This window comes from Mesoplodon densirostris, chromosome 20 (genome assembly GCF_025265405.1).
Source record: "Mesoplodon densirostris isolate mMesDen1 chromosome 20, mMesDen1 primary haplotype, whole genome shotgun sequence".
In the NCBI taxonomy this organism is placed as follows: Eukaryota; Metazoa; Chordata; class Mammalia; order Artiodactyla; family Ziphiidae; genus Mesoplodon; species Mesoplodon densirostris.
The window spans coordinates 4,345,467-5,359,910 of record NC_082680.1 but is presented as its reverse complement, the minus strand read 5'-3'; the positions used below and the strand labels follow the sequence as shown (position 1 = coordinate 5,359,910).

Sequence of the window (1,014,444 nt, the reverse complement as noted above, 5' to 3'; positions counted from 1 at the left end):
CTGTGCCTGCCAAGGGCTTTCACTACCTCAAGCATCTTTGTCAGGGCCCTTCTAGACTTACCTCCGCCATCCAGAGAGAAACAGGCCATAATCTGCGTCCATAGATCCAGATTAAAATACCACATGCCCTAAGTCTTAAAGGTGCTGGTGCATGCCACAGCAGCTGAAACTTGGTCCAATATAAGTCGCTACAAACAAAGTATTTGCTGTAAAACTTATGGTGAAGGCTCCAAACCACATGTTTTAGTCCCAATTAAAAGTCTTTCTATGGGGACTTCCCTGGTGGCGCAGTGGTTGAGAGTCTGCCTGCCAGTGCAGGGGACACGGGTTCGTGGCCCGGTCTGGGAGGATCCCACATGCCGCAGAGCGGCTAGGCCCGTGAACCATGGCCGCTGAGCCTGCGCATCCGGAGCCTGTGCTCCACAGCGGGAGAGGCCACAACAGTGAGAGGCCCGTGTACCGCAAAAAAAAAAAAAAAAGTCTTTCTATGTATTTATTTTCTTTTTCTACTCAGCTTTGCGCTTTCACCTCATTTCACAATGTTTGCGGCCAATACACCAAATATTGGTGTCTTTCAGTCTATCCCTCAAAACTGCAGGCCCCCCAGAAAGATAGGAGACCTGCCTGGAAAAAAACCAGCTGTGATTGTGTTCTTTCTGCCCTGAGGCTGGTTCCCAAAGAGATAAATGGAAGAGAGCTGAGCATGTCCAGTTTACCTTCCCAAATTACCAACTGGGTAGGTACCTCACTGAGGTGGTCTGAGTTAGTAAATGGGCGGAAGCCAGCTAGGAGTAGGTTACGTTGATTGAGTTTCCTCCAGAGGCAGAAAATGTCAGGACTGAGGAGGAAGCTTTCTCTTGTAACAAAACGATTGAGGGTCTCTCTTAGGCTTAGAGCAGAGACTAAAGGAGAAAAAAGCCCACGTCTTACCCTTGGAACATGTTGAGTGTTCTTGTACAAGAGTAGCTGTTGCTCTGTGACGCTCTAATCCCTCCGCCATGAGGAAGAGGTGGCCTCATTCACCAGGAAAGAAGCCATTCTGCCAGAAGAGGCCCCCCTTTTCCTCACAGACACTTCACGCTGCGTGTCATAGTGACCTGGTGTCAGAGGCCTTTTCCCCCTGAACCATCCTTCTTCAGTGTCAACAGTGATCCCCCGAATGCTGGATCCAACAGACATTCCTCAGTTCTCTTGCAGCGTGATCTCTCTTTGGTAGTTGAGACTATGCTTTTGGAAATGGTGTGTTTTATTTTCCAGTATCTCTTGTTCAAAACCTTCTTCTGCCTTGGCTTTCTTAACCCTGAATTCTCCAGGGTCTTTGGCCACATCTTTGAAAGCTCCTTCCCTTCCTCCTTCTCAGAGTCCTCGTGCTTTGCGCCTTCCTTAAAGGAAGTAATGCCACAGACATCTGCCCCAAGCTCTGGTGTCTTCTAACGGTGTGCTCTGCCGTGGCAACACAGTCTTTGCCCTGGTTTCTCCAACAATCTCCATGAGAGTGACTCAGAGCACCTTAGCCTTAAGTTAAACTTCCATGTATTTTCCATATTCAAGGTAAATGTGTTCAACACTATATATGCGTGTGTGTGTATACATATATGTGTTTACTTATTTACATAATGTTTTTCCAGAAACCTGCTTTCCCTCATGTTCTTTACCCCAGTCAATGGAATTCACATTTTTCAAGTCACGTGGGCCATAAACAAACATGGTCATCTTTCATTTCCACGTTTTCCTCATTTCCCATGCTTACCTAGGCAGGTTGGAGGGTATTTTTCTTAGGGATTTGTCCTGCTCCAGAATCAGTTAGACGTGGGTTCAGTCCCACCTCTCCCGTTTCCTAGCTATGTGATCTTGAGCAAGCTACTTAACTTCTCTAATCTTCAGTTCCTGGACCTGTAAAACAGGCATAAGAAACAGAACGTGCCCCATGGGACTGTTAGGAAGATTTAATGAGACAGAAGTGTGTGGAACCCTTAATACAGTGATGGACACAGAGAAATCAGGCTGTATATATTTCACTACTCTTAATGTGTGGGTTCTAACTCTGGACTGTCTTTCGAGTGTGTGCCCTTTTTATATTTCCACTGCCACTGCCTTTGTTTATTTCCTTTTCTTTTCTCGTGTGGATTATTGCATCTGACTGGCCTCCTTGTTTATAGTTTTTCACCCTTTAAGTCCATCATTCATACTGTCACAAGCTTTCTTTTACTGAAGCCCAGACCTATTCATGCCACCCTCTGCTGCTTTAATGCTCCAGTGGCTCCCCGTGGTCTACAGGATAATGTCCAGTCCCTAGCACAGCATCCGGGCTCTCAATAATCTGCTTACAACTTACTTTCCTCAGCACACACTTTAGGCTGCAGTCACACTGAACTCCACTATTCCTGAGTGCACTTTCATAAGCCCATGACCTTTTTGCAAAAAGAAAAAAAAAAAAAAAAAAAGATCCTGCAGCCCTAGCCTGAAATTCTCTGTACTGTTCACCCTCCAGATTCGAGCTGACATTCCTTTCCTTTCTGCTCTATTAGCAGATTTCCCTCTTATGGTCCTCCCCATTTTTAACCTCATCACAGTGGCTTGTCTGTTCGTTTCTGCAAGAACATTGTAAGCTCCTCCAGAGCAGGGACCATATCCAGTTCTTTGGACAGAGCTGTACCAGCGAGCATGAACATGGAAGATGATTAGAAAACACTAATGTAAATGAGTTTGTAACTCTAATGAACATCCTAAGTTAGGAGTTTATCATTGTGAATTCTGCTCCTTCGCCAGGTTAGTTTGTTTATGTTTTGATCACTGTTTGCCTCTTTACTCCTTCCATGGTTCTGGGGCAGGACCCCCGTGGACCGTTACCGGCAGCATGCCGTGCTAGCTTGCCCGTGAAGAACAAAGGGAAAGTGGGAGGCAGTATGTTCACAGAAGCATAATAAAGGTGTTAAAAATTAAATCTGAGATATAATTGCTAGTTATGATAAGTAAATCAATAGAAGATTTTTAAATTAAAATAGCAAGAACAGTAGCAGCAAGATTTCCAGATGGAAGGTGTTTCATGGAATTACTGTCAGTCTCTCACGCCCTGAGAATCATCAGTTCTAACTTTGCTTAGAAACAGGTACAGTTAAAAGAAATGCTACTTTACTTAGTGCCACATAATCAACAGATACCTTTCCAGTGTTCATGCAGTTTTATTTCGCAGTCTCATTTATTTCTTGGTTTTATTGAAGTTCCAGGCCATATATGAGCCCTGTGGAGTGAATGAACAAAAGCATCCTCTTCTGCCTCTATTAAAACTTGACTATAGGCTGTTTCACAGTGAATACACCTCAGCTTCTTAAACGAGGTGCCAGTATGCCCTGCACCACTTATAGAGAAATTAAGAAAGGCACCTCAGTCATGTAGCAGAACCACTCCAAGTCCCCGAATGCCTGCTAATATGGTCTTTTTATTTTCAAAATAAATGAAAACTCCATTCACTAGGTTGAAGCACAATTTGTCTGTTTAAGCCTCTGCTTTTAAACATTTATTACACCCTATAATTCCTCCTGTGATTCCAGTGTCCTAATTGTAAGACCTACCTTCAAATATAAATGCTAGTAAACATAAGAAATTCTTTTTTGTCTCTCTTTTAAGTAAAATATTGATTATTTTCTAAATATAAAATCCATATTCATTATAGTAAAACAAGAAAATACAAAAAAAGAGAGAAAAAAATTTTTTTTACCATCCAGATATAGCTACTCTTTGTACTGTAACATTTTAGATGTCTTCCTATGTGTTTTACAATGTTTTGTATAGCTGTGATCTGCTAGGCAGAGTCTTGTAGAGTTACGTCCTTATTTTGTCATTTGACATTAAACACATTTCCCACATTAATAAAACTATTTGTATATAAAATTTAATGGTAATATGAATATATCATCATTTATTAACCATCATTTATTAAGGCTTTAGTTATTATAAATAACGATGCCCTAAACAGTTTTGTGTCATAAAATTTTTCTTCATGGTTAAGATAGACAGAAAATTGACTGTATTTTCAGCCTACAGGTCTTCCCATTACATGGTCTGGTGTTTCCAGCACCTCAACACATGGGCTCTGATCCACATTCTCCTTTAATCCAAGTTCTATTGGAAACTGGTTCAAAATTGTACCACATGGGATATGGATAAAAGTAAATCGCTGTCAGAGAGATATGGTAAACATAATGATTAATTTCTATGGAAGGTTACATTTTACCATGTGTGAATGTCTTTCCCCCCCTCAGCTTTAGTGAGAGATAATTGACGTATAATACTGTCTAAGTTTCAGGTGTACAATGTGGTGATTTGATACACTTATCTATTGCTGCATGGTTACTACAATAAGATTAGTTAAAACATCCATCAGCTCAGATAATTACAGTTTTTTTTTTTGTGGTAAGAACGTTTAAGATATACTCTCAGCAACTTTGAAGCATATAGTACAGTGAATGCCTTTTAAAAAGTGGATATAGGGGCTTCCCTAGTGGCGCAGTGGTTGAGAGTTCGCCTGCCGATGCAGGGGACACGTGTTCGTGCCCTGGTCCGGGAAGATCCCACATGCCGCAGAGCGGCTGGGCCCGTGAGCCATGGCCGCTGAGCCTGTGTGTCTGGAGCCTGTGCTCCGAACGGGAGAGGCCACAACAGTGAGAGGCCCGCATACCGCAAAAAAAAAAAAAAAAAAAAAAAAAAAAAGCGGATATATTAATTCCTGCTCAAAGACAATTGCTCTCTGAAAATGAGATCAGGATGAAGAGCAGAAATTTAAATTTACATGGGAAAATTTGCCCTGAATCAGGCTGAAAAGAACCATTATAATGCAGTGCACTTGGAAACTGTCATGTCGGCCTTTTGAGTTGTCAGACACTCCGTGGAATGAGGAGCTTCAGGCTGATTTTGAATCTGAGCCATTTGCTGTCAGATAAATAGGAAGGCCAGGTTCATTAAAAGATACACATTCTTTTCAACTCTGGATATCACAAGATCACTGATAATTTTGTGTTACCTTGTACTATATGTCTGTTTCAAAGTGTAGCTCTTCTGTCTTTTCTTAGGAATGCATTCTTGGAGCTCGTGTCCCTGCATATAATTGATCTGGGATAAAAAATGGGATCGCTTTCAGTTTTGATTGTAAAGTTCTTTGGGGCTGTTTTGCTTTAATCTAATTTGATTGATTTGCTGCTTTTCGTACTTGCTGACAGATACTTATATTTTTACTTTAAAAATAAAGGAATAATGGAACTAACCTGGGGAAGACATTTAGTGATGAGGGTATCTATTTCACAGTAAAGATTATTTAACAAGCTTGGAAAAAATACTTCTAAGTATTTTATTAATCATTGTAACATTATCCTAGGTAAATAATTCTCCATATAGGTCAAATTACTTACCAGGTAGTGAAACCTATACTATATTGCTAACTATATTGCTATATTGCTTTTCCATAAGATCTTAGCTACAGAATAAAATAACAGTAGTGAAGCAGTAAATCATGACCTGATTAAGGTCCTTCACTCATCAAATGAGAACTCGGAGCTCAGTAAGATAAATCGCTGATTTTTCCATCCTGAATTACTATCTCTCACTCTCCTCCCACTTTCCCTCCTCCTCCATATTTAAAATAAAACAAACCAAAAATAATAGCTTACAATAAACAGCTCTTACATTTTCTACTGATATGGTTCTTTGCAATGTAAAATTCTGCAGAATATTTTTCCTTTATACTAATCTATAACAAATACCGCTTCACTTTGTTACGTCTTGTAGGTTTATTTTGGCAAATATCTTGAGAATATATGATATAGAATGTGCTCTGCTGGACTGGTCACTTAGGGGTCTACACCTGCCCTGAGAGACCTCTCTTCTCATTTCTGACACATTTCTGGTTCTAAGAAACCCTGAAGAATTCTGGAGGCTCCTATAACTGACTGGGAAATGATGAATTTTATGTGACAGATTTTCTTATCCCCTAATAGCAACAGGTCCGTACAACGTTGTTATTTATACGTGAAAGAAAATGAAATAGAGCATCTCAAAGAATCTCAGATTAGTAAAATTAGGAAAGAGATTTATAGATGCTGCTTCTACACCTCTACCATTGCACACACATTTTTACTTCCCTCAAATACATAATCTTTTTGATGAGGAGTCGATGAGGAAACAAGGATCAGTTTACAAAAAAGATGTTGAGGCCAAAAGAGGACCTTGATGTTTTCACAACTGAAATACTTATTATTTTACCATAGCACTTCCAACTATTACCTTAAAACCACATTTACTTTGCTCCAGACTTCAAGATGACCAGGTGATCAGAATCACTTACAGGTTTAATCTAGAAACACTTTTTCACTCTCTACTCTGGGCTGGACATTGGACTATAAAATGAATAAGAAATCATCCTCTCTCAAAGGGCTTACTGCTTGGTTGGTAGAGGGAGACATGTAAGCAAATAGGTGCAGTTCTGTGATGTGTACAGAGCGCAGTGAGGGATGGGGTGAGAGCTCATTAAAGGATTCACAGGAGAGGTGTCATTTGATCTGTGTCTCAGAAGATGTGTTGACATTTGCTAGGCAGGTGGGTTTGAGGAGAAAAGAAACTTCTGTCAGAGTTAGAAACAGAAACAGAGATACAAAGGAAGAAAATAAGATGCTGAGAACAGGTGACTGCTTGTTGTTCTTGGTGACGGGAGGATAGCAAGGCTTCTAGTAAGGAGGAAAATGAAAGAGCATTGTCTTGGAGGAGTCCGTAGTGGACCCTGGATAAAATACTTTATATCTTTATTAAAATCTTAATTTCATTTTTAGTTAAAAGAATATACTTTTAGAGTTTTAAATGGAAGATTCCAGATCTTGAAACTTTGAACTCTTAGAGTAAATGTGTCAGAAACTATAAGAATCACAGTTGCTAAAAAATTATGCAATATTAATCTATCAGTATAAGTGGTCTTTTGTTCAAAGAGCAAACCACAGTGATTTTGTGAAGTAAAGAGAAAAATCTTCTACTGGTCAAGAAGAAAAGAAAGAACCCATGGGATTCACATTGCTTTCCTAAAAGCATACTTTCAATAGTCCGCCTCAAAATCACCGGCATACTTGCTGAAAATACCAAATCCCTGACTCTGCTGAGGAGATCCTGATTCGGTGGGTCTGAAGATGAGGCTCTGGACTCTGCACTTCTAATAAACTCCCCAGGTGATGGTGTGTCCACAGAAGGGTGATAGCTGGACTCCCATAGTGAAAATATGTTCAATACTAGTTTTGTGAACTTTGGGGCATATTTGCGTGCTTCAAATATATTTGATTGAGAAGGTGGGAATTTTCTCCCACTTAATTCAGCTGATAACAAGATATGGCCATGTGAGGCCATAACCAAGCCAAGCCATTGCCCACGTGGGTAGCGTCGTACTCTAGTTGAAGGCCAAGTTCCCATCCAAAGCAGTGGTCCTGAAAACATAGACCTAGAAAGCGATGGAGATGCAACCTCAACGTACTTGCTCTCTGTTGACATTCAATCTGCGTATTCTCCACGTGAAATATTCCATCAGGAAAGGCTGGCTTGGCCTTCATGTGAGCTTGTATCAGCTCTTTCCAGATGTATCCACAGACAAAAATTGAAATAGTTAGAGGAGTGACTTAATCGCTGTGGCACCAAAGAACAAGCTGCGTTCTCTCTTTCGATGTTCTGGGTACATTGTGGAGTACCTAGCTGGGGGTGGGCATTGTCTCTGCTGAATACTGTCTGCTTAGGCATATTCTTTTTGGTTATGTTGTTATATTTTTAATGTTGATTAATAATGAAGTTATTGGCTTAGTTAAAAAGCATTGAGGGATTGTAACTGATGTTGAAACTTAAAACTTCTGAAGGATGGGACATGGGGAGATAGAAGGTGTGACTTGCACTCCTGCCTCCCCAAATTCCTTCCATCTTTCTCTGCTTTCCCTTCTTTGCTTTCTCCGCTGTCTGTGGCTTGTTTACGCCTCTCCTCATTCTCCTGTCTTCTGTTAGTACAGGTGATAGCAGGGCAAACAGGATTGCGAGTCTCCTGAGTGTCAGCTTGCCTGTTTCATGATCTGATTATTTTTCAGAGTTAGTTTAAGATGTGTGGCTCAAAGTTTATCTTCATATTCAGTTGCTAAAATAGTCCTTATAGCTTTAATGTTGTTTTACATTATATAATTTAATTATATAATTAAATATAATTTAATGATGATCATTGGTTTAATGTGTAATGAGTTGTTTAATTTACATGTTAAGATTGTACTTAGAAAAAATTGGCCTTTGTTCTCCACTGAAAATGAGTTGACTTTGGTATTTATTTATTTATTTATTTTTCTATTTATTTATTTATTTATAGTTACCAAATTGGGCAAACTGGAAAATGATGAGAAATACTATTTAAACTTTTCTCATCTCAGTTACCAATGAGATAGGGCAATTTTCTTTCAGGGGGATTCTTTAGAAATGCTACAAATCCCAACAAATTTCCATCTACTAAATTGGAAGCTTTAAAGCCTCCCCAAAATGGGTGGGAGGTTTTATTTGTTTGCTTGTTTGTTTGTTTTGGTATCTTTGAGATTATTCGAATAACATTAGAAGCAGATAAGAAGTCCTGGACTTAACATAAGACCAGAACACACTAGATGGTGCTCTTATCCTAACAGCAGTCATACACAGGAAACAGTGCTAGTTAGAATAAAGCTAGAATAAAAGAAATAATGTCCAGGGTGCATATTGGATTTTTGCCTTCCACCAGAGGATACACTAATACCAGATTATATAATTCACTTTCACAGCATTTGTGTTTTACTCAGAAATGACTTGCTGAAGTTTTGCACTAGCACAGCCTTGTTTTAATAAACAGATGTGTGTGCATGTACGTGAACATACGTGTATGTTTGGATGGGGCAGCTGTACTGGTTTTATCAAACTTTATCTCTCACGTGTTAAAGGCACACAGTGTTCCAGTCAGATTTCCCTGGACATGGCTTACATCCTCCCAGCCCCTTGTCCCGCACATTGTTCCCTCCTTGTGGGATAGCTCCATCACCTGTTTCTGACAATGTCTTGCGTATTCTACAAGACCAAGTTCAAATGCAGTGCCTCCATGAAGCCATTCCTGATTGCTTCAATCACTCTTTCTTTACTTTGAATTTCCACGACCCCTCCTTGTACTTCTCTTATGCATATCATCCTCTGCCTTGTGTTATTTGTATACTTACTATACCCTGTAAACTCCTTGAGAAAATGGACAATTTTAATGCAGTTTTTCTCCTTCCTCTTCCTATATCAACCTTTACATGAAGTACTACATCTTGAATGTAACTGGTGCTCACAAATGTGCATGCAATGAAGGATTAAAAGAATGATGAATTTCTATGAGAAAAGCATTTGTTTTGGATACGTGTTTGCTTTCCACCCTTCACCATTCTGCTCTGGACCCATCGACCATTCTTTCCGTCTGTCTTCCAGTTGGCATGGCCAATGGAAGCGCAGCAAGAGATATGAAGATAAAAGAAAAGAAAAGAAGAGGCATTTATTCTCCCTCTGAGTCAAGCCATCGGTTGGCCAAGCTGCATGTCTTCCCTTAAAGCCACAGCCCTTGACAAGCATCTGTTGACAACTCCCTTCCTTTGCCCCTTCAAGCCCACGGGGTGAGAGCTTTGGATGCTTCCCTGTTTCTTTATTAAACTCTCTGCAGTCACCTGTTTTGAGTGTGCCACCCATGACCCATGTACAAACTATGACCCATAAAAGGCCCTTAGAAATGAGTTATCTCATCTAAGAAATTACTCTTTCTGAGTGACCAAGGCCTCATATCTTGAGGACAATTCAGATAACTGAGATTTGATTTTACCTTCACTCTCAGGTCAGAAGACAGCCTACTCTGACTTAACTCAAATGCTTACTCTCACTTGCAGAGGTGTCCAAAATACGCATCTTAACTATTTGAGAACGTTTACTAAATGCCTGGAAAAGAAATGATCTGCAATATTAATAACGGCTTTCCTTGTGTATAGCCTAAGTAATATTTATATATTTTCTCATTTTAAAACATTCTATCAGGTTTTTTCCTGCTGACACACAGAATCACTGATTCAAACAACCAGAACAGTGGATTTCAAACCACTCTCTGAGGGGCCTAGGATTCCCAACTTAAATTTTTGCTTCAACCTAAAGAACAAAATGCATTTGACTTTGAATCTTTTAGTGAATATCTGATCAAGATAGGAATCAAGTTATCAGAAATTATCTGAAAATGACAATACTGATCATGTCATGTAATAGGATCCAGATGAAGATCTTTTCTGCTCACCAAAAAAAAAAAAAAAAAAAAGACATACTCGTTGAGAAATCCCTACGTTGGATTCTCTTCCAACGTAGACAATAGTGTGTGAACTTTTTTCAGCTATAAAACAGCAGTCATTTAGGTCGCTCACAGAGGTTTTAAGATGATTAAGTGGCACAGCATATACACAGCAACATGCTCAGGGCTGGCAAAGTGTGGCATTTATACTAGTTTTCTTCTTTTCCTCAGAGTCAGACAGTCACTTTTTTTTTTTTTTTTTTGTGGTACGCAGGCCTCCCACTGTTGTGGCCTCTCCTGTTGCGGAGCACAGGCTCCGGATGCGCAGGCTCAGCAGCCATGGCTCACGGGCCTAGCCGCTCCGTGGAATGTGGGATCTTCCCAGACCGGGGCACAAACCCGTGTCCCCTGCATCGGCAGGCGGACTCTCAACCACTGCGCCACCAGGGAAGCCCCAGATAGTCACTTTTTAGATAATCACACCAAAGCCCAGGCCTCCTGACTTCAAGTTCAGGGCTAGTTCCACCTTACTGTCGCTGCCCTAATTTGCCTTTACATACATTAATTTCTTTTCAGCTATAATGTTCTTTTTGCAGATGTGAAGAATATAACATATCAGGAAAATATAGGCTACAACATGAATTCTACTCAATATTAGAATTTCTACAATTATTTTGTTATCTGTAAGCATATGCAGTCAGCCTTTTAGACATTTGTTCATTTTCTTTCCGATGTTTCTAAACTGTGAAATAAGAAAGCCAGAGCCTGTGTGATTAGAGTGTCTGATCTTTCACATAATTTGCTGTCTTTTTTGAGATTGTGAGTTAAATGACCCCTTTGACTGTATTTGTGTTTCTGGCCTAATCAGTAAGGACACTCAGATTCTCAGCTGTCAGTAAGCTGCCCCTTGACTTCCCTGATGTGTCTTCCAAGTACCAGAGCCGGAATTGCAGGCCCCCCTCCATCTTCATAGGCTTCATAGATTCACAAAGGTCTCGACTTCTGATTCAGTCCTACATCAGCCTGGTAAGACTTCGTGTCTTCATTTTAGTAACAGCAGTCTGTGTTCTCCCCAGGAGGAGTCTGAAGTCCAGTTTTTACCCTGTTTTCTGTAACCAGCTCATAGTTTCCTCTCTGTGAGAGCTCCTGTTCTGGTGATGAATTTTTATATTAATCTTTTTTTTTTTTTTTTTGAGGTACGCAGGCCTCTCACTGCTGTGGCCTCTCCCATTGCAGAGCACAGGCTCCGGACGCGCAGGCTCAGCGGCCATGGCTCACGGGCCCAGCCGCTCCGCAGCATGTGGGATCTTCCCGGACAGGGGCATGAACCCGTGTTCCCTGCATCGGCAGGCGGACTCTCAACCACTGCGCCACCAGGGAAGCCCTAGTCTTTTTTTTAATGTGAGGCTTCTGGGGATTAGGTTCCATCTGGGCAGGTATTTCTAGGTTTCCTGACACAAAGAACTGTAGAAAAATATTTTAAAGAGATTTATTGAGAGTGTCTCTGCACCCTAGAAAGAGAACCAAATGGCTACATTAAATATGTCTGATAGGAGATTCCATTTCCACTTCCTCTTCACGGGGAATCCTGCTAACACTTTGTCATTGTCACTGAGAGAATGACCCCTTCCAGGCCTGTTGCCGCTTCCATTCGGATTCTTGTCTGCTCCACAAGTGACGTAGCAAACTCCTAGCATCCAGCGCCCTTAAAACTACTTTCAGATTCTCCATCTTTGTTTTTTATTGGAGTATAATTGCTTTAAGATGTTTTGTCAGCTTCTGCTGTACAACCAAGTGAATCAGCTGTATGTATACATATATTCCCTCCCTCTTGGACCTCCCTCCCACCCCCTCCCATCACAGAGCTCTGAGCTGAGCTCCCTGCGCTCTACAGCAGGTTCCCACTAGCTGTCTATTTTACACATGGTGGTGTGTATATGTCAATCCCAATCTGCCAATTCATCCCACCCTCCCCTTCCCCCGCTCCGTCCACACATCCATTCTCTACGTCTGTGTCTCTATTCCTGCCCTGCAAATAGGTTCATCTGTACCATTTTTCTAGATTCCACATATATGCATTAATATACGATACTTGTTTTTCTCTTTCTGACTTACTTCACTCTGTATAATAGACTCTAGGTCCATCCACATCTCTGATGATGCAATTGCTCAAAGTTTGCCTCAAATATTAAACATTTATTACTCACTGTTTATCCACACTTAAAGTGCCCTGGAGAGTGCTGGTTGCCAAGTTGGGATGTTATCACGGGAATGGCCGGGTTCCAAGGTCTCTGCCTCTGTGAGTTTCGTTCTCAGCTCTCTCTGAACTGTGTGCTTCACTGCAGCAAAGAGGAAGGTTCTAGTCCACATTTTCTCATGAGAAGAGTCCCCTCTTGGCTTGAAGCGCAATTTGTAAATAATAAATCCAACCAGATTTAGCTGCTTTTCATTTTACACAGTTGAACATCCCTCGTGGTAGCAGTGGTTCAGGGAAATACCTGTTTGTACTTTTACACCTTTTTTTTCTGAAACTTTTGCTCATTACGGTGAGGGTTACCTTAATACCCTAAGCGAAACCTTGTTATCATATGAATAATGACAAGAACACTGTTTGCTTTGGGACCTGATTAGTTCAGCATACTCTGTTGATGCTTCCAAGCTTCAAATGTACAGGGTCTTTGTTGTTTTTTAGTTAGTTTTTTTTTTTTTCACGTTCACAAGTAACTTCCAACCTCTTATCTACAGGAGAACAGCTACAAGAAACAGCACTGTCTGTACTTCAGTCTATCCATAATTCAGTATACAGCATGTTTACCTTCTTCTGAAAAAAAATGCTTAAGATTCTATACACTATGACTTTCATCAAAATTCCTTGAGAGGTTTTCATAAACTCTTTTATATTCTATGTTCAAGAAGATGACAAAATTTTAAAAACTAACTTATTTGCTAGAGAAAGCAGTTACAAGACTGGTTTGTCACAAGAGAACCAGATCCAAATTCATCATCAAAGTCTGTTAAAATCTAGTTTTAATAAGTTAGGAAGTAGAAAGACACATCATGGATTTCAAATGCCTTACTGAGTGCTTGAGTTATTGGCAACAATTTACCAGACAACTGGAGGTCTATTAATGGTGAACATGTTTAAACTATTAAGTGGCTGCATAGTTTTTTTTTTTTTTTTTGCGGTACGCGGGCCTCTCACTGTTGTGGCCTCTCCCGTTGCGGAGCGCAGGCTCCAGATGCGCAGGCTCAGCGGCCATGGCTCACGGGCCCAGCCGCTCCGCGGCATGTGGGATCTTCCCAGACCGGGGCACGAACCCGTGTCCCCTGCATCGGCAGGCGGACTCTCAACCACTGCGCCACCAGGGAAGCCCTGGCTGCATAGTTTTGATTGACAAAAATCCTAATTAAAACATTTTTGGAGTGGTTTTATTTGGTTTGGCATAAATGAGTATCACCTAGTATTGCATTGCAAGACAGAGCAATACGAGCATCACTGAAGCCATCCTTGGTGGCAGGACACCTACAGAAGACGATGGACAGTAGGTTATTCTGAAACACTGCTGTGTGTTAAGAAATGGGATGATTGCAAGGAGGGTATGGAGAAGAAATGCCTTCAAGTTTCCCTAAAATACAACCTCAATAATATTGAACGGGGGTGAATTCCTAAGAAAGAACAGTAGTGTGTAACCATCAACCTGAATCTAAGATAATGATGCAAACAATGTTAGATAGTCGAAAAATATTCTGAGAGCAGTTTACAGCCCAAGGAATGTATTACTTTGTATATAATGGAAAACACTGTATCTTTTCTACTGCAACCATACACATATATAGTGACATAATTAAATAGGATTTGTTGCTATATATTAAGGATCTTAATTGTATTTGGCGAGTTTAAGGAAAGCATATTTTTATGAAACTGTTTATCAAATTTTTGAAGTAAATTTCATTTGCATCTGTTACTTTCGCTTACATCCTAGACTCTAAGCTCTTTTTTTTTTCGTGTGTAAGGCTTCCATTTCCTATGGGGATATTTAGCTGTAAACTCCTTCTTTAACCTTTCTCTAGAAAGCCTGTTAATTCTAAAACCTGTCCTCTTAATTCTAGTAGACTTACGTTCTGTACAATTCGATAATAATGAAAAAAAGCATGATAGTTAACACCAGGATAAAATTCGAAGTGATTCAAAGTCTTGTACATTGCGTGATTCTATGAATCTGCCAAGATGGAATGAAGGAAATACTACCTTTAATTTGCATAGAAAACATTTTGGTATGCACAAGAGATTTTGGAAAAATAGAGGTGCTTGCTGTTAAGATGTTGACAAATGAATATGCCAGAAATTGGCCTTTTCAAGCTGGCATATGTTAGCTTTCTGAGGGCTGTGTTGCCTTGATATATCCCAGAGTAAGTCAGTGTGGTAGGGTCGGATGTGGACTCAGACCAAACTGTATCTCACTCTCTTACTCAATTTGCTTTCTCTCTCCCTGTCGCCCTCCCCCACTCTCTCTTACTATCTTTAGCTTAAGTCTGAATCTTAGCATTATTGCAGTAATGTAGTTCGCTTGTACCAGTAACTTACTTGTCAGGAGACATCTGTTCTGTTATGAACAGTCTCTCCTAGTAATACACACACACACACACACACACATCTTCTTTACCCATTCATCCATTGATGGGCATTTAGTTTGCTTCCATATCTTGGCTTTTGTAACTAATGTTGCAGTGAACATAGGGGTGTATATATATTTTTGAATTAGTGTTTTTATTTTCTTCAGTAAATACCCAGAGTGAAATTGCTGGGTCTTATGATAGTTCTATTTTTAACCTTGTCAGGAACCTCTGTAGTGTTTTCCATAGTAGCTGCACCAATTTACATTCCCACCAACAGTTCGTGAGGACACCCTTTTCTCCACATCCTCACCAGCACTTGTTATTTGTTTTATTTTTGGTGATCGCTATTCTGGTAGGTGTGAGGTGATATCTCATCGTGGCTTCGATTTGCATTTCCCTGATGATAACGTTGAGCGTCTTTTCACGTGAAGACATTAACATTCAGGGGCTTTCCTGGTGGCACAGTGGTTGAGAGTCCACCTGCCAATGCAGGGGATACGGGTTCGTGCCCCGGTCCGGGAAGATCCCACATGCCGTGGAGCGGCTGGGCCCGTGAGCCATGGCTGCTGAGCCTGCGCGTCCGGAGCCTGTGCTCCGCAACGGGAGAGGCCACAAGAGTGAGAGGCCGGAATACCGCAAAAAAAAAAAAAAAAGACATTAACATTCATAGATGCAGGCTAATCCTCCTGTGATTACCAAGCCAATCCTAGTCCCTTTCCTGGTAATAACTGTCAGTTTGATGTGTATCTGAAGAGGCTGAAATATCCTTCAGCAGGAAAAATGACTAAGCAATATGTAGCATCATTACACTATGTAACATTTATGCTGCTTTTGAAGAGCACAGTAGATATGTAAAGTTTTCATGAATAGCAAGTGAAAAATTGAATTTGCAGGGTATACAGTATGTTCCATTTGTGAGTTTTCTAAAGACGCACAAAACGACGCTTTACTTAAGCTCTAGTGGTACCTCTAATATAGTCTCTGTCCCCACGGCTCCCAGTGTATGTCTGGATCGTCGCTCGAATGGACTCTGGGTCCAGACTCTTCCCTCTGTACCATCCCCGATTCTCTGCTGTATGTCCCACCACACAACTGACCAGAAAGAAGAGTTAGGGGCTTAAAAAAGAGAAAACAAAGAATAAATGAAAACAAAGCATAGAATTCTTCATTGTCATGAAAACTTAATCATAGGAAATGGTCTCTCAAAAATGCCATGGATTCTCAGATTCAGTCAAGGGGTTCACAAATATGTCTTGATTCCTCCCTCCCTCCCTCCCTCCCTCCCTTCCTGCCTTCCTTCCTTCTTAGATCTAGCTCCATGAAGGAGTCAAGTAAAGGAGAAACTTTTGTAAAAGACAGTGATTAATCTCTGGGTGAGATCTTTGCCAGATTCCTACAATTTTGTGTCTAAGGGAAGGACCAATGAGGAAAATGTAAAAACTTTCAGTTTTGCTGAACTTCAGTAAACAACTCAAGCAACAAGGGACCATTTGAATTGTTTTAACCTGGGTCTCCCCCAAAGCTGACCTGAGATAAAGTTTGCTGGCAGGGGTCTATGTGGAATTTGCTCCCAGGAAGCAGACGTGAGAGCCCGGTAGAGCACAACCAGGAAGGAGGGAATATTAATACAAGATGTGTTATCCAGTTGGTGATCACTGCATGTGACAGATGCGCGATTTCACCATGACGATCTGAGAACCTTTATGGAATGCATCTCAGAGCTGCCAATCTGATGGAGGAAAGAAAAAAAGGCACTTTTCTGTGAGTTTCTCTTCTCCGTTTTCAAGGATTGTCTCACAGGTTGTCAGTTCTTCTGCGTTTTGGCTTTTGAGCCAATAGTCTATGTAGGCTTCCCATGCCTCCTGGTAGGAGAAGATACTGGGAAGGAGGCTGGAGAGGAGGGGCCAGTGCCTGAGGTGAAGCATGTCCCGGCCACACCTGTGCAAAGATGACGGCGGCTCACATGCACCTCATCACCGCAGCTGTAGCGGAACGTGAGGCCAGAGCACTTGGAGGTATCAGATCCATGATTCTTGAAAACTGTCAAAATTGATCACTGGAGTCACATATTTGTGGGTGAAAGTGAGTGTTGTATTATATTTAATATATATGTGATCTGCCTTTCTTCTACCACCTGCCATTATAGGATGCAGCGATTCTAAATTGGCAGATATTTTAAAATATTACACAATTAAAAAATATATTTAAATATATAAAGTGCACTACTTGACAGCAAGAACCATATTTTCTCTATTTTACAATTCACATGCTTAGTAAAAGGACAGGCAATCAAAGGAACTCAGTAAAGACTGGGTGTCAATGAAAAGAGCTTCAAAGACACTTCAAAGTAAGGTGAATCCACTTCTATTTCATTATATTCACCAGTTTGTTGTATTTTTTAGATTCCACATATAAGTGATATCTATAAGTGTTTGTCTTTCTCTGTCTGACTTATTTTACTTAGCATAATGCCCTGCAAGCTCATCCATGTTTCTGCAAATGGCAAAATTTCATTCTTTTATGGCTGAGTACTATTCCATTGCACATATACACCACATCTTCTTTATCCACTCATCTGTTGATGGGCACTTAGGTTGCTTCCATATCTTAGCTATTGTAAATAATGCTTCTATGAACATTGGGGGTGCATGTATCTTTTTAAATTAGCGTAGAGAACAAACTAGTGGTTACCAGTTGGGAGAGGGAAGGGGGGAGGGGCAATAAAGGGGTAGGGGATTAAGAGGTACAAGCTATAACGTTTAAAATAAGCTATAGGGATATATTGTACAACATGGGGAGTATTGTAAATATTTTAAAATATTATAAATGGAGTATAACCTTTAAAAATGATGAATCACTATATTGCACACCTGTGATTTATATAATATTATACATCAACTCTACTTCAATTAAAAAATTAAGTCAGGGACTTCCCTGGTGGCGCAGTGGTTAAGAATCCGCCTGCCAATGCAGGGAACACGGGTTCAAACCCTGGTCTGGGAAGATCCCACATGCCGCAGAGCAACTAAGCCCGTGCGCCACAACTACTGAGCCTGTGCTCTAGAGCCCACGAGCCACAACTACTGAAGCCCACGCTCCTAGAGCCCGTGCTCTGCAACGAGAAGCCACCGTAATGAGAAGCCCGCACACCACAACTGAGAGTAGCCCCTGCTTGCCGCAACTAGAGAAAGCCCACGCGCGGCAACAAAGACCCAACACAGCCAAAAATAAATAAATAAATAAATAAATTACTTAATTAAAAAAATTAAGTCAAACAAACAAAAAAGTAAAGGGAGTCCAATCCAATTGTTCCTTGCAATACCATACAGGTTTGAGGGGGCGAACCCCTTCTCTGTTCATGATCTACTTCCCTTTTCCTTCTGATAAGTGTGCAGGCAGACAGGAGAGGTTGGCTGAGCAGGATATTGTGGTCGAGTGAGAGAGAATTAAATACTCTGCCGACTATGCCGGATACTTCATAAATCATGGGTGGTATGAACTCGTGCTCAGGCTTTGTCTTCACCCCAGATTTCCTGTCTCATGATCCCCACAGTCTGCCCAAGAGCTCTCAGCCACTTGTTATTTCACGTCCACCCTCTTCAGCTCCTATTTTAAATTATAGCCTGAAAATAGTTGTTTGTCTCAGAAGTAGTATGGGGCAGAGTCAGAAGTTACCAGGTCATATCTAGAACTTGCCATGCACCACCCTGAATTCCTTGTGATCCTGCCACTGGCTTCTCAACAAATGGCCTGATTTCAGAAGAGTAACCACTTAACTGAGAACAGTCAAATGCACTTCCAAATCAGCAAACGTTGAGTCTTTACTTGTCCACAGAGCCCCATCTGAGAAGGACGCTGGCTTCTCCTGCTGTTGATCTGTTTACACCGAACTGATTGGATATTTTTATCTGTTTACGAAGCGGTGCAAAGTGTTTACATAGCACTGACCTGTTTCTGTGGATCTGGGAGAGCTGTTGGCAATAGAATGTTTTCTAATCTTCCATGAAGCTCTAATCGTCTGCATTTAGTGAGGCCTCGGTTCCAGCGGATGGGAGCTGTTTGGAGAATGGCCCCACTTCAATACCAGTCTTATTTTCTTTTGTCTCCGAGAGAGTGGTTTTAGAAGAGCTCCTTATGTACCAGACTGCTTGTCTTCTCTGTTAGATTTGATTTAAATGAAACACTTTGGATTTCTGAAAATGTGTATTTTTAGCCATTAAGAGTTGGGCATTTTGCCTGCGCTGTGCAGCAGCAGAAAACAGCCTAATAGGACCTCTGGTTTTCCACGAATTTCTCAGAACCACAGTTTCCACTGAAGTGTATGCACCCCATGTTTGGTTTATATAAATGATTCCTGGATGCGTCCCTGGGAAGCACAACTAAGTTTCGGTACATTTTATTGAGGCCTCACCTCACAGGCTTGGGGAACTTTTCACTTAGGGCTAGGTTGTAAATCTTGGTAAGAAGGAAGCAAGGACAGCCTGACTCACCTTGCAGGGCAGATGGGAATAATGAATGATGCCCATGACAGCATTTTATAAGTGACAGGAAACTGAATATGTATCAGGTTAATATCAATGTATGTTTTATTTGATTCCAACCCTGAACTCTATTCCTTGACTTAACTTCATTAGCAGGAAGTGGAATGTAGGCAAAGCACTAAACTGAAAATCACAGGCTCTGTGTTGTCAGCTCCTCTACGTGTACGAATAGTATTTGTTAAGTCTCTTATCTTCTCTGGGCCTTAACTCCTCACTGGTAAATGAACGGGCCGAGTTAAGCGATCTCTAAATTCCTTTCAGCGCCATAATTCTTTGTAGCTACAGCACAGACTCCTGTTGAAATGGAAAAGCTTGATGTCGTGCTACCTATTTATGAAATAGGGTCCTTCAGCTTTTTATTCACTTTACTTGCAGATAATTGTCTTGATGGAAGACCTTTTAAAGTGACTTTAAGGCATGTCCCCTTGCCTGCTGATTCTTATAGCAAAATAATCATATCATATTGGTTCTATGATATACTATGAAAAATCAGATTTGTTTAAAGTACAAGATTGTTTCCACTTCCATTAAACAAATTTAAGCAGAAGGATTGTGGAATGAATATACATCCCTCCAGACGGTACTCCCAGCCCCGTGCCTCACTTGGGTCAGTGGAGCAGGACAGAATTGACGGCAGGAAGGAGGTGAAGTTGTGATGTTTTCAAACCAGCCTTCTGACCAGTGTTCCAAAGCTTGTTTCACAGAACACTAGTTTCATGAGATTTTACAGATAAAGCATGAAAGAAGTTCCATGATCAAATGAGTTCGTGGAAACATTACACCCAACAAGTGTAAACAAGATTTCCTTACTTTATAACTTGCTCAGAGCTTTTTAGATGCTAATGGACATTCTCCATCTCCAGAAGAGAGCTATGACATGTACGTTGCACAAACATGATTGAACAGGAGACCCTTTTATCTGAGGAAGTTTCACAGGACTAGGTCCCTCAGAACACACCTGAAGAAATGTGGCTCTTGTTTCTAAGGAACCAAAATTCACTGGGGCAAGTCAATATCCACTGAGATGCTAAAGAAAGGGATACTTTATGGCTATGGTAATTCACTAATGGGGCTACTGAGATGATAGGATTGCATCAAATTGAGTAATATTAAGGATTAGTTATTAGTTTTATATTTACCTAAAATGAAACTCACGAGTTAAACTAGTTTGCCTTGCACAGAGCTCAGTATACCACCAGGGTATGTAGACATTTCGTAAATGCTATGGATACTGAAGTTTAAAAATTGTTACACTGTGTTTCTTGGCTTATTAGTAAAAATTTTATGGTTGCCTTGTTCTCTACCTCTTTTCTTCCTTTAGCAAACATTCATTGAGCACCTCATGCTGAGGGTTTTTCCAGGCTCTAGTACTACATCATTGCCCCCACACCCACACCCAAGGCACAGACCCTTCCTCAACAGGCCATACTTTAGTAGGAAAAGCAAGAATGTATTTTTAAATTGGAATACAAGGTGACAGATGTAACATTTAAAGCAAGTCCAAAGCAGAAAGTCAGTGAGGAGGAGAGAGAGCAATTCTCAAAGAATGCAAAGCAATGTTTTCTAGAGAGATGCCTACCTAAGTCTTGAAAGCAGAATAGAAGTCTAGTACCAAGATAAAAAATGTCAAAGGTGGGCTTCCCTGGTGGCGCAGGGGTAAAGAATCTGCCTGCCAATTCAGGGGATACGGGTTCAAGCCCTGGCTCAGGAAGATCCCACATGCCACGGAGCAGCTAAGCCTGTGCGCCACAACTACTGAGCTTGCAATCTAGAGCCCACAAGCCACAACTACTGAGCCCACGGGCCACAACTACAGAAGCCCGCGCGACTAGAGCCCATGCTCCACAACAAGAGAAGCCACCACGATGAGAAGCCCACGCACCGCAACGAAGAGTAGCCCCCGCTCCCTGCAACTAGAGAAAGCCTGCCCGCAGCAACGAAGACCCAATGCAGCCAAAAATAAACAAACAAATAAATAAAATATTTTTTAAAAATCCAAAAAAAAAAATCAAAGGCAAAGAGATGGGAAACAATTTGATGAGATTGGGAAAGTATAAGGCAGTTGGTATGACTGCAACACAAAGGGGAAGGACCAAAGTAGAAGATATAAGGCTTAAGAACTTGGCAGAGGTCAGAGTACTAAAGCTTTCTGTGCTTGGTAAAACTTCTCGGAGTCTGATTCATGCGATGAAGAACTAAGAGAGGTTTTTAGGGAGGGGAGATCATGTTGGAGCAAAGCCTTAAAACCTGGCCTTTGAAGCAGTGTAAAGAGGCTAGAGGTGGGGAAATCAATTAGTAGGTATTACAGTTAACCCAATGAGGGGTGATGGGTACCTAAACCAAGGCACTAGCAGCAACACATTTGGATGGGACATATTTGAGGTCCTGATGATGTAGATTTCATAATACTTGTTAATGATTAGGTTGTATGGAATGATAGGGAATGGAAAGGCTTCCGGGTTCATGCATGGATTTTTGCTTGGGAGATTGGATAATGATGTGTGTAATGAGATAGAAAATACAGAAAAATGGACATTATTTTCAAGTGTAAAAATGTAAGTTCATTTTTCACATACAAAATTTGAAGTGCTTTGGAGACCCTCACAGATGGTTGGTTATATTTGCCTTGAGTTCCACAGAACTGTTTTGTTTACAATTATATATTTACATTCCATCAGCCTTTAGGTGGTAGATATAATAAGCTTGAAATTGAAAATATAGCCTTAGAAGACTAGAAGAGACGAAAGAATAAGGAATGTCATTGTGCCACAAACAAAGGTGTAGAATCATGGAAAGGAGAATGAGAAAGTTTTTATTCCAGGATGTAGGAATGTAAGGTGCAAAGACATAGAATAACAGAATTTTAAAGAGGGACTTGTCAAAAAAGAAAGGCAAAGACCAAATGCCTCAGAGCAGTTTTCTATGCTAAGACTGAGACATGTTTTAGGATTTGGCAACATCAAGTCATTAGTGAGCTTTGCTCGAATGATTTCAGTGAAGCCAGATTGCCTTAAGTGGTTAGATACAAGCAAGAACAATGGGTTTTAGTCCTTTTTTCCCCAAAAAAGTTTGGTTAAGAAAAAAGGAAGAGAAAGATAAGAATAGCTAGAGAGGGACGAAGGGTCTAGGAAAAAATGTGTTTAAAATGTAGTTGTGTGTGTGTGTGTGTGTGTGTGTCAGAGAAAGAGAAAGAGAAAAGAAGGAAGGAAGAGAGGGAGGGAGGGAAGGAGGAAGGAAGGAAGGAAGGAAGGACCAAACTTGGTTATAGGCTACAGGATCTGTAAGCCTTGGCACGTTTGGGGCCAGGTAATACACTCTGTATGGGCGTGTTGCCGGTGGTGGAGTGTCTTGTGCTTTGTAGGATGTTTAGCAGCATCCATGGGCCCTGTGTGCTGGATATCAGTAGCATCCCGACCGGATGCCAGTACAGTAGCACTCCCCTGTGACAATCAAAAATGTCCCCACGCATTGCCATATACCCTGGGGAGGGAGGCAAATTATTCCCGGATGAGAACCAATGGGCTAGAAGAGAAGGCAGTGGAAAAGGTTGCTCATGTAAGGGAGAGAAGAGAAAAAATAATGCAGAATGCACTGAGGTAGAGGGAGCCTCTGGGATTCAGAACTTAGATAAAGGTGCTTCCTTTGTACAGAAGAGACATGTCTTCCTCTGACACCAAAATGAGGAAGAAAAAAAGATAGGGATGCTAGGAAGTTTGCATTTGGGGATGGAATGGTGGGTGGTCAGGAAATCAAGGGGTGACTTCTGTTTCTTCTGTGAGTTAAGGAGATGAGGTCATCTGGTAAAAATGAACAAGCAGCAAGCTGAGTAGGAGGCGTGAGGAAGTGGGAATTACTCAGGATGATGAAGCTGAAGTGAATGTGACAATGAAATGCCCCAAATTTTAAAAGTATTGAGGACTTGTAATTGAGGCCTCAAGCATGAATTTGAACAAGTCCCAGTTTTAGTACGTGACTGATTTTCCCCTCAACACATGTAGCTCCTCCGTTAAAGAAATGAAGAGGGCTGCTTGTAGGATTGCTACGGTGTTGGATGTTTGTGGGTCAGGTTGGGAAGATGGCATAGTAAAGTAGGTTGGATCACAGACAGACAAAGACATAACTTCAGAGGTTAGTGGATCTTAGGCAATGTCTAGTTCAGTGGTTTCCACGCTAGAGTCAATCAATGACAAATTGTTAAAAAAAAAAATCAAATGACATTGCTTCAACTCTTTAACTCCAGAAGTGATATCTGAACATTTGCATGAGACTGTGTATAGTTCATATGTTAAAAGCCCTTTTAATAGTCCATTTTGTGTACTGCATTTTCATATTTAACTACTTAGTAATGATATGCTTACCTTTTACTTATTGATTTGTCAGATATCTTTACGTATTGAAGAAATCAACCCCATGTGATAAGTAGTATAAATATTTATCTCAGTTTTCTGTTTGTCTTCTGACTTTATCTTTGGTTTTATTCCAGAGTTTCTAAATTAGAATGTGTCAAATACATCAGTATGTCCTTCCACAGAAGTTTTGTGACATATTTAGAAAAGGTTTCCCCATACAGATATGATGAAACTATTCTCTATGTTTTCTTCTAAAATTTTATAGTTTTGTTTTTTTATATTTACATTTGTGGGCCACCCAGAAATTTATTTTAGCCTAATAAGTAAGCTAGGGATGCAATTGTTTTTAAGAGGGTATCAATCACCCAAACATAATTTATTAAATGCAACATTTTTAGCATTGTTATGTGATGCTACTTGTTCTATAAAAACAAATGCATGCAGTTATTTGGGTTTGTTCTTGTACTTCTATTTATTCCATTGATGTGTTTGTTTGTTTTTGGATATGGATATATTTAAGATGTCCACGAGTAATACATGTGATAATAGAGTTACTTATTAGGCTTAACTCCTCATTTTATGATGAGGCCCCGAGAATTTAAGTGGTTTATCAGTGGTCATCCAGGGGAGCCCACTGGAACCCCAGACTCTTGTTTCTCTGTTGAGTTTGGGTTACACTATTGCCCTTCTAGCTTCTTATGGACTAATTCTGTTATCAGCTGTTGACTAGGTCTGTTATGAGTCAGTCCTCTTGAGTGGTTAGTCATTGGTCACTCAGGTAGCCAGATGAGGGAGTTCAACAGATGACTGATGGGAAGAGAAAATGTTTGGAGAAAATGACTACTCATGAAAGTACCTTAGTCATGAAAGTGCCTTACTCTTCATATTATGTTACAACTGAAGGCAAAGGATTGTGAATCCTTTGGGTTATGGTAGAAATATTGGGCTGAGATTGTGTGGCCCTGGAATTGGAATTTGGAGATGTGCCCAAAGAAGGATAAATAGATACTTAACATTAACTATGAACCCATGAACCACTAATTTTTAATGGTTTGTGTAAAAGTGTTTCTCTACCAAAATTATGCATTGGTTTCAGTTCTTGAAAAACTTTTTCTTTTGTGCTAGTATAAAGAAAGAAAAAAGAATGTTCTGTTGATTTGTTGAGCTCTTGTAGTTCTTACTTCAAAGTTATAAGATCAATTTGAACTTCTCAATTTAGAATATGTTAATATTAAGTGGAAAGATATTGGACAATAGTTCTTTGGAATTATTTTTAAAGTTTAGGAAAATAAGTGAGCCACACAATTTTTAGAACCATCCCCAAAAGACAGAGCAGTTCCTTGATCATTTAAATGTTTGCTTTTGATTAACAAAGCACCATAGTGGTCCTTGAATATATGAAACTCCAGTTACAAGTCAGCTGTGTTGATAAATCAAAGAGAGAGATGAAGGAGTGGTTTAAACTCCATTAAACCCTAAACAAAGATGTTGTTTAGGGTTTCATTCCCAGCCAATGAATGTACAGATACATCTGGTAGTAGTAGAAAGATTACCTGCATAGACTTTACCCTTACAGGATAGGAATTCTTACTATTAATATTTAAATTAAGTGTGGTTTGATCATTCAGGGGACATTTTATTAAGTTCAGGCCTTCTTTGCTCTCCTTATTCAACATAAGGTAATGCAGGTAAATAACTACAATGCAGACACACACAAAAAAGATTTTTGAACATTGACTCCAACCACAGATGTATGGCAAACATTGGCTGGTTTGAAACTTTAGCCAACTTAATAATTTGATGCCCTCTGATTTGCAAATTGCCTTAGTGCTTCCAAAATAAGTGTTGATCAACTAACTGCAGGAGAGGAGTGACCCATATTCAACCATGAGACCCTTAATTTAACTCTCTGTAGGAGCCTTAGGGCTCAAATTAAATCCTAAAGCGATAGAAGTTAGAGTTTTCTAGTGGACTCTGAGTTATCATATACACACTACATTTTGATGTTAGATGCACCCTTTTTTGGGCAAAGAAGACACTTTGGGAAACCTACTGGTTAAGAGTTCCACAATTGGAACTTTGACAAACAATGTATTGCTTCAGCCGAGAGTAGCTGAGTCATTAAGTGAGTCAGGATGTAACTTAGGATGAAAGGTTGGATTCTTTTCCTTTCTTGGAGGACACTTGTTTAAATTAGCTCTTACCCACTTGGAATTCAGTTTAGTGATACTGGTGCTGTGTGGATGCTGCTAATTGCAGAGTTCCAGAGTGAAATTAGGCATATATGAAAAGTTGTGAACACAATCAGTCTCTGATAGAGGAAGGCAATACTTCTGACAAGGTCTCAGCTTATCATATAGTAGTGATGTGGCCAAAGTCTGGATGCACCAGAACCTTTTCTTTCATATCACCTAGAAGTTATGCCGCTGTGGATAAAACCACTGGCTAGGTCTACAGTAGATGTTCTTTGGGTGAAAGTATACTCTCCTAGTTTCCCTTCCATGTAATATTCTCTACCCATATCAAAGAGCCCAACCTCTTCCACCTCTGTCTTTCTGTATTAATACATGTCCTCTGGAAGAATCCAAGACCAGCCAAATATGTCAACATGAAGTTAATAAACTGTTGTGTCTGCGTTAGTCGCATTTAAATGTTTTTTGAAATTACAAATTGAAAGTATATGTTACTTCTCAAAAATCTTCAATACTCATATGACACATGTATCCTTATGGATTAATTTTAGGATCAATGATTGATTTTAGGATTATGATTGATTAGTGGAATTTTGAATAGTTTTTTGAAAACCTCATGAGTGTGTATCTGATTGTGGAGTATCAGATATATATACCAAAAATATATATATTAATTTCATATTAAATGTAATTAAACTTATATTTGAATTAATGCATTATAGTACCATACATACATTTAAAAAACATTTCATATATAAGCTAAATATTTCCTCAAAGCAATATTATGCAGAGGCAAGCAGGGAATATTATTAACACACTTTCTTCAGATGAAAACCTTGAATCCCACATCAAGACAAATCTAGGCCTAGATTCCAGTGTTCATAATGCAGTTTATTCCTCACTTTGCATAAGAGTTATTAAGCTAAAAATTCTAATGAAAGAACAGTGTGTGATCTCCATTAAAAAGGTTTTTCGATCCACCAGAGGGCAGACAGCAGAAGCAAGAAGAACTACAATCCTGAAACCTGTGGAACAAAAACCACATTCACAGAAAGATGGACAAGATGAAAACTCAGAGGGCTATGCACCAGATGAAGGAACAAGATAAAACCCCAGAAAAACAACTAAATGAAGTGGAGATAGGCAACCTTCCAGAAAAAGAATTCAGAATAATGATAGTGAAGGTGATCCAGGACCTTGGAAAAAGAATGGAAGCAAAGATCGAGAAGATGCAAGAAATGTTTAACAAAGACCTAGAAGAATTAAAGAACAAACACCTAGAAGAATTAACCTAGAAGAACAAACAAACAGAGATGAACAATACAATAACTGAAATGAAAAATACACTAGAAGGAATGAATAGCAGAATAACTGAGGCAGAAGAACGGATAAGTGACCTGGAAGACAGAATGGTGGAATTCACTGCCACGGAACAGAATAAAGAAAAAAGAATAAAAAGAAATGAAGACAGACTAAGAGACCTCTGGGACAACATTAAACGCAACAACATTCACATTATAGGGGTCCCAGAAGGAGACGAGAGAGAGAAAGGACCCAAGAAAATATTTGAAGAGATTATAGTCGAACACTTCCCTAATATGGGAAAGGAAATAGCCACCCAAGTCCAGGAAGTGCAGAGAGTCCCAGGCAGGATAAAACCAAGGAAAAACACGCTGAGACACATAGTAATCAAATTGACAAAAATTAAACACAAAGAAAAATTATTGAAAGCAACAAGGGAAAAATGACAAATAACATACAAGGGAACTCCCTCCCATAAGGTTAACAGCTGATTTCTCAGCAGAAACTCTGCAAGCCAGAAGGGAGTGGCACAATATATTTAAAGAGATGAAAAGGAAGAACCTACAACCAAGATTACTCTACCTGGCAAGGATCTCATTCAGATTCGATGGAGAAATCAAAAGCTTTACAGACAAGAAAAAGCTAAGAGAATTAAGCACCACCAAACCAGCTCTACAGTAAATGCTAAAGGAACTTCTCTAAGTGGGAAACACAAGAGAAGACAAGGACCTACAAAAGCAAACCCATAACAATTAAGAAAATGGTAATAGGAACATACATATCAATAATTACCTTAAATGTGAGATTAAATGCTCCAACCAAAAGACACAGGCTCACTGAATTGATACAAAAACAAGATCCATATATATGCCATCTACAAGAGACCCACTTCAGACCTAGGGACACATACAGACTGAAAGTGAGGGGATGGATAGAGATATTCCATGCAAATGGAAATCAAAACAAAGCTGGAGTAGCAATGCTCATATCAGATAAAATAGACTTTAAAATAAACAATTTTACAAGAGACAAGGAAGGACATGACATAATGATCAAAGGATCAATCCAAGAAGAAGATATAACAATTATAAATACATAAGCACCCAACATAGGAGCACCTCAATACGTAAGGCAACTGCTAACAGCTATAAAAGAGGAAATCAACAGTAACACAATAATAGTGGGGGACGTTAACACCTCACTTACACCAATGAACAGATCATCTACACGGAAAATTAATAAAGAAGCACAAGCTTTAAATGACACAATAGACCAGATAGATTTAAACGATATTTATAGGATATTCCATCCCCAAACAGCAGATTACACTTTCTTCTCTAGTGCACACGGAACATTCTCCAGGATAGATCACATCTTGGGTCACAAATCAAGCCTCAGTAAATTTAAGAAAATTGAAATCATATCAAGCATCTTTTCTGACCACAATGCTATGAGATTAGAAATCAATTACAGGGGAAAAAAATGTAAAAAACAAACACATGGAGGCTAAACAATACGGTACTAAATAACCAAGAGATCACTGAAGAAATCAAAGAGGAAATCAAAAAATACCTAGAGACAAATGACAATGAAAACACAATCCAAAACCTATGGGATGCATCAAAAGCAGTTCTAAGAGGGAAGTTTATAGTAATACAAGCCTACCTCAAGAAACAAGAAAAATCTCAAATAAAGAATCTAACCTTACACCTAAAGGAACTAGAGAAAGAAGAACAAACAAAACCCAAAGTTAGTAGAAGGAAAGAAATCATAAAGATCAGAGTAGAAATAAATGAAATAGAAACAAAGAAAACAATAGCAAAGATCAATAAAACTAAAAGCTGTTTTTTTTGAGAAGATAAACAAAATTGATAAACCATTAGCCAGGCTCATCAAAAAAAAGAGGGAGAGGACTCAAATCAATAAAATTAGAAATGAAAAAGGAGAAGTTACAACAGACACCGCAGAAATATAAAGCATCCTAAGAGACTACTACAAGCAACTCTATGCCAATAAAATGGACAACCTGGAAGAAATGGACAAATTCTTTGAAAGGTATAATCTTCCAAGACTGAACCAGGAAGAAATAGAAAATACGAACAGACCAATCACAAATAATGAAATTGAAACTGTGGTTAAAAATCTTCCAACAAACAGAAGTCCAGGACCAGATGGCTTCACAGGTGAATTCTATCAAACATTTAGAGAAGAGCTAACACCCATCCTTCTCAAACTCTTCCAAAAACTTGCAGAGAAAGAAACACTCCCAAACTCATTCTATGAGGCCACCATCACCCTGATACCAAAACCAGACAAAGATACTACAAAAAAAGAAAATTACACACCAATATCACTGATGAATATAGATGCAAAAATCCTCAATAAAATACTAGCAAACAGAATCCAACAGCACATTAAAAGGATCATACACCATGATCAAGTGGAGTTTATCCCAGGAATGCAGGGATTCTTCAATATACGCAAATCAATCAATGTGATACACCATATTAACAAATTGAAGGAGGAAAACCGTATGATCATCTCAATAGATACAGAAAAAGCTTTTGACAAAATTCAACCCCCATTTATGATAAAAACTCTGTAGAAAGTAGGCATACAGGGAACTTACCTCAACATAATAAAGGCCATATATGACAAACCCACAGCCAACATCATTCTCAATGGTGAAAAACTGAAACCATTTCCACTAAGATCAGGAACAAGAGAAGGATGTCCACTCTTGCCACTGTTATTCAACGTAGTTTTGGAAGTCCTAGCCACGGCAATCAGAGAAGAAAAATAAATAAAAGGAAAGAAATTGGAAAGATGAACCGGTTTGCAGGGCAGAAATAGAGACACAGATGTAGAGAACAAATGTATGGACACCAAGGGGGGAAAGCAGCGGGGGTGGTGGTGTGATGAATTGGGAGATTTGCTTTGACAGGTAGACACTGATATGTATAAAATGGATAACTAATAAGAACCTGCTGTATAAAAAAATAAAATAAAATTCAAAAAACCTCCAGAAAACAAACAACAAGATAACCGTTCACTGACACAAAAGGGATTATAGTTATTTACTGATTTTGGACTTGATTGATATCCTGTAGTTCCCTCACCCTGTGGCAGAATAATCTGTGCTCTTTAAAACAGACAAATACGTGACCTTGTTAAACTGCTGTGGATGCTGTGAAGTGGGAGAGGGGTCAGAAGAGAGTGAAGGAGAAGGTTTAGGATCTGGTAGGGGGTGCTTTACTCCAGGAACCCTCCCAGCACACTCCACCCACCGGGAAGAGAAGAAAGTTAAAAAAAAAAAAAAAAAAAAGGTTTTCTTCTCAGGGTGAGGCTTGGGCCAGGAAATGGTTTTATCCTTTGGATCTGTGGTTTGTGGCTTGTTCTGGACCAAAGATGTCTCTGACAACCTGTGAGGATGTAAAGCCCCTGCTAAGAAGATGCTTTTAAAAAAACAAAACAAAAAACTGTTTTCTTCTCTACCCATTTGTTGAAAGGGTGTCCAGCCAGCAAATTAAGGTGTAGAGAGCTATGGCAAATATTGTTCTAAAAATTCAACTGTGTTGAAATCTTGAGAATGTTTCCTTCACTTTCTCATGTACCCACAGAATTTCAGGGAGAGCCACAGGATGACACATGTTGCAATACAGTGCTGGAAATGCAGAGTCATGTTGAAATCTTAGTCAACAACTTTTGAAAAAAGATAGTGGGATGTGGTGAGTCATGAATTATGAGTATAGTCCAGGGCTGAGGTTATAGAATAATTTCAGATTGGGTATGCCAGTGGGTAGAGGGGAGAGAGGAGGAAGGACAAGGCATTTTAGGTGGAGAAAACAGGATTACCCAAGCCCCAGGGATGTGAAGACCACAGAATGATCAGAGAAGGGTGAGGCGGGAAACCAACAGGGTAGAAGGAGCCAGTTGGTTGGAAAGATACACTAGAAGGCATTATAAAGAGCTCTAGATCCATGCTAGAGGTTTGGGACTCTTTGCTGTAGGAGAACATACATTGTGATGAGAATGATGGTTTGGAAGGCATAGAAAGTGGATGTGATTGAGAGAGCGATGGATTATACAGAAATAGAAAAGATGTGCATTTGAATGCAAACAGCAGTAGTTGGGATGGAGAGCAGGGAGCACATCTGAGAAAATTTTGGTGTATTTGACCAGGTTCAGTAAGAAAGTGAATGTGGGAATGGGAGTAGAAGGGGAAAGAAGGACTAAGGATAATCTCAATTTTTAGTTCAGAAACCTACGGGGATTTAGAAATGCCATTAACTAACTGGTCATTAAACATCGAAGGAAAGGGAGCTCCGGAAAATTGAGGGGATGGCAGGAAGAGTTATACATTTTGTTTGGGACATATTGAGGGTGCAGTTCCAAAGAAGCATCCAGGGTTTAAAAAAAGTGGGAAATACAAGTCTGGGGTGAGGAACAGATGCAGAGCTCTCCATCAGGATTTGAAGGATCGTTAGGGTCCACTGGGATCCCTCTTAGAGAAGAGCTGATGTGATGAAAACACTTGGGGAAAGAGTATTGGACAGAAAGAAGGCAAGCAGAAGGATCAGAGGACTAAGCATGAAATCCTGAGAAACCCTAAGGTTAAGCGATTGAGCAGAGGGGATAGATAGCTTTGGGGGAAAAGGAGGAGGTAAAACGTCAACCAGGGGAAAGTGGTGTCGGAAACCAAAGGAAGGTCACTGGAAGGAGGAGAGAATGGTCATCAACTTCGGTCATCACAACAACCTCGTGTGTGTGAGGACTGAGAAGAGAGTCCTGGATCTGGCAATGAGGAAGGCATTTGGTGCCCTATCAGAGCTGTGCCCTTTGAGAGACGAGGACCAAAGTCAGGCAGCAGTGGGGCGAGTCACTGGGAAAGGAGGAAATGGAGAAGAAAAAGTCTGTTCAGATATTTTCTGGTGGATACTTCAGGCGTACACTAAAACATTTATCAGCCATGTTCTGTGTGCCATGTACTCTTACAGGTGCTAAACACGCAGGGGAAAATTGGACACGATCCCTGCCCTCCACAGGGGCATTTTCTCTTCTGGGGAAAGGGATGTGTCAATGAATCATCAAGGGGTCCATTTTAAAGCATGTCTGTCCCAGAGGGCCCACTGCTGTCTCTTGTAAAGACCCACTAAATTGCATATGATGACACAGAGAATTCAGAACATCAAAAATGAAGAGCCACAATCAAGCTATTGTTAGAATCGTGACCAGTTTTCAATTAACCATAAACTCACTAGAACTGGATGGATCAGTAAGATTGGAAGCCCACAGTGCTTTTCACTTGAAATACAGTGAACTCTCTGGACTGGGAAAAAAAAACGTAGAAAGACCGTTCACGGATCTACCACTGCCTGCACACTGAGGTCTATACCAACTAAAAAACGTCAAATACTTTCCATTATTCAGACGATACCTCTCCTGCCTCCATGCTTCCCTTCCCAGAAACATTTGGCAAAAACAGTGGTCAAAACACAGCGGAATAAAATAGTAATTGATTGTAGTTTACTGCATGCAAGGGCTATAGTCCATGTAAGGAACACTCTCTGGGTGGGGTTGGTGGAAACACTGCAGAGCAAGATTGTAATATTTCAAGACCTCTCATAGTTTATAATGTCATCAAATCAGACAGCAGTTGTCTTTGTCTAGAGTGTGGACAGACTTCTGTCCATTTGAGATTGAGCAAAGTGAAACAAAACAGCACGGCATTAAGAAGTATTATATTGCAATAGAAATTGAACAGTGCCCTGAAAGTCCAGAGTAATGGCAGCCCTCTGAAAAAGAGACATCCATGAGAAAAGTACACGGAGCTGTCAACTGACTACAAGAACACATGCCTTGGGCTTCCCTGGTGGCACAGTGGTTGGGAGTCCCCCTGCTGATGCAGGGGACACGGGTTCGTGCCCCGGTCTGGGAAGATCCCACATGCTGTGCAGCGGCTGGGCCCGTGAGCCATGGCCGCTAAGCCTGCGCGTCCGGCGCCTGTGCTCCGCAACGGGAGAGGCCACAACAGTGAGAGGCCCGCGTACCGCAAAAAAAAAAAAAAAAAAAAAAAAAAAAAGAGCACATGCCTTCTATAAAAAGAACCGAATTTCAGATCAAGTAGGAATCAGCTCAAAATGCATAAAATAGGACAAAGAGGATTATTTAAATATTTATCTTAATAAAACTGTGCCTATTGGTATCTCATCAAAAAGGTACATAGCTACAACTCTAAAAATAGAAAAACAGAAAACAGAAAAAATAACTTTGCCTTTACTCAGTCTATTGAACAGGAAGAATTACATCCTAAACAACCTAAGATTCCTTTCATCAAAAGTTTTCTTGTTATGGTAACTCTGTGTCCCTCTTTTTCTTTCCCACAATATCCAATATCCAATTATCCAAACTCTTTCTCTGTCTCTCTGTCTCTTTCCAAAGAAAACAATGTCAGCAGCCCGTTCTGACTCTCCTCGCTTCTTCCTCTCTCCCTGTCCCTTATCAGTTCTTTAAATCTTTAATAAACCAATTTACTCTCTTGGCTTCTTTCAATTCTCTGCTTCAGCTGTTAGCCAATCACAGCAAATCTCCAGGAAACTAGGAGGTAAAAGCAAGAATGTCTCAAAGGGGAGGTAGATAAACCGCGAGTACTTACCTGTGAATAAGTTTTATTCCAGAGACACATGGGCACAGTAAAGTACTGAATGACCACCTCATGGTGTCATAACTGGCATTCACTCCCCCAGTATGTATTTGGAGGATTGTATGAATCATGCTGGAAGCAGGGTCCATCAATACTCTTCAGAAACTGAGCAGAGAGAGCAACGTTTCCCTTCTTTATTGGTGACCAAAACAAGGGAACAATGACATTAAATGAACAATAAGAGCAAATCGAGAGATATTCCGTCTCGTGCCCAAGATTACCATTCTCACCAAACTGTTCATGTGGTGTGATCTTGGCTTTGAGTCCTTCCTTAGTTCATGTCAATTTTCTAAGGTTGATGTTTCAGTTTCCACAGGTATCTGATATGACACCAGTAATGAATACTTCACGTAAATGAGCCAGATTCATTTTCTCTTGCTGGTAACAAGAACTCTGCCTAATATATAAACTAGCACCAGAAGCGGGGCTAAAGACAACATCCCACAGAGGAAGAGTGGAGGAGGTGGGGGGATAAGGTGTTTTGGGGGAGATGGAGGAGCTCAGTTGAGGCTGAAGGACCACAAAAATCTTGTTGTTAGTCACGGAAGGGAATGTTGCAGCACATGGCATGCTGAGATAAAACCACCAATTACATTATCACCCGGAGTGAGGTGCTTGTTTCAAGTAAGTGTTCCAAGGAAGCTACTGGTACCATCATAGAAGAATATGAAAGGCATAAAGCATTTCAGCACTTGAGGTAGAGTAACTGCTTCCGATAGCACAGGCCAGATCAAAGAGCAAGAGTAGACAGCTCAAATCCCCAAATTCTCAACTCAAGAAGCAGATCAATCCCCAGGGAGTGTCTAAGACCAAGCTAATAAATTTCCTTACAAATGCTACTGAAAGGCTGATAAAATTCCAAATAACAATGCACATTTTGATCTTGCTGGTCATCAAATTACAGTGTCAGTTGGACTCACAGCCATGCCAGATCTCTTACAGTGAATGCCAGGGCATTTTGGGGGGAAACAGTAGGAACCTGTTTTGGGACTTAAGGTAAAATTTGGAGTAATCAGAGCATCCCAACCCCTCAATCCCACCTGAATTTCCATTGTCACCTGGAGGACCTCTTATTTCTCTTTTGATGAGTCTATTCCCTCCCTCTCCTGCAGACATCATACCCTTTTCAATTACCTTGTGATATCAAGCCAGTTCTCCTCATGTGCCCCACCTCTACAAGGCCTTCATTGTTTCCAGACTTACGACTGAAGCCAGATCTCAACACACCCTAGGAAGTTAAGCTGTACGAAAATAATAATTGCAGGACTTTGTTCATTTATATCAACAAAAATCTGGAGCCTTTATGTGGTTATGGATTCGTAGGATATTTATCCAAGGAAGGAGAATCAGGAAATTTATTAATATGGGTGAAGTCATTGGAGATTCTGGATTCTGTGTGCTGGGCAGCTGGATCTCTTTCCAATTGTTTACTCAGCTGGCTGATGGAAGTCTCAATTCAATGTCAGCCCACTATAAATAAAGTAGAGATACCGGAGTTACCTAGTCAGTGTAAGGAAAGAGTCCTAATATTTTGGGACTCTAAACAAATTTCTAAACGCTTTTCTAAACTTTGGGTTATATGAATGTTAAAGTGAGTTTATTATGTATGAACAACCTTGAAATGTGTTCTTGTGTGATGTGAATCTTGAAATGTGATCTTGAAATGTGTCCCTTTAAGAGGGCATGGATTTTCCCTTCATCAAGTCCTTGGGAACCATGCTGGTAAAGGGGGAGTTAGTTTGTAAGGATAAGTGATCACTGCTGCAAGGAGAAGAAGGCACTGTGAAGGGATAAAAGGAAAACCTGTTTGGAGGCTATGTCATTAATTCCAGGGACATGTGATGTTACCTGGGTCAGAGCCAGAGCAGTGGAGGTGGCTCAAAGTGATCAGATTCTGAATATATTTTAAAGAGACCTTGAAAGATGAGATAATAGGTTATATAGACGGATTGGATATGGAGTGTGAGAGGAAAAGGAGACAATGAGAGTTCCAAAGATTTTTACCTGAGCAACTTCGAAGACGCGATCACCGTTAACCAAGATGGGGAAAGTTGCTTGCACAGCAGGTTTAGGGCAGAAATCTCAGAGTTAAGTTTTGGACATCCTGAGTTTGGGATAACTCCCAAACATCAAGTGGAAATGTAGAGTTGGTAGTTAGAAATACAAATCTGCTCTTTGGGAGATAAGTATGGGGATGGAGATTCAATTTGGAAACCATCAACATAAAGATAGTATCTTGAACCAAGAGGCTATATGAGATTTCCAGAATGTTTAAAGAAGAAAGAAACAAGAACTAATTCTGGACACACTCCAACATTACCAAATCTGGGAGGAAAGGAGGAATAATCAAGAGACTCAGAAGGAGGGAATTCTATTTTGATCATGTGTTTTTCAAATTTCTAAACACTCATCAGTTCTATAGCTTCTCTGCTCATTCTCACAGAAAGATTACTTAACAGATAATGACTGTTATTTTCTTTTTGTTAATACACATGCTTCTTCTTTCTCTTGTCTTATTACATTAGCCAGAATTTCCAGTACTCTGCTCGTAATAGATTTGCTCCCTAGGCACATTTTATATTTTATATACTCGCTATTGGGCATGTTTCTCTTGAGAGGACAGTGGTGCAATGAATAATGCATCTGACTATGGATCAAAGCATTCTAGGCCAGTTACTCTGGCCCAGAACTAAAAAGGAATATATCTCATGTTTGTCACTGAGTATAATGGTGGTGAGTGTTTTATTACATAGTCTGTGTAAAGACATGCTTGTTTTTTCTAGCTTTACAAAAGATTTTACTTCAAAGGCATTTTCTGCATGTATTGAAATGATCAATGATTTTTCTTTAAGACCTATGATGATTTATTTTCTTATATTGAATCATTTTGTAACTCTAAAATAAATCCTACTTGATCATGATGGGTTATATTTCTAATACATAGTTGAATTAATTTAGTTTTTTAATTAAGAGATTCATATAATGTTAAATAATATATGACTTTTAATCATATAAAATAATAACATTTTAATTTGGAGGCATGTAATTTCTTATTTTGTACTAGTCTTACCAGGTATTGAATTAAAAGACAAATAAATAAGTACTTTACAGGTTTTCTAACTTTAATTTTTTTTTTTTTCTGGAGAAAAAAAAGTTGTTTAAAATAAGGAATGTTTGTTTCTTTGAAGTTTGTTAGAAGATATATTTTAAGTCATCTGCCTTTGTGACTGTTTTAAAGGAAGTATTAATTACCATTTTTGATTCTGTAAAAGTTATTGTCTACCAAAATTTTCTGTTTTTTTATTAGCTAGTTTTGCCAATTCATTTTGTCAACTGTACTAAAAATTTATCTTATATATTCTACTTATTGGAGTATAATTGTGCATAGTATTAGTTTAATAGTTGTTTTGTCTCTAGTTATATCCTTGTTTTTATTCTACATATTTTTAAAATTTTGCAGTTACTTCTTAATCTGTCTTATTTGGTTTTAGTCTATTTATGCTTTTTTCAGAAAACCAAGATTCAGTTTTATAATTTTTCTTATTTAATTTCATTGCTTTCTGTCTTTCTCTTTATTGTTTCCTTTTTTCTTTTTGTTTATTCTGTGCTTAGAGTCTTTTTGAGTTGAACCTTAGCTCATTTGTTTTCAATATATTTTTCTTTCTGATACATGAATACATACACAGATATACACACGTGTTTAAAGCTTTAAATTTCCCTTGTGTTTCTTTAGTTTTTTAAAATTAATTTAAATATGTGGTGGTGTCATTGTCATTCAAATTTGTGTTTCTTAAAATTTACATTGCAAGCACCTTTTTAATCAAGGGTAATTTACTAGTCTGCATTTTACTTGCAAACACATGGGACTATTCTAGCGATCCTTTTGTTATTGATTTCTAATTTTGTAGCATTGTGCTTAGCATCATAGGTTATACGATGTCGATCCTTTGGAATTTTTAGAGGCTTCCTTTGTGACCTAGCAAAAATTTGTTTTTTATACCTCCAAAGAATGTATATCGTACCCTTCTGAAATATAAAGCTGTGTATAGGAATATTAGCTTAAGCTTATTTATTGTGTTATTCAGATATTTCATAGCTTTGCCCATTTTAGTATTTTAATTTATAGGTTTTGCAAGAATATTTAAAAATCTCTGATTTCAATTTTCACTTACTCTTCTTGAAGTTTTGTCATTACTTCTTTACATAATTTGATTTAAAACTGACATATAGGGCTTCCCTGGTGGCGCAGTGGTTGGGAGTCCGCCTGCCGATGCAGGGGACGTGGGTTCGTGCCCCAGTCCGGGAGGATCCCGCGTGCCGCGGAGTGGCTGGGCCCGTGAGCCATGGCTGCTGGGCCTGCGCGTCCGGAGCCTGTGCTCCTCAACGGGAGAGGCCGCAGCAGTGAGAAGCCCGTGTAACGCAAAAAAAAAAAAAAAAAAAAAAAAAAACCAAAAAAACTGACATATATATATGTACTTATCTTAGCTGCATCTGCTTGGTGTATAGTTCTTTAGTTCTTTTTCACCAGCATTTAATTCTCCTCTTTAATTCTTTTCATATGTTTTAATTTGTCTGTATTTAGTATTAAAATTCCTATCTACCTTTTTTAAGTGGCATTGTTTGAATTCACCTGGCATATGTTTTTCACCCCTTTATTTTTTTACTTTATGTATACTTTCATTTTAAGTATGTCTTTTAAAAGCCACAGATGGCTCAAAAGTAGTTAAAAAAATTCAAGCTGAGAGTTTTGTCTTTTGATCAATAATTTTATACGTCTCTCACAACTATCATTTTATTCAGACTTTGTTTTGCCATTTTGTTTTTTGTGTTTTCTATTAATCATGATTTTCCCCCTCCTTCCCTACCTTCTCTTATCTAGATCAAATTTGTTCTTGTTGTTGTTGCTTTGAAAGTTATGATTTCTATCTTTATTCTTCCAGTGGTTACTCTTACAAAGATTTATCCTTGTATGTATTTTAGGGCTCGCGATACCTGTGTCTTCTCTCCACGCAAAGTGAGTAATTCAGTGTGCTTTCCTCTTAATCTGTTCTCTCCATCACCTTGTCCCATTTTAGTTCCAGCTTTTCATGGATTTGCTATGTAGATCAGGTTTTATTGTTACACAGAAGACAATACATTTTACTTCTTTACTCACCTACTTCTTTATACCTTGTTGCTCCTTTCCAGAAGCCTACCTCTCATTGTTGGTGTACTGTCATTGAAGTCTCATCTTAAAGTCAGTTTTTCTGAAATTTTGTAGTCATTCATGCCTGAAAATATTTTTGATCATCTTTACATTGAAATACCACTTTTTGCTGTATCTAAAATTCCATGTTCAAAATTATTATTTTTTCATCACTTTGAAAAGATTGCTTTATTGCCTCCTCTCGTGCAGCTGAGAAGACTGATGTCAAAGTTTGATCAAAACACAAAAACTTTCCAAAATGTCACCGGGTTTGCTCTTGTTTCAACGTTCAATGAGCCATTCCATTCTGAGGTCCTGCATCTTTTCTTTCATTGTGAGAAATGAGTGATCATGTCGTCTTCAAGTATTTTTTATTTCTATTTACGTTTTTGTCTATATTTCTTGGACTATTTGAGAAGTGTGCTAGAACTTGTACTTCTGTCTTTCATATCTCTTATCTTTTATTTCATCTTCTTCCATCTTTTATTCCTCCTTGTGCCTGTGGATCACGGGGGAAATTAAAAGGAAATTGACCAGGTTTGAAAGTCAGGCCACCCTAGGCTTCCATTTCCAGAATTGTTATGTTGAAAAAAAGATTACATTTCTTTTTGTCTTTTCAGAGACTAGAACTAGGAAGATAAGTAGAAGTTACAGGGAAGAAAATTGCAACTCATTATATGGACACTTTTTGAGTAATTAGCATAGCCTAGCCATGGTGTGGTCTCCCTCTCCTGTGAGGGTTCTCTTGCTTCCAGAGCCCTACAGCCACTGTCAGATGTTATAGGAAAGCTGTAATAAAGATTCCTATAGTGGAATGATGTTGGGCTGAATAATGTCTCAGTTCTTTTTGACTCATAGACTGTTTCAGTGCATTTCTGGCATTCGTTCCACACAGGAAGATGTGGCAGTGATGTGAGGAGGCTGGAGATCTAAGGAAATTCAAAAGACCCACTTCATTGGGTGGTTTCACAAGGTCCATTAATTATCCATCAGCAAGCCTGATGAACTAGTGAGATAGGAGTGTCTAATTTAGTATATAGACATAGTCTTAGCAAGGCATGAGCTGAGCAGTGACTCAGTGGAGTGGACCGCAGACTCTGGGACCAGGCCGACTGCGGTCAAGCTAGGCCCTGGCTTTGTCATATACTAACTGCGTGGCCTGGGGAAGATCACAGTTCTCTGTGCCTCCATTCCTGTATCTGTAAGATGAGAGTGATAATAGTACCTCATAGGGTTGCTGTGAAGATTGAGTCCCTCACATAAAGAACCCTCTGCTCTGTGCACATAATAAACATTATTATCCCAACATACACTGAATAAGAAAGCGAAGACATGTAGTTCCTTTCAGCTAGCATTTGGGCGAAAGACCTATTACATTCTGGGGATTGTTGTACATGCCACGAAAAGCAGATCTTGTACTTAGATGAACACGCCATGTTCCAGTGCATCTGTAAGGAGTTTTCAGGCCTTTCTTCAAACCAGGAAAGAAAGAAGAGAGCAGTGATTGATGTTTTCTCTTCTCTTGGATTTGAATGTAACTGGTAAACCCATTTAGAGATTCACTAATAAACTAGAGTGAAGGAAAAGACTGATCTGATACTGAGACTCTGAGATGAAAAGACAAAGGAGTTTGTGAAATAGAAGAATTTGCAGTCCAAAAATGCAGGGCTAAATTTCTGGTCTACTATCTGCCTATGGCCTTGGGCTGGTCACAGAGCCAGCTGGAAACTCAGGTGTCGCTTTTGTAATATAGGAATATTCACAGGGATGTAAGGCTCCAATGAGAGCTGGAACGTGACGGCCCTTTTAAACTGCAAAGCCCTACACCAGAATGTGGGGGTGTTCAGCTGTGTTTTGGGGGTAAATGAGTTAAGTTCACCCAACAAAATTAATCTTCTGGTTCTCTTCATAACAGCACATATGAATGTGGTTACCTTGATTAACATGAAGAGAGAGACAATCTATGGGGATTCAGGCAGCAGCCTCTGTTGTTACCAGGCACTGTCACCCCACTTTAAGCTGCTTTTGCCCAATTCAGAGTTTTCAGAAAGAGCAGAAGAGTTTGGGGCAGGAGGAGGAATGAAGAGACAGGAAAAAAGGGACATTGTTCTCCAACTGGTTCCCAACCCCGCACTGAGTCAGACTTGAACTGTATGTGTGTGTGTTGTCAGCAGGGGGACCTGGGGGGAGGAGGATGGGGGAGAGAGAAGTTTCTAGATTTGACACAAGACTGTGAGAAAATTTTAATACCTAAAAAGGAGGCTGTTCTTTACTATGTGAAAGGAAATCGCTAAGGCATCTCTTTCAGATCTTTTGTAGGGACAAGCACAGGAAAGCCTTCAGGCTGAATGGGAAAGGCAGACGGAAGGAAGAATGAACGTTTTGTCCCCTGCAGTCCCGAATGCAAAGCTTAATCATTGTTGGGTCGCTCTTTTAGTGAGGCACAGAATTCTCGGTTCCAGCTATTTTTCCTTCAGCATGTTGAAGCAGTTCTTCAATATCTTCAAGTACTCTGGGTTGTTGATAAGAGTTTGGAAGCCAGTGATAGTATTGCTCTTTTGTAAAAATTATTTCCTCTTTGGAATCTTCTGGGATCTTGGCTTTATCCTTGGCATGCTCATATTTCACAGAGAGACGCTAGGCTTTTTTTGCTCCCTAGAATGTAAGCCCCATAAAATCACTCTCTGTTCACTCCTGATTCTTGCTTCCTTGTATCACTATGCCTGACACATAATAGGAACTCAATACGTTTTTGGAACAAATTTATAGTGTGAGACACTTGGAAGACACATTTAATCTAACAAATTTGTCCTTTACTGAAAAAAATCTCAAAATTCACTTTCATAAACTGTCTAATTTCCATTCACCCTTCCTAGATGGCAATAATGAGGTAAATTCTCTCATTTTATTGTGATCCTATGGGTATCTCAACAATCCGGATAACCCCACCTCATTATTTTTGTCTTTTCCTTTCAGTCCACTGGTTTCATTTCATCAAGTAAGCACCTTTTTGAAATTATGCATTTTGAATAACTGAATGGGTCTTACTGTAACTACCAATTTGGTGGTCACCAATCTTTGTTATTAGCATGAAAGCTCCTGCTCAAGCATGAGTAAAATGTTAAAAAAATGTTTTTAAAATCAAAGTGGCTACTTGCAAGGATCCAGAGAAATCAACTCATGGGTGAGAGTCGTGTGATTTTCTAAATTTCATTTTGAGTTGATTCCTACTTTATCTGAAATTCGATCCTTTTCTAGCAAATGATATTGTACAATGCTACTACAATCCAATATTGCCATGAATTCATTTAAAATATTACATTTGAGCCCCTAAAATTTAGACATAATCTACAAAGAAGGGAAAAATTATAGCATTACAAACATTCTTGCTTTTTATATATTCTAATTTACTTATTCATTCATTGATTAATTGAGTCAACCCTTCATTCTTTCATTTCATTCCATGAAATCTCTTCTTGTGAGCCAGAAGAACTGGCCAGTGGGATCACTGGCATTAAAATATACAAACACAAATAAGCAAGACAAATTTCTCCCAGTGGATTCAGTGCAGAAATTTGTGGCTTGCTCTGTTCTCAATTTATGGTCTTTCGCTGTCATTCACTTCAAGAGAAGTAAAATCGGTACACAGTCTCAGAAGATTCTTTCCATGATGACTCTATTAAGTACCAACAGTAATCCAAGACGTGGAATTAGAGTTAGAGATGACATTTTTCCTACCTTTATTTTAAAAGACTCCCTATTTCTTGGCTGAGGAAGAGAAATAGGCAAAGAAACATGGATGGTGATGAAAGCAAAATGAGGCCACATCAGATTCCTCTGGGATGTTTTTCGAGAACATTTTTATCCTTTAAAAAATGTTGCTCTTGTTTCATTGCCAAGGTCAGGGAGAACTTGGATAATCCCCCAGGTATGAACTAACTGTTTAAATGTGACCTGGCAAATAACATATCCATTCCGTGCTCTTTAACTTAAAGGTATCTGCAACATTTCTCAGTCATGATAAGTTAAAATACACTGTACCACACTTGCTCATTTTTTCCTATGCTTTTTTGTTCTAGAAAAAGACAGTAGATACTTTCTCTTCAGACCTTGAATAGCACAAACGTACTTTGTACATGGCTCCAAGGAGGAAAATTCCACGTAAATTGTCCCAACCATAGATAGAGGAGAGGTGGATTTGAAATGATTCTCCAGTATAGAAAAAGCAATAACATTTTCAAAATAAAGAGAGAGAGACAGATATGCAAATGAAGTTTAAAAGAACTACAGAAGGAGCATTTGAAAAAAGAGCCATAAAAGGATGCAAATTACTGGTGTGGACACTAATAGAAAGCAGTCACACGTCTTGCATAGTGACTGGCCCAAGTAGTAAAGGATTTTTATATCAGCTTCGGGAAGTCTCTGAAACCAGTTTCCTTTGTCCTCTTTAATCAAGCGGATTTATTGAGTGCAGTATGCCTTCCATTCCACCCACCCTCCACTTTGCTTCTGTGGAGAAAGGGCTGACCACAAATAGCTGGGTAATAATTCTTGATGTTGCAATGTGTACCAAGGCCATTACATGACTCAAAACTGTATAACTCTAAAGCAAACATCCTTAATGTGAGGACTCAATGACGGAATGTCACCTATGCACTGAGCCTTGGTGAAAGCATTTGCCTTTTAACCTCTTTGCCAGTTGCTTGGCTTTGGAAGATTATCCCCACTACTTCCACCATCACCGCACCTCATCTCTCCCTCCTTGTTATGTGTAGGCAGCCCTATTACTGCTGAGCCTTTGGGCAGCTTCTAGTCGTGCAATCCCAGAAGAAACACTAGATGATGTAGAACTGTACAACGTGGGGCAACGTGAAGAGTACGGAGGTGTGACTTTGCACTTGGGAATGGCTGGGGCTTGGATGAAACTGGTTTTGCTTGCATGGTAGGGCTCCGTCTGTGTGTGATCTCTCAAAACTAGAGCCACCATCCTCTGTGGGGTTTCTCTCCTGTTTTTGTTTTGGGCAACTGTTATCTGCAGAAAAATTTCCTACTCAAGTTGAGAGACGACGTAAGTGCTCTCCTGTTTGCATCGGTGCCCCTGCTGAGCTGTACATCCTTCTCTGGTTGCAGCTGGGCATGAGCCGGTGCCATGAAGACACCCAAGAGAGACTCCTTGATGTTCAGCTAAGTCAAAGAACAAAAGCAAGAACCCAGGTGGTTCAGCCTGAGTCTGCCCTGTGACTAGCTGGGAGTTGTTAGGGTTACGTTGTGCCTCTTCAAAAGATATGCTGAAGTCCCAGCCCGTGAATTTATTTGAGAATGAGTCTTTGCAGATGTAATTAGTTCCGTTAGGTTGAGGATAGACTGGAGTCGTGTAGGTCCTTGATCCTATCTGATTGGTGATCTTATATGAAGAATGAAATTTGGACCAGGACAAAGAGAGAATTCCACATGAAGACAGGGTGCAGACTGGAATAATGCTGCCACAAACCCGGGAGCACCTGGGGCCACCATATGCTAGGAGGAGACAAAGGATGACCCTCCCCTGGAGGCATCCGAAAAAGTGTGGCTGGCACCTTGAGTTTGGGCTTTGAGTCTCCAGAACAGTGGGAAAATCATTTTGTATTGTTTTAAGCCATCCAGTTGGTGGTCCTATGTTACAGTGGTCAGAGGAAGTGAATACAAGGATGTTTTAGATGAATTCAAGTAAAAAGTAGACACTAATGACCTTTTCCGAACCTCCATTGTTCAAGGAACCTAGGAATCCAAGTGAGGCTTGGATTTTTACATTGTTTCAGATACATATTCCTTTTGGAAAAGAGGGAATAAGAGAGCAGGTAAAATGACCATATACCTCATTACCCTGCTGCTGCCTACATTGGCAGGCTTGGAAGCAGGTAGCCCTTGAGGCTGCTCCCAGCAGGGAGCTCTCCTTCCCTGAAGCTAGACGTGTATCCGCCCTCATTCCCACATATGCCCTGAAGGAGAGATCTCCTTCCTACAAACGGTGAGGCATTTTCCTGTCTGTTAAAGGAAAAAGGGAAGAAGGAAGAGATATGGGGATATATGTATACGTATAGCTGATTCACTTTGTTATAAAGCAGAAACAAACACACCATTGTAAAGCAATTATACTCCAATAAAAATAAAATAATTAAAAATAAACAAATTAAAAAACAGAGTAAAAATACCTGTGATCATCAAAAAAAAAAAAAAGAAATAAGGGGGTCAAACATTTTGTATACTTAGCAATATCTGTGTTTCTAGGCATTAATTATATACACTGCAAGGTAAATCTATAGTATTTGCTGTGAAACATTGATTACTCAAGCATGGTGGCCTTCTATGATTCAAGATGAATTAAACCTCATAAATTAATACATTTACTGCATTCAGTTGTGTAATAAATCACCATTAAATAGGAAAGAGGAAGTTCTCATTAAAGAGATCAGATGCACAAGTCTCTGAATAAATAATTTATATTCAGAAGGAAAGATTCACCAACAAGCTAACGTTTCTGACATGGACAATCACAAATACAAGATTTCCAGAGACAACATTTGTTGTCTCGCCCTAAATGGTGCTGTAGTTTCTTCCCACTACACAGAGCAACTGTGTCCCTGGACTAACCTGGTCACACAAAGCGGACACCGTTTGCAGCTCTGTTTTTGGAATTCTCTTTTCCATAGAGATCTAAGCCAGGCCTGGGTTAAAGCTACTTCTTAGAAAACGTTACCATTTAAATGATGTCCTTAGTGGCAAAGACCTTCTACTGAATAACAGAGGACCATAATTTCCTGAGGTTATGTAACAAGTATGCTTTCCTTAATCTCTGCAGATGTGCATATTTGAGGTCCTAAAATTGTATTTTTGTTTTCAGTTGTAAGGGAGCACCTTATAAATATCCAAAGGACAAATCACTATCGATATTGGGAACATAATGTGGCGACTTCTTTTGGAGTTTGTTCACTCATCCCCAGTCCCCACCCCTAATGTCTATCGCCTACTATGTGCTGTATGCCAGGCCAAGAATTATAAGGCAAATAGCCTGCACCAGCAGTACATTCCTCCATCATGGAGTTATAGGCTGTTCAGGAAGATAAAAAACAAACATAAATATCTAAGTGGCACATTTACTTGGTATCTGGACTCCACACTCACTGATGATTCAGACGCAGCAGGCTTGTTTGGAGAGCCAGTGAGGAAGACAATCTGCGTGCGTGAAGACAGACTTGTTTGAGGCTGAGAATGACTTCCGGGGATTAAACATCGTGGCAATTTGAGAATGAGAGTGTAGAATCACTCTGCCTTGTGACCTGGTGACCGTGTCTTGCACATTAGTGCAAAAGCGGAATTATTTCAGGCAGCCACAGTAGTCTTTGGAATGAAGTGGAATTAAGCCTGTAATTTTTGGATACAACAATTTGACAGAACGGTCGCGTGGCCATTCCTAATTTCCAAAGGTGAGGAAGTGTGAATCCTCTCATGGGCTGGAAGCAGGGCAGAGGCAGGTCCTGGTGCGCCTCTGGGCCCTCCCAGTCTGGTAGTAAATAAAAATTAAAGCCTAGGAAGATACAAATGTGAGCTGCAAGTCTGCACAGAGGCTGACTCATTTCTAGTTCAGAGCAACCCTGGGTGTGTATAACCCTTGGCTCCCAGATTCAACTGGAAGAAGATGCAAACTGATTCTCCCAGGGTGAGTGGCCCCTGGGATTTGCTCTCCTCTTCCTGAAAAGTCACCCAAACTGGAGCTTGGCTTGGTAACCATTTCTTCCAATGAGTGAATGCCCTCAGGGCAAAACCAGTTTTGTGCGCTAAGCTTACCTCTCTGGAATGTGGCGTTTGTTCAGATTTTGTTCCAATAATTATTCACTTTCTTTTCAGTGTTTTAAAAAATATTAACTTACACTTCATTGATTCGTTAAGTTTGTCCTTAGTTGGAAGGTGACTCTAACTGTTTCACTTGCTATGAAGCAAAAGCCCCAATCAAGGCTTTTCAATCTTAGCTCTACTGACATTATATGGTGGATGATTCTTTTCTGGAGGGCACTGTCCTGTGTTTTGTAAATTGCTTGGCAATGTCATTAATTTCTACCAACCAGATGCCAGTAGTGACGTCCCCACTCCCCTTAGTCATGACAAGTGAAGTGCCTCTAGAGATTGCCAAATAGCCCCTAGGGAGCAAAATGGTCTTTAGTTTGGAACCACTAGAGTATTGATATTATAAAATAAAGATTTCTGAAAATACTTTCAGTGTATTGGGAATTAAGAATAATTGTACTTTGTACATTGGCTTCAAATTTCAGTTCTGTGATGTTGAAGAAGAGGGCCTTGAAAATCTGATGGGGAAATTACTGAACAACGTGACATAGTAGAAAGAATATTAACTTACATACAGGCCAGACAGAATTGGATTCTAAATCTGCCTCAACTACTTGCTCTGAGAGACTGCTGATTTCATGGCCTCAGGCAAATCACTAACCCCTTCACCCTTACTTTCTGCTTCTGGAAATTATGATCCTCAAAGGGTTGTTTGCAAGTCATTTCCTTCTCATTGGGTTTGATTATGCAATCAGAGCATGTAATGTTAACTTCTGTTTTCTTTTTCAGATATTTTCTCAAATATAGACTCTTTGACCAAAGGCTTTGTTGTGATGTTGGGAAAAAAATCCCATTGAGTTAAATATGTTAATTCACAGAATATTTTATTTAACTTGGATTCTTAAGGAGTCTTCAAGGTAAGCCTCAATTTTAATCTTACTTTATGGGTTGGGGAAAAAAGGCAGAAACATTTTACACAAGGCTAAATATCATGTTCCAAAATGTGTACTTTTTCTTGAGGTGTATTTTTAGCATTATTGTATACAGGTGGGAGATAAGAACCATTTTGGTGTAAGGCAAGTAACAAACACAATTTGTATTCTTTTCCTTATCAACTCAAATCAAAGTCAACATCTCCTTGATGGTTATACAAAGAAAATGTACTGAGTGCCAGTTACTAGGCACCGTGGTAAGTGGGTTTTATGTGTTATCTCATTTGATTTTCACAAGGAACATCTGCGGAAAGTGCTGTTCCCATTTTACAGATTCAGGAATCTCGGGTATATTGAAGCAATAGATCCACATTCGTCCAACTAAGAGTAAATAATCCCAGCTCTGCTGTGTCAGACCCAGTGCTCTTACAAAAAACATCACGCTGCTTCTGATGACCAAATGGAAGAGGAGAAGTCAAGATGCATGGCCACCCCTGGGGGGAAATCAACTGCCTGGGGTTCCCCCTCATGCTCATGCCCCCAACTAAAAGCCAATTCAAGTGTCTTTTTCAGAATAAAAAAACAGAAAAGGATGCATGGACCCCAGAGGATAACGTCTTATTGGAGGAAGCATGAACTTTGTGAAATGTAATGGGAAGGGTTCTTGAGGAAAGACAGAGGTTCAGGATGTGAAAAATATAAGACAGAAATAAACAAGGGAAAAGGGATGGAGGGTGGGACCAGAGGTAGGGTTTATAGAAAACTCCTAACACTTATCAGATTAAAGGAAACATCTTTATTTTTAGTTAAACAGAAACTCCCATGGCATCTATTCAATTTTGTGTGTTTAAATATAGGATTATAAATGATACCCTGCTGCCCACCAAGAGTTTACTTATGGGAAATGAACCTTCCTTTGACACAGAGACAAGCTTCTTAATCATCAGATAACTCTAGCATTTGGACGTTTGGGGAACGAGGGAATTACGTTTCAAAGCTTCTGCCGAGTACAGGAGTGCTCAGTGGGGCATTTTGTCTCAGTAAGAAGCAGAGATCTGGGCTCATAGATCTTGGATAGAAAAGACCTTTGAGACTCAGGTGGATTTTCTTGCCAGGGCAGAAGAAGGAATGAAAGCTATTACACAGAGCCTCTAAAGAGCATCCGCTTAGCAGGACCTAACGCTTCAGCTTGTGTCTGTCAAGTGAAGATGAAGTAGATCCTAAGCCACTTGAGTTCGACTCACATTGAAGGAATGATCACATCTGCTCTCCCTCTGTTTATAGCGAACACTTTCTCCCAGGAATGGTGGTAAATGTGACACTGGGCAAGGCAAATTGTGAGCATCTGTTGAGTTAGCATAATTTCTCCTTCCGCGCAGCTACATGTTTCTAAATATTTTGATTCTATATTCACAACCTAGTATTAGATGGAGTTTATCCTCAGCTAAGTGGACTTCCACTGGGGGCTTAACTTACAGTCTGTGAGTGGGTATAGGAGTTTTTCAAGAGAAGCCAAAAATGGATATATTGATGTAGTATTTCCCAAGTTTTAGGTATTTGTAACTACTTCCCATATTTGGAGATACGACATAATATATACACAGTCATTCTGCGATCTCAGTTGATTCGAGGTCTGACTAGTTTGACACCACTATAGACAAAAAGAAATTCCTTCTTGAATGTTCCACAATGGAAAGAGGAGAAGAAAGAATGAGACTTGGAGCCACACTCTTTTGGGAATTAATGGTTGTGTGTCTTTGGGCCAGTTGCTTAATCTTTCTTATCCTTTATTTTGTTATTGTGAAAATAGGGTCATGGGACATGTCTCACTCAGTTGTAATGAGGACTGAGTAGCCACAGTATGTGGCTCATAATATGCTAAACAAGCATCAGCTCAATACACATTTCAATTATTCAGTAGGCTCCAGTGATGACCAGTTTATTCAGAGTGATCAGATCTCATTTTGGCAACTCAGGCAATTTGGTACCTACAGAAATTTCATGTGGAGAGGAAGAAAGGGATAGAAAGAAATATGATATGAGAATATGAAAAGATGGGGATGGTGCAGTACCGATTTATGAATTAAAAGTCAAATCTACCTAAATTCAAAGATGTTTTCCCATTCCCTGTTGGCCTCACTGATCCCAAATTCCTCAACTGTTGCCTTATTCCCTGTCATCTTTGTGAGGTTGGAGTTTGATGACTTGTCACATCCATTGTCCTCATGGCAGCCTCAAGCTCCTCCCCACCAGGGCAGCACCCAATCCTTTACCCTCTCCTGCAGCCTTTGTTTGTGAGGGTGCTCAGAATGAGGACTCAGAAAAAGCATCATCCAGACTCTGCTGAGCTCTGAGTGGCCATGAAGCTTGAGGAAGCCAGTGCCCATCAGCCAAGGGCTACCTTCGTCTGTCTGGCCACTGTGTGTGGCCATGGTGTGGCTGTTTTGAAGATGAGACTAGCAGCCCAGTGCCTTCCGCTGTTCTTAGTTTTCTGTGAGATGTGAAGGAACATGATGGAAAAGCTGCTTCTGAGCAACTCTTTATCCAAAACAGTGATGGCAGACTTTTTTCCAAGCTAAGGTCCAGGGCTAGAAACTTGGGAGCAAAAATGGTATAAAATGTGAGTGATGCTTTTTAAAGGAGCACAGTAGTTTCATGAGACCTCAATACTTTAAGATAACATAAAAGCTTGAATTTTTAAGTATCTATTTTAATAGAAAAATGTGTGTATACCTATACTCACCTACATATTTTATGGCCAAATTATAAAGTTCAGGCATGCTGTAGAATGTCCAGAAAGTCCATACATTACTTGACAAAAGAACAAACCTCAAATGTTAGTGCTGTGTGGAATCCAAAGCTATTTCAGGAAAAAGGAACAGATTGCGATTGAAAACCACCCAACTGTAGCTCTAATTAGTATCAAAGTTCAATTTGCTGCAAAGCATGCAGATAATTTATTTGCTCTCTGAAAAATCCAAGGGTTAAAATAAATTTGAATGTAAAGTGACACTTAGATTTGAAATATTTTTCATGGGGTTATCCTGATGTTCTAAACCTAGTCCTTGACGATACTCCTTGATTTTAATTCAGAGCTAAGCTTCTTCCAGAAATTCCCCAAACTATCTACTTTAATCCTACATTCTGACTGTTATATTATAATATTTTCTGACCTACCAAGTGTTAATAGAATTTCACTTTGCTGCTTTTCAGTTTGCTGTGTCTTAGCTCCGGAATGCTCTTAGCTGAGGTCCTGTCAGTTACAGCGTGTTGGCTCTTGGTATATACACAGCTCGGATTGCTGTTCACAATGAATAAACCCCTAAGTGGCTCTCCAAGGACAGGGAACTATCATGAACTCTTCCATGCAGTGGGAAGCACCTCTTTCATCAGTCATTTGAGATAAGCGTTTTCTTATAAATACAACTCCTGCCTACAGAATTAAATTGAGAAAATATTGAAAAGATGCCTTTATCATGTAATGAGGGAGTTGACTTTTATTTCTATAATATACTTCTTTTAATGACCTGGAGAAGGCTGTGGGCATAGTTTAATAACACACGTGATGGGGGAATTTGGAAACATGATATATCTAACTACAAGACCCAGGAGAGAGCCAAAAAAAAAAGCAATTTTATTTCTATAAGCTATCTGCATTTCCCATACCTCAGTAAGTCATACTTTTAAGAAGTAAAGTCTGGTGTGAACTTGAACTTGTACATTTAAGTTAAAAATCTTGGCCAATGATACCTTGCAGAAGATAAGATGCCGTTTCCGCTTCCAAAATATATATACGCTCCTCTCCCCACTCCGTTGGCTGGTTTGTCCCATTTCATGGTAGGGTTGAAATATTTCAAACTAAGATAACAAAGTCAAGTTCAAGGTCTTCCTAGCACAACTTGGGGAAATGCCAAGCCTAGCAGCATGTTGTTCTTGACAGGTACAACTCCATCAGTTTCTTAAGGGAGAGAGAGATTTGCAGAACATTCCACAGGGAAATGGAGTAAATGCCTTGTTGAGTTACAATCACTGAGCTATATTCCTTGGCACGCTGTGCTGTTATCTTTTTATAGAGCCTCTAAAAAAGTTGATGGGAACTGAAACTGAAAGCACATCTTAGTAGAATGGCTTCTATCTGGTCAGTCGGTACCATGAGAGATTGGAAGATTGCTGGGACTCATCCTAGAATGAATTATTTTCTTTGAGCTCATGTTAGCACCCCAAGTGAACACAACAGTCAACTGCGGAGTTGAATAATGCTGCTTGACCTTTCTTTGGGCCGCTAATGGACTGTGGACTGTGCCAGCAGTCAAGACCTGTCCCTCAAGGATATTTCCAGTGCACACCTTTATTATGTCAGTGTCAGACTCTATAGCTCATACTAGGATGTGGGCTAGTTATTTCTGAATTGGTTGTACAAGGTTTCAGTCTGTGTGTCATCGTCGGGTGGAGGATTGCAGCTTCTCCAGGGATGGAGCCTCAGACATCTGTCAACCAAACCTCAACTGGTCTGGGGTTTTCAAGTGAAAACTCGCCTTCAGAAAACCAGAATTGTTTCCCCTTATCATAGCTGCCTCAGGCTTTACTCTGCTCGCGACAGCAAAAGATTGGGGAAAACATCAGTTTGTCCTAGTACACTGTTGGTGTATATTTGAAACAGAGGAAATAGACTTAGGCAAAAAGGCTGTTTTTTCTCGTATTACATCTAGGCATCTGGGCAGCTTCTAGGCATCCATGCTGGGCAGATGGGAGTCTAGGCTATTAAGAAATATCTGCTGAGGAACACACTTCACAGCGGCTCATTTAGCTAATGTGGACTATTTGTAATGTTATTTTTAATGTATTGGATATTATTTGCACAGACAGCGTCTAAACAGATGCCCATCATCATCGTGATCTACAATTATCTGGAAGAAATATTTTTAAAGTAAACAATCGTTCTCAAGCAGCTATTTTAAAACAATGAAGTGAATGTATACCCATGAACATTTGAATAGTGGGTTGAGGTATTTAGAATTTATTATTAAAGCAACCTACAGAATATGAGTTAATTCTAGGAGGCACTGTACACAATGAAAATGGTGGGCAGGTGGGTAGGGACACTGTTTGTAAGTGTCCTGCTCAAAGCATGGGACCTGGCTGAAAGGAATACTGGCATTTGCTTCATTTTGCTATTCCAAGTGGATCCAGTCCACGATCTCATAGTACTTTAGGCAGCGTGCACCAGAGGGTATGTTATTGGTGTTCAAGTGCCCTTAAAGACATGCATGGGTGGACTCAGAATCCTTGACTGCTTATCCAGACTCATGAGGTTATTCCCCGTCCATTCACAAAAGTAAATTTTGGGAAGTACAGAGAACAGTGGAATGGATTTTACCTGATGACAAACCTTGTCAAGCTGCCTAGCGACTCCTCAGTCTTTACCTAGTTAAAGCTGGAATCTCAGCAATCTGTGGCCAGGTCCTTTTCTTTCACTGTTCAGTATCCTATATAATTGGGTTAGACGTATTTTATACTCACCGAATCACCATGTAAGTTTTCTGAACTATAAATAAGGGGCTGGCGTTACTCATTCCAACTGATGAATTTTTACCATCAAAAATAAAGCAGGGGGCTTCCCTGGTGGCGCAGTGGTTGAGAATCTGCCTGCCAATTCAGGGGACATGGGTTCAAGCCCTGGTCTGGGAGGATCCCACATGCCGCGGGGCGGCTGGCCCCGTGAGCCACAATTACTGAACCTGCGCGTCTGGAGCTTGTGCTCCACAAGAGAGGCCGCGATAGTGAGAGGCCCGCGCACCGCCATGAGGAGTGGCCCCCACTTGCCGCAACTAGAGAAAGCCCTCTCACAGAAACGAAGAGCCAACACAGCCATACATAAATAAATAAATCTTTAAAAATAACTAACTAACTAAATAAATAATCAAAGCAAAGGGAAGTCAGAAATATAAAATGATTTCTGCATAAAAGTGATACTGAACTCAGTTTCACTGCATATATACAATTTGCATAGAAAAACAATGTGACCTGACTAAAATTCCATGATCCTGATTCTGCTATAAATAGGAGATTATGTTTCATGTGTGATTGGAAACTTCGCTTTGGAGATGAATGAACCCACTTGGACTCAACCCACAGAGAGGAGGTGGCTGAGGCATGTTGGGAAGAGACTTGGTTTAGGGGTCGAACAGATACAGTTTGAAACATAGTTTCTTCCACTAACTTGTATTGCAGCCTCAGTTCCTTTACTGTGATTAGTGTTTGTTTTCTCAGTTTCCTCACGCAATAATTTTTTTTTTTTTTTTTGCGGTGCGCGGGCCTCTCGCTGCTGTGGCCTCTCCCGTCGCGGAGCACAGGCTCCAGACGCGCAGGCTCAGCGGCCGTGGCTCACGGGTCCAGCCGCTCCGCGGCATGTGGGATCCTCCCGGGCCAGGGCACGAACCCGCGTCCCCTGCATCAGCAGGTGGACTCCTAACCACTGCGCCACCAGGGAAGCCCTCATGCAATAAATTTAACCTGCAGAGTTGACTTAGGATTAAAGAGGTAACGCGTATAAACAGCTGGTGCACAATTAGGTCTCTTAGGGGCGGTCAGGTGCGCTTGCTAAGAGTGCAGATTCTAGAGGAGAAATGCCTGGGTGTAGACCCTTGATCTGCCTCATCATCTCTGTCCTTAGACGAGTTACTTAACCTCTCTGTGCTATGGTTTGCTCTCCTGTATAAGAGGCGTAATAGTAAGAACTAGGGTTGTTAGGATGATTAAATGAGTTATTGTATGTAAAGTGCTTAGGACAGTATTTGGCAAAAGCAGTAAGTAAATGACATGTAATCAATAATCATGACAAATATTTATTATTATAAATAAACATTATAAATTCCATTTCTCCTCTTCTGTCACTTGATGGTGACGATAACTTTGCAGTTCTGGGTTCTTGCTTTGACTCTAGTTACGTTCTCTTGCATTCACCTGTAGTGTAGAATCCCAGCTTGAGAAGGACAACTGGTCTAGCAGCAGACAGGAGTCACTAGGTCCTCTATCTTGGAATCACACCTAGTGTATTCTGGAGCCCCCCCTGCACCATGAACTTGAGCTCAACTGGATACCTTGAAGGTCAACAATATGCAGAGGAAACACAGTTGTGATGTTACGGGGAGATTGTGGTGGTTAATTTTATGCGTCAAGTTGAATGGGCCATGAGGTGCTCAGACGTTTGGTCAAACGTTATTCTGGGTGTGTCTGTGAGTGTTTCTGGGTGAGATCAGAATTTGATTCAGTAGACTGAGTAAAGCAGATTGCTCTCCCTAAGGTGGGTGGACCTCCTCAATCAGTTGGAGGCCTGAATAGAACAGAAAGGACTCTAAGAGGGAATTCCTCCTGCCTGACTGCTTTCAAACTGGGGCATTGGGTTTTTTCTTACCTTTGGGCTCAAACTGAAACATTGGCTTTTCCTGGGTCTTGAGGTCTTGAGACCATGGGCCTTCAGACTAGAACTATACCATTGGCTCTCCTGGGTCATGGCCTTTGGACTTGAACTAACCCATCAGTTCTCCTGGGTCCAGCTTGCTGACTCACCTTGAAGATCTTGGGACTTGTCAGCCTGCATAACTGCATGAGTCAGTTATGTATATATGTATATGTATATTTTATTTATGTACATGTATATTTTATTGAGTCTGTTTTTCTGGAGAACCCTGACTACCATAATACAGAATTGAACAGTTTCATTTAATATTTAAATTTTTTCCAATTAATTTTTGTTTCTTGCCTGTGGAATTAATCTTTCTAACAAAGATTTTATTTGACAAAAAAAATAGAAATGTGTATCTAACACCATCCATTCATTTGTTCAGCAAAATTGCCTTTAGGGTGTATTATGTACCAGGCCCTATGCTAGTCTCTGGTACCTAAGAGGGAAAATGGTTCTCACCCTTGAGGAGATGATAGACTGGTACTGGAGAGAAACGACATAGAAGTAACCAAACCAAATTTATGATTTTTACAGTTTCTGTTCTTCTGAGGAAGACACCTTCCGAGGAGATGTCAGCTAGGCTGAGATCTGAAAGATGAGAAAGTTTTAATCATATAAGCGACAAGAGGAGGGGAATTCCAGACAGAGAGCCTCCTGAAAACCCAGCGGGGGGATGGTGACCTTCTGAGGAAGTGGAAAGGCAGAGTGTCCTCGTGAGTCATTGTGGACCCGGTGGAAACGGCCGGAGGTGGAGTCAGAAAGCAGGTAGTGGGGAGGTTGGGAGGGGTGGGTGGGCAGGATGGTGGGAAGGTCGGAGTCCTCGCTGGGTGGCGTGGTGGTCGGCTGGGGCCTGCTGCCTCCTGGATGAGGGCGGAGGCCGGAGGGACAGGGAGAGAAGCAGCAGCAGATCCCGGCTCGTCCCCACCTTCACCCAGCTTCACTCCCTCAAGAACGCTTCTCCACTCAAGGGCTGCCAGCATAGATCAGGGACCGTCGCCGCCTCCGTGCTGTAATTTTCATGGTGGGTCGCAGTGTGATTCATTAAAATTCTTAAGGGGAATTTTTCTCTTTTTTTCAGCATTATATCCCTGGGCTCTAGCAGAGTATATGGCTCACAATTCTGACTCAACACATGTTTGTTGAATGAGCGAAGGAAATGAGCAAGTACTATATACTCTGCTAGGAAAGAGAAAAAAAGTCCCAATTTCCAGAGAAATTAGAGGAAATGAAAAAAAGTAGAGAGCAAGAAACTCTTTGAATATACGGTCCACACTTGGTTGAGACAGAAGTTCTAGAAATGTTAGGTGGGAAAGTCAGGCCAAAATATAAATGTCTTAATAGTGAAACAGCCTTTGATGCCGCACCAGAGGTGGGATGTCAGCCTAGAAGGCGGGGCCTTGTTGGAAGCACTGAAGTCCCCCTTTCCGTCCTGCGCAGTTACATCTACTCCCGACACGTCCAGGCCAGGTGAGCTATGGCGTGCAGGTGGGGTCCGCTGCTTAGGACCTGGGGAGGCACGAGGGAGAAGCGGCCCTGACAGCAAAGCAGCAATGCTGCTTCTCCTCGGAGCTTGAAACATTTCTCTCTGCCCCTTGGTGCATCTTCGATTCGGGCTCTGGCTGTGCCTATCAGCCTGGGCACCTGTCTCCGCTCCTATGAAGAGCAAGCGTCTTAAGGGTTAGGAGTACATTTCCCTCCAACTGTTTATCTGCCAGTTAGAGGGAACAAGCAAGCCTCCATTGCTGAGGATTTATGGGGCTTCTGTGTGCCCTGTTTGCACTCGGTGGGCTGGTTAGTTCAAATAACTTGTGTGACTGATTTATTTTCCACTGCATTAACCCATAGCCTAACTTCGGCCGCGGGGCTTGTCCTTTTGGTGTGACGTAAAAAGAGACCATTCGTGGATTCAGGATCAATAGTCACCCTGAAAAGACAGATCACTTAGGTTGAAATAAGTGTTTTTTAAGCCTGTGTGGGAAGAAAATGTGTAAAGAGAGTTCACGGCATCCTCCTCTTCTGAAAAACATGAGGAACCCCAACCTGTTAGCAGCGTCCTGTATGCTGGAAAACAAACATGTGCCAAAGTGTACAAAAGGCTCAAACCTGGAAACCACCCGATGTGCTTCCGCAGGAGAGTGGATAAATAAACGAGGGTAAGTTCACATAAAAGAGAATAATACAGCACAGACGGCCAGGCACTGAGCGGCGTGTAACACCAGTGGCAATATAATGTGAAAGTAAAAGGTTAAGAAGAGGCAAAATATTTCCATTTCCATTTGAGGGGTGTACAGACCATGAAGCCACAGCAAAACAGAAGTAAGGGGTTCCGGATGGTGTTTATGTTAGGCTGCCCGGGGGCAGTGATAGGATGGAGACGGAGGAACCGCAGTTTTGGATGCAGATGACTGGCCTCATTTGAGCTCCATTTGCACGGTAGGGATCTGCAGGTGCTGATTACATTATTAGGAAGAAGGGAAGAAGAAAAAAGAAGGAGAGAGGGAACAGGGGCCTTGCACACATCATATGATAAACCCGACTTAAGCCCTCAAGTAAAGAGACAGGGAGAGAACACACAACTGCTGATCAAAAAGCCTTTCCTTGCAACACTAGGCAAAGGTCTCTTTCTAAGTTTATCTGGTTATCTGGGATGTGTTGGGGACCAGAGCCAGAAAGGTAATGTGTTTTTCCTGACCCACTTGTCTGTATTTCTGTGCATCTGATTGGAGTTAAAGACATCCCTCTTGGGAAAGTCTTAACAAAACAAAACAAAACAACTTGACACTTCTCTGTCTCTCCATCTCCCTCTCCCTGCTGTCTGTCCTGTGTCCTCCGTGTCCTACCTTCTAGATGTCTGCCGAAGTCATTCATCTTCTCCCGCTTCTAGGTCAGGAGGCGACCTCTCTGCTGCTGCCCGTTCCTGATGCTAGGCTTGCATTCTAAAGAGCGGCTGTCATGTTCTCTCTAACGTGAAACTGCAGCACGCCCTGCTCAAACCCTTTCATCAAAGTGTAGGATGAAGCAAAGCGCCTTAGGATGGTAGGTAAGACCTTTTATAATCGGACCAGCGTCACGCCTGCTCCCCGCCCACACGGACGGTAAGTTGCTGTCTTACCCTGAGTGCCCTGCTTGCTCTTGTTCTGATGTTTGTTCTCCCTCTTTCCTCCAGTTAGCGTGCTCTTCCCTCTGTCTCCCTGACCCGTTTCTGCTCTCCCTCAGGCAGTGACTTCTCCGTTGTAGGAAGGGTTTGCCTCCTGACATTCCCCAGCACTGCCCCCTCGGCCTCTCTCTGCTCCCTGAACCCTCCAGAGCACGTGGGCTGAGGGCGGTGCTGCCGTGAGCCCAGCATCCCCAGCCGGGGGTCTGACAGCCGTAGGTTCTCAATCGGTTTGTGTGCAACAAGTGGACGGGTTAAAAACAATTACCACGTGCGTAACCTGCTTTGAGAATAAAAGTGGCCCTTGTCTTACTCCTTCTGCAGTTGAATATTTCTCTCAGTGGAGAAGAATTCTAGTAATACCTCTCCTTTTCTCAGAATAAAATTTAGTTAAGCGTTGCGACCAAAAGCTCAGAAGATTCAAATATTTTTGAAGGTAGAAGTAGACCAGATGGATTGAAACTTCAACCACATTTTGTGTAAAATGTAGACTATATGTTTTAGCCTACAGAAATGGTCTCTATTGTTTCAGACATCTCTATTCATATTAAGCTTCAAAGGTGGTTTAAGTAATGGTGGCCTTTTTTATATAAAATCAAAATACAATATGTCATACATATACAATCTAATTCTAGAGGGTCCAATGAAGTGGAAATATGTACTCATGAGAGGTACATTAAACAAATCCACATTTGAAAAATACTGTCCTAAAATTAAAATGCTATCAAACTACAGTAGGAAATATTGTAGCATCAATTAAATATCAGCAGTTAAACTAAAAAGAGCTCAATCAAAATTACTTTTAAAGAGAGAAAACACTGGCAATTGTTGCGCTGTAAATGTGGAAGTTCAGGGGTTTGCTGCTGTGAAAGCTGAATCAAGCCTGCACGTGACCCAGAATTTCTGAGCCCTCCCAGCCGAAACCTCCTCCTTCCTTGGGGATCTTATGATCCAGGGGGACCCCCTGATACTTGCAGGCCTTTGTGGCTGCAGGTGGAACAGCAGGAACCGAAGGGCTCCCACAGGGAGGCTGGAATTTGAACTGCATTTTAGCCACTATTTGTCTGTTGCGGTCATTTTCTTAGCTCGTTGGGCGTTCTCTAGGTTAGCAGGGCTGCCATTCAACTTTCATGAGCTCTTTTCCCACAGAGGAGAATCTGGTTTTGATAGAAGAAAGTGATTCTTTCCAATTCTTTGTCCACATCTTCATCCTTCCCTGGAGAGGCTGAGTTTTGATTTGTGTAGTTTATGTTTCCGTACACTTTGGGGAGCTTGGTCTCTATTTGTAAGCAGCACATTCCCTCTAGCAATGTTCCCTGAAGTTGCATTTATACGTTCTCGACATAATGTAGGCGGTATTTGAACTTTCGGCGGAAGTTTCTGAATCTCTTTCAAGCTCCGAATTTTCAATCTACAAAAATGTTCACTCAGTTTGAAGGTTTTTTTTTTTTTAACTTGTCCTGTAAATTCTTCATTCGAGTGTCTTGTCTTCAGATAATTTTTTGAATATTTCTTATTTTTCTCCTTCAAGTCTTTTAAAAGAAACATCTACATATAACAACATCCGTGAGTTTTTTCAGATCAGCTTCTGACTGATAGACCAGTAGATCTCCCTTTTCTAATGCACACTTTTTCTCAAATTCCAAGATGATGTCATCCTATAATCTTCTCTAAAGAGATCAGGCAAACTTACAACCTTCAGTGCAGTTTCAGGTGGAGATTTTAACTGGCTCTCTTTATCGTTCACAACCTGTTTCGTTTGTGTGTTTGAGTTTTCAAGCACGTTTTTCTGTTCCTTCGGCTTGCAGGTACTCTTTGCTTTCATGCTGCAGTTTCTTAGGCAAGCAGTTTTTAGACTTTCCTGAAGATATTTTCATTCAAACCATGCACTGTTTTCTCCTGAAGTCGTTCTGCGTTCTCCTGAGATGCTAAGCTGTTTTTTTTTTTTTTTGCGTTAGGGGATTAGAAGGACGCTGATGCCTCTTGGAGCGGCTGTGTCTGTTCCCGAAGGGGAATCATCATCACCAGCCAATGAATTATTTACTTTTTTGGCCAAGCAGAGTAGCTGCCTAATTTCTGACACAGGTGAATCCCAGGACAGTGGCAGACTCTGGGACAAGAGGGTGGGTGTAGGGGCCGGGGTGGAACCCACCCACCCGGATGGGCCTAGAGCGGCCCCTTGGGGAGCCAGGGACTTTCTGGACAAGGGGCACCGACCTCCCTTTTCACCGAGCTCACCTGGTGACCCCCAACAGCCCCTTGGCTTTGGGGATGGTGGGGCTGGAGTTGGGGTGCGCGGGGCCTCGGTCAGCCGGGACTGCTCGGGGCAGCGCTTGGGGTCCGAGCTTGAGGCCGGTGGGCCAGGGTGGCAGGCGGGGTGGACGTCGTCTCGTGCCTGTAGCTGCGGGGGACACGGGTGGCGGCAGTGGGGCGTCTTCGCGGTGCTCAGGCTCTCTGGGCGACGTGAGGCCCAGGTCGTGGTGGCCTGTAGAGGTGGTGACAGCGCCTGCTGGGGGGAGCTGGGGGCCCCCCTTTCTGTTCTGCCTTGAGAACGTGTACTGTGTCTTCAAATGAAGCCCTGTTCCATGTTTATTACACACTGCCAGTCGCTGGGGTTTGTCACCAGAGAGGACCGGCTTCCACCCCTGGAGACTTGAGGATTTCGTAGGCTTGTGCCGTGGGCTTTGGGACGGTCCTCAACTGCGGTAGACGATCCTCTGGCTGTGACTGTTTTTCTCTCCTGAAAGCGTGTGGGCTGTGCATTGTGGAAACGACCACGGGAGTGTGTGACCAGGATCGCCTGGGGACACCCAGGGAGACCCGGGCCTGGCCTCAAGCAATTGGATGGCGCGAGCAGAGACCCCATAGCTGCCCGGGGCCGGCAGGGCAGACATTCCTGCGAGGTCAGCAGGCCTTCCCTGGCTCCAGAGGGCACCGGGTTCTCCGCTGACGGCCGGGATCCCGTGGGCACAACTGACTGTGCAGAGCCCTGAGGACTGCTCTGTCCCTGGAGAAAACAAGTGCCTGGCCAGCAGGACGGAGCGTCGGTTGGGCTGGCGGAGGGGAGGGCGGCCACGTTCTGGAAAACAGTGACGTTCCCGCTCTGCTGCTGGCTGCACTCCCGGGAGCATGGCGTCGCTAGTCGGTGCGCTGAAGGCAGTGGAAAGAGCCGACTGCAGCCGGAGACCCGCCTGGAGCTCGGGCCTGACGGCAACCCGCAGGGTCAAAGTCCTGCCGCGCTGCCCGCTTCCCACCCTCCGGTGTGGGCGTCCCGTCACAGCGGAGGGGCTGCCCTGAGGGCTGCGGACATCACGTCCCTGGGTGAGGCTGGGTCCCTTGATTTAGAGTTTCCTTCTGCAGCAGGGAATGCTGCTTCTCCCTGCAAGGGTCACAGGGATCTCTGTCCCCTGCAGGCACCTGCTGTCCTTTGGGTTGGTCCCTTGGGCAGGCAGGGGCAGGGGACTCAAGGGTGTCATCAAAATGAGAGACTTCAATTGCACGTGCAAGAACTCAGGTGCAATCAGTTGAAGCTGGCAAGGTCCTGACATTTTACAGGTTTTCTGTGGAGCTAGTCTGTCCCCGTTCAATCCTAGTGTTCCTAGAAGGGGTGACGTTCCTCTGGGGCTCAGGCTGTGACTCAGTGACTCGGGCTCCCTCCTTCACGTGGCTCTGCCATCTTCAGCACGTGCCTCCCAAGGTGGCCCCGGGGATGGTCTCCAGTCCACCGAGTCATCTCAGAAGCGTGCCTCTGCAGGGAGAGTGAGTCCTCCTTTGGGCTAAATTTGCCAGCTTTCATGTCTTCAAATCTCACTCTCCAGATTCAGGCTCAGAGCCTCCGTGCCAGTCACCTGGGACTCTGCCACGAAAGGCTGGTCCCCAGGACTACTTCCAAGACTCTCTCTGTCTGTGTTCTCTGGGTCAGAAAACGGCTTCTGCGTCTCTGGGCAGGATTCACTCCCTGGTTTCTCCTCTGGAAGGAACATGCTTACTGGCATCTATAGTCGCAAACCTGCACTGGGGGTGTTTCCTGGTCGCACTGGCTCTTCCCACTGCTGCCAGGAAAGGAGGAAGTGGTCCGCCCAGCTGGAGAGGGGCTCGCACAGCAACGCAAGGATGCTCCCCTTCCAGGGCGTCCCAGCAGCCAGACCGCAGGGCGTCAGGTTCAGAGTCCGAGGGGTAAAGGCCCCTGGGCCAGCAGAGCTGCTGGGAGGGGCCTCCAGAACCTAAGGCCTGTGGCTCACATCCTCGTGGGGGACCGTCAGCCCATGGCTTGGAGATAATGATGATTATAGGGGCTGGCAAGTCCGAAATCCATAGGGCAGATGCACAGGCTGGAAATTTAGACGAGAGGTGATTTTACAATCTTGAGTCTGAAATCTGTAGGGCAGGCCAGGCAGGGTGGCAACTCAGGCCATATTTCTAGGTTACAGTCTTTGAGGTTGAATTCCTTCTTCCTATGTTTCCCTGTATAATTTTACTTCTATATACTGGAGAGAAGGCAGACTTTCAAAAGAGGACCAAGAATACACACCATCACAAGAGAGTATAGGCAGAGTAAATTGGGAGAAAAGAACCTCCTTTTCAGGCCTTGACAGAGGTTCACAAGGCAGAGAGATCACCTGCAGGGTAACCCAGAAAGATCAAAGGCAGAGACAAGTGCTCCCACCCGACCTAACTCTGAAAGCACAGTGTAGGTAAGGGCTGGCCTTCCTCAGCCCAGAGTCTCTAAGATGCAGAGCTCTGCCTGGGGAAGGGAAAGAAAATGATTCTGACTCTCAGTCCTGAGGGTTCCCGCAGGCTGGAGAAGGGTGATTTGGACGGTAGCTGCTCCCGAGGCAGGTCCGGTTTTAAGTCCTTGAACCTGAGTGTAGTGCGTTCCCAGCGCAGTGGAGGTGTGGCAGAGCGTCTGCTCTGACGCAGGAGCTGCTGACCTGGTTGGCCCCAAGGCTTGCTTTGAGCAGATTTCCTGCCATGAGTCGGGTCAAGGAAAGTTTTTCACTGATGCTTAATTTATTTTTAATTCACTTTATATGACCGCGTTGCCTTCTTCCTTCTTGGGGAGTGCCGATAACAAAATACTTCACTCACTTGCCTGAATGACGTTCACGGCCCCAACGTGAGAATATCCTCAGTTTCTTTGTGTAGCCCTGGTTGGTCTGTTAAGGATGTTTTGTTATTTCAGCAGCTTTCCAACAGGTAATAAATAAATTTCCACTGGGTTGGCACTTCCTTTCATTTCCTGAAGGAGGGGCTGATTGTTTCTAACAGCTCCCCAGGGATATTCCAGGCCTCTCAAAATGACTGAATGACCACTGTGTCATTCCCCTGTGGCACTGTCACATAGAAAACCCAGGGAAGGTCATTTAAAATACCAGCGTCAGGGCTGGGAGTGTCTGCATTGGAATTGTTCTGAAGCCGAAGAAACCACCAAATGGAGTTACTGCAGAAAATGAGATGCTCTTTTGGAAAACATGCCTTGCATGGTGTCACCTGCAGAAGAATAGCAAGGCCTGGTTCCCTCTGAAGAGCTTGAGGGGGATGTGATGTCCAACACAAAGCACGGAGAGTCCTGCCTGACACGGGGCAGGCAGCTAGTAATCAAATAAGTCTTGCCAAGATAATGGAGGTTTCTGAAAGATGACTGCTTGTCTTCAGTGATACGCATTACAGTTAGATTTGAGTGCATATGAAAAAGAAACAAGCAGAGATCTAAAAGCTGTACTGTTGCCCACTCAAAATGGTTAAGTGATTATGCAACAGAAGATTCCTCAGAAGCGGGGAATGTACGGGACTCAATTGCTTCCAGGCCTGGAAGAAGGACCTATAATGTAACAGTCACTTAAATTGATATTTCTTTCAATAACAATGCCCTGCTCATTTTGTTAATGAACTCCAAATCATCAGTCCTAGTAAGTCACTAAACTGTCCTAACACCCCCATTTCAGTGATTTAAACATATAATTAAGAAGTGATCAAGGTAGCACACAAAAACAATTAAGTCGAAATAATCTTGAGGATTCAGTGGGTCTATCTAAAATGGTAACATTATTGGAATTATTATTAAAACAAATTTGTGAAATACTTCTCTTCATAAGTGCTATAAATCATTGTGGTTTTTAAAGTTTTTTTTGTAAGGAGAGGAACAACAAAAGAAAAGGGCTAGAAAAAAACCTCTTCCTCTTCCTTTGCTTTTCAGAATTTGAGCTGATTTAAATGTTAAAGATTGGTCACTTGGTGGATGCTATACTTCCCCCCTTTATACTCCAAACCAAATGTTATTTTATTCCTTTTCCATTACTAAATCATTCTATAATGATTTGGTAATGGAAAAGGATATTCTAGAATTCCTAGAAAGTATAGATAAATTATAGTAGAAAAGTAAAATATCCTGAAATTCCAACCCAACACCAACACACTGTAATTTTATCATGAAAAATAAACCCTAGTCCACTTATATTAAATTCTACCGATATTCACTGCAATAAAGCAGTGGCATAACCTTAGCTCATTAACTGTATCTGATGTGAGATTATTAGGGATAATTTATATATATATATATATATATATATATATATATATATATATATATATATATATAAATTATTCTGGATGCAGGCTTTGGAGTTAGACTCCCTGGGTCAAACTATTGGTTTTGTCAGTCACAGCTGTGTGAGCTTTGGCAAATTACTTTTCCATTCTCCAGTTTCTTCATCTGACCAAATGTGAACAGTAGTACACATACTTCATAAGGTTATCATAAAGATTTGTGACTTAATAATTCAAAGCACTTAGAACAGTGCCCACCTTATAATAAGAATTTGATACATTTAGCCATATTGATAGTGATAAAAATAGTAATGTGCAAGAAAGTATATTGAAAGTTCTGATTATGCATGCAATAAAAACAACTTCCAATAGCAAAAAAAATTAATAAAGCCATTGGTGAAAATATTCTCAATGTGTAACACTGAAAAAGAGCTAGAATCCTAATAATATTTTTAAAAGCCCTTTCAAGTCAATAAGGAAAAATATTCAGAGTGGAAAAAGGGGGTAGAACATGAGAAGATAGTTTACAATTTTAGAAATACAATAGTCACTAAGTATATGAGATATGTTTAGTTTCATTAGCAATAAAAAAGTGCCAGTTTAACCAAAAATTAAATGCATTCTTTGGCTGTTATATTTGCAAATATTAATAATAACTACTGTTGGGGAAAGTACAAGGAAAGGGGACTCTTGGCTGATGGAACCATAAGTTAACACAACCCAGGTGAAAACCATATTTCTTAGGACTTTTCCATTAAAATAAATATCAATGTATACAAATATTTATCTACAAGCAAGTTCTGTAGAGAATCTTATAAGATTCTTAAGTAAATGATGTACTTAAGAAATAAAGTGAAATGAATATTTATTGGTACAGAAGGATGCACACAATTGTTCAACATCCCACTTTGAGGACCAAAACACTCACTGCCCCAGATGTTTCAGGAATGCTTTTTGGCCACTTATGGCTCACAGCTGTGACCCCCCCAGGAACTGTCCTCAGCTGAAGGGAACTGGCTCCCTAAGGTCACACACCCGGCTGGGGGCAGCCAGCATCCTCTGACTCATCAGTGCAGGCACATAAAGGTCCAGCTCCCTGTTTCAATTCTGAGCCACTCTGTTGGGGAATCCCACCTCGAGCTCCTGGGATTGTCTGAAACCTTTTACAAGACTGCATTATACTTTAACTTCTCCCTGTTGCCTGTGCTGGTTCCTTCACTTCCTTATAGGTACTGTTCTTAATAGCCCAATAAACTTCCTGCAGACAAATCTTCATCTCAAAATCTGTTTTCCAGGAAAACAACCTAAGACAGTAGGTGCCAGAGGGGACTGGAGAGGAAACCAGTGGTGTGCAGGTAAATGTTAAAGCACTGGCTCTCTGGGAAAAAATACGCCATGATTTGTGGTTCTCGCCAATTTCCCTGGTGCAAATACACCCACCTTGGAAGATCTGACTGAATGCAGAGTTGGGAAAAGATGTGTCCAATCGCTTCTTGTGCTGTGGTGTAGCTAGCTCCGCACTCTAGTAGAAGGAGCAGATTCTAACATGAGATTTGGTACTTGATTACTCACTACTAACTGGTTGTAGGCAATGAGTACTCCATCCAGTTAGTAGGTGGAGTGATAATTGCCTGTTGTAGCATTTCAGTTGTTAAGACTTTCATTCCTGGTGAACTGTGATGGGATGTGGGTGGAAAGGAATGCTCTGGGACACATAGCAATGCAATACCACAGGTGTTTGGAAGACTGGAAGGTGATATAAGAACAGTGGAATTGGATGGCTTCTCGTGAGTACCTTGGATGAACGAGAGAAAGGAAATAAAAGACTGAAGGGAATTAATCACCAATTGGAATGGAAGTGTGAAAGTCAGAGGGTCTCTTTGGCTGCAGATAGAGAGACCTTCACCTCCTGCATCCACAGAGCAGTGAAAAGCAGACAGTTACAAGCCCAAGGATTTAATTATGTTATGACTCTTTGTTGGTGACTTTTGAGTTTCTCATGCCAGAGGTGAGTGGGAAGAAGAGTCACCATCCCGGCTCCGGAGACAGACCCTGTCTATCAGGAGGAGTTAAGGCTGCTGTCATACCATGTGGGCAGAAAAGACTGTCTGTGACACCTGGGTCATCTGCTAGGGCATCTTTGACAGTCATTCCCTTGCTCACTCTTGTTTATAAATGGACACGTGCTGTAGCCACAACCTGAGAAAGGAACCCCACCCAAGACGTGAGTTAAGAAAACATGTTAAATTTTCTGGGATTGGAAGCAGAACCCCTGAGGTTCCTCTGGACTCAGCTGGCGTGGCAGGAGGCGAGCAGTGAAGTGGCTGTTGCAGCGTGGGGCAGACAGGGTGGAACTGGACACAAATTCCACGTCCTCGTTCCCTGAAAATCCAGGGTCAGGTGTGGCCATCAAGATGACTTAATCTAGATCATGGCTTCTCCATCTTGTCACGATTGGAACGTTTTGCTTCCGGGAGCACTCCCTCACTTGTGACAACTGATAATGTCTCCACACATTGTCAGGTGTTCCTTGGGGCACAAAATCACCTTCAGTTGAGAACCACTCATGTAAGTATGTGTAGGAAATCTTGAGAGCACAGAGGACAGATCAGTAAACTTTATTTGAATATATCAAGAAAGGCTTCAGACAGCAGGTAATGTTGATGCTATTAAGGGCTCTGTACACAATCAACACTTTGGGGGAAGAATCCACAGTGAGCCTTTATTAAAAGAAACTTGGAAATGCTGTTTATTAAGCAAATTAAGTCATTAGGGGGACAGTTTCTAAGTGAGTTACTATGTAAACTGAGGTAGATTTGTGGCATGTCAACATCACCAAAAAACCATCATTGCATCTCTTTGTATCTAGAATGAAAGAACCCTAAATCTTGATTAAATTACCCCTTTTAGTGACCCTGAAATGTCCAACTACTGCAAAAACGGGCATAAATCAATTAACACAAAGATGTCATAAGAGTAGAATTTTTCTCACAACTGGATTTATGACTGCAAACAGATGGTGAAAAAGCATGAGAATGACCCTGTTCATAGTTGAAACCATATAGTCCAAAGCATATACAATCTTCACCAAATGTTAGATTCTAAGTCATATTTTTAGAAAACATTTGAGCTATTTTAATATCATCCCTTCCCCTCACCCGTCCTTAGTTTCCTCTTTAGTATGCATGTTTATGCATGGTGTACTACATACCAAAATTGATGCTAAACTCAAGACCATGCTTATATAAAGTCAAAATCATGATAATTAGAAACACCTACCTGATTGATTGTATAGCTATTTTTCATTCAGAATCTTGGCCTCAAGTAATATTACAGAAAAAGTGACTTGTAGACAGATTACGCCGTTTCAGGCTTCTTATACTAAATACCAGAGCCTCTGCAATGAACTGCTCTTCTCACCATTCAGAGCATTTGTATTCTGTGGCCAATTCTCATTTCGTTTTTCACATCTATTGTTTTTATGGTGTGATAACCTCCTAAGTGAAAATAACATGGATGAAAATTATTTTCTCATCTGGGATGCAAGTTGTTCTTTATGGGCCTCAGTGGTCTGCTCAGCATCTTTATTCCCTGAAGGCAGTTTTCTGGATGATTTTCACCTTGATAACTGGGTTGATGAAGTCAGATGAAAATGATATTCACAAACTGAACAAACTGTGGGAAAAGTCATTCGGTTCAGGCTGATGATGCAAAGGCATTTCTCATGTTATATGGTTTCCTCTTTCCCATCAAAAATATGAGAGAGATTTATCATTTTGGAGTAGTCTGCCAACAATGTTCTGTTCTTCAAGTAAATTTTAGGTAATTGGAAATGCACTGACATATGGGATTACTACATATGTTAACATGCCTGTAATCACAAGAATACTCTTTAACAGTATTTTCTATGTGTAGGTTCCCTATAGTAGTTCCTCATGAAAGTTCTCCAGTGGTAGTTTCAACTTGGGGCTAATGGTGTTTTGTAAAATCACTGATAATGTGAATTTTTTCACTTATGCTTTTGAGATAGCACTGTTTAAAAATCGCACCAAAAGACTTTGCTTCTGGGAAGAAGGAGTAGATTCTAAGGACAACTAAAAACCACAACCGTTATATACATTAAAAGTGAAATAAAGTGTCCAGCAGATGGGATTAAGAGCAGAATAGAGAAGACAGAGGAAAAATCAGTGAACTGGAAAATAGAACAAGAGAAATTAGCCAATCTGAAAATCAGAGAGAAAATAGACTTGGAAAAAAATGAATGGCGCCTAAGGGATCCTTGAGAGTATAACAAAATATCTAATATTTGTGTCACAGAAGTCTTAGAAGGACAAGAGAAAGAGGATGGGGCTGAAAAGAACTTGAACAAATAATAGTTGAAAACATTTAATATATAGCAAAAGATACAAATTATAACTTGGATGAGATTACACTACCCAATTTCAAGATGCACTATATAGTTATAGTAATCAACACTGTGTTGAATTGGTGGAATTACAGATACAAAGATCAATGGAACAGAAGAGAGATCCCAGAAGTAGATCCAAACAAATAAGCCCGACTGACTTCTGACAAAGTTACAAAAGCAATTCAATAGAGGAAGGATAGACTTCTTGACAGATGGTGCTGGAGCAATAGGAAAAAAACGAACCTCTATCCAAACCTCATACTCCATACAAAATTGACTCAAAATGAAACAAGGATTTAATGTAAAACTATACAACTTTTAGAAAAAATGGAGAAAGCCTTTGGGAATCTAGCACTAAGCAAAGAATTCTTAGATTTGGTTCCCAAACACAGTTTCAATAGTCACACCGCATATACATATGCCTAAAATCACTATTACACATAAATGAAGTCCAAAAATATTTCTATTTTTTTCTCAAAGGAAAAAAAAAGGAAAAAAGCATATTAAGTAAAAGCCACACAAGATGAAACAGAACAAAATGGCTTAGATGAGAAATGCATTTCCTCCTGAATCAGCATGTTTCCAAAGTTTACGTGAAGGCTTTCCTTATAAGGTCACCATGTACAAAATTTTATGTTGTGGCTTCTCAAGCTGTTATGGAACATCTAACAGGTTATGATACATTATTTGCTCAGTATTCAATACAAGATTTTCTCATGGATGCTGACAAAGTAGCAATTTCAGAATGTCTTAGTATTCAGCAGTTTTAATGCAACCACAGAGAAAATGATTATCTTACACTTGTGTGTCTATGGAGATCTCTTATTAATCAGTAATGGTAGTTATATTAAATATATTATAGAAGAAAATATTTAATATTTATTTCCTTAAGTAAGTTCCCCCCTATCTCCTGCCTCTCTCTCTCTCTCTCTCTCTCTCTCACAAGATAAGAAGTCATTCCAGTAACTGAGATGGGATGGAGAGAAAAAGAGATGAGTTGGGTGGTACTTTTTTACACAAAAGTACCTCATTAATTTAATTCTCCATTTTTTTCACCACTGACATTTTTCAGCCCTCTTTATGAAAATGAATTGTAGAAGCGTATCATACATATTGACCAGGTTTCTGGGAAGTTGGGAACTTGAGATTTTTTCCCATCTACTTTGCCCCAGTTGAATCGAATATTCCTTTATGCTCTACAGAAATCAGTGTGAGTCTGAAATCTACTTATCATCCTCACTTATTATATTTTTTCTTGGCCTTTTATAAATAATATCAGGAAAGTCCACAGAGCTAACAAAATGTCTAAAATTTGGCCTCACAATTTTGCCTAGCAAAAATATTATCACACTGTTTCATTAATTACTTTATTTCTCATCCTGAAAGTTGATTTGGGGGTGAAGGCACACTCTTTCTTTTTCACATTGACACACTTACCAAACTTATACCCCTTTCAAGCCTTGTTTTCTTAGACATATGGAGTTATATAGAAACATATATGAAATATGTGCAAAAGATTCCCAAAGTGTTACTCTGGTGCAGCCTACTGAGACACTGACAGACTTCAAGCTCTTGTACCTTCTTGTACATGTTCTATTAGCAGAGAAATCCATTTTTAAAAGATTGACATAGTATTAGGGAAAGGCTTATAACTCGCAAAATATCTCAAAAGTGGTATTTTGGTCTTAGACCTGTTGAATTTTTATTTAAAAGAAGACAGATTTGTGAACTGCTGCCTTGGCACACATGAAGAACAAATTAATCTAGTATCTCTTATGTTTAACCAACTCTCTGAGGCCACACAGTATCCTGGAAGGAAAACAGAAAAGGATCAGGGAAGCTGTTTTAGCCTCTCCCACTTGCCTGAGACTGTTAGGCATTAAGTAAACCTTTGTGTTGCAATTTCCTTATCTTGTAAACTTGATAATATACGCTCTGCTAATGTCCTACGGATGTGAAATATATCAGTGCTTATATAGTTGACAGTGTTCTGAGTACTTTACATGGGTGGCAGAGTGAAATTTTAAAGACTTACTGTGTCTTTCAGTTCTAGCACACCCAGCTATCTCTGTCCTTCCCCACCTCCTTCTCCAATTCAGGGAGCAGTGGGGAAATGGTGATTTATATTACTGTCCTCAGGTAGAGATTCTTGCAGTAGTGATACAAGCAATCTGATGACCTTTTTTGGTTGTTGTTGTTGTTTTCTTTTTTTTAATAGACTTTGGAACCTCAGGCAGAGTACATGTCATTGAGAAAAGGCCTTTTTGGAGTTTTAATCTCTATCCATTGAATAGCAAGAGCCACGGTTTCCTATCTAAACAGTAAGCCAAGAATACACAGTAAGAGCTGGTTTTTCTCCCCTCAACCACCTAGATCATGTTTAAGATTCCATGGGCTGGAAAAGGAGGAAAAACTGGAGAGAGAAGAGGAACCCAGGGAGTGTATCTGTGTAGGGACCAGCTATTCCCCTACTCCATCTCCAGAGTAGCCTTTGGGGGTTTAGCCTCGAGTTGAGAAAATGTGGCACAGAGGCATGCTTTCAGCTTCCTTGAGAAAGTGAGCAAGCAGGGGATGGGGTTTTCCTGATGTGTGCCCACCTGTCACAGTAGCAGAAGTGTAGAAATGGCAGCAAGACTTCTTGAGACAGAAAAGGCTGGATAAGATTCATTTGCCTCTGGAGGTTTGAAAACCAAACCGTCTCTGTGTTTCTCGAAGTTCCCCAAAAGGCTAGGGGTGGTTGAAAATGAGGTCCCTCAGAGTCAAGTCAAGGACGATGTAGATCACACAGACCAACGGAGACTCCGGGAGGGCAGGCATCTCGGCATGTGCTGGTGTTCCTGGCCGACTACAGCAAGGGCTGTGAAGCACAGTAACCCACAGAGGGTTCCGAGTGAACAGACGTCAGTATCCAGCTCTAGGCACTCTTCTCCCCAAGCCAAGGTATGATGTCACAGCTAAGAGGCCATCTAGTTGAATGTACATCTGGGACGAGGGGTCTTCTGTAGTTGGCCAATGTTTATTTCTTTTTGTCATCAGACACATGTTGCCTCAAAAGAGATGAAATTATATTATAGAAAAATATTACATTTTTCGCATGACTGAATAAATGAAATGAAAGACATGGAGGAACCATGAATGCTTATTACTAAGTGAAGGAAGCCAATCTGGAAAGGCTACATACTGTAGGATTCCAACTCTATGACAATCTGGAAAAAGCAACACTATGGAGACAGAAAAAGATCAGTGGTTGCCAGGGGTTGGAAGGAAGTGGGGGGGGAAGATGGATGCCTGCAAAACACAGAGCATTTTTAGGGCAGTGAAAATACTCTGTATGATACTGTTATGATGATACATGTCATCTTACATATTTCCAAACGCAGAATGTATAACATCGAGAGCGGAGTCTACGATGAACTGTGGGCCCTGGGTGATGATGATATGTCAGTAGGTTTATCAGTTGTAACAAATGGACCATCTTGTGGGGAGACTGGGCATGTATGGGGCAGGGCGTTTGGGAAATCTCTGTACCTTCCTGTCCGCTTTGCTGTGATCCTAAAAACGCTCTAAAAATATGGTCTTAATGAAAAAAAGGTGACTTGTGTTATTTCTGGAATAGAGTCTTTCTTTACTATCTTCACAGGAGACTATTTCCTAGAAAATAAACGTAAAGCGTAATAATAAATAAAATAAATAAAATAAAGCGTAATACTAATTTAAGGGAAATATTAGCATGATTTTCTGGTGATGAAATATAAGGATATGCAGAGATTTCTGGAATACCTTAGATAGAAGAGCACAGTGCATTTTATATTCATTCTTCCTAAAAGCTAAGCTCTGAATAAAAATTTCAATTAAGAAAAATCTATGCAGAATTAAAGTGAAGAATTCTGAATAAAACTAAAGTGCATATGTCAATTTCTTAGCCTAATGTTAAAAAAAAACTGACTAAAATAGATTAAAGATAAGAATAGATTTTCCTGATCTGTTGAGAATCCATTTCATAACTTCCATAGTAACTGAGAAAACTATTAAAACATTTCACTCAGTCTCAGTATTTAAAATGTATTAATTACTGTATCATAACATTGGGAATAATTTCATTATTTTTGTTATATATGTGGCTATTTTTCTTAAATTATTAATATTTTCTATTATGTAGCAATGTGAATGTGGAAACCTAGACAAAGCAAAAAGTATGAATTAATACCTAGAGTCTTGTTATAATTGTTACGATTCCTTGAATGAATCTACATTTTTCGTCCCTTTCCTCCAGTACAATGGTTTCCATGAGATTGAAATAGAAGAGTGCCAGGAGCAGAGAATGAGGAAGGAATTTGGTCGAGGGAATTGGTAAATGAAAGCCGAAGAGTAAAAGAAAAAGGAAGATTTATGTTCTCTATTCAAGGTGAACATAACCGCTACCTGCATACAGTCATCTCCAGTTTGGTATATCCTGGGGCCATCCTTGCAAACACCACGTGGTTTGTCACATCTAGATCCCCTTGCAATGGAGAAGTTATTTTTATTCTCCAGCTGAGCTAGAAACCACGCAGTTCTAGCATGCAAAATGGTTTTTAAGTAATTTAATCATGTATGTGCATAATTGTTGCTGTCCAATAAGCTAGTGGCAAGAACACACCAGATGTTTCTAACTGGTTCCTGCTTTGTGAATGCACATTTAAAAATCAAAGCCAGTTACCTGAACTGTGGAGCAGAGACTATGAATCCCCAGATGCAGTTTCACGTCCAAAGGATTCCCACGTCCCTCTTTAACATGGATCCATCCACTGCTCAGGTTTGAAACACACTAGTCGGTGCCCATTCAGAGATTTTCTTCCATGCGGTCAAAATCCTGGCTTTGATGTGTTGCCCCCATTTTTTTGGTCATATGGATCATTTTAAAGATCTTATCAGAATTTGTTTTGTTTTAGAGAAGCTTCTCTCTCTTGAGCTATCTTCCTTTTTAGAGTCTTTTCTGATACAATTTAACAAATATTTGTATTATTTACATAATATAAGTATGCTATTATTTGCTAATTATTAATATTTATTCATTATAAATTAATTATGAATAGTACTGTGATTAAGAAAATAATTTATTAACTATTAAATACATTGTTTAGGTGACAAATTTTCTTATCTGTTTTTTGTATACAAAACAAAATGTTATATAAAATTTAATTAAGTCACTAAACATCTCTGAATTTATTTTTATTCCAATAGTTGTAAATAGACAAAAGTTGCAAAACTACAGTATATTACTGATTGTACATTGATCTCTGTGACTACATGTCACACTCTGTGTTGGATGCTGCAGGGAACACAGAGGTGAAGGATACACAGAGAAGTAGTCAAGGAATGAGGTGTGAAAAGATACATATTAGCATATCTATAGTGTGGTTGCTAGTGAAAATATAGCTTATGAGATATTATGTACAGTGTGATACTATTTTCAAAGTATACACTACAACAAAATTTAAAGTCTGTCAAGGATGTTGCATCAAAATATTAACTATCAGTATCCCTTGATGATAGAATTAGAGTGAATTTAATTTCTATGTTCATGTATTTTCCGAATGTTTTAGAATGGAGTTACATTCTTTTTATAATCTGGTTTGATTTGAAAATAGTTTGAAAATAGTTTTTGAGAAGTTGTGGCATTACTAGGAAAGATAAGGTATCAATCAAGTGAGCAGGAATGGGACGGCTCTCCCCAAACAGGAGAGTGTAGTGGTGGGAAAAGTGAAGGGTCCAGTCCAAAGTTATCAAAATCTGGATAGTAGTGGAAAAATCCTCTGGGGATTTTTGTGGCGCACTCTGAATGCTAAGGAAAGGATTCTGCTTCTGATCGGAAAGCAATATTGTAAATTCTTAGGCAGGTAATATATTCAGAGTAGTGTTTCAGGAATATTAGTGTATTTGTGGTGCTTAATTTGAAATACAGTGAAAAATGGGGGAGAGGAGACTGGATAAAATAATGCTAAGTTATTTGTCCTTTACTCATAAGGATAAAAGAAATATTTAATTATGTACACAAACTAATTTGAGAGTCAAACCAGCTTTACTGAGGGTAAGGAAGAAAAATAATACAATATGTAACATCTGATCATACTGTATTCTTCCTGAATTAAAAACCTACCTGTTTCTCTGTAGATCCTATGAAAACAGCCTTACTTACAAAAGAGTTTCTACGTTCTAGGTTTTCCTTACTAAAGTCTTTGTTACAATAGTCTTTGCTAGTTCATAAGAGCTAGTAAAACTTCCATCTTAACTTTTTAATTGACAAAGTATTTCTGTGACTGGTACTTTGGATTACTAGTGATTTGGCAATTGAAAGACAGCCCTCAGCCCAGCAGGAGTCTTATGTAGCTTGAGTTATTTTGTTGGAAATATACCGGCCAAACGGAAAGGAATGAGCAAAGAATCAAAGAGAATTTAGACAAATTATCCAAATAGGAAAACAATTTGCATTTACCTCTTGAAAGCTAATTTAAAATTTTATCTTAATATGTGTGACTCCTCAATCATTTATTTATTAATAATCATAATTCTAATTTTTGAATTCACCTACATTTCCAAAAGTTAGAAAATTTCCAAAAATTTAAAAAACTTTAATTGGGAAATAAAATTTTAGAGTTCTCCCCAGTAATCCATTTCCAAAATCCTTTTAGCTTTTTTTTTTTCCTTTTGCAACTCCAATGATAGAAACCAGCTCTGTGCTTCCAAATTTCTGGAATAGTTGCAGATGAGTCGCTATAAATGCCAGCCTTCTGGTCTGGTCTAGTATGATGATTTTGGTGGTAGTTTTTCATAGTTGGTGCTTTTGAATTCATTTACAGGAGAATTGCAGCTCTTTTCACTTTTGTCTTCTGGAGAAAATTACACTCAAGCAAGACATGTTTTTCTAAGCTTTTTTTTGTTTTTCAGTATTGGTGAAAAAAAACCAGCCAGAAACATCTGTTTTCCTTCACATCTCTGTGACTTTCCATGTCCATACCTCAGTTATTACCAACAACTGATTGTAAAGTGGATGATTTTTCTATAATGCTCTGTACAGTAAAATAGGAATAAATAAACGTAGGAAGGTAATACTTCTGAACCCGTAAGATATGCACTTTGGATTGGCAAGCAGTTCTCAGTTCTTAAACCAAACTGTGACCTGGGTTAACGTGATATTTGAATTTGGTTTGTTTTCATCTCATTTCAACAAGCTGCCTCCATGAAGTCGAGGGTAGGAACCTTTGGAAGGGGTGAGAATGACAGTGAAGGTAGGTAGCATCATGGCGCGTGGGTTTGTGTAAGACTTGGGGCTTGCTGTGCACTAAGCGATGGCTGTTCTGGAGTTTTCCAGATCCTGACATTGACTTATTTAATGATCCTGGAGGAGCGACTTAAATCACTCTCAATTTTCATCAGCAACATGGAAGTAAGTACACTTATCTACATCATTGGAATTTTCTGAACAATGACAAATATAGGTATTAGTAACTTACTTTATAAATTAATAGAGAAACATATGATTAATATAGGGTCTACTCTCAAAAAAATAAGCTTGTTCTAAAATTAATAGAACATTTCCAGGGCTTATTGGCATTACTCCTGAAGTCAAATTTACCAGATGTTTATTAGTTTTTTCTTTTACACTTGTCAAATCCTCCCACTAAATATACATTGAGGGCTTCCCTGGTGGCACAGTGGTTGAGAGTCCGCCTGCCAATGCAGGGGACATGGGTTCATGCCCCGGTCCGGGAAGATCCCACATGCCGCGGAGCGGCTGGGCCCGTGAGCCATGGCTACTGAGCCTGTGTGTCCGGAGCCTGTGCTCCACAACGGGAGAGGCCACAACAGTGAGAGGCCCGCGTACCGCAAAAAAAAAAAAAAAAAAAAAAAAAATATATATATATATATATACACATTGATATTAACTGGTGTAGCCCAACTCCATAAATACTGGAATTATATTTAAATTTACTTTAATATTTAAAATTCACTTTAAATATTCATTTGCCGGTGATTTACTGCTCTGCCTTCATTTGAGTATTACATGTGGCAAAAGATTGACACATAATGGGTGCTCATAAAAGAATACTGATAAAAGATGCTGAATGCCTGACGTGATGGGGGTGGACAGTATATTTATAGCTCACCTGTAATTTTATAGAAGGAGGGCAGACAGAGCCTGGGGATTTCTTCTGAGTGCTTACTAGGTATCAATAAACAGCACAGGACGAGATACATTTTACACTTATTAGCTCACTTAATTCTCACACGAACCCTGTGGAATGTGCAGTATTTCCTCCTTTTTTCCCCCAAATGCAGTGTGATAAAGGGATATGTCTGACGTGACAGAGTTGGTCAGAGGCAGAAGGGGAACTCAAAGTATGCTTTGTGATTCTGAAACTCAGAGCCCGTTGACAGGCCACAGTGCTGAAGAGTTGAAGTTGGCCATCTATACAGGGAGGGCTGAAAGGAAATTAGAGCATTTTTTTCCCCTCTTTTCAACAATGTGGTTCCACTGATGTTAGGATGACAAACCAGTTCACCTTAAAACAGGGAGGTGGTGAAGGTGGGCCTAATAGAGTCACACGAGCCTTTTGAAACCTTCTCCAGCTGGTTGCAGAAGACTAAGTCACAGCGAGTGTAAGCGTGAGAGGGTCCTACGTGAGGCAGGCAGCCCTTGGAGGTGCTGGCCTCTTCCAGCAGCGTGAATGGGCTTAGAAGCAGGTCCTTCGCCTGGCCCGCACGGGGGTCCAGCCCAGCCCAGCATCGGGCATCCAGCCTTGTGAGATTCGGAGCGGAGGGCTCAGCCCCTCTGGACTTCCGGTCTGTGGAGCGTAAGTTCGTAAACAGGGGTTGTTTGAAGCTGCTCAGGCTCTGGTCATTTGTCCTGCACAGACAGAGACCCACTGCACTGAGCGAACGGTCCAGTTCCCATTGTTTACACTTGGTGACACCTGCCCGTGTTCCTCTTGACACAGTTCTTAACCGTGAACCTGTTGCCTCCTTGGATAATTGCATCCATTTGTGATTGTTCTTTAGGGTAAGGAGACTTGCTCACCTGGAAGTCTTGTTCCCCCTTCTTTGAGCAGGTTGTCGTGTGCCAAATCAGAATAATACATTGATTCTGCCACCTTTTAAAATGTTGTTTATGGGCTTTCCTGGTGGCGCAGTGGTTAAGAATCCGCCTGCCAATGCAGGGTACATGGGTTCGAGCCCTGTTCCGGGAAGATCCTACATGCTGCAGAGCAACTAAGCCCGTGCGCCACAACTACTCAGACTGCGTCCTGCAACTACTGAAGCCCGCCTGCCTAGAGCCTGTGCTCCGCAACGAGAAGCCACCGCAATGAGAAGCCCGCGCACCACAACGAAGAGCAGCCTCCGCTCGCCGCAACTAGAGAAAGCCTGCGTGCAGCAACGAAGACCCAACGCAGCCAAATATAAATAAAAATAAAAGAAAAAACCACATTGTTTATAAAGAGGATATAATTTGATCTAAAACCGAGTATTTCTCATATGCACGAATACTGAGCCACGTTTTCAACAAAGGATGCAAAGACCTACCCGGTGGTAGCATGCTGCCTGCAAAAGGCATCCGTGTGTTTGTGAAGGAAGCAAGTTATCACAGAAAAAGCGTCTGTGTGCTGTTAAGAATTAAGAATGCTTTGAATCCACTGGAATATCTGGCAACTTCGCTATAAAGTCTTGTTTTCATTAAAATGGTTTGGGGCTGAAACTTTCTTTGATAATTTAAAATTCCTTTCCACTCTCCCTCCTCCCCACCTCCAACCCCCTTGCTTAAAACATCACTGGTATTTTGGCAAATCAGGCAGCTTGAAAACAAACGACTTAACGTTTTGTCAAGCATCTCTCTAATAATGACACAAAAACGTATTGGTGGGCATGCTTCCCCCGTGCTACTATTGTGCATGTATTTGATTTTCCCGTATTAATCATAAGCTGTGTATGGTGCATGGAGCACTAATGGCCTCATTATCCACATTTCCAGGACCTTTATATCCCATGAAAAGCCCAACTGCTGACACTGTTGAGGCATGTAAACAGGGTCAGTTGTAGTATTAATGTTTGTTTACCTCTCCAAAGTTTCCTTAGTGACTTCTTTTACTTTGGTACTCTTTGATCATCCTTGTTTTGGTTACTATGTAACGAACTATCCATATTAATTACTGTAAAACTGCATAATTGTATTACGTTCACTGATTCTACTGGTCAGGAATTCAGATAGGGCCCAGCAGGGATAACTTGGGACTGCCAGAGAACTTCTGGGGACTCTGCTGAGGGATTTTCAGATATCTGAGGGCTGGAGTCATCTGGAGAGTTCTTCACTCACATGTCTGGTATCTGGCCTGGGGTAACTCAAAGGCTGGACTCAGCTGGGACTATTGTCGGGGACTTCTAACCATGGCCCCTCTGTGTGGGTTAGGAGGCCCACATGAGGAGGAGCTCCTGTGGGAGGACCTCCCAGAGGCAATATCCAAAGAGTGAGAGTCTCAAATGACTGGGACCACAAAAGCAGCACGGGATTACTGACCCAGCCTAGAGGTCATGCACCAGCACCTGCACCGTACTCAACTGACTGAACCCACACAAGCTCACCCAGATCGAAGGGAAGAAGAATAGACTGCATTTCTTGATGGGAGAGTCGCAAAGCACGTTTCAGAAAAGTATTCTGTGTGGGATGCATTTGGTGGCCACCTTCAGGAAGTAGAGTATGCCAAATTCACCCTTGGGCCACAAGAGTTCAAATCTCACAGCCTGCAAAATACAGTCACTCACTTTTGAGACTCTAGAAGTCTCATTCTATTTTGGTTTCCAACTCAGGCTCAAGGTCCAGACTCTTGTCACCTAAATCAGGAGACGTAGATAAGACACCTTGGATGCAATTCCTCTCAATCTGATCTGAGAACAAAAGAGACAGTTTATCTGTCCTCAACATAGCAAATATGTGATGGTCAGATTTAGGATAACCAAAATAGACCCTCCTATTCAAAAACAGAATCACTGTTCCATAGAAGTTCTGAAATCCAGCAGGACCATGTTACCGGTTCCTTGATGAAGGCTTAGACCTACAACCTGAGAGATGCTCTCTGAGGCCTTTGGATCCATCCTGGGCTCTTCATTCCTCTCCCAAAGACATTCTTCTTTTTCGTAACCTGTAGCTCATGTTTACAGCTGAGCAGATTTTTGTTTGTTTCTTTATTTATTTTTGTTTTTATCCTGTATTTTGCCTATAGAAGTTCAGGGATTCTTCATTTTGTACTATCTCTGTTCCTTTTAGTTTCAGTGAATACACTTCTTTAAGACCTTGTGGGTTTGTTATATTTCAACTTATGAACCTAATCCTTTAGAGGAAATCCATACTCACAAATCTCTTAGCGATAAGCCCATTTCTACATTGGCCACTTGTGCGACTTCTTTGGAATAACATCATTAAGATTTTTAAAAATCCTAATTTTTTCCTTAACAGAGGTAGACCCTGAAGAGCCTTTGAAAGCTGTTTGTCCATCTGAATGTGTCTGCAGGTCATGAATGTAAATCTTTCTGAGGTCTTCACGGTCAGACGTAAGGTTTCATCTTTACTCTGTGACGATGTTTTCCTGCTAGCACTCTGGGTTCAATATTTGAACCAAAGATCCTTTCTTATTTAAGATTTTTCTGTCTTGAATTGCTTTCCTAAGCCCTCTGTAGTTGCTCTAGTTTGTTTTTCAGTTCATCTGTCTGCTCTAACCTTCTACCATAACCAGCTAGAGAAGCCACACGTACCCAGGTCCTCTCCTGAAACCCCCTTACCCAGCTCATTGAGTTCATTGGTGTTTTTCTGATTTTCCCCAGGACTGAGGGCTTCCTTTCCTCTACTTTCCAATAACCATCTCCTTAGTCTCTTTCAACCTTCATGGACTGTCTTTTTGTGGGCTACTGCTCTCCTATGACTGCTAACGAATTACCACAAGCTGAGTGGTTTAAAACAACAGAGATTCATCTCTCATGGTTCTGGAGAACCAGTCTAAAATTAGTTTTACTGGACAAAATCAAGGTGTCGGTAGGGCAGAGTTCCCTCTGAAAACTCCAGTGGAGAATCCATTCTTTGCCTCTTCTAGCTTCTGTGGCTTGTGGCTGCATCACTCCAATCTCTGCCTCTGTTTTCACATGACCTTCTTCTCTATCTGTGTGTCAAACCTCCCTCTGCCTCCCTCTAATAAGACACTGTGATGGCATTTAAGGCCCACCTGGATAAGTTATAATTGCCCCATCACAAGATCTTTAATTTAATCAAGTCTGCAAAGAACTTTAAATAAGGTTATATTCACAGGTTCCAGGGATGAGGATGTGGGTGTCTTTCAGTGGCAATATTTCACTTTACCACAGGCTTTTCAGACTTCTACATCACACATAGTCTAAAGACAAATTCTACCTGGTTTAGGGTTTGTTTTGGCAGTTCTTCATTTCATGGCACCCAGTTCTATTTAATTTACTATTATTGCCTAAACATAGCACCTGGGACTTTGCATAAAAGAAATCTCAGGGCTTCCCTGGTGGCACAGTGGTTGAGAGTCCGCCTGCCGATGTGGGGGACACAGGTTCGTGCCCCGGTCTGGGAAGATCCCACATGCCACGGAGCGGCTGGGCCCGTGAGCCATGGCCGCTGAGCCTGCGCGCCCGGAGCCTGTGCTCTGCAACGGGAGAGGCCACAGCAGTGAGAGGCCCGCGTACCGCAAAAAAAAAAAAAAAAAATTAAGAGAGACTATCTTACAGTGGGCCAACAGTCCAAAGCCTGGGATAGAAGCGGAGGAAGGTAGTGATGTTGGAAATGACCAGCCCAAGTCCTGTCTGATTCCTGCGTGCTGTCTCCTTCCTGTGATGCCATATCATTGAGCAACAATTGCCAAAAATATTGTGGAGCAGAAACAGCAGAGGATGGGAATGAGGAGAGAAATAATCGGGCTAAAACTCACTGTTTAAGCTGAGCAGGACATCGGGAGAACAAAGTAGTGCCTTGAAAAAAACTGTCATAGAAAGGAAATACGAAATATAAAGAATGGGGCGTGTTAGACCATACAGTTTTTTACACATTGGGAAGGGTGCTGTGAAATATTGATGGCAAGTGTCTCAAGATACGACTCTCGGGCCTCCCTGGTGGCGCAGTGGTTAAGAGTCCGCCTGCCGATGCAGGGGATACGGGTTCGTGCCCCGGTCTGGGAGGATCCCATATGCCGCGGAGCGGCTGGGCCCGTGAGCCATGGCCGCGGGGCCTGCGCATCCGGAGCCTGTGCTCCGCAACGGGAGAGGCCACAACAGTGAGAGGCCCGCATACCGCAAAAAGAAAAAAAAAAAAAAAAAGATACGACTCTCAAACTGCAGACAATTTGTATTTTTAAAAACGGAATGAACAAGTCAGCTACACAGTTCAGCTACATGGTGGAGGTGTAATTCTATTCTCAAAAACGAACTTCTGGGCTTCCCTGCTGGTGCAGTGGTTGAGAGTCTGCCTTCTAATAAAATGATGAAAAAAATTCCATGACATTAACAAAACACTACAAATATTGTTATGAAGTCATATAAGGCAGTGTGTGGTGAATATAAATAAGATTTTTTCTTCTTTTAAAACTATAAATTTTATTTGTAAAATTAATTATTTCTGATTGAGACAATTTCAAATTCTTTCTTATCCAGCTAGTCATTATTTGGTGGATTTTGGGGATTAACAGATACACACTACTATACGTAAAATAGATAACCAACAAGGGGCTACTGTATAGCTCAGGGAACTATCCTCAATATTTTGTAATAATCTATAAGGGAAAATAATCTGAAAAAAAATATGTATAACTGAATCACTTTGCTATACACCTGAAACTAACAAAACATGGTAAATCAACTATACTTCAACGAAGTTTTAAAAAAAAGAATTATAAATAAATAAATAAACAAACCCCTCAGCCTTCAGAGACTTAAAAAGAAGAAGTTGTCGATAGAGTCTCACAATCACTTCTATTAAAAGAGTTACGGTTGTCTCTGTTCAGTCCACAGGCAGCACTGAGTATTTTGACTGCTGTACTTACGAACATGTAGATGCCAGATCCTGACGGTACAGGCCCAGTTCCTAATCAAATCCCATCATCAGAATCCCAGGTGGAGACAGTATCAGAAGTCAATTTCTGCTTCAACAGCCTTGCCTGGATGAAATACAGTATATGTGCCTCTGACTGAGGTTTAGAAGCACTGCACAGGAAATCTCAATTTTTGCTTTCTTGTGAAAGTTGCTTGGTTTTGTTTTTTTTTTGAGATACTTACTTTTCCAACAGTTGAAAGAAAATTTCCAACGTTTGCATGTGTGACCACCTTTGGTATGAAGAAATCAAGAAAAATGTTGCTTTGAGTTATCTAAATTAGTTAGAATTTAAGAATTAGAATTACAGTATAAGGGAGACAGATTTTTCATTTACAACTTCTTATATGAAACTTTTTTTTTTTTTTTTTTTTTTTTTAGCAGTATGCAGGCCTCTCACTGTTGTGGCCTCTCCCGTTGCGGAGCACAGGCTCTGGACGCCCAGGCTCAGCGGCCGTGGCTCACGGGCCCAGCCGCTCCATGGCATGTGGGATCTTCCCGGACTGGGGCATGAACCCGTGTCCCCTGCATCGGCAGGTGGACTCTCAACCACTGCGCCACCAGGGAAGCCCTATGAAACATTTTTAAAAGATTAGTATTTCCTCTTAATGGGGTCACAAATCACAGGAATGGGGCTTCCCTGAAGTTCTTTAAAATGTTCCCCCCCCCCACTCTGTATGTAGTTTAGTACAAAGTTTGTAACTTCAGAGTTGGACATCCTGCACAATTTAATTCAACTCCTTCCTTTCACACATTAAGAAGTTGAGACTCAGAAGATTTTCGTGATTTGCTCAAGGACAAAGCAGAAAAGTCAGGATTAAAAACCTGGCTTTCAATTCCCAGTCCAGTGCTCCTTTTCTTACAGTATGCTTTTTTTTTTTTTTTAAAGCAATTAGTTGTTGGCTATGGAATGAAGATAAAAGAGCGTGTGAAACTTTGGTTTACATTTTTTTTTTCAAACCATCAAACCCCATTTACACTTCCACAAGTTAACAGATAGCTATTCTCCACTTAAAAAATAGCCAACATATTAAAAATTCAAACGCGAACATATAAACCAGTACTTACTTTATAATGTACGTGTCATGGACTTCCTTAGACAGTTCTCTGGGTGGACTCTATGCTGCTTTAGGATACAATCATTGGATTTATTCAGAACTTTCTACAGTTCCTCTAGATAAAAAATCAGACACGTCAACACATTCTCTTCTGCTGCAGTGGTGGGCAATACTGTTTTTTATGTTATTCTCATTTTCCGTTCAAAAGGTAAAGTCCCTAAAAAGCATCCTTCGAAAAATCTGCTAATGGGAGCTCATATCTTGGGAAACGGTGTAGAAATGTAGACAAAGTGGAGCCACAGGCCCTTGGTTCAGCTCTTTGCCACGGCACTTCCTGGGGAGGTTAATATAGAAACTTGACCACATAAGGAGTTGCATAAACTTTGGCAAGATGCCAAAACAAGTGCTGCAACGTGATCTCTCTCACCTGTTGGGTCTGTTTCTCTCTCACACTCATTGATTAAAATTCCTGCAGAGCAGGGTACCCCTGGAGGAAGCCTGGACTGTGTGGAGGTGAGTGAGTGACCCCTCCTCTTAAAGAAGTGTTCCCGGGGTGTACCACTGGTGGTCACCCCTCAGCCTTCTGCTTCGAGCAGTATGGGTACAGAGGACAAAGTTTATTTTTAGAAATCCTAATAATGGAGGCTGTTTCACTCAAGCAGTTAGCAAATGTCAAAACCCCCTTACAAAAAAGAAAGAAAAAAAGATATGGAAGCTAAATCTTATAACCACTTACCAAAATATTTTCTTCCGTTGAGTCTTTTAAACAGAGTATACAGTGTTAGGTTTCTAGACATAAAATTCTGTTTATAAACTTTCCAAGATTTGGATATAGTAACTGTTGCTGCAAGCTTCCAGTGTTTTCTCATCTTTGTCCTTGAGATTTGACCGATCGGTAGTTGGAGACTCTTGCAGAGCTTATGAAAATGCTCACTGTCTATTTTAGCTACTTGCTGAATCCTATTTGCTAATATTTTAAATCACTGTTTAGCTTGATCTCTAGTCCACTTTCTTAACCAGTACCGCAGAACCTCAATTATTATAATGTAGTGAAGTGAGATTTTTATGGTCCATATAAAATTGTTTGCAAGAATCTCTGACAAAGTATTGTCTTTGTTGATGTTACTTTCGCCTTTCATCAAAATTATTACATCTCCAGGGACAAGTTAAATGTTATTTTTTCTGGCATGCCTCACGCTTTATATTTTGGTCTAGTGATTTCTTTGGCTTACCCATATATTCTGAGAAGCCAATTGTCAACACATAGTTTAGATTTTTTTAAGCTGATAACTTGTAACGGTCATTATATCAGATCCTAATATTCTCTACATGGCCTCAGGGGGCTCACTGGAAACTTAGATTTTTTCTAAATTATCTTAAAAAATTAATGTATTTAAAATGTATCAAGCCTAAAAATAATTGATGCTAGATCAACATAACAGATTATATAATGTTTGTTTGCTTACATTCTTGGCTGAAATGTGGTGAAAAATTATTCAATTGGATCTCAGTTGAATTGTATAGCTGGTGACCAGATGGTCCATAAATGTATAATGAGAGAATTTCAGAAGACTACTTCTTTTTCCAGTATGTAAAAAAAATCTGACTTTATGAACGAGATGTTAAAGTTGTGCAGAGTACGTACCTGTAATTCAGTAAACCTTGCATGTAACATTGTTTTAAAAGTCAGTATTGAAAACAGTGTTTCAACATTTTTAGGGCATCGACCTTCTAATCAAATACTATAAAAAATAAATTATTTTGTAGCAAAACTTATAGATACTAATATTTTGTAATGTACTTAGTCACCTATACCATTTAAAATGTTTGTTATATTAAATTTGCAAGTTTTAAAAGCCATTTTTACATAACTTTATAGATTCTTTTTTTTTCTTTGAGGACTACTTATTTTCATGTATTTGCTAGTAGCTATGTATTTTTATTTGCTAGTAGCCATGTCCTATGAGCAAATAATCAATTCTCTGTCAACAAGCCAACCAGTTATGTGGTTGCATTTATGTAGGCAAAATATCTGTTCCCAGAAAAAGAAATTTTAGTGTGCTGCCTTTTTAAAATAACAAAAGAAGTGCTTTAATTGTGTGACTGAAAGTTTTCCTTTTTAGCACATATGGGCATTTAAATGTCATTTCCAATTTATTTTATATGTATTGGGTAGGAGCACTTCAGTTTATAAAAAGTATTTAGCTGGTCAGAAGAAATTAAATATATGGAAAGATTCTTTTTAAGAAAAATATTTTAAAACCATTTTAATATGTACCGAGAGCTATTATATCAGGTTAAGAGTCTGAATGCTTCAAGGGCACTGAATAACTTTCAAGTGCATAACCATGCTAAGCAGACTATCTTATAAGATTATATGTTTTCTATTGATTCATTTGGCTGTAAATTCAAAAGTGTCATGTGCTAAAACATTTCTATTCATTAAATATATTAAGAGATGAATTTAAATACAATTAATAGCAACCGCTGTCCCTCTGAAACTTTCTTTTACAGGATCATACAGCAATCAAAATCTGACATCCAATTAGAGAAAAAGGAAAAGGGCAGAGGGAGATGACAGTTTTCATAATACCAAGTTTTGCTGATAACGGAAGATGGTAATGGACTCAACTTACCAGCTTATAATACAATTTTCATTTTATTTTAAACATATTTTGCATGATATAAAAATATTGATCACAGCGAGCTTTACCAATTGTTATTGCTATAAAAATGGATGCAGAAACAATATTTTTTAGTGGAAATAAATTATATAGTCATTATTCTTTTTTAAAATCACAAGAGAAACACCTCAGCTGTTTGGTCATTGGCAGAAAACCAGTCTTTTAAAGAGGTCTTTTGCAGATGAGCTTCAGTCCATTTCTGTAACATTATCCACATGGTTCAGGAAACTGACTTTTGTCTTTGTTACAAAAGGTCCCACAAAGTCTCTGTGCTCATAGTTCTAACATGGCAACACCGTTTTCCCATGATAGAAAAATGACGAACTAGAAAAGATACAATCTTAGTTCATATGTGGTCTTTTCCAATATGAAGGGACACAGCGACATACTTCTTCACTAAACGAAAGTCCCTGCTCACAATGCTTCACTCGATTTGTACACGGTCGTCTGTAACAACTAGGGGAACAAAGAAGGACAGACGTTTGTTAAAGACCAAGGAGATAAACTTGTTATGCTGCAAATGCACTTCTGTGTTTTTCTAAGTTTCAAACTAGAACAGAGTTACTCATTTTATCATAAAATTGTTCTCCAGTTTATAAATTGCTAAAGTTTGTGCCTGGAATTACCACATTTAAGAGGAATGGAAAAACCTAAAAAAAAAGAAAGAAAGAGTCTTGCTTACAGAAATAACGAATGGAAGAATGAGGTGTTGTTAGCGTTAGTTCTTTTGAAGAGCTCTGTGCTTCGGAGATGAAAGTAACATAAAACAGAAATTTTGAAAGTGCATATTTAAGGTCTGCCAATTTAGCGTGATCACGTAAGCATGGCAGAATTCACAAGACTCTGGGACTCGTTTGGAACCCAGACTTTGGAGCGATTAAACCCAGCCATTCTGGCAGGACTGTGGTCCACAGTGAGGGCCCCATCTCACTCTCGACTTGACTAGACTGGCAGCTGGCTGGCTGCACGAGAGTGGCTCAGCCTCCCTCCTCCACCTGGGCTCCATGTGAAAACAGTGCGGTCTGGGGGAACGCACTGGGAGGGACAGTATTCACCGTGAGGGTCCATTTCCTCCTACCCTGGATGTCCAGTTTCTAGTAGTGGCAAAAGGACAAACGACCCAGCAGCCAATAACATCAGCAGCCCTGTTGCTCCAGTGAATGGGAGCCATCTTTGAAGGATTTTTCTGGAGGATGAGTATTCGTAACATGTGGCAGTGGGGATGGATATAATGCAAGAAAAATGCAAGGTGACCTGGAGATCAAACATGCACCACAGAAAAACTACAGATGTGATTTTGAAACAGCATTTCTTTTGCTCCAGAAAAGAAAGCATATCTAGTTACAATGTTATTTATTTATTTTCAGTTCTAAATACAATTACATTATTATAAGGCCACTGGTATTCCTTTAGTAAAGAGATGCAATTCTCAATGATCAATGTAAGTTGCTGATTAAGGCAGTGAACCACAGAATGTCTACTCTGCCTGCCACAATTTTGGAATAAATATGAAGAGAAAATGAGTATATATATTTTCAAAATATTATACTATCTTTTTTTTTTTGCTTCAGTGTATGCATAAAACCTGGAATTATACACTTAGAAAAATGAACATGGGGAGAGAGTTAGTAAATAGAAAGCCATTAAGAAACAATGTATGCGATGAGGAGAAATACAATGACAGAAATCTTTTCTACTAAGTTAATATAAGAATTCTGTAGAAAAATATGGCTGGTTAGTTTTATGTAAACAAAAATTTCAGGTTTTTCAATGTATACTGGGTTCACTCGGATTCAATATGAAAAAATGGTTTCATGATCTTTAATAGGATTTAGTATCTATATTCTGCATTTTTGAAATATCCTTTTGGTGATTAGAGTAGGATATGCAAGTAAAATTGGAATATCATTGCCCAGAATCTTCTAAAGAGGAAAAACAAGGATTCCTATCAGGTCTTCTGAAATGATAATGGAAGAAAAAAAAAGTCATTAATGAGATACCTAGGTTCATGGAAGTCTCCCCATGCAGTAGCTAACATGTTCGTGTGGACAAATCATCAGAAAGATAAACTGAAGTGGGAATACAAACTCTTGAGAATCAAAAAAAAGGACACTTTATTTACTGAAGATAAAGGTAATGATGAACATTCATACAGATACTAAATTGTAAATAAATGGAAGTATTCATGCAGATACTAAATTGTAAATAAATGTAAATAAATTGTAATTATTTACAATTATAAATAATTGTAAATAAATAAATGTAAATAAAGTTTTAAGTCGTGTGAATAATCATCTGTTGAATGGGTGTTATCACCATCTGTAGAGTGGGTGGAAAAAGAGAACCCAGTGAGAACTCCAGTGATGGACAGCAAGTGGTCAGAAAACCTAAAGGACAACCAGGAAAGCACAATGTTGTCTCACTCAAAACAGAGGAGAGCCTAAAGAGAAACTACGAAAAGGACAGGTTTACGGAAAGACCAAATTGTCCATTGGATTTGAAGATGAAGGGTCTACTGAACTTGATCGTGGAATATTAGGGCATAAACCAGGCTCCAGTTGGTTGAATAAATGAGAGATGAAAGAGGTGAACAGACAAATGCCAAATGCCTGGTCTTGGTGCAACTCAGAAGACAGGACAGAACTTGGTTGCTACAGAATGCTCAAAGTCACAGTGAGATGCCAATAAAATAGAAAAAATTGAGGGGGACGAACACTAGAGTTGAGGACATTGAAGGTACGGAAGGGAGAGGGCGTGACTGGTGGAGCGAGATGCTGAAGGACAGTGGGAGCAAATGGCAAAAGCACAGGTCTGGCTTATTCTCAGATCAAAGAGGAAGAGGTTCAGGGCTTAACGCTGAAAGTGTTTGAGTCCAAGAGACTCATTTGTTTCTGGTGAGGAAGGGAGCAGAATCAGGTTTAAGGACTGTCTTGAGGAACCTTGGACAACGTATTAATTTATTTCTCTGATTCCATTAAATACTATACTTAGCTTAACCATTTTCATTTCTAGATACAATTCCACACTAAACGGTATCATCCTGCCCTTTGTAAAGCTTGCACATTTTCTGCACTTAGAACAGCTGTACAAAATTACATCTGATGGCATCATCATTTTGTTGGGGGCAGGTGTGCACTACCTGGATATATTTTGAAAATGCTCCACAAGTGACTGTCCTATGCATCTGTTCTCTAACTCATGTGGAGAGCTACTACCTTAGTCTCTGGAACAAGGATTTAGTGCATTCTGAGCCTGGATCTGGTTTTGGTTCCCAGGACTCCCACCTTATTTTGGGGGGGGCAAAGTCTCACAAAAATTTAGCATTGGTAACAAAATATCAGAATTCATCTTCCAGAACTTAACTAGTTCCACTCTAACAAAGAACCAATATTTTGGTTGAGAAAACTGCTTTGCGTTGAGAAAACTATTTCCAGTAAGAGAAATGAATACTGTTTATGAAGATTTCTTACCTGCATGTTTGATGCTGAAACTTCTTTCCTTTCAAGAAGCATTTCTGTGGAGTTTCTGTACATTCACAGGCACATTTTCCAGGGTTTAGGGGTTGATTTCTTGGGCAGGTTCTTTTACATACACACTGGCATGTGTTTTCGTCAAATTCTCTGTTGGCCGCACACGAGTTGGGGAAGAGTTTGTTTTTACAGACACACTGGCATGAGTTTCTGTCCAGTTCCTTGTGGGGTCCACAGCTGGAAGGCCAAAGCCCCCCTTTGCAGATGCACTGACAGGTCTCTTCATCCAGCTCCTTGTTGGGCCCACAGATGTCATGGAATCCGTCTGCAGAGTCTAGACAAACACAGTCAGGACATCTTTACTATCCCTTACTTGGTTCTGGGTGTGGTGGGAAACAATAAAAAGCCTTTAAAAGTGTTTTCATTTCCATGTTGTTCATTAAAGGGTTGTGCACACACACAGGTAGGTTCTTTTACAAAGAAGTTCAAAATAATACCGATACGAGGCAGAAAGTGTCCTATTTTGTAGTGAGTGATTTCAAAGCATGAAAATGAATATTGTACATGCGATTTTAATATTACAATATTTGTTAATCAAAATAGAGACATTTAGTCTTTAATACAGCATTCGGCTTACCATCTCCAACATGAGAGGAAAAAATAAAATCTTGCTGAGCCAGGCATCTGCAGATGTGATTATTCCATATGTAATCTGTGGGGCAGGTCTTGTTTGCAGCCTGGCATCTGTGGGAGAGGTGGGTTAAGCAAGAGAATAACTGTTACATGGAAGGGATCATCTCTTTTCTTACCTATGTTACGAAATCAACAATGCTTGTAAAAAAGCACTAAGATGACGTAAGAATATATAAAATGAAATGCAAACATTCCCTCTCAAGCTGCTCCCACCCACAGGTGCTGTCGAATTCTAATCCCAGAGGTGACCACTGTTAGTGGAATGGTCTTATATCATCCATTCCAGATTTCTATCTTTTTAAGGCAAATACACTTATTTGTATAATCACATACTGTTTTACTTCGTGCAAAAATGGGATAAAGCCTTTTATACTATTCTGAAATTTCCTTTTTCCATTAAACAATATATCATGGACCTCTTTATATGTCACTTCATGAAGTTTGCTCCATTGTTTTTACTGGCTGCATAGTAGTCCATAAATGGATGTACTATTATATATTTTATTAATCTCCTATTGGTAGTCATTGGAGTTTCTTCCAATTTATGGCTTTTTCAAACAGTTCTACAGGAAACATCCGTATACATGCACCTTTACAGCCTTATTTCTGAAGCACAGATGCCCATAGCTGTAAAGCGTCCATTAATACAGATCTCCCACTCCTCGCTCCACAGAAAGGAATGAAAGACCATGTTCTTTGTTGTTATTCTAGTTTTTCCTTCCCTTCCTCCTTCCATCTTCCTTATTTATTTAACTAAAAATCTGAACATATGGGCTTCAAATGCTCCTTTGATGTGCCAGTTGTCTCACTGTTGCCTAACTGGGACCCCTTCGTGTTGGCACCTGTATGGCATGACCCCTTTATTTTTCCAGCTTCTCTGCTTTCTGGGATGAACAGATGCCATACACTCATGTTGCCTGTTTCCTCCCCCATGCCTGGATCAGCCATCCCTTCAGGGAGCCCTAATTCTCTTTTTTGGAGAATAGCATTATTATATTTGGGGGAATAGGTTATTGATCTTAACCAAGAAATACCTGTACATATTTTTAGGGAAAAAAGTTCATAGTGCTATTTCCAAATCCAGTTGAACATTACTGGGGTTTTAAATTTAGTCCTTTGACTTCAACTAATAACTTCCATTAAAATCTTGGTTTCTAACCATCTTTGCTTAAATATAAGTATATATTGAGATATTTGCTTTATCCTGCAAATACTACATGCTTTTTCTTTTCAATTCATTATTTTGAAAGTGGAAAACATTTATGTGATTATCAGAGTTAAAATTATGAGAAAGAGTATATTCAGAGAAGGTCTTTTGGATTCATATCTCCAGCATGCTGTTTTCGTAGCTTTTGGTTTATATCGTCAGTGTTTCTTTTTGCAAAGAAAAGATGTAAGTCTATATGTATGTATTTTTTTTCTTATTTTTTTACTCAGAAGATAGCATCCCTTATACACTGTTCCAGACCTTGCTTTTTCACTGAATAATATTTCCTGGAGAACATTATACTTTCCTAATAATTTGAGGCATCCCTGAGAGCAAATCTCTACTCATTACATATTTTTGTCATTATTTTCTTGGGAAGTCATGAACATGTTTCTGTTCCACATAAAATCTAGACAGTATTTATCAATTTGCCAAAATAGTATCATTGTGTTTTTAAATTTACATCCTACCCAAAACTTTAGCAGCCTTCCATCAAATAAGCAGTTATGTGTAAGTGTAAAACAGCAATGCAATTAATCCTGGCTCATGAAACTCAAGTCATTCTTCTGTCTATCAATGATGGTGAAACCATTCTGGCTACACTGTCCCAACACTGACCTATATATGGTTTAAGTAATACATTCCTGATACCATGTTGGTATCAGGTGGGTACAGTGCTGTTGTGGTTGCAGTAGAAAAGCATCTTTAATTTTGCCATATGTGATTTATCCTGCCGTTACTTAAGCCAGTGTTTTTCCAGCTGTTAGCAGCAACCCATTAGTGGATCTTGAGCTCAATTATATGGGCTGGGAAATGCATTTTTAAAATATAAAAGAATAGCATATAATAAAATATGAACTACTAGAGTACACGTGGTAAAGAATGTTTTCTGCAACTTTATTTCAATTATACATATATGCATATATTTTTGAAATGTATGTAATGTGCATGGACAGATACGTGTGTATAAATATGCATATACAACCCCACACACGCAGCCTCCCTGTCTCCCACATGTGTGGTGTATGTGTGTTTGTGTATAGATGGTTGCAATGCCAGATGTATTTGTTTTAGTTACAGTCATTAAAGTAGACAAAACACATCTAAGCTATTTAAATGGGAAGTGTCAAGAATAATCTCCATCACTAGCCTAAGTGAGGTTGGTGAAAGAGAAAATCTTCAACTGCAGGAATATGTGTTAATGTGTCTGTGCTTAAGTTTAAATATGTGTGCAAAATTGCTTATCCCAAACAGGTAGGAAGCAAAAACAATTTCCTCTCTCTTATGTAGTGAGCAAAAATATAGTTTTCTCTCTAATATTTCATATCTTCAGAAGTATGAATTCAAAGGTATGGACTGTGTGTAGAAATGAATGTAGGAAATGACATTTCTGGAGTGTCATAGAAAACAAGAAGGTGCCTTACCTAGTTTTATAGAATTAAATAATGATTTCATAGTTCTTTTGCTTTTGAATGTTCATGATAAAAATACAGCCTTCAGAATAACACTTTCAATTATGTTATACCTGAGATGTTTTGCCAACATAAACTTTATATTGCCAACTAATTATGGTTTGCTCAAAGTGAATTAAATATTTTAATTTCTAATATTCTTAAAACTTAAATTTCTAGAAAACTATAGCTTCAGAAGCTTTGCCAAAAATAAAAAAAACTTCTACTCATCAGTTCACAATTCAATGCTGAAATTTGGAATCCTGCTAAGATACGACTTAATTAAGTAAACATATATTTGACTATACTTCAATAAAAAAGCATATTTGGATAGAATATATTTGTATAATTACTTCAAGTTCCCTGCTCTAAAAGTGAATAGCATCTTCTAAATGTTTAAAGCTTCTCATGTGAAAAGATGGGAGACACAATTTCCAAAATATTGTTACATTAAAATGAAAGGAAATGTTTTCATGGTGGATAGAAGATTTAGCACAATTTACTTAGCTTCTACACATCTTAATTTCCAAAGCATTTTTATACTATTGAAATTTCTCTGAGTTCTGAATATTAACGTGTGTAAATATATTTAAAAATTTTATAAATTAGTTATCTTGTATACTGTATTTATAAAACCTATTGATTCAAAGGCACATTTTGTTTGCATAGAAAAGCAGAACATTGTGCGATTATTTGTGAAGTAGATTTACGTTGAGAATCATATGTAAATAGGTTAACTTGCCTACTTTTCCTTTCCCATCCCTACACACACTAACACATCCATTTGTATGGAGGATAAAGATGCTTTTCGAAGAATTATTTCATTAATTGTTTCAAAACTTCACTTGGCTGGTTCGGTAGCTATTGCTTTTTGCTAATTAAAACCGGGGAACAGGGCTTCCCTGGTGGTGCAGTGGTTGAGAATCTGCCTGCCAATGCAGGGGACACGGGTTCGAGCCCTGGTCTGGGAAGATCCCACATGCCGCGGAGCAACTAGGCCCGTGAGCCACAACTACTGAGCCTGTGCATCTGGAGCTTGTGCTCTGCAGCAAGAGAGGCCGCGACAGTGAGAGGCCCGCGCACCGCGATGAAGAGTGGCCCCCACTCGCCGCAACTAGAGAAAGCCCTCGCACAGAAACGAAGACCCAACATAGCCAATAAATAAATAAATAAATAAATAAATAAATAAATAAATAAATAAATAGCGTTTTTTAAAAAAAAAAAAACCGGGGAACAAAAATTTAACGGTTTGTGTGTTAGAGAACAACGAATTTAATGATTAGATCAATCTTATTTTGCCATTGATCTTCCTTTCGAAATGCTAAAAGATTAATCTGCTCCAAATAGGTGTTAGGTTAAATTCTACATATTGGGTAGTAATTACTAGCTCTTGTGCATTGAACATTGTAGTAGGCTATTTTGTGCATCCTATGTTTTGGACTCTCATCTCTACTTTTTGGCACTCGGGTTTTTATATACTTGAAATTCCCTGACTCTCCAAATCAATATTTAAGGAATGAAGACATACTACCACCTTCATTGGGCATTAGTTAGAGCTGAGCTGAGATGTTATTCTTTTTCAAATAACTATCATCTTGGTAATATATTTCTAAGTGGAAAAAATGAACTGCATCTTGATTTATATTAAAATGCTTATTGATCTAATTTACTAAGTATCTCTTTAAAAATATTTCATAGGTTGCTCAAAATGAATGCTGACGTTAATTGAATACTAATTCAACTTGTAGCACTCAATGACTTCTTTAAAAAGCAAATTCTTTCTATGAACTGTGCTGTTAATCAATTGATCTCATTGGAAGCTCTTTTAATAAGGTATCTTTACACCATCCCAGCAGATTAAAATTCTGATCATGTGGCATCTATAGTCCACAGGTGTGTTCTTCAAATAGCTGTCCTTTGCTGAGTCTTATTAAAAGTGGTGTGTGATCCAGTAATATTAGTTTGAAAGCATGTGCTACGAGCTCCAAGGAGCTTTACGCCATTCAGTTGGACATTCAATGAGATGTTCTTGTACCCCATTGTGAAAACCGTAAGGGGCACTCTGACTACATAATTAATTTTGAAAAAAAGCAAAATAGGGTTTTGATTTCCTAACGGCCAACTGCTAATGTCGTTTGAACTTCGCCCACTATGATCAACATCCCTCAAACCTGTAATACATTAGGGGTTAATATCAATCCCGACCCTTTTTGCTCAAGATTGCTCTCAGCCTAGGAGGTGGAGGGGCAAATATATTCTTTCATTATCAGAGCCACAGAGCCCTGGGTGAAACCAGCACCCTGTCTCAACAATTTTATTCCCAAAGTCTTTGAACTGTTGTGTTCATCTTGAGTTCATCATGCATGGCCCTTGAACACACTCAGCAATCTACACAGATGTTGATTTGCTTATATTTTTTGCAAGAGTGGTAAATATCAAATGAAAAGTGGTTAAGTAAAAATGGCCTTGATAGTGAATGTTATTAAGTAGCTTCTTCAGTACTATGGGTAGAAATCAGAATTATATTCATTTTAAAGGCTCTATATAAATTGTCTTAAAAAAGGAACATGCTTAACAAATATATCTAAATAAAATGCATATATTTATCATACCTGGTATTGACTTTTATTGATTTCATGCTAATTTGTGCTTACATCTGCTTACGTTACTTTTTTGCTTGTGACTGGAAGAACAGTGGATGGAGTTGGGTTTGTTAGGATATTAAAAAAAATAGTAATTATGTCTGATTAATGAAAATCCATAGTTTTAATAATTTTTCTAAACTTAACAAGTGAAAGGCTAATACAATAGTTGCATTAGTATAAAAAGTGGGCTTAGAAATCTAATCTTTCACTTTTTGTGTGAATATAAATGATTGTTTTAAAGCAGTAACCTGCTATATACGACAACTCAGCTACCATCTGAGACTGGGATACGAAGCATGAGTTATGCCATGTAGTCATTGCTTGGCTAGCTGCGTGCAGGAGTGCTTGTTTTTGAATTGGATGGTCACTAGAACTGGAGCACAGCAGCACAGGATGCTAGGATAAGTCTAGAAGCCTAGGTGGTTTCCTTTTTTAAATTTTTAAACTTTTTGGATTTGCTTGGATATACAAGGTTGAGAGAGGTATGGTAGGTTGAAACAATGGAAATCTAGCAGTTACTCTATTTGTCAGTTTGTCAGTTTTTATTGCTATATTTAACTCAAACTAACAGAATCAGAACAGAGAAATGATAAAATAGTAACCCAGAATTCAGTAAAAATATCCTTCAATAGCCACTGGTCTCATTATCACAGGCATATCTCAACAAAAAAGCAAAACCAAAACCAAAACAATGACAACATGTGTTGAGGGCATGAGAGTGTCGCTACGACATCAAAATGACTGGCTGAGGGCAGTGTTTCGGGGAAGGGAAGTAGGGCTGAACAGGGGTTATGAGGGCAGTGAAACATTCTGTAAGACAATATAATGGTGGATACCTGTCATTATGCATTTGTCAAAATCCATATAATGTGCAACAAGATACTAAACTATGGATTTTAGTTGATAATGTATCGATATTGGCTCATCAATGGTAACAGATGTACCACACTAATTATACTCCAATAAAGACCTATTTAAAAAAAAAGATGCTAATAATAGGGGGAACTAGTTGGGAGAGAGCGATGGGAACTCTCTGTGCTTCCTGCTCAGTTTTTCTGTAAACCTAAAATTTCTAAAAAAAGTCTATAAACTTTTTAGAAAATGATCGGTAGATGTGGTCTAATAATATGGACACTTATTAAAAATAATCATCAGTGTGATCTGGGTAAACTTGACATTAAACGTCACAAAATCTTTGATCTAATAGCCCCTACCTATGGGTAACATTACAGAAACAGCCTAGCGCAGAGGATGTACTGATGAAATCTTCTCTGTCATATACATTTTGCTGTCATTTCTACCAGTCAATCAGCAAAGCCATAGGAATGCTGTGCTCTCCATAAGTAACCAGACAGAAACCAGACAGCCCAAAGACAGGCACACTATACAGCACTGTTGGCTTCTTTTTGGAAAAAAATACGCTTCAGGGTCTGGAATCTCTTACCTGAGTTCATATCATAGGTGCTCATTTGAAGGTGTTTGACAATATTTAGATGATGAGCTTTGTAGGAAAGAGGATGAATAGACATACGAATTAAGATTTCAAAAATAATTGCATATGAACCTAGGGCTTGAACTGCAAAGAGGATATTTTCAGGGAAGAATAAAAATTCATGTTTTAAAATACTGATGAAAAGGGTAGTTTCTGATCAACTGGTGCTAGACTATGTCACAATTTAATTGGTAGGTAAATTATCTTCACATTTCTGCTCTGAAATAGTTTATTAAAATCAACATGCTATTCTGTTTATCTCTATTTTGTGTAAAGCAACAATGTACAATCTTGAAATTAAAAGGGAAATAATGAAAAATTAAAAGGGGAAAAAGAAAAACTCATGGATATTCAAGTTTCTAAGCATTAGGACTAAGGATCCATTGTAATAGATGAACAGTCCAAAGACACTCAGATTCTAAATCAAAGGTTTTTGTGGCTGTAAATCTACTCTGTTTGTTGAAGAGATGAACTGTCACAAGAATGAAGTTTCCCTAATAAACCTGAATAACTGTAACTTCTTAGAAGCAGGTATGCTTTATTGGGTATCTTAGTAAACATTGTTAACACTTTTGTAAAAGAAATAAAGGCAGTAAACAAACTCACAAATTAGCCTTCAGGCTAGATTTATCAATTTTTGCACCTTTCTTCACCCTTCCTTTTTGTCTTTCTCACCATAACATGACTCTCCCCCAAAGACTGATATAGCCTCTTTATCAGGCTGAAATAATACATATCCTCTATCTTTATTAACCATTAAAACAACTCAAGGTACCTTGGCCATGGTGAGCTATGTCTTGTCATTTCTCTACTCACAAAACTCCCTATGCTTCCCCAATACCTGTACAGAGGCAAAACACCGCAGGCTGGTGCTCAAAGCTTCAGAAGCATAGTCTCAGCATTGCCTTTGTAATTTATCTTCTACTGCTTTTACAGATTTAAATCCAGTTAAACTATTCAATTCTATTCATTGTCCCCAGAACATGTTATCTTCTTTAGGATAACTTTAGGAACATTGTTAATGATAACCAATTAACTAACCAATAAATTTACCAGTGGGTAAAATTAACTTCAAGGCACTTGTCTCTCAAATGTGACATCTCTCTCCTTTGATTTTATTCTTTTCCTAATGCTTGAATATTGCTTTCCCTATAGTATAATGTCATAGAATAATCATGAAAAAACTATCTATCTGTATCTATCTATCTATCTATCCATCCAATGGAATACTATGCAGCTGTTTAATGAACAAACCAGGCCTACAGAAATCAATATGATTACATCTATAAAACATACTGCTGAGACAAAAACTAATGGGCCATTTTAACACAAAAATTTAAACACACAAAGGTGTACCCTATAATCTCCTGTGGTATGTTAACACATCCACCTGCTATAAAAACAGCAAAGCACGAATGAGAATAGTACAATTTCTGCGTAGTGGTTACTTCTGGGAATCAAGGATGAAGAACGGTGATTGGGGCTTTGGGTTGTATCTCAAGTGAATATGACAACATGTTTGTTAAATTTTGAATTGGGGCAGAAAGATGTCATTTTTTGTCCTTTACTGTACGCTTGAAGTTATTGTTTTTAATTTGAAGAAGTTAAAAATGCAGTAATGACTGCACCCCCAAAGGGATGAATTGGCTCCTTATTTGTTTGAATGTCTGCTTTCCTACATTTTTAGTTGTGTGACATTGGGGAAAGTTACTTGACCCCTCTGATTCAGCGTCTCACGTGTAATTGAGACTTTCTCTCTCACTCTCCTGCTTACCCTCTTTCTTTCTCACCCTCTCTCTGCACCTAGCACATAGTAGGTCATTAATAAATGCGTATGTTATCTCTGTATCACATCCTTCAGGTCATGGAGTCAGTCCTAACCATTCTCAAGCTTTTTCTGATATTTGATCCTCTCACCACTGCTTTCCTTCAACTCTTGTTGGCTTTTGCAATACCTTTTGGATTTGGTAATATGTTTCTCTCCCAGTTTTTATGCCTGAATTTTCTGATTGGTCTCTCTCAGTCTCGTGCTAGTCTATGATTTCTCCGAGTTTCCGAAACGTTCATGTCCCCCATGGTGTCATCTGCTGCCCCTCTTCCCTGCTTATGTCCCACATTCTCCTCGGCTGGTTTAACTTCTTCCAATTGCTGTAAGTGCCAGTTACCTGCTGGCAGCGACCCAATGAGCATGCCCCCCACCCCAGTGTCTCCCCAGCCCCAGATCCACTGTCTGTTGAACGTTTCACTCTGATTTCTCAGAGATGCTGCAAAAACTCAAAGTACACATGTAAATACTAAATTCTCCTTTTCAAACCCGCTCTTCCTGTGAGCAGGTATTCCCCGGCTTTCTGAATATCATACATGCAGCTTCATCTTCCACTTCTCCCTCTCTGTCATCCCACACATGCAGCTGCCAAGTCATAAACTTTCTTATATTTCAAATGTCTCTCCATCCCCACTTCTGCTGCCTTGGTACCCACTCTTATTATTTCTCTCTTGGATTATTTCAGAAGTTTCCTCTCCACTTTTTCCAACTCCTGTTTTGCTTCTCTGATTCACGTACTACATTGCCACCAGGCTGTTCTTTCTATCATATAAAATGTAAATATCACATCCCTACATGTGTCTTTTAGTGGTTCCTGAGCGACTGGAAGGGAAAGAGAGAAGTCCATCCTTGGAATGGCGTTTGCACTTCTGCTGACCTCTCTGGACTTCTGTAGATCCTCTCCATCACACACTCTGCTGCAGTCATGCATCAACTGTGACCTCCTCTCCTACATCAATTCCAGTCCTAAGGTTACATGTCTGACTCACTTATGGGATTTCTTCTGGAATAGCAATCCTATCTATCTATCTCTATAGCCTAGCACAACAGTAGTACCTAGAGGGCACACAGTAACTGTTTGCTGAATGGCTGAATGAAGCAGAGTATAGTGTATTGTACACTTATTATATTAGATATATTTGTGTATATTTGTACTCTGGTACATAAGTTGCTTTAGTTAAGAAATTACATAATCCATTTATAAAAATCCTACGTTTCCTAGCACAGTGCTATGCACATAGAAGACTCAACATAAATACTCATGAATGAATAAACACCAAGTAGAAAAATCTTGGGCATCACTTCTTAATCATAAACGGCTCCCTCCATAAAAAGAGAGTCTCCATCATTAAGGGGGCCATAGAAATTCACGGAATTTAATCTGAAGGAAAATGTAAGAGGAAACAATTGGAAAAAAGAGAATAATCTATGAGAACATCAATATGAATATGATAACTAACCATTTCTGTTAGCGATACTCTCCTCTACCTCTGAATTTATGATATTTTTTGGTGCTGCTGCTATTGAGACTTGAATTTTGTTTTGAAAATACTAGAAATGCTATATGCTATTGGGGGAAAGCATAGGGTTAAGAAAAAGGAACACTGACTTTTTATCTCCTTCTGACACTTTTTTTTTTTTTTTAGTTTTTAGCTTTGTATATGCTCATTACATTTCTAAGGCTCAATTTTCTCATTTGTAAAATGTTAGTAAAAATAGCAGCCAATGTTTATTGAATGCTTACTGTGTGTCAGGCACTGGGCTAATAGTTAACATGAATACTGATAATAAACATCATTACACCCTTATGAGTTAGATGTTATCATCACCATCATCATCATTGTTATTCTATTATGGTATTATAATCTCAGATTAATATGTAATATAGTCTCACGTTATTGAATAGATTGTGGGGACTAGGTTATAAACCTCACACTGTATTATGTTATATGTAACATTTTATTTTTTTGTTTTAAAGATGAAAAAGTGTCACAAAAAGTTTATAGAACTTAGCAAAACTCCAAAGGGCTAGTGAGCAGAGGATGAATTTTCAAACCAAGAAGCCACCTACAGCGAGCACACTCTGTGCTCTGTGGCATCTGTCATGAAGGCCACCACCTGGCAGCACTAGTTATGAGCATGAGACCACGGGCGGCTTGGTGCACAGTCACAGTTAGGAAAATAAATAGTAACAAGAATAATATCAGCATAACACACGTTGTCCCTTGACTATGAATGCTCAGAGGTTAGGGGCAACCAAGCTCATCTTGGCCTCTCGCACAGTACCTAGAAACATTCTTTGTCCTTTTTAGAGACTCAAGAATGATTTTATGAATGACTCATTTTGTGAATGATTCTTTCAATCACTTAGTTATATCTGTTCTTAAATAACGTAAAACAAATGATATGCCACTTATTTAACCTCATAATAATGTAAACATAACACCAAGCATCTGGAAAAGACATGACTTGTCTTCCTCCTGGCAGCAGTGGTGGGTGAGAGCAGGGGTGGAGCAGAAATGGGGCATTGCTGCATCTGAGCGGGATTTCATCTCCATAGAAAGGAGTGCTGGGAAGCCCTCCCGCCTGAAGGAATCATTATAATTTTGACTTAAAGTGTCACCATAAAGATTTTAAGACATCTACCATTTTGAACCTCAACTAATTTCAAAATTATAGTTAATGAAAGGGGTCTTTTTCTCTTGGCATTTCAAAAATCAATTTTACTGAGGAGTAATTTGCGTATAAGAAAATGTTCCTATTTTTTTAAATTTGTTTTGTAAAAAGTATTTATTTATTTAGGCTGGTCTGGGTCTTAGTTGCGGCATGCAGATTTCTTAATTGCAGCATGCGGGACCTAGTTCCCTGACCAGGGATCGAACCCAGGACCCCTGCATTGGGACTGCAGAGTCTTACCCACTGGACTACCAGGGAAGTCCCAAAATGCTCCTATTTTAAATTCACTGCCTTTTTACAAATTTGTGCACCTGTGTAATGCTCACCACCATCAAAATACAGAACATTTCCATCAACCACAAAAAGTTCCCTTTGCTCAATCCCAGCCAATCCCACCCCTTGCATCTTTAGGCAACTATTGATTGCTTTCTCTGAGTCTAGATTATCTTTGTCTTTTCTAGGGTTTCATGTAAATTGAATCATACAGTATGCATTCTTTTTAGTCCAGCTTCTTTCACTCAGCTTAACATTTTTGAGATTCATGTTGTTGTGTGTATTAACAGTTCATTCTTTTTAGACTGCTCAGTAATATTCCACTATATGGATATACTGCAATTTTTTCATTCATCTTTGATGGATGTTGATTTGTTCCCAGTTACAGGCTAAAGAGCTTATATGAACGTTTGTCTTAGGGGGTGATAATGAAAAAAAAAAAGGTTGAATAGCACTACTCTAAAGGAAATATTTTAAAATAATACTTTGTTTTATTTTTATAGCTATATATGGGTATATAACTACATGTAAAGTTATATATAGTTATCTGCTTTAAAATTATATATATATTATAAATACCACACACATACATAGATGGATATTACATATACACAAAGTTATGTGCCCACTAGCTTGGAATATAAAATACATTTCTTATTGAACATAGTGAAACACACTGAAAAACACAAGAGACAAGGAAATGAATCCAACATGAATCTTAACGATAGTAATAAATCTGCCCTTTAATGACTATCTCTTAGATGCTGGACACTACAGTCAGCACTGCAGAAGCATTCAGTATTTCCTTCAATCCTCTTTACATCTTTACATCTTACAAATAGGCAAACTGAGGTTCAGAGACATGAAATACCCGATGTTAAAACGCTAATTAATGGCAGACCTAACTCAGCTCTGCTTACTGAGACCCAAGCTCTCTTTGCTCAAACATTTGTCTCTTCTTGACCTCCAAGAGCATATAGTATAGTAGTTAGAAGAATAAGTAATGATGAAAGTATGAGTAAAATACACAAATGCTATGAGATATATACAGATAAATAAGTTACTTTATTTAAGAAGCATTTGTTGATGAGTGTAGTATACTTGTTTAGCTCCCAAGTTTGGAGCGTGATTACCAGCTTCATCTGTAAAATAAGGCTAACTACCACCAACTTCACAGATGCTTTTGTCAGTGTTAAATGAGACAATGTGTGTTAGGGCCTGAAAGTAGTTAACAGCTCAATTATTTTTAAGTGTTATTAGCTGGACATTACAGAAGACATAAGCCTACCTGAAATACTCTCATGAGCTAGGTTCACATGCAAGAGTTACAGACCCCTAAAAAACCCATGCAAGGATGAAGTAAGTATAGTAATTGCTATGTGAATTCACGAAGCAAAGGTGACTGTGGTATTTGGACACGACAAAGCCAGCAGAAAGACCCTTACCTGAACTCTGAGAAATGGATAAGGCTTTGGAAAGGCAGAAAAGAAAGTAAATTTATTTTAAGCCAGGTCAGAATAGAAACAGTTACAGAGCAGGAAATAAGTGTGGTATTTAGGGGACAGACTTTGTGAAACACAGACTTGGTGAAGAATGAGAAGCAAAACAAGAAAGGAAGGCTGACACCAGAAGACAGAGGTGGAAAATCGGTGCCCAATTCTTTGAGAAGTTGAAAGTCACTGACAGTTTCTGGTCAGATGAATGAAACGATGCCTTTTAAAGCTTACTTGTGACATTATACAGGAGTTGGAGAGACATTTGACACAACAAAGCTAGTATTGAAACCACTGCATTAAATCAGAAATCCATGCAGAATGAAGTGGATCAGGGTGACAGTGATGGAAATGAAATAATAAGTTTACGTTGGAGCAGATATCTCCCCTCTCCCCCAAAATAATTAATAGCTTTTGGGTGTGATATAAGGGAAAGAAGGAATTAATGACAACTGCGTGATTTCAAGGCCTCAAAGAATATGAAAGGCCATTACTGTGAATAATGTAGAGGTAAATAAACGGACTTAATAAATCTTTGACTTTGTACCTATTACGTCTAATATAATAATAAACACAGCTATATAAAAGGGACTTAATAAAATAAGTCATCAATATGGTCAGATCTTGAGCTGTAATTCTGGAAACCATCAATACAGAGATAACAACTGAAATGCTTAGAATGGATGAGTTGCCAAGGGACACAGGTGACTAGAACTCCCAGGGCTGCGTAAATGAAATCGCACCTACTACTTCAGGGGGCCGTTGTCTCCACTTGCAACCGTATGAATTTATTCACAGATGCCTGCAAGATTTTTTCTTTCTGTCAGTCCAATTAGGCTATCCTTGAGTTTTTCCTACGGTGTCCCTGGAAAGGTAACGCCTCCTATCTGTCACACTAAGTATAGCAGCACAAAGAGATCCAACAGGGAAAACTGCTACTAGCCCATCACTTTTACTGTCAAGTCCACTAAAATGAAAGGTTTCTAAAAAGGTTTTTGGTAAATGTATATGTTTACCCATCAATTTATTTATACTTTTGTTACAAATCTTGGAATTATCTAGGGTTTATTTACACGCCCATTCCATATTCCCTGGCTATACTGAAGAACAAAGAGCTGCATCCTAATCTGGGGACAAAAAGTTCCTAGATCTCAGATGGCAGTGCATAATGATTCATTATAAACTGTTCATAGAGTCAGTACGTGAGGCTCTATCCAGGCCCTTTATAAGATCTAATGAATCATATGTTGCCATATACCGAACTAAAAAATAGGATGCGAAAAAAATTTGAGCAACAAATGTTACTTTGATTGTTAATTTGAAGTAATATTAAGAAAATTTATTTCAAGTATTAATCAAAATTTCAGTATTCAATCCTTGCTGAAAAAAAAAATATGAATCGATATATAGAGAAAAACTAATTGAGACTGAAGAGAGGCAACTGAATGCTAATAGATGGAAAATAATGTATTTATATTTACTTTTTGTTTGGGACCAAAGATCTTACGCTCAAATATTTTTAGTTTGAGCATCACCTATGAATTTGCACAGCTGACTTCATGAACGTTGAATGTTGGTGGCATGTGTGTCATTCCACAGAAGTACTTCTTTTATATTGTAAGCTATTTTGTCTATAACATGGGTTTTCTCGTCTCAGTTTAATTTTACGTTCACGGTGCACTTTTAAATTTGTCTTTTTATTTGATGCAGAAGTATATTATCGCAAATTTCACAAAAATTCTTTCAATCAACTGTGTTTACTTGGAAATGATTTTATATTAGTATAGGATGAAGAAAAAATAGATTTCATTCATACTCACTGTGGTAGTGTTGCTGGCAGGGAACGTCTAATAATTGAATGGACTTGTCTGTAAACATCCAGCTTAGACATGCATCGGCAGGAAGTGTGATTGGCAAAACTGATTGTTACTGGTTTGGGGCCTTGAGAGAGAGGCACTGTAATTTCAAACAACTACAAAGAAGGGACAAAAGAAGAAAAATTATATAGATGCTATAAAGCATTTTTATGGTACATGTTGGAGTCCAAAAAGAGTGAGATTAACTCTTCATGATTAGGTAGTGCTGCATAATGTATGCAGGATGCTAAAGTTTTTTATGATTACAATATAAAAACTGTTTTGTGTCTAATAAGTATCCTTTATCAGAATAGTAAACAGTCCATATGCTTAACTCATGTCACTATTATAAAGCATATTAGAATTTTGATAACCAACTAATGACTACAGAGCAGAGATGTGACAGACCAACATGTTCAAGGAAAAAAGGATTGTTTCAGAGTCCTAGATTATTCCAGGGGTTTAAAAAAATGGCACTGATATAAATATCTTTGTGATGTAAGAGCAAAGCTATTGGTCACACAACCTAGAAATGTTTGGTTAAGTCCTATTTTACGTAAATTGAATACACAGACATAAAATACATAGATGTAAAACTGACTTTCATTCCAAATTAAACTTCAGCCTCAAAGTAGTTTTACATTTATCTGAGATATCTTATGAATTTATTATGTTTAAAAGAAAAATAAATACATTTATTAGTAAAGGATCGTTTCTGCTATTTTGATGAAGGCATTATGAAAATACAAGTGTAAAATAGGGTAGGACATTATACATGATGGTGGATTAGAGTCTTAACATTTCGTTTAAAACCTCATTCTGAATGCCTTATTAGTGGAGAACTTCAGCTCTTCCTCTTCCTTCCACAAAAACAATGTTTTAAGTTGAATATACAAATAAATTAGTGATTAAGTAAAACTAAGAGGATTTAAATTCCAAAGATCCTTAAAATCTAACTTATGATCAGTAATAATGGTGAAAGTGAAATCCTGACCATTACTGCTTGATAAGATCAGCTCATAGTAATTAACTTGTAGTTAAACCATGTGTTGTCCGGTACCTTTACAGACATTTGTGTAGTGCTAAAAAAGATACCACACCCCGAGCCTTGCAATTCCACCCTTTGCTGTAATTTCATGCCAACAGTGGAAGATCATCGCAGGTACTTAGGGAACAGAATTAGTTGCCCTTTCTGTCCATGCCTAAGGGAGATTCATCGAAATGAATTTTGAAGAATGAAATATAGAAATATCTAAATTATAAATGCACATTTTCTTCACTTGAAATGTATTTCTTATATATTCACGTAAAACTGCAGCTACTTTCTTAGCATAAGTGCCTTAGGAGGAATGGGCACAAGACTCACATCCAGACAGGGCGCCTTTATTAGCAACCCCACTTATAAGTTATGTGAACTTGGAAAGGTCATTTAACTTCTCGAAGCTGTATATTTCTTTAACAACCAGTAAATTCAGGGTGACATTTGACCCATTAATTAATTCATGGCACTGTTTTAAAAATTATGTAAGCTAACGTATATGATTGTGATATGTATTTTGATTGCTGTGTAGATGTGAGTTATTAATATTTGCATATATTCTCAAGATTCTAGATGTTTTCCAGAATACTTTCTATTCTATGTTGATAATCTCAACATATGGCCTCAATGTATCCCAGTATTATTATTTTGACCCGTTTCTTCTCTAAAAAGACATTCGTTTATGCAGTTTGGATGAAAGCCTTTTATTAGGAAAAAATGTCACACTGGCAGAAATCTTTTGCACGATGTATAACTATTTTAAGAGAGAGAATTCTGTACTATCTATATACACTACAGTTTTTCTACTTCTTATGACATCTCTCGACCCTACATTAAGAACCAGCATTCTAGAAGAAATATAAAGTGGTTTAGAATTGCTTATTTAATTTTCATATTTATATATTTATAAATTACTTAATTAAACTCTGTCATAGTGGAAATGATAGAAAGATGTACAGGTCAGCTCAGAAAAACCTAAGAATTTATGTTTAACTGGCAATTAGACATATGTACTTAGAGCTTAGGAGAGCCCCTTAAAGGCCAGTGGTATTAAAGTTGGAACTAAATTCTTGGGCATTGATGAGAATACTTGGTGAGATCATTCTGAATGAAGACAGAACACACCTAATAATAGAAACCTGGGCAACAGGAACATATAAGGGGTGAAAAAAGGCACATGAACCAGTAAATATGTTTGGGAAGAAGTCTGATCCTACATGGAGAACCAGGAGGGGAACTGTTAAGCCAAGGGAAGCAAAAGAAAGAGGGGAGAGCTTTAAGAAGGTGGGTGTGGTCACAGGGTCAAAGGTCTTCAAGTGCGATAAGGACTGAGTGGCGATAACTGGGTACCAGAGCGCGTCTGAGGGCTGGAGCAGGTGGGAATGAAGAAACAAGAAGGGTGGCCTCATGTGATTGGAGAGAAAGGGATCAGATGGGTCAGGCCATGAGGGCATTTCTGCTTACAGAATGCGTGTAATAACCACTGCGAGATCTGGCATCGTCTCAAGTGACACAAGGCAGAACAGGGCCTGATAGCGAGGGATGAGGGACTATGAGATAACAGCTATTGTAGAAGAGTGAATGATGCTTCCCCACCCCCAGACCTCAGCCGCATCCTTCCTACTTTCAATGACTGCTGCCATTCCGGGTTCCACCCTGGCATGATTTCCAAAGGGGAAAGAGACCACAGTGAGTGTTACCAGTGATCGTGGACAGATCTCGGCCATTCCTGGGTGGACAATGTCCACAATCAGGACCTGCCCCAAAGCACCAGGTATGTATTCAGGAACTAGGGCTTTGAAGAATGTTCTAGTGAGACGGAGATCAGTAAAATGCACATTAAGAGGCATCTTCCTGGTAAAATAAGCCTGGTGCTATACTTCCAAAGGGTGGAAGGGATTTGTGTTGGTGAATACAGTGACTAAAAGGATAAAGGGACAGGTAAAGAGGCACTGGAAAAACAAATCACTGTTCAGAGAACTGTTTTTTTCCTGTAAGTTGAAGATTTTTCATAGGCATTAAAACTGTGGTGCAGTTTGAGAGAAAAATTATTTCCAATTAAGGAAAATAAATATTTAATTATTGATGTCATAGAAATGTCTCTTGTTTGAGTCCAAGTAGGCAATTGGCCAGCTCAATTCAGTTAATTTGCTCCAAAGGAAGAAACAGGCTGAAGATTAAAGTAAAAACCCTTTTCTTCTCTTTGAAACATACCTTCCACCTCCAAATTTTTTTTTTTTTTTTTTTTGCGGTACGCGGGCCTCTCACTGCTGTGGCCTCTCCCGCTGCAGAGCACAGGCTCCGGACACACAGGCCCAGCGGCCATGGCTCACGGGCCCAGCCGCTCCGCGGCACGCGGGCTCCGCCCAGACCGGGGCACGAACCCGCGTCCCCTGCATCGGCAGGCGGACTCCCAACCACCGCGCCACCAGGGAAGCCCCACCTCCAAATTTTGACTTGAGATTTTCAGGCAGTTTCCTTAACTTTCTAATTGACTGTGTCAGTGTGGAAAACATTTAAGGGTCCAGAGGAAGATGCTTTTGACCAATATTAAAGGGAAAAAAATTTTTGATAATTGAGTTTTATTCATCTGTTGACTTCAGAAGAATTAGAAACATCTACTGAGATGTGCTGTATGTGTGGACAGTAAGACGCAATTGGGCCAGTGCCAGCTGCTGTCACACATTAAAGGAGCTGCTCTCATTCCCCACCTCCTTTCTGCACTAGCTTTAAATGTGAGTATTGATTGACTGTTTTTTTCATTTAAAATGATTAAATACAGTTTCTACTCCTTTTCAATAAGTATAATAAATTCCATTTTCTTTTTTACAGACCAATTTGTGAATTTTATATTGCTATATTTAATCCCTATGTTACTAAGAATGTCCATAGCCCTTTTTCCTAATTAGATAGTATGTGCTCAGAAAATGTAAACTTTTTTTGAGCTGAAAAATATTAATAATTAGAATCACATTATAAACTCACGTTTCCCTAAATAAATAAACTTTTCAAATAACTGGCAACTTCCCTTTTCTACTAGAGATATAAGAATAACCAAGATCTTAGTCTTAAAAAGAGACAGACATTAATTAGAGTCCTGCATCTGTGCTAATTCTGTGATCTGGAAAAATTATCTAACTTCTCTTAGCCGCTGTTTCATGATTTATGAAATAGGGATAATAATGGTGGTGATTTCATGGCAGTGTTGTTGGGATGATTCTTTTTCCTCTTTAAAACTGAGTTGAGTCTTCATTAGAGGAATTACAATTTTTTAACTTACTTAAAATCTTTCTTTGTTCAGTTTTCAATAACTATTTATTGAGAACCTATAAGTCATCAGTCATCTCAAGCCAACAGTCATCTCAAGAAAACAGTCATCAATCAATGACTCTTGTCCCTAGTTTTAGTTAAGCAAAACTAACAATGAGAGCAAATTAGGAAAAAAAAAAATCTCTGTGTTTGTATGATGATACTAGGTTAGAATTTTAAACACAGCAAATAGTTTACCACAAATGCTGTTGGTAAGCAAGAACCTGCAGTTTAACCCCCTTATGAAATCTGTGCTTGTCATTTATATAAAGACCGAAACCAACACAGTGACTATAATTTTCTCTCAAAAGAGTTAAGGCCTATCCAAACACATCAGTCTTTGAAACAATAAATAGATTCTTTATATTTTAATGCAGTAAAAAATCCTTATACTCTTGTCAGATTGTTTTGTTCTTTAATGTGTGCACAATAGTACTTTCTATTTTAAATTTAAACTCATAGAGTGCAAAATTTATGTACTATGTTCAGCTTTAGCTAATAATTCTATGTATATACGAGCACCTAGTAAATACTAATGGATATATTTAGTATCATCATCCATCATTAATGGATGATGATAATTATAACTTGATATTTTGCACATGATGATTTTCCTAAAATAGTTTTATACCATAAAGTGAATTGTTCTTGAACAATAGATGGTATTAGCTTGTATATAATTAAGCATCTAAATAATAATAAAATTCACTATGGAGACTGATGCTATACTATCAGCATATGCCTATTAAAAGAGTTGCTGGTTTTGGAGAAGATCAAAAGAATTTACATAAAGATGGCATTTAAACAAAGATGGAAATTGAAAAAAAATTTTGATTGTGTATTCAGTAAAAACTGTGATAAACAAGAGGAAATGACAAACATTTCCAACAGACAGGTCCCCATTTGCTATCTACTGGAATTCTTTAATAAGAATATTTAACAGTCCATTCCCACCAACAAGAATGAACTTCAAATAAAGCCACATTTTGAAACAATAGGTTGTTTACACCAGCATAGCAACAGTTGTAAAGCAACAATTCCTATTTCTACTTCTCTTGCAGGCTATGCAAGAAAAAGGTGTAGAACTTCCTTTTTGAGAAGATCCTGGATTACAGTTTAGTACCAAATTCTAGAGAATGTTTGAGTGGATAAAAATATGACACAAAAAGTGCCTTCCTTTACAACATCTTTTTACCTCAAAATATGACCAGTTTCTCTCCAGAGAATAATATTTCACTACCATATGTAATTTAAATATTCCAACCCTGAGTCCATTCATTAAGTGTAGACACATCTGTAGCCCCTGGCGAGCATGGCTAATAACTGCAAAGTCAGACAGAAAAACTGCACAATATTTAAAGAAATAATCCCTAAACATGGGAAAAGATGAAAATTGAGGGTTTATTTTAACCTTTCAACTGAGTATATGAACCACATGGCCAGCTATCAAGGGTCTATGGAACTTAAATTGGGTCTGGGAAGACAGCAGGTCCTAACAGATTTACATCTGGTATTGAATTCATTTTACATGTTTTTATAAATAAGATGTACATACAGTGCTACAATTAAAATAAAAACCCCAATTCAGGAGTTTCAGAAAAATTGAATAAAACTTGTGGACAGGATCAGTACATTTAGTTGGAAAAAAATGGTATGTTTAACAGATACATTAACTTCTGATAACGGGTATTGGTATTGAGTTCTTTTCCCACATCTGGATAAAACCTGATTTCCAACAACCGTGCTTGCCAAATATTACTTAGCTAAAGATTCAGAACAAATCGCATTCCACTTGTTAAATACATATGAATGTAATAAAGTAATCCTTCAGACTGCTAGTGTTCTGTTTAATTAAGGGAAGAACTATCCCTGTCGGCAGTGCAAAATAATACTTCTGAGTTTCATCCCAGAGTTGCACATTTTACTTAGGTTTAAATGAATTTTGCAGTAAAAGACAATTTTAGGAAACACTTGAACTCCAATATAATCTGGCATGCTTTTGCTAGTCTATATGCTCATACTATTTCTTTATAAGATAACACAAACATAGAATGGCTATTTCTAAGACAGCAACACAGAATTTTAAATAATGTGGTTCATGTACATCAGAATGAGGAAAGGATGTTTAGGGCCCAGACTGAGCTGCTTCTTCAGCTGATACTAACGAACACACACAGTTTCTCCAGTTCTAACTCCAAGATGTCCAAGGAAAGCCCATAGATTTAGCAGTTATTTTTTCATTCCTATCTTCAGTGACACTATTCAACAAGAATACCAACATTTAGATAACTTTTTGTCCATATGTTTGGCTCAAAAGCAGATGACTTTCTTCTGCTCCTACTTTGGCCATCAAATAATTTATGTTCTGCAAAATCCACTTTCTACTTTTGGGTTATGTGTCTTAAACATACAATTTTTCATGAGAAAATACACTTAAAGCATATGTTTAGGAAAGAGGTCGAGAAGACATCCGATCAGTGTAACTTTTCAAAGTCACTTAGCTGTTAGTTGGGAAGGACTTCGGAGCAGTTGCTATGGATTAGCTCACTCTGGAATGCTCAGTGCATGTGGTTTTACTTTCCAACTCACGGCTGGCTTCCTCACACACGCTGATAACCTGTCCTTCATGGAACCCCATCAAATTTTTCTATGAAGTTTCTACTAAAAACTTGGGTTTTACATTACTTAAGGTACATTGTCCTTACAGTTTATGTGATTCTAACTGGTGACTTGTTGCCAAAAGATGTGTCTGGAATTCCTGTAACAAAACACTTTTTTTTTTCTCCTTCAGAAAGTATCGGTAAGAAACTTCCTTTTATGTTTGAAAGCAATCATCACATGCTCCCATTTATACTATATTGAAAATATAAAAAAACAGATAAACTCAGGAAAAGAGTGTTACCTGAGTGCAAGCTTCTACAAGCTGCAAAATTAGTAAAACGGTCAGAGACAAATGAAAACAGTGCCGCCAGGAGTTTCATGTCTTGTTCTCCTTGGTTTGTAAACCTCCTTGATAAACACTACTTAGTAGGTGCTTCACCACATTTGCTTAATTGAATTTAAATTCAAATTATCCCTTTTACCTTAAAAAATAAATCTGCATGGATTCTTTGGGTGGGAGAAGGGCATGATATTACAAAATCAAAGGGAGAAATGGGCGGGACATCAACGACTGAATATTGGCTTTCCCTGGGTATTAGCTTCCAATCTCTCTCCTGATACAAGAGTTCTCTCAGCAGTAACGACCACATAGAGGCTTCAAACCACATTCATCGATATGAGGCTTCCTCCCAAATCTACAGCTGAAGATCCAATCACTGCTGTAGAATTCTAGAATTCTATGCCCACTCTTCCTCTGGTATCTCCACCTAAATATCACTCAGATGCTTCAAAACCAGCCTATTCAGAACTCTGCCTTTGACTCCAAATCTGCTCCCTTTGATTTAAGTATTTATTTAGTGCCCAGTGTTCACTACGTGCCAGCTACCGCGCTATTAGGCCCCATGGTAATAACCAAACACAGCCTTTGCTTTCATGAGGTTTAGAGCCTGGGGAGTAAAATAATCTGACAGACAGATAAGGTAATGACGCTATATTGTACAGGTAATAAAGGGTGCTATCGGAGCACAGGACAGGATGCTGTGAAGGCGACATTTATGTCTAGGCCTAAGGATGTGTAGAAATCAGCTCGATAAGTGGGGACATGGTGGTGATGTGTAAGGAGGTTTCAAACCCAGGATGCAGTACCGGAATGACTTGGAGGTAAGAGATTTTGACATAATTTAAAGAGTAAAGGAATTTGGGTATTTGTGGAAAGCGGTTTTTACAGGAAAGAGCAGAGACAATTGAAGCTGAAGATTTAAGTAGCAGCCAGATCACGGAGGGCCCAGGAAACCATGTTAAAGGATTTAACCTAAAGAAGACCCTAACGAGGAGCGCCATTCAAAATATTTCACAACTTAGAAGGTTGCTATCAACCGACCGAAGAGATGCTGGCCTGAGCAACCCAATCAGAAAAGACCAGCTTATCGATACCCTTGCTGCATGCTGGCTCAGTCCCAATAGGCAGTGTTACAGGAGAGTTTTGAGCAGCATCTGATTTCTCATTTAGAAAAGAAAAAACTCACTGCTTATATATAATGTGGCAAAGGGATTGGAGGCAAGTAGGAAGGAGGTATGACATCAGTTAGTGGGCTGGTCCACGTGTCATGCCCCAGGTGGTTGACGGATGCAGCCCAGATCAGAGTGGAGTCAGCAGAACGAAGACACAGATGGGTTCTAGAGACGTTTGGAAGGTAGAGATAACAGGAATTATTGACTGGACTTCTGGTGAAAGCAAGAATAATCAGATTGACCAACTAAAAGAACGGCATCATTTACTAAGACAGAGAACGCTGGAGAAAGAAAAAGATTCATTGACTTTTTTGTTTATTTGTGAGGGTGGGTGGAGGTGGGAGACAGGCCGTAACTCCAGCGTGACACAGGCTGACTCTGACCTGTCTGGGGGAAGCCGAATCACGAGGCTGAGTTGGTTGTGCAGAAACCACGAGAGAGGTCTGAGCTGGAGATAAAGATTTGGGAGTAATCACAGGAAGGGCAGAAAGAGAAGGTGAGGAAAGAGGGTGTGTAGAGTCAGAGGAGGGTGTCCGGAGCGGAACTCGGAAGCCTAAGTACTTCCTTCCCAACTGACTTCAAACTTTTAACTCCCAAAATTCTGCACATCTTTAAAAACTTGAAATGCTAAAATGAAAGCTACTCCATTGTTATACATTTTAAAGCCACTGCTATGCAGATCAGAATTTATAAGAATTGTGATTATCGCAAGTATCAAGTCTATCGAAAAAATCCAAACAAAATGTGAAAACATAAACCAACAAGAAACCAGACAGACTTCAAAAATGGCATGGGCAAATCCCGATTTTTTTTTTCATATGAGCAGATAATTGGGAGGAAGCAGGTAAAATGAATCATAGCAACATCATAAATGTATTGTAAAAGTAATCCTAAATTCTATGAAGCTTGGAGGTAAAAGATTAAATACAGCCCAAGCACCATAATAATAAACAATATTGTCTAGGACACATGTCATACTGCTGAACTGAATTATTTTAAAATATACACAATTAAAGGTATTCAAAAAAATTTATTTTAATTCCAAAATCCCTCATGTTTATTTTCTCTAACTTTGAAAAAGATAGTGTTTTCTTTTCAAGAGACTCAGAAGGCTGCCATGCCTTTGATAGAGTTTGGCTTGAATATAAAAACAGCATCATTTTTTAAAATCTTAATATCTTTTAAAAATGAATATTACTTTCTGCAGAATACGCTACTAGCATAAGCATTTCTATTTGACCTTTAAAACGTGGCTTGGATGCCACTCTGTAAAGAGAGTTCACGAAGCATCCATTACTCTTTCGGTGATGGTCTACCATGGAAAGCACCAACTACTGGGACGTTAACTGTGTTCCCCAGAGACAAGACAAGCAAGTGTGAGCGGGACTAAGGCCCTCTGAAGGCCGCAGGGATGAAGGCGCCCGGGTGCAGGGCTCGCACAGAGCCCGGCCTACCGCCTTGCTGAGGTAGCTGGTGCTGGTGTTCGTGCACCGCTGGCCCTCGCTGTTGCAGCAGCCACCGCATCTGTAGACGGACACGCACGGAGGCTTGAAGAAGGTGTTTGTCGCTGCTCCAAACTCCTTCCCCACATCCACGCACACCTCCCGCGGCACGCACTGGGTCTTCCTCCACTCAGTGTCGATACCTGTCGGGTCACAGGGAAGGCCGTGAGTCGCACAGAAGCCACCAAGGCGGAGACACCCACAGCAGTTGGAAGCTACTCACATTTGATTTCAGAGTGAAGAGTTAAGTACAATGCATAACTTTAGAGGCATAACTTTAGAGGAATCGTTGATGGGATCCTACATCACCCCATGAATTGGAATAGAATATAATCTTTAACAGAGCAGCTAAAGGTATTCTCTAAAAGAAAAAACACCTAACATCTAGACGCTTTCTCAAAATGACAACAGAATATTGATTCTATGGCCCTTATGTTTGGTTTTCTTAAGAAAATGAACATTTAATATACAGATGTTTATAAAACCTGCAGAGAGACACTCGTGCTCATTTGCTATCATACGTAGCTTTTTTGACGTCTCAGAGCAAACATAAACGTGTTTGCTTTTTTAAACTGAGATGTAAATGAGATGGGGCTTTGGTTTTGGATTCAGTTCAAAACTCATTTTCAGGCAGGTCATCTGGCACCCTCAGTAGTGTCCTAGTGATAGGTACTTGAAGTGAGAGGGTATTTTCCAGCAACTGGGACGTGCATCCTGAACTTAAGCTTTTTCAGGAAAGTCAAAATCTCCTAGTCCTTTCATGCTCCCTCTTGGAATTCTGTTCCCAGTGAGTCAGTGCTTTACCTATAACACTGCTGATGCTTTAAAGACTGCATTAAAAATGACGTACTTCTTAAATGTTCTAGTTTATTTTCCCCCATTTCCCCTAACATAAAGTTTCTGGGAAAAAAAGATATAAACTACTGGTTATTAAACCATAAAATCATTTTGCTTGTTTGCTTTTGTTCTCAAAATAATTTGCAATCTCAAACCTTTACAGCAGTTAACATCCAACAACAGGAAGGAGTTAACGTTTTAAAAGTGTCTACCTATTTATGCTATGGCATTTTGTGCAACGTCATAATTTTTTGTGGCTGTAGCTTTACCAAAGTCCAGCTCTCAAGCAAGTTCCCTATGAAGCAACACAGAAACAAGTAGCAGTTGATAAGGTGATTTTGGATGATTTAGAAATTAAACGTTTCTATATCCAAAGCTAAATAAAATTTATGCGCAATTATTTTTATGATGCAGAATGTTTAAGTGATTAAACTGGTATAGTGTGTACAATTTATCTGTATGTTTTAAAATTTTTTCTGATGGGACATCACCTCAATTAAAAAAAAAATTACAGTGTGTTGATATGCACGCACCTCCCTGTCTTTATTTTTCAAGAAATCATCTTAACCACTCACAGTGAAATCATAAAATTCTGTAGTTTGAAAATAATTCTTTATTTTCTGTTGTTTTATTTACTTTCGGCCCTAAATTCAGTGGTATTACAAATGCTGAAATTAAAGGACCAGAGGGACAATTTTCACTGGGTTGATATGTGAAGCTTACTATATATTTTCTTTCCCATACTTACTTTTTAAGATGTCTGCATTGTAGTGTGCTGCGGCAAATTTTAGAGTCCCTTCTGTTCTCGTATTGGCGTTGGCCTGTTCTTTACTGTGTTGCCAGCCACCTTTCCTTAACTGACACTTGTACATTTTCCAGGATTCAGGGTAGAGCAGAGTCATGAGTTCGTCTACACTGGACACCGACCGCAGCTGCTCCTCCAGCTCTCTGCCTGCATAAGCCTGTCAAAGCAGCATGCAAGATCGGTTACTTGTCAGATTAAGAGATGTGGAAACAGATGCACTAGAAAACCTTTAGCCTTGCTTATATCTATCTATCTATCTACCTATACAAATAAATATATATATATACATATGTAATATATACATTAGAAAACCTTTAGGCTTGTTATCTATGTATAAATATATATGTATATATATTTATATATGTTATATATGCTAAATTTCTATTAAAATATTATTAATTTTCCCCAAATTAACTATTATTGGTAAAATTACATTCATCTTTAATTTGAATCAATACCACAATTAAAATGAAATTAAACACCACAATTGAATGTAAAATACATACTTAGTTTTTTTTTTTGTTTTTTTGTTTATTTTTTGCAGTATGCGGGCCTCTCACTGTTGTGGCCTCTCCCGCTGCGGAGCACAGGCTCCGGACGCGCAGGCGCAGCGGCCATGGCTCACGGGCCTAGCCGCTCTGCGGCATGTGGGATCTTCCCGGACCAGGGCACGAACCCACGTTCCCTGCATCAGCAGGCGGATTCCCAGCCACTGCGCCACCAGGGAAGCCCCATACTTTATTTATAAAATGATGATACAGATATGTAACTCAGACATAAAAAAAAGGTTCATAATATAATCTATGAAAAAGGAGAATATACAACTTATATACAGTATACCTATAACATAATGTTCATACATGCAGTACAATCTTTTCACAGAACAATATATCTGGACAGATTGCATACATGTGTGTATATATTCTCAAGAGTAAAAGCTATGCAGCAAAAAAATTATCTTCTCCAAATTGCAAGATTAAGGTAATTATTAAGTCTTTATATATTTCTATATTTTAAATAATGAACATACATAAAATTTTATTATCAAAATAAAAATTTAAAAGTAATCATCTCTAAGCATATGGAGAGGCTATAATATTAGCTCTCATTTCAGCCTTTCATTTAGTTTACTCTTCTTATATCTGCATAGAACATGCCTTTGATAAATCATTTGATGTAAAACAACCACTGGCAAAAGCAGAAGCTATCACAGACAAAATGGTATAAAAATAGCTTAACATTGTACAGTTGATTCACTTATTCCCATTAGACTTATCATATTTTTGTGGAAGAAAAACAAGCTGTAGTATCAGAAGATCCAGATATTCATCTTGGCTACAGACCTTATTTTAATTGAGTAACATTAAATTTCATTTCTCTGAACCTCATTTTACTCTGTAAATGGCAATAATGATATCTTCCTCATAGAGTGTTTGTGATGATTCAAACAGACATTTGATATGGAAGTATATTATACATGTTGTAGTCAGGGGTGGGATTACTTTTAACATCTTTGGGGAGCAAAAGCACAGTACAGAGACTGTTTTTTTAGATAAACTGAGTCTTGAACTGTAACTGTGAGTACTGTACCAGTTCTGGCTCAGAATTTATTTAGATCCGCCTTCTGCGTTTCTGTTTTAAATGAACAGCAACTTAAAAATTGAGCTTTGTCAGCACTATCATCCTGTTCTGTGAATCCAGGGAAGATCAAAATTTTGAGGATAGATACCATCAGCTAACCATGGCACATTCACATTTATAGCCTATTTTGAAGAAGCTGAAGAGGTCCCAGTAACCTAGAATGAGTTCTGAACCAGGAACACACCAAACTCCAGGAAAAAGTTCTACAAAGTCAGATTCTTTGTCAATACTTTCTTGGGTCTTTATGTTCACCAATGTTTTCCAGAATGTTGAGGTCATTTTCTTGAATATTAATATATTCCTTTTATTTTCCAAAGGGATTTGGTGTGTCTTAAAATAAAAAGTGTCTTATAATTGGATATTCAACTGTAATCAAAAGCCTAAAATAATCTAAGAATGAATCTAATTTTGCATTCTGTCTTGGAGTGATCAATTAGGAGGTTACAGTAACTACTCCTATGTAACTTCAGCAAGTATACATTTGCAAACAGTAACCTAAGTGTACATGCACTGGAAGATCTGGAGATGCTACAGAAGTCAAAGCTGAGAGTGCAACGTTGAAGGCAGGGAGCTATATACAACCAGGCATAAACCCCTTCCGTGGTGATTCACACACCTAAAACATTCCCTTCTTACTCTGCCAGGAGAAGGATGAAGTAAGATCTCTGATTCTAGAAGCTACATGATGAGAAAGAGCTTTGGGATTTCACCCACACTCTGCAATTCTCTCTGGTTATGAAGAATCGTAACATGAAGTGAACACTTGAGGTGACCTTGAAAGCAGCCTCTGATCACTATATTCTACGCACATGGCGTGTAAAAACTAGTTTTCCTCTTGCCGCTCTGTGTTGACTAGGGGTTGTTCAGGTGTAGGGAGAAAGCAAAAGTGCACGTAGGTTGCCCTTCCTCCAAGACCTGAGATAATGCAGAGAGTCAATGAGAGGTGGGAAACCATAGCATTCATCTAGCATTAATGTTAGCAATGGTCCTGGATTTGTCAATGAGTGGAAATTAGCTGTTAAAAAACCTACAAATCCAATGTCAACAGTCCCTTTGAACAACAATCTTAAGTTAATCGCTATGCTGTATATAAATCTGGCAGTCACTTAATAATTTTATGAAGTTGAAAATGGGAGAATGCACATTATTAAATTATGGAAAATTTCCTTTCACCTAAAAGCATATACTCATCAAATATTCATAATCAGAATTGAAAGAATGGGCAAGAGTCCATCAAAGAAAGGTTGGATCATACTACTATATTTTCAGGAAGTGACCGAAAGGGTCATAGGTAAATCTGGTTAGTTGTCTAATACATCTATATCGGTGGAAGAGGGAGAAAAATTACTTACTATTCAAACTGGAAAAGAAGGGATGTTTGTACTTATCTTAAACTGTCCATATGCCATTTAAAAAAGTCTGGCTCAAGTAATATTTTATATTTGAAGGAAATGTACATTTTCATGGACAGCTTCATAAGATAAGGCAAAGGGAAGATGACTTGATTAAATTACCAGTTTAATAAGATAAGAAATTTACTAAAAGCTTGAAAAGGAAATATTTGTCATATTAGTCATCACATACATCATCTCTTTGTCCTAAGAAAACAAAATATCAGTAGGGACCAAACTATTATAAGGCAGTTATCAAGACGAATAGCTTTACACTACCATTGGGTTTTCTTCCTTTCTTCTTTGAAAATAGGGTCTAATCCAATCATCAGAATAAGTGGTTACTGAAGTTATTTATTCTGCCCCTAAAATAGCAAAGGAAATTGCTTATTCACTCCTTATTTAAGAATGGCAGTTGTAAGACCGATGAACTTGTGGGTCATTCTGTTTCCTTCAGCTAACCAGCCATTCTGGGCAAATTTATAAATTGTAAATGTATGTTCTAATTATTTAAACCTTTTTAAAGCAAAATTTGGGCTAGGTGGCATAATGGAGAGGGGTTGGATTTGAGAAATCTTCCAATACATAGTTATAAAACTCACTTTTAAAATCATCCTTTGGTAGAAAATAACAAATAACTCTGGAAAATCAAATGGTATCCTTCAAAGGAACAGGAATCTGTAAATGTTTTACATAACCTTAGCATATCATTTTACCCAGGGTTTCAGTGAAGGTATCAGAAGGATTCTTTCACCCACAGGTCACCCATCATGCAGGTCTACACCAACCTGATGTGGCACAGATAGGTAACTCTGGAAGCAGGTATGTACATTTTAGTTTAATATTGGAAGTTTTTAATTGGAAGTTTTAAGTTTTAATTTAATTTTTGCCTAATCCTCTGACATTTTTATTGTAAGTATTGAAAATAATGCCATAATAAAGAATGGGCTCTTTAAAATCCATTATTGAGAGCATAAGTTATTTATTTAAAAAAAATAAAAGTTACTTTTTTGGTTTACCAAATACATGAATTAAATAAAAAGTCAAATTTTATTTCATCAAAATCTAAGTTAAATAGACTCCTAGAAAATATTTTAAATATTTGTTTTCGATTACGTTATTTTTGAGACAACTTTCTAATGTCAACATAGACAATCTGTCATGTCTGCATAATCAACACAATGGACAAGATATTCTATACACACTGATTCCTTGCACTGAACACTGAAAATCACTTGCTTGTGTCTTATTCTTGAATGGAATTGACTTTTTTTCCTTGTAGAATGGCAAAAGTCTCAAAAATATTAATTCCATCCTTTTTCCAGATATGATTACAAAAGTAGTACCAGGTAGGTGAAGCCATAAATAGTGAATGCATTTACTGACTACTAAAGAAATGCTAAAAAACTATAACTTATTATTCAAATATTCATATATACATACTGTAGAGCAGTAGCTCTCAACCAGGAATGATCTTCCCTCCCCCAGGGTCATTTGGCAAAGTCTGCAGATGTTTTTGGTTTCAGAGGTATGGTGGTGATGCTACTGGTATTAGCAAGTACAGGCCAAGAAGGCTGCTCAATGTTCTAGAATGGACAGGACAGTCTCCCCCCAAAAAAGAAATACTCAGGCAAATGTGTCAAGAGTGCTGCTGTCAGAAAGAGAAAGACAAATACCGTATGCTAACACATATATATGGAATTTAAGAAAAAAAAATGTCATGAAGAACCTAGGGGTAAAACAGGAATAAAGACACAGACCTACTTGAGAATGGACTTGAGGATATGGGGAGGGGGAAGGGTAAGCTGTGACAAAGTGAAAAAGAGGCATGGGCACATATACAGTACCAAACGTAAGGTAGATAGATAGTGGGAAGCAGCCGCATAGCACAGGGAGATCAGCTCGGTGCTTTGTGACCGCCTGGAGGGGTGGGATGGGGAGGGTGGGAGGGAGGGAGACACAGGAGGGAAGGGATGTGGGAACAGATGTATATGTATGACTGATTCGCTTTGTTATAAAGCAGAAACTAATAAAAAAATTTTTTTAAAAAAGAGTGCTGCTGTTGGGAAACCCTGCAGCCGAGTAAAAGTGGACTTTGTCATTTATTAGCCTCTTAGGAACACACCAGAAGGTTGGAAATTTGCATGAATTTCACCTTGTAAAATCCCTAGAGACATCAGAAGGAGTGAGTGAATGGGTCTAAAACACCACCAGCAGATAGACTTAATAAATGTAACATTCTTAGGGATGTTTACTTATTGGCCAGGATGCCAGTATTTTCCTTTTTACATAGACATTTCTTAACAGCTTTCCTTTGTTTTCCAACAAGAAGAGAATGCAGCAGTTTAGACACAGTCTTCCTAGGTACATAATAAATTCAAAATGTTTCATGATTGTTTTCCTTTGATTGCTTATATTTTTTTTCTGCTGAAGATTTAACTAATTTCAAAACAAGTTTTACATATTTTTTCAAAGATGCTTATTCAGAAAACTATTCTGAAATTTTAAAAATGTAATGGGTTATTATTTCTTTTTAGTAAAATTTCTTCTTTGGTATTTTAAGACTAATTTATGTTAATGCTATTTAATATGACTATGAAACTAATATTAACAATGCTTCTTTAAAAAAACCTTTAATTAATGAATCGCAAGGACATAGTTTGAGGGATTTTCACAAATTGAATGAACCCTTGTGACTGTACTCAGATCTACTTACAGAGCACTGACCACATTCTAGAAACGTTCTTTGTTCTTCTCAGTTACAACTTTCCACCAAGTGTTACCAGTTTGTTACATGTCTACCTTTCTGCTTTTTACCAACATAATTGGTGTTTAGTCTTTCACAAATTTTACATAAATGATATCCTACAGCATATAATATTTTGTGTTGGGTCCTTTTTCCCAGTCTCACGTTTGTGAATTCCTCCTTGTATAAAGCAGTTGATGTCACTGCCGTCTTGTTTTCCATTGTATGAACGTATGCGATTTATCTCTCGTCTATACCTACTTGTCTTTTGATGGACAAAGTATGCATTTTGGGGGCTTCATAACTAGAAACGGAATTGACAGTTCAGGAGGTATGCATTTATAAATATGGCCAAACCATTTTCGAAAGTGATTGCACCAACTGACAGTTTATACTTCTGAGGGCTGCTCCCTGGCTCCATGCCCTTGCCCACAACTAGCAGTTTTTAAACTTTAGTCACTCTCATATGTATGGGATACTAACTCATTGTGGTTTTAATGAGTAATGCCTGGAGGACTGATGACACTGACATCAAAATATCTACAAACAATAAATGCTGGAGAGGGTGTGGAGAAAAGGGAACACTCTTGCACTGCTGGTGGGAATGTGAATTGGTACAGCCACTATGAATTTCCTCTCCAAACGCATTTCCTCCCGGGTTTTTCCCAGTTCATTAAAACTTACTAACCTAAAAAAAAAAAAAAAAAAAAAAACTTTACTAACCTATTGCTCATTCAAGAGTCTGGGAATTAACACTTATTATCTCTTTCCCTTACTCCTAAATATAATGGATCAGCCAGTGCTAATAATCTTACCTCTAAAATAGAGCAATTTTTCTCCATGTCCTTTGCTGACCTCCTAGTTTACACCACCAATATCTCTCGCCTGATATTAATAATACCCCAAGCCTCTGGTTTTCCACTTATAAATGTAGATATTAAAATGTATCGTGCAAAGCTCCTGTGTATGTAAATAAGACAGTATTTGGAAAGGTAAAGCACATAGGAAGAAGGCTGGTACACTAAGAAGTCACTTGTCCCTAATAAGATGTTTAAAATAAATACCAAAGGGAAAATTTTATGATTTTACAACTTTTACTGAATGACTACTCTGTGCCAAAGACTCTTCTAGGCATGCTAGTTATAACCAAGATTTCTCCTTTCATTGAGTTTACCTGCTAGAAATGATATATAATTTTTTGAGGGCTGAGAATATTAATTATAAGATCCTCAAACTTGTTTTTTTCCAAAGAATTTGCTAATTTTAAGGCATACCTGTTTTGTATATTGCAATTAATTCCAGATTAAATTTTTTCTTCCTTATGTGCTTCTATGTCTAAAAGATTCCAGATTATTTACCAAAGTGTTGGTGGGGGGCAGAATTTGTTGCTATGAAACAATGTTGAGTAAAGCAAAGTTGACTTATTTAACCAGAAGTACTGTGTCTGAAAACACAAAAATTTCATTTTGCATTTTTACTAACCTTTGAGCTGTTAAATTTCTCTTTACAATTAAAACCCATTCAAGGATTTTTTTCAAAACAACAAAAGCATAAATTCTAAGCATGCTTTTATTTATAAATTCATTTACTCAACTACTTATTTTTCTTTGGTACTGATTTTGGACTACAGTTGCACTCTGGCTCTGGAAGGGGTGTGTGTGTGTGTGCGCGCGTGTGCATGTGTGTGTGTGAGTCTGTGTGACGGTGTGTGTGAGAGTGCATGTGTGTGTGTGTGCGCGTGCACATGTGTGTGTCTGTGTGACGGTGTGTGTGAGAGTGCATGTGTGTGTGCGTGGTGGGATATGCTGAGGATACACACTCAGTAGGTAACCGAGCTAGAAGAATGATGAGGGTCTGCTGCTACGTGGAATTCAGCGTTCCGGATCTGGAATGTTTTCTGGGGGCAATACCTCTCAGTTTTGGGGGAACAACAGCCATTCCCTTATCAAGCCAGGTACTCCTAGATCCCCAACTGCTTACTTCAGAAACAACTCCACTCAACCCTGATGAAGTTCCCAGTAGTCTTCCTTAGGGTGTTAGCCAGTGTCAGAATAAGTCTTCCTTTAACAGTGCTCACCACCAGTTCATTTATCCCATGCTGGTTTATTCCCATGCTAATTTCAAACCATCTCCACTTACTTCCATTCCCTCATTCTTGCAATCAGTGGACAAACCTACCTCACACTTCGTAAAGAGAACAGATGTTAAGAGAGCAACTCAGACACAATGAGCAAAACGCTTCTCCTCTTCCTCTCCGAAGCCAGCAACCCCACAGGTGCCTGGAACCACCCTGTTCTAGCAGCACTCCTCCTCTTGTTCAGCCTTGCTCTCTCTTTCTCTCTCTCTACTGTAGTGTTGCTATTAGCATAGGAAACTGCGGTTCTCCCAGATTAAAAAAAATAAATACAAACAGGGCTTCCCTGGCGGCGCAGTGGTTGGGAGTCCGCCTGCCGATGCAGGGGACACAGGTTCGTGCCCCGGTCCGGGAAGATCCCACATGCCGTGGAGCGGCTGGGCCCGTGAGCCATGGCCGCTGAGCCTGCGCATCCGGAGCCTGTGCTCCACAACGGGAGAGGCCACAGCAGTGAGAGGCCTGCGTACCGCAAAAAATAATAATAATAAAAAAATACATACATACATACATACATACCTACATACATACAAACAAAAGCATCAACAAGCAGAAGAAAACCCTGGGTAAGTCCACATCCCTACTGAGCTCTTGCCATTGTTCTGTTCTTCACAGCTTCCATTTTGGAACGTGCTGTCTGTATCTGTGCTATTCCTACCTCCTCATCACTTGTCAAGGCTCCCACAATTAACCCACTGGAACTGGCTTCCCACAGCTTCTGTGCGAACCCTCTGTACCCCACCGTACTTCACCTCCGTCCTGCGGATCACCTGCTCTTATTTCAAAACCATGAGTCCTTTTTCTCCCTGAGTCACACTTTTCTATTCCTTCTCCTGTAGTGGCTGTTGTTATCAGTAACCTTTGCTGACTTCTCTGATACACAATCCTGAATGTTTGCATTCTCAGGGCTCAGAAGGAGTTCCCGTACATCCTCCTTACACTTCTTCTGAGTATCCTCATCCATTCCCAGCCCTGAAAAAATGATTAGGTTTCTTAAGGTCTCATTCTTTTTTTTTTTTTTTTTTTTTTTTTTTGTGGTACGCGTGCCTCTCACTGTTGTGGCCTCTCCTGTTGCGGAGCACAGGCTCTGGATGCTCAGGCTCAGCGGCAATGGCTCACGGACCCAGCCGCTCCGTGGCATGTGGGATCTTCCCGGACTGGGGCATGAACCCGTGTCCCCTGCATCGACAGACGGACTATCAACCACTGCGCCACCAGGGAAGCCCAGGTCTCATTCTTAATATATCTAAAACGGAATTGATGAATTTCCTCTCCAAACGCATTTCCTCCCGGGTTTTTCCCAGTTCATTAAAACTTACTAACCTAAAAAAAAAAAACAAAAAACTTTACTAACCTATTGCTCATTCAAGAGTCTGGGAATTAACACTTATTATCTCTTTCCCTTACTCCTAAATATAATGGATCAGCCAGTGTTAATAATCTTACCTCTAAAATAGAGCAATTTTTCTCCATGTCCTTTGCTGACCTCCTAGTTTACACCACCAATATCTCTCGCCTGATTTACTGCATTACCTTCATAACTGATCTTCTCAGCTGCTCTGTTTACCCCTCCAATTGACTCTCCACCCACAAATCACAAGAATCCTTGAAAAATACTCATTGATGGAATGATCTCACTCGCCCAGGTTTCGGCGGCTTAGACATCAGATAAAATCCAATCTAAGGCCCTGTGCATCTGACTCCCATTGATGCTCCAATCTCATCTCATACCATTCCCGCCCTCAGTCATAGAACATAGGTATCTCCAAAATGCCAAGCTTTTTTCAAATTTAAAACCTCAGAAAAATCTGTTCCATTCCTAAAACTGTATGTCGAGGCACTATACACGGGTGGTGCTTTCTCTTCGTTAAGGCTTCAACTGTAAGGTCACATAATTACTGCAGCTTTCCATCCACTGTAACTAAATAACCTAATTGACAAACTATTTCAGCACCTTTTTGTTTCCTCCATATTATTTCAGACATTGCAAACACTGGCTTATTTACTCTTATTTACTCCCTTGCATGCCTGTCTTGTTGCCTACTGTCTACTACCTTTGTAGACTGGCATATGGAATTTAGTCAAAGAATAAATGAAAGAATGGGATAGGTTAAAATCAGTTTCCTGTCATTTTTCATGACATGGAAGAACTCTATAAATAATGCTTTCCTAAAACCAAAGAGAAACGTTAGAAAAATATTTAAATGTAATTTAACTCAAATCTTACTAAAATGGCCCCAAAGTCATTATTGATAATGATGTATTTTTTTTCTTAATATGACAAGGTATCATTTAGGAAATAGTTTCCTGTTTAGTCTGAATCAAGGAATAAGAAAATAAACACAATATTCTTTTTAAAAATAATATTGAAAAACAGTACAAGATTTTTATTTTAACTATTTCAACATTTAATATTTAAACTCTTTGACAAGGTTAAGTCAACAGTAGATAGTAAACAGAGGAAATCCACAACACTTTAATCTGAATATTTTTTCCTATCTTATTTTCACATTCAAAAATCAAATATGGATAGGAAAAAATTTTTAAATCCAGGAATACAAGAAAGACAGAAAGAAGGAAAAAAAGAAAGTCTGATCCACACAGACTTCATAAAAAGTAACAAGTGTTTATTCATGAAAAGATAAATAAATGAATATTGGATTAAGGAAGACCCTATTCATTTTATATTTTAAGTGGAAATTTTTTAAGCACTTAATTGCATTTTCCCCCTTGAGGTAATGCAAAGTGAATTAAAGCACATGGCCTCAGAAATACATTCTGAAGTCAGTAGTTTGGGGCATGACCAGGAAAGACAGAATTATGTTGTAACTGAAACATTACACTTCTAGCTCCTTTTTGCCCCACATCACAAAGGTTATCAAAAGCACTGCAGAGCTCTATAAGGCTGCCATTCATTTCATTCCTCAAACTCAGGGATCTAAATTCCAGGACCTTGGAGAATGATCTTTTCACCACCTCTGTATCTCTAGTACACAGAGCCTTACTGGACTGTCACGTACCTTGTCTGGCTCTCACCTCTTATTGGCTAGAAAAAGTAATAGAAGTTTACAACTATCCCCATTTCATCAGAATGGAAGTCCTGCCACCCACAAAACAAAGGTGAAAAGGACATAAGGACAGAGGTGCTTGCCGAAGACCCAAAGCAAAAGGGTACCAAACGAAAAAGAAAAATCAACCACCACAAAGTTCACAGAAAATTTAGGGGTAAGGGACACGAGTTCAGTATCAGTGAGAATTAAATGTTTAATTTATACAGCCTTCCCCTTGCGATGGTAAAATATCATTAGACATAACATTTCTAATGTGTCGATTCTTATATCAGTCAATGAGCAAAAGCAGTCATGGGTCATGACAAATGTAGGATGAAGTAATATAAACACCTGTCATCTAGTTGGTTTCAGTTTTTCCTATAGATCTGATGCTTCTACACACATTTTTTTTTTTTAGTTTACTAACGATATTTATTGGCATCAGAGCTAAAACCAAGTCGGTCATGAATGAAGAATTTATCTTTCAACTTCTAGTTAAATTTGGCAGATTCAAAGCAATTGTCCAGCTCTGCTTTCCTCCCCAGAGCTTCACCCTAAAGTAGGGGTCATGTGTTATGAGCACAGAGGTAAAAAGGACAGGATAGGAGAGCGTGGTAGATGAAAGCTACTGATGTTTTTTAAGATGAACACATAGAAGTGTTATCAGAGGAGACACAGCTGAAAACCGTGTGCCTAGAGCTGGGAAGAAGCAAGTCATTGTATGCCTCAGATCCACAAATACATTTACTCACAGGTACTTGGCTAAACGGAGGTGAAGAAACAGGTAAACATGGGGACACTGGTTGAAGTTAACGTAAAGACCAAATTTAGCCCTCAGATACTCCATTTATCCCCTCCATCCAGTCAAGCAAATAAATCTTTGAAATCCTAGCCTGATCCTAGAGGCTCATTCCAGGGAGAAACTGAAAGAGGGAGCTCCAAACCCAGGGTCACTAGGAGAGCAAAAAGCAGGACAAGACTTACTGAAAAGAAGAGAGGACGAAGGAAAGCCTACACAGAAAACAGTAAATTTTCAAGCTCCTTACTTTGCTTGGTTCCCATCCTGGCTGGCAGCCAGACTCACACACCCTCAATAGCCGTCCACCACCGTGCACACCTACGCCCCACCCACGGAAGTCATAGAATGTTTTTTCTCTGGAGAGTCTCTGTGGCCACAGGGAAAAGATATATAGTTGCTTACAGAGATGTTTCCCCCAGTGAGGAAAAAAACCCCAGATGTCTACCCACTCGCTCTATATTAAATCCTATCAGTTGACTAGCTCCACACCCAGAGGGAACTTCTACTGATTTTTTTCAGTGATTCAGCCTTAAATATAAACAGTAACAACAGCAAAGAATGGTAAGAAATCTGAAGGAAATCTCCAATGTAACAAAAAGAGAAATAAAACAAACAAATGGAATCTAACAAAAACAGAAAATACGGGAAGTAGAAGAACCCTTAAAGAAAAACCCTATATTTTCAGATATTATTAGAGAAGACATTATGAAACATCAACATCAGAAGAAATAATACCAAACTTACACAAACACTTTGAAAAAATACAGTAGGAAAAATACACGTACCATCTTATTCAATGAAGCCGTTATTACTGACACCAAAGTGAGATAAACACATACAGGCAAAACAATCTCTTAGAGGCGTGTTTTTTCTTCAGGCTTTTAAGCAATATTTTAAAATTCGTCTCTTGGCTCTTGATTATTCACTTTTTTAACATGTGGCAATTGTAGTCATCACTATTCAACAAGTACTTAAGTTCTTATGTATGCGAGACTATTCTCTTTGTGGACATGGAGTCTGGTAATTTGAGAGCTATTGGGCATTGAAACCTGGACTGCTTCGTTTATATTTGCACAGTGAGGGAGATGGGAAAATGTCCACGTGAAAACCCAGTTTCTAGCATGTGCGACAAAGGATGAAAAGAGAAGACTATGGGAGGACCCATTTTGAGGGCGAATACCGATTACACTCAGAATGGCCACCAACAATACAATACAATAAATGCTGGAGTGGGTGTGGAGAAAAGGGAACCCCTCTTGCACTGTTGCTGGGAATGTAAATTGGTGCAGCCACTATGGAGAACAGTATGGAGGTTCCTTAAAAAACTACAAATAGAACTACCATATGTCCCAGCAATCCTGCTACTGGGCATATACCCTGAGAAAACCATCATCCAAAAAGAGTCATGTACCACAATGTTCATTGCAGCTCTATTTACAATAGCCAGGACATGGAAGCAACCTAAGTGTCCATCGACAGATGAATGGATAAAGAAGATGTGGTACATATATACAATGGAATATTACTCAGCCATAAAAAGAAACAAAATTGTGCCATTTGCAGAGATGTGGATGGACCTAGAGACTGTCATACAGAGTGAAGTCAGAAAGAGAAAAACAAATCTCGTATAATATCGCTTATATGTGGAATCTAGAAAAATGGTACAGATGAACTTATTTGCAAATCAGAAATACAGACACAGATGTAGAGAAAAAAACGTATGGATACCAAGGTGGGGGCAGGTGAGATAAATTGGGAGAGCGGGATTGACATATATAAATTACTAGGCATAAAATAGGTAACTAATGACAACCTACTGTATAGCACAGGGAACTCTACTCAGTGATCTGTGGTAACCTAAATGGGAAGGAAATCTAGAAAAGAGGGGATATATGTATACATATAGCTGATTCACTTTGCTGTACAGCAGAAAGTAACATAACATTGTAAAGCGACTATACTCCAATACAAGTTGATAATAAAAACGAAACAAAAAAAAGATTCATTTTAGACATGCGAGTTGGGAAGCATTTAAGACATCCATGTGGAAATGAGGTGGCACTATGATATATGGTTCTACTGATCAGGAGAAGCCTATCCTGTAAATTTAAATATAACAGCTGTCTATGTGTCTGGTTGGAAAATGAAGCCAGGTGTGTGGTTAAGAAGGTACAGAGAGAGCAGAGAGCTGCACAGAACCTAGGTTGGGGAGCTACAACCTGACATTCAGAATTCAGAGGATGAACCAGTGAAATAGCCAAAGGAGACGCAGAAAGAGGTATGGTCATGGAATCGAAAGATAAGACAGTGTTTCTGGAGGGAGGGAAGAGTTTAAAATGGAAGTCTAGGGCTTCCCTGGTGGTGCAGTGGTTGAGAATCTGCCTGCCAATGCAGGGACACGGGTTCGGGCCCTGGTCTGGGAAGGTCCCACATGCCGCAGAGCAACTAAGCCCGTGCGCCACAACTACTGAGCCTACACGTCTGGAGCTTGTGCTCCGCAACAAGAGAGGCCGCGATAGTGAGAGGCCCGAGCCCACGATGAAGAGTGGCCCCCGCTCGCTGCAACTAGAGAAAGCCCTCGCACAGAAACGAAGACCCAACACAGCCAAAAATAAAATAAACAAAAATTTAAAAACCAACAAAACAAAACAAAACAAAACAAAACCTTTAAAAAAAATGGAAGTCTAATTCTTCTGCCCACTTTGTTAAGATGACAACCGGAAAGCTGCGTCACTGGGCGCTTGAGCGAGGGTGGTGACTGGTCTAGCAGCGTGCAGGGCAGAAAACAGGTAGATGAGACAGAGAGGTGGTGATTCATTGGTTGATGTCTAACCCAAGAGACTGAGAATTTTCCTAATCAGTTCTTTCTAATTTGTTAAAAGAATGAACTTGGGTTTGGGGGTCTCTAAGATATAGATTTGAGGAACCCCGACAAGAAAGAGACTACTAAAAACGCACCTGCAGGAGGTTTTCAAGGGAGCCAAATATTAATAACAATCACAAAATCCAAGATCCGAGATTCTCCTGTTTTTGAGAATAGACTTTGAAACCGCCTCACCTTCTAGTGGAATCCATGAAAGTGGCTGAAAAAGGCATGAATACATGACTTAAACATAACTGATAAAACTTATTCCAAAATATAAAAATTTCCATTCAAATTCAATGGTAAGAAAACAACAACAAAAATGGGCAAAAGATCTGATCAGACACCTAACCAAAGAAGATTACCAGATGGCAAATAATTGCATGAAAAAATGCTCAACATCATTGATTATCAGGGAAATGGTCCTTATAACCTTTCACAAGATGTCACTTCACATCCGTTAGAATGGATAAAATTTAAAAAAATACAATACTAAGTGCTAACAAGCATGTGGAGAGACTGGACTCTCATATCGCAGAAGGAAATGTAAAATTGTACAGCCACTTTGTAAAAACCGTTTGGTGGTTTCCTATAAAGTTAAACATATGCTTAGCAGCCATCCCACTTCCAGATACTTATTTAAGTGAGATGCAAATTTAAGTTCACATAAAAATTTGTACACATGTATTTATAGAGTTTATAATCATGAAAACTGAAAACAATGTAAATGTCCTTTAACAGAGTAGATGGATACAACTATGATACACCCACACAACGGAATATTATTTCAGCAATAAAAAGGAACTGCTGATATTTGCAACAATATAGAGAAATCTCAACTGAATTATAATGAGTAAAAGAAGCCAGACTCAAAAGGCTCCTTGCTGTATGATTCTCTTTATATAACACCCTGAAATAGGCAAACCTATAGGGAGCGGATCTGAGCAGTGGTTGCTAAAGGCTGGAGGTGGAGAAAAAGGTTGACTCCAAAGTGGTCCAAGGCAACAATTTTTGGAGAGGGCACTGACTGAACTACTCTACATCTTGACTGTGGCAATGGTTACTACATGTATATATGTCAAAACTCACTATAAAGGGTGAATTCCTCTATATGTAATTATATCTTAATTAAAAAGAATGGAACCTAAATCTAACTAAAATTTAAATATACGTAAACTGAAGGCTAAAGTAAAATTTTAAACATCATCAAAGTACTTACACCAATAGAAACTAACAGGTCAGTTTAAAGCGGAAACACAACCTTAACACTACTGATTTTTTTTCTTTAAAAAGTTAAATATATAATTTAGCTTTTTCCTAGGAAAAATTGTTTGGTACACACAGGACTTCATGAGATTCCTCTTCTTTTTTCATTTCAAAGAGTATGAGTTTACCTTCTGAGTTGAGAGCAATATTGTACTATCTTGCAGGACTTGAGGAAAGTGGTAATTTGCGGTCAAATTTGGGCTTTGTTTCTAGTTACTAGCTAAGCAACTTTGGAAGAGTTACTAAAATTCTCTGGGTTTGTTTTCCCATTAAAAAGATACTGATTTTAATACTTGTATACAAAGTTGTTCTATTGATTTGTTTTTTTAGACACATGCAAAGTACGATTAAGTAAAATACTGAATAAGAAAGTCAAGTCTACTTCAGGTTTAGGTGAAAAGTACATGGTGGTCTGCTACATTATCATCTGTAATTTTAGCAAATATTTTATAATGAAAAACATTTAACAGTTATTATAATAAATGAGTTATATTGTGTTCAATATAAGCGCTCAATAAATAGAAGGAACTATCACATTCTTATGTTAGAAAACCCATCTTTAGACTGGTAACAAAAAATGCACAACAATTTCTAAAACAAACGTGATGGTTATATTTTTAACTAAAAACAACTGCTTTTACAAAACCTAATTTGTAGTCAGCATTGACTAATTACTTTTAGGAAAAGTGAGTGAAAGGAATTTGTAGACTATAAGAAATGGGTAAAAATTGTAAAAGTAGGAGAAACCTAAAGGAGTATAAAATTATTTGAAAAGAAAATGTTTAAAATAAATATAATATGTTGTCTGTATGTATATGTATATAAACATATTCATTATAAATTATATACTCACATGCAAAGTTTAGGATGTCATTAATAAAAAGGTCGTGGAGAAATGTTTACCCAACTTCTAAGTATGTGGACTTATAATAATAATTTTAAGAAAATATTAAAGACAATGATCATTTTATGACTGTACAAAGGCAGAAATTTAATAAATATAATCTGAAAACATTGTCAGTTTCTTCCTTTTCCTTTAAACTATTGGCAAGGCAACTATTTCTGATTTTGCTAAAGATGTCAACCTATAGCTGTTGAAGGGGCCATTCCTTGCTTGGAAAGAGTTTCCAGTGGATTCCTCTGTAATGGAATTTTGCTGTTTATTTTTCAATCTATGGGGAATCTTTTTTTCTGGAAATATTCAGTTCTCTCTTCTCTTGGAGCTTCTTCCTACAACACATACTAACTCTAAATAGATTCAAATACACCTTTAAATTCCCCAACTTCTATTAACATTTCTCAAAACTAGTCTTTCAGGTACAATGAAAATGTCTTTCATTCTTTGTTTTTCTTCACATATTTTTCAAACATCATTCTCTCTTATCCAACACTTTTATCCATACTTTCAGGATAAAAAATAAGATTGCTTTGTAATCTTTCTACTTCACCTTGGTAAAATTGGTGACTGCATGTGTTTTTATTTTAACAATTTAAATTTCAACAGTATAAAATAACTTTCATTACTCAGAACAGTGAAAATCTTTTGCATGTAAAAAGATAGAATTCTGACTCATAGGTTTTTGACCCAGTTCTATTCTTTATATAAGACAGAAAAGAAAAAGAAACAAAATATTAATAGATACATACCACCACTACCTTTTCTTTTTCTTCAGCACTGGATGCTTTGGACAGAGGCTCTTAAAGGAAATCTTCCCAGAAACTAAATTCTTATCTTTGCCTATTTTGGTGCATAGGAATTCAGTGGAGCCAGAGATTGTGAAACATATAAGAGCTTGCAATTGCAGGCTTATGAATGCTGACACTTTGAATAGAATACCATGAGGTTTAATCTTGGGGGACCTAATACTGACCTACAAGTGTGAAGGGATATTGGGCCAAGTAGCATCACACCTACTGCTTCAGGAGGTGCTTGACATTTGGCTCTGTTCCAAAATTACTATTTGAAAAGACTACTAACTTGTTTCCATGAGGTATGTAAAATTCTTTCTCATAGTCTTTTGAAATCTATCTTATGTAAACTGGCACATTTAAATAGCTCTCTGTAATATGGAAAATAGCAAGCACTTTGGAAATTAATTGGTCTTAAGTGAAAAAGGAGTACCTGTTTATTCAAAAATGGATTTACTTCCATCCTTTCCTGCTAGAGCAAAGGCACCATCTCCCCCTTTGAGGATCATCTCTTCCAGGGAGATTTACGCCTTAATTTTTGTAAGCAGAGAATTCTGTAAGGGCTCCAGCTCTGAAAATTTTTTCTTGAATGAGAAGAAAAATATCGGAATAATTTGCACCTAAATCACTAATACAAAAATAAAAGACTGCACGCTTTTAGACAATAGATAGCTTTGAATTTCATTATTTGTTAAAGTTCACCCACATTTCAAGTACGGTTTTCATAATAAAGTGACCATATTTTGTTTAATTAGCCTACAGATAGATTTTGTGGTGTTTTCTCTAGAATTATAACTTTAAATAACTATTAGTCTGTCTATGCACTCAATATATAAGTTAAAAGTCTAGATTTTAGATCTAGCCTTAGAGGTAAAACTCAGCTGCATATACACTATTTAGTCTCTTTGTGCCTCAATTAATTCTACTGTAAAAAGGATATAATAAACGCAGCTGCCTCACGACTTGTGATGATTAAAAGAGATGATGTGCATTAGAATTCAGTGTAATTCTTGGTATACATAACAAACACTGTATAAGTATGAAACTATTTTCTCTGAGGCTGCGAGAGAAGTATGTATTTTAAAGTTAAACATACACGTATAAGGAATGAAAGATTATCTTGGATATAAAAATTCATTTCAATGAGAGTATCTTTTGTTGTGATTTTTAAAATGCTTCTTCTTTTACAAAATTGTTAAGTATTTTGTAATTGCTTCAACATGTTTCATATTCCTAAATGGGGTACTGTTAACCAAATTAAAAACAATTCTTAGCTAAACACACAGAGACAGAAGAAACACACAGAAGAAAACTACAGACTAAATATTTATTAGTAAGCTACACAGTGAATCATAACTCATTTTATTTTTAAGGATGCATTTAAAAATAATGATTCTTCTAGTTCAACAAATGATAATTGTTTTTTAAAAAAACTCTTCTTAAAGAAAAATATCTAATGTATCAGTGTACAAATTCTAAACGGTTATACAAAACATGTATTATTTACAAACCTGAGTGGTAGTATTAAGTAAAAGATGACACAGTTTGTTACATTAACTAATAAACACCCTAACATGTAAACCAACATTGAAAAAGAAATGTAGATGAACATAAAAATTTACTAAAGGGGAGGGAATTATTATAAAATAAGTTTGAAAGTATTCTATAATTGTTAATTTAACATAAAATGTTAAATTTGAGATTTTTTCAGATCAGTAAGATCTAGATTAATCCAAAATTTATTCAGTGTTTCTAAAAAAAGAATTCATCTTTTAGTATTCATGTAATACTCATAATTAAAAATTATTTGCAAAGGAGAAATACCTTCCTTCATCTGACAAAAAAAGGCCACAAATAACAATGTAAATTAGTGTTCTGAACAGAATAATCATAAAGATAGTCTAGTTATAAAACTTGTATATGATAGCTTTGCATTTTTCCCAAAAAAACACTCCCTGGGAAATCACATCAATTCCTTATAATTTACTTTTCACATTTTATTCCTTAGTGGCTATTTAAAAGTAATCCATGAGTTCCATTATATGTAATTACATTATATTACTAAATTTAGTTCAAAACATATTTCTATATCTTTATAACCTGCAGATGCGGAAAGCAGAAAATGAGCAGAATGTTTCGCAAACTTTGAGAGATATTGTTCCACAATCTGTAGCTGCTGAATAAGTTTATTGGTTTTGAGCATGATAAATTGAACAAAAGTCTCTCTAATGTCCACTTGACCGAGTAAGATGCACAACATAGGCAAAAGGTGGGAATACACCTCAGCTTGAGAAGAAGGTTTTATAATATTTTAAGAAAAGACCAATAAAACTAAAAGCTGGTTACGTGAGAAGATAAACAAAACTGATAAACCATTAGCCAGACTCATCAAGAAAAAAAGGGAAAAGACTCAAATCAATAGAATTAGAAATGAAAAGGAGAAGTAACAATTGACACTGCAGAAATACAAAGGATCATGAGAGATTACTACAAGCAACTATATGTCAATAAAATGGACAACCTGGAAGAAATGGACAAATTCTTAGAAAAGCACAACCTTCTGAGACTGAACCAGGAAGAAATAGAAAATATAAACAGACCAATCACAAGCACTGAAATTGAAACTGTGATTAAAAACCATCCAAAAAACAAAAGCCCAGGACCAGATGGCTTCACAGGCGAATTCTATCAAACATTTAGAGAAGAGCTAACACCTATCCTTCTCAAACTCTTCCAAAATACAGCAGAGGGAGGAACACTCCCAAACTCATTCTACAAGGCCATCACCACCCTGATACCAAAACCAGAAAAAGATGTCACAAAAAAAGAAAACTACAGGCCAGTATCACTGATGAGCACAGATGCAAAAATCCTCAAAAGAATACTAGCAAACAGAATTCAAAAGCACATTAAAAGGATCATACACCATGATCAAGTGGGGTTTATCCCAGGAATGCAAGGATTCTTCAATATATGCAAATCAATTAATGTGATAAACCATATTAACAAATTGAAGAATAAAAACCATATGATCGTCTCAATAGATGCAGAAAAAGCTTCTGACAAAATTCAACACCCATTTATGATAAAAACCCTCCAGAAAGTAGGCATAGAGGGAACTTACCTCAGCACAATAAAGGCCGTATATGACAAACCCACAGCCAACATCGTTCTCAATGGTGAAAAACTGAAACCATTTCCTCTAAGATCAGGAACAAGACAAGGTTGTCCACTCTCACCACTATTATTCAACATAGTTTTGGAAGTTTTAGCCACAGCAATCAGAGAAGAAAAAGAAATAAAAGGAATCCAAATTGGAAAAGAAGAAGTAAAGCTGTCACTGTTTGCAGATGACATGATACTATACATAGAGAATCCTAAAGATACTACCAGAAAACTACTAGAGCTAATCAATCAATCTGGTAAAGTAGCAGGATACAAAATTAATGCACAGAAATCTTTTGCATTCCTATACAGTAATGATGAAAAATCTGAAAGAGAAATTAAGGAAACACTCCCATTAACTATTGCAACAAAAAGAATAAAATACCTAGGAGACCAAAGACCTGTATGCAGAAAACTATAAGACACTGATGAAAAAAAAAAAGATGATACAAACAGATGGAGAGATATACCATGTTCTTGGATTGGAAGAATTAACATTGTGAAAATGACTATATTACCCAAAGCAATCTACAGATTCAATGCAATCCCTATCAAATTATGAATGACATTTTTCACAGAACTAGAACAAAAAATTTCACAATTTGTATGGAAACACAAAAGACCCCAAAGAGCAAAAGCAATCTTGAGAAAGAAAAACGGAGTTGGAGGAATCAGGCTCCCAGACTTCAGACAATACTACAAAGCTACAGTAATCAAGACAGTATGGTAGTGGCACAAAAACAGAAATATAGATCAATGGAACAGGATAGAAAGCCCAGAGATAAACCCATGCACATATGGTCACCTTATTTTGATAAAGGAGGCAAGAATATACAATGGAGAAAAGATAGCCTCTTCAATAAGTGGTGCTGGGAACACTGGACAGCTACATGTAAAAGAATGAAATTAGAACACTCCCTAACACCATAAACAAAAATAAACACAAAATGGATTAAAGACCTAAATGTAAGGCCAGACACTATCAAACTCTTAGAGGAAAACATAGGCAGAACACTCTTTGACATAAATCACAGCAAGATCCTTTTTGACCCACCTCCTAGAGAAATGGAAATAAAAACAAAAATAAACAAATGGGACCTAATGAAACTTAAAAGCTTTTGCACAGCAAAGGAAATCATAAGCAGGATGAAAAGACAACCCTCAGAATGGGGGAAACTATTTGCAAATGAAGCAACTGACAAAGGATTAATCTCAAAAATTTACAAGCAGCTCATGCAACTCAATATCAAAAAAACAAACAACCCAACACAAAAATGGGCAGAAGACCTAAACAGACATTTCTCCAAAAAAAGATATACAGATTGCCAACAAACACATGAAAGGATGCTCAACATCACTAATCATTAGAGAAACGCAAATCAAAAGTACAATGAGGTATCACCTCACACCAGTCAGAATGGCCATCATCAAAAAAATCTACAAACAATAAATGCTGGAGAGGGTGTGGAGAAAAGGGAACACTCTTGCACTGTTGGTGGGAATGTAAATTGATACAGCCACTATGGAGAACAGTATGGAGGTTCCTTAAAAAACTAAAAGTAGAACTACCATACGACCTGGCAATCCCACTAATGGGCATATACCCTGAGAAAACCATTATTCAAAACTAGTCATGTACCACAATGTTCACTGCAGCTCTATTTACAATAGCCAGGGCACGGAACCAACTTAAGTGTCCATCAACAGATGAATGGATAAAGAAGATGTGGTACATATATACAATGGAATATTACTCAGCCATAAAAAGAAATGAAATCTGAGTTATTTGTAGTGAGGTGGATGGACCTAGAGTCATACAGAGTGAAATAAGTCAGAAAGAGAAAAACAAATACCGTATGGTAACACATATATAAGGAAGTAAAAAAAAAAAGGTTCTGAAGAACCTAGGGGAAGGACAGGAATAAAGACACAGATGTAGAGAATGGACTTGAGGACACGGGGAGGGGGAAGGGTCAGTTGTGACAAAGTGAGAGTGAGGCATGGACATATATACACTACCAAATGCAAAACAGATAGCTAGTGGGAAGCAGCCGCATAGCACAGGGAGATCAGCTCGGTGCTTTGTGACCACCTACTGGGGTGGGATAGGGAGGGTGGGAGGGAGACGCAAGAGGGAGAAGATATGGGGATATATGTATATGTATAGCTGCTTCACTTTGTTATAAAGCAGAAACTGCAGAAACTAACACACCACTGTAAAGCAATTATACTCCAATAAAGATGTGAAAAAAATATTTTAAGAAATATAACAGAACAAGGTAAGTAATGGGTTGAAACTTCTCAATCTAGAAGGCAGGCTAATATGTGGTTACGCTTTGTAAGTTTAGTAACTTGTGATGGACAAGTGACCGAGAAGATATTTTGCACAAAGTTGGCTCTGGACAAAGTGCCGTAGCTGAAACCAGATTTTCAAGAATTTAAAGTCACTTTGTGGATCACCTTCTCAAAACAAATCAGAGGCAGGAGTTTTCATAAATGCCACATTTAAATGACATGGTGACTTGCTAGTTTCCACACTGATTTATGGCACCAACCATTTGTTTATAGCTTGACGATGGTTAGACTGGTCCTCAAAGAAATCAACCCCAAGATCCCTTAATCTTGTGCAAGAAAATGTAAGGAGCCCTAAGCTAGGATCAGTTTCCTCCTCTTATAAGTTGTCTGGAGGATTTGTCCTCAGAGGTTGTGAAAAGGGCTAGGAACAAGCCACAACCAATGGTTTGAAATGGTTTTCAGAATACAAAGGAAAAAATCATCTCATCATTTTATAGTTATAGGGACACTTTGATCAAAACCAGACTTCCAGAGTAATTGGAACGCTTACACTATTACCAGACTTGGCTCCAAATGATTTGGCTGTTATTATATTCGGCAACATTTAGATTATTCAAAAAAAAAAAAAAACAACTCTATAGCTCATGGAGACATTTTCCAAAGTAAATATTCCAAAAATGTCTTAAGCAAAAGAAAACTTCTCATTGGTCCCAACTGCAGGTAATTTTTTTCATTGCACCGTAACCAGTTCTTTATGTATAGTAGGACCTCAATTAATACTTATTGATTTAAATGAATAACTCAATGATCAAGGAATAAACAGCAAGTTCTCAACAAATGTTTGTTATATAGTTATTAATCCATTAATTAATGAGTTAATGAGAACTCCCTGAATTTGAGAGATAACCAAAAAATGAAAAAAGCCAATGAATATTTAGCTTTACATTCTTAGTTTATCAATGTCACTATCCAATATCTATTATAAGTTGGATCTTGTTTTTGCCACATAGAAAAGTCTAAGTACTCATTTTTAAACCCAAAGCTCCATTTGATGTCATGTCCGTATAAAATCATCCTCTTAGATTCCATATATATGTGTTAGCATACGGTATTTGTTTTTCTCTTTCTGACTTACTTCACTCTGTATGACAGTCTCTAGGTCCATCCACCTCACTACAAATAACTCAATTTCGTTTCTTTTTATGGTGAGTAATATTCCATTTTATATATGTGCCACATCTTCTTTATTCATTCATCTGTTGATGGACACTTAGAAAAATGGTCATGAAGAACCTAGGGGCAAGACGGGAATAAAGATGCAGACCTACTAGAGAATGGACTTGAGGATATGCGGAGGGGGAAGGGTAAGCTGGGACAAAGTGAGAGAGTGGCATGGACATATATACACTACCAAATGTAAAATAGACAGCTAGTGGGAAGCAGCCGTGTAGCACGGGGAGATCAGCTCAGTGCTTTGTGACCACCTAGAGGGGTGGGAGGGAGGGAGATGCAAGAGGGAAGACCTATGGGGACATATGTATATGTATAACTGATTCACTTTGTTATAAAGCAGAAACTAACACACTATTGTAAAGCAATTATACGCCAATAAAGATGTTAAAAAAATCCTCTTACAGTAAATTGGAAAGCTATAGAACACAGGGAAGGGTCTGTTCTTTTGACTTCAATCCTAACACTGTAGCATGAAAACATTCTTAATATAAGAAACAGAAAACAAAACAATTCTTATGCTAATTCCAGCTGATTTAATTGTTGGAATAATGACTTAGTCTTTGTAAATCTCCTTAGTGCCCAGGGCTGTACCAGCTGAACAATCAACACTGACGAAGACTGTACTGGCACACTCTGTATGCATATTAAAATGTGAGAAATCCAGGGCAGAGTCTACTTTGGGGCTTGATTTATCTGCCATGGTTATCCTTAGTATCACAGAAATTGGGCAACTGCCAAATTGCTACTGAATGCCTTAGACCGCTAGCTCCTAATTTTAAACTAATAAGAATGTGCAGTGTCCCATACATCCTAAAACACACCATGCTGTGAAGAATAAAAAAGATAAAGTGTAACCTTTACTTGAAAAGTCATTTAATGTGTATTTTAAATTGAAGCATTTGGTGCAACTGTTACTGATCATGCTGTTCATTAGGAGAAGAAAACCCTGGACTGTACCCAAGATCTACATAATGGAAAGTAAAGGTGAACCAGAGTGATCCTTATGCTTTTTCTTGGCATGAAACCACCTAATTTAGGAAGAAAAGCTATAAATGATGTAGTATTAATTAATTCTCTTACTTAGTTAAGTGTTCCTCCTGTTTTCTTCTTCCCTTTCTTCGTTATCTTTCAGTGCATGGTTTAAGGGAAGATCGTGAATTTGGGATCACATGTATCTCCAAATTGTTATTAATAATCATTCTGAGTTACAGTTTTATTATGTTTAAATGTTTCCTAATAACTATTGTCAGGGTTATTCTGAAGATTAAATGTTCAGTGTATTCCATAATTGCATATCATCCTCATGCCTTTTGTTGGCACTAATTATTAAGTTGTAAAATTCTAAAAACAGCTTTACTCTTAGTCAATTCTATTCAAATTTTCCCATGATTGGTGGTGTAAGTCTTTTTTATAATGATGTGAAGGGCCAAACATTAAATTTATTCCAAGAAATATTTATTTGGCAAGAACAGGGCCAGGTGCTAGAGATGGCAGGTGGACACTGTCTCCTAATCTGCGACAGCAGTGATGCTGACATCAAAGCGACCAGTGCTCCACCCGTAAGATCACCCTTCTGGGAATTCCAAACGTATAAAGAAAATGCAGAGGAGGACAGTCTTTGGAACTGAACAATCTGAACATCAATGTGTCAGATAAAGAGATGAAGTTCTACTGCTGAAAACCAGAAGTAGTCAGGAACCTTCCAGACTCTTGACCAGGCAGTTTTTACTTGGTTCTTTGCAGTTTACCAGTAACAGGTTTTTTAAGGGGAAAAAATCCCTTTTAACTAAGTTTAAGTTAGCAGTTAGTAAGATTCAGTTTGTGTTACTTGCTGAATAATGTACTTTTGAAAATCTCCCACTTCCCATAATCATTCTTATATTTTGACTTGTTTTCGTTCTTGGTGCTTATATTTTGGAAAGTTGCACAAGCTAGAGTATCTGTGTTAAAACAGAAGGTTACACAGACTTTGGTTGGAAGATGCTGTGATTTTCAGTGTGAGTAAAGCAACCAAGAGGATGTTGGTTACAATATCAAAATTGACAACAGCACACTAACACTATTAAACCACTACTGAAATTCCAAGCAACCCCCCAAATTATCAAAGGTCACCAGGCATCAGTTATTCACATAAAGCTAGTAAAGTAAGGCAGATGCCAGATGTTGATAAACTCCTGTTTGCTTAATTGATTAACCAGATGTAGACATTTACTTACTGCTTGAGCGTTTAGCTTCCAGGGAGACATGCACTTTAAGAATATGTAAATAGGGGGATACACAGCATCATTTCACTGCTGCATGGCACTGCACACTGAATAAGGCCTATGCTTCTGCTTCATGGTTCCCATTTCATAATTCAAAGCTTTGACATCATGAAAATGTATCATGGGATTGTATCCTGTGACATCATGTGTGAAATTTAACAGCATGGTTATATATGCTTTGAAAGTGGAAGCACAGGGAAATGAGATGCTTTTTTTAAAATTACTTTTTAAAAACTAATCAAGATGAATACAAATTGAAGTTATGAACTGAATATGATCTTCTTCACTAGGGCACTGCACTAAAATAGACTGATTTGAATGATCTACACAAGAATGGTGATGCCAATCTTATTTTGAGTAATTAGTAACAGTAAAAATAAAAGCAGAGATAAATTAGATAAAAACAAATCCACCATTTTTTAAAGAAATATTACAATCAGTCTTCATTCAAAAATTATAAAGAATGTGACTGCAAACTCTGGGTCAGAAGCAAAGATGGGACTTGTTAAGTACACCATGCAAATAACGATCAAGCTCTGTTCCATGAAGCAGCTTATAAGGAGAGCAGATGAAACGATGGTCAGGAGGGAGGGAGAAGCCAGCTTAGACCAAACAATATTTACTTTGCCTACATACACCTTGGGTTTAGCCTAATATTTCTCAAAATATTAAAACAATTCCTTTGGGGTTGGCAAAGGCTTTTTATGTATGTATCGAGACATTAAAATGTGAACAAAAAAATCCCGGAAACTTTAGACTATACTAACACTGCACTAGATTAGTTTTGTATAGACCCCAAATGGGTCACGTTATCATGTGATGACATATGTAAAATCTGTTGTAAAATAAGATTTTCTGTGTTTTAAAAACAGTTCTTAGGTAGCTGTTGAAGTAATGAATAATTACCTTGCTATAAAATAACAAAGCAAATCGACATCGTAGCATGGTTCTCCAAGAAACAAAGACCTAAATCCAAATTCGAGCTTTACAAGGTTATGCTACAAAATATTTGGGGCTGTTACCGAACTTCATTCTCAGTTTCTTTAACTATAGCTATAAACTGAGAACAATAATATCATATATTTAGGTGGTTTGTGAATTAAATACAGAAGAGCAATCAGTAAAGTGTCTGGATATTTAGGTACTAGATAAATAGCATTAGATCGAAAGCTATAAAGAAAGAATAAAGAGAAAGAGAGAGGAGGAAGAGAGGGGAGAGAAAGAGAGAGAATAATCAGATGAACTGATTTCACATTTCATGTTACATCTTTCTTCTTTGGTTTCCTCATCTGTAAAATCTGACTAACAAGAAAAGCCCAATTTAACTTGCACTCTGCAAAGTGTGATACAAAATTACTGCTAAATATAATAATTTTTCTTTAAATTTCTATTAAGTTGCATTAAAACTTTTGAAATGGATCTTTCCTGGGCTGGATACTTCAGTCTCCTCAATATTAAAGAGGAGACCTCCACACAATTAATCAAGAAGTTCTTAGAAATTTTAATGCACTAAACAAGCAGAAAACATGAGACAAACTGTCCAGGATCCTGTAAATGCCAGGAAAAAGCAGGACATAATTTATATGGAAAATAGAGGCTTGAAGAGTAAGTCCTCTCCTATTGGTGGTGTGGCTTAGACATAGCTCATACTGGCATTTGTAATGGTCTCCTGACTTTCCATAATCTGCATGTAATACAGACAAGATCTTCTAGCTCTAAAGATACAAATGGCATTGCCAACAAAAACTGTCTTCACTCTGATATCTTTTGACAGAGTAAAGTCACTTAGATAGAAAGGGATGAAAAATGCAAAGAGAATCATTCCTTCTACTCACTATTAAAATGGAGATTTCTTGAGTCTTTAGTTAGTTCAACAGTCTTGCAAAGATGAGGACATCCTCTAATAAAAGTTTTCCATGTAAGATATAAATGTGCACATTTTATATAACCAAAAAGGGTGTCCCTCACACATAAGTAAGAAACATGACTTTCTCACAGAAGAATCGAAACTTGGCTAATAAAGAGAGAGGTGGTATCCTGAAAGCGCTAAGATGTCCAAGTCCATCAGCTCTGCCACTTACGGGCTAGATTCGTGACTTAGAAGTCTCCGTTTCCTCATCTGTAAAACGAGAACAGTAATACCTATGGTCGGATGTTATGTTTAAGGACCAAAACTACAGTGCAAGGCATACAGCGTTCAATTAATGGGTTAGTTACAATTTATTGATGAAGGGCTGGAACTAAACACATGGAAACAGGTCCAAAACAGCTCACTGGTACTAACCGCAATGAACTCAAATCTATATGCAGGAAAAATTTTGACACACCCTGGCCTTCCCTGCCCCTTTCTTTTGCCTCCAGCCTGATCCTGCTGAAATACCAAGTGACAGGTTACAGCTATGGCATTCTTAAGGGCTGTTTGATGGTAGTTCTGTCTAAAAATCAAACAGCAAATTGTTTATTATTGTTTTGTTTGGGGCTTATTTTTGGTAGGGGTGGGAAATGGCAGGGGATGTCAAAGAATGATGCATGGCCTACAGGATAAAAAACCTGAGCACCAATGCTTTATGTCCAGGGCTTAAGAAGAGAGAAGCCAGCAATCACACCTTCTGGAATTCATTAGTGTGTGGATTCCTCACCCCTGAATCCTTGTCTGTCTGGAGTATTGCTACAAAGCTTCTCAGCAGGCACCTCTTTTGGTCACTGGCAGCCAGGATGACCCTTTCATCAAAGACGGTTTGTTCTTGCTGTGCCCCCAAAGAATCTTTGCTAAGATTAACACAGATGCAAAGGAAGACTCAGAATCCGATTTTGCCAAAGTTTTAGCAAACCTAGAATCAGAACACAGTCTTATAACCCTTCCAAAGTAGATGATGCAGAGTTCAATGTCTGATAGAGCACTGAAATGTTTTTTTTCCTACATAAATGAATTGGTTTAAAACACTTCTAATGAAGGGATAGAAAAAAATGCAATTTTAAAATGTATGATAGAAAAATAACAATGAGATTTTTCACTCTCAGTAAATAGTCAATCTTTTAACATAGAGTTATGGCTTGTTCAATATAAATATAACATATACTTGCCATATTTATTCAGAAACACTAAGAAATCTGTAAATTGACTAAAATTATGTGGCTTAACTTATATCTTTTGCATTTTTGATTTCTGAGATTAACTCTTTGGCACTACCATTTGCTAACAAAGCCAATTAAAACTGCCTGTACTGATAAACCCACGCACATACGGTTACCTTATTTTTGATAAAGGAGGCAAGAATATACAATAGAAAAAAGACAGCCTCTTCAATAAGTGGTGCTGGGAAAACTGGACAGCTACATGTAAAAGAAGGAAATTGGAACACTCCCTAACACCATACACAAAAATAAACTCAAAATGGATTAAAGACCTAAATGTAAGGCCAGTGACTATAAAACTCTTAGAGGAAAACATAGGCAGAACACTCTTTGACATAAATCACAGCAAGATCCTTTTTGACCCACCTCCTAGAGAAATGGAAATAAAAACAAAAATAAACAAATGGGACCTGATGAAACTTAAAAGCTTTTGCACAGCAAAGGAAACCATAAGCAAGACGAGAAGACAACCCTCAGAATAGGAGAAACTTTTTGCAAACGAAGCAACTGATAAAGGATTAATCTCAAAAATTTATAAGCAGCTCATGCAGCTCAATATCAAAAAACAAACAACCCAACAGAAAAATGGGCAAAAGACCTAAATAGACATTTCTCCAAAGAAGATAAACAGATTGCCAACAAACACATGAAAGGATGCTCAACATCACTAATCATTAGAGAAATGCAAATCAAAACTACAATGAGGTATCACCTCACACCAGTCAGAATGGCCATCATCAAAAAAATCTACAAACAATAAATGCTGGAGAGGGTGTGGAGAAAAGGGAACCCTCTTGCACTGCTGGTGGGAATGTGAATTGGTACAGCCACTATAGAGAACAGTATGGAGGTCCCTTAAAAAACTACAAATAGAACTACCATACAACCCAGCAATCCCACTACTAGGCATATACCCTGAGAAAACCACAATTCAAAAAGAGACATGTACCAAAATGTTCATTGCAGCTCTATTTATAATAGCCAGGACACGGAAGCAACCTAACTGTCCATCAACAGACGAATGGATAAAGAAGACGTGGCACATATATACAATGGAATATTACTCAGCCATAAAAAGAAACGAAATCTGAGTTCTTTGTAGTGAGACGTATGGACCTAGAGTCTGTCATACAGAGTGAAGTAAGTCAGAAAGAGAAAAACAAATACCGTATGCTAACACATATATATGGAATAAGAAAAAAAAAAGGTTCTGAAGAACCTAGGGGCAGGACAGGAATAAAGCCACAGACATAGAGAATGGACTTGAGGACACGGGGAGGGGGAAGGGTAAGCTGGGACAAAGTGAGAGAGTGGCATGGACATATATACACTACCAAACGTAAAATAGCTAGCTAGTGGGAAGTAGCTGCATAGCACAGGGAGATCAGCTCAGTGCTCTGTGACCACCTAGAGGGGTGGGATAGGGAGGGTGGAAGGGAAGGAGACGGAAGAGGGAGAAGATATGGGGATATATGTATACATATAGCTGATTCACTTTGTTTTAAAGCAGAAACTAACACACCATTGTAAAGCAATTATACTCCAATAAAGATGTTAAAAAAAAAAGACTGCATGTACTATTTTGTAGTCTAGAATGACTCTCATGTCAATTGCCTAAATTGATTCTTACAACGAACTCCTGAGAGAGGCAAGAATATTATTATTGTCACTAGTTTCCAGATGATGAACTTAAAGTGAAGAGAAATTAAACATTAACTGAGATCAAATAGAGAGTAATTAGGCAGAATTCCAAACCAGTTCTGTTTTCTCAAACTCCAAATTCTTTCCAATGTTCAAAACACAGCATTTATCACCACATATATATTTGGAAATCGATACGATTTTTAAAATGCTGGTCGAAGTGCTCTTTACTCGAAGTGACACAAGCAGCTCTGTGTTTGATTAGGCAGCCCAGGATTTTCCCACTGCTGCTCGAGTAGATCACCACACACTTCGGTGCAGGTTCTATGCTGATTCCCAGAGTTCCCAGTGGAATTCAACTCCAGATACAGTGGTAGCTTCCTCGATTATGGGCCATTTACTGGGTCCTCTCCTATCCCATCTTATCATTTCCTTATTAGTGTACCCTGGGATCATCTCCCAAATAAACCCCTTGCCTCAAATCCCCATCTTAAAGTCTATTTCTATGGAAGCCCAAATTAAGACACTCAGAAGTAACACAATGCCACTGATACACACAGATTCAGTCATATAAGAAAAATCCATACAAGTGAAAGCATAATTTCCCTGGACATTGTCTGTATTTCATAAATCTGCAATTATGTATTATATGCCTTGGCACTATCACATGGCCATCCCTAGAAGAGACCCTGGTTCTTCCATGTATTAGTCTTGACTGGCATTTTCTGAGTGCTATCCCAGCCTTTGTAAGCTCATCCCACTGTCATCCAAACCCAGGGATAGCAGAGCCAAGATAACTCATCTTCAAGTCCATTGTTACTGAATTGTATTTTAAATGCACTAGAAGAGTTTCCTGTTGATATGATTAGGAGACTTTCCAAAACACTAAGAAACTCCCACTGGAAGGACAATTTTCAATGTTATGAGAATTATCTACCTTCGTGAAAGAGAGAACCAGTAAAAAGTCACAACTGAATTACAAAAATTCATAAATACAGAAAAAACTAAAATAACATCTCATCAAAGTAAAAACTCAGTAACTATACTGTTTGTTGACATTTAGAATTGTCAGGATAAATATTCCTCAATTTATATTTAGAAATTAAATTTAATATGCCTCCCTTTGGAAAGACTTCTTACACCTGGTATTTGGGGGCTGAGCCAATTCATTTAAGAGAGCGGGGGAAATAAAAGATACTTGTGGAAAAAGCTAACCACTAGGATATTTTGAACATTATTTTAAAATGAGTGAAGCATATTGAAACAGTTCATACATGAAGATATCTGGGTTTGTTTGCTTTATTTTCACTTTACAATCTAAATGGTGACTTGAGTGCATATTTCTAACCCCTTTCCTCCAAGATTCTCATTGAATGTAAGTATAGAGAGAGGGAGTTTTAATTGCTTAAAAAAAAGGGACAGAAGCTGAAAGAATTCAAAACTCTTATAGCTATATTTTTGGACCTAAAATTTCTACTTAACAGGAACTCATATATCCTCTAACAAAACCCTCCTCAACTTCTACTATGGGGGAATTTTCATTCATTTATAAGGCCGGAGATCAGAGAAAAATGATCAGCTGTGAAAGTATAAAACAGCTCCAAAAAATTCACCTTAAAAATTAGAATGACTTTTTATAAAACTGTATAACATAGGAGATTATTTCAAAATATCACACTGTGTCCACAAAAAAGGGCCCCAAAAACCCCTTAAATGAGGAAGGCTGAAATTAAGATAAGCATCAAACTACTTAATTCAAAATTGCTAAAGAGGCACTCTGTGACAAAAAATAAGTGAATTAAAAGATAATCCTTGCAGATTCTTTCAGAATTCAGAGGAAAATGGTAAAATTATAAAAAAAAGAAAAATTATAAATTTTCAAAACAATTCCAGGAGAATCAATATATGAAATTGGAATTCCATAGAAAAGAAGAGAAGCTAGAGAAGAAGCATCATTTGAGGAACTAATATTAAAGAAAATAATGGTATCATTAACAATAGCTCCAAGTGCATGAAAGCTTTGTGGCAGAATGCTCACTTACTACCAGTCTGAGCACCAGTCACAATTGGTGAGAACCGAATAATATGTAGACACATCCCAATGAAATATTTAAACTCTAAGGATAAGAAAAGTTTTCTGTAATATGTAAACAAATAAAAATAAATAAAAAGACTCCCCCAAAACCTGGAAATAGAATAACTACACAGGTAAAATTCTATTGATATCTTTAGATTTCTCTTCCATAACATAAATGCCAAAGAGCAATTAAAGAACGTTTATAGAGTTTGTTGTTGTAGTTGGGGGTAGGGGGGTGGATGAAGTAGAGGGTACTGTGTGCTATGAATTCTACTGCCTAGTATTTTGCCATTAATGTGTGAATAAAGCAAAACGAAATGATATCCTCACATGTATAAGGAATACAATCCATAGACTCCCACACTTTTTCCTAACATTTGTTTAAAAGACATCATTCAGCTGACTCAAAACTAAATCAAAATAAAGAACTTACATTATAAAATAATTGATAGTGAGTTTGGAAATCATTTCACAGGGATCTGGGTTTACATACATCTCAAGGTAGTTGTAAATACATGTACAATATGGTTGTAAAAAGCACCAACATGTAAATTACATGTGAATGTAAATTATATGGGGTTACATGTCTGTAAATTACATGTGCATGAAATACATGTGCAATGTGGTTGTAAACCCTTATTCAATTTTTCATGAAGAGATAAATGTAAAATATAATAAGATCATTAAAATAATATGTCTAGGGGCTTCCCTGGTGGCACAGTGGTTGAGAGTCCACCTGCCGACGCAGGGGACACGGGTTTGTGCCCCGGTCTGGGAAGATCCCACATGCCGCGGAGCGGCTGGGCCCGTGAGCCATGGCTGCTGGGCCTGCGCGTCCGGAGCCTGTGCTCCGCAACGGGAGAGGCCACAGCAGTAACAGGCCCGCGTACCTCAAAAAAAAAAAAAAAAAAAAAAAAAGGCTCAATATTGCTAACATGCTAGTTTTCCCCAAATCAGTCTTTAGATTCATTGCAATAATGCCACCATATACTGTCAAGGCAATATTAAAGGACAAATCAGAAGTATCTGTGCCATGTATCAAGCTTTTCTATGAAACTACAGAATTTAGGACAGTGTGATACTGATGCAAGATAAGCAGAGTGAAATATAAAACAGGGAGTCCAGAAAAAAACTGTATACGTATAGAGAGATCACTGATGGCAAGAATAGCACTGCAGAGCAGTGGGAAAGGCACTGAGATACTCAGACATCTAAGTGAAAACAATTAATCCTGATGCATACTCTCCTCCCTATACAAATATCAATTCCAGGTTGATTATAAATCTAAACATGAAAGGTAAAGCAATAAAGCTTCTATAAGACTATCATCATGACACTGAATAGACAAAGATTTCTTAAACAAGATATGAAAAGCCATAAAGGAAAAAGAAGAAACACCACTCCACATTAAGGAAAAAGAAGGAACCACTTTAAGGAACCACTCACTCTACATTAAAATTTAAAAGCTCCAGTCATTAAAAAAAGAAAAAAACAAAATATAAAAACAAGGCCAGTAGGAGATGGAAGAAGATCTGTGTAATGTATGTGTCTTACAAAAATCTGGGGTCCAAATCATGTAAAGAAATTCTAAAAAATCAATTAAAAAAAGATATATAGCTAAAGAGAAAAATGAGCAAAGTACTTGAACAGGCATTTGAGAAAAGAGAATATCCAAATGGGCAAAAAACTTATAGGAACATCTCCAGCCTCATTAGTCACTCTGGAAAGGCAAAACAAAACCACAATGAAATATCATTATAGAACCACCAGAATCGCTAAAATGGAAAAGGCTAACAAAACCAAGCGTTTGACTAGGATGTGAACAAAAAATGGGTTGGGATATATATTCCCCTCACTTCCTCCCTGCCTCGCCGTAGACATGAAAGTGCGTGCATTCCACCGTTCCAGAGCCTGTTGGGCAGCCCCTCTGCCATGGTGCCCCGCAATTTCCAGGGTTGATAACACCATTCCCTTCCTCCTGGCCCTGCAAGAATAGCATGGTTAGGACTTCCTGCCGCTGCTGGTCTCTGGGTGCTTCATAAACACCTACAGTTCTATAAAACAGACTGCTCATTAAATCCTGTTCAACTAAAACATTTGCAGGACCCTGACTGCTATTCCTTTGCAGAGATTTTGGCTTTTAGTTTGTGTAAAATAGCGAGCTATCCTAAGGCTTTAAATAAGAGACGGATGTAATGCGACTTACAGTGTAAAAGGGTTAGTGTGTCTGCTCTGTTGAGAATACTCCACGAGGTGGTTGAGTGTAGACCCAGTGGGACTAGTGGGCAGACCATGCTGTGGTCCAGGTGAGAAACAGTGGTGGCTCAGGTAAGAGAAGTGGCAGGAGCCACGTGTAGAAGTGGTTAGATTCTGGATATTCTTTGAAGGCTTAGCCACCAGGACTGATTTCCTGACGAATTTGGATATGAGGTAGGAAAGAAGTAAGCCAAGGATGACTCCGTGGATTGTGACTTGACCAAATTAAGGAAATCTGTCACCTTGACTGAGTTAGGGCAGGCTGTGGAAACAGCAAATGTGACCAGGGGTGGAGGAGGTCGGGAGTGTGGAAATGCCAAACAGGAAGTGAACTGGAAAAGTGAACTGGTTATCTTCTAAACTTCAGAAGAGAGATCTGGACTAAAGACACAATCTGGGGGCTATTTACAACCATGGGACTGGGTTACACCACCAAGGGAGTGAGTGGTTATCAGTAAGAACAGAGGACATGGGGGGGAATCCCTGGGCACTTCAATATTAAAAATTCTGGAAGAAGAACAGCCAGCAGTGGAGGACAAGAAAGAGAACCACTGCGTCAAAGAAAACCAAGAGACACAGAGTATCAAGAAAAGGAAAGACCAACTATTGCAAACGTTGCCAAGTCAAGTAATAGGACACATTGTACACATTTAAAAATTTCTGCATATTCTCATGTTTTGACAACTGAAAATTTAAAAACCTTTCTGGTTGGGGAAAGACTGCCGCTCTGAGGCTGACCAGTTCTTAGAAGTGCTCAGCTGGGAGCATGCCTTTGATAGACAAACGAACCCATCCAGAGCCTGGCCTTCTCTTCTGGCCCAAACACTCCAGGAAGCAATGTTCCTCTGCCTTAACCATCCCAGGGCCAGGTACCAGGCAACTAGGGGCCACCCCTCTAGCTTAGTGCCACTGCAATCATTCAAACTCCCCAATTCCTAACTGTCCAAGCTGCCCTGCCTTGCCTTCCCCTGGGAAACCCCAAGGAAGGCTTTATGTAGCCTCAGCTTTCCCCCTCGCTCCTGCCTCCTGCCTCTTCACCAAAACCTCCCTTGGCCGGGCTTCCCTGGTGGCGCAGTGGTTGAGAGTCTGCCTGCCAATGCGGGGGACACGAGTTCGTGCCCCGGTCCGGGAAGATCCCACATGCCGTGGAGTGGCTGGGCCCGTGAGCCATGGCCGCTGAGCCTGCGCATCCGGAGCCTGTGCTCCGCAACGGAAGAGGCCACAACAGTGAGAGGCCCACGTACCGCAAAAAAAAAAACCCAAAACCTCCCTTGGTGACCTGCTCCTCCGGGTACAATAGACTTTGTTTTCTTGAGCCTCTCTTGTGGCCACACCTGACTGACCACTGCATAAAAGAGCACAGAACAAGGAGTTCTGACCGTCGTACATGGGCTTTGGCCATGGGGAGGTCACAGCTATGCTGAAAAGAGCAATGTGTTATCCATATGTTATGAAAATGTATTGAGCAGATATTACATTAATAAATGGATATTTAGATGAACTTTATTCCATCTGTGGACCTTGAATCACAAAACCTCAGTGAAGGACTCTGAAGGCAAGAGTGGGGATCACACTAATGCACTGAATGATTCTGACAGGCCCTCCACGGAGAACTCATGTTTTACCAGTAGCTAACGTGAGACAGTGTTTCACGTGAGTTTACGATGCTGTAAGGCACACACTCTTTCCCCCAGTTTATAGCTGAGAAACTGACTCAGAAGTGTTAGGATCATACACCTCCTAAGTGCAGTGCTAAAGTCAAATACAGTTCCCACCCCAAAGTCCATGCTGTTTCAACTACCCTATGTGCTCTAAAAATAAAATAAAATAGAACATTTAAAGAAGGCATGGTTGAATTATCTGGGAATCAAATCTGGGCCCCTGTGTTCCCTGAAAATACTATTTCCTGGTAACCCTAAATATTGAAACTTCCAATTGTAGATGGATCTTATTCCTTTTTTCCCATTAACCTGAAAATATTTAGAAATGTTAAACGAACAAAAACCAAGTTAACTTCTCTTCCCAGCTACCTAATGATTTCAATCAGTATTACTGCTTAAAATTAAGAGGCTATGTTAAAAAAAACCCTTTATATTAGTAAAAATCTTTCTAAACATACTTAGCAAGTATATTTGGCTGCTCATAAAGTCTCTTTGAAGATTTGACAAGTCATTTCCAACGCAAAAGGGAAAATCCTAACATGACCAACATTGTTATTGTGGAAACACTTTAAGGTATTAGTCAGTAGAATGATTTTCTAAATATATTTAGCAGGTTTATTTGGCTCCATATGAAGTCTCTTATCAAACCTGACATGTTATTTCCAGTGACCTGAATAGGCTATTTCCCTGAGGAAGCAGAGTGCAATAAATTCTCAATACAGACTTCCAAACAGAGAATAAAAATAGTATCTAACATATACTCAACTTTGAAATTATCTATTTCTATTATAGTGTCCTCTGGACCACTGCCCCTGAAAAATAACTGAGCTTCTATTTGAGCAACAAATGCTCTGCCAAGCTGGTTTAAAGTGATCAGGATAAAGAGTTCAATAAAAGTTATGAGAATTCCACGGCAGCTGTCACCCACAAAGGTCTGGCTTTTCTGCATGATGAGCACCTTCTCCTCTGCCTCTCCTCCACCCTCAGAGTAGCCGATTGGGGCGTGACCTCCAGGTACGTACCCATTCCTTCTCTCCCTCTGCCCTAACACACTCTTATCATTCATTCACATGAAAGTGCAAATCACCAATGAACGTGCAAAACTTAACTTTTCTCAAGAAAATGCACTTAAAAAAAAAAGAATCAGTGCTTGGCATCAAATAATTAAATTCTAATGCAGACTACTCTGAAACATCAGCACGTATGAAAATTGCCCCCAAGGCAGATTAGGAAGAATAATTCAAACCATTAAGGATAAATAATCCATTTGCAGGGGGAAAAGTTTAAGATAACATAAACTGGTCCAATCTTATTAGTGTATCAGATGATGATCTATGGAAATTAAACAAGGTAAATACTTGAACTTCAAACACTCTTATAATGGTCGTTTCCTTCTCTGTTCGAAATGTCTTTTCATGTCAAATTCCCATTACATTTGATACATGGTCTGCTTACTGGGAAAAAATGTGTTTAACACACAGGTTTACAAATTTGAATAGCAAAATCAATAGGGCAAAATATTAAAGGTAATGAAGAAATAACAGAGAACTGTGCCCAAGGGCTCCATGAGCATCAGACATGCACTGAATACATGCTTATGAGCTTCTGTTTCCCATTTTCCTTCTCAGTAAATGTATAAGACATGTGAAGAGGTGCAGGCAGAAACCACAGAACACACGTGAAGATTCTTGTATCTGGTAGTAAGACCGCGGACACTCCACCTGGGAGAAGTAACCCCTGCTTTTCCTTTGTGAGGACAACACAGCTGAATCTGTACCTGGTGTTTTATTGGTAGTGTGAAGAAATTTTAATCATCCATCTCCCTCTTTATGAGTACTTTTTTGCCATTCTCACAAGCGGGTGATCTGAAAATCAACACAGTAAGGTCAGGATGATCTGTTATCAGAGTAGCCTGTGATCTGACAATAGTTGTCCCTTACTTTCCACACAGACACTGGAAGTCTCCACAAACACCAAACTGGTCTCACAAAAGTTACAGCTCAGTGAGGGGAAAAAGTGAGCATGTTGGCTGAAGAAAGTCCTATTACAGTTAAGCATTAAGCAAGGGAGATGAATCCATTAGAAAGAAGTCAAGTAAAATTAGAAAATTTTCTCTTTCCAACCTCACAGAAAATACAGAGTAAAAGGAAAACCAACACCAATATTTAAAAAATTTAAATTAAAAATGTTATATTTGCTTGATTTGGTATTAATTTTTCTTACATAGAAATCTACATAACTTGAATATTTTTCAAGGGCACTAGCTTTCCCAAGTTTTCCCCTTCTGTTACTACACCTACTTTTGACACAACAAAATTAGTAAGTTTAAATTCTCACGTTCTACAAATGTTTCAGGTAAGAACTATCTCTCCAAACTAAACTTGAAATCTTTTGAACAGTCAAAAGGTCTTACGTAATAACATTCATATAACTTAAAATTTAATCCATCAATAACATTAATCTTTCACATGAGTATACAAGGAAGGCACCAAGTTTGCAAGCATGAGAAAAAAGTGAGAAATCTGTGGTAAAAAGAAAACAAAATTAGAAACCATATTGATACAGTGTTACAAACCAAACACAGGCTACTCAAAATCCATTCTCCTTTTCTTCCATATAAAGGGAGTTCCAATCTTGTTCGAAGTTGCCTGTGCTCTATTTCTCAGCTTCTCTTGCAGCTATGGATGGCCAAAAGACAGTTTTGTCCAATAAGAATAAGTGCAAATCTACTATAGATTTCAAGAAAGCATTTGCTTTCCTGTTAAGGCCCCAGATTCCTGTCTCCTAATTCCTCCTTCCTTGAAATCAGACATAATGCTGTAGAGGAATTAGTCTTGTTGCAACTTTGGGGGAGAATATGTGGGAGAGTCTGGGACATTGATAGCCAAATAGAGCTTCACATGGCACCAGCCCTTAACTCCACTGGCACGAAAAATAAACTCAAATTTGCTTAAGCCACTGCAGTTAGCTTCTTGTTACATACAACCAAATCCCATTTCAAATGCTATTCTTGAAGTAGTTGGTGAGATCACCAGAGGCTGAAATAAAATTCTTTAATGGTGGGGTCATAGCTATAAAAAACAAAAACACCTCCCAAGCATCAAAGAACAGAAGTATAGGAGAAGGCTTGGGGGAAAGGAGGCAAAAGAGAGAAGAAGAAACGCAAATTTTTAAAACGTGCAGAAGTGACTGCACATAGCAGAGGTGGTAAATAATGGTCGCAGGAAGGGCAATGGAGGAATGCAGTAATTCTTGTTTTCATTATAGCTGAGTCATTAAGATGAAGTTATGTATAGTATACTTTAATCAACGTAATAAATTTGAGTTTTTATACTTAAAACTGCTTACTTTTCGGGAGTCCAGAAAATTCACTTATGAAGATAACCTTATTTCTTTAGAACATTGAATAAATGGCAAGTGCCTTTAAAAATAAAATCGGTAATACATAATACAATATTCCCTTCTGTTTCCCTCGAAGCTCGGGGCTCTCCAGGCAAAGGGGTCTGCTCCCAGTCTCCCAAACACCCCCTGACCACAGTGGCATTACTCGCCTCTGTACTCTGCTCTCACACTTCAATATGTGAAATACCCCTCCCTCCCTCCCTTCCGTAACCAGCATCTACCCGTTTTTCACAGCTGACTCAACATCACCCCACCTTTCCCATGACTGCCCATGCATCCCCCAGAAGCCTAGTCAACGACTTCTGGTAAAGCAGGAGACTCTTACAAAATCTCTTATACTGTCTGCGTTTATAGTTTAACTCTTTTCTGGTATTTTTAATGAGTAAGCTTCTTGATTCCTGTTATAGACAGGAATCACTCACTTTACATTTTTTGTATCACTCACTGCACTGTAATTTCCTGCTCAGAACTGAAGCTGCCGTTAGTGAGAATTAATTAAAATGCCCCTGAATTGAAGTAGATTTAAATATGAAAATCTGGAGTGAAAAGTACATAAACCTTGTTCTAATGGGTAAAATGGAGGTAGGGGTGTCCACAGAGCCTCCTTCTTGAGTCCTTCAATTTCCCTTTCAGGCTGTCACTGAGGCAACAGGTGACTGAGGAAGGAAGCCCTTTGGAAAAGAACAGCTCCCCAGTCCAATCCCTTACCATAAGCCCTGGGGATTGCATGAACTTCAGATCCCAGAATTTTCAAGAAACCCAGTACATATACATTTTAATTCTCCAACCCCCAGCAAGGTCTATGGCAGCATCTCATAAATACATTACTATTTCTTCAATGAAGTTTAGATATATTCAAACTTAGAGGATAAATAAAGACTATAAATAGCTTTATGTCAGATCAGATCAAGGTTATAGCACCAAATAATTTATGAAAATGAGGTCTGGGGTTTCAGAATTGCAGAAAAGGAATCATCAGGAATCCCTTCTAACATCTGAAAGCTACTAGGGTGCTATCAGTACCAGGAAAGGGTAGGAATCTGCCGGCAAAAGGTATTTTAATTTAAGGTGCCTATCTGATTCTATGATGGATGCCCAATAAAGAGAATTAAATCAACACAACTTCTTCTCTCTCTGACAGTTAAACTAGGAACTCTGAAAACAAAGTAAATCAATTGAGGACCGGAAGCACCTGAATAATCTGCCTGAGTAAATTTCAGAAGAAACAATTACACGGACAAATCTAAAATATTCACAATAAATTTTAGCGTTACATTATAAATCAAATGAACTGTTACCTCTTATTGTTTAAAGTTCTCTGCTACACTAATATTTCTAATGTGAAAAATGAATGATACCTTAATTCACAACTTGTACAAATCTGAAGTGACAAATATGTGTTTTGCAACAAAAAGTAGGCCTGTGTAGTACTTAAAGAACGCTCTCATCCGCCAGGAATGATGTAACAGGTGAAAGGGGGAACAATGTAATGTTTAGAAGTTGGAGGAAGTATCACGCCTCTGCAACTAGAGTCTGTCCTTCCCAAATCCAATTAATCCTGAGAGGTCACTTGACATAGTAAGATCACAATGTTTAACTTCCACTTAGAAAAACTGTTCAATTATCATCAGGAGGCCTTGTTAGGCCTCTAGTTCTGCAGCCATTCTTACAACAGGACTATGGATTAGGCCAGTTATGATCCATCCTTAATCAGAGGGCACCATATGGTGAACCCTGGAAGAAAGTCCAGGTTTCTTTCGGATTGTTCCACTGTGGGGAATGTGTCCTAAATAAAAGTAATGAGGGGGCCCTCGCTGTACAGCAACACTTCTCTCTGCCCCCTTGCACACTGCTACAGCTTACAGGAGGAAGGGAGTATGGACAGTGGGTCTTTAGCAACGCCCAAAGGCTCAAACCCATTACCACGCTTTTCTAAAATACATGCTGCAAAAGTTTTTCAAAAAGAAAAAAGCCCTATTCTTGCTCCTGGTGGAGTCACTTGAGTCTTAGATTCGTCATCTTTAATAAAATATAATAACATCCGTCTCCGGGAGATGTAGTGAAAAACAAAATGAAATTAACTTACAGATATGCAGGACATTACAGTTATAACCTAATTATGTCAGACTCGGAGCCTCTAACGTGAATTGATGCAGAGTGAGGTAAAGAGAGGAAGAGGGTTCAAAGGTTTCCACTTTCACAAACATTTCACATGTCCCTGATACTGAACTTCCTTTCTAAAGACTGATGGTTGGTTACTGTGAAAAAGTGTGGGCATCTGAAGTACCTCAGAGAAATATCATGAAGCGACAAGAAGCACAGAGCAGGCTGCAAGGAAATGATTAAAAATTACAGCCACATTTATGGCCTATTTTACTTGAATAAAATGTACCTTCTCATTTCTAAGGCAGGGTAATAGGATATGCACACTGGTAATTGTCCCTTAGGGATTGTAATAATACTCGTCAAGAGCTCAAACAGTTCTTGAAAGTTTAAGTCCTATTGATGCTAGACACTTATTTTCCTTTTATGGGATGTAAATTTGTAAAGCTTATTTTACTTCTCCAAAGTCTAGTAAAGTCCTAAGTGACTTATGGAATCATGCCTTTAGCTTCCAGCATACATCCATGAAAACCAGTCTCTTCTCTTCTCTGAAGTGCTGTAGTCCTACAAGTAGGACCAACATTTTCCTATGGTTGAAATACTGATGCCAGGGTTAATTTCTCCCACTCCCTCACTTTTCGTATTCATCAGTCACCAGATCTATGGGCTCTTCCTCTGTGACATCTCCTTCTTCTGTCCCCACTGTCCCCACTCTGCTCTATTTGTCACTTCCCTTCTATACTATTACTGCTGCGTCTCAACTAGATCAGGCCCCTAGCAGAAGTCCTTCGGACCTCTAACCAATCCCATACATGATTTCCAATAGCCTTCTTACTACCTATGTCTTTCAGGTGCTTAAATCATGAATAACCCTCCACGACTCACAGCAAGGCTCACAGCACTCAAATTCCTTAAGCTGATTCAGGCCATGTACACTGTGACCTCCATCCACCTTGAAAGCTTATTCTCATTTAAGAGTCTTCACTGTTACTCTACATAACCCCTCGGCTGCCATCACACACTTCTACCTGCCCTCTCACCTTCTCACTCCATCCAAGACCTGAAAGGGATGTCTGACGTAGTCATCTGCTGGAAATTCCTATCCAAGTTACAGCTCAAGTTCTGCCCCAAGTCAAGGCACCCAGACCAACTAGGCCACATGGATGACTCTCTTGCCCAGACTTGAGGACACAGACAATGCTTTGGTACTCTCCCTCCAATAACTCACAGTCTTTTTGTGCTTCAGGCTTTATTTTTCCTACCTGAGTTGCAAGCTCCTTGAAGAGAGGAAAATGGCTTATGTCTTTTAAGGTGCCCCATCCCTAATAGATTACCCTGCAAACTCAAAAACTATGTAATGAATATGATAAAACCAATGAAATTAGTCATTGTTACACACCAGAGATACTGAGTGTAACACTGTCACTGTGCATGAGAATGACTTAGGATGCTAGTTAAAAATGTATGTTCCTAGACCCAAGTCCAGAGACTGGTTGTTCTCAGGTAAGGAGAAAAAAAAAAAAAAATTAAAGACCTGTAGGGAGTTCAGATGCAGTTAGCAGAAAGGTGGTATTTTGAGAAACACTGCCACTGATTAATTTGAAACAGTAAATAAAAAAATAAAACAAATACCAAAGTGTGCAGAATTATAAATGATGAGAAAGAAAATAAGGCATGTTACAAAATAGTTGCCATCATTAGGAAGATTTTTTTGTGATAGTCACCGTAAACCATATGCACTTTTACTATGTTAATTGAAAATAGCTATTCTCATTAAAGCAACTAGTGTTAATACTAAGCTAATCATTTTTTTGCATTTAAGCTATAAATGTAGGGATATTTAAAGTTATTTATGTAATACAGAAAATTAGATAAGTTACATTTGTCTATGTAATAATATTTGATCTTTTTTTTTTTTTTGCGGTACACGGGCCTCTCACTGCTGCAGGCTCTCCCGTTGCGGAGCACAGGCTCTGGATGCGCAGGCTCAGCGGCTCTAGCTCACGTGCCCAGCCGCTCCGCGGCATGTGGGATCTTCCCGGACCGGGGCACGAACCCGTGTCCCCTGCATCGGCAGGCGGACTCTCAACCACTGCGCCACCAGGGAAGCCCTGATCTTTTTGATCATTCACTTAATTGACACAAGATTGTAAATCTTTAAGCTTTCTTTTGTTGAGTTCAATCTTTATTAACAAAGGCATTTGCAATGTAAGATATACTCTCCTTGTATTTATTACTCTAACAACCTGTAAGGATCTAGGTATTTAAACTCCCAGTCCAACCCACCTTTTGGAATAAAAGCGTATTTCATGATATGAAGTAATGAAGTAATTCCTCCTTTTGTTAATCATAAACCAACCTTTCTCTTAAAACCACACTCAACTCCAACCAACCACAGTGAACTGGTTGTTCTCAGGTAAGGAAAAAAAAAACCAAAACTCTAATCTCATGCTGGCAAACGATGGTAGTTAGTAATCTAGTGTTTTTTCTAGGTTTTGCAGGTTTCTTTAGTTTGATGATAATTTTAAATAGTTCCTCTTTTATCCCCATCATGTGTAGTTAATTTTAATTATATAATTAGGCAATACTTCGCTTGCCTTACTTTTCTGATGTTGAGTTGCTTGCACTAACATCCTTGGGAAAAACACTTTAGAAGTTTTTAGTAAGTCTACAACCATGAGTAATTAGAAAGAGGAACCTAATAACAGTAAATATAGGTCTAGAAACAAGGAGATCTGGCTTCCATTTGTGATTTTACCTCCAATTTTCTGTATGGCTTTGGGGATGAGGTGAAGAAGGGTATGGCTAACCTTGGTTCACAGCCTGTGAGCTGTTTTCTATTTTATTTTAATATTGAAAAACACTTCTGAAGTGTAAATTACCAAAAATCTGCACTTACTGGGGATTATGTATATCTAGCGTCTTCCATTAACCTTCCTCTAATCTCTTCTTGGGGTTTATGTAAAGCACAGAAAATTAACAATCAGCTCCCGTCCAGGGCTTACGTCCAAATGAGGGACTAGTCTTGTCCACTAGGGAGAGACATGGAGTCTTTGGACCACGTGTCTTGGCATTCTCACGGCAAGGACACAGCAGTTCGCCGGAAGCATTAATGACACACGCCCTCTCAGGCTGCTACTCAACCACTGGGGAACACTTCGGTGCGGGAGTAACACTCTGCCTTGCGGTCTGTGGAACTCAGAGCCTTAAAACGAGGTGCCATCACGTGGAAAGGCGTCCATACCGCATACAGACTTATCAACCCATACTCACCATACAGAATACATAAGAGACGGTCAAATATGAAAAGCCAACAAGAATGCACAAAGATTCTCATGGCAAAGGGAAACTCTCATTACATCACCAATGAAGACAATTTTCGAAAGTAAAAACACATTAACTTTTATCCTCTAGCCACACACAGGCACACAAGGGCCCATCCATCCATTCAGGATCCACCCAGGAGGCAGCGACTCTCACACAGGACAGGCTGCTCATCTCACCTCCTATTTCACGCTTTCTTGCCATAAACCAAAGTGAGTTAACATAGGCCCTTCCTAAGTCATACTTTGAATAAATCGTTGGAGGAAACAGAAAATGAATCGATATCATGAAATCCAAGGCATTTAAATTACAGGAAGTGTCAGTGGGTCTAAGGTTACATTTTTGTGGCATTTGAGGATAGGAAGACTTTCTCAGGGCAGTATTACACCAATGTAAATATCTGCGTTGAAAATATTTCACAATGCACATAGAGCGCTCTTTTCTGAACTCTCATGTATATGTTTCTACTCCAGTGTTTTTTTTTTTCCCCTTGATCCCACAACTGAAATTCCAATATTTCAATTTTTTCCCAAAACTTAAACACAAAGGTATTTTGGTTTTTCAAAACTCAGTCTTCTCAATCTTACAGCGTATTTCAAAGTAAAACCGGGAAGGCAATTTAATTTGCACACATTCGATAGATGCTAATCAATAAAGTCAACTCAAGGATGGCAGCTGCACACCCCTGACCCTTCACCTGCCGCCACGTGAAATAAACTGCTGCAATCTAGTTCCAGCCAGGGGTCCTGCCAGTGTGTGAACCGAGACTTCCAGTCTTCTGTGGAATATTAAACTTCTTCAGGAATTTAAGAACTCTTCTAAGCATACTCTCCATCCTTAGGTCAGTTGTGAACTTTTAAGGTAAACAGATATTCTTTCAGGAGATCAAGGGAGAAGCGGGCACCAATACGATATGGCACTTGAAAATCCGAATGTCTCAACAGTCTCCTGGCAACATTTTTTTTAGGCAAAGAGTTAAACATCGCATTTATAAAGCCAAAAAGGAAATCCACCTTACTTTTCAGTACTTGACGACCAAATTTCAGAAACACAGCGTTTACTAAGTTGAAAAGCCATGCCTGATGGTGACCGGAGGTCCTGTTGCATCTCCAGCTCGACCACTGCTCCGAGTGAATCTGCAGTCTGAGGCCCTCAAGCCCGGTTACTAAATGCCGCATCGGAGGAATTCTGCAGGAAAGCAAGCCTCGGAGGGCTGCTCACCCAAGCCCGGGAGCCGCTGGAGTCCCGCTAACCTGCCAGGTTAGAGCAGAGCCCTCCCGACGGCTTGAACTCAGGCTCTCCCCGCGCCGGGTTCCAGGCGCGCTCGGCGCACCGGCGGGGGCCGCCCTCCGGCGGCTGCACGATCGCTGTCACCAGCCACCTTCCAGGCCCTTCGCTCGCCTAACTTGCTGTCCTCTATTTTCTATGAAAACCTTCCTCCCAGAAACCCTACCCTCAGCGCAGTAACTGTGGAGCCCAGGCACACAAGGTGAAACACGAACCCGCCCTCTGCGCACGTTCCGGGTCCTCAGCGACCCGAAGCCCCCGCAGCGCGACCCGAAGCCCCCGCGGCCCGACCCCGCAGCACGCGGACGCGAACCCACCTTGGCTTCGCCCGCGTCCGGCTCCGCGTCCGAGAAGCCGAGTCCCGACTCGAAGGCGGCGGCGGCGGCGGCTGCGGCGGCGGGCGGCCGGCGCGGACCCGGGAGCAGCGCGGCGGCGAACAGGGAACACGCCAGAGAGAAGAAGCCCAGCAAGTGCATGGTGGACGGGCCGCGAGCGCGCGGGGCCGGGCGCCCCGGCGAGGCTGCCTCGCGGCTCGGCTCTGTCCGCGAGGGCCGCCCGGGGACCCCGCGGAGCCGCGGCGGCGGGAGCGGGTCCGGGCTCGGCGCTCCCGACGCTGCGAGCCGCTCTCCCGGCCGGCGCCCGCGAGGCGACGGGGTCAGGGCAGAGCCTCACAGGAAACCGGACATCCGAGCGCCCGAGGCCGCGGCCCGCGAGGCGAGGCGAGGCGAGGGCGCGGGAGGACGGCGCCCCGCTCGGTGGCTCGGCGTGCGCCTCGGGGAGCGAGGGGGGCAGACCGAGACGCCCCGCGAGGCTCGGGCCCTGCGGCGCCCCCGGAGCCCGCGTGCCCCCGCCCTCCCCTTCCCCGCGGCGGGGCGAGCCGGGCGGCCGGGCGGCGGGAGCGGCGGCGAGGCCGGGGAGCGCGGGGCGCGGGGCTGCGCGGCGGCGGGCGCAGGGGCAGGGCATGGCTGACGCGCCCTCTGCCTGCGCTTATGTGAGAGAAAGCGGCCGAGGGAGGGAGCGTGCCGAGCCCGGCCGCCCTCCCCTCGCCCTTTCCTCGGAAGCGGCGCCCCGCGCTCTGGGCCGCGCCGCCCCCCGCCCCTCCCCCCACCCCTCCCCCGCCCGCTCGCGGAGCGCGGCCCGGGGCGCGGGCGGCGCGAGGGCTCGGGGGCGCTGGCCCGGCGCCGGGCACGGTGGGCGCGGGAGCCGGGAGGTGGCTCGGGAGGACCGAGCCCGCCCTTTGTCCTCGGCAGCCCGGGGCTCCGGTCCGTGTCCCGGCAGCCCGGCCCTGGGCGCCCCGCTCGAGGGGTGGAAGGAGCCCCGTATTCCAGAAGGGCTGAGAGAAAGTCAGCCCCCGCGGGGGAGACCCCGCCGGGGCCCGGGAACCCCCCGCCCACTGGGCCACGCGGGGGCCCGGGGCAGCCGAATGAGGGCAGGCCGTGGGGGGAAGGCCCAGGAGCGCAGACTCGGGGCGGATGCGGAAGGAGCAACTGGCGCCTCACCGAGAAGCTTCGGGGCGGCGTTGGCTTTCAGTGAGAAAGGGGGTGACGGAGAGACACGTGTTAAGCACGCTGTCGTCGGAAGCGACATCTGCCGAAGGCGACAGCATCTTCTGGTTGGCAAGGCACCCCGGGGCCGGTTGCCCGGGGTGGAGAGGAGACTTTCCCATCTGAGGTAACGCGCTGCAGGTTCTGACGGGAGCCCCCGCTCTGCGCGGCTGTCCATTGCCCGTCTGACGGTCAGCATCGCTGTGAGCGCTTCCTCCCATCTGTCCGTTGCTCTGACTTCTGGACTTTACACCGCAAAGCAACTCTAACTTCCTTATGTGAGTTCTTCACATACTTTGAAGGTATCTGTCGTGTTGTCCCTACGCTCTATTCCTCCCCCCGCCCCTTTTGAAAGACAGCTCCAGGTTCCCTCATCCACCATGATCTAGGTCTCCATGTTCTTCAGACAGTATCCACCCCAGAACGTGACTCAGTGCGGAAGGGGTTCCAGCAAGCCTGCAGAAGGGGTCTTCCTTGTCCAGACATCGTACATTTGCTGATGCCGCCTTGGATGGAGTTCATTTTCTGGCAGCCAAATCAGCGTTGATTCACACTACATTGAAAATCAGCTGAATTCCTCAAAAATGTTTCACGTGTACTACCGTTTAGCCACGCCCACGTTACCCTACATCTGTGAAGTTGGTTTACCGTGCCCAAGCTTTGAGCTTCGTTGTTTCTCCTGGTCAGGTGCTGTCGTCCTCAAAGCGAGCCCATCATCGTAGCTTGTTGAGGTGTTCGAGGATGCCGACGCTCTCAGGGTAGCGGTGCTCCCGCTGTCTTCCTGCTCTCTGCCTGTTTGATTAATTTGTCATATTTGTCTTCAGAGACCGATAAAGCCCTGGAAAGGGAAGAGCTAAGGACAGATCTGGGTGGGATTCAAGTAGACGCTGGAGCTTCCTTTTAACCATTCCCTGTTCCAGTGGTTCTCAGCTTTGGTTGTGCCTGGAATACCAAAAGGAGACTTCCCAAACACGCATGCCTGAGTGCACCGTAAGAGGTCCTGCTTGATTGGCCTGGGGTAAGATGTGAGCTTCAGGATCCTGATAGGCAACCAAGTTGAGAATCTCAGGTGTTTCCACCACTCCTGGAGCCTAGCCTAGGGTGAGGACTGTGAAATCAGCAGAATCAGAATGTGTCGTATTGAGTATATTATTTGTTTTCTTTGAAATACAGCAGTAAGCACATACAGACTTTATTTCTTTTTCCTCTCAAAAATGTTATCTTCCTACTACAGTTATTATTTTAAGTAAAGGAAATCCTGCAAAAAGTATACCTGAGTGGGGAAAAAGAAATAAAAAAATCCCAGAAAACAGTCCTGCGTTAGTTGTTTCAGGGCTTGTTTGTTTGTGTGTATGTTTTGGTGTTGCTTGCTTACCCCCTAGAAAATGTTTCCTACCACCAGCACACTCTGTTGCATAAGAAGGGCCTTTTTCCTGGTTTGTGAGTCCAGCACTAGCTTCATACAGGACCTATTTAATAACCGGGCTTCTAAAACGATGATTTTTCAAAGAGTGTTCCTCAGCGGAAGGAAATTGAGGAAGGGGACTTAGGGAGCGGGGCTCCTCTTGGCCTCTCCCCAGACCCCAGCCAGAGTGACACCTCTTGTCTGTCTTATGTATTGGGTTTCTGTTTTGTTTGAAGGCACATAATGATAATACTGTATTCGTTCTGTGTTCTCCAGTATCCATTCGGACCATCTTCTTTAGTTCATTTATTTCTGATTTCAGTTATTCTGCTCTCTTGCTTCTTTAATTTTACTTTGTTGCTGTATTTCAAACTTCTTTAATTGAATTCTTAGACTGGTTGTCTTTTGTCTTTCTATTTTCTGATGAACATACTTTAAACATATGTTTCCATCTAAATTCTGCTTTACCTGTATATTTGCCACTTCTGGCCTGTTGTGCTTTCTTTGCTGAACAGTTGTAAATTTATCTTAATTTCCTTATGATTTTTGTCTTTACCTGAAAAGTTATTTTCTTTTCTTTTTCTAGTTTACAGACTGATGGAATTTTTGTTATTAATTTTTAATTTTATTATATTTAGTTGTATTACAGATTATGTTGATTTTAGAAATGCATTGAGGCTTTCTTTGTGACTTTGTACATGGTCAGTTACTGGAACTCATTCTCTGTGTGCTCTCTTTTTGTTGAATATTAAGTTTGAGCTTATTAATTATAGTATTCAAATCTTGTTTGGAAGTGACTTGTTAAAATCTCCAGTTATAATTATTGACTTTATTTTCTGGTTCTAACTCTAATTCTTTCAGTTGTTTCTTTATATAATTTGATGCTATATTGCTAAGTCCAGGAGGTTCATGACGACTGTATCTTTTTGATATAATTTTCCTTTTACTAGTGTATAATGTCCATTTTTATAACTTCTGATGATCTTATTTGAAATTCTACTTTAATATTAAAATCTTAGTCTTTGAGAATTCAGACCATCTGTGATCATGACTTAGATAAAATGATGGAAACTTAAAGTCAATGTGATTTAATTGTTCCTTCTAGGAAGCTTTAGCCTGGGAAAGATAAGATTGTAAACTAATAATTAAGTCCACTGTTTGCTTCAGGAAATGCCCACAAATCTGTATATTGAAGATAGTAATCTCACTCTGACAAACAACCTGCTTGTCAATGACATTTTGTTTATCAAGACCGTCACTCCCCTGTGTCAGCCAGTCCTAAACTACTACATCATAAACTTTGCCCACTCCTACTCAGTTCTCCACTTTTGCAGACCCACTTTAACCTACTCAAGTCCAGACCCCAGAGTCCTACAATTATTCTACTTCTAACTTACCTCTCTTGAAGCACTGCTTAGACTCGGTCAAAACAGTATCCTCCCGTACCGCAGTAAGTTATACTAAATGAGACTTTTATTTGTTCAAAGGTTTGCTGGTGATATTTTGGGGAGTTCAACAACCTGGACGTCCTACCAAGATCCTATTGACACTTCCCTTGCTGCTGAAGCCTAAGACCTTCAATTCAGAAACAGGGGAAACCACTGAGGCCTACAGTGAGGGGGTAAGTCTCACAGTGGATCTCAGTTCCAATTTCTCTTCATCAGGCTACCAAATGCTAAGTGTATTGTGTCCCTTAAGAATCCCTTTCAGGAATGCTTTGATTCTTTGATCAGATTTGAAAACAGTGTATCCTTGGTTGAAAGCTGCCTCATTACTACAACATTGCTTTCTGTCACTACTCTTCATTATTTTCTGTTGGTAGTTGATAGCAGGAAGTTCATGTCCAAACCTTCCAAGAGCTTAAGATTTGTCAGGTTTGCCTTTGGAGATTGCCTAGCCACTAGGTTGGAGAGCCCAGGACATAAGGTGAACAAACCACTGATTGGACTGACTGTTGCCAGACTGTCATGGGTTTGTCTCAGACTAAACCCAAGTTCCTGTCTCCTACAGGCCAGGTTCCTGCCCCGTACATATAGGTACATTCTAATACATGTGAGCCTCTTTCTAAATGACATAATTTTCCCAACAATTATATAGCATTTCAGTGGCCATTTGGGGAATCTTTTCATGAGAACAGAATGGTTCCTTTGGGCAGTGCCTTAGAATGGACATGGAGTAGATCTCCAAACATTCAGGGACCTGTATTTTATTTTTTTAATTGTTTAAGGAAGCTTGCAAGAGAAATTCAGATTCCACAGTTGCCTCTCTAACTATTCTGTGGAAGAGACAAATGAAAAACGCAAAAGGCTCTCTCTCTTTTTGATCCACCTGAATCATAACTTGAATCTATCATAAAAACTTTCATTTTACTACCCCTCTCCTTCCATCCCGTGGCCCTCTCTTATCCCTTTGCCCCTACACGCTTTCCGACTAGCTTCCCTTCCCTTCTGGCCAGCCAGAAACTCTAAAAGCTGAATTGACTCTGAAAGTTAACCAGATCAGAACGAGCCCCTTATGGTGGAATTTAAGCTCTGGTCACAGTCTGACCTGAAAGTGGTTTTCAAAGACTTTCCAAAGCCTAGCCGGGTCGGCAGAAATTTAGAGAGCAATTTGCCATAGTTCTAGGAACATGTAATTCCAGGCTCCCAGATCTACATCAGTTCATTTATATGTTATTAGGAACCACATGTGCAATAAAACTGAATGGAAAAGGCACTGTGAATACCCTGAGTGTGACTTTAGAATCCTCAAATTCCATAATAAAACCAGAGGAATTTAGAAAACTATAAATTATTAGACAACATTTTTGGAGAACATGCTCCAAAACAAGCAAACAAAAAGATGAATACATTGGAGACTTTCAGGATAGGCTCTTTAACACATTTAGAAGACGTTCTGGTGTAGATCTTGGAGATGATGTGACCACAGCTCTTCCCCATTTTCTCTGAGTGGCCTTAAGTCAGAAATAGGGGATTTAATAGACAAGTGAAAGCTGGAATGGAAAATAGTCCTATTGCCAGACCTCCAAAACTTTGATGAGCAAAACAAAAGGGGAAAAAAAGGGAAATCAATGGAAGCTACTCCAGCATAGTACCAAGCACTCAAATTTCCCATTTACCCTTCAAATCCCGAAGACTAACTGAAGAGTGTTCTTTGCGACACAACCTGTTTTGGAGGATGAAAAGAGTTATTGAGAAACATCACATGAGGATAATCTCTGTCACCTTCAGAGTGACTGCTTGGTGTCACCAGAAGCCTTCAACTGGAATGTTGCAAGAGTTTTATGCCAAACCCCAAGGAGGACACATAGATCACTGTACTTTCTCAGTGTCCTTGAGAAAATTGCATTAAGGTTGCTGAAGCTGTCGCTGTTTGCATGTCTCACCTGCACCACATTAACCCCAGGAAAACTGTAAAGATGGGACATGGATGAGAACTCAAGTCTCAGGATACCTTTGAACACCTACAAATGGGTCTACAATTATACCTTGTTATGGAGTTTGAATGTCCTACTCAATATGTGCTAATTTTCAAGGTGGAACAAAACTTTTTTTTGCTGGAAAGGTATGGTTCGGACGGTAGCAAAAAAGTTAACTTGACTTTGTGTTTCCAAACTGGAGAATTCCAACCTATCTCTCCACCATTAGAGGCCCTCATTTTACTGGGATACTTACTGGAGAACTTTGCAAATCCTTGCTGTTTACCCAGAAATCGATTGTCCCTATCACTTCCAATCCTCATGAAAAGCAGAGAAAGTCAGTGGTATTTTTAAGCTCAAATGTGTACTCATTGACTCTCATCATAAAAACACATCACAGGTCTTCCTCTAAGGCTGTGAATTTCTCCCCCCAGTTTGGGGGTCTACCTTGCAGATGTGGCAAAACACTGTAAGGGATTCCTGCAAGCAATAAAACCACTCTTATCACCAAGAAGTATGAGTTGCATTTCCTTCACATTCTCCCAAGTGGCCTCTACATGCCCTACAAAGCAGAGACTTTGTCATCTGGAAAAGACACCATTAAAAAAAAAAAAAAAGGCCTAGGACCCACAATGGAAAGGAACTGTAGGGTAATTTTGACCACTAGAACGCAGTTAAACTCCAGAAAGTGAAAACCTATATTCAGGTGTCCTAGCTAAAAGAGACACAGGGTTTAACCCACTGACAACAGACTTGACATCCCCTTCGGACATTTAAAATTAGGGATTCTTCAGACTTGTTTCGAGGTAGATGGTCTTCAGATGGAAGGAGCTTGCACCACAGAGCTTTGTGTCGAGGTGGTGGTTGAAGGACACGACCGGCTTCCACTCCAGACCTGCAGAACTAGCTTTGGATGACTGTGGCTGGGCCGGCATCTGCATGCTTTTTTTTTTTTTTTTTTTTTAAGCTGTTTTTCCTTAGCTATTTTCTTACACGATTGTAGCCTTGAGGTTCTGGGTAGTTCACCAACCATTGTTATTTCTTAACCAGTGAAAAGTCAAGGTCTCTAATTTTAATATTATTTCCTCTCTCTGTAGTCATTTCTTGCTGTAACTCACAACTGGGAGAAATGTGTGCATGTTTTGTCCAAAACAAACAAACAAACAAACAAACAATAAAGTTCTCTGTTTTGCACACATTTCCCTGTGAGGGCCAACCAGCTAGTGGCAATCCTTTGTTAGGAAGTATTTGGTTTTATCCATAATTGGACTCAACCACAAATTGGCTCTTTTTGTAGAAGAGAACACAACAGGACAGGTAACCAAAATTAAAAACTCCTTAGAAACAGTTTCTGCCACCACTGAAACCATACTCAAGGACCATTTCTCAGAGATAACGTCTGTAAACAAACTTTCATGGAGGAAAGACTCAGAAAGGGAGCAAGGAACAGATGGTTTGTATTTAAGACCTGTCTCACATTTACGGATCTTACAAAGAAGGTTTACTATGGAGGTAACTTGATTGCCTATCAGATTTACCCCGAGTGACCCTTGGTGAACCTCTGTTCTCCACATGGGGCTTATGCGAATAGTATATTAGTTCACATATATAAACCATTTAAAATAATACTTGGCATTTAACAGTCCCTCAATAAACTTTGGATAGAGCATGAATAATAGCTACAAACTCATATATACTTGTAAGTTATTAATGTCATGTCTGATATGTTTATCTTGATTTCTTTCTTATTCTTTTTTTCACCCTTGTATTTAAATGATTATTCAAATAGATATAAAATTCTAACATGGTCTATCTTTTCTTAAGCACCTTGCAAATGCTATCCTGTGGTATTCCTCCATCAAATAATGCTACCAAGAAATCTGAGAAAAATAATCATTTATAGCTATATAGTGACTACTAATGTATTTTTATGGGTTTCACATATTCTAATGTATGTAGTACTTCCAACAATCTTATGACATAGAAATTATTATTATCTTTATTATATAAATGAGGAAATGGAGCTATGGAGAAGTAAGATACCTTGTTTAATTTTGGAGCTAGAGCTAGCGTTTGCCAGATTCAAAGTTCTCTGGATGCAGCATCTAGGAGATCAAGCACTGCCCTCTACTGACTCCTAAAGAATGTTGATATGATGCTTTTCCTGGTTTCATGATCTACCATTTCTTGTCGGGAACGTTTAGAATGCTTCCTTTGTCTTTGATGTTATTAAGTTTTACTGTGGTATGTCCAGAGTGATTTATTTATCACCTCTGGCACACTTCGGGATCTTTCAGTCTGAGTTTATGTTTGTTTATGGGTGTTTGTTGTGATATATCTGTGAAATTATGGATCACATGTCTTCAAATAACTTATGCAAACTGTTACATTTTCCCCTTATATTTTTCTAGGATTTATTGTATACAGATACTGACATTTAACCTTTATTTTCACGTGTGTTGGCTTTTCTTGTGTTTATTCCATCTATTCATCCTTTCCTCAGGCATTCTAGAATTTTTCATCTGATTTTGAACTTACCTTCCATGGTTTGTGTCAATGATTCTTCTCTTTCTATGTATATATACATATGTAACTTTCCTGCCATAATACACCTGTTTTATACATCACTTTTTTTGATACTTTCCTGTGATTATTAAAGGATTATTGAAATTCCACCACTCCCCAACTGTGATTGTACATCCTACCCTCACACTCAAGAAAGAATAGTGGAAAAACAGTTCATGAGTGTGATGTTATGAGAGTGAAAAATTTGAGTGACTTTTTAAAAGCATATAATTTACAAACATGAGTCGTATAATCATTATAATTAACAAACTACTTGTGGCCCATCTCATAACTGATTGGAACAATTGGTGGTCATGCTACTGTTTTTCAGTGTCCGTGTGCTTATAGAATTGGTTCCAAACTGCCTCCTATGGGATGCAGTGCCTGGACAATTATAAACATTTAGTAAAAGCTTGAACAGTGAGTGAGTCTCTTGTTTCTCTGATTGACCAAGGCACCATTGTTTCTTCTTTTTCGGCTCTTTCTCTTTCTTCTTTCCTTCTTCTCCTCCTTCCCATCCTCCCTCTCCACCCCTTTCTCTAAATCACAGTCTGATAAAATTATATTTGCCTCTGCCTTAGCCCTTGCATTTAACTGTAACCAGCTTGAATTTAGGGACTGGATCTCACTCATCATGGTCTTCCTTGTAACGTTAGCACAGTGGCTTGTTGAATGTAATTAAAAGTGAGCAAGGAATTTGAAACAAAAACTTATCCATCTATCCATTGATTGATTGATTGATTGATTGATTGATTGATTTTGCGGTACGCGGGCCTCTCACTGCTGTGGCCTCTCCCGTTGCGGAGCACGGGCTCCGGATGCGCAGGCTCAGCGGCCATGGCTCACGGGCCCAGCCGCTCCACGGCATGTGGGATCTTCCCGGACCGGGGCACGAACCTGTGTCCCCTGCATCGGCAGGCGGACTCTCAACCACTGCGCCACCAGGGAAGCCCCATTTATTATTTTAACAGCTTTTTTCTGAGATATAAGTGACATACCATAAACTGCACATATCTAAACTGTGGAATTTGATACATTTTGACATATGCACACACCCATGAAATAATCACCACGGTCAAGATTGTGGACCTATTCATCACCTTCAAAGGTTTCTGTGTGTCACTGCCTTCTGCTTTCTCATCTCCAGGCAACCATTGATCTGTTTTCTATCAGATAGATAAGTGTGCGTTTTCTAGAATTGCATGTAAATGAAACCATACAGTATGTACTCTTTTGGGTCTGACCTCTTCTTTTCAGCATGATTATTTTGAGATTCATCCATGTTGTTGAGGACATGTAAAGTTCATTCCTTTTATTGCTGATCAGTATTCCGTAGTATGGACAGAGATACCATATCGTGTTTATCCATTCACCTGTTGATACACATTTGCATTCCTGTTTTTGGCTATTACAAACAAAGTTTATATGAACATTCATATACAGATCTTTGTATGACAAAAAGACAAAAGCTTTCATGAGATGATCAGATGGTTTTTCTTTTTTAGTTGCTTAGTATGGTGAGTTACATTGATTGGTTTTTGAGTGTTAAACTAACCTTCTGTTGCTGGAATAACCCCCAGAGTTTATATAGAATTGGTATTCTTTCTTTCTTAAATGTTTGGTAGAATTCACAGTTGAAGCCATCTGGACCTCAAGTGTTCTTTGTAGTAAAATTTTTAACTGTAAATTCAGTTTCTTGAGTGGATGTAGGTCTCTTCAGATTAATGATTTCTTCTTGAATGAGGTTTGGTAGTTTTTACCTTTCAAGGATTTCTTTCATTTCATTTAAGTTGTCACACATTCATTGGCATAACAGTTTTCATATTACCTTCTTCCTTTTTAATAAATCTGTATGGTCCATCATGATGAGGCTCATTGCTGAGATATTAATAGCTTGCGCCTTCCCTCCCTCTTTCCTGATCAGTCTGGCTAGAGGCTAATCAGTTTCATTGATCATCTCAAAGAACCAACTTTATTTCATTGATTTCTCTCAATTTTTAAATTCTTTTCCATCGATACTACTCTTCATTATTTTCTTCTGTCTAGGTTGGGTTTAATGTATTTTTAAAAAATTTCCTAAAGTAAAAGATGTCACTGATTTGAGACTTTTTGTTTTTCATAATATAAAGTTTTAGTTCTATAAATTTCTCTCTGAGTACTACTTTAGCAGCTTACCACACATTTTGATATGTTGTGCTTTTATTTTCATGCAGTGAAAAGTACTTCTAATTTGCCTTTTGATTTCTTCTTTGACAAATAGGTTACTTATAATTGTGTTTTATAAGTTCCAAATATTTTCCGATGTTCTAGAGTTCTTTCCGTTACGTCTAATTTACATTGTGAACAGAAAATATGGTATTGCTTGAATCTTTTTAAATTTATTAAGCCTTATTTTCTGGCTCAGAATGCGATCAGCTTTGGTAAATGTTCAATATACACTTGAAAAGAATGCATATATATTTTTCCATGGTAGGGTGGAATTTTCTATAAATATCAATTCAGTCAAGTTGACTGATAGCGTTATTCAGTTCTTCTGAATCCCTTCTGATTTTTGGTCAACATGTTCTATCAGTTATTGAGAGAGGAACCTTGATACCTCCAGCTGGGTTTGTCCGTATCTCTTTTACAGTTGCATCAATTTTTGTTTCATGTATTTTTTTTTTTTTTTTGTGGTACACGGGCCTCTCACTGTTGTGGCCTCTCCCCGTTGCGGAGCACAGGCTCCAGACGCGCAGGCTCAGCGGCCATGGCTCACGGGCCCAGCCACTCTGCAGCAGGTGGGATCCTCCCGGACCGCGGCACGAACCCGTGTCCCCTGCATTGGCAGGCGGACTCTCAACCACTGTGCCACCAGGGAAGCCCCCTTGTTTCATGTATTTTTAATCTCTCTCGTGTGTGCTATATTTTATCCAAAAAATTTTTGAGGGTAAAAAGAGGCTCTGATAATAATTACACTGTAACAATAGACATAAACCTCAGTTGTCCTGGGAATACTGGTACATATATTCAATCTGCTTAAAAAGTGACAGAGATCTATTCTTTGATTATGTAATATGAGTCCATAGGTGGGAAGTACAGGGCTGATGTGTGGTGGCTGCACTTTCACCAAGGTCAGAGCCACTCTGTCTTTCTGCTTTTTGCTGCCTGTCTCAAGGCTTCTATCTCAAGGTTGTCCTATTGCTCACAAGATAGGAGCTAGAGCTTCAGGCTTCATGCCCTCAGCCCTTGATTTCTCATTCTCACTGGTCATTAGATTACAGAGTTCTGCATATTTTACTTGCTCAAACTGGTGCACTGAACAAGAAAGATTCACAGTGTATAATTAGAAATCCCTATTTTTTCCACTGGTACGTGCTTACACTTACTCCTGCCCGTTGCATGAAAATTAAGGTGGGCTCAAAGAGCTTTCAGCTCATTTTTAGATAATAAAAAGTCTTCCAGTTCCTTCTAGACATAGAAACAGTCTGAATTTTGTAGTTTATTGCTGTAATTCAGTTTCTTAATAATATCTATAAAAAGAGTTCCTATCTTTGTTAAACTTGCAGCCTTCCTCCACTACTGGTCCTGTTGCCGTCTCACTACCAACAGCAGGAAGTGGGTGGTTATAGTTGCTTTATGTTGCTGCTCCTCAGCCTCCTTGCTTAGCTGAAGGTTTTGATGCTTTGATGTCAAGGGAAGGGAAGGGAAGGCAAAAAAGGAGAGAGGTACGGGGATAGAAGGAGGAAAAGTATCTCCTGACTTTTACTTGCCTGATAGTCTACCTTCAGTATACTCTGGGCTTGGCATATGTTAAGAGCTAACTCTCTTTGTCTACTGCCGTTCTCTTGAAACCCCTTGTACCATTAGGAGTGTTACACCTGCAGTGTGCTTGAATTGCATGGATTCATGAACTTTCCAGCTGACAGCTTATGACTTAGTTCTCAGCCAGGTCCCATAATGCCCTGTAGGAATTCATGATGATGTAGTGATATCATTAGACTTCTACTGTAAAGTTAATACCCTTACTACAGTGCTGAAAATGGAATGGAAGAGTTTATGAGCAAATAAGAGTCAGGATACAATCATGAGAGTTCGGTCAAGAAAGGACATATGTCTAACTAGGATAGTGCATAGAAATGGAAATAGCTGGACTGATTCAAGAGAGGTAAAGCTTACAATACTTTGTGTTTTATTGGACATAAGAATGAGCAACAAGAAAGTTTTAGAGCTAAACCTCAGGTTCTGGCTTTTACCATTGGATTAATGATGATGCCATGCAGCGAGATATAAAAGCTGAAAAGGACCAGGTGTATGCAGGAAGATTGTAAGTTCCATGTTGGATATGTGCAGTTTCAGTCACCAGTGATTCATCCACGTGGAAATGTTGAATACTTAGCCAATATATAAGACTAGATCCCAGAAGAGGAGCCTGGGGCTCAAAATATACATTTTTGAGTAATCAGTGTTTGATAATTGGAGCTGTCAGAATGAAAAGTGATCACTTCTAGAGAAAGTATTAGGTGAGAATGGAAAACTCTGAGACCAAGCCTCGGTGGACACGATCATAAAAAGTCAAGAAGAAGAGACACCAGAAATACAGCTACACGTGGAACAGCTCCTACAGAACACCTACTGAACGCTGGCAGAAGACCCCAGACCTCCCAAAAGGCAAGAAACTCCCCACATACCTGGGTAGGGCAAAGCAGAGAGATTCCCGCACAGAGGAGCGGTGCCGAGCGGCACTCACCAGCCCGAGAGGATTGTCTGCTCCCCCGCCGGGGCGGGCGGCGCTGGAGCTGAGGCTTGGGCTTCGGTCAGAGCGCAGGGAGAGGACTGGGGCTGGCGGCGAGAACTCAGCCTGAAGGGGGCTAATGTGCCACAGCTAGCCGGGAGGGAGTCCGGGAAAACTCTGGAGCTGTCGAAGAGGCAGGAGACTTTTTCTTCCCTCTTGGTTTCCTGGTGCGCGAGGAGAGGGGATTAAGAGCGCCGCGTAAAGGAGCTCCAGAGACGGGCACGAGTCGCGGCTGAAAGCGCGGAGCCCAGAGACGGGCGTGGGACGCTGGGGCTGCTGCTGCCGCCGCCAAGAAGCCTGTGTGAGAGCGCAGGTCACTGTCCACACCGCCCTTCCGGGAGCCTGTGCAGCCTGCCACTGCCGGGGTCCCGGGATCCAGGGGTGGCTTCCCTGGGAGAACGCACGGCGCGCCTCGGGCTGGTGCAACGTCACGCCGACCTCTGCCGCTGCAGGCTCACCCCGCACTCCGTGCCCCTCCCTCCCGCCCGGCCTGAGTGAGCCAGAGTCCCCGAAGAGGCTGCTCCTTTAACCCTGTCCTGTCTGAGCGAAGAACAGACGCCCTCCGGCGACCTACACGCAGAGGCGGGGCCAAATCCAAAGCTGAGACCCAGGAGCTGTGAGAACAAAGAAGAGAAAGGGAAACCTCTCCCAGCAGCCTCAGAAGCAGCGGATTAAAGCTCCACAATCAACTTCATGTACCCTGCATCTGTGGAATACATGAATAGACAACAAATCATCCCAAATTGAGGAGCCAGGAGTCAGTGCTGTGCCTCTGAGGTGGGAGAGCGAACTTCAGGACACTGGTCCACAAGAGACCTCCCAGCTCCACATAATATCAAACGGCGAAAATCTTCCAGAGATCTCCATCTCAACACCAGCACCCAGCTTCACTCAACGACCAGCAAGCTACAGTGCTGGACACCCTATGCCAAACAACTAGCAAGACAGGAACACAACGCCACCCATTAGCAGAGAGGCTGCCTCAAATCATAAAAAGTCCGCAAACACCCCAAAACACACCACCAGACGTGGACCTGCCCACCAGAAAGACAAGATCCAGCCTCATCCACCAGAACACAGGCAGTAGTCCCCTCCACCAAGAAGCCTACACAACCCACTAAACCAACCTTAGCCACTGGGGACAGACACCAAAAACAACGGGAACTACGAACCTGCAGCCTGCAAAAAGGAGACCCCAAACACAGTAACATAAGCAAAATGAGAAGACAGAAAAACACACAGCAGGAGAAGGAGCAAGATAAAAACCCACCAGACCTAACAAATGAAGAGGTAATAGGCAGTCTATCTGAAAAAGAATTCAGAATAATGATGGTAAAGATGATCCAAAATCTTGGAAATAGAATAGACAAAATGCAAGAAACAGTTAACAAGGACCTAGAAGAACTAAAGACGAATCAGGCATCGATTAAAAACACAATAAATGAAATAAAAAATACTCTAGATGGGATCAATAGCAGAATAACTGAGGCAGAAGAACGGATAAGTGAGGTGGAAGATAAAATAGTGGAAATAACTGCTGCAGAGCAAAATAAAGAAAAAAGAATGAAAAGAACAGAGGACAGTCTCAGAGACCTCTGGGACAACATGAAACGCACCAACATTCGAATTATAGGGGTTCCAGAAGAAGAAGAGAAAAAGAAAGGGACTGAGAAAATATTTGAAGAGATTATAGTTGAAAACTTCCCTAATATGGGAAAGGAAATAGTTAATCAAGTCCAGGAGGCACAGAGAGTCCCATACAGAATAAATCCAAGGAGAAATACGCCAAGACACATATTAATCAAACTGTCAAAAATTAAACACAAAGAAATCATATTAAAAGCAGCAAGGCAAAAACAACAAATAACACACAAGGGAATCCCCATCAGGATAACAGCTGATCTCTCAGCAGAAACTCTACAAGCCAGAAGGGAGTGGCAGGACATACTTAAAGTGATGAAGGAGAAAAACCTGCAACCAAGATTACTCTACCCAGCAAGGATCTCATTCAGATTTGATGGAGAAATTAAAACGTTTACAGACAAGCAAAAGCTGAGAGAGTTCAGCACCACCAAACCAGCTTTACAACAAATGCTAAAGGAACTTCTCTAGGCAAGAAACACAACAGAAGGAAAAGAACTACAATAACGAACCCAAAACAATTAAGAAAATGGGAATAGGAACATACATATCAATAATTACCTTAAATGTAAATGGACTAAATGCTCCCACCAAAAGACACAGACTGGCTGAATGGATACAAAAACAAGACCCATATATATGCTGTCTACAAGAGACCCACTTCAGACCTAGAGACACATACAGACTGAAAGTAAGGGGATGGAAAAAGATATTCCATGCAAATGGAAATCAAAAGAAAGCTGGAGTAGCAATTCTCATATCAGACAAAATAGACTTTAAAATAAAGACTACTAGAAGAGACAAAGAAGGACACTACATAATGATCAAGGGATCAATCCAAGAAGAAGATATAACAATTGTAAATATTTATGCACCCAACATAGGAGCACCTCAATACATAAGGGAAATATTAACAGCCATAAAAGGAGAAATCGACAGTAACACACTCATAGTAGGGGACTTTAACACCCCACTTTCACCAATGGACAGGTCATCCAAAATGAAAATAAATACGGAAACACAAGCTTTAAATGATACATTAAACAAGATGGACTTAATTGATATTTATAGGACATTCCATCCAAAAACAACAGAATACACATTTTTCTCAAGTGCTCATGGAACATTCTCCAGGATAGATCATATCTTGGGTCACAAATCAAGCCTTGGTAAATTTAAGAAAATTGAAATTGTATCAAGTATCTTTTCCGACCACAATGCTATGAGACTAGATATCAATTACAGGAAAAGAGCTGTAAAACATACAAACACATGGAGGCTAAACAATACACTACTTAATAACGAAGTGATCACTGAAGAAATCAAAGAGGAAATTAAAAAATACCTAGAAACAAATGACAATGGAGACACGACGACCCAAAACCTATGGGATGCAGCAAAAGCAGTTCTAAGAGGGAAGTTTATGGCAATACAATCCCACCGTAAGAAACAGGAAATATCTCGAATAAACAACCTAACCTTGCACCTAAAGCAATTAGAGAAAGAAGAACAAAAACATCCCAAAGTTAGCAGAAGGAAAGAAATCATAAAAATCAGATCAGAAATAAATGAAAAAGAAATGAAGGAAACGATAGCAAAGATCAATAAAACTAAAAGCTGGTTCTTTGAGAAGATAAACAAAATTGATAAACCATTAGCCAGACTCATCAAGAAAAAAAGGGAGAAGACTCAAATCAATAGAATTAGAAATGAAAAAGGAGAAGTAACAACTGACACTGCAGAAATACAAAAGATCATGAGAGATTACTATAAGCAACTCTATGCCAATAAAATGGACAACCTGGAAGAAATGGACAAATTCTTAGAAATGCACAACCTGCCAAGACTGAATCAGGAAGAAATAGAAAATATGAACAGACCAATCACAAGCACTGAAATTGAAACTGTGATTAAAAATCTTCCAACAAGGGCCTCCCTGGTGGCGCAGTGGTTGAGAGTCCGCCTGCCGATGCAGGGGACACGGGTTCGTGCCCCGATCCCGGAGGATCCCACATGCCGCGGAGCGGCTGGGCCCGCGAGCCATGGCCGCGGGGCCTGTGTGTCCGGAGCCTGTGCTCCGCAACGGGAGAGGCCACAGCAGTGAGAGGCCCGCGTACAGCAAAAAAAAAAAAAAAAAAAAAAAAATCTTCCAACAAACAAAAGCCCAGGACCAGATGGCTTCACAGGCGAATTCTATCAAGCATTTAGAGAAGAGCTAACACCTATCCTTCTCAAACTCTTCCAAAATATAGCAGAGGGAGGAACACTCCCAAACTCATTCTACGAGGCCACCATCACCTTGATACCAAAACCAGACAAGGATGTCACAAAGAAAGAAAACTACAGGCCAATATCACTGATGAACATAGATGCAAAAATCCTCAACAAAATACTAGCAAACAGAATCCAACAGCACATTAAAAGGATCATACACCATGATCAAGTGGGGTTTATTCCAGGAATGCAAGGATTCTTCAATATACGCAAATCAATCAATGTGATACACCATATTAACAAACTGAAGGAGAAAAACCATATGATCATCTCAATAGATGCAGAGAAAGCTTTTGACAAAATTCAACACCCATTTATGATAAAAACCCTGCAGAAAGTAGGCATAGAGGGAACTTTCCTCAACATAATAAAGGCCATATATGACAAACCCACAGCCAGCATCGTCCTCAATGGTGAAAAACTGAAACCATTTCCACTAAGATCAGGAACAAGACAAGGTTGCCCACTCTCACCACTCTTATTCAACATAGTTTTAGCCACAGCAATCAGAGAAGAAAAGGAAATAAAAGGAATCCAAATGGGAAAAGAAGAAGTAAAGCTGTCACTGTTTGCAGATGACATGATACTATACATAGAGAATCCTAAAGATGCTACCAGAAAACTACTAGAGCTAATCAATGAATTTGGTAAAGTTGCAGGATACAAAATTAATGCACAGAAATCTCTGGCATTCCTATATACTAATGATGAAAAATCTGAAAGTGAAATCAAGGAAACACTCCCATTTACCATTGCAACAAAAAGAATAAAATATCTAGGAATAAACCTACCTAAGGAGACAAAAGACCTGTATGCAGAAAATTATAAGACACTGATGAAAGAAATTAAAGATGATACAAATAGATGGAGAGATGTACCATGTTCTTGGATTGGAAGAATCAACATTGTGAAAATGACTCTACTACCCAAAGCAATCTACAGATTCAATGCAATACCTATCAAACTACCAATGGCATTTTTCACAGAACTAGAACAAAAAATTTCACAATTTGTATGGAAACACAAAAGACCCCGAATAGCCAAAGCAATCTTGAGAACCAAAAACGGAGCTGGAGGAATCAGGCTCCCTGACTTCAGACTATACTACAAAGCTACAGTAATCAAGACAGTATGGTACTGGCACAAAAACAGAAAGATAGATCAATGGAACAGGATAGAAAGCCCAGAGATAAACCCACGGACATATGGTCACCTTATCTTTGATAAAGGAGGCAGGAATGTACAGTGGAGAAAGGACAGTCTCTTCAATAAGTGGTGCTGGGAAAACTGGACAGGGACATGTAAAAGTATGAGATTAGATCACTCCCTAACACCATACACAAAAATTAGCTCAAAATGGATTAAAGACCTAAATGTAAGGCCAGACACTATCAAACTCCTAGAGGAAAACATAGGCAGAACACTCTATGACATAAATCACAGCAAGATCCTTTTTGACCCACCTCCTAGAGAAATGGAAATAAAGACAAAAATAAACACATGGGACCTAATGAAACTTCAAAGCTTTTGCACAGCAAAGGAAACCATAAACAAGACCAAAAGACAACCCTCAGAATGGGAGAAAATATTTGCAAATGAAGCAACTGACAAAGGATTAATCTCCAAAATTTATAAGCAGCTCATGCAGCTCAATAGCAAAAGAACAAACAACCCAATACAAAAATGGGCAGAAGACCTAAATAGACATTTCTCCACAAAAGATATACAGACAGCCAACAAACACATGAAAGGATGCTCAACATCTTTACTCATTAGAGAAATGCAAATCAAAACTACAATGAGATATCATCTCACACCAGTCAGAATGGCCATCATCAAAATATCTAGAAACAATAAATGCTGGAAAGGGTGTGGAAAAAAGGGAACACTCTTGCACTGCTGGTGGGAATGTGAATTGGTACAGCCACTATGGAGAACGGTATGGAGGTTCCTTAAAAAACTACAAATAGAACTACCATATGACCCAGCAATCCCACTACTGGGCATATACCCTGAGAAATCCATAATTCAAAAAGAGACATGTACCAAAATGTTCATAGCAGCCCTATTTACAATAGCCCGGAGATGGAAACAACCTAAGTGTCCATCATCAGATGAATGGATAAAGAAGATGTGGCACATATATACAATGGAATATTACTCAGCCATAAAAAGAAATGAAATTGAGCTATTTGTAATGAGGTGGATGGACCTAGAGTCTGTCATACAGAGTGAAGTAAGTCAGAAAGAGAAAGACAAATACTGTATGCTGACACATATATATGGAATTTAAGAAAAAAAAATGTCATCAAGAACCTAGGGGTAAGACAGGAATAAAGACACAGACCTACTAGAGCATGGACTTGAGGATATGGGGAGGGGGAAGGGTAAGCTGGGACAAAGTGAAAGAGCGGCATGGACATATATACACTACCAAACGTAAGGTAGATAGCTAGTGGGAAGCAGCCGCACAGCACAGGGAGATCAGCTCGGTTCTTTGTGACCGCCTGGAGGGGTGGGATAGTGAGGGTGGGAGGGAGACGCAAAAGGGAGGGGATATGGGAACATATGTATATGTATAACTGATTAAATTTGTAAAAAAAAAAAAAAAAAAGTCAAGAAGAAGAGAATGAGCCTGCAAAAGAGCTCGAGGAGTGACCTGTGAATTAGAAGGAAAGCTAGGAGATGGGGTTGTCACAGAGGCCAAGAAGAGAGAGTGGATTAAAATAGAGGTATCCACCAGCAGTGTCAAATCCTGCCAAGAGAGTAAGTAAGATGGACTCTGAAGAGCACGCACTAGAACACTGCTGACCTGATGGACACATTTTGGTGTAATGTTGGAAGCATAAGGCTTATTTCAGTAGGTTGAAAAGACAAAGGGAAACAAGGAGATAGAGATAGTGAGTATAGAAAATGTTCTGGAAAACGTGTGGAGGAAAGAGGAGAGAGAGTTCAGGGGTAGCCAGAGGGGGAACTGAGGTCAAATTTTGCTACCTTCATCTCTAATTAAATATTATGTATGCATTAAAATTATGTTTTCAAGGAATATGGAATTTCATGGACAAACATTCAGGATAAAATAGAAGTACAGTAGGATCACTCTGTATACACTCATACACCACACGATCAGTGGCTTGTTGAATCTGAGAATGAGGAACCTCAGACAGGGAGAAACCTCAGATAGGGAGGGCTGACCGTAAAGTTATAGGGCTGCTCTGCGGGTCAGTGCCCCAACCTCTGCTGTTCAAGGGTCGACCGTATAAGCAATGTAGAGATACATTCAATGGAATATTACTGAGCCATAGAAAAAAACCAAAATAATGCCATTTGCGGCAACATGGATGGACCTAGAGATTCTCATACTGAATGAAGTCAGACAGAGAAAGTCAAATACCATATGATATTGCTTATATGTGGAATCTAAAAAAAGGCTACAAATGAACTTATCTGCAAAACCGAAATAGAGTTACAGATGTAGAAAATAAACTTACAGTTACCAGGGGTTAAGGGGAGGAGGGATAAATTGGGAGATTGGGATTGACACATACACACTACTATATATACAATAAATAACTAATAAGGACCTACTGTATAGCCCAGGGAACTCTACTCAATACTCTGTAATGGCCTATCGGGGAAAAGAATCTAAAAAAGAGTGGGTATACGTATTTGTATAACAGATTCACTTCTCTGTACACCTGAAACTAACACAACATTGTAAATCAATTATACCCCAATAAAAACTTTAAAAAAAAAAGCTAAGTTTAGGAAAAAAGATGATACGGGAATGCAAATGTCTAAAAGTGTTTGGAATTAAAATCTAACTTTACTAAAAAAATAAAGTATATGCGAAGGTGTACATAGGTTATGTGCAAATACTAAAGCTATTTTACATAAGGGACTTGAGCATCCATGGATCTTGCTATCCATGGGCGTCCTGGAATCAATCTCCCTTGGATACTGAGGGACAACTGTAATTTTTTAAATGGCATTTCTTGAATCCAATCCAAAGACTTTATTACCCAAAATTATTAATAGAAATCCCTTCTTTCCTTCCATCCTTCCTCTTTCCTCCCTCCCTCCTTCCTATCTTCCCTCTTTCCTTCTCTCTTCTATAACTCATCGTCTCTTATCTGTCTCTGTATGGCCATCCATCTGGATAGACGTCCATCTATCCATCTATTATCTATTTTTCTCACTTTTTTCCTGCAGAATTTATGTCAGTTTGTAATATTTAAACAGTATATAAATTTAAAACAACAGGATAATAAGCTTAGGAAAATATAATGAAGAAGGACTAAAGAGGAAATAAAAAGTATGTCAAATAAATGTCACATATAGCCGAGTGAATTACTTTATCAATGATCATTATTCATAGTCAGCCAAATGGCTATTTGTGTTTAAATACAACCTTAAGTTCATGACAGAAATATTTAACCATCCGTTTTTTCACAGGTTATTTTTGAGGTTTTAGTTATAAAGAAAATATTTATAGGCATTTCATTATAACAAAATGGCATGCACATAAATATATAGTTGTTTTAGAAGTGGAATGATTTCATCCATAGTTATTACATTTTAGGATACAGATAAGCTGCAAAAGAAATAACAGGAAATGCCTCTTTTCTGAAAGAACACTGTAAAGTACTATAGATAACATCACTTGCTATTTGCATTGAATAGGTGCTTTAGAGTTGACAGCATACATGAATAATTACAGTATACCTTATTTTTTCTACAGTAATCTGTTGTTTAGTAAAATAACATTTATTCTGAGAGAAATTCACCTAACGTTGTCATGTTTAAAAATGATGATCATATCTAAGAAGGAGTTAATAGTTCTGAATGTCTGTAAACTAGTTTAAGCAAAAGTCAAGGTGGCAAAAGAAAATTCCTTTAAAATTATTGATTGGCAGAAAAATACGGCATGAGTTTCATAAGTTTGAATTAATTTTTTTAGCTTGTACCTTCTCACTTCTTTTCTCTATATAATCTGAGCTCCTAAATTCATGTAGATAGAACGAAAGAACAAACAGTGGACAAAAGTACAGGTGGAAACTGCAGATGTCACATGAACGGATTCTGGGAAAATCTATATTCAAATCATTCTAGAATTGAGATACATAAATACCCTGCCTCAGAAGCAACTTTGGTAAGCTTTTTTTCATCACCACCCTTGGGAAGAATGATTTCTTACATTTGTCTAAATCATTCATCTGCATCTTAAAATAAATTTCACCTTGAATTGCCCTCGTAGAAGATAAGATCACCAAGTAACACTCTTTTTTGTTGTTGTTGTTGTTGTTGTTTTTATTTAATTTTTATTGGAGTATAGTTGCTTTCCAATGTTGTGTTAGTTTGTACTGTAGAGCAAAGCAAATCAGAAACAAATATCGTATATGGATGCATGTATGTGGAATCTAGAAAGATGTTAGGTATGGTCTCATTTCCAAGTAACACTCTTTTAAAGAAAGTTTACTCAACTCACTCTTAATCACCTGGATAGCTTACATTCAACTTCTTCTTAATTATGGTCTCTTGAATTTATTATTATTTAGCTGATCCTTCTGTATCTTTATTGGGCCTGTATTTTTTTTGTCCTTATGGCTTATATCACTTAAACTTTTACAAGTGAATTCAAAACTGGTCAGACTATTGTCTTATCAGCCAAAGCAATTTTTATTTCTAATAGTACAGCACCTATGTCATTATTTAATTTTAACTGTCTATTGGGACTTTTAAGTCTCTCTAGGACAGTGGATTTCAAAGTACAACCCCCAGACCAACAGTGACAGTGTCACCTGAAAACTTGTTAGAAGTGGAAACTCTCAGCCCTGTTCCAGAAGCCTGCTAAGTCAGAAACTCAGGGAGCAGTGCCTAGCAATCTTTAACAAGTCTTACAGGTGAATCTGATGTACAGCAAAGTTTGAGAATCACTAATTTTGAAATCCGAGTACCCATGCTGAACCCCAGACCAGTTCCATCAGAGTCTCTGGGGGTGGGGACTGAATATCAGGTTCTTTAAAATACTCCCTTGAGGGACTTCCCTGGCAGTTCAGTGGTTAAGACTCTGTGCTTCCACTGCAGGGGGGTGCAGGTTCGATCCTTGGTCAGGGAACTAAGATCCCGCATGCCTCATGGTGCGGTTAAAAAAATTAAATTTAATTTAAAAATTAAAAAAAATACTCCTTTGGCCTTTTGGTACAGCCTTGATTAAGAACCACTACTCTGGGAAATAATTCCTTAAGTCTGAGATACTGGGCTTCTGATCATATGGTGTATCTGTGTCCCTATTTGCTTAGTATCCTCTGCACCCAGCGGATGACAGGAGCTCTAGTTATAAATATCAGGGAACATGTACTACATGTTCAGACAGTTGTATCTGTAAAACTTAGAAAAACAAATACTCAGAACTTAATTTTAATGATCAGACTTGGGATCAGCACCTGTCATCAAATCACTTTTACTTACTCTCAATAACCAATGAGGTTCTACCTCCTGTCTCTCTGATTTTCCTCTTCTCCCACATGAATTCTCTTCCAGGTAGTCTTTTTACCCATAGGTTTTACTCTATAAATTTCTTCATCCATACTATTGGTCTTTCAAAACTTCATATCTGCTTATGTTTCTTTTTTGCTTAAATCCCGTCAACAGCTCCTTATCACCTACGAGCTAAAATGCATGCGTATTTGTGTAGCTATTTTTCCATAGACAGCTCTCCAACATGTCCTATCTTCTAAGATATTAAATCACTTGGAATTCCTTGAATAAGCTTTGCGTTTGTTAATGTATAGCACATTTTTAAGTTCTAATAAGTGTGTCTTTAATGAATGAACAGGACTACCATTTAGTGTGTTACAATATAAACAGTGAGGGGTTTTAGCTTCTGGTAACGGTGGACTAAGCCAGCTACAGACAACAATGATAAAATCTGTCTCATGCCCTTCCTCCCCCAAAACTTCCGACTATTTGAAGTCAGTGAGAAAGTTGCCAAAATCAGACAGAAACTGGAGGAGTATCTACTCTCCAAAGGCAAAATGAAACAAACCTACACTGTAAGAAATGCTAATGGAAGCTTGTTAGGCTAGAAGGAAATTACACAACAGGTAGAACTTGGCTCTGTAGGAAGGAATGAAAATCACCAAAACTCTACATATGTAGTTAAATATTTTTAAAAAATTAAAAATATGTAAATACACACCCATATTTTATTTTCTTAGACAAAGCAATAGCTGTAACATATTGAGGGATTTATAATGTGAATAAATCATAAAGGGAGATGGAAATGTTCTTTATCTTGATGGGTTTGGGTTGCATAGCTGTATCCATTTGTCAAAATTTTACTGCTGAGATTCCAAAGCCTTTTTGTATATCTTATACCCAAATTAGACCTATAATAATATATGAATAGTCCTTATTCATACCCATAAAATAATTGTCATTATCATTATTATTGTTAATGTTATTGAGTGAGAAGTAGGAAGTAGGAAGTCAATCAGGTATAGACGTAAGAAAGAACTTTTATAATTACTGAAGCTGAGTAATGGAAGGTGGCAGTTCATTATACTGTTCTCTTTGTATGTGTATGATATTTTCTGTAATTAAAAAGTAAGAGAAAATGTAAATAGTGACTATCTCAGACTTTTCTAACACCATTCAGTAATTAGATCATGAGAAAGGTATTTCTGAAAAGGTATACCTTTTGAGAAAGCTATTCTCAAAATCAACACAAGGGAACATTAATGGTCCTTTTCCCCTAAATTTCTTCTCCGGGTGTTCTCCTGTTGTGTTTCAGGAAGCTGTTTCGTTACTAGTGATTTGAAATAAAAATCTCAATAATAACAATAAAAAATAAAATTAATAATCTAAGGATTAACTGTTCACAATTATTATGTTGAGATAGTCCAGAAGAGACCACATATGTATTAAATACAAATCCATCTTTGCTTCACGCAATATTTCATAAAGCTAATCTGACCCTTGGGAAAGTTCTGGAGTAAACTTTTTATTATATATATTTTTCCATTTTATAGAGACTAGTATATGATACAGAAATACAACCATTGTGAATGGTTATGTCAAGATTTATTAAATTTATCACCATCACTCAAGCCCTCTGGGGGTTTCATTCTATTATAAAAGTGAATTAGATTACACTGACTTTCTTGTTCCTCACAGTTCATAATGATTGCTGCCCAGTGTCTAATTCTGTTAAAGGTCATGTCAAATTTAATCTATAATTCCAGTTTGCAAAATTCGAGAGTATGTTGTATGGTTTTGATTTCTAATGCTTCAGCCACAATCACTATTTGATACTTTAGAATTTATAGACTAAATTGTAAAGTTACCTGCCAATGACCCACCTTAGACACAAGATGGAATCAAAAATAAATTGGCATATAACAGTACCAGAAAAAATTAATGGGTCCTCATTTCTGTAGCACACTGTGAGTCGTGATCATTATTTGTCAATTCCTCCTTTTCTCTGCATTTTATATTTGTTTTGCCCTCAGGTAGCACCCCAGCTGGTCAGGATTTGTTACCAGAGGGTATGACCTAAACTTTCATTCCCGCAAATTCTGAGCCCTTTTTGGTTCTGCCTATGTGGGTTGCAGTAGTCTTTAATCAACTTTTTCTTTTTAAAAGATACTTTCTTTTTATAGCATTTTTAGGTACGTAATAAAATTGAGAGGAAGGTACAGAGATTCCCCGTATACATCCTGCCCCTACACATGCATAGTCTCCCCCATTAGTAACATCATTCATCAGAGTGGTGCATTTTTTACTAAAGGTGAACCCAACTGACACATCATAATTACCCAGAGTCCATAGTTTACATTAGGGTTCACTTTCAGTGTTGTACACTTTTTGGGTTTAGACGAATTTCTAATGGCGTATGTCCATCATTGTAATGCCATACAGAGTATTTTCACTGACTTAAAAGCCCTGTGTTCTCTGACTATTCATCCTTCTCCTCTCCCCGCTCCTGGTGACACTGAACTTTTTACTATCTTCATAGCTTTGCTTTTCCAGAATGTCATATAACTGGAAGCATACAACATGTAGCCTTTTCAGGCTGGCTTCTTTCTCTTAGTGGTACCTATTTAAGGTGCCTCCACATCTTCATGGCTTGATAGCTCACTTTTTTGGGGCACTGAATAATATTCCATTGTCTGGATGGACCGCAGTTTATGTATCCATTCACCTACTGAAGGACATCTTAGTTCCTTCCCAGTTTTGGCAATTATGAATAAAGCTGCTATGAAGATCCATGTGCAGATTTTGTGTGGACATGTTTTCAACTCCTTTGGGTAAATACCAGGAAGTATGATTGATGGATCGTATCATAAGAGTATGTTTCAATGAACTTCTTACCGCCAGGTAAGGTATTACCAGGAGGTTCCCTAGAGCCTTGCTAGTCAAAGGGTGGTCTTCCAACCAAGAGCCTGAGCATCACCAAGGACCTTGTTAGAAATTTGAGGTCCAGTGCCCCACCCCAGACCCACTCAGTCTAAATCTGTATTTTAACCAGATTCCTTGGGTGACTGATACCACGTTAACTGTTTCTTAAATACTGCCCCCCAAGAATCCTCTGAGTTCTTGACGTAGAGTTGCTTGGCTGTCCTGTACAGCACCAACCCTATTTCCTCTCTGTCATCCTATGTATCCTCACCAACATGGTACCTCCTGGTGGTCGTATTGACTTTATATTTCTGAGACACTTTTTGCAACATGGGAGTTAGGGGTGCTTCTAATCAGTGGCAGAGTAGCTGCTCTCTAGGTGGAGGGAATTGAGGGGTTAATAAGCCCCGAATGTCCCCACTACCGTTATAGGAATTTGGCATCCATTTTGTTGAAGGCAGTGGTGTTGAAACCCTGCCCTGTAGATGCTGACTTCCTACTGAGGATCCCCAGCAGCCACTGCTAAGGTCAAAGGCATAGCTGAGGCAGGTAGTTCCAAGCTTCACCCTGGGCAGCTCCTTCTGTGCCCCTCTGATATATTAGAGCTCCACTTACGCTTTCTTTGGGGGGAAAATACCATTTTCTGCTAAATAAAGGAAAGTTAAACATCTCTGGTGTGGCATATAACGAAAAGCCATTAAATTACATACAGTTCTCAGGAGAGGTAACCTATTATAACCTATTATCACTTATTGCTTCCAGGAAATATTCAGTTTTTCATATTTGTTACTTCGATCAGGGTGCTGAAAAATTAGCTTAGAGAGTTAATTTTTAATGGGAAAAGCCATGGTAATACTGGCCCGACTCTAGTACGTAATAGGGAAAACTGGACAATCAGAGAATTATCTGTGGAGCCAGGTAAGGGTAAGAAAAAGATTAAGGGGGACTCGTGTGTGTGTGTGTGTGTGTGTGTGTGTGTGCGCACGTGTGTGTGTGTGTGTGTGTACACAAAGACATAGAGATTCCATTACAGATTTTTTAAAAACTAAATTTCCTCTTGGACTCAATAAACCATATCACATAATATGTTCCTTTTAGAGAACCACAGCCGGAATTTTTCCTCAGGCTCACTCCTACAAAAAGACATAGCTTGCCAAAGTAACTGGTTTATTCTTTTGGTCACTCTGAATATTTCATCAGATTATCTTTCTCCCTTTTGTCTGTCTGCTATCAAACTCATTGACAAATATTTGGCCTACCTCCTGTAGCGATGAAGTAAATTAGGTAGTATTGGCCCAGCTTTTCCTTAGCTGCATGTTATGTCACTAGTACTGTTTTCTCTTTGGCCAGTGGTCCTCCTTGGCCTGCTCCCAAACTAATGCTATATGTCACTTTAGATTTTTACCATGTCTTACTTTATCAATATTTATCTCTAAAGAGTAATTCTGTCTAAAAGTAAAAAAAAAAAATAGTGCTGCTTCTAAGAAAATATTCTATGAAATTATTATCTTTAGAAACTGTATTTTTGTTTTTAATATGGAAAAGGGCAGGTAAAGAAAAAACAAGTTTGTGTGATTAAAAAGGGAACACTTTCTATAATAATTGTGGGAGTTGTTTTAAAACACTGGTTGTATTGGAGGTTGCAACTTACAAATCAGCTCACATCTCAAATCAGACACAGGAATTCTATTGCATCAGATTAACTGGGGGCTGTATACTTAGTAATATATAGTATTGAAAAATTTAGGTTTTTAAATTTAAATCTCAATATTAAAATTGTCTGTAACATGATGTATGACCTACATTGACGTCCTCTTCCTAGGTAAGGAAGAATCTAAGTAGGAACTTCTTTGGGGCTGTAGAAGCAGGAACAGAAATCAGTAGAATAATGTTAATTGTAGTTTCTCTATCTGATTTTATAATCCTACCCCAATCCAAACCCAGAATCTGGGAAGGAGTGGGCCTGAAATTTATCCCCAATATTCTGTTGTAGCCAGCCCTCATCTACTTTTAATAACTTTATATTTTCTTACTAAATCATAAGGCTACATATCAAAACTTTGTAAATAAACTAACCCTTGCTTTTTCATGTGTCAGCAGTCAGTAATAAGAAGGGATAGAATGATTACCTGAAACCATTTAAATTTCTAGGTCAACCCTTGTCCTTAGAAATATAATGTAAGCCACAAAGGTAATTTTAGATTTTCACATAGCCGTCTTATTAAAAAAGTAAAAGAAGTAGGTGAAATTAATTCTAAGAATATATTTTGACTCAACACATCCAAAATATTCTCATTTCAACCTGAAATCAATATAAAATTATTAAGCGGATGCTTATTTTACAGCCTTTTTATTATACTACGTCTTCAGCGTCTGGCGTGTAGTTTACAGTTACAGCACATCTCAACTAGGACTGGCTACATTTCAAGTATTCAGTAGCCGTGTGAAGCTGGTGGCTCCCAGAGCCCAATTCACATTTTCATCTCTCACTCTAACTCTGAAGTAGCTACAAGATTCCAATGTTTATGTGGATGAGCAACTCACATTCCAATTTCCAGTTCCTTGGTCTCTTCAAATCAAACTCAGTTCATCTCTCTTCCGCTTGCATCATTCTCCCTGAGGACCACATTTTGGACCCTACGTTCAGGGAACCTGTTACACCTCTGAAGTCGTACACTTTGATGACGCTTCTCTCAGACCACAGCCTCCTCCCATCTGGTCCAGTCGCTTGTCTTTGCTCTTTGGCCACGCTGAGAACACAGCCCCTCAAACCCTCCGTTTCCTCCCTTTAGTCCCTGTCTTCTGCCTCATTGCATGTATTTACCGAGCATGGGTGGTCCAGGTTCAAAGAGCCAGGTCTGAGGATGGTCGAGGAACAGATGTCTTGCCGGACTAAAAATTGCCTCTCATGATGCGGCATTCCCTCAGAATGGGTGCTTTGCCTGCGTTCTCGTGTTTCCTCCTTACTATCAGACACTTCATAGACCTGTCCGCACTGTTTTACTTCAAAGGTGCTCAGACGTCTCTACACGCCAGGATTAGCTCAGCTTCCTCTCAAGCTGCCACATGCCTCTGTACACCCGTCCAGGGTGATTTCATCTGCCCCCACGTTTTAAATATCACGTACCCTGCTAGCGCACGTGTCCACATTTCCAGTCCTGTCTTATCTCTTTAGCTCACATTGTTCCGTCTCCTCCTTGATTTCTCCAGTTGTTGTTGCCTCCTCGTCTTGCATTTTCTCCCTGGTTTAATGTCTTTCCTATCAGGCTCCCCAAATAGAAAATTGGGAGTTATCCTTTGAGAACTTTATCCCCTCACCCTGGTCTTGTACCTCATGGCTAGTTTCAACTCCCTGTTTTTCAGGCTGGGATCTCCCATGAGGAAATCTTAGTCATCTTTCCTGCCTAGTAATCTCTGTGGGGATTTCCTCTCAACGAAGAGGAAATAGGGTCTTTTTTTTTTCTATTTTTATTTTTCATTTTTATTTATTTATTTTGGATGACCACAACAAAAGCAACAATGACTGCAATTACCAAACATGAAACGCGCTCACACTGTGTCATAATATTGACATTCAGTCCAGGAATCCTCTACTGGAACAGCTCCTTTACTTTGCAGTGAAAATTGATTTGTATATTTTTTGCCTCTGAGTCCGTGTGGGATTTTTTTTTTTTATTATTCAAACAGAAAGTCACAAAACTTATAATCATCCTCATCAGTTCACTCAGTCCCATGTAATTAATTTTTTTATCTTGATCTTTTGTTAGCACTTTTATGAATTCATCAGTTTTCCATTAGAGTTCTGAAAATGCTTATTCATTCAATTCAGCAGTATAGTCAGTTACCAGAAATCTGTATTTGTCAGAGTCTTTTCCATGAATTCCTTGAAGATGAAACCCTTTTATAGGAACATTTTTGCAAAAGCATCAGAGTACACCCAGAACTGTTTCACTCTGGAAATAGGGTCTTGATTGCTTCTTTCACAGGCAGTTCCTTGCTCTTTTGTGGAGTTTCCCAGCTCTTTCCCAGCAAATCTCGAGTTGCTCTGGGTACCAAGGAGTAGGACAGCCAGGAACCTTTGTCAATACCAAAAGTTTGTTCCTTTGGGCTGATTAATTTCAGCTACAACGAAAACAATAAGATAACTTTTAAATAAAATGACCGAATCAGTCACCAAATTCTGGTACTTCTACTTAGAAATCTCTCTTGAATTTCTCCTGTGTTCTGCTCATTCGTAGTCAGTGTCTTGGTTCAGGTTCTGACCTGTAGACTATTACAAATAACATTGGTGCTGGCTGTGGTGGGTCCGGATGGCAAACCACTTTCCAGGCTGCCGTGAACACACTCTTTGTAAATTAGAAAGCTGATCCTGTTATCCTCATGCTGGAAACATTTTATTATCTCTCCAGTACCTGTATCAGGTTTTCACAGGCATTATTTTAAAGTAGAACAACTTTTAGAAACATTTTTTTAGAAATGAAATGAACAGTGATTCTCAATATACAGAGGAAAACAAATGTATCAGGGAGCCTCACAAGAGACTGAATTTGTGAGATTCTAGCCTTGCCCCATTTTTTCAGAAGGACCATGCCAGAAAATGTCTGTGATTCACTGAAAGCATCCCACTGATGCTTTAGAAAGAGGGAGAGATGGGGATTCTAGAAACAGTGAAGGAAGTTTCACTCAGAAAGATGAGTGCAGGGCGATTGGACCTATTATTCCTGGAAATAACATGTAATTTTAGGTCTTCTGTAATTTTTTGCTTTAAAAGGAAAATATGACTCCTAAATGGACTGCCAGAAGATAAGGGGGCTATGAATACTGGCCCTCTGAGAAGCAGATCCAGAAGCAATTCTGACCCCACCCTTAGGAGGCTACCCTGGTGTTCTAGGAAAGGGTAAATACTTTATCTGTAATGATAAACTTAAAAGTTTTTTTTTAACTTATTTTTAGTAAACATTGAAATTACTATATCTCCTCATAGTCCGAGTATTTCATGTTTGTTTATTCTTTGAAAACATTTTGAGAAACATCTAAACTTACATGGAAAAGAAAAGTCATAGATTCTTAAAAATTTAGTGTGATTATGTCTGTCAGCATCATCTTTCAAATTTTTTGCCTGAATGGTTTGATTTTGTTTTCATTGACTGAACTATCAAAATGGCCTCAGCAATTGTGAAAGTAGACAATATTAGAATTAGAAAGTTTTAAATTTGCAGAGTTATTTCCATTAAAAAGGAAATCTCCAAATAAGAAATCTTTTCTAATAAAAATTTAGATACCTAAATACATACCCTGAAATAGATAAAATTTAAAGAAACTGTTTTCTATATAAGATTACAAATGTTGAGCCAAAGTTATAGACATTTTTGGGGACTTCCCTGGTGGTGCAGTGGTTAAGAATCCACCTGTCAGTGCAGGGGACACAGGTTCGATCCCTGGTCCGGGAAGATCCCACATGCCGCGGAGCAACTAAGCCTGTGCACCTCAACTACTGAGCCTGCGCTCTAGAGCCCACGTGCCACAACTACTGAAGCCTGCGCGCCTAGAGCCAGTGCTCCACAACAAGAGAAGCCACTACAATGAGAAGCCCGCATGCCGCAACGAAGAGTAGCCCCCGCTCACCGCAACTAGAGAAAGCCCCCGCAGCAATGAAGACCCAACGCAGCCAAAAATAAATAAAAAACAAAAAAACGAAGTTACAGACATTTTCATATTTTAAAGGTTGACATTTATATTACAAATTCATGTTAATTGCTTCCCCCTGACAGTTTCCGTTATGGTTAATGTGCTTATTTAAGGAAAACCAAAGAGTATGAATGTAGAATTAGTTAGGGAAGAGTTTCTTCTGAAATGTTCTTGGCAAAACACAGATGATAAAAGAATAGGAGTAGATTTTCTGAAAGTCATATTTGGTTTTCAGCTGATATTTCATTGAAAAAATTTAATATACAGTCACTTTATTTAAAAGTTATTTTATTTTTGTTGTTATAGCTGTAATCAGTCAGTCCAAAGGAACAAACTTTGGGTGTTGACAGAGGTTGCTGGCTGTTCCACTCCTTGGATTACAGAGCAACTCAACATTTACTGGGAAAGAGCTGGGAAACTTTGCAAAAGAGCAAGGAACTGCCCATGGAAAAAAGCGATCAAGATCCTATTTCCTCTTTCTTTTGAGGAAATCCCCACAGAGATTAGTAGGCAGGAAAGAACGCTATGATTTTTCTCATGGGAGATTCTGGCCTGATAGAGAGGGGTTGAACTTGGCAAGTAGGCAAAAGGTCAAGACCTAGATTGTTGTAGGGAAGGACCAATTGTGTAATCAATATTCCTGAAGCCAGAAATCTCTCTGGGTCCAGTCTTAATCCACTTGCCTGACGTTAAGAACACACCTTGGTTTAACAGCCATGCACAAATGGTTTTCAAAAAATATAAAGGTAGGAGTCCAGATATCTAAAAGTATAGCGTGATCATAACTGGGTATAACTTTGGAAGGGGGCAGAGCAAGGAGATCTGCTTACCCCTCTCTTCTCCCAGGGTTACCTTCAAAAGGTCTTGCTAGATTAGCCGTGAGATGACCGTAATTGCACAGCACTGAGAGGGAGCCACATGCAATACTCGATACATGCAGTGGTGACTCTTCCTACAGATCTTTCTCCTGAGGAATGTGGAACTAGTACTTCCCTGCGCATCACGTTTCCATGGCAATGTCAGGATGGCTCTCTGAGGCTTCCCTGCTGTGAGCAGTAGTACCTAAAGCTGGACTTGGCTAATGATCATCTTTGGATCTTTAGCTTGGCAGTACCTGTTCCAAAGTAACCAACCAGTATCTGATGGCTCCATAATGTCCTTCAGCATCAAGGTGGTGTTCCTGAATTCTGATAACGCTTCTCATTCAGGAGCAAACAATGTCTGAATTATATGAGGAACACGCCCAAGTTACTGGGGTTATCTTAGAAAGTGCAATCACATTATTTTCGTTAGTGAAAGAAATGTGATTTTTTTGGTCTTCCATGTGATGAAGCAGGACATAAGTGTTGTGCACATGTTCTCATAAGATGGGTTTTACGCTTGTGTGGGACCATGATGTTTATTATGAATTTATGCAAGAAGAGCGAACATACTTGACCCAATTGGACATGCTAAAGAAAAAGACCAGATGTACTTTCTCACTTACATAGACAAATTGAATTCAAACTTGAGCTGACCAATGTAATTAATAATAAAGTCTATATCAGGTTTAAGGATAAATTTTATTAATGATTAGGGAATGATATAGAAAATTTAGAAAATTTATTTACCTACTAATGTTCTTTTACCTGCAATATATTAAAAAAATTTTGTTGACAGTCTGTGCTTGGAAACTATGCACAATATAGTATACACTTTATAGTCCATATGTGGGCATGACTTTTCTATTCAAAAAGATTGAGTATTAAGTTTGACATTTGGTTTTTCTTATTGATTTTAAATAAATATTCTAAAGTAAGAAATGGGATTTTACCTTAAAGAAAATGAATTTAAACAAAAGCATCTACTACACCTTGTCTTTAAAAGCAACCACTGGACTGCTAAAGCAGTAATAGTTTTAATGTTGGCCCTTAAATGTTGCCATAACTGTTTGGAAGCATTGTACCTGCCATCAGTACCCACGCCATGGGATAATTCCAACAGCAAAATATGTGAATGTGATGTGCCTGCCTTCTAACTGACTCTTGTATTTTACTTTTCACACTTACATACACTGAAGGAATGGATAAAATGTCACCTGAGGTTAATTGTAAGGGTGCATTTTATCTGATGGCTCCAGGATAGAATTTAGGACATTTCCCCCGAACCACGATCAAGGTTAGGGGTGCTGGATTTACCTGTTATATTCACATTAGGTCACTTCCCACATGAGTAGAAATACAGTGGAACAATAAGACAAAGAAAGAGTAGAAATCCCGGTGGTCTTTGCTCCTCGAGTTTGTAAAGGCAAAGAAAAAGTGGAATTCTCTAGAACTGTCAGCACTGAAACATCTCAGCTCAATTCTTTAACCAAAGATTAAATGAGGAAGGCTAGTCTTGTTTTCTAGACACTTAGCTCTCTTTTTCCTAAGCATCTTTACTTCCCATTTTGCCTGAGAGTCTCTTAAAAAGAAAATCATATATTTTTTAAATGAATATGTTGAAGTCCTAACTCTTAATTAATTAATTTATTTTTGCTGTGTTGCGTCTTCGTTGCTGCATGAGGGCTTTCTCTAGTTGTGGCAAGCAGGGGCCACTCTTCATCACGGTGCACGGGCCTCTCACTATCGCTGCCTCTCTTGTTGTGGAGCACAGGCTCCAGACGCGCAGGCTCAGTAGTTGTGGCCCACGGGTCTAGTTGCTCCGTGGCATGTGGGATCCTCCCAGACCAGGGCTCGAACCCGTGTCCCCTGCATTAGCAGGCAGATTCTCAACCACTGCGCCACCAGGGAAGCCCCAGAAAATCATATTTTAAAGTGACTCTTTAGTGATACAAATACAATAGTCCTGAATATATCGGTGTCACAGTATTTGTGTTCAGAAGTTAAGATAAGCTCAACACTACAAAGCATGCACCGAATGTCTTCCCCCCAGGTGGCAGAAGGCACACAATTTTAGTGACAAACTCACTGATATTTTATCTATAGGAACTATCACAAGACAGCCATGTTAAAAATGTCTTCCCCCCAGGTGGCAGAAGGCACACAATTTTAGTGACAAACTCACTGATATTTTATCTATAGGAACTATCACAAGACAGCCATGTTAAATGGGAATACGGAAAGATGTTCCAGAATAAAAATAGGAAATGCAGTCTCTTCTTAAACATTTAGGGGCATTAGAGATGTTCCAATGAAATTTAGGTTCGACTCACTTTTGCTTATAGTTAAATAGCCAATCAAGGGATAAGCAAGCATCTCATTACTGACTGGTGGCCATAGATTGGAGGCTCCTGGTTCCCCAGCTGCCGGGTACGTGCCAGGAGGCTTCTGAAAGAGTCAGCCAGCCAGTCTGGAACTCACACTTCATTGAGCTGCGTTTTTCCCTGATTCCTGTGTCTGTCTACACACTGTGGATAAAGAACATTTTCAATGTGACATCTTTCCCTTAAAGTTGAATGATAACACGGAGTAAGCAATCATTTAAGAGAATATTAAGACCTCTTTCATCAGTGATCAGACGCTTTGGATTAAACATCCCTGAACTTGAGTCAGAGCTCTGCCTGTCACTGGTGCTGTGAATTTAAGGATGTTATTTGTTTTCTCTCTTGAGAAAGTAGAGGGAAAACATTACCCTTTGAGGCCAGTTTAAATGACCACTGGTGTGGACTAAATGTGTGTATGCCCTCAAAAGACATATGTTGGGCTTCTATTCCCCAGGGTGATGGTATTGGGAGGTGGGGCATTTGGGAGGTGATTAGGTCATGAGGATGGAGCCCTCATGGACGGGGTGAGTGTTCTTATGAAAGAGACCCCACGTAGATCTCTGGCCTCTTCCTCCACGTGAGAACACAGAGAGGAGAAGCCAACTGTGAACCAGGAAGGGGTCCCTCACCAGACACTGTGTCTGCACCTTGATCTTGGACTTCCCAACCTACAGAACTTGTTTATAAGCCACTCACTCAGGCAGTGGCATTTTGTGATAGCAGCCCAAAAGGTCTAAGAGAACCACCTATAAAATTTCTTCACATTGTAGCCAAGGTGCTTTTAAAAAGGAAAATGAGATTGGTATTGGCTTGTTTAAAATACCCCATCACACTTAGAAAAAGTTTAACCCCTTCCCTGATCCCCAGAGCCCTCCAATCTGACCCAGTACCTTCCAGACTCCTTGCCCACCACTCTCCCTCCCAGTGACCAGGCCCCGGACTCCTGAACTCGTTCCGCCACTCATTAGCTGCACGAGGCCCACGGCTGCCTTGGCTGGTTGTGGAGCTCTCTTCGTAGGGTCCCTGCGTGTCTGGTGCCTTCTTCTGTTGTACTTCTCTAGTCCTCCTGGTGGCCTTCTAGGGCCATGTAGGCTAAACCAAACCTGGATCTCATGGTAACACCACCTGCACTGCCTAGCTGCAAATTCAGTTTCAATTATAGGATTAACACAAAGATCACTAACTGTCCCTCGCCACTAAAATGTAAGCTGCATGAGAGCAGGGAATTTTAAAATCAAATGGCATATACTTGGTGCCTGATGGTACCAGGTGCAAGGTTGGTCCTTGGTGAAGGTAGCTTCTTTCCTCTCACGTCATTGATTAAATATCTACTATGAACAAAATGCAGTGTTGGTTTGGGAAAAGGGAAGCTCTACAATAAAGTCTCTGACTTCAGAAATTTGCAATATGATGCAGAAGTCAACAACAATAGTGACAAAAATATAAAAATTTAAATGACAAATTAAATTTCAAAATAGAGTTTTGGTACCTCCCTTAAAATCAGAGTAAATGGACAGAACATAACATTATAGGAGGACATGCGCCGAAGGCTGAGGTGATCATAAAAAGTTTTAAGCCTCGGTATTGATATTATTCTTGCAGTGATGATAGAATGAGTGAGAAGTTTTAAGGGACCAAAACAGTAAGGTGAGCTTGAGAAACAGTGATACATTTATACATAGGTTATATTTCAGTATAGGAATATACATGTAATGTGAAAATAAGAAAAAAATATGGTTTTAAGAATTCACTTATAGTTCTATGATTTCTTACCAAATAAATCCCATAAGAAAAAAAATCTGCTTATTCCTTCAAAGATACAGACTCAGACACCAAACACTGTTGATCGGTGATCAGGTGGAATGCTAGTGTGCTGTTATAAATTTTCTCAGCGTGAAAATATTTAATAATGCTCTATCAAATAAAACATCGTTTTACTTGGCATAATAATGATATAGTTTATAAAACTGTAAAACTATTGTGTAAAAATATCTTGTATAAGTGTAAAGATTGTCAAAGGATATACAAAGTATGTTACTCTTACCAAAATAACTAATAGACTCCAATGCTTTGCCTTAAAAAATCCTATCTATTAAAGTCTAGGATAATTACACAGCAGAACAAAGTATTCGGAAATCTGGGGCTCGGGAGCTTGGGTTTGAATTCCTACGCTGCCATTTGCCGGCTGGGTCACATTCAACAAGTATTTAACCATTTTTATGCCCTGTTGTCTCATCTGTAAATTGGGAATGATTATTGTGAAACTAAATCTTATGCTGTTATTAATTAATTGTAAAGCACTTATTATAGTGCCTGGCACATAGTAGGAGCTTTATAAGTGTTAGGTAAAAACCAAATAAAAACATTCACCTTCAGGATGTCTAGAAGTCATCCAAGTGGTACACTTGAATCTTACTGATTCTGTTTTAGCCCTAACTCTGGCTGAGGTGATGTGATTGTGATCAGAACAGAGTTTAGAGTGGGTTAACCCAAAATTCTGCGTGTAGTATAGAGAGTGGTGGGGTCAATTTTGGGGACAGATGAACTGATGAGTGAGAAATTTAGGGTCAGGAAAGATGCGGAGTGGCACCATTTGAAACCGAGGAAGGGAAAGAGTGTATGAATTTCACCAGGTGGTTTTGAGGACTCTGGGTACCACTGACCATCCTCTGAGCCTGGGATAACGGAGCCGTTGGAAAACCCCATCATAGTTCTGGAGTTGCTGCCTTTGGTCTGACTTAGTCTGCAGCTCAGACCTCACACCCTGCTCCTCGCTCCCTAGATTGCCTGTTAGATTTAAAGGGCCCCTTGCCTACGAATCGGACACCACCCACACGATCAAGTTTCCTGGCGTGGATCCATGGTATGAGGTACAGTTTAAGAAGAATCCCCAGTTTCTTGGACTAGGGAGTTGGTACGTGCCTGTTCCTCATCACTGATGACACCTCAACTCTAGGGAGCTTGTCTATCTTACTTTTGCCAGAACTTTGTTGGAGCAATGAGTTTTTGTGTGAAGTATGTTTGAAAATACTTGGAAATAAAATAGGGGTGCTGATGAGCGAGCTATCTGGAGTGGAGTATATAAATGCTGACATGCCAGAAAACACATTGGTTAGTCATTTTTCGCTATTAGTTTAATAAATATTTGCTAAGTTCCTATATAAATTATTTTTTGAGAGTCACAGAAAGTTCTCATGGGGATGTACTGTCGGGGAAAAATGGATACATAAAAATGGAAAATATAATTAATTAAAATAATCATCCATGAGAATAACTTAGCTGACTTAGTAAGTCAGAACTAAAACCCGCCAACAAGTGCTTTAGTTCTTTATAAGGATTTCATTCTCCAGTAAAGTAGACCTAAAGCCCTACACCAAAATCTGGTTAAAAAGTAACACAGGTTATTTATTATTTATTTATTTATTTGGTTAAAAAAGTACTCTTAAATCGAATGTTTTGAGCTATATTGGGAAAATAACTGTTTTTAAAATTGGCACCATTTTTATTCTGATTAAGAATTTTCATCAGTAGTTCTCATTGCTGTTTTAGATGTTTGCTCTTTAAAATAAGGAGCTTGTTCTCTTTATCAGCTAAAAGTAATATAATCCCAAACTGAATTAAGTGCTGCTGTGTTTCCTCTTCAGTTTTAAATGTTAAGATCCTTGATATTTATTCCAATGGTCTTCTTTCGTATGACTCCGTAATACCCGATAGATGAAGACATGCACATGGTGCAGGGGCAGCTGGGCAGAGCGGGGCTGAGGACAGGAAAGGTTCAAGCCCAGAGCAAAACTCCTGCTTCCCAAAGGCTGACAGAGACAGTTCGGCTTCTGTCTTTGCAGTGACTTCTGGCACCAGCTACCTGGAGCTGAGCCGTACTTCACAGGTTAAGGACCCAGTCCTCTCTACAAACTGCTCTCACTTCAGACACCAGCAGCTACCAGGCCATCTTCACTTCTGACAAGATGGCAACCAATTTGGAGGTTTCCACTACCCTTGTACATTTGATGAGTCTCTAGAATGACTCACAGAACTTAGGGAAGTGCTGTACTTACCATTACAGTTTTATGAGAGCAAAAGGATACAAACCAGAACCAGCCAAAGGGAAAGAATCACAGGGTGAGATCTGGGGGCTGAGGAGTAGTCAGACATGAAGCCGCCTCATCGTCTCTCTGTGGAGCCCCGGGTGGCATTACCTCCTGTCAATTGGTGACAGTACTCGAGAGGATGCCAACCAGGGAAGCTCACCTAAGCTTAGTACCCACAGTTCTTACTGGGGCTTCATTACATAGGCATGAGTGATGGAATTGGCCAAATGAGAGTTTCCAGCCTTCCTCCCCTCCCCTATTAGGTTGATATCACAGCTGTGTGATGCCCCAACCTTCTAACCACAGGGTTGATCTTTTCTGGCTCTCCCTTCATGAGTCATCTCATTAGCATGAACTATCTAGGTGTCTGTCTTGAGTCATCTTGTTAGCATCAACTATCAAGTATGGCCTTAGGGTATGGGTTGAGAGACCCAGCATGAATAACAAAGACACTCCACTCACTTGGAAAATTCCAAGAGTTTAAGGCATCCTCCTAGGAATTGGGGACAAAGGTCCGTTAAATTCTTTATTATGGTACTATACAATTAAAAGTCTCTGAGTTTCTGAAGAAATGGGTTCGAAATTTTACTTGTCTTTTCTTATTTCTGTTAATAATCGCCTCTCTTTCCGACTTCTACTTTTTTTTCTAGGTTTCTTAGTAGTGAATTCTAACTTGTTTCCTAACTCCTGGATTCTGAAACTAAGGAGGGAACTAGGTAATACAATAGTATTACACTTATTGAAAAGTAGGTGCCATTCTAAGTGTTCCATATGTATCTATCTGTTAGTCATCACAACAGTCCTATGATAGAAGTATGTTACTACCCCATATCAGGATCATGTTTGAGGTATATATCGGAAAATTAAAACAAAACTAATAACAACAACAACTGCAAAAAGAATGGCCTAAACATGTAACAGTTTATTTTTTCATATAGAAAAAGTGCAGAGCTAGTGAAACAGGAGGGAAGGGGGCAGGGCACAACCTTTAAAAGAATGACATAGCCATAGGACATGACAAAAGACTCAGAACAAACTGGGTCCAAGATGGCAGAAGATCTGACTCCCAGTAGACCTTGAGCCTCATTACACACTCATTTTAATACATTAGCATGCTAAATGACACACCCACCAGCGCCATGACAGTTCTGAGGCTAACCCTAAAAGGCCAAAAAGTGGGCAATGGCCCAATTCCTGGAAATCTCCACCTCTTCCCCCAAATAATTGGAATAATCCTCCCACTCATTAGCATATGAAATTACCCAGGCCATAAAAACTAACCACGCCATGTTTCGGGGCTCTTTCCCCTTCTGAGATGGCCCACACTCTGTCTGTGGAGTGTGTTTCTCTCTAAATAAATCTACTTCTTACCTATCACTTTGTCTCTCACTGAATTCATTCTGCGATGAGACATCAAGAACCTCACGTTCACCGGGAACCGTAAGTGGTCCAGGACTGGGAGAGTGCGTAACTATAGTGTAGAGAACATGTCCTTTCCATTGTGCTTCACCATACAGACCAAGATGGCTGTTCCAGTTTCAGACATCACAGCTGCATTCTAGGCATCAGGTCAGAAGATGCAGTGACTTCTCCATTTAAAGACAATTCTCCAAAGGGCCATACAGCACTTATGAGTGCCTCTGATTTACAAACGAATATTTACAGTACCACAGCTGGTCACAAGGGAATGAGAATCAAATCTACTCACACACTCAGCTTGGACAATGGCAATGGAAATCACACTTTGCTGACTATGTTAATGTGATTTTCCTATTCCATTGTCTTCATTAGCTTTTTTTTGCTCTCTTAGAACTCCCTGAACAAATGATTTGATTGTTTCTATAGGAACTTTCCTAAAGACCCTTCAGTTCTTCAGTGCAAAGCATCAAGAGACAAATTGCCCCTTAAGATTCTTTGGATCCTTCTCCTTAAAAACCCTAGTCTTATTGTTTTCACCAATCCTGGACTGTTGTGCCTTGATTCGTACCCAATCCTAATCAAACCCCTGCTTTGAAAGATCTGCCTTAAATCAAACTTTGACTTCTCCCTGCCAAAGCTTACTGAGGTGGTATTCTCCCTTACCATGTAAGCAGTAGACTCAACACTGCTCTATCTATCTATCTTTGATTTTTGTGTTAGTGATGTTTGAGAAGCCAGTTGTTGCCAAGAGGCTTGGAACAGTGGTCTGTATTTGGGTGCATGACTAATCCAAATAAAACTTTTTCTGTTACTGAGGAGCAAGGGGTTACAAGTGCTGGGCTAGATAATGAACATTCACTGCCACCACACCACCCCATTTTGCAGATGATTAGCCTGAGACATAGAAAGCTAAGTAACTTATCTACAGCATTCCATGTAATAAGTAGAACACCTGTAGAATTTTTCTTTTTTTGCTAGGCATTAGATTTGTCAATGTTATCTATGGGTATCCTATGTACAATATCGTATGTTGATTCAGCTAAAGATAATTACTGTCATGTAAAGGCTAATACTACAGGGAAAGTCTATTGGAGAGTAACTGCCTTGAACTTTTAGGAACAACTTAATCTCAGAGAAATAATATCTTTCAGAATTAGGTGTACTTTGTTCAATATAAATTAACCAAAATAATAAAAAGTAAAATATACACTTATACAAAGGAGGAACCATAATCTAGGGGCTTAGATTTATGGCATATACATAGATTAGAGGTCTAGAGTGGGAATCACACATAGGGTTATCGCCTGAGTGAGAAAATGAACTTACAGGATTTTCTTCATTCTGTGATGCCACTGAAAGTTTACATCCTTCCTCTTTCTAAAGGATGTGTGGTGGGAGTGCCGTGGTGTGTGAGTGCTCCTTATGGAATGGGAATGTCTGTTGGGAGAGAGCAATAGTCCTGTTTCTTTCCCAGTAATAAAAAACAAAGTAGAGTTCAGAACGTTTAGAGAATATATTAAGTAAGTGCTTCCACTCCCAATTGCTTGTAGTATCTGTTAAGGCCCCAAGATGTTCTCTCCTTTTAGGGATAAGCAGATTACAAATTAAACTTACAGTCAAGAAGGTATTCCCAGATTAAGTGTGTGGAGCCCAAATTCTGGTAAAACTATGATATAGTAGCTTAGTCTGAAAAGAAACAAGAAGAGAAGAAGGCCAATTTCTGTGTAATTAAGGAATTTCCAGACTTGAAATAAGATGTCAAAGGTGCATGGGTATTTGTTAGAGCTCTAGAAAGCAGGCCCAGGACTTGGAGAAAATGCCAAATTCTGCCTGTTTTACAGGCACAAAATAAGCCAGGAGGATGATGCTTTTCAGGGATACCCTCTGCCAAAGGCAACAACACATGCGTCTTGATGCATATGATACATAGAATATGTTTTCTATTATAAAAATTATATATATACAAATTATATGTATATAATTGTAGTGTGATATTTAGCCAGGAGAATATCAAGAGAAAGTGAAATTTCAGGTCCTATAACAATCTCTAGACCAAGTCATATCTAGCTACGGGTATGAGACATAGTTAATTTAAGTTTACTGTTCCCCTTCAGGCTCCCAGAAAGAAAAGGTAATTCTTACTACAAAGTGTAAACATTTTCCTTCATGAGTATAGAAGATCATAGAAGATAATAGATCATTATTATTGGGTCAATAGACACTTCTACAAACTACAGTGCACCAAGTGCGTAGTGCAAACAATGAAATAGTTGTTTTAGCCATTAGGAAAGTCACTTATGTATGTTATTTTGATTTTAGTGTTTTTAATTTTGTCGGATTCTTTACCAAAATGTATGTAAACCTTTGCCAAAAATGCTTTTAATCAAAGATGTGAACCAAAAACACAAAGACAGAGAACCACTTATGGAAGTATCACAATGCACAATTTTTAAAAAAATGAAAAAAAAGAATACCTATAATACTGGGTCTGATCATAGTTTTAACTCCTTCATTATTAATAATTTTATAGCGTACTATATAGTGAGATAATGGAAAAACAGGAACTGAATTACTGGAATTCTAAAATTGGCTTGAAAATCACTTTTATATTTTCATACCAACATGTTACATTTATTTTCTATCCATAAAAGATTGTTCACAATGAACTACTATAGTCAGCAATCTGGTTGGGAATATAATTGGGCCAGTTATCTTTGGCATGTTTTTGAGACAAGAGTCTGTTGCATACCTTGCATTCATGCTAGAATTATTTACTTTGTTATATATTTTAAATAGTTTTCAGAATATGTCAGTGACTGATTTTAGAAAAAAGAGGTAAATTGCCCTACACATTGCTATTTTCTGTAAAGTGTTCTACAAAATTATTTCAACATCCTCTCTTGACTTAAAAAACAAGTAAACAAAATAATTTTATGTTATCCAAAAAAAAAAGAAAGAAGAATAAAAAAGAAAAGAACCTTAACTAGCTCACAGAAATCTTTAATTTGTTCAGAAACGTGTAGGGATTTTGCTTAGAGTATGTCAGAGAAAATAGTGCAGTAGGGAATTCAGAAGTCCATCCCTCCATAAAAGTAACAAAATCCTGGCAAAAACTGTCAGGATCAGCATTCTCAGAAATCTGGAATCTAACCAATAGCCTGCAGCAACCAGTGAAATGCTTAATAAAAAACAAACAAACAAACAAAAAACTGAATTTCAGTTAGAAAACAGAGTATTGTGTTGTTTTAATTCAGTCGGTCCCATTTCCTACTCACCACCTTGACAGTGGCCTTGAGGATAACAACCTATATTCCCTGTACAGATGCCAGTTCTGGAGGGAGGAGAATGAATCTCATTTGCAAAGGATTGTTTTTGTTTGTTTTGATTTGTATGGTGCCTAGCTAAAAGGGCAATGTTTGTCAAAATCATTTACAATCAAAGTATTAGTTGCTGCTGCCTGGGGCAGTGGATGAAAGTTGGGGCAAGAAATAGCTTAGGAGCAAAGTCTGGGGAATGAGATATTTGGGGGAATAAGAACTTTAAAAATCTTTGACATATTCCTGGGGATCTACAAGGTCATGTGTATGCCTAGGGCTGTGCACTTACTCAGGGAAGACTTGAGGAGGTCCTAAGCTCTCACCTCAGGCTGACCTTCAAGTTCTGCACAAGCAGGAAGTGAAGACTAAGGCAGAGTTCAGACTAGCTGAGCATTAAAGTCATGTCCCAAACACAGAGTGGGTCTACAAACACCATCCAATCACTGGCTGACACTAAGCTAACAGAAGAGAGACATCAGTGGCTAAATATGACAAAGAATACAGATTTTACAAAATAAGTTCAGAAAAATAACTGAACAAACAAACAAATACAGTAAGTAGTAGAAAACACCCTGGGAAAGGGAGAAAATAGATTTTCAGAGTTGTCATTTCATGATGTTTTAACTATCCAGTTTTCAAAAAAAATTACAAGGCATACAGAGAAACAAGAAAGTGTAGCCAATACACAGCAATTAATAGAAAATGTCTCTGTGGAAGCCCAAATGTTGAACTTAATACATAAAGACTTTAAATCACCTATTTTGAATTTGCTCATAGATAAAGGACACCATGGCCAAAGAACTAAAGAAGATAATGAGAATTAGGTTTCACCACATAGAGAATATCAATGAAGAGATAAAAATTTTTATAAAAAGGAACCAAACAGAAACTCTGGAGTTGAAAATACAACAATTGAAATGAAAAACTCACCAGAAGGGCTCAACAGCAGCACTGAGCATGCAGAGGAAAGAATCATTGAGCCTGACAATAGGTCAATTGAGATTGTCTAGTTTGAGTAACAGAAATATAAAAAGAATGAAGAAAAATTAATAGAGTCTAAGAAACTTGTGAGATACCATCAAGCCTATTGACATAGGTATAATGGGAGTCCCAGAAGAGGAGAGAAGGGGGGCGGAATGAATATTTCAAGAGATAATGATGAAAAACAAAGACACATCACACTCAAACTGTCAAAAACCAAAGACAGAATCCTGAAAACAGAAAAGAGAAGCAACCTATCCCATGAAGGGGAGGAATCCTCAATAGAGAATAACATCTGATGTTGCCTCAGAAACCATGAGGTCAGAAGGCAATGGAATGACATATTCAAAGTACTGAAAGAAAAAAACTGTCAACAAAGAATTCTATACCTGGTAAAATTATCCTTTTAAATTGAAGGAGAAGTTAAGACTTTTTCAGAAACATGAAACATCCAGAATGGGCAAATCCAGAGATAGGGAAGTCCAGAGACAAAAGTAGTTGCTCGGGGCCGGAGAGAAGAGGGAGTGGGGAATGGCAGCTTAATGGATATGGGGTTTCTTTTTCGGATGATGGAAGTTATCTGGAATTGGATAGTGGTGATGGCTGCACAATATTTTGAATATACTACAAGCTACTGAAATGGTACATGTTAAAATGGTGAATTTAAGTTATGTGAATTTTAACTCAAATTAAAAAAAAAAAAACCTACAGTATTCTGCTTGGAAGAAAGACCTTAGCTTCAGGCGTTCCGTCTTCTTTCTAGGTCCAAGTCGCCCCCAGCCTCCTCCTCAATATTTGACATTTTCCTACGAATAACTTTCGAAAAGCAAACTGCTTTTCCAAATATCATTCTGCTAAAATTCAAGGAAGTGAGAGTTTCCTGTTGTGCTTTGAATCAGTTTGAGGTATATTGTGAAAATGAAGTAGGTCTAAGTAATTCTGAATAAATTATTGTAAAATACTGACCTTATTGTTGGTTAAGTGCAGGGAAAATTGTGAATGACTGAAGTTGGGTCCATTTAATTTGCTCTTTGTGGTAGTTGCCAGAGTAGCCAGTTCTGTACCATAACTTCCTCAAAGTTTCTTTTAGCAAAAAATTTCTTTCCAACTTCTGAACAAAGGACTCCATTTGACAGACATTCACAAAATGAGTGTGTCTGTGCCTCCTCCAAAACACCTTCCTCTGCAGTGTTGATCGGACCTTGTCATCTTCTAGTGGCTCTGCTCAAAAGCTACATTCCAAATGGGTGGTCACTTGAGTTTTAGCCAGTAGACACTGTCCTGCGTCTCCACCACAGTACTCTGAGCAATTTATGCTGGGTGACTTCCAGATGATCATATCTCAAGTTCATTGAGCTGACTCTGTTTTAGCTCCATTGTAATGGAACAGATTACTCTGTTTATCTTTCTTTTCTCACTTGTATTTCTCTAGTCTCTTTACACCCTCTTGAGAATATGTCATAATATTTTGCAGAATTCTTTTTCTATCTTGAGACACAATTGCCACTGTTTGAAGTAAAAATTTATTAACAGTGTAGCTTCATAATATATTTTTCTCAATAGTTAGAAGAAGTAAGGATTATAATAATTAGTATAAAATATTTTAGTCACCAGATAGATAAGACTTTCTCTTTACACCAAACAGCCACAACAATTTTTTTTTTTTAACCACACATTCGATCCTCTCAAAAAGCATGTCTATTTTGTATCCTACAAAGAAATTTATTGACACATCAAGAAGCAGGTTATATAAGATTTTGGACTTGGACTTACTTTTTCTTACCAAGAAAAAAAATATAATTGTAAATTCCTTTTAAAAAATAATTTTATGAGACAAATAGCTGTTTGATTTGAAATTTAATTTATACTGTAGTAATGAGAATAACAAAGTTAAATGTCATATGAGTATCTAGGGATAGCCTGTAGTCTTAAGTAATTAACAAGCTGTTTTGGAGATAAATAATGTTCTTAAACTGAATATTCTCTTTTCGTACTAGTTCAATACCATCTTTTAGTAACTGAAGCAGAAGGGTCCCAGAATATTGATGAAAACATCTGGGGCTAGAGTTTTGCTTAATATTAAACACAGTCAATAATAAAGTGACATTTAAAAAAAAATCCCCTGTATATGTTTTTTATTTAAAGGAACTGCATTACATACTTATTTCTAATATTCTATACTTACTACTGCTGTTATAGGAGTATTACATTAAATAGTTACATGTAAACCCAGAGAGAGCAAAATCTATGTATGCAATTCTGAATAATATTCTACTGGCTCTTTATCAAATACAACATTCACAATTACTTATGTGTAAATTATCTATGTTGTCTTTTGTCTAAATGTCTCACTCTCACTGCACTGATGGGTCTTGGTAGAATGGGACCACCATGATAGTGAAACTACCTTCCAGATGGGAAGATAAGTCAGAAAATACAGTGGGATTGTGTAAGTGTGAGTGGGTTTGCTCTTGCTTTTGATTATGGATTTTGCTAGCCAAGACATTTGAGAAGTAGTTTACAATGGTAAAAATATGTGCAAATACTCTCTTTCATCAACGTATTTGCAAATATTTTCAATGACATCTTTTAATAATGTTATTGACTTCCATGGGAAAATCCCTATTATTTGTAATTGACGTAACTAACATTTTTTTCTAAGCAAGCCCATAGTATTAAAGAGTGAGTTCTAAGGGTTTTATTTATGCAGTTAAGTTAGATTAGTTACTAGACTGTAAACTATTTAAGAAGGTCTTACTCATCTTCCTATTCTCCCTGTTGCCCACAGTGGGCAGTCACTATTTGCTGAGCACAAGTGAAATATTTTATAATCACTACATACCATGTCTGTTTGGCATAAATACATTTTTATATGTTAGAACTGCCTAAAATTGTCTTCAAAACAGAACTCTATTTTTATGTCACAGAGCTACGCAATTTGCTTTCTAAAGACTATTTCAATGAACCAATATTCTATTTTACGTCACAGCTGAGCCCTGAAGTTCACTCCTTTAGGTGATAGCACTGCTAATTCCCTGACCAGCTTCCCCAGGAAAGGAGAATTCTTTTAAGTCTGGTGCTGTGCTGTAAACACACTCCTGTTTATTCCAGCTAATGAGAAACAGGCTGTCTGGAAATGTGTCTCTAAGGAAAATACTGAGCAAATCTTTAGGAAATGAAGCTCTCAAGATTGACTGAAAAGATAACATTTGACAACTGTTGTAAGCAAAACAAGCTGGAAAGTAGGCAAATCAGAGATGAAATTTACTTGGATATGTCATCTTGGGCTGTGGATGGAGCAGGTAAAGGTATTGAGAGAGATGTTTGCATATCCATATATCTTCTTCCCTTTCCTCTTCCCCTGCAGCCTTATCATTGCCTCCCCCTCTCCCCCCCAATTCTGCTGCCTTGCTGGGAATCCCTCCCTGGTCTTCTTATCTCTCCTTGGGATCAGTCAGGCTGCCTCTTCCTCTTGATCTTCTGTTATAAGGTGTCTAATAGTTTATAGCCTTTTTAATTTTCTGGTGCTTCCTGTAGACAGTTTCAGATAGCTTCTGTAGCTGCTTTAGATCCTTTAATTTGAAAAGCCACTAACTTTTGAATAATAGTCTTCATTATTGGAAAGTTTTACAAGGCTGTGCCTTACTGAGCATTGATTTTGTGCTTGGAGAATACTTTCATCCAAAATATAAATTATTTTGCTTAGGGTAAAATTTATAATAGAAAATAAGGCTTGTTTATTTTTCTGTGGCTTCTCATCCAACTTCAGATCTCCTGAATCTCTCTTCTCTATGTTCTTCAACTCCTTGAAAGTGCATGATCTACTTACGGGTCATTAACTTATGTGTAAATGCAAGTGGAACTCCCGTTTCAAATAGATTCACTCATTCATTCTAATCGGTCCTCTAAATTTATTTCTTGCATCTATTCCTTTCCATCCTTTGCCATCACCAAATGCTGGGTTGTTTTCCTGATGCTACCAAAAGGGCAGCATCAGCAGTGACTCCACATTGTCCTGTGATCTTCCTCTAGAAAACATTAATGGGTTTTATTTTTCTATAAGAAGGTGAGAAAGTCTATATCAAACTTCATTTAACCAATATTACTATGTGATTTCCCCTAGTAAAAAATATCATGTACTATGATAGAAATTTTTCACGAATTTAAGAATTTGTTTTCCATTTGATAGCTGAAGAACACATGAATTTTCGAGTGTTCACATATGCCATGCAGGGTGTAGGTCCTAAACAGAACTGGAGTGTAGAAAAATAACTTGGTCACCCCCCTGGAAGGTTGCTCCTACTACCACTACTACTAGTATAATTTCACATTTTCATGGCAGTTTCTCTTTCCATAGCTTCTATTGCTTCCATTGTGGTAATGAGAAAGAACCAGACTTTTCCTTGTGAACTTTTTAATGCTTGATCTCGTTTGTACTTCACAATTGCTTAATGATAGAGGTACGGCAGGTAATATCAGTGATATTTCAGTGGAGTCTCTAAGAGGTTAAATGAATTACCTGATCAAGTTTACTAGGTTAGTAGCAGACATCTGCTGATTTTGGAATTTGTGATCTACAAATGACTGGCAGATACAAATCTATGGGCCACGGACCTTTGGAGTTCTGTAGACTTATTTCAAAGAGGTTCATATCTGCACATACATATCTTTAAATTAAATACATATTATAATGATATCTTTATGAGTATTCTTCAATATGATAAATAAAATACAAATTTATTTTAGGTACTATTGGTCTTAGAATAAATTTACATTATTATGTATTTCTTAAGCAATAATTACTAAAGATAAAATCAGTGCCATAGTGTCTGGATCCTTTTTTGATGTTAAGAAGGAATCTTCATATGAAAAAAATGTTGGGAACCACTGCACTGAATCCTGGTTGGGGTCTCTGGGCTGCAGAGAAATCTGAGGAGAAGGAAAGGACCTATCGTAATCATAACTGAAGAAAGCAAAGCTTCTTTTGCTCCCATTCACCTTTCTTCTAGCTTCTGTTGTCATCTGTCACACCCCCGCTCCCTGTCTCTCTCTCTTCCTTCTCCCACCAGGAAAACAAACAAACTTTAGTTTTATTTTTTGACAGTTACCTAAATTTTCTACTAACAGTATTTACAGAATGTCTATTGCAGACCTGGCCATGGGCTATACACCTTCTATACATCATTTCATTTTATTCTTGTATCGGCCATGTAAGGTGGATATAATTATTCACATGTTGCACGTGAAGAAACTGGGGTTCAGATAGATTAACTGCCACAAGATTACAAAACTGGTGAATTATAAATTCATGATTTAAAATCAGATCTAACAAATCCCAATGCCTACATTCTCTCAAAGATAAATCTTTGAGTTTATATAGTTTGAAGCTTAAGTATGAAGCAAAGTAGCTAAGGTAGTACTAAGGTAGTACTAGAATATAGGATTTCATTTTGCTACTTCAAAATGAGCATCTGTTCTTTGAATTCAGGGATTGTGTCTTTTATGTTCATCCGTGTGTCTCCAGCCCAGTAGCAAAATGTCTGGCGTGGACCACATGCCCAGAGAAGCCTTTTTAACTTCTTTCTCCTTCTTCCCACTTCATACATTCAGTTGATCAAATGATGCTTTTGATTCTGTCTCAGAAATGTCTTTCAGATGTTATTTCCCTTTATTCCTATCGCCACTTTATTTGTATAAAGTCCTCGTTATGAACTGAATTTTGTCCCCACAAAATCCGTATGTTGAAGCTCTACTTCCCAGTGTGACTGCATTTAGAGGTAAGATCTTTAAAGAGGTAACTAAGCCTAAATGAGATCATAAAACCCTATGGGTCTAATCCAATACGATGGGTGTCCTTATAAAAAGAGAAAGAGACCCAGGGAAGCACATACACAAAGAAAAGGCGATGTCAGGGCACAGTGAGAAGATAGCCATCTGCAAGCCAGGGAGAGAGGCCTCAGGAGAAACTGAACTTGCTATCACCTTCATCTTGGACTTCCAACCTCCAGAACTATGAGAAAATACATTGCTGTTGTTTATGCCACCCAGTCTGTGGTATTTTGTTATGGCAGCCCTAGCAAACTAATACAGGGCTCATAATTTATCATCAAGGAAATTGGAATCGTTTTCTAATTGTTCCACTCCCCTATTTTATTATCAGGAGGGAGCCCTTAAGTCCCTGCTCTCAGGTTTTGATGACTTCCCACTGGGGAGCACAGCTGGCTGCATGGTGTGTGGTTAGCAGAGCTCCATCTCCTATGACCACTCCAAGGAGGGGCTCAGGGCATCAAGAAAAAGCTGACTCTGGGAGATGCCTGGAGTCCCTTAGATAGGTGTTCCGATCAAGCTCTGCCTGTGTTTTTTCTTACAGTATCTTTCATTGACACAGACATTATATATATATATATATTTTAACATCTTTATTGGAGTAGAATTGCTTTACAGTGGTGTGTTAGTTTCTGCTTTATAACAAAGTGAATCAGCTATACATATATCCCCATATCTCCTCCCTCTTGCATCTCCCTCCCACCCTCCCTATCCCACCCCTCTAGGTGGTCACAAAGCACCGAGCTAAGCTCCCTGTGCTATGCAGCTGCTTCCCACTAGCTATCTATTTTACATTTGGTAGTGTATATATGTCCATGCCACTCTCTCACTTCGTCCCAGCTTACCCTTCCCACTCCCCGTGTCCTCATGTCCATTCTCTACGTCTGCGTCTTTATTCCTGTACTGTGCCTACGTTCTCCAGAACCTTTTTTTTTTCTTAGATGCCATATATATGTGTTAGCATACAGTATTTGTTTTTCTCTTTCTGACTTACTTCACTCTGTATGACAGACTCTAAGTCCATCCACCTCACTACAAAGAACTCAGTTTCGTTTCTTTTCATAACTGAGTGGTATTGCATTGTGTATATGTGCCACATCTTCTTTATCCATTCATCTTTCGATGGACACTTAGGTTGCTTCCATGCCCTGGCTATTGTAAATAGAGCTGCAATGAACGTTGTGGTACATGACTCTTTTTGAATGATGGTTTTCTCAGGGTATATGCCCAGTAGTGGGATTGCTGGGTTGTATGGTAGTTCTATTTTTAGTTTTTTAAGGAACCTCCATACTGTTCTCCATAGTGGCTGTATCAATTTACATTCCCACCAACAGTGCAAGAGTGTTCCCTTTTCTCCACACCCTCTCCAGCATTTATTGTTTGTAGATATTTTGATGATGGCCATTCTGACTGGTGTGAGGTGATACCTCATTGCAGTATTGATTTGCATTTCTCTAATGATTAGTGATGTTGAGCATCCTTTCATGTGTTTGTTGGCAATCTGTATATCTTCTTTGGAGAAATGTCTATTTAGGTCTTCTGACCATTTTTGGGTTGGGTTGTTTTGTTTTTTTTTCTGATATTGAGCTGCATGAGTTGCTTGTAAAATTTGGAGATTAATCCTTTGTCAGTTGCTTCATTTGCAAATATTTTCTCCCATTCTGAGAGTTGTCTTTTTGTCTTGTTTATGGTTTCCTTTGCTGTGCAAAAGCTTTTAAGTTTCATTAGGTCCCATGTGTTTATGTTTGTTTTTATTTCCATTTCTCTAGGAGGTGGGTCAGAAAGGATCTTGCTGTGATTTACGTCACAGAGTGTTCTGCCTATGTTTTCCTCTAAGGGTTTTATAGTGTCTGGCCTTACATTTAGGTCATTAATCCATTTTGAGTTTATTTTTGTGTATGGTGTTAGGGAGTGTTCCAATTTCCTTCTTTTACATATAGCTGTCCAGTTTTCCCAGCACCACTTATTGAAGAGGCTGTCTTTTCTCCATTGTATATTCTTGCCTCCTTTATCAAAAAGAAGGTGACCATATGTGCGTGGGTTTATCTCTGGGCTTTCTATCCTGTTCCATTGATCTATATTTCTGTTTTTGTGCCAGTACCATACCATCTTGATTACTGTAGCTTTGTAGTATAGAACACAGACATTATATTTTAGAAAGCATTTGTATACAGTTGTCTCATGTGACTTGATTCTTAAATCTGTAACATGCATAATATATAACTATGCAGCACATAGCTGACAAAAGAGATGTAGAGGCCAGGTAAATTACTCAATGCCTGATGGGCACTGATGGGCAGAAACAGCCTAGAAAGGCTCTTTGTGAAGCTCACTGCTCTTTCCACTTGATCACATTTAAGAAACACACCAGATTATATTCATTTGCTGTGCACAGTGGAGTTGCAATAAACATATATTTAATTTATTTGAATTAAACTGCGGGAGAAGGCCCGAGGTAGAAATCATTTAAATTAAGCACAGACTATTGTGTCAGATATCTTACTCAAAAAGCAGATGCCCCAGCCAAGGGAGTCAGCCAGGTGGGAAAGAGTAATTTGGGTTTGGTGAATCCTTTGAACAAAGATGTTTGATTCCTTTCCAGGCGTTTCAGCCATTGATAAAAAGTAAAATGTGTTGTCCAACCTTAAGTAAGTTAGAGAAATTGAATACATTAATTTAGGGCTATAGGGTTATAGAGAAACATTGATTAAGGAAATGATATGCTGATGTATAATTAGTTAATTAGAGCTATTTTCTCTCTGTAAATTTCCCTTGGAAAATTAACAAATTGACCTTCTGGTCTCTATCTTCTCTTTCGAGTGAGATTGTTTGAATAGTATAAATAGGTTTTCCAGCACTGGGTCACCTCCTCCTATTGAACCAGAGTAACTTAAGTAATCAGGTTCTCATCCTGTGAAACCAAGGACTGGATACTGGCTCTGTGTTAACTTGCCAAGACGTAAATACCTGAATAATAGGAATTCCTCTTTCTTCTCTACAATAATCAAGTCTTCAAATAGAGAAGTTTCCAAACAATTTTTTTTTTCTTACAGCTGTGATGATTAATTTTGTGTGTCAACTTGACTGGGCTAAGGGGGGCCCATGCAGCTGGTAAAACATTATTTCAAGGTGTGTCTGTGAAGGTGTTTCCAGAAGATATTAGCATTTGAATCAGCAGAATGAGTAAGGAAGATCTGCCCTCACCAGTGTGGGTGGACATCATGCAACCAATTGAGGACCCCAGTAGAACAAACAGGTAGAGGAAGAGCAAATTCTCTCTCTGTCCTTGAGCTGGGAAGTCCATCGTCTACGGCCCTCAAACAAAGGGACTCCTGGTTCTCAGGCCTCGAGGCTCAGGCTGAATTACAGCCCTGGCTTCCTTGGGTCTTCAGCTGCAGCCAGCAGATCTTGGGATTTCTCAGCCTTCATAACATGTGAGCCAATTCCTATAATAAATCAATACGGGAATTTATCCTATTGGTTCTGTTTCTCTGGAGAACCTTGACTAATATACAACTATTCTGCTTGTTATTCCAAAACTATTGCTAATGCATAATGCTTATCTGCTCTACAACCTGACCCTTGGATCTTTGATATTGGAGGCTTTAAGATTACTGTTTCAATAAATAATGAGTCAGAACAAACACAGAGGGCAAAACCATTTTATGAATTTATACATACTTTGGAAGAGTATGTGTAAACATGTCACAAGCTCCTGGAATGGTATTAAAAAGGAGCTAACTCTTCCTCCTTTCTACACGTCCCATCTTATCTCTCTAATTTGTTCTTGTAATGAAGGATACGGTTATCTCAATCTGCTTTGAAAATATTTTACTGCATGCTGAGATTCTCCCTTTTCTGGGCTAGCCAGTTGTTGTGTATCATGATTAAATTGAAAGGAAATGAAATGCTAGTATAGTTAATCCGTTTTTATTTGATTCAGTTCTCTTTATTTTTATCTTTAGCCAGAAACAAACAAACAAACAAAAAGACAGTTGTGATTTTCCAATTTCTTTTTGTGTATTTTGATGTCTTTTCTGGATAGATTTCATTTCCTATGCCTGAGTAATTATCATAATGGACAGTATAATTATGTATTTTCTATCTCAGCTATACACGTGAGCAGTGTGAAGGGCATCCATATCTAAAGCCAGTGAAATAATTTCCCTGTGAATGCGAATTTTGTGATATCATAAATGGAATTATTATTACTTAGTGAGAAAGTGTTCTAAATAGACTACAGGTATTTATGTAAGTATCCATAAATGGCCATGAAAACATTATGTTAGATACTGAGCAACTTTGTGGAGAATATCAGGCATTGTTTAAAAACACTAGAAATATAAATTATCCGAGCTATTAGAAGAGGAGTCAAAGGAAAACTATGCTGAGTAGTATGGATACCATTACATTGTTCATGAGAGAATGCGTCCAGTGATTTGTGACTAAAGTAATTTTGCCAGCACATTAAAAAAAAATCCACTGAATCTCAAGAATGATATCATTTTAGAAGCTTGAATCACCAATATAAGGAGAGGATTGTTTATTTTCATTTCAATCCCATTGTGGAATTTTTCATGCTTAAATATACCAAAGTGTTACAATTTTAGTCCAGCATAAGGAGTATATCACAAATGGCTCAAAAAGGGATCAAAAGTAGAATCTAAATTATTGGCTGCTTTACATCTTTTTTTTCCTTTGTGGTACGTGGGCCTCTCACTGTTGTGGCCTCTCCCGCTGCAGAGCACAGGCTCCGGACGCGCAGGCTCAGCGGCCATGGCTCACGGGCCCAGCCGCTCAGCAGCATGTGGGATCTTCCCGGACCGGGACACGAACCCGTGTCCCCTGCATCGGCAGGCGGACTCCCAACCACTGCACCACCAGGGAAGCCCTTACATCTTTTTATTTAACAATTCTCTCACGTAGATAAATTCAGTTTTAGGTTACCTTTGTGTAGTTGCCAATTGCAACTTTCTATATTTAAAAAAACAGGAAATTAGGCATGAAATGCTTGACATCTTTTAAAGTGTGTAATGACTCTACCTTTCTGAATGTTGGTCACAATGTTACATTTCTAACTGCTTTATCTCTTGAGTTTCCAAAATTTGTTAGTGAAGATTTAGAAATAGTTGATTAAAACTTGCTCTTACAATTATTAGAATACTAACAGTTATATCAAATTTGTGGATGCGATAAAAATTTGCTTGCCAAGTTTTTAGTTAATCTGACCATAATGTAAAATTTTGTTTTGAAGGATTATCTTGTAATGTGGCTTCCCATAACTGAGAATGACAGTGATTAAGAACCCATTTCTTAGAACTTATGGCATGAATTGCGCCTAAGCTTTCACTGAATACAGTAATAATCATGTCGCTTATTTCCAGCTTAAAGCATTCCACTAGAATTACTCTGTTTCTTTGTTTGTGGCATAATCAGGGGAAGTTCACCTAAGGTAGAGTAGTGAGTGTAGAAAATTGTGGCTGATTGCAACACTTGGGGACAATATTTGGCCTTCCAATAAAGGATTACTTGGTCCAAAAGTTTTAGCCTGCAGCATCTGGTATTCAGGATAACATCATGTTTTTCTAAAAACCCTTGTCAAAGTTCTGGCTGAGTCGCATCCCAGAGTATTTGCAGTACTTCTGCCAGCTTTTCTTGCCCAGGCAAAGCTGCACTGTCATCACGCCAGTGTTATCCAGTTAATACCTGTTAATAGCCTACACACTCTTGTAGGCTTGACACAGTGAGACTTTTTTTGTAGCTTGGGGATGGATGTGAACATGAACTATAATTAATTAACCGCCCACATGGATTGGCATGAAAAATAATAGCTTCATGGGTCCTTCACATCGGATCTAGCTGCAAACTTTCGATGTCAGAGCAACCTGTTGAGAGCCACTTGAGTTAATTTGAAATTAGATGAGTTCAGGAGAGCACATAAGCTTGCCTTTTACTGAATATAAATCAACTTCGAAAGCTTGGAAAAATAACCTTCCCCATGGTGCTGTGATTGGTGATCCCAGTGGAAAACTTGTTACCATGTGTTTAAAATGCTGATTCCGTGATGGATAACCTTTGAAGGCTTTTATTTTTCGCGCCCCTTGGAGCATCTAATTGTGCAGTTATCCTTAGAGAGTATTTCTGCGTATTTTACCCCAGCTTAGGCTCAGCAGCAACACAGCAAAGGTCCTTGGGTCCAGACAGGCCTGTGTTTAGATTCTGTATCCCTGACCGGCGTCAACCACTCTAGATGCCAAGTTCCTCCTCCGAAAGTCGGGTTGATACAGGTGCACTATCTCTTATTCGCAATTCTGAAACCCAAACACCACTGAAATTTTTTTTTTTTTCTTATTTGGCAGCAGAAACCTGGCCTGACCTGAATCCGTTGTCAGCAAACCTGACCAGAACTGACATGAGGTTATTGATAGTTTTTCCTTATTTCGCTCTGTGTAGAAACTTATACATTTCACTGAGGTGGTATTAATATTGTGGTTTACTGGGAGATACCTCAGACCCTAGAACTTGAAGATTTCTGAATTCTGAGACATATGTAGCCTGAGGGACTTCACTCTAAGGGATTATGGACCTGTAATAACAACTGTGCGTGTTGATATGCAGAGTCAAAAAGCAATGAGTATTGACTAACAGTGCCCAGACAAAGTAGGGATGCTGCAGATACTTTTCCCCTGTTCCTTCCCAGAGAAATGTCCTCTGCGAAATTATATTCACAAGAGACAATTCATTTCCCTCCTTATCCCCCCAATAAAAATGTGATGACATCATTAAAAAAGGATAATTCCAGTTGAGATCTCTAAGATGTAACAGACAAACTGCAATCATTAATTCTGGAATGTTTCTGCCACAATATTATAATTTTAACAAATTTTATGCCAAGGACGATTTCTTATTGCCTGGCCTTACTGGATACTCAGAGGATATGCTGTCCATTGTGAGCAACATACATTGGAAGACCACAGGGACCCTGAAAAACTGGAAATAACTCCAGAAAAAACAGAAAAAAATGGAGGAAATTAATATTTAGAGAGAAAGCCTAAATATTTCAGCTGTCTGTTTGATTTTTTAAAAAAAGAATAAAGAGAATGGGCTAAATAACACCTATTTGGAAGACTTCTAAACCAAGATCCGTGAGAGAACTACTTAGTACTAGAGTGAATAGCCTTAAAGACATGTTATTCTCATCCATCAGTTCAAAGTGCTGATGGGACCATTTTTCATTCTGCTTTCAAGACTGACCATTTTCCAAGTGTATCTTGGCTATTGTCTTATTCATATGAGGCTCTAAATGCCGAAGTCAGAATCAGTTGTCTGAAGATACATGATGGGGCAGTAATAGCAGTGAGTGATGTTTGCTTCATCAATGGAGTTATTGCTCTTTCCATGAGTATGAATAATAGGTTAAAAATGTACAAAGAGGAACTTAGCAAGGAAATTATAAAGTATTTTCTGGAAGTCTGTATTTCCAGATACACTATGGCATAGTAACAATCATGTCAGTAGTATTAGTGTTGGGCCAATTAACACGTCAAGAAGAGGGCCAGAAAATCAATATAGAAAAATTCATACTGTCAAGAAATGGGACATGTAGGCTTGTTATCTCTCCCCAGAGAGGAGAAGAAATACTACATTTGATGCATGAGATTTTCATTGAAGATTATATTTCAGTGTTAAAGAGATCTCTCTCTCTCTCTCTTTTAACAACATAGACTTGAATAAACGATCCAACTATAATCAGAGGACAATTAACAAGTTCTAAAATGGTGAAAATTGGACAATGACATTTTATATCCTGGAGAAAGAACGTCATGACCTATTCTCTGAGTTTTCCTTTACAGAATGTCAGGACAGTCTTTCTGTATCGCTCTGGAGAGTAGAAAAGAGGAAGCTAGATGGCTGTTTATGAGGGTATTAGGCTGATATTAAAAGAGAATGGAAGTTACATGTTTGCGGGAGTAAAACAATGCAAGAGAGCAAAGTAGAGGATGTCAGTCTATCTGGAAAGAGATTTTACCAAGAAAAAGGTTGTAATTGCCCATCATTTCCTTAACTTGGTGACTAACACTTATATCCTCCTAGGAACATCTTAACATGTAGTTTGAGAAATAGTGTGCTGTATTAGTGTGATGGTTACTTTTATGTGTCAACTTGGCTAGACTATAGTGCTCAGTGATTTAATCAAACACTAATCTGGGTGTTGCTATGAAGGTATCTTGTCCATGTGGTTAACATCTGCAGTCAGGTGACTTTAGGTAAAGGAGATGACTAGGTAATTTGGGTGAGCCTCATTCAATCAGTTGAAAGCCTTAAGAGAAAAACTGAACTTTCTTTCAGGAAGAAGAAATTCTGCCTCAATCCTGCAGCAATAACTCTTGCCTGAGTTTCCAGCCTACTCTTTTGCCCTACAAATTTCGCTTTTGGAAGCCCTCATGATCCCATGAACCAGTTCTTTAATTCTGTTTGTCTGGAGACCCCAGACTCATATAACTTTCAGTCACTATATTATGTGCCCTATTTAGGAAATGTATAGACAGAAATCAGAAATTTTCAAATGCCTGTCAGTTGAACCATTCTCGGTCTTTGATAGTTGTAGATTAATACCGAAACTTTGTACTGAGAAGACAGGGACCTACATAAAAAGAATGTTGGTGTATTATTCCTTCTGACTGATGACTGAATAAGATTATTGAGGACTTGATTAATTAAAATTTATCTTCCAAATACAGAAAATTTCTTCAATCACGTTATCTTTTTAAAATGGTGACAAAACTTGGAAACTCAAGTCCCTGGCTATATGTATATAATGTCAAACATCTGCAAGAAAATGAAACAGTCAATGGAGATACATAGCATTGCATTGGTCCAGCATCCAAATAATGTAAACATTGCTATAATTAGTTCCAGGCAAATTAGACAGAAACATGTTTTTTAAAAGTAGCCTAGTTTCCAAAAGTCTTCTTATTTAGCTTCACTGTTCTTTAGAGTTCAACACAAATCATAAAACACCATCCATGCTGCCTTTCTTGGCATAGCTCTGCATATGAGCACGAGAGAAAGTTTTGAAATTGAACGAGCGTGGGGTTGAATTCCACATTGTTGCTTTCCATCTGGGGTAAGTTGAGACGATCAGTTGGTCACTTTGAGTCTCAGTTTCCTCATCTATAAAATGGGGCTAATGGCACCTACCTCAAGGTGCAGTTGTGAGGATTGATGAGCTAAGATATGTAATCAGTACTTAATAATGATAGCTTTTAATCTAGTTTCTTACTCTAATTATTATAATTTGCTAGTTTTGCATCTGTATTTAAGATCAGTGGATGCAAGGCCAATGAGTGCTGTGGGAGCATCTGTCACGGGAACAAGTCTATACCTTCTTGCAGACAAAATGCCTGTGCTTCTTGGTTCCCTCTTTCGCCTTCTGTCCACTATTCCTTGAACTTGGTTTCTTTGCACATAATTTTATTCTGGTACAGGTGTTATCTCCGTGTCTACTTTTTTTTTTTTAAGAATTAATTTTATTTATTTATTTATTTTTTGCTGCATTGGGTCTTCAGTGCTGTGCGCAGGCTTTCTCTAGTTGTAGCGAGTGGGGGGCTACTCTTCATTGTGGTGCACGGGCTTCTCATTGTGGAGCACAGGCTCTAGGTGCATGGTCTTCAGTAGTTGTGGCACGTGGGCTCAGTAGTTGTGGCTCATGGGCTCTAGAGCGTGGGCTCAGTAGTTGTGGTGCACGGGCTTAGTTGCTCCACAGCATGTGGGATCTTCCCGGACCAGGGCTAGAACCCGTGTCCCCTGCATTGGCAGGCGGATTCTTAACCGCTGTGCCACCAGGGAAATCCCTCCGCATCTACTTTTTTTTTTTTCGGTACGCAGGCCTCTCACTGTTGTGACCTCTCCCGTTGCGGAGCACAGGCTCCAGACGCACAGGCTCAGCGGCCATGGCTCACGGGCCTAGCCGCTCCACGGCATGTGGGATCTTCCCAGACCGGGGCACGAACCCGTGTCCCCTGCATCGGCAGGCGGATTCTCAACCACTGCGCCACCAGGGAAGCCCCCCTCCGCATCTACTTTTAATCCTCCTAAGAGACATTGACATCTGAGCTCAGTTCTACTGTGCTGGACTTTTTTGCTGCCTCTTGTTTTGTTTTTGTTTATTATTGATTATTATGTTTTGTTTATTATTGTTTTTCCTGATGCAATGCAGCTAAAATGTAGCTCAAGATGCAAGACATTTAAAAATAAATTTCTGTTCAAGATTATTAAATTAAAACTTAATCATCATAACACTCTTGCTTTGTATTTCATTACAAAAAAGCTCTAGATTTTTAATATTTGAAATAAGTGGGAAATGCAGGAGCTAAACAAAGGTCACATGTGTATACTAATGAGTAGAGTATGTTCTGTGTAATCTCTGCAGTGGTCACATACCATATATTCACATATGTCCTAATACATGATGTTTAAATTGTATGTGTGTGTGTGTGTATGTGTGTGTATATATATATACCAAAACCATTATTCTTATCAGAAGCTACAAAGCAACCTCGTTAATCATTTCAACAATGACAGTATTCCCTTTTGTCCTTAGAGGATGTGTACTTAATGGTGAGCATTTTACTTAGTATGGCTAAAATAATACTAATAAGCAATTTATTTAAGATAACGCAACAGCCAAGAACTTCATAAAATGGCGTCATCATTTCTTGCTCATTCTTTCTCCTTATGTATTCCTCCAGCATTAGTTGCCTTCAAATTCAGTCCTAATTTGATTAGAACTTTCTCAGTCACCTATTCCTCATATTCCTATGTATACTAGCCAAACTTAGATAGGAAGATTTTCTTTGAGTGAAGGGATTCCACATCTTAAACCAAAAATATTAAATTTACTGCTAAATCTCATGTGAGCAGTAAATCATCTGATGCTCATGTGATCATGTGAGCATTAGATTATTTCTTGGGGAAAACATTTCTTTTTTCTGGTTCAAGTGACATCAGGGCCTTTGCTCTCCAGGCAATAGGTAACTTCCTCCAGCAAATGACTTAACAGTGGAGACTCAGCCATAAACACCAGAAGCTTTAAAGGTCCCGCCAGGCCTTGCAAATAAGGTGGGGTGATGTTGTCCTGGCTTTGATTTAAATGGGAATGAGCTTCTCAGGGAAGCCTTATTTACCAGTTCAAATAATGCTTGAGAAGTCATCTTACATCCGATGTGCCAAAACTGTAGTACAAAAGAACACTGAACATATTTTAGTGAAACTCCTGTTTTAATGTTCCTTTCCTGACTGAAGAGCTATTTCATTAAAATGTAGTCACTTCACAATTCTCAGTGATAAAATCACCAGAACTATTATATCTAAAATTCAGTATCAATTTGCTATACATTTGTTTTAATTGAGTGGGAACTAGTAGTTTTCTTTCAACCTATAATGGCTGAATTGTTGATTCAAAAGAAAAAACTATTCGAAAAAGAAGTTTTTCCTTTATTGCTGTTTTTGGCGTCAGAAAAGAAGGGTTTATCTTAGAGAAAGATTGGATGAGTGGGCCGAGGAACAATCAGGAGGAAAGTACACGTTGCTTTAAGGTAGCATGTGGGGCGGGACAGGGACGGGAAGGAAGAAAAAGAAACAGCTATGTTCAACATCCTACACGCCTCCCTCAATTAACCTGTGACGGCGAAATATTTCGTAGGCTAGTATGGGAGGATAGCATCGCAATTGTATTGATGAGTCCATTGACACAGCTAGGTTTGTACTGGTTTACTAGAAGCTGCACAGTGAATCAATAGGAAAGATAAGGCTGGCTGCAAACAACCTCCCTGTCACATCGAGTCCCAGGATACCTGAAAGTGAAAGGACTAAGAGGATTTTGCTAAAAAGTCTGAGAAAACCACGTGAGAACTAGATTACTCGATTCAACCAAGAATCCCTACAAAGCTACTACAACTAACATGACAGAAGGAAAGAGGATGATTTAAATTAATTATTATTTTTAAAATGCAGGTGTTTTAAATAGCAAATAATTTATACAACTTGGTTCACTTGTAATGTACTGCAGATAACTACATTTCTTTCTCTAGAGTAGAAAAGAAAAGAATATTTTAAGTGGTGATAGGTCTTAAAGTCTTGGGAAGGAAGAAAACATGAAGGTTTATGTGTTCAGCCTTATGTTCAAAGGCATAGTTGAAAATTTCTAAATGAAAATTTAATTGACTATAATTTTCCACACTTAACAGCTCAAAATCCCACTTTAGTGATCTAATAAATTAAACAACTTTCTAAATAGATGTGTACAAGAATTTATTTTGTTTGCATCTTATTTAGGTAAAGGAAGTTCTTTTTTGCTAATGATAATCTTCTGGGGCAAGTAAAATGTATCAGGTTCTCTCTTCTCCCCCAAGATGCTACAAAAATATCACTAGTTCCTAAGGAATGAGAAATATTTGAAATCAGAGCTAGCATAAATTCTGCATACCTGTATTTTTGACAATATTGTTTAAATGCCATTTTGTGGCCTCCATCCTCTTATCCATTATATCAAACTGCTTGAGACTCTTTTTTTAATTTATTTATTTATTTATTTATTTATTTATTTATTTTTGCGGTATGCGGGCCTCTCACTGTTGTGGCCTCTCCCGTTGCGGAGCACAGGCTCCGGATGCGCAGGCCCCGCGGCCATGGCTCACGGGCCCAGCCGCTCCGCGGCATATGGGATCCTCCCAGATCGGGGCACGAACCCGTATCCCCTGCATCGGCAGGCGGACTCTTAACCACTGCGCCACCAGGGAGGCCCTTGAGACTCTTTTGATCAGGAACACATCATTTCCTTCTTTGAATAGAGAGGGGGTTTAAATGTTGACATCTCAAAGAAAAGTAACAAACAGTGGGTTAAATTTAAGATAAGGTATAATATCTGACATAAGAGTTTACTAATAACAAGTGTTTCCTAAGCTTATGGGATATTGTAAGACTCACCTCTCATCAGGGTTTAACTGTTAGGGTACACATTCATAGGAGTGACAGACATTTAGAACTAATAGAGAGCGACGGCTCACAGCATGAAACTGTCTCACAGTTCGGGGTTTGGGGCAAAATATGTTGGAGGCTATGATTTCAACCTGAAGTCTAACTGGGGATTTACTCCCTTCTCATTCTTTTTTTTTTTTTTTTTTTTTTGCGGTACGCGGGCCTCTCACTGCTGTGGCCTCTCCCGTTACGGAGCACAGGCTCTGGATGCGCAGGCTTAGCGGCCATGGCTCACGGGCTCAGCCGCTCCGCAGCATGTGGGATCTTCACGGACCGGGGCACGAACCCACGTCCCCTGCATCGGCAGGCAGACTCTCAACCACTGCGCCACCAGGGAAGCCCCCTTCTCATTCTTTAAGACGTGTGAGCCCACATGTGCAAGCTTGACTTGATTTACCTGTCATGGGCCCAATGAAGAAGCTGAGACAGAGAGGCGGAGGGAATCCGGTCTCCCTCTCCCAGAGCCAGCACTTTGGAAAATATGGCTCAGGTAGAGCTAACAGATGGAAACAGGAAGAAGAAAAGGATCCACTGTTTTTCTTACTGATTCATCAGTCAGGAAATTAAAAAAGAAGCCAGCCTGGAGCCTATTTCCTAATTTTCAGGTAAAATAACCATAGTACTAATACAAGTCAGATTTTGTGTATCTGAGGCTGTAACATCCAAGGAGAGGAGAAAATAAGGTGAAGAAATGCTTGTTAAATGTGTTCACTTCAGTGAACAGTGAAACTATGGTTGTTCTTAAAAGAACAGCTGAGGAGGGAGGTATAAACATTCCTCCTTACCTGATAAGATGAGGAAAAATGTTCTGTCATGAATCAGATTAGGAAAAGTTACTTAAATTTAAACGTGCTCCCTTCCTGCAAGCTTTTTCAAAGACTATAAAGGCTAAACTACTTTGTGAATCTTCCTGAGGGGGGATATACTTGGGGGTCATGTTCAAACTTATTTGGCCATGAAACCCTTCATTGAAGAGCATCTCTCAGGAGTAGTGAGTCAAGGGATGCAGTCTGGGAAACACATCACCAATGGAGAACTTACCGCAGTGATAGGATGAAGAATGTGTGAGTTACCAATCCTTCTTACTCTATGCTTTGCCTTCCTCAAGAAGCAAACACTGCAGGGAAGCTATTGTAATGTCAATGCAAGAGATGAGGGTGGCAGGAACTGTCAAGGCCATTACACTGGGCAAACTCTAGGGCAAAATTCTCATTGCATCCCAAGCGAATGGTGTCCTGGAAGTCGTGGAGCGTGGAGAATCTGAAGGCACTAGTAGTCGATATGGTGAGACATTGTTGGATTTAAGATATATTTTGAAGGCTAACCCAACAGAATTGGTTTTAACTTGGGTGTTGAATGTGAGACAAAGAGAGGAAGGAATAAAGGATGGCTCGAATGTTTGGCAGAAGCATCAGGGTGAATGGTGGTTCACATATTGAAGCGAGGAACACTGTGCGGGAAGCAAGTTTTGACAGGGATGGGAAACAGAATTCAATTTGGGGCTTTGTAAGTATTAGATTCACATCCGGGTAAACATGTCAGCTGTTCAGTTTGATGTAAGACTCTGATCTGAGGGCCTGTGGAAAGGTTGGAGATATATGTTATACTTGTGAATCATCAGATTACAGGTAGTATTTAAAACCACGGAAATAGATATCATTACCTGGGAGGCGGAGTATACAAATGAAGACGGAACCAAGGGCTGAGATGGGGGACTCCCAAACACTGAAACGTTAGGACTTGAGAAGAATTCAGAAACACAACGTGGTTGCAATGGACCAACGTAGTAGGAGATAAATGAAAAAGTATGGTATCCCAGAAACCAGGCGGAAAAGTGTTACAAGGATATATGGGGAATCCGGTATGTCAGATGATGCGGAGAGTTAAGTGGAAATTATCGACGACATTAACAGTCAGAGAAATGATACAAACAGGAAGCATAATATCAAGAGAATTGAGTGAAGGAACATAAAGAACAAGTAAGAAGAAATATTTTGAGAAGGTTGCCATGAAGGGGAACAGAGATCCAGGAAAGGGTAGAGAGCCTGTTACTAACCAGGGTTCTTGGCCTCCTTAATCAATAGAAATGGATAAGAGGCCAGACAAGAAATTCAGGCAAGGCTTTATTAGGGCCCCTGCTGCAGCAGGGGAGAAAGAGAACAAGGAGCAGGTTCCCTTGCTGGCTCAGCTCCCTGAGGGGTGTTGAGCTGCTGCCTTATATGGGGTGAGGGTAGGGGTGTGCTGGGGGGTTGGACTGGAGGGGTGGCTCAGGTGGTCTGCCCGCCCCTTAGGTGGTGGGGTGTGCAGGGGGCATGTGCAGTGCCCTGCTTTTGCTCCAGACCCCCTGTTTTTGCTCCCAGCTCTTCAGAAGTGGCATTTGGGTTTTTGGTCTTTTTGTCCATAATTTGCCCCAACTGCACGTGCACACAGTTATTTTTAGTCCCTTAGAGCTTGTATTTTGTATCTTTGTATTTCATTGCTTGAGGAGAGGTGTGTCCAGGTACAAGCACTATAGCAAAGGGTCCCAGGTCCCAGTCTGTCTGAAGCCTAAGGGTTTTCTTGTTAAGATAAAAGAGATTAAGGCATGTTTATATGCTGAAGGGAATGGTCCAGTAAAAAGGGAGAAAATGATGTTGCAGGATGGAGCATAGCCCTTGGTTTGATAGGAAGGCATGGGCTCTAGTCCACAAGTTAGGGATTTGGTGTTAGACAGGAACAGTAGAGTAGCTAAACACTACGGACTCTGGTGTCAGATGGGCTACTTTAAAATCCCAGTTTTTTTAAAACAACAGTGAGATGCCAGTGCACACCTATTAGAATGGCTAAAATGGCTAAAATGCAAATCACTGACAACACCAAATGCTGATGAGGATGTGGAACATCTCAGTCACTGCTGGTGGGAATGCAAAATGGTGCAGCCACTTTGGAAGACAGTCTGGCAGTTTCTTACAAAACTAAACATACTCTTGACATGCCATGCAGCAATCATACTCCTTGGTATTTACCCAAAGAAATTGAAATCTTATGTTCACATAAAAACCTGTACACAGATGTTTATGGCAGTTTTGTTCCTAACTGCCAAAATTTGGAAGCAACCAAGATACCTTTCAGTAGGTGAATGGGTAAATAAACTGTAGTATATTTATACAATGGAATATTGAATATTATTTGGCAAAGAATGTAATGAACTATCAAGCCATGAAAAAATATAGAGGAACCTAGAAAGCATACTTCTAAGTAAGAGAAGCCAGTTTGAAAGTCTATATCCTGTGTGATTCCAACTATATTACATCCTGGAGAAGACAAACCTCTAGGGATGATAGGAATTCGGGGCAGGGGGAGGGAGGGGTGAAGAGGTGGAGTACAGGGGATTTTTAGGGCAGTGAAACTATTCTGTAAGATACTGTGATAGTGAATACATGACTTTATTCATTTGTCCAAACCTGTAGAACTGTGTAACACAAACGGTGAACTCGAAACTATGGAGTTTATCAACTATACAGTTGATAATAATGTCTCAATATTGGTTCATCAATTTTAACAAACATACCACATGAATAAATGAAAGTTGTTAATAGGGGACACTGTGTGTGTGTGTGTGTGTGTGTGTGTGTCTGTGTTGGAGGGAAAGGCGGAATGTGGGTGATCTCTGTATCTTCTGCTTGATTGTCTATAAACCTAAAACTGCTCTAAAAATTGTCTATTAATGATTTCCAATTCCAGTTCCTTGGTTCACTAGCTGTGCAACCTTTTGGCAAATTACTTAATCCCTATGTTCCTCAGTTTCCTTATCTGTAAAATAGGGATAATTATAGCATTGAGCTTATAGTATTATTGCAGGCTTCAGTAAATTTATGTAGGTAAAATATGTGGATCGCTCTTAGTACACATTAAGTGCTAAATATGCGTTGGATGTTGCCAGGGGACAGGTAGAGTAACAGGAGAGAAGTTGGAGGCTGATTCCAGAAGGAGTTAGTGTGAAGCTGAAGCACTTAGTTTCTAAATAGTGCTGTTTGCTTAAAGATAAAGAACAGAAGCCATCAGTGTGAGGAGGGATGCTGATAGTTTGAGGGGAAAAAAGAGAAGGTACAATAGAGTCATCTCAGAGCGTGAAAGACTGAATCAATGAGGGAAAGTTCATTGTAGACCGCGCTGCGAGTCCGGTTAAATCTGTGATCATTAATTTAAAGTGGGTCAGTCAATACGTTTGGCTTTAGGTGTTTGGGTCTAGGCACAGAGCAAGTGGAGAAGTGGTTTGAATTTGTGCAAAGCAGTAATTTTCCAGGTGATGGTGACGGAGGGGTGATAAGGTAAATTTCAATGGTTACGCATATAAATACTTGTTATAGTGGCCTGTGAAATATAAACTGGGGAAATGCCCATCAAAACTGAGAAGGTCATGGGAGACAGAGGCCAGAGTTTGGGCTCAGTCATCTACATGTATTGAAGTACCCCAAACTGAAGTTATTGGGGAAACAGTAAAGCAGAGAAAGTGCCGAGCAACCTCTGTAGCTGGCCGTAAAAAGAACTGAGTGACATAGGCTGGCAGAATTGCTTCAAAACCATCGAGACTCTTAAAACAGGAAGGACACTAAATAGTCTGCAGGCAACAAGCAGCCAGGAGGCATCTTTCCCACTTTCAGATCCTATGGTATGTGGATATGAGAGAAGACTCCCCACTGTTGAGAGGATGAGAGGTAAACAGTGTTCTCGGGGTATAAGTTTTAATTCCCATTAGGATATTAATCAGATACTATGCCAGTGAATCAGATTTTAACCAGTCAAGACCTAAGTATCGTATGAAGGCTTTATCCCAGTTATGGTCTAGCATGTGAGGAAGGTAAGTATTAGGAAGCAGACACTTAGAAAGGTTGAAGTTGGGCCTCCCTGGTGGCGCAGTGGTTGAGAGTCCGCCTGCCGGTGCAGGGGATACGGGTTCGTGCCCCGGTCTGGGAGGATCCCATATGCCGCGGAGCGGTTGGGCCCGTGAGCCATGGCCGCTGGGCCTGCGCGTCCGGAGCCTGTGCTCCGCAACGGGAGAGGCCACAACAGTGAGAGGCCCACATAACACAAAAAGGAAAAAAAAAAAAAAAAAAAAAAAAAAGAAAGGTTGAAGTCAGCATAGAGCTACTTTGCCATATAGAATCTTCTCAGTAGTTTATTTGCAAAGTGAAATATGTATTTGTCAAAAGCACACCGTCAGAATCTTATGATCTAGCTGTTACTAGTGTGTCAAACATGGATTATTCTACCTTGTTATTTAGGATATAATTTATCTAAGATGCTATGCACACATAGTTTTATTTTATGTCTTTTCTAATTACCCTAAAAGGTAATTAAGCTGAGTCTTCATACAACATTGTTTGAGTTGCATGCAGCAAACTAGAAACCTTCACAGTTATATTGAAAACTGACAAAAGGAAGACTGTGAAACCTTTAGTAAAATTGAATCTCAAAGGCTTTCCTGGTATGAGGAACAAAAACAGGCATAAGTATTGTGACTTCTGCTAATATTAACAATTTGTTCTCAGGGTGAAGTACAATCGGGAAATAATAGTATTAAGTAGCTATCACATCAATTTCACATAATGTATGTGATGTTTTACATATATAATTGAATTCATAGCATGCTATATTGCTCTGTTTTTGCTATTTTTTTTTTTTGTTGTTGTTTCTTTTTGCTGTATGCGGGCCTCTCACTGTTGTGGCCTCTCCCGTTGCGGAGCACAGGCTCCGGATGCGCAGGCCCAGTGGCCATGGCTCACGGGCCCAGCCGCTCCGCGGCATATGGGATCCTCCCAGACCGGGGCACGAACCCGTATCCCCTGCATCGGCAGGCGGACTCTTAACCACTGCGCCACCAGGGAGGCCCTGTTTTTGCTATTTTTTATAAGTGATGAAGTGAGAATGAAAAAGATTAAGAAACATGACAAATATATACATAACTTTTGTAAAGATGGAATTCAACCTCTCAGAATAATTGGGAGGGGTAAAAAATGTATGTTATAATGTAAGGTTTGTGAGATGGGCTTTGAGGGTATTTAAACAGTGATGGCCAGGATTTAAGAATACTTGAATTGTATCCTGCCAGCTGTTCCCTTTCCCAGAGATTTTCCTGGGGAGTTAGAATATGCAGAACATATATGACACTGGGGATATAAGATTAATACATACATACATACGTACATACATACATACATACTTTACATTCCTTCCAGCTGCAGTCTGTAGAAATTAGAACTAAATTAGACATCATGTACTCCTTTTTCTATTTGAGGAAAATGGTTGATGATGGACCATTTTGATGGCTCTTACTTGGATACTCATGTCATTAAAAACAATAACACTAATAAAGCTCGTGATTGCCACTTCTTGTCAAGATGCAATAACAAGGACTGAATTTTCCCTCCTGCCTAAAACAACTATTAAATGGGAAAAATGTATGAAAAAATGCTTTGCAAGACACTGGACATCAGACAAGAGACAGTGATTTCTGAGAGACAGGAAACAAACGATTAACTCAGTGTATTGCTGTGATTGAGTTTCCATTTGCAGTGCAAGGAGGGGAAACCCAGGCAGAACCCTGTGGAGCCCCTGAGTTGAGGAGACCAAGTTACGAGACCATGGAAAGCAAGGTACCTAGAGTTTTGAAACAGAATATTTACCAGGGAGAACAGAACTGAGCAGATAAAGAACTCTGGAAACCTGGGTAGTTCTCCCTTGAGTATTCAACAGAATACTGATCAGAGTGTGCCTACATGTGAGCAGACTTTTGGGGTCTAGGGGAAGGGTCATGAAAAGAACTGAAGGGGCTGGAATAGTAACTGCTGCACCAAGCAAGCTGGAAACGTCAAGATTTATGGGGCATTGGGCAGAGTACACAAAAAAGCCTTGCCTCTGTAGCGTGAATAATTTAGTCCTGGACTAAGCACAGCTCTATTCCCCTGGAAAAAAAATCTTAAAAACAAAACCTGAAAGGATCAAACTGTTTCCAAGTAACTAACTGTGTTCCATAATAAAGCACATTTATAGGATTATAAAAATGTCTAGCTCTCAGTAAGATAAAATCACAATCTCTGGCCATAAAAAATTACCTGGCATGTTAAATGTTAAAAAGAAGAATCAGTTGATCAAAAGTGACTGGGAACTGACAGAGACATTATATAACTAGCAGGAGGATATTAAAGTTATTGTATTTATATTATATTTGTATAATATATTCATATATACTGTATTTGAAAGTTAAGTATAGAAATGGCAGTTATAAAAAAGTTATGATGACATAAACATTACCCTGCAGAGGATTAAGGGTAGACTAAGCTTTTCAGAATAAAAGATTAGTAAACTTGAAGACATAGCAATAGAATCTACTCAAAACAAATACATAGAGTGAAAAAAAATAAACACAGCATCAGTAAGCTGTAGGACAGTTTTAAGTACACATGGTTAGAGTTCCTGAAGAAGAGAAGGGTGTGGGGCAGAAAACTGTTCAAAGAATTAATGGTTGAAAAATTTCCAAATTTTATAAAACTGTAAACTCATATACCTAAGAATATGAATTAACCTCAAGTATGGAAGATAGTATGGAAATTCTTCATAAAATTAAAAATAGAGTTACCATATGGTCTGGCAGTCCCGCTCCTGGGTATATATCCAAAAGAAATGAAATCTATATCTCAAAGAAGTGTCTTCTTTTCCATGTTTGCGGCAGCATTATTCATAATAGCCAAGATATAGAAACAGCCTAAGTATCTGTCAACAAGTGAATGGATAAAAAATATTGATACACACACACAGGATTAAAACATATGCCAACAATAGCACAAAAGTTAAGAGAGAAAATACTAAGATTTTTAGGCTAAATGTAAAATGGTATAATATCTCATGAAGGTAGACTATAAGCTATAGATGTATACTATAAATCCTAAAACAACCCCTGAAATAACCAAACACAAGAGATAAAATGGTATCATAAAACATATTTAATTAATCTGAAAGGAGGCAGGAAAGATGGAAAGAAGGAATAAAAGACAGAAGAATAGAAAGCAAATAGCAAAGTGATAGATTTAAACTTAACCATATTAATAATCACACTAAATACAGTTGGTCTAAATACTAGAAATCAAAGTCAGAGTTTGTCAGGTTGGATGAAAAAGCTAGACCTATTATTCATAATATTTCCCTACCATTCTAATGCTATATTATAGGTAGGCTCTGCAATGATGTCATCTCTCTCATTCCTGATATTTGTAATTTTTTATTTTGCCTTTTTTTTTTACTGATCAATCTGATTAGAATTTTATCAATTTTATTTATCTTGTCAAAGGACTTTTAGTTCCAATGATTTTCTCTTTTCTGAGGGGACAGGGAAGAATGTGATTTATTTCCCTCCTATTATTAGTTTGCGTTATATGACATAGGTGAAGGGATTTTGCAGATGTGGTTCAGGTTTCAAGTCAGGTGACTTCGAAGTAATCATAAGGGAGATTACCCTGGGTAGGTCAGACCTAATCAGGTGAGACTCAAAAGAGGTAGTACCCAGCCTTAGTCAGGGATTCAAAGCCTGAGAAGGATTCGATTGCTGGCCTTGGGGAAGTGGGCTGACATGTGGTGAGAGGGTCGATGGAGGGGGCCTTGTGACAAAGACCTAGTGACATTCTCTGTGAGCTGAGAATTTTCTGGCTGAAAAATAGCTTATAGGACTGTCCCCAGTCCTACTGCTTCAAGAAATGATATTTTTCAAATAGTTGATACTCTTACATACTGCTGGTGGGAATGTGAAATGATATAACACATTTGTAAAACACTTGATGGTGATGCATACAGTTATCATATGATCCAACAATTCCATTCCTAAGTATTTCCTCAAGGGAAAGGAAGCATATGTTCCTACTAAGAGCTGCACATGAATGTTCATAGCAACTTCATTGTAATAACCAAAACCTGGATACAACCCAAATGTCCCTCAGTTATAACTGATTATAACTCCACACAACAGATTACTTCTTAGCAATAAAAAAGAATGAACTGCTGATATACACTCTAACAAGTTAATCTCAAAATAATCATCCTGAGTGAAAGAACCTAGGTCACAAAAAGTACACATTTTATAATTCAATTAATATAAAATCCTAGGAAATGCAAGGTAAAGTTTAGTGACAAACAGCAGATTAGAGGTTGTCCGGGGACCAGGGAGGGGTGGTGGTGGAGTGGAGAGGGGCAGGAGGTAACAATTCATCAGAAGCACAGGAAGATTTGGGGAGTGAAAGATATATTTATTTTCTTGATTTTGGTGATGGTTTCATGGGCATATACTTATACTAAAATGTGTCATATTGTACACCTAAACAGGTACCATTTATTGCATTTCAATTTTAACTTTAAAAAGCTGTTTATAAAAATAATGCTTTTTTGTTTCAATCCTTGAATTTGCTATTTTTCTGTCTCCTGAACAGATTCTTGGACTCTTCAAAGTAAAAACAGAATATAAGTACAATAACTTGATCTATACCAAAGTGTGGCTTAGTCTAGTTAAGTGGTGAAAACCTACTATTTGCCTTTGACTTCAGCTTGACATTTGGAACTAATAAGCCGAATGCCTATTTAAATGCTTTTTAAATTTAACTTAGCTGAGCTTACTCTGCGTGATCAATGATTGTGAGATATTATAGGTGCCATCAAATTAAATCTCAGGAGCAAGAACAAGGCATGTCATGCAGATTTATCATTAGTATCTGGCTACACACTTTCACATTTAGGTACTCATTCTAAATGTGGCTTGGGATCTGCTTCATATATTGGAATTTTATCAGTCAAATGAGGTATAATAAATGTTATTGTAGAGGTAAAGTCCATAATAAGTAATGATGATTATGAAAGCTATTAATTTTTATACAAATTAATTATTGAGAACTTTCAAGTAGTCAAGTAAATAGCAAAATACACTGGCAGTTAACTTGTATATAATGAAGGGAAATATAGATAGAAATTCAATTTTTGTTACCATGAAATCCAATTTAATTACTCCTTTGCTACATTGCTATATCCAAGATTTACTGGTTATCTTTTTCCCAATAATTGGGTGAAATAGGAAATTTAAGAAGAAAGTAAGATAAAACAGAACGATCTAAGTGAAGGCAATAATCTTAAATTTGCTGCTGAAATACTTAAAAAGACTTTTCTTCAAACAGGACAGAAAGCTTCAGTGTGTGGTATTGCTACAGAGAAATTTTGGTCACTATTCTTGCAGAGAGAAAGGGAAATATAACATCTCAGTGAGAATATTACCAAGAACTCTGCTCTGTTCTTGAGGATGACTGGCCCTTGTAAAGCTCCTTATCCCTGCTTTTCATTTGCTGTTTTTTCTCTGCAGAATCTCAGTCCCTTTGCCAAACAAAGAACCCTTCTTAATTATTGTTTAGTAGAGCAACCAAATCCCTTGACTCTCTTGCTAAATCTCTTATCCCCTTCTTTCTCAGTGAGTAGTAGCTGTATACAGTGATTGCCTACGTGGGCGCAAGTGACAGACTTCCCAGCATTGTTATGATGGTTAATTAACTGAATAAATATACGCAAAGCAACTAGAAGATGGGCGATAAAAAAAAAGTATTTGCTATTACAATTATGCATAGGTACTTAATATGTTTTAGATCTATCTGATTTGCATATTTCTACCCAAAAGTCAGCACAGAAGGGAGCCAGGGGAGGTTTTATATTATATTATTGGCAGGTATTATTTTATTTTAAAATTAAGATAAAATATATGAATGTACCTTGCACATAATATGTGCCTTAACCTTTTTTCATGCTGTAGAAAACAGGATTTAGAATTAGGGAATCCGAATGTGAATTCTTGAATTTTGAGAACATATACACAAAAAATTCATCTCTCAACCTCATAGACTTCCTATGAAAATGGGTATAGTAGTACCAAATTTGTAGACTTGGTGCCAGGATTAAGTGAAATAACATGTACAAAGAATATGTAATACTTTTTGTAAAAAAGCTATTTCCTTTCTTATCTCCTCTTTCTTTTACCTTTGTTAGGCCTCATCTTATTTATCTGTAAAATCAGGAAGTCAGATTAGATTTTCTCTAAGTCCTAAAGTTTATTTCTTTTTTTTCCTTAACATCCTTATTGGAGTATAATTGCTTTACAATGTTGTGTTAATTGCCGTTGTATAACAAAGTGAATCAGCTATACGTATACATATATCCCCATATCCCTTCCCTCTTGTGTCTCCCTCCCACCCTCCCTATCCACCCCTTTAGGTGGTCACAAAGCACCAAGCTGAGCTCCCTGTGCCATGGGGCTGCTTTCCACTAGCTATCTGTTCTACATTTGGTAGTGTATATATGTCCATGTCACTCTCTCACTTCGTCCCAGCTTACCCTTCCCCCTCTCCATGTCCTCAAGTCCATTCTCTAGGTCTGCGTCTTTATTCCTTCCCTGCCCCTAGGTTCTTCAGAACAATTTTATTTTTTTTTAGATTCCATATATATGTGTTAGCATATGGTGTTTTTTGTTCTCTTTCTGACTTACTTCACTGTGTATGACAGTCTCTAGGTCCATCCACCTCACTACAAGGAATTCAGTTTCGTTTCTTTTTTATGACTGAGTAGTATTCCATTGTATATATGTGCCACATCTTCTTTATCCATTCATCTTTCGATGGACGCTTAGGTTGCTTCCATGTCCTGGCTATTGTAGATAGAACTGCAGTGAACATTGTGGTACATGACTCTTTTTAAATGATGGTTTTCTCAGGGTATATGCCCAGTAGTGGGATTGCTGGGTCATATGGTAGTTCTATTTTTAGTTTTTTAAGGAACCTCAATACTATTCTCCATAGTGGCTGTATCAATTTACATTTCCACCAACAGTGCAAGAGTGTTCCCTTTTCTCCACACCCTCTCCAGCATTTATTGTTTGTAGATTTTTTGATGATGGCCATTCTGACTGGTGTGAGGTGATACCTCATTGTAATTTTGATTTGCATTTCTCTAATGATTAGTGATGTTGAGCATCCTTTCATGTGTTTGTTGGCAATCTGTATATCTTCTTTGGAGAAATGTCTATTTAGGTCTTCTGCCCATTTTTGGATTGGGTTGTTTGTTTTTTGATATTGAGCTGCATGAATTGCTTGTATATTTTGGAGATTAATCCTTTGTCTGCTGCTTCGTTTGCACATGTTTTCTCCCATTCTGAGGGTTGTCTTTTTGTCTTGTTTATGGTTTCCTTTGCTGTGCAAAAGCTTTGAGGTTTCATTAGGTCCCATTTGTTTATTTTTCTTTTTATTTCCACTTCTGTAGCAGGTGGGTCAAAAAGGATCTTGCTGTGATTTATGTCATAGAGTGTTCTGCCTATGTTTTCCTCTAAGAGTTTTATAGTGTCTGACCTTACCATTTAGGTCTTTAATCCATTTTGAGTTTATTTTGGTGTATGGAGTTAGGGAGTGTTCTAATTTCATTCTTTCACATGTAGGTGTCCAGTTTTCCCAGCACCACTTATTGAAGAGGCTATCTTTTCTCCACTGTATATTCTTGCCTCCTTTACCAAAGATAAGGTGACCATATGTGCGTGGGTTTATCTCTGGGCTTTCTATCCTGTTCTATTGATCTATATTTCTGTTTTTGTGCCAGTACCATACTGTCTTGGTTACTGTAGCCTTGTAGTATAGTCTGAAGTCAGGGAGCCTGATTCCTCCAGCTCCATTTTTCTTTCTCAAGATTGCTTTGGCTATTTGGGGTCTTTTTGCGTTTCCATACAAATTGTGAAACTTTTTGTTCTAGTTCTGTGAAAAATGCCACTGGTAGCTTGATAGGGATTGCACTGAATCTGTACATTGCTTTGGATAGTATAGTCATTTTCACAGTGTTGATTCTTCCAATCCAAGAACATGGTATATCTCTCCATCTGTTTGTATCATCTTTAATTTCTTTCATCAGTGTCTTATGGTTTTCTGCATACAGGTCTTTTGTCTCCTTCAGTAGGTTTATTCCTAGATACTTTATTCTTTTTGTTGCAGTAGTAAATGGGAGTGTTTCCTTGATTTCTCTTTCAGATTTTTCATCATTAGTGTATAGGAATGCAAGAGATTTCTGTGCATTAATTTTGTATCCTGCTACTTTACCAAATTGATTGATTAGCTCTAGTAGTTTTCTGGTAGCATCTTTAGGATTCTCTATGTATAGCATCATGTCATGTGCAAACGGTGACAATTTTACTTCTTTTCCGATTTGGATTCCCTTTCTTTTTCTTCTCTGATTGCTGTGGCTAAAACTTCCAAAACTATGTTGAATAATAGTGGTGAGAGTGGGCAACCTTGTCTTGTTCCTGATTAGTGGAAATGGTTTCAATTTTTCACCATTGAGAACGATGTTGGCTGTGGGTTTGTCATATATGGCCTTTATTATGTTGAGGTAAGTTCCCTCTATGCCTAGTTTCTGTAGGGCTTTTATCATAAATGGGTGTTGAATTTTGTCAAAAGCCTTTCTGCACCTATTGAAATGATCTTATGTTTTTTCTCCTTCAATTTGTTAATATGGTTTATCACATTGATTGATTTTCATATATTGAAGAATCCTTGCACTCCTGTGATAAACCCACTTGATCATGGTGTATGATCCTTTTAATGTGCTGTTGGATTCTGTTTGCTAGTATTTTGTTGAGGATTTTTGCATCTATGTTCATCACTGATATTGGCCTGTAGTTTTCATTTTTTTGCGACATCTTTTCCTGGGTTTGGTATCAGGGTGGTGATGGCCTCGTAGAATGAGTTTGGGAGTGTTCCTCCCTCTGCTGTATTTTGGAAGAGTTTGAGAAGGATAGGTGTTAGCTCTTCTCTAAATGTTTGATAGAATTCACCTGTGAAGCCATCTGGTCCTGGGCTTTTGTTTGTTGGAAGATTTTTTAATCACAGTTTCAATTTCCGTGCTTGGGATTGGTCTGTTTTTGTTTTCTATTTCTTCCTTGTTCAGTCTCGGAAGGTTGTGCTTTTCTAAGAATTTTTCCATTTCTTCCAGGTTGTCCATTTTATTGGCATATAGTTGCTTGTACTAATCTCTCATGATCCTTTGTATTTCTGCAGTGTCAGTTGTTACTTCTGCTTTTTCATTTCTAGTTCAGTTGATTTGAGTCTTCTCCCTTTTTTTCTTGATGAGTCTGGCTAATGGTGAATCAATTTTGCTTATCTTTTCAAAGAACCAGCTTTTAGTTTTATTGATCTTTGCTATCGTTTCCTTCATTTCTTTTTCATTTATTTGTGTTCCAATCTTTATGATTTCTTCCTTCTGATAACTTCGGAGGTTTTTTTTGTTCTTTTTTCTCTAATTGCTTTAGGTGTAAGGTTAGTTTGTTTATTTGAGATGTTTCTTGTTTCTTGAGGTAGGATTGTATTGCTGTAAACTTCCTTCTTAGAACTGCTTTTGCTGCAACCCATAGGTTTTGGGTCATCATGTTTTCATTGCCATTTGTTTCTAGGTATTTTTTGATTTCCTCTTTGACGTCTTCAGTGATCTCTTAGTTATTTAGTAGTGTATTGTTTAGCCTCCATGTGTTTGTATTTGTTACAGATTTTTTCCTGTAATTGACATCTAGTCTCATAGCATTGTGGTTGGAAAAGATACTTGATACGATTTCAATTTTCTTAAATTTACCAAGACTTGATTTGTGCCCCAAGATATGATTTATCCTGGAGAATGTTCCATGAGCACTTTAGAAGAAAGTCTATTTTGTTGTTTTTGGTTGGCATGTTCTATAAATATCAATTAAGTCTGTCTTATTTAATGTATCATTTAAAGCTTGTGTTTCCTTATTTATGTTCATTTTGGATGATCTGTCCATTGGTGAAAGTGGGGTGTTAAAGCCCCCTACTATTATCGTGTAACTGTCAATTTCCGCTTTTATGGCTGTTAGCATTTGCCTTATGTATTAAGGTGCTCCTATGTTGGGTGCATAACTATTTACAATTATTATATCTTCTTCTTGGATTGACCATTTAATTATTATGTAGTGTCTGTCTTTGTCTCTTGTAATAGTCTTTATTTTAAAGTCTGTTTTGTCTGATATGAGAATCGCTACTCCAGCTTCCTTTTGATTTCCATTTGCATGGAATATCTTTTTCCGTCCCCTCACTTTTAGTCTGTATGTGTCTCTAGGTCTGAAGTGGGTCTCTTGTAGACAGCATCTATATGGGTCTTGCTTTTTGTATCCATTCAGCCAGTCTATTTCTTTTGGTTGGAGCATGTAATCCATTTACATTTAAGGTAGTTATTCATCTGTACGTTCTATTACCATTTCCTTAATTGTTGTGGGTTTGTTATTGTATGTTTTTTCCTTCTCTTGTGTTTCCTGCCTAGAGAAATTCCTTTAGCATTTATTGTGAAGCTGGTTTGGTGGTGCTGGATTCTCTTAGCTTTTGCTTGTCTGTAAAAGTTTTAATTCCTCCGTTGAATCTGAATGAGATCCTTGCTGGTTGGAGTAATCTTGGTTGTAGGTTTTTCCCTTTCATCACTTTAAATACGTCCTGCCACTCCCTTCTGGCTTGCAGATTTTCTGCTGAAAGATCAGCTGTTAAGCTTAATGGGATTCCCTTGTATGTTATTTGTTGCTTTTCCCTTGCTGCTTTTAATATTTTTTCTTTGTATTTAACTTTTGATAGTTTGATTAATATTTGTCTTGGCATGTTTCTCCTTGGATTTATCTTGTATCAGACTCTCTCTGCTTCCTTGACTTGATTGACTATTTCCTTTCCCATATCAGGGAAGTTTTCAACTATAATCTCTTCAAATATTTTCTCAGTCCCTTTCTTTTTCTCTTCTTCTTCTGGGACCCCTATAATTAGAATATTGGTATGTTTAATGTTGTCCCAGAGGTCTCTGAGACTGTCCTCAATTCTTTTCATTCTTTTTTCTTTATGCTGCTCTGTGGTAGTTATTTCCACTATTTTATCTTCCAGGTCACTTATCCGTTCTTCTGCCTCAGTTATTCTGCTATTGATTCCTTCTAGAGAAATTTTAATTTCATTTATTGTGTTGTTCATCATTGTTTTTTTTACCCTTTTGTTCTTCTAGGTCCTTGTTAAACGTTTCTGAACCAACCCAACCCACTCGGAGCAGACAGCAAAAACAACGGGAACTGTGAACCTGCAGGCTGCAAAAAGGAGACCCCAAACACAGTAAGTTAAGCAAAATGAGAAGACAGAGAAATACACAGCAGATGAAGGAGCAAGGTAAAAACCCACCAGACCAAACTAGTGAAGGGGAAATAGCCAGTCTACCTGAAAAAGAATTCAGAGTAATGATAGTAAAGATGATCCAAAATCTTGGAAATAGAATGGAGAAAATACAAGTCCTAAAGTTTTGTGATTCTGTACGAACACTCAGAATGACCTCTCCGTTCTCTGAACTTTCAGAGAAGCACTTTAAATATACATAACCTTGTATCATTTTGCACTTAAATATATGTGGCCTGGGGTCATTCTCTAGTAGTGTCATGTGAGTCTCTCATATGTGTCTCCAAAAACAGGCACTATATTGATTATTTCTCTTGTATAGTTTGCCGTGCCAAACAGTGCTGAGCATACACTGGTGAAGACCTACTTATTGGCTTATTTCGTATATAAACCTATAACCAATGAATCAACATGTACTGAAAGGTACAAATACTTTGAAGAGTTGCTAGTGCTATGTAAGTGAAAGATTAATTCCACTCTATTCCAGGCATTCCGGAATACTTTTCTTGGGTCATGGAACATAGTTAATGTATTCATTTAAAAGCATAGCAAGGGTGCCTCTTTCCAAGGTCTTAGTGATGGATGTAATGAAGAGTATATCAGAGGAGTCTACAGGGCTGACTCTCAAGCAGGAGATAATAGAATGCAGCTGAATGCATTAAATCTTCCAAGACTTCAAATTTTCTGCCTTAAATGACATTATGTCATTTTAGTCCAGCTCACTTAGAAATTTCTCATTCTGAAAGTGACTGAGGTTGGTATTTTTGAGAAATTGTTTGTTATCTCTTGTTTCCTAACCTCCGTTCTTCCTAAGCTCAAAATATGAAACTATAAGACATAAAGGATCAATCTTTCTGATGCGTAGATATAGATATGTGGAATCTCTTTCAGTGATTGACACCTGTGGCTTAGGTGGGGCAGGAGACTCCAGATTTATTACCTTTAAGTTTGCTCAGATGCTTCCCTCTCTCTCACACTCTTTCAGTGCTTCAATCCCAATGTTGGATCTCTAACCTCATGCATGATATGTAAATGGGGTAATAAATCTTACTGTAGAGCAACTAAAAATTGTCAAAATTTGAGACAATATGGATGGACTTAGAGGGTATTATGCTAAGTGAAATCAGTCAGACAGGGAAAAACAAATGCTCTATGATCTCACATATATGTGGAATATAAAAAAACAAAGCAGCGAGCAAACAAAACAAAATGAAAACAGGCTCATAGACACAGAGAACAGATTGCTGGTTGCCAGAGGGGAGGGGATGGTAGGAAAGGGGGTGCAGGAGAGCAGAGTAGGGCACAATGCCCAGTTAAGAGACTGTGGTAATATTCTAGGAGAGAGATGAGGGTCTGTTGGAGAAAAGTGTCAAAGAGTTCAGAGAAAATTGTCTAGAATCCTGAGATATTTGGGTGGTAGAACAGACAAGACTAGATGATGGAGTCCAGGTGAAGTTTGAGGGATATAAAGGGATAGGAAAATGGTGCCACATCTCTAGCCTGAGTCACTGAATACAGGATGATGTCTTTCCCTGAGACAGTAAACACAGTAGGAGGTTTGGAGGCAAGAAGGTAGGATTTCAAGTTTGGACATGATATCTTTGAGGCCTCAAAATGGGATTTTCTAGTAAGTGGTCAGATATAGATGCAAAGAAAAATCTGGGTGGAAGAGAGAGTAAATAGAGGGCACATGATAGAATCCTGGAAAATACCACCATTAACAGGGATAAACACAGGATGAGGAGACTTTGAGGAGCATTCTGGAAAAGGACTCTGAGATTAAAGGGAGAAGAGGCTGAAGAGCACGTTGGAAAGGAGAGCTTTAGGAACGTTATGGACTTCTCTTGCTGGATCAAACAAGACGTGTCCAGAAACATGGTTGGTGAGGCTGGGAGGGCCAGAGCAGGAGGGACAGAGGTTGGACCGTGGGGGCCAAGAAAAGACTGGCAGCTTCTGTTTTCTCTGTACCTTAGGAAGGGAAATTATTAACTGGCAGGGTTAAAATAGCCTTCTGGAGACCTGAAAATACGCTGAGAAGAGAAAGGGAGGTGCTGGGCAGAACCGAACACCCATGTGACCTTAGCGTCCATGTTTTTATTGTGACAACAGTCTGAGCAGGTGGCTTATTTTTATTTATTTGGTTTTTTTGTTTGTTTATATAATATAGTTCATTCGCCAGACCAGAACTATCAGTTAGATACTTTCTTCTTCAGGTAACAAAAAGCTAAATTACTGTGGCTTAAAGAAATAGTCGTTTATTTTCCCTCATATACTAGGAATTCTGTCTGTGGTGGCTGCAGGAGTAGATTCAGCATCCCCCTGGGGTCAGGAATGGTGTCTTGGTGATTTCCTTGGCCTTTGGCTCAGGGTTAAAAGATGGCTGCTGCAACTCCAGGCATCACATTCACATTTATAGGAGGAAGAAGGAAGGGAAGTATAGGCAATTTTTTTTTAATCAAAAAAGCCAAAGCTGGGCTTCCCTAGTGGTGCAGTGGTTGAGGGTCCGCCTGCCGATGCAGGGGACATGGGTTCGTGCCCCGGTCCAGGAAGATCCCACATGCCGCGGAGCGGCTGGGCCCATGAGCCATGGACGCTGAGCCTGCGCGTCTGGAGCCTGTGCTCCGCAACGGGATAGGCCACAACAGTGAGAGGACCGCGAACCGCAAAAAAAAAAAAAAAAAAAAAAGTAAAAGCTTTAGCAGAAACTACATGTTATGTCTAACTGGCCAGAGTTATGCCATATGACACTTATAGATTCAAGAGGAGCCAGGAAAGTGAGTATCTAACTTTTCTATAACAAAAACAGAAAAGGGAAATGAGAATCGTGAATGGGTGTTGAATGAGCCCAACCCAAAGTGACATCCACACCAGGTGTCAGTGTGGGGAAGGTGGAGAAGTGGATAGATTCAGGTTTGGGTTTTTCACATAGACCCCCATGAAAGACAAATAGAGTAAGAATATAAAGGAAGCAGTCAAGAGAGTGTTTGAAATTATAATTTATGGAACTTAAAAGACTAGAAGAGGATTTGTCCATAGGTAAACAGTAAAGAAACTAGATGTTTTCAAAAAGCCAAGAACAGCAGTAGTGAGATCAACTAAGTGAGAGAGTTGGATGGGATAGAAGTGTGGTCTGTAAAAGTAGTTTGAATTCATGATCTCAAATGCTGGAGCTGGATTATCAAGGTCAGTGATAAAGCAGTAGAATTTCATCTTCATGTATAAAGCAAGTAGAAGCCATTGTAAGTTTTCAAATGGATGAATAGGGAGAGAAGAAAATAATGTGAAACGTCTTCTGTGGGCAGACTATTCTGATAGCTCGTGGCGAAGTATTTTGGAAGCAACAAAGAATAGAATCAACTATGGAAACGTAAGTTATAGCGTTTGGCCATAGACTTTCATCGAAGGCCATCCAAGTATTATTATATATTGAACTAGTGCTCAATAAGAATAATTTCTGCTTTAAAATGTATATGCTTTTTTCGTATCGTGAAGTCAACCTTTAAGCCAGGTCATTAAATGCCAGTCACATTGATCCCAGATGGAAACGACGGTTGATCCATTCCATGGGCACCTAGTCTTCAAGCCACATCATCCATGAGCTTGGCACTCAATAACTGAGCTCGAAGGCTTATGTCAGTGAATTAGACTAAGCAGATGTGGAAGACCAGTGTTTTAGTTTGTCTTAAATTAAGCGGACCTCCTGATTAAGAATCACAACTTGTTTCCACAAGTGTAGTTTTGAAAGGGAGTTCTGTATAATGATGCCAGATCACTTTTCATAAATCTTCAAACATTGTCAACAACATTGAAGTCAACTTACATGAAGTCAACAGTGCTTGTAATCATAGAAGAAGTAGCAGAGACCTGCCCGAGGCAAAAAGTAAACTGAAATTGACTAGGAACTGCAATCCGCCTGGGTAGATTCATTCAGTACATTAGAGAAAGATCCTAATTCCTTGAGATTTTGAAATCACTCTTTACTGTTAGTTTTAACAGGGAAACAAATTCAATGCCCTTAATGAACAAGCCAAGTCTGTAGATTTAAGATAAATATCAAATTCCCACTTTTTATGAATTTTTTTTCAGGAAAAAAAAAGTTTATCAGGGAAAAACAAAAGAAAACAGCAATCAACTTTAGCCCAGGATCCATTTTCAGTGACAGGTATTGCATTAGCTCACCCACCTTCTGTTTAGTGGTGTGTAAACTAATTGTTTCTTTGGCATGCCTTTCCCCAGATTTTATAACGTTAATGAATGTAAGGTGATGTAAAGGCAAACTGCTCAGCCTTGGAAGCTCAAGTTTTAAATAAGGTTGTTTGAAAGACTATTTTTATTAGTTAAAAGAGAAAGACCTTTTCACAGGGAGATCTAATTTCTTCTAATCTCTTGTTTGGTCTCTCCTCATGAGTTTTTCTAGAATTACTGTCAGTTCAGGCTCTGTTTGTCTTACACTCACTTCCCTAGTCTCTACTTTGATTTTTTCATTCAAATAATTGGATCTTAAACTGTAATAAATCCATTTTAACCAAACTTGTTGTTGTTTGTAAAGTTTTCAACAACAGTGTAAAAAAGAATTGGCAAAGCTTGTAACTTGAGAAGTCGCACTTTTTAGATACTAAGCTAGGAAAATGTATAATAAATTAACTTCTGAGTATGAATTGGGCTTGTCCAGTAGACTGAATCATTATTGAAAAATCTGACCACCTCTCTCCCCTCAGGACTCTGCCTTGATTTCTGTTCAGCCTACACATTAAACCCAAGAATCTCATCTCCAGCTTTCTTTGCGTCTTTGGTTTATGCTTATACGCTTAGCTTCTTCCTCTGTTCCCATTGAACCCCAACTAGGTAAACTTTACAGAAAAAGATTATTTCCTTCAACTCCTTTTTGCCTTGACAATTTTTCAATCATCCTTATACTTGCTGCACACTTTTCTTTTCCCCTAAATTTAGAGAAAATCAGAGAAATATCCATCATAAAAATAAAATCTGTCTTCTTCTCTAAATCATTCCCTGATTAAGTGGAAGTAAGAAATATTTCAAGATATTAAAAGTCTTACAGTATGTGCCTGTAGTTCCAAAACAACAGATTGAAAAGTGGGAGTTCCACCCATCCATTTGGAAATTTTTGCTAGCTTGTTTGATTTTGTTGTTACTAAGTTGATTGATTTGGAAAATTATTTTATGGTCTAGGCAAGCCTGTGTTTTCACGTTGCCAACCAACTGGTCAATCCATTAAAGAATCCCTCTGATGGATTTGTTCACGTCATGAAGACAAAATAAGATCGGCCTTTTCATTTTTAAGTCAAGATGTTGGGTGTCATATTTATATCAAAGATATATGTAATGTTTGCTTTCGCTATAACAAAAGATATTTTAAGCAATGTAGCAGTGTTCTAGCTTTTAGAAAATTTCTTTAGATGTTGTACAATTGTTTGCTTGTAGTGTTTCCATTTCTTATAACTATTTGTTTTCAGGGAGCTTAGCACATAATAGATGCTTACTATTTATTATGATACGCCTTTTCTTGCTGCTGTTATCTATTATAAACTTTAAACTGCTGGATTATATCTGTTAAAATTACTTTCCAGATTCCTAAATAAATAAATTCTGCCTCATATAGAGAACTATTTCCTCTTATGTATTAACAATGATTCATCAAGAAGGTCATCAGCAAATGCCGATTACATGAATGGAAACTTTACCTGTGCCATATTTTACTAGTTTTACAACCCTTACATTTTACAGATGTGAAAATTGAGGCTCAGAGAGGTCAAATGAATTGTCCATGGTCATATAATTACTAATGGACAGGGAATGCGTGTAAGCCTGGTTTTCTCGTTGTAAGTTTAGAGCAATGTGGGAATAATAAAGCAGTGTTGTTTGACTTCAAAGAAGCAAGAGAACATTTTGTAATGTACCTATGAGGAGAAGGTTCATGAAGAAAGTGGTACTATTTAAATTGATGGGCAGGATTTCAAGAGACAGGAATAGTGTGTATGAATGTGTATGTGTGTGTGTTTTGGTGGGAGCACACCCAAACTAAAAGGAACAGCATAAGCAAAATCGTGGTGATGGGAATATATGTGGCAACTTTGAAGAGACATAATCTACAGTTTGTATTAGATAATATTGGGGAATTGAGCTTTAAAGAAAAGTTGGTTTTAGATTCCAAAGTGCCTTAATACAAGGCGAATGAGTTTAGACTTTAATTAGGAGGTAATAAGGAGTAATCAAAGGTTTTAGATTTGAGGGGAAAATATGATGAGAGTTGTGATTCAGGAGTACTAATAAGATCCATTTGGACTGTGAGACACTTGAGAAATCTAGACTAGGTGGAAGATGATTGCAGTCATGTGAGCTTTAGATGATGGATGGCTGAACTGGGTTGATGAGAGTGACAGGGAGAAAGAAGGACCAGATGTGCCAGAGAGCCCGAATGAAGCTGCCTGTGGTGGATGAAGGACAGAGCAAAGGGTCACATGCATTTTGAACCTGTGAGACAAGAAGAATCATGGTCTCATTTCTAGAATTTAGGGAAATATAGGGGACAGAAGCCGATTTATGGAGGGAAGGCAAATTTGCTTTGAGATACAACTCTTTGGAGTTAGTACGACTTAACGTTAGAAGGAGCAGGTGGTTGCAATGATGCAAGTGAGAAAGTTGGAGGGGGAAATATTTCACCAGGTGACGCAAACGTTGACACCTTGTACATTTCCACCTCTGCCTCTTGGCAAACACATGTGCCTTCGTTCCATGCATCTTCTTCTCTCATTTCCTCTTTTTCAAGTCCTAACTAAACCACAGAGACTCCTCAAATCCTCACTCTATCATAAAGCTTCTCCTAGTCACCTCAAAGTGTTACTTCCCTTTGTTAATCTCTTTTTTTAAGAGTCTTTACTTTTTTTAAAGCAGTTTTAAGTTTGTAACAAAATTGAGAGGAAGGTACAGAGATTTCCCACATACTCCCTGCCCCCCACCCATGCATGGCCTCCTCCATTACCAACATCACTCACCAGAATGATACTTTTTTTTTTTTATCAAGAATAAACCTGCACTGCACTGATCATAATCACTCAAAGTCCATAGCTTACCTTAGGGTTCACTCTCGGTGTTGTGCAATCTCTAGGTTTGGATAAATGTATAATTACATCCATCCATCATTATAATATCCTACAGATTTTTTTTCACTGCCCTCAAAATCCTCTGTGCCCTTTTTCCATCTTTTGTATGATTTAGTGTTTATGGAATTCCTTGGAAAATGAGATAAATGTATTGAATTCTAGAACTGGAAGGGATATGACATTTTATATTTTGCTAGTAAATTTTCTTTCTCATTTCCTGTAATAAGAAAAATATCTTCTTTATTTCCCCCAATAGCATCTATTCACTGCCAACTCCCAGCTGATGATCACACTTCATATTTTCGTGGGAAAATAGAAGCTATCAGACAATTATTATCTAATCTTCCCAACACAAAATCCACTGATAAACCTGCATCTACCTTAAACTTTATGAAATTCGAGAAATAATTCCATCTTTTTCACAGTTACATCTTCTTCTTGTGACAGTGTTTTCTCTTAGCTTTTGTGAAATCACCTCCTGTCTCACTGGCTACTCTTTCTTCATCTCTTTGGCCACCTTCTTTTCCACTGCCATATTGATAAATATTGGATGGTCCCACAGCTCATTCTTGGACCTCTTTCTCTAGATATACTTACTTCTTAGAAAATCTCATGAGTTCCATTGGCTTTAAATCAATGTGTGTGGATTTATATCCAGTGATATATCCAGCCCTTAGTACTCCCTCGAGTCCAGGCTTAGATATCAAACTACACATCTGACACTTCCATTTGCATGTGTGATGATAGATATCTAAAATATCCAAAACAGGAGTTGTGATCCTACCAACTCCTGACAAACTCTTCTTCCTCTGTTATTACCCATCTCGATTTATGGTATCATCATCTACATACTTACTCTAGTCATGAATCTGGGAGTCAGCTGAGATTCCCTTTCTTCCTTCTACTTCTAAATCTAATCTACCAGAAACAAACTTAGGAGTATTGCTCTGGCTGCTATATGAAGAATAAGGGGCAAGGGTAAAGCAGGACCAGGTTGCTACTGTGGTGGGGAACAACTGGTCAGAGTCTGTATACATTTAATACGTAGAGTCTATAGGTTCTTCCTGGAGAAGTGTAGTGAAACAGCAAGGCTTTTGGTCTTAATAACTGGAAATGCCTTTTTACTGAGATGGGGAAAACCTTGGGAGCAACAGGGTTTGAGAGAGAAAATAAGATATGGATTTCAGACAGAAGATTTCTTTTAGACATTTAAATGGAGAAGTCTAGTAGGTACTGATATGATTCTGGAATTCGGAAGAGAGGTGGGGACTGCAGATTATGAGGTGCCAAGTGTACAGGCGGCATTTGAAATTAAAACTGGATGCAAGGGCTTCCCTGGTGGCACAGTGGTTGAGGATCTGCCTGCCAATGCAGGGGACACAGGTTCGTGCCCCGGTCCGGGAGGATCCCACATGGCGCGGAGTGGCTAGGCCCGCGAGCCATGGCCGCTGAGCCTGCGCGTCCGGAGCCTGTGCTCCGCAATGGGAGAGGCCACAACAGTGAGAGGCCCACGTACTGAAAAAAAAAAAAAAAAAAAAAACTGGATGCAACTACTTAGGGCCTAAATATGGATGGCTAAGAGAGGAGGTGAGGAATGACTCCTGGGGTACCCCACTATCTAGGGTTTAGAAAGATGAGGGGTAACATACATAGACATTATTTCCTTATCTCTCTTGACTTACTTATTGATACAGCTTATTTTCTATTTCATCATGGGTATGGTGAATTTCTGGGTATTATCCTTGTTGGCCTCTGTTTTTTCAACTTCCTAATTAATAATCAAAATGAATCATCGTTAAATTTATATAGGCACTTATTGCCTTCTATTTATTTATGATTAACATGATTTTTTAAAATTCCTTTCAAGCAACTGTTAAAGATAGAATTAAAATGAAACACACAATTGAATTGTTATAAAATAAGTAATTTTGAGGGACAAATCCTAAATTTTCAATACTGGGGAAAAATAGGGTACATAAAATAGATTTCCATGCAGCCACTGATGATCAATTCCCAATTCATACACTCAACATAGTAGGTAAAAGTTGTATAGTACTAGCAATGTATACTCATGAGAATAATGCAACTCATGAGTTTTTTGACCTGAGATCTACTACCATTGGGAGGTCCTTTTCAATAAATCCATAAATTCATTGAAATTGTATGTAATATTTTGTGTTTAAGGGTATTTTTTAGCAGAGAAGAGCTACATAGCTTCTTTACATTCTTAAAGAAAACCATAAACTCTAAAATGTTATAAACCACTTTAAACATACAGCTTTAAAATAAATTCTACATTTCTTCCAAGTATAGGCCACTGGAAACTTTAAAAAGGCAATGTTATATTCAAAAGACATTGGGGATAAGGGAACAAAAAGAATAAGAATTCAGTCTTTACTGAATTTCAACAATAGGTATATTCTGAAAGAAGTATGGGGAGAGTTGTTGTTTGAGGGATAAAAGATTAGATTCCACATGAAGGTAAGCACAATGTCAATTCTGGTATTTTGTGTGTTACCATTTTGTTTTTCATTTTTCTTTTTGAAAAAGGGCTTAAGTTTTTCCTTAGTTGATTTTAGGAGAACATCCCCAGTAAACATGATAGAAGGTGAGAAGTTATTTTGCGATATAATAAACTATACAGAATGCTCCAGGGTCTGAAAGATCTTGCTTGGCTCTTCTTAACCATGTCCACATTGTGGGTGGGGACAGCTTGGGCTAGAATGGAGAGTTGAAGTCTTGACTAAGAGATCAAAAAGTGGATAGGACAAAAATGTGATGCCTGGGAATCTGGACAATTGGTCCATCCTGTATTAAGACGAGGATTTGTTCTGTGATTTGCACTCAAGGGAGTTTTCTGCTGTGTAGCTATTTATTGCCAATGTTTTCAGAATTTCATTAAAAATTGCACATGTTAAGCACAGCTTCAAATAGTTGTTCTTTTGGGAAACAAGTTCTAACTTTATGCCATTTTGCTCTTTTGGAAGACAGCTATGTCTGACTTTACATTACTTTAAAGGAACATTCCCAGTTTCAGAAATCTCTGTTCTGGCACAGTGACTAGAGCACACATCAGCACAAGGTAGACTGGCGCCTGAGCTTGCTGTTCATTAGGTTTCATGGCAATATCACAGCTGCTTCAGTAGATAGGCTTGAAATTCTGTCTTTGGAGACCTCTGTGTTTCCATTCTTTTGTTAAATTAGGCGCTTTTAACAATCCAGGTTTTTTTTTTTTTTTTTTTCAAGCAATAAATTTGACTACACTTTTTGGAAGTTCTCTAAAATTTTAAAAAGTTGATTTAGGTAACTTTTATTAAAATTTAACATTGTATTTTATTTTCATTTCTTTATAATCTAAGGCTTTTAAAACTTAGAACTTCGTAAATAAATTTACCTGTGGAAATTCTATTCCTTGACTGTCAGGATTCATGGATATTCTGGAAATAAACACATATGTAGAATCCAAAGAACCTAAAACAAAATGTTTAAAGAACAAAAGTCTTCAAAATATTTAAAGAACAAAAAAAATTAAAATGGTGTCTTAACGTTGACTACTAATAACTACTAATAACCAATGTTAGAACCACTAGTTAGACCTTTTAAGTGGATTTTGGAGTACACTCTATAATCTAATGCTAATTTGTTTTGTAATATGGACAACAGTCTTACAAAATGGAAATATATGAAAAATAAATCCACCCACCTGGCTAGTGTCTTGAAGTCACTTATAATGATGAGCTCTCGGAGGTGTTTTTCTGAATGTTCTCTAATGGACTTTCATTCAGAAGTAAATGATTTGGCAGATGGAATATTTCCATTCTTGATTTAATATACCATATTTCAGAATTTTCTTCACTATGATTTCTTTTGCCATTTTTAGTAGACAGTGGCAGCTGTAGAATTAATTAATGTGCACTCACTTTTGAGCCAAATAACATTAAAAATGGAAACGATAACACCTATATTCACTTATTTAGCCAAATGAAACCTTTAGAACAATGCCAAACATGGAAATTAAGCAGAAAAAAATAAAAGTTCTCTAAGCAGATGAAATATTCGTTATAAAGCCATTATATTATATCTTTCTGCTTTTCTGTGAGAATCTTTTGGACAAATGGTCTGGATAATAGCACATGTTTAGCAGGTGCCAAATGGATGATACTTTATACCTGATGCTAAGCGACCCCTTTAGTTCACTTCCTGGCCCACAGAAAATGAACACCAAAGGTGTTTAAGGAGATTAGGGAAGAAGGACCTCCTAGGGAAGCATGTCTGTAATGGGGCTGGGGAAGGGAGAAAAATTCATAGTCTGAGAACAAGGGGAAAAATTAGAAAAAAAAATTAAAAAAAAGAAACAGATATGAGAACCACAAAACCAAAACAGTTTTGGACTGTGTAATATAGCTTACAAACATCCTACTGGCACTGAAAATAGCACAGAGTAAAAATATATGCCACAATGATATTCTTGGTTCATATTAAAATTTAATCATGTTCAGTGTTTCTATTTAACCCAAAGACAACTGATTAATGCAAATGATTTATACACTGCAAATCAGCTTATCCTTAATGGAACTAACCAACTTGGTAGACAGACAGGCTAGATTTTATTCCGAAGGCAGCCATATTCCATGCCAGTGCTGTCCAGTATAAACACAATGTGAGTCCATATGTAATTTAAAATTTTCTGGTAGTAAAATTTAATTTAATTTAACATTAATTTAAATACAGTGAAATAAGTAAAATTACTTTCAATAATATATTTATTTAGGGTATTTATCCAGAATATTATCATTTCAATATATAATCAACATTAGATATCATCAGTGAAATATTTTACAAATTTTTGGTATTCAGTCTTTGAATCCAGTGTATGTTTTACACTTACAGCAAAAATGTCTCAATTCGGATGCTAAATATTCACCTGAAATACTTGATCTCTATTTAGACTTACAAAACTTGCAGTTGAAAGGGAAACTCACGTACGGAAATTGTTCCAAACACACTTAAAAGTTTTCTAAAAATTGAATCGAGTATCGTTTTTAAGTTAAATTTAGGTTACTTTGAAATTAAATCAAATTTAAAATTCACTGGTTTAGTTGTCTTAGCCACATTTTATGTGCTCACTAGCCACATGCAGTTAGTGGTGTCAGTGTTGGATGGTGCTGCCCTGTATGGATGTCTTTAGATGAGATTCTAAAGCCCAAGGGAAAATGGATATCAAAACCAAGGATTCAAGGTTTGGAAGAATTAGATGTATTTATAAAGGACCTGTCATATACTCGTGACGCAATGAATGAAGGATAAATATTTCCATACAAAATCACATTTTTTTATGTTAAAGAAATAAGTTGTAGTCTTATATAAATTTCATTTATGTAGGACATATTGCCCTTATGACCTGATGAAGATGTTAATATAGGTGATAAATGTCAGGTGATAGTGAAGCAAGGTATATTCATGTATACAGGAAACTTGTAGAGAAGGTGAATTATTTGAAGTAATTATTCAGAAGGTGTACAGCTGCTTCATTTCCTTTTTTGGAAACTTTAATTTCAAGGGGACAGTAAAATATCTCTTAAATATAAAATTGTTTATTTATTTGTTTTATTTAGAAATAATAAACTATCTGATTAATGATTAACTGTGTCAAAAGGGAAAATAGTTCATTCTGCCTTCAAATTAGGAAAATGTGTAATCAAATCCTTAACGTATGATATCCTGTATGGTGAGTTTTAATAATACGTTTCTGGGCATGTTTGTGATAAACAAATTGTTTTCAGTTCTCTCACACATATGTGGTGTTTAAATATTGAATGGTGGAGATTTTTCAAAAAGCTGTTTTGAATTAGATGTGTAGAAGTTGCCTGTAATTCAATTGTGAACTTGCCTCTTGTAACTTTACCTGGTTATTTCATGTCTTAGCTTTAGCATAAAATTATGCAAGACAGAAACTAACATGTTTCCCCAAGAAAAATGGTTTTCTAAAAGTGTTTTTCTTTGTTTCCTAGTTCATAAATCCTGGAATGTTTTTGTAAATAATGCCCTAAAACATTACATAATATTTGCAATATTTAAAAGTTAAAAAGATGATAAGATTGTTTTTCTTTACAGTAACAGTAAATTTTATCATCTTACATGTACCTAGATTTGTAGATAAATCCATTGTATGATTTCCAAAATACGTGTTTCATATGTATTGTAGTATTTGATCCATATTTCATTTTTTGGCGTCCGCCAGGCCTTCACCTGTTATCATGCTTTTCTAGACAAGGAAAATCAGGTGGGGAGGCTAAGTGACTTACCCATGGTGGCTTGTTAGCAATAGAACTAGACCCAAAACCCCAGCTTACAAGCCAGGATTTTTCTCCACAATTCCTTAGAGCTGAGTCGCAAAGTATTTTTAGTATTCCCACTCACTCCATGTCATTGAGAGCCAACAAATAATGATTTACATAAGGCGATAAAACAATGTATTCTATAGAGAGAAAACTGGGCTTGGATAGTTTTGGAGAAAGAAACAGAATCTCTGAAATTGACCTCATTATTTGAGCTTCTTCCGAGGAAACTTTTCTATATGTATTATATTTCCTAACTATGCTTGTATAGACTTAATGAGTTTATCTTTTCTGTATTATTTTTCTTCTGAACTTTGTTGGGCAACAGGGTAGCAGTGGAACAAGTATAGCCTTTAGAATCTGGCCGGGATCACTGCCCTCGGGCATCAGTAACAGGGCCCCTGCTCAGGGCCCCAGGCTTTTGTGATCCAAATAAAATTAAAGCTTGAGAAGCACTGCTCTAGAAAGCCCCACCCTGGGCCTCTTAGATGCTCCCTGTGAGCAAGGTGGCTATAGCTTCAAGGAAGGAGCCAAACCCTCTCTTTTCATACTGCACTCCAGGTACCTGGACCCCAAATTCTCTGAGCTGACAGCTCTTAATTTCTTTCCGGGACCTGGTTTGGTTTCTTTTCCAAATCAGCCCTTCCTGCCTGGGTCACACCACCGCTGTGAGCTCTCCAAGCCCTGAGCGGGCCAAGGCTGATTGTTTGTGGTGTGTGTAGACAGCCTGGTGGATGTGACAGCTGGGACACCAGGAGTGGGTGCCTGTGGCTGCTTGTGCCACAGGGCAGAGGCCACGCTGAGAAGGGGTGGGCTTTGTTCCTGAGGGTACCAAGGGATCTAGACATCCAGATTGGAACCTGATCTTCTAGGTTTTTATGAGGCAGTTTTTGTTAGGGTAAGAGTATCTGAGTTATCTCATTTAAAATCGATTAACAACTTGTTAAAATATTTACATGTATGGTATATGAGCCTTCGTTTGTACTTTTGACCTGAATCTTTAAAAACGGTAGAGGTAGACCCTGCAAGCAGAAGTGGAAGCCTACTTCAACTATTTAAGTAACTTTATAAATTTAAGCAAGCATCCTCTACAATGTTCTGCTTCTTTGTCTAGAAAGGAGGAGTGATGATAGGACCCGTCTCTCCAGTTTGGTGCACCAAATATTGTGGTAGACCTAGAGTGTTTGGCCCAATGCTTAGAACATTTATGAAGTGTCTTCTTCCCCACACATGAGCTATTATCAGTTCTCCTTCTCATGGGTCTAATGCTGATATTTTGGCCATGTGATCGAAGTTATAGATAGAAAGATGGTGAAGCAGACCCTGTTTGGTTTAGGATGGATCATTTCTGGTCTGCCAATGAGATGTTAACTGACAGTCTTAACCTCCAGTTAACTGAACGAATCTTCATCCATGACTGAGTAACAGGACCAGAGTGGGTGATGCAGCAACATCCTTGAGTTTCCCTCCTATTTCTGGGAGAAAGAAAAGCATCTAAGGCAGTTGTGAAAGGCATGGGAGGTTCTTTCTTAAGCACTGGTTCTGAAGTGCTGTACTTCCATCAGAGGTCTCATACTTCCTTCTCCTTCCAAGTAGGGAGTGGGGGAGATCCTGCAGCCCAAGTAAGATCCAAGAATCACAGGGAGAGAAAAGATGTTCCCAGTGAGACAGACAGTTGAGTGGAATATCCAAAAGGAGAAGAATAACTAGACTTAAGGAAAGCAAGAGATGAAGTCAGGGAAATGAAGCATCTGTCAGGCTAACCTGAAGAGAGAAGGGAAGTACAGGTACCAAGCGAATCTCTGGGGAGATTGCTTCTCTGAGACAGTGTGATGTGTGTGTGTGTGTCTGTTGCACATGCCTTTATTTTCTGGGTGTGTTTGGGTGTGTCTGCAGAAGCTGCAAAGTGTAGGTTTAGAATCTTGGTGAGGATAATAATTAACATTCGTGAGCCCAGGGGGAACTTTACCAAATGCAATTCTGACACAAAAGCTTTGCAAGGGAAGGCTTTATTTATTTTGCACTTTATAAAGAAAAGTTAAATTCTAGTGAAAAAGTCTGTTTCTAGATATTTCTATATAGCTTTCACCAAAAATATTTTAATAAACCTTTCTGTCATCTTGGAATTTTTCTCACGCTGAATTGAACTCTTATTTCAAGGAATATTTCTAGTTTGAAACAAGATCATCCCTGTGTGACTATAGCATTAATCAGTGTCATACATTAAGGTGTAAAATAACATTTTAAGCAAGATCTTTGGATTACAGATTTGTGTAACAACCCATTTGGGTTTGAGGAAAACTTGCTCAGTGTTACATCTGGAATTTAAACTTGGAATTTTCATTTAATTGGGCATTAATTCAAGATGCTTATTTAGATTTTTTCCCCCATCTATTATACCATAACTACGAAATTTGGTTCAGGACATTGGCTTTCTTTCCCAACTATACAAAGCATATCATCAGATAATCAATGAGATTCTCAGACATGAGAGAAAAATCAGTGTTAATATACCAACTTTTCCCTGTAAATTTGAGAGACCTCCTTATGGTCTGAACCCATGGAGAGCCACTCTGAACATCCTGCCTAGTTATTTTGTTGTAGAGCCAAAACACTAGAGAGATGGTCTCAATAATGTTCAGTGAACAGTGAATTAATGGATACTGGAGCCATGCTACTCTGAAATTGTTATAATATTAGGCAATCAACAGCCTGTTTTTTTAAACCATTTTTCAGTGGGGCTTTATATAGCTTGAAACAATGTGCTTCATAAAACTAACTCTTACAGAGGAAGGAGGTAGTATGAGTCTCACCTCATTTCTAAAGGTTTATTTTGCTTATACATAATATATTTTATTAATTTCAATATTACTAAAACCAAAAAAATACTAAAACCATTTACTAATATATGTTACCAGTGATACTATTTTCTAATAATATTACATTTAATTCTTATTATTATCAAATTATTTATTCTGTCAGACTCTTTACCTGTGAAGTTTTACCACTGGGCACTCACAAAGTAGGTACCAAAATAGCCAATAAACCCATGAAAAAGTACTGATTAGTGATCAAGGAAGTGAAATTTAAAATACAATAAGATGCTACTATACTCCCTCAAGAATGATAACAATTCAAAAAGCTGGTCAGTGCCAAGTAGAAGAATTCTCCCTCACTGCTGGTTGGTGTGTACATTGACACAAATATTTTAGAAAGTTGTTTATAATTGCCTGTGAAGACCGTGTGACCATGCATACTTTGTGACTCGACAATTCACTCCCCGTTAAATAACCAGCAGAAGTGGGTGCACAGGCACCAAAGACATGCACAAGCAGGTTCGTAGCAACATTATTTACAAACGATGCCAAATATCAAGGATAAATGGATGCATAAAATGTGGTATATGCATGGGCTTCCCTGGTGGCGCAGTGGTTGAGAGTCCGCCTGCTGGTGCAGGGGGCGTGGGTTCGTGCCCCGGTCCGGGAGGATCCCGCATGCCGCGGAGTGGCTGGGCCCGTGAGCCATGGCCGCTGGGCCTGCGCATCCAGAGCCCGTGCTCCGCAGCGGGAGAGACCATAGCAGTGAGAGGCCCGCATACCGCAAAAAAAAAAAAAAAAAAAAAAAATGTGGTATATGCTTGATTAAATCTTAGAAACATAATATTAGATGAAAGAAGCCATACACAAAAATGCGTACTTAATGTAAATATCTCTGAAACAAGAGAAAAGGTTTTTAACTTCAAGCAGCTCTAAACTATGTATGTGCTTATATAGTCACTTAGATTTGGACTTGCATCTGATTGACAGACGATAGCTGTTTTTTTGTTTTGTTTTGTTTTGTTTGTTTTGCAGTACGCGGGCCTCTCACTGTTGTGGCCTCTCCCGTTGTGGAGCACAGGCTCCGGACGTGCAGGCTCAGCGGCATGGCTCACAGGCCTAGCCGCTCCGCGGCATGTGGGATCTTCCCGGACTGGGGCACGAACCCGTGCCCCCTGCATCAGCAGGCAGACTCTCAACCACTGCGCCACCAGGGAAGCCCACGATAGCTGTTTTTTAACCTCTTCTGAAAGTTTGGTGATCCGAATGGTCAGGTGTGGATATTAAAGATACTGCATTGACCTAAGAAGGAACTAGCTTTGTGTAGTTATAGATGCTTATAATTATACACACAAAAACATATTTGGGGGACATCTTGGGACGTGATTTCAGTCATTTTTCCCCTTGTGTTAAGTAAGTTCCTCTGGTTTGCAGTACAACGTCATTCTATAGAATGTTAAGTGGAAGTAGATTCTCCCTGCTTTTCATGTGGAAGTGGACCAATTATAAAGAGTGACAAACAAAGTTAATAATGATTTTTTTAAAATCTATTTATAGGGCCTCCCTGGTGGCGCAGTGGTTGAGAGTCCGCCTGCCGATGCAGGGGATGCGGGTTCGTGCCCCGGTCTGGGAGGATCCCATATGCCGCGGAGCGGCTGGGCCCGTGAGCCATGGCCGCTGGGCCTGCGCATCCGGAGCCTGTGCTCCGCAACGGGAGAGGCCACAACAGTGAGAGGCCCGCATACCGCAAAAAGAAAAAAAAAAAAAAAAAAATCTATTTATAAACATTTTCTGGATCTATTTATAAACATTTTCAACAGAAGAAGCTAGAGGGTTAGAAGCCATGATAGTAGCTACCTTTGGGAAATAGGGAAGCGATGGGGATTGCTGAGAGTCATATGGGCAGCTTCCAGCACGCTCACATGGGTACCCACTTGTCACTAATTCACTGAGCTGTGCATTTATGCTTTTTGTGCTTTTCTGAATGTGTTACCCAGTGTATTAGTTTCCCAGGGCAGTCATAACAAAATACCTCAAACCGGGGGTCTTAAAATAACAGAAACGTACTCTCTTACAGTCTGGAGGGTGGAAGTCAGAACTCGGAGGGTGTCGACAGAGCTGTGCTCCTTCTGGGACTCTAGGTTGACTCCTTCTACGCCTCTTCCTAGCTTCTAGCGGTGGCTGCTGATGCTTGATGCCCCTTGGTTTGCAGCTTCATCACCCCAGTCTCTGCCTCTGTTGTCACATGGTGTTTTTTTCTGTGTTTCTGTCTTCTCATGGTCTTCTCATCCGGGCACCAGCTCTGTTCCACTATGATATCATCTTAACTAATGACACCTGGAACTACCCTGTTTCCAAATAAGGTCACATTCTGAGGTGCCTGGGGTTAGGACATCAACTTATCTTTTGGGGGGATACAGTTCAACCCATAACACTCACCCAAAAAAAGGGAAGAAAAAGCTCTAATCTCACCACCTAGCTGTTAATTTTGCTATATTCACTTTCAGGTTTCTCCCTCTCTGTATCTATTCATAAATCATACTATACACAGTTTGGGATTCCTTTTTTCACTTAGCAATACATTCTAAAGATATCTCAAAATTATCACACATTTGGCATCATATTAATGCTATGTAATATTCCATTTTAGGGATGACATAATTTTTTAGCTAATTTCTTAGTCTTGTACACTGAGGTATATTCTAATCTTTTTATTAATATAAACACTTCTGAGGAGAGCTTCCTAGTAGCTCAGTCATTGGATATATCCATAGTATTTTTTGAAGTAAATTCATACGTGGAGAAATTTTGTGTGGCACTAATGCACAATTATATGTCTTTCGATGGCCATTAACAAATGGGAGTCTAATATACTAGTGTCAGTTTCCATTGCTATTAGTGGATGTGAGAATGCTTGGTCCTCACACCTACCCACTCCAACACCCAGTATTATTATCCTTTTTACTTTTACCAAATTTTTAATAGAAAATGGCATCTCACTGTTTTAATTCCCATATTGGTTACTTTTCAAAACTTTCTTGCATGTACATTTGCAGCTTTTCCAGTTTACAATGGTTCATTCATCCTTACTTTTTTTAAAATCTAAGTATAGTTGGTGTAATATTATATATCATTCATTCTTTTTTGTATAATGTTTCTTGTGCTTAATTTGGAAAGTTTGGAAAGCCAAATTTTTGTTACTAGGTCTACCATTTGAAATAATTCCTAGGCTTTTTAATTTTAAGATGAACTATAAAAATAAAATCGGAATTGACAAAAGATTGTCAGTTAAGACAGAAAATGCAAATCAATTTTTTAAAATGGTCTTTACCATTATTTTTTAAATAAAACTTTTTTAACACAAAAAATTGGAATGATGTAATTTCAAATTGAGTTTGTTATATTGAATAAATATAGCTTTAATAAAGCTTACTGTAATTGTTCTTGTTTTTCTTGTACTTCGACAGACAATTGAAAATTTCATTGCAGGCTAGCAGTGTTTCTCAGACTGGTAATAATTATGTTAGGGCAATTTTGCCACTGTCCAGCAGGCCACATTCTCATAAAGGCGGGCCACTTTGAGAGGTCTCTCAGGGTAGAGTTTTGAAGGTGACTGGTTTCCTTTAGGTGTTATAAGTATGATCCAATGATACGTTTGGAGTGGGATGTTGTCAGTCATGATTATGTAGGAGAATGTATATTTATTCTTAATATTATCATTATGGCCTCTGAATCACTAAGAAAAGTCTAAATGTCACCAGATCCTGAATTTAGATGTAAGAGAGCAAAGTCTCAGCTTGGAGAGAAGCCCTCTCTTGAGGCCACACTTGTGGACTCCCTTGGAAGGCATCCTTAAAAGCATTCACTTCCTAAGGCAGTAATCAAAGGCTGTGCAGATTCCATATGGCAGGTGTACCCGAAGCCGAAGAAGGAACTGCCCAGCAGGGATTATCTCCACTCTTGCTTTTAAGCTTCACTGTGTGAAGTTGTGTTACCACTTCATGTGTCCTCTTGCTTTCTCTAGATTTTTCCAGCCTTTGCCACTTATTAAGAGTCTTTTTTCCAAGGTGAATTGCCCATTGCTCTCTGATAGCAAAGCCTCTCTACACAAAAGGAACAATCTGGCTACCGCTTTTTAGCCTTAGCTTTTATTTGGCCTGTTGCCAGTACAAATTCTCCTATTACCATCTTTCAAAATGATTCAAGTATACTGTGGTTTATGCCAAAATCAACATGAAAACAAGGCATAGCCTATTCTGTTTGGGTTGACAGAGCAATAATATATTGTTGTTTTTCTTCTATCTGTACGTGGCCTTGCGTTTCGGCACTTTATCTCTCGCAGGTCCAGCCAAAGTATGCTTCTAAAACAGACCTCATTTTCCTATGAATGTTTCTTTGGATGTTCCTTTGGTATTCGATGTGTATTCCAAGAAGTCCCTGGAGATTCTTATTAAACATTTATTCAGATGGAGAACAAATTTTCTCCAATCTTTATCCTTTCTTTATCCTTTCTTTAATTAAGATTAATTCATTCTGAGTCAAGTCCAGTGCTGGGCCAGTGGCCGGCACATGCAATGTGCACAATATAGATAATTGCTGATAAACTGGAAGCTGTTCTACAAATTCACAGGAAATGAGCTAATTTTCTCAGAAATGTCATATAAATTAGTTTTTACCTTATTCAGGAAGACTAGGGTGTCACCAAGAAAGTACGTGGTACGAGATCTCACACTTAGGTCAATGTTTTCAATGCTAAGCCTGTAAAAGAGCATTTAGGAAAGGGTTTACTTTACATGAAATCATTTAATTTATGGCACTGGAGCACAAGTTTGTTAAAAAGTCAGTCATTGCACTTGGAATCATTTCTTCCATGTTGAGTATCCCTTTCCTCAAACCCCCAAGAGAAGTTATAACCGTTGTTATTTAGATTTATGATGTTTAGCAAAAACTAGAATATTTTAAAACTCAAAGAATGTAATGATTTAATGGTTAAGAATTAAATGATTTAGAGAGAGTGAACAATCCTCTGACCTGGACGAGGGCAAGATGGCAATTTCACAAACAGCACCTTGAATAGATGCATCCAGCAGTTATTGTTATTTCCACTTCCTTTCAATTTGCTGTCAAGGGGAGTGATTCCCGTGACGTTCAGAACTTGCCTGTCCTAGGATGAGGACACAGCAGGAAAGGCTGCCCCAGGTGACAGGTGGGGCAGTTACAGCGCCTTGTCAACCTTAATCCCACCACCCTATTTAAGCCAACGTGCCCACCGCTTGCAGCTGGAGCATTGTGTTTTGGGACCTAATGGGGAACTGAGGTAGGGTGCCTAGATTTGTTTAGCTACATGATATGGAAGTCAATCTGACATTCCTCACAAGCTAGAATGTATATTTAGTATCTAATGAAATAAATTTTCTCTCCAGTTCCTATGTCATATCCATCCTTTGAACACATCTGAACTGGAAGTGGAAAATATCATCTCATGAAAATAACTATATACTTTAACTAAAATGAAAATTATAATTGTATGGTTTTGCCCATGTTTATAATATGTGGTCTCATATATAAAATATAATAATAATAATAGTAATAATAATATCTATTTTATATGATATTCTGGGTTCAGATCAGAGTGAGACATCTAAAATCTCTACCTTTAGAAGCTTCCAATTTCTGGACTATGTCTTCTAGATGTCAAAATCTCAAACTAGTCCATAAGCTGTGAGACTTAACGACATTTTAAACTACTTTGTGTTATTTTATAATTAAATAATTTAATTTGTGTGCAAAGTTAATGAATTTCTAAGAAAGAATGTCAAGTTTGCCTATTTTGGGCGCTAGTGGGTGGTTAGTAGTAAGATTGGTCTTTACATCAAACATAAATTTTATTTTATTTTATTTTTTTTTTTTTTTTTTTTTTTTTTTTTTTGCGGTATGCGGGCCTCTCACTGTTGTGGCCTCCCCCGTTGCGGAGCACAGGCTCCGGACGCGCAGGCTCCGGACGCGCAGGCTCAGCGGCCATGGCCCACGGGCCCAGCCGCTCCGCGGCATGTGGGATCCTCCCAGACCGGGGCACGAACCCGTATCCCCTGCATCGGCAGGCGGACTCTCAACCACTTGCGCCACCAGGGAGGCCCCATAAATTTTATTTTGATGGTAGAAAGACTGTTCCCTATTCAAGCAAGAGTGGGATTCAGACAATTCCTGCTTAGGTTTGAACATTGGGTCTGATACACAGTGCCCTGTGAGTTGGAGAAATCCTTTAGCTTCTCAGTCCTTTACCTTCTTCACCTACTAAATGAGACAATGATAGTGGTCAGTTCATAGGATTGTTGGGCAAAACTAAGTACGAGAGTAAATGGAAGGCCACATCTGACTCATAGTTCCTCAGTCAGTGCTTTTACATTATTATGTGATGTCACATGTTTAGGCAGTTGTCTTATAGTAAGATAAAACTCAGGGAGGATTGAGTACAAGTGAGGTTGTACTCATTTGTCAAAAATGTATTTTGGTAGTCTAGGTTTCAGACTCTGCTAAAAACTTGGATATAAAGAAAAATAAAAATAAGATATTCATAGGATAATGAAAGAGACTAATTCATAGGATAATGAAAGATATTAAACAAGTCCTTAGGTAAAAATCAGAAATGCTATAAAGGAAGGAAATACAGGTTTACTTTCTTTCATTTCATCTTAAATTATTGAAACTTATACCCCATTAATTTAGTTTTATACGAAAAGGCATCAGGATCTACTCCAGGTTACTTATGGGAAAGTGTATTACCTTAACCGTAGACTCACTGCTAATATAGAATCCCACAAAGATAATGGGCCCTAGCATTTACAGGTTTTGGGGATATTTAAGAAAACACAACTGTTAACATGAGCTTCCTGTCTCAACTCTTCTTAGTGGAGAATTGAGATGCTTCAGTCTTGTAAGAGCCACAGTGGAAGAAAGTGAAACAATTATGTTTCCTTTTTTATGATCTCATTGAATGTAATTCTCTTTTCTGAAGTGTACTGAATAATGACTTGTAGAAAATTTTAACCCCCATGTGCCTCAGGATGTTAAGTATGCAATAGGGTATTATGCCTCATGCTTTCATATATGAGTAGTGTCCATGATGAGAGATGCTGGGTGAAAGCATGTTATTTTGTTTAGTTCAGTTCCCTGGAGTAAGAAGATTTTGGATCCTGATTCTAAGGGGAAGGACAATTTCATACATTATGCAAAAAAGATTAGTTTTACTATTATTACCCCAAATTCTTGTTATATGTGGAAAGACCCCTTTTCTGATCAATGATGAATGGAATAGGACCCCAGCCTGTCCATTGGCTTTTCTCTTTTTACATGTAAAACAAACCAGCACATCTTTAATATTGGTTTTGATGGGCAGACTCAGAAAATAGATCTAAACCGCAAAAGCAATCAGAGTTCAGCGGAAAAGAGCTGTCAGGCTGGGAAAAGCCTCCACTATGTTACTGTCCTTTAAAATCCTGCTTGTGCCTGGTGATGCTTCAGCTTCATTAAGAAAACGTTAATTATCCTGCCTGAATTCTTACATTTCCAAAGAATATGCTTAACTCCTTATTGGTTGAGTATAGTTTTTTTTTTATATTTGTTTAATTTTAAAAATTTATTTGAATTATAACATTTGTTTTATAAAGTAAATCAATGAGTTTATACAAGCAATTTTAAAATTATTTGGGTTTATACTAACAGCTCCTTCTGTATATTTACTCTATTAAGTTAAATTCCATTATTGTGAATTAGAGCGTATTTTTAAGATAGGGAAATTGAAAGCACAGTGCAGACCTTCAGCTAATTGTCATGTCGGAAACTTTTGTCACTGTCACTCTAAGCTCTCCTTGCATTCAGTTCCTTTTGGGAATCTCTACCCATCAAGACAAGTTGGCAGAAAAGGATCCAGCATTTATGTCTTAGTGAGTGTTGTCAGCATTGCCATTTATCCTGGGCGAAGGAAGAAGCAAATTATGTTACATGTTTCTATGCCAACTCATGATATCTGTTTTCTTTCCTTTGGGACTTAAAGAAAATGTTTAAAGGAAGACTTCTGAACCATAACACTCAAAATAGAACAGGCTTGATTTTTCAACTTTAAGCCCAAACGTAAATTCATCTTTTTCCTGCTCTTGCAGGCAATATACATGTAGTAAAAGGAACACTGGACTTGAAGCACTCCCTCTTACTATTTATGTGACCCTATGATAATTCCCTATCCTGACTTATTTCCCTCATATTGGAAGAGATTCTAATAATAATATGTGTCTGTGTGAATTCTTTAACTACAGAATGATTGGCAGAGAAAAGCATATTAATAAGTATTTAACCTAAGTTGTTTTGATTACAACTTATGTTGAATTAGTTTATGCATTCAAAGCATCATAATTGTCACTAAAAATAAGAAGGGCAGAAGTTGTGTTTTCTACTTCTTTTGTGTTCCTTTAATTTTCGACACAAAACCAGACTTCCAGAAGGTTCTTACAGAATCTAGTAAAGTTCACTAAATGGTAACAACATCAAATTAGATCTTAAAATATTAGAGACAAGTCTAGAAAGATGTAATAACTGAATAATCCAAGGAAAAATGGTGCTTTATAGTCATTAATTTTACAATAATTTTGAAAATTGATATTGAGTAGCCTGACTTTCTTGCTCTTTTCCATGACATGGTTTATCAAAAGCATTCTAGTGAAATCATCTCTAAGATCAATGATCTCAATCTTGATGTATAAAATAATAGCCTATTTGCTTTTAAGACAAATATGTTCTGAGTTTTAATCATTTTAATTGTGATATTTGATGGTAATTTGTGCTGGGACTTTTATAGTTTTAAATTCAGGCTATGTTTCCAAGAATTGCATTCCTAAATTATTTCCTGGGAAAATCTGGTGGACTTGTTTGTCTATAATGTACCAAATCCCAGATTAATGCTGAACGATATACCATTTACTACCAATAGACCTTTTCCGGACATATTTTGTCATAAAGCTTTGATTTTTCTATATTAATTTCTATTAACTACCCAAACAAGAATCTGAGTTTGAGGCTGGAAAAGAATATCATTGGATATGTCTAATTTTTAGCTACAAGGCACAGAATTAATTTAAGACTCAAATGCTTTGGGGAGAGATATAAATTATTTATAACATATATGCCAACTAATGAAGATTAGGTTTGAAAGCTGTCCAGAAGGCACTTTCCTGGTTGCGTTTCCCGCTCCCCAGCATCATGAATCTCTCTTGCTTTCTCAACTGATTTTATATGTGTTTGTGAGTGTTTGTATTATACATAATACATAATCAGTATATATTGTATGTTACACACACACAATTTTTGACTGATATATGAGCCAGCCCTACTCTACTTTTACTGTTACTGTTAAATAATTCTCTCCTAGCCTCTCTCAGTATTAGTTTGTTCATCTTCCTTGACCTCTAGACCCCTATATTTTGTGCTGTGTGATATTGGATTTGGTGATGGAACAGAAGAGGAAGAGGGAGGGAACGGGAGGGAAAATGTCTTTCCATCACCCTAAGATCCCTGTTGCTCTGTAAGTCCTTCGCATCTTGACTTTAAATGCAGCTTGTATGCTACACAGTCTGCCTGAGAGTACAAATATTCATCAGTCATCTATTTCGCATTCATCTATTTATCTGTCACCTCTTTAGAAAGGAGACTTGAGGAAGCTTATCAAAAATTATACAACAGGGGCCTCCCTGGTGGCGCAGTGGTTAAGAGTCCGCCTGCCGATGCAGGGGATACGGGTTCGTGCCCCGGTCTGGGAGGATCCCATATGCCGCGGAGCGGCTGGGCCCGTGAGCCATGGCCGCTGGGCCTGCGCATCCGGAGCCTGTGCTCCGCAACGGGAGAGGCCACAACAGTGAGAGGCCCGCATACCGCAAAAAGAAAAAAAAAAAAATTATACAACAGAATTCAAATTAGACAGATTAGGAAATTTGGTTAAGAGAAAATTTGAGTAGGGGAATAAAATGAGGGTGATGGTATTTCAAGTTCAAAAAAGTGCCACCTATGATTTTGCTGCAAGTTCCCTAACAGCCATATAAAGAGAAAACCCCATTTACAAGATTAACAGTCTCTGTCATACACCAGATAAGGGTGAAGAGGGAAAATAGGAAAAACAGAGTAGACTCTAGACAGAGGAATGGAAGGCTTCCTTGATGCTACTCTTTCCCCATCGTCCTCACACACACACACACCAGGTGGTGCTCTGGTGACAAGAAGGTAAGGGGAGGGCATTCCTCTGCCCTATGCCCACAATCCCTCCATACCCTTCCCCTAGCCCATGCTCCTTTCCATAAATATTGCACTGAAACTCTAGTCCAGTCCAGTTCCTTATCTCACTCAGAGAGCCTATCACTACTTATCTTGCTGGGCATCCATTCTTTGCCTTAGTGTCATTATATCAGCTTCTGTCATCCCAATCACCTATTTCCTAACATGAGTCTCTCACTTCATGACCTCGTATCTTCTCTTTCCTGTATCAAAACAAAAACCTATAAGAGCAAATCACTCAATCATGCTGCCAGCAACTTGGATGAGGGAAGGTCCCTATGCCCAGTGCCAGGATGGTAGTTGGGTGTGGGGAGACATTGATCTACAATCACAAACTGGAACTGTATAAATATATTTGTTCCACCTACTCAGGGAAAATGACACCAGCTCTACCTTGCCTGAAATCTAGATATGTCCAGAAGAATCTAGCAGCCTCCACCTAACCCAACACTGTAAGGTGCCATGTTTTGTCTTTGAACTCTGTGACATTTTTATACTCTGCGTGGGTAGGCAAGGGTATTTCAGGTAGTACAAAGGGTCTGCTAAGAACATAGCTTTCCCCAGTGCCCAGAGTACCTGTCCCTCAGTACCAACAAGAGAAAAATAACAACTTACCCTCTGAGTTACTTCGGCATAAGTACATGTTACTTTTCACCTTCCTAAAAAATAGGGATGCTGAGGTCTCTGAAGACTTAAGTAAATCAGCACCCAAACCAGAAAAGACTAGAGAAATAAATGATCATGTATCTTTTTCTCTCTCTGGCCCTACTCTCAGCTTTCTTAATAACCAAATGAAAGAAAGATATGTAAAGATTATTCACATTATTTACTGTAAAAATTGTGCTCACCTGAAATATCTAGATGGTTGTCATAGCAGTAAGTAAAATTTTCCCTGATTTATTTCAAAATTTACTTTGCTTCTTTCTGTTCATAGACACGGACTCAAATGATGTAGAGTAATACTTCCTTATGATTTACGGTGAAATAATTTTTTAAAAATAGAAATATTTAAAGATGAGAACTTTTAAACTATTAAAATAGTAATATTACAGTATTATAATATAACACTATATTATATTATTATAATAATGCCAATAGAAATTAAGACAGGAGAAAAAAATTTCATGCACTATCCTGGGTCATCAAGAAATCAACCTACCAGATGGCTTCGCAGGTGAATTCTATCAGACATTTGGAGAAGAGCTAACATCTATCCTTCTCAAACTCTTCCAAAATATAGCAGAGGGAGGAACACTCCCAAACTCATTCTACAAGGCCACCATCACTCTAATACCAAAACCAGACAAAGATGTCACAAAGAAAGAAAACTATAGGCCAATATCAGTGATGAACATAGATGCAAAAATCCTCAACAAAATACTAGCAAACAGAATCCAACAGTGCATTAAAAGGATCATACACTATGATCAAGTGGAGTTTATTCCAGGAATGCAAGGATTCTTCAATATACACAAATCAATGTGATAAACCATATTAACAAATGGAAGGAGAAAAACCATATGATCATCTCAATAGATGCAGAGAAAGCTTTTGACAAAATTCAACACCCATTTATGATAAAAACCCTCAAGAAAGTAGGCATAGAAGGAACTTTCCTCAACATAATAAAGGCCGTATATGACAAACCGACAGCCAACATCGTCCTCAATGGTGAAAAACTGAAACCATTTCCTCTAAGATCAGGAACAAGACAAGCTTGCCCACTCTCACCACTATTATTCAACATAGCTTTGGAAGATTTAGCCACAGCAATGAGAGAAGAAAAAGGAATAAAAGGAATCCAAATGGGAAAAGAAGAAGTAAAGCTGTCACTGTTTGCAGATGACATGATACTATACACAGAGAATCCTAAAGATGCTACCAGAAAACTGCTAGAGCTAATCAATGAATTTGGTAAAGTAGCAGATTACAAAATAAATGCAAAGAAATCTCTTGCATTCCTATACACTAATGATGAAAAATCTGAAAGTGAAATTAAGAAAACACTCCCATTTACCATTGCAACAAAAAGAATAAAATATCTATGAATAAACTTACCTAAGGAGACAAAAGACCTGTATGCAGAAAATTATAAGACACTGATGAAAGAAATTAAAGATGATACAAATAGATGGAGAGATATACCATGTTCTTGGGTTGGAAGAATCAACATTGTGAAAATGACTATACTACCCAAAGCAATCTACAGATTCAATGCAATCCCTATCAAACTACCACTGGCATTTTTCACAGAACTAGAACAAAAAATTTCACAATTTGTATGGAAACACAAGAGACCCCGAATAGCCAGAGGAATCTTGAGAAAGAAAAACGGAGCTGGAGGAATCAGGCTCCCTGACTTCAAACTATACTACAAAGCTACAGTAATCAAGACAGTATGGTACTGGCAGAAAAACATAAATATAGATCAATGGAACAGGACAGAAAGCCCAGAGATAAACCCATGCACATATGGTCACCTTATCTTTGATAAAGGAGGCAAGAATATACAGTGGAGAAAAGACAGCCACTTCCATAAGTGGTTCTGGGAAAACTGGACAGCTACATGTAGAAGAATGAAATTAGAACACTCCCTAACACCGTACACAAAAATACACTCAAAATGGATTTAAGACCTACATGTAAGGCCAGAAACTATCAAACTCTTAGAGGAAAACATAGGCAGAACACTCTATGACATACATCACAGCAAGATCCTTTTCAACCCACCTTCTACAGAAATGGAAATCAAAAGAAAAATAAACAAGTGGGACCTAATGAAACTTAAAAGCTTTTGCACAGCAAAGGAAACCATAAACAAGACAAAAAGACAACCCTCAGAATGGGAGAAAATATTTGCAAATGAAGCCCCTGACAAAGTATTAATCTCCAAAATTTAGGAGCAGCTCTTCTTGCAGCTCAATATCAAAAAAATGAACAACCCAATCCAAAAATGGGCAGAAGACCTAAATAGACATTTCTCCAAAGAAGATAAACAGATTGCCAACAAACACATGAAAGGATGCTCAGCAACACTAATCATTAGAGAAATGCAAATCGAAACTACAATGAGGTATCACCTCACACCGGTCAGAATGGCCGTCATCATAAATCTACAGACAATAAATGCTGGAGAGGATGTGGAGAAAAGGGAACCCTCTTGCACTGTTGGTGGGAATGTAAATTGATACAGCCATTATGGAGAACAGTATGGAGGTTCCTTAAAGAACTAAAAATCAAACTACTGTACGACCCAGCAGTCCCACTACTGGGCATATTCCCTGAGAAAACCATAATTCAAAGAGTCATGTACCAAAATGTTCATTGCAGCTCTATTTCCAATAGCCAGGACACGGAAGCAACCTAAGTGTCCATCAACAGATGAATGGATAAAGAAGATGTGGCACATATATACAATGGAATGTTACTCAGCCATAAATGGAACAAAACTGAGTTATTTGTAGTGAGGTGGATGGACCTAGACACTGTCATACACAGTGAGGTAAGTCAGAAAGAGAAAAACAAATACCGTATGCTAACACATATATATGGAATCTAAAAAAGAAAGAAAGAAAGAAAGAAAAAAAATGGTCAGAAGAACCTAGGGGCAAGATGAGAATAAAGATCCAGACCTACTAGAGAATGGACTTGAGGATATGGGGAGGGGGAAGGGTAAACTGGGACAAAGTGAGAGAGTGGCATGTACATATGTACACTACCAAACTTAAAATAGATAGCTAGTGGGCGACAGCTGCATAGTACAGGGTGATCAGCTCAGTGCTTTGTGACCACCTAGAGGGGTGCTATAGGGAGGGTGGGAGGGTGGGAGATGCAAGAAGGAAGATATATGGGGACCTATGTATATGTATAACTGATTCACTTTGTGATAAAGCAGAAACTAACACACCATTTCCAAGCAATTATACTCCAATAAAGATGTTAAAAAAAAATAGAAATCAACCTATTCCTACATTTTTTTCATTCAGTCTTTACTCACAGACTTCATATATATGCAGAATTAAAATCAAGGCCTAAGCATGTTTTTAAGTAGCATAGTCATTTTCTTATTTCATAAATAAGTGATAACATTTTTTTAAAAAATTTATTACATGGTTAATATATGAGGTTAAAGTTTTATTCTTAAGAAAATATGTATAGCTTGATTTTATAGTAATGCTTGATAAACTAGAGATCCAGGATTACACAAAAATGCCATGTAATTTTAGTTTTAAAAGTCCCGACTACAGATTTTTAAAAAGTTATTTTTCTGTTGCTTCTTTGTCATGTGGTACTTTGTTATACAAATTTTTCTGAAGGCAATATCTTTAGGATTCCATAAGCACTAGGAAAACCAATTGTTATGATTTTACGTTCCCCTCTTTGAGTTTATTGATTCTACAACATATTCATTAACTCTTCTTTTACTTGTTCAATTATGTTTCTAATTGAAATCTACTTTAGTAAAATTTTTTTGTAAATTATAGGAAAAAATGTTTCCCAATGCATAATAAATGAAGGCTATATATTAAAAACAAAACCTTGACTAGGTTATGTTGGAAAAAAATTATCTGCTTTGGAACTATATATGGCCAATGTCCCTTGTGTACCATCCATCTAAGTTATAAGAACAGAAGTAGGTAAGATTGTGAATTATCTGGAGATGGAGGGATCAGGGTGATAAGAAAAGGGAGGAATGTGGATGGTGGTGGACTAATATTTGTGTGTGTGTGCATGCATATGTGTGTGTGTTTCGTTGTTTTTACTATGATAGGTCTGTAGATTGGCTTTTCAAATAATTTTTTGTATGAAAATTCCTCATTATTAGGTATGTTTCTATACATGCAAGAGGAATAGCTGACAGGAGAAGAAAAATAAAGAGCTGACAGATGAAACAGGGTATATATTACAGGTCTCAGAGGCAAGGTGACTCTATATGTCCCAGAAGTACTGGCTATCATTAAGTATGTAAGAAATCTTAGAAATAAAGCCAAAAGAATTATAGATGGAGGATTGATAACTATTATTTTATTCCTCTTAAATTTCATGTTGTATATGAATATCAATGACTATGGTTAGACATAATTCAGTGCAGTTACTTAGTTATCACAAGGTCAAAGCTTTGACCACCTTGAGTTCAAGGTTATTACTGCTGGCTTTAATGATAATGAAATTATTGTAATAATTCGAATAACTACCAATTATCTACTGTTTCCTCTGTCCGGGTACTATGCTTTACACCCATGTTTTCCTTTAATATGTTCATGATAATCTGAAGTAGACATTCTTATCTGTGCTTTATACATGAAGAATTAGTAGGTGGTGGGCCTGATGACACTAAAAGCATTGACCCTCTACCTCAAAGTAACAAAAACACACAACAGGAGAATTACTTGGTACCAGCGTTTTGTCCATGTCAGTGAAGTTCTGACAGGCTGCAAATGTGAAAGGGTAAGGAATAAACTTACATCCTTAGATTAAGGGATAATAATAGAAAAAGAAGATGAAACTAGAATTCAGGATTTTTTTTTTTTTTTTTTTTTTTGGCCACACTGCATGGCTTGAGGGATCTTAGTTCCCCGACCAGGGATTGAACCCATGCCCCCTGCAGTGGAAACGTGGAGTCCTAACCACTGGATCGCCAGGGAATTCCCTCGAATTTAGGAATTTCTAAACATCATTGTTCTGAAATTTCAGTTTAAAACTGTTTTCTTATGACCTCTAAGTAGTTATTAATATTTTTGCTATATTAATAATTATAAATTTTATCTGAGTTTCAATCTCCTCCTCTTAAAATAAAGATTTCAATGATGTCTACCAAGGACAATAAATATTATCTACCAAGATTTTATCTACTAAGGAACATAATAGTATATTTTCATGATAACTTACCTCAAAATATAATAAATCTTGAAGTTTAGTATAAATTTTTAAAGTTTAGCATAAAGATATTTTTAAGTTTTTGTCTGATAAGTTGCTGAGTGCCATGTGGTCTCTAGTTTTAAAAGATCTCCCACAGTAGGGAGCACCAACAGGGACAAAATGTCATTTGGTCACAAGTGCTTTCTGCTTGTTTACTATACCTTTATTTCTGCTTAATCTGGTTTCTCTTATTTTCCTGACCAGATCCTGATGATATCAAATATTGTTAGTAATAAGTATTCATCAAATTAATACCTATAATTCTTTTTTCAGCATAAATTTACAAAAAAACTTTTGGTCCAAATAAGAGAGCCTAATATTATTTGTCCAAGATAGGCTCTGGGAACATCTTCCTTTTTGTTGTCCCACTTCTCTGTTGTACAGTCTGGAAAAGGGCTTTTTCAGAAAGTGTATTTCCCTTATATAGCAATCCATAGATAGGGTACTATAAAACTAAGCCTCGTTAGTCACAACGTATCTGGCAACATGGTCTACTATTTGTAGCTTTACCTTCATAGAAGTGGCCCAAACAGTTTTTTTTTTAAGGACTGGAGTTTTAATTTTTTTTCAGAATATGTAGGTATAATTCATATTTGACTAAAGTATTTGGCTTTGTGTTATTAGAAATTATAGCAAATCATTCATTACATAGAAAAATATTTTTTTATATATGTAGCATAATGATGTTGTTTCTACCTGGTCCACTTGACATTCCTTGACCTTTATTATCATGATGCACCCGTTTAGAGCATCTACATTCACGAGCATTTTAACTTCACCGTACAACTCAGTGGTTAAGTGCACATAATGGTATTGCTTGCCAAATTCATACATGACCCCAATAAAAATTGGGAGTATCATCTTAAATTTCATGGTATAGATCCAAGAGTAACATGAATATGAGGCTGAGTTGGGACAAAGTCCTACTTATGCAAATAATTCAGTTGAGTGATGAGTTTGACCTATCACATGAGAATTTTGGAACACAGACAGAATTGAAAAATTCAGGACAGTTGCTAGAGTACGTTTGCAAAAAATAGACTTAATTTAAGTATGTGTTTTGAACCCATGGTTTCTTCAAGGTACTTATATTTGAGATAGAGATTGCTAATAAAATCTATGCTTAATATACCACATTGTGGAGTTTAGTTTTTGATTAAAATATAAGATTAGAAGGGAGCTGAAGAGATGGTTTGGTTCAGACCATCATCTCCAGGCAGGTCTCTTTCAACACATAGAAACGACTACTGAAAAAAAAAAAAAAAAAGAAGTGTCTGCAGTGGAAGGTTTGCTGTGACATTGCTATGGCATTATAATGGATTTGGGGAATTTGAGATTCACTCTACTGATATGTGATATACCCACGTATTACCAGACACAAATATTATTAATTGAGTTACAGTAAGTTCAGGAGAAAAATGTTAGCTGCTGGCAGGGGTATCATTTATGTGTATAGTATTTTACCCAAAACCATTCTAATACAATTAAAAAATAAATTATTGCAAATGAATAAGAAGCAATACAATAAACAGAACCACATAATCTACTTTTGTTTAGCATAAATTTAAGCATTTTTCTTTCTTTTTTAAAAGATTTTTATTGGAGTATAGTTGATTTACAATTTGTGTTAGTTTCAGGTGTACAGCAAAGTGAATCTGTTATACATATATTCACTCTTTTTTAGATTCTTTTCTCATATAGGCCATTACAGAGTATTGAATAGAGTTCCCTGTGCTATACAGTAGGTCCTTATTAGTTATCTATTGTATATATAGTAGCATGTATATGTCAATCCCAGTATCCCAATTTATCCCTCCCCCCTTACCCCCGGTAAACATAAGTTCGTTTTCTACAACTGTAACTCTGTCTCTGTTTTGTAGATAAGTCCATTTGTACCCTTTTTCTAGATTCCACATATAAGCGATATCATGTTATTTGTCTTTCTCTGTCTAAGCATTTTTCTTTTGCTTATGATTCCTAATTGCTGTCTTCCTTTTCCTTCTCCTCTAATTCTCAATATATTTTGTTATATTCACACCCTTTTTACATCTTTGATTAAGACAGTTTTACCATTGCTAATTGAGTCCGTTGATACGTTTAAAGAAATGCTAGACAAAACACAATCTCTCCAGGAAATTCCTAAACTCTAACCTTTCAGGGTCATAGAGAGCAGTTTGTTGTTTTGGAAAGTGAGCTCAGTTCAACTCTTCTCCAAACAAACCTTGGGATATTATCTGTGTATTGTCTCAGGAGGCTGCACTGCTAATCCATAGAGATCGACAGTGACGTGCTTTATCACGTTGTAACTTTCTGTGAATGACATTCATAGGGAAGGGAATATATGCATCATGTAGAAATGACTCAGAGATTCTAAAAATGCTACGATGATCAATAGAAATCTGTAAGAAAACATAAAAATGAAGTATCAAACTCCAGTTGATAAAGCTAACATTTTAAACTTTAAATTTCTAATTAAATCTAGATATTTACTATACTTACATTCATTAGTTAATATGGCCTTCAGGTAGCTATTCTAGAAAGACAAAAGTTGCAGAAAAATCTTTCAGTGTTTTAAATTGAGAAGATGTGTTAGAATATCTTAAAATTGCAGAATGATTTCAGTGCCCTTGAATATTTTTATAACAATAATTAATTTTAGAAGTTAACTTGCAAAGTAATTTTTTTAAAATTTCACATGGCATGAGATAGGCTATGTGAAAAAATTTTGATGTTTTATTTCCTTCCTTGTGAAGCTTCAATGACATAGTCACTCATAAAATCAATGTGGTTTGTTGGGGTTGAGGGAAAAGCTAGTCAATTCTAGGAGTGTGTTAAGAAAACATTGTAGCTTCTATCTATCTGTGCTACAAAGCAACTTCACAAAGGTGCTTGCTGTTTTATGCACCATTTTTTCTCCCAAAGGCCCAAACATGAAGATCTCAATATGGCCCCAGCTGTAAAAGCACATCTGCCAGTTTAAATTTGATTGACAGCTTCCGATAATCAAGGAGCAAGTTTCAAGCCTCCAGACTCCTTCTACACATAGTAGCCAAAGAAGTGCCATTCTAAATTAAGTTTATCCTGAACAATTAAGGTTTGAATCAGTATCTAAAAGTTTAAGATCACTTTATCTAATATATTGTGGGTGCATAATTTCAATATATATTTTTTTCTATTAAATTGTTTTCTCCTTTGTTCACTGTGATTTGCTTTCAATTTATCAATTATAATTTGCATTTAGACAATTTTCCGCTAACTCATCAAGTTATAATATTATTTGGAATATGATGAAGTTTGATCATTGTTACCCATAGTAATTTTGTTTGCTATCAAAGAAAACTTGAGTTATGTAATTTACATTTTCAGTTCAGCATGCTGCCATATGGCAAACACATAGATATGCCAAAGACACGATGATGTAATGTGTATGTACAGTTTTGTAAACCACAGTATATATTTGCACCCCTTAAAGCAGCTTTGTAATGCAGAAATAAATTCTCTAAAATTAGACACCAGGAGACAGAACCATCAGAAATTTTCCCAGAAGCAGTTGCCAGATGACCCTGCCCCCTTCAGGTCCTTACCACTACTCCTGTATTATTCATGAAGCATTAGTAAAATCAAACTGTGCTGCTCTAGGATCAGTCAGCAGTACACAATGACAAAGCTCTACTTCACTAGGCCTTATTAGACACCCACATCTCCAAAAATCAGTGTTGGTGGAAGAATCTTAAAGGCAGGCTGACTTGCAAAACTCAATCGTGTTTAGATTTAATACCACAAAGCAATGCAATGTGACTAAAATGAACTATAGCTATTTTTAGCAGTAAATTCTATTGAAGGCACTCTTTTTTTTAAATGTGGTAAGACATTTTCTTATTTTGCTAAATAAAGATTAAAGCACCTTTTGAATCTTCTGTTCTTTGAATTATCATCCTGTTTTTTTAGTTTCCTTTTATTTTTCTCTCTTTGAATGAATACAATGTACTTCATCTGTGTTTCCTACCTCTTGGTGTAGCACCACTCTCAAATGTTAATGACTTTATTTTTTCTCAAAAAAATTTTTTTCAGGAATAAGAATATTCTTTACTTTTTCTTTTTGGGAATTATAATTCTTGATAGGACAAACAGAGCTTAAAATTTAAGAATTTCACTAAAGGAACTTTGTTTTTTATCAAAACATCACTAAACCAAATTATCTCTTTTTTTTTTTTTTGCGGTACGCAGGCCTCTCACTGTTGTGGCCTCTCCCATTGCGGAGCACAGGCTCCGGACGCACAGGCTCAGCGTCCATGGCTCACGGGCCCAGCCGCTCCGCGGCATGTGGGATCTTCCCAGACCGGGGCACGAACCCGTGTCCCCTGCATCGGCAGGCGGACTCTCAACCACTGCGCCACCAGGGAAGCCCCAAATTATCTTTTGAGGCAGAGGTTTTCAGTTATATTATTGACACAATACTGTATTGACATCAGTAGTGAAGGGCAATGCAAGTAATTTCTGACTAATAATAATGGATGTCATTTTGTGAATTGGTTTCCAGTCGTTACCATAATGATGACAGACTTTTTCAAAAGCTTTCCATAGTGTGTTTCAGTTGAGAGAGGGAGGGTACCATTAGTGTAAGTGTGCTAGGAATTATGCATTGCATCGAAACCATCTTATCTCCATTGGAGGCTAGAGTGAGTAACCAGCATGGTATACCATGAATAGTGGATGAAGTTGTGAATTATTGTAGTGCTTTTGAGATACCATTTTGTAACCTATACTGCTTTTTAAAAAATTTATTCAAGGGTAAAATGTTGATAAAGGAGAAGACATAGAGAGATGAACAAACAGGAATAATATCAAAGTGTCTAGGGTGTTACAACAAAATCTCTGTGCATACTAGGGTGACTTAATAATTGAAGACTACAAATTGCTTTCAGTGACTGCTTGAATGATTTACAAACATCATCCTGGAATAAGTTGAAAAGAACACGGGGAACTTTGAACACTTATTATAAAAACTTGAATGCAGAAAAACATGGTAGTTATTTCATGTGGATTAGAGTGATACTAAGAATGGTGGCAATAATCACTAAGTCAAATGAAAAGTAATGATGTAATTCAGTGTTTAGTATTTCTATTCGTATTCATACATGTTAAAAATCTCTAAAATCTCAAGTTTCTTATGTGGAGGACAAAACATAAGCTACTTTTTTTTTTTTTTTTTTTTTTTTTTTTTTTGCTATACACGGCCCTCTCACTGTTGTGGCCTCTCCTGTTGCGGAGCACAGGCTCCGGACGCGCAGGCTCAGCAGCCATGGCTCACAGGCCCAGCCGCTCCGCGGCATGTGGGATCTTCCCGGACCAGGGCACGAACCCGCGTCCCCTGCATCGGCAGGCAGACTCTCAACCACTGCGCCACCAGGGAAGCCCAAGCTACTTATTTTTATTTTGCAAAAGTTGGACTTGCTTACTTTATTAGCGCTAACTGTGAAGTAAAGGCCTGAATGAAATTATTTTATTTATTTTTAACTTTCAGCATGGAAAATGCCAAACATATACAAAAAAAAATACAGACTACAGTAATGAAGACACATGTATTCTTCAAAACTATCCATCTGTAGCCAGTCTTGTTTTATCGATTCTACCAGTCATTTCCCCACAACCATATTATTTAAAGCAAATCCCAGATTATATCATCGCATCCATAAGTATTTCCATATGCAGCCCTAAAACATAAGAATTATTTTCTCATGCTATCACGATGCAATCAATTTACCTAAAATGTATAATAATTACTTCTTATGACATTTCAGGTCGTTGTTCAAATTTCCAATGACCTCATGAATATAATAATTTTTCCACATTTGATTGGAGAATGTTTCAAATGCTGTCAATATTTCATAATGACTCAAATGTCTCTTAAGACTCTTTTAATCTATAAGTTCTCTTTCATCTCTCTCTCTCTCGACTTTTTATTTCCTTTATCACGTGCAATTTATTGTTGGAAGAGCCAGGAGGTTATCCTGCAAAGCTTTCTACAGTCTGAGCATTACTGATTTGATCCCTGTGCTGTAGTTTAACAGTCCTCTGATCTAGAGAGGTGATCATACTTAGATTTGTTTTTCTTTCATAAGACCAGTTTCATGAGTGGTAATGTGATTTTTCAAGAGGCCCATGATACTTATAAGTCTCTTATTTTGTGATGTTAGAAACATTTATGCTCAATGCCAAGATCTTTCAGTATGTATTAATGTTGCATGAGGCTATTTTCCTTCTATTACTCCTTCACTTATTAATTGGAATACTTCTAAAAATAGAAACTTCAGCATATCTGTTATTTGGTTATTGGTGGCACAGTATGTATAGGAGAGGCTGGATAAATGTTTGATTATATCCCTTTATGTACAAGATATTCAAAAGAATGACTTAGTTCCCTGTAATCTGGAGGTGACCAGTTAGTTTGTTCTGTGTTGCTTTATATCACTTATAAACATTTGAATATGTGTTTAATTTTTGATCTGTTTATACTCAAATTTCCTATAATGGGCCAGGGGAGCCTCTTCAGGATGGTTGCTGAGGCCTTTTGGCATACAGCCATTTCAATCTTTTATAATTTTCTTGCTAACTGTCCTGAAAGATGTCCTAGTGTTTACTTAACCATTTCTTGACTAAGACCCGGAATCAGCCTTTTTTTTTTGCAAGAATCCCTAGTTCCTTTTAGTAAAAAGAGATCTTAGAGCTTGATATTACATCTGGGTGGTAACCAGGGCTCCTTGATATTGAGTGGGTCATTGTTTCTAGACTTTTTTAGTTGCGGGAGCTAGGAAATATAATTTTAAGATAAACTACATCAGTAGTGTATATTGATACTTGAAATTCAAAACCAAGAACATGGGAGTTTTGTTTGACCCCTTCTGTTTTGCATGTTTTTCTTCTTTTTCCCAAACAGAGAATTCTAATTCTCAATAATACTTGATATTTTATCCTTATCATACCACATAATTACTCACCTACAATGTATGTACAAAAATCTCATCGTAACAATACCAACACCACTTGCAAAAATTGGTTACTGAAAATAGTTTAAGGTTGTTTTTTTTTTTTAATATTTGTTTATTTGGCTGCGCCGGGTCTTAGCTGTGGCATGCAGGATATAGTTCCCTGACCATGGATCAAACCCCAGCCCCCTGTATTGGGAGTGCAGGCTTTCTCTAGCTGCAGTGAACTGGGGCTACTCTTCGCTGTGGTGCCTGGGCTTCTCACTGTGGTGGCTTCTCTTGTTGCGGAGCACGGGCTCTATGTGCGCGGGCTTCAGTAGTTGTGGCACGCGGGCTCAGTAGTTGTGGTTCGCAGGCTCTGGAGCGCAGGCTCAGTAGTTGTGGCGCACAGGCTTAGTTGCTCCGTGACATGTGGGATCTTCCCGGACCAAGGCTCGAACCCATGTCCCCTCCATTGGCAGGCGGATTCTTAACCACTGTGCCACCAGGGAAGTCCCCCCAGTTTGGGTTTTTTTTTTTATCTTTACATTATATCCCTTTGGTAATGTCTAGCAGACGGTTGTGTTTTAACATTATTTATTATCACTCTGCCATCAACCGAATATATATTTAGTTTTCTTTATTTCATTTTATTTTAAATTGTTTTAGAGATTGTTTTTGTTTCATTGTCATATGGTTTTGTAAAAAATTTTGTATTTTTACAAAGTCAAGTCTGTAAAACAAGATATGGTCAAAAAAGCCTAGCGTCTCACCCTGTCATATCTACCCTATTCCTTGCCTCTAGCTTTAGCTAAACATTTAAAAAAATTATCTAAGGACTTCCCTGGTGGCACAGTGGTTAAGAATCTGCCTGCCAATGCAGGGGACATGGGTTCAAGCCCTGGTCCAGAAAGATCCCACACGCCGCGGAACAGCTAAGCCCGTGCACCACAACTACTGAACCTGCACTCTACAGCCCACGAGCCACAACTACTGAGCCCACTGCTGCAACTACTGAAGCCCATGTGCCTAGAGCCCGTGCTGCGCAGCAAGAGAAGCCTCCGCAATGAGAAGCCCACACACCGCCACGAAGAGTAGCCCCCACTCACCACAACTAGAGAAAGCCTGCGCGCAGCAACAAAGACCCAATGCAGCCAAAAAAAAAAAAAAAGTTGTCTATCCCTTCATTATTTGTTTGATTAAAAATAAGACATATATACAATCATGTTTTCTCCTTATATAAATGGTAGCTTATTATTATATATCCATTTCTCTATTGTTTCCTTATTACAATAATCCCCCACAGGGTTATTCCTTATGAGGCTACATAATCCATACTTTATTCACTCTCCTGCAGATGGACTGGTAGATTGTTGCCATCTCTTGCTATTAAAATTAGTCATTTAGTAACTAGTCATGAATATAAAATTCTTCATATTTTGCAAGGTACTGCTGTGGTAGTTTTCCAAAACAGAATCGTTGAGTCAAAAGATTCATACATATATAATTTTTTAATGTCTTAGAGCCATTTGCATTTTTATTGTGAACTAACTGATTATTATTCTAGTTCATTGTTCTAAAAACATTGATCTTTTTCTCTTCTTATCAGAGAATCTTTATATATTAGGCATATTAACATTGTGTCTGTGATATACATTGCAAAATTTTTTCTGTTTTATATTTGTCTTTTTATTTTATGTATGATTGTATTTGGCATGCCAAGATTTTTAAACACCATCATTTTTATAATATCGACTTATGTATCTTTATTGTTAATTGATTTTAAGTCATACATAGGCCATTCACAAGTTATAGAAGTTTTGCACATGTAGTTACTCCTGCTGTATTTTAAGTTGTAATTTTTTAACGTGTAATTATTTTATCAACTTGGAATTAATTTTGGTGCATGATGTCAGGAATTGATCCAACTTTTCCTTTTTTCAAAAGGCTCAAGATTTATTTGTAGAAGTCAAAGACAATCTACAGTTCTCTGAAAATATAGAACAGTCACTCTTTGATCCTCTGTTTTAAAGACTATTAGTCATTAACCATACTAGGTCAGAGACTAAATTTTTTTTTTCAAATCCTTTGGAAGATAAATTATATAGTATCAATTTATTGGATTGGCTTAAGTTTTTTACTTTACTTTGAAGTGTATATAATGACTTTTAAGATTACCCAGCAGCATTATGTAACATTCTTGATCTTCTTTTGTCCTTATAGCCAGGAGTTAGCATTCATAACATATTCTTCTATAGTTTACAGCCAACTACAGACATACTTAAAGTAAAATTCCACCTCCTTCATGAACTCATGCCATTTATTTGTATGGTACAAAATCACCCTGTAAATATTTTATACAATGGTCTGCATTTTGAAGGCAATTAAATAAAGTGCCAAGGGAATCATCATTTTTATTATTCCTTCCAACAACACATTCAGCGTCAATTAGTGCAGGAAAATTATGATCCTCCCTTTATGCATATTAGATGGGTGCCGCTTCTGTGTGCCAGATGGCACTGGGTCTGTGGGGCACGCAGGAGGTTTGTAAGACTGGATGCCTTTTTCTCACTCTCCTCACTGTCCCATTCAGGGGTGCGGAGAGAATGAAACTGTCCTATGCAAGCAAGGGGGCTGATCCTGAGGTATGGGTCCAGTGGGACCACAACTGAGGTGTTGCATTCTACTCAGGATAGTTCCTAAAAACGACAAGACTAATAGCTGTATTTATTGAGCACTTAACATATTTTCAGCACTAAGCCAATCAATTCACATGTGTTTCTTAATTAATCTTTAAAACCACTCTGTAATGTAACATATTCTACATGAAGAAGCTTTTCTCAGACCAACTATATATATTGCCAAAGATTGTAGAGTAAATAATGTGCCTAGAATGTAAATTTAGAACTATTTGAGTTGAGCCTGGGCATTTAACCACCCTGCTGAATTTTCCATGATCGTATCCCTAAAACTGAGCCCCAGCTAAAATGCTGAGTGTTTGCCAAGAATCCAACACAAAAACAAAATACAAACACCAATCAAAAGTGAGTAAGGGTACAAATGAGAGAAGCAAAGTCAAGTGTTGGAGGGGAGTGGCCTCATGGTAGGTACTGATCCAGGAAGACATTGGTTACCCACTTTGGGTGACTCAGAAAGCACTGGGGGGCCCATAACTCAATATCTGATGATTTGGAGTTTGATTTGTAAGGGTAGGCTCTGGCATTTACATAAAAGTTTAGTTTGGACATATTCTCAGGATTAGTTGGGACTTTCCCCAGGTGTTTTTAACAGGGGAGAGTAAGATAATATTCATTTAAAATAGGGAAAGAGTGAGGTCTATCCACGGTTGAATATGTTTAACCCCTATTTTTATTCAGTTATTTTTATTTGGAAAAAATACTTATTTCTGAAAGTAAATGTTTTAGTTCAAGAATGAGGTGACCCTAGAGGTTTTTATGAAATTATTCTGCATGATAAAGCAGATATTTGTATGTGCCATAGTGAATAAATGATTCTATATCATGGAACCCCTTATGTAGTGACAACAAATGCCATTCTTTGCCTTCTTCCACAGTATTTTGTTTTAAGTTTCTTAGTACTCTTGGTGTGGCTTCAGAAATTCTCTGCAGTGTGTCATAAAGTGAGTTTTGAAAGTAACTTGTAATTTATGAAAAGTTGGCCATTGATTATTCATAAGAAATACATCATTTTTCCTGTTGAACAGCCTAGATTTGAAAAACTCACAGAAGTTTAGAAAAAAGAAACAGAAAAAGCTTAATTAGTTGTACTTGTAAATAAAAATTTTTTGGCTAAAAGGTGACTTAAAACTTTTTAAAAATGATACGTATTTAGGAGCAAATGTTAACTTAAACATCCAGAAGCAAAGGAGGTTTTGAGGAACACCCACTTTAATATGTTGAAAAACATTTGGAATGGTGTGTTGAAGAATGAACACAAATTTAAAACACATAATCTATATTCAGGGAAATGAGGATCAGAAGTCCTACACCAATTCCCTGGGGGCTACTATACCACTGAACTATTTCCGTGTCCAGAAATTGTTCGGTGAAATAGTGCTTTCTGCTTGAAACAGTTTTTCCACAATTCCTGAAGTTACTTAATACATCTTGATCACAAGGATAAATGCCATGTTTAGCAGTTTTGATTTTGTTTTGTAGTTATTGTTTTCTTTATGTCTTCAAAAAATTTTAATATCTTATTTTGGTATGGAAAGCTTTCTGAAGTAATTCTAGAGAATTCATTTACCAATATTCCATATCTAAGAGAGATTTTCACTGTAACGTCCTTGAAAAGAATATCTATAGACAATTATTCACTTTATAGTTCCAGTTAATTTAAATTTAGAGTAATGGAAAAATTATATAGTAGATAAAATCTTCCTTTAAATAAACAGGGAGAGAATTAATTATCTTATCTATAAAAAAAAGTAAATTCCATTTTTTTTCACCAGAAACCACACACATAAATGACTAAAATTTCTGTGGTGGATTGAAGAGAGTAACTGAAAAATGGAAACTAACGCATTTATTTGGTCAAGCCAGAGGAGAACAAACTCCCCCAGGTCCTTGACGCCATTTGAGTTCATTCAAAATGGTCTTCAAATAGTAATGGAAATGGTATGTGTCTCAAAGGACACTTAAACTGTCATATCTAAAGTGGTGAGGAATGAGTTATGAAGTGAGTTCAAATATTCAATTGTTTGGTCAGAATGGTGAAATTAGACAGTAGCAGTTTTCTCTATTGATTAGTATTTGTTACTTTTTAAGATGTAGTATTTTAGTAATGATGCTCACATTTGTTGTTTTAATATGTCTTATTATGAGAAAGAAAAATATACTAAAATCTATAAAGATTTTGTAGGTAAAAATACAAATGACACAAACTGATTGATTAAATAAAGTCCCAGGGTTTTAAATAACTGATAATACTCAGTGTCCACAAAAGTATGGAGAGACAAACATTCTCTATTCTTGATGCTGAGATAACAAAAGTTGTAACTAATGTAGTATTTTCAGAAGTCATTTTTAAACTACTCTACTTATTTCCTGACAGTATGATCCAGCCATTCTACTTCTAAAAATTTATCCTCATTTTACCTCATACAGGTGTGAAAAGATATATATACAAATATATTCACTTAAATTTTGTAGTACGCAGAAAAGAAAAAGAAAGGAACAAATAACCCACATTTTACCAGAGGTGGCTTTATAAATTTAGGTTTATCATGCAATTAAATGCTATGTAGCCATTGAGTATAAGCTAGATCTACCTATTTTAATATGGAGAGATAAGACACATTATTGAGTGACAGAAAACACTTTCATATCTGTAGTGAGAATATAAAATATTACACAAATTATCTTTGAAAATGGGATTTGCATGTGAGTGTGTGTTTATGTGTGTATTTGTGTTGGGAAAAGCATCTTATACATAAATGTGCGTGGTTTGGATTTTTATGATACATTTACATTTCCCAATAATTCTTTTAGGAATTTGAATTTTTCTTTAAGACTTTCATCTGCACATTATTGAAATAATTTCCATCTGGTAGCAGCATGCTTGAATTATAGATAATGTGTCAGAAATGAAATTTAAAAATGAAGTAAAGCTCATTTATGCTAAACTGAGAAAACTAAAGTGATAAATTTAAAAACACAGATCAAAGAGCAGAGTTTTAATGCATTTAATTACCATGCCATATAATAAAAGAAACCGTATGCTAAGGAGAGTGGAATCAGGCTCATTACAGTTCTTTGGTTTTGTAAAATTTAAACAAGTATCTTTCTGTACCGTTTCTGTTTATCATCTCAAAAAATGTAAGAAATATAGAAGGTTAACAGGGTAGATTAAGGATTATAGAGGTAAGAAAATCAGACATATATTATTCTCACATATTGCATATATTTATCATAAGAGGTTTTACCATCTTCAGATAAATGCTATTTTTAGCATTTACACATTTTTTTAAAAACTAAAAATAATAACTTAGTTTTCATTGAAAGGCATTATTATAGGATTTGAACCAATTATTATAACTTATAATGATGATGCTTCAACTTAAACTCTTGACATCGAAGAGGTTCCGAAGGGGTTTAGTACTTACAATTTAGGATTCCAGAAAAATCCGAATCAGTTTTGTCCAAGGAATTGTCTACATAGGTCAGGTTGTGCAATGGACCGAACCACAGGCACACAGACAGTGTCTGGGTTAAGATTTCAGGCTTCGGGGACAAGTGGCCAGAGGGCACATGCTAACTCAACTCTAGCTTTTTCAGTTTTCATCGTTCATAAAATGAGATTTCAGTCCCTATAGTCTTGTACTCTTCAGTATCATATGCTGTATGACTCTAGTTAGTCAATACAAAATTGATAAGGAAGCAAATAGGAAATACCAATTAAATATGTAGGGAAAGCTTAATTGCTGTGTTCTGATTGTGCTAGGGACCAAGTCATGGAAAAATGCAGCCGAGCCAGAAAATGTAGATATTCTACAGGCAGTTTGAATCAATGAAGAGTACCGTATGTAAGGCAGTAGGAACGGTGGAGCCTGTGGCAGATACAGGTCACGTCCAGCTGCTTGTTACCATATGGTGATGTGGATCCGTATGGAGAGAGATTTTCTGATCTTCAAGAGAAGTCAAAGATTAGGAATGATTCACAAAATTTCCAAAATTTTAAAATATTGTGCTGGTTAAACAAAATATGCCTGTGGGCTAAATCCAGGCGGTGACTTGCCCATCAGCAGCTCCTACTTCCAGGATTAGGTCTGTGAAAACAACCAGAATTAGTGGTATAAAGTCATTTCTGTTTTTGGTGTGTCTGTGGTTTTGTAGATCACCTCATGGGAATGAAATGAAATGAAGCATAAACCTATTGATCACACTTAATGTCAGAAAGGAAAACAAAAGAGAAAATTGTGGGCTTAATTTTTTTTTTTTAATCAGTTATACATATACATATGTTCCCATATCCCCTCCGTTTTGCGTCTCCCTCCCACCCTCCCTATCCCACCCCTCCAGGCAGTCACAAAGAACCGAGCTGATCTCCCTGTGCTATGCGGCTGCTTCCTACTAGCTATCTACCTTACGTTTGGTAGTGTATATATGTCCATGCCGCTCTTTCACTTTGTCACAGCTTACCCTTCCCCCTCCCCATATCCTCAAGTCCATGCTCTAGTAGGTCTGTGTCTTTATTCCTGTCTTACTCCTAGGTTCTTGATGACATTTTTTTTTCTTAAATTCCATATATATGTGTCAGCATACAGTATTTGTCTTTCTCTTTCTGACTTACTTCACTCTGTATGACAGACTCTAGGTCCATCCACCTCATTACAAATAGCTCAATTTCATTTCTTTTTATGGCTGAGTAATATTCCATTGTATATATGTGGCACATCTTCTTTACCCATTCATCCGATGATGGACACTTAGGTTGTTTCCATTTCCGGGCTGTTGTAAATAGGGCTGCTATGAACATTTTGGTACATGTCTCTTTTTGAATTATGGTTTTCTCAGGGTATATGCCCAGTAGTGGGATTGCTGGGTCATATGGTAGTTCTATTTGTAGTTTTTTAAGGAACCTCCATACCGTTCTCCATAGTGGCTATACCAATTCACATTCCCACCAGCAGTGCAAGAGTGTTCCCTTTTTTCCACACCCTCTCCAGCATTTATTGTTTCTAGATTTTTTGATGATGGCCATTCTGACTGGTGTGAGATGATATCTCATTGTAGTTTTGATTTGCATTTCTCTAATGAGTAAAGATGTTGAGCATCATTTCATGTGTTTGTTGGCTGTCTGTATATCTTCTGTGGACAAATGTCTATTTAGGTCTTCTGCCCATTTTTGGATTGGGTTGTTTGTTTTTTTGCTATTGAGCTGCATGAGCTGCTTATAAATTTTGGAGATTAATCCTTTGTCACTTGCTTCATTTGCAAATATTTTCTCCCATACTGAGGGTTGTCTTTTGGTCTTGTTTATGGTTTCCTTTGCTGTGCAAAAGCTTTTAAGTTTCATTAGGTCCCATGTGTTTATTTTTGTCTTTATTTCCATTTCTCTAGGATGTGGGTCAAAAAGGATCTTGCTGTGATTTATGTCATAGAGTGTTCTGCCTATGTTTTCCTCTAGGAGTTTGATAGTGTCTGGCCTTACATTTAGGTCTTTAATCCATTTTGAGCTAATTTTTGTGTATGGTGTTAGGGAGTGATCTAATCTCATACTTTTACATGTCCCTGTCCAGTTTTCCCAGCACCACTTATTGAAGAGACTGTCCTTTCTCCACTGTACATTCCTGCCTCCTTTATCAAAGATAAGGTGACCATATGTCCGTGGGTTTATCTCTGGGCTTTCTATCCTGTTCCATTGATCTATCTTTCTGTTTTTGTGCCAGTACCATACTGTCTTGATTACTGTAGCTTTGTAGTATAGTCTGAAGTCAGGGAGCCTGATTCCTCCAGCTCCATTTTTCGTTCTCAAGATTGCTTTGGCTATTCGGGGTCTTTTGTGTTTCCATACAAATTGTGAAATTTTTTGTTCTAGCTCTGTGAAAAATGCCATTGGTAGTTTGACAGGGATTGCATTGAATCTGTAGATTGCTTTGGGTAGTAGAGTCATTTTCACAATGTTGATTCTTCCAATCCAAGAACATGGTACATCTCTCCATCTATTTGTATCATCTTTAATTTCTTTCATCAGTGTCTTATAATTTTCTGCATACAGGTCTTTTGTCTCCTTAGGTAGGTTTATTCCTAGATATTTTATTCTTTTTGTTGCAATGGTAAATGGGAGTGTTTCCTTGATTTCACTTTCAGATTTTTCATCATTAGTATATATGAATGCCAGAGATTTCTGTGCATTAATTTTGTATCCTGCAACTTTACCAAATTCATTGATTAGCTCTAGTAGTTTTCTGGTAGCATCTTTAGGATTCTCTATGTATAGTATCATGTCATCTGCAAACAGTGACAGCTTTACTTCTTCTTTTCCCATTTGGATTCCTTTTATTTCCTTTTCTTCTCTGATTGCTGTGGCTAAAACTTCCAAAACTATGTTGAATAAGAGTGGTGAGAGTGGGCAACCTTGTCTTGTTCCTGATCTTAGTGGAAATGGTTTCAATTTTTCACCATTGAGGACGATGCTGGCTGTGGGTTTGTCATATATGGCCTTTATTATGTTGAGGAAAGTTCCCTCTATGCCTACTTTCTGCAGGGTTTTTATCATAAATGGGTGTTGAATTTTGTCAAAAGCTTTCTCCGCATCTATTGAGATGATCATATGGTTTTTCTCCTTCAGTTTGTTAATATGGTGTATCACGTTGATTGATTTGCGTATATTGAAGAATCCTTGCATTCCTGGAATAAACCCCACTTGATCATGGTGTATGATCCTTTTAATGTGCTGTTGAATTCTGTTTGCTAGTATTTTGTTGAGAATTTTTGCATCTATGTTCATCAGTGATATTGGCCTGTAGTTTTCTTTCTTTGTGACATCCTTGTCTGGTTTTGGTATCAAGGTGATGGTGGCCTCGTAGAATGAGTTTGGGAGTGTTCCTCCCTCTGCTATATTTTGGAAGAGTTTCAGAAGGATAGGTGTTAGCTCTTCTCTAAATGCTTGATAGAATTCGCCTGTGAAGCCATCTGGTCCTGGGCTTTTGTTTGTTGGAAGATTTTTTATCACAGTTTCAATTTCAGTGCTTGTGACTGGTCTATTCATATTTTCTATTTCTTCCTGATTCAGTTTTGGAAGGTTGTGCATTTCTAAGAATTTGTCCATTTCTTCCAGGTTGTCCATTTTATTGGCATAGAGTTGCTTATAGTAATCTCTCATGATCTTTTGTATTTCTGCAGTGTCAGTTGTTACTTCTCCTTTTTCGTTTTTAATTCTATTGATTTGAGTCTTCTCCCTTTTTTTCTTGATGAGTCTGGCTAATGGTTTATCAATTTTGTTTATCTTCTCAAAGAACCAGCTTTTAGTTTTATTGATCTTTGCTATCGTTTCCTTCATTTCTTTTTCATTTATTTCTGATCTGATTTTTATGATTTCTTTCCTTCTGCTAACTTTGGGATGTTTTTGTTCTTCTTTCTCTAATTGCTTTAGGTGCAAGGTTAGGTTGTTTATTCGAGATGTTTCCTGTTTCTTAAGGTGGGATTGTATTGCCATAAACTTCCCTCTGAGAACTGCTTTTGCTGCATCCCATAGGTTTTGGGTCGTCGTGTCTCCATTGTCATTTGTTTCTAGGTATTTTTTAATTTCCTCTTTGATTTCTTCAGTGATCACTTTGTTATTAAGTAGTGTATTGTTTAGCCTCCATGTGTTTGTATGTTTTACAGCTCTTTTCCTGTAATTGATATCTAGTCTCATAGCATTGTGGTCGGAAAAGATACTTGATACAATTTCAATTTTCTTAAATTTACCAAGGCTTGATTTGTGACCCAAGATATGATCTATCCTGGAGAATGTTCCATGAGCACTTGAGAAAAATGTGTATTCTGTTGTTTTTGGATGGAATGTCCTATAAATATCAATTAAGTCCATCTTGTTTAATGTATCATTTAAAGCTTGTGTTTCCTTATTTATTTTCATTTTGGATGACCTGTCCATTGGTGAAAGTGGGGTGTTAAAGTCCCCTACTATGATTGTGTTACTGTCGATTTCTCCTTTTATGGCTGTTAATATTTCCCTTATGTATTGAGGTGCTCCTATGTTGGGTGCATAAATATTTACAATTGTTATATCTGCTTCTTGGATTGATCCCTTGATCATTATGTAGTGTCCTTCTTTGTCTCTTCTAGTAGTCTTTATTTTAAAGTCTATTTTGTCTGATATGAGAATTGCTACTCCAGCTTTCTTTTGGTTTCCATTTGCATGGAATATCTTTTTCCATCCCCTTACTTTCAGTCTGTATGTGTCTCTAGGTCTGAAGTGGGTCTCTTGTAGACAGCATATATATGGGTCTTGTTTTTGTATCCATTCAGCCAGTCTGTGTCTTTTGGTGGGAGCATTTAGTCCATTTACATTTAAGGTAATTATGGATATGTATGTTCCTATTCCCATTTTCTTAATTGTTTTGGGTTCGTTATTGTAGTTCTTTTCCTTCTGTTGTGTTTCTTGCCTAGAGAAGTTCCTTTAGCATTTGTTGTAAAGCTGGTTTGGTGGTGCTGAACTCTCTCAGCTTTTGCTTGTCTGTAAACGTTTTAATTTCTCCATCAAATCTGAATGAGATCCTTGCTGGGTAGAGTAATCTTGGTTGCAGGTTTTTCTCCTTCATCACTTTAATTATGTCCTGCCACTCCCTTCTGGCTTGTAGAGTTTCTGCTGAGAGATCAGCTGTTATCCTGATGGGGATTCCCTTGTGTGTTATTTGTTGTTTTTCCCTTGCTGCTTTTAATATGATTTCTTTGTGTTTAATTTTTGACAGTTTGATTAATATGTGTCTTGGTGTATTTCTCCTTGGATTTATTCTGTATGGGACTCTCTGTGCCTCCTGGACTTGATTAACTATTTCCTTTCCCATATTAGGGAAGTTTTCAACTATAATCTCTTCAAATATTTTCTCAGTCCCTTTCTTTTTCTCTTCTTCTTCTGGAACCCCTATAATTCGAATGTTGGTGCGTTTCATGTTGTCCCAGAGGTCTCTGAGACTGTCCTCTGTTCTTTTCATTCTTTTTTCTTTATTTTGCTGTGCAGCAGTTATTTCCACTATTTTATCTTCCACCTCACTTATCCGTTCTTCTGCCTCAGTTATTCTGCTATTGATCCCATCTAGAGTATTTTTTATTTCATTTATTGTGTTTTTAATCGATGCTTGATTCATCTTTAGTTCTTCTAGGTCCTTGTTAACTGTTTCTTGCATTTTGTCTATTCTATTTCCAAGATTTTGGATCATCTTTACCATCATTATTCTGAATTCTTTTTCAGGTAGACTGCCTATTACTTCTTCATTTGTTAGGTCTGGTGGGTTTTTATCTTGCTCCTTCTCCTGCTGTGTGTTTTTCTGTCTTCTCATTTTGCTTATGTTACTGTGTTTGGGGTCTCCTTTTTGCAGGCTGCAGGTTCGTAGTTCCCGTTGTTTTTGGTGTCTGTCCCCAGTGGCTAAGGTTGGTTTAGTGGGTTGTGTAGGCTTCTTGGTGGAGGGGACTACTGCCTGTGTTCTGGTGGATGAGGCTGGATCTTGTCTTTCTGGTGGGCAGGTCCACGTTTGGTGGTGTGTCTTGGGGTGTCTGCGGACTTTTTATGATTTTAGGCCACCTCTCTGCTAATGGGTGGCGTTGTGTTCCTGTCTTGCTAGTTGTTTGGCATAGGGTGTCCAGCACTATAGCTTGCTGGTCGTTGAGTGAAGCTGGGTGCTGCTGTTGAGATGGAGATCTCTGGAAGATTTTCGCCGTTTGATATTGTGTGGAGCTGGGAGGTCTCTTGTGGACCAGTGTCCTGAAGTTGGCTCTCCCACCTCAGAGGCACAGCACTGACTCCTGGCTCCTCAATTTGGAATGATTTGTTGTCTATTCATGTATTCCACAGATACAGGGTACATCAAGTTGATTGTGGAGCTTTAATCCGCTGCTTCTGAGGCTGCTGGGAGAGGTTTCCCTTTCTCTTCTTTGTTCTCACAGCTCCTGGGTCTCAGCTTTGGATTTGGCCCCGCCTCTGCGTGTAGGTCGCTGGAGGGCGTCTGTTCTTCGCTCAGACAGGACAGGGTTAAAGGAGCAGCCTCTTCGGGGACTCTGGCTCACTCAGGCCGGGCGGGAGGGAGGGGCACGGAGTGCGGGGCGAGCCTGCAGCGGCAGAGGTCGGCGTGACGTTGCACCAGCCCGAGGCGCGCCGTGCGTTCTCCCAGGGAAGCCGCCCCTGGATCCCGGGACCCCGGCAGTGGCAGGCTGCACAGGCTCCCGGAAGGGCGGTGTGGACAGTGACCTGCGCTCGCACACAGGCTTCTTGGCGGCGGCAGCAGCAGCCCCAGCGTCCCACGCCCGTCCCTGGGCTCCGCGCTTTCAGCCGCGACTCGCGCCCGTCTCTGGAGCTCCTTTACGCGGCGCTCTTAATCCCCTCTCCTCGCGCACCAGGAAACCAAGAGGGAAGAAAAAGTCTCCTGCCTCTTCGGCAGCTCCAGAGTTTTCCCGGATTCCCTCCCGGCTAGCTGTGGCACATTAGCCCCCTTCAGGCTGAGTTCTCGCCGCCAGCCCCAGTCCTCTCCCTGCGCTCTGACCGAAGCCCGAGCCTCAGCTCCAGCGCCGCCCGCCCCGGCAGGGGAGCAGACAATCCTCTCGGGCTGGTGAGTGCCCCTCGGCACCGCTCCTCTGTGCGGGAATCTCTCCGCTTTGCCCTACCCAGGTATGTGGGGAGTTTCTTGCCTTTTGGGAGGTCTGGGGTCTTAAGCCAGCGTTCAGTAGGTGTTCTGTAGGAGTTGTTCCACGTGTAGCTGTATTTCTGGTGTATCCGTTGGGAGGAAGGTGATCTCCGCGTCTTACTCTTCCGCCATCTTACCCGGAAGTCCGGGCTTAATTTTCTTGAAGCAACTACATAGCTGAGCAAGTGGAAGATTACAGTTCAACCAATTTGCAGTACTGGTTTTGTAGTTTCATACATACTGTATGTTTGAAAGATAATCAATTATATGTAATTTTTGTGTATAATGATGGGACTCCATTACTAAGTAATACCTGTTTATCCTGGCTTGATGCTAACTCTCTACATTACAATTCTCTCGTCTAACTCCATGTTTTTTCTTTGCAAAAAAGAGAATGACTTTTGAAGTGTTTCATTTAAAGCAATAATTAAATGAAATATATGGCAAAGTGACAGGAAGCATGAAAAACAATAAGTAGCTGCAATCACTTGATCATATCCACTGTTGGTTATAGCTAAAATGTGTGGCAATAACCCATGTGTTCTGCGTGTTCCCTTTTTTCACAAAAAGCCAGAATTTGGAGAGCCTTATATATTAAACTTACTGGACACAGAACTTTATTTGGGAACACTGCTATGCTTGCTGCAGTGGCAGACTTGAACAATGTCTGTTCAGATGTTGTGTCCTGAATATTCTTTTTTTTTTTTTTTTTTTTTTTTTTGCGTTACGCAGGCCTCTCACTGTTGTGTCCTCTCCCCTTGTGGAGCGCAGGCTCTGGACGCACAGGCTCAGCGGCCATGGCTCACGGGCCTAGCCGCTCCGCAGCATGTGGGATCCTCCCGGACCGGGGCATGAACCCGTGTCCCCTGCATCTGCAGGCGGACTCTCAACCACTGCGCCACCAGGGAAGCCCCTGAATATTCTTATTTATACTAAGTACATATATATATGTATACATACATATATATATAATTTCAATCAAGTATTTTGGTGAATATTTTCATATAAAATTAAAAACTAACAGAAAAATGAAGAATTTGGTAAAATCTTAGGCTTATTCCTCATGCCATACAAAGAGGGTTTTTTCAGCACTTAAAGAAATATTAATGATTTCAAGGTAAGATTTGTAATAACACAGAGAGGAAAGGATTGTTGAAATTGTTTTGTTGATTTAATCAAATATAAACACTCATTCTAAGGTATTCACATGATGATGAATGATACTTGAAATGATCCAAATTTCCTATGTTCTTTAATGAAATTAGTCAAATGTTTGCCAAATTTTCTCCTATAGAAATAACAGTACGATTGTATATCATCCAATTTATATTAACAGTCCAATCTTAGATGCCTTTTTTTTTTAAAGCATTGACTAATTTAATCCTCACATCCACAGTGGCATTGGTACTTTTGTTTTTAATTAATTAATTTATTTTTGCTGTGTTGGGTCTTCGTTTCTGTGAGAGGGCTTTCTCTAGTTGTGGCGAGTGAGGGCCAGTCTTCATCGCGGTGCGCGGGCCTCTCACTATCGCGGCCTCTCGTTGCGGAGCACAGGCTCCAGCCGCGCAGGCTCAGCAGTTGTGGCTCACGGGCCTAGTTGCTCCGTGGCATGTGGGATCCTCCCAGACCAGGGCTCGAGCCCGTGTCCCCTGCATTAGCAGGCAGATTCTCAACCACTGCGCCACCAGGGAAGCCCCTCAGATGCCTTTCATCTCTTCTTTTATGATCCCTGGTCACTCACCTGCTGTCTGAGGGTGTGGTGTCCATGAAGACAAATGGGATCAATAGACTGATAACAGACACAGCCTCATAGGGCCATAACCCAGGAAGTGAAGCAGCTACTCCAGATGTTTGAGTTTATATTGTACGGATAATACCAAGTCACTGGAAAAGTTGATTAAAATTGTTTTTAGCACTTTTAGTTTTCTGATTTGTTCGGTTTTGTTTTGAGAATATAACATACGCCCGATGTTCTTAGTCTTACCTTCTGCTTCTGTAATCAGCAGAAGAGTAACTATAAGACTTCATTCACCATGTGAAAGAAAAACATTGCTAAACTGCCAAAGCCAATGACCATCTGCAGCCTCTGAGAAACTGAGTCTGTATTTGTGATTGGAGCAGGCAAGACACAGGAAAATGTGATAACTTCCACATACAGCGGGAAGTGAGAGCTCAGGAACGCTGTCTGCCTGCTTTACTGCTGCATCCAAAGCCTGAGAACACATAAGTGCTCAATGTTTGTTAAATGTATGTTGTTAAACATACAGATTCCTAAAGACATACTTTTCTATGACACTTTGTTTTTCATGAACTAGAAGTTTCTCCTTATACAGATTACACATTTTCATTCTTAAAAGGACAGAGACATATTAGGAAGTAAGGACATTTTAAAAGATAGCTATTCTGGTTCACCCATTAATAATTTGTTATAACATTTTTATACAAATTTAAATTGTAATAAACTCTGCTTGCATTAGTTATACAGGGCGCTAGTTAAGTAGCCACAGAAAAGTGTTAAACTGAATTTACTGGGAACTTTCTGAATGACTACCATTTACCTAATCTTTTAAAAACAGCTTTAAAAAATTACATATATTATATATACACATATATACATATACATATATACACATATATTCATAATTTTAAATTATTCAGATGTGTTTGATGACTATCATATGTGAAGAATGTAAGGTTTTGGAGAAGCTTTGAAAGAAGTATATTGTTCTACTTGTTTTTGGAACCACAGTGTTTGCTGATTATAGCATTGATTATTAGGATTTTCTAGGAATCATTGATTATTAAGATTTTAATACATATTAACATTATTAAGGTTTTTTATTGATATACATTACCAAATTTCCTCATCAGTATTTTTTTCAATTTGTTCTTCATTATCTTGTTTTTTTCCTTTTTTTTTTTTTGAGGTTAATTTGTCCAGTATAACTTCTTCCAATACTGAGCCCTGTCCCACTCGTGCTGCTCAGCAGCCATGTGAAGGTGCAGGGGACATGTATTGGTCCAGCCATTTCTTCATTCCCCCTGCTCTGAGCATACTCCTCCTTTATCTTGCTTTAATGTTCTTGACCAAAAATAGGGTAGGATTATGTTTTCTTTTTTAATATATCTTTTGTTCTAGCGCTCCATTTGTAGACCTCTTTGTTGCATATTAAAAAAGGAAAACTACTGGTTTATTGACCTTTAACTTTTGAGCCATTAACTTTGATATTTCTCTTTTGGCTTAAGTCTATAATTAAGTGTCATGTATCAGTATTACAGAGCAGTGCATTTATAATCAGTCCCCAAAAGCTTGCAACACTAGTCAACTTGAGCATTAATAAGCTTTGCTTAAAAAAGAAAAACAATTCTGTAATTTATTAAAGAATAAGTTGACACATCTTAAGAATGTTCTGAGAAATCCTAAATTTTTTTCCTGTAAATTTCTCCCATTAGCTGATTTTCTTCTAAAGTAATATACAATCAGGCAAAAAGTATGAGTATGCAACATTTTATGAATAGAAGCCTCATAAAGAATGGATCTATACTAAGCCTGTGTCTATAGGGCACCAGTTTAGAAGTTAGATCCCCCAAAGTATAGTCACATGGCATCTTAAGAAATAATTGAATTTCTAGTCAAAGTATAATATAGTGATGGTTTTTCCTTCTGAGAAGACTTTTTCTGTTAGTTTATCAATATATGTCAAGTTCACGAAGACAGACTAGAATTACAGTAGATTCATTCTAACTGAACGCAGATCCTAGGTGGGACAATTTTTGATTTGTATCAAAAGATCAAGATGATTTATATATAACCTTCTGAATCTAGGAAACCTGTTTGTTTTAAGACCTATGTCATTTGGATATCTGTTTTATAGGTTATGCTTTATTTTTAAACATCATGTAATAGTCTGAGTATTTTGCCTAATTACTATAAGCTGTAGTTACTGTTAGAATCTTTGAAAAGTCAATCTTTTTTGTTGTATGTCACAAAAGGAAAGAAAATATTATTTTGATTTCTTCAGAGAAATATCATATTCAAAATGTGATATACCACAACTGATATATCAGCAAATGAAATACCTTTAAAGAATAAGTCTCTTTGGGCTTCCCTGGTGGCGCAGTGGTTGAGAGTCCGCATGCCGATGCAGGGGACGCGGGTTCGTGCCCTGGTCCGGGAAGATCCCACATGCCGCGGAGCGGCTGGGCCCATGAGCCATGGCCACTGAGCCTGCGCATCCGGAGCCCGTGCTCCGCAACGGGAGAGGCCACAACAGTGAGAGGCCCGCGTACCACAAAAAAAAAAAAAAAAAAAAAAAAGAAAAGAATAAGTCTCTTCAAATAACAAAAACAGTGTCAAGACCAAATAAATCATCTAAGCTGTATTGTATCGCCTCCCTTTCACTGTGACCTCATGTAAGTCTGTACTTGTCAGTTATACGACTAACTTTTACACATAATAAAACTTCCTCTGGCTCTTCCTTTTACAAAGTATGACTTTATAGTACTATTGATGTCTGATAGATTATTTTTGATATGGTATCTTGCTTGATCACTGCTGGTTTCAAATAATAATAATATATTATTATATATTAATATATGTAATATATTGTATTATATTAAATATATTATATATTAATAATATATTTCTCTAATTACCTTAGATCAAGTGGTCCAACTGATTTTCATTTCTGATATTTTAAAACTTGGAAATGTTAATCTGTAATCTTAATTAAGCCAAGTAAATGTAGATGACATCTGTTCACTGTACCACAATTTAAATATCATAAATATATTTAAGTTTATGATTATGCACTAATGTCAGCATTCTTTCTAATTTTTGTAATCAGTATTAAACCGTATAGTATAAACATTAAGTACATGGGTGTGAAATTGAGAGCTTATTAAGCTCTCACTGTCATTATAATGATTAATAAGGGAACACATTTATGTAAAGGTTAAATGTAAGCTTGGAATTAAAAATTTACTCTTAAAATAAAAACTTGCTGTTTGATTTTATTGATCAGTTAGCAAAATCAACGGTATTCATTTCCTAAAGAAACAAACAATGCATCACCACCTGAATTTTTCAGATATTTTCCATTAGAGTTACACCCATTGACTTTTGTTGCTATTATTATTTGTAGTAACTATTAGTACTAATATTATTAGCAGGGGTCAGCATTTTTCCTTAAAGGATCAACTGGTAAATATTTTAGGCTTTGCGTGCCTGAGGTCTTTGTTGCAACTACTCAATTCTACCGTTACAGCTGAAGGCTACCATAGAAAATACATAAATCAACAGGTATGCCTGTGATTCAATAAAATTTTATGCACAGAAGCAGGCAACTGGCCCACAGGTGATAGTTTGCCAATCCCTGTGTTAATATCACTTTATAGTTTTTTAGTGTTTTCACATATTCACAAACTAATTAACACAGCAATCTTGTGTTGCCTAGATAGAGATATTCACTTTTTGCAGATGAGTAAAAAAGAGCTCAGACTACTTGCACATACAAAGCAAAATAAATGAGACTCAAGGCTCCAAACTCTGTGACAGATGCTTCTGAAATCTACTGTCTTATAAATTAAGCCACTCTGAAAGCCATCATTTATATATTATTTAATTAATAAAAGACTTTCTTTCCATTTAGTTGTGAACTTTGTCATACCAGAGCATGATGACAAGATGATAGTACAAGCTAAAGATAGACCACAGCTCAGATCCCAGCCAATGGATCTGACATATGCTTAAAATTTAGGAATGCAAGGGCTTAGTCATGTTCAGGAAGATTAACACAGGCACAGAGGATTGGATAGCTGTTGTTACTTAATTAAGAAGAGTCAATTCCTTATCCAAATATTTTAAAAATATTTGTTGAATAAATTAACAAATGAACAACACTGAAGCCATGATTAATTATGTTCTGAAGGAAATGATTAGGAATAATAGTAGCAATATAATTTATGTACATACTAAACCATGTGGACTCCATTTATTCAACAATCACAAAACAATTATTGAATACATGCTTTGAGTCACATATTCCACCAGAGCTGACAGGATACAGGGAAATTTTTCTGTGCTCAAAAGGCTAAAATATAAAGGAGGGACATGGGGATTTTTAAGGGCAATCAAAAAAAAAAGTGTACGTTAGACATGATTAAACGTGTAACTTTTTAAAAGGTAAATGACTGATAGTGTATTTTAAAATATATATACTTGTCAAAATGTACTTTATCTTTTTAATCTATCAAGTGATCATCAGTTAAAATGTTGCAGTTTTATTGAGGTGGATATCTTTAAAAAAAAGAAATAAACTAATGAAGGCTATAGAAAAATAATCAAAGTTTCAACCTGAAATAAAGACAGATGCTAAACACCAGTCTTTTTGACACTTTGAAGACAGTTATTTTCATGGTTGTATATAAAAAGATTGTAATATACATTTAAATACTGTACCTTTTTAAAGTTTAAATTAGTATAAAGCTCACATTTGGCAATATATTAAAAACTAAAACTTGAAATGTTAATTATTTTTACTGTAAAAATGTACAACCCAGAGTTTATCTTTTAAATGAAAACAGAAGTTTTTATTAAAAGCATAATATCGCATTTAATTGGAAACATTACATTAATTGCTTATACAAAATAAATTTATGCTCCTAGTATAATATTTATTTTAAAATTAGAGTTAATAGTTTTATTATTTGAGTGCTTCATCACCATAAATTTATTATAAAAAGTTTATGTATGATATTAAAAGCTTCTGATTTTTATTTCCTGCTTTTTTATTTGTGGATAGGGAAATGAGAGGAGATATTTTGATATGGGCAGAAAAGTTAAGAAGCATTTAAAAGAACTAGGATAGAGATCTCTACAATATTCAAGATGTAGTGAAAAACTGGTAACAATGTATTTAAATTCTTTAAACTGTTAGCTTAGACAGGTTTCCTGAAATATGACCAAGTGAGTAATCTATTGTATATTCTCAACTAAAGACAATCACAAATTTTTTCAAATTTGGAATTCTTTCAATAAAATTCTGCTTTCAATTTGTACAAGATAATATACATAGCAAGATGGGGAAAAGGAGAGAAATGAAAGAGAAAGAGAGAAAATTAAGGCAAATTATAATGTTAAGCAGGAACTTGTTTTTTTTTACAACTTTACTGGAGTATAATTGCTTCACAGTGGTGTGTTAGTTTCTGCTTTATAACGAAGTGAATCGGTTATACATATACATCTGTTCCCATATCCCTTCCCTCTTGCGTCTCCCTCCCTCCCACCCTCCCTATCCCACCCCTCCAGGCGGTCACAAAGCACCGAGCTGATCTCCCTGTGCTCTGCGGCTGCTTCCCATTAGCTATCTACCTTACGTTTGGTAGTGTATATATGTCCATGCCTCTCTCTCGCTTTGTCACAGCTTACCCTTCCCCCTCCCCATATCCTCAAGTCCATTCTCAAGTAGGTTTGTGTCTTTATTCCTGTTTTACCCCTTGGTTCTTCATGACATTTTTTTTCCCTTAAATTCCATATATATGTGTTAGCATACGGTATTTGTCTTTCTCTTTCTGACTTACTTCACTCTGTATGACAGACTCTAGGTCTATCCACCTCATTACAAATAGCTCAATTTCGTTTCTTTTTATGGCTGAGTAATATTCAATTGTATATATGTGCCACATCTTCTTTATACATTCATCCGATAATGGACTTTTAGGTTGTTTCCATGTCCCGGCTATTGTAAATAGAGCTGCAATGAACATTTTGGTACATGACTCTTTTTGAATGATGGTTTTCTCAGGGTATATGCCCAGTAGTGGGATTGCTGAGTCATATGGTAGTTCTCTTTGTAGTTTTTTTAAGGAACCTCCATACTGTTCTCCACAGTGGCTGTACCAATTGACATTCCCACCAGCAGTGCAAGAGTGTTCCCTTTTCTCCACACCCTCTCCAGCATTTATTGTTTCTAGATATTTTGATGATGGCCATTCTGACTGGTGTGAGATGATATCTCATTGTAGTTTTGATTTGCATTTCTCTAATGATTAATGATGTTGAGCATTCTTTCATATGTTTGTTGACAGTCTGTATATCTTCTTTGGAGATATGTCTATTTAGGTCTTCTGCCCATTTTTGGATTGGGTTGTTTGTTTTTTTGTTATTGAGCTGCGTGAGCTGCTTATAAATTTTGGAAATTAATCCTTTGTCAGTTGCTTCATTTGCAAATATTTTCTCCCATTCTGAGGGTTGTCTTTTGGTCTTGTTTATGGTTTCCTTTGCTGTGCAAAAGCTTTGAAGTTTCATTAGGTCCCATTTGTTTATTTTTGTTTTTATTTCCATTTCTCTAGGAGGTGGATCAAAAAGGATCTTGCTGTGATTTATGTCACAGAGTCTTCTGCCTATGTTTCCCTCTAAGAGTTTGATAGTTTCTGGCCTTACATTTAGGTCTTTAATCCATTTTGAGCTTATTTTTGTGTATGGTGTTAGGGAGTGATCTAATCTCATACTTCTACATGTCCCTGTCCAGTTTTCCCAGCACCACTTATTGAAGAGGCTGTCCTTTCTCCACTGTACATTCCTGCCTCCTTCATCAAAGGTAAGATGACCATATGTGCATGGGTTTATCTCTGGGCTTTCTATCCTGTTCCATTGATCTATCTTTCTGTTTTTGTGCCAGTACCATACTGTCTTGATTATTGTAGCTTTGTAGTATAGTCTGAAGTCAGGGAGCCTGATTGCTCCAGCTCCGTTTTTCTTTCTCAAGATTGCTTTGGCTGTTTGGGGTCTTTTGTGTTTCCATACAAATTGTGAAATTTTTTGTTCTAGTTCTGTGAAAAATGCCAGTGGTAGTTTGATAGGGATTGCATTGAATCTGTAGATTGCTTTGGGTAGTAGAGTCATTTTCACAATGTTGTTTCTTCCAATCCAAGAGCATGGTATATCTCTCCATCTATCTGTATCATCTTTAATTTCTTTCATCAGTGTCTTATAATTTTCTGCACACAGGTCTTTTGTCTCCTTAGGTAGGTTTATTCCTAGAAGCAGGAACATTTTTGAATGCATAAGATCTTTAGGTTCTTTTAATATTTTCCTTCAAACTAATACATTTGATGAAAATTCTTATCTCGTTCTCCCTTTCCCTCAATTTCAATTCAAGAAGAAACAATGAAAAATACTAATATACCTGATTCACATCCGTTATGACTGTCTGAAAGAGTTTGCATTGACGTGGAGCATGTATCATGCTCATAGAGAACATCTCACATTTATCATAAACGGTGTCCACTTTTCAAGAAATGGAAATGTTAATTCCAGTCATTTTATTTTATAAAAATAAAGGTTTCAAAAAATTTTGTTTCTGTTCTTAAATCGTTAGTGAATTATAGACTTTATATATATTTAAAGAAAATTTAATGTTTCTGTAAATATATATATACACACATATCTTTGTCATTGTAAAATGGCCATTCTTTGCTAAATTGTAAAATATCAGAGTCCCTGATTATATCAATGGGTCATAATTGAACACATATGTTTGTCAGTCTATACCACCTATTAATTAATGATGTTTAAATGTCTGAAATTTCCCTGTAACCATATGACTTATGTACTCCAAGTAATTTGAAATTATACTTTCTCTTTTGTTTTCTTGTACATGCATGCCTTTTCAGTCAAGTATTGCATTGTCTAAGTAGTTGGTGTCCTTTTATTTACTTTTTGCCAGAAGGTTAGTGTGAGGCTCTTCTGTAGATGTTCTTAAAAGTTTTGAACTTAACTGCGCTTATTAAAGAAAAGCTTCCTACATGCTTAATTACATGTACATTTGAACTGCACTAAATTAGCTTAAATTAGAATAACTCAAAGTAAAAGAAACACACCACAGCATACTTTTTAATTTTTTCTTTCAAGGATACCATGTTTGAGGAAAAGTACAAGACGAAGAGTAATCTCTCTGGAACATGAAGAACCAGATGGAACGGATTGCAGATACTAAGGCAAGCCATTAGTGTTTCCTTAGCAATTTCTGATTTTCCCATCTAAGCCTTTATTTCAGAGTTACCTTTTCAAGGCAAAGTGCTGTGTGTCTCTTTCTTTCCTTTGATTATTGAATTGTGATCCTTGAAGTCTGATTAGTGTGTTATTCAGTTCCTCAGTCATGAGAAGAATGAAGTAATTATTGGGTTTTGTGGTTGTTTTACTTATTTTTGAGGTAATTAATCTTAATTGTTTGGGGTTGTTGGGGGAGAGGAAATTCAGGGTCAAGAGATCCTCAGGCTGTAATCCTAAATTTCAGTAGCTGCAGTGTGATCTCTGGCTAGTCAGCCGACCCCTGTACTTCAGCCATCTACCTGAGAATTCCCAGGACAGATGCACAGCATCACGGGTGACCAAGAAATACTCAAGAGATTCCTTGAGATTTGAAAAGGAAGCTGAATAAAATCAGATTATAAATGAGATGAAAAGGGGTAAGAAATAAATGGTCAAATGAAAAATGCTTATGTTACTAATAAGAATTGACATGATCTTCTGAGCTGCTCACTAGCTCATATTTTAGTCTTTAAAAACAATTTTACTTTTCCTCAACAATCTTATTGCAATCAATGTTGAAAAAAAATTAGAAAAATATGAGGATATAAAATGTCAGAAAACATGCCTACTATTTACAGAGACTACAGTAGTAGTGAAAGATTAGTGTTTATTTATTCGTTGATTTGTTCAAGAAATTGTGGCAGCATTGTTGCTACCGCCAAGTGTGGTCAAGGCTAGCCACTTAATCTTTTATCATCTTCATTCGTAAGTTGAGAATTATAATTGCAGCAACCTCATAAATGTGCTGTATGAAGTGTATGAATGCATGCAATGCTCTTTAAAAGGTACGTGGAGGCAAAGTAATAATACTCAATAATGGAAGATATTTTTATTATAATTAAAATTAATGTTTGTTCGAAGAGATGAGAGGGTTTAAATAATTACAGGTAAAGCACTCCGGGCATTCAAAAGAGGATGAAATTATTTCTTCCAAATGCCATCGGGATGCCTCCCTCCTTTTCTCGCCCTACTATCTTTGCTCTTCCTCTCTTGTCACCTCAGGAGATCGCTTGACTAGTAAAGAGTTGGGAGTTTTTCATTCACACAGACCCTAGTTTCTTAGGTCTACCCCTTAGAACATCCTTCAGCAAGCTACCTGATCTCCCCAGGTATCTGAACTTTCTCAGTGATCATTCCGATTTTCATTTGTAAAATTATCTCAATGTGTGTTTGTGCCCCTTTGTCAAAATAGGGGGGAAAAAAGCATTCTACTCCCATAGGTATTGGAATTTATGGTTATTTTTCTGTTTGTAATTATTTCATGCTGACTATGGTGACTGTATATTATATTAGAGAGAGAGAGAGAGAATAAAAAGTACAGCGATTTATTAATGTGATTTTGTTAATTATAAGAAAAGTAAGCTTCTGAAAATTCAGTAATGATACAGTAATATTAAAAAAATTATTTAACCTTAAAGCTCAGGGAAATAATAAAATATATTAGCCAAAAGTATATCTGGAGCAACATCTAGGGCCCATCAACCTAGACCTTTCATTTTAGTATTTAAAAAATTAAAATTATTCCCATTATATCCTCCCTTGAGTAAATTTGTGTGCCCATCCAAATGCATTCCGTCATTTAAGTGATTCTCTCCCACTTCTAAAAAGGCAGGGAATAGATTCATTTTCTTTATCCCACCCTGCCTACCCCCAGTTTTCAAAATATATGTACATATTAATGTATGTATATTAGTCAAAGGATACTTGCAGTATAATGTAAATACTTTCCAATAATCTGGTTCTCTTCCACCTGGGTACATTGTAGGATTGTCATTTTCTGACCTGTGTGGTTGAATTATGGTCAAGTGTAAGTTGAAGAAGAAGGTTTAGGAGTCAGCTGTCTTATATTCTTTCATGAGATGGTCAGTCAGGTACGGCCACAAGAGGGGTCACAGGAGAGGCAGGAACACAAAGTTTATTATACTCACAGATCCTAGAGAGACAGTCAGTACTCACCAAGAGGGGGGCCAATGGAAGGAGCGCCAAGGGAGCATGCTCAACCAAGCAGGTGGGAGCTGAGAGAAGAGGGGGAGAAGGGGAGGGGCAGGGAGAGAAAGTGGGGAGGGAGGGAGGGGCCCTTACTGGGGGTCGGGCTGGAGTACCCAGGTGAAAGGCATCACAGGTTTCGTTGATGTATCTGATGTCACTAGGACAAAATGGGTTAATTGTGGCAGGGGCCAGCTAGCCTTATCACACTACTGCTCCAGGTCAACCGGGTGGGGTACTCACAGCCTATTTGCAGGGACGTTGAGGCAGCAGGAAGCTAGGAAGCTTTAAGTTTACAATATACAAGCAGATGATGTGTCTTCATTTCCCAAATCGGTGACAGAAAAACAGATACAGCAAACTTCATCTAATCTGTAATTTCAGCGTTCCACTAGGTTTAGTGGTAATAGCTTACTCAAGTAACCTTCACTAAAGTAAAATGAGTTTTACTTTCAATGACTTTTTTTTACATCCACAAGTTCTATTTAGATCTTTTTCAAATATGTTTATTCTTATTTTACTATCTTGTTCTTTCATTATGACTCCTATGTACTTTTTAATCTTTTTGAACACTGTTATAGAGCCTTTGAGACTGCTCTGTTATCTCACATCCAGGGACTTCTAATCCATGAGCTGGTTAAGTTTACTGACTCCAGTGTCAGACTGTCTAGGTTCTCATTTCACGTCTGCCATCTACAAGGTGTGACCTTGGGCAAGTTATGTAATGTTAACTAGGATAATAGTGCCCACCTCAGGGGGTTGTTGTGAAGATTTGAATGGTTTTTGCAGTAAGAGTAGAAGACCTGAAAGAACCTAGTGAAGACCGTGCAATTTTCACTAAGTTTTCACCTGGCTGGGACTTGGCTTCTTTTGCCTGATTGTTCAGGATTTCTGGATATTCTCTTTTCTTCCTTTAGCAATGCCATTCATTAAACTTGTAACACTTTATCTAGAATCTTTAGGTGTTTGTGGTTAAAGGGTTTCAGTGTAGCCAAGCCTGGCATGTTATTGGCAATAGAATCCATTCAACTGGATATTTCTTCTAGTTATCTGTCAGGTTCTCTTAAAATATGTACTTTGGGGTAGAACTATATCGGTCCATACAGCAAATGAAAATAATTTAAACTAACATAATTGAGGCAACCTCTTTTGTATTTTCCAGGATTATGCAAGTAGTTCTTTCAATTTAGAGAAATCAAATATTTTTATGAAAATAATGTCTGCTTAGGATATATTTTTAATAGATACAAACATAGAATTAAAATAAAATAACCAAAGATTTTTATAGGGTATTTTTTTAAAAAATCTATTTCCTTACTCTCGGTCTGTATTTTATTCATTTACTCAAAAGACCACTAGTTGTTTTTTGTTTTTTGTTTTTGGTCAAATTCATTTTTAGAGAAACTATCACTAAGGTCAAAATACTCGCAATAATAAAATAATTTGCCAGAGAATTTACAGTACATATTTATCATAATTGTCTTACAGATTTGTCAATAAGCTATTTTAACAAATTCTAAGGGATTTTGTTTCCCCCTTTCTCTTCCTTTCAAAAAGAAAAAAAATTAAGTTCATCCATTTCTGCCATTGTAAGAACTATTGTGATTAATTGTTCTCATCAAATCTGGCCAATTCTGGTAATATAAACCATGCGGTTTACATACTAAGGCACTTCTTAGCAATGAAAGTTTCTCTTCTGAGATTTGGACTGAAGGAAAAGATCATGAGGATACTAACTAGAGAACACAGCATGATTAAAGACCAAAGTTTAAAAACAAAAGTTTAATTTTTCACGTGGTATAACTTTACACTATGTATATCAATTTCACTATTTCACCTTATGTCCCCAAGGGTTTATGAATTATTCAGTATCACCAAGGGACAGTATCTAAAGAAACAGCTGTTAATAGGAGCATCTTTTTCTCAAGTGTAATACATGCCTATTTTTACAAAGATTACCATAAATTGGCCTAAAATTTGTCATGCATTTTTAGTTAATAGAATATTAAATATATTTAGTTCTATTTTATGTGTGTATAAATAGATACAGATGTACTACTCTAGTCACTTATATATATATGTATATATATATATATATATATTTTTTTTTTTTTTTTTTTAATTTCTCTGTGTTAGTTCAAATTCAGTATTGTATCCTAGAGTTTATTATCTGTCTGTGCAGGATTGCCAATGTTCCCTTATTTAATAGACCTACTACACTGCATTTATTCTTAGGAATAACACCAGTTAATTTATAATTGTAGAATGGAAGTGATCCACTAATGATGTATACTGACTAGATTACAATACATTTCATGGGTTTATGTGGGTGGTCAGGAAGTTCTAAATTCACGACAAACATGGAGTCAGAGTCATTACTACAGTTCACCCTTAATCAAAGGTGACTGACGGCTTCTGCCTCACAATCTGTTAAGAAACCCCAGGTTCTTTCTCCTTTCGCACCTCTGGGAAGTTCAAACCACTAAAGACCTGGACCCAAAAAGGGAACCGTCACCCCAGCCCCACCCCTTAATCTCATGAAAAGCCAAACCAGTCTCCTTTCCCTGTTTGCTCAAGACATTCTGGGACCTGACTGGGGACTCCCCTGCTCTCCCCATAAAACCTCATTAGGTGATGAGTAAACCTTTTCATACCCTCTTGAGTCAACTGTGGCATCATCTGTCCTGACATCTGAACAGGTAATAGCTGGAGGTCCACCCGCTATTTTTGGAGTCTCTGCAACAGGTATTATTTAATGAGATAGTAAATAAAGAGGGAAGAGAGGATTTTAAGGAGAAAGGAGTAAATCTTGTTTTGGTCATGATGGTTCTGAAGTGCTTTGGGGATATATAATTGGATATTATCTACACAATATATAATTGGGTATGTCACTGTTGGCCATGGGTATGGAAATTGGGAGTGAGTCTGGGCTGGTGGCCATTTGAAATCATCAGCATATACATGGTAATCAAGGGCCTGGAGAGGAAGAGATCACTCAGGGGGGTGAATAGAATGAGAAAAAAGAGGGCCAAGCACATTGCTTCTGGAGAGTTCTATTCTGTGTTATTTAATACTCCTTATAGATCATTAATTTGAGTTTAGTAGAGGCTTATAATCAATTGGAAATACCAGTGAAGCTTGACCTGCTATTTAGAGCTGTGCAGTTATACTTGAGGCTGTCTAAATATGATGCTTATTCATCAAGTTTAAAAGTAAATATATATTCTTATTCAAAACTATACAGGGATAAATTCTAATAATTAATCCTTTAAGTCAATCTCTAGATATCCTGGTGTCCACATCGTAACCAAGACAACTAAATACAAATTTCAGGTTTGAGTTCCAGGCAGTAATTTCTAAATCTCCCCATGGAATTTCCATGTGCACCCAAGGTTCTGAAACATCACTATAGGTGAATTGACATTAGTAGAAATAAGAAATTTTTAATTTTTAAATGTATATCTTGTTTCAGAATGGATTTAAGGTATTGCATATGGCTCTGCTGATTAAAATATAACTGCTGTCTTATCAACAAATTAGTTAATCTACTGATACCTTAATATATCCATTATATAGTTAAGAAAATTGAGGCTTAGAAGGATCAAGTCACTTTCCGTAAAATACACACTTAGTGACTAATGGAGAGGTAATTTAAAACCAAGTTTTTCTGGTTACTTTCTAAGTTAATTCACGTAGACAGCATAGCTCGATGAGTCAGAGATTAGGAATCTGGGATTTTGAATATTTTGTCCATAAAATACCCTGAAAATTTGCCATATTCAGTTTCCCCTTCTCTCAAAATGCATGTAAGATAATATTAAATTATAGAATTTTTAATAAAACGTGAATCAATAAGAACTATACAAAGTTTATACCCTTTTATTATAAGGGTAACTATCTTTATCTTCAAGATAAAGTTCAAATATTTCTACCAAACAACCATGAGTATTTTGAAATCTATTATAATGTCTTCCCATATCCGTAGCTTTTATTTCTGAGAAACAATTATAGCTTTAGACAACTTCAGATATAATTTCTGACCTCTTATACCAGCAGGTTTGACATTTTATGTATTCTTCACTTACTAGCAGAAAATCCCCAGAGTTTCTTTTTTATGAAACAGCTACAAAATATTTAGTTCAACTGCCATTAAAACATCATCTGTTCCATTTTTGTTACTCAACTAGAGGGCCCTTAGATTCTCTAAATACAGGGATCATATTCTAAGACAGAAAGATCAAGTTCTTCCTGGAAAGTTTTCAAAGGAGAATTAGCCATAATGGTTTAGTATAACTAACATGATGATTCACATGCTAAATTGGGTTTATAACTTTGTATCATTATAAGAGTTTTATTTAGGTTACAACATCTCTTGGAAAAATATCAAAATGTAATTCTGAAAAGAAATTCTATAGTCATACCTTCCAAATAATTAGATTTTGGTCACAAATAATGGTCAATTAGCTATTTCCATCATTAACAATGACTTAAATTTGGGGGCATAAATTTCTTTAGGTTATGCAATAAATGTGTTGTAAATAATTTTTCTCTCTTAGGTAACTTTTCAATCCATAGTTGAGTATGAGAGGCAAAGATGGTAAACTAAAAGTATTTGAAACTGTTTAGATTAAGTAAGGTAATTTTTATTTATAGTTTTTCAGTTGCTACCTTTCTAAATTTCTTCAAAATATTTAAAATATCTTCATCTTTCCTCCTCTAAGTTATAAAAGCTAGGAATATTAATTAGCTAGAAGTTAATATATTCAATGCTATAAGTTATACTGAGTGAAGAGTCTTGTAAATTTTTTCATTAAACAAATGTGTCATATAAGTGATGATGGAATACTCTAAAGTCAGTGCTTGCTACTACAAAATCCTGGTTTGGGGGTCACACTGATTGGCTAAGAGTAATTTCGTCCATTTGCCAGTGATTGGTCCGGGAACCTAGGCCCAAGCCAATTGGTATACAGAATCAGCTGGGCATGTGAATTGGTTCAGATGCTTAGAAAAGTGCCCGGAAGAGAATAAACAGATGAGAAGCATCTGTAAGTGAATGGGTATGGTACCAAGTTTATCCCCAATGTGACACGGATTTCTGGAAATAAAGCTGTTTACTCTTAATAATGAGCCTCTGTAAAAACAGTTGCAATGCTTCTTTCTAGGCATTATATTTTTTAAATTATGAAAATGTTGCATTTAAATAAAAAGGAAATAAATGGAGTAAATACCTTGATTTCCACTTTCTACTGTTCATACAAAATAACAGTAGCCATCGTGTGTCATATATGCATATATATGTACGTTATGCATTTTTTCTCATTAGCATAATTATTTTAACATAATTGGAGTTATAGCTGTTCTAATCAAACAATTCCATTTTTCTTACTAGTGCTTTAATACTAGTCCTTCAAGTTAATATACCATACATGATAATGTCATTTGGTACTCTTATATATTTAAGTTTTTATAATTAATCTTAAACTTCTAGCATCTAGAACTGTGAGAAAATAAATTTCTGTTGTTTAAGCCACTCAGTCTATGATATTTTGTTTTGGCAGCCCGAGCAGACTAATATAATAGTTTAAACTATTAAAATCAGTAAGTACACAGAGTATGTATAAAGAGACAAAATAAACATCCAAGTCTTTTAAAAGAACAATAGGGAGGATTTGCCCTACCCAATATCAAGACTTATTATAAAGCTATGATGATAAGATCAGTAGCTATTTCTATACTATGAAGGACAGGTCTCAGCCTGTTAGAAAGAGAATGACAGGGGCATAAAGAATTTTCCTACAACTGTCTCCCTTGGTCACTTAGCATAACTCTCAAAAAGGGTGAAAAACACCAACAAAAACAACAGCAGATCTCTGAGTCAGCACCAGTTGAAACACTTCCGTTTTCCGTATTAACAAAATTCGAAAAATGTTTTCAGCATTAGAGCTTATATTCATCTCCCTGTGCTTCTGCCTAGATTCCCTTTTATTGAACTAAATCACTCTCTATTGACTCAGCAGTAAATTCTTTAAGGACACTGGACAATTATGTTCTCTCTAGAAGTCCCTAGCCAAGGATTGCACATTTTATTTCTTCCCTCTCACTATATAAATCAAACCCTTTAGACTCTTAATTGTATTTGCTGTTCTTTTTTGAATGCCTTCCAGTTCCTCTGATTTCTTCAACATTGAAAAAGAGAAAATACCATCTCAAAGTGAATTCTAGTTCAGGTGTACTTTCTTGTTTGGAAACATCCTGTGGCCGCCAAGGTGATTTTTAGTTTTTTTCTCCAAATTGTCACAGTGTTTCAGTGCTATCTAATTTATCATCTGGTGTCCTCTCCCCTCTGTCCTGTTCGGTTTGACAGCTTTCCAGTTGTCTCCCACTGAATGCCTGTTTCTGATTATTTTTCTGCAGACACGCTTCCACACATTATTTGAAGTTGAATCTCATTTTTAAAAATTTTCACCATAATGGACTTGAGGATATGGGGAGGGGGAAGGGTAAGCTGTGACAAAGTGAAAGAGCGGTATGGACATATATACACTACCAAACGTAAGGTAGATAGCTAGTGGGAAGCAGCCGCATAGCACAGGGAGATCAGCTCGGTTCTTTGTGACCGCCTGGAGGGGTGGGATAGGGAGGGTGGGAGGGAGACACAAAAGGGAGGGGATATGGGAACATATGTATATGTATAACTGATTAAATTTGTAAAATTAAAAAATAAATTAAAAAAAAAATTTTCACCATATCTCCAACTTCTCTAGGCTTTTTTCCCCTCATTTTCCATTTGTATGGGTGCTCAGCACACCTCTGTACACTTTATGGAGAAACTTCTGCACGTGTTATTAGCACTTTATCAATTCCAGATATCCTGTGAAAATATTTAAATAAGATTGAATAGGAAGCAGATTACTGCGTGCAAAGTCATTGTCAGTCATCATCCTCTCTCATTCACTACATAATTTCAAGTCATTCTGAAATAACCTAGTTAGAAAATGAGACTATCAAATTCTCCTCTAACCTCCCCCATTTAACTTTTTAAAAAATCTATTTATTTTGTTTATTTTTGGCTGTGTTGGGTCAGTTGCTGCACACAGCCTTTCTCTAGTTACGGTGAGCAGGGGCTACTCTTTGTTGCGGTGCGCAGGCTTATCACTGCCTTGGTTTCTCTTGTTGCGGAGCACAGGCTCTAGGTGTGTGGGCTTTAGTAGTTGTGGCACTTGGGCTCAGTAGTTGTGGCTCACGGGCTTTAGAGCGCAGGCTCAGTAGTTGTGGTGCATGGGCTTAGTTGCTCTGTGGCATGTGGGATCTTCCCGGGCCAGGGCTCGAACCTGTGTCCTCTGCATTGGCAGGTGGAGTCTTAACCACTGCGCCACCAGGGAAGCCCCCCATTTAACTTTTAATGTATTCATTTACCCCTAGGGTTTCTTTCTATCTGTGAATCTTGTGGTTTATCCAAATAGAGTTTGGTCTATAATGTCTTTTCAATAAATATCACTAAGCTTCTGCTTACATATCTGAACATTAACTATATTCCACTGGAGCCTGGGTGTATTTAGGCCTTAGGGAAATAGAAAACATCCCAGAGAGAGTCAAGGTGATCAGTGGGAAATATCAAAGCTCCTATACCATTATTTCCCCACGATCCATCCAGACTCTTATCTTGGAAATTAATCCGAGGGCGCTGAGATATTTTTCCCGTAGAAATCTGGGAACTCTCCTATTTTTTTTTTGCAGAAAATAATGAGTTAGACATATAAAGAATAAACAAATACATAGGCCGCATCACTGGTGTGGTATGTAGTCCAGGTCACTGTCTTGATATAGGACCTTATGTTCTGATTCAATCATGTGAATATTTTAATAGAATTTACCACTGCTAGGCACAGTAGAGAGCTGAAAGAAAAAAACAGAGCAAAACGAAAAGATGCTGTTCTGTAGGAACTCACAGTCCACCCCTGAGTATCCACAATATCTCACAGTTCACAGGAAACGTAATAAATAAGCACCAAATGTTGCTTGGTTTGGAGGTATGGAAGGCAAGGCAGAAGAAAAGAGAGGTGAGGAGAGGGGAGGGGAGGGGAGAGTGCGCCGGGTGCCCTCGTGTTGAGTTGTTTGTTGCAAAACACAAGTTTCTCAGTTGAATATGTAAAATGAGAAATGTTCTGCTTTCACAGTGAATGAGGATGTTTTTACTGCTGCAGTTTGGGAGAGGATGATAGAGTTCAATCGTTCTTGCTTTTTGTGTGGTGTGTCATTGACTCTTTTTATTAAATTGAAGTATAGTTGATTTACAGTGTTTCAGCTGTGCAGCAAAGTTATTCAGTAAATATATATATGTGTATATAGTATACACATATATATATTTCTTTTTCAGATTCTTTTCCATTATAGGTTATTACAAGATATCGAATACAGGTCCCTGTGCTATACAGTAGGTCCTTGTTGTTTATCTCACTGACTCTTAAAAGACTGATGAAATATACAGCTTCTTTCATTGGAAAAATGACCACACACAAATATACCAAATATTGCATACAAGTTTAGGAAACCCTTGTGTATTGGTCTTCTATTCCTTCCAAAACAAATTACCACATATTTAGTGACTTAAAACAATACAAATTTATTATTTTACAGCTCTGGGGGTAGAAATCCAGTACAGATCTCACTGGACTAAAACCAAGATGTGAGCAGAGCTGTGTTCTTTTCTATAGGCCCTGCAGGGACCTATACTCATTCAGGTGTTGGCAGTACTCAGTCCCATGAGATGATAGGACTGAAGTCTCTGTTTCCTGTCACCTGGGGATGCCTTCATTTCCTATGGTCCTCTTTCTGGTCCTTGCAGGAATTCCTCACTTGAATAACCGAAAGGAATCTCGACATTGCCAGATCCACACCCTTAATCACAACTGCCAAGTCCCTTTTGCAATGGAATATAACATATTCACAGCTTCCTGGGATTGGGGCATGGACATATTTTAGAGAGGAAGGTATCATTCTGCTTACACTACTTTGTGATCTAGAACCCAGCTATAGGCCTCCAAGAAGTTCTGAGAAATCTAGGTTAAAATCCTTGAATTACTTGATTATTTTCTCTCCCTCTCCTCTGCTTTTTTTATTCTGAAGAATTCCCTGGTTACCAATATATTTGACATTTCTTTTGGGGGGGATTTCTTAACAGAAAATTTCTACATTTCAATCACCAATACATAATCAATTCAATCATGATATTAAAACCACATAAACTCCTATCCTGTTTAAATAAAGTAATATTCATATACGTCACACAGCATTTTGGTACTGCCATACCCCATCCTGGTGCTGAGGACCATTTGTCATAGTCAACAAATAAACTATATTTTCAACTTTCGAAAAATGTACTGGCAGTTGTACACTACTGACACCTCTGTACAGTCCCTGACCTGTACCCTATCCCAGACTTTTTTTGCCCCCTTAGCATTTTCACTGCTTCTTGTTGTGAAGTAATGGATGCAAGAGGCAGTACTGCTGTTAATCCATGTTTTGGCTTCAAATCCCCTTACCCAGACTTGGCCATCTCCTCATTACTGCCCCTGGCTCCATTCCAGATTATCATTCCATTCCTGACCCATTGTAAAAGGGTCTGTGCCTTGTGAAATGTAAAAGCACTTAAAATACCAAGCAATATTCACATTCTTTGTCTGTTCAAAACAGTCTTAGAAAAATGTAAATAATTTAAATGAGTTTGAAGAATAAATGTGGAGAGACGGACATGCCTCATAATAAACATTTTTTGTTTAGTTTATAAGAGGACAGTCATTGTCTATGTCTGACAGAACTACTTAGTTGAAGTGGCTTTTCATTGTTTGCAAATGAAACCTGGAGTGGATTTTCTAAACATTTAGAAATACACTGTTGCTATCCACTCGGTAAGTTCTGATAAAGATTAACATTTTTAATGCAAATAAAAGAGGAAAAAACCATTATAGAGTTAGAATAGGTGACAGTTTAGTGAAAGTTCGAAGATTGACCAAAAAATAATAGGAAAGTAAAACCATCCCTCAATAAACTAGAAAAATGTTCTGTGATTTTGAGGGATTAAATTGAAAATACAGTCCAGCTCTTCTAAAATCATTAAAAGGTGATGCTTACTTTTTTTTTTTTTGCGATACGCAGGCCTCTCACTGTTGTGGCCTCTCCCGTTGCGGAGCACAGGCTCCGGACACGCAGGCCCAGTGGCCACGGCTCACGGGCCCAGCCGCTCCGCGGCACGTGGGATCTTCCCAGACCGGGGCACGAACCTGTGTCCCTTGCATCAGCAGGGGGACTCTCAACCACTGTGCCACCAGGGAAGCCCTAATCATCATTTTTAATTTTATCAGTATAAAAATATTAATGCATAAAATTATGAAAATTCTGAATAATACAAAATTTGAGGCTTAACTCTCCAGTTTTATCAGGTGATGACTCCAGTGAATCAGTATCTTCCCTAAATATATTACTCCATTGGGAGTCTCAAACAGGCAATCTATATGTCCTTATTTTGGAGGGTTTGTTTATCCCAGGAAACTCTACATGTTCATTTGCCTTCATAGAGTACATGCAATAAATTGCTTTTGTCTTGAATCACCACTTTTTTTTTTACCTTCACACTAATTGAAACTGGTGAGTACAATCCAAAAAACCGTGGCTTTTGCTAGGAGACATGTGTCTAACACGATAATATTTGGACACTTTAGCAAATAATACAGACCTTTGGTCACTTTAACAAATCACATTTTCAACACATGCATAAGTATATGGGTTGGCCAATTGGGAGGGCACAGTCTTGAAGACCATGAGTAAAAATGTGGAACAATCATTTTGAAAAAATTACTGAAAACTCTCTGTCTGGTAAATACAGTAGCAGATTAGAAATACCTGATCTTTTGTTTCCAGTGATCCAATGAGATGTGTATGAAAATTCACAAAAGGATAAAACTGGAAATACTAGTAAAAAAGAAACTTCATATTTGACTCTTCATTGACTGGATTCAACGGAGATGAATGTATTTAAAGGAACAGTTGTGGAATAACCACTCAAATCTCTACCATCTCAAATAGAACATTACTGAGATCCTCCAAGAAGATGTGACAATCTTGGACTCACTCTTTGTATGCTACTACTTCTATGAACCAGGGGGAGTGCCTGCCAAAAAGGCAGGCAGCTGCCTTTTATGTGAACAAGAACAGCATAAAATTGATGTCTCATCCTTTGTCAAAAAAGAAATATATACATGTATATTTCTAAACCCATTTAGAGTTAAATTTCAGTACAGCATAGATGGGAAAAGAAAGAGACGGGTGGAAACACGTGCCGCCTTTGGATGTGTTGTTAACAATCAGTGTGATACACAGAGACAGAAGCTGTAAAGCTGTAACAGCAGAGAACTCACTGGATATGTTCTTTCAGTTACTGCATTGCATAAAACACATGGAAGGTCTCCTCCAGAGGACCCATACCTCTTAGCTGATGTCTTTCACAGATGGATGAATGCTTGCTATCAAAAAAGCTAATCTGTGATAATATTTTGGCTTAAAAATTAGGAGAATGTATTAGAAAACATTTGAGTGTTGTCCTTTAAAGAAGATGCAGGGATACATATGTTCTAAAATAGAGAAGCAAAGTATCAATTTGAGAACAGCCTGGAAGGAAGGCAGAGACAGTGGTCAAAATACAAAAACAATCAAGAAGGAAAAAAACACAAGGCAATCAAGATCCATGTTGGGGTGCATTAAAGAGTGAAAATGTGACTAGAGAAAACTTAAAGAAACAGATTGTGGTAGGATAAACCAGAGAAAAATCATCCAGCATAAAAAATAAAAGGCCAAAAAGAATAAAACTCTGAGACAGATGATTAAATTTCTGGAGTAGAGAGAATGAACATCAAATCAAAAGCGTACAGATGATCCCAAGGATGGAGCCAGAACAATAGAAGCAGACAGAATATAACAATAAGACACGTTTCCAAGGCCTAGATTGTTTGCATCTTCTGCCCCCATTCAAGACCCGTGGGTTGCCCTATCTTGCATGTCTTCAGCTATAAATAGAGCTTCATTGATTGCTCTGCAGTTTTTGCACTGGCACAGCCATTTCCTCAACCAAGAGAGAATGAAAGAAAATTCTTTTCATTCTGGGTCACCATATTTTCTTTTCTTTTATTCTAGAAGTTGGTCATATGCTTATGCCTGTCACCCACCACATGTGAGAATTCCTTCTAAAATAAATACCCTTCTATTTTCTGTGCTATTGTGTATGGTATTTTCTTGTCATACCACACCTACCCCAATAAAGCAGTGTTGCTAAACTGTCAGCCTGTTTCATGGCTGCTTAAACATGGGTTACATGTTGTATTAAGTTGAAATCTTCAAGCAGTTGCTTTCTACCCAATATATGGTGGGGGTAATAACATTCTTACTGGTAATCTTATTAGAAAATCATTATTATTAAATGGAAATTTAAAAAGGAGGCCAATTATGTGATTAGGGAACTTTTTTTTTTTTTTTTTTGCGGTATGCAGGCCCCTCACTGCTGTGGCCTCTCCCATCGTGGAGCACAGGCTCTGGGCGTGCAGGCTCAGCGGCCATGGCTCACGGGCCCAGCCGCTCCACAGCATGTGGGATCTTCCTGGACTGGGGCACGAACCCATGTCCCCTGCATCGGCAGGTGGACTCTCAACCACTGTGCCACCAGGGAAGCCCATTAGGGAACTTTTATATGTGTGTCTTAATTACATTCCAGCATTGTCCTTATACTTGGCAAAAATTGTATTTGAATTTGAATACCAAAGTAAAGGGCTTTCTACTTCTATTTTTTCCAGCATTTATGTTACATTAATTGACATTCTCAAAAAAAGAGGACAGGGAAGCAAACAAATGCTCTGTTTAAGGTCAACAGTTACCACTTTTGTTGTTTGGACAATAATATGTTTAGGGTGCTAATTGCAGTTAACATGGTCATTACACATTAGTCTGAAGTCTGTGTTTCTCCAGTTTCCTGTAGACAAAATCACGCTTCACTGAACTGCTTTATTTAAATTTCTGAAAATAATTTAACAAGTTTCACATTTCACTGACCTAAATACAAGGACAAGGACTATCCTCTCCTGTCCAATGCTATTTCTTTTTACTTAAATCCTACAAAATAAATGAAACGACTTAATGAACACTGAATTATGTATACCCTTTGTAAAATAATAAGGGCATTTGTTTATTATACTTCAAATAAGATTGTTTGAAATATGAAAACTGAGCATAAGGCTCTGTAGTTTCTTCATGAGATTCAGAAATAGATTTGGATTGATTTCTCCAATATCCAAAGTTTAAGTATAATGCTTGCTTTTTCTAACAGAGAAATAATTGGTTTATCCATCATTCAGTGTCTCCAAAATTTAGATTAAAAATTAACTGCTGCAGTGAATACCTAGATAGTATGTAATCAGAGCTAGAATATCTAGGCAAAATTAAAGATTCAAACCCTCAACAGTATTTTCTCCTTGGCCTTTCTGTTTAGCCACATGAATTCCGCATGTATTCCAAGAATCACCTGAGTAAAACAATAACGTTGTATTAGTAACATTCCACCAATATGTCTCTAAATGTATTTCAGTTTTCCTGTAACTTTCTGCCTTCTGGTGATCTCTGGTCTCCCTGCAGTAGTGTCAGCATATTCATGGTAAAATATCATGAAATAAAGACTAAGGATGATAATACGAAGCCCGAGTTAGAGTGACTGTTGGAGTTTTGTGGGAAATGACATTGCAGCTACTCTTCTAGATTCTGACAAGTATGCGATTAGCTCTTGTCACTAAAGTCTTTCCCATCCCTGGTGATTAACTGAGCACTTCCCATGGCAGGCTGTCCTCTGGAGAGTGTTAAACACACCTCTGAAAGAAAGAGCCCCAAATACCTCTTATACCACTGATGGCACTAAAGGCAATGGCACAACGTCCAGACTTGACTTTACAACTTGACAAACAAGTAAAAGAAACAACTCTAATGTTTCCTGAGGTTTCCAGAGGATTCCAGGACACTTCTCTTAAAAGCCCTGCTTTTTGTAGACACATTTGAAATATATTGCCAAACTTACACTTAATGCTATCTTGAAAAATAAAACAAGTAGACTGTTTACTGGAAGCTTGTAGCACCCAGTCCGCTTTTTGAATGAAAAGGTACAAAAAGTGTTTTTGTGTGGAAATGAAGGAACTGATAGCCAGTTTCCAAAGTGATTTTGGCGAGATTCATTTCACTGTGACTCCATCACATCAAGTCTCCAAAGTGGCTGAGGTTTCAGAAAGAGAGTGACTTTTCTTTTGGGGTTCAGGAAGCTAAACTTCATTCAAACAGCAGCTCAATTGTTTCTATGTTTACAGTCTCATGTGCGGAGACATTGTCTTCAACCTCTAACTCCCATAGACATCAGCTCTGACGCAGTAAAGAAAGTCAAGGACAGCTTCCTGCTCACAGTGGCAAACAAAACAATCTGGGAAAAAGGTGCTGGGTACACTTACAGAGACCCAAGGCACTATTTTTCCTTTTCTTTTCTTATGTAAATGGAATAAACCAAGAGACTAAGAATCTTGATTGAATTTGATAGGTAACTTCTTTAGACCTCTGATTTCCCTTTTTCAGATGTTCTCATCTCATTTTACCTTTCAAAATCGTTACTCATCAAGTATTCTTGGGCTTCTCTTTCTGTGAATTGTCATTTAGATGAGCTTTTGCAAGACCGAGTATTCTTTGGAATTTTTATACAGATGAACATATGTATTTGTGATTTGGTCTCATAATATCACTTCTCTGGGCTCTAAAAACTGTACTTGGCTTTCAGTTTTTGTATGCAGCTACTCTTCAACTATAGAGTCAAATAGAATTTTGTTTCCATGGCCATTCATGTTGCTCTTCAGAACTTAATATACGTGAAGGACGGGAATGAACACTGCCTCGTGGAGATAACTGTGTTGAATTTTTGGCGATGACTTAGCTCTGCACTTTCAAGTATTGGCCTTGCTGCTGCCTCTTGTGTTTCTTTTTCTTTGATTTATTCTTTCAGCAGTTGTAAAAATGACAGAATATTAGCCACAAATAATTTTAAATGGTAAGCAAAACTATAATTTTTAATAGTTTTGTTAGGAAGGATGAAAGTTGTTAATATTTTCACATTCAAAAATCTAGTTGCCAGCAAATCACTTTACTTGATGTTTTAGGAAGATATTTCCAGAATTTTCAGTCCTTTTTTTTCCACTTGAAAGGACTCAGCCCTAGAGGCTTGATTCTAACAAAACCTATCGCCTCAAAATTCGGACACATTCATTAGCTATCACCAGTAGAGAGGTAACATTGTGATAAACCATAGTTTTTTTTTCTCTAGGGAAGAGGTAACTTTAAGTGTAGTTGCTATACAAACGGTAACCATAATAATTATTTACAAATTTGGGTATCAAAATTGTGGAATTTGAGCAGAAAAGTACTAAGTTTGGGGAGAATACAGAGGGGAAAAAAACAGCCACAAAGAAAATTTAAACTGATATGTTTTTCTGACCCAACTGGAAATATGTGATGGTTACACAAGGATGCATACATATGTAAAAATTCATTGAAAAAGAGGTAAAAAAATTCACCCAGCATGCAGCTCTGCAATATTTAGGAATATATGATCAATATACAACTAAAAATATGCAAACTAATTTATGTAAAAAGGATGGTTTTATTGGTGACGTATAATGGCCAAATATTAGAAACATCTCAAATGTCCATTATGAACATTTTTTTAAATTATGAAATTAATTTTTGCTTATATACATAATGGAATATTATGCAGCTATAAATGTATATAATTTCAGAGGAGAATATTCAATGATATTTAAATGTTTTCACAGTACATTAATTATTAAATCAAATTACAAAAGTATGTCTACAGTATAACCTAAGTTTTAAAATCAAATTTATGAATATGTTAGAGGCAGACAAATTTCCTAGAAGATATATATACCAACTTTTAATAATGCTAATAACTTTGATGAGATTACAGGTGACTATTTTCTTCCTTGGGCTTTTGTGTATTTTTCCCAATATACTATAATAAATAAATGATTCTGATAAAAAAAATAAAAGGAATATTATTTTAAAATATATATTAGGAGACATCATTATTTCTCACTCCTCTGTCAGTGAAAGAATGTGTTTCTGATCCTGCCTCTTCCACCTTTGAGATCAGCTCCTTCCCAGCATATCTGGGTGGCTGCTGTTCTCCATCTGATCCAAGTGTGAATAAGATAGTACTTTTTGGTGAGATAAGGGAAACTGATTTCAAAGGAAATATGCAAAAAAAAGTGCTTTTTCACATTAGTATTAATATGCCTGACAGCATGTTAGAATAGAATACGGAAGAAAAATAAAGAGCAGAGGAGACCTTCAAGATGGCAGAGGACTAAGACCTGGAGATCACCTTCCTCCCCACAGATCCATCAAAAATACATCTACACGTGGAACAACTCCTACAGAACACCTACTGAACGCTGGCAGAAGACCTCAGACTTCCCAAAAGGGTCTTGGTGCTCCGGCCAGGTGTCAGGCCTGAGCCTCTGAGATGGGAGAGCCGAGTTCAGGACACAGGTCCACCAGAGACCTCCCGGTTCCACGTAATATCAAACGGCGAAGGCGCTCCCAGAGATCTCCATCTCAACGCTAAGACCCAGCTCCACTCAACAACCAGCAAGGTACAGTGCTGGACACGCTATGCCAAAGCACTAGCAAGACAGGAACAAAACCCCACCCATTAGCAGAGAGGCTGCCTAAAATCATAAGGTCATAGACATCCCAAAACAAACTATCAGACATGGTCCTGACCACCAGAAAGACAAGATCAAGCCTCATCCACCAGAACACAGGCACCAGTCCCCTCCACCAGGAAGCCTACACAACCCACTGAACCAACTTTAGCCAATGTGGGCAGACACCAAAAACAGCAGGAACTACAAACATGCAGCCTGCAAAACGGAGACCCCAAACACAGTAAGTTAAGCAAGATGAGAACACAGAGAAACACACAGAAGATGAAGAAGCAATGTAAAAACTCTCCAGAGCAAACAAATGAAGAGGAAATAGGCAGTCTACCGGAAAAAGAATTCACAGTAATGATACTAAATATTATCCAAAATCTTGGAAATAGAATGGAGAAAATACAAGAAATGTTTAACAAGGACGTAGAAGAACTAAAGAGCAAACAAACAATGATGAACAGTACAGTAAATGAAATTTAAAATTCTCTAGAAGGAATCAGTAGCAGAATAACTGAGGCAGAAGAACGGATAAGTGACCTGGAAGATAAAATAGTGGAAATAACTACCACAGAGCAGAATAAAGAAAAAAAAATGAAAGGAATTGAGGACAGTCTCAGAGACCTCTGGGACAACATGAAATGCAACAACATTCGAATTATAGGGGTCCCAGAAGAAGACAAGAAAAAGAAAGGGACTGAGAAAATATTTGAAGAGATTACAGTTGAAAACTTCCCTAATATGGGTAAGGAAATAGTCAATCAAATCCATGAAACACAGAGAGTCCCATACAGGATAAATCCAAGGAGAAACACGCCAAGACACATATTAATCAAACTATCAAAAATTAAATACAAATAAAGCAGCAAAGGAAAAGCAACAATTAACATATGAGGGACTCCCCATAAGGTTAACAGCTGATCTTTCAGCAGAAACTCTGCAAGCCAGAAGGGAGTGGCAGGACATATTTAAAGTGATGAAAGAGAAAAACCTACAACCAAGATTACCCAGCAAGGATCTCATTCAGATTCAATGGAGAAATTAAAACCTTTACAGACAAGCAAAAGCTAAGAGAACTCAGCACCACCAAACCAGCTTTATAACAAATGCTAAAGGAACTTCTCTAGGCAGGAAACAGAAGAGAAGGAAAAACCTACAGTAACAAACCCAAAATAATTAAGAAAATGGTAATAGGAACATACATATCGATAACTACCTTAAATGTAAATGGATTAAATGCTCAAACCAAAAGACATACACTGGCTGAATGGATACAAAAACAAGACCGGTATATATGCTGTGTAAAAGAGACCCACTTCACACCTAGGGACGCATACAGACTGAAAGTGAGGGGATGGAAAAAGATATTCCATGCAAATGGAAATCAAAAGGAAGCTGCAGTAGCAATTCTTATATCAGACAAAATAGGCTTTAAGGACACTACATAATGATCAAGGGATCAATTCAAGAAGAAGATATAACAATTGTAAATATTTATGCACCCAACATAGGAGCACCTCAATACATAAGGCAAATGCTAACAGCCATTTAGCCACTGTTGGCTAACAGCCAACAATCATAGTAGGGGACTTTAACACCCCACTTTCACCAATGGACGGATCATCAGAAATGAAAATAAATAGGGAAACACAAGCTTTAAATGATACATTAAACAAGATGGACTTAATTGATATTTATAGAACATTCCATCCAAAAACAACAGAATAGACTTTCTACTCAAGTGCTCTTGGAACGTTCTCCAGGATAGATCATATCTTGGGGCACAAATCAAGCCTTGGTAAATTTAAGAAAATTGAAATCGTATCAAGTATCTTTGCACCAAGTTCCATTCCAAGCACAATGCTATGAGACTAGATATCAATTACAGGAAAAAATCTGTAAAAAATACAAACACATGGAGGCTAAACAATACACTACTAAATAACCAAGAGATCACTGAAGACATGAAAGAGGAAATCAAAAAATACCTAGAAACAAATGACAATGAAAATACAACCACCCAAAACCTATAGGATGCAGCAAAAACAGTTCTAAGAGGGAAGTTTATAGCAATAAAATCCTACCTCAGAAAACAACAAACATCTCTAATAAACAACCCAACCTTACACCTAAAGAAATTAGAGAAAGAAGAACAAAAGAACCCCAAAGTTAGCAGAAGGAAAGAAATCATAAAGATCAGCTCAGGAATAAATGAAAGGGAAATGAAGGAAACAATAGCAAAGATCAATAAAACTAAGAGCTGGTTCTTTGAGGAGATAAACAAAACTGATAAACCATTAGCCAGACTCATCAAGAAAAAAAGGGAGAAGACTCAAATCAATAGAATTAGAAATGAAAAAGGAGAAGTAACAACTGACACTGCAGAAATACAAAGGATCATGAGAGAATACTACAAGCAACTCTATGCCAATGAAATGGACAACCTGGAAGAAATGGAAAATTCTTAGAAAAGCACAACCTTCTGAGACTGAACCAGGAAGAAATAGAAAATATAAACAGACCAGTCACAAGCACTGAAATTGAGGCTGTGATAAAACATCTCCCAACAAACAGAAGTCCAGGACCAGATGGCTTCACAGGTGAATTCTATCAAACATTTACAGAAGACCTAACACCTATCCTTCTCAAACTCTTCCAAAATATAGCAGAGGGAGGAACTCTCCCAAAAACATTCTACGAGGCTACCATCACCCTGATCATCATACCAGAACCAGACAAAGAAGTCACAAGAAAAAAAACTACAGGAAATATCACTGATGAACATAGATGCAAAAATCCTCAACAAAATACTAGCAAACAGAATCCAACAGCACATTAAAAGGATCATACAACATGATCAGGTGGGGTTTGTCCCAGGAAGACAAGGATTCTTCAATATATGCAAATCAATCAAAGTGATACACCATATCAACAAACTGAAGGATAAAAACCATATGATCATCTCAATAGATGTAGAAAAATCTTTTGACAAAATTCGACACCGATTTACGATAAAAAACCCTGCAGAAAGTAGGCATAGAGGGAACTTACCTCAACATAAGGAAGGCCATATATGACAAACCCACAGCCAACATCGTCCTCAATGGTGAAAAACTGAAACAATTTCCTCTAATATCAGAAACAAGACAAGGTTGTCCACTCTCACCACTGTTATTCAACATAGTTTTGGAAGTTTTAGCCACAGCAATCAGAGAAGGAAAAGAAATAAAAGGAAATTCAAAAAGAAGAAGTAAAGCTGTTACTGTTTGCAGATGACATGATACTATACATAGAAAATCCTAAAGGTGCTACCAGAAAACTACTAGAGCTAATCAATGAATGTGGTAAAGTAGCAGGATACAAAATTAATGCACAGATATTTCTGACATTCCTATACATTAATGTTGAAAAATCTGAAAGAAAAATTAAGGAAACACTCCCATTTACCATTGCAACAAAAAGAATAAAATACTTAGGAATAAACCTACCAAAGGAGACAAAAGACGTATATGCAGAAAACTATAAGACACTGATGAAAGAAACTAAAGATGATACAAACAGATGGAGAGACATACCATGTTCTTGGATTGGAAGAATCAACATTGTGAAAATGACTATACTACCCAAAGCAATCTACAGATTCAATGCAATCCCTATCAAACTACCAATGGCATTATTCACAGAAATAGAACAAAAGATTTCACAATTTGTATGGAAACACAAAAGACCCCAAATAGCCAAAGCAATCTTGAGGAAGAAAAACGGAGCTGGAGGAATCAGGCTCCCAGACTTCAGACTATACTACAAAGCTAAAGTAATCAAGACAGTATGGTACTGACAGAAAAACAGAAATATAGATCAATGGAACAGGATAGAAAGCCCAGAGATATACCCACGCACATATGGTCACCTTATTTTTGATAAAGAAGGCAAGAATATACAATGGAGAAAAGACAGCCTCTTCAGTAAGTGATGCTGGGAAAACTGGACAGCTACATGTAAAAGAATGAAATTAGAACACTCCCTAACCCCATACACAAAAATAATCTCAAAATGGATTAAAGACCTAAATTTAAGGCCCAAAACTATAAAACTCTTAGAGGAAAACATAGGCAGAACAGTCTATGACATACATCACTGAAAGATCCTTTTTGACCCACCTCCTAGAGCAATGGAAATAAAAATGAAAACTTATGGGACCTAATGAAACTTAAAAGCTTTTATACAGCAAAGAAAACCATAAACAAGACAAAATACAACCCTCCAAATAGGAGAAAATATTTGCAAATGAAGCCACTGACAAAGTATTAATCTCCAAAATTTATGAGCTCTTGCAGTTCAATAGCAAAAAAATGAACAACCCAATCCATAATGGGCAGAAGACCTAAATAGACATTTTGCCAAAGAAGATATACAGATTGCCAACAAACGCATGAAAGGATGCTCAGTAACACTAATGGTTAGAGAAATGCAAATCAAAACTGCAATGAGGTATCACCTCACAGTGGTGAGAATGGCCATCATCATAAATCTATAGACAATAAATGCTGGAGAGGATGTGGAGAAAAGGCAACCCTCTTGCACTTTTGGTGGGAATATAAATTGATACAGCCACTATGGAGAATGGTATGGAGTTTCCTTAAAAAACTGAAAATAGAACTACCAAAGGACCCAGCAATCCCACTACTGGGCATATACCCTGAGAAAACCATCATTCAAAAAGAGTCATGTACCACAATGTTTATTGCAGCTCTATTTCCAATAGCCAGGACATGGAAGCAACCTAAGTGTCCATCAACAGATGAATGGGTAAAGAAGATGTGGCACATATATACAATGGAATATTACTCAGCCATAAAAAGAAACGAAATTGAGTTATTTGTAGTGAGGTGGGTAGACCTAGAGACTGTTATACAGAGTGAAGTAAGTCAGAAAAACAAGTACTGTATGCTAACACATATAGATGGAATCTAAAAAAAAAAAAATGTTTCTCAAGAACCTAGGGACAGGACAGGAAGTAAGATGCAGATGTAGAGAATGGACTTGAGGACACAGGGCAGGGGAAGGTTAAGCTGGGATGAAGTGAGAGAGTGACATGGACGTATATACACTACCAAATGTAAAACAGATAGCTAGTGGGAAGCAGCCGCATAGCACAGGGAGCTCAGCTCGGTGCTTTGTGACCACCTAGAGGGGTGGGATTGGGAGGATGGGAGGGAGACACAAGAGGGAGGAGATATGGAGATATATGTATATGTAAAGCTGATTCACTTTGTTATAAAGCAGAAACTAACACACTATTATAAAGCAATTATACTCCAATAAAGATGTTTAAAAAAATAAAGAGTAGAAATATGAAGTTAATAAATAATAGTTTAAGTAAACAGCACAATACAAGTAGCAGACCATTTATAAAGATCAGAAGAATGAATTAAGACATTAGATAATCCCTTAGCAAAACTCCCAGGTGGAAAGAAGAAAAAAGAAAGAAAGAGAACATAGAATAGTTGATATGCAGAATTAAAGTATAAGTTCTGATATCTAGACATGAGTCCCCAAAGAGAGAGAAATGAAATTTCAGAAAAAGAAATAGTTTTTTAAATGAAGATAAATTTTCCAGAATTAGAAGGGAAGAAAATTAAACAATACAGGTTAGAAGGCCCCTTAGAGTGTCAAAGGAAACTAATAAGGGAAAACCTGTGAAAAACAAACACCTAGTCAAATTACAGTAAAATTTTAAAATGTTAGATTATATTAGAAATAGCATATGCAGAGATTATTATTTCCACAGACCAAATATCACTTTAATAACATTTTTCAACAATTCTAGGTGCAAGATGACTATGGGTTAGTATTTTCAAAGTACTAGCGGAAAATAATGTAGAACCTAGAATTTCATATTCAGTCAAGCTACCCATCATTTATCATCATTATTTTTAAATAATTTAATGAAAATTACTTCTAGGCATTGAAGGCCTGAGAAATTTTGCCACACAAAGACCAACTTTGAAAACAGTTTTGGATAAAGTAATTTAAATAAGGGGAAAGGAAAATCCAGGAGATGCTTAAAGATTTAAAATAACAGACATAATTCCAAATACATCCATACTTACAATAAAACTATATTAACTCACTAGTTAAAAGACGAAGATAGAGAGTTTGGTTTTAAAATTTCCAGATACAGGTTCTTATTTACCAGAAGACACCAAAAGCATAAGAGTACTAAAAATATTCAATGTAAAGAGTGTAAAAAGACATATCAGGAAAGTACCAAACCAAAGAACATTACTGTAATGTGTTAAAGCCAGGTAAAATAAACAAACAAAAACAGAACATGAGGAGTAGGGAGACTCATTATCTAATGATAATACATTCTATTAACTAAGAGAATATAGCAGTGTTAAAGATTATGCATCTAAAACAGCTTGGAAATAGATGAGGCAAAAGTTGGTGGAACTACAGGAGGAAATTCCTAAGAGCTCATAATTAAAACATTTTTCTTAATAATTATTGACAGGTAAACAAAAAATAGAACATCTAAAAAATACAGTTAACAAGAGTGACCCCCGGATACATAGAGTTCTACAGCCAATAATTTTTTAAATATGTTTTCCTTCTAACTCTTAGAACATTTATAAAAATTGATCAATACTAAGCCAGAAAGAGTCTCAAATTTCAATGAATAGATTATCATATAGTATGTGATTTTACAAGTCAGAAGTTTATAATGAACAGAAAAATGGTTTTGCTTTTTCAGCGCTCAGAACTGAAGGAAAATGCTATGCAGCAATAACCGTCAGAGTCAGCTGCCTTATTTTTGTTTTCTCTGTTTTTTTAAATTGCTGTTTTACTATTATCACATTTTCTTCATAAATGTTGAGAATTTTTGTCTGTCCTTCTGTCATTTGTGTATTGTTTGCTTTGTTACTTTACTACCCATTAACCCCCCAAAGTCTCCCTCTTTCAGTCTCTTATTGATCTTCATTTTTAAATAGTAGAATAGGCATTTAGGAGTTTATATTATCATTAAAATAGTCTCATCTAAGTTTTGCGTTGCAAACCTCTGAGTTTGGACTTATGTTTCTAACATCAAAACAAAGACAAGAAATAGAAAAATCAAACAAAACAAAGCAAAAACTTGAGTTAAAGCAATTACTTAAGAGAGTTACGTAGCAATATACATAGAGCGTCAGTGGATATTTATCATTGAAACCAATAATGGGAACATGGGAGAATGTACAAAAATACGTTTATAAAATCAATAAATATACAGTTTCAATCTCAGATTCTACAGAGGATGACAAATTAGAATAAAAAATTTTGTGAGTATAATATACAATTTCCATGATAATTGCTAACATATATTCTATGACTTAGTCAACAAAAGTTTTCTTTCCTTAAATACAAAATAGTATTTAAGCGGAACTCAAGAGGAATGATTAACACTGCTGATGCCTCCCTGTAATTACTCAAAATTACTCTTCTTATCCTTTGTTGCTAACAGTTCTTACTTTACTTGTTCAGTGCCAGCTGGAGGGTAAATGGGTCTGCAGAAAGAACTCTTAGAAGTCAATGAGAATTCATGGGGGACACTGAGCTTTTCTGGCTGGTCATTTGCTTGATTAGTTGCATAGCGCATATGTGTTCATGTTATTCTGAGATTTCTCTTGTGCATACTTTCAGATCATGTGTCCGTTTTTCCATATGTTTGTTATCCTTATTATTTCTTCCCCTTGGAAGGAGAAAGTTGCCTATGACAACTGAAGTTATATATTTAGTTCATTTATATTATTTGCTCAGACATTCTTTTTTTCTTCCGGAATGAGGTGGAATGTAACCAAAATATATTCCTGCATCAGCCAAATGTCATCCTCACTTCTCTCCACTAAAAGTTGTGGTTCACTTTTTTTTTAAATTAATTAATTAATTAATTTTTACATCTTTATTGGAGTATAATTGCTTTACAATGGTGTGTTAGTTTCTGCTTTATAACAAAGTGAATCAGTTATACATATACATATGTTCCCATATCTCTTCCCTCTTGCATCTCCCTCCCTCCCACCCTCCCTATCCCACCCCTCTAGGTGGTCACAAACCACTGAGCTGATCCCTGGCCAGAAGCCAGAGAAAATTTAAGCTAGAGTCTCAGTTAAGATGATCTACTTCTCAACCCCAGTCTCTCAATCAAGAGTATGTTACTTTTCTAGATATGTATGAAAAACTCTTCTCACACACACAAACACACACACACAGAGCATGTGCCCTTACCTGTGAACACACATATATTTACAAGAAAAATAATTTCAAGCTCTCGCTTCATTTTTGAAATTAAGACTGTCTCAGCATACAGAATATATGTGTTCACAAACGGCTCTTATTATAGTTTAAACCTACTTTGGCTTTTCTCTTTTTTTATTCAGTTTTTCATAATAAGAATAGATTTCCACTTGAAATTTAGGCACATGATTTCGAGTTTGTTTTATTTTGTCCACATTTAACTAAGTTAATAATATCCTTCACCAAATAAAATCCTACAGAGTGAACATCGAACCATCAGTTCAACAATGTATAGTCCAGTGTCTCATTTAGTAACATATGTAAGATCTTTGTGCTAGTTATTAAGCTATTTTCTTAATCTTTTTTTTAAAGGTTTATTTTTATTTATTTATTATTTATTTAGGCTGCGCCAGGGTCTTAGTTGCGGCCTGCACACGGGATCTAGCTCCCTGACCAGGGATGGAACCTGGGCCCCCTGCACTGGGAGCGCGGAGCCCTACCCACTGGACCGCCAGGGAAGCCCCAAAGCTATTTTCTCTCCATTTCAAATCCTGCCCCCTCTGCTCTGCTTGGCTCCCTGCAAAACACATTTCCCTTTTGCCAGATGGTTCCAGCTGTGCCAGGTGTCGAGAGACAGTGCTAGGCTGGAGAAGATGGGAACTCTTCATTCCTGTCTTCCCCTCTGTCCTGTCAGAGTCACCCGGCGATGCCCCATGCCCTGGCTATGGCTAATTGGCAGATTTCCCAGCACTTTGAGAATCAACCTCAAGGTGCTCCTTAAGGAGCATCAGCCCCTGCTGGCTGGCTCGCCCTCCTCTTAGATCTAATCCCAGCTCCACTGGCCTCCTCCCTAAGCTTCTGAGGCCCACGCGCCAGCCCAGTGGTGACCACTGTGGAGATCTGAGTCTAAGCTCCTGCAGATTTCTAAGTTTCCAGACTCTTCCCTCTATTCTCCCGTCCTAGTGATGGCTGCTGGTAGCTGCTTCCTGAAGTTATTACCTCTGTGGTACTCTAGTATTCCCTTTATTGCGACTTCTCTTCTTCAATATCTGGTTAATAATCCTCTGCATTACATTATTCCTAGGAAAAGGGAATGCTGCCCTTTCTGTCCCTAGACTCAACACTGGCATGACGCATGGCACCCTCATGTAAGAGCAGAAACCCCAGCATTTATTGAAGAGTAGCTACTGTAACACCTACATATAACCTATGTAATACCTACATATGACATATAACTGTCAGCAAATATTTTATGTATTTTAAGGGAATGACACTTGGGACAGAGGCTCCTAGACACATGATTTATTTATAGTATTTATAATTATTTATAGTATATCTTTTAAGAGTATTACCTAAAATTAAAAGGGTACTGTAGATAAGATGAGTTTACTAACCAACTTATCCATCGAATCTATTAGGTATATGTATTATCAGAAATACAAGTCACATTTAAATATACAATTGTAAAACCGACAAATCATTCTGTGTGTATATATATATATATATATATATATATATATATATATATATTTTTTTTTTTTTTTTTTTTTTGCGGTACGTGGGCCTCTCACTGTTGTGGCCTCTCCCATTGCGGAGCACAGGCTCCGGACGCGCAGGCTCAGCGGCCATGGCTCACGGGCCCAGCCGCTCCGCGGCATGTGGGATCTTCCCAGACCGGGGCACAAACCCGTGTCCCCTGCATCGGCAGGCGGACTCTCAACCACTGAGCCACCAGGGAAGCCCCATTCTGTATATTTTGTTCATAAACATTGAGAAGCATTAGTCATTTATATAACGTTAATTATTTTCTTCTCTGTCAGCAACCAAGGCATATAAATAAGTACATATGAAGTTAAAATGATCAAAAAATAACTATCTGAAATTAAGATGACTGTACTATCACACTTAATTTTTATCTTTTTTTAGAACAGTGTACACATATAAAGAAAAGCCAAACTAAAAAGTCAAAATTACACCATTTTCAGGGACACACTAACCATTGGGAATTAAGCCACAAATTAGTCCAATGTGCTTCCAGTGTGCAAGGTATATACGTTCCCTTCAGCGTGAACATGTTCTTAGTCTTTAGCCACCCCAGGTCCCACCAGCGTTGATGATTCATCACCCGCCTTGTATCTGACCATGCCACCCACTTCAGGCACCTCCTGTGAATGGAAACTCAACGTATCTTATGCAGTCAAGTCAGACAGTATTAGACGCACAAGAGAGCATGGAGAGGGGCAGGTGGAAAGAGCAGCTTGGCTCCAGAGCCAGAAGGGGAAGATGTGTTAGAGACCGGAGCTGCCTTAATATAACCATTTCCCCCTCATCCTTACAAACAGGACCTAGGATGACAATGTTCTCAGTCACAGGACTATGTATTCCCCAGACACACTTGAAGCCACTTTTAACCGTGTAACTAAGTGCAGTTAATGAAGCGTAATCAGAAGTGTTACACGGTACTTTCAAAAAAAATGGTACTGATGAACCTTGTGGCAGAGCAGGAATAAAGACGCACACGTAGAGAACGGACTTGAGGACACGGGGAGGGGGAGGGGTAAGCTGGGACGGAGTGAGAGAGTGGCATGGACGTATATACACTACCAGACGTGAAACAGATAGCTAGTGGGAAGCAGCCGCATAGCACAGGGAGATCAGCTCGGTGCTGTGTGACCACCTAGAGGGGTGGGATAGGGAGGGTGGGAGGGAGATGCAAGAGGGAGGGGATATGGGGACATATGTATATGTATAGCTGATTCACTTTGTTGTACAACAAAAACTAACAGCATTGTGAAGCAATTATACTGCAATAAAGATGTATTTTTTAAAAAAAGGCAATGGGTGGAAATTACATTTTGGGTAGGATAGATTACATAGGAATAGAACAGCACTTCTGCAGAAAATAATTGAAATCCAGATAAAATACAGAAGCAAAATGTTTAATGGCAGTCGAGAGCCAAGAAGTGAGGTAAGAGAGCTGAAGGTGTTCCAGAGCCCAGCTGAGCTGGGAGGGAGAAAGCGGAGCTGTCAGGGGTCGCCTGGCTGATTAGAGCAACAAGCCCAAAAGGAAAGGGTTAAGCCTTTCATGGCTTCCTGAGATGGTGTAAGCAAGAGACTAAAACCAGAGAAACACCAACTCCCCCGATTCCATTTTCCCCCATGGAATGGGAAACCGTTGAAGGTCGGTGGGTCAACGCAGGTGTGGGCTTGTGCCACAGTGGAAGGGACCCTGAAGGCTCCCACAGTTGTGTGGACCATGGAGTTCGGGGGGAGGGGTGTGTGAAACGGAAGGGCGGGAGTAAAATGTTGTAGGTGCTGAGTCAGGCTGGGGAAAAGTAGCCCCCGCCTTCATAAGGAGACCTTGGCAAGGCCTCAGATAAAGAGATTTAGGAATGAAGGCACTGAGGCTAGGTATTTAAATACGTGAAATGCATGGCCCATCAGAGGGGCCCAAGTCCTGACTTGGCTGTCCACTGGCTGTGCCCCAAATTCGAGATCTGTCAGGGAAAGCCTCGGTAATTGCCTGTGGTCAAGCACGAGAAAGCACCCAGAGGGGTGGATGGATCTGGGCAAGAGCAGGGGGCTCAGAATCTCAGCTCTGAGCCCCCAGAGGGTGCTGCCCAAGGACAGGGGAAACCCTGGGGTTATGATAGAATTTGGCAACCCCAAGCATGTGGTTAATTTTCCCCTGAAAATACTGCCGAATTCTGGGCTCCATGGGGCAGGAGGTGTAAAAGCTAGGTGGGAAGGCTCTGAAAAGCATATTAGAGCTATCACCAGTCTTATAAGACAAAAATTACTGTTCAGCACCTGAACTGGGGAGGAGCCATGGAGAATACCCAGAGCTCTTGGTTGAGTCCGGATCAAACTCGAGTAGAATAAGCATCAGTGGGGCTGCAGTGCAGCTGTGATTCAGAGCAGTTCTAAGCCTCTGTTGTTTTAGCACAGTAGCAAAGATAAATACTGTCTGGAGGAATTTATTATCACTTTAAGCCTCTTAATTGTTTTACTATAGAATAACTTGCCTTTAATAAAAATTGCTAAAGCACAAAACTAATATCAAGACCAAAAATAAAATAAAGTAAAATAAAATAAATAACATAGAAACAGGCTCACAGGTGATTGAGATATGGGTGCTACCTTACAAGCACTTCAGAATAATTACGATCACGACGTTCTTACTGTTTTCGGTGCGCTTTATTCCTTTGTGTAATTCCCTATATCTACCTGGTATAATTTCCTTCTACTTCAGGAAGGACTTCCTTTAACATTTCTTCTAGTGAAGAGCTGTCAGTGATGAGTTCGTTAAGTGTTTGTATGTGTGACCCTACAAAATGTAGAGCAACTGAAATTCCCATATACTCCCAGAGGGAATGTAAACAGGTACAATCACAGTGGACAACCAACAGTTTCTTAGAAAGTTCAAAACATACCCCTGATCCACCCATTCCACTCTTAGGTATTTATCCAAGAGACACAAAACTCCAGTCCAAAGATTTGTATACAAATATTCAGAGTAGCTGTATTTGTAAAATCCCAAACTGGAGATAACCCAAGTATATACTTATATTGGGGGAATGGATAAACAAATTGTGGCATATCCACACCAAGGAATACTCACCAGCAATAAAAAGAAACGATTATTGATGTATGCAACAATATGGATATATTTCAAAATCATTATTCTGCATGAAAAAGTGAGGCAGAAAGAGTGCATTCTGTATGATTCCGTATACATATAAAGTTTTAGAAAATTCTAACTAACCTACGGTGACAGAAAGCAGATCACGAGTGATTGCCTATGGTTAGGAGTTGAGAGAGAGATGGATTACAAAGGGGAAAAAGGAAGTTTTCTAGTGTAATTAAAATGTTCAATATTTTGATTGTGATGATGGTTTTATAGGTATATATATGTCAAAAATCAAATTGTGTAACTTAAATATGTAGTTTATTGTATTTTATATTCCAATATAAATTACGATAAAATTATATCAATTATCATATATAATATATAATTATATATCAATTATATCAATTTGGATAATCTGTATTCAGTATTTTTTATACTATGTTAAATTTCAAAATGAAAATGTTAACGTTTAATACATTTTTCCTATACCTGCTCTTTGATATTTTCTACTTTTTCTCCTTAAAAAATTTAATTTTACATAAATGTTGGTAAATTAAAGTTGCTTATAATTGGGGCACACTGGAATTTTTTAATCTTTTTATAACCTCAGTTATACATATAAATTAGTTGTTCTCAACCAAGAGTGGGTGTGGCTTTGCCCCTTTCCTTCCAGGGGACACCTGGCGAGGTCTGCAGACGTTTTGGGTTGTCACAGCTGGGAGGGTACTACTGGCATCTAATGGGTAGAGGCCAAAATGCTACTAAATATCCAATGATACACAGCACAGACCCTCGCCCTGCCACCAAGCAAGGAATTATCCAGTTCAAATGTCAGTAGTGCCAAAGATGAGAAACTCTGCTGGAAATTACTTATTTATTTACTTGTTTGTTTATTTTATTGTGTTGAATGGTAAAGAAACAAGTAGAAATGAACTAATGTAGAAAAAATCTATTTTAAATGCAGAAAAAAACCCCCAATACATACTAAGTTAATTTTGTTTCTTAGTGATAGAATAAAGTGAAAATTCGCAATTTAAGCTACTCTAGGAAGTCCACTCATTTCATGTAATGCAATATTATAGCACCTTTTGAAGATAAAAAAGACTTTTTCATTCCAAATAACAGAGTAGCTCCTAAGGAGACTTAGAATAACTCCTAAAAATGTTTCCAGTTAGCAGTTACATTTTTATAAAGCTAAGGGCCCTGATGACATTTTTTAGTAATTTAAATGATGATAATGTCCTAAAATATTTAAAACAATGAAAATCTTAATGTGAAATGCCCTCTCTGGGTTCCCCAGCCCGTCTCTCAATACGTATCTCTCAAACCCTACTGTTTTCATTATTAGTTTCTCAGCAAATTTTTCCATGGAAAGAACAAAGCAAGTCTCAGGAAAATTATAGCATAATAAATAGAATAAGAATTTACAGTGTATTATGTAATATTTTGGTATCTTTCTATTACTTTAAAAACTATATTGTTAGCAGAAAAACCATTTCACAGGATCAATGTAGTAAATATTTTTATGAAGATGATAAATTCAGTTATAGTGGATAAATTCAGACATTATTTCTCATAGTAAATTTTTAAAATTTCTATTAAGACAATCTGAACCTTTAGAAATGTCCTGTATTTAGTTCTGTTACTTTCAAAGTAAAAGTTATTTGCCATTTCATTATTTTGTTATCAATCTGGAATAGTCATTTAGGGGAATGTCATAGCTTTAACTCTGTTGATGAATTCTAAACCCACTCTAAATTTTAGACACAAACACAGTAGCACAAGACTAATTTCAGATTAGATATGGGGTATCTTTCTTAATGTTGTTTTAGTTTGCCCAGTGGGAAAAGAGAAACTCTGAAGCTTAATCCTGTTAATTAGCTTTTGGCAAACATAGCTACAAACAGTTTAAAAATCCTATCTCACTCTAGCGTATGGAAGTTTAATAAAACATGCTGATAGCTGTAGCTTGCCCTTACTTTTCTAATTTTAATCACCCTTCCAACTCATTTATTGCTGGGGCTCCCGTTCTGCAAAGCAGAGAATTAGAGGAAAGGTGGGGCTAAGGGATGTTTTTTTAAAGATTAACTAAAAGTGTTTATTCAAAGGCCTAACCATATCACATTAGCTCTACAACGTCTTCTATCAATTCATGGTTTTAATATATTGTGGAATCTGAAGAGACTTTATGAAATTAATGTCCAAAACTGACTGCCAGTCATGGCACCAGAAAGAGCTGAGAATCACTTCTAAGGATAATCAGGAAAGAAAATGAATTCACCAGACAACTAGGCAAGCATTGCTTACATTGAACCCAGTTCTTATAATCAACCTTGAAGGGCATTGTAGCTCAGTGTGTTTAACCCAGAGGAATAGCTGATAGAAAACACCACAGTGAAAGAAATACAGGAAGAGACAAGCCAAGGAATTTTCTAGTAGTTGTGAAAAGAACATCAGAGAATGCAATTCCCGTGAGCTTTGTCTGTGTTCCCTAATTATTTTTAGGCAGCAAAGAAAAGACTTTGCACATTTGGATGAATATCCCTAAAGGAAGAATGTATAGACATGTTGTAAATAAAATCACTAGACCTCTGATTTTAGGCTTAATTGCCTTAAAATAATAGTAAGACAATTGCCAACATGTTGTGGGCAACAGATTTTCCATTACAAATTTTCCTCATTCATGTTTTTGTATCATTAAAGTATATTAAAAAATAACCCTGCACAGGAATTTCTGTAACCAGCTATACCTCTCATCGTTCAGTCTTCCTCTATTCTCTTCCTGTTTTCTGTTTTATTAATTGTTTCCCAATTTATTTTGGTCACTTCTGGATTCTACTAACATTTATTGAGAACTTCGTATATACTAGACATAGGGTTAAGTGCTTAAAAAATGTTTTTTTCCTTTAATTCCACAACGATCTCGTGCAGGCACTATTACACACCACATAGTTGTGAAAAATGCGGCTGAAACTTGTAAGTTTAAATAATTACTCAGTCACTCAGCTAGTCAGGGACAGAGTTAGAATTTAAAAGCACAAACTCTGCCTCCTACCAGTTTTTACTCACCCTTCACATACTACTTCCTCTCCCAATGCCTTTCTCTGGCCTGAGTGAAAGCGATGTTACCCAAGTCTCAGGGCTCATGTGTGTATTTGTAAAACTCCCACACTGAACCACCTAGATTTCTTTGGTCTCAAAAGCAACTTGAAGAAGAAAGCAGAGAATTTATTATGAGTAGCTTTATAGCAAAACATGATAAAGTATTACCACTATTTTTATTGTAAACTTGATTGAGATTACTTTTGCATAGCTTAAACTGCCTCAATTTTTAAATTTAAAAATGGTGATTTACATTGTTACCCCAAGGGGAAGCTGAGATTATTCCAGGAGTATTCTAAACGCTTGTTTATTTCATGGTAGCTTTCTCATCCACGAGAAATGCCACTACTGAAATGAATGCAGATTCTAGCTGAAGAAAGAGAAAAGGATCATTTTAGTCTCCCCAAACTGAACATCTGTCAAATTCAGGGACAGTACTGTTACTGGGATCACATATGGCCACCATATTCATTCATGAGGATGCTAGAGAGCTAGTAACTTAGAAACAGATGCATGCATGTCTGGGGGAAACATCTTTGGTTCAACATACTTCTCTGAATGTCAGGTATCACGCTAGTTGTTCCCTTTCTAGGGAATTTTACCATCTATTGTGATTTATAAATAAATCAGCAAAGTGCGAGTCTCTGAATGATATTTATATATTTTAATAATATATTTTCATGTGTAATTATCATGAATATAATTTACTCACCTGTTGGTTACCTCATCTTGCTGTTCTCTCCTGCAAAAGTCACACACTAACTGCTGCCCTAACTCTATATTAAAATAGGCTAACCTTCTAGTAGAAAAGAATCCTAACCATGCAAGGCCCTAGTGACTCTGTTCCAGAGTTTTATCTCTGAACTTTATTAATGGTTAAAACATCTTAAAATTTAGATAACTCAGAAAACTGCGATGCAACCAGGAATTGCTATCTTAGCACATTGTTTGAGAACATCTGCTTGTTAACCCTGGGTAAGTCAAAGCTGAAAGATAAATTCTGCTCTTCACATCGTAGCACAAAAGATTTCAGTACTGTGTACTGTGGCTGGGTGTGATAGTCATATGTAACCTTAGTGTGACAGCCAAGTAATCTGAAATAGTTTAGGTAAAAAGGAGGTATTGTTTGCAGGTGAAGATCACTCGTGTGGTTGAAGGGAGTGTAACCTTACAGCTGGATGTCAGGAGCTATTAGAACAAAGAAAAATTCTCTTATCATCTCTTAACACGGCTTTATGCTTTGCTGCTGCAGTGCAGCTTCTAGAGAATGACAGGAAACATTGGTTCCACCACCTGTCAACCTCAGATCCATGAAGCCTCCACCGCAGAGGGATGGATTCATGCCCAGCAAACCCAAAGAAAGACTCAGATGCACCAGCTTAGGTCACATGCCCATCCCTCAATGAAGTAACCGTGGCCATGAGAACGTGTAGCCTGTGCTCTTAGCTAATTAGCACAGTGCCTCAGTGGGCATAATATCTGTCACTTACTTATATACCATTGCCAGGTACACTTTTTTTTTTTTTTTTTTTTTTTCTTTTTGCGGTATGCGGGCCTCTCACTGTTGTGGCCTCTCCCGTTGCGGAGCACAGGCTCCGGATGCGCAGGCCCAGCGGCCATGGCTCACGGGCCCAGCCGCTCCGCGGCATATGGGATCCTCCCAGACCGGGGCACGAACCCGTATCCCCTGCATCGGCAGGCGGACTCTTAACCACTGCGCCACCAGGGAGGCCCAGGTACACTTTTAAGTAATGTCCGTCTATGGGAATGGACTTCATCTAACAGTCCTATAAGACGGGCAATATTATAATCATACTCTTTTTACAAATGAGAATTAACTGAGGCCCAGAGAGTTGAAGTAACTGGTTCAAAGTTTGAGTAACTTTCTTAACTAATAGTACAGCAGAATTCAAACCCAGACAATATTTGAGCTTTGGTCCCACTTGAAAGCAGATGGAGAAGAGGGCTTTTGAGACCCTTAGAATACTGTAGGCTATTAAACAGTGGTCCTGGTGGGCAAGGGGGGAGGGGGTTGGCAGGTAGAGTTTTTTCTTAGTTCATCATTTTACTGGATGCTGCCTTTTAGAGCCATGACTATTTGGAGCTTAATCAGACTTCAAACTTGTGCTGGCCCTAGGTTTTGTCTCCAGTCCTCTGTGTGTTTAAAATCAAAACCTCCAAGTTACAAGCAATGGGCAGATGTCCTCCGGGCAATTATTGGCTTCAGAGCATGATAGCTTTTGTGAATTATACTTTCTTATAATTTTTGATCTCCTGTTTTCCAGTCTGGATGTACATTTAATGACATTTTATGATATTCTGTTCCGCCTAAAAGTTGACCTTTACCAGTATGAATTGCCAGAAAATGAAGCCCTATGATATTGGGTTGGCCAAAAAAGTTCATTCGGTTTTAAGTAAAAATAAAAGACACGTTTTTCATTTCATGAAGAAATTTATTGAACAACGTATTCACTAACTGAACAAACTTTTTGGCCAACCCAATATATTTTATATGTAAATAACAACAACAAATATTTTCATTAAGAGTGAACACTTAGTACAAGTTGATAAACCTATTGTGTTATACAAAGATATGTACAGGAATATGTACAGGAATATCTAATTCTTAGCAGAAATGTGATTTGAGAAGAAATCAGTATCTGTAAAAACTCCATATTGGTAGCATCCATCAGCTGGTAGATTTGCAGACTATTTAATGCTTATAAATGACGGAAGCCTATTAGAAAAGCTAAATGTGGAGGTTGCATTTTTTTTTACCTTAGTATAACATTCATCCATAGTTTCAAATTGGCCAAGGGCATGCTTGTTTTGGGATGTATATTTTGTCCAAATGTATTGAGTACGGGTGGTGTCTAGTTTTCTTCAAGATGGACAAACTGGGAGATGAAGAGGATGGAGGAATAAAGAGTTCTTCCAGTGCCTTGGAAATAAAGGCAAAAGTAGGAATTATTTGAGAAACTCTAAAAGTCAGTTCATAATGGGTGTCTCGTAAAATAGAAACAATTGTCTTTGAGGTACAGATTGGTTTATGGTTCCTTTGGATATAATGCAATTGACATTAGCATCTAAGGGAAGTATGATCTGCTTCTGTTTTCATAGATATGTGGAATACATTGGTAAACTTATACTTCTGGTAAAAGCAACTAAAAATTTTATATAAAATATGAAAAAGTATCTTTTTAATGTATCTGTATGTTGACGAAGTCAGGAGTACTAAGGCCAGGGCCGGAGTGAAAGGGGGAACGCTGAGAAGCTTTGAAATTATTTCTCTTTCTGATCCAAGTGAACTTGAACACAAGTTTTTACACACTTTCCAGGGTTTTATGATAGAAGTCATCAGCCTCCCGCACCTCAATAATTCTCAGACTCCAAAAGGGCCATAGCCTGAGGATGAAGGAGAATTAGAGATAATTCCATTCTACCACAAAGGACATCAAGGAAAGTGCCTGCATTGTCATACTTCTCCTGAGGAAGGGGAAAAGAATGTTCCCTTGAGAACATGTAGTGATAAACCTGTCTTCTCAGAAGATGACAGCTTGAATTCACACCACCTGAGTGACACACACACAAACTAAAGCTATAAATTTGGCTTAGTGAGTCTGTACTGTACCTACAGAAGCAAATACCAGTCTGTTCTGGAGAAAAACATCCCAGGCTTCAAAGTACTTCCACATATAAAGTTTCAAGGCAAATTGAACACCTCACAGTAAAATAAAATCACAAAAACATATAAAGAAACAAGGCACTCTAAACACCAGAAGAAATTACAGCAGCAAAATCTAGGGCCTGCAAAGACACCATTCAAGGGAATTATAAGCACTTTATAAAAGCAGAAGGAACTTTAAAACAATCATAAAGAACCAGAGGATTGGGGGTAGAATCAAAAGAATTCCTGGAAATTAAAATAAATAAATAAATAAAACACTTTAAGTTTTAAATTGGATTATCAAATAAAAGCTGAAGAAAATATCCAGAGTTTGGCCCAGAATAATAAAAGAATTAGAAAGTATAATGAAAAGATTAAAGACATAGAGAAGTTAAAAACCTAATAGTTCCCAATGGAAAGGAGGGAGAGAATAAGGCAGAAGTATTATCTAAGGGTATACTGGCTGAGAACTTCCCAGAATTTGAAAGACACCAAATTGTATTAATTCAAGAACCTCAATGATTTATAAATGAAAATAAATATAATATAAAAACAAATAACTAGGGCCTCCCTGGTGGCGCAAGTGGTTGAGAGTCCGCCTGCCGATGCAGGGGATACGGGTTCGTGCCCCGGTCTGGGAGGATCCCATATGCCGCGGAGCGGCTGGGCCCGTGAGCCATGGCCGCTGAGCCTGCGCGTCCGGAGCCTGCGCGTCCGGAGCCTGTGCTCCGCAACGGGGGAGGCCACAACAGTGAGAGGCCCGCATACCGCAAAAAAAAAAAAAAAAAAAAAAAAAACAAATAACTCAAAAATAAATAAAAGAAATCTACCTAAAACACATAATAGTGAAATTAAAAACACCTAAAGCAAAGGCCAAACACTTAAAGCCCCTGAAGAGAAATTCTGATTATTGAAATAGAGCAATAATTAGACTGACATCTGACTTTACATAAAAAATGAAAGCTTAGACAAAATGGAATAGTATCTTCAATATGCTAAATGAAGATAAAAGTTGACCTAGCACTCTGTAGCCAATAAAAATAGTATTTTTTAGGAAAGAAGGAAAAATAAAGACAACTGCAAATAATCAAATAAATCCATATTAAATAAATTGTAGACAGAAAAAAATAATGTTGCCAGATAGATGGGCTGAGATGTTAGATATTACAAAGCTAAGAAATGTAGGAATATGTGGGGAAATCAAAGCCAGCATTCACAGGCAGAGGCTCTAAAGAGTGATTATGAGCTTAGACTCTGAAGCCAACAGTGTGCATTGAAAAGCTGACTCTGTCATTTAATAGGTGTGATCATGCAAAAATTAATTAACCTCCGTCCGCCCTTTTCTTCTCCTTTGTAAATTGGTGATAATAATACTACTTCCCTTATGGGTTATTATCAGGAGGATGTGGAAAGAGTATTTGGAAAAATACCTGAAACGCAGTCAGCATGTGTTATGATTATTATTACTACTGTATAAAACAGTAATGGCAATGTTGTATGAGGTTTAAAAGATCTTAAATAAAATTATAGCCATAAAGCCAGGAGTGGTGAATATAATTGTGTTGTTTGGAAAAGGGTAAAGATATTGATTTTCAATTTAGATAAGTATGCATGTTAAAATTTCTGGAGAAACCACTAAAAGCATAGAAATAGAGTTGAATACCTTCCAAAAAGTAAAGAAAAAATAGAATGAGAATCTTTTCAAAAGCTGACTTGTGGGTGGGTTCAGCCAGTGAGAGGCATTGCCAAGAGACTGGAAATGAAAGGAGGAGGGAACGTGGGTATTGTATTGTGGTTCCAGTTTTGGTCAGCTGACCCCATAGGCTCTATAAACCAGCTTTCTCCTTTTGTACCCCTCTAGTCTAAGAAAGGTAATAACTTCCCACTGTTGTTTACACTGTCAGTCTTTTCCACTACCTGTGTGATCATGCATTAGATTATATCTATTTGATAGAGTGGTTTCTATACCTTTGTTGGTCCTTTTCTAATAGTATGGTGATAGAGCCATCAAGATATAATAGCATGACTCTTTTTGAATTACGGTTTTCTCAGGGTATATGCCCATTAGTGGGATGGCTGGGTCGTATGGTAGTTCTATTTTTAGTTTTTTAAGGAGCCTCCATACTGTTCTCCATAGTGGCTGTAGGGGCAGGACGGGAATAAAGACACAGATGTAGAGAATGGACTTGAGGACATGGGGACGGGGAAGGGTAAGCTGGGACGAAGTGAGAGAGTAGCATGGATATATATACACTACCAAATGTAAAATAAATAGCTAGTGGGAAGCAGCCACATAGCACAGGGAGATCAGCTCGGTGCTTTGTGACCACCTAGAGGGGTGGGAGGGAGGGAGATGCAAGAGGGAGGAAATATGGGGATGTATGTATACACATAGCTGATTCACTTTGTTATACAGCAGAAACTAACACACCATTTTAAAGCAATTATACTCCAATAAAGATGTTTTAAAAAAAGATATAATAGCAAAAGACAGTATCTATTTAGTAATTCCTTAGTTCCCCTTGCTCTGATTCTCTGCTCACTGAGTAACTTTCCAACCATGATGAGACTTTTTCCAAATGGCTTCCTTGAAAGAGACAATGTACTAGTTATAGTTATGTTTGAGTATTTCATTCTTTTGGATAATCATATTCTTGAGTTCCTGTAAGCTTTGAAAACAGATCTCTGCTCTAGAAGCAGATCTGCTATGAGTACTGATAGTTAGATGTCTGGTTTTACAATGTTGAAGGCCAGATCCAGGAGAAGAGTTAATTCTGTAAGTGAGACATTTTACCTCATAGACAATTGTTCTTTCCCAGTAAGCCAGCAACCAGTACCATTTATTCAGAGTTCTTTATGTAGATAGTATTTTTATTTTAAAGAGTGCTTCAAGGATAAGCGTATCAATATTCCTGGTAGAAAATTCAAGGAACACTCAAGTTCTGATGCCAATGTAAGTATGGCTCTTGGAGATAATAATGCTCTTTCTATCTCTATATAGTCTTTTACAGAAAAACAAAAGATTTTAAAAGTCTTAAAGGACAGGGCTTTAAATATTTTAGGAGGATCAACTCTTTTTTAAAAAAAGCCCTTATCTTTTTATTAGGCAATCTAAAAATTTCCAACTCTAGCTGTTTTATTTATATAAACAGATGAAAAAGGCAATTTCTCAATTATAACCGAACTTTGTTAAGACATTTGCAACTCTTAATGAGTGCGCAAAACTTAGATGGCCATGCTTTCCTTTGCTCAGTGTATTCTCAATGCATTATAGTCCACAGATGCTTACTGGTGGCAGACAGGAAGGGCCAAGGGGCAACACCAAAGGAGAGGACATTGAAGGGAAAATCTTTGTGAGCTTCTTAAGTGATGTATTCCTACCTCAATGGCCAAGAATTCTCAACACAAGACTATGTGACAGTAATTCTAGTAAAATATTAAATTAAAGACGTTTGTCTTTGAGTTCAAAACTGCATTGTTTTTTAGGCACCTTGTGGAATGCCACTTCCCGTTTAAAACAAGGACAAGGTATTAGAGGACTATGTGGCAGATAAAAGTGTTCAAAGTTTTATATTTTTACTGCAAAAAATTTGATGGAGTAGAAAAAAATGAGACTCTAAAATTAGAGAACTCAAAAGACAGTTTGTGTAGAATACATGAACTATTGGAAGAAGAAGATGATGAAATCACCTAATAATTACTTAAAAGATGGGTAAATTGGGGAAGCAGAGGAGCCATTACTTTACAAAGCAAGATGGCAAACGATCTCGTCTGCCTCTTCTGCTATTAAAGAATCTGGTCACGCATCTTGGAATGAGAAAATAAGTGTTGAAAGAGAAAAGAGAAAAAAAAATACACACAGGATCAAAGTGTTAGAGCAGCAAGGAACATTAGAGATCTGTTTATTTTATGCATTAAACTTCCACATGTAATAGATGACGTTTCAGGAGATGAAGTGACTAGCTCAACTGGCCAGTAGCACAGCCTAGTTCAGAGTGGGGGTGCAGGAGCCGGCAGCCTCCACTGTCACCTGGGAAGTTGTTAAAAACCTGGAAGCCCAGTTTCCACCCCAGATCTACTCAACCTGAGTCTGCATTTTAACAAGATCCCAAGGTGATTCTAACCACATTAACACCTCAGAAGCATTGCTCAATAGAGTCTTACTTTGCTCTTTCGTTGTTCAAGCAACAGCTGTCGTGTTGCTTGAGAACGTCATGTCCCCAAGGGCAGAAATTTGTTCTCTGCTTGTTTGTGTATCTTCCGGCAAGAAGTTATAGTAGGAGCAGGACAACATTTTTTATTCTTTTGTTATTTTTTTTTAGCGTACAATAATAAAATAATCAGTAAAAAAAAAAATATGGCCCTCAGCAAATATTAGTTGATTTGTGAGCAAGATTATTTTCTTAACTTACCTACTAGAACATTTGACATGTACTACATTCCTGGAGAACAAAGTCCTTTGAAAGAAAGGGAGCCACCAGTAGACTAACTTGACTGTATGGATTTCATAAGATGGTGATTAATTGTAACGGGTGGTAAAAGTCACTTCGAATACCTTTTTGGAAATAGGCGAGACATAAATTTTTTAAAAACAAACTTCGTAAGCCTGGCACAAAATACACTGTTATTAAATACTTGTTGAGTGGATAAAATTATCAAACATGCTTTTACTAGACATGTGTCTCTATAACATCAAAATATTAGCTAAGATTTATAGGAAGTGAGCTCACTGATTGAATGTTTCTTTGATTTTCTGCTGCTGCTGCCTGTCTTTCCTGACAAGCTGAAGGATTTTAGTTTTCCTAAGAAAGTAAAGCTTGTCTGATTAATTTTCTCTCATTTCAGTGTCATATCTATAGACTGGCAGGTTCATAGATGGTATTGATTGTCAAGTACCCCCAACTCCATGAAGAAAACAGGGCTGTAGGATTGTGTTTATGCAGTTGTGGATTTAGTGAGAAATATGCTGGTTTCAGAAACCAAGAGTAAAAAGTAACTAATCAGAAGCAGAGCCGCGGCCATGAAAACTCACAGGGGTGGCTCTGAGGAGCCGCTGCTCCTGGCTCAAAGCTGATGAGCTGCAAGACCGAGCTTTGTGCCTTCACCTATGGGGAATTATAATTTATGCCAAAGAGGTGGCATTTATCATATGAGTCATGGACACAAAAGTAAAAGTCAAGGCTGTCCCAGTGACTAAAAGACACCATAGGAACCAGTAGGGATGCATCTCAGAGACAGCGGCTTCCTTCTTCTTTGATGAACACCTGGAAGATTCCCAAAATAGTTGAAAACCGTGTGGCTGACAGGATCTTGGTGCTCTGTCCGGGTGTCAGGCCTGAGCCTCTGAGGTGGGAGACCCGAGACCAGAGACCTCTCGGCCCCATGTAATATCAAGCGGCAAAAGCTCTCCCAGAGATCTCCACCTCAATGCTAAGACCCAGCTCCACACAATGACCAGGAAGCTACAGTGCTGGACACCCTATGCCAAACAACCAGGAAGATAGGCACACAAACCCACCCATCAGCAGAGAGGCTGCCTAAATTCATAATAAGTTCACAGACACCCCAAAACACACCACCAGACACAGTCCTGCCCACCAGAAAGACAAGATCAAGCCTCATCTACCAAAACACAGGCACCAGTCCCCCCACCAGGAAGCCTACACAATCCACTGAACCAACCTTCCCCACTGGGGAAGACACCAAAAACAACGGGAACTACAAACGTGCAGCCTGCGAAACGGAGACCCCAAACACAGTAAGTTAAGCAAAATGAGAAAACAAAGGAACACACAGCAGATGAAGGACCAAGGTAAAATCCCCCCAGAGCAAACAAATGAAGAGGAAACAGGCGGTCTACCTGAAAAAGAATTCAGGGTAATGATACTAAAGATGATCCAAAATCTTGGAAATAGAAAGGAGAAAATACAAGAAGTGTTTAACAAGGATGTAAAAGAACTAAAGAGCAAACAAACAATGATGAACAACACAATAAATAAAATTAAAAATTATCTAGAAGGAATCAATAGCAGAATAACTGAGGCAGAAGAACGGATAAGTGACCTGGCAGATAAAATAGTGGAAATAACTACCACAGAGCAGAATAAAGAAAAAAGAATGAAAAGAAGTGAGTACAGTCTCAGAGACCTCTGGGACAACATTAAATGCACCAACATTCAAATAATAGGGGTCCCAGAGAGGAAGAGAAAAAGAAACGGACTGAGAAAATATTTGAAGAGATTATAGTTGAAAACTTCCCTAATATGGGTAAGGAAATACTCAATCAAATCCATGAAGTGTAGAGAGTCCCATGCAGGATAAATCCAAGGAGAAACACGTCAAGACAGGTATTAATCAAAGTATCAAAAATTAAATACGAAGAAAAAATATTAAAAGCAGCAAAGGAAGAGCAACAATTAACATACAAGGGAATCCCCATAAGGTTAACAGCTGATCTTTCAGCAGACGCTGCAAGCCAGAAGGGAGTGGCAGGACATATTTAAAGTGATGAAAGGGAAAAACCAACAATCAAGATTACCAACAAGGATCTCATTCAGATTCGATGCAGAAATTAAAACCTTTACAGACAAACAAAAGCTAAGAGAATTCAGCACCACCAAACCAGCTCTACAACAGATGCTAAAGGAACTTCTCTAGGCAGGAAACATAAAAGAAGGAAAAGAATTACAATAACAAACCCAAAACAATTAAGTAAATGGTAATAGGGGGCTTCCCTGGTGGCTCAGTGGTTGAGAGTCCGCCTGCCAATGCAGGGGACACGGGTTTGTGCCTCAGTCCGGGAAGACCCTACATGCCGCGGAGCGGCTGGGCCTGTGAGCCATGGCCGCTGAGCCTGTGCATCTGGAGCCTGTGCTCCACAATGGGAGAGGCCACAACAGTGAGAGGCCTGCGTACCGCAAAAAAAAAAAAAAAGAAAAGAAAATGGTAATAGGGACATACATATCGATAACTACCTTAAATGTAAATGGTTTCAATGCTCCAACCAAAGACAAAGACTGGCTGAATGGATACAAAAACAAGACCCGTACATAGGCTGTCTACAAGAGAACCATTTCAGACTTAGGGACACATACAGACTGAAAGTGAGAGGATGGAAAAAGATCTTCCATGCAAATGGAAATCAAAAGAAAGTTGGAGTAGCAATTCTTATATCAGACAAAATAGACTTTAAAATAAAGACTATTACAAGAGACAAAGAAGGAGATAACATAATGATCAAGGGATCAATCCAAGAAGAAGATAAAACAATTGTAAATATTTTGCACCCAACATAGGAGCACCTCAGTACATAAGGCAAACGCTAAGAGCCATAAAAGGGGAAATTGACAGTAACACAATAATAGTAGGGGACTTTAACACCCCACTTTCACCAATGGACCAATCATCCTAAATTAAAATAAATAAGGAAACACAAGCTTTAAGTGACACATTAAACAAGATGGACATAGTTGATATTTATAGGACACTCCATCCAAGAACAACAGAATACACTTTCTTCTCAAGTACTCATGGAACATTCTCCAGGATAGATCATATCTTGGGGCACAAATCAAGCCTTGGTAAATATTAGAAAATTGAAATCGTATCAAGTATCTTTTCTGACCACAATGCTATGAGACTAGATGTCAATTATAGGAAAAATATCTGTAAAAATACAAACACATAGAGACTAAACAATACACTACTAAATAACCAAGAGATCACTGAGGAAATCAAAAGGAAATTAAAAAAATACCTAGAAACAAATGACAATGAAAATACAATCCCCCAAAACTTAGGGGATGCAGCAAAAGCAGTTCTAAGAGGGAAGTTTATAGCAATACATTCCTACCTCAAGAAACAAGAAACATCTCAAATAAACAACCTAACCTTACACCTAAAGCAATTAGAGAAAGAAGAACAAAAGAACCCCAAAGTTAGCAGAAGGAAAGAAATCATAAAGATCAGATCAGAAATAAATGAAAAAGAAATGAAGGAAACGATAACAAAGATCAATAAAACTAAAAGCTGGTTCTTTGAGAAGATAAAATTGAAAAACCATTAGACAGACTAAGGCAAGAAAAAAAGGGTGAAGACTCAAATCAATAGAATTAGAAATGAAAAAGGAGAAGTAACACCTGACACTGCAGAAATACAAAGGATCATGAGAGAATACTACAAGCAACTCTATGCCAATAAAATGGACAACCTGGAAGAAATGGACAAATTCTTAGAAAAGCACAACCTTCTGAGACTGAACCAGGAAGAAATAGAAAACATAAACAGACCACTCCCAAGGACTGAAATTGAAACTGTGATTAAAAATCATCCAACAAACAAAAGTTCAGGACCAGATGGCTTCACAGGGGAATTCTATCAAACATTTAGAGAAGAGCTAACACCTATCCGTCTCAACTCTTCCAAAATATAGCAGAGGGAGGAACACTCCCAAACTCATTCTACAAGGCCACCATCACCCTGATACCAAAACCGGACAAAGATGTCACAAAGAAAGAAAACTACAGGCCAATATCACTGATGTACATAGATGCAAAAATCATCAACAGAATACTAGCAAACGAATCCAACAGCACATTAAGAGGATCGTAAACCATGATCAAGTGGGCTTTCTCCCAGGAATGCAAGAATTCTTCAATATGCGCAAAACAATAAATGTGATAAATCATAATAACAAACTGAAGGAGGAAAACCATATGATCATCTCAATAGATACAGAAAAAGCTTTCCACAAATTCAGCACCAATTTATGATAAAAACCCTCCAGAAAGTAGGCATAGAGGGAACTTACCAAAACATAATAAAGGCCATATATGACAAACCCACAGCCAGCATCGTCTTCAATGGTGAAAAACTGAAACCGTTTCCACTAAGATCAGGAACAAGACAAGGTTGCCCACTCTCACCACTATTATTCAACATAGTTTTGGAAGTTTTAGCCACAGTAATGAGAGAAGAAAAAGAAATAAAAGGAATCCAAATCAGAAAATAAGTAAAGCTGTTACTGTTTGCAGATGACATGATCCTATCCATAGAGAATCCTAAAGGTGCAACCAGAAAACTACTAGAGCTAATCAAAGACTTTGGTAAAGTAGCATGATGCAAAATTAATGCACAGAAATCTCTTGCATTCCTATACACTAATGATGAAAAATCTGAAAGAGAAATTAAGGAAACACTCCCATTTACCATTGAAACAAAAGAATAAAATACCTAGGAATAAACCTACCTAAGGAGACAAAAGAACTGTGTGCAGAAAACTATAAGATACTGATGAAAGAAATTAAAGATGATACAAACAGATGGAGAGATATACCATGTTCTTGGATTGGAAGAATTAACATTGTGAAAATGACTCTACTACCCAAAGCAATCTACAGATTCAATGCAATCCCTATCAACTACCAGTAACATTTTTCACAGAAGTAGAACAAAAAATTTCACAATTTGTGTGGAAACACAAAAGACCCCGAGTAGCCAAAGCAGTCTTGAGGAAGAAAAATGGAGCTGGAAGAATCAGGCTCCCAGACTTCAGACTATAATACAAAGCTACAGTAATCAAGACAGTATTGTAGTAGCACAAAAACAGAAAGATAGATCAATGGAACAGGATAGAAAGCCCAGAGATAAACCCACGCACATATGGTCACCTTATCTTTGATGAAGGAGGCAGGAAAGTACAGTGGAGAAAGGACAGCCTCTTCAATAAGTGGTGCCGGGAAAACTGGACAGGGACATGTAAAAGTATGAGATTAGATCACTCCCTAGCACCATACAGAGAAATAAACTCATAATGGATTTAAGACCTAAATATAAGGCCAGACACTCTAAAACTCTTAGTGGAAAACATAGGCAGAACAGTCTATGACATACATCACAGAAAGATCCTTTTTGACCCACCTCCTAGAGAAATGGAAATAAAAACAAAAATAAACAAATGGGACCTAATGAAACTTAAAAGCTTTTGCCCAGCAAAGGAAACCATAAAGAAGACGAAAAGACAACCCTCAGAATGGGAGAAAATATTTGCAAATGAAGCACCTGACAAAGGATTAATCTCCAAAATTTAGGAGCAGCTCTTGCAGCTCAATATCAAAAAAATGAACAACCCAATCCAAAAATGGGCAGAAGACCTAAATGGACATTTCGCCAAAGAAGATATACAGATTGCCAAGAAACACATGAAAGGATGCTCAGCATCACTAATCATTAGAGAAATGCAAATCAAAACTGCAATGAGGTAACACCTCACACCAGTCAGAATGGCCATCATCAAAACATCTACCAACAGTAAATGCTGGAGAGGGTGTGGAGAAAAGGCAACCCTCTTGCACTGTTGGTGGGAATGTAAATTGATGCAGCCACTGGGGAGAACAGTATGGAGGTTCCCAAAAAAGCTAAAAATAGAACTACCATATGATCCCACTACTGGGCATATATCCTTAGAAAACCATAATTCAAAAAGTGTCTTGTAGCACAGTGTTCATTGCAGCTCTATTTCCAATAGCCAGGACATGGAAGCAACCTAAGTGTCCATCGACAGATGAATGGATAAAGAAGATGTGGCACATATATACAATGGAATATTACTCAGACATTAAAAGATACGAAATTGAGTTATTTGTAGTGAGGTGGATGGACCTAGAGTCTGTCATACAGAGTGAAGTAAGTCAGAAAGAGAAAAACAAATACCGTATGCTAACACATATATATGGAATCTAAAAAAAAAAAATTGGTTCTGATGAACCTAGGCGCAGGAGAGGAAGAAAGAGGCAGACGTAGAGAATGGACTTGAGGACACGGGGAGGGGGAAGGGTAAGCTGGGACGAAGTGAGAGAGTCGCATGGACATATATACAGTACCAAACGTAAAATAGATAGCTAGTGGAAGCAGCCGCATAGCACAGGGAGATCAGCTCAGTGCTTTGTGTCCACCTAGAGGGATGGGATAGGGAGGGTTGTAGGGAGACGTTAGAGGGAGGAGATATGGGGATGTATGTGTATGTATAGCTGATTCACTTTGTTATAGAGCAGAAGCTAACACACCATTGTAAAGCAATTATGCTCCAGTAAAGATGTTAAAAAAAAAAAGTAACCAATCAGCTGTTTACAGTACATGTAGGAACACCTGTCCACTGTCTCCAGGCCATGATGGTTTCTATAGGCAGTTCTCCATCTGATTCTTTGCTTGGTGTCCTTAAACTTAAACCTTTCTTCCTTGAGCTGGTTGGTTTTAATCTGTAATAATTCCCACATAACATTTTCATTTTTCATTTTCTCTTTCATTTTTCATCTGCAGTGTCTTGGAGAGGAGTAACACAGGGAAGACTGATGTTTCACAATCATAAATTGTTATTAGGATATTTTACTCAACATAGAGTTGTTCTTTCCAAAGAAAAATTTTTTCCATCAATTTAAGTAATAGAATTCATGATATATTTCTATTTCTAAATGTCTTCATACAGTGAGTGCCAGGCTTGTGCTAGCTACAGTAAAAACTCGTGTTGTGTGACGATCAGAAATGTACTATACAGGCTCTAAAACAATGAAATGGAAATAATTTTAGCTAAACAAGACGTATGCAAGATATCCTACCGCCAAAGTCTAACAATGGTACAGTAGAGATAAGAATGTTAATTGGGTAATGGGTGGGAAAAATTAATACAGAATGGAGTAGTTGGTGAGGCTGAAGAAGGAAAATTTGAGGCCAACCTTGGATTTGAACATTTGAGGTGAGGTCTAAGACATTGTAGATGGAGGTTAACATCATGAAGAAAGATAAGGAGGAAAAAATTACCATGCATGATTGTGGAGCAGTTTGTAAACTTACAGTATTTTCAGTCTACAGTGATTAAGTTTCAGTATGAAGCACAAGATATATTAATTTTATATTCAGGTACATGTAGGTCATAAACACATTTTGATAATTTTAATTATTTAAAATGTTTCTTCTGTGGTCTCATTCACTTCTTTATAAATTGAACTTAGAATCTCTCACTTAGAAAAATTTTGTCCACAATAAATTTACCCTGCTGTATTAATGCTAAAATATTTAGTGCTGCACTATTTCCTATGTTCCACTCTTGAGAACATTTTTAGAGACTCTCCTGCTAAAGCTGGTTTAGCGTGGCTTCCAATCTGATATACTGTCTCATACTCTTCATTCCTATGTATACTTCTACATATATTATTTTAATTCAATTTACAGTAACATTAGATGGATAGAAAAATAAAGACAAGAACAAAGAAACCTTTGAAAATGAACAGTTACCATAGCCTATGAATAAGTCATTAAAATCTCACTGGTGGGCTAGGTGTGGTTTGTTACCCATTGGAGGCTGGACATTCTATTGAAGGAATGACAAAAAACAAACATTATTTTGACTAATCCTGAATACACTCTATTTTTCAAGGAATTAGAATCAGAGAAATCTTTACTCTATCAGAGCTATATAGGAGAAATCCTAAGATTGGAAACAATTGTTTCTGAAAAAAGATTTGTCTTATCTTAAATACTTTGATCACCTACTACAAAAGAACCTGAAGTGGTGACAGTTTTAGATAAAATCTTAAAGCTTTGATAACAAGAGGGGAATGGATTCTGACAATCACCAGTTTAGTATTTTTACTAATAATGAAAATGGAGAAAAAAAAAGTAAAAACTGAAGACGTGCCTCTTAACTAGAAAAATTAAAAAGAAATTATATAAAATTAATTTAGCATAAGATTACGAAGTTGTGTTAACTTTTAAATTCATGCCTACTGCAGTGGCACACATTTTCAAAACAAGTGCTCAGAAAATCTTTAAAGTCCACATAGTCTTTGGGGAAATTAGCTAGCAAAAATGGATTTTTAAAGATGTATCTTTAAAGCGTGCCTGTGACTAATCACTTTTTTAAAACTTTCCAAGATTTCAGAGGAAAGGAAATTTTTACTATTGGAAAATTATGTTATAGTTTGTTTTACTAAAAATAGTAATAAGTATTATTCAATACATTTTCTCAGGAATTTTGGCAAAAATTCTACAGATATGTTTATGTGATTTAATGGTAGTACTCAGCTGAAGTGTTTTTCTTTTTTTTTTTTTTTTTTTTTCTTTTTGCGGTATGCGGGCCTCTCACTGTTGTGGCCTCTCCCGTTGCGGAGCACAGGCTCCGGACGCGCAGGCCCAGCGGCCATGGCTCACGGGCCCAGCCGCTCCGCGGCATATGGGATCCTCCCAGACCGGGGCACGAACCCGTATCCCCTGCATCGGCAGGCGGACTCTCAACCACTGCGCCACCAGGGAGGCCCTGAAGTGTTTTTCTTTTACTTCAATACTTATGTTATTAAAATTCATTATAAATATCACACAGTTTATTTTCATTACAGAAACAAAATTGAGACTTCAAGCTTTATAGATATGTGAGTTGTAGCTATCAAATGACAACAGTCAATGAAAGGTAAACATTTTACTGAAATGTGTTTTTAGTATTTCCTTATCTCCACCAGGACATATAAATTGTGTGAATTATTTTCATGCTTTTTTGGTTTCTGTTTCAAAAAACGAATTCCTGTCTTTAATTGTATGAGGACATTCAACAACAAAGCTCCATTGACACATGGAGATTGCATTCTTACAGCTTGAGGGTCCTTCTTGCAGAGGGACACGCATTTTGATGTGACTTTGTGTGCTGAGAATGAGTAGGTTGGGACATAGGAAAGGAGAGCAAAACACTTGGAAATGAAGATATTGAAACTGCAGTGCCATCATATCAACTTTTCCATCTGGCCCAATTTGGCAACCATGTGAGTGTCTCTGTTTTGCCAAAATATGACTAAAAATTAAACATAAAATTTTCTGGAGCTAAATCTTGGGTAGACAGAAGTGATCTTAGAAGGGGGAGTACACAATATATTTCTAATTAATGTAAACTCACTTTTGGTTAAGATTTTTTCCAAAGCTTTATATAAACAATTGGCTTGGGGCCTCCCTGGTGGCGCAGTGGTTGAGAGTCCGCCTGCTGATGCAGGGGACACGGGTTTGTGCCCCGGTCCAGGAGGATCCCACATGCCGCAGAGCAGCTAGGCCCGTGAGCCATGGCTGCTGAGCCTGCGCATCCGGAACCTGTGCTCCGCCACGGGAGAGGCCACAACAGTGAGAGGCCCGCATACCACAAAAAACAAACAAACAAACAAACAAAAAACAATTGGCTGCTGCTAAGGGATTTGTAAATTCAACAATATCTACAATCATGAGCAAATATGTTGTTTATGATAAAATAAGGTAAGACAGTAAATTTCCCCCATGTGGTCATACTGTTGGCACATTAATGTTGAGGAGATGACTTTGTTAATTATTTCAGACAAAGAGATGCATATAAAAGTTCTATTAGCGTGAAACCATATTTGTAATCCACAAGCTGAAGAAAAACGTTCAGTTCTGTTATTTCTAAACAATATATTAGAACTGATTGATTAAAGTTAAATAGTAACTCCTAATTAGGAGGCTATTTAATATTCTTCTACCTTGCGTTATTTATACCTAGTAACATGGGCTTCCCTGGTGGCGCAGTGGTTGAGGGTCTACCTGCTGATGCAGGGGACACAGGTTTGTGCCCTGGTACGGGAGTGTTTGTGCCCTGGTCCGGGAGGGTCCCACATGCTGTGGAGCAGCTGGGTCCGTGGGCCATGGCCGCTGAGCCTGTACGTCCGGAGCCTGTGCTCCGCAATGGGAGAGGCCACAGCAGTGAGAGGCCTGCGTACCCCCAAAAAAATAATAATAATAAATAAATAAATAAATAAATAAATAAGGTGACCATATGTGTGTGGGTTTATCTCTGGGCTTTCTATCCTGTTCCATTGATCTATATTTTTGTTCTTGTGCCAGTACCATCCTGTCTTGATTACTGTACCTTTGTAGTAAAGCCTGAAGTCCAGGAGCCTGATTCTTCCAGCTCCGTTTTTCTTTCTCAAGATTGCTTTGGCTATTCGGGGTCTTTTGTGTTTCCATACAAATGATTCAATTTTTTGTTCTAGTTCTGTGAAAAATGCCACTGGTAGTTTGATAGGGATTGAATTGAGTCTGTAGATTGCTTTGGGTAGTATAGTCATTTTCACAATGTTGTTTCTTCCAATCCAAGAACATGATATATCTCTCCATCTATTTGTATCATCTTTAATTTCTTTCATCAGTGTCTTATAATTTTCTGCATACAGGTCTTTTGTCTCCTTAGGTAGGTTTATTCCTAGATATTTTATTCTTTTTTTTGCAATGGTAAATCGGAGTGTTTCCTTAGTTTCTCTTTCAGATTTTTCAACATTAGTGTATAGGAATGCAAGAGATTTCTGTGCATTAATTTTGTATACTGCTACTTTACCAGATTCATTGATTAGTTCTAGTAGTTTTCTGGTGGCATCTTTAGGATTCTCTATGTATAGTATCATGTCATCTACAAACAGTAACAGCTTTACTTCTTCTTTTCCAATTTGGATTCCTTTTATTTCTTTTTCTTCTCTCATTGCTATGGCTAAAACTTCCAAAACTATATTGATTAATAGTGATGAGAGTGGACAACCTTGTCTTTTTCCTGATCTTAGAGAAAATGGTTTCAGTTTTTCACCATTGAGAATGATGTTGGCTGTGGATTTGCATACAATGGAATATTATTCAGCCTTAAGAAGGGAGGCAATCCTGTAACATGCTACAACATGGATGAATTTTGAACACATTATGCTAAGTAAAATAAATCAGTCACAGAAAGATAAATACTGTGTACTACTGAAGCCCACGTGCCTAGAGTCCGTGCTCCCCCAGAAGAGAAGCCACTGCAATGAGAAGCCTGTGCACCACAGTGAAGAGTAGCCCCTGCTCACCACAACTAGAGAAAGCCCACACACAGCAATGAAGACCCAACACAGCCAAAAATTAAAAAAAAAAAAAGAGTGAAAAATAGGAAAAAAAGAAAAGAAAATGATGAACTGTGTGTAGGGATATCTGGGGAAGGTTTTTTTTTTTTTTTTTTTTTTTTTTTTTTTTTTTTTTTTGCTGTACGCGGGCCTCTCACCGCTGTGGCCTCTCCCGTTGCGGAGCACAGGCTCCGGACACACAGGCCCCGCGGCCATGGCTCGCGGGCCCAGCCGCTCCGCGGCACGTGGGATCCTCCGGGATCGGGGCACGAACCCGTGTCCCCTGCATCGGCAGGCGGACTCCCAACCACTGCGCCACCAGGGAGGCCCTGGGGAAGGTTTTTAATTGACATTATTGAAATAAAAACTGGGAGCCTTGAGAAAAAAAAAAGATAAATACTGTGTGATTCCACTTACATGAGATATCTAAAGTAGTCAAATTTATAGACACAGGAAGTGGAATGGTGGTTACCTGGGAGTGTGTAGAAGGGGCTGGCGGAGGGCAATTCTTTTTTAATGGGTGTAGTGTTTCAAATTTGCCGGATGAAAACGTTCTGGGGATCTGTTTCATAATGATGTGAATGTACTTAACTCTGCTTAGCTGTACACTTAAAAATGATTAAAATGACAAATTTCATGTTGTTTGTTTTTTATCAGAATAACAAAGTAATTAAAAACCTAGAAATATGGAAATAGAGGGTGAAGAAAAGGAAGATAAAACTGTGCTGTTTTTTATTGTGACATGGTTTCCTTCAGTACTTTAAGCAATATTTTGATTTGAATATTTCCATTGATCTATTATCATATGACTCATAGATGTGACAGCTGGTATTTAGAGCCAAATCCACCTGTCTCCAGGCCTGTGTTCTCACTCCTAGGCTATGCGTCTGGAAAATGACTTCAGAAAATACTTGTCAAAGATTTCAGATAATTTTGTGATATATTATTTTGTCAAAGGATATAATCTAGCTGCATCTGTATATCACCATTCACCTTAAATGAAAATTTAGTTAATTTTCATTATATAAACACATTTATTGGGATTATTTTATACAATCTAGTGGATATTTTATATTTTTTCCAAAGATAAGATCCAAAATAATTCATACTCTAGGAAACAAACATTTGGGAAACAAAATTTGAATTCAGTTTTCTAACAAAATAGCCACTAGAAAGAGTAAGCAATTAGAGTCATGTTAATAAGCTTTAATTTATAAATACTGAAATCAAAAAAGGTGTGTCTATGGGTATTTTCTGTCAAATTTTTTGTGTTAAAATTCAGTAGCATAGAGACCAGACATGAAAATTCCCCAACCAGACAAAACCAGTTAAGCCATGTAAGCCAAACTTAATTTAGCTTAGTTCATGAATGTAAGTAAAATTTAACTTAGGTAATTTCTTGTAAATGCTTCTAATGATCATAAATAAAACTTAAGTTGTCCTCCTAAAATGGTATAAGATAATCACTTTCAACCAATTCCTTGCTGTCTGGAAACTCCCATTATAATAACCACCAATCGTTGTAAAAGTTAAAGAAGCTTCCTCATTCTCTCTTCATACGCCGTTCTGGAACGTCCGCCTCTGAGCCTCACACCACTTTTGGGTTTGAAGTGTCTCTGTTCGAAAACAGTTTGTTTTTTGACCAAAATACTTATATCAAGTAAAGCTTTCTGATTTTTTTCTTTTGAAACAGATAGTAGTTACACACAATATTCACATTATGGTGGCTCTTCCTCTTTTGCAGCTTATTTTCGGGAAAACATTTAACAATAAAATTAAAATGTGCTCTAAGAGATAAATACAAAACAACTAACCGGTGCAGACAGGAAAATGAAATAGTGAAAGTTTGGATGAGGGACACACAATAATTGAAAACGTGTAACGTTTTCCATGTGCCCTGGAACACTGAGGAAAATTACTGTTTTTTGTTTTACGACTTAGAGAAGGGCATGGAACAACCAATAATGTTCTTTTAATGCTGTATATCCATTCTGAGGTCATGCCATGCTTGCAGAAGGGGGAAATATCTTTTTAACATTACTCCCGTGTATTCTTCATTGTTTGTACTATAATATTCTAACTGATACAATAATGATTGCTTTAAAACATATACTATTTTATTCTCTTCATTATAATATCTGAAAGTTACCCTCCATTCTTTGGACAAAGTCAATCAGATTTTTTTTAAGTTGCATAAACTTAAAAAAAAAAAAAGAGGTCATCCTGCTGTGGATCTCTCTCACCTTTTCGAAGAAGTTGCTACTTATCTCTGCCTCTCTGCTTATCAGCATTAGTTACTCCTTATCTGTTCTATCATTCTCATTCAAACTTATCCCATCTTAAAAACAACAAAAACAGTCTTCCTTTCTCCTCACATACCACCCATATCTCCATTTCTTTCCTGGAGAGAAAGGAAATTTCTCTCATAAATAAATTTACTACTAAAAGCATTACTTACAAATGATGTTTCTACTTGCTTCTCTCCCAGTCATTCTTCCAATTAGTCTGGTTTGGTCAAAATATGCACAGAAACTAATATTGTCAAAATTGCCAGCAAAATTCAACGAATACCTATCCATTTTCATCCCATTCAAACCCTCCGCAACTGTTGGCCAATTCTAAGATGTGTTTAACGTTCCTCTTCTAACATCCTTTTTTTGAGCTTTCATGATGCCTTTCTCCTAGGTTGCCTTCTACCTCACTCAACTTCAGGCATCACCTTTTCTCCCTGACCAGAGATCAGACCTCAGACTTCTTTCTAATTGTGCCCACGTCCTGGGTGATGGCAGTCAGTCATGACATTCAGATACCACCGACAAAGTGAAGAATAACAAACTTACCATCCTGACCTCCCTTGAAATCCATAATTATTTATTTAACTACTTCTTGGTATTCCCCCTTGGATATCTCCCAAGCACCTTACAATGACGTTTTCTTGCCCTTTTCTTATGTTCCAACTCTATTCCATTTCCACTTTTCCCTTATAAATAAGAGGTATTACCTTCCACTGAACCACTTGTATTGGTTGGAATCATCCTGGACTTGTCCTCCTTTTTCTTAAATCCCACATCATATCTTTCAACAAATCCTGTGATTCTAACTCCATAATACATCTCAAGTCAGTCTAATTCTATCTATCTTCACAACCACTCCCTTAGATCATATCATCATTATCTCTTGCCTGAAACACTAAGATAGCCTCTGGATGCAGGTTCCTGGTTAGAAACACATGGGACATCCAAGCTTAGTAATTGAAGGTTTTATAAGGGGGTTATTTCCAAAGCTATTGGCGGTGTTTATGCAAAGACAACGAGGGATAGTGGAGTACTCCAAGAATAGTCACAAGGGAGCAAAGGTTGAGAAAGGGTTATCAGCAGCTGGGCAGAGAGCTGAGTGATGAGGACCATAGGGCAGTCACTTCAGCTTCCAATAGAGGGACACAGCCTGGTAAGGCAACCTAACAGAGAATGAGCCTGGTGAATAAATGCCTTGATCTTACTTTCTCCCTCTCCCTCATTTCCTGCCCATGATCCCCACTGGCCAAGCAGAGCTGGAAGCCACCAGAAAAAGGATGCTGCTGGGGTTCCAGTTCTTGTAGTCAGCATCCTGGGGTGGAGGCGGGGTGGAGAAGGAGAGTATAAAGAAAGGTGGAGAGTGGATCTATCGGGGTCAATAAAAATATATCCACCACAATCCTCTGACTTCTGGTTTCTACTCTTAGTCCGCATTCTTGTAGCATCTACAGTGATCTACTTACAGGGCAAAATGGATTTTACCTGTCCTCTGCTTGAAAGCCATCACCATCTTCTTATTGAACTTAAAAGAAAATCCAGAACTCTATCACCCTACAGTAATGATTTGCTGCCAAATAGCTGGCTCAGGTGGAGTCTAAATTTGTAAACTTGATCTCATTAGCACCACCCGCCAAGTGATTCATTGAGATTCATGTTTTGGAGTTCCTACAAAACACGTGCTCTGGTAGCTTAGCTACAAAATCTCCCTTCTCCTCCTTGCTGTATGAGTAAAAGAAGGGTGGAATAATGCAAGAGATGAAGGGTCAGATGCCTCAGAGCTGCAGAAGATAGAGTGATACATCTCGTAGGCTGATAGTTCATTTAACTCATCACCTCCTCCAGTTGAAAAAAGAGACATAGAAGGATTTGAAGTCTTTACAGCTGGCAAACCTTCTCTTCCTTCTTCAAACTGTAGGCCCAAAAGAGCATCCATTTCCTTGTAGATTTATGGCTTATAATCTGCATCTTCTTCAGGCTGTGGGAGAATTGGCTATTCATAGTTTCTAGAGAATTTAAAGCCAATTCACTATTTTATTCAATATTTGAGCAGTTCTCTACAATCCAGGGTCTTCTGGGGATTATCAAAGATGTGAAAGAAAAGTATTGTTTCATTATGAGCATCCTAATCTTACTCTATGACTGACATATGGAATGCTGATGGTGCAAGTAAGATGTATCTGCCATGGTGAGGTCACAGGACCCCAGATTTCAAGGGGTACAATCAATCTTCTCTAGCAAGTAAAAGCACCTGTCATGGTGACTAAGTGTCTGCTTTGGGATAAAGCCTCTTATCATGATTGTGGAAGGTGATAATGCTTGCTTTCCAGAAAGTGTATATCTTCTCCCTTTCTCTCTCTCTCTCTCTCTCTCTCTCTCTCTCTCTCTCTCTCATTTCCCTCTATGTCTCTGTCTTTGTCTTCTGTTTCCCTACCTTCTTTCCTGCAGAATAGCATCTCCTGTAAAACAAACAAGCAACAAACAAAGCTGTTGTGACTACACAGGCTATGGAATATACCATACAACCTACACTGAACTATTAGGATGTTTTTCGACTTAGTTGACAAGTTGGAAATGTTTTTGTGTTTTCTTGTTCTTAAAAACTTCTCCAGACCATTATGTTGTAGAGATGCTATAGGACTCAGTAATGAACCATTCAGAAGGCGAAATCAAAGCAAACCAAAACAAAACGACTGGCCAGTTATATAACACTTTAGGATGTGTTACAGAGCAGACAGTTAAAGCCCTTCTCTGGCTTTTTAATGGTGTTAATTGGTTCCAGAGAAAGACCGGCTGTCTTTATACACACAGTCAGCTGACCACACATTACACGCTTAATTCAGTAAACAGGTCCAAAGCGATTATGTATGCAGAGCCCTCAGCTTTGCTTTACACAATCTATTTCTGACTTAAGAGTTTTTAAAATTTAAATGTAAAATAAAAGTTTCCATTTACAAAATTAGTTTATGGCTGAATGAAACTATTTAATAGAATTAAGTGCTTAAAGTCACAGTTTGTATCATAATTGTTCTCACTTTCATTAATGTTCTGCAACAACTTTCCTGCAGTAAATACCAAAGAAAATTAATAGTATTCTTGCAAGGAATTTGATAGAACATTTAGAAAGGAGAATTAATGAGAATATTTTGTTTCTATAATTAACCAAAAAAGGTACATTCTTAAAAAGTATTTCTTTTTCCACCCCCAAATTTTGGCAACTACAAATAAAGAAGCAAAGAACATTCCTTCGTTATTATTTTTTTGTTGATAAAGGTAGGAGAAGTGATTGAAGCCAAATTCCCCAAGTGACTTAGGAAGATAATGTTTTGTTAAGGTTTTGAAGGTTATGAAAGGGTCCATTTTAATTTTTTTTAATGAATCACACATTTAGAAATTGATTTAGAAAAGTAATCTCATTACCTATTTTATACAGATCAGTGAGGAAAAATACATTGGTTACTTTTTATCAAAACTCTGTTTTATAAAATAGGAAACACCTAGAGTGTGCCAGGAATCAGTTGTGTGTATAAGCTAATCAGGATCAAGAACTTTGAAGATATGATTTTAAACTAATTACAGCTAACCAGTTATTCTGCCAGTTTCACTGATGTTAGCAGAAGACAGGAGACTCCTGGATTTTAGATGAAGTACTATTCACATTACAGAAAACAGCATGAACATGGCATATTTGTGTTGGTTCTCCTACTTCCCTAAGTTACACGGGTGTGATGTAGGCAGATCCATGTGGATGGCACACATGCAGTAGGGATGCATCACAGCTGAGGAGTTACACACAGAACCTGAATCTTTTTCTAACAGGCAAAAGCAAACCTGGCCTTTCTTCTGGAAGAAGACATTATCTTTATTACACTGAGCGGAAAGAAAATCTTCCCTTTGCTCCAAATGGATCAAACACAGTATTTTCCAAGGCTGTTCACAATACACACATCTTTGAAAAGATGATCTGGGACAAAAGGGCAGTTAGTACCTTGCCTGTAAAATGTGCAGAAACACAAGAGGCTAATGGCTCCTGACAATCAGGAGTCATGGAAGCAATTATTTATGTAAATCACAATTGTATTAAATGTAACTTCCTAGATTTTACTGAGATATTTTACCCTCTTTTAAATCATATATTCAGTGAATGATAAAGAAGCAACCTCATTGTATAACAGTGCCAGAGGTTAACATAGAATTGCATATTTCTTATGAATTCACTGTATTTTATTATTTATTTTAATTTTTATTTGGTTCTAGACGTTAAAGTAATTTATTAGATCAGTGAGTAAATAAATCATTGCTATAATTAATCCAGTATTTAATACTGGGTCAATCTCCAGAATCTCTTGGAAGTCTATCACTAGAAGATCTTTGATGCTAATGTTTTGAGGCAAAGAGAACTAAATTATAACCTCCTAACCTATTTTTTATAGGCCCTCCTGTGTAATCTCTCTATTAGAAAGTCAACTGATTTGGAAACAATTACACCTGTAGACTCCCTTCACAGCCGTACCTAGACTAATGTGTAAATAACAGGAAGAAGGTGCACTCAGGGAGCTGGCAATTTGGGGGCCACCTTAGAATTCTGACCACCACACCAGCCTCACAGCTTTCTGAAAGCATCAGAACTTTAACACACTTATGTGTATTATACTGTCTGCTAAGAAGTATTTCAAAATAAATTACAGCCATCTTATAACTGGTGTTGAGGGGCCTTGCAGCCAGGTGGCTATAGCTACTTGTGTGACCCACTTGGGGCATCTCTGAAAGGGCCCAAAGACCTACTGACCAGGGTCCTGTTCTCCTGGGTGCAACACAGAGCCCTCTCCAATCATTTTTCCTTCTCCCATTTTCCGTCTGCCACAGACCAATAGGTGAACCCTACTCATTTCAGACCTCTTCATGTCTGGGAGAAATCATCTCTTCACCTGTTTTCAAGGCTTTCTTCTTTCTATGCTTCTCTCTGGGAGACCCTGTTTACACTCAGTGCAAGAACAGTGGCCTTGGAGTAGCTTTTGCAAATGCTTCTGAGATAAAGGAATAAAAGGATCTTAAATATTTGAATAGAATAGGGAAAGAAATAAAATACAACAACAAAATATATCAGGGGAGGGGATTAACAGATACAAACTACTTTACATAAAATAGAGAAGCAACAAGGATTTACTGTATAGCACAGGAAATTATATTCAATATCTTATAATAGTCTATAACAGAATATAATCAGAAAAAATAACTGAATCACTGTGCTGTACACCTGAAAATAACACAATATTATAAATCAACTATACTTCAATAAAAAAAGAAAAAAATATATATATCAAATTATCATGTCAAGAATAATTTTATATTGCTGAAGGGAGTTGAGCTTGATTCCTTTGGTTTTGGCAACTAAAAATGAACTGAACCATGGTCCAGGAAGAACTAACAATCTGGGCTAGGACTTGAGCTCTAAGCATCTGTATATAGCAGAGCCCTATATGAACCTCCTCTGAGAACAAAAGGACTGCAAAGTAAAAATTTTTTAATGAATTTTAAAAATTGAAAAGTAACAATATTTTGAGTACAACACATAGTTTAGAAGCAGAAGTTTCATACTAGCATTGGTACGGTTCTCGTAAGAGCTCTTAGGAGGAGCCTCTGGGCTCACCCAGCAGAGCTGTCATCTCTCCATGTGCCTCTCTGTTGACTCATCACTGCTGTCTGCTCAAATAAAGTTGGAAAATGTTTGATTTTTAAAAGCTAATCGGTTAATTTACTGCAGGACTTCTAGGGAAGGACAAATGTAGCCTATTCTTGCCTGTCCAACAGGCAAATTCTTAGTGACATTTTAAGTCTCAGCTTATATATTGATTTCTTAAACCTTTCCCAACTTGCCCAGAACCTTTCTGCAGCCTGAGCTTCCACAGTACCTGATACGTCCTCCTCAGCATAGAAGCAACCAAAATTTCTTATAATCAACTGTCAGCTTGTCTCTTGTCCATCTAAATGGTTTTCATCTTTGTATTCATAACCTCTGGTTTGATGTCTTGCACACAATATGCACTGGAAATGGTTGTTTAATTAATAATAATAATTGCTTGACAAATGAGAAGCATCCATGAGTAGGTGGCAGGAGATGAGTGCATAAGGGACAAACATTCCCTTTGGGGAAAAAAGGAGGAATATCTTTGCTTATAAAACTAATAATAAGAAAATAATACTGTAAAGCAGATGTAAATACAGTTGTAGCTGGGGGTGTGGAAAATTAAAGGGGTTCATTCCTGTTGGACTCTGTTTTTTATGGCAAAATTAGGGGGGACACAATGGTTGGAGGAGTGTGTTAGAAATTAGTAGAAAGCTGTAGAAATGTAGTTTTGGTTTAAAATAGTTGTGGGATATGGAAGACAGACAGCTTAGAAAAACAGACAATAATTTCTCAGTGACATGAAGAACCTATCTGCAGCTGGACAACATTAATTTTTAAAATGACAATGCAACAGGACTCAAACCACTTGGGGGAAGCATGAAGATCCTCACCATTCAGGTAAATGAACACTGTCCCAAGAAGGTAGGAGGCCACAACCTACATGCTTACAAATATACTCATCAAGGGACAAGTTCCGACATTGTCTATTCACAGGTCACGGACACCTTACAAGAGGAGAATGCAAGCAATTAATCCTTAAGGGTTTTTCCACTAACAGACATCTGGCACTCAGCCAGCTGCCATAATTTTTGAAAAATATACAAGGATAGGAAATTAGTGTGAGTCAGTTCTAATAGTAGGACAACAGACAATCTATAGTAATGAGGCGGGTCCAGCTCCTAGAAAAAGGATCTTCCAAAGAACGGTATGTAAAATAGCTTTTAGTCTAAAAGTGTGACATGAGTTAAAATTTTATACCAAATACTAGATTTGGGCCATTGTTTATTGCATTGGCAAGTTAATATGTGTAGTAGAAGAGTCCTGAATAGTTATCACATTTACTTTTCATAGAATTGGAATAATTGCATAACTTTGGAATAATAATTTAGAAATGTGATATTTTTATCAAAAAAAATATTTTCCACACCTCTTCATGCTTGAAAAATGTGATTGATAAGAGTTACTAAATATTTCCGTTTTCCTTTTTACTTAAAGGGGAAGTAACTGAGGAGATTCATTTTTAGAATTGCAAACAGCTGGATAATCAACACCAAGTTCCTATCTCTTGCGTAGGTTGCAAGTTGAAAAATGAATGCTTGTTGTCTTTTTTGCACATCCCTAAAGAGGGTCTGAAAGTGATTTATAGTTTCATAACTAGATATTTATGAAAACTGATAAAATTCTACTGGAGACTTACAAAGATATTAGCAACTTCCAACGTAAAACAAGATCTTTCTTCCATTACCATGTTCCAAAAAATTTTAAGATATGCAATAATCCACATGTGTCTGGAACATTCCTAATTGAAGAGGAAATCATTCAGTGAATTAAAATTATTTTCCATGACCTGTCCTCTATTTTTTTTTTTACTTTTAGCCTCATATTATCTCCTACTGAGCTACATTTACAATATACGCACTAGAGGGTCTTTCATTCTGGTAAATGCGTAATATGTTTTAGTTTACATATTAAGAAATATATTAAGGAGAAAAAATCTTCTTTGTTATTCATTACGACGGCCAAGGACTTAACAGAAGGTGAAGTCCAAATCCATGTTTCTTTTTATTGTAGAACGTGATTTCCTGACTTCTTAGCTTAACTGGTACAAAATAAAAAGAGAGTCTCCATTATATACTTCTACTTAACTCTGTGACTTTGGGGTTATGGATACATTTTTATCCACACAGAAATTTCTAACCCATCCATGCAATATGTAATAATTGCACAAAGGAAATAGGAGGAATTACTTCAAATTCGAATAAAAGAAGCACAGTACTTCCTAACCAGCCCCATATAAATATCCTTCCAAGTTGGAAAGCGTTTCAGTGTAGAATTAGCGTCAGAATTCCTCAGCTCTCCACATTCAAGCTCTCTCATACCCACACGTGAAAAGTATCTCCTTCCCAAGTGTCACCTGCAGTAAGACTACCCTTTCTCGTAGCCCTTCTTCACTCTTCCCCAGCCTGTGACAAAATACTTCCACTCCTCACGGAGTACGTGCTCAGGGCCTCAAAGAGATAAACAGATGGGAAGGCCAGAGAGCTCTTCTCACACCCATCATTAGCTGTACCTCCAAGACTCTAAACTGGAGAGTATGTCTCCTGACACCCCAAAGGGGAGGACTGTGTGAGGGTTCAGCCTGCCAGCTTCACAACATTATGAGCCACCACAGAGCAGCAGAAAAGAAAGATACTCTTAATCAACCCAGTGGAACTTTACAGATGCTGTGACAGTCTGTCCAGTTCATTAATGTAAATACATCTGCATAACAAGTGGATTTGGGTATTTCTGGACTTACTGTACACCACAATGAGTAGTAAGTTGGTAACCTGTCAGGCCAGAAGACCAGAACCAAAAACAGTGGGTTCTTCATATCAAAAGGAATGACCTTCCTCATAGGAAATTATAGTCTATTCTCAAGTAATTGTGGATACTTGTAGTCAGATAGCACAGTAGTTGTAGTAAGATGATCTTAACAGGGCTATGGTGATAATTATAATAATTGCCAACATTTATCAGAGGTCTTCTTTGTATTAAGTAATGTTCTAGACCCATACCCTTTATATTCATAATTCCTAATCAGTAACTTGACCAAGATTACTAGTCCAGTAAGTGACCAAGGTTACTTGTCAAGTGTATGGCGTGAACCAAGATACAAAACTATGTCTTTATGATTCGAAAACCTGTGTACTTATCCCACTCACTAGTAGTTTTTAAAGTCTCAGGCCTCCATTACACTTTTAAAAATTATTGTGAAATCCAAAGAGCTTCTGTTTATGTGGGGTAAATCTATCAAAATTATGTTAGGAATTAAAAATGAGAACTTAAGAAGTATTTTGTGTATTAAATCATTTTAAAATAAGAATGTTAAACCCATGCGTATTAACATGAATAAAATATTTTATGAAAAAACCTATATTTTCCAAAACAAAAAACACATAGAAGAATGGCATTGTTTTACATTTTTGCAAATGTCTGGCTTAATAGAAGACAGGTGTAATCTCAGATATGTTTCTATATTCAATCTGTTGCAATCTGTTGTTTAAATTGAGGTATATAAAGAAATTATGGCCTCACATGATTATGTAGTAGGAAAAGGGAAGAGTATTTTAACAACATTTTCAGGTAATTGTAAATATTCTTCTAGGATACTAGATCACACTCTACAAATGGTATATTCTAACAGTTGCACTGTGATCTCTGAAATTACACCAATTAAACTTTATGTACTCTACTACATCAAAATCCATTGGTCTCTCTTTCACTTGATGAATGACTCTTTCACCCCATAAACACTTGATAAAATATTGTTCAACAGGTGTTACAAAAATATTACTTCAATGAATTATTCAGATAGATCCTGCAAATGTTGGCACATTTCTTCATATAATTTTTTAAAGACATTTAAAAATATTATTACCAATGATATCAGAAAAAGTCTTCGAATGCTAGAAAGCTGTCAAACTCAGGATGATAGTTACAAGTCATCTAACATTCTCATTTTCACCTGAAAGTTCAATTTTCCCTATTGACATATGCTATCTATTGTTTTTCATCACTGGTATTTTTCAAGAAAATATGTGTCTGATACTCAATTCTGAGTAGCATGTCTCTCAGTCATTTTTCCTAAGTAAAAATGGTCTTTCATGAAAACAGTGAATAGTTCAGCTCACATCTCAATAATCATACAAGGGCTTTTCTAGAGACAAATACTGTACTTCAACATCGAGACAATACTGTACTTCAACATGCAGCAAAAGTGCTTTACATGTAATTCCACTTTGTCACATAGAACATTAAAAAAACACGTATCATGAGTTGATTCAATAAAAATAACCATTTCTACTGCTTTATAAAAGTGGACATCCTTAGGTGAAACTGGCTTTTCTTTCCTTTTGATGTGTTTGGTAGTGAAGAATACAATGATCAACTCACACATGTTGGTGCCACTGCCTTTATTTTGTACTAACACACCAGCAGTTTTCCCTGCCATTTCTTCTGCACCATTTAGTGCAAATGTCAACACGGTGAAAAGATTTTCTCCTTCTCCTCTTCCTTCTGATTGATTTTAAAAGCTTTGACTTCGCAGACCCCCTGAAAGGGTCTTGGGGACTCTGGGGGGGGGGGCGGTCTGTGGACCAAACTTTGAGAATGAATGCAAAATACCATAATGGTGTGTTTTACAATTTCCTTCCTTCCTTCCTTCCTTCCTTCCTTCCTTCCTTCCTTCCTTCCTTCATCTTCTCCACATTCTTTTCATTTGAGTTAGACATGGCAAAATATTTATATTCCTGGAGGTGGCAGGTGGCAGGTCTCAGCTGTTTGTTAGCTGTGTAGTCTCAGTTGGCATAATAAAAGTGGTTACGAGCTAGTAGAGTTGGTGCCCTATTTTCTGAGGCATCGAGGCTCACTTGTCTCCCAAGTCCCAGGTTTACATGAAGGGTCCACTTTTAGATCAACGTTGTCCAACATAGTAGTCACTAGATACACTTGAAACGAACATTTGAGCACTTGAAATGTGGCTAGTCTGAATTGAGACGTGCTGTAAGTGTAAAATACCCACCAGAGTTTGAAGACACACAAAAAAGTATGTAAAATGTCTCATCAACATTTTAATATTGATTATATGTTAAAGTGATTATGGTTTGGATATATTGGGAAAATTGGGATATATTATTAAATTAATTTCACTTAGTTTTTATAGTTTTTTTAATGTGGCTACTAGAATTTAAACTTTCGTCTGTGGCTTGCATTATGTATCTGTTGGATAGTGTTGCTATAGCCATTGGCAAGAACGAGACTAAACCAACCTTCATATAAGCTAGGGATCCTAATTAATTCAGTCATTTTTATTAAATCAGACTAAAGTCCTGTCAGTTAATTTTCTATGGGAAACAACATTTTCTCTCAGTTTTAAACTCCATAATTAAAATACTCTTGATATCCATTGATAGACATAGATAGGTATGAGACTATAGCTACATTTTTTTCATTCATGTGATTTACTTTTCTTAAGAAATATGTAAGCACACAGGCATGCACACATAAACACACACTCACCTTTCTAATAAATTATATTAAAGTGAGAGAAAAAGAAACACGCGTAGCATAATATAAGGACCAATGTCCGAGGTTTCTGAGGAGTATTATTTGGTATTTTTTCCTTCCTTCAACTTGTTCTCATGGTTATGGAATATTGATTTTATTTTACCCAGAGATGTAATTCTGACCTGAACTTATTTTATAGAAAAGACTAGTAGAAATGAGATATTTGAAAAAATATGTTTTTCTTTATGATTTATTTTTCATTTTAAAATAAGCTGTTTGAATCAGACACATATTTTAAATGTTTACCATTTCTGAACAGTGAAAGTTAAAAAGATACTGGGAAATATATGTGTGGGTACCTATCTATATCTATATGCGTATCTACTTTAGGAATTATATATATGTATTAGAAATTGATAAGATATAGGTAACTTTACAAGCCTAAAACATCTAAAATTCATTCACCCTGTAACAATCGGACTGAATTAAATATATTCCCATATATCTGCATTTCCATCAAGGGACTTACTTTATAGGAAGTGTGATGTGGAGGGGGAGGGAGGCGTGATCAAAGCCCGACTCTGTCACTTGCCAGCAAGTCACAGCACAGCCTGTTTCCTTACCTCAAAGGCGTATACAGTGTATCTACTTCACAGGGATTTTTTGAGACTCTGGACAGGATGGAATCATCTAGCTAAAGCATCTAGCTCAGTGCCAGAAGTGCTTGAAGGCACACCCGGCACTTGGAAAAGTTAGTTCCTTTCTCCACTTCACTTTTCCAAAATTAATAAAGTAGATATCTTTCCTGACAATGGTTTTCATTTCTACATTTGTCCATATCTATTCTTCTGACCGCAGGAGACTTCCTTCAATTCTCTTTCACTCACTCTGCTTTTTTTCTGGTTAAAGTTTTTTTTTTCTCCTCTCTCTCCCACTGATGTGTAAGAACACATGTTGCTCTTTGTGATCAACAATCCCTTTTAATTCCAGTTCTCAGCTCAGGGTTGACTGTTCCTGTTCTCTGATGTGAATTGTCCCTTAATACTGTATTATAGGAACCAAGAATATTTGCGAAGTTAGCTTTTCAGAAGGACCATAAAAATCAAAGATGAGCTAGAAACTCGGTTTTATTATGTTTTGTAACGGCTAGAAAATGTTGTTTGGATGGCTGCAAATGGCATGATAAACTTTAATCATTTTTAATTGTTTTAAATAAATATGCATGAAGCCTTAGAATTTTGTCATTTTTGAACAGGATATAAATTACATCAGCCACATGAGCAAATAACCGTATGGTCAGGGCTTCAGAAGAATCAGACAGGAGCCAAAGAACTGCCTCCACGCCCTGGCCAGGCAGAGTAAGGATAAAGGAAATCAGAGTTTGAAAGTCTTGGAGAAATTTGACAACTTCAGTATCTTATTTATATTGTGAACTTGGCAGGTTTGATGAGACCCACTGACCTTCTTACATACTTAAGAATTTAGTCCGGGTAGATGCATGTGTTCAGAGAAGTACCCAAAGTGGACTGGCGTCAGAAAATCTGGGTAGAGTTAAAACAAAGATCGAACTGGTGAAGGTGTTTATGAGAGTTGCAAATATTTTTATTAATTGTTTTGGACTGCATTATATAATATGACACCTTAAATTCTGCTTGATTTGGTGTCTTTTAATTTTCTCAGAACATATTATATACCTCACATGTTCAAATTAAAAATGATAATGTGTGTGTGTGTGTGTTTGTGATATATTCCAAATCACACACATTCCCAGCCTTCTATACTAATCCTAGTTAGTGCTCAAAATAGTGCCAACCTGACATGACTAGATATATTACTCTTTTCCCCAACCCTATACCATAAATATACACATTCTTATCTGCTCAATGCTATGGGAATTTCCTATGAGGACTCTATGCTGTAAAGTTTCTCAAAGAATTCCACTGATGAGAAACTGTCCATATCAGTATTAGAAGCATAAATTTCAATCTAATTCACATTTACCAAATGCTCACAGGATGCCTACCTTTGTATGAGAACATATTGCAAATATATCCTGCTCTGCTGTGTATCCTTTATCTTTCGCAAGCCTTAGGCTCCACGTGCTAGATGAGCTACCTAAGAGATACCTCTTTATCCATTAGTAAAAGAGACAGTTAAGTCACTTTTGAGGTCTTTAGCTCCTTAAGACTTGATTCTTGAAATGGCATGCCTTAAATCGAGAGTTATTTTTTCTTATGATAATCCCTTAAATTTTCTCCAGACCATTTTCTGATATCCTTTCATGTGTTCCAAATTATATTCATTCATTTTTCTGTTGAGCATTTCAGTTCCTAAAATGATTTTTGTTATCATTTAGTTTCAAACATAACACAGTAAAAAGAGAACTGTAATAATGTCAAGCACTAACAACATAATGAGTAACTTTGCCAGGACAATTAAATCATGTTTTTCAAATATCTATTAGCTTCATTCCTTGTGTGCCCTTATCTCATTTATACATAGAAATATTTTCATTGTAGTTATATAGAAAAAAATACTTCTTTTATCTAACTTCATTAGGCATCCCTGTGATGTTTGAGCTGGTATTTAACATAAAACATGTCCCCGTAAGTATCCCATGCAGAGAGGTTTGGAAAATTATTCAGTAATGCAATTTCAATTGACCTACAGAGATTAGTTTTAGTTATGTCCACCTTTACTCTGACCATTTAACAATTGCCCTTCCCAGGCATCACTCTTCTAACTGACCTTTCTTGTAAGAGGAGCAAACAATAGTTGATCGCTAGCACTTCTCTGCATTTGTCCTCCCTCAGGACATTCATTCAGAGGAAATAACCCAAAAGTTATTTGGAAGGAATGGTAGAATATATTTCATACCTTACATCTTCATTGCTGAGTCCTCATTATGGTTTTAGATATATTATGTTAGTCTTTGAGAAAGTTATCATTTTAACTGTTAGCTTCTAAGGATTTGGAGAGATTATTATACAATTAGAAATATTTGGACCAAGTGTTTTGGTTATATTCTGCCGTGTAACAAACCATCCCCATATTTGGTCAATTAAATCAAGAATATAGTTTGTTTTCCCCATGAATGCACATTTGGGACAGGGCTCCTAGGTGATTGCATACCTCTGCGCCACACAGCATCACCTGAAGAGGCTCCTTGGCAGGAACAGAAGGACCCACCTCCAGGGTAGCTCTGCCACACGGCTAGCAAGTTGCTGCTGGCTGCTGGCCGCATCCTTTGCTGTCTGGCAAAGGCATCATTGCCTTCCCCTGAGGCTTCCTTATCATCTTTCTCACAGCATGGCAGGTGGGGTTCAGAAATGAGTGTTCCAAGAGGCCTGGGTAGAAGCCACAAGTCTTTTTATGACCTAGCTTCACATCCACTGCACTCTCATGGCCAAACAAATGACTGCAGCCAGCCTGGATGCCAGGGAAAAGGAATTAGACTCCCTCTCTTAACGAAAGGAGTAGTGAGGAATTTGTGGCCGTATTTAGTCTCCTCATCAGCTGCTCTGATGCCATTTTTTCCCCTCATCTCACATCTGAAATCAAAGACACTTTTGGCAATGGTAGTCCTTGGATTCCATGATATTGTCTACTCTCCCCAGGTGGATCTCTTCTGTGTCTACCTGTTCTCCATCTTTTCAAGAGGGAAGGAGTTCAGCTCCTGGATGAGCTGAAGAGTAATGAGGGTGTAATACACAGAAATGGAGTTTTATTTAAAGCAGTTATAGGGCTTCCCTGGTAAAGCAGTTACAATTCATGTTGCTCTCTCCCAACATTCCTATATTCAGTAAGTGGAAGGAGGGATGTTATCTCAAGGAGTCCATACCAAGATATTCTCATGAGGAAAACTTAGGAATAAGATAGAGAAGGCTGTTAAGGGAGTGTCAGCAGCCACCAATCTCAAGGGTGCTGGGAAGCCCTCAAACTAGTCTGAAAGGGAGATAGATCCAGACAATGAGAGTATTCATCACACAGCAAAGGTAAACACCTTGGAACCAAGCTTCACCCAAATCCTTACTGACAGGCAGCCTTTCTTATAGGGTGGGAGTGTAGTCAGGTCATATCAGAGACCGTGCTGATGTATTTGAGGCCAGAGAGCCTTGGAGGTTCATCGTGAGCAGATGGTCCTGAAAGAATTGTCCTTATCATCTCAACCAGTTGACTTCTGCCTTTAATAAGGAGACCTTTCAAATCATGTCCATCATGGGAACTTCCCCCATTACATCCAACATTCCGATTTTTCATCACACTCAAAAAATAATTCTACACTCGTTTACATAGCTACTACTGAAACTGCCTTGGAGCATCGTTTTGAAGTCTCCATCCTATGAGGGTGTTGACAACTCTGAGGCTGTCGTGGGATTTTCCCCACACATTTGTTGCCTTCTCTTCATGCACTCAGCTGCTTAAAGATGAGAAGTTTGCAAGATTCTGGCTTCAGGCTTTTTTTCTCACATTCCATGCTTTCACTTTCAGTGAATGGGCCCATTTTTTCCAATAACTTCAACTGTCACCTCTACATAGATGGCTTGAAATTTTGTATCTCAAGCTCCACCCTTCTCTCATATCTTCCAGGACCATAATTTGAATTTGAATTTCCCTTATATAACGTCTGCTAGCATCTCAAAATCGACAGATCAAAAACTGGACTTACTACTTATTGCCCCTCTTGAGAAACTATTTCTGCTGTTGTACTGTTCCTAACAAGACGACTGCATACCTGGAACTTGGGGCTCCAGATGAGAGAGGCAGCATCCTGGGGCTCCTCTTTCGCTATGACTAATAGTCAGTTGTTACCTGAGTCTAGTACTTTACCTCAGGGATTATCTGCGGCTCAGTAGTCCTGCTTCGCCTAGAATTTCTACTGAGCTCTGACCCTCATCGCTCGTGCTTGGCTCCATATAATACTCCTTGACTCCTTCCACTCTCTCCTGGCCTTTCTAATCCATCCTCAACACTGAAGGTAGCGTTCTCTTACTAAGTGCACATCTGATTATATCAACCCTCTTTCTTCAACTTCTTTGTAAGTCCAGTTACCATAGCAAATGTATAAGTTCAGCCATGGTCTGGTCCCAGGACACGTTTTAGTTTCATTATCATCTTCTTGCTCTTCCTTCCTCCTGAACTCTGGCCAAAACAGACAACTCACAGTTCCCTTAAAGATGCCATAAACTTACACAACTTGAACTTCACACACTTTATCTACCCTTTCACGAAATTCCTTTCCCCATGCCAACTCTGAAAAACCCCCTCTCTTCCCCAAAGACCAAACTCAAAATATCATAGGCTTTATGAACCATGACCTGTCAGATAGAATTAATCATTTCTTCCTCTTGTTCCCGTGGTACTAAATAGCTCAGCTGTGGCACTGAGTAATCGTTTCCATGTAAGTTTTCCCTACTAGATATGACAAGACAGTGTTTTATTAATTTTTATATTCTTATTTCACTGTGCAAAATGGGACTATACTATGCACTAAATGTTCACTAAATGTCAATTGAATTAACTAAGAATCTGGATTAAATGATGGGAAAAAATAAATTTCTTTCATATATTTTTATAGGATTGTGAACTGGTATCCCTTTAAGAAATCAAGAGATTTTACTGTGTTCATACATTTTTTTTTTCACATCTGGAAATCCATCCTAAGGGAATCATTCTAAACATGAAAAAGGCTTTATGACAAACAATATAGCAAACTCCTTGAAACCAATTTTTATTTTTCATTGGTCTTTGTAGATACAGCATTTAGCACAATGTTTAACATAAATTAGTTATTAAGTCAATCAACCAATTAAATAATATTAACCAAAATTGTTTATCATAACTTAAATAACCTAAATGTACACATCCTCAAGGACACGGCTAATTTTCATATATATACTTTATAGTATACTATACAGTCATTAAGGAGAAACTGTTCACTCTATCCTTGGCCTTTAAGGAATGCCAGGTTCCCCATGAATCACTCTCCAGTGTAAAGCTCATGAAACGATGAAAACCCCAACCTCATTTTTAGCCAGCCTAACTTGCTACTTACCTTCTCACCATACTTGTCCTTGTCGTCTTATTATGCCTGCCCTTGGATCTTTATGTGGCTCTCTATATCTATTCAAATCAGATTTCTTTTGATGACCGCTTTTCTAATTGGTCTAATCTATTCTAATAAAATAAACATTCTAGTACTGGTACCAACACCGTAACCCATAAGAGATAATGTGTGTTGGGTGCTTTCTATAGGCCAGATATTATGTAGATACTTTAAAATTATGTGGATTTGTTTTGAAACTTTATAAAGGATATGTAATCAGCATTGAGGTGAACGCCGTACTTAAGGTGTGGGAGATTGGAGATTCTCGACAAATATTAATCTTTCTTCCATTGTTCTCCAGAATTAGGGACTCATAACTCTTCTTTTTCTCCTAAATTATACCACCCAATAATAACTTGCAGTTCTTTTATCTGAAGTTTTGCCTTAATTATTTGCTTCCTTGATAGATAGGATTTATGTAATTTTGATATTTCCAGTTCTAATGATGCTGGAAATGAGTGGGACCCAACTCTGTGTGCCAAAGTGTTAAGAGTTCCTGCGCTAAATATCTATAAACTCCGTAGAGCTCACAAAAAGATTGGTCCTGTGTGTTACAATATACCGAGAACTCACCAAAAGAAGATCGATTGTATCACTGCATGAGAGCAATTTGCACATACCTTACCAAATTTAGAGCCACAATTGCATTAGGTTGTTTATTTTTTTAAATTTATTTACTTCCTGACACTGTGCTCACTGTTTATGTTAAATTTGTTACACAGTTAATGTTGGGAGAAACAGATTGTGAGATGGATATTAGGACTTTTTAAAAACTATGTTTATCTTTCATTTAAATTTTCTTTTTCATTTATGTTCATTTTTATTTTTCATGTTGTCCTTTATTTTTTATCTATATTTTCATTTAATTTAAGTGTCTGCTGCTCATTTCCTCACATGCCGTATACCTCAGGACCAGGAAGTGAGGTGAGAAACGTAAGTGTGCTTAGTATTCTTCTCTCTCCCCACTGCAGTTTTTGATCATTATCAATTCTTTTTTCAGATTAAGAACAAGTGTATTAACAAATTCCCAGTGCCCCCCCCCCCAAAATCGATTCTTCTGCTGGCCTCCTGTCTGTCTGTAATGTCTTTTCCCTCATCTTATTATTTCCATTCACTGACTGTAGCGGAAACTATATCCTTAAGGTCAGCCAGGTTTCACTTAGTGCCAAGAAGTGGACAATATATGTGGATGATGGAGAATTTGTTTACCGTTGGATTTGGCGGGGGTGTCGGGGAGGTTCTTGTGGGCAAAGGGGGAAAGTCTGGGTTAGAAGTGGGTGAAAGGGATTTGGGTCACATTGCAGTACAGAAATGAAAATAAAGGTAACCACAGGGATTTACATTTTTCGTATGAAAAAAAGATAATCTTGGATATCTTGATATCTTAAATGTTATGATGTAATTAGCTGTCTTTCAGGGTTTCTTTTACTCTAAATACATGGTTTGAATGGATTGAGTTTCCGAGATTATATATAGCAGCAGCCCTTAGTGGATGAGGGCTGGTGGTGAGAAAGAAGGGCAGGGAGTTCTCTAGAGGAAGACAGTTAGAATCTGAATATATATTACCCTTTAAGACAGCTGTTAAGCAGTAGAGAACGGATCCAAACCCATCTCATTTGAAAGCCATGTTATTTCCATTATGTTTCTCTGTATTGTCCTTGTGAAATTTTGAGGATGAGGAATATATATACCGGCAACCCTACCTTAGTGCAGAAGAAAAAAATAATAAACTTAGTCAAGAGCAATAGGAAAGTGGAGATATCCAGGTAATAACAATCATAGAATGATCTGGCAACAGGGGCCAACAACCCAATTATGGGAGACTGAGGCATAGAAGGAGAAAAACCTAACTCACAAGGATGTCCTTTGGAGGAAATATTGGGTTTCAAAAATCTGAAAGTAAACACTGTTAATTTAACTTGAACTGTATCCTTGAGGTTAGAGGGACGTTGGGGCAGGGAGCCAGACATGCCTTTAGTTATGGTGAAAAGAATATTCTACTTGGTGTCTAAAATTAAGGGTTCAACTTCCAGCTCTTCCTGTCACTAGCTGTGTGACTCCGGGTTGAGTGACCTTATCTCTTTCAAGTTTCTCTGAGGTGCAGTTTCCTTATCTATAGATAAAGGTAATATCTGTTGGTTAAATGTGTCATGAAGAATAAATTTTCTCATTACAAATATCAGATTTCTAATATTTGACAAATTGGAGGCTGTGCTATACAAGGATGTTTCCATCGTCTTGTTCACGGTTAGTTCTCTTAGTTTGAACATAATCCTACCCTGATTCATTCCATCCAGAAAAACATCTTTTTCAGTCTGATTCTCAAGGAGTCTCTAGCCTAGATGGAACCTACCTTTCTAGCATCAATTCTTACTATTTCTCGACATAAGTACTCTGTTCCAGCTAAGCTGGCTTATTTGCTATCAATTAAGCACACCTAAACTTTCATCTCTAATTCTAATTTTCTCACATGATTATTTTGTAGCAGGTACAGATCTTAGCCCATAAACTCAGCTTTCAGGAATTTTTTGATTACACCAGATTTAATTTTGTTAAGTGGTTCTATTCAGGTAAAGAGCTAGAAACTTAATCTGTCAAATTGTCCTTCCCTCTCCTCCCAAAAGGTTCAAAATTGTTCCTCCTTCTTCTCCCCCACCAACACAAAAAAACTATATATATATATATATCTATATATATATATATATATATATATCTATATATATATATATATATTTTAATCAAGGGTTCCATCTACTTTCCAGAGGAATTCATCTGGTTTGGGTAATCATCTATGCAAGCTAGAATTTTCTGACCTCTCAGTTGTCAACCCAGCACTGGGCTTGTTTGATTCTATTTCATGCCACTTTGGGAAAATTAGAACTTCATTCCTGCATGGACACTGGGAATTCTGTGCAGCTTTCTCAGCCTCATCAGCCTTGACATTCCAAACCCTTTCTACTCTGGGATTTTGTTATTTTCCCAGGAAATCCCTATAAGAATAAGCACACGATCTCTGTTTTCAGATACCTACACTTAAAAAGATTAGTGCACAGGACACTCGGCTCCGTGTCTACTCACTGTTTGATTCTCACCTGCATACTTCACTTTCTCCAACTTAGAAAAACTTTACTGGGTCTGAAGATGGACAGTAAGGACTTGTTTGATGACTCCTTTCGATTTTCTCACACATCTGTTTTCTTGGATACAAGCTCTACATGTTCCTTTTAGGGGTAGGATTTTGAAACACTCTCTTTTGTGTGTGTGTGTGTGTTATCTCTTCCAGGAGAAAATCTCTGTAAATGGCTAAGTGTGAGGTTAGAAATATGGCTTAATATTGGATTGAGCTAGTCCATGTAACAAGTCCTAGTGTGAGGATGTCCTTTGCTTGAAGAAATAGGTGGAAATCAGTGAGGTTCTAAACCCTATTGCGTGGTAGAGAAAGAAGCATTGGTCAACTGTGGTCCATGGTATGCCAGGGCTAAGGTCACATGCTTTTTAGCTATGGCATTAAGAGAATTGATGGGAAAAATAGAATTTTGGAGTGTTAGCTGTTTCTTTTGACTCCCAATAAAAAGATGGAAGAAAGGAAGAGGATTAATCTAAAACAGGTCAATCTGAAGGCATAGAAGGAAAAAAGTACACGGCTCTGCTTAAAAAAAAAAAAAAAAGTGGGCAGACTCTGGGAAGGCTCACGCCAAGGAGTACCTCCCAGAACTTCTGCTGCCAGTGTCCTTGTCCTCACAGTGAGACCGAGCCACCCCCCAACTCTGCAGGAGACCCTCCAACACTAGCAGATCCTTTTCTGATGTTGGTTATCAGAGAATATTGAGTAGAGTTCCCTGTGCTACACGGACCCAGAATGAGTCATTTACACTCTGGGCATCCCAAGCCACAACTGTCTCTTTAGAAGCTTCCTCTGGACTCATCCTGAGTGAATTACAGTCAATGTCTTCAGAACCACTCCATGTCTCCAAGACACCTGAAATGAGGAAACAACAGGAGTTCAGTGACTTGCACAAAGCTTCAACTTGGCCTCAACGTCGAGTGTAATAATTCCTCAACCAGTGCTCTTCCCAGGATGATCAGGTAGATGAAAGGCTCTTGGTGCTGCAGCCAGGAGTCAGTGCTGTGCCTCTGAAGTGGGAGAGCCAACTTCAGGACATGGGTCCACAAGAGACCTCCCAGCTCCACATAATATCAAGCGGCGAAAATCTCCCAGAGATCTCCATCTCAACACCAGCACCCAGCTTCAGTCAACGACCAGCAAGCTACAGTGCTGGTCACCCTATGCCAAGCAACTAGCAAGACAGGAACACAACCCCACCCATTAGCAGAGAGGCTGCCTAAAAACATAATAAGACCATAGGCACGCCAAAACACACCACCAGACGTGGACCTGTCCACCAGAAAGAAAAGATTGAGCCTCAACCACCAGAACACAGGCACTAGTCCCCCCCACCAGGAAGCCTACACAACCTACTGAAACAACCTTAGCCACTGGGGACAGACACCAAAAACAACGGGAACTACGAATCTGCAACCTGCAAAAAGGAGACCCCAAACACAGTAAGAAAAGCAAAATGAGAAGACAGAAAAACACACAGCAGGTGAAGGAGCAAGATAAAAACCTACCAGACCTAACAAATGAAGAGGTAATAGGCAGTCTACCTGAAAAAGAATTCAGAATAATGATAGTAAAGATGATCCAAGATTCTATTTCCAAGATCCAAAATCTTGGAAATAGAATAGACAAAATGCAAGAAACAGTTAACAAGGACCTAGAAGAACTAAAGATGAATCAAACATCGATTAAAAACACAATAAATGAAATGAAAAATACTCTAGATGGGATCAATAGCAGAATAACTGAGGCAGAAGATCGGATAAGTGACATGGAAGATAAAATAGTGGAAATAACTGCTGCAGAGCAAAATAAAGAAAAAAGAATGAAAAGAACAGAGGACAGTCTCAGAGACCTCTGGGACAACATTAAACGCACCAACATTCGAATTATAAGGGTTCCAGAAGAAGAAGAGAAAAAGAAAGGGACTGAGAAAATATTTGAAGAGATTATAGTTGAAAACTTCCCTAATATGGGAAAGGAAATAGTTAATCAAGTCCAGGAGGCACAGAGAGTCCCATACAGAATAAATCCAAGGAGAAATATGCCAAGACACATATTAATCAAACTGTCAAAAATTAAACACAAAGAAATCATATTAAAAGCAGCAAGGGAAAAACAACAAATAACACACAAGGGAACCCCATCAGGTTAACAGCTGATCTCTCAGCAGAAACTCTACAAGCCAGAAGGGAGTGGCAGGACATAATTAAAGTGATGAAGGAGAAAAACCTGCAACCAAGATTACTCTACCCAGCAAGGATCTCATTCAGATTTGATGGAGAAATTAAAACGTTTACAGACAAGCAAAAGCTGAGAGAGTTCAGCACCACCAAACCAGCTTTACAACAAATGCTAAAGGAACTTCTCTAGGCAAGAAACACAACAGAAGGAAAATACCTACAATAACAAACCCAAAGCAATTAAGGAAATGGGAATAGGAACATACATATCAGTAACTACCTAAAATGTAAATGGACTAAATGCTCCCACCAAAAGACACAGATTGGCTGAATGGATACAAAAACAAGACCCATATATATGCTGTCTACAAGAGACCCACTTCAGACCTAGAGACACATACAGATTGAAAGTAAGGGGATGGAAAAAGATATTCCATGCAAATGAAAATCAAAAGAAAGCTGGAGTAGCAATTCTCATATCAGACAAAATAGACTTTAAAATAAAGACTATTGGAAGAGACAAAGAAGGACACTACATAATGATCAAGGGATCAATCCAAGAAGAAGATACAACAATTGTAAATATTTATGCACCCAACATAGGAGCACCTCAATACATAAGGCAAATACTAACAGCCATAAAAGGGGAAATCGACAGTAACACACTCACAGTAGGGGACTTTAGCACCCCACTTTCACCAATGGACAGATCAACCAAAATGAAAATAAATAGGGAAACACAAGCTTAAATGATACATTAAACAAGATGGACTTAATTGATATTTATAGGACATTCCATCCAAAAACAACAGAATACACATTTTTCTCAAGTGCTCATGGAACATTCTCCAGGATAGATCATATCTTGGGTCACAAATCAAGCCTTGGTAAATTTAAGAAAATTGAAATTGTATCAAGTATCTTTTCCGACCACAATGCTAAGAGACTAGACATCAATTACAGGAAAAGATCTGTAAAAAATACAAACACATGGAGGCTAAACAATACACTACTCAATAACGAAGTGATCACTGAAGAAAACAAAGAGAAAATAAAAAAATACCTAGAAACAAATGACAATGGAGACACGACGACCCAAAACCCATGGGACGCAGCAAAAGCAGTTCTAAGGGGGAAGTTTATAGCAATACAATTCCACCTTAAGAAACAGGAAACATCTCGAGTAAACAACCTGACCCTGCACCTAAAACAATTAGAGAAAGAAGAACAAAAAACCGCCAAAGTTAGCAGAAGGGAAGAAATCATAAAGATCAGATCAGAAATAAATGAAAAAGAAATGAAGGAAACGATAGCAAAGATGAATAAAACTAAAAGCTGGTTCTTTGAGAAGATAACAAAATTGATAAACCATTAGCCAGACTCATCAAGAAAAAAAGGGAGAAGACTCAAATCAATAGAATTAGAAATGAAAAAGGAGAAGTAACAACTGACACTGCAGAAATACAAAAGATCATGAGAGATTACTACAAGAAACTCTATGCCAATAAAATGGACAACCTGGAAGAAATGGACAAATTCTTAGAAATGCACAACCTGCCAAGACTGAATCAGGAAGAAATAGAAAATATGAATAAACCAATCACAAGCACTGAAATTGAAACTGTGATTAAAAATCTTCCAACAAACAAAAGCCCAGGACCAGATGGCTTCACAGGCGAATTCTATCAAACATTTAGAGAAGCGCTAACACCTATCCTTCTCAAACTCTTCCAAAATATAGCAGAGGGAGGAACACTCCCAAACTCATTCTACGAGGCCACCATCACCTTGATACCAAAACCAGACAAGGATGTCACAAAGAAAGAAAACTACAGGCCAATATCACTGATGAACATAGATGCAAAAATCCTCAACAAAATACTAGCAAACAGAATGCAACAGCACATTAAAAGGATCATACACCATGATCAAGTGGAGTTTATTCCAGGAATGCAAGGATTCTTCAGTATATGCAAATCAATCAGTGTGATGCATCATATTAACCAATTGAAGGAGAAAAACCATATTATCATCTCAATAGATGCAGAGAAATCTTTTGACAAAATTCAACACCCATTTATGATAAAAAACCCTGCAGAAAGTAGGCATAGAGGGAACTTTCCTCAACATAATAAAGGCCATATATGACAAACCCACAGCCAACATCGTCCTCAATGGTGAAAAACTGAAACCATTCCCACCAAGATCAGGAACAAAAGAAGGCTGCCCACTCTCACCAGTCTTATTCAACATAGTTTTGGAAGTTTTAGCCACAGCAATCAGAGAAGACAAGGAAATAAAAGGAATCCAAATGGGAAAAGAAGAAGTAAAGCTGTCACTGTTTGCAGATGACATGATACTATACATAGAGAATCCTAAAGATGCTACCAGAAAACTACTAGAGCTAATCAATGAATTTGGTAAAGTAGCAGGATACAAAATTAATGCACAGAAATCTCTGGTATTCCTATACACTAATGATGAAAAATCTGAAAGTGAAATCAAGAAAACACTCCCATTTACCATTGCAACAAAAAGAATAAAATATCTAGGAATAAACCTACCTAAGGAGACAAAAGACCTGTATGCAGAAAATTATAAGACACTGATGAAAGAAATTAAAGATGATACAAATAGATGGAGAGATATACCATGCTCCTGGATTGGAAGAATCAACATTGTGAAAATGACTCTACTACCCAAAACAATCTACAGATTCAATGCAATCCCTATCAAACTACCACTGGCATTTTTCACAGAACTAGAACAAAAAATTTCAAAATTTGTTTGGAAAAACAAAAGACCCCAAATAGCCAAAGCAATCTTGAGAACGAAAAACGGAGCTGGAGGAATCAGGCTCCCTGACTTCAGACTATACTACAAAGTTACAGTAATCAAGACAGTGTGGAACTGGCACAAAAACAGAAAGATAGATCAATGGAACAGGATAGAAAGCCCAGAGATAAACCCACGCACATATGGTCACCTTATCTTTGATAAAGGAGGCAGGAATGTACAGTGGAGAAAGGACAGCCTCTTCAATAAGTGGTGCTGGGAAAACTGGTCAGGGACATGTAAAAGTATGAGATTAGATCATTCCCTAACACCATACACAAAAATAAGCTCAAAATGGATTAAAGACCTAAATGTAAGGCCAGAAACTATCAAACTCTTAGCGGAAAACATAGGCAGAACACTCTGTGACATAAATCACAGCAAGATCCTTTTGGACCCACCTCCTAGAGAAATGGAAATAAAAACAAAGATAAACAAATGGGACCTAATGAAACTTCAAAGCTTTTGCACAGCAAAGGAAACCATAAACAAGACCAAAAGACAACCCTCAAAATGGGAGAAAATATTTGCAAATGAAGCAACTGACAAAGGATTAATCTCCAAAATTTATAAGCAGCTCATGCAGCTCAATAGCAAAAAAACAAACAACCCAATCCAAAAATGGGCAGAAGACTTAAATAGGCATTTCTCCAAAGAAGATATACAGACTGCCAACAAACACATGAAAGAATGCTCAACATCATTAATCATTAGAGAAATGCAAATCAAAACTACAATGAGATATCATCTCACACCAGTCAGAATGGCCATCATCAAGAAATCTAGAAACAATAAATGCTGGAGAGGGTGTGGAGAAAAGGGAACACTCTTGCACTGCTGGTGGGAATGTGAATTGGTACAGCCACTATGGAGAACAGTATGGAGGTTCCTTAAATAACTAAAAATAGAACTACCATATGACCCAGCAATCCCACTGCTACGCATATACCCTGAGAAATCCATAATTCAAAAAGAGACATGTACCAAAATATTCATTGCAGCTCTATTCACAATAGCCCGGAGATGGAAACAACCTAAGTGTCCATCATTGGATGAATGGATAAAGAAGATGTGGCACATATATACAATGGAATATTACTCAGCCATAAAAAGAAACGAAACTGAGCTATTTCTAATGAGGTAGATAGACCTAGAGTCTGTCATACAGAGTGAAGTAAGTCAGAAAGAGAAAGACAAATACCGTATGCTAACACATATATATGGAATTTAAGAAAAAAAAAATGTCATGAAGAACCTAGGGGTAAAACGGGAATAAAGACACAGACCTACTTGAGAATGGACTTGAGGATATGGGGAGGGGGAAGGGTAAGCTGAGACAAAGCGAAAGAGAGGCATGGACATATATACAGTACCAAACGTAAGGTAGATAGATAGTGGGAAGCAGCCACATAGCACAGGGAGATCAGCTCGGTGCTTTGTGACCGCCTGGAAGGGTGGGATAGGGAGGGTGGGAGGGAGGGAGACGCAAGAGGGAAGGGATGTGGGAACAGATGTATATGTATGACTGATTCACCTTGTTATAAAGTGGAAACTAATTTAAAAAAAGTGTACTCTGCTTTCAAACAATCATCTGTAGTGCCTTAAAATATTTGTCATTTGATATCTGGTAGAGTGTAAAAGCCAAATACTTTACTCCGAGCTAGAGTCCCTGTGGGCAGTGACGGAGAGGTTGGCATCATTAAAAAAGAAAATGTTCGGATAGATACCCCAGGGGTCTCTGAGGTACCTTTTATGAAGTATTCTTTGACTGATAAAAGTGGAACTTAATCTCACCTTGAAGATGTGCCTAGGATGTAACATGGGGAAAGTGGACAATTACCAGCACCTCCATACAAAAGGCTATTTTTCCATTTGTTCTTAGGCAAATTACAGGATGAGCTTAAGTCTGTTGAAGGGACTGCCAGGGAAATGGGCTGTGCACAGATGCCTGTTACTACAGAGCATCCTCACAGAGAACGGAAATCGCAGGCTTGCGGTGGGTGGTCAACTCAATCTCTAGGGCGTGGACCTTACCAGAAGCAAATAGACCAAAGCTGGCTACATTGTTAAGTGAGTTGGATTCACCGAAGAAACCTCAAACTTGACTGAAACCAGTCAGCTGGATTCACCAAAGAAACCTCAAACTTGACTGAAACCAGTCAGCGATTTCTTCATCCTCGTAAACAATCTCCCGAGACCTGAAATAATTCCACTGGACTGCTAAGGTGGTGCGTTGCATGGAAAGGGCATTGTCACCTGATGTGGCCACGTAAGACCATGGACAAGGAAGACCTTCCCAGAAAGCAGCTTCCTGAGTAGCTGTTGTCTCATCAAAAGACTGACTCCATTTCAAGGAAAGGGGAATCCTTGCTTTTTCTGGACAGCAGCCTATGTTCTGTGCTATGGAATATAGAATATGTTGTTTCCCATTCTCTCCTTTTTCAAATGAGAATTTTCATTGACATTTCCTATTTTTTCCCCATGATTATATATTTGGAAAACCAGAGATGGGTAAAATATCTCTTAACCATAGGTTACTGGACCACAGAAAGTTTCAGCCAATGCAACCAAGAGGATGGCATATCACCAAGAGATCTCACATGTGGATCTGCATGCAGCAAACAAAAATGTCTGACGTTATCCTTTGGGAAGAGTTAAATATTTCCCTATAGTTGTACGGGTTTTTGACAAGTGCATTTAAGATGGTGTGTGTGTGTGTGTGTGTGTGTGTGTGTGTGTGTGTGTGTGAGTGAGAGAGAGAGAGAGAGAGGAAGAGAGAGGGAGAATTGGAGAGACAAAAGAAGTAGGCATTGTATTGGTTATTGCTGGAATATCCTCTCCATTGCAAATCCTCATGTGCTTTAGGGGTGGAGTGAGGCACAGGATTCAGCCTGCTCCTACCTCTAGGCTGATTGCAACCCCCTTGCCACAGAGATAAATTCAGGAAATCCACAGCTAAGTCAATCAATGAATATTACTCTGGGCGAAGTGATTGTTTCACAAATAAAATTGACTTGATTCAGATCAATGGTATATGAGAGTCTTCTGGACTAGAATGTTCCTCATTCTTCTGGTCAAGCCTGCAGAAGCCATTGCTCTTTCTCCTTTGGGATGATGTGCTAAGCAAATGAGACATCTGGCACTGCTGCAGCCTTCTTGCCACCATGAGGGGAGACCACCTTAGGATGAAACTGACACCGTGGATGGTGGAACACTAAGAAGGAAGGAGAAAGTGTCTTTGATTCTATCATTAAGCCACTGTAGCGCCGAAGCCTTACAACCCTCCAGTTACATGATACAATCAGTTAGCTTTATTGTTTAAACTAAATGGAGTTAGTTTTTGTGTTATTTGTAACAGGAAAATTCAGAAGTGTTATAATTGCTTAGATTATTGTTAAATACATATCTTATTTAGCTTTTCATCTGTTTCTTCGTTTTCACCTAACTAAAGTGTACATTCTTTGAGAACAGAACCTATCTCTTATATTTCTATCAATATTTCTAGCATAGCACCTAACACATAATAATGACTAATGAATACTTGTTAACTGGATCATCAAAGGGTCTGACATGACTAGATATGTTTGACCACTGATACAGCTTGCTCCAAAAATGTTTTAGATGTGTCTGAGTTCTTCTAAAAACAATAAAATTGAAAACAATCCTTTATTTAAGTCAAAGAATGGTTTATACTTGACTCTAAAACTGGTGTTTTTCAAATCATATGATTTCCTGGCCAGTTCTTTAGGGTGATTCATTTCTCTCTAGACATTATCTTCAGGGAACGCTCTTGAGGTCTGACTCAGTACCCTGATGGATCTCCATGATGACTAGTATTAATTTATTGACAGTGTATACACTATGTAATCTGGGCAATTAAATCAGTCATTGAAGATAAAGGTTGTTTTTAATTTGATATGTTTCTGTAAAAGTATCTGAGGATTCATACATTTTCCTTCTATGATTGCAGAACATAAAAAAGGCATTGAGTGGTCAAATTAACCATTGCAACAACCCCAGATATTTAGGAAATTTCCTCTATGTGTAAATATTGATCTCAAACTTGTTTTGCTTCCTCCAGTGAAGCAAAGAGCACATAGGGTCATGGCCCAATTACAGACCATTTGATTTGCTGAGCTCAATCTCATAACTGCTCACCAGAAATCCCTGAAGTAAAATTTATCATCATTTTCATCAAGTTGTTTGAAAAGTAAATGTTAAGTGAAATAGTTTCATCATATCTTCAGCTTTTCCATTTTTTCTTGCCCTAAAATACAAATACTATAGCAGAGATCCAGCCAAATGTCTCATGTGAAGCTTTAAAATAAGGTATTTATTGAGGTAATCAAATCTCTTGTAAATAAACTCATGTTGGATTGAAGTGTAAGTGATTATTGTTACTTTAAAAAAATTATGGAGTCTAAAGATTGCCAGTTTTCCTTAAAATCTTTCAAGTTTCTTTTGTTTTTCCTATTTTTAGTCTACAATTTCATGGGGAGTTACCATCTGTTATAATTCAATGCTGGATCATTATAGAGGTTTTCATATCACCTGTTTTCTGCTGTTTATCATGAATCCCTTGTTAATTTTTGAGACAGTTGACTCCACAATCTAGAAGCTCTTGTCTTATCTGTGTATCTGAAGGGCACCAAAAGGATGAGCATGAAAGAGCTCCAGTTTTTATTTTTCCTGTTTCTTTTGTTTATTTTTAGTTTCTGAATAATACTGTTTTCTACAAAAGTTCATAAATGACCACAGTTTACTAACATCATAACAAAAATGGTTTTAAAACAAAATATTTTCATAAATTCCTCTCTGAAACTTCTGACCAGGGATTTCAAGCCAGTAATAAGTATGTTTATGTATTATAGTTTTTGTTAATATAAGGGACTTTGTACCCTAGCCTTCTGCTACCACAGAGACATGATCAAAAATGAAAGACTGATTTTCTGAAGACATGATCTCTCTGAGCATATTACTTTATTGTTTTCTTCCTTTTCCCCTTTGTCCTTTTTTTCCCCACTCTCTCTTCTTTTCCACTTGTAGAAACAAATGAAGCGTAGCCCAGAAGTCTGTGGTTAAGAAAAAAAAGGCATGTTATATGACTCACTTTGAAAAGTTGCAGACAGCCCACTAGAGAAATCAAGGAAGGCAGAGTGACACTGTGAGTGGAACTGAGCTGGGATTGTGCTATTAAACAAGTGTGTGATATCCACCCATTCTTTCTAAGTTTACTAAATACTGGAATTAATGTGTGCCAGCTCTGCACCAAGTGCTGTGACTACGTGCAAGATAGACAGACAGAAGATGTCTGTGGTCAACTGGTTACAGTCTCATTGGGGACCTGCTAGTACATAGTTACATGTGGTCAGTGCTATGGACAGGGAGCCTAAGGACCTGTGAGAAATTATTGTAAGGGCAACACTCCCCATCTTAGGGCTCAGGGAAGGAGTTTTTAGGGAAAGGCATCCTATACTTGGAAACTGAATAATAGGTATGAAATTTGCCAGATAAACATAGGCAGAGAAAGAATACTCTGAAAGCAAGAGAACAGAGGATTGGGGGAACTGAATGAAGTTCCATATGGATGTGGCACAGAGCAGGTGTTTAGCACGAGGTCAGGGGAGCAAGGGAGCAACATGGCAGGGGTTGGATACACATGGTAAGATGGGATAAGTAAGCATAGGCAAGAGGTGGCTGCTAGAACGAAGGGGAGAGGAAACTGACCAGGAAAACATAGAGGGGTTCTTGGTCAGGCCAGAGAACATGAAGACGGTGGGCGCCATGCTTAATCATTTGGATCAAGTAAAAGGATCTCATCCAAGAAAGCACGTGACCTCTTCCTTGTCTCTGTAGCAATCTTCATTTCTGTTTGATTTCACAAGTATAGGAAAGAGTCAGAAAAAACCATTAAAAAACAAAAACAAAGAAAGTGCAAGTTCCTTGAGACTAATAACTCAACTCTGTCAGCTTTGTCCTTGAATTTTGGTACTAAATTTTCCCCACTCACAAAAACAATGAGGTTTGTGCAAACCATGATAATTTAGTGCTTCTTGGAATCATAGAGTGACAGAATTGAAAAGATTGTGAGCAGATAGTTGAAATTGGGTATTTTTAGGTGGCTATTTTTTTCTCAATACTAAAACCATCATATGTAAACATGTTAATACATTTTGGTGGTCATGGAAAAGTGGGAGAAAGAAAATATTCACGCTCTTCCACTATCATTTTGGATTATCCTCTGGAATACGTGTTTAATAAAATAGATATGCTTGTGCTTTAAATAAAAGCTTCTAAATTTATTTCTCTTAATGTTATGTCACAGTTTTCCATGGTATTACAAATCCTTTATAACAGGGGTCCCCAACCCCCTGGGCCCGGTCTGTGGCCTGTTAGGAACCGGGCCACACAGCAGGAGGTGAGCGGCGGGCAAGCGAGCGAAGCTTCATCTGCCGCTTCCCACTGCTCCCCGTCGCTCCCCGTCGCTCCCCGTCGCTCCCCGTCCCTCCCCGTCGCTCCCCATCGCTCTCCGTCACTCCCCGTCGCTCCCCATCCCTCCCCGTCGCTCTCCACCGCTCCCCATCCCTCCCCGTCGCTCCCCACCGCTCCCCGTCGCTCCCCGTCACTTTCCGTCCCTCCCCGTCACTCCCCACTGCTCCCCATCGCTCCCCGTCCCTCCCCGTCGCTCCCCATCGCTCCCCGTCCCTCCCTGTCGCTCCCTGTCCCTTCCCGTCGCTCCCCACCGCTCCCCGTCACTCCCCACCGCTCCCCACTGCTCCCTGTCGCTCCCCACTGCTCCCCGTTGCTCCCCGTCCATCCCCACTGCTCCCCACTGCTCCCCATCGCTCCCCGTCCCTCCCCACTGCTCCCCACTGCTCCCCGTTGCTCCCCGTTGCTCCCCGTCGCTCCCCGTCGCTTACATTACTGCCTGAGCCATCCCCCCAACCCTTCCACCCCAGTCCGTGGAAAAATTGTCTTCCATGAAACTGGTCCCTGGTGCCAAAACGTTGGGGACCGCTGCTTTATAATATCTTAATGACAGTATAAAATACCGTGAAGTGTGTGTGTATGTGTATATATGTATGTGTGTGTGTGTGTGTGTGTCTATATATATTAACCATTTTCCTACAGATTGTACATTTGGGTTTTTATACATTATGATAAACAATTTTGGTTAACATTATTTAGTTGGTTGATTGATTTAACAAGTGATTTATGTTAAACATTGTGCCAAGTGCTGTGTATACAATGATTGATAGGAAACAAAAACTGATTTTAAGGAGTTTGCTATCTTCTTTGTCAAAAAGCCCTTTCCATATTTAGGATGATTCCCTTAGGATGGATTTCCAAATGTGAAAAAAAACAGTATGAACACAGTAAAGGCTGTGGATTTCTTAAAAGGGTCTACCAATTTTCAATCCTTCCAAAAATATATGAAGGAAATGCATTTGTTGTCATCATTTAATCCAGACTCTTTTCATTATGACTGATGTCAAACTAACTCAAACTGGGATAAGTGGAAAAATCAAAGCGGTGTTGGGGGGATGGGGGCATTGATGTAAACTCGAGTAGCTGGGTAATTATTGGATAACATGGGCTTTGGGTGTTAAGAGATCCAGTGGCTCAAACAAGGGCATCTGAGTTTATTATCTTTCCATTTCACCTCTGTTTTTTCTGCTGTGGCTTCACTCAGGCAGGCTCTGTCAGTTTGGGAACACAGATATTCCAGATTTCCTCCTCTTCGTTTCAAGTATGGCAATAAGAGAGCTATTCATACATTTCAGTAGTTTTACCAGATATCCCACAATCAACTTTTATTGGCTTGGGTTGGTCCTTATTGATCTTGGAACAGATCCCTGTGCCATAAGAGATACATACTGAGCAACAAGGCTTGGATATCATGCCTCACTCAAAAAACGTGACTGAGCCTCTGAGAGGAGCTGTGTCATAATGGAAATGAGGCTGCTCTCATCAGAAGAAGGAGTGGGTACTGGGCATGCAAACCGGATATCCACTGACATTGGTAATACCGTGTATTAAGCAGATGAGAAAACCAAGCACAGGAGGTGAAATAGCTCAATGCATCCTGCTAATTAGGAACAGAGCTGAGAACAGGGCCCAAATCCATGTACTCAGACTTCTGTGCTATTTGGATGATGCTGCATTTCCTCTTTTCATTACCAACAAATAACTACATACCTATCATATGTAAGGTTCTGCTTTTTAAAGTAGCTTAAAATTTAGCTGGAAAAGACAATAAGCTGCCTGCTAAGTGACGAAAGTAAAGGAAATGATTCATTAGGCCGAGAGAAGTATAGGAAAGTCTTACAAATGAGGTGGCAGACTGGGGCAACCCAAAAATTGTACTGTCTTCACAGTGATGAGCAAAATTTTGTGACGGAGGCCCTATCATGCCTCCCAAATCCCTTTCTCTGAGAAGGTCTTGATCCCCTTTCCCCACCATGACGAGTGTGGCCTCAGCAGCCATGTGTGTACTGTGTCACTTGGAACACCAAGCTTAGGCTGTGCTATGAACTGAATGTTTGCATCCCCCTGCAAATTCATATGTGGAAGCCACAATCCCCAGTGTGATGGAATTTGGAGTTGGGACCCTTGGGAGATGATTAGGTCATGACGGTAGAGCCCTCATGAGTGAGATTAGTGCCCTTATGAGAAGAGACACAAGAGAGATGGTCTCTCTCCCCACCATGAGAGGACACAACAAGGAGATGGCCATCTGCAAGCCAAGAGGAGATTGACTAGAACCCCACCATGCTGGATCCAGCCTCCAGACCTGTGGGAAACAAACGTCTACTGTTTAAGCCACCCAGTTTATGGCATTCTCTTCTAGCAGCCCAAGCAGACTAAGAGAGGTATGTTTGGTCAGAGGTGGACACCTGATCCAAACTGAGCCAATTGGACCCTCTCCCATAAGAACCTAAATAGAGCTTATAAGAGACAGTTCTGCAGTCTCAGCAAGAAACCAGGACTCCCCTGAGGGCTGGCCCTGCACACAGTCTGATGTTCAGAAAAGAAGCAGGGCCAAGAGATTACCTGGCTATAGAGAGGTTCCCGAATTTCTGTTGGCTTTTTAGTTTGAGGTTCTGGCTCTTGTAAGGCACAGCCATAGTTCTGTGTGTTCAGTACGTTACATCAATTCCCATCCTTTACTAGACTTTTCAACTCAGTTTCTAGTATTTGTTTCCAGGAAAAAATATTGAATGTGACTCTGGTCCTCACACTCATCTTTCTTTCAATTGCTGTCAGTTGAATCCTAATGTTTCCTTATTTTACTTCACTCATTTCAAAATCTAGGATGAATCTTGTTTCTAAGAGGTTCTGTTGTTGTAGATCTTTTTGCTTTCATTCTTCCATAAGCGCCAAACAATTTACAGTAAAAACAAGTTTGTTTACAGTGTAGTCTTTTTAAAAAGAATAAATAAGTTTCAGCTAACATGTCCTAAGAGAAGGAATCCCTTTTTCAAGTCTGAGAAGGTTTTGCCTAAGTTCCTAAAAGAAGATAATTTGTTGCTCATAGATAATAATGGACAATTCTATTTAGAAGGAACTTTGCATAAGTATTTTACATAAACACATCTTCCAGAAACATAAATATCTGTAATTAAAGTCCTCTTCTTTTATATAAAATGACCTGGTACAACCACACAAATATTACCTTTCCCAGGGAAAATCCCTGAATAGTGGTGAATTTCTTAGCCAGAGGCAGGAAATTCATTGGAAGCCCTGTATCTGTGTGTGGCGTACGTGCAACTAGGAGAAATCACATTCAGTATCCCCACCCTATTTCCACCAAACTTTGTTTAAAGATCAAGTTGATGTAAATAAACGTCAAGGTCAACCGTGGTGAACAAAAATCATAGAAGGGAAGCCACGAGGATGTAAGTGATGGGGGAAAACATCAATAAGTCTTTACTTTGGCCAAGAAAATAAAGAGGGATTTTGTGATTGTTGCATGAATGGAGAAATAGTCACCTCTTTTCCCAAGGCCCACCTACCACTACTTCCCCAGATTTTTCCTGATAGAGACTAAATTGGACAAAAGAAAACTAGTATTTGTTTACTGATTCATGAAGCAAATATGTTTTGAGTAATGATTGTGTGCTAGCCACAGTACTAGCCAAATGGGATTGCAGTTGTGAAAAAGGACATGTGTTTCTCTGATTTCACAAATCTTTATTTTAGAAGAAGATGCAGATATTTGTATAGGGAAGGATGCTATGGTGGTGTGTGCAGTAGAAGGGAAAGATCATGTAGCCCAGGAAGCAGAGGTTTTCCTGCAGAAAGTCATATCTTTTCTGGGACTGTTCAAGCAAGAAAGGTGGAGAGGGGTGAAGAATGGCCCAAGCAAAGGAAGTGCATGACCGAAGGCCCAGAGACAAAGACATCTAAGAAGGCGCTGAGTCTGAAAGTTGTGCAATCTGGCCAGATTTGCTAAAGTGCGAGGTGGGGCATCCTAAGAAAGGGGGCTGTGGAGGAGAGCTGGGGATGAGGAGGGCTGTGAGCCCAGTTAACAAGCTGACTTTATAGAAGGGATTCAAGCAGTGACACAGTAAGTGTGCATTTTAGAACGTTTATCCTCAGAGGAGCATAGGGAAGGTACTGGAGTTGGAGAAACCTCAGAGCAGAGAGACTGAAGACTAGGTAAGAGTTTATAGACATTAATCCAGGCTAAAATCTGTAGCAGCCTGAACAGACCTGCAGCGAGGGGGGCACAGAGTAGATGGATTCGCCAGGGACTGTGTAGCCCTTCCAGCACCTGAAACACCAGCCCTGTACACAGTCAGCCTAAAGGGTGTCACATGCTTCTTCCAGTGTCCCTACCTGTCACCCAAACATGCTACGAGGTCACAGCAGAGTCGGGTGTCCCTCTTCCTTGTTAGTTGCCCAACTGGAAAATAGATTTGTGACAATTTCCTGTCTCCCTTCTTTCTCCATAAAAGAACATGATTTGTTCAGAGAGGCCAAGGGCCCACAAAGCTTCTTGCAGATGTCCTTGCACAGTGTGGCCCTGTGATGTATTTAGCCAATGAGAGGGCTGTCTAGTGGGTGGAGCCAAAAAGAGAAAAGGAGGCGGGGGAAAAGAGCCACACACTTTGTTTCCTTTGAAGCCACACACCTGTTTCCTTTGCTGTTGAGCCTCCTTCCTGTCTGTAAAGCACACACCTTATTACCATGGAAATAACCCCCCCGATGATGATGATGATGATGAAGATGATGATGATGATAATGATGATGCAGAAAGAAGAAAAGGGAAACTGGGTTACTGCTGATCTAATGGAACTGCCTACACTGGCCCTCTCTGTCTCCCTCCAGGGCTTCTCTTATGTGAGAAAAATCAACCTTTGTTGGATTAAGCCCCTGCAGTCAGTTTCTTTTACATTCCGCTGAAAACAGTCATAACTAAACCAGCTGTTTTCTTTGCCATTTGACAGAGCCCTCTGGTATTCCATTTTATTTTCCTTTTTTATTGAAGTAGTAAGATGAGCAACCTTTAAATAAATACATAAGCTCTCCACCTCCGTTTTCCAGGCAGAGCTTTGTGAGGAAAACATTCAGGGTAATATCCTCAAGGTCTTCTATCTATCTACAGAAGAATTTGTAGAAATATTTGGTTCCCTTTCAGAGCTCTGACCATCTACAAGTTTCACAGTCACAAAGGGAGAATCAAAGCAAATGTGGTTTATTCAGGTAAATAAACTCGCGTTTCCGCAAAGTAATAGTGAAGAAAAGAGGAAGATGAGGCTTACTTCATCAGTTAAGCTTGACCTGTTGTTCAGTCGTGTAGATAGGCTGTCTGTTTCAGAGACTTTGTCTTACCCTTGGAGTGTTACAAGCCCTGTGTGAAGCTTCTGGCCCCTCACCCACCCAATCCCAGTACAAAACGGCGTACTGGTCACTCACTCACGTAGATATTCTTTCACTAAACACCTACTAAGTGCCTGTACTAATTGCTCACATTGAAATGACTGTCAAAAATCAAAGGCAAAAAACCTCCCCATCCCTGACTTCAGGGAAGGGACAGTATGCCAGGAGGGGGGACATTTGACAAGCCACCTGTGGTACAAACCCCTACCCAGTACAGTGGGGCAGGGGGGAGGGGTGCGCAGGCCTATGGGGGATTAACAAAGTGCCCATAGAGGATGTGGCGCTTGAGTGCGTCTTGAGTCTCTGCAGCAGTATTTGCCAGGGGAACAGGGAAGAGCGCTCACGTCAGGCTCAAAACACAGGGTCATTAGGGTCATCCACAGTCCGCAGTGGAACATGGCACGTGAGGCTGCAAAACGTTATAAAAGGGAGATGCCAGGAGCTGAGGCTGCTTGGATGGACATAAGGACCGTGGACACGCAGGACACAGTGACATGATCAAATTCAAGGCTAGGGGTTAGAAAAATCATTCTAGAAGTGTTGACATGGATAGTCATGAGGTCTCTCACTGGACAAGGAGAAATGATTTATTTTTGCCACCCAAGTTTGAGATCATGAGACCTTAAACTTCCAAGGGTAGAATTTATGTGTCTGAGGATGAGCAAATTTTTTAAATATGAAGACTATAAATGAAGAAACCTTAGCTAATGATGAGAAGCAGGAAATAAGAAACAGGCAATTCCAGGGAACATTCCCCAGTTTCCTTTTGGGTGACCGGGTTGATTGTGATTCTCTTCTCTGAAATTGGAAATAGAGAGAAAGGAGTAGGTTTGAGGGAGGAAGGTTTCCAGTCTGCTTTTAGCCTGGGCGTTGGTGTGGTCCAGTGGAAATGCGCATTTAGAGGGAGACAGAGATGAGTTCAAACGCAACTCGCCAGTGCAGGAGGTCTGTGGCCGCGGTTCCCCCATTCACCTCCCTGAAGCACGGTCCCATCTGTAAAATGAGCACCATCATTCCTTCCTTGAAGAAGCATCTTTTCTAAAACTGCATGTAGGAGGCTAACAGTGTCCCACTCAGTTGTGACTGTTATCATTATTACCTTGATGATGTAGTCCCTACGTGAAATCCAGGTGAAATTCTTCAGCAGTTGGAGAGTAGAGACATATTAGTGCATAGGTGTTTGTGTACCGTTGGCACCAAACAAAAGTTTGTTAAACTTAAGTGAATCTAATAATAAGAGGGATGCAGTAGGAAAGGATGGACGTCTTCGGCAAGGAAGGAAACATTTATTTATAAATCGCTTTGTGCTGGGCAAGTTTATATGCATTTTCTCATTTCAGTCTCACCTGAACCCAGTGCTTTTGTCTCAGATTCAACTAATAAAAAAACTGACACTCAGGAATATTAAGTGGCTTTCCCGAGGTCATAGAGCCAGCAGGTCCTTAGTAGGAACTGAGGTCCTTACTGACAACAAAGCCAAGCTGATGTCACCACACTGCTGTGTGGGTTTTCCCCCTTCTCTATTCTTTCTTTCCCATTTGCCACAAAACCCTTTGATGGGAAAGGTTACACAATCAACCTGATTTGTTGTGCACTGTGGCCTGTGGTACAGGGAGAGGTAATGGTACAGGCTTGCGACAGAGGTCCTGAAAGGGTCAGCACCCTGGTCAGAGGCACAGTTGCAAGGGCAAGCCTAATTTTTAGAAGGCCTAGGAAGAATGCAGTGGTTTTTTTCTGGAAAATAAATAAGATTTTTTAAAAACATGGTGGTTCCGGGCTTCCCTGGTGGCGCAGTGGTTGAGAGTCCGCCTGCCGATGCAGGGGACACGGGTTCGTGCCCCGATCCCGGAAGATCCCACATGCCGCGGAGCCGCTGGGCCCGCGAGCCATGGCCGCGGAGCCTGTGTGTCCGGAGCCTGTGCTCCGCCACGGGAGAGGCCACAGCAGTGAGAGGCCCGCGTACAGCAAAAAAAAAAAAAAAAACATGGTGGTTCCTTCATCCAATAACAAGTGCCCTACAGGCAGTGCATCCCTCGCTCCTGCTTAGCAGGTGGCATCGCAGATGCTGCTGCTCTTGGGCTGTAGCAGGAGCAGAGACAGTGATGCCCCTGCCTTCTGCTCAGTGAGCTCACTGCTATGTGGGGGGCATTGATCAAGGGAGGCTTGGTTCTTTATTACGTGTCATTTCGTTATTGCCACATTTTTACCACTGTGACGTCACATACTTGTCAGTGGCAGCAGCCTTCAACCGTCCTTTAAAGATCCAGAAACCAAGACGGACATGCAGCGATTCAGTCATATCAGAGCCAGTGTTCTGGCTTCTCTCTAGCAGCCTCTAGAAACGAGCCGTTTTCAGTGATTCCGAGGGCGTCTGGACAAAACCAGTCACTGCCAGTGACTCCCACTCTGTCTGCGGTGAAGCCCTGAATCTGCATTTTTAACAAATATACACACATGCTGAGAAAGCTCTTCCGCAGACCATGTTTTCACAAATGCTGACCTATACTCCTCTCGGATCTCCATTAAGTCTTTTTTTTTCTTCTTTTTCTTTCCTTACTTTTTTAAACATCTTTATTGGAGTATAATTGCTTTACAATGATGTGTTAGTTTCTGCTGTATAACAAAGTGAATCAGCTACACGTATACATATATCCCCATATCCTCTCCCTCTTGCGTCTCCCTCCCACCCTCCCTATCCCACCCCTCTAGGTGGTCACAAAGCACAGAGCTGATCTCCCTGTGCTATGCGGCTACTTCCCACTAGCTAGCTATTTTACATTTGGTGGTGTATATATGTCCATGCCTCTCTCTCACTTTGTCCCAGCTTACCCTTCCCCCTCCCTGTATCCTCAAGTCCATTCTCTAGAAGGTCTGTGTCTTTATTCCCGTCTTGCCCCTAGGTTCTTCACGAGCATTTTTTTAGATTCCATATATATGTGTTAGCATACGGTATTTGTTTTTCTCTTTCTGACTTACTTCACTCTGTATGACAGACTCTAGGTCCATCCACCTCACTACAAATAACTCAGTTTCATTTCTTTTTATGGCTGAGTAATATTCCATTGTATATATGTGCCGCATCTTCTTTATCCACTCATCTGTTAATGGACACTTAGGTTGCTTTCATGTCCTGGCTATTGTGAACAGAGCTGCAGTGAACATTTTGGTACATGACTGTTTTTGAATTATGGTTTTCTCAGGGTACATGCCCAGTAGTGGGATTGCTAGGTCATATGGTAGTTCTATTTTTAGTTTTTTAAGGAACCTCCATGCTGTTCTCCCTAGTGGCTGTATCAATTTACATTCCCACCAACAGTGCAAGAGGGTTCCCTTTTCTCCACACCCTCTCCAGCATTAATTGTTTCTAGATTTTTTGATGATGGCCATTCTGACTGGTGTGAGATGATATCTCATTGTAGTTTTGATTTGCATTTCTCTAATGATTAATGATGTTGAGCATTCTTCATGTGTTTGTGGGCAATCTGTATATCTTCTTGGAGAAATGTCTGTTTAGGTCTTCCGCCCATTTTTGGACTGGGTTGTTTGGTTTTTCTTTGATATTGAGCTGCATGAGCTGCTTGTAAATTTTGGAGATTAATCCTTTGTCAGTTGCTTTGTTTACAAATATTTTTTCCCATTCTGAGGGTTGTCTTTTCGTCTTGTTTAAGGTTTCCTTCGCTGTGCAAAAGCTTTTAAGTTTCATTAGGTCCCATTTGTTTATCTTTGTTTTTATTTCCATTACTCTAGGAGGTGGGTCAAAAAGGATCTTGCTGTGATGTATGTCATAGAGTGTTCTGCCCATGTTTTCCTCTAAGAGTTTGATAGTGTCTGACCTTACATTTAGGCCTTGAATCCATTTTGAGTTTATTTTTGTGTATGGTGTTAGGGAGTGTTCTAATTTCATTCTTTTACATGTAGCTGTCCAGTTTTCCCAGCACCACTTACTGAAGAGGCTCTTTTCTCCACTGTATATTCTTGCCTCCTTTATCAAACATAACGTGACCATATGTGTGTGGGTTTATCTCTGGGCTTTGTATCCTGTTTCATTGATCTACATTTCTCTTTTTGTGTCACTACCATACTGTCTTGATTACTGTAGCTTTGTAGTATAGTCTGAAGTCAGGGAGCCTGATTCCTCCAGCTCCGATTTTCTTTCTCAAGATTGCTTTGGCTATTCGGGGTCTTTTGTGTTTCCATACAAATTGTGAAATTTTTGTTCTAGTTCTGTGAAAAATGCCAGTGGTAGTATGAGAGGGGTTGCATTGAATCTGTAGATTGCTTTGGGTAATATAGTCATTTTCACAATGTTGATTCTTCCAATCCAAGAATATGGTATATCTCTCCATCTGTTTGTATCATCTTTAATTTCTTTCATCAGTGTCTTATAATTCTCTGCATACACATCTTTTGTCTCCTTGGGTAGGTTTATTCATAGATATTTTATTCTTTTATTGCAATGGTAAATGGGAGTGTTTTCTTAATTTCACTTTCAGATTTTTCATCATTAGTGTATAGGAATGCAAGAGATTTCTGTTCATTAATTTTGTATCCTGCTACTTTACCAGATTCATTGATTAGCTCTAGTAGTTTTCTGGTGGCATCTTTAGGATTCTCTATGTATAGTATCATGTCATCTGCAAACAGTGACAGCTTTCCTTCTTCTTTTCCAAATTGGATTCCTTTTATTTCTTTTTCTTCTCTGATTGCTGTGGCTAAAACTTCCAAAACTATGTTGAATAATAGTGGTGAGAGTGGGCAAGCTTGTCTTTTTCCTGATCTTAGTGGAAATGGTTTCAGTTTTTCACCATTGAGGAGATGTTGGCTGTCGGTTTGTTATCTATGGCCTTTATTATTTTGAGGAAAGTTCCCTCTATACCTGCTTTCTGGAGGGTTTTTATCATAAATGGGTGTTGAATTTTGTTGAAAGCTTTCTCTGCATCTATTGAGATGATCATATGGTTTTTCTCTTTCAATTTGTTAATATGGTGTATCACATTGATTGATTTGCATATATTGAAGAATCCTTACATTCCTGGGATAAACTCCACTTGATCATGGTGTATGATCCTTTTAATGTGCTGTTGAATTCTGTTTGCTAGTAGTTTGTTGAGGATTTTTGCATCTATGTTCATCAGTGATATTGGCCTGTAGTTTTCTTTCTTTGTGACAGCTTTGTCTGGTTTTGGTAACAGGGTGATGGTGGCCTCATAGAATGAGTTTGGGAGTGTTCCTCCCTCTGCTATATTTTGGAAGAGTTTGAGAAGGATAGGTGTTAGCTGTTGTCTGAATGTTTGATAGAATTCACGTGCAAAGCCATCTGGTCCTGGACTTTTGTTTCTTGGAAGATTTTTAATCACAGTTTCAATTTCAGTGCTTGTGATTGTCTGTTTATATTTTCTATTTCTTCCTGGTTCAGTCTAGGAAGTGTTGTGCTTTTCTAAGAATTTGTCCGTTTCTTCCAGGTTGTCCATTTTATTGGCATGTAGTTCCTTGTAGTAATCTCTCATGATCCTTTGCATTTCTGCAGTGTCAGTTATTACTTCTCCTTTTTCATTTCTAATTCTATTGATTTGAGTCTTCTCCCTTTTTTTCTTGATGAGTCTGGCTAATGGTTTATCAATTTTGTTTATCTTCTCAAAGAACCAGCTTTTAGTTTTATTCATCTTTGCTATCGTTTCCTTCATTTCTTTTTCATTTATTTCTGATCTGATCTTTATGATTTCTTTCCATCTCTCCCTAAGTTGTATAGGAAGCTGATCTCCCCAGGAAGTTGAGTTTTTAATTTCCTTTGCTCCTGTGTGACCCCAAGCAGTGGAGTCAGTCTCTTGACTCTCTGTCTCTCCATCTGTAAACGCTAAGCATTACCCACAGAAAATCCCACCCTTTGTTACTTCTCGAAGTTTACGAGCAAAAACATGCAGCACGTTTTGTATACTGTATTTAGTTTATAATGCATCTCTGAAAGACCTCATTATTTTCTATCATAATGAAAAATAAGCAAACTGCCAGATAGGTCTTCTTTTCCAGAGGGCACACCTAGGAAAACAAGCCTTGGAGACTTAGTAACAGCTGGTAAGGGCAGGACCTCATTTATGCTGGGTCTTCTGACTTTGGATCCAGTTCTCGCTTTGCTACATTCTCTATCACCAGAAGCTTTTCTCCAAATTCTTACCCCATATGTTTTTAACTAAGAAGTAAAGGCGTGCTGAGTTCTCTCATTGCCCCACGAAGCTTTGGTCAATCTCGAGGGAAAACTCTGGAATGTTTTCTCTATTCTTCATAGTAAAGTTCCGAACTTCTACAGAATGTTCTGTAGACATTGTCAGGTTTATCATTTGGGTATCTCTGGGCCCACAGTTTGACTAAAGTATAACTGCTGTTCTAATTCCAATCAGTCTCCACCCAAGACACATCTTGAATGTGGGCTCCCATGACAGCATAAATTTAAGAGTTTTCCTGTCTAGGAACATATTTGTTTTTAATTTGATAAAGAATCCCAGCGGTTACATTTGACCAAAGCATTACCACGAGCCTCTTTCCCCTGCCTGTAAATCACAAAAATGTAAAGATTATCTCTATATGATTTATACTAAAATAAAGTTTTGAGGTGGTTTTACAGATATAGAAGTATTTTTTTAACAATTTGATTCTTATACTTTATGTTTTGAAAAATCACATTCCCCAGTCCTTTTAACTTATATATCTCTGAACACTGAAGTAAGAAAGTCTGTTAAGGGATGTGAATATAAAAGAGAACTGTGGCTTTATTTTAAGGCTTTTATTGTCCCAAGCTTGATCTTGCACAACTGAAGCAGAAAATAAAGGAGCACTTTAAGAGAGAAGGGATATTCAGCTGTAAGAAAAATAAGCAAATTAAATAAACTAGACATAGTTCCTCTGTTTGAAAAAAACAAGAATCTTTCCTATGGTATTACATTTTGTTTTATAAGAGAGTATACCAAAAGTTTAATTTCAAAGTTACTAAGTCCAACCAAGGAGAGAAAGAAACTATATCCAAGAAAAAATTACACTGTATCACTAGATTTTTCAAATCAAAATTTGGGCCAAAATGGAATTGTGGGCAGGCTTCTATTCTACAAGCTTTCTAAAATAAATAAAAAATGCTTTAAAACCTTCACAATGCAAGTCATCAGGAAAAATGAGAGGTGGAGAGATGGAGGGCATTTTCTAAAAATTTAGTCTACAAATCATAGTGTAAAATTCAGAATAAAATAGTTGTCTCACTTAGGAATGATTAAATAAAACTCACACGAACATCCACAGGCACTCACACACTGTACACAGGCCTGATGAATGGATAAATCTATTTAAAAAGAAGATTGCTACACATATGTCTGAAATAAGTTGTACCATAGCTTTCAATTCAATAAATTTCTAATAGCAAAAACAAAACAAAACCTCTCTACTCAACTAATGCTTGATCAAAGAATACCTCTGTACACTCTAACCTCAAACTACATAATCTGTAACATAATACAAATTTGGTTTATTTATTTCTATTTAATTAATGTCAAGTTCATTAAAAAATAAATCATTTTCTCTCTCTCAGGAAATCCCACATCAATTGTCAACAGTAACAACGTATATTTAGTGTGATTTCTTTCTCCAATGAAACACCTCTTCCAGAAAATAACATTTTAGGTTTTTTCTTCAAAGGCAGGGAAAAATACATATGGAACCTTTGCTTATTCCTTTTCTCTTGCTCAACCCTTCCATTTTTAAAATTTTATTTATTTATTTATTTATTTATTTTTGGCTGTGTTCGGTCTTCGTTGCTGCTTGCGGGCTTTCTCTAGTTGTGGCGAGTGGGGGCTACTCTTCGTTGTGGTGCATGGGCTTCTCATTGCAGTGGCTTCTCTTTGTTGCTGAGCACAGGCTCTAGGTGCACGGGCTTCAGTAGTTGTGGCGTGCGGGCTCAGTAGTTGTGGCTGATGGGCTCTAGAGCGCAGGCTCAGTAGTTGTGGTGCACGGGCTTAGTTGCTCCGCAACATGTGGGATCTTCCTGGACCAGGGCTCAAACCCGTGTCCCCTGCATTGGCAGGCGGATTCTTAACCACTGCACCACCAGGGAAGTGCAACCCTTCCATTTTCTATCACTCTTTACTTTCTTCTGTGCCCAGGGAGGCTAAGCCCTGTAGATGGCATGAATCAGGCTGCACTACTGGCTACTTCCGGTTGGCACACCCATGGGGAGGCACCCTGCAGGAGGCTGGAGTGTGGGAACAGCTGCTCCCTCAGTGCTTTGTTCCCTACCTACCTCTGGCCCCTACTGTGTGCTCCTCGTTTTTGTTAAAGACTCTGAGAGAATAATTCCTGCACTTCTCCGTTCAGCCCTGCAGTCATAAAAGCTTCCATTGTTTCTTGCTTCAAGATAACCCTTCCTCTTCTGATAAGGAGACAATGTGGGAATTCTGCCAGGTGCTAAGTATAATATATCTCTTCTGACTCTACATTCAGAAACTGGAAAAGCACCATATGATGTTTCCATGGGCTCACAGGACCCACCGTGTGTTGGCTTCTGCCCCAAACTACACTTGCTCCCTGACTTCCAAAGTCACCAGTCTGTACCCCAATCCTTACAACCGATGGATCTTGGTGATGCATCGAGTCATCAGGGATTAATGTAAACTCAAAGCCAGTGTTGAGAAACTCCTGGAATATCTGGGTATTTACTGTTTCCTAGTTCACAGTTACCCTGGTAAATGTCTGTTATCCCCTTAGTGAAGGCATAGAAAATTTAGAGCATATATTTGAGGTGTGTTGTGGGCTCCCTCCTCAAAAGGAGACAGTTTATCCCCAGAGCCCCTTTATCAGTGGGCTCTGGATCCATGAACTGGCTCAATTCTAAGAAATGGGTGAAAGGTTGTGAAAAGAATAAGGTTGGTGACAAGGTGATGTTTTGAAGAGGTGTTGGGTTGTGTTTCTTGGAATGGGCACATAGTGTATAGGTGTCTGTGTAGTATATGAATATGGCAGTCCTGGTAGATTTCTGCCCACCATGCTGGATTCTTTGTCAGTGATTTAGCTCAAGCAGTAACCTTCTAGGCTGCTTACTGGGTATTATTCGATCCAGCAAATTATAAGGGTGAGCACAAGCATCAGTATTCCGTTCCTTGATGGGAAGGCTCTATATGAGACAGTCCTAAGCAGGTCCAGAAAATATGAGAAAATTACATGAACAAGTGTCCCACACCCACTCTTGCTGCTTTTTGGTCTTTTCCTCAGCTCCCATCTGTGACTTAGTGGGAAATTCCTCATGACCAGTGTAACTAGTTATCCAAAGAGGAAAAAGTTCAGGCATAGTTTTTTTGTTGTCATTGTGGATCTGCATGATAAGTTGTGGTTGGGTAGAAGTGGATGTAACGTGTTATAGGCCATACAAAAGTGTTCTTGACAGATGGCTGTGAAATGAAATTTTCCCAATAGTAATAATTATGGGCATATATCTGGCTGTCCACATTGTTTTATAGAGAAATAATTTGAGGTATGAATTTATACCATATAATGAACATTGTATAATGATTTGACCAGTTGAAAAGAATAAAAGATTGGTGGCGAGGTGATCTTTTGAAGGGGTGTTGTGGATTGTGTCTCTTGGAATGGGCACATAGTGTATAGATATCTGTGTGGTATATGAATGCCCACAAGAGGCATCTACTGCAGAGGATGCCCTCAACAGTCAGATGACCAAGAGAAACTCATTTTCTAGATATTAGGTAACCTCTCTCTCTAGCCAGAACAGCAATGCTCAATGCAGGCTCTAAATAGGCTCCCCTCTTTCATGACTGATATGGATACAGCAACTGTACTGTAAATACCTGATATTTAGTTCCATTCCTACCAACAGCAGATGTCAACATAGAGCCTCCAGCAGAGCACCAATTTTGGAGTGATCAGGAGAGGTCAGTTACTATCCAGCCATCTGGTGGCAGGTTGATTACTTTGGTTCCTTTCCACCATGAGGTGCAGCAATTTGTCCTCATGGGAATGGATGCATATCACAGACAGAGATTTGCTTTCCTTGTCTGCGCAGCTCCTGCTAGCATCATGACCCCTTTAAAGATTTCTCTGTTGTGGTATTCTGTACAAAATTATTCTGCAAAGGAATTTACAAAATATTTGCATCCTGCCCCTACGTACAACCTTGGGCACACAACCCTTCCACAAGGGATAAAGCCATAGTTCCACTAATGCAGAAGCTAAGTTTGCTTCCCAGCCATGTAAAAGTACTCTCACTGCTGAACAAATGGGCGGAAATTGATTTCTGTTAGTAAAAGGAAGTTGGTTGCTGCTTTACAAATTGGGTAAGGAGTTCTATATCTAGAATCCAGGGTATTCTTTGGAATAACTCTTAATGGTCCCATGACCATTAATAAAGCTCATTGGAAGGCTGTGACAAAACAAAAATAGAGTCTACAAATGCAGGGACTTGTAGGGGTGGAAAAAAATTCCTTTGAGCAACAAAAGCTAATTAAAATTTAGCCTTGAAGCGAAGATCAAATCAAGGCTAAAGCTGTTTATTCCCATTATTAAAACCCCTTGAATGTATTAAGGTAGCACACAGTAAATCCTTTCAGTTGGATAAAATAGCTCAAGGGAAAAGAGATTAAAGGTGTGGATCGCCCACCTCAGCCTGATTGGCCTAAGGCCTGTAATTAAGTTGAGAAAAAGAAAGCATAAGGCAGGAAGCAAAGAAATATTGTAAATCTAAGAAATGTGTCTAGAAAGAATTCTGAACATGGCTATTGGCACAAGTAACTAGCTAAGTCAAACATTTGAAAAACTATTAAGGTTTTAAGAGAACTTACTGCCCGTGTGCGTGGGCATACACACACACAAATACATACAAGAATTAAGTGACTCTTGGTCCCTAACTTTCTGGGAGGCTGGGGAGAGCCAACTGAGAAAGCTGCTTAGCATCCAAAGAGGACATAGCATCCCAGTCTCAGTTCCAGATGAGGATATTTTATTGTCCAAGGAGGGTAATAAAAAAGGAATAAACAATCAGAAGGAATGGCCAAGAGCCATGGAGAAAAGGTAGAAGGAGGGGCCCTTCTAGGAACCAGAATTGCAGTCTAAACAGTGAAAACGTGCTTCACTCTCCCAACATAAGGGCTCCTCCTGACATTTCTTTAGCATGATTTCAGTATTTCTATAGACCAGTGACTTCACTGTTTCCCACTTCTTGCCTTTCCTGATGATGAAAACCTGTTCCTTTCCTCTTTTCTTTCTTTTTTTTTTTACATCTTTATTGGAGTCTAATTGCTTTACAATGGTGTGTTAGTTTCTGCTTTATAACAAAGTGAATCAGTTATACATATACATATGTTCCCATATCCCTTCCCTCTTGCGTCTCCCTCCCTCCAACCCTCCCTATCCCACCCTTGTAAGTGGTCACAAAGCACCGAGCTGATCTCCCTGTGCTATGCGGCTGCTTCCCACTAGCTATCTACCTTACGTTTGGTAGTGTATATATGTCCATGCCGCTCTTTCACTTTGTCACAGCTTACCCTTCCCCCTCCCCATATCCTCAAGTCCATTCTCTAGTAGGTCTGTGTCTTTATTCCTGTCTTACCCCTATGTTCTTGATGACATTTTTTTTCTTAAATTCCATATATATGTGTCAGCATACAGTATTTGTCTTTCTCTTTCTGACTTACTTCACTCTGTATGACAGACTCTAGGTCCATCCACCTCATTACAAATAGCTCAATTTCATTTCTTTTTATGGCTGAGTAATATTCCATTGTATATATGTGCCACATCTTCTTTATCCATTCATCCGATGATGGACACTTAGGTTGTTTCCATCTCTGGGCTATTGTAAATAGGGCTGCTATGAACATTTTGGTACATGACTCTTTTTGAATTATGGTTTTCTCAGGGTATATGCCCAGTAGTGGGATTGCTGGGTCATATGGTAGTTCTATTTGTAGTTTTTTAAGGAACCTCCATACTGTTCTCCATAGTGGCTGTACCAATTCACATTCCCACCAGCAGTGCAAGAGGGTTCCCTTTTCTCCACACCCTCTCCAGCATTTGTTGTTTGTAGATTTTTTGATGATGGCCATTCTGACTGGTGTGAGGTGATACCTCATTGTAGTTTTGATTTGCATTTCTCTAATGATTAATGATGTTGATCATTCTTTCATGTGTTTGTTGGCAGTCTGTATATCTTCTTTGGAGAAATGTCTATTTAGGTCTTCTGCCCATTTTTGGATTTTCATAACCAATGAATTTTATACAACCATAAGTAGGAACAGAGGACTTGTTCCAATGCATGAACAAATTACAAAAAGCTAGTAACCATGGACTTGATTTTCCTACTTCTTCAAGGACTAGGAAATGGAAGATTTTGGATCAGGGAGATGTCTTCTGCTGTTTTTAATAGATGGGGTGCTGGGGCAAATTTGGGGGGGTTCTTCAAATTTGTGCTTTTCGGCCCCTTCTGCATTACACAGGTGCAAGGGACAACCAGAGTCACCTGTTGTAAGTCTGGACAACCAGCCAGAGAACTGCAGGAATCTAACTGCAACTAAAGCTAACTCTGGCTAGTCGTTTCTGAAAAGACCAGTTAATAGTTCTCTACACATCAGAGCGTTCTGGGGAACTTTTCAAATAAAGAGATTACTTGATCCCTTTTTAGACTAGTCAAATAAGAATTCTTCTTATTAACACATTCTCTAGATCATTGTTAACTGGTCCCTAGTCTTTGGTAAACTCTAGAGTTCAGTGGTTTCTAACTTGGGGGTAGGTCCTAGATTGCCATATCCACATTACCCCAGCTTCCTCCTTTCCCTGCACATCTTGGAGACATACTTAAGGCACATTTTCAAGGTGTCAGTATAAAGGACCATGCCAAAGCACCTGTAAACTCAATTTTCCATTTTGAAGTTCTGTTATGACCATGATGATCATTGAAGGTACAGAATTTATATAAATTACACTTGAACACGCTTACAGTCATGGCAACTTTTTCTTTATTCAAGGTCGAGGAAGCATGTGCCCTCTGAAAGCCTCAGTTTCACTCTACAATCTCAGACAGTCTCTTCCAGGCATCACTTCCTTCCTCCCCATATGAGCCAGCAGGATCCTGTCATCACTATATTTTGTCCTTTAAACTGGCATTTGTTTTATGCTTCTATGACGTTAATTAACGTTCCTGTCTTTTGCACCCTGACATTAGCCTTTGATTTTCCTTGCCATTATCAGATGGAGAAGTAGTCCGCTGTTTTTCCTTTAAAATGTTTCTCACTTTTCTAAAGACATTTCTGTAAGAGATGTTATTATTTTCAGATAGTTAACGTTAATCCCAAGGACTTTAGCAGGATATGATTCTAGTCAAATTTAGGTTGGCTAATATACAAACACCTCTATGTGTTATGATTCTGTAATACTTTCCAACATTCAAGATATATTTAGAATCAGTTGTAGTTTTTATAATATCACAAGGTTGACATTATTTTCATTCAACTTAAGTTTCTGAGGGAAGAAGAATCCATATAAGAATCATCCATAAACAGAATTATTTCCTTTTCTATAGTCTCACAGGGGTAGAACTGGCAAAATTTGAACTGAAACAAACTGAAGAAGTGAAGTAGGAGTATTTTGTCTTACTTTCCCTTTTCTCCAGTAGTGCCCCAGTGGCAATTCACATTCCCGTCAGCCTGGTGTGCAAGTGCCGACTCCGGTTGTGTTCTGTTAATGGATTAAGGTGTAAGCTCTCCCAGAGTTATTGTACTTTTAACAATGAATTCAAAGGATCACAGAACTTTAAGAACTCAAAGCCTATAACCATCTGATGGGGTCGCAATTCCCTGCCCTTCCAGTTCCTCTCCTGCACAGTGGCCTTTTGCCTCTCTTTAACAGACGGCTGTGACAGAGGTTGTACGCTCGCCAGCCTCCCTGCAAGCCTGGCGCATTTTCTCCTTATGGATTCTTCTGCTGCAAACCTGAGCAGAAGGTTAAAGAGTCAGGTGATGATAGTTCATAAACCACCGAATGCAATTACCTGGCAGTGCCTATCAGAATAAAAGGTAGTCAAAAGGCATTTATGCCACCCTTAAATATATTACATTGTTAGAGCATATAAAAATAATACTTCATCTAATATCACTCTCAGTGTCAGGATACAGATATATAGAGACAGTTCATATTTTACACTTAATTAATGTGCAATAATAGGCTGGTTTCTCCATAGTCGAATAACTGAATCTTCTGATACGCTTTGGGTCATACTTTTGAATGGCCTTGTTTAGATTAGTTTAAAATATACCTGCTAATGCCCCTTTTTTTTCTTTTTGCACGGATATGGGTGGTTTAACAGAGTAGATAAATGTCAGGGAAGTCCTTTGGTTATGAACAATGAGTCACAAAATGGTATGGACATCAGAGGTCATTTATTGTGGTCCTAGGCCATCTTGAAACTGATCATTAACATACTACGGTTGTGAATCTGTCTGATTTCTACGTGTGAGGAATTAAATGGGAAAAAAGCCATCAACGTACTTTTCGCTTGCATGCTTGGCTACATGAAGGAATCTTACGTGAAAGAAATCCAAATTTTATGACTTAAGTTCTGGGAATAGTTGGTATTTTATGAAGATGCTTAGCCTCCATGATTACAAAGACAGGCTGAGATATACAATGAAAAATCCAGCCTCTGCTTTATCTTGAAGGATCCACGTTAAAAAAGTAATGATGTTTGCTATGAGTTTCCAAGCCCAGCCGCTGTGCCAAGCACTGTGCACTCTTTATCTCATTTAATCCGTTTAAAAGAAGCCGCACAGAAGATATTCATATCCCCATTTAACAGTTGAAAATATTGAGGCTCCTAAAGACTAATTTGCCTGCTTTTAAGCTCAGGAGTTCCTAAATACAAAGCTGACACATTCCCCTCAGTGCCACACTGCTGCTCCAACTATGGAAGCATTGTGGAAGGGACAACATGAGTACTTTAACTGGACTCATTCACAGACCGCTTTCCACCTAGTTACCAGCTCTTTACTAAAGCAGGCCAAGCTTGTCTTAAAGTAGTGTTTCTTGAGCAATTGGCTTCTGTTATCCAGGTTTCCAAGGGATATCGAACTCGACCAATCTTTCCTGCTTATAACAAATAAAACAAACAAGACCTGAGATAAAACCTCATAGGAAAAAAATACACCATTTAAAAAATTTTTTTGATATAATTGACATATAACGTTACATTAGTTTTAGGTGTATTGTATGTTTGAAAGTTGCTAAGATAGTAGATCTTAAAGATTTTTTAAAATTGTAACTACGTATGGTGATGAATGTTGGGTAGACTTAATTAGGTGATCATTTCACAATATATACAAATGTGGAATCATTATGTTGTACACTTAAAATACACCATTTTTATACTGATTGTTAAGAAGCATACACAAGCTATTCATTAATACCATGCAAGTTGCATTTTCATAGAGAAAATACAGTCAAAATTTCATGGTCACCCACCCCCAAAGCTTCTCTGAGACTAACACACATTTAAAACAAATGGTTTAGTGAGTGAGTGAAGCATTCTCCATAGTATTAGTCCAGGTGTTGATACATTTTACAAACTAATTGTGTAACTTAATGAGCTTATGCATAGATTAAATATAATACTTTACTCCCTCATGAAGATATTGGAAGAATACTTCTTAGGATAACCTTTTGCTTTGAGTTTCTTAGACCTAGAAAACTCAACAGGTAGAGTTGATTTTTACTTAAAAGGTTTTAAACACCGAATATTATGAGTCTCCCTATTTCTTTTAGAAAATAGTTATTTTATGAATTTTTTTAAGAATGTGCTTTGTCTAGAAACCTTAGATATAAGTGTGTGTGTATAATACATTCTCAAAAACCAAGCTTTAGCCATATAAAAACACATACAAGAAAGATGAAAATTGTTTTGCTGACTGACTTGTTTAATGTGTATTCAACACTGATAGAATGCTTTTAGAGAGTTTTTTTTTCATTTTTTAACATGTACATCTGTGTTTTCAGAAGAAATTCAGAATGAGAGCATCTCACATCCTTAAATTCAGCAATTAGCCTAAACTGAACGGAGTGAAATTTAACAGAAGGTTTTATTATCTGGAAGGACCGTTGGCATTTCCTCTCATAAAAACCCCCTGTTCTAACTTTTATTTTCTTGGGAAGAACGTCTTCATGTTGATTTATCTATCAGTTGTTTAGACAGCTTCCAGTTTTACGTTCCAAATAAACAAGGTTACCTCGTGCCTTGATCTTACCTCTTCTCATCTTCTTGTTGTCAACCTCCACCCTTGTCACCTACGTAACACAGTATAATCCATCACTCAGCCTTTTATGATGGGCTTCTTAATGACCTCGCATTCTCAAAGTGACCCTTTCTCTCAAACTAGTTTTGTTCTTTTTACAAGCAAAAATGTCCAACATTTTTGAGCCTGAAAATATGAGGGTAGCCTTATTTTGGATGGTATATATTAAAGCACACCAAATAGTTTCTTTCCCTAACTTACCAAATGTACAGAAAATGCCGTATAATTTAAGTTTGAAGGGATAGGGGTCATGCATTTCAAAAGCACTATTTGAAAGTTTTACTTTATTTTAAGGCTACAGTGATATAATTTAAATCATTAGATCTCTGCAGAGATCATATATTAAATTTTACATACTTTACAAGTACAAATATTACGAAAATAGCTTTTACAGCTATAACTTTTAGAATTTACTAAAAGACCAATAAATTTACAGCAACATGAAGACAGACATGAAAATAACATAAGTTCACATCTACTGCACACATAGGCATATATATTATCATATATTGCACATATATATGCATATAATTATATTAAAGAACATTTATGTACCATGTGTTAGATTATATGTAATTTTTTTAAAGATCTTTATAATAGAGGCAGAAGGATGTTGTTTTGTATTAAATTGAGTGCAATTTATATAAAAAGAGTTATGCTATGCATTTCAATGAGGTGTTACTGTTCTCAATCTGGAAAAATATTTAGACCTGGGTTCTCTGCTTGACACTAACTTCAAAAATATGGAAGTTTGGGTTTTTATGTAAATTGACATAATTTAATAACTACATGTTTGTGTTTTACCTTGTTCTCCAAAAGAGTTGATGTAAAAATTACATGACTTTGTTATGAACAAAGGATCAGTGAAATGTTATATGCAGATTGGGTCTTGTAGATCACCATGCTATATCTTATACCCTCCACAATAGTCCTGCCAGAATATTCTGTGACTCCAAACGTAACCCACTATCCTCCACACAATTCTCTCTTCATGTTATTTACTTGCATTTGAGTATATATGATAAGGACCAAATAAGTAGAATATAACTCCAAGTATTCACGACAACAAGATTTGATGAAAATAAATATAAATCACCTGCACTAATTTAAAATTAAATTCAAAATAAGCTAAATGATGCTTGTGAAGAGAATTAATACTGCAAAACTCTCTCCTTTAAGTGCTTTCACAAAGGACAAAATATTTTGTATAATGTAGACCAAAATAGTGATGATATCTAAATTTTTTTCCTTTGATCTAGTTGGTATGCTCATTGTCAATAAAATAAAGTCAAATAATTCCAGATGGCAGAATGTTAATATATGACATCAAATTTGAGTGTTTAACATATCTTAAAGTCCTATGGTAATCCAGAAATCTTGGAAAGTTTTAACAGATTTTGCTTTGGTAATAGATGGTGGTGATTGTTTTTAAACAAGACGAAGCTCTTAGTTCATTGCTAGATATGGGGCAGTGTGAATGGGAATGGAGAAGAAGAAATTATACCAGCAGATTCTGAAAAAAGAGGTAGAATATCTCAGAATATAGCACTTAATGCAATTTTATGAGAATTACCATAGAGTTCAGTTTTCTGTCTCAACTAGCTCTCAGTTCAGGTCTTCTTAAAAAAATTCTTCTTCTCATTAAAGTATGTTTAAAATGCTCCTGACTTTGCTGCAACACATAGAATGCTTATGGGAGAGGTGATGTAGCATGTTTTTTGCAGAAAGAGCACTAGAAATGGCAAGAAATATCTCTGCAGCAATTCCCAAGTTAAGTATTAAAGCAGTCAACATTTTGCAGCATGTAATCAACAGACCATTCCACATTATAATAACAATGATATAAATTGAACTTTAATATTTACCATTTGCACAAAGATTTTTCTGTACCAAGAGTGACTGAAGCTAGGTTTAAAAATATATATGGGTGGGCCTCCCTGGTGGCGCAGTGGTTGAGAGTCCGCCTGCCGATGCAGGGGATACGGGTTCGTGCCCCGGTCTGGGAGGATCCCATATGCCGCGGAGCGGCTGGACCCGTGAGCCATGGCCGCTGGGCCTGCGCATCCGGAGCCTGTGCTCCGCAACGGGGGAGGCCACAGCAGTGAGAGGCCCGCATACCACAAAAAAAAAAAAAAATATATATATATATATATATATATGGGTATATATATATACATATATATATGTATATAGACACACACACGCATGCACACACACACACTTATACAGGTTTCCCCCACGATCCTGAAGTAGTGCATTCTCAAGCCAAGTTCTTCCACTTATTAGCTGTGAGCAAACACTTACATTCCTGAGTTCATTTCCTTCAAAATGTTATTTGAAATAGCAGCCTACCTCATTGTATGATTCTGAGCATAGCACCAATAGTTAGCCCTCGGGAATACTAAGTATTTTTAATACAGCTACCATATGATCCAGCAATCCCATTCTGGGGTATATATCCAAAGGAAGTGAAAGCAGGCTCTCAGAGAGATTTCTGCATCCCCATGTTTATCACCACATTATTCACTGTAGCCAGGATACGGAAACACACTTAGCGTCCTTCAAACACACACACACGGAATACTATTCAGCCATGAAACAGCAGGGAATCTTGCCGTTTGCAACAACATGGACGGAACATGAGGGCGTTATGCTCAGTGAGATAAGCCAGACGAAGACGAAGATTGTATTATATTACATGTGGAATCTAAAAGAGCTGAACTTGTAGAAACAGAGAGCAGAACGGTGGCTAACAGGTGCTGGGGCATGGGGGAGTTGGGGAGTTGTTGTCAAACGGCAAGAGATGGAGAAGTTGTGGAGATATAATGCACAAAGTAGTGATTACAGTCAACAGTACTACATTATAAACTTCAAAACTGCTGTGAGACTGGCCCAGATGTTTTCACAGCAAAAACAAAATGATAATTATGTGACGTGATAGAGAGTTAGCTAAAAGGTACGGCAGTAATCATATTACAATATGTAAATATGTTGAATCAACATATCATACACTTTAAACTTACACAATTGTTATATGTTATTATATCTCACTTTAAAAATGATTTTACAGATTAAGTATTTTTATTCTTAGTAGGGCTTAATTACTTCTAAACACAATAACATTTTCAGTATTTGGTGACTAAGGGATTTATTAAACTTAATATGTTGGTTAAACAGGGATATAACTTTAGTTTCATTTTCTGACACATATACACTAACATTTTGTTCAACCTCTCCCCGTGGCTAGAACATTACCTGTCACAGGTGGATCCACTTAATAAACATTTATTGAAACAGTGAATACAATATATAATTTGCTACTATTTATTTGATTAAAAACAACAATAAAACACAATTACCCAATCTTCATTGATTTCTATGAAGCCAGGGTGGTCAGGTATCTGGTGCCTGGGCACAGTAGGAGCTGACACATTTTGTTCCATTTTTACATTCACCATCCCCCAGAATTTTTCCCCTTCTCTTGCTTTTGCCATCCTGGTTGTGGGCTGGAAGAAAAAGAGGCACAGCTAAACAGAAGGGGAGAAGAACAGTATTGAGTATACGTTCACCCTAGAGTCACATTTCATCTTGCTTGTTATAAATCTTGTAAGCATGAGCGTCTCTGGCCTGAGGTTCTTGTGACCGTTCATAGTCCCCAAGCGACAGTGATTTACCTAGACCAGCCTCTCAGCCACACAGGTTTATGTAAAGGACATTGATGTGTTCCTGTGTCCTGCAGAGAAATCTCCTTGTTTAGAGTTATATTCCCTTTGAGCCCTCTTCTCTCTGCTGTCTGAGTGTCAAATGGAACGCAGCTAATCAGAACAGTAGAAGAGGAAAGTTATGCGACCTTATCCCATAGTTCCTCTCGGAATTAGAAGGAAGTGGGCAACTGAAATGAGACAGCTTGCAAAAGGGCCAGGAATGTGAAGAATTCAATCTTCTGGAAGATGCACAGGATCAGTGACAGGCAAACTGGAAAACTGAGTTAAGAAAGAAGGAAATAATTAGAGGAATACACTGGGGAGATTTAAGACTTGAGGGGAAACGAAAAAAGGTCAGGGGAAAAGTAAACTGGAATCCTAATGTTACATGAAAAGTAAAGCAGAAAGTCAAAAAAAGGATGAAAAGGAAGGAAGAAAAATAAAGGAACAAGGAAATGAAAAATTTAAAAATAGTAAGAAAATAAAAGACATTAAAATCAGAAAAATTGCTTTCAGACTCCTAAACTGTATTTTATTTGATTTTTTGGTATGTGTGCAGAAGGGGAATCTATAAGGAAGCTATTCTTTATGAAAACCAAAGGAGCATCAACATGCAGTGATTCATACGTGTGATCATGGCATGCTGTGCTGACCTTCTCTCATCTTTGGAGGGAAGAGCATAAACAGAAAAAATACAAGCCAATAACAGACAATACTCTGTCCTTCAGTATACACCTTCCAAGAAATTTTGACTTTTTCTTTTTTTTGATGAGCTGGTGAGAAGAGGGATTTATATCTGATGAAACCATGGACAGCTTGCCTGAGATAAAGGAGCATCCAGCACCCAGGGGGCAGTGGTGTGGCAGGAGAGGAACCAGAACTTGCTAAGGGAGACATGATATGTTCTAAAGTCTGACCAACAAGTGAGCAGGCACTCAGCCAGCCCAGCAGACGGGCTTTCGTCCTGAAAGCAGTGTGAGCATGTCTGCTTCTCAAGGTGGTTTTCTATAGAGCAAAATTTTCGCCCACAGTTGTTCCAACAGCTGTTCACACTGAGCTTTCATACGCCCCCAGTTGGGAAGAGATATCATTGCCTGTTTGTCTTTGAGTGGAATAAACTTTCCGCATGAAAAAAGAAATCACCAAAGTGATGGTTCAGCAGCAAGAAGGTAACTCTGATGGCAGATGGTGCCATTGAAACCTGCAGGGTAGCAGGTCCACTTAAGGCACATCTGAATTTGTGAGAGAACAACTTCTCAGGACTCTCATACTCTATGCTTCAACTCCCAAAGTACTTGGATTTCTTTATAGTAGGTTCCCATGTGTGTGTAACACCATTTTCACAGACAAACCCAATATTTTGTTTTACTTAAAATATGGACTCTCATAGTAAGGACATTTTATAGACCACAAAGAAAAGTTAAGGAGAAAGATTTGAATCACCTCGTATATTATTATCAATTGTAGGAAGTGTGGTCTCAAAGCCACACATAACAACAGATTTCCAGGGCAAAGCCTAGCTAGGATAAGATGGAATGGTAAAAAAAGGATGGGTCAGTTGTGGGTATGACACCAAGTGACTTCTAAATCTAAACTGTTTTGTTTTTTTTTTTGAGTTTAGGATCCTTTTTTTTTCTTAACATCTTTATTGGAGTATAATTTCTTTACAATGGTGTGTTAGTTTCTGCTTTATAACAAAGTGAATCAGTTATACATATACATATGTTCCCATATCTCTTCCTTCTTGCGTCTCCCTCCCTCCCACACATATTTCATTCTTTTGCTTTTGAATACTGGTTTCCAGTTACCCACACAAGCGTCCTACAACTAACCCTGGAGTCCTTCTTCTGCTTTCACATGCAGCGGATCATCAGCTCCACCTCTGAATATACCTTGTCCACATCAACACTGCAACTGTATGGTTCAAGCCATCATAATCTAACTTGAACCACTGCAGCAGCCTCCTTGCTGGCCTTCCTGACCCTGGTCTTGCCTAAGGGATTTTAGTCACTCTAGTCTCCATGCTATTTATGCCTTTCATAAACTTCTATGAGAGCACACATAACTTGAAACGCTTAATACTCTTTTATCTATTTCACCCACTCAGAATGTAATCTCCTTTAAAGAAGGAAACGGACTTTTGTGTCCTTCACTGAAGACTCTAGCATAGTACCTGTCACAGAGTAATCCTCAGTAAATATATGCTGAGTAAATATCATAGATTTTACTTATAAACTCTCCTACTATTTTCTAAAGTGAAAAGTGTATTCTCAATATCTCACTTACTTATATAAAGACTTTGTATGTGTGTATACACTCTGTGATATTGAAGTATAAGTTGTGTTCTAATTCATGTCAACACCTCTGAACCACTAAGAGGGCTTGATTCTGCTAGTAGTATAAAGCAATGATTACACATCTGATTATTTTATTATTGTTGATTGAATGGCTGCCATCTTCAGGATAAATTATAAATCACTCAGAATGAAATACAAATTCCTTTCCATTTCTCCAGTCTCATCTCCCACTAATTTCCCAAGAACACCCTCTTACCAAACACTCACAGCTCCTTAAACCCTCCCTGGGTTCCCTTTTCTGTACCTTTGCAGATGTCATACCCTCTGACTTCTCTCCACAGCTTAGCTATCTCAATTCTGCTTGTGTTTCAAGCTTTGGTCCAGCTGTTGGTATCTATATGCACCTTGCCAACCCCATTCCCATAGCTTCAGGCTAAACAAAGTGACCCTCATCAGCCCTTCTTTGTAGCAGTTCTCACTATTAAAAACAAATCACCAGAGTAACTACCATATATCAAATTCAAGTGTGTAATAATTCATACATCTATGTGATCATATATGATCTAACTGATCATATATATATACACACATATGTATGTGTGTGTATATATATAATCTAATTTAATCCAAACAACAGACTATAATGTGATCCACATTTCATCGACAAGGAAATTTTTCCCCAAAGTCACATAACTAGTAATTGAGTCAATCAGAGAGGGATTGGAACCCTGTCATGTCCGTATGACTCCAGAGCCCCTGTTCTCATCTACCTGGATATTTGCTGTTTGATATTTAGACTCCCCAAATAGTGAGTTCCTTTAGGGCAAGAACTGCATTTTGGATTTCTGTATCACTTGTACCTGGTATATCATTTGTCATGTAGCACGTAGTCAATTCTTACTTTTTGAATGAATAAATGAAAGAATAATTGAATGCACCCATGGATGAATGTTAGTTCTGTGGTATGTAAAAGAGGAGAAATAAAAATCCATCAGAGGGACATCCCTGGCGGTCCAGTTGTTAAGACTCCGCACTTCCACTGCATGGGGCAAGGGTTCGATCCCTAGTCGGGGGACTAAGATCCCGCATAAGGCGCAGCGTGGCCAAAAAAGAAAAAAAATCCATCAGAGTTGTCTGGCTTATCTTTCCATTTGAATAAAGTTATATAATTTAACTAGTACTCAAACAGAAAAAGAATGCCTTCTTGTGAATACCAGAGTCTACCTCTAAATGAAAACTTTTAACATTCAATAATCTGAAGGACAAAGAGTACATAGTTCACGTAGTAAATCTTGAAACACTTCATTTCTCCGTTAAATAGTCCTTTTTTTTTTTTTTTTTTTTTTTTTTTTTTTTTTGCGCGTTATGCGGGCCTCTCACTGTTGTGGCCTCTCCCGTTGTGGAGCACAGGCTCCGGACGCGCAGGCCCAGTGGCCATGGCTCACGGGCCCAGCCGCTCCGCGGCACGCGGGATCCTCCCAGACCGGGGCACAAACCCGTGTCCCCTGCATCGGCAGGCGAACTCTCAATCACTGCGCCACCAGGGAAGCCCTAAATAGTCCATTTTTGAAACGTAGGCCTAAATCACAAAATCTATTTGAAATTCTTTTCTAGGATATTAATGGACTGTTGGAAAAACCCCACAAGGGCTTAAAATATAGACAGTATTAAATAAGGGAAGCTTCAGGCTGTGTCAGTCTTCTTGGACTTCGTTGGTTTTACAGATGATTATTTCTCATTTCCACCCAAATAAAAAGGAATATTTATTTTCCAATAAACATTTTTGCTTAAATTCAAAACCTTTGAAATATGTGTAGTCCTCAAGTTAGCATAGTATTTTGCGTTTCTTTCTTTTAAAAAGCATACAGATTAATAAATTCAACTGTCTTAAAAGTAAAACTTCAGTAAAATCTTTATACAGTAAACTTTGAAATTATGAATTCTGCAGGATTTTCTCTTTTATGAGCTTTAGAAATAATAACTTATGTGGGGTATCTACATTACTTTCTTCCATTTTTATTTCTTCATATTTATTTTATAATTAAGTGTTACTTCTGATATAATGCTTAACATTCTATTCTCTAGAGACCAGTGACTATGTGTATGACAGTTTCGTCTGAAGAGTCCATTTTAATTATTTATTAACAAATGCCAATGCTATTAAGCAGCAGGAAGAAAGGGAAGTAATAATATAGTATTACCAATAGTAAATAAGGAAATATTTAACATTAAATTACTGATATAGTAGTAACTTGTCAATGTCTGTGTTTTGGTTCTGCTGTTAGGCACTTAGGTATATAGTAACATTTGCCTACTGTCAGTCAATCAAAATTACAGCAGAATATTTCCTAAAGGATAAGAATATTTTCTCTCCTAAAAGTATTTACACTGACAATTTAGAAATAATAGAGCCCCACACAGTTTAGCTTACTGGATCAGTCAGAACAGGTCAGGGTGTGCCGCATTAACAGGCAACCCCCAAATATTAGTAGATTAAAATACCAAAGGTTTACTTTTATTTCTCAGGATAGTGTCTAACATAGGACACCAGAGGAAATCAATTTATCATGGACACTTAATAACATAAGATGACGAAGCCTCCGAATTCTTGTGTTTCCCTGATTGTGGTGGCAGAGAAAGAGTAATAACATAGGAGGCAATTCAGTACTACTGCCTGGACCTAATACATTTCACTAAAGAGTAATAACATAGGAGGCAATTCAGTACTACCGCCTGGAACTAATACATTTCACTAAAGAGTAATAACATAGGAGGCAATTCAGTACTACCGCCTGGACCTAATACATTTCACTAAAGAGTAATAACATAGGAGGCAATTCAGTACTACCGCCTGGACGTAATACATTTCACTTCTGCCCATGAACCATCACTTAGAACCAATAACAGATACTGCTCAACCTACAGAGATGGCTGAGAAAAGTGATTATTCCATATATCATGAAGGAGAGGAGGACAAAATATGGATGAACATTAGACGCTTTTATTTCATTTGCAAATGTCAACTTGAAGTCATGCTGTATTTATTTACACATAAAAACTATGCTTTCCAATTTGTAAGTATTAGCTTTTTTTTCATTGGTGAGTCATCAAATTAGGCCTCAGTCTACATTTGTTTCAAGGTTTTTGAGCCCAATACCTATTTTATTAATAAATAAATATTATGTTTGGTTTTTTTAATATCCCAGGCTCCTTCTTGGCATAAAATGCTTTTCCTGTTACTCTATATCATAAATAAAGTGTGAAATACTCCAGGGGACTGTTCTTTCTCAAGTTCCTGATTCCACATCAGTTTTGCACATACAGGTTCTAGTACTTCCTGATAACTACATAAGCATTTGTGTGTGTGGTTTCTTTTGGAATTTACCTTATTACTTGTAATTCACACAAGGTCCCTTAATTTCATGACCTCAATACGTATCTCTCTCCTTTATTCATTCTTCTGCAATGTAGAGGCTTCCTTGCTATTTCTCAAACAGGCAATGGTGCTCATCAAACATACTAGGCCAACTGCTTTCCTGGACAAACCAGGATGCTCTCACCTCAAAACACCTGAACTAACAGTTCGCTGTGCCTGGAATGCCCTTCCTGGTTCCATAGGCAAGACTTGCTCCCTTACCTCCTTAAGGTCTTCACCCCAAATTCGCAATCCCAGTGAAGAATTCCTTTTACAGCTAAAATTGCAACTGGCACTTACTGAGACAACGTTTCATATCTTTATTTCCTGCATTTATCATTACTTAGCACACCCATATATTTTATTTTATTTTTTGATTAATCTCTTTCCCATGTGTACGTTTCATGAGGGCAGGAATTTTTTGTCTGTGTCATTCACTTGTAGCTCCAGTGCCTGGAATGTGCTGGATACATGATTGGTATTTGATAAATCTCTGTTAAATTAATTCACAAATGCTGCTATTTTATATTTACCAAATTTAAGCTTTGCCTATTGACTTTTTCATACAGTAGATGAAGCTTCAACTCTCTGACAGCCCTCTGCTTTCCCCCATTCTCTCACTATTATATATGTATATATATATATATATATATATATGTATTATATACATAAATTGCTATTTGCTTTATTATGACTATGTAAATATTGGTCACTGCTAAACCAGTGGAGGACACTGTGCTTCAGCCTCTGAGATGGAAAGTAGAAAAAACAGAGGTAAAGCGACTTTTGGTAGTTGACTGGCCTTCTGGGAGATTCCCTCTCAAAAGCGTATCGCTGCCATCTGTCTCTGATGCCTGAATATTTGGCACTGACCTCTCACTTCTTGGCTTTATGTACACTGCCTTTCCACCTGATCGCCTTTGGAAACATCACTGCACGTGTCCAGGGTAGTGACTCATTTATCCAAGAGTTCTTCAGTGTGAATTATTTTCCCAGGAGACACAAAGCAGTGGTACCAGAATGGGAGAGTAGTTACTAAAATGCAGGAAACAGGTTCAGAATTGACAAGGAAGATCAGACAACAAGTATTTGAATTTGTTCTTCTGTGGGGGGAGGTAGCAACCCCAGGATGAGCCCCAGTCATTAAATAGGATTCCCGTGTGTGTCCTAGAGCTGCATAACCATACGCTGTTAGAGGTGGGAGGTTCTTACAGAGCACAGAGACCCAGCACCTCCTTCTACAGACGGGCAAACAGGCTTGAGGTCGCCCAGCACCACATAGCCGGTCAATAGCCAACTTGCTTCCAGAGCCTCTTTTTTCCTTCTTCCAGTCTGTTTCTGAATGTTCAGTGCTATCTCCTGTGCCCTTTCTTTAATGAATACTATTAATTTTGGGGGGGCAAATTCCCCCCTCCTCATTAATGTCAGTAAAACACACCCCTGCAGAGAGTCCATGCTTCCCTCCAGTTTTCACCCTAAAGGGATAGGGAGGGTGGTAGGGAAACGCAAGAGGGAGGGGATATGGGGATATATGTATACGTATAGCTGATTCACTTTGTTATACAGCAGAAACTAACACACCATTGTAAAGCAATTCTACTCCAATAAAGATGTTAAAAAAAAGAGAGAGATTAAATTGAGGTTGTTACCTTTCACATGTTGCTCTTACCAAACTCCAGGCACAAGCCACTCTCTCCCCCCACTACCCACCGCAATCTTCAACTACTTAGAAAGTTACATATTCTGTTACTATCCAGTAGCTGAATAGTTGCCAACAAATAACTGTCTTTTCAGCATCCAGTTCCTCAGTTTGCATTATCTGACAGTGATTTCTGTCCATCATTCTTGCTTTTCAGCTCTCTAATTGCTCTTAAGCCATTTATTCAATGCCTTGTAAATGTGTACATGGTTACCATCACAGGTTAATCTTTTTCCATATAATTCAGGGTTTTAATGAAAAGGAAATGTATATAGCAGTTAGAGATATTCTAAAAGGAAAAAGGAACCATGGTAAACATCCCCCCATCATCACTAGATGAGACCAGACAGAAGGTGACCCCCACAGTCAGACGGGGAGCCTCACAGCAAGAAGGTGAGCCAGTTCTGTGTGTCAAACTGAACAAAAAGAACAAGAAATTGCAATAAAAAAGGGAAGAGAAAAGATATCTAAACTCCGAAAGGCTCAATGACTGGCATTTTTATTACTCAAAATCCTTTCAGTTGTTCAATCTTGCACTTCCTAGTAAGAAATTACCCATGTAAAACAGTACTTAGAATAAAAAGCTATCCCCTTTCTCATGCCTTCCCAAATATCTGCCGCTCTTCATAGAGAGCACTGCTAACAGTAACAGCTTGTAGGTTATTACATAAGATTGACTGACATTGATACATTATAAATAAATTTATATAAATTATAAATTTATTATATATATATATATATAGTACTTTGAATGACTAGATACACAGAATATCAGTTTTGGGGAAAAAACCTAAGAATTTATATAGTCAACCTAATTAGCTGATTCTCCTAAGCCTAAGTTCTGCTTTATCATTTCCAATCATGTTATCCATTCTCTCTTGAATTATCTGCTAACGTGACTGTTTTAAAAAATTCTATCTTTATATTGTTAAAGAATGGAGGGTATCTAGATGTCACTTTTAGTTATAATTTATCTGATTAAAATTACACAGAAGTCTTTGAAGTATCTTTATCGAACTAAAAGAACACTATTTTTGCTTTTGTTTGAAGAAGTGGTCTGATATCATATTCTGTTGTGGCTGTTATTGACATAAGGAAACCTTTAGTAAAATTGTTCACACTACATATTATCTTCCAAATTCATATAAGTAAATTTTCTAAGAATACGCTTTATTTTAGTGTCAAGGATTTTGGAGTAAGGGAATGGAAAATTACACATTACAGAAGATATAAGTGGTAGCAGTGCCCCAAGACTGACTTGAAATAGTTAAAGGATTTCCCTGAGAAACTAATACACAACTTCGAGTCAAGCTTTGGGAATTTTAACTTCTGTTTTTGTCATAGCGTGCAGTGGCTAAGCAGTGAATTGTGTCTCAGATGGTCACTGATAACAACCAGAATAGCTAGATTGACCTCCAGACGGCCTGGTCAGCTGTGCAGGCAGGACTTTGCATCTAGACAGTCATTTAGGCTCTGCTTCATGAAGTCACTAAGCAGTGGTTTTATGGATCCTATATAAAAACAGCCCAGGGCTCGGCTAGCCAAGACAGGATGTCGATTTTCTTAGTTCCTATCAGTCCGTCTAGGCCAGAGCCTTGTGTTAAGTGATGGTCATTCATTGTTTGCTGGAAGAATGAATGAACCACTGATAAAAACAAAAATCATAGTCTGCTCTTGTTTGAATTATGAACATTTGGATTTTGTGCTTGACCAAAATGAACAAGTAAGGAATTATTCAGTATAACTCTCAAAGTCTAGTTTGATAACACACAAACCACTTTCTATTATTAGACTACGGGATTGTCAGGGTTGTAAAAGTGATGAAATAGCATGAAGGATTATAAAGGAAAATAAAAAATTAAAATCCTTCACATACATAAAAAAATGTGAACCAACTGAAAATTTTGTGTTCTGTTGTTTTGTAAAAATGAGCACAAAGTTAGAAACCAACATCAAAATCTCTAAGATCAAATGCAAGCATGTTGGTAAAAATAGTTGAGGTCATGCCTGACTTTATAGCCCTAGTTCTTTTTTTTTTTGGCCACACCATGCCACATGCGGGATCTTAGTTCCCTGACCAGTGATTGAACCCATGCCCCCTGCAGTGGAAGCAGCACAGAGTCTTAACCACTGGACCACCAGGGAAGTCCTATAGCAGTAGTTCTTAATCAGTTCAATACATACGGTGCTAATATCTGGGACATTGTCTAAAAGGAAGATAGGCAGATTTTCTTTTTTCTAATTATGTTCCTAAAAATGTGTTTTTAATATATATTATACATTAATGGGATCATGTTTTGGTTAAACACAGTTTTCTGAAGTATTAGGCTATCTATCAGTCTCTTCATTAGTCACACTAGTTGAGCTTAAATTAGTTAACACATATCAACATTGAATAAAATGGACTCCCCGCTGAATACCCTTAAATTTGGAGATAATACATATACAAGACTAACCAATCTATGGTCTTAGAAATCAGGAATATGGTTATCCTTAAGGGATTGGTGGGAGTGAAATGGCACACAGGCAGTTTCTGAAGTGAGGGTAATGTTTTGTTACTCGACCTGAGTGCTAATTATAAGGGTGCATTTTTGCCAAAATTCTTCCTGCTATAGAGTTGTGATTCATGCATGTTTCTGTATGTATGTTATACTTCCATTAAAAGTTTTCTTAAAAATTAGTTGATGCACAGCTGTCTCATAAGCTCCTATATATTTAGCTTTTGGAAACAGCAGTAACGACTGCTGTAATGTCTACATTTTAAATTCTGGAAATGCTGATCTTTCTAAGCTTTTGGACCAGAACTAGTCACTGCCTTGTCCTGACTCCCCAGCATCTGTTTCTGTACATGGAATTGATTTTTTTTTTCTTTTGAAGTTCCTGTTTATTCTGATGGCTGGACCTGTGATTGTGGTCAGTGGCCAAGGGTACTGGCATGTATCACATGTAACAAATCAAAAGGAGGAATGTCAGTGGCTTTTGACTAAACTATGTTTCACACCTTTTTCTTTGTGAGTTCAATTTGGCTTTTGCCCAGCTGATGGTTAAAGCTGAATGGGGGTTTAAATTCTGAAAGAGATGTCTCCAGCTAGGAAGTAGCTCTTAGTTACTAGGATAGGAAGGTAATACTAATAGTCACCCAGCTGCTAGACAGAAAACAAACATACATGTTTATCATTACACGAGTTACCCAACAGATAAAGCAAATAGTCACCCATTCCAATGTATATACTAAATGCCTTTGCTACTGACAGAAAAAGCATCTAAAATTAATTCATGAATGATACTTCTGGACCACCAACCCAGATAGTATCTCTTAAGAACAGAAAATTAATCTTTGCTTTCCCAGTGTTCACATTATTTCAGTGTGAAACCAACAGATTGGTTACAAAATCCAAATGCAAAACAGTGATGACCATGATCCAGTCCACCACATTTAGTATTGTGAATATTTATGTTTGATCATTCAGTTGCACTCAGGCATAAGAAATCTCTGTTATTCTAATCATGTTGGTATTTGATAAACAGACTGAGAAGTTTGGCTTCTAGGTATAAAGTCTGACTTCTTAACTGGTTTTCAGAGCATTAATAGTTTCATAGCATCTTGGTCTTGAAGAAGCTGTAAAAGAAAGCTGTAAAATATAAAGATGTAAAAGCAAAACTTTTTAATGTAGAGGAAGTTAGCAGCCTGTCATCATACTCATCTCTTCCTTGTACCCCTGCCATTGGTTCTGTTACTTTTTAACGGTCAATGATGCCTAGTTTGTCACATGTGCTCTATGTAGGTAATTCAGTTATGGCCCATTTACATATTTGGGCATGGATGCAGTGACTGCAAAAAGCATGATTTTATAGCTATAAGTTAAGATAAAGTGAGAGGGATACTGTTACTTATGAATAGGTTAATATGCCCATGGAACTTCGCCCAGTCGGAGCAGAAACACAGCTTTAGACCATCATTAAAAATTCACCATAATAAACAAAACCCGAGAGTTATGAGTTAGTTCGTACTCTATAATAGAACGAAATGTACTCTTTATTCTAGTAATAATGTAAATATACAAGAATATCCAGAAATGCATTTTTCAATCTTTTAATCATGAATATATATCATATTATTATTGCTATCACTATTTTTAAAGTAATTCCTAGAAGAGAGAAAGAAAAGGAATACAAAATCAGAATTCATTGCTCTTATTTTCAAACCTTTGGCAAGGAAATGAAGAATGATTCAAATCAATATCTTCAGTAAATACATTATCTGGCTTCTTTTACTGGTTTGAAATTCTCTATACATTTCCAAACAATGTAATATTTTGATTAAACATGACCTATTCCTTAGACTTTACAGAGGATTGTGTACCAATCACAGATATTCTTATAACATGTGCCAGTACGCTTTTGATTTTTGAGTCATGGATAATAACCATATCATATCCTAACAGATGAAAATAAAGAAGTAATATTAAAATACTAAGTATGTATTTTAACACTGTATGTAGTATTTCACGTCTTTATATTAAGTTTTCATTCAGATTAACCTCTATAGCTAAATAAAAGTAGAAAACAGAGGCATGTAAATGATCTAAATTTTCCAAAATAATTAAAGAATTCATACACCAACAATGGATGTTCTGAGTAAAGAAATTAGGATTTTTCTTTGTCCAGGATTATGTCGATTTTGTTTGGCATGTTGTTTAAGGAAGACAAGGGTGAATTAGTCCTGTTTCATCATGTGGACAGTTAAGACCTGGATTGAGCACTCTAACACGCTGTATGTTAGGTCAATCAATACTAGTGCAGCAGTACCAATATTAGTAAATAGTAACCATTTTGGCTGAATTCTCTGGGTCAACAACGTCAGTCAACCATGTAGTGCTCATGGTGTGATTAATCTCAGGGGCCCAGATATTAAATATTTACTGAAGACACCACTGCTGTCTCCAATGTCCTATCAACTTTGTTTGTATAAAAATTTCCAGAGGTGCCTAATTACACCTTACTGACCTAACAGTTCTCTATCTTGCCAAACACTTAATTTCCACTGAGCAAACACTGTCAGTGCTAACTGAAGGATTATCTACACACGATGAAATCTTCTGTCATGAACTTTTAGAATTGAAGTATCCAAGGAGATGTTTTGACAGTAAATTCAAAAAAAGCCCTGTTAATTATAAATAACAACGCATCATACAATATAAATTGGTTCTGGAATTAGAATGTGAATTTCTCCTTGAACAGAGGCTGGTGCCTGCTACTTGTCGACTGTGCTAAAGAGTAGGTGAATGAATTATTTCACAGAATATTTATAAGGAATCTAAATGTATTATCATAGAGCTATATATCAATAGTCACGAAAAATCACATTTGTATCTGTTTCAGTCACTATCACTCTTTTGATTCATGCATTTCATTTGTGCATCAGTTTTCTCATTCATAGGAAAACAATCATTTGACCAGCAGGTTCAAAATATCTTTCCTTTTAGACCTCCTAAAATCATGCCACGAAGACATTTCTTTCTTGATTCCTCTATTTTTATGCTGTCATTGATGCATTAAAATGACAAACTTATCTTAGATTTGTATTTATTGAGTAGGGAAATACGTGTATGGCAAATTACCAAATAAATGACATTCTTGAACTTTGGAAGCCTGCCAAACTTGCTTTTAATCCTAACTGTATTCAGAATGTGTGGGACACTAGTATTATATTTATGTGATAGGAAAATGACCTCTTTCCTGATTTGTTCCATGCCCTATAAATCTGAGAAAGGTTGAAACATCATTTTCTTTCTCTCTATTTTTTTTGAAAACATCATTTTCTAATAAGTAAGACTTCTTTTGTGTATGTTTCCCAGGGTCATGGGTCATATGTGTATATGTGTGTATGGGTATATATCTTTATCTATCTATCTATCTATCTATGTATCTATCTATCTGTCTATGAGAGAGAGAAAGAGAGGAAGAAAGGAAAGAAGAAAGGAAGAAAGGAAGGAAGGAAGGAAGGAAGAAGGAAGGAAGGAAAGAAAGACCCAAAAGTGACCATGATAGGTAAGAGAATGTTGCAAAAATTAGAAATAGACATTAGTGGATAGATAATTTATTAGGGTAGGAGACAAAGACCTGGAGTTTCTCCCAGTGTCCTTGTGGACACACTTTATGAACTCCAGGAAACAATCCTTATATGTTTACATTTTCATACACATAAGATGATAATATACTCTTTGTTTGAGACTAGATTCTGTTTCCCAAGTGTCCTCAATAGGTTCTCTCAGAAATCACTATTTTTTATGTAAAATTCATTTTATACCTCTAAATTCATTATCAACCTTTTGGCTGAGGCTGATACTATCTTCTGTTCTCCAAATTATATATTGGCCTTAATTAGTAAAATTATTTTTAAAAATCCTGACTTCATAGAGTCATTTACTATGTACTGTGTGCTCATCTTTACTTCTGAAGGTTGGAAAATCTTTATATAAGGAAGCGAGAAGAGAATTCAAAAAAAATTATCTCTACGTAGATTTGTAGTGCACTACATTAATACCTAAAGAGAAAAAGGTAATTTTAGGTAATTTCTTATATAGTTAAAGCCAGGAAAATGAATAGAATATTGGAAAGGGTTGTTTTATATGCCAACTTTATTTCAGAAATTAAAATTACATGGTACTCCCATTCACCAACACATACACATACATATTGTTTGCATGAAAAGATATTACAAAATAGATGGCAAAACGAGGCCCTAAGATTTTGAATAATGTGAGAGTAAATTACAGTATGAGTTTCCCTAAGATAAGTAATATTTACATCTAAAATGATTAAAATAATTTCTTTGGGAAAAGGAGTCATGAAACTGGAATGATAATAGAAGACTATGATATTAAGTCTTCCAGATTTAGCCAGAAAAACATGAACAGAACTATTTACCCCACGATCAGATGGCAACCAAATGAAGCCTCCATGGAAAGTAAACACTAAGCCTTCTTTATTTGAGAAAATAGTTGTGTCTCCAGAAAGCGGAACCATATTTACCTGTCTTTCTGTTAATATGAATTACTTTATTTCAATGATTTAATATTATAAAATCAGGAAGGTTATGTTTACTATCAAATATGATAATGAATTATCGGGCTTTTGAATTGAATCATTCTTTTTGTCTTAAGGAACTTTCCTTCAAATCTAAGTTCATTCAGATTTACTCAGAACTTTTATGAGAGAAAAATGGTGAAATTTTCTGATGTCTTCTTGAAACTAATAAAAGTGGTTCTGATTTTTCTCCCTTGGCCCACTCTATATAGTATTTGAGTAATGGGTACCCTAAGATTATACTTCTAAAGGATGTTAACTAAGAGTGTATTTTTCTTAATTTCTAAAATGGATTGAACAACATCTTATTGGGGGGATTTTGTGTCGATTTTCATGTTACAATGGTCAGAAGTTTTTTCTTTTTTTTTTTTTTTTTGCGGTACGCGGGCCTCTCACTGCTGTGGCCTCTCCCGTTGCGGAGCACAGGCTCCGGACGCGCAGGCTCAGCAGCCATGGCTCACGGGCCCAGCCGCTCCGCGGCATGTGGGATCCTCCTGGACCGGGGCACGAACCCGCGTCCCCTGCATCGGCAGGTGGACTCTCAACCAGTGTGCCACCAGGGAAGCCCAGAAGTTTTCTTTTTTATGTTGATCTCAGTCTGGTTTTGTAATTGTCTTAGAGTGTTTCTGTAAATATCAGTGCACTGAGTGCCTAGTTTGTCTTCGCATTCATGTAATCCGTCTTTTCTCCTCACCAATCCATGGAGCCATGTGGTCCAGGTCATCCACCATCTTCTCATCATCAAATAGAACCCATTCATCTTTCCTCCTACTTGAACTTTTATCTACTAGGCGGCATTTTTTAAAACCCTTTACTGCTTGAAACTTGATTTTGTCTAGACTTTCCCTCTTTGGTCTTTTTTTTTTAATTTACATTATGAAGTTTGCTTTGTCTGCCAGTCCCTTAAATATCAATTTCTACCAAAGCGTGGTCCACCACTAATTCTAATTCTACTTGTACTCCCTGGACAACCTCATCCAATATCATAACTTCGATTCTTAATCATATGATGATATCTCTATATTTCCAGGATGCCTCTCCCCGTTCCCGTTGTTATTTTCTATTAAGTCTTCTCTTCTCCAGTACTTTTGCCCCCCAACCTATTTCTCTGGTTGTCAGAACCATAATTATTCTAACATGATCATATCACCCATGAACATACAATATTAACACCCTTAAAGAGTTCCCAGTAACCCATAAGAAAAATTAAAAGTCTAATTTGAAGTGGTTTACAAAATACATATACTGTCAGGGAAAACAACTAGAGGTTATCATGTTATGAGTAAAATTTGAAAATTTGATAATGTAAGAGGTAAAATTAATTTGTACATATGTGAAGATAGGATTCAAATCTGGCCGTAAGCTTCCCAATAATGCAAAAAAAGAATAGGAATGTCATACATAAGATTGAGCCCTTTTCCATATGACTTTTTTCCCTTAGAAGAAAATAGGTTCTTGTGATTCTGTGTCTTAAGAGAGATTTCTCCCCTGGCTCCTTACAAAACCAAAGTTATGTTATGTAATGGTCAATGTCCTCAAACACAGCTTCATAATAAAGTGAAGTCATTTTTTATGGCATTATGTAAAGGTAAAATTCTCTAGCAAAAAATGATTATGAGTTGAGTCAAAGCAGCAGTCTACTTGTTTCTCTGGTGAACCATTTTCATACAAGGATAAAATATAATATTTTTTAAATACTCTGTAATATATTTTACATACCCTGCAGCCGATATTCCATCAGTATTATCAAACTTCTGTTAAGATGTAGGCAACATAAACGTGTGAAAAAAAAAAAGATGTAGGCAACAGCAAATTTCAGGTTATATTTTCTAGCAAGTGCCTGCAATACAGTTTTTTTTTAATGGTTTTAATTAAGGATGTATTTATTGTTCTTGATGTTGAACTTGAAGGGTGGTAAGATTTTAAAAGACATGAGTTCATTTTTTTTAATTAAGAAGACAAATTGACTTGTATCTCAATGGATTACTTTTTTTTTTTTTACATTTTTAAGAAAATTTTATTTGTTTATTTATTTTTGGCTGCATCGGGTCTTCGTTGCTGCATGCGGGCTTTCTCTAGTTGCTTCGAGCGGGGGCCACTCTTTGTTGCGGTGGGCGGGCTTCTCATTGCGGTGGCTTCTCTTGTTGCGGAGCATGGGCTCTAGGCACACGGGCTTCAGTAGTTGTGGCTCGTGGGCTCTAGAGTGCAGGCCCAGTAGTTGTGGCACATGGACTTAGTTGCTCTGCGGCATGTGGGATCTTCCCAGATCAGGGCTCAAACCCGCATCTCCTGCATTGGCAGGTGGATTCTTAACCACTGTGCCACCAGGGAAGTACAGATTACTTTTTAATTCCTTACAGACTTTGTCAAAGTGAGTACCTGCAGACAAGGTGAATCTTTCCCTCAGGAAACAGTTTGGGATTATTCCAATATTCTAACTGTAAGTAAATATGTAAATTACTTAGGCCATAATATACAAAATGTGAATAATAGAAACCAGAAACGTATCAGTAGAGGAACATAATAACTATAATAGTGACTTAAACATGAAATATCGAAAATTTCTCATACATTCTCGATCAATTTCCTATTTTTCTGCAGAAATATTTTCTCCTTTACTTCAAAACTTTGAAAATTCAGCACACCTAGTGTATGTCTAGTCTTTTCTCTCTCATTCTCCCAATGACAAATATATTGACTTTATAACAATAGGTAGTCAAATTTACTGTATTCATAGTAGAAATGAAAACATCGCATAAATTAAACCTAATATTCTGTGGTTTGCAAAAAAAAAGTTATTTCTGTCTTCTTAATAAACAGCTAATGGCAAAATAAATACACTGCTACCAAGCCAGTCTGAAGCACAATCTATAAATTTACTTGCATAAATTTTATAATAAAAACCAATATAGTGATAGCTAAGCCATTGAAACTTGCTTAGGTTGCCAAAAGGATAATGGGTAATTTTTAGTTTTGCACCTTTTTGGAGAGAAAAAGGAAAAAGTACTCCTTCAAAAAATCTACCTAAATCTTCAGCATGGTCATCTGAATGATTTCTGACTTAGTATTTGTACATACTGATTATGAAGATAATCAGTATTGATATCTTATATCTTGGTTACAAAGCTGGTCAAATCAGCTTTGCTACTCTAAGGTAAAAATGATTTTCCTAAATGTAATTTAAAGATTATGTTAACACTCATGAAATGAAGGCTGGATATTAAATTTGAAAGAACACGCATAACTTACTACTGTATTTATTGGTGGCCAATTAGTTCTTCCAGTCTGTTTTAGACGGAAAACATGTTTTAGACTGTGCTGAAAGGTCTCCAGCACACAGATTGAAAATATCACTGGCTTGTTTATTGGCCTAAATTACTCCGTTATCTCTATGTCAAAGACTTATTATGGCACTTACTATCTAAGTGTGCTTATTTCACCAATCATACCAACTGGAGTTTGTTAAGAAGCTGCTTACACTCTGAGTCTAGTGTTAAAATTTTTAAGAGTTACTCCACAAGTCACACTCTGTGCTACTAGCGCTTTAAACAAAGTTCATGCCTTATGACGGAAATAACTGATGGTTTGCAAATTACACCCGGCAATGGGTCTCCTGCATATTTGGCTTTGTGTCCTTGGAGTGATTTTCAGCATCATTAAGCAGAAAGCACACCATTTCCTAAGTAACAAGGAATGAAGCACACACAGAGATTGACTTGGCATCTCTTACATAAACTTTCTGTTTTAGATTTGCAGAATTTACATAATCTTGGAACAAAGCAATACCCAAACATATTTGTGGTGTCAGTTCAGTTTCCCCACAGTGCCATTCTGGGGTCAACCCTGCCAAAGGTTTGTCTGGCTGCTAAATTTGATGGCATGATTCTTTTAATACAAAAATATCCTTCACTTTTTAAAAGTATTGATTATTTTTAGAGGGTTTTTTTTCCTATGTAATAGATGCCTATTTGAAATTTAGGATGATTGGAAATTATTTAACATATTGGAAAATATTTTTATAATTGCTTTGGTAATTAGTAATTTTTGAAAGATCCACAACTCTCCTACTACAAAATTAATCTCAACTAAAACTATATAAAGGAATTATGATTTATATATATAGGAGTTTTATATATATAAAGTTTTTATAGCTTTTCTTTTGCAAGTGTAAACTCAAAGCTATATTTAAATATTTCTTAAAGATTTTTTTTTCTTTTGGAGCTCTAAAACTATATATCCATCTGCCATTTGGACGTCTTTACTGGGGTATCTGACCTTTAAAATAGGTCAGATGTATTATCTACCTAATTAAACAAAATTCTACTACCTCTGTGGAGCATTTACCCATTACCTTTGCTACTATGGGAAATGTACTTTTACCAGGGAAGGGTATTATTTTATTTTACTTATTATTTTTGCAGACAATAGCAATATCTACTAAATAATATTTTATGATTAAAATTGTGATCCTTTTGACAATAAGAAAGGATATAATAAAATCCCTCTACTTCCCAGAAGGATTGCAAATAAACTACAAACTTGCTTTGGTGAATGTCAGGAATCATCCTATTGAACGGTGATGTATGTACAACCAGTACCACTACTTAGTAACTTAGGTTGGTGTCCCTCAGAAGACTCAAAGACAAAATTCAGTTGCAGGGCTCTATTTACAATAGCCAGGACATGGAAGCACCTATGTGTGCATCGACAGATGAATGGATAAAGCAGATGTGGCACATATATACAATGGAATATTACTCAGCCATAAAAAGAAACAAAATTGTGTTATTTGTAGTGAGGTGGATGGACCTAGAAGACTGTCATACAGAGTGGAGTAAGTCAGAAAGAGAAAAGCAAATACCGTATGCTAACACAAATATATGGAATCTAAAAAGAAAAAAAAAATTGCTTCTGAAGAACCTAGGGGCAGGACAGGAATAAAGACGCAGACCTAGAGAATGGACTTGAGGACACGGGGAGGGGGAAGGGTAAGCTGGGACGAAGTGAGAGAGTGGCATGGACATATATACACTACCAAATGTAAAATAGATAGCTAGTGGGAAGCAGCTGCATAGCACAGGGAGATCAGCTCGGTGCTTTGGGACCACCTAGAGGGGTAGGACAGGGAGGGTGGGAGGGAAATGCAAGAGGGAGGGGATATGGGGATATATGTATATGTATAGGTGATTCACTTTTTATACAGCAGAAACTAACACACCATTGTAAAGCAATTATACTCCAATAAAGATGTTAAAAAATAGAAATTCAATTTCAGGGAGTTTATTTGGAAGCCAGTTTTTGGAAGCATCAGTAAGGGAGCGAGGCCGTGATAGCAAGAAGGGAAGGTGCTTATGTTGGTACCATAACCGGAGTGCAGGTCCACTGTGGTCTTCCAAGAGACTATAGGTTCTGTGACCTAAGAGTTGTTTCAGTTGGAGGGCAAGGTATTTGGGGTATTTGTTCATTTTTAGAGGGTGCATTAACTCTTTGGCATGTCTAGCCTTTTCCACAGCAAATTTTGTGCATCCATGTTGGGAAACCAGAGCTAAGCAATGGGATAGACTTTCTGGTGGCCTCTCTCCAGTTCAGCCTGGGGCCCATGTGCAGGGTGCAGACTGCACAAATTTGTGCATAAATTTGGCAGAACTGCTTCTCTCCGGCTTTATGAGCACATATCCTTTCTCTCTGCACCACATTTTCGAATCTTGGTGTAGCTGGTATTGAGCTAATGATCTGCTAGGCAGTTACTACTTCATGACACAGAGCAGCAGTTTTGGGTGGGACTGAGAAGCTGGTGAAGCATCTGGTGGCACCCTGAGATTTTTGGTATCTTATTTGGACATATGGAATTGGATTACAAAATTGGGTTAGTAATCATATATAGTGGAAATGTGCATAACATAATCTTAATATTTTCTTCTTTCCATCCTTCTTTGGAGTTACTGGAACATTCAACACGCTGTCAAGCAAGAATATTTTTAAATAAAATTCTGAATTATATACGTTTTGCCATCAGAGTATTGAAGGATGCCCAGAACTGCCTTGACCTATCTGAAATCTCTCCCTGCATATAGAATCACTTTAGGTCTCTTGCAAATTTTTAAAAAATTTCTGGCCACCTAGTATTCTGAGCACAAATGTACCACAACAAATGTGCTGACACTTCAGTGACAGTCAATGAAATGATGAAACATCATGAGGAAGATTGTGTCCCCAATAGGGAAAAAAGGGAAAACATTGTCTAAAGCTAGTTGGTGTTTACCCCGCTTTATGCAGATCAGTTTCTCCTTTGCAAAATTATTTAACAACAAGTAGTTGAAATATACTGCTGAGAGGCCTGGACCTTTCCTCTCCAGACCTGACAGTCAAAGGAGGTCAAGATAAAACCCAACCAGCCAGTGCAGGACAGAAGCTCCAGCCCCTCTGGGTTCTCCACTCCTGTGACTTCCCTGACTTACCTGGATGCCAGGGAACACACGTGGGATGTGCTGATTGACGCTCTCCTCGGCAGGATTAGAGCAAATGCAACAGCTCGTCTGCAGCAGCTGCTCACAGGACGGTACAGTGATCATTACCCAGCATTCTTCACTCACCGGAGGGCCTCGGCTGAGAGTACCAGTTTTACCCTGTAGCATGCGAATTCTGACCTTATGCATATGACAGATTACTAACACGAATCAAATCAGTGCTTTTCATAGACTGAAACTGTTGCCCACGGCCGCTTCCGTCTATTTCCATAGAACAACTGCTCCAGAGCTCTGACATTTGACCCTGTCCTCTGGACACCCAGTCCTTGCCTTTAGTCCCACATGCCAAGAAAGACACTGCAGGTTGAGCTGAACACTCTTGGTATGGATTGTGAGATGTGGGGACAAAGCCAGAGTATCAGATGTGGCTTTTTTTAGCAAGGAGTCCTGGGATTTTTCTTCCCTTTCTGTCTGGCTTGCATGTACGGGTGGCCTTCCTTTCTGCGGTTGACAGCCAAAGGATGGTGGGATCCAACTGTGCCACATCTTATTCGACTTGGCATTTGTGGCAGCAGCGGCGTGCTGTGCTCACTCCGCTCCCCATAGGCTATTGTTAGTGAATTTCCAGAGGTTAGTGACTCAAGATAAACAACTCTCCTATTTTTCCTCCTCTGCTGCTAGGGAATCTCACAAGAAGTTAAACTACCTTACTTTAGATTTTGGATCAGTTTCCACACCGCCTGGAGGGTTTTCATTGTATAATTTGCAAGCCACTAATCTAGATTGTACTATTCTTTTATGGAAAGTTTGGTAAAATCAGTTATCCCTGGCAATCTGAGTCTCATCTGCTCACGGCAGAAGATGCTCAGTGAGCTGTATTTGTGTCTAGAGTCGAAGGTTAGACACATATCTCTTTAGTGAAATGTGTCGGCATGGCCGAAGAACATAATACAATGAAACTTGTGATCTTATTTTACTCCAATTTCTTATTAAAACCTTACACAATTTTCTCCAAGACTTACCTTCCTTGATTATGTTCAAAAGCATTCTTTGTTTCTATAAACATGTAGTTACCCAGGTTATAAAGAGCAGGGAATGTTAGTTAAGGCAGTTTACTATCTAACTTCAAATATTTGAAAATAAGTTAATGAATAATTCCCTTAAATTTTTTTTTTTTTTTTTTTTTTTTTGCGGTATGCGGGCCTCTCACTGTTGTGGCCTCTCCCGTTGCAGAGCACAGGCTCCGGACGCGCAGGCTCAGCGGCCATGGCTCACGGGCCCAGCCGCTCCGCGGCATATGGGATCCTCCCAGACCGGGGCACGAACCCGTATCCCCTGCATCGGCAGGCGGACTCTCAACCACTTGCGCCACCAGGGAGGCCCTACCCTTAAAATTTTGAAAAGCTAAACCTTCATTAGTTGATAGTTGATTTTTAATTGGTCTTCATGGCCCAATGTACTTAAAATTAAGAAGAGTTTGAGGGAGTGTGTGGGGCTTGGGTTTATATAATTTCAATCGGCATTATCCAGTTTATTTTGGTTTTATTTTGTTTCCTGATTTATCTTATGTGGGGATCCTGGTGGCTTGGGAAAACTCTAAGTACTATTTCAAATTCTTTGCAAAATGTTTCATGAAATAGTCCCAGTGTAATAACATTACTATTAAAAATATAAAAACAGGGTCTTATTAGAAGGTAATCAAAGGTTATAACCAATTTAGGAAATCAGTGAAAGAGCAGGTTTATTCCAAGTTGCCCATCCACAAGTTACAACTAGAGTATTAATTTTATAGTTTGAACCAAGTATAATTGTTCATGGAAATGTATATTTCCATGGCAATGACTTCTGTGACAAAAGATACTGCCTTCCAAATCCATCCCATTTTCTCTTGAAGGAGCTTGTGAACAATAAGGCCATTGTTGGCATATGTTTGTTTGCCTGTGAACCTGGGTCACGGATATCTGGATCATCAAGTAGTGTATTATCATCCTCTGGGCACTGAGAGTATGGACTGTCATAACCTCCAGTACTTAGACTGTATATTTAGGTACTGCTTTGTCTATAACTTGCAGGCCTTTCTGCCTTGAATTACAATCTCACCCTATTCCAATTCATTCATTCACTTAACCAATACCTATGGAATGTGTTCCAGACACTGTCCTAGGTGCTAAGTATAAAGCAGTGAGCAAAGAGAGACGCAAACCCCATTTCTTTCTTTTTTTTTTTTTGTCCTCATTTATTTCCTCATGTGTGTTCCACCTTCTCAACTGAAGTCCTAAGGACCAAAGAGAACAGGATTCCCTTTAGTTCCTTTCAGTGTGAGCTTTAGTGGCTTCATTTCTGTTTTCTCTAAATGGAATTATTTGCATATATTTCAGAGGATAACTTGTGGCTTAATTAGTATCTGTCTTTTTTTTTCCTTAATTTAATTTAATTTTATTTTTTATATAGCAGGTTCTTATTAGTATCTATTTTATACATATTAGTGTATATATGTCAATCCCAATCTCCCAGTTCATCCCACTTTCCCCCCTTGGTGTCCATACGGCAAACCCCATTTCTTATGGAGCTTCCAATCTACCAAGAGGAGATGGACTAAAATTAAACACGTAAATAAATATAAAGTCTTAGGTCATCCTAAGTGCACACGGGGCGGGTGCAGAGTGGCTGGTGGTGAGGCAAACAAAAGTTGATAATCAGGTCATGAAAAGTCTCTGAACCGGGATGGAGTTGAGATGAACACTGAATGTAGGGGACAGGATTAGCCAAGTACAGACATGGAGAAGGGCTTTCCTGGCCATGGGAAGAGAAGGACAAAGGATGAGAGGGAAGAATGAGCTTGTCTAGAGATGGAAAGAGGGCAGTGGAGCTGGGGCCTGATGACAAGGGTGCAAAGCAAGGCATGACACTGAAGACAGGTGAGGACCAGCTTTGTAGGCCTTGTAGGAGTTCAGACTTAACTGCAGTTGAAATGGAAAGTGTTGGAGGGTTTCTGGCTCCAGAGGCACGTGTTTTTATGTCACTGAGAGCAGTCACTATGTAATCCACCTTGCAGACTCTTCTCCCTTTCCTAAATACTGTTCCAAGCATCACACTGCCTGTTCAGAAGTCTTCAGTGTCTCTTCAGTTCTGTCAGAATAAAATGACAATTTTCATAAACGATGTTCTTGGCCTTCCGCCACGTGGAACTTGTGGCGCTCCTCAAATCTTACTAAGCACAGTTTCCCTCCGTGCCCTCGGTGCCGCATTCAAGCTCTCTGGTCAGGATCTTCTGAAATGTATCATTTCCTTTCTCACCTTCACAGCCCTACCATTGCACCTCCCCCGACACCCACTTCATCGCTCATTTCTTCTTCCCAAAACTCTTCCCGTTCTGTTCCCACTATCTGGGCATCTGGATGGCTGACGCAGATCATCCTTGAAGAGACCGTTCCTCCTTTACCACTCACTTGGCACCCAGTGAAGCCTGGCTTTGCACTATGGTTCATGAGACCAAATAAATCAACTGTGAGTTTGCCCATCAGTGACTGGGATTTTATCTTTTTTTTTCCTTCTCCCATCACTAGCACATAATTCTTAATATAATGAACACTCTTTAAGGCTTGAAAAAAGTAATGTAACTCACCCATGATCAACATATGTTTATCTGTCTAAGCTGTTGTGCTTGTTGTTATTGTTGTTAAACTTGAAGCAATAGGCACCCTTCTGAGATGGCTAGTTGGTCTGGGATATAGATAGTCCATGATCATGAAATAGAAAAAAAAAAATCAAACATGTAGAGGGAATGAGCCAATAGCCTTGAACTCACTGGCATTATTTTTAAGATTTCTAACAATTCTGGAATGTTCAGTGTTTTTCTTTAGGGAAATAAAGAACAACATCCATGAAGGGATCTATTAATTTGTCTGAGATAGTTTCACCTCAAGCCCAAGAATTTTATAAATGAGTGGAATGAGTTCATTTTCCTCCCAGATATCTATTTGGAACACAAAGCAACCTTGCTAGAGTTTAAAAATAAATCAACATGGTCAGCTGTGGCCTTTTCCAGCACTTTCCATCAACCTTAAGTCAATGAAATAGATTTAATTAGCTTGTTTTGCTTCAAAATAAACTACAGGAAAGTATTCAACATTAATGTCTCTACTCCTTATGAAGTGCAAGGAAATATCGATTTTGCCGGAATATACAACCAAGGAGTGAATACTTAGACTAAGCACAGATGTCAAAGAAATGTAAATGTCTTATTGACAACAGCTGAGTTTTTGATTTTCAATATTAGGAAAATAGAACATTTGTTAGTGTGTAGACTGTTGCCCATTATTATACTATACAGCTGGAAAAAGTATGGTGCTATTTAGACATCGGATAATTATACATGCTAGTCACTGAAATACAGTTTTTATCAGTGATGTTTGGACTGTGTAGAGCATAAGTCATCCCAGGAAATAAAAATACTTTGAGACTAATGATGTGATCTCATAAAAGGTCAACACCTCTATATTTAGTACAAATGTTTCTGTTAGTGAATTTCAAAATCACTTGAAATATGTAACTGAGAAAGGATCCTGGGCCATGGAACAGAAGAAACACACATGCACATATGTACACGTAAGGAAAAATAATCTCATTTGTTATCCTGCTTTGCTTCTTTGATATTTCTCAATCTCTGCTTTAAAAAAAAGATTAAAAATAAATTTAAGTGAGAGAAAAAAGAATGGGCTATGATGCTGTGATTGGAATTTGTTATGCATTCCACTAAACTGTTTCTATGACATTAAGGTAAATGAAAGGAGAATCTCTTCCTCCATAAATAAGTAATCACTAACATTTTCTTCTTGCACATCACCAGAAACAAGATGATGAAAAGGTCAAATTCAACTCAGCTTCTAAATATTTATTTAGTGCTCATCTTCCTTGGGTCTTCTAAAAAAACTTCTGCCAAATTAGAGGAACATTTTTCTTGCTGGAACTCAGGCTTCCCCAGCCAGATGTGAAATTGATGTTTATGAGAAGGCAAAGCCCCAATTATTCCATAAACAGTTTAATAACACAAATATTATTTTCTTTTTAAATGTCTATATTTACTGTCGCTTGTATGGTATTTTAGGAGATGCAGATCTTAACCTAGAAATTAGTTTGGTTGTTCTTGTTTCCACAGTTAAAGCAGGCGGCTAGTACATGTCTGGCTATGTCAGGCTTCCTCCTGCCATACCTCTCTCTCATCTTATGAGTACTAATCTAATTCTTAGCAAGAGTGTGGAAGATTTCTGGAAGTTTTAAGCCCAGAAAATGTACCTGTAATTACCACAGCCAGTGAGCCCAGGGATGAATCAGGAAGTAAACTCCTAGCTGCACAGAACTAGCTTTCCTACATGGAGTTCCTCAAGCCAAGCAAAAACATTTCCTCCTCATATTCATAACTATTTGTCTTTTTTTATTTTCTGAAGACAAAAATTCTGCAGGAAGGCGTAAAATCTAGCTACTTTTTAAAAGGAGTTTTAGTCTCATACGATAACCTATCATTTGTGATCATTTGTATGCATTTTGGTTAGCGTCTTTCTTTTCAACTTCCATAGCCCAGACACAACCAAAAATAAAAACATGACATTAAAGGGCAGAGGAAAAACCTTGTCCTAGTGTTATTCAGTTTCCTAATTAATTCCACACTGGGAATGCCTGAGTAAAATCAAGTGCATTCTCATTTTGTATCATCTAGAAGAGGACAACCTTGAAATGTTATCTGGCTTTTGTTCGCACAGGGTGATGTTCTTTGGAACCCTATTAAGTAAATCAAAATATCAATGATAAATAGGGGAGTGACAGAGCATTCAGTATGGTACACAGCAAATAAAACATTTTTTCATATTATTACAAATATCTAAGTCATCTCAAGTGAATTTTTTTTCAAATTTAATCAGTTATACATATACATATGTTTCCATATCCCCTCCCTTTTGCGTCTCCCTCCCACCCTCCCTATCCCACCCCTCCAGGCGGTCACAAAGCACCGAGCTGATCTCCCTGTGCTATGCGGCTGCTTCCCACTAGCTATCTACCTTACATTTGGTAGTGTATATATGTCCATGCCGCTCTTTCACTTTGTCACAGCTTATCCTTCCCCCTCCCCATATCCTCAAGTCCATTCTCTAGTAGGTCTGTGGCTTTATTCCTGTCTTACCCCTATGTTCTTCATGGCATTTTTTTTTCTTAAATTCCATATATATGTGTCAGCATACAGTATTTGTCTTTCTCTTTCTGACTTACTTCACTCTGTATGACAGACTCTAGGTCTATCCACCTCATTACAAATAGCTCAATTTCATTTCTTCTTATGGCTGAGTAATATTCCATTGTATATATGTGCCACATCTTCTTTATCCATTCATCCGATGATGGACACTTAGGTTGTTTCCATCTCCGGGCTATTGTAAATAGGGCTGCTATGAACATTTTGGTACATGTCTCTTTTTGAATTATGGTTTTCTCAGGGTATATGCCCAGTAGTGGGATTGCTGGGTCATATGGTAGTTCTATTTGTAGTTTTTTAAGGAACCTCCATACCGTTCTCCATAGCAGCTGTACCAATTCACATTCCCACCAGCAGGGCAAGAGTGTTCCCTTTTTTCCACACCCTCTCCAGCATTTATTGTTTCTAGATCTTTTGATGATGGCCATTCTGACTGGTGTGAGATGATATCTCATTGTAGTTTTGATTTGCATTTCTCTAATGAGTAAAGATGTTGAGCATCCTTTCATGTGTTTGTTGGCAGTCTGTATATCTTCTGTGGAGAAATGTCTATTTAGGTCTTCTGCCCATTTTTGGATTGGGTTGTTTGTTTTTTTGTTATTGAGCTGCATGAGCTGCTTATAAATTATGGAGATTAATCCATTGTCAGTTGCTTCATCTGCAAATATTTTCTCCCATTCTGAGGGTTGTCTTTTGGTCTTGTTTATGGTTTCCTTTGCTGTGCAAAAGCTTTTAAGTTTCATTAGGTCCCATGTGTTTATTTTTGTCTTTATTTCCATTTCTCTAGGAGGTGGGTCAAAAAGGATCTTGCTGTGATTTATCATAGACTGTTCTGCCTATGTTTTCCTCTAAGAGTTTGATAGTGTCTGGCCTTACATTTAGGTCTTTAATCCATTTTGAGCTTATTTTTGTGTATGGTGTTAGGGAGTGATCTAATCTCATACTTTTACATGTCCCTATCCAGTTTTCCCAGCACCACTTATTGAAGAGGCTGTCCTTTCTCCACTGTACATTCCTGCCTCCTTTATCAAAGATAAGGTGACCATATGTCCGTGGGTTTAACTCTGGCCTTTCTATCCTGTTCCATTGATCTATCTTTCTGTTTTTGTGCCAGTACCATACTGTCTTGATTACTGTAGCTTTGTAGTATAGTCTGAAGTCAGGGAGCCTGATTCCTCCAGCTCCATTTTTCGTTCTCAAGATTGCTTTGGCTATTCGGGGTCTTTTGTGTTTCCATACAAATTGTGAAATTTTTTGCTCTAGTTCTGTGAAAAATGCCAGTGGTAGTTTGATAGGGATTGCATTGAATCTGTAGATTGCTTTGGGTAGTAGAGTCATTTTCACAATGTTGATTCTTCCAATCCAAGAACATGGTACATCTCTCCATCTATTTGTATCATCTTTAATTTCTTTCATCGGTGTCTTATAATTTTCTGCATACAGGTCTTTTGTCTCCTTAGGTAGGTTTATTCCTAGATATTTTATTCTTTTTGTTGCAATGGTAAATGGGAGTGCTTCCTTGATTTCACTTTCAGATTTTTCATCATTAGTATATAGGAATGCCAGAGATTTCTGTGCATTAATTTTGTATCCTGCAACTTTACCAAATTCATTGATTAACTCTAGTAGTTTTCTGGTAGCATCTTTAGGATTCTCTGTGTATAGTATCATGTCATCTGCAAACAGTGACAGCTTTACTTCTTCTTTTCCAATTTGGATTCCTTTTATTTCCTTTTCTTCTCTGATTGCTGTGGCTAAAACTTCCAAAACTAGGTTGAATAAGAGTGGTGAGACTGGGCAACCTTGTCTTGTTCCTGATCTTAGTGGAAATGGTTTCAGTTTTTCACCATTGAGGACGATGCTGGCTGTGGGTTTGTCATATATGGCCTTTATTATGTTGAGGAAAGTTCCCTCTATGCCTACTTTCTGCAGGGTTTTTTAATCATAAATGGGTGTTGAATTTTGTCGAAAGCTTTCTCTGCATCTATTGAGATGATCATATGGTTTTTCTCCTTCAACTTGTTAATATGGTGTATCACGTTGATTGATTTGCGTATATTGAAGAATCCTTGCATTCCTGGAATAAACCCCACTTGATCATGGTGTATGATCCTTTTAATGTGCTGTTGGATTCTGTTTGCTAGTATTTTGTTGAGGATTTTTGCATCTATGTTCATCAGTGATATTGGCCTGTAGTTTTCTTTCTTTGTGACATCCTTGTCTGGTTTTGGTATCAAGGTGATGGTGGCCTCGTAGAATGAGTTTGGGAGTGTTCCTCCCTCTGCTATATTTTGGAAGAGTTTGAGAAGGATAGGTGTTAGCTCTTCTCTAAATGCTTGATAGAATTCGCCTGTGAAGCCATCTGGTCCTGGGCTTTTGTTTGTTGGAAGATTTTTTATCACAATTTCAATTTCAGTGCTTGTGATTGGTCTGTTCATATTTTCTATTTCTTCCTGATTCAGTCTTGGCAGGTTGTGCATTTCTAAGAATTTGTCCATTTCTTCCAGGTTGTCCATTTTATTGGCATAGAGTTGCTTATAGTAATCTCTCATGATCTTTTGTATTTCTGCAGTGTCAGTTGTTACTTCTCCTTTTTCATTTCTAATTCTATTGATTTGAGTCTTCTCCCTTTTTTTCTTGATGAGTCTGGCTAATGGTTTATCAATTTTGTTTATCTTCTCAAAGAACCAGCTTTTAGTTTTATTGATCTTTGCTATCGTTTCCTTCATTTCTTTTTCATTTATTTCTGATCTGATTTTTATGATTTCTTTCCTTCTGCTAACTTTGGGATGTTTTTGTTCTTCTTTCTCTAATTGCTTTAGGTGCAAGGTTAGGTTGTTTATTCGAGATGTTTCCTGTTTCTTAAGGTGGGATTGTATTGCTATAAACTTCCCTCTTAGAACTGCTTTTGCTGCATCCCATAGGTTTTGGGTCGTCGTGTCTCCATTGTCATTAGTTTCTAGGTTTTTTTTTTTTTTTTTTTTTTTTTTTTGCGGTATGCGGGCCTCTCACTGTTGTGGCCTCCCCCGTTGCGGAGCACAGGCTCCGGACGCGCAGGCTCCGGACGCGCAGGCTCAGCGGCCACGGCTCACGGGCCCAGCCGCTCCGCGGCATATGGGATCCTCCCAGACCGGGGCACGAACCCGTATCCCCTGCATCGGCAGGCGGACTCTCAACCACTTGCGCCACCAGGGAGGCCCTAGGTATTTTTTAATTTCCTCTTTGATTTCTTCAGTGATCACTTCGTTATTAAGTAGTGTATTGTTTAGCCTCCATGTGTTTGTATTTTTTACAGATCTTTTCCTGTAATTGATATTGAGTCTCATAGCATTGTGGTCGGAAAAGATACTTGATACAATTTCAATTTTCTTAAATTTACCTAGGCTTGATTTGTGACCCAAGATATGATCTATCCTGGAGAATGTTCCATGAGCACTTGAGAAAAATGTGTATTCTGTTGTTTTTGGATGGAATGTCCTATAAATATCAATTAAGTCCATCTTGTTTAATGTATCATTCAAAGCTTGTGTTTCCTTACTTATTTTCATTTTGGATGGATCTGTCCATTGGTGAAAGTGGGGTATTAAAGTCCCCTACTATGAGTGTGTTACTGTCGATTTCTCCTTTTATGGCTGTTAGTATTTGCCTTATGTATTGAGGTGCTCCTATGTTGGGTGCATAAATATTTACAATTGTTATATCTTCTTCTTGGATTGATCCCTTGATCATTATGTAGTGTCCTTCTTTGTCTCTTCTAGTAGTCTTTATTTTAAAGTCTATTTTGTCTGATATGAGAATTGCTACTCCAGCTTTCTTTTGGTTTCCATTTGCATGGAATATCTTTTTCCATCCCCTTACTTTCAGTCTGTATGTGTCTCTAGGTCTGAAGTGGGTCTCTTGTAGACAGCATATATATGGGTCTTGTTTTTGTATCCATTCAGCCAATCTGTGTCTTTTGGTGGGAGCATTTAGTCAATTTACATTTAAGGTAATTATCGATATGTATGTTCCTATTCCCATTTTCTTAATTGTTTTGGGTTCGTTATTGTAGTTCTTTTCCTTCTGTTGTGTTTCTTGCCTAGAGAAGTTCCTTTAGCATTTGTTGTAAAGCTGGTTTGGTGGTGCTGAACTCTCTCAGCTTTTGCTTGTCTGTAAAGGTTTTAATTTCTCCATCAAATCTGAATGAGATCCTTGCTGGGTAGAGTAATCTTGGTTGCAGGTTTTTCTCCTTCATCACTTTAATTATGTCCTGCCACTCCCTTCTGGCTTGTAGAGTTTCTGCTGAGAGATCAGCTGTTATCCTGATGGGGATTCCCTTGTGTGTTATTTGTTGTTTTTGCCTTGCTGCTTTTAATATGATTTCTTTGTGTTTAATTTTTGACAGTTTGATTAATATGTGTCTTGGCGTATTTCTCCTTGGATTTATTCTGTATGGGACTCTCTGTTCCTCCTGGACTTGATTAACTATTTCCTTTCCCATATTAGGGAAGTTTTCAACTATAATCTCTTCAAATATTTTCTCAGTCCCTTTCTTTTTCTCTTCTTCTTCTGGAACCCCTATAATTCGAATGTTGGTGCGTTTAATGTTGTCCCAGAGGTCTCTGAGACTGTCCTCTGTTCTTTTCATTCTTTTTTCTTTATTTTGCTCTGCAGCAGTTATTTCCACTATTTTATCTTCCACCTCACTTATCCGTTCTTCTGCCTCAGTTATTCTGCTATTGATCCCATCTAGAGTATTTTTTATTTCATGTATTGTGTTTTTAATCGATGCTTGATTCATCTTTAGTTCTTCTAGGTCCTTGTTAACTGTTTCTTGCATTTTGTCTATTCTATTTCCAAGATTTTGGATCTGGGAAATAGAATCTTGGATCATCTTTACCATCATTGTTCTGAATTCTTTTTCAGGTAGACTGCCTATTACCTCTTCATTTGTTAGGTCTGGTGGGTTTTTATCTTGCTCCTTCTCCTGCTGTGTGTTTTTCTGTCTTCTCATTTTGCTTATGTTACTGTGTTTGGGGTCTCCTTTTTGCAGGCTTTTGCAGTTCGTAGTTCCCGTTGTTTTTGGTGTCTGTCCCCAGTGGCTAAGGTTGGTTTAGTGGGTTGTGTAGGCTTCCTGGTGGAGGGGACTAGTGCCTGTGTTCTGGTGGATGAGGCTGGATCTTGTCTTTCTGGTGGGCAGGTCCACGTCTGGTGGTGTGTTTTGGGGTGTCTGCGGACTTTTTATGAGTTTAGGCCACCTCTCTGCTAATGGGTGGCCTTGTGTTCCTGTCTTGCTAGTTGTTTGGCTTAGGGTGTCCAGCACTGTAGCTTGCTGGTCGTTGAGTGAAGCTGGGTGCTGGTGTTGAGATGGAGATCTCTGGAAGATTTTCGCCGTTTGATATTATGTGGAGCTGGGAGGTCTCTTGTGGACCAGTGTCCTGAAGTTCGCTCTCCCACCTCAGAGGCACAGCACTGACTCCGGGCTCCTCAATTTGGGATGATGTGTTGTCTATTCATATATTCCACAGATGCAGGGTACATCAAGTTGATTGTGGAGCTTTAATCCACTGCTTCTGAGGCTGCTGGGAGAGGTTTCCCTTTCTCTTCTTTGTTCTCACAGCTCCTGGGTCTCAGCTTTGGATTTGGCCCCGCCTCTGCGTGTAGGTCGCCGGAGGGCGTCTGTTCTTCGCTCAGACAGGACAGGGTTAAAGGAGCAGCCTCTTCGGGGACTCTGGCTCACTCAGGCCGGGCGGGAGGGAGGGGCACGGAGTGCGGGGCGAGCCTGCAGCGGCAGAGGTCGGAGTGACGTTGCACCAGCCCGAGGAGCGCCGTGCGTTCTCCCAGGGAAGCCACCCCTGGATCCCGGGACCCCGGCAGTGGCAGGCTGCACAGGCTCCCGGAAGGGCGGTGTGGACAGTGACCTGCGCTCGCACACAGGCTTCTTGGCGGCGGCAGCAGCAGCCCCAGCGTCCCACGCCCGTCCCTGGGCTCCGCGCTTTCAGCCGCGACTCGCGCCCGTCTCTGGAGCTCCTTTACGCGGCGCTCTTAATCCCCTCTCCTCGCGCACCAGGAAACCAAGAGGGAAGAAAAAGTCTCCTGCCTCTTCGACAGCTCCAGAGTTTTCCCGGACTCCCTCCCGGCTAGCTGTGGCACATTAGCCCCCTTCAGGCTGAGTTTTCGCCGCCAGCCCCAGTCCTCTCCCTGCGCTCTGACCGAAGCCCGAGCCTCAGCTTCCAGCGCTGCGCGCCCCGGCGGGCGAGCAGACAAGCCTCTCGGGCTGGTGAGTGCCGCTCGGCACTGATCCTCTGTTTGGGGATCTCTCCGCTTTGCCCTACCCAGGTATGTGGGGGGTTTCTTGCCTTTTGGGAGGTCTGGGGTTTTCTGCCAGCGTTCAGTAGGTGTTCTGTAGGAGTTGTTCCACGTGTAGCTGTATTTCTGGTGTATCCGTGGGGAGGAAGGTGATCTCCGCGTCTTACTCTTCTGCCATCTTACCCGGAAGTCTCAAGTGAATTTGAACCAAATTAATTTCATAAGCATTTCTTCCATAAAAATTTAAAGTGCCTCAAAATTTTGTAATTTTGACAACTACATTGTTTTTCAATACTCCAATTTTTTTTAAAAAAATAGTAAAACATGGATATCTTTTTAAATGAGATTTTTATTGGAAAGGAAATTATAAGTAAATAGCTAAACATTTGATGATCAGTTAATTTTTTATTGAACTTTTGGATTTGCCTACCTTGGATAATGAAAAACATCTAGACCATTATTTTTATTTTATGCTACCTTCTAAATTACTCTTCTTCTGTTTCTTTGGTGATAAGGATAAGGCCTTAGAGTTACTTGTTCTACAGCATTCAGAGTATAAGTCCCTCTAAGGATTTGGTAGCCACTAAATATTCTCAACAGGGTAAAACAGATCACGGAACAGAGAATTCACATTTGGAGTCTCACTGAAACCCAGTTGAACCAAAGAAATCACAAATGTATAGAGAGAAAAAGATGGCTCAGAGCAAAAGAGGACATGGAAATGAGAGAACAGAAAACTGTGGTCAATCTAATAACTTTATCCAGGAAATAATTGATTATTCTTTTTGAAGCATGAAGCTGGCTAGAATCAAATACATAAGAAGTCAATCAGGTTTTTAAGAATATTTTATTGTCAAAACCACCACCATTCTGGACCAAAAGAGACTATTACTTTTTAAGACTTAGAGCTGTCTTTGGGATCCCAACCATCTTTGAGCAGGACACAGGCAAATACAGCTGTTTGATCTCAAGAGGGCTCATTCCCCAATGCTTATTAGGAAAATAAAAGAAGAAGGAAAAAGAAGATAATGGAAGAGAAACTTTCCCAGAGGTTGGAATCAGGAACCCTGGGGGACAGATGGACCAGGACACTATTTACAGGGATCAGGGACTTCTCACAGGCTGGGGACTCTCAAAATGTCTCTCCTTGGGGATTTCAGAATGGTTAAGAGCCACTTTTTAAATCTGTAGTGAATCTCCCGTTCTTCCCCTTTCTGAATCAAATTGGTTACTCTATATCCTATCTTGGTCCCTGTACCATGAAGGATGAGTGGGATACAGATCATTTGTCTTTTAAACCCAAGTATCAATGGATCAAGAGAAGCCCCATCCAGGGGTGTGAAGCTGAGGTGAAGATGCCATAGTGCATCACCCAGAGCCCCAGGACCTTGAATTTGACTCACAGCCTGGGTTTTTGTGTCTCCTTCAGGATAGGGTAGGTCATTTGCATGTGAGAAGAAAAGTGAACAGAACATTTGGTGTTTAGCAGGGATGACTGTGGTTTACTAATATCCTGATTCCCTTCTTTTTATAAGCAAATGTCAGGATGTCCATTTCCCCTCTGTAGAAAACATGTTTGGGTGATTTGCTTTGACCAATGAAATGTGAACTGTAGAGACCTCAAAACACTTCTGCAGAAAAGCCTTACCAGGTAGTGTCTGACTTACCATGTTTGCTTTTCCTGTCTCAGCTTCAGTCAAAATGTTGTCTACCTCAATCTGCGTCCCTGAGAGACTAGAATGAGATAACCTCTCCCACTGACCTGCCTCAGGCTTGTCAAATGAGTATGAAATAGTTTGTGTGAGGGAGTTAAACTACTGCAATATCTAGGCAATCCTAGATAGCCAATCTAGTACATTCCAGGGGAAAATAATCATAATAATTAAAAAAGAGAACAGCATGGAGGTAGAAGAAAACAGTGAAGATCAAAAAAAAAAAGGAACCATAAAACTTATAGCTACTGCACCCAACAATGGGAGAATTCACATATATACATTTTTTTTAAACACATGTAGAATGTTAACAAAAGTTGACCAGGTGATAAGACATAAAGTCATCCTAGATATGTTTCAAATGGAATATAAGACAAGACTCATAAAATTATGAAGAATTAATATAATATACTTTCTTACAATGCAAATAATGTAGAAATCAATACCAAAGATTATCACTAGTAAAGCTGTAAATATTTGGTAATTAAGAGGTTTATTTCTAAAGAAACTATGGATCAAGAAAAAAATTATGAAAAGAATTTAGAAACTGTAACTCAAGAGCAACAAAGATGAAGTACATAAAAACTTGTGGAATGCAGATAAAGCAGGACATACAGGCAAATTCATTATCTAACCTCCTTAAAATATATTAATGTATGTTTCTATAATCATTTTGATCATTAAAATTTTTCTAGCTTGATTATTTAGTTAGGAATAAAAGAATAAAAATAATTTCTTAAAAAATTCATTTCCATAATGTTTATATTGGAATAGAAGAAAGGCTGAAAGTTAATGAGCCAGCTACCATCTAAAGACATTATAAGAACAAAGCAGGACAAGCTCAAATAAAGTAGAAGCAAGGAAATAATAAAGATAAGAGGAAAAACTGATGGCATAGAAAATAAATATATAATAGGGAGGATACAAAGATAAAAGTGGATTCTTTGAAAAGAAAAATTAAATTGACAGAACTCTGGCTTGACTGATTAATTTAAAAATGAAAGAAGGCACAAATAAACAGTATTAAGAAATACACAACTACTGGCACTACAGACATTAAACAGATGATAAAAGGGTATTATGAAATAGCTTTTTGCCAATAATATTGAAAATTTCAATTAAGTGGACAAACTCCCTAAATTATATAGCATATTAAAAAGAACTATTTTTACATTATCAAGGCATTTGAAACAGTAATTTACAATCTTCACACAATGAAAACTCCAGGCACAACAATTTTTTTTATTGAAGTATAGCTGACTCACAATATTATATTAGTTTCAGGTGTACAAAATAGAGATTCAATATTTTTATAGATTATACTCCATTTAAAGTTATTATAAAATATCAACTATATTCCCTGTGCTGTACAATATATCTTTGTATCTTATTCATTTTATACATAATAGGTTGTACCTCTTAATCACCTACCCCTGCCTTGTCCCTATTCTTTCCCTCTCCCCACTAGTAACCACTAGCTTGTTCTCTATATCTGTAAACCTGTTTCTGGTTTGTTGTATTCATGCATTTCATTTTTTAGATTCCACATGTCAGTGATATCATATAGTATTTGTCTTTCTCTGACTCATCTCACTAAGCATAATACCCTCCAGGTCCATCCATGTTGCTGCAAACGGCAATATTTCATTCATTTTTATGGCTGAGCAGTAGCTGCATTGTGTATATGTATCACATCCTCTTTATCCATTCATCTGTTGATGGGCACTTAGGTTGCTTCCATATTTTGGCTGTTGTAAATAGTGCAGCTGTGAACATTGGGGTGCATATATCTTTCCAAATCAGTGTTTTCATTTTCTTTGAATATATACCCAGGAGTGAAATTGTAGATCATAAGGTAGTTCTATTTTTAGTTCTTTTGAGGAACCTCCATAGTGTTTTCCATAGTGGCTGCACCGCTTTATATTCCCACCAACATCAACATTTGTTATTTGTGGTCTTTTTGATGATGGCCATTCTGACAGGTGTGAGGTGGTGTGTCATTGTGATTTTGATGTGCATTTCCCTGATGATTAGCAATGTTGAGCATCTTTTCACCAGACACAGCAATTTGATTGGCAAATTCTAACAACTGAGGAACACATGATTCTGATGAATCATAAACTATTCCAAAGCAGAAAAAAAGAGAACAATCTCCAGCTCACTTTATGAAGCAAGTGTAACCTTAATACAAAATTTCACATGGATAAAGGGAGAAGGAAAATTATAGGTTGATCTCATCTCACTCATGAACATAGAAACAAACATCCTAAACTAGATATTAATTAAATAAATCTAACAACTCCCAGGAATGCAATTTTCTTTTAACTTTAGAAAATAAATGCATGCAATTTGTCACACTAACAGATTTTTTAAAAGCATACATATTATTATCATATTAAATTCAGAAATAGAATTTGATAAATTCAAATATCCAATCATGTTTTTTTAATGTTTCAAAACTAGCAACAGAAAAAACTTTTTAGTCTAATAAAGAGTATCTACAAAAATCCCTATAGTGGGCACCTTATTTAATTGTGAAACATTGAAATTATTCCTTTAAGATCTGGAACAAGACAAGGATGGCCCCTAAATCCAGTTCTATTCAACATTATACTTTAGGATCTATCCCCTATAGTAGAGCAATATAAAGAAATAATGTGAGGGCTTCCCTGGTGGCGCAGTGGTTGAGAGTCCACCTGCCGATGCAGGGGACATGGGTTCATGCCCCGGTCTGGGAGGATCCCACATGCCGCGGAGCGGCTGGGCCCATGAGCCATGGCCGCTGAGCCTGCGCGTCCGGAGCCTGTGCTCCGCAACGGGAGAGGCCACAACAGTGAGAAGCCCGCATACTGCAGAAAAAAAAAAAAAAAAGAAAGAATGTGAAAGCAAATTTTCATCTTCCATCATCTTCATGACATGATTATATTCATACAAAATGTATAAGAACCTATGGATAAATATAGAAAATATATATTGTATATGTTTAGTTTGGCAAGTATGCTGATATAAAATCAATATGGAATAATAAATCAAATATATCATTAAAAATTGGATATTACCATACCATTTTTTAAAGAACATTTTCAAACAGATGTTTTCAAAAGTATCAAAAATAAAATACGCATATAACCATCAATGAAATAACTATAAAACTTTATTGGAGAAGTCCTAGATAAATGGAAAAAATACCCCATTTTAGATGGAAGACTATATATTATAAAGATAATATTTCTCCCCAAATTGATTTATTGATACAAAGTAAGCCAATCAAAATCTCAGTAAAGTTTTCCTTGGGATACTTAACAAGCTTATTCTTTAATTTTTATGAAATCACAAAAGAATCCAAGAATAGCAAAGAAATGAAAAAAAAAAAAACAAATATTAAGGTGAGGACATTTATCCAAACAGATATAAAGGTTTATTATGAACCTATAGTCAGTAAATGGTATGGCATTTTGCTGGGATAGAAAAACTAATGAAACAGGATGAAAAACTGAGAAATAGCCTCATGCAGATATGCATGCATTTGATTTATTACTGAGCAGACATGGTAGACACCAGACAATAAATTCTACTGGGGCATTTGGATAACATGAAAAAACGAATTAAACTGGGAAATTTAACTTTAAGTAGATTAAAGGCCTAAATGTAAAAGGCAAAACTGAAAAACATTTTCTAGAAGAAAATTCCATTGTAATCTTACAGGTAAGGAGGGAATGATTTCTTAAACAAGATATAAAAAGTACACACCATAAAAGAAAGAATTGTTCAGTTTGACTACAGTAACATTAAGAATTTCTGTTTATTAAATGACACCATAAAGAAAGCGAAAAACATAGAACATGAATTATGCAAATATATTTGAAAAATATATGTGATTAGTATACGTATTTTAAAACTCTATGAATCAATAAGAAAAACAACCCAATAGAAGAATATTTGAAAAATGTGGAACCTTATAAAGAGTCAGGGAAATGCAAATTTCAACAAGATAGCTTTTCAGGACCATCAGTTCAGGAAAAATAATTAGTGTGAAATATAAAATTCTGAAGATCATGTGGAACAGAAGAAACGTTCAGTGACTTCTAGGGGGATGTAAATTCGTACAACTGAACTTTAAAATGACTTAGTATTTACCTATTTAAGTTGAACAAGAGCAAACTGGACATCAAAGCAGTTCCACCTCTGTATATAGATATGTTACACCAGGAGACATGTACAAATACGTTCGCAGAAAAATCGCTCATCATTGCCCCAAACCAGAAGTGACACCACAATAGAATGGTAAATGCACTGTGGCATATTTATGCCGTGGGATACTCTAGAGCAGGGAAAGTGAAAGAACCACAACTAAATGCATCAACAGTGATGAATTTGAAAAATATAATGTTAAGTGAAAGAAGCAAGTTGCCTGTGAATATACAGTTATAGGATAATTGGTTTATATAATATTGAAAAGCAGGCAAAACTAAGCAATATATCATTCACAAATATGTTCATTGACTAAAGCATTTTGAAAAATCTGTGGAATGATTACCACAAAATTCAGGATAGTAATTACATGTTTAGTGGCCAGGAGAGAAATGCCAATAGGGAGAGGCACTGAGAAAACTTCCAAGATACAAGGGATTATCTATATTTTACTTTGAGTGAGAGATACAATTTAAAAAATAGTTAAATTTAACTAACTGGAATAATGCATCTATAAAGAATAACATAATTTTAAGAAAATAGAAGTGACATAATATAAAAAATAAAAATCATAAAAAGAATCTTGAATTTAAAATTCTAGAAGTTGTCAGCAAACACAAGGGGTAGAGGAGAAATGGATCGAGTGCAGCAAAACTGTGCAGGGTCTCATTTTATTTGAGAGGAAGCCACAGATTTTTAATAATTCTCTATAATGATAGAAAATATAGATTAAATATACTTGGTAAAAATATAATGGTGACCATAAGAATAGAAATATGCTGTAGAACTTTCAAATGCCTAGATAATTAAAAGCAAGTCATAAATCTGGGGAAAAAGATGAAAAGGGAAAAGGAAATTAAATAGAAAATAAATAAGATGGAAGGAATAAAGTCAAATACAACAACGCCATGTGTATCAATGTACAGAGCATATCTATATAAAGAGTTAATTTTTAATACTAATCTTTGTTCTTGATTATACATTTTTGCAAAGGAGAATAACACAGGAAACTTGTTCTAACGGAGATCAATATATAATATTTTAATAATTAAAACAGTGATATAATCCATGGTGAACTCACCTAGTGACTGACATTCACACCACTTTACAGGAGATGGGCGTTGAAGTCTTTCTTACGCATCTTTTTTAGCAGCGGTTCCTTGTGTGTTCCGTGAAAGTGTGAAGCAAGACTAGAGAGTGGAGGGGTGGCTCTGACAGGGCAGAACTCCCAGAACTTGGAAGTTCAAAGACAAAAGTCCAAATGTGCCTAATTCTGTCCCCCATGATGCTGATTTGACAATGTGTGTAAATCCATATTGGGGAGGTTCTAAAGAAAGGGGCGTTCATTTTGCCAGACTCTCTCAAAGCTGAAGTTCTGGATTGAGTTAATCTGGCAAATTTAGAAACCAATGATCTCTCTTCAGATTATGAAATAAGAACCAACTTTAAAACACCGGGAAAACACGGCACTCTTTGCTGTGCCGACTTTTCACGTCTCCTTTCCTTTTCACTCTGCCATCTCTAACGACTCTGCGTCATGAAGAAACTCCCCTTTCCTGCAAACGTTCCCAACACCTCTTGGCCTTAATTGAAACATAACGTTCCCTTGAGGCACCATGCCTTCCGCTGCGCCATCCACAGGAAGACGTTCCTTCCCTCTCTCCACCCCTGTCCTCCTCTCCTCCAGTAAAAGTTAGATGGGCTCTGTGTGTTTCGTGCTACTTTTAGATGATCAAGTCTCCACTCGTTATGAAAGCAGCTGTTTCTTTGCGGTTTCTACTTGCTGACTGCTCCACTTTCTATTCCGTTTGTCTCTGTTCTTAATCCACTTCCTGGTCCTACTCCCTCAGTATTGAAAATGCTCACGCTTGGTTCAGAAGCTCCCTGTACCCCAGCCCCACCATAAATCTGTGCCACGTCGAGGTGTATGAAGACAATTCCTCCAGCATCCCGGTTTCTTTGTTACTTGTCAGTTATTATATATATAGCCCATTCTAGCTACTCCTCTCATGGATACATCCCAGAATGGCTTATCATTAAGAAATGTACCACCTGTGAAATGAAATTCCAAATGTCCTATTACCTGATCATTAACTTCAATCCTTAAACACCACTTGCTTTATCATTCTCAATGAACTCACTCCTTAAAGCATTTCAGGACATCAGTTCATTGACCCACTCCTTTCTCCCTATCTATCCATACCTGATTGTGTGCTCTCCCTATATAGATAGGAATGAAATAGTCAAGAATGTCATTTCCCTTTGACTAATAGTTTAAATGCCCTCGAGATAACTCTTTTTGTTTCATTCACTCAGCACAGCCCCAGCCTGTAATGAGCTTATCTGACTGTCTATTCCACTCCTGTACCCCGGTTCTGAGCATTGCCAGAATAAACCACACAATAAAACAATAAAAATTGATACCACTATAATATTCATGGTCTTCATGATCAACTGGGACCTCAACATGAACTTACAGTCTTACGATATTTCCCTAGACCAATGTATTTCTGGTTCTCCACTAGCGTATTTTGCAATTTCTCCTCTCTTGAATTGTTCATCTCTTCCTTCTTCCTTACTATCTTGCCCTCGTAAGATGATCTTCCATTTGTAAAGAAAATAAAAACTTCAGGAGGGAACTTTCTAAATCTCTTGCTTCTGTTAAAAAAGAAAGAAACTAATCCTTTTACCTCTGGTCCGAGTTGAGTCGTATTCCTTAACTTCTTCTCATTAACTTCTCTGTACTCTACTGATATCTTCCCATCAATGTCCAAACAAACCCAAACTTTTCTTATCTTAAAAAAAAAATGAGGTTTCTCTGACGTAACTTTCTTTTTTTTTTTAACGTTAGTGGACTGACCTCACTTTCTATACTTACCATTTTGCCTTCCTTACGATCACAGACAATTTTTTAAAAATATTTTTTAAAAATAAATATACCTTTGTCAAACTGATTTTACTGACGGTGTTACTCATGTCAGTAGAGGTAACACAATTGATTCATTTGCCCAAGACACAAGATACAACATTTATCCTTTGTATCTTCCTCTTGTTAATTCCTACATATCAGTGACAAAGTCTGGTTACTTCTCTTTCCGAATAGTTGTTCAGTTTGTTAAATTCTTTCAATCCATTATTTCTCACTTCAGTTTCTGCCCCAGCCTTCGAAGGTGGTCTCTCTGCCTCCAACCTTGCTCTCCAAGAAGCCATTCTGTGCACTCAGAGGTTGCCATTCCCACGTCCTGTGTCCCCACGTTAAAAGAGGTGGCCTTTTCTGCCTCTCTTTCCCTTCTAATTCAGAAATCTATATCCAAAGCCAATGTACTTAAATTCTTTGATTGTGCTTCTCTTTTTCTCATCTCCTTTCACCACATTTCTTTTAGGTGTATGCATTCCTTGTAAATTGGGTAAACATTTTGCTTGTTTGGCACATAAAAACAAATAGCTATCTCCACCTGAAATATGTATCTTTTCTCTTCTTTTCCTCTTCAAATAATTACTCACCCTCCAAGCTCAATCTATCACATAAACAGGGGAGTTTTCCTTATGTCTTAAAATAAGTACCCCCTCCATCGGTTCCTGTAACACCTGCACTCCTCTAACATCACATTTTATATATCATATTTTATTTACTCATTTTGATTATACCTGTCTTCCTTACGTAACGGACAGCTCTCTGGGACCAGGGTCTATAGGTATCTTATTTACAGTTGTTTGCCCAACGTCTAACATGGTACATATATGTAGTAAATAATATATGCCCAAATGAATGAATATATGATTAAATACTTGAAAAAATTACTTAGAACTTGAAAGAGATAATGATGTCTATCTTCTATAGTAAATCACAAAATTTGAAAATGATATTTTCCTAAAATCTTACAGATAAAAACAAATTAAACAAATGCTAGAGTAAAAATATAACTAAATTGAAAAAGAGGTATTTTTGTCATCTATTGTGCTAATTTAATAAAACTAAATGAAAACCTATAGCTTATAAAGGGAGCTTTATTTGTGCTTCTCAACAGAGTGTTGGCATTATTTATTAATAATATGTATTATTATTTCAATTACTCTTCTATTGTTACCTCTATTTAATAATGATGATCTTAGAAATTCTTAAAAGTGAGCTCTTCCTTCTAAAGTGTTTTTGTTTCCTTTGCATTGCCACTCTTGTACGTGACTCTACATAGTTATAAAGTTTAAATACCACTGGCGACTATCTATATTTTAAAACAGCTATTAATTTACAAACAGTCTCAAACCATAGTTTAAATTCTTTGTATCCTTTTTGTTGACAACATCAGGGAAAACATATCCTATTTTTCACTCACTAATTCACAAATAATATCATTGTCTATTTTTTCTCTGTTTATTTTTAATTGTATATTTAAGATGTATAACATGATGATTTGATGTTCATGTACATAGTGAAATAACTTCTACAATCAAGTTAACATCCATCTCCTCACATAGAAAAAGAAGCTTATTAATCCCCTATATCCTTACAGAAAATAAAAGATAGGTAATAACTCCTGAAAACCATTTTTTTAAATACTGTCTTAACAGTATATTATTCCCTTCATTTATTAATTTAATGAATATTTATTGGCATTCTGGGCACTGTGCCATATGTCTCATAAACAACACAGTGATAATCTTTTGTATGTATTACATCTGATGATTTAATTTTAAAAATAGAATCCATGTAATCTTTCAAAATAAATTCTGCACATATTTAAGATGAACTATAAATATCCTACGTGATGAAAAGAATTTAATAGCTAGAAACTTCTGTCTTGTATAATTGGAATATAAAATTATTTAGTGGAGAGACCCGGGGAGGAACTACTTTGATTTAACACTGCTGGAACCTCCAGCATTTGGCTGATGACCCGTGAAACACAGTATCATAAACCTAGTCATTGAAAAGAACACTAAGACTCACTTGCCATTTTCCTTACATAAGCCACGAATCCATATGTTACACATGAATCCAGAAAAATAATTAGGGTAAGGTGACCTCAAAACAAATGCTGACATAATTTTCTCTAGGTGTAATCAAAGTTTCAACTAAAGATTGGAAGTAATAGAAAATATGTGTCTTTGTAATCTGAGGAAGAGTTGGAAGGGACCATGACACTCAAGTTTTTCTACCTCACTTTTTATGTACTTCATTAGATATGAAGGATCTAATATGAGGAATTACTATCTATTACGATATAAGATCACATATAGTTTTATATATAATTATGTAAAACACAAGGGTGAGATAATTAGTTGCACACATGTCTTCAGAATGCTAACATTAACTCTAAGTCATTTTACTAAAAGTAAGAAATTCCCATTATTTTCCATTTAAGAAGAAATAGAATGCTTCTCTACAACAGTTACTCATTTGGAAGATAGGTGAAGCCTAGCAGTTGCTTGGCTTTGGAAGGAATAAAACTTTGAAAGGATTCAGATGAATTTCTCTAAGTGTGGATTTTCATTGTTTTCTTCACTTTCCATGACCTGTAGAATACTCAGAGGAGCTGGAACACAAAATGTATTTCCTTTTTCACACTGCTCCTTGCCACTGGCGAAGTCTGCTTATTTTCACATGTTTCAAATTAGCTGAATTAACATGACTGGATTTGTTTAGCAGTGACTTCAAATAACTGGGCCTTTTATCAGGCATTTTTGTATACCAGCACTATTCCTAATATTATCGAAGAAGGAAAAACAATATTTTTGGTAAATGCTGAGAAAAATGGCAAAGGGGGTGATGGCAACAGTAACAAATTTATCATGAGATGCTGGTAAGGAAAGTTAAGAAAACTGAAAACTGAATGTTAAGACTAAATATGGGGGGTTTCCCTGGTGGCGCAGTGGTTAAGAATCCGCCTGCCAATGCAGGGGACACGGGTTTGAGCCCTGGTCCGGGAAGATCCCACATGCCGCGGAGCAACTAAGCCCGTGTGCCACAACTACTGAGCCTGCGCTCTAGAGCCCACGAGCCACAACTACTGAGCCCACGAACCACAACTACTGAAGCCTGCATGCCTAGAGCGCATGCTCTGCAACAAGAGAAGCCACCGCAATGAGAAGCCCACGCACCGCAACAAAGAGTAGCCCCCGCTCCCCACAACTAGAGAAAGCCCACGTGCAGCAACAAAGACCCAGTGCAGCCAAAAAATAAAAATAAATAAAAATTTTTAAAAAGACTAAATATGGGCTTTCAAAGAAAATATTTCAAAGGCATGTGTGTGTGAATAAGTATTTTCAGAGCTAGTTTCTATTAATTAGTCATAGGTTAAACATTTTCTCTTCTACAACATATTTAATACCTGCACATTATTCTGTCATAATTATGAAATGTAACTTATTTATCTAATCCACTGGCATTTTGTTGATCTTCAGTGTTCTCTCTGTGATCATGAATCACACATTTTTGCATGCATTTCTAATTATTCCCAGAGATTACAGTCATTGAGCTGTAGTTGCTGGGTCACAGGGCATCGCCATGTCATTTGTAATTTGGGAAGCAGGTTCCACATTGTAGTGCCCATCAGTCCCAAATAGGACCACCCTGCCACCTAAAGGTGGCATCGTGTAAGCTCCCCACTAAGGTCGACCAGATGTTGTTTACAACTCAACCATCTCTGATCCCAGAAAGACTGATTTTATAGAGCTTCCGAATCATACACATCATTTAGTAGTTGACCCACTCCCCCAGCTTCTTCAATAAAGAGGGTAGTTAGTTAAAAATTTAAAAATAGCTAATATAAGTATTTTCTGCTTGCTTCACAAAGGAAAAAAATTCTGACCTCACGAAGGATTTAAGTCTTATTTGAATTCATTTACACTAGATAGAATAATTTCATATTCCTGAGGAAGTTATTGAATTATTTATTTAGCAGTTTGTGTTTTCAGATCCTGTGTAGTAATATTGATTTCCATTTGAATGAATGTGGGAACATTTTATTAGATTGTGGTTTTGCCTACTTTGTCTGAAAAATTCCTTTCCATGGATAAATTGAGAAATTAATTAGAATATAGCTTAATGGTTTGGCTTAACAAATCAGTATTAAATTAAAATAAAAAATAACTGCTTCCACTTCTAGATAATAGAATAAACACATACATTTGCCTTACCTCCCTCCAGTGGTTAGGACTTCACCTTTCCATTGCAGGGGGCATGGGTTTGATCCCTGGTCAGGGAACTAAGATCCCGCAAGCCATGCGGTGCGGCAAAAAAAAAAAAAAAAAAAAAAAAAAAAAAAAAAAAAACACCTGTACAAATAGGTAAGAAAAAAAGAGCAAATGTAGAGATGCTGTGGGAGTTCCCACATTTCCTTTTGCAGAGCCAATGCCCTCATCCTCAAGCTGCCACAAATACCTGCTGCTGATTGGCTCATGGCTGTGTTTCTCACAAGGAAACAGATTCTAGAATGAGATTTTGGATATGAATCAATCACCAGAAATCTGGCATTAAGGACTCCGTTACCAGTGGTGGATGGAGAACAGATAGCCCATGACTGCTGTAATATGCAGTTGTTAAGACATTTATCATTAGTGAACCGGGATGGAATAATGGTGGGATGGAGTACATCAGCCAGGGCAATATTTCTGCACTTGAGAAGCAAGAGGGAATAGATTATTGAATTGCACGGCTGTGATGGAGTGCCGTTCATCCAGTGAAGGGAGATAATCACAAACCCAGGATGATTAATCACCAATTAGGGACAAAATCTGAAAGTCAAAGGGCTGCCTTGCCAGATTTTAAGGAAGCCTATCTCCTGCAAAAGGAGAGCAGACAGAATGGAGCACTGGGCTCAAGATTAAATCATAGGAATAGAGAGGATTCAGAGAAGATTTAAATACTGCAACAGTTACAACAGGCTCAGATAAGTGAAAGGACTCACAAGATTCCACAGAGCACATTCATTTAAAACTTTTAATAAAGGCAAAGAGTACAGTACAGAAGGAATAAAAGGATGTAAGGAAGCATCAGGGCCCAAGAGACTTCCAAGCGTAACTACTTCGGGTTCATCTTATTCACACAGGGCTTGCTTTGTCTCTGGACTGAGCCTCTGAGATTTGTGCAAACTTGGTTCCTAGAATTTTCAGCAGGGTCCCCCATTCCCTTATAGTCACCTAGCCAAACCAGTTATGCCAGATATAAGCCATTAATAAAAAAACCAGCCTGTGTCTCACCAGGGAGTTCCAAACTTTGAACCCCATGTCATAAATCATTAGTTAGCCTACTACCTTATCTGGCCAAGAGTCAATGCTGTACTTCCTGGTGTCCCCAGAGATAAGCACGTAACTGACACAGTCCATCTGTAAAATAACTGTCCTACAAAATACTTAGCTCCAGCCAGTTTCCCATACCAAAGTCAAATCCCTCATAGAGGAGCTCTGCAACATCACTCCTTCCCCCATAGCTTAGAGCTATGGAGGCCAGTGAGCGAATGCCCGGCTTCCCCGGCGGCGCACAATTAGAAAGAACAGAAAAATCAAAAACCAGATAAGGAGATCATAGTACAAATATAAAGCTAATTAACACATGTCATAATTTAATAATAATTGAAGGAATGTAAGAAAAGATAATTATTTTGACCTTGATCTAGGAACAGATTCTTTGAGGCAACCCAGCAGTGGTGATGTTGTACTCAAAATGAAGAAAATGTAATCTTGGCCATTCCTTAGCTCTAAAGAGAGCAACATTGACCAAGCCACAGCAATTGCAAAGCTATTTTATTGGTTTTCCACTTTTAAAATCCATCTATAGATAAAGCATGAAGAAAGTATAGCTACAAACAATACTACCAAGTTGGCAATGTAAAAATAAAGGAATAACTGACAGAATCTAGGAGGTATTTTTGGAAGAAGAGGGAAGATTAGAAGGGTATGGCTAGAATGGAGAAATAGGGAGACATGACTTAAATCAATTGGAATCAAATTTAGAGGTTTAAATGTATTTTTTAAATTATATGATAAAGTATAAATAATAACTGTCAATATATCTGCAGGAAGGGGAAGGGAAATGATGGCAGTGTGAAAGGAGACAGATCCTTCTTTCATGGAGCAGGGAATCAGATGTCTTAGTGTGTGAGCATTAAATCAGCACATAAACATATTCTTGGAATTTTAAAATAATTATATAAAACTCTTTAAGTAACTTGTAACTGCTTGTATTTAAAATATTTTAATGCATCAACAACTCTGAGCAAACATTTTGAGTACAGATTTAATTGCACTGTAGATGTCAGATTGAAACACAGTTCAAGTTGCAAAAAAAAAGAGTAATTATTTTGTGATTGCATAAAACATTTATTTTTAATATTGCCAAAATATGTGACGTCAATTATGTTAAAAAAATTATGATGAAAACGTGGATATTCCTAGCAAGGAGATAAAACTCCTGAGGTATTACCTGATCCATAGCTTACATTTTTATTTTTTAATTAAAAAAAAATTTTTAACACCTTTATTGGAGTATAATTGCTTTACAATTGTGGGTTAGTTTCTGCTTTATAACAAAGTGAATCAGCTATACATATACATATATCCCCATATCTCCTACCTCTTGCATCTCCCTCCCACCCTCCTTATCCCACCCCTCTACATGGACACAAACACCAAGCTGATCTCCCTGTGCAGTGCAGCTGCTTCCCACTAGCTATCTATTTTACATTTGGTAGTGTATATATGTTCATGCCGCTCTCTCACTTCATCCCAGCTTACCCTTCCCACTCCCCGTGTCCTCAAGTCCATACTCTATGTCTGTGTCTTTATTCCTGTCCTGTCCCTAGGTTCTTCAGAACCATTTTTTTTAGATTCCGTATATATGTATTAGCATACTGTATTTGTTTTTCTCTTTCTGACTTACTTCACTCTGTATGACAGACTCTAGGTCCATCCACCTCACTACAAATAACTCAATTTCATTCCTTTTTATGGCTGAATAATATTCCGTTGTATATATGTGCCACATCTTTATCCATTCATCTGTCGATGGACACTTAGGTTGCTTCCATGTCCTGGCTGTTGTAAATGGAGCTGCAATGAACATTGTGGTATGTGACTGGTTTTGAATGATGGTTTTCTCAGGGTATATGCCCAGTAGTGGGACTGCTGGGTCGTATGGTAGTTCTATTTCTAGTTTTTTAAGGAACCTCCATACTGTTCTCCATAGTGGCTGTATCAATTTACATTCCCACCAACAGTGCAAGAGGGTTCCCTTTTCTCCACACCCTCTCCAGCATTTATTGTTTGTAGATTTTTTGATGATGGCCATTCTGACTGGTGTGAGGTGATACCTCACTGTAGTTTTGATTTGTATTTCTGTAATGATTAGTGACGTTGAGCATCCTTCCATGTGTTTATTGGCAAGCTGTATACCTCCTTTGGAGAAATGTCTATTTAGGTCTTCTGTCCATTTTTGGATTGGGTTGTTTGTTTTTTGATATGGAGCTGCATGAGCTGCTTGTAAATCTTGGAGATTAATTCTTTGTCAGTTGCTTCATTTGCAAATATTTTCTCCCATTCTGAGAGTTGTCTTTCCATCTTGTTTATGGTTTCCTTTGCTGTGCAAAAGCTTTTAAGTTTCATTAGGTCCCATTTGTTTATTTTTGTTTTTATTTCCATTTCTCTAGGAGGTGGGTCAGAAAGGATCTTGCTGTGATTTATGTCATAGAGTGTTCTGCTGTGTTTTCCTCTAAGAGTTTGATAGTGTCTGGCTTTACATTTAGGTCTTTAATCCATTTTGAGTTTATTTTTGTGTATGGTGTTAGGGAGTGTCCTAATTTCATTCCTTTACATGTAGCTGACCAGTTTTCCAAGCACCACTTATTGAAGAGGCTGTCTTTTCTCCATTGTATATTCTTGTCTCCTTTATCAAAGATAAGGTGACCATATGTGCATGGGTTAATCTCTGGGCTTTCTATCCTGTTCCATTGATCTATATTTGTTTTCGTGCCAGTACCATACTGTCTTGATTACTGTAGCTTTGTAGTATACTCTGAAGTCCGGGAGCCTGATTCCTCTAGCTCCATTTTGCTTTTGCAAGATTGCTTTAGCTATTCGGAGACTTCTGTGTTTCCATACAAATTGTGAAATTTTTTGTTCTAGTTTTATGAGAAATGCCAGTGGTAGTTTGATAGGGATTGCATTGAATCTGTAGATTGCTTTGGGTAGTATAGTCATTTTCACAATGTTGATTCTTCCAATCCAAGAACATGGCATATCTCTCCATCTGTTTGTATCATCTTTAATTTCTTTCATCAGTGTTTTATAGTTTTCTTCATACAGGTCTTTTGTCTCCTTAGGTAGGTTTATTCCTAGGTATTTTATTTTTTTGTTGCAGTGGTAAATGGGAGTGTTTCCTTAATTTCTCTTTCAGGTTTTTCATCATTAGTTTATAAGAATGCAAGAGATTTCTGTGCATTAATTTTGTATTCTGCAACTTTACCAAATTCATTGATTAGCTCTAGTAGTTTTCTGGTGGCATCTTTAGGATTCTCTATGTATAGTATCATGTCATCTGCAAACAGTAACAGCTTTACTTCTTCTTTTCCAATTTGGATTCTTTTTATTTCTTTTTCTTCTCTGATTGCTGTGGCTAAAACTTCCAAAACGATGTTGAATAATAGGTGAGAGTGGACAACCTTGTCTTGTTCCTGATATTAGAAGAAATGGTTTCAGGTTTTCATCAATGACAACGATGTTGGTTGTGGGTTTGTCATATATGGCCTTTATTATGTTGAGGTAAGTTCCCTCTATGCCCACTTTCTGGAGGGTTTTTATCATAAATGGGTGTTGAACTTTGTCAAAAGATTTCTCTGCATCTATTGAGATGATCATATGGTTTTTCTCTTTCAATTTGTTAATATGGTGTATCACATTGATTGATTTACGTATAATGAGGAATCCTTGCATTCCTAGGATAAACCCCACTTGATCATGGTGTATGATCCTTTTAATGTGCTGTTGGATTCTGTTTGCTAGTATTTTGTTGATGATTTTTGCATCTATGTTCATCAGTGATATTGGCCTGTAGTTTTCTTTCCTTGTGACATCTTTGTCTGGTTTTGGTATCAGGGTGATGGTGGCCTCATAGAATGAGTTTGGGAGTGTTCCTCCCTCTGCTATATTTTGGAAGAGTTTGAGAAGGATAGGTGTTAGCTCTTCTCTAAATGTTTGATAGAATTTGCCTATGAAGCCATTTGGTCCTGGGCTTTTGTTTGTTGGGAGATTTTTTTTTTTTCTTTTAACCCACATTTGTTTTTATTTATTTATTTTTGGCTGTGTTGGTTCTTCATTTCTGTGCGAGGGCTTTCTCTAGTTGTGCCAAGCGGGGGTCACTCTTCATCGCAGTGCGTGGGACTCTCACTATCGAGGCCTCTCTTGTTGCTGGAGCACAGGCTCCAGACGCGCAGGCTCAGTCGCTGTGGCTCACGGGCCCAGTTGCTCTGCGGCACGTGGGATCTTCCCAGACCAGGGCTCGAACCCGTATCCCCTGCATTAACAGGCAGATTCTCAACCACTGCGCCACCAGGGAAGCCCCTGTTGGGAGATTTTTAATCACAGTCTCAATTTCAGTGCTTGTGATGATTGGTCTGTTTATATTTTCTGTTTCTTCCTGGTTCAGTCTAGCAATGTTGTGCTTTTCTAAGAATTTGTCCATTTCTTCCAGGTTGTCCATCTTATTGGCATAGAGTTGCTTGTAGTAATCTCTCATGATCCTTTGTATTTCTGCCATGTCAGTTGTTACTTCTCCCTTTTCGTTTCTAATTCTATTGATTTGAGTCTTCTCCCTTTTTTTCTTGATGAGTCTGGCTAATGGTTTATCAATTTTGTTTATCTTCTCAAAGAACCACCTTTTAGTTTTATTGATCTTTGCTATCGTTTCCTTCATTTCTTTTTCATTTATTTCTGATCTGATCTTTATGATTTCTCTCCTTCTGCTAACTTTGGGGGTTTTTTTGTTCCTCTTTCTCTAATTGCTTTAGGTGCATAGCTTAAAATCCTACCTTGGGATCAAGGAGATTAAAAGTTATCCTGTGTGTTTATATGATATGTCAGTAGCCTGAAGTCTATTCAAAGCAGAGTTGAGTGGTTCTTTGAGGCGGCATCCTGGCTCTGTCCCTTACCAGCTGTGTGATCTTGTACTTAATCTCTTTGATCTCAATTTCCTCACCTATAAAAGCAGAGTAATATCAGCTCTTACCTAACTGATTGTGACAGTAAAATGAGTTAATTAACATAAAGTGAGTTAATTAACATAAAATTACTCAAAGATTTCTTGATACATAATGAGCATTATTAGTTATTATCATCATCCTAAAGAAGGAATGAGGCTTTATGAGTTTAATTTAGGAACAAAGTAAATATATGGAGGACAGTATTCTGTGTCATGGCTACAACTGTAGCTATGTCAACCAGCTGGAAAACTAGCCCTCTGGATGCAAATATGTATCAGGAAGGGAGAGAGAGAGACTCATTTAAAAATTGAGAGTAATTTTTGTAAACTTTTAAAATCAGGGGATACAAATAATACTGACTTGTGTCATAGGCAAGGAGGAAAAGGTCATTCTCCATCACTGAAGACCGACCAATTCTCCAATTTTACCTTGCACTGTATAAAGGTTGGCACAGTGCTGCCTCTAGATAATGGCCGTGAACTTCTGTGGTCAGTGGAGTGACAAGAGAAGTTACAATGCCTGACAGGTCAGTTTGAAGTGAAGTGATGCCCAGCAAGCAGGACAGCACATGAAGTAGGGTATAGAGAGCACCAGAGGCTATTCGTCCCCCTTCTCCTTCTCACCCCATATACTCTGCCCCCATGGCGATCTCTCCAAAGCATATATACTCTTTCCAGTCATACTCTCTGTGGAAATGATGGCCCAAAATATAATCATTGCTCCAGAAACTAAATGTTAGAATTTCTTCCATATTGACAGCCCCATAGACAGCTCAATTTTCTTGACAGCTCAAGAAAATTCTAATTATACCTCTAAACAAGGAGCCCACTTTCTTGTTTAGATACAAATCATCATATTTTTATCTTTGAGATAAATATTTTGGAGTAGGCTTAGAGTGATCATTTCTTTTTAAGTTTTCTCACCATATTACCAAGTCTGACCTACACATGAGTAGAACAATGATATCATAGAAATTAAATTTAAATGGAACAGGATTCTCTCCTAGTTCATCTGTAATCTTTGGAGAATTTAAGAACCTGTAGCATTTTGTTCATGTAATCTTTTAGGTAAGCTTCCTGTCCTAGTTAAGTTTCAACAGACTGTGGTAATATTAGAGACACGTTTTGACTCCCCTGTCACTGAGCAAACAAAGAACTGACCATCTGGACTCCTGGTTTGATAAAAAAAAACTTCTAGGAAGCCAGAAAAATCCTGACAAGTAAAGGAACATAGCTCCAGTGGAACTCAGAAAAATTCTGAAAGACATTACATTCAAACATTGTTTTATGAAAAACACGGACTTCACAACAAATACACCTTAAAATTCCAGTAGGAGGCTTTGGACTCGACAATTAAGGATGATGATTTGGGTGACCATATAATTTACTGTTCTAATCAGGACATTTTTTTTAAGTGTGAAAGGAAGTACTATTCATTATTACACTGAGAGCACTGTAAACCAGGAAAATCCCTGACCCTAAAGATAATGAAAGGAGAATTGGGTGATGTTCTCTTTGCTAAACAAATCCATGAAAAGATAAAAAGTATTTCTGTGTGACAACTGAATTCAGTCATAGTGACATTTTTATGTTACCTCTAAAAGTAACACATTCCACGTTCACCCTAGCTATGGTCTCATAATTTCATCTATTATAAATTTTGACCAATTTTCCAAACCTGAAAATGGCCTCAAGAGAATAGCCAGTAGATTTATCTGGACCCTGCTTGATGTAGTAGGACCAAATCCTTGCTAAATGAGTAACCAATCACAACGGTAACTGCTACAACATGAATGCCACATTTTTGAAAGGGAGGTATTATCTCCACACAGTTGAAAATTTATTAAAAACTCAATATCCCTTGGGAACAAATTAATCCTGAGAGATCTTTCAAAAGTATTGTTATTGATTTGGAATTTGGTCTCACTGCTATACAAAACTTGGAGGAATAGAAAAGTGATTTTCCAGTCTTCCACCAAAAAGAATCCATGCAAGAAGGAAGCTGAAATGGTCCAAGAAATGAGTGAGATGAGCTCTTTGCTTTGTGAAGAATGTGGAAGAGGCCTGACCCGGATAGGGGATGCATCTTCAGAGAGAGAAAGAGGAGAGGTGACAGGATCCAAGGGTGCTTGACCTCAGTTGCCCTCTTGAAGGTCATGATCAGAAGGAATAACCGCCTTGAAAGGACAGGGCAGCAATAATGTCTGATATCTAAGGAATAATTACCATGGGATTACAATCCTTGGAAAAATTCCCGGTGGCCAAGTTCTCATAGAGGAATTGGAAGCCAAAGCTTTCCTTATGAGAACCGACGGTCTAGGCTGAGATAACTTGTGTCCAACCACACACTTCTAAGTCTATACTTCACTCCAATCATTACCGCAGAGATAGAGTCTATCACTTTACTTTGGTCCCACTGGGGACCTGCTGCTCTTTGCTCTGGGACATGGACCATGTTGGCACTCATGCATGTACAGTTATGGAAGTACGAGCAAGTTAGGAACTGAGGAAGAAACCTTGACTGATGGGAGACAGAAGTCAGTGGATAAATAATCCACCTTTCATACCTCAAGTTGATAATTCTAAAGTGCATTCTATAAAAATCCTCAGAAACACAAGACTGAATTCCATTTACCCACTCAAAATGAATCCTGGAATTGGCTTTCCCTCTTTCTCCACTTCACTCTTCTCCACTCTTCTTCACTCTTCTTCCAATTCACTTGCCCTTACTTTTCTTCTGGGATAACTTCTCCTTGTTCCTGCCTCTCCCTGAAAGAAAACCTTATGCAAAGGATAAAAGCAGTTAGAATGATAGCAATTTGTCATCAGATAGATTTCCTCCATCAAACCACGGAGGCAAGAAGGAAGTGACACACCATTTTTTAAGTGCTAAAAGAAAATAACATCAACCCAGAATTCTGTATGCAGCAAAAATATCCTTCAAGGGCTTCCCTGGTGTCACAGTGGTTGAGAGTCCGCCTGCCGATGCAGGGGACACGGGTTCGTGCCCCGGTCCGGGAAGATCCCACATGCTGCGGAGCAGCTGGGCCCTTGAGCCATGGCCACTGAGCCTGCACGTCTGGAGCCTGTGCTCCCCAACGGGAGAGGCCACAACAGTGAGAGACCAACGTACTGCAAAAAAAAACACTATATATATATATATATATATATATATATATATATATATATATATATATATATATATATATATATATCTTCAAGAGTGAAGGGGAACCTGAGACATTTGCACAGGGAGGAAAACTAACAGAACTTGTTACCAGCAGGACCAACCCTAAAAGAATAGCTAAAGAATTTCTCAAAAACAGAAAGTAAATGATAAGGGAAGAAATCTTGGGACATCTGGAATTTTAAAAGGACAATAGAAAGAGTAAAAACTTGAGTAAAGGGCCTCCCTGGTGGCGCAGTGGTTGAGAGTCCGCCTGCCGATGCAGGGGATACGGGTTCGTGCCCCGGTCTGGGAGGATCCCATATGCCGCGGAGCGGCTGGGCCCGTGAGCCATGGCCGCTGGGCCTGCGCATCCGGAGCCTGTGCTCCGCAACGGGAGAGGCCACAACAGTGAGAGGCCCACATACCGCAAAAAAAAAAAAAAAAGAAAAGAAAAGAAAAAAAACTTGAGTAAACACAATAGACTTTCCATTTCCTCTTGAGTTTTTAACTTACGTTTGATGGTTGAAACAAAAATTATAACAATGTCTGATGTGGTTCTCAATAACATGTAGGAAATATCTAAGACGTTTGTATGATAAATGGGGGAAAGACAAAGGATGTAAAGAGAGGTAAGATTTCCATACTTCACTGAAACTGGTACAGCCACTCTGGGAAATAAATTGGTAGTTTCTTAAAACACTAAACATGCAGAGCAAATTATGCAGCAGTCACACTCCTAGGCATGTATTCTAGAGAAATGAAAATTATGTCCACATAAAAACAGCTTTATCTGTAATAACAGCTTTATCTGTAATAGCCAAAACCAGAATCAACAAAAATAGCATACGATAGATGAATGTTACACACACTGAGGCACCTCCATAGCATGGAATGCCTCTTAGCAGTAAAAAGGAATGAGGTATTGATATCTGCAACAACTTATGTAGATCTCAAAGGCATTATGCTGAGTGGGGAAAGAAAGCCAATCTCAGAAGATCATATATTGTGTTATTCTACTTACATAACCTTCTCAGAATGACAAAATAATAGATACGGAGAAATAAGTTGGTAGTTGCCAGAGGTCAGGAGTGGTGGTGGGAGGAGGGAAGGGGCTAAGTGTTGTGTTCCTATGAAGAGGTTGCACCAGGGAGACCTTGGCCTTGCAACATTTGTGTGTCTTTATTGAGGTGGTTGTCACACAAAGCTACATATGACATAGAACTGTATGCACACATTGGACCAATATCAATCTCCTAGCTGTCATATTGCACTGTAGGTACAGAAAATGTACTCATCAGGAGAAAACATGCCCTCTCTGCACTATTCTTACAGCTTTCTATGAATTTATAATTATTTCAAAACAAAAATTTAATGTTATTAAAAGAATTCAAAAAGAGGGCTCACTAGGGCAACTTCTTGCTAAACTTTATCTCAGAGTAAGAACTCATAAGTGCCCACTTTTTGTCCATTATTGATTTCTTCTACATGCTTTGGTATCTTTCACAGTGATCCTATTTCTCCCCAAACTGCTTCTCCATACAATTTATCTTTCTTTTTGCTGCTTCACTCATATCTGCAATAAGGTGGGGGTTTTTTCTAACTTTTGTTTTTAGGAGATGAACATTCTGCTCATTTCTATCTTCCAGCATAGAAAATGTATTTTTCCAGAGTTTCAGTTAATATAGAACAGCTTCTGGGACCAATTTTTATAATATCACTAAGCCACTAGCTCCTTTTCAGTATTGCCTTAATAAAATTATTTTAAAAGAACTGTATATTTAAATAAATTCGAAGAGCATAAAAAATTTTAACATTAAATTATATATATGTATACTCTATATACCCATAAATTAACCCATAGTGTATGCACACACACATATATATGTATACCTACACATATATACAAATTAATGCAAATGTGGCCTATAGAGAAAATAAGTTCGTTAACACTGAGGAAATACAAAGCAAAAGTGTTATCAGAATAATTATGTTAATCAAAAATTTACTTTATTTGAGAGGTACACTGAGATGCATGCCAGCATCTAAGACAGAGTCAAGCTAATGGTCGAGGGAAGAAAGTAAGATAAATTATTAGTTATCATTCTAACATGTCAAAATCTTACTTCAAGAAAACCAATTCCACAATTAGTTCTACATTTAACTCCTTACCAAAGAAAAGATCAAATTCTTTGAAAATTAAAACTCTAAAGCCCCTAACCTTTCTCATATGGCATCATTTTTTAATTTTCAGAAGTCCACTGAAAATGTTACTTTTGGGGGATGATCCCAGGTGCACTGAACGGGAATCCATACAACACTCTACATGTCTACAACTTTAGTAACAATAGGGAAGTTCTAATGCAGTCATCCCCAAACACTCTTCTCTCCTTTTCAGTTTTTTCCACAACTGTTTTATCAGTAAAGATAAATGGGATTAATTTTACATTTTTGGAATGATATATTGTCTCTAGGATTGCTTTGGAAGTCTCTTTGCCCCTAAATATTAAAGGTAATTTGGAGGTAATTGGAGGTAACTTGACTAATCTAAAATATTATTACATTCAAGAAAAAAAAAACCTTGAAAATATATCTCACCTGAATAGTACAAATCTTTCAACAATGAGAATAGAGTAACTGAATTATGAAAATAGATACAGTCATGAAGGAAAAATGCAGAGGAATGGGAAACCAAACACCATCTTAATAAAAACAAATGAAGACAGATTGGGGCACAATACCTCATGGAAATTTATTTGGTTAATCATCACTATGAAAATGGATATACCTCTGTCAAAAAAAGAGGGGTGAATTCAACACGGAAAAAATTATCTACAAAATATGTTTTTTAAAATGGTGTTTTAGAGCATAAAAACATGTCAATTCTTCCTATTACAAACTCCCCAACCAAAAGAAAATAAAATAGATTGGAGTCTAAACAGCACGATATTAACTAAAAGTTTAAATTCACATAAATAGTTTGCTATGTGCAAAGATACGAAGATGAGTAGGAATCTTATTTCTACATACAAATTGCCAAGTACCCAGTTACCTGATTAACGAAGAAAAGAAACACAGATAATTGAAGAGCCAATATAATTTCCCTGACCTTTACACCACTCATACCCACCAAATGAATAGTTTTTCTCTATATATTGTTATGAGGCCAAATCTCAAGTTCACTTCTCTTTGAAATATGCACTAAAATGTTGGTTACTTGCAGCACATCCTGAACACGTAGATGATATAGTTACAAAATATTACTCATTTCATTCAAATTATCCCTGTAGTACATAAGGTATTTTTCAACTAGTATGAAAGGCATAGTTTTAAAATCAATTTGCTTTTGCATTTCTCAGCCTCTTTGAAAATGTGTGTGTTTTGGGCTCTGCCCCGTTGACTCTCTGAGCTCTTCTCTTACCATCTCCGTTTTCCTCACTCCAGCCGCACTGCCCCTCTGGATGTTTCTCCAACATGTCAGACACGATCACACCTTAGGGCCTTTGCATAGCCTCCTCCCTCTGCTTGGAACTCTCTTCCCCAGGAAGCATCTCTTTTAAGTACCTGCTAAAATGTCACAGACTCAATAAAATGTGTCTGTCACCCTATTTAACAGTGCAGCCATCCTCCTCACAACACCACGTTCTTCATTCTCTCTGACCTTTCTTTCCTTTTTTCCATTTTACTCATCATTTACTTATATACCTTATAATTATCTCATTCGTTAGAGCTGTTTTTCATCTTTTTCACCTGGTTTTCATCTCCTCCGAGTGTAAACTCCATGTAAAAGATGTCTTTATCTCTTTTATGCACTAATATATCTCAATTTTCCAGAAATTCTTGGTGCAGAATAAGCACCGTAAAGGTTTGCTAAATCAATGAATGAGTGAATGGATGCGTGAATCTCTCACTCATCCTGAATCTTACTCAGTATATTGGCAGGGTTTACCAAGGGGAATGACTCTCAATAGGAAACAAATCCTCTGAAATTCACGTTGTTCCAATTCATTATTTTGAGTAAAACTAAAGAATGTTTAATTAATTAATTAATTTTTATAAATTTATTTATTTTTGGCTGCGTTGGGTCTTCGTTGCTGCGTGCAGGCTTTCTCTAGTTGCAGCGAGCGGGGGTTACTCTTTCTTATGGTGTGCGGGCTTCTCATTGTGGTGGCTTCTCTTGTTGCGGAGCATGGGTTCTAGGCATGTGGGCTTCAGTAGTTGTGGCACGTGGGCTCAGTAGTTGTGTGGCTCATGGGCTCTAGAGCACAGGCTCAGTAGTTGTGGCACACGGGCTTAGTTGCTCCACAGCATTTGGGATCTTTCTGGACCAGGGGGCTCGAACCTGTGTCCCCTGCATTGGCAGGCAGATTCTTAACCACTGCACCACCAGGGAAGTCCTAAAGAACATTAAAAAAAAAAACAACACTTTAGAGGACCACCTAAAGAAGTACATGGGAACATAGAGGTTTTCCAAATCATTTTAGATTAAAAAGACCCCTGGCACAAGAAAGATTGTAGATGGAAACTGTGGAGGATACTCACAAACTGCTTATGAAATCCATTTGCTCTTTTTTTCTAAGAACTAGCTTGTTACAGTGACCGTGTTACTGTGTCCCAGCCAGTAGAATGTGGGAGAAACTGATGTGCATTGCTTCCAGAACTAGCTCTTTAAAAGCTCCACCCTTGTGATTTCTATGCCCATTCTTCTTCAAGGGCTTGATGCAGATAAGCATGGTAAACCAGGGAGCCACCTGCTCAACAGTGTGGTGCTACAAGCTGAAGGAAGCCTGGGCCATAGAATCACTGCTTGGAGAGAGGCATCTGCCATTGTGAATACCCTTTTGGATGTTACATCAACATGAAGTATACATTCATCTCTTATTTTAAATTACTGAGAATTTGAAGTTCAAGTATTATGGTAGTTAACGTTACTTTCAGTGATATAGGAATATTCCCACCATGTTAAATAGGAAACTTTTTTCTTTCAGAGACTAAAGTTCTAGCATAGTTAAACATGCAGAATCCAGATGTAGGTCTGAGAACCCAGAAGACATAAAAAATGCTTTTTCTTGCAATGCAAGATCACATCTGGTGAAGGCTTCAATAAATGTTTCTCATAGGCCTCCTCTCATATTTAGAACTCAGCCAACATTTTTGTGATAGTACAGAGAACAGCTGGATTGTTTGAAAAACTTACCTCTGAAAGGAATGAGACAGGAAGCTAGTGGGGTAATTGCAGACATATTCATTGTACCATCATGGGACTGCTTTTAAAAGGCTCTATGTTTTTTGGAAAATTTCCTCTTGAATCAGATTTGATTTTTATGAATTGCTTGCCTAAGCTCAACCTCTAGAATTTAAGATTCTAGTCATTATATAAATCCACTACATAAAGAAGCCCTCAATAATGATTTTTTCATTTACAGTAAGTTTTAGCAAGACAAATGACTAATAAGTCTTCGATTCAGTAAAGGGAAATTTTGAAAATAGTAGACTCCAAAAATAATACATTAATAAATCTGTCTCATTGGGAACTTCAAAAGACTTTTAAACATATGAATCTTCCTCTAAAGAGTCATAAATTCACATATCCTCGAATAAAAACATCTGTGAAATACAATTATTTCCTTCATATTTGCTAGTGTAAAACTAGGAAATGATCAAGTGGCTTAAATTACCAGCTGCTTATGAGATCGTTAAAATGATATTCTTAATTGACACCTCCATCTGGAGACGTTGTATATTTTTGTCACCTAAAATAATTATAGCCTCTTCAGAAAAATAAGGATGAATATTTTAAATAGTGGCATACAAGGTTATGAAATTTCTCTGTTACTTTCCCATATTATATGTCCTCATAACAATTTTTTATATCATGTGAAAGGATAATTGGTTCCCTAAAGAAGCAATGATTTATACCAGCAAAAGCAAGAACAAAAGAGAATATCTCTAAATCTACGGGAACAGATGCTACCTCTGCCTCTAGTGTACCTCTCCCCTTCTATTCACTGTCAGAAACTCAAATACTGCCACTTGTAATTATTCTTTCTCCCTCTTTACACATAATCACTCCTTCTTTTGTACTCCCTGAGAAGTTAGTTTGTACATTGATTTTAGCATTTAGGTTACTGTTTTATAATTACTTACATTTCTGACTTGTCTCACCAACTGTAAATTCACATTTTCTTCTTCCTTGTGTCTTGGTATTTTACATACTGGCATATAGTAGTTTCTCAGTGGATATATGTTAAAGCAGGGATTTTTGTTTCCTCAGTAGAACCATTTTATGCTGCTGGACAAATTCAGGTATGACATTAGAGACTTCAAAATTGTATTCTCCTATGTAACTAAAGGTATTCCTGAAAAACAAATATTTCTTCATGAAAAATGTGTGTCTAACATTTAAAAGCAGATGACTGGGATTTAATTGCTGCAGAATAAAAGAGGGCTAGAGAATTGTACTGAATTTATCAAAGAATGAGTCTGTAGTTGTAACCAGAGCCAAGTCAAAGGACCCAGACAGTGGAGGCCATAAGAAGGTGCCTTGAGATTGTAGAATCCATAGCAAACACTATGCATATCCATGTATCATGAAATTAAGCAGAAACAATGAGAGGAGTGAGGTACTCACTAGAGGCAAGGTCACTGAAAACATAGGGAGAGAAAAATGGAGTCATCACAAAAGTGGAACAGCAGTGGAATGGCACTAAACAGAAGAGTGTAGACATGATTTTCCAAAAAATGAGAGGCTGGTTGCTTATGTGGCAAGTCTACACTCTTCCTTGGCTTTGGACTCTGCAGTGTCCCATGGAGAACACTGAATTAGACAATTACCCATGGAGGAGAGAGCCTTTGTGGGAGTCCAGGTTTCCAAAGAACGAGTTCCAGACTGGAGCAAAATTTGTGTGTTTAGATGCATTGAAGTTGTTAGTAAAAACTGGAAGGGTTGTTTGCTACTTCAAATACAAAGACAACAACACAAAAGTTTAAAGAACGTGAATAATCAAGATAACATGACGCCACAAAGGATCACAATAATCTTCCAGTAACCAAACCCAAACGTATGATGATCTTTGATTTACCAGATAAGGATTCAAAAGATCTGTTTTAAGGAAACTTAATGAGCCACAGGAAAACACAACATAAAATAGAAAAGGGAGTCAAAGCATACCACTATTTAAAAAAATCCATCAATTCAAAAAGGAAGGCAGCAAGAGAGTAGGAAAAGAACAAGAGAACCCCAAAACATCCAGGAAACAATTAATAGTATGGCATTAGTAAGTCTTACATCTCAATAATTACTCTAAATGGAAATAAATTGAATTCTCCAATCAAAAGACGTAGAGTGGCTGGATGGATGTAAAAACAAAAAACAACAAAACAAAACCAAAAAAAATGAAAAAGCAAAGACCCAACTATATGCTGCCTATAAGAGGCTCACTTCAGCTTTAAGGATACACATAGGCTCAAAGTAAAGGTATGGCAAAAGGTATTTCATGCAAATGAAAACCAAAGGAAATCAGAGTTAGCTACACCTATATCAAACAAAAAATCTTTGAGTCGAAAATTGTAATGAGACAAAATGGTCTATATATAACAATAAAGGGTCAATTAATCAAGAATATACAATGTTCATAAATACATTTTCACCCAATATTGTAGCACTTAAGTATATTAAGCAAATACTAACAAATCTGAAGGGACTAATGACAATGCAACAATAATAGAGGACCTCCATGGATAGAACATCCAGATAGAAAATCAACAAGGAAACAATAAACTCAGACCATACATTAAACCAAATGTACCTAACAGACATTTATAAAACGTTCATCCAACAGCAGAAGAGTACATATTTTTCTCAAATGAGCATGGAACATTCTCCAGGATAGACTATATGATAGGACACAAAACAAGTCTTAGAAAATGTAAAAAGACTGAAATCATACCAATTATCTTTTCAAATCACAATGGTATGAAGCTAGAAATCAACAAAAAGAAGAAAGCTATAAATTCTACAAATATGTAGAAATTAAACAACACTCCTGAATAACCAATGGGTCAAAGAAGAAATCAGAAAGGAAATAAAAGAATATTTCAAAACAAATGAAAATGAACATCAAAACCGATGGGATGCTACAAAAGTAGTTCTGAAAGGAAAGTTCATAGAGTTAAGTGCATATGTTAAGAAATAGAGGGCTTCCCTGGTGGCGCAGTGGTTGAGAGTCCGCCTGCTGATGCAGGGGACACGGGTTCGTGCCCCGGTCTGGGAGGATCCCACATGCCGCGGAGCGGCTGGGCCCGTGAGCCATGTCCGCTGAGCCTGCGCGTCCGGAGCCTGTTCTCTGCAACGGGAGAGGCCACAACAGTGAGAGGCCCGCGTACCGCAAAACAAACAAACAAACAAAAAAAAACCCCAAAATATATGGAAGACCTCTAACAGAAAACTTATGGAGGGAAAATGTTAAAGACCTAAATAAATGGAGGACTAGATCAAGTTGATGATTAAGAAGATTCAGTATTTCAAAATGTCAGTTCTCTTCTAATATTCCTTAGAGTTTATGTATTTACAATCAAAATCCTGATGTGTATTCTATGATAAACTGATTTTAAAATTTATATGGAGAGTCAAAGAGCCAAGAATGACTGTCACTCTTGAAGATGAACAAAGTTAGATTTCCCTACCTGATATCAAGACTTAGAAAGCTACAGTAAGAATACAATGTGGGATTAGGACAAGGTTTAAGTGAAATACACACCTGGAACAGAAGAGGAAGTTCAGAAACACATCCACACGTATATGGTCACCTGACTTATGATCCAGGTGGCACTGCAGGGAAGACTTTTTTTCAATAGATTGTGCTAGATAAGTTGGATATTCATATGGGAAGGAAAAAAAATGTAGCCTTGACCCCTATTTTGCATCATACTCCAAAAAACCAGCTCCAGGTGATTTCTAAGTTTAAATGTACGAGGTAAAACACCAAAGTTTTAGAAGAAAATATACAACATCTTCATGACTTTGGGGGCTTGGAAAGATTTTTAAATAGGACACAAAAACTAATAACCATAAAATTTAAAAATGGTTTTTTTAGAATTAATTAAAAAATAATAAGGGAGAAATGCTGTATTTTTTGTTTTGTTTGGTTTTGGTTTTGGTTTTTTGGCCACACTGCACGGCATGCGGGATCTTAGTTCCCTGACCAGGGATCAAACCCGCGCCCCCCTCATTGGCAGTATGGAGTCTCAACCACTGGACCACCAGGGAAGTCCCTTAAATTAATTTTTATTGGAGTACAGTTGATTTACAATGTTATGCTATTTTCTGCTGTACAGCAAAGTGAATCAGTTATACATATACCTATATCCACTCTTTTTTAGATTCTTTTCTCATATAGGGGACCTATTGGGTTTTATTAAAATTATGACCCTCTTGGCTCACCAAAAGACACCATTAAGAGAGTGGAAAGGTATAAAGGGATACACATATTTTATACATATATAGTATGCATATACACACTTATACATATGCATATCCAGAACATATGACGAAAATCTACAAAAGACTGTCTAATAGACAAATGGACAAAAGATATGATGAACAGGCTCTCCACAAAGGGATATAGTCAAGTGGCTCAATGCGCTCTATGTCATTAATCACCAAGGAAATGCAAATTAAAGCCACAATAAAATACCACTCTATGCTCCTGAGAACACTAATGTGAAACACATACATGTGATAACAAGTGTGAGTGAGGATTTGGAGCAACTAAAAATCATGTGTATTGCTATTGGGAGTCTGAGTTGATAAAATGTCTTGGGAAGTGATTTTGGTTATCTACCAGCTCCAAACTGTGATGCAGCAGTTTTGCTGTTAGTACTATCTATACCCAAAAGATGTGTGTATATACTCATGGCAGCTTTATTTATGATAGCCATTTAAGTAAGTGTCAAACCTAGAAAAATACTCTTGGTTGATGGAAATCAGAATAGTGATGACTTCGGGGAGGGAGTTGGAAATGATAAGAAGGGGCATGAGGAAAGTTTCTGTGGGGCTGGTAGCTTTCTGTATGTTGTGCTGAGTGAAGGTTATGCAAGGGCATGTACTTAATTCATTTTAGGTCCATGCATGTTATGCAGTTATACCTCAGTAATAAAAGTTTGCTTAAAAAGATGACACAACTTACAACTGTCCTTAAAAATTGTATTTTAACTTAATATTTAATTTAGAATCCCACCCAGTTCTGAACTCCAGGCCCTACGTGGCTGCACATAAAAGAGATCTAATTTTAAAAATAGGGCTTCCCTGGTGGCGCAGTGGTTGAGAGTCCGCCTGCCGATGCAGGGGACATGGGTTCGTGCCCCGGTCCGGGAGGATCCCACGTACCGTGGAGCGGCTGGGCCCGTGAGCCGTGGCCGCTGGGCCTGCGCGTCCGGAGCCTGTGCTCCACAATGGGAGAGGCCACAATGGTGAGAGGCCCGCGTACCGCAAAAAAAAGAAAAAAAAATAGTTTATAAGCTAGCTAGTAAAGTATATAAATTCCAATGAATATTTTTGAAAATCAGTTTCATCATTCTGTGTTGTATCTCACTAACATGAAAAATACAGTATTTTCATGGTTATTTTTATTAATTTTCAGTTACTTTTTATTATTTTATTAACTTTTATTAAGCCTCTCATGTCCGTACTGTGAACATATTCATATGTACACATTACATTCATAAATATCTGTATGCCATTAACACCTAATAGAATCCAGAGGAGTTTGATATTTAAAAAAATTAGAATTAGTGAGAATAAATTATAGAAAAATTCCATTTTCATCACTATCCAGCTGTTGAACTGAGCAAATCTTTATTCTCACTAGGTGGCAGATACAATAGTGGCTTGAGCTCAGGCCAGTCAGTCTCTCTGTGGTGTAGGTGAGCCATCAGTAATCAACAGCCTACCTTAGATGGTCACTGAGGTTGATTCTATATCTAACACACTGTGATTCCAATTTAATAGGATTTCCTGAAAGAAAGTATCTCAACCAGTCTTTTTATTACTGTCTGATATAGGGAATGCCTCATTTCCTGCATAATTTGCTTGAACGATCAAATTATGAATTAATTGAAAGCAGATGACTATTTCTGGCTTGCCCAGAATCAAATGTATTGACTTTCCTTTGTTTGGTTAAGTTTTACTTAGTACTCGCTAAGCCATAATTAATAAAGCATGACTTAAATTTTCCCAGACATATTAATCACATGACAGATGTTTGCTGCCTAAAGGGACACTGTCTTATAAAGGACAGCTGTAAATAGAAGAGTTAATTAAGCCTAACATCCACTTGTTAGATTTATATGAAAATGTGGACTCAATACGACAGTCTAGCAGGACTTGTCCTTTGACCATATTTTATTAAGGAAAGTTTTAAAATCTTCCTTTGAAAAGGCAAATAATCTGTTTTATATTTAAATGATTTGCATTATATTTTTCAGATCTCTTTTATAATTATTCTCAGATTACAGTTTGACATAAATCAACAAAACATGTCCCTATCAAATGCAGCATGAATTTAAGCGAAGGGAATATGTAATTTTATAGAGAAGGGGACAAAAGAACTCTAAGCAAATCAAACAATATGCACAAAATCACAGGGACTCTGCAAAAGTCACATTTCACTAAAACAGACTAAGAGAGGTATATAATGGGAGATAAAGCTGAAATGACAGAGTTTGATGACATCATAAGAGACTTTTATGGTACATGCAGGCAAGTTTACTGTCCTAGCAATGGGTATCACCCAGGATCAGGAGAGGAGTGACAGATGGAAACGGTACTTTAGGAAAATTTAATCTGGTAGAATATTTAAAATGTAACCATGGAAGGATTTTCTGAATTCCCCAGTTTTAATTACCACTATGCATACTCTGATCATTCCCAAATATTTATTGCTAACCCTTTAATTCTCACTAAATGTGCAAAAATGAAAGTACAAATGAATGGCTATCTGATAGGACTCTCAAATTCACATATGCAATACTCAAATTTTACACTCAAACTCATCTTCTGACTGTATTTTCTATTCTTCATACTAACACTACCATCCACATTGCCATAAATCTAGATGCCTCATCCCACATCTAATGAATGTCCAGTTTGGCTTTGCTGGGTTTGATTGATAAATCCTTCTCAAGTCTGGCTGCTGTGGCCCCCGTTTCCACTGCACTGCCTTAGGTCAAGGCTACATCCTTACAACTGACCTCCAGCTGACGTTTCTTCTTCCAGTATTTTCCATTTTTAATTTATGCTACGCCCTGCCACCCCATAATTTTCAAAATAAAAAACAAATAAACAATCTAGTAAATAAGTAAATAAACAAAAGTTTGAGGTAGCTGGTTCGCTCATGTCATCGTTCAAGTCCTTCAGGTCTCTCGAATCTAAAGGGCAAAGTTCATGCACTTTAATCTATCACACAAGAGGGTGATAGAAAACTTAACTAGTAAAAGGTGGACACAACACCATCTGCAGACTGCAAGTCGATTCAGAAGACAGGATGCCTCTAAATAGCCAGCGTGGAGTAAGGACATGAACCAACTTTGCACGAGCCCTGAACGCGAGGTCCTTCGTGATCTTACCCCTGCCCTCCCCTCAGCCAGTGCGTGGCTGCTCCCACGGATGCACTTTGTGCTCCAACAATGTGGAGTCGATCTTGGTTTTGTTCCTGGAAAGTTCAGACCTTCATAACTCACCTTATGGCCCAACTTTGGTAATTACATGGCGTATCAGAGCATGCATTTCAAAGCACAGGTTTTCTTCTTCATAATATCTTATTACGCTACTTCTCTCCATTTGTCCTTAGTCATAAATAGTCATCATAAAATATATACACATATTTCTACTGTGTATGAATCTATATATTTTATGATATATACATGATATATAAGTGTTTAGGATATAAACATATATGCGTGTGTGTGTGTGTGTGTGTGTGTGTGTGTGTGTGTGATGCTGGGACGCCTCAGAGCTCTTCTTCATTTACACTCACTCTGCTGGAAATCTCAACCTGTCCCATGGCTTTAGATGCCATCTCTATGCCGATGACTTCCAAATCTGTGTCCCCAACCAGGATTTCTGCCCTGAACATCAGCGATGTATCTCCCATCTACTTGGCATTTTCACTTGCATGACTAATAGATGTGTTATACCTTATCTATGCACAACCAATCGCCTGATAAGCCTCCAGACTATTCTCCAGCACAGCCTTGCCCATCTCAGTTGATAGCAACTGCACCGTGTCATTTGTTCAAGCCGGAAATCCTAGAGTCATACTGGATTCCTCTCTCTCACACCCCCACCCAACCCAGCGGGAATTCATGCCAGGTGTATCTTCAAATTAAATCCATAATTGGACCACTTCTCAACACCTTCACTGCTAGGACCTTAGTTCCCTGCTTCTGACTTTGCCTCCCTGCAGTTTATTTACAGCACAGCAGAGGAATTATCCTTTCCAAATCTGTCTGTAATGTCACTATTTGCTCAGAAACCCAGCAGCCACTGATAACTTTACTTAGATGAAAATCTGAAGTCCTCCTAACGGCCTGTCGGGCTGGACAGGACCCTATGTGATCTTCCTCCTGGCTGTAGCCTCTCTCCTTACCTCTGCCCTGTCACACTGTTCTCTCCAGGGCTTGTTCTGCACCCAACACCTGCTTTCTCTCCCCTCAGCCTGGAAGATTCTAGCCTTCTGTGCCTCCTTACAGCCTTCACTGTGTCCCTTCTCTGCCTTCACTTCCTTCAGGTCTTTGATCAAATTGTATCTTATCCGTGAAGTGTACCTTGACTGTCCAATTTAAAGTTGCCATATTCCCATCTTCTCCTGTCTTGACTGTCCAACTACCCACTACACTGTTCATCAGAGCACCTTTCACTTTCAACATACTATGCGATTGACTTATTTGTTGGGCTTCTTGCTGCTGTGCATCTCTCCAGCTAGAAATTAAGTTCCAGGAGGAAAAGGATTTTTGTTTTGTTGACTCATGTGAACAGATGCACAAGTGTCCATAATAATGCCCAGCATATATTAGGAGCCCAATAGCTATTTATTAAATATTGCCTGTACAAGTACTGTGAAAGTCACCTCAGGTATCCTTTTTGTGAAAGAAGAGTGAAACTTCTATGTCGTGATAACACCCCAGATCTCGCGGGCTGCCCGCTTCTCTGCCTGGAACGCCTTCACCCACTCAACCTCCTCACCACCATGCACACCCACAAACACACCACACACATAAAGCCGTGCACACACAGGTCAGATGTTACCTTTTATCTGAGGCTTTTCAGGCTTTTCCAGAGAGAGGAAATGGCTGTTTCTTCTCTAGTAACACTTTAAGCTGTACATATTTTAACAGTGCTTTTAATGTATTTTATTTTTGTGTTCTATTTAAATGCCTGTCTGTAGGATATTTCTATTTAAACATGTATCCTCAGACCATGAGTTCCTAGAGGGCAGAGTCCATGTCTTATTCACCTTTGAATGGCCAGACCTAAAACAGTATAGATATTACTTAAACGTTCATTGAATTAGGAACTAATAAAGCGCCGAGAGAGAGAAGAAAACTAAGAGTCACATTCAGAGTCAGTTTATAACTTGGTATTCTGCCAGGACTGCCCTGTCAGCCTCTTCAGTAGGAGCCTAGCTTTCTGGAAGTCATACTCAGCACATCAAGGACCAATGTCCTGAAATTATGAGTGTTTCTCTGGGTCCGTATCTGGGGGCAGCTTCCATCTTCCTTTGTCAGTACACAGAACCAGCCACTCATGGTTGTCTGTGGCAATCACACAGCTTTGGGCTGTAGAAGTGCCATCTGTGGGTGATGTTTTAAAAATTCCCAATACATTGAGGATGTCCCAGGCTTTAGGAAATGCCTATAAGTAAGCAAATAAGAAAAGCCGCTTTGAGACACGGCCTTCAAACAACGTTGGTGAATTGGTTAATGTCCATGAAAGGCAAACTAATTGTTTTAACGAGAAATTTTCATGATAGATTGTGTTCCTTCTCTGGTTGCCACTCTGTGATATGCTTGCATTTCATTCAAGTGGTAGAGTTTTCATAAACCAGCAGATCTACACTGAGTGAAATCCGCCATGAAGCCAAGGAACACATGATGGGATGCATCTTTCTGAGCCTGTCTAGAAGGCCCTTTGTTAACTTTCATTCTAACTGGAATGCTTGGTCTAGATTCCAAGGATTTAAAATAAACATTTTAAAGGAAAGCTTGAATAAAATACTCCATTTTCCAAGTTTAACAACAACATCAACAAAACAGCATCAACTTGATGCAGAAAAATCCCTGAAAAAGGGATTTTTTAAAAACTATGTAGTACTCCATTTTGATAAGGTCAATATTAAGTGAATATTGCTTGAGGTACTCAAATTTCCCATATCCAATAAACTACAGTGTTTGCATTACTTTAAAAAAGTGTTCTTTTTTTTTTTTTTTTTTCAGTACGCAGGCCTCTCACTGTTGTGGCCTCTCCCGTTGCGGAGCACAGGCTCCGGACGCGCAGGCTCAGTGGCCATGGCTCACGGGCCCAGCCGCTCCGCAGCATGTGGGATCTTCCCGGACTGGGGCACGAACCCATGTCCCCTGCATCAGCAGGCGGACTCCCAACCACTGTGCCACCAGGGAAGCCCAAAGTGTTCATTTTAAACATAATATCATTTCATTCCGTAGCGCATTTATGCACACATATGACAAGTATATTTTAAAGAATGCATTTTGTTGGATTGTAGGCATCGCTTTTTTTAAATGAATGCTCATGATAATGACTCTTTTCTCGACAATTAAACCCAAACTTTGGTTCAAAAGTATAGTAAGTAAACTACATGTCTTACATGTGACAAATATATCAAACTTTGTTTACTCTTTTTTTACAGAATTGTTATTTCCACCAAGAAGTAAACAAATAACTTTGGTTTAAATATATAGCTTTTTAAAAATAAAACGTTGGCTTTTAAAAAGCAAGTATCAGTCAGCGTTCAGTTGCTGAAGCAGAACCTCTGGGAGATATGGGAGAGGGATCAATTATAAAAATGAGACCTTACACAACTGCAGGAGAATCTGGGGAAACAGGGACCAGCAGGGGAGTGGTAGGATCAAGTATATAGTCACCAGCCAGAAATGTGAAAAGTCAGAACACAGGCTCACCAAAACGGGAGTGAGGAAAAAGGCAAGCTGGGAGGGATGTCTGTGGAGACTGTGCTTCTGCATTGCTACCGCTCGGTGGGGGGCAGCTGCGGAGCATCTGGAGGTGGGCCTGGGGCTGGTGGTGTTCAGTGTGGCCAGCAGTCAGGAAGAAGGACTGCACGTGGACTGGAGGAAGCAGGAACAAGCTGGAACCTCTGCGTCTGCCACCACACCCAACCACAACGAATTTACTAGAGATTAATTATCTCCTCTTCACTTGAGCCCTCTCAGTCTCACAAACCCCGCTTTGGGCCTACTCTAATCCAGAACGGCAGTGAAGGACCGTCCCTCCCCTTCCAATCAAATTCTCCCTCCTTTTTTCTCCTGAAATATCAATAACAGCAACCATTTCCCCTAGCACGTGACTACACTTAATGTGAATACATGCATCCAGTCTTACTACTGGATTTCCTTTCCAGCCATTCTGCTGCTGGTCATCCATGGTTTTGATAACCAGACTCTCTTCATCCAGCACTTTCCATATGACTTCCTTACCTCCTGCTCATCTCTTCTTGTATTACATCCTATGGAGATTGCAGCATGATATTTAAATAACAACAGGTCTCCTTCCTCTTCACCTAAAAAATTCCTATTGTTGAAGCCAACCAACTGTCTGCATTCTGTAGGCTGAGAGTTGGCAGACAAAGCTAGGAAATCAGTTTGGTGTCCCAGCTTCAAGTAGGGTCCCAGTACTTTCATAAGGTCTCCTGATTTTTCTCTTGTTAGCTCTCACTTAGAGGACTAACAAAGACTTAAGAAAAACTAAGAACTTTCTTAGTAATGGCCCAGCAGGCAGCATGGGTTTCACATTTGCATCAGTTGCTCTTTCCCCCCAAATCCCATGGGGGCAAAACAGAGGCAAATATCTCGGTGGAAGCTGTACATACAGTAGGTTTGCATCACAGCTGACATTAGGCCACCACAGTCCTTTTTTTTTTTTATTCCTCTTTTTTTTTATTGTGGTAAAATATACATAAATCATATTTATTTTAACCATTTATAAATATGCAGTTCAGTGGCATTAAGTACAGTCACAGTGTTGTGTAACTATCACCACTGTCTATAACAAAAACCTTTTCATCATCTTCAACAAAAACTCTGTAACCGTCCAACAGTTACAACCCCATTTTCCCTCCCACCAACCCTTAGTAACCTCTATTCTATTTTCTGTCTCTATGAACTTGCCTATTCTAGGTACCTCATGTAAGTGGAATCTACAATATTTGTCCTTCTGTGTCTGGCTTATTTCACTAAACATAGTGTTTTCAAGGTTCATCCATGTAACGAAATGCCATTCCTTTTTTGGCTTAATAAATCCCATTGTGTGTATATACCATAGTTTGTTATTCAACAGTTGATTGACGCTTGGGTTGTTTCCACCTTCAAGGTATTGTGAATCATGCTGCTATGATCATTGGTGTTTGTTCAAATCCCTGCTTTCAGTTCTTTTAGATGTACAGTGTAGGTAGTAGCAGAGTTGTTGGATCATATGGTAGCTCTATGTTTAAACTCTGAGAAACTGCCAAACTGTTTTCTACAGTGTCGTCTTGTTTTTAAACAATCATCACAAATTTTAAACATATACAGTCCTTTTTAATGGAATGCAAGCAAACCGGCCCAACATTTGCACTGGAGAGAGACGTTACTTTTACTATATTAATTTGCAAACAAACCAGCTCTCGGCTTCAGAGGAAGACACTGTCTGTCCTCTAAGGCTGTTTGCTCTACAAATATCACTGAAAAGGTAACTTGGAACCAGAGCTGTTAGAGACATCACATTAAAAGAATACAGGGGTATACTTAAGCCAATAATACAAATAAAATGGAATCCTAAACAAAATAATCAATCATTCTAAAGGAAGGTTTAGAAGGAAGAAAAAGGAACAAAGGAAAAATAGACTAAATATAACACAACCTTTTACATGGTAAGCCTAAGTCCAATCATATGTATAATTCTATTGCCTAAATGGAATTATTGGTGTCTAAATACACCAATTTAAAAAGATATTAAAGAAGCAAAATGCAGCTATATGCTGTCTACAGGGAATCCACATTCATAAGATACAGATACAAAAAAAATAAAATCAGTGAAAGAGCTATACCACACAAATCTAAGCATAAGAAAGAATGGTTATACTAAAATCAGACAAAGTAAAAGTCAGGACATTTTATAATGGTAAAGGGCCCAGTTCTAAATACGTATGCTTCCAATATCAGAGCTTCAAAATACAGGAAGCACAAAATGACAAGACTAAAACGTATCCTGTATGTAGAAATCCCAGCAAGTCTACCAAAAGCTATGGGAACGTGAAAAATTGAATTTAGCAAGTTTGTAGAATATAAGGTTAGTACAAAAGTCGATTGCATTCTGATACACTAGCACTTATTGTAAAGCTATCATAGTATAGACGACATGATATTTTTGTGTGGATAGAAATACAAACTAATGGAACAGATGAGACACTCATAAATGGCAAACTGATTTTTGGCCAAAATGCTAAGGCACTTCAAGAGGAAGTACTTTTCAACAAGTGGAGCTGGAACAACTGGGTCACCATTTGGGAAAAGAAAATGCACTATAATTGTCTCATACTTTATACAGAATTACCTTGCAATTAACCATAGACAGTAACCTAAAATCTAAAACTTGTATAACAGAACACAGAGAACATCTTCACAATCTATTATTTCTTAGATGGGACACCAAAAGTCTAAAATAAAAGGAAAAGATTGATAAATTGGACTTGGTAAATTAAAATTTTCTCTTCCTCAAATAAGGTACTGACAAAATGAAGAAAGTCCCTGCCACATGTAGGAAGAAAATGTTTACTAAACATGTATCTCACAAAGGAATGAAACCAAATAAAGAAGTTTTACACATAAACAATAGGGGAAAAAAATCTCATGAATAATTTTATAGATGCATATACCAAAAATAGGTATATGAATGGTCAGTAACCAGTTACATGCAAAGATGTGTAACATCATTAGTTGTTAGGGAAATACAAAGTAAACCATAATGTGATAACAAAATACAAACATGAGAACGGTTAAAAATAATAAAACATTATTAGTCAGAGGTCTCCAGAGAAACACAAAAGAATATAAAAAATATTATGCTGAGTGAAAAAAAAGCCAGTTCCATGAGAGTATATACCACAGAATTCCACTTATGTGAATCTCCACAAAGACAAATATTATCTATAGTGACAGAAAACAGCAGTGGTTGCCTTTGTGTGGTACTGAAATGGGAAAATTATTTGGAAAAGCCTCAGGGAATGTGATTGGAGTCGTGGAAATGTCCTGTGTCTTAATTGTTGTAGTGGTTACCAAGGTGTGTATAAATCTGTCAAAATTTACACTTAAAATAGATGCATTTTATTGTATGTAAATTACATTCCAATAAAGTCGATTTAGGTTAAATAGAAGGCACAAAAAATTCTGAATTTACGACTGATAAAGTATTAAATTTCTTTAAGTGGAGACAAGGTCTGGAGACAAAGAATGATTGGCAGTAACAAAGAAAAATGCCTACAATTTACTGAGTACTTCCTAGGTGCATTCTGCTAAGCCCTTGAATGCATTGTTTTATTTTTATGTTTTTAAATGAACCCAGAGGGTATTACCATTAATCCCACTTTGCAGGTGAGGAAACTAATCCCTGGACAGTTTACACTGCTAGACAACATGCCTGTTATTACACCCAGCAAAGCGGCAGTGCTAGACCCTGACTGCAGCCGTGTGTGACTCTAAACGACTCTACGATCTTCATTACAGGGATAAAACCATCGAGAAAAAAATCTTAGAAGGATTTTATATTTAGAAATAACAGTGTGCAGTTGAGAAACTAAGATTACATTCCACATACTTTTAGCATTGCTTAAGTATCGCTAAGAGTTTGGAATCCTTTGTTAAACATTTGCACTCTGTCTCAGCTGACACAAACAGATGAGACATACACAATACAAAGAAGTGTTGTACAAATTACAGACCTCAGAGTTTCAAAGGGAAGTGATTTACCAAATAGCCCAGAACGTTGCCCACAGTAGAAGAGAAAGCATGTTGTTGAATGGTTTCCATGCCGCAGATGCTCCCTTGGTTTCGGGGCATCAATCTGAACCACAGTGAACTTGGACGGCAGCCTCAACTGAGTCAGAGGTATTCTTTGGGGGCTTTGTGGGGTCATGAACTGAACTAAACCCAAAGGCCTGAATTCCTTTGTTAACCCTGAAACTACCCCAACTTCCTCAAATTCCTTCAGATCAGTGAATGCTCTAGAACAAAGTTTGACCTTCAAAGTTGTTTGGAACAAACCTGAATCTAAAATTAATGTTTGTTTAATTTTAACCTTACCCTTTTGCTGTTTTTTATCTAACGTCTAATATCTTGTTACTGTTCAGAAGACAAATATATATATATATATATATAAACTTTTCTTCTCCCAATTTCATTGCTGCATTCTAAATAAAAGGCTTCATAATTCATAGTTAATCTGATGAATTTTCTCCCTGAGGAAATAATGCTAGAATTTTTTTAAGGATAAAATCATATTCCATGAAGAACATATATTATATGCCATAAATTTAAGTATCATTCAGTGAGTTTTAACAAAAGACTTTAGGCCTCTGTTACCAGACAATACTTGTTTATAAAAATAGTATGGAGGATTTTATGGATTTTTAAAATATTTCTACAGGGAAAAATCATTGCCCCTTCAGAAAAATTCTGGCTGATATTAAAGTGAAAAAACACCAGTTTTAAAACAGATTTAGTATATTGGATCCAGCATTAGCTATGCAGAAAATTCTTCCTTCAGATCCCCTAACACTGAAGCGCCCAGTGGCTCAGACCTTGGTCGTTTTCTCTGTCTATACCCACTGCATGGTGATATCACCTGTTCTCCTGCCTTTAAGTATCATGTGTAGGTTGACCCCTCCCACGTGCATCATTCTCTCATGTAGCCTTCTGCTGAATCATACGTCCTGCCCCTCGTTTAACCTCTCTGCTGGCATCTCCAAATAAACATGATCTCACCAGCTCCACCCAAGCACATTCATCTGTCCTCTTCACTCTCTGACTTGATTGCAACTCCATCCTTCCAGCTAAGCAAGGCGAAATCCTCGGAGTTATCTTTAACTCCTTTACTTCCTTTCAGACTCCCATCCAATGCAACAGCAAAACCTGTTGGCTCTAACTTCAAAATGCATCCAGAATCCAACAGTTTTTCCCCACCTCCACTGCTGTATTCTGATTCAAGTGACCATCTTCTCTTGCCTGAATTCTTCAGAAGCCTTCTGTCTGGTCTCCCTGCTCCCACCCATGGCTCACTACAATCCATTTTACACAGAGCAGCCACCTTGATCCACTGAAGGTGAAAGTAAGGTGCGTCACTCTTCTGCTGAAACCATTGGATGGATCACCCAGCTCAGTCATTATAAACACCAGAGTAATGACAGTGGTCAAAAAAACCCTACACTATCTGACTTGTTCTAGCTGTTTCTTTTGGCAGGAAAATTCTTTCTCTAGATATCCGAAGAGCTAACACCACTTGCTTCAATTCTCTCCCCAAATGTAACCTATTCAATAAGGCCTAAACTGATCATTTACTAAAATGGCAAATCACATTCCTCTGGCACACCTCATTTTGTTTTCCTGCTCCAGTTTTGTTCTTTACCACACTTCTCCCTCTAAAACACTATGTAATTTGTAATATTTGTTGTTTATTATTGGTTTTCCTATACTAGGAGAAAAGCTCCACAAGAACAGGGGGTTTTGTTTCTTTTTGTCTCTTTGACTTTTTTGTATCCAATGAGCTGAAGACAGTGCTTTACACAAGATACATATCTTATTGAATAACTGAACTAATAAACTGTGAGATATGGAATTTCCATTCATTCATTCAACAAGTATATTAAATGCCAACTATCTGCCTGTCCCTGTACTAGCCATTAGGATACAGTAGGAAGCAAAAGATTCATGGTCCCTACTCTCGTGGGGCTCACAGCCTATTAAGAAAACCGTCACTATAGAAATATCCACACAAACAACAAGTGCCTAAATAGAAACTGAGGAAAGTGCTGTGAGGGAAAATTACAATATACCATAAAATAGGATAATAGAACTACCTTAAATCCGAGATGCAGAGAAAACCTCATTTAAAAAGTAACATATCAGATGAAAATGAAAGGGTAAATAGCAATTGAGATGTTAAAGAATACATATGAAAGAAATATATGTGCAAAGGTCAAAAGTTGAGAAAGATGGAAAGATGGTCAGGGCTGCTGGAACATAATTAATAAAAGGAGAACAGCATAGATGTGGCTAATGAAGTCACCATGGACCAGACATGCCAAGCTTTGTTGGCTGTGAAAGAATTTTGATTTTATCCTAGATGGGAAGAGAAGACTTTGAAGAGAATTAAACAGGGTAACAATGTAATGAGACTTTGTGATTTTGCACTATCATTCTGCCTGTTGTGTGTTCCAGAATGACTTAGAAAAGAATAGAAGTGGAATCAGGAAGGCCAGCCAGAATGCAGTGATATTAGTACCAGTGAGAGATGACTGTGATAAACAAATGTGACCTGGGTGGTGACTTCTGAAAAGGAAATAATGAGATGGATATAAAGTATATTTTTATTAGAATGTCAAGGATTAGATATAGAAACAGTTATGACTTCCTGGTTACTATCATAAACAAATGAACGGGTACAGGTAGATGCAAATGTTAGGATAAGAAACAGATAATAATACAGTGAATCACTAACTGCCTTTGCAGGGACACTGGGTTTAGGAATCAGGTGATAGAAAAATATTAGGACCCTTGTTCAAATTTATTTGGGTTCAATTTATGATCACCCTATATTTTGTCTCGAATTGTCCCAGAAGGCTCTGGAAGAATGCCTGAGTCCCACAGTTTTGCACAGAATGAACAACAGGATGGATATTTTGTGCACAAAAAACCTGTCAGATGACATGTAATGTGCATAATGATGAATATCCACTCTTTTGGTCTTTAGACCAACGCATGTGTAGAGTCAGCCTTCTTCCTCAATTCTGATATCCAGGATCCCATTTGGGAAAAATCCCCATCTGCTTCTCTTTCCTTTATTTTGGCAGTTAGTTGTGATCTTCCTTGGGCCTGGATAGAGCAGGTGAGATCAGGTGAGGAACAAGAATTTGGCCTACAACAAAACCTGGGAAGAAATGCAGCTGACTTGAGTCCTAAGAGAACAAAACCAAGAGCAAACTGTCCATGTACATGAATTATCAATATGACAAGCCTGGGTATATGACAGGAGTAAGCATTCTAGAGGTCCAAACCTGGCAGGTGACCCCATCAGAAACACAGTGGAGGTATACAGCTATGAAACGTACACATACAACAGAAAAGCCACAGGCAGAAGTGATGCTGAAATGTTCAGATAAAAGTTGTGACCTTTAAGCCAATTTTGGAAAAATGGATTGAGAAGAACATGCAGTTTGGGAAACCAGTATTGTGAAGAGGTCTGTACAATGAAACGATCAGAGTATCATTGCAGAGAAAATCCATCTGCCCTAGTTTTCAGTGTCCTCCTGGACTATTGTGGGAGAATTGAGAGGTGTAGACCAGATGAAGCCAATCTAAACCAGAGGCAGTGCAAGATACAGACTGTTGATTATAGCAGAAAATGGTTCCTTTGATGAGCCTTCACTTGTATCCACTCCTCAGTTGAGTAGCTTTTTGTTGCCTAAACTTGACAACCCATAGGCTGGTCGTCTTACCACTATCTTTTAGAGTTTTAAGACTCGCCAAATGAATAGGTAATGTCCTCCTTGCTTTTTTCTTACTTTTAATCCTAAGAGTCACCTAAAAGAATGACTACTATATTCAAGCCTTAAAAGAGTCATTAGTGGGCTTCCCTGGTGGTGCAGTGGTTGAGAGTCCGCCTGCCAATGCAGGGGACATGGGTTCGAGCCCTGGTCTGGGAGGATCCCACATGCTCCGGAGCGGCTGGGCCCATGAGCCACGGCCGCTGAGCCTGCGTGTCCGGAGCCTGTGCTCCGCAACGGGAGAGGCCACAACATTGAGAGGCCTGCGTACCGCAAAAAAAAAAAAAAAAGAGTCATTAGTGAGAAATTGATATAAATATAAAAAATCTTCCTATTGAGAAAGAATAGCAAAACTGTAGGTTTCCATTTCAGGTTCTAAATATCTATTTCTTACTGACTTTGCATGCTATGAAATCACCATGTCTAAGGCATGACAGTACCATTTAAGAAATTATCATGTCTCACATAAGCTGGGATGTATTAAAACACTGCATTATCACTGTGCTACATTAGATAAGATTTTTTTTTTGTATCTCAAGCTAGAAGTAGTCAAATTCTTCTATAAATTCCAAAGAACATTGCACAATAACAGATACCATGGGTATGCACCAAAGCCAAGAGCAAATGATATCTGGAATTTAGAGTCCTGCCAGTTTTACACATCTTGAAGAAATACAGTTCATAGCAACGTAGAGACAGATTAGCTCTCTTCAAGTGGCAATTCAGTACACGCAGGAATGTTGTTTTCACACATACTCCATTCCATCCTTGGTGTCTTATCCTTATATATGCTAGAAATATTGTCAATACATTTTCCTGTTTTTCAGACATTTCTTCTAAGGTAGCAACACATATCTTTTAATATAATAGTATCCATGGTTTTGCTTAATTATTTATAAGATTTTTTGTTCCAAGGGTACAAAATAATATTAAAATTAAGCAAAAAAATAAGGCAAAGGAATATAAGTTAAAGGATTAAGATAAAACTAGGATTGAGGGAGGCACAAAATGCAATACCCTAGAGCCCAATGCTCTAAAAGCCACAAACTTGGCATTGGCTTTTCTGGAAGCCAAGGAGAAGATGAGAGTGTAATCAGTTGCATAATTTCTAAATATCTCCTTAGAGTTTATAAGGTAAATACTCACAAGATAAATATCTATTAAGTGTTTATAAGACAAAAACAAATAGTAGCTCAGGTTAGGCCCAGCTATTTCCAGTGCTGAGTGAGTCCGGAGGGACAGATTTTCTTTCCATCCTCATTGACAAGGTGCTGTGTAACGTAGCAAACAAGCTTCTTAACACTCTCCCCACGGGGACCACATTCACAAGCCTAAGAGCTAGTCCCTCCCCACCTAGGCCCATTCCAATCTCTTCTCCATTCCTCAGGCAAAAAAACATCTTTAAAAAGTAAAATCTAATGATGTTGTCTTGTTGCTTAAATTCCTTAAAAGGTTTTCCATTGCTTTTAGGAAAAAAAAAAAAAAATCAAAATCCTTATGGTCACATTGAAGGTCCTAGGTGTTCTGGCCCTGTCTGCCTCTCTAACCTGCATCTCAGTTGAGTCCTGCGTTAAGGTCATGTTCCTTTTCTTGGATGAGTCCTCAGAGAACCAGGCATGTTTGCTCCAGGACGGTCATCTCTGTTCTTAACTCTACATTATTCATGTAACGGCTTGATTATTGTCTGTCTCTACGTTGTAAGCTTCAGAAGACTGTGTTCCTTGTTTGGTTATTTTCCCTGTGCCAGTCATATTTCTGTCTCAATGAAAGTTTGAATTTCAGTGGATAGATGGACGGATACATGAATGAATTAACAAACAAAGAGTTAGTGTTTTGTCCTTCAGTGATGTTGTAACTTAAGGATAGATTTGAACACGGACAGGAAAGGAAAGGCAAAATCTTCTGAAATGATTTTGATCACACCAAAGTTTTAACAAGTATTGAACATCTGTGAATTTAGAATATAATTTCAAACATGTTTTAAATATATGAACATAAAAACATTACAATGTTTTACCATGTATTAAATATCAAATTTTAGGTTCTGTCAATCACCTGACCTTGGTGATTACCTATTACTCATTGAGAAACATCTCTATGTGAAGCCGCTTTGATTTAAATATCCCATCTGCATTACTGGGGGTGGGGGGGAGAGTGGAGGGGAACCAATCTTACCTGGAAAGAATTCTATGAGATTATGTCTCCAGAGTGGGACTTATAATTTTAGGGGACACCATGTAAAGGGCAGTAATGAGTAATAATTATATGAATGACAGAAGTTCACTTTCACTACATTGGTGCAATGACCTTTAAAAGTAGGATGTTATCCGGTGAATAATCTCAACTTGTGTTAACAGAAGTATCTATTATAGTGGCCCAAGGGCAAATTTAACTTGAATAGTTTTTCACTGACTGAAAATTTACCAAAAAATGTATAGTTCCATTTTTCGTTTCAACCTCAAAGTGCCTTTTCCTGGAAAGCTTATCAACTTTTCTCAACTGTTTATGAATTATTATTATAAGAAAAAAATGTTGACATTGGTAACATTTGCCAGTCTTGGTGGCTTGAGAAATGTCCAAAAACAATTGAAACCATTTCCAGTTAACTTAAAAAGTAAAGGGAAGGCTCAAAAAGAAGAAGAAGGAGGTACTTCACGCATTGTACAGAGTAGGGATTTGGTGAAAGAATTCTGAGTTTAGTTGAAGTAGTTTATGCTCTTTGTGCATGTGATATTGTAGAGAAGTTGAAGATGTCTTAGCAGTTGAAGCCTGATGGGGTTAGTGAAATGTTAGTACGTGCCCCGTCCTAGATGGCTTACGGAGGCAGTACTACATCAACTACATTAGAGGGAGAAATGTATCTAGAACCTGTAGCTTTGTTCTAGGTTATCAAGGCTTCTGCATGATCCTGTAAAACAAGAGGAAAGCTTATTTTACATTATCTTAACCTTTCTGGTGAAAAGTGAAGTATAGAGAAGGAATACAAACATTTAAAAGAAACTAGAAGGCAATAGGGAAACTATCGAGATGAATCTGACTTCCACCAAAACTAAAATAGGAAACATGCACTTTCAGTGTTCCTCTTGTCCTTTTGTTTACAAACAACAGAGCCCCTTTAAGAAACTATTTCCTTGTCTTTGTTCCCTTCTTGCTTACTCTCTGTACTTTTGCAGCCTGTCTCTGGTCAGTATTCCTGAGAACTAGGACCATGTTCCCTGGGACCAATGGATGCTGAATGGGGAAGGAGAGCCCAGAGATGCAGCCCTTGTTATCTGTGGGCCAGAAACTGGGATTTTTCCCTACTTGCAAGCTAGGCTATTACTATTTCACAGACACTGGCAGAAGGTACAAGACTCCAGCGTCAGTGACAAAAGCCTTTGTTACTCATAGCAAAAGCATTAGCCAGAGCTTCATGGTGTGTGTTGGTTCTCGTGATTCCACAAGGACGAGGCAAAGGCCTCATCACAGAGCCTGCGCACCCAGTGAGCTGTGGTGCAGGACAGGAACGCTGAGCCTGGGGGATTCAGTGCTTTTAGGGTAAGAGCAACAGGCCTGCTCTGTGTCTGGGGGGAGACGGCCTCTCATCTCAAAGTTGTTCACTACAAAGGCAACCCTAGGGATTGCCCAGGGAGAGGGTAGCCTGGACCCTGCATTCCTTACACATTCAGGGCCACTCAAGCCAATGGCAGACTGCTTCCCCCAGCTCTGTGAGGGAGACCCAGCCCAGCCCTCACAAGTCTCGGCTGCCCCTCTGATCCCACCTCCGGCTCCAGATCCATACTGCCTGGGCGTGAATCCCAGCCTCACCGCTTATTAACTCCAACCAAGTAACTTAGCCACTTGCGCCTCAGTTTCCCCATCAATAACTGGGACAATAATAAAGCCACTTCATCGGATTAAATGAGTTAATACACACATTGCATTTAGAATGGTCCCTGACACATAGTAAGTGCTATTTCTATCTTAGTTTGTGTTTTGACTTTCACATTCCAGTTACCTTTTGGACAATTTCAGATTTTCTCATTCAAATTACTCAATGGGGATTTCGTGAGAAAATTAAGCCCTAATACCTGACAACCTACATTGTCTGCAATGGCCAAACATCTCTCCTGTGCATCTAAAATGGTACTAGCTATGTACTGATACCTTCCTTGGAAGAACTGAGAAAATAGTGACCTGAAAAGCTTTTGAGGTTTTATGTACTTCAGATTAGGAATCCCAGTTTAACAAGGTAGTTACCTTTGCTTTCAGTGAACAGAGCATTTCACTCTAGGCTACGCCCTGTATCGCTGGCCAGCCTGTGGGACCCAGGCCTTGTCTGATCAATGGCAGTCCTGTACCATTTGCCTCTGCAGTCTGTCTTGTTCACCATTGTGTAGCCAGAGCCTAGCACCAAGTCTGACACCAGCAGACACAGCAGAAGGATTTATTGATTCAATCAGTGAAGGGTGTATCACAGATTTCTAGAACAAACTTATGGTTACCAAAGTGGAAATGTGAGGAGGAGGGATGAATTAGGAGCTTGGAATTAACATACACACACTACTATATGTAAAATAGATAACCAACAAGGACCTACTGTATAGCACAGGGAGCTCTGCTCAATATTCTATAATAACCTACATGGGAAACGAATCTGAAAAAGAATGAATATATGTATAGGTATAACTGAATCAGTTTGCAGTACACCTGAAACTAACACAACAGTGAAAAAATAAAAAGGACCATGATTGACAGTTGATCCCCACTTTGCCCAACCCGATCTTTTAATTGGACTTGACTCATTATAGTATGAATGATTTTAAAAGGATAGCTCTTTTATCTCTTTGGCTTGGTTCTGTAAAAAGTAAAATAGAGGACTTGGGAAATTCTGTGAAGGTGAATACTTGCCCTAGAACAAAATTTTTATAATACCCTTAGCTAATTCTTGCATGTGGCTGACTTAAGATAGCTTATACATATCTGTGAGACCATGGAAAATATGTTCAGGTGTATTGCTTTCTGATGATGAAGATTAGAAAATCTAGGGAAACAGACAGTCGAGAGATCCTAGATAATTTCCTTCCAATATCATGTATCTCAAATAGGCTTTCAGGAAGTCCTGGATCATATTCAATGTATATTTGAATGTTCTGACATGAGACCCATATGCTTTAAGTATCAGGCCGTCAGAAAGCAGAATTCCATTCCTTTGTACAGGTTTTGGCACTTGACAAATTACTGGTCCCGGGAGGTATCGCACTTCCACCTGAGGATGGCCACAGCCTGTCTGAAAATAATTTAAAGTATTTTTTCAAAAAGGATCTTTTAAAGATACTTGAACACTGACAAATTCCAGTTGAGACCCCAGGATTCTGATTCATATAAAGAAGAATTAATTTCATCTTGAAAAGTTTTAGGACATTTTATTCTGTATCAACAACAGTTATTGCAGACTATATATCTAAATTCCTAAGCAAATCGATACAAAAATAATTTAAAGAGCATTTCTGAGCTCAGGGCTGATTCGTGAGCACGTGGGAAGTTCAGCTGTATCTGCCTGCCTTCAAGGAACTTAACTCGGAAGTCTTCCCCCTGCAACCATTTGACTAGAAAATCTGCCTCTTCCAAAAGAGGATTTACTTTGATTGTAGATCATATTGTTTTTTTAAAAAGGCAAATTCATTCAGCAAACTAACTAATCAGATGTTTCAAAATAACCAAATAAGATACCCCTTAGAAATATTTAAGAATTTTATTGAATTCCTGCCTAATTTAATTGTAAACCCAAACTCTGCTTCTTCATTACATTCTGAAATCAGTTATGATAATTATATGATCTTTTCTTCAGGTGAGTTTTAATTCTCCAAGTCCCTTTGAAATCCAGAACTGTTTTGGCTTTCTTGTCATCATTTAAGTTCATATACATTGCAAACTAAAACTGCACTGCTATAAAATTGAACCTTACTTTCTCCTACCTCAAAATGCCTCCTGACCAAAAAGCATTGACCAGTATGTATATATGTATTTTTAATTTCTCCAACTACTAGATCCATTAAATACAGAGTTACTTGTTTTTTGTTTTTAATTTTCATGAGCCACAGCAATGAAATCCATTCCCCAAAGCTCCCCTGCAGGGTCCTCTGTGTATGTGGTAAATTAAAAGGTTTGTCCCTGGCCCAACTGCCATCATTTCTGCTGTTGCTACCATGGTCACTGGCTGGGCAGGAGTCAGGAGGACATATAGTGTTACATTATCTGTTACTACACGTTCCCAGAGGCTCCTTTCTGTGCAACCATCAAACATGGAGAAGGCAATCTGCATTCCCTTATCTGCCTCCTTTTCTTTTATTACAGAGTAATAAACATTTGAGAAAGGCTAAAATCTAGAGATTATTTATTCCATCGTCATTCACATAAGGAAATTTAACCTAACAAATGTTGTAACGTGTGCAAGATGAAAACTAGAAATGACTTCTATGGATTAAAATGCATTTGTTAAATTAATTTTTAGAAGGGCATTAACCAGTTTTTCCTAATATTTAAATATAGTGAACTTCGAAGTACATTTCCTTGACACTTGCTCATATATATGCAGAACTTTCCAGAATTTCCTAATTGAGTCAGATTGTCTGACATAAATTTGTTCCTTCCTTCCTCCCTCCCTCCCTCCCTCCCTTCCTTCCTTCCTTCCTTCCACAAACGATGAGCTGTAAGAATGTTCCAGGAACTGCATTTGTCACTAGAAATTTGCCAAGGAAAAAAAAAGAATGAGAAATAATTTTTGCCCTCAGAAACTCAGGCAGATAGTTATCCAAAGTGCTAAGGTTTTCTGCCATAAAAGGTAAAGTTGCAATTAATTTTCTCTTACACAGAAATTTTATAGGTTCTTTGGTTCAAAAGGAAATTATACATCAAGTTAGGTGCTTTTCTTTTGCTATATATGGGTTAGTTTTTACAGCAAAAAAATTAACGTGAAGGTAGAAAAGTAATGGAAAATACTTTTTATAGCTGACTCTGTAGAGCATTACATCACAATTTGATTAATATACCTAGTTAACATTTAAGTGTCTTAAGAGAAATATTTTTCTTGTTTACAGCCCACATTTCTTCCTTCCCCCAAGCTTAATTTAATGCAGAACTCCCACTGATATAATTGTTAGTGCTTGAGAAATTTTGTTTCTGTTCACAAAGCATGAGATACATTTTTATGTGCAGTGTACTATATGTGTTGAAGCAGCAATTACATTTCTCATAGCCTTGCAAAAACAAAACTAAACTACTGTGGTGATTTCAACAGCAAAAATCCTAGATTTAATTAATAACAAAGAGCTATTCTTCCAAAGATTAAGTGAAGATTTTATTTAAGTCCAACTCAGCAAAGAAAATTGGGTTCTTAACTGTTATTCGGTGTCTGTCATACAGATTCTTAATGACTTCATTTTGTTATCTGGTAGCGAAATTTTACTGAAAGTAATTTTCTGATTGACTTGCATTCTATGGCATATGAATTTAAAAAATAAAGGTTAATTAATCAGACTTTATTGTATGTAACCAACACTGTGCATATTCCAATCTCTAGCAGCAATGCACATGTGAAAAGTTGGTTCCTGCAGACTGTTTCAAACAAGGTACCTGGATTCACCTTGTGGTGTTTTTTTGTTTTGTTTTGTTTTTGCGGTACGCGGGCCTCTCACTGTTGTGGCCTCTCCCGTTGAGGAGCACAGGCTCCAGACGCGTAGTCTCAGCAGCCATGGCTCACGGGCCCAGCCACTCCGCGGCACGTGGGATCCTCCCGGACCAGGGCACGAACCCGTGTCCCCTGCATCGGCAGGTGGACTCTCAACCACTGGGCCACCAGGGAAGCCCTCACCTTGTGTTTTATATGTATGAGAAGTACGCTGCTTCATAAAAAATAAAGATTTTTTGTAGTGGAAACAGAAGGTTGGCCTGTTTGAAGGTTTTTGACAGACTCAAATTTATAAATTATAATAATTGCCAATAAAAGATTCATTTCTTGTGAAGGAGTTGGATGCAGACTTTATCTTCCTGACAAAGAACATTAATTCATTTTAAAAATTCATACCTGCAGTCAACTGAAATTAACTAATATTTACTAAGCACCTACTCTATATACGGTATTTTTTTTTTCTGTCTTCAGAATTCCTAAAATGTGTTCATTAAGAAGAGTGTTTGAGGGCCTCCCTGGTGGCGCAAGTGGTTGAGAGTCCGCCTGCCAATGCAGGGGATACGGGTTCGTGCCCCGGTCTGGGAGGATCCCATGTGCCGCGGAGCGGCTGGGCCCGTGGGCCATGGCCGCTGAGCCTGCGCGTCCGGAGCCTGTGCTCCGCAGCGGGGGAGGCCACAACAGTGAGAGGCCCGCATACCGCAAAAAAAAAAAAAAAAAAAGAAGAGTGTTTGAAAATATTCAGGACAGCGATAATAAAATGAGGACTAGCAGTTTTTTGAATTTTTGTAAAAAGATATTCATTTAACTTTTTACATTTGAAAATTCTCTAGTCTCTCCTTTATGGATCAGCATCCCATATGTGGTTTTTAATTTTAAAAAATTAAAAATGGGAAAAGACCAAGTAAGCTAAAGTCACTCTCCCACTGATAGGGTAGGTTCTCACTATTAGGTTAATATCATTCATTAATCTAGATATCTGCACTGAGATATCTAGCATGTTGTAGTCTTCATTTTATTTCTTCAAGGAGAGAGCAGTAGTCAGGGAAGCTTATTTATACAATGTATAAACAAATATAAATACTCATTTAAGAATACACACACACACGATACTCATTCCATATTTCTGTTTAGGGAATATCATTTTTGCATACTCAGGTACTCATCATGATCTGGGTACTGTGCTGGGTGTTTTACATATATTATTTTCTTTTTCGTCACAAATAAAGTATATAATAAATAGTTATCCTCACTTAATAGACAGAAAAATAATGCATGCTAAAAGGTATGTGTTTAGAAATACAGTCATGATGTCTGCAAATGGTTCAGATTTGTGTTTGTTTACACATGCGTGTGTGTATGTATGTGTGTTTATGTGTGTGGATTAATTGTGAGGATACAAGTGTTCGTTATAATAGTACCAGTAGTTTGAAATTTTTCATAATGAAGATTTGGAGAAAAAATGACAGATGTGAACACCGCCTGAAACCTATTCCCTTTCTTTCCCACCAGCAGTGTATGAAAGTTCACATTTGTAAATATAATGAGTATTGAGAAATGTCTCATTGTGGCTGTGATTGTACATTCCTACTCCCAATGCGTTTGAGCATGTGTTGATGTTTCTTGGAGAAATAAATTAGAATAGTCAGTCACTTTTGAGGACAATTTGTCAATTATATATTAAAATTTCAAATTTTCATATCCTACGGCTGAGCAATTTCCCCTCTCAGTATTTCCCTGGGAAAAAAATTAATTAATGTCCATACAGAGGTATGAATCTGGATGCTCATGGCAGTATTGTTTGCAATAGAGGAAAATTGGAACTACTATTTTGTCCATCAGCAATGACATGGCAAAATAGCAACACCCATACTGTGAATTCATGTGTACAAGCATGTTCCATTGTTGTAGTAGAGACTGAGAGCTGATGACAAAATATACTAAATACTCCACATTTTAAAGGAAGTCTAAGCAAGTGAAGCCAACCATCTCTCTTCAAGACTTCTGGAGAAGGGTCAGAAACCGCCTTAATGCCTCTTCTACTGGGGCCATACCTCTCTCTCCATACTATTCTAGGAATATCCCTAGTAGATATAAGTGATGCCTAAGCAAATGCACATAGTTTCCTTTATCAGGAGTGCAGTGTTTCAGTCATCCGCTTTTGCTTACCAAGGTGATGAAAAGATAGGGATTCCAGAAGAATCATATTTATAAAGATAGAACATGCTTGTAAGGAGAGAGAACTGGAGTTTTGTTCCCTAGCTGGAATTTCCTTAGTCAGAAAATATGTTAAACCACCCATACACTTTGAAGAAAGGAAAGGAGAACTGGAGAGAAGTGGCTTTTGGTAGAAGACCAGCAAGGACAGAGGAAGCCCAGACAGTCCCCTTGAGTTCCCAGTTGCTGAGGGATACAGAAAATGGTTGCATAGGCACAATACCTGAGCTGGTCACGATGACGCATTAGGCGTGACAGCTTTGCCAGGACTGGTACAGCGTGGGAGGGGAAGAGGCAGTCCCGGTAGAAGGAGGCTTGTGAATGCCACCAGCAGGACAGGTAGAAGTGGTGAGCACGTCTCACATGCAAACAAACACCAATACCTAGAGGAGCTACACAGACCTCTCAAGAGCATGACACCAGCAGGAGGTCCATATACAAAGATTATGAAGCAGTGCAGCCCACCAATAAGAGGATTGCAACTTCAGAGAGTTAAGTAAAGAGATGTTTGCTCATTTCCCTTCTTCTTCTCCCCACTCAAAAACACAAGAGGAGCTATAGCACACGGTAAAAGTGGAAGAACCGAGCAAAGTTCAAACCATAATGTCTCCAGCTTTGGGATATTAGGAAGGCGATAGTATTGGGGTCAAATGATTCTCCTGACTCTCTCTGAATTTTCTATTTGGCAATGGCTTTAGACCAGTAAACTCAACTGGCTTCACAGCAACCTGCATCAGTTGCACTGATGCCACAGAAACCACCAGGACCTGAAGAGACCCAGGCCCAATACCTCAATCTCACCTCCCCATCTTCGTGTTTAAAATCATGAAAGTAAAAGTCATCCATCTTAAAAGAGGATACAGGGCCTCCCTGGTGGCGCAAGTGGTTGAGAGTCCGCCTGCCGATGCAGGGGATACGGGTTCGTGCCCCGGTCTGGGAGGATCCCATATGCCGCGGAGCGGCTGGGCCCGTGAGCCATGGCCGCTGAGCCTGCGCGTCCGGAGCCTGCACGTCCGGAGCCTGTGCTCCGCAACGGGAGAGGCCACAACAGTGAGAGGCCCGCATACCGCAAAAAAAAAAAAAAAAAAAGAGGATACAAAGTTTACTTGCTTCCTGTATTTAATTCCAGAAAAATTTAACTCTTCTGACTTTTCTGTCACAATAATATTTGTTTTGGAAAATTGGCAGCAACATGAATAAAAGCCTCTTAACTGGGAGCGAGAGATTCTAGCTTTTAATTCTAGTTATACAGTTTTGGGGAAGAAAGTACTTTAAGCTTCTTGGCCTCATAATCCATATCTTCAAAGATTCAAATTTGTCTAAATCAGTTATTCTTAAATATTTTGAGTCATGAACTGCAATGAAAATCATTTGAGCCTTTATCACTACATTCTTGGAAAACTGTGGACCTTCACACAAGAATTATGCTCAGACATACAAACTGAAAAACATTGTATGATGTTTGAATAGGTTATGGACTCTCTGAAGCTGATCAGATTAAGAGCCTTTAGACAATCTGCTTGGTTTTTCTCATCTCCAGTTCTTCCCAAAATTTATAACTTTTGAATCAATCAGAGAGTTTTCTTGGAGAAAAAAAATAGTTTTCCATATAACGTAGAAATTGAATAATAAATCATTGAATAAAAGGATATGATCAGCCCTAATCTTGAGTTGTAAGATTTCCATGGCTTAAGAATTATTGTAAAATTTGTTTCCAATGATCTTTTAGATCAGGAGTCGGTGAACTTTTGCTATAGATTGTAAATATTTTAGGTTTTCCAGCCATATAATCTTCGCTGAAGTTACTCAACTCTGCCATTGTAGTGTGAAAGCAGTCATTTTCAATATGTAAACAAGTGAGCATGGCTGTGTTCCAGTAAAACTCTATTTACAAAAACATGCAGTGGGTGAGAATTGGCCCATAGATTGCTGGCCTGGTTTTTGGTGATCAAAGTTGTTTTTAATCTTCTCATTCAATTTTACCTAACATTCTTTTTAATATTTTGCCCTAAAATTAAGGCATAACAACATTAATAGTCTATTTTTCTCCTAATATTGAGGTCTGACAATACCTACAATCTAAATTCCTTATTTTCACTATACAAGTGTAGAGTTGGGGAAAACTGCCAGAAGAATACATTTTTACTTAAAAATACTTGTTAGAGCTACAGATTCCAAGAATTTAATGATTTAATTTGTTAATTTGCATCCAAATTCCTTTATTCTTTGCTTCATGAAAGTATGTCAGAATAGACCTTTATGGCAAGACATGGCTGTCAATTTAACTCATCAAAATTCATAATTAAAAGAAGCACAAATGGGCAGTCACTGCAAATTTTACAGCCAGGTGTATTAGTAGTTAAGGGATTTGTTCTATTGCTTAGGCCTTTAAAAGTGGTAAGGAGACTTTCAGCAGCGTAGAGGAGAAAATAATCATTCGGGTAACTTCTCTATGTTTGAAATATTTTCCTTGGATAAAGGATGGAGGATGAACGGAAGCAACATTTTAAATACACAGCATTAAAAATCTTGCCAGATGTCACTGTACCTGCACTGGAGCCTGTACCATCGATCCAAGGAGTTATTTATTCTGTTTCTGTGCCTTTTTTTTTTTTTTTTTTTTTTTTTTTTGTGGTATGCGGGCCTCTCACTGTCGTGGCCTCTCCCGTTGCGGAGCACAGGCTCCGGATGCGCAGGCTCCGGATGCGCAGGCCCAGCGGCCATGGCTCACGGGCCCAGCCGCTCCGCGGCATATGGGATCCTCCCAGACCGGGGCACGAACCCGTATCCCCTGCATCGGCAGGCGGACTCTCAACCACTGCGCCACCAGGGAGGCCCTGTGCCTTATTTTTAATAAGGTAGTTTAGTCACACATCTCTCCATTGTGTGTACAAGTTTAATTTTTCATAATTCTGTCCTTAAGAAACACTGCATTCTTCTGAGAGTAAAGATTAATAATATAAATTAGATTATTTCAGTTTTCAGGGGATTTCACAGATTTAACACTCTGGTCCATGAAAAATCCAAGATTCATTTCTTGGGGTTAGGAGTTGATGCCTTTTTTATATAGCACTTTTATAATGTCAATTAATTATTTTTATTTCATACTTTAACCTGAGATAAATGTTTTGAATGCTAATTGAAACTCAGCTCTGGTTACTGCCAAGGAAAGCTTAAACCTTAAATCTTCATTTTCTTGTATATAGTTTTTTGTAATAGCAATTTAAATAATGTCTTATGTAAAGTGTCTTGGATGAGAAAAAATACCCTTGGTCTGCAGAAATTTTATACTCAGTATTATTTTTCCAGATCTCACAAATCTGCTCAGTACTTTCCACTAACATTTTTTCCTTTTTTCCCTTCAAGAATTTAAACTGTAATTTCTCTGGGATCTTTCCCCAAAGCCCTAAATTTTATGATAAATCATCTCTCTTCCTGTTACTTTCAAGTTCCTAATTTTTATTTTTCCTTTTGTTACATTTTGCACCTCTGTTGCTCTCTGCAATATTGATTAGAAATAGAAAGTAAACAAAAACGAATACAGCTACTAGAGAAATTTATTGGCCTCCAATCTTTTGACTTTTCTGTTTGCTTTATTATCCTTTTTGTTAACGATCCTAATATTTCTTCTTCCTGTTTAGGTTTAGCTAATTCAACATTTCTTATTTCTCCAGTCTGTGAAAGCTCATTACTAGGTTTCTGAGATTAGCATTTTCTCTGTCTTCTACTAAAAAGTACTTCTTACTGACTGGTTGGTATTTGATTGCCCTGTCTGTTTCAAATTTGGGATGCCTTACACGTGTCTTTGTCGCAATAGAACAACTTATATCTAGACACTCAAGGTAGCAATAAATGGCAATGCTCTCACGTATTTCAGGTGCAAAAATACTGAATCATTATGCTGTACACCTGAAACTTAACACAATATTATAGAGCAACTATACTTCAATTTAAAAAAATTATATGACTCCACAGTGGAGTGGAAGATTAAACTTCTATTTTTTCTGTTCTTCTATTCTTTCAGTCCTTCTACTGATTGTTCAAAAGAGTGGACCCAACAAGTCATGCAACAAATTTCATTCCACTTCTACCTTCTTCTTTTAGAAGAGCTTCTCTACCAAAACAGGAAGAGAATGCACATCTGTGTACCTCTACATGTATCAGGTGATTTCATACATAGTCTAATTTTATATTTCCATATTACTTTCCCCATTTTACAGATAATAATGTCGAAGCTGAGTAGTTATTTTCCCAAGGTCATAAGTATAGTAAGTAGTGGATCCATGATTTAAGCTTTCATAGGTCTGCCTTTAAAATACCACACTGTTGCTAATATGTCTCTGTCTCCTTAAAGAGAAAGGCATTGCCTCAACCCTCTTATAACCATTTAAGAGAAAGGTCTAAATGCCTTCTTTATTATAAAGTTTGGGGACTTCTAAATGAATATTGCTCATATTTTCTCTTTCACTGTTTTCTGACTCCCCCCCCACAAAAAGGCCAACATAATAAATTTATAGATAGCGATTTACTTATTTGTTAATCTGAGAAGCATTTATTGGACATCTACCTGCTAATGACACCATGGAAGATGCTGAGGAAACATAAAGATGAAATATGGGCTCTGACTTGAAAACATTGTTTTCCTTTGCCACTTACCCCCAATTAAGAGTCTGTTTCCTCCTGTGTTAAATGAGCAAAATTGAAATACTTAACCTCATTTACTTTTTCTCAGGTAGTTATTACTATTATCCCCAATTTTACTGATGAGAAAACTAAGGCACAGAGAAGTTAAGTGAGTTTCCCAAAGTCATACAGCTAATCAGTGGTGGAACTGAGATTTGAACCCAGGCAGTTTGGCCTCGCTGTGGGTTCTCAGCCACTGTTGTGCTGCCTGCATGAACATCCATATGTACTACACTGGAAAGTGGGGCGACTCTGGCTTCCTTCAGTTCTGATGCAGATGGGGTACCAGCTCTCTTGTTACTCTATTAGTGAGTCTTGGAGTTTTGGGTGCCACTCTTAAGAAAACAGGTGAAATGTCTTATTTAGTCAAAGAAAACACAAGGACCTGGGAAAGTCGTCTTTCTCTTTAATCAGGTTTAAAGTGAAATAAATATGCGTACTTTTTAAATTTACAGTGGTAACAATAAAAAACTCTGATCTCACAGAGCTGTTTTGAGAATCAGATTAGATAATATAACCCCACAATGGCTTTAGCACAGAATAGATGCTTAGTAAATATTATATGCTTTATAAAAAGAAAACTGCAGAGACATGTTTTACCTTTCCTGCTAGGAAAGAGATGTTTGTATCTTCCAAGAACAAGGGAGAAAATAGACTTCTTGTTCTAAATTGGAAATGGCATGCTAAATCTCATTAAAAGTGAAACTTACCCTGCACTAAGATAATAGGGTGTGTCTCTGTGTTACTGCTCAGCCCCCAGCCAGAATGCAGTGTCCAGATCATTATACACAACTGAGTGTAAAAGGGTAAGAAATGTAGTTGTGGTACTGAGCAAAATTACAACTCAGTCAATATTTTTATTAAATGATTTTATTTGTCATTTTGTTTGGAGATGCCAAAGTGGAAAAGAACATTCCAGTAAAAGGTATAAACGTTTATACCTTTGAATTCCTAATATGTGCTGTGTCATAAGCGAGGCATTTTCTCATGGGTAATGTTATTTATTCTTTCTGTAACAACCCTTATAAATGTTGTTAGTGGACACTAAGTGAAGCTTTTTCTAGGACTTGAAAATAAGGAAAACTGCATTGCCCTTGACCAATAAGCTATGAACCCAGCACATAAAAGAGGGCAGCAGAACTGTTCACAGTCACCGGCCAGGCCCCAGGCTAACCCAATGCAGAGAGGACGCGCGAACTAGCATGAGGGCGGGGCAGAAGTGGAGGTGACAGTCGTGACTTCTACTTAATGAGCACCTCCTGTGTGCCAAGCAGTGTACTAAGCACTTTTCATTCTTTTTCCACCACTGTAAGAAAGGGGCAGACTCGGAATTTACTTGATACCAAGCCTGCATGCCAGTGATGTCTATACTACACTGGGACACCAGTTCCTGTCCCACCGCTGTCTGCGGGGAGAGGATGCCTACTGTGGCCGTTAGGAGTTCTGATGAATATTTACACCCCCCCTTTTTTTGGGCTGCCCGATATCACGCTCTGTGTCTGTGCTTGGGGCATTCATACAGCAGGGGTCTTGGTAGGAGGCCCAGCTAAGCTGAGGCACCCACCAGGCCTGGAATGCAAAGTTAAAGAAGCAGAGAAGCAGAAGCAGTGGGGAAACTGTTCTGGGCACAGAGCAGCTACAGCTCATCGAGTCTTAAGGGACCTCAGTGTCGGAGGTGCACTGCTGGCCCCAGTGACCAGTGCCTCCTGCAGCCATGGGCAGGGTAGTGCTGCACCCCGAGTTCCCTAGCGTGGCTTTGACACAGACTTACTTCATTCCTGCTCATCTTCTGGTCCTGGCTCCCCATCCTTCCCATGACCCTGTGAGCTAACCAACAGCCCTTCCATAAGTTCTCATCCTTCTGTCATAACACTGACTGACACAAGCATCACAGTCAATATAACTCAGGAATCTCTGTGCGGATAGTTGAGCTGTCTCTGCTGCATCCATTAAAAACTTAGTTGTATAATTCCCTCTCCTTGCTCTTCTCACCAAGCAAACTTTTGATCATGATTTGGCTTCAATCAATTGAAAAACATTGAGCTAGTTGTGCTGACATGAGGATTCCCATTCACCAGCATGGTTCTGCTTCTTACGTTAACACATTGATCTCCTGGTTTTCTGACAGTGTCAGGAGTTTGGTTAATGTGATTCTGCTTTTGAAACCTAGATTCATTCTAATGTGCTAACAACTCATCTGCCCAAGGGCTGCAATGAAAGGATTTTGGTGAATTCACCAAATGTCCACCAATGGAAAGACTTTGGTTTTGGGGGTTTTTTTAATATAAATTTATTTATTTTATTTTATTTATTTTATTTTTGGCTGCATTGGGTCTTCGTTGCTGCATGCGGGCTTTTCTTTGGTTGCGGCGAGCGGGGGCTACTCTTCTTTGCGGTGCGCGGGCTTCTCATTGCGGTGGCATCTCTTTGTTGTGGAGCACAGGCTCTAGGTGCACGGGCTCCAGTAGTGTGGCACGCGCACTCAGTAGTTGTGGCTCGTGGGCTCGAGAGCACAGGCTCAGTAGTTGTGGCACACGGGCTTAGTTGCTCCACGGCATGTGGGATCTTCCTGGACCAGGGCTCAAACCCATGTCCCCTGCATTGGCAGACGGATTCTTAACCACTGTGCCACCAGGGAAACCCACCAATGGAAAGACTTCGGGGAAAGACTCTTTGGGGAAAGACTGCCCATTTCCCAACATTGCTATTAGCTCAGCCTTGTCTTTCTCTAAACTTTTCCACTACGGGGATAAATACAAATTAGTGTAGAAAAATATCTGGCAATATAACTGTCAAAAAAAATGACAATCAAAAGTTTCAGAATTCATAATTTGCATATCACCCAAGTGTTGGAAATTTACCAAATTGTTAAAAGTATCAGAAAATTCCAAGATCAAAAGTTAGTTTTTTAAAAATGGGGGAAGATCAGTTGGAGAGGTAATCTCTGAATTCCATCTGAAGGTGTAGGGAGCCAGAGATAAACTATAAAATCATGTCTCAATGTCCATGGTTAGAACTAGAGAGGACTCCTTTAGGAGATTATAAGGCAAGAATGATCTGAGGGGAAATTTGGGGAGAAAGAGTTCAGCTGAAGGTTTTCAAAGAGCCACAAATAGAGAGAGAAAGGAACTTCAACTCACATGAGTGGATAAAGGAGATAATCTGAGGCAAATATCCTAGCTAAACTTTTATCAGTTCCTAGAAACATGTAACATATGTGCACAGAATCTAACTAATGCACCTGAGAGTAAGTGGACAACTACGATGGAAATTGTGCGTCAGGAAGCTCTGGAGATGAGGGGCCAAGCTTGGGGCTGTGGACCAAAACTGGTGTTGTGGTGCTCAGTGCCACAACTACTGAGCCCACATGCTGCAACTACTGAAGCCTGCATGGCTAGACCCCATGCTCTGCAACGAGAGAAGTCACCGCAATGAGAAGCCCACGCACCGCAATGAAGAACAGCCCCCGCTTGCTGCAACTAGAGAAAGCCCGCACGCAGCAATGAAGACCCAATGCAGCCAAAAAAAAACCAAAACAAAACAAAAATAAGGAAACAGCAACAACAACAAAAAACTATTAGGCAATAGGTATAAGCAAAAGGGAAAGTGAGTTTTGTAGCTTCCATCAATCTCAATCACAGTGTTAGTAACATTTGAGACTGTTTCGTACCATGTATAGTACCAATGCCTCCCAATGCCTCAAATCACTCTTAGAAACATGTTTTAAAATCCCTCAATGAGGAAAAAACGTCCTTTGACATGGGTCATGGCATGATTTCACGAATATGACACCAAAAGTACAAGCAACAAAAGCAAAAACAAAAAAATGAGACTACATCAAATTAAAAAGCTTCTGCAATGCAGGACAAAAGATCAACAAAATGAAAAGGCAACCTACAGAATGGGAGAAAATATTTGTAAACCACACATCTGGTAAGTGGTTAATCTTCAAAAAAAATGTAAGGAACTCTCACAACTCAATAACAAAAAAAGCAAATACTCCAATTTAAAAATGGGCAAAGGACCTGAATAGACATTTTTTTCCAAAGAAGATCTTCAAATGGCCAATAGGTACATGAAAAGTGTTCAACACCAGTAATCATCAGGGAAATGCAAACCAAAATCACAACAGATATCATCTCACACCCATCAGAATGGCTGTGATCAAAAAGACAAAGGATAAGTCCAGATGAGGATGTAGAGAAAAGCGAACTCTTGTACATTGTTGGTGGGAATGTAAGCTAGTACAAGCACTATGGAAAACGGTATGGAGTTTCCTCAAAAAGTTAAAAATGGAACTACCGTATGATCCAACAATCCCCCTTCTGGGTGTATATCTGAAGGAAATGATATCACTATCTCAAAGATATATCTCCACCCTCATGTTAGCAATATATACAGTAGCCAAGACAGGGAAATAACCTAAGTGATCCATCATCATTGAAGATGAATAGATAAAGAAAATGTGTTATATGTACAACGAGACATTATTTAGATGTAAAAAAGAAGGAAATATTGCCATGAATGGACCTTGAGGGTATTATGCTAAGTGAAATAAGTTAGACAGAGAAAGATAAATACCGTGCAATCTCATTTGTATGTGGAATCTTGAAAAATGCGCTCATAGAAGCAGAGAACCGGTTGGTGGCTGCCAAGGGTGGGAGATAGGGTGGAAGGAAATAGGTCAAAGGTCATCAAAGGGTACAAACTTTCCATTATAAGATGAATAAGTTCTGGGGATGTAATGTACAGCATGGCGACTATAATTACCGATACAGTATTGTATATTTGAAATTTGCTAATATAGTAGACCTTAAGAGTTCTCACCACAGCACCAAAAAAAAAGTAACTATATTAGGTGTTGGATGTTAATGAACCTTATTGTGATAATCATTTAGCAGCATATACATATATCAAATCATTGTTTTACACCTTAAACTTACACAGTGCTGTATGTCAATAATTCATCAGTGAAGCTGGGGGAAAATGAATTGCAACAACAGCAACAAATAAAGAAATAAGACCCCCTAAGATTTTTGTTCAGATTTACCGAAAATACATGGTACTTGGACTGTGTCTGTTTAAAGAGTCTTGAAATTTGAGGTACATTTAAAAATCTCAGTTTATTCAACCTCTGAGTGAAAATAATCAAACTGGTAGTCTAAATTCTCAGGTCCTCAAATAAGATTTCATGCATTCAGCTGTCCAACGATGAATACTAATATAAAAACATTTTTATAGGTTCTCTTTTGTCTATGTTAAAGATATCAAGCCCTTCATTTTTTGACTAAATTACCACTGAGAAATTATTGGGTTTTTATCCATCTCAGAATCAAGAAAACTCTTAGATTCAGCCCAAGGCTTATCTTGTCTGTTGTGTTTTGTTATTTAAAACAGCTCACCAAAGACAGCCCAATATTTTATACCAGTGCTTTTAAAAATGTATGAGAATGTGCTTGTATAGTATTGTCACAAATTTTAAGACATCATCCATCTTTAAGAATCATTCTCCTAAATCTGCACCCATGCTCTCAGGTCATTGTAAAACATGCATTTTCAGATTCACAGAATCTTAAAAGCTTCCAAAGAGTTTAAGCTTTGAAAGCTTTTAAAATGGTTTGTTGATCTAAAGCGCCTGTTGGGAAGGTCTAATTTATGTTTCCCAGTTATGAGCACATTGTCTGTAGTAATCTCTATTCTTCTGAAGTTTGACAACTTTACTTTCCACCATACTTAGTACCTTTGTTTATTTCATCATTTCAGACATATTCTATCAAAGCTAAAAACCAAAAAAATAAATAAATAAAAGGGGATGAGAGACACATTGTATACAAAAGTGTAAGTATTTCTTTTATTCTTGATTTTAACTAAGATATATGATATAAACTTTCTATCAAACATGGAGTCAATGAGAAACTTCATTGACTACAACTAATCAAGTTTTTCTAAAATCTCAATAGCTAATTGACACTGAGTTTGGCTTCAGATAGAGAACTGAACTGAGTTTGAATAAGTTACTTTATTTTAAGAAAATCAACAAATGAAAACTAATTTTACCCCATTTCTCCTAGGAGGTAAAGAATTATCATCAAGATATAACTTAGTGTCAACGGATTCTATCCCAAGAGTAATGTTAGCTGTTATGGTTTTATTTCTCAATGTTTCAGTTACTTTATATGCATTACATATGCATTTGAAATTATTTACACACTCGTATGTCATTAAACAAAACATAACTTGACAATAGGTAATAACCTCTGGAATTAACTGTCCCATCCATGTAAATTAGATAAAGATAAAAATCAGTGACAACACAGGCCTTGCAATACAATAATAAATATGACTTCAAAATTAATTATTTTTCTTTATCCAGGCTGTATTTTTTAGAGATTCACTAGAACACTGTTCTAGAATCTCTAATGGTTCAGTGCATTGAATAGCATTAAGAACTTTATCTTTAAGAACTGTCTATCACCTGTGTGATGAAGCTCACGTAATATACTCATGGAGTGTATGAAATATAAGGCCCAAGTATATGTGTTAAAATGTTGATTACAGATATGAGATTTTATGCCTTTCTCTGTCGTATTTATAACATGTATCACAATTTACATTTGTTTTGTTTCTGTTTTTGTGGTGGTTGTTTGCCTTTCCTTTCATTGGACTGTTAGCTCCATGAGATCACAATGATTTTGGCTCCTAATGTTACATGGTAGCTGACATAGACTGGCTTCCATTAATACTTTTTGATTGAATAATAAAAATGATAGGATGTTTGTCAGACACGTTTCTCATAAGTCAGTTGTGGAGCCAGCCCATTAGAACAACACCTCTGAGATACACCAAGAAAGAAAAAGTATGAGAAAACAAAGGATTAGGGTTTGTTCTTTTGTGATGCTGCAGAGCTGTATAGTAATTTCACTACACTGTTCCCAAACTTCTTCCCAAGCAATGGTTACTATCTCTGCCATTTTCACATGTACCCGAGAAATAAGTGGAGCTGGAGATGCCACAAGAGCCACTCTGTTGTTGGTACAAGCGGTAAAATGAGAATAACTAGACTACAACCAGACCATGGCCACATGGTTTGTTTTATGATCAAACTGCATCAATATGCTAAGAAAATGAATTGTTTATCGTTCGAATCTCCTCCCTCGGAATTAGTGAATTTTAACTGCTGTTGTTTAATAAAACACTAATTATTGACTCGTCGTTTCCAATTAAACTCCATGACATGACACCATGTCTGTGGAGCACCCTTGCACTAGTCCTGGATGTGGCTTCCAAACTGTCTTTAGCAAAGAAATCCCGGTTGGCACTATCTGATCAGAGTTAGCTCTGGAGTTGCAAACTATTTTTCATCCTTGTACTGGTCACTCTCCATCTTATAATTTTATTGTCAGAGTTGGGGAAACGTGTTCTTTCCACTACAGTAAAATAGCTGGAATGATTCTCAGATACAGCACGGCAATAAACTAAAATCCATTTCAAATACTGGTGGAAAGCATATAGAAAGTGTGTCAGGAATGTGACAGAAGCAAATTTTAGAACATCTTTTACAATGTGGAAATTGGATCAAAATGTTAATGTTTATAAAATGTCTAGGCTAACATGTAATGTATATTCATCTTGAAATGCATGAAGAAATATTTTGGGAGAGATTATAAAAAGAATACACGAGGAAAAATATATCTCAGTGGTAATGACTATTTAGTAAACTAATATTTTAGTGGGAAAAAACGTCAGTGTGACCACAAATGAGTTGATTTCCTTACCTGGAATTTAACAGGATTCCAGGGTAAGTATACAGAAAAAGTACCACAAGGAAAATGCATTCATGGCCCAATTTTAAAAAGAAGCAATTCCAATCAAGTAATTAAAAGCTGAAATTTTCAGGATGTCATTCATGCGGTTAGGTGTTTTTGTGTGTGTGTGTAATCTATAAATTAATCACAAAACTTTGTAATAATATGGAAAGGAACCACGAAACTATTTTGCACAACACAGACTGGAACATTACCTTTCTGTAAATGCAAAACATGCAACTTACTTTAAGCTCTTCAGATGTCACGAATTCAATAAATATATGATAGAAGAATGAATGATCCAGTTAATGAGTGGATTATTTATTCTTCCAGTATATATTTACAGAAAGGTAATTAATGCTCCAAATCTGAAACAATTTCAGTAATAGTAACTATCAGTAGTGAGATACTAAGCAGTGCCTTTTGAAAAAAATAAATCACATTTAATTAAACTTTTCAAAGAAAAAAATGACACTTCACAATAAGTAAGAATGTAACTGATTATTTTTAGAATAATATTTTTTTAAAAAAGGTTCTATCATTAAGTATTCCTTTTTGTTGAAAACAACATGTCACCACTGATGTACCATGATTATGTAATTTGTAAGCATCAGGGGAAGGTGAGTGAGGAGTATGTGAGAACTCTGCACAATATGCAATTTCTCTGTAAGTTTAAAAGTTTGTTTAAGGGTGCTCAGCACTTGTTTACCACTTATAGCCGATCTATATGAAGAAAATTTATCATGATGAAAATCAATTTTATTAAATACTGTGCAAAGAACAGATAAATGAAGAACATTCCAAAAAGTGACTTAGCAATGCACTGAATAATGCAAACTGTATGTGGGAGTCAACAGCTGAAGTACTTCTAGAATGATCTCAACAGGAGAATAAATGTTGACCATTTTATTGGAAGAGTAGACATGAAACCAGCCATGTGTACATAAAAATGAAATAATTAATAAAGATAGCTAATGTTTATTGACTCTTATTTGCCAGGCACATTAAATCTCCCAGAAATCTCGTGAGTTAAATATCCGATTTGACCTCTACAGTCAAATCGCTTCCACAAGGTTACACAGCTAAGAGGCTGAACTGTGATTTTTTTTTTTTAAATCCTGAACTGTGATTTCAAAACAGCGTGATGAAGCTCCAAGCCGTGCACTTGACCACAAGGCTGTGTGCTATACCTTTAGTCTCTTGAGCTTTAAGTTTATTCTGTAGAGGAATTGGTAGATTTGCCTTTTATCACTTTCCACGACTAGGAGTGAAGAGCATCAGGCATCTGCGAGTGGAGAAAGGCCTCCAGTTAATGGTTGCAGAGTAGTTTTTCTCTCTGAGAAGCCAGGAGTGACTGCAACCTTGAGTTCACGGTCACCATACTAAATTAACCCACAGCTAAATTGGTCAGAGGACTCTGATGTCACAGGTGTGCAGTGACAGCAGCTCAACCTGTCTGAGCAATGGGGCCCTCTCAAGAAGTCAGCAGCTCCATCCAATATTTGGGGGCGCCATACTGAACCACATTAATACAAGCAGGGTAGCAGTTGTTCAGCAGACCATGTTTTGTGTTTCAGAATTGCGTTATTTGGAGCTTTGTTTCATGTATATAAAAACCTCAGTTAGCCCTAATTTCCAGTCCCTGCAATTTCTGAACTGGCACGTGAAGGTTTCTATAAATGTGGCCTATAACTATCATCTTAGGTTGTGCTTCAACGCAATTATTCATTATTCATTAATGAGGAATTGGGGGGAAAGAAATACCTGGCTCTCATCACTACAGAAACACAACGTATAAAAGTAGAAGAAAAACAGAACAAAGCCGAATATGAAATAACTATATCTTGTTCTACTGCTTTAGCAACTTTAGCCTTCTTATAGGTAAGATTTGCTGAATGTGCCATAACAGTGTTGAATAATAACTTTTTAAATCTAAAATTTTGCAATTTGTTTCATATTCATAAAATGAAAAGTGAGAGGGGGTTTCCAGTCCATAAAGTGAGGGGGAAGGAAGAAATTAACGTGGGTACTTAGCCAAAAGTGATCTGAACATTCCTGACCCATGGAACTAGAAAATCTTAAAAGGGCTAGGATAAATGGTACCTAGTGGTGACAGCCAGGCTGGAGAAGTCATAAGAGTACTAAGCCAAATGTTAATTCCCCAGTATTCCCACTGTTTAAATCTCTGATTGAGGGAGTGAAAGGGTCATTTCTGACTGTGGAGGGACTTTTTTCCTAGCAGTTTCTGCCAAAACTTCAAATAACCGTCACATGATTTCTGGTCAACATAATGAACTTGTGTGAACCTCAAAAAAACGTTGCAAGCTTACTTCAGTTTGTGATTTTACTGAAAGTGATTTTTAAGTAAGAAAGTACTTTAGAGCCTATGGAAATACACTATACGCATCATTGTTTCATTTTCTTTTATAAAAAGTAGGATATTTGAAGAACTGAGAATCTGAGTTACTTTGACCACAGTCTACTTTATTCAGCTTTTATTAGATCATTTGTGAAGATCACCGTTCCCTCTCCCCACTCCCATCACACCCCCACCTCCACCCCAGTGACTCCAGAATCTCTGATTCAACGCCAATTAGCTCAGTGCCTGCGGGCAAGTCACTGAACACCTTTGGCCTCTGATTTGTTATCTGTAAAATGAGCATTTGTGAGTAGATAGATTCTAATGCACAGTTCAGTTTTGAAAAAAATGATTGTGAATTTAAATTTCATGTTTACAGACAACAGACATTGACATTTTAGGGTTTATGGGACTGTATTCCCTTACAATGTTTTATAAGTTTTGAACCTCAGCTTTATTTTTCTGTTATCTAACGTGGTTCAAAAAGAATTCTACAGATAACGTGAGAGTGGTGTTAATCAGTTTACCCACATCAAGAATTGCTGACAGAAAAATAAGTGTGAATATTAACCTGAAAATTGGAAGTGCCAGGCGATGTTGATCACTTTATGTGTGTCTAGCTGCCCAGTTTTATGCCATTCTGTATGTTTAGAAAGACCTTTTCCTAAAGCCCTTTTGTGGGCATTAAGCACATAATTGATTAAGCTTTGTCATAAGACAAGAAAAAAGAAGCGGAGGAAGTATTTTATTTATAACTGAATCACAAAGCATTATTTATTAGCTACGCCTTTTAATGGCTCATGACATTTCATCAAACTAGGCCACATACAAGACTCATTGTCCTTCCTCCCTACCCCTTTCCATTTTTCTACAATCCTTTATCCTAACTGGCTATGAAAACACAATCATATGACTGGACATAGATCTCAGAATAAAAGGAAAACGCATTGAAAGGAGGATGAAGGCTGTCACAGAGAGTGTTGGGCTCCTTTTTTGCAAAAGGCTGTGCTTTTCCTCCTTTTTTCAGGGTTAGGGCTTTGGGCCAGGGCTGTGAAGTTATTCGGTAAATGTTATTTCCAGTATGTTTTACAACAGGCTTAGATTTTCAAATCTGATGAGGTGTGTCCAAGTCCTGATTCATGTGTCTGAGGTTTCCTTGGCCCCGAACAATTTTCACAGTCAGTCTCCTGAACGGTAGAATCGCAGAAGCCCACTACAGCTCAGTAAACACTCTCTGCATTTCTTCTTATAAATATACGAGAACCTCCTTGATATTCTTTAGCATTTTCTGTTTCGCAAGAGAGCAAAACTTTACTTTTACCGATGGTGATTCTTTCAGTTTTGAGTGAGAATGAAGGACTGATTTTACCATCTGTGAATAGTGACATATATACGTAGTACCAGGATGGCAGCCAAAGTTCACCGTAGTCATCTTTGGTCCTGGAAATTCTATCAGTGCGATGGCCTTTCCCACTTAGATACCTAAATGTACTCTCAGACTTATCTGTGCCTCCCCTGCAAAATAACTCACGTCTTTTAACTCTCTCAGTGGCATCGATCCCACGGGCACTCTTTAAATCAGCAGGGTGGTCAGCATGGAGTCATGTTGAATGTCTGCCTTTCCTCAGTGGTTCGTACCACTGCTCATCAAGCCCTGACACCTTTCCTCAGGATGCCTTCATGTCTTCTCCAGATTTCTTCTCCAGCTACCATGTGAGTTCAAACCCTAGAATCACCACTGAGGTCCCAGCACACCAGTTTGTTCATCTATTGATGAAATATTGCTAGTAAAATTTAACAGAGCTAAGCAGGGGAAAAGGTAAAGAATATGTTAGTTTGAGAGATATAAAGAGAAAGGGAAAGGATGGAGATAGCAAAAGGTGGAAAGAGAAATAAAAATAGAGATGGGGTAGATTAGGGACACAGGTATGGTACAGATACAGATCGGGTAGGGGGTTTTCAACAGCTTGGTACCTACAAAGTTGTAGCAGTATAGCTGATAAGAGAGAACTTTACTCTTTCAAAGAGAGCATCAATAATGAAAGCTTGAAGGTGACTGAGGAAGGAATAGGTTTGAATAGGACCCCAAAACCTTCTGGAAGAGATCGACACTGTCTTCTCAAAGACAGTTTTCATGTAAGTTGGGATGGATGGAGCGGGCCCTCTCCAACACCTGGAGGTAATGAAGCAAGAAGCACAGTGAAAGACAACGGGTTCCTAAGATAAAATCCCTGTGAAAATCAGAGTCAGGGCCAGAGTGATGGCCCCTGAGCCTAGGATGAGGTGGTGATAGGTGCTGTTTCTGGGTTAGGGACACAGTTGACTCTGGCCCAGACTCAGACCTCTGAGCTGCCGATTTTGAACCACAGAAAGTGGTCGTGCTCGTGAGCGAGCTCAGGTCACATAAGAATGAATACTGGGAACCCCAGTCTCTTTGGCAAGGAGAGACAATACAGGCAAATTCACACCAGGAAAGAGGCATTCATCTTCCCCTGCTGAGAACCCACAGCCAGGCCTTCAGTAGAAGGCAGCGCCTCACCTATCTGCAGGAGCATCAGTTCCAGGGCCACATAGCCTCTCCTGCCACAGGGTCCATGTCAGACCTGTGAGTCCTAGCAGCAGGGCCAGGGGCCATCTCACTGGGAGGAGCCCATTCAGTGGATAGATCTTTCTTCCTTTCTTTTTTTCTTTCTTTCTTTCTTTTTCTTTCTTTCTCCTTCCTCCCTCCCTCCCTCCCTTCCTTCCTTCCTTCCTTCCTTCCTTCCTTCCTTCCTTCCTTCCTTCCTTCCTAACTGTGTAAGACAATAGCAATCAGGACTGGTTACCTAGGAATCAGAGGAGGCTTTAGGTTAGGAAGTTCACAGACTGCCTGCTCACAGTAGATCTTAAAGAACCTCGGCTGTGTATTTCAGGACCTACCTGTGCCAATTTTCACACCCAAGCTGTTAAAATGGACCATTTTACTTACAAAGAAAATGCTAAAACCCACCAGGGAAACTGTCTCCTGAAACAATGGGCACTTTGCAAATCTCCTAACTTTTTAAAGCTGTCAAAAATGTTCAAGTGGGAGGATCTGAGTCTCTTCTTACCTATGAAAACTCCAACAGTGGGTGGCCTGAAAGTTTGTGTCTGCAAGGGAGGAACTCTCACCCATGACTCTGATTTTTTTAAGTCATTACCAGATAATAAACCAGACTTTCTCTTTCTTTACATCCCTCTGATCAAGGAGAATTAGATATTTTTGGAAAACCTCCAAAGAAACAAGATATTCCCAGCAGTTTACTTGAACAAATGGCTTCGGATGAGCATAATAATCTCTTAAATATCACTTTTAAATCCTTGTCAAAGAGAGCAAGTCAGCTCCATTCAGACTTGCCCGAGCTGTATAGGGCTCAGCTGCTACTGTTTAACCAAATTCAGGGGCCAGTGTGATGAATCTGCAGGGACCACAGGGCAGGAAGAGAGATTAACTTGGCTGGCAAAGCTGGCAGGCTGAAACTGTCTTCTTTTTGTGCTTTAAAAAAGTCTGTGTTGCCCATCGACAGACGAATGGATAAAGAAGAATGGTACATATATACAATGGAATATTACTCAGCCATAAAAAGGAATGAAATTGGGTCATTTGTAGAGATGTGGATGGACCTAGGGACTGTCATACAGAGTGAAGTAAGTCAGAAAGAGAAAAACGAATATCGTATATTAACGCATATATGTGCAACCTAGAAAAATGGTACAGATGAACCGGTTTGCAGAGCAGAAATAGAGACACAGATGTAGAGAACAAACGTATGGACACCAAGGGGGGAAAGCAGCGGAGGGGTGGGTGGGATGAACTGGGAGATTGGGATTGACATATATACACTAATATGTATAAAATAGGTAACTAATAAGAACCTGCTATATACAAAATAAAATTAAATTTTAAAAAAAGTCTGTGTAAAAAATGTTTAGCTCATCATTCTCTCCTAGCCATTTATGATGCACATTTATATGCCTTAAATTCCCTTTTTAAAAAATTATAACTAATCTATTCTATAAGTTAATCAAATATGAAATTGAAGCCAACACAGTATGTAGGAGGAACAGAAAGTCAAGTTTTATTAAAGTTATGACAGGAGTGAACTATAGCCAAACAAAAATACAATTTTTAGAAGAAATGGCATGAGAAACAGGAACATAACACACATCTATGAAGGGTATTTCTTTTTCATTATTGAGACTCCTATTTGCAGTTCTTTCTCAATGTCAATACCAATAATACTTATTATTGCAAAATTAAGGTCGCCTCTTTTATAAAATAAAGTCAAAAATTGCGACCTCAAAGTTTGATGTGTCACAAGATAGATGTGTGACAAAACACATTCAACAATAACCAGTAAAGTGCTGGAAATCCAAAGGATGTGAGTTGTATTATATGGCACTGAGTCTGGGATTTGGAAGTTATTTTGTGATTATTTGTTGTTGGTCTCCAGGGGGTATGTTTCATGTATTTCTTCCTTTTTACCCAGAATATAGTTTTGCTTGGGTGGTAACCATGAGAGAATAAAGGCGCTGTGGGAAGAGTGCTTGTGTGGTTTTCACTGTAATTTGATCAGTATCAGTAAACAGTTTGTCTGAAAGCTATTCATATAAAAACAAACAACTCTTCAGTAGCTGTTCTTCCAATGCTCCAAGAAGTGAACAATTTATACTCAGGGGAGAAAGTGTATTGACTAAAAAAGATGCATCGACTAGTAACAGATTTTCTCCCCAAACATTGTCTTTCTGGGATTCCCTCCGCCCCCATCATTTGAAGCATCAGAAAAAAACTGACAGTGAAACAATTATCACCAATGGTTCGAATAAAAGTAAAAAACTTGTGTTCATCATGTGGGAAAACAGGGGAAGATTAAAGCAGGATTATACTTGGCTTTAGGTTGGCAGGATAATCCAGGCTGTAATTATGTGTCGGTCATTGACAAGTAGTCCTGGGGTGCTTACTCTGTCCCTAGACTGACCTTTATCATTCTCAGCCCTTGATATTAGAAACTGGGGTTTCATATTTGAGTCTTGCTTTTTTCTCTCTCTACCTCATTCAACCATTAATTCTAATTTCACCTCTCAGCTGTTTCTCACGTGTGTTTCTTCTTTTCTGTATCTCCCAGGACTAGTTCAGGTCCCACCGTCATTTACCTGAACTACTTCAGTGGCCTCTTTTACATCTATTCCCATCTAGAATCTTATCACCCTCTAATTCATCTTCCAAACAGGCACTAGATGACAAATAAAATGCACATGCCACAGTGTCCAAGTACCCTTGTTTGAGACACCAGAATGACACATGGTGTGTACAACTTGGGTGATCTAGCCCATGTCTTTGTGTCCTGCTTACTCTAGGTCTCAAACACGAATCAGTGCCATTGTGCCATTCATTATAGTAGCTCCAGAATTTAGCATAGTGCCTTCAGCATAAGAGGAACTTAATAAATACTGTGTGTCCTAAATAGTTCTTGAATAAATTGACCACTGACACCATTCAGCCCAAGTCAGGATCTTGTCTGGATGCTGTAACAGCTTCCTAACTCTTCCAGCACCCAGCTCTTCTTCCTTGCCTTGTTAAATGCTACTGATGGCTCAGGTCGCAGTTTAAACATTGATTTCTTAGTGTGGCAGTCCCTGACCCTCTTGACTGGGTTGAATTATTTTCCCCTGCATCACCATAGCATCGCTCTGTAGCACTCATCACACTTGTAATTACATGTTTAATGTCTGTAACTTCCTCAGCGAGGCTCTCCCTAATCCCCTTGACAAGGGGAAGTATCGGTATTAAACGTTCTCCTAGGTCATCGTCCTTCTCCTTAACATGCATCACAGTTCGATAAGTATTTGTTGAGTTGAATTGAAAATATATCTCTAGTCCTCAAGGAATGTTGAGGTTTGGCTCTAGCAGTTCCTGTATATTCCTAGCTAACTCTTTCTCATTGTAAAGTCTCAACTGTCAGCAACTCAAGGAACCTTTGCTAATCAAAGTTTACACCACTCCCAGCTAGATTAGATCTCTGTTCTCAGTACTCACATAATACATCATGCACATTTCCGTCATTGCACTTACTAGAATGTATTACAGTGATTTATTTATGGTTTCGTCTTATTAGACAGTAGTTTCTTTGAGATTGGGTTAGACGCCTTGTTCGTGTTTTATATTCCAAGAGTACAGGGACCAACACACACATGCACTCAATGACTATTGAATGGATGGATGGATGAATAAATGGAAAATAGGAACTATATAAACTCTTGCTTCTAAGTAATATATCGTCTCTAATGGGAATGCAGGCTATCTCAGTGGCAAACCGGTATGGACTGAAGAGCTAGTGCCCTCTTGGGCACTCCTCACATGCCCACACCCTAGACCTTGACATTGGACACAATCCCGGCTGAAATTGTGTTTAAGACCTTGACATTTTATGGACACAATCCCGGCTGAAATTGTGTTTAAGACCTTGACATTGGACACAGTCCCGGCTGAAATTGTGTTTAAGACCTTTCTAAAATCAGGGATCAAAAGATCATTTAAACTGAATTATAAAGAATACTTAAAAGTTTTTTAATCCTAAATTTGCAGGCTGAGAATTATATCCATTAGATATATACGTAGGTATATAGGTATATATTCTACCTGTGGCAGGTAGAGTAATGGTCCTCCAAAGATGCTGACATACTAATCCCCAGTGAATATGGTACTTTATATAGCAAAAGGGATTTTGCAGATGTGGTTAAGGTAAGGATCTTGAGATGGGAGATTATCCTGGATTATGTGGGTGGACCCAATGGAATCACAAGGATCCTTATGTAAGGGAGTCGAGAGTGCCGGTCAGAGGGAGATGGGCAGATGCTACACAGCTGGCCTTGGAGATGGAGGAAGGGCCAGGAGCCAATGAAGGCAAGAGCCTCTATAAGCTTGAAAAGACAAGGAAATAAGTCCTCCCTGAGAGCCTCCAGAGAGAACACAGCCTGGCTAACACGTCGATTTTAGCCCAGTGAGACCTCTGACCTATAGAGCTATAAATCTCTGTTGTTTTAAGAGGTAAATTTTAGATAATTTGCTACTGTGGCAATAAAAAAGTATATGTATTTTACATGTGTATGATATGGATTTGTATCTCTGTTATATTTGCCAGTACTCCAGTACTGTTGCCTGTCCTTTGAGTAAGAGTCTAGAGGGAGAGACAGACAATAACGAACATACACAAATCATCACACATTTACAACTGTGGCAGGTGCTGAGGAGAAATACAGCCACCTGTACATTAACACCCAGGCTTCCCTTGTCAAGAGGACTGGGGACTAAATTTACACACACACACACACACACACACACACACACACACACACTTTTCCCAATGGTCCAAAGTTATAGATACAGAGTTGGTCATCTCTTTATATTTCAAGAGGATTTGTATCATGTATATAAATCCAAAAAATCATTGTCTAGAACAGGAGAAAGAGCATGGGAATTTTTGCATATGCCACTTTATTTGTCACTATACCTTGCTCATGTCTATATTTTCAATATAGAACTGGAGAGGACTTAAACATGTTTTCCCCCCCAAAAAATAGAAATTTCTATTTTCCCCCAAAAAAATTAGAAATAGAAATTTCAAAAATAAATTTTCTGGACCAAGGAGAATCATGTGAGATTTTAGCAAGTTGGAATATTTTCATATTTTATATGAAACATCCCCCAAATCCTCATATATTGCCCCCCATGTCAGAATACTTTGCTAATGAATACAGTTTATCTCCTTTCCATCTAAGGTATTTTATTTTTAAATAATCAAAATTTTTCTGCTTATGTCTTTTATAAGACTTAAAAATAAATTTCTTTACCTTCTTTACTCATTTTAAGGTAACAGTTTCAAAAACAGCAATAATTACCTTATTAACAGGTATTTCCCTGTTATATCTAAACTACCATGATTGCTTTTACTGCAAGAAATAAAACCGTCTTCCTCACTGACAGCCAGTCACATTTTTCCAGAAAAATATTACCCCAAAATCTGCATAATTATATGGTATAGATTAAAGATAACAAAGATAAAACTCAGACTGTTTACATAGTTGTTAGTTGGATCTGCAAATAAAAATGAAGTGTACTTAAAATCACAACCACTTGATCATGGGTTATGGGTTACTGTTGTTTTTATTGGCATAATTGATTCCTTGTTGTGTAACAAGAAGTGTGCAGAAAATTTGTTTGAACCATTTATCATAACTTGCATCACATGTTGTTTTTAATATGCTCTTTCAGGAGTGTGGTAAAGGCCACAGAAGACAAATATTAGAAGTGGGTTTTTTCATAGTTTTCTCAAAAAAGAAATTAGTATTTGAAATATTAGTCTTTTAAAATATGTTGGTATTTTAGGTCAGAAAGTCTAAGGTTACTCTTATTTTCCCCCCATGGGTTTATGATAAAAAGAGAGGTAACTATCTTGATAGTTTTTTTGGTTTTATAACAATTGGATTTATATTCCGAAATTAAATTAAGGGAGAAACAGCCTGTAAAGGATTTAATCTAGAGAAATGAATGAAAGAACTGAAATTCAACTTAAATAGTTGAATATCTAATAGTTAAGTATCTAAGTCTAATCATCCTTCTAACATAGATCTCTTAAGGATAGGACCACATAAATAATTCTCACAATATTCATTTGTAATGACTATATTCATAGAATTATTAAGATTTAAGATATTCCCATGGTATTCTAAACAAATTATTAAAAAATGTAACATTCCAGAGATGAAGAATATATCAGCATTCCCCAACAGTGTTATATCTTATTAAATATTTTCATTAAGTATTAATAGATGATATGAAAATATATTGTGCCAAATATGTCTGAGAAATTCTTGATATAAAATATTGATTAGATGTTTTTACTACAGGACTTATTGGAGCCTTGAATTTTGCAGTGAATTTCCAAAAAATAGAAGAGATAATAACATGCAGTGCTTCATCAGCTAAGAAAATCAGTCCCGGTTCTCTTCACTCTATAATCCTGACCTGCTTCAGGTAAGGGGTTCTCAGTTGAAATGATGTCATTCTCAAGTTCTCTGGGAAGATCTGTTAGTTTTATTCTCTCTTCCTACCAGGAGTTCTAGGTGCAGAGAACATGCGTTGACTTGTGGATCAAAACTAAAATTAACTTTAGTGACTTGCGAACCTACCCTCAGCATTCATTCATCCTTATGTGCGAGTAACCCCTGATTTTTAGAGGAATCTTCCTGTTTTAATCGCCTCCTATTCACATTGGTGAGGGAGGATTCCCTTATGGGGATGGCCAAACACAGGACACCCGACACTGGTCAGAGGAGGTCGACAACAGTTTCTTAGTCACGTATACACCCAACCAGTGGGAGGAGGACACTGCAGGCCACACAGGACCACGTGGAGGCTGCACCTGGGAACAGAGTGAACAACCAGGGACTGTGCAAGGCAGGCTTTGTGGCTTCGTCGTATCAAGAGGGTGGAGTGCCCCTCACCCCCGCAGAAGGATGTGATAAACTTGTTTGAATAATTCCACAGGCTGGTAGGGAACTGAAGTCCATGACTCAGGGATAAGCAGGAACTGTACCTGGTCCTCTTGAGAGGAGGGTTGTTTGGCTAGGTGACCTTCTCTGCAGAGAAGAATGTGGCAGGACCTTGTGGTCCAGCTATTCAAGGCCCACCTGGCTTCAGATGTCAAGGCAGCACATTATATTGGGTATAATTTAGACCTTGCACCTCACCCCCTTCCATCCATACTCAGTGCACATGGTTTAGGTAAGGCTTATCCACCCTGGAACCAGACAAGAGCATGTGACCAAGTTTAAATTTATCACAGCCCCCGTCCCCAGAGATTAATTCAGGAATGAGTTTATCACCCAACTCAGGCCAATGACAGTCAAGCTAAGGATTTTTTAATGGGACTTTGGAGAGAGAAATGTGCTATGTTTGAATGCAATTGCTACCAGTAAGAGTGATGGGAGCTGGGTGCTCCCAGAGACCCTGATGTGGAGCCTGAGAATGAAGCCAGCACAGACAAAGCAGGGCCTAGAAATGGGAATGGAGTAGTCTGCTGACCTCACCTGATCTGCATCCAGTCACGCTGGACGCCTCTCTACTGCTGGCCTTTCTAGGCACCTTTTCCATTTTTGACTAAGCAGGTTTGAGTTGAATTTTGTCACTTATAATTTTAATAGTTCTGATTGATATATGAACTAATCTGAAAGAACGCCTGCCCAGCTGTACTGAATGGTTTTGTTAAGAACCACTTTACAGTGTTACCCCTGGCCATATTTTAGAACTCTGCAATGTCCTCACTCATGACCCAGACTCAACCACGGCTCCCTTTCAAAGTGACCTCATTGGATAGCTCTTCTTGCAACGTTACCGTTAAATGAGATTGATCAGCATTTCCACTCCAGTGCAATAAACCATCTTTGATGACCGTGTGCACAAAAACAAGAACACAATGAAAAAGAAATGAAGGATAGGGCTTCCCTGGTGGCGCGGTGGTTGGGAGTCCGCCTGCCGATGCAGGGAACACGGGTTCGTGCCCCGGTTCGGGAAGATCCCACATGCCGCGGAGCAGCTGGGCCCGTGAGCCATGGCTGCTGGGCCTGCGCGTCCGGAGCCTGTGCTCCGCAACGGGAGAGGCCACAACAGTGAGAGGCCCGCGTACGGAAAAAAAAAAAAGAAGAATAATCACTATCATGTCATGATCTATATTAGAAGACAGAAATTGATTTGATCAATTCAGAGTCAATTAGTAGATCTCAATCTATTTATAATTTGAGCAAATATTACAAAACATTTTAAAGAACCCTCATCTTAATAGAATGAAATTAGAAATTAATTTATGTTGGCACTTTCTGCTAATAAAGAAGGACATGTAAAAGTGAAGAGCCAATAACTGTGATGACTATTGCTGGACGAATAACTTGGAAACATAAGTAAATCAAACATTAGAACCTGTAACTTCCAATGTTTTCTCAAGGAAATAGCAACAACATTTACACACTCTTTCATATTTTCATCCAGATAAATCCTGCAGCTCATAGCCACTCAGCAGTGATTTGAAGCAGCAGGGTTGCTCTTAACATTTACACTTGCTTGATGAGAAAATGTTGAAATACTCACAAGTACACTTATTAAGTAAAAGAAATGACGGTGCACACTGGCTGTCTCCAAATGTTGACAAGGGACACAGAGGTAAAGGAGGCAAACACTTTCAAAATGCTAAGTCGTACGTGAAAAAAAAAAATGAAGCCAGGTTTCTGGTATCTTGTCATATATGCTCCTAATCTACATTTGCTTATCTATCACAAATATATTTCATAAATGTAAAAGGAAAATATGCTATTAGAAAGCAGTTGAGATTAATTTGAATTTAGAGACTCACATTATCCGTCACGGGGTGATAAGAAGCCCCAGGGCATGAATTAGTCATTCATGACCATTTGCCTCTGGTGACCTGAGCACAGAGGCAGTAACAACGTATTTACCTGCTAATTTAGTAATTTACTTGATGGATATGAGAGAATTTCAAAGGAAGATTATAACGATACCGGCATACACTTTTCCAGTGTACCAGAAGATTTGCAATAAACACAGCACATAAAACTTTTAAAATACATTTAAAATACCAGAAGGCTAATTCATTAATAGCACTATAAAAGTGTATCAAGGAGGAGAGAAATGTAATTTCTTTAACATGCCCTGTGTAGGTGCAAGCAACATCCCTAAGGTCATCCACAGAGCTACGGTAAAAAGGAGATAACTTTGAAATATTCAAAATGAGCTTCTGTTGTTGGACCTGTATCTTCATTTCTTTCACTTCAGGCATTTGAGCCCCAGAAGGTGGAGGTTAAATAGACTGAGGGTGAAGAGATGTGAAGGTGAGGAATTCCTTATACCCCGTAAAATCGATTTACAATCAACCAATCTTTGATTTTTTTTTTCTTTCCAGAATGGGATTTTCACAAAACATATGAGACCTGTTTATCGTTTTTCTTTGAGCTGAAATGTGAATCTATGGCGTAATATCCAGTAGGCATGTTTTAGAAAATCCTCTGGTTTCGTGAACTTTAAACCAGTATTTAGAAGATAATATGTAAAGTAAAAATGTCCCTGCTGCATGAAGGTTAACTGGATTGTTTCAAGTATAGAGCTGATGAGAAGGTATGCTTGGATCACTATATTTTTATTAAAACTTATATACAGTAGAAAAGAGTCAGCATCTTAATAGTAATACTGCATTCCTTCAATTGCTCTGAAAAGAATTTAACTTTATATTTTTATTATCGATAAGATTTACACACTTAATTCTCTTGGATTAACTATTATATTTTTCACAAGTAAAGCTATTGTCAACCTGGAATCAGAGCCAAGAGTCTTTCTGTATTTAAATGTAGAACAGTATTACTATAGTGCAAATGAATGGCTTCCACCCAGCTTAATTATGTTCAAGCTACAAAAAAATGCATATGTTGTATCTATGGATTTGCAAATATGAAGCAGGGGCTCCCTCTACATAACCGTCTGTGCATTGTTTTTGTCTTTTAGTTTTTCTAGCACAGACACTAAAGCCAAATTCTCTTTAAAATCAGAAGTTGATCATTGGAACATGAGGCTGATTACATGTAATAACATGCTATTTCCTAACCACTCAGTAAATTGGAAATGACAGTAGTTGCAATAGTACATGTATTTTGTAGAAAATAATCTACTGTTAGGCCACAATGGAAAAGATGTGTGAAAATACTAAAATTGTAATTGCAAATGAAAAAAATATAGCCAAGTTACTAAGCTGAAGACACATTGGAAGTATCACCAGCTATGCAGTCTTCATGTTGCATTTTGGACCATTGAAGAGATAGAATGCAAAAAGATTCTGAATGTGTTCTAAGAATAAGAAAGGTACATTAGTTACATTATGTACCTAATGTCACCACCAAATCGGTGACTTCTATGGATGAATTACCCAATAGCGTAGCTCTTCATGTGCTCACTGTCAACTCCAAAAGCAGATGTTTTGTTTTCACTCACTTCTACAACCCACCCCAATCCCACTACAAGACCACAGCATCCAATCCTGCCTGTGCTTCTGGCCTGCTTTCCTGCCCTGCGAAATTCAAACTCAACACTGCGACACCAACTTTCACCTTAGTGTCCAGCCCACTGTCCTGAACTACATAGTTCACACTTGCAAGACTTACAGTTGCATGAGCCAATTCCTTCAACAGCTCCCCGCACCCACACGCACACACACACACACACACACACACACACACACACGCTCTCAACTCCCTCTCTCTATCTAATCGGGCAACCATAACAAAACACCATAGGCCGTGGCTTAAACAACAGAAATTTATTTCTCACAGTTCTGGAGGCTGGAAGTCCAAGATCCAGGTCCTAGCAGGGTTTGGTTCCTGGTGAAGACTCTCCTCCTGGCTTGCAGATGGTGCCTGCTTGCTGTGTCCTCCCATGATGGAGAGGAAGAGAGCAAGCTGTCTGGAGTTGCTTCTAATAAGGGCACTAATCCCATCATGAGGGCCCTACCCTCATGACCTCATTTAAATTTAATCACCTTCCAAAAGCCCCATCTCTAAATATCATAACATTGGAGGTTGGGGCTTCAACATAACATATGAATTTGGGGAAGGAACACAATTCAGTCCATAGTGTCTGCTCTCTTCTTAACTATCTATCAATCAGATACATACAGATCTATATCCTATTATTCTCTGGGGAACACTCACTAATGCATCTTATTATCCCTGGAAAATCTAAACTGCAAAATGGCTCCTTCCCTCTGACCCAGTCGTATTTCCAGAGCACTCTCTTTCTAACTATTGCTTTGGCTGTTCTTCACCTACAGTGAGACTTTCAATCCCTGGGCCACTTTCTTCTTGCAAACCATCAACTGCCTTCTAGCTTCAGTTTCCATTCTCAGCTGAGCACTCAATGCTGCCACTGTAATTTCCTCAGAATTTATTCCATCGTTTCACCTCATCCTTCAAATCACAAAGGTTATCAATAAACTTTATTTGCTCAAGCAATCAATACTTTTCTGTTCTACTTTACTTAAGATCTTTATGTCTTTTAATTCTATCGATTCTCTTGATTACTCTGTGTTTCTAGACATTATATTTGCTGCAAACATAAAGAATATGTAAGGATCGCTTTTACTACAGGATGTATCCTGCATGAAGGTCATAGGTCTGGACATAGGTCATAGGTCACTGGACACTCCAGTGCCTAGCACAGTTTCTGTTTAGTAGTAAATAGATGCTTAATAAAATCTCATTAAGAGAGTAAGCCCTCTCACGAAGAAGAATTCTACATCAGTTGATGATGACAGGCATAATCAGTCATAATAATGGTTATTATAATTAAAGTAGAAAGTGGGGAAATGTTGAGGATGAGGTATTTAGTTCATGATAATACTTCTTCCTTTCATCTTTGATAAGTGACAGCAAAGAGTTCATTTAGCCCATAGGAATAATGATGTAGAAATGCCATACACTCCATTTTATCCTACAATTTAAACCAAAGATACATGAACTTTCCTGTAGAATGAATCTTGTAGTAAAAGTATCATCTCATAGTCTTTAAAATACATTCTCAACAAACATGATGTCTAAAGACACAGCCTGGTTTAGTGGAAAGCATACCTGACAGGGAACTGCAGACCTCACTTGTAGCTCTGGTTCTGGTTAATTTGCTATGTTTTCTAAGAGAAGTTAGTTAACTGCCTTAACATTCAGTGTCATTACAAGTGAAGGGATTGGATTTGATTATTGCTAAGGTCTCTTTGAGGTCTAAATTTCCATTCTAGTCTAATGAGATTTAAATTTTTAAAGGTTTTACTTCTTACTCCCTTTATTTTTAAATGTAAAAATCACCATGCAGCACTTTTCCTTGCCTAAAAAAAGTTTCTTTGTCAGCATTTCAGGATGCTTAGACATAAACCTTTATACGCTCTAACACCAAAAAATGCTAATTTTTCAGTCATCTTAATGTTTTTAGACTCCATAGAGTCTGTCATATTATTAATTTTTTTAGTGGGACTAGTAATAAATAATATAAACTAAGTCTTTAAAGTTGGTATGTATTTTGCCTTTCTTTTCACTTAAATTGGACATTACAATATTTTATGACAGATTATCATATCAAATGAAAATATGAATGCAGGTATGTAATAGCTACTAGCACCTTGTATTATAAGATCACTTTAAACTTACGTTGAGAATGATGTCTATTTACTTTAGTATTTGTATATTTTCAAATGAGGATTAAAATACTACCACCATTAATATATGGTACAATTAAGCACTTCTTATCAGATTTATAGAATAACATACCATAAAAATTTCTCAATACAAAAAAGAATATTTCTAATCCTTAATCAATATACAGTTATTATGGGCAATACTTAGTGTAGTCATAGTATACAAGAATGTTGAAATTAACTTTTCAAAAGCCAGGACAGAGTATGAAATGTCACATAAAACTAATTAAAGTTAATAATCCTGATTTAACTCACTTAGTCTATTTTTCCCCTTCTGTCAAATAAAGGACTTAGAGTAGATGATTTGAGATAGAATATTTTGTGACTCTGTGAGGAAATGAGGGTAAGTACTGAGTGATAATGGGGTTTAAGGTAGACCTGGAAATGTATAGGATTGTCATAGCAGAAGAGAGACAGGACTCCCAGGCCGAGAGTACAGCTTAGGTATGTCTTGACTCATCTTTTGTTTAAATGATGGAGATAAAACAACAACTAAAACTCTACCTGCATAGTCTGATATTTTAGCTACTAGTCAAATGTAGCTCTTAAAACATAATTTTATTTATTTATTTATTTTTTTGCGGTATGCGGGCCTCTCACCGTTGTGGCCTCCCCCGTTGCGGAGCACAGGCTCCGGACGCGCAGGCTCCGGACGCGCAGGCTCAGTGGCCATGGCTCACGGGCCCAGCGGCCATGGCTCACGGGCCCAGCCGCTCCGCGGCATATGGGATCCTCCCAGACCGGGGCACGAACCCGTATCCCCTGCATCGGCAGGCGGACTCTCAACCACTTGCGCCACCAGGGAGGCCCAAAACATAATTTTAAATTAATTTAAATTAAAAATTCATTTCCTCAGTCACACTAAACACATTTCAGGTGCTCAGCAGCCATATGTGACTACCCCACTGGACAGTTCAGACATTTCTATCATAACAAATTTCTACTGGTCAGCAATGCATCTAGATAATAATAAGCAAAAGGAAACAGGGAAATCCAATGTCTATTTGACTATAATATGGTCTGTGTCTTGCTTAAGAGAAGGTAGAAATAACTTTAGACTTTATTTTAAACTATATAATTAAGTATGTTTGCTGACAAAAATAAGATCTATATTCTTCTCCATGCATGCAGAGAAAAAGAAGGGAGTGTAGAAAATTATCAACCCCAAAGAAGTCACAGAAGGAGAAAAATTACAGTGGAAAAGATAGATTTCTTAAGATTGGATTCAGCTACGAGAAACACGCACACATACAGACACACACACACAGATATAGATTTAAATATGGAAGATGTTTATTTTGTGCTCACATTAATCACATAACTGTCCAGAGATAAGAAATCCAGAGCTGCTATGGTCACACAGTTCAATGCTGTCCTGAAAGACTATTCAAGTCACCATTCAGCCATCCCTGGGATGTGGTCCTGGTCTACATGATCTAAGGAAGCATCCATATACCAGGAACAATAATGCTGGAAAGGGCCAAAAAAAAAAAAAAAAAAGAAAAGAAGAAGAAGAAGAAGAAAGCAAGAACATCCTCCACTGTCTCCTAATAAAGACTCTGGAAGGCTGTATGCTTTATATCCCATTGGCCAAAATGTAGTTACGTACTCACACTTAACTCCAGGGTGGCTGGAACATGTAATATTTATTGCAGTCAGCCATGTGCCCAGCTAAGAGGTCTATTCAGAAGAAGAAAGAGAGAATGCATATTGTGGTACACTGCCAAAGATAAAAGCATAAAATAAAATATATTTATAGCTGTGATATATCAGTAATTATAATAAATATTAACAGATTAAACTTTTATATGAAAAGATTAAAATTGTGACTAATATCTAATCCATCTAGAAACTTCTTGCTAGAAATATATATAAATTTATATATAAATATATATAATATATATATAATATAAATATATATAATATATATATATAATATATATATATATAAATATATAAAACAAAAACATTACAGAAAGGAAGAAAATAAAAGAATTGGGAAAGTATACAGTGCTCAGTGCTAATAATAATTAAAGATATTTCTAGTAATATTAAAATTAGATGAAATAATATTAAAGGCAAAAGGCATTAATAGGGATAAAAGGAACACAGAATCTCCATGAAATAGAAAAACTATGAGCTTGTATGCACCTAACCACACAGCTTCAAAATACATAAAGCAAAACCAGAAAGAATTATTAACAGAAACTAATAATTCCACAATTATAGTGGGGAATTTTAATACAACTATAACAGAAACCGATTAAACCAAATAATCAAAGATTTAATGTTCAAAAGTACATGTTTGTTCTAGTACGTGTATAGAAATCCTGCATACAAACAATATAAAATATGTACATTTTGGTTAAACTTTTATCTTCAAATAATTTTAAACTTACAGAAATATTGCAGAAAGAGCACAAATAACACAGTTTCATACACCCCCCCTCCAACTTGCTTTTATGTTAACATCTTACATAAACGTAATTATTAAACTAAGAAATTATCATTAGTACAACACAATTAAAGACTTTATTTGGTTCTCTCCAATCTGTGACAGTTTCTCAGTCTTTCCTTGTCTTTCACCAGCATCACACTTTTGGAGACTACGGGTCAGTTATTTTGTGTCTCTCAATTTGGATTTGTCTGATGTTTCCTCATGATCAGATAGAGTTTATGCATTTGGGGCAAGAATACCACAATTATGCTGTGCGCTTTTCAGTACATCTTGTCAGGGAGCACATAATGCCCATATGTCTTATTATTGGACATGTCACTTGCTTAAGCTGGTGTCTGCCATAATTTTTCACTCTGAAGTTATAATTTTCCCCCTTTTAATCAAATATCTTAAGGGAGACTTCTTGAGACTAGGCAAATATCCTGTTTCTCTTCTAATTTTTGCCTAGGAATTTGAGCATGCACTGGCAGCCCTTGCCTGAAATAATGATTCCCATGGTGTTCTAACGGCAATCCATTGTTTCCCTCTCTCATATATTTATTCAGTGGAATTTTTCTGTAAGAGAGCCATTCTTTCTTCCTACCTATTTACTTATTTGTTCATATTAGTATGGACTCAGATTTTTAAATTCTATAGGTTCATTATTTATTTTGTTCCTGCAATCGCTACACCTTTGGGCATCAGGACCTCCTCAAGTTGGCTCCTTTGCCCTTGCGATCTGTTGCTTTTTGAGAACTTCCTTATTTATTTATTTATTTATTTATTTATTTATTTATTTATTTATTTATTTATTGGTCTTCGTTTCTGTGCGAGGGCTTTCTCTAGTTGCGGCAAGCGGGGGCCACTCTTCATCGCGGTACGCGGGCCTCTCACTACCGCGGCCTCTCCTGTTGCAGAGCACAGGCTCCAGACGCACAGGCTCAGTAATTGTGGCTCACGGGCCTAGCTGCTCTGCAGCATGTGGGATCTTCCCAGACCAGGGCTCGAACCCGTGTCCCCTGCATTGGCAGGCAGATTCTCAACCACTGTGCCACCAGGGAAGCCTGAGAACTTCCTTACTTTTTGACATCAATGCTCCAGGCTCATCTCTTATTTTCCCTACTTCAGCCCTGGAATATACCACTTCTCCAAGGAACCTTGAAAATGGTTAAAGGCTTGTTCTCAAAATAATTTTTTAAAATTTCATAATGCAGGAAATATTATTTCTCCATAATTTCAGCTGTTGAGTTGTTTGTGCAGCCACTACACAGAACAGCTGCACCATTAAATGGGCATTCGTTTTCAATTATAGTTTCTTAAGGAGAAAAATGCCTTAAAGTTAGTTAAATAGCTAAAAATTAGAGTTCTTAGTTTCCTTCATTTAAATTTTTGAGTACTGTACACTGAACAATTGCACAAAGATTAGATTTATTATGTAATCTCCAACATTCTGCCTTATATTGCTTAAATTGTGTAAACATTTGTTGGTTCAAAAAGTATTGAATATTCTATCTTAAGTAGCTGACATACTCTTTGTTAATATGCTAATTTCATTCTCAAAGTCTAACTTAATCCTCAAATTTATTGTCCTACATATTTAACCATTTGAAAGTTTATAGTAGTTTTCTTCATGGTATTAATATTTATAGTCATTATTAGTTACTACAGCATTGTGCTTTTGCAATAATAAATAGATCCTTTTGTTTCAAAATAGTTTTTCGTCACAAAAACAACATAAGGAGAATTTTCTTTCTGAGTACCATCTAGATTATTTACATATATTTTAAAATGAATATTCAGATACAGAAAATCCAAATAGCATGTTTTATTTGTATTTCTGATGTTGTAACCATATTTAAATATGAAAGAAACCTTTGAGATCACAGAATTATTGATCATACTCAAGTTCAGGGATGCCAGAAATTATATTGAAGTTGGCTTGCAGCTATTTAGTCTATTAAGAACCAAGGTTGAAGTTCCACTAAATAGCTGGTTTTGGCCAAGTATCAAAGCCAAACAAAATCTCCATGCAACTCTAATAACTAGGAATAAATCTAACATAAATTATAATAACATGTTGAATAATATTATAAGGACTTGCATAAATGGAAATAAATCATGCTCATGGTTGAAAAGCCATGATATTATAAAAATATAATTCTCTCCAAATGAATTATTAATTTCAACTCAATTCCAAGCAAAATTCCAGTGGGGTTTTTTATAGAACTTGACAATCTTATCCCAAATTCACATAGGAGATCAATGAGACAAAAATAAGTTAAAAAAAAAATAGGGGGTCTCCAAGGGGTCTCCAAGGACATCTTGAGGAAGAGGAGAGGTTTTCTAATTTGAACAATGGTGCCACATGAGTTTGCATGGCTCAGTGGGTCTTGTCCTAACAAATGACAAGCCTTGGTATAAAGGTATAAATTAGACATATGCAATAGAATTCAGAGGACAAAAACAGACCTGTGAATATTTAGAAAATTGATACATGACAGAAAGGGTATTAGAAATAAATGAAAGGTTTGTTTTTCAGTAAATGTTACAGTGAGAACAGATTTTATTATACATAATAAAAATAAAATAAGATATACTTTACAATCCATTCTAAGTGAATGAAAGATCTACTCTGTAAAATTTTTGAAAGAAAACATAGTAGATATCTTTATATCTACAAGGTAGAGAAAGACTTCTTAAACATAATTCAAAAGCCTCAAAACATAAAAGAGAAAGTTGATAAATTTGAATACATTAAATTTTTAACTCTTCAACTAGAAACCATAAACAAGTGAAAAGATCAGTTGCCAATTGGGAGAGGCTATTTGCAATTCATGTAATTGACTAAGAATTAGGTATAAGAACATACAAAGAGCTCTTACTAGTTAATAAGAAAATAGGCCAACAACCAAAAAAGTGAGAAAGAAAATGAATAGTTAATCCAATGACAAGCCAATGTCCGATAAATGTATGGAAATATACTCAAGCTCATTTCTAAGTTGGGAAATGAAAAAAATAGCAAAATATTATTTCATATCCATCAGATTGACAACATTGAAAGTGCTTGATGATATTAACCATTGGTAAGGTTGTGGAAAAATAGGGAACTTTTATACACTGCCAAAAGTGTAAAGTGTATACACGTTCCCTGGAGGGCAATACAGCAGCTTCCTGGTAAAGTTGTAGATACACACATTTGAACATTTAAGTAGGTACTCTTCTAGAGAAATCCTAGCATGTGTGGCAAGCAGACATATGGTGTGACATGCATGTTTATAACAGTGAAAGACAGGGCACAGTCCTAACTGCTCATTGAATAAATTGTCATGCACTCCATCAAGAGCCGAATGTACAGGACCTAAAAATGAATCATTCAGGGATGTATGTATTAACACGGTGAAAACTCAAAGACAGAATACTGAAAAATAATGGCAAGTTAAATAATGATATTCACAGTCTCAGACTATTTGTATAAAGACTGAAAATATACAAAACATGACATAGTGTGGATGTATAGATCCTTGTGCAGTAATAGTATAAATGCATACACGAAACTGACAAACATTCTAGTGAACAAGATATGAATGGAGGGCAGAGAGACAGTCTGGGAAAGGTAGCCAAGTACTGCAATTCTTTGTGTGATCTTTCATTTCTTTAAAAAATCTGAATGTATCAAATTGTTAAAGATTTGATAAAGCTTCGTGTTGTTCCCTTGGTGTGATGATTGTAGTGTTTCCATACTTTTCTGTATGCTTAAAAAAATTTGCTGATAAAAATGGAGGTTTTACCATGCACATTGAATAAAGAATGATAATAGAGCCAAAAGTAACATAATTATCATAGTAAACACAGATACAGGACAAAACACATAAGTCAAAAAAATAAAATAAAATAGTAAAATAAAAAGTTACAGCAAGCACTGCACAACTTTCCTCCTGTGTATCTGTAAAATGCCACCTTTGATTAATAAGGAAGTTTGCATGAGAGTGAACACAGCTGCCTTATAAATCAATCAGCGAAAGAGGAGTTAAAGACAATCATTTCCATTGTGTGCTCAGGAAATAAATTTCCTGTCAAAAATAAAAGCTTCTTGTCCAAAACAAAATAACATGGCCATAATGTGACTAATGGCTGAATGAATCTAACAGCAAAGATCAGAAAGAGATTCCTCTGAAATTTATGAATTACCAAAATTATGTATGATGATGTAAAGTTATGTTTAGGTAGGAAACACAGACTTTATTTTTTAAGAGTGAAAATTTAAAGTTAAAATTGAGTTACCCTATGAAAAGCATGATACTTTAAATAAATCATCTTTTGACATTTAAATAACTGATCACCATGATTTTAATTTAACAAAGTCATTTATTTCACAGGGAACTGATTATTTTCCCTAGATTTCCAATTGCACTTTCAACCACATAAGTTCTGACATTAGCTAGCGCCAACATTCCACCTATTTATAAAATTCCCTGTACCCTGTTGCCGTTTAGCACAGTGAATACCCATTTGTAAACAAAATGGTGATACATTATGACAGCCAAAGGGCAGAGCTTTACCTGGACAGAGATTCATCATTTTTTAATGTAGCACAGCTTGGTGTTTGCATTGTCATCAAACACTCTGAAAGGTGCTTGGAGAGATTGATGACCTAAACGATTACTGAAACTTAATAATACCATCAGCAACTGTAGGTTGATATTGCACACAACGGAAATAGTACATTCATTCTCGTCCATGCTTATTGTTGGCCAAGTTATATTAATATTTTGACCAGATAAAGTGTTAGAGAAAACTGAAATCTTTTTCTATAATAGTAATTATATGATATTTTGATATGGTTTTAGCAAGTGCCATACAAAAATAATTCCATTGCATATATACCCAGAAGTGGGATTGCTGGGTCATATGGTACTCCTATTTTTAATTTTTTGAGGAACCGCAATACTGTTTTCCATAGCAGCTGCACTACTTAACATTCCCACCAAAAGTGTGCAAGGGTTCCAATCTCTCCACATCCTCAAATTGAAATCGAGATCTCAACGCAATATCTGCATCTCCATGTTTATTGCAGCATTATTCACGAAAGCCAAGATATGGAAACAACCTAAATATCCATCAACAGATGAATGGATGAAGAAAATATGTATATACATAGAATGGAATATTATTTAGTCTTCAAAAAGAAGGAAAGCCTGCCACGTGCAACATGTATGAGCCCAGAGCACATGATGCTAAGTGAAATAAGCCAGTCGCAGAAGGACAAGGACTACATGATTCCAGTTATATAAGGAATCTAAAGTAGTCAAGCTCCATGGAAGCAGAGAGTAGAATGGTGGTTACCAGGAGCCGGGGGAGAGGGGAAATGGGGAGTTGCTGTTCTGCAGGTACAAAGTTTCATTTATACAAAATCAGTAAATCCTAGAGACCTGCTGTACAACATAGTGCCTATAGTGACAACACCATATCGTGCTCTGAAAATTTTCTTAAGAGGGTATATTTCATGTTAAGTGTTCTTAACAGAACTTCAAAAATTAATCACTTGCAAATCAACTGTAAACGTTATGCAACAAAATATAAATGGGTTTATCAAGACAGCCTTTTACTGACTACATGGCACATGGGAAGCACTGAATGGAGACTAGAAAGAAAATATCATCCTGTTCACAAATGTATTTAATGTCAAACATATCCCCCAAAGAGCCCATCCTACATTTTATGTATGCCACCTGCAATATACATCTATGATGAGGGCTTCCCTGGTGGCGCAGTGGTTGAGAATCTACCTGCTAATGCAGGGGTCACGGGTTCGAGCCCTGGTCTGGGAGGATCCCACATGCCGCGGAGCAGCTAGGCCCATGAGCCACAACTACTGAACCTGTGCATCTGGAGCCTGTGTTCCGCAACAAGAGAGGCCGCATTAGTGAGAGGCCCACGCACTGCGATGAAGACTGGCCCCCACTTACCACAACTAGAGAAAGCCCTCGCACAGAGGCGAAGACCCAACACAGCAAAAATAAATTAATTAATTAATAAACTCCTACCCCCAATATCTTCTTAAAATATATATATATATGTATATATATATATATACATCTATGAGATAAATGTATCAAAGAAGATGATTATTTTGGCTTTCTTCTTTTTTTCCAGAAAATGCTTTACTTCCTATTATTGATTTGAGAGTTTGATGAAAATATATTTTGCCTGAAAGTGCCTCTACTTGGACCAAAGAAGATTTTTCTATGTATATAATTTACCCAACGTCAATAATTTCACTGAGAAGTATCAGAAATTATGGCATGATCTCTGTGAACAAAGCGTTACAAGGTAAGATACGGCTTCTGTAATATTCCAAAAGTAGCTAAGTTGTCAATTTTAATACCACAGTTGATTCACACTCATTTCATAGCTTACTATTTATATCCTTTTTAGAGCTCTTTGCATGTATATAAAATTCAAGAATACAATTCAATAAAATACAAATCAGGGAGTGAATTTATAATTTAAATTTTGTTGTGAGCATTATCAACAAAGGCAGGTCGTTAAAAAGGCTGTTTCTTCGCCAGTGAATTAATGCTAGAAGGACAAGTAGTGTAAACTATTCTGCCGACAGGCCAATAATGAAAACATAGTTAAAGCAGTAACGCTTGCCAACTACTGATGAGACTCAGGAGAAATTCCTTAACAGATGTTTCCCTGAGCAAATATATACTCTGCCTACTCTGATTATGATGGTCTTGAGAATTCGTGATTTGATTCAACGTTCAGCTACTCTTCAGCAGGCTCATTAAAAATATGATTCTTACAAAGGGGATATTCTACATTTTCCTTTCCTAAGAACCAATATATAACATATTTATTGTACTCAGTCCCATATGTTGAAGTCCAACAGCATTTTCATAGCACTATAATTAAAGTTGTGTCAGCATTTTATTATGAACAAGAGGAGGCAAAGCCTTTCTGGGTTATTTTCAGGTTTTTTTTTTCATTTTAAAAGCTTCCTTTCGCTGTGTGCCCACTGACTGCAGAAATCTGCTCTGACCTCCCATCTCCCTCCTGCTAAGAATTTCTGCTGTCTTGCTCTTGGCTGAATGATTTGTGTACAAACAGTTTAAAAGAGCTTGTTTTTGAAAACCAGATTATTCCTGACGGACAGTTCCACCTTTCACCTTCACGTCTAATCATTATAATATTCTGAAGACTTCTTTCTGGAATGAGCGTTAGCAGGAAATTGTTGGTGGTTTATAAGAGCAGTAAAACAGTACACAGAGGGTAGTGACAGTTATTGAGTTACATTATTATGCCTGACATTGGCATCTCTGTGGTTTTACTAATATCTATTTGTGTGTATTGAAGCCCTAATTATTTTAATTATTTCTTGCTAAAACTCTTCCACTTTCTAGATTTTTAATTGGGTGAGAAATACTAAAATATATACTTAGTAGTTGTGTGACATTGGGCAATTGATTTAATTGCAGCTAAACCTCAAACTCCCTGAGGATTGGGAGGATAGTAAGAACACTTACTTCATCAGACAATGTGAGGATCAAATTGGGTAATCCACTCCAGGGGCTGAACACTGGCCCATGAAAATAATCCACGTCATCTCCGTCCTTACCTAGAGCGGCTCCGTCCTAGTCACGACAGTGACCCACGTCATCTCCGTCCTTACCTAGAGCGGCTCCGTCTTAGTCACGACAGTGACCCACCCACTTCATCTCCGTCCTTACCTACAATGGCTCCGTCCTAGTCACGACAATGACCCACGTCATCTCCGTCCTTACCTAGAGTGGCTCCATCCTAGTCATGACAGTGATCCATGTCATCTCCGTCCTTACCTACAATGGCTCCGTCCTAGTCACGACAATGACCCACGTCATCTCCGTCCTTACCTAGAGCGGCTCCGTCCTAGTCACGACAGTGACCCACCCACTTCATCTCTGTCCTTACCTACAATGGCTCCGTCCTAGTCACGACAATGACCCACGTCATCTCCGTCCTTACCTAGAGCGGCTCCGTCCTAGTCACGACAGTGACCCACTTCATCTCCGTCCTTACCTACAATGGCTCCGTCCTAGTCACGACAATGACCCACGTCATCTCCGTCCTTACCTAGAGCGGCTCCGTCCTAGTCACGACAGTGACCCACCCACTTCATCTCTGTCCTTACCTACAATGGCTCCGTCCTAGTCACGACAATGACCCACGTCATCTCCGTCCTTACCTAGAGCGGCTCCGTCCTAGTCACGACAGTGACCCACTTCATCTCCGTCCTTACCTACAATGGCTCCGTCCTAGTCACGACAATGACCCACGTCATCTCCGTCCTTACCTAGAGCGGCTCCGTCCTAGTCACGACAGTGACCCACCCACTTCATCTCTGTCCTTACCTACAATGGCTCCGTCCTAGTCACGACAATGACCCACGTCATCTCCGTCCTTACCTAGAGCGGCTCCGTCCTAGTCACGACAGTGACCCACTTCATCTCCGTCCTTACCTACAATGGCTCCGTCCTAGTCACGACAGTGATCCACGTCATCTCCGTCCTTAACCTAGAGCGGCTCCGTCCTGGTCGTTACTACAGGCTCCTCACTCTGCACTTGCCTGAAATAAACCTCAGGTATCTCACTTTCTACCCAAAGCCAATCTTTTTAAACATTCTAAACTTTCTTTAAAATGCAAATGCAAGCAACAAATTAACCAAATCAATGGCTGCTGTAAGATTAATAATTATCCTCTAGGTTCCGTGAAGGAGAAAGTCTGTGTCTGTTTTATTACCATAGTCCCTATGTGCAGAGGTATGTGCTTCATAAAATATTAGTCTTTAGAGCTTTTTAAAGTTGTGATCTTATGTCTAGTTACATAAGTACTTAAGTGAAAATAATTCATTTTTGAGGCTGTGCATTCAATTCCTGCTGTGGTTGGAAAGTGAAATAGACAGCCTTGCTCTGGCAATATTTTATTATCACATGAATATAGTATTAGAACCAATATTAACTCACACTTTCAACAAGAGGCTTTAAGCTAAAACCGAAGACATGCCATGGCATTATCAAGGTGCACTAAGGAAGCTGCCCCGACACAGTGATTGGCAGGGAACCAAAAGCCCACAGAAATCCTGGGCAAAGAAGGGTCCAATACACCTCTTTACACCCCCTTGCCATGGCCTGAAACTGTTCATTGCTATGTTATGTCTCCTGTGGCTAAACCACAGTTGCCCTCTGCACCCCTAATTTACATTTGCAGGATTTCCAGTACTTCAGGAGCATCTCTTCTCCAACCCCGTGTAAAAGAATAATTGCATCTGTGTGTGATTAAAAAGAATAGGGATCTGGCTAATAATATTTCCCACTTATCTTTTGAGTATTCTGTATTTTTAGGTCACCTTAAAATATGAAGGAACAATCTCCTGTACAGTGGTGAGAGCCCAGTGATAATTTGGCTGTATCAAAAATTTATCAGCAGTAAATTAACCACCAGGACAGCCTTTGACGGTAACAACAGAGTCATGAGCACACATTCTGGGCTGTATTCATAGGCTTCTTTTCGTTTGCATTCTCAAAGTTGACAGGTGGCAGATTCAATAATATATCCTTTTTTTAAAACTGGCCTTAATGCTTTATTATCACAAGCAAAATATTTCCACATGTCCTGATACGTAAGAACATTCAAATCTTGTGAAGGATTTCCCTGACTGTTATGAAGAGGTGATTCACCTGAGCCACCTTCCCTTACCAGTTGTGACATTCTCAGCGGTTAGAATCATTAACCGACTGCATTACGCCCTTTCTCTTGCTGTCTGCCCTGTCACCTTCCAGCTCTCCGCGGTCTTTCCTTGCATGTAGAGCCTCCTTCTCGGAAATGCCCATCAGCATCACGGGTTCCTTGCTTTCCTCCTGCGGCCTGACGGGCTGCGACTTTGCCGTCGTCCTCCAGGGGGCGCTGCGGGACCGTGAGCCCGCTCTGCTTATTAAGAGCAGAGTTTCTGCCAATCTCCTACCAGCTCAGGTAGAGAACTACTCTTTGTTAGAGCAATAGCTCCTGCTTTTAACCAGTGCTATAGGCCACGGTTTTTGCTTCTGATTCCAAAAGACAACTTGTGTATATGAATGAGATACAAACACCCAGCACCCTAAAGGTAGCTACGGTCTTTTTCTAAGTGGTGGTTTTGCAAAAAACATGCACTGTCTGTACAAACCTGTTAGTCTTACCAGTTCCTTATACAGGCCAGAACAGGCATTCTTTTTACTGAATTCTACCAAAATGCTGGCATTTTTTTGCCTTTTAACTTATTATATTTAAACTATGAGTTAAATAGTAAGCCTGAGTCTGTTTATTGTAATATTATATATTATAGAATTATGTATTGATAATAATTTATTATATCATTATAATTACATTATAATTGTATATTGCTACATCAGTATTCTTTATAGCAAATATTGTCTAAGTATATATATATTTTTTGTGGTACGCGGGCCTCTCACTGTTGTGGCTTCTCCCATTGCGGAGTACAGGCTCCGGACGCGCAGGCTCAGCGGCCATGGCCCACAGGCCTAGCTGCTCCACGGCATGTGGGATCCTCCCGGACTGGGTCACGAACCCGTGTCCACTGCATCGGCAGGTGGACCCTCAACCACTGCGCCACCAGGGAAGCCCTGTCTAAATATTTTAATACACTAATGTTAACATGCACCTAACCTACAACAAGAACTGTTTAGCCACATTGTAACTTTTATCAACAACACTGTGAAGCACTCAATAATATTTGTCACATATCTTCTATTTCACAGTAACATGTACAGATCTTCTAAATTTGCTTTTTATACATATCACATTTATTTATGTTAAAACCCATCTTCATTCAGAAACAGTTTTAAAGATGGTTTCTGTGTTTAAAAGCATCTTTCACATGGTATCTGTGTTACAAGTGAACTAGCTGAAATCATGAAAACATCTGTTAAAAGGGATAAATACTCTGTCAAAAATGTGCTATTAATCATTATGACAGGGCTTCCCTGGTGGCGCAGTGGTTAAGAATCTGCCTGCCAGTGCAGGGGACACAGGTTCGAACCCCGGTCCAGGAAGATCCCACGTGCTGCAGACCAACTAAGCCCGTGCGCCACAACTACTGAGCCTGTGCTCTGGAGCCCGCGAGCCACAACTACTGAGCCCACGAGCCACAACTACTGAGCCCGCACGCCACAACTACTGAAGCCCACACGCCTAGAGCCCGTGCTCCACAACAAGAGAAGCCACCGCAATGAGAAGCCCGTGCACAGCAATGAAGAACCAACGCAGCCCAAATTTTTTTAAATAATTAATTAATTAGTTTTAAAAAATCATCATGACATTTATTGCTATAAAAGTATATAAAGCAGACTGATATTTGTAAAACATAAATAGGATCATGTCACATCCCTGCTAAAATCTTAGAGTGACTTCCAATTGACATAAAAATGGTTAAACAGCCACCAAAGCCCGACGTGATCTCCTTCCCCCTCCCTGCCCTGCTCGCAGCTCCTAAGGTCACATCACCCTTCTCTCAGCTACCTCTTCTGTTTCCTTATAGTGATATTTTTGTATGTGTCATCTTCCATATCTGTAGTTGGGGCCAGAATTTTGATTTTTGTGATACAATTGAAAATACTTATTTTCAGTAAATTTAAAAAATACCATATGAAATAATGTTTAAAACTTTGCACCATATATCTGTTAACATTATCTCTTCCAAAGATCAATCTACATTGTTCAGAGAATGGAGTGAATCTTCTAGACACTCAATCAGAAGTAAAGATGTGGTTTTTCCCTGTGACACCATTGGTATTTGATTGCCACAAAGCATTCAGAGGGCTTTGCCTTGGAAAGGTATTCTTATGGGTCAACTACTCCTACACAAAAGGCCAGATAATAACTGCAACTTGACTCTAATATATACCCACCTTACTTTATTATATAAAGGAGATTCTTTTCACAGCAGAGCTTGGGGAATAAATATTCTTAGGCAAGAATTACAAAGGTTAATGTGTTAACTAGTAAACGTTTGCAAGCATAAGTTAAAATGTAAAATGCAACAAAATAATTTACCACAAAATGAAAACCTTCAAATAAGATATTAGAAAGACGCTTTTTAAAGTTTCTTCTCTTAGTCTTTTTTCCCTTTCAATGAATTCTTTTTCAAATAATAAGTCCTTGCTTTGAAGAAATAAACAAGTGTAAATAAAACAAACACAATAAAAGTTAGTTTATGTCTGTGCACCTCTGCATCAGATAGCTTCACAAGCCAACTGAGCTTTCTCCTGTGGTTTCCGTGTGGTCGATACTTTTCATGCTGTGTATATGCATTTATCTTTCAGTTGAATCTTCCATAATAAAATGAATCCCCCAGAACTTCAAAGCCAATTAGCCTACAGTTGTGTTTTTCCTTTTTTCCCCATGAATTTCTACTTCAGTTAAAAATGCAGTTACTGATAAAAGCAACAACATAAAAGATATGTTTACATCCGACCTATATCAACAGATACATCAAGTTAGCCAATCTGTTAGTTAACAGTCAAGAGGATGTCGTATGGTCAGCACACTCAGATTAGCCCAGCTACCTCTGTGAGGAGATAAGACTCTTCCTTACTGAGGGTTAGACTGGATCTTCCATACCATGTTGTTGAAAGATCGGCTGGGTCTTGCTGTGCCTGAAGTGCAAATATATTCATTGTAATTTATATTAATTAATTAATTGCAAATATATTAATTGTAATTTATATTAATTGCAATATATTAATTGCAATAAATGTAATTATTGATTGATTAACATACAAGGCTTTGTTAGAAAAGAAAAATGCATTGCCATTAAGTATAAAATGAAATATCAAAATCCCTTTAGGCATGAGCTCGGTGCCATGTACTTTTATGATTTAAGAATATTAAACAAAAGAGGAAAAGAGTTGTCATACACTTAAGTCTGGGGGAGTTGGAATCATCTGTTTTATGAATTTCATGAGTATGGTTTATACGTACACACTATGAGCATTGAGTCGAGTATTTGCTGCTCACAACTCTCATTAAAAATAGGTAAATGGGTTTTGACTGTGAGTCCAAGTGTGGCAGTTCTCGATGGTGGACCGTGCTAAATACTGTGGTTGGCTTGTTCAGCCTAGATTTCTACCTTATCTCTCACTGAGATTTGGGAAAACTGAAAACAACATTTATCCATGGCAACTAGGGTTCTGGATACAAATTAGTTTCCTCAGACTGAATGCACTCGAGTGAGATTTGTAAAGTTAAAATGAGTTCAAAACCATTTCTTGTCCCTTTTGACATTTTCCTAACAAACAAGGTCATGGAAATTTGAAGATTTTCTGCCTTCTTAACTGTCCTTTTTCCTGCTTCTTTTGTTTCGATAGGAGTTGCGTCAGAGGCAGTATGGCGTTAGCTCTGTGAGACCGGATCCCTGGTCCCTGCACCACGGTCACTCTCAGTTCCAGTGCTTGTCCCAGTGGAATCGGTCCCTTGGGGATCTCTGCTCTTGATTGTGGCAGTCATTTCTGGTGCCTCAACTACAATCTGTCCTTCCAGTCTTCCTTAACGTAAGCCTATAATTCTCTGCATTTCATCTTTTCCTCTTTAAGATATTTGGAGTGGATCCTGGTTTTACACTGTGCTAGGAGGAGGAGGAACACGCTTTCTGAGTTTTCAATTCTCAGCCCAAGACATAGTTAGAAACTTAAGGAACATTTATCATCTCTTGCAGCCTCGAAACTGACATAGCCAGAAATCAGACAGAGTCAGTTCCTCTAATTTGCTAAATCACAACATAAATTGAATACAAAGCCTTGCCATGCTTTGTATGTCAAAGCTTGAGTGTTTATTAAGAGAAAGTGGAGTCCTGACTGAGGACATTTTGGTGGATTCAAATGGACTTGACCACTCTGTATCCCCAAAGACCAGTGAAAATACCTCAGCCAACAGTCCTTCCCTCTCTGATGATACAAGCCTTGACTCATGTGGAGACCCTGTGATACCTTCACCTCTCAAAGGGATGACAATTCCTTTCCCTCACCTCTGCCTCTACTGCACCCTGTAGCTATGACCGAGAGTGAGGTCCCAGCTTTTCCCAACGAGACAAATACAGTCTGACATGGAAGAAGGTACATCAAGTATCAGGATGGATCCATGACTCTGCTAATATATATTGGCAGAAAGCTGAGGACTATGTGTGAGAATGGTTCCAAGAGGGCTAGATAAAGGAAAAAGAAATATAACTATTGATCAGGCCAAATATAGCAATATGGGTGTACCTACCAGGGATTATATGCTCACTGTGCCAACATAAACTTCCAATATGGTATTAAATGTTGGCTTGGTTGGTCAACTGGGATATGGACTCAGTGGGTGGCCTGCACTAACTGAAGGTGAGATGCCTAAAATTTTTAGGATAGGGGCTTCCTTGGTGGCGCAGTGGTTGAGAGTCCGCCTGCCGATGCAGGGGACACGGCTTCGTGCCCCGGTCCGGGAAGAACCCACATGCCGTGGAGTGGCTGGGCCCGTGAGCCATGGCCGCTGAGCCTGTGCATCTGGAGCCTGTGCTCTGCAACAGGAGAGGCCACAACAGTGAGAGGCCCGTGTACCGCAAAAAAAAAAAAAAAAAAAAAATTTAGGATAATATGGAAGAGGAATTTTAAAACTTAGAAAGATAAGAATGGAATGGATTTATTTGATATGCTCCTAAATCACTCAATCTATTATGCAAGAATTTCTCTTGAGGGGGCTTTAACATTAGATATCTAGCATTTAGAAATAAATTGATTATAAACCACTGGGGTAAAAAAATGGGAAACTATGAGTCCACACTAAAATATATTAAATATATATATATATTCACCTTCATATATATGTTTACTTGTATATTTTGGTATAGACTTATACAGAAAATATATATGGTTATATTTATGTATATAAGATATGTACTTATATAGAGAAGAAAGAAAGAAAGAGAGAGAGAGAAAGAAAGAAAGGAAAGAGGAGAAGGGCTCTTGCTTTAGAAGAATGCCAAATGTTGATTGGTAAGTGTGAAGGGAATTGTGGAATTATAGTAATATAGTAAATATTGGTACAGGCAAGAAACATCAATTGATGCTAAAATCAGGGGGACAAATTTTGATAAGGAGCAAAATATTTGTATGATCTTAAATTGTCCCTCTAGATTGTTTAGTCACTGCAAGGCAAGGTGAAGAAATCAGACATGTTCACAGGGTGATAAAGATATAGATGGACATTGTATGCCTCTTGATTTGATACCCTGAGAAGGACATCAAATCACAATGTCCTTTATGTAGTGTTCTGCCTAGGAATACATAATCTAAATTTAATCATGAGGAAACATCAAACAAACTCAAAATGAGGAACATTCTCTTCTGTTTTTTGAAAGGTAGGGGAGGATTGTATTCTGGAGAAATGTTAATAATAGTAATAAATAGTAAAAATAGTGATAAAAGAAAAAGAAAGGCTTTAGAAGTGTTCCAAATTAAATGAGTCTCAAAAAAACATGACAACTGAGTGCAATACCTAACCCTAGACTACATTTTATACTGGAGGCCAAGCAAATTCAACAGAACATGATTGGCTCAATGGACCAAAATGGAAAATGGATGATAGATAAACAAAAGTATGAAATTCATGTTAAATTTACTGAAGGTGATAACTGCACAGTTGTTACATAAGAATATATCTTTTTGCTTAGGAAATAAGCTTTTAGTGGCAAAAGACCCAGAGATATGCAACTTACTCCCAAATGTTGAGTGGGAGAGTCCATAGATAAAGCAAATGGGGCAAACTATTAAAAATAAGTGAACCAGGGTAAAGGGCATTTGTTGTTCTTCATATAGGCTTATTTTTGCATCTTAGCTGTAAGTTTGAAATTATTTCCAAATAAAAATTTTTAATATATATTTTTATAAAAAAAAAGACATACAGCACCTTGGAAAACGTCCCCAGTAGGCCTTATGTAAGGTGGAAATGCAGCTGTTGATATAGGCTCACTGATTTCCATGAGGAGGATTGGATCACAGAGAGGAAAAGACTAAGTGGCAGCAATGAACTGCTAGAAACAAGGTGCTCATGGTTACAAAAATAGGCAGCAGGAACAGAAAGATAACCAGAATAATTTGCCCCATAAGGATTTTTAGTAGCTTCTGATTTACCATGGTATCTCTTGGACTAAAATGGTTGGGCAGATGACTTAGAGCCCAGCTGGGTCTGAGTCAACTTACAAATCTTGGGTGTTGTGAGCAAAAGCCTGTCTTTGACACCTGAAAAGAGTAGAAGGCCACCTCATCTAATTCTTAGGTGTAAATCACTTCTCAAGACAAAGAGTGAGATTAAATAAAGAGTACAACAGATTCCCTTAAGGAAGGACCTGTGACTGCTGAATCTTCTTTCCAGTCTTTCCCAAAAGGACATAGGGCCACTTACCAAGGGACTGGAATGGGAAATTCCCAGGCCTTTCAGGTCTCAGCTTGGACTAATTACTGAACTTGGACAAATACATGGGTTTTTAAGGATCCCAGTATGCTACACCTCTATCTTCCCTGCCTGAGTTCAGAATCATTTGAGATTTAGACAAAGGAAATTTAACTATATATATATATGTGTGTGTATATATATATATATATATATATATTTTTTTTTTTTTTTTTTTTGGCGGTACACGGGCCTCTCACTGTTGTGGCCTCTCCTGCTGCGGAGCACAGGCTCCGGACGCGCAGGCTCAGCGGCCATGGCTCACGGGCCCAGCCGCTCCGCAGCATGTGGGATCCTCCTGGACCGGGGCACGAACCCATGTCCCCTGCATCGGCAGGCGGACTCTCAACCACTGCACCACCAGGGAAGCCCTTAACTATATTTTTAATACTAATGAATATATTGGAAAATCTTGTCAGATGTGGTCAAGTAGCTTAGGTAATACAACAGTCACCCCAGTTCCCCAACCATGGACCTATCCAGACCCTTATGTTGGAACACAATGCAACCTCCACTCTCACACATATGTTATGACACAAGTTGCCTAATTAACAGCCTCATTGGAGGCTATTACTTCAGTTGTCAAAGCTTGAGACTAAACCAAATTGATTATTTTGTGACCTGCTTGGCCATTTGACCCTTTATCTACAAGCCACTGAGTGGATAAATTGTAAGGACATGGCATCTTAATCATTTGAATGGTTCACCAAGTTAAAAAAAACAAAGAAACAAGGTGTAGAATTGCTATTAAGGCAACAAATAAGCAACACTTACCTATGGAAGGGTTCAAATTCTCCTTCATTTTCAGACTAGGGAATACATAAGGAGCTATGAAGCATGTCAAAGATATAAAGGGATTACTGATAATGCAAATTTTTTTCATCCTAACAGCTGTGCAGAAAAATTTTCTTAATAATGATTGCATTTAATTACATAAAGAGCGGTAAAGTCTCTTTCATTTTATCTCAATAATGAAGCTTTGATTCTGAAGATAATCCTGGCTTTTCTCTGTCAAGGCCAGCATGTGAGCAACAGTGAATTCAATTCCATCTTAACTCTCCTGAGAGGATAAAACAAGAATAATTTTTCACATACGTTATAAAGATGAAAACTATTACCATAGGGCATATTTTCTTTAATATGCTTTAAAATATACATATAGATAAATAGACAGATGTCCAGAAAGAAAAATAATTAGCCCCTGAGTCATTTATAGAGTTAATTCTAACACCATTCAGCAAAAATTAAATAATATGAGCATCTTTTAAAAAAAAAACAGTAGTTTGTTACTTTTCTAGTACCCTTGCCTATTTGTGAGATTTAGCAGTGGCTCTGATGGCTTGCATCTTCTCTCATGCTTTATTTCTGGGAAGATCACTAGTTTTATGAAAATAATTAGGGAACCCAGCTCTGCCACATAAACTAGAATCTTGAGGTTAATTAAAATGGAACGACATTGAACATATGTGGACCACCAGGAAAACCTGATGGGCAGGTACGCAGAATTCTGTCATCTACTGAGAATACAAGTGAAAAAAGATAGCATGGCAAATTAACTGGGGACCTTCATGTTTACACTTTTTATTACAATCTCCAATTGACATTGACAATCTGACACATTACACCCATAGAATTTATAGTTGTATACTACACTGATCTTACATACTGTGTTCACACATTTCCAAAATATTTCTACATATTCCTAATGAGGGATGAACATTTTTCCTACATGTTTTTAAAAGAGAAATGGATGGAGAAAATTTTAAATAGGCTCCCTCATTTCAGTGAAAATGTCAGATGTCGGTCAGCCTAATTAATTGGTCACCTCTGACAAAAATTCTGTTTCAAAAATTAATCATTTCCAGGGCCTCCCTGGTGGCGCAAGTGGTTGAGAGTCTGCCTGCCGATGCAGGGGATACGGGTTCGTGCCCCGGTCTGGGAGGATCCCATATGCCGCGGAGCGGCTGGGCCCGTGAGCCATGGCCGCTGAGCCTGCGCGTCCAGAGCCTGTGCTCCGCAACGGGGGAGGCCACAACAGTGAGAGGCCCGCATACCGCAAAAAAAAAAAAAAAAAAAAAAAAAAAAATTAATCATTTCCAAAAGTCATTCAAAAAGATGGTGGCAATACCATCATCAAAAAATCAGTTCAGGGCTTCCCTGGTGGTGCAGTGGTTAAGAACCTGCCTGCCAATGCAGGGGACACGTGTTCGATCCCTGGTCCAGGAAGATCCCAGATGCCGCAGAGCCACTAAGCCCATGTGCCACAACTACTGAGCCCATGTGCCACAACTACTGAAGCCCATGTGCCTAGAGCCCATGCTCCGCAACGAGAGAAGCCACTGCAATGAGAAGCCTGCGCACCGCAATGAAGAGTAGCCCCTGCTCACCGCAACTAGAGAAAGCCAGCACACAGCAATGAAGACCCAATGCAGCCAAAAATAAATAAATTAAATAAAAAAATTTTTAAAAAAGTTCAAATGCCCTACTTCTGTTAGAGGTTAGAATTAGGAGACATGGATTCAGAGCTAGAATCCGTTTCTTCAAAGGAGAGTGACTTGAGCAAGTCTCAAACTTTCTGAGCATTGGCTTTTTCAATACAAAACATACAGAAAGCCACACCTGTTGATTTTATGGAGTTTTTATGAGGATAAAGTAAGAAATATGAATGCACTTTATACTGTAAAGCACTATGTACATGTTAGAATTTCGTTATAGAAATGTACCCCTTTTTTCTTGAGATACAGAAATTTTCTCTCCTTAACTTGTTATGTGAGAGCAGTTTGGTGGGGGGCAAGGAGTTGTCTCTTCACAAATTCAGGAAGTATGGACCCCTGCCGGGTAGTTAAAAGTTCACAAGAATGAACAGGAATAAAATAATGCATAAAATTTCATAGATTAACCAATAATAAAAAGTAATACAAGTCAGAGATGGGTGAGAATGTGGAATGTCCATCCAAACTGTTATTTGTGCCAATCATAAAATGACTTGAAAGCTTTCAGAAAATATGCAATCCAACTAAAATGAGTGTTAGTATGTAGCAGGTTTTGCAATCATTAACAAAGCTAATGAAGAGTTAATAGAAGTCTGAAGAGTGTTACTCTTGTGAGCCCTGAGAAGTTGCCTATGTGGCAGCGAAAACGCAACTTATGAAGCTGGAATGTCAAAATAAAGAAACAGGGTAAAATAGCATCAACATAGCATTGCATTTTTTTAAACATTTTTATTGGAGTACAATTACTTTACAGTGTTGTGTTAGTTTCTGCTATATAACAAAGTGAATCAGCTATATGCATACGTATATACCCATATCCCCTCCCTCTTGCGTCTCCCTCCCACCCTCCATATCCCACCCTTCTAGGTGGTCTCAAAGGACCGAGCTGATCTCCCTGTGTTATGCAGCTGCTTCCCACCTTGTCTTGTTCCTGATCTTAGAGGAAACGCCTTCAGTTTTTCACCATTGAGAACAATGTTGGCTGTGGGTTTGTCATATATGGCCTTTATTATGTTGAGGTAGGTTCCCTCTGTGCCCACTTTCTGGAGACTTTTTATCATAAATGGGTGTTGAATTCTGTCAAAATCTTTTTCTGCATCTATTGAGATGATCATATGCTTTTTATCCTTCATTTTGTTAATATGGTGTATCACATTGATTGATTTGTGTATAATGAAGAATCTTTGCATTCCTGGGATAAACCCCACTTGACCATGGTGTATGATCCTTTTATTTTAATGTGCTGTTGGATTCTGTTTGCTAGTATTTGTTGGGGATTTTTGCATCTATGTTCATCAGTGATATTGGCCTATAGTTTTCTTTTTTTTGTGACATCTTTGTCTGGTTTTGATACTTGGTTGGAAGAGATACTTGATACAATTTCAATTTTCTTAAATTTACGAAGGCTTGATTTGTACACAAAATATGGTCTATCCTGGAGAATGTTCCATGAGCACTTGAGAAGAACGTGTATTCTGTTGTTTTTGGATGGAATGTCCTATAAATATCAATTAAGTCCATCTTGTTTAATGTGTCATTTAAAGATTGTGTTTCCTTATTGATTTTCATTTTGGATGATCTGTCCATTGGTGAAAGTGAGGTGTTAAAGTCCCCTACTATGATTGTGTCACTGTCAATTTCCCCTTTTATGGCTGTTACTATTTGCCTTATGTATTGAGGTGCTCCTATGTTGGGTGCATAAATATTTACAGTTATTATATCTTCTTCTTGGATTGATCTCTTGATCATTATGTAGTGTCCTTCTTTGTCTCTTGTAATAGTCTTTACTTTAAAGTCTATTTTATCTGATATGAGTGTTGCTACTCCAGCTTTCTTTTGATTTCCATTTGCATGGAATATCTTTTTCCATCCTCTCACTTTTAGTCTCTATGCGTCCCTAGGTCTGAAATGGGTCTCCTGTAGAGAGTATATGTACGGGTCTTGTTTTGTATCCATTCAGCCAGTCTATGTGTTTTGGTTGGAGCATTTAATCCATTCACGTTTAAGGTAATTATCGATATGTATGTTCCTATTACCATTTTCTTAATTGTTTTGGGTTTGTTTTTGTAGGTCTTTTCCTTCTCTTGTGTTTCCTGCCTAGAGAAGTTCCTTTAGCATTTCTTGTAAAGCTGGTTTGGTGGTGCTGAATTCTCTTAACTTTTGCTTATCTGTAAAGGTTTTAATTTCTCCCTTTGAATCTGAAAGAGATTCTTGCTGGGTAGAGTAATCTTGGTTGTAGGTTTTTCCCTTTCATCACTTTAAATATGTCCTGCCACTCCGTTCTGGCTTGCAGTTTCTGGTGAAAGATCAGCTGTTAACCTTATGGGGATTCCCTTGTATGTTATTGGTTGCTTTTCCCTGCTACTTTCAATATTTTTTCTTTGTATTTAATTTTTAATAGTTTGATTAATATGTGCCTCAGTGTGTTTCTCTTTGAGGTTATTCTGTATGGTACTCTCTGTGATTCCTGGACTTGATTATTTCCTTTCCCATGTTAAGGAAGTTTTTGACTATAATCTCTCCAAATATTTTCTCAGACCCTTTCTTTTTCTCTTCTTCTTCTGGGACCCCTATAATTCGAATTTGGTGTGTTTAATGTTGTCCCAGAGGTCTCTGAGACTGTCCTCAGTTCTTTTCATTCTTTTTTCTTTACTCTGCTCCCTGGCAGTTATTTCCACCATTTTATCTTCCAGCTCACTTCCCCGTTCTTCTGCCTCAGTTATTCTGTTATTGATTCCTTGTAGAGTATTTTTAATTTCAGTAATTGTGTTGTTCATCACTGTTTGCTTTCTCTTTAGTTCTTCTAGATCCTTGTTACATGTTTCTTGTATTTTCTCCATTCTATTTCTGAGGTATTGGATCCTATTTACTATCATTACTCTGAATTCTTTCTCAGGTGGGTTGCCTATTTCGTCTTCATTTATTTGGTCTTGTAAGTTTTTACCTTGCTCCTTCGTCTGTAACAAATTTTTTTGTCATTTCTTTGTGTTTTTTTTGTTTTTTTTTTTTTTTTTTGATGGGTTGTGCTGTATTCCTGTCTTACTGGTTGTTTGGCTTGAGGCGCCCAGCACTGCAGTTTGCAGGCAGTTGGATAGAGCTGGGTCTTGGTGCTGAGATGAGGACCTCCTAGAGGCCTCACTCTGATTGATATTCCCTGGGATCTGAGGTTCTCTGTTAGTCCAGTGGTTTGGACTCGGAGCTCCCACCACAGGAGGTTGGGCCTGGCCTCTGGCCTGCGAACCAAGATCCTGCAAGCTTTGTGGCACTGTAGAAAAAAAAAAGGAAGAAAGAAAGAAAAAAAAAAGGAGCAGTGCAATATCAAGAATAAAAAACAAAATAAGATTAGAAAGATAAAAAATATATTAGGAAAAATAAAACTATAATTGAAACAACTACAACAAGGTAAAATAAAACCACAAGAGAAAAAAGAAAAAAGTTTGAACGAGGGGCGGGGCCTAGGTGGGGCAACTCCTTAGGACCTACTCGAAGGGGAGTGGCAGCCTGTGGAAGGAGGGCCTCTGGAGTGTGGAGTTCCAGAGTTTGCAGGTAGGGCCCTGGGTGAGGGTGTGTGGGTGGGGTTTAGTTCCAGGGCATTGTAGGGGGTCTCTGAGGGGGTCTCCGAGTGTAGAGGCGGGACCCTGGGTGGGGTGTAGGGGCGGGGCTTGGGCTCTGCACAGCAGGAGGGAGGCTCCAAGGGCAGAGGATTAGGCCGGAGAGCCCAACAGGCTTCCCCGTGCCTAAGTGGACAGGGAAAGCACTGGCCCAGTTCCCTTCCATTCCTTTGCACCCCACCCCACCCCCAGGGTCTCCCCTGTCACTGCTGCACCCCAACTGTGGGTGGGTCCCGCTGGGTGTGGGAACTCCTCCCCTCCCCCAGCCAACCCCCAGGGGTGCCGGTCCGGGAGGTCAGGCCTTTACTTCTGCTCCCCCTCCCCCCCTCCCTCTCCCTCAGGACCCGCGCAGCTGGAGGGGGCCTGGTGGGCAGAGGATGAGGCTGGGGATCTCAATAGGCTCCCGGGGGCCCAAGTGGGCAGGGGAATCCTGGCCACGCTCCCTTTTGATCCTCCGCCCTCCCAGTGGTTCCCCAATTTCCCCCTTCGGGCCTGGGATCCCTTCCCCTCCCCCAGCCGCCCCTCAGGGCGCCAGTCCCTTCCCGCCTCCACTTCTCCTTCCCCCTCACTCCCCCCACACCCCACGTCCTACCCGGTGGCTGGGGGTTCCTCCCGTCCCCTTAGGTGTCCGTGGTCCCCGAGCGGGGCCTGGTAGGTGCCCTAGTTGTGCGGAGCCTCAAATTCCGCGTCCTCCTGGTCCGCCATCTTGACTCCTAGCATTGCGTTTTTATTCATTCTGGAAACAAGCTTTGAGGGAGGAACTTGGGGTTCTTAATGAAATTCAGAAGCCTGAACTATAGAGCATGGATTTGTAACGTCTTTATTGAGAGGTCAAAGGTGTTTTCCTCCTTAATTCCTAGTCTGGTATGTTCTGAACAATCTCTAGGTAGGTGTAATCCATGCATTCCATGTTCCTACAGAACATGCACACACGTACACCACACACACACTTCTTAATCAGATAGGAAAATTAAATTGATTGCATGGTCGAATTCACTCTGCTCTCCAAATGGCTATTTCTTATACAAATGTAAGCCCAAATGCTTATGTCCAAGATAAGGCAGTACCAGATTATTTTAATCTCTGTCTATAATCCCTCTTATACTATCATTTCACTCATGCTTCTAAGTCATTTGAGAAAGCTCCTCATTCCAAGCAAACTTTTACTAATTCACTCTAGCTCAGTAATAGAACAGATTTGCAACCTGAATGAATCCGGATATTTTTGCAGCAAGTATGAGAGCACACAATTAATGGCCTAAAATGAAAAGCCATGCTGTTTTACCAAATAACAAGGAAACTGGAGGTGGGTGGTGCTGAGGTCCAGGAGCCCAGCAGTGACACAGTGTGAGACCAGCATCACTGTGAATCGTTTGATTTTTCATTCATGGTTAAAAGATGACAGCTAAGGATCCGAAACACATCGGCACATAACTGTGTCCCGAGAAAGACGGAACAAAGTGGGAGCAAACATGTATATTTCTTTCTCTCTGCTTCCAAAAGCAGAGTAAGATCCTTCCCAGATGTTTCCCTGAACATTTCCCCTTCTGTTTCATCTTCCAGGACTGAGTCACACGTCTACCCCAGACAGATCCCTAGTAGAGACAACTGGGATTGGCCAGACTGGCTTTGACCTACTGCATTTCATCCCGAGAGGTGAGTACACAATAGGAGTTCTGTTAATAAGAGAGAAGGAAGATGACTTTGAATAGGCAATACTAGGGTCTCCCACTCCGGATAACCTTACTTCACAAATTGGTCTGAGTTCTGGCTAAAGTATGTCTAAAAAATAGGTGTATGTTTAAGAATAAAGATTTTAAATGCGGCAAATGTTCTTCTGTAAAGGGCCAGGTGGTAAATATTTTAGACTTTGTGCGCCATGTAGTCTGTGTCACATATTCTTCCTTGTTATTTTAAAAACCCTTTAAAAATATAAAAACCGTCTTAGCTTGCAGGACATATCAAAACAGGCCATAGGCCAGATGGGACCCTAGTGTGCTGACCCCTGGGTCAACACATGGTGTGTATAGTTTAATGATCTTCCAGTCAACAAAGCTTTATTGAATGTGTAATATAATCAGTCATCCGACTAAGTGTTGAGGATACAGCCATGATGATATAGAAAAGCTCATAATCTGGTAGGATGCTCACAATAAACAAACCCCAAATTTAAGCCCATCCTTCATTTTCCCAAAATGATTATTCTGAAAAGATTTTTTTGCTACTTTAGAGTATAATTTTACAGATAAAAGTAGTCACAACGTTACTTATAAACTTTTAATTAAACTGGGAAAATCATATCGTTTCTAAGGGATTACACATATTTGAACCACGTATGTCTTACCTATGAGGAGTATAGGAGAGGTGTAGAGCTGATGCAGGGTCACAGAACAGGACACCCCAAAGTCCCCACTTTGGTGTATTGATTACTGGGAGCTGTAGGCACTTGGAAAACAACAATGCAGGGAGAGGCTTTCCCTGAACCCCCTTATCTGCCTGTAGACAGATCCCCCAAAAGGAACCAATTGTCATAAACTCCCTGCCTGGGAGTTTCATCAACCAGGGAAGATGGACTCTTGTCACAGGAGAGGAAACTAGAAGTAGACACCACACCTAGACACACTTTGTCACAAACTAGCACACTTCCCATCTGCTCTTCTAAGGGCCCATTTATCTTCCTAAAAATGATTTCCTCTCCCCTAAGAGGGCACAGTTCCCCTCCCTTTTCCTTGTTGAGATAGTATTTAAACCTGAGTTCTAAGCTACTCGGGGAGTCACTCATTTTTCCCTGGGCATCTCCCATGTATACATTGAGGTCTGCATGTTAATCAAACGCCTGTGTGTTTTATTCTGGTTAATCTGTCTTTTATTACAGGGGTTTCAGCTAAGAACTCAGAAGGGTAAAGGAAAATTATTTTCCTTCCCTACATAGCCAAAACTGTATATAAATGTCCTAAAATATTGACGCCATTGCTGGTCCTGGTGCCAAATTCTTATTAATTTCTTGTCCAAAAATAAATAAATACACATACATATACGAAGGCCTAATAGAACAAATTTAGAAAGCAGAGAGTCAGTAATTTTAATCATAGTGTTGTCAAAAGAAAAAAATTCATATGCCAAACATAATAAAACCCAAGAATGGCCACTGTAAGGAAATTTAATCCAATTCTTAATGTAAGAGATTAACATCTTATTACAGAGGTCTCGGTATTTTTAAGGGGATTTCTTAAAAACACTGTGGAAAACAGACATTCTCAAGGAAAAAAGAAAACATTTAATCTGAATCAATCTGACTGGGTCAGAGTTGGAAGAGTATTTTAGCCTGATTTGAAAAGTCTTTACCAGCAACCCGGGAGTACCTGTTTGTTTAAGCCAGTGTCCTCAATCCCTTGAGGCCCTCAGGGGATACTTGGGTTGCTTGTTCTTTTCCTTTGTCATGTTGACTAAGGAGGCACACTAAGCAATCCTTTTAAGCAAAACAAAACAAAACAGCAAAAAATAATCACCCAGGCATTTCTGAAAAAGAGTAAAACTGCTCTTTGGAAAACTGAAATTGCATTTGGGAACCGCATGTTCTGTCTTTAAATGTAGTCAACGGAATTGTTGCTGTCTTAGAAATGGTTTATTTGCGATCAGTGAGCTTGCTTTCTACAGAGGCCCCTGGAGAAAGTTTCTGTTACCAATATTTTCTTTCCTTGGACCTGGGAAATTAGAGCCTACAGATGCCATACTTGCCTAAGTGACACAAAAATGTTCCTAACCTCACGGAACTTCTGGACAGCTTTGGGAAACAGTATCCCACAGAACTCCTGGGGGGTGCCCTGGAATGTTTATGGGGACCCTAATACTCTACAGACGCCCATTAAAAGTTTGTGGCAAAGTTTCGCAACTGGCCTTCCTGGTGCTCTTGTGCTGAGGAAGTTTAAGGCTGCTTTATGATTCCAAACACCATAAAAGTGCTAGAGACAAAAGTTTGAAGTGTTCATAATACAATCTGCTGAAAAATAACGTGACTTGATAGGTCTGGTTTAAAAACTTGTACAGCTTTAATGATTTGCCGAGAAAAGCAGCCTGGAGTCATTGAAAAGATAATGGCTCCCAAGTCAGAAGGTCAGGTTTAAGGCTTAGTGCTATCACTTGTCATCTCTGTGACCCTGATCTAGTCCTCAGTTACCCTGCCTGATCCATTCTTCCCTCATCTGTCTAATGGGGATAATGTCATGAGTGTCAGACGTGATGATGCTTTCATTCGTTCTCTTGTTCAGAGAATATTTATTTGAGTCAGGGATTATGTGTCAGGCTCTAAGCTAGTGGCTGGGAACACACAGGACGACAGCCGCAGTCCTGCCTTATGGCGGGAGAAGATCTTGGAACATGGTAAAGCGATCTGCACAAGTTGGTGACTCTCCTAAGAAGAAAGATGCAATGTGTTGCAGGAGGATAGCAATGACCAGTCCCTTTCCTGGTAATCAATAACGAAAAGCATTACTCAACGCTGGGCTGATTGAAAGAAAAACACGTATACACACCACATTAGAGTTTTCTTTCGTTTTATGAGGTCCCTCAGATAAAGCACATTTCTAGGAGGTGAGAGGGCAGTTTCCTTGATTCCTCCTGCCAGAGTCAGATGGGTCCTTTCAGTTTTGGCTGCTGACTACATCAGTGTAAAGCCCCAGGTAAGACACTGGTCTTATGGGCAGTGAAATTTGAATGTGGTTTAAAAAGCCCAATGCTGAATTTCAAGGATGCATCAAGTTAGGATGCTGATGGCATATATTAAAAAAAAAAAAAAAAACAGGAAAACTCAAGGAAACAGTTTAACAAAATTTAGTATTCCTATACCAAATATGTTTTTTTTACATATTTCTATCAAACAATAAAAGGACACTGTTTATCTCCTAAAGCCATGTAGAGCTGAGATATTTTTAAGTCCTGATTTAAATCTTTTTTATTGAAGTCTAGTTGATTTACAATGTTGTGTTAATTTCTGCTGTATAGCAAAGTGACTCAGTTATACACATATATACATTCTTTTTTATATTCTTTTCCATTATGGTTTATCCCAGGATATTGAATATATATAGTTCCCTGTGCTCTACAGTAGGACTTTGTTGTTTATCCATTCTCTATGTGATAATTTGCATCTACTAACCCCAAACTCCCACTCCATCCCTCCCCCACCCACACTTGGCAAACACAAATCTGTTCTCTGTGTCAGTCTGTTTCTGTTTCATAGGTAGGTTCATCTGTGCCATATTTTAGATTCCACATGTAAGTGATATCATATGGTATTTTGTCTTTCTCTTTCTGACTGACTTCACTTAGCATGATAATCTCTAGTTGCATCCATGTTGCTGCAAATGGCATTATTTCATTCCTTTTTATGGTTGAGTAGTATTCCACTGTATATAAGTACCACATCTTCTTTATCCATTCATCTGTTGATGGACATTTAAGTTGTTTCCATGTCTTGGCTGTTGTGAATAGTGCTGCTGTGACCATAGGGGTGCATGTGTCTTTTTGAATTATAGTTTTGTCCAGCTATGTGCCCAGGAGTAGGATTGCTGGATCTTATGGTAGCTCTATTTTTAGTTTTCTGAGGAACCTCCATACTGTTCTCCATATTGGCTGCACCAACTTACATTCCCACCAACAGTGCAAGAGGGTTCCCTTTTCTCCACACCCTCTCTAGCATTTGTTGTTTGTAGACTTTTTGATGATGGCCATTCTGATTGGTGTGGGTTGGCATCCCTTAGCTTTGATTTGCATTTCTCTACCTAATTTAAACCTTATAGGCTATTTTTCTTTTTTTTTTTTTTTTTTTTTTTTTGCGGTATGCGGGCCTCTCACTGTCGTGGCCTCCCCCGTTGCGGAGCACAGGCTCCGGACGCGCAGGCTCCGGACGCGCAGGCTCAGCCGCTCCGCGGCATATGGGATCCTCCCAGACCGGGGCACGAACCCGTATCCCCTGCATCGGCAGGCGGACTCTCAACCACTTGCGCCACCAGGGAGGCCCTAGGCTATTTTTCAAAATACAAATAATACAGAATCTGTTACCAGAAGTAAACCTTATGCTTTGAAAAGTATCAGAATTTCAGAATTGAGTTTGATCTTAAAGATAACTTTCAGATAAGGAAATGAAAGAAAGAACAGAGAAGTGAACTTTTTTGCTTAAGTCCCCATAGCTTTTTAATGGCAACCTTGGGACCTGAACATGAATGCATGTTAATCTATGTGTTCTTTCTATAAAAGGTTACTTTTAGTTTATAAATAAATAATATAATATAAAAAAGAATATGAAAATAGTGAATGCATGAAATAAATGCCTGAAGAGCACTGTCTTTAGTGAGGAATAATAATAAAATACTATTTCATTTATGTAATGATCTTCATCCATTACTTAATTCAATACTTTCTTCTGAATAACTACTCAGTAGTCATCTCTGTCCACACAAAAATAAATAAGACACACCTGCCGTTTCAGGATCAACCCCTGTGGAAGGAGGGTCGGCACATAGGTCACGTAAAAGGTCATATATAAGGACTTTAACACCTTTAAAGGCAGTTTCAAGGTCTGAGGAGGGGCAAAACTCATGAAGCATGCTCTCTGCTGGCAGGTCCTCTGGAGGAGGAAGAAATGGGATTAGCTGGGGAGTGACTGCCGGGAACTGGTGAGGGTGGATGAGCTGAGCAAGGATGCTGGGAGAGGCTGGACTGGGTAAACTCCAGGATGACAGCCTTGACTCCCTGGCCTAAACAGTGGTATCAATGCCTAGCTCATAAGGTGGTTATAAAGAACAAAACGGAGAGTGTCCTGATGGCAGTATTAATAGAGTACTTACCATAATTCTAACAGTGAAGTCCCTCAACAAGAACGCAGGTAGCAGGTGACGGGTGGTGAGTAGGTGTCCTCCACAGCAGGCTCCCCAGGTTCGTTGAATCAGCTTCACTTCCAGAAGAGCAACTCCAGTCCTTGTCCCCGTGCCCCTGCCACCCCTCCCAGTCTTATTTCACATGGTTGAATTATTTGATCCATTTATAGTATTATGGTGGTTTTCCTATTTTACTACTAAAGACTATTTACTAATTGTTTACAGTATTTCAGGCATTCCCTTCATTTAATCCTTACAAATCTAGGAAGGGGGTGAACTCTTATCCTGTCTTAGAGGGTTTAGAGAGGTTAAATAATTTGCCCAAAGTCACAAGATTCAGTAAGTATTGGGAGTCCAACTCCAGAGGCCCTGTGGAAAACAGACATTCTCAAGGAAAAGTCAGAGGTTGGCAAACAAAGGCCCACAGGCCAGATCCTGCCTGCTGCCTGTATTTGTTCAGCCCACAAGCTGAGAATGGCTTTTCTACTTTTAAGTGGTTGGAAGTACTACCCTCAACTACTATTATCAAACACTGGATGATTGGAAATTAGCTTTTAGTGCCGAATGGATAACATTCCTTAATGAATTTGACGTAAAATTACAAGGTAAAAGAGTGCTTATATGCAAAACTTATTCTGCAGTAAAGTCATTTCTATGATGACTAATGCTGTTTGAAACAAAATAAAACTTCCTTATAGATGTCATGTTCTATTAAAAGTTAAAACAAAAAACAAGATCTCTATTTCCACACAAATTTGCAGAAGTAGATATAGCTTCCAAGTTCAAATTATATAGTTCTAGCAGCATTTTTCAGACCTTAATCCAAATGTAAGAAAAAAAGTCCATATTTAAAAATACAATTAATGGTGCAATGGAAGAGCTTTCATGTAGTCTTCCTTTGGAAATTACTAATATGTAACATAATGGCATGCTAAAACCAAACATCAAGAGAAAAATATAATAGAATTCTATATGCCTTCCAATCGATAAATATGCTCAATTAAAATCATATGTTCCAGGACTTCCTTGGTGGCGCAGTGGTTAAGGATCCTCCTGCCAGTGCAGGGGACACGGGTTCAAGCCCTGGTCGGAGAAGATCCCACATGCCACATAGTAACTAAGCCTGTGCACCACAACTACTGAGCCTGCACTCTAGAGCCCACAAGCCACAACTACTGAGCCTGCACTCTAGAGCCCGCAAGCCACAACTACTGAGCCCACGTGCTGCAACTACTGAAGCCCACACGCCTAGAGCCCGTGCTCTGCAACAAGAGAGGCCACCGCAGTTAGAAACCCGCACACCTCAACGAAGAGTAGCCCCTGCTCACTGTAACTAGGAAAGCCCGCGCGCAGCAACGAAGACCCAGTGCAGCCAAAAATTTTTTTTTAATTAAAAGATCATACATTCCTCTACTGACATGTGTTTGGTGATACCTGTAAGTGTGAAAAGGTATTTTTGAAGATGAAATACTTAAGATCTCATTTTGGATCAACATTAACAGATAAATCTGCAATTGATTCTGACTGTAGTGAAAACTAAGTTTGAACCTCAATTAAGCAAAATGCCATGCCCTCAAAAGAGAATTCTGTTCTTCTCATTAGTAGGCCTATATTTTTAAAACTGAACTTTAGGGGCTTCCCTGGTGGCGCAGTGGTTGAGAATCTGCCTGCCAATGCAGGGGACATGGGTTTGAGCCCTGGTCTGGGAGGATCTCACATGCCGTGGAACAACTGGGCCCGTGAGCCACAACTACTGAACCTGCGCGTCTGGAGCCTGTGCTCCGCAACAAGAGAGGCCACGATAGTGAGAGGCCCGCGCACCGCGATGAAGAGTGGCCCCCGCTTGCCACAACTAGAGAAAGCCCTCGCACAGAAACGAAGACCCAACACAGCAAAAATAAATAAATTAATTAATAAACTCCTACCCCCAACATCTTAAAAAAAAAAAAAAAGAACTTAAGTATCATCATTATATTTTGAAGGTCATCCATAAAATCTTTGTGCAAATTTGTCTTTTCTTCGGCCATATAAATTCCTGCACAGTGTCTTCAGTGTTACCTCATAGCGGGCAAAGCCTAAAGTATTTACCCTCTGACCCTTTGTAGCAAAATCTTACTGACCCATATTCTAATTCCAGCAAACGCTGGCTTCACATCATTCCCCTTTCAGAGCTGTCGGCTAGCTGCCTGTCCCTAGACGGGAATTCCCATCCTAGTTCACTTGCTTCCGGAAGCTTCAGATCAGAATTGCAGGGGGTACAGAGCTGTTTATGAACTTTCTGTCTCTTCTTAAAAACGCTTCACCCTGCTGACCAACGCCCTCCAGCCCCGCCCCCGACTCAGCCTTACAGATGCCAGCAGGTTGACACGTCCACTGACTGTTGGGTGTCCTCCTCCCCACCAAGGCCTTTCCTTGGACTCCAGAGTTTCCATTCTCCTTTCCTGGCTCTGTCACAGATCTTGTTTTTGAGTGCTTAGTGATCCTCCAGTCTTCACCAGTCCGTGGAGGCCAGGTTTGGGGTCCCGGGGAGTGAGGGTCTTGGCCCCCCTAACTATTCTGCTCTCCAAAGGAAGGTCTCCGGCTGGATGAGTGAATGAATGTCGGACTATATTTTATTCAAAGCCTAAGAAACAACTATTCACGAGCAAGTAAGCCGTGAACAACTAGCTCCCAAGGTTTGAGGAGGGGAGGCCTTGGATGGAGGCATCGTGTAAGGCACAGAGTATGAAAAGGGTCCACAAAGCACACTGCCACACCTGTGGGTGAGGCGAGCCGCTGAGAGGCAGCGACGGGCCCCCAGGAGAGTGGAGGGCCCAGAGGCTGTCTCTCTCGGAGCGACTTCTGCCACGTGTCCACTCAGGCTAGCTTCAGAGAGTCGTCACCCCTCTGGTCACCTGGTGTCATGACTGGGGGCGCAGCAGGAAGAAAACTGGAGGAGAGGGGAGGGCCAGTAATATGCTGATGAAAGAAATTTACCCTGAGTGCCAAAATAAACTAATCTTCCTAGACTTATTTTTTAAGGGAAATATTTATGCACAGATGGATGTCTAATTGGTAGCCCTTCACAAGGCCACTATTTGACATGTAAAATCCTTGTCTATAGAGAGACTTTTTTTTTTAGAAGTTACTAAAAGGGGGCTTAAAGAATCAAAATGTGAGAGGAGTAGGAAATTTAATTGTCACTGCTTATGTAGTACAATGAAAAGAAGTGACTAGAGCTTCTTATTAATGGAGAAATAGTACAAAAGTAGATAAGCTTGGGCTTCCCTGGCAGTGCAGTGGTTGAGAATCTGCCTGCCAATGCAGGGGACACGGGTTCGAGCCCTGGTCCGGGAAGATCCCACATGCCGCGGAGCAACTAGGCCCTTGAACCACAACTACTGAGCTTGCGTGTCTGGAGCCTGTGCTCCGCAACAAGAGAGGCCGCGATAGTGAGAGGCCCGCGCACCGCGATGAAGAGTGGCCCCTGCTCGCCGCAACTAGAGAAAGCCCTCGCACAGAAACGAAGACCCAACACAGCCATAAATAAATTAATTAATTAATTTTTAAAAATACATAAGCTTAAATCACGCAAGAAAATGACATAAAATAAAAAAACTCAACTTTCCTATTGTCAAGGCAAGGATTTCCAAATTTTTAAAAATAATATAGATTGATTGTCTTCACTTAACTATTTTGACTCCTGAACTATTTTCTCTGCAGCCTTCTGTTAGTGTATGCATCACATACATGCTAACTGATAATAACAGCATGTGATATAATGCAGTTTCTGACTACATGCTTTATGAATTTCCCATGATCAGAATCAGTTGTAAATGGAGCAGGTCTGCCTTACCCCAGAATATCTTAAGTGCTCAGATGTACACACTTATAGCCAACCTAAGTCCCTCCTGTGTCCTCTCTTGACTCAAAAGTTTTGCTCACCAGGCTGGGTCCCTAGTGCCACTGTCTTCTGAGCCCAGGTCAGGCCGGCACACCTGGACCCTTGTCTGCCCCAGCGTTTTGATGTGGGCAGGTCAAATGTCAGGCTGCCTTGTTCAGTATCTACTCGGCCATTTACTGTGGGTAATTCTAATGCTTGCTGGTTTTCTTTCAAATGGGTTAAAAACTGTATCATGATTCTGTGAGGTAAAATATGCCAAGAACCTTATGTTTAAGTTTCATGTATTTTATAGACAGCTGTTGCTGTTTTACTATTCCTTTACATTTGGTCCCAGAGTTCTTTGTGTTCTTTTCTTGGTTCTTATGCAAGCCTTCTTTCCTTCAATTCGTCTATTTATTTCAAAACTATATTTAGATCTGCTATTATATTTTATTTTAGTCTCTCTCAGAATATATTATATAGCTCATCATTGTTTTTCTAACCATGTAATCGTGGGGAAGTACATGGGCCAGAATATTACATTATTAAATAATCGTGCTTGTCAGAGGCAATGCCTGAATATCAAGACAGTATGAGGCTAATGAAAAATGCTTTGAAAAGCTACAAACATGGTGTATCTCATGTTTTGAGATGGGAGATAGGGGTTAAAGGCCAGAGCGTGTGGCATAAGAAACAGGAGAGATTAATGCTACAACTCTGGGCTTTAGTCTCTAATAGAAACACTTTTCCTTACTGAGAACGATTACAGGAAAGAGCAGCCTCTTCACAGCAAAATCTGTAGAGCAGGAAACATGCAAAAAAAGGTCTTCAAGATTCCTTTTTAGAGTTACAATACAGTTTAAAATCATTACAGATGGAATTATTAGAAATAAGTAAAATCATGACACCTGTGAAATAGAAGGCACAATCAGGTTCAATAGCAATCATAATCGCAGACGTGCAGGTTCTTACCGAATCGTTAAGCAAGCGGAGCCTCAAGCTCTAACAGGTAGAGACTCTGAGAAAATAAGAATGCTGCAGAAAAGCCATCTGCAATTGTAAAATACAGAGGGGAGAGGGAGGATTCTAAAACATACTCAGGAAATAAATGTGCAGTTAGTACCACTCAGAAATAATGCAGGAGGGGATTGAGGCTGATGTGAATGAAGATGAAAATTACGAAAGCACTCGAACAAAAGCAAGAAAGCACGAATCAAATATAGCATCGCTAGGAACTGCTACTCAATGAAAGAAGAGTTAAGAGCCAGGATAAACTATTAGGAAAACTCTATTAGGAAAACTATCACAATGATGGAGGACTCGTAAAGTCAGTAAGCAGAATAAAAATGTAACTATGTACGGGGGAAATAAAGCACAATCAACAAGCATAGGTGTAATTTTAGTTCTGCTACGGTAAATGTACATAGTACATAATATACCGTGAAGAAAATAATATGCCTTATTCCTGAATTCTGTTAGACTTCCTGAGTCCCTTCACTTACTTTGTGAAAGCAGCTGTTCTTCCTCATATGGGGTAACCACTGATGTCAATAAGAGGTAAGGGTCCTTCAGTTTAGGTTAAACCCAGTTCACTAATGAGGGTTGGGTTTTGTGACCTCTTGGTGAAATATTATGACACTTCTTAAAGGACAGTGTACTGTAGCTGAAAGATAATTAAATTAGGACCCAGGTTCAAGTTCAGTTTTGATCTTTTACCAGCTTATGTGACTTTGGACAACTCATCTAAACTCTTCTAACAGCTGCTTCATCTACAAAATGTGTGTACTGATTACACCTTCAGAGAGATAATTCAAGAATGAAATATAAAGCATTTATCTTTATTTTTAAAAAAATTTTATTGGTATATAGTTGATTTACAATGTTGTGTTAGTTTCAGGTGTACAGCAAAGTGATTCAGTTATACATATACATATATCCGCTCTTTTTTAGATTCTTTTCCCATATAGGCCATTACCCAGTATGGAGTAGAGTTCCCTGTGCTCTACAGCAGGTCCTTATTAGTTATCTCTTTTATACCTAGTAGTGTGTAAGACTGTCCCCAGGACTGATAAATATTAGCTCTTTTTCCTCCAAATCCCAAAGGTTCTGGCCAACCTTGAAGTCAGCGATGCCATTGCTGAGCTCCGTAAATCAAAAACATAGTACCTGCTAATAGGCTTGTTGAGAAAATCCATTAATGATGAAGAAACTTAGCTAAAAAGTGGTAGTGTCACTGTTTCATCAGATTCCTTCCGGGAATGTCCACAGTGTGAAAAGCTTTATCTTCAGGTAGCTGACAGCACCGGGCGGTATTGCTTGCAGTCTGAGCTGAGCTCAGTGTGAGCACAACATCTAAGGATTCGGAAGCAGAAACAGGACAGTAAACACTTTGCACCATGCAGTGCCATGCCCCCCACGGGCACTCAAAACTCTAACCCGCGGCGATTATGACAATGGTGGGCAATCGGTGTCTAGAGCCGTTAGTAAACCGCCGCCGGGCACTCAGGCGGGGAAGGCTGCTGCCTTTGTGGCCTCGACCAAGTCTGTCTCCACATGCCGGTTACAGGGCAGTGATTTAAGAAGTATAGGGCTTCGCAAAGACAGGAAATGGCCTGTTTTGTGACCCAAATAAAATGCTGACAGTCCATCATGAAACCATTTTTTGCCCCGAACCCTTATCTACATTTTTTTCCCCCTTAAAGGTTCTATCTTTGGGCTACTAAATTCTCCCGGGGCAGGGGGTGGGATGGGGGGAATGTTATTTGTATCAGAAAGCTATCACTTAAGGATATAGCCTCAATGTCACTTTAACTGAGATAAGGCCACAAAAACCTCTATTTTTCAAATAAGGTATGGATCAGGAGACAGACGGAGAAAGGCTAAACAAAGGAGTAAATAAATGGAACAAAAAGAATGGAGAAATGCCTCTTCGTTTTTTTCTAACTTTTCTACAGTAGGCACATGGCAGAAACTGCTTGTTGCTTACTACGATCTAGTCTCCCCTTCCTCCTCGCTAACAGAACTCCGGTTTTGTTGGAGATGATCATCAAGGTTTCCAGCTTACTATGTAAACATCTTCACTTCCCCCAAAAAACTTTGCAGCTAGGGAAAGCTATGTTACCTAGTATCTAGCCAGTAAGGTATAGGCAGACATGTCTGGGGGAAGGATCCCTTCTCAAGACAAGACAAAGCCTTATGGGAAAGGCTTCTGGATCTTTCCCTTTCTTCCTGCCTGGGATCAGAATGTGATGGCTGGAGGGACAGCAGCCATTATGTAAACATGAGTGCAAAGGCCACATGCTGAGGAAGGCAGAGTAGGAAATAGGAGTTTGAAGCCTTGATGACCTTGCAGGGCTTCAGCTACAGCAGCCTTGGACTCCCTATCTACACAATATCTCATGTGTGAGAAAAAGAAGCCCTTTCTGTGTTTAAGCCACTGTTTTCCAGATTTTTTTCTAGCTCAAAGCCAAACATGATGTTATGTAGAACATGTGTTATTGGTGGAATTGTCTTTAAATACATAACTTTTATATGGACTGGGAAACCAAAAAATTGGTGTGGCTCTTTTTCCCATGGTCTGGAATCAAACAGGCAGTGTCTCTGAGGTATGCGCGTATTTACCAATGTGTACATGTGCACACATTTGTATATTTTATATATACACACACACATATATACCCACGTACATATGTAAATATAGTTATGTACCCATATATCTGGATGTTTGCTAGGTACTTGCATACACATAGAAACACCTAGGTATATTTACTTGATTTGTTCTCACCATCAAGAGTTTTTTTTTTTTTTTTTTTTTGAGGTACACGGGCCTCTCACTGCTGTGGCCTCTCCCGCTGAGGAGCACAGGCTCCGGACGCGCAGGCTCAGCGGCCATGGCTCACGGGCCCAGCTGCTCCGCAGCATGTGGGATCTTCCAGGACCGGGGCACGAACCCGTGTCCCCTGCATTGGCAGGCGGACTCTCAACCACTGTGCCACCAGGGAAGCCCAAGAGATATTTTTTAATGGATAAGAAAAGAATACGATACTATGAGAAGTACAAATCTGAAATCTTAAATATAAGTGTCAGGAAGTTATAGATCCCCAGGTAATGTATGAGTCATAGGGTTAGGGGGGTTGATACTTTCAGGCCAAAAGTTGACCAAAGGAGTTAGTTCCTCATGTCTTTAACTTCATGCTCTTAATTCCATTATATAAGATAAGTTAAGCCTCTGTTTTTCAAACCTCTTTAGTTCATGGACATGGACACTTAAAATCATAGAGTTGGAAGGGACTTGAGAGATCACCTTGTCCAAATCCTCTGATTTTATGGATAATGAAGCTGAGATCCCAAAACACAGGTGATTTGTCTTGTGCTGGGAGTATATCAGTAACTGAGCTAACACCCAAACCCTTTTTCCTGACTTTCATTCAGGCTCCACGTCAGCAGATACACAAGTCAGTGTGTTTTCCAGACTCAGGACCCCTGTCCTGTAATGCAGGTCCCTACATGTGTCAGCATCTATTTCGGTCCTTTGTGTCACTTCCATGGGACTTGGTTTAAATTCTTATCTTTTTCTAGATTCTTAAGGTGGAAATTTAGAGTGATCTTAAGTCTTTTTTCTTTCCTAATTTAAGAATTTCCCTTTAAGTACTGCTTTAGCAACATCCCACAGCATCCCGTAACATTTCATAGGCTATATTTTCATTATAATTTTTCTCAAATCAAGTTTTCATTTTCTTTGTGATTTTTTTTCCCCTTGACTTCTTTGATATTTAGAAGGGGGTTCTTTAATTTCCAAACGTCTAGGTTTATCTAGATGTGTTATTGATTTCTAATTTGAGTCTGTTACTGTCAGTTAACATGCTTTAAAAATCAAGCCTTTTAAGTTTATTGAATGTGTTTCTTTCCCAGCATAGAGTTTCTCTTGGAGATTTTACTGTATGCACTTGACAAGGGATGTTAAAATCTCCATTAGGTTTATCCTATTAGTTCTACCACTGTTTGCTTTAGGCTTTTTGTTATCCACACGGTTTATCCCTGAAGTTTCAGCTCTCAGCGCTGCCCCACGTGAAGAATGACGCCAGACTTGCCTTTTTTTTTTTTAACATCTTTATTGGAGTATAATTTGCTTTACAATGGTGTGTTAGTTTCTGCTTTATAACAAGGTGAATCAGTTATACATATACATATGTTCCCATATCTCTTCCCTCTTGTGTCTCCCTCCCTCCCACCCTCCCTATCCCACCCTTCTAGGTGGTCACAAAGCACCAAGCTGATCTCCCTGTGCTATGCGGCTGCTTCCCACTAGCTGTCTATTTTACATTTGGTAGTGTATATATGTCCATGCCACTCTCTCACTTTGTCACAGCTTACCCTTCCCCCTCCCCGTGTCCTCAAGTCCATTGTCTAGTAGGTCTGCGTCTTTATTCCTGTCTCTGTCATACAGAGTGAAGTAAGTCAGAAAGAGAAAAACAAATACCGTATGCTAACACATATATATGGAATCTGAGAAAAAAAAAAAAAAAAGGTCATGAAGAACCTAGGGGTAAGACAGACTTGCTTTTGACTTCGCATCCGGGCTGGCAGCCTGACGCACCTGGGCAGCCTCTCCACGTGGACGGGTCGTGGGCGGTCATCATAGCTGTCGTTTGCGAGCCTGTGGAGCCGTGGGCTCTGGAGCAGCAAGCTCTCAGAGTGTCGTTTTTCCCCGAGGACTTCAGCTCTGTGCACCAGAGCTGTGTTGAACAAAATCTACTTCCAGTCAAGCAAAATAAGGACAAGAGGGCACAGTGTACAAAACAGCAGTGGGGGGCCTCCCTGGTGGCGCAAGTGGTTGAGAGTCCGCCTGCCGATGCAGGGGACACGGGTTTGTGCCCCGGTCTGGGAGGATCCCATATGCCGCGGAGCGGCTGGGCCCGTGAGCCATGGCCGCTGAGCCTGCGCGTCCGGAGCCTGCGCTCCGCAACGGGGGAGGCCACAACAGTGAGAGGCCCGCATACCGCAAAAAAAAAAAAAAAAAACAAAACAAAAAAAAAACAGCAGTGGGAACGTCATGGCAGTGCCAGCTCAGCATGGGCGCTGGTAAATATGCCGCGCAGGGGGCTCAGCATGCTGCTTGCCTACCCGGGAGCCACGCTCTCCTTTGCTTTTACTAAAAGAACCCTTGTTTTCAGCTTATATTGACAATGCAGCCAAAAAACACACAAACAAAAAACCAAAACAATCCAACACTACCACTTCTCAGACTCTATTACAGCAAAGGCTGACCGTATGACATGGCTTCGTTGGTGAGGTTAGCTGGAAGCTACCTAGGAATTCCGTGTAGTTTTGCTTTCCTGACACACGTGCCAGCCTTCCTCTTCACAGCTCATTTCTTATTCTTCCTGCTTGGCGTACAGAAGGGGGGTCAGAGGTATCTCGCAACCGTGCAGTAACCGTGCGAAGGAAGGAACGGAAAGACAAAATAAATCCGGGACGTTGATGATATTACAAGGCTGCTACGCCACCTGGCCTGCCTCTGTCCAGGCTTACTGTGTAAGAACAAGAAACCCCTATTTGGTTAAGCTGCCATAACTGTGTTTCTGTTATATGCAGCTGAACTTTAAAAAGATAAAGTATTAAGAGACTCATTACTCTATCAGAAGCCAAATTCAAACTTCTGCCTGAGTTATACTTTCACAACTTTCTACTCTTCTAGAACAATTTCTTTAAAAAATAAACTTCAACACTTTCCACGTTATCATGCAAAGAACTCAGTGCAGACTTTCCCCCATTTGGCATCATTTTGGTAATCAGAAGTCCTCCAAGCAGTGGTTTTCTCTTTGAAATATCACTCCTTTTTCTAAAATGAAACATTAAGTCCAGGCTTTACAGAGGAAGATGGTTGACTCCTCTTGTGTAAAACAATTCGATTTCCTGCACAGTTTGCAAGACGTTACAAGGTGAAGTTTGTACAAAATTATTTTCTTATCTGGTATCTCTGCAAATGTGTTTCTGTAACTGCCTTGGCCTTTTCCCTCTGAGTTGACGTCAGGCTTAACCCTTTTCTCTTGGGGAGTTTTGAATTCCCAAAGTGCAGTGCGAATCCCTTCCGCATTAGCAGTGAACTTCAGAAGCAAATTCCCACATGCATGTGCTGGGGAATTAATCAACCCGTTCACAATCAAGCTTCCACATGAATATCTACTGATGTAAGCTTCCACATCTAAGACAGAGAGCAGTTCCAGTTGGCATTTAGGATATGGCTCTGGATGCCCGACTTGAGAGTTAGCAGAGGAATAGAATGCAGTTTCTCAGCTCTGCTAACTTAAATTTGAATATTTTGTGAAGGTGAGTGCTTATCCCTGAAAGATTATAAAACTTCTACTTGTGTGTGCACAGGCACACACACACACTCGCATTTTTCAGTTGCTTCACGAATGAAAATAGTGGAACAGAAAAAAAACGGAGTCAATATATAGCAAGTAAGCAAAAAGTACAGAATTTGGAATATCTAATAGCTTTGGGTCTGATAAACTTTTCAAGTCTTAAGAGATTAATAATGGAAAATAGAGCCTGTTGTAAATTAATCACTAGTCTAAATGGGGTCCAAGCCAATAATAATTAGATCAGAAATGCCAAAGAATCCTTCTTGAGGTTTAACAGATAAACTTTGAGCCCTGAACAATGTCAAAATATTGTTCTTGTTTTTTTAATGGGTTTCAAGACATCTACAAATTACTTAAGACTAAGTTTTTCTGTTGACTTGGGTAGCTGATTAAAATTATATATGCTATATTATATATGCTATCACTTTGTCAAGAAGTGATCTTATATTTGTCTGCTGAACTGGGCCCTTCTGTTCTGCTAGGAATATAAATCTATTTTACTATATTATGCCCATTGTGTTCTCAATAAGACATCAAATACGATAGATTGGACTCAACCATCTCTTGAGATTTTTGTTTGTTCTGTTACAAAGGTAGAGATGGATACACATATAGCTGACAGGTTATCTCCCGGGTAGATAAATGTGATTGAGAAGGCTAGAGCGTGCCTAGCTGTCTCAAACAAGCTCACTGTATTTATATCTGACCTTTAGTTAATGATGTAACCTGCTTCTATATGGTCTGTCAAGCTCAGGACTGAGGATTTTTCCTTAAACTGTGCACACCTTTGATTGCTTCATGCTAGCGAGGTCCATCTGTTGCTGTCATTTCACAGCTATCACAGCTACCTAACTTCACATCAGGCCCCAGTGCAATCCAGCCAAACTTGGAATGTCCACAAAGTATAGATAGCGTGGCATAAGGACAGAATCCAAGCATTTCTGTTTTAAACTTCAGGTCTTTTCTCAGGCTCGAGACAATTTCCTGTGCTCTTCTTCTTCTTTGTAGTGGCTCAGTCTCTGCTTATCTTGTTTGCTGTCACCTCCCTCTCTGTTTTGCTTCCACTTCTCCAAATGCCTTGCCGTTCCTAAAAGAGCACACAGCCTGCTAAGGTCTTAAGAGTTTTCCGGTAACTCATTACATGAAACTGGCAGTCATTTAAAATAACGACAATGGGGCCTCCCTGATGGCGCAAGTGGTTGAGAGTCCGCCTGCCGATGCAGGGGATGCGGGTTCGTGCCCCGGTCTGGGAGGATCCCATATGCCGCGGAGCGGCTGGGCCCGTGAGCCATGGCCGCTGAGCCTGCGCGTCCGGAGCCTGTGCTCCGCAACGGGGGAGGCCACAGCAGTGAGAGGCCCGCATACCGCAAAAATAAATAAATAAAATAAAATAAAATAAAATAACGACAATGAATCTGCAATTAAGAAGACTGCAAACCTCTTACAGTCTTGATAGCTTTTACTTCTTTAAGGAGGGCACCTCACTAAACCCTTCCCCACATCCTGACCCAATCAAGGCAAATAATAGTGTCCTTTTTTTTGTCTCAAGTGGCAATGCTGCATTTAAAAAATATATTTCAAGTGTACAACATGATGATTTTTTCCTTCTTTTTTTTTAGTTGGAGTATAATTGATTTACAATGTTGTGTTAGTTTCAGGTGTGGAGCAAAGTGACTCAGTTTCATATATATATATATATATATATATTCTTTTTCAGATTCTTTTCTCTCATAGTTATTACAAAATATTGAGTATAATTTCCTGTGCAGTGCCACATTTTTGAAGAAGGATATCCTTGTTGTAACTTCTCACTAGAACAAATGTCATCTGCACCAGAAATCTAATGTTTATAGTAACTGCCTCTGAGACCTGATTCCTTTTCGTCTTTCAGTTTGCTCAATAAAACTTAGTTTATGTTGATGTAGTTATTTTAATTCTTTTCGTTAGTAATCTGACAGGAATTGTGGGGAAACACCCTGAAAAAGTGGTTGGCAACCAAATGACAGTGCCATGAAGCAAATATACAAAAGCGCTAATGTTCTTAATCTTTTCCAAAATTGCCAAATACTACATATTTCAAAATTCTACTATGAAGCTGTAAAGCTCACTTATCTTATGATGAATTGCAGAACATATTTAACTGACTAAATAAGGTATCTCTAGAAAATGCCATAGTACAGTTTTGGTATCCTTCTTTTTCTTCTTAGGTAACTAAATACCTCGGAGTTAGTTGAAATAAGGTCCTTTAGAGGTTAAGTGAAACTTTAAAAGGCAGATAATTTTATCCTATAAAAGCTTTTCCAGAAAAAACAAAAACTGTACAAGTCATTTTATGAGCTTAGTATCTTGATATTAAAACTATATAAGGACAATACAAACGAAAAAGGAAAATAGTCCACTTCTAAACACAGATAAGAAAATACTAAATAAAATATTAGCCAAGTAAACATTGTCTGTTAAGAACAATACAGTGTGAATTTGTAGGAATTATCTCAGGAATGGTACAATGGCTTACTGATCAAAACTTTATCAATGTAATTCATCATGACAGTGGACTAAAAAAAAAACATTTATCACCTCAGTACATACAGAAAAAGCATTTCATAAATTTTACACTTATTTAATGAGAAAACAAAAGAAACTAAGAAAACTGGGAGCATATATGACGTCTTAACTTAATAAAAGTCTTCATTGAAAAGACTCAGCTAGATAGTGTTTATCGAAGAAATTTTGAACTCAACAAGCAAGGATATATTTTATCACCACTGCTATTCAGTGTAGTACTGAAGGCCCTAACCAACACAATGAGACAAGGAAAATAATTAACAATGATAAGAATTGGAAAGGAAGACATAAAACTGTCATTATTTGCAAATGATAAGATTATGTAGAAAACCTAACAGAATGAACAAGTTAGTGTATCTAATAAAAGAGTTAAGTGAAATTGCCAGATACAAGATAAACTTTAAAGATTAATAGCATTTTTCTACACCACTGGTCTCAAAATATTGGTTCCTCTAAAATTTGATAAATAAACTTTAAAAAACATATAATTCTTATCTTCAAAAAGCAAACCAACTCATTTTATGAGCCCAGTATGATCCCAGTGTTTATTTATAAACTGCAATTATGTACTTTACAAACAACATAGTGTAGAGATTGAAAGCAAGATTGCCTTGGGTTCAAATCTTGGTTCAGTCAGTTACACCTGTGTGAACGTATACAAGTTACATAACCAGTCTCTGCCTCATTTTTCTTGCCTATAAAATGAGAAAAAAATTACCACTTAGGATATTGTGAGGATTAAGTGAATTAATACTTGGAAAGCATTTGAATAGCACAAAGTTGGTGTCTCATAAAAATTAGCTATTATTATAATAATAATTATTATTATAGAACTAATGTATTAATATATTAGGTACTATTTGCCTAAAAATTAAAATGTTAAAATAAAATAAAAAATAAGTATTTATAGAAGCGCTAATATTTTCTTCTCTTCCTCAATTGGGTATACTTTACACTGGAGTCCAGCACCTTACATAGTAAAAACCAACTAAAAATACAAGAGAAGATAATATGCCACTCAAAATATCAACCCAAACTATGAAATCCTAGGAATTAGACCAACGACGAAAGCACAACATCTTCACAGAGACATTTATCAGATTTCTAAAGTTAATCAAATGAGACCTTAATATAAGAAGGCATGTTAACATTGTAAAGCTATTAATGGTTTCCCGTTTATCTATAAACTAAATGTATATATGTAATCAGTATCTCAGAATTTGCAAGAGAACATGAAACTGATTTTAAATATAATGAAGTTTACACATTCATACAAAGCTAATATAATTTTGAGAAGGAAGACTAAAAGTGGAAACTCATGAAATATTAAGACACATTATAATATCACAGGACTAAAAATAGAGTTGAATTGGTACCCAAACCGATAGATCAATGAAACAGAATAGGAAGACCAAACAGACTTATGTACAAAGGATAACTGCATGTAACAATGATGGCATCATAGATAAAGGGCCTAAATGTAAACATAAATGTTTCAGTCAAATTTCCCGAGGGTAAACTGCACGATGAACCATCCCAAGGTCTCAGTGGCTTCCAACAATAGTCATTTTATTTCTCCCTCACAAGTTTATGATCAGATAAAAGAACTTTCATTCAATCAGCCAAAGGTAGTCCAGTGGCCTGTCCTGACAATGGTGTGGTGAAGTCTATTCCTTTATAGGGACACGTGGTAGGAATGGGTTAATAATAGTGATATGAAGAAGTGAGTGGGTAATTAGGAATAATAATCTATCATAATAAAACTATAAACAAAGTTAATAGAAAAATGTAGGAAGGTATTTTTATGACATTAAAATACCTTGGACTAGAGGGGGGAAGCACAAATCGTAATGTAAAATACTGATAAATTCGAATAAGTCAAAAGTAAAACTCTCAAGTTTTAGAGAAAGTTAGCTGATGTATGATGGACTGGGAAAGGAAGTTAGCATTATACAGACATTACTTCCTGGACTATAATAAGAACTCGCACATCCAAAAAAAAAAAAAAAAACTATAGGTTTCAGGAGAGTAGAATTTTTTTTCCTGCCTCAATCACTGTTGTGTCTCCAGTGCTCAGATAATTGCCTGGCAATATTGACACCTGCTTACTGTTTATTCTGCATCAAGATTCACTTTCCCATCTGTCCTGTTCTCCGAGACAGATACATTAATTTCCTGTTGCTGCTCTAAGTAGTTCATGTTTAGCAGCTTAAAATAACACAAATTTATTCTCTAACTTTTCTGAAGGGCAAAAGTCCAACATCAGTCTTACGGGCCTGGAGTCAAGGTGTCAACAGGGCTGCTCGTTTTGGAGGTCGCCTGTGTTCCTTGTTCCCTCCTCCATCTTCAAAAGCATCATCCATCTCCTTCACTGACTGGGTTTGTCCTCACATTACCTTTTCTGTCTTTGACCCTCGTGCCCCCTCTTATCAGACCCTTGTGATTACACTGGGTGCACTCAGAGAATTCAGGATCATCTCCTCATTTCACAATCCTTAAGTTAATCACATCTGTCAGATCCCTTTTGCCATTTAAGGAAACGTGTTCACAAATTCCACGGATTAGGTCACGAACACGTTAGGGTTGGGGGAGCCTTATTCAGCCTGCCGCACCAGGCTTTCTCAACCTTGGTACTGGTAACACTTTCTTGACTGGGTAATTAACGATCTGCTGTGGTGGCTTGTCCTGCACGTTGTTAGATATTTAGTAGCATCCCTGCCCTCGACCCATGAGATGCCGGTAGTTCCTCTCCCCCTAGTTGTGACCAGATGTCACCGGTTGAGACCCACTGCTTCACACCATGCTGGGGATCATTTAATAAAGCAAAGCTAAGCATGTCCATCTCCTGAATAGAATTCTCTATTTGTTCCCCTATTACTTTCAACAGAATACCCATACTTCTTAGCGTACCATTCAGGTTTTCCATCATCTGGCTTTGCTGACTTCTCGGGGCCCCATCTGCCCCCACTCCCTATCCTCTTGTCCTCCAGATATTCTTGTGGTCCCCCCAAATATGAGGTTCTCTCACACCTCCTGGCGTTGTAAAATGTTTCCCCCTATCTGCCTAAAAATCCCCTTCTCCTATCCTTTATGCGATAAACTTTTATTTATGTCTCCTCAAAATTTAGCGGAGATGTCGGAAAACCGAGGTCTCCTCCCTGTGTCTGCCGGGAGCACCCTGAGGTTACCTGTCAGCACGCTGGTGTTTATTTCCTCTTCTCGCTGCACTAGTTGGTGAGCTGTTTAGATCTCTGACTTATATCTGTATCCATGGATCTAGCACTCTTCCTGCAACAAATTAGGTGGCCAATAATTGCATTGCTTTTTGAATGAATGAATAAATGGCGGATTTCATGGCTCAACTTGAATACGCTTTCCAGTGCCTGAGATCGATGAAGAATATTGCTCCAAGATATTGACAAAAAATAACCTGCTTTTCTATTTCAAAATAGAAACTGAATTAATTCTCCTATCCTCTCTCATGGAGAGAACCCCTCACAAAGAGATTATCTGGGCTCTTTTATGAGTGTTTAATAACTATTTAGTTATTATTTTCCCCCAAATTAAGTTCATGCTCAGAAACTACCTTTGCTTACTAAATAGGCTTAAATTAAGGAATAAATTAGAAAAATCCCTTCCATGGAGAATCTGGCAAAATCAAAGCACCCAATCCTAGATTTCACATCACTGTGAAAAGGCTAGGTATGTCAGGGCGGTTTCGTGAGTTACCCAGAAGCCCATGGTTGATTCTGCAATTTAGATTTTGACTTTGCAAGCAGCAAACTGTCCCCTGGCACTTCCAGCCTTCACAATGAAACAAAATCCACTGCTTTGCAAGGTCCCAGCATTTGGTATATACTTCAGACAATGAAAGTGTCAAAAATGGTTTCTGCTGCTGTGCATTTTATTCTTCTTGTCATCTAACGTTACAAGTTTCTCTTAATGGGTATAAACTGGAGACTCTTTAGTAAATACCCCTGAAAACGCCTGCACGTAATGTTCACTAATGACTGTTTCCTTTCTTCGGAGCTAACATTAAGAGGATGTTTAGAGAGGATGGATGTTATCTACCTGTTAAATATATTCAAGTAATTTGTGTAAAACACAGAAATGAACGAAATTTCCCCTGTGCTACATTTTTATCATTCCAACTAAAAATCTGCACACAGACCTTGTAAGGAGAAGGGTAAAAACAAAGTTTCATTATCCAGAATATGTTAAAACTTCATAGGCTAAAGGAAGGTTTTGAGATTGCCTTTAATTCCCATATAAGGCTGACTAAAAGGTGCTTTTCCTCTAAACCACCATTTCATAAGTTGTTCCTAAAAATATTTGATTGAGGGCTAGTGTCCTGTAAGTGATGTTGGTGAAAACATTTGGCTAAGACCTTGGCTTGCCTGGTTGAATCCCAACTGTGTGACCTTGAGCATGTTACCTAACCTCTCCGTGCCCCTCTCCGTTCCTTCATTTGTAAAGTGCACCTGGAAGGTTTCTTAGAGGATATGCCTTCAATTAGGACTTAAAAATTGGGAGAATTTCAGTAAACTAGGATGAAGACAAGGATACAAAAAGGTGAGAATAACAGCATGAGCCAGGAAACAAAGTACAGAGCATACTCTGGGCAGAGCAAATAGAATTTATCTTAATTCCTTGAATTTGTAGTGTGTGTTTTCAAAGTGCTTTCGTATATGTTATGCTATTTGGGAATTAAAACCAAAAAAATCACGTGGAAGTTTATAAGAAACATATTTTATTTTACATAAGAAAAAAGTGTGTTTTAGGGGCTTCCCTGGTGGCGCAGTGGTTGAGAGTCCGCCTGCCGATGCAGGGAACACGGGTTTGTGCCCCGGTCCGGGAGGATCCCTCGTGCCGCGGAGCGGCTGGGCCCGTGAGCCATGGCCACTGAGCCTGCGCATCCAGAGCCTGTGCTCCGCAACGGGAGAGGCCACAGCAGTGAGAGGCCCGCGTACCGCAAAAAAAAAAAAAAAAAAAAAAAGTGTGTTTTAGAGAAAATGAATGACTTTTATAAAGTCATCAAGTAATAAATAATGCTTAAGAAGAAATCGAGTCTATACCAGGGGAGGTTTGCTTGCAATGGTGAGATGACTGTTTATGAACACTGCAGATGCAGAGTGCGTGCGATTTCACTCTTAACTGCATGTAAGGAAGGATAAAAAAGAGAAGTATCCAAAGACTCAGAGTCTCGTCACAGATAAACAAAATCTGGCTTGGCCTTGCAGGGGCGCATCAATGACGTCTCTCAGTGTCTTCAGTGTTACTCCCCAGCTCTTACTCAGCTCTCTGGTGAATGGTAAACCTAATTCAAGTTAAAGATTTTATTTGATCCAAATGTGCCCCAGTACACAAGAGCTAAAGAGAGTAAGTTCATGATGAATCAATCCGATGAATGAAGATTGTGATGGCGTTAAAATCTGTTCACAAGCTATTTGATACTCCTCCCTTCCAGGGATAAAGCTTAATTCCCCTCCTTTACCCGTTGTGGGCTGTACCGAATGACTGGATTCTAATCCACTGAAGGAGCTGAAGGCGTGGGCGTGCCACTTCAGAGACCAGGTAGTAAAGGCCAGTACAGTGCAGCTTCCTCCTTGCCTTCCGGCTTGATTCACACACGGTGGGGATGGCACCTGCCATGTCAGGAAAACAGCCAAGCAACCCTATGGAGAGACCCATAAAATGAGAAACCAAAGCCTTCTGCCAACAGCTATGCAAGAGAGCCATCTCAGAAGTGGATCTTCCAGCTACAATCAAACCTTTAGTTCACTGCAGCCCTGGCCAATGTCTTGGCTGCAACTGCTTGACAAGCACTGAGCCAGCACCTAAGACCCAGACCCCTGCCAAATTTCTGACCTGCAGAAACTTTGAAATAACAAATGGGATAATCTGTTAGGTAGCAAAAAATAATGACTAAAAAGGTAAACGTGAATAAGGTGTATGAGGACTGTCTTCCATCAAAGGGCAGAGATTATGACTGAATCTGGGTTGTAGGGAATAGGATTCTTCCTTGATTATTTAGTAACTTGACCTAGCAGAGTAAACAACAATTAAACAAGAAGGGCTTCCCTGGTGGCGCAGTGGTTAAGAATCTGCCTGCCCATGCAGAGGAAACGGGTTCGAGCCCTGGTCCGGGAAGATCCCACATGCCTCGGAGCAACTAAGCCTGTGGCCCACAACTACTGAGGCTGCGCTCTAGAGCCCGCGAGCCACAACTGCTGAAGCCTAGAGTCCCTGCTTTGCAACAAGAAAGCCACTGCAGTGAGAAACCCGAACACCTCACTGCAACTAGAGAAAGCCCGCATGCAGCAATGAAGACCCAACGCAGCCAGAAATAAATAAAATAAATAAATTTATTTTAAAAAACCAAAAATTAAGCAAGGAAGTACAAAGAATTCTGAACCTGATCCAGCTAACTTTTGACCACTAATCTCTCCCTACAGAAAGACATTACTTTTCAAATTTTTGAATTCAAGTCTTTAGTAATATATACTAATTCAAGTCTCTACTACATATATTTTTCTGGTTTAACGACAGCAGTGGTATGCTTGTTAAATCACTTATAAATTGACACTGTTTTAATGTGCTGTTTCAATTTTCAAAAATGATTAGATTTTTTCATTTAAAAAATTGTATGGAGTCCTTATCTTAATGTATTTACATGCACACATCCTTGTGTAAATTTGAAAAGCTATGCATTGCCCTCTGATTTATATAGAGCCCTGACTTTTACTTATTTATTTATATTTATTTATTTATTTTTTGCGGTACGCGGGCCTCTCACTGCTGTGGCCTCTTCCGCCGCGGAGCACAGGCTCCGGACGCGCAGACCCAGCGGCCATGGCTCACGGGCCCAGCCGCTCCGCGGCATGTGGGATCCTCCCGGACCGGGACACGAACCCGCGTCCCCTGCCTCGGTAGGCAGACTCCCAACCACTGCGCCACCAGGGAAGCCCGGCCCTGACTTTTAAAAAGCAATTTCAAATAGCGTTCATCCCCAAATAGAATGGTTGCATGAATTTGGGTAGGGTCTCGCTTAGTTCAGCTATCAAAAAATGAAGAGGATTTTAATATACACACTAAAATATATTTGGCATATATGGCCACGTTTTCTAAGACATGCTAAACCTATAAGAGAAAAAGCAAAAGCTGCTTGCTCTACAACCCTCCCCTGACTCCCTCTGCGCCCACCCACGTCCAAAGAGGGCAAGCAAAGGCCTGCCAGGCAAACCTCGGATTTTAGGACAGAATAAGAGGATAAGGTCCAAAATGTGGGTGTACGGAGCAGCTCAAAGACAAAGGCAAAACCTCAAAGCAAAGAACAAGTTGGAGCTTCTGAGGTTTCAACTGCCTCCGCTTTCACGATACAGCCCCGGTGGGTGGCAGGTGGGCTGCGCCCGCGCTCACATTTCTTTCCCTGTAATCCCGCGTCCTGGCCCGGGGCGCTGAGCCACTGCGCCTGCGCCCGGGAGCCCGGCCCGCGGACGGGGGCGGGGCTTCCGGGGCGGGGCCGGGCGCGCGGGATATTTGAATCTCCTCGCGGCCGAGGTACGTGCCCGCGCAGACGTGAGGTTGCGCGGCAGTTTTCTCAGCGGGGCCGTGCAGCACAGTGGCGCACAGGGCGGCCCGGGAGATGGTGGAAGGACCGGGCTGTACTCTCAATGGAGAGAAGATTCGGGCGCGAGTGCGCCCGGGCCAGGCGGTGACGGACATGCGGGGCCGAGCGCTGCAGAGCCCGGGGGGGCCCGGTTCGCCGCCCTCGGCCTCTGGGGCTGCGGGCTCCTCACAGGTAAGCCGCTCCTATATCTTGCGAGGGGACCAGCAGGGCGAAGTGGAATAAAAACCCCGTCGGGTTTCCAGGGTCCAAAGTGTCATCTCTTTGCTCTGGTCCAGGCTCCCTGGGGCCCCGCGTTCCCGAAAGCTGACCTTGTGTTCACCGGAGGGAGAGGGCCGTGCTATTGCGCCTGCGCAGTTAAGAGCTGCTGGGCCGCTGCGCTAAGGCTGCCGTGGAGAGGCCCGGGCGGGGAGTGACGGAAGGTGTTTTATTCCAGGTCGCTTAACTTCTTTACAGCCCAGCGAAAGGTGCTCCCTTCTGTCTAGAGCTGCATTTTCTGCTGTTAATGTTATCAGATCTCCGCAACCCCTGACGTGTTTTTTTCTTCACATTTTTAAGACAATAAGCTTTGTAGGATAAAATTCTAGCTTCTCGCTTGCCTAATATTCTGCAATTGAAAATGTATCACAGCTAATATATAATTCTGAAATTTCACATAGAAGATTAAGCACCAACCTTCCCACTCAACTTAATATTGCCGTCTAATGAATGGGCAGTGAAACCCGTTTTGGTTCCCTTAAGTGGATTTATTGCTTTTTAAAGGAAATTGTAGCACAGCTTCTTGCCACTCAGGCATGCATTCCACATGGTGTGGTATTCATTTGCTAAGAATTTAGAACTTAGAACTAAATTAGAATTTAGAATTTAGAACTAAAAATATTCTGATCAAGCCATCGAGCCTAAAAGCCCTTTAGATGTACGGATGGTTGTATTTCATGGATGCGTGCAGTATTGCGCAGTACTTCAATTTCTCCTGCAAAGCTTCATCATAGCCTTTAGTCCTGGAAGAAAAAGTTGCCTGCTGTGAAATTAGCATCTGCTTACAACTTGAAAGAAATGAGGTTCTAAGTTTGAGAAAATACATTTTCAAACTTGGAAAAAGTAAGTTTTGCATCTCCTTCCGGTTGCCCTTGTACTTTATTTATTTTTGACTTTATATGTCACTTAGTACTTTGCACCTATTATTGTAGCGTTTCTCTCAAAATCATTTCAGGGTACCACAGAGATGGATCTTGAGTGGTCTCTTAAGAATATTAATGTTTAGAAAAATCAGTCATTCAACAAAATTTTGAATACTCAAGGAACCTGGGGAACAAAAACTAACACCATCTTGTGGAGTCTATTCTTTAGTTGGAAAGATACACAGACATTAAGTAAGAACAGAAAGAAATATACATTGATAACTTCTCTAAAGAAGGGATACACAGTTCCATAAGAACTTACAGGAAGTTCAGGGAAAGCTTTGCTGAGAAAGTAACAGTTAAGCTGAGGTATGAAGGGTGAGGAGATATGCAGACCTGAACTGAAGGTTGGCAGGCGGAGCGCTTCAGGCAGAAGAATAGCAAAGGAAGAGAGCTGCGAATACATGAGGCATCGAAAGAAACCTGGTGTGGCTGGAAAAGGGAGGATGAGATGGAAGGAAGGTGGTTTGAAATAAGACAGGATTGGGATTGGTGAGTCGGAGTCAGACCCTGGGGACCTTTGTAGACCTGGGTAGGGACTCTATTCATTTTAGGAGTAATGGGCGTCTTTGAAGGGTGATAAGATCCATTGACACTTTGAAAAGATCACTCTACCTTGCAAAGGTAAAATAAAAAGCGTGGAGGAAAGGCAGGGTAGATGCAGCTTCCTCAGTTACAGGAGGACTGAAGGAATCCGGGGAGGCCTGCCTGGACCTTGGAGGAGGTGCTGGTGGTGGAGATGAAGAGAAGGGAACAAAGTCGATGTTTCGGAAGTAAAGGCAGTAGGGCTTGGTAACTATGGCATGACATGTTACAGGTGTCATCATTGACATCATTCAACAATAATATATTTTGTATTAGGTCTTAAGCTTGCTCCCGAGGATACAAAGATGAGTTAGATAAACTTCTTTCTGTGAGAATCCCACTTAATGTTTTTTTGTTTGTTTGTTTGTTTTTGTTTTTTTGCGGTACGCGGGCCTCTCACTGTTGTGGCCTCTCCCGTTGCGGAGCACAGGCTCCGGACGCGCAGGCTCAGCGGCCGTGGCGCACGGGCCCAGCCGCTCCGCGGCACGTGGGATCCTCCCGGACCGGGACACGAACCCGCGTCCCCTGCATCGGCAGGCGGACTCTCAACCACTGCGCCACCAGGGAAGCCCCTATTTCTCTGAGTTTTGATCCACTGTCTTGTCAGCATAAAATTATGCAACTCTGTAAGCATATTGCATAAAACTCTGTTGGAGCTTTGGAACCTTATGGTACGAAACAACATTGGAGTATAAATGAACATGTCTGGTTAATGAGCTGTGAAGAATCAATCCTCCGATTTTAATTGTTGGGTGGATACAGTATTGTAGTGAAATTGGTATGTAATCTGCATACGTTTTCGATCTCCCGTCACAACACAGGACAGGAAACAGTTTCTTTGTAAGTATTCATGTCATTCGGAACCTGATCCCCCGGCTCCTCCGTCACCCCTTCAGGCTCATACATGTAGCCGGCTCTTCCGATACCCGTCTTGGTCTTCACTGTGCCTCGAGCAGAGCGGGCAGAGTCTCGTACACAGTTGAGTGGATGGAGAAGGGCAAAGCTCTGACTAGCGCAAAACTGGTTTTGATGAAGGATGTACAACTAAATGCAGGTCGGACTCTTTCTTCACGAGTATGTGTTTTGTTATGTATGTTAGATGGAAATTCCTATTACAAGAAAATCGTGAAGCCACATAGGAAAGGTTTTCCTCCCTCTTCATGGTGGGGGGAAAGAATCAGAGCTCATTTTTATTGCCAGTACGTAAAGGAAGGAGCTATCCACAGAGACTCAGTTTTCCAGCCAAATGAAGCTTACTTGTTTAAATCCAAAAAGGGGTTTTAAAATTGCCTTATAGTCACTCGCTAATCTTGTTCAGTGGATACTGATAATGGTTTCACCTTAATGACTCAGCACTCAGCATTATATAGTCATGGAACAAGGTCAACAGAGAACAGACAACAGTCTCACGGATGAGGGAACTCAGGGAGATGACTCTCCATGGCCACTGGAGCTTTCACCAAACAACCAAGTATTGGGGGTGATGTAGAGAAAAGGACATATGATTATCTTGATTTTGAATTCCAGCTCCTTTGTTACTTCCTCAGCTGGAGCTGCTTATACTTACATCTTTGCTTATTTGGTCAGGATTAGATTAGAGGACATATAAAACTCTTAGCTTAGTGCCTAGCGATGTAAAGTAAACGTCCTGGCAATTGTTTGTTCCTTTTTCTCCCACATCAGGGCTTTCTCACCAGACCCACTTATCAGAGGCATGACCTATTCCCTTATGAAGGGGTGTAATCTTTTGGTGCCCTCATGTTGTGTATAAAGCATTTAGCCTCTGAGTAAGCGCTTATAGCCTCTGCTCTTACAAAATTGTAGAATATATTTTGATGAAAGGACCTAAAGACCTCTATTTGGGGGCTTAGAGACCATTTTAAAACTAGGTTCCTTGATGGTTTAAATTGGTAGAGAAGTGACTTCTGATTACTGAAAGTGTCGTTGTATTAGGAAAGTAAAGCATGTGGGAGACAAAAAGGAGGACAGACTATGAATGTAAATATGGTTTTATTTTCTTCCTCTCTGGGGAAAATATGTAACCGCACTAGAGCTGAAACATTTATCTATGGAAAAGTCTTATTCTCTTCTGAAAAGTTCATCTTCCTTGTTCACCCATGGATAGGCAGGATAAATGGTAATCGCACAATAAACCATGTGCTGTCTCCGAAGATATGTGTTGTTTTGACGATTTCATATTATTAAGCCACTTGAAAATGGGAACGTGAACCCTTCTCCGGTCCTACTTAAAATTGTGGCAAAGGAGATTTTCCTCTCTATTTCAGGAAAAAAAAAAAAGGATGAAATGTTCAAATAATACTGTAATAGGATTATAGGGGCCAAAATGAGAAAGTCACATATATATTGGGCCATTGTGTATAGTTACAGCAAAAATAATAGGCTTGTGGAAATTAATTTTTGAATTTGTCTGGACAGCTGAAGCTTATACAAAGAGGTGATAACCCCAGATTCCACAGTAGGGCAAGTGAATATCTTGTAAATCTTTGGTTTATTGCAAAAGCCTTTCCCAGTTTGTACACAGGCGCTCTCAAAATAAATGGAACAAACCATCACTGGTACACCAGAATTTCCCCTAAATGGAGTTTTTAAGAAACAGTTAAAAATATATGCAGGTGCTTGAGATGGGCGATTATAAGTTGAATTTTTTATTTTGCCCTGAGTATATTATCTAAAGCTGATTATTTTAGAAATGATAGTGTACTGGGAATCAGGGGATTTGGTCAAGTGCTCACGTGATAGACAACTGGATAAAAAGATCTTTTTGTATCACCTCAAAACCCAAATAAGGTATTGGAATAGATGTTTTCAAAGCAGCCATTTAAATGCTAAGTAAGCATCTTAAATAAAAACCAGGACAGGCTGGGACTGGTCGCTGAAACTACATTAATCTCTTCCTAAACCTTCCCATAAAGTTCTTTTTACTTTATGGGAAACTCTGGTAAATATAGTATTTTACATCCATCTTGCGTTTTGGTAGTCAGGAGAATTTGGTCCTCCTATATTTAAGCCTCACTCCATTGAGGATAATTAGAAAATAAGAGACTAGGGTGTTAATAATTTTCAAAGGAGATAAAACAGGTGGTAGAGTAGAAGTTTTTGCCAAGAAACCTTGGCAAACCTTGGTAAAGCAAGATGGGGATGATGGGTGGGGAAGACAGCAACCCTGTATTTTAAAGCCACACTCAGTTTTAAGAGAGGAAGAAGGAGGGATCTGATTAATCCCACAGATGTTTCCTGAATCCCAGGCATTGTGTGAGGTTCCCAGGGATATTAAACACCAGAGTTACTTTTCTCCAGGAGTTTATGGACAAATAAGGGAGAAACAGAAGTCACAGACAGATCATCATTCAGTTTGTTAAGTCCCATCATAGTGGTTGGTGAAAACACTGTGCTGGGTTTGGCAGGTTGAAAACTTCAAGATGATTCCTCTTTCCAGCGGGGAAATTCCAGTACCAGAGAGAGGGAGACACAATACATGTGAGCAAGGAAGAGGTTATACTAACATGTCATTTTAAACCCAAGCACTTCATCAAGTATTAAAAAATGAATTCTGGGACTTCCCTGGTGGTCCAGTGAATTGGCACTAGAGTTCATCCAAGAAAGAGAAGAGAAATCAGAGGCGAATGTTCTGAGGACATGGTGACACGTGTCTGTAGTTCCTGATGCTAGAATCTCCCACAGGTTTTTTTTGGGGGGGGTTGTTTTGGTTTTTTGTTTTTTGGTTCGTGCAGAACTGCAAGGCTGTCACTATTAATTACTCCTGTGCATTCGTCATTGGTCTAAGTCTGTGATTGATTCCGCAGTTCTTATTTTGCAGAGGAGAGATGTGAAGCCAGTTCTTTGAACTTTAGGCAGTTGGGAAAGTTTGGCATTGGCTGTAGCCATTACAACTGTGAATGGATTTAGTGGAAGAATAGTGTCTGTTCATGCCTTCATCTGCTTGGGCTGCTATAAGAAAATACCACAGACTGGGTGGCTTAGACAACAGAAATTAATTTCCTTACAGTTCTGGAGGTTAGAAGTTTAAGACCAGGGCTCCAGCCAGTTGTTTCTGGTGAAGCTCTCTTCCTGGTTTGCTGATACCACTTTCTTTTCACATGGCCTTTCCTCTGAGTATACAGGAGGAAGAGAGTGTGTTCTCTGGTGTCTCTTCTTATAAAGATACTAATCCTGTTGGATCAGGGTCCCACCCTTATGACCCGATTAAACCTTAATTACCTCTTAAAGGCCCTATTTTCAAATACAGTCACAATGGGGATAAGAATTTCAATGTAAAGAGTGTTGGAGGGGACAAGATTTAGTCCCTAGCAATTTGCAATCTTTTTTTCTTCTTTTTAACATCTCTTATCCCTTTATCCCTTTGAGCTAAATACCACAGTTGTCTTTTTTTTTTTTTTAACAAGGACCATTTTAGTCAAAGAATAGAATGAACATATCATCTTAAATATATAGGATGACAGATGTCTGTAAACCAAAAGTCTGAGAGTCACTGAATGGTAACATCCTAACATAAGTGGAGGGAGAGTTGTGATTTGCTCACAGACAGTATCTAAAACTTTTATAGTTTTATGATACCAGTATACATACTGCCCAGCTTAAGAAAAAGAGCATTATCTATGTCATCATTTTCTATGTCATTATGTCATTGTTACTTGGAAGGCTAGTCTATTGATTTCTTTTAAAAAAAAAAGATAGGTTGGCAGGGCTTCTCAAGGGATATCTAAACTCAACCCATTCCTTTCCTTCACCCACAGAAGAACTGAGATTTTATGTTTGTAATTTCCTTGATCTTCTTGATACTGGTCAGTTCATATGTTGTAATTCTAACAATATGTTGTTTGGTTTTGCATATGCTGATGGGGGAAGGAGTAGTGGGTTTCTTTTTCCTTTATTCTGAACACTGCAGTTGGGGAGGGAGAGAGGAGAAGACCTCAAATCAGATCCCCCTCCTTGGGGGAACCCCAGGCTTTATCTCTGATCCCCCATATCCCACAAGACCATGAAATTGAAGCTCTCATTCCTTATGTCTGGTAAAATGCCTTTCTAATAAAAGCTGGCTTCTTACCTTTGGGGTTCTCTCTCACTTTTACTTGGTTTTTGACCTCTTATTCTTCCTTACTGGCTTACGAGTCAAAATGTCTTGTTTTCATATCTTATCCACCATTTTTAGCTGTTTGTATCTGAATGCTCTTCCGAGGACCTTGGCTGCACGTTGGAAATGAAAGACTCTGTGCCCTAGTTTTTAGCTTTAAAACATTCACATCATTTTTCTGTGCTTTTCATATGCACGGAGCAATGTGGTCCTGGAAGAAGTTCATTTTGATTGTGTGCCAATGACTTTTTTTCCACTTAATTTTTATTTGGCCTCTCTCTTTTTAAATGACTGCCTAGTAATTTGACAAAATGTATGTAAATGGCTGATTACATTATTTGACTTGTTGGAGATTATTCTCACTGGATGTACCTGGGCATGAAGTAATATAAAAACATTAAGAATTAAATTATGATTTTTGTTTCGAGTTTGTGTGTGTTTACATATGTGTATGTATTTTCTCCTAGGCTGCTGCACTGAATAATAATAAAGATTCCAGCCAGAATTTCTTGAGGCTGTTTAATGGACACATTTACAGTGGCGTGGAAACTCTGGGGAAGGAGCTCTTTATGTACTTTGGGCCAAAAGCTTTACGGTAAGGTAAATCTGTACAGTACGTCTTATCTCTCTATGTTTAGAGATGTGTAGAAGGCTTTTCTTGCAGTTTGCTGCATGTCACATTTAAATACATAGAAAGTACTCCATTTTTAAGAGAGCTCTAATACAAGAGGTTGAGATTCTATCATGGAAAGCAATAAGCAGAAGAAGAATAAATTGTGACGTCATTGTTCCTTGAAGGGTTAGTCAATTTATTTCTTTTTAAAAAAAGATGACAGTCTGGCAGGGCTTCCCAAGGGATATTAGAGCATTCCAGCTCTGTTTTGCCCCTCCTCAAACTCCCCAGGATGCTCTTTTCCCTCTCATTTCCACCAAATATTTATTGCATTTAGCGACATTATTCTCTTTATATTTATGACAGCTCCTCATTTGGTTTGAATGTCTCTGGATTTTTACGTTTTTCTCTCTTCCTTCTTTCTCTGAAGGCTTGTACGGAAATGGAAACTTATTTATAGATTTCAAAAGTTTCCACAGAAGTAACCGGTTCCCTGCTGTTTCACAGTGCTTACGGAAATTCATTGAAAACACATTGGTTGACTTAATGATAAAAATGTCAAAAAGTATGTAATCACCTATCTAATTTTTGCAAAACATACCAAAAAAGGCCTGTGGATTAATATGTCTCTCAAATCTGTCTTCTCGGAGTTTAGCCTAATCTGTTGCAAACTGTAAATTTAAACCTTTTTTAACGTTTAAGATATTAAGATATTAATATTAAGATATTAAACAGTTTTCACCTTCTTAAAAGTTGTTACTGGACCCCATGCTTCTAAGTGAAGGTGAATAATGGTTGCAAAGAGATAATATGACTCTATGATTGTTATTTATTGCATCTCATCTATTGCATGTTTAGAGTACTTCAGACATTACGTGATTGCTTTTCCTTTGACGTGGTCTCTTCATTGTCAGCAGCTGCTGTCCTTGGACAGCGTTGTCCCTTCATGGTTTCTCTCAGCCTGGAATTGATAACATCAGCTCACGCCTCCAGGTTCATGCAGCAGTGATCTACTGCAGGCTACATTATTGTGGTAATAGATTGATTGATGTGATTGAAAATTCTTTGCTCCAGACAGAGTAGGACACAATGGGATCCATGTAAGATAGTTGAAAACATTGATATGTTATTGATTCTCTGTTGTGAGGTGCAGATTTATTTCTATAGCACGAGAGGGAGGTTTTTATCAAGTATTCTCCACCAGACTGGTAAGGGGGGAATCATTTCTCGGTGCAGAGCTGTCAGCAAGTGTTCCATGAAATTCTAAACAAGGGCAGCTGTTTCCTCAAACTAAGTAACTAGTACCATCCCTGGCGAGTACGTGTCTCAGTACATGGATGGGGACCATTGCGATTCCTGCGGCCTTGACTGCTATATGATGTAACAGTTCAAGGTCATTGGCAGATCAGCTGTTTGAATATGAAGTGAGCAACCTAAAATCACCTGTATTCCCTTTCACAATTTAACATAAGTTACGAAAATGCTCTCCTAACCTACACTTCTTGGGAGGATGGATGACAGTGTCAGAGAAATGGGGTCCTGTGTAAGGCTGCAGGTCTGTGAGCGTGAGATAGAAATGTAGTCTTCATTTCTGACCTCTGTTTCCTCCCCACCAAGCTGGTCTGCTCTTTAGAAAGCCGATAGTAGGAAACATGCTTAATGATCACAGTTCTCCCTCAATAGGCAGCTTCTCACAACTAAAATTGCCCATGGATTTAGTACATCTTATAGGCCAGGCCATGAATCTTCCTGGGATTCATTTGTTATGAAAGTAGAATACAGGCCTAGCCCTCTGGAAGAGAATCTGCCATGTAAAATCCACACTTCAGAAAGATACAAATTAGACAGTGACTATTTCTGTTACTAAAAGATGTATCAAAGTGCTCGAAATAGTGCCAGAAAACAATAAAAATGATTTGATATGAGTTTATTTTAGGAGCGCAGATGTGGCGTTAGGGGTGATTGACACCTATACTCTTTCTGAACACTTTACAGAAGCTCTTCATCTGTAACAAACAAAAAAGAGTCATGTTTAATTTTTTGTTAAATATGTATCAAATACTCATTAGAGCAAACTGAGAAACAATGAACAAACAAGAATAAATTTATACCTTCACAATCCCACTACCGAATAGAATCTCTATTAACCGTGAGTGCATGTATTGCCTGTACTACGTTATTTGTAACTCTGTTCACCCAGACGTGCCCATCCTACAGTCTGCTATTTTCAATCAAAAGGAACGCAGCTTATATCGTGAACTTATATATATATATATATATATATATATATATATATATATATATATTTTTTTTTTTAATGAATATCTTTTCTAAAACACTTTGGTATTTCCAACTTATGGTTTATGTGACTCCAATTGTTTGCAATTACATGCATACTCAGAGACCAGAAACTGTATCTGAAATATTTTGGAGGCTTTGCCATTTTAGTGAAACATTATACATAATCAATTTTGTAATTTATTAGAGCTTGAGTGATATGATCCTCTAAAGAGAAATGCAAGAGATAAGGTGACAGTTCTTTCTGGTTTGCTGAAAAGTCTTTAAGGAATCCATGATACGCTACTTATAAGAGGGTTTTAGAGCTTAAACATAGTTTTGTAATCTGTCACCTAACATGTTAGGAAAAGTTGGAGTGTGATAAGGACTCCAAATGAAATATTATACTTCAGAGTAGTGAATACCTACTGTTTGTCCAAGTGCCCACTTATATTTTGGGGACAGCATTTCCTCTGGAAACTGATCATCTGGTCCCAATAACCAAAGAATTCAAGTTGAATTTAGCATAATCTTACTTAACTTTCTCTCCCACGTAGTCGATTGGGTCAGCCCAAGTTCTTTCGTGAACTTTCTCAGCTGGAGCTGAGATGGATTAGGCTCTCGTGATGGAGGAAAGCTGGGGCTGTGAGGCCGTAAGACTTGTAGGTGGCCATTGGCTTGTCCAGAAAGACAAGGTGATGGAAAATACAGCCAGCCTCCATAAAGCAGAGAGAATCCCAGAGGCATTTGAGCCCCTAATTCCCTCTGTTGCTAAGATCCATCCACCTTCTCGCCTTGCCTGCGGTGTGATTCTTCAGCCTTCCTGAGACTCCGTAAGCCACCATATATCCCTTAATGCCTACACTTTTTTTTTTTTTTAAAGTCTTTATTGGGGTAAAATTGCTTTACTGGCTCATGGATTTTGTTTTGTTTTTGTTTTTGTTTTTGCTGTACGCGGGCCTCTCACTGTTGTGGCCTCTCCCGTTGCGGAGCACAGGCTCCGGACACGCAGGCTCAGCAGCCTTGGCTCATGGGCCTAGCTGCTCCATGGCATGTGGGATCTTCCCGGACTCGGGCACGAACCCGTGTCCCCTGCATCGGCAGGCGGACTCTCAACCGCTGTGCCACCAGGGAAGCCCAATGCCTACACTTTTTGAGCTGGGTCTCTGTCACTTGCAATTTAAGAAAACTGACCATTAAAGTAATCTACAGGTAGAAAAATACATATTTTTAATTTTTTAAATAGTAGCTTTTATCTTGTATTTCAATTACCATAATGCTTTCATGTGTAACTGGAGAAAATATAGAAATCTTTACCGCAGTCATTTACGTTCCCTTCTGCACCCGACAGCCTACAGGGTCGGGTCACTAGTTCTGCCGCTTTCCTTTTCTTGCTTCTTTTCACAGTACACATCATCTTATTGCAGTTTTTCCCATATTTTAAAGTAATATATAAGCCAATTGTAAAACCTTAAGATAGTTCCAAAATATCTAAAGGAAAAAGTAAATACCACCCATAATTACTACTGTTAAAAAGAAAACACTCAACAGTTTTTGTAAATATCATAGATAAAATATAAATTGTATATATACCATATATAGTTTATATTACATATGCATGAATTATAATATGATATTGCATGTTATGATTTTTATATAAACAGGAATTTTAATTTATATTTTTCCCTTTTTACATAACATGCTTATTGCATTGGTCAATGTCAAAATGTACATTAATATTTTCAATGTGCACAAAGTGTTCTAGTCTATGGACGTATCATCATTTTTTTAGCTGCCTACTGACTACCTACCCTGCATATTCCTGTCCTTAGGGAGTCTCTCCACACTCAGGTCCCCCAGCCCCCCGGGGGCAGACTGCTGTTGCCTGTTACTCAGTGAGAGGTTCATGATAGGGAAACAGAGGTTCTTGTTTCTTCCAGAGCAGCTTTAATTTTGGGCAGGCCCTGAACATGTGGGCCTCAGGGCTGCAGCCCCTCTCCTCCCTAAGGCAGCCGTGCTTCCTTCGCTGTGTGGGTGGCCTTAGGTCAGAGAGTTTCCTTGCTCTCTCCCCTGGGACTGGTGCCTTGAGTATCACTGCACCAGTCTGCACCAAAGTTGATTCCCTGCCTCATGCCTAGAGGCAGATGGCTTTTGCTTCCGTTCTTAACAGCAGTGCACTTGGCCTGGGCCTGGAGGCAGAAGGGTTTCCTTCCCTCTGCAGTGGCAGACTACTTGCTTATCCTTGTTACACAAGACTTCCTCTGCCTGCAGGTAGTTTCCTGTTACTCCTTCAGGGACAGACAGCTTTTTGTTTGTACCTCTCTATTGGCTAGAGCATCTTAAAACTTTCTAAGACTTCTGCTTTATGTAAGAGGCATGTTCAAGAAGCAAGGAGACAGGGTTTCATGCAGGCAGGTCCCATGTCACCAAGGGTGGCTCTTTCAGGTCCCCTGCCATGACTCACATCTTACCTGTGGGCAGCTAACTTGTGGGTGCCTGTGGGAAAGAGCTTACAAGTGAGGGCACACTCTCCTTGTGTCTGGGGCTCCAGAGATTCTAAATCGTCAGACTAGCCACACTATTTAAAAGTTTGTTGAAAATATTAGCTGTTTTCTTCTTATCCATTTCTACAGTAGCTGTCTCTTTCTCCCATACACTTCCCCAGATGGAATACTTTGTGTGTCTGTCTTTCCACAGAGGGGCTTATCACTCTTTGGAATTTATTTCACCTGGCTGCCTGCAATGTCCTGTCTCTGATGGGCTCAAGAAAATTTAGGATTTTATAAATACTGTGATTTTTCTCTCCTTGTTAGGGTAGGATCCATACTCACTTTTAGCTTCTATATCCTAAGTAGAAGCAGAACTCCCTTTTACCTTTTCAACATAGTTAAGACGATATCTTTCTTTTTATAACCTCTTTCTTTGAATTCCCAGCATAAGTTTTACAATCTTTATATTCAGCTATTTTACACGCTAGTATCCATATGACACTTTTGACCACTTGATAATTTTCATAAGCAACTGCCTCTTCTGCCTGTGTAGTTGTCATTTATCTGAACCTGTGACAGTACTCTTGTTGATGCTATTTGTGTTTGGTTAAGGATGTTCAGATTATTCTGCTAGTGATAACCAGGAAGAATGTGGCTGGTGGTTAAAATAGTATTGGGTCTTATTTATTGATTTGTTTTAGGCAGTTATTTCGAACTAGAGGAATTTTCTTACTATCACTTCAATTTTTAGTTTGAACATAATTTTTATATTAGAATTTTGGTTGCAAGCGACAGAAGCCCAACTTAAACAAGCTTAGTAATTATTTATTATAAGAAAATGGGTGTCTTTTGATACCGGAAGATAATGCAGTCAGGCTTCAGGTAGAACTGGAAGCAAAGACTAAATGCCATGAGGACTCTCTGCATTTCTTGATTCTGTTCCCCGCTGAAATCTACATCTGTGTCTCTGCAGACAGGCCTCTCTCGGCTTTTCTGGTGCCCATGTCAGGACACATTACCCTAGACAGCTCCCATGATAGATCTCCCAATCCTAACGAGAAACTGATCTCTCTGTGTCCCAGATAAATTCTTCAGGAAAACGCCGATGAATCCAGCTTGATCCAGGTTTCCATTCCTGAATCAGCTGTGTGAAAGGCATGGGGTCAGAGGAAAGGACAGAGAGCACTCCCGGTTGGGCCTAAAGCCCACGGTGGGCAGGCAGTCATGTTATGCAGAGTGAATGGTCTCAGGTAACCAGTTGGATTGGGAGTGGATGGAGCTTGAGAGGATCAAGAGATAGAAATAAGGATCTAATAAAATTTTCCTAAACTGGCTTGATAACAGTGAGGAATCTCGGAAAGGAAATCTGACTCTGGAATGCAAATGTTAATAGGGGCATATGTCCGAGTTTATAAAACATCAGTATGAAAATTGTTATAACAGTACAGGTATTTACTGTGCCTTGAAAATTTTCATGGTACTGATATGTTTTTCTTAGTTTAAGATAAAGGGTACTTAATAATAAACAAAATTTATTGGTTTATTGGGGCTCAGTTATCATAACATTTTTCTATTTCATAAAAATTCATTAAAATAAAATTTATTATAAAAATAGTTACTTTTGGGCCTCCCTGGTGGCGCAGTGGTTAAGAGTCCGCCTGCCGATGCAGGGGATACGGGTTCGTGCCCCGGTCTGGGAGGATCCCATATGCCGCGGAGCGGCTGAGCCCGTGAGCCATGGCCGCTGGGCCTGCGCGTCCGGAGCCTGTGCTCCGCAACGGGAGAGGCCACAACAGTGAGAGGCCCGCATACCGCAAAAAGAAAAAAAAAAAAAAAAGTTACTTTTATGCACATTTCCCCCTGAATAGATTTATAAGACCAAAAAAAGGCATACTTATTTGATTTGGGGTTCTTACTGGGGCTACTCCTGCATTTGAATTGGGTCTTAACCTTTGAGATTTTATATGTAGATGCAGTTTCATTATAGAAAGTGATTTAGAATCCACTTTAGGAGCCATGCAGCTGAAAAGATTTTAGGTATGATGGCTTCTGGGCATGACAGTTGTATACCTTTCACTGGCATTGAACCTCCATAAGCTAAATTATGGAGTACTTACAGGCACACATTTTTCCTGTCAAGAACTATGGGGCATGTAAAATGCATTTATGATTGATAGTAGGGCACACAGAGTTTAAAACCCACATCTTTAAAGTTAGACTGGTTAACCTTGTACAATATTATAACATGGTGCTTTGGAATTAGAAGCACAGAGCAGTAACATTTGCTGCCAAAAGAGCCATATTTATTAACTCAACAAACTACAAGGAGAAGGGTTTGAAAGGCAGAAAACAATATTTCATCTTGAGAGTCATTTCTGATCTTCATCATCAGAAGTCTTGTAAAACCACTTTCTTTTTTCTTTTTTTTTAACTGGACATGCTAATCAATCCTATAAAAACTGAAAGTCTATGAATTTTTCATCACTGCATTGTGGCTTTCAAGTTAACTGTAAATATTTATAAATCCCCTCTTCCCAATACATACAAAGGTAGAAGGAAACTAAAAGAATGGAAGACAATAGCATTTGACTTGTTCTCTTTTCTTTTAATGTGAAAGATTTTGCAAAAATTTGTTTCACTGTGTTATCCCAAAGCAGGGGGGGTAGAAAAGAGTAAGTGTCTTGAATTGTAGATCTCATTTTGGAATAGGTAGACATTTCCAATCTACTGTGGCTAGAAATAAGGAATGTGAATGTTGGTGGCTTTGTAGAATTCATAAAAACACCAACTATAGGCGATTTAAATTTAGCCTTATCTCACCCCAAGCCTTTGAATCAGAGAAAAAGCTGAGAGACAGTAGACTGTTGCGTGAATAAAAGATACCTCATCTGACAAGAAAAGAGAACAGGGGTGTGTTTTCTTGGGCTTACTGTCAGGGCCTTATTATTTCTCTAGGAACTTATTTTCTTTGTGAGTTGAAAGAATGATTGCCATATCTAGTTTTATAAGGATACAAAGCCATTAACAAAAATATGATATTAACTATCATTTTGTGCCCTTGAAGTGTCTATTGTGACTAACATTTCTTTGCTTATATTCCAAAAAGTGAAGGAACAAAAATTTCATGCATGATATACTTACTGCCGCTCAAAGATGGGTTTGCTTTTGTTCTAGGATTCATTTTGGAATGAAAGGCTCCCTCGTGATTAATCCAGTTAAGTCTAAAAATAAAAATGGACTTTCCCCTGTGTTTGAAGTACAGCTCTCCAAAGATCTGATTTGTTTCTTTGACTCATCAGTAGAAATCAGGTAAAAGATTGAATTAAAAATTGCTTCAGCTGCAAAACTGCCAGGTTGGCTCTGCAGTTGGGTTTGGGATGTCACATGTGAAAATAAATAAACAAAAAATTTTAAAGTAGTTTATAACTGATAAAACATCATTTTAAAAGATTCTTCAAATAACATGTTTTGTTAGGGTCGTCATTGTTTGGCTATGTAACTCTTACAAGCTGGTTAACATAAAGTGTTTATGTTTATATCAAAGGTCATTTTATTTTATTTTATTTATTATTATTTTTTTTTGCTGTACGCGGGCCTCTCACTGCTGTGGCCTCTCCCGTTGCGGAGCACAGGCTCCGGACACACAGGCTCCGCGGCCATGGCTCGCGGGCCCAGCCGCTCCGCGGCATGTGGGATCTTCCGGGATCGGGGCACGAACCCGTGTCCCCTGCATCGGCAGGCGGACTCTCAACCACTGCGCCACCAGGGAAGCCCTCAAAGGTCATTTTAAATGACACTTTGTGAATTGTAACCAGGCACATGATTAATGTGTTTTCTATTCCTTTCTATAGAAACTCAGCAGAAAGCCAACAGAGAATAAGAATGATGGAAGAATTAGACGTATGTTCACCTAACTTTAGTTTCTCAAGAGCAGAAAGTGAAGTGAAAAAGCAGAGAGGACGGATGCTGTGTGACGTGTTAATGGATCAGAAAGTGTTGCCCGGGGTGGGAAACATCATCAAAAATGAAGCTCTCTTTGACAGTGGTCTTCATCCTGCTGTTAAAGTAGGTTTTAAGTAGTTTTTAAATGATTTCTATATTTTTAAATACTGTGAAGGGACCAACGTGGAACATTTAAATCGGCATGGCAGTAACACATTCTCCCCAGACAGACTTCTGGGGTCTTTGCTCACGTCAGCTTCTCCGTGAAGCCAACTCTGGCCTCTCTTTTTAAAATTGCTGTGTGCATCCCTGCCACCCACTTCTTCCTCCCAGGCTTCCGTAACTTGCTTTCTTTTTATTTTTCTCCATACCACTGATCACCTTCAAATATAACCTGATACTTACTTGTTATATATATTGTTTAGGATCTGACTTCTGCTAGAACACAGTCCCTTAGGAGGAAGGTGTCTGTTTGGTTCATTGATGTATCGAAGTATCTAGAATACAGTGTCTGGCATTTGGAAGGCATTAAAGAAATATTTGTTGAACGTATGAAAGAGCTAAGCTCACAACTTTCTTTTACTTTCTGGCATATTAAATTCACACTCTACACACACTCATATATTCCTATTTGTACCTATTCATGACATTAGAAAATGCTGGTTTGGTGGAATGGTAAGAATGGAAGTCACGTAGCAGAGAATAAGGAATAAGTGATTAGTGAGGAAACGGAAACAAAACTTAGAGTGGTTGTTAAAATAGCTTAGCTTGGAGCGAAGGGAAAATATTAGACTGCTGGATGGAGAAGTTGGGACAAGAACTGGATTTTTAGGGTTTTTTTTTTTTTCTTGTTCTTCAACTAGAGTGACATGAACTTATTTATATGTTGGGAAAAAAAAAAAAAAAACTGGCCGAGAGGGAGAGGTTAAAATTGTAAAAAAAAAAAAAAAAACGGAACGGTGATTAATAGGGCCAAGTTGTAAGAAGGTCAGAGCGGTTAGAACTCAAACCCAGGTGGAAGGATACATATATTTTAGTTTCCAGGGAAGAAAGCTACATTAGGGCTTTTATCCAGACCCAAATAGTCTCTATTAACTAAACCATCTTTTACATGATTCCCAAGGTACCTATTTATTTTGTGCAATTGCTTCCCAGAGAGTTTTTATAAAATTCAGATCAGTAGGAAATAAGTTTTCAAAGAAACCAGTTAATAATTGTTGTAGACTTGGTTCTGTTTTTTGACACTTGGAACAAGCTTGACAAATTTCTATAATATGGGAATGATGAAACAGAATTCTAACACTAATGAGCTTATGAGCTTTTTAAAATCATCTAGAACTCTATGGAAAATGTTTTTGAAAAAAGTACCCAGAGTGTTGTTGACCAGAACATTGTTGTTATCTTTGATAAACTGACAATTTACTTTTTATCAGTACATCCAGCCGGCCGTTCATCTAGTAAAGATCGTTTGGCCATAATGTGTGAGGGGGTTAAAAATTAATATTTCTGAAGCTTAGCTATTAGCCCCCTAAAAGCACACGCACAATGATTGAAAAAGTGTAACTAGCCGTTTAAGATGTGACTGAACGTAGTACATAAGATGTGGTAAGAAATAAATGAATTTGAGAAGTACATATGTTTTAAACCTTAAATAAATGAAAAAAGAATACTTTTAGAAGGATTATGTTGATTAGATGGTTTTAGATTTTATAGGCACTGATAAATTTGTTTCTGTTGTATAAAGATATACATATGTATTCATATACACACAACAAAGGTGGGTCTTTAGAATTTCTTCTGGAATGACTATTGAAACTACATGTGCCCAACGATCATGAATTCTGCAAAGGGTGACCCTGAGGTTTATGCTAGGCTGTGTCACAAAAAAATTCTTCAGCAAGGTCTGTTTCTGAGTTCTTCCATGTGTTAACATGTACTTTAATATTAAAGCATGTCTATAAATTCGTATCTTTTTAAAGCTTGACAGTGACCTTGGTGACCATCTACTCCTGTACCTGTTTGTCCCTTCTTTCTGGTCTTTTTTTTTTTTTTTTTTTCCTTTTTCTCCTGCAAGACTTTTCAAGGTGGATGATAGGCAATGCTGGGACTTTGAAGATGTCCAGTACAGAATAGATATTCAATAAATATTTGAATTTAGAATTGAAGTTTATAAGAATGGTATTTTTCTTTTTTTGAATTTTTCTAAAATTGAGGTATAGTTAATTGGCAATGTTGTGTTAGTTTCAACTGTACAGCAGAGTGATTCAGTTATATACATATATGTATTTTTCCAAATCTTTTCCATTATAGGTTATTAAAAAATACTGAGGGGACTTCCCTGGCGGTCCAGTGGTTAAGACTTTGCCTTCCAACGCAGGGGGTGTGGGTTTGATCCCTGGTCAGAGAGCTAAGATCCCACATGCCTCGCGGCCAAAAAACCAAAACATCAAACAGAAGCAATATTGTAAAAAATTCAATGAAGACTATAAAAATGGTCCACATCAAAAAAATATAAATCTTAAAAAAAATAAAGATACTGAGTATAGTTCCCCATGCTATACAGTTAGGTCCTTGTTGTTTATCTATTTTCTATGTAGTCGTGTGTATCCATTAATCCCAAAGTCCTAATTTATCTCCCACCCCACCCCCAGCTAGCCCCTTTGGTAACCATAAGTTTGTTTTCTATGTCTGTGGGTCTATTTCTGTTTTGTAAATAAGTTTGAGAATGGATGGTATTTTTTATCTGTAGTACCATCACTTAAAAATATACACTGTTAACACTGAGTAGATATATGAGTTTTAGAAGAGATGCATATATTTCGAATCTATTTCAAGTACTCTTAGGTAGAACTGGCAAGTGGTATTGTTTTTCTACAATAATGAACAAATTATGAAACTCTCCTGAGTTGTTTTTCTATTTTAAGGTTTGTCAGTTAACAGATGAACAGACACATCACCTTGTGAAAATGATACGTTATTTCAGCCTTCTTTTTTACAGGGTAAGAGCAAAAATTTTTCAACTATGTAAAATGTCAGTTATTTCCCTTTGATTGCACCAGAAATGTCAAGGCTGTATGTAGCCATCTAGTGGTAAGAGCATAGAGGTGCAATAGGGGAGAGTGACACGTTATGGGCATAATTAACACCTTGAAATTTTAGGTCACAGGTCGGTCCAAACTTGTCTAACTCTAATTATATTAAATTATCTTTACACTAAGTTGGGGGACAGCTACGTTAGCATTTTACTTACTTAGACTCTTGTTCTAATTTTGGATATATAAAAGTAATATATAGGTAGCCTAGAGAGAGATTCAGTACTTTGGGATAAATATAGACTTCAGTTCAATCAGATTTTGCCACTTACCATCAGTGTGGTTAATATTATTTAGGTAACTTAATTTAGATTTAGTTTCTTTATCTGTAAAATGGGATAATAATACTTCTCTATCTACCACAGAGACTGTTTTGAGAATAAGTCCTCACTAAACTGTAAATTTTTAAAGTTGTATATATACATATATATGCATATATAGAGTTAAGTAAACACATTTTGTCTTTAAACGAAGTATCATAACTATGTCCTTTTTTCTCTACGGTCCATTTCCTGTATTCAAAATGTTTGTTTTTACTACTGTTAGAAAGTCAGGTATTGTAGGCTTCTTCATTAATTGGCCTAAAGTGTTAATGAGCCTCTTGCTTTACATACCTGTCCTGAGTATCGATGGCTATTTTAGTATTACATATGCTCACTTATTCTAGGGAAAGATGATTACAGATACCTATCCATTTTCTGCTCAGATTAAGATGAGCATTTCAGTACTTTGTTTAAATTAATATGAGTTGTTCCTGTAATTTTCAGCTTGTAATATGATCCACCATATTTCTGGGCTTTTAAATTTTCACACTGCTGATGTAAATCCCTAACATTCTCTTTGTAGGAGCTTTAACTGTATATGAGTAGACTAAAACTGTGACAGAGAGTATCAGTGTCTTTTGAAATAGAACTTATGCCAAAACAGAACCTGTTCACTGCTAAGATGGCATTTAAATTTTTCTTTTTCAGTGAATCTGTAAGATTAAAAACAAAAAACTGTCCCTTTTGAGGTCAACAAAGAAGATGATCTTGTTAAGTGTTTCTCCCTAGGGATAAATTTTTTGACTGTTGAAACAAAGTGAGCAGCTTCAGTGTTCTAAAAATAATCAGATTTAAAGCTATCTAGTCTTTTTCTTATAACCACATAATTATGTTTAATTATAAAAACCTTAAAAGCATGAAAGACATTGTAAATTATAGAACTTTTATATCCCATTTAGATAGGAGGGTAAAGCCATGCAAAGAGCAATTTTGAATACTAATAAGTTATAAAATAATGACTTAATTATTTCACACAAATCTTATTTGACAAATGTTGCTGAATCTTGTCAATACCTTTTTCTCGAAAGAAAAGGTTATGAGGACATATGTATAAACATATGTACATTTTTAACAAATTATTTTTAGAAATGACTTTGAAGGATATATCTTTCAATACTATTTTGTAGATAACATTGTAATGTTTGTTTGTTTTTAGTGCCACAAAGCAGGATCTGCTGTCTCTAACCACTATAAGGTTTACAGGCGTCCTAATTGTGGTCAGTGCTGCTGCAAAATAACTGTGTGTCGCTTAGGGGAGAATAAGAGAATGACATATTTCTGTCCTCACTGTCAGAAGGAAAATCCTCAACATGTTGACGTATGGTGAGAAATCTAATTTAAAGTTTACTGTTTGCCCTAATTCTCTAACAAAAACGCTATTAATAAGAGAACATAGTTGAATAGCTATCAGGCTGTTAAGAACAGAACATAACTCACAAGTTTTTGAACCCTTGGAAGGAAATAGTAAATAATATCATCCAAAAACCAGAATGAGCTGAAGATGACTTATGAGCCTCTTCTGAATTCAGTAGAAAATCTCTAACTTTGATGTTAATATCCAGGCTTTGACTTTCATCTCCTTTGTAGAGTGATTACCAGGAGGTGTAGTTTTGTCAATAATTGGAAAAATGCAAGTATTTTCCAAAGTTCTTGCTTTTGAAATAATATTATAAAACATTAGCAAGCTCTCTTTACAAAATTGCAGTCTTCTTGGTGAAACAACCAACTACTTACTAAGCACATGTGTGCTGATTCAGCCAGTGGCTAAGTAAGTCTGTTCCCATTCTTCATTCCAGAGCTGGGGAAGTAACCACAGGATGGGCTCAGGGACCCACTGGACCCACCGTGGGATGAACTTGAACTAAAATCCCATTGATCACCTGACCTCCACAAGCCCCTACTCTGACTGTCAGAGCACAGTGGTGCTTTTGGTCTCCTGGAATTAGTGTCATTTCAGAACCAGTGTCCAGTAGTCCTCAAAGCTTTGACAGTTTCCTTTTCCTCAGTGTACTTACCCCAGTAAGGAGCCATAGGTCCCTTTGGGAAAGGCTGGCTGAAATATTAACAATATAAAGGAGCTGAACTATATGTGATTACAAGCCAAAATAACCAGTACAGACATGAAGCACATAAAGTGCTATAAAAGTTTGGGGAGATGTTAGAAGTTTATAGGTATACAAAAGGTTGGGAAAATCTCATAGAAAAAGTGTAATTTGAAGTTTATTTTAAAGAGATAGGGGGACGGGGTCAAGATGGCCTACTACAAGGATGCGGAATTTCCGTCTCCTCACAACTAGGGCACCTACCAGGCACTGGTGGGAGACCACAGACACCTAAGGGGATGGGAGGAACCCCCAGCAACTGGTTGTTTCAATTATACTTTTATTTCTCTTAATGTATTTTTTATCATTCTAATTTTATTTTGTTTTTTATTCTTTGATATTGTACTGCTCCTTTTTTTCTTTCTTCCTTTTTTTTTTTTTTTTTTTTTTTAACCACACCACAAAGCTTGAGTGATGTTGGGTCTCAGACCAGAGGTCGGAACCAAGCTGCTGTGGTGGAAGCTCTGAGTCCAAACCACTGGACTAACAGAGAACCTCAGACCCCAGGGAATATTAATCGGAGTAAGGCCTCCCGGAGGTCCTCATCTCAGCACCAAGACCTGGATATATCCAACTGCCTGCAAACTCCAATGCTGGACATCTCAGGCCAAACAACCAGTAAGACAGGAATACAGCACCACCTATCAAAAAGAGGAAACAAACCAAAAAAAAAGACGAAACCACGGAAAAATATGTTACAGATGAAGGAGCAAGGTAAAAACCTACAAGACCAAATAAATGAAGATGAAATAGGCAACCTATCTGAAAAAGAGTTCAGAGTAATGTTAGTAAAGTTGATCCAAAATATGAGAAACAGTTTGGAGAAAGTACAAGAAATAGTTAACAAGGGTCTAGGAGAACTAAGAGTGAACAGTGATAAACAACACACTTACTGAAATTAAAAATAATCTAGAAGGAACCAATAGCAGAATAACTGAGGTAGAAGAACAGATAAGTGAGCTGGAAGATAAAACGGTGGAAATAACTGCCAGGAAGCAGAAAAGAAAAAACAATGAAAATAATTGAGGACAGTCTCAAGAGACCTCTGGGACAACATTAAATGAACCAACATTCGAATTATAGCGATCCCAGAAGAAGAGAAAAAAAGGGGGTTGAGAAAATATTTGAAGAGATTATAGTTGAAAACTTCCCTAACATGGGAAAGGAAATAGTCAATCAAGTCCAGGAAACAGAGTACCATACAGGACAAACCCAAAGAGAAACACACCAAGACACATATTAATGCCTATCAAAAATTAAATACGAAGAAAAAGTATTGAAAGCAACAAGGGAAAAGCAGCAAATAACATACAAACTATCAGAGCTAATCAATGAATTTGGTAGAGTAGCAGGACACAAAATTAATGCAAAGAAATCTCTTGCATTCCTATACACTAATGATGAAAAATCTGAAAGAGAAATTAAGGAAACACTCCCATATACCACTGCAATGAAAAGAATAAAATACCTAGGAATAAACCTACCTAAGGAGACAAAAGACCTGTATGCAGAAATCTATAAGACACTGATGAAAGAAATTAAAGATGATACAGATAGATGGAGAGAATACCATGTTCTTGGATTGTAAGAATCAGCATTGTGAAAATGATTATACTACCCAAAGCAATCTACTGATTCAATGCAACCCCTGTCAAACTACCAATGGCATTTTTCACAGAACTAGAACAAAAATTCACAATTTGCATGGAAACACAAAAGACCCCGAATAGCCAAAGCAATATTGAGAAAGAAAAATGGAGCTGGAGGAATCAGGCTCCCTGAGTTCAGACTATACTACAAAGCTACAGTAATCAAGACAGTATGGTAGTGGCACAAAAACAGAAAGATAGATCAATGGAACAAGATAGAAAGCTCAGAGATAAACCCATGCACATGAGATAAACCTTATGTTTGATAAAGGAGGCAAGAATATACAATGGAGAAAAGACAGCCTCTTCAATAAGTGGTGCTGGGAAAACTGGACAGCTACATGTAAAAGAATGAAATTAGAACACTCCCTAACACCATACCCCAAAATAAACTCAAAATGGATTAAAGACCTAAATGTAAGGCCAGACACTATAAAACTCTTAGAGGAAAACATAAGTATAACAGTTTATGACATCACAGCAAGATCCTTTTTGACCCACCTCCTAGAGAAATGGAAATAAAAACAAAAATAAACAAATGGGACCTAATGAAACTTAAAAGCTTTTGCACATCAAAGGAAATCATAAACAAGATGAAAAGACAACCCTCAGAATGAGAGAAAATATGTGCAAACAAAGCAGCAGACAAAGGATTAATCTCCAAAATGTACAAGCAGCTCATGCAGCTCCATATCAAAAAAACAAACAACCCAATCCAATAATGGGCGGAAGACCTAAATAGACATTTCTCCAAAGAAGGCATACAGATTGCCAACAAATACATGAAAAGATGCTCAGCATCTCTAATCATTAGAGAGATGAAAATCAAAACTGCAATGAGGTATCACCTCACACCAGTCAGAATGGCAATCATCAAAACATCTACAAGCCATAAATGCTGGAGAGGGTGTGGAGGAAAGGAAACCCTCTTGCACTGTTGGTGGGAATGTAAATTGATACAGCCACTATGGAGAACAGTATGGAGGTTCCTTAACTAAAAGTAGAACTACCATATGACCCAGCAATCCCACTACCGGGCATATACCCTGAGAAAATCATAATCAAAAAGAGTCATGTACCACAAAGTTCATTGCAGCTCTATTTACGATAGCCAGGACATGGAAGTAACCTAAGTGTCCATCAACAGATGAATGGACAAAGAAGATGTGACACATGTATACAATGGAATATTACTTGGCCATAAAAAGAAACAAAATTGAGTTATTTGTAGTGAGGTGGATGGACCTAGTGTCTGTCATACAGGGTGAAATAAGTCAGAAAGAGAAAAACAAATACTGTATGCTAACAGATATATGGAATCTAAAAAAAAAAAGCATGCTTCTGATGAACCTAGGGTCAGGACAGGAATAAAGATGTAGACGTAGAGAATGGACTTGAGGACATGGGGACGGGGAAGGGTAAGCTGGGACTAAGTGAGAGAGTAACATTGACATATACAGTACCAAATGTAAAATGGATGGCTAGTGGGAAGCAGCCGCATAGCACAGGGAGATCAGCTCGGTGCTTTGTGACCACCTAGAGGGGTGGCATAGGGAGGGTGGGAGGGAGATGCAAGAGGGAGGGGATATGGGGATATATGTATGCGTATAGCTGATTCACTTTGTTATACAGCAGAAACTAACACAAGTTTGTAAAGCAATTATTCTCCAATAAAGATGTTAAAAAAAAAGAATTTTGGCTAAATAAATGAGCAAACAGACATTATTTACTCGGAGCATTGCCACAAACCTTGAATTGATGATAACAGTGGCGGAGCCAAATGAAGTCTCCCCAAGTTTGTTAAATAGCAAAAGTTAGTTTTACAGGTAGGATGGGATCAGCTAGTAGGAATCAGTAGTAGTTCTGGAGGTGGCTAATGTCATACCTGAATCAGTAGATTAAGGACTTTTTAATTGATTATAGCATAATTAGGATGGGAAATGAAGAAACAGATGTGAAACTTGTGTAGTGTAATGGGCGAGAGATGGTTTCCAGTCCTGAGGTCAAGACACTGGAAATGGAGAGAAAAATAGGTACTTTAAAAAAATGTTAATGCCAGCAAGTATTGTGAGAGGTTTGCTATGGAGGATAAAGCAAAAAGTTCCAGGCCCCAAAACAGAAATTTTCACTTTATATATGTGGGAAAGACGGGTAGAATGGAAGAGGTAAATTAAGTTTTGGATATATGGACTAGATAGTCTACATAGGGTGGAAAGGGGGTGGGAGATGATGGCTTGAGTGTTACTACCCGTGTTCTTAGTTGAAGTATTAAAGCAAGATCAGGTCACTGAAAAAGTATATAGAAAAGAGCAAAGGAGGAGGGAGGCACCATCTTGTCTGTGGAGAGCTCAGGGCCCTGGGATGGAGATAATGTGGTCCAGATCCCCATTATGTCTTCATAAATATATTTGCAGCTATCTTTTTTTTTTTCTCCTTGTTCCTATGTTTCATTTTGTTCATCACCTTTTGTTATTGATTACTTTTCTCTAAACCACACCATATCCCCTTTTTCTCAGCTTCCTCATCCCATTTTACTCTCATACAGATCCGAAATATGTTTAAATAATATGCTATATTACACAGATTTATGGGTTTCTTATTTTTAATGTTATAGGTGTATATTTGATCAAAAGTGTATAACACTGGATCTGGAAGATAGAATACATTCAGTATATATTTGTCTACTGAATAAGTGATTAATGTTCCATATGTATTTGTTTTCTTTGAATTGATAGCTTTCCAATTTTTAAAAAATTCTTCCAGGGCTTCCCTGGTGGCGCAGTGGTTGAGAGTCTGCCTGCCGATGCAGGGGACACGGGTTTGTGCCCCAGGTCCAGGAAGATCCCACATGCCGCGGAGCGGCTGGGCCCGTGAGCCATGGCCACTGAGCCTGCGCGTCCGGAGCCTGTGCTCCGCAATGGGAGAGGCCACAGCAGTGAGAGGCCTGCGTACCGCAAAAAAAAAAAAAAAAAAAAATTCTTCCAGATTATCAAGTAAACATGTTATTTATCGTATAAATAAGATCATTGTCAATTCCAAAGGTTTTTTGAAACTAGGATTCAAAGCCTCAAGGGTTCCCTGAAAGAGACTTGGGAGTTACTACGAGTTAGGGAGGCCGTGCTATACTGGAAATGTCCTGAGCCCTGCATTCCCTCCTCCCTCCTGACCTAGTTTTCTCTCTATTGGCATCCAGCTCAAGACTCATTGCAAAATAAGTGTATACAAAATAAAACATTTGAAAACCAGTAATATTTGCCCCACTCTTAGAGATTTCTGTAGTTAGGAATATTCAATTTATTTTCTGGATGAGCATTTGAGCACTTTTTATATTGACTAAATTTTTTCACTTTAAAGTCATTTCAAATTAAATTGAAACATGAGAAGCCCAGTAGTAATGATCTAAATTCCTGTGTTCCTTCAGTCACTAAAAGTTTACTTCACCCCTTCCCGAAGTCCTCCCCAGATTTTCCAGTTTTCATTGATCACACCACACTTTCAATACCTATACTCTTTGTTTTTTACTAGAGTCTTTATAATTTCTGTTTCACTTTTTCGTTTCTGTACTATTTACTTTCTTAGGGTCTGCTATATGCCAGGTCCTGGGAAAACAAAGAGAAAATAGAATACAGTCACTCGAAGTGCTCAGGGTCTAATGTGGGGAGTAAATAGATCATTAGAACCCTGTGATGCGAATGCTGCAAAAGGGCACATTTGTGCTAACGGCAATGGAGCTATAGTATGGATGAGGAAACCTTGAAATCCACCTGGGAAGAACAAAGAAATCTCTCTGAGGAGGTGAAGTTTGAGCTTAGCGTGGGAAGAAATAGGAACTCATCAAAGACAAGAGGCAGAGAAGGGATTTCCTGGAAGAGAAAACAGCCCCTGACAAGGTGCACGGGGAAGCGCCCTGTGCATTCAGTGAGCTGCAGGAGAGGAGGATGTTTTGTTCCTATGCGGAGACGTGTTTACGTCTCTAGAAACCATCTAGTTTGGAAATGTGTTGAGAGTTGGTTGCTAGTTAATGAGAATTTAGTGTTGTTTGCAAACCAGTTCTTAAGGCCGACCTGACCTGGCAGAGATTTTTCAGGGGGATGGAGCAATTATAGGGCATTTGGGAGACGTGAAGAAAAACTGGTGGGTTAATCTTGACAGCATAGCCCTGTTTGGGGAAGAGAGTTTGACTACATAGTTGTCATGTTTAAAAACATAATTTACAAAGGACTCAAGTTTTGACTACAATGAAAGATACCCAATGCAGATTATCTTAAAATGGGAATTTATGGGTCATAGAGCCAAAATAAATGCCGGGGTAATTTCATAGCATCAGTGGAAAAACTATAAAAACCCACATTTCAGGGACTGGAACTCCCGAAGGTGACCTTGCCTGGGCTGTCCACAGATGGAACAAGTGGAAAGAATACAGGCAGGTGTAAGCTGCTTCCTGCTTCACCCTCTCATTTCAAGTCTCATGGTAGCAGATTCCCTCTGGTTTCAGCAGGAGAAACACATTCTGGGGGGCTTCCAGGAAGTACTGTGGCTCCCTGACTAAGGGATCAGAGTAGACTGTAGCAATTGACTCAGCTGATGTAGAACTTGGACAGGTTGCTGGGCTTTACCCCCAGAGTGTGCGATTCACAGGTCTGGGGGGCGGCCTGGACTCTAGGACTACCGAGTTCCCACGTGGTGCAGGCGCTGTGAGCCCAAGGACCTTTCTCTGAGAACCACCAGCCTTTGGATCTCTCTCCCTCAGCTGTCTCTGCCTTGCACCTCTACCAGGCTGTCCGTGGGTCAGTGGTGGGTGGTGCATGTGTTGAGTGGACTTGCAGCCCAGGTCATAACGTCCCCTAAATGAGGAATGGAACAGCATCGCTTGTCCTGGAAGTTTAATAAGACAGTGCACCCGCTCCCTGTACCAGGCCGGCACACCATCCCTGGGCACTGAGCAGGTATGAGCTGGTGCCGGCAGCACGTGGGCCTTGCCCAGAGAGAGCCCCAGGACTAACACCAACGACAGTGTCGTCAACGTCCGTGCAGCTGGAGTGACTGCCCCCACTCTGCACACTGCCACTCCGATCCACGGAGGACAGCACAGCAAGCCGTGGAGGCTTCGTGAGTTTCTATTAGATTGGCCTCTGCAGCAGAGCCTGCAGGGTTTGCTGGTGGACCAGGTATGAGGGCAAGAAGGGTTAAGGACGGCTCACAGGTTTCTGGCCTGATCAACTGAGTGATGGTGATGCCATTTCCTGAGATGTGACAAACTAGCTAGAGTTGCGGATGGGGGCAGGGGGTCCTGACTTATTTGTACTAGCTTCCCATGGCTGCCATAACAAATTACCACTAACCTGATAGCTTAAAGCAACAGAAATTTATTCTCTCACTGTTCTGGATGCCAGAAGCTCAGCGTCAGTCTCATCGGGCCGAAGTCAAGGTGTGGGCCGGTCTGTGCTCCCCTGGAGGCTCTAGGGGAGAACCCATTCCTTGCCTTTTCAAGGTTCCAGTGGCTGCCAGTGTTGTTCATTTGTGGCGACACAACTCCTCACGTCTCTGCCTGTGTGGTCACATTACCTTCTCCCCTTCTGTGTGTATCATATCTCCCTCTTCCTCTCTCTCATAAGGATACTTGTGTTTGCATTAAGAGATCACCCTGATAACCCAGAATCATCTCCCCAAGTCAAGATCCTTAATTACATCTGCAAAGATCCTCTTTATAAAGTAACATTTGCAGGTTCCTGCTTTTGTGACCTGCTGTCTTTAGGAGGCCATCATTCAGCCCACTACAGACAGGTTAAGGTTGAAATTCCTGTTAAATGTCCAACTGGAGATTGGAAAGAATTTATTAGTAGGCGATTAAGAAATGGAGCAGTAAGGAGAGAATGCTTCCAAAGCTTCTTTATGTAACAATAAAGTCCCCTCATGGTTAATGAAATTTATAGGATAGAAGATGAAAATGGTTAAAAGTTGGAGCACATTGAAAACCTGAAGGTTATTTAAATGGTGTTTACTTAGTTATGAGTAAATGTAGGATGCTGCCTCTCAGAGTAAGCTAGTAGAGGGCAGGGATTAGGTCAAGTAAATTTTATAGAAGGTCTCGTGTTCCATAGGAATAAGAAACATTTTTAAAAATTTATTTTATTGAAGTTGATTTACAGGGATAAGAAATATTGAATGGCATTAAAAGTCAAGGTAAGTCAAGATAAAAAAAACATAATGAGATGTGTCTTACTTTCAGATTTTCTTATGCTATTTATGATTTTACCAGACAAGTCTGAATTTTAAACCTGTTATAATTATGCGTAGGAGCAAAATGTTACAGAAGACAAGGTTACCTTTGAAAGTCAAAGTGTTGTGAAACGTAAGGTACAAAGCCTTTACTGAAAGAACTTTTTTCAATATTAATGTTTGGAATCATGAAAGGAATCCATGACACTGCATTGGCTGCTAAACCACGTGATGTGCTCTGTGGACCCAGAGCCATGTGCTAAAGAGCAGGACTATATCAGAGCTTTAGAAAGGCATTTCCTGTAACAGTAAAGAGTCAATTAGGAATTCCATCGTTATAGATTATAGATCAATTGATTTAGTGCCCAGTAGATACTGAGAAATTCCAGAGGCACATGAAGTAAATGTAAAACTTTTCTCATCTTACATTCAGTGCTCTAATTTCTACGTGACTCATTTCCTCCCTAATTTGAATAAAGATATTTTAGTTTTGCTTTGGGAAGAGCCCCACTTACTTAAAAAGCTAGTTGAGAAATGCTCCCTAGTGGTTATGTCAAATATTTTTAGTTAGTTTAAAAAACACACACACAACTCTTTGACTCTAAAACTTTTGTTATTTTTGTCTTTAAAAGCAATCAGCAGGGCCCAAGTAAAAACATTTTATTCCGAGAGAGCTAGAACTTCTAAGCAATAGTAAACATGTAGCCTTTGGGTATTAATGGTTCTGTAATTGTTTCTAAGATACCCAGAATGTATAAGAACAAGACAATAATGAAAGTGTCAATGATTAACTTTAGAAGTTCTCTTATAGCAGGCTGCCAGCTAGAAATACTACAGTCAGTTGGCGATCTAGCAGAGGGGGTCATCTTATGGACTCTGTGGCCCGGAAATCTGAAGAGCAGTGGACATGTGAGGTCTGTACGCTAATAAATAAGCCGTCTTCTAAAGCATGTGATGCTTGCCTGACTTCAAGGCCTACGGGTAAGACTGAATTTTGATTCTGAGTTCCTTCCATTTCAAAGAGGGTTAATTATACAAAGTCAGGTACATATCTTGTTCCGTCTTGATATTTCATAATGAAGTAAAATGCTCTCTTTCTGAAAGGTTTCAAGGAATTGCCAGCCTTTGCATGTAAACAATGCTGACATTCTGTTGAGCACTTTTTTTTTTTTAACGGGGGGAAAGCACGCTTGTGCTAAAAGAGTCTGTGCCGTTGTATCTCAAAAAACTGAGATGATCACATCTGTTCTCTACTGTTTCTAATGAATTATTCAATAAAGCTTTGTTTTATGCAGATTTCAGCAACTTTTGAGTTTGTTATTCCGTCCAAGTGTTTCATAAATTGAAAGGGAGGATTTCTGTAAGAATATCTTTGCAGGTGGAATAGGAAAATGCTGAGTTTTTTCACTTCTTTAGCCTCCTACCCCTTGTTATTAAAATCTTTACCCAGACAATTGTACTGATTTCATTGAAATCCTTCAGAATAACTCTTCATAGCTAGCTCAATTTCATGCGTGCAGAGGATGTAGAACCTCAGAGGAAACCTGTGATTAAGAACCATCTCATTGATGCAGCTTCTACTGTGTTCTCGGAGTGTTCTTTCTTTCTTCAATTAGAGAGGAGAAAGTTCATTCTTGACTTCTGGACCCCCCATTGTATGAGCTGTCATATTGTGTTGTGTTCGCTGGGCCAGAAATGCAGGCATCACCCCTTATACAGCTTTGCTGGTAGCAGAAGGGACTGTGTCTCCTATTTCTGTCCCTCCCTCTGCAGTATCATTCAACAGAGAGCCCCCAGAAAACCCCAGTCTTAGGTTTCCACATTTATTCTGACATTCTGAAATGCCTTTACACATCTTAATTATTATCTTGTTATTTTTTTCTGAGTATGAAAGGCAGATAACTGCAGTTTAGAATAAATTAACAGATTCCAAAATCCTAGGACGCTTTTTTGAAACATATTTAGTAAATGTAAATCTTAGTAATTCATCTTTACTTAATTTTAATAGGTCTTTCACTTGGTCTTGTCATTCACAGAAGCATTCCTGATAATCTAGATATAGGCTCTAACTGCTGATCTAAAGCTTTGTGGGGTGTCACCTCTTATTTACACTGCTTTAATATTTGGCCTAATAACAACAAAATTGATAGCTCAGTAACCTTTAAATGCTTAAACATAACATAAAGCATAACAAGTAGAAATCTTTATTAAACCCATCTCTGAGTCCCTGGAAATTTTGCACTTCATATGGTACTTTATTTCCTAATCTGAAGGTGGTTAACTCTGAATTGCTCAAGCTAACTTTGTATTATTAGTTCTATACATGAGGTCACTGTAATAAATGAACTAAATGTTTTAATCGAATGAAAAGATGTTTCAAACAGTCAATGTATTTATAGGAATAATGCAGAATTACTGGTCTCTCCTTCCAGATTCTGTACCTAAGAATGAAGAAAATCCTATCGCCTTTACCAGTTTAGTGAAATACCCTTGTAATAGCTTTGGAAAACCAAGGACGGAAGTGAAGATCAACAGGAAAACTGCATTTGGAACTACAACCCTTGTTTTGACGGATTTCAGCAATAAATCCAGTGCTTTGGAAAGAGAAGAAAGCCCAAACCAGATACGAGATGGGGAATTTCCAAACCCTCCTACTAACGTTTGTTTTAGTGATACAGTGCACCCCTCCAAGGAGAGAACAAACTCTAAAACTCAACTATCTAACAAAGTAAACATATCATCTATGGTCTGCTCTCCATCTAAATTATTTAGTCCAGCATATAAAAGATTAAAAACAACCCACTGCTCATCACGGGATCTCAAAAGTGGCAACCCTGGATTTTCTAACAGGTATGATGCTTCTAACCTTGCTCTTTAAGGTATTTGCGTAAGTTTTAAGAATGCAGAAAGATCATCCATTGCTGAGGAAGCTGAACTGATCTTGGAAATGTCAGTCAAACCCTGGAAGACTATTACAGTAATTTGCATCCCTTGCCTCCTCTAGCTTATAATATTAGAGAAGGGAAGGGAATGAAGAACAGAATTTCCTCCATCTGTAGAAAGTTTTGTTTTGCTTTTTTCTGGCTGTAACCATATACATGCTTAATACAGAATGTTTGGAAAATACTGGAAAGTATAAAGAATAATGATGAAATCCCCCATAATCTTACCGGTTGGCTGTCTCCACTGTTAGCAGTTTTGTTTAAGGTTTTCTTGCAATGAAAGATAGTTCTTCTAGAAGGGAAACTATCATTCATAACATTTAGTAAATGTCTTCTGTTCTAAAGAGAGGGATCTGAGATATTTTTAGTGACATTTTTGCCAAAGAAAGTGACTGTATTTCAAACAGCCAGGGGGCAGGGAGGGTGGTCTTTGTTTCAACCAAAAAGGCTCAAAGAGCTGTGAGTACTACTTTTGGACCTGAAAGTAAAAAGTTGTAATTCCAATTAATGAATACTACCAGATCAGATATGTTTTATGACACTACCAGCTACACATTCAGGAGAAGACCCCCCAGCTGCTGTCACCAGAGACAGAGAAATTTTAATAAACAATGTCATCCTTGTTCCTTAATGATTATTGGCAGATCCTAGAACTATTCTTCCCCAACCTTGTTTAATTTCTTTAGCTGGGGCTCCTATCACACCTGATATTATGCCTCCGTCAGGGGGAGAGATCTCTCCACAATTTTCTTTTCCTTCAGAAAGCAGACACTGTATATCCAGCCTCTTTAAATGAAGGGAAGACTATTTTAAACGGAGTGAAGGTGAGTTTTCTTCCCCTGTGCCTTTTCTTGCCAACGGGGGATGAGAAGAGGAAGAGTTGCTGTGGATGGGATCTAAAATAATCTCAGGAGGGATTCTGATTTCCAGCTTCTCACCTGATGAGCTATGTCTTTGCTGATGGAAAGGTTCTTTGAGCAGTGAGATGAAGGACCACCATTGCACAAACCTAGACCAACCTCTGGGAATCCTTTAAGAACAGAATTCTGAGACGGTTTTTGGTCAATAGATGCTTCAATCTTGAGTTTCTTGTACTGACTCTAATTTTACCATCAGTTAATCTTGATCATTTATCCTTGGCTGATTTGTTGTTGTTGTTGTTCATAATCATGTATAATAACTGGTTTGACTTTTGTCCATAATACTCACAAAATATAAACATTTGAGTTAAGCTCTGGCAGGCAAACTTTTAACTGACTTGATCAGTACACCACCTTTTCACTGAACACTAATGAATGTGTCATGACGGAAGTTTATGAAGGAGCTAGTTAAGAGTGTCTGAGTTGGGAGGCTATGCTGTAGGAAAATCATTTTTGAACAGCCTTTTCTGTTGTGTAGCTTAAGTGGAAAGAAGCAGATGTGATCATTTAAAAATATTGTGGCTTTTTTTGTACTCAAATGAAGTATCTTGGCATATTTTTATTTCCTTAGAGCTTTGTAGAAAATCTCAGACAATTTAACTAATGAATTATGGATTTAAAAAAACATTAATGTAACCTTAAATTTTAAAGATTTCTTCATAAGCCATCAGTAATAGGGTCATATGATTAATCACAGCACACAGCTTTACTTAGAAACATTGCAGCGTGTGTATGTGTTGAATATAAGAACCCCAGGAATGAGACTCCAAAATCAATCAACATCAACTAGCAGAATAAATGTCAAGTGATGAAATACATTCACCCAGCAGCCCTTCTGCACCCAGCTACTTTACAAGGAATAAATTGCAAATTACTGTCATGTGTTTCATTTTTCTCCTTGTCTGGCAGCTACAGTGTTCATCTTGTGGACAAGATGCCGGGCAGAAGCTCACAACATAATAGGATTAAAGCAGGTGGTCCAACTCAGAGAATTCATTGTTTCTTTAATAATTGTGTGGTAATTAATTTGCCTTTTGTTCTCTTAATTACTGCTCTCATCACCACATGATACATGCTATGTTGATGGGGCATATTTTCAGATTGGTCTTTAGATAGACTTGAATTTTATCCAGCTACTGGATTATAAATTAGATCGTTGAACCAATTTTTAAGCAGTTAAGAATGACTGTTAGACAGTTTTAAGTCTTTGATCCAATTATTATAAATGCAGAGCAAAACACGGCGATAACCACTTCAAAGAAGCATAACGTGTTTTGGGTTGAAGTTTTTCCTGAGCTGATGCAAAGGCTCACGTAGATGAGTGAAATGAGTGAAATGAAAATCACTAACGGTTTCTCAGGTCTGCCGCCATCAGGGTTGCCAAATTCTACCTCTAATCACCAGTGAAGCACTCACCTCTCATTCATGCTTCTGCTTCACCTTTTGGTGTTTTCAGTCCCCAAGGATGTCAGAACCACCTGGGACCATCCAGGATGAGTCATTTAACCTCTGTTTGTTTGTTACGATCCTTGAAATACTGCTGAGCTACAAAATCTACATTCAGTGAGACTGATCAGTTCAATGTTTTTATTATAATGAATCACCCTATCTGTAAAATAAGTTAAACCATGATAAATTGATCACTGAAAAAATACCCATTTAAAAAATTACAAACCTGTGCTTGGTAATGTCTTCCTTCTTGATAATAGTTTTTTTTTTTTTTGCGGTATGCGGGCCTCTCACTGTTGTGGCCTCCCCCGTTGCGGAGCACAGGCTCCGGACGCGCAGGCTCAGCGGCCATGGCTCACGGGCCCAGCCGCTCCGCGGCATATGGGATCCTCCCAGACCGGGGCACGAACCCGTATCCCCTGCATCGGCAGGCGGACTCTCAACCACTTGCGCCACCAGGGAGGCCCGATAATAGTTTTTATCTGATCTCTGTTCAGTGTTACTTGAACAGTGCTTATTGAACATGTTCAGTGTTTATTTATTAATAAGTATTTATTAAGAACCTATTATACATTAAGCATTACTCTTGGTTCTAATGACAACTTCTACCTCAGCAAACTACAGCCAGCAGGGCCAAAGTCAGCCCACCCCCTGTTTTTATAAATAAAGTTTTATTGGGACACATCCCATTCCCATTGGTTTACATATTCCCTCTGGCTGCTTTTCATGCTAAAACAGCAGATTTGAGTATTTTGCAACAGAGACCATAAGACCCACAAGCCTAAACGTATGTCCCTTCTGAAAAAGATTTTCCAATGCTGATCTATTATATTGACTGTTTATAATCCAGTATTAGTATTCAAAATGATGGTCCTAGTTATCAAAATAAGTTAAACTATCCCATATGCTAAGTTTACCCAAGAAAATGCTCTGCTACATTTTCGAAAGTTTTTAAAGTAATGATTGAAACAAAGAGGAACCAGGATGTCCTCAATTAATCAGAACATTTAATTACCCTGGATAATGTTTGCTCTCATAAAATTAAGATTCCCTGTACATCTTTAGAGCTTATGTGTTCACAGATGGCATCAGTGTCTTGGTTACATTAACTCAGTGCTTCAGTACTTAATGTGTATATGAATCACCTGGGAGTCCTGTTAACATGCAGATTCTGATTCTGCCAGCGATCTGGAGTAGGGGAGGATAATTCTGAACTTGTAAGGAGCTGCCAGGTGATGCTGATACTTCTGGTCAGATGGACCACACTCTAAGGGCCGGGATAAGATAGCATGTGGCTATTTTCTCCTTTAACTTTATACCAAGGAAGCAACAGAACTGAAGACAGAAGTGAGGAACCTATAGGAAACACTGGGATCTTTCCTTTCCATCTTAATCCTGACTTCCACCGTGCTCCTCTCCAGGAAAGCTTTACTAGTAAGAAAATCTAAACATCTCCCTGGATTTGCGAAACTCTGGAGATTTCTAGGTTGAAGCAAGTGGGTTTGAAAATGTTTAACTGTTACCTCAGACAGCCTTCCAAATAATATATAAAACTGTTTGCATGTGTGTACTTGTTTTTTTACAAAAGCATCAGTTTCTTTCTTTCCGTTAAGATTCTTAACCTTCTGTGTTCCTCCTCTAAATTTTTTTTAAGCACTGTTTATGACCCACCTGCTTCAATTTTGAAATCACTCAACTTCTCTACAACCACCCAGATGTTCAGCTTCTCTTGAAGTTAACGTTTTAATATTGCCCCTTTTGGGGAGGGGGGCTTTTGAAGTGAAGGGGGTTGGAAAAGAGAAGTCTATTGCCCCTCACCCTCCCTATTTCTGGTTAGCACCCCCCGTGACGCTAAAATATAAGCCACTATCCCCTACCCTGAAAATGCTACCAACAAAATACCTGCTGGAGAAATATTTAATGATAACAGTTTCCTTAGCTGTGCCCACAGCTGCTCTCATCTTGCACACGCCTGCTGCCCAAGCAGCTTCAGAAACTTCAGGATGTTTGAGTCCATCCCAGACATCAGGATGCTTGAGTCCATTTAGAGAAATATATTTAAGCATCTATTTTATAAATGAGTGTAAACCAATTTCACCACAAATAAAAGATCCCTTGTATGTCAATTCTATCTCAATAAAACTGGAAAAAATGTCTCACACTCTTAACATTTTGATTAGATATGACGCCTCAAGGCATCATTATAGGAACAAGTATGGGAAGAATGTGGTTTAGGAAGCAAGGAAAAGGGAACCAACCTCTGATTTATAAGCATTTTTAAAAAAATCATTGAAGAATGGTATTTTGTTCTTTAGAAGTTAACAAAAAAAGAAAGGAAGAACTTATCATTAAAAAGTTAAAAATAGGGCTATTAAGGGGAAGGGCTTCTGGTTTTAATAAGAGCTCTTTTTCTCTTCAGTTGGTTTATTAAGAAGACTTTTATAAAGGCATTATTAAAATATGCAAAATATAAAAAAATTAAAAATAATCATGAAGCTCTTTTTCAAAGAAAACATTCCACCTAGACAGCTACAGTGGAAGCCCGGCTTCTGGCCTTTATACACTGTACTCAGGGGTAACCTCCAGACACTCTTGATCTAATCATGGGGGGAGACTAAAGCTTCTTCGCTAGCTTTACAAAATACACATTTCTGCTCTGCCAGGCAGCCTTTTACTTGCTGAAATATGATTGCAACTATTGTGGTAGACTTGGTCAAAGAAAAGCATAGAAAATTGTCTTTAAATTGGACAGTAGATCTCTTTGGCCTTGTCAGAACCATTGATGAGAGTTTGCTACCGATGAGAAAATAATTGGAGAAGATTGTGACTCTAGTTCCTTTGGGCATCACGGGACAGCTGGACTTGAGAATATTTTAAGGGAAATAAAAGTGGCCACCCTGTCATGTTGGGTAAGAAAAGAACCAAATGTCACAAATGAAAACTAAGAAATTGGATGTGCAATTCAGCTGTTTCTATTCTTGAGAAATTTAAATGATATGCCTAATTTAAATTTAATTTACATAAATAAGTAGCTTTGGAAGGAAATTACCTGGGAAAACCAAGAATTAAAAAGATGTAGGAGTGTATGTATTGGGTTGGCCAAAAAGATCGTTCAGTTGGTGAATACATTTTTCAATAAAATTCTTGGTGAAAATGAAAGATGTCTTTCATTTTTACTTAAAAGCGAATGAACTTTTTGGCCAACCCAGTAATTGCGGGAAGTTGATGGTGGTCACTTTCTGGTACCGTCTCTTTGTACAGGCGGGATTCCGATGCGGGGTGAGGTGCTGTGAATGACCCCTTTTAGCACGATCATGCTGCAGTTATTGTGTAACTTGTCATTACAGGGAGCTTCAGAGTAACATGACAGGTGGTCCTCGTTCATTAAATGCCGGCAGTCCCCGCTGCAGTAAACATGACCACCCCTGCGTTCTCCACGTGGTGAGGAAGGATGGAGAAAACAAGGGCAGGTGCTTTTATGCTTGTCCTCTACCGAGAGAAGCACAATGTGGATTTTTTGAAGTACGTGTACGACCTAACAAGCTTAATGATAGTGTCCTTGAATACTTCAGTTATTAAAGTGTAACAAATAGCAGTCCGTTTCTGGTTTTACCTTTAAATTTAAAAGCCATGCTGACTGACATTTAGTCTAAAACCTGAATGTTGAATAACTGAAAATTCAAAGAGGTTCATCCCAAAAAGAAAATTAATCAAATGACAGCTATTCCATTATTAGAATATATCATATTTGTAACAACAGGGTAGAAGTGTTGCCCCCTTGGCTTACAAAGAGAGAGGTATTGAGTCACCCAGGTGACTGATAATCCAAGATAGATATTTGCTCTTCCTGACTTCAGTGTGACATCCAAACCTTTGGTTTATGCATTGGATAGAAGAACCCAGGGAAATAATTTACATGCCCTGGATTTACAGTAAACGTAGCAAATCCTACCGCACAGGTTTAACCAAAACAAGTGATGGCGCAAAAACAGTTTAGATGTAGGTGATTCCCCAACCTTTCAATCTATGAGTTTGTCCCTGCAAATGAGTGTGAGATACAAGACAGGAATCTCGGTGCTTTTGGTCAGTCTTTGTGCTTTCCACAGAATGAGAGCCTCTCACTTCTGACTGTGAGCCTAAGGTTTAAAGACATATATTTTTCCCAGCTGCTTCATCTGGTGCCTAACTAGAAAAAGAAAATATGGATCTGTTTAGGCGCTGGAGCAAAAGTTTTCTGGTTGGGCTTGCTGAGAGAGAAATGATCTGTCTTCAGTGTGATACCTTCCTAAGGAAAATTTGATCATGATCTTAGAGCATAACCCCTGCCCGAGATGTGGCTCCATCCTACTCAACTTCCTGATCTCCTTCCCTCAAAGCTTGTATAGATGTAATGGAGAAAATATTATTGGCAATATTAGCAATATCACAGCCTTCTTGGTAGCTCTCTTGAGGCCAAAATTAATAAGGATAAGAATAATACAATGGAATTTGTGTGAATTAGTCCTGGTAATTATGTATTGGATGCTTTCTTTTCCTAGGAGACTAAGGAAGTTTAATATTAAAATCATAACAAATATTTAACCTTAATAGCTTAAACAGAGCTATAGCAGGAACACTGGTGATTTGCTTTACAGAGAGATTTTCAATAAAGTGAAGGAACTTCTGTAAGTATGCCTTTGGACAGAGGGAAACTCAGAATTATGACTATTTTCTGTGTGATTCAAGCGAGTTTGTTAGAGATGCTTCTTATAGGATATAAGGTTTTTTAGGGGCAACAACTAATGACTTACGTGTATCTTACAATGTCAAATTAATAGGAACAGCAGTGAAGACAGTACAGTACTAATCAAATGTGTCGAGGCTCAGCCTGTCTGTCATTCTACCTTCCATCTAAACTTTACAATCTGTTTCCCCCCCAGTGGGCAGATTTGTCCTTCCCATTCTGCAGCCATGGCAAACGCTCCATCATGAGAACAGTGTTGAAGATTGGACCTAATAATGGAAAGAATTTTTTTGTGTGCCCTCTTGGGAAAGAAAAACAGTGCAATTTTTTCCAATGGGCAGAAAATGGGCCAGGAATAAACATTATTCCAGGATGCTAAAGTTATTGCAATATTCGAGAACTCTTCATTTTATTTGTGTGCCATCTTTTCATTCAATTTTTTTTGCCTTGATGAGTGCTATATGGGTTTTATCAAATACACAATATATTCCATTTAGAATGTATATTTAATGCATTTAGTTATGACAATAAAGTATTTTTAGTATGCTCTTGGTCTCTTGTAACTTCTTTGGGGAAGCAGTGTTTTTTTTTTTTAGGAGTATGCAGTACAATAAAATAATAATTATTCTGTCTTAACTGAATAATTTCTCAGATATCACCACTATTCATAACATATGATTAAAGGAACTTCTTGTTTTCTTAAATGAAATGTAAGAAATGGGATCTTCATTATAGAAAACCATATTTTCTTCTTTATTCAACAAACATCAAGTTCCTCTAGGGCTTCCCTGGTGGTGCAGTGGTTAAGAATCCACCTGCCAGTGCAGGGGACACAGGTTCGAGCCCTGGTCTGGGAAGATCCCACATGCCGCGGAGCTACTAAGCCCATGCACCACAACTACTGAGCCTGCGCTCTAGAGCCCACAAGCCACAACTACTGAGCTCACGCACCACAACTACCGAAGCCCACACGCCTAGAGCCTGTGCTACGCAACAAGAGAGGCCACCGCAATGAGAAGCCCGCGCACCGCAACGAAGAGTAACCCCAGCTTGCCGCAACTAGAGAAAGCCCGTGCACAGCAACGAAGACCCAACGCAGCCAAAAATAATAAACAAATTAAATAAATAAACAAAACATCAAGTTCCTCTAGATGCTAGAGACATGCCAAACACTTGTATAACTTCAAATGCATTTTTGTGAAAAGCTGTGGGGATTCAGAATATAAAAGTAACATTTAAGAAAAGAAGTCATCTCTATATCTTTAAAAGAGAAGTTGGTTTAAACTTTTCTGATCTTGATTTTAATACCTATTAATTTTTAAAAGTTCATTTCAAAAGCTTAATGTGATATTTTTATTTCTAGTTTTATTTTAACTCTTCTTCTTTTTTTAAAAAAATTTAGCTCAGGTATTATTATTTCCCAAAAGGAAAGAAAAACATTAATCAATGCATTTCTGCATGTTGGTGGAAAATTCCATTCAGAGCTGGTTCAATCTATTAAAAAAAAAAAAAAAGACAGCATGGAAGATGGCTGGAACCCTTCCCCCTTCTAAAACTAAATGGCCCATGCAGAGCTCTAGAAGTTAACAGCATATGAAATTACCAGCAGGGACAGAGCATATTTCATCATCCTGCGTTTGAACTCTACACTGAAGAGACACAATTAGAACCAACCTAAGATCCGTGGTCTTCACCTAAATTGCTCAACAGGGTAATAACTATAGAGCAAACCAGGAATGAGACTGGACCATTGATGGTCTTAGTGACATGATGTGAAGTACACATAGTGTGTATTCAGAAGACAACTACAAATTAATTGTACAACAACAAGGGAAAAGGCCTACTGCAAATCAAGCTTCCATAAATTCCAGTCTCCAAAAATTAGCAAATTAATTACAAGGAAATATAGGCAAGTGAAACAATAGATTTCAATATAAGAAGTTTAGAGACTTATCTACTAAGAAACAAAGAAAATTTTACTGACAAACATCAAAGAATCAGATGGATAGACAAAGCAGGACCCTGACTGGAAAGAATGGATGTTTAAAAAATGTCATTCTTCCAAACTTAATTTTGAGGTTTTTTTTTTTTTTTTTTTTTTAATTTTTTTTTTTTTTTAATTTTGAGTTTTAAGGAAACTTCCCATCAAAATCTTAAGGAGGTTTCTGCTTCCATTGTGGAGTAAGCTCCAACTGAACCCAGCTTCAGATTCTGGACAAAAAAACAATACTGGAGAGTGAACGAAAGCAGGCAGATTCTGGAGGTGTGTAAAATGTGGAAGAAGGGACCACCTGGAGGTAATTTCTCGGGTTTTACAGTTTTTATCCTGAGGGCAGCACAAAGTCGGTTTCAACCCAGAGTCTTTCTGGGCTGAAGAGCCAGCAGACAGTCTGGCCAACCACAGCCACCGGGAAGAGGGAAATCTCAGAAGAGATTCCAAGATGGGGAGCCCAAGTTCTGTGTCTAAACTGCCCATGACCTTGAATGACCCCTGGACCATACACACAGGTGTGGGGCAGACAACACAGAGCAGCTAAAAGAACTGGATAGATAAAAGAACTGAACCAAGAGAATTTGCACTTTGAATCCACTTGCCTTAGACAAAAGGATCAACATTCCTCTAGGAAAAAAGGATCAACATTCCTCTAGACAAAAGGATCAACATTCCTCTAGGCAGGATCATATTCCTGTCTAGAGGAATATGCCAAATCCAGAGTCTCCACCACATCATATTCACATGTTCAGGGTTCTGTCGGGAATTATGCAACGTAAGAAGATCCAGAGTAATGTGACCCAGATTCAGAGAAAAGACTTAACACCCAAGACCGACTCCAAGATGACCACGATGTTGGAATCTACCAAGGATCTTAAAGCAGCCATTATAACTATGCTCACTGAAGTAAATGCTAAATGGAGATGATACCAAATGGAAATTCAAATCTTCAAGAAGCAATACAGAAACTCTTAAATGGCAAATATCTAAATAAATATAAAATATTATTTTTGCCTCTTAGTTTCATTATAATACATGAGACTGTTTAAAGCAAAAAAAAGTTATAGTCTTGTAGATTTATAATGCATGTAGATATGAGAACTGTAGCATAAAGAGGTCAAAGGAGCTATACAGTTGCAAGTTTTCTACATTGTGTGTGAGGTGGTTCTATATTAACTCTAATTGTAAAAAGTTAAGTGTCTATATGTGATATCTATTACCAGACTTGGGAAGTTTTCAACCACTATTTCTTTGAGTACTTTTCTAGTTCCACTCGCTTCCTCCTCTCTGAGATTCCAGTGATACAAATATTAGATCATTAGATCGTTATTATCCCACAGATTTCTGGGCTCTATTTATTTTTCCCTGTCTATGTTTCCCACTCTCATTCAAATTGAGTAAATTTTATTGATCTGTCTTCAAGTTCACTGACTCTGTTGTTTGTCATCGTCACTCTACTACTGAGATCATCCAGCTAATTTTTATTTCAATAATTGTATTTTTCATACCTATAACTTCCACCTGGTCCTTTCTTTATAATTTCTATTTCTTTAGTGAGATTTTCCATTGGTTTCAAGATAATTTATAATTGATTCCAGAAGCACTTTTATGATGTCAGCTTTAAAATCCTTATTGGATAATTCTAATATCTGATTTATCTCAGTATCTTCATCAGTTAAGTGTCTTTTCTCCTTCAGACGTGTTTTTATCAGTTTGGGGCAGAACAGGTGATTTTTTGATTGTATCCTGGATGTTTGTTACTATGTTAGGAGGCTCTAGGTGCTATGTAAATATTATATTTTAGCATGCAGTCATCCAGATTAGTTAAGTGTGTAGGCTCTGACTTACATTGTGGGCTCTATTTCCAGTGACAGCTTAGTTTTCAGAGCCTTTGCAATCCAGTTCTGGTCTGCTTCTTTCTGGTTTTGCTGTGGGTCCTCATCAAGCCCTCTGGTGCTGTCTGCAGACACAGAAGGTGATTCCTTGAGCTGCCTGGTGCTTCTAGGACATCTTCTGCAGAGGGTTGCGGGCAGAAGCCGCTGTGCCTGTGTCTCCTCATGCCACCGGGTGGAGGGAACTGGTATTGTTATCTTCTGCATCAACAACATTGGTTCCCACAGAAGCAGAACCAGGACCAGGCTGGCAGCCTTCAGAGCTGCATCTGTTCATCATTGTCTGAAGCTTTGGAAGCTGCTGTGTGGTCTGCTGGTATTCATCTCTCTGGAGTTTATCTGCCTATTTCTTGGTACTTCAAACCACATCATATGAATATAAAGGCTTTTCATGATTAGGGGAAAACAATGAGAGAGGGGGTAAAAATGAGGAAGATGATTTTAAGAGCCACTGTTTCTGAGCCCTTATTTGGTGACAGCTGCTGTCACTTTCCATAGATTCTTTCATTTAATCCTCTTGACTACCCTGTGACATCTATTACTGTTATTTCTCATTTTACACTTTAAGAAAGCTGGTTTGCTGTAGGTTAAGTCAGAAATATGTGTCACGCAGGCTGTGGTTTGAATGAAATTTGCACGCTCTGAATAAGCTTCTCCCCTCTCCGTGTATTAAAGAAAATTGGCTGTACCCAGAATTGCATGTTGTTGATATGTACAAATATCTAATGTACACAAACGAAAATAATTGTTGAATGACAATAAGATCGTGGTCATTTTTTTCTCTAAAATTTGTCATGTTAAAATTTCTATAAATTTATTTGAAATCTCCATTACTTTCCATTGCTTTTATTTAATTTCTATTAAAATTCTTTTTTTTTAATCCATTATTTTCATGTACTTTCTAAAGGTACCTGCCATCACATATTCTAGACCACCATTATTAGCAAGTTGGGGTGTGGGATGAAGGAACAAATGTTCCAATGAGTTTCCAAAAAATTTAACCTCCTTTTTCTTGGTATATCTTTGCAGCACTTATATGTCTTCTGGAGCTTATGCTAGTGTTTGCCTTGTGTTGTATTACTTGTCCTGTCTGCATTTCCTGATGTTCACCTAAGGGATTGTATGTAACCCTTCTTTGTTCTTCAGAGACTCTTACCAGAGATTGTGCCTTGTACACAGTAGACACTTGTAAACATTTGATGAATCTAATAGATGAAGGTTTAATATCATGTCAGTCTTTTGAACATTGTTAATCTTGTTACCACTATTCAAACATGAAGTCACTTAAATGTCATTGAAAAGAGTGTCACTGGTTTATTATGAAAGAGAAAGAAATTCCTTGGTGTCTAAAAGCTGTTAAATCTTTCTGGTAATTTAAATGAAAGTCTTCACGGACAGGCCCAAGCTAATCAGATCAAAGGGTGTGCATTCACTGGAAAGGAAAGAAAGTGTAAGGCTGCCTTAGTGCTACCCTGTGTTTCATAATATATAGAGATGGAAAAAAAATGTGAGTACCCCGTCCAACGCCCATGAGTTTGAACCTCTTCATTTTGTAGGAAACCAAGTCAGCTGGTTTAAATCACTTCTTAGTGTTTAATTCAAGTAATCTCTATTGAGCACCTACTATGTGAAAAATCCAATGATACGTATTTTTAAAGTAGATCTTGCCAATGCCTAAATGAGGGAGAGATACTAAGGGATAGCAGCTCTATACGCAGAGTGTGGAAGGAGAGCCCACGCCTGATTCAGGAGCTGGAGGGACCTCAGGAGAGACAGCAGCTGGAATTTCACCTTGGTGAAGATTTGCATATGTGCAAGGGCATTTCAGGCTGTAGGTGCAGCATCAGCAAAGAAGCTCAGAGCACAGGGAATGTGTGGGGAATAGCAAAGAGTCCTGTTTGGCTGGATCATAGGGAATATGAAGGAAAATACAGGGGGAAAATCTGTAAAGGAAGAATTCATTCCATTTCGCTGCTACCAGTGGAGTTCCTGGGATGGGCCAGTTCTTTGTTCCCAAGATATAAAAGTAAAAAGTCACTCTTTTCCCTTAGGGAGCCCATGGCAGAAAAGCAAGCCAGCGCACACCACCGGGACCTGTGCTGGGTTAATGATGCAACCAGTGGGCCTTCTGGACAAATGAAAAAAGGAATTATTCTGCCAATGCCGTGCAAGATGGTATGTGTAGTGTTTAATTACTTAGATTCTAGAAAACAATTGAGTTCTGGAGTCAGACTGCTAGGTCAAAGCCTGCCCCACCCCTGACCCTGACCTTGACCCTGTGACCTTGAACATGATATTTTATTAGGTTTGGGCTACTGTGTGCTGAGTCTTAGGTACCTCACCTGTTAGGTGGCGATGGTACCATCTCCAATGCTGTTTTGAGGATAAAGTGCTGTATCTGTTTAAAGGGCTGAGCACAATCCCTGGCCGTCAAAACACAAGAGTTCATTTTTTTACCTTCATTATTCTTACTCCTCCTCCTACCCTTACAGCAGTTATTGTGGGAGGTTTCAGAGAGGAAGTAGCCCTGGTAGTGGCCTTAAAAAAGGATGTGGATTTCACCAGACAGAGAAGGACTCGGGATGGAAGGGAGCAATGGGAGGAAAGCGTGGGAACAGGAGGAAGTGCAGTCGTGTTTGGGGAACGGAGAGCCTGGAACTTCATAAGGAAGGTGTTAGGAAGAAGATGGTGACTCAGTGTTAAGTTTCCAGTGACACAGCAGACACTTAGGAATACAAAACAGGAAGGAACTATGAAAAGCCTTCATTCATGAAGAACTGAGAGGTCCAAAGGTTCATCGTAATGCAGGCATCCATTCTTCTAGATAGAAATCATATATCCCAACAACGAGTGTAAATCTTTATCAACTACAATCACTTGCATCCCCTTCTCTCCCTATTTCTTTGACTGCAGAAGAGATTCTGGCTTTGAGTGCATGGAAGCACTGCATACAGTGTTTCTGGGAAAGCAGGTCATTGGGTTGCACAGTTTCACCCAGAGTGATGGGCCCCAGCAGTGCGTAGAGTCCCATTCACTGAAATCTGTTTTTAAAGGGGTGAGTCCAGTGCTTGACAAGGCCGAGCAAGGCCCCCAAACACATGGAGAGTGGATGAACTCTACTGTTCTTGGAAGTTGCAGGATACAAGCCAAGGGTTTGGGGCTTGAAATACTTTCTATTTATTATTCAAATCCTATTTGCTTCTCTAATAAAAGAGTAGTGAAGGAGGGGAAAACACAGGAAATTAAAAGAGATGAAGAAATGAAGAAGTGACGGTAGGAAAAAAGATCTTACGAACAGAAAGGGAAAGACAAAGAGAAATGCCTAAAGCATCTATACGGACACTATGCCTCCATTTTTAGCCATCAGAAACGCAAATATATGGATAGTCAACAAAAGAACAGCCTTGTAAATGTTTAAAACTAAGCACTAGCTTTTGGACTAAATGCTCTCATAAAATGCAAAACTGCAAAGCAAATGAGCAGTCTCATTACAACAATTCCACACCTACTGTCCGTGTGCACATCTCTGTATCACTCCCAATCGCTCACCTTGGCATCTTGGTTTACATATTAATAAATATTCATCTGCTTTTAATATGCATATATCTTTCTCATTATATTATTATACTCAGAATGTTTAGCTCCATTTAAAAAGAATTTATTTTGCTGTCAATGGCAGAAAACAATTAAGGAAACTGAACAGAGCAGGAAAAATGTTAAATCTAACTATCTGAGTTGGTTATGGGCTCATTAGTTTAATAACTCGTTTTCTCCAAACTTGAATAATTTGAATGCATTAGGAATGACCAGCACTAAAAAAAAGATAAGTGTGTTCTTAAAATGGTAAACACTAGATCTAGGATCTGAGTTTGTAGTTATTACTTATTTAAATAAACAAGCAAATTCCATTGAGATATGGTCTCGCTTTCAGGAATGGTCTATTAGCAGGCAGCAGTGAGCGCAACAATTAACCATATCAGCGCATTAAAACCTAATGTGTAAACTCCGCATAGCAGCAAACACACATCCTACCATGGCCTATTAAGTAATCAGAAGTGATTGCAGATAATTAGCTCGTGAACAGCTGCATAAACTCAAGTACCTCATTTTTTAACAGACATGGAGACCTCAAGTGGGAGGGAGGTCTATCAGCTATGTCTTGAACTGGGCGGGAGTGTCACCATGAAATAAAATTAAGGACGATTCTAAGGCTGGATGGCAGATGGCCACTTTAAATTTTCTTCTGATAATACTCCTAATGTTCATGTGGATATAATTCTATCAATGAGAAATATGGAAGCAAGGATACTACCGATGACCAAAAAGCTCCTGTAAAATTGGAAATTGAAATAGGATAAGACAGAAATCAATTTGTAAAGTTCTCTTAATGAGTGCTTATCATTCCCATATATCCCTTCTGAATGAGATTATATCCAGACATGGATCTGAATGATGATATATACAGTAAATATATAGTTGCATTTGAATTAATAAATGTACTTGATAAGTATTTCTTAAATTAAAAAATGCAAAAAACACAACTTCATTTTTTTCTATCCCTTTTTTTTTTTTTTTTTTTTTTTTTGCGGTATGCGGGCCCCTCACTGTTGTGGCCTCCCCCGTTGCGGAGCACAGGCTCCGGACGCGCAGGCTCCGGACGCGCAGGCTCAGCGGCCATGGCTCACGGGCCCAGCCGCTCCGCGGCATATGGGATCCTCCCAGACCGGGGCACGAACCCGTATCCCCTGCATCGGCAGGCGGACTCTCAACCACTTGCGCCACCAGGGAGGCCCTCTATCCCTTTTTAACTAAAGGAAATATGCTGGATGGACCATGATAACAATCTAGAAATCTGAGGGACTGATAGGAAAATGAATTATGTTTATTCCATACAAGTCCAGAAAAATATGAGATTATAGACTTAATAACAAGACAAAATTCCAAAAATTTTCAGAGTTCTTAAAATGGAAATGAGTATACTGTAAGGTGCTTAGGTCCTGCCAGGAATGTCATCAACTAAATTCAGTGCCTGACTTCCTGCAAGGCTGGATGTGCTTAGAAGGACCTCAGGTTCTATCAAAGGTTTTTTTTCCCAATGTAATCTCAGACACTAGAGGAGAAGGTACATTGTAAAATCGCGTCTCTAGAGGAGATAGTACAGCAATAAATGAATGTATTATCATCAATGGTGCTAAACTTTGGGGTGGTACTTTCTGAATACTTGCATTAAAGATTAGATAGCACGTGAAATTACATTTACACATGTTCACATGCTTATTGTTTTTTGACAGAAGTTTTCATTTTATTTATAGGCCTACTAAGGATAAAATGGATGGGTAGATGGATAGACAGATACGTAGGTAAATAAAAGATAATAAACATACAACTAAGAACCATGAATTTCACTCACAGAGAATTAGTTCTATCATATGTATTTTATATTTGTTTTCTCTCGAGTTATCCTCATTTATAAAAGCATTCATTCAACAGATGTTATTTCTGTGCCTGTTGCTGGGCGAGGCTGAAAGTGTAGATGAAGAATAGTGCCTCAAGGAGTTTAAAGTCTTCGGAGGGAAGTGAGCATTCAAAGCGGCAATCGCAGTCACAGTTCAGTGTGACAGAGATACGGGGTTCGAAGAGAAGATAGGGGAGAGAACGCCCATGACAACCTGAAAGACACCAGGAGGCAAGGCTGGGGATGAGGAGTGTGCCAGGTGGAATGCAGGAGGCGGCTGTAAGCAGAGAGAAAGGTTTGTAAAAGGCGCTTTGGCCTGGAAAGAGGCTATTGATGACGCCTCTGATCCACGGCTAGAGCTAACCAAGTAACTCTGGCGCTGGTCATGTGTCCCGTGTTGTTCACTCATTGCAAGTTGTTGATTGTTCTCATCCAGATTTCCAAGAATGGTTTACTGTAACTACTGTCTGTCCAGTGCTAGGAAACGTGCTGATAAAAATGTGAACCCGCAACATCAGCATCGCCTTAGAGCTTGGTAAATGCTCCAGGATGGAGTTCCAGGCAGGCCCGCCTTAACAAGCTCTCCAGGTAACCTCTCTACAAGCTCAAGTTTGTGAACCACTGTTCTGGAGCAGAGAATCTGCATGTGTTTTAGAAAACATTTAATCTAATGTACTAGAATAAACATGTGACAGTTTTTTTAGAGTGTGCTCTAACAGGTAAATTAATCTGAAGTGAAAAGGGGATGTGAGGTTGGAAAAAAAAGTGAAGGCACTGGCAGTCAGGCTGCCTAGTTTCTAGCTCCAGCCCTGCCTCTAAATGGCAACAATAATTGCCGCTAAATAATGTCTCACTCCGCCAAGAGACTGAACTTCTCTTGGACCTCTGGGTCTTTAGCCATCAAACGAAGAGGTTATACTGGAAGATTTCTAAAATCCCTTTCCAAGTCTAAAATACTGTGGTTCTGAAGGGGTTTTAACATTAATTATTTGCATAATTAAACAATTTATACATGCCAGTCTCTTTGCAGGTGATCTTCAATTGTTTTCTCCTCTTGTGTCTTTTGAAAGCAGTCCAGCCCTTGCTCTCTGCTGTGTTTCCCGTCCATCATATTTAAACCTCCTTTTCTTTCTACCTTCCCGCTTTGGGGTCAGTGATTGGTTCCCTACATAGTTGTTTCAAATGGGATCCCCTTACTTTGATACATATGAAAACTCCCGTGAAGTCTCCTTGATTAAAACTCCCCAATAGACTTTTAGAAGAAAACAAAACAAATAGTCTATATCTCGGAGTGTGAAATATTCTGTCTTGAATGTCAAGTGAACAGGTCACAGGGGATGGGAACTAAGAAGAAAACAATGTTTCACTAAAGTTAAGATTTCAGAAGCTAGAGACCTAGAGAAAAAACGTAACCTTCCCTTTGTACACCGTCCATTAGAACTTCCCTGCCTGCCTTCCTTCCTCCCATCCATCTTCTCTTGTACTGATTTGCTTTCTGTTGAGCTGCTTTGGCACCAAATCTTGCATATGTGAAACTGTAAACTCCTAAAAGGCAGGATTTGGTAAACCCCCCCATAACATTTTGCAAACACTCTAAACAAATCATTTCCTCAATAAAAGTTTAAGGGATACAGACTTAAAGAATCAATGCTTAATGCCTTATAATCTTAGCCCCTGTAAGATTGGTTCTCTTGACAATCTTTGGAGCATCCCTCCAAAATATTTTCTCTGTTTTTGCAAGGAGGGACAGTTTTTTGAGTCGCCTATTTGCTGCTTCATCTGCCCCTGCTCCCTTTCTGTTGTGGTCTCTGACTGGGGAGCTGACACATGGGGGCACCCTCCTCTCTTACACAGCGCAGGATGTTAGCACTCCGTACTTTATGGCCGACACCCCACTCCTAACACGTTCCTGGGTAATGCAGCTTCTGCTCCAGCGCCCTTGAGACCCACTTAGAGCATGTGCTTGGTTGTTCTAAAACTTTTCAGTAACCCTTCTCTGCCTCGAATAGGAAATTACAGGAGAATGCTCTGTTTCAACATCACTTTGCAGTCATTCCACCTTTATGTCTTCCGGTCTTGCATCCCCAGATGGGTCTTGTCCGCTGTAGCTGATTGTCCAGCGCTTTACAAAGGGGCTGCATGCGTCCAGAACACGTCTCCAGAACTCTTCATTTTGTATCGGGAGCGAGCATAGGTAATTCTGATTCCTGGTCAACTCCAGGGGTGTAAAATCTTCAAAGCTGTTGTCTGGTCTAAATATATTGGAAGGCCTTCATTTCTGAAGAGTACATCATCTCCGGAATGTGGATCACTCTGTAAGCCTCTCTTGGAGCCACTCTTGAAGGAATATTAGCAATAGTCTTCTAAATAGTCTTTCTGTGGATAATTGTTTTGTCACAGGTCATTTTTGAGCTACTTACTGTCACCACTATATGCACAGTGTTAATCTAATTTTACTCCCTCAACTTGTGTTTATTCTCATCTTCCTCCATCCCTTTCCCCTTTGTAAGACAAGCGTAAATCAACCAAAGGGATCCTCATAAAAGCTTTCTCTAAACCTCAGATCAGTTCAGGGCCCTCTGTGGGTTTTTTGTTTTTTTGTTTTTTTCTGTTCAAGTAAATCGTGTGTATTTTCTTCCTAGAAATAATCACAATTGTAACAAAATAATGTACTGGATAATTGTTGAATGTCTGTTTTCCTCCACGTAACCCTCCACGCAGGCACGGGTTTTCTCTTATTCAACACGGGATTCCCAGCTCCTAGGCCAGCGGCTTCAATATGGTAGGCGTTCCATAGCGGCTGTGGAATTAACATTATCCTCTTACTTTACTAGTTTTACTGACTGCTCTTTGGCTGTTACTTTAATTCTAAGAATACAGTCCTTTGGCCTCCAAACTGATAGGGAAGTCTGCTTTGCAGATAAGCTCGCTCTCCCCGATGGGCAAATCTACATGTGAATTAAGCCTTTGAAATACAAATTGCTATGGAAACAGCCCCGGGTTCAGTTTCGGAAGTGGAGGCTGAGGCCGCCCTTCTCACGCTGGAGGGAGCTGGTCACAGACAAATCCTGGCTTCCTGGGCTCTCCACGCCCCCAGCATCTGCTAGTACCTTCGTTCTTCAGGTGGGTTACAGTACAATTGATTGTGATTAGAGCACTTAATCTATTCACTATAACAGATTAGGTTCCCGCTTGATTGTGTTACAGCTTCATCCATTTACTTTGATTCGATTGTTGCTGGAAATATACGGATACAATCAAGTTTCTGCCATTGTCAGATTCCTCAGGGTGTTTCTAAATTTCTCCACATAATCTTTCTGGCTATTCCTTAGGGTATGTCATTTCCACAGATAACTAATCTCATCCATTACCTTTTTGAATCTTCCTGATTTTATTCTTGGAGGACAACTTTATCTCAAACTCCCCGGGGTGACTCTCCTGCCCTCCCCTGGACTAACCACACCTGGCAAATAACTGGGTGGGTGGGTGGGGGGGCTTGTGGAGACCACAAACCACTCTCCTCTTTCTTCCTTGCCTACTGTCTGTCCCTAAATTATTATTCTCTTCACCTAAAGGAGTGGCCATGGCACATGCATTTTAGAGGTGAATAAATTTTTAGCATACCCTTAGCTACCTCACTAACAGATTTAACGACATCTGTATCTTGAACCGGTGTGTCCAACAGTCATACAGAAGTAGAACACCATGGAATAAGCAAAACATGCTTTTGAGGAGATAAAGTGCAGCTCCCTAAGTCTAGGCACTACATTTCCACAACTCATTTTCGGGGTGAACTCCTACCATCTTAAAAATGAGGATCAGATTCTCAGCCTATTTACTCTTTGTGCATTACTTTCATTATAAATGTCTATTATTCCAGACTTTGGGAGACAAAAGCAGAAATAAAAGTTAGGGATAGAGGTTGCTTCTTGGTATCCACACTGATAAAAGCAAGAGGACACAGAGAAATGCAGGAAACCACAAAAAGCAGAGATCAAGAATTCAAAATGGTAAGGGGCCTTACTGTCTCATTCAATTGTAAAGTCAACCCTTTATTATAACCTCGAATAGGAATCTAGGTTCATAATGATGACACTGAGGAATCAATTCAGTAAGCACGTAATGACAGATGCCCTATATGCAGCATAACGTTTTATATTCAGTGCCCTACACATTTTCTAGCACAGACGATAGGAATTCTACTGCTATATGTTGAATAATACTGTGAAAGTAAACTTCACAGAAACACAATGGAGATTAGGTACATTGTATTGCGATTATTTTTTTTATGGGACCATTTCAAGAGTAGAGTATAAGAAAGTTTAAAAGATATCAAGAATAAACCAAGTGAGCTGGTAACTGAGAGTTTAAAAAAAAAGGATGAAAAAGCCTTGAGGTATAATCTTTAATGATTATAGGAAAAGGTCAAGAATATAGAGCTTTGAAAAATGCAGAGCTAACAGTGTAGCAGCAGAATTCTAGATCTTCTGAAACTCACAGATTAAAGATTTAAGAAGGCTGTAAATGAGGTAGAGGTAGTATTTGATATAGAAAATGATTAAGATATAAATAAGAATCTCAGCATAGGCAAGGCTCTGGTAAGGGCATGTATTAGAAATGTTCGAGGGTGCATGACAGGTGAAAAGGCAGAGGAGGAAATGGTAGGTTCAAGTCAAGGATAACTATCTGGGGCCTTGGGAGCAATATAAAAGAAATTTTGGAGGAAAAAAAGCACAACCAAACTGCTGTCTAGTATAACAAGAAAGTAGACTGCATTCTTTAAAGAATGAAGAATGAATAGACATAACAGTTCAGGAACATAACAGAGTCAAACTAAAGAATAAAAGATGTAGATAGGTTAGGTCTGAGACAAGTATAATTGTGATTTTTTTTTTTTTAAGATTTCCCCTGAGCTTTATTGAGGTATAATTGACAAATAAAAAATTTACATATTTGAGGTACACAATATGATATTTGATATAATATACATATGCAAATAGATTTTATTATGATCACTTCACAGATGAGAAAACAAGTTCAAGAATAATGTGTATATAAAGAATGTTAAAATGGGGCATTTCCAAAGTGAGTTATTTGAACACCATGGCTGAGAACTACTTGGATGGCTCTCCTACATCTAAGGTTATGATATGAGTACTGGGTAGCTGGAGATTAGGAGAGATTTGGGGAGACCAGTATAATTGTTCAATAGTGTCATCAGAATTACACTGGGAGATCCAAATGCAGGCTTAATTGCCCTCGTGAAGGAAGTATTTAATGAGTTAAGACTGAGGAAGTATTTCCAAAATTATAGAAAAATACACCAAAAAAGAGAGTTGTGCATTGAAAAGAAGGGCATTCGTAAGATGGCCAAGCAGCATCTTGTTATTGGTGACTCATCACAACGTTAAAGTGCCGGTGACTCAGCTTTTAGTAAGTACACTCCCTTTGCTCTTCTAATTAAAGTGTGTTCACGAAAGGGCATGATACTTAAGAACTTTGACAACATTTTGAGAATATGTTGCATTCACTCTTGCCTTACCAACTAGAATTATTTTTCCAGATCTTTTCATTAATTATAAAAATGGAAATTATTGTACTTGGTGCTTTACAATAAATATTCAAGCAACCGAAGCTGTAAAATATAACCTGGCAATTTAAGTGATTTATGACAACAGCATAATGCTTGAGACATTTCTATTAACTGAAAACTTGAAATATTTCAAGTAAAATATTTAAAGAAATGAAGATGTTTTAGACTAAAGAAAACCAAAGCACTTATCGTTGAGAAGGATAGATTCTTCTCCTTCCCTTCTCCACACAAATATCATCAAAATGTTACCGAACTCAGGTTTGGCTACTGGCCACTCAAAAGCCAATAATTCTAGGAGCAAGTGTCAGTAGAAAGGAAAGGTGCTTTAATCAGAAAAGCTGGCAACCTGAGAAGAAGGTGGTGGATTCATGTCCCGAGACCAACTCCAAAGTCTTAATTGATAATCAGAAAATCTCTTATAAGCAATAAGTTGGAAAAGAAACCTTTATTTTGATCAGGTCGTTTCATAAAATTTTATTATTTCACAATAATGCTATTAATTCAGATATTCAAGACCACTGGTAATAAATTCATTAAACATCATGCTATATTACAAAGTTAAAGTGTTAGTAGCTTTTTGGGTCCATGATATTGCCTTCAGCATTGCCTTTCTCAGAAAAATATTTGATGGACAATACTGACCTCTTGGAACTTGACATATTTCCAATATCTGAGGCCAGTTTGAAATTATTTTCCCCCAAATGGGGTTACAGAATGAAGAAGTCCGTGTCAGCTAGCAAATTTCTTGAAAGCTGACTTTTTATATCTGTCCCTCAGGAACTGGAGTGAATGTCCTTTTCCTAGAGGCCATAAAGACAGCCTCCACACATCCAACGTCAGGTGACGATGATGCATGAATATGACTAGCACAAAAGGGTCAGGAAGCAAAGCTATAAATGAGAAGTCAGGGAGATGTTGCCTTCGTTCTGAGATTATAGGAGAATCTTCAGCTGTGCCTGAGAATGTGAGTACTCCCGCTGAATGACTCCCGTGTTTAGTCCCGTGTTTAGTCAAGGAGAGAGGGCTGTGTGTGTGTGTGTGTTTCCCACTCTACTCAGCTCTTTTATTTTTCAAGAGTAGTCTCTGATAACTTACTTTGGCATTCTCTCCAGGAGAGCACAATTTCAGTATCAATATCAAGCTGGTTGCTTTTTGCTCTTCTGTGAATAGCAGCCCTGACCAATCTATTTCAAAGGCCAACACTCCAGGCGTAATACACAATGCAAATGTAACGTGGCAATTTGATTTTCAAGGAGCACTTCATAGGAAGCAGGGTTAAGCAAGCAGCAAGCCAGTCAGCTCTTGAAAATGTATTGTATCAAACCCAGTGAAGAATCCCAGAGTAAAGGATCACTCTCAACTTTCTGCAAAACCTGTCATATCCCAAAGATCTAAACTTGTCTTATTCTCGGTGATCTTTAGCTCACCTCCCGAAGTCTTTGCCCTTCCTGGAGCATGGTTTGGTGCTCTGAGACCCCAGGTTGAGGGGCCTCAAACTCCACTCAATAGCTCCATGGCCAGTTTCTCTTTCCCGCTCCCAGAGATGTCAAACCTGTGAACATACATCATATAACACATTCAAGACCGACACAATAAATAGAACTGAATGGATGTATTCAGAGAGCCTCATACAGAGAGTAAAATCCTAAAAATGAGACAGGCTGTTTTAAATTATCACAAAGAATTTGGGGGCAGGAAGAACCTCACCAAAGCAAAGCAGGACTTAATTTCTAATGCTCTTCCTCCAGGCCTCCCGACCCCTTAAACAACCATGGGGTGTATGTATCAGTAGCAGTCACCCCAAGACAAACATCTTAGAGTGAATTCTGACTCCTTGCCTTAAAAATCAGAATAATTGGGCTTCCCTGGTGGCGCAGTGGTTGAGAGTCTGCCTGCCGATGAAGGGGACATGGGTTCGTGCCCCGGTCTGGGAAGATCCCACATGCCGCGGAGCCGCTGGGCCCGTGAGCCATGGCCGCTGAGCCTGCACGTCCGGAGCCTGTGCTCCGCAACGGGAGAGGCCACAACAGTGAGAGGCCCGGGTCCCACAAAAAAAAAATAATAAATAAAAATAAAAATAAAAATCAGAATAATTTCTCTAGAGCAGTCAGAATGTTTGCATCTTCCTTTCCACAGATCCGAATCAAAGCTCAGGTTCAGGTCTCAGTCTTCTCGTGCCTGAATCGCTGTCATTTTCTCCACCATGAAAGCCATCTCTCTGGTCTGTCACTTTCCCTTGACAATGTCACATGGTTCCTCAATGCTCTCCTGGCTTCCCTGGGATTTTAGTATCAGATTCCATGTCAGCTTGCTCAGTTTCCTTCTGTTTAGTCAGAGCAGTCGTCTGACCAGGCTTTGTTACCTGCCTCTGGTTTAGGGCAGCAGTTCTCAAATATTTTGTTCTCAGGACCACTTACACACTGTTAAAATTTTCTGAGAACCACAATGTAGGTGTGCGTTACATCTATTAATATTTACCGTATTAAAAGTTAAAATAGAGACATTATAAACATCTATTTATTAAGTAAAAAATAATAAACCCATTACATGTTAACATAAAATATTTTGTGAAAAATAACTAGATTTTTCAAAACAAACACACATTTAGTGAGAAGAGTGATGAATCATTTTACGGTTTTGCAAAGCTCTTTACTGGCTGGCTTAGAGCAAGAGTGCTGGATTCTTGTTTCTCTTTCTGAATTCCGTGTTGCAATGTATTCTTTTAATTGAAGTTCCAGAAGAAACTGTGGCCTCACACAGCTGTGTCCTTGGGAAAGGGAAGAGTATTTTAATTGTCTCATCAGCTAATTTGGGATTTTCTTCTTTGATACAACACCAAATCTTGACAAGTGGTAATTTCTTAAATGCTATATGCAACATAGAAATTGATACCATATCAATGAACTTCTTTTACTCTATTACATTGAAATCCATTGGCTTATCTTGTACTTGAAAGCATTTTTTACCCATGCATGCTATTGTAACATCATGCATTGGTCATCTGGAAAATATTGAGTAACTGATTTATGCAGCTCTTACAAATATGTATAATTTCATTATACAATACCAAAAAGTAATATTTATTATTATGACTATGATCTCATAAGAAAAGTCAAGTACTTGTGAGATGCTGTTAAATCTCATTGTTGTGAAGGTAAGTATTCGAAAATGTAATTTTCACGTAAAAATTCAAATTTTATCACTGATAACACATACTGATGGTTGTTTTCCTTTGATGTACCAGGCTTACTTTATTCATTTTCAATATAATGTCTGCCAATTACCCAAATCTGTATAACTATAGTTTACCTATTAATCATTTGTTCAAATAAAACATCTTTTACAAAAACATTGGCTAATTTTAGCTTACAATTCAAACAATCACAATGTTTTCCTCATGACAACATCATACTTCACTACGGAGCTGACATACTTTATGTGTAATCCCCATTTTGTCACACAGAATGTTATAAAAACATATATTCAAGTGTTGACGTTTAATAAAAATTAACAGTATTTTCTGCCTCATCAAGGACATTCTTAAGAGAAACTGGCTTTTTTTTAACCTCAAGTTTGTGATTGTGAAAAATAGGTTGACAGCTAGCATAGTTTGGTGCCACTGTCTTGATTCATGCTAGTATGGCAGCCGTTTTATCCATCATTGCTTTTACACCATCATTGCCAGTGCCAAAAGTCACAGTGGAAAAGACAAATGATGCCTGAATATTACTATGAAAAGTGTTATGACTTCATGGACCATGCGGGAATGTCTTAGGAACCCTCAGGGCCCATGCACCACACCTGAAGTGCTGGCCTAATACAGGGCATGCCCAACACTGGTTGCATATTAAAAGAAGGGAAAGCTTTTAAAAATACCTATGCCCAGGTCCAAAGTCAGACCAATTAAATCAGAACCACTGAGAGTGGGGCTCAGGCATCAGTATGTTTTAAAAGCTTCCCTGACAGGTGTTTCTACTGTCAGCAGAGCTGAGAGACTTCAGTCTGGTCTCAGTGGTATTTGAACCTGTTTTCAAGTCTATGTTTCTTCTTTTCTCCTTTATTATTCTGACTTTTCCCACATTCTTTGATGTGCCAAGAATACTTACCAATCACTCTTCCAACTCATTCAAATCTTGTATTCTTTAAAAAAGCCTTTTCAGACTTTAAGTAAAGAAGGTGATAAAAATGAAACATTAATGAACTATCACCTAGCTTGTGCATTAATTGGTGATTTTTTTTTTACTGTATTTCATTGCTTTTTATTAAAAGACAAATATCAAAATAAAAAGCTTACCTCCACGTTTTTCTTTAAAAAAAAGTCAGGGGACTAGTTTAGAGTAAGTATCGATTTAACTCATTCTCTTGTAATTACTCCCATGATGGGAATGATGGTCAAAAGTCTGTTCTCTCAGAATAAAAGGTTTTGAATTTCTTCTTCGTTCATCACAGCACTTTATCTTGAAGCCATTTGGTTTATTGAGAATGTTTTCTATTCTTTCCTTTGGGTTTTCAGATGATTATTGATTACTACATGAACTTGTTCTTGGGAAAGAATCCACAGTTTTGTTTTGTTTTGTTTTGTATTTTCTAATAAGCAAATAAAATAATGTTGCAATTTATTAAATTCCTTCATATACATAACACTTTACTCGATTTTGAATTTCACTGTATAGACTACTCTGGCATCAGTGGATGAAGAGTTGAGCTTGTTGATATAAATTATGATAGCTCTCTATAAGTGACAGAATTTCCTGATAAATATTAGGTCATAAATCAAAGGTTAACAGTATTATAAAAATAAATTTTCTGCTTATGACATCTTCTCCTATGAAAAAATATAAAACCCTTTTAAAGATAACTTATCGTTTTTTATGCTAACCCTCCCACATCTGAGCACACTTTTTTTCTCCTTCCTTAAAAAAATTAACTCTCTGTATGCTTGTGGACAAATAGCAAAAGGTCAGGCCTGAGGTTTCACTGACTTAACAATATTCAATTTTCTTTGATTATCATTATTTTCACTCTCTTTTAAATTATCAGTTTCAAATAAATTATTTATTTAAACTATCAGTACATCAAATTTCTATGAAATAGGGAAGTAACATTAAACAAATCCAATCATGGTGCTCCCTTCATGGGCCACATTTACCTTGAATTGAGGTCCTCTCTTTTCCTACTGGACCACTGAGATGGGACTTCAAAGCAGTGAGCTTCCTACGCTTTTATCTGTGACAGCACCTAGTACCATTTGGGGACTATCTTGGGAAACAAAAGTTACATCTGCATACAATTTTGTATCTTGTCTCTTCTTCCTTGCAGAGGGTTACCTAATGGATTCATTAACTTGTCAGATTATTTGGTTACTGTCTGTTTCAATCATTTCTACTAATTTCTCATCTCCACTTTTCCTGTTAACTGAGAAATTTTGTTGTTTAGTTTGTTTGGCTTTCCTTACACTAAATATTTATTTGAAATATCCTGGCTTATTTCCATTTTTACAATCCCTTTTTCCCCTCCCTTCCTCTTCCTTTCCTGCTCCCTGGTTCTCGTCGTTATTTCAAAATTATTGGGAAGGTTCATAGATTTCTAACTATTTTTCAATATTTACCATGTCCTAGGCATGGAAATATATAGCTATAGATATAGACATAGATATAGATATCTTTTTCATTTTCACAATCATACTCTGAGGTAGGAATTATCATTTCCCCCAGTTTGCAGATATCAACCTCAAACTTAGAAAGAACAGGTGAATTGACCAAGATAGCAGGTGGCAGAGTCATAGGTGGAATCAAGCTCCATTGCCTTTCCCTATAGAATGAGATTCTTAACTGCTCTGCCTATGATTCTGTCTCTAACCATAGCCACAGAGTGTCCTTTAAAAAAGGAAGTTATTAACTAATATAGATGATGTTAACCTCAAAAGAATTAAAATGTATTCCAAATAGCAGAAGCTTCCCTTAATGATTCTTTACAAGGCTATTATCTGTAGATTTATCCAAAGCCATCTTGAAGTCATTCATGTTTTTTATACTTAGCATCTCACAGAGTAGAATTTTCAGAAGTTTATTATTCATCCTATTAAGCTCCTCTTCCTTTTAGACCTTTGAAAGTTCCCCACTCATCACTCCTTTGAGCTTCCTGGCATTTCTCTGACTTGCTGCCTTATCTGTGTTCACTCCCTTCCTTTCTTCTTATATTATTGGCACCTGTCATATCTCGTCTAAGCTTTGACTTTTCAGAGGTGTAATTCAGCCAGTCTGTTACTACACTGTTGTCTCTACTTCTTCTTGATGTCTCTAATTGCCCTCCTTTGGATCCTTTTCCCATCGACTATATTCTTCTGAAAGTACAGATCAAACAGATGTCACAAATTATTTCTGATATGAAAGCTTTGCTTGGGAACTACTGTGGAGGATGGGTTGAAAAAGGGAGACGCATCTAAAAGTCACAAAGCTCTTGCAATAATTAAGAGGTGATGCGGCCTTGCTGGGGGGGACGGGGATGGGTTATAAGAAAAGGAACTCAAGTTAATGAAAGGAATTTTGGTTAAGACGCAGCTCTTGGCATTTGCCCACTAAATGGCCTTGGGCAAACACTGTAGGTCTTTGGGCCTTAATTCTTTTACTTCCAGGAAGAGAGCTGTAATGTCTACCTTACCCATTGTTTTGAGCATTAGAGGAAATATATTCATACAGATTTATAGGAAGTACTCCAGAAGTTGTACTTATTACAATCTAGATTTGGGACAATTAGGTTAAAAAGGGAGATATAGGGAATGAAGGAGAAAAAGAATGAAAAAGAACTCCAAGATGTTCATCCTGAGAGACTGGGGTAATCTTAATACACCTTGAATTATTTCTGGCCTCCGAGATTTCTAGTTTGTTCCTAATCTGCCACAATATATGGGACTTTGGTTCTCATTTGGAAAAATAACCATCTTTGAAAAGATATATTTTTGATAATACTGGCTTATTATTTGCCAGGTAACTGTGCTATCTGTGAGTTTCCATGTGTAAGAAGTTGGGAAAGAGGGGCAGTAACTGGTGGGAGGAAAGGAGTCAGAGTCAGGCCAAGGGGTAGGAGGAAGAAGGATGGGAGACGGTTCTTTTTGATGCATAGCTTACACTTTTCCTGGGTTTGCTCCAGAGTGTTTTTAAACAGTGTACAGATTTCCTGCTGATTATTGATTCTGCCTTACAGTACCTGCATTTTATCATGGTTTGTTTCCTAAAGCTGAGTAACCAAGTGATAGATTTTTTTTAAGTGTTTGCTCTCCAAGAAGACATTGATTCCTATTATATCGTGGCTTAATTCACAAATACTTCCAGCGAGGACTTCTGTTCAGTGCTCAGATTCAAGGCTGTATCCATTTATCCTTCCCTAAATTATTCTCGCCCAATGGAGAAATTTCACCAGTAGAGTAGTAGGGTAGTCGTACATTATAAACAATCACTGTGCTTTAAAATTTGCATTTCTCCCTGTTAGTACTCATACTCCTAGCTTAGGATGATTTATCCTTGTCGGATTTCTGTCATATATTCCATTGCCATTAAAAAAAATACTAGATGGCCTAACACCAAGTACATACTTTCCACAGTAAGATTTCAATACCATGGTGCTTTCTGCTTTTCCCCTGCAATGCTATTCCTCCTCCCATCTTTTGGTAGCCTTCCTGGTGATTTTGTAATCTGCATGATCTCTATCCTCTTTCATCTTCCAAGCATGGGACATTCACATTTTAGGCAGGCTTTCCTTTCACTTGCTAATGTGTTTTCATTAGGGCTTTTAACACAGGTGTTGAAGAATTTACACAGTCCAGTAGGGCTTTTCTATTTCCTCCCACAGTTCAATTGGCCAATGTAATAAGCAATTTAGTCCTTCCTATTTTCCTTAAATACTCTATAAAATACTCTATAAAATTCCTTCATTACTCTCAACTGAGCCTTGGAAGCTAAAAATCTTACATCTCACATTTTTTTAAAAGTTGGCTTTCTGGAATTTTAAAAAAAATTTTATTTATTTAATTTATTTATTTTTGGCTGTGTTAGCTCTTTGTTGCTGTGCACGGGCTTTCTCTAGTTGCTGTGAGCCGGGCTACTCTTCGTTGAGGTGCTCGGACTTTTCATTGCAGTGGCTTCTCTTGTTGCGCAGTACGGGCTCTAGGCGCACGGGCTTCAGTAGCTGTGGCTCACGTGCTCTAGAGCGCAGGCTCAGTAGTTGTGGCGCACGGGCTTAGTTGCTCTGCGGCATGTGGGATTTTCCCGGACCAGGGCTCGAACCCGTGTCCCCTGCATTGGCAGGCGGATTCTTAACCACTGCGCCACCAGGGAAGCCCTGGAAGTTTTAATTCAAGAATTATTTCCCTATATTTAATTGATTTTATCAGAAGCTAATTTGAACCTTGTTTAGGCAAAGTTCATCTTTCCTTAATTAGTACAGCAAGCCCATATTTTTCCTGAATACGCTTGCCATTCATGCATTAAAACTTTTGGTTGCATTTATTTGGTTTGCATTTATTAAATGTTGTCTTAAGAAATACCATTCAGAAGCCTTGGATTTGATTCTTCAATCTATTAACCAGAATGGACCATCAGCCTCTCCAGTGGCAGGGCACCTTCTCTGTGCCACTGAAATTCCTTCATTCAAATGGCTACTGTTCCCTGTGTCTCCTCTGTGGTTGTCTGATACATTTGTATCTGGTAGGGAAATCACATCCTTCAGATTTTACAATTATTGTAATTTTAATCATTTGTGGTTCCACAATTCCTTCTACTACATAACTTTACTTCAAAGTTCCCTTCCTTAACTAACACTGAAGCAATAGCTAGAAGGTAAGCTACATCAAAATACCTGTGTTCTTCCTTGTCATCTGGAGGTCACCCTCACTATCCTATTTCCCCTGCAACCCTGAGAGATTATTGCGTGCACTTCCGATTCTCTCACTCAATCTCAGATTTAAAAAAAAAAAAAGCCTATCTTGTCATTCTGAGATAAATATGTAAAATTCTGTAATGAAAAACTATTCAGGTATTCCTAAGTTTAAGACCATAGACCATAACCAACATAAAGCTTGATTTTTATAACTGAACTATTTTTGCTGCTATCAGAGCAAAAGTACCTTTGATGAGCATTCATGATCGTTGAAAATGGGGAAAGAAGAGACGGGAGTAGCAGCAGAAGACCTCTGAGAGACAAAGGTGCACCAAAACTACACCCACAGGAGCTGCCTGCAGAGGTTTGCTTAGTACAGGTAGGTGGACTTGAGGATGTGCTTTTCAGTTTGTTTCTCCTTTGCTCTCCAGCCACTCCTCTATCTACTTGGACAATTTGTTCTGAAAGGTCTGAACTGGATGTAGAGAAATATTACAATTCATCAGATATCTGAACTAATCATCTTTTCATTTTCACTGTATAGATACATCCTGGGAGTAATTACTCATCTCTCACAATGTACAGAATATTTTATTTTAATGAAACAATTAGAAATCAATGTAAAGAATTATTTAATATGAACACAGACCGTTACCAGAAATGCTGTAGAAATTCAGAAAAAGAAGACATTGCTCTGAGTTGGAATTTTGCAAATAATTTTCATACACCAGTTAGGATGCTAGTGAGACACAAAGAAATGTGACTTTAGTAAGGTAGTTGTTCTGGGCATGGGAAAACCACTCAAGCAAAGGCACAGAGATGGAGTCTCCATGGCACATATTCAGAGGGCTGGAAGGAAGCCCACTTGATTGGATGGAGGCCATAATTTGAGGACAGTAAGAAATTATATAGTGGAAAGCAGATTGATGTAAGATCTTGAATATGAAACGACATGAGATGAGACCCAGTCATTCAAGGTACTAGATCTAACCCTACAGAAAAGTACTGAAGAGTTTTAGTACAGATGAGTTTTATAAAGTATAGTCTATGAGCAACATACTGTACAGAGTGAAATGGGAAAAGAATGAGAGCATTTGCAATAATTTGGTCATGAGGTTGATGGTAAAGGTCTAGGTTAGAGTGGCTATTCTGGTAATAAAAATAAAGAGATGTGAAGCACAGTGCAAGAGAAAAAGTCGACTGTACTTGGTGTCTGCAGGGGAGCCAAGAAGTTTGGGAAAAGAGAATGCTAAGGAAATAAGAGTTCCCAATATATTGTTCAATACAATTTTTTCCTTCATTCTCATTATAAATTCTATAGTTGGGGTAAAAATGAAATGAAAAAAATTACACTAGATCCTCCTGGAGAACTGAATGTGATTAAAGGGTCAACAGTTTTTAGACATGGATCTGTTTTGATATTGTAACTCAAGATCTAGCTGGTAAAACTTGATCAATGATCCTGTTTACTTATATACTGAGTAGAATTTTTTGTGATTTGTATGTTAAAGACAAAACACAATAAACTTTAACAAGCGGGATTTCCAAATGTCATTAGCGTTAGTTCATTAGTTCTATTAAATGTTTTTTTTTACTTCAGCAAAAAACAAAAGCAGTATTCTATTTTGCCTTTGCTGCATTAGTTTAGGACAGAGTCCTAGTTTTCTAACTTTTTTCCTCTAATGTTAAAACACAGGATCTGATTCCTTTTTGCACAACATTTGCTGTGATTGACTTTCTAACAAGGACCTCTGTGACTCTACTGCTCCTGGGATGAGGAAGTGTTTTAGATAGAGCCTTGGCTTGAGGAGGAATTATCTTGTTGCACAAAAGATTGGATTTCCTCAGAAAAAAAATTTTTTTCTCTAAAATACTTTCCTTTTACTCAGTATCAGATACTTACCTCACTGGGCAAGGGGGGTTAATAGCCACCTGCTTGCTGTCTTATTATTTCCTGTCAATTTAAATATAGGCTGGACACATATCCCTAGATCCATTGCTACCATCTTAACCAGCAGTAAGGAGGACATTACAAAGAATACTTCTATTCTGCTTCTCCCCAAATCATGCATGAGTGCAGAGCTGCTTTAAAAACTGCTGTTTCTTTCTATTCTTCTAAGCTTAATTGAACAAAGTATACATTTAGGTATTGAAAATATTATGTATAAACACATTCTACATAGAGAGATTTCAAAACTTACGGATCTGCTTCAGTACCTTCGAACTCCAGGAACTATGTTATTTGGATGATGAGAATATCAATAGTTAGCACTTACCATGTACTGGGGACCATATTCTAAATATTTTTCACATGTTAACTCCTTTAATCCTCACAATAACCCAATTTTATTATCCCCATTTTCCAGATGAGGAAACTGAACCTTGTAGAAGTTAAATAACTTTTCCAAGCAAAGTGGCAGAAGCAAGATTTTAAAGCCTGGCCTTTGTTTTCAAGAATCCTGAGCCCCTGGAGAAATTTATACCAGGGCAGGAGACCAGCGCCTCTGAGCACGAAGGTAAGAGCTGCAGAGATACCCGACTGTAATCGCAGAGTCCGCAACCTTGTCAAAGGCGCTGAGTGGCTCCGAAGCATCGAAGCTGACCCTCGGGGACCATGTGGGGCTGGAACATGAACGTGTTTGAGGCATCCAAAATCGGTGGAGCATCCCCATGTGGTCAGCTCTGAGTGAGTCTCCACACACCCAGGAAACTTTGAGGGCCTTGGAACAGAAGGACACCAATAGTTATTGAAATGGAATTTGCCACCAGACTGTCAGAATTGGGCTCAGAGACTAATCTTGTCTTCAGGTAAACAACAGTACTTAGCACACAGGGGTTTGTGGATTCAGACATATCCTCATTTGAGTAGAAACAACTTTAGAGCCACATACAATCCGCTTTTCCACCACCTGCTTGTAAAAGATCACCAAAATTATCAAGTAGAGCAAAAAGCACATAGTTATTTAGGAAGCAGTGCATGCATGTCTTATACCTTCCCAGCTTTTCCACGTCATCATTTTCCTCAAAAGCTAGACTTTGAGGAATCAATCAGATTTATTTTTAAGTTGAAAATACCATATATTAACAACATTAAAAAGCAACAGTGGGACTTCCCTGGTGGTCCAGTGGGTAAGACTCTGTGCTCCCACTGCAGGGGGCACCAGTTCAATCCCTGGTCTGGGAACTGGATCCCACATGCATGCCACAACTAGGAGTCCACATGCCACAGCCAAAAATAAAAAAATAATAAATAAAAAAAAAAAAAAAAAAAAAAGCAACAGTATATCTCCCAAGGGTACTAACTACCACAACGATAACTATATTTTCATATTATCTTTCACTTGCATGATTTCACATATTTGCAGTCATATCTTGTTGACTGTTCCATTTCTTTCTCAAAGCCCGTGAATGTTAATGCAGCAAATTATCTTCTAAACTTGAGAATAACAGAAAAGATATGATTTGCATGTTCTTCAATTCTTAGACTGATGCTCCCCTCCCCCCCTTTTTTTTAACCACTACATGTTTTCTTTCCTGAAATACCTTGGGTTTTCCAAATAACCTGGGCTTTTGAAATAGCTCAGACCTATTCTGGCCAAATAACAAAACCAGCAGACTCCCCTTTCCCTTTGTCATGGTGGCTCCTCCTCTGTTGGTAATCTGATGGAAAGCGTACTGGGGGAATCAGGCCCCAGCTCTAGCCTCTCTTCATCTACTGTTAGGAGTTTGTGTGCAAATTTACCAACCTTATATAGTTAGCATTAAAATGTGACTGCAAATGGTGATGCTGTCTACCTTCCAAGGCTGTTGTGAGGATCATATTATCAAAATCTGATCAAAAACGTTTCAAAACTTTGACACAGAACATAGATGTAAACTGTTACATAGGATAAAATTATCTTAAATATAATTGCAATGGCTTTTCCCACCTATCATTTCTAAGCAGTCAACTGAGTTTAAGAAATAATTGATACACATGGAGTGGCCTGTCGTGTGTGGGTACCATTGTCTGAAAGATGTAGAACCAGCTACAGAGCATCCTGAGATAGGCAATATTATCATTCACTGCATAGCACCATTAGTTAGAGGGAGTGCTTTAAATCCAACTAGGTGAGCTACTTTCTTTCTACTCGGTTTTAGAAAAAGGTACTGAACTGTCATTAAGAAAAAACTGATAACGATTATATAAACTTCACAGATGTTTACTCCATTATCCTTTTTGTCATTTATGCAGAGGTCATGTTTCCCTCACAAAAAAGCTCTGATCTGACCACAGAGCAATAGGAGTTATTAAGAGCAAAAGCTTTGTGATCCTGTTTTCTTCTTCTTTTTGAAATTATCACTTTCTTCTGTAGTTAGTCTTTGTAGACCTCACTGATTATAGAATGTCCTCCTCTTAATCAAAATTAAGAACATAAAATATAAAACATTGAACATAAAAGCAAATTAAGCAGGTCTCTTACCTTAAAATTACTTGATAAAAATCACCTAGAATTTATCTTACCTCTAAAGGAATGAATTGGATTAGTGGGGTTTTTTGGGTTTTGTTAGAAAATTTATCGTAAACTTATGTGAGAGATATTTAGCTCAAATTAAATCAGCGGGTTGTACATCAACTATATTTCAATAAAAATTAAACAAAATTTTCTCTTTAATGAAATCAGAGGAGAAAAGTGACCTTAGAGACAGTAGTGGTTAAAAATAAAAGGCCACAAATTATTTAACACTCCTGACATTGGAAAGAGCTTGGGACTGCTTTAATGAATAGAGTATAGTAGAAGAGGTGCCATGATTTCCCAAGCTACATCATAAAAGCTTATGCCTTCTGCCTCATTCTTCTTCGAGGTGCTCTTTTTGAGGGAAGTCGGACATCATGGAAGAGGTCCTGCTACACTGAGACAACATACATTGGAGGGGCATCTTTGGGAGGATCCAGAGAGAGAGCCCCCGCTCAATTCCCAGCCAACAGCCAGTCTCCAGCGCAGCTACGTTAGTTACCCTCTGGGACATCTCGGCCAGCTGAGCCCCCCAGAGGACTGCCACCCTGGCTGACCTCCAGACCATGACTGCATCAGAGTCCCAGGTAAGATATGCCTAGCCCAGCCCTGCCCAGACCCCTGACACACAGTCATAACAAAAAAATGAAATGCCTCTAAGTTCAGGGATCATTTTTTACACAATAAGATTTACTAGAATGGTAGCCTTAAAATTAATTTATGTGACTCTTAGGTAGTTGGTAAGGCTAATGTACAATTTTCAAACAACCAAAGTTCCTACTCCTGGTTTTATCATTCACTAACCCTGTGAGCTAGCCAAAGTGTCATTTTAATGCCTTGGTTCCTTTGTCTATAAAATGGGAATATTTCCTTAGAGTTATTTTAGAGTTTAAGTGAGAATACATGTAAAAATCTTTTCAGAAGGGAGCATGTGTAAAGCATTATCTTCATACTAAACTTAGCTAATAAGTAAAAATTATAATGCAAATGTCTTATAATAAAAATGTGATATTAGTTTTTCTTACAGATCAAATTTTCAGAGATATTTAAGATATTTTTCTTATTTTCCATAATAATATTTATTGTTGGATTGAGGGAGTGAAAGAATACAAATTCAATCAAAGTACATAAAAGCATATGCCCATTTAGAGTTTCATTTTCTTCTCCCTTCTTATTGTGATATTACTCTCCATGATGCATTATGGGCTTTAGGGGTCATTTGTATTCATCATAAAAATCTCCTTTGGTATTATTAGAGCTCATTGTGGGATGCTTAGGACTGTCTGAAAGTCATTCATCATTCAGAATTTATGATAAAACCACTGTTAGGCAGCTCCTAGACACTGTCATATTTACACTTCTGGAAAACAACATAGTGAAAGAACATTTAGGAAGTGACCTTGATTTTTTCATATTGTGCTGTTGTGATAAATATCATCAATGCTAGAACTTTTTAACATCAATTCTATCAAGAATCAACTGCTAAGATATCTGAAAGGCTACATTCCCACATTTTATTTCTGACTATTTCCCTCTGAGTGTAAATGAGCTGTTTCTAGCAAGCATGGTCCTTGATGTGACACTGGAGTGTACCTTCAAATCATTGACATTTACTAAGGTCTTTCAAGAGATGAAGGCAGCAATCTTCAGGCTGTATTTCTGGGAATTATATATATATATATTTAGCCAGACTACCTTTTCTGTAGAAGGAGGAAACTTGCTGTGCAAAGAAACTGAGCTGTTCCCTTGAATAAGCCTCATGGGTCTGAAAATCTGCTTCGAAATGGTGCCCAACTCACGGTGAGGCCAAACAAACCTAAATATCGGAGTTTGGAGCAAAGAAAGGTTTATAGCAGGGCCAAGCAAGAAGAATGGGTAGCTCGTGGACCCCCAGAAAAGCTCAAACTCCCCGAAGTGTTTCAGCAAAGCATTTTTTTTTTTTGGCGGTACACAGACCTCTCACTGTTGTGGCCTCTCCCGTTGCGGAGCACAGGCTCCGGACGCGCAGGCTCAGCGGCCATGGCTCACGGGCCCAGCCGCTCCGCAGCATATGGGATCTTCCCGGACCAGGGCACGAACCCGTATCCCCTGCATCGGCAGGCGGACTCTCAACCACTGCGCCACCAGAGAAACCCCTCAGCAAAGCATTTTTAAAGGCCAGGTGAAGGAAGGGCATCTCAGGGTATGTGATCACCTCGTGTGCACTTCTCTGATTGGTTGATGTTGAGGTCATAAGATGGTTAACATTATCAGTCCTAAGGCACCAGAAGGTCTAGGGGCTGCGCTCATGACCATCAGGTAGTTAATTTCTTCCACTTGGTTGCGGTTTTTAGCATCTGAAAAACTCAAGAAATATGCATGAGATACTATTATCTGGGTACTTCTGGGTACTCCAGAGAGGAGTGACAACAGATATGGGGGAGGGTTCTGTCCCAGAAAGGCCCCATAGGGCCATAGAGTCCTGCTGGTTACAAGGGAAGTTGTGCTTCTCTGTCTCGATAGCTATCTACCATCTCCTGGAGTCATAGATTACACAGGAAAAAGAGGAGACGCCCTGATTTCTCATCATCCCGGTGACACTACCTATCTTACCTATGAGAGGGTGGTGAACTGTGCAGTTTATCTACAGTACTTGTGTGCATGCCTTCTCTTTCTGAAAGCAGTAAAGAAAAAAAAAATCACCCTTTGTTTAGAATATTTAAGACAATGCCAACCCTCATTTTGGAAGAGTAGAAATTATCTTAATAAGATAATTGTGTTATTGTTTTCCAGTACCAAAGCCAGTTCTTCAATGCAAAGTACAAAGTGTGAAACTTTCTTGTAAAAAAAAAAAATCCTCCATGATTCTAATGAAGAAGAAAAGCAAAAATTACACAGAATTCAGAGTCCCCCCAAATTTGGATGCTTATTTTTTTTCCAGGCTGATTTCTCCTTATTGTCTCCCGATGGCCCTACTCCCACTGTAACCAGTCTCTCATTGGCAAACATGCTCTTAGACTTTACACGAACTATTCCCACTGCTAGGAATGCACTTCCCTGTTATTCCAACGGTTGAAAAAGCCCTGCCCTTCCCCAAGCACTCCACTGAATTCTAAAACTTCCCGTATGTTCTCCAGCCAGAATAATCTGTCCCTCAGACATACCTTCAGGGGAATCTGTTTATACTTCTATCAGTGGTCTACTGTCAACTGTATTTTATCATTCATTATATACCATGTTTGAAATTAAAGATGCTTAACATGTTGGTTGTCAAGAATGGTGAAGGGTCTAAGACTTTATCTGAATACAAGTCAACGAGTGTGCCTAACAGATTTATGAATGCTGGAAGAAGACATGAAACTCCCAGGTCAGAAACAAAGGACTTCACTACCCACAGATGCAGCAGTGGCCAGAGTATCTGTATTTGCACCATTTCTCTGAATCCTGAATCCCGCCAGGTGCCATGAAGAAGGCAGGTGTTGTCTGCATAGGTAGTCAGTTGCATAATGGAAAGGAACCCCAATCCTTTATAATAAGCAGTAAGCCTGTCTGACCTTTGCCCAGAGGAAGACGTTACCTTTATTACACTGGACAGTACTCAGACCTGCCTTTGCTGCAGAGGGAGCTCTCTGCCGTCTTCCAAGTCTGTTCACTGCGCACACATCCTTGGATAGACAGCCCAAAGCCAAACCAGGCACCACCCCTGCTCTTAAGACATGAAGAGATGTCATTACAGGGAAATTTGCCAATATGTAAATAGCCACAAGCAGAAATATAGCATTTTGGTTATCATGTAAGGTGTAGCTCTGCTACTTGAAACCAGGTATGAAATAACACAGATAGTTTTGAATCACAGGCAAAAAAAATACTTGTTCCTGCCAAGACAAACATTTAGTATAATCTTTTTCTAAAGAAAACTTTCTACATAGCCCAAACATGTTTTTGTTTTGTTCAAATTAACCTTGAGAGCGCCAACATTGAAAGGAGCCGTAATTAATACTGGAAGATCAAAGGGAAGATGATTATCTTAACAGGAGACATATGCCTGAGTATGAGAGGGAACTGGACGGATTTTATTTTTAAAACGTCAAAGAATGACTATGGCATACACTGCATTATATTTAACGCAACATTTACATGGAAGTTGCCAGAACTCTCAGAAATGCTTTTAGTAGGATGTCATTTTGCAACTCTGTATGTGTTAGAGATGGCCAGGATAATTAGGGGCCAATTTTGGTAACTAATATTCACTGCAAAATATCAAACCCCATATCTTCCATGCCTGGCTCCACCCAACATTCAGACCTTGCTTCAAAGTTACCACCTCAGGGAAGACCTGTGATCAACCAACCTAAATCTGCACCCAGACCCTACCAGTCAGTCTGAGAGGATCTCATGGTTGGGTTTGTTTATTGATAACTCCTCCCTCCCCAATCTGTAACTCTTTAAAAAGTTGTTCATCACAATTCTAACTGCTTTCTAGAATTTAGAGCTGTCTCCATGTACCCAAACTCTCCTCATCTGCCAAGCTTTCAACCCTTCTACCCTAGATTTGAATCCTATCCCCCCTTACTTCCCCAGGAATCTCACGCCGTGAATTATTGCTTCTCTACCCTGAATTTCCCCTTTTCCCTTTCTACTAGAGCCTCCTCGTTGGCTTTCAACCTGCTTGGGCACCTTCCATCTGAAGGAAAAGCAGCAACCTCGGACTTGCCTGACTCCCCTCCAGGTATGGCTTCCCTCCCTCTCCTCACAGGCAGCTTCATTAAATTGAAGCTTATTTTTCTTACTCTTTCTATCCCCTCACCTACAGTCATCTTTAACTCACTCCATCTGGCTTCTGCTCTAAGGACATCCTAGTAACCGTCTTCGTGAAAGTCACCAATGACTTCTGTGACCCTAAATTTAATGGAAGGTATTCATTTCTCAACACTCCATTCTTTCTGAAATACATTCTATCTTCCCTTGGACAGGTGTAAGGGGAAAAACAAATTAAGACGCTTAATTCTCCCTGTTGAATATAAGAGATATTTTTTTCCTCCTTTTTCTCAAAGCATTTACTTTAGAAAAATTCTAAGTACTTTCTCCTCTCTTGGAAATGTATATACATTTTCTTGAAGACTTGGTAGAACTTTTGTCAGCTTAACGACCCAGAAATATTTTTCCCAAGGACCTGGCAACTGTCTCTTTGAAACGTAACATCTAGAGAGATAGCACCTGTGACCCCCAGTCTGTGTGGGAGGGTAGGAGCCTAAGTTTGTGGCCATCTTGCTTCAAGTTGCAAAAACACCTCGAGTCAAAAAAGATATGAGAAGTTTGTTTTTCCTCTGGATAAAGCCAATTTGCTAGCGTAAATGATCACCCCACCCCAGTTACCAGGTAAAGTTGGGGTGAACATGTGTGACCAATGGTGCTGTCAAGTCCTCTTACTTGAGGACTAGTTGCTTATCTCAAGAGCATGTATGTGATGTGTTGTATCTGCCTGGCTACTGTTGGGAAAGTTGGTCTCATGCACAGTCTTACAAGCTTCCCTCAGCAGCATAGGAGTGGCCTTGGGCTTGGAACACTTTCTTACCAGGAGATAAGGAGCCCACACAAATCATGCTGGGCTTGTCACCTTGTGTGGGAATATCTTTCCTTGTTTCAGGTTCCGTAAGTGCTCTTTGGTCTTCACCTGAAGCGAGTGTGTCATGTGGCACCTGGCCAACTCTGCTGTTAGGTCTGTCTTCCACAGGGAGGGCACGGCGTCCTCCACTGCATCAGGACAGGGGTGCATGGAGGCGAATTGCCCTGCTTCGGCACCACCAAGAGGCAGCAGGCAGAGTGTTTGCTCTTCTGTTCCTGGTGACCAGCATCGTGACTATCTTTGCCATCTTCCATGTAGTGGGAATCTCCCCCTGGGATTGGTTAGCTGTGCAGGGCTTCCTGTTCTCCCAGGATTGTTGGCTGGTGCACAGAACTGCTCCACAGCTGTGCACAGGGGGAGATCTCTTTCCGTCTTTGCAACCTCTTAGCGGGTTGCCTGAGATGTGAATCATGTTCTGGTTTAATGCTTATTCAACAAGATAAGGATTTTATTTCTCTGCCACCTTTGTGAAGATGATTTCTGGGATGCAAGAAGATTTTGTTTTTATTTCCCCAATGTTTGTTATCACCAGCCCTTTTCCTTTTTCATTCTGTATAACACCATCCTGCTTTCCAGCAATCATTTGTTCCACACTGCAAAATGATTTTTCAAAATGTGAATCAGATAACATTAAAGCCAAGACCCTTCTCTGTTCCCATGCCACTTGCTTATAATACTTCAGTGACTCTTAAGATTAAAATTTAAAAGCAGTAAGACAGTTTACCAAGCCCTGTGATCTCAGGCTGCATCTTGCACTATCCTCTTTGTCTCCAGCTCCTCAAATGTACCGTACACACCAAGTCTGGAAAATTCTGTGCTCAGCATGCCCACCCCATGTTGCCTAATTAACTCTGACTCACCATTATGATATTAACTTAAGTATCATGTTTTTGGGGGACACTTAGCTGTCGTCAATGCTAGGTCAGATCTTCCTGCTATAGTTATCAGAGCACTATATGTAATTACTGTGATACACCTATTCCAAATTGTGTAGTGGAATTATTTGATTGTTGTCTTTCTTCTCCATTTGACAGTAAGCTCCAAGAGGGCAGGGTCATGATCTGTTTTGACTTACCATTGCATGTCCATGGCCTAGGACAGTGCCTGGTGGATGGTAGGAGTTCAAAAAGGTTACATTCATCCTGTTCCCTGTGGGAATAAAATATTGCCATTTGTATGCAATAAATGAGAAAAAAATTAGCAAGTTCAATGTTAATTTTTCTTCAGTTAACTTCTTTTAAAATTTTAACTTTAAAGGTATGTGGCTAAGAAATTAACTGTTGTACACCCATTTATGATAAAACCCTCTAGAAAGTAGGCATAGAGGGAACTTACCTCAACATAATAAAGGCCATATATGACAAACCAACAGCCAACATCATTCTCAATGGTGAAAAACTGAAACCATTTCCTCTAAGATCAGAAACAAGACAACGTTGTCCACTCTCACCACTATTATTCAACATAGTTTTGGAAGTTTTAGCCACAGCAATGAGAGAAGAAAAAGAAATAAAATGAATCCAAATTGGAAAAGAAGAAGTAAAGCTGTTACTGTTTGCAGATGACATGATACTATACATAGAGAATCATAAAGATGCTACCAGAAAACTACTAGAGCTAATCAATGAATTTTGTAGAGTAGCAGGATACAAAATTAATGCACAGAAATCTCTTGCATTCCCATACACTAATGATGAAAACTCTGAAAGAGAAATTAAGGACACACTCCCATTTACCATTGCAACAAAAAGAATAAAATACCTAGGAATAAACCTACCCAAGGAGACAAAAGACCTGTATGCAGAAAACTATAAGACACTGTTGAAAGAAATTAAAGATGATGCAAACAGATGGAGAGATATACCATGTTCTTGGATTGGAAGAAACAACATTGTGAAAATGACTATACTACCCAAAGCAATCTACAGATTCAATGCAATCCCTATCATACTACCAATGGCATTTTTCACAGAACTAGAACAAAAATTTTCCCAATTTGTGTGGAAACACAAAAGACCCTGAATAGCCAAAGCAGTCTTGAGAAAGAAAAACGGAGCTGGAGGAATCAGGCTCCGTGACTTCAGACTATACTACAAAGCCACAGTAATCAAGACAGTATGGTACTGGCACAGAAACAGAAATATAGATCAATGGAACAGGATAGAAAGCCCAGAGATAAACCCACGCACATATGGTCACCTTATTTTTGATAAAGGAGACAAGAGTATACAGTGGAGAAAAGACAGCCTCTTCAATAAGTGGTGCTGGGAAAACTGGACAGCTACATGTAAAAGAATGAAATTAGAACACTCCCTAACACCATAAACAAAAATAAACTCAAAATGGATTTAAGACCTAAATGTAAGGCCAGAAACTTTAAAACTCTTCGAGGAAAACATAGGCAGACACTCTATGACATACATCACAGCAAGATCCTTTTTGACTCACCTCCTAGAGAAATGGAAATAAAAAGAAAAATAAACAAATGGGACCTAATGAAACTTAAAAGCTTTTGCACATCAAAAGAAATCATAAACAAGACGAAAAGGCAACCCTCAGAATGGGAGAAAATACTTGCAAATGAAGCAACTGACAAAGAATTAATCTCCAAAATTTACAAGCAACACATGCAGCTCCATATCAAAAAAACAAACAACCCAATCCAAAAATGGGCAGAAGACCTAAAGAGACATTTCTCCAAAGAAGATATACAGATTGCCAACAAACACATGAAAGAATGCTCAACATCACTAATCATAAGAAAAATGCAAGTCAAAACTACAATGAGGTATCACCTCACACCGGTTAGAATGGCCATCATCAAAAAATCTAGAAACAATAAATGCTGGAGAGGGTGTGGAGAAAAGGGAACCCTCTTGCACTGTTGGTGGGAATATAAATTGATACAGCCACTATGGAGGACAGTATGGAGGTTCCTTACAAAACTAAAGATAGAACTATGATCATATGACCCAACAATCCCACTACTGGGCATATACCCTGAGAAAACCATAATTCAAAAAGATATATGTACCACAATGTTCATTGCAGCACTGTTTACAATAGCCAGGACATGGAAGCAACCTAAGTGTCCATTGACAGATGAATGGATAAAGAAGATGTGGCTCATATATACAGTGGAATATTACTCAGCCATAAAAAGAAACGAAATTGAGTTATTTGTAGTGAGGTGGATGGACCTAGAGTCTGTCATACAGAGTAAAATAAGTCAGAAAGAGAAAAACAAATATCCTAACACATATATATGGACTCTAAGAAAAAAATAATGGTTCTGAAGAACCTAGGGGCAGGACAGGAATAAAGACACACGTAGAGAATGGACTTCAGGACACGAGGAGGGTGAAGGGTAAGCTGGGACGAAGCGAGAGAGTGGCATGGACATATATACACTACCAAATGTAAAATAGATACCTTGTGGGAAGCAGCCGCATAGCACAGGGAGATCAGCTCAGTGCTTTGTGACCACTTAGAGGGGTTCATCAGGGAGGGTGGGAGAGAGATGCAAGAGAGAGGATATATGGGGATATATATATACATATAGCTGATTCACTTTGTTATACAGCAGAAACTAACACACCATTGTAAAGCAATTATACTCCAATAAAGATGTTTTTTAAAAAAATCAACTTTTGTATTAAGATGTGTTTCTTAAGTATTTCATTTGCAAGATTTTGTCTTTTTTTTTTTAAAGAAGATGTTGGGGGTAGGAGTATATTAATTAATTTATTTATTTTTGCTGTGTTGGGTCCTTGTTTCTGTGCGAGGGCTTTCTCTATTTGTGGCAAGCGGGGGCCACTCTTCATCGCGGTGCGCCTGCCTCTCACTATCGTGGCCTCTCTTGTTGCGGAGCACAGGCTCCAGACGCACAGGCTCAGTAGTTGTGGCTCACGGGCCTAGTTGTTCCGCGGCATGTGGGATCCTCCCAGACCAGGGATCAAACCCGTGTCCCCTGCATTAGCAGGCAGATTCTCAACCACTGCACCACCAGGGAAGTCCAGATCTTGTCTTTTGACTTAGATGACAGTTGCTTATCTATTGCCGTGTAAGAAATCAACACAAAACTTAGTGGTTTAAAACAGAAGTTAAGGGCTTCCCTGGTGGCGCAGTGGTTGAGAGTCCGCCTGCCAATGCAGGGGACACGGGTTCGTGACCCGGTCCGGGAGGATCCCACATGCCGCGGAGCAGCTGGGCCCGTGAGCCATGGCCACTGAGCCTGCGCGTCCGGAGCCTGTGCTCTGCAACGGGAGAGGCCACAACAGTGAGAGGCCCGTGTACCACAAAAAAAAAAAAAAAAAAGAAGAAGTTAAACTTTTTCTGTAAAGGGTCATGTAGTAAATTAGAAATCTCTGTTGCAGTTATTCCATTCTGCCCTTGTAGTGCAAAAGCAGCTATCGACAGCACACAAGCAGAGTGTGGCTGTCCTTCCATACCACTCTACTGATGGACACTGACATTTGAACATCATAGAATTTTCTTGTGTCAAAAAATATTATTTTGTGTTTCTTCTGCCATTTAATAATGTAAGATCCCTTCTTAGCTCACAGACTGTACAAAAACAGGCAGTGGGCTGGACTTGGCCCATGGGCCAACAACAACATTTATATTATCTTAAGTATTTGGGGATGTTGAACAATAGTCAGTATTGACCCTGTAAGAGCAAGGAGCTTTATTTGAGGTCTTCAGAACTGCAGTTTGGGAGACACAGATTCAGGTAAAACCAAAAGAGGGTTCAGGGGAGGGAAAGAGTCAGGGTCTTATAAAGACAAAAAATCACATGGTTGTTAAAGTTGCCTGGTGAGAATTATGATTGACATGTCAGGGAATATTTGTCTTTAAGGAATCAGGAGTTATTTTAGGGTAGGGGTCCAAGAAGTATCTTGAGTTTCTGGCAGATGTTCTCGATGCCTTTGTTAGGATAATAAATGGTCAAAAGGTCAGATCCCATCCAGGCTGAAGTATGTGTAAGTCACAGTCCCTCAGTGACCTCCCAGCTGTGTTTCAGAGAGCTCCCTTAGCAATACTGGCTCCGTTTTAATCTTCCATCTGCAGGTGTTAAGAATTCAGACAGGGCCTCCCTGGTGGTGCAGTGGTTGAGAGTCCGCCTGCCGATGCAGGGGATACGGGTTCGTGCCCCGGTCTGGGAGGATCCCATATGCCGCGGAGCGGCTGGGCCCGTGAGCCATGGCCGCTGGGCCTGCGCGTCCGGAGCCTGTGCTCCGCAACGGGAGAGGCCACAACAGTGAGAGGCCCGCATACCGCAAAAAGAAAAAAAAAAAAAAAAAAAAAAGAATTCATACAGAACTAATTGGGGTGATTCTCCTGCTCATCTTGATGTTGACAAAGGCCACTTGGTAGCACTTGGCTTTGGGTGTGCTGGCCCGGAGGGTCTAAGACAGCTTTATTCAGGAATCTTGCACCTTGGTGGGAATGCTTGCGAAGCTGGGCTCAGCTGGGATCGTAACTGCAATCACTCAACTGGCTTTCAGCGAGGTTCAAGATGACCCATATACATTCTGGCAGATGGTAAGACATTTTCCATATGTAAAGTGAGTCAGGTCTTGAGAGGAGGGATGATGCTTATAAGCAGGAACGAGTACCACAGCGTATGCTTCTTAGTTTCCTCCTAAGAAAGCTCTTATGCTAATACACACGGTCAGGTTTTGTACAACTGTTCACTTTTCATCTGAGCATTTGCTTTTTTTCTTCATCCTTTCAATTGCCTTTACTTTTCAGTTCAAAACAAGCCTGCAGAGTAAATGCTGAGGCATAATCCTGTATTAATTTATGGGCCGTGGTGTGGCTTACTAGAAATGAAACGGTCTGGTCCCATGAAATCCTAATCACTTTCACAGCCAGCAGGTGCCAGAGTTAAAGCATTTCCAGTGAAGTGAACAAGAACATTTAATAAAACCAGGGCTGGGGACTGGATGCATTTGAGTCAGGAAGAGGGAAGTACTGAACTACTGATCAAAGCTTAGCCGGGGGAGGCAACTCTGTTTGGCTTTAACTCAGTGGGAAAGGCAGCAACTTCAAATCCATGGTCAGTTCAATTCAATTTATGAGACTTACCCCGTTATTTCTGTATTGCATACCAAGCAGAGAGGTTCTGAGCAGGCTTATGAAAAATCTCTCAGGTGAAAGAGATAATATAAAAATTGTCCCCTGTGCAAGTTCTTTCAACTACCCCTGACCCTTTGAGCCCTTCTCCCAAAGCAGATCAGAATCTCAAAAGAAGGAAGGGGACTCCCAGCAAGACATCTGTGTTTGGAGTGGACAGCTCTGGTCCCGTTGCCTGCAGAAAATTTCTCTCTGGTGCAGGATGAGTGGTGGGAAAGCCCTTCCTATTAACTGCTGACCGGGAGTTGCCTAAATGAAAGCAGGTTTTGGGAAAACACAACTCTGCATGTGCTGGGATTCATGAATTTCCTGAATATACAAATGGCTGTGAATGATTTTTCTAAAATCTAAGAACAGTGGACATAAGGACATCTTGAAATGCATTGCAAATCCAAAATAAGGTATATTAAGGCTTAAAGACTAATATAATTTAGTTCTGATGATCAATTATGCCGATCCGAAACAACTTCTCAAAGCTGGCAAAAATTTTACATGTCTCCTAAAAGCAGAGGGATGTTATACCCAATAGAATGTAAGCCAAAAGTAATAATCAAAAATTTGCTGATGTAGTATTAGGTTTGTAATGCCTGCTATGAAGACCTTGGCAGGAAATGTATCTTCTTAATGATGTTTAACTTATAGTATCAGTAAAATCAGCTTGTTTTCCCTGAGTTCAACTTATGGTATCAGACAGAATATTGCACATGTTTTCATTTTTAGTTTAATCTTGGCTTTGAATGCTAATTTTATTTATTTATTTTACATTTTTTTCATATTCTTTTCCATTATAGTTTATCATAGGATATTGAATATAGTTCCCTGTGCTCTGCAATAGGACCTTATTGTTTATCCCTTCTTTATATAATAGTTTGCATCTGCTAATCCCAACCTCCCAGTCCATCCCTCTCCCTCCCACCACACCCCATCCAGGCAACCACAAGTCTGTTCTCTATGTCTATGAGTCTGTTTCTCTTTTGTAGATACGTTCATTTGTGTCATATTTTAGATTCCACATATAAGTGATATCATATGGTATTTGTTTTTCTCTTTCTGACTTACTTCACTTAGTATGATAATCTCTAGGTGCATCCATGTTGCTGCAAGTGGCATTATTTTGTTCTTTTTTATGGCTGAGTAGTGTTCCATTGTATATATGTACCACATCTTCTTTATCTATTCATCTGTCAACGGACATTTAGGTTGTTTCCATGTTTTGGCCATTGTGACCATGCTTCTATGAACATAGGGGTGCATGTATCTTTTTAAACTATAGTTTTGTCCAGGTATATTCCCAGGAGTGGGATTGCTGGATCATATGGTAATTCTATTTTTAGTTTTCTGAGGAACCTCCATACTGTTTTCCACAGTGGCTGCACCAACTTACATGCTCCACACTCTCTCCAGCGTTTGTTATTTTAGACATGTTAATGACGGCCATTCTGACCGGCGTGAGGTGGTACCTCACTGTAGTTTTGATTTGCATTTCTCTAATGATTAGTGATCCAGTTTTATTTTTAAATGATTTTAAAAGTGATGTAAAATAGCTCAGTTAATGCATAAGTATGATAGCATAGAAAATTTAGAATTAAACATACTAACATTGACTGTAGCACCACTTCTAAGTTTAATACAGTATTTATTTATTTAATTTACTTATTATGTTTTGTTTTCGTTTTCTGGCCATGCCTTGCGGCATGCGAGATCTTAGTTCCCTCACCCAGGCTCGAACCTGGGCCCCCTGAAGTGGAAGCACAGAGTCTTAACCACTGGACCGCCAGGGAAGTTCCAAATACAGTATTTAGAAATACGTTTAATTACAAATGTAGTAATAGTCATCTTAGTTATTGGGGCTCTCCAAAGGTGTACACAGAAAAGCCTAGGAGACATTTGTGCATGTTTTGATATGAATAGGGAAAAGATTGGGAAGATGTTTCACAAGTTTCAGGTAAGAAGGGAAGGAAGAAGGTGAGGGAAGATTTTGAACTGGGTCAATACATAGTCAAGCATGAATTCTCTGGGGTAGACAATAACCTAATAGGGGAAAAAAAAGGAAATGGTGTCCATGTGGCAGGTGGATGTGTGTGTGTGTTTATGTTTATTCCTTCACACTGGATAATGACATTGCTGTCTAGATTTGTAAGATGACAGAAGAAACCCTTCAGAGGCTTTTGCATTTCATACCATGAAAAGAACAGCTACAAGAATATTTTATAAGCAAAGGCCTACAATCCCCTTCCTTCTTTCAGTTTTGTCGGAATCATAGCACAAACTATCCAGTTTTAAAAAGCAAAGCTGTTCAAGAATATGACTGCTAATGGAGCACTTGAAAGCCCTCCTTGTTTTGACAAGCCAGGTTCAAATAGAATTTGTGGGCAAAGAGCACGGTTTGTTTTTATCTGCATCCAGACAACTTATCCCAGGCAAAGTTTTGTGCATGATTTTTTTAAAAAGAAATACTGTCCAGAGTTTTGACAGTGTTCTCGGCTGATAATCCTTAACCAATTAAAGAGGACCCACCAGAGACCTTGCTCATAAAAGATTTACAGAAAAGTCACAGTGTAGTTGAATTCAAAATGAAGAGTGTAAAGGTAAGTGAGCATTCTGAATAATAACCTATTCAGTAAAAGACAAAACATATCACCTCAGAATACAATGGAACAGCATTTATAAAGATAACTTGGGAGACATTTCACTCCCCTAACAACTCTTTAGAATAAACAGATTTCTTCAGGGTTACTTTGAAAGACTAAAAACTCTTAATAGGTAAACAGTCGCCCTGCTTTGAGACAACACTCCAGGGATATGCACATCTTGCCCCCAAGCAACAGCATCACCTTGATAATCTGAAAAACAGAAATGTTAGCTTGATTGTTTCTAGCTGAACTGACACTAGGAGAGGAAGATGCCAGTTTGATTATTTCTAAGGGATATTGCATATCAAAGCCTGGATTAATTCCATTTGCTGCCACTGATAGCTATTAGTTCTTAGTATATGATCTTACTTTTGTAAGATTTGATCATTTATGTTTATTTTCTTAAGTTGGGGGCAATGGCAGTAGAAGTGAGGTCTATGACAGGAATTGAGATCCGTAGAATCACAGAATATTGGTTCTGCAGGAGAGAGGAGGCCAGGGAGGGGAATTAAAAGATACTCATTCCTGTTGTATGCCAGGCACTGTGGTACGTGCTTCACAATTTATAAACAGTACATATATTAAGAGACCCAATACGACAGATGTGAAAAAGGCTCAGACAAGTCAAGCAATTTCTCCAATGGCACATAGATAATGTGGTGGCAGAAAACAATTCCAGTTTAGGGCTACCAAATGCCAGCGTGTGTCCTTTCTGATTCACCAGGCTGGCTCCTCTGGAAGGAGCCTTGGCGCCCTCTGGCTCGGTGCTGCTAAATCCCAAAGTCATATGTGTCAGTGAGGGTCTTGTGAAAATGCGGATTCTGCATTAGTAGGTCTGGGGTGGGGCCTGAGAACCTGCATTTTTAATTAGCTCCAAGATCCTGCTGATGGTGTTGGTTTGGGGACTAAAAGTAGCCAGTCTCCAGTTTACCCTCTTGGGTTCTGTTGTGGAAACCCATGGTTCAGAGGTGAAGACCCTAAGAACCCAGGGCTGAGTGTGAGCCAGGGTCAATACCCAAGGGTGAGTTTGGGAGGAAGCCACCTCCTGTTCTCCAGCAGCCCCCAAAGGAGACCCACATAAAAACAAAAATGCATGTGCTCGCTATGCAAACTCAGTTACAAGAAGGGCTTGAGCCTCTGTTCTCCACTGGATTCCTGTCCCTCCTTCTAAGTGGGGTTCCAGAGTCACCTCTGCTAGGAACTTGTGTCCTGACTCCAGCTGATGCTCTTTCCAGTGTAGCTCAGGTGTAGCCTCTCAAAGTTGCCAACTAAAGAATGTTGCTCACCATCGGGCTCTACAAGGACTGAGTCATTCACCACTGCAGCTGCTGGTCTTTAACACAACTTGAAAGGAGTTCAGGGCGGAGGTCAGGAATGAGGCCCTCTGTGCTCTGGGAAAACTGGTAGATCAGGCCTTCAGAAAGTTAGATATTTCTAGGAGAAATATTTTACAAACCTGGATTCTTCCCATGCTTAGAAAAGCACTAAAACCATTAACTAAGATATTCGTTCCTCGTGACCAGCATTAGCCTTCCACCAAGATGAGTGCTGGGTTGCATGCACTGCCTTTACCAAAATCACATATATACTGGCTCCCCGCTTCGGAGCTGAGAGGCTGTCTCCTGGGCTATCGGCCTCAGTAAGACAGTGAATAAACACACAGCCTTCACGTAGTACATTTTTTAGGTTTTTTTTAAGTCGACAAAGGGTAACGTACAAACAAGTCATGGAAGAAGCCGTTACAATTCTTCTAATTCATCTGATCCTTAACAGGGATCAGAAACTCAAACGTCTGTGGCTGGGCAAGTAGTGGAAAGGTCTCCGCAGGCCTGGCAGGGTGCTAACAAACGTGAACATGTGTGTGCATCCCAAGAAGGCAGCCCAAACACAGCTCCCAGGGAGGACGAGGAAGGAGGCAGGACTCGGGGGATGCAGAATCTGCAAAGGCCTCAACCAACCTTACGGAGACCTCTGAAGCTGGGACCGCCCTGGCAGAGTTGGTTGGTCTCCAAGCCAAACAAGTGGAGATTCGAATTAATTCAGAAAGGCTAGTTAGGCCTAAACTCTGCTACAGCCAGTTAGGATCTCACTGCACAGCCCTGTGTGAATCTTCTTTCAGTGACTTTTCTCTGAGAACACTGAGGATCCTCCAGGGGAGGCACATGGGCGGGGCAGGGGTGGGGCATCTCCATGCAGTTGTAGATGATCAGATAACTATGCGTTTCTGCCTTTCCTGCTTTTTATAGCCGTGATATCAGGGACTTCCTTTCCCTCCATCTTATACATCGGCCATAGAAACTCTAGTTGACTTGTGTAATCTGGCTTCAAAATGCTCCCCTGAACAGGGGATTATCTTGTTGGCAATAGCCTGCTAGAGAATCTTATTGAATGATATCAGCTAGTGGTTCTTTTCCCATACCAACATCTGGTTGAATGAGGCAACTGGATAAGCTACATCCACTGAAATGTTTTTATAAAATGAACCAAATCTAGGGGAAGAGGTAGGTATTATCATGCTTTTTGCATATTACTTTAACTGTCAAGGGTATCAGATAATTCAAACAAATTGTCTTACAAGATACATATATTTTAAAAATATTACCCTATGTATAATAAAGCTTATTAAATGCCCTTAGGCTTGACATTAGCCACAGCTCAAAATATGGGATTGGTCCTCTGCACCTCAGAATATCAGAATCATGGATTTGGTGCATTTATCCCCCATATCTGAAATTTTGTGTACAAGTTAAATTTTTAGAAGCCTAGTGTTAGGGACTGAATATTTGTCTCCCCCATATTTCCAAATTCACCTGTTGAGATCCAGTTCCCAATGTGGCAGTATTAGGAGGTAGGACCTCTGGAAGGTGATCAGGGTTGGATGAGGTCGTAAAGGTGGAGCCCTTCTAAGAGTGAGACGCCCTGACAAGAGTTGTCTGTCTGCCAGGGGAGGACACGACAAGGGGACATCCATCTGCAAACCAGGAAGAGGCCCTCACCAGGTATGTGACCTGCCAGCATCCTCACCTTGGTCTTCCGGCCTCCAGAACTGTGAGAAATAAATGCTTGTCGTTTAGGCCACCCAGCCTAGGGTTTTTCATTCTAGCAGCCCAAACTAAGACACCTAGTAATTTACAAAGGACATGGAGTGTTGGACAAAACATATTTCGTTAAAGCATACAGATACTTGAGATTATCATTTACACGTGATCTAGTTTCTTTAGAATTACATGAATGTATTTGAGGTTATTGAGCATGATGTCTGATCTAGGATTTGAGAACCTTACAGACTGCTCTTGCTGAAGAAGGAAAAAACATTAAAGAGCAGCTTCTTGAAGAATAGTATTAACTGTAGTGGTTACACCCTTGTTTGGATAAACCTGATTGACAGAGGCAGAGACAAGTGACATATTCTTGACACTAACTAGTTATGTGGCCTTCTCTCTAAGTTATGAGTCACCTCTCTCTCAGTCTCAGCTTGCTCAGCTACAAAATACAAAGTTAGACTCAGGGCTCTCAAATGTGGATTTCACTTATGAAACTCAGATCCTATGAACCATGTTTTATATAAATAAAGTGAGTTTTCACAAGCTTTGATGTATTATATATATATATATATATATATAAATTTTTAAAAATTCTAGAAGAGAAAGGCTTATCATGGAAGCATCAGTGACCTTCTTACCTCCCCTCTCCTCTCCTCATAAGAAATCGCTCAGTGATCTCTCCTCTTGATAAACTCCATATCATTAAGGGGGCATGATGCTTCTGCTTCTGCTCTGATTAATCAAGTATAGATGATAAAGATTTTACTTATGCCTCTCACTGTAGTTAAATCACTATAGTGATATATTTTGTTTCTTGCTTACCTGTAAACATCTATACCTTTGTTTCTCATTTCATTTCCTGATTTTCCACTTTGTAAGATGAAAATATTACAAAATATCACAGCTATCTCCCTCTCCTTTATGTGATCTTCCTTCCCGTTTCCGCCTCCCTTCTTCTATCATTTATATTTAAATTTTACTGTCTACAAGTATACAGTTACAGTCTGGTCTTTAACCAGATTAAGTTTTGTGTTGGATTCCAGTACTTGAAGTGATGATTGCAACCTTAACACTAGTTTCTCTAGCTCTGCCCACAAGTTCATTCAAGGTGTGGGGTGTGTGTGTGTGTGTGCGTGCGTGCGTGCGTGTGTGTGTATGTGTGTGTGTGTGTTGTGGAAGAGCTAAAGCTTAAGCCATGATTCTAATAGTTGAAAAGCATTAACAGTGCTTACCTTGTTCTCTTGATATAGTGATGTGGGGATTCAGTGAAATAGGAAGCAGACGTGCTGCTGAAGGCATTTGGGCAGTGATTCTGCTTTTTACCACATTCAGAGATGTGGCATTTCTTCCTAAATGGTAATATAAATCCTGAATATGAAAGGGCTTCAGCAGAGAACAAAATTAAGCTTCTCGCATCAGACACAATCTTATTTTGTGTGGAGAGTGCCACTGGCAGCTGCCTGCCCGTTAGGGATGAAAGGAAGTGGCATCAGTCACCCACTTGAGCTCAACTTCTAGATCCTTGACAAAATCAGTCGAGAACTTGGAGGGCACAAAGTGTATGGTCTCTTTTTTCACCTACCCATAGCCTATCTGAAGGCTCCAATTATTATAACCCATAGAGCCAGGAAATATTCTCTATGTATTATGATTCTCCCAGGTATTTTTTCTCCTGAAGTTTTTCTTTCTCTTAATTTCCTGCCTTCCTCCCTCCCTCTCTCCCTCCCTCTCTCCCTCTCTCTCTCCCTCTCTCCCTCTCTCCCTCTCTCTCTCTCTCTCTTCCACACCCTTCCTTTCTTCTCCACCTGCTTCTCTCTCTCTCTCTTCTTTCACTTTCTCCTCCTTCTCTCCCCTCCACCTCTCTTGCTTTTTATCTTTTTCTAATCAACTTTATTCTAGCCTCATAGTTTTTTCAAATGCAGTCAGCATGCCAGGCCTGCTGTACAACTACCATCACTAAGCTCTCAAACTGGGAGCCGTTGTTTCCTTGGACCCACATCTCCCTCCCAAATGTTATGCTCACTGTGTTGGAGAATATCCTGAAGTAACTTCGTAAGACAGGATGGGCGGAAAGTAAACTTTCTGAATTTTACATGTTTTAGAGATCTTTATTTTAGCCCTTACTCTTGCTTGATAATTGTTTAATGTTGATCGTTTTAATTTTTCCTGAAAAAAAAAAAAAAGGAAGGTGTTGGTTGCTTCATCATTTTCCAGCATCCGGTGTTTTGTAGATGAAAGGTCTGGCACTAGTCTGATTTTCATTCCCTGTATGTCAACATGTTCCTTCTATTTGGGAGCTTTTAGAAACTTATCCAACAGTTTAGAAATTTCACAATGTCTGAACATGTGTCTTTTTTATTTATCTCTGAAGCAAAATCAGTGAACACTTTAAACTGTGGGAAATGTATCTTATTATTGAGAAATTCATTTGCCCTATTTTTTTTTTGATCTTCTTTTTTGTTGAAGATTTTCTTTCCTCTACCTTGCTCCTTTTTCATACTATCCTGTTCTTGTTTGAAGGATATTATATTTTAAAATCTCACTGAAAATACTTCTTGCACTTTCTCTTTTACCATTGTCTTGTGTCCCCAGGTTATTTCTCTTTCCTCCTGCTTCATTCTGGGATGTATGATTCCTCCTACATTAAGAAAATGCCTTTCATTTTGTAGACTTTTTTCAACTATCCAGCAATCCTAGATTACCATCTAATATTTAAGAATAAGGCAACTGTCAGAAAGTCCACTCTGTGCTCTGTGAACATGGGCAGGGCTTGGCAATTGGCAGTCCTTATTTTAGGATGAACTAGCTAGGAGCTGACAGTCTTAATCGCTGCATCCAGAGTGCCTTGTTTGGGAAAAGAACTCTTTGAGCTAGCTTCCCTAGCTCCTTCTCCAAGTTTATCCAAAGTGTGCAACCTCTGTGTGTGTGTGCGTGTGGCAGAGAGTAGGGGGGATTCCTATATATATTTTCTTGTTTTTAACTCTATATTTCACTAGTTTACTGTATTATTACTGACATCTGAACTCTTAATCTTCCCAGAGTTGCATGAGCAGATCTTCTTCACCAGTTCTCGGTATAACTTCCTTCACTCTTTTTTGACATTTTTCTTCCATCTTCTGAATTTTCTGGAAGTCTTTCACTGATCCCCTTGCATTCCCTTTGATATTGTGGACTTATTTTATCTTTCTTTTTCTTCTTTTTAAACGTAATTTTAGAGCAGTAGAGGGAGAGGAAATAAGCACGTGTTTATCATCTTGACTTGTATTATTATACGTTAGGAAGGTTGTGAGAAGCCATTCTTTGAGTAACAGACAATGATTAAGAAATAAATTAATCACCCACAAGCAACATTTCACACATAACTAAGTAGGCTCAGGAACACATTTCACTGATGCTCTTCCTGCCTTGGGTTTTTTCCTTGCAGGGAAGATGCAGTGGGAAAAGGAAGGTGAGTGTGTAGGTGTATATAAATGCCACCTTTTTGGTCCCAGGCAGAGAATAATGGTCACAAGTAACTGCATATTCACGCGTGGTTTTCCAGTAGCAGTGCTGAGTGAATGCAGTGTCAGAGGCCAAGGGGCTCGATACGATGCAAATGGTGGCCAGTAAGATAAGTGATGTATCAGGTACAGTTGCTCAAAATATTATTTAAAGTCTGATTTCTTGCTTCAGGCTAGATAGCAGCAATGATATTAGCCACCATTTACTGAGCACCTTCTGTGTGGGACCCTTTTCTAAATACTTTAGGCAGATCTCCACAACAATCTGGTAAAGTAGGTACTGGTATGATCCACATTCCCATTTTATAGAAGAGAAAACTCAGGCACAAAGAAGACGAGTTAATTGCTCAAGGGCATACAGCTAATAAGTGATGGAGCCAGGATGGGAATTAAGTTCCAGAGTTCCTCTAAGACAGTGTGTATGCATATGTGTGTGTGTGTGTGTGTGTGTGTGTGTGTGTGAGTGTGAGTGATATATATGCTATAGCATCTCAAAACACTTTTGGCCAATGGTATGCTGGTAAACTGTCTTTCTAGGGGGAAAACAAGCCCTAATTAGTAATATATGCTGACATATGTGGTATAAATACTCCCAACATGGCTGATTTCAGGACATTAACAATTTAACCATTGGCTCCCTGGTTAAAGGGTCTCCAATACAACACTGCTTTAGCATCATAAGAACTCAACTGAGTGAGCTTGGATTACTTTTATTCTTAACTCTTTGGTTTAATTTTCAATCAGCCTTTATGGCCATAAACAGAACAAGAGAGGAAGACAAATGACATTGGTTTTATTTAGGAATGGAAAGAAGTGTTTTGATATTTATGGTGTTTAAGGCTTTTGCACAAGTTAGAAAGAAATAGAGACAGATTGCTGGCAATTGGTAGGGACTTTGTTTTCCCACAGCTACTCTAATACCTGATTTTCTCATATTATTATACGTCACCATCCACATTCTAGAAACCAAATTTTATTTTATTTTATTTTTATTTTTTTATTTTTTATTTTTTTTATATTTTTTTATTTTTTATTTTTTGCTTTATAACAAATTTAATCAGTTACACATATACATATGTTCCCATATCCCCTCCCTTTTGCGTCTCCCTCCCACCCTCCCTATTCCACCCCTCCAGGCGGTCACAAAGCACCGAGCTGATCTCCCTGTGCTATGCGGCTGCTTCCCACTAGCTATCTACCTTACGTAGAAACCAAATTTTAATTAAAGAGAATACGTGAGCAACCACATCTAATGCACAGCATAGAAAGGTCACAGGTTTAAATCAGTTGACCAATTCTTTAGTACACTGTCCCTGCATTAGAACTATATGACTTCCTGTCCCTTTAACTCAGAAGCAAATAGGTTGATGATGGCAGCTTTAACTTTCCCCATTATATCCATCTTGAATGTGGCAATGACTTTATCCTTCAAATGGCTATGCTTTTCCAAATACTGAAATATGGCACCTCTTTACTGGCTGACCCTGGGTTGTATATGAAAAGACTCATCATATAGCACATATGGGGCACAAACAATTCGAAGATGAACAATTTTTGTAGACCTTGTTATCTCATCTTTTTAACTTCCTAAGACAGGGTTTGAGTATATATTGAGTAACACATAAATAGCATAATACTCAAGAAAACAAGCAAAACAATTAAATATGCCTTTTTAGAAGCTTTTTTAAAGGTCTAGGAATCTTTTTGAATAAACGACCAGTAAAGTGAGATAAATAGGTCTTAATCTATTTTCATAATTAGCATCCAATTAAGATACATATTTATGTCATCAGTTTTTTTTTTTTTTTTTTTTTTTTGCAGTATGCGGGCCTCTCACTGTTGTGGCTTCTCCCGTTGCGGAGCACAGGCTCCGGACGCGCAGGCCCAGCGGCCATGGCTCACGGGCCCAGCCGCTCCGTGGCATATGGGATCCTCCCAGACCAGGGCACGAACCCGTATCCCCTGCATCGGCAGGCGGACTCTCAACCACTGCGCCACCAGGGAGGCCCATCAGTTTTTAATTCAAATGAAGTTAATTAAACTATTAAGATACTGAGTTCAATTATGTTCTTAGCTCCAAATTCAAATACCAAGCATCAGATGTAATAACACTTTAAAAAGAAGTTCAACAATTAAAAATTATGGGCTTTAAAAGTATATTATAGTCTATGTATGATATCTCAATTAAAAAGGCATTATGCTTATTATTTGCGTTTTGAAACCAAAAGGAATCATCTGAGTGCTGGTAATGGAAACAGACCCTTTTTTTATGTGTATATAGGGTACATATATATGTCTAACAACTTCGGGTCAGAATTCTATAAATCAGGATCAGCTAAACTTCTGATTTGCTGGGGAGTGACAGGCCATGAAGACTTTCAAATTCATTTTCCTGGTGGTACATGGCTGCCTAACATATCAATGATGGCAAACACACAAAACAGGCATTTCATCTTGATATAAATATATTCCAAGTTTAAATCTGGCTTCTTTTCCCTTGTTCCCAGGCCCCGTATCAGATGTTAGCACGTCGATGTACCTTGGGGGAACCCACAAGAGTCAGATTTTCCCTTCTGCTCTGTGAGTGTGAGGCTGCGGGACTGTTTCCAGGCTGCCATCAGCAGCTGCTGAGTCCAGCTTTCCAGTTTCCATCTGCGAAGACTCTGATTGGGTGGGACAGAGCAGAGGGCATTTGTGAAGAGGCTCCCCAGACAGTGACGACACAGGACAGGGTCTGAGAACAGGCGACCTGAGGGCATTCTCAAAACCACAGCTTTCTAGCCCTAACTTACAAAGGACATTAAATCTTAAGATGAGTGTAGGAAAAAACGGAGCAGATAGACTAAAGGTGGGGGACAATATTGTACATACAGTTTTATTAATGACTCCTGAGGTAAAAGGAAGGTAACGAAGGCAAAGATGATACTGAGAAAGCGCACTTACAGTCCTGTCTAGTTGTCCGCAGACGGCTGACCGAGCGCTCAGAGAAAACAAGGCAGACGAGAGTGACTGACTCACTGCTAATTCAAACCACCAACATCTGCACAAGAGATTGGTAAAACCACAGTACAGATCAAGTTCCCTAAATCATTTTCGGAAGAAATTATCAATACTAAATATTTGTAGCTAAAAGGTAGAGATGTTTTTTGGTGGCTAAAAACCTTCACACGTTGAGAGCACCATCAGAGGAAAAAGCCCAAGAAAATCAACACAGTTGCTCGTCAGAAGACGGCCCACATTTTCTAATACGTGCTAAACAAAACGCACCTTTATGATTAACAGCATTCTTTCCTCTTCAAGCTAGAAGAGAGCATTATGTACAACTGATAATCAGTGGTAAGAGACATATTACTCTAAGGTACTGAGATTCAATCAGGACTTATCATGCTGTGATTCACTGTTACCTTTTTCTTTGGGTCTAAAATCCTTGGCTACTGTAATTATTTTAAGTATCCAAATATAGATTATTTCTTGTGGCTTTACTATATCACTTTACTATATCATTTATTTATGGAAATAAATCTCCAAAGTAGCAATTTCTTGAAACACTGAGCAGAAATCCAAATATCACTCAAAATTTAAACATATACAAAATTCATACACACAGATATTTTCAGGGGATATACAAAGCTTAAATAAAAACAGATAATAAAAATTTTTCAGATATAGAAAGTGAAAATGCCCTTTTAGCATAAAATTTTTGTGCTTATTTTACACAAAGAATTTTAGAATACATGAGGCACATTATACGATGACAGTGAGTAGCCTTTTCAGCCTGTTTCTTTCTTCTTTAAATATAGATGCGGACAGAAAAGATGGATTAGATGCAGTCTACTTTTTCCTCAGTTGGCTCACTTTTTAGAGGATTGTAAACCATGAAATGAAACTGAGTAAATGTTGAAAGTTTATTGCAGGCAGCACCTGGGGCCAAGAAGAGAAAAAGTTGTTTGATTAAATATAGAATGCACATGTAATTTACAACCAATACAGACACTGCTTCCCCACCTGGACACTGGCTGTTGTGTACCTGCTGTCCAGCCAGGCCACACGGAAGTGGGCTGTGTGTCCACCTTAGTGCAGATTAGCTGACAGTCCATGAGGGGAAAGAAAGGCAGTGGGAAAGCCATCTCTTTGAACCTCAGAATATAGGCTGATATTTTGCTCCTATACATATGCGGTCATTGCTACTGTTATTTTAATGTTTTCATATCCCTTCATCCATCCATAATCCTCCCCTCCCCAGGCACCCTGCTCTTCTATGCTTCTACATGGGTAGAAAGTGAGCCTTGTTTTGTCAAGATGCTCTGTCAGACAACAGTGATTTCTTCACCTGCTCAGACACCTGGAGGGAGCCCTTCTAATGCCATTACTTTAAATATAAGGGGCTGGTCAATTTTAAATTCATCTACAATTATATAATTATCAATTTTACATCCTGTTAAATCTAACTTTGAGCCTTCTAAGGTTTATTTCCTAAGAGGGAATCAATGAAACTGATTTATTTTAGACACAAAGCCTCCCCACCCATAACTTATATTGACTTTTGTATTTTAGTACTTAAAAAAGAGTAAGGAGTTCCTCAGACAAGTTTTTCGGATACCAAACTGTGGGAAGTAAAAGATCAAAGCACAGTAATAAGCAGTCTAACCTAATAAGTTGTATTGATCAGTAGGCTGTGTATCTTCCCCATCTGAAATCTCACTAATGAGGAGTAGCAGTGGTTGATCTTGAAATGCTTTGAAACTCTGATAGGCTCATATGGAAAGTAAATGAAGCAAAGGACATGCCTCAAATACAGTGCAAAAATAATTCTGCTAACGCCTTTAGTTTACTAATTAGTAATACATTTTGTACCTGGGAGCCCTGAGATCTAAATGACTGAGACCTTTAAATAATGAACAGAGAAGTGGGGAAGATCATTTATCCCTACCTACTTCTAATGAATAAAAACATTTGACTACATTAGCCCATCTCAGCACATACTTGAGCCGAAGCTAAACTTTCCTTAGGACAGATGTCAACGGTAAGATCGAAAAGCCAAAGACTGGATCCTAACCACTGCCAGTCAACAGAGGAGAGTTTCAGGTATACTTTTAACACTTTGGGGGTCCTGACACAACAGTTAACATTTACCCATTGCCTACGCAATACAGTCCCTGTTTCTACTGCAGAGGATTAAAACACCCAACAACATCTTAAAGTCTGTGTCCTCATCAACATCTGCAGGTTCATATAAACATGAATTTCAGATAAAACTTACCATAACTTCCAGTCACGTTAGCACATACCACAGCCCCAAAGAAGTTGGGAAAATACTTCTGGATTCTTAAAATCACTTTTTGGCATGCTGTGGTTGGATCTTTTCCTCTTCTCATATATTCTACAGCTTGGTAGCTGATTTAAACAGAGGCAAAACTTTAGTATCACAGAATAAACTAACTCCATATTTGGTTACTTGAGGTTAGACATCTAAAACCATCAAAACGGTCACATTTGACAAAATACAGTGCATGTAAGTGAAGAGAGGTCTGTAACTCCTGTGAAAGTATCAACAGGAAAGGAAGTAAACCTTGATACCGGGTCTACCTTTTCAACTAATCCACCCACTCATTTCAGATTAAGGACTTTTATTTTTGGCTTCAGCTGAATAACTGTTCCTTAGTAAAAACAGCCTGAAGTCATATAAAGTATAGAGGTTATATTTAAGTAAGAAATGGGGCTACAATCAATGGGGGAAAATACTAGGCGTGCGCAAAACATCTAGTTGCAAGGATTATCTCAGTAATTAATTGTACACAGCGACTGCATTTTCTACTTTTATCATCAATTATCATGGTTCCTTTACTCAGTGGCCTTACGTAAATTATTTAAATAGATCCTAAGTATTCTCATCTGTGAAGCAGAGTGAGCAGTATTATTCTGTTTCAGAGGACTATGATTACTTCATTTGAATGATTAGGATTGTCAGAATGATGGTGTCAAGAGTTGGTAAGCAGGGTTTCTGAAAAGCTCTCGTACACACAAATTCGGATCACGCGGCACAGACAATTACTTTCTCTCTTGAGGGACAGTATCTCCTTCTAAGATCTCTGAAGTCACAAATGTAGGAGGGCGCACCTTGGGAGGAAGCGCATCAGAATGTCGCCGTCCCCGGTGGCTGCTGCAGCCCCTGCAGTGTCGTCAGCATAGGCCCCAGATCCAGGTATTGGTGAGTCTCCTATTCGACTTTGGGAGGGCACAGCATGGTCATTCAGGACAGGAAGTCAAGTGCAGAAAATTCTTTTAGGAGATGTTTCTACTTAGTCACTGACTATTGTTTCAAGTAAATTCTTCATCAGAATACAGAGAATAGACTTTCCTTAGTTTTTCCACTTAGGTTTTCATAAACCTGCATTCATTACATGAGAATCACACAGCAGCCCATCATACGGGGTGGGATGGCACAGGTTCACGGTGACTGTTCCACCATTGCCATCCTTTATCATCTCATTTCTGGATTATCTCAGCAGGTTCCAACTGGTTTTCCTCACCTACAATCTATTCCTGCTGTCTAGGTCAGGTGCCAACATTTTACTGAAGATTTTCCTTGTAATAAACCTTCCATGCTTTTCTACTACTTTGAAATAAAATCCAGAAACCCTTAAAGACCCCCTGAAATCTGGCTCTGGTCTTCCTCCCCCACACCCGGCAGATGTGCGGTTTTGTTTCTGGCCATTGGGAGCCCTGAACCTGAGCCTGTGCTACTTCGGATCTGCTAGTGCCTTGGCCTGGATGTCCCTGGTCCCTCTCTCAGGGTCAGGGTCAGGGTCAGCTCCCAGCCCCTCTCTACAGGCCCCCCTGATGGCCCCAGCTTAATCTGATCACACCACCATCCCTAAACTCTGCAGCCCTGGCTGAGACACCTTCTCCTTTGCACTTAGCAGCTACTAATTTATTTTCTTTCACAATAATCTTAGCTGTGAGAGTAGGGTTGTGCTTTGCATTTTGCATCCCCCATAGCACCTAGGACATATTGGTTGATATTCAGTACATATTTTCGAGATCTGGTCTTTTAGAAACACTAACCCAGGTATTTTGAATTTTATACCATTTGTAGATGTACCAGCAGCAATATTTCCCATCTTATGGATGACAACCATGCCTAGAAATTAAGAAAAAAATCATTGTAGGTATCAACTCTAAAGTGTACCTCAAATATAACCAAATAATAGAGCAGTTGGTAATATAAATATCCTCTTCCATTATTTTCAGGTAGAAGACAATAGGAATCTTGGGAATATTGAAAATTACACCAGTGGTAAAATCTGTGTTTTTTAATGACCTTGTTTCACAGCATCATTTTGTAGACATCCCATATCCTCACTTCAAATTGCTCACTTTTCAATGCTTTTTCAAAGGTAATGCCAAAGAGAATCACAGCTATAGACTAATGGAAATCTTCAACATTACAGGAAATGACTGGAAAGATCATTTGAATGCAGCAAACATAACATTATTAAAGAACTAAATATCAAACAAAGATTTAAAAATCCCCAAGTAAATAATCATTAGATTTATGTATAAAGTAATTTACCAAAATGTATACAGATGATATGAAAAGAATGTGTGTGTGTGTGTATATGTGTGTGTGTATATGTGTGTGTGTGTGTGTTTTTCTTAATTGCCAGTTAATCAAAATCACCTTCTGGTACATGATTAAGGATAAAGAAGTTAAGAACTACAGGAAGGCAATTAAAATTAGCTGAACTTTAACCATAAAAACGGTATAGAAGGCAAATTACCAATAGTATCATGACCGTAACTATCTCCTGTTTCTTTGTAGGTAGAACCATCTTGCTTTAAGACACTAGGTGGTTTGTAGGGTCCACAGTATTTTGAAGCATCTGGTATAACATTCTGTAAACAAGATTTAAGTTTTATTTTTTAGAAAGGGTGATTTCAGAAACCAGCATGTAGTTATGTACAATCACTAAACATTAGCAAGAAACCAAAAGGACATTGGGTAACTGAAAGATAAGAATTAAAAGCCAAAGGTTAGCTAAGACTTATGTGGACAGATGGATATAATTTTACTAAATACCTAGTCTAGTCTCAGAATTATATAATACGGAAGAGACATTTATATTATCCGGAAAAGATCCCCAGTTTTTCTCTGTATGTGCCAAAAATTCTCAGCACAATGGCAAATATAAATGAAGATTTTTAGATTAGATTTTTTTAGATTTCTCAAAGAAATCAGGTACAGAACATGACTTTTAAATTTTAGAATTTTTTCCCTGACCTAAGAAGAGCTACTCTGAAATTTAAAGCAAAATTTATTTTAAAATCTTCTATTTTTCAAAGCTAGGTACATGTGAACATATCCTAAGCTGTACTCTCAGATTCTTTTATGAATCTTAAAGGCTCAGGAAAATAATCCAAATTCATAAGTTCAGGTTGTGGATATGGATTAGTATTAAAGCAAGAAACCTACAACTCATGTCTTATGCATTTGCGCACCAGGTGCCTCCCATGACCTGGTTTCATGCAGTGGCCTCTTTCAAGTGACTCCCTGGTTACTCAGAGGTAACTAGGATTTGGCGAAGAAACAGGTAAAAGACTAACACGCTCCACAGCAGGATTCTGGATAGGAAAGACAAACCGATTTAGGCTAAAAGTCCCATTGACTTAAAGATAAATTATCTTCCTGGTAACACACTAGACACCTAATAGTATAAATCCTCAAATTAAAAAAGGGCAAGATACTGGGTATACTTCACATAGATAAAATATAAGAAATATTTTAGACTAATGATTTCCAAACTTTCTTAATACATGGAACCTTTTGTTACAAGGAAACACAGCAGAGCAGTTCTGAGGGAGGCAGCCTTTCTCCCACAGCAGAACCTTCACAGCTTGAAACCACTGCCAGGGGCCGGGAGTGCCCCACTCAGGATGTGGATCGGATGCAGCTGGGGAGCTTTCGAGAACATCCTGTGCCCAGAGTTGGCATCAATCGTTGGTTCTGAAGTGCAACCAGGGTGCTGATTAGCACTGTAGGCAACAGGTGGATGACCGAGAGTGGAAGGGATGTCACGTAATATTTTCAAATAATTTACTTTTAAAAATCATGCATACGTACCCTCCAGTAATTTGGCTGGCAATTCCAGGCAAGCCAATCTGAATGAAGAGCACAAGAAGCATTGGTAGATAAATCCTCGTTGATAAACCCCATACTTTCGGCAAACTTGGTGGCTGGAGATGAGGAAGAAAAATGTAAATGAGTTAAGTATTATCTTTTAAACAAAATGTATGCACAGGACGTGCTGTGGGTCAGCTGTCTCGTACGTGGAGCGCAGCCATCCTGGGGGTAAACACAGACGGTCAAGGGAGTATTCACACGTGAAGAGTGTTATGGGCATCAGTTTCTAGATCTCGACTTCCCTACGTCCTTCCTGACCCTGATCTGCTGAGACCCTTGGGGGGATGTGATGACAGCTCTCCTTTCCCACCTTCCCTCCAGAACCTCCCTGCTTCTGACTTCACAAAAGGAAAGGGACACCTCGGAACAACCGCGACTCTAACTGGGGTGCAATGCCCAGAGCGTAAAACAACGTTGAGACACCAAATAAAGGCACCACTGGATTCCATGAAAGACTGACAGCTCCTGTGTTTGTCAGGTAGTTTTCCATTCTGTTTCAACAAAATTGAAGGGTGCCTACTGGAATTGTGAGCTAATACATGGTTAAGAATGATCTTTTTGAATACAGATCACCGTATGGTTTTGGGTATATGCCTTGGGAGGTGTTCAAGGAAGTGCCATTGCCATAGCAAAACTCCATCCGTTCCCATCTTCTGTTATCTTATGCGCCTTGGGTCTTACACCCATAAAAATGTAATACAAGAAGAGAAATAATGCTGAATCCTGTTTCCCTCCAGCAATTACTCATTTATTAATAATAAACTGATTTCTAAAAATCCTATTTTTAAAATGAAGAAAGTACAATTTAGAGGTTAAGTAACTTATCCAAAGTTAAATAGATATTAAGTAAAACATTGAATTTGAACTTAGGTCTGCTTTTATCCACTATTTTATACTGAGTCCTTTTTTCACAGTGAAGACGATAGACACAAGCCTACATAAAAATTGAGTACAGTTAAAATATACCTGACTCTCCTGCTAACAGTGTGTGTGTTGTGTGTTCCAGTACTTTTCGTGCTACACCGATGGCGTTTTTAATTCGTCTAAGATCTCCCACTGCTCCTACGTTCATGGTAGTACTGCAAGAAAAAAGTGCGGTAAGATCTATTAAGGTATTTTTATAGGTTCACAAATTTTTTTAAAATTGCTTTGCTTCAAGCTATAGTGTTTTGTAGGATAAATCCACTGTCTTAACGTAGACGTGACGGCACATCCATGAAGTTCATATAAATTCCCACATTCAGACATTAAGGAACAGAGAATCTATTACCCCTATATCCCCAAAGCACTAAAATTCTCAGTTTCCCATGGCTCGTTTTAAATATGGCTTTTGAAAGGGGTTTTAAGGCTTCAGGTAAGGCAACCCACAGCGTTTGTGGTTGGTGGGTAAATGATGGTTTACCAGGTCAGAGACGTATTTCTGTACCTTGGGGCTCTCCCTGTTCTAAGGAGACTACCTACCTCAATGTGATAGTTTTCTACTATGATTATGATTTTCTTTCTTTTTTTTTTCAAAATAAAAATTTTATTGAGGTATAGTTCATTTACAATGTTGTGTTAGTTTCAGGTGTCCAGCAAAGTAAACCAGTTCTATATATGTATATATTCTTTTTCAGATTCTTTTCCATTATAGGTTATTATAAGATATTGAGTATAGTTTCCTGCGTTATACAGTAGGTCCTTGTTGTTTACCTATTTTATATATAGTAGTATGTAAATGTTAATCCCAACCTCCTAATTTATCCCTCCCATACCTTTCCCCTTTGGTAACCATAAGTTTTTTTCTCTGTCTCTGGGTCTAGTTCTGTTTTGTAAATATGTTCATTTGTATCGTTTTTTTTTAGATTCCACAAATAAGTGATATCATACGATATTTGTCTTTTTCTGTCTGACTTACTTCACTTAGTATGATAATCTCTAGGCCCCTCCATGTTGCTGCAAATGGCATGACTTTCTTTTAATTGAGGGGGAAACGCCTTGTGTTTGGAAAGGCCAAGTATATGCTAGGGGTTTTGACCTGCATCAAAACTTATATACTGCAGGGGCAGGGATAAATTGGGAGATTGGGATTGACATATAACACAGTACTATATCTAAAACAGATCAACAACAAGGACCTACTGTACAGCACAGGGAACTCTACTCAGTACTCTGTAATGACCTACATGGGAAAGAACCTAAAAAAGAGTGAATATATGTATATGTATGTGTATAACAGATTCACTTTGCTGTATACCTGAAACTAACACAACATTGTAAATCAACTATACCCCAATAAAAATTTTTAAAACACACACATATATTTGTCCATCTTGCTCTCAGTAGAAGACTAATCAACTATACATGTAACTCAACCTGCAGCGGAGGTGCAGAGAGCACTAAGGCTTTTCAGGGCGCTCCTACCCGTCCATGATCATGGCATCCAGGGTGGTCTCTCCAGACTCGTCAGGGCTGCCGCCAAAGCCCACGGTGCCGTCACACCTCTCCCGCTCACACGCCGCACAGCCGCTCTCAACCGCGTCCAGCGCAGACCCTCCATATGCTAACGTCCTCCATGCTGGCAATCAAATCCCAAGAGTGCTTGTGTAGACACGCATTTTTTTTTCAATGCCAAAGGCGACAAACCAAAAACGGCTTGAAAACTCCTATTTTTAAATCTGTTTGCACATTTACTCCAAGTTAAACTGAAATTTTCGTCTATCAGGTGCTGCAAAGAAGTCAGTGATATAGACAGAATTATATAACACAACCCTTTACCATGAAGAATTCAGACTTTGGCTATTGATGCAAAGTGAGGGTTTTTTCACTTATTAATAATACCTCTTTCTACTGTGTGTGTGTGTGTGTGTGTGTGTGTGTGTGAGAAAAGAAGTATTCTCTCCTTCAGTTTTAAAAGTTACAATTGAAGCTACTAAAAGGCAAACTGAAAATTCATGAAACCATAGCCCCGTAAATTTCTTCTGCATCATCAGATTATTAAAAATATACCAGCAAGTCTCCATAACAACAAAATAACAGCAAATAATTACAACGTGGGCTTCACGTGGATAATTCATTTAATCTTTCAGGTACTGTACAATTACTATCCTTATTTTATTTATTTATTTATTTATTTATTTATTTTTTGCGGTACGCGGGCCTCTCACTGTTGTGGCCTCTCCCGTTGCGGAGCACAGGCTCCGGACGCGCAGGCTCAGCGGCCATGGCTCACGGGCCCAGCCGCTCCGCGGCATGTGGGATCTTCCCAGACCGGGGCACGAACCCGTGTCCCCTGCATCGGCAGGCGGACTCTCAACCACTGCGCCACCAGGGAAGCCCCTATCCTTATTTTAAAGAGGAAGAAACAGACCCAGACAGGTTATTTGTTCAAGGTCACACAGCTAGTAGACAGCAGCGTCAGGATTCAAAAGTAACCATTTTGGTTCCAGGGGCCATGCTTTGAACACTGAACTATGCTCTCCAGAGCCCCAAACATGGAATGGGGCGGGGGGAAGGTGTTCAACAGTCAATTTCTTTACTAATAAAAATAGAATTCCTTGACGGGTTAATGACACTATTGGTAAATAATAAGCATTACCACTGAAAGGACCGGCTTGGAAGTATATTTAGAGAAGTTTCCCCCTCTGAATTCAGACAACATACACAGAATTGTTCCCAGCCCAGGGCCCTGAACTTTCTTTTCTGTCTCATTATCGCTGGGAATTTGTCTCACAGCCTGTTTCCTCATTTTTTCTCTGAACCATATGCACTGACTATAACATACAAACTTAGCTCCATCAAATTCTAAAGCTAATTCAGCCCCAGAAAATCATATTAGCAGCCTCAAATGGGGGAGAAGGGGTCCGAAACTACTCCTAGGGTAGTATGTCTTAAACTGAATGAACCAAGTACGATAAGAAAATGACAAGGTAATGGTATGTACAGGATGATACCAAAGCACGCAAGCCAGGCACCTGACTCAGACTGGGTTTGAGGACAGTAAACCAGGGAAGTCTTCCTGGAAGAGGTAAAATCTTAGTTTGGTAGTTCTCAGTCCTGACTGCAAATCAACATCACTTAGGCAGCTTTAAAAAAAAAAAAAAGCAAAACAAAAAAACTTTGGTTCCAGCAGTGAAAGGAAAACCTCAGGGGGTAGGGCCCAGGCACGGGTCCTTTTGAGAAGCTCTGAGGATGATCCTAACGTATAATAACCAAGGTTGGAACTCCTTTTCCAGGTGGCAAATACAGCGCGTCAGCATGCAGCAACAAAAGTACACGTAAAGCGAGCATGCTTTGTTGGGGAACTTAGTCGTCGGCGAAGCCTAAGTAGAGGGTACTGGGGAGATGTGACGGGCTCCAAAGGTGAGGTGGAGAGGCAGGAAAGGCCTGGAGGTCACGCAAAAGCCGGCGTAGGAGCCACTGGAGGAAGAGTCTGAGCAGAAAGGCCGTAACTGCTCCGGGTCGGCAGCAGGGTGGAAAATACAGTGACTCGGGACTGCAGAGAGGGAGTCACAAAAAACGCTGAGGACCTAAAATGCAGCAGTGGCGGGGAGGAGGGTCCAGTGCCCGAGGCGCCGCGGCTGCGGGAAAGGCCGCACGGGCGGCTGCGGAAGGCCCGGCTCCCAGCAGCTCGGTGCGGTCAGCGGCGGCCCGCCCCACCCGCGAGCTCTGGCAGCGCAGCCCCCGGCCCCGCACCTGCTACGGCTGCATTCCTGAAAGGCCAAGTGTTGAGGATCAGGGGCAGAGGGCCGGAGCTGCACACCGGGGCCCGGCAGAGCAGCAGCAGCGACAGCACCAGAAGCCAGAGGCTCAGCTTCCGCGCCATGGCCGCGCGCCGTCGCCAAGAAAAACGGCTACGAGGCCAACGGCCGCCCGGGCCCCCGTACCTCCGCGGCTGGGGAACCCGGAACTCGCGGTCCCGGCGCCCCGCCCGCTCCGCCGGCTCCTTTGGGGCGCGGTCCCGGCGCCTCAACTCTCGCGAGATCTGGCCTCCTCCAGTGGACCGCGGGAGGTCTTCGTGCCCCTTGGGCGCCGAGGGTCCGCGCTACCGTCCTTCTCAAGTCTACGCAGATTTTTTTTTTTTTTTTTTACTACTCAACCGAAAGTTATTATGAAATTGCTCGGCCTTGGCTTACACGACCCTGGGAGCTTTCAAGTTTGCTTTTAACGTGTTAGCCTCTTATTAAAAGTTTAAGTCGCTAAGTTTGCGAAGCTCACAGTGTGCTCCGTGGGGTGCCTGGCCGCAGAGATCCGGGATGGTTTTTGAGTGTAGGTGAGGCGGCCTGGCTTACAGCCAAGCTTCTTTTAGATTTCTCCCACCCTACCTTCAGTCGTCTTTCCTCTACAGCTTTTTGTAGGACGTCCTCTGGTTTTGCATCTCTGAGCTGAAAGAAATGGAGACACTGGAGAAGCCGTCTCCCCAGCTCAGGGAAATGTACCTTCCCGCGCCTCCGGGGCACGAAGCTTCTTCTGTGCCTTTCTGAATGTGTTTTACCTTACGCCTGGCACCATTAAGTGCTTAATAAATGTTTGAATAAAGGCGGAACGGAGACTTTACCTTGTTGAAAGGTGAACTGAAGCGTATTAAAGGTTCTGGGAACTATTTTTTAAGTAGACATACCATAAAAGAATGATTGTTGAAAAGTGCGTTTATAACGTTTTACTTACGTCTATTTAATTTGCTTGTTCTTAACAATTAGATTTACTCTTGGAAATTTCATGAGACATTAAACAGCTAATCATCATTTTAAGTTATCTTTCTTGCTGACAAATTCTGCAACAGAGATAACGAGCTTATTTGACTCTGTAAACCGAGGTAGAATAAAAGTACTATATTTAATGCTGAGAGCTCCAAAGACTTGCCTCTTCTAATTAAGTGACAAACTTAAATTAGGTTTTGTTTACCGAAGATTAGCCTAGATCATGTGAAATTGAAAAACATTTGGGTTAGTTTCTATATTTCTGTGAGTATACTTGATTTACTTAATGTTTCTCTTTAAGCCAATTAAAATAGAGCTGTTTACAGAATTAATTGTGACAATACTATTGGGAGGTTAAAAAAATCACACATCCATAATATACCCAGACATTATAAACATACAGACAAGTACAAACAGAGATCTTATAGCTTTCATTTTAAGATTTTAGCCATGAGACAGGTATGATAATGCAAACCCACTAGTTTATAAAAGAACATTGGATCCAAATTGTGTTCCTGGTAGATAGGATATGTTTACCTGTTCAGGTAGCTTTTAACTAACCTTTATGAAAGAGATTTCTAAGATTTTTCTTAGGCCTGGATTTCAAAAATCCTCCCCCCACCCCCGCTTCTGATAAGAATTACCTTGGTTTCTAGAGAAGACCAGGTAGAAGAGTTACATCTCAAAAGGCACAGAGAAAGAATGCAAGTTCCCCCAAAGACTCTTGTTCTTTCAATATTTATTTATTTATTTATTTTTCCCTGTGTTGGGTCTTCATTTCTGTGCGAGGGCTTTCTCTAGTTGTGGCAAGCGGGGGCCACTCTTCATCGCGGTGCACGGGCCTTTCACTATCGCGGCCTCTCTTGTTGCGGAGCACAGGCTCCAGACGCGCGGGCTCAGTAGTTGTGGCTCACGGGCCTAGTTGCTCTGTGGCATGTGGGATCTTCCCAGACCAGGGCTCGAACCCGTGTCCCCTTCATTAGCAGGCAGATTCTCAACCACTGCGCCACCAGGGAAGCCCGACTCTTGTTCTTTAAATCCAGATCATTTACAAAGTCTGCAAGTCTTTGGACATCTCATTGGGGAAGTTTGGGGTTTGGTGGAAAGAAAAAAGGATGAGTGTGCTTTGAATTGTTTCTAGAGCTGCTTTTCTGTTCCTGTAAGGACTTGATTTGTAATACAAGTTAGATGTTTGTAATTCCTTAAATAATTGGGTTGCAACCTGAATGGTATTAAGAGACTGACCCACCCATCCAACTACTTACCCTCAATTTGCTTCTTTATATCAGGGAGAAGATCTTCCACTAAGATGAAAATCAAAAGATTCCTATGTTTCAGATTTTAGAGTTCTGTATCTTTGGAATGTTTTAGTAAATCCTTCCACAAAGGCTTCAGAATGTTCTTCTTTCCCTCTGGGTACATAGTTTCATTTTAGTTTAGAGAAGACCTAAAAAAAAAAGTTGCTCTCAGGCTCTAAATATCAGCTTCCAATTTGGCCAACTTATGACTGTAGAGCTACTTTAATAAAAGAAAAAAAATCCTCTCAAATTATCTTGTCAGGTGTCAGCTGGGACAGAGAGTAGATTCCTGGCAGTATCGAACAAGCCCCTGGATGCAGAGGTATCCCCCAAAAGGGTACAAAAGATCCTACTCTCCCAAGATCCAGAGTCACCCCCGCAAAATGAAGGAGAGACTCAGACAGTTCCCCCGAGAGCTGGCAACAGTCAGTAGGACCCAAGCCTCAAATGGGATGCAGCCCACACTTCTTCCAGGCCATATTCAGGGGCTTGCAACCTGACAGCTGCCAAGCCACGTTCTCAGGACACAAACAAGCAGGCGTAGCTGTCCCTGGGAATGAGAGAGTCACCATCAGCGGGCACCTAAAAGCTAAGTCAAGAGTCACAATTCAAAGATCTCATTCTCACAACTGTTTTTTCCTGCCCATCTGGGTTTGGAAAGGAAGGCACAGCATGAGATTGTACCTTGCTCTCGACCAGGCCCCGCAGCAGAGGTCCGGGAGAGCTGACTTTGGTAAGAACATTTGCCAGCTTCACCAGTTTCCCCGGGCTCCCATCTGAAGGCTCTGGAGCAAGTTGGGGTGCCCCAGCAGGTCTCATCCAGGTCCCCAGAAACTGTAGAGGAGAAAAATAATGTTCCTTCTACCTTTTCTGGTGAGTGCCTGGCTGAGACCCCTTTACTCTAGGGCGCCTCCTAGCCGGATACGCTTACCTAGGTGAAAAGTTCTCCACCGTGGCCACCGTAGCTCAGTATTATCCTTGATGAGTTTAACCTGGCTGTTCAGCCTGAAAACAAGCTTTGATTCACCTGAGGCTCCACACGGGACCCAGTCCAGCTCAAGTCAGTCCCAATACGACCCCAGACCCAGTCCGGTTTCTAAGTCGGACCCAGCCTGACTCCAACCAGTTTCTGGACCCAGTACGGACAAAGAAATGCTGGCATGAAGTCTGAAAGCTGAGACTCGGATCCGGGGGGACTCGCGCATGACCTCCAGAGCCGGCGGGGAAGCGTGAGCTCAGGGCTCAGCAGGTACCCACGTTTGCTTGCTCCTTGCTCTTGGCAGCGGGGTGTCAGGGGTATATCGTACTTCACTCTCTCTTCTGACACTAGAACTGTTAAAAGATAAACTGAGGCATGTTAAATTTTTTTAAATTTATTTGAGCAAAAATCAATTCTAATCAGGCAGTATCCAATCTAGGAGGTAGAAAGCAGCTCCAAGGAGCTGTACAACATGAAAGACTTTCACGGGCAGAGGAGAGCAGGAAAAAGGTAGCTACACTGGCAAAAAAGCAGGTTGGTTCTTTCAAAGTTACTTGCCTATAGGGGAGGAAACAGATTACCTAACTAGTGCTGACCAGACGGTTCCTGATTAACTGGTTTAAGACTCCATTTCTGGGAGAGACAAAACTGTAAGTCAAGTCTTAGTTTGGTGATGTGGAGTTACCTGTTTTATACATATTAGTGTATATTTGTCAATCCCAATCTCTCAATTCATCCCACTCCCCACCCCAGACTTTTAAAATATTAACTTGGTAGGAGTTGCAAGGTTTACAAAAACTTCAAGGCTCTTATTGCTATGAAATTAAATAGGCAATTTAAATAGCATAAGATAGCCTAGAAGAATTATCCCAAGATAGGGGAGTGCTATTAAAAAGTTAGGTGTAGGGACTTCCCTGGTGGCGCAGTGGTTAAGAATCTGCCTGCCAATGCAGGGGACACGGGTTTGAACCCTGGTCTGGGAAGATCCCACATGCCGCGGAGCAACTAAGCCCGTGCACCACAAGTACTGAGCCCGTGCACCTACAACCCATGCTCCGCAACAAGAGAAGCCCCAGCTCGCTGCTACTAGAGAAAACCCAGCCAGCAATGAAGACCCAATTAAGCCAAATTAAAAAAAAAAAAAGTTAGGTGTAATTAAAGAGAAGTGTTATAAGCTTCTGCTGTGGGATTTTGAAGGAGGAACAAGTCATTTGTGCTGGGGTCATCAGGGTAAATTAATGCCAGCTGAAATGTGAAATTTCAATTAATTTTCATTAGCACCTGCACTGAGCCTTAGTTTTCTTTCTTTCTTTCTTTTTTTTTTTTTTTGCGGTACGCGGGCCTCTCACTGCTGTGGCCTCTCCCATTATGGAGCACAGGCTCCAGACGCGCAGGCTCAGCGGCCATGGCTCACGGGCCCAGCCGCTCCGCGGCATGTGGGATCTTCCCGGACCAGGGCACGAACCCCTGTCCTCTGCATCGGCAGGCAGAATCTCAACCACTGTGCCACCAGGGAAGCCCAAGCCTTAGTTTTCTTGATACAACCTCGGGAGCCAGGTCAAGTCTTAAGCAAAAATAAATAAAAAATAATAAAAATAAAAGTAATTATGTAACATAATATGTGAACACCTGGTCTCCATGCCCGCTGCTCTCTATAGCTCTGCCTAGTTGGGCACGTATATTTCTTCTGGCTAAAAGAGCCTGAACTTGTTACCTCCTGTTAAGTCCACTCTTGTCCAAATTTCCTGCTTGAAATCAAAATTCCTATCAGAGAGGTTCAGTTCATCTATTGGTTGGAGGAAAACAGCTAAATTATATGATAGTGAGAGTGTCGGAGAAAAGATCGCGATATGTTAGCTTCCCCAAGGATATTTGTATTTAAAATAATTAGTGTGCCATCTCAAAGGAATCTAACTTATTTGGTGGCTTTCTAACATTTATTAAAATACCCGGCAGATCGACTCTTCAGTTTGCCTCAATTTAGAATCATCTCTGCAGCTGTGTCTTAAAGATGTTAAATTAGTCTGGATATTTGGGTTTCTTCTGGATTAATTTTTCCTTGACTCACAGTTGAGGCATAGTTTGAGTTTCTGTCCTAGAAATCACCTCATGTTACTCTCAGGTTTTCGTTTGCGCCTGTGTATAACTGGATGCTTATGCTTTATTTTGAGGTAAATCTAAGTGTAAAGAGATATCTGTTAATCAGTTGGATAGGAGACCTTAAAAAAAAAAAAAGGTCCACAGTTTTCCAGCATCCTCTCCAATTATTTATTCTTTTAAATCATTAATTATATATAACAGCAGAAGTATGTAGTATTATTGATAAATCAAAATAGTTAGATATACATTATTTTTATTTACATTTAGAATGCATTACACAGTTTTCTTTGGTCAAAAGCTTATTTTCCTAAATGGAACTTATAACTAGTAGTATTGTGGGAGGATTCTCAAGGTCTGGATCTTAAAACACAGGGCAACAACGTATCAGTGTGGTTAATTCATAAAATCTTCCCTAGGCAAACTTTTCATCTGTGAAAGGGAGAAAATAAGAGTGTTATTCTTTATCTTATGCAGTTTTGGGAATGAGTTAGGAGATGTGAGAGAATGGTAAAGTACAACGAAAATTCAATAGAATTCTATTGTTCAATTGGCATCTGCCAAGCAATTGATGTCAGGGAGGAGGTGGTGCAGAAATACACAAAGCAACAAAAAAGAAATCATTTTGAGATTCAGAATTTTCCACGCGACTAGTGAAGAGTTGGCCAGATACCTATAATGCATTTTTAAGTAAGCACTTAGAACTTCCTCGACTGTCTTAAATGAGAATTAAAAATAATGTTTTCCCTCGACTAAAATGTGGTTTCAGTGTTTACAAAGATGGTCCATGGCAGGGTTGTGAGATTTCTGGAGTGTCTTAAAAACACCATCCTCCAGCCTCACCAAGGAGACAGCCTCAGATGGGACCTTAAACGGTGTTACAGGTAGAGCCTTCCTCTGTGGGGCGAGGGGGAGGTGCAGGCGGCTGCAGCCTCCCCTCTATTTCCTCTAAACTTCATGGTTTTCAATTTATCAGTCTCAGAAGGGTGAAGAGTTGAGTCTCTCCTGATAGCATTTGAAAGTGTGGTTCCACAGAGGATTTAATGCTGTAGTTGCAGGGAGTCTAGGTATTTCAAATCTGAGGCTTAACAAACTAAGCCGTCCCCTCCGGCTTTTGCACTGATTCTGTGAAATCTATTTGAGAAACATGCCCATGTTTTCCTCCTTGTTCGAAGCTGTAAGCATGACTTGGCATTGAACTAATAATTTATTTTTTCAAGAACTCCCCAGTGAACTACTACCTGGGTTATCTAAATACAGGTTATTTATTTGATTGGCGTATGCTCTTGTCAGTTTTGCAGACTGTAAGTAATGACAGTTGCTAACAAAAGAAGCTCGTGGTACTGCATTTCTCATTTGTGTCCATTTTTACACTAATCCTGGGACACTTGATGATTCTTCCTGATTGTACATTTTGGTATAATTAGAGTCATTATACAGATATAAGTGTTATCTTATTATTCTCTAAATCAGAAAAGAAAGCATTCTTCCTTTCTGAAATACTTTTTCTGGGTCATGCCCTTGAACCCATTTGTCAAATCATAGGAGATTCAAATCACAAACTTTTTTTTTTTTTTGACTTTTTAACCTTTAAAAGTCATCTTGGTGGCTTACAGGACCAAGATTGTGTAGAAGAGTAGTGTCTTATTAAGTGATTTCTTTTCAAAATAAGTTATATACAACATTTTCAATTTGTAATTTTAATACTGGTTACTGCTACAATAAAGTTATCATAACAAGGATATAGTAGACCATTTTACATGGTGGAATCTACTTTTATGACAGTTGTTTCTAATGTTATGATGTCTTCATGAATGAGATTCATTATAATAAGAAAGGCGGGGACAACAGAACAAACTTCAGGATGTCTTCCTACCACTTTAAACATCACCTTCACATCGTTAACTAGTCACAAATGGTTTTAATGGATAAATTTAAAAATAAAAGCAAAATTGCAAAAAGAAAAAATCCATGACTCACAGGATTACTCTCACCATTTAAAGTAATACTCATCCAGTGATCATGATTTAAATGGAAAAATATTCTAATGTGAACAAATGTATCTTGCGTATAACTATCTAAGTAGTCTGTTATTTCCCAATGGTTCATATAAAAATTTAAAAGGAAGGATTATTTTACATGTGACTTAGTGTTCATTTTGTCATTTTTTAGAAACACATAGGTGTTTGACAATCTCTCAGTACTCTGTACTCTAGCCCTTACTGAAGATAAGGCATTAACATTTTGGTACATATCTGTTTAGTGAAAAATCTTGACAATACACAAACTGTTGCGTAACCTGCTTTTTAAAGATATCTTTAGCCTCTTTGTGTGTCACTAATATTCTTTACACCATTTAAACCCTTTTTATTGTGAAATATAAATATAGCCAAGGACATAAAGCATAAAGATACAACCTAAAGAATTTTGCATAAAATGAACACCCATGTAATCACCATTCATGTCAACAAATAGAATATTTTGAGCACCCCAGAAAATCTTTAACTGCTCATACAACATAATTTGTAGTGGAGGTATAAAATTCATTTATGACTGAACAAAAATGATTGTTTTCTACTGTCTTTTACATTGTAGGTCTTCATGTATAAATAATGTTTCAGAATTAACCTGTCAGGTAGTACACTGAGTTTATATGGTAGACTGTAGCAATTAAAATAATATCATGCTAGCTCATGGGTGAAGGTCAATATTAGGAATTCAGGACTCTTACATGGCTCAGGTGGGTGGGCAAGGCCCGTTACTAACACAGGTTTCTGAAGAGCCAGGACAGATTGAGGTATTAGGCAGGTCTCCAAATTTGGGGCAAATTCAGGGAGTCAGGTAGTGAGAGAAAATGACCTCTCATTCTGAGGAAGAGGAGCTTTTTGACCCTCCTACCATCTTTATCATCTTCTGGTCACAGAATTAAGGAGCTGTGAACCAACTAGCTTTTAATTGCATCCCAAGGTTCTGACGGCATTTAGTAGTTTAGGTGCCCTAAACTCCTAAACTACTAAACCTGATGGCTCTAACTGTAAAAGCTTAAATCACACATTTTTAAACTCTTGAACATCACAGGTTTAGGGTTATGATAACTGTGATTTTGAAATTTTGTATCAGCTTTAAGTGCTTTGAGTATCAAATAACAGCAAACTTAGTAACGGTTTAAAGCAAAAAGGATTTACTTTGTTGCACAAAACAAGAAGTAAAAAGGGGTTGGCATTGGTTCAGTAGCTCTGAAATGTCAGAACTTACTTGTTGCCTTATGGTCACAAGACAGCTGCTGTTGCTCCAGATATCGTATCCATGTTCATGCCAGGGGGTGGGAGATTCCCAGACATGCCCAGCAGAAAACGACTTCGTTCTCATTGATTAGAATGGTATCTCTTAATCTTTCCAGTAAAAGCCTTCATTCAACACTCACAACATTTTCTTGTTCTTTCTTTTTCTTCTTTTTTTTTTTTGAAGGAAGTGGCTGGATGTCACTTCTGGGTCAGTGTAGTACATAATAGGATCAACACATACAGAAAGAGGCCAGATACTGAGGCGACCTTGAGAGTTTAAGACCTTTGTAAATTTCTAGAAACTTTTTTAAGGACTTTGGACTTCATCCGAGTATAAAATTGGAGTTTGAGCCCATCTTATTTACATCTCAAGATCAAAGGAGCCTCATCCAACATCAGAATGATGATTATGCTGCCCAGAGGGAGGTTGGAAGGCATAGGGTATTCTCCCTTTTTGATAGAAACAGCATTAGTTTTGAGAATATGAGGTTAAAGGAATATGGGGGGCTTAATGTCTGATACTCTTGATCTGCTCTGGGAGTAGTAAAAATCACCTGCCAAGATTACAGCAAGTTTGAAATGGTGACTAGAAATTGGTGAGGGAATTTAGAAGATTCATTATGGGAAGTATCATAAAGATGGGCAATAATTGAACAAAACAGATTGTGGAGCATGGAAGCAGATCCATTCAACATCAAGCAGCCTGATGTTGCTGAATCCTAATTAATCATAGTCTCTGCCTTTCTCTAGTATCATTTTAAAGCATCTGAATTATAATGTAAAAAGTGAGAATCATCCACTACGGGGGAGGGAGTCCACTTGGTTGATGGGAAATTTATTGGTATTGCTGACAATGGCAACATTCACGCTGAACACTGTGTGTGTGTGTTTAAGAGAGAGTCACCAAACTGGGTGAGTGGAAGGTCTTGTGAAGGTGGAGGGCCCATTCTGGTGGATGCCAAGGGCTGGAGGGCTGGAGAGTAAGGAGGTTGTAATAAACGGCAACAGCCCTTTTCGCATATGCTATCACATTCTAGGCTTCAAAGACGGATTCCATCCTCAAATGAAGGATGAGGAAATTTACCATCTGGGCTGGACTTAGCCTTAGAAACCTCAACAGCTGTTGTCTCCTTTTTTCTCTTCTTCTTTCCTTCCCTCATTTCTCCCTCTCTCTCCCTTCCTCATTCACCTTCCTTCCTTCTTTTCTCCCTTCCTTCCCTCCTCCTCCCCTCTTTTTCCCTCTCCTCCCCTTCCCTTTCTTCTTTTCAAAAATATTTATTGGCTGCTTATTATGTGCCAGGGATATTTTTATATGGTATAGATACAGTGGTGAACAAATCAGAGAAATTCCTACTCTGATGGAACTTATGTAAACCACTGAACAAATACGTCGTATGTTAAAGAGTCGTGGAAGCCGTGCAGGAAAACGAGGCAGCGTGATGGGGTTGCCGGAGGGGATGGTCCTTGTGACGGTGATGGGAAACGCTGAGATTCTGGATGGGTTTTGAAGGAAAAGCCTATAGCCTCACTGGTGGTTTGGATACGTGGTGTAAGATGCCTGGGGGTAGCTGACTACGCTGGGTGATGTGACCAGTCACAACTTGGGATGAGAAATGGGACAAGGACTGCATTTTTGGTTTTGGGAACAGAGTGCCCTTGGAGTTGATTTAATTGACAGGTTACCGAGTCTTAGGAGGGCAGAACCCATGTTGCTCACAGCGGCCTCAGTGGGCACTCACAGGAGCGGTCCTCGGGGGTTGAGGGGGGAGCTCATCAAAGTCCTTCATCACAAGCCTCTCCTGCTAACTGCAGCTCCCTTCCCCGAGGAGGTTCCGCCAGGAAAGTCAGGGGGAAGCCTTTCTCCTAACAGCTTATATTCCTTCTCCTGTTCATTGACGGTGTTCACTGAACTCTTGGCCATTCCAGCCTGTGCCCTGAGGGACTTATCTGAGTGAGAAGTCAGAGAAGACTAAACTGCGCAGACTCACCTTTTCCTCGGGAGCCTCAGCTGCTCCCAGGGATGGGCTCCTTGCCCTGCCCTGTGCTTTGTGGTCCTGCCTGGGGAAGTTGGCCCCCTCTGGGTTTCATGGGATGAAGCCCATTTGACTCGCGGTAAAGAGATATCCTCTTGGTTTATTGTGAAAGTGACCATCAGGCCGCTCTTTGCCCCTCCTGGATTCTGTCTTGCAGTTGACTCAGAGCCCTGGCTAGGGACATGAGTCCTACGGGCAGAGCTCCCTGGGGAACCACACAGCAGTCACGGTCACATTGCCTTGTGTTTCATCACCGTTTACAGACATAGGCACACACACGTCAGCTCATCTGCGACTCCTGTTGTGCAGGTGAAGGGATTGAAGTTTATAGCAGGAAACTGACATGACCAAACTCATTGTAACTAAAAGTAGCATGGAGGTAACATATCCAGGTCTCCTTGCTACTAAACATAATGTTTTCTCCCTTATCTCCACAACGACTTTGGATATATATTAAGGGTAAGTTTCCCTTGAGTCCTCGGGGTAATGTGCACATTCATCAAAGTTCAAGCAGCAGCACAGGGAACCTCTGTCAAAGTGTGAACATAGAAAACTTGTCACTATATATTTTTTTTAGTTAAAGCCTTGCACATTCGTTCATCCATCTCTCATTTGAAATAGGCCAAATTTTTCATTCGTGTCCGAAATGTATTCAAATATATTTTCTTTGACAGTTGCCTTTCGTAGTTGTTTTTTTTTTTTTTTTTTTTAAGTGCTGAATTTTGGTATGAATTTTGTTATGTTTGTTCATCTGGTGATATTTGTGACTCAACTGGGAAATGAATAATAACATCCCCAAACTGTTGAAGAATTTCTATAGCAGCTGCTTTCTACCAAGTACCTTTGAACTCCTCTGTCTTGGCAGAATGCAATATCTATTAATTATCACAAAATTTTAAAAGTCTCCAGCTTTGCAATGAAAACTATGCTGTGCTTATTTTTCTGTGAAGGAAAATCTAACATAGTGAGTACCCAGGGGAGTTATGATGGGCAGATAGCACAATATGAATGGCACTGGAATGCTTCCACGTGGCACTAAACTCATCTCCAGCCAAGACACATCAACACAAATAGAAGGAATGTGAATGAGCCATTGAGGCCCTGCATTTACTTTTAAGAGCAACTGTGCAATCTAGTTTTCAAGACCTGAGCCACCCAAACACATTTTCTACATCACATAATGTTATCATTTAAATATTGTCATTCAAATGTGAAGACCAGCTGTGCATATCAGGACACAGCTGTCGGGCTGAGGTACAGATAAGCCATCTGGTGCTTGGTTCTGGGTGGTTAAATTCCAGCCGGGAGTTTCACTTCGTATCCAGCTGTGATAAAGTCAAGTGAAGGCTGCATATTATTCCTCAGAAATCACTCCTTTGGGATATTCCTTAGAAATAAATTTCAACCAGAGGTGTCATTGATTGGTTCTACACTTTCAATGATAGCATTTGCCAAAATAAAGCCAGAGAATTGTGTGGTCATTTCATTTTCTTTCTATGAAACAAAATGAAATAGTTAAAGAGAGTGAAGCTGGGCCTCCCTGGTGGCGCAAGTGGTTGAGAGTCCGCCTGCCGATGCAGGGGATACGGGTTCGTGCCCCGGTCTGGGAGGATCCCATGTGCCGCGGGGCGGCTGGGCCCGTGGGCCATGGCCGCTGAGCCTGCGCGTCCGGAGCCTGCGCGTCCGGAGCCTGTGCTCCGCAACGGGGGAGGCCACAGCAGTGAGAGGCCCGCATACCGCAAAAAAAAAAAAAAAAAAAAAAAAAAAAAGAGAGTGAAGCTTGTCAATCTTCTCCAGATTATTTGTGTGCAGGGTCAATCTGCGTGTAGCTGCCTGGCTTCCCTCATCTCTCTGAGAGGAAAAATCAGGTGCTCTGTGAAGGCTAGTACAGCAAAGGTGGTAATTAGCCTGATTCCAGAATCATTCTGTCTGTAGATATGTGAAATATCAGACACGTCCCTCCCTCAATACCAGATGTTTCCAGGGGAAGGATCTTAAAACGTTGCCTTGACTTTTTATATGTGTGGTTAATCATGGCATCTTCAGGAAGAAAAAGACCTCAAAAAATTAGACTATTTCAGCATCTTCAGGCATTTCTGTGTATAACTATATGAAACTATGGACTTAATCTTTATTTTTTAAATTTATTTATTTATTTATTTATTTATTTATTTATTTATTTTTGGCTATGTTGGGTCTTCGTTGCTGCGCCTGGGCTTTCTCTAGTTGTGGCCAACGGGGGCCACTCGTTGCAGTGCGCGGACTTCACATTGTGGTGGCTTCTCTTGTTGCGGAGCATGGACTCTAGGAGCACGGGCTTCAGTAGTTGTGGCACGTGGGCTCAGTAGTAGTGGTTCGCCGGCTCTAGAGCGCAGGCTCAGTAGTTGCGGCACGTGGGCTTAGCTACTCTGCGGCATGTGGGATCTTCCCGGACCAGGGCTCGAACCCATGTCTCCTGCATTGGCAGGCAGATTCTTAACCACTGTACCACCAGGGAAGTCTCTATTACTTTTTAATATCTTTAAAAAAACAGACTTTTATTATAACTTAGGGCAGTGTTTCTCTTAGTGAATGCTCTATAGATAATTTTATCTTAAGCAAACAACACTAGGGTATATTAATTACTGAGAAGAATAGAGTTATGCTATATATTAATGTATGTTAGCTGTCAAATACATTAACTGAAATTGAAATAAAATAGTTTTCTTTTTCTTTAAAATTAATTAATTTTGTTCTATCCTGTGGCTTCTGATTGGAAAAACTCACCTTTTATCTCTAGATGGAACCTTCTTCTGGGAGCTGCCATCGCTAATTTAAACACACACAAAAAGTGGATGTATGTGTAGAGAAATTATTCAGTAAAGACTCTTTTTGTTACTATGTTTTTAAAGCGTGTTTAGAGAAAATCTTGCAGGGGGAGTAAGTGAGCAACCAAAACACAGATAAGCATAGTAAAGCGAACTTCCAATGCATATGTATTAGGTAGGGTGTTCCAGAGCAACAGAACTAATAGGATACAGATAAATAGGTAGATATAAAATGAGACTTATTGTAGGAATTGGCTCAGATGGCTGTGGAGGCTGAGGACTCCCACAGTCTCTTGTCTGCAAGCTGGAGAGTGAGAAAAGCCAATGGTGGAACCCGGTCTGGATCTGAGGCCTGAGAACCAGGAGCTCTGAGGTCAGAGGCAGGAGAACATGGACATCCCAGCTCAAGAAGAGAGAGAATTTGCCCTTCCCCCGCCTTTGTGTTCCATTTGGGCCCTCAAGGGATTGGATGATACCACCCACATAGGCGAAGTCCTCCTGAATCAAATGCCCGTCTCTCCCAGACACACCCTCACAGACACATCCAGAAATACTGTTCTACCAGCATCTGGGCATCCCTTAGGCCAGTCAAGTTGGCACATAAAAATAACCACCACAGCGTATATCATTCAGGTTGGGTGGTTTATTTTCCTTTTGATTCTAATTGCAGAAAGTCTTAAGAAACACTTTTAATAATATGGATTTAAGTTCAGCACTTGTTTCTAACTTTCTGAGAGGTCTAAAATAAACCAGTGAATGTGTCATTACAATTTCTAATCTTTCTGCATTATTTAAAAGAGAATTTAAACTGAAAAAATTTTTAGAATTGATATCAGAATTATATATTCATTGTAATTTCTCCAAAATATATATTTTAAAACCCCACTAATACTTCAAATACGAAGTGAAGAAATCCATCCCTTAAATTTGATAGGTGCCATTTTCCATACCCCAATCCCAGGGCTGAATGGAGCCTGTAGTAGCAGCTGAAGTAACTCCGTAGAGCATGAAGGAACAGCCCTTGGGGTCATAGAAATCACGAGGACAGAAGTGAGAAACAGCAAGGAGAAAACAAAGACCTTCACAAAAAGTTTACATTTACGAAGGTTTAAAACATGCACTGCACCTCTTATTTTCAGATTTAAACTGTGGACAGTTGTTAAATTTTAGACTAACCCTCTTTTTCTTTTCATTTTGAATACCTTAAAAATAATTTTGTTACATGCTTTTGTACCTCAAAGTGTAGACAAATGAAAAACTGAACATTGCTGCTATTTCATGATAGAGGTTTCATTATTTGACTTAGAAAATTAATTTTACCAAAGTCACCAGGTTGCCTAAAAGCCCTTCAGTAATAGCAAGCATCTCTTCTTTACAACAAGAAGTTGATAGGCCAGGTGGGAAAAGTGTAAGGGAAACTAATTTTCAGTGACTTTGGTTCTTCACTTTGTGTGAATTATTTCTTTTGAAACTAGGAGATGGATGGGGATCCCCTGAGTTAGTGAATTTTTTTAAAACACTTGAAATGATAATGGATATTTATATAATCCCTATGTTATATTGTAAAACTACTGGGGAAAAATGGGGAATGGTAAAATTACCCAAGTAAATTTGATGTTTCTGTGAAGGGACGGGTTGTAGAGTCAGACCTTCTGCAACAGAAGGGATCTGTGGTGTTGTTTTTAATTTGTCCTGAAGGGGGTGTGAATTTTGGTTTCCAATTAGGGAATGTGCTAGGAGCTGTGATACCGATGATGCCTAAATATATCAATATGTTACCTTCTTTACACAAAAATGACCATGATGACGGACAGCTACCATTTATTATGTACTTACTGTGATTCCAGCACAAATCAAATATTTGATTCTAAATATTTCATGTGTTAACTTATTGAATCCTCTTAGCACTATCATTATAACATTATATTACAATTAATATTATTACTAACACTGTATAGGTGAGCTGTGGGTTTAACCAGAGAGGTTAAATACCTTATCCAAATTCTTATAGCTTCTAAATGGTACAGCCAGAATACAAATTCATAATGTCTGCCTACAGAAACCACATCCTTTTATGGTAAACGATATTGCCTCCAAAGTATAATGTTATGTTGTATTGGAGCATATTATATAATAATATCTGATTGCAATCACATAAACAACCAGGGCTCAAAATGCACAAACACACATAACACACACATGTGCACTCTTTTCCACTTAAACCACCAGCAAAAGAAATGACTATGTCTAGAATATGTTAAATATATTAGATTAAGAATTCTCTAGTTGATTTCCTTTGAGTTAAAGCCTTTCACATTTTGCAGAGAATTTGAGGAGAGCAATTTGGAAGGTGATCAAGTGAAAGAATTACTTAGCTGCTAACATGGGCATTGGAATTCAGAGAACAGAAATGGCTTTGATTTGAGGAAGGTTACCTAAATGGTACTCAAGTCCATGAAAAACAATTCCTAAACAACAAAGGACAAAGTTTCCATGTCCTTGGTCTGAAGACAGATCAAGAGGAAGTGGATTTTTCTTACAGAAAGGTGGATCTGGTTTAGACATAAATAAATCTTTCCAAGATTATGTGGAATAAACCTAAGCCATAGCAACTGACTTGGTCCTGCTGATCACAGCGCTCATGCCTATCACTGAATCACTAAAGTTCCTTCCACCTCTACAAGTCTGTTAAACTTGAGCAAGAGTGCTGCCATCTTCCCCTACCACCACCCAAACTTAATTATAAGGGCTGGGATACATATAAACATAGAGACTAAGGTAACTGCATGGTTATTGAGAAAATGCAAGAAAAACAATGTTATTACCAGCCATAAGAGCTCAATGGTGGTGTTTTGCAAAGCATTTTGAATCACTTAAATAATATCTGAGGTGAACTCAGTGAATTCTAACCAAACATGGGTTAGTTAATGATGGGCTACTTATTTATGGGTTAGAAGCCTCTAGCCAAGTATGTAGTTTAGGTTAAGAAAAAACACAGATTCTTCCTAGAAGAGATAGTAATCACCAAGATTACAACCTAAGAAAAGACAATCTCCATCTAAAATTTTAACACAAAATATATACAATCATTTCATTACTTAGTTGTTTGGAAAGAGAAACAAAAGAACATTTTCTTTGGGGGCAAATACTAAATTATCTTAAATAGTTATTTGACCTTTATACAAATGCTCATTTTCAGGGAGCATTCATTAGTCTTAGACGTGCCTGTCTATGTATTACTAGCCTTCCAATCATCATAATACTATTATCAGAATTAGTCACATTTTCTAGGCCACTCTTAGTTGTAAGACCTACACTGGTGGTAAAATAGGGCTCTGAGGGGCATAAAGGACCCTTTCTTCCCCATTTTTGCTTATTTTTTTAAAATACAAAGATACGGATTTCCAACACTGTGATCTATGTTCTGTCAGGTTATAATCTCATATGTATATGACTTGTTCAGTCTTAACAAACTTTTTTTTCTTTTAAGTTCTCATTACTTCACTAATTTATTCTAGGTCGCTGTAAAATTTCATTCCATCTTCCAAAGTGCTTCATCTCTTTTAACAGGTTTGGTGACATTTCAAGGTCAGTAACTATTGAGGATAAATTGAAATAAAATCCAGTTAAGATGAAGCCTAAAGGGTTAGGTTATTTAAACACAAGACATTTCTTGACAATGAGGGTTATTAGGTATTAGATATTAGAATAGAAATTACCCTCTTTGGTCTGTTGGTGATAAACATTCTCATTTATTTGACAGGAAGTAAATGTAGTAATTTCAGAAGACTTGGGAACGGAACAGATGACCTTAAAAACTCATTCCATGAATGTAGGCATGACATATATGATATTGGGCATGAAATAATTAAATGGTATCTATTCCCAGAATGGAAGAGATTGTCTAACGGTGACAAATAGGAAGTGTCATGACACACTTGAGTCTGCCCAGTGGATATCAGAGTGATTTTTAAAAGCCCAAGCCTCCCATCATTCTACCCAGAAAAATGCAGTCCCTTTGAGAAGTTAAAGACATGCAGGACTCAGGCTGGAAATACAGATCTGAAGAACCCTGCAGTCATACGCGGGGCCTAATTAGGAGAGCAACCTTTCATGCATATTTGTTGATTTAGACTCATGCTTAAAAACTATACTTTGAGCAATTGCAAGCAAAGGCTAAGGTTATTAATAAGGGGACCCATGTACTTATTCCTGGTGCCTTGGTGTATCAGAAGCACAGCAGAGTACCTAAGACAACATACCCTGGAGTCAGCCTACATGCGTTTGAACCCACTGTTCAAGCTTCGTGGTTTGTTCTGTAGAACTACATACGCGAATTGTAGATAGTTCTCATTTCTGGGTATGAGCTCCATCTTTTTCAGGGGATTCTTTTATCCTCTTCATGAAAGGCAAAGTAGATGTTTGGGCGGCTGGGCACACAGTTCTCTCACAACAGATGCTGTCTCTTCTGAACAGGTATTCATTCTGATTAACGAGGGCCAATGCGCCCAAATTAAATAGCTTGAATGTAACTGCTGGGCCTAAATATTATTGTGTAGATCCTTGGATTTGGTTGTTCACGTATGTCTCTGATGAGATCTTGTCAGGAAATTCTGTACATGGAGCCCAAACTTCCTGGCCCTGGCTTTGTAAGTAGTTTTCCTTCTAATGAGAACTTGGTTACTTGTGACCATTATAATTATTTTCAATGTATTTACTCTCTTTGAGGCATATAAATTACACTCTCTCTGTATTTGTCACTATGCAACATATTTTATTTAACTCTCCTGTGCGGCCATATGGATGGACTCTTCCCAAGAGAGAGCATAACAGTAGAGCCCTTTAGTTGCAGATGTGAAACGGATGTAGCTCCTAGCTGAATATTTTCCCCGGCTTTGTCCTTAGGAAGCACAGATGTTTTACAAGTCATCTTTGTATTAAGACTAAGATAACCCAACTAGGTTTAAAAGTGATCATATTTTTCAAATTGTGCTGTTTCTCAAGCAGTGTACTCTGGAAAGAGAATTGGCTTCAGAAGGTGATTCCTGGCTTAATCACTGGGGCTCTCAGTCCAGTAGCCTCTGAGAACCTGAGTGTAGCAGAGTTCATCTCCTGTTATAGAGGAAGCAGGTACGGGTCCCACACTTTGTGTTAAAGTCTCCTGAGCAGTGGCGTCTCCTGAGCAGTGGCACCTCCCTTCACACAGGGAAAACGAGGAGACTTGGCGATGAACAGTTTTAGGGAAAAGCATATTAAAATGAAACCCTATGAACAAACTCTAGCCCCTGTTTTCATGAGTCACAAATCCACCAAGGCCTAAGGGTTTCTAGGTCCAGCTAAGAAGGGCCTCTATTGGACCACCCAAGTGGACCACCACTTGGGGCTATTGGTGCCATATGGCTGTGCAGGAGTTAGGAGAAAACACATCACATCGTCAGTCGGTTTCCCTGGCAGCATCTTAACTGCCAAGAAAGTCCTCTGCTGTTGGTCTAAGGCGTAGCCACAGACTGAGCTCAGTTCCAGGTTGTTTTAGTAACAGCTGACTTTTGTAGCATTGCAGCCTCCTCCTGGGCTCTTGGTTTCACAGTCAAAAGTAACTTCCAATAAATAAGTGACTCCCTTGCACTTGACAAAGGAGCACAGATTGGCTAAAGGGACTGGCACTGGGAATATCTACACTTCAGAAAGAGACATTTTCTTCCTTGGCAACAGGAATGTGATCTTGTACACTTGATACTAAGAACCTAACGGTCCAAAAATAGCATATTTGGAATTACTCAGTTTTAAATACCTTTACCTGGAGACTGATAACAGTCTCGTGTGAAGGGTGGTGCAGCATACTGGGTGCATTTGTTTTTGGTCTGACCTCATGCCGGAGCAAACGCAGTTCCCAGGCCTGCACATCTGATGTGCGGTCCACTTCCCCAGGTTTTCTGGGGCTACCTGCATGAACATAAGCAAGTGATTACTCAGGTGCTATCTATATATTTCTATAGAAGATATTTAAGTACATCTTGTGTTTATAGTGTAAGTGCACAAATATTAGGTGTATAACTTGATGGATTTTTGCATATAGAAATGCATCCATGTTACCACCACCTAGATCAAGGTATAGAGCATTTCCAGCAGCTGTACTTAGCCATTTTCCATCCCCTTCCAAAAATAAGCCCTCATGTGACCTCTATCACTGTAGAATAGTTTGCCTGTTCTTGAACTTTATGTAAATGAAAACATGTAGTTTGTATCCTTTTATGTCTGGCTTTTTTTTCCTTTTTCCCCCAACACTATGTCTGTGATATTCATTTACATTGTTGCATGGAATTATAGTTCTTTCTTTTTCATTGGTGTGTAACACACTGTTCTACAATTTATTTACCCACTGTAGTATTAATTAATTGCATTGTGCTAGCCCCTAGTTTGGGGCTAGCTGCTACCTACATGCCTATATACGTTCTCTGGTAGACTTTAACACTTATTTCTGTAGTGTGACTCATTGCTCTTAAGCAAAGTATGCCAAATAAATACCTTTCTCCATATCACAGATATCTGCCTGAAGGGAGATTAACTAGCTTTAGAAAATCATCCACTTAAAGTCTCTTTGTTGAGGAATTCTGCTTCCTTGTTCATTTGATATGTTACTTTATCTCCTCAATAAAGCCTCCATCTTACCAAGAAAGCAAAACCAAAGTTGTAGAGATAGCCCATGAGTTGGCCTCCAACAAGGTTTACGCAAGAGGACCCATCGGGATGATGTCATAGGCAGAGATTATCAAAAAATAGTTTACCACGAGGCCACCCTCTCAGCCCAAATTCTCTGCCCCAGAAAATGTAATACACACCGTTCAGAATCTCTCTGACATTACCCGCAGCAAATTCCAACCCTTCCCTACAAAAAACCTAAGAAGCGTGCAAATCTTCTTTGTAGTACAAGAGCACTGATCACAGAGAGAAATACCACGTCTGCTCTGGGTCTCAGCACCTTTACTTGCAGGCAGAGGAAGGAAAAGCAGTGTGAATTATGTCTACGTATGCTTAGGCATTGCATTTGAAGCACAACGAGTTGGAAATATTTTTTGTTTGGTCTCAGGCTCAGAATTCATCTAGTTCAAAGTTTAGAAGATCCTGAAACCTGATTCTGTGACGCCACCTTCCTCCAGTTGCTCAGACTAGAAACCTGGGATTCATCCTGGATTTTCTTTCCTCAAACCTACATCAGCAAATCCTACTGGCTCTTAATAAAACCTTCCAAATACAAGTACTTCTCCCACTGCTTGGCGCTCCTTTGTCCCCCAGTGCGGCCACAGTGGCCCCCTCACGGGCATCTCTGCTTCCACACAGGCACTGTTTTGATCTGTTCATACAATCTACCATCCCTCCTGCAAATAACATTGTTTTTGTTTGTTTGTTTGTTTTTTACAAACATAAATTAGATAATGACACCCCACTATTAAAAGAACAGAAAAAACAAAACAAAACAAAAACTTCCTCTGACTTCCCATCACACTTGGATGAAAATCCTTTTTGGTCAGGAAAGCTCTAGATTCTCAATCTTGACTGCACATTGAGAGTTGCCTGTAAAGTTGAAGAATCCTACCTGAGCTGGCTACTTGGCATTTGACGGCTCCTGGGAGGTGCCAACATTCACCTCGGTTGGAAACTACTTTTCTGGGGTCCCTCGTCCCACCACTCTCTCCCTCTCTCTCTGCACTTCAACCCAATTGCCTTCTGGTGGTTTTTTCGAACATCCTAAGCTCATTTCCATCCCCAAACATGGATCACTCTTCCCTCAGATCTTTGGATGATCTGTTCCTCCACACATTCCAATCTCTGTTCAGATGGTAACTTTACAAACACATTTTCCTTGACCAACCTACTTAACCCACCCCCTGTTTCTTTACCTGGTATATTTTTAGCATTTATGGGAAGTTATTATTTTCTTCCTTCCCTGTTTATGGTTGCTATTCCTCATGAGAATGGAAGCTTCGGGAAGATGGACACTCTGTGTTATTCATTAAATGTCTTCAGCCTGGCATATATTATGCCTGGTACTAATTCTCTAATTCATCTATTTTGAGTGAATAAAAGGATTAATCAGGATTCTGGGATCAAGAATTGCTACAGCTAGGTAATGGTGGCTTGTGGAATTCTTTATTTGGAAGGCTTTTGTTGTTCTATTGGCATCCTTAGACTTTCCTTCCGGAAATAGTCAAGGAGACTGTTGCTTGTATTTGCTTGACTATGTTGCTGGGTTTTTATGTTCTACTTCCTTCCTGAGATAGAGGCCATCTGATTGGACTTTGCAGTGAGTTGGCTGCTCCAGGGTTAGGGGTCTTGGCTCCATCCTCACTGTTGAAGGCGTGGAATCCAGCACTTCTCTTAGGAGATGGTACAGGTGCTAATCCCTGCCCTTATGCTGAAGGAGTCACCACTCTTTCTCTTTATTCATGTGTCCCCTTTTCACCTCTGATATGAAAGTGTCGCTTGTCCCCTGCCCGGCGCAGCGGGATGCATCCACAGACAAGGGATGTAACCTACCGCACACCTGCCTCCCCTGACCTGGGTCTGGGGTCCTGGTCACTGCATCCTAGGTCCAAGGCAAATGCTGTAAATCTCTCTCTTGAGTTGGAACTTGAATGAGAGCCCTCAGGGTTGTATAGCTTATGAGGAGAAGGCCGAAGTTTGAACTCTTTATTTGACCACAAGAACAGGGCACTCTGTATTTTATGTTATTTTTCTAAGGCTGAGATAGAATGTACTGGAAGAGTGAGAGGGCTGAGAGGAACTCGGAAAAACTCTAAAACCAAGATGTAGAAAGAATAAAAAGCAGAGTGAGAGAAGTTTTGCTTTGAGCTGGTGAACAGACACCAGTCTGTCTATTTTAAGGAGAAAGGGATTTACTGTAGTGAATTAAGTGCTAGTAAGAACATAGATATGATGACAAAAAAAAAAAAAAAGTGGGAACAATAATTTTTTTTTTAATTGAAAGTGGTGAGAAAAATCAAAGAGGTCTGGAATATATATGGGCAAAATCCTTTTTTGGTGAGAATCATTCTGAGACACAAAATGTGAATTCAGTGACACATGAACAACAATGAACAGGAAAATGATTGAGACAGAAGACAAGCAAACAAACCCCCAAAACAGAAAACCCCCTTAACTGTATATCATACATAGAAACTCAACATGAAATGAGTTCATTAGTGTAAAGTTGTTAGATCAGTCTCTGCATGTAGTGAGTGGTCAATAAGCACTAGTTCAGAGAAACCAGAGCTTGTCCACCGTGTTGAAGGTGCCAACTAACAAAACTCTTGTTGCAAGCTACGGGGAGCTCACTATTTTCAAAATCCGTTCTATTCTTCCGCTGTCAAAGCCAGTGGCAAAGCAGCTTACCCGATTCGCGTTAATGGCAGTGTTTATGTCAATCAACACCTTTTAAATTCAGGTAATATTTGTTATCTTGGGGAAAAGTTACAAAGTAGAAACTAGAAGTAGAATAGCATGCCTTCCAAAGAAGTTCATTTCAGAGGATTATTGGTGGAAATACAAAGACGGTAAGCTTAAATCCTTTATGGACTTATGAACAAAAGGTAACCTTTTTGATATTTGATTAGTTAATTCTAAAAATAAATTCTTATTGGTATTATTCTGGAGAAAAAAAAGGAATGCTTATTAAGCAAGACTGTGAGCCCCTTAAGGATTAGTATTATCGCAGAAACCTCACACGTGGTGAGCATTTTCCAAGTGTTAAATTAAAATAGGAAAAAGAACATCTAACTTTAAGAATGCCAGCCTTCTTTTTCATAAGGTCAACAGATTTCTCATTTTACCTATTATGATTATTATTTTTCTCCACTACTATCATGAAAATAACACAAAATGTCTATATTCAATTTATTAATTTGTTTCATTTAATTACGACTATTGCACCATTTTGGAAAAGTCCTATGTATTTAAGAGCTTAATATATTTTCTCTTTGTTTTATTTTGTGATGATTGAATAGTTTTTAAAATGTATTTTGCAAACCTTCAATATTCCATTTGTATAATAGTTTAAACAGTCTTTTTATTAGCTTGTAGCTGGTTTTTTATTAGCTAGCTTTCTCCTTCTTGTACTATTTTCTTCCCTCCTAGGAGAACTTTACTTCTTCTACTCATCAGGAAATCAAGGCCCCGTAGTAGAGGGCTGGGTTATAGTTACTGAGATGGGGTATCCATCCCACTCAATATAAGGCATATGACTTAAATAATGACCAAATCCACACCTCAACCAATTGGTTTTTAATGGGATTCTTGCATATTTATATTTTAGTTTGTGTAAGGAATAGGATTCTTGTGCATCATTAACTATGGAAAGGTTAGGGAAGAGAAAATGGGAAGTGAGAGTTAAAAGATATATAAGGTTAATTGAAATTTCAGATTCTAATGCAATTAAGGCAATTCTGACTCAAGTTGGTGACAAAGAAACATACTTCAGGTTTGTGTTAGCTGTGGTTTTGAGTAGCAGAGTTTTCATTCTGGTTAGCTCTAATTTTGCTAAAGCTACCAACGATTCAGAAAAAAATTGCACATTTCCATTTAGAGGTAGGTAGTTTCTCTAGTGTAAATTTGAAACCAAATGACCAGGGCTTTCTAAAGCTGGATCTTCCTTCTTCCTTTTCTTTCTAAAAGAGAGATGGTCAATGACAAGAGCTAAATTATCTTGATCTGAAAGATAAAGCTTTAATTAAAGAACATCACCTTCTTGTCCTGGCAGAAAATAAAACCATATCTTTAAATATAGTCTTATGCAGATGGGTTGAGAGGTTGTAATAAAGCTTGATATATTACTAATACTTTCTTCTTATATTCATTAAAAACGTAAAACTAATGGATTGTAGTTATTACAAAATACTACTGAATATATCAATAATACGCATTTTTATTGGCTGCTGAATTTTCTAGTGAACGTTACATGACACATGATTATGCTTCTAATTAGTTTAATTTACTTAAGGGGAAATGGACCTTATCAGCCAATTTTTTTAATGTTTCCATAACGTTACTTATTACTATAGTTTTGGTTTTTTTTTTTTTTTTTTTAGTTTTATGAACTAGGAATTTATTGTCAGTGCTTGGTAAACAGCACTATGAATTAATACTTGCAAAAGGTGACAGGGCTTCCCTGGTGGTGCACTGCTTGAGAGTCCGCCTGCCGATGCAGGGGACACGGGTTCGTGCCCTGGTCCGGGAGGATCCCACATGCCGCGGAGCGGCTGGGCCCGTGAGCCATGGCCGCTGAGCCTGTGCGTCCAGAGCCTGTGCTCCGCAACGGGAGAGACCACAACAGTGAGAAGCCCGTGTACTGCAAATAATAATAATAATAATATCAATAGCTTTTTCTGAGAATTGAGCTATAAAGCATTTATAACTCAATATATGCAATGTGGGTTTTTATTTTTCTGTGTATACTTTGAGCCAGTTCCTTTTCCCCAGCAGACATATTCAGTCAAATTGGAGGATCCTCTTTCCTTTCATCCAAGGATTGAGTGTCTGTTCTGGGCACTTAGTGACAGGGCTTTGGTGGGCACTGGGGACAACAGAGCTGACGCTCAGTCTTTGCTCAGACACTTGTCTGCTGAGGAGAGCTGTCATCACCCTGGCCTTCACCATCCAGGTCATTTCTGATATATATCCAATACGTCCACTTCCTACCTGTCCCTGGTCACACAGAGAAACTTCAAGGCTGTTTGAGGCCCCGTCTGTCCAGACTCTTTGTGCCTTGGTTCCTGCTCTGACCCTGCTACCCGCCCTGGGCCCTCCCCGTGGTGTGGACCCTGGGCTCCCTGAGTTCTCGGGCTCCACAAAGCTCTCTGGCGGTTTACATATGTACATATGATGAACTCTGGAACAAATTGAGAAGCACAGAAACATAAGTACTTATGAGGTTTATCGAATCATTATTCTTATTATTTTGAGCAAACTCTTCCAAATTCCATTTTTTTCTAGAGGGAGAAAGAGGATTCAAGACAGTAATTAGGATACGCAGAGACATTACCAATAACCCCGGGGTCTTATTCCCCCTGAGCTCTGGCCAGGGGGACTCCCTTGGACATTTGATCAGTTGACATTCTGACCATTAAACTAAGAAATAGGTGTGAGTCTAAAAAGGGACACCCTGGTGTTGAGCGCCGTCCCGTGAGTTTGATGTAGTGATGATTTGTCAGATGAAAACATATTTTCAGAGTGTTAGGAGGGAGAGATCACTTCTGGTTAGTGACTCAAAAAAGGGAAGGGGATGGGGAGGAGGTATTTGATTTAGATCTGGGAAGATATGTGGGCTTTTAAGCCAAAATAAGTTTTGCAAAGGAAACCTGCTCTTGCCTTTTTGTACCCAAAGCTTATCTTTTTTCATCCTCCACTTTGATAAATAGACGCATTTTTGTGGTGGAAACCACATAGACTTTGGAGCCATCAGACTCAATGGTGTCAGTGAGTAGCTGGATGACTTGGGAAAATCAATCTCCAGGCCTCTGTACAATGACCGTGACCGATTCCTTCTGGGCTTAGAGGGTCAAGTTCTGAAACCTACACGAAGCACCCAAGGTTCCAGGCCCAGCACCTGTAGCAACTCAAGAAAGGCTATTTCTTTCCCTCTTTTGACCCTAGACCTTTTTTTTTTTTTTTCGGTACGTGGCCCTCTCACTGTTGTGGCCTCTCCCATTGCGGAGCACAGGCTCCGGACGCGCAGCCTCAACGGCCATGGCTCACGGGCGCAGCCACTCCGCGGCATGTGGGATCTTCCCGGACCTGGGCACGAACCCATGTCCCCTGCATCAGCAGGCGGACTGTCAACCACTGCGCCACCAGGGAAGCCCAACCCTAGAGCTTTAATGTAAAGTTTTTTTAGTGTGTACTGGGCACCTCGGGAAAATTTCCTCTAGGCGCTGTGTTCTATAAGTATTTATAATCATAGTCCACTTTCTCCTGGCAGGATCTGTAAAATGCAAGATTTTATTGCCATTGATACCTCACCCAAATGTGTATAATCATAAAATGGAACAAAATAACTGGTGGTATACAGATCCTGAAGTGAGACATCTATCTGGTTTACAGTTTGGTTTTGTTTTTGTTTTTTTTTAACTGCTGAATTCTAGAGAGCTATTTTAAAAGGAAGTACATCTGCAGAGCTAGCATACAAGATTTTGCAGGTGCTTTGCATTTAGCAGAAAACATGATGTCTTTCTCCCAATTGACCTCTGAAGAATTATGTTACTGGATATACTCTGTTCCCCCTAACTGGACTTTGATAACATATAATTGAAAAATTCCTTTCCTTTATTAGATCTTTTTGCTCTTGTTATGTAGAAGTGTACCCCAATGAGACAGCTACTCTGGAGTACAGCTGGAAAGCATCACAAGTTTGAGGACTGGTGAAGGAAACCAAGAACTAGCTTTCTCAACCAACTAGGCTAAGCTTGAAGACATAGAATTCACAAATGTCTGAATAAAATTTTTTTTAATAAATTTATTTATTTTTGGCTGTGTTGGGTCTTCGTCACTGCGCGGGGGCTTCCTCTAGTTGCAGCGAGCCGGGGCTACTCTTTGTTGTGGTGCGTGGGCTTCTCATTGCGGTGGCTTCTCTTGTTGCGGAGCACGGGCTCTAGGCACGTGAGCTTCAGTCGTTGTGGTATGCAGGTTCAGTAGTTGTGGCACATGGGCTTAGCTGCTCTGTGGCATGTGGGATCTTCCCAGACCGGGGCTTGAACCCATGACCCCTGCATTGACAGGCGGAATCTTAACCACTGTGCCACCAGGGAAGCCCCTGAATAAAATTTTTGCATCGACATGGAGGGGAATTTCCAGCCTTTGTACTTCTGGGTGTGGGTTTGGGAAGAGGAAAATTAAAAGAAAGAGAACCCACTAAAACTGGAGAGGAAGTCAAAATACTGGTCTATAAAAATCTGGTTTTAACTTGCTCTAAGATAAAGCCCTTTATAATTATTCTATGCAGCCAAATGCCTGAAATGAGTTTGAAATCACAGAAAGGCAAAATTTATGATAAACAAAAAATCATCTTGGATTAGTCCTAAATAAGGATATCCTAATAGAGCAAATAATTTTATCTGAATAGATTGCTCATTAATGATGTCTGCACAGCACAACTTGGTGTCAGCAGAATAGGTCTGTCTCAGAAAGAAAATTGTGGTTAGACTGACTTTTGACTTGGTTGTTAGCCTGAAGAATTCAAATCCATTTCTCCCCTGCAGGATTTTTCTCGACAGTGTTAGCCATCTAGCTTGCTCTGTGCTGTCTGACCTGGCTCCTGTATCGTGCGTTTGTGTATAACTGAACTGTCTTTTTTTGCTCTAAACCTGCCATGTTGTGTTTGGTGGAGGGTGTAGGTGCACCATTATGGTTTGTAAGTTATGAAACCATTTATGAGCCATTGAGAGTCAATCCATTTTTGTGTGAATGTTTTTTCTTCTAGTTTCCCTTTCATTTTGCCTGCATCAGTTACTTTGATACGGTTGTAATATTCACTCCTTGCTTGAGAGCAGTAGATTCAAGGTGTCATTTCCTGTGATGTTGTAGATTTCCTTTGGTGTCCTACTCTGGCTGATTCCTCCTCCTCTTTGTCATGGCATTCTTTCCTTTTATTTTCGTAGGTTGGCCTGTAGTTTCTGGTACTTATAGAGTTTTAACAGAACTTTGGATGTTTAATAGTGATTTTAAAGACAAAATACCACTTTGGTGCTTACAATAAATTTGTAAAAGAGTTGCCACTGTTAGAATTTTTCCTGAAAAAATGTACAATTGTTAATAAATGGCATTTAATAAGAAAAATATATGAACACTTAGACTTGCTCTTAATTGCCAGGACACGGTTTTATCTAGTAGGTGTGCATTGAGTGCCTACTGGTAATGAGAGAATATGTTATCACCCCTCTTCTTCCTCTTACCCTGCCTACTATAATTAGCTTGAGAATAAGTCTCTAAATAGACACAAGAAGTAACACATGCTGCAAGTGTGGCTCCAAATGCTCTAGGAGTCCAGACTAGAGGGAGAGTCTGTCTGTCTGGGGTAATCATTGAGGAATTAGCAGATGAACGGGTTCTTGGAAGACTTATAATGGGTAAAGATTGGGGTTGAGCAATTTAAGTAGAAATAATGACAGGATAGAGTCCATGAAGGCAGCAAATATGAGATGTTCTTAGAAAATGATATATTTTTTCAAAGAAAAAAATATGTATGAAATAAAGAGAGTGAGTCCCCAAGTTAAAATAAAACTATATAGCAGATAACATGAAATAAAGTTTACATGGTGTATTTTCTTGTTTAAAATCTGTAGAGATTCAAGTTGGAGTGAACATAAAACACTAAAATAAAATTTCATAGTAATTCTCACATGAAAAAAACCCACCCAAAGTCCATTAAGCGTCAGGACTTGAAATGTGGTGACCTGCACATTCTCCGTAGATCTGCCCAGTGGAACTTCCCAGGCTGGGGAAACATTCTGTTAGCCAGAGTGTATCACAGTCCTGCTGCTGCTCTAGGTCAGTCTGCCAAAGAACAGGGATGTGAGGGGTCCAGGCCTCCATCTGTGTGATTAGAAGGAAACGTTCCTTTGCGGAGGGAGTAGACCCCTTTTGATAGGTCTGTGTAGGCTTGTTATCACTTGCCCAATTTGGTAACTGATTATAATTCCCATTTCCTCTGCCTGTGTAGGACAGTCATAGGTTATCTGGTTACTAAAACATACAAAACTGCCTATACACAACGTTAGCTTGAGGATTTCTGAGAGGGAGTCCAGAAGAGCAGAATCTTTGGAACAAAGAATATCAATATTATATCGTACTCATTGTCCATTATTATCAAAATCATTTTTACTATAAAATCACTTTTATTATAAAAAATCTGTTTGTACATAGAATTCTCCAAGGCTCAGGCTGAAATCACCATGATAGCTTATATCTTCATGAAATAGTAACTTCTTCTGCTCTGGTATGATGATAAAATTATACAGGTTTTGTGATAATAAAGAAAAAAGATGAAAGAAACATTACATATGCAGCATAATTTAGAGAACAAAATGTTTAATCCACTTTAGAAAAGCAAATCTGTATTGATAATGAAAAGTCCCTATCAGTTTACTTTTATGGGAAAAGTTAAAATTTTCTGAACAGTTGGGTCAAATCCTAAAATACCATATGACTTTATAACACAAAAATAAAAACCATCTATTGTATTCAAACCATGTGTTCAGGCTAAACGGTAATGTTAACTGCATTTCCTGAATCCTGCCTGGAAACTTTGATATCCTCTGTGCCACGTGGGGCTTAAAAGCCTCTGCCTATGGAGGATCAGACCTCCTTTTATCAGCCTGTCTGCCCCTGATCCAGTCGTGTTCCTATTAAGTTCTGTTGTAACCCCTCCTGGTAAAGGGAAAGAAGCTGGCTGTTCTTTTCTTTCTCTCATTTTTACAGCAATGTAGCTCAGTTTGTGCCTGAGTATTTCAGGAATAAATAGATATTATGAACCAAGAAAAGAATAAGAATAGAATGGTGAAGTTGACCAAGCTAGTAGAGAGCGTTTTCCCTATTCAACACCTGCTTCAGTCTCATAGGATATTGGAGGCTGAGCTCTGGGGGTCTCAGACATCCTGAAGTATAATTCAGAGAATATGAAAAAGATACACACTTTAAAGCTCCTGAAATTCAGTGCCTGCAGATTTTCGTCTCTTCCTGGTACAAAGCAAAAATGATCTCCATTCTCTTATCTGTGCACAAGGCATGAATGTTAATTGATGGCTGTTGTTCCTGAATTACATTTGGACTACTGGGGAAAACCCATATGTGATCAGTTTAGTAATAGAGTGAGTTCGAATGTAATGTCACAGAGGGGCAGTGAAACTTTAATTCATACTTTTATGATCTCCAACTTGGATTACAGTCATTCTCTGCCTCCCGGCCTCCTTCAGGTGTCCCACTGGAAAAAGAAAAGATAGCCTGTGCAAGTATGCAGCCCCTGCGACTTTAAACATGCAGAGTCTGGTCAACGTGTAGCTCTGCTTGGAGCGCTTCGTCCGGCCCATCAGTTAGGGCCGGGATGGAGGCTAAGAGGTCCTAAGGATGTGTTTTTGAAACACAGCGTGAATCCAAATGAGTTTCAGTTTCCCTATTGTCCAAACCCAATTTTGCTCAAGTGTAAAAACGTGGGATTTTTATTTGTTCAGAACTGCTATTATAAATCACGATGCCCCATAGCTTTTTCAAGCAGTTGTGGAATATAGTTTTCCCAGACAGATTCAGAACATCAGACCTGTCACTGGGTTTAGGTCAAGGCTAAAGTGACTCATTTAATTTGCTTTTTTTTTTTTTTTATTCCCAGCGGTACGGTATTCTTTCCATGCCTTCCGTGTGGCTTTGCCAGGATTTTTGAAAACTCCTTTAAGAGCTCAGTATTCTAATATTTAGAATGTTTAAAGTAAACACAGTTGAAATCTTCTTTAAAACTATGCTCTTTTAGCACGAACTTATGGTTACCAGAGGGGAAGGGTTGGGGGCGAGGGATAGTTAGGGAGTTTGGGATTGACACATACACACCGCTGTATTTAACATGGGTAACCAACAAGGACCTACTGTAGAGCACAGGGAACTCTGCTCAATAGTATGTAACAACCTAAATGGGAAAAGAATTTGAAAAAGAATAGATACATGTGTATGTATAATTGAATCACTTTGGTACCTGAAACTAACACAACACTGTTAATCAACTATACACCAATAGAAAATAAAAAGTTTAAAAAAGCATGCTCATTTATATGCATGCTCTGCTATGTGTGCTGATACCATAGCCACGACACCTACCACCTTCTTGCTGATGACAAAGAAACATCAGACATTCCGTATTTTCCTTATAATTCTATTGTATAGGATATTTTATAAACATATTTATCATTTTTCCTAGGTATGATTTTTACCCTAAGTCCCCAAGTCATCACATTTGTGTCAATCTTATTTGAAAGTAAATCATGAAAATGCATTTCCATTTTTTTTTAATATCTGGAAACAGAAATAGCCATAAGGGCCTTTATTTCTGAATGCAGTTGCATAATTTGGTTTCTTTATCTACTGGCATTTCCCCATTTCTTTTAAACATGTTTCTTCTGCTATCTAGACATACATTTGTCATATGGATTGAAGTCAGTATAAGTATTTTCCCTTTTTACCTATTGGTCATATTTTGCATGTGATGAGAGTTTTATGGGAATTAAATATCAGGAATACCTGTTTCAAGGAAACGATATACTATTAGTGACTAGCTACCTTGATTTTATTCTTCCTGAGCATCGCATATTCCTCAGCAATGTAATTATAGGCAGCATGCAGTGAGAAACACAAGTGAAATCTGATATTGAAAAACCTGGTATTCTAGGACAAGCCATTTTGCTTTTAGAGCTTCTTTTCTCATCAAGGAGATAGTTGGAGTTCACACCTCACATGGCTTTTGTATGGATTAAAAGAAATATGAAAGCACTTCAAAACTTATAAAATTATTAGCAAATATTAGTTATTTATAATACTGCTCTAGTGGAGGAAAGCTTTTATTGACAAGGTACAAAGTATTTAGCAACTAAGTTCAGTATTTAATTTTGAAGCGCAGAATTTCTTCTGTTAACAGCCGAAGCCCTTCCTTCTGCTTTTTGCTGTATATTCTCTTCCACTTTGGGGGTTCATTACTAGTATAAAACAATGCATATGTGTGACCTCTACATTGTATTTTAGTAAAAATCAGGTAATAAACAAAGGTGTTGAACATGTGCAAAAATATAGCAGTAAATATGGAAAGTGAAAATATACTCTAATAAAGGCCCTTTTGAAATATTTCACTCTGTAAGTTCTCAATAATAAAAGCAGTCACCATATTTCCAAACAGTCACAAGAATATACTGGTAATTGTGTTGGCATTAATACACACTCCATATCTATATTTTTCTCCAGTGTTTCTTTAATGTCATGAAAACTAAACATTGGATTGTTCTTTTTCAGTTGATTAAAGAACCATTTTTGAACTTATCTCTGAACTTTTCCTAGTAAGGGAAACTTGATGTTCAAATACCTATGAGTTCAGATGGTACCACGTGGATTGGGATGGAGGGAACTGATCTCATTCCTCTCTTATTTCGTCTCATCCCTTCTCTGTTTTGTGAAATTGCCCTCTTTCTCTGAGAAAGAAAGCAGTCATACCTGCAGCTTTTCTTAGGGACTCACAAATGAGCTCCTTTAATTCTGTGGACCAAGTCCTTTTGCAGTTACCATAGTGACTCAGATCCAAACAATACGGCCTCTTTTCCCTTGAACTGTTTTAAGCTCACGGGCTTCTTGGCTTCTTGCTTCATTGTGTTTTCTCCCTGAACTTTTCACTACTGAATTTCTTCTTCTTTCTTTTGTATTCCATCATAGCCAAACTTATATATATATATATATATATATATATATATATATATATATATATATATATATATAAATTTTTAAAAAGAAATATTTGTAAGTGGGGAGACATCTCAGAGATGAACCGATAATCTACGATGTCCATGTAAAGCTCTCTCTACTTGACAGTAATTCTGTGTATTAATTGTAAAACAATCTCATGAGGCTTTATTCAGGACCAATTCAATCAACTTTAAAAACGAATACAGAAGGTGTGATATTGCATGACTACTAACAACAAAGTAAGGTCTCCCAACGCCCAGGTGAGCGTCCAGTGTCTCCAAATTACTTCCACTGTTCATAAATTACTTTGTCATTGGCCAGCTGATAAACCTTTCCTTTCAACTGGTACAAGATGGAAGTAAAGAGAAACAGCTAAAAAAATGCATCTGTGTAAATGTATGGTTGGACTTCCTTTTACAGACTGGGTTGAAATAATTATAGGGAGTGTGAGTAGCATTAACTCTGGGATGTTTCATTTCACATAGGATGATTCTTCTCTGCATGACCCCACTGCTGTCCCATCCCCTAAGTTGATATTTTTCAACCAGCATTTTCTGAATGTATGCTATGTGGTAGGTGCTTGGTAGAGGCAAGACAAACAGATAGAGCTCTTGGCTTGAGAAACTCATGAACCGCTTATTTGACTAGAATACTTCAGTTGCAGGGAATTTATTTGAGGGGGGCGGTTTCTGTCTAAATCGGAATGAAAATAACAGATGTTTACTGTCTTGTAGAGTCAGCAGAGCATCATAGTTAAAAGTGTGTATCTAAATGTTACCTCTTGAAGTGCTGAACATTGGGAAAGTGGTTTGTTTCTTCATCTACAAAATAAATAAATAAATAAATAACAACAGAATCTAACTCAAAGGACTGTTGTAAGGCTTGAGTGAGTTAATATTTGTACAGTACTTAGAATAGTGCCTGGATTCAAATCATTGTTAAAAATAAATAAAACGCCTTACTTATCCCAAGGACAGATCTAACATTAGAAATTTAGAGACTGTATGAGTCATCTATTGTTGTGTGATAAATTACCCTCAAACTTAGCAGCTTAAAGCAGACATGATTCTTGGATAGTTTCCGGTAGGTCAGGCATGGGGCACAGGGGTGTCTGTGTGTCTCTGACCAGGGCAGCTCATTAAGCTGCAACTAAGCTGTTAGCAGAGGCTGCAGACATCTCAAGTCTTGATGGAGCAGGACTGGCTTCTAAACTCACCCCTGTGAGTCTCAGGTCCTCACAGGCTCTTGGATGGAGATGGTTCTGTGCCACATGGGCCTCTTTATGGATCACTTTAAAACATGGCGCCTGGCTTCGTTCAGAGTGAAGGATGGAGGGAATGAAAAAGGGCACCAAAATGAAAACCAATACTTTTTTGAGGAAATGACATTCCATTACTTTTACTGTATTCTACTCAATTAAAGCAAGTCACTAGGTCCAGGCCACACTCAAGGAGAGGGAATTTACACAAGGGCATGAACACGAGGAGATGAGGTGGATTTCACTGGGGATCATCTTAGAGGCTGTCAGTCACCGAGGTGATTAACATTTTTTTAAGCCTATGAATGCTAAATATTATAATGTACTTCCATTAATAGAGAGCCTGAAGCCTCTTAAAGTCTCCAGAGACTTGGCAATCTGCGTGTACTTCCTTTGGCCAACTAACATTTTGTCTCTGATGCCAGGTTGTTAATTATATTTGCTATTGGCCCATTGTCTCTGAAATGTACAAAGACCTCTGTTACTTGAAGGTTGCCCGATAGATGTATCCTAGTACTGGAAAGTGACACTCTCTTTTCTCTGAATCTCTTTCTTGTTGAGCATTGATTATCATTCCCATAGGGAGGGCTCCAACTCAATGCAGAATAGTGAAGGTCATCACTACACCAACCACCAGGAACAGAAGTCCGAACACTTCTGATCATTGTATCTTGTATGGAAGTTGCCAAGGAAAACACATTGCAGTCAAGCACTGGATGCAGCAATGCTTTACTTACATGAAGAGACAGCAAAAGATCAGCTTTAATAGTGGGCATTGGTCCCCCATGGCCAGCAAGTCTCTTCCCACAGGTACACAGGGTTATTCACCTATGTACATGCCTCTCATGCACAATGGAAGGACGCTTCTCTTCCCCACAGAGGATAGATAAAGGAGTGGGGTTGGCCAGGTACCATATGTCACACAGGCTTAAGCAGAACAAGAGTATTCACTGAGCCTGAAACAAGATATTCCCACACAAGGGGATAAGCCCAGCACAAGCTGAAGTGTTCCATGCCCAAGGTCCATTCTTTTTTTTTTTTTTTTTAATTTTTTTCTATTTCTTTTTTCTTTCCTTTTCATTTTTTTAAAGTGACTTTTGCAGGACTGGAGAATTTTTATTTTTCTTTCTTTCTTTTTTTCCAGCCACATGTTTCCAATATTTCTGTTAGTGTGTGGTTTGTGTTTGTTGTGGTCACCCTGATTTATGGATTTGCCATATAGAATTTAGTTAAGACTACCGCTTTTAGAACAGTTCTCAGAGGAACTCAAACATGATGGCTTCTTTGTCCTCAAGGCCCCAAAATGATGATTCAGAGTATTTTTACCCTTATGAGAAACTACATTATGTTTTAACTCATTCACTTAGAACTAAACCATGAAGATGGATGACAAAATGATGGGGAGAAAAGTGCTTATTGAATTCAATATGGATAATCAACCTATATCATTCAAGGTAAAAAGAGGGAAATAATGTCCTAAGACAAAGGGTGCTATGATTTTATTTGGTCCTGAAGTATACAGGTATATTCTATTTCACCCAGATCATTTCCATCAAACATACATAATTGAGACTTTGTTGCCAATTAACTTCAGTTGTGTGGACTTAGACAATTGTCCTTGAACCACAGGCTTCACGTGAACTCCTTCTGAAGTGCATCTGGAAGAGACAACAATTTTTTCTTTATGGTTGTGTTTCAGTTAGAATTCCTGTGCTTATGTTGCATCTGACCTCTTTGAAAACCTTAATTTAAATGAAGAGCAAAGAACTCAATGTTCTCTTGCAAGGTCCGTTCTAGCTGCAACATTCTGCAACTCCATGTTTCCAAAAGGTGCAGAGTTGTTCTGAATTGTGACTAGAGTGGCACTGAACTCTTGTTCTCCCAGAATGTGAATGGTAAGGCACAATCTCCTAACATCTTTGTAACAACAAAATTATATTTCTGTGTTTTTTCTGATGAACAGAGAAAGTAGAGAAACTTAGTCGTGAGAGATTTCTTGGTTAAATTAATGTTCCTAACCTATACAGTAAATGATTTCTTGTTGGAAGAAATAATTATTTCTCTAGGCTGTTATTAGACCATCTGCATAAATTCAGCTTTTCATCCTAGTTTTCCCCTATTATTTCTGAGCACTTCTTTATTAATTATCATTTCTTTCGATTTCATTTTCAATTTCTTCCACCCCACTAGCCTCTCTCCTTTGTCTATAAGACAGAATAGAAATTTTCCTCTGATCACGCTATTTCCGCAGGGAACTGGCTTCTGATGTGCCTTTTAAATAAACAAAACTTTTGGAAAGAGAATATTTTGACACCCTCAGATATTCCATTTCTGCTGCATCCTCTCATTGATTAACCCTCAGCAATCTGCCTTCCACCTTAAGTCCATAACAATGGATTGACAAACTTGAAGGTCACATGTGACTGTATAATGACATAAACGATGGTCCTTTTCTATTTTTCATCCTCCTCACTAAGCCCTTGACATCAGACACTAATGCCCCTCATCACTTTTGCAGAAATCCGTCACCCTGGCTTTCCTGACACAGAATTTAATAGTCCTCCTATCTCTGCCTGCTTTATCTGTTATTATCAGTTATTAATCTTCTCCCACTGTTATTCCAAACATTCTACCCTGGGCCATCTTTTCTATCTCTGTAGCCTTCTCTTGGCCTTTCTACTCACTCTCTTAACTTTAACCATTTGTTTCTTCTTTATTCACTGGTCTTAATCTCTCTCCTGATTTCTACACCTTCCTTACACTTTTGATTTACAGAAATTTTAACATTAAAGATGTCTTAGTCATCTTGATTACTTAAGTAAATTATCAAAAAGAGGAGATGGCAACAAAAAATCACAGTACTACTATAACGCTACTTGCTTATTACCTACACTTGAATACTCCAACTGGGAAGTTTAAAAACAGAAATAAATCTAAGCGCTACATGGCTCTCACGGCATTATGAAATCTGAAGTTTTGGGTTGGGCTTCCCCCTCAACGTGGCTCTCAGAGGAAGCTACTGCCTCGGCCACCACCAGGAAGCTGCCCCTTCCCTCTGACTTCAAAACCAAGCCACATCTGCCCGGTAGGGCATCCATCTGTTGAATCCAGAGTGTCTCTCTACAGATTACAGCTCACGGGTGATCTGCATCTGCCCACATCCATCAGTTTCTAATCAGAATCTTTTTTTTTGTTTTTTTGCGGTACGCGGGCCTCTCACTGCTGTGGCCTCTCCCGTTGCGGAGCACAGGCTCCGGACGCGCAGGCTCAGTAGCCATGGCTCACGGGCCCAGCCGCTCCGCGGCATGTGGGATCTTCCCGGACCGGGGCACGAACCCGCATCCCCTGCATCGGCAGGCGGACTCTCAACCACTGCGCCACCAGGGAAGCCCCTCTAATCAGAATCTTGAATGAGTTATTTGACTGGCGTATGTTAATGACGGAAAGAGCTGTGGATGGAAGACAGTCTGGGAGAGGCAGGTTGCTGTAGATGCTTAGCTCCGGCAGTACAGGAGGGGATGCCAGCAGAGCACTGGGATTGGTGTTGAGTGAAATGGTTCATATGTTTGCCGTTCTCTTGGTCCCGTCAAAAAGCATACATGACCTGCTTCTCATTCTCAAATTTCAACAGAACAATAATAGACACAAATGAAACATGCTTTTACCTAACCAACAGCAACTCTTCCTCATATAGACAACAAAGTATACTCTATTCAGACAGAAGATCCAAGGTCTCACCAGTTCCTACATCCATCTCTGGGTGATATCCATTCCTCCCTGCCATCCTGTAAGCTGTGGACTATATTATAAAGTTAACCACTACTGGTAAAATTGAAGACCCTATAGAAAAGCAGTAGAGAAAAGGGAGAAAAGATAAGGAAGTGATATTAGATACTTAAGTGAAATTAAGAAAATATTGGTAGTTTCTAAAGCCTTATTTTTCTATATTTCTATATAACTTTCATGAGAACATAGGGGGCATTTATAACTTCTTCCTTTCACTATCTGTATTAGTCAGGGTTCTCCAGTGCAACAGACAAATAGCATCTGGTTCTTGCTATCCAGCTAGGTAGCTAGCTAGCTAGCTATTGGTCAAGATTGTTATAAGAAATTGGCCCACATGATGATGGAGGCTGAGAAGTCCCAAGATCTGCAGTTAGCCAGCTGGAGACCCAGGAGAGGAGATGTGTGGTTCTAGTCCAAGTCCAAAGGCCTGAGGACCAAGAGAGCAGATGGTGTAAGTTCCATCCTGAGACCCTACCGTCTCTACACACAAGAAGTGCTGATGTTCCGGTCTGAGTCTAAAGGCCAGAAAAGACCAACATCCCAGCTCAACAGTCAGGCAGGAGGGGTTCCCTTATGCAAAACCGAAAGGAGGCAGCTTTTTAAAATTTCATTTGGGCTGATTGGATGGGATCACCCACATTTAGGAGTGCGATTTTCTTTCCTGGTTTTACTGACTCAAATGTTAGCTTCATCCAGAAGCACCCTCACAGAAACACCCAGAATAATGTTTGACTCAATATCTGGGCACCCTGTGGCCCAGTCAGGTTGACACATAAAATTAACCATTACACTACCCATTCCAAGCCCTGTTTTCCCTCAGATGACACATAAACAAATCAGGGTTTATTCTCTGTGGGTAACTCAACTCTTTCTGGTCATAGGAGAGTTGGGAGGCAACCCAGAGGATCCCCAGTTTTCCAGACATATTCTTTTTTATCTTCACAATATAGCAGTTACTCTATTTCCCCTTTAACTGTATTAATCACCCCAGTAAATGCAGTAAATGCATGTCACTGGACCATTCTTCTTTGTTGTTCCAGTGACATGTGGACCCCCAAGTGACCAGACCTCATCTGCTAGTGCAGTGAGACCATTTTCATTTTCTCAGCTGACAGCATCTCTCCCTTGGGTACCTTTGTAAGTTACAGTGCAGGCTAACTTGCTGTAATGAAGAAAGCCCCAAATATCGTAGCTTGAGCAAGATAATTATTTCCCTCTCCACGAGTCCAGAGTTGGCTGGTGGTTTAAGGCATAGAAGTATCTTTGCTTAATAAGATTATCCAGGGGTTCTGTCAATCTTGTCCTATCTTGTAGCTCTGTAGTGCCTCAGGGTCTCGTCTGCATGCTCAGGACTGGCTCATCTGCTTTATACCTGTGAGTTCTAGCCTACACACATGTGGAAAGAAAGGAAGGGAAGTTCAAGAATTTTCCTTTTTAAAGGATTTGACCTTGAAGTTGCATGCATCCTTCAGATCGCACCTCATTAGCTAGAACTATGGCACGTAACTCTATATAGAGGCAGTGGAAAGCTGGAACTCGTCTCTAACTGGGAAGCCATTCACTGAGCAAATATGCAGGGTGTTCTATTATTAACCTGCAGAGGGGGATCATTGGTGTTGGGGAAGTTATCTGTCTACGCTATGGTACGAAAACCTCTAAAAATCAAGATACCAAAGTTTCAGGGATGGGAAGCAAAAATATTATGAGAGGGACTGCAGGTGTAACAGAGATGCTATTTTCACTCCTTGGTTCCCAGGCCTGTGTGTTTTGTCTGCGGTATTTAACATCAAATATCTGATGATGGTTTGAGGTGTATATCACATCCCGAAGGACAGTTCCCCAACCACACCAAAATTGGTGCCCTCTGGGAAGATAAATCTCTCCTACTGTCCATCACAGCTCCCCTGATGGTCGTGAAGTGCTGTATCAGTCCACCTCTGCGTGGTTCTAACACATTGCTTTAGGAAACGAAGGTGAAATGTTTTCTTCCCCATCAACTGGCAGAGTACTTCTTACAAGACTTTTTGAGGGAGAGGAGGCCGTACAATAAACGTAGACATGGTGAGAATTTGAGCTCTCTGCTCAAGCAACTTACTCTTATCCACAGATAATAGCACTTTTCAAGAATAGAGGTAACAGTTTATCTCACCAATGTATTGCTTGGTGTCTTGATAAAGGGAGCCTTAGAAGACAGAGTTAAGGGGTGGCTTAGTGGTCACTCGTTAAAAAATCTAGAAGAATTATTAATATTTATTCTCCCTATTCTTTGTATTCTTTTTACATTACTCAAAAAAAAAAAAGTGCTGTCCTTTTAACTTCATCCATCCTGGGCCATGACTGAATCTAGCTTTCAACCAACCAATCAAGTAGACAATCAGAACTTCAGCAGGTTCTTGATGGGCTAAAAATAAGATATCCCAAGATTTTGTTTCTCTTTCCCTGATTTAAAATCCTCAGAATTTTTAAGAGTGTGAGTTTCTCAGCCAGATTGTCTAGTTTTGAATCCTGGTTTTATACTAACTAGCTGTGTGATCTTGGATAAGTTGCTTAACCTCCATATACCTTACTTTCCCTATTTGTAAAATAGATATAGTATCTACTCATGGTTTAATTGTCAATACATTTAAAGAGGTTATATATGTACAGTATATATATATGTCTATATACACTATATCTGTATCACAAAGTCTATGTTGAATAAATGATAGCTCTTTTTTTTTTAATTGAACATAGATCAGCATCTCTAGTTTGAAGGTAAAAATCCTTCATCGTTTTGTTCTCATCTTTACTTCCACCCATTATTTTACACCAACCACATATTCCAAGGTTGTGAAGCTGGACTACATCCTGCTTCCTGACAAGTCTCTCACTTTTGTATTTGACACCTTCTCCTGACCAGTCCTTTCATGGAACTCTGCTTATTGGATTTCACGCATCTTACAACGCGCACATCAAGTGCTGCTGCCACTGTGAAATCTTTCTTGCTATTTTTGTTTGGAGGTGATCTTTCCTTTCAAAAATCTTCATTGTGGGTCATGTTTTCTTTCAGGACACCTCATTAATTAATTCACTGATTAGAGAATTAGACACATCTTAAGTGAATGCCTACGATGTTTAAGGAGAACTTTTCACTGTGAAAGGAACTTGCAAATTTGTAGGAGAAACAAACATATAAATAGATAATTCCAATATAGCGGTTTGATGTTATGAGAGCCATGGTTAGACAGGTTACTTAGCTCCAAATTGGGAAGCCAGTGAAGGCTTCCTGGAGGAAGCGATGCCAGAACTGAGTTGGAAAAACAGTTGTAAAACTGTTACGAAGTTCACATGGGGCTGAGGTGGGGAAATACTGAAACGGTAGACACTGGAAAGGTACGATCCCAGAGGACCATGCATGAGAGAGTAAGGAGTTTGGACGTATTTTTAAGTGCCATTAAAGACTTTTCAGCAGATTTTTAATTCAGATAATTCATCTTAGCAGTGATATGGAGTTGGGGCTTTGGGGTAAAAAAGACCAATTAAAAGTGCATTGCCATCATCCAGCTGAGAGATAGGAAGGGCAGGAATAGTAGGACCAAATGGAAAAGATGGAATAATTTGAAAATTATTCATGAGAAAAATTAGAAGGACTTTATGATCAGTTAATTCTGGGAGATGAGGAAGAGGAAGGAGGTAAATATGTCTTTTAGGTTTTAGCAGGGATAACAGGGAGGTTGGTGATGCTAAAGAATATCACCTAAATCTGAAATTAATATAGTGCAGAGGACAAAAGGGCAGGCTTAGTATGTTTAGTGTGTGCATGTGGTGGATCGTACCCTGACCTTTTCAGATCTACTTATGCACAGATATATCATTCTCTGAGGTGAAAACTTGAATATGAAAGACAAAGGAGACAATATCTTGGTATAATCGTGTCCCACATAGTCTGTATTTGTACACCTACCAGTGGTTCACATCATCTGACTTACTATTGATGGGAAAAACTGCTAAGGTAGAAAAAATCCATAATCTTAAACATAAAGAGAGGGGCGTCCCTGGTGGCGCAGTGGTTAAGAATCCGCCTGCCAATGCAAGGGACACAGGTTTGAGCCCTGGTCCGGGAAGATCCCACATGCTGCGGAGCGGCTAAGCCCGTGTGCCACAACTACGGAGCCTGAGCTCTAGAGCCCGTGAGCCACAGCTACTGAGCCTGCGAGCCACAACTACTGAAACCCATGCACCTGGAGCCCATGCTCCACGAAGAAAGAAGCCACCGCAATGAAAGCCCGCGTGCAGCAAAGAAGACCCAATGCAGCCGTAAATTAATTAATTAAAAATATTTTTTTAAAAATCATAAAGAGAGAAATAAAGGAAAAAAGGGAAGAAGGAAGAAAAAAAAGAATGAAAGGAAAAGGAAGATAAAACATCCATGTGGAAGTTGAATTTATATGAATGTAGAATTTGATAAGAAATTGAAACTGGTAAATATGACCACAGATGAGCAGATACCTAATTAGATAATGAAAAATTACTTTTCATTTAAAATCAACTAATCTCTACCCTCATTCTTTTTTTAAAAAAAGGATTTATGTCAATTATTTGGTATGGTAGGTGTTCTTCTGTAAGGAGATACTGATGGCAGAGTGGAGTAATGGAAGACAAATTGGGCTGAGACCCCAGAAACCTGGGTCCTAGCTCTATCCTGTCCTAAACTTGGCTGCACAAGACACTAGTCCAAAAGTAAACAGTGTCTATGTGCCCTAAAATCTACATCTGTTGCTTCTATAGCTAGGCCTAGATTTTCTTGATTTTTTTTTTCTTTTCAGTTACCCTCTTGTTGAAATCTTTTGATATTTATACTCTGATTCACTGTGGCTCAGAAATATTCGTCTTCCTCCAAAATGCTTGTGAGAAGAAAAGCAGCACATGGGAACTGGACACAGACATGGCTGCCCATGAAGTACTCAAATCAATCAAGACTAACATAAAATGATATAATAATATAAATTAAGGCTCTGGAGTGAATAATTTTAATTTCCATCTCTGCTAACACTGAAGTGATTATAGGGATAAAGAATGGCTATCACTCAACAGTCCGTTAAGGCATCTCATTAGTAGGTTAAAGGGTTAAGACTTGATTAAAAAAAAAAAACAACACCAGTCAAGTTCAAAGGACAGAAGGCAATGAAATGGAAATGGGTTACTAGGTGGATATACTTAGACAGCATTTCACAGAGTAGACGTTTTATAAATATAAGTTGTGTAAATGTATGAAAGAGCCTGAAGTCTTGGTCTACTGTTTGCTCTAAATTAATATTAAAAGTTTATATTATTATTAATGTTCTTCACAGGTTGAGTTGTATCTGCCTTTAGCAGTAGAACAACCTACATTTCCTGAGCCTCATCTATAATGCACATATGAAGAATTAAACGTGTGTGTGTGTAATTACAGGTGTGTGGAGAGGCTGGTGGTATTCCATTTTTACCTGTTTCTAACAAACTCAAACAGTTGATTGCAGAGATTAACTTTCAGTCGATTTTACATTACATGAAGTTGCTGAGTAGTGCTAGACTTAAAAGTTTTTGAAAGGAGGAAATCTGCTTTTTCTAGAAGAAATTTCTATTCAGCAAGATGAAAACAGTAGTTGTACTACTGTATTGGCACAGCATAAAACACTTAAAATTAAGAAATTTCTTGAAAATTCATGGCACCTATAACTGGCTTTCAGAATTCATTCAGTGGCATGTTAACTGAAGTAAAAATGAATAGAGGCGTAATCCAATGATACAGACAATCTGACTGGCAGAATTTTTTTGGTGGGGAGGTAGAGTTTCACCTACAATCTCTATAGATCTAAGGGAGAAAATATGTTGTTCACAAAACTTAAATTCGGTGAAGGAACTGATTCGATTTCTGAATTTATGTTTAGTTCGTAAATAACTTTCCTCTTTCCAGACCACCATGTCCTTGAAAAGTTAATTTAGTTTTATCTCTGGATACAAGAGGCTTCGCATGACAATGGATGTTGAAAGCTTCCCAGGCAAAGATCCTTCAAAGAATAAGGGACTCATGATAGGGAAGGATAAAAGTCAACGGTTTATACCATTCAATTGCTTTTAAGGTTTTCATCAAATGCATGCCCTGCAGTAGAAACTTACTAGAGCAGCTTTCCAGCAGAGTTAAAATCATAAAACAATGACATTGTTCTCTTTGTTTCTCTGAGCTTTCACAGGGGGAAAGACAGCAACCGAACTGTGTATCAACTTACTTTTTTCCCCTTTTGGTGTTGGAAAAAAAAATCTTACCCTGAGGTACGCCATACAGTTATGCAAAAGCTGCTCCGTTTTTGTTTTCGGCTAGAAAACTACAACTTTATTCTAAGAGTGTTTGTATTTTATGGATTCTGGTGTGAATATGCCATCGGTTTACTCAGGACAAAGTCTTTCAAAACACAAAAAAGGAGTTCATTGCAATTTTTAAAATAAATATTAACTTGGGATTTTAAAGGAAGTGTTTACTAATACCTTTTCATCAGATGCCTAGAATTTGATTTTTTAAAAATGTGTGTACATTTTATGGCAACGGCTATAACTTACTTAAAAATAAGCATTTGCAACAATGAAGTGGACTGCATGTTCCTATTTCTGGGAGGTTGCCAATCCGTGACCTCACACTGATATTTGCTCTGGAGCCCGCCAGGAGCCTGCCACATGCACGTGAACGCCTTCCCCCCCGCCCACCTGTGTGTTCTGTGTTCCCTCCTGTGAGCAAAGCCATGAAGGGAGCAGAGTGTGACAGCGTCCTCAAGATGCCAAGTACAGGTTTGAGTTGAGACAGTTTCTTAAAACCTACATTGTAGCTGTTTCACCAAAAAGATATAGAATACCATACAAGTCTTGCTTTGTGTTATATTGTAAGCTAATAAGAGCTAAAATTAGTTTTCTTCGATATTCATTGAGTAGAAGCTTTGCTTTGAGTTGCCTTTTTGAGATTTAATTTTTAAAAATTCATTGATGTTGGCACTGAAAAGACACTGCCAGAAAGTTCACTGGAACAGACTGTACTAATCGGGCTACACTTCAACTGGGTTAACTGCATTTTGACTACTTAAATTTTTCTGCATATGATATTTCTCTTTATTCATAGAAACGTCATAGTTTGCTGAATAACATCAAGCACCTGTTATATTTCATTTCTTTAAAGTTTCTGAATGTTAGGGATTGTTACCACATCAGTTTCTGTGTAATTGGTTTTGATTAGAATTAGGTTTAGAATAAATTACTATGCTATTTTATCATAGTCCGTATAGCATGGATAAATACATCCCAGGCAGGTATACTCTGCTACCACCGAATTAATACTGAAGCCATAGTTTTAAAATGTCATGAAGAATGAGCAAGCAATGCATTTGCAGTGGTATTGAAGTGCACACGATTTTTTCACTTCGATGTCTCAGCCCCTGCTACTCCTGAGGAAAGCTCATATTTGAGGGAGCTGGCACATTACTCAACAAAAAGGTCAAAAGGTTCATCAGGGGGCTGGATGGACCTGTCAATTCTTTTCACTGTCTTCGATGGAAATTTGAATATTGCTTGGACCTTTTTTTTTTTTTTTGCGGTACACGGGCCTCTCACTGTTGTGGCCTCTCCCGTTGCGGAGCACAGGCTCTGGACACGCAGGCTCAGCGACCATGGCTCACGGGCCCAGCCGCTCCGCGGCATGTGGGATCCTCCCGGACCGGGGCACGAATCTGTGTCCCCTGCATCGGCAGGCGGACTTTCAACCACTGCTCCACCAGGGAAGCCCTGCTTGGACTTTTATAGTTACTATGATGGCTTAGGAAATTAGCTTAATTCTCAACAACCTTTTATCGCCCGGCAGACGTTCACCGCGCCCCTCAGCTTCTCCCCATCAGCAATGTCACTAGATTTGTCAACTGCAGTGATTGCTTTTGGCATTTCTTCACTAAGTTTCCTTACATGGAGCACACAAACTCGTGTGACTTCTAGCTCATTTCTTAGATTTCCTGGCAGATCATTTTGATGTGTAGACATTGTCATGTCTTTTGATGTGTAACATGTGAACAACATAGAAACAGCATGTCTGCCTCTAAACTTAACTCCAAGGCCAATCCCTTAGCCCCTTTCCCAATAAGCCTGCTGCCCCTTGGTCCTGCGATCCGGAAGTTCTCCAGCCCTGGTGCCACTCCCAGGACATCAGCAAAGGGGGTCAGAGCAGAAAGTGTCAGGGTGCGTCTCGGAAACTAACAAGAGATGTCCCCCAAGACCCCGGAAGTGGGGAGGAGAAACTTTGAGCGGATGAGGGTTGTGCGTTAGGCAGCTGTGAACAGAGCAAAATACAATGAAATTTGAACTATTATTAATAACAGTAATTGTTGTGTAGAAAATGTAAGTGGCCCCTGCCACGGACATTCTGAGTTAACCATCAGGACACCTGACACGAGGAGAAGCACCACCAAGGGAAGAGTGACACTAAAGGATCTCCAAGTTTTCTCCAGAATGTCCCGGAGGGCTCGTTAAAACAGGCTATTGTGCTCCACCCCGGAATTTCTGACTTAGGAGGTCTTCAGAAGGGAATTTGTATTTCCACAAAGTTCCCGGGTGAGACTGGTGGTACTGGTCCCGGGATGACATTCTGGAAACCACTGTGTTACGGCAGAGATGACCACGAGAAGCTATAATTGAGTCGGTGGCCCACCTGTGTCCCCGTTCTTCATGGAAGGGAAGAAGCGGGGGGAGTTTCGTTCCTGCAGTTCTTTCGGGGCAAGAGCAGAGCCAAAGCCACCTTGAGTCATTGCTGTCTGTTGTCATTAATGCCGAAAACGTCAACGAACGAAGGAAGCTGGAAATTCAGCTTTCACGTCCTATGTTAAACAGAGATGGAGAGCTCACCCCGCGTTCTCCAATCTAAAGCACCTAAATACTTTTAGCCTGTGCTACTGAAATCTTCCACATACTGCACTTGCATTGTTTTTTTTGAATTGGGTTAAAAAAAAAAAAACCAAGCAAGTCTTACAGGGGACTCTTTTAATTATAGTGAGTATGAATTCACTTAGCTTCAGTTTTAATGAGGGAGACTGCAATTTAATGGCCACTCCCAAACAATAACTATGGTAAAACCAAACCTCGTGGAGAATGGAAACAGATTCCAGCAAGTCCAGCACGGTCTCGTCTGTTGAGTGTGTGGGGAGTGCAGCGGCAGCATTTCTTCCAGCCACACGTTTGGTGGCTTTACACTGGTCACCTTACACTGGCCAGGCTGGGAGTGTTCACGTCACAGAAACCATCCAGCGGTCAAGTGCTGCAAATTAGAGATCTCTTCACACCCCGCTTATCGACCAGCTGTTGACACACGACTGCCTTCAGCTCTGTCTGCTTTTCTTTCACACTCTTGGCCTTTTCCCTATTTTATAACTTCTTTTTTAAGGTTAAGATTTCTTTTTTATCTCTTCTTAAAAATTATCATGCGGGTTTTGCATATTGCAAAGCAGTTACCGTCCAATTCTGATATTTTTCTTTCCCCCCAAAAAACTCATGGAACAATCTGGGAATGGCATCCTTGGATCAGATGCCCCCCTTTAAGGTCTCTGCATCCAGACTGGTGCATTTTGCTGTACAAAACACAGCTGCAGCCGGAATCGTAGGAGGGAAACCCCTTAGAAGGGGTGGTGTGGTCTGTTAGAAACTATAAATGATGTGTTTACTACAACTATTGCTATTTCTGTCCTAATTAAATATTCCCTTTTAGTAAGCTCATTATTTTAGCCTATAGGTTTTGGTTTTGTTTTGTTCTGTTTGCATTTTGATGCTTGCTCGATACATTTTTGTTTGGTTGGGGTTTTTTTGGGGTTTTTTTTGCAGTACGCGGGCCTCTCACTGTTGTGGCCTCTCCCGTTGCAGAGCATAGGCTCCGGACGCGCAGGCTCAGCGGCCATGGCTCACGGGCCCAGCCGCCCCGCCACATGTGGGATCTTCCCGGACCGGGGCACGAACCCACGTCCCCTGCACTGGCAGGCAGACTCTCAACCACTGCGCCACCAGGGAAGCCCTCGATACATTTTTTTTAACTGGTCCTATTTCATATGATATTAGAATTTGTTGTGTGTCTTCTGTCTCCATTTAAAGACACTGATAAAAACGATGACCAGGATGGAGTTGGAGGTAGGGTGCAGTGCTGCAAATATAATAATTGTACTAAATAAAGAAATACGTTGGGCCTCCCTGGTGGCGCAGTGGTTGAGAGTCCGCCTGCCGATGCAGGGGATACGGGTTCGTGCCCCGGTCTGGGAGGATCCCATATGCCGCGGAGCGGCTGGGCCCGTGAGCCATGGCCGCTGGGCCTGCGCGTCCGGAGCCTGTGCTCCGCAACGGGAGAGGCCACAACAGTGAGAGGCCCACATACCGCAAAAAGGAAAAAAAAAAAAAAAAAAAAAGAAATACGTTGACATGTAATACTCATTTACAAAGCTTGTCTGTTTTACACTGAGGATGGCTGTCTAGTTAGTTACAGTACTGCAGAAATAATCTTGCACAGCTCGAGATCTATTGGCCCCCTTAAATGCCCTGACCAGAATCTCATCAAGACTTCTTTGTGGCGAGGATCAAATGCCAGCAGAGCTCATGTGACCCCAGTATCTCCCTCCTTCTGGTTTCTTTAAATCTGTGCTGAGAGACCTCAGCGAGGTCTGCTCTACTCAGTTCCCCAGGCCACGGGGGGCAGAAGATTAATGACGGTCCACGTCTGCACAATGATCATCAAAATGTAATTACGATGTGACTGTACACACAGACTGCCGACTCATTATTATATGGTCTTTGAATAATGCAACAATATGGCGTTGGGTGTATACCAGAGATTGTACCTATAACTTGGAAGTTAGATTTGGGTAATTTGACTTATCGAAGTAGTTTGCAACCACATTAGGTAAATGTGTCAAGGCTGTCTGGGAACTAAGACTCTCAGAGAACTCCTTTTCTTGGCTTTTGATGTCCAGCATGTCTCCCTCCTGGATGAACTGGACAGCATCACTGTAACCTGAGAGCATCTCCCATGAGGAAAAGGGGTGACGTGCCTACTGATCAACCCTGGCCTGATGTCCTTTGGTTCTTTGCAAACATCTCTATCCTTTGAGCCGATTGCTTTAAAATGCAACTTATATAAAATTTATGTGTGAAAATGTTGATTTTTCAACAAGCCCTAAGTCGAGTCACCGATTTCCACCTTATGCCATAATTGCAGCACTTGCCATCTACATTTCTTCTGTATCATTAGTTATTTCAACATCAGTTTCAATGATTCTTCAGGCTCCTCCCAGTTGCTTGTTTCCCAGACTCTGCAGACTTCTGTTTTTATTTCACTTTGCCAGACCAGAATGACTGAGCTTTGGACTTAGATAGTTTAAGGCGTTGCTCAAGCTCTGAGGTCTCTAACCAAGCTCTGTCCTTCCCTGCCTCTCAGCGCAGTACCTACCGAATCCACAAAGCTGCCCGAATTCCTCACCTTCTACTCCCTTCTCACAAGGACCTGTAACTTCTAAAGCTTCCCTCTTCTGCCAGCCTATGCATGCTCTTCTGGGCTCCCTTTTTATCCTCAGTTGTGTTCAAACTTTTTTGCTCCGCCCTCCAGGTGACTGGACTCCTTCACCCGTCTCTACTCCAGCCCCCTCCCCATATACCCTTTGGTTTACTTGAAATACGCCTGTGACTGGACTTCAGACTCGTTGGAGGCAGATGAAGAACATGCATTTTGCTCATTCTTGTCCGTTTGTTCGATTAAACCCATGACCCTCAGGATCCTTCCTCAGACCTGGGCTTACAATCTTCCTGCCCCAGAACTTCCCCTCTTCTGTATATTCATGTCATCTACAGTCACCAAATTGCAGCTCATATCCTGTAGTCCCAAATTTGCTTAATATTTTTTCATTCAAAATAAAACATCTTCAAGATGCATCTTTGCATACTTAGTAAGATAATTAATTCTATAAGGAAATGCACAAGTGAAACAAACATGGGGAGTATGAACTTATTACAACCTTACATCATGATCATTTTGTTTTCTAAGTTGATTACCTCCAGATTATTTTCTTTCTCCTTGATTTTTGCATCTTTTTAAGGGTGGCATAATCTGTACTTTGAATGTATTTCTAATCCAAACTTAAATTCCTAGAATCAGTGTGCAGAGAATCAGATTCTGTTGCATCAAGTGAATATCGAGGGCCTCCACTGATGTTAGTGGTTGAATGATCTCCTTTTGTACAAGACTTGGAAAGATGCCTTCTGATTTTTTGTAATAACCAGAAAATAGTTATAACTCTGGACATAGTAGCTATGGCACTAATAGTTTGTAAACCTACTGGTCATGTAGATAAAAGAAATGAGGGACTACTCTTTTATAAATTGATAAAGTGACAGTTGCATTTTAGTATCAGTAGGAAGGAGAGATGGCAAACATCTAAGTACAGAGTGTATAGCGAGCAGTGATGGCAGGAGTTTTATGTCCAGGTGGGGGGTTGATACTTGTTTAGACTTTTTTGCTCGTTTTGGCAGTTAGTACTTTTTCAGCCATTTTGCTTTTAGCAGATCTAAAAAAAATGATTTTTGGTGTTTGGAATATTGGGGGAAATATCAACTTGAAATACGTTGTATCTCATCTAGTGTGCCTAGTATTGTTTAAAAAGAGGATTTATTTAATAGCATGGAATATTTTAATAGGATATTTAAAAAATAAAAGACATTTTCTATTTAGAAGATATAACGTTCTGGAGAGATAGCTGTAAGATTATTCAGTTAGATAGCATTCTTCCAAGAGTTATTTTCCACAGTTTAAATCAAACTTATTTCTATCAAAATAACTGGCAAATTAAGATCAGTCCGCAAAGAAGGGAGCAAAGATGAAGAGTTTTTTTTTTTTTTAATTTATTTTTGGCTGCGTTGGGTCTTGGTTGCTGCACGCAGGCTTTCTCTAGTTGCGGCGAGCAGGGTCTACTCTTCATTGCGGTGCGCAGGCTTCTCATTGCAGTGGCTTCTCTTGTTGCAGAGCACGGGCTCTAGGCGCGTGGACTTCATTAGTTGTGGCTCTCAGGCTCAGTAGTTGTGGCTCACGGGCTCTAGAGCACAGGCTCAGTAGTTGTGGCGCACGGGCTTAGTTGCTCCGCGGCATGTGGGATCTTCCCGGACCAGGGCTCGAACCCATGTGCCCTGCATTGGCAGGCGGATTCTTAACCACTGTGCCACCAGGGAAGCCCCGAGAATTTTAAAGAATGAAGGGAAGAGGGTAAGTTGTATCATGAAGACATCATAAATAAATATCTGATTATTTTAAATAGTAAACCTAGATTTAATCTGTCAATACCAATATGAACAAAGGTATTGAAATTACTGTATGTTGCTACTAAGGGGTCACACTGTTGCCATATAAAACAGCAGAATAGTGGACACAGGTCAACGTGGAGCCTGTGGGAACATGCTAGATTTAGGTACATAAGATAATTGACTTTTAAAATGTGTTTAGTTAAAACCATTTACTGCGTTTTAAAATAGAAAATCAGAAAATTCTTATACTGCCTGTGAGAATCACTTTCTATTAGAGAAGATTCTACTAATTGTAACGTATAGGCTTTTTACTTGAATGACCCTGACATAAAGAATTTCAATAAATCATAAAACTTCAGAGAAACAAATTTGGTTGGGTTCCAAAGTTTTTGTGATAAAGTTTACAATCACAGGTTAAATTACAGTATCCATAAAGTGTTTTGTGAGAGAAAATCATTAAATCTCAAAGGGCATTTATGGAAAGATCCATAATTCATGCATTGAACAAACCTTTTCCAAGATCCTATCATGGGCAAGGCTGCTTGCCAAGTGATAGGCGGGCTGCTAAGTTGAATAAGACATGGAGGGTGCATTCAAAGATGACACAGTTTTAATGCTACAACTAAGACACAGAAAATTGGGTCGCTAACTAATGCAGAATGACTGTATTGACCCAAGTATTTTTATAGTATTAATTTACAAGATGAAAATAGCCTAAACTTACACTCTACATCTGGAGCCTAGATCCAGAGAGAAGTATGTTTGAAAATACTGGAGGACAGTAAATTTTTACAGTTACTTAAGACAGCACATCAGTTTTCATATTTTTAGATGACATAACTTGGGATATGGCCATGTAAGACTAAGTTCTCTGCTTCTACTGAAAATCATCTGTGAGTTCACCAATGCATAATATGGGTTTAAAACAATTTTGATGCATTCTAAATAATCTTAAACTCTTCAGAATGACACCTGAACAAACTTTTCTGGGAAGGGGTTCGGTTATAAAAGAACCTGCTATCAGGTGGGAGTGGAATGAATCGCATGTGTTGCAAAGAACTCATATGGCTGCATCTTCCCTGAAGAGGAGCACAGGAGGGGTAGAGTTGCTACGTCAGTCAGGAAAGCTCTGCTGGGGACAATGCAGCTGCCCTTTGGAGGGAACAAATACGACAGCATGATTTCTATAACCTGAGCCCTGGTAAACCTTTTTACAACATTCTGTTTCTCAAACTGGGTACATATACCACGTAGCGATGCACTGGGTTATTCTGAATGAGTGGGTAAATATAGTGTTTCTTCCTGGAAAATTAATATTATTGCATTTGAGGGCAAAAGATTTTTGAAAATAAAAGTACGCTCATATTGTGCAGGGGAACGCACTGTTTGCATAAAATATAACAATCAATTTATTGTTTGAAAAGAAATTTCATGCTTGGAGTGGCCCTTTCCACTTTTCCACTTGGTTCCTGTGGATGCACAGAGAAGTCTCCTGTGCTCTTAAAGGGACTTTGGCTGAGATGTTTGAGAAGCATGTCATCCTACCTCCCTACATCTGTGCAAGGGCCCCGAGGCCTTGATCCTGCAGGGCTGAGACTCAGAGAAGTTCAGCAATTTGTTGGGCTTCAGAGCTGCTAATCCAGCTCAGCTCCAGCTCCTGTTCCAACCTGCTGCCTCCTTACAATTGTAGAAGGAATTTCGTCTCCCTGAATTTGTTTAAATATCATAATGCCTGCCGAGTAGGCGTTATAATCATTTTACAAAAGGAAAACCAAGGCTTGGGGGATGATGTGCCCTACTCACAGAGGTAGCAGGTGTCTAACCCAGGTTTCTGGACTCCTAGAATGGGGATTTTTCTACTTCACTCATGCAACCAACTAGACTTGACACCCAGTACAACTACCGGTACTCAGTTTGGAGACACAGATCCTTGTCAGCTGACCAGACATAATTCTCATGCTAGTAGTCATAAGAATGAATATCAGTATGGTGCTTTACATTTTGCAAACTCTTCTTCTGTCTATTAGCTCATTCAATCCTCCCAATAATCTCTGTGGCAAAAGAGTTCCATTAACCCATTTAAGAAATAGGAAGAGGAATTAACCTCTATTTAGCTTTTACTGAGCCCAGTACTAATCTCTTAAGATAGGTCACCTCATTTTATAGTCATTATCTCATCACATTGTCATTATGATTGTCATCTTTTGAGAAAATTGAGGCTCAAAGGAGTTAATCATCATTTGTGGATCTAGTAAATCTAGTAAAACTAAAATCTAGTAAAATGGAGGAAAACTCTCTAATGCAATGATGAGTGTCTTTTTTCTTTTCTTTTCTTTTTTTTTTTTTTTACTATATGCTTGTCTCATAGTAGGTATATGGTGAAGCCTATTACTCTGCCTTGCTCAGTTCTCATGGAGGCTCCTGCAACAGACAGTACATCCTTTACTAGTTCACCTCCACTCAGGGGATGCAGGACGTCTCCTTTCTGTTACTCATGGGGGAGCTACTAGAAAGTTTTCCAGTTAGGATTACTTGCTCATGAGTAGTTTTCTCCCTCTCTTCTCCTATCAGCATAATTTATCCAGGATACTTGAATATGACAGGCTCTTTATATCTCCAGGTGATGGCTGCTACAAATAAAGTTCTACTTTCAGGCAATATTTCAGGCAATGGAACCAAGCAAAAGGGAGACTGACAGAGAGAATGGGGGAAGGTATTGGGGGATTGGACAACTCCTAGTGAGCCCAAACGACAGCATATAGATTGAGAATTGCTCACGCTTTGCATTCCCAGGAGTTTGTCTACCCTGTGACCTGGTCATTGGCTGGGCATCAGATGATGTAGTTTTTGATTAAAGGTAATACATATAAAGGACCCAAGTCTATTCCATTTCCTTAGCCTTGTGTGGCCTTTCTGGGAAGAGGCAAATATTGTCAAAAGGAATAGACCATGAATGCTCCACACTTTGATCCAACTGGAAAGGGACAATTTAAGTCAGATAAGGACAGTTGTGGGAAAAAATTACAGTGCCTGAGAGACTCACTGAGTGCTTTGCAATCTCTTAGTAGTGTGTTTTATTTAGTGAAATAATTCATTTGATGCATTTATAAACTCTGTGGGACACAAATGCTAAAATGCTGAGGTGCCTAGAGAGGAATCAAATGTCATTAATCAGCAGTATTGTTGGGTACCTTAATCATGCATGGGACCTTTGTGGTGTAAGGGCGATCTGAAAATGTACGACGTGACTTCTGTGCTCTCTTCTGTTTGTAGTCCACATGGACAATGACAGATAAGTGGGTAGGCAGCTAAATATCAAGTTGGTGTGTAAGTGCTGAAAGAGTGGGCCAGACATGAAATCCTCTGTGAAGTGTGTGTAGACTGATAATAGCTGTGACATAGAGTACTTAGTTCATTTAATTCTCTGAATAACCCTATGAGGTAGATATTATATCCCTGTTTTACCCAGGAGGACATTACGGTGTAGAAAACTTAAGGAACATGTCCAAGGTCATACTCCTCTTCCCTACTTCATGTCTGTGACTTGTAGTGGAGATGGTCAAATGTCTACTTAAAATATTTAACTTATTGAAGTTTATCACCATATAAGTTTTTTTGTTTTTTTGTTTTTTTTTTTTTGTTTTTTGTTTTTTTTCCTTTTTGTGGTACGCGGGCCTCTCACTGTTGTGGCCTCTCCCGTTGCGGAGCACAGGCTCCGGATGCGCAGGCCCAGCGGCCATGGCTCACGGGCCCAGCCGCTCCGCGGCATATGGGATCCTCCCAGACCGGGGCACGAACCCGTATCCCCTGCATCGGCAGGCGGACTCTTAACCACTGCGCCACCAGGGAGGCCCCATATAAGTTTTTATAAACATATTATAGAAACTAATTTAATTTAGAAACATTTCTTTTTTCTTTGCTCCATTTCCATGAAACAATTTATTCAAACTTCTCACGTGTTTTTCAGCACAAGGAAGATCTTTATCATCACCAGAGACACTGTTTTTAGAGCAGATTGTCTTTAATTCCATCTACATTTTCTGGGATAAGGCATTTTAAGAATGTATGTATGGTGCTGTCTCTGAAAAATGTATCCCTATACAAAAGTACCCATTTACTATTTCATCTGTCCCCTGGTTATATTTTTGTCACCTCAGCAATATAACCACTTACTGTATGCTCTTCTTTTTTTTTTTTTCTTTTTGCGGTATGCGGGCCTCTCACTGTCGTGGCCTCTCCCGTTGCGGAGCACAGGCTCCGGATGCGCAGGCCCAGCGGCCATGGCTCACGGGCCCAGCCGCTCCGCGGCATATGGGATCCTCCCAGATCGGGGCACGAACCCGTATCCCCTGCATCGGCAGGCGGACTCTCAACCACTGCGCCACCAGGGAGGCCCTACTGTATGCTCTTAAAAGTGATTCTTAAGTCTTCTTTAACATCCAACGCTTGTCACTGTGAGATCAAACCTCCAGAAAAATGGTGAAATTTGCATTAAGCTTATTTGTCTTAATAAATTTAACTCCATTTGGTGGTCTCTGTAAGCATCTGACATCAACGTTGATAGTGGTTGTTTCACGCTAGTGTGTTCTTCCCAGATAATTTGTTGTTGTCCCAGATTAAGAAATTAAGAGCCATTTCACAGTGAAACATAAAGGCTTAAATACAAGACAGCCCCTTACATGTGGGCAAGGATGGTAGCCTAATGAGTGGGTTTACTGAGACAATTAACACAGGATAAGGCAAGGATTTAATATAAGTGTGAAAGGAAAAGGTTAAAGATACAACAGGAAGGAAAAGTTTTCAGACATTTGTAACTCGTGAAACATGAAGAATGTTTGAAGGTGACTCTGATGGGCACATAGTCATGCACTCTCCATGAGCCATAGATTCTCAGTGCTCACGACTCATAGGTGTGAAGTCCGATGGCATGCTCAGGGATGCTTAAGTCAAGCCATGTTTCTCTTACACCAAAGCCTATGGCTTTTCCCACTGTTTCTTTGTAAGACTCGTGCTGTTTCTACTTTGCCTTATCACCTCTTTTATATGCTTTGCAGGCTGTCTGCATCAAGTGTTTGTAAAAATGATACCTGGACTATAAGTTCAAGGTGGGATATGTACAAAGAATGCACCAAATTGTATGAGTGAGTGAGGGTATTTGGAAGATACTGTGAGTTCTTGTAGAATAGCAAAGGCGTTAGATAAGATGCTATGGGAGCTGCTGAAGGATCTCTTCAGTCTGCAGGCCCTCTGGCCCTGCCCAGTCCAAGCCATTCATATCTGGGCAACTACAACACCTGCCCCTGGAATTCATCTGCCTCCAGGCAGTTCAACAAAGCTGTATGTTGTTCTGTTTGTTTGTTTTTGTTTTACAATTTTAAAACAGATTTTAAAGTGTGATATTGTTTATGAAAAGAAAACAAATAAAAATAAAACGATAGATATTCTTATGTGCTCAGACATTTTGGAAACAAAGGAAAAAGAAAAAAAAAAGAAAAGAAAAAATTACCCCAAAGTTCATCACACTGATAGCTGTTAACATTTAAAGAAGTATTTCTAGATATTTTTCATATGCATTGTGTGCAATTCTGTCATTTAAAAACAGATATTTCTTGGGTTAAAAAAAATGTACCAGGGATCATACTAGGCACTTGAGATAACAAAAACAAAACCAAAAATGACAGACAAGATTCTTGCCTTCATGCAGCTGTGTTGAACTAAATAAGCTGCCCTGATTTAGTGTGTTGGACAGTTAATAAACAAATGAAAAGAAATACTGAAAATTGCAAACATTATAAGTTATATGAAGGAGATGAGTTAAAAGAAGCAATTAAAAGGGGACCTATTTTAGAAAAGGTAGTCAAGAAAAACAGCCATATGATTCTATAGATAATTAAAGAACAAACCATCATAGAATCTCTTGTGTTTGCCCAATATTCGTTCCCCACCTCTAGGAATGGCATTTCACCTTCCTTTGGGGAAATAACCCTCTTCCACATATGGTCCATGTTCATCTTTCTGGCTTCTATCCCAGGCTTGGATAGTCAATATTCCATGCCTCAGGCTACAACAATTATTTTGGGGATGGACATTTAACCTAAAGTAGGAAAATGAAATTGAATTCCTGGCCTTTAATTGGATCTACTGGGAAAGAAAATTTCAATGAGGTGAGAGCCTGATGGAGAAAAGAATCATCACAGAAGAAAACAGCCAAGTGGAGGAGAGAGGAATGTTCAAAGGACATCAGTTGTGCATCTGTGTGCACTTGTGCCTGGTGAGATCTTCAGTATAGGATTCAATATGTAGCCCTTTCCCGCCCTCTTTTTTTTTTTTTTTTTTTTTTTTTGCGGTACGCGGGCCTCTCACTGTTGTGGCCTCTCCCGTTGCGGAGCACAGGCTCCAGACGCGCAGGCTCAGTGGCCATGGCTCACGGGCCTAGCCGCTCCGCGGCATGTGGGATCTTCCCGGACTGGAGCACGAACCCGTGTCCCCTGCATCGGCAGGCAGACTTTCAACCACTGCGCCACCAGGGAAGCTCCTCCCGCCCTCTTTAAAAACAAAAATTTTTAAACCTAATTAAGTTGATTTTGAAGATGATGAGTTTAGTGTCAGATCTGTTGAATTTAAGGGAATGTAGATGATCAAAATTGGATCTATCCATTCAGTTGCTATGATGTAGGACTGTGCCTTCATGGTAAGGTTGTATCCTGTTTATTTATCAACTTATCTACATGAATATGTCATGGCTTTAGCTATGAGGAGATGAGATATTCTAGGGTGAGAATACGGACCCACACACCCACGCAAAAACAATGTACACATATTACAGTGAATGTATATATAAACTATGTGTATGTACAAATATATATTTTATATGTATCATTTATCTGTATATACATATACACCTACATGTATCTATGTGACTATATATATGTTCATATATATATATATGCTGGTTTTAAGCCCACTGTGGACCAACATGATAAACTCTGTATGTGCTCTCATCTTTATCTACATCAAAATTTATATCTCTATCTATAGAGAGAACCCAGCTGTGATCTAAATTTAGTGTTCAGAAAAGGAAGTTTTCAAAGAAAGTAGAGATCGAAGAATGAAGGAAGTCAGAGGAAAATTAGGATGTCTTAGAAGAAAGGAAAGAAATGTTTCAAGATAGAATTGATGGTCAGGTCCTTCAGCAGCTTGCATGCTGGTGTCGGGGGTGGGATGCGCCATTATTTCCCAGCCTCTAACTCTCCACCCCAGTTACCCCCTCATTCCTACCCCTACCAGTAGGATCGGAGAAGGGTTCCTGCTTTTGCCAAAAATCATTAAGAAGCACCTTGGCCCAGCCTTTAGATCACTGCATTTTGCTGGTAGCTGATCCTCAGATGCTGAAACCACATTCTTAACTCTGTATCTGCTCTGCTATCCAGTATTCCTTGGACTCAACTGCCATTGTTTGCTGAATCTAATGTAGTTTTTGTCTTCGGTGCTCCACCTGACGCTTGAATGTGTGACTTACCTACAGTTATTGATGGGCAGGTTTGTCTAATCCTCAGGATGGACTGTCTTTGAGGCTGACATCATCCAGCCTCTGGCACTCCTTAAAATTTTGCTACATTTGCTCTAGTCCTGCGTCTCTATTTCACCACTTGGGTTTGTTCAACATTTACGGCCTGGCATGGAATACAATGAATAAGGAATAAAAAGTACAGTTAAAATGTTGTTGGTGACCATGAATAATGCAATTTTAGGAGAGTGGAGGGATTAGAAACACTGAAAAGCTCTTGATTTGTATCGTATTCTGGGTCCTCTAAGTAGAAAGATTAGAAAAAGAAATAGAAGGTGATCCTGTGTTTTTCTCTACAGAAGAATAGCAAGCAGTAAAGGGGTGATTTGCTACAAGTGTAGCAGGAATAAAAAAGTATGTAATGAACACATTTTTTTTTTTTCCCGGAAACTCCAAAGTTGACAGCGGGTGTAGCAGCCAGGCAAAAGGGAACAGAGAATTGACTGCAACTTGTCACACAGGTGGCAAGTAATGCATGAGGTGCTCGTAATTGAACAAGTAGCCCTCATTGCAAAACCCCATCACATACCCTGTGTAATGGTTATTTAAATCTTTTAGGAATCACAACACAAATACGTCCACCCCCAGTGTTACATTGTCCACGTACAAGAGCATTTGCTGGAGCTGTCAGACTGATCCATGGGCAATAGCTGACCTGGAAACCTGGATTCAGAGAGCACGATCCAAGTTGAGAATTAAACTTGGGGCTGGGTTGAAAAGAGGGTGGATCAGGAAGTCAGAGGTCCAAAGCAGTAGAAGGCCAAAGCTGCGTCATTTCTCAAAAGCTCTGGGGACTCATGGTGGGCACGAGGGGGTCAGATCTTCATCAGTTTGATTTACCTCAAGCTCCGGTGAATGAGAGCAACAGAGGCGTAATACCTGATTCACTCACCCAGGTGCCAGACGCAAAATTGAATTCAAATACAAACATTAGTCAACCTCCACTTCCAGGGAATTTTTATAGCAATGTCCCATATGGAGAGAGTCACTCTCCTGAAGCCTAATTTATTATGTTTCTTTCTATTGGCTATTTTAAGTGAAAGCATATTAGTAAAGTAACCATCCATTGTGTGCTGAAGGGCCACATACGTGGTAGATCTTACTTCTCCCATTTTTTTGAGGTCTTCATGTTAGGATAAAAAATATTCATTGATTTTTTTCAAAGTTATTCTACTAGTAAATGGTAGATTTTTAAAGGACCTGCTCTTGATATTTCTCACTCAAAAGGCTGCAAATAATTTCAGATTTAGTAGTCTGCCTTCCCAGCATCTTGGCAAAGGAGAGTTCATTTACCCCTCAAGTTCTGATCAACACTTTTAAGGCAGTTGCTGTCAGATGAGTGGCTATAATTCTATGTATTCAATAGCCAGAAAATGGGCTACCCATACGTGTGGGAAACTGAAACCAGCATCCTAAGGCAGTGACAGAAAGATCCCACTTAAATCCTTAATTACTTGGCTGCCGTGAGGGAAGGTGGTTACAGGTTCCTCAAGTTGGAGAAGAAGATGGTGGAAGAAGAGGGCCCGGAAAATTGTCCCAGGTAACCCCAGGTACCACTCTGACCATCACAGCTGCTACTGGAATTACCTGGAGATGCCAGTTCATCCTTTCAGAGCAGATCCTGACACTGACTCGGCAGAAGGAAGCAGTCCCCTGCTGACCCACGATCTGAGGATAAACTGTTGCAGTTCTCTGTGGGACGTTGTCCTTCTAGCTCAGACTCAGATTAGAACCCACTTCTGATGAGAGAGGTTGGCCCCCCTTCCTTTAGGTATTTTAATTTGTTCTGACAGTCACTAACTTGCGATTTTCCTCTGGTAATCTGAATCCACTTTACCTCTGGGAGGGGTGATAAGGCTAACTTGGCCATTTTGCCATATTATCTAATCAAACAGGGCTTACCTTCAATTTCACTAGGGAATAGCACATTTTTGGCCTGTGTCTGCACTCCTGGTGGGTAGTTCCGACATGGGCTTGGGTCTGCACGTTCCTGGGGAATGTAGTAAAGCAGCGGCAGATGTTTGAGCAGGCTGCCATCTCTCTGCTCTCTCTGTCCCTCGTTCTCTCAGAATCCACACTTTTGTGAAGTCCGAGGTCAAAGCGCTGCAGCCATACGCAGAGCCCAGAGTTCTTATTGTGGGTTTCTTGTATGTCAAAATCCTCCTCATTCTCATCTAAAGGTGCCAGAACTGAACTAAAGGTATCTTTATTATGAAATAGAGTCAGTAATTATAGAATTTGTCTTTCTTCAAAATACTTGTATTTTATGACAACGCTTGTCTGAAGGGAAAAAAGGATGTATATCTGTCCTGTTCTTCCTTTCAATGAGTAGAAGTATCCCACAACATGGTGCCTCCAAAAACTTGCCTCTTTATCACAACTATTCTGCTTTCTTAACACTGAATTTTAGGTTTGAAAATAAATTTTCTTTTGAAAAAACTTTCCTGGATTTTCACAATTAACCTTGAAGCAGCTGTCCACTCTGTTACTTTCAGCCTCTTGTCTCCTTCAGAGCTATCTTTTCTGAATTATCTTTTCTACACAATACAAAGCTAATATAGTTTCTCTTTATTTTTTTAAAAATTAAAATCTTGGGGCCTCCCTGGTGGCGCAGTGGTTGAGAGTCCGCCTGCCGATGCAGGGGATACGGGTTCGTGCCCCGGTCTGGGAGGATCCCATATGCCGCGGAGCGGCTGGGCCCGTGAGCCATGGCCGCTGGGCCTGCGCGTCCGGAGCCTGTGCTCCGCAACGGGAGAGGCCACAACAGTGAGAGGCCCGCATACCGCAAAAATAAAAAAAATAAAAAAATTAAAATTAAAATCTTGGCATCACTTTATCTTCTGGGTTTGTTGTGGGCTCTCTCACACTGTAAATTAGACTCTTTATTATATTAAAGGTCAGACAGAAAAAATCCATTTCTTCAGTTTTTTTTTTTTTTCTTTTCTTTTCTTTTGAACGAACAGACTCTAAGCTATGCTGTGCCCCACAATAGTTTACAGTCTTTGGGGTAAAGAAGTTCCCACTTGTGACTTGCAAATCTGTTTCTACTTGCCTTTTTTTTTTCCCCCAAGTCAAAAGAGCTTTTATCCATTTCTAACTTATCACATATGAGTCTGGCCTCTTGCAGTTTCTGTAGTTGGATCACTCAGATTTCATTCATCAGCCTCTGAACTGGTCCTTTTTCAGAAACAGAGATACCATCCAAAAATTTTCTGATATTCTTGTTGTTGTTGTTGTTTTTAACATCTTTATTGGAGTATAATTGCTTCACAATGGTGTGTTAGCTTCTGCTGTATAACAAAGTGAATCAGCTATACGTATACATAGACCCCATATCTCCTCCCTCTTGTGTCTCCCTCCCACCCTTGTTTTTAACTGTTGTGGCTTGCTGAATCAAAGCAGCTGAATTTGACACGAGTTCAATGTCATTTCCTTCAAGAATCAACTCATCTTTCTGGGCTTGAGATACTGAAAAAGCAACACCTGGACTCATCTGAACCCTGTGGATGTATTTTGCACCCCCCAAATTTTGGATTTCAACAAGAGAACCATTCTCCTGAATCTAGAGGTGGGAGAATGTCTTCCTTTGTCAAAATGGCAACGGAAGGCACAAGAGAAAATCCCTTTCCTTAAGACTGGGGACGGCACGAAGCTGTCAGTTTTCAAAATGACACTGTGGCACAGCCTTTCTTTCAGGTGATGCTTTCATTTTTGACTCCCGCTGTTCCTGACAGTTGAAATGGCAGCAGGTGGCAGAAACTAAAGTAAGTTCTCCTGGCATTTGCCCTCGGGTAGAAATTAATAATAGAAGAAGCAGACCTGTGCTTCGAAACAGTTCGCGTCAGATGTCATGCAGTGGACTGTGACCAACCCCTAATGAGGTGACCCAAGCTGTCCCTAATTGTCCAAAGGTAACTTAATTCTCAAACTTGCTTACAATGTTAATCTGTGTCTTAGACTTGGAGAGCATTTGATACGTTCTGGAAGATTATGTTTTACTTCGAGAACTAGGCCAAAAATTGCAACCGATTTCTCACGAAACCCTCAATTACTCGGCTGCATTGAATTTTAAAATCGTGCAGTGTATTTTTTCTTTTTACTCCGACTGTGTTTCTGATTGCTGATGAATTAACAGTCACATTTTTTTTTTCCCCATGTAATAGCCTCATGTGCTATCACATAGCTCGGCTGATTTCAACCTACACATGACCTCCATGGATTTCCAGATTTACTGGAATTGTATAGACTCCGCTAGTTTACTAGTTTATTTATGAGTTGCTGGAGTTTATTGTGTCTCTTCTTTGTCTGATACCTTCTGGTTCTGCACCATCAGCTTGTTTGTATTGAATATTTGAAATTCCTTTCTTTGTGGACGGATGCTCTATTCCCAGGGCTTGGGATACAATACAGTAGAATTTAAATGATCCTCTCCCAAACTCCACTTGGCTAGTTGAATTCCCATACTCAGCTCTGGGAATAAGCCGGGGCACTTAGCTATGTGGTTATGTATGAGATATACATTCTTTTTGCTCAATAAATTCTCATATCAGTTCCTCTGCTACTTGAAAAATGCGTTAGCATGTCCTTTAAACTCTTGCACCATCTTCCTTTCCTTCCCCCTTGCTGATGTATATTGATTTATTTGCCACTTCCTTAACTTCATCTTAGCTCTCCCAAATGCTTCTTTCTCAAACTTGATTACTTCTTGTTTTTCTTCTTTATCCATTTTGGTCCATTTTATTCAGGGTATTTTCCTTACCCAGAGGCAAGTAAATTGTCTTTTAACATTCCCCATTTCCTTTGGTTTTGTATCGATTATTGATTACATATATTTCATTCCACTTACTTTGTAATCTTCCAAAAATTGTCTTATGTAAACTATTGACCCATTTAATGTTACTTTGGTAATAATTGATTGGAGTCAGTAGTTTAGCTCTTTTACTATATATTCCTAACCTGTCATACATATTACTACCATATAAGCTAGGTGCTGCTCCATTTTTACCATTTCATGGTAAGAAACAATACTCTCTCCATACCCACAAGTTACTCAAAATTTCCATTTTAAAAATTAGACCTATATTGCTTTTGATATTTTGGTTTGTAGGGATACACTGATATGCTCTTATGTCATTAAAATATTCTTCATTGCCTGTTTGTTTCTTTGTGTGTATTTGTGTGTGTGTGTGTGTGTGTGTGTGTGTGTGTATGGAAAGGCAATCTCATTATTTTTTTATTTTTTTATTTTTTTGCTGTACGCGGGCCTCTCACTGCTGTGGCCTCTCCCGTTGCGGAGCACAGGCTCCGGACACACAGGGTCCGTGGCATGTGGGATCTTCCGGGATCGGGGCACGAACCCGTGTCCCCTGCATCGGCAGGCGGACTCTCAACCACTGCGCCACCAGGGAAGCCCGCAATCTCATTATTTGCTCTGATACAGAAGTTCAAAAATTGGTTGTGTAGAAAAATCACCCGGGAGCTTTGGAAAACTAGATTCCCAGAGACCCATTCCAGTCTAACAGATCTGAATTTCCTGGGAAAGATCCCAAGGATCTATAAGAAACATCGCTACATTTGTTAGAAGCCCCACTGAGAATCTTAGGTAGGTTAGGCAGCCTTAGTCCTGGGACAGGCATTTGGGGATGATTTCTAAATTGTTTTCCATTTGGGACTAAGTGTGTTTAAATACTTGAAAGGAAAGGATATAATGAAGATGGGGAACATGCTTACATTTATGAGATGCTCCATTATGATCCCATAATTGGTTTTCAGTCTTTCCTGCAGGAGTGTTACATCTCTGAGGTGGGGCACTGGGGCTTGCTCATCTCTAAATCCCTGTACCTGGTCTCCATCCTGACACAAGGGGACACTCCACACAGATTTGTTAAATATAGAAACTGTCTGAAATGCTTCTCACCAAGACATGGTTTTGTGAGAATCTGTCAAGACAGCTCTGAAGGCAGTTAGTTCCATTTAAAATGCTAGATCATTAAAACAAGAGAGAACTCTTTTCTAGGCAAGCAGGAGGGAGTGAAAAAGACACATGAGAGAAGAAATGAGGAGGGGAATATGCAGATTCTGGAGGCGTGTGGGAAATGATTTTGGAAGAATTAAAATTTGACCTGTAATAGCCAACTTCCTTTTAAGGTCACTGATCAAAAATATCTCAGTGCGATGAATGTTTCACTGTTTTCACAGGAGAGTGCTACTCACAGCTACGTCGTCTTGTCTTTTGCCCACAAAAATGGAATTTTGGTGAAATAAAGACAAATAATTTTGAGGAAGATTTAGATTTTTATTTTATATTTCCAGAGAAAAGAAGCAAAGTAATAGAAGGAGGAGGAAACATTGTAATATATGAAAGTTGATTTAATTTCTTAGTTCCAGAAGCAGTGACTAGTGAGGCTTTTGTCCTGTGTGTGTGTGTGTGTGTGTGTACGTGTGTAATCTGTTCCACTTGTGAGACAGATCAATTATAATCTTTACAAGATTTGTATGTATTAGTATGAAATTAGTACATGAGCCTCCCAATTTCTCAGAAAAAAGTTCATTTCTAATCACCAAATAACACCAAATCAATAACTGAGAGCTCTCACTAGGACACTGAAAGACAATGAGCTAAAATAGACAAGTTTCAAGTTTGAGTATCTTTCACTCCAACTTCAGCTATAGTTTGCACTAGTATCATAAGTGTGCTGCGCAGGCTTCTTTGTTTGTTTGTTTATAAGGATGCAGAGGAATCATTGCACGGAGGCTGCGTTTCCTGTAGGCATCTGTAAAGGGGCTTTCTCTTACTGGCGAGCAGTCCTGACATGAAGCAAAAGAGCAAAATAGAGGAAGTGTAATTGACAGGTCCTCCCACCCACTGTTAAAATTCCTAATTAATAAACCTTCTTTAACCGATGAAATCTGAGCAGATGTGATGTGTATGCCCACAGGGTGGAAGCTTTAACAGTGTGTGTGGCTTGCCACTGTTTTCTTCCTCTGCCTTAATAACCAGCAGTGTTACAGGGAGCTGGCTACTCTGCAAATTGGGTCCAGGAAGACCTTGAGCTTAGACCCAGGCAGCTTGTGATGGACACAGAGTAAGGGCAAGCAATGAACTTTGTTCTCCAAAGCCGCTGAGGCTGGGGGGCTTTGGTTACTGCATCACTAGTTTGATCATCCTGATTGACACAAGAGATATGTGATGGTTTGGCAACTCATTAGTTGCTAGCGCAGAAAGTTTCAGTAGGCTTAGTTATTTAACAAAATACATCGTGCCCAAGTTTTAAAACATATTGCAAAATTTAGGGGTTGGAGGGGGATAAATTGGGAGTATGGGATCAACATATACACAATACTATATATAAGGTAGATAAACAACAAGGACCTACTGTAGAGCACAGAGAACTATATTCAATATCTTGTAATAACGTATAATGGAAAAGAATCTGAAAAAGAATATATATAAAATATATACATACATATATATGTATATGTGTGTGTGTGTGTATATACATAGATATATATATCCGAATCACTTTTCTGTACACCTGAAACTAACAGAACTTTGTAAATCAACTCTACTTCAATAAAAAAGAAAAAACATATTGAAAATTTTAATTATCTTTTTAAAGAAAAAGAAGTAGTATAAAAACGTATTCAATGATTATAAAACATAAAATCATTGAAATTTAACATTCAAAGAGACCTCAGGGTTCTGTAATGACTGCCGTACATAGGTAGAAACATCCGTAAACGTGGTCTTCCCTCTGCAGACACTTGGTAACTATGGAAATCATTGCCTTTTTGAGTCAGCAAATTGTAGAACTACAATTGTTAGGTAGAATTTTCTTAAATTTGGAGAAAATTATTTTCCTGAAGGTTAAGTTCTACTCTAATGGGAAATAGTCTTCTGATTCAGCCAGTTCTGCTACTGGACAACTATAATTATGAGGTAGAATTTTTTATATATATTTAGCAAAATCTTTTCCTTATTACTTAATTTTTGCCAGTTCTACCCTCAAGAAAAGTTTTGATTAAATCCATTCTGCCGTTCACATGGCAATTCTTAAAATATCTGGAGACAGCTGTCATGCCCCCCAAAACTCTATTCTGTAGCCCTAAATATTTCTGTTTCTCCAACTGTTCATTACAGGAAACCTTTACCACATCTTCTGAAGAAATTGAGTTCTCTCCTCCAGACAACCTAGTTTACAACTAGGTACAAAAGTACCTTGTGTCTTTTAAGGTGCAATGAGAACGTGTGACATGCCAGAAAGGGTATGACAGTTTGAGAGAATACAAGCATTATTCTTCCTGAGTATTATACTGGGTAATATCGTACGGAAAACCCAGAACCATCTTTTTGGCCAATGCAATACTTCTGTTACTACAGCCTGGGATTGAATTAGCTTTTTAAAGAAGTTGAACCAAGCAATTGGATCAGCTAAATCTCCCAGGACTTTTTCCTCATAATCTGTTATAAAACTGAGGTGTCATCTATCCTTTTATTATGTAATGGAATTTTGGAAAACAGCCTAGAAATTTATATTTATTTGTGATAACTTTCAGATTGTTATTTTAAAATAAATGTTACTTAACTTAATTCCATGGTATGACAACTTATTAAACATTTAAGTTTGTGTTTGCATTTATAACTTAATAGTATTGATTAGAGAAATAGTTCTCTTTTCCCTTAGTTTATTAGATTTCTTGGGATTACACATTGCTATAGTGTCCTAACTATGCAACATAATCCCTGACATACTTGTTTTAAATCTATCAAAGTTAATCATATCATTGGTAAATTTTTCATTCATAGAAGTTTTCGATTCCATGCATGTTATTTTCAAGAAAAATAACCTGGCTCAAATGAAATTATTTAAAAATATTAGGCATCATAAATAGTAAAATGAGTAATAAATGAAATATTATGTTAAATATCATATGAAGAACAAAATCAGGCAAAGTAAACATGTTTGATATTAGGATAATGATTACCCTTGGGTTGTGATAGGTATAACTGGATGGGGGAAGGGGGTTACTTCTAGGATTCTGATAATACTTTGTTTTGATTTAGGAACTAGGTATATGATTGGTGAAAAGTCATCCACCTGTATACATAGGATGTCTGTCTGTATCTTGTACTCCAATAGAATGTTCACATTAAACATGTTGAATGTTTTCCTATTGGGCATTATAATCATATTTCTCTAAACTATTAAATCCACTCAGCAAACTGTTTTAAAGGTAAAACTATTTTCACAGTGTCACTTGGGAGAGAGATTATTTCATCTGCAATGCTGTCCTTATTTTGGTTCCATTTTAGAGAAGCACTGTGGAATTACTACAGTTTCGCCACTGCGGAAGTATTGCATCTAACAAATGTCCCTCCCACAGAGCTTTTCTAGTGTGATGGTGCCACATGGAAACAGGGCTGTTCTTTGGAAATCATTTCTGATTGAGGAGACAGACCTCTTCACCCCGACCCACTACTCCTTCATGCCAGGAAGAGTAACACTTCTTTGCATAACTGGCTAAAGCCTATTGTACTTCTTTATTCTATTGGCTGTGGGCCTTGCCTACTGCTTTTATGTATCTCTACTGAAATCTGTTAAAAGTGACAGGATGTGTTCATTACCAACACTTTGCTTGAAGACATTGGACCAAACCATAATTAATAGTAACTTACAGGGCTTCCCTGGTGGCGCAGTGGTTGGGAGTCCGCCTGCCGATGCAGGGGACACGGGTTCGTGCCCCGGTCCGGGAAGATCCCACGTGCCGCGGAGCGGCTGGGTCCGTGAGCCACGGCCGCTGAGCCTGCGCGTCCGGAGCCTGTGCTCCGCAACGGGAGAGGCCACAACACTGAGAGGCCCGCGTACGGAAAAACAAAAACAAACAAAAACAAAAAAACCCAAAACAAACAAACAAAAATAGTAACTTACAGAGAATGGAGTCAATAGTGCTGGTGACTAGAGGAAGAAAAAAATCAATAAAGAGAAGCAAGGAGATAAAATAAAGTGAGCAGACAAAGGACATCAAAATAAAGAAAGTAGAAAAGAAAAAGAACTGAGGAGGAAATGAGAAACGAAGGGACATAAAGACAGTGGGACAAAAAGAGACAGAATGTTAAAGTGATCTCCCTTCCCTCTGGATCCCATCACTACCCACCCTCGTCCTGCCAGAGCCTCCCTTTCCTGGTCTTAGTTTGAAACTTAGCCTGTTCCTAAGCGATATCTTCTCTCTGTCACTCACTCACTCAGGACGTCCTGTTTTTCTTTTCTTTTTTACAAACTACTTTAATTCTTTTCATAAGCATTTATTGAAAGCCAGGAGCGCCACCTGGCTCTGAGGCTACCTGGGAACTAAAGTACCCAAGGTCCCACCCTGGGTGCCTGTGGCTATGATTACCTTGACCCAGGATGCCGAAAGCAGGATCGTATTCCTTCACATTCTCCTCTCAGGACGATCCGATTGGATCAGTCTTACTTATGAAAATTTATGAGGTTCTAAAATCAAACCTGATCTTTCAAAATTCTCTATGTGTTTGGTGTTTAATTTTGTAAATATGTATATTTAGGGTTTAGCTTGCACATATCCCAATAAATACATTACATCTGGTTTATTGTGATTGTTTTCAATCTCTGTCGTTCTATGTTTTAAAGGTCAGAGTGTAGAAAAACAAACATTTCTTAAGTGCCTGCTTTCTGTCAGTGCGTCCCCGGAAAAGTAGGTTTGTGTAAACAAGACATGCAGTACATTCCAGAGAGGCATGAAAAGAAACAAAATCCCGTATCCTAGATAACTAATTCAGGAAATCATTGGTCGAGGAGCCCTGGTGGATCTTAGTTGAACTTTTTAAATGCTGAAATGATTGACTTGACTTATACTATGTGTGACATTTGCAGGTCTAGGTAGCCTTAATTTTGCAGTCACAAAATTTCTTTGGTATGGCAAATGCAGACGGAAGCCTGGACTCATGGGATCAAACAGAGTTAGGAAATAGTCACAAGTAACTTTTAGATGCAAATAAACTGACAAAAGTACTACCGGTCTCACAGAGCAACTGCGCGTGCGCTCACCTCGCGCTAGTGGACTCCTCAGGTACTCCGACATCCGTCGGCGCGAGCTTACTTTCAAGGGCAGAGTTGAGCTTTTTGGGAGCGTATTACTTCTTCTTAATTATTTTTTCTGCTGTCTCAGGATGTCCCATGTGATGTTCTGACTACTTTAGAGGCCTGGGCACATGCCATTCATCATCATCTGAGTGAAACGGAATCTACACATTACATCCCGTTAAGGGCGTTTCTTTGTTTCTTTTTCACGTTGCAGTCTAAACCAGAGCAAATATTTTCACTGCATTTTGGTATGTAAAGCTTCCACCTCGACTAAAATAAAATTTTTATCATAATCTAATGAGTTCCCTGACAGTAGACTTAAAACTTCAGAAATATCTAGCATTCAAATGGCACACTATTACAGTGAATGATTAATAATTTTAAGCAGTTAAAGATTATCTCTTAAATATACTCTTAAAAGGTTGACATTTTTTAAAAACATTTTAAAAATTGAAATATAGTTAATTTACAGTGTTGTGTCAGTTTCAGGTGTATAGCAAAGTGATTCAGTTATACATATATATATCTATTCTTTTTCAAATTCTTTTCCATTGTAGGTTATTACAAGATATTGAATATAGTTCCCTCTGCTATACAGTGAGTCCTTGTTGTTATCTATTTTATATATAGTAGTGTATGTTAATCCCAAACTCCTAATTTATCCGTCCTCACCCACCCCCATCCCCTTTGGTAACCATCAGTTTGTTTTCTATGTCTGTGGGTCTATTTCTGTTTTGTAAATAAGTTCATTTTTTTAGATTCGACATATAAGTGATATATGATATTTGTCTTTCTCTGACTTACTTCACTTAATATGATGATCTCTAGGTCCATCCATGTTGCTGCAAATGGCATTATTTCATTCTTTTTTACATGGTTGACATTTTAATGCAGAGGGTATCAGTTGCAAACAACACTTCTTTTGTTAAAGGCTCTATCGATACCATAGCATAGTTAATTCTAAATAGTAAATTAATGCATAGTTATTGGGGGACGTACTATGTTTCTTATACAATTCTAAAGCTAGGATAAATATCTAACATAATTCTCTTTCTCGAGCAGAAAGAAAAATACAAGGGACTATATAATCAAATGATTAATTACGTGGCATAAGTGTACTTGCTAGAGGGGTTCAGAGAAGGAAGAGCCATGAAGGCTGGAGTGAAGATATGGTCCAGATGAGTTAAGGCAGACGTAGGCCAGTGGGAGAAAGTAGGAAAGATATTTCTGGCAGGTCTAGAAGCTTGGTATTGAATGTGAGTGTTAGAGGAGCCTGTTGGTACACGTTGAAGTGCAGAAGGAGGGAAGGTTAAATTGGCAGCTAGGGTCAAATTATCAAAAACATTGAAGACAATGAAGACCAACATAAGTAAGAAGAAACAGGGATGGGCAGGAGAATAAACACTTATTTAATGGTCATACATTACAAATAATAATGGGTCACACTTATCATTAGCTTATCCTGAGCCAAACACTGTTCTAAGAAGCTTGTATAATTTATATTATGTAATCCTGAGACCAACCTTGTGAGTAGGTATCATCATTTTTATTTTAAAGATGAGAAAACAGACATATAGAGATTAAGTCACTAGACTATTTTACACAGGTTCCATGTGGAAGAACCAAGATGCTTCTACATCTTCCGAGCCCATACGCTTAAATTCTTTGCCATCCAGTATCACCAGGAGGCTCTAGGCATTTATACAACCCTGGGAAATAGGTATCATTATCCTCATTTCCAGACTGGTATGTTGAGTGTCCACAGCTATAACTAAGTCAGTTACAGCTGAAACTTCTACTTACCTGAAAATGCAATACAATATTGACTCAGATTTCAATTGCGATGAAAGGAAAATATCTAATCGATATATTAAACTAGTAATGATAGACGTCAGTACCATGTACTGGGACTATCAGAGGTGCTGAAGATGTAACTCTGGGACTAGGTAATTAACTAAATATTTTATTATATGTCTCTGCCTTTACCTATATGCGTCTTATAGCTGCTCAGTGACTAGTATTTCCTCCCAGCTATCAACGTTTACTTTGGCTTGTTCTAAATTCAGCCTAACCACTCCTTATACACATGCTTTGAAGACAAGACAAGAAACAGGGACAAAAGAGCCCAATACTGCATGAGGAAACTAACAGTTGTCAGTTTCCTCTGGTGTGGAGCCAGCTAGTGTGGCTTGTGAAAAAGGATTGTTAAATATTAAAACTTGAGAGCTGGTAGTTATATTATTGGTAGCCTGAAATTAGCCATAGAGGGATGTATCTATATCACTAAAATGGGCAAACATTACAAACAGGGCTGTGTGTGTGTGTGTGTGTGTGTGTGTGTGTGTGTGTGTCTGGTTTATCAGCACACCACCGCCCTACTTCTGCTTGATGAGATCTTACGTTCCATCCTCACTCTTTCGGATGGTCAGTGCACATGTTATTTTCATTTTTCTTATCAAAGAAGACTCAGTAAAATGGAAAGAAAGGGAGTTAATACCTCTTGAGCAACTGCTGTATATGAAACACTGTGCTTATTCTACGTATTATTTGATATTTATGACAACTCAGTGATTTAAGTATTTACCATTTTCAGATTAGAAAACTGGCTCAGAAAAGTTAAGTTGCTTCCCCAACAATGTCAACCAGACAATAAGGATTGGGGTTGAATTTCTATGCAAGGTACACATGATTTAGAGCCCATAGTCTTTCCATTGTCTCCCACTGAATCTGGCTGAATGGAATCAGTAAGTTACCCATTTAGATCTTTTTTTTTTTTTTTTCGGTACACGGGCCTCTCACTGTTGTGGCCTCTCCCGTTGCGGAGCACAGGCTCCGGACGCGCAGACTCAGCGGCCACGGCTCACGGACCCAGCTGCTCGGCAGCATGTGGAGTCCTCCCGGACCGGGGCACGAACCTGTGTCCCCTGCATCGGCAGGCGGACTCTCAACCACTGTGCCATCAGGGAAGCCCTAGGTCTATTTTGAGTTACTAATTTTGAGATGCTTTAGTAAGTGCTGATCATAATTGCTTTGTTCATTTATTGATTCTGTAAGTACTCAAGGAGAAGTAACGGGGTCCCAACCTGACAACGAGAGGCACAGCTAATGCCATAGGTAGTATGAAAGAGACAGACACCCCAGCAGGAAGATGTAGTATGTGGAAGGCATTGCTTCCCGTTCAGAAGCATTTAAAAGCTTTTGGGGGAGGCGAATATAGGCTTCTTGACACCCCAGAAATCCCACCACGTTTCTATTCCATTTAAAGCTGAGCCTGAAAGCACTGCTTAGTTCTGGCTCTCAGAGACCTGACCATTTGAGCAGTGAGCTTAATAATGAAGTCTTAGTACACTAGAGCCAAAAAATTGGTGTCTTTTAACAAAATTATTATTAAATTTTGGTTTCGATTAGGGTGGAAATAAACGTGAAGATGTGTCAAGGGTATCTGCATCCTAATAGTCAAGTTTTGCTGTAGATTTGTTGAAACTTGAAGGTGCAAGTCTCCCAAATCCCAACTCTGCTGTTTATTACCTACTTACCACCCTGTAACTGTTGATAATTCATGAAACGTTTTGCATCTGCTTTCCTCTTCTGTAACTTGATGATTATAATAATATTCACCTTCCAAGATTGGGTGATTATAGATAATGTATGTACATACCTCATTTTATTGTGCTTCACTTTATTGCGATCCACAGATACTGTGTTTTTTACAAACTGAAGGTCTGTGGCAACCCACGTTGAGTGTCTATCAGCACCATTTTTCCAACTGCATTTGCTCGCTTTGTGTCTCTGTGTCACATTTTGGTAATTCTTGCAATATTTCAAACTTTTTGATGATGATGATTTTATTATTATATTTGCTATGGGAATTTGTGATCAGTGATCTTTGATGTCACTACAGCTTGATGAAGGCTCAGATGATGGTTCGCATGTTTTAACAGTAAAGAATTTTTAAGTTAAGGTATGTACTTTTTTTTTTTTTGGCCTAATACTATTGCTCACGTAGACTAGAGTATAGTGTAAACATAACGTTTATATGCACTGGGGAACCAAAAAATTTGTGTGTCTCTCTTCATTTTGATATTTGCCTTATTGTGGTGGTCTGGAACTGAACCTGAAATATCTTGGCAGTCTGCCTGTAACCTTTCCAATCTACCTTTCCAACCAACTTCTATCACTTCCTATAGAACCCTTCACTTTAGTAAAACATACCTTCCTGCTATTCTTTGATCAGTCTTCTGGGCTTTGCTTCTCTGAAATGCCTTCTTTTCACTTTGTTCCTTCAATCTTGTCCGTCTTGAAGCCCTAAGTCAAGTTTGATTCTCCACTAAAGCCTTCCTAGTCCGTGATATCTTCTTAGAACTGACATTCTCTCTTCCAAGTTCAGACTTAATTTTCCCCACCCTCACCTAATTGTAATTATAAACTCCTTTTGGCCTCTGTTGTAAAGCTGCTTTATGCTTTTGTGTTAGTGTTTTATGCCTATCTTTTCCTTTTTTCCAACAAGATTTCCAATACCTAGAGGACGGGGCTGTTCCATTTCTTCACATTTCTCATGGCACCAAGCAGAGTGTTGCACACCTGGACCTTCTCAAAGAACAACCACATTAGTATATGCTAAAATTCACAATCCTTTCATGAGTGTTTAGTGTAGCACTGTGCACAGTGCAAATGTTTAATAAGTACTATGGTCATTACTTACGTTACTTCTATTCTAAGTGCAGCATGTTCAAAGAACCCAACCTTTTGCAGGTTCCTAACCTGTGTGAATGCTCGTGAAAATGAGCAAAAACAGTCATTATGGGCTGAACTGTATTCTCCCCAAATGAATACGCTGAAGCCCTTATTCCCAGTATCTCAGAATGTGACTGTGTTTGGAGATAGAGTCTTTAGAGAGGTAATTACAGTTAAGTGAGGCCATTAGGGTGGGACACTAATCTAATAGAACTAGCAGCCTTATAAAAAGAGATTAGCAGACCGACATACAGAGGATAAACCCTGTGAAGACCCAGGGAGAAGACCACCATCTGTAAGCCTAGGAGAGAGGTCTTAGAGCAACCAAATCTGCCAACACCTTGCTCTCAGAACCTCCAGAGCAGTGAGAAAATACATTTTTGTGGTTTAAGCCGTGCCCGTGGTTCTTTCGTGGCAGCCCTCACACACCAAGAGCCATCTTAGACGGAAGGGCAGGTTTGGCTGCAGCCTCTCATGACGCCACCTGGTCCCCTTTGGAGCTGCCCTTTCATTTGGGTCCTGGGAGGAGCCAGTGAGTTCATTTGCTTAGTAGTCTATTTGAGAGAGTGCAGAGAGGGAGCATTTGTGCCTATGAGCAGGTTCATTGCTCTGCAGCCAGACGTTTTTGGCTGTGGCCATCAGTTTTCTCACCCATTAGTTGTATATCCTTGGACAAGTTCCTTGATTGATTTTTTTTTCCTTGACTGATTTTTGACTCAGTTTCTTCACCTGAGAAGTGGAGATAATCATTGGATCTTTTCATAAGGATGCTGTGAAAAACAATGACTTTAAACACACCAGGACTTAGGACAGTGCTTAGCACACAGTAACGAATAAACTCTAGCAATTATTTGAAGATATTTACGTTTAGTACATTATTTGAAGTTACTTACTTTTACTAAATAGAATTCTAGCAACTTACCTGAACAAATTTTAAGAACTGGAATTTAGGGTCCTGTAGCTTTTAACACATATTCTTAATATACTAAAAAGCTAAATTATTCATCTCTTTATTGTGTTTATGTACACATACACACACACACACACACACACAATTTTATTAACCCAAGAAGAAGTAACCTATTAGCGCTTCCGTTGTCAGAGGGAAAGCACACACTCATACGCGTTGGCCAGTTTCCTGGGGCTCCCGTGTCCCTTTTGTTTGGGTACCTTGGTCGGGGGGTCTTGAACTATCCTGTTGAATTAATGAAGCAAACTGGCTATGTAGTCCAGTGTGATGACTGTCCTAAAAAATGACTTCCCATGAATAATTTTCTTTTTATTGTCAATGTTTTCCTCCCGAATTAGTGCTATAAAACCAACTTTCAAAGGCATTTCTGTGATTTGAGATTATTGCTGTTACTGCCCTTAGATTTTTTTCCCAAGGGGGTTGCAGACCAGCTGCCTTTGCAGATTTCAAGCATCTAATCTGTTATAATATGCTAATAAGTTTGAATATGGTGCGGTCTTGTATTTATAAGCACAAACCTTATTGTAAATGTCAAAAGAATTCAGATCTTAATATATCCCCTGTAGTGATACATTAATAAGGGCCATAGGAGCAAGTTCTGTAGGTAGTTATTTCTTAATGGACCTGGATTATTTGCTATTTGATTTGGAGATCAAAACCCAGAGAGACAATAAATAGTGTGCATTTTAATTTCAGAATGTGATGTTTTCTCTCCTCACAGCATGGGAGAATCTCCCTTGAAGAGCCTCATATATGAATCTACCATGACAGTGCCAAGGACATAATAGATTTTTAAACTCATAATTGTCAAATAAACGAACACGTGTATTATTGGGTTGGCCAAACAATTTCGTTTGTGTTTTTCACAAGATGTTGCAAAAAATCTGAACGAACTTTTGGACCAAGCCAATATAATTCATCACTGTGTTCCACTTATATACTGTAGCAGCAGAAGTGATCTTTGAGCTCATCTAATCTTACAGCATGAAAGCCGAGGTCAAAAAGGTTGAATGACCACTAGACCATGACTGAGTCAAATCTAGAGCCCAATTTGTTTAACTTCAAGTCCAGTCCTAATTTGGTTTAATTTACACCATCTATAAGAATGATTTGAGGAAAGGAGTCTAGTTGTTAGACTTCATTACATTTTACTAAGCATAATTTTTTTGAGGAAAATATAAAATGGATCTAGTTTTAGCGGTCCTTGAGGATAGCTGGTGCTGTTTTTTTTTTTAACCTTAGGCAAGCTCCTGTCCCTTATGTTTGGGCTTCTTCATGAATCGACTTCCACGAGATAGCTGATCACTAACCTTAATCCAGATGCAGCTTAAAACAAAATGCTGCTTAGTTGATCAATAGGCATTTGTCACAAAACTCAACAAGCGTGTACTTTGTACAGGTTACCACCAGGAGGCAGCCCAACCAAGCAATCCAATCTGTTTTCATTCTTCATCGTTTGATTTTTAATAAACCTGCCAAAGGGAAGAGTGTAATATTGAGTAGGTTGATATAACCCCAAATTACATCACCTCACTGGTCTTTAGTGATATTGGTTAAAACTATGATGATTTAAATGGTGCAAGAACACAGCTTCAAGGAGCAAAAACTGGGAGTCCAGATCTGGATGACTTGCCTTGTGACCACCCATGATATCCAGGTGAAAGAAGTGTATATTCCTCTATGTATCTCCATTTCACCTAGGCCATACAGCTAATTCTTGCAGTAAATCTCTTTTCAGGTGGCATTATGGTTTAGAGGAAATATTATGAATTTCGCACGAGGAATCCTGGTTTTTCCATGAACTGTGAGATCTTGGCCTCTTGGCCTTAATCTAACCCTCTTGGCCTTCATTTTCTACTATGGAAAATGGGGAGACATGTTAAGGGAGATTTTCTTCCAATGTTATCTTTACCAAGGTGATATACCAAGCTTCTAAGAGAGAAGGGCCAAGAAAACATGCGAAATTTCCTCCAGCACTAAGACAGGAAATCTTCATGTTTCTGTACAAATGACTCCAATATCAGGAGAGTCTTGGCTGAGTCAAAACATATCCCTTCACAAACATGGCACAAGGTTCTTAAACCTGGGATGATCCAGTCAGAGTACAAGCTCAGTCTTCGCTCTTCGCAGTAGGTTTTAACATCTTCAGAACGCACTTGCCATCAGAAGACTTTGAGGCACTTTGGTGGAAGATTATTTCTGATATTTAGAAACCTGGCGGGCTGCCTCTTGGAGACTTGTAGCTGCTGTGATTGACAGCTGGTTTCAGATACATATTTTTGTGGCTTTGGTTAGGAGTGAGGGTATATCAAAACGGATGGCTGAGTGCCATGGAATAAAAGGAAAGGAGGGATTTTTCTACTTGTGTGATCTCTAAAGATCTTAAAGGAATCATTTGTAGAGCAAATTGGCTAAATACCGTTTATAAAAGTCTAAGTGAAGTTTTCTTTTTTATATACAAAAGAGACTTGGGAATTAAATAGGAAGACTTTTAAACTGAATGTGTGCCAGTTTGGGGTTAAGCAAACTGCTGTTGAATTTTTCCTTTATTGTCAGTGTTTTAAGGCTTATTTATTTAAGTCAGCAGATGGTTTCTTTGTTAGCAGTGCTCACATAAAATGAAGGTATGTGTGTTTCAAACCAATCCTCTACTTAGTGTTTATTTGTATGGAGGTTTACTAATAGTAACAATAAGAATATGATGATGATGATAATTTTCAGTAAGGAAAACTGAGGTGCAGGAATTTTAAAGATTTGGATAAATTTGCAAAGACATGATATTTACCGATTTTACTCAAGTCTGCATACTACTTTTCAGGCTAAAGGCCTATTTTCAAGGTAAAGAATATATAAAAGGTTGGGGGACCAAAACACAAATATTTCTTTCTATTTCCATTAGGGAATTCTTGGATTCTGTTAAGGTAAGATGTCTTCCATTGAGGAAAGGCAGTATCTTCAACTTTAGCCAAAACACAAAACTTTCATTTGTACCTTGCAGAACTGTAAGTTTTGCCAAAATATAATTCTAACTTTTTCATATCAGTTTTCCAATGTGTAAAAATAGAAGTGATTATATAGGAGAATTTTTTTCTTCATGATTATGAAGACTCTAAAATGCTTATTTTTTCCAACTGGCAGTAAGAACCCCCGTTACACCATTGGCTCTAGTTTCCTGGTCAGTGTCTCCAAACCAGAGCTCCACTGTTGCCCAGTTACCCAGTTACCCAGATCGCTGCCAGCAGAGAAGCATACTGTAGTGCTTCTATAGCAGGGGCATACAACTCTTCTTGCAGAACTAAGTAAAGTTGTAAAAAAAGATAAGAGATCACTGGGGCACAGAAAAATCCCAAAGTAATCAGATATATAGTACAAACCACATTAGGCTAATGGTAGAGCATGGTTGGGTTGACAATTAAGAGGGAATCAGAAGGAAAGAGGGCACGTTTCTTCTTTTTCCATTGGTATGAGACTTCAGACAAACACTATCTTTAGCCCTTTTATACTTGTTCAGTGCCTCAGTCCAGTAAGATTCCTCTTAGAGGGATTGTTCCTTAACAGCTGTACTACAGAGTGTGTTGTTGGTAGGAAATATTCTAGAGCACATTATGTTGATCTTAGTATGCAGCACGTGGAAGACCGCGTCTTGGGTCTTTTTTTTTTTTTTTTTTTTTTGTGGTACGTGGACCTCCCACTGCTGTGGCCTCTCCCGTTGTGGAGCACAGGCTCCGGACGCGCAGGCTCAGCGGCCATGACTCACGGGCCCAGCCGCTCCACGGCATGTGGGATCTTCCTGGACCGGGGCACGAACCCGCGTCCCCTGCATTGGCAGGTGGACTCTCAACCACTGCGCCACCAGGGAAGCCCACGTCTTGGTTCTTAATCTTGAGATTTGTGGCAAATGTGGTTACTGGCATGCGAAATTCAGAGTATATCTTCATCCTATTTCCCTTTTAAGGGTAAGACTTTCAAGATGGAATTTAGATTTCAGAACTTACAACTGGTAATAGGTATGTAACACTGTGAAATAAACCAACATTATTATTATTTTTTGAACCAACCTTCTTTTATTGTTATGATTCCGCAGGCTTTATTTAGTTTCCTTGTTGCAGAGTTTCTTCCACCATCACGGGGATTGGGCTTGTGGGGCATAGCTTGAAATCCTCCATCACAATTAAAGAAACAAATAATCTCTTGCCTTGTATAAAACAAAAACAAACAAACACAAATAAAACCCCATGACATGGCAGTATGGCCCCCTGTTGGGTCTGTCCTTCTGCTGGCTTCCATGGCTTGGTTCCTGCTGCTTTGTCCCTAAGGAGACTGTAGGCAGGTTTCCCATCTGCCTCTAGGTCACAGCTACCTCTTCTAAATTATTCTCCTTTCTTTCTCTCCCATTTCTAAATGACTGACTATTGCTATCTGTTGCTTTTACCACCTGCTGAAAAGTTGACGAAACAGGTCTCTGTTTGGAATCATTAGTCTTGAATATTCTTTTAAGACACAACCCTCATTTCTTATTTTCTAGACATGCATGGCACACAGAAAGTTCTTTCCTAAAGTAATACTTCTTTTTCTGTGATAGTGCACAGGCCTTCAGGGAAGTGCTTGAAAACTAACAAAGTAAACTTGCAATATATACCCCATGAAGTCATATACCATAAATATTCATTTTTTTCTGCCGGTGGATATGAACGTTATTATAATTTAATTTAAAAATTTTATGATTTCCATTGCTGATGCAAAATTTGGACTCGGTGTTTCTATTACATTAAGGACATTGGAAAGAAAAAAGGGAGCTAGAGAAGCAATAGAGCATGGGAAAACTTTGTGAATATTTAAGGAACATTGCTGGACAGATCTCCTGAGACAGCCTAATCAGAGTCAAGGTTAGCACGGCTCATCCATAAAAGCCCTCTCTTCTTTGGCCCAGATCCCTGTGGGTCACAAGTTTCTGGGGAACAGCTTTCACTAGTGATGTTTGATAGCACAAGCCCATAATTTTCTATTGTAAGGTTGAACCTTTTTTTCATATCTCACAAATCAAAGACATAGAACTACATTTTAATTTGATCATGTCATTGCTATAGGGATCTAAGATAAAACAGTGCAGACACGGTACATTCATAAGATCTATCATAGAAACAGAGCTGAGAGAATCTAGAACAACACTGTTCAGTAAAAATAGAATGCAAACCACTTAGGTACTTCTGGATTTTCTAGTGGTTACACTAAAAAAAGAAAAAAGAAACAGGTAAAATAAATTAAAAAAACATTTTATTTAACCCTATGTAGTCAAGATATTATTTCAATGTATGGTAAATATATGATTATTAATGTCAGATATATTACATTCTTTTCTCTGATATTCTGATGTGTGTTTCACTCTCAGAACATCTCCATTAATACTAATAAAATCTTAAGTGTACAGTGGCTACAGGTAACTAGTGGCTAGTGAACTGGACCGGGCAGTTCTAGAGGAATGATTGGCTGTTATGTCCCTTACATAGATCCTTTAAAAAAATCAGATCTCTCCAGTATGTTTGACCAGTGCTGCATGGCATTTGGATGGTTGATTCTGGGTAGGTAGCAAAATTGTATTCTCTTAGAAAATTTAAAAGCCAAATTTGTTTTCTCACTCAGATAGATAGTCATTCCATTAAGGCAGAAATCCACATTCTGGTAAATTATGAGATTCCCACACCATCACCCCAATTAAGGTGAAGAAGATAATCGTTACTTGAATTATCCCAATAACTGTTTATGTTCAGAAGTGCTATTTGAGCAATTAATATTTCTGTTATGATTTAAATTGTCACAACTTTCAAGATTTTTTTAATATATACACACACACACATATATTATGAGACTCGAAAAAGCTTTTCAAAATTTAGGTTATTCCCTTTGAGAATTCACTGTAATAGAAATTGGTATGGTGATACATTTAAACCAGTCAAAAAAAATCACAATATTTTCTTGCAAAGTTAATCTGTAGAATAACACATTTAAACGTAAAATAAAGAGACAACACAATGGTGTACAATTCAGAGTAAAAAAAATCACCACTTTCTATGAAAATAAAAGTAGTAAGTTTAATGGTGAAATTCCCTAGAAACACCACACAACATAACATCTTATTCTTGCCAAGTAGCATGATCTCTTTAAACGCTCTCATCTCTTTCTAAAAGGAAATAGAAAATCAATGAAAACATCAACAAGTAAAGTAAACCAGGTGCTTCAAAGAGCAAACAGAAAATCAATAATCACCCAACAAAGTAAGTTTTATGGTAATATTTGTAAAGAAAATTATATATGTTAGAAGGAGAAAGTGTGTGTGTGTGTGTGTGTGTGTGTGTGTATATAAATAAATAAATAAATAAATAAATAAATAAATTTATAGTACAGAATCACTTAATGTAAACTATTAAAGAAATGCTAATCCCTCTGAGAGTTTGTGCTATGATGCTTTTCTTGGTTTGCTTAGGAAGCAAAGAAGGGCTGGAATTAACATGAATGCATCATGATACAAATAGTTATTAGATACATGATTGTAATTTAGGTCATATTTATAGTTACTGCTTCTTCTCATTCTGTATTACTTGAATTGGATTTTGATGCAAAACTGGTTATAAGATGACAAAACCTAGAAATTTCATTCTCATCCATCTTTCTAGTCTTCAGACCATTCTGACCAAGTGTTACATTTGAATTTTTCTTCTTCATTTAGTCACAGTATAAATCTTACCACTATTTTATCCACATGTTTAAAAGGCATAATGTTAGATTTCCTAGAAGACTTTATATATTTATAGAACAAGGTTTAACATATGAATAAGAATCTAATTCGTTTGAAATAGCTTTTAATCTATATAATTTATAATGACTTTTAAATTACCTCTAGATATTTTTAAATGGTAAAACCTTCAAATTATGAAATTGCATTCTAAGTTTAATATAGATAATATTTTAGTTACTTTGATACTATAGGATGGGCAATAAAATAAATGTATCTTGAAAAGCTTTTTTTTTAAATTCCCATTTTAATCAAGAAAATGTGGGGTTTTAAGAAGAGGATTATATATGGCTTTTAAAATAAATTTTAAAGCTACATTTACTTTTTGAAATAGACTTTTCATTTTAGAACAATTTTAATATTTATGGCAAAACTGTGAAGATAATACAGAGGTCCCAGATACCCAACACCCAGTTTTGTCTATTATTAATATCTTACACGAATATGGTAGATTCGCTACAATTAATGAACAACTATTGATACATTATTATTTTAAAAGTCTATTCTTTATTCATATTTCCTTAGTTTTTACCTAATGTCCTTTCTCTGTTGCAAGATTCCATCCAGGATGTTGAATTACCTTGAGCCATCCTATCTCCTTAGGCCTCTCTTGGCTGTGAACGACAGTTTCTCAGACTTTCCTTGTTTCTCATGATCGTGATGGTTTTGAAGTTACTGGTCAGGTATTTTATAGGCTTTCTCTCATCTGGGACTGTCGGATGATTTCCTCATGATTAGAATGGAATTATGTGTTGGGGGGCGGAACACCGCAGCAGTTGTGTGCCATTTTTGTCACATCAGGGTGCGTCATAGCAAGGTGACTAACCACAGTTGGTGTTGACCGAGAATTACCCAATTATTGGGAATAGTGTGTGACAGGCTTCTCTGCTATAAAGTTACTTTTTCCCTCCCCTTTCCACACTGTACACTTTAGAAATAAGTCATTATGTGCAGCCGCACTTAAGGCATAGGGAGTTGTGTTCCACCTCCTTGAAGGTGGAGTACCTATGTAAATTATTTGGAATTCGTTGCATAGGATACTTACCCTTTCTCTTCTCTCTCTCTTTCTCTCTTCGTCCCCTTCCTTCCTTCCTTCCCTCCCTCCCTCCTTCATTATTTAATCATTTATAATTGTATAGACTCATGCATAGTTATATTTATTTTGGGATATAATCCAACTATATATTTTGCTGCCATTGGGAGCTCTTTCAGTTGGCTCCCACGTCCCTTTGACATCATTGTGGTGTGTTTGTTTTTTTGTTTTAATGTTCATGAGTTCTTCCTTACTTTCTGGAACTACTAGATGCGCCAGGTCCCTCTTACTCGCTTATATATTGTCTGCCCTAAATCCAGAAGCAGCCATTTTCCCAAAGATTCCTCATTGCTTTTCTTTCAGAATCGTATTAAGAACCAAGTTCTAGGTGTTCAATATTCTTGCTACTCTGGAAAACCACTGCTTCTAGGGCTCTCAGCTGACAGAGCATATATCATGTACTTTTCTGATCCCTGTTTTCCTGTGAGTTTAGCCTATATATTAGTCACAGAGCGGCTACCCTGCTACTATCTTATGTTCACATCTTTTAATAGGTTGATAAGGCTATGCTACTTATAATCCTTTCTCTGTGCCAGATTTGTTTTATGGGTGAAGTCACTATTTGCCTATTTTTGTTTTAAATCATGACTTTTTATTTTTCAACCAGACAGACCTATTAGAGATAATGGTCATTCAATATACAAAGGGTAATGATGTTTGTACCAGTTTTTATAGAAGCACAAAAGAAGGGAAATTCACTTAAGGTGTGAGGCAAAGTGCAAGGATTAGTAAAGTATTTAAAATAAACAAATTATAAAGACCCTTGTGATTATCTTGAGTCTTTTCACCAAAAAAAGCTTCATTGGCTTACTCATGTTGTACCATGTGCAATTTCAAAGACTGTTACATGCTGTTACTGCCACCAAAGATAAATAGTTATGCCTCATTTTTTCAAAATCATACTTAAACTAGTCTATGGAGCCTTGTTTCTTATAAGATTCTTTATGGTTGTTTGAGTTGATATATAATTTCTGTATTCGTTTTTACTGAGGTAACCAAACAACAACAAAAACAGTCAAAATCTCAGTGGCTTACTTCATAAACACTTATTTCTGCTTGGCTTGGGTCCACGTGTCTTCTGGTTCTGAGAGACCCAGGATGGTGGAGTAGCCTCCACGTGTCTAATGCTGGTCTCATGACCGAGAGCAAGAATAGAGCCAGGCTGAGCCCACTGCAGTCATTTCGAAGGCTTCTGTTCAGATGTGGAAAGTGTCACATGGGCTGTCAAAGTCCAAAGTCAGTGAGTCCAATAGGCCCATATACTCCCACAGAAGGGCACGGGGCAAGTCACATGAACATGGACAAAGAGGTAGAAGCAGATTACAGGGAGTGAGTGAGGAGTGAGAAACAATTAGTCCAGTCCTGCAAACGTTGGCTAAATACTTTTGATGAAATTGAATTGTATGTGTCAGAAAAAACTTAAAAGAAAAACAAAGTGGCTCAAAACAAGACAGCAGTTTATTTCTCCCTCACATATACAAGTCCAAGTAGCTGGTCCATGGTCACTATAGCAGTCCACACTGCCAAGGACTGAAGTTCTTTCTATCTTGATTCTCAGCTCTGTGTGACACATGGTTTAAGATGGCTCCAGGCAGTAGTATAGAGGGAGAAAAGAAGAAGGACATGCACCTCACTTCTTTTTTATTTTTTTTTCTTCAGGAGTATCTAGAAAACTGTTAAGGAACAATTTAATTTACATGTTCTTGTCCAGAACACAGTCACATAACTATATATAAATGCAAGGGAATCTGGTAAATACAGTCTTTATTCTTTGTGTCTCTGTGCCCAGCTAAATTTTTTTACTACTATGGAAGAAGTAAAGAAAGACTCTGGAATAAAAACATGCTAACAGGACTTGGAGCAAATTTCTTTGTTTTTAAAAAATTTAAAAATTTTTTTAAAATTAGTTTTTATTGGAGTATAGTTGAAGGATTATAAGGTAACCTAAAAACACCGGATGAAAGGCAGGAACAAGTAAAAAAAAAAGTCCAGAAAATAATGTTTTGATGTAATGCAAACTGCAGTGAAGTAAAACAACAGACTTTGAGCAGAAGTGAGATATGGTTAGGATGGAAATAACTTTTCATTTTTGAAGAAAATAGGTACAGATCAGGTTTACAAAGAATTAAAATTCAGTATTTTTCCATTAAAGTAATGCTCCATCTCAGGAATCTTAAGTGAAGTAAAAACTGCCCCAAAGTTGTTTCAGTTCTTATGATCCTTCATTTTTATTTGTTTTAAGTCATTCATTTTCCACTAGGATTCTAATAAAATTGCTTAAAAATGATCTTTGAGATTCCTGGAGGATGCTTAGCTGTTCAAATATTTTCTGAACAAATTAATGAACTTGCAAACCAGACAAGAGAGAAAAAGTTAGGCTGGAAACTGCATTATGTGTGCCATAAAGTTGGAGAATTACAGGATGTGCTGTGTTCTGTTAGTAAACTGAGGCAGATTAAAATTTTTAAGAGTTTATTTAAGGAAAATAATTAATTCAAATCAGACAATGCCAAACCGGAAGTGGTTAGGAGCACTTCACCAACAAGAGCTCTGGGAGACACTTTAATGGAAAAAAGGCAGAAGCAAAGTAAGAAAATGATGGATTGGCTATAGTGTGAAGTCTTGTTGGCTGTCTCTTATTGGTTGTCCTTATTGATTTGATTTCCTAACCTTGAGGCATTTGCTGGCTTAGATTTTGATTTGGCGCTCATGGCATTAGAGCTACCTCAGTCTAATGGCCTCCTTGTTTTTTAATTTAATAATTCCCCCCTTTTGGTCATCCTCTCATACATGAGAGACTGACAGTGTACTGGTATTAGTGCCATTCTCGGTCACCATCAGAGTTAAGTTGCTCTTGTCTCATTGTGAAACTCATAGGTTCTGATGTCAGATCTATAGAAGGATAGTTTTTGCTGTTCATCTCATTGTTCATCCTGTTTCTCCCTCCAAGTTCAGTGAGTCCATCTGATGTACTGCTGATGGTTGTGAACATGCATTTGAGACCTTTGAGAGAACATAGCAAACTAGGGAGATTACAATGATAAGTTTTAGGATGATAATACTGAGAAACTGGATTAGCCTCCTTAGCCAGGTCCCCCATGAACTAAACCAGTTGGTATCAGATACATGAAAGAATGTGTCTGAGGGTCATCAACATGTTCTAGCCAAGTGACTTGTTTGTTAATTTCTTGTACTTGCTGCAGTAGCAGAAGTGTTGATGAAGGTACAGCAGGAGGTATTTGCTATGGCACAGACTCCTTGTTCATCCAGCAAGTTATCTAAAGTAACTCTATTATCTAAAACCACTTTAGCAAGAAAGCCTAGGGACTATTATACAACTATGGCCTTAGCAGTAGATTCAGCAATAGTTGCCAGAGTTAAGGAGCATTGTTTTCCTGTGCATTAATGGAGAAAAGAAGCAAGTAGCAGAAAGGCAAAAGGAACACAGATTTCATATTGGAGGTGAAGATGTTGATACGGATCTTGAGAGAGCTGTCCACCTCAAGAAGCTGTCTGCTTCTGGGGAGGAACCTCCCTACTCAATTTTAATTTTAGAACTCCAGCTGGTATGCAGTTCTAAGGCTGGAGGAGCCCTTTTCAAATGGGAATATGGACCCGAGGTTTAAGTACCTGAAATTTGGCTGCCATCTGGGTAGTGAGGAGGACCTGGTATATGGGCCCTTCCAAGGAGGTTCAAGGGCAGGCTTTGATCTTAGTGATTCCAAATCAGAAGGGTGTGAGAAAATTGGAAACATGAGTTTGGAGAGTTGTAGCCAGATATTTGAGGATACTAGTAGAATTCAGGATCCAGTCCAGTTTACAGACAGATAATCTCAAAGACAACGAACAGGTCTAGAATCTGATATCCATAAGTTTATGTTATAATTTTCTACTGAAATATAACTTTTCCTCTATAATCACCCTTCTTTCTATCAAAGATAATCACAATAAGACTTTTTTTTTTTTTTTGCAAAGATAAGCTTAGTGTCATTAAACCTGGCCTGATTATTTATATAAGTACAGCAGCAAGATTAGTGATCAACCATATAGGCTGTTTTTGAATATGCTTTGCTGGAACTTTTCATAAGGAATCTTGGATTAGATTTTTAAAAAGCCTCCTCAGACTAAGAAGACAAGCCAAGAACTTACTATCAGACTTTACCTGCAATACATATACATTTAGGTGAATTCCTCTCTTCTTGAGGTCCTCAAGGCTGAGGTTCCTGGGCCTGCCAGGAAATGACCTTCTTTACTTACCTGGTAAGGCTGCTGGTAACCCTGTAAACAAGGCACCAGACATTTTTCCAAGGGGCTTTATTGGCTCCATAAAGTCAACCATAGTTCTTTAAAGCTGTCTGGTCATATCTTATTTTATGCATATTCTCAAATATGACATTCAAAGCCTTGGTAATACAATCAATGTTTCCAATTGTGTCCTGTAATAAGGAGAATACATTTTAATTGAACTTATGCAAATAACTATATTATCATGAAAATAAGAATACTCAATAAGTTTCTGAATTCTGGAGTGATCAGGTAGGGGGAAAAAGTAAATGTTTCAGTTCTATTTACATAGGTATATTTACAAAGTTACTGCGAATCTTAGTGTAGGAGAAAAAGGTTTCCTTAAATCTAGAAAAATAAAATATTAAGGAACCAGCAATGTTTCAAAGAAAAAGTTATAAAAAATACATAATTATCCTCATTACTTCATTCAATCCCATATTATTTATTCCTCTTCTGCTTGAATCCAGTTTTTCCACTATTTCTGGAAATTCTTACACAGTTCAGTTTTTATGATCTTAAAGTTATCAGAAGCCTATATTCTAGAGGGCTTGTCAGAATCCTTTCCATGAATCTCTCTGAAGGTGAAGCACATTTGCAGAAGCATCAGAGTAAAACAATAACTGTTTATAAATGACAAAGAATTTTTTTAAATGGTCATGGTTAAAAATCTGATGAAGAAATGTAGTTATTCTGTGGTATACAATGATTTAGAATAATAATTGGACAATGAGAGTATTGACAAATTTCTAGAAACGTTAAACAATTTCTGCGATACCTATATCAGTAACATATATCCACACACATGTAACCTAAGAAGGTTTATTATCACTTCTTATTTGACAATGCTTCCCACATAATTTAACATATTAAGTAAACCTAATTAGTTTAACATCTTTCTTCTACAAGGTGAGAGAAAAATTTTTTTGAGATTTTCCACGGGCTCTCTGGGAAATATCAGTTGATTTAAGATCAAAAAGAGTCCCTTTAGACTTTGATTTTGGGAAACTGTCCAAAGGTTTGAACATTTAGTTAACTAGGATCACAGCTCATTATGAAGCAATACTTAACTATATATTTAACAGAAGTGACAATGGAAGATGTTAAAGGCAAATACAGAACCTTACACAGTTGTGAAAAAAACTTTGCTCTTTTATTACTGAGAAGACTGGGTTTTCTTAAGTAATCAAAGCCCTGATAAAAACAATGTGAAGGGCTTCCCTGGTGGCGCAGTGGTTGAGAGTCCGCCTGCCGATGCAGGGGATATGGGTTCGTGCCCCGGTCCGGGAAGATCCCACATGCCGCGGAGTGGCTGGGCCTGTGAGCCATGGCCGCTGAGCCTGCGCGTCCGGAGCCTGTGCTCCGCAATGGGAGAGGCCACAGCGCTGAGAGGCCCGTGTACTGCAAAAAACAACAACAACAACAACAACAAAACAATGTGAAGCACAGTAAACTATTTTGGTAGGACACACAATCTTTGCTGTTTGGGCACATTACTTAAAGCGTAAAGAAAAATCTCTGTTTACAATATCTTATTAAAAGTATGTCAATAATCCAAGAAAACTTTGTTTTTTTTAGCAGAGAGAAAACCAAACTCTAATTTTTCATCAGTGTACTTTTGATATTAAAACTCATTTTTTTAAGCTTAAGTAAATTCATTCCAATATTAACCAGCTCAAACATCCATAAAATTCCTATCCCAAGTTTCTTTTTCCATGAACCTTCTACAACTTTTTAATATTTATTCAGATTTTGTCCTATGTTTTTTCCTCTTTCTCATTCTGGAACAATTAGTCATTTTAACTTTCTTACCTACTTTTCATACACAGTTGTTTCCTTTCACCCTTATTGCTAAATAGTTTTAATTACATATATTGATTAGACTTCTTAACCCTTAGAATCCTTAGTTTACTAAGAAGTAAACAGTTGTGCACTGCCTGTTACTAGTATGATCTGGACTGATAAGTTTATAAATACATTTCATAATTTGTAGAAGTATATTCTTTCTTATAGTAAAATTTTAAATGCGGCACAGAAATGTTTACTAATAGACCCAAACATGTCTAGTTTTTCTGTAATAAGGAACCAGAAGTAGATACACATATGCTGATTAGTTAATGTATTGATATTTTATCTTATTTGGAAATTATCTAGATAGTCAACGAATGCCCATTATTTAACTTAACTCAGCAAAAATCTAAGGTTTCAAGTTACCGAAAGATTTTAGGAGCTGTTTTTAAGTATGCATATTTTATAAAACTTCATCATCATCGAAAAGTTCATTTATAAACTTTTATTAACATCTATTTACTGCATTTGTTCATAACAGTCATGTTTAGATTACTCATGAAAATTTCATAAGACATTAAACAGCCAGAAATCATCTTGAGTTATTTTTCTTGCTGACAAATTCTGTAACAGAGATAACTTATTTGACTAGCCAATCCAGGCAGAATAAAAGTTCCATGTCTATGTTAAATTTAAGGCTGATAACTTGGAAGACATGCCTATTTTAATTAAACCCACAAACTTCAATATCTTTTATCTACTGAAGATTAATACTAGATCACGTGAACTTGAAAAAACAGGTAGAGCTGTCCCTGGGAGGGAAAGGTTCCCAACCAATGCGCACCTAAAAGCTAAGTCACGGTTCAAAGATCTCATTCTCACAACTATTTTTTCCTGCCCATCTAGGTTTGGAAAGGAAGGCACAGCATGAGATTGTACCTTGCTCTCAACCAGGCCCCACAGCAGAGGTCCGGGAGGGCTGATTTTGGTAAGAACCCTCACCCTTTGCCGGCTTTGCCAGTTTCCCTGGGATCCCATCTGCAGGCTCTGGAGCAAGTCGGGGTGTCCCAGCGGGTCTCATCCAGGTCCCCAGAAACTGTAGAGGAGAAAAATAATGTTCCCTCTACCCTTTCTGGTGAGGGCCTGTCTGAGACCCCCCCTTTTTTTCTAGGGCTTCTCCTAACTGGATGCGTTTACCTAGGTTAAAAGTTCTCTACTGTGGCCACTGTAATTCGAGATGATCTTTGCTGAGGTTAACATGCCTGTTCAACCTTAAAACAAATTTTATTCACCTGAAGCCCCATCCTGGATCCGGTTCAGCTTAAGTCAGATCCAGTCCAACCCTGGACCTAGTCCGGTTTCTACGTTGGACACAGTCTGGTTTCTAAATCAGACCCAGTCCCACTCTAGCAGGTTTCTGGACCCAGTCTGGAAAAAGAAATGCTCCAAGTCTGAAAGTTCATGATGCTAAAGCTCAGATCTAGGATCTGAGAGGGCCCTGCCCATGACCGTGGAAGGTGGCAAGGAAACGGTGGCCTCAGGGGCTCAGAGTACCTGCGAGTGGTTGCTCTTTGCCCCTGGGGGGTATCGGGAGAATGTTTGGTTTCCTCTTCTGGCACCAGAACTGTTAGAAGATAAACTGGGGCGTAATAAAAATTTTAAGAGTTTATTTGAGCAAAAAGCTATTCGAATCAGGCATTGCCAGACTGGAAGTGATTAGGAACGCTCCATCCACAGGAGCTGGAGAGGAGACGTTTATAGAGAAAAGGTGGAAGCCGAGTAAGAAAATGATTGGCTATAGTGTAAAACCTCGTTGGCTGTTTGTGACTGCGTGTCCTTGGTGTTGGCTATAGTGTAAAGGCTCGTTGGCTGTTTGTGACTGCGTGTCCTTGGTGTTGGCTATAGTGTAAAGGCTCGCTGGCTGTTTGTGACTGCGTGTCCTTGGTGTTGGCTATGGTGTAAAGCCTCGTTGGCTGTTTGTGACTGCGTGTCGTTGGTGTTGGCTATAGTGTAAAGCCTCGTTGGCTGTTTGTGACTGCGTGTCCTTGGTGTTTTGATTTCTGAACCTTGAGGCATTTGCAGGCTTAGCATTGGGTTTGCTCACATGGTCGCCGTGACATTAAAGCCACCTGCATCTGATGGCATCCTTGCTTAATTAATTTATCAGTGCCAAGAAACTGACTTAGGACTGTGAGTGTGAATATACCTTTTAAGAAAAACAAGCAAATGATGGTTTAGAAGCCATGTTAGCATATTAGAACGTAATGGAAATTTCCTTTCTAACATTTCACTTAGTAACATTTTCTCCTGCATAGGCACACTAGATACATTTCATATCTGTGGTATTTATACTTTGATACTTATCCTTCATCTTTTATAAATGCTATTTAAGACAGAGCCTCGTATTTCTGGAGAAAGTGCAGAGATACTTTTAAAATGTGTGTGTGTATGTATGTGAAAATCACCAGTTGGATATAACTGGTGCATTTTACACTGTGATTGGAATGGTGTCGCAATTTTGGCTGCTGAATATAAAGTAGTCATTTTCTATTTAGTCGGAAAAAAAAAAGCTTAATGGTTGCTACACACATAAAGAGTCCTAAGGTTAGACTTCAAGTTTATTTATTTATTTTTTACAGTCCACCCTTTGCTTTTTTTAAATTCTTTTATTTTAGCATATGAAATGAATGCAGAAAACTCTAGCATTATACATCTGGGGGGCTACCATAACCTTTCAAACAGCAGCATCAAAGGGGTCTAGGGAAATATATGCTATGAACATTTAATAATACCACTACCGTGACTTGGTGAACATTTCCATGCTTTTCTACTGTGAAAATATAGCATTGGGACCACGGATGAAAAGTTCAAAAACACAAAAGTTGAAGAATACATGGCATTTGAAATGTCTGCTTTAACTGTTCTGGGCAATGTTTGGTTCTGCTTTGCCTAGCTGGGGATTATTTAAGTCTTGGCATGATATTTCATAATGAGGACAGAGTAAACAGTGATTATTTAATCTTTGGGATGGCCATATAATTTAAAATGCTTTTTAAATTCTCAAGTTCCATTAACAGCATATTAATGTGCTAGACAGTTTTCTTAGACATTGTTACAAACTCATGATCCGTGTTTCAGAAATGACCTGGATGAATTCTTTTGTACTAGATGTATTTCAACAGACTTTTCTCTTTGCTTCTCCGACAAAGGACTTTGGAAGAATAAGCTGCCCCCATTCCCATTTTCTTTTAGATGCCGTGATCAGGAAAATGACCATTTTTCCCCTCGTTTGCCTCTGTGGTTGAGAATAGGATTTATAGGGTAAAAACAGCACCCGGGTTGCCCCAAATTCCTCCCCCAAAGAGCCATGCCTGCCAAAGAGCTTTGACTTTGCAAACTCATCACACTGTCGGAAAAATGCCCAATATTAACTGTTCTCCAGCTTTCCATTGGTTAGGCAAATACGTGGAATACTGCTCAGGGCCATTTGCTGTTCAAAAGGCTTCAGATCTTCCCTCCAGCCCCACAGATTCTAAGCCTTTGCCACCGTGGTGGCTGCATGCTTTGCTTTTTTTGAAAGCAGGAATAGCTCTTTGGCTCACTTTTCTCTTCTCAACTTTAGCTAAACTTCAGACTTCTGCTTTTTTTCCCTCTTTTGCTATAAAGCTAGTGATCACACACTGAGTAAATAATCTATAGACCATGATCTGCTGTCCTGTCAGGCTTGTTATCCAGACTCTAAACCCCCGATGTCGGAAACCTGCGTGCTAAGTATTCCCAGGTAGATTTCTTAACTGCCTCCCCCCTGGTAACCCTCTTCCCTGCTTACGTACTTAGAGAACTCCCTTGTAGCACACTGACCATATTTGGAAGGGCTAATTGGTGGTTCTGGTGTCTTTGTTAGGAAAAAGTGACACTTTTTGAAGTTAATAGAAATCTCTTCCGCTACAGCCTTTTATCAGATGTAACAAAACATTGTTTGAACAAATATGGTCTCAGCAGTAGTGACAGTTCATTTCTGCCTTTGCTAGCCATCAACCTCTTAGGAAAGAAAATGGTAGGAGAAGTTCCTTAAAGGCGTAAAATTAGTTTTTGAATAATGGCAGTTTCTGATAGAAAATTGCTTTTCAAATCAATAACTCAATTAAATTAGGTTCCCATTTGATTGCGTTAGCATCTTTATGATATATATTTAAGTAATATACTTCTCCATTGTCCTTAAGCAACCTTTAATATATACTTCAGTGCTGTATAAACATTTTTCATTATATTATTGACTCTGGGAGGAAAGCAGCATATTTATCAAATACTACAATTAAGAAAGTAACTCTGTGATAATTCAGTGTGACATCAATAAAGCTAAAACAGGTTCCCTTTAGCTTTTACAAATAGAATTTTCTTGAGAGTATGAGAGAGACAGAGAGAGAGAGAGAGATGAAGGAAGAGATGATAATCCTTGGAAATACAAAGTTTGTCTCGGGGCAGTAGAGCTTGATTTGCTCACCAGTCACTGAGGATTCAGCAAAATTAGTTTCTCAATATCTGAATTCTAGCACAAAACATACTTTAAAAATTTTGTTTATTGCCCACTTGTAAATGCTAAAACATATGTATTCTTTTCCAGTGGGGGGGGGGGGAATAAAAACAAGATAACTATAATTCATTACCTACAGGGCAACATCTAGGGGCGGCTGGAGGTGGGCTGATTTCCTCCTGCCCCACAGTATCTGTCAACTACCCACAAGTCACGCACATAAACATAAAGCCTAATTAAAATATATTGGTAACTTTAAGATTTTTCTAGAGAAATTCTGAAGGTAACCACTCCCAGTGCCCTCTTATCAAGTATTTTGAGAATGTGGGAGAGAAAAATCTAGCTTGTTTATACAAATCTATCTACTATGCTATTATACTTTTTAGGAGTTTTGTTTTCTTTCTCTTTTTTAAGTTTAGATAATTTTTAAAAGCAAGAGTAGAACATACTAAGTGGTCTAGTTGTTTTTAAAATTTTTTTATTTTATTATGACAAGAACACTTCACATGAGATCTGCCCTCTTACATTTTTTAAGTGTGTATTACACTGTTGTTGATTCGAGGTATAATGTAGTACAGCAGATCCCTGGAACTTAGTTTTCTTGCTTAACTGAAACTTTATGCCAACTGACTGGTAATTTCCATTTTCCTCCTTCCCCTCTCCCCTGCCCCCAGCACCTGGCAACCACCATCCCACTCTGATTCTATGAATTTGCTGATTTTTGATAGCTTATAAAAGTGGAATCATGCAGTATTTGTCTTTCTGTGACTTGCTTATTTCACTCAGCATCATGTCCCCAAGGTTTACCCATCCTGTTGCATATTGCAGAAGTTCCTTTTTTTTTTTTTTTAAAGACTGAATAGTGTTCTATTGTTTGTCATACCACATTTTCTTTATTCATTCATGTGTTGATGGACATTTAGGTTGTTTCCAAATCTTGATTACTGTGAATAGTGCTGCAATAAACATGGAAGTGTAAATATCTATCTGAGATCCCAATTTCAATTCTTTTGGATAAATACCTTGAAGTAGAATTGCTGTTAGTTCTATTTTTAATTTTTTGAGAAGCTTCCATACTGTTTTCAGTAGCAGCTGTACCTTTTTGCATTCCTGCCAACAGTGTGCAAGGGTTCCAGTTTCTCCATACCCTCACCAACGCTTGTCTTGTTTTTTGATAATAGCCATTCTGACAGGTATGAGGTGATATCTTGTGATTTGGGTTTGCATTTCCCTGATGATTTGTGAAGCTGAGCATGTTTTCATATACCTGTTGGCCATTTGTGTGTCTTCTTCAGAAAAATGTCAATTCAACTCCTTAGCCCATTTTTAAATTGGGTTATTGGTGTTTTTTTTGGCTTTTGAGTTGTAGTTTCTTATATATTTTGGATATTAACCTCTTATAAGATATGGTTTTCAGATATTTTCTTCCATTTCATAGAATGATCTCATTGTTAGTGAACTACCAAATGCAGTTCATCAGGGGTTTTTTTGCATAATCAAAAGTGATATGTGAATATATCATACATAAGTGTGTAGGAGAATATCAGAATGTGAAATTCATGTGCCAGTACTAGGGACGCAAGCCCAGTAAAATTTGGATATCAGTTCAGTAAAAAAATGCAAGTAAGTATAACTAACTTGACAGTTTTGAATAGCAAGCTGTTTTTAGCACCTTTTCTACTGTACATGATCATATTTTTTAAAAAATTCAGCACTAAAAATTACAGAGTTAAAATGGAACTTTATCAAGTTCAGAAAAATCATGAATTAAGGTACAAAATAAATGTTTATTCATTATCTGAATCATTTATTAATTGAACCATTCAATCAACAAAACTGTATTGCATTTCTTTTTACACCAAGGACTGTATACAGAAGTGATGTAGAGAGGGATTCATACTTCCCCTGCCTCCAGTGACCTGAGGGGATTAAAACACTTCTTAATTCAAAAAATAATAGTTGTCTTAATCCAGGTAAAAGTGAAAATCAAAACAAACAAAAGCAAAAAAAAAAAAACCCACAAAATTTATTGAGGTATTAACACCAATAGATAAAAAATGGGTTGTGGTTTATTTTGAAAAGCTAGCTGGGCTTTTGTAGGTTGTCCATCCTGTTTTGTGGGGTTAAACTGAGGCAGTACTTTCACAAAATATATTATTTAGTCTGCGGGGGGGAAATCCCTTTTTCTTACTTTGCATAAAAAGACATTAAAACAAGGGTTTTAAAAAGTAGAGTGTCAGTTGGCTAGAGATCAATGACTCAACTTGACATTCATTTCTAATAGTTAAAACCTTTTTTTTCTTCCAATTTATCACTTTCTTCATAATCTCAAATTGATTTCTCCTACTTTTCATCTGTCTTCTGCCTATTCAATACGGTAGTGATGATTTGTTCTGAAAGGTAAGGGTCAGAGAATATCATGAGGCACCCCAGGAAAATGTTCTGTTCCTGTGAGATTTTCCTCACAGAATTAAATTTTGAAAATATTGTCTTTATTTTAATTCTATATTGCTGTTGAGACTAAAGCCCCAAACAGAGATTGTTAAATTTGCAATGACCTAGAAATATAAATATGAAATTGAGAACTTAGATCTTGATGGATTAAAACAGAGGCTGGCAAGTTTCCTCTAGAAAGAGCCAGTTAGTAGATACTTTAGGCTTTGCAGGCCATATGGTCTGTGTCCCAAGTATTTAACTCTGCTGTAGTGGTGAGAAATCTGCCACCAACCACACATAAACAAACAGGCCTGTGTGTGTTCTAATAACACTCTGTTTATACAAACAAGTGGTGAACTGGCTTTGGTTTGTGGGACGTAGTTTGCCAAACCCTGGATTAAAATATACATGGGAATAGTTGGCACTTAGATTAACTGTAAATGTTAATGTGCTTTGTTGATAAGTCATTGCTTCCAAGGCTGAGGTCCCTTACTGGTTAGGGAGGCACAAGCTTCTAGTTACTGAATCCACTGAAAGAAATAGATTTCACCTCCACCTTCTTTCTCCTGATCAGATAGGGTTCTTGCGGTACACACAGCTCCAAATGTCATTCTGCCAAGGCATCAGGTTTTCTCTAGAGCGGTGCCTACTCCAATTCCTTTTCTTGTTGTGGCAGGTATGGAAAAGACTGATATTTATATCACACACTTGGGTAAATGGATTAAGTTGCTCTCAGAGTATGGAAAGCAGCCGAGCGCTCTAGACATCCAGGTCCTTCCCAGCATCCCCAGGATGGACACACTGGTGAAGGATTTGCCCTAGATGGAGTAATTGGGGAATTTTTGAAGGAGAAGATGGAAAATGCAGCTGGCAATTTTGAGTATGTTCTTTAAACTCTAAGAATCCTTACTGAATTCTCACTTCCTCCCCAGTTCTTTGCAGGCTTGAGTTCCATTAAATTTCTCAGGAAAATAAAGGTTACAGAAGTATCCTGGAGTTTCTGTAGTCTTCTAGGATAACGGTATGTAACGATTGATCAAGGTTATTGTTCTAGTCTGCTTCCAACTGTTTATGCGACTTAAGGGCATTCATTCAAAACCATGGAATGTATATGCAAAACAGAAACAGACTCAGAGACATAGAAAACAAACTACCAAGGAGGGGGGAAGGAGGGGCAAATTTGGGGCATGGGATTAGCAGATAGAAACTACTATATATAAAATAGATAAGCAACAGGATATACTGTATAGCACAGGGAACTATGGCCATTATCTTGTAATAACCTATAATGGGGTATAATCTACAAAAATACTGAATCCACTATGCTGTGCACCTGAAACTAACATAATATTGTAAATCAACAATACTCCAAGTAAAAACAAACAAACAGAAGCCATGGGACATCCATTTCCATTTTTGTAAAGAAACTAGGAAAAACAAGATGTTCTCTAGGGTCTTATTCAGGACTTGGCATTTATGTATGATACCCGTCTTTTACAATTTGAGATATCTCCTTTTCTGGGCGTCTTTCCTGTCCTCTGAGCCCTTATCTCTCATGAACTGTTACTTGTTTATAAAATCATAGTGTCCATGCTCTCAGTCTCTTATCGAGGACAGTGGGCTCACTAAGATATGTGAAAACAATGTACAATAGCATCCCAGCCCATCCATCCTCAGAAACTGTCTTAAAGATGGTAAATGACACATGCTGTAGAAATAAACAACCCAGCGTTTCAGTGGCTTGTCAAGTAAGGGTGTGTTTCTCACAAGCATTCTGGTCTGTTGATTTAGGTCACAGTGGAGTGTGTCAGAGGTGCTCTGTGCAAGCATTAGGGGACCAGGCACCTTTAGCTAGGGTTTTTTTTTTTTTTTAACATCTTTATTGGAGTATAATTACTTTACAATGTTGTGTTAGTTTCTGCTGTATAAGAAAGTGAATCAGCTATACGTGTACATATGTCTCCATATCCCCTCCCTCTTGCGTCTCCCTCCCTCCCACCCTCCCTATCCCACCCCTCTAGGTGGTCACAAAGCACCGAGCTGATCTCCCTGTGCTATGTAGCTAGTGGTTCTTAAAGCCTTAAGTTTTCCATGGATAAAGGAATAGGGAGCAAAGCTGGGAGATCTGGACATGGCATACACCACTTCTGCCCACGTGCCTTTGGCAGAGACTCAGTCATGTGGCTCTATGTGCCTGTCAGTGAGGCTTGGAAATATAATCTAGCTGCTTGCCTAAAGGAAAAGGAAATGAGGTTTGGGGAATAAATAGCATTTTCTCAGCCCTAGTCAGCCAAACAGGTTTTCTGCAGAGTGAATATGTGTATGCACTTCTTACTTGACACGTGCCATGTGTAAGGTCTCCTTGTCATAATCAAGGAGAAAGAAGCACAAGAATAAGCCTTGGAATCAAATGGCAGAAGCTGGAATCCTGAAACTCTGAGAGATGGCCGAGGCACCCACAGTGGGCCTGGGGCTGAGCTCAGGTCTCAAGAGGACAACTGAGTTTGAGGAGAAGAACTCTCAAGGGCAGCAGCCTCGTAAAGGACACATTGCAGATAAAATCCTGTTTAGTTGTAGAGATTTTACAGACATATATTCACGTAAACTGCCAGAATGCTAAGTGTTAGAAAACCAGTCTTCTATAATAGATCAAATGAAAATGGTTTAAAAAAGAACCTAGGGATTCCCAGGAGGCACAGTGGTTGAGAGTCCGCCTGCTGATGCAGGGGACACGGGTTCGTGCCCCGGTCCGGGAAGATCCCAGATGCCGCGGAGCGGCTGGGCCCGTGAGCCATGGCTGCTGAGCCTGTGCGTCCGGAGCCTGTGCTCCGCAGCGGGAGAGGCCACAGCAGTGAGAGGCCTGTGTACCGCAAAAAAAAAAAAAAAAAAAAAAGAACCGAATGATGAATTGGTATGAATTTGATTAATAGGTCCGTGTTCTAGGTGAGCACACATACACATGCCCAGGCAGACCCTGTATGTGCCTTCTCTCTGGTGCTTTCCAACTCAACTCTCGAATGAAAAAATGTTTATGTCTTTCCCTCTAGACTCTAGTATTTATAATATATGATATCCTAGCCCCTTTGAATATAGTGGCTCTCAGGAACATTTTTGAGAATTATGGATGTGAGCAATGAAATGTCCTTTGTGCTTTTAAGGTTACAACTGGTGGGCTACTCCAAATAGTCCTGTTTGCTTATATAAAACAACTGCAAAGATTAGGACTAAATCTATACAATCAAATGATACAGATAGGTTAGTAATCCAAATTATGTAATTTTCAAAGAATGATGGACCGTTTCTTCAGAAGTATTTTCTTTTTGTAGTAGAGCTGGTGGTCAGAACTTATTAAATTTCCCAATCTAAAGCACAAGATACAAACTCATTGGTTATATCTGTAGACATTTATTTAAACCATTTTCTAGTGACTAGATACTTTCACGGAGCTGCATAGAGCTTAATAATAAGCTAAGTATTATGTAGCTTTTCATAAACTATGATCTAGGACTTCCCTAGTGGTCCAGTGGTTGGGACTCCTTGCTTCCACTGCAGGGGGCACAGGTTCAATCCCTGGTCGGGGAACTAAAATCCCACCTGCTGTACAGTGCAGCCAGAAAACAAACAAACAAATTAAAAAACCAAACAAAATTGTTTCGACTATTCTAGATCCTTTGTATTTCCATATAAATTAAAAAAACAATAACTATGACCTGTGTCATAATGCTTTGATACCTAAGGTTATCAGAAAATAGTACTAATGTTCTTGCCCGAAGTAACATTCATAAACTCTCTCAAATTGCTTTTAACATAGCCTATTCTTTGATACATTAAAATAATGCTTACTGGAGGGTTTTTGGGTTTTTTTGGATGAAATTTAGACATGACAGTTGTTTTTAAAACAGAGTAAGCTCACTTATTTAAAACTCACCACAGACTATAATTTGCCAGAAAAACTGGGCAGCTGGATTGGTAATATAGGTACATCAAAAAGACCTGAATCATCTAGGTGGCAAAACTTCTGAGAAACCTATTTTCTCTGCATCTGTTTTACACCATTATTTTTTGCCCCTACGCCATTTTTCCAGTGCTACTTGTGTTCTCCCCAATGCTGCTTTTCTCTTCCTTTCACTGGTCTATTTTCTTTTTCTTGTAGCACCTATCACCTTTTTTTTTTTAAATTAATTTATTTATTTTTGGTTGTGTTTGGTCTTCGTTGCTGTGTGCGGGCTTTCTCTAGTTGCGGTGAGTGGGGCTACTCTTCGTTGCAGTGCGCGGGTTTCTCACTGCGGTGTCTTCCCTTGTTGTGGAGCACGGGCTCTAGGCGCGTGGGCTTCAGTAGTTGTGGCACGTGGGCTCAGTTGCTCCATGGCATGTGGGATCTTCCCAGACCAGGGCTCGAACCCGTGTCCCCTGCATCGGCAGGCGGACTCTCAACCACTGTGCCACCAGGGAAGCCCCCAGTCTCTGTTTCTAAATTGAAATGTGAATCTAACTGCAAGTATTCCTTGTGTAACCCTTTAATGGATTAGTCTTTGCTCAAAACAACCAATAGCAGCGAAGATCACCCAGTGTGGCTTTCATTCAGAAGGTTAACAGCTCTGATGATACAGGTTGCACTCATCACATTTAGAACCTGCTTGACAGTGTCTAGGGACCTTGAACTCAGCAATCCATGGTTCTTGTGCATAGCGGAGTATTCTTATTGAACCAACTCTTCTACCTTCCTCAGTGTTTCATTGCTAATGCACCGAATTCCAAATTAATTTGAAAAAACAAATCCTAGATTTCCTTTGAAGTCCTCTCAAATTCTTTTGGAAACAAGGTCAGTGTAAATAAACGCACAAACTTACTTTTGAAAATGCTTTCATTTCCCATTTATTTTATTTGGGCTTTTTGCTAAGAAAATATTTTTCCTTCAGTACGGTGTGTCAAGATTGCTTTATTTTAAGAATGTGCAGGGCTTCCCTGGTGGCGCAGTGGTTGAGAGTCCGCCTGCCGATGCAGGGGACACGGGTTCGTGCCCCGATCCCGGAAGATCCCACATGCCGCGGAGCGGCTGGGCCCGCGAGCCATGGCCGCGGAGCCTGTGTGTCCGGAGCCTGTGCTCCGCAACGGGAGAGGCCACAGCAGTGAGAGGCCCGCATACAGCAAAAAAAAAAAAAAAAAAAAAGAATGTGTAGCACCATCCAGGGCTCATGTTTCCCTCACCCACCATTCATTTTTGTGCAAATACAAATTAAATAGTCTACTTAAAATAAACACCAAGAGTGGCTTTGTAGGGGATGCTTCCTCTCTGAAGTCTACCAGAGGTCTGTCCTCAGGCAGGGAGGAGCCTGAGGCTGTGCTTTCCTCAGCTCCTTTAGTGCCATTTGTCTACCCTTTTCCTTTCAAAGTCTGTCTCCTTTAGGTCATTAACCAGCAGCTAAGCAGTATCTTGCCTTCATGGTACCGAGCCCACTGCTGTCATACCTGCAGCAATAGTTTTGAATTTGACCGTGAAATCTGAAATCCATATAGTTGGTTAAACCAGCTCTTATTATTGTTTAAAAACAGCACAGTATAGTACAGAACAGATTGTAATAGAATGCACTGGCATGGAACAGAGTAGAAAAATATCAGCAGAGAGCCGTGTAGCAAGACTAAATATTACTTCATTAAACAGCCATCTCAGTTGTTTAATATCTATAATAATACATGTGTTATGGGGTCAGCTAAGAACAAGCCATTGCTTGAGTTTAGGAATTCTTTTTTTTTTTTTTTTTTTTTTTGCGGTATGCGGGCCTCTCACTGTTGTGGCCTCTCCCGTTGCGGAGCACAGGCTCCGGATGCGCAGGCCCAGCGGCCATGGCTCACGGGCCCAGCCGCTCCGCGGCATATGGGATCCTCCCAGACCGGGGCACGAACCCGTATCCCCTGCATCGGCAGGCGGACTCTTAACCACTGCGCCACCAGGGAGGCCCCTGAGTTTAGGAATTCTTAACCAAAAATCCATGAGATAGGTTTTAGAGTTTTTCATAAACCTCTTGAAATTGTATGTATGGTTGTGCATAAGTGTGTATTGTACATATGTATAAATATATGTATATACACATATATAATTTATTTGTTTTTAGAAGTACTGTCATAGCTTACATCAGGCTTGCAAACTGGGCTTGTAACTCATGCATTTAGGAACCTTATCTCTAGGAAGAGGTATTCTCATTAGAAAAGTCCATGAGTCGGTGATGTCTGAAGTCCATTAGCATCCAGTGGGTTTTGGCATTTCTTTCATATCAGGGAAAGACATATTTTGTTGGTTTATTTGTGAGAATTGTTAATCTTCAAAAAATAGATGAATTTGATTAGGCTATATGTAAAAAATCTCCTCTTGTAAAGGTAATGGCTTCCCTGTCCTTTAAAATTCATTCAATAAAAGCATCTGTTTGATATCGCTTATGTCCAGGCCATCTCTCTAAACCTCAGAGATGTACAGATGTATAACAGATGTTGATTCCTACAGTCCTGGTGCTGGGCAGACTTCTAGTTGATTTCATGTGGTTGTTTTATTTAGTCCTTACACACACCTTGGGGAGGAGGTGTTATTATCCTGGTACAAGGAAACAGAGACTTAGAGAATTTCAGGGATAGGCACAAATTCACCAACTTTATAAAAGACAACACTAGAATCGGACTGTATGTCTTCTGGTTCTAAGCCTACTTCCAGGATGCATTTAGAATGGATAGATTACTAACGAGGGGAAGCCTTTCATGGTGCTGTCACCTTGCTTTCCACCTTCACGTTGTAATTAGGACCATTGATTAGGTGTGCCGCTCTACTTCATAATCCATCTTCAGTTGATCACTTCATATATTGTCCAAGTTGTACACATCTGAATGTTTAAAAAGGCATTCTACTAGTAATCACTACTGTCCCAAGTAAACCAGGACATATGGTTACCCAAAATGACATTAAAGCATCGTGTTGGTTCTCTCTAGAATATCTTAGAGGTGTAAGAAAAGCAAATTTGTATTCATATATTCTGGTTTATCATATAAGCAATATGTGAACTGATTTGTATAATTCTCCTAAAATTTTCTACTAGTCAGATATTTCCTTGTTTTCCTATAGATTTCTTCAAGTTCGGGAATTATGAAAGAATAGAGCTGGATATAAATGTCTGATTTGTTGGTGATATATGACCATCCTATGCAGGAATTACCCCAACTTTCATTACAGATGTTTTTAAAAATGATTGAACAAGAATAATTAGGAGTTATGTATAATTTTTTCATTGATTATAAAGATAATAATCATTATGCTAGGGGAAACAATTCTTTTCTTGGAGTACAAAGATGTAGGCTTGAATCTTGGCTACACGGTTCAGAAAGTTTGAAACTTTGGACAAACGAATTTATGTCAATACCTGAATTTTCTCATTTGAAAAAGGATTATACTAGATATGCTGTAAATATGAAATAAGATGATATGTAAGTTCTTTGGAAAGTGTAAAGTACTTTAAATATGTATGTATGTATGTATATATGTGTACACATTCACATGTCAAATTTTTCATACGTTTACATTGCCACATAAAGTTTATTTGCTTTACAATAGAATTTTAACCAACAGATTTTATAATTAAAAATATATGTATATATACAAAAATTTCTATATCTTTTAAATAATTCTTAAAAAACCCTATCAAGGATATTATATTCTAACTCCCTGCCTAGAGCTGTTTTCTAAAAATGTCCTGAAGATGGCATAGTAAGTACACTTTGGCGCAAACATTATTGAAGAAGAGGTTTTAAGAAAAATGTACATGCGGTTAAAACACTCAATTTAAAACAAGCCTTTTCTAAGTTTGTGGAAAAGAAAATTTCTGAGCCTTTTAACCAAGGCCCATTGTTTTAATGTTACGACAATCATGTGTTTGATTGCGCCTTAAGGAGTAACAGGTTAGCTCGTCAGAAAACTCATAGAATCTGCTGTTATTGATGGGAGTCAGGTTAGTTCACATCATACAGTTTTATCAGTAAATTTACCCTTGGAATTGTAAAACATCTGATGCACTCATCTGGGTATCTTCTGCATAATGTACAATCTGCACCTAAATGCCAGTTTTCATTAGACACATTATGAGGATAAGGGCTGGCAGAGAGAAGACATTAGTTGAAAAATATCTGTTGCATTAAAATATAAAATATAGTGGGGCCCTATTCTTAGCAGAAAATATTGACAGGTTGCATTATTTCTGTGGGGTTGTAATACTTGTAAGTTTTAAAAATGTGTACGTACATGATGCCAGCTTTATCTTCTACAACTTGGAAGTAGAATCAATATGGGTGCCTGGTGAAACACAAAACTGTGACAGTAGATCTGCTGTATTTATTATCAGAGGTCATTTGTTCTTAGCCATCTCTGAGACTTAACTGTTTTTACATGTCACACATTAAATACAGTGTGTATAGTGTAGGGTATCCACCTATTAAGGACTTAAAATCTAAATATGACCAATAGTATATATATACGCATTTACATATGAATATCAGGCATAATAAGTGTTTTATATATATTTGTTGTGAGTATAAATCCATAGGCACTCTCTTACAGCAAATACACAAGTGAAAACTTATTTTTACAAGTAAATTCATTTCTGAGTGGTTGGAGAGAAGAATTGGTGTTTTATGGGTGTTGGTAAATTATCTTTCAAGGAAAGGGAACTTCTTGGCTTAAACTTTTGAGAACTGAACTTGAGTCCCCACAAAACTGTCGTTTGATAAGATTAGGATTTAGTGATTTCTTATGCTATTTGGACAGCACTGAGATGCTAGAGTGATGTTAGCAGTTCTGACACCTTGAAGCTAGTTATGAACTTACTTTGTTCTGCATCAATATCCAAGACCCCTGGAGTTTTTAGAAATCAAAAGTGATACATTTTTGCCATTTGTAAGTCATAGACAAGTCAGTACAATCCTCTTGGTAATGAAAGTGGCCTTATACTTTTAGAGAATTATAGATCATGATGCTTACAATGAAGCGGTCGTAAATTATCAAAGGAACAATAGATAGTTTAAAAATGTCTAAATGCTTATTAGCTTTATTGTCAATAATGTCTCAGTTTGACTCAGATAGGTCAATTTGACAGTATGCTTTTAAAGATGCCAAGCTACATATTTGTGAATATACTATAGTGCTACTGTAACAGTGTTCCCAAAATTGTACATTTATGCATTTATTTCAGTGACCTTTTCTAGTGCATTTTCCATTGGTTGTCTCCATTTTAAAGAAATGAGCAAAACTGATGAGCAAAGGATACAAGCTAACAAAGAAAAAGCATACAAAAAGAAAGTAAAAAGAATCTTACTTTGTAACTTATTTTTAATTTAATCTGACAGAATCAAAGAATTAGTCCATTGTTTGGAGGGTCTCAAAAGATTGTTAGATCTTATTATTTGATTGAAAGGAAACATGGCTTTTAGTTATAATGTTCACATTTCTTTGAATTCAGCCTTTTTTTTTTCATTGTACAGTGGCATTTCATACAGTTGTCAGTCTTGTAAAACCTTCTGCACTGATACTGTAGCACAGCCTATGAATGTAGAACGAACAGATTGGTACCTTTTGTTTCAAAGGAGCCCCAAACATGTCATAATGTCTCCAATAAGTTTTGAGATCCACAGTATAGAACCCAGCGACTTGGAGGATTGTTACATGTTAACCCAGGGAGCAGAACTGTATCATCTATATTATGATGAGAGAATCAACAAACATCTGTGCATGAACAATGTTGATTGAATTATTACTCAGAACTTATAACAACTGGTGGAAGCAGCTGAAAGCGCACTGACTTACTGTGCTGATATTTCATTGTAATTATTTAGTTGTTCATGTTTTCTTGAATAGATTTTAAATTTTGTTTTTTTTCTGTATTACACAGAAGATAGTGATAAATGAGATGAAGTCGGTTGTCATTACCTCTTGTTAAAATCATGTATATTTCTTAACCACATGCTTCTATAAAACAGTCTTTTCTAAGTGGTCACACAAGAAGATGTATCACAATGTTTTTGTCATTTGAAAAAGGAACATAGCAACTGAGGAACAGTGTTAGGGAATTTACTATCTTATCTTACTTAATTTGTTTTAAAACAAACATAATTGCATTTTTTAACTTTTTCTTTTTTTTTGCATTGGTTCCTTTATTCTATATTACAGAGAGTCGACCTTTAGTCATCTTTCTCCATAAAAACAGCAATCTGTAAACTGGATATATTTTATAATGTCTAAGGCTACTATCAATTAGAGAGTATGCCATCTTCTGTTCCAAAAGATTTTAAAATAGTAGCCATTATAATGATTTAGATGTGGCGTTACATGAAAAGGAGAAGGCGCCGTGAATGATCGCCAAAGGATTCTTAACACTTTTAAGACTGTGTGATTTTTCTGAATGAAGTTTGGGTGTTCCGAAAGCAATACCATTCGTCATGGTAAGTTAAATTATTCATATAAGCCATCTCCTTATCTTGTCTAAATAATCAACGCTAGCATGTGTAAAGCTTTAGCAACATCAATGTTATGCCCCTTGGCAGAGATAAAAGGGATGAGTTGAAGGAAAAAGGACTCTAATTGCATTTGTGGAAACGTCAGTATGAAGCTCAGTGCATGGCTCCTGGTTTCAGTTTCAGTGATGTCTTCTTTAATTTGTGAAAACTCTAGAATGCCACACCTTCCTTTAGGAGCACTTACTTCTCAGAGAATATTTAGGGACTCCAATGATCAATTCATACCAGGCAGTTTCTCCTACAGTTGGATCACGGCCACCGCCATAAAATGACTTTGGTCCTTTGGGTGTTGGTGGCCAAGAATGGTGCAGGGCCCTAGTGATGATGGCTTTGCTCCCTCTAACTTCTGTGAGTCACTCCAACTCACTCTGGAGACAATTACCAATCAGGCCTTTCTCAAACACTGCTGGTATCATGACACATATTGGCGAAGGTTAATTTCTTTTGGCCCATGGTGAAAAATATATAACCCCATCTTTTTCCTTTTTGTTTTAAGTAAGAAAATTAAGAGCTAAACTCATACACAGTTGAGCAATCACTGCCCAGATGTTGTTTTAAGTGCTGTGTAGCCCGGCATCTCTTCCTTCTGTTTCATTAAAGTCATTAAGTCCATTAAATTCATCAAGCAGACTCTGCTCGGTTTTATTCCTTGATGCCTAATTTTGTAAGCTACTTCATGTCCTCATGGGAATAGGTGAAGTATAATTTTTTAAATTCCTTTTTAACACCTTTATTGGAGTATAATTGCTTTACAATGGTGTGTTAGTTTCTGCTTTATAACAAAGTGAATCAGCTATATGTATACATATGTCCCCATATCTCCTCTCTTTTGCATCTCCCTCCCACCCTCCCTATCCCACCCCTCTAGGTGGTCACAAAGCACCGAGCTGATCTCCTTGTGCTATGCAGCTGCTTCCCACTAGCTATCTATTTTACATTTTGTAGTGTATATATGTCCATGCCGCTCTCTCACTTCATCCCAGCTTACGCATCCCCCACCCTGTCTCCTCAAGTCCATTCTCTACGTCTGCGCCTTTATTGCTGTCCTGCCCCTAGGTTCATCAGAACCTGCTTTTTTTTTTTTTAGATTCATATATATGTGTTAGCATATGGTATTTGTTTTTCTCTTTCAGACTTACTTCATTCTGTATGACACTCTAGGTCCATCCACCTCACTACAAACAACTCAATTTCATTTCTTTTTATGGTTGAGTAATATTCTATTGTATATATGGGCCACATCTTCTTTATCCATTCATCTGTCGATGGACACTTAGGTTGCTTCCATATCCTGGCTATTGTAAATAGAGCTGCAATGAACATCGTGGTACATGACAATTTTTGAATTATGGTTTTCTCAGGGTATATGCCCAGTAGTGGGATTGCTGGGTCATATGGTAGTTCTATTTTTAGTTCCATACTGTTCTCCATAGAGGCTGTATCAATATACAGTCCCACCAGCAGTGCAAGAGCGTTCCCTTTTCTCCACACCCTCTCTAGCATTTATTGTTTGTAGAGATTTTGATAATGGCCATTCTGACCGGTGTGAAGTGATACCTCATTGTAGTTTTGATTTGCATTTCTCTAATGATTAATGATGTTGAGCATCCTTTCATGTGTTTGTTGGCAATCTGTATATCTTCTTTGGAGAAATGTCTCTTTAGGTCTTCTTCCCACTTTTGGATTGTTTGTTTGTTTTTTTGATATGGAGCTGCATGAGCTGCTTGTATATTTTGGAGATTAATCCTTTGTCAGTTGCTTCATTTGCAAATATTTTCTCCCATTCTGAGAGTTGTCTTTTCATCTTATTTATGGTTTCCTTTGCTGTGCAAAAGCTTTTAAGTTTCATTAGGTCCCATTTGTTTATTTTTGTTTTTATTTCCATTTCTCTAGGAGGTGGGTCTAAAAGGATCTTGCTGTGATGTATGTCATAGGGTGTCTGCCTATGTTTTCCTCTAAGAGTTTTATAGTGTCTGGCCTTACATTTAGGTCCTTAATCCATTTTGAGTTTATTTTTGTGTATGGTGTTAAGGAGTGTTTAATTTCATTCTTTTACATGTAGCTGTCCCGTTTTCCCAGCACCACTTATTGAAGAGGCTGTCCTTTCTCCATTGTGTGTTCTTGCCTCCTTTATCAAAGATAAGGTGACCTTGGGCTTCCCTGGTGGCGCAGTGGTTGAGAGTCTGCCTGCGGATGCAGGGAACATGGGTTTGTGCCCCAGTCTGGGAAGATCCCACATGCTGCGGAGCGGCTGGGCCCGTGAGCCATGGCTGCTGAGCCCGTGCGTCCAGAGCCTGTGCTCCGCAACTGGAGAGGCCACAACAGTGAGAGGCCCGTGTACCGCAAAAAAAAAAAGATAAGGTGACCATATATGCGTGGGCTTATCTCTGGGCTTTCTATCCTGTTCCATTGATCTATATTTCTGTTTTTGTGCCAGTACCATACTGTCTTGATTACTGTTGCTTTGTAGTATAGTCTGAAGTCAGGGAGCCTGATTCCTCCAGCTCCGTTTTTCTTTCTCAAGATTGCTTTGGCTATTCGGGGTCCTTTGTTTTTCCAAACAAATTGTGAAAATTTTTGTTCTAGTTCTGTGAAAAATGCCATTGATAGTTTGATAGGGATTGCACTGAATCTGTAGATTGCTTTGGGTAGTAGAGTCATTTTCACAATGTTGTTTCTTCCAAACCAAGAACGTGGTATATCTTTCCACCTGTTTGTGTCATCTTAAGTTTCTTTCATCAGTGTCTTATACTTTTCTGCATACAGGTATTTTGTCTCCTTAGGTAGGTTTATTCCTAGGTATTTTATTCTTTTGTTGCAATGGTAAATGGGAGTGTTTCCTTAATTTCCCTTTCAGATTGTTCATCATTAGTTTATAGGAATGCAAGAGATTTCTGTGCATTAATTTTGTATCCTGCTACATTACCACATTCATTGATTAGCTCTAGTAGTTTTCTGGTAGAATCTTTAGTATTCTCTATTTATAGCATCATGTCATCTGCAAAAAGTGACAGTTTTACTTCTTCTTTTCTGATTTGGATTCCTTTTATTTCTTTTTTTCTCTGACTGCTGTGTCTAAAACTTCCAAAACTATGTTGAATAATAGTGGTGAGAGTGGGCAACCTTGTCTTGTTCCTGATTTTAGTGGATATGGTTTCAGTTTTTCACCATTGAGGATGATGTTGGCTGTGGGTTTGTCATATACGGCCTTTATTATGTTGAGGTAAGTTCCCTCTATGCTTACTTTCTGGAGAGTTTTTATCATAAATGGGTGTTGAATTTTGTCAAAAGCTTTTTCTGCATCTATTGAGTTGATCATATGGTTTTTATCTTTCAATTTGTTAATATGGTTTATCACATTGATTTATTTGCATATATGGAAGAATCCTTGCATTCCTGGGAATAAACCCCACTTGATCATGGTGTATGATCCTTTAAATGTGTTGTTGGATTCTGTTTGCTAGTATTTTGTTGAGGATTTTTGCATCTATGTTCATCAGTTATATTGGCCTGTAGTTTTCTTTCTTTGCGACATCTGTCTGGTTTTGGTATCAGGGTGATGATGACCTTGTACAATGAGTTTGGGAGTGTTCCTCCCTCTGTTATATTTTGGAAGAGTTTGAGAAGGATAGGTGTTAGCTCTTCTCTTAATGTTTGATAGAATTCGCCTGTGAAGCCATCTGGTTCTGGGCTTTTGTTTGTTGGAAGAATTTTAATCACAGTTTCAATTTCAGTGCTTGTGATTGGTCTGTTTATATTTTCTATTTCTTCCTGGTTCAGTCTCAGAAGGTTGTGCTTTTTTAAGAATTTGTCCATTTCTTTCAGGTTGTCCGTGTTATTGGCATATAGTTGCTTGCAGTAATCGCTCATGATCCTTTGTATTTCTGCAGTGTCAGTTGTTACTTCTCCTTTTTCATTTCTAATTCTATTTTTTTTTTTTTTTTGTGGTACATGGACCTCTCACTGCTGTGGCCTCTCCTGTTGCAGAGCACAGGCTCCAGACGTGCAGGCTCAGCAGCCATGGCTCATGGGCCCAGCCGCTCCGCGACATGTGGGATCCTCCCGGACCGGGGCACGAACCCGCGTCCCCTGCATCGGCAGGCGGACTCTCAACCACTGCGCCACCAGGGAAGCCGTCTGCTTTTTCATTTCTAATTCTATTGATTTGAGTCTTCTCCCTTTTTTTCTTGATGAGTCTGGCTAATGGTTTATCAATTTTGTTTATCTTCTCAAAGAACCAGCTTTTAGTTTTATTGATCTTTGAAATCGTTTCCTTCATTTGTTTTTCATTTATTTCTGATCTGATCTTTATGATTTCTTTCCTTCTGCTAACTTTGGGTTTTTTTTTTTCTTCTTTCTCTAATTGCTTTAGGTGTAAGGTTAGGTTGTTTATGTAAGATGTTTCTTGTTACTTGAAGTAGGATTGTACTGCTGTAAACTTCCCTCTTAGAACTGCTTTTGCTGTATCTTATAGGTTTTTGGTCCTCCTGTTTTCATTGTCATTTGTTTCTAGGTATTTTTTGATGTCCTCTTCGATTTCTTCAGTGATCTCTTGGTTATTTATTAGCGTATTGTTTGGCTTCGTGTGTTTGTACTTTTTACAGTTTTTTTTTTCCTGTAAGTGATATCTAGTCTCAGAGCATTGTGATTGGAAAAGATACTTGATATGATTTCATTTCTTAAATTTACCAAGGCTTGGTTTGTGCCACAAGGTATATTCTATCCTGGAGAATATTCCATGAGCACTTGAGAAGAAAGTTTATTCTGTTGTTTTGTGATGGAATGTCCTATAAATATCAATTAAGTCCATCTTGTTTAATATGTCATTTAAAGCTTGTGTTTCCTTATTTATTTTCATTTTGGATGATCTGTCCATTGGTGAATGTGGGGTGTTAAAGTCCCCTACTATGATTGTGTTACTGTCAATTTCCCCTTTTATGGCTGTTAGCATTTGCTTATGTATTGAGGTGCTCCTATGTTGGGTGCATAAATATTTACAATTGTTTTATCTACTTCTTGGATTGATCCCTTGATCATCATGTAGTGTCATTGTTTGTCTCTTGTAATAGTCTTTATTTTAAAGTCTGTTTCGTTTGATATGAGAATTGCTACTCCAGCTTTCTTTTGATTTCCATTTGTATGGAATATCTTTTTCCATCTGCTCACTTTCCATCGTACGTGTCCCTAGGTCTGAAGTGGGTCTCTTGTAGACAGCATGTATACAGGTCTTGTTTGTGTATCCATTCAGCCAGTCTATGTCTTTTGGTTGGAGCATTTAATCCATTTACATTTAAGGTAATTATCGATGTGTATGTTCCTATTACCATTTTCTTAATTGTTTTGGGTTTGTTTTGGCAGGTCTTTTCCTTCTGTTGTGTTTCCTGCCTAGAGAAGTTCCTTTAGCATTTGTTGTAAAGCTGGTTTGGTGGTGCTGAAGTCTCTTAAATTTGATTGTCTGTAAAGGTTTTAATTTCTCTGTCGAATCTGAATGAGATCCTTGCTGGGTAGAGTAATCTTGGTTGTAGGTTTTTTCCTTTTCATTACTTTAAATATGTCCTGCCACTCCCTTCTGGCTTGCAGAATTTCTCCTGAAAGATCAGCTGTTAACCTTATGGGGATTCCCTTGTATGTTATTTGTTGCTTTTCCCTTGCTGCTTTTAATATTTTTTCTTTGTATTTAACTTTTGATAGTTTGATTAATTTCTGTCTTGGCATGTTTCTCCTTAGATCCTGTATGGACTCTCTGCACTTCCTGGACTTGATTGACTATTTCCTTTCCCATGTGTTAGGGAAAATTTCAACTATAATCTCTTCAAATATTTTCTCAGTTCCTTTCTTTTTCTCTTCTTCTTCTGGGACCCTTGTAATGTGAATGTTGGTGCATTTAATATTGTCTCAGAGGTCTCTGAGACTGTCCTCAGTTCTTTTCATTTTTTATTTATTTATTCTTCTCTGTGGTAGTTATTTCCACTATTTTATCTTCCAGGTCACTTATCCTTTCTTCTGCCTCGGTTATTCTGCTATTGATTCCTTCTAGAGTATTTTAAATTTCATTTAATATGTTGTTCATCATTGTTTGTTTGATCTTTAGGTCTTTTCGGTCCTTGTTAAACGTTTCTTGTATTTTCTCCATCCTATTTCCAAGATTTTGGATCATCTTTACTATTATTACTCTGAATTCTTTTTCAGGTAGATTGCCTATTTCCTCTTCATTTGTTAGGTCTGGTGGGTTTTTACCTTGTTCCTTCATCTGCTGTATATTTTTCTGTCTTCTCATTTTGCTTAACTTACTGTGTTTGGGGTCTCCTTTTCACAGGCTGCAGGTTCCTAGTTCCCGTTGTTTTGCAGGTCTGCCCCCAGTGGGTAAGGTTGGTTCAGTGGGCTGTGTAGGCTTCCTGGTGGAGGGTACTGGTGCCTGTGTTCTGGTGTAAGAGGCTGGATCTTGTCTTTCTGGTGGGCAGGACCATGTCCGGTGGTGTGCTTTTGTGTGTCTGTGAACCTAGTATGATTTTAGGCAGCCTCTGTGCTAATGGGTTGTGTTGTGTTCCTGTCTTGCTAGTTGTTTGGCATGGGGCATTCAGTACTGGAGCTTGCTGGTCGTTGAGTGGAGCTGGGTCTTAGTGTTGAGACAGAGATCTCTGGGGGAGCAATTGTCTATTGATATTACATGGGGCCAGGAGGTCTCTGTTGGCCCCATGTCCTGAACTCAGCTCTCCCACCTCAGAAGCTCAGGCCTCACACCTGGCAGGAGCACCAAGACCATGTAGGCCATACGGTTCAGAAGAAAAGGGAGGAAAAGAAAGAAAGAAAGAAAGAAAATAATAATAAAATAAAATAGAATATAGTTATTAAAATAAAAAAATACTATTAAAATAAAAAAATTAAAAATTAAAAAAATTTAAAAAAGAGCAGCCAAACCAATAAACAAATCCTCCAACATTAACAAGCACTAAAAACTATAGTAAAATAAACATAAAAATCAGAAACTAGTCTGTCACATACAGCAAACCCCGAGCCTACAGTTGCTTCCAAAGTCTACCACCTCAATTTTGGGGTGATTCGTTGTCTATTCAGGTGTTCCACAGATGCAGGGTACATCAAGTTGATTGTGGAGATGTAATCTGCTGCTCCTGAAGCTGCTGGGAGAGATTTTCCTTCTCGTTTTCGTTCACACAACTCCCCGGGTTCAGCTTTGTATCCGGCCCCGCCTCTGCACGTAGGTCACCTGAGGGCGTCTGTTCTTCGCTCAGACAGCACGGGGTTAAAGGAGCCGCTGATTTGGGGGCTCTGGCTCACTCAGGCTGGGGGGAGGGAGGGATACAAAATGTGCGGTGAGCCTGTGGCGTGACGTTGCACCAGCCTGAGTCATGCCGTGTGTTCTCCCAGGGAAGTTGTCCCTCGATCACAGGACCCTGGCAGTGGTGGGCTGCACAGGCTCCTAGGAGGGGAGGTGTGGATAGTGACCTGTGCTTGCACACAGGCTTCTTGGTGGCTGCAGCAGCAGTGTTAGTGTTTCATGCCCGTCCCTGGGGTCCGCGCTGATAGCTGCAGCTCGCACCCGTCTCTGGAGCTCGTTTAGATGGTGCTCTGAATCTGCTCTCCTCATGCACCCCAAAACAGTGGTCTCTTGCCTCTTAGGCAGGTCCAGACTTTTTCCCAGACTCCCTCTCTGCTAGCTGTGGCACATGAGCCCCCTTCAGGCTGTGTTCATGCCGCCAACCCCAGTCCTCTCCCAGGGATCTGACCTTTGAAGCCCGAGTCTCAGCTCCCATCCCCTGCCTGCCCCAGTGGGTGAGCATACAAGCCTCTTGGGCTAGTGAGTGCTGGTTGGCACCCATCCTCTGTGCGGGAATCTCTCCACTTGGCCTTCTGCACCCCTGTGGCTGCACTCTCCTCTGTGGCTCAGAAACTTCCCCCCCCCCACCCCTCATCTCTGCCAGTGAAGGGGCTTCCTAGTGTGTGGAAACCTTTCCTCCTTCACAGCTTCCTCCCCGAGGTGCAGGTCCCATTCCTATTCTTTTGTCTCTGTTTTATCTCTTTTCTTTTGCCCTACCCAGTTACGTGGGGAGTTTCTTGCCTTTTGGAAAGTCTGAGGTCTTCTGCCAGCATTCAGTAGGTGTTCTGTAGGAGTTGTTCCACATGTAGATGTATTTCTGATGTATTTGTGGGGGGGAAGGTGATCTCCATGTCTTACTCCTCTGCCATCTTGAAGGTCCTCCTGAAGTATAATTCTTAACCAAATAGATCTGAGTCTTTTACTCAGGAATTTTAAATGTCTCCCAATTTTCTACTGTATCAATTTTAAGTTCCTCTGTGTGGTTTACAAGAGTCTCTGCTCTGTCTGTTGAATTTTATCTCCTACTGTTTCTCAAAATGTGCTCACTAGTCTAATTAGGCCCGTTTCCTTAAGGCTCTCTGAGGCTATCACACTCATTCTCACCTTTGCCTTCCCTGGAGCCCATCATCTTGCCTCCACTGCTCTTTCTTTTCCTTCCTCCTTTGTAAATCCCACGATTCTGTCCTCTGGGGACAAACTTACACCCTACCTTCGTTATGAAGCCTACTCTAATTATTTCTGGATCTCCCCCTTTCATATTAAAGTGTTCAGTTTCTGTGATGCAAAAAATGGCCCTTAAACTATTCATACATTTTTCATCAGCTGCTTAACTATATCATAAACTTCAGAATTTTTGTGGGTAGAGATTATGTCTTCAACTTCTTATGTTTTCTGATAGGGTCTAAAATAAGGTTGAAAACTCGCTCAATAAACATTTTATAGTAGACATCTGACCTCTGTTAACTCGTTCATGTATTACAGCTGTGTAGAATCCTTTAGTTAAGATACAGGGCAAAGACAAGGAGTAACATCCACCCTCCCTCTGCTCCTCTCCATTCCCTAGCCTTCCATGCTGTTCCAGCTAATGAACTAGGAGCAGAGATGGCAGGTCACTAGGAGCCGAGGTAGATAAGAGCTGGTGTGTCTCTCCTGAGCACTGTCTTCTGATGTTGGAGGCATGTGTTTCAGACAGCAGTTTTGGATTTCAGTTTGTTGAAGTTCAGGTGGACAAGAAATATACCTAAATTGTTTTTTTTTTTAATTATTATTATTTTTAAATTTTTTGCTGTACGCGGGCCTCTCACTGTTGTGGCCTCTCCCGTTGTGGAGCACAGGCTCCAGACGCACAGGCTCAGCGGCCATAGCTGCTCCACGGCATGTGGGATCTTCCCGGACTGGGGCATGAACCCATGTCCCCTGCATCGGCAGGCGGACTCTCAACCACTGCGCCACCAGGGAAGCCCACCTGTATTGTTTTAAGCCGTAGAGACTTTGAAGTGTATCTCTTGCAGAAGCTAACTTAGTTATCCTCAAGAATATAAGGTTACAAATGATTGTATATATGCTTTACAGAATCTTCAGTTATATGTATATATGTTTTGTAGGACCTTTAAGTATTAATCCAGAGATCTACATTAATCTAGAACTACATGGAGTCCTACTCAGGAACTTCTTCTGAGTGAACTAGAATTGTTCTGTCTATAGGAAACAGATGCACAGTTCATGCTTTTCTTAGCTAAAGCGAATGTTGGCACCAACTTAATTTTGGCATCAAACATTGTTGACACCATCTCTGGGTCTTATGAAAATTTGTAATCTTAGTTGGAAATACTATTGGCTAGTGGTTGGTTAAGGGGATTAACCCTGAGGTTTGAGATTTTATTCAAAGTTCTTTTGATCTTAAAAAGAATATGCTCAAATAAAAGAACTTGTCCCATTTTAGGTTATGTTGGAGCATGACAAAAATGTACAGAAATATTCTGAATTCTAAGGAAAGTTTCACATTATATAGTCTCAATATGTAACATAATTAAAAAATCTGTGGATGAGAAGGTCAGGAGAGAAGGGGAATTTGATACTCCATAACTACATCTTCATTCCTTCATCATATGCCTTTATTTAGAGAGCCTGTGGATAGTCATGGATAAGGAGGGTTCAAAAACCTCAACTGCTGAGGAAAGCTACACTTTTAATAATATTCTCATTTGAGAAAAATGAAGTTTAAAATCTCAAGTTTATAAAATTTTAACTTTGTTAACCATGAGTATATGTTGTCATAGTGGCTTAATAATAATTAGTAGTATACATAATGTGACAGAGGACCTTCAAATTTAGTTTGCATATTCACAAAAAAAGTTAGACCAAGATAAAAATATCCACATAATTAAAAGATGAGAAATATGATAAGAGATGCTTAGAAGATAAAATTTCTCATATACTGTTGGTTGGAATGCATTCTTTCTGGTTAACAGTTTGGAAGTTTACATCAAGATCCTTAAAAATGTTTATATACTCTTCTCCAGTCATCTCACTTCTAAAAATCTATCCTAAAGAAATAATCAGGGATAATATCACATGTAGGTGTATATTGATATTTTTTCTAATTTTTTAAAATTTAATGTTAGTTTTTAAAAATTTAATTAATAAAATTAATTTTGTTATTATTTTTAAAAATAAATGCTGTCTTAGTCAGTTTGGGCTGCTATAATAAAATACCAGAGACTTGGTGGCTTAAACAACAGACATTTGTTTTTCACAGCTCTGGAGTCTGGGAAGTCTAAGATCAAAGTGCTGGCCAATTTGGTTCCTGGTGAGGGCCTTTTCCCTGGTTTGAAGAAGGCTGTCTTCTTGCTGTGTCCTCACATAGATGATCTCTCTTCTTATATGGAGACTAGTCCTTTCAGGGGGGTCCCATCCTCATGATTTCATCTAAGCCTAATTACCTCCCAAAGGCCCCACCTCCAAATACCATGACATTGACATTGGGGGTTAGGACTTCAACATATACATTTTGGGTGGACACAATTTAGTCCATAGCAAATACCTAAGTGCAAAAAACTAGGGGCTTATATACACTATCAAACATAAAATAGATAGCTAGTGGGAAGCAGCCGCGTAGCACAGGGAGATCAGCTCGGTGCTTTGTGACCACCTAGAGGGGTGGGATAGGGAGAGTGGGAGGGAGACACAAGAGGGAAGAGATATGGGGACATATGTATATGTATAACTGATTCACTTTGTTATAAAGCAGAAACTAACACACCATTGTAAAGCAATTATACTCCAATAAAGATGTTAAAAAAATAGCAGCAAGCTAACAAACAAAAAAACTAGGGGCTTGAGTAAGTATATTTTGGTACATTTTGAGGATGCTGTATTTATGGTCACTAAAAATATTATTTTAAAAAAGAATTTAAAATATTTAGCGACATGGGAAAATATTCACAATGTTAAGAGAAAAACAGGTATAAAACTACATATACTCAGCGACTCCAATTTAATAAAAAAATATGTAGCTCTACTGAAAAAACAATGAAAAGAAATACACAGAAAGAGTAATATCAATTATTTTTGTATGGTGGAATTGTTAGAGATTTTAAAAAAAATTTTACACATTTCAAAAGAGTTTCTACAGGTAGAAATGAAGAATATAGAAGAACATATATGAACTATTAAGCCATTAAAATAAACATCAGTTGTTTTGGTCAATGGTAATCGCCAAATTCCGCTCCAGCTGTATTGAACTTACATCATATTGTTGTCTTTCTGTAAATGCATTTGCTGTTACTTTGTAACAAACAAACAAACAACAACAGCAACAGAAAACCACTTTCATCTTCTTGGGCTAGTGTACTTCATCCTAGGCATCAGAAGAGCCCTTCCTGACTCCGTTCAGTTTGGGTTATATGTTCTTTCTCTTTACTTCTATTGCATCTGTTGTATTCCTGTGTAATGGTATTCAAGTGTTATTGATTTTCTTGGCTCTGTTTCCTGCTGGATTGTAACTCTAGCTCTTTGAGGCCTTGAATGTACTTAATCCCCATGTACTTAGCATTCTAGCACAATGACTGGCACATAAACACCAGTCAATAAATGTTTGTTGACTGAAAAATACTTACAGTGACCCATGGCAATTGTGTACACAAACTGAAGTGCTCTCTTGAGGCAGGTTAAACTCCTGATGTGATTTTACTCTAAATTTCTGAAATTTTGTGTCTAAGTAGTCTGGAAGCCCTATATTAAAAACATTACACATCAACTCCTGTTAGTCAAAGATGATTTACATAATTATAAATATAAGGTTAAAGGACTTTTTTTAGACATTTGAATATACTTTCCAGTGATAAATTTGAGCCTGTAGTCAACCTGAATAAACAGATGTGAGCTTTCCACAGTAGAGATGTTCATGGTGGTCTTTTGTTATAAATGACAAAGTGCACGAGTAAAAACCTTCTCAACCCAAATCACAGGAACGTTTCATAAATCCATTTGATGAAGTTATTTGTTAATTATGAATTAATGAAAAACAATTGTCATGGTAATAGCTTAAATTTAACAAAAACACAATCCCGGTCACATTTACTACGGCAGGTGAGTCTGCTCTATTGCAAAGCACTTATCTAGTTTCAAAATAACAAGTAAAATACAAGGAGAATTAAACTGAACATTTAAGAGTATTTTCACAATATAAAAATAAGTTTTGAAAATCCCCCAGTTTAGAAAGCCATTTCTATTAGCATAATCAAATATTCAGATCACTGACTTCTCTATAGCATGCAGATTTTATTCTGAATTATGCATGGCCATGTGACTGGACTTTAGTCTGATTTTGAGAGACTGAGTTTATAAGATGGCTGAGATGTATCTGAAAAAGAAGGCAAACAGATAAGATTATTTCTCTGGACAAAATATGTTATCTTTGATTCCCTACCCACGCTATTTGGTTTGTTATAACTTGCTATGTTGCTAGCTGGGTGACAGAATGAATGAATGTGCTTTCATGGAAGAATGGCAGATGCTAAAAATAATAAAAAAGGCAATACCTGAGCTCAAGTAATTTCATTACTGTGCATTCAGACAGTTTTGAAATCTGTGGAATTCCTGCTGGGAAACAATTTTTCCTTGCTGAATGGATCATTAAAAAGTCCATTTACTATGACAAAATGCATGTTTTGATTGTGTGCATGTGTATATACATATATATATATGAATTAGATTTCTCTCTTCAACTATGGATACATGAATTTCATTGATACAATTTTAAAAGAGTGAAATACATTTCTTAATACTAGTTTCTTTTTAAGGTCGCTATGTTCAAGCTTTTGGCAAATATCACTGCTGATAGATTTCTGTGTTAGGAAAATAATATATAACTTTCAAACTGTAAGGTATATCTTATGTACTTGAATGTTTAATTATCTGATAGCTATATTTTTAACAACATATATTCAACATCTTAGAGTAGCAGTCATCTCTGTATTTTAGAATCAAAACCTCAAAACAAATCAGGGTTATATGTGTAAAATATTTCATGTGCATATTTTAACTACTGCATAAAATATAAATATATATTACATATTTTACATAATCCCCACTCCTTGACAAATGTTACAGTCATTTATCAATTGCTGAGGGTCAAAAAGTTAGGATGTAGGTTAAAAATACAATTCTAGATGAAAAAATTTGCCTGGAATACCATTTATATTTTTAATTAGAAGGAAATTAAAATATCAGCAAGATATGTTTTTAGATGCTATACTCATAATGGAAGATGTTTAGGTATTTTTAAACAAGTGTCCTGAAATCACAACAAATCCACATGTAATATTATATACATGACACTGAATTTCTGAATAAATAATTTAAATTGTCCTAAATAGCTATAATTTCCCCTGTGTGATAGGAAATGGGAAAATATTTTGTAATATCCAAATAATTGCCTCAATTCCTTGTGTCTGGTCTATAATTGTCAGTATTGAAATATCAAAAAGATAGATGATTTAATTTTTGGATTACTTCAAGTTCCTGTAGCCTCAAAATGAGAAGAAAAAACATAAAACCTAAATCCTAGGTGTCACTTATGTACGTGAGGTTTTAGTTACACAGTAACAATAACGATTGTGGAGTGCAACCTTTAAAAATAACTTTCAGAGTGTTGATTTTCACAATTACAAATAAGTACAATTTAACTAGTAATTAAAATGGAAATGTTAAGAAATGCTCTGCATTGATACCTCATTTGCAAGTACAGTTGATGATCTCCGTTTTGAGGCAATCTGTCTCTGTGTTTAATCCTTATTTGAAAATTTCCCTGAGGATATTCCTTTTCTTAAAAAACCAAGTGAATTATTTGAAAAAATATTAAAGTGCAATTTTCTATACTGTTCTTTTAAAGGAATGAACAATTATTTGCATGATGTCAGGGTATCAGCATCAGCAGAATTAATTTATTAGGGCAACAGCATCCCTATCAATACAAATACGTAGTTCTACTTTGTATCTGACATCTCTGTTCTTGTTATTAGAAAATTTTGAGATGTAGCAACGTTAACATTACCATGTTTTGACAGTAAAAATGTTAACTTTTTCTTGAATAATTAGGACAAATTACTCCTTTTGGCCAAGTATACATTATGCCTACTACGCAATATCTTTTTAGTACACCGATATATAGACATTTATTTTGTCATCCTCAAGTTTTGTTGTATTCTATAAACTCAATAGTTCTCTTCTTTCAAAGTAAGATTTTTTATTCAAATAATTTCTTTCAAAAAGAAAATTTATCAGTATTTTGCGAAGATTGTAATCTATGATTTTTCTAATGTTTCCAATGATTTTTCTTCTGACTTAAATCATATTTCCTAAAATAAAGCAAATTAAATTAACTCTTACATGCATACGAGGTCAGTGTAGAAATTCCTGGGGGATTTGTTAGCCATCCCAGTTCAGTGTAGACACATCAGGGGAATTATGCACACATACAAGATTAGGGTTGGAAAAAACTTGGAAAATGAGGGAACCCTCCCAGTTTAATAGAGACAACCATGGGGAAATAGGAAGATATTCAAGATTAGGATAAAAACATTGATTAATTCAAGAGGCATCCCAAATCAGAAAAGACACTCCTGGAGAATTGAGTGGACATCCAAAGATATTGATTGAACTGGGGAATTATAGATTCAACCGAGGTCAGTGTAGACACACCCAGGGATTTAGAAAGACTTTTTTGGTTAGTGTTTACAACCTGCAAAATTAGGGCAACATCCAACGATAGTTTAGAAACTCCTGGGGATTAGAGAGACACCCTAGGTGACAGTAGGCAAATCTGGGAAGTTAGGGAGAAATCACTAGTCAGTGTACAAACACCTGGGGAATTAGAAAAATGTCTGCGGTCAAACACACCTGGGAAATTGGGAAGATGTCCATGGTCAAACACATCGGGGAAGTGGGAAGATGTCCGTGGTCAAACACACCTGGGGAATTAGGGTGACAACCTCAGTCAGTCTAGACATACGTGGGGTGTAAGTGAAACAAACAACATAGAGTAGAAACTTTAGGGAACTAGGGAGATATCCAGAATTATAGTAGACACATTGAAGAATTAGAGAGTCATCCCAGGCCAGGGTAAACACCTGGCGTGGTAGAGACATGTCAAAAAAAAAAAATTAACACTTTATGAGTCTTAGTCCTTTTCCCTAGAGTCAATATGACTTTTGCTGCATTATTTACAATAACATAATATATTGAATTTATGCAAAATGTACTCAATTTGGTATATTTTTTGAAAATTGTATTCAAAGGTGTATTGATAGAACAAAAAATATGAATTGCATTGCTATTGTGACTATATGAATACAACTATTTAAAATTCCCTTTTAAAATATGTTTTGTAGTACTTATATTTGGTTACATTTTAGATATAAAAATACATATCCATGGTTTTCTAGGAAACACAGTACCTTTGATGTCTATGTATGCTTTATTTTAATGTGAACACAGGAAGCCAGAGAGGTTATTTTTTTTCTCCTTGGAGATAAAGCAGTTGGGTAATGGATAATGAACCACCTGCCTGCCCCTTGAGGATGTGCTCGTGGGGCTTTGTGTTCAAAGAAGCGCCTCTGGTACCCATTGCCACATTCTATGTTGTAAGCTAATAAAATTAGAGTCTAATGGTCTTTTTGACGTTCATTTCGGAGGCTCTTTTGCCTAAAGGGTCCTCACTATTACTAAAGCCATTCCCAGTACTCCTTTGATATTTTGTTTTTCTGTCCTTTCTTGTGGATGAATTAATAAGAACAGTGAGATTAACTATTCACTGCTAATGATGGCTCCGCTGCATCCCAGTCACCAGCCACAATGAACGCTTGGAAGCCAAACATTTCCTGCCATGTCTGATAAGCCTGTGGAAGCAAAAGCTAAACACAGGAAAAACCCCATTTTGATAATGCAGAGAAGGTTTACTATTTCTTTTAGAGGTGTACCCAATTTTATCTTTTTCCTTGACATGTTTTTCTTGGGGAATAAACATTTAGTTTCAATTAAGGCAAAATATTCATGTTTCATATGCTATCAGTTAAATAATGTATTGAATTATGTGCACATTTTCCTCCTTCAATTATCTAAATTTCTTGATGTCTCACAGTTTTGAAGTCATAAATAGTTCACTGGATTTATCTTTTCCAATTTTAACCTGATTTTAATTTACTCATGACTGCTAAATTTACCTAACTGGTATTCCTGAGATCATTGTGGGGGAATGAATGACAAAGAAAGTACAGTTTGATGTACCATTTTGTACAATGTGTTTTCTTTTATCCCCATTGAAAAAGGCATTGAAGAAAATCTGAACATTTTGTAGTATCTGATTGATTATATCAATATATTTAACTCAAAAAGTTTTTCTTCTTTTTCTTCCAGCTCACATTTATAAATGATAATTAATATATATTATTAAAAATGTCTTTTAAAATCTAGCTTTCTTTCTATAATGGGATACAACCAGTATTTTCTTGTTTTGTGTTCATGACCAGTTTGTATTTACATTCCCTGTACTCCGTAGCATTAACTTTCCTCATGTTGCAATGTAGAAATCAACTAAGGAGTATTTATTTATTAAGCATGTACTATATGTTCAACACTGCTGGCCAGTTAGTAATCACCCATGTAAGTTCCTCTTGTCTTTCTAGCTGTTGTACATTTATCTGTCTTGTCTCTACCACTACAGACAGATCCATTAGATCTTTTCCTCTTTATCCTGTTTATCCCAATGTCTCTCCTCCAGTGTGAGACCTCTCCTCTCTGAATCTTGAGGGTGGCTAGAAAGCCCATTTTGATATGTTTCCCATTTACTCTCATCCTATAGGTTCTCAGATGCTTGTTGTTTGTAAATTAAAAATATTTTGAGTGTTTGCTCCCAGTAACCACATAATAAATTATTATCTAATTTTCTTCCAATTAAATTTGAAGAGTAAAATTATGGAACTGCTGACCCATATCAAATTTATGAATTCTGTTGAGAGAACCTTTTATTACCCCTCAGCCAGTGTGCATTGTTCTGACTTGGCTTTCCTTTTCATTCTTCCAGGGATAACCTCTTTCTCCAGAATAATTTACTTTCTAAACTTGTGAGTGGAAAACGAATAAGTAAGACTTAGCTTATCTTATTTGATCTTTATGCTACTGAAAACTGTTCATTTTAATATTTCATTTATTACTGGTTCTTCTGTATTTTGTGAGCTGTACATTAAAAAAATTTTTTTTCATAGAAAATCGCTTGAATTTTTGTCGGTGAACATCTCCTAAAATTAAAAAAGAATAATTTCCTCTACTTCCATTTCTAAATGTAGTTTCGGTTTTAGAGTAAAAGTTTAGGTGCACAGTGACCAAGAGCTGGTTAGCTGAAAACGCTCAATATCCTGAGTTGTTGAATGGGAAAGCTTCCCCCATGAAAGCATCCCAGTGATTCTAGCTTCCTTGATCTCCTTGCCTGTGAACCTTCACAGCTCTTGCAGCTCATATAATATAGCTTTGTCCTAATTTTATGCTGTCTTGGATCATCTCATGTGGTTTAGGTTTGCCTCCTGAAATGATAAACTTTTTTAGGATAGAGGGTATGTCTTAGATTTGTACACTCCCTATACTTCTGTAATTCCAAAGATTAAACTGTTAATAAAGGGATCGTATTTGTTAGTTACTGAACAGACTATCTCTAATTTTTAAGCAAAGAATATTTATGCAAGTGATTAACTTTTAACAGTAACACCTTAGAAACCTTAATTTTTATAGGTAAGGAAAATTATCCCTAGAAATAAAATGAATATTGAAATAATATAGCAAAATTGTTCTGTTAGTGTTTTTGAAATGGTCCCTATTTTCCACAACGTTCACTTCACACATTGTTTGTCTATTAGCATCTTTGCTGGTGGATATGTAGAGATAGTATTCCTTTTTTATCTTAGATGAGTGACTATCTAAACATATACTTAAACATACAATTTAGGCTAAATCTAAAATACGAAACATAGACAAATGGTTCACTTCTCATCTAACTCCAAATGTGTTAATTAATCACTATAGTGATGGTAATAATGTATAACTGACAGCTGAAAGCCAAATTTAATGAGGTATTAAAACATAAAGTTTGTATTAAAGGTAAGATTCCTATGTATTTTATAAAGCTTTCACATCAGATAATTATATAACTAATTGCTAGTCTACCCGTGTTTCTTTTTCTGCAACCGTAAATCAGCGAGCTATCAGCAAACACTGAAGTTACATTCCAATGAAACGTCGACACTGAAATTTAAAATATTAAAATATATTTTATGTTCTCTTATGGAACATACGCACACACACACACACACACACACACACACACACACACGTAACTACTCCAGCATAGCATAACTAATTTAAAAGTATGATTCTAACTACAAACTTCTTTGTGTAAGGTAAAAATATATTCCAGCAATTTATTTGTCGTACTTTTCCTCTTAAGTGTTTATCATTTTGCTTTATTTGGTGACTACATCATAAGATATAGTTGTAGCTGCATTTATTATTTGCACAGTTATCTAGTCTTTGAATCATAGGCCTAATATCTAATATGTGTTTCAGAATGATCTTTCCTCCTTACATTGTTTTTCCCAGCCCACAGGAGAACAGAGGCAATTTCATTACACAGAGTGTTGTGCTGAATAATATAAACAGGCACATATTTTATAAGTACTTCCCTATGTATCTGTGTACAAGAGAAACAAAATGCATTTTGTTCTCTTTAATAGGCATTTAAGTCCGAAGTATCAGACTGTACATAGGAAGAAGGCCAGAGAACCCACTGCCTGGGGTGGGCATTCTCGGGCCTGGCGGCTGTCCTCTGGCACATGCCCTTTGCAGGGAGTTTAACCGGAAGCCTTTTTTTTTTTTTTTTTCATGTGGCAAGTGTTTTAATAGCCGTATCTTTTTTTTAACTTGGTGCATACATAGATTTAAGTTTTCTATTACAGTTGGCTTTCTAATAAAAACCGTTTTTCTATTATTCTTCCCTTTATTTTGAATTCAACATTTTTCTACCGAGTATTCAGTTCACATTCTTTGTTAGTATTTTGAAAGTAATCATAAGCTTCAAAACAGTCAATAGGACCTTAGAAATTAAATCAGAATATCAATATTAGCTAGAATGGAACTTTGGATATAAGACAAGAGTTCTCAGAATATACTGACATTTTCTGAGACCCTTTCAGGGAATCCAGAAGGTTAAAACATTTCTATGATAATACTAATATGTCCTTTGGTTATTTCACTCATTCTCTCACAGCCATACAGTGGAGTTTAATGTTGCAGTCACACACTAAGCAACGATCCTTTGTTCATTAACCACACACCCCTTGATGTTTGGCTCTCATTTACATAATGTCAATATGCTTCTTGTAGTTCTTTGTGCTCTTCTCAAACAAACGATGACCTTTAGTCGAAAGGAGGAAATTAGTTGTGATAATTTGGCAACAGATACCTTGTGAAACTGAAATCATCAGAGCAGAGAGTAGGTAAGGGTTTGGGAATGAGAGAGCAGAAGCTGGGGGGAAAAATCAACTAGGGGGCACTCGCAAGGAAAGTGACATGTGAAATAGATTTATAATGAACAGAGTAATAGAAAATCTAGGTAGAGGAATGCTAGATTAATAATGCCTGAACGTAGGGTTCATTGTCTTCTATCTCGAATCTTTATTGTGGAGACCTGACAGTAAGCTGCTTGTAGAGGCTTCTTCCTTTTCTTTCTGAAATCATGCTGTTCATGACGCATCAGTCCTCATAACAATGGCACACGTCCTCAGTCAGCACTTGCCCTCCTAAAAGCTTCAAGCATACAAAATGTCCTGATTCACTCCTTGGTTTCATTTTTCCTAAACCTTGTATACTCCCATTGCACAGCCTCTGGGCCTAACTAAGTGATTTTTTAAAAAATAGGTTAGCAAAAAAGAAAAAAAAATGCCCCCATTTATTTTTCAGGCACAAAGACTAAATGATGCCTCTACATTGCAGAACTGACGCGGACAGTGATATGATAGATGAAAAGGCAATAGAATCCTTGTGTGTTTTTTTCTCTCTTACCTTCCTTCTTCTTCTTTTAGGGACAAAAGCAGGCAGCTTTCCTTTTCCCATAATCTGCTGTCACAATACTGACTGGCCTGCCTTGGGAAATTACCTCTAGAATGACACAGGGTTTGTACCAAGTTCAGGCAGATGACAAAAATGAAGATCAAGTACTATGCAATTGAGAAATGATTTGGGGGTGCTTTTCAAAACATGAAAGGCTTTTGGGTATTGGTCCTGACTGGTGGTGCAGAGAACACATCAAATAGATCAGGCTGTTTTTCAACAATATTGACAAATGGTACATGTGCTCTGAAGCCTTCCCCAACTTTCCCAGGCAGAATAAGTGATACGGGGTCTGCTCTTATCAAAAGAAAATTCTAGCCCAATACCTGACAATCTGAAGGATCGTGAAGGATTATGGTTACTGAATGTTTGAAATAAAGGCCATCTGAAATTCTGAAATAGATGATCTCATTTATCTACTGCAACATAAAAAGCCACCCCAAACTTAGAGATGTCAAATGTCAACCATTTCATTATGCTTTGATTTTCTGTGGATTGGGAATAAAAACAGCATCTCAGAAAAAGTTGTCTCTGTTCCATGTCTGGGGCTGCACCTGGGAAGACTTGGATGGTGGAGGTGCCACACTTCTGAGGCTGGAGCCACTGGGAGGTTTCTTTACCTACAAGTCAGGTTCCTGGGCTGGGCTGGGCTGACCAGAAGGCTCCATTGGAACTGTCAGCCAGGCACTTACACATGCTTGCTCCATGCTGCTCAGGGTTTTCCCAGCACAGCAGCTGCTGCGAGGGCTGTGTTCTGGGGGGGGAGCATCTAGAGAGCAAGCTTTCCAACAGAGCCCCTGGAAGCTGTATGTCTCTTATGATCTCACCTTGAAAGTCACATAGCATCACTTGCTCTGTAATCTGTAAGTCAAAGCAGTCACAATCCTGCCCAAATTCAAAAGGTGAGGCATGTCAAAGAACTTGGGGCCATCTTTTAAGACCAGCACATTATACCCATAGTACTTTCTTTGTACTTTCTGCAAAGCCTCACTGCAACTCTGGTCCAATTTATTTGTTCTCTTTCCCCCAAATGGCTATGAGTTCATGCAGTGCAAACATTATTTTTAATCTTAAAAATTTTTTTTAGATTCGACAAAATATCAACTGAAATTAAACTTATTAAAATATTGAATGAAACAAGACTGATGTTTAAAAACTCAGAGAAAATTAAAGAGCTAGTAATTGGAGATGACCAGAAGTACATGGTGTATCTCTTATTTAAATGTGGCCATTTGTATTGGAATAACTTGATAGGCATGAGTCTAGTAAACTTTTAGCCTTAGTTCAGATTAATTACACAGTCTGTATTTTTTTTCATGTATTACATTGTTTCAGAGTTTTCTTGAGATGGGCATTTGAGAAGGAGACAGTCCTATAGGTTTCTAGGAAAGGTCTGTCAAATAAATGCCTGGTAGACAACAAAAAGGCTGTGAAAAGAATGTATGTCACCTTGCTTTCCCAGTGCAGGTTGAAAAGTGAATTTAGCATCAAGAAAGTAGATCATGAGAAAAAGGAGACTGTGACTCTGGAACTTTACCACTTATTTTCTTTCTTTCTTTCAATAAATTTATTTTATTTATTTATTTTTGGCTGTGTTGGGTCTTCATTGCTGCGCGGGCTTTCTCTAGTTCTGGCGAGCGGGGGCTACTCTTCGTCGCTCTGCGCGGGCTTCTCATTGCGGTGGCTTCTCTTGCTGCAGAACATGGGCTCTAGGTGCATGGGCTTCAGTAGTTGTGGCAAGCGGGCTCAGTAGTTGTGGCTCGTGGGCTCTCACATGTAGGCTTGGTAGTTGTGGCGCACGGGCTTAGTTGCTCCGTGGTATGTGAGATCTTCCCGGACCAGGGCTTGAACCCGTGTCCCCTGCATTAGCAGGCGGATTCTTAACCACTGTGCCACCAGGGAAGCCCAACTTTACCATTTCTATTCAGAGTTCTCCTGGTCTTCTTGCTTTTCCTCTAACGGGACAACACATGCTCTCTGCAGGGCCCTTGTACTTGCCTGGATGCTATTCCGTAGTCTAAGCGGGCCTCCCTCTGTCACTGCTTTACAACTTCTACTTAATTATCTACTCATTACCTTTCCTAATGACACTTAATGCCGTCCCCGGTCCTATTAGCTACACTCTATATTTTTGCGATAGCATTCACTTATAATAAAACTATTCATTTATGTCTGTCTTTCTCACTAGAATGTAGATTCCATGAGAATAGATTTATTTTCTACTACAGTTCCAGTTCTTAGAGCAGTACCTTGCTCATAGTAAGCAATTACTATACACATTTGTTATATAAAAGAATGAATACAAAGAACATAAAGACAACCTTCATTCTGCAAGGGCTTGGAAGATAATTAAGTCTTGATACCTTTAAGTGTTTTACATTATACAACTTTAAAAATCACATCTAAGGGGCTTGATCAATGAATTTTTTTTTACTTTAGCTGGAGCACCAAAACAGAAATAAAGTAGAAGCCAGATGGTCCCATATTCTGAGATGCTGTTTTAGGCCATCTATGAATTACAAAGGAGGTGGCCTCAAACTCTTTCTGCACCATTAGACCATCACTCACCTCCAGGTATATAAGAGAAGCCTAGGAATTCATTACAGGATGTTTTTAAATGTGAATTTCCTTGGACAAAAATTTTAGGGAGGTGAGGTACATTTTCTTTTTAAACCAGGTTAGGAGAGCTTTTGGAAAAGTACTTAGGGATCTTGACCTGTATGGACTGTGCTGTAGACACAGGGGTTGGTACCTGACACAGGTGTGAGAAAAAGACTAAAAGCTTTATAATTGCTGGCAGAGTAGGAAGAAAGATGGAGTGGGAGGCTGGTGCACACCCACTGATGTTGGGGTAAAGATGCACGTTTCCACGGGTGGACCTGGAGGGTATTATGCTTAGTGAAAATCAGACAGAGAAAGTAAAAAACTGTATGATTTCACTTATATGTGGAGTCTCAAAAACAAAGTGAACAAATAAAACAAAACAGAATCAGATTCATAGATACAGAGAACAAATTAGTGGTTTCCACAGGGGAGAAGGGTAGGGGTGCAATAGGTGAAGGGGATTAAGAGGTACAGATGAGCAGTTATAAGATAAAATATATGTCACAGGGATGTAATGTACAGCACAGGGAAGACAGTCAATATGTTTTTAAGATAACTTTGTATGGTGTATAGTCTACAAAAATATTGAACCACCATGTTATATACCTGAAGCTAATATAATATTGTAAGTCAACTACAGTTCAATTTTAAAAATACATGTTTCCAGGGGGCCAGACACAGAGCAGTCAGAAAGAAGCTGGACTTGAGTGACTTAATGATTTCAAAATGAAACCCATCAAAAAGGTCCACCTGGAAGTTGTCCTAACAGACGAGTGAATAGTGGGGATAGGCAGCAGTGTGTTAATTCTGGGGAGAAAGCGTTGTGTCTCTGACCAGGTTGACAGGGAGGAAACACCAGTGATGGAAGACCACCAAGGAATCCACGAGAGAGAAAATAATGATTTATTTGTCTGTCACTAATTGTCTGAGATTAAGGAAGAGAGAATGAGGAAAGTGAATTGGATGAGAGATTCATGCTTAGATATTAGGCTGGAAAGGACTTTTTATACCCCCCAAAAATGGGAGTTCTTGTTAATACCTAAGAGTGATCAGAAAAAAAGGCAGACCTGCCTATTATTTCATCCAGGAATGAATAAGAACAATTCAAAATTGGAAAGAACGGTAGTGAAAAATAAATGTACTTATTTTCTGTTTTTAACCTGCCAACCCTGGTTCAGTCAATTTCAATGTTACATATGATTTAGAAAATACTATTAATAAGTAAAACATTTATGGTATAGTTTTGAGTAAAAAAACCCCAGTATTTTGTACTTTATGAACAATTTAAGCTCAAATTTATTTTATATATGTACATATACATATATACATATTTTATATATGTATTTATACACATATACACACATATATGTACCCATATACACACATACATAGTGTATAAAAATACATACATATAGGTATGCATACAAAAAATTGGATATTAATGCACCTACCTAAATGTTAACACAGATATTTTCCCTAGTATTGATTTAAATTTTCTTCTTATTTCCTCCTGGCCAGGAGAGTGTCTATACTTTACTCATTCTTATGTGAGTCCTTTTGAGTCCTTTGAAAGCCTCTGTTGGAAAACTTGACTACATTTTCCACAAAGTAGGAAATGTAGCCCCCTGGAATTGGGTGGTCCAGCCCCCTTTTGTGATTACTTGGTCCTTTGGAAGGACTTAAAATTTCTTTGGCAAATGTTATTTCCATGTAGCCCACATTGGGTTTATGAGAAACACTCACATGCTCTTTCCCCAGCTGATATAGGGGGGTCATAGCTGTTCTCCTGCACTGCTCACGCTCTATCTCTGTACAGCATTCTCTGTCCGTTTCCAAATCCTCCCATCTTGACATCACAGACCTTTGTCAGACTTCAGTTAATTGTTGTTCTAACAAATCCAGGGCTCCTTGAAACTCTTCTCTAGGCTTAAAATACTCCCAACTTCTTCCCAGTGGGGAAATGGACCCTTAGAGTAGATTGATGGCTTCTGAAAAATCATCCCCTTGATTACCAACCTTGTTCAGCTTCTCTACCTCTTTTATGATGGAGGTGGAGGTTGACCGAAGGGTCATATGCATGCAAGTGCTGCTTGGGAGGGGTCTAGAGTTCTGTGGATTATGGGAGTGGTTAATACTGATTTTCCTAGAATTTCAGCCATATGTAGGGAAATAATCCCATCTGAGTATGCCATTTTACTAGCCTACTAAATCTTAAAATATAATTAGAAGTACTTTATGATTAAATAAGGTTTATAATAAGAACAGAAGGATAGTTTCACTTTGTAAAATTTGCCAGTGTAATTCAGCTCCTTAATAGGCTGAGAAAAATCACATAAATATGTCAATAGATGCTAAACAAGAATTCAGTGAAGTTCATTATCTTTTAAATATTGAAGCAAACAATATAAATACTGAAACAGTTTAGAAAGTTGGACCTTCCTCCCCACGGATACACCAGAAATACAGCTACACGTGGAACAACTCCTACAGAACACCTACTGAATGCTGGCAGAAGACCCCAGACCTCCCAAAAGGCAAGAAACTCCCCACATACCTGGGTAGGGCAAAGCGGAGAGATTCCCGCACAGAGGATCGGTGCCGAGCGGCACTCACCAGCCCGAGAGGCTTGTCTGCTCGCCCGCCAGGGCGGGCGGCGCTGGAAGCTGAGGCTCGGGCTTCGGTCAGAGTGCAGGGAGAGGACTGGGGCTGGCGCCGGGAACTCAGTCTGAAGGGGGCTAATGCGCCACAGCTAGCCGGGAGGGAGTCTGGGAAAACTCTGGAGCTGCCGAAGAGGCAAGAGACTTTTTCTTCCCTCTTGGTTTCCTGGTGCGCGAGGAGAGGGGATTAAGAGCGCTGCTTAAAGGGGCTCCACAGACGGGCGCGAGTCACGACTGAAAGCACGGAGCCCAGTGACGGGCGTGGGACGCTGGGGCTGCTGCTGCCGCCGCCAAGAAGCCTGTGTGCGAGCGCAGGTCACTGTCCACACCGCCCTTCCGGGAGCCTGTGCAGCCCGCCACTGCCGGGGTCCCGGGATCCAGGGGCGGCTTCCCTGGGAGAGCGCACGGCGCGCCTCGGGCTGGTGCAACGTCACGCCGACCTCTGCCGCTGCAGGCTCGCCCCGCACTCCGCGCCCCTCCCTCCCGCCCGGCCTGAGTGAGCCAGAGTCCCCGAAGAGGCTGCTCCTTTAACCCTGTCCTGTCTGAGCAAAGAACAGACGCCCTCCGGCGACCTACACGCAGAGGCGGGGCCAAATCCAAAGCTGAGACCCAGGAGCTGTGAGAACAAAGAAGAGAAAGGGAAACATCTCCCAGCAGCCTCAGAAGCAGCGGATTAAAGCTCCACAATCAACTTGATGTACCCTGCATCTGTGGAATACATGAATAGACAACAAATCACCCCAAATTGAGGAGCCAGGAGTCAGTGCTGTGCCTCTGAGGTGGGAGAGCCAACTTCAGGACACTGGTCCACAAGAGACCTCCCAGCTCCACATAATATCAAACGGTGAAAATCTTCCAGAGCTCTCCATCTCAACACCAGCACCCAGCTTCACTCAACGACCAGCAAGCTACAGTGCTGGACACCCTATGCCAACAACTAGCAAGACAGGAACACAAGGCCACCCATTAGCAGAGAGGTGGCCTAAAATCATAAAAAGTCCGCAGACACCCCAAAACACACCACCAGACGTGGACCTGCCCACCAGAAAGACAAGATCCAGCCTCATCCACCAGAACACAGGCACTAGTCCCCTCCACCAGGAAGCCTACACAACCCACTAAACCAACCTTAGCCACTGGGGACAGACACCAAAAACTACGGGAACTACGAACTGCAAAAGCCTGCAAAAAGGAGACCCCAAACACAGTAACATAAGCAAAATGAGAAGACAGAAAAACACACAGCAGGAGAAGGAGCAAGATAAAAACCCACCAGACCTAACAAATGAAGAGGTAATAGGCAGTCTACCTGAAAAAGAATTCAGAATAATGATGGTAAAGATGATCCAAGATTCTATTTCCCAGATCCAAAATCTTGGAAATAGAATAGACAAAATGCAAGAAACAGTTAACAAGGACCTAGAAGAACTAAAGATGAATCAAGCATCGATTAAAAACACAATAAATGAAATAAAAAATACCCTAGATGGGATCAATAGCAGAATAACTGAGGCAGAAGAACGGATAAGTGAGGTGGAAGATAAAATAGTGGAAATAACTGCTGCAGAGCAAAATAAAGAAAAAAGAATGAAAAGAACAGAGGACAGTCTCAGAGACCTCTGGGACAACATTAAATGCACCAACATTCGAATTATAGGGGTTCCAGAAGAAGAAGAGAAAAAGAAAGGGACTGAGAAAATATTTGAAGAGATTATAGTTGAAAACTTCCCTAATATGGGAAAGGAAATAGTTAATCAAGTCCAGGAGGCACAGAGAGTCCCATACAGAATAAATCCAAGGAGAAATACGCCAAGACACATATTAATCAAACTGTCAAAAATTAAACACAGGGCTTCCCTGGTGGCGCAGTGGTTGAGAGTCCGCCTGCCGATGCAGGGGACACGGGTTCGTGCCCCGATCCCGGAAGATCCCACATGCCGCGGAGCGGCTGGGCCCGCGAGCCATGGCCGCGGAGCCTGTGTGTCCGGAGCCTGTGCTCCGCAACGGGAGAGGCCACAGCAGTGAGAGGCCCGCGTACAGCAAAAAAAAAAAATTAAACACAAATCATATTAAAAGCAGCAAGGCAAAAACAACAAATAACACACAAGGGAATCCCCATCAGGATAACAGCTGATCTCTCAGCAGAAACTCTACAAGCCAGAAGGGAGTGGCAGGACATAATTAAAGTGATGAAAGAGAAAAACCTGCAACCAAGATTACTCTACCCAGCAAGGATCTCATTCAGATTTGATGGAGAAACTAAAACGTTTACAGACAAGCAAAAGCTGAGAGAGTTCAGCACCACCAAACCAGCTTTACAACAAATGCTAAAGGAACTTCTCTAGGCAAGAAACACCACAGAAGGAAAAGACCTACAATAACGAACCCAAAACAATTAAGAAAATGGGAATAGGAACATACATATCGATAATTACCTTAAATGTAAATTGACTAAATGCTCCCACCAAAAGACACAGATTGGCTGAAAGGATACAAAAACAAGACCCATATATATGCTGTCTACAAGAGACCCACTTCAGACCTAGAGACACATACAGACTGAAAGTAAGGGGATGGAAAAAGATATTCCATGCAAATGGAAACCAAAAGAAAGCTGGAGTAGCAATTCTCATATCAGACAAAATAGACTTTAAAATAAAGACTACTAGAAGAGACAAAGAAGGACACTACATAATGATCAAGGGATCGATCCAAGAAGAAGATATAACAATTGTAAATATTTATGCACCCAACATAGGAGCACCTCAATACATAAGGCAAATACTAACAGCCATAAAAGGAGAAATCGACAGTAACACAGTCATAGTAGGGGACTTTAACACCCCACTTTCACCAATGGACAGATCATCCAAAATGAAAATAAATAAGGAAATACAAGCTTTAAATGATACATTAAACAAGATGGACTTAATTGATATTTATAGGACATTCCATCCAAAAACAACAGAATACACATTTTTCTCAAGTACTCATGGAACATTCTCCAGGATAGATCATATCTTGGGTCGCAAATCAAGCCTTGGTAAATTTAAGAAAATTGAAATTGTATCAAGTATCTTTTCTGACCACAATGCTATGAGACTAGATATCAATTACAGGAAAAGAGCTGTAAAAAATACAAACACATGGAGGCTAAACAATACACTACTCAATAACGAAGTGATAACTGAAGAAATCAAAGAGGAAATTAAAAAATACCTAGAAACAAATGACAATGGAGACACGACAACCCAAAACCTATGGGATGCAGCAAAAGCAGTTCTAAGAGGGAAGTTTATAGCAATACAATCCCACCTTAAGAAACAGGAAACATCTCGAATAAACAACCTAACCTTGCACCTAAAGCAATTAGAGAAAGAAGAACAAAAACATCCCAAAGTTAGCAGAAGGAAAGAAATCATAAAAATCAGATCAGAAATAAATGAAAAAGAAATGAAGGAAACGATAGCAAAGATCAATAAAACTAAAAGCTGGTTCTTTGAGAAGATAAACAAAATTGATAAACCATTAGCCAGACTCATCAAGAAAAAAAGGGAGAAGACTCAAATCAATAGAATTAGAAATGAAAAAGGAGAAGTAACAACTGACACTGCAGAAATACAAAAGATCATGAGAGATTACTACAAGCAACTCTATGCCAATAAAATGGACAACCTGGAAGAAATGGACAAATTCTTAGAAATGCACAACCTGCCAAGACTGAATCAGGAAGAAATAGAAAATATGAACAGACCAATCACAAGCACTGAAATTGAAACTGTGATAAAAAATCTTCCAACAAACAAAAGCCCAGGACCAGATGGCTTCACAGGTGAATTCTATCAAGCATTTAGAGAAGAGCTAACACCTATCCTTCTCAAACTCTTCCAAAATATAGCAGAGGGAGGAACACTCCCAAACTCATTCTACGAGACCACCATCACCTTGATACCAAAACCAGACAAGGATGTCACAAAGAAAGAAAACTACAGGCCAATATCACTGATGAACATAGATGCAAAAATCCTCAACAAAATACTAGCAAACAGAATCCAACAGCACATTAAAAGGATCATACACCATGATCAAGTGGGGTTTATCCCAGGAATGCAAGGATTCTTCAATGTATGCAAATCAATCAACGTGATACACCATATTAACAAATTGAAGGAGAAAAACCATATGATCATCTCAATAGATGCAGAGAAAGCTTTTGACAAAATTCAACACCCATTTATGATAAAAACCCTGCAGAAAGTAGGCATAGAGGGAACTTTCCTCAACATAATAAAGGCCATATATGACAAATCCACAGCCAGCATCATCTTCAATGGTGAAAAACTGAAACCATTTCCACTAAGATCAGGAACAAGACAAGGTTGCCCACTCTCACCACTCTTATTCAACATAGTTTTGGAAGTTTTAGCCACAGCAATCAGAGAAGAAAAGGAAATAAAAGGAATCCAAATCAGAAAAGAAGAAGTAAAGCTGTCACTGTTTGCAGATGACATGATACTATACATAGAGAATCCTAAAGATGCTACCAGAAAACTACTAGAGCTAATCAATGAATTTGGTAAAGTTGCCGGATACAAAATTAATGCACAGAAATCTCTGGCATTCCTATATACTAATGATGAAAAATCTGAAAGTGAAATCAAGGAAACACTCCCATTTACCATTGCAACAAAAAGAATAAAATATCTAGGAATAAATCTACCTAAGGAGACAAAAGACCTGTATGCAGAAAATTATAAGACACTGATGAAAGAAATTAAAGATGATACAAATAGATGGAGAGATGTACCATGTTCTTGGATTGGAAGAATCAACATTGTGAAAATGACTCTACTACCCAAAGCAATCTACAGATTCAATGCAATCCCTATCAAACTACCACTGGCATTTTTCACAGAACTAGAGCAAAAAATTTCACAATTTGTATGGAAACACAAAAGACCCCGAATAGCCAAAGCAATCTTGAGGACGAAAAATGGAGCTGGAGGAATCAGGCTCCCTGACTTCAGACTATACTACAAAGCTACAGTAATCAAGACAGTATGGTACTGGCACAAAAACAGAAAGATAGATCAATGGAACAGGATAGAAAGGCCAGAGTTAAACCCACGGACATATGGTCACCTTATCTTTGATAAAGGAGGCAGGAATGTACAGTGGAGAAAGGACAGTCTCTTCAATAAGTGGTGCTGGGAAAACTGGATAGGGACATGTAAAAGTATGAGATTAGATCACTCCCTAACACCATACACAAAAATAAGCTCAAAATGGATTAAAGACCTAAATGTAAGGCCAGACACTATCAAACTCTTATAGGAAAACATAGGCAGAACACTCTATGACATAAATCACAGCAAGATCCTTTTTGACCCACCTCCTAGAGAAATGGAAATAAAGACAAAAATAAACACATGGGACCTAATGAAACTTAAAAGCTTTTGCACAGCAAAGGAAACCATAAACAAGACCAAAAGACAACCCTCAGAATGGGAGAAAATATTTGCAAATGAAGCAACTGACAAAGGATTAATCTCCAAACTTTATAAGCAGCTCATGCAGCTCAATAACAAAAAAACAAACAACCCAACCCAAAAATGGGCAGAAGACCTAAATAGACATTCTCCAAAGAAGATATACAGACTGCCAACAAACACATGAAAGGATGCTCAACATCTTTACTCATTAGAGAAATGCAAATCAAAACTACAATGAGATATCATCTCACACCCGTCAGAATGGCCATCATCAGAATATCTAGAAACAATAAATGCTGGAGAGGGTGTGGAAAAAAGGGAACACTCTTGCACTGCTGGTGGGAATGTGAATTGGTACAGCCACTATGGAGAACGGTATGGAGGTTCCTTAAAAAACTACAAATAGAACTATCATATGACCCAGCAATCCCACTACTGGGCATATACCCTGAGAAAACCATAATTCAAAAAGAGACATGTACCAAAATGTTCATAGCAGCCCTATTTACAATAGCCCAGAGCTGGAACAACCTAAGTGTCCATCATCGGATGAATGGGTAAAGAAGATGTGGCACATATATACAATGGAATATTACTCAGCCATAAAAAGAAATGAAATTGAGCTATTTGTAATGAGGTGGATGGACCTAGAGTCTGTCATACAGAGTGAAGTAAGTCAGAAAGAGAAAGACAAATACTGTATGCTGACACATATATATGGAATTTAAGAAAAAAAAATGTCATGAAGAACATAGGGGTAAGACAGGAATAAAGACACAGACCTACTAGAGAATGGACTTGAGGATATGGGGAGGGGGAAGGGTATGCTGTGACAAAGTGAAAGAGCGGCATGGACATATATACACTACCAAACGTAAGGTAGATAGCTAGTGGGAAGCAGCCGCATAGCACAGGGAGATCAGCTCGGTGCTTTGTGACCGCCTGGAGGGGTGGGATAGGGAGGGTGGGAGGGAGACGCAAGAGGGAGGGGATATGGGAACATATGTATATGTATAACTGATTTAATTTGTTATAAAGCAAAAAATAAAAAAAAAATCATGTAGAATAAAAAAAAAGTTGTATTTCTATTTAAAATATGTACTTTAAAATGCTCAGAAAATTTTACAAACTCTCAATGTGTTAAAAGCCTATACCATAATTATATCAAATGTCATATCTAAAGATTAATTTTAGACACATTATCTTTGGGAGCAAAACAAAGGTGTCCAATTTTCATTATTAAAGTTCAATAAATTACTCGAGATCAGGAATAATTCTTTAAAATCCAGTAAAATAAATGTGAATTTTGAGAACATTTGAGAAAAAGAACAAATGAGTAAACTCTATCATTTCAGAGATATGATTGCCATAGAAATCCTAGCAGAATTAACAAATTATAAATTAATAGGAAAAATGAGTAATTTTGATGAATATGAGGTCAACTTATTTATTTCTTCAGCATTCATCTAAATCAGTAATGACTACTTTAAAAAATGTAATATGAAACAACAACAACAAAAATTAAAAGTGTGTCAAAATTAACCTGGGAAAGAATACACAAAACCCTTGTAATAGAAATTTTAAAATTGTAGTAAAGGAAATAAAAGGAGATCTGAATAAATGTGGAGACATAATATATCTTTAACAATATATTTTTTATATTACTTTATAAGTTCAATGTGATTTGAATAAAAAATCATTTAGAAGAATTGAACATATGTACATAAATATCCATGAAAAGCTCAATTGACAAAAAAAGAAGTAAGGTATCTCTTAAGAGATATACAGATGCACTACAAAGCCTAAATAATAAACACAATTATTACTATTGTAGGAAATAACACAAAGATTAATGTAACAAAATAGAGTTCAAAAACAGACCCCTTGATCTGGGAACTAGGTAATAATGGAAGCGGTTCCATATCCAGTGATGAAAGGCTGAACAGCTCATGAATTGTTTGGGGAAAGCAGACTTCCACAGTAAAGTAATAAAGTTGGCTTCCTGTATCCTATCCCATGCAATGGTGAATTGCAGGTTGATTAATGATATAAATGTAAATAGAAAAACTATAAAAAATTTGGGGATGAGAAGAAAGTTCTTTTCAGAACCCTAAAAATACATTGCATATGGTTTTAACGCAATAGATTTATCTACGTAAAAATTCAGGAATTTTGTTCAGTGGAGACTATTACAGAAAGTATTCACAGATGGATGACAGATTGGGAGAAGATGTTTGCAAAGGGCTAAATATTGAAACGGTACAAAGAATGTCTTCTAAGCAAACAGAAAAGGTGGAGAAATGAGTCAGAAAATTGGCAAAGAATATAAATAGGCACAAAATGACTTAATTACATGTAAAGATGTGAAACCTCTTTAATAATCAGATAAACACAAAATAAAACAAAAATAAAATACTAATTCACACCCATTGGATTCACAAAATGAGAAAGATATCAGAATATGGAGGAATGATACTTGTTACCTATAACTTGTAGGATCATAGTCTGGTGCAGCCTTTCTGGAGGGAAATACATAGTAGTGAATTTACAAATGCTTATATCTTATTCAACAATCCAGTGTTTGTTATTATACTTCTGAAAATCTAGTCCTCAGTTCCAAGCAGGGACATGACTGATTATGTTTGTGGAAGTAGAAAATTGGAGGCAACTTAAGTATTTATTATTAGGGGAGTGAAAAAAGCAAAATGTGTTGGTCCTTTACAATGGAATACTTAACTGACATGGCTGATCCTCAGAATTTAATGTCGACTGAAAAATGTGAAAACATGACTTGTGTAAGTGTTTAATTCAGTTATATGAACCTGTAGTGAAAATCAAATATCATGTTAAATTATATTTTAAAACATAGAGACAACTGATCACACAGACATACTCTATTCTAAATCTTGTTTTGAAATCCCTTTACAAAACTGAGAAGAACGTTCAGTGTTAACCCTTATGTTTTCCTGCGTATTAGGTTTTTAAATGTTACACACTTTTGAATGTGGTATGGATCATCTCTGGTTAAGGCAATTTTCTTGTATGTTTTCACGATGCCTTAAACACACAACAGATATAGAAAACATTTCTATCATCATAAACTGACAAGTCTGCCATTCTGGTCTTCTAATACTAGCCAGTATTTTCACTCTGGGAAGCTAAAATATACCAAGTCTTAGGTCTAGCTTGTGCAGAATTATACTTTATTATATTATTATTATTTTTTGTTTCTGAGGGCTTGGTCACTAGTTATTCCTTCTGTAACACATTTTATACACAAGCCAAAATAATCCATTAAGCACTTCCTCCTTTCTTTCTCTGTTTCACTGTTAAAATCTAAATCCAACGCTTTTACAAAATTAAAAAATATTTTGCCAATCTGATATGCCAGGTGTATCACATACTATGATATTTATTTTCTTTAAAGTCGCAGTGAATTTTGGCCCATACCTGATTTGAACTTCTCTCTTTGCATTATTCACTGTATAGGAGAAATATGGATTGGGAAAGCAGTGTAGAATAAAGAAGACTAGAAAATGCATCCCTAAATAATTGAAAATGAGTTATAAAAAGTGATAATCATAGTTCTTAAGTAAAATCCAAATATGACTGATAACTGTATTCATTTGCCAAGCATTAAAATCTCATTAGGTAATACTGGAATATAACCTACAGGATAAAGTCTCCATGAAAGTAGCTAATAGTTTTCTCAGAATATAACGTTGAAAACTGAGCAATTAATAATATGGGGTGGCCAGTGGCGAACAGTATTTGCGTTTCATAAAATCTGTGCAAATTCATATTCTTCCACTTCACAGAAACAGAAAAGCCTGTTATTTTAATATTCAGTCTTTTCTTTGGGGGAATGTGTTTGGGAGTAACAGATTTCATCTTGAGCTGTCTGCTGCTGTTCTATGGCATGTATCCAAGATAAGTTTTATATTTAGATTTATTTACTGTTCTGTCACTCTTGAATTTTCAGAGATTTTCCTTATAAGATATGTTTATTTTGTACCCAAACTTCCAGCATCTTGCATGATATTTAATATTCATATGTGTCTTCCTTTTTGTTATCCCGGAATTTTGAAATGCCAGTTTGTGGTATGTTCTTTGCATAGTATAAGTTAAAATATTTGCCATCCTTTAAAATACCACGTTTTCCACGATTCATCTTTTATTAAAATTAAACCCACAGGCTACCATAAGCATTGTCTTATCACATCTTATTCTCACATAAGTATTTAACAATATAAATCAATGTGCTATGTGTTTTTTTATGTGTTACTAGGGAAAAATAACTGGCTTTTAAATTATTTTTAGTTGTAATTATAACAATAGCTATACTTCTTCTCCTGATGGCTTTTTTCTTTTTCCTAGGTGGTCTATTTTTATCCTGACATTTTTGTCCATCCTATGAATTTCATCATAGGGAAGAAACAGCAGTTTGTCTTAGAACAGCTCAATTTTGATCTCCAGGTGACAAGCTGATATTTCTTTTCTTTGAAGAAGCTTTTAATATGATGGGTTAAATGTCAAGGAAAAAACTCTCATCATATATTGAACCTTGCTAAGCTCATTTTTCGTAATATTAATACATATTGACATTTGATTTTTTTTTTAATGCTCTTCCTTTTTTAACAGATGTAAAGACTTTTTAAAGGTATGCATTTATTTAGGTAGTTTGTACCTTGGTATGAATCATGTAGTGTAATGCCAGCATATTTGTAAATATGAAAGAGATCATCAAAAGTTATTCACTCATCTTTATTCACCCCCCTGAGGTCCTAGCTGTACCACTAGTTTAAAGAATAAAACTTGGAATCTCTAGATTGAAAATTCTACGATAGACTTTTATTCATTTTAACTGTAAATATTGTCTGTTATGAAGACCATGAAGGAGAGAAAAGACTAATAGAGCTGGCAGAAGAAATATCTTCTACTTTTTACATTATAGGGAAGTAAATTATAAAAAGGAGAGTCTAAAAATGATTTTTAAATGTTACTGGTTCCTTCAATAGACCGCACACAATAATGCTTTGGAAACACAAATATTCTTTAATATTTGTTGAGAAAATACATTGTATTATTTGTTTACTGTTTACCTAAGATCAGTCATTATACAGCAAAAATTAAACTTAGGAAGCCACTTACTAAGCCTGAAAGCACATTTCTTTTCATAGCTTTACAGCAGACAGGACGTGAAATAAGGCGCTTCAAGAGATGTGACTCATGAGTCCCACATAGCTTTAAAATGAGGAAGAAACATGAGGCTTGTAGCCTGTTATATAAATGCTACAATTACGGCTTACACTATTCTATCCTTACCACCATCTGGACACACACACAAACACAGACACACACACACACACACAGAGGCATGAGCATATTTTAAAAATCTGTTCTGCACTTTTGTCACCGATAGCCACTAGCCACATAAAGATATTTAGGCTTAAATTTAATTTGATTTAATTTTAATAAAATAAAAATTTCACTCCTTCATTTGCACTATTCTCATTTTCAAGTGCTCCAAAGCTGTTTGTGGCTGTTGACTACCATGTGGAACAGCACAGGTCGGAAACCTTCTCATCATTGCAGAAAGTTCTCTTGGGAACTGCTGCTAATTGGTTTCCCAGTGTGGAAGGAGGTGTCTTGAATATCTTTGATTCTTACATGATGTTGCATTGTGCATTCAGTACTTTAGTATCTACTAATACATTTCTGTCCACTAGCATCGAGCTATGATGTGCATCCCTTTCACAAACTTCAAATTTAAAAACATCCTCACCACTGCTTCCTCTCAAGTTTTAAGTTCTTAACAATGTACCCATGAAATAACTGGGCAGCTTGCTTACCAACTCCACTATAGAGCAAAGGAAATACATTTTCTTAGGGGAAATGAACAGTAAGCATTCATGTTCGGTTACTAACTTTTGTAATTAAAAATGTTTTAAATCATTTACTTCGATGTGTTTAAAGGCAAATTTTAAGAACATTTGTTGACTCTATTGAAACTTTTCTCTGAGTAATTTTTCTTCAGAATGTCTTGCTTTGTAATTTCATCAGATGTCTGACATTCTGAACAACGCTTTGAAAGAATTATCTTTTTCAAATCTGAAAAATTGTCGGTGACAACGGCCATGGAAATTTTAAACAGTAGGCTCTTCATTATATTAAAACACAAGGGGCAAAATTTACAAGGCCAGCAAGGCGTACTAGTGTCATTTTAAAGTGATTAAACCCTCTAACCAAAAGTTATTTTATATAAAGTTAATTCTCTATCAAGATAAGTAACTTTATCCCTTTCAGGGAGAAGTTAAACCGAAGTTCAAAGAGGTTACCTAAATTCACAAAGGGAGTGATTGCAGAGTAAAGATTTAAGCTTACATTCACCAAACCTCCAAGTCTTGTGCTGTCAAGTACACAGCACTGATGTCCTAGTAAACTGGAAAAGAAAAGTGAAAAACACCCTGTGATTTTCTGTGATGTAAACACTCCCACTGTAGCCACAGTTAGACTACCAGGGGTGTTAAACCTCACAAAACTCCCAAGTATTTTGTTATTCTCTCTTCCAGTCCATTCCAAGCCACTCCAGGACACCCCTGCCACTCTTTATCCCTAATAAACAGAAAAAGTTTGAATGACAGGGAATAAGTGAAAGGTTGTCCTCAAATCAAGAACATTACAGAAATATGGACCGTCACCCTTCTCTGTCCCTGAATTTTATTATGCCGTCTTGTCAATTAGGGAGAGCTAGCTTAACTTTTATCCAAGTATAATTATTTTTGAAGACAGTAAAAATACTTCACTATAAGTGTCTTTTATTTGAACTTTGTTGCATGATACGGGTCCTAAAAGAAAAGAAAAATTCTAGCAGACTATCATTCCTGCTGAATATTCAATTGGATTCTCTTTTCTGTTTTCCCTACAAGCTTATGGCAAGCTGTTATCTGACCACAGGTAAAGAATTCTGCTGAGTTAATGAGAAAAACATGTGAACAGCCCTATGCAGAGAGTGAAAGAAATCCCATGTATTTGAAGCTAAGATTTTATAGGAGAGGCCTCAAGACTCAAGTATTATCTAATAACGATCATAAAGAACAGGAGAGTATTAACTATACATGTTAAGTGGATTGTTTTATTTTTTTTATAGCTGTTCTCCAAATTATAATTACAAATAATCAGTATGAAGGATTCCACCAAGCAGGCTGATTTGTTCAATTACACGCATGCCTACCTTGCTGTTACCTTGATTTCTGGGTCTAATCTTGAGGCCACGTTACCCTCAGTTGGATACACTGCTGCACAGAATGCAGAGGAGCTTTGATTGAAAACCTCTGAACACACTGCAGACTGTGTGGTTTGCGTCACACTCCAACTTCCCCACGCAGAAAGCCACCTCTGGACGCTGCCCGAAAGGCAGTTCCTTAGGCTCTCCCGCAAGAGATTCTGAAGCAATAGGTTTAAAGAGTGGTTGAGGGATGGGCAGTTTTCACAATCACACCCTCTATCCATATATGACAGAAGCTGAATTCTTTCCTGAAGCGGAAATAAAACAGATGAAAATCACATACCCGAGTTTCACTACCTTCAGCTCCCCAAACACATGAAATGGTTTCACATCTTGGGGACTTTGCATTCCCTCGAATGCATTCCCTTAAATCCTCTCCCTCCTCCTTTTAAATTTTATTGGCATTTTAATTCACCTTTTGTTGTGCGTTTTATATACCAGCTTCCAGTAAAACCTGAACTGACCCCGCCCGTGGGCAATACCCTGGACCTCTTTTCTCCCATTCTTACCCACCCCAACGCCAGGGTTCTTTTGTTTGTTTTGTTTTGTTCCCTACCAACCAGGCTGCAGGCTTCTTGAGAGCAGGGGTTGTGTTCATTTTGTCTTCGTTACTGTCGACTTACACATAGCAATCGTTAAGTATAGTGAATGGATGAGGGGGGAAAATCAGCTTACCTGCTCCAGAAATTTCCGTACTGAGTTATACTTTATTATTATATTCTTAGGCCATGAAACAATCCCTGTGCATATTTTAAAAGCACTCTTATTGAAAAAGTGAAAACGTACAAGTACAAATAAGAAGGTGAAAATAGAACACTTGCCAGGGAAACTGACTTGTGTGAAAACATTGAAAACATAATAGAGTTGAGAATTTCACCCATACTTTCTCCACCCATCATCAACACTCCACAATACATTTAGAAACTCAGGTTTTTTTTTTTTTTTTAATGAATATGTTGAAGTCCTAACTCTTAATTAATTAATTAATTTTTGCTGTGTTGCGTCTTCGTTTCTGTGCGAGGGCTCTCTCTAGTTGTGGCAAGCGGGGGCCACTCTTCATCGCGGTGCGCGGGCCTCTCACTATCGTGGCCTCTCTTGTTGCGGAGCACAGGCTCCAGACGCGCAGGCTCAGTAGTTGTGGCTCACGGGCCACACGTAGCTTCGGAGGGCTCCAGGGTCGGTTTCATCAAGTCTAGGTTACTAGGTTACGTGAAAGCGTGCAGCTTGACTGAGTGGTCCCTCACCTGGCAAACCGCTGTTTACGGTTGCTGGGCCATCGATGCTGAGTTTTATGTGAAGTCGGTGATCACACTTAATCCCTTCTGGGAAGCGGAAAGGAATACAATTTAAAGGCTGACATTTTGGATTTCCTCTTTTATTTCTTGAAAAATGTTGTTAATTTCCTTTGAAGGAAATTTGGTCTGCTGTACACAACCGTCTTTGTACCACGGGAAGCGGCAGGCATAGTTGGATTAACAGCAGGGCCATAGAGCCAAGTGTCCTGGGTTCAAAATCTCAGCTTTGCTACTTACTATTTTTTTTTTTTTTTGCAGTATGCGGGCCTCTCACTGTTGTGGCCTCTCCCGTTGCGGAGCACAGGCTCCGGACGCGCAGGCCCAGCAGCCATGGCTCACGGGCCCAGCCGCTCCATGGCATGTGGGATCTTCCCGGACCGGGGCACGAACCCGCGTCTCCTGCATCGGCAGGTGGACTCTCAACCACTGCGCCACCAGGGAAGCCCACTACTTACTATTTTTTTAAGCATGTTTGCTTGCTGTTTCTGTAAAATGGAGCCATAGTGGGACCTACCTCATACACACTTCATAGGGTAATTACAAGGATTAAAGGAGTTAATGTATAAAGCACTTAAAACTGTAATTGGCACCTGGTGGGTACTAAGAGTATTAATCCTCATTTATATATGTAATGTTTATATGCATATCTATCTGTCTGTCACATACATCATTATATTTTCTACATACATGCATGTATACATGCAAACATGGCATGTTATTTCCCTTGTATGTTGCTGCTTATTCTACACACACACACACACACACACACACAGGACATCAGGAATGATGAAATAAATTTGTTTATTGATCTACACGTATATGTAAATATATGTATAAATATACTATACACATATATGTAAATACATGTATAACTATACTATACACTGGATATCTAGCTAATATCACTGTTATTTATGATTTTAATTCCCTTGCATTTTGCTATTTATTGCATACATTATTCCATAATATTTGGGCTCTGGGTGCTTATAAACCTTATTTCTACCTTGTCCTCACTTCCATTTTGTAAAGAAAAAATTTTGAGTTTTAGGTCTTAGAGAACCTGTACTTTTGTGACATTGATTTCCGGCAGTGAATGTATTTCATTCATTGTCATGTTCTGTTTAATCTCTTACTAATACTTCTATCTACAAAATTACCTGCTTTCCATTTTTTCTCTCTAATCCATGAGATCTTTTGTTTTGCTTCTCTGTGCTAACATTTGCATTTTTGAAAGACATTTACTTTTTCTACAGTTTTTCCTCAATTTCATGTATAAATTCCTAGCTGCTACTCCCCTATTCTTAGGATGTATTACAATACTAAATGTCTTCTTGTTGTTGTTAGTTTCGTACAGTGTACACCCTACACACTTGTGCAACCCCTTCTTCACAAACCCAGTGGCCACTTGCATTTAACTGTAGAATTTTCTGTCTTTACCCACTGTCTTCTTGAACTTCTATGCAAAATCTTTATCACTAACACAGACGACAGTGTCTCTTTTGCTTCTTACTCTCCTTTGCTAGTGATATTTGAAAGATATCTCACCAAGAGTTTTATTGCTCATTATCATTGCTTTAATTATGTATTCCTATAATTCTTTTGTGAATGTGATTAAGTATCTTCTTTTCTCATTATTGTTCCTGGTACAGTGTCTAAAATCTGCATCAGCTGATTGCTTTCTTCATCATGACAGTTTAAAATCACCTCTTGACAACATTCATCCCTCACTGAAATTAGTTCAGGGTCCCCTCCTTGGATTAATGGCTCCTCCTCGCACCCTGCTGGGCTCTCCTTTCTTTGAGAGATAAGTAGAGAAGTAGCCCATTCCATAATCACCAAATCATGAGTATAGATGATAATACTACAGGTTATTTAGAGTTGATCCCCTAGGTTCCAGATGGGAGGGAGGATACAGAGCTTTCCCAGTCTGATGGTTTATCTCTTCAAAAGGAGATATGGGAGCATCGTTTGTGAATTCAGTTATTTCTAGGCTGTGATGCAGAGTTACTAAAAATGAAAATTTGATTAACAGCTACAAATTCAAGTAAGTTTAAATCACATTACAGCCAATTATCTTTTGCTGGTATGTGGCAAAGGGGAATATTAACCAGTAAATTAGCAGGTTGAACGTTTCATCCACATACAAATCGAATTCAAGCAAGATGTCCCTTACAAGGCGCAAGAAACAAAGTATGGATCCTCAACTCACTTTGTAGGACAAGAGATTCAGTGAGGTCCCAGTTTTTGGACAAAACATAATTCACCTTTCAAATAATTTTTTTGTTGTTTACTGGTAGAATTGAATTGTGTGCTAAGTGGAGAATGTTTCCAGAGTTAACACATAATGGTTTTTTTTTTTTTTTTTTTTGCTGTACGCGGGCCTCTTACTGTTGTGGCCTCTCCCGTTGCGGAGCACAGGCTCCAGACGCGCAGGCTCAGCGGCCATGGCTCACAGGCCCAGCCGCTCCGTGGCATGTGGGATCCTCCCGGACCGGGGCACGAACCCGCGTCCCCTGCATTGGAAGGCGGACTCTCAACCACTGCGCCACCAGGGAAGCCCAACACATAATATTTTATAAGTTTTCTACCAACGTACATAGGTGTCTTGTAACCAGTAATAACTTTATTCACTTGTGACTTACTCTGTCAGCAGGACAGCCCTTATGGTGTAACCATTTCCTTTTTGGAGGAACGCATCTCATACTGAAATTGAATGGTAGGCAAAACCAGTTCAGAGAGGAGCGTAAGATTTTTGCAGTGTGTTAATCAATGATACAAAACATTCTCAGAGCTGCTTGTTACCACTAAACTTTTATTTACACTTCCCTCTCTTCGTATTTCACGAAGAGAAGTAACATCCCCCCCATTTGCCTGTCACTGTTTTAGGCTCAGCTGAGCTGTCATCTTCTCCAGGAACTTTTCTGTGACTCTCAGCCTGGTTTGTTTAATCCTTCTGCACCATCACCCTGCCCATGCTGGGTTTATCATTGCTCTGTGTACCTAGGATGACTCGTCTATGGATTGGTCAGCTGCGCTGGGTTGTGAAGTCCTTTGTTGGCGGGATGATTCTTGCTTGCCCCTACATCCTTGATGACTGACACTGCATCTGGCATCCCTTATTATTTTTCTGCTCAAAATAACATCAACAAAACAAAACATCAAACAAAAACAGTATTGAGTATATGATGAAGAGGTTTAATGAACTCATAGGGCATATGCAACACAGAAACCAGAACAGAACAATTAAAAAAAAAAAAATGAAAACAAAGAAGAGACAGGCAAGAATAATTAAAGTAAATGAATTTGCTAAATCCTATGTGAACTGTTACAAATTTGATAGCTATTTGTTGCTAGAGAAGTTTAAAGACGTGATATGTTATCTTCCATTTCTTTAAAAAATTTTTATTGGAGTGTAGTGGATTTAAAAAGTTGTATTAGTTTCTGCTGTATAGCAAAGTGAATCACTTATATGTATACATATATCCACTCTTTTTTTGGATTCTTTTCCCATATAGGTCATTACAGAGTACTGAGTAGTGTTCCCTGTGCACTACAGTAGGTCCTTATTAGTTATCTATTTTATACACAGTAGTGTGTATATGTCAATCTCAATCTCCCAATTTATGCCCCCCACCCCCCTGCTTTTTCCCCCTGGTAGCCATAAGTTTGTTTTCTACATTTGTGACTATTTCTGTTTTAAAAGTAAACTTTATGTAGGAGGGGCTCTATGGAGCAAGGACACCAAGAACATTTCACTGATGGCTCCATACCAATCCTTCCCTGTGGCTACTTAATCTTTCAAATAGCAAGTCGTGTGGTGGTGGTGGTGGGAATCTTGGGGGTAGAGTTTGGTCTCCTGATGATGGTCTCAAGGATGTTTCACTTCCCCATTTGAAACATCAAATTTCTGAGAGAAGATTCATGTAAGCTCTTCGTAGAGAGAGCCTGTGGGGAACCTGACTTTCTGGTGTAGTTTATAGCAAGGGGCGAAGGGTTAGATGGGATTCAGGGACAGAACTTAGGGAATCAAGACAGTATTCAGATCCTGCACGTCAACAGGGCCGGGGCATAACGACATGCTGCTTGGCCAGGTGCTTCTGGTTGCTGAAAGTGGGGTGGCCATCTGTCCATGGGTAGCCGTAATTCTGCCCATGGAGGCAGGGCTAAGATTGGACTGATGATCCTCTTGCAGGTCAGGGCTCTGAGTCAAGCACCTTTCACAAGGACAGGTGTTACATCTTTGCTCGTGCTTCCTCTATTTCTCCCTTGAATTCCTTCAGACTTAAATGCATTTAATCCAATGCTGGTAACTTGTCTTTCACCCAGTTTACCAATTTGAACTCTTCCCTATGCCACTCTATCAACTGTCAGTTTTAGTGATAGAATGATTATAAAATGACCTTTGAAAATGGAACCACAACCATAAAGGAAGTAAGTGAAGCTCACTGAGAACAAAAATTCTTGGGAAGAAAAACCAAACTGCAACAGGAAAACAAGCAAACAAACAGAAGCCTGGACAAATAGCAACAACAATACGAAATAAATGGCTAACTGTGCAAGTAAAAATAGGATGAAATTCAAAAGCTAGGTTTGACTCTAGTGTTTGGTCCTACTTTAAAAATGTGTGAAATTGCAATCAATACATGGGAGAGACACATTTCTGAGAATGGTATGAGTCAAACATAAAAGGAAGGCTGAGGATTTAAGAAGTTTAATAAGAATATCATACTGATGTTTAAAGGACTGGGTCAATTTGAAATAGTTTACCTGTGACGAGATGATTAAGAAAAGTCTTCTAGGAATTTATACTCTATTCTGGAAAATAAGACAATTATAGAACAGCATGAGGCTACGGGCAATGGTGACTAAATTGTGAGGTTTGGGCTAATCATTGTGTATCATTTCAGGGAATAGATTCAATGGGATTGGAGCAAGTGAAAAACCTATATGTAGAAAAAAAGAGATTTAATCTGAATTTTTAAGGATGTATAGGAGTGAGAGGGACATGGAGTATTTCTTATTCCACATAAGAAATAAGAAGAGCAAATCTAAATATATTTAATTTGGCATAATATAATTTGATTTTATTAAAAAGAATTTCATAGTAAAGTGCCTCGAGATTTTGGAATACATTGCTGAAGAGATTTATGTTGTAGTCTCTCTCTTTCTCTTTCTCTCTCTGTATGTGTGTGAATATATATATATATATATATATATATATATATATATATATATAAATATATATAAATAAAATATAACATTTTATATGTAAACTTTATATGTATACAGTTAAATATATATATATTTTGTATTGTTTAATTACCATCATAGATGAAGGCAAGAAAAAATAATTCATTCTCTCTTCCTTGCTTCTATCAAGGTCTTAGTTGCCCTGCGTTAAGTAAAGAACTGTGTTTCACCAAGTATTTTATATTTGTTTGAAAGTAATTTTTAGCAAAGTGCATAGCCATAAAAACATTCACATTTCATGTATACATTATTGGTTTGGGGAGTGAAATAAGGGTGGTAGTCTTTTAAAAAATTATTCACATACTGACCGTAGCAGGGATTCTTTCTTTTAATTAAGAAGCTCACCAGACACTTTTTAAAACCATCCCCTAACTAGGTCCCTCGTGTCTTGGAACTTGTATTGTGAGTGAGGGGAATCGCTTGATACAAGCTTATTAGACAACTGAGCAGCTTGGAGCTTCCCCACTAGACCTTTCAGTAAGGTTTAATCAACTAGGTGAGACCCTGATGAGGCTGGCAATTAGACTTACTGTATTTTTAAAATGGAGATGCTGAGTTTCAAAATATTAAAATGCTATTTTAATACAGTGATGACAAAACCAGAGGTGCTTTTGCAGCCACAAATCAGAATCTGCATCTCCCTCCATCCTTGTAGCTCATTACAGTGCGTTGTTGAATTAACAAGGATTAATTTGCCTCTAAGTTGTCACTAGGAATTTAGCCTGATTCAGTATTGCCATGTGAATGGGAAAAATAGTTGGGATACTTATAGATATTACACTGGAAACAATTAAACTCAGTTTTTTAACTTTCTATATGTCTGAACTGAATTATCATTTTTCTTTTAGTTCTCTCTTTTAAAAAATGTATAATTTACACATACACGTGTATATAAACGTGTAAGTAGAAATACCTATATACATGATAAATACTATATGGACATAGTAAAAAATTCAGAATCTATCAAATATATTATTAAAGAGAGCCTTTCTCTTCATTCATTAGGTTTTAAGTGGCAAGTGTAAAGGCAAAAACAAATTAAATAAGAGGCTTAGTGCTCTCTGTTGAGAAGAGACTTTCTCCTTTCCCTTTTCTTAAAGTGTTTACTTTAGAAAACTTGTAATTAAGTTCTTTTTCTCTCTCTTTAAAATGTATGTAAATATTTTTAAAAGTTAAATAAGCCTCTGGCTATATTTATCACCCAGAATTGTGTTTCTCAAGGTCCCAGGAACCATCTCTTTAAAATGTAATTATGAAGGAAGAAAGTGCCTCTAGCTCCCAGAGTCTATGGGAAGGGGGAAGTCTGACCTTGGTGGGTACCTCACTCCAAGCCGCAAAGTACCCCTTTTCATAAAGATATTAGAAGTTTATTTTTCCTTTGGATAAAGCCAATTAGCTAACACAGATGGTTGCCACAACTATGTGGGTGGGTGAACTCCGTGTGTGAACTGTATGTGACTTATGGAGCAGTCAAGTCCTCTTACTTGAGGACTAGTTGTTGATGATGAGAACATGTGTGTAATGGGCTGTATCTGCTTGGCTCTATGAAAGGTGAGATTTCTTTTCGTTTTCACAGTCTCTTACTGGATTGTGTGCCATGCACATCACATTCTGGTTTACTGCTTACTCAGTAACAAAATTGGTTTCTTTCTCTTCTACAGTAGTGGAGGTTTTTCTGAGTTGAGGAGAGATTTTGTGTTTTAATTCTATTTCTGCAACACAAACAACAGGCACCACTCTGATTCTTTTTTTTTTTTTTTTTTTTTTTTTGCGATACCCGGGCCTCTCACTGTTGTGGCCTCTCCCGTTGCGGAGCACAGGCTCCAGACGCGCAGGCTCAGCGGCCATGGCTCACGGGCCCAGCTGCTCCGCGGCATGTGGGATCTTCCCGGACCGGGGCACGAACCCGTGTCCCCTGCATCAGCAGGCGGACTCTCAACCACTGAGCCACCAGGGAAGCCTACCACTCTGATTCTTAATGGAAAAATTATCTAAAACATCAGAGAGCTAAAAGATCCTCCCAAATAATTGGAGAGTTTGAATTGAAAACAAAGTTTTAAGTTTTCTAGTTTGACGTGTAGAGTGTGAAAGTACCTAAAAGTAGGGATGATTTTCAAACACATTGGACAGCCCGTCCTTCATCTACATTATCATCAAATGTAACCATCATCACTTATGTAATATATCTAGATAAACTATGTACATACAGGCAGACAATAAAAAATACACAGTGTGTTTTAAATATTGTTTTCTTAAATCTTTTTTTATTGAAGTATGATATGCATATATGAAAGTATACACCATATAAATGTACAACCCCCAAAATTATCAAAGCTAATAACACCAATGTAAACACATCTCAGGTCAAGAGATAGAAATTTGCCAAAACCTCAAATGACCATCCCTCCCTGGTGCCTCATACAACAGCAACTTGTTCTTTCTTCCCCACTTCTGACTTCTAATATTATAGGAAATGGATCTTGCCTGTTTATATAACTGGAATCATACCAAGTATATCCTTTTGCGCCTGGCTGCTTTTGCTCAAAATTATTTTTGTAAACGTACACATTTGTGAATGTGTAGGTATAGTTCATTCATTGCATTTACTGTATGGGATTTCACTTATAAAATGTACCACAAGTTTATCTGTTCATTTCATGTTGATAGATTTTTTTTTTTTTTCTGCTTGGGGAGCTTATAACTAAAGCTGCCAGAAATATTTTTAAAATGTCTTTTGGTACACGTGGATGCCACGCTTGTATATACCAGGAGTGGAATTGTTAGGCCACAGATCAAGTTTAATAAGCCTTGTTTTGCAAGGGGCTGCATGCATTTACACACCCTCTAGCACTGTTCGTGACTTCCTATACTTCACATGCTCACCCAAACTTAGCTGTGAATCTCTTTTTGAGATTCAGAAAAACAGCATTGGCCGTTCTAGTGCATGTTTAGTTAGTGGTGTCTCATGGAGGTTTTATTTCAAATGTCCCAGATTACTAATGAGGGTGAACACCTTTTCATGTGTTAGTAGTCATTTGTATATCTTTTCTGTGAAAGGATATCCTTTTTGCCCATGTTATGATTGAGTTGTGTATCTTTTCATATTGATTTGAGGGAATGATTTCTATATTCTGGATACAACTCGTTTCTTGGTTATGTGTGTTTCAAGTGTCTTCTCTCATTATGTGATCTGGTTTTTACTTTCTTAATGGTATCATCTGATAAATAGAATTTAAAAATTTTACTGTAGTCTAATTTTATCAATTTTTTCTGGTTTATATATATATATGCATTTACCCACACATTTGTTTAGGATTTATTCATTTCTTTCAATAATTGTGTACTTTTAAATTTAGTCCTATCTATTTGACTTTTAAAATGTGCTCATAAAATATCTTTTTAAAATTAAATTTTGTAATTGCTCTTGCTGGTGTATAGAAATAAAAATGATTTTCACATTTTGACCTTGTAAGTAACAAATTATCCAAATTCATTTATTAGTTCTAATGTGTTATTTGTAGATCCTGTTAGATTATTCACATTCATTAGCATTGATTCTTCTTGTAACAGTATATTAGAGCTCATTTAAATTTTAGTAAACACAGAGTTGGATAATTTTTTAATGGCTGCAAAGTCTTTTATGATACTGGTATATACCCACTTTTATGATACCCACTGGAGTTGGTAGCAGGGAGACCCTGCAGTCAGATGCCTGGATTTGAATCATGATTTCACCACTTACTAGCCGGGGGACCCTAAGAATGTCAGTTGACTTTCCTATGCCTCACTTCCCGTAGGGAAGATTCATTCGTGTTGCTCTTATAAACATTGTTTCTGTGGTGTGTGAATGAGTGTGAAACTCCATATTCAAATATTTCTCCAAGAAAACGGTGCTAATATACACTCCTACCAGCACTTTGCAAGAGTTCTGATTGCTTCACATTTTTGCCAACTCTTGATAAGGTCAAACTTTCATATTTTGAAACCTTATCAAATTTGAATATTGACGAGTCTAACCAATCGTAAAACAGTATATCATTATTGTTAGAATTAGCAATTTATGAATATTGGTGAGTTTAAGAAATTTTCCATATGCTTGATAGCCATTTGGATTTTCTGCAAATTGGTAATTTTCTTTGGCCCATTTTTATATTGGATTGCTTTTCTTTTTCTTTTTAACATCTTTATTGGAATATAATTGCTTTACAATGGTGTGTTAGTTTCTGCTTTATAACAATGTTTTTCTTTTTCTTATCAGTTTAAAGGGATTCTTTAAATATATTAAGTGTCTATCTTTTGTTGACGTAGATTATACATATGTTCTTCTGATTTGTGGTTTTTTTCCTATTTTGTTTATATTGAATTTTCTCGTACAGAAATGACTTAATCTTTCATATTAAATTTTTTGTTTTATATAAAAATTCTTTTCTAATCTTGAAATTAGAAGACACTCTTACATATTTTATTCCAAAACTTTCAAAGAAATGCTTTCACATATATGTCTTTAATGCACCTGGAATTTATTTTTGTGTGTGGTTTGAAGTAAGGATCTAAGGTCATTTTGTTCATTTTCTACAAGAGAAACCAACTGTCCCAGAACAAATGATTGAAAAAGGCTTCCTATCCCCACTGATTTGCAATGATAAGTCTATCTTATATCAGGTTTCCAAACACGTGGGGCTCCAATCCCGAGCACCCTTGAGTTCCCCTGGTCTTCTTGTCTATTCTTGCACAAATTCACACTATTTTATTTATTATTATTTTATAATAAAACTCTTAGGTATCACTGTCATTTTTCTTTAAGAATTTTGGTCATTTTTGGACACTGAAATTTTTATATACACTCTAGATTCAATTTGTCAAGTTTCTCCTAAACAACAGCAAAAAATACAAATTGTTGGTTTCAATGTTGAAAGGAATCATTTTGGCTCTAGAGATTTTGGCAGAATTGACATCTTTCCAATAATGAGTCTTCAATTCATATACCTCCTTTTGTTTTAAAAATTCCATGAAGATACTGCACATCTTTGCTGGAGTTTTTTTTTGAGATAAATCAGTTTTATTTGTCATTGTAAAGTTGAATTTTTAAAGATTTATTATTGCTGTTGTTGCTATTTTACAGGAAAGCAATAGATTTTTTACAATGTTCTTGTCATCAAACTTGCTGAATTCGCTTTTTTGTTTTAAAAGTTTGTAGATATGTTTAGATTTTCCATATACACAATTATAACATGTGCAAATAGTGAGTTTTCCTTTCCGATATTTATGGTTTTATTTCTTTTCCTCTTTTTATGTCACCGTTTAGAAATGACAGTAGTTAAGTACCCTCATATATTCCTGACTTTTAAAGGAAAGGTCTCTAATGTTTTATCAGTATGAATCATGTTTGATCAAGGTTTTAGAAAGATACTGTCATCACTTTAGGTATTATCCTTCTGTTCCTATTCTGCTAATAATTTTCTCTTTAAAGTTATTTAGAGAATTTGAATTTTATCCTATGATTTTTATCTATCTACTGGGTTTTTTTTTTTTTTTTTTTTTTTTTTTTTTTTTTCTTTTTGCGGTACGCGGGCCTCTCGCTGTTGTGGCCTCTCCCGTTGCGGAGCACAGGCTCCGGACGCGCAGGCTCAGCGGCCATGGCTCACGGGCCCAGCCGCTCCACGGCATGTGGGATCTTCCCGGACCGGGGCACGAACCCGTATCCCCTGCATCGGCAGGCGGACTCTCAACCACTGCGCCACCAGGGAAGCCCCAATCTACTGGGTTTTTTGTATTAACTTTTGTAAAGTAGATTTTATGAATCTACTTATGATTTATATATATATATTTATATAAATATATAAGATATTTATGTTAAATATTTATATATTTTGATATGTATTGGTTTGCTCTGGCCGTCATTAAAAAATACCATCGACTCATTGGCTTAAACAACAGAAATTTATTTTCTGATAGCTCTGAAGGCTGGAAGTCCAAGATCAAGTTGTTGGCAGGATTGGTTTCTCCTGAGGCTTCTTTCCTTGGCTTGTAGATGGCCACCTTCTCTGTCTTCACATGGCCTTTCACTTATGTGTGAGCATCCCTGGCCTCTCTCTCCCTCTGTCTCTCTGTCTCTCTGTCTCAATCTTCTTATAAGGACACCAGTCATGTTGCATTAGGGCTCATCTTAAAGCACTTTGTTTTAACATAATCACCCTTTGAAGGCCTCATATTCGTATATAGCCACATTCTGAGGTACTGGGCGTTAGGACTTCAACAAATGAATTTGGAGAGAACAGATTTCCACCCATAATAGTGGTTAATTTATTGAATGTTTTTCATCCCATTAGCTGATGTCTTTGGAAACTTAATCATGATGGATTTTTAAAATCAACCTTGTTGCAGTATAACTTATAGGCCAAAAATACATTCCTTTAATGTGTATAATGGATTAATTTGGACAAATGCATACACTTGCAAAGCTATAAGTTCAATCAAGGTATACAACATACTCATTACTGCAGATGGCCTCTCATGATACTTTGCAGTATATATGCCACATCTTCTTTATCCATTCACTCATTGACAGACCCTTTGGTTGTTTCCATATCTTGGCTATTGTGAACAATGCTGCAGTGAACATGGGAGTGCAGATAAGTATTTCTTTAGGATGCTATTTTACTTCCTTTGGGTATATACCCTGAAGTGGGATTATTGGAAAATGTGGTAGTTCTCATTTAATTTTTTGAGTAACCGCCATGCTGTTTTCTATAGTGGCTGCACCAATTTACATTCCCACCAAGAGTGAACAACGGTTCTCTTTTCTCTACATTCACTAACATTGTTATTTCCTGTCTTTTTGATAATAGCCATTCTAACAGGTGTGAGGTGATAGCTCATTATGGTTTTGGTTTGCATTTCTCTGATAATTAATGTGGTTGAGCACATTTCTAGGAACATATTAGCCATTTGGATGTCTTCTTTGAAAAAATATCTACTCAGTTCCTCTACCCATTTTTTTAAATTTATTTTCTTTATTTATTTTCTTTATTATTGTTTTTTGGCTGCTTCGGGTCCTAGGTGTGGAATGAGGGATCTTTGTTGAGGCATGTGGGATCATTTGTTGTGGTGCATGGGTTTCTAGTTGTGGCGTGTGGGTTTTCTCTTCTCTAATTGTGGCATGCGGGCTCCAGAGCACGTGGGCTCTGTAGTTGAGGCGCAGGAGCTCAGTAGTTGTGGTGTGCCGGCTTAGTTGCCCTGAAGCATGTGGGATCTTAGTTCCCTGACCAGGGATCTAACTGTGTCCCCTGCATTGGAAGGCAGATTCTTTATCACTGGACTGCCAGGGAAGTCCCCCTCTACCCATTTTTAAAAACAGATTGTTTGTTCTTTTGTTATTGAGTTGTTAAGTATTCTTTATATATTTTTGATATTAACTTCTTTTCTGATATATGATTTGCAAATATTTTCTCCCATTCTGTAGGTTGCCTTTTCATTCTGTTGATGGTTTCCTTTGCTGGGCAGAGGCTAGCCCTGGGGGGATAGCTGGTTGACTGTTTCCTTGTTTGCTACCATCCTGTGAAACCCATTGTCATGAGCCCCACTGACCACCAGAGCCAGATGATAAAGGGGTGCATCCTCTGGGTGGCAGCCACCAAAGCTGGGGTGCCAGACACATGCACAAGCTCCTTTCAAGGAGATAAGGGCAAACTGGAGTGGGCCAGAGGGAGAGCATGAAGGTGGTGCCCACTGGCCTCTCTTGTTTCCTTAGAGGATCACAGTCAGCCTTCGATGTGTGTTAAGTGAGAAGCCTGACCTTCAGGTGGCAGCTTTTAAGATATGCAAATACACTAAGTCCCCTGCACACGAACCTTCAGGTTGCAGACCTTCAAAGATGCACACGTGCATTCCATCAGCGTCAGGCGTGAGTGACATTGCAGCTTGTCCTCCGTCTCCTGTTGCTGACGATCCTTCAGCTCTACCACCTCCCACCTCCTCTCCCTCCTCCAGTCAGTAACTCTTCTCACCTGTTCACTCGATGCCAGCCCCGTGTGCCAGCTGTTGTACTGGACTACTGTACTTTTCAAGGTACTGTTCTGTAAGATTAAAACTGTATTATTTTTTCTGTTTGTTTTTTATGTATTATTTGTGTGAAAAGTATTATAAACCTATTACAGTACAGTACTATATAGCCAACTGTGTTAGTTGGGTACTTAGGCTAATTTTGTTGGACTTATGAACAAATTGGACTTCTGAATGCAGTCTCGGAATGGAACTTGTTCGTATGTAGGGGACTTACTGTAGACCTCTTTCAGGTAAAGACTAGGATGTACGCAAGAACATCCCTCTGCCTGTAATGTTTTTGTTTTCCTTTCTTGCCGGACTGATAAGTTCCATTATGCTCAATCATCTGTGAATTTTTTCCTGATGATTTTATTTATTTACATATATATGCAGTATTTATTGTCTTATGAAAATATGACAAATATTGAGAAAATAGCCAGCTTACTCGTGTTTGTACATTTTGTGCCTAATTGAAATGTCTGACACATAAAATAAATATATTTAAGTTGAATAAATGGATAGATAAATAGTAATTTCAATTCTTCATAAAGTGTTCCTACTCCACTTCCTAACTCAGTTTAACTCTCATTCATGGCTATATCCTTATGAAATCAAAGGCCACTAGGTTGATTGAAATGTACCTGCTACTATCAGAGAGGAAAAATAAGCTTCTCTTCTTCATATTCCCCCGTGGGCCAAATATCTTCAGATTGTCATAACCCAGAAGGCCAAACCTTCCTATAGCTCCCCTCCTACCCGAGCTAAGGTACACATTTACAGCTCATCCCTACAATACATTCAGAAAAGACCTGTTTCACAGAAGTCTATGCATAAGACATGTTGCTTTGTTATAACAGGAAGGTTTATATTGAATAATGTTATTAGATTTTTCAATAGAAAAATAATATTGTTAACTGAATACTGTAACTTAATTAGAGAAAAAAGAAAAACTGGGGATACAGGAGATATCCAATAACTTCTGAACTCAGCAATTAATGTGCATCTTGATTTAGTGCAAAGGGAGCACACCTGTAAGAAATACTACTCTATCCACTAACCTTAGTGGGAAAAATAGCTAAAAGTATCTGATACTGGAGATGTGAATCAGGTAACGTGTTAAGTAATGTAATGGAAGTCTCCCCAAGCCACCAGAGGCATAGCCCAAGAGGAAATTGTAGCAAAATGGTTATTTTGTTGTTCAGCCCCTTTTTCTTACTGAAAAGATAGGTGTGGTAGTTGGTACGTGTCTTATCTGCTGTATTGGTCCTGCCCTTGAGTCACTGCAATGACACTCTTTGACCAGGATATTTACAAGCTGCCCTACATTTCCTACTCACCATCACCTGATTGGATTTGGTTCCTAACCAGCACTTGCAGATGCCACCAAAAAGGGAATTTGTTTTTCTAAATTCACCACAGCATGTTGTAAGGGCCCCTTGTCAAGCTACCCATATGAGTAAAGAGGTGCTGGTTAAAGAGAGAAGTAACTGGGGAGAAGCAGGTGGTAGGACCTTGGGGCATCCCTGGGTCAAAGGAGATGTCAAGCAGTTGTCACAAACTGGTGAGTTCTTTCCTTTTTGGTCAGCTGGGGTTGAGGAAGGAGACACCTATTACCTCTGTATGGTATGCTACATAACTTACTTATTTGTGACTTTTTTTCCCAATTATTTTCTGTCTCTATCTGGTGGAATGTAAGCTCCTCCAGGACAAGCATCTTTGTTCATCTTTTTGAATGACCAGTGCCCAGTACAGTGCCAGGCACTATTTGACACAATAAGTATTTGTTGAAAAATGAATTGCACTTATAAAACTTCATTTTTGTACAGTTTTGTAGGGATTGTAGAATCAGAGTGGGAACCAAGGAAAGATTTCACAGTAACTCGAAAGCTTACATTTCTCAGACACGGTGTTATTAATCAGGACCCCTGTTTCTGAGTGAATGTAAACAGAAGTCAAAGTGTTTTATAGAAAGAAGGTTTTCTTCTTCACTTTCTTCACATGACTGAGAAATCCAAGAGATGAACTAATTTCAATCACGGCTGGAGATGAGGCTTCAATTTATCCCATCAGAGCCCAGCTTCTGTCTTCCCATCTGGCTCTGCTCACCTTGCCTGAGTTTATTCTCAGATGAGCTGTCTATGAGTGGGGCTCCTTAAGCCCCAAGCTGACCTCTGTCTTTCAACCTTTGATCCCAAGGCTGGGCCACTCCTTGGAATTTGAGTGAAGAGCTAAAACTAAGCAGGAAAATGCATCATCTGTCTTAGTGGCTAGAGAGAGGGACAATTCTGGGAGCATTTGGCCATGCATATTTTTTGTTCCTTCATAGATTCAGAACAATTAATTTGCATCCAATGGCCATGCTCTTCTCTTATATAGGAATGATTTCTGTAGCTTGTTTGCCTGATGAACTCCTATTTAGCTTTCAGAACCTTGCTTAAGTTTCTCCTTTGTGAAATTGTCTGCATCTCTCTGGATTCAGCCAGGAAAATATTTAGTATGAGTATTAGGGAAAGGAGCTCTTTAATATAGCAATCTGTATATGGGCTCTAATATAGGAATTTGAATTTATCTGAATATGGTAGGACCTGGGAGACCAAAGGCGTGGAAGCCTGAGGCTGGGAGATTGGAGAAATAGTCAATGCGTCAGCCTGGAGGAAGCTGCTGATTTTAGGGACCACAAAGAGGAAGTCTGTGGAAGGTCTGGAAACCTGTGGCAACATTACTGTCAAATACCAAGCTGAATGGTTTCTGCTTTCCTTCTTCCTTCCCAAACTCCCACAAGTTCCTGTCAGTGATGGATTCTAACCTGGCACCGTTCAGGCTGAGTGGTTTCTGGGAAATACAGTTTTCAGCCTTAGAAAGGACCGGTGGTGATGTTACCAGGATGCTACCCACCATCCTAAAGCACTGGGATGCTCAGCTGCTTCTGCCCAAGCCAGCCCACCCACTCAGCAATGACAGAGGCAACGTGTCCTCTGTAGTACCCCTTGTGTTGTCCTACTTACTTCTATGGACTCCATAAATACTTCTGTTATTATATCTCTTACATGCTCTTAAGATTGTTTATATAATTGCCCTCTTCCCTAGGCTTGACTGTAGGAACCATTTTCTCCCTCGTTTTTATCTTCTCAGAACCTGACACACAGTAGACCCTTAAATGTATCTGTTGAGCTAAAATATTGCAATAAAAGTACTTTAAACATTGTAAAGAAAGGACCAGGATGTGACTAGATAACAGTCAAATAAGGACAGACGGATGCCATTGCTAAATGTTGGACGTTTTGTTTCTAGAAGTCGTATTTGTGATGGTGTGAAAATTCCACTGCATATCCGGGAGAATGGTGGACCCAGACTAGGGTTAGAATAACTGGCTGTTGTTTGTTTGTATGTGTTTATTTTGAAGAAAAGTGCCAAAGGCATAAACCTCTTGTTTTTATTAACGTTGCAATTACCCAATAAGCAAAATGTTATCAATCTCAGTCTCAAAACAATGACAGGCAAAAAACAAAACAAACTGAATATTGTACTCTTATCTAAGAGAATATTGCTTTCATGGTTCCTAACTCATTAAACTTAATTCCTGAGAAAAAATTAAAAATGGCTAATTTGTATGTGTTGAGCATTACATATTTAATTAGGAATGGCTGGATCATTCATTCGGTAGCCTACATGACTTTGGGTTCCATTATTAGTCTGTCTTATCTTTAATTCTGATTTTCAAAAGCTTTTTAAGATACATCTGATAACACATATATTTTAATGCCAAAAATAATGTGCTACTTTCCTTTGAATGAGTCTTTTTGTCTTGGAGTATTTATCCTTTTGTCCTGAGTTTAATTCTGAATTCTGTCACTAACTTGACTAACTTTGTCCAAGTCATTTTTCTACTCAGTGCAGGAGAATAAAAATAGGCATCTATTCTCACTCTATTGGAAAACCTACAATAATGTTTTCAAAGCACTTTGTATTCCTAAGGCAAAATGCACTATATAAACCCAAAATTTCATTCTTTCTAGAAGTGAATTGAGACTAAAAGTCCATGATGGAATTTCTTTTTCCTGCATAAATAATTAAAATGACATTTTGCATGTGACACTCCATGGTCCAGTGAATAAGCCACTAAGGTCACATCCTTATTGGGTTTTAGGTACCCCTTTGCTTTTAATTTGTCATAGATCATGTATAAAATAACAAGACTTCCCAGTCCTCATGCTGCACCTTGTTGCTGTAGCACTACCTGGGTCATTAATAAAATTTTTTAAAACCTAGAGAGAGAATTTCCCCCATTCTTTTGACTAATTCAGAGTTAATTGCCCAAACTCTCACACTTTAAACACAGAAACCCATGCCTCCTGTACAGCACATACTACTAGGATTTCAATCATAGTGTTTGATAAAACTCTTGCTTTTAAGCCATTTTATGAGCAAATACATTTGCAGGCGTCTTGACACTATGAAAATAAGGCCAAGAACAGGCAATTTTAGGTCTCTGAGCCCAGCTGGAAAAGGTAAAAACCTTCATGCATAATGTCAGTTGCATACATGAAGTATCCACAGTATGCATGGTGTCATGTACAAAATGTTTGTGGTGAAGGATGGAAGAGTATCTAGAACTTAAAGTTGAAAGAAAAGTCCAAGAACAGATTTCCAGTTCCTTTACTCTGTTATTCTCAGTACATTCCTTTTTTGATTGTATTTGAAATGTCAATCTATGTCCCCTCCACATTTATACAATGTAATGGCCCCTTCTGTTGTTACTTTCTTGCGTAGGTACTTAAGATTCTAAGGCTCATCATCCCAGCCATTCTCTTTGCTGTATATTAAGCATCACTCTCCATTTCACCTGGCAAAGCCCCAAACCTTGCAGAAACCCAAATTTAACGGCCTGATTTATCCTCAACCCAACCTAGGCTGCTACACAGGGAGAACCCATATCAGAGGGTCCTGCTGAGTCTTTCAGCATCCTCCCTCTGCTTTTGTAAAAGGACCACACTTCTTCAGAGGGCTTCCAAGACCGGGGGTGTCCTATGTCCATCTCTTCCCTCCTTGGTACTTTCCCCACACACTGTAAAGGCAGGAGAGACTTTACAGTGGGATTCCTCCACACGTCCTGGGCTTTCCCCCCTTGATATTTAGCCAATTTCCACCCAGTCTCGGTTCTGTGCTTCTGTATGGTGACAAGTCACTCTGCTCCGCCCGCACCTCACCTCAGTGCTCAGCGTCCAAAGTGCCATTCAGTTTCAAAGCTATCCTTTGTTACAAGATCATGTCCTTGGTTGGTGAATGCAGTCGATTTGGTTAAGTGTGCACTTGATGTAGCTTATCCACATATTTCTTAAAAATTTTTTTCTTCCCAGAATAATTCTAGTGAATATATATATTCACTAGAATATATTATAATACAATAATAATTGTAATATATATAATATATAATAATTATGGTATATTTATATATTAATCATATATTTATATATAATATAATAATATATAATATATAGTATTTTCCCAGTTTTTGATACCAGTGTTCCCACTTCCATCTGAGGAGTTTTGTTTCTGTGGCAAGTTATGTAATCACACTGATGGAGTTCAACTGAAATTCATGTTATTCAAGCCCAACTGGATCCTTTACTGTTGCTCCACAAATCTCCTCACTTCTTTTTAGCTTTTGACCCCTGAACAGTCCTAGACTGTTTTATTCTCATCAAGACCTGACTTCCCTCTCATTAACTAACTTTCTCTTCTATTTTGATAAAATAAACAGGACTCTCTCATGTTAACTCCCTCTGCTATGCCTTAAAATGGCCTCATATTTTCTGCCCTTTGCTATGTGTTTCTATCTCAGAGGAAAAACCATCCTTTCTTACTTCCAAGTCTACTGTTGGAGCAGCAATCGTGCAGCAAGCTCTCTGTTTGATGACTCTCATGCTTCCTCCAATGGTGCTCTGAATTGTGCAGAGAGTGAATCATCAAGGTGATTTGGGGTTTCCTGTTGTCTTTACTCTCCATCCCATCTTCCCAACTGCTTCACGTGCTTCCTGGGTTCAATGCCTCCCATAGTTCTCCTCTACCTTCCACTCAGCCTCAAAGTGTAGGAATCCTACTTGCCCTGGAGTTTCATCTCACCACTTACCTCCGCTGCAGCCACCTCTCTATCCTACTCTCCCATGGCATGATGCTATACTCGTTTCTTTCCAGATCCGTCTATTGATAAGTTTATATTGTTACCTTCTTCTTTGGGGTGACTTTGCCCTGCCTCTACCATCTACCATCCAGTGTTGAGAATAGAGTTAGGGATAAACATGTCTCCTACATACAAAGAGTCTTATTTGGGCAGAATCTTTTTTTAAGTAGGAAATGAGAAAAGAAAAGATTAATGAGACACACTGGACCCAGGTGCTTCATGAGACTGATTTTTCTACCCTTGAATGATCAATAGACCACATTCTGATTGCTTGAAATGTCCTGAGATAAGGTCCTAACAAAAAGAGCAAAGTTACTTTCCTGTGAATTTGCAATGCCAATACTGTATTCTCAAGATAAAGATGAAACGTATGTTATTTTCGTAAGTGAAACCAGCACATTTTAGAGATCTGGGTTTTGTCCAGTTTTGTATGGTCATCACTCTTAGACATAAGATGCGACCTACTAGCTCCATCACAAGCTAGTAACATTCAGTACAGAAAACTGTGAGAAAGGAAACGTTGGTTGTCAGCCCCCTCTGCTGTCTTATGAGTCTCCTGCATCCCAGCCAGTCACGGGACTTCCCAGTCCTCGCGCTGCATCTGGTTCCTGTAGCACTTTACCTGGGTCTGAATGGGCCTGGGTTTTTGTTTGCCTGCTTTGTTTTAAACCTCAGGGTAGACAGTTTTCTGAACATGCACTTGACTTACCTTGACAAGGTTACATGCTGATATGATATTATGTAAGCGTTGATGGTTAGCATAGCATGCTTAGCAAGTGATTTCCAAGATACAACACTTTAATATTAATAGTGGACCACTTTAGACATGAAGGCAGACTAATAATGTTTTTAGACATGTTAGTTTTTCAGCAACTTTCAAGAGCTTTTCACTGGCTAAACCAGAGTTTCCTGGCCTAGATCTTTGAATCACAAGAGGATTCAAAGATTGCTTTCAGAGTACCGGCAACAATTTATATATGCAACAGTTTATATATGCATATTTAATTTTTTTTTTCTGGAGAGTCCACAACATGATTTATATTCTCAGTGGGAGCTGAGACCTCACAACCTATGAAAAACTTTGGACCTGTTTTGAATAACTTCAAAAACACGTTTGAAGAGAGCCAACAGATATGCATGCAATAAAAATGGGTGACATGTTTCAACGGTAGCTGTTGTTTTCTCATCTCTGATGTAGTCACTTTTATACTACTTGATGGATACTGTATAACAGTATGTGTTTCTCTACATAAATAGGTTGCCACAACTTGAAGCATTTATTTACTGCTCATAAAAGGAGTTCGTCCTTCACTAATCTGAGAATCTCAAAAATCTTAGGTTGTTTTTCTTCCCGAACTTACTTGTTGGCTCATCAGTTTCTTCTCTGAATAGGTCACAGACACTAGTCTTTTAAACTAGCATTTAATGCACAAAGAAACAAATCACAAAATGTGGCTCACAATATTTTATTTCGCGTATTTTTAAAAATCTTTTTTTGATGGCGTTTTCAAATTCAGTGTTCCAAGAATATATTTTAAAACATATATGTAAGTTCTGAAACTATATTCACTTACTCCTAAGGTAGAAAACAAAATGGAACTCAGCTCGGACATCCCTAACCCACAAATGTGAATACGGGTTGCTTCCTAACATTGCCTAAGGTATTGTACCTAACAGTAAACCGGTGGAATAAAAGATATTGTTAATTTTAACAAAATTAACTTTGTGCTTTGTCAGTGTTTTTTATATTTGCCCCGCGGTGTTTCTAGTTAAAACCAAGTCCCTCATTTGCAGTCATAAAGGATGCATTCCTGGCATCACCTGGCAGTCTTATCGGTTGAGCATAAATAGCTCAGTAGCGGTCCAGCAAAACACTACTAGACGCTCCCTTGGGCATGTTTTGAATTTTTACTTTTCAATTTTTCAATGTACAGAAACATAGGCACATTGATTATAAAACACCTCTGAACTCAACTTAATTTGCTGCGTATAAATTATTTTCAAACCCAGCGCCTGAAACATTTATCTGACCAGAGATAGTACTTATTGTGTTTAAAATCGTGTCTGTGCATACAAACTATAAGTATCCACGAGAAGCTATTGTAAGAGTGTGCTTCTCATTTGATACAGAGGTCTCTCTTGCTTTGCTCCATTAATTGTCACTGAGTGCAATTTTATCATAGTTAAAATGAATTCAAGCCTATTTCCCAGTAGCAATAATTCTGGAGGGTTGGAGAAATTAATATTCCTCAAAAACTAATGAATAAACTCTGAAAATCATTTGCATAGAGGATGTTAGAGTCTTGCAGCCGTTATGTATTGTATGTGACTAATGAAAAGGTCCGTTTTCATTATTGCCTGCAGCCGGGAGGTGACAGGCGTGACCACCCCAAATGGCCAAGCAAAAGGCTAAGTGATTAAGAAATCATGTGGCATTATTTCATTGAAAGGATCACATTGTTTTTGCAGTAACGTCTCTCAGAGGATGGAAGGAAGGAGGGAAGGAAACAAGGGAGGGAGGGAAGGAGGAAGGATGCAGAAGCCCCCACCCATATACCGGATGGTTTTTGAACCTATGCTTTGTTCTACCATAGATTTCAGAACTCTCCATGTTTATTCTGCTTGAGCCTGGTTCATTTCTGCATTTCAATACTATGATGCAGTAAGATGAAGTGTTGATTTCACCATACACCTACATGCAAACAGGTCCATTATATAATACATATTTCTATGTTAGCAGAAATAACTTTCCAACTTTTCCTTTGTTTTGATGTCAATTTATCACAAGAAACTATTGCCTGGAAACAGAGCTATTGTGTTGCTCTGCTGAAAATGACTCTGCCTAACAGCCTTAATATGTTAAATTTGTTTGACTTATTCATAGAGCCCACCAACAAGCTCCAAAGAAGGGAGCATAACTCTTAGCAGACAGAAGATCCATTCATTACTTCTACTATAATTACAGTGAAAACATTATCGATAAATCAAACCACAATAATTATTCTTTGAAAAGGAAAGGACATTTAGCTTTCTAATGTCCTGGAAGAGGCTGTGTGTAAAATCTGTTAGCTTGTTCACTCTCCAGCTCGCTAGGACACCCCAGAAATATCAAATGCAGCTTTCCACATCATTTCCTCCACCAAACTTCATTTCCACCATCAACCGTGGTGAAATCACAGGCCTTCAAACAGAACGTATGGAACAAAAATCATTTCATCTGAATGAAGACGTAACATCACGGCCCACCCCAACCTCAGGCAAAAGAAAACAAAATGAGTTTTTATAGCTTTGAAGACAATCCACGGGAGGTAAAGTTTCCCCCATAGCAGCAACCTACTGAAAAGTGTGCTCTTAGAAAGCATGTCAATTACCAGCTAGCGGAACATGATTCACAGTTCTCCAATAAATCTTTTTACTTCGTTTTCTGAATATGTAGAAAATTACTTGAAGAAATAACATAGAAAATAGGAATGCTAAAGTCAGCAGTTGAAAATGGAGAGAGTAATGTTGAATTGCTTGGTTAAAGACATTTATTGAATCTGCACTAATACGTTACATTGGACTCCATGTTTGAAGTTAATATGACAAGATTATGTTCTTGTTGTTAGCTGTGTTCATAATGGTACTTGCATGGACCCGTATGGAATCAGGAGCTTTTTTTTACTGTACCTCTGAAGAATCTTTGGGCTTGGAGAAATGGTTGTTTTTGGCTTATTCTTTTCCCTTAAAACGCCCAAGGGTCTTTGTTAAATGTGAATGAGCTCATTTCTTATTGCTGTGTGCCAGGTCACTCTGTCTGCTGTTGTTATTTCCCTGAAGTCGACACAGTTACTCCACATTGTTTCAAACTGTGTTTCTGTATTCTTAAAGCTTTTCTTCATACCGCTGTGCTTATAGCCATTATAGGGCATTCTAGGAGCAAAGCACTTTTACAATCTTACAAAATGTAACAGGAAAAATACAAAAATTTCTTCATTTGTTACACTACACAAAGTGGGAACGTTTGCTTAAAAATGTCCCTAAAGAATGTTGCTGAATATTTGCATCAAGAAAAATCTGTTTAATTGCAAAATAGCAAAACAGTAGTTTCAACATTAAACTAACATCCTGGGTTAGCAGTGGTTTGAATAATCCTCCAAAGAGACCTAAGGTTCTTACTAAAATAGACAAAAATGCTGCCTTGTCTACATTGTAAAAGAGGATACAGACAAGCCCTAGTTTACAGGCCTGGATTCTGGGAATTATATAGAAACCAGTTTAGAAGAAGCAACAGAATATAGAGTTTTAGTTCAAGAGTTGTAAAGGACTGAGTGGTAATTCAGTGGCTTAGCATATTTCTTCATAAAAATAAACTGTGCATTTCATATACTCAGGGATCTTTCTGGAGTAATCAGAAATCATTTGGATTCTCATTCTTAAAAATATGTTAGATTAGGTTATCTCTAGTATATTTTATCAGATTTTATTACTATGACTACAAGTTCATTGAGGGATAAGCAGAATATTAATATGTGCAAATAATATGGTATTTTGAGTACATTAGGTATATCCATGGTTTGATGCTTTTTTTGTTAACTATTTTTTAGAAATATTGATATATGCAATATCAATTTTTTAGAAATGTTGGTATTTGCAACATCATTAAGGTGAGTTCAACGATGGTGTTAAAATCTACATATTATATCTTACATAGTCAAAATATAAAATTTAAAGTTTGCTTCTTCCCACCCACCCCTACTCAATTACTAAAAGTTCTTCAAAATATTTATCTGTTTAATTTTAAAAATTTGTATGCCTTGCAAATATTTTCTCCCATCCAGTAGGTTGTCTTTTTGTTTTGTCATCATTTCCTTTGCTGTGCAAAAGCTTTTAAGTTTAGTTTGCTTTAGGAGACAGAGCCTCTGAAATATTATTACAGTTTATGTCAAAGAGTTTTCCTTCTATGTTTTCTTCTAAGAGTTTTATGGTTTCTGGTCTTATATTTAGATCTTTAATCCATTGTGAGTTTATTTTTGTATATGGTGTTAGAAAATGTTGTAGTTTCATTCTTTTACATGTAGCTGTCCAGTTTTCCCAGCATCACTTATTGAAAAGACTGTCTTTTCTCCATTGTATGTTCTTGCCTCCTTTGTCGTAGATTGATTGACCATAAGTGTGTGGATTTTTTCCTGGGCTATCTGTTCTTTTCCACTGATCTGTGTGTCTGTTTTTGTGCAAGTTCATACTGTCTTGATTACTGTAGCTTTGTAGTATAGTCTGAAGTCAGGGAGTGTGATACCTCAAGATTTGTTCTTCTTTCTCAAGATTGTTTTGGCTATTCAGGGTCTGTTGTGTTTCCATACAGATTTTAAAGTTATTTGTTCTCATTCTGTGAAAAATGCCATTGATATTTTGATAGGAACTGCATTGAATCAGTAGATTGCCCAACCTCTCAGCCTACCAATATATTTGACTCCTCCATATGAAAAATATTTTCTATGTATAGTTACTCCCTTTTAGTTTGCTACCCTACCTTTCATTCCTTCATCACCTCATCAAATAATGAACTATGTTTCTGATATATAGTAGACCCTGACAATATAAAAATGACAAAGACAAAAACTCTATTAGAAGAAGTTCAGTCTAGTAAGGAAGACAGCCAGAGAATAGGAATATTAAACCTACTGCCTGCACCAGACATATCAGTTCTTTTCTTTCTTCCCTGACTGCCCTTATATATCCTCTTAGACAAGGTATATGGACCAAGGCCTGGTAGGTGGCATTTTTCTTAAATTCACATTCTCTGCTCTGCTGCATTTTACTGGGTCATGGGTGAACACAAGTCAGATGGTCTCTTCCAGATTTATACATTTATATTTGTGATACAGAGACTGTGGGATGCAAATTGGGGTAATACGTAATGTAGATGGTAAGTAAAGAAGCCGGTCTACAAAAAAAGAAGGTAGATGGATGGAAATAAATACATAACATAGTACCATGTTATAAAACAGAGAGAGAGAGAGAGAGAGAGAGAGAGAGAAGACACTACTTGAAGATGTCTTCATTATTTTGAAGCTCTATTATACTTTGTCTAATGTAATCACATACATGTGTATGTATGTATGTGTAGACATCTATGTATACACACCATCATACACATGTATAAAATCATGTATAGGAGGTGGAATGCCCATTTCTTGTGGTGATTTACATATTAGCTCTCTGGAAAAATGACTTGTTGACTGAAGAGACAGGAGAGGAGAATAGTAGATTCCCTTTATTTCTTATGGCAAAAGAAGTATATACCAAGACATATAGCATTAAAGAGTAAATGATGTTTGGGAATAAAGTAGTTCCAAAACATAAGAGGCCAGGGTATGTCTGGGGCAATGGACACAGGTGATATTAAAACAGAAGGCAGAAGCCACGTCATGAATGACCACATCCCCCATGGAGGAGTTTGAATTGTATTCTGTAGGTGATTGGGAGTCACTGAAGGATTTTAACAAGGGGAGTGATATGATCAGGTTTTTATTTTAGAATGTTGATCTTTCAGATATTCTTGGGTGAATTGTTGACTGGCCATCTATGATATGTCCTATACCACGTTCAAACTAAAGTGCTCATGAAAATCTCCTTCTGTCTGCCTACACATGAAAGTGATGAAAATAAACCATGACAATGAAACCTAAAAATAGTAGTCATGCTATGGAAGAATTAACTGAAAAACTGATGGGCTGGAATGATAAACATAATCCTTGCCTATGCACACTTGGAGGGAAATAAGAAGGTAAGAAACAGAAGACTTCTACTTATCTGTCTTCTGGCTTGGGTCACAGGGGATGTTTAAACTAGAAAAAGTGCACTTACTCCATGACTGAACAGGAACACTTAGATCGGAGAGTAGCTTATTAATATATCAACTCTCACATGTATCATATACTGTGTGTGTTTTTTTGTTTTTTGTTTTTGTTTCTGATGGGATATTTTGATGAAACCAGTTTGGAGACCACTGCTTTTATTCGGCGTTTTTTCTCTTTTCAGAGTTTTAGAATTTGACAGAAATTAATAGTTCAGTATAGTCACTCTAGAATAATCCTAAATTAGTTATTGGAATTAAGACTGAAGGTAGTAGCATGATAATTCACTCCTGGTTTAGATTTGAGAGGAAAATGTTCCTAGCTATGACATGAATGGAGTTAGAGTTAGAAATGAAGTTAGTGGTGATTAGGAATATTTTAGTATTATTGTGTTGGCAAAAGTCAGACCTAAAAAGAAACATCCTCATTCAAAAGTGAGCAAAGGTATGTCAACTGCATGTGAAATCCATTAAAATCTGCACTATGAAGGGAAGGGAACATTACTCTGAAAGCTCTGAGTAAAGAATCTGTGAAAATTGAATAAGAAATCAGATATAATAAAAATAAATAATCCCTTTATATTCATAAAATGATCCAAAGTACAAGAGCAGGGACAGTAAGGAGACACCTATTCTACTCCCAGTTCATCTCTCTGCTTCTAGTTTTATTTCTCTGAAATCCTCTCCTGCATCAAAGCCTACGATTTCCAATGGTTCCCTGCCACCCACAATGTAAATCCAATCTACCTGCCATAGGTATCTCCAGGAATAGACACTTATGTGCATATCCTGCCTCAGTTCTCATTACTTCTCACAAGGCACTTGAGGCTCACCAGTACCGAATCGACTGTGTTTCACACAAGTATTATTGGCACTTGTCCAAAATGCCTTGAATCTAGAGAGCCTTCCCCTTCCCACCTCATGTGGTGAAATCCTAGTCGTCCTTTGCAACTTGTCTCCAGGGAGCGTTCGTGTCTCCACCGGGCCTCGTCTTGATGGACACATAATGTTCTCTACACATTTCTATTAGTTCATTATCAGAGTGTTTTCCAGTTATCTGTTGTGTTTGTCTCATTCTTTGGAATGTGAACCCTTTGAAGTCAGGAGCTATGTTGTATTCATCTTTATGAGCTCAGTGCTTAGTATGATGCTTGGAACAGAACAGCAGAGGAAGATGGTGAGCTTCTGAGGCAAGCAGAGATGAAGAGAGAGAATGGAAATGAGAAGTAACAGCGAGGAATCCTAAAAATATAGCAAGAGACTTGAGAACTACAGGAAATCAATATAGAGCTGTCAACAGAAAATTGAGTGAGTCAGATGGTATACAAGTTACTCCAAAATACAGAGGAAAAGATAAAAGATAAGATAATGAGCGGAAAGATAATAAGTAGAAATATTTTCTGTAAGCTTATAAGAGAATAAAATCCTGAAGCAGAAGCCAAAACGAATGGAACAGAAACAATTTAAAAAACAGAATGAATGAAAGATGAATGAAGATAACTTTAATGAAGTAAAAATAAAATCTCAAGCTTGAAAGAGATTGTTATTTTCTAGGCAAAACTGAAAAAGAGACCCTTCCCTAGAGAAATATTAGTGGCATCTTCAGCCTCAAGAAAAAAATAATAATCCTACTGGCTTTCAAGCAGAACAACAATAACAAAATCTGGGTTACTTAGAAAAAATCCTATGGTAAAAATCATCTACCACGTGAAATTCCAGAGGCAGTGGAGCAATAACCAACCATAAAATTTTGAGATAAAACAGTTTTGAAATGAAGTGTCAGCACCCAAGCAAGTTGATATATATATGTAAATACAACAAAAAAAGATTTTCTCAGAAACATGTCTTTCAGGGTGCTGGAATAGTGGGATGAGAGTGAATGTCTTGAAGACTTATTCCCTCTGAACAACTGAACTTGAGATAAATGCCAATGAAGAATTTAAGAATGAGTGCTTCATAATATTTAAGTACTACTTATGATTGCTGAAATATTAACATGAAATGAAAATTTTAAATCAATTCCCATTGGGACGGATAAAACAAAAGGGAAATACTTATAATTTCTTAAAAATAAAATAATGATTATTTGGGTTTATATTTCAAGAGTGATTTCACAAGAAAATAGAAATGGGTGAGGGGTAGAAAAATCAAAGATATATTTTCCTCCAGCATAAGAGAGAGTAACATTTTTGTATATTTGTTTAACTCTCATATTAGGAGAAGTAGATTCATGTAGGTTTTGGAAAACTTAAAGACAAATAGCACTGGAATGTTTAAAAAGCTCGACTTTCTAATCATTGCATAGAGTAGAAGAGCTCTGTGCATGTGATAAACAGGCAGAAAATAACTGAAGCAACAAGGAAGTCTAATAAACCAAAAACACAAAACAGTAAAGCAAAAATATAACCAAGGACATCAGTTATTGCTATAAATGTTCACAGGATAAAGTCCCCTACTGAAACAAAAACGCTCGCAGATTTTGTCAAAAAACAAAAACAAAAGTCAATTCAATTATATGCTGCCCATAATGGAAAAACCTAAAGCAGAGTTACACTGAAAATTTTGAAAGAATGGGCAAACATTTATTAGACAAACAAGAGGAAGGACACACACATGGGAGTTTAATTAATGATAGACAAAATAAAATTTAAGAGAATAAAACTATTAATTTTTATGTTGATAAAAATCATTACATTCCATAATAAGGCTGTGTATTGAATCTCACTAAAATGTGAACTCCTTGGGGACAGAGTCTATCTCCAAGGCCAGACACAGTGACGAGTGCATAGTGTTCCTTCAAGAAAAACTTTCAATAACATGAGACAAAGAGGGTAATTTTTTACTCCTAGGACAGTAATTGCCACTTTTGCCTATGTGTAGTATATACTACTGAAGGCTCATTATATGCAATAGCTCCTTCAGGCATAATTCATGATGAAGACAATCTAGTCATAGAACCATGAAAAGCAAAATATCTATGACAAAAGCCATCGAAAATCCAAGTTTAAAAGACAACCACACAGTTACTGGAAGAATCATTAATAGACCACTCTTGTTAAAGTATTATCAAATACATAAATTATAAAGAAGAAATTGGAGGTTTGAACAACATCATTGATATGGTTAAATTAATATATACCATATTTTTTGCCCTACAAATATAATACACATTTTTAAAAAGGTTGAATAAATGAAAGTAAATGAATCTATTGTGTGTAGAGTGATATTCACTGAGGTAGGAAATTCGAAGTTATGGTCAGATTTAGAAGTCTGGTTTGAGACATTTTGATATTGACAATTTGCTTTCTGACACATACAATGACAGGCTCAATTTTTAGTTGAAAATTTTTAAATTCTCTAAATGATCCAGCACCAAGTAACTGAACTTGATGGATTAAACTCCAGTTTATCTGGAGAGAACTTTATTGGAATAGCACCAATCAACCATCAAATTATGTTAATGGGGCACAGTATGTATATGACTGAAAGCACACATTCCTATGGATAGATGGATGAAAGATGATTCTCAAAGGAAAGGACACATAAATTGGGGACACATTTCTGGAGGTGTTTGTTATGGATACCAGAAAACCCCTTTATCATACCAGTGGTCTCTCTTCACTTCTTCATTCTACTGGATTTCTTTGCAGCAAATGATAATTCCCCTTACTTTTCTTCTTGAAACATTCCATATTAGTTGTTCTACAATTGCTCTGATAATTTACCCTCAGTCTCACTCACTATTTTCTCCTTTTTTCCCAATGTCCTAAACATTGATGCTTCTTGAGAGTAAGTCACTATTATTCCTTCCCAGCTCAATAGACTCAGAAACACTCTTTTGTAACCTTGTTTCTTACACGGAACAGTGAAAGAAAATCAATGACAATAAGAAGGGAGAATGGGAAGAAATAATGTGCTTGATTGGGATTGCATTGATTCTAAAGACCAATTTTGAAATAACTGCCATCGTAACAATTTTCATTCTTCAGTCTTTGAACATGGTATATTTCTTCATTGATTTAATATTTATTTATTTATTTGGCTGCGCCATTTCTTAGTTGTGGCATGCAGGATCTAGTTCCCTGTCCATGGATCGAACCTGGGCCCCCTGCACTGGAAGTCTAAACCAGTGGACAAGCAGGGAAGTCCCAATTTCTTCACTGATTGAAATCTTTAATTTCAGCAATATTTTGTAGTTTTCACTGTACCTGTCTTGTTCAAAGTTGAACAAGAATGTCTTGTTTCTGGATGTTATTATAAGATAAATTAATTTTTAAATTTACATTTCCAGTTTTATTTTACTGCTTTTATTTAGAAATATATTTATTTTTGTCAACTCTATACTCTACACCTTGCTAAATTCACTTATTAATTCTGTTAAGTTTCTTGTATATTTCTTTAGCTTTTTCTCTAAGCAGGATCATGAAATCATTCCCAATCTGTTTGAATTTTATTTCAATTTCCCTCCTTTTTGTATGCTAATAAAATTGAGTAAAAGAGATGAGAGTGGGTATTTTTGTTTTATTTTTTATCTTAGTGGGAAATTATTGTTTTTCCATGTTTAATGTGATGTGAGCTCTAGGTTTTTTGTAGATATTCTTTATCAAGTTAAAAAAGTTCCCTTCTATCCCTAATTTTCTGGGAGTTATCGTGATGGTTGTTGGATATTTTTTCTTTAAACCAATAAAGTCATTTGAGCCTAGAGGTTTTGAATTTTATTTTCACATGTCAAGTGTTTAAATTTATTTATTTATTTATTTATTTATTTTTGTGGGCGCTTATCTGGGATTTGAAAAGTTTTTTTTGTCTTAATTAAGAGAAATTTTAAAGTAAAGAAATCCAATTTCTTTAACAGATATAAAGCTCTTCAAGTTTTCTACTTTTTTTATTCAGTCAATTTTTCTGTCTTTTAAGATAAGTAATTTGTTTAATTTATCAAATTTATTGGCTTGTAATTGTTCATAATATTCTCTTATTAGTCTTTTGATGTCTCTAGTATCTAACGATATTGCCCATTTTATTTGTGATGTTGATAATTTATATCCTCTCTTTTTTCTTGATCAGTCTAGTTCAAGTTTTATCAATTTCACTGATTTTTTTTCAAGGATTTTACTTTTGGTATCATTTATTTTCATTATTATCTTTTCATTGTCTATTTCATTGATTTTTACTCTTATCTTTTGTGGAAGTTTATTTTTATTCCTGGTTTGCAGAGAGTTTTTACATTATAAATAAATGTAACTTTTTTGTTAAGTGGTTAGTGTTCCGCCCACACTGAAAGGAAGGGGTTAGTACAAAGCATGTATGACAGAGGCAGGAGTGTTGGAGACTGTCTTAGAGCTCATTCTACACAGGTGGATATAGAGTGATCTTCATGTAGGGCTTGTTGAACCTGATTACTAAGGCGATACTCTTCTGTGGTCTTTTAAAGATACCCTGTGTGTTCAGTGAAGATTTTCTATTCTGGATGTTTAGAACTCGAATGTTCCCTTTCCCGGGGTGAGCTCTGAGAATAGATCAGTTTATAGCTTCCTAGTATTCTCACCTGGCCTCATGGAGTTTCACTCTTTGCCTGTGCATCTTAGCTTTCAGCAATAAACTTAAGGGAAACAGTAAGCAGATTTCTGGAGCTCTCTCTCTGCATAGTTTTCTCTCTTCTGTACTCTATTCTGACTGTCTCAGCCTTCTTGAACTCTGGTCTCTTCCTCTTCAAGGAAGAGAAACTGATTTGCCTTTGGGCAGAAATCTGGGGTTATGATAGGTCTCACCACATTCATTTTCTTTCCTTTAGGGATTACAGTCAAGTGCTGTTTTTTGCCCAATGTCTGAAAACAGTTTCCTTATATATGCTGTCAAATTTTCTATTTATTAATAGCAGAAAGGTCATTTCAGTTCTAGGAAGTCTGAGATGGCCTGAAGCAGAAGTCTGCATGTTTGATTTTAGAGTGAAGGTACCTCTGCCAAAATAACGGAGGACAGGAGATAGAAGTAATCAGTTATTCTCCAGCCTTGATTTGGGTTTGTTTCTTTATACCTGACATGACCCTGTTTCCATCTTTGAATGTTGGTCAGAACTAGAGTTTGGAGAGTGGAACGTACAATTTTAGGGTCGGTACAGGTGAATATTACATTATTTTGTTAGTAATTCTATCATGAATCTAAAATACAGCTTTTCTCTCTTCACCTCAGTAGTTAAGGAAATTTATTTTTTAAATCTGTTTCTAAGTGTCTATCTCAAATTAGGAAAATTGTTGAAGCAGATAATTGAGAGGATGTGACGAGCAGTTGATCCAAGGCCATTGGAGGCTCCTTCCCTGCTCCCTGTACTTGGAATGTACATTCTGCCCATTGTTCACACACCAGAAGCTGTTTTCAAGGACGCAGCCTTGAGAGAACAGTGTGTTGTTGAGACCATCTGGATAGTGGATATCACAGTAAAACGAGTCACGAAGTTTTTGGTCACACGAGTTTTTTTGGTGCATATAAAAGTTGTTTACACTGTACTGTAGTCAATTAGGTGTGCAATAACATGTCTACAATATATATATATATATATTTACATATAAAATACATATATATAGATCTTAATTTAAAAGTAATGCTGCTGGAAAAATGACACCAGTAGATTTGCTGAATACAAGGTTGCCACAAACCTTCAGTTTGTAAAAAACACAATGTCTCTGAAGCACAATAAAATGAGGGACACCAGTCAACTCTTAAGATTCTGGCGGGTGGGTGGAGATCTGCACATCTAGGGGCGCCCAGGACAAGCCTCCTGTGTACGTTCCCTGCTTATTAAACCTGCCACCTCCCAGTCTGGAGTGGCTGCCTCTTTCTTGGTATCTCCTCGCTTCTGAGTCTGGGAACCGGTTTGCGAACCAATAAACTGAACTTGGAGTTTGCATCATTCGGATGCAGAAACGAAACACCTTGGAGAGGCACCAAAGGCTTATTTCCTGACCGGGAGAACTTTCTGTCATCGAAGATTTCAGAGAATTTTCACCACAGCTGAGGTGGTGGAAGGGGCTCATTGATGGGGAAATGCTTAGAAGGTAAGGCCCAAACCAGTTTAACAACAACTTTTGGAGGGTGTTTTATCCAAACATCTATTCCTTCTGTTTTTAGTTCCCACCCTCCCCTTCTCACCCCAGTGTGTTCGCTTAGCATCAAGTCTCAGTGCTATTCCTCAACTGGATCCATAAAGCGCTGGTTAGACAATACCATTATCAGACATTGGGACAAGGTTGATTTCCTCAGTTATTCTCTGTCCTTAGTGTATTTTGCGTATGGGGATGTGGGAAGGATACGTATAATGCTAACATCGGAATATTCTAGGCTTACAATGCCAATCATAACCCAAGCATCCTTTAGACAAGGGGCCCTGTCTCAGAATAATGACATAAGAATTTCTGTGATGATTTTATATGCAGTGGGTTTGAGAACCGCTCCTTAGATTATGTCCTTTAGGAATCCCTTGTGCTTTGTTTGCAGGTCAACTCTAATTGGAGAGTAGCTTGGTGAACAGTTCTTTTCAATGCCTAGAATTTGAAAGTAGTTTTATAAATTATGCTATTGCTTTTTTTTTCCCTAAAAAAAACCTTTGCAAATCATTTGAGATCTAGTGTGGTACATCCAAACCTGTTTAGAGGTTAGCATTAATTTCTAAATGTTCTCTTTTATAGAACTTAACTTGTGAATTTAGTAAAATATCCTAAACTCGCTCACCCTCAGGGTATGTAAGAATGAGCTTCTGCTTTCCTGGGAGCAAACTGCAGATCAGCATTTTTAATGCTGCCTGAGGTCCTTTGTGTGCGTGTTTTTAAAAATTACCAACATAGATCACGTTTATGTTAATTGTATGAAAAAGAACAGAAATAATCAGTAACGTTTACACAACTTTAAGTAGTTAACCTAGTTCTGAGGCCGCAGAATTATTCAATAGTCAGCATCTTAAAGTAGGTAAAACAGGTCATAAAGCATTTCCTTTGACTACGTTTTTCTTCTTCCTTTTTGCAGGCATGGTTGTGTAATGTGTGTGTCAATGTTGTGGTTGTAGTGATGTGGTTTAAATCAAACCTGTCTCAATCTACACTAGATATGTTTCTTTACGTATGTTACGCAGTCTACGCTGAATGCTTTCTGTATTTTTCATAGGTTCCGTGCAGCTCATAACAGGAGAAGATAATGACACTCTAGATGTGACAAACAGATATACAAATTCCCTTGTGTAAAATTACACACAAAAAACATAGAAAAAATACCTGTACTTTAAAAACTTTATAAGAAATCAACGTTTATTGAGTGTATGGCTCTTTCCTTCCCTGACTGAACAATAAGCTTGTCTTTTTCCCTTGAAAAGAAGGCCCCAGAGTAATGCAAAAAAGGAAACAAATCTTAGAAAGAAGCTGCTGTATACTTCCTCAGGGGCTGTGTAGCATTTTCTCTCTAAATCACACACTAATTCTCTGCCTTATCACATTGTCCTTTTGAAGAAATGTATGGTTTCATCAATGAAAGATGAGTAACAGAGCAAAAAAATTTTTTTATTGAATCTATGATTTTAGAAGGAACATAGATTTAATTGAATATAGTTATGCTACAGGCAGCCTCAGTGAAGATGTGTGATTAAGTAAAAGCCTTGACGCCTTAAAATTGTTACTGACCTTTCCAGGATTGGAGTGGCCTCTCACACTCTTATTCTGCTCTCCCTCCCTTTCACTTACTTCCTGATTGTCTCCTCATCACACTGGACCTTTCGTGATATGTCCATAATTGATAGATTCCTACCCATTTGTTTTGTGTATTTTTTTTTAAGAAGATGTTGGGGGTAGGAGTTTATTAATTAATTTTTTTTTTTTTTTGGCTGTGTTGGGTCTTCATTTCTGTGCAAGGGCTTTCTTTAGTTGTGGCAAGCGGGGGCCGCTCTTCATCGCGGTGCGCAGGCCTCTCACTATCGCGGCCTCTCTTGTTGCGGAGCACAGGCTCCAGATGCGCAGGCTCAGTAGTTGTGGCTCATGGGCCTAGTTGTTCCGCGGCATGTGGGATCCTCTCAGACCAGGGCTCGAACCTGTGTCCCCTGCATTAGCAGGCACATTCTCAACCACTGCGCCACCAGGGAAGCTCTTTGTGTGTTTTTATCCCATCACTATTCCACAGATTTCTGTCTTAGGCACACACATAGACATCTCTTAAAACATTATAGACCATGACAAGAACTTTTTGTTGTTGTTATTATGTGATGGTTAATTTTATGTGTCATCTTGACTGGTATAATGTAGCTGGTATACATAATTTACAGATAGCTGATAATATAATTTCTGGGCGTGTCTGTGAGGGTGTTTGTGGAAGAGATTATCATTTGGATCTGTAGGCTGTGTAAAAAAGATGTCCCCCACCAACGCAGGGGGGCACCATCCAATTGACTGAGGGACTGAACAGATCAAAAAGTCAGAGGAAGTGTGAATTCGTTCTCTTGCTTGAATTGGGACATCCATCGTCTCCTGCCCTTGGGCATCAGTGCTCCTGGTTCTTGGGCCTTTGGATTTGGAGTGAATTACACCAGTTCAAGTCCAGTTTAACCAGCTTGCCTGGTTGCTCAGCTGGTAGATGGTAGATGGTAGGACTTCCCAACTTCCCTAATTGTGTGAGCCAATTCCTATAATAAAGCTCTCTCTATATATATACATACACAGATATATGTGTATATACATACACATATATAGACATATAGAAATATATGTGTATATATATATAATTTTGTGTTATGTGATTTCTATGAGTTGGAAGAAAATTTTGTTCTTGATTATATTTCCTTAACAATAGCTGAATAACAATTTTGAAATCATAATCAAATGCCATTTTTATAGATAGAACTGAGATCCAGGAAGATCTTGTAACTGGTCTGCTGATGCTCTCAGAGTTGGTCAGGGACCAAGCCATGATTAGAAGCCACAGTTTCTACATTCAACACAGTGCACTTTCCATATTCCTTATGACCCATGTCCATACTCAAAAGTTTAATTGTATTTGAATGTACCCAGTATGAATAGCTAATAAATCCAGAGGAAGAGTTTTGTCTGTGCTTCAATGGAAGCGAGTCAGCACAGGTTGACATCTAAGGTTATTGACATTTCCTAAGTGATAGCTGCTCATTGTAATGTGTAAAGACTTATTTTGCTGACTTAATGAAAATCCAATCATTTCTACACTTTGAGGATGCTGAGTTAAATGAGAGAAAGAGAGAGGGTGAGAAAAGAGGGGGACGGAAGTCCTGCAAACATGGGTTGATTTATTAATATTATTTTTGCTAGTCCAATAGTATATGACATGAAATGTATTTACAAGCTTAAAACATATATGTGTATTACTTTTTTTTTTACATCTTTATTGGAGTATAATTGCTTTACAATGGTGTGTTAGTTTCTACTTTATAACAAAGTGAATCAGCTATACATATACATATATCCCCATATCCCCTCTCTCTTGCGTCTCCCTCCGTCCCACCCTCCCTATCCCACCCCTCTAGGTGGTCACAAAGCACCGAGCTGATCTCCCTGTGCTATGCGGCTGCTTCCCACTAGCTAGCTATTTTACGTTTGGCAGTGTATATATGTCCATGCCACTCTCTTGCTTTGTCACAGCTTACCCTTCCCCCTCCCCATATCCTCAAGTCCATTCTCTAGTAGGTCTGTGTCTTTATTCCTGTCTTACCCTTAGGTTCTACTTTTAATGAGAGAAATTCAAAGAAGTGATGCATAGCTACAAGGTTGAGGAATAATAAAAAATAGATAGTAATAAATGTGATATTATAGTTTTGTAATTTTGACTGCTCAGGGGAAATAGATTTGGAATAAAAATGAGATGGGCAAGACAATCTAACTTGTACCAATATACACTGTAAATTACAAAAAAAAAAAAAACCCCCAAATAGCCAATTTTTTAAATAGCTTAGATGAGAATGAAAGGATGTGAAGGTCAGCTGATTCAATTTTTCACAAGGTTGTAATGTCTTTTTAAAAATTGTGCTTGGGCTTTTATTCTCATAAAAACAAATTCTTATAAAGTATCTAAGGAATGAGGACTGTAACCAGCAATCAGGAAACTTAAACTTAGATTAGAATAAGCTGTTGATGCTCTTTCAATGCCTTTTGCTATTATAAAATTTAAAAACGTGTTCGTGGCTGAGGAGAAGGACGGGATTTGAATTAAATATTACTCTAATTTTCATGTGTGAATTTGCCTGAAGATTAAAATATTTGGATTTTTGGGGGAGTGTTGGGGGAGGATATAGGGTCAAAAGAGTTAATAACCTCATTTAAATGATTTAACCAAAAAGCGTTCTGTACAATTTACTCTTGCAGTATTTGTTTTTTGTAAGTAATATCACATGTCAGAAAAATGATGCCTCTTTCATATCAATGTGGTTATTGTTAGATAGCATGGAAACAATGACCTGAAGAAGTCCTTTACTTTTAATTTGCATTTGAACTTAAGCAAACACAAATTAATTAGTATTAAGTTTCACCTCATTGCTCCTTGGAAAGTAGTTTTGTCCCGTATCGATTTATGTGCCTGTAATTTAAAGATATGTACTTTAGACTCATAAGCTTCACTTATAATTTAAGTTTCTTCATAAACTTACTGACTGTATCTTCCCAAACTGATAACATGTAGAGGTGTAAAGATGAAAAAAGTATAAATAATATTTTGTTTAAACTTGTTTCTTTGAACATTTAATACTTGGAAGAGTTGGGGGAAAATATAAACTATGAACATATTTAAAAGATGTGAATGCCCTAATAGCCTTTACAATTATTATTTATGTTTCATAAAACTCATTTATGTTGATAATAGAGAAAATAGCATAAAGTATCAATTTTATTGTAAAGTTGGCAGTGGCAAAATACTTGCTTTATCATTTAAATGGAACTCAATATAATTCTGCAACTTAGAGTCACATTTTAATAATTGCAAACTAGCAGGATATAAGAAAAATTATTCAAACAGAAGTACAATTCCAGTAGAAGCCACTTCCTGGTGTGGTGTATATGATTATCTCAGGAATAGGTGCCAATTTTAGAAAATGGAAAAAAAATTAAGAAAAAATAAAAATCACTTCATACTCACCAAAATGTATTCTCATCATTAGCATATTTGCATTTTGTGTATTTCTGTTCAACATTTTTTCTACCCCCAAACTGTGAACAAACGCTAATACAGTATATGTAGTGTTTTTCTCACTAGATATTATACTGTGAAAATATTCTCTTGACATTAAAATTTTTTGAACACCTATTTTTATTACATAAAATAGTCTTGTATATAGATATGTCCTAATTAAGTGAACTGTTTTCTAATTGTTGAAAATTTGACTTATTTACATATTATAACAAGATTGTTATTGTAACAATATTGTAATGGAGATATTTTTACATATTTTTATATCCAAATATGTGGTGATGTAATTAGGAAGGGTGTCAGAATTAGAATAATTAAGTCAAATAGTATACACATTTTTCAGTCTCCCAATGCAAACTGTTGAATGTTTTCCAGATGTTTGAACCAATTTATATTCCCTGTACCCACTCATGAGCAGTGCACAATATATTAAAACATATTTTTCACATATTAGAGCATGTTTTTCTTCAACCACTTTAGTAACTACAGAAATGGAATATTTTCTCTTTTGTCCAATTGCCTATTCATTATTACATTTTCCTATTTTTTAAGGGTATATGTGTGTGTGTTTGTGTGTGTGTGTGTGTGTATACAAACACAACATTAACCTTGTCATATTTTCTAATTTTAAAATGTTTATGTTGATTTTATTTAAGTTCTTTTTTGGCATTAAGAAGCTTTAGTTACTGTGCATTCAGGTCTTCAGTTTTTTTTTTTTGGTAATTTTTTTTGTTGCTTTAGTAATTAATAAATTGCTTCCAAATCAGCAAGTTAAATATTCCTTTAATTTTATTTTTTAATAATTTATTTAAATATTCACTCTTTTATCTGTTTGAAATTGATTTTGGTTTATGGTATCAATACTCTTGGGTTGGCCAAAACATGCCTTCGGTTTTTAAGTAAAAATAAAAGACACATTTTTCATTTTCATCAAGAACTGTATTGAACAACGTATTCACCCTTTTGTTCCACTACCTTCTGCCATTTTTCAGGCAACATCATAATTCCATCTTCCCCAAACTTTTTATCTTTTTGAGCAAAGAACTGTTCCAGGTTCCTTTTACAGTCTTCCAGGGAATCGAAATTTTTTCCATTAAGAGAATTTTGTAAAGACCCGAAATAAATGGAAATCTGGAGGTGCAATGTCTGAAGAATACGGCAGATGAATAAAAACTTCCCAGCTAAGGTGTAACAGCTTTTGCCTGGTCATCACAGAAACATGCAGTCTTGCATTATCCTGATGGAAGATTATGCCTTTTCTGTTGACTAACTGTATTGATACTTCATTTTTCTTTGTGGACAATTAATACTCTATTTTATGTTATATCACACTTGTTTATCCATTAATCAGTTGATGGACTTTTTTTCCAATTTCTGGCTATTGTAATTATTGCTGCTATGAACATTCTTGACCAAGTTTTTTGAGGATATTTGCTTTCAGTTCCCTTTGGCATATACATTCGAGTGAAATCTCTGGGTCATTTGGTAATTCTATGTTTAGCTTTATGGGGAATGGCTACACTATTTTCTAAAGCATGGTGCCATTTTACCTTCCCACCAACATTGTATGGGGTTTCTGATTTCTTCATATCCTCACCAACAGTTGTTATTATGTGCCTTTGTGCTCATACACATTTTAGTGCGTGTGAATTGATATCTCTTTATAGGTCTGATTTGCACTTTCCTCATGACTAAAGATCTTGAGCATGTTTTTTACTTTTTAGTTATCTGTATATCATCTCTGGAGAAGTTTCTATTCAGATCCTTTGCCAATTTTTAAAATTCAGTTGTCTTTTTGTTGAATTGTAAATTCTTATGTATTCTGGATATAAGCCCTTTATATTTTCTTCTATTCTATAGGTTATTTTGTCCACTTTCTTGATGGTATTCTACGAAGCACACGTTTTTAATTCTGATGAAGGTATATATCTCCCTGTAACACCCTAACTATTATAACAAAGGAGATTTACTTTTGTGTTTTTAGAATTTTTGATTACCCCACTGGTACATAAGCTCATGCAGTTAGGGACTCTGTTAGTTTCTGTTTATCAGTGTATCCCCAGCACCTAGAACTCTAACTGGCTTGTAGTTAGACCAATAAATATGAGTGAAAAGAATGAGTGAGAAAAACCTCTTTCTTGCAGTAATTTGGTATCTTTGTTAGGATTAGGATGGGGTCTGTTCTGGGCTTGTGTGAATCCTCTTTTGTTGTGTCCTTAACTTTATTAAGCAACAATTTTTTGAGTACTTATTATGTGTTTGACATTGTTTAAAGTGATTTAGGCATAGTAGTAAACAAAATAAAAATCTCTCCCCTCATGGCACTTAAATTGGGGATATAGACAACACGTGATAAATACTGATCATAATAAAGACATTATATTGCATAATAAGAAAATGGAAACTTAGAACAAGGTGAAAAACATGTGGATGTAGATGAGGAAATGTGATAAATACTGATCATAATAAAGACATTATATTGCATAATAGGAAAATGGAAACTTAGAACAAGGTGAAAAAAATGTGGATGTAGATGAGCAGAGTTGCAGTTTTATATAGGCTGGTCTGGATAAGTCCTATTGAAAAGGTGACATTTAATCAAATATTGGGTTGCCCATCTTACAGAAAAACCCAAACCAACTTTTTGGCCAACCCAATACTTGAAGGAGGAAGCTCGCCTTACAGGTATGTGGGAGAAGAGATGGTTTTCTTATGGGCAGAAAAACAGTTAATACAAAAGGAAGCACATTTGGTATATTTGAGGAAGAGTAAGGAGGTCACTGTGGCTGGAGCAGAGTGAGTGAAAAGAGTCATCAGGGGTGGGAGCTGGGAGTCAGATCCGAGAGCTCCTTTGGTTCCACAGTACACATCTGGCATGACTGAAATGGAGAGGCCTTTCAGGGTTTCCACTCAAGGAATGGGACGTGATGGCTTACATTTTAAGTGATCATCAGGCTGCTATGCCAAAAACAGACTGTAGGGGAGAATGAGGAAGTAGGTAGACCAGTAGGAGGGCCATAGATTTCAAGGTAGTGGGAGGGGAGCTGTTGAGAAGGTTAGATTCCAAATCTATTTTAAAGGTAGAACCCAAGGGTTATCCTGATGGATTGGATATCGTCCTGAATCTGTAAACATCGTTTTAAAACTTATCCAAATCACATGCTAATCCATGAAAGACTAATCCCAAAATATCGAAAACATTTCCATCTAGTCCTACTCCTTAAAGACCTAGGTTTAGGGTCCTCATCCTTGTGAGAATACATGGATTCTGTTCTTATTCCAGAAGAAAAATAATGTGGATCTTTCATGCAAAGCATTCTGAAGATGAGCTATTTAACTACTTGTCAGCTTTTGAATAATAAATTAATAACATGATTATGCTAATAAGTAATTCTAATATTTGCTTAACAAAATAAATTTACCTACTTTGGAAGCAGATCAAGTGGTTAAATAGAGCACTAAAAGAGTATTCTGGAAAAGATAGCAAATTTCTATTAATCTAAACTTCTATTTTAGGACAGGTAGCAATGTTTTGTTGGCCAGCTATACATAACAGAGTCCCTGTCTTAGGTGTTTTCTTGTAAATAAAATGATAATCATACCGCCTACCATTTTATAACCTTACGAGCTGCAAAAAATCTTCGTTACATTATTTCATTTAATGGACATACAAATAGGGGCATAACTGCCAGAATTAAGAGCATTATTATGGTTTTAGTTTTTTGTTTTTAGACTAATGATAGGAAAGCAAGGAAAAGAAAGTTTTTCTCTAGTTAACTGTCCAAATGGTTATTCAAAACAAGCTTTGTACAGTTCTAATACAAAGTTTTTCAATGTTAAAAAGATTCCTTATTTGAGAAAAGTCTTAAAGACAAACTTTCTTGGCAGACAGAGGGTATCGAGCTGAAATGGTGTTGGAAACAGATTTGTGAGAGAAGTCGAATGTGCCTTGAGGCATAAGGATACTAATTTTGTTTTATTGGATTTTACTGTAGCTATTAATATATTTTGCTAGAGATTTATGTGATCAATTTATCCTATGGCCTGAACTAATTCCCCCAGTATATTTTATCAGAATATGTGTTTTTTTCTAAATTTAGCTTTATTTCTCAAATTTTCCATGCATGGGAAATATTATCCTATATTTCCCAACATTTTAAGTATTACAAAATTTTTTTGAGTATCTAAAGAAAAATAAATCCAGAATATTATTATTGTTTGTCCTGAATGTTTCTCCCACAAATAAACCAAGATTATTTACACGATTGCATGTCTCCAGCGTTATTGAATTCTTCAATGAAGTGACAAATGGATTACATTTTTGGCTGTGTGGCTTTCATTGCCTTATTGCTCTTTTGATAATATTTGCCTGTGCCAAGTAGTTATTTTTCATCAACACATTCAACCATGAGTAATAATATTTTAATAATGGTGGATATGAAATTAATTAATAACCCACAAGTATGGCAGTTGGATAGGATTGCTCCTCTCCATCGCAAATACAAAGAAAACAACTCCATCAGTAGTTATGTGTTTGCATAGAGTGACCAATTTATGTGGGATTCTGAGTAAAACTCATTCATGAGTAAAAGTGGACATTGGCAAACTGTACTCAAGTTCTCTGTTTATAGATAACTTATGTCAGGAGATGTTAATTACAATGACGGTCATAATCAGTAAGAATTCCTTAGTTAGGGAATTCCTGCAGTATGTTAGTAGATATCATCCTTGAGATAGTTGATGTTCTTTAACATATTTTACAATTTGTTTAAATGTATAGATGGTTTTACAAACACTTGAGATACCTCTGTGACTATAATTTATCTTGGAATAAATTGTTGCTTTGTTTGTTTTAAAAACAAGAATAGTGTGTAAAATAACTTTATATTTATTGGTATATAGCTGTTTGTATGTATAGATCTAGCTTCCTTTCTTCTTTCCTTGCTTTCTCTCTCTCTCTCTCTCTCTCAATTTCTCCCTTCCATTCCCTTTTCTTTCATCTGGTAGCAAACTCATTTTCTTCAAAGTTGGCATAAGAAAGTCAAAATAATAAAAACTTTAGTCATTTTTTCAAAACCGTACATCATGCTGGTCCTCTTATTCTATATTATAGATAAATTGTTTGTATTGGCTAATCTACTCATTTTACGTATGCCAGGAATTCTCATTCTCATTATTTATTAGTTATTAAAGGTAGACCAAGAGAGATATTCAGAGAAGTAAGAGGTGCTGGTCAGGATAGACCCTGTAGGTTCAGGGAGAGGCTTCAGTTTTTACTCTGAGTGAAAAGGACAGCCATTGGAATAGTGTAAGCAGAGGAGTGTTGTGAATGAAATGATATTTTAGAAGCACCAGTCGATGCTGAGTTGATAACTGATTGTTGGGGGGAAGGTAAAAGGAAGGAGACCAATTTGGAGGCTCTCCAAATAATCCTAGCAAGAGATAACAATGGCCTGGACCAGGATGGACCAGAATAGCAGTGCAAATGCTAAAGAGGTGGTCAGATTTGGGGTGTATGTTGATGATAGAAGCAACAAAATCTACTGGCAGTTTAGACATATAGCTTTAGAGTAAAGAGGAACCCAGAATGTTTTCAAGGCTTTTATCCTAAACTACAAAAAGGATGGTGTAGTTGTAAAATAAGATCAGGAAAACTGTGGGTACAACAGGTGTTGGGAAAGCTCCGATTTTCAGTTAGGAAGAATTTAATTGTGGGCTATCTATTTGTCACCCACATGGTGATTTTCAGTAGGTAATTGGATGCATGAATTTTAAGTTCAGGAGAGAGTTCTATCTGGGACACTTAAATTTAGGAGACATCATTTAATGAAAGGTTTGTAAATCAGGATCTGGATGAAATCACATAAGGAGAAAAGAGAAAGGTCTGAGTGCTGAATGTTAGGGCACTGCACTGTTGAGACGTTGTGTGAAAAGGCAGAATCTGCCATGATGGGCCAGTGAAGCAGTGGCAGGTGGGGATCCAGAGAGCGAGGTATAAGGGAAGCCGGGTGAGGGAGCCAGTGCTGGTGGGTTGAGTAGGTTGAAGACTTGACCATTGATTGTAGCAATGTGCAGAGTGTTGATGACCTCTGTTTTCCTAGAAGGGACAATAGAAAGAATTAAGTATTGATAAATTGCATTTTGTGATTTTCCTCATCTTGCCAGCGCTTATATTGTGTCCCTGGCAATATTTTAATTTTTTTCAAGTACTGAGTCTCTTACTCCTCAGAATAAACTATGAAGAAGAATCCATCATTCTAGGCATCTTAGAGATACGGCAACTGATGTCAGCGAGGTTACATATCTGGGTCATGTGATTACACGACCGGTAGGTAACAGAGCTAAGATGTGACCTCTCAAGTGGTCTGATTTTAGAGTCCATAATCTTAAGCACTGCACTAGAAGGTAAAGGAAAGGAAAGTAAAGATGAAAATTGTGTATGAGTCTAAGTAGTGTGATGAAAAAAGCAAAGATGACCATCTTGGAATCATCACTGAGTGATAAATTCAGAGTATTTTCATATCTATTTTTTCCCCTAAACGTTTGCTCTTTTAGTAAACAGTTGAGCCACTAACAATTAGGCACTGGCTTTTTTTTTTTTTTTTTTTTGGAATTTAAACAGTTTTATTTTTAACTTTTTTTTGTGTGTGTGGTAAGCGGGCCTCTCACCGCCGTGGCCTCTCCCGTTGCGGAGCACAGGCTTCGGTCGCGCAGGCTCAGCGGCCATGGCTCACGGGCCCAGCCGCTCCGCGGCATGTGGGACCTTCCCGGACCAGGGCACGAACCCGTGCCCCCTGCATCGTCAGGTGGACTCTCAACCACTGTGCCACCAGGGAAGCCCTATTTTTAACATTTTTAAATTAAAAATGCTTCTGGTCTGAGTCCTGAGGTGGCAGAGTCATGCAAAGTAAAATTCTTTTTTTTTAAGGGATTTTTTAAAAAATTTTATTTTATATTGGAGTATATTTGGTTAACAATGCTGTGTTAGTTTCAGGTTTTCTGTAATAACCTGAATGGGAAAAGAATTTGAAAAAGAATAGATACATGTATATGTATAACTGAATCACTTTGCTGTACACCTGAAATTGGCACTGGCTTTTAAAAAGAGTGCCAAGGAGTCAATAAATCAGTGAGAAAAGACCGTTCTCTCTGGTGGTAGTAAGTGGAGCAGAAGTAACAGGAGTGAGCATAGGGGTGGGATTATTGGAACGCAGAGTTTGCTGGTTTGTGTAAGTTTTGAGCGTCAACTTGGACCTTTTGTACTAGAAACCCAAGGCAGGCACTAACAGCAAAAGCAGAATTCAACAACCGCTAATATCATTTCTGCCACCAGTCACGTCCATCCTGAGGAAAAATGCCTGAACTGGGGACATATTCCTTTGTAATGAGCCTGGGCAAAGCTTTAATCCCATTATCTACCGCTCCTCCTCTGTCTCCTCTAATTAATAGCCTTGTTTTACTATTATTATCATTGTTACTAGTATTTATTTTAAAATCAGGACTTGATTTTATTATACCCATCTAAGTCCATCTGGTCAGATTGGAGTAAACTGAATCCACTCTCTTTAATTCCTCTGGCAAACCCAATCTACAACTGAAACTCAAATCGTTGAGTATTTGAGTTGTGGAATGCTGATTTTATCATTTGGCTTGATCTCAAAAGCTCATTGAAACTTCCTATTCTTTAAGATGTTATACGTATTTTTGTAAAATCAAAACATGGCACACTCTTTTCATTTTGGCCCCAAATTAACTACATTGTCTACTTTGTTTCCTCGAAGTGAACACATTTTAAACTCACTGCTTCAGCCGGGCTTAATCTTTGCTTAAGCAATTTTTCCCAACCCCTAGTCTGGTTATACTCATGTTTCTTTACAAGGCCCTCATCAGGAGACAATTTCTTTCTTAGAATTAATCTGATTGCCTCCTGTTTCTGCTTTACTGTTTAATTTATTATCTATCAGATTTTATTGTATTTCACGTTGTACAATTTGTTTCCTTACTATACTCCCCATTTCTTGAAAGGACACATTTGTATGTGTGTTTTATTCATAATATTATTTTACCTATTCCTCGATTGTAAGCTAAATGGTGACTGCAGCATTTAACCTGCTCAGACCTACTATGATATGTTGAAAAATTAGAATTCATCTGGTAACAGGAGTTTATTGAGAAATTCAAGTGGGGGGGTGAAGTTAGAGATTTGTGACACATAAACATAGAAGCAGTGTAGCATGTGGATTGTGAGAAGGAGAGACTGAACTCAAGGAGACCAGCTAGTACTTGACTGAAATACTATTGTCAAGAGTTTATTAGCTCTGAATTTCTAAAATGGTAGTAAAGTGAAAAAATTGGGGACATACCAAGGCATTAAATGTTTTCCTCCATTGTTCTAGGACACTGGGGAGCATGACCAATGAAAATCTTCCCTCTAGAATCATCTTCCCTCATCTTTATTATTCTGTTGCTGGTTTCACCTTTCTCTCTCTCTCTCTCTCCCTCTCTCTCTCTCTTTCCCTCTCTCCCCCCTCTCTCTCTCTTAATAGACTTTATTGTTTAGAGCAGTTTTAGGATCACAACAAAACTGAGAAGAAAGGACATAGATTTCCCACTCTGCCTTAACATATGCATAACCTCCACCATTATCATCATTCCTCACCATATGGTACATTTGTTACCATCGATGAACCTATATTGACATGTCATTATCAACCAAAGTCTAGAGTTTACATTATGGCTGACTCTTGGTGTTGTATATTCTCTGGGTTTGGACAAATGTATAATGAATGACGTGTATTCACAATTATTGTATCACACAGAGTAGTTTCAGTGCCCTAAAAATCCCTGGTGCCCCTCCCATTCATGTATCTTACAGATTGAGGGTTTGGGGACCTGTCCCTTTTCTTGCCTCATTACCATGCTGTTCATTCTGCAATGGCTTAACTTCTGGAGGCTGGTTTCACAATGACCCAAGGTCCTGCAACTAGGCCATCTTCTGGGGACAAATACAAAAAGCACTTGGTTCTTCTCTTTGGACTCAGCATCGAATCAACCTTGATGCCATCAGTCTACAGGTCACATTGTTTTAACCCTGTTTATTATGGCCAAACTTCAGTTTCAGGATCCACTTAAAAATTGGAGGAAGAGAATTTATGTCTTCTTGCTCCTATGCCTGAGTTTCTCTCTTGGTTTCTCCAGGATTTTATTTCTATTCCAATTCCCCAAACCCCAAAACTGGAACTGTACTCCTAAGCTATAATCCTTGTGATTGTAACAAATGTATTATTATTTATTTTACAACTTCTGTAACTCAACCATTGGACACCTTGAGAGTCTGTTGACAGTCTCAAAAGTCTGTTGGACTTTTATTAGTTTTATGAACCATTTGGGTGAGTAATGTACTTGATGAAAAGTTATACTCTTTTAGGGAGCATTAGATGGGGGGCAACAGAATGACTAATTTGTAGCAAGATTATAAACAAGGATCAGGAAAAACAAGTTTCACAACGAAAAAACAATCTCTGTAAAGAAGAATGTATATAAGAATCAGGATAAATTTATCAGATCTAGTTTTGAATTTGGAAATCATAAATCAAAAACAGAGGCGAATAAAATCAAGATAATATTTCAAGGTCACCAAGCATAGGAAGCAGATCATCAAATCAGGGAAAATATCCCTCTTTATGGCTACACATCATATAACATAATTTTATATTTGAATCTATTCTGAATCTCCATTAATGTTGCCATCTTGTTCCTGCACTGTGAACCGAAAAGAGCTTTGAAACAAGCAACATTTATTAGAAGGGTTTTAAAAGTATGTTCTTAAATTCAACTTCATCATCTTTCATGAGCCACTTATTATCTCTTTTATTATCTACCTCACGTAAATTCTCTGGAAGTTACTTGAGAAATTAAAAGGAAGATATTGAGCATGTCAATAATTTTTTAGAGCAAGCATTAAAAAGCAGTGGAGTGCAATAATAGATTTGTTTTATGGGTGATGTTATTTAGCTTTCCTTTATTGTTTCTAGTTATTTTTTCAAGTACAGTAGATGCCCATTGCCCCCATAGCCCCAGCCCCCAAGATCCAAACAAGCCTCTTCCAAGTCCAGGGTAGGGGGAACAAAATGAAGAGGAGATTAGCACCAAAATTTTAATCATTTACTTGTACATTTCATTTTATAAACCACCCTGAGAAATTTAATTTTATATAGTTTAGAAGTTAGTGGTGAAATCCCTGGAGACAGAAAGACTGGAGTGTGAAACTTGCTTCTGATACTTTTTCCCTGTGTGATCTTACACAAGTGATTCCAAGCTTTAGTCTATTCACCTATAAATTGAAGAAAATCCTAACATTTACGTAATGAGTTTACTGTGAGCATGAAATAAGTTAATGCATGTAAAGTTTATAGAATTATATGGAGAAGGTATACCAAAAGCACTTCATACATGTTAGCTATTATTTTAATATGTTAGTAATCTGGTATCTTAACTCATTCACCATCTAAAAAGCTGAGCTGGGGCTTCCCTGGTGGCGCAGTGGTTGAGAGTCCGCCTGCCGATGCAGGGGACACGGGTTCATGCCCCAGTCTGGGAGGATCCCACGCGCTGCGGAGCGGCTGGGCCCTTGAGCCATGGCCGCTGAGCCTGCGCGTCTGGAGCCTGTGCTCCACAACGGAAGAGGCCACAGTAGTGAGAGGCCCGCGTACTGAAAACAAAAAACAAACAAACAAAAAACCTGAGCTGGTTTCCCACTGTCTACCAGGTGAGGTCCAAGATCTCTGGCGTGCCATTTAAAAGTCCTTCATAATCTGGTCCAAACTCCCTTTTCCATCCTCAACTCTTGTCAATACCAAATAAGTAAATAAATAAATAAATAAATAAATAAATAAATAAATAAATAAAAATTTAAAATGTGGCTGTGTAAACATCACAAACTTTCTGATAGAGTTTCGGAATGCTATTCGCTAATTCTAAGTGGGTTATTTTCGAAAAGCCATGATCCATCTGTAGACCAGTTTGCTTTGCCCAGATAGCCTTCCAGATTTTTCCAACCTTACTTCCCATTGTGCATGCATTGAGATCCAGCTAATTCTCACCTCTTATTGTAAACCTTCCCTGTCCCTCCAGTCATAATGAATTAGTTTCTCTGTGTTCTTACGTCAGTTTTTATATATTTTTATTTCACTGCTGTAACCAGTACTATGATTATCTGTTAATGTGCATTTCTCTGGCACAAAGTTGTAAATTCCTCATGAACTCGAGAAATTTGTGTTTATCACAGTTCCTAGAACTTGATAAACATTCAGCAATGTTTTCAGAAAAAAAAAAAGCATGGATACTAAGAAAACTATAGGAGGCATTTACATAGTTTAATAAAGCTTCAATAAACATTGTTATGAGCTGAATGTTTGTGTCCCCCTCCCCTCAAATTCATATATTGAAGCTCTGTCCCCTAATGTCATAGTATTTGGAGGTGGGCCCTTTGGGAGATAATTAGGTTTATAAGAGGTCATGAGGGTTAGACTCTCATGATGAGATGTGTCCTTATAAAGAGGAAGACAGATCTCTCTCTGTCTCTCCCCCTCCTCCCTCTTCTCTCCAATGCCTGCACCAAGGAAAGGGAACACACAGTGTGAAGGCAGCTTTCTACAAGCAGGTCCTCAGCAGGACCTGAGTCTGCTGGCAGCCTTGATCTTGGACTTCACAGCTTCCAGAACTTTGAGAAATAAATGTCTGTTGTTTAAACCACCCAGTCTATAGCATTTTGTTATAGCAGCCCGAGCAGATTAAGACAATATTATGTGGTGTTTCCACATTATGTAGAGATAGATTACATTTTCAGGGGAATTTAGTCTGTTACAGGACTGAAATCTTTGAATAGAGCATATCAGTGTTTTAAAATTAGAAAACTCTCATAGAAATAAATATAGATAAAAGAAAAGAAAAATTCTGATGATCAAGTGGTCCAGACAGGCTGGAGGGAGATGTAAGAAACCTAATTAAGGGCCTCCCTGGTGGCGCAAGTGGTTGAGAGTCCGCCTGCCGATGCAGGGGATACGGGTTCGTGCCCCGGTCTGGGAGGATCCCATATGCCGCGGAGCGGCTGGGCCCGTGAGCCATGGCCGCTGAGCCTGCGCGTCCGGAGCCTGCGCGTCCGGAGCCTGTGCTCCGCAACGGGGGAGGCCACAACAGTGAGAGGCCCGCATACCGCAAAAAAAAAAAAAAAAAAAAAAAAAAAAAAAAAAAAGAAACCTAATTAATAATTTAGTGGGTAGTGAATAAATATTCATAAATAACTGACTCAGAATGGATGAATAAATGGAAACCTAGTCAGCTGACCTCCACTGAACGTTCAGGTTGATGGGAGATGTCATACTTTCTAAAAAGGTTTTTTCCACTGAGCTCCCCTTACTCCTTCTCAATTGAAGAGTTAGCTCTGCCAGGTGTGATCTTACAACCTTGCACATTTCTATGCATTCCAGACATAAAATTCTGTTGATCTAGTGTTCTAGTAAATTGTCCATTAATTCTGAATTCAGAGCAAGCTTTAAAGTTGTAAGTAAGAAGATCAAACCTAAAGGTTAACAAAGGCTATCAGTTCCAGATAAAACTGATTGTTGTTCTTTAAATAACCAAGAGAGGAGTATCTAAATGTTTCAGGGCAGTGGGTCTATGTACATGCACTTGACCACAGATTTTGACCCAAGGACTTCAAATATCGTTACATTGTTTAAAAATTAACTATTCTTGTATTCACATATTCATGCATTATTCAAGTCATTTATTTTAATTAAAAGAATGCAACACCTTCTAATGATTAATAATTGGATGGCTCCCAAAAGTAATTTTTAATTTATTAGAAATCATCAGGATTACAGTAATAGATGTTTAATCTATTCCTGCATAAAGTTAGTTGCATAAAGTTATCTTCATGGGTAAATAAAAGTGTACACTGTCAGGATTTGAGGTTTGTCTGTATTTCATGTCTTATGTAAGGAACAGCACAATAGGCTTTTTGGGGTCCCAGACAGGCAGTTTATTGAAATCTCTTGTAATTCAAGCTAAGTCTTCATTGGACTTACTATTCTGCTTCCAGGTTTGGAAGAAATAATAGAAGAACACAGTTTCTTCAAAATTGACATTCTGATGCTCTTCCCTATACCCTCCACAGACAATCTGTGCCTTGATTTTTACATATCACTTCATAAATCATTACTTTTATCTGTCGCTTTCCTGTTTTTCCTTTCTTTCATAAAACCATCCTAGTTTGTAATACTTCCCTCAGTTCCTGCTCTAAGATGGGAAATCATGAATTGCGAGGAAAAATACATCAATGATTTAGTGCTTACTGCAGAAATGACAACTGAGGAATGAAATGCTTCTAAAACTGCATCCAAATAATCCCAGATGAGGATCATTTTCATGCTTAATAAGTAGCTCTATTCACTATATTTTGTTTTGTTTGTTTCATATATTTCTCAGTGTGGCAGACTTGTAACAACTTTTGGCCCCCAAGTACGCTGTTGATTTTTTTTTTTTTTTTTTTTTGTGGTATGTGGACCTCTCTCACTGTTGTGGCCTCTCCCGTTGCGGAGCACAGGCTCCGGACGCACAGGCTCATTGGCCATGGCTCACGGGCCCAGCCGCTCCGCGGCATGTGGGATCCTCCCAGACTGGGGCACGAACCCGTGTCACCTGCATCAGCAGGCGGACTCTCAACCACTGTGCCACCAGGGAAGCCCTGTTGTTTGATTTTAATAAGACATCAGCTTGCAGTGAAACTAGACAGAGTGATTTAAAGTGCTCGTCTATCTTACAGATCCCATAAACCTTCATTTCTATTTCATAGGAATGAATGGGGATGAAATCCAGTGCAATTGGAAGTAACCTATTTCTAAGTTTTTATACCCTGACACCACCACCTCCTCCCACTTCACAGCAAGCATTTTGGTTCTTTTCTGTAAGAAAGTGTCCAGAAAAAAGAAATCTCTCATGGGCTGATTTCTCTGGACAATTCTTTGAAAATCTCATGTTTACCATAACAGACTCAGCAGACTCCACTGGCCACAAGTCAAAAAATTAACGTTAGATTTCTCTGCATAGTAGACATTAATGCACATTTTTGTTCAATGAGCTACTTTAGCATATGGAATAGAAAGTTCCACTCTGTGATTTTGTCTTCAGCTAGCTGAGTTATAGGCACTTCAAGTACTTTTTGGAGACTAGATTTTAAATAACTCAGTTCATAGCACTTCAAATGTTCTGCTGACATCCTGAGGGTTTCTCACACGTAGGTATTCAATGCAGGTGGAATAAAACATCAGTAAAGGACCATACAAATGCTCAAATATTAAGTGTTCCTTAAGACATACTTGGGCATTTTTTTAAAGGAAAATAAACTAGTTATAAATTTTAAATTTTGTCAGGCAGATATGGAATTAGTTAACCCTGAAATCCTGAGCTGCTACCATACAACAGGGAAGATTGTTTCTTGTGTTCTACTGAAATCATCATAATCACTTAACAAAAACTCTTAGGTTAAATATGATCTGGCAACTTTTCTACTTGACTAAAAGCAGGTTGTGATAAACTCCCACCACCATCACAGAGTGAGAAGGAATGGGAAAAGATGAAACAACATAGAAAGAGAGAGAAAATGCAATCTTACGAGTAGAAGTAACTGTATCTGATATTTTTTCAGTGTTCAGAGATGTCACATTTATTCAAGAGATGTGTTCACTTAGGATTTCTCATAACTGCAAACTCACATAATTCAGTGATTTCCATTGTCAGCCACAACAAGGTCGCACCCACCAGACTAACCCTTCTCTTAATAAGTATAAAAGCTGGATTAAGATATGAAACAACTCTTGAAAAGCTTTGAAGAACAATCGAAGCAGGCAGAAGAGGGGCCCAGATTCTGGAGATAAGGGAGAGAGACTTCTGAGTCCCACATTCCTCTCTGCAGTTGTCCTCAGCGTTTTGCCAAGTCCATGGGTGAGGAGGCAGGAGAGAAAGTGGAGGCCTAGAACTAACAGAGGCCTCATGCTGGGGAGACAGAGGTTGGTGTTGGGACCCTCCAAGAACTGAACTTGAGGGGAAAAAATAACTGCAGACAAGTGAGTGGGAGACTGCATGAAGTTTACCACCAAGGCTTGGGTGGTAAACTTCCTAAACTATGGGGTGTTCAGGAAGAGACATCCGGACACCAAGCAGCAGGCTATAGTTGGAGATCTGAAGGACTGAGCAAATATTTCAGCAGTTTAATGCTTCTAGGGAAAACGAAGCAACAGTTTAGAGATTAACACATTGGATGACTCCAAAGGATGCTCAGAGGTTTTCAGTTAAGATCCGAGAAAGAATACCCGCTAAGAGCATATGCCCATAGACATACGTCTATGCTTTAGAGATAAGAGCTGATCAAAGAAAGTTCAAACTTCGCAAAGCCCCAAACCTTTCCTTGACTGGACCAGGGTGATCCACCAAAACAGTCTATGCCTTCGTGAAGATTAATCCTCTTTTTAGGAAGATCATCAGGCAGAAACTCTACAATTTTTATGACTAAAAATTACTAAACATGTCTATAAAATGCACAAAGACCAAGATAAAAATTACAGGCAGTAAAAATAGATTGACAATTGATGAAAAGATGGGGACTTTCCAGACCTGGAATCTATAAGAAGGTCAACTTAAAATTTTAGAACTAAAGAAATACAGTAACTGAAAATAAGAATGAAAGAAGTAGAATAATTAATATATTAAATATGGCAGAAGACAAAATTAGGAGACTTAAAAAAACACAAAACAACAGAATCCTTTAAACACATATAGAAATAGGATGGGAAATTCAGGAAAGAGTATAAATGATATAGAGGATATACTGAAAAAAATCTAAAATACATTTAATTTAAGTCCAAGAGAAAGAGAATAAAACAGAAGCAATATGTGAAATACCATTGCATGAGAATTTTCCAAAACTGGTAAAGACAACAGCTTACAGTTCAAGCAGCTTGATGGTCCTAATCAGAAGAAATAAAAAGAAAATCACACCTGCATGTATTATATAAAACTGCTGAACAAAGATAAATATAAAATCTTCAAAGCAGCCAGAATAAGTACCACATTTTTTTTCAACAGAGCAAAAAGAAGAATAATACCAGATTTTTCAGTAGAAACAATAACAGCAGGGAGGAAAAGAAATTACATTTTTATTTTTTCTAGGTTTATTGAGATATAATTGACATATAGCTTATAACTCTAAGGTATACAACGTAATTATCTGATATGCGTATATATTGCAAAATGATTACCACAGTAACATTACTTAAAAAAGCATCCCCTCACATAGTTACCATGTGTGTGTATGTGTGTGCGTGTGTGTATGTCTGTGTATGTGTGTGTGTGTCTGTGTATGTGTGTATGCTCTGAAAACTTTTCAGATTTACTCTCTTAGCATTTAGCAGTATTTTTAACTATAGTCACCATGCTTTACATTAGATGCCCAGGACTTATTCATCTTATGACTGGAAGTTTGTACCCTTTGACCATCTTTACCCATTATTTCACCTTCCTCGCCCCTAGCAAACACCAATCTACTCTGTTTCTATGAGTTCAGTATTTTTAAGATTCTGCTTATGTAAGGTCATGCAATGTTTGTCTTTTTCTTTCTGACATTTCACTTAACTACCCTCAAGTTTCATCCATGTTGTCAAAATTGGCAGGATTTCTTTCTTTTTTATGGCTGAATAGCATTTATATATAGGTATATTAATATATTATTATATGTATCACATTTTCTTTATCAATTCATCTCTCAGTGGACTCAAGTTCTTTCCATGTTGTGTCTATTATGAATAATGTTGCAATGAATATGGGGGTGCTGAAAACATTTTGAGATAGACATTTCATTTCCTTTGGATATATCCTCATAATTGGGATTGCTGGATCATATGGTAGTTTTATTTTATTTTTTTGAGAAACCTCATACTCTTTTCCATAGTGGCTGCACCAACTTACATTTCCACCAACTGTGCACAAGGGTTCCTTTTCTCCACATCCTTGTCAGCATCTGTAATCTCTTATTATTTTTTTAATAATAGTCATTTTAACAGGTGTGAGGTGATAGCTCATTGTGGTTTTGATCTCCATTTCCTTGATTATTAGTGGTGTTAAGCATTTTTCCATGTACCTGTTGGCCATTTATATTTCTTCTTTGGAAAAAATGTCTATTCAAGTCTTTTGTCCATTTTTCAATTGGATTTTTTTTTGCTATTGAGTTGTATGACTCCCTTGCATATTTTGAATATAAAACACATATCAGATATATGATTTGCAAATGTATTTTCCCATTCCATATGTTACCTTTTCATTTTGTTTATTGTTTCTTCTGCTGTGCAGAAACTTTTTAGTTTGGTGTAATTGCACGTCACATGTTTATTTTTGGTTTTGTTGCCTGTGCTTTTGGTGTCATATCCAAAAACTTATTGCTAAAATCAATGTCAAGGAGCTTTTTCCCTGTGTTGTCTTCCAGGAGTTTTATGATTTCAGGTCTTTGTCCATTTTTAGTTAATTTAAATCTTTATCCATTTTAAGTTAATTTTTGTAAGTGGTGTAAGATAGGGATCCAGTTTTATTCATTTGCATGTGGATACCCAGTTTGCCCAACACCATTTATTGAAAAGACTATTTTCCCCCATTGAGTATTCTTGGCTCCTTGTCAAATATTAGTTGACTCTATATGCATGGGTTTATTTCTGGACTCTCAATTCTGTCCCAGTGGTCTCATGTGTCTATTTTTATGCTGGCAAAATACTTTTTTGATTGCCCGAGTTTTGTAGTGTAGCTTGAAATCAAGAAGTGTGATGCCCCCAGTTTTGTTCTTCTTCCTCAAGATTGCTTTGACTGTTTGGGGTCTTTCACATTTCCATATGAATTTTAGGATTGTTTTTTCTATTTCTGTGAAGAATACTATTGAAATTTTGATAAGGATTTCATTGAAATCTATAGCTTTGGGTATTATGGACATTTTAACAAATTAAGTCTTCCAATACATGACCATGGGATATATTTCCATTTATTTGTGTCTTCTATTTTATTTCTCAGTATCTTATAATTTTCACTGTACAGATCTTTCTTCTCCATGGTTAATTTTATTCCTAAGTATTTTAACATTTTTGATGCTATTGTGAATGGGATTGTTTTCTTTATTTCTTTTTCAGATAAGTTGTTGTTAGTATATAGATATGCAATTAAATGCAATTAATTCTTATATGCTGTTTTTTTTTATCCTGCAGGTTTACTGTATTTGTTTATAAGTTCTAGAAGGTTTTTTTTTTTGGTGGAGTCTTTAGAGTTTTCTATATCTAAGATCATGTCATCTGCAAACAGAGACAATTTTAATTCTTCCTTTTCAAATTGGATGCATTTATTTCTTTTTCTTCCCTGATTACTGTGGCCTGGACTTTCAGAACTACTATGTTGATTAGGAGTGGTGAGAGTTGACACACTTGTGTTGTTCCTGATCTTAGAGGAAAAACTTTCAGCTCTTAGCTGTGGGTCTGTCATATATGGCCTTCATTATTTTGAGGCATGGTTCTTTTATTTCTAATTTGTTGAGAAATTTTTATCATAAAAAATGGTACATTTCATCAAATGCTTTTTCTGTATCTGTTGATTTTATCATATGATTTTTATCTTTCATTCTGTTAATGTGATATATCACATATATTGATTTGTATATGTTGAACCATCCTTGCATCCCAGGTACAAATTCCACTTCATTATGGTGTATGATCCTTTCATTGTTTCGATGAATTCTGTTTGCTAGCATTTTTTTTTTTTTTTTTTTTTTTTTTTTTTAATTTTACAAATTTAATCAGTTATACATATACATATGTTCCCATATCCCCTCCCTTTTGCGTCTCCCTCCCACCCTCCCTATCCCACCCCTCCAGGCGGTCACAAAGAACCGAGCTGATCTCCCTGGGCTATGCGGCTGCTTCCCACTAGCTCTCTACCTTACATCTGGTAGTGTATATATGTCCATGCCGCTCTTTCACTTTGTCACAGCTTACCCTTCCCCCTCCCCATATCCTCAAGTCCATGCTCTAGTAGGTCTGTGTCTTTATTCCTGTCTTACCCCTATGTTCTTGATGACATTTTTTTCTTAATTTCCATATATATGTGTCAGCATACAGTATTTGTCTTTCTCTTTCTGACTTACTTCACTCTGTATGACAGACTCTAGGTCCATCCACCTCATTACAAATAGCTCAATTTCATTTCTTTTTATGGCTGAGTAATATTCCATTGTATATATGTGCCACATCTTCTTTATCCATTCATCCAATGATGGACACTTAGGTTGTTTCCATCTCCGGGCTATTGTAAATAGGGCTGCTATGAACATTTTGGTACATGTCTCTTTTTGAATTATGGTTTTCTCAGGGTATATGCCCAGTAGTGGGATTGCTGGGTCATATGGTAGTTCTATTTGTAGTTTTTTAAGGAACCTCCATACTGTTCTCCATAGTGGCTGTACCAATTCACATTCCCACCAGCAGTGCAAGAGTGTTCCCTTTTTTCCACACCCTCTCCAGCATTTATTGTTTCTAGATTTTTTGATGATGGCCATTCTGACTGGTGTGAGATGATATCTCATTGTAGTTTTGATTTGCATTTCTCTAATGAGTAAAGATGTTGAGCATCCTTTCATGTGTTTGTTGGCTGTCTGTATATCTTCTGTGGAGAAATGTCTATTTAGGTCTTCTGCCCATTTTTGGATTGGGTTGTTTGTTTTTTTGCTATTGAGCTGCATGAGCTGCTTATAAATTTTGGAGATTAATCCTTTATCAGTTGCTTCATTTGCAAATATTTTCTCCCATTCTGAGGGTTGTCTTTTGGTCTTGTTTATGGTTTCCTTTGCTGTGCAAAAGCTTTGAAGTTTCATTAGGTCCCATGTGTTTATTTTTGTCTTTATTTCCATTTCTCTAGGAGATGGGTCAAAAAGGATCTTGCTGTGATTTATGTCATAGAGTGTTCTGCCTATGTTTTCCTCTAGGAGTTTGATAGTGTCTGGCCTTACATTTAGGTCTTTAATCCATTTTGAGCTAATTTTTGTGTATGGTGTTAGGGAGTGATCTAATCTCATACTTTTACATGTCCCTGTCCAGTTTTCCCAGCACCACTTATTGAAGAGACTGTCCTTTCTCCACTGTACATTCCTGCCTCCTTTATCAAAGATAAGGTGACCATATGTCCGTGGGTTTATCTCTGGGCTTTCTATCCTGTTCCATTGATCTATGTTTCTGTTTTTGTGCCAGTACCATACTGTCTTGATTACTGTAGCTTTGTAGTATAGTCTGAAGTCAGGGAGCCTGATTCCTCCAACTCCATTTTTCGTTCTCAAGATTGCTTTGGCTATTCGGGGTCTTTTGTGTTTCCATACAAATTGTGAAATTTTTTGTTCTAGTTCTGTGAAAAATGCCATTGGTAGTTTGATAGGTATTGCATTGAATCTGTAGATTGCTTTGGGTAGTAGAGTCATTTTCACAATGTTGATTCTTCCAATCCAAGAACATGGTACATCTCTCCATCTGTTTGTATCATCTTTAATTTCTTTCATCAGTGTCTTATAATTTTCTGCATACAGGTCTTTTGTCTCCTTAGGTAGGTTTATTCCTAGATATTTTATTCTTTTTGTTGCAATGGTAAATGGGAGTGTTTCCTTGATTTCACTTTCAGATTTTTCATCATTAGTATATAGGAATGCCAGAGATTTCTGTGCATTAATTTTGTATCCTGCAACTTTACCAAATTCATTGATTAGCTCTAGTAGTTTTCTGGTAGCATCTTTAGGATTCTCTATGTATAGTATCATGTCATCTGCAAACAGTGACAGCTTTACTTCTTCTTTTCCCATTTGGATTCCTTTTATTTCCTTTTCTTCTCTGATTGCTGTGGCTAAAACTTCCAAAACTATGTTGAATAAGAGTGGTGAGAGTGGGCAACCTTGTCTTGTTCCTCATCTTAGTGGAAATGGTTTCAGTTTTTCACCATTGAGGACGATGCTGGCTGTGGGTTTGTCATATATGGCCTTTATTATGTTGAGGAAAGTTCCCTCTATGCCTACTTTCTGCAGGGTTTTTATCATAAATGGGTGTTGAATTTTGTCAAAAGCTTTCTCTGCATCTATTGAGATGATCATATGGTTTTTCTCCTTCAACTTGTTAATATGGTGTATCACATTGATTGATTTGCGTATATTGAAGAATCCTTGCATTCCTGGAATAAACCCCACTTGATCATGGTGTATGATCCTTTTAATGTGCTGTTGGATTCTGTTTGCTAGTATTTTGTTGAGGATTTTTGCATCTATGTTCATCAGTGATATTGGCCTGTAGTTTTCTTTCTTTGTGACATCCTTGTCTGGTTTTGGTATCAAGGTGATGGTGGCCTCGTAGAATGAGTTTGGGAGTGTTCCTCCCTCTGCTATATTTTGGAAGAGTTTGAGAAGGATAGGTGTTAGCTCTTCTCTAAATGCTTGATAGAATTCGCCTGTGAAGCCATCTGGTCCTGGGCTTTTGTTTGTTGGAAGATTTTTAATCACAGTTTCAATTTCAGTGCTTGTGATTGGTCTATTCATATTTTCTATTTCTTCCTGAGTCAGTCTTGGCAGGTTGTGCATTTCTAAGAATTTGTCCATTTCTTCCAGGTTGTCCATTTTATTGGCATAGAGTTGCTTATAGTAATCTCTCATGATCTTTTGTATTTCTGCAGTGTCAGTTGTTACTTCTCCTTTTTCATTTCTAATTCTATTGATTTGAGTCTTCTCCCTTTTTTTCTTGATGAGTCTGGCTAATGGTTTATCAATTTTGTTTATCTTCTCAAAGAACCAGCTTTTAGTTTTATTGATCTTTGCTATCGTTTCCTTCATTTCTTTTTCATTTATTTCTGATCTGATTTTTATGATTTCTTTCCTTCTGCTAACTTTGGGATGTTTTTGTTCTTCTTTCTCTAATTGCTTTAGGTGCAAGGTTAGGTTGTTTATTCGAGATATTTCCTGTTTCTTAAGGTGGGATTGTATTGCCATAAACTTCCCTCTGAGAACTGCTTTTGCTGCATCCCATAGGTTTTGGGTCGTCGTGTCTCCATTGTCATTTGTTTCTAGGTATTTTTTAATTTCCTCTTTGATTTCTTCAGTGATCACTTCGTTATTAAGTAGTGTATTGTTTAGCCTCCATGTGTTTGTATGTTTTACAGCTCTTTTCCTGTAATTGATATCTAGTCTCATAGCATTGTGGTCGGAAAAGATACTTGATACAATTTCAATTTTCTTAAATTTACCAAGGCTTGATTTGTGACCCAAGATATGATCTATCCTGGAGAATGTTCCATGAGCACTTGAGAAAAATGTGTATTCTGTTGTTTTTGGATGGAATGTCCTATAAATATCAATTAAGTCCATCTTGTTTAATGTATCATTTAAAGCTTGTGTTTCCTTGTTTATTTTCATTTTGGATGACCTGTCCATTGGTGAAAGTGGGGTGTTAAAGTCCCCTACTATGATTGTGTTACTGTCGATTTCTCCTTTTATGGCTGTTAATATTTCCCTTATGTATTGAGGTGCTCCTATGTTTGGTGCATAAATATTTACAATTGTTATATCTTCTTCTTGGATTGATCCCTTGATCATTATGTAGTGTCCTTCTTTGTCTCTTCTAGTAGTCTTTATTTTAAAGTCTATTCTGTCTGATATGAGAATTGCTACTCCAGCTTTCTTTTGGTTTCCATTTGCATGGAATATCTTTTTCCATCCCCTTACTTTCAGTCTGTATGTATCTCTAGGTCTGAAGTGGGTCTCTTGTAGACAGCATATATATGGGTCTTGTTTTTGTATCCATTCAGCCAGTCTGTGTCTTTTGGTGGGAGCATTTAGTCCATTTACATTTAAGGTAATTATTGATATGTATGTTCCTATTCCCATTTTCTTAATTGTTTTGGGTTCGTTATTGTAGTTCTTTTCCTTCTGTTGTGTTTCTTGCCTAGAGAAGTTCCTTTAGCATTTGTTGTAAAGCTGGTTTGGTGGTGCTGAACTCTCTCAGCTTTTGCTTGTCTGTAAAGGTTTTAATTTCTCCATCAAATCTGAATGAGATCCTTGCTGGGTAGAGTAATCTTGGTTGCAGGTTTTTCTCCTTCATCACTTTAAGTATGTCCTGCCACTCCCTTCTGGCTTGTAGAGTTTCTGCTGAGAGATCAGCTGTTATCCTGATGGGGATTCCCTTGTGTGTTATTTGTTGTTTTTGCCTTGCTGCTTTTAATATGATTTCTTTGTGTTTAATTTTTGACAGTTTGATTAATATGTGTCTTGGTGTATTTCTCCTTGGATTTATTCTGTATGGGACTCTCTGTGCCTCCTGGACTTGATTAACTATTTCCTTTCCCATATTAGGGAAGTTTTCAACTATAATCTCTTCAAATATTTTCTCAGTCCCTTTCTTTTTCTCTTCTTCTTCTGGAACCCCTATAATTCGAATGTTGGTGCGTTTAATGTTGTCCCAGAGGTCTCTGAGACTGTCCTCTGTTCTTTTCATTCTTTTTTCTTTATTTTGCTGTGCAGCAGTTATTTCCACTATTTTATCTTCCACCTCACTTATCCGTTCTTCTGCCTCAGTTATTCTGCTATTGATCCCATCTAGAGTATTTTTTATTTCATTTATTGTGTTTTTAATCGATGCTTGATTCGTCTTTAGTTCTTCTAGGTCCTTGTTAACTGTTTCTTGCATTTTGTCTATTCTATTTCCAAGATTTTGGATCATCTTTACCATCATTATTCTGAATTCTTTTTCAGATAGACTGCCTATTACCTCTTCATTTGTTAGGTCTGGTGGGTTTTTATCTTGCTCCTTCTCCTGCTGTGTGTTTTTCTGTCTTCTCATTTTGCTTATGTTACTGTGTTTGGGGTCTCCTCTTTGCAGGCTGCAGGTTCGTAGTTTCCGTTGTTTTTGGTGTCTGTCCCCAGTGGCTAAGGATGGTTTAGTGGGTTGTGTAGGCTTCTTGGTGGAGGGGACTACTGCCTGTGTTCTGGTGGATGAGGCTGGATCTTGTCTTTCTAGTGGGCAGGTCCACGTCTGGTGGTGTGTTTTGGGGTGTTTGCGGACTTTTTATGATTTGAGGCAGCCTCTCTGCTAATGGGTGGTGTTGTGTTCCTGTCTTGCCAGTTGTTTGGCATAGGGTGTCCAGCACTGTAGCTTGCTGGTCGTTGAGTGAAGCTGGTTGCTGGTGTTGAGATGGAGATCTCTGGAAGATTTTCGCCGTTTGATATTATGTGGAGCTGGGAGGTCTCTTGTGGACCAGTGTCCTGAAGTTGGCTCTCCCACCTCAGAGGCACAGCACTGACTCCTGGCTCCTCAATTTGGGATGATTTGTTGTCTATTCATGTATTCCACAGATGCAGGGTACATGAAGTTGATTGTGGAGCTTTAATCCGCTGCTTCTGAGGCTGCTGGGAGAGGTTTCCCTTTCTCTTCTTTGTTCTCACAGCTCCTGGGTCTCAGCTTTGGATTTGGCCCCGCCTCTGCGTGTAGGTCGCCGGAGGGCGTCTGTTCTTCGCTCAGACAGGACAGGGTTAAAGGAGCAGCCTCTTCGGGGACTCTGGCTCACTCAGGCCGGGCGGGAGGGAGGGGCACGGAGTGCCGGGCGTGCCTGCAGCGGCAGAGGTCGGCGTGACGTTGCACCAGCCCGGGGCGGGCCGTGCGTTCTCCCAGGGAAGCCGCCCCTGGATCCCGGGACCCCGGCAGTGGCAGGCTGCACAGGCTCCCGGAAGGGCGGTGTGGACAGTGTCCTGCGCTCGCACACAGGCTTCTTGGCGGCGGCAGCAGCAGCCCCAGCGTCCCACGCCCGTCTCTGGGCTCCGCGCTTTCAGCCGCGACTCGCGCCCGTCTCTGGAGCTCCTTTACGCGGCGCTCTTAATCCCCTCTCCTCGCGCACCAGGAAACCAAGAGGGAAGAAAAAGTCTCCTGCCTCTTCGGCAGCTCCAGAGTTTTCCCGGACTCCCTCCCGGCTAGCTGTGGCACATTAGCCCCCTTCAGGCTGAGTTCTCGCCGCCAGTCCCAGTCCTCTCCCTGCGCTCTGACCGAAGCCCGAGCCTCAGCTCCAGCGCCGCCCGCCCCGGCGGGGGAGCAGACAAGCCTCTCGGGCTGGTGAGTGCCGCTCGGCACCGCTCCTCTCTGCGGGAATCTCTCTGCTTTGCCCTACCCAGGTATGTGGGGAGTTTCTTGCCTTTTGGGAGGTCTGGGGTCTTCTGCCAGCGTTCAGTAGTTGTTCTGTAGGAGTTGTTGCACGTGTAGCTGTATTTCTGGTGTATCTGTGGGGAGGAAGGTGATCTCCGCGTCTTACTCTTCCGCCATCTTACCCGGAAGTGTTTGCTAGCATTTTGTTGAGAATTCTTATTTCTGTATTCATCAGGGATATTGGCCTTTAGTTTTCTATTCTTGTAGATCCTCATCTGGCTTTGGTAGCAGGTAATGCTGGCTCTGTAAAATGAATTTGGGTATGTTCTCTCCTGTTTAATTTTTGGAAGAGTTTGAGAAGGATTGGTATTAATTCTTTAAATGTTTGGTGGAATTCATCAGTGAAACTATTTGGTCCTGAACTTTTACTTGCTGGGAGTATTTTTATTACTGACTCAAATCTTCTTTTTTGTTGTTGGTCTATTCATATTTTCTGTTTCTTCATGATTCAGTATTGGTAGGTTTATGTTTCCAGAAATGTATCCATTTTCTGGGTTGTCCAATTTGTTGGTATATAACTGTTTGTAGTGGTCTCTAATGATCCTTTGTATTTCTGTGGCATCTGTTGTAATGTCTCCTCTTTCATTTATAATTATATTTATTTCAGTCATCTCTCTTCTTTATTAGTCAAGTTTATCTTTTAAAGAACAAAGTCTTAGTTTTGTTAATCTCTTCTATTCTTGTTCTCTTTTTCTTGGTTTCATTTATTTCTGCTCTCTATTTATCATTTCCTTCTTTACACTAAATTCAGACTTAGTTTCTTCTTTTTCTAGTTCTTTGAGGTATAATGTTAGGTTGTTTATTTGAAGTCTTTTTTTTTTTGATACATGCATTTATAACTCTACCCATCCCTCTTAGAACTGCTTTGGCTGCATCCCATAAGTTTTAGTATGTTGTGTTTCCATTTTCATTTGTCTCAAGATATTTTTTGACTAAAATACATACACACAAATGAGTGTGTATAAAACTGGTGAAATCTGAATGATTGATAGATTATGTTAATGTCAGTTTTCTGGTTTTGATATTATACTTTAATTTTGCATAATGTTACCATTGGAGGAAAGTGGGGAAGAGTACACAGGAAATCTCTGTATTGTATCTTAGGACTGCAGCTGACCCTACTATCAAAATGAAATAAAAAAATACAGCATTCGGATAATTAAAAGCCAAGTCTCAGAGTAGGAAAAGATAATTATGACACATAAGTAACAATGATATCATACCCAGATCTATCTAGATCTAGATCTAGACATAGATATAAATATGGATATAGAAATAGATGTACATATATATGTATATACATGTGTATATACATACATTTAAATTTCTACAAATTAAGAAGAAGAAGATAGACAAACTAATAAAATGATGACAAGGGCCACAGACCAGCACTATAAACCAGGATGTATCCCAATGGATTAAAGGTATAAGAAAAGGTGCTAAATGATCATCATTAGTCAACATGCAAGTACAAATTAAAACCACAGTAAGGTACCATTACACACCAACCAGAATGGCTAAAATTAAGACAAACAAAAATTTCAAAATGTAAAGTGGTATGAAGTGATAGCAGGGATGTGAGGTGACTGGAACTCTCAGACACTGCTGATGGTAGTACTCTGTGACCCCCCACTATGTGACACAGCAGTATCACTCTTTCATATACATCGAACACAACTGAGTCCATATTTGCACCAAAAGGCACATGCAAGAATCTTTAGAGCAGCTGCTGTGTTGGATTGTCTCCTGTCAACTGAGCATCACTCTCTGCTGTCCCTTGAAATGCAGAAAAGAAGCTTAGGATGACATTTTCCGGAATCCCATCCTGATATTATTCAGGGTTCAGTTTTGTCAATGAGAGTATCTCACAGTGGAAGGGGAAGAGGAGTGGAGGCCCTCTTCTCCCAGGAATCTCACTGAAACTGCTTGACCTTGGTGTGCAGTTGGATGTACGACTCAGAGCATCTTCTCGGAGCAGCTGGAAATCTAACTTGCTGCTGCTGACTGAGACAGTTGAGGGGTGTGTTCTCGCAGACCTTGAGAAGCATGCAGCTTTCCTGGGGGCCTTTGACAACTACCTGCCTTGGTGCTTCAGGTGGAGTCCCCAGGATCTGCTTCCCAAACTTTCTTCTTCACCTGTGCTTACATTTTTTGGCAATTTCCTTATATTTATCCTATGTTTCCTCCTCTGCCACCACCCCTGCCAAGCTCTCACGAAGTTTGTGTAAATTCTAATTTACCTATGAAACCACTTTATTCTCATGATTATTAGGGTGGCCTTATTTTCTTGAGTAAGTCCAGGTTGTTACTAACACTCCAAACAACCAAATTTCTATCAGTGAAAGTTGGATAAATAATTATAAGATACATTCCAACTACAGAAGACTATATAGTTATGGTTCTCAACTGGGGGTAACTTTGTTCCTCACTGTACTTTGGAGAATGTCTGGAGATATTTTTGGTTGTCACACCTTGGGGCACTACTGCTGACATTTTATGACTAGAGGCCAGCATTCCTGCTAAACATCTTACTCTGCATTCATAGAACAGTCTCTAACAGTCCAAAATGTGAAGAGTGCCTAGGTTGTGAAGGCTGCTATATAGCGATAACAAACAATGTGCCTCTGCTACCATACTCAACACCCAGAGAGAATCTCAGACATAATGTGGAGCAAAATAGTCAGATGAAATCAGTCTATAATGTATGATTCCATTTAGGTGAAATTTAGAAATTGCCAAAAATAAATCTATGGTTGCGTTTTGACAAGAGAGAAAGGACCAGGAGAATGCGAGGGTGTGGTTTGGAAGGCTGGTCTGTATCTTGATCATCATGGTGGTGTCTCATGTAGAAACTAGGCAGATAATAGCTTCTTGAAAGACAGGAGGTGAAAAATTCAAAGCCTGGGTGTGTGGACATTAGGGCAAGCCATGTTAGCACAGAGGATGACCACTGGACCGAGAGCAGCAATGAAGGCATAGGGTGAGGTGCAAAGAACTTGGAATTGAATATAGCAACTGCACTCAAAGGTCTTAAAAACCAGTTCAAAAAAGTCTAAATTATTATCTTTGGGGAGGAGCTGAGTGAAGAGGTTTAATAGATTGAGATAGCTCAAGATTTCTCACTACCTACGTGCACACATATAACTTGTTTAATATGTTTTATTTTATATATCTGTTTATATATGTGGTTTATTTGATTATTTTCCTTAATAAATCTTTGTGGTAAGAGTGCTTGTCCTATATTGCTGAGATTTCTCTTGGAATGCTTAGAAGAAAGGGAGATAATGTCATTTGGTGAAATTATATAAAAAGAATCACCCTAGGAAGTTTAAGAAAAATATTATAAAGTGCTACACTCATGAATCAAATAATTATTTCCCAAAGATTCATGCTTGTAGCTTTGGTGACACAATATAGACTTTGAAAATATTGTTTCTGCTTATTACTTCATCTCAAAATATTTTCCCACGATAAAATATTGTATATCTGTTATAACAGTGATGGCTTGAATATATAAAGTTGAAGTCATTTAACTGTTATTAGTGGTTCATGGCATTAGATAATGACAAATTCTTCTGATAACAACACTGTTTCCTGATTAATCAGTTCCACATATACCTGCACATTTTTGATAGAATTTTGGTCCTATTAAATTTGTCTTCTATCTATTTAAGGAGGTGGTACAAAAAGTATATATTAAAAATTATACAATCACAGAGATACAGATGAGACAGTAGCTGAAGTTCTAACGAATTAAAGTAAAATTATTGAACTAAATCACTGCCTTTTTGCACATGAAAATTCAAGTGAATAATATTTATTGGCCTTATCTTGAGAGGATTTTTACCATATTACAGCAAAATGTAAAGCAAAAGAAAACATGTTGGCTTACTACATTTATTGAGAACATAGGGAATAAAGTAATCTTTAAAAATGATGGCTTACATCGTTAGATTAAGAATGCATATAAGGAAGGGGTTTGCTTTAAGATTTAACTACTGCTATCTTTACTAAGATAATTTGTGGCTCGTACAACTGTGTGCTTGGTAGTTAATGAAAACATACATGCCTCTAAATGTTGAAACACCATAACTTTTGTGATTGATTCTCAAATTATTCAGTCTCAGAATCACATGGTGTTGATTTTATGAATTTATGGAAACAATAAAATTATTCTTTTGTCTTTTCGTTAGTGATATTTTAGCTGTATGGAAATTGCAGTGCCTCCTACCATATCGAATAGATCCAAGATTATTTACAGATATAAAGTATGTTATAAATTGGCTTATATAGTGCATGTTTTATTATCTATTACTCTTGAGATATCCAAAGAAAAGTCTCCTTCACTACCCTGAATAATTACAATTTAGTATATCATACATGATAGAAAACCTGTGGAATTACATCTACTATTTTTAAGAATAATCCATTTTCAGAACATGCTCTCAGGTAAAAGTAAAATATGTTGTATTTACTATTTTCAATTAAGTTCTGTTTCTTTATCTTATTTTGTGTGAAAAACTAATAGCTACCAGAATAAATAGCCTATGGAGTAAAAGTCAATTAAGTGGCAATGTTTATTAAATGTTGAAATATTCTATTTTGTCTACAAGAGAAGTACAGATTAAAATGGATTTGCTAATAGTTGCCATAGTAATGTTATTGATTTAAAGTACATACTAGACAAAATTTTAACATTTGTTTTTTGAGATTGACATAGCAACATTATAGAGCGGTCATACGATGATTGATTGTCATTATTTAAAGTCTAGTTTATATAAACATTCCCAAAAAAGGGTGCCTAAAGGAGTCATCACAAAAGAATAAACGGCTTCTCATTAAGAAGTAAACTCAAAGCTCAGGTCTGTAATTTTATTAGAGAAAACAAAAATCAATATGTTGTTGTGTGTGTCTGTGTGACTCCAATATAGCTAACTGCTGGGTGTGGACCAAGCTTAATAAGGCCAACTTTTGGTTACTCTTCAGTGCCAGTCATTTCATGTATGCTTTTAAAAAAAACCCTCCTCGGGGCTTCCCTGGTGGCGTGGTGGTTGAGAGTCCACCTGCCGATGCAGGGGACACGGGTTCATGCCCCGGTCCGGGAGGATCCCACATGCCGCGGAGTGGCTAGGCCCGTGAGCCATGGCCGCTGAGCCTGCGTGTCCGGAGCCTGTGCTCCGCAACGGGAGGGTCCACAACCATGAGAAGCCCGCGTACCGCAAAAAAAAAAAAAAAAAAAAAATCCTTTGAATAAACCCGTGACAGCATAGGGCAGGCTGCTTCTGCCTAAAAGCGCTCTGATGCTGGAAGCCACTAATTGCAATATGTTTATTTGCAAGTTTTTGTTCTTCATCCTCTAGGCTATTTTCTTTCCTCTACTGGTATAAAGTTCTAGATTATTAGTAGACACCCTTCTCCTTAAATCATAGTATTCCCCATACTCTTGTCTTGATAATCACCAGGTATGTGAAGTCACTGATTCACCAGTGTCTTCATGATCATTAAAAAATGATCATTAAAGAAAAGTACAAGAAGGAATTCTGCTTAAAGGGGTCAAAGTACAACCATTATAAATATGATACAAGATCACTATCCATTGAACGAACAGTGTTGTCCATTTGGATTGATGACAGTCCCAGGAGATGATGGTCCATCCTTTAGCCCAGGCTGAAAACTCACTAGAAGAGGGAACGAATAAAGGAAAAAAATATGGTCTCTGGAGACAGCTAGGCTGTGTGTGCGTGTGTTTGTAGAAGGTGGTGGTTGTGGTAGGGGGTGGGAACTTACATAGAAACTGCAGTTCATAAGACAGCCTGATATACTGCTCACAGAAGAGATAAATCTACCAAGCAAAAGCATGACATGCATCACACACTGTCTGCAATGAGAGTCCCCTGATATCAGCTTGATCAGACCCATATGTTCCAGGAAATAAAAGGACAGTATAGAAGAACTTCCCTATATGTCTTCACGGACACATGTTCTAATGATGAGATCACTGACTATCCCAGCACCTTGCCTATTTTATACATCCTGACCAACCCTTGCCAAGACAAACTTATGACTAACTTTAGCCACATTCTAAGATTATCCTTCCCTAACTTCTCCTATGGAACGCCCCACCATCATTTCTGTGTGTATCATCCCTTGCTGCAAACTAAATAAACCCACATTTTTTTTGGCCACCTGTGTTTTTGGTGGTCAGTATTTGTGGCTTCTATCAATAGCAAACAAAGGTAAAATTTAGTAGAACTATAGACTGGTTATGAAATAGGCATAGATGAGCTCTAACAGTGCAGCTTCAAATTTTCATTTAAATGGCTAGAAAATCCTGTACTAACTCATTTAAAATATTTTGCTCTTTACTGCTTAAAATTAAATCTTGAACCTGGTGAGTGGAAGGAAAATTAGATAATTTTAAAGAATGACTAAAAGGAAAATATTTATGAGAAAATATTTCTCTCCTCATTCGCATCTCTGTTGAGACGTTTTGGCAACCATAAGCATTAATGAAAATCCATGCTTATGAAATAAAGCTCACCTCATTTTTCTCAACCTGTATGACTGTCTTTACAACACTGATTTGTTTTTAAAGAGGCAAATCCAACATCCAGATAATCAATTTATCCCATTACCTACAATAAAGACAGAGGAAAACAGGTGTAGTGTAATCAAGAGTGCTTTTTTTTCCTAATAAATTCTTTTAAACATTCAGAAAACTCTAATTTCCCTGACACTGTCTGGTTGCTGACTTAATACCATCTGATGCCACAGCATTTGTTGTCTTTTTATCATACTCAGGACAAATCAGAGAAATTATGAGCTTCAGTCTAACCAAAGCAGAGCAATTACATGAATTATCTGATGTTGAAAATGTGTGTAATTTAGGCTACTACGATTACACATAAAATGATAAAAGCTACTCTACATTTTAATATCAGATTTACCATTTATCCTCTTAGGGAAGTATGCATGCATACGGTAAAGCTTAGGTAGCAATTATGAATTATAGTTAGAAACTGAATAATTGTAGTCCTGGTTTCTTACATTATTATGATGATTATTTTATTTCATTAAATATTCTCACCAAAATTCTAACTGCATTTTACACTGTACAACTAACAATGAACTAGAAAGAGCTGATGGTCAAGTTCTATTTCCAAATGTTTAAAATATAATCTCTGACCCATAAACAGCACATATTTTAGAAGTTTGGGAAGGCATAGGTGAAGAGTTGTATGAATTAATGTGTTCACCAAAAAGAACTAATTTTTCTTCATCCTTTAGCTACATTCGATACAACACAAAATCTATTTAGTTACAAGAATAATCATGTCATGCACTTCATTTCCCCAAAATAAATACACTTGAGTTGAGGGGACAATGTGGAAATGCCCCATCTGCAGTGGAACCTTCTCTTTTTTTTTTTTTTTAAACTTTCTAGTTTATATTGGCGTATAGCCGATTAACAGTGTTGTGATAGTTTCAGGTGCACATCAAAGCGACTCAGCCATACATGTACATGTATCCATTCTTCCCCAAACTCCACTCGCATCTAGGCTACCACATATCATTAAGCAGAGTTCCCAACCCTTATTTCTATTTTGAGTTCATTAGTTCATTCAATTCCAGACAATTAAATCAACTCAGGGAATGAAAATTTCATACTAAAATCTACAACAGTGAAAACTCAGTGAGTTTTTGCCCCTATTTTTAAACTGGAAAGCTTGTTAGGGTAATCCTTGGTGCATCTTTGTGCGTGGTTCATATGGCGAGGGGGATAATGCCCTTTGTTCTGAGAGTTTCAGTGTCACATTCAGTTTCCCAAACTCCTTCTTTCTTGGAAGGAACCTAAGGATGAGGACTATTTAAAATAAAGAGATCTCTGAACTCTCCTATTATTTGAAGATCAAGTCACAACACCTGCACTTAATTGAACCTTAATCATGCTGCAATTGTACCTTAATCTGTATAAGTCAGGTGGCGAATTGTGTATCCCTATGCATTTATGGTATTTATTGTGGTTCAAATTCTCATTCTCTGTTGTACTGTGTAATTCAAACTTTTGAGGCATGGCTTTAAATTATGTGCTTTTTTTGAAGTGATTAGTTTTGGCATGTTATAATGTGTAACACTCTCAGAAAATAGCTTTATTAAGTCAGCATTCACTAACTGGAATTGACAGTCCACACTGAGATAAAAATTCCTTTCCTTAAGAGATATTTTCTGATAATACATGTAATAAATATTTAGAAAATTTTGGAAAACTTCTTAAGGAAGAAAAAAACCAAGTTAGCATGATTCCACCATCCAGAATTAACTTCTGTTAACATTTCATAAATAGTGTTCATATAGGCATTTAAAAATAGGTATTTTAAAATCTAAATTAGGATCATGAAGATAGTGTACACTGTAATGGTATATTACGTCTTGTAACCTGCCTATTATACTTAACAGCACATTATTTTTCCAGATTCCAAGGTATTCTTGCATATGTTGCAATGCTAATTTAACCTGTAATTATGAGAAAAGCATGCAGGTGGAAGTCTTAACTAGAAATGACCCGTTGGCATACAGAGTTGACCAGGAGTACATCTGAAGTCCAGGTGGCAGCTCCGAATCTTCTTTACCATTGGCCTTGGGTCCTTTCTTAAGCAGTGACAGAGTGACCACATATCAACATGTAGAGGACTCCTCCTCTGGTCTCCTTCTGCTTCTTTTCTGTAGGTAACAACTCTGCTACACACTGCCCGTCCTTTAATCCATATGCTGCTATCCATATTTGCAATTCTTCAGAGAGGAGGACCTAAGAGAAAAAAGTATATATATATATATATATATATATATATAATTAAATATATAAATAAATATAAATTATATATATGCATAGTTTGTTTTTTATTTATTTATTTATTTATTTTTTTTGCGGTATGCGGGCCTCTCACTGTTGTGGCCTCCCCCGTTGCGGAGCACAGGCTCCGGACGCGCAGGCTCCAGACGCGCAGGCCCAGCGGCCATGGCTCACGGGCCCAGCCGCTCCACGGCATATGGGATCCTCCCAGACCGGGGCACGAACCCGTATCCCCTGCATCGGCAGGCGGACTCTCAACCACTTGCGCCACCAGGGAGGCCCCATAGTTTGTTTTTGATATTTAAATCCTGTTGCATTAAAGAAAGACACTTTCTCAAATAGAGGTAAGGATGTTGAGGATACAAAGGGGTGACGAAGCATAGAACCCACATATATCATGATTATAATGGTGACATATTACTCCATCAGACTAACCTATTACTCTAAAATTTTAAGCTGTTTCTTTTTTCCCAGTTATAAATAGTAATGCAATGGCAATTGTATTTTCGTTCAATAGTGTCCTTAAGATAAATTCCTAGAGGTGAATTATTCAATCGAGCGTATGAACATTTTCATGAAACTTAACTCACAATGCCATATGTCTACTAGAGAGATATAATTTATACTATATGGTGGTTGGTTGTATTCTATTTCCCTCTCCCTCCTCCAGCCCTGACCCTAACATCCAATCTTTGCCCCTTCCTCCTCAGCTTTCTGTCCGGGAAGTTCACGGGCAGGAATCTGATTACATCACTTAGGCTTCCTTGCTCTTCGGTTTCTAGTCGGGCTCAGTCACAGGGAGACAGCAGCTGGAGATGGAGAGCTGGGAGTAGGTCAGGGCAACTATTTCTACCCACCACAAGCTCACTAATTCTCTTCTGGGCAATGGCTGTGCTGTAAACCTGCAGCTCCCGTACAGAACCCACACTTCCAGAGCCTGACTTTGTTCAGTCTCCTCCAGCCCAATTTGTTCCCCTCTCAGTCTTGAGTGTGGTAATGGCGTTTTGCTGCTGCTAGCCCTTGACCCTTCACTCTTCCTTACGATGCCCTTAACTGCAACTGCACTGCAAAAGGAGAAACTTCATTAAACTGTCCTCAGTTAAGGACTCAGAGTATGCCCTCTGTTTCCTGCAACGATGCAGGCTGATATATAATATACACATAATATATATATCCCCCAGCACTGTCTGAGGACACCTACTTCAAAATACCCTTGGTAATACAAAGGATGACTTTAAAAAAATATTTGACAATTTGAAAAAAATTTTAGGAGAAAAAGAGTTCTCATTTTAATTTTATTTCTTTGTTTATGAGTGAGGCTGAGTATTGTAATATATAATTAATATTTTAATATATATTTATAGCTTTAGGGGCATGAACATTCTATCTACTGCTTATCCACTTTTTAAAGAAAGGTATTTTTCTTATAGCTTTGAAAATCATCTTTATATGACAGGAATATGAAATTTCAAATTTGATATTTAATTTTGCTTAGGATTTTAAAAATATCTCCTTTGTCATCTCTGCCATTGTTTTGACCTTTAAAAGGTCATTTTCTAATTCCAGTGTCAGTCACACTTGACGCATATATGAAAATTCTAGTCTCATGATAGCAAATAACTAAACTTGATCGCAAAGATCCTGACCCTCTAAAGTGGGTTCAGGAAGGTGTTCCTGACTTGGTGGCTGCTGGTCTCAGTCATGAATGATCCGATTTGCCTGTCGCGCCGTGGCTAGTACTTGTCAAAAGATAAGACCCCGAGTCATGAGCAAAACCACACATCCGCCAAGCCGGTGTCCACGTGCTTGTCCCCAGTGGTCACCACCAAATCAGGATGACCTCTCTTTGGTTCTGCCTTCCAAATCGTACACAGTGCCTCTCCGTGGAAGAATACAACTGAACCCTGTTGTGCAAAGAATCCAAGAAATTCAGTGAGTCGTTAGAAGAGTGAGAATATTTCTGAAAAGCTACAAACTGTATCTGGTATGTCCACCCCCTTGGACAATTAGTTCATTATACATCTTATTCTCTTATTTGAACTTCCAAACTCATCAGTGGCAACATCATATTTTGCCGAACATGGTGCCAGGAAGATGTACCCATTATGAACCCAAAAATAGGGGACCAAAATTTCTTATAAGTCTCTGTAGTTTTCTGTGATACATATTCATCTAGTAGCCTGATCATCACCCTCCTTTAATATCATAGAACTTAATGACCACTCATCATATAGACAATATTAGTGGAAGGGAATGAGCTTCTGCAACTTGTCACAAGTTGGGATTTCTAGGCTTTTTCTTCCAATACCAATTTCTTGCTCTCTTTGCCCTCAACTAGAGCCTCATCCAGTTAAAGTTCTTAACTTCATGGATTGTACCAAATTATCACTAAAATTGTGAGTCATTAAAGATCTCAATTATTTGGGGGTGTCATACCCTTTCATTAGCTTGTAGCACTGGACATGGGCAAATTCCAGACATTCTTCTTCTTCAGTCAGTTTTGTAGTAGCAATTCCATTTTCCCCTTGATAAACAAGATCAATCAACTGTGATCCCCATTTGTTGCTGACTGATTAGCCATAAGTGACAGTGTGGCAGCCTCAACTGGTGATTCAGAGCAGCCATTGTTGTGATTCCTGGTGGAAACATATCTTCTTTGGGATCTAAGACCTATACATTAGCGGTGTCCAAGATACGGGGGAGAGAAAGTGTAATAAAGAATCTGATGCCATATTTTGATGTTTGCTGACAACTTTTCAGCCTCACCCCTGCTTTCCCTTCTGCCCGGCACCTGGGCAAGCTGAGAAGGACGCCTTCCTCTGATGCACTGGTGGGAGGTCCAAACCACAGGAGCCCCTCCCCTGTCTCTTTTCTCTGATCTCTCAGGCTATGTTTGGACCTGTTTAGGAGGCCTAGCACAATGATGAATCACAGTAATAATGTCAATCATTCTTATTTTGTTCTGAACTCAAGGGAAAAAAAGGAATGTTTACCAGTAAGATAGTTGCTGAACTTTTTTCTGCAGCTTTTCTTCCTCTGAGTATCAATTAGATTTGTCTGTATATGCATCCAGCCACATCACAAAGCAGTAACTTCAGAAGACGTTATTTAATTAGGTGATGATTCTATGGGAAGAAGTTTGGACTGGGCTAGGCTGGCCAGTTCTCTACTGGTCAAGAAAAGCTTATAGCATCACAAAGTGACCTACTTTATCTCAAGGACTTTGTTTTGCCTTAAAGTCTACTTTGTCTAATATTAATATAGGTATAGGCATACCTCACTTTATTGTGCTTCATAGATACTGCCTTGTTTTACACATTGAAAGTTTTTGGCAATACTGCATCAAGCAAATCTATTGGTTCTATTTTTCCAACTTCCATTTACTCACTTCATGTCTCTGTTTCACATTTTGGTAATTCTTGCAATATTTTGAACTCCACCAGCAAAAAGATTACAATTTGCTGAAGGCTCAGATGATGGTTAGCATTTTTTAGCAATAAAATATTTTAAAATTAAGGTGTGCTCTTTTTAGACATACTGCTATTGCACACTTAATAACCTACATTATAATGTAAACATAACTTTTATATGTACTGGGAAACCAAAAAATATGTGTGCCTCAATTTATTGTGATATCTGCATTATTGCTGTGGTCTGGAACTGAACCCACAATATCTCTGAGGTCTGCCTATACATCGGTTTTCTTTGATTGGTGTTTACATGGCATATCTTTTCCATCCTTTTACTTAAAATTTTCTGCATGCTTATATTTCAGATATATCTCTTAGAAGCAAGTATATATTGTTTGTACTTCATTTAGATTATCAAGCATTTTCTTTCACATGGTTCATTGCCATTTATTTATATATTGGACATTATATGATACTACTGTATTTTTCTTATCTGCCCTCAGTATTTTACTTCTCATTTCCCTTCTTGTTGATTGATTGAGATATTTTTATTATTCCATTTTTTCCTGTTGGTGGGCTAGTTATATAGTCTTTTAGTCTTGTTTAGTTGTTAATCTAGACATTTTATGCTCTCTTGACTTATTTAATTCTATAAATACTTTCAAACACCACAGTATCTAGTTTTTTTATTCAGTCAGTGTTACTTTGTATTTATTCATGTATTTTGCATTTTCTTTGCTTTTCACAATTAAACATATTAAATCTTCTAACTGTATCCTTGCTGTCTCATCCTCTCTTCTGTAGTTTTATTCCTTTGTGTTTCTGTGCCTGATTCTTGATAGTTCTTCTCATCTATTTCCCAGTTACTAATGTTCTCTTCAGCTAAATCTCATGTTCTGTTATATTTGGCTACCGAGTCCTCAATTTCAGTAATTGCATTTTTAGTGTAGAATTTTTACTTCTTTTTCAAACCTGGAATATAAAATTTGTTTTTTAAAATCTTTGAGCTCTTTGCTGAAATGCTTATGCTTTCCTTTTATCTCCACAGGAAGCATAGTTATTTTACAACCCATATCTATTGATTCTACTACCTGGAGTAACTGAGGACTTATTTTTGCTTAACATTTTTTGTGTGTTGGTCTCCATTCAGATGTCATAGCTTCTTACATCTCTAGATATCCTTGATTGAGTGCTGAACATTTGAGTTGAAACATCATTTTTTAGAAATAATTGTCAAAATGTTAGATGATGTAATATTCTTTCAGAGACAGTTGTAAACCTCTTTCAGGTACCTGAGGACATTAGAAATATATGATCAGCCAAACCCAGTTGCAGAGCATGAGATTAGTTTGGATCACTGATGTAACTCACAGAAGTGCTACGGTCTACTTGTTTACTGCTATTTATATTTACTTTTAGGAGACAGCACTCTAAAGGGTGGTTACAGTGCTGTATAGAAGGCAGGGCCTCTTCCAGCTCCTGTCCTACTAGTTCCACGAGGATGAAGGTTTCCTGCTCATTCCCTCAGCTGTTTGTCTTGTTTTAATTCTGGGCAGAATGATCTCAAATGCTGGGCTCCTCTCACTGACATCCAGTGTATTCCTTGCCTCAGCCTTGTAATTTCTTTTAATTGTATCACGATGTTTACTTTGCAGTTTTCTATTTCCAGTAATACCTTCAACACAGAAAATGAGATGCTAACAAAACCATTGGAAGGTCCGAGGAGTGAAAAAATATGGAAGCCCAAGGAGTACAAAGAAGCCACTTCCAACAGTCTCAGCTGTGATTGAACTAAAGCAGACGACTCTTAATAGGGCATCCAGAATCCACAGGTGGCATCCCAAGTCAGTAAGTTGCCGACACCCAAGCATCTATCTGCAGTCAACACTTGAGAATAATCTCTTCCATCTTCCTAAACCCACAGATTCTTGGTGGTACTGTCCATAACCCTCCTGGCAAGAAAGACTTGCAAGCAAAGTGTTCAGGATTGATGCCTCTGCATACAGCAGACAGTTTAGAATGGTGTGAAATACACTGAGTATTCACAAGGAATATCTGGCACATCTCAACCCATTAAATGATAATTTCCAGTATAAGCAAACGATTACATCTCTGAATATGTATTCCTATAATGGATCTTTTAAATAAATGTTAGATGTTTTATGATCCCTACATTGTGTTTAGTGCTGTAATAGCACTGCAAATATCACAGGATAAACCACTTTTATTTTATTTTAAAAGGACCAAATGAAAACTGCAAAGGAAACACATGCTAAGCAATTGTTAAAATTAGCCTTTCCTTGACAGAAGTCATATTAGTACATAGAATTCTATACTTCTAGCTGCGGTGGCTATGCATTTCTACTAAAATAATTAAATGGATTATAAAATGTTTTACTGTAAACGTGGTAATTATTTTGCTAGATTCTGTGGGTAAAATATTGTAATTTTCTAGCAAGTTTTCTTCTCTTCAGAGTCAGTGCTAATGTAACCGAAAGTGGGGTCTGGCTGCTCCCCGCTCAAAGGCCAATACAGAGGCCAGGTTGGTGGAAAGGAAAGTTTGCTTTGTTTTGGATGCTGGTAACCAGGGCGGGGAGGGGTGGGGAGTGGACACCTGTCCAAAGGCCAGCTCCCCCCCCAAGACAGTCAGGGGGCAAGAGCTTTTATAGACAGAGGGAGGGGCTACCTGCAGAAACAGCACAGGCAGCTCTGTCATCTTGAAATTGGTCATCGGTGGTCTGACCAGCGTCATCTCGATAGTTTTATGTACAGTTAATCTTCAGTTCCAGGGTCGGTTTGTTTCAATTTATTTGAAGCCAGTTCTCAGAATTGTGGCAGCTTATGTCTGATTACAGCCTGGTCATCATGTGTTAATGTCTTCCACCTGGTGGGGTTTAGTATCTATAAAGCAGCTCACAGGATATGGCTCAAGACTCTTATCTATAGCCCTTGAGGAGGACCTAAAGGTCCTTGATTTTGCTTAATGACTAAACAAACATTATTTGGTCTCCTCTGACCAAATAATGGTTTTCCTTTGTTTCTGCATTTGCTCACTGCTGTTATTAACTTTATTCTTTGGCTAAAGTTTTTCCACAGACAAAAGGCAGGCGGAGGACCTGGGTGGTGAGGACCATAGGGTGCCGCTCCGTTGCACTGTGAAGTCCAATACACCCTTCACATCACTGTGCTCTAAGTCCTTAGAGATACAGCTCTGGGTGAATAACACCTAGTGATACAAATGAATTAGTTACTGATGGTGCAACAACAGGGATCTCAATGAACATCACACTGAGTGAAAGAAGCCAGGCACAGAGAGCATTACTGTATGATTCTACTCACATTAAGTTCCAGAAAGGACCAGTATAATCTGCTGGGACAGAAACCAGGTCAGTGGCTGCCTAGGACTAGAGCTGAAGAGAGGACTCAGTGAGAAGGTGCAGGAAAGGAGATTTGAAGTGTTGGAAACATCCTGTATCTTGATTTGGGAAGTGGTGACATGGCTGTGTACATATATCAAGGCTCATTGAAATGTGCATCTCAATGGGTACACTTTATATAAATTATACTTCAACGAAGTATGTTAAAATAAACCAAAAAAGCCAACAAACAACAGGAAGAGCTGTCAGATCGGCATGAGGAGGCAGAGGTCGGTTTCCTGGAGAAAGAGACGTGACGAGAACTAGAAGGTCAAAGTCGTCAGGGAGCGGAGGCAAGGTTACGCGGTTCCCCAGGAAAACCCTCTCTTAGGAGATACACCTGAGAGTGAGAAGTTGCCCTGCAAGATTGTTATCCTCGGGTCTTCTGGAAGAAGCAAATAAGGTTCTCGTTTGAGACTCAGAGCAATAAAGAAGGAAGAGACAGGTGGGACGAGATGACGGCGTTTCCCCGCAGCCTGCATGGCGGCTGAGCTTGAGCAGGAGGCGGCTTTCTGAGTCCCGCTGCAGGGCGGCTGCCACTGTGCACCGTGCCTCCTGCACCATCCGCAGTCAGAGCATCTCGTGCAGCAGGGATACCCACGGGCTATGGTGCCAGAGCCAAGGACGAGCATCCTCGTCTGCCACCTACTAGCTGTGTGACTTTGGCCAAATTACTCAAATTCTATTTGGTTCAGTTTATTCATTGGTGAATGAGACATATCCATGCAGTACTAAATGGGGTCGCACATACCAAGTACCAACTGCAGCGGCTGGCACATAGGAAGCTTGATGTTTTAACAGTAGCTCTTACTGAGCTGCAGTGATAGAAACCAAGCTTCACGGTTCCCTTCTGCTTGATTACTGTTCTCATTTACGTTTTGTGAGAAAACTTACCATTCAGATGGGCTCTTCCACTCCTCTCATCTTAGCTGGCGCTATGAGTTACCCAAAGGTCTTTGGGCCACATCCTTCTTGTATGATCCCTAAGTTGTTTTCAGGAGAAAAATCACACGTGAACTGTATCCTCATGATGGGAATCCTGGTGGGCTGACAATGCCCCCCTCAGAGACGTGCACACCCTAATTCCTGGCACCTGTGAATACACTGCCTCGCATAGTGGGATTAGTTAAGGGTCTTCAGGTGGGAGATGAGATTATCCAGGTGGAGTCAATGTGACCCTGACCTTATAGGAGGGAGGCGTGCAGCTCCCAGCCAGAGCTGGAGCTGCGCTGCTGGAAGCAAGATGGCGGGTGATGTGAAGGGGGCGTCGTGAACCGGGGAGCACAGGCCCCTCGAGACGCTGAAGGAGACGAGGAATTCTTCCCGAGAGCCTCCGCGAGGAGCGCAGCCCTGCCGGACACCTTGATTTTACGCGCGTCTGAATGTAAGAACATGCTTTTGTTGTGTTAAGACGCTCTGTTTGCAGCAGTTATTGCAGCAGCAGTGGGAAACTCATGCAGGCGTGTTGGGTAACTCATGAGAAGGTCCACACATGCTCTCTGCAGCTGCCCCTGGACTCGAGTCATCTGAACTCTGAGACCATGTTCCTGGTCCAACTCCCCTGAGGCTGCTCACTATTACGGCCCCTTGTTCCTAGGTTTCTCTGAGAGGCAGGGCCCATCCATCCCACCACCTTCTCACCCCATAGCTTCGGAGCGGGGAGGGGGAGAGAGTCTCTCTTCTCTGCTGTCGAACTGGCAAATAACCGCGCTGTCGCTAGCTATTCATCTTTAAAATATGGGCTATTGGTTACAAGGCTCTTGCTGAGCTGGCCAAGGAATGACCCAGGGCAAACTCATTGCTGCTAATGGGATAACCAGAAAGTTCTGTGTGTTTAACCGGAGCTAGAAATAGAGAGCAAGGGAATGTGTCTCTTTTCTCTGGTCTCCTGAGCACACTTACGGGGCACTAAGGGCTTAAACCGTCCCGCACTTTTCTTATGTTTAGAACAGTAATAATTAAAATGAACATGTTCCACATCATTCTTTGAAATGAAAATTGTTTATAGTAACAACTCTCTTTAGGAAGAACTGTTCAATGAGTTGTGTGTGTGTGTGTGTACGTGTGTGTGTGTTTATGTATATATATATTTTGCTGCCTTGCAAAGTACCTGGGAGAGAGCTGTTTTCAGAGTGATGATTGTGCGGAGAGCACTGCAGGTTGAATCACTTTAGAGATAATGAAACATTCAATTAAAATAAAAGTGCTTGTGTAATGGCTATAATTACAAAGGAATGGGTTACAGAGAAAAAACTATTTGAAAAATCTATTTTGTGTTTCTTGTGATTCTAAATGTAAGAAGACGTAGAGGAAGCAGTTACTCTAGCAGTTACTCTAAACGTCCCTTTGTTTTCAAGTGAATGTAGATGGAAATTCTTAAATACCTGTTTCAGGGTACTGTGAATTTGGTGACTTTCTCTGGAAGAAGATTCAATGGTGGTAAATACCAGTGGGAGGGCATAAGGAATCAGAACCGTGCAAAATAGGGTAAAATCCAGTGGAAAGGACTACTCTCTGGGTGGACGAAACCACGAAGCTTTAAGTCACTGCCTCAGACGCTCTGTGATAGTTTCTCAACTCTGGCTGAGGGTTCAGAGGAATCACCTGGGGGCCTTTCAGTATCTGATATCCCAGCCCCAGAGACATGGGCTTAATTGGCTTTGGGTGTGGCCTGATGGGTTATTAAAGCCTCTTTCTGCCTCGGTGGTTGGAGTGTTCAGCCAGGTCTGCGACCCCACCTGCATTTCTTCCTGGGCTCTGTGACACCGCTGGGATCCATCCTTAGTCAATGCCCCGGCCCCCTCTCAGTTTAAAAAAAAAAAAAAAGACTCTGGCACTTGTTTTTTTCCCCCTTTTTTTAAAAAAAATTTATTTTTATCTGTGTTCAGTCTTCGTTGTTGCACGTGGGCTTTCTCTAGTTGCAGCGAGCAGGGGCTACTCTTCCTTGCAGTGTGCAGGCTTCTCACTGCGGTGGCTTCTCTTATTACGGAGCACGGGCTCTAGGTATGCAGGCTTCAGTAGTTGTGGCATGCGGGCTCAGTAGCTGCAGCTCGTGGGCTCTAGAGTGCAGGGTCAGTAGTTGTGGTTCACAGGTTTAGTGGCTCCACAGCATGTGGGATCTCCCCGGACCAGGGCTCGAACCCATGTCCCCTGCATTGGTAGGCAGATTGTTAACCACTGCACCACCAGGGAAGTCCCAGGCTCTTTTTTCCTTGGTTAACTCTGACCAACTGAGCTTCTGCCACCAGTTTTATCTTCACATTAAAACGTCCTCAAACAACTGGGATCCATTAGTGAGTGGACTGTGCACAGCTGTTACTGGAGAAGCACCTCAGTGCTGTGAATCCCAGCCTTTAGCCTGAGAAATCCTCCCTCTTGGCCCTTGTTTACACTGCTAACTTGCGCCAACATCTACAGGCCTGCCATTGAAAAGTATCTTAATTCAGATGAGAAGGAAAGGAAAAAGGTATACATTTTGTAGATGTGTGGACATTCAAAGTTGTCCTGATTTAATTGAAAGTACTGCTTTGCTTTAAAATTTTACAGCCTTATTTATTGTGATATTAATTCAGTAATCTATTAACATAAGTATCATTATTTTTAACTGTAACCAATTATTGATACTAATAACTTTATCTTTTTTCTCGTATGTGCTATGGGCTTCCTAACCTAGAAGTTGTGTGGTATAAGGGGATGTATACGGAGTGCTTTGTTTGATCTTATCAGGCATCAGGCTCATTTCTTAGGGGGTGAATGAAACCTATGTTATGCCTCAGTTTTTTTTTAAATCACATGACCCAACTTAATTTTTTTATTTTTATTTTTTTACATCTTTATTGGAGTATAATTGTTTTACAGTGGTCTGCTAGTTTCTGCTTTATAACAAAGTGAATCAGTTATACATATACATCTGTTCTCATATCTCTTCCCTCTAGTGTCTCCCTCCCTCCCACCCTCCCTATCCCACCCCTCTAGGTGGTCACAAAGCACCGAGCTGATCTCCCTGTGCTATGTGGCTGCTTCCCACTAGCTATCTACCTTATGTTTAGTAGTGTATATGTGTCCATGACACTCTCTCACTTTGTCCCAGCTTACCCTTCCCCCTCCCCATATCCTCAAGTCCATTCTCAAGTAGGTCTGTGTCTTTATTCCTGTCTTACCCCTAGGTTCTTCATGACATTTTTTTCTTCTTAAATTCCATATATATGTGTTAGCATACGGTATTTGTTTTACTCTTTCTGACTTCACTCTGTATGACAGACTCTGTGTCCATCCACCTCACTACAAATAGCTCAATTTCGGTTCCTTTTATGGCTGAGTAATATTCCATTGTATATATGTGCCACATCTTCTCAAAGAGTTTTAAAAGTTGAAGTTCAGTTGTAGTGGAGCTATTGGGCCTCTTTCTTTCTGCCAGGATGCTCTGAAATTGTCTGAGCTGGGACAAAGTGGTGGTAAGCTTCGGTCTTTGCTCCTACCTCAAACCATATAAACAAACTATATAATGATAGAACACACACAAATACAGTGTGATTAACAAGAGTAAAAGAAGTTCTCAGAGGAGAAGGAACTGTGAAGAATTCCTAAGAAAGTAGGGAAGAGGTTACTGAAGAGTGAAATAGTGGCACATAGGAATATTGAGAGCCCGCAGAAGGGAGGCTCACAATGGTGGGGCCATATCAAGGCCATACAGGCCTGGAGGTGGTGGACCCCGGCGGCAGGAGGGGTGTGGGATCACCTGGCAGGGAGATGAATTCAAGCCCTGCAGAGGGAACTGTCAGGCTGCTTGATCCTTGTATGTTCCTGTCTCTTCTGTGAGCCAAGCTGTGAGATGGGGCATCCAACAAAAGTGGGAGCAGTCCTGAACATAGGTGCAGGGTGGTGCTCCGAGCGGCAGGTTTTGCCAAGCTCAGCAGTCGGGACTGAGGTTTCCTGCTGGGGCGCTTCCCATTCTAGCCCAAGAAGGGGGTGCTTTCCAGGAGGCTGCTCCTGTCCCTATCCTAAGGTGGACTGCATGAGGACAAAAAATAACCTCAGTGTGACTAGATTCTTGGAGAAAATATTTAAAATGGACATAGCAGACAATTTGTGTGTAAACATATAATTGCCTCAAGTCAATAAGAATTAAAAACCTCTCAGAGATGGGTGAAGGATCTTAGTGGAATTCAGGGAGTGGAAAATAAAAAGGCCTCTCAGAAGCTCCCTGGTGGCCTAGTGGTTAGGATTCCAGGCTTTTACCGCTGTGACCCAGGTTCAGTCCCTGGTTAGGGAACTGAAATCCCGCAAGCCACGCAGTGCAGACCCCCCAAAATGGCCTCCTCACATGGAGCAATCCTAAACTTAGCCACATACTTAGAAACTGAAATTAAAAAATAATAATGAAATAGTTAATTGGAAAAAATCTAAGTCTGACAGTAGCAGCAGCAGTAAGGATAAGGGAGAAGCATACTGTCTTAAAATGTACTGTTTATTCATTCATCTGTCGTTGGGTACTTGGTTTGCTTCCACCATTAGTCTGTTGTGGATAAGGCTCTTATGAACATGGTAGCACAAAACTTGTTCAAGTCTCTGCTTTCTCTTTTGGGTATACACTCAAGTTGAATTGTTGGGCCATAGGGTAGTTCTATCTTTAGTTTTTTGAAGAAATGCTGTTTTCCTCAATGACTGCACTGTTCTACCATCAACAGTACACAAGGGTTCCAATTTCTCTATATACTTGCCAATATTTGTTGTAATTGTTTTAGATAGGCATCTTAGTAGATGCAAGTTAGTATCTCAGTATGGTTTTATTTGCATTTCTCTAATGATGAGTGATGATGGTCTTTTCACGTACTTACAGGCCATGTGTGTATCTTCTTTGGAGAAATGTCTAAGTTCTTTGCCCATTTTTTAAAACAAATTTGATTTTTGTTTCGTAGGTGTTCTTTATATACTCTAGATGTTAATTTCCTATCAGATAGTGATTTGCTAATATAGTCTTCCATTCCATGGGTTGCCTTTTCACTACGTTGATAGTGTACTTGGCACATAAGATCTTAATTTTGATGTTCAGTTTATGTTTTTGGTGTCATATCCAAGAAATAATTGGCAAGTCCAGTGTTATGAAACTATTCCCCCATGTTTGCTCCCAAGAATTTAATAGTTCCAGATCATTTAGACTTTCCATTTTGAGTTAATTTTTGTATATGGCATAAGGTAAGGGTCCAACTTGAGGCTCTCTATTCTTTTACTGTCTGTATGCCTCTTTGTGACAGTACCACCCTTCTTTGCAAAACTTGCTACAAAGCTATGGTAAGCAATTGGGAAATGGGAGACTGTAACTTGGTTACTGAGATTCCATGTGAATTTTAGGATAAAGTTTTCTATTTTTGCCAAACACTTCATTGGGATTTTGATACGGATTGAATTGACTCTGCAGATCATTTTGGGTAGTGTTGTCATCTTAACAACATTCTTCCAGTCCATGAACATGATGTCTTTCCCTTTACTTGTCAAATTTAATTTCTTTCAGCAGTGTTTTATAGTTTTCAGCATACATGTCTTTTTGCCTCCTTGGTTAAGTTAATCCTAAACGTTCTTGATACTATTGTAAATGGAATTGTGTTCTTAATTTCCTTTTCAGTTGGTTTATATATCGAAATGCCAATATATTTTTATATCCAGAAACTTCACTGAGTTCTTTTAGTTCTAACAGTTTGTTGTTTTGTGTAAACTTTAGGGTTTGCATTTCAATTTTTAGGTCTTGTCATGTGCAAATAGGTAATTTTATTCTAGGGCTCCTAGTATTATGAAAATAGCAAGAGAGGTCATTCTTACCTATCTTTAAATATTTTAAAATAACTTAAAGCAAAAACTGATTATATATAAAGTTATAGCTTAAGTAGATGCAAAATATGACAAGAATACAATGTATGGGAGGGGAAACAGAAGTATACAGTTGTAAGGCTTTTCTGTATGTACTAAAGATACACTAAAAGATGTATATTAAACATAGCAAGCAATGAAAACAAAAATGCAGCTATTAGGCTTCTGGGGATATAAGAAGTTCTAAACTCACTCAATCTACAAGAATGTGAAAAAGATGTACAAAGAACAGTGGTAACAAATAGAAAACAAATAAGATCAACCATACGAATTAAATGTTAAATGACCTAATAACCAACTAAAAGCAGGTGTTAAACTCAATTAAAAAAGCAAGAACCAATTATATGCTGTCTCCCACATACTTATTTTATAAAGATATAGAGTGGTTAACTATAAAAGTTTAAATGCTATAATATAGTAACACAAATTACTTCATATCAGATTAAGTAGACTTCAGAAGGAGAAATATTACCAAGGATAAGGAAAAATATTTGATAAATTGCTCAGTTACAAAGATACAAAACTCCTATCTCTATATGCAAAATAAGCTTAAGTATGCAGAGAATATCTAATCAAAGTATAAGGAAAACTGGGTAACTCAATTACAGCATGTCTGCAGTTATACAGATAAGGACACAGAAGGTGTGAAGAGCATCAGCAAGCAGCCACACCTATAACATTTATGGAATAATATGCCAAACAGCAAAAAAACATTCTCAAATGCCCACAGAACACTGATCAAGACCATATTCTGGGCCACAGAATGTCTCAATTTTTAAAGGATTAGAAAAGTGAGTATCTCCTGAGCATTTTGAAATTAAATGAGAAATCAACATAAAGACACATAAAATCACCAAACAGTGGGAAGTAACATAGTGTACTTCTAAAGGATTAATTGGTTATAAAGGAAATAAAAATATTTTAAAATGTTTCAAAATAAATTAAAATTCACACATTAAAACTTCTGAGATGCAGGTAAGGCAGTGCTTACAGGGATATTTATAATATTAGGTGCTGATGTTAGAACAAAGATTCCAAATCAATGATATAAACTTCAACCCTAAGAAACTAAAGCATGCAAAGTAAACACAAGGTAAACAGCAGAAAGAAATAATAAAAATGAAAGCCAGAAATTACAAAATAAAAATAAGTCAATGAAACCAAGAACTGTTTCTCTGGAAAGATCAATAGATAAAATTACCATGATCAGGAATAAAAAAGCAGATAATCACAGGAGATGCCACGGATATTTAAAGGTCAGTAAACTATAGCTTCTAGGCCTAATCTAGCCTGCTGGTCACTAAAAGTCTTAGTGGAGCCCAGCCATAGCCGTTTTCATGCCTATACTGCTTTTGTACTATAATAGCAGAGTTGAATAATTGTGACAATGTATGGCACACAAAGCCTAAAATATCTGGCATCTTACAGAAAGTTTACTAATCCCTGTTTATAAATAATAGAGGAATTATATTTTAAAATGTACCAATTTAATAAAAAACTTATGTGAAATGGGCAATTTCCAGAGAAGCACTAAAGGTATATCTCACTAGAACATGAAAATGTTAACCTGATTCCATTGGATGTCACAAACCTCCAAATGAAAATTTCTCTCTAGATACATTTTGAAAAAAATTAACCAATTCCGCACACCACAGCAGGTACACGTTCTAACTCATCTTAGGAGGCGAGCATTACTCTGATAATAAAACAAAACTTAAGACCTTACAAGAAAGGAGGTCTACAGACAATACCACTTAAACACATAGACAAGATCTTTAAGGACATTTTAGCAAATCAAATCCAGCAATGTATAAAAGAATAATGACAAACGGGTTTATCACAGGAATCCAGGTTTGGCTTATTTGGACATCAATGTTATTAACCATGTTAACTAGTTAAGGAAGAAAAATGATCATTTCAGTGGATTCAGAGATTTGTCAAAATTCAGTCATCCTTGAGAAATTTCTCAGTGAGATAACGTTAGAAGGAAAAACCTGCAACACAATAAAGGACTTCTATGGGAAAAACCTAACATCATACTTTATAGTGAAAAAAGAAATGCCCACCCCCATAAGAACAAGGCAAAGATTTCTCCTTTTAACATTTACATTCTACATTGAACCAAAAGTCCTGGCTGTAGTAACAGGCAGAGCAAGGAAAAATGCACTGGCATTGGAAAAGAATGTCTGTATTTGCAAATGACATGATTTCCTAAGTGCAAAATCTATAGAATACGTAAGTTGCTTGTGAAACTACAAAGCATGTAGGATACAAGGTCAATGTGGAAGTCTCAATTAGTATTTCTTGGTACTTTCAGCAAAAAATTGAAAATTGAAATAAAAATGCTATTTATGATAGCATCAAATGACAAAGTGTTTAGGGGTACATTTAAGAAAATATGGTCAAGAAATATACACTGAAATATTGCTGAGAGAACTTAAAGAAATGGTGAGATACCTATTTATAGATTGAAAGACAATATTTTAAAAATTCCAATCCTCCCTGAATTGATCTCTAGGTACAGTACAGTCCTTATCGATAGTACAGCAACACTTTTTATAAAAATTGACAAACCACTTCTAAACTTCATGGTAAAGTAATTAGAATAACCAAAACAATTTTGAAAAAATTTGGAAGATACACAGTACTTGAAATCAAGATTTGAAACCTACAGTAGAAACAGTTGGGTGTTTGTCTAAGGACAGACATACAGATCAATGAAACCACATAGAATGGTCAGAAATGAACGTACCTGTACATTTATGGTCAATTGATTTTTGACAAAGGTACGAAGGCAATTCAACAGAGGAAATAAGGATTTTAACAAATGGTCCTGGAAGCTGACTATCCATGTGGAAAAACAGTGAACCTCAGTCCTTACGTCATATACAAATATTAACTTGAATTAGATCGTAATATATAAGAACTACAACTGTAAAAATCCCACAGAAAAACAGGAGGAAACTGAGACTTGAGTTGGTTTCTTTTACAATCCATGAAGAGTATGAGTCAAAACTGTTTTCATATTCCTTTTATTCCACTTGTGAAGTGATGGTTGCTTTACTCAGAGCATCTACAAACCTGAGCACTCACTTTAAAGAAAGATGACTTTTTATTCCACATCTATCTGCCAGAGACAAATTAATCTGATTCATCTTGAGGTAATGCAGTCTATATAATAGAGGTAATGCAGATTTTATATACATTTTAGTGGCAGATTTCAGGAAGTAGAAGAATCTCATTGGCACAAACACTTCACAAAACAGAAGAAAATACTGTTGACTGGGACTAAGTGGACAGATCTATTTTTAGTTGGCAGACTTCCTTGAGAAAACTTAATCTGCTGAACACCTACGTCAGGTTAAGAGATCTAATACTTCCTGAAGACTGCCACTAGAATGGATATGTCTTCATTTTGATGTGTCCTTGACAAGACATCTGCTTGAATGTAGAGTTGCTGGGTTTATGGAGATTGTTTCTTTCCTGTGTGGTCACATCTCTTCCTAGATTTTCACTTGCTTGCTTGACCAAGTCCCACACTGTAACTCCTCTAGAATCCCACACAGGCTGTATCACCTAGAGCCTGCCAGCCCTGCTCTCCTGACTTCAACAATCATCAATTTCAATTGATAATCTTGTCTGTTACATAGATTATCTGACTCTGCTATCATTTTATAACTTCTGCTGGCCTAATTCAATTGTTATCTGTAATACCCAATTTTACTTTAAGGACATAGGTATATGGTTTTTCATAATTTCCTCTGCAGGAAATTGAGTTTGGAACACCTGGCAGTGATGACTCTTAAGTAGCAGTATTATTCTTGATACAGAGTGTGTGGTGAAAGTGGCAGAGATGATTAGCCCTCATTAAAAAACAACGAGAGTGAGTCCATCTCGTATCATTTGTGGTGATGAACATATTTCGAGATAGTAGCTTCTGTTTTCTCGGGAGAATGCTTTCAGCACCAACAGTGAGAGATCAATTGTTTAGACATGATGATCCATCCTGACAATTGGAAACAGAAGCCCAATATATCCTGGGTCTCTTTTAGAATGTATTTGGGGAACTTGATTTTTTATTCTGCTTTTCCATAATTGTTTATATCTAGACCTTATAACTTACATATTATGAAATTGAATAAAATAACAATATAAGCACCATAACACAATTATAATCTGCAATACCTACAATAACCACTCTTTAGTTTTAGATTATACACTGTAACTTTTTGTGTGTGTGTGTGTGCTGTGCTGGCCTCTCACTGTTGTGGCCTCTCCCGTTGCGGAGCGCAGGCTCAGTGGCCATAGCTCACGGGCCCAGCCGCTCCGCGGCATGTGGGATCTTCCCGGACCAGGGCACGAACCCGTGTCCCCTGCATCAGCAGGTGGACTCTCAACCACTGCACTGCCAGGGAAGCCCTATACACTGTAATTTTTTTTTTTTTTTTTTTTTTGCTGTACGCGGGCCTCTCACTGCTGTGGCCTCTCCCGTTGCGGAGCACAGGCTCCGGACACACAGGCCCCGCGGCCATGGCTCGCGGGCCCAGCCGCTCCGCGGCATGTGGGATCCTCCGGGATCGGGGCACGAACCCGTGTCCCCTGCATCGGCAGGCGGACTCTCAACCACTGCGCCACCAGGGAGGCCCTACACTGTAACTTTTAATAGGTAATAATAGTCAGTTGAAATAGCCACATTCAACTTAAAGAAAATTTAATAGTTTAAAATATGTAAATGCAAGTATCAAAGGAAATGTAAAAAGTAAGCACAAAGCTGCTTCTAGCAACATGGCAGATAAGCTATCTAGGAGCTTGGCTTCCACTTCAATACACAAAACATCCAGGAGTGCTGTAGAGCAAAGATCCTAGTGTGGAAAACCAGAGGGGACTGGAAACCAGAGCCATCAGCTGAAGCTATACATGCGTTGGAGTCTTTTGCTAATCTTGGTAACCAAAAGGCTTGCATTTTAAGGAATATGTATGGAACAAGAGACAAGGCCTTGAATGTGAGCACAGTGGGGCTTTTGGTAGAAGGAAGCAATACTCCCCAAAGGACATACCCTCAACCCCAAACTGAAGAAATTCCAAAGATTAATCACCACCATAAAGTTGTGCAGGGACCTCACACAAAGCAAATGGAGGGTTATGTTCATTTCAGGGAAGGTAGTGAGGCCATGAGATATGGAAGGTAGGAATACACAGTGGATTTCAGCCATGTTGGTCATGTCTAATTTCTTAACAGAGTTGGTAGGTCTTGTGTGTTATTTTTCATTTATGTGTTTTAAGTAACATAGTAAGATGAAAATATTAGATGACTTGAGAATGGAATTTAGTTTCCCCCCCTCCTTTTTCCTCCCTGCTCCCTGAGAGCCAAAAAATGACATAATTATCCTAGAAGAAAAATTCTGCAGAGAGTCTTCTGGATCCAAGGCAGGATCTAGAAGTTGAGTTAGTTCTCAAAGACTTAATGGAAGATGGAAATTTACCTAATGAAGCATGAAACAGAATCACAGGTCAAAACCAAGACAGGAAAACAGGTCAGGATTTCCTTAAACAGTGAAAACTACTAATAGTCAAGCAGGCAGACAGTAACTAACTGAAATAAAATAATGGATACAAAGCAGTGTTTTGCCTGTAGTTCAAGCCATCTGTCAGGATTTAAGAGGTTGGTAGTGGAATAAGAATTTGGGCAGTGCAAATGTGGAACTACAACCAAAATGACAACACCTATACAGAGCTCAAAAAATGATATGGCTTCTTCTGATTAGAAAGCAATTCCGACCTCCTGATGGAGAAATTAACTTGATGTACCTAGCCAAGGTGAAGAGTTCTCCATCATTAGAAATCATTAGCTTCTCGAAGTGAACACTGAGGGGACTCTGGGCATCCTGAGAGTAATGTAAAATAGATAGCTAGTGGGAAGCAGCTGCATCACACAGGGAGCTCAGCTCAGTGGTTTGTGACCACCTTGAGGGGTGGGATAGGGAGGGTGGGAGGAAGACGCAAGAGGGAGGGGATCTGGGGATATATGTATATGTATAGCTGATTCACTTTGTTATACAGCAGAAACTAACACAACATTCGAAACAATTTTACCCCAATAAAGATGTTTAAAATGTAACGTGTAAACCTTGCTTGGGCTCTGGACTAAATAAATAGCTCTATCAGACATTAAAAAAAAATTGCAGACTCATTTTCTGTAATACAGAGATTTTCAACTTAACTTTTCTTCAACTTTGAAGGAATTTGTCATTTCATTGGAGTTTTTGAATATATTGGCACAAAATTGTTCATAATTCCTTGAAATCCTCTTTGTATTTGTAGAATATGATCCATAGTTATATTCTATTTTAGTCCTGATAGTCTTTGTCTCTTATTTTCCAGACTACTTTGACTAGATTCACTTTTCATTTTCACTTCTAAGAGCCAGTTTTGGTGTACATTGATTTTTCTCTTTTTTTCCTGTTTGTATGTGCTCTAATCACTAATACTTCCTTTCATCTGTTTATTTTAGATTTAATTTTTCTTTTTCTATTGTTAAAATGCAGCATGAGATGATGAATTTGAGGGGTTTTTTATAGCACAGTTTCATTCTCTACATTTGTGCCTCTGTATGGCTTTAGTGGAATTTCACTTATTCTGATACTCTGCTTTCATTTGTATTCAGTTCAAAAAACTTTTCTAATTTTGTTTTTGAGTTTTGCCTTGACCCACATGTTATTTAGAAGTGTTGTTTCATTTCCAGTTATATAAGAATTTTCCAGATAATTTTCCAATTATCTTTGTTAATAATGTGTAATTCCATTGTGGTCAGAGAACATATTTTGTATGAATTGAATTCTTTCAAATTTGAGACTTTTGTTACCTCCTGGATATGACCTATCTCAGTAAGTGTTCCCTGTGCCCTTGAGAAGACTGTATATTCTGATCCTGAGAAGATTATTCTAAAATTGTCAATTGGGTTGATTGGTGGATAGTGTTACTGAAGTCTTCCATAGACTTTTGGATTTTCTGTCTACTTGCTTATCAATTATTGAGAAAGTTGTATTGAAATCTTCAAGTTTAGTTGTGGAAATGTCTGTCTCTCCTTGAAGTTCCATCAGGATTTGCTTTATGTATTTTGAAGATCTGTTACACATGTAAAGTTCAGGATTTTTCTGTCCTCTAGATGAATTTGCCTCTTGGTCATTTTGAGAAGACTTTGTTCATTCTTGGTTATATTCTTCTGTAATCTACTTTGCGTTCTATTAATGTAGTTACAGCATATTTGATTAGGATGGTCTATTATTTCCATCCTTTTACTTTTAACTTACTTAGATATTAATATTTAAAGTACATTTCTTTTAAGCAGCATAAAATTGGGACATACCTTTTTATCTAACCTGACAATCTCTGCCTTGTAAGTGTAGGTTTGTCATTTACATTCAATAGGATATAGTTGGGTTTAAGTTACATTTGAAGTTAATACTGGAGCTTATGACTAACCCTCTTCAACTTCAGCATGGAAAAAGGCATATTTATATTCCCTCATTTTGTTAAAAATTGGAAATAAGAATTCTTGAATTGGTCACAAAACTGAACATAAAAATAAACCTCTACCTACCTACATTTCCATATTTGCCTTTATAAAGTGCTAACCTATAAATAATCACAGTATTTAACGAGAGACTATAAATTAATCCTATCTTCTACTGCAGAGGTAGAGGCCTCCTTTAAACAATAAAAATCTTAACTGGAAAATTCTCAGCTTTATAGGCAGTACTACATGCTGCGTGCAAAGTTTGTTCAGTAAGTATCCGTTAAATTGCACTGCTTGTGTCATCTTGGATATTTAGTCCAGTGCTTGTTGGCCTATTCCCCACTATTGGTTTTCTAGATTCCTGAGATGTTGAGGCTTCTGGTCTATTCTAAAGTTGTAAGTTGGCAGTACGGTAAAGAACAGTCAGATAAGTCATCTTCAGATTCAGGAAGCCTTTGGTCCCACTGGTCACATTTCCAATGTTGTCCGATCCCATGAGCTGCATCTTATGTGTCCTGCACTCTCTGATTAAAGGAATGTGATTCTCACTCCTTCCACCAGTTCCATACATGAGGAACCTTTTTACACATCCATCAAAAGAAGTTATCAAGTTTTATAAAGATGGAGGTTAAATTATAGTTTAAAAAAAAAACCCAAAACTTGATTGTGCATCCAATGAGAAAAATTCAACATTTTAACCTTGATATTTTCTTTGATATACATTTTATATTTAAGTGATTAATGCATGTAATATATGGTATATAAGAAACTGAACTTTTAAATTTGCTGATACCTACAACACTAAGTCTAATGACTGTGGTTTTGACACACTTCACTCTATTATTAACTAGAGGGGATGGATACTTCAATTTAACTTAGAAGCCAAATTTCATAAATGCCTGTGTTGTGAAGATAAGCTCCTGACAAGATATCCCTTTGTTCAATTGGTAGTTATAACTATTTTGGACCACTTATGTACACTTGTATAAATCACAGATTTTTTAAAGACAGAATATTTGGTAACTTGGTTATAACATCTAGAGGCCTATTAAATTGTTAGAAAAATTAGGCCATAGAACATTTTCAGGGAAGATTATGATCCTAGCTATGAAATCCTCATTACTGAGACATATAATTATGTTTCTGACAAAAAGATATGATACCTTTTAATAATTGTGTCAGCATACAAAATGGTAGAATATTTAGTCAAGAATATATGAGTGCTTATCTGCCTGTGATGCCCTAATACGACAGTCTGAGGACGATCATTATAAACATGACTACAGATAGAATTTCACATTGTTTTCACTCATCTAGAGAATGGTTCCTGTAGCCAAGGCAAGAGGGCAGTTTACCGAGGCCATGGTGACAACATCATATTCCAGTAATAACTAGTCCTGAAACTCTCAGCACTTCTAAGAGCATTCTCATTTTTGTATAGGTAATTATATGCTGAGAAGAGTGTCCTAAGGTTATGTTGGAATGTGTGATTTGGAAATAGGAGAGCATTACTGGTGTGTGTCCCCAGTTCATATCACATTAAGCCTTCATCCACAATGGAATATGAGTCTGCTGGTGGGGGAGGAAGGAAGTGGGGAACTCGAGGAAGAAGAGCAAATCAGCAGTGCTCACCTAGGATTGTGTGTAACTAGAAGTTCAGATGTGCTCCTGACCTTATAGTAAGTGTGGAAAGCCAGAGAGGTTTTTATAGAAACAGTACTATAAATGGAAGCTGGTTCCAATCTCAGAAAAAACTATATGTACTGTATTGGTATTTATGCATTTTAGATAACATACTGGGTACAGAGGCTAATGGTGTTGAACTGACTTAATGTTACTACTAAAGTAATTTCCCAAGTATTTGGAAAAGTAGTTTCAAATTGAGAATGTTATTTGAAAAAAAAAAAGAATTTTGTTTCTTCTAGTACTTCTTGCAGAAGATTCTATTTTCCAAAGACAGCTACACAAGGCATGTGTATAATAGTATATATCATCCTATATACACTACTTATAATGTTGATATGCCTCCATTGAGAGGTATGGTCTGTGTTCTCTCTCCTTAAGCCTGGGTGGATCTTTGTAACTTCATTGACCAATAGAATGCAGCAGAGTGATGTTGCATGACTTCTGAGGCCTGGCCAGAAGAGGCAAAGTAGCTTCTCCTGGAACACTTGACCCTGGAATGGAAGAACTACCTGTAGGTTATTCTAGCTGATAGTCCCAGCTAGTCCCCCAGTTGATCATCAGAATCTATGATCAAACATGTGAGCAAATGAGCTCCCAGATATTTCTAGGTCTGGATTTTGAGTCTTCTAGCTGTGTTCCTGACACTGGAGCAGAAATGAAACCACCTCCATGTGTCCTTTCTAAACTCATGACCAACAGAACCTAATAATAATTGTAGTCTCTAAGTTTGGGGTGATTTGCTACACAGCATTAGGTAACTGATGTATCTCTGTAGCTCTGGTATTAAGTTCTTAAGGTTGTGCCTGTGCTCTTCATGCCGCCCCACACTCATCCCCCAGCCCACAAATATTCAGCCTTAACTACTTTTTACTACATTGGCAAGATTTAGGAGCTCTGATGTCAGTGCCAGCCATAGTGTCAGGAGGGAGAATGAGTTTGGACAAGGACAAAATGTCTCAGGAGGAATGATTATTCCTAGAGCAATTACTACAAGTAGGGTGAATCCAGTGTTGAAGGAGAAATGTTAGATCCGGCAGCACTTTGGGTCCCATTTATATGCAATCTCATTACAAAGTTACCTTGTATTTTGTTTAGATTGCCCATGATTTAAAAAATATTATTAAATTCTAGATGTAAAATATTATTTCACTCTTAGAATGCATTAGCGATGCTTAAACACTGGATTGTTATGCCATCTTAAGATTTAGAAACACCCACTTTTAACAGGTTAGTACTTACAGTAGATACGTATTTGAAGTTGTTGAAATATATTTTTGCCTTAGGTGGGTGTTAACATGAGTGTATGCAGCTTTTTTCAAAAGAATCACAATGAGGGTTAAATGAAGTTGGCTTCTACTGTTTGTAACCATACCTTGTTGGCAAGTGGACAGTGGATTGTGAATCTGTAGGTCATTTTTATTTAAAAGTCAACAAGTTAACCCTTTTCTCAGTCACCTGAATGATGCAGGATTTCTGCCTTCTTGTACATTCTTTTCATCAACTTCTAGAGGCAATGTCAAGTCCTATACTTGAGCTAACATTATTGAGCAAAATTTTGCATTAATAACTTGTGATTCACAGGTAACTTATCAGTGAAAGTGATTTATGATCTTATTTTTCAGCCAGGTGTGCTTTTAGAGATAAAGAAGTATTAAACTTGAACATTATTTTCAAATGGGATGTTGGAAGGAAATGCTTAACCTCGGGGTTTTGTCAATAGAGTAATACCATGGGAAGTGCTATGGTTTCAGTGATGATATGGATTCACGATCATGTCTAGATGGCTGTACTTTAAAAGCCTTTCAGTAGCATATCCCATAATGCCTGTAGTTGTAATACAGTGTGGTCAAAAATAAAACAAATTAAAGCAACTAGCCCTACTAAAATTTTGTGCGACATAACTTTTTAAGTAGGAGTACAGCTGTAACATTTCCAGTGATGTAGGCAGATTAGTGCTCTTGGTTCTCCTCTGGCCCATCTCCTTGCGATCCCTCCTTCCCCATCAGGATGCACCCCTGGTGGACCAGAGCTTAAGTACTTTGGTTTGCGTCTCACCCTACCAATGGTGGTGGAGTACACCCATTCATACACTGTGCCCCAGCTATTTTTACAACACTTAGAATTCATAATTACTACTGTTTGCCTGGAACACTCAATATTTAAAATCCTACCCAACTGCATCTTCTAGGAAGGTCTTCCTTGATCTTACCACCATCCAATCCACTTCAGTTTCAGCTGCCCCTAGCTGATTTCCATACCTCTCCTAGACTTGTGGGATTATTCCCACGGTGTTTCTTTCTGAAGGCAATGATTCTGGTAGCACAGGACTTGGCAAATGTTTAGAAACTCAAACTGAGTTCGAATGACTCATTGAACCTTGAATGATAAGGGTAATTGGAAGTTTTGTGGCAACGAGAACAAAGGGTCAAGAAAAGCTCAAGTATGATTTTAAAGATTGTTCAGAGAGGAGGAGGAAGAAGAGAGGTGGCCAGTAGAAGAAGCTAGAAAAATAGAAGGAATCCTCCAAGTCCAGCTAATCTACATCTGCAGCTAAGGGAATTTACCAAGGCACCATAGACAAAAATATCTCTGTCCTCTGAGTTTTCTGCAGTTAAACTGTTCTCTGCAAACTTTCACATACTACCCGATATTACAGTTGTTCGCAGACAGAACTTACCTCCACTGAAAAGTTAACTCTTCAAGGCACACTATATTTTTCAGGTTTCTGGTCCCAGAAATGCTTAGCATTATAGCTTATGCATAATGGGTACTTAATCATTAGTTAAATATTTCAAAGAAAAAGTACTGTACAGACTAATTTAAAACTGACTTTTAAAATGCCAGAAATCGAGAAGAAAAGTGATGCATTTACGTGCTGGGCATTGTACTTCTCATTTCTGGGAATATAATTAGAAATGAGATTATTTGTAGTTAAGAATGTGCATACCACTAAGACTAGTTTAAAAATGCCTGATTTCTTTGTGCCATGAAGACTAAAGAAATATACTTTATATGTTTGCTTTCATGAGAATTTCTTTTCCCCCCTTTGGTTTAGTAAAAATATCTTTCAAATCTTCAGACATTCTAAGTCGCTGGAAACAAAATCAGTGGCATTTTAAAATCAGGTTGTTAGACCATGATTTTTATTATAGCATTTATTTTCCAAAACTATACAATATAGAAGCACTAGATCTGAGGGCAGGGACATCTTTTCTTTCTGTCCCAGAGTTTAGTGTGTTGCTGACACAGAATATGAGCTCTATATGTTTGAAGTTAACTAAATTGAGACATGTAAAAGAATGGATATGAAGAAAGTATGTGTCAACCTGTGCCTGTTTACACATGTGATCTTAAACATTTATATTATAGTAAAAATATTTGCCAACATTCCTAGAAAGGAACTAAATGGAAAAAACAAAGTAGGATCCTACTATATAAGATATTACACAAGATGTAAAGAAACAGTTTTATTTACAAATTTTTAAGGGGAAAAATAACTTATGCATAGGAAAAGTTAAATAGCCATTCAGGACAAATACAGCTCAATATGTAAATGAGTAAACTACCAGACTGTGATATTGATTTCCGCCCATTATCTTTTTGGCCATAATAATATCATCCCAGCTTCCCAGGGAAGGAGCATCTCTCTCTGCATTGGTGAGATGGTATACCTGAAGCTTGCCAGTCTCTTTTTATTGTGGACTAGTTGGCATACTTCTCCCAGATCTCTTTTCTTCATGAGTTACACTTAAATAACTGGCAGGTGATATTGGCCAATCATATACTTCTCTCCTGGGACATTGAGGCTTAATTGTCACAATGAGGAGGTTAAAATGTTTACAATTGATGCATTTGATTGACACGTCCATCTAAGTGTGTGTTGGTCCCAGCTATAGATGGCTGCATGTTCACATCTGGTCCAGGTATCTTTATGTTGCCTTAAATCCTTTGAGTGATCTTAAGTCCTTCCAACAACAGTTGCAGTCACTTAAAGTTAGGCAGAGTTGTTTGTTTTATTCTTTAGACTTTTTTTGGTCTCTTAAAAATCCCAACTAAAACAACTATTAAATAACAGGCACTAGACGAGATCAGAGGTAGGAGAGATTGCTCTAGGCTGGAGGGCTCTGGAAACATTTTCCCAAAAAAGAAATGTTTGATGTGGGACTTGAAGTATGGGTAGAAACAGACTGTTTTAAATGAGGAAGTAATAACATTCAGTGATAGAGAAAGCCTGGTACCAACAACTGGAAGCTGAAAAATGGTTACTGCACTTGGAGGAAAGTAAGCAGAGAGAAATGATTTTGTTATACATGCAAGAGTAGCAAAATAGTTTGAGAAAGTACTTTTAAAATCTTGATGCCAGGTTTAAGAATCTAAGCTTTTTTTTAATAGTATGGACCTTGTACATAAAACATTTGAAGATGCTAAGCCCAGGTTAGGCTGCAAAAGAGTGAAGACCTAGTCAGAAAAGAAACAATTATTCCAACTACAGGTTAATAAGAAGAATAACCATTCATTCAGTTTTGGTCTTTACCTTTTTAGTTTCAAATTACAGATAACCTGGTACATAAAATAGACATAATTTAAAAATTGATATTACAAATCTATAAATCCTAAATATAACTCAAGAAAATTAGATTTTTTGTTCTGAGAATAGCAAAAAAAAAACCTAAGATTTTTTAATGATAAATTGTTGAGATCTCTGAATAGGATTTGTGGAAAATGAAAATTAAAGCAAGAAATAAGTCACAGAATTACCAAATATATCTATAAAGGATTTTGATAATTAAAAGAAATTTAGGTTGAGATTCTGATCATAAAGTAGAAGGAAATTGTGTCCTCATATAAAATTAGATCAGTGTTAACATGCAATACATATAATTCAGAATCCAAAGTTTGGTGGAGTCTAAAATAACCACTGATTTCTATGTTAACTAAACTAACAGGGTAAATTATAGAGCAGCATTTTATTACTATGGTTGATGAAAAGTAAATGTTGCAATCAATCATCTAAATGTAATTTTGGCATTATGGCTTAGGCAAAACATCTGGATTCTGATAGAAATTTTGTTTTCATTATCTGCACATAGTTTAACTCTTTTTAGATAATTCTGTAGGTATTTCTTCAAGTTTTTAGTCTACTGACTGCTCTGGTTTTGATAAATAATAAGAAAATAATGGAGCTTTGATATTGGGTATGATCAACATCTGTGCTATCCAGAATCATAGCCATTACCCATATGTTCCTACTGAGCTCTTGAACGGTGGCTAGTTTGAATTGAAATGTACTATAGGTGTAAAATGCACACTGACTTTTGAAGACTTAGTAAGAAAAGTTTTATATATACACAGGATAATATATATATGGTTTGAAAAATATATTGATAAGTTTCACTTTTTACTTCTTGCTGTGGTTATTAGAAATATAAAATTCTGGCATGCGATGTATATATGACAACTGATCTAGAGTTTGAAACAATGAAATCGTGGTAACTGTGGGAAAAAGGCCCTCTCTCTTCCAGATTCTCTCATCAAACCCCCCAGCAACCTAATTGTGTAAGCAAATTGCTTAATTGCAAGCAATGATCTTCAGAGTTTCTGGCAAAGATGTCTCCAAGTACTTCTAATTGCTGCTTATAGAGCTAGGACTTAGCAACGGCAGTTGGGTAGCTCAGAGAATACTGGGTACCTGTTAATGTACTAAGGATTTCCAGGCTGCTTCTCCATCCCGACCTATGGGGAGGAGGCATGCACTTACTTGCACAGTGGCTGGCCGGGGTCTGTGAGGCCTCTATGCAAGGTAGACAAGAGCCCTGTCTTCACTCCTGAGATCCATTGAATAATGGATTCACATACTTGCTAAAGCATTGGCTTGCTTTTGGTTAAAAATGCCATCTTCAGTGACAGGTCTGTTTTTTGTTTTTTGGGTTTTTTTGTTTTTGGTTTTTTTTTCGGTACGCGGGCCTCTCACTGCTGTGGCCTCTCCCACTGCGGAGCACAGGCTCCGGACGTGCAGGCTCAGCGGCCATGGCTCACGGGCCCAGCCGCTCCGCGGCATGTGGGATCTTCCCGGACGGGGGCACGAACCCGTGTCCCCTGCATCGGCAGGCGGACTCCCAACCACTGCACCACCAGGGAAGTCCAACAGGTCTGTTTTAAATCAATACATAGATTTTCTTTTTACTGCAGAGCATCAAAATCAGTTTTTGTTTTCTTTTTTAAAATATGCTTCACTTCGTTTTCTCAGGGGATGGCCTAAGATTTCTCACATCACCGTATGTATAGAACACATTATTTTTGAATAAATGCAACTTTGCAAGTATCAGTTATCAAATTTACAAGATTGTTTTCTAATGTGCTCTGCCTGTCAAATTTCTTAGTAATTCTCTTGCACCCCACAGTGAAAATGACCCATCATACAATCAGTTGATGGCATTCATTGAATTAGAATTAGGTTTATAATAAATCTCACATACTTTAAAGGACAGTAATCAGGAGGCTCTGTTACTTAATGTGCAACACTCCCTTCTGGTGTACATTGGTAATGACTGGGTATTCCAGTAGGAGTGCATAAGACGTGCCCTGTTGCCTGCACGTCTAAACCAGGCAATGTATTTATAAGCTCAATTATTTTGCATTACGACTGAACATTTTCCAAAGAATTTAAAGAATAAGCCTATATACCTTGAATAGTTTGAATTTTAGACAGCTTTTTATCATTTTGTTCAACTTACACAACCACACAATGTAAAACTTGGTAAGCAGGAGTCCTTGCTGGTGCCATGTTAATGGAAACGTCCATATAGGGATGAAATCGTCTTTTTTAGGTTCCATGGTAACTTGGAGTAACCAAATCATTTAGAAAAGCAAGCCATATATGTAAGTATGAAACGTTCAAATTTTAGGTAGAAATAGTATGTCATTAAGTATAAAATAAGAAATAAAGATAAGTACTGTGACATAATTAAGACTTAGTGCCAAATGGTGTGATATTCCTAAAATCCATTGGTGATGCTTAAGCTGCTATTGATTTAAAGGAGAAAATGTCATCTTCTCAATTGCCTTTACTATTTTATCTTTTCCCACTGTATCTTTGTTACAAAAAACTGAATATGACTTTACCTTGTTGTAGAGCAGACCAAGAATGGCAATATGTGTATATCCACTCTTTAGTTTCTATTCCCATATAGCTCATTACAGAGTATTGATTAGTTTCTATTCCCATATAGGTCATTACAGCATATTGATTCGTTTCTATTCCCATATAGGTCATTACAGAATATTGAGTAGAGTTCCCTGTGCTATACAGTAGGTTCTTATTTTACATATAGTAGTGTGTATATGTCAATCCCAATCTCCCTATTTATCCCCCCCACCCCGCCTTTCCCCCTTGGTAACCATAAGTTTGTTTTCTACATCTGTGTAACTGATTCACTTTGCTGTACAACAGAAACTAACAACATTGTAAATCAACTATACTCCAATAAATATTATTTTCAAAAAAGAATGTCAATATACCATCATTTAGGAAATGTTCTCTAAAGCTCTTGATGAGGTACAAGAAATCAAAAGACTAAGTGACAGAATGCCACCTCAGACTCTATTGGTGAGTCCTAGATGTACTCTGTTTATAAGGTTCTTCTGTGGAAAGTGTAAGGTCTTTTATACTAAATAATCTCCACGATTTATATATTGGTGGGAAAATCTTAGTACAGAATTAGAAATCTATGAAAACTGCTGATTTTAATCTGTTCCAAAAGACTGAGGAAGTCCAATGCCACAGTGACATCAGGGTAACCTCCACATCATTGCTCCTAGAATGTGGTCACTACTTTTCTAGCACATTCTCCTCTTTGACTCTGTTCCCAGTACAAACAAACTGTCAGCATAATACTATAATGACACATTGCCAAGACATGTATTAAGTGTTTTTCCTAGGTTAAGTATTTAATTCTCAAACCAACCTCATGGAATAGACACCCTAATTATCTCATTATTTCAGATGAAGGAAAAGGGTGAAGACAAAATTGTCTGGAGTACATAAGCAGCAAGTGGAGAAGTCAACCTTGGACCTGAAATGAGCCAGTCTAACTTCACGCACTCCACTGCCGTGCACTGTAGCTGCTCCCTGACTTTCCAAGGATAGGTCTTTCATTTCCATTGCACTTATTTCGGACGTACAATGTCTTTCCTCTCTCTCTTTACTACCCAACTGTTTCCTTTCCTTTACTCGCTTGTAATTTTTCCTCAGAACTTTGCTGACACTCTGTACCTCGCAGATTTCTTCCCTCATCATTACCAACGTAGCCTGATTGCTCTTGACTTTGTTCTGACATTTGAAACAGCTTCGCTAGGTCAGCCTCTTAATGTCTCCTTCTCGATTTCTTTAACAGTTCATTATCCTGCTTCTCTTTCCTTCTTAATACTGCTTTTATTTCTCAATTACTGGCTTCAACCACAAGTATTTCTTGAAGTTTTCTCTTTAATCCTCTTCCTTGGTCACCCATTTTAATGGCTACCGCTCTTGTTTCTGGGACGCTGCTGCTTTATCATCATGTGTCCTGAATTCTTATTGGATGTCAGTTCTAATATTTGGAATCTTCAAATGTTCACTTCCACTGGGACATTTATCTCCTCTGTTCCAGGGTCCATCTAGGGGTAAGATTTGACAAGAAGGCAATTGTTGCAACACTGCATTGCCAGATGAAAAGGCCTTGAACAGCACTTTCATAATCTCACTGCCCTCTTAAAATAAGAGCAACAACGATTTACTCTTTTCTATGTGAACTTGTCTGGGTTTTCAGGCCTATCTTAATATGTCATTTTACTTATCACTCCCTCTCCACCAGCCTTCCCTCTGTCTCTTACATGTTAGCGTTCCCCTGTCCTGTATTCTCCTTTCTTCCTCCCTCCTCCTTCTCCTGCCCCACTGTCCAGAAATAACATCAGGTCCTCACCACTGTCCGTGATTCCACTTTTTCTCCCTCTTTGTCATGGTGCTCAGTGTTCTTCTAACCTATCAAAGTTCTAGTAGATGCTGATGACAAAAATGAAAACCAGTATCCTCCGTCAGGACATCCTTTCCCTTTGGCCCCCTTTCATCTTCATCTCCTGTGAATTGTTACATTGTCCCGGCACCTGGTGAAAGGGTGTAAAACCTGAGCCTGACAGTGAACGAGTGTTTTCACCAGGTGCAAGGGTTATAATTGTTTAAGCCTTAGTGCAACACACAAATTTCGTCTAATAAAGTGCACTGTGATACCGTTTGTTTCCATTCCCCACGTGATGTAGCACTGCTAAGCACACAGTAGGCATTCAAACAAACACTTATTTTGATGGATCAATTCTTGGTCATAGAATACATGTCCACATTTCTCAGAAAGTTGTGTGAGTTAGCCCCTTTTCTATGTGACCACAATAAGAATTCTCTTCTAAAATGATACCTATTTTTAATTTTATTGGAGTATAGTTGATTTACAATGTTGTGTTAGTTTCAGGTATACAGCAAAGTGATTCAGTCATATATGTACATACAATCATTCTTTTTTAGCTTCTTTTCTCATATAGGTTATCTCAGAATATTGAATAGAGGTACCTGTTCTATACAGCAGGTCTTTGTTGGTTATCTATCTTATATATAGTAGTGTGTATATGTTCATTCCAAGCTCCTGATTTATCCCTCCCTACCGCATTTCCCCAACGTAACCATAAGTTTGTTTTCCATATCTGTAAGTCTGTTTCTGTTTTGCAAACAAGTTCTAAAATAAAACATTTTAGTATGTTGGTTATTATGTCCAGAAGAATTTCAGTCAATTCTGATGCCATTCGGGGATAATTTTTAAAAAGTTAATGAGTTATGAGAATTATTCAGAGACTAGAGAAGAAAATAACTTATACAACATTCATTTCTCAATCTTAAATTTAAAAAATGAATACATGTGAATTTGCCTATCTAACCAGACTTGTATGAAGAAGGTCACTACTTTGGATTTTTCATTTACTTGTGACTTTCACTACCAAGTTTTCTCATAATAGGGTACAATGGGAGCTGTGTACAATTACCGTCTTTTAACTTTCATCTACCCTTGATTGCTTGGCACCAGGGTCTTACTGTTACATACCTGCAGTGACATGTTCACATAACTCTGCTGCCTATAGCTTTTTATAATAATCTGTTTGTTCTTGTCATTAGGATCAATTAAGACAAAGATGTAGCTTTATGCTTTCCTTTAGGTGAAAGCCCTGTGGTATATTGTGGTCCATCCAAAGATGCCTCTGATTATGTAACTACATTAACTGAATAAAGCCTGAGCCTAACTGTGAATGAGTGTTTGCACCAGGTGCAAGAGGCCATTTGTCAAAACTGACCTTTTCTGTGAAACAGCTACAATTATTAGTTGATTCAAGTGTCAAAGCTCCATCATAAGATAAGGGTGTCAGCCAGGAAATTTTTTCTCATTTGATAATAGGTTTCAGAAAGAGTTACAGATGGATTTGACGTTTCTGTCTAAGGTCAAAAACAGCGTGAAACGTGCCCAGAGCAATTTAGATGCCTACATTTGAACCAAGTTATGTATCACAGTTTTAGTTTCTTTGTAGATTGCTCATAAAATCATAACTCTTCGAGCAATATCTTGCTTTCACTTATCTTGTTTCAGTGCTAACAAAAGTAAGGAATAACAAATCTTTTATTAAAACCAAATTTCTCTGTATGATACAGTATTTTATAGCATCTATACTATCAATACATTAATACACAATAGATGATGAGGAAAACCCTTTAAAAACTTGGATTATTTAGCATAAATGCATAATTAATGACAACCTACAACTGATTATAAAATCAGGTGCCATGGTTCTGTAAACAAAAGATAGAAGATAATTCAGGAAACATGAGAAGTTTGAACCAGTTAGAAAAGCTTCATCAGATAAACTTTCAACAGGATCATTAAGAGAAAAGTTTCTCAGTGCAGCAGACTGTAGACATCCTTCTACATGTTAGCATAATACTTATTTTAACTTGACAAGGTCCCTGAAACTTGTTAGGCCTTGCAGATTTTATAGAGATGACTAAAGCATCATCATGCAAAATAGAAGTGTTAAAAGAACACACGAGATGTTTTTGCTTAAAAATAGAAAGTATAACACTCTCTAGTGCCAAAGGTAGGACAATGGGAAAATAATGAAGCTGAAGAGATTTATTTAAAGGCAAAGAAAGGTATTTAACATTAAAATCATGGAGTGTGATAGGCCTCAAGCCTACTTCCATGATAAAAAGCATCCTGGCAAGAAACTAATGTGCCTTGTAATGGCTAGAGCAAAGTCAAGTCAGCCATATGGAGAACTGAAAATAAGCTTCTTCTTAAATCCACCTGTGGTGGTGGAGATGTCATGGGGTGGTGGAGATGTCACCTTGAAGGTAAGGAGAGCAGAAACATGAACTTTTTAGAAGAAATACATGTTAATTATGAGTTTATATACATAAGAGCACCAAGTTCAATTAAGTAAAATAAAAGCAGCATGAAAAAAGCTCAATGCTGAACTCTTGATCCAATCCTATTCCTTCAAGGCTTTGATTATCCTTAAAAGCATCTCCCTTTACCCCATTGTGTGTGTGTAGATACATCGATTGGCTTTGAATGGTACTGTGGAACCATGAAAATTACTCTGTAGACTGAAACTGCAAAGGGATCTAATAAGTGGCAAACATCATGTTTTTTCCATGACTTTTATAAATTTTGGTCTAAATATTAAACACTCCTTTTTGGTCATTTATAATGTATAGGGAAATGAAAAACAGTAAAATTATTCACTGTAATTTGACACGTTGGAAACATTGAGAAGTGTTTTATTTTTTTGTTTGTTTTTCAGCCACCAGACAACAGTAGATATTGAACGTTATTCCAACAGTGACTTCATTTTCTTCACGTGACGGTGGAAAGTGGTGGCATCTTAGGTAAGTGTGAATCAGAGAAATCTCTGACCTAGTGCTGGTCCGACTGCGTGGCTCCTTCCCTGGGTTCTATACTCTGCGTATCCTACACCCGCCTGCCTTGGAGTCAGGATTCCTATTGGGAGAGGACATTTGGTTGCTGAATTTACAGTTGCATGGGATGGCCATTCTTCGTAAACAGGTACAAGAATAGTTTTCAATAGTACTTTTTTCCCTCATTGTACAACTTCTGATATGGGGTGAGCGTCTTTTCTGTGCCTACATCCTACACTAATTGTCATATGCTGAGTTGGAATCAGCTATCATTTTATCCTGTGCCATTGATGTTGTGAAATATTGCTGAGTTCCTTTTAATATGAGCTTCTTACCCACTTCTGATCCTTGGGACATTTTCATCCTTCTCATTACAACCACTTTCCTTATTGATGTGGATCAGTTTGGCTTCACTAAATTCCTCTGGCTGCATATCCAGAGTTTCTGGACCAGCAACAGTGACAACAGTCCCATGGTTGACTTCACGTATGGCTCCAGGTACGTTTTATTCTGATTTGACTTCTTGTGGTGTTTTTAGGTTTCTTTGCTGTACTTTTATCTGTATTAGTCACATCCTCTTTGAATGATCGAGCTTTGTAAAAATGTTACTTGGGTTTATGACTGGGAGACAAGGAGACATGCTTTACTGTCTGTGCATGAATTGAATAACAGATGCACAGTGAATCACCAATGAAGTTTGAGATACTTGAATGGGCTCTGATCACAATGCACATCTGATATCTACATTGGAGTTTGCATCCTGAAGAGTTAGCAGCAAAGTTTGTAATTAATGCCATTATTCATAGTTAATATGAAGTGGTAACTTAAATTTGAGCTGTTGTTGGGACTATATTATCTAACTTAACCATAGTAACTGGAATTCAAGCACATGGGAGCCATGTGAGCAAAGACAGCTTCTGTGCGTGTGTGGGGGGCAGTTTCGTATGCTCTGTTGTACTATTTGATGTGAACTTGTTTTTGCTATTGTGTAAGCGGAAATGTTCTCTCTCTCAGGATGTGACCTAAAAGTCAGCCTAATTGTTTCAAGAGGTAACTAGAGGTGCTTTGGATGTTGTATGATGATGATAGGACTTTCCTGTTGATAACAGTCTGAAGATATTTTATGCTTTCATTCCCAAGAGTACCTTTCTCTAGGGGGAAGAATGCGGGAAATTGAGGGATTGGGGCACAATGAATTGTTTAAACCTCACAGTTAAGAAAGTCTCAAATTTTTTATTTACTGTGATTCAATTGATATCTAACATTGTATAAGTTTAAGGCATACAAGGTATTGGCTTGATGAATTCATATATTGCTGTATGGTACCACTGTAGCACTAGCTAATACCTCTATCATGTCACATTATTTTTTTTTATGGTGAGAACAATTGTCTCTTAACAGCTTTGAAGTTTATAATGCAGTATTGTTGGCTATTATCACTATGCTGAGTATTAGCTCTCCAGGACTAGTTTATCTGCTTATTTATCTACCGGTTGCAAGTTCTACCCTTAAACATCATCTCCCCAATCCTTGACTCCCAGCCCTTGGTAACCACCATTCCACTGTTTCTACCAGTTCTGCTCGAAAAGCCTCAAGTTAAGCCATAACTTTATATTTAGATGACAGTAAGAATACAACCTGAATAACTACTGACAGGATTTAGAAATTTTTTTTACTACTTAAATTATTAAATATGTTTCTTATATTCTTAGCTACTTACAAAAGGAAGAGACTCAAGGCTTCTTAATCTCTGAAAGTTTCTTTAGAGCATATGCCCCTGAAAATCACAGAAATTCAGAGCTTGAGAGCATGGGCTCCTCTAGTACAAATCTTTTAACAGAGGAGAAAATAAGGAATCAGAGAAAAGGAAACAAATAGAAGTAGGATCATGTTTTTGTCCAATAACCCAGGGCAGATAAAGTATTTCTGTGAAGTTTATCTGGAAAGTACACTTCTGTCTCTATTATTTGACTTAATTCTCACAACAGCTCTCTGAAGTTGGCAAGCAAGACTTAAGGTCACTGTGCCAGTGGGAAACAGATGTAAAGAAATAGAATGTCTTTGCTGAGGTGACCCAGCTCCTGACAGGAACGCTCATCTCCTTACCCTGGCACTGAGGCTGTATGTTACCCACCTGTGGCATTGTGTGTGGAAATTGTTTCTATTTCCACTCTTGTGTAGACCTTCATTTACAGAAACAATTAAAGCTTTGAGCAGTTTCCCTGCAGAAGTCCTTGGCAAATCTTGATCTTTTTTTCCAAAGGTTTGCAGGTAGAGTGTTACTCTAAACTGCAAGATACAGCTTGCTGGAACGGTTAATTCAGGGTCAAGCAGAAAGCTTTCAGTAGCTGTCTACAAAATGAAAATGATGAAATAGTTTACTCTGGGAATGCAGCCTGTATTGCTGTTAAATCATTTGCATACTGTTGATGCTTTGCCTGTGGATCAGTGCAGGTGGAATCAGCGCTCTGTTCTCCTGAGTTTCCCTTCGTTTCTATGGCTGTCTAACCGGTGTTATAATGACTTCATTAGTTGGTTGCCGTCATCAAAGGGCTTCTAGACTTTTCAGACAAGTTTTTGTGTCACATACCCATATTCATAATTTCTTTTCTGCCAAAATACTTGGTATTTAGACAAAGATATATGAACACAAATTACATAGATGTCTAAAGGAGTTAAAACGTTAGGCACATTTGAAGGAGAATGCCCATTGTTATTGAAAGAATTTGAGTTCTCTATATCTGTGCTTTGTATGGAAAGCAGCCATCCTGAAATAAGAAGATGCTTACTATAGAAATGATGGTGACATTTCCGAAACATTCATAACTAAGTATATAGAATTACACCTGTGATTCCTCCAGTGAATCTTTCATACTCAACTTCCCTATATAGAAGGTTTAAAGATGGATAAAATTTTCAGGCAGAAAATTGCGTGTCCACAGCAAACTTGGTGTGATAGATGAATCATAAAAATACCTTTGAATCTTTTATGTCAGAGTATGGTAAATAAAATGAGTGGTAAATTTAATGGATTAAACACTTGCAGTGTATTTGTGGGATTAAAACATTTACATTGAAAATACTACTGATGTAATGTCTTACATGGACTTTTTCAATAACATTATACAATTAATTTCCCCTTTGCCCTTCATGATTATAAAAGGTCAAATAACTTTTTCTATAAATAGTAATTAACTTTGAATAATTCTATTAGAATTTGTTTCAATTTTATAAAACTTAATCAAATTATAAGGTAAAAGAGCCACTATTTAAAAATTCATTCAAATTTTTCTGAGACTTAAGCTTGGCGAATCATAATTTAGCCCCGTGGGATAATATACACTTAAAAGCCGGAGACTGTACTTGGAGTTATCTGCATGTAACAAGCAATTTGTTCAAGGTGAAAATTCTTAACCACGTGAGGTTTGCACATTTCATAGAGGCTCACATTAAATCCATCCAACAGTCAAATGATCTTGCCACCAGCTTCCCGCCAGAAAACTGACATTTGTAAGGCTAAATAAAATACATAATGGGAAAATCCAGAAAAGGAAGAATGATTATGCATCAAAGGGGAACATATCCTAGGTTTTCCCATCTTGCCCAACAGTTCAAACCTTTGTATAATGATCATGTCAAGGGCAATATCTATTCCTGTGAGTTGTCTATGTATTGGGCTTGACAACTCAAGTTCAGTGTATGAAACTGAAATAATTGTTCTCTGACTATCCCTACCACCATGGTCTCTTTATCTCATAAAGGCATCTGAAACATGCTGTGGTAATAGTGACGCACCAAGTTGAGAAGTTATTTTAGATAATACGTGAACAATAGCAATTCAAATGAAAAAATGATTCACCTATTTTTAGAATCATAAGTAATTTCTATTTTAGAGAATTACATGTATAATTTAGGAAAGATAGATTGTAAACTTAATTAAACATAATCATTTTGTGCTCTTAATGTTCTTAATTTATTAACGGTTATCCTTGGCAGTTTTAAAAGAATTTCTCAAGGTAGTTTTTCCTGGCTTGACCCCTGCAAACAACCCCATGTATCATAGCTCTGTGCCTGGGCTTGTGTTTCTTTGAATTTCAATAGAACTTTTATAGACTTTGTTAAAGCATTGGGTATTTTATTTTATTTTATTTTTTAAACATCTTTATTGGAGTATAACTGCTTTACAATGGTGTGTTAGTTTCTGCTGTATAGCAAAGTGAATCAGCTATACGTATACCCCCATACCTCCCCCGTCTTGCATCTCCCTCCCACCCTCCCTATCCCACCCCTCTATGTGGTCACAAAGCACGGAGCTGATCTCCCTGTGCTATGCGGCTGCTTCCCACTAGCTATCTATTTTACAGTTGGGCATCTTAAATAGGTCTTCATTCTCTTTCATTTCACTAATTTATATATATTGCTTACATTTTCTTTTTGAATCATTGTATTCATCTGTCTTGAGGAAACGTAAACAGTTTGTGCCCTATTTTGTTTCCTTAGGGGATATTATGCTTCATTTTAACTTTCATTCTATTTGTGTTTGTCCTCTGTTTTTCAAGAGTTTGACAAAGTTTTGGATTTCTAGACATTGGATGTTGATGTCAGGTTAGGTTCTATATTTACTAGCATGTGGTTTGCTTGCCCATTCTCAGCTGCTTCACCCACAGGTCCATCTTCCACTCCCTGATCCTCTACAGGGGAGAGTTGACTTGGTTACACGGAAGTCCTTCTGGCAATCGGGTAAAAGGGTTGTCCCATGCTGGAACTCGCCATAGAGTAAGTGGGCTTCCTCCAATGTGAAGCATTTTCATCAAACTGGTGTGCCCCATGCCTAGTGGTGAGGAGAACCTGACCGCAGTAGGAGTGCAGGATAAAGGATAAATTCTGGGGCCATTTTGTAAATGAGCAGGCTTTAAGTAATTATCTTTTGAGATGAGCATAGTTTACAAAAAGGAGAAGATTCCAAAGCTGAATCGTTTTGATTTAAATTGCAGTCAATATTGACAGAATGACTCATAGAGAATCTCAAAAGATTCAATAAAATTAAGTCTATTCACAGCAAATTGGTACCTATTATATAAATGGCAAACTTGTTCTACTTTTATCAGGGAGCTGCATTTCCAAGGCAGCGGATTATAAAAACCTCAAAAGTGGGGAAAAATCTTCTTCGCACTTGACAGTATCGCGCTATTCCAGGATACAGCAGAAAAGCCAGGATGACAAATAGTTCTGTCTTCAGTGATGTTTATAACTTTCAGTTATATTACTACCTTTATTTTCTCCCTCATCAGGTATCAGCTTATCTAGCTTCTTAGACTTTTCCTCATAAATCAGACAGTTTTATTCTTCAAGTGATTTTTAAACACGGATGAGTTTGCTTAATTGTTTCTTTAAATTTCAGAAGAAAGTAAGTTCCTAATGGCATATTTCTCTAACCACGTAGAAAGACCTACCTTTTATAGCCTAGTTATAGCCATGAAAGCATTATTTTCATCAAAAGAATTTGGTTAAAAAACTCATAAGATATTTATGCGCTTAAGTATGGATAGACTTGATGGAATGTGAGTTGGTAGTCAAAATATGGTGTCAGTTTAAGAAATTGTGCTGAGTGGTGCCATGAGGATTGGCTTTTTGGCCTTTACATTAAATTATTTTCTTGATTTAGAATAAGAATAAAGCATATTCTCAAAGAATATTTGAAATATAAAGGTATATGTTGGTATATGGGATGGTGAAAAATTGCATAGATACAGCTGTAGTTTCTTAAAACCTTAAGGGTTTTATTGGAGGAATTACCTCGCTAAAATATACTTTTAGTCACAATTGTCTAGTTGTTAGAAATGTATTGTTTGGAGTCAGACTGCTGGGATTTTTATCCTTGTGTTACCACCAGGCATGATATTGGATATGTTTATTTTATATCTTTGTACCATAATTTATTTATCTGTAAAATGGGGCTGATCACTTTATTTCACAAAGATGCTGTAAAAACTACATATGGGAACATGTGTAAAACAATCTATGACATAGCATGAGATCAAAACGTTAGCTAATATTCCTTTTATTACTATGTGAGAATCACTGCGGGGAATGCAAAATTGAAAACGATATAGCAACAACAACAACAAAAAGTACTGCTCATTTCTGAAAAGGGAAATGGGCTTGTTTACAAATTCTACAAGTTAGTAAATTGAACAAAATTGACAGTGGTGGAAATCTGAACCTTGTGCTTGTTATAGCAAACTTAGAGATGATTGAAAGCTTTTAGGTTAGAACTTTCCAGATTTATTTCCAGTCTGGATATTTAATATTACTTGAAGCATTTATTTTTGTGACTCATAATTTTCATTAAATCAAACTTTAATTAAAACGTTTCTGCCTGGAGACACTGTCTTTGAAAACCTAGGCAAGGCTCAGTAGGACTGTTTGTCTGTGACAATATTAAATGTCAGGCTGAAAAATGTCAGCTCAGCAGATGGATAATTGTATACTTGAACAGTTATAATGGAGAGACGTATTTCAGTATAAACTTTAATATCATCAGTGAATAAAACCACAGGTCATACAGGAATAATCTTATTTACCTATGCTAATGTACATACATAATATACACTTATCTAGCACCAGTTCAATAATGCTAATATTACAAATGATGATAAGTATATATGAATCGTTCTTCATATCTAGGAGGTTTCCATGAAACATAGGTGTCTGCATTCTGTTTCTGAAAGCAGGGTCTGCAACCAGGGCAGCAGGCTGATTTGAGACTTGACTCCGGGTAGGAGTGAGGACACAGAGGGAAACGGAGGGAGTGACCAGAGTATGTTACCTGTGTCTCTGCTGCAGGCACCAGGGATGGGGTTTTGCAGGGACATCTGAGAAGCATGTAGAAGGCTTCCCAGACCTGGCCCTGGGCTGCAGCATTTATCCACCAGCCCTCCTCCTGTATTGGCTGAGGATTTCCTAGTATCAACTACTCTTCACTTCTGTAACACATCTTTTTTTTTTTTTTTTTTACCTTGTACAATTGTTTTATTTATTTATTTACAACTTTATTGGAGTATAATTGCTTCACAACGGTGTATTAGTTTCTGCTTTATAATCAAAGTGAATCAGTCATACATATACATCTGTTCCCATATCCCTTCCCTCTTGCATCTCCCTCCCTCCCACCCTCCCTATGCCACCCCTCCAGGGGGTCACAAAGCACCGAGCTGATCTCCCTGTGCTATGCGGCTGCTTCCCACTGGCTATCTATTTTACATTTGGTAGTGTATATATGTCCATGCCTCTCTCTCTTGCTTTGTCACAACTTACCCTTCCCCCTCCCCATATCCTCAAGTCCATTCTCAAGTAGGTCTGTGTCTTTATTCCTGTTTTATCCCTAGGTTCTTCATGACATTTTTTTTCTTAAATTCCATATATATGTGTTAGCGTACGGTATTTGTCTTTCTCTTTCTGACTTACTTCACTCTGTATGACAGATTCTGGGTCCATCCACCTCACTACAAATAGCTCAATTTCATTTCTTTTTATGGCTGAGTAATATTCCATTGTATATATGTGCCACATCTTCTTTATCCATTCATCCGATGATGGACACTTAGGTTGTTTCCAGCTCCGGGCTATTGTAAATAGAGCTGCAATGAACATTTTGGTACATGACTCTTTTTGAATTATGGTTTTCTCAGGGTATATGCCCAGTAGTGGGATTGCTGGGTCATATGGTAGTTCTATTTTTAGTTTTTTAAGGAACCTCCATACTGTTCTCCATAGTGGCTGTACCAATTCACATTCCCACCAACAGTGCAACAGTGTTCCCTTTTCTCCACACCCTCTCCAGCGTTTATTGTTTGTAGATTTTTTGATGATGGCCATTCTGACTGGTGTGAGATGATATCTCATTGTAGTTTTGATTTGCATTTCTCTAATGATTAATGATGTTGAGTATTCTTTCAAGTGTTTGTTGGCAATCTGTATATCTTCTTTGGAGAAATGTCTATTTAGGTCTTCTGCCCATTTTTGGATTGGGTTGTTTGTTTTTTTGCTATTGAGCTGCATGAGCTGGTTATAAATTTTGGAGATTAATCCTTTGTCAGTTGCTTCATTTGTACAGGGCCCATTGGTCAGAATTTTAGACTTGGAAGGTGATTCTATGACAGAAATCCGAAAGAACCATGGAAAGGAATTATGGTGGAAGGCTTAATTTGAGGGTCACCTTGCATGAAATTGCCCAATCTCACTAGCTCTGAAATGACAGCCAGGCCAAAGGGATGCAAAGGGGCAGCAACTCCTCTTCTGTCTGCATCCTGTCCATCCTTTGTGCTGCTCAGATGCATCCTTAGGTCTTTTTTGTGCCCAGCTCAGCATGGTGGTAAGTCAGCCACACCTTTCTTAGGCAAGTAAGTGTAACAGGATGGAGTCCCCGTTGCTACAGCCAGTTCGGGGCTGTAATTAATAATCTCTCTTTTCCATCACCCATGCGGGATGTCCCTTACTCTTGGCCCACATTTTATCTTGCTGATGGCAGCTGAGGTGTAGAATTTCATCTCTCGGGGGACTTGATCTCCTATCAGCTCAGAATGCTATGATCCCCGTTCATTGTGTCAGCAGGCCTAGAAGTACCAAGTGATGTCTCAGGGATTCCTCCAGGTCCCAGATGACTTGTCCCAGTAAGTAGCAACCACCCTAGATACTCAGGATATTCAGGTCAGTTACCACCACGGTGCAATGTACGCTAATGCGGCAAGTATTCAGGAGTGAGGGTAGGCAGCCCAGCCTTGGCAAGAGGAAAGCCGTGCTCTGGTGCCCAGGCACGGTCTCTTCCCCACCACCATGCTTATTCCTTATGTGGGCCCGTTGGGATGGCTGAGGACAGGGGCTGGCTGAAAGCACCAGACAAATCATCTTGTCAGCTAGGTTGTTGAACACCTCCTCTGTGGAGGATCCTTTCTGGTGGACATTGACATGAGACCCAAAGATGCCCACGGTCCATACAGTATCCCAGAGGCCCATTCACGTACTTGTTCCCCAGATCTCCTTGTTCACCATCTTAAACTTGCTATTTTAAGAATCCTGACCCACAGCCAAGATACTTGCCCCTGGCTAGGAGTTCATGTATATTCTTCTCTCAGGCTAACGCAGCCTCTTTACAGACACAGCTTAGTGAATGTAAAGGGGTTTCACAGCAGCATGAAACCCTATCGACTGGGAATATTTTCCCTCATGATGTCTTCAGGGCCATCTGTAAGTGGGTCTGTAGTGGCAACACTATTAAGCAAAAGATGTGTTTCCAGCACAAACATATTAAGCTGCCCATCTGTGAACCAGAGCTGAGTTGTTTTCTTCTCTGTATGCTGGGCTTAGGGAACCTCTTTCATGCCATAGGTTGAGCTGACGAAGGTGCTGGTCCAAGAGTTAGGAGGCAATCCTGTTCATGAAACTTGAGACATTTGGATATGCTTGGACCTGCTCACCAAGTTACCGTATCCATCAAGTACAGGGTTTGTGCCAGCTGACCCTATGATGTGGAGATCTGTGGGTATTCACCTCCTGATGTGCAGCTCTAATTTCAGAGTCACTGATGTTCCATGGTCAGATACTGACTAATTATCAGGACCCAGTGGCAGAGCAGGAAGTTGACTCTGCTGTGAATAACATGGCCTTGCTCTGGGACCCTAGGGGTCTGTGCTGTGACTCTTCTATGGGGGCTTTCCAGACGCTTCTCTGCATCTTTAGCTACTAGGGTTATTTATCATAGCACTGGCTTTCCCAGATCATGCAGGTCGCATGGTAGGGATTTTGCAGCCCAGAGTGGACCTGACATTCCTCTCTCACTCTAAGCCCCCCATGAAACTGGGACCCTTTTGATCCAACCAATAGATGAGTCAGAGTAGTATTTGCAAGAGTGACATATGTTGTCTCTAAAATCTCAAGGGGCCATCAAATGCTGGGACTCTTATTTTGTAGTAGGGAGTTCCAGGTGTACTAATTTGTTTGCATCGGAAGTGCTCCTGGAGTGTCCCAGATCATAGAACCCCTCACCCCCAAAAAACTTCACCGATATGAAAGGCCTCTGAATCTCTTGAGGTTGTTGTTTTCACCCTCTAAAGCACTTGCCACTATACCCTGGAGCAATTACCATACACTAAGCCTGCATGACACTTCGTGCCATAAGATATCAAGTCCTCACAGACTGTAGTTTCGAGAGAAAAGGAGGTAACACCAAACTGAAGCCAGACTGTAGGTGTACTGTTGCCCTTTCCACATAAGAATGAACTGCTTTCTGATGAGGATTGAAAAGCTTGGATTCATCAGATCAACAGCCGTGTGCTATACATTCCAGAAGTGGTGTTAATCTCTTTCAGTGCACACATCACTTACAGCATAGGAGCTGTAGAAAGGATTTCCACGTGGTTGTTTCTTCTACTCCTGTCTTATCTTCCACTATCCTTCTAGTTTATGAAGGGGCCATAAACGTGAATTCAAAGGGATATATTGGTAATCAAAATCCACACTTACATAATTTAAGTCTGAGGATGTTGCCAAGCTTTTCAAATCTACCTGGATGCTGTTTTGCTTCTGATTTATTAATTAGGTTGAAGGATGGCAGATTCCAGGGTTTCTACTTGGCCCTTCCTACAATGTTGACTCTTAATCTGGTTCGGTAGATTGGGGGTTATGACAGTTGCCATGTATACCCACCCCAGATAATTGGGAACATGTGGCTCATTCAGACTTATTGGACCTAGAGTAAGACAGACTTGGACTGCTATTCCATTTATCATCTGGCCTCCAATAGACCCCAATCTACCCAGGAGACCATTATGACTTTTAGGGGGGAGTGGAATGGTTCCATAATATATTTGTTTCCTATTGCTATGTACCAAACTTCCACAAATTAGTGGCTTACAAAACAGTTGCATTATCTCACCATTCTCTAGAAGTTCTGGAACAGCAAGACTGGTTTCTCTGCTCAGTTTCACAAGGCTGAAATGAAGGTACTGGTTGGGTGATGATCTCATCTAAGGCCGTGTGGGGGAGGGTCTTCTTCTAAGCTCAGTTTGTAGTGGTTGTGCAACTTGGATCTGGCTTCTTGTTAGCTGTCAGCTGGAGACCTCTCAGCCCCCAGAGGACGATCGCAGGGTCTTACGCATTTATTTCCCTTACTCCAGATTACAGTTACTCTGATAAGTGGCCACAGGTCCCGTGAGGCAGGAATTACATCCCTTCTTAAACTAGGAAGAACAGTTCCATGGTAGCATCTTCTATCAGGCTACATAAGAAAGCCATAAACATTGTCATTATGTTACTGCCCTTTTCACTTGTATGTTTCTATGCAAATAACACAGTGGAAATGATTTTTTTTGAGGGGAGAGTGATATTAATAGCACAGCAGGAAGCATATCATTGGCATCTCCAATTCCCAGATGGAGTAACAGAATGAGCAGTGATCTGATTGTGAGAGTTAAGGTGTGTACACATGCGCTCACACACATGCGCTCACACACTATACTGTTTACCAGCTGTGTGACACCAAGTGAATTATGTTTCTTCCTAAGTACAATTCTTTATCTGCAAAATAAATCAGGTCCTTCAAATTCTACTATTCAGTGATTCCAACACGGATAGTGTTATTTCTTAACTACTTCTAGGCAATCGATGTGTTCATGCACTTATTCTCCTTTTGAAGATGGACAGATGTTCTCTTCTTGAAACACAGGCGTTGATTTATAGCGGTAGAAGCCAACGGGGCAGGTATTTCAATTGTAGGGGGGCAACTGTCTTATTGTAGCAGATCTAGAGAATATTTACCTACAACGTGTGTAAATACAGTGTACATAATTCCAGGTGAGATGGGCTCTAAGGAAGTGTGAAAAACAGAAAGTCCCAGTCACACTAAATGGTGAAGGATGGTGTATCAGGTTTTTGTGGATGGACACTCGGTGAGCTACTTAGGGTACAGAAGGGAAAAACATGCATTTGAAAGACAAAGCTTCACAGAACAAAATTTTATCTGACAAGTACAATTATCCAGACACTTAGTTGAGTGCAGAAATATTTATATAATGTCCACAGTTGTAGAGAACTGTGCAAAACAAAACAAAATTTGTAAGGTCACTTAACTGTGTAATCATTTATGTCTCAGGAAATTGGCTATTAAGCTAAGTTCTAGATTTCAAAATGAAGATTCTCAACTGCATAGCGGTGTCTGGTTACTAGGTGATTTTTCGGAACAGGCCAAATGCAAGCAAGACTAGGGGTCAATTTTTTTGCTTTGTTCTGTGACTAAGATCTGCCCTTATAAGGTGCAATAGAATCATCCAGATCATTTTCCCAGTGGTTCTGGGAAAATACAGCACCACTGCTACAAGTGGGAGAACAAAAGCAAAAGACAAAAGTTCCTGTTTATAAGGATTAATAGTGTCAGCTCATCAATAAAAATACACACTATTTTTCACATTTCTGATAAATAGGATTTTAAATACTATTCATTTTCAAGCCATTCTATACATGCATTGTAATTATATCAGGTTTTTTCCCCCAGAAAAGTATTTTTATAAATAGTATTATTTTTCATGTCTGTAGGTTAAACCATACAAGTAATATCTCAAACTTGATTCATTGCAAAAATGTGTTCTCTATTTTTCATGTAATTCTGTATTGTCACTAAATTTGGACAACTAATTGTACACCTTGGGGATAATTTCACAAAGTAGCTCTAAAGCTCTAACAAGGATATTGGAGATACGTTGTTTCCCCTATTATGCTATTGTCTTTAACTAAAGACCCATAGTCATTTCATTCAATTACCATTTTTATTAAGTTTATTTTTATTTCCAAACTAAGAACCATGGCTTGATAATTCAGTTTTTTTTACATGAAATTGTACACAGTTGACCCTTGAACAATGTGGCGGTTTGCCAGGCACTGACCCTCCAAGCAGTCAAAAATCCACCTGTAACTTACAGTGTCCTCAGCAGCTGCCAAGCGTTTACTATTGAAAAATATCCACTTATAAGTGGACCTGCGGTCAAATTGATGTTCAAGGATCAACTGTGCTCTTCTTCTTTGATTAAGTTATTATGATTACTTTTTCTTGAAATACATATATGACATGTAAGTTTTATTAGCCTAGACACCAAAATCACCAGAGTCTAGAGCTATGTTCAGAATCGCCTTCTAAATTACACATTTTCGCAGTAATGCAATGTCCTTTTGCAGTGGCAAGTCCTGGCCTTGCTGATGCCCATGGGTCTACAGCTTTACATGTTAGATTCATTCCTCAGCACTGACGTTGCACTGGGCACCTTCCAGTCTTTGCTGATCTTGCATGCAGAGCTCTATAGACGATTTTTGCTAATAGTTATCCAGCCTCCTTTGGTGTTTCTGTTAAATTCTGAAAATTCCAAAATGACGTTCTTCTGAGCTGAGGTGATAGGTTCTCTGCATCTACCTAGTCCAGGTGGTCTGTTCAGAACACAGAAGACTGAACATTTAATTTTCTCCCCTCATGTCTGAGTTTTTAGGGAATGACTCTTCTCAAATTTCTCAATTGACAGTTATGAACTCAATCAGGATATTGAAGAATCATAACCACAGTCACTATCATGTTTGCTTGTGGGCCATGTTTCTCCTCATTGGCTCCAGGGATACTCTGTAACTAGGCACGTGCTGGCTGGCCTTCAAGGTTGGACGGGTGTGAGTGGTTTAGCAGAAGCTGGCTGGAAGTAGCCTTCTGGTGAGTCAGCGTGCCTGCCATAAGGAACGTGGGACTGGGAATAACACAGACCTAGATTTCATCTGGACTGGGCGATTATTTCCTGGCATTGGGCACTAAGCAGTTAACTTCCTCTAGTTTTCTTTTTCTTGATGCAATAGGCTGCTGTCCACCTTAATGGCTATTGACAAGATGAAAAGATACTGTGCACCTAGTAGATTGTACGCCGCCTACCACATAGTAGGTACTCTAGAAGAGGTTGGCTCCCTGCCCTGTCCAGCGCTGTTAACTCATGAAAGAGTTTGGTCACTGATAGGGCTTTGGGCTTTACTCTGATAGAGGATAGTTCCACATGGGAATGTGGGCCACTGTGAACAGCAGTCCACAGAGACCACTTCCCAGTTCTATGTTGCAGACTTTCTAGCTGCCACTTCTTCTGGACTCCATGACTGGAGCCTAAGGCTCAATGCTAAGTACATTCATGGCCTTTACCCCACCACCCCCCAGGGATTTTTTTTCCTAGCTCAGCTGTAAACATTGTAAATTTTTCCTGGAATTTGACCCAGGAAATTGGCAGGGGTGACTGGCTACTTTTGGAGGAGAGAAATATGCAGACAGCAGTCCACCATCGGAGTGGACGGCGTTCAGTGTCCCTCTGCTTTCCAAATGTATCAATATTTGAGATGCTAGTCCTCCACTGGGAGAATCGGTGAACTTTATTACCTTCGGCCTCTGTCCCTCAGGCCTCTTTTGCAGACACTGCACAAGTGCAGGAGTGTCAGATGGCGCTGCCCATGAGAGTTTTTACAAGACATTCAACAGTCTTCCACATTGTGGGCAGTTAGGCTGATGAGAGTTATGTGATGATTAAAGATGGCCCTTGTTTTCCATATAGGAGGGGCTTCAGAGCAACAGTCTAGGTGGAAGCATGAGCTTGGGGATTTGTTGTGAAGCTGTGTTTGCATGTCACTCTCACTGTAATATTCAGGTTGTATATTTACGTGGCACGATAAGTATAAATTTAGAACTTCCCATATCAAGTCTCCACTTGTCTTGGCCGTTTGCTCTATACTGTGTAGATTTAGTTCTTATAGCAAGGTGATGGAGATATTCCTTATTTATGTGTGTAGATATTTAGTGGATCAAAACAGACTGAGGGATAATTTATGCAGCGCTAGACAGACACAGAATCTTGAAAGCTCGTGCTGTTGCTTACTTTTTGCTATTTGGTAATTAAAAAGACTGTCAGTGCTTATCATGTTGCCTTTGAATTATGTTACTTTAATCTTAAGCTATGTTTGGCTTTACTGTTGATTTCTTCATTTCTCATTCTCTTCTCTGGTCATATAGATATTTGAAAAGACACACTGTCCATAATTAAGCTGTGTGTTTTTCATTAATGTGGAGAAGTTGATCCCCTGTAATTATCACTAACACATTTTATATGCACTTTTTTTTTTTTTTTTTTTCTTTTTGCGGTATGCGGGCCTCTCACTGTTGTGGCCTCTCCCGTTGCGGAGCACAGGCTCCGGATGCGCAGGCCCAGCGGCCATGGCTCACGGGCCCAGCCGCTCCGCGGCATATGGGATCCTCCCAGACCGGGGCACGAACCCGTATCCCCTGCATCGGCAGGCGGACTCTCAACCACTGCGCCACCAGGGAGGCCCTGCACTTTTATTTTGCATAGAAATTCACCTGTGAGTATATGCCACTGAGCACCTATGGAAGAACTTAAAGCCCCAAAGTTTCTTATTTCCAGCAGTGATTATCACTAATGCTTACATTCTTCTGCCTTGTTGATCATTTATTTTTTCTAGAAACTGTGTTCATCTGCTCTATGCCTGTAGAATCACTGAGTTGGAATACAGCACAGGGCCAGCTCTGCAAATACACCTGCAATCTCATTTCCACTTCTTAATGGACTCCAGTCAATGTCTTGGTACTAAAAGCCTTTTATTACTTACTTCACCCTGGCCTTTTTATACTCTTTTTTATTTGCTCATTTTTATAGTCCAGTTGCTCTTTTTTTCATCAAGTGGCTTATAACATATTCTTCCAAGCACAATAGTTCACCATTTAGAACATCTATAACTTCAGTTCATAATGACTTTGCCCTCCTGTGTTTGTCATATATTCCTTTTTGGAATCGCTAGTAGAAATATGCTTTCAACATAATTCCTGTTTTTTTGCTAAACCAACAGGGACTGAAACATGCCCTGTACCAATGTCATTATTACCCCTCGAGCTGTCACAGGAAAAAAGTGGTATTCGTGAACAATGGCTGTGACCGAAATTCAAGGAGTAAAACATATTTTTTAAATCATATCTTACAGCAGTTTTACCATTTCAATTTTTCCACTCAGCAGATAGGGTAGAATACATGTTTAAAGCCTGCTGTGAGATCCTGACATGGGGTGGAATGTGGACGCTGTCCTGCAAGCACAGGCTTGGGTTTGGTAGCAGTGAGCTTACGTCGAAAGCGTCACAACGTCGGTGGACAGGAATAAGTTCACGCACCTTTGTCTCAGGGCAGGTCCCTGGCAGTCACCCGGAGACGTCTGCCCGACCCAGTCATCCTTGCTTTGAAACCTCCAGAGAGTCGGCCGATTATGACGTTTACACAGAGGCTGAGTTAGTTCAGTGTCTGGTATATTTCACGAAGGAACTATTAACTCAGAATCTATGTACTAAGTGAATCCTGTGCTCCGGGTTCTAGGTAGATACCAGTAAAAGCCATTAGGCCTTCATGCCAACCAGTTGATGTGCTGAAATCTGTGGGGTCACTGAAGCTTTTACCCAGTATATTTTTGTTTATTTTTCATTCGTTTTTAAAAATTGAAGTACAGTTGACTTACAATATTATACTAGTTTCAGGATACAACATGGTAATTTTATATTTTTTTAAGTTCTATTCCACGTGAAGTTATTAAAAAGTATTGGCTACATTCCCTGTGCTACCTGTTACATCCTTGCAACTTATTTTTTTGGTTTTTTTAATTGAAGTCTAGTTGATTTACAATGTGTTAATTTCTGCTGTACAGAAGAGTGATTCAGTTATACATATATGTACATTCTTTTTTAAATATATTCTTTTCTATTATGGTTCATCATAGGATACTGAATACAGTTCTCTGTGCTATAAAGTAGGACCTTGTTGTTTATCCCTTCTATATGTAATAGCTTACGCCTGCTGACCCCAACCTCACACGCCATCCCTCGCCCCACCCCTACCCCTTGGCAACCATAAGTCTGTTCTCTACGTCTGTGAGTCTGTTTCTGTTTCGTAGGTAGGTTCATCTGTGCCATATTTTAGATTCCACATTTAAGTGATATCATATGGTATTTTTCTTTCTCTTTCTGACTGACGTCATTTAATATGATAATCTCTAGGTGCATCCATGTTGCTGCAAATGGCATTATTTCATTCATTTTTTGTTCCGAGTAACTGCAACTTATTTTTAAAAGACGATTATTGCTATTATGATGCTATATCTTAAACTACAGTGACTTCCATATGCCACCAATGATTTGTCAGTGCATGTGAAGGCTGCCTTATTGTATGGCAAAAGCTCTAGCGCTCAAGGGGGAATGTTACCTTATCTAAGTTCAGCTTCTATCACTAAAATGCTCCATGTCAACAGGGCTTGTCCCTGGTTCCCACTGTGCTTTGGGGACGTTTATTGAACACATGCACAACCCTGCCCCTGTGGCTTCATTTCAGCTCATTCTAAGCTGCTCAGCTGCCCTGCAGTTATCCCTCACCCCCCGCATGGTCATGACCTCACTGAATTAACCGCACAGCGTGTGGCTTTGATACCAATGGCTTGGCCGCACTACCAGACTTGATGGGGTTTATTTTTTTCTGCCATCTCATGCTATGTCTGCTTTCTAGGAGATACGGCTGAACCCATTCAAAATGGTTCTGCAGATTCTATTGCTCAGTATATGGACTTTGATAAAGCTTTTTTAAAAAAAAATTAACCACAGAAAGACCAATTAAATGGTGTGGTAGTTTTTACCTTTATACTAAACTGTAACACGAATGTTATTTGAGAGTCAGCCATGACAGGTTTCTGGATGTCTTTCAATGTAAGATATTTAAGCTACCTTTCAATTTTGCCTGGGTTTACATGTAGGGAATATATCCAGGCAGAATGTGTTCTTTGAGCTTTTTCCAACTCCCTCTTCCTTGTTGACACAATCTAAAGATGGCAGAAGCAGGAGGCACAGTCGTCTTTTCATAGGCATCGTTGTCTTCATGGCAAAGAGGTTTGGACCTGATTCCTGAGTAGGATGCCAAAGCAGTTAAATCCCTGGGATTTTCCACATGCAGAAGAACTTTCTTCTGCTAAGGCAGTAGGAAAGGGTGAGAGAGATGCAGATCTAATCTCAGCATGTACCATATGGTTAAATCTGTTCCTGTAGGATGCAAACATTGTTTTGGAAATAGAATTGATTGGCCCATTTTTTTCTGCACGGATGCCTCTTATGCGGATGAAACACCTTTATTTTTTAAATATAAATATATGTATTGTATTGAAATGTTCCAATGTGTGAATAATGTGCTGCTTTCCTCTTAGACAATGTACCTCTCTGCTTATAAGTTCTTAGCTGCCAAACATCTGCTTAATTGCACTGTGTCTTTTAAGATAGATTTTTTTCTATAAAATTTCTTTTTTGGGGTATGAGTATTGCCTCTGCATCAAAGTTTTGAGTTCTGTTAATTTAGATTTACATTTTAGGCTTAATTATAGAGAAGTACAACCACCAATTGGGTTTGATATATTTATTTTTTATCAAGGTCCATTTTAAAATTTGAATTTTTTTCTGAAGCCAAGGTATTTTAGTCATTGCTAAATACTTTGTATAGCCATGAAAATTTCACTGTCACCTGCTGGAGACTTAGAAGAATGAGGGTAGTCAGTTGGCTTAATGAAGAATTGAGTCTAAAGTTTTTCATATGCAGGTTAATTCAGATTTATTCTAAACATAGTGCTGTAAGCTAAATAATTCTGTAACAAATTGAAGTAGTTTAATAGAATTATAGCTTCCCTTGACAATGCTACACAAAGTTGAAACATTAATAACTATTGAGTCTTAATTTTGCTTCAGTGCACATTATTTTCACAGCCTATTTCATCAGAACCAGATGAACTTTCTTGTTTTATATGAGACCTGAAACACTTAAATTGTCCCGATTTTCAAAGTGCTATATGTTTAGTCAGGTTTATGGGACCAATGTGTCAAATCACCACCACTGAATGCTTCTTAAAAGCACAGATAAAGTTCCGCAGTTCTTTGAGGCAGGAAAAATGCTTGTGTTCCACAGCTTTAAGCAGAAAGGGTTGGGAGGCCTGACATTTGAAGTCAGAATCATTGCTAACCTCTTCCATTTGACTAGAATCAGTCAAATGGACACAGGCTCTTAAAATGAAAAATACTTTCTCCTTCCTCCCATTCTGACAGATGCACATTCCCTTTTAAAATATAGTTGAACAACTAATTGAACAGGTTTCAGAAGTGCTACATCAATTTCCCCATCTGTGCTTCGCTGTTGGTTCAAAGGAGTGCAATAAATCAGAGTGAAGATGAAAGAATCGCAAAAAGCATTCAGTCAGTAAGGACTTATTGAGAGCCTTCAATGTAAAGAATGCTGAACTAGTCATCAGAGGGATAAAAGAGAAATCAAAGGCATGACTCGGGTCCCAGAGACGTACACGATGGATGATTCTGTATTTAAGCAAGACATCTCTTCCCATAAAACAATATTTAGTCTCTGCCTTCTCCAAGTTGGGCTGCATAAAAATAAATTGAAGATCATCATTTCTTTTTCGATAGCATCACTATATATGATTCCCATTTGTGTACCTAGATGCACTTCGGTCTATCCACACGTTTTCAATCATTCCATACTGCCTATGATATTGCATGTAAATTTCCAGTTTCAACTTCCAAGAGAATATAACTTCCATTTACATTTTTAACATTGTCTCATTACTCTAAAATATTACTAATAACTGAAGGCTCCATTTATCCAGTGTCTGTTTTGTTCTAGGCTCTGTGATATGGGATGAAACAAACATGCAGGCAGCCCTTCCTTTATATGGCACTGTGTTAACTAAGAGATGTGAATTTTCGAACCCTGTCCTACCTTTGCACTTTGTACTCTATTTCAAAATGTTGGACTGACAGAAGCATTGCAAAGATAGTACGGAGTTCCCATATGTCCTTTGCAGAGCTTCTTCTGATGGTTTCACTGTATATAACCGTGATGCATTTATCAAAACTATAAAGTGAACAATGGTATGATAATATTTACGAAACTGCCTGATGTTACTTGAATACCACTGGTTTTTCCACGAACGCCCTTTTTCTGTTCCCAGATCCAGTCAGGATGCCACACTGCATTTTGTCTTGTCTCTTCAGTCTATTCCAATCTATGAGAGTTTGATGGTCTTTCACCTTTCCTGACCTTGACACTTTTGAAGACAGCTGGTTAGATATTTTTTGTCCACATTCCTCAGTTTGAGTTTGTCTCATATGTGTTATGATTAACCTGATGCTACAGATTTAATGGAAGAGCACCCTTGAGGTTTTATCACATCATATTGGGGTGTTATCAACATGATTTACTTTCAGTGAGTTAACCTGGACTATTTGCTTAAAGAAGGGTCTGCCAGGATTCCTCAGTGGTAAGTTATTATTCTTCCCTTTTTCCATACTCTAATTACTAAAAGGAAGGTAAGTCCAGCCCACACTTGAGAGGATAATGGTGGTTAAATTCCATCTCTTGAGGTGAGAGGTATTAAAGATTTGTGGACATGTTAAAATTATCACAATAATGAATATTTTAGGGGTATGCAAAAATCTGTTAAGTTTTGACTGTATTTTAACATTTGTCTATGCATCTTGCCTGCATAAATTATTACTACAGTGTTCCCAGAAGTAGTGATGCTCCAGTAATGATAAGAAACCAAGATCTTGGTTTTTAAATGCCATTCTACAATAAAAGAAGCCATGCTCCTTGGAGAAATGGCTGATTCTGGGGTTGGAGCAGGAAATACGCAAGATAAACCTGGAGCGTCTTGCAATATCAGAAAGTAAATAAGTACTAAAAACAAAAGAAAAAGGATGGGGGCACGTTATAAAGGACACAGGAACCGACCCAAAGCTGGAAAAATGTCACCAACAAAATGGTGATAGTAATGGATTATAATCCCCCAAATAAAATTAATATCCATGAGTCCATGCTGATGAAACTGACTGAACAAATGGGAGAAAAGGGACAAACGTTGCTTACAGAAAAATTCCAACTACTAGATGTAGAAACAATGAAGAAAATAGAAAGTCATTGAAGATACAACTTAGTAATTTCCATGCAATTTAGTATCTGCCCAAAACATACTTCATATAGTTTTAATCAAATACATGAGCCATTTTGCATAGTGTTCTTAGCATTTAATCCAAATGCTATTTATACCACAATATTATATTCACATTCACTGTTAAATTTTTAAAATGTACATAATTATAAAGGAAAAACATGCAGCCAGGTCATAAGTAAATTTCTTTAGTTTCTAATAGGTGTATTAGGTGTATTCACAGTATTTGCATTTCTTTTTTGTGAGTGTTTATAATTTATGTATCTTACCTACAAAATTTGGTGACAAAAAACTAGGTGTTGTTTTGCTCCTTGAATTTTCATTTACCATTTTTATTAACCTTTCCCCCCCACCAAGTATTAAAGACTTTTAAAAGCATGATTTAAATTACTGGATTGTTCTATTAAATAGAAGAATACATTTATCTAAAAAATCTCCTTTAGATATTTTACCTAATGCTATAATATCCTTGTATATAAGTCTTTGCCTACACGTCATTATAGCTAAGGTAGGCTTTTAGCAGGATGAATAATTCAAAGACTACAAACATTTAAAGCTCTTCTCACACACGCAAACATGACTTTAATACTATCATAAAACTAGTATAATTTAACCATCATAATATTGTAGACGCTTAGATAATTCCAGGCATTTTACACTATTACCAGTGGTACATATATCTTAACCCAGATTACTAAATTCTCAAGTGTCTTAGGCTACTAATACATACTGCTAAATTGATTGCCAAAACAGATGGAAGTATGGCAAATTCCTACAATCTGATTATTTGTTTCCTGTACCATTGTTAATATTAACTATTAACTATAGCCATTTTGTTTAAACTCTTAATTTTTTCGTAGTTTAGATACCTTTTAACACTTGAATTTTAAAAAAAAATTTTAGTGAGTTTGAATATGGAACACTGAAAAGGAATATAACCTTTGAAAATGAATTTTATAGCATGAATACCTGTGAATTCTTTCACATAATTTAGCACATTTTAATCTACTGGTTAGTCAACATAACTAAATACTTGCAGTAATTCAACATAACTTCAAAATGGAGTCTTATTCAAATTTTTTTAATAGAAATATACTTGACAAATAAAAATCATATATTTAGGTTCTAAGTGAAGTATGCTTCTTTTGATAAAAAGGGGAACCTGGAAAACAAAATAATTTTGAAATAGACTATGAAGACTAAGCTGGAAGATACATCCCACAAGATATTTGAGAATACTTGTTTTCGTATCTGCCCACATTTTAGTTCAAAATTTTATTTTTTCATAGAATTCAAATTAATATGAAAATAGCAAGAATAATTAACGTTCTTAGAGCAGATAATGAAAATTCAAAATTACTTTGTCGTTTTAATTCTATAGAATCCTAATAGTAAATGTAGTCATAATTTCAATAAAAGATGCTCAAGTAGCTTTCGAAATATGGTAAACTATGTGTATATCAGTAATATGTTGCTGGCTGGTAGGCATGTAACTTAATGCCATTGCTATAAGTCCATGATCATTAACCTATTCAAATTTAGCAGATTTCTATAATCTAGTAAAATACGTACTTGGATAGGTTCTACTGTCTTGTCTGCCAAGAAAAATAAAAACGTTAAAATAAAATCTTTACTATCGAAACACCTGAAGAGGCCAGAGGGATTTTAAGTTCTCTTACTGAAGTGCAAGAAAATGCAAAAATTAAGGCAGAATACACATTTTCATTATGTTAAATTTCTTTTATCAGCAAAAGTAGAAAAAACATCCATCTGTTGAATTAAAAATCATGTTTGCCGAGCACTTTATTCCTTTTAATTTTAATCCTTGTGTATTTTAAGAGATGTGAAATCCATATGTTTGCTATTTTTACTTCTAGAGTCTACCAAAGTTAAGCAAGTTTATTCAAGTTCATTGTATTTCCTCCCAATCTATCCTTTACCAATTTCAGATTAAAATTTGGGGGTACAAAGAAAGAAAATAGAGCCTTGATTAGTTACACAGATTCTGTCTTTCTATCCCCTTTTCATTAATGTATTCCTTTATTCAATGAAAAATGGAAGTAACAAGCTATGTCACAGACTGCATTAAATCCATGTGAAAATTTGAATAAGCCATAGTGCTATCAGGTTGTTTACACTCTAGTCGCAGTAAGGTGACCATAGCCTTGTGAATTACATTAAGAAAACAAACACAAAGGTTGTCTATTTTCTTGATGAAATGTAAGTAAAAGGATAGTTGACTTCCAGTAACCAAAGGCATCCTTTGAATTCTGGTTTAGAACCTTGTCTGGTTAGCAATCCTGGAAGTCTCTCCTAACTGCAAAGAGATACACGTGACAACAAATTAAAAAACTATGACCAATGATATGTTCACTGAATGAAGAACTGGGCTGATTGGGAGAGATTTTTCACCCAATAGTAATGACAGCTAACACTGCTATGGGGTTTTGACACGATAGGCATGACTGTGTATTATCTATAGTAATTTGTTTTATCCTTATAGTAACTCAGTGAAGTAGTTATTCTCCCGATTTGACAAACAGACTTTGAGGCAAGTTTGACATCTGATTCCAGAATCCATCCTCTTAACCTCTGTGTTTTATCACCTTTCAGAAGCGTGGAGGTTAATGAGATTAAATTGGAAAACTGAACCAGTGATGTACACTGGTTCGCACTCCCTTTCTTGTGAAACAAAATAGCAATTTCCCTGGAGTAATGTAGGAAGAAAAGTCAGCCTTCCTCTCATTATGGCTGTTGGCTGATGTATGATACTTTGACCAGATAAAATATGTAGCTAAAACTGGAAGCATAAGATCTACAAAGGGCTGCTGTTAGCTCTACAACTTAAAGCTCATGACCTGTGTTGTTAGCACACCATGTGATGTAATTCACCACTGTGCCCTTTCAGTGCCCATCAGTGTGCTTTACTAGACTTTGGGGTCTATGACAGGATGGGAAAAAAAAATGTAATTGGTGACAGTGAAAAGGACATGCAAACAAAAGTCTAGCTGCTTTAAAGAATCTAATAAACAAAAAATGTGAATTTGTCATGTTGACAAATAACATCCTTATGACACACTTGAATGTCTGCTTAGGTTTCTGTTGGAACAGACAGTATAACAAAACCAGAAATGCTGTAGAAAAAAAATAACTTTCAACATGAATTTTATATTTTAATTCTTCTAGAAGGTGTACAGGTTAGCATGAACTCTAATATTTAAATAATCAAGGAATTTGAGAAAGGAAATTCTAATATAGGCCATATACAGTGTATTAATAAAATTATCAAAGAAGCAAATGTTAGAATACTTATCTTTTTTGCAATTAAACCTTAAGGGAACAATATACTAGATATTTTAAAGGTGAAAAGAGAATGGAATAAGAGTTTGCTATAATCTATTATTCATGCGTGCAGGCAGCAGAAAAATATTGTAAATGGAGAGGCTCAGAAATTATACCAGTATCGAACTGCAGAAAAAAGATAATAGAATTTAAATATCAAATTATTTCTTTTAAACATAAATACAACTTTTATCTTTATAAGACACATTTTGAAGGGAATAGTTGAACAGAGATAGTGTGCTGATCCCTCATTTTATTGTTTTCTCTTAAGAACAATTTTATTTATTAACATTTTTATTGGAGTATAACTGCTTCACAATGTTTTGTTAGTTTCTGCTGTATAACAGTGAATCAGCTATATGTATACATATATCCCCATATCCCCTCCCTCTTCTCTCTCCCTCCCCCCCATCCCACCCTTCTAGGTGGTCACAAAGCACCCAGCTGATCTCCCTGTGCTATGTGGCTGCTTCCCACTAGCTATCTATTTTACATTTGGTAGTGTATATATGTCCATGCCACTCTCTCTCTTCGTCCCAGCTTACCCCTCCCCATCCCCGTGTCCCCAAGTTCATTCTCTATATCTGTGTTTTTATTCCTGTCCTGCCCCTAGGTTCATCAGAACCATTATCATTATTAATATTTTTTATATTCCATATATATGTGTTAGCATACAGTAGTTTTTTCCCCTTTTTGATTTACTTCACTCGGTATGACAGTCTCTAGGTCTATCTGTCTCACTACAAATAACTCAATTTCATTTCCATTTATGGCTAAGTAATATTCCATTGTATATATGTGCCACATCTTCTTTATCCATTCATCTGTCGATGAACACTTAGGTTGCTTCCATGTCCTGGCTATTGTAAATAGAGGTGCAATGAACGTTGTGGTACATGTCTCTTTTTGAATTATGGTTTTCTCAGGGTACATGCCCAGTACTGGGATTGCTGGGTCATATGGTGGTTCTATTTTTAGTTTTTTGAGGAACTTCCATACTGTTCTCCATAGTGGCTGTATCAATTTACATTCCCACCAACAGTGCAAGAGGGTTCCCTTTTCTCCACACCCTATCCAGCATTTATTGTTTGTAGATTTTTTGATGATTGCCATTCTGACTGGTTTGAGGTGATACCTCATTGTCCTTTTGATTTGCATTTCTGTAATGATTACTGATGTTGAGCGTCCTTTCATGTGTTCATTGGCAATCTATATCTTCTCTGGAGAAATGTCTATTTACGTCTTCTGCCCATTTTTGGATTGGGTTGTTTGATTTTTTGATATTGAGCTGCATGAGCTGCCTGGAGATTAATTCTTTGTCAGTTGCTTCGTTTGCAAATATTTTCTCCCATTCTGAGGGTTAACTTTTCATCTTGTTTATGATTTCCTTTGCTGTGCAAGAGCTTTTAAGTTTCTTTAGGTCCCATTTGTTTATTTTTGTTTTTATTTCCATTTCTCTAGGAGGTGGGTTAAGAGGATCTTGCTGTGATTGATGTCATAGAGTGTTCTGCCTATGTTTTCCACTAACAGTATTATAGTGTCTGGCCTTATATTTAGGTCTTTAATTCATTTTGAGTTTATTTTTGTTATATGGTGTTAGTGAGTGTTCTAATTTCATTTCTTTACATGTAGCTGTCCAGTTTTCCCAGCACCACTTATTGAAGAGGATTTCTTTTCTCCATTGTATATTCTTGCCTCCTTTATCATAGATAAGGTGACAGTATGTACGTGGGTTTATCTCTGGGCTTTCTATCCTGTTCCATTGATCTATATTTCTGTTTTTGTGCCGGTACCATACTGTCTTGATTACTGTAGCTTTGTAGTGTAGTCTGAAGTCAGGGAGCCTGATTCCTCCACCTCAGTGTTTCTTTCTCAAGATTGATTTGGCTATTCAGGATCCTTTGTGTTTCCATACAAATTGTGAAATATTTTGTTCTGGTTCTGTGAAAAATGTCATTGGTAGTTTGATAGGGATTGCATTTAATCTGTACATTGCTTTGGGTAGTATAGTGATTTTCACAATGTTGATTCTTCCAGTCCAAGAACATGGTATATCTCTCCATCTCTTTGTATCATCTTTAATTTCTTTCATCAGTGTCTTATAGTTTTCTGCATACAGGTCTTTTGTGTCCTTGGGTAGGTTTATTCCTAGATATTTTATTCTTTTTGTTGCATTGGTAAATGGGAGTGTTTTCTTGATTTCACTTTCAGATTTTTCATCATTAGTGTATAGGAATGCAAGAGATTTCTCTGCATTAATTTTGTATCCTGCTACTTTACCAAATTCATTGATTAGCTCTAGTAGTTTTCTGGTGGCATCTTTAGGATTCTCTATGTACAGTATCATGTCATCTGCAAACAGTGACAGTTTTACTTCTTCTTTTCCAAATTGGATTCCTTTTATTTCCTTTTCTTCTCTGATTGCTGTGGCTAAAACTTCCAAAACTATGTTGAATAATGGTGAGAGTGGGCAACCTTGTCTTGTTCCTGATCTTAGTGGAAATGGTTTCAGTTTTTCACCATTGAGAATGATGCTGGCTGTGGGTTTGTCATATATGGCCTTTCGTATGTTGAGTTAAGTTCCCTCTGTGCCTCCATTCTGGAGGGTTTTTATCATAAAATGTATGTTAAATTTTGTCTAAAGCTTTTTCTGCATCTACTGAGATGATCATGTGGTTTTTCTCCTTCAATTTGTTAATATGGTGTATCACATTGATTGATTTGCATATATTGAAGAATCCTTGCATTCCTGGGATAAACCCCACTTGATCATGGTGTATGATGATTTTAATGTGCTGTTGGATTCTGTTCGTGAGTATTTTGTTGAGGATTTTTGCATCTATATTCATCAGTGATACTGGCCTGTAGTTTTCTTTCTTGTGACATCTTTGTCTGGTTTTAGTATCAGGGTGATGGTGGCCTTGTAGAATGAGTTTGGGAGTGTTCCTCCCTCTCTTATATTTTGGAAGAGTTTGAGAAGGATGGGTGTTAGCTCTTCTCTAAATGTTTGATAGAATTCACCTACGAAGCCCTCCGGTCCTGGGCTTTTGTTTGTTGGAAGAATTTTAATCACAGTTTCAATTTCAGTGCTTGTGATTGGTCTGTTTATGTTTTCTATTTTTCCTGGTTTAGTCTCGGAAGGTTGTGCATTTCTAAGAATTTGTCCATTTCTTCCAGGTTGTCCCTTTATTGGCATAGAGTTGTTTGTAGTAATCTCTCATGATCCTTTGTATTTCTGCAGTGTCCATTGTTATGTCTCTGTTTTCATTTCTAATTCTGTTGATCTGAGTCTTCTCCCGTTTCTTCTTGATGAGTCTGGCTAATGGTTTATCAACTTTGTTTATTTTCTAAAGAACTAGCTTTTAGTTTTATTGATCTTTGCAATTGTTCCCTTCATTTCTTTTTCTTTTATTTCTGATCTGATTTTTATGATTTCTCTCCTTCTGCTAACTTTGGGGGTTTTTTTATTCTTTCTCTAATTGCTTTAGGTGTATGGTTAGGTTTTTATTTTAGAGTTTTCTTGTTTTTTGAGGTAGGATTGTATTGCTATAAACTTCCCACTTAGAACTGCTCTTGCTGCATCCCATAGGTTTTGGGATGTTGTGTTTTCATTGTCATTTATTTCTAGGTATTTTTTGATTTTCTCTTTGATTTCTTCAGTGACCTCTTGGTTATGTAGTAGTGTATTGTTTACCCTCCATGTGTTTGTATTTTTAACATATTTTTTCCTGTGATTGATATCTAGTGTCTTAGCAGTGTGGTCAGAAAAGATACTTGATTCAATTTCAGTTTTCTTAAATTTACCAAGGCTTGATTTGTGACCCAAGGTATGATCTATTTTGGAGAATGTTCCATGAGCAGTTGAGAAGAAAGTGTATTCTGTTGCTTTTGGATGGAATGTCCTTTAAATATCAGTTAAGTCCATCTTGTTTACTGTGTCATTTGAAGCTTGTGTTTCCTTATTTATTTTCATTTTGGATCATCTGTCCATTGGTGAAAGTGGGGTGTTAAAGTCCCCTACAATTATTTTGTTACTGTCGATTTCCCGTTTTATGGCTGTCAGCATTTGCCCTATGTATTGAGGTGCTCCTATGTTGGGTGCATATAGTTTTACAATTGTTATATGTTCTGCTTGGATTGATCCCTTGATCATTATGAAGTGTCCTTCTTTGTCTCTTGTAATAGTATTTATTTTAAAATCTATTTTGTCTGATATGAGAATTGTTATTCCAGCTTTCTTTTGATTTCCATTTGCATGGAATATCTTCTTCCATTCCCTCACTTTCAGGCTGTATATGTACCTAGGTCTGAAGTGGGTCTCTTGTCGACAGCATATATACAGATCTTTTTTTTTTGTATCCATTCAGCCAGTGCATGTCTTTTGGTGGGAGCATTTAATCCATTTATATTTAAGGTAATTATGGATATGTATGTTCCTGTTACGATTTTCTTAATTGTTTTGGGTTTTTTATTTTAGGTCTTTTCCTTCTCTTGTGTTTCCTGCCTAAAGAAGTTCCTTTTGCATTTTTTGTAAAGCTGGTTTGGTGGTGCTGAATTCTCTTAACTTTTGCTTGTCTGTAAAGGTTTTAATTTGTCTGTTGAATCTGAATGAGATCCTTGCTGGGTAGAGTAATCTTGGTTGTAGGTTTTTCCTTTTCATCTGTTTAAATATGTCCTGCCACTCCCTCCTGGTTTGCAGAGTTTCTGCTGAAAGATCAGCTGTTAACCTTATGGGGATTCCCTTGTATGTTATTTGTTGCTTTTCCCTTGCTGCTTTTAATATCTTTAATTTTTGATAGTTTGATTAATATGTGTCTTGACATGTGTCTCCTAGGATTTATCCTGTATGGGACTCTCTGCACTTCCTGCACTGGCTTAACTATTTCCTTTCCCATGTTGGGGAAGTTTTCAACTATAATCTCTTCAAATATTTTCTCAGACCCTTTCTTTTCATCTTCTTCATCTGGGACCCCTATAATTTGAATGTTGGTGCATTTAATGTTGTCCCAGAGGTCTCTGAGACTGTCCTCAATCCTTTTCATTCTTTTTTCTTTATTCTTCTCTGAGGTAGTTATTTCCCCTATTTTATCTTCCAGGTCTCTTATCCATTCTTCTGCATCTGTTATTCTGCTATTGATTTCTTCTAGAGAATTTATAATTTCATTTATTGTGTTTTCATCAGTTTGTTTGCTCTTTAGTTCTTCTAGGTCCTTGTTAAACGTTTCTTGTATTTTCTGCATTCTATATCCAAGACTTTGGATCATCTTTACTCTCATTACTCTGAATTTTTTTTCAGGTAGACTGCCTATTTCCTCTTCATTTGTTAGGTCTGGTAGGTTTTTCCCTTGTTCCTTCATCTGCTGCATATTCCTCTGTCTTCTTGTTTTGCTTAAGTTACTGTGTTTGGGGTCTACCTTCTGTAGGCTGCAGGTTCATAGTTCCTGTTGTTTTTGGTGTCTGCCCCTAGTGGTTGAGGTTGGTTCAGTGACTTGTGGAGGGGCTTGTGCCTGTGTTCTGGTGGGTGGGGCTGCATCCAGAGGTGTTTTGGGGTGTCTGGGAACTTATTGTGGTTTTTGGTAGCCTCTCTGCTAATGGGTGGGGTTGTGTCCTGTCTTGTTAGTTGTTTGGCATGGGGTGTCCATTGCTGGAGCCTGCTGGCTGTTGGGTGGAGCTGGGTCTTGGCGTTGAGCTGGAGATCTCTGGGAGGACTCTTGCCGATTAATATTATATGGTGCTTGGAGGTTTCTGGTGTTCCAGTGTTCTGAACTCACCTCTCCCCCCTCAGAGGCTGAGGCCTGACTCCAGGTTGGAGCACCAGGATGCTGTCAGCCACACGGCTCAGAAGAAAAGGGAGAAAAAAGAAAGAAAGAAAGAAAAAAAAATTTAAAAATTATTATTAAAATAAAAAATAATAAAAAAAGAGGAGAGCAACCAAACCAGTAAACAAATCCACCAATGATAACAGGTGCTAAAAACTATACTAAGATAAACATAAAAATCAGAAACAAATAAGTCACAGACACCAAACCCCAAGTGTACAGTTGCTCCGAAAGTCCCCCTCCTCAATTTTGGGAGGATTCGTTGTCTATTCATGTATTCCACAGATGCAGGTACATCAAGTTGATTGTGGAGCTTTAATCCGCTGCTTCTGAGGCTGCTGGGAGAGATTTCCCTTTCTCTTCTTTGTTCACACAGCTCCCAGGGCTCAGCTTTGGATCTGGCCCCGCCTCTGCGTGTAGGTCGCCGGAGGGCATCTGTTCTTCACTCAGACAGGACGGGGTTATAGGAGCCACTGATTCGGGGGCTCTGGCTCACTCAGGTCGCGGGGAGGGAGGGGCGTGGAGGTGGGGCGAGCATGTGTTGGCAGAGGCCGGTGTGACGTTGCACCGGCGTGACGTTGCACCAGCCCGAGGCGCGCCGTGCGCTCTCCCGGGGAAGCTGTCCTTGGATCCCGGGACCCCGGCAGTGGCGGGCCGCACAGGCTCCCCGGAAAGGGGGCGTGGACAGTGACCTGCGCTCGCACACAAGCTTCTTGGTGGCGGCAGCAGCAGCTTTAGCGTCCCACGCCCGTCTCTGGGGTCCGCGCTTTTAGGCGCAGCTCGCGCCCATCTCTGCAGCTCCTTTAAGCGGCGCTCTTAATCCCCTCTCCTCACGCACCAGGAAACAAAGAGGTAAGAAAAAGTCTCTTGCCTCTTCGGCAGGTCCAGACTTTTCCCGGACTCCCTCCCGGCCAGCCATGGTGCATTAACCCCTTCAGGCTGTGTTGACGCCGCCAACCCCAGTCCTCTCCCTGTGCTCCAACCGAAGCCCGAGCCTCAGCTCCCAGCCCCGCCCGCCCCGGCGGGTGAGCAGACAAGCCTCTCGGGCTGGTGAGTGCCGGTCGGCACCGATCCTCTGTGCGGGAATCTCTCTGCTTTGCCCTCTGCACCCCTGTGGCTGCGCTCTCCTCCGCGGCTCCGAAGCTCCCCCCTCCGCCACCCAGTCTCCGCCTGCGCAGGGGCTTCTACTGTGTGGAAACCTTTCCTCCTTCACGGCTCCCTCCCACTGGTGCAGGTCCCGTCCCTATCCTTTTGTCTCTGTTTATTCTTTTTTCTTTTGCCCTAACCAGGTACGTGGGGAGTTTCTTGCCTTTTGGGAGGTCTGAGGTCTTGTGCCAGCGTTCAGTAGGTGTTCTGTAGGAGTTGTTCCACGTGTAGATGTATTTGTGATGTATCTGTGGGGAGTAAGGTGATCTCTGCGTCTTACTCCTCCACCATCTTGAAGATCCCCCCACCATCTCTCATTTTAAAGTAAAAACGTACTGATGCTTGAATATAATAAACAATAATGCATGTTAAAATGCTGTTTTGTAAAATGCTCTAGTAAAATTAAAAGCACAATATATACTTCAAAAAAACTGAAAATATCAACACAAAGCAAATATAATTGAGCTTATAATGTGTGAAAGAAAGTATGAGCGAAGTTAGAAAGCATAAAACCCCAAAAACATAGAACAAAGGAACAGAAGAAGACCAGCTACTACTCTGAGAACAAAATGTGTTGAAAGTTAGACAATGAAGTTCATTTAAAAATAGTCATTTGTGAGATACCCCAGAAGCAGAATCACTCGTAAAAAGTTAAAAATGAGAGATTAGGCAACAATTTATTCAGGAATAAAAATAAAGCTAGACATTAGTTTCAGACAAATTTAAATTCAAGGTAAAGGTATTAGATGTGTAAAAGTGTTTTATTTACTGTGTTTGGAGTAGATCTCAATGAAGATACAGTGATCATGAATCTGAACTTGTAACAAAGACAGTCATTTTATGGAGTAAGGAGATGCTAACTTTGTAATTTCCAAAAACAATTTAAAATGTAGATATTCTGTTGCATTTATATAGAATTAATATGTAGGAGGAAACTGACAATTTTAATAAGACTATGTATTGTATGTTTGACAGATTGACCAAAGTGGAAGAAAAGTTGTCACAGATAGCAGGTTGTTGGTTGCCTAGTCAGTATGCCTCTTCTCTTACTTGGTAAAATAATATTGACAGCTTACATATTTTGCTGTCAATGAAGCTGACTATAGTGTATTTCTCAGCCTACCTTGCAGCTGGTGTGAACAAAGAACTAGGTTCTGACCAATGAGGTGGGCTTGTAAGATAATCTGCAGTTTATTTTGTATCTCCTTGAAAGTGGTGGTCAGAGAAGATTCTTCAAGGAAGCTTCAGGGAAGCTGTTCAAGTCAGAAGTTGTGGCCCTTGCTTTATTCTCTTCTTCCCTCTAGCTGGCTAGACCACAGATGTGTAGCTGGAAACTCAGTGGCCATCTTAGACCAGGAAGCAATTTTGTGGACAAAGCCATGCACTAGAACAACAGAGAAAAAGAAGACATTTGGCTTGTTGATGACAATAAACTGCCATTTTGGCCCTGGAATTCATAACTTCAGAATTGTTTTATGTGAGAGAGAACTCTCATCTCATTTAATTCACTGCTATTTTGGACATTTTATCTAATTCAGTCCAATACAGTTTCTAACTAAGAGCCATTTAAAGTGTTTTAGTGCATATAACTAATGTCAAGTTCGTTTTTATAATATGCAATTAGAAGCTACATTTTTCTTTGCAATATCCATTTTATTGGGGCACAACTGATGCATTAGTTTCAGGTGTATACCATAATGATTTGATACATGTGTATTTTGCAAAATGATCACCACCATAAGTCTAGTCAAAATCCATCACCATACACAGTTACAATTTTTTTCTTCTGATGAGAACTTTTAAGATCTAAGTAGCAACTCTGAAATATGCAGTACAATATTATAGTCACCTTGCTTTATATCACATGCCCAGGACTTACTTTAAAACTGGAAGTTTGTACCTTTGCCCACACTTAGCCTTTGTGCCTCCCCCTCCCCCGCCAACCACCAATCTCTTCTGTATCTATGAGATTGTTTTTAGATTCCACATATAAATGAGATCATATAGTATTTGTCTTTGTCTGACTTATTTTACATAGCATAATGACCTCAAGGTCCATCCATGTCACAAATGGCAGGATTTCCTTTTCTAGGGCTGAGAAATATTCTATTGTATATATACCACACCTTTATCCATTCATCCAACATTGGACACTTACATTGCTTCCATGTTCTGGTATTGTAAATAAATAATGCTGCAGTGAACATGGTGGTGCCACTATCTTTTCAAGTAACTGTTTTCTTTTTCTTTGGATAAACACCTGGAAGTGGAATGGCTGAAGCAAATGGTAATTCTATTTTTAATTTTTTTGAGGAACCTCCATACTGTTACCATAGGGGCTGAACCAATTTACATTCCCACCAATGGCACACGAGTGTTCTCTTTACATCCTCACCGGCACTTTTGTCTTTTTGATAATAGCAATTTTAATAGGTGTGAGGGTGTTAGGTGTTATTTCATTATAGTTTTGATTTGCATTTTCCTAATGAGTGATGTTGAGCAATTTCTCTTGTGCCTCTTGGCCATCTGTGTGTTTTCTTTGGAAAAAGTCTACATTCTCTGCCCAGTTTTTAATTGGATTGTTTTTGTGCTATTGAGTTGTAGGGGTACTTTATATATTTTAGATATGAACCCCTTATCAGATATGATTTGAAAATATTTTCTCCCATTAGGTAGGTTGCTTTTTCATTTTGCTGATTCTTTCTTCTGCTGTGCAGAAGCTTTTTTAGTTTGATGTAGTCCCACTTGTTCTTGCTTTTGTTGCCTTTGCTTTTTGTGTCAGATTCAAATCATCACCACTAAGACTGATGTCATGGAGCTTACCACCTAAATTTTCTATGGTTTAAGTCTTACATTCAAATCTTTAATCTGTTTTGAGTTCATTTTTGTGTATGATGTAAGAGTGGTCCAGTTTCATTCTTTTGCATGTGGCTGTTCAGTTTTCCCACCACCATTTATTGAAGAGACTGTCCTTTCCCCAATGTATATTCTTGCCTCATTTGTTATAACTTAATTGACCATGTATGTGTGGTTTGTTCCTGGGCTCTCTGTTCTGTTCCACTGAATTACGTGTCTGCTTTTATGTCAATACAATACTATTTTGATTACTGAAGCTATGTAATATAGTTTGAAATCTGGAAACATGATACCTCTAGCTTTGTTGTTCTTGAAGATGGCTTTGGCTCTTCAAGGTCTTTAGTGATTCCACACAAATTATAGAATTTTTTGCTCTGTTTCTATGAAAAATGACATTGGAATTTTGATAGGGATTGCATTGGATGAATCTGTAGGTGACTTTGGGTAGTATGAACATTTTAACAATATTCTTCCAATTCATGAGCATGGAATATCTTTCATTAATGTGTTACAGTTTTCAGTGTACAGGTCTTTCACCTTCTTGGTTATTTATATATACTTCCAGGTATTTTATTCTTTTTGATGCAGTTTTAAATGAGATTATTTTCTTAATCTCTCTCTGATATTTTCTTATTAGTGTATAGAAAAACAACTGATTTCTATATATTGGTTCATATCCTGCAACTTTACTGAATGTATTAGTACTGACAGTTTTCTGGTGGAGAATTTAGGGATTTTATATATAATATCATCTGCAAATGGTGACAGTTTGACTTCTTCCTTTCTGATTTGGATGTCTTTTATTTCTTGGCTAATAGCTCTGGCTAGGACATCCAATATTATGTTGAACAAAGTGTGAAAGTAGGCATCCTTGTCTTGTTCCTTATATTAGAGGAAAAGCCTTCAGCTTTTCACCATTGAGTATGATGTTAGTTGGGGGCTTATGTTTATTACGTTGTGATGCATTCCTGCAATACCTGCTTTGTTGAGACTTTATCATAATGAATGTTGGGAGGATTTTTTAAAAATCTATACTTGAGTACAGAAAAAGTTCTGAACTTACTCACCTTTTAAGAAAGCAGAAAACAGAATGCAACCCTGGATAATATCTATAAATTAATAATACTTAAACAGAGCTTCAGAAAGTTGCAGATATTAAGCCAAAGAAACGGCAAAGTGAAAATTAGACTACATTAAATAAAAGAATAAATTAGAGCTGCATTGGTGACCACAAGCTTCTAGGTTCAAAGGTCTTTACCTGTCTTGACCCTCTGGGGGAAGCAGGGGTTCAAGACCTTATATTCATGACTCCCCTGGGAATGGGTCATGATCACTGTCAATGATATGCTATGGGTCACATTCTCATGGGTGATTTATAGTATAAGCCTCAGTAATTCTACTTCTGGATACATGATGTAAGAGAATAATCCAAAATATACCCTAGAAATTATGCAGAATTATATTTATATATTAGACTTTTAAAAAAATTTTAACAAAAACACAGGCAATAATCAAAATATCTAGCAATAAGAAATTGTTAAATTATGGTACATAGATTGTTAGCCAATCATAACGAACAACTTTAATTTCATTCAGTATTGTGATAAAGATTAAATATATGGAAATCTGTGTATAGACCATAATATCTACACAATAAAATGATTTATAAAAAAGGAAGGACAACAGAAATATTATCAATGGTGACTTCTATTTAGTAGGAAAATCTTGCTCTGTTTATGATTCTGTTTTTCTAGTTCTCTGTGAGCTTGAATTATTTTTAGGTTCATAGAAAAGTTAGAAGTTTTGAAACAGAGCTATGTATAAAACAAAAATTAAGACATATGAGCATGTTTGAAAAAAGGTAAAGTATTACCTAAATAAGAAATTATAATTATTCAGAAAATTTGATTCTTTGAACTGGTTCTTTTATTAACTGTATGCTATTAAACATACGCTCTCAGAATCAGAATTGTTTTGCTATATTCTTTCAGTGTGTTCAGAAGAAATAAAACATGGTTTTTGTATGTAGTTGCCCTTGAGCTGAAAAAGGTGTTTGATATAAGGCTTAAAAGAATACTCTCTTATACACAGCAAAGATTTGTACAAATTTCAGTGTCTTATTATGGAAAAAGAACCAGACTCAGGAAACATTAACCCAAGTCAAAAGGCAAATGGAATTTTCTGTTGAACTGTGCTGTCTGACAGATACCCACCTCAGCCTTCTAAGAAGACTGAGGTTTGAATAAAAGTGTCCTATTCAGTCTCAGAGTTGTCTTTAAAATTCTATAAATTTTCTCTGAAATTGCTGAAATATGGAAAACCTCTCAAAAGTGATCTGAATGATTTACTTGTTTCAGAAAACATTAGAGGTAAAGATAATTGGAGCTTAATAGATTGCCTTCCCAGGTGGGACAGGGTATAGAATATTAGGCTGTTTGATTTCTGTGAACTAAACTGAATGGAACTTTTTTGGTTGTATTTGTAAATGAGTTTGATTTAGAATACTAGAAGCTGTCCTGCTGGAAGATGCAAATAGTAAAGGAAAAGAGCTATAGTAAAAGTTTTTTTAATATCAACCTGTACTAGGATATTATCTGAAGTTATTCACGAATGGGAGTTTTTCTTCTAGTATTTTCTGTTCTTTTGGTACCTCTCCCATTTGGGTTTCAGTACAGGAGCATTTATTAGCTCATGGGAGGTTTGCTAGATCCGAATCTAAAAATAATGGGTTCAAAATTTTGGATTTTTTCTGAATTACACAAATTTTCAGGTGTAAGAAGAAAAAACATTTGGGGGAATTTATCAGACATTTCCCCATCTTCACTTTGCTGGTTGAGGTTGGGGTTAGAGTAAAGAGGAGAATCAGATAGAACTCCAAAGGGAGGATATACTAGTGGGTGTTATTTGCAGGGTTTGAGGGAACCTGGGATAAGATACTGGGAAATTTGAGAGCAGAGGTGATCTGTTGTTCCGTTTTTGGTTAGCCTTGGGAAGTGATAAGATCCCACTTTGCTGGGAAAGGTTCTCAAGTGCCTGGAGCAAAACCCTTTTGGAAATGTATTATGGAGTTTGTTTGACTTGTAGGGTTTGGGTATTAAGCTGCTGAGACATTGGGGTTTGTTGGTACAGAATAACTTTGCAAATGCACATGGAAAAGAATGTTATGTCTTTACCTCCCAATCCTCTTCCTCCTCTTCCTCATCACCATGGGGGTGGGTGGGGGAAAACTTTGGGAGGTTGATGGATATGTGTGTGATCCTGATGGGAGTGATGGTTTCATGGTGGATATGCATCCCCAAACTCATCAAGCTATGTCCATGAAATATGTATAGATTTTTACATATCGATCATATCTAAAGTGGTTTAAAAAATAAGAAATTTCTACTGTGTCTGTAGATTTTAGGATTGTTAAGGGAAAACACTGAAGGATTGGTAGAAGCTTGATAAATGAACTAGAAGAGGAAGGTGTATTTCAGGTAGAAAAGTAACAAACATTAGGACAATTACAGAAAAGTAAGAGTAGAGCGTGTTTAGAGACCAGCAATTATTTCAGAATTATTCTTTCCTCTACTTTCCCATTACACTCTCTCTCCACCATGGCTTTTTCCACATTACCTTGTTAGAATTAATTTTGCATGTATCATTGCTAAATTATGATCTCCTTGTGAGCAGAGATACTTTTTTTGTCCTCTGTATGATCTGATCTACTATTTTGTATAAACTAGCTGTCCAATAAACATTTGTAAATTTCAGTAATGTAGAACTAGGAATTTATCAATTTTATTTTCTCTAAACATTTCACTCCTTTATTTAACACATCCTCTTTCAGAGATACACTCCCAGGAACGAAAAACCTGACTCTGAGAAAGGCACGCAGGATTGCCATGTGCCTTGCGTAAACAAAGGGACTTCAAGCTATATTTTTCTAACAAGACACATTTGGATTTCCTAGTAATTACAAACATTTGTTAAAAATATCCCTGGGTAAAGTCCTGAAAAATGCTTATAACATTAACAGCTTTCTGTCACATGCATAAATACACACACTAGTAAAATATCACAGGTTAGAATTCTTAAAAATGCTTAAAGCATAACAGTTCACACAGTAATATGCATAAATACACACATTAGGAAAACATCACAGGATACAATTGCTAAAAACTGCTTATAACATTAACAGGTCTTACCGTGAAGTCTAGGTAATATGAAATTATTTTAATCAATAGAAGCGTCCATGCACAGGACCTTGGTTTCACTACAGTAATGTTGGAATTTGCAGCAATACACATACTCAAAGAATTCATGGTGCCATGAATAATTACACTCTTTTCAGTTAACTAGCTGTCATCTGACCTAAAACCAATATAAAGAAATTATTGCTATAAAATTCTTCAGTCCTGGAATATGCTATTTTTTCCTTCATATTCTATATTGATTGGATCCTTTACATGGTTTTTTTTTTTTTTTTTTTTTTTTTTTTTTTTTTTTGCGGTATGCGGGCCTCTCACTGTTGTGGCCTCCCCCGTTGCGGAGCACAGGCTCCGGACGCGCAGGCTCCGGACGCGCAGGCTCAGCGGCCATGGCTCACGGGCCCAGCCGCTCCGCGGCATATGGGATCCTCCCAGACCGGGGCACGAACCCGTATCCCCTGCATCGGCAGGCGGACTCTCAACCACTTGCGCCACCAGGGAGGCCCCCTTTACATGGTTTTGAAGGGGGTAAATTTATTTTCTATTGAAAGGCTTCTCTCCTTCTTTTCTGAAGTTCCTCTAATACACAGTGGGAATGCATATGTGTACAAATGTCTCTGCTGTTTATATTGCCAAAGAAGGACTTTCCAATGATTCTATTTATCCCGGGCATAGGGCATATGTAAGTCAGCAAACCAGGAACTCAAGTTTATCAGGTCTTAAATCTATGTACATGGGACTATAAAACTCAAAGATATGCTGAAAGAAGATTGACATCTGGACCAGTCCTTCGAGGCTCAAGACTGAGCTGTCCAGTTCCAAGGACATCAATAGGACAGGCAGTACAGTTTCTCCCGTGGAAGAAGCCACCAATATGGGATGTTTCTAACTCTTCTGAGATGGTTTCTAGCCAAGAGCCCCTCACACTTTAATTCCTGGGCTATTTGGCTGGATCTCTTTTAACATGGGCTGGTTTTCTTCTTACATTCTTCTTTTTAATCCAAATGTTTCTTTACGGTAAAGTATAATAAAATAACTTCTCTCTAGGGCAAGAGGCACTACCATACCTGGATGGGAAAATCTGGGTATAAAATGCCAGAACTGGAGCTGGGAGACAATTGAAAATGTTTTAAATTAGCGATAGATGAGTTGGAAACCAGATGGCCTGTTAAAAGTAAGAAGGCACTACAATAAGGCCTTAGCAGAGGGAACGGAAAAATCCAGACAGGTGGAAGATCAGTGTTGGTCCTCTCTGATCAGCAAATCATGTGCACACCATAGGAACCTGGCAGTAAGAAAAGGGTGGTCTTAATAAGAGAGAGTCTGGTCTTCCCTCTGATCAAGATCCTCCAATATTTCACACTCAGGTTAATGACAGTACCTTCTACCTTCCCCAGAAGGCAAGCCTGATAATAGGATGTTGCTACGATCCAAACATTCATTGTCACCCCCAAATGTATATATTGAAATCTAACCCTTAACCCTTAATGGTATTAGGAGGGTGGGGCCTTTGAGAGGTGGGAAGCTCTGCTCTCATGAGTAGGATCACTGGCTTTATAGAAGTGACTAGAGAAAACCCCTATGTTCTTTCCACTCTGTGAGGACACAACAAAAAGTCAGTCTATACTCAGGAAGCAGGCTTTCACCAGACTCTGAATCTGCCAGCATCTTGAGTTTGGACTTCCTAACCCTAGAACTGTGAGAAATATATTTGTTTGTAAGCCACCTAGTTTCTGTTATTTTGTTACAGCAGCCTGGGCAAACTGAGACAGATACTCAGCGCCAGGACTTTCTGATGGCCTCCCACTGACTACAGAAAAACTCCAAACTTAGCGCGGTAAACTAGATCCTTCACGATTCGATCCTGTTACTTTCTTAGAAGATTTCCCTCCAACATCTGCCTTCCAACCACTCAGATCTTCTCACAGTTCTAGACAGATGTATTTTTAAAATCTCTCTTCTGTACAGTATGTTCTCTTGCTAGGAACGTCCTTGTCTGGACTAGGTAAACTCCTGCTTACCCTTCAAGACACGTGTTTTTAGTCTTTCTGCCTTCTCAGATCACCAGATAGTTAAAGCACAATTCCGAATGTTGCAATTGTGTTTAGGTGTCTCGAGGAATAATTAGACTTCTAGATCCTTGAGGAAAGTGACTGTCTCTTATAGAAGCCCAGTATGTGACTGCTGAATAGGTTAATGAAAAAACTAATATATTCGTTATCACCACATCACTCTGGAGACAGAAGCTTGTTACACGTTGAAGAACAACTTTCCTCTCTGTAATAGCTGTACCAGATTTAGTGGAATTTAGTGGAGCTCTTTCCTTCGTTTACTTTTTCTTCAGCAGATTTGGTTTATAACTCTTCATGTGTGTATACTTCAAAATTAAGTAAGTGCCGATAAATATGACACCTGAAAAATGTGAAATGATTAATGATATAAGAGTATTTTCTTATTTCTGGACTTTCTAAGATCAACTTTCCTTTGGAGAATGAATATGTTCCGTTCTATTTCTAACTGTTATTTCCTTAGCACATAGTTTTACCTTACCACGTAATTTCCCTTGTGACTTTTAAATAACACAACATGGACTTATGACAGTGATTAGATTTGATTAGAAATTTGGAGACTAAGCTATAAAAGAAGTTGATGACTTTAAAGGACTTCCTTAAAATGTGTAATTTAGAGATTTTGGTGCAGTAACCTTTAGCAATCGAATAACTGTTTGGCTGCCTTCTAAAGAGGCATTATTATCATTAACACTTTCATTATTTGTTGTGTAACCATATTTCCCATGTTACTTTGTTACGGGCTACTTTTATTCTGTAGGAAAGAGGATTAATTAGGCTTGTTATACGACTTGAGCATGTTTAAGATTGTCAGAAAGCCTGTACTGTGTGACTAAAGTAGCTAATTTTTTCCGTGATCTCAAAGCTCCTATTTTGTGATAATAATATAGATAATGTTGTCCCCAAAGTAAGATTTTTCTTGTTAGTATGCCCAGTGTACAAAACTTGGTTTGAATATAGCCATAACTAGCTTTGTTATTCCCTATGTGGGAGAGGGGGATGGCGTATAATATTAAGAGATTTCATGATTTTCCCAAAGCCTCTGTGACCATACCAGAAGCACAACCATGTTTGATGGTGTCAATCCCACACACAGGCTAAAGAATATTGGGGGTGGGCAAGTGAGAGACAGAGGAAGAGAGAGGGAGAATATATTCCAAGAATTCTATTCCTGAAGATTCTATTCTAATGTCGAGTTATTCAATAAATAACTATTTTGTTCCTAGAACCATGAGTTCATGAGTTTTGGGGGTACACCACAAACATGATGGCTGGACTAGTGATTTTTGCTCTCAAGAATCTTTTCAGCTGGATGGAAAGCTAAATAACTTTGAAATGTGATTATGTGTTTGGTTGAATCCACGGATGCCAAACCATAGACACTGAGGGCTGCCTGTATTCACCTTACCACTCCATTCTTATATGAGAGACTTGAGCATCAGGGGTTTTGGGATGTATGGGGGCCCTGGAACCAATTCCCCATGGACACTGAGGGATGACTGTATATTATGACCTCATAGAGAAGGATTCAGGAATCTTTTGAGATACATAATGCTATCTTAAAGTATATTAATATTTATACTACGCAGTCCAATTTTCTTTAAGGAGCTCCCCCATTCTAGGAGATATTCATGGTTCTTCATAAAATAGATTCCTCACATTTGAAAATTTAGGTCCAGAGCATCTTGGTCTCAGCATTTTGGTCTTTATTTCATTTTCTTTAGCTCCACCGCTGATGAGATCTCTGTGTACTGTCCCTTTAGGCTCTCAATTCAACTATCTGGCTTGATGTCAGCTCCAGCACTTCCCAGCCTCTGGTCTCTGTTTCCCTTCCAACTAAACTTTGATTTTGACTTCTTAGTTCTAATTTCTCTGCTCCCTAGGATTTTTTCCTTAAATGAAGGCTTAGAAGCATTCTTTTCATTCTGGGTTATTTTTGGGGGGGGGGGTCGGTTCTAGATAATTAGTCTAAACAAAAATATTTAATGGATTTTCTAATTGCCTAAAAAAATACTCATTATGTATGACATACAAAATCATATTCTTGCCCCAATCTAGTTTATTAATATTTTTGCTTTTCAGGAACATTAAATAATTTACCCATTTTCATACTTAACCTTCTACATTTAGTGCAGTCAATTCTCATTGTTTGTGGTAATGTTCTGTAAAGTTGCCATGAACTCTGAATGGAGGAATACTGAACCTTTGCTCCTAGAGAACATACAGAGTTGGTTTCTGCAAGCCTCTGGTCACAACAATTTTATTACATACTTTTTAATGTGGGTTTCTGTTTAAAAACATCTTATTCCATATATATTGTTGGCTCATTAACATAAATTTACAAACAACAGCACTATAACTCAGCCTGAACAAAGCTTATCTAATAGTGTAGTTTTTCTGTGAGGCACATCACAGCCTTCTTGTTCTGAGAAACACTAAAAGGCACTTGAGCCATCTGTTTGGGGGCCGTTTTACATGATGGAATCACCAGCAAAAATCATAAATGTGAGCAACATGTGACATTAAAGTGTCCCTGAGAAAAGAACATTGTTTACAGTATGAGAGCTGAAAGGAGAAGGCAGAACACCACCCTGGTTTGACCTCAGCTGGGAATGTGTGTGCCCAACAACTCATGTTTCTCACATCTGCATGTGTCTGTGAATGACTATGAAAGCACGGCTAGTATTAATCTTGGAGGTTAGAAATTTCTACAAGTAAGTGAATTTGCAAATACTGAATCCACAAATAATGAGAATTGACTATACTTGCTTCATATGGAAATGGACTAAAAAATGATTGTGTTTTGGTAGAAGTTGTGGAATTAACACACATTGGAGTATTCAAATATATATTCTCACTTAGGGTCAAGATAATGGCCAACATATATTGAATTCTTACATACCAGGTTCTGTACCAAGTCCTTCTGTATGTTAATTCATTGACACCTAACCCCAGTCACGGACTGGGGTAAGGAATGTCACATCCTTTACTATTAGATAGTCTGTATACACAGAAGGATGAATAATTTGCAACCCAATCAGCCATCATGAAGGTGAACCGAAGGACAATGTGATGGCGGCAGTATGAACAGGCAGTGTATGTCAGGGCAGATGGAAGTACAGCCTCAGCATGTACTTTTTATCAGACAGTTAAAAAGAACCTGTTAACAAAGCCACACATTCTCATATTTTCAACCGAAGAATTGTGACTAGAACCTTGAATCGAAGGTGGCAAAAATGTTACCTTCTTTGCCAAAGAATCACACAGTCTGAGCTTTCAGGAAGAGATTACTGTGTTACATACTCACTAAAGCTCGGCTTCCAAGGAAAAGTTAATCTCCTGTAGGTTTGTTTTCTGTCCTTTATTTTCACATTGTCCTCCGTTTTTTCAGGAACTGCATGTGGTAAAGTATGACATCCTTTCCTGCCAAGTGGGGATGGGTGACATGGGAGGCATTCATCTACATGGAACAAAAGGAGTGTAGAAATTTTCATTATATCTTGGCTAGAATTTTCTGGAAAAGTTTTATATGTAGGCCTGACCTTTACACCTCTACCCAGCATTCAAGGAAAATTAAATAGGTTACCAACACTTTTAAGGACAACTCTAAATAGAATATTTTATATATACCAACTAGATATAGCCTGGTAGTTGAGAACTTTCCACCTAGAAACTCAACTTTTTGCTGCTTTACTGTAGGCTGAGTTTCTTTTGACCCCTGATGTGTAATAGTTTCACATCTTAAACTCCCACTCAGATCACGCTGTCTTATTATGAGCTTGCTATTTCATCTTCACACCATTGCTGCTTCCCTTAAAGAGAGACATTATACTCGTGACATTATTTTATCAGGTGAACTATTGTAAACCACCTAATTCCATTAACAAATCTATGATAAAAAAGGGATGAGGAGGGCAGTTCTGTTAATTAACAAGTTGCTTTTCCACCACAAATAATGGAACTATTTTTAAAGCAAATTCAAATTAACAGCTCTAAGTGGGTTAGCTATAAAATGCTTAGATGCAAAGAGGAAAAGAGTGAAATAGTGCAAAAACCAAAAAAAACAAGGAATAAATATCTTCTTCAAAGGAAGGTTCTGTATGTGTCTATCACTGGTAGTGAAGTTCTCTCAGTATACTAAAATATTTCATCCGGCACGGCAACTAGAGGTAAGGTCTTAAAGAGAAAAAGAGGGACATTTTAAAAAAAAAGCATTAAGAAAATCCAAACGTGATCCATGCCTGTCCCATGCTTTACTAAACTCTGAAACGTGGGCCTATTTCATCCATTAGTCTCTTGGACTTTTCCTCACCTTGTTCCTACCCTGCATTTTGTGTAATACTTTATTTCCTTTCCTACTCTCCCATTCTAGGTAGAAAGTAACTTGTGGTTACCAATATTAGTGTCTTCCAGTTCCTAATATGCTCTCCACTCCTTTTCATTTAATTAATTGATTTGAGGCTTTGTTTTGAGGACTTCTGCTCATCTTACACTTTTTCTAATTAATCACAAAAATATCTGCTTTATTAACTATAAAAATATAAGCATATCTCAGACTACATGTGCATTTTAACAGCTGATTCATTCTTGCACTCACCAGTAAATACTTAAGGGATGCCTAAAACGCTTCAGGAACTCTAAGTTGGAATTAGGCACTGTAGAGGAGAGAAGACGGGCAGGTGCCTGGCTCTCATGCAGGAGACATACTTCATACGAGAATCACACCAAGGAGAGTATCTTTACAAACTGAGGCAAGTGCTGTGAAGGAAGAAATGAGGTTGTATAAACACATAAATGAAAGGGGTACAACCTACCAGTTATAAAATAAGTTACAGAGCTATAATGTGTAGCTTAGGGCATATAGCCAATATTTTATAATAACTTTGTATAGTGCTCAATCTATAAATATCAAACCACTATGTTGTACACCTGAAACTAATATAATATTTTAAGTACTTCAATATTTTTTTTTTAATTACAGTGCAAACCCCTGGGGTCACGAATGGTTTCCCCAAGGAAGTAAAACTTGAACTGAAATCTGAACACAGGGAGGGGATGTGGGAGGCTTCATATTATTAAGGAAGGATCTTATTCAAAGATCCCACTAAAGGAATGAATGAGAAAGTGTGAGGAAGTGACAGATGACCAGGAGGCTCATGGGAGTGTAAAGGAAGGTGGGGCTGACAGGGCTGTGAAGCAGTCAGGGTGTCAGACACTCTGTGAGCCCCACTTGGGTGCCATCCTGGTGCAAAGCCAAGCTGTGGAGTGTCAAGCTAAGAGTGGATGGAGGGACTGAGTGGCAGAACCATATCTGCCCTTTGAAAAGTCTATTCTCACAAAAAATCACTTGATTTTTTAAAAATCAGTAAATATAAAATTACAAATGTTAGGATATAAGAATAGTTTTTTTAATATTTGATATATCATGATGAATACACCTTACTACGTCTTTTAATGTTCATTTGACTCCTAAATGAAACACTATTTGCTGTCATTTTTGAAATGTACTGTTCAATGTTTCGTGTATAGTTCAAATTAAAATATTATAGATTGTTTCCCCTATATATAGGATAAATCATGATTATCTGTTCTATTAAAAGACTATTCTTTTACTTAAAATTATTTCTCTATTAAAGATCATATAGCAATTTCCCAAGAGGTCTGGGTGTAACAAGTTTGGACATCATTGTCTTAGTGTATCAGGTGGTTTCTCTTTATTCAGGAAGAGAGGACCATGCACTTTGCTTGTATTCTTTCTTTGTTCAGCTAACTTCCTGTATTGGCTTGATTATTCTTTCTATGCTGTGTCCTTGAGCTGTTTTTCAAGCCTGTAATAGCTCCTTATGCATTTTCCTGCTCAGAAGTTCTTACTACATCTTGGGCCATTCCCTTGAAACAGTTGCATCTTATTTTCAAATGATTTACCTTTTTGAGTAGCATACAGATTAGGACTCAAACACTGGCATATGTGATACTTTGAAAAATAATTTTGGGAAAGTAATATTCTTGATAGCAAAATAAGCATATGATACCTTCTCTATAAATACCGAGTTTCTCTCAGTAGCCATTTGGGTCTGTGACCCCTGCTGTAGTTAGTATTAGCATACATTTGGCTATCTCTGGAACAACCCACATCCACTTTACCATCCACAAATAAAATGCCATAAACAGGGTTTTATCCCCATCCTATTCTTGCTGTGGTTACCTTTCATACATATATCTTAATCGTAGACCCCCTACTATATTCTCTGTTATTCAGTTGTAAGATTAATAATTAATTTATTAACAGTTAATTGATAATTAATCACACAACTAGCCCTGTGCCAAGCACTGGTGTTACAAAAGAGAAAAAATATGGTTCGTGCCTCCAGAGACCTCTCTGCGCTGTAGGGGAGAATTGTATTTAAACAATTAATCACTACAGCATGATAAATCCCTAATGAGGGTTGTGTCCAAAATGCCACTGGAGTAGGGAAATACTATATTTGGGAGACTATGAATTATAGAGTGAATCTAATTTTGCCAGGTTAGACAGGGCACTACCTATCTTTATATATTTCCAGAGATAATTTAACCACGATGGGAGCAATGTTTTATGAGACAGAAGATGGTTTACATTTTCTCAAGGCTCACAGCAGCTAATTATAACTTTTATTATGCCATTGTGCTCTCACACTCCCTTTTATCAGAGTCATAATGAATCCTCCTGTTTCCTGAAAATATCCCATGGCTTACACTTTTCTGAAATGAATCATTTCTGGAGCCCCAGAATTCAGTGCCTTATCATTGGGGCATATTATGTTCAATAATGACAAATTTGAGGATTTTTTTTTGTTTTTAAATTGGGTCGCATCACTTAGAGCCTGATTAGGTATCCTTATCAAAATACATACTGATAAGACAGCTGTCTTCTTTTGTTTTTACCCAACTTAGCAAGTATTTGATTTGCAATCTAGAAACTGAAGGGCCATCAAAGTTGTCTGGAGCCATCTGCTTCCTAAATTAGTTTCACAGAGAGGATTTAATCCTCAGTAACTCATCTACTTATCCTGGAAATACATTGTGTATTTTAAGCCTATAGTTGAGTTAACTACACACATCTAATCTATCACCTTACTTCAAGTGTGTGAGCACCATTTTCCAAATGGCGAAGATGCGGTAATAACCCAGGACTTATACATGATAATGAATCATATCACAGGGCTCAGTCTGTCTAGAAAAGTACTAAGAACTCTCTATGCCTGCTAAGAAGCATATGGAGAAACATGACATATGGTCTAGTTTATAAAAGCACAACTTAAAAATTTAATGCAGTTAAGAGCAGGTGGGAATTCTATAATAAGCCCGACTTGATTTCATCAACATCTCAATTGAGGTCCAGTCACATTTTACCATTCCTGAATTTTGCTTAGTCTCTTGGACTGTGGGAAAACCCACTAATTGTATTTTACTCGCCCATGTGTTTCTAGAGGCATCTTTGACCTGTTTTTCACAGGTATATGTGATTCATGTGCAAAGTTGAATTACGTGTGTGTTAAAACCAAATGTGTTTTACGATGTTAAACAAGGTTAAGTTCATTTTAACAGGAGGCAGTCTCACTTGGGAATAGACACTCCCTTACCTCCCTTCTCATCTATGTCTACCTTTATTCATTTCTATAGGGTATTTTCTCATATGATCCGTAAATAGTCTATTTGTCTGGCTTTTACCCTCCATCTCTCCTAAGGCTGAAATGCTGCTGCTTTTAAGCATTGACACATTTTAATGTGTTCTGACCCAAACAATGAGCAGAGTTTCTGGTTCACTAACAGAATTGCATTTTGCAAGACTATGGCTAAATAGACACCATGAGATATGAATGTTCTTTCACTTGAGTTTAGTAGTCCAAAACAGAAAATTCATAGAGTACAATGAAACATATATTAAATTTTTGAGAACAAAAACGACATTGCCTTAGATGGCAGAAAAAGGTCAAATATGCTCTCTCTAGTCACTATTTGTGATATTTGTAGCACTTTTGGTCTTTGATAGTATTTTGTAATAAATTTCCTTCAACAAACAAATGTGTATAAAGTGGATCTTTTCACTTAGAAGCAAGTTCATTTGTCATTCTGTGAGATTTATCTATTCACATATATTCTCTATATTTACACACAAAGAAATCAACATGTACACTATTGAATATCTTTTGAAATCTAATATAATTTCTTCACATATCTAGAGACATAAAATTAACTCATCTTCCACACATTTAGGAGACTGAGAGAAGGCTGGCAATCACTGGTATAAAATAGAATGGTTCAAATATTACATAAAATACATGCTTTGTGATTTAAAATTATTACATCAGACTGAGAAAAGCCTATCATTCATTTTTTGTAACATCTTTATTGGAGTAAATTGCTTTACAAACTTGTGTTAGTTTCTGCTGTATAACAAAGTGAATCAGTTATACATATATCCCCATATCCCCTCCCTCTTGCGTCTCCCTCCCTCCCACCCTCCCTATCCCACCCCCCTACCTGGTCACAAAGCACTGAGCTGAGCTCCCTGTGCTATGCGGCTGCTTCCCGCGTTCTTTCCTTTGATTTTCTGGTTCAGAAAACATTATCTATTACAAATAAAAATGGGAAATATCACATTACATTTAAATATATACTGATAAAAATAAATATGTGCTGATAAAATAAAATGTACTCAACCTATACTAAATAGGTAACATTGGTATAGAACTCTTCTCACTTTATTACTGCTGCTTCTCAGAGACTTAAATGTTAAGCACATGATTTAGAGACTTAATGTGATAGATTCTCAGTAAGTTTAAACACTCTTACAGTGTTTCTCTGAAGGTCACTGTAATTAACAGATGGACATGTGCTGTTGGTGGTCTCATTTTCTTAGATCATCATTTTATTTAAAATGTATTATTCATGGTATAATAAACTTATCCATGTAAGATGTAATCTTCTTATTTGGAATGTATTTAAGAGCCCAGAGTTATGCAGTTAGATACAAGTTTTAAAAATAGTTTATCTAATGTACTTGTATTTCTTCCTTCATCTAATTCGAATACACATACAGTTTTTCTATCTTATTTATCTCAACTTGTACTTGAGTAGGAATTTGTCACACAAAATTTAGAGTACCGATTTAGTTTTGAAATAAACATGCAGGACCAGGAGTCTTAATTTCTTCCGGTGATAATCAGATTGCGATCCAAGACACAGGCAGCTCACACTGGGCTGCTTCTGCACTTCACAGCCATGAGAAAGGCACCAAGTGTCTTAATGACTCCACTCTTCATCTCTGTGAGGAAGCCTACACTTCAAGAGAATGGTCCCTTTTCCATCCCGATGCTCGTGTTGAGACTAAAAACAGGTGGAGAAGAAATGGAGTACGTAGTATGCAGCTACATAAAAACCTCTCGAGATGAACTTTTCTAGTTCTCAGTTAAATGAGTAAAACCGTTTCTAAGAGTCCATCCAGCTCCAAATTCAGTATCAATATTAAGTCATTTTAGTAGTCTGATAATACTGAGATCCATGATTAAAATTGTGCTACCTCATGGCTGGAACAATTTTACAAATCATGTTGTTAATAGAAAGATAAAAATGGAGACTAGAATAAAATTCAGTGTAATTTACAAAACACATTGTTAAGCTTTTCCTTAAATGCTCTCTCTCTTTTCATTCTCACTGCTTTGGGGGGTAAATTGAATATTAAAAAAATCGTAAACAGAACGTCCCACTTCAAGACCTGCTGAAACAAATGATTGTTTACTTTGGACTTTTTCTCGTTCTTGAAACTTTTTTTTTTTTTTTTTGGTAATTGGTAAAAGAGGAAGGGAAAGAGCCTGGAGAAAAGAGGAAATGGAGAAGCAGCAGTAGCAGCACAAAAGGACCCCAGTGTGGGAACGAATCTCCCCTCGGAGTTATCGTGCTGTAGGTGTCACCTGCTACCTCAGCTTTAGCACAGGGTAGCAGTTAATTAACATAATTGATTTTGTCCCTCAACAGAAAACTGCATTCTCTTTATGTACAATTGTATCATAGGGGAGTGTTCAGTTTAGGCAATTTGAACAAGATGTAATTATCAGTTATAGGCACCTTTGGGTCCATGGACATGAGTATCTTTGAATGACTTTGTTCTTTTTCATGTGATTCTTTGGAAATTACGTAGTCATTGTTCCTCCTAGTGAATTACAAATTATATTCTAACACGATGATGATCTTGTAATTAAGGGGAGAAAAAAAAAACCGGTCGGATACTCAGATCATCCTTAGTATATTTTGGCAAGGTAAAACTTAAAATAATTCTGTGGGGAACAGTGAAATAAAATGACAAAAAATGTCCCACAAAAATATTTCCTTTTTGATATCCCTTGTTAATATTTTTATGGATGTTTTAAGTTTCTTTAAGAGATTTTTAATGCAACAGGCTTTGCTATTAGGTCTACTTATCTAGAAAGATAGATGGATAGATACAGATATCTTTTTTCCCCTACAATATCATACATTTCAGCCTGTATCACAGTGGGAGCAATAAAGTAACAGACTGCAGTGCATTAGCATCATAAAGAAAACGTAATAAATGACTTTATAACTGTCGTAAAAGTTGCATGAGCACCAGCAGCTGTACCAGAGATGTTGCTGCAGCAGTGCTTTATGACCTAATGGTACTCAGTGGGCTGATACTATTATGTGTGTGTGTGTGTGTGTGATGCCAGCAGTTTCCAAGGCCTCGATTTCAATTCGATAAAGAATCGAAAGCACTTTTAGACTTTTCCATAAAATGTTTAATAAGAGATCAAACCCTCCCTCCCTGTAGTGGAAAATAAAATAGATTTTACGGTAGTATTTTATGGTGAAATTCTAACTGCTAACTGCGGGGAAAATGGTGTTTTTAAGCACAGCCCTTGAAAATAAAGAATGTTTCAAAGAGCTTGTATAGCCTTGAATTTGATTAACAGGGTTTTTTTAGACTTAGTTTTTCCTTCTTTGCTTAAGTTTCTGTCTTTTGGATTTTGAAGCCTGCCTGAAATATCATGATTTATTGAAATAAGTGTGGAAAGAATGGCACAGTCGTGAAACAATGTGGTTGCGAGTCTACAATGCAAAGAAGTGCAGTGAGTTGACATCCTGAAAATGACAGACTGGATAATCCTAGATTGTAAATGTGCAATTCACCATGGATTCTTTATGCTATTAAAGTAAAAACAAGTGAAAATGATTTTCTCATCTCATTCACAGGCTAGATGAGATGTGAAATGAATGCTCTCTGGGTGGATGAAAATTTCATATCATGTACAATCTGGGAGATTGGATTTATTTAAACAGAGAAAACAAAATATATTTTTTCCCCTGGGAGAAATTTTAATGGTAATTTTTGCAGTCACATATGACTTTTTTCCCCTCTGTTTTAAGAGAAATGAACACACAACTTTTGCTCATTTGTTAAATGCCTTCTTTCTTTCTTTTATGTGGCTGTTGAGAGCCTAAAGGGAATTAATGTACATACTACATCAATTGAAGTGAGGTTACTAATCAATTATCACAAATGTTGGCTGTCAGTTACTCCATATGGCACATGTTCTTAGTTAATCAAATATATAGCATCATTAGGCTGTCTTTTTAATGTGATATGAGAAAGATAAAGCTATATAAAATAGTGGAATCCCTTTAAAATAAGCATATCTAAAACTGTCTCTTGAGAATGATTTAACAGAAAATAGCAACAACTCAACTAAAAAAGCATAATAAAAACATTTCAAATAATGGTTAGACTGTATCTGTTAAATGTCACCTCCTCAACTGGGGGACAGCAACAAGTGCCACTGATCTAGGTACAAATTTACACCTTACTGAGCAAAGTTATTCAGTCTCAAGTAGACAACTCTTCATCTCTTTTGCTTTACGTTTATAATAGCTTATTTGCTCTGATGATAGCATATACTCTGGGAAACAAAGCTGTTGCCATCAGGATGAAAAATGTAAATGGCAAGTAAGTATTCTCATCCTAAGATACCTAGAAAAAATGGTCAAGAAGTGTAAGAGCGCATGAGATGGTCCTACCATTTGCATTAGATAATGGAAGATCATGACTCCAGGTTTGAATGTTAGCACTGCCACTCAGTAGCTGTGATTTTTAAATTTTAAAAGAGTTTGATGGGTTGATATTTTAAATGTATTTAACCATGGGACTGAAGTGATGCTTGTGGGAATTGAGTTGATGGCACATAGCTTAGGAAAGAATGAATCCCAGTCTTTCATGAATGTTGCTTGCTTTTCCCTCTTCCTTTACCTTTGTCTAATAGCTCAAAATGATGCAAAACCCCAGAAGGTATGAGATGACGTTTCCATTGGCATTCAGTTTTGTAACATCTGTTTTGCCCATATTTGCCTATCTCTATTGTATAAACTTCAAGATCGTCAGCTACGCCACCCCAGATTTTCTCCTGTACAGAGATGACAACAGAATTGTTAGAAGAAAAGAAAATCTAAAATTCTTTCTTTTTTTAAAAAAAATTTATTTACTTATTTTTGGCTGCATTGGGTCTTTGTTGCTGTGTGCAGTCTTTGTCTAGTTGTGGCGAGAGGGGGCTACTCTTCACTGTGGTGCGTGGGCTTCTCATTGCAACAGCTTCTCTTGTTGCTGAGCACGGGCTCTAGGCACGTGGGCTCAGTAGTTGTGGCTCATGGGCTCTAGAGCGCAGGCTCAGTAGTTGTGGCGCATGGGCTTAGTAGTGGCTCCATGGCATGTGGGACCTCCCGGACCAGGGCTCGAACCTGTGTCCCCTGTGTCGGCAGGCGGATTCTTAACCACTGTGCCACCAGGGAAGCCCAAAAATCTATAATTCTTTCAAATCGTCTGGGTGAAGGCAGTCTGCATAACTGAGCACAGTGACCTCATAGTCTATCCTGATTAAATCTACTGTTGCTCCCAGGCTTCCTTTTACACAAATGTGGAAAGGCTTGATGGGGCTGATGAATCAATGTGTCTCTTCACCACCCATGTTTAACACCCAAGAAGAAATGGAAATGAGAGGTAGATGGAAAAACTGTTACCTTTATTACCTGATAATGTTAGGTTGGCTAATGTATCTTGAGTGAATGGCAGCAACAGGCTGCAAAGAGGGAACATCAAAATAAGATAGACTTTCCCAACTAGTCAGAGGTGGGATACAAGATTTTCCTGAGATGGCAGGTCCCATGGCTACAAAACTTCAAGCAAGAGAGAGCATAGGGGGCTTCCCTGGTGGCGCAGTGGTTGAGAGTCCGCCCGCCGATGCAGGGGACACGGGTTCGTGCCCCGGTCCGGGAAGATCCCACATGCTGCGGAGTGGCTGGGCCCGTGAGCCATGGCCGCTGAGCCTGCGCGTCCGGAGCCTGTGCTCCGCAACGGGAGAGGCCACAACAGTGAGAGGCCTGCGTACTGCAAAAAAAAAAAAAAAAAAAAAAAAAAAAGTATGTAACCAAACCCTGCTGCTTGGGATTGCTGAAGACCACAGCAGAGAGGGTTCGTGAAGAAGGCAGGGTAGAAAGAAAAGTCTTTTTGGCTAGAATGCTGGTCAGTCTGTACCATATGTCCAGAAGCCATGAAGTGAGAACTCAAAGAATTCTTCATTTAATGTTTGCCTTTAATACTTATTGTATCTGGAATAAAACCCATCTATTGCAAACTGTCTCCTCTCTCAAAGAATGGCATTTGAGATGCTGCCAAGTTTATAAACTCTTGCAAAGTTTATAAACTCTTGCAAATTTTATAAACTTGAAATGCTGGCCACCCAAACCTGGGACTTATTTCAGGTTGTCCTCTCTCTCATGGAACATAGTTAAACCTCACAATTTCCTTTTCCTTTTCAAGCTCCTCTTTTCTGGACCCCAGAACCATGACAGCTTGATGCCATTGCTTCTTTCTGTGGAATTACTGTGTTCTTGAAAATCTAACTTCTAGACAAAGATGTCTCCTTGTCCCTGTATTTGTGTCAACCACCAAATTTTCATCAGTAGACTCCCAAAGCTGCCCGGGATTTTTCTGGAACTAAACCACCTCGGCCACAACTGTATCGGGATGATCTTTCCTTCGCGGTTCTCTCTGATGTTCCATTACTTCTTTCTACAACGTGTTACTAACCTGCTTCTGAACTTGGTCCAGTGACTTTTCTGTTCAGTATGAGGTTGATGGGACTTCTGGACTGGAGTGATGCCTTTTCTGTTCCTTTTCCTTCTCTTTCTGGCATAGTACCATACTTTACAATATTACATTTTATGGGGATACCTTCATTCACTGATCTCAAAATCAGTGAGTTCTGGGTCTGCTAAGATCATTTACTGTTCAAACCACTCTTTCACCTATTCATCCTAGAGATATATAACGTACAGTTGGTCCTCCTTATACATGGTTCTGCATCTTGGGTTCCACCAACCATGGACCATCTATGGTAGTATTTACTGTTGAAAAAGATTCAGCATGAATGGACCCTCGCAGTTCAAACTTGTGTTGTTAAAGGGTCAACTGGATAGAGTATTTCCATCATCCCAGGACATCACTATGCCCTTTCTGGTCAATCTCCAACCCTCTGAAGTGAACTAGTTGTTCTGATTTAAATACCAAACCTTAGCTTTACCTGTTCCTAAACTTCAAATAAAAGGAATCAAGCAATTATGTATTCTTTCAGGTCTACCTTTCTTTGCTCAATGTAATATTTATAAGTTTCATCCATGTTTTTTCTTTCTTCCATTCCTTTCTACTTTTTTTTTTTTCCTGAGCACTGTTCTCTCAGGTTTGCTCTGTTTCATTATGTGTAAATCTACCCATAGCTTTTTTGAAGATTTTCTTTACAATTCTGATGAAATTCTGTTCCAGTGCTGGTTTACCATGTTTTTTTTAATCGTTAATGATGGTTGAATTTCATCAAATATTTTCCTTTATTTATTGAAATGACCATAAGGTTTTCTTCCATATAATGTGGTACATTGCTTTGAGTGATATATAATCATTTCATGATGTATGTTTTTGCATTGGACTTGGTAATATTTTAGGTAGGATTTTTGCTTGTGAATTTTTTTTATTATAATATCCTTGTCAGATTTCGGTATAAGAGTTACACTGATCTTATAAAATGAGTTGGAAATATTCTCTATTTTTGAAGAAGCTTTTATAGGACTGGTATTCTTTCTTCATTAACTGTTTGCTAAACTTAAACAGTAAACCTATCTGCATATGTAATTTTCTTTGTTGGAAGCTATTTATATTGTAAATATAGGATGATTAAGATTTTATAATTATTCTGGTCAGTTTTGGTAATTTGTGCCTTTCTTTGACTTTGTTCTTTTTATCAAGGTTGTTGAATTTACTGACAAAAAGTTTGCTTATATATTGTTTTCATGTATACATAGTGCTTGAAATGATATACTTTCTTGCATTACCAGTACTGGTAATTTGTGTTTTCTCTGTATTGTCCATTCTTGGTAAGCACTCATCAATTTAAAAATATTTGTCAATTTTATTTTTTAAAGAATAAAATTTTGCTGTCATTTTGTTTTTATTTTCTATTTCATTGATATATTTATCTTTTCCTTCCTTCTCCAAACTTTAGTTTTCTTCAGCTTTAAGCTAGAAACTTTGGTTTTTTGAATTTTGTAACGTAAACATTTAAAGTTATAAATTTCTATCTAAAGCCAGCTTTACTTACATCCCACAATTTCTGACACTGTTTTCATTACCATTCAGTTGTAATTTTTTTTTCTTTGCCTTTTGAGTTCTTTGATCAAATAGATTATTTAGAAGATGGTGGTCACCTTTTTAATTTAGGGGGGCAGATTTTTAATTTATTTTTTGCTATTGATTTCTAATTGTTATCAGAGAACATACTCAGTATGCTTTCAATTCTTCTCATTTTTGACATTTATTTGTGACCTGACATTTTTTTCTCTGAATACCATGCATATTTGGTAAGTATATTTTGCAGTTGTGGTTACAGAATTCAATAAAAGTCAATAAATGAGATTGTTAATAGTATTGTTCAAATCTTCTTCCTTTTTTTAATACTGTGAGAAGAGTCAAAATCTAGAGCTGTAACTGGATTTGTCGATTTGTCTCTAATTCTCAAGTTTTTTCCATTTAAAACCTTGTTATAGTAACATACTTAGGATATTTGATATTAGTATTTTTATCTTTTTGAAATGTCCTTCATGTCTAGTAAAAATGTCTCTCTCCTGCCTTAGAAACTACTTTATCTAATATCAGTATATTCCCCTCCCTCTTTTTTTTTTTTTTTTCTCTCTGTGCTTATACAAAGTTTATAACTTCTATGCAGCATGTCAGTGGGTTTTTCCATTTTCTGAATCGAGTTTGTAGTGTTGTTCCGGTCCCAATTTCTCTGTTTTCACTTACCTTCACTTTTGTGTGTTGCAGTTTTATTGGATATAGAATTTTATTCTCACAGGTTTTCTTCTCTTTTTCTTTTTTCTTTTTGGTTTTTGATGGTACTTATTGCTACTCAGCACATTAATGATTTAGTTCCATTGTTTTTCAACTTGATTGTTTTTCAATGAGAAGCCTTCCATTGTTTTACTTGTTCCATTAAATGTATTGTGTCTTTCCTATTTTGCTGCTTTAAAAATACCTGTTTATCTTTCACTTTCATCAATTTAATTGTGATATAGATTTGCATACTTTTATTTTTACTTGTTCTTTTAGAGTTGTCTATGTTTCTAGGATATGTGGTTTCATATTTTCTTCAGAAAAGTTTTGCCACTTTTTTTCCAAATGTATTTTCTGCCCATTCTTTTACTCCTGACATCCTAGGACTACAAACATACACGTTAGATGATATTTCTCACAGGTTGCACATACTCTATACATTTTTTCCATCTTATTTTCCTCTGTGATTAAATTAGACTAATTTCTATTGACCTGTTATCAAGTTACTTCACCTTGGTTCTGCAGTGTCTAATTTGAAATTCATCCAATAAATGTGTATTAATATATTGTATTTTTAATTTCTGGAAAATCCTTCTGGTTCTTGTTAGGTCTTCCATTTCTATTTTGGAATGAACATTTCCTCCTCACCCTTTTATATCTATCTTTTTCTGTAAATTAAAAAAAGGTTTTTTTTTTAGTTGTCTGCTAATTCCAGTAATTTTATCTTCAGTAGTTCTGCTTCTGTTGACTATGATTTTCCTAATTATGGGACACACTGTACTGCTTCTCTGCATAGCTTTTATTTATTTTTATTCTAGACATTGTATATAAGAAATAAGTGTAATATTTTTGTCTCATTTTGTTATTTTTCAAGAGGACAATTATTTTCTGTATACCATCTGGTGTTTATAGTGAATACAGTAGGTCTTATTTATGTCTTTAATTACATTGAGTTCACCTGTGATTAACTCATCATCCACTTTTCCAAGCCTTCATCTTAATAAATTTGTTGATATTTAAGCTGGGATGGGTTGGCTACTATTTCAGATATGTGGGTTCCCTTTTGGATTTTATTCTGACAGGGCCCCTGGTTCAACCATTGTGGGAATGTTCATGTTAACATTTCTCCCTACCCAGCATTTTTTCTCACTGCTGCTGTCCTACCATTTCAGCCTTTGTGTGTGTGTGTGTGTGTGTGTCTTGTTGGGCTAAGGCAATTTTTGTGTTTATATCTCTTCCAGATTCCAATCCATCCATCTATCCCATAGTGTCTTCTAAGACTTGGTTGATTTTATATTATTGCTGTTATCTGTGTACTGTGTTATTGCTGTTATCTGTGTACTACTAAAGGTACACCCATTCCCAGATGTGTACACCTACCCCCAGGTTTAAAAACTTCCCTGGTTATCTGCTTACCAATGAAGGGATTTTTCTCTCTGGATTTCAGTGCATCAAGGCTTATTTTTACCTATCACCTCTTACTAGCTCCATAAAAACTATGAATTTTATTTTGTCTGGGGTTTACTTTCGTGGGAATGGTGTTCTCTCAGATACATCTATAGCCTAAATAGAACTAGATAACTCCCATTTCTTTATTTGACCACTATTTTGGATGTATACATAGATTGGCTTTTGAAATATTAACCCATGGGCAGAACTTACAGAATTAATAAATTGAAAGCTGTTTTAAGACCACGTGTAAAATGGTGACTAAAGCTCATCACACTTGAATTCAGTTTGTCCTTCAATGTTGCTGTGTATCAGCCCTGAAGGCAATTCTGAACTTCACTTAAAAAAATAATGGAGGTAGTTCTGTACAATCTAGAATGTACAATCTGTACAATCTAGAATCTAGCCTAAGTGGAAAAGTAATAATTGGTGCTTACTAAGGCTTTCCTATTCATCATTTTTAAAAATGCATATGTGGCTTAACTGAAAGCAATCTAAGAGGAACTTAATATTGTCATCATTTCCTCTTTTACAGATAAGGAAAATAGCATACAGAAGTCTTACTCATTTGCCCAAGGACACAGGTCAAAATGACAGAACTAGAATTTGAACTCAGGCATCTCTTTCCATGTCTGCCATTTGAAAAGCTCTACTCTGCTGTCTGTCCAGGTTTTATCCTCTTGGGTCAAATGATTAACACAGTGAAATAAGCACACATTGTCATTGTCTACTTTTCAGGGAGGGTCTTTACTGGGATGGAAATGTTTCCTTTTAGATGTAATCGTTCTAAAGCTGCACTCTTTAGTAGAGCTCAGCCCATGAATTTCAAGATCAGTTATAGAGTGTGCAGTGTAAAAACCAGCATGTGCTTTCCTTGCCAAAGGCCACCTCCTGTTTGGTGGCAAACCTCCATTCCTGCTTACATGGAAGAGCCACTCACCTGGGAAACACAGGCTTTTCCTTGGAGAAGCTGGCCACGGGCTGCAGTGACGTTGCGTTCAAACGTCTGCTGCTAAAGCTAATCCTGGGCCCACCTAAAGCCTCTCTGTAGGTTATTTTGATCCCAAATTTCACTCGTTGCCTAATACTGAAGCATCCCAGCCTATGCGTGTGGCGTGGGTTTGACACCCATGTTTCCTACCCAAATTTGGATCAACTAAGAAATGGACAAGAATCCAACAAATCACCATATTGCAGATAAAATCCGGGTGGAAAGACCATTCTTATGTGTTTGGAATTAATGGCTTTTCTATTCCATAATCATGGCAATGCAGGGAACTACCCATCCAGTCTCAGGAAGGCCTGGAAAATGACAAGGCTCCCTCACCCAATTCTGTATGCAATGCCTGTACATGGAGAGCATGCAGAAAATACCAGTAGCAGGACCATCACAAATAGATGACCTGTGAAAATACCAGTAGCAGGGCCATCACAAATAGATGACGTAAGTCATTCCTCTGCTCATGAGAAAAGGAAAAACTGGGGGCAGGAAGAATGGGTATGTTCCTTTCCCAGCAGCTCCTCCTCATGACAATAAAATTGAGGAATAAGCATAATTCACGGTAAACTTGATTATGTCTGCTTGACTTTCAGCCAGCCTGATTCTCTAAAAGCTTTCTTTAGGAAAAAGAAGATGTATGCATTTATTCCACCGGTATAATCCAGATACATAGTTATACATATCTCCTATAAGATACAGATAATACTTGTGAATTATGTCTTATTTAAGAACTTTGGGAGAGATTCTTTTCTCAAATCCTTTAAGATCTTCATATCTTTGTTATTCCTACCTAGCTTCAAGATTAAACCTCAGGAATACTAAGCAAAATCACCAAGTGCTGAATTTCGTGGTGAATCTGTAGGCATCCTAATCTGAACACTTAGGACTTCTATATTCCCTGAGGTTACAGGATCCTTTATGGTCCTGTCTCCTCCCCCAATTATTTTCTTTTAGGAAAGGATTAAAAAATCACATTGGGTTTAATGGCTAATGTCATCTTAACATGTTAGTCATCTTAGGTTTATTTGAATTTTAAAAGAAGTGAATCATAGAAAATGACATTCATTTTGAATATTCATACTCAACGACTGAATGAGGAGAATAGGGTCTTCTTTCTTTTATAATATGTATATGTTTTATTTAAATGATTTTAGGCTTAAATAAGAATTGTAAAGTTAGTAAATTCCCTTCATCTTTTTACCCAGCTTCCCCTAATGTTGACATCTTACTTTTGACAGCAGCACTATAATTATGTAAGAAATTCACACTGATACAATACAGTTAACTAAACCATAGACGTTATTCATATTTCCCTAGTGTTTCCATTAATGTTCTTTTTCTAT

At 38.5% G+C, this 1,014,444-nt stretch overlaps 3 protein-coding genes and 2 long non-coding RNA genes across 14 annotated transcripts; 3 read left to right on the top strand and 2 right to left on the bottom strand.

Moving 5' to 3' along the window:
• Positions 1 to 36,670: 36,670 nt before the first annotated feature.
• LOC132481275 (uncharacterized) lies at positions 36,671 to 48,515 on the top strand. Its single transcript, XR_009530799.1, has 3 exons — positions 36,671 to 36,755; positions 47,818 to 47,945; positions 48,259 to 48,515. It is a non-coding gene; the product is annotated as an uncharacterized LOC132481275 (long non-coding RNA).
• Positions 48,516 to 55,873: 7,358 nt separating this feature from the next.
• Positions 55,874 to 57,870, top strand: LOC132481276 (uncharacterized). Its single transcript, XR_009530800.1, has 3 exons — positions 55,874 to 56,190; positions 56,767 to 56,892; positions 57,271 to 57,870. It is a non-coding gene; the product is annotated as an uncharacterized LOC132481276 (long non-coding RNA).
• Positions 57,871 to 87,356: 29,486 nt separating this feature from the next.
• Positions 87,357 to 166,078, bottom strand: VEGFC (vascular endothelial growth factor C). Its single transcript, XM_060086018.1, has 7 exons — positions 165,823 to 166,078; positions 118,030 to 118,243; positions 116,397 to 116,587; positions 106,446 to 106,597; positions 91,508 to 91,614; positions 90,871 to 91,204; positions 87,357 to 87,856 (listed from the first exon to the last, which is right to left on the bottom strand). Exons 1-7 carry the CDS (start codon positions 165,979 to 165,981, stop codon positions 87,742 to 87,744), a joined length of 1,272 nt encoding a protein of 423 aa, XP_059942001.1. The 5' UTR covers positions 165,982 to 166,078; the 3' UTR covers positions 87,357 to 87,741.
• Positions 165,396 to 642,118, top strand: NEIL3 (nei like DNA glycosylase 3). Of its 10 annotated transcripts, XM_060086011.1 has the most exons (18): positions 167,275 to 167,351; positions 169,942 to 170,075; positions 246,201 to 246,304; positions 516,995 to 517,134; positions 536,743 to 536,869; positions 539,681 to 539,736; positions 551,725 to 551,901; positions 558,976 to 559,158; positions 569,757 to 569,849; positions 603,836 to 603,963; positions 611,922 to 612,056; positions 612,599 to 612,812; positions 615,614 to 615,688; positions 617,261 to 617,427; positions 626,886 to 627,055; positions 628,507 to 628,924; positions 634,733 to 634,907; positions 636,305 to 636,581. In XM_060086011.1, exons 10-18 carry the CDS (start codon positions 603,938 to 603,940, stop codon positions 636,485 to 636,487), a joined length of 1,563 nt encoding a protein of 520 aa, XP_059941994.1. In that variant the 5' UTR covers positions 167,275 to 167,351; positions 169,942 to 170,075; positions 246,201 to 246,304; positions 516,995 to 517,134; positions 536,743 to 536,869; positions 539,681 to 539,736; positions 551,725 to 551,901; positions 558,976 to 559,158; positions 569,757 to 569,849; positions 603,836 to 603,937; the 3' UTR covers positions 636,488 to 636,581. The 10 variants fall into 10 exon arrangements, with proteins under 10 accessions (XP_059941996.1, XP_059941995.1, XP_059941994.1 ...); XM_060086013.1 differs by lacking the exons at positions 167,275 to 167,351; positions 539,681 to 539,736 and adding an exon at positions 165,396 to 165,478; XM_060086012.1 differs by lacking the exon at positions 539,681 to 539,736 and having other exon boundaries at positions 167,239 to 167,327.
• Positions 642,119 to 687,812: 45,694 nt separating this feature from the next.
• Positions 687,813 to 699,429, bottom strand: AGA (aspartylglucosaminidase). The gene is made up of 9 exons (XM_060086068.1): positions 699,187 to 699,429; positions 696,916 to 697,069; positions 695,479 to 695,591; positions 694,453 to 694,565; positions 693,113 to 693,227; positions 692,397 to 692,472; positions 691,449 to 691,556; positions 690,592 to 690,725; positions 687,813 to 689,252 (listed from the first exon to the last, which is right to left on the bottom strand). The coding sequence occupies exons 1-9, from the start codon at positions 699,314 to 699,316 to the stop codon at positions 689,152 to 689,154; spliced, it is 1,044 nt and encodes a 347-aa protein (XP_059942051.1). The 5' UTR covers positions 699,317 to 699,429; the 3' UTR covers positions 687,813 to 689,151.
• Positions 699,430 to 1,014,444: the final 315,015 nt, after the last annotated feature.

Bases quoted from the DNA above. Each gene is read 5' to 3' on its own strand.
- NEIL3 (XM_060086008.1), top strand. From the start codon at position 596,508: ATGGTGGAAGGACCGGGCTGTACTCTCAATGGAGAGAAGATTCGGGCG. The intron at 617,428-626,885 runs GTGAGAAATCTA...GTTCTCTTATAG, and splicing joins CCTCAACATGTTGACGTATG to CAGGCTGCCAGCTAGAAATA. The intron at 628,925-634,732 runs GTATGATGCTTC...TTGTCATTACAG, and splicing joins AACCCTGGATTTTCTAACAG to GGAGCTTCAGAGTAACATGA.
- VEGFC (XM_060086018.1), bottom strand. From the start codon at position 165,981: ATGCACTTGCTGGGCTTCTTCTCTCTGGCGTGTTCCCTGTTCGCCGCC. The intron at 118,244-165,822 runs GTGGGTTCGCGT...CTGCTTTGACAG, and splicing joins CGGACGCGGGCGAAGCCAAG to GCTTATGCAGGCAGAGAGCT. The intron at 91,615-106,445 runs GTGAGTATGAAT...CCTCTCCCACAG, and splicing joins CTGCCAGCAACACTACCACA to ATGCCAGGCTGCAAACAAGA.
- AGA (XM_060086068.1), bottom strand. From the start codon at position 699,316: ATGGCGCGGAAGCTGAGCCTCTGGCTTCTGGTGCTGTCGCTGCTGCTG. The intron at 695,592-696,915 runs GTAGGAGCGCCC...TTTTTCTTGCAG, and splicing joins GATGCCATGATCATGGACGG to TACTACCATGAACGTAGGAG. The intron at 691,557-692,396 runs GTTAGTGTTTCT...GCCCTCCCAAAG, and splicing joins ATAAAATTCAAAATACCTGG to TCGAATAGGAGACTCACCAA.